Raw genomic sequence first — 1,153,433 nt, 5'->3', positions numbered from 1 at the left:
TGTAAGTTTTAAGGAGGTAGACCTAGGGTAACGGACATAACTGTTGAAATCAGTTGTTTGTGCCATATTCAATTTCATCAAAGCCTATGAAGCTTCCATTTGAAACAGAAGGAAATCATTCTAAGTTACTTTGATGCTTACATGAGAGTAATGTAAAATGCTGAATATAAACATTCCAATGATTTGTAAAAGTTGTGCCTATTACCCTAGGTCTACCTCCTAAAGTAGGATCCTTAAATTCATACTTCATTTCTTTAGTTTACATTTAGTGGTTTAAAATGAACAAGAGAAAATACTTTTATGCATACCTGCTTAACAAAACTGTCCGAGTCTTCTACATTTACAGTATCGCATATTTTGAAAAAAAAGACATTTATGGTGTCGAAAGGGTTGAATAAGAAAGAGTAATAAAGGGAACCAAGATTCTAGCGAAAATCAAAAGAATGTGATCCAGGGATAAAGACCAGACATAGAAAACAGACACACACCACAAAGAACATAAAAAACCAAAATAATACGTACAAAGCAACAAAAGTAATGAGCAATTCGGACTCCACTTAAAACTAGGAGCATGGACCAGATGCACCGGTAGGGTAAGCGTCCTCTGCTTTTCTTGAAACACCCACCGAGCTGCTCATAAAAAAGTCAAGTCCGGGGTAGAGGAAAGGAAAACTATGACACATTGAACAAATCGGTTCTCAAGGTGCAGATGGATACACCGTAACGTGCTGAAGGGAAAATTGACAATACGGAAAAAGTCACCGCGTTTGTCGTATTGTTTAGTCAACAGTTTTTCTTTACAATCAATCTGTAAGTGTAAGTCAATATATGAGGCTGATTTCACAGTATTCTTTTGGGTAGATACGATGTATAAAATCCCCGAAATTAGCATTTGTTTAACGAATGATACATGTAAATAGCGGAAACTGATATCAAAGGATTTGGTAAAACGATGTTCCTTCTTTGGATTAGGTCAGCTATAAGAATGAATTTATAACACACTGCAAGCACTGCATGTTTGATTTATTTCTCTTTATATTGAATACTTTGAATCCTTATTGTAATTTATTCTTTCGTGAAATACAAAAAAAAATATTTGGATTTTTCGAAATCTTTATCTTATTGGTCCGGTGATCAGTCTTTTCATAGCAAATACTAAAATCGTAATTATTTGAATTAAATTTCAGAATGGAGGAGACTATAATTTTGGGGCGAGCAATTTCCCTCTTAATGGAAATAAGATAAATCTATACGAGGGTGGATCCAAAACAAATAATTTGGTATACAGTCCTAAGTATTTACAATATCCTGGATGTAAATATCGTGGGTATGTTCACATTTATTCTGTTATAATACTATATATTAAAAAAAATAGCGGACGCGTTTTCTCGTATTGTTAATACCAATTGCAATATATGTATATATTTCGTGAACTGTGTGATATTTCAATTATTTTAATGGTTCAACAAGTGAACTATTTCCAATATATAAAATATTATTCAATTTTAAGTGATTGAGAATATTTGGGACAACGATCCCCAATAGGGCCTCGAATTTCAAAGTTGCGATCACTTTTGTCCAATGAAATGCGAAATTGTAAGCTCTGTTGGTTACGTTGTCATGGTTTAACATCATGGGTGACACGTGATGTTTAAGCGAACTCAATACCGACCGCGTCTTATAAACTACATTGAGTGATGCGAGTGTAAACATGTAAGATTTTAATGTACTCAGAAAACACACCTTAGTTTCTTAGTGGAAAAATTACACAAGCATAGTTAACATTATGAAATTAAAGTGTTGTGGTTTATTATCTCACCTGGCTCAAATGTCCATGAAAGCTTATGCCATCACTTTGTCGTCGTCTATCTTCTAGCTGTTGTCCGTCGTCTGTCGTCTATATTTTCTTCAAAAATCTCAATATTCAGAATATGAAAGAGTAGTCAAGGAAACCAAGATTTGAGCGGAATTTGAAAAAAAATGTTCCAATGATAAAAATTACAAATGGAATATAGAAACACACAATAAAGAACATGAAATAACCAAAATAACATGTACAAAGAAACAAAAGTAAATGAGCATTCCGGGATTCTACAAAATTGGAAGTTTGGGCTAGGTGCACCGATCGGATAAGCGTTCTCTGCTTTTCTAGAAACACACACCGACTTGCTCATAAAATATTAATTTCAGGGCAGACGAATGAGAAAATGAAAACTGATCCCATGCCACATCTGTTATAATTTGTTGGAAATTAGTTCCCTATTCATAGAAATAGTACAGCAAAATGATGATGATGATAGTGATAGCTCTTTTATGCCATTGGTTTTATGAAGTTTCAATTTGACACTCGAGAAACCTTTAACAACGTTCCATAGTTTAATTGTACCTTTTAAGTAATTTTAAATTGAGATTTTGTTCAAATTATTGAGTTTATCGAATTCTTCAAATTTTAAAATTGATTTGATTGGTCACAATTTTTGCTGAGGATTTGAGAAAAATCTCATTTTGAGATTCTTTATGAAGCCCGACACTGATATATTACATGTTTTAGACGTGTGTTCGCTGGGGCATTAAACTCTTATAAAGAGAACACTTGCTTGATCATTTTACTGCAATATTTGTGTTCGTTAAATTTGTTGTATAAAAGTATTCATTTCCTAATTTGCATCACTGAAACTATTTTCCATTCACTTTTTGCAAGAAAAACTGGTATTGAGAAGTGCATTTAGGAAGTAGTAGTTTACCTGTCAGTAGCGTATGATATTATAGGAACAAATCCAATGATATTAAATCGGTTAACTGAATGGACAATGTTATGTTTTCAGTTACCACTAAAATAAACTGTTTTGTCAAAACTATTTTTTAATAAAAGTAGTTGTTATTTAATAAACACATATAAACATTTTTTACCAGACTTACACATGTTGTCGATTGGTTTTCTACGATACTGGACATGGCCGGTTGTAATAAAGGTAAATAAAAAAAAAATGGAACTTTGAATAGTTACAAAAAAGACATTAATTCATCTCCGTTTGCGTCATCTGCGCTTAGGCTAGATGTGATTAGCAAGTTTTAATCGCAACGTCACCATTGTTTCGATGTTTTCGTTTCATGCACTTAATTGGTCGTTATGAGATTTTTATGATATACCAATAGGGGTATCTCGTCCTTCCTTCATTCCTTTCCTCCATAACACAGAGGGGTATCAATCTTTTATCCATTACTCCTCCCGCCAATGAATTCAATAAAACTTTCACAGAATCTTCAATACATGTTCCAATTGTCTACCTCCTATTTTAGATTTTGTTCCAAATCAATATGGAGGTCAAACGGTGCATGTTAGCAGATCGACAAGTTGGGGTATCACAACAGTCAACATTGCTCACCGTTTTTTACTAGTTGACTAAGTGATATAAAAGAACAAACCTTTAGGCAGTTAATTCCTCATGAACGGTTTCTTTAACTTGCACATTCATCTTTGTAGTCTAAGATAACTGAAAGTAAAGACGTCACAGTATGAAACTAGATACCAAATAACTTAGTCAAAACAACAAATGACAAAATCTAATTAAGTTCATCCTTAAACTATCTAGTCCCATTAAACAGGAAAAATGTAGCTGACTGGAAGGTTTATGAGATTGATTCTCGGTGCCTTTTTACCATGAATTAATTGTGGTGATATTAGTGTAATTGTGTAATTTCAGCTGTAGAAAATGCTTGTTTTCTTATTAATGTTTTGATCCCAGCTGTCCAAACTAACGACGTTAAAGTTTTCCGGAATGTTTGAAATACTACAATGAACCTTCGTGATTTTGTTCATCTGTTGATACAATACATGTAGAATTTATTCATCATATGCATGTTTTTTGTAAACAAACAGCTGCATGTGTATTTAGCGAAATAAGCTGCCATATTTACATACAAACGAGCAGTTTTCGCTATTATAAGGAGTACAATAATGCAGCGTTAACGACAAGACCGTGGCAAAACAATGATAAAATGGAGTTTTTGAATTCGTTATTACTGTCTTGTATGAATATGTATATAGTATTCAATGTATCGACAATTTTAGAAACATAAGCTGTCCAAACTAACGACGTTAAAGTTTTCCGGAAAGTTTGAAATACTACAATGAACCTTCGTGATTTTGTTTATCTGTTGATACAATACGTGTAGAAATTATTCATCATATGCATGTTTTTGTAAACAAACAGTTACATGTGTATGTAGCGAAGTAAGCTGACATATTTACATACAAACGAGCAGTTTTCGCTATTATAAGGGGTACATTAATGCAGCATTAACAACAAGACCGTGGCAAAACAATGATAAAATGGAGTTTTTAAATTCGTTATTACTGTCTTGTATGAATATGTATATAGTATTCAATGTATCGACAATTTTAGAAACACCTCCGGGACTTGATTCGCGCAGTCAGTGGCCATATATTCAGCAATGTCGTGGATCTGCAAGAAATGAATTTGTTTATAACATTGATGAAATTTCAAATACTGCTGCAATCAGGTGATTATATGACAGTTGTATTTGCTATAAATCATAAACATCATATTTTATATTTTCTTTTATATCATATAAAATTTTAAATCAAAAGTAATACAGTACATCATCAGTCGATTTTAAATTTTGATATTTATTAATTTTCTTCGATAATGAAGGAGTAATCAAGGGAACCAAGATTTTGGTGGAAATCAAAAGAATGTAACCCAGGGACAAAGAACAGACATGGAAAACAGACATACACAACAAAGAACATAAAATAATCACCAAAAACTACATACAAAGTAACAAAAGTAAATGAGCAACTCGGACTCCACTGAAAACTGGGAGCGTGGACCAGGTGCTAATAGAATTACCGGACTTATAAACTGTAGGTAATAGTTAAAAAGGGATAGTGTTATTGGAAAATTCGTGTAATAAATGGCAATATAAAATAAAAACTGGAAATTGGAAACCACCGCAATAGTCCTGACTTGTTGACTGATTTTATGACGCGCCAAACCTCCTCTTTCTGTAACGCTTAATGAAATCGGGTATATTACAATACACACGGGCAGCTTAAAATTCCCACCGGTTAAAATTGGTAAAATCAGTAGTAAAAAAACTGAAAATTATATAAATAATCTGTTTGTCAGAAAATGAATATTTCCTAAAAGATATGGATGTCGGAAATAAGGGTAAGTTAGTATATAATGTTGAAAAGTCAAGTTTTAATTGAATTAATTCATCGAAGGAACACGATTTAAGATTATTTAAAAGAGTTTTTGAGAATTTATTTATGATTGATACCATTCGCGAGTGAACAATTTCACAGTATTTTTGTGTCCCTCCTTCAGTGCGGATATAATCTTGGTCAGCCGTATAGGCAACTCTTTTGTTAAATAAGTAGATGATATAGCTGTGTACCTTAGTTTGTATGGATTTTTATGTATTTTTGGAATCCATTACAAATTAGTCTCCACACTTCACACTTGAAGGAATATTCAACGAAGCTAGAAAGGTTTTATTAGAGGCTTTGTCTGCCTGGACAACAACACATTTCTCATGAAGGGAACAGAGACATTTGAGAGCTAACTTTCGAGTACATTGTCATTTCAGGGTTGATGAATACAAGCTTATTCAAGGCGATCCCAGGGTTTTCATCGGTTCTGCTCCTAATTTTACTTTAGCTGATCCGACGAGCAACCGCGTGAGGCTATTTAATCTTAAAGGTTGGTTATTTTTTATTTAGATAGTCATTGACTTGTTATTTTTCAAGAAATGTATGAAAACCTCCAAGAAAGCTTGTAAAAGGGAATTAGCAAATCAAATTATAAGGTGGTAATATGTTAGAATAGGTTTTTAAAAAGTGATTCTATAAATTAAAAAAAAATAGATAAATAAAATGAATGACAGCCAAGTACAATCATGAAAATGAAGCTTGTTTATAAACATTTATAAGTAAAACTAAGGGGAACATGGTTTGAACGGTGAACAAGATATTTATATCGTTCACGAAGTGAGCTCAACAGCAACGAATGTGTACGGAAAACTAGTATTCCAGTTGTAGCTATCGGCCTTACTGGATAAACTAGTTCCTTGGTCAATATCAATACGTTCGGTAGTCAGCAGAAACAGCCTTAAAATTGAAGTTCAGAAATCAGAAATCAGAAATTTACCCTCATCAGGATCAATAAACAAAAATAGATAATCGTTAATTTTTATCATTGAAAATGTACAGTTGTTTTCAATGCACTTATTTATAGATGTATTTACACTTGTGGACCCCATTGGCAAAAATAATTTATTTTCCCAGCCGGGAAGCCAGTGACTAATTATGTACTTCGGCCCGTGACTCTAAAGGTTTTTCGTCCAAGGGGAGACAATGAAAATTCCATCAGAGGGCGTGATAATCGTTGAGCATTACGTACGATTGTTTACATCGGGTACTTCGAGAAAATCGTGCTCATTTGAATAAATTCAGTTTTTCCGTGAATATAAAGAAGAAAAACTGAAAGGAAAATGATTTTTTTCATGTGAAAACAAAATTTGAACTTTCAGATTTTGGTCGTTCATAAAATATTGAGGCTAAATTCAGAGAGTTGCATTGCTTTCGCTTTCGGTACCAAAAAAATGGCGGGAATTCACAGGGCCTATAAATACCTGACACAATCGCATCCCATTTGTGAATGAATTGACCAATGATGTAATCTTTGGACATTTCCTTATCAAATGATACCTTTAAAACATCATTCGATCCCCATGTTATAAAAATAAACATACAGGCTGATGATGAGGCAGAGGATATACTGGTGTAGTTTAGTTGAAAAGTAAATTATAATGCATTCTTTGAATTTGTTTCCAATATATTATACATTTCGAATCTGCCATAGACAAAGTTTAGAAATTTTGCCGGATTCACGGACGTACTTGACAATTTGTCACACAGGCTACCAGAGCTAAGTAAACTTGTGCTGAAGTACAGATGATGGCCATGCATGATGAAGTAATTTAAAGTTAATAGTAAATGTTCATTGTGTGTTAGCATATACCGGTAAAGATCTGGGGGATCCAAGGAAAGGCGAGGTGTCGTGATTTTTTTAAAAATTGAGCCCACCGCCAATGTAAATTGAATTAACCTCTCGCAAAGGGTAATCAAGGGAACCAATGTTATAGCGGAAGATTTTCACACACACACACACACACACACACACACACACACACACACACACACACACAAATATTAACCATTCTCATTCGTCTATTAAAATATATTTATTGTATTTCTTCTGTGGTTAATTAACTATTTTTTTCTTTTTGAAAAGGTGTAGATGAAGAAAACATTTTCTAGGCCTACCACTCTTTACCAATCTATTTTTTTCTTGAAAATACCCTAATCTCCATTCATTAATAAATGATCTATTTCGAACTTGATAATTACGAAAAAAAATTACTCAAACAATCAAATGAGTAATCCAAAAAGAGCTTTCCTATTTTTAGAAACACTTCTCTAGAATTAACCATTTTTTATTCGAGAAGTCCGAAACGTTCCGAACATATCTAAGTTATGACGTCTATGGACAAGTCAGTGACGTGAAGGTTGGTCAGAGAAGCTGACACAATTTCATCTCCTAGATTTGTATATCTTCTCATGTGGATATTTAATGTTTTATATGAATTTTTCATCGCCTTAAAACACATAAATGCCAATCATTCGATTTGTGAATGACAAGTTTCACGATTTAATCGACGCGTAACACTTCCCAACTCTCTACATGTCGCTTAATTTTTTCAAAATAATATAAGAAACAGGTTTTCGTTCGTTATGTTTAAAGAGTAAGTAAAAATATGAATTATTCAGGAAGCTACAGATACCATTGATTATTTTCTTGAAACACGATAAGTACATGTGTAAGTGAAATTACGGTTTTTACTCGGAAGTCATGTGACTTCTGAGTCTTAAACCATCTGATTTTCAATCAAAACGACTTCCGGTTGATAACCTCCTTAAAAGCACTTCCACCGCGAAAGAGATCTGACGGGTGAATATTAAAATTTATCAAATTGATCACGTTTTTACAGTATAAAATTTAAATTATATTTTACATGATTGATTGTCAAAGAAAAATTCAAATACATATACAGAAGTTTGAATTATATTTTATTAATGCCTTGATATCCGTATATGGATTCCACGTGATTGTCTACGTTTAAAACTAAAAATAGGTTGTCAAGATTACAAAATTAAAACGAAATGAAACCAAATATTAAAAAAGAAAAAGAAATAGAAATTTAAATTTAAATTTGGTATAATCAGTATTGTGTGGATGTGTAGTTCTAGTAGTGATGAAAACGCTGATTACGATGTAAGTGATAAATCTTTTTCGAAATCAGAAAGAACAAATTACCATCAGTGGATTTTACAGTTTTTTAAAATACCTATAATATCTCACGACTTCCGAGGTTCAACGCCATCAGCGCTTTGATTAAACATGCCGTTGAAACGGTAAAAATGATGTCGATTCAGGACTTGAAATCACGTGACTTTGAACTTAGACTGGTTACCGATCGCAATATTCAGTATGTCACACATATACAAATATAAGAGAGAGTATATTTCTAGTAGCTACTACCTGGAACATAGCCCCGGTGACCAGGATAGAAAGAACTCTGCTCACTGACTTCCCAGCTATTCCCGTTGTTTTTGTACTGTATTCTCCTTCAGTTTAAAAATTAATGACGTCACAATTTAAAATTTAAAATTACGTCAAAAGGTTATTCGGAGACAAATCTGTGGCCATTCGGAGCAAAATGACCTGTGTGAATTCGTGTATTGTTTTCCTGCTCCATGCAAAATCATGGAAAAGTTCGGGAAAGGTTGTGTGCACTGACAAGTGTACTTACACATCCATCTTCGCTGTTCCACTTGCTTCTCAAGACCCGAACCCCCTTAAAAATATATAGCCCAGACTGTATTGTACATAGTTTTATCTGAGATAGGAAAGACAATCATATTTGAGTCGAGGCGCATTTGTATACGTCACAGGTTTTGTGTAAAATATTCCAGCTACCCGTGGAGAACTGTTTTATTTCCGGACTTTGTACACATACTTACACCATATTAATCCAGAACAACAATTAGACAAAATGAACCAGACAAACACCTTATTTTAACAAACTAAAATATGAATGAACAAATCCACACGTGACATCACCAAAACTGGGTGTATGAACCAGATGCACTGGTAGTAAGAACGTGCATTTTCTTTAAATACCCACCGAGTTGCTCTTACCATGTCAAATCCGGATTTAAACGGAAGTTGGAAACTTCGACGCTATGAACAAATATTTTCCCTATGGCATGAATATCCAATATAACTTGGTAGCCCGGGTAATATTTCCGTTCCACAAACGTAATATAACTCAAATAACTCCGGGTCACCAGTTACGTCGTCTATCTTTCGATTGGCCGAGCGAATATTATGTTATTTTATTTTCTTTATACGTTTTAATAATCAAATTTAAAAGAAATACAATGTACGTTTTAATATTTTTATCTAATTACTTATATCATGTTCCGATACAAATGCACGACAATTAAGTTAATCTAGATAATTTCATCTTTGTTTTTATTTTATTCCGTAAGCGGCAATTTACTCATTTATTGTGCATATCCATCGGTGATGACCTCAGTCTATATTTTTGCGATCCTGGGGTCCCTTATGATATTGACCAGGGAACCAGATTATATCCGCTATAACAATCTTCGTGATTTCGATGGTAAAACTTGTGAAGTTACATGTATGACTTAAGTTTTGTAGCGACATGACCTTCATGTTGTTCCAAAGGCCAAGTGAGTTTATGCCATCACTTGGCGTCCGTCGTCGTCATCGTGGACAAATTTTCGAAAATCTTCTCCTCTACTAGACCGACAGGTTGTGAATTTTGCATTATTGTTCCCTAGTCGTAAGAGTATTCTGCACAAAATGACCGTTGGGATTTATGATCCGTGAAAAATGGCCACCGTTGCTAAAAAATAGAACATAAAGGTCTGAATTTTTTTTTGCAAATAACTTAAAAACCGTTGCCTTCTCTTGATGCCGAACATTATTACACCTACTACACATAATTTTGGCAGGTGTAATAATGTTCGGCATTAAAAGACTGACTTTTGCCAAAATTTTCAAAACGAGTTGTCAACTGATGTAGGAGTTATTGCCCACGAAACAGCTTTTATTTGACATTTTTTGCATGTTCAACTTTTAAAATTTTCTACTCGAGAACCATTTTACAGAATTCAATGAAAGTTTCCGTAATTATTTCATAGAGCATCCCACAAAAATGACTGTTGACAGATTTGATCCATGGAAATACATAGCCCTTGTTACTAAAAATAGAACATAAGGGTCAGAAGCATTTTTTTTCCAAATAACTCAAAATTTGTTGTCTTTATCAAAATTCTGGCAGGGTAATATTGTTCAGCATTTTGAGACGGATCTATGCCGAAAATGTTAAAACAATTGATGAAGGAGTTATAGCCCCTGAAGTTTCAGACAGAAGTTTTTCGCATATATTTCCAAAATTGTTAGATATTATGAAAATCAAATTCAATGCAAATTCAAATTTAGAATCATTTGACCCATTATCGCACATCGACAATTTTTTTGTAGAGCAGATTCATAGTCTTCGCCCCTTCGATTATGCGTTTTTAAAGGTCAGATAATCAAATATTAGGCATATTTCTGCTCATTAATTTGATTTTCATAATATTCACTATTACAGCCAAAAATAAATTCAAGATGTAGAATAAATTCCCTATTTTTACAGCCGAACATTTCCACTTTACTGCATTTAATTCTATTTATATATGATTTTATTTATGTTTAAATATGAACAAAGCTTACAAGATGACATTTATGCACAATGATTTTTTATGTGTTCCATTTTCGTTTTTGCAGATGATCCATATGAACAACATGACATTGCGTCTACAAGACTAGATATTGTCATAAGAATGTTGTCAAAACTCAACTACTACCGTAAATTCACTGTCCCAGACCCTCATCAACCTCAATTACCTAGAAACATTACAGCTCCAAATAATATCTTGCGGCTAGGTTGGTGCTGAAAATGTCTAATGCATTCCTACAATATTGTATAAAAGGAAACGATAAATATAGAGGAGCTGATTACTATTTAGTTACAATTTGTAATGTTAATTTTATGACAGAAGACTATTGAAAAACACATATAACAAAATAATTGAAATATAAGTAAAAACAATAAAGAACACAAGGGAAAAAGGATACTTTAAAAAAAAGAAGAGAATCGTTTAATTCAAAAGGTCTTAGTTTTTAAATGCTGGTTAATTAAGTAACTGTCGTCTCTTGTTTCTCTGTTTGAATTTTAAAATCTAGATATATATAATACCGGGATATTTACTAGATGAACCGTATTATTGCATCCGAATACGAAATAGATAAAAAAAAAATCCTGCAAAGTCCAATATTGGTGTTCAAGAACAATACGAATAAAATTTTACAAATTTACAAATTGTCTTACTATAAACGTTGTGTCAAAACTTTGTAGAGCATAAGTTATCTAAATGTATATAAGGGGTAACCTTTTAGTGACTTTGTTATTAGTATCAAAGATCTCTAAGGATTTTTTTGGGATTGAATATAAACGACTTTGGAAGGAAACGGTTTATGTTCCAGCGTATACCCGACACAAAGGCATTATATCCAATATCACTATGTAATATGTAAGTCTCGTCATAAGACCCCGTGGTTTCACGAGAATTGGTCCTTATATCACATTCTAATGCACAGGTTTTCATTTGTACAGCGTTGCATCATCGAAACAATTGTCTGTAAAAATAGATAAAATTGACAAAGATCTATTTCTATTTGATACGATTGATAAGAAAAGCAATAAATAGACGATTTCGCATTGTAATGAAGGGTTTGGAGATCCCGGAACAATGAAAGGTAGATCGGTCTTCGGATTTAAATACTTTCTGGATTAGAATGCAACTTATGTGGTTTAATATATGTCGGAGAAACGCAAGAACGATTAAATAAAAGAACGTGCAGTCATCGTTCGGGAATTAACACCACCAAATTCCCGACAATTTATAAACACTTTAATCAACAAGATCATTCAATCCTCTCCATGAAAGTTCGTATTTTAGAAAAAAATTACCATCCTACGAACAGTCCCGTTCTAAGTAAAAACTATCGTAGGGAAAGAGAGGAGTACTGGATACGCAGACTAGGTACTGCAATACCTTACGGATGCAATGACAACATCAAAAGTATAGGAAACCTTTCAAGCCAATATAACAATAACATAAATGTGATGAATTTATTTGACAAAAATACAAGACGGGAAAAGAGTCATAGCCATCGCCACTATACGTCACCTAAGTTACATGATGTCTCCATAGATGGCCTCCTTCCTTTCATACAAAAACCTCTTGGACTTCATCACATTAGAACCAAACTTTATTCTATACCTCTCACTCTACTACACTCCCTTTACAAAACAAGTCTTGACACTCCTGTTTCTGACCCCACCTCATCATTATACAGACTTGTTGACATCATTTTGGATATTGGTTACCACAGACTCTTTAAACCAGTTTGTGTGAAAAGTCAAGATGAAGTAAAACGATCATTTCTTCCACTACCGTTTGTCAACAAAGGTATAGATGCAATTAATTTGGCTAACATCCTCCATCACAAAAACGTTACCAACAAAATTACCCCATATTTCAAAGACAAATCCATACCAATTATTTCATATTCCTATACTTCATCCATCGCATCCAAAATTTTCAATTATAAAAGGCTATTGCAGAACCTCGAGATTGAGGACTTCAAGGCTAAACCACCTGACTGTTCTTGCAAAACCTCTCCATTCAAATATGGTCCTTCTGGTCACGTCGTTACGGGAGATTTAACCATTATCGAAAACGAATCTCTGCGTAATATCCTTTCTAAAGGTCCCAAGTACCGTGAACCACGCTCCATAAATTGGAATTATAACTTTAAAGTTCTTATGGATGCCATCGAAGACTATGCAAGAAAATGGATAAAACGAGAACAAGAAGACATTGATTCTCTGTCAGAGTGGTTGAAGGCCGTGAGGTCTTTAATTTTGAAACGAATGAAAGTTTTAAGTAGGTCAATGAGTGCCAAGGCTACGTCAGTTTTCAAAGACCCCGATGTAGCAAAAACATTGTCTACTATACATGACAAGAATGTTGTCGTACCAGCAGACAAAGCCCAAAACAACATTGTGTTTGTCTGCAAAACGTTTTATATCCAATGTTTATTATCAGAGGTAGACGTAGAAAATAATAGCAGTGATAAGACCTACACTGCTACCACTCTTTCCAAAGAAGAGATTGTGGAAAACCATAAATCTGTACTGTCCTCTTTTGGTCTCTCTACCAAGGACGATGAGTGTGATTTACCGTCTATGTACTGGATTCCTAAACTTCACAAGAATCCATACAAACAACGTTTCATAGCTGGATCTGCAAAATGTACCACCAAACCTCTTTCAAAACTTTTAACTTCTATACTCACAACTGTCAAAGAGGGTCTACAGTCCTACCACAACACTTGTTACTCCCGTAGTGGTATTAATTCAATGTGGATCCTGAAAAATTCGAAAGATCTTTTGGAGACAATCAGTTCAAGACTATTATTTGAATATAATAGCATTAAAACCTATGATTTTTCAACACTGTATACTTCAATTTCCCATACTCAGTTTAAAATCCAAACTTAAAAACTTTATACATCGTTGTTTTTCCAAAAAAGATGGTACACCTAGATACAAATATATAGTTCTTAGTAGAGATTCCTCATACTTTGTAAGAAACAATTCCAAATCATCTTCCAAATATACAGAGGCAGATGTTTACAAAATGCTGGAATTTTTAATCGACAACATATTTGTCCAGTGTGGTGGACGTGTTTTTCAACAAACGGTCGGCATTCCAATGGGAACAAATTGTGTCCCTTTACTAGCTGACCTATTCCTTCACTCTTATGAGGCTGACTTTATAGCTGATCTGATCAGAAAGAAAAAGAAAGAATATTGTTTAGCTAGATCCTTCAATCTCAGTTTCCGCTATATAGATGACGTGTTATCTTTAAACAATCCTAATTTCTGGGATTTGAAACATCGCATCTACCCAAAAGAACTTGAGATAAAGGATACTACAGACACTGTGAAGTCAGCCTCATATCTTGACCTACACTTAGAAATCGATGGTAAAGGAAAACTATTGACCAAACTTTACGACAAACGTGATGACTTTTCATTCAGAATTGTCAACTTTCCTGTCATCTGTGGCAACATCCCTTCGACTCCTGCGTATGGAGTGTTCATATCACAACTCATACGTTATGCCAGAGCTTGCCGAAACTACACAGACTTTTCGTATCGCGCTAGAATTCTGGTCGTCATCATGAACTCATGGATCGTTATGGTGTATCCATCAACACCATGGAAACTGATTTATTCAACGGGTCATAGTTTTCCTTTCCTCGTTTGTCAACCCTGGACTTGACTTTTTATGAGCAACTCGGCGGGTGTTTCTAGAAAAACAGAGGACGCTTACCCTACCGGTGCACCTGGTCCATGCTTCCAGTTTTTAGTGGAGTCCGAGTTGCTCATTTACTTTTGTTACTTTGTATGTATGATTTTAGTTACTTTGTTCTGTATGTCTGTTTTCCATGTCTGGTCTTTGTCCCTGGATTACATTCTTTTGATTACCGCTATAACCTTGGTTCCCTTGATTACTCATTCTAAAGGCAATGACCGAAAATGTTTCCCCAAGATAGCGGACACTACAATTAAAATAAATTTAGAACAGATTTTCAAGGAGTGATATAACAAAAATAAAATCATTCAAGGCTTGATTCTTAGATATTTTGTTATAGAACCATTTGATCGTAGAATAGTCCTCACAAGTTTAGGTAATAGATGATACAAATGTGGGTTCCTAACCGCCGTCAGAGAAATTGAGGACCTGATATAGTGGCTTTCAGTTGAATTACGTTTCCTTGGTTACACCAATAACCATAAGTTTTCTATAATGTTAATGCCAGGGCTCTGTGTTGATCATAACATAGTAGATATTTCATTTCTCTTTTTCTTACTCTACCGGTGTACCTGGTCTATGCTCCCAGTTTTTAGTGGAGTCCGAGTTGCTCATTTGCTTTTGTTACTTTGTATGTATGATTTTAGTTACTTTATGTTCTTTGAAGACAATGAACCCAATTCAATACGTACTACTGGCTAAATTGATTAACTTTTTCCATTAAGAATAACTCATATTATGGATAATAATCCATATAAATAGATTTTATGATCTAATCTTTTTTTCAAATTTTCAATGTGCCCTGTCACATTGTGTATATGAAACATCAGGGTTTCCAAAGACTTTTTGTGTAAATTTATTAGGCTGATTTTTTAGCTGATCTGATTCGAATAATATCGTTTAGCTAGATTCTTTGATCTTAGTTTCCGCTATATAGATGACGTATTATCTTTAAACAATCCTAATTTCGGGGATTTGTAACATCGGATTTACCCCAAAGATTTTGAGATAAAGGATACTACAGTCGCTCATATCTTGACTTACATTTAGAGATCGATGGTAAAGGAAAACTATTGACCAAACTTAACGACAAACGTGATGACTTTTCATTCAGATATGTCAATTTTCCTTTAATTTGTGGCAACATCCTTACAGAACCTGCGTATGGAGTGTTCATATCACAACTCATACGTTATGCCAGAGCTTGCCGAAACTACGCACTTCTTTTCGTATCGCGCTAGAATTCTAACAAGTAGGCTTCTGGAACAGGGTTATGTTGCTACAAGATTGGAGTCATCAATCCAGAAGTTTTATGGTCGTCATCATGAACGCGTGGATTGCTACGGTGTATCCATCTGCGCCATGATCCAACTGATTTTCTCAACGTGAAATAGTTTTCCTTTCCTCTTTCGACTACCCCGTACTTGACTTTTTATCAGCAACTCGGCGGGTGTTTCTAGAAAAGCAGAGGACGCTTACTCTACCGGCGCACCTATTACATGCTCCCAGTTTTTAATGGAGTCCGAGTTGCTCATTTGCTTTTGTATGTATGATATTAGTTACTTTATGTTCTTTGTTGTGTATGCCCGTTTTCCATGTCTGGTATTTGTCCCTGGATTACATTCTTTTTGTTACCGCTACAATATAACCTTGTATAACCTTGGTTCCCTTGATTACTCTTTCAATTTGAACAACGGTTTTAGAATCAAAGCGCACATTATTGCAGATATCCATCAATATTTACTCGATAAAGTATGGAGAAAAAGCGGAGGTACAAACAGATTGGAGCTTATATCACGTCATTTGACTTAAAAAAGAGAATTTTTTTTACCTCATAAAATAGTAATTGTAAAAGCTATAAAAATCGGCCAATCTAAATACCATGTCAAGTCTTTACCAGAAGAATATGCGTCGAACAAGATTATATTATATGCCAGTTAGCAAATCAGCAAAGTATTCGAGCATTCGAAAGAGAGACAATCTCTTGTTGTTGGCTGATATATTTTTTTATATTAATCATAATTATGAGAAGCATATACACAAACAAGTATTGGTTCTAAATTATCAATTTGTAGATATAACATTCTCGTCAATCTTTATGTACTAATTCATTCAGGGTGTCAATGTGGCTTATATTTCTTCATGATAGGATTGAACAGCTATTTTCGGTCATCCATGCATGTATGAACGGTTCTCGGAGCTCCCAAACTCAATTAGCGGTCGAAGGCCGTTCATGTAAGTTTTGAGAGTGGAAAGATCCGTTCTTATATACATGAACGACCGAAAACAGCTGTTCAATGCTTATAATTCTATCCTGATATTTGGAAAGTGTTGAACCGGTAAATATATTTATAGAATCTAGTTCTGGGACAATTTAATTTTGGGGCGAATTTACTTGTTAGATTTTAAGCATTTATAAGTTTCTTTTCCCGAGCTGAAAATTATTTTCTGTGAACAAACTGTGCCGGTAAAGTCAATGGATGCAATAAAATATTTTTACGGCTATATACTACACGGCCGCCATATTGGCTTCATTTCATGTTCATTGTATCATCAATTTCATGTTCATCGTCTGAATATAGCTGAAAAATTGCTGCTCGGACGTTAAACCCCAACAAACAAACAAACAAATATTGGTTTCAAGTTGACTGGCGTTCATGAATGAATGAACAATCTGGCAAAGTTCATGCAAGTATGACCTTTCAGGTAAAGACGTTCTCGACCAATCAAAAACGGCTATAAGCATGGAGAATCTCATGATTAGAATTATTAATATATACTCCAAATCAGATGACAAGGAAAAGTCACAAACCTAAATCACTATACAACATCTCCCAGTATTTAAACTTGTAGTAAAATAACCAAACGCTCCAGAAGCCTTATGTAAGGAGTCTACCACATTACAAAAGGCCCGGGTGAATACGATAAATTCTGGCAAAATGAATGAGTTGTGTTATGAAAAGTCCATATTCCTTGCCAAGTGCTAAAGGAATGTTGTTAAAGATGAAAGGGAAAAGGTCGATACGAAATGAAAAGTCATCGCATTTATCGCTTAGTTTGGTCATGAGTTTTTCCTTACCGTCGATATCTAATAGTATACCCATCAAGAAGATCTACAGCATCCCAAACAAGTTAATCAGGATGGTTGAAATATTATACAAAACTTTTGAATGCACAGTATAAGTAGATGGTAAAGATTCATAATGGTTCCTGGTTACAATAGGAGTGAAACAGTGCTTTATCTTGTAAGATTTCATTTTTTCTATCAGTCGTTGATTGTTTTAATGAAAAGAACAACAGAAAGGGAACCAACAGGAATAAGATGGAACTTCACACAAAATCAAATTAATCAAGATAATGAGACAAAACGACTACATGTTAACGCAGAACAAGATAGTCTCAAAATAAGCACTAAGAAACCTTAAGCAATGAGACTTTACTCCAACATCAAAGATACAGTAAAAGAATAATCAAGGGAACCAAGATTCTAGCGGAAATCAAAAGAGTGTAATCAAAGGACAAAGACATCTCACTGAAAACAGACATTCACAACAAAAACATCAAGTAACTAAAATAATATATATAAAGTAACAAAAGCAAATGAGCTACTCAGACTCCACTAAAAACTGAAAGCATGGAACAGGTGCACCGGTAGGGTAAGCGTCCGTCCTCTGCTTTCTAGAAACACCCGCTAAACTGCTCATAAAAAGTCAAGTCCGGAGTAGACGAAAGAGAAAAGGAAAACTGACAACTTAACGAAATCAGTTTTCATGCTGAAGATGGATACACTGTAACGATCCACGAGTTCATGATGACGACCATAAAACTTCTGTAGTGATGACTTCAAACTTATAGCAAAATAACCCTGTTCCAGAAGCCTAATTGTAAGAAGTCAAGCACGACACAAAATAAAAAGTCTGCGTAGTTACGGCAAGCTCTGGCAATGTATGAGTTGTGATATGAAAACTCCATACGCAGGTGCAGAAGGAATGTTGCCACATATGAATGGAATGTTGACAATTTTGAATGAAAGGTCGTCACGTTTGCCGTAAAGTTTGGTCAATAGTTTTCCTTTACCATCGATCTCTAAGTGTAGGTCAAGATATGAGACATAACAGTGTAGGTAGATGTTCTGCAAATAGTGGATGTTAAAAATATTTACTCACCTGGAGGCGTTATAACATCAGCATAGAGGATACAAATGAGGACATCATCCAAAAATTAGGAGAAGCAATAATACGTTTAAGGAAAATTTGGACTTTCTCTCAATTTTCCATCCAAGCAAAGGTCAAATTATTCAACGGCTTTATTGTGAGATTCCTAACATAGGAAACAAAAAATGGAAAATAGAGCGTGACAGGAAGAACCTTGACATATTACAAAACAGATGTCTAAGACAATTAGTTAGAACTAGCTGGCAAGAGAAGATATCGAATGAAGAGCTACATCTGAGAACAAGAACATCGAAAATAAGCGATACACTAACACACATAAAATGAAGTTGTATTAGGCACGTAGTCATAATGGAAAACACCAAGTTATGTAAAACAGCTTTGACGCGGCATAACGAGGGGATGCGAAAGTTGATCAGCTTAAAACAACATAGAGGAGGACAATTGAGCAGAAGAGATCACCGTATTTCGAGTAGTTGGGATTCAACCAGAATGACAGCCAAGGTCAGACACAATTGGCGACAAGTGCAGAAGGAATGTTGCCACATATGAATGGAATGTTGACAATTTTGAATGAAAGGTCGTCACGTTTGCCGCAAAGTTTGGTCAATAGTTTTCCTTTACCATCGATCTCTAAGTGTAGGTCAAGATATGAGACATAACAGTGTAGGTAGATGTTCTGCAAATAGTGGGTGTTAAAAATATTTACTCACCTGGAGGCGTTATAACATCAGCATAGAGGATACAAATGAGGACATCATCCAAAAATTAGGAGAAGCAATAATACGTTTAAGGAAAATTTGGACTTTCTCTCAATTTTCCATCCAAGCAAAGGTCAAATTATTCAACGGCTTTATTGTGAGATTCCTAACATAGGAAACAAAAAATGGAAAATAGAGCGTGACAGGAAGAACCTTGACATATTACAAAACAGACGTCTAAGACAATTAGTTAGAACTAGCTGGCAAGAGAAGATATCGAATGAAGAGCTACATCTGAGAACAAGAACATCGAAAATAAGCGATACACTAACACACATAAAATGAAGTTGTATTAGGCACGTAGTCATAATGGAAAACACCAAGTTATGTAAAACAGCTTTGACGCGGCATAACGAGGGGATGCGAAAGTTGGTCAGCTTAAAACAACATAGAGGAGGACAATTGAGCAGAAGAGATCACCGTATTTCGAGTAGTTGGGATTCAACCAGAATGACAGCCAAGGTCAGACACAATTGGCGACAAGTGCAGAAGGAATGTTGCCACATATGAATGGAATGTTGACAATTTTGAATGAAAGGTCGTCACGTTTGCCGTAAAGTTTGGTCAATAGTTTTCCTTTACCATCGATCTCTAAGTGTAGGTCAAGATATGAGACATAACAGTGTAGGTAGATGTTCTGCAAATAGTGGATGTTAAAAATATTTACTCACCTGGAGGCGTTATAACATCAGCATAGAGGATACAAATGAGGACATCATCCAAAAATTAGGAGAAGCAATAATACGTTTAAGGAAAATTTGGACTTTCTCTCAATTTTCCATCCAAGCAAAGGTCAAATTATTCAACGGCTTTATTGTGAGATTCCTAACATAGGAAACAAAAAATGGAAAATAGAGCGTGACAGGAAGAACCTTGACATATTACAAAACAGACGTCTAAGACAATTAGTTAGAACTAGCTGGCAAGAGAAGATATCGAATGAAGAGCTACATCTGAGAACAAGAACATCGAAAATAAGCGATACACTAACACACATAAAATGAAGTTGTATTAGGCACGTAGTCATAATGGAAAACACCAAGTTATGTAAAACAGCTTTGACGCGGCATAACGAGGGGATGCGAAAGTTGGTCAGCTTAAAACAACATAGAGGAGGACAATTGAGCAGAAGAGATCACCGTATTTCGAGTAGTTGGGATTCAACCAGAATGACAGCCAAGGTCAGACACAATTGGCGACAATGTGTCAGGACTTTATGTGACGAGAAGGATAAAGGTGAGTGGAACCGCTCTTTTACCCAGTATTCCTCCTACGCCACTGGATGGACAGTATTGTTAACAGATTCTTCATGAAATATTTGATATGTGAACCTCCTATTTAAGATTTTGATCTGATCGAGTTATAGGTTTTAAATAAGCAAAACAATGTTTTTGTCTTTCCATGGCGTGAGGCACCCAACTCTCTAACCTAAACTGCAAAAACATGGGCACCTCTGAATTTAGAATTTGATCTACAACGATTTGGAGGTCAAAAGGTACATTTTTGCAAAGAATGAGTAGTGTATCAAAATTGTGAGCATTGCTAACAGTTTGGTTTTTTTTCAGGTTATTCGTAAATTTATTTTATAATCAAAATGATTGTTTAAATATATCATGTAATGTTCAAATGACAGAAAGTAAAAAGCAATAAATGCTCCCTGGCACGTATGTAAACGATTATATCGAACAAAATCAAGTCTGAAAAAATAAAATAATAAAGACCTTACAGAAAAAAGACATTTTTCATGTTTGGCGCGTCCCCTGTGGGTTCGGGAGTCAAACGAATAGGACCACAGCAGCGCTGAGCTTGCCGTAAAAGGCGGGTGAATAGTATTCAGAACCCTGGCCGGGGGCTAGGGCACTCTGCCCAAAGAGCAACTGGGTTGTGTGCCCCATGTGGTGGAATGGGGTAACCCAGGCTTGCTACATGCTGCGGTCGTTAGGCCATAATACGGAAAACCTAACCGCAAACCATAGTGATGCAACCTGTTTGGAAAGATGCCACGTTCCTCGCACGTTAAAGAACCTTGCTGTTGTATTCGATAGGAGTAGAAACCTTTGCACCCCGCCTTAGGAGGCTAAATTGCCCGACCCTACCCCTTCTACCTATTTCAAGTGGCAAAATTTGTCGACCCTATCATCCTTGTGTCCCATCCTATTTTCCAATTCATTATCATTTCATGTTCATTTAATCATCCATTTCATGATCATCGCTCGGATGTAGCTGAAATATTGCTGCTTGGGCGTTAAACGCCAATAATCACCTAATCAATCATGTTTTACGCTTAAGCCCAGAGTAAAATTTTTTGTAATTTATGAAAGAGAATTAACCAAAACGTACTTAAAAACTCACACAAAAGAAAACATGAAAAAGTCATACTAAAATGCTGCTTACAAATAGTCATATGTTAGTCAATAATGTGGTCTATTTTTATGAAAGTTAACGATAAATCTTCCTATACGATGGGTAAAATCTGAAAGGGTTAATGTAGTTTTTATAAGTATGTTGATTCCTGAATATTCCTATAAAATAGATAACTACAAACTCAAATGTTATGTAATCCATAGATCAATCTCAATTTGATATGGTTTTCTTTTTATACAAAGAGAAAATTTAAGATTTTGAGTGAAAAAGGAGATATTAATAGAATTTAAATCCCTACATACAACTAAAACTTACAACTAAAACATACAATATTGAATCAAAACGATTTTATTATTTGCACAGATAAAAATTGACAAAAAGTCGATATTGCCAACATTGAGTGTAATTCGTAAAATCGCATACTTAGTTAGATTTTCAACATTTAAAAACCGCTTAGGTGTAATTATCTCCCTTGCCTCTTTCAATAGCTACGTTCCTTTCTTAAGCAAATATTAGTTCCGGATCGATGAACTTCATTACCGAAATTGTTCCGTGTTTTATACAGTTTATTCAATGAAGGTTGGCACTTGTATTTTCCATTGACTATTTACCAGATAATAAACAAATATACATAACTTAGACAGAATTGTAAACAGTGGATTAAGAACTTTAATAGCCGAAAACTAAGTCCATAAAGGAAAATACTGAAAGTGGGAGCGACGACACCGTTTCTAATTGTAAAAGGAATTAAAGAGTTATAAAGCTATTCATTGGAGTCTCATAATCATTTAAATCATAATTATTGAGGAATACTTTTTATTTTATAAGGTAAGGAAATATTAACGAAATAAGTTTGAATTATTTATTAATATGAATTAAATTTAAAAAGTGTCTTCATTTAAATATCCGCTGCATAACAATGCACGTATAAATATTGACAAAGTGCCATCTGCAGCCTTGGCAAGTCTTCAAGGCTTAAAACAATAAAACATATTAAAATTTATTGAAATGTTTCATATCATTTACTTGTCAAGAGGGTATTTAATATCAATATTTACAGAGTTAGCGAGTTTTACAAACGACGTGACCGAAAGAAGGTGTTATAAATAAACATTCAACAAGTTTACGCTAAAGAATTTGAATAATTATTTTAGTTATGAAAGACGTAATTAACAAGCAAGTCGTTTTTCTTATGTATTATGTGACAATTACATTCCTTTCATTTTCAAAATATCTTGAGACAATTAAAATATGATGTTAGTGTTTTTTTTCCTATGGTAACCTATGTTTACTGTTGGGTAATTTGTACTACCTTATAGTTCGGTAATTTTGTTATTATCCTTCATTTACTGATCAATTACAAAAATTATAAAGAAGTTGAAGTTCGACCAAAGACATAACAAATACATTGTAGCCGTGTTAACTACCACACAAGTTAATACCCTCCCCCTTTTCCCTGTTCATTTTTGATGAAATATATTCTTAACTTTAATCTTTGAATTTAAATTAGGTAACACTTTTATCCCATAGCAATTATTGTGTATTTAAAAGGAAAATTGGGTAAATTGATTGGTTTATCGGCTTGATTATTTAAAGTTTCAATTCTATCTTTAAAGTTTTAGTCTAAGTTGGTTAATCTTTCACGTATTGTTACTACATTTCCGACTTGAATTCAATCCAAAGTTACGCCATTTAAAATTCCTCATTGATTCAAGTAAAAGTGGTCTCATATTGCGCATGTTCCGTTGTCAAGTAGAAAGAATTTCTTCCACTTTATTAAATATAAAAACATAAAATAAAATAATGAAGTTCCTTTGGGTACAAACTTTCAATCAAACTTCAATTGATCTATCACCAACCTTTGGTATTTAAGAAGTCAAATTGGGTTTTGTATCACTTTGAAAACCTTTATACAACTTTATCAAAATTGTACATCGCGTCCTTCGAATAGTAGAAATGAATTATAACTTTTGATAATATTTGATCGATATTTCACTATGATAAAGCCATTATTTCTAACTCAACTTGCGTCAACTGTTTAAATAAACACTAATATCAGCGTAATAAGTGTGTTGCATTCAATAGAAATTATTCATGTTTTATAATGCGATGTATAATTAATAATTGAGACCTTCTATTTATTAAAGTTTTACCCAATTCATATTACCACTTTTTTTAATGAATCATCTTGTACAAATTATGTTTATGAAAACGAATATTCGTTTTGCACATGACATACACGACATGTATGTTTCAATAATGATAGCGGCATACAAGTTTATTGATAAAAAAAAATAAATGACTGAGTCCCTGCGGAGTGGAGTTTGAGTATTCGGTCCTTTTATCAAAATAACAACACATCTATCAGAATTCGTACGTCATCTTTTTCTTTGTTTGCTCAATTATACATGTTTTGAAGCAGTTGGTCGTAGGTCACATCCCTCCAGAAGTTTGCAACATGTTGTTCGTTTCTTTCAACAATAACCAACTACAGGTAGATAAGACAGTCACTTCCATTAAACGTCAAATAACCTCACATGCAGCACATGAGTTTCCGGTGTCGATAGCATTAGGTTTCATACGTTATTTATTTTAACTTCAGGCGTTCATAACCTGCTCTATCTACGCTGCGGACAGCCTTCTCAGAGATTGTAAAATTCATACAAAATAATTACGTGATGTTATCTGATTGTCAAAGTTGAGTTGCTGCGGTTAATAAGAGAGAAAACGAATCCCCAATAATGCATATGAATTGTTAACCAAATCAAGTACCGCACTTTTATTTGAAAGAAAACTGTTGTCCTTTACTCTTTGCACAATGATTAGCAGTAAATTGTCGACGGTGCGGGTTATGAGTCATATGCAAATCAAAATACATTATAACTGTTACTAACGATTTATGTGTGTACATGTTACTACAAGAAGTGTGAAGGTACACATATGCATTGGAACAATCATATTGAAATATGCGAAAAAAAATATTAAGGAAAACAATGTGATTATGGGTACGTTTTACTTCTCAAATTACGTCTACCTTCTTCGATCCAACACCCGTAAAAATGCATTTCTATGATCAGATGCTTTAAAACTATTATTATCTAAATGTAGGAATAGACATAAATGTAGGAATAGGCATATAACAAAATGACATGGATGAAATTAATGTTGAATATTTGAGTAGTCGATTAGTTTTTTATACAGTGCGTAGCTATAGTATACAGTAAATAGTTTACTTGTCTCCTAAATTGTATTTGCTGTATCCAGGTGCATTGTGGCACGCCAAGGTTACAGGACTCAAACACACCGAACAAACAATTACTTACACATCGCTATCTAAATGTCAGGGGTTATGTTTCACCTATCAACTTTTGAGGGCTCACTGCTTAAAAATCCGAAATTCAAATATAGTCAATCGAGCAAATATTTACAAATTGTCTTCCTAATCTGAAGTGCAAATAGAAGAAAACAGTTATACGAAATTATGGTGTTTATATGTGCGAATGAATGTGATCTGCTGGCCACAAAATTGGAAAATTCAATCCCTTTGTAATTTTATGTGTGAGAAACAGTTTCAGTTTGTTCTATTAAGTTATAAAAATCTTAAGAGGCGTATTTTCATTTTAATCTTTCACTAAATTTGAATTGAATTCAAGAGAATTGAGGTCAAGTTCAGTTTCTTAAGATTGAGAAAAACATGTATATTGTTGTCATGGCGTTATACATGTAAGTTAATTGAATGTTGCAGAAATTTCTAAATAATAACAGGTGCGCTTTAAGATTAAAACTATATTTTCATATATTTGACGTAAAGCATACCAAATCTCTTAATGTAATGTCAGTATACATTTAAAGAATTAACATTCCTGTCAATGTATCAAATGTAGTCATAGTTTGGTCAAGAAGTTAAGAAATACTATCAACAATGTCGTAGTATGAATAATTGAATGCCACCGTTGGGTAAAAACAGTCAATTCACTTCGTTGAAGAGGTACTTAAGAAAGTTACAAGGCATAAAAAAATTCTATTTAATTCCCATTGAAGTCCATGAACCTTAAATTATCTTTTGTAGGTAAGTTACTTTGTCAATAATAAGAGTGCATGGGGTTTAATTAATCTTTAAATAGTAAAATCTACCCAAAAGGAGATTTAAAGAGACCACGTTTAAACCGTTCTCTATCTCCAGTTTTTCAAACTAGAAGCCTTAACAAGAAATGTCATCTACAAATACGATTATAGAGTCCTTCGAATTATCAGCTGTTTTAACATCAAGGATACAAACATTGATAGGGTTAGGCACCTATTGATGTCTATGATTAATTTCGAGACTGTAGGAGGTATTCGGTTCTTGATGATTTCTCTTTAACTATTTTGTTACTGTTAAGACAAATCAAGATCTACAGATTATTATGTGGTGGGTAGTGAATACTTCAACTAAAAAATTGTTTTCGTTTCTGCCTTTTGTTTCGTTAAAATAACAAAGATACTTGTACAAGGGAATAGTTTCAGGAATTGATTCACAGACGCCGTATGTAGAGTTATTGTATAGGGTTAATACTAACTTATCAGCTCTACGTTTGCTTTTTTCAAAAAGACGACCTTTCTTTCTTTTTTTATGTTTGTCATATTGAAAACATGGATCGTTATGTTTATCCATCTGCACCCTTACAACCGATTAATTTACTAGGGTATAGTTTTCCTTTCCTTTATTGTCTACCCCATTTCTTTTTCTACTGACTGGTTATCCCTGGTATATGTTCTTTTTGTTACAGCTTGAGTTCTCGTGATGTCTTTTTCTGAACAATCCCCTTATTACTAGTTCCAGTAACTGGTATCATATTCCCATTCAGGTAGATTCATTGACGTCAGCTGCCACTCAATCATTTTAAAGTTACATAAAAAAACATGAGCAACCGAGTAGTTTGTTCCTGCATGCGCGTCATATTATCTATGTACCCTTCACGATAGTTTGTTCGTGCATGCGCGTCATATTGCCTATGTACCCCTTCAAGATAGTTTGTTCGTGCATGCGTGTCACATTATCTATGTACCCTTCACGATAGTTTGTTCGTGCATGCGCGTCATATTATCTATGTACCCTTCACGATAGTTTGTTTGTGCATGCGCGTCATATTGCCTATGTACCCCTTCAAGATAGTTCGTTCGTGCATGCGCGTCATATTGCCTATGTACCCCTTCACGATGGTTTGTTCGTGCATGCGCGTCATATTATCTATGTACTCTTCACGATAGTTTGTTCGTGCATGCGCGTCATATTGCCTATGTACCCCTTCAAGATAGTTTGTTCGTGCATGCGCGTCATATTGCTTATGTACCCCTTCACGATGGTTTGTTCCTGCATGCGTGTCATATTATCTATGTACCCCTTCACGATGGTTTGTTCCTGCATGCGCATCATATTATCTATGTACTCCTTCATGGTGGCCTATGCTATATGACATGATATTGCCATAAACTTGTAAACCTGTAAACTGATAAAAATGAGCTAATCTATATATCATCCTGAACTAAACATTAAAATCACAAATAAAGTATGCTACAATAAAATAAGACAAACTTTAAACCTTATTTATTATCTTTCAAAAGTTTTTACTTCGTCTGTTTGTTTTAGGGAACATTTCTTTTTTATTACAGGCAACCACGTCGTTAACAGAGAGATAATCCGCGATGTCCTCCTATGTGAGTATTATTTCAATAAATTGTTGTTTTTTTTTCAATTTTAAACATGTACATGATTAGTCTTTCGATCACTTCTTGACACACGAGTCATATTTTTTCACTGACACATTAGACGCTTTACAGAATTTCAGTGATATCATTTATCAACATGAAATGTGAGTCGATATTAAAAAACGAAACTCTTCAATATTGTAAAGATATATTCTTAGGGGTTCTCTAGCATCACATGAACTTAACTGTATGAAAGATTTATGGCTGGTTGGGTTTCTGTAGTACTACATTGTATTTCTTATAGCAAAAATTAACACATTAAAATTGAAGGAAGGGGAAACACATTACGTTTTACCATATCGAATTGCTTTTACAGATTTTAGGGGACTCGTGGCCAGAAAGGCCGTCCTGGACACGGGTATGTTTGTTTACAAACATTCATGCACGTGCTGAGTCATAGAGCTAGCATTTATTTACACTTTTTGTGTTTTGTTATTTAAAACATTCATTATCCTCATTTTTCATTCATGGGAGGATGGAAACATTTTAGATTTTTCATAATTTTATATACCTTTTATTTTCCCAATTCAAATCAAAGGTGAAGTAGTAAATTTGAAGAAAATAAAATCTTTTGAAATTTTATTCAACTATAATGCATTTTGAACTCTAGGGAGTATCGGTAATATTGTTCTTCAAGTTGATGTTTTGGTACGTATGGGTTTAAGGTACATTTGTACCTATAGTGAAAGTTCTTGCTCATCCGATACGGCAATAGACTCAATGTACCTTGTGTAAAACAATGTTTTGCAAAAGACTTTCATAGAAATCACAATTAAAACAATGCATTAATTTCTGGTAAAATCATTAATGTATGAGGATACCAAATTATCAAAAGGAAAAGAAATAAGGATATCAGAGAATCATAATTTATCAGAACTGTAGGATTTACCAGGATTTAACATTGCTTGAAATATCACTAACTACTAGTCTGGGGAAACCTGATCGATAAAAAACCCTAAACCAGTGTTAACCTCATTTGTTGTAGCTTAAAAGGTTGTCGGTTATCATACCTTTAATTGACTAAAATGCTAAAATATACATATCTGAATGTAACTTCTAGCATGTTTTGGTAGAATAGTTTTTATTTGTATAATTTATTAGAATTGCATGAATCCTAGTTGCTTGACTGGTCGTTTGTTTATAATAGATTTTATTGTTACGCATATAGCTATCAAATTTATAGTGTTATTGTAAAAATTGAATCATTTCAATCCATATTTTGAAGGAGACAAGTTGAAATTTAATTTCTTTGTTTTTATAATACTCAACGATACACAAAATAAATATTAATCTTATTTTTATGATGGGAAAAATGGTCTTATCTGTATTTTATAATTGTATGTAAGAAAGGAAGTGAATGAGCACATCCTTGCATACCACCATTATTTACATATTAAATGAAGAATCTCGGAATAAAAGTTGCCTTATTTCTATTTATTTAATACACATTTGTATCAGTCAAATTGTAGACTTTGCTTGGAGCATCCTTATTTATCGTTTTTCTTTTTTTTTTTTTTTTTTTTTACTTTTTTTTTACCTTGTAAGCTTTTATCGACCATTTTGTCGTATTAAATATAGTATTCTTTATTTTTTGTAGGTTTGAAATTACAGCTTTTTATTTGCAGCGTTATATATTTCCAGTTATTTACTCATAGGATCTCTTCTCAGGGGTCTTACCGTTCACATCATAAAACCTAAATAATTTTTACATGGTGTAACACATTACATCATTACTTACATAGATTAACATTAATGTTTATAAACTATATTTCAGTATATGAAAGAATCGACATACAGACATGACTTTGGGACAACAAAGGTATGGTTTTTTTGTTTTGTTTTTTTTTTGTGAAAAAAAAAGAACTATTGCCAAATATTTTGTTTTGAAATACGTTCAGATTTCTGATAAAGAAGCAAACATATTAAAGTTATACCAATAAAACCAATAAAGCATATTTGAAATAGAGCAATTTTTTGGTCAAAGATGGAATTAGTGTAATAAAAGGAATTTGTATGGCTTTTTATGTATATGAAACATTGTACCAGTGTTACTCTGTAAGCATTATTTGGCAAATAGGAATTTGTTTCAAGTTAAATAGATGGGTTTTGTTTCAGCAGGCAAATCTAAGGAGGACTTTACCTAACACCTATAACGACCTAGGCTACGATACGAGATATTATCGACCCAACCCAAGATGGGTATTATATGTTTGTTTTGATCTCCATCGTGGTGGATCATGACATCATATCCGGTCTTTCCATTTACTTCCGGTGTCATATTGTTCATTCTTATTTACATTTATTTGTGGTGTTTTTGAAAATATCATTTATTTTAACATAATTCATCGCTAAAATGATTTAATAATATTTCGTCATAATATTAAGACAGGAAGGCTTTACTTTAGAACTCTTTTCGTATAAAATAGCCATTCAAATCAAGGTCATCCCAACATTTAAGCATTTCCAATACGAAACTTTTGTGCTGAAGTGATTATGACCTATATAAAAACTAGCCTTTTAAATAACTGGGTCCTATAACTGCATGTTTCAAATGATAAAAATGATATAGACCTGGTCTAAATCAACAAATTATACTTTGCATTCATTCTTTAGGCATTAATCGATGCGTCTTCAGTATGTAAACAGCACCTTTTACTTTTTTTAAACTTTATTTTTTTTTTCTCCATGTAGCTGGTTAGGCCAACAATTCACATCACGTAATTTTTAATTTTTTGTATTTATTTTTCTATTATGCACTTTTTAATCTTAGTTACATTGTAAAATCTTATTAAGAATTATAAACAAATGTAACACAGAAATATTTCATTCAATATGCTACTGGTTACCTTAGAACACTCCCACTATTCCAGAAATAGCCATTTATCCACGTTTTGTAATTTCACATTATTTATTTTAGATGTGCATACTCTATTTTATTCTTCAAATTTCAGAGTTTAACACCAATGCGTGTTTCCAATTTGTCTACTTGCTTTATGTTTTGCTTATGAATATTTGCACTGGTTTGGAAAGAACTTCATTTTCTTGCTTTAAACATTGTACATAAGTGTTCATTTAATAAATATCACAACTTTGTAATTCATTTGTTGGCCTTATAATGTTTTAGTCACGATATTTTAAATAAGATATATTTTAAATAATTAATAAAGACAGAAACACTTTTTTGGGTTGTAATAAAAGAGAGAAATTTCAAAAATATCTTTTTAAAATTACATGCATTGATTACTAGTTAGTAAAGCGTTTCTTGAATCGGAACTTTTTGTTGTGCACAAAATGACGTTCGAACTTCTCAGGTCTATCAATGACCGAATGTTTGAATGAAATTAAAATTGCAATTCGCTTTTATAAGTAAAGAGACGTGAAATGCATTGATACATTATATATGTTGTTAATGTCATTTTAACAAATGTAAGCTTCTCTTTATTGTAGCAAGCTAGGGATGATATGAGAATACCTATCACTCAAAACGCGGTAAGCATTAGTTTATTAGATAGATAGTAACACATGATTAGTCGTAATATTATTCATATTTTTTTATGGCAATAGATTAGTTGGTTCAAAAGAAAGACTCGTCAAATGTTATGCGAAATTAAAAAAACAACAAAACAAAACAAAAACAAAAATATTTTCCCATGTTCAACAAACCACCATGTTTTTTTATTGTCAAACACAAATAATTAACATCGACAGAAGCCAATTAAATTATGACTGCACAACCAAAACACTTATTGCAAGGGAAAATTAAATAAAACAAACAAACAAACAAAACTCCATATATAAAATACATTAATGCAACGAATACTATGTAAATAAACAATCCAGAGCCCCCCCCCCCCCAAACTGGGAGTATGCCCTCCGCTTTTATAAAAATACCCACCAAGTTGGTTACATGATGTCAAGTTCGAGTGACAACTACAACCTTGAGAACAAATCTGTTCACATGGTGAAGATGGCATCACTATATCAATCAATCAATCAATGCGTTCATGATGTTGATTGTGATACTTTTGAAGTAATGACTTTGGTTTTGAAGCAACATAACACCAATCAAGACTGTATAATTCTCATGCACTATTCTATAAACGTAATAATTTCGGCGGTTAACTAATTTCCTCTAGTTTTTAGATGGAAAGATAAGCGCCGAAAGTGTCTGCAAACCGTAACAACGTAACAAAAGAATGAGATACAATTCAGCAAGATTATTTGCAATTCTTTTTCGTGCTTCAAGGTTCTTTTTAACATATTCGAAAATTCATGCTGTATATCTTTCTTTAGAATTACAACCAGGGGCCATACACGGACAGAGATAGGGTGAGTTAACACGAAATTTCTTTATCATTGAAAAAAAAATTCACGCATTTTTGTACAACATGCAAAGTTTCTGAAAGGGTAAATATATATTATTGTATACTGTATTTAAACACCTAAGTCCCAAACATTGTTTTTCATTTAAATCCGCTGTCTGGTTTTGTTATTGACACACCAGTCTTTTGTGTTCTTGTTCCATCCGAAGTCACGTGATATAATAAATATTACAGGATTACTTGTATTACCAAAATGGCCGAAATGATGACCGACCACTCTACTCAGATCGACCGGTATACCATTTACAATTTATATGTCCTAAATGTTAATGGTTTAGAACAATGCTATACTAACTACTAACCCTATTATTCAAAAGTGCAGGCTGTCAGTAGACAAGTAGTAAACTAATTGTTTCTTGAGTCTGTACAAGACAATTCAGATTAGCAGAAACTTTACAGCTTTGAGGTATTTAACTTTTTCTTTTAGCTGCTTATATGAATATTTCTGTTTACATCTCTTTCCTGTCAGACACATGTTTAATTTTGTTACTCTAAACCCTGAAGTTTTCTTTTTTCCGGAAAATTACTTCTTAAACTCAAAAGACTTACCCTTAACTTCGAAAAAAATCTTGGCTTCCCTACCTCTTTATTAAAAACTTACTCCAGTAAAGTCCGACTCATTATGGAAGATAATACATCAATCCTTGCCATTCATTCCAAATTATATGTGTCTTTTTCAAGGACAAGTTTATGCGCAGAAAATATTGTGAATTGTTACTTTAATAAAAGTGAAATGTTACAATGAACTTTTAAGTTATTGTATTTTTTTTTTTTTTTTTTTGAATCTTCTATACAAATCTTGCTCAAACCAGATATGTTTGAAAAATAATATTTTGGAGGATAATATTGTTGCTTATCAATTATTAAAAGTTCAACTCCATGTTCTGAGTATAGGGTATGTAAGTCTCGTCATGTGACTCCAAAATTCACGAAAATGGACCTAGTCTACTATTCTAAAGTATATAGATTTGTCATTTATAGAGTTCAATGTTAAAAGCAAAACATCTTTCATGCGTAAAAATTACCGTTAAAAAAGACAAATATTTATTTTTTTACATGATAAAAGTGTTAAGAAAAAACAGGTTATGCATTGTTATACAGCGTTTCGAGATCCTGGAGAAATAAATAATAAAATGCCGATCGGTCTTCCGTTTTCGATACGTTCTACATCGGAAATTACGTAAAGGAAATGAAACTAGCCGAGAACTACATACCCTATTCTAGAGGAAAGACTAAATCAATGGTTACCACATTTCTTGTGGTGATGTTGTGTTTTGATTCTTTTCTGTGTCATTTCAATACTAAAGTGTATTAAACTGTTCATTATTTTAATTTTTGAATACCTAATTTTTTGTTTATAAATAAATTCTATTTCAAATAATTCAAAGGATTTACCGGCACAAATCTTGGTGAATATTATATAAAGTTAGGTTAATGTTAAAGAATAATCAAGGGAACCAATGTTATAGCGGTAATCAAAAGAATGTAATCCAGGGACAAAGACCAGACATGGAAAACAGATCTACACAACAAAGAACATGAAGTAACTAAAATCATACATGCAAAGTAACAAAAGCAAATGAGCAACTCTGACTCCACTAAAAACTGGGAGCATGGACCAGGTGCACCGATACGGAAAGCGTCCTCTGCTTTTCTAGAAACACCCGCTGAGTTGCTCATAAAAAGTCAAGTCCGGGGTAGACGAAAGAGGAAAGGAAAACTATGACACGTTGAATAAATCAGTTTTCATGGCGCAGGTGGAAACACCATAACGACCCACGAGTTCATGATGACGACCATAAAACTTCAGTAGTGATGACTAGAGATTACATGAAACGAAACCCCATCGTATACAAATTACGTGATCTTCAGTTGACAAATGGTACTATAGATTCTAGTTTATGACTTTTAGGGATATCGAGGATTCGAAAGATATGATGGGTTACACACAGACCGACCGGTATAGTGTTTGATGTGTTCGTTTGTTTGTGGTTTTGGTACATTGCATTGTGTTCGTGAAGAACTCTTACTGAAATAAGCTTTGATTTTACAGTAAAGTTTTGCAGTAGTCTTGCTTGATTATTTTAAAATACTGTTGGACATATCTTAGATCAGCTTTTTTGACTGATACTTTGTTACATTTTCATTGAGATGCTTTCTTATATTTTGTGTTTTATTTAGTCTGATATGTAAAAAATGCGATGCCTTACCCGTGATTATAAATGCCCATAATTTATATCTGAATCCTACTGGTCTCGACATTCAAACGCTGTCTGATCTTGAAGAAGGTTAAGAATTTATTAAGATTTCGATTAACCCTTAATAGGATGAAATGTTTCAAGATTTACTGGTCATTTCGTCTTTATTGTGTTGGTGAGAGGTATTGAGTTCTCAGAACATTAGTCTTTTAGACATAGATTTATTAGTATACAAACTTTTCACTTGTGAATAGATAGATTATACCGACTCTATTTTAAATGAACTGTTTAATAAATCTGTTCGTTCAACAAACTATTTTCATGCTTAGTTTTCACTGAAAACTTTATATGTTTGAGCGGACCTTCCTAATGCAACATTCGTATTATCTAGAATCCAAGCATGGTCCTATATTATGCATTATAAATTATCGTTTTGTTTTCAATGTCGTAGCTTATTTGATTTGTTTATTTATTAGTTATTTTACCCGTTATTTGAATTTATAACTCCTTTTATTTCAAAGACATTAACTTGAATCTTATAAAGAACGTAACATATTAAATTATTTGAAGAAATATTTTTTATAAGAAGCAAGCTATTTCGGTTGTCTACCTTTGAACTAAACGGTATTTATTCTTATAAATATATAACTTCAACAGCCAAATGATTTCGTTCATTTAATCTTTCGCATGAAATTATAAATTATAATCATTAAATTTTGTAGAGATATGACAGATTTGATGACAGAAACGGGCCTTCAGATAGGGTAAGATTTGATATTCACTAATATTTAAGTAGAAAGATTATCAAAAGTAATGAGGCCAAAGTTAAAAAAAACTGAAAACTAAACCAGAAACTTTGATTAAGTTTCAAAACAAACACATGTTATAAGTGCAGCGTAGGAGTGAACCGAATATGTAACGAAAACACTGCTCAGTTGCTCTTTTCATATATTACAATTCAAAATAGCTAGATGGAAAAGACACGATTTTTCAAGCTTTTCTAAGTACAGGTAAGTTTATACTTGTTCCTTTCGACACTACAATTTTGTCTCCTTACAATTACGATGAAATAATTATAATCAGAGTTAAGTAAAATGCATTTGTACCTTTGTAGAGACTAGATCCATACGACAATAGAGTAAGTAATTATTTTCGAAGTATAAACGAGTTTGTTGATGACTCTTTCAATTTTGTCTTTGTAATTTCCTTTTATCCTGTAAATAAGGGTGTTTAGTTTACAGATGATTATTTTAAATCACCAATTGTTTGTCATGCGGCTTGCATCTCAAATTATTTTCATAATTACTGTTACATTATGGTCTTCGCGATTAATATCAAAGTAATTGACCCTATGTGTCGCCAAAACATGTAGCATGTAATCTGTGGACACTAGTATATTTAATGTACGTGAGCATTTTTTGAACAACCAGATATTTGATATGAGGCTGACTTTATAGTTGATCTGATCCGAAAGAAAGAATATCGTTTGGCTAGATCCTTTAACCTCAGTTTCCGCTATGTAGATGACGTATTATCTTTAAACAATCCTAATTTCGGGGATTTGATACATTGCATCTACCCCAAAGAACTTGAGAATAAATGATACTACAGACACCGTGAAGTCAACCTCATATCTTGACCTACACTAAGAAAACGATGGTAAAGGAAAACTATTGACCAAACTTAACGACAAACATGATGACTTTTCATTCAAAATTGTCAACTTTCCTGTCATCTGTGGCAACATCCCTTCGGCTCCTGCGTATGGAGTGTTCATATCACAACTCATACATTATGCCAGAGCTTGCCGAAACTACGCAGACTTTTTTGTATCGCGCTAGAACTCTAACAAGTAGCCTTCTGGAACAGGGTTATGTCGATACAAGATTGAAGTCATCACTACAGGAGTTTTATGGTCGTCATCATGAACTCGTGGATTGTTATGGTGTATCCATCTGCACCATGAAAACTGATTTATTCAACGGGTCATAGTTTTCCTTTCCTCGTTTGTCTACCCCGGACTTGACTTTTATGAGCAACTCGGCGGGTGTTTCTAGAAAAGCAGAGGACGCTTTCCTTACCGGTGCACCTCGTCCATGCTCCCAGTTTTTAGTGGAGTCAGAGTTGCTCATTTGCTTTTGTTACTTTGTATGTATGATTTTAGTTACTTTATGTTCTTTGTTGTGTATGTCTGTTTTCCATGTCTGGTCTTTGTCCCTGGATTACATTCTTTTGATTACCGCTATAACGTGGGTTCCCTTGATTACTCTTTGACAAAAAGTGTACTTGTTGTGAGACACATGTTCTTCTGGTTTCAAAGTATTTCGCTGGTACTTTTGACACACACACACACATATTTTAATAAGTTAATGTTTTGATTAAACAGGTCCTTTTAAAGAAATGCACCCAAAGCATGAAAATTGAAGGAACCGAACAAAAACTCATCTACTTACATGAAGTTATCATTTTTATTAACAAACACACATGAAATCAACAGTAAGAATTAAATATTCACACGCCAATAAATTACAGTAGTGTATTATTTTTAGGGGAATTAACCCTTCATCATTATAATAGCAGATGCAGCATTTGTTTCCATATTGAAGGAAAGTTTGTTTAATGATTAAATGCGTCAATTGCATGGTCGGTTTTATCATTTGACTTCTATAATTTCAGGGATCTGATATGTATGGAGGTCGAGGTGCCATGACAGACAGGGTATACATATATATCTATAATACAATCAGTATAAATATAAATAATATTTATTGTAATGCATTGGTTAAGGAAAAGGTCTACATGTTAACAACGACAAGAGACCATTTCAGATTAAATAAAAACAAGGGATCAATAAAGTCTTCATCGAAGAATGGCATTGCATTTCGAAATTATCAGGCCTATTTCCCAAAAGTGATGACCTATGGGTGCAATAATGCGCTTAGAAAATTGATCGAAGGAATGTTATTTCTGCTTATTGACTTTATTAGTCATAGTTGATCATTGACTTGACAAAAATTATGTATTGTTGTATATAAAAGGTCTAATCAAAGATAGACCCTATGAAAAAAAATTATCAAAACATCAGAACGTTAATTGATTCAAAAATGGTCAGAAAAAGGGAAGTTTACGGGTGTATGATTTTTGATAACTATTGAAAGTCATTCATAATAGGTTGATATTAGGAGAAAGCATGTCCTGCCTACCCTACTGGAACTCCTTCGTCCACCGTAGGTTTTTAGTAGTAGGTTTAGTAAGTATAACGAGAATAGGTATGGCATATATGTCAAAGAGACAACAATCCGACCGGGATGAAAATGTCAGCCCATGGCCACCTACCGGTCTTCAATGAAAGACGAAGCAACCCTAATTCCTCAAGGCAGTCTACATCTGGTCCCAAAACATTACAATACAAAGGTACAGTTGTTGCTTTTTTTTCTAATATCTTCTTTACATTTTAGTATTTGTAATTTTTTGTAGGGTGACTATGGCAGAGGCAGAATGGAAGATAGATATGAGGGACCTGTAAGTGATTTTTTCTTTTTTTCATGAATTATTGAAATGTTGGAAATATTTAATAAATCAGTATTCTAATATAAAATATTTTATATTAATACATTGAAAAGGAGGACTTGGCCTAGAAAACTTGTAATGTTTGACTTTCATTACAAGAAAATTTGAGTTTTTTTTCGGTTTACAATAAAAAGAAAACCTGCTATCTCCTACCAATATCCCGATAGCATATTGCTTCTGGTTCTAAATTGGAAACGAACCACTGCCCCTCTAACAAGTAATAATAAGTACGAATTTGTGGTTCACTTATTAAAAAAACTATGATTGATAAAAATCACACAATTCTACCATTGTTTTACTGAATTTCACAAGATGAACGATTTCCCCGAATCATTAGGGGATATATTAGCCAATCTCAAACCATTGTTTGTCTTAAAAGGGGTCATTTCTTTCTCATTGTGTTTTTATAGCTAGTTGTTGAAATGTCTATTACTGTTGTCCTTTTCCTTTAGTAATAAAGACTTTCTTTGATTTTTCTTTAAGAGAGAAACGAACAGATCTCCAGAACGATATGTAAGTTTACTGTATATGATGAAACCAACATGTTTTGATGGGGAAATCGTTAGTAGTCAACTTTAAAATTCGTTGATAAATTTTATGTTTTCGTGGACGTAAGAAATTAACTAAATACAGTATTGTGGTATTCTTAATAATATAAAAAAAGCACAAGGTTCCGAATAGTTTTATATACATCAGTAAACACATATTGTTTTGCAATTATGCTCCTTTTAGTAATGGCATTATTGTATTTACTTTTGTCTTTCTCTTATCTTTTCGTATGCAAATACTGACTATTTTATATGTTCAACAGAGGTATGGCGAACGACCAGCAAACTACGAGCAAGCCGACATTTATGATAAGGTGAGACATAAATGTATCCATATAAAGTATCGTTATATACACTTTTTGTTACTTAACTGTATTCGGTTTTGAGATGTAAGAGAGCAATCGAGGGAACCAAGATTCTAGCAGAAATGAAAAAAAAAATGTAACCCAGGGACAAAAATCAGACATGGGAAACACAAAACAAAGAACATAAACCAACCAAAATAATACGAACAACACAACAAAAGTAAATGAGTATCTGGGAGCATCCATGGACCAGGTGCACCGGTACGGTATGCTTCCTCTGCCTTTCTAGATATTTTATTTTCGCCGAGCTTCTCATTGAAAGTTAAGATCGGGGTAGACGAAATAGGAAAGGAAAACCGAAACGCTGAACAAATTAGTTCTCATGGCGCAGATGAATACGAGTTCGTGATGACGACCATAAATTTTCTGTAGTGATGACTTCAATCTTGTAGCGTCATAACCCTTTTCCAGAAGCCTAACTGTAAGAAGTCTAGCGCGACACAAAAGTCTGCGTAGTTATGGAAAGCTTTGGCATAACGTAGACGTTATAATATGAAAACTCCATACGCATGCACTGAAGGGATGTTGCCACATGGTCAGGAATGTTGATAATACGGAATGAAATCTCATCACGTTTGACGCGATCGTATAGTTTGGTCAATAGTTTGCCTTTACCATCCATCTCTAAGTGTAGGTCAAGATATGATGCTGACGTCAGTCTTAAAAATCGCCCTTAAACATGTCAAAGGAGGTCCTTCAGGTTGGCTTTTTTTACACGTCCACTTGTCATGCAGATGGTTATATCATGCCACTTCATCCGCAATAAAAAAAGAATTTGGAATTCATACAGCAGTAAAAAAATGTCTCTAAAATAGTAACACTACAATGTTTATTTGTTTGACTATTTGACTTCCTAAAGCTGAAAATGGAAATGTCTCTCCCTACTGTATCACATAAATTAGAATTATATCGGAAATGCTTTACAGATTTGAAATTTGTTATGTGCTTTTTTTTGCAAAATTTTCACACCTATGGTAGCCAAGTACAATTTAATGTGCATATCATGAAAATGCGATTATTTTTGGTTAATCGGTTCACTTTAGAACACTTTGTTTAAGAAACACATGCGCACACGAAGTACGCAACAGGAACTGTTTTTCTTCTAACAGCATAACCCTGTTCCAAAAGCCTAATTTTTATACGTCTAGCGCGGTACAGAAAGTCTGCGTAGTTACGGCAAGATCTGGCATAGGGTATCATTTGTGATATAACTCCATACGCAGGTGCTGAAGGGGTTTTGTCACAGAAAGAAAAGTTGACAATATGGAATGAAAAGTCATCGCGTTTGTCGTACAGTTTGGTGAATAGTTTTCCGTCGATCTCTAAATGTAGGTCAAGATGTGAGGCAGACTTCATAGTGTCTGTAATGTCGTTTATCTTCAGTTATCTGGGTAGATGCGAGGTAATAAATTCCCGAAACTAGGATTGTTTAACGATAATATGTCATCTATATTGCGGAAACTGAGATAAAATGATGTTCCTTCCTTTAGATGTGACCAGCTATTAAGTCAGCCTCATAAGAGTGAAGAAATATGTCTACGAGTAGTGGAGCACAATTCGTTCCCATTGGAATGCCGAACGATTGTTGAAAAACGCGTCCACTACACTGGGTACATATTTTGTCAATAAAAAATTCCAACATTTTGAAAACATCCTCGTCGGTATATTTGGAAAAGACATGGTATTCGTCCATCCGTTCATAATATCTTTGTTACAGTTTTCTCTGACACAGAATTTTTTCACAGGTATGTCATATGGTGGCATTCTCTTTAAAACTAAAGCAACATCGACTTCCTGTTTGACGACTTTGTTTACAAATGTATAACTTGTTACTGGGATGGAGAGTGGCGTTAATCTTAATGAACTTGTCTCATATTTTTCAAGTTTTAGTTTCTTGTCATGTTTTTAACTCTAATCATCAGTTTGACAGTTATAGATGTCAAATGTTTATCGTGCTGAAGTCTTCTTAGGCATTGTCCTCTATGTCTTAATCTGCTATGTAACAATTTTCACAGAAATGCATATTGATTGGTCAGTAAAATATACCAGGGATGTCTTTCTTTTATTTAAATAATCAACGATTTATGTTATCATGGTTATGTCTCGATTGATAGTGTTTGTTTGTAAAACGTCGTATGAATATGTAAATTTGGGTTTTATGTACAATGAAACCTGCCTAAACCATTTTGGACTAAGAGATGTGTTGTGTTAAGGCAACTGTTTCAAAAGGTACTGAAATTGTTATGTTGGACTTTCAAAATATTAGGTTTACACATGCTACCGGTTAATCTAGGGTTTGATTTAGACAGGTTTTACGTATAACCCCTTAATGTTTACTCTCATGCTTATATCTGATTTTCAGTACGGCAACAACAGAACAACCCAGAAAGATTATGGCGACGTAAGTCATATTCAATTATTTTTACAGTACCATTTCATTTATGCAGATCTGTTATTAAAACAAAGATAGCCAACTCATATCCTCGCTTTATTAATACACAAATCTGGTTAAGATTTTATTTGGTGAACTGTATGATAACTGTGCTATGTTTCGTATTTCAATTATATTATTGTTTCAACAAATTAACCATTTCCGAGTATCAATATATAAAAGTGATTGAAAATATTCCGGACACCAATGACCCCAGTGGAGCCTTAAATTTCACGGTTGCTTTCACATATGCCCAATGAAATGTGAGGTTGTAAATTACATCGGTTATGTTGCCAAGGTTAGGCATCATGAATGTCACATTATGTCAAAGCGAACTCAATACCGACTGCGTCGGAAAAAAACAATTTATAACAAAATCGACAATTTACCTAAGGCTAGGATTGTCTCCCTTTACACGTGTACTTCATTAAAATATCTTTAAATTTCCCTATATGAATAAGTTTTTTTGTGATCTCTCTTGGTAAATTTAGTTGATTTCAAGGAGTGTACCTGAATGACTCTGTGACTGTATTCAGAAACTAAACTCAGATATATCTAATATGACAACTTACAAAATCCATGTACTCTAAAATATTGCTAGATCCAATACATTGTATCATTTTTACAGAAATCATATTTTATATCATATGAAGGTTTTGAATATGGTAAATATTTTTGGTCAATATCTAACCCCTGCAAACCTATTGAAAATTGTTCGTGGTTTGTTTATAACTTCATTTCCTTCACAGTTCAACCAACAAAGAGTAAGAGCTCCAGTTGACAGAGTAAGTAGAACTTTTACCGGAAAGTAAAAATCGTTATGGAAAAGTAAATTATAATAGTATGTTGTCGTTTTCAATAATCAGTATTGGTATTTGATTTCTTATTGCAGAATCTATTTAAAATGAAATTAAAATATAGAAATGTATATCTGCATCTAATCCCTTTGTAATCATTTTTGTTTAAAAAAAAATATCACACTCTAGCTGTTGCCAACACAAGATTTCCTGAAAAGACTACTGGTTGAATCCTTCTTTTTATTCTTTTTTTCAATGATTTTCAATGTTAATACGATATGATTACACAATGCACTTACTTTTCATTCCAGCCTCATGCATACAGAGGAAAAGTGGACGAAGAGGTAGGTCAAATACATTATCTCCTTATTATATACACCATTAATCGGTGCCCGTCCGTCAGTCCACACTTCTTCCGATAACTTACATACCGCTTTGATGGTTTTAATGTAATTGCGGTATAATGATTGTCTTCATTAAAAGACCCCCTGTTGTTTTTCATCCGTTTTCCTTTTTTGTTTAGAAGGAAATGGATTTAAATATTAGAAAAATAAAAGAGTATAGACGTACGGTGTGCCCAGCATTCCGTTTTGTTAATCTTGTTAATCTACGGTTGTAACATTGTTTAAGGCAGAGAAGACAGCTTAACATTTACCTAATGTTTGTTGTTTCATCGTAATGATTTACAACTTAATCAAAAAACTGAAACGAGGTTATTTTATCGTTTTTTGTATCAATAAATACATCAAAATCAGTATTTCGTTAATAGATAAAATATTTAAGAAATTATTTTGTTTACTTTTGGAATTAACAGAACTTATTTGATATTACAGAATGAGTTCTGTAAGCCAAAATTCCAAGACAATGGAAAGTTTTCTTCCAAAACAAATATAACCTCATTTTTACTGTTATGAGTGCATAAATTCGAGAAACTTTGAAATGCTGTACGTTAACCATTTCTCTATATCTACTCGATTGTGTATATGTATATACTGCTATTTTAACGTTATATTCCGTCCTTGCACATAAATTAAACAAACTTTCCAATCTTGGTGTCCTCTTTTTTTAACCAAAACAGAAACTTTTTTTTTCTTTCCAGATCGATGCTTTCCACAATAAGGTAGGACAAACTGCTGGCATTTATTTATGTTCTCGGTAGTAGGCAAATGGTTTAGATACATAATGCTTTTTATTTTGTTGCCTATGGTTCCTCTTCCTGTCTAATTTTGGCTATGGTCGAGAGGCTTGTTAAAGCATACATGCTTGTGACTTACATTCCTTAATGTGCAACAGTTTTTCAATACATTTTATTATTTAAAAAAATTATGATTTTGATACTTGTAATCAGATTTGATATTTGAAGTTGTTATGCTGCTGCAAGACACTCATGTAAGGTGAAAATAGATGCCACAATACCATTTCCTCGTCGTCCAATAGGTAGCCTTTTGATGATATTTTCGTTCTTTTGGGTTTTTGCCTCTGATATGTACGCCATACTTATTCTCGTTATAAGTATAGGTCACCTTTTTGTGTTGTCTAAAATTAAAAGCTGGTGTTTATTTCATAATTACAAGGTTACATTTTAACTTGTGTTAATATAAAAAAGAAAACTTTCATTTGCTTATGTTTCACCATTGAATATTTGTGATCTTTTTGCTGTGGCTACTTAAGAACAATACAAACCATGGTATATAGCATTTAAAGCTAGAATCAAATCATATACTATGTGCATTACAATGTAAACCAATCTGAACGTTGCTGAATGGTTGGAAATAAGAGCTATATTAATGATAAAAGTACATCTACTAATAACTAAATTTTAAAAATCTACAATAACCCACTCACTGAAAGAAATTTACAACTATCGTTTTGGTTCATGTAGCCAACTTTTAAGTATATCAATTCAAACGCATGATTATTATGTGAATGTATTTGAAAAGATTATTTTAAAGTGATAATCTTTTATATCTATCTTTTATTCCATTTTGTTCCTTAGATGGATTCAACATTTTATGGTCACGGAGTTGTTTAATGTGATTGCTTTTCTATCAGCTGATTCACAATAAGAAATGCAAATATCTTTATTGCATTTTGCATATACACTGAACAGTATTTCAAAGAAGTTAATCAATTTCTTTCTCTACGATGTAATGTTGATGATTTGAATTACTTTCATTTGTCATTGCACATCAAAGAACGGTATATATGATATTGTACCTAAACATCCAGTGTTTTCTGTGCTATTTAAATTTCTTCAATCTTTTTCTGAACTTTTAGCTTTTGTATTTAACCATAGGTATAATACTGAATAATTGATGCCCTTTCTTACATAGCAAATTGTGTATGAAAAATGTATTAATATATTTGTATGGTTGGATATCAAAATATCTTTTCATAACAAATATATAGAAAGAAAATACCTTTTATCGGTGACTGTTGACATTTATTGAATTTACCTTTGCGAGCTGTAAATATCCCTTGACAACATACAAGAGTTTTATATCTGGTTTCTGTCTTCATCAGAAAACCGATATCAAAACAGGAAATAAGCAGGGGATCAGTAAGCCAAAAAATGGCGGAAAGTCACAGGACCTATGATACACGGCTTAGGTTTCTGGAGAGAGATATTGTGGATCAAAGAGGAAAGCTTGAAAATTTTGATACAAGAAATGACACTCATTCGGCCAAATTAAAACGTTTAGAACGAGATCTAAATGAAATGAAGGCTGAAAATGAGGCATTATTTGATGAAGTGGTTAATTTAAAATCGGATGGAATTAGAAGCAGATTGGACAACGAATATAGATATGAATATCCGCGAAAAGTCAAGGACGAATGTCGTGATAAATACAAATACCCAAATTCTCCATTACAGCACAATAACCAATGGCTGAACCATGATAACGATAAAAGAGACACTGACACGAATACATTCCAAAATATAACACCAGAGGAAGAAATTCCCGAATCTTTGCGCCTGCATGGATATTATCGATTTAAAGCCATTCCATATCAAAGGCAGATGCTCTTAAACGATAATTATGAACTAATTTCACCGCGAGGTGCTGCTCAACGTCAAAAGGAGCATGATAGAATTGAAATGCATGAAGGCAATTTCAAACCATATGCTTCACCGACATTCCACAAACATTTGACAAATAGGGATGCGGTAAGCCCGCCTTTGAATATCAAATATTCGTTTGCTTTTAGTGTTAACATTAACTTTTGCTTTTTAGTCATTGCGTTGAATTAGTAAATAGCTATTAAACTTTTAATCTTAATTAGATTAGATTTTTATTTTAAATTTCCATATATGTATTTACCATTCAGTTTGCAATAAAACTAACATACTAGTATTAAAGCAATGTTTGTCACACATTAGGTAAATATTTAAATCAAAGTATACGCAATATTTTAAAGCTAGCGAATGCGTTATCTCTCTACATGAGGAATAAAAAGTTCGAAGATCTACTGTTATTCAAATATATTTAAGACTATTTGTGCTTCTTCCTACATCATGGTGCTACAAAAGAGTCTCTCTCTCTCTCTCTCTCTCTCTCTCTCTCTCTCTCTCTCATAAATCACCCAAAACAAAACAAATTCTCTCCAATGATGACATTAAGTATTTGGGAGAGCTGCATACAAACAAATTCACGCATTACAACAAACAATTCTTCCTTAAAAGTATTATCTTAGACTATCTTTCTGATCATTTTTAATTGTATTGAAAGAAATATCCTGTCGTCTTGAAACCAGCGATGAATGGAGAACTACTTGCATGTATGCTTTAATAGCTGAATATTTGAACAATTAAGTAGCATTCCAGATAAGAATCATGCAAAATGTGATACGTGCTAGTAGAGCCTGCATGTTATTATTTTTTTTATATTTTGTTTAAAATGCGTAAGTACGCAGAAAATTACATGTGGCTTTGGAGGTAAAAACTATATGGAATGTTTTGTAGAATTCGAAAGTAGGAGAGGCAACTCTTTATTTGATACTGAAGTACAATAGAAAGAGTAAACAAGGGAACCAAGATTATAGCGGTAATCAAAAGAATGTAATCTATTGGATTTTTTATGTTAGTTATTCCCTGAGAGCAGACAGGTTGGAATAAATAATTACACATTCCATCATAAACACCTATAAAGCAGATTGTGAAAAAAATAAAAATATGTAGCCTTTTTCGGAGTGTATCACATATAACAGAATTTGCATGATACTTACTAAGACTGCTTCTTAATGTGTAGTGATATTTCCCTTTTGAAAATAACATGTGATACTTTGAAAGCTATATGACTTGAACATTTTAAACTGGCTGGTTTGCTTCTTGCATTAATCATATTGTGTTTTAAATTGTAAACTGTAGACCGTTTTGTTTCTATATTTTTGAATCTGAAATAAGTTTTGAATTTCAGGAAATTTTCGATTTCAGCTGATATTTTCATTTTAAATGTTTAGGTCTTTAATATAAGCTTTAAGTTGCAATGAAAGCAAATGCATTTTTTTCAGCTTTTTAATTTTTGCAATGTGGGCTTGATATAAAGTACTTTTGAAATGCTTATAATCATTTAAATTCAAAATCATTATGGAAAGCAGTATCAAATGCTTCCTGATACTTTAGGCACACAAAGGCAATAGTAGACCTGATTCCCTCGCTACCCTCAGCACCGTCGATGGTCCTTTGATCGATGAACTTTATCTCAGACCTGAGGAAATGAAGGTTTGCTCGCTTGCTTCTCTGCTTGAGTAACTTGTTTGTAGAACTGTTTCACGATTTAGTAATGGACTATAAAGATTGGATGTGATGAAAGTGTGCATTTCACAACCATGGTGTAGGTTGCTTTAAATATGCTTTGATGATCAAGTCTTTGGTTTCTTTCCATGTTGTACATTATTCTGTTGCATTTAGCACATCCTTTATTTGCTTTACAGAAGAGTGTGTTGAATTTCTTTTTCCGTTGTGTATATTTGGTAAATGTTTGACTTTAGCAACATTCAGATAGGCCACCAACAAAAGTATGTCAAGGAATACTTTTATGATTTATATTTTGACTTTTGCGTTATTCAAATGTCACACTAGGTTTTTCTTCATAGAAGTTGTCAATGTATTTCGTTACAAATATTTAGGTGAAAAGATGATCTGTTACAAGCAAAATGTTACTATATATATCTATCACACGGAAGTGGTGCAGCCTTCTTAACCATTCACTGGTGTAGTATAGAGTAGGTTAGGTCCATACGTAGTTGAAAGGCACGAGCACGGTCCTAAATGCATTTTAGACTAGGCTTCATGTGTTTAGTTTAGAGAAGGTATATCGATCATGTTATACTCTCGCCGCTGGAAGTGTTCAATTTGAATCTACGTATGGAATTCTGGTAAAGTACATTAAATTCAAATATTGATTATGATGAAACTTTAATATGTACAGTTAATTATATGATACACGGTGATGTTGTTTTGTTATCGAATAATGGAACTAGAAAACATAAACGTCCAATCGATTATATCTAACTTAATATAATAAATAAATTTACGATAGAGATTTTTTTCTCCATTGACTAACACTTCCTCCCTGTGGTTATTACTGCTACAGAGCTGAAGTGCTATGCTTCGCGCAGATAGTGTTAGCTCTGACATTATTTTAAAATTCGTTGTTTCATTTAAAAAAACACGAAACGAATTTCTCTAAAATGTTGGGTGCACATGTGCGATTTTAAAATACTTTATGATTTTACGTGTAATGAAATGAAAATCTTCAAGGGTGGTCGTTGTCCAACGATTTTATTGTACAATTCTTTATCGAAGATGACAATATGTCTTGCAGGTTCGACACAGAAATATGGAATATGCTTACGATCAACAACAACGTTTACCCCTCAATATAGCACCACAGGTAATTACTCTCAGCTGGTAGGCTTTGGCCTATCATATCCGATAGTTTCTTTCACGTGTGTCATATCAATGACCATTGGATTTACTCGCTCTTAAACATACAACAGTGACATCTGTCTAATCCAAACCCTCAATAAACCGCAAACCTTTCTTAACAAGACATTTTAGGCCCCTTCAAATCGGTATTAACCTTGTTTAACCATACAGCTGTCTACACCGAACAAATTATTTTATCTAAATGCAGTTCTGTTTAATTCTCGGAGATGGGAAAACAGACAAATTATTGAAGCAATTCAAATGTTTTGGGTACTTTGGTTTTCAAAGCTGTTATTACATTAGTACCTATGGCAATTGACCAAATGCACTATAATTATAAAACTTTTTATTCAATTCTTCATTACTACCAAACGCTAGTCATGCAAGAATGTTTAAGAAAATGGGATTAGAAAAATGAAAATACAGAAGTAGGAGATGTAAGGCTTTATGATGGCTTCTGTCTATGAGTTTGCGCAAGTTTTGTTTTTATGTGAGTCATTTCACAGAGATTGGAATTAGATGAGCACTTCTAAAATATTCACCATACTATATTTGATAATGACTAATATTGATACTTTTCATGTTTGCACTGGCTTACATTAGTGATAACATATATATTTTGTACCTGTAAATAAAATTTACTTTTTGTTGAAACATTTTACATCGAAATATGTTGTTCGTTGTTATCTTTCTTCTTTCCAAAAAAAGTTAAGTGAAATGTATTTTCAATTGCATCTTCTGGTCGTACCAAACACATTTCACTTTAAGTCCAAAATAATTTTCTAAACATTGTTTATTCATGAAAGAAAATCTTATTAGGCTTAATGGATTTGTGTCATCGTTGTGATTGGAACAATTGAAATAGTATTATCGTAGTTACTATTGCAACTATCGATTTTTCAAAAAACGGAAGTCTGATTCATTTATACACAAAATGTGTATTAAATTTTATGATAAGTAAAAGGATTAATTTGTGAAATAGAGCCCGCAAAATCACAACAATTGGTATTGCATAACAAGTCCATGCCACCATTACTCCAAAAGATTTTTCTTAAGCAAATTGATCTAAATAAATGAAAAATGATGTAAATAATAACATAAAAAATATAGGTGCACTAGCTGCGAAAATAATTCAAAAGTCATGTCAATATGTTTATATATATATTTACAGCGTGACTACAAGCACAACATTCAAAGGGTGAGTAACTATATCCTATGTAAAATATGCATATATGATGTGAAAGAAAAGAACAATAGAGCATGTATAAATGGTGGAATCGATCCCTTTTCTCTGAAACACTATAAGGATACTAAAAACATGTAACAGGCAAAGAAGAAATAGCACAACACCACGAAATAAAATTGTACAAACACAGAAAAACGTACAGCACCTATCCGGATATGAAAATCCACTACCTCATATGTTACATTGACCTGCTGACATACTGCAAATAAAATATGGCCTTAGTCTTACTGCTTAGACCACAGGACAGTTTCTCTTGTATGTTTACAGTTTTTTTTCGAACGCCCATAAGTTATCAGTATTTGGCCAATCGGGAAATAGAATTGCGATCAGGTAACTTGCGTTTCCATTGAAGAGCGTTTAAAGTCAGAGGTTAAAAAGCGAAACTATACCGACTGCGTCGAAAAAAGGGTTGACTTTATTGTTTTAATTGTGTTTTGTAGCCTGATCCTACTGAGAGTGGAGCTTATTTATTCATCAGAGCCAACAAAAACAATTTCCACGAAATAAAGACATCTTTCCAGAAACACAAAAGTGTATTACACTTGTCTGGAGTTCTTAAGGGAATTGCTCTCAACAACAAGGTATGACAATAATTTAATCTCCTATCGATTTTAAGATGAAAAGCGTGTCGATATCAAAAGTGATAAGGCTTAGTTTACTTTTAGAGTGTTATAAACTGCTTATAAAATGTACCATTTACCCTATACTCCAGCTACAGCAATAAAGTTGGTTGAGGTATAGCCAAAAAAATGTATCGACTTTCCATGAAAATGCTTTATGTTTTATTAATTAATACGACCAGTGAACAAAAGAATTAGAAAACATCTGTATATGTTAACATTTAGTTGTGAAGGCACTTGTTTCTATACCAGAATCAGTTATAATTTTTCAAGTGCTTCAAGAAGTCAAAGCCTTTCCTTAAACTTTTAATATTAACTCACATTCACCTTCAAGTCTATTCGCAACACTGATTCCGAAAACTGTTCGTAACGTTAATTATAAAACTAGAAAACTTACTATTGACATTTTTTTCAGAGTAGAGTATGTTATATCATTTTATGTAGTTTAAGGGGGGTAGGCCTAGGGTAAGGGACACAGGTTTTGAAATCAGAGATATGTTTGTATCATATTCAATTTCACCAAAGCCTATCAAGCTTTCAATTAACACAGAATGAAATCAATCCAACTTACCTTGATGCTTACATGAGATTGATGTAAAACATTAAATACATACGTTTCAATGATTTATAAGAGTTGTGTCCCTTACCTTGGGTCTTCCTCCTTAAATTGCTACCATATTGGACAGACTATCTTCACTGGACTTTCTTTTAGAATGGAACCTTGTTAAAATATCTATGAATTATAGATTTCAGTGCTGGATGATTTCACAAACTGGAATATTACACAGCCAATTCGAAAAAGAGGAGACGTTTTCTATGATCAGGCTCCAAGAAACAAGGGAAAGGAATATTCCACCGATTATATGATGGTTTGCTTGTGGTTTCCTTCTGTTGAACAGGCAAGGAAGTGGATTGATTATGACAAAGATTTTCAAAATGCACAGTTCCCTGATCACAATGGAGTCGACATGCTCATTGTACCAATCAATTACCTACCCTCAAATGGTGAGTTTGTAACCGAAATATTTACATTTAAGCATGCATATGAACTGGTGAATGAAAACAAAACTTAGGCATTCCTTATTCTTTAAAGGTAAAATATAAAACTGGTACTAGTGTGTTAGGAATGGAATAGTGATTGAAATTATTTCTAGCAAATATATTTTTGCATGACCTCTTGTAGAATTGTTCAACTGTTACATCAAACTACTTAGAATTAGACCTATCAATTGTTCCATACAGTCACTGCATGTAGGACCTAACAACACTCCATTCTATTTTCTGTTCTGATGACCTTTTTGATCAACCAATCAGATTTCATTTCATTATTTGAAAGCATTAATCAAAGGGAAAAACCGAAGGTTCTAACAGGGTCATCTGCATAAACAGAATGTAGAATGAAGTGATTCAGTGAATGAATGGAGCAATTAATAAATTTAATTTCAATTATATTGCTGTTACATTATTTGACCAATTGGAAAAGGGGAAGAACACTGCCAGTACATCCTCTCAGTGCTAGAAATGATATTTACTTTTTTTCCATAGCAATTGAAGTGCATGCAAAATAAATATGGATCTTTTTTGTTCTAGACCTTCAGCAATTTAAAGATTTTCCAATCTGTTTATGTTGTAGAAGATATTATCTTTGATGTGTTTCTATATGACTTTTTCCAGATTTTTTTTAAAACGATTCATGTATCAAGTATTTTAGTTTTATTATTGACAACTTACTGTGTTACATGTTTCAGATGTTGACCACAACACCTTTGTTTTAACTGAGTACCAAGATGTTGTGGATAAAGAGGGACTCAACAGATATGTCAGGGAACCGATAGATGATATTCTGAGGAAAGACAGTAACTTCAAGGGTTGTGATCCATTCGTTGTATGGACAGAAGATGTAAAGCAAAGAAGATTGATTGTGTCGCCAAGAAGCTTTGTATCAATACATAGATTCAATTCAATTAACCAAGCAATGGACTATGTTACCGATGGTAGGTCCTTACCTTTAAAAAAAGACAGTTTTACCAACAAAAAGTATAAACGAAGGGTTGAGGGTCCATGGATAAAATTATATCGGGAACAAAGTGTATAACAACTAAAATTGATGCAATAACATAACCACTAAAAACTGGGATTGAAACATGTGCTCCGAAAGGAAAGCAATATCTAGTTCTTCCAAGACATTCGCTGCCCTGCCCGTCGTCCGTTTAGAGTATAGCAATAGCTGACAAATGGAGTCTGTTTCTAATATTTGAAACTGGCACTTGATCAAACTAAGAGTTAAGACCATGGTCGCACTAGGTTTTGGGGAAAATGTTCTATAAAACTTTATAGTGATCAATATGACATACTCGTGGTCATCAAAGAGGATTTGAAAACATAAATTGTTTACGATAACAAAGATCAATTTCATTTTTTTTTCTGTTTTATTTTCAGTGGTATTTTGATATGGATATTAATATTTGATATTTGATATTGTATTTTCTCTAGAACGAGTTGAAAGAATAAAGAGGGAACTAAGAGGGATTACACGATCTGGACGACAAACCACAGTGATATTCCAGCTTGGAGATTTTGTATAAAACAACAGAGAGATTCTATAAAGTATGACTGTGATCTGATAGACCTGTGATACATGTGATCTACAACTTTTTCTGACTGTGATCTTTAAGATGTACTTTTATTTTTATTTTTTTTTATATCAAACTTATCTTACATTTGATTTTTAAAAATACATTTTTCATGTGATATTTGAATAATATTTTACATTTTATCTGTGAATTATACTTCTATTGTGATCTTTGCTTTATGTTGAAATGAAGATATTGCGATTATTTTACATGTAGTCTTTGAGTATTTGTTTCAAATGTGAGGTATTAAAAGACTTTTTTTCATTTGTAGAAAATTACTTGTAGATGCCAAACATCTACCCGCTGATACACTATAACGCTTTATAGGTTAGCATTTTATAAGTTTTACAGGAATGCTTTCGTTCAAGAGTAAAATGTCTAAAAAAAATTAGTTAGTCTCAGGATTTTTATTACTCCTATACATTTGTCATTATGTATTTATGTTTTTTTTTTACTTCATAAAAATTGAACTGTTACGTTTTTTTTAACTTTCGTTTAACTGATATGTTCCTTTAAACTTTCTCTCGTGGATTTAGTTGTACTTTTACTGTTGTTCTTATGGCTGTAAGATTCTGTCGTCTGCTGGTATCTAAATGAATTCCTTTAGTTGTACTATTTCTGTTGTTCTTATGGCTGTAAGATTCTGTCGTCTGCTGGTATCTAAATGAATTCCTTTAGTTGTACTATTACTGTTGTTTTTATGGCTGTGCGATTCTGTCGTCTGTTGGTATCTAAATGAATTCCTTTAGTTGTACTATTACTGTTGTTCTTATGGCTGTAAGATACTGTCGTCTGCTGGTATCTAAATGAATTCCTTGTTAATTGTGTAACATGTGTAACACAAGTAAATTAATGCTATGTAACTATCCACTTTCGTGTTTGTTAGAAACGTCACAACAAATTGTTTTAGGTGAATTAGAGCGCCTCTTTTCGTCGTAGTTATGAAAGTTTTGAAATATATTTTCGACGAAATTATGAAGTTTGTGACTGAACGTATTGGTTGCGCCATGAGAAACTGTGAACTAAAATAGCTATAATGCTCTTACGTTCTAAAACGTTTGTTACAGCCCATCTTGTTTTGAAACCTTATTTGATTGCTGTTATTTCATGGTGCATGTAAAACAAAGGCTATATCTACTATTTTATACAACGTATTTGTGCTTGAATATATGAAATAAAGACCTGTATTTTCTTATAGGTCGCAAGAATATATCACCGACAGTATCTTTACTTCTTAATTCTTTTACATTTGCACAAATCGCTACCCTTTTTGATTGTAAACGAAGTCCTATGAGTATATGTGTATATTATTTTTTTCATCTAGAATTCATTGAAGCAGGGATCTGTATATTTATAAGTATATGCAATTGTTTTTTGAATAAATGATTTCATTATATAATTTAAATTAATGATCAAGACGATAAAATGGCCTTATTGCTAATTCAAAAGACATCCACTCAACACAATAACTCATATTACACAGTGGTGGATTAAAACTACTACTTTTCGTTGGCGAATTATTTGTCTTTGATAACTTACAAAATATCGAAACACTATACAAGGGGAGTTAATCCATGCATTACTAGCCTTTAAAGGGCGTTAAGTACGCTCAGAGCACGTATTGTATGTGCATATCCTTTCTATGAATTACAACCGAACTTAATTTTAAGAATATCGACGTTCATATAAATGAAACTGATCATGGAATGAGTAAATCGTCTATATTCCAGAAAAAGTCGCTTCATCAGCGAATGACTTCACCCTCCTTTTGATTTTAAAAGGACAAATATACAAATATTTACATCTCATTATGGTCATGTAACACATTAATACTAATAAATATAAAATTCAAAAGCATGTGCAGACATCTTCCAACTAAACGAACTGAAGCACTGATGTATATGATAAGCCTGTCACCCTTTTCCGATGTCTCAAGTCCAATGAATCGCAATAAAAATCGGAAAACATTGAAAAACGAAAGTTACTACAGAGGAAATTATGTCTTATCAATATCCCACTGTATCATCTTCCGACGTGTTCAATAACAACAGTGACAAACATGTACAAGTATCCTTCCGTCAAAAAATGGGTGTGTAATAATGGCGCGTTCTTGAAACGGAAGATGAAAATAACACTTAAATACATATTATGTTTCCAGAATGACTAATGAACTACATTTTTCCATCCTCTTTGGCCTTCATCGAGCAGCACGCCGGGTGTCTTGCAAGGACCAGGAACTGATCATTAGTCCAGAGCACTTGAATATGACTTGAGTTCAACCCCCATACAACACGAGGTAAAAATCTGATATAAGATGTACACAAATAATATTCTGTTGAATGTTTCATTAAAATACAATACCATAACCAATAAAATGAGAACAGACATCCCTATCACTATATAATCCCTAGGGGGGAGTGGAATAGCCACTGAACAGATTCATCAACAGGGGATATAAAAAATCTACATGTACAAAATACTTTAATCTACAGCTACATAATAATAGTAAGATGATAACATTAACAATATGATCAAACAGTACAATGAGAATAATTACATATTGCAAAATATGTTAAAAAATAATGCATATCACAGATTAATGGCAATTCTGTAATAACCCTGCTTGGAATTTCTGATAATCTAGTATTGCAGAAAAAACTAGCAACTAACTATACAATATACAGAAAAAATATCATTTTCGAGTAGAAACCAAAATTAAAAAAAAAACTGTTCGTTAATAGCGTCATTTTATTGAAAGACAATGTAACTATGGTAACCATTTTTCTCTGTGGTGTCTTACGAGTTTGAGTACAAATTGATATTAACAACTTAAATGGTTGTATTAGTCAAGCAGATGAACAGACGGATTGAAAAACGGACGGGATCAACTTTACAATACCTTTTTACAAGGCAAAAATATATTTGATACAATAAGTGTAATCATGCGCAGTTCATGCCTTCTTTCTTAACCGAAAATGGAAAAGAAACAGGGACGACATCTGCTGCTATGGACGGATATTTCTATTTATGCATGTATGGCAAAAACTGTTTTTATTACTTATTCCTACACATAATCAATTGAATGTACATGCAGTGAGGAATTTTGTGTAGATAAAACAAAATATTTTTTCTTCGGTTTTAAGGATATAAGATAAAAAGAGTTATTTCTTCTAACGCGACTGAAGACAATGATAATGTATTAAGATAACTCTAACTGGTAAAATTGGCTACATTTAGAATGTCCTAACTTTTTGGTGCTTTGAGACATGGGTCGAGCGTGAATACGACGTTATCTGTCCTACATACAGATTGCCTGTATCCCTTATGTGGTCCGTACTCATCTGTAAGAAGAAAAACAAAATGTTGAAAAACATATCCATAAAAATCCCTTCTTTTATTTTATTTATTTCCAAATACAGTTAATGATACTCCCCTATTTAAAGTGAAGATACACATTATAAGTTTTTTTTTCAAATTGGAATCGCCGCCACGGAACGGCATGACGGTAAAACGCACCTGAAGTCATAAAAACGTTACCAGTATGCTAATTTCGTGTCTAGGCGCAGATCCAAGGAAAGATACGCCCTACCCGCTAAAATTTGGATTTTGTTTGCATGAAATATTTTTTTTATTTCACAAGTTGTACCCCCTAAATTTGTCTAGCCTCGCTTAGCTCAATCTTTTATTGGTGCGCCACTCTGTCCTGAAATCCTGGATCCGCCATAGCGTCTTTGCAGTTTAAATCTAGCGAGAAATGTGACATAATTAAATATGATACGTACCGGAGTAATAGAAAGCATCCAGGTTAGTTTCAGACTCGTAAGCATTGAGTAAACAGTAGGTTTTAGGTCCTATCCAACTATTCCTGTTTCCGGTGACGTCATACGTAGCAACAACACCATGTTTGATTTTAAATTTGTCCATAATAGGGGCAACTTTTTCTACGTATTGATTTTGAAACTTTTCATCCATAAAATCGCGTAATTCTATCAGCTGGAAGGTTAAGGCGGCTGGAAAGGGAATATCAATCATAAATAATTTCAAATATTCACAGAATGTTTTGTCTGTCGTTAAGAACTTAATAGACTTATTCAAAGAATTTTAAGTCTCAGTTGAAGTATCTCAATTTGTCTTTTATGGTTCGTGTACTATTAAGGCATTCTAAATTGTGTAATTCCCGCAACATTTCTTTTATTTCTATATAGATTTTTTTTTAGAATTCCAAAACGAACAGTTGCATAACAACTCGTTAACAAATCCGTATCAACAACTCTTCAGATAGACTTCAATTTATCTTCTATAGTGGACAATGCATGCACTCTATCTCTTGTTTGTTCCAGATATACGAAATAATTAAGACTTTATAATCCACTATTAGAACTTTATTTTGGTATGATAGTGATTGTAACTGAACAATAAATTTAAAGAAATCAGGTAATTCTTAAGAACATAACCATACAAATGCACAGACAGACGGACACGAAGTATGACAATCATAATTCAATGTCATAATCTAGAACTTACTTTTAGGAGGTTTGTACAGCAGTGGCATTATGACAATTTCTAGACTAGAGGCTGGTAGAGGCCATTCTTTGTCCCTGAATTTTCTATCACTGAACAACCACTGTTCTGCTCTGGTTTTAGAAGGGAAGTGTAATAACAATACACTCATTTGAGCATCCCAGCAATTACCTTCATATATGGCAACCTTTGTGAATAGAAATAATAATACAAGTTGTTGTAAACATTTTGTTTGTTTTTTGTTTTTGTTTTTTTGTTTTTTTTTTTGTGTTTTGTTTTTTTTTTTGTTTTGTTTTGTTTTTGTTTTTTTTTTTTGAAAAATTGATTAATGATCTCTGTGTTCTTCTATGATGTGAGACTTTTATCACATGCGAGTCTGTTCTTGGTTAGCCTTTGATTAAAAAAAAACAATTGAAATTTTCTTCAAATCCATGAGTTTTCAGATTTTGGATGTTTCGATTTTCCAACTGGTGAGTGGTTAGAAAATAATTTCGGATGAGACTGGTGAATATACATAAAGATTGGAAAGTGCTTGCATCCGAATTAAGATTATTATTGAGTCTTTTACTGTCTAATAAATGTTTTGAGATTCAGAAACTTACTTTATGTTCCTTTAAATAAACAATCATCATTTTATATATTGTATTATTTTTATTACTGGTGTGATACAAATTTTACTGATTTTAAATATTAGACTGTTGTATTGCCGCTTTGTTTTTTTGTTTTTAATTTGTCTCATTATTTAAATCTGGGTTCTATTTTAAAAAAAAAAGATATTCCTACTCCATCACTGATGCCAACGACCCGGCCTCCATAGTTTTCGATGACCTTCTTCTCCAGATAGCAGGCCGTTCTGACTCTCTCCTTTACATCTGATTTAAACCTCATCAACACATACACTTCAGGCTCCCCACTCTGTAACAAAATATATCATACTATTACTACCCGTTTTAGTAACATATATGCAACATATTGGCATTGTTTTAACCATAATTTCTTTTATTACCGAATTATAAGGTTTATATCGTTTATTAAATATACACATATTTTTCTCTGTTTTCAAAATTTATTCAGGACAGGACCATCTATTGCAATGTCGATGTACTATTGCACGGTGCACTAGTCTTCTTAAGGAGTATATTGCACTGACCCCATAACGACCTTTATCTAAGCCTTTTGATTGGTTGAACGTTTTTAAGCGCTTCATTGAATTGGAATTTACACACAAAAAACTCGTGTGTAAAAACGTAGATGTGACTCTCGTCTGCCAATTTGTAAACATGGAGCGGTCAATTTCCTATTCCTGGTCGAATGGTTGTCTCTTTGACATATTCCCCATTTCCATTCTTTATTATATCTCATAGACAAATTAGGTCATAAAACAGTTATTAAATGGGTTGGATGCAATAGACCAGAACATTTGTCCTTTGGTACTGAGAATGATCAAGTGCAATAGAACACTTGATCATTCTCAGTACCTCAGGACAAATATTCTGGTCTATTGCATCCAACCCATTTAATAACTGTATAGTATTGACCCGAGGTGTAGTCGGCGGTCCATACAGCTGACCGGAAAACAAAACTGATGTTTGGAAAACATAATAATCGTAATAATAGTCGTGATATTCTTTATTGGCCGATTTATTCCATACTGACCATGGTATTTTCTATCGGCCGACTTATTTAGTATTGAACGACTCATTCTATATTGACCGACTTATTCTGTATTGACCAGCTTATTCTGTATTGTTTGAAGCATTCTGTATGTTGCCTGACGGATTTTGTGAAAACTCATCAGGTTGAGAAGTATTATTATTGCCAATTATATTTATCAACATAAAAAAACTGCCAATAAATCTTTGCAATAAACATCAGCATTGATCATGACTGTATTGTACTCTTTACTTAACAACACTTAATGTTACGCACATAATTATTTCTAGTACCTAGCATGCGTGTTTTGCATTGATTCTTTTTTTTAAAAAAAGATTAATAATAAAATTCGGAAAAGAAATTCCTGACTTCTTGAAAATCTCCCTGGATTTCATACGACATAATGGAATGTGTCATTACAGTCAGTGTGGTATGAATCAAAGTTTAAGAGGTATTACTGCGAAAAAAGTGTGTGTTTTCAAGTTAAAAATGCGTACATTGTACTAGTATCCCACAATCTGTGAAATATTACTTTGGACATTGTCACAATTTCACGGTCAAGCAATTTTCGAGAATTACGCTTATCTCAGCACTAATTTAAAGAACTCAGAATGTTTGAAACAGTAATTACTAAAAATGCCATTAAAACAATTGTGTTTGTTTCAAATTACATCTATCAGTTTAAACAAGCATTTAGCCGATTGAAGCTTGGGGTTATGCATGTCACGAAAACATTCCACACACTGGTCTATCTAGACGTTTTAACTTATTATATATAAGTTACACTTGTATCACATGATTTATACAGATATGTATCATTTAAACTACTAACACAGTACAATGGTATCTTTTATTGCATAACATGGTATATAGTGATTGCTCTTCAAACATACTTTAAAAGTTTCAACGAGGAGTCAATGGTAAAATATATAGCATTGTGTCGGGATTGTTTGTTTATGCAAGACCTTTAAGAGTTTCAATTCAAGTTGTTCAAAATACCATTTATGTTTGAAGGAAACGGATATGGGTTTCACATTGAAATCACGAAATCGTTTTGAGCGAATACAATACATATAGAGATTCCAATACAAAATATAAAAAAAAACTCTCTTTGAGCTCTGTAAAACTTCTAAAACTATTTCTGGCCCTTATTGACTATATATGATATTGGTTCTTATGTATATGTCAAGCAGTATCACTATTTACCATTATGAACGCATATATAGCTCTTTCATTCATGCAAATTAGAATAAGACTTAAAAATCAACAAATACAAACCGGAGGTCCGGATCTTTCTCCTTTTGGCATTATCCCTGAAAATAGAAAATCATCGGAATGAATCCATAGTATTAAGAGTCTAACAACGTAAAAAGACATTGGTCGGTTATCATGTAAGTCACTTGGTGGCTAGCTTAACTGCGGCCTGATATTCATGGCTAGCTTTACTGCGGCCTGATATTCATGGCTAGCTTTACTGCGGCCTGATATTCATGGCTAGCTTTACTATGGCCTGATATTGATGTCTAGCTTTACTGCGGTCTGACATTGATGGCTAGCTTTACTGCGGTCTGACATTGATGGCTAGCTTTACTGCGGCCTGATATTCATGGCTAGCTTTACTGCGGTCTGACATTGATGGCTAGCTTTACTGCAGCTGATATTGATGGCTAGCTTTACAGTAGCCTGATATTAATGGCTAGATTTTTTTAATTTTGAATGAAAACTGAACTGTAAGATCTACACAAAGAGCCATTAGCGACTGAAGTGGATTCAGTTTCTGGGAAAGTAGAATGGAGTTTTGCAGTAACTGAATACTACATGTAACCCTAATTTTAATTAGATTGTTCGTACAAGAACACGATCGAGAAATACACCAACATTTACATGACGGAAAAGTAAAGCTATAGACTGATTTTTGATATTACATGCATTTACTACCGACTGACATAGTACAACATGCAGGGAGTAATGTATCCGGGATATGTCTAATTGAAATTCAATATGATATTTGATGGAGCATAGAAATTGTGGTGAAATTTTAAAGGGAAAGATTAAAAGTGAATTTTCATTTACTGAGGAATGCGACTTGTGTTTGGTTTTATTTATCTATTTGTTTATAGCAAGTCAAAACAACTTTGGTGTTGTGGGCAAGCTTGTTTAAGTAATCCTGCTTGTCGTTAGGTCGAAATCACAAGTAAATCGGACTTACATTCGAGCGTCAGTTGATAAATAATATATTGTTTTCTCAATGATTCGAATATTGAAAGGCATGGGAGAATAAAAAATGTTCACTTAATGAGTTAAGACTAAAATTAAAACCCCTCCAGACAAACACCAAGCAGTAGCAGTTCTCAGTTGCAGACATTTCCGCAATACTTACATTTTGTAAGCGCACATTTTGGACAGTTTCTAACACTGTCTTTCGATGACAATGTCTTTACCAACGAAATAATAATATACATGTACCTCTATACTGAAATTAAGGATTCTATGGGGAAATGACAATGTAAAAAAATAATAACAAACCAACACAGCTTCCTAACACACATGCAGCTAAACGAGATAATACGCCGATAGCATCAGAAAATTTGACATTACTGAATTTTGGTCGGCTTATTATAATTCAACTAAAGCTTTTAAAATAAAAAGCAGCGTAGTTGTTAGGTATCATCTTACCCGATATGATATTAAAACTCCTAGTACACACTACGGATGTTATGCAGTGTTTGGCCTTGACGGTGCTATGCCTAAACCACAAAGACCAAGGCCACGGCTATGTATTCATATCCTACCATTATTTCGTGTTTTAAGTAATCTAAACCCTTTGAAAATCTAATTGAACCATGTAATTCCCCTAGAAGATTAAAAAGTTAAAATCTGAGCTAAGCAGGATTTAATTATAAAAATAACAATTGCCGCATTTTAAATCGACCAAGGTAGCCCTGACAATTCTCTCAGTTAATTAGCAAGTCTATTACCAGTTATCAACTTAATTCTATGATTTATTCATCAAAACAAATCAGAAATCGATTGCATTAAAAATAGAACAATCAAATTCACAAGTTTCACACTGCTCTTCTTTCCGAGATCGTATTTATTTCGTTGCTAAGGTAAACCGTTCATTTTAAAAGTGTCAAGCAGATAAAAAAATAACTTACCTTAAAAGGTTTTTTTAATGGGTTATAGTTCAAACTGTTCTCCTATTTCAGTCTAACACCCCAAACAATACACAATTAAGACAATTTTCACTGATTTACAATTTTTGAAATGTACACCACTAGTAAAATCTATACCAATAGTAGATATCAATAACCACTTGTAAGGAGAGAAGATGTTTATCTTAGGACACACTAGCGACACCTAGTGGAAATGTATTGATTTTACAAGTATCCCAGGTATATTTAGAGTATTTAAACCCGGGGTGATTGACAAATCTGACTATTTCCATCATGGTTTCAAAATTAAATCACCATTTCAATTGGGACATATTAAACTTGTTGGCTTTTCAGATTTTTGAAAGCTTTAATACCTATCTTATTGTACATGTATATAATGTTGATCAAATTTCAAAATGACTAAGCTTATTAACTATTGAAAAGTCATTGGACTTCAGTGCATTTCTTTATACACTCTGCAAAATGTCAGACTCTACGAATAAAACAGGGGCGGACCCAGACACTTTGAAAAGGAGGGGTGCCAGCTGGGGTTCCTCAGATAAGGGAGGGGTGAAAGGACATTATTTGCCATTATTTTGTCTATTTTACACATGAAAACGACAACTTTTTTCTAAAAAAAAGGAAAGGTGCCAACCCCTGCACCCCTGGATCAACCACTGACTAAAATGGGAGTCTTTCATTCACCAGGCGATGGGAATTCGTTTCCTCCTATATTAATAACAATACTAAAGTACTCGCGTAGGAAGTTAAACCACATTCAATCAACCAATTGGAATTATCTACGTATTTAAAACTAACACGAAGAAAGTTAGTTTTTAAATTAAGATTCAGTAATAATTTTGTAAATTAGACAGTCATGTGTTGTAAAAGTCCGATACTACAAGCCGGACTTGTCACAGCAATGGCATAGTGGAACACATATTGAGACTTGGTAATGACGGGAAAATCTTAAATCAACCCCAATTTTAAGTACTTCCATTGAATTTTTTAATGGAAGTCATAAATAATAACGCTCTACTTCAGTTTGTTTGGTTTTGTTCCAAAAATAATAACAAATTCAGAATAGGGCATATGGTTGCAATTTTTACCATTACTTTTTTCTTAGCTCCTCGCTTCCCACCAAAATTCTTGACAGAGTTATTGTTCTTTATCTCTAGTGATATCTAACCAAATTTTATAGCGCCCCACCTGGTGGATAGAACTACTATGAGCCACGCAATTTCGACAATTATTTCCAGAAGAAATCCTCCTTTCTGCATCCGAGGTTATGCTTTAGTGTAGCAGAAATAGTTCCGATTGAGGATTGATTGATTGATTGTTGGGGTTTAACGCCCGAGCAGCAATATTTCAGCTATATTCAGGCGATGAACATGAAAGGGATGATAAAATGAAAAAAAGGATGGGACACAAGGATAATAAGGGTCGACAAATTTTGATTGCCACAAGAAAAAGGGAGGAATGGGTAGGGTCGGGCAATTTAGCCTCCTGTGGCGGAGCGCAAAGGTTCCTACTCCTATCGAATACCACAGCAGGGTTCTTTAACGTGCAATGAACGTGGCATCTTTCCAAACAGGTTTGTAGTCAGGTTTTCCGTATTATGTAACACGCCAGGGGTATCCCATTCACCACCTGGGGCACACATCCCATTGCTCTGTGGGCAGAGCGCATAGCCCCCGGCTAGGTTTCTGAGCACTATTTAGTCGCCTTTTACGACAAGCATAGCGCTGCTGCAGGCCTATTCTTTTGACACCCGGACCTGCACGGGGAACAAGTTACATAATAAGTACTGAAAACAAATCAAAGACCGAAGTCATCAACGTCGCTAATCGTCAAATATTCTATGCCATTGACTTTTGGCTTGCTTTCAACGGAAGTTACGATATGCTCTAAAATCGGGTTATTTCCGCTAGAATCTTGGTTAACTTGATTACTTTTTCGTAACCGTGATGACCCGAATGTTTTTCAATCAAAACAAGTGCGAGCAATGTTTTACTTCCACGAGTTACTCTCAAATTTTCAGCGATCTTTGGAACCAGGGAACCAGATTAGAAACTAGATTAAACAACTGGCAACCTCTGAATTAGAGACTAGGCGATTCTCAGCAATATTATAGGATATTCAATGCAAACCGATCATTTCATTTTTAATGTAAACTTCCCGTTCTCATATAAGTAAAAAACACAAGTAGAACACATGACCAGTTGCGTATGGTATTTGTGAGGTACAGATGTAAATTTTGATCTCGTATTAAGCTAGCAATGACGGTTCTACGGCACTTATCTGCAGCATAAGGTGGTTTAGTGATAGATAATTATGTGCGAATGTAAAGTAGCGACTTGAAAACACACAAAAATATGAAAACAAGGCAACTAGTTAATAGGATCGATGGGGTGTTTTCTGCTTCCATTTTTCTACATGGAAATCAAATTCACCATATCAGTGGATGAACAACTTCAGGACCGGGCCCAGTTTCATTTAAACTCTTAATTATAGGGTTTTCTTTTTTTTTTTTTTTTGGTCGTTGTATACTTCAGGCATTGACTATGTGAACTTATGGATACAGTTTTCTAACTTGTTTGACTTCAATATTGAACAACCCTAATCGGGAAATCGTCCACACAGAAATCTATTTCTGAAAATGTTTGATATTTATAATTAGTTAAAAGGCGATCTTCTCTGCTCAACATTATCACTAAATATAAAAAAAAAATGAGTCCATGCAAAGGTTTTGCAAGGCATACAAAAATCTTATACGTATAATATACTGTAGATAAATCGTACTACACTATACCGAGTAATTTAGTATCGAATACTATTCAAATCTGAAGACGTAAAACCTTCTATTGATCTGTCCTAACCCCTATCATAAAAAGATCAAATTAAGTAAAGTCCCACGACCCCAATATCAATACAAGAAGGTAGCGTGCAAATATTGAAAAAACCTATTAAACATATAAATGTTAAAGAAACAAACAATTTATTTAAACTAATTATGTTTGAAAAAGAACAAACGGGAATGTAATGTATTGTTACTTCATTCTATGATACAGTAAAACCTGTCAAAACAGACAGTTGAATAAATCGAAAACCTGTCTAAACCATTCACTTTTAAAGGTCACTGCGTATCAGTTTAAACGTATTTTAAACCTTAGAAAACCGAACCGCTGTCTTCACTGAACGTACAGTCAAACAAAGGTTTTGTTTGGAGCGGTTTCACTGTAGTAACTAGAATATCAGTTGCTAAAACAACGTATGTAAAATTGATTTTATATTGTAATATAATAATAAACTTACATTGTATTTCAGGTGGATTTTGTGGAACGATTCTGTAGTGTTCATCATACTGCACTGCGGGGTTTCCAAATAGATCCATGTTTGTTTTCTTGCTGGAACAGTATCTCACACTAGAGCAAGTAAATTTCTAGTCGACACAAGTCTAAAAACACGTGACCACGATACGGTCGGAAATCTGACAAATCCTTTTTTAATCAAAATAACTTCAGCAGGAGAAATATTAATCCTGGTTTAAATTCAAGATACCTTCTGACAGCAAAGCTGAAATATATAAAATTAATCATTCTTTAAATGCAGAAATGTTAAAACAAATATATATATTACCTAGATTCTGTGACTTATCCAAACTCAATCCTAAAATAAACATTTAGCATCAAGTTTGATGGTAACTAATCCCATAAGTAGTAATGTACAGACACGATTCATAAATAACTCTTCTAAAATTGTTAATTTTACGCTTATGAACTTGTCTAACGACATTTCTACGGCTACCAAACGTTTCTACTGTGCACTGTTCCCAAAAATAATTACAAAATGTTTCTTAATTGGCAGGGAATACCAACCAAGAGATGGCTTCCAACTTTTCTTTTTACTATTGAGACATGTTCCAATTTTATTTCGGTTCGGTTAAGGTCTCCTGTTTACTCTGATATCATTAAAGCATGTTCCCGCTCATTTTGTTTCTTTTTCCACTTAGACGGGTTTCCAGTCAATAGCTCTTGTTCAGTTCAGTTTATTCAGATTTATTTTAGACAAGTTTCCAGTTCAGGCGCGTAGCTGCCGTTAGGCAAAAAAGCTTTTGTCTGCCCTTAATTTTGCCAATTCTTGTTCGGGGGAAAAATTATTTTTACATGAAAACAAAATTTTAAGCACGAGTGTTACATTCACATTATCATTCAATCTAATTTAAATCAGACATACTAAATAGTCAAAATTATTTCATTTGATTTTCACTCGAATGGACAAAATAAAATTTGTGACAGCTTTCACATGAAATTTATGTTAATCGAGCCTTGAAGTTCACGTGAATTTCGTGTGATTTTTCCAATAATTTCGTGTGTAAGTGTATTTCATGAAAAAAAAATCGATGTCACATTTGCCTGTATACTGATATGTTACAAAAAATACTTACCTAAAAGGAAAACATCCCTTCAAGTTCCTGATGCTCCCAAAATAGATTTATTTAATCCCACAGAGTCACGCAAAACATATTTCAATGACCAAATTTCAAACTTACATTGTATCTTATAGCATGGGGTATGTCTTTTTATCATATATTAGAGACCGCATGTATACAATTACTCGTGGTAGATTTTAATTATGATTTTAATTTGATGATTGAATCTGATGCAATCTCTTTTTAATATGTCCTCGTATGTAATATCATACTCAGATTTAAAACATAAATATAATTGAACATAACTTTACATAAGATAAGAGAAAAAATATGCAATGGGAAAAAGGCAAGACAAAACATACTACTAAACAAAACTGAAAGCACAATGTGAGAAAAAAAGATATGGAATCGTGGTCAAATAACGCAGGAGGAACTCCAAAAACAGACTGTTCAGAATCCATATCCTTCAACACATTTGAACAGAAGCACTAGTGGTTGCAGTCATGTATTTAATGGGGTCAAAACAGTATTCATCTAGACACATGCAACAAAAGCTCGTATGGAGAATATCTGATTTCAGAGTTTGATACATGTACTAAAGCATTTAATTATCAATTGAACATTAATGTTAAGGTTTAAAGTACGTAAAAAAGTTTTGAATTGCAAGCTGAGTTTCGGCATAAGTAAAGTGATTCGTACGCTGATCACTCACATACCAAAATCAAATTATTGACATTTGAACAGCATATCATATCATTTAAAGCGGGTTTACATGTAATGTTACAACTGTTTTTTTTTCTGAGGTCAAAAATGCTTTTGAATTATCTCTCTTAGAACAGAAATACTACTTCTCTCCATTGACACAGACTGGAACTGAACAAAAACAAAACAAACAAAAAAATAATAATAAATAAATCGCCATAATCGAAATTGAATTAAAATAGTGTTATAAATGTCTCTATTATAATTTGCTTACTTCGTGCACGTCTACCCGACTCCTAACCTCCAGAAATATGGTTGGCGAAGGTACCAAATGTATCGTAACTCCTCCAGGTTTGTTGAAACCTAACTGAAAACCGATGTACACTTAGAAAATAGGATCAGTCAGTCTGTCCATAATTGTTCCATAAGTGTCTTGCTCGAACATCACCTCTAAATCACAGTTTTCGGTTTCAGAAGTTTTTACCTCGCACAATATTTTATACTATTGAAGTGGCTTCGCACAACAGTCAATGTACTTCAGGAAAATCAACAAATTAAATAAGGAGCATCGAGCTATAACTTGCTAATTTTTACCAAAGTTTTGCACAAAATTAACAAAACTTCCCAACAAAAGAGGGGACAAAGCATGAACACCCAGATCCGCTAGAAACGGTGGACACTTGAACTTGTATATAAGAAAGTTTTGCTTGATGGTTTGTATCTTAATATCTTCTCATTTGTTAACGACTTTGGAATCCATTTCTTTCCGTTAATTTTTTTTATATCGAAGGGGTGCATACTCGTTATACGTGTAACTATAATATTTATTTATTAAAACTACAGGCAATAACAATATAGCAAATTAATAAATTATAGAAAAAAAAACATTCGGTTCTTTAACGATGAAAGAGGACAGCAGAACACAAAACACACAAAAAAAACCAACATGACACAAGCTCACAAGAAATTAAATAGAAAGCTCGAACCAGGGACTTTATATTACACTAATATACACTCCCTGCTTGAACTTACAGTAGTGAGAAGTGTGAACCAGGGAATTTATATTACACTAATATACACTCCCTGCTTGAACTTACAGTAATGAGAAGCGTGAACCAGGGACTTTATATTACACTAATATACACTCCCTGCTTGAACTTACAGTAATGAGAAGCGTGAACCAGGTCCAATAGAAAGTTTTCTTTTTTTTTTTTTTTGTTTGATATAAACAGATAAATTGAAATCGCCATTTATATGTCTCGTGTGTTACCCCAAAATGTGAGAAAGGGCGTAATTGGTTCCTATTGGAATACCGGCTGTTTTCACACGAATGTCTAGACCAAGTCATACCAATATATTACCCATTAAAAACAAAATATCTCTTTAACAATAGCTTGGTTATGTAACATACTTTTTACTTGTTTATACATTTGTAGATGTCCGGATTTTATTGAAACTTGTTAAATGGAATACGTATTTTCAACTCCTTGTGAAGTAGGGTTGAAAATAACAAATACTGTTGGACTAAGACACCAAATCAAAACATAGAAAAATACAAATCTTTCAAAAATGCAAATTTTGGTACGCATTTTGCTGCATAACAGCAGATCTTAAAGATCGCGTTGCGGTCTTGATAGCTGTATAGGATTGCAATAACAGATATCAGCTGCAAGTACGTAGTCTTTTAAAAGTACCTTGGGATAACGGTTTGAAATTGCAAGCTATATTTACTGTGTGCACAATAGCTTGTGAGTTTAGGTAGCCTTATTCATGGAGGATTCAGTCAAAATAAGGTAGGGGCCTGGGGCCACTTAGACCTTCAAGACAGAACAAATTTAAAGGAAAGTAAATGAAATGAATGAAAACTGTCCCTTAAAGCAGAAAATTGCATACAAGCTATTAATATTTTACACAACTTGAGAATTGATACAATATGTCAGGTCGGTATAAAGGCATTACTAAAGGAAATCAATTTAAACTTTTGTAGAATATTGTTTAAAAATATTAAAGATGCGCAGTTCCTGTTTTGGAGTTTAATCAGAATGCTTTTTGGAGTCTTGCAAATTATGGGCTTTGTAATCTCTAACATTCAGTGAGTATTTCTCAACGTTTTTCTAACGATAGTTGTTCGTTATTTTCATCATTTATGGTTACTTGTACAGATTTCGTTGCGGTCTTGATAGATTACTTGTGCATACAGGTTAGTTGAATACCTTTTATTGCTACAAATTAGCTCTCATTAAAAAAAGCTAGTTTTCCTATAAAAGGGCGAATAGAAATATTTTGATCACTTTCTGAAAGAGTGATCAAGGGAACCAAGGTTATAGCGGTAATCAAAAGAACGCAATCCAGGACGCGGATTTTTTATTGTAATATTAAAAAAACCCTAAAATTTCCATTACAGATCTGTTGAGCATTTTCCCACCAATTATCCCCCCTTGAAAGAGTCTTTATACAATTAATGATTGTATTTTTATCACACATTCTTTTAAGTCAAATATTCTTTTAAAATAATTCAAACATACTGTTTTTACACCATTTTAAACATTATTAGTTCATTTAAAATATATATGTCTGTATGATTTTTTAAGATGACAGAAAAGAATACTGAGTGTAACAAGTATGATATACCTTAAAGACCACTTCCCTTATCTGAACCGATAGATTCTTATTTTACATTGGCAGATCCAGAGAGGGGTGTAGGGAGTTGGCACCCCCTTTTTACTGGAAAATTTGTCATTCTCATATGAAAAATGACAAAAAAATGGCAAATAATGTCGTACACCCCCTTTTTTCTGAGGAATCCTGGCTGGCAACCTTCCTAGGCATTTTAAAAGTGTCTGGATCCACCCCTGTGTTACACTCTCTTAGATTGTATAATTTAGATTTTGAATTTGCAAGCTAAAATTATGTTAAAAGTGTGTTCTTGTACATTACTTACTTTTTATTGAACAATCTAGGAAAAGCCATGAATTTTGGCATGATAGGACAACACTCATGCAGTTACCCCACCTTTTTTTGCATTCATTTTTAGCCATGAATATCGACCTGATAGAAAATACCCCACCGTTTTTGCATTCATTTTTAGCCATGAATATTGGCCTGATAGGAAATATTCCACCTTTTTGCATCCCTTTTTAGCCATGAATATTGGCCTGATAGAAAATACCCCACCTTTTTTTGCATTCATTTTTAGCCATGAATATAGGCCTGGTAGGAAATATCCCACCTTTTCGCATTCCTTTTTAGCCATGAAAATTGGCCGGATAGGAAAAACATTCATACAGTTACCCAACGTTTTTAGCCACAAATATTGGCCTGATAGGAAACACATTCATACAGTTACCCTACCTTTTTGCATTCATTTTTAGCAATAAATATTGGCCTGATATGAAAAACATTCATACAGTTACCCCACCTTTTTGCATTTCTTTTTAGCCACAAATATTGGCCTGATAGGAAACACATTCATACAGTTACCCCACCTTTTTGCATTCCTTTTTAGCCACGAATATTGGCCTGATAGGAAACACATTCATACAGTTACCCCACCATTCCTTTTTAGCCACGAATATTGGCCTGATAGGAAACACATTCATATAGTTACCCCACCATTCCTTTTTAGCCACGAATATTGGCCTGATAGGAAACACATTCATACAGTTACCCCACCTTTCCTTTTTAGCTGTAGTGAACCTCTCCATATAATGTCTTCTAGGTCGATCTGCTTACCAAACAGAAATTACCTTCAATCTGGTCTTCTTGACAATAATATCTCCAAACAACATCTTCACATTTTTAACACTCATGTCAACTTTTGTTGATCACACCGCAACTTTTATAACTTACAACTAACAACTAAACAATTAAAGAACCCTCATACAACAAATAGGAATCTATATATAAAATATATACATGTACCGGTATACATTTAAGCTTTCTCCATGTCAGTCTGGCTGTATGACCCATCCCTGTAACATCTATTCAGAAAATTTAGGTAAAGTCCCTAAAATTCTAAATAAACAATGTCATTAAAAAATAAACAATGTATTTATTATACCCCATTTTTGTCTAGGAATTACCTTTAATCAGGACCTCATCATGCAAACCCAACATTACCATTTGTAATAAAACGATTGGATCTGAATCCAAAATAGCAACAAATTGTCTTTTTCATAATAAAACACATATTATTGCCAGTAATTTATTGTTGACAATTCAATAACATTTTCCAGTTATTCCAAATTTGATGTCTTTGAAATAACCAGAATGGTGTCACTTTCATGACATCCTGCTACGGATTGGAGTATTAAAATTCCATTGCAGGATTCCGGTTGATTATCCATGATCTGCTCTGATTGAGTCTAAATATCCAATGCATGAGTACCAGGAAACGTATGTCTGTTCACAGATCTATAAGTACATGTGTACTATCAAGTGTCTGGTTTCAACCTCTTAATAGCTAACTCATTTTCCTGCAATAAATAAATAGCACATTAGTTTCTAATGCAGCTCTTTTAGGCAACATAATAAAAATATTACACATTCATATTGGTCTTATTTTTGACTTTTGACATCTACAATTCAGGTCAGCAAATAAAGGTTATAAAAGAGACATATATGAAATTTTAAGACATTCTGATATATTTCATCATATTTAAGAATTACACCAAACTGATACTGATTGATTGGGGTTTAATGTCCGAGCAGCAATATTTCAGCTATATTCAGACAATCCAAAGTAATATTCACAATACATGTGCATAAGCACACTAAGTACACACTGACAACATATAAACAACCCAATGCAAAAAATGATACATACTACACAAGTTAGCCTTGTCTATTGAGTAATATTGAGACACATTTTTGCATCTTTGACGATGGTAACTTACGGTTCCAGTCTGGTAGAAATGTGGGGCCAGTTCACACAACCATTCTGGTTTAATGACAGTTATATCTCTCATGTAGTCTTTATTTGTCTGTATCACCTCATTGAATACGACCCTGAAATTATACAACAAAGGGGTATGTTCAATTTATATCAACTTTGACCATGAAAATAAACTCGCCCAAATCAATCTGAATTTTGCCTAATATTAGTATAGTGTGCCATAATGTTGACAGGAAAACCTTCTCTGCAGTTCATCAATGCATCGTGGAAAACCTAATTCAAAACAGAGCCAGATTGGAGAAATTAACACTAGATTTAAACATTACACATTTCTTAGCTGTAGATTTTGGCAAAATGGGTTGACAACTTAAAAGTTCAAACTATTTACAGGTATTGTATCCAAGTATCTATTGTTTGTTGTGGTTAATATGTCTGTATCAAATGTCACTAGTAAACCTCCAAATTTCATTAAAAAAAATTAAGTTGAATAGAAATTACACAATTTTTTTTTCAAATAAATGTTGTAACATCTTGTATTTTTTTTGTCTTGGTAAAGTTGTCTTTTTTTTTTTTACACCAAAATATACAGAAAAGTCTTTTAATGAGTTAACTTAAATTTACACTATGTAACAGGTCCAGAAACTGGTATAAAGAGAAATACATCTTTTCAAACAATTAAGACAACACATTTTTAAGTAATGCAACAAAATTTCAAATTGACATAAAAGCAGCACACGGCTTTTGTTTCTAGATAAGCAGGGTTCTTTACAGAAGTGGATCTAAGGTTTTAGATTAGGGGTGATATTAACATTATAGATAATTGTCAAGTTGAGCATGGCTTAACATTTTTTAGCATAAATATTGTGTAAAATCACAACATTTTTAAGCAAAATATGAATACATTTTCCCCCAATAATAGGACTGATCTTAAACTTGTTTAAGATAAAAAAAAAAAAAAAAAAAAAAAACTCATGCAAAAATACACATTTTTTCAATTTTAATTTTATGGAGGTGGGGCAAAATTAGGAAAATCTATAAATTAAAAATATTAGGCATAGACTGACATTAGATATTAATTAATGAACTTTGTAAAGATAAAGTACAAAATAATAAGTAATCTATAATTCCTGTAATTTTTCAACTATCCAAGAATAATCTATTTTTTTAAATAAAGAAACAATTTGTGATAGCTAGGACTGAGTTAGTCACATATATTTCTTTGTCATAATGTGAACAAAATGGTGGAAGGGGACAAATATTACCTATAGTGCAGACTCATCTAAAAGAAAGGACTGAAGTTATTTTTTAATTATAAATCTACCAATAAGAACTGTCTCAAAAGTTATTACTCAGAACAGTTTGGTTTCATTTCACTGAAAAATACCACCTTACATCTATCACTATAGGTCACTATTTCCAGCCAATATTTTTTTCCACTTTAAGACATGATTGGTGTGGGACAACCTTCAACCCAAACTAATTCATTAGCTTCCATAGATCTCAAATCATTAAAGACATATACTGAATGAATTTTAATTATCAAGAAAATTACCCCCTAAAATGGACATTTCACCTTCCACATGAATCTTGTGCAAACTTGACATTGAGATAGAATTTATCTCTATGGGCACCACTGTGGTAAACATCCTGTATATCAGCCATGCACAACACAAATTCATCATCAAAACTCATTACAATACAGACACAAATCAGTGATGCACAAATTGATTTGATATCAAAGTTCAGGGTCAAAGGTCACCAACCATGGTATGTAACCCTCATGCCAAATATCAAAAACCTACATCAAAGGCCTATAAAAAGTAACAGCCTGGTACTATTTGTTACGGACAGACGGACAGTCTGATCACATTTTGTGTGGGGCCCTGATCAGTAGTTAACCTGTCTACTACTGATATACACCTTACGCCTTTTCAAATTAATCTTGATTTCCTCTAACATCAGCAAATAATGAGTTTGAGATTTATTTTAAATTTTAATTGTTTTGTCTTAATACACCCAAAATTTTCAACTTTAAAACAATTTTTTTTTTATGGTTTGAATTGAAATCACCCCCCTTAACATGATTGGTGTGGGACAACCTTCCATCCAAGTGGGTTTTCTAGTGACAGGACAGATATGGGGTAACTCCTCAGTCAATTGGATTTATAGAGACAAGTCGGATGCTGGACAACACTTCATGTGGATTTCTGGAGACAAGAAAAATATTGAACAACTTACCATTCAGGTGGGTTTTCTGTAGACAGCACAGATGTCGGATGAATATGTAACTTGTGGTCATCTCTAACAGTCTTGTAAACTCCTGTGTAGTGGAACTTAGCTGCATTGGCAAAGAATCCAGCAGTAATACATCTTCTTAGAGAGTCTGCATCCTCTGAAAGTAAAACAAACTGTGATATATAGTAAACAGTGTAATACAAATTCACAAAACACAGTCTACAGTCAATGCACTCAGTCAAAAACTAGGAAAACTTAAAAGTGCAATGCTCAATAAACTGATACCCCTTGCACCCCCATTTGATAACATGCACTTTTTAACCTCCAAATCAGTTTGGATCAACATTTAAAATAGGCGATGCACAATGGAATTATGTTATAAAGATTCTGTGAACGTTACATTAAATTCCATTCAGTGTTATAGGATGAGTTGTGGAAAAGATGGCAAATTTTTTGCTTCGCTATACGCCCAATGTCCCCAGTATAAGAAAAGACAATCAGATCAAAATCTTATAGACAGTGTTTCAGTCTCCTTTAAAATGTGTCTAAGATCTAATAACCGCTGACTATCCACGACAGTTATGGTTTCATGGAAACAAATTTGTGGTTTTCTTGAGTTGGCCGAACTAAGAAACTAGGATGATTTGATGCTGTGAATGTTTTCTTTGACCTTCAAATTTATTAAAACTACTAAATAGATCCATGCAACAAGTTTGATAAAATGTTAATGAGTGATATCAGATTCAGTCCTTTGAATTAGAATGTCAAAAGGCAATATTGAATGAGCATTGACAGTTACTACAAAATGTTGAACCCTACAATATGCTTAGAATACCCTGACTCAAACAATTTTGTCAAATAAAATGGTGCAGTAAACAAGAAGATGATAACCAGTAACCAGGAAAGGGGAGACACAGAACAAGTCTTCATGCAAAAGCAATGCTGTGAAAGTACTTTAATTCATGGATACCAATTTTCATGGATAAGGGAAGAAACACAAGTTTGTGGATTCTTGAATTCACGGTTTTCAGTACAAACATCAATGGAAATATCCTTTTCATTGGGAACCAAATTTCACAGATTGACCTACCCATGAAAATCACGAAAATTGGTACCCACCAAACAATAGTACTTTCACAGTATACCAAATATCTAAGCATTCACTCCAATAAAAGCTGTTGAAATCTAGTACAGAAAATTGTAACTGATAAATGGATATGGATTGACAGTTGGACAAGGTACCAGTAACTGCAATATATATAGCAACCCACTCATTAAAGCCCCTCTCTACTGAGTGGCTATATAATATATCAATTACATGTAAATCACATACTAGTACTTTTTGTGAAATCAATTGGTAGATTATGCTATTTACCTTTTACTTTTTTATTTCTATTCTATGGTAAGATAAAGGTAAAAGGTAGATTTCAGAATTAAAATGTAAACAACTTAACAACCCTGTTTATCTAAAAATGAAATGCTGTCTAGGTCTGGTTAATTTTGAAGGAAAAAATGGACCAAAACACTCAGTTAATGAGTTCATTTTTTCTACCAAAATCAAGATCAAAAACTTCGGTATTGTGGAATGGTTTACAAAATATAATGTATTTACTTTACTTTATATGAAGAAAAATATAATGATAGAAATAGATATAGATTTTCAACTTTAAATAGCAATGTTTTGTAAATATCAAAAAACTATCAAACATAGCTTTGATAATTTAGCTTTCAAGCACGAACTTCTAACACATATGTCTATTGACATTTAAACATATGGAGTATGTAATTCAAATATTACACAACTGTTCACAACATGTTGACTTCTACCCAACTCAAAAGGAAAGGAAAATACAGTATGCATATATAATTACACCCCAATTAAAATCATGGTCAATATTCGAATGTCAAGTACCTATATCAATTTGTTTGTTTGGGAATATACCAATATACTGGTGTGGTTCAATCGAATGGGAAAATGAAATGGAATTGATAACATGATATTACTATAGAAAGAGCATATAACATGACTTTTTTCAAAAACTAAGTTTTTAGAAAAAGATGAAACCATGGAAAGAACAGTGATATAAAAACAAAATCAAAAAGGCATATCTCACTTATAAAAAATAACAGTATAAACTGTATGTCTCTCATAGGGCAAGAATCCTATGCATGCTTAGTTGCAAATGCTATGTGGAATGCTTTATTTATTGAGTAGGAATCCAGAACCCTAACACCCTTCAATTAAAATTATTTAAAAATCAAGACTATAGCATAAAAGAAAACACAAACAAATTCAATAATAATAAAATCAGTAGTTGAACTGGACAACTCGAAGTAATTCCTAACAAAACCAGATTTGTGCTCCATTCCAATAAGTGAGTACTTATTTTTGGTACAACCTGAATCCTTTTTTTCACCAATCACCCTTTACAATAACTAATTTATTAGAATCTGAGTCATTAATATTATGTAATTGTGGCATTTAAATTTACAACTCTCTGTACCTTTACTATTTAACCATACCAATATAGGAATTTATATACAGCACAACATTGGTAAGAATTCATTTTATTTCTATCTTCATATATACACATGCATACTGTTTGATAAGTTAGTAGATAATTTCTCCATTTTTATTCTTAAAGATTACAACCCTATTTTTTCAATATTAATAAGACATGCAAGATTTTCTTTGTATCTGGTAACTACATGTATACAACCTAAAAAACCAAATTTGATAATTATTATGTAAAATTTAATAAAAGGGAAATAACTTTGGAAATATTACAATGATACTACCAGTGGCACTAACAGTCATCATATTCTTTGTAGATGCAAGTTCTTTGTGTTTTGTAACCAAATATTATAATCCAATGAAACATTGTGGAGATATTTTAATAGTTTTTTTTTTCAAAGTACAACCAAATGACCCGTTTTTAAGATTGTTATCCCATTTATACAATAATAAATCTGTCTTTATATTGATTAGGAAAAACAATATGATTAAAATTTCATAAATGTATTACCTTAATCTAAAGGTGTGGAGAGTAATTTCATTTACTTTATGGTATGAACTGATTGAACTACATTTAGAGAGTACAGCTCTTCCATAACTGTATTTTATTAAAGCATCATAAAAGGGTAAAATATTTTAAACATCTTTGATCCACAGCTCAACCTAAAATTTTTTTGAAAGACTAATAGATAATAAGAAATAAATTACACTGGTGAGTGTGAAATCTTAAATAGGTATAAGCCTTCGTAACAATCAGGCAATGCATCATCAGAAGACACCATCCATTTTAAAAGTGGAACTTCACCTGAATTTCAGAATAATAATCACTTTGTTAATCAACTATACATGTATTCACCTTACAAGGTAATTCATAGGATCATTTTTTTCTCAAAATGAAAAAAATTCCAACTAGTCAAGCAGACCAGTTTTTCTAAAACTGAATTAGCCTGGAAATGAAGTTAACTAGCCCTTTTGATAAGTTGAACAGAAATGCAGATTCCAGATTAGGTGGCCTAGTCGGCAATCTCTGTTTGACATTGTCTTGTCTGAGGGGGAATGAAAAAATGCTTATCTCGACCTCTGCAAAATGTCTTCTTATTGACCCTAATATAACAAAATCACTCCCTCAAGTGGAATTCTGACATAAACATTAATTTGTCTTCAAATTTTGCCAGACTATTGTAAAAAGTTGTCAGTAAAATAAAAACATTTCATTTTATAAGATGTAATGATAAAAAATGCAAAACCCATCTTTGAGATAACTTGCTCTGTTTGAATAAGGAAATGGTTGGTCTTGACATTTTCACAAAGCAGATCTACATAGATACTAAACGGGTTCTCACAATTTTAATTTCAATTTAAAGCCCTATTTGATTTCACCACAATTGAATTGTCACAACATCCTAGCAAAAATTTCAGAATTTTCATTTGAAATTGAGGAATTTTTAAAAGAATAGGTAGTTGTCTCACAAAATGTTATCATTTGATAAGAAATTTAATTTAGATTTTAGAACAGATTCAAATGTCGAAAAAATAGTTATTATTCCAATGTGCACCAACATTTATTTTTTATCTTCAATATTAAACTATGAAATACATTGCACTGATTGTATCAAAATTACTCTCTTCTGATAAAATACTGTGAAACCTTCACAGAACAAAAATATCTAGGAAGTTGTTTGTTTGTTTAAAGCAGGTGTATCGTTCATATAGGGTTAAATCAACAAGAAACTAATTAGAAGAATAGAGGGAGAGAAACCACATGATTAATATGTGGCTAATATAATTGAAAGAAAAAGACAGACTGATAATTTGACAAATAAAAGAAGAAAGAAATATTTCAGGTCATGTCAGGAATTTGAACCACAAAAAATTTGGGAAAAAAAGCCCCTAAAAACCAATTGGGTGCTCCCTATATAACACAGCTGGTAGCAGATTTCTTGTTTTTTAAAGTTTGGTTAAATAGGTGACTGGTTTATTCAGAGACAAGCTAAGAGAGGTTACTAGTTTGTCAAGGGATATGTCTACACAGGTTACTGGTTTGTTCAGGGATATGTCTAGACAGGTTACTGATTTGTCCAGGGACATATGTTTAGAAAGGTTAATAGTTTGTCCAGGGATATATTTAGACAGGTTACTGGTTTGTCCAGGGATATGTCTAGACAGGTTACTGATTTGTCCAAGGATATATTTAGATAGGTTACTAGTTTGTCCAGGGATATGTCTGGACAGGTTACTTATTAGTCCAGTGATATGTCTAGACAGGTTACTGGTTAGTCCAGGGATATGTCTATACAGGTTACTGGTTAGTCCAGGGATATGTCTAGACAGGTTACTGGCAGGTTACTGATTAGTGCAGGGATATGGCTAGACAGGTTACTGGTTTCTCCAGGGATATGTCTAGACAGGTTACTTATTAGTCCAGTGATATGTCTAGACAGGTTACTGGTTTCTCCAGGGATATGTCTAGACAGGTTACTTATTAGTTCAGTGATATATTTAGACAGGTTACTGGTTTGTCCAGGGATATGTTAAGACAGGTTACTGGTTTGTCAAGGGATATGTCTAGATAGGTTACTGGTTTCTCCAGTGATATGTCTAGACAGGTTACTGGTTAGTCCAGGGATATGTCTATACAGGTTACTGGTTTGTCCAGGGATATGTTAAGACAGGTTACTGGTTTGTCCAGGGATATGTCTAGACAGGTTACTGGTTTGTCCAGGGATATGTCTAGACAGGTTACTGATTTGTCCAGGGATATGGTAAGACAGGTTACTGGTTCGTCCAGAGATATATTTAGATAGGTTACTGGTTAAAATAACCTGTGTATTAAGAGTTTGATTACACAGAAACTAGTTCATGGTTGGAATAGACAGGTTGTATGTTTATTCAGGGTTGTATCAGATAGGTTACCTGCTAATTTTTAGGAATAAGGAAGAATACTAGTTTATTTTTTTCTAGTGGATAACACAGTACAAGACAAGTCCTAAACAGTGTACTTTTTTTTTAATAGAAGCACCATGCATTTACTAAACTTCTACAACCAGTTGGGAAATAATTGATCTTTTAATTTATTATTTTCTGAGAAGTTAGAAACTCTCATTAGGCAAAACAACCTTATTTTGGGGGAAATTAAAGGCTAACAGTATCACTGAGGTTGGATTAGATGGGATACTTGTCTACTCAGAGTTGAATTGACAGGTTTCGATGTACATAGTGGTCACTTTATTGTTGTTCTAAAAAAAATTCTTTGTGGAAATTTTTAGAAAAAGAGGTGGGGTCCACAATGTGTTCTTGCTACAAAGACAAATGAAATACACACAAAAAAACACAAAAAATTATGTACATTTACATTTTCAAATTTTTTACTCATAACTGCTTAAAATATTGCTATGGATGGAGCAGTACCAATCTGACGGAACAATTGGTAATGAATTCCACACTGGAACACTCCTGTAAATTATCATGTGCCGCCATTTTCTAGTTTAATAGATATTCATAGACCTTATATATTCAGTTTTTACAGATGGTCTATTTTGACATTATCCTATTTTAAAAAGATTCAAATCTTTAACTTGTCAAGTTGGGTCAAAATAGTCAAACACAGCTGTGACATTAATAAGAAAATTGTACTTCCTAAACCTAGATACATCATATTATTCCTCAGCTAAAGTAAATGATTATCACACCTTTTGAAGAGGTACAAAAATAGGGGGAAATAATTAAAAATATTCCACCTACCATTTAAATGTCCATACTGATAGCCCTATACTAAAATAAACAATAGAAGGAGAGTATCAAAATGATGCTTTAACAATACATATAAAAAAATTTCAAAAAGAATATACTTTAATTTTTTAATTGAATTGGGGAACTTTAAAAAATTGTCAAAAATGACCTCACATGTAGAAGTCCAGTGTCACAGGCCACTTCATAGTATGAATTGTTTTTCTTACCTACCAGTGTGATGCAAGGCTGATTAACTGTTGACAATTTGATGTTTGTTGTGTAAACGGTGACACCTAATGGCCACCCTCTTCCCAGATCCTATGGTCAAGCGTCATTGATAAATGTTTAATTACAGAGGAAACGAGAGACTGGTCACGTCAAAGATTTAACTTAAAGACTGACCACCCGTGGGTTCATATCATAACTAATTTGGCACTGTATAGGAAAGTTTGTCATTTGCAGGAAAGGCCTTGAGTAAGAAGCACACAAGATTTCGGAAAAGTAAGTAATACTAATAATTATCTTATTACATACCAGCAATTTACTATGTTATGTACTAAGTGTCCATAGAAACTGAATCAACAATGTCATTTCAAATTAAGACAATTTTACAAGGATTTTTTCTTTTTTTAATTTTTATATACTTTTATCAACTATGAGTCCATAAGTTATTCTTTACAATTTTCACCCCAAGGATTTCACTTATTTGTGTCAACATTAAGTAATCTCACACAGATATGAAGCACCTTAGTTTGTATTGGTACTGCAAGTCAGAGAGTTTGAATGGCTGGGGTAGTTTCTTTTTTAATTACTAGTGTATTTACCTATTTGTTTAGTTTCAGGACAGAAGCAAAAATATAGCAAAATATTTTGTCCTTCCAAAGAAAAAAGGGGGGTGATTCTTGTATGGACTTTGCGTAAATAAAAATAAAATCTGAAGGGTTTAAAGTTAGTTGCCCGAACAGCATCAAATATGGCCTTTCAAAAACATACTCTTCTGATTGGTTGACATTTTTTCATTTATCATTTCATATAATTAAACTTTCATATGTTGTTTGTTTATTTCCTAGTTAAATCCAATCAAATTTTGATGATATCACCCATATTTTCCCCTTTTAGACCCTTCTTTTTAAAAAGGATGGGGCAAAAACATCCAAAAACTATGGGGCACTCGACTAATTCCTAGGAAATTATGTGTAAAATCTCAGAATGATTGTTCAAAACTCAAGTTATTGTAAAAAAAAAAACAATAGTTAACAGATGCCGACAATGTGAAACAATTTTTCAAACGAAAAAATAGCTTGTGGTCATAAAAAAAGAGGTTATGTTTAACAGAGATAAGCCAAGATCAGAATGATCAATTTTACGAAGCTCTTTTTTTCCCTCCGAATTATAAATATCAGTTTTCCTTAGCCATAATATATCACACTAACACACATTAATCTAAAGACAGAAGCCAATGAAAGGTGTTTCTCATCTGTAATACATGAATCAGGGTTATATAATCTAATATAATGTCAGCAGAATCCAACAAAACATCTAAATTAAGTTCTCTGGTCAAGGAAGCTTAGCAACAGATTTATCACATTCAAAACCATAACACTGAAATACAGATTCCTACTGGTGCACCTGTTCCATGCTCCCTGGGTTTAGTGGAGGCCGTTGCTCATTTTCTTTTTTTGCTTTGTATGCATTATTTTGGTAGATAGACCTAGGCATAACTATTTAAATGCAAAAGGGATCTGAAAAAAGTCAGTCTTCTCCAAAAGTAGCCCCCTTCATAAAGAATTAGCTGTATACAATATTCATATTTTCTGCACAGTTCTTAGCAGGAGTTGTATAAAAGCTGGAATACTTATGCAGATGAATTAAGCATAAAGGAACCTATTAAAATGTTGTGCAACTCATTTTCATCAAAATAAAAGAAATGAATGCAGCAACATGGAAAAATGTGTAACTAATTTAATTATTTTGGTAATTTAATGCTCTTTGTTGTGTGTGTCTGTTTTCAATGTCCAGTTTTTGTTCCTGGATTACATTCTTCTGATTTCCACCAGAGTTTTGGTTCCCTTGATTACTCTTTCCTAATGTGTTTTATCAAAATATTTATTATTCTCACTATAATTGCCATGATATATCAAACTGACTGTGATGTCGCCACTAAACAGAATTAAGTCAGTTTTGAATGTCTGGACAGAACATTAAATCTCACCCCAAAGGGTTTATAGTGATATTTCCTGTCTTGACCTCAAAACCAGGGTTATTCTGTATTTATCCTGCAACTAGGTTTTCAATCTAATTCAAATTAGACATATCATTTGTTCCATTCAGTCACTGCATGTAGGATCTAACAACACTCCATTCTACTTTCTGTTCCAATGACCTTTTCAGAATCCTTGAGTTTTTTTCCTTGGAATAATGCTTTCAAAATCATGAAAGATGAATTCCAATTGGCTGATCAAAAGGTTATCAGAACAGAAAGTAGAATGGAGTGTTGTTAGATTCTACATGCAATGACTGAATGGAACAATTGATAGGTCTAATTTTAATTAGAAAACTAGGTTTTCTCCTGTACAAATACATGGTGTTAATTAAACTATTGCTATATCTGTATAGCAAAATAATACATCCTGTTTACCTTCCTGGCAACACCTAATGAAGAAACATAGTAACAGTTTTATGGTGCTTCCAAAAATGTCAATGTTCAAGAGATGGCCTAATTTGATATGATTTATCTACTTGCTTTCTGCATATAATTCAAATTATATGATATTTCAAACCTGATAAAAAGGACCCTAAGGAAGTAATCTAATCAGTGAAATTAACTGTCCTATTAATTAGTTCCTTCTTATCAGTTATGAGGCAAATACTACCTCCTATCCATCTGATTCCTCTATGATCTTTGTTACTCTTCTGCCAAACAATCAAATAAATGATTGAAATTCAAAAGGTATACATATTGTATCATGTACAGCTCCATCTAAAATTCATGCATAATTTTTAATTTTGTGAATATGTGTATGTGTGGGCCTGGATTTTAATTTATTTTCCATCCACTTATAAAACAATCTCACCAATGTTAATTTACCATACTTTACAGCAAGAGGTGATTAATTTGACTAGTTTGTGAATGTAAATGTTTTTTTCACCATCTTATGAGATGTAAAAAGTCAACTTCATTTAAACCTTGATACAACCAAATAGAGCTAGTTTGTTATCAAAAGCTATCAAAGTATTGCCTTGGTAGATAGACCTAGGCATAACTATTTAAATGCAAAAGGGATCTGAAAAAAGTCAGTCTTCTCCAAAAGTAGCCCCCTTCATAAAGAATTAGCTGTATACAATATTCATATTTTCTGCACAGTTCTTGGCAGGAGTTGTATAAAAGCTGGAATACTTATGCAGATGAATTAAGCATAAAGGAACCTATTAAAATGTTGTGCAACTCATTTTCATCAAAATAAAAGAAATGAATGCAGCAACATGGAAAAATGTGTAACTAATTTACAAGTTAACAACACATTAAGGGGTGATAAATCATTATATCTACATCTAAAATAGAGGGGATAGCCAGCAGGTTGTTGTTAATACAGAGAATAAAATTGGAGTTTTCTGGCCATAAAGTGTGTGGAAATAGGACCCAATCCTCAAAATAACTAAACAATAAACTCTAAAACGAGCACATGGATAAACCAAAATATACTTTCAGAGTTGTAAGTGCCTCTTAAGATATTTAATGACTACCTTCAATATATAAATGCACACATGAGTTTAATTTACCTAGCACGACTCCTTGGGTAATGAATATGGTTATAATTGTCAAATAATTACAATCAAGTACTGGCCATTACGAGGGTCAATATTAAATTTGATAACAATGGGTGCTGATTGGTCCTTATCAAGAGTTTATTGGTCTAGAGGAGTCATTGTTGATCTCTTCAGTTAATCAATAAAGAAAGATCATGTTTTTGGTGTAATTGGGTACATTAGTTCCAAATGACCAAACCAAAACCACTGGATTTGACCTAGTTCTAAGACACAAATAGAGGACACCACTTTACTACTATTCATAGTGATCATGATATTTACAGACAACATTCATAAATAAAAGATGTTACAAAAATAACAAAAGAAAAAGCAAGAAAAGCAACATATGTTTTCAGGGGTTCAAATAAATGTGTGTTTGAGGTAAAGAGCCCTCAATTTTGACCTATGACCTTACACCTAGGTCTTTGACCTTCAACCCATTACAATGACACTTTACTGATGACTTGATGTTTTAACAAAGAGAACCATTGATTTCAAAGTTGGAAAAGTCCTTGACCTTTCATTCTCGAAAGTAAACGTGAACCCCTGGTTTTTCCTATGTTTTCCATGTCTTTATATGCTTTCTTACTGAAAGGTATTGGTATTTCACATAATCTTGGGAATAAAAAAAATTTTGACTTGGTTTTATAATTAAAATAATCACATATTTACTGGTCCTAAACAGGTGTTTCTATATGTTTTACGATATATGAAAACATATATTGCAATACATTTTCCTGCTATACATAATAAATGTTATTTGAACAGTCCTGATGTATTAATTATTAGATATATGGCAAGCCAAAGTGGACAAAAATCAATATTTTGTAATATTACAATTCCTGATCTAGTAATATTATAAAATATCACACATTTTGTAATATTACAAATTGAATTTGTACATGTAATATTAGAAAATGAATTTGTAATATTTGAAAATGAAATGAATTTGTAATATTAGAGAATAAATTTGTAATATTAGAAAATGAATTTGTAATATTAGAAAATGAATTTATAATATTAGAAAATAAGTCACATTTTTTAATATTACAAACTGATTTTCTATTAATAAAAAATCGTCATTGAACAAATCCATTTTCTAATATTAGAAAATCAATTTCTAATATTCAAAAATAGTTTTTTTTTGAATTTTTAATATTAAAAAATGAAATGATTTTTTAATATTGAAAAAGTGTTTTGTGATAAAAGAAATCTAATTTGTAATATTAGGAAATGAATTTGTAATATTAAAAATATCATTTTTTAATATTAGAATATGCTCATATTTGTCCACTTTGGCTTTCCATATAGATGCCTATCTTTGCATAAGGGAGCACCCATTTGATTTATAAGTACATCCTGGATATTTTTTAACCAAACAACATGGTACTGCCTTTTTATTTCAAATTTGATCCTAGCCCTAGTTTTAACAGACCCATGCTTACTGCCTATTACTGAATTTGACTCCAAAACAGAAAATGTTAGTTACAAAGTTAATGAATTCTGGAAATGTCCTGTGCATTTTAATTTCCTTTATTTTTACATTCATATTTTAATTACTGCTCATATTTATTGGTATAAAAGTTTTTTTTGTGCCTGAATGATGAGAAAATCTTTATATATAGTTCCATGAATCAAACCTAAATCAGACAGTCAACTTTGAAACACACAGTTTCTTTAGTGTTTGCTTTGGTTGTGCTGTTCATTGTTTTTATCCCCAGTGTTCTCCCATTATATCCCTGTTCTCCCATTATATCCTGTTCTCCCATTATATCACTGTTCTCCCATTATATCCTGTTCTCCAATTATATCCTGTTCTTCCATTATATCAGTGTTCTCTCATTATATCCCTGTTCTCCCATTATATCCTGTTCTCCCATTATATCACTGTTCTCCCATTATATCCTGTTCTCCTATTATATCCTGTTCTCCCATTATATCAGTGTTCTCTCATTATATCCCTGTTCTCCCATTATATCCTGTTCTCCCATTTTATCCCTGTTCTCCCATTATATTGCTGTTCTCCTGTTATATCACTGTACTATGATTTCTTAGGTCTGTGCTGTCAGTAATTAATTTTAGATTGGAAGAACTATGGGCACTGTACTATAATTTTGGAGAAAGGCTATAAGAGCTGTGCTATTTAAAAATTAATGGGTGAACACTGTATCCCAATTTTATTGACTCTGTCTCTGAGTTCCTCTTTTTCCACTTTTGGATGCTGCTTCCACTGTGTTGATTTAAATTTGATTTAGTCTAATATTTACAAAATGTAAGTGGTTTTGGGGGGGATCATGTATTGTCAAGTCTCATTGTTGAAGGATGCTAAAATTATCTTGAAGAAGCACCAGTGAACTCAAACATCTTTTGACATCATAATTCAGTTCATTGTTAAAAGTGGGAATTAAAATCCCGGTGAACAGGTAATAGTTTTCAATGACTTAGATAGGGCTGATAACTTACAATAACTTAGGTAAACATTAAAAACTATTTTGAACACTGGTACATCCTGTTGTTGCATAGCAGTTTCCTAAGCACTTAACATACATATACATGTACTAGGCAGAAAAAAACTACAAAACATTAAAAAGAGTTATAAACTTCTTACATGGCATACTCATTACCTTTGCCAAATTTCTAATTTCTTAACTACAGTTTAATTAAACGCAAAACATTGACGTAACGAGGTACTGTCAGAATTAACTTAGCACTAACGTATCTCTGCCATCACATGTAAATCATTCAATTTCACCCGTTATTTAATTTCATGGATAACCCATCGGTAATATGGCATATAATTACATGTTCTTATCTGGTTTAGATAAAGATTAATTAAACTAATAAACACTTATTTACTTCATCAATCACCTTGCTCAGACCTAATTGATATCTACTAGGTTTCGGAGAGTGATACCATCTTTAAGGAAAGCTAGTATAGCTTCTAACGTCTGTTTGGTTATTGGATGTATCTGGTATATGTCAAAATAAATCTTCATAAATTGGGTGAGTTGCTTATTACACTTTTTGTCAAACTAGGTTAATATACTGCAAATGTGGGTTAATTCACTGGAGTCATTTACCCTGAGTTTAATTAAAAGTATATACTAATTTTTAAATAATCCCCTTGAAAAAGTACTAAATTTTAGAAAAAGAATTATTGTAAGTAAATTACTATGGTCATAAAATATGCAAAGTTTTTGAAAGAAGGGAAAACAATGGATTCAATATAAACATAATCTCATTGGCAGGCATATACTACTGCAAGGCAGGGTTACTTTTGCTAGTGTAAAATTTTGTGATTTTAAAGCAAAATACAAAAATTTTGGGGTATCTAATTTTGTAAGATGCTTTGTGGTGCAATAAGTGTTTACATCCAAAATAAAGATTTTGCAGAATACTTTTTGAACTTTTTTTGACAGACTGCTAAAAAATGCCAAAATTAGCACCCCAGCATAAATTACCCTGCTTAAACAAATCCCTGAATGAATAATTAATATTCCAATTGCAATATTTAAATTTGTAGTATATTGCAATTTCAATTTTTGCATTGATTTTGTTTTAATGTTATATGGCAGATATTTCATGCATATCAGGACAAGAATGTCTGATCAATCATACAGACCCTGCTTTGAACAAGTCAAACTTTTTATGTGCTAACTCACATGAGCAACAGCCTACATGTCAGCAAGTAATCTTACTCTTGACACATTATTCTGACCCTTGACACATTATTCTGACCCTTGACACATTATTCTGACCATTGACACATTATATTGACCCTGGACACATCATTCTGACTCTCAACAACCTGCAATAACTTTTTCTCTGATTTGTCACATGCTGAGCTGAAAAGCATTGAATACCAATTGTAAAATCTTTGGTACAACTCTGCGATCAAACCAGCATCCCACAGTCCATATTACTACCACAAGACCAAAATAGTTTTTAACTGATTTAAGAAAAAGCTAACTGAGATTAACATATTTTGTCACTCCTGCATCTCATAGACTAACTACCCTTAAAATAGTTTCTGGTCATGGTAGAATATACACTTGTAAATGCAGTTTTAAAGAAAAAGGCTAGTATGTTATTCTTCTCCCAAACCAAACTTTGAATAAGTGAAGATTACATGGATTTACTGTATCCTTCTTGTAAGATTTTCAAGAGTGAAATTTGCACATTCTTGAAAATCTTACAAAAAGGATACAGAATCCTTTATGTCTGACAAAACCATGAGTAATAAGCAGTTACAACCTAAGGTAGATTTAGAAAAGGGTATTGGGTATGGTAAGCTTGGACCCTTCTTAAAATTGGCTTTAAATAAGGGTTTTAACAATAAAACAGGAAAAGCAATGTGCAAATTGATTTTAGTAACACACTAAATCAGCAAGGCCAATCTTAAACACCCATATTTTCATTTTCAATGAAGTAGGAAAAATAATCAAGAATAGCTTTCTGTAAATTGTTTTCCCTTGATCAGTTCAGTAACCTGTACAACCTTCCACTTCAAAGCCTGGATTAACCCCTGAATACCAGTAATGTGAGAACACAACATGGAATGGCATGAGTCCAGGATTCTTTTCTAAATGTTATCAAAAAAGGATACAAATAGTCCATCAAAATATCACCAATACATGTACAATTGATACACCCAAATACTGACCTTCATACTGATCTGCACCAACAAAGGAAAAATGCATCCAAATTCATAAACAAAAATATACACAATGAAACATAGTTTTCACAAATTCTAGAAAAACTGACAACCTGTGTAAAGCACGTTCAAAGGCAGCTTCCTTCCATTATGTTTTGAAACTATAAACTGTATGCTTGCTTAACTGAACAAAACAGGTTCTTAATGTACAGCTTTAACTCGCTCAAAAAAAAAAAGCAACATTTTCCAAAAATTTGTATGATAATTGTCTTTCAATGCCTGGATGTAATTGTGATGAAATGGCACCAGTGGTATATTTTGAATGGTATGCTATTAACACCTTGAAAAATATTCAATGAAAAAGAATGCTCCTTCTCTTGTATTGAGTGTGCAATCTTATTGAGTATCTTATAAGAATACACTATGTGATGAAAGAAACTCATACCTATATAGAAGTATTCAACATCTTGATTTTTTTTACTGTATAAGAACTGAATGCTCCTTCTTTTGAATAAGAAGTATCTTTTGAGAATATGCTGTGAGATGGGAGAAAAGCTAATCCTAAAAATAGGTCATACTTTGAGATTTATGTGGTGAACTATGATGGTCCTTCTTTGAGCTCAGGTTTTAAATGTTATCTAGGAACTTAATCAATCTGAATTGATCTTAAAAAATGATAGTTGGAAAAGTTCTTTTCATGTGACTTTTTAAAAGACCCATGAAAGAAGTTTTCAAGCTCATTAAAAAAGGCTTTTTAACTACCTATTAAAAAACATAAATTATTATACAAACAGAAGCAGGATTATAAAATTAATTAGTTATAGAGTATCATATATAAAAGTGAAAATTATTGCTGTTAACACTGTTTTTAATGTTTTATATTGTATATTATCTTAGAATGTTTTGATCTTGTCTAATCAGTTTTTTGTTTAACTGTGTGTGTGTTTTAGTGTTGGGGCCTAAGGGAAGATTAGCTTGTAAACTAACTGTGTAACCCTCTCGAAATAAAGACTTTATTCTTATTATTATTATTATTATAATAATTATTATTATAAAACATTATTTTTTCAAATTTTCAGAAAAACCTACCGAGTAGGTTAAACAAAATTACAATCAACGATTTTTCTATTAATAAAACGTCACACACTATGAACTAAAGTAGTCGGGGAACACACTATGAACTAATGTAGTCGGAGAACACACTTATGAACTAATGTAGTCTGAGAACACACTTATGAACTAATGTAGTTGGGGAACACACTATGAACTAATGTAGTCGAAGAACACACTTATAAACTAATGTAGTCGGAGAACACACTATGAACTAATGCAGTCAGAGAACACACTTATGAACTAATGTAGTCGGAGAACACACTTATAAACTAATGTAGTCGGAGAACATACTTATGAACTAATGTAGTCAGGGAACACACTATGAACTAATGTAGTCGGGGGAACACACTTATGAACTAATGTAGTCAGGGAACACACTATGAACTAATGTAGTCGGAGAACACACTTATGAACAAATGTAGTCAGAGAATTTTAAGAATAACTTGTAAAAGTTTCCCTTCGAGGGGTTTGGATACTCAAGTAGAAATCAGATAAGAGGTTTTAATCCTGACAAAGAAGCATATACATAATACCCTGCAACTTGAAACAAAACACTCCCAAATCTTGATAAATTTAGAAAAATAAACCATTTCTTAAAGATAATTAGACATTTGGTATCTTATTGCTACACCTTATTTCCGATCAGAAGATTGTTCCATTATTCACCTTTTGACTTAGATGAATTTTTAAAGTTTAAAAAAAATCAAAAACTATGCAAAATAAGAAATATGCAAGTTGCAGGTGCGAGATGTATTATCCAGAATTTCTGGAATTACAAACATACTAAAACATCAAAAGAATGTAAAAAAACTGATATTTAAACAAATCTTATTTAACGGCATCATTTCCAGCTAAGTAGCCATAACTGACATCACCAGATAAGCTGTGCTATCTGAAGTTTAATTATGTAACTCCTGTTAACACACAGACCTAATGCTCCATAAAGATTGAGAACAGAATTAAACTGTTGATTAAAAATACTTGATGAACTATAAATTGCATACCTGTGATTTACAGATTTAAAAAAAAATATATAATTTTACAAAAAAAAAATCTTAATTTGATGATACTCTCTTACCACTCCTTGAATATCAGCACTAAATTTACATTAATTTGCAATAAATCATAAAAAAATAATCTAAATATGTAAGGTTGGAAATGACCCTCCCTAAATTCCAAATTCAATCTTTGGCAAAAATATTAAAGGATCTGTTCATCTACTGAAATAGTTATAAGTGCAGAAATTATTAGGCCTAAATTAAAAATAATTTGTTTGTTGTTCCCCTATATTTACTCGTAGAAAAGGCCAATACAAAAAGTCATTTGCAAAACAATATTTTCATCTTCTTTCTCCTTTCTACCTTTTGATTTAAATCTCTAGCCATCAGTGTTTTTTTCAAACCTGTTTATGGGTTGAGAAATACACAATTTTGTTCTAAAAATGTGTCCAATGTAATTTAGTGTGACCACAAAACCTACCACATATTTGCTTAAGAAGAAATAACTCAAAATGGTAGGGGGGTAAAATTTTTATGTTATCATTTTCACCTTCTGACATTTATGACAAAACTAGCAAAAATAATATCACAACGCAAAAAAATTCTAACAGACACTAAGATCTTCCTTTGTAGTCCTCCAACACTAATTATATTCCTTCATGATGTAGAACTTTCCTATAAAATTTCAACAAAATCCATTGAGTGGTTTAGGAGAAGTTATGCTTAAGGGATTAAACATATAGAACCCTTAAGTTGAATTACCTCCCTCTGGAGTCCTCCAACAGTAATTTCATTCCTCAATGTACATCAAAATATGATTCCTAACCTTCTTTTAAAATTTCTACAAAATCCCTTGAGTGGTTCAAAATGGGTTGTGCTTACAAGAAATGTGGTCAGATGAATGGACAGATGGACACGGTAATTCCCAAGTACCCCCCAAATTTTGTTTGCATGGGGGAATAATAAAATTTTATTCCTATGTTTCTAACCACATTTTAAGCTCTCAGAATGGAACATCAAACAAACATATTTTTATATTTTGCCTGAAACAAGATTTGTGACAGCACCAAAACCTGAAGTGAGAAAACAGCAGTCACTTCTTATAAAACTTTTAGCTTTAATTACTTTAGTTCTCTTAGTGTAGTTAAAGAATAATTAAGAAAATTGCAGCCTAAAAGAAAATACATTAATAAATATTTTAAATTTTAAATTTATTGATATTGTAGATTCATAACTTTTCAGATTTTTGCACAAAAAGCAGCTTTATGCTCATGGAATTAGAATTTATAGTCATAAAACAACATCTTAAGAGGATGACTAAATCTTATATATAATTGAAATATTTTGTTTTTTTAGAAGGTGTCTAGATCTTTTCTGGCAGAAAACTTACAACACAGAAAAACTAAAAAGGTAAGAGATTGTTTCTTTTATCTATATCAATAAGTTTAAAACAAAATTCTGGAATAGATAAAAAGTTATCATGAGTGGTCTTCACACAATTTTTTTTCATCACACATGAAAAAGTGTACAGTTTTAGAAATTACTAACTCCTACTTCCTAAAGACCCATAGCTAAAACCCATTCAGTTAATGAATCATATATCCTAGTTTTCAAACTCTAGAAATTTCATGACACTGAGCAAGAATCCTGTGATTTGTTTTGTTCTTGAAAAGACAGATTTAATGTTCAGATGAAGTAGGAGTCAACTGATGGAATATTCCAGTATTGATGAAATACTTGATTGAATGTCATAGTCTAAACATCCGGTAATGTACGGAAATAAATCTAAACGGTAAAGACAAAAGGAATTCCACTAACAAAGCATCCTGTGATAGGTAGGAATACACTTAAGGGAAGATTGTGTTATGAGGTAATAGCTAAAAACAAGAAGCATAATATTACTTATTTAAAAATGACTAAAGTCACCTGATTTTGCATCAAAATAAGAAAATACAGGCAAGAAATAATTAAAAATATTACTTAATGACGTATATATATATATATTTATCTTTTGTAAATTATAAACATCACGCAACTCTTGGTTGAAATACGAAAGTACAGAAAAACACTAAGAAGATCAGTGAAACCATTGTCTTTACCAAACCCATAGAAACCTGTCTATACCAAACCCATAGAAACAAAAAACCTATCTATACCAAACCCCATAGAAACCAAAAACCTATCTATACCAAACCCCGGAGAAACCTAAAGCCTACCTATACCAAACCCATAGAAACCAAAAACCTATCTATACCAAACCCTGGAGAACCAAAAACCTATCTATACCAAACCCTAGAGAAATAAAAAACCTATCTATACCAAACTCTTGAGAACCAAAAACTTATCTATACCAAAGCCCAGAGAAACAAAAAGCCTATCTATACAAAACCCCAGAGAACCAAAATGCCTGCCTATACCAAACCCTGGAGAACCAAAAAAAACTATCTATACCAAATCATGGAGAGCCAAAAAACCTATCTATACCAAACCCCTGAGAAACAAAAAAACCTATCTACACCAAACCCTGGATAAACCAAACACCTATCTAAACCAAACTAATTATACAGTTTAAAAGATGTTTGGTTTAGACAGGTCTTAGTGAACAAAAACACAAATATATTGAAAAAATAATAAATCAAAAATAAAAAGTAAATGGCAGCTTCCTTGTGCTGATAGCACTGGCGGTTTTATTATCAGATATTAAATATCTTTCAAGGCCAAAAAGGTGTCCCTCAAATCTCGAGTTGATATGAAGACTAGATCTTAATTTTATTTGCATAAATAATAGAATATTATTGAACTGATAAGTTGCAAGAAACATACTTACTTGTTATAAAAGACGTATTGAATGATATAAAAGGGATTATATTTGGACTATATTTTTGTGTAGTGTTCAGAAGTAGTAGGGAAGTTCCAGGGATAGACCAGTGACATAAGGCATTTTGATCCTGAAGGATAAAAGTAACCCCAAAAAATTAACTGTTATTGCATGAAATGTGGACAGACAGACACCCTTATACAAAAATGAAATCTTTAAAAATAAAATAAAGATATTACAATTATATGTACTTATTCAATACTTAAGTACCATTCTGTGTAAGAATCAGGCAATGAGTGGCACATCATTTGTCCCAATTTAGTCATTTTTACCTAAAATATATTCAGTACAACTAGAAAACAACTGAAAAGTTTTTTGCATCTGTGACGTAGATATTTTTTGACTGCTTAAATCGTTTCATAGTACACTTAAATTAAACTTGACCAATCAGTATCTTTAAAAGGGAAACTTTATGAAGACTTAATTGTTATTTCCAGGGGTTATGAGGTATAAATACTTGGATAATGCAATGAAACCTCTGTGTTTCTTTTCTTTATGTGCCACACCTTATACACATTTTGCCTGATTCTTAGACAGAGAAGTACTAAAAAGTTACTTATTTCTGAGTCAAGATAATTAAAAAGAATTCCGAAAACTTCCATGAATAAAATTGCCAAGCAAAAAAAAAATGGACAAAGGCAATAACATCTCATTAATCAGTTAATCGAAATGGCCATCATATAACAGGAGATGCACTTAACGATATGGTAAAGACCACTTTTAACTGTTATAACTTATTCCTTGGGTAATCTATTATTTTATACCATAAATCATTATTAAAGCTGATAATCACATCCACTGGATTGTGATAGCGCCCCAATAGAACAGAACTACTGAATACCATCCTGGTTGTTTCAAAAGATGAAGTTAAACATAGTCAGTATGTATCAATCTCGAAGGTTATATCTAATAAACACTAAAAATCCCCAAGGTTAGAATGAAATTAATCCCAAAATTAATATTCAGTCTACAACTGATGTGCTTCTGCACAGGTATAATACAACAATACAATGTCATTCTATCGGGACTTAATTGCTATCATAAAGCATCTTCAACATTTTTTATCCGTGATGAGATCTAACAACAGACAATTGTTCATTATCAAACTTAACAGCTCATCTAAAGTATAAAGCTCAGCGGAAACCCATTTGTATTTGTTTAGTTGATATAATGTGATGAAACATTTTTACTCTAGTATTGATGTCACATGATCTAGTGTTATCTTTCCGGAAAAATCTCTACGATATCATTGAACTAGGGATGCAAGGTGACCTTTTACAACCATAATTCTAGAATAAATGGAGCCAAATTGTAGAACATCTGATTACTAAGTAAACCTGCAAATGGATATCTCTACATGACTTTAATGGGCAATGTTATACAAGTGACATGACTCAATGCCGACATTCAAAGTTACTACTGCACTCCAATTAAACAGTTAGTTTGGTGCAACATTCATGCTTTCCTTCTTCTACATAACAAAGCTTAATTAATTCTGAAGTCTGAGAATATTTCTCCACAGTAACTCTAATTAAACAGATTTGGCGATGTCACAAATGTCTTCAAACATTTAGTGACATTATTGCCTGGTCCAATTATTTTCTTCTGAGTAATATAATGATCTTCCAGCAATTCCTTTATTATGGCAATTTTAGAATAAGTTTTGAAAAGAGTAAATGAGCATTCAGTTAAACTCATACATACCACAAACTTGGGTTTCCCAGTTTAAAATAAGCAATGTTAAGGCAACTTTGTATTCTCCTTGTTGACCTAATGCAAAGGCATGAAATAACTTGTGACATCAGTCTCGTGGGTTAAATAAATAGAAAACAAGCTTTTACTTTCTACTATGGTGCTGATGTCCATCTCACAAAAGGTACTAAGCATACAATTAGTTATATTTGTTTTGTTTGTTTGTTGGGGCTTAACGCCCAAGTAGCAATATTTCAGCTATATTCAGGCGATGAACATGAAAAGTATGATAAAATGAACATGAAATAATGATGGTGAAACGAAATAAGGGATGGGACACAAGGATAATGGGGTCAACAAATTTTGATTGCCACAAGATAAAAGGAAGGGATGGGTAGGGTTGGTCAATTTAGCCTCTTGTTGTGGAGCGCAAAGGTTCCTACTCCTATCGAATACCACAGCAGGGTTCTTTAACGTGCAAGGAACATGGCATTTTTCCAAACATGGTGCACCACTATGGTTTGTGGTCAGGTTTTTCGTATTATAGCCTGACAACCCGAGCATGTAACACGCCAGGGGTACCCCATTCCACCACCTGAGGCACACATCCCAGTTGCTCTGTGGGCAGAGCGCCTAGCCCCCAGCTAGGATTCTGAGCACTATTTAGTCGCCTTTTACGACAAGCTTAGCGCTGTGCAGGCCTATTCTTATGACACCCAGACCTGCATGGGGCAATTAGTTATAAAGTATATTCCGATAATGACAACATGATATAAACTAGCATTGTGAGTTCATTACATTTGGACAATTTTACACTTACCATTTTTGTGAAATTAATCACAATTAGTAATGTTAATAAGTTTTAGAGTTCTAAAACAGTCAATTTCTCATCAAAGAGATTTGATCTGAAGCTGGATTTGTAGGATGTTTAAAAGGACAACAAACATTATTTTTTTAGAATCATGCAAACAATGAAACAATGAAAAGGGAGATAAGTTGATTTTTTTGTCAATTCTAAAAAGTTCAGAAAGTCACATTTACATTATAAATACCAATAAGAGTTTATCTGATTGAGGTTGGAAAAGTAATGAAATTTATCTGCCACCTAAAGCCCTGTCAAAGGTACTTAACAGTAAAAATTTAGGAAAATCCTTGCAAATCTAAACTAATCCTTGCTAACTAATGATTGGAAGTAATACCGGTAACTAGGTAAAAGGAGCTTTTTTCAGAAGTCGAACTTTAGGCCAAAAGAACCAGGATACAGGCAGGATACAAGCAGTCTTATTTCCATTAACATACCATGGGGCAAAGTTGTAAAACATGGTAATTGTGATAACATAGCCTATAACAACATATAAATCGCCACATTATTTATCTTTTTGCAATTTACATGTATATATAAAAATATCTCTAATCACCTCATTATTTATCTTTTTGCAATTTACATGTACATATAAAAATATCTCTAATGACCACATTATTTATCTTTTTGCAATTTACATGTACATATAAAAATATCTCTAATCACCTCATTATTTATCTTTTTGCAATTTACATGTACATATAAAAATATTTCTAATCAAAAGCCTTCAGTTCAGGCAGAGTTTGATTCACATAGGTGCTGCACAGAAACTGAAATAAAAAGACATCACAAGTTGTCGGGCTTAGACAGGTTTACTGCATATTCATAGTTTGGTTTGGACAGGTTTTATTTTGTACAGCTTTGGCTGAGTTGAATTCACACAAGTGTTTTACCGAAAATGAAATAAAGTATCATCACACAATGCCTGGTTTAGACAGGATTTACTACATATTTGTTGTCTAGTTTAGACAGGTTTTATTTTGTACACCTTTGGCTGAGTTAAATTTACACAGGTGCTTCACTGAAACTGAAATTAAGGGACGTCACACAATGTCTGGTTTAGGCAGGTTTACTGCATATTCAGAATTTGGTTTAGACAGGTTTTACTGTAAATATCAGTACCCTTTAAAACAAATCTTTACAATGTTTTACAAGAAGAGCAATAGTCTATAAGATATACTTGGTACACACTTAGTTAAAATTCAACTTTAAAGTGAAAAACACCACTTATACTAAAGAATGTTTGTATTACATCTTTACAAACGTTAAGATCAAAAGTATTTTAGCATTACAGAGAATCACTATTTTCAAATTACCAGAATAATTATGAAATAAATAAAGAAACTTCATAGTAATTTAGAACTTGCACAGACAAAACAGATGGTTCTGTAAAACTTGTTATGTCAGCTAGATTAACTTGTGTTTCTAATTTTGTACATTTTTCTCATTATTTAAATATCTTCACTTTGTTTGTTTTACCAGTAAAATGTTCTAATAATTTATAATACATGTACCTACATAAAACTACATGATTTTAAATTTCCCCACACATTCCCAACATTATCGTGAGCTACAGAATTGTGGGTGTCTAAACCGCTGTGAATTTCTACGTCATGATGCATATAAAGGAAATAGATATGTCAAAACAACAACAACCCCACTGGGATGAAAGTTCACATGTCAAGGCCACTCATAACATTTAGATCCAGTGTTCTTATTCTTTGACTATAGTGCCTTTACTTTAAAGTCTTTACTTTACAGTCAAACATTGGACGATAATAAAGCTGTTTATTTTTTTTCTTGGAAAACTAACAAACTAAAAAAAACCTTTAAGAATGGCCTTTATAATGAAAGAAAATATTATACACATAAACATTTTTACACTTAAATTTCACAAGACTATTTACACTATTGAATCCCTTTGTTTGCAGTGACAAGATGAAAAAAAAACATGTTAGAATGTCACAAAATGGACTGGAAAGCTTCTTTCATGCTTAACTTGTCTTTTATGTCAAAACTAAACACACAACAACATATATAGTCCAACTTGTCTTATTTCATAAATTGAAAACCATGCATAGTCAAATTTGTCTTATTTTCATGTATGTCAAAACCAAATACACCAAATCATGCATAGCTTAACTTGTCTTATAACTTATAAGTCAAAACCTAAAACACATCATCATACAAAGTCAAACTTGCTTCTGTCTTATATGCTGAAATCTAACATATATGTATAGGGTTCAGCCCTTATATTGAATTGTTCTTCAGAGAAAGAGGAAACCATTATCACTTTCAGCACATAATCAGTTATAATATAGACATCCTTTATATGTCATCACTCGGCAGCTGTACCTTTATACACGTGCTCAAAGCAAAGCACTAAGAAGAGTACATACTTAGACTTGTAGTTACTTGTTATCATACAAATCCCACTACATAATATGGTATGGCAGGTTAATTTGGTGGCTGCAAAATTTGGCATTTCTTATGCAAAACGGTGTAGGATAAATTTTGGTGTTACTAATCTTGGTGGATGCTAAATGGTGCACTAAAAACTTCAACCCTGAGTTAATATTCGGCGTAATTTATTTTGGCATTTTAAACCGGCTGCCAAAATATGCCGAATTTAATTGCAAGCTATACGGTAGCATCCAAGATGAATACTAGGCCAACTGTCCTCGGCAACAACAGGTAGCAGGTCATTTTAAAGCTCTTTAATTTAACGAAGTCCTCCAGCATGAAATTATTCTTTATAGTCAAGTGCCTTTATCCCATATCTTCTGTACCGTTGTTACCTCTGTATGTAAACTGTCAGCTATCAACAGTTAAATGGAAGCAAAAATTTTGTTTTCTTATGCAATTGTATATTATTTTGATAGAATACACCTGATTTGTTGATTCTAACCTATTTTCTCTTCCTATCAACATGCTTTGTAGCCTCCATCTGCCAAGATTTCCACTATCATAACAGACCACAAGGGAGAGGCAGAGAAACTGATTAAATACTTGAAGTAAAAGAAACATTATGTAAAGTTAAACTGTTAATAGACTGATTCCAGGCACAAACTCTAAAACATGAAACTAGAGCCAAAATTGTGCCATGAAGTAGTAAAACTTTAAAGAATGTGTCATTTCATTCAGCAAAAGATAAACACTCGTGAACTTTTACATGACATCCCGTCAGTTATTCTCTATAGCTATTTTTATGTCCTCACATGAGTCAAAATTTCAATCTGTGTGTTTGTCTGTCTGTAAGTGACGTTTCAAATTCAGGTGGCTTTTTATTTTGCAAAGGTGATCTCTTATTGATAAAATTATATATAATGAAACAAACTGTCCCATTATGTAGTTGCAGAAACAAAGTTTGCAACATTGCTTACACTAGAAAGTCAGGGGTAAATCTATACTAAAAGCTTTTTCCAAAAAGTATCTATTGGATAATTCTACAAACAAATTTGAATAAAATTTAAGGGTGTTTTGTGAATTATAAATGAATATCCTGTTTTTACTAGATTTAACAACTTTGCTAATGTGTCCATGAGTTTTCTTGTGATACATTTTTAGAGGTCTGAGATTTATATCACTGGTCACATTTCCCCATCTTTTTGGCGACCAGAACAAAAGTACAGTAAATCCATGAGCTGACTCACTTAAAAAAAAAAGCAATCTCCTGCTCCACTTGGAATACGAACCAAAAAAAAAATAAAATCAATTTGGATTATCTCCCTTTGTAAGAATCATCTTTATCTTACTGTAAAGTTAGACTTGCTACAAGTCCCCATTTTAATAAATATATGACATAGAAAATCTATGTAATTAATCTCTCTGATAACACCACTACTAACTGCTCTCTCACAATGTTAGTAGGTTTTCTAACAGAGCTTTCCATGCAATCAATTAACTTTTTAAATTTAATTGTTTTTAAATTTACAGAAAACTCCTTGTTGCAAGTGTAGCCTAAACTATTTATGTGAATTTTCATCAAACTACATTTAATAATTAAGGAGGAGTTGAACCTACTAGCTCTAAATATGTATGAACCTTTAGTTAGATTATCTCCCTTTGCAAGCATCTGACAATCATTATCTTGCTTCTTGCACAACTTAATCAATGTAAAAGTTTCATTTAATTCCACCTCAAAATAAGGTAATCTAATTCTAATTGAAAGACTTTATGGTCATTTTAATTGCAAGATAACAGACAGACAGACCCATTGTTTCTACATACCTTAATTTTTTTTTTCATAAAAGCTTTAAATTATCATTATTCAGTTTTACAAATAAGGGGAGATCCACAGGTTGGGAGGGGCATAAATAAAATTAAAGGCTGAGTGAAGTGAGGCAAGAAATTGTTTTGGAGTAGATTTTGAAGATTTCATAAAAAAAGTTATTTTTTCCAAGGTTTAGGGTGTGTAGACTGGACTAGACTCTATGAACCTGTGTCATAAAAAAATCAAAATACTGCTACAACATCTGTGTAAATCTTTCATTTCAAACTTAAAAGTTTCTTGGAAATCTTTGTCAATCATCACAGAATTCCCTTTTCTATTTATATCTTGTCCAATTTGTATGAGCATACAACATTACAATGCAGGACAATCTTTAATTTTCTAGCACATCTTATATGAAATTCTAGGTGATCTATCAAGACTGAACAATTAAGCTACAAAAACATTGAACTAAAGTGAAGAATAATAACGAAGATTTGACTGAAATAAAAACAAATATTATTGGCATCATTACATTTGCTGCATTATCATCACCATCAGACCAGCTGTTTTATGCTCTCAAATTTATCATGTCTATTTTAACAATCAATTATAATTTATGAGATCTTAATTTGCTTTTGAATTAAGGGTGCAGTCTTTTATTACCATATATCACATATCCTGAGTGTTAATTGATATTTTGCATCTTTTTAGTGTTGGAGAAATAATCAATAAATATATGACAGAAAAGAAATCAATTATCATTTTTTCTTTTTTTATTAATCTTAAAGTTTTTTGCATTTTAATTCAATGTATTCCTAAATCAGAAAAAGGCACTTAAAATACTAAAGAAGTTCGAATCATAGTAATGTGCACAGACAGACTGACAAATGCTGTGAAAAACTTTATACACAGAAAGAGTTGATTAGATAAATACAGTGAAACCTGTCTCAACCAATCCCTGAAAAAATATAAACCTGTCTAAACCAATCCCTGAAAAAAATAAACAGGTCTAAACCAATCCCTGAAAAAAAATATAAACCTGTCTCAACCATTCCCTGAAAAAAATAAACAGGTCTAAACCAATCCCTGAAAAAAAATATAAACCTGTCTAAACCAATCCCTGAAAAAAATAAACAGGTCTAAACCAATCCCTGAAAAAAAATATAAACCTGTCTAAACCAATCCCTGAAAAAAATAAACAGGTCTAAACCAATCCCTGAAAAAAAAATATAAACCTGTCCAAACCAATCCCTGAAAAAAATAAACAGGTCTAAACCAATCCCTGAAAAAAAATATAAACCTGTCTCAACCATTCCCTGAAAAAAATAAACAGGTCTAAACCAATCCCTGAAAAAAAATATAAACCTGTCTCAACCAATCCCTGAAAAAAAATATAAACCTGTCTAAACCATTCCTGAAAAAAATATACACCTGTCTAAACCAAACCTTGAATAAACCAAATACCTGTCTAAATCAGAGACCTCTAGAAGTCATTTTATGTAAGTTTATAATGGTGGGTTTTCAATCTAAACCAAATTTCACAGTCGAAAATGGTTTGGTTTAGACAGGTTTCACTGTGCATCTACAATTGCATTCATAAAAACATTTTTAGACATATGCTTGGTACAACAGTATTGCCCATTGGGAGATCCAAAGTGAACCTCACCCTTTTGTTGTAATTTCATAGCATTACATGGACACACAAATGATCTAAAAAAAGCTTTATAACTCCCCTTTTACAATCTCTTAATTAAGCCCTCAGTGACATATGAAAATATTCAAATGAAGATCATAAGGCCTTATTAAGATAATTTTTTGGTTCTTGGGTCATTTTTCATGTTATATAATATTTCTTTTACCATTTTTATTGCCCCATAACAGTGACAATGTGCTTTTTGTTTTTTATTTTATTGGTATGGCAATACAATGGCTATTGAGGCACTCTCAAAAGAGGATCTGAGAACCAAGTTATTAACTTTGTGAGGCCTTATAAGCATAATATTAAGGCATAATTCTGTAAATCCATATTTGTTTAAAAGCAATGTAATTCAAAAGGTGGCCTTAGCTTTTTTTTCCATTTAGTTGGGTCTATACTCTATTGTGACAACAAAAACACCTATCCCAGTACACTGGTAATGGTATCTATAAACAAATTGGAATCCTGGGACAACTAATAATCTCAGTATTGATGAAATCTCGGGGAAACAAATTTATCATAAGAAATGAGATTTGATTCTCTCTTCAATTTATCCCAAATCAAATTGTCAAATATTTATTTCATTAATTACCAATAATTTTGTAATTAAATGTAAATAAATTACCAATAAAAGATTTTTTACATTACGATCTGGAGTTAAATAGTTCTCAATATTAAGTTAACTGTAAAGAACAGGAGAGAAAGGGATATACCATGTCTACAGGGGATTGATGGAGAATCATATTACATAAAGGCTGGGTCAAATAGTACCATTCTCAGATCACATCAAGGCTGGGTCAAATAGTACCATTCTCAGATCACATACAGCTGGGTCAAATAGTACCATTCGTTGCAGTGCCATACAGTGTATGGCTCAAAGCAAAAAAAACTATAGAATTGTATCAAATACATTGTGCAACAAAATAATTTTTTCAGCAATAACTCTTATTACAATATCCCTATGTAATGCACTCTATATAAAGTCCACCAGTATATAAAGACCGTCTGTCTTATCTGACCAGGTGTGAACCCATTTCATGTAATTCATTTATAAATGATTCTACTTTTCATTATTTGTACAATTTATTTGAAAGTAAGATAGGTACCTTTATTTTGGATCTTTTGCCATGAGGAGAAAAATGGGGCTGAGGAAGTGTTACATCATTGATGGATAAGGTTCACAAACACTGAATTTTTCAGTTTATTAAAGGGTTTTATTGAAAATTCCACATATCTCTCTTTAAGGAGTCTGTTGAGAAAAATATTTGAGGGGTATACATGTAGAAACTAACATATTTAAAAACTGAAGACATCATTAGTCACTATGCTGATATTATGGAATTCTTCATGTAGTAGACTTCACCATATAGAATAATTAAAATTTTGAGGCTTAAAGTAATAATTCACAGTAGAAAAAATGTCAAAGAAAGATGTGCATTGATGATAACAATGTCAAAAGACAGAAGAAACAGGAATTTGTCAAAGAAACAACCGTCCTATTAAACAGTTAAAAAAAAACCAAAAAAACAAGGCTATAGACAGCCTATTGGCTTTTAATAAATAATAATAAAATTCTCACCTTCAAAAATGACTTCATTGATTATGTATGACAATTTCATTGTTAGTATATTCCAATACTTACCAATGCTCCTTAGTTACTACTAGAAATACATAGGAAGATAATGCACTCGTTATATTTGAATTTGTTTACAGTCAGACCATTCATATTTGTGTTTTTTTCACACTGATAATTAGTGTTAACTTTACTGAATACAGCCATCATAGCTGCAGATGTTGAACATTATTGGAACGACCCTTGACCCATCAACATGTGACTGACCACTCAAAATCAGGTCAATTTACTTGAATTATATCTTGGAAAAATCAAAGATGAAAAAATTATCAGACCATAAAAACCAAGGAAATATTTGCAAGTATCTCAATAAAGGAATGTTATGACAACCAAAGAGTAAAAATATACAGACGTCACAGAAACACTTCACTATAGTAGCAATCTACATCTTCTGATCACAATATAAACAAACTAAAGCTGTTGAAGTTTTGCACTGAAATTTGTCATTGCACCACAAAAGATTCCATTGGTTGCATGACCGATAAGTATAAAGCAACATCATCTTTAGAGATGTTTCTGTTTTGAAACATCATCAGCGGAATTAAAAGTAAATATTCCCTATTATTTAGTACAAACCTGATGTTTTTACAGAGCAATGACTCTAAGAGGAAACAATGGCCTAATCAGTCTATTGCTATCGGTGATTAGCAGCCAATCAGAACAAAAGGTCACACCATTATATCAAAATAGATACAGAAAAGAAATTGGGATTAGTTAAAGAGGATAACCATTTTTAATAGGTTATTTATAGGACTACTGATATTAAGTACCAACAGCAGCTGTGGTTTCAAGGGCACAATAATTGAGAAATTAAAGGGATTTTTATGTTGAGCTTTAATGATAAATTTTCCAAACCCCAATAATATGTATATAGCAACAAAAGTATATCAGCAACTCGGATTCCACTAAAAACTAGGAGCATGGACAAGGTGCACCAGAAGGGTAAGCTTCCTTTGCTTTTCTAGAAACACCTGTTTCTTATAGTCAGCAAAGAAATGATAATTTTCAAAAACCCCAACACTAAATTCACATATTGTTACTCATGAAATGTTCCCAATCTAGATTATGAATAAACCATATGAAGTCTTGTCAAGCCTTACAAACAGTTTTCTTTACTTACTTGTGCTATTTAATTTTTAGATACCATTCATTTTCATAAATAAATTCTGAAATTACTATAAGAATGTTGGAAAAATGTGGGTTTTTTTTTAACAGAGTTATCTGCCCTTGAAATATTTAACAAAATAGATATGGTAAATCTATTCTATATGACTAATTATACAAATAGCCAAATAATTCATTTAGATTGGTAGGTCTTTTTTCATTCCACATTTCAATCACAGTCAGATTCTTACTGAGAATAGCATATAATAATCCTTACTTAACCTCTAAATGTGCATCCCTTTACAAAAATCCCAACTTGAGTGCAATTCCTCTGCATCATCATACAGTGCTTAACATTAAAAGAACAAAAAGTACACACAAGATTAAACATTACACTTCAAGTTGAATCCTTCCTAACTTATAAATGAGAAAAGGAGAGATGTAAAGCTGAGAGTGGGATGTGTTTTTACAATTAACATACAATGGAAGAGAAAAAGATCAAAAAGTAAACTGATGGCAACATTTTCGAGTCATTACAGATACTTTATGGCTTGAACCGTTCTACCATTTTTTTTGGAAAATTCAGAAAATGAACTTAACTTCTTAGTTTTACTAGACAGAGGTAAAAAAAAAAGGAAAAAATAAAAATAGGGTATTGCAAGTTCTTAAATTAATGCCAGAAATTAGATATGATAAAACAACAGAATATGTTCTACTGAAACTTAAAAAAAAACCAATCTGTTCAAGTTTTGAGATATCAAAAAGACAGTTGTATAGCATAATACAACTCAGCCAGTGTTACTTGAAAAATAAATGAGGCTTACCCTACCTGTGCACCTGGTCCATGCTCCCAATTTTTAGTTGAGTCTGGGTTGCTCATTAACTTTTGTTTCATGTGCATGTTACTTTTAATTATTCATGTCCTTAGTTGCGTGTGGTAATTTTCTTTGTCAAGTTAACTACTAATTGTACCTATGGAAGTTCATGAGTTAATGGTCATTCAATCAAGGGAAGACCAACTCTATTTCCTGAAGTTAACTATTTAACTTGCTGTAAATTAGATGCATTACTATGCCAGATAATTCATTCTATTCAAATTTTGCATGACTTTTATACTGTTTTGTACTTAAGTGCCATTCTCTGTAAAAATCAGGCAGTGGTTAAATTATGGTAAAAAAAAAACACACACACAAGCCTTTCAATGAAATCTTATTAAATATTTCATATGAAAATGCAGAAATTGCAATCATTTCTTTTTTAAGTGACAGTAATTTGAGGTATAAATTGTATGAAATGCATTGCAATGTCATCAAAGGGAGATAACAACTCACTTTTTGCTATCATTCTATTGTACATGTAACTTTGAAATCATTTCTTTGCATCCTCTGACATTACTAAGTACTAAGATGAACTATCAATACATCTTCAATAGACCATAAACTATATGCCCACATAGTCGAATTTGTGTTTATTCATTGTTTATCAATTTCGCCTGATCCTTACTAACTCCAAGACTTAATTACCTCCACAACAAGAAAACAAGTTAGCTAAATGAAGTGAAACTGACATAACAAAAACACACACATATCTAAGAAGCATTTTTCAAAACATGTTGTCTTTAAGTAATTTCCAAGCTTGTTAGTATCTGTAAGTGGTTGTAGAAAACAAAAACAACATCATGCAGAAGGAAATGTAAGATAATTAACTAAAAAATAATTTATATTTAAATTCTAATTATAAACTTCGGAGATTACCCTATCTTAGGAGATTACCCTATCCTATTAGGAGATTACCCTATCTTAGGAGATTACCTTATCCTATTTGAAGATTCAGAAATGAGAAATCTTCTATTACACTACATTTACATGTATCTCCAACAGTCAAATATATTAAGTCAAAATCTTTGGTAATAAATATGTGTATGTGTTAATAATGTGAAGGTCAATCATGGAATTGGCGTCCAGAAATTTATGATATTTTGTTGTAAAATTCCCAGTTACAACTAATGGTATATTAGAATGGAAGTAATCACATGACATGCCCTGTCTTCAATTCTGAAAACAATGAAACCCCCAACCACTCCCCTGACAAATATTGTACCATGAATTATCAAAATCCCTCAAAGGGTTTGGCTACATACATAAGTACTTCAAAAGATTTCTGTATAAAAACTAGACTAATGTGATTTTTTTCCATAATGGTTTAGTTTAACACAGATTAACTAATATGTCCTTAGACTAAGACAGCATACATAGTATAATATACCATAAATAGGCTACCTAATATAAAATGTAATTATGTAATGCTACTCCACCAAAGTATCATGCATCTTAGGTTGTAACAAATGACTCCTTAACGAGTTACCTTAACGAGGATCAATTCTTAATTAAGTATGAAAGGATAAAGTACTTATACTATACTTAACCCTTATAGATAAATCCTTATCAATCATCTCACATTACAGCCTTCAACTTCAAAATATACCTGATTAATTTGTGTTTTGTTTTAATGACCATAGAATACATGTATGTGTGTTTGTGAAGAAATACTATAGTCTCTTATTTTTCAGTAGAAGTATGTTAAAAATTAGGGTATTGCTAAAGCTTGGTATTGAGTACCACTACATCCGTAAAAATCTGACACCATGGATATTTAGCATATTTAGCAAATCTATCACAGTTAACCAAATTGTGACATAGGTTAAATGTTTCACAAGGTTCTACAAGTTGTTGTTGGTCCAGAGGGACTAGGGGTTCCAGAGTATATATCTCATAGCAGACTTTAATCTCATGGGAGACCTTATCTCTTATAGTAGGCTTTAATCTCATGGGAGAAATTATACCTCATAGAAGGCTTTTATCTCATGCCTGAGAATTTATATCTCATAGGAGGATATTATCTCATGGGAGAAATTATACCTCATAGTAGGCCTTTATTTCATGAGAGAATTTATACCTCATAGTAGGCCTTTATCTCATGGGAGAATTTATAACTCACAGTAGGCCTTTATCTCATGGGAGAATTTATACCTCATAGTAGGCCTTTATCTCATGGGAGAATTTATAACTCATAGTAGGCCTTTATCTCATGGGAGAATTTATACCTCATAGTAGGCCTTTATCTCATGGATGGTTTAATACCTTTCTGAGAGACTTTTTCTCATGTTGGATCTTCATTTCACAGAAATCTTTTTATATTATAAGAGACTCCATAACTCATGGCAGACCTTCAACTCAAGGGGGATGGACTTCTTAAACATGAAACTTTTCTTCATGGTCTTGTCAAACAAACATTTCAATACCTTATTACGACTTAGAAATTATATCTTCAAAACATCAACAATTAACTTATAAGGGCTCTACTATGAAATGAATCTGTTCAAGGAAATAAGTAATCCAATATTTACTTTTTGCACAAACTAAGTGTACTTGAGGATAAGTATCAGTCTCTGTAAGCATTAGGTAGTGAGGGAAACATTGTATGAAATAGCCCACCACTTTCACAGTGAAATTTAATTATTTGTACCATCAAAATCAATGAATAAAGACAAGGTTTTCTATATCGTTAGTAAAATGAGTTATAATTGCATAGAAATGCACTGCAAATGAGCAGATAATTGTCTAAATCCTTAATTTCTAACTTTCTAAAGAACAATTTTCAAACATCACCAGTCAAAAAGAGATCAGAAAATAGAGCAGACTTCCTTGAGTGAGAGTATATTTACTGATTGGCTGGTTTTTAGATTTTCACATTTTGTCTGGTTCTTACAAAGACTTGTACTGAAGATATGAGAGACCATTTACAGGTGAAAATGGACAAATTTTAATATAAAAGAAACCTTTCACAGTCAATCTTGTTATACAATTATCCAAATATCAAATTTTACTTACTTACATATTAAATAATCAATGCAGAGATCAAAACTCTGTCATTATATGAAATACTATACCACAATTAAAATACTAAGACCTCAACTTTAATACATATGTACTACAAAAAGAAAAAAAATCCTTTGAAAAATTATTTAGTTCAAATAGTCAAATTACATTAATTGATTTAACAAGAGTGGGACAAACCAGGGCTCTATACCTAACCTCGTTAAAAAGCCCCCTACAGACAACAAGGAAATATTTTGTTGTAACCATATTTAATCAACAAATTATTAAGCCACAGTAAATTCAAATTGACCACATCATTAAAAGATGTATTGTCAAGAAAAGCACTTATCACCACACAATACCCAATCAAGATGCTTCAATTTGTCACTAAGATTTCTCCTCATCAGAATGGTTGTTACTGGTAGATAACAAGACATTATCATAATACGCAGTTCCACAAATCATAGCTACTCAGAGGCTGTGCTACTGATGTGAAGAAAAACACCCCCTAATCTTTACAATATAATACCACTAGTTTTTACCTGGACGATGCATAGTTAATAATTAAGTCAGTTAATTGGAGGTAGAACATTTTTTCACAACCCACTTGATAAGTTTGAATAGAGAAGGTATTGTTTGAAGGAGAAGGAAAATATTTTTTTACATCTCAAATTTTAGTTTAGTGACTTTAACAATGTAAGGTAAGTTCATTTTTTTTTAAATTTAAACTTTTTAAAGATAATTTGAGTTATTGAATTTGTTGTAGTCAATGATGTTATTGTTGTTAGTAGTTTTTTTTCAGTTTCATACTTTATATTGATTGAGAGGGTATTAGCTGTTTATATTTTTTTACATCATATGTTTTTTTTTGTTTTTTGTTTTGGCTTTAAAGCTTTTTTAAAACATCTTAAGTTTTAGTTTAGTGAATTTAACAATGTGAATTAAGTTTATTGAAAAAACAAAATTGAACTACAGAGTTGTTGAATTTGTTGTAGTAAATGATTTCTTTGTTTTAAGTGTTTTTTTTTCTATACTTAACATTGATTGAGAGTCATAATTTAGTTATTTATTTCTGTGCTTTGAAGTTTTTAAACAAGGAAAAATCTCTAATAGAGATGACAACAGCTTGCATGTTCACTTATCTCCGAACAGAAACTGTTTGTTTAAACTCACTGCAAAATTACATTAAAGTCAGACTTGACTAATATCAATAGCATCGTATAGTGAAACCTGTCTAAACTGAACACCTTCAAAATAAGTTCAGTTTAGACAAGTGTTCAGTTTAAGAAGGTTAAAAAATACCTTTAGACTGGTACTATGAAAAAGTGTCTGGTTTAGACAGGTTCTCATATTATTCAGTGTTTGGCATAGACAGGTTATCATATTATTCAGTGTTTGGCATAGACAGGTTATCATATTATTCAGTGTTTGGCATAGACAGGTTATCAGATTATTCAGTGTTTGGCATAGACAGATTTCAATGTATCAACTAAACTTGTGAAGGTTTGACCACAACTTTCTTCAAATTCTCTTCCCTTTGGTCTTTGGATCTTTTTTAGTTTAATCCTATTACATGGTTAACCCTAGTTCAATCATAGATTAATAATTTATTTTTGCTCAGCACCAAACTGGTCTATAAATCAGGTGTACACTACTTGATGTGAAAAAGAATGATTATACATAGGAAAAATAAGTTTACATAAATTTCACATCTTCTCCACTAATATCAAGTAAACAAGAAATGCTTCAGATTAGAAAAATGATGACAATTTGTATGAAAAATGGTAGTAATGTTCAATTAATTAATTTGAATTCATATATTAACAAAGATTTCCCATAAATTGCTTTTGTCTGCATAAACTTAATTTTGAGTTATTTATCAAGGTGAATAGATGTAACAGGAAAAATACTTACTACTTTTATTTAAGTCCCCCACCCAGTCAATCTAGGAATCAGTGGTAAATCCAGAAATTCTCAAAAGTGTGATCTGCTCCAGTGATTTTCTTTTCTCAATACACTAAATTTTTTAGCATAATAGAGGGGGAAGGGCAGAACCCCCCTGAATCACCTTTGGGTCTGCCTATGATGATATCAATAAGGTTTAATGCCGATGCATTAGCTTTATAATATGATTTTAGGCTTTGCCTATGAGGGAAGGAGCAACTTTTCTCAAATGACATACAACTTTATCAATAATGCACCACTTCGTTGTAATATAGTTGATATTGACCAATGATAGTATGTTAGACCTCCAAAAATGCAGCCCATTCCTCTGCTTTAAAAGTTCATACAGTAACTTCCTTACTGCATTTGCCATTTCCTAAACTGAACGTAAAATTTGCACTAAATCAAGGTGTTTTAAACAGCATGTATACTGACCCCCTCCCCCCATTTTAGCTAGCCATCTGACTAACCATGGCAATACACATTTCAGTGCCACTTTTTGTGATATTATGCTAAGAAATGTGACATATTTTTTAACCATTTTTAAGTTGATCTATTACACATGCTGTTGTAAACTGCCTATATTATACATCTTATGCTAACATTTAACATACTATGGTTACATTATAGTAACTTACATCATATCTTTCTGATTTCAATTTGTTCACAACTAATAAAAGAAAGAACTGGTATACCGGAGTAATCTTAATAACATCTGCTATTGCTTACCATAAGTTACTCTCTGCACATACTGCTTCTGACATATTATGCCCTGCCCACTCTGTTGCCCACTAAAAATAACATCTAATATAATATGTGAGGGGAGCAACAGAGTGAGCGGGGCATAGTAGGAAAGAAGCAGTATGTGATGGGGTTAAAAGAATGGAGTTTTTCCAAGGGGCGGAGGTATGTCAGATGTAATATGTGAAGGGAGCAACAGAGTGGGCGGGGCACAGTAGGAAAGAAGCAGTATGTGATGGGGTTAAAAGAATGGAGTTTTTCCAAGAGGGGGAGGTATGTCAGATGTAACATGTGAGGGGAGTAACAGAGTGGGCGGTGCATAGAAGATCAGAAGCAGTATGTGAGGGGGTTAACAGAAAGGGACGAGGTCAAATGTTGTATATGAGGGTTAAAAAAGAGGGCAGGGCCCACTAGGTATACAGTATGCGAGGGAAGGGGAATGGAGTCAGGTTACAGGTAGTAATGTGGGGTGGTGGACCAAGTGGTAGAGTTAGACTAGCCCCATCTTTCCTTCATGTATTAAAAGAATGTTATTCATTATACACAGGAACATTTCTAACAGAAATGTAAAATTTTGTCTGAATACCAAGTATGTCTTTTTATACTTGAATAGCAGCATTTACTGTTCAATGAATGAAAGAATGAAGAAAATAAACTATAAGTAAAGAATATACAGATATTAGCGAGGCAAAGTAAAACTTAAATGAACTTAACTGAACTTATCACAACTCAGACTATTATTTTGAAAATGTTTATAATACAAAAAATAGATGGCCCATCCATCTTGTAGATGTATTTACACAACTTCACAGACAATTAGTTTTCAGGATTTTGACACATTCCTTTCATTATAAATGTGTAATATTTAGGTTTATTTAATTCCATTTCAATGCTATGTAAGTATTTGTATCTAATGGTCTGTCTTTTCTTCATGTAGATCCTGAGATTATAAAAGGAGCCCTTAAACAGGGCTTTATTTTTTCTCTCAAGAATATGCATCAGATTTACTTGTGATGATAAAACATGTACAGATTAATTAACAATTGAACTATAATGCTTTACTTTTTTTAAAAAGTTCTTAATTTAATAAGGGGAAATAAACAACTTTATTTAATCTATTATTGCCTTAAAGTTAACAACATAAACAATTATGGTATAAGTTTCAACAATTGAATACCTAACTCAAAGTTGCTTGCACAATATCCAATGAGAGTGAGTTGCTTCAAAACCTGGAGTCACAATCAAATTTGACTCTTTTGTCCAGCAAGCCATGTTGCAAACCATCCCCCTTTCATGCTGTTTCCAAATATACTATGTAAACTATTTGAAAGAGTAATTAAGGGAACCAAAATCCTAGCGGAAATCAAAAGATAGACTAGACAGTGAAAACAGACACACACAATGAAAAACATGAAATAATAAAAAAAACTTGCACAAAGAAACAAAAGTACATGATCATTTCAGACTACTAAAAACTGGGAGCATGGACTAGGTGCACCAGTAGGGTATGCATCCTTTGCTTTTCTAGAATACTAAACCAGCTGAGTTGCTCATAAAAAGTCAAGTCTGGGGTAGACAGTGCTTAATAAATTAATTGAAAGCAGTCATTATGGTTCTGTAAGGTTTTATGAGATTTAAATTTCATGGATTAAATGTCCGTGTTATTCATCAATTAAAGATGAACACTTTAGTGGTATGCAATTTTGTTGATTGGAGCCTGAGTGAAAAAAAATGGTACTGACAAAGTTTTTTTTTATTTTCATAGCTCTTGAAGTATAATGATCGATGAATGGATTGTAATACAAGCAAATGTCTTTGAATGATATATTCTCCAAATTTTTTTCTTTTTTTTTTAGCTTTTATCATTTTCAAGCTCAATTTACCGCAACTCAATTATCAAAGTTATATCACCCTTAAATACAAAGGGAAAAATTCTAAAGCTTAAAGCACAAACAACAGTACAAGAAATAGTAACAATTGTATAATAAATCCGCCATTCATAAACGATACGGAAATAGTCGCTATTCTTATTGCAGTAACAAGCATCAATACATCTTATCATAATTGTCAACAATCAGTGTTGGTTAATCCATTACTTTCTTATGTAATTCATTTAACCAAAGCGTGAGACATAATGGATGGTAAATCTACTCTTTTACAACTTGACCAAGATAATATTGAAATCATAGAATGGTAATTTAGTAATATAAAAATTCTTATTGCAGTCCCTAGTATTCTATGGTTATTGTGGTGAATCCATTATTTCTTATGTGACTTTTTGCAAATTGACCATAATCACATTGTTTTTAATTTTGTGATTTATTGATGACAATGAAATTCCTGTGGAGTTTTTTCGGCTTTGTACAGTAACATATATGTTTTTGGTGGGGCTAATATCTCTTCAAATCAATTCAATGTTAATGTATAATACTAGAAGTCACTTGTATTAGTTAATGATGGATTGACTGTTTTATTGAAGGAAATTACAAATGCACTTTTTCAAAATGCATTTCAGGACAAGAATATGTGTTCACTAGGGTAGACATTGTTTTGTTGGAGTCCAATCTTGCCCATCTAAAGCAAACAATAAATTAGTGTTAACAAAAGAACTAAACAACTCCACTGTGAAACTATAGGCTCACCTTTTCAGGTGAACATTTGCTTTAAGGTAAATTTAGAGGATGGATACCTGTTTGATATCATAAAAGTAAAGTACTGAAAAAAAAACCAGAATAATAGAAAACAAAAAATAACAAAATGGGACTTTATTTCATAACAACAACTGAACAGTAGCAACAAATATAAACAATTGTTAAGTCTATGCTATTTTTATGAAATTGAAATTTTTGTTTCAATTAGTTATAGCGCACTTCGGTAATTATAAATATAATATTCATTTCGCTTATAAAATATCTTAATTAGTATGATTGTAATGTCAACATGAAGGAATTAAGAACAGGTCTTTGTAGGAATTAGGCAAAGTGAGGGAAAATCTGAAATGCAAATGTCAAAAACAATGTAATTTAACTCAAGGATGTTATCTCTATCTGAAATGACTGCTTCTTAATCTCTGCATCACTGGATATATTTGAAAACTTTCATTTGAATGGTCTTATTTTACCAAATGATGTGAAATCTTTGATTTAATTAAATTACACTGACAAAGTGATGAGTTATTTTATACCATGGTTAAGGAGGTAGACCTGGGGTAAGGGACATAACTCTTGAAATCAGTGATATGTTTGCATTATATTCAATTTCTCCAAAGCCTATCAAGCTTTCATTTGAAATAGAATGAAATCAATCCAAGTTACTTAGATGCTCAGAAGAAATTGATATAAAATGCTTTACACAAACATTCCAATGATTTGTAAGAGTTATGTCCCTTACCCTAGGTCTACCTCCTTAAGCAACTGCCTGATTCTTAAAGAGATTCTCAAGAGGTCAATACTGGTATCAGAATGAACTTTATGCAATGCCAAAGTTTAAATTCTCTAAGAACAGCTGGCCGAAACATGAACCATTGTAATTAACAGTTGTTAATGAAACGTCAAGTTCAGAAATAAGTACTATAATCACTGACATACAAGATGAAGAATTATAGAATTAATACTCTATGATCACTCATAAGCTTTGGTAAATGACAGATTATTAACTGTTCATGTTTGGTTTGGTGTAGTGGATAAAGTCTGATATTGAGCAGCTTAGATTTGTAGACTTTCCATAAATATCATACTTGTACTGAGTATAAGGTTACTTTTGGTTTTTGTTCATTGTTTTGACCAGGAAATGGACAGCTGTCCATGTCCTGTTTTCAGGATTTTTATATTGTATTTGAATAGGAAATGAAATGTGAGCATTGTTTTTTTATAAAAAAAAGTCTCACAATTATAGGTCTTTATTTGATCAAATCAAAATTTTTTTGAGAGTAGAATATTTACAGTTTTAGTGGGGGAATAAGACTACAAAAAAGAATAAATGTCTTATCAAGAATATGTTTTTCAAAAAAAAAATTACTTACAGCTTCAAACAAGAATATTATTGGCATAGACATAGACTTATATACAAGCAGACTGGGTTTCATAGTATTTTTCTCCAAAATTCAATTTCAAGCAACTAGATTCAGGTAAAAATTTGATTTGAGAATGGATTTAAGGAAAATCTCAACTTTTTATGAAACTAGGCCCTGATTAAACTACATGTAATTCTAAAAGAAAAACTTTAAGAAAGTCTCATTCATTTAGAAAAAAGCAACTTTTCTATAGCTTTCCTTATCTTAATTTAGCTTCTTAATAGAAAATAACATTTTATATATTTTATGAACAACTGCACTAAAAATATATTCATTTCAAATCTTTCACATATGACATTAGACATGAGCTTGATGAGTACAATTTTCACCTCTTTTCTAGGGCAAATTTAATTGCATTGCCTTACTTGTAAATAACATAAAATCAGAAAAAAGTACATTTCTGTAGTTCAGCAGAGATAAAAGGTTCACAATGAGGATTACAGCAAGTAATATAACTAAATTAAGGGAATAGAGTCTTCCCTTATTTGAATGACCATTACCTTATAAAATATCTTAGTTTGATAGAAAACTTGTTAATTCCTAAGAAAGTTCATCAGTCAATCAAGGAAAGACCAGCTTTATTCCCTAAAGTTAACTCCTACAAACCAACAGTAAACTTTTGCAATTTTAGACTTTTGAGCAAGTAGGCAAATACAAATTTTCACAGACCTATAAGCAGAAGAAAAACAAAATCACAGTACAATGGATCTGAGTAAAAAAATCAAATTGAAGTGAAGTAAAAGCAGAAACATCAATGTCAATGCAACAGTTCTTTTTTTATATTATCTTACTTTTTTAAGTTCTTCCAATTGTAGTTTTCTCTATTTCTCTAAATTATAAGGATTCAGACATAGTTGATCCACAATCTCCATGTCCAATCAGACACTACCAGCCAACCTTTCAAAGGAATAAACTTTCTTGATTTTGATGGACTTGTGAAAATTGTGAAAGTTCATATCATGCAAAGTCATGTTATTTTAAGACAAAAATATTTTGAATTCTTAATACAATGAAACCTGTCCCAACCAGACCCTAAATAACCCAAAAACCTGTACCAACCAGACCCTAAATAACCCGAAAACCTTTCTACACAAAACACTTATAAAGTTTTTTATATAAAAATTGACTGGCAGTATTAAAAATTTTTTAAGTGGCCATTTTGCAACCATTTTCACCAGTAAATGTTAAATGAACTAGCTGTCTTTAAAGTCCAAAAAGGAGTCTGTTTAAGAATCAAGAAGTTAGAGAACAGAGAGAAAAAATGGCTAATTACAGATAAACTAGTCTATTGTACTTTTCTCTTTTTTATTCAAGTGAAAACAAGTCATTATTCAATAACTACGTATCAAATTCTTCATTAAAACAATTCATTTACTGAAACCACTTATCATTTAAAATTCATTTGATAAACATAAAAACAGTCAGCAATTATTTTCTTAATTTCTTTTTTTTTTTATATTTGGTGTTTATGCTTGCCAATCATGACATCTCATGAATGTTATATAGGTTTATTCTGCTCAAGTGGACCATTTACAGAATTCTAATCATTATACAAAGCTTATATTGACACTTGACTGATTTTTTTAATTTTTATTTTGTATTGGGTGGGGTTAGTGAGTTAATGACTCTGTTAAATATTTACACATTACATTAAAATAATCCCAACAAACAAAACAAAAAAGTTGGAATACCATACGCTAACTGTTTTGAATTTGATGGTAGAGACATATCTCTGTTGAAGTCAATGATGGGATTCTATAGATCCTGCATCAAGCTCAGCACTATTCTCACATTTAAGACACCAAACATGCTTAAATTGTCACAAACCTTTCACACTATCATACAATACTAACCCAGTAAGACCCATGGATTTTTCTAGCATTTAGCAAGGTCCTATAAAAGGATCTTTTTTTCCCAAAGAAAATTATATCAAAATCATGCAATATTCCCAAAATTTTGACTCCCAAATGGCAAATTTGTCAATATTTTTTTCCCAAAATACCTGTATAAGACATTTACCAAAACACCCTGAGACCTCTATAATTAAAACATGAGTACTATCCAAAATCCTTTACATTCTGAAATTCTTTGTCAGTTACTGATACATGTATTGTTACTTTTCACATGTATTTTTTCTCAATTTGTGTATTCAATTTTTGTACTAAATTCATTGATCTTAAGGTAATATATAACATCTCTACTGTTCTATTTTTATCATTAATTCATCAATAAGCTATTGCTTTAGGATTGTACTCCAAATAATCCCATAAAAAGTTTGGCCTGACTATGAACCAAAAAAAAAAAAAGAAATTCACACAGAGCAAGGAAAAATTATAGTAGCAAATTTTCTTAGCTCTGAAGATCACAACATAAAAAAGCTAGCTTTGTAATTAATGGTTTAATCATAATTAATTAATTTACTGGTTAACTTGAGAAAACACTATGGCAAGAAAATGATCATACAAACTAAGGATCAAAGACCAGAGTGAAAAAATCGTGGAGAAAATTACAACTTCTTAAAATTAACCATTAATTCAACAAAGGCAAAAAGCCTAAGTTTTTCCATATGATTTACCCATATTCGTGCTATGTTGATCTTATGTCTAGAATTACACCACAATCAGTTTAAGTAAATATAGAAATAAGGACAAAACAGACAAAAACCGAACTGAGGCGATTGCATTTGTGGATAACCACATTTTGTTCATTGATATACATCACAATCAGCTGGTTGTGAAATTGATTACTAGTATTGATTAAAATATCATAAAACAATACCCCACTTTAACAGGACTTTTTAAATTATGATTTGATTTTAATTCAATTTGTTGCAGAGCCAAATGCAAGGTGAAGATTTTTATAAGGATAAAACAGTTTGAATCATGAAAATAAAGAGAAATCAGATTTCATTTCCAAACGTCAATATATATTTTGACTAAAATATTAAAAAGAAAAAAACTTCTAGTCAAAGACCTTTTACTACCATAAATAAGTTAAATAAGGAATTATGATATTTTTTTGGCATTGCATTTATGTGACAAAAATTTTAGCTGGACTTTAGAATCAGGACTTATCTACTTATCTACTTAAGAATAACAAAGCTTATTAATGGAAGGTCACAATAATTTCAGAATTTACAGTAATCTGAATTTGAAACTTAAAACTGTAAAAACAAAAACAAAAATCATTTACAGTTACAGTAAATATGTCGCACAACAAGTACTGTTAAAGCAAAATAAAGATGTGAGAAAAATGGGTGCACTTAATCCTATCAAGTGTAAGAATATGAGAATGAAAATACTGCAAAAATTTTACACTTACTGAAGTATATATAACTGAGGTCAAATCAATCACTAGATATCCTTTACATAGAAGATATAATGAGAAAATACAAATGAAATGATTAACTGCCATGTTTATCAGTGTTCCATTGTTTCTTACAGTCTGATAAATCCTTATTTAAGGCTAATGCCAGGATACTAAAAAATAGCAGCAATTACAATGATAATGAAAATGTTATGCAACATGGAGGTCAACAGAATGATGATAATTTTCATCATCTCAACAGAACATCATATCTGCCCTGCTGGGCTCGTTGTGAAATTTTCTATCTCAACTTCAAAACTGCCCTTATTCTGTATTTAACCATTTCTTTCAACATTTTGCCATTTGACTGATATAATAATCAAATGTTAATACTACACTGGATAGTTCTGTGTTCACCTCTGGTTTTATTCTATAATCAAAGGGTCTACACAGGGAAAAATTGAAAAATATTTTTTCCATGTTTATAGGACTGGTATTGAAATATGAAAATCTTATCAAATACATTTGCTTTCTTTTCAGAAACCATATGGAAAATATGTCTTAACAAATAAAATTTAAAAACAGTTTTTTTTCTTTAAAAAAAAATAGTTTATCATGTTTATCCTAAGCATATGAAAACATGTTTACCAAATGTTAAATATGTTGACCATAAGTTTTGCAATATACAAAATTGTATACTGTCTACTATAAAGTTTGTACATATCCTACATTTTACAGAAGCCAAACTATTTTAAATAATTTTCACATGAGTTTTACCTGAGCTGAGCAAATAAAATATGTGACAGAATTCATATGAAAGGACGAGGAATGATAAGGCCCTTATTTGGCCCTGTGCAAGAGTGTCAATTAAAAAATTTGATGTTAAAATATTTTTTCCACTGTTTAGAACATTAAATGAATGATTTAGCATGTTCCACCACATTCATAAGAATATCACCTATCAATGATTGAAAATTTGATGCCCCAAATTGGCAAACTTCCAAATTTTACACCAAATTTTTTCACTTCGGAACATTATTTCATTTTTGAGTGTCTCTGCCAACTTGACCCGAACTTTTTGTTAATGATTTTTAAATGCTACTTTGTCAGAGGTCCAAATCAGTTAAGATATCTCTGGGCCATGTTGGTGCAGACCTTTGAAAATAACAAATGAGCATTGAAAATTGATAAAGTGGTAAAAAATTAAAATCATATTAAAAAAATAATCGACATTAAATAATGCATATCACATTTATGTCATTAACTTCAAACTTTTTTTCTAAAACAGGGAGCCAAATATGGCCTTCTCCTTTTAATGTCAATAAATTCTTCATGTATATTTCATTTGAAATTTTCACATAAAAGTTCAGGTTAAGTGAATTTCATGTGAAAATCACATCAGTGTGAAGTTCATGTGAGCTCAATTTACATGAATTTCATGTATTTAATATTTGCTTCTGTATCAAAACTTAGTGGTTTACATGCTTATGGTGGGAGACAATGGACTAAACTAAGTGATTCCACGAGACAAATTTTTGTCTTTTCTTTTCACGATTGCACTTTGTTCCTGGCACTCAGTAAATTTTGACATACTTCAGCACTTGAGGCCATATCTTGGTTATTCACTTTCCAATTAATTATCCCACATTTGTTCAAGTAGATAAATACAACACAGGAAAAGATACAAAAATGAAATTAAAAAAATAACACATAGAAACAAAGAAAATTTTGAAGATGAAAGGAAAAACACAAAAAAGTAATGCACTACAAAGCCATCTTGATATTACACAAGGAATAATGATCAATTCCTAACTAGCTGAATGTAAGATAATTGAAGTTGTTAAAACTATGTTGTCTAATTCAAATAGGCTTTAAATATAAAAAAAAAATAACCAACATCCTTTGTTATGACATCTTCTAAGATTATTGTTGGTGATTCTAACTTATTTGTATAAAAATACTTTGATCTTTGTACTCAATGAACTTGATCAACATCATTGTAAGAATAAGTCATACACAATTTTTTTTTTTGGATATTTTTTCCCAATTAAAACATAATTTTATGATTGTAAATTTAAGTTTTGGGAAAATTCATATAAAATGAATGCATTAATGATAAAAAAATGAACGTCATTTGCTGGGCAACATTACTATTTGAAATTTACCAGAGAAATTCAGGACTTTCATTTTAACAATAACAATGATGCCCACTAAACTCTTATTTTGATTTATCTGTTTTCTACAGATTTCATTGCATCTTTTTCCCAAATGTTCATATCAGTGCATAGCCAGTAAAGCTGAGCAAGTTCCTGTATTTGATACAAGTCTATGAAATAGGCATCATTATCAATTAGAAGTGTATACTATGACATTGTGTTATATAATCAACAGCTGATATTGTTCTGGGCTTCTGGCACTTGTCTATAAACTGATACAAGAGTTTGGCACATGTTTGTGGGGCACCTGGTGGAATGGCTCGTGGGCTGATGCCAGTTTACACAAAGCCACTTACCATTATCTATCTCTGTTTTTCTACTTGAGGTGCGTACTTTAATCAAAGAATTGAAATAGACTTCAAATTTTATCATTCAACATAATAGTTGCAATGTAATACTGATCCCTATTATAATTGGGCAGATTTGTGTATCACTTGAAACAAAAACCATTAAGTGCCATTTTCTTAAATAAAAAAGTTGCAAATCCACATTCTCTATAGCTCTAACATGGTAGAATACTGATAAGGTACTTTCATCATTAAATAGGTCAATCCTCCTTAAGACTCTAGAGAGACTAATTTTGGGACACGCCATCTTAGCACCAAGGTACTTAGTCTTGAGAAAATCAGGGGTGTCTTATATCATTATTTATGGTGTATACTTAACAGTAAGTGGATTGAACAGTCTGACTACTTAATCTGAACAACACACAAATACCTGAAATTTTTAAGAAACTTCAGATTTTTTATAAATCACTTTTAAAATGTACTTATTTAAATTGTATAAAATACAAATTAGATTTTAGGATATCTTGTTAGGTCTACAAGCCTAATTGAGCAAATCAAGTCAATTTTATATAACAAAGAATTTGAAATGTTCGCAACTCCTTTAAATCCCACCATATACCAATCAGCTGTTATAGAAATCAGGAAAAGGATTACAATTCTTGGAAATTTGTATAAAATTAATTTCCCTTGGTATAAGAATAGTAGAGTTTTGATGCTTATAAAAATTGCCATTAGTTTCCAACAGATTAATTTTTCTTGCTTCAATGAGTTTCCCAAACATTGAACAGAATTTCAAAGGGTAAGAATTCAGGAAAAATATTACACCTTGTGACCTTCTCCAAAGCCAGGTGATTCCAATATACCACCACCTTATTGAGTGGGGCAAAAAACAACCCATAAAATGTTTTGCTGGGTGCAGCATGATATGACTTGCAGAAAAAAATTGAATTCTTAGCAATAACTAATTCAGATCAAAATGATACTCTCTTTTTTTTGCCTGGCATTAGTTTTATCTGCTATTTTCACCTTTGATAATAAAAAAAGGGTCAGAAGAAACCCTACAAAAATAATTTCTCATTTCAATGTAATTTCTGATCAAATTGTTGAGTATGTTACAACAACAATTTTTTTCTACTAAACTGTTGGATGTGTCAGAGTGCAGGTTACATTTCAAAGTAATCAAATTATTTTACAATAGCAGGTGGTCAACCAATCAACAATTAATGAATGTCCAGTTGTTCACAATTTACATCAGACAAAGTATTGTTTATGATGCCAAACACTCCCCCAGCCCCTATTTTCTTCTTCCATTATAGAGTAGCTTCAAAATATTTTACAGGGTATACATAATTATTTGATAAATTCTTCCCCATGTATAACTGTAGGATGAAAATATATATATCTTTTGTATTTCTTCTTCTAGCGGTACCATAAGTCACAAGATGTGACATCACTTTGATGTCATATACCATTATGTATCATCATTAAAAACCCTACCAATTATGTCAATCTGATTCATAGGATCTTGAGAAAGTATGTTACATTTAAACCTATCCATACTGAACCTTAAAACTGAAGAAATTGTTGTTAAGGTTTTTGGTTATTAGCAACTTTTTCCACTGTTTTTACTGCCTGATACACTGTATTTTCAATCTCAGAATACAAAATATCGACAATAGCAAATGACAGTGCTTTACCATTCACTGTAACATCACCGACATTACTGACATCACCGATAAACATCAGTTCTGAATGTCTGGAGAGAACATCACATCTTGCCATATTAAGCTCACTGTGATTTTTTTCTGTCTTGAACTTAAAACTGCTTGTTATTCTGTATTTATGCAGGTTCAAAATAGCCGATACAAAAGGACTTCAGTATATGTGTTGTATTCAGCATTTCACAGTACAGAGATACCTGTCTAAACTAAACCAAAGATAAACAAACTGTCTGAACAAAACCAAAGATACACAAAAAACTGTCTAAACAAAACCAAAGATAAACTAAGAAACTGTCTAAACATGACCATTTTTTTAAGTCTCTTCTTTTCAATATAAATGTTTTATAATTCTAAACCAAACAAAATATAGTATTAAAAGGATTCAGTTAATGCATGTTCTACAATATTTCATGTTCAATGATGTACCAATCTTCACTTATCAGGAAGTTCAGTATATATTGTGTTGGTTATCTAAAATCTGATATATGATATCTGTGTTATTGTTCTATTGCACAAAACAAAGGACAAATATGTATTACAACTTAAGCAAGTACTTAGTGAAGGTTTACATTACATACAATGACCATGGTGTATTTACAAATAAAGATACTGTGAAAGTACTTTAATTCGTGAATACCAATTTTCGTGGTTTAGGGAAGAAACACAAATTGTGGATTATTCAATTCATGGTTCTGAGATTTTCAATATACACATGAATGTTAATTTCCTTTTCGTTGGGAACCAAATTTCGTGTTTTAGCCTATCTATGAAAACCACGAAAATTGGTACCCCACAAACAATGGGACTTTCACAGAATCCTATTTTGTCAACCTGTTGTAAAAATCAAATATACACACCTGTTCTTTGACAAGATTCCCTTAACCACTATTAGAAAGTATTCATTTGGTAATGAGCATATTTTGAAATAGTAGAAATAAAATTAATCTGAAACATAGAAAAAATGGCTTTTGCAGATGCTAATTAATTTTCAAACTCTGTTTGTAAAGAGCAGTTGATTAACTGGACCACATGAGAAAACACATGTGAACATTTTTAATATAAATTCCGACAAAGATTGCTTTCACCAAAGGTCAACAATGTAAAGTCAGCCACAGGTAAGAATGTCATAATGACAATAGCATTGTAATGTCATTATCATGACAAATTTTACAAAGTCAACTTTTTTGTGAAATTAGCTCCTGGTTGCAGGAATGAAGAAAATCCAGTTTATGTTAAAATCATGTGTAAAACCAGAAATCTTTTTAAAGTAAAAATTGATGACTATCAAATTTCTTCATTGGATATTTTTTTAAATAGTCAACCCTCATGTCTGGTTTTTGTAAAAAAAATACTGGTTGTTCAGTACTGACAAAAGAATGTAGATAAAAAGATAGCTGTTTTAACAGCAGTGAGATACATGTAGATTGGGTAGATAGTTACGGGTACATCACTGCATAAGAGCACAGGGTGCAATAATGAAATCATCAAAAATCATTCAGATGATCTAAATATTTACTACATGTTTCATTAAATTAATCAACACTGACATTATGTTGGAGATAGGTACATGTACATCTGAGGGATACATGTACATTAATAGCTTCAGACAGCTGAGTGCAATAACATATAGATCAGGATTCATTTCATGATATAAATATTTACTACATGTATCATTCATTTAATCACCATTGACAGTATTTTGTAGATAGACTTATGGATACATGCACATCAAAATAGCAAAGATACATTTAAATCAGAAAGATGAATTCGTGAACATGCATAGCAATAGATGGCTATGGTGTGATAAGACTAATAACAATTTAATCAGAAAATAATATCAATGTTAAAAATGTCATTTTTCTCCTACACAAGAAATTATTCATGACAGTAACTTGTTTCCTCATGAAATAGCCCTTTGTGAGTTGAGATGACCCTTGTAAGATGGGGGTCACACACATTCATCTTAACTTGTTCTCTAAACCTAGCAAGAGAATTTGATGTCAATATATATCGTTACTATGATTCCAGAAATTGGGGTGCTCTCTAAGAAACATGGAACAATCAGGTACTTACACTTGTTGCAAATCAAAGATCAGGTTACCTTTCACTGGTTAGAGAAATTCTTGGTCTTTTCACTTGTTCTGATATGCTCCTCTCTTAAAAAAGACAATCTCGAACTCATGAAAGAAAACCCTACCTTTAATCTTCACTCGTGTAAGAGCCTATTATTGTTTGGCTGATTTGTCAGGGCCCTTCTTCATCATATCCCTTAAAAAAATTGACTATAATAAAACATATCTAATACAAACCCTGAATAAACCTGTTTAAACCCGATGATTTTCTGAGGTCCCTCTACAATAGTTTATCAACCCTTGTCATGCTACGCCCATACCTGTTCAGGATTGTACCATGTTCTGTTTTATCAGTTCTGGCAGTGTAAATGTGAGTTTAGGAAAGCGCAATCTGTGTCCATCTGCAAACAGCGTAACTTTAAAATGAGGCTATCTGATATAGAGTTTGTTAATAAATAATGACTTGAAAGCTAAAATAAGATGTCAGGAGTTTCTGCTGTCGAAAAAAATTTGATTTTTTGGGGGTAGGGTTCATTTCTTGGACCCTCGCCACAGCAGAATTAATCTGTAGTACTCTATTTTGCCTTGAAACTGAATAAGAATGATTTCTGTCACCACCATTTTGATGACAATCCATTGTATTGACTACTTCCGCTTTATGGACAAACAGAAGCCAAAAACTGGAAAAAATCCTATTTTTTTCACATGAATCACCCTTCTTTATTTGGCTTCAGTAGCATTCATGGTCTTCAGGATGTAGGATGAATGTGCTTTGGTTCCTGATTTGTTCCCCTTGAACCCCACAGGTAGCAAATAATGACCAGAAATGGACAAAAATGACCATTTTCGAGTGACAGACCCATTTGTCCTTGCTAAGGCATTTTTAAATCTGATGTTAATGCCTCACTTACGCAGGTTGGCTTAATAAATTTGTGTTCTATCCCTTTTATCAATTTAATGCATAAAGTTATTGTAAACTATAACTGATTGCAAGCCACAGCATAGAAAAAGAAACCATTTTAAAATGATCAAATTATTGAGAAAAATTGAGTAATAATATTTCTCCATGATTTCCTCATTTTATCTACTTCTTGGACAGCTAGATATTTGGGATATCACACCTTGGGCAATGTGATACTAAAAAGAGATTTGAAATGAGTAATACTTTAAATGGTGATGCTTATTTGATAAAACATTCAAATAAACCTTTTAAGGGAGAACCAAATCCTTCATTATTCCACGTTTAATAAAAAAAGACTTCTCTCCCAATATGGAAATCATCAATCAACAGAAAAAATGCAAACTTGATTGAATTCATTGATTATGCAATTACAGTAATTAATTTTGTTTAATCTTCATTCAAGCTGAAACATCCAAACTGTAAAGTAAATAGAATAAAATACGATTTTCCCACTAGACAGAAACTTTATTTTATATATAGAATTAATCTTTCTAAAATTAATCAGTAACATTGTATATTGAAGGCTCTACAAGTATAAAGTTGTAAATTTGTTCACTAATAAAGGAATGATGTAGAATATAGAATAATGGCATTTTGAAATTTAAGACCAGTTGAGCAATGATTTATGGCATATAATGTCCTTTTAAGCTTCAAAAATGACATTTATGTTTGTAGGAACAGCATTGTAGTATATATGTGATATAGACAACTGCCAATATATTTTAGAATAAAAGCATTTGAGATGTACAGCAAAGTGTATCCCCCCCCCACCCCCCCCCAAGGAGGGAGCATGCTGTTATTATTATTAAATTGCTTTTGTCCTTAGGCCTGGAACCAGAAAATAAAGCTTTCATGAATATTTTCCAAAGTGAATGGCATAAGATTTGACAAATAATTTTGCAATTTAAGACTGCACATAAGTGTACTTGTTTTGAAAACCACTAACAATACAGGGCATAAAAATATCACAATATGCAGTGAAATATTTTTTCATTATAAATTTCATCCAACTTGATGAACAATTGTGAATCTGCTCAAAGACCATACTTAAGAAAACTGCAAAATGTACACAAAAGTTTCCAGGTTTACAGTAATAATTAGCAATGAGAACATTAAAACAAGTATGCCTAATGGCCAATTCGACAGGATTACAAAAAGAGAAACCTATCATTCCTGACAAATACAAGACCATCAAGATCCTAAGTATAGAAAAGCTACAACAATTCAATTAACATGATATGTATCAATGTCTCTCTTGAGACCTGCAAAACTTCATTTCTTCAAATTTATGCTAAGCATGTCATTCAAAACTAGTGTCAAATAATGAAAAATTTAAGACTGTTTGTTATTGTGTTATTGTCCCTAATCACACCAATGACTACAACACTCGAAATCAATCCCCTATTCACACCACTAACTACAACACTAGAAGTCAATCCCCTAATCACACCACTGACTATAACACTAGAAGTCAATCCCCTAATCACACCATTGACTATAACACTAGAAGTCAATCCCCTAATCACACCACTGACTATAACACTAAAAGTCAATCCCCTATTCACACCACTGACTACAACACTAGAAGTCAATCCCCTAATGACACCATTGACTACAACACTAGAAGTCAATCCCCTAATCACACCACTGACTACAACACTAGAAGTCAACCCCCTAATGACACCACTGACTACAACACTAGAAGTCAATCCCCTATTCATACCACTGACTACAACACTAGATGCTAATCCCCTATTCACACCACTGACTACAACACTAGAAGACAATCCTCTAATCATACCACTGACTACAACACTAGTAGTCAATCCTCTAATCATACCACTGACTACACCACATGTATATAATATCCCTTATCACACCACTGACTACACCACGTGTATATGATGTCCTTGACCACACCACTGACTACACCATGTGTATATGATGTCCCTTATCACACCACTGACTACACCATGTGTATATGATGTCCCTTATCACACCACTGACTACACCACATGTATATGATGTCCCTTATCACACCACTGACTACAACACTAAAAGCCAATCCCCTATTCATACCACTGACTACAACACTAGATGCTAATGCCCTATTCACACCACTGACTACAACACTAGTAGTCAATCCTCTAATCATACCACTGACTACACCATGTGTATATAATGTCCCTTATCACACCACTGACTACACCATGTGTATATAATGTCCTTTATCACACCAATGACTACACCACATGTATATGATGTCTCTTATCACACCACTGACTAAACCATGTGTATATGATGTACTTTACCACACCACTGACTACACCATGTGTATATGATGTCCTTTATCACACCACTGACTAAACCACATGTATATGATGTCCCTTTTCAAACCACTGACTACACCATTGGTATATGATGTCCCTTATCACACCACTGACTACACCACATGTATATGATGTCCCTTATCACACTACTGACTACAATACTGGTAGTCAATGTCTCTCATACCATAATTAACTACAACCCAATTTACTGACTACTATACGGATGGGTAAGGCACTGATAAATGACAATTATCTATTTATATGTACTGATGCATCAATCTAGACATCTTTACATGCCTCCTTAAATGTCAAGAAACCTACTTGAAAACTAAAGAGCAATAGTCGATTTTTTATATTTATGGAATGCAAGCCATTTTAGCAAGTTTTTCAAAGGGACATAACCCAAAAATACCCTAGAACCTGGTTGCCGGTCTCATTAACCAAAGGGAAAACAGTAAACATTTTTCTTGGAAACTTAAACTATTTCACTTCGTTAAGTACCTGAATAGTTTTATATAAGTTATTTAAAAGTATCCAAGTACTTACCACGGCTCTAAAAAATGGAATACTTGAATTTGAAGTCTATTGCTGTCCATTTGTAAAAAGTTACTCCCCTTTGCTTAAAATCTTAAAACACAAAACCAATGTCCGGACTGTGAAAAAGGACAATTGTACTATTGGGTTTTGTGTACTTTTGTTCCTACCCTTTAAATTCCATCTGAATCACCTTTCTGGTTCTGCGTTAATTGATGTACCAGTACACTATTTATACCTATAGTTCTAATAATTGTCCAATTAACCTCCTACCAGACACCGACCCATATTATCTGAAGTCAATATTGCTGCATTACTGTACATTTTGTGGATAATATAACCCAAAAAAAATGCAGTACAATTTAGTAATCTTATTCTATACATTATAAACTTCTAAAGGATAATGAGTAGACAAGAATTCGGTTATATGCTTAATACAGGTAGTTCTTATTGATCATCAAATGGTTTATTTGAGGTACTCTTTGAGATAGAGAAACAATTTTCTATTATGACATTGGTAAAAACCAAACATTCACAATAACATATGATTTATTAACCAACAGTTGGAAATCTAAAGACTGTATGGTTTTTTATGGAAAATTAGATATCAGAAAGAAACAAAAACCTTTTTAAAATGGTACATGCATATGTCAACCATATGGTCAATATATTACCATGGTGGAGTCAAAACTAGTTACAGGGTCATTTATCACCTCTTTTACTTCAACAGTGACTGGGACTAGAGGGGGGAATGCATAATCAATCATATTCCAGAAAAAAAATTCCCATAAAATTCTCATTTTTTTACAAACAACATTATAGAATTGCCCATTCTCAAAAATTAAATCCAAATCACAGTACCTATAATTTAAATCATGATTTATATGAGTGTAGATATTATTTTGGATGAACATTAAGTGTAAGAATCAGGCAGCAGGTGAAACATGATATGAAAAAAAAACCATCATGTTGATAATGTAATTTGACTATTTGGACCATCAGAATCAAGGAAATCAGACAAGATTTTCCATATCATGCTGGACCATTGAGTTGCAATTTCATTGAAATGCACTGAAAATGAACATTTCAAGGGCAGATAACTCTGTCAAAAACAAAATTTTTCTAACATTCTATTGAAAAATGTCTTAGCAAAGCCAGTGATGCAGAAATCAAGTAATGGTCTTTTTCAAATACAGAAAGTATCCTTCAGTGATATTACATTATCAGAGCAGTGGAGTTTTGACATGCATGTTTCTGATTTTTCCCATTTGGCCTGATTCTTACAGAGACTGACACTTAATTTGCAAATGATCATTCCCAATCCTCCTTATTCCTGATTGAAACTGTTTTAAAAAAACAATTAAATTATGTGCAAAATGAGCACCATGAGTGACTTATGAGTCAGTATCCAAGTCAGGGATATAACAATACCTCAGCTAGTATACTTCAGAGACCAACATGCAATTAGTTTATGCCAGAATGGATATTATTGTCAAAATTGAAATTACTTTTTTTACTATTTTTTTTTTATTCCTTATCATTGGAAAAACATTTCAGCATACGGAAACTGGAGTACAAGTTTTGAAATTTATGCAAAATTACAAAAATTAACGTCAATCAGGTGAAACAAAATTTTGATTGTTTTGACACATGCAATAAATAATTTGTGGTCATAACAACTTTGAAATATAGCTATTATATGGTTCTGAAGTGTTCAAAAGCAAACTATTTGACAGAATTCCTCTACCATATTTATCAGCTTGCAAAAACAAGGACATTAAAGCAATATACACAATTATTACATTTCATATTTTATAGTTACCATTTAAACAATGTTTTCTGACACACCCATATTTTGAGATGTTGCACCCTTGACGTTTTGATTACAAGTGATATTGTATGGCTGACGTCAGCTGTTTACATTCACGATAAACGTGTTTTATGTAGTAAAAATATCACAGTGAATATCAATTGGTCAAATATACCTGATAGGAATTTTCCTAAATTCGCTCACTTTGAAAAAGGGGGTATCCAAAAACAAAACAAATACATACAATCAACTAAAACAAATATATACCAAAATATTTTTTTAAGTAGCTGTCTTTGTAAGAATCATGCAAAATCTGAAAAATGTGATACACCCCAAAAAAGGCTACATATTTTTATTTTTGTAATTAAGTTGTTTTATGGGTCTATACTATGAAATGTGTAATTATTCATTCAAATCTGCCTGCTCTTAGGAGATAAATAACATTGAAAATCCAGTAGATTGTATTATATTTGAATGTCATTTACAGAGTTATCTCCTTTAATTTTGAAATCTACAGTGCATTCTATATAATTTTTATCTCCTAAGGGCACGGGTTATATGAAAAACCACATGTTAATTTCTGTTTGACATTTTAAACAAAATATCAAAAATAAAAATATGTAGGCTTTTTACCCATGAATCACATTTTGCAAGATCCTTAGCTGGAGTACTACTTAAATTGTGATGAAGAGTAACTCAGTAGAAAATTCTTAAAATTTCTCCAGAGAAATGTAATTAAACAATTATGTTAGCTTGGTGCATGCAATATCATGTTTTATGGAACACTTAAAAGAGATATTGACCTCAGCCATGGGCCTCGTTGATATCTCTTTTAGTGTTCCATAAAACATGATATTGCAAGCACTGAGCTGTCATAATTGTATAACATAACAACACATGCATTAACATAAATTAATTAAATTGCAAAAAACATTATTACAAAATCATTTTATGTCCCTTCATAGAGCATAATATTACAATTTCTGATAGATCACAGGCAATATATAGGTCAAAGGCCAACTAATATTGTCCAATATTGATATTATAAAAAAAAGACTTTCTCAAGTATTGTGGGGATGGGTGCCTTAACTGCAACATGATTTTATCAAATCATAGTATACAAAGAAAATTGATTTTTAAAAAGTACAGCCCTTAACTAGTCCTAGTTTTTCATGTATCCACTGAATCGCATCACATCTGAGAATATCTGTTAAACAATAAATGGTGCTAAAAACAGTAGTCTATTATCACTCTAATAATGACAATATAAACCAAATCTTATGAAAAAAGAAATGAATCATGCACTTTTGACAATTACCATAAAATTAGGCCATACATCATATAAACATTTGATTACTGTAAACTTGATAAAAGTTCTTAATCATAAAATATATTTTAGAGGTTGTCTGAATTTATTGTGGAAAATTATTTCATGAATTACAAATTACAGCAGATTAGCAGATCTAAGAGTTAATATGCTTCATCAAATTTATATAAAAAGAATAAAGCAACAAATGAAAAACTCCCAACTACATGTACTTATACAAGTGAATCAAAATGACAAGTTTTTGTCAAGAATGGGAACACCCATATCTGTCAACTTCATATGCTATCATTGTCCTTTAATTTCTGTCAATAACAACATGTCAATTTCAGTGACGATGTCAGAAATCACATCATCAGCAATGTTCTACAAGATGTTAAATGTTCAGAACAGCTGGCTTCATTACTTGACCATATAATCAAGCTTTAACGTCATATACATCTTAGAATTTAACGTGTGCTAATTTACAACTTCTCTTGCGCATTGAATGTTGAGATTGTGGTACTTTAAGAGGTAAATATCATTTTTTTCAATATTGAAGAAAATAACACATTTCTAACTTTAAAATATAAAATATAAAACTTTTGATTATTCCAATTAAAACTTTCATAAAAAAAAAAAAAAAAAAAAAAAAAAAAAAAAAGACTTATTTATAATTGTTGCATTTATCCGATTAAAAAATTGTACACATGATGTATTTTTTTCTATTGAGGGAAAAATTTTTTGACTTTCTCTTTGTGTTTGTTGATGCTGTTAAATAGTACTCCAGCTAAGCATGCATTATGTGATTTATGGTTGGAAAGCCCACATACTTTTATTTTTGATATTTTGTTTATAATGCTTAAGTATTCAGGAATTTATATGTGGCATTTCATGTAATCCCTGCTCATAGGAGATAAAAATTATATAAAATGTACCATAGAATTAAAAATTAAGGGAGATAACTCTGTAAATGACATTAGAATACAATAGAAACTATTGGATTTTCAATGTGAATTTTCTCCGAAGAGCAGACATTTTGGAATGAGTAATTATACATTTCATCATATAGACATATAGAGCAACATAGTAACAAAATTAAAGATGGGTAGCCTTGTTTAGGGTGTATCACATATTGCAAAAATTGCATGAATGCAAAGACAACCCAATAATTTTCTATATCACTGTCTAATACAGCTGGAAATAGACACTTATTTCACTTTCAAAACATCTTGGCCTAAACAAATTTTCATCCCTTACATTTTTATTTCAATAATGTAAATTTGGAACATAAAATATGGCCTTTTAGATAATTTGATTGCATGGAGCACAAAATGTTGTAAAATGCCACTAAAATTATGTTCTTGCATTATAATCCATCACTTTTTTTAGCCATACCCTTTTTCTTGGGGCAGATTCAGGAAAAGGGATAAGGGAAGAGTACTTTCCACAGAGCAAAGATAAAAAGTTTTGTTGAATATGACCAAGAAAATTGCAAGATTTTCTGCAAATGACAATACTTCTTAATAGATGAATATAACGTTAAGATCAGATTGTTCCATTCACTCCTTCATTTCAGACACTGACAAAGTATCATACAGCGGAAACTCCTTTTGTTTGTTTATAAAAGAGTTCAGTTTACCATGGTAAAAATTTCCATGAACTGAATAAAGGGAGTTAACAAAGTGTTTTAATTAGACAGGTTTTATGTTAATTCAGAATATGGTTTACACAGGATTCACTGTATGTAGCTAAATTTTATTTCTAGAAACATGGGAAGAGGTCAGTTTTTTAGACCTTGTACCTACTAAGGTACAATGACTCACTTTACTTCAGTAAACATATTCATATAAACATATAAAGCTTAAAGACAGCTGTCCTCTGAAATCCATCTACACAATCATGTGTGTCTAACTAACCATTATAATATTATGGATGATTAACAAAATGGTCTGGTATGTGTTTTTAATTGAATCTAGCTTTCTCTCTTTCATTATTTTTTTATGGGTTAAAAGCATTAACTAATGAAATTAACATGGCAAATTGATATAAAATATTTTTGTTAGATTTCTGGATTTTAATCTGCATTTTAAAGTTTTTTGTATGTTTTTTTTTTATCCAACATTTACTTTCACATGGTCCTGTTTCATCATCTTTCAAGATATCATTACTGAATTTGAACTATGAGTAGACCCCATTTGGGACTCTTACAGGATTACTCTATCAAGGATTTTATCACCTGTTTGAAGTTATCTCCCCTTTATTGGCATTTTTTCAACTATTCATCTTTAAAGATATCATGATCATAATTGGTTATTATGTAAACATCATAATGTGCTATAAGCAGATGACCCTGCTAAGGATTTCATCATCTTCTTTTAGAGTTATGTCCCTTTAAAACAATTTCTTTCAATTGCTTATGTCTTGTTTTTTTATTTTATATCCAACTCAGGACTTGCTGGCATATTTTCTGATTAAAAATATACTGACATCCTTACAAATTTAAAACTTGCCATTGAAGATAAATAATTGATGGTCCAATGATAATAAGGTCCAAAAACATTTCTATTCCTTTCATGAATAATAAATTGTGGGGAACATGGACCTTACACGATTATCATTTTTGTACAATTAAGTACAATTTTGTCAGGTTATTCAATAAACAGTCAAAGAGAAACCAATTCAGACACATCTCATCAACCTTAATAATAACTAAAAGAAATAACTGAAGTGCTTTCATTAAAAATTTATCTAACTCTTATATTTAAAAAAAACCCATATGTCATCAGTCATTAAAAGTGCATAGAGTTTACTCTCTAAAATGAGAAATATATCCCTATAGGATAGGGTATAGTATAGGTTCGTAAGATAATCTAAAACTCCAGAATATTTTCAGTGGTGAAGTATATATTCATCTATGGTCTTATTTGAGTTTAGCCATGTACCGTATTTAAACTTTATGTTCAAGGGAGATAACTCATTTAGCAACAAATTGTTCATCTTAACTTGTGCAACATCTATTTGTGAAGCTCAAGTAAGACTTCTTTAAAGTATTAACATCAAAACTCGATACAGGACAAAATCTTTGCACCAGAATAAATGTTACTTTCATATTTCAACAGATTTCTGATACTAAACCACAAAAAAGTGAAATTCAGCAAATTTTTTTATAAATGAGAACAAAAGAGATAATAAGTAAGAGAACAAAGAAGAGTGAGTGTGTGTGGTTTTTACTTGTTAGCAATACAGACACAGGGTTAAGCTTTTTATCTAACAATATCTGAAAGTGCACTTTATTTAACAAAAAAATAAGTCCAAACTTCTTTGAATTCTTCAGGATCAAAAACCTTTTAACCAAGAGAAAGAAAGAAACTCACAGAAAAATACCATATAGTGGAATCAATTCACGTTAAATGTTTCCAACATAATAATGTTCACAAACAGTAAAATAATGCAAGCAATGTCATGAAACACCCTTGACCTTTAACCTTGAAGATCTGTAGATGTCACATCTATCACATATCAAAAGTGAATACCAAATTTAGCCATAGTCAATTTTTTTTCAAATCACAGGCATGCATTGTGAAGGAATGCAAATGCATGCAACATGCAAACAAACTCTGCTGAATATTGAGATTCTTGCAGTTACAAGAACATTACTCTACATGAGCTAAGTCATCATTGTTAATTTTAACACTTAAATATAATTAAATCACCAAAGTAAATGGTACCTGTTCTTATTAATCTGACAAGATATGAAATTCCATCATCTAAATCCCCCCCTTTTTTCAATTTATTAATCATCCCATCCTTTTGAAATTCCTTTCAGTGCAAAATTTTTGGCATTACATTCTTTCAGACATTTAAGATACATAATTATCAGTGAAAGTTACTATGCTTAGACTATAGCTGACAAGTTAAGATACATTACTCTACTAATTACCAAAATAAGGTCAATAAGTAGAACCAAATCCAGATGTTGGTTTCTGATAATGTTTCTTACAACTTTACATAATTTAATTAAGTCTGTTGATGATGCCTCAGATCAAAAGTTGTTTTTTTTTATCTTCTTATTGCCATTGAACTGTTTCACCATAATCTGTACAGGCAATATAATGGCAGTTTGACAATACCACCCCCCTGCTAGCTTATTTTGCCATAATCCATTTAACCTATAAAATACTAGACTGAAAATATAACCCTAGTCATTTGTTTATTGATAAATTAGAAATGATGCCAGCATGACTTACTTAATCATCCACAATTTGCTATTTTCATCCTAATTAAACATTGGGTAGAACAATGCACAGTTAGCTCTTACTACAATTTGGGAATAAAAGAGATTTCAAAGCACAGTTTCTGTAACTGCATAATTTATTACGTTTTGAAAATCATACATCCCACAAAAATACCAGAAACTTATGAAAAGATCTAGAAAGTTATAAAAAAGGGGTTTCCAGGCTATAATTTGCTTATTTTTGACAACTTCTCAACAACATTATCAACATTTTTCAAAACAAAAGGTGGGGTTCCAACCCCTGGAACCCAACCCCTGAAACCTTCATTGCTCCAAAAATATGAAACCGACTAAAAATATATATGTATTCTGATAAATAATTCATGCCAAATATTTTAATTGAATTTTTACACCCAATTTATTAATGCAACCAGCACCACAGAAAATTAGTCTAATTTGGCACAAGTTGTAGCTCTTCCTTTTGAGGCTATACATCTAGCAATGACATTCATAATTTGATTTAAAGAATTATTTGATTATACCGCTTACATTTCAGTAAACTGGTAATCAACAAGATTGTTACCAGAACAAATCCCTATCATTTATTTTATTTTTCTACTTACAGTATCTACAATGGAATCACCATTGGACCATCATTTGTAAATTAGAACAGAAACAAACACCATCATCATGCTGAACACAACACTTTCAGATTCAATGAACTTAACATCTTTGTACCAGCAGTTTACAGACAGCAATACTACCATTTCTATTAATGGGTCTATGACGACAGCAGCTCCGAAGTTTGAACCAGATTTGACTTTAGCCATTTATGTTGGAAAAATATGTTACAAATACATTGGACCTACAATTTGTGCAATAGGCATACTTTGTAACATAATGAACTTGCTTGTTCTTACTCAGCGACAACTGAAAGAGTCACCCTATACTTATCTAACTGGGCTGGCTCTTACCGACCTGGGAGCACTGAGTTTCTCATTCATTTTCATGGTGTTTTCTTACCCAAGTAAAGCATACTTCTGGAAGTTTTATGATTCATATATCTATCTACCACTTACAAATGTATGTGTTAATTCAAGCGTATGGATCACAGTAGTGTTGACAATAGAACGCTTTCTGTTTGTCAAATACCCTTTGTGGGCTAAAGCTATGTGCGATAGGGCAAGCGCTAAGTTCAAGAATGCACTGATCATCAGCATTATATTTGCTATTAACATTCCACACTTCTTCATCTTGAAACCAGTACCAATCGGGAATTCTACAACTCAGTACACACGTGTTTCGACAGATTTCCGTCACAGCCATCACTACCTGTACATCAGGTGGTTCTACAGCATTAGTATCCACTTTGTGCCGCTTTTCATTTTGAGTGTTGCCAACACCTACCTTGTCTATGCTGTAATGAGAGCTCGGAAAGAACGAGAGATTCTACAGATACGGAACAACAAGGAGGCCACATGGCATCGTGAGCAAGTTCGTCTAACTGTAACCCTTATCAGCATTGTTTGTTTATTCATCATCTGTATTCTTCCATCTGCTTTCTCAAACAAAAGGATTGCATATCTAATGTTTGGAGGAGATAAAACATTAGATGAATTTGCAATGTCAAATTTCTACTTTATCCTTCAGTACGTAGCTAATGTTCTTGTATGGTGCAATTTATCACTTAACTTTGTGTTCTACTGTGCCATAAATAAGAAGTTTCGTCACGTCATGCGCTGGATGATACAACGGTGGATAAAAAACCTTCGGCGAAGAAACGGCAATGTGCTGCTCCTTGTGAACTTTAAATCTGGACATTCCATCACAAGAAATAGCAGTAGTCAAACAAATAGCATTACGCTAACCACTAAGGCCAATCCGCCTGATTTATTGCTAAAACCAGAAAGAAACCACAACTGTAACCACAAAACAGCTCTGATTGACAATGTCATGGATGAGAAAGATAACGTGAATGACAATTGAAGACACAAAACTGAATGTCTGTAGCTCACATTTATACAGATTACATCAACATTTTACAATTGAGAAATCTATACAGAAGAATTTGAAAAAGCAAAGTTAAAGATATATTAGGAACAGTTGTATACCAAATCAATAAACTGAAAATGCAAGTTGAATAGAACAGTAGCAAGAATGAACTGCAAATTCAGAAATTTGAAGATAAATGTAGTAACAATCAGTTTACATGCGAAACGCATGTCATTGACATTTCAGCTGGAGAAATTTGGTTTAGACTAGACCAACTAAGTCATGCTTCATATCTTCACCCCCTCTTTTTTGTATATCACTTGGACTAATGTAAAGGGGAAGCAAAGAAATTAAAATAGAAAAAAATAGTGATCTGAAAAAGATACTAACAACATGACAGTTCGAAAAATAATGAAATATATTATATCAAAACCTACAAATTTTTTCCCTACCTCTTAAAGTCTAAATTTTTTTTTTTTTTTGGCTATTTGTTGAAATAACTTCATTTTATTATTGAACTTGATGAAAATGTAAGTAAATTTGAAAACTATAAAGTGAATCAATTGGAATTGATCAAATTCTCCTCACTGTCAATAGGGCTATATTAAGTGTCTGATCTTTTACCTCTTATATTTCTAATTATTTGTGATCATCCCTGAATAAAAGGGGTTTGGTTCTGTTTTCTATGTAACTGATGTTTATAGCGCATGTAATGAAGATGTTCAAGTGATAGAGTTGGTATTTAAACTTTTTTTTATCAGAAATAGATTCAAATTTCTTCATGGAATAATAGAAAGTTCAAATATCCTTCTCAATTTTTCACTTAACAACCTAAAATTTCCCTCTAAATTATCCAGTGAACTTACTAAGAAAGTTCATCAGGTTAATTTTATTTAATCAAAGGAAGACTAATTTTATCCCCTGATCAGCATCATTGTATGCACTGTAATTCTTATCAATCTCAGGAAAAAGGCTGATGTATGCCCAGCTTTTTATGAAGTTATTGATGAAAAGCTGTTTAAGTATCTGTAGTGCAGTACAAATTTCTACCTAGTTTTATTATAAGATTATGTAATCATTCCCCCCATTTTTGCCTCTTTCCACTGGAAAGCAAACATGAGAAATAGAAAATGTTTCACATCAATTTCTCATCAGAATGCATTGTCTAGTATGCACTGAATTGGTGGAATCACAAAAATACCAAAATGTTTTAGAAGCATCTATCTTACTTAACTTAAGAATTTGTAAAATGCAAAAGATAATGACTCTTTCCCAAACAGATGCACAAATTCTCACAATACCACTGTCCCCTTTTTTTCCATCTTAAAACAAACTTTTGAAAAATCAGACAATAGTAAAATTAAATAGTTAGCTTTCAAACATGAAGTAAAACATTGTAACAAAAAGATATTAAAATCTCTGAAAGCATTTTGAGTTCTTTAGATGGACTGACCAATAGACAGCAATACACTTGGCTATGTCTGCCAAAAAATAGAAGACTGACATAAGAAAGCTAAATTTTTATGAATACCAGATATTCAATATGTTGGTACATTCTAATTTTTTTCTTTAGAATGGCAAATATAGTACATTTTTCCTAAAAAAAAATGACTTTGCATACTAAAACCAATACATCAATTTCTGAATTGACAGTATAGGAACAAGAGGAAATAACCTGTCTGGTGTGTTTATTGGCAATACAGTAAAACCTGTCTAAACTGAACCCTGTTTGGTTCTAAAGAATTTCTTCATTTAAAGCATGTGCTTGTATTTTAAATTTCTTGTTGCATTCAAATTTGATATGAACTAATTTGAACTTTATCACAAAAAATCTTCAATGTAAAAAAGTTATGAGGTCATAGTAGATCCAAGTATTGTGATGTCATAACTTTTGAATGTTTTTACACTTACAATATTTTTATGAAATCTACATCTGCCTTAGACAGGTTTCCAGTTTATTCAGGGTTTTGTTAAGACAGGTTTTCCAATACATTGTAAATAGTATCTATATATTGTTATTTAATATTGTGTTTTGGTTATTAGTCCCTGTGATATAAGGTATCATGTGATCATATTGTAAATAAACCCATCCTAAACCTACTTGTTATTTATTGAAGTTAACAGCAGCCAGCTTTTCTTTTAAATGATTTGAAATTGTAACATTCTTTAAAGATGTATAGGAAGGAATTAGCAATACATTTCCAAATCTAAACATGACACAACTACTGTACCTTCAGAAGTTGTTGCAATCTTTTGATATCAATCAAAAATGTGATTGGGTAATAATTGCAATGAATCAAAATGTATCTTGTAATTTATATAAGAATAAAGAGATAATTTCTTTTGCAAATTATCATTGCATATATAGTGAAATCACAACAGTATTTCTGAATTTATACTTACAGTAACCCTACGTGAAAATTTCTAGAAAAGCAGCAGATTGAATTTTGAGATGGTTGACAAGAGAATGTATTTTGCCAATAATTCAAGTCAAAAATAAATCATTATTCATACGTTATAGGGTCTTTTAGTCCAACTTGAATCCTCCTCTATGTTGAAAGCATATTAAACATGCTCTTTTGTATTTTTATCATTGATTTAAACTAACAGGACTTCGGTCATTGTCATATGGACATTTTTCCTATATATTTCCTTCATTTTTAAACTGCTTGTACATCAACAATTGATTTTAAAAGGATCTGTCAAATGAAAATTGATATCACAATTACCACAATTAATAACAGTAGTAAAACCATGAGAAACATTCATTAACAGTAATGGAAAATCAATGACGGACAACAAATAATGTAAAAGACACAACAAGTAACAATTAGCACATAAAAACAAACACAGAAATATTATAATTCATGTCTGGTAGCCAATTTGAACCAAAGTAGATACTACACATATTTTATACTGTAATACCATATAGTGGATAATTTTTCCTGAGTGCTAATTACAGTGTGCTAATTTTGGCATAGTTTAGCAGTCTGTCTAAAAAATGCAAAAATGAATTCTGCAAAAAAAAATAATCTGGGCTTAAGTACTTAGTGCACCACTTATCATGCATGAAAATTAGAAGTGCCAAAATTTTTTGGTTTTTTTTTGCTTCAAAATTGCCAAATTTTACAGCCTTCATATGAGATTTCAGTTTACATCTATACTTATTTAAGATTTTCGGCTCACAAAATATGACCCTAAAAGTCAGTCAAAATCTGGACTAATGTAACATATATGAGAAATATCAATTTCCCACAAAATTTCAATCTTCATGTGATGTGTGTAAATGTTTTTTAATTCACAATTTTGTATACCGGTAGTTTTTGAGATCACCGATTTTGTATGCACAAAATACGTACCTAATTTTCACACAAATTTAATTATGATATAAAATACAGTAGTTTGGGCACATGAATACTGTTAAAGGAATGACAGTCCACTGAACCTATAAACAGACAAACTGATGGACAGACAGCCAGAAAAAATAAAAATGATGGGCAACAGTGCCCCAATTATGTTATTTTATTATTTTTTACATCACATATCTTGGGTTTGAAGTATAACTTCAGTACCATAGAAAAGAAATATGTCAATAACATTGCCATAACTGCAGCATTTTTAATAAAAAAAAACAAAAACAAAAACAAAAAGCAACATACATGTTAACCAAGTGACAATATCTTCATAGAACCCAAATCTACAATCTGTAAAATAAGGAGTATCACACAGACAAACTGACTTCACTATTTGCCAACCCTTGTAACCTTTAACAAAAAGACAACAGAAGAGAGAAATATTTTTATTATTTAGATAGCAGTGTTTTATCTAATGTTCCCAGTGTAACACTGTGAAATAAAGTCAGTAATTTCACTCTCAGACTTTATCCCGCCAAAACGTCACAACTTTTATATCAATCCACCAATCATAAAATTTAAAATTCATGTTGAAAATATCCATAAAAATTGAATAAAATCTATACAACAAATAAGATAATCACTTGGTTATTGTGAATAATCAAAATATGACCACTCATGCCAAGAACGCTTGAGGATTTAATTGGTGCGCAGAACAAGTTCCGCACACTAATTAAATCTTGGCGTTCTTCTGCACTCATGATAATATTTTGGTTATTCACTCTTTCCAATTAATTATCCTATTTTTACTACAATGTAGTTAGTTAAATGAACATAAATATTTAAGACACAACCAAACCCAGTATACTCTTCGCTGAGAAATTTGAATTTTACAGAGAGCTTAAGTGTTAACAAACACGATAAAATGCAAGCAAGTCTTGAGCTACAATCATTTCCAGAGAGAAATATAATTCTAACACCAATAATATCTGCATTGTGCATGTCATTAAGTTCTCAAAGCTCTTTGAAATAAATAGGTCTGAAATAATACCTAATGGACCAATTTATCAAAAATAGGTTGTTTAATTAGTGAAAAAGCTTTACCGTAATTAAACCACGATAGTCTGACGTCACCAAAAATACCTAAAAATTTCATCGGTTCCTGGACCTGTCACAATGGACAGATTCTATGTGAAAATTTGTAATCTAAGTAACTTTGCGTGATTGTGTTAACACTTGGTGGTTAATTTTTCTTTTTTGAACTGGTTGTTCCAAATCTTGTTACGTGATAATAGACTCATTAAAAGGATTTCATTAACAGATCAAATATAGTTCAGTCTAAATCAATCTTAAGTCTTCCTTCAATAATTGTATTTGAATAAGTTTTTAAGATAAAATGATATTTCTTGCCATAGAAAAAAACTCTGCATTATTTAAGTAAGGCACTTGTACGGCACTTGACATGAACATTCCATTCTTGAGGTAATGACAAGACATAATTGACTGAATTTTTATCACTAACCATGTTTCAGTTTACAACTTACAGTATGTAGAGGTTTTTTTTATGGTAATTACCTTTTTAATATGGGCTTAACATTTTAATCATAACTGTCAATTTACAAGTCCATCTAAACACCATGCAGTCAATATATTGATGCAGTGCTATTATAATTTTTTTTACCAATGTCTACAGGTAAGTTTGGCTTAAAAATTAACTTTCTCACCATTAAAATCTACCTGCAGAACTTAAAAATATATTTTCAAACAAATTTTCGTTTCAAGAGCGGTGGAAAATGGACATATTCTAGGCTTGCGATTGTTACAGATTATAGGGGAAAAATATAAAAGCACAGGGCTTCAGTGAACTGAAAAAACATTTGATGCATTACCTAAAGAAAATTTTTAATTTTCAAAACAAATTTGATTCATGTGAATTAGTTGTGCAGAAAAAAACTGAAAACTTGTGACATTAAATATCACTTTTCTCAACTAAAAAACAAGAACTAAGCTTAGACAAATATGTCACTGAGTAAATCAAATTCAATACTTTATATATTATTAAAATTTAACACACTTATAATTCACTAATGCATAAGCACAAAGCACAGATCAAATTGGCACTAAAGAGATGGTATGTATCAGTTATCAATTAGTCTAGTATACAAGCTAGCTCACTCAATCAATCACACCCATTTACGAATTTCAGATATTCTATCCTTTTAGTGATGAGTAATAATTTTAGTAGCAGCAGAGTTTTTTCCTTCTACCAATAAAAGCAAGTAAAAATACCATAGATACCAATAACAGTAGCAAGTGAAATTTAATTAAATAAATGGCCAATGAAAAAGATAATAAATATTTGCTCTCCCTGTGAAAAACTAGCCTTTTTAAAAACGTGAAATTAAATTAGCATTTTATAAATATCAATCAAGATAATTTACAGACAAAATGGAAGAACTAACATGCTACTGTTACAGACACTAAATGTCTATGGAGGACAAAGATGATGCTATTGCCAATGACGACGAATAAAGACACCACTAAAATAAAATACAACCACAATTTTTTGCCTGTCATAGAAATACAATGTTGGTGTCAATTTGTGTCTTAAGGAGGTAGACCTAGGGTAAAGGACATAACTCTTGAAATCAGTGATATGTTTGTATCATATTCAATTTCACGAAAGCCTTTCAAGTTACTTTAATGCTTACAAAAGATTGTTGTACAATGGTGAATACAACCATTCCAATGATTTGTTCGTCTGAATATAGCTGAAATATTGCTGCTCGGACGTTAAACCCCAACAAACAAACAAAGCAAACCAATGATTTGTAAGAGTTGTATCTCTTACCACAGGTCTACCTCCTTAATTCATCACTTTTTTGACATCTTTATTTTTTTAAATTTCCTTTTGATTTCAAAAGACTAGTCTTGCTTCATGAATGATAGTTTTACATGAAAAGGCTCTAAAAAGGATTGAGACTTTTATCAAAGTGCTTACACAAATAGAATTAAACATAGTGATTATATACTGTATGTCTGTTAATGGTTTTTCTCATCAATGGAATGGCTAAAAAGTAAATAGATGTTACATTTCAATCAGACCGAAATCAAATCTAATTATGGTATCAAAACAGAAAGGTTTTGCTCTAAATAGAATTTGTGTTGTTGACATTTCATGACAATGTACAAGTATTTACATTACTGTGATGTTAACAACAAACAGCAATATAAGATGCTTGTTCCATTTCCAACTTTGAAAAAGTCATCAAGAACAAATCCAACAAACAGCAACCTAACAAGGTAGAAAAAAATAAAGCAAAAGGGAAACGGTTTTGAAAACTCAAGGAAAGAAAAAAAAAAAAAAAAAAAAAAAAACTTCAAATAAAAAAAAAATAATTAAAACTGAGAGAAACCAATCATTCAAACAATAAAAACATAACCAAATCCAGAGAAAACCCAGCCAATATCCACCACTGCTTTATTTAGTGTTCTTTATTGTAGTAATTTTACTGGATTTTAATACTGCTCATATTCCCATGGTGTCTATTTGTCTATTTTGTCTCTTGGAAAATTTACTTTAAGCTCTATCAAATTTAACAATACAATGCTTTTTTTTCAGCTCACAACCATCAAAATAGATCTTGACAATACTGGCAGCAATATTCTTTTGTAAGTCAGTGAAGACTCTATCGATGAAATCTATTTTATCAGTTATGATAAAGTCTTTGTAATATAAATAAGTATTGGACAGCATCATGGAAGGAAATTACTGCTTCCAAAATAGGGGGGTCATTTAATTGACATATTCCTAAAAGCAGCACAATATCTCATTGTAGTATGTTACTGACCAGTCACATGTTAGCGTTTCTAACAGAGAAAACTTGGTACAATGTATAATAGTGTTTGTATGCAAGCATTCTATAACATTCAACCTTTATGCCATTAAGGTCCTCATTCAGCACAGTTCTTGTTTCAATTGAAATTCGGTTGATAACTAGTGATTTAACCTTTAATGTTCTAATCAACCAACCAAAAAAAGAAAAATAAAAAATGAATCAATTTATACAGAATCATGAAATACCAGCAATCAATGAACAATTACAGTCACATAAGATGGAGCCAAATTTTCAAATTGCATGATTGAAATCATTTGGAAAGACAAGCTTGTATAGAAAATAGCGAGACAATGCTAATAAACAAAGACAAATAGGAAAATAACAAGGTATACGTTGCCTAGATTTCTACAATCACTTAACAACTATCAGAATAATCTAAAATCAGTAGGAATTAATGGATTATACCAGATTTAAGGAAACGTTAAGCAGTATATTATGACTGATATTGTTTTTTTTCCTCTGTAAGTGCAATTAACTGAAGTCTAGGCTAGTACACATTAGAAAGTTCATTCAGAATTTATATCATCAATTTTAGTATGAATGTAGGATGTTTAGTTTTTATTGTGATTTTCATGATTTTAGCTCCATTTAAGGAGGTAGACCTAGAGTAAGGGAAATAACTCTTGAAATCTTTTCAGTGAAAAGTTTGTATCATGTTCAATTTCACCAAAGCCTCTCAAACTTTGACTTGAAACAGTTTAAATTAAGTCAAAGTTTGATGTTTACCTGAGACTGAAGTAAAATGCTGAATATAAACATTCCAATTATTTGCAAAAGTTATGTCCCTTACTCTAGGTCCACCTCCTTAAAACATCAAAGTTTTGTTCCCTATAATATAGCTGTTCAGTGGAATATTTTATGAATAAAGAACTTAATTCTGAATTTTATGTACTAACAATTTAGGAAATCATGATAATTTTAAAATTGTTATCAATGAGTACTTTGATATAGACATAAGTATACAGCAAAATTTCCTAAATTAGAGTGTGTAGATTTTTTTCTCAGACACACTTTTTATCTTACATTTTTAAAACATAAAAAAAATACATAGTATTAAAATAGACCTTTGGCAAACAAAGATTTTGTTATGTTTTCAATGAACATTAAAGATGTGATAAAATGATGATTAATAACTAAACACAGTCCATATTTAATTTCTCTTACAAGTATTCTATATATCAAGTAATTCTCCTATTTGTTTTAAATGAACATTTATGAGGAGAGTAAATGATAACTGATGTGACCAATTATTTACTAAGCATAATCCACAATGGAAGAGGGACATCTGGCATACTGTAAATCTAAATTTAGCAAACCAATTCGTTCGAAATGCCTGTACCAAATCAGGACCATTTCAGTACCAGCTACTCCTGTCAGATTAAATTTGGACTTGACTTGATAATAGGTACCAGTATCGTATTGCATATCCCTGAGCGGGTGTAGGTCAAAACATGGATGCTATAAAAATATAGTGCATTTTCTTTTTGCCTCTCTACAAACTAATGTTTTGTCAAAAGATATGAACAATGACTTATAAAATAGAGCAAACATCACACTGGAAGATGAAGAACTTTTTTAAGAGAAAATCTAACATAATATCATAAAAATGTTCCACTGAAAAGGTTGGTTTGGTGAGTGCAAAACGAAAGTGAAAGTAGGGAAAATGGCTATTTATATGTGTTCTTTTTGTTGTTACCTTTATTTGTTGGCCTTTGAATCTATGCATTGATTTAATGCTTCCATTCCACTGCCTTGTAAATTCAAAGTCAATAAATAAACATTAGATTGTTTACATGGGGTACATTATGCAATTAATAATCAACCACAAGTAGAGAAAAATGTAACATGCAAAAAGAACATTTTCCTATATATAAACCATGCTTTCTGGAGACAAAAACAATGTCCTTGATATCATGTGTTAACAGCTCTTTACAAAGGAGGCATTGACTATTTCATTCTTCAGATTGCTTTTAAGATACCCATGATTTTACAGCAAGTAAAATAGTTGAGTTCAGGGAACAGAGATAGTCTTGATTTGATAGAATGGTCATTACCTGATGAGCTGTCTTAGGTAATTGACTTGATAGCTGACAAGGATATTTTAACTTTCAATCATACTAAGATAAAAATGTGTATGGAATATTAACAAGAAGCTCCCAGGAGCTGAATCGCTCACCTGGTTGAATTTTGCCTTTCAAAGGCAATAAATTTAACAAGAAGTTGTCCAACAATTTTGACTCAAGAAATCTTTGGTAGGTCTTATCATAAGAATCATTTCAACAATTGAAAGTTTGAGCACATGCTGAACACTATTACCCTATGTCAGAATTTAGCTAAACCTAACAGTTTAAGAGGTATATGTGAAAAACTACTGTCTGACCCTATGTTCTATTTTTAGTAATGGCGACCATGCTTTCCAACAGATTAAAAATCCCCACAACAGTTCTATGCAGGATACCCCAAGGAACATTAAATACCAAGTTTGGTTTCAATTGGTCAAGTAGTGTCAGAGGAGAAGATTTTTGAAAGAAATAACATGAAAAATACCAAAAATTGTTGAAAAAGGGAAATAACTCCAACATGGCTTAGCAGATTACGACAAAAAAATGGCCAGAGATAGATCACGTCATGCTTAACACTTTCATACTGTCAGAATTTAGCTAAACCTAACGGTTTTGGAGATACATGTGAAAAACTACTGTCTGACCCCTATCTTCTATTTTAGTAAAGGCAGCCATGTTTTTCAACGAATAAAAATCCCCACATCAGTTCTATGCAGGATACCCCAAGGAACATTCATACCAAGTTTGGTTCTAATTAGTAAAGTAGTTTCAGAGGAGAAGAGTTTTGTATAATTGTTAACGAGGACGGCGGATGCCAAGCGATGGTAATAGCTCACTTGGCCTATGACCAGGTGAGCTAAAAAGTTTAAATCTCCTTGTCAATTGTCTGGTTAACTACATAAGATATTTGAACACATACCAGCTATTCAACTAAGGGAAGACCAACTCCAATATCCTAAAATCAACTATATTACACACTGTAACAATTCCTAACATAGTCAATCTCTCAAGATAAAAGAGGACACATTAACAATTTGATTCTTTAGAATATATTTTAAATACCTATGTTTATATCAACACCACTTGCAACTTGAACGGTGATAAGAAGTGCACAGAATTAACCTATTCGCACCAAAGAGTAGTAATAAGGAAGATATCATCCTGCCATTCCTTTCTAGCGTTCTATTAAACCAAAATAGCAGATATAATAGACAATCTTAAGGATGCAATGAAACCATGTTAAATTCTGATATAGTAAATCTCTTCAAACTGAATTCATCAGTTTAAAACATAACTCTGACATGTTAATATGCCATGTAATCCCATCTTAGAAGGCGGCTACATAAAGGGGAAATAACTCTGTCTATCAAATCTTAGTAGCCCATGGAAAAGTGTATCCCAGGCAATCAATTACTTAAAAGACAAAATGATCCTAAAACATACTTGCATGCAATTATCATACAAGAAAATAGAATATTGAAAATCGAAATATTGATTTTCACCTTAACAGTTTTGCTATTAAAGGATTTCTAACCATGCATTAAAAGTATGTATAAGACTGATTTATTGTTTATTTGCATTTTCTAGTTTGAAAAGTAAAAGTAAAAGTTTTGAGAGATTAAGACAAACAAGAAGTCTGTGAACAAATGGCAACTAATTATATGCTGTACTTGCCTAGCTGTACCATAATTTTAGTATATTGTCAAAGTATAAACTAAGTTGTAAAAAAGATATCATTGTCCAATCCTGAAATCAAATCCCATGATATGGCACACCTATTTAAAGCATTTGTCAAAATATCATGTGGCTATAACAAGCAGTTGAAAGAAAACTTTTATGAAAAAGAGTGATGAACAGACTGATGGCATGGGTAGAACAGTATACCTCCTGCATCAGAGCAACTAAAAGTTGAAGTTATAAAAATGTACCGGTAATGAACAAACAGACAGACAGACAGAGGAGCAATCCGCTCATTGCAAACCCTCTGGGCTATTTTTTTCAAATATAGAAAGTTTAAATAGTGTTTAAAATGTTTTAAAAAACTATAATAGTGTTATTGTGTTTTATTCTATAGACAATAATGTCTTGCCAAGCTATACAAGAGATGTTGACCTTGCTCAAGGATAACTGATTGTTAAGAAATATTTGTTACTAAAATAATGTTTTTTTCAATTATCATATAGTATTGGATTAAACAATTACCAGGATAATGAAGAAAACATTCTTTCCCATTCTATAATTGTACATCATCCATTTTATTAAGATTTGTATTAAGAACAAGTAAGGTTGGTAATAAAAGAATTATAAACTCACAATTAAGTTGTTTCAATATAATAATGTAGATTTTATAGTGATCAACCACCTCGATATTATTAAAATAATTATTAATCGTGAAAAAATTAAAGTAAAATCTGTCTTACAAGATTAATAGACAGGTGAAAAAAAACAGAAGCATCGTTAAACATATTTTGACCACTGGCTTTCCTGTTCAATAGCCTGATGCTTGATGCTAGTTCCGCTCATACCATTATATATATATAAATCACTAAATTTGGATGACACCTAACCTACACATAAAATTTCATCGAAGTACATTGACCAGTTTAGGTGGAGTTAAGCCAACAAGATATATGAACAGATGATTAGATGGACATACAGACAGAATGTTCCTATTCACCCAAAAACTTTTCAAAGGTATCAAATTTTGAAGTTTAGATAAATCATTCATAATATATACCTTAAACATTGTTTTTCCTATGGACTTCACCATAATAGTGAAGTTTTGATGGCCTTCAACATAATGCCAAAGTTCAGATGTCCTTCAGCATTATGACATAGTTCAGATTGCCTTTAGCATCATATGACACAGTTCAGAAGGCCTTCGGCATTATGACACAGATCAAGTGGTCTTCAGCATTATGACACAATTCAGATGGCCTTCAGCATTATGACATGGTTCAGGTGGACTTCAACATTACCACATGGTTCAGGTGGACTTCAACATTACCACATGGTTCAGGGGGACTTTAACATTACCACATGGTTCAGATGGCCGTCAACATAATGACAAAGTTCCAATGGCCTTCAACCTGATGGCCTAATTCTGATAGCCTCTAACATAATGGCAAAGAATAAATGGTCTTCTGCATTATGACACAGTTAAGATGGCCTTTAGCATTATGACACAGTAAAGATAGCCTTTAGCATTATGACACAGTTAAGATAGCCTTTAGCATTATGACACAGTTAAGATAGCCTTTAGCATTATGACACAGTTAAGATAGCCTTTAGCATTATGACACATTAAGATAGCCTTTAGCATTATGACACAGTTAAGATAGCCTTTAGCATTATGACACAGTTCAGATGGCCTTTAGCATTATGACATAGAACAGGTGGCCTTCAGCATTATGAGACAGAACAGGTGGCCTTCAGCATTATGCCACAGTTCAGATGGCCTTTAGCATTGTGACAAAATTCTGATAGCCTTTAGCATTATGACACAGTTCAGATGGCCTTTAGCATTATGACATAGAACAGGTGGCCTTCAGCATTATGAGACAGAACAGGTGGCCTTCAGCATTATGCCACAGTTCAGATGGCCTTTAGCATTATGCCACAGTTCAGATGGCCTTCAGCATTATGACACAGTTCAGATGGCCTTCAGCATTATGACACAGTTCAGATGGCCTTCAGCATTATGACACAGTTCAGATGGCCTTTAGCATTATGACACAGTTCAGATGGCCTTCAGCATTATGACACAGTTCAGATGGCCTTTAGCATTATGACACAGTTCAGATGGCCTTTAGCATTATGACACAGTTCAGATGGCCTTCAGCATTATGACATAGTTCAGATGGCCTTCAGCATTATGACACAGTTCAGATGGCCTTCAGCATTATGACACAGTTCAGATGGCCTTCAGCATTATGACACAGTTCAGATGGCCTTCAGCATTATGACACAGTTCAGATGGCCTTTAGCATTACGACACAGTTCAGATGGCCTTTAGCATTAGGACACAGTTCAGATGGCCTTTAGCATTATGACACAGTTCAGATGGCCTTTAGCATTACGACACAGTTCAGATGGCCTTCAGCATTACGACACAGTTCAGATGGCCTTCAGCATTATGACACAGTTCAGATGGCCTTTAGCATTATGACACAGTTAAGATAGCCTTTAGCATTATGACACAGTTCAGATGGCCTTTAGCATTATGACATAGAACAGGTGGTCTTCAGCATTATGAGACAGAACAGGTGGCCTTCAGCATTATGCCACAGTTCAGATGGCCTCCAGCATTGTGACAAAATTCTGATAGCCTACAATATTTGAGAAAATTCTGATAGTCTTCAACATAATGGCAGAGCATCAATGACCATCAGTATTATGAGACAGTTCAGATGGCCATCAGCATTATGACACAGTTCAGACCGCCTTCAGCATTATAACAAAATTCTGATGGTCTTCAACATAATGACAAAATTCCAATGACCTTCACCTAATGGGGAAGTTCTGATAGCCATCAACCTTATGGTAAAGTTCTGATAGCTTTCAATATAACGGCAAAGCATAAATGGCTTCCAACATAATGGTGAAGATCTGATAGTCTTCAACTTAATTCAAAGTTCTGATGGCCTTCAACATAATGGAAAAGTTCTGATGTCTTTCAACATCATGGCTAATTTCTGATTGCTTTTTTAATAATGGCAGCATTATGATGGCATTCAACCTAATGGCGAAGTTCAGATGACCTTCAACAAAACAGCTAAGTACTGAAGCCTTCAACATCATGACAAAGTACCTATATCTAGGGCTTAGTTTTTCTTTGTCTTTTCAAGACATTAAGAAATCACAAATTCCCTGGGGATGTACTCAGATTGCAAGTAATAGAATGCAATGTTTACCATACTTTTTTACTTTGAACTTTATTAAAATTTTCAACTGTTTCAACTGTTTATTAGTTAAACTCACAGCTGCAATTACTACGTAACAGGAGCTAAATACAGATATTTATAAATACAAAGATAGTATACAAATCGAGTGCAACACTATCAACATACATACAGTAACAATGTCAAGGAAATCTAAATACATATATCATAATAATGAACATGTGGGTGCAAATAAATATAGTGTAAATATGATGCTACTGAGTGATCAATTTTTCAATTTTCTGGATGAGTAGAGACAATCTGGTGAGTACATTAGTATTACCATATTTCAGCATTGTATACAATTTAGTAATGTATAGATAAATATAGTAATATTCGGGAACAATTTTTTTCCGTAAATTTACAATATCATCATGAGTGCAAAGACATATATAATGGAACTCGTCCCCAAGACCAGTCATACATAAATTATAAATTCTATCATTACTCGGAATATTCTGCCATCTGTTGGTTTCGATCGGAAATTTTACATTACATATATGTAACTTACAGATAGTGACCCATCGTGCACGATTTAATCTAAGTAAGTATGACTCAAGTTTAAACTCAGTGTTGAAATTTGAATAAAATTCCTGGAATTGCTATATTTTGAATTTTTCTGTATAAAACATATAAAGCTTTTTGGGCCTGTTCTACCAATCTCTTTTGAGCTTGGAAGAAATTCCCATTGAAGTTGAACAGAAGACCCAAATAAGTGTAACAGTCCTGAATTTCAATCTCTTGATTGCATAATTTTAAAGAGATTTCTCACTTAAACTTTCTATTCAAAAAAATAACAAGCTTTGTACTTGAAACATTAACGCTAAGTCTCCACTCGTTACAATATTCTTCAAAACGTTTCAGTGTCACTTGCATTTCATCAACAGATTCAGAAAATAAAACAGTGTCATCTGCGTAAAGTAAGATAAACAATTTAATATAAACATGAAGATGATTCAAATATGTGTCATTTACAAAAGTCAGGTCATTTACTGACTTAGAGATCAGAAAGAACTCCAGATCGTTTATGTACAAGGCAAAGAGGAAGGGTGATAACTTTTCTCCCTGCCTCACACCAAACTCACATGGAAAAAAATCTGTTCGCAAATTACCATCTTACATGCAAGACTTAATATTTGTTTATAGGTTTATGATAGATTTAAACATTCTTCCACCAATTTTACTTTTAGCTAATTTTTACCATAACCCAAGTCTCCACACTGTGTTGAACGCCTTCCGAAAATCGATAAATGTGCAGAATAACTTTCCCCCAGAAGATAAATATATAGAAATAAGCGAATGTAAAATGTATATATTATCTTGTACAGAGTAGCCCTTTCTGAATCCGCCTTGAGCATCAATAATCAGTCCAAATTCATCTGACAATTTATTGATCCTTGCGTTCAAAATAGAGCCTTGAGCATCAATAATCAGTCCAAATTCATCTGACAATTTATTGATCCTTGTGTTCAAAATAGACGTATATACTTTTCCCAAATTTGAGGTCAAACAGATGGCTCTATAATTATCTAAATTATTCTGGTCACCTTTGTTTTTGTATATAGCCTCGATAACATCCGTAAGCCATGCTAAAGGAATATTTCCAGAATCAAACACATGATTAAATATCTTAACATATATTTGTGTAATAGTACTTCTAATATGTTCATTAACAACTTCATCGTCACCAGATGCCTTATTGTTTTCAAGATTTTTCACTGCTGCAATAATTTCCTCTACAGAGATATTGCTGTTTACAATTCTCATAAATTCTTGGTCATATCCTATATTATCAAATAAATCATTTATATCAAAATCTTCGGACTCATCTTCAATATTTTCACTGAGCTTATTAAAGTAATCATAAAGCTGCTCGATAATAATATTCACGTTTTATCTAGATGCTTAAGAATTTTCCAAAACTCTCTCGAATCTTTTTTCGACTTTTTACGCAGATCAGATTCGAGTTTATGCTGGAATTGCCCATAGCATCTAGACATCTCATTTTATATTTTTTTGGCAGCTTTCTTCATAATATCTCTGTTTACTTTACTTTTAGTGCGATTGTAACATTTTGTTGCCCTGTGAAAATTTTTTCTTTCCACCCGGCAAGAATTGTATACCAAACCTCATCAGTTTGTTTTCCCTTCGCTCCATTGTTCGCACGGAAGGAAAATACGCTCTGAGCAATATCAAGAAACAGTTCACAAATTATATCGACCGTGAGGTTAACAATTTCATTTGAATTGTCATATCGATTTTCTGTGAAAAGATTGTCAATTTCATTCAGTTTAGTGACGTCATCAACTATTGCTTTGACAAACTGGTTTTCCTTCTCCGGGGATCCACCTTGGCGCATGGGGATTTTACTATCAATGGAATTCGTAGTAAATTTGTTCAGTGATGCATACAATTGAAAACAAAAGGCACAGTAAACATCAGAGTATAACGGACTGTAATCCATAACACAGAAGTTTTTAATCAAAGGAAATATTTTAAAAGACAAAATAAAATAATCTACTAATGACACATTGTTACATGTAGTATGACCAATTTAAAAGTCAATTCCCGGTAATCAACCATTGCCAATATAAAGAATATTATGTTTACAGAATTCTGTCAACTTATATCCAAAATTGTTAGGGACTGACAAATCTGACGATAACCGTTCTAATAAGATTTTATAATTAGGCAAATTTTGATAGTCATACATACTTGCCAACAATTCATCATCGTCAAATTCATCCAGTATATTAATAAGGTTATCATCTGGTATAACAACATTGCTCAAAGTTTTAGTTTTTGCATTCATATCACCAATTAATGCAGGTGTACAATCAAATTTATTAAACATAGAAATCATCTCTTTTTCAATTTCATTAAAGGCGTCGTTACTAGTGTATCTGGTATTTTCAAGTGGTATATAGACACAGTCCAATAAAAGATTTTCCTCAATACCAAAGCATGATTTATCAATTACCACCCACAGAACAAACTCTGACTCTGATTTTGGAAATTTCAAAAAAGAATCTAAATTATCTTTGAAAACAATAACAATACCTCCAAATCTCTTATTAGATTTAGATCTATGTTTACAGTGAGATCTATACCCTTTTGGCAAAGACAAAATATCATTTTCATGAGCTTTAGATTCTAAAAAATTAACAAGTCATTACATAATATCAATTCTTGAAACTCTGGATCAAGCAGTTTACTTTGTATACAACAAACGTTAATACATATATATGATAAATCATTAATTTCCCCTTAAGTTCTGTTTTCCGGAGAATTAGATCGGCTCCTGCCACGAAACCCCCAGCTATTATTAGTTGGACAGTCATGATTCAGTCCTTTGGGTCAAAACCCTCTCAGCGGTGCAAACTCTGGTACCTGTGGACGGAATTGTGGCCTTTCCTGTTGGGGAACAGGCATACGGAACTGAGGTCCCATACTAGGCCTGAAGTCAGATCTAGCACTAAAACCATGTTGCAGTTGAGGTTCTTCGGTTGGTACATCTACAGGACTGACCAACTGATTGCCAATGTATAACTTGTCCATCACAACCCTAGCATTTCTGTACCCTTGATGTCTTAGAGTATGCATTTTCGGCAGCAATTCCTTCCTGCGATTAGTAATTTCAATGGGAAATTGCTGAAAGACTGAACAGGGACATCCTTGATCAGAGAATTTTGCCTTAGCTGCATCTAATACCCTCTGATGATCTGAGTACAAATTTACCTATAATGTTTCTAGGTTTGTTGTCATCCCTTTGGCAGAGTCTGTGTACATTTTGGAATTCTATGTCACCAGTTATACCTAGTTCTTCATTTATGAATTTTTGGAGAACATTTTCACAGTTTTCTAAATCTCTGTTCTCACTTTCAAGTATGCCACCAAATATGAGATTGTACTTCATTAATATGCTCTAAAATTAAGCAATTCTTCTTTCAACTGGTGATTTTCAAACTTTAGTGATTCCTTTTCAATTTCCATCTTAGAAACCCTGTCATCAACAATGCTATAGTGAAAATCTTCATCATTAATTCTTTCAGATTGCTCCTTCAAGTCTTTTCTTATGTCAAGAACTTCATTGTCTAATTTGCAAAAGTGTTTCCTAATCTCATTCCTTTTTTGTACATATTTCATCGAGTCGGTCAAGTTTTGTAAGTTGCATATTCATTTGATTGACAGTGTTTATCAGCATTTGAAATTGTGCAAGGTGTACTTGAATGGTTGATGGAGAATTGTTGGGTTCAGAGATGGTATTTTATTTAGTACTGGTGATGTGGTACATAGGCCTGGTGTAGGTTGTGACATAGGTTGTGGCATCGCCATACTAGGTGTTGATGGTATTGGAAAGGGCATATGAGGTTGGAAATTTTGTAAATTTGGATTGTTCATAATAGGAGTACAGTGCTGGTTTTCTGGTATAATAAAGTTCATGTTTCTGCTATTCAAACTGTGAATATTATTCATACCATAAATAGATTCATTCGTCCTAGCGATAACTTGTGAAAGTTCGGGTGAGACATTGTTGTTTTGTGAGTTGACTGGGCGCAGCCAAGTTTGGCGGGGTCTGAGTACACTTTGCCTGTCGTTTCCTTCGCCTCGGACCCATAAATTTAACATTTTTCCCTACCAATAATGTAAAATGTCACTATAAATCATAATGATCCCAACAAACATATCATTTTAGGCCCCGACACTTCCCTACTCAGCTTTTATTGTCGCTCATTTTGAAGCATGCATTCAACTGGTTGCCATCTTTCCTGTTTAAAATTTTAAAAGTCATGTTTAGTTTTAAATATAATATCTTGTGCCACAGGCAACAGACTTATTTGTAATTTATAAATTATATGTTAGCGTACAAACTTGAAATTAAATTCTTCTCCAACAGCTGCTTGGAGCGTAAGTTATTCTAAATAAAATGTTTTTTAATATCAAGAAGATTGGACAAATTCAATTCAAACTTTTTATTGAAGACAAAGTTTGTTCTAGTACATTTGAATTATTTCAATCTTTATTTTTTACTTACGACAAAATTGATCTTATTTTCACATTCACCATTAGACAAAAGAGACATCGATAATAAAATTACAAATATTCATTTAAATCTGAAAGCATTTAAATGGGACAATGTCCAATTTTTGAGAAAAAATATCTCATTTTGATATTTTACTTGAAACCATGAAAATTTCTTAAATCTTGGGTTTCTTGCAATCTGCTTGGTCAATATATCATTACTAGCTGAGAATGGATTTGAAGTAATCCTAAATTGTCTTTTATTTAGTCCAAAGGTACTGATAGATTGCCCCTTTTTTTCCTATTAGGTATTACCAAAAAAATACAGTGAATTTGGAAATTTTGGATGTATTTCTATTTTGGCATTTTTGGCACCTGTCTCAAAAGTTAAAAAATTAAACACCCCAAAAATGGTGACTGCTGGAATTGTCAATGAAAATGATTGGCAACCAACAAAATAAACCACCCGTTTGGAAGAAAACCACCAACATTACCCAATGCCTTATATATTTCCATTTAGGATACCAAAGCCTAAAATTAATGCCATAGTGCCAATACATTAAATCCTACCTTATTACTGAGTACTCTACATTTACCTTCTACTACTGAGTTCAGGAATAAATGCAATAATTTTGTCAGAGCTTGTAATATTAAAGGGAAAAGTATTACCTAAATGCTTCATTCAGAAAATAATAAAAAACAAAAACAAAAACAAAAAAATTGTTTGTTTGTTGGGGTTTAACGTCGGAGCAGCAATATTTCAGCTATATTCAAACAACAACAAAAAAACAATAGGACAGCATACAACAAACTAATTCTATACATAATAAACTATGTATCACAGATGAAAAATTGTATAAAACAAACAAAATAATCCCTTGTGAGTGCAAACACTCCTCAATTTTACTACAGCATTAACAAATTAGCTTCTATCAAAAATCATGTACTCTTAATTCACAGACAATATATCCCCACTAGTAGTAAACACTTGAACCACACAAATCATAGCAAAAACATGGAAATCTGGGTGGTATTGCGTAATACTATTGTCATGACTTGTTTGCAGTGTTATATTCATATTAAAAAGGATAAATTCCACCCACATCTCACTGCAGTTGTACAGAAAAAGTTATGATAGGGAATATGTAGACTTTTGCTTTGTAATATTTTTTGCCAAAATGGATAAACCTCGTCCATGTCTCACAGCAGCTGTACTGGTATAGTAATGATAGGAAATATGCAGACTGTTGCATTGTTGTATTTCTGTCAAAATGCTAACCCCTTTTCATATCTCACATAAGCTGTACAGAAATTTCAAACAAAGTAAAGTAAGGATATGTAGACTGTTGCATTGCTATATTTTTGTCAAAATAGATAAACCTCGTCTGTATCTCACAAGAACTTTATGGAAAACTATGTCAGAGTGCTGTGATGATATAGAATATATAGACTGTTGCATTGTTATATTTTTGTCAAAATGGATAAACTTCCTCCATATGTCAAAACATCTCTATGGAAAACTCTGCCAGAGTGTAGTAATGATAGGGAATATGTAGACAGCTACAATGACAGGACATAACTTTTGAATAATCCTGTTTATACGCCAGTCATAGGATTCTTGCCAATAAATAAAGTCTGCAGACTAGTTAATACTTATATAATAGAGTGATTGATAATATGCTGGGAAAGGTTACTTTTATATACTGGCCAAAATAACAAGCCAAAAACATGACACTGGTGCATTTGTTTCTGTCTCATGGATGAGATGGAGGAGAAAAAGTACTGGAAACATATAACTATACAAAAATGTACTGTACAGCTGAATAACAGGTAATTTTTGTGGGGTATAAATTTTGCCATACTTTAAGAATCTGTCTTAGGTGGCCAAAAAAAAAAATTACAGGTTATTTACTTAGAGTAAATTAGTGCACCACTCAGCATTCCCTTAAATTAGAAACACTGAAATTTTTCATATATTTTGTTGGCTTAAAAGTGCCAAATTTTACACCTGCATAAATAGCCCCTCTTAGGATATCCTTAGGAAAATAATTTTACCAAAAATGCCAACTTTAAGTAAATCAATAAATATATTGTGTTCAAGATTTATAAATTTCTATCATCACGACCATAAACTTTACAACGTGCATGAACAGATCAACAGATTACATGAGGACAGACTGACAGACACACAGTAAAGCTCAACATATCCTCCTTCCAACAAGGGTTTTAAAAAATAGATAAAGAATTAAGTTAAAGATCAATAATATTCAACTTAAGAGTAGAATTCAGAGGTCAGGGAGGGCAATAAGAACATTCACATAAGTCAATATAGCTTTATTTCTTGATGAACTAATAAACAAAAGCAGCATGGGAAAAAAATTGGTAATAAAAATCAATCTAATTATCATGTAAACACACAGGCTTCTGTAGGTAATTCGTTACAGCATTAATTAAGTAATCACACTGAAGCAATAGACACCCTAAAAAAAAAACAAGTCGTGAAAATCCAGAAAAGTTTCTGGCATTAAGTAGGTGTTGGGATGGAATTTGCATGAACATGAAAATTATATGAAAAGGTTCAGAATGGTACACAAGAATAATTTAAATCTGTTTTAAATGAGAATAAAAGTTAATTACAAACAACTGGCAAAAACACAACAAATGCTAAAAAGATGAGTAAACTTGTTGTTAGAGTACAGAGAACCTAAGCTATATACCTTCATAATACAGATAAGCTTGTGTACTTTTATCTAGTCACAGCTTAATCCAATTTAAAAGCAAAAAATATGAAAGTAAAAATAAACAATCTTATTTTATTAAAATAGATTATGAAATTACAGTGCATACAATTGAAATGTTCAGAGGATAAAGACAGTCGTCCCTTGATAAAATAACAATAACCTGATAAATATCCTATCTAATAGACTGGACAATTAAGCGGGAGATTTACCATATACTTAATACATGTATCATTATCTCTTAATCTCAACTGTCCTGTTAACTACTCAAAGCAGTTTATTAAACGATTACTATTTTATCAATTAACCACCAACTTGATCTCCTGAACATCATCACTGTACAGGCTATAAATATTTACATTATCTGATGTGAAATTGAAAGTGCAGTATACTTTTACAGTTGTGAAGTATCCAGGATGTTTTAACTGAGTACCCATCTTTTTCAATAACTAAAAGTACTACATGATTTATCAAATCTATATACTGTTTAAATGTAGTACTTTAATACATAAGATTCAATTTTCATGATTCATTCAAATTTTAGTTGTTTCTTTAATTTGTGCACATGTTGATGAAATTCATTACATGTACATAAAGTATTGTAATGATTAACAATAATGGAACCTTGATCAATAATAAATGATCAGAAATGTAAATCCATAGAGAATCATAGAAATATAACCCAAACACTGTGGTGAGACTAGCCTCCAAAACCCATGCTTTACGGAGTCTAGACTCCATAACCCATGCTTTATGGTGAGTCTAGCCTCCATAACTCAGTCTTTATGGTGAGTCTAGCCTCCAAACCCATGCTTTATGGTGAGTCTAGCCTCCATAACCCATGCTTTATGGTGAGTCTAGCCTCCATAACTCAGTCTTTATGGTCAGTCTAGCCTCCAAACCCATGCTTTATGGTGAGTCTAGCCTCCATAACCCATGCTTTATGGTGAGTCTAGCCTCCATAACTCAGTCTTTATGGTCAGTCTAGCCTCCAAACCCATGCTTTATGGTGAGTCTAGCCTCCATAACCCATGCTTTATGGTGAGTCTAGCCTCCATAACTCAGTCTTTATGGTCAGTCTAGCCTCCAAAACCCATGCTTTATGGTGAGTCTAGCCTCCATAACCCATGCTTTATGGTGAGTCTAGCCTCCATAACTCAGTCTTTATGGTCAGTCTAGCCTCCAAAACCCATGCTTTATGGTGAGTCTAGCCTCCATAACCCAGGCTTTATGGTGAGTCTAGCCTCCATAACCCAGGCTTTATGGTGAGTCTAGCCTCCATAAGCCAAACACTATGGTGAGTCTACTATCCATAACCTAGGCTTTTTGGTGAGTCTACTATCTATAACCTAGGCTTTTTGGTGAGTCTAGCCTCCATAAGCCAAGCACTATGGTGAGTCTAGCCTCCATAACCCAGGGTTTTTGGGAGTCTAGGCTCCATAAACAAAAATCTATGGTGAGTCTAGCCTTCATAACCAAGGCTCCATGGTAATTCTATCCTCATTATCCTGGGGTTTTTTTTGTGAGTCTAGATTTGTTAACTTAAATTGTATGGTGAGTTTAGTATAGACACATGTAACACATGTATCTTTATTGGCATATAGCTTGGTTTCATTGTGTAGAACTTTTTGTAAGACAATGACCAGTAGACCTCTACCAGTAATCTTATGAGCAAAAATAGGGAATTTTATATAAACACTTGACATTCTTAAATAAGTGTCACTTTTTCAGATTCAAACATTAATAACCACAAAAAACCAAATTTTAAAAGGACTGAATTCAATCTAAGAATGAGTCATATGTACCGAGCTGTAAGTCACAGGTAGAATTGTTCTATTTCGTGAAATCATATACCAGATAAATGAGGTATTTGATGCTAATACATATTTTGAAGAAAATATACTAAAACAGCTAGAACAGCCTTACATTCTTGTATATTTCAGTTTTAAAAGAATTTAGAAATACACTGAAAGCCTCTACACAGTTGATAAATGCAATAAAATAAGCATAATCTACCTTAACAAAAATTTGACTACCATAACTATAACATACCACATACAGATATGAAAATTTGCACTAATTATGAAATACTACAACCAACTTCAGTGCAATCACAAATTTTCAATAAACATTTGCTTTTCTAATGTAAATGTTTTTTTAAAAAACTTGATAAAATTTTAATATTTTGACAAGGCAGAATCAGTTTTAAGCAATTAAATAAAATTAATAGCTGAGTACCCTGCAGGTTTCTGAATCAAACATTTAATTTAAGATAAGAAAATTATCAAAATGTACCATAAATCATAAACTTCATAATGAAACATTAATAAACCTGCAAAAACGTAACAATTTTGTAGTGTCTCACGGTGTTTCTTTTTACAAATAATCTCTATGCATATGATTTTTTTACCTTTCGAAATAAAATGAGGATTCTAGTAATCTTAGAGTAAATAAACTATGAGCACTAAGTTTCTATTATTTAAATTTAGTTCGTAAATAGATGAGACTACTGGGTGCAAAGATATGGATGAGAACAAACCCTGTCTTTTAATATAAAATGTGTCCGATACAGCACTGATGCCCAAGTCAAGACATTCTAGTCAGAAACCATACATTAGCATTATTGAAAATTTATATATAATGTGAAATGTGTAAACTTTTAGAATAATTGGGCCCCAGTAACCTCTATTGGTACTAGTCTTTCATTGCCCATTCCTGAACAGGATTTTAAATTATGGAGAGTATTACAGCAAGTAAAATAGTTAACTCCAGGGAATAGAGTTGGCTGATAATGACCATTACCTGATTAACCCATGGGATTTAAACATTTTATCATTTCATAGGTATTTTAATGTAAGTTAGTTAGAAGGTTTGTGTCTCAATTTTGCACTCCTGTAAAAATGTCTTCATCCCTCATCATTTCCTTTATTAAAAGACTAAAATAATAAACATATGCAAGACCTTATTGAGTAAATTAAGAACAGCCCATGAATTTCTTCCTGTTTAAGCTTCATGGTACCTCATATTAAGTCATATCTCCATTTGACAAAAATTGTGGAGACTACTGGTTTAAAGAATCTAAACAAAAACATGCTTCGAGGCAAAGAAACCTTACTTATACTAATTTGTACTTCTTTAAAAGACATCATGACATTGTGATACTGTTTTTCTTTTAATCTTGACACATCACAAGTACAATAGTCATGTTTCTGACAAAAATCCATTTAATATGTACAGAATTTTAAGTCTGCAGTATCAGATGATTTCAACTTTCTAGATGTATCTGCACTGTATAAATACTTCAACCTAATCATATGCATCGATACATACATTTCATAAACCAATTTTGTAATTATAGCACACACAAAAATGATATTCATTGGATAAAGTTGGTATTCCCTTAAGTTAATCAAAATTACCTGATAGACTGTCTCAGTTACCAGTAGTTATCTGAACAATTGACATGATTTTTTTATACCTTACATTAGACATGAATTCAATCAACTCTCCAATGAACATATCATTGTATCTGCTGTAAATTTCAACATGTTTTGCACTCATTTGTAGGCATCAAAACAAAAGAGAGTATTTTAACAACAGCAAAAAAAAAAAGATTCTGTCTAGAAACAATGATGAAGATGACACAGATGACAGCAAGATACCATTGTATGACTGCATTTTTTTTAAGTTTGTATAAAAAGTGAAATAAGCCAAAGTTAATATCATATCAAAAGGTCTTCAGGTAAAACAGTAAGGTAAATGCATACTTGTGCTAAGCATACCCTAACTAAAAATTAATAAAAAAAAAAACATGATATCTCTGTTACAAAAGATTTAAACTCAACTAGAAACCCTTTTTGTCACAGGAGCCCCTGCGTCATTTGTAAGTGATTTTTTTAATAAATCAAATGTGTCTGTAAGACACTAATGATGCCCTTGCTCGCTAAATTAGCCAAATTAAAAACTTGTTTATTTTTGTGTGAAGACAAGGTTTGCAGATTCAGAAAGGTTATGTACTGTTGGTTGATGCAGTAAATATTTGGTAAAGTTAGGCTAAGCACTGCAAAAATACTAAAATACTGGCAATGAGAAAAAGAGGACTGATGGACAGAATGACAGACACATAAAAAATGTTAATACCTCCAATAACAAATCCCTAAATTTGTTGCTTGGGGTAAATTTCTGACAAAAATTATAAAGTCCAACTATCAACCAATTTCTTTAATATTTCAAAGTCCAACTATCACCTAGTACAGTAATATTTCACAAAAATCAAGATCCTATGACCTTGCACACCATCATTATGTGTAGAAACATCCAGCAAAAAATATTTTATAGTTAAAAAACTACAGGAGGAGATAGTGGGACAAGCCATACAGCCCTATTTCTTATGAAAATGACTAAGTGTAACTATCACCAATTTCCATAATATTTCATGAAAATCAAAATCCTTTGACCCTACACACCTTCACCATGTATAGAAATATCCTGTAAAATATTTTAAATGTAGTTAAAAAAACTGTGTGAGGAGATAGCTGGACAAGCCATGATCGTGTGTAATCTGAATGGACGGACGGATGGACAGGGGTTAATTAATATGCCCCCCTGACTGTTTGTTGCAGAGCATAATTACAAGTAAAGAAATACGAATATTAGAGGCACAGTAAAAATCCTCCAGATAAAGCCATATAACAATTTGAAAATAGCCAATCAGAAGTCAGGAAATCTGGTATGGAAATTAAGAAAAAAATATCCAAAATATTTTGTATAGATAATTTGTTATGGTAGTGTGAAAGGACAGACAGACAGACAGACAATTAAACTGATTGCAGCAAAGATAAAACACCCTGAGAGGAGTATAAAAGGTCAAAGTCACATACATTTATACTCTTAATAATTTCATTGAGTTTTCATTAAATTCCCTACACTTAACCTATGTAACAGATAGACATACATGGACAGGACCATATTTCAGAAACTCTTGACAGATCTATTTCTTGATTGAGACTGTATATATGCTTACTCAACCAGTGCACCTGGTCCATGCACCCAGTTTTTAGTGGAGTTGCTATTTCACAGTTGTTTCCAGGAGCATATTACTTTGGTTATTTCATCTTTATTGTGATGTGTGTCCATTTCATTGTCTACTCATTATCCTTAAATTTCCCTTTCAGTATAAATAGACCGCAAATCCATTTCCTTCACATTTTGTAACCAAGAAGTATTGAGATGTAACTAAGCTCCTGAACCATGCTAGGTAAACTGGTATTGTATAATTGCTAAAGGCAGATCTGAAGAGTGTAATTAGAGATTATGTGGTGTCTAATATTCAAAGAATACTAAGAGCTTCCCCACATATAGTATCATGTTCAAGATCTTATTAAAACAAAATTAAAGCTATAGGCTTAAAAGAACCTGAACAGCTTACATGATTCTAGACTGAAAATTAGCCAAAAAAAGATCAAAATATACTTTTGGGTTAAGAAATGTCAAAAATTGCCAAGCTTCTGTAGGTGTATTTGTTTAAGTTTTTCTTTACATTTTTTTTCTACAAAAGAAATTGAAAAAATGGACAATTAGCCATATTTCCTTTAGTGAAAGTGGAAAAAAAGGCTTTTTCACACTGAATTAATAAAAACTGGAAATTGTGTTCTGACCAAGGAGCCACTTGAACAATTTGAAGAAGTCAAAACATTATACTGTCAACAATCCTGGAAAAGATTCAAATTTCAACCTATTAAGAAATGTTTCTGTTTTTACTGGAATCCATTAGAAATTAAATGATAAAGAATGTTTTAATTTTTCATCAGGTTGTATGAAATAAGGTGGTTTGCAGCAGTTTACACTTACAAACCATGGTTCATAAAAGTGTAAACTCACCCATTCCAGACCGTTTCATATAATTGATAAAAAATTTTTGAAAGATTCCTAATTGAATTTCTAATGGATTGTTATGTAATCAAGATTTTTTTTGTTTTTGTTTAGGATTATCTAGTCATGAAATCAACATTAATGACATCACAATATAAAGCCAGGTTATACAAAATAACCTGGTTTGCTTTAATAAGAACTAACCAATCAGCAGGCTTGTTACAAATAAGATCAAATCATGGTTTCTTGATAATCAGCAAATAAAAACATTTTCAGCCTCTGATGGTTACCTTGTTCAACCAAGCAAATCAAAATTATTATTAAAATTTGAGTCAATACATCATTTCTTACCAAGTTTAATCAAAATCTGCCTGGTAGACTTGGTGTAATAGAACTTTAAGTTCAATTTCATAGAGATCATTCTTTCTCAGATTATTGTGTGGAAACCAAAAGAAAAATAATATTTTTGACATAACTCCCACAATAAATTACATCATTCCTTTTGTGAAATAGGACTTTATTGAAATTCATACTTTTTATTAAGTTATATAATTATAAACTCAAAAACATAAAAAAAGAAATGTATTTAACTCCTTTTTGGCTCATAATTCCTAAAAAGGGTCATAACCAACTAAATAAATCCGAACATGCCTTTGCAATCGTGTGGTAAAAGTTCATAGATATCATAACATAAAAAGTGTTCATTTCTAAATTCCTGAATAACCAAAACCCACAAACCAATATCAACTTTCCTTTCATGTTTTAGGAAGCTAGCAGATTTTTTTCTTACCATTTCACACATTTTTACTCAAGTTATTGTCTATAAAACCAAATATCTATGGACTAGAAAATTGACAACAAATGGAAAATATTAACATCAAGGATAACCTAATAACATCATACCTTAAATTTTTTTTTGTGGTGGTTATATATCATGGAATCAAGACAAATCTCCGTGGGAAAAATGGGAAAAATCACCATGGTCCATATTAAATCACTATAGCTCATATTTCCTCTGAAATATAATAACCTGTTTAAAAGTTCCAGACAACTATTTGTGGTTTGAAGGCTGGAAGAAATGATAGAAGTAATATATAGCTGCCATAAATATTTTTTTTCTTGATTAATCAAGAAATTATTTGTTTGTGTTGTTTGTGTTTGTTATAACTAAATTGAAAATTAAGCTTAAATTGTATTGTTTTCACTGTTTTTTGAAGTATTGAAATAGACACATCTGATTTTTGAGGTTTATGACACATTACAGTGAAACCTGTCTAACCTGAATTCCTTTCAGAGTGAAACCTGTCCAACCTGAATCCCTTTGATAGTGAAACCTGTCTAACCTGAATCCCGTTTAAAGTGAAACCTGTCTAACCTGAATCCCTTTTAAAGTGAACCCTGTCTAACCTAAATCCCTTTCAGAGTGAAACCTGTCTAATCGGAATCCCTTTCAGAGTGAAATCTGTCTAATTGGAATCCCTTTCCCTTTCACAGTAAAACCTGCCTAATCTTAATCCCTTTCACAGTGAAACCTGTGTAAACCAAATCACATTCAGTGTGAAACCTGTCTAACCAAAATCCTTTTCAAAGTGAAACCTGTCTAACCCAAATCCCTTTCAAAGTGAAACCTGACTAATCCAAATCCCTTTCAAAGTGAAACCTGTCTAACCTGAATCCCTTTCACTGTGAAACCTGTCCAATCTGAATCCCTTTCATATTGAAACCTGTCTAATCTGAATTCCCTTCACAGTGAAACCTGTCAAATCTGGATCCCTTTCACAGTGAAACCAGTCTAATCTGAACCCCTTTCAGAGTGAAACCTGCCTAACCCAAATCCCTTTCAGAGTAAAACCTGTCTAATCCAAATCCCTTTCCCTTTCACAGTAAAACCTGTCTAATCTAAATCCCTTTCACAGTGAAACCTGTCTAATCCAAATCACTTTCAGAGTGAAACCTGTCTAACCCTAATCCCTTTCAGAGTGAAACCGGTCTAACCCAAATCTTCTAGTAAAGCTGAGGACGCTTACCCTACTGGTGGACCTGGTCCATGCTCATAGTTTTTAGTGGAGTCTGAGTTGCTTATTTGCTTTCGTTACTTTGTATGTATGTTTGTTTGTTGGGGTTTAACATCCGAGCAGCAATATTTCAGCTATATTCAGACGATTTGTATGTATGATTTTAGTTACTTTATGCTCTTTGTTGTGTATGTCTGTTTTCCATGTAAGGTCTTTGTCCCTGGATTACATTCTCTTGATTACCGCTATAACCTTGGTTCCCTTGATTACTCTTTCAGAGTGAAACCTGTCTAACCTGAAACCCTTTCAAAGTAAAACCTGTCTAACCCAAATCCCTTTCACAGTGAAACTTGTCCAATCTGAACCCCTTTCAAATTGAACTATTTGTTCATTTAGTTGAACCTCTAATCTTATGTGAAGAAGGTGTCATCTTAAATGCAAACAAATTATTTTTTAGTTTTATAATGAAGTTGAATTGTATGATTTATGTTGAGTTGTCCATTTCATGTCCAGTGACCATTGAGAATTCTCATGATTTGTGTTGAATTGTCCTTTTCAGCTCCAATGACCATTGATAATTCTCATGACTTGTGTTGAGATGTCCATTTCATGTCCAGTGACCATTGAGAATTCTCATGATTTGTGCTGAGGTGTCCTTTTCCGCTCCAACGACCATTAAGAATTCCCATGATCTGTGCTGAATTGTCCGTTTCTGGTCAAGTGACCATTGAGAATTCTCATGATTTGTGCTGAGTTGTCCATTTCTGGTCCAGTGACCATTGAGAATTCTCATTTGTGCTGAGTTGTTAATTTCAGGTCCAGAGAGTTCTCATGAATTACCACTGAGGACTGTCATGATTTGTCCTGAGTTATCCTTTTCAGGTCCAGTAATCATTAAGAACCATCATGATTTATGCTGAGTTGCCTTTTTCAGGTCTACTGACCATTGAAAATTCTCATAATTTTCCAGCTGTAAATTTTGTCATGTTACAAGCTGAAGGATTTTGGATCATCCCTACTCCTGTATACATATTTTAGCCATGTCTTTTAATTCTAATGTCTCTAAATTATCTATCTGTTTGAATTTACTAATATTCAAATCATGGTTTGAAATGAAAATTTAGGGAGCTCTTACACATATTGGCCTAGACAAAATTGCCTCCATGTTAATACTTACATAGAGAGAGCCAATATTTGCAAAGTAGGTCATTATCTTAAGCATTTACTCAAACTGAAACCAGGTTTTATAAGGGTCAACATTCTTTCCCCCTTCTCCTTAAAACTTTGATGCATGAAACATTCTCAGAAATTTTTTTTTGTGAAAAAGCTTAAAATGTTGTGGCATGATATTGTCTAAAACACTAACTACTACCTTTGCCACAACTTGAACTTTATATTCAACTTGAATTATACATCTGGATTTAAAAAAAAAGAAAAAAAACACTCCCCTATTCCTAGTACAAGAGTCCACTTACAGAATACTACATGGCAACTGTAATCCTTTTAGATTAATACTTAACCTGTAAACTGTATGGTTTAAGTAATAGCACATTTTCAATATCAAAATAATTGCTACTTGACCGAGCTATTGTGAAATCAAATAAAGTTTGTCATCCATATGTCAATGTTTTTTTGTAACCAAGTTGATGTCATTTCAATGTATATGGTAGATTTTCTATTAATCTATTAAACTACTGACACAGAAATATTAATGTTTTTAAAAATAAGGAAAACTTCACTGATTAAAATCAGCAAAACAATTATTTTGACTTATCAAAGTGGTTAATGTTGCATGGCAAGAACAACAAACTTCCTTTTTGGATTTAAAAAAAAAATTGATAATCTTAGTGCAAAAAAAAAACTTTGTCATGCAGAATAGTTGAAATGTGGAAGAATTCCCACATATCTACTCTATATGATGTTAACAGGTATGAAAATCAGCAATAATTTTTTTCATATCAGACTGTCCCATCCTAACAACATTATTACTATGTTTTAAGGAAATAAGGGACATAACTCTTGAAATCAGTGATATGTTTGTATCAAATTCAATAATTTCATAAAAGCCTATCAAGTTTTCATTTGAAACATAATGAAATCTGTCCAAGGTTACCTTTGATGAGATTGATGTAAATGCTGAATACAAGCATTCCAATGATTTATAAGAGTTGTGCCCCCTACCCTAGATCTACTTCCTTAATCAAATAATGATATAAGAATAAAAAAAGTAATCTTAATACAAGGTCAGATGGATTAAACATTTTTCGTCATCTGTGAGTAAGATGAAGGAGAAAACATACCGGTACAAACAATATTGCCTCACTATTCAGACAAGGATATATTTTCCGCATTGTCTCATCCACTGATAAAATTAATCACATGTTGTGTGTGACATCGCTATAAAGCATAAATGCAATGCAGGGCATTCTGGGTTGGCATACTTATCACTAAGTTCACTTTACAATTGAGGAAACAATATTATATCTAGAGAAGATGTAAGAGTGAGAAATCTCAGACACAATTTTTCCTGTTTTGCACTCTCAGCATCAGCAGTGTCAGTTTCTTAACATTAAAAAATATGATAAGAAAATAAAATATTATAGTCACTGGCAATAAATAATTCCTGTAATGCAGGAAAACCGCAATAATCAGCACAAATGACAAACCAACAGTATGGATAATACCTATCATTAGACTGGTATAATGTTACCTGGTATTTTCTATGGCTTCATGTAAAAGGAGAAATTAGTATCAGAAAAGAAGTAATATTCCTTGTATGGGTTCTTCAAGTCTGATTAAAGAAGAAGTATGGAAAATTCTGAAATTACTGTAAATGTACCAATTTTCAAGGTGTTCTGATTTTCGCCAGTTTCGCAATGGACAGAAAGCTACGAAAAATAACACACACGAAATTGATTTTAACACTATATAAAAATTCCTACCCAGCAATATGTTCACTTGATAGAATCCTTGAAAATTATCAACCACAAAAGTTAATATGTTTACAGTATACAGACCAAAGTTTTAATAAGCAGTCATCATAAAAATCAGACAGGAGGTGATTCATGCCTGTCAAATACCCATCAAATTCACTTTTATTTCTCATTCAGAACCAGTGACAGATTACATAACCAATCTTAGTCTATCATTCAGAAAAAGTTACAGATTACATAACCAATCTTGGTCTACCGTTCAGAAACAGTTACAGATTACATAACCAATCTTGGTCTACCGTTCAGAAACAGTTACAGATTACATAACCAATCTTAGTCTATCGTTCAGAAACAGTTACAGATTACATAACCAATCTTAGTCTATCGTTCAGAAACAGTTACAGATTACATAACCAATCTTGGTCTATCATTCAGAAACAGTTACAGATTACATAACCAATCTTAGTCTATCATTCAGAAACAGTTACAGATTACATAACCAATCTTGGTCTATCATTCAGTTGTTGAACTTCATGGATAAAAATCAAACAGATTGTGTATGGAATAGGCACTTTACAAGAGTTTTGTTTGATTCAGTTGATTTTTGTGGGAGATAAATGCATTGTTTTCTCAAAAATACAGATCTGAATACAGAAAAGACTAATGTTACATAAAAATATAGCATACATAGTGCGAAATTTGCTATGGTTGTCTACACCATGAATCACCTGTACCATAAGCAAATTCTGGATTTTTTATGGACTAAGATTGAATCGGTTGGAATAAGGTCTTAAGTATGAAACATTAGAGAATATTGGTCAAAGCTTTCCAGATCATAAAAACAACAGATGTCTAAGCACAACAACTATGGTAATAGATCCCACATACTAATTTACCCTTTTGTGTTAACTGCAGGTAGTTGATGCCACTCAGCACGCTCAATATACACTTCCACAAGGAAAAATTCTTGTTTTAACCCAAGCCCTACCTTGTGGAAGTATTTGTCAAGATTCCTCTTCAACTATCCCTCAGTTATACACATGATGAAAGGGTGTAAAAGATCCACTACAGATTCCATAACAGTGGAATAACCAGACCTGAGAACAATTAAAGCAATCTTAATGAAGCAAAGTGTTATTTAACTAAGAGGAACAATATCAACCACGAGGCATAGCAGCCAGATCTACACTAATGTATATTTGATTAAAACTATGAATCTTTTATGGTTTTGTTAAGTGTTCTCGAAGGCAGAAGGGAGATGAAATGTTATGGTTCAATTACGTGTTTCCAAAGTCATAGGGGACACAGAATATTACAGTTCTGTTCTTATCTGTAACTCACTCATGAGTAACACAATAATAATCTTCAATATCAAAGCCAGCAAAACAAGTTGTTGAGAAAACAATTGAGTTTATAGCAGCATATCAACCAGTATGGAGGCTGTCTTGTACCCATAGAAATTAATTCAGTAATCACACAATCATTACAGTATAGGGTAGTTCATAAACTGAAATTATATTGATTGGTAATGTTGTACATAGTCATATCAAGGGATTCAAGTTTTTTGGACTGTATATAAAAATTCCCAAGACAAACAAGTCAATCATGTCATTTGTTTATGCAATTTAAGTATACATTTCAAATCCTTTTTTGGGAATACATGTATAGCCAGCCCTACACCTCCTAAGAAAAGTATAATAATCTTCATTTAACCTAGAGAATAAGCTAAAATCCTAAATGAATGAGTCAATTAATCAGTTTTATTAGTATTTTTTTTTCTATATATTACACTTAATACATGCAGTTTGATTTATAAACTAGTGATTTCTCTAAAGTTGATCTATAAGAAAATCAAAAATCAATCAAATCCATACTGTTAATCATTGGCTATAAGTTCAGTGGACAGTACAGATGGTCAACTGACCATGAGACCCTCCCATGAGCCACAAGTAATGAGCACTCCTCTTGGTAAGCTGGTTACAAATCCTACCACTTTATTATCTGGTAATGATTGCTACCCTCTCCCTGGTTGAATGGTACAATGTAACAAGCCTGTCCCTGTAGTGAACTTGTAATGAGTTCTCCGCAGGTCAAATGCTAAAGAGCCCCACCATGTCAAATGGTAATAAGCCTACCCCCGGTTAAGTGGTTATGAGTCTCCTTCCTCCCCCCCCAACACCCCCATACATACTGGATCTGTACCACCTATAATCCATAAATTCAGGTTTGTTTTTAAGTTCTCATTAATGACTGGTAGTGACCCTTGACTATGAGTTGGTACTAATCTTAGACTGATAGTGACTCTTGACTCTGAGTTGGTACTAATCTTAGACTGACTGTGACTTGTGATTATGAGCTGGTACTAATCTTAAAGACTGGCAGTGACTAGTGAGTTTGAGTTGGTACCTACCTCAGACTGGTAGTGACTCATGATTATGAGTGGGTATCCAATCTTAAAGACTGGTAGTGATTAATGACTTTAAGTTGATATCAATCTGTTATCTTTAAAGAATGGTGGGGAGAAAAGAGGTGGTCACCCAATCATCTGATGCTTTTTCTATAGGCAGCTTACTGACAACAATTTATGGGAGCGATGGAGAAATTTTTAAAAAAAAAACTAAGAAGTTAAGTAATTTCATAGGCTTTTGAATTTACATTTGATACACACATGAAATATTGTTGTCAACAGCCCAATTAACTATGGCATATCAACGCAAGACCAACTCAATCCCTTCAACATCATTATTGTATATCGTGTAACATTAAGTCATCATCAAAGGACTCTTGTAACATGATCAAAATTGACAATAAAACTATTTTTTTTACAATTTTTCATGATTCCCCTACAGAATAGGTACCATAGACTGTGAAGATGTGATGGCATTTTTCAATTTCAAATTCTGATACAATCTTTCCAGTCTATCCTATACTTAAATATCATGCAATAAATCTAAGACAATTACTTGTTTAATCTAGCCAACACCAGGTAATGTTGCTTGTCAGACTCTTTAAAATAAAAATATCATATACTGAATCTCAGACAATAGCCCATAAAGATGACATTATTACATTGTCTCTATAAATAGCAACAAGGAAGTCAGAACTTTTTTGTTGATGCTGTTTCAAACTACACTTATTTTAATTTTCAAGAAACTGAGTAAGGTCTTATAATACATACAAAACTGTTTCATCAAAAGTTTGACAGGGAATACAGGTTTCTGATTTTGTTATCTTTTTTTTTTCAATTAAGATGAAAATCACATGAAATTACAGAGATGTTTGAAATTTTACAAATATGTTTCAATTGTTATCACTGAAAAATAAATCGAATTCATAAATTTTACAGGTCATAAAAACTTTTAAAGTCAGAAACAATATTTTTACAGAATTTTTAAACAAATATAATCCATCAGAAATATTTTCAATTTTTTAAACTCTAAATGATATAAAACCCCGCTCAATTTAAATCCAAATACTTTTCACTATTACAAAATGTTTTTTAAAACAAAAATTAATTATTTTGGTCAAAAGAAGAAATAGAAATTTTTGAAATCCACAAAAATAACTACAGTGAAACCTGTCTAAACCAAATCCTTAATAATCTAAAAACCTGTCTAAACTAAAACCTGAATAATCAGAAAACCTGTGTAACCAAAACCCTGAATAAACCAAAAACCTGTCTAAACCCAAACCCTGAATAATGTGAAAACCTGTCTAAACCGAACCCTGAATAATCTGATAACCTGTCTAAACCAAACCCTGAATAATATGAAAACCTATCTAATCTAAACCCTGAAAAAATATGAAAACCTGTCTCAACCAATCCCTTAATAATACAAAAACCTGTCCAAACTGAATCCTGATAAAATATGAAAACCTGTCTAAACCAAACCCTGAAAAATATGAAAACCTGACTAAACCAAACCTGACTAGTATGTAAATCTGTCTTAACCAGATACTTGTAAAGTAAATTTTAAATTTTCATGGTAAACCACAAGCACCTGTCTTAACAGAACCAGTCCATAAGGAGTTTGGTTTAGACAGGGTTTTCTGTATTTAGCTTCTGGGAGTTCATTCACCCCTGACCTTTGAATTGTGGGGGTACAGAGGGTTTTTAAAAGGGTATGAATTAACTGACATACTCAGACTTATGATGTAATTAAATATTGTTCTCGAATGTTGATACATTTTGACCATGAACATGTGTTTCAAAATATATGGACCTAAGGGAAAACAGAAAATCAAAAATTAAAATCAAATTTTCAAAAAAAACAAACTGCAGTATGTGGATTGGAATGCTGTGTATAAAAATCTAATCCTCATTTTAAGTTACCAAGGTCAATGACCTAATTATAATTAACCTCTTTAACATGAAGGTCATGTAGGTATGAAATGTATTGAGTCTTAATCAACAAAAGCCATAAAAGTGTCAGAAGAAGTCTTATTTCTTAAAAAGATGCAGATCTGGATTGTGTGTTTATGTTTTAGATAAACAATAAATAATTAAATTGCACTAGTAATTTAAAAAAAAAACAACTTGTTTTATGTAGAATTTGTAAATAAAGGAAATTAAATGTCATTCATCATCAGTCTAAAGCTAAATATTGGTGATGTAAGGAATGTTCTATCAATAAAATGTCTTTTCTATATGCCATTAAGTACAGGTCACTTATCTATTTGTAAAGGGATTAGACAATTTAAAATCCAGAATAGAAGCAAAACAGGATTTTTTTTATTGAATTTTACAATTTTTAAAAAATATCTTGAGTTCTGAAAAGGGTCAAGATATTGGTGGGATATATTTCTTACAAATATTTACATAAAACATTGTAAGCAAGCTCAAGAAGACCTTTAAAACTCAGACCCCAGCCTTCCCAGCCCCTACCCTACCTGACTTGGGCTCTGATGTTGGGACTTAATCTGAATTTCTTGTCTTTGAGGCATCATGTAATAATTTTCTCTCATCATGCACATAAACTTATGACGCCTTACCTTACTAGAGAGTTTCATTATTATCTATTGAGCAGTAAAGAAGAGCTGTGCTAACAAGTAATGAACAAGTGGATGGACAAACAGTATGATTCCTATATATGGGACATTTTTCCTATAACATATCTAGTTTTTTTTATCTTGGTTATCAAAAGGTAGCAAATTGAAGAAAATCTTTAAATTTCCAAGCTTTGGGGCAATGGTTAACAGCCAATAAAATACATAGGAACAAACTTTGTAAAATTGTAAGTAAATGGTGTTTTTTTTTAATATACCTGTATATGCATGTCCACCATAACATACAATTTATACAAAAACATTAAGACCACTCCATGTAAACAACCTTGAATGTTAATCTTCACCTTAATGACAAGTGTAAATACTAACAAATACATGAACAAATCTACATACAGAGGCTGGTAATGCAAACTTTTAGAAAGGTTTTGATATAGAGATTTTCTATAATAGAAAATAAGTACAAATTTTTGTCAAAATCTAATGAAATATGTTCATTATTAAGCACTCTTCATGACTTTAGAGAATAGACAGACAGACATACTACTATGAAAGTACTATTTTTTTTAAGAACCAATTTTCGTGGTTTTCATGGGCAGGCCAAATAACGAAATTTGGTTCCCAACACAAAGGAGATTTTCATTGATGTGTCTACTGAAAATCTCAAAACCACAAATTCAAGAACCCACAAACTTGTGTTTCTTCCCTAATGCACAAAAAAATGGTATCCACGAATTAAAGTACTTTCACAGTATGTTAATGTATTCCTTACTATAACTATGGTAAGAATTTGCACTGGCACGCTACATAGAAGGACAGATGAATAGACAAACAAGGTGATTTATCACTCCCCCTCAGAGTGAAAATATATTAAAAGATGCATTTTTATTACATGATCGGGAGATAAAATGGACAAGACTCTCCCTTAAACTACAAGTTATACTAAAAGTCACCTTATTCAAAGTAACTATACTTTATTTGCCCTGCAACACATATAAAACAAATTCAATCAATAAAATCAGATTCAAACAAGATTATAACATATATTATATGAGACAAGTGTTGAAATAACAACATCTAATGCATCAGTTTGAGTGATTAATTATACTTAATCTACCACAAAGTTTCATTGAAGTTGATAGATTATTTTAATCAACTGCATCATATTATTGAGAACCATGAAATGAATTTTCATTTTTTCTGACATTTTATCTTTCATGTTATAACACCCATATGCATGATACTTTCATTTTGAATTAATTTCAATTTAGAATAAAATGGTATCTGACCTGACACAATATTTACAAACTTGCTGTGAGATTAACACTAGTTGGAAACAAATAGGGCATCAAATGCCATGGACATGTAATTTGTTTTCTTAATTCATAAGGGTGCAATTATTATGCAATAACTAACTAATTCTTCATATAGTTTTATGAGAGCTATCAATCAGTCAACCATACAGCAAAAAGAGTAGGGATAGTTAGTTGAAATAGTGGCCTTTCCCAGTGAATTTGAATAAATTTTTAGCTATAGTGCTAATGTCCATGCATTTAATTAATGCATGTTAGCAATGTGAAATAAAAATGCTTTAATTCAAAGATATTACATGTATCTCTGAGGTAGAAAAATAATTAATGGACCATTACTCTATTACTATCAGTCAATTAAAAAAAATTACAATTTGGTCAAATGTACTTAGAATCTAACCAGTCTGCATATCAGATACAAATCCCATATCTACAGTTACATCTACAAAATTAACTGGGCAGTCAGAGACAAGCATTTACCATGCTTTTATGAGAAACTTGGTCTGATATACATGGAATTTAACTAGTCTGCAAATCAGATACATATCCCACATCTTCAGTTGCATCTATAAAGTTCACTTAATAGACAGATACAGGCATTTACTATGCTTTTTTGAGATTGCAGTGGAGATTAAATTAGATAAAGGAACAAAGTTAAAAATAATAATGACAAATTTGTTAAGTTATGAAACATTGGCCTATTGCACAATCTGAGTTTGGGTCATCTTGGGACTACCTGAACCAATTCCTCAACAGTTCAGTCTGACATGTGATAAATAAGTCTTACCTTCACAGGACATAATGGGAATATTGAACTTCTTCAGTATCCTTGTCAGCTGATGTCTGATCTCTACAGCTCTGCACAAACCTTTATAGTTCAGGAAATATTCATGACACCACTTGGAACTCTTGTTATACTAGAAACAATGAAAAACATACAAAAAATTGGCAGTGCACTTGTTTAAACTGAACTTAGAAAGCCTCATTGATAGTGGAAGGTCTAGTGTCACAGTGTAATGAATGATGGACAAATTATATTAAAAGGAGTTGATTTTCCAAGGACATTTACAGTAATACTGCCCTTATATATTTACCTATACATAATCGAGAAATCTGAAAAGAGAAAATGTCAAAGAGACAACCACCCTACCAAACAGCGAAACAAAACTGCCTATGCTTTTCATACAGTCATGTTTTTATCAGTAACTTATACAACATTGTGTTTTGCTAAGTCAGGGAGTACAATTTAAAAAGTCACATGCTCAATACACCAATAGTTGTAATTACCGTATTCCTCAGTATATAAAACGCATCTGTGTATTCTGCGCACCCCCTTCTTGGCAAGGGAGATCGGCAAAAAAAGTTAGTTTCCATGTAAAACGCGCACTGGGAAGCGAGGAAAAATCACCAGCAGATGACCACATTGAGATGAAAGGGTTCCAGTAAATTCCCCGAAATATGTATCTTTCCATCATTAATCTTTTAAATAAAAGTATTTTCTATGTTTCTCTGCGTTTGCAAACCATTTATTAATTAAAAAAGTTTATAAATAGCGATGTATTGGATCTGAGTCGGCTGAAATGTTTACTTTTCCTGTTCAAATACAAATCAGGTAATTCACTAAAACAACGGCATCAAGTCCAACTGTTTATAAACAGATGTTTTAATTTGCCAAGTTGTGTATTGATATATGACATCTGGAAACAGTTCATCAAGCAGATTAAAGGATTAGTAATAATTATTTCACCTTTTAAATTGATATTTTGTTATTTGATAATTAAATGACAATGGGCCCGAGGACAGGTTGGCACTCCCAGTATTGTGTATTTAACGCTCCACCGCACACAGGTGAAAAAGTTATAATTAGACGACTTGATTTGAGAGTACAATAAGAAGCTAGTCTTGGTTTTTCGTACTAACTATGAAATGCAAGGAAACGGCATTGATGGATAAAACAACTATTAAATAGCTGTAAAGCTGTAAAACTTTATTTTGTTAATTTCACATAAAACTGTTCTCAATAATACAATGGCTCGATGTTACCTTTAATTGACAAATTTGGTTCTGATTCCTGAAAATTATGTCTCTAGAAAAAAAAATCTAGAAACTCATTGTTTTGGTGTATACCGCCCATCCCTCTTCTGGAGCAAAGAAAAAGTTGAAAAAAAAGTGTGCAGTATACACGGAAGAATACAGTAGAAAAGAATAAAAGAATTTCATTAGAATTCTTAAAAAATTGTTTATAACAATCATATGTCAAAGAGACAACTCATTTTTAATTTTTGAAATGTCAATAAACAGTCTTGAAACTCTTCTTAACTTAAACAGCCTAAAACTTAAGCACAAAAAGGGGGATGCTTAAATGAGCATTATTGGCTGACTGATATCATATATGCTTAACAGAAATCAATAAAAGTAAAGGTCCTAAAAGAAATAATAGTACATTTTTGAACAAATTGGTACAATTGAAGCCCTTATGATTCCACACATTCAACTTGTCTCAATATTTTTGAGTCATAAGGCAATCATTTGGCAAGAAAGGGCAATAGGTCCTACATGAGGTCAATATAAAACCTTAGGACTAGGTGAGACATCATAAATCAAGTGATCAAACAATCGGCTTTGCATGAAGAGATACGTGTTAAACAGACCATATCTTTTTCTTTTTTTAAAAAAGGGTTCAAATTTAAACTTATATTAAAATTTATGGAAAGTGTGGCATATGGTACTAATAGCTATTATCCTCAATTACTGGTTCTATTGGGATTTCACCTTATTTTTGACATTCCCTATACATACCTTGAGAAAAGAGTTATAGACATTGATTAATGTTACATGGTCTCCTTCTTCAACAGAAAATTTTCTTCTTGCTCTAGCCTTAAATAAGAAATTAACACATCAAGATTAACACATTTAAGCAGCATCATTACAAAATACTGCAAAAAATGCATCTAAAAACAAAGCCAAACTAAAAGAACTAAATTTTACAAAAAAATATGAAACAAAAGATGGTCTTGATTAAAAAAAAAAAATAGCTTAGAATTTAGCTACAATTAATATACCAAACAACTATGAATGAGAATAGCTAGTATTTTGTGAAAATTGGGAAAAAAACAGACAGAAATGCCATAAGGTTCCCTAAACTTCAAACATTCATGATCGGCAAACAGGAAGTAGCTGCATGCCAAAAATAAAAATATTACACTAGGTAGAACTGCACGTACTAAAGTAGCATACAAAATATAAATTCAGTGAAGTCTAATAAATATTAGCCAATGAGAATTAATAGGATATAGGTATGTATATAATGGTAAAACTTATAACACAACTACAGGTACTGTATGCCAACATCTTGTGCTTACAGCCTGTGTTCTTTGACCTGAGGGTGTCACAAAAACACTCTGGATTTGTGTCATAGCTGCTACTGTTATAGCTTCTTCCGAACAACCAAAGTTACCTGTAAACAGGGAAACACATTTTGTAAATATAACATTAATATAATCTTACTGGTAATCTCCAAGCAGTTGATTATTGTATTTCTTCAATCAGGACATTTTAACTTTAATATTTCAAGATTCATCATAATTATCCAGTCATGTCCCTTTTTGACATCATTGCTAAGAAAATGCAAAAGGAAGTCAGGGAATTTCTCAAAAAGAAAAGTTATTCTTAAGGTACATGACTGTAATATTGTTTGCAGCTTATAAGTATGATCCAAATTTTAAAGCATGCATACACAGCTATATGTATATATTTTTTTTACCCCAAAGCTTTTCATTAGATTTTATTGTGTAAAAAATGAAAATAAGCAGCTTATTTGGATCTGTGCTACTGTACCATCAACTGGAAATAAATCTTTATTTTACTGGGTAAATATAACAATAGATACAAGTTTATACTAACCTGATTCTAGTAACATTTTAGAGAACATTGGAGTAAGTGGAAACTCTGCCATCTGAAGTCCTAATGGGGATGTCAAATTACAGTCATCGTCAATAGCTACAATGTCAAGTACAAATAAATTTGACATGGATTAAGTAATAAGAGGCTCCCAGAAGCCTGAATCACTCACCTGGTTAAAGTTGGTCTTTCAAAGGTAATAAATTTAACAAGGAGATGTCCAACAATTTTGACTCAAGAAGACTTTCGTAGGACTATCAAAAGGATCATTTCAGCAATAGAAAGTTTCTTTCTGTCTATTATATTTTCAAGATATTGGCTGAAAACTGTAAAAAAAAAAACAGTCATGAGATATATGCGAAAAACTACTGTCTGACCCTTTGTTCTATTTTTAGTAATGGCAGCCATATTTTTCAACAGATCAAAAATCCCCTCGACAGTTCTATGCACGATACCCCAAGGCACATTCATACCAAGTTTGGTTCCAATTAGTCAAGTAGAGTCAGAGGAGAAGATTTTTGAAAGAAAAACATTAAAAATAGCAAAAAAAAATCGAAAAAGTGCAATAACTCCAACATGGCTTAACAGATTAAAATGAAAATTTGACCACAGATACATCTCATCATGCTGAACACTTATATCCCAAGTTAGAATTTGGCTAAATTTAACGGTTTTGGAGACATATGCAAAAAACTACTGTTTGACCCCTTAGTTCTATACTTAGTAACGGCAGCCATGTTTTTCGACAGATCATAAATCCCCACATAATTTCTATGCAGGATACCCCAAGGAACATTCATACCAAGTTTCGTTCAAATTGGTCAAGTAGTGTCAGAAGAGAAGAGTTTTGAAAATTTGTTAAGGACAACGACGATGGACGATGGATGCCAAGTGATGGCAATAGCGCACATGCCCATGGGCTAGGTGAGCTAAAAATAGGCCATACAGATGTGTAGAAAAACTGCACACTTATCAGTTTATGATAAGAATAAGAAGGTTGTACTGTGTTTTAATGTAGCATAATGGTGTTCTTTATATTCAAAACTTCATTTAAAATGATGCCCTCTTCATATTGTACTCTACTTATTTATGCATACACGTACCTAATTTGTGGGTGATTGTCTCAATGATATTTTGTACAGGAAGTTAATAATAGACAGGAAAAAAAATTATTTACATCTATCCATCTATCTTAAGCTTCACACAAAATTTGAAACCAATCCATCCATGGGATCCGAGATTTTATGTGATGAATATTTTCTCTATCATTTCATATAGTAAAAAAATGGCAAAGTCCCCAGAAACAGGAAGTTGACATTGAACAGCACCAAAAATTGCTCACAACAAATGCTATATCTATATATAGCCCACTACAAAATTCAAAATTGATCCAACCATTGGAATATGAGATAATTGCAGCTAAATTCAGAAGGATGAACAAAATGATGGGAAGACAAGGGGATTCCAATATACCATCCACTTGTTGAGCGGGGGTATAAAATTAATGTTGTCCACAAAATGCTATCCTTTCACTGGGTTTCATGTTTGTAGACATAACAGGAATAAGTTTTTTTATCAAAGTAAACTAAAAATTTTGTTGGTTATATTTTCATATAAATGACTGAGAGCCATCTTTTCTTGATAAAGTCTTCACTTTTATGAACTAACTATCATATAAATGTAGAATAATGCTAATTTTCAGGGTTATGACAGAAACATAAGTTAAACACATTGTCACGCAACTCATACAGGAAGTTGATATAGAACAGCAACAAAAACAGTTTATGTAAGGCCCCATCTGTATAAAGTCACATACCAAATTTGAAATTAATCCGTCAAGTGAGAGCCCAGAATTTGGTGATAAAAAGTCTGACAAAGAGACAGACAAGGTGATTTCAATAAATCATCCACTTGTTAAATGGGAGTATAATTATCACCAGTATTGCAGCAATTCAAACAGAGTGAGATGTGAAACTGGAGTCCTTGTTGTCATTTAAGACCTCAAAACTGTGGTTGTTCTGTTTATCAGTAATGCAAAAGTCAGTATGATGGTACATTGTCCATGAAAGTCAACTATGCAATTTACAAAAGTGTGCAATAACTTAAAAATTGAAAAGATTGTGAAAGTCTGAACAACCAGTGTGAATGTAAAAACAGATGAATCACAAATAAATAATAGAAATTACCTCCAAGAGCATACAAGAGCTCTAAACCTCTCACCATGTTTTGAGCTGGTGGTGGCTACAAAGAGATTTTCATAGTCAAGAAAAATATAATACACATATGTTCTAACTTCATCAAATATCATAGAAAAAAATTAATCTTTGAGTAACTAAGTTTTGAAGGTTTACAATGGCATGGACATTTTTTTTTGCCATTTCAAATAAAAAAAATGCCTCTCATATTGTAATTTATTTGTTTTCTTTAGCAAAATTTAGCATTTTTTTTTCTCACTTTTTTCAACATGTTGTTACACAAAAAGAAAATTTATCATATGACAATTTCTATGTACCATATAAGGTTCTGAACTTCAGAGTGGTATAAGTTAATTACCATGAACAAAAACTCAAACTATACTCGGCGTCACATAAATAACATACTGTTAAAATTTGAATAAAAATATTTTCTACGACTTTATTGACACACCTACCATCGTTTAAATTGTCTTAAATGACTTGCTCATTCGTTTAGCCAAACGGCTTCTCCCTAAACATTGAATCGTTAAATTCCGGTCAGATTTTAATTCTCGGTGCCAATATTTACATTGTAAAAAGTTGGCCATGTTTACAGTGATCGGGTTGCTAGGAGATGTTGTTTACGTTAAAATGGTTTGTCCAAAAACCGAAGAACCCAGAATGCATTTCAGCGTTATTTCGGATATCTCGGATTTATTTTACGCGAACAACGTACAATACCGAGAAGTTGATCAAGCAGACGATTGTCACCGGAGTTCGACGGGAACTTACGAACTTCGTCTGTAAACAAATCATCCCGTAGAAACCAACATGGCGGATATTAGTATGGGATTTTCCCGCATGATTTAAGCTAATAAGCGACTTGTTTAGGGAGAAGCCGTTTGGCTAAACGAATGAGCAAGTCATTTAAGACAATTTAAACGACAGTAGGTGTCAATCAAGTCGTAGAAAATATTTTTATTCAAATTTTAACAATATGTTATTTATGTGACGCCGAGTATAATAAGGGACAAAAAAACACCCTAAATGACTTTATCCTTTACATGAACTGCCTAAGAAATTAAGCCTTGTTCACTTACAGAGAGAAAATGAAACTTGACTATATTTCTAATCCCTAAAGCCTTTAGCTGTAACACCACTGGTGCTAAATCAGATCTTTGCATCTCTGGTACTGTTGCTATTGGTAACTTTGAGTAACTCTCCTCTGTTGAGATAAATTATGAAATCAATTATAAATTTATTTTTCTTATTTTTATCCATTGTAGCAATAACAGTTGAAATCACACTGTAAATTTCTTTTTTATTCATGGTAAGTCAACCCTTCATTAAAATATATGTATACAATTTACACCATAGCAGAAGTAGTCAAAGATAAAATGTAGCAATTGTATCAGACTGCAAGAAAAAAAAGGTTGGTCAATATTTATGTGGTTAGTTTCTGTTAATATTATGTGGATATTCAAGATGTTCAACCTTAGTTTTATACATGCAAGCTACAACCTCCTTGTCTTTTATAAAAAAGAAAGTCAACATTACACTGAACTGTATTAACTAAATATAATGTACCTGTATACAGTCTGTAAGCTTTGCCAGCTCGGACACGTCCAGCTCTACCTGCTCTCTGATTGGCTGAGGCCTGAGATATTGGTATTATCACAAGAGATTCTACAAAAGTAAATGAGTATAAGAAAACTTACTTCAACAATCTTTTTTTTTTTAAATTAAAGAAATATCTTAAATTAGAAGTCAATGTTTATCCTTACTTCATTTTTTCACCCTTCAATACCAACAAAAAATCACTAATTATGAAAACAATTTTAGGAATGGTCATTAGTAAATAACATTGTTGATCATGTTCAACAAGATTATTTTTTTCTTTGAGCAGGTTTAGTGAAAGTGAGAAAATCTATCCAAGTGAAGATAACCAATGATAATTAATTTATCCTTATTTAGCATATGACATCTCTAATGATAACATTACAATGGTTTTATGTGCAAAAAATGTGCAAAATCACAATAATATCAACTGTAAAGCACTCAGAACAAGATATTCTCAGGTCCTAAATTGTTTTAGGTGTATGTTTGTGTGTGTTTGTATATGTATGTGTATGTTTGTTTGTATGTGTATGTGTATGAGTATGGGTATGTGAATGGGTATGTATGTTGTATGTGTATGTGTATGTGTATGTGTATGTGAATATTTGTTTGTATGTGTATGTGTGTATGTGTGAGTGTATTTGTATGTGTATGTGAATGTTTGTTTGTATGTGCATGTATGTGTAAAAGCTTAATATAATATAGCATACCTATTCCTGTAGTAGGATTGTAAGCTTTAATCTTTACAAATCCACAGTCAATAACTGTAAAAATAACATTTTAACATTAGTTGGTTTATGAAAAATTCAATATACACATATTTACCTTAGGCAGTTTCAGTAAACCATTTAATATGATTTTTTAAAAGTTCAAGGCAATAATGAGGACAAGAATGAATCTTAAAACATGTACATTTTTTCATGGCATAACAAGTATAAGATTATTTGTATATGTATTTTTGTGGTATTATCTCTAAATGCATTCGGACAAATTATTTCTTTTTTATTCTTATCTTACAAACAACAAGATAATCAGTTGAAATGCATTGAGCACATTAACCACAGTATCCGAACTATTGAGAAAGATATTTTCAAGAATTTAAATTGATGTCATATACTGCTCCAAGTGAACTTAATCCTCTTAATTGCAAGTGAACAACCATTTGAAACCAATTAATCCTGTAAATTGAGATTTTTGCAAGGAAAATTTTCTCTATCATTCCATATAATGAAAAATAGTAAAGACCCACAAAACAGGAAGTTGATATCAGACAGCATCCAAAATTGCTTACAAAGTATCCCTCATTTATATGTGAAGCAACATACCAAATTTGAAATAAATCCATCCATTGGAAATGGAGATAATTAGAAAGAAATTTGGCTGGACAGATAATAAAGGTGATTTAAATATACCACCCACTCATTGAGTACAAATTATGATTGTAATGAACTATTTCAATTTTTGATTGTACAATTCCAAATATTACATATAAATATACATGTAAATAGCTTCACAGTACTGAATGTACAGTAGTACACTTAGCACAAGAAAGAAAACGATACAATGAAGGAAATGAAATACTACATACTATAAACAATGCCATTGATAGTAATAGAAGCCTCTGCTATGTTGGTAGCTACTACTATTTTCCTTGTATTTCTGGGAGTTCTCTCAAATACCTTCATCTGAAAATGTATATACCAATTAGTAAGAAAGAATGATGCAAATTTTAACTAAAAATCACTTAATATTTTTTCTCCCATTTTTGACAAATTTCCATACCACCAGTAGATTAAAAATAATTGAATTCCCTAGGGAATAAAAAAGTCTTGTGTAGTGGATTTATTTAATTGGTTAAATTTAAGGTTATTAGGCCTCGCAAATTTGTCAATTCATCAACGTCAACATTGTACAGCTGCAATCGTTAGAACGTGTACAAAGTAAAGTCCAGAAGTTTTGTGATAAATTATTATAGGAAAATATGGATGGGTAATTGATGGGGAAAATCATGCAAAACAACAAAATTGTTTTAAAATGGGAATAACAGATACTCCTTCAATTTCAGTTTCTCTTGATGGAGAATCTATATTTAGTTAACAAAATTGCACATGCAGTGATCTATTATTGTGATTTCCAATGGATTGTGCTCCATGTGGGTCCGGGTGTCAAAAGAACAGGCCCTCAGCAGCACTGCTAGGGCGATCTGCCCACAGAGCAATTGGGTTGTGTGCACCAGATGGTGGAATGGGGTACCCATGGCGTGTCACATGCTCTGGCCATCAGGTTATAATACGGAAAACCTGACCACAAACCATAGTGGTGCACTGTGTTGGGAAAGATGGCACGTACCTTGCACGCTAAAGAACCCTGCTACGGTATTCAATAGGAGTAGGAACCTTTGTGCTCTGCTACTGGAGGTTAAATTGCCAAACCCTAACCATCCCTCCCTTTTTATAGTGGCAATCATTTTTTTTTTACCCTATCATCCTTGTGTCCCATCCCATTTTTCATTTCATCATCATCATTTCATGTTCTTTTTATCATCCATTTCATGTTCATTGCCTGAATACAGCTGAAATATTGCTGCTCAGGCGTTAAACCCCAATAATTAATCAATCAATCTAATGGATCGTAGATTCAGTGTATAATCTATCTTAAAGCAATCATGATTACTGAACAACTATTTGAAATGAGTCAAGTACTCATGAGTGAAGTATTCATATTTAATCATTTCTGTCAAAATAAAAATAAGAACATTTTTTCTGTGAGTAATTAGCATGGTTGTTAAGACTCTTACCGGTATATATTTCTCAATTTGTAAAAGTCTCATACAATGTATTGGTTTTCATAGAAAATTCCCTTGTAGTGCTACTGTAAAATCAAAAGAATTTAGAAAAACAATCTCCTAACCTGTTCTGACGAGGGTAAAGTACCATACATAGGAAGAACCTTTATCTTCTGATCATCTCGAGACAATTTCTTGGCTTCATCTCTGGAAGAAAAAAAAACATTCTTAATTTCAAAATACAGGGGTGGCTCCAGGATTTTATATGAGGGGCAAAGATAGAATTAAAGGTTAATAGAAGCAAGACAATAACTTTTTTTTGGGGAGGGGGGGGGGGGGACAGAATTTGTGAAAAATAAAGATATTAAAAAAAGAGAGAAGAAATTTTCCCAATTTTAGGGGGCATACACCAGGTATGTCATCCTTAGAATCTGGGTCTGAAATAAAAAAAGATATTCATGCCCTCATTGAAAAAAATAAACTTCATTGAACCAACGAAACTATAAATCTCAATTTAACTTTCACCACTATATCATAAAACATCTTTGTCATATAAGCTGAGTACTGTGATGTTCCATAATCAAAGTAAATGAGTGGATACTCTCAAAACTTATTTTGGATGTGAAATATTTATTTCACTGAAAAAATTCAATAAACAAAAGCTTTCTATATAAAATGAACTACTAACTGATGCAAAATAATGAAGTAAAAACCATTATAAAACTTACATCAACATTCTGACCACAGCTTCAACTTCATCCTGAAACAAAAGTACACTACATGTATCAATCTAATAAAAATTAGATCTACTAATTACCTCTTCCAATTACTGCATGTTGAATCTAACAATATCCCATTCTACTTTCTGTTTATATAATCTTTCTGATTAGCCAATCAGATTTCAGCTTTTAGGATTGTGAAAGCACTAATATTGTTTAAAGGAAAAAACATGCGGATTCTGAAAAATTGACTGATTGATTGATTATTGTTTAACATCGGCTGGGGATTGTACCCACTACCTCCTGTGTGCAAGCACACTACCCTGAGACCACCGAGGCGAAACATTTAAAAAGAAAGTCAAACAGAGAGTTGTTAGATATTACATGCGGTGACTGGATGAAAAAAATTAGTGGGTTTAAATCTGATTTTACCATATATGCATAAGATATAATTCAATTCTACTATTTGTGGCAGATAAGACTTTAATATTCTTGTAGATGGATTTTATTTTTGTCATTTTTTACAACTACTGTGAAAGTATTTAAATTCGTGGATTGAGAAAGATATACCAGTTCATGGATTCTTGAATCTGTGGTTTTGAGGTCTTCAGTATACACATCAATGGAAAACTCTTTTTTGTTGCTCACCCACAAAAAACCAGGAAAATTGGAACCTTAAGGAAAAAAATACTTTCACAGTAATATATCTCCAAAAAAGAATTTTAGCAAAACAACTAATGCTTTTACAGAAAAAAGCAGACATGACCTTTGTTACTTTGAAAATCTGAATAGAAAGCTGAGGGTACTAGTGATATTTTTTAATTATTAAAAAAAAAGAACTACTGCTAGTAAAAAAGTCGCTAAAATAGTGGATTAAATCTGCAGAGTTATCCTTTATGACTAAGCTTTGTCAGGTTTGACAATGTCTAAATGCCTAAGCATGTAGGCAATAGACTCTGATCTGAATACCATGAAATTAATTTTGTATACAGTTTATACTACCTGCCCAGTCAGAAAAGCCAGGATGTCTCCCTCTTTTTCTCCATGGTGTATCTTCATTACTGTTTCTACAGTACACTTCAGGTAATCTGGCACCGGGCTATAGAAAAAAACATTTCTGGTATATTTTTGTTGAATGAATATTTTCATAATAATCATAAACCCATTTGTACACAACAACTCTAATTCTAAAAACAAATTTTTGAAAGCACACATCTCTCATGCAATTGCCACAGCCATAAAAAATGAACTAAAATGATGTATCTAGCATGACCATATCTTTGAAGACATTGTACTTTGGCTATATAGCACAATGTGAAATTTATACCCCTACTCATACAAGTACCAAAAAGCAGGATTTGATATTGTATAGTGACCAAATTCCCTTACAATGTATGCCCCGTCTATATGAAGACACATATCAAATTTCAAATCAATCCATCCAGTGGTAACTGAGATTTTTGTGAGGAAAACTTTCTCTATCACTCAATATAGCAAAAAATGACAAGTCTCACAATACAGGAAATTATTATCGGACAGCACACAAAATTGCAAACAAGATATGCCCATCTATATAAAGCCATAGATGGACAGATGGAATGGAAGCCAGACAAGGTGATTCCATTATACCACCAACTCATTGAGTAAAGGGATAATAAACAACATGTTTAAGTGCACATGTGTACACAGGTATGTGGATAGCACTTCACTACCAGTTTGACATAAAGCTCAAATATGTGAAGGTATTACAAAACATTCAACTGAAATTCAATTAAAACTGTTTTCATAAAAAAAATCATGTAATGGCCCAATTTGTGTCAAAAATTTCTATACTGTTAAAAAATTTTGTTTGTGGGGTAATGCCCAATGAAACATAAAACTTGAGATTTTTTAAAAAAAATGATTTTTAAATTAAAAACTGCAACTGTACAAGTCAATAAACTGGAGAAACTTTAACAAACCAAAAAATACTACCCACAAAAAGTATCTATACAGTAAATAGCTTTTAATTTTTTTCCAAAACATCAAATTAACAGTTTTTCTACTAAAACTGTGTATCATTGTAATTAAATTAGCTATTTAAGTAATAACTTATTTTGAGAAACTTACTCCAAAGCATAATGGATATCAACAGGGAAGTTTCTTCCTTCTATTGTCATAATCTCTGCTGTATCTTTGCTGAAAGTGAAAGTACAGAAATTAAGAATTAAGAATATTCAAATACCAATCAGCAACAGACAGTAACAAAACAAACAAACAAAAAACAGAAAGAACTAGTAAGAACTATTCTATTGCACTAAATCATGTCTCCATATCCCAAATTCATATGCATATATTATGCTTAGCAAAAACTTAAGAAATAAAAACCATAAAAGCATAAAGGGTCAAGGTCACATGAAAGTCATCATAATATGTGACACACCACTTAACGCTGATAAACCCACTTAGGTTTTACACTTACGTAAAAAGACGAAAACACTGTAATGTAAGCTATCTTTCTCTAAGCAGTGCATACCTTTGACCTCCAAGTATGTCAGGGTCACTTGAAGGTCATCAACGTACACTATCCCATGGTGATACATCAACATGCTAAAGATTTTAAGCTCAGTTTAGAAGACAAAGAATTATGACCTAAACAGTTTTTCCTTAATAATCTTGAGAATAAAGGTCATTTAAATATCTTGACACATTATCCAATGGTGTTATATAGCCATTCCAAAAGTCCTTGACCTTGGTCAAAAGGACAACCAAGTATGACCAGAACACTTTCTCCCCAAAAAATGCTTAAAAGTACCTTAACATCAAATTAAAGTCAAGGTCACATAAAGCCATCACAGTACATTCAGAGATTATAGGGAAGTTCTCACCTTTTGTCACCTGTTTCATTATTGTTGAAAAAATCTCTCATTTCCTAAAACAAAAAAATAACAACAATAACTGGTGATGGCAAAACTCAGATTTCCTTCTAAACACTATCATACAAGAAACATACAATTCTTACAAGTATTTCTTTATTAAACTATTTCACCATTTATATGAATGCCTACTATCACAATCTCACTCCACTGACATAGATTAGGAATTCAATGCAGGCCTTAACCAGAAAGAACAATGGCCATACCGAATGTTAACTAAGTGCAGTCCATGCAAGACCTGAAAGGGTAGTTAAGGACATTAAAAAAAATATCCTCAGTCCGTAATAACTCAGAAAAATAATTCGAACCCCAAACAAACCAAAAGATATACTTCTGTCAGCAAGAATTTTTTATTTCTTCACTCTACACCCTGGAGGAAAATAATGCTTCTATTGTCTTCACCCAAAATAAAACTGAGGTAAGATTATTTCAATTTGACTTTTTTTTTCACTTCTTTTTTTTTCAGAATATAATTGAAAAATCTTGGTTAGTATATAGAAAAAAAGCAAAAAGCAAACAACATATTTTCAGAGACAGAGATGACTCTGATGTGTTGAGTGGAGACACTGTGACTTCACTCAAATTACCTCTGCATCCAAAGTTGCTGATGCTATGATTATTCTCAAGTCTTCTCTTTTCTTCTGGATCTGAAAAACACATTTATAAACCTGTAAAAAATTTCTATCATCTTTATATAGCATTTATATATTTTTTTTTATTCAGACCAAACAAAAAAGACCACAAAGTTTTGCCATAAACATACGGTTCTACACACATTTCAAAACACTTAAGTAGCACTCCAGCTAAGGATCATGCAAAATGTGATTCATGGGTAAAAAGCCTACATATTTTTATTTTTGATATTTTGTTTGAAATGTCACAGTAAACAGACATAAACATGTGGTTTTTCATATAAGCCGGAGATAAAGATTATATAGAATGCACTGTAGATTTCAAAATTAAGGGAGATAACTCTGTAAATGGCGCTCAAATACAATAGAATCTACTTATTTTCAATGTCAATTATCTCCTACGAGCAGGCAGATTTGAAAAAAATAATTACACATTTCAAAGTATAGACCCATAAAACAACTTAATTACAAAAATAAAAATATGTAGCCTTTTTCGGGGTGTATCACATTTTTGCAGATTTTGCATGATTCTTACAAAGACAGCTACTTAACACAAAAAAAGTAAAAAAAAACTAAGGATGTCCACATTTCAGTAATTTTTTGGGGCTAAAAACTCAAAAGGGTCATAACTTATATGTAAATATTTAAATCAAACTGAAATTTGAACCTGATCTGTATTTTATGATACTGAATAACTTTATAAAATTTGAATAGCCTTACATACCTTCTAAAGTTACCACTCTGAAACCATTGAGGGATGGACAGGCAGATGGAGGGATGCACTGACAAGCAACTTTTCAGAGGGTTTCACATAATACATGTACCTGGCCACTTTATGTGTAATACCGGAAGTATATGAACATGAAAGATACCCTATTTTAGTAAGACCTTAACATGTAATTTTACACGTTGCATTATTTACATTTGTAAGCCTCAACAACAACTGCTTCATATACATCTTTCTAAACCAATAAATTCTGTTATATTAGTTTTCTGTTATATGGTTTCACAGTTTGCACTTTTAAATTCTTTTAATAAATAAACATCACAGTTTGATTATCTCCCCTTTCAAACATCCAACTAAAATTATGTTAGTTTATACATACATGTTCTTATATCGGGACCTTCACATGAAGGAATTAAAATAAGCCTGATTAAATTAAACAAGGTTGCAGATCATTCGTACATTTCTACTTACTTTTCTCAGTAGTCCCAAGATGATGTCAGTATTGAGAGATCTTTCATGGGCTTCATCTAACAAAATTACGCTGGAAAAGAGGTATATCAGTATGTTCGTGCATTGTCTTTGGTGTTATTGCAACCCCCTATTTGCAATTAATGAAATATCAAACTCATAAAACCTAGTTCAGAAAACATCAGAAGTGTCAAAAAATGTTCCATTTTTCAAAATTTTCTAATGTTAAGGAGGGGGATTGCTCCTTTTCTAGACCCTCCCCTACACCCTTTTTTGCCAAAACCAGGAAATGGCTCTGTTATGATTTGAAAAATTTCATCAAAATTCCTCTACTTTTTTCCTTTTGAAAACTTGCCTAATGATGAAAGACTAAGAACAATCAAGGGAACCAGTTATAGCAGAATTCAAAAGAACGCAATCCAGGGACAAAGACCAGACATGGAAAATAGACAAACACAACAAAGAACATAAAACAACCAAAGTAATACATACAAAGTAACAAAAGTAAATGAGCAACTCGAACTCCACTAAAAACTGGGAGCATGAACCAGGTGCACTGCTAGGGTAAGTGTCCTCTGCTTTTCTAGAAACACACGCAGAGTTGCAAATCAGTTTTCATGGTCAGATGGATACACCATAACAATCCATGATTCATGTTGACAACCATAAAACTTTTGTAGTGATGACTTCAATCCTGTAGCAACATAACCCTGTTCCAGAAGCCTAACTGTAAGAAGTCTAGCACAATACAAGAAGTCTGCATAGTTATGGCAAGCTCTGGCTTAATGTATTAGTTGTGAAAACTCCATACTCAGGTGCTGAAGAGATGTTGTCAGAGATGAAAGGAAAGTTTACGATTCTGAATGAAAAGTCATTACGTTTGTTGTAAAGTTTGGTCAATAGTTTTCCTTTACCAAATGATCTCTAAGTGTAGGTCAAGATATGAGGCTGACCTCACAGTGTCTGTAGTATCCTTTATCTCAAGTTCTTTTGGGTAGATGTGATATATCAAATCCACATAACTAGGATCGTTTTACAATAATATGTCATCTATATAGCGGAAACTGAGATTAAAGGATCTAGCTAAACGATATTATTTCTTTTAAATCACATCAGCTATAAAGTCTGTCTCATAAGAGTGAGAGAGGTAAGCAAGTAGAGGATCACACCTTGTTCCCATTGGAACATCGACTGTTTGTTGAAAAACATGTCCACCATACTGGACAAATATGTTGTCGATAAAAAATTCCAGCATTTTGAAAACATCCTCTTCTGTTTATTTGGAAATTGATTTGGAATTATTTTTCACAAAGTATGAGGAATCTCTACCAAGAACTATACATTTGTATCTAAGTGTACCATCTTTTCTGGAGAAACAATGATGTATAATGTTTTTGAGTCAGGATTTTAACTAAATATGGGAAATAAAAATATACAGTGTTGAAAAATCATAGGTTTTAATGCTATTACATTCTGATAATAATCTTGAATTGATGGTCTCCAGAAGATCTTTTGAATTTTTCATGATCCACATTGAATTAATACCACTACAGGAGTAACAAGTGTCATAGTAAGACTGCAGACCATCTTTGACAACTGTGAGTGTAGAAGTTAAAAGTTTTGAAAGAGGTTTGGTGGTACATTTTGCAGATCCACCTATGAAACGTTGTTTGTATTGATTCTTGTGGAGTATAGGAATCCAGTACATAGATGGTAAATTACAATCATTGTCCTTGGTAAAGAGACCAAAAGAGGATAGCACAGATTTATGGTTTTCCACAATCTCTTTTTTGGACAGTGTGGTAGCAGTATATGTTTTATCACTGCTATTATTTTCTATGTCTACCTCTGATAATAAACATTGGATGTAAAAGGTTTTGCAGACAAAAACAATGTTGTTTTGGGCTTTATCTGTTAAATGTATAAATAATGCTTGGTTGTTTGAGGTGAAGTGAATAATAAACATTTAAGGGTTCAGTTGCTTTTCAAAAAGCATCAATACTACATTTACTTTTGTAAATGTCATATTTTTAATTTCTTAAACATATTCACATTTACATTACATGTACCTGTATTTCTTTAAGAGAGGATCACCCATAATTTCTCTAATAAGCAGCCCATCTGTCATAAACTGAAATGTGAAGTAAATTACAGCATGAGACTACTGCAATAATATGAAATGTTTTAATTTGGCAAATATAACTTGCACAATACAGTAAATAATTCCAGGAGATTCTTTCAACTTGAATATTATGTGATAGATGAGAACCCAAAGACTACCAAATTTAAAGTCCTTAAAAGAACTTCAGTAATGATGTTGTAGCTATAAATAATTTACAGAAATTTAGCGAACTTTATTTCTCGTATGTAACAAATTTCTATAATTTTTCCCTAAAATACCATAAAATGGACATGAAATCTAGACTCTTAAGGACCATTCTGTGTAAGAATCAGGCAAAAGGTGGCACATCATTTTTCTCAATTTGGTCTTTTATGCCTCAAATACATTCAATACATCTAGAAAACAATGGAACAACTATCTAAATATATCCTGAAGCATCTATGACATAGATAATTTTTATCGCTTGTACAGGAAAAATGTGTTTGAAAATTTTCCTGCCATTTTTCCGTAGTGCATTTCAACTAAATTTGACCTATCAATATCTTAAAAAGGCAAACTTTTCTAACACTTTGATGGTTGTTTCTGGAGGTCATGAGGTATAAATACTTGGATCATGCCATAAAATGTCCATGTTTTTTTTTCCTCATGTACCACACCTTGTACACATTTTGCCTGATTCTTAAACAGAGAAGTACTTAAACAATAACTTAGATCAAACTACCTAAATAGTCAAGTTTACCTTAACCTTGGTAGTCCCCTCCTCTGAACAGTCCTCAAACCTGATGGTATACCCTATTTCACCTCCTAATAAAGACCCTCTTTCCTCTGCTACTCTGCTGGCAACCTGTACATCATACATCACTAAAACTCAACAAGGTCTTTTTAGGTTACAATATATTGCTGCTTTGTTGTCAGGATAATTATTATAGCAAATTGGAAAAGAGTGGTATCACTTTTAATATAAATCTATGTTAGCTACTAAATGTTTATATAATTCTCTTTATTGGGCCAGACTTAAGTTAATTCTCTTTATTGGGCCAGAGTCGTCTGAATATAGCTGAAATATTGCTGCTTGGACGTTAAACCCCAACAAACAAATTATTGGGCCAGACTTAAGTTTGGTCAAGATCTATTGTCTACCCATAGACTACTATGATGTCTCTGGTTGCAGTAATGAAGTCCACTGTACCACTCTTATCCAATTTGCCATAACAGAGAAAGTAACTAACAAGTATCATGCATGTTTGACATCATAAAACAGAATAATTACAAACATAAACATAAAAAGCATAAATTCAACATCTTAAATAAACATAGAAGATAGATTAATTTAAAGCATTGTTTGATAAAATAAAATCAAAAGTAAAAAAAAACAAAATCCCTTTTTCAAAATACTAGTCACTGTCTTAAAGTGTTTTACAAAAAAACAAATGATGGATTGTTTGATTTTGGTTTTACACTGTATGGCAGATATTTCATGCATTTCAAGATGAGAATGTTTGATCAATCAAACAGACCCTGCTTTGTACTAGTTTAACACACTGAGCCAATCAAACAGACCCTGCTATGTACTAGTCTGACATGCGGAGTCAATCAAACAGACTCTGCTTTGTACTAGTCAAACACAACAAGCTGGATTTTTACTGTGCTAGCTTACAGAAGCAACAGCTCATGAGTGGACACACTATTCTGACCAACTGACACTCTATCTCCTACTGTGAAAGTTCTTTAATTCATGGATTAGGGAAGAAACACAAGTCCATGGATTCTTGAATTCAAGTTTTTAGGCTTTCAGTATAAAAATCAATAGAAATCCCCTTTTCGTTGGCAATCAAATTTCATGGTTTGTCCTACCAACAAAACCATAGAAATCACATACCATACTACGTTCACAATATATGCTTGGTGCTTGGCTGGAAACCAACAACTACCAATTTTAAGGTCCTTGGTGTTACTTGACTAGGGATTGAATGCATAATATTCCACACATGAGGTAAGCACACTAACACAGGACCAATAAGGCTAAAACCAAATTAATATCTTACTGTGACAGCAGCAACTCTTCTTGGTTGTGTTACACCAATAATAAAGCCTTTCTCCGCCCATCCTGCTTCTAGTAGATACTGAAAATACATAAATATTTAACATTTGTTATTGTTAGCAACTGTGAATTCAGCAAAATATTTGGTCCCTAAGTAAAACTTTAATGACTAGTTCTATTTCTATGCTTATTTCAATTTTCTTTCAAAATTTTACATAAAAGGCCGATTTTGAACATGATGGGATATGGTCAGCTTTGATATGGGACACTACTAATGACTTGTTCTTTGTCATAACAGCAGTATGTACTTATACTTACAACAGTTCAATTTTTAACCAAATCTAAATGCCAATTTTCACCTAAAATTTAACGGCCAAAATTTTATGAATAAACTTGATTGTCATTTTTACTCAGAAGTCACGTGAGTGGCTTCGAATATTGTAAGGATGAGAATGACAAAAGGGCTTCCGGCAGATAACTTCACGGACGGAAATGCTGTCTTCAAATTAATGCATGATTCTCTTTTAAACTTAAAATATTTCACCAATATCCCAAATGAATGATATTTCAAACATTTTTAAGTGTTAATTTTTAGCTAAATATTGTCGAACTGGTAAATCAAGACACCAAACTATTTTTTGCTGCTTGACTGTGTAGTAATTTCAAAGAAGATAGTTAAAAGCTATCCTGATTCCCAGGACTACTGAATATTGCGATCGGGAACCAGACTAGTTAAAAGCCAATACAATTTAATTGGAGTTATCTCTCTTTGGGTGGTGTTGGATTTTAACTATGCCCCGTGGATGGTATTATAATCAAAATCATTTTATCAAAAAGCGTCACAATCAACATCATCCGCTGCCTTTTTTCAACTTTAAGGTCTCAAGAACGTAAACAAAGGCAATAATCTTATTTTCACAATATTTGTGTACATCTTTGTTTTGTTTTGCTGCAGGTTGCAAGGGAAATATGGGTTCAACACTAAAACATTCTCAAACCTTGGTCCATGTCATGACCGGCACTCTAGCACATTGCTTAAAAAATAAACATCAGGAACCTATCTTGCAGGTTTAACGCCAAGTGACTTCCGAGTTTCAGCACCTTTGGTGCTTTGATTAATCATTTTATGATTAAACAAACAACATTAAATAACCAAAATAATACATGCAAAGTAAACGAGCAATTTAGACTCCACTAAAAACTGGAAGCATGGACAAGATGCATCGGTAGGGTAAGCTCTAAAACTTTCTACCTCATTGAACAATTACCTGTGGTAACTGAGTACTTTTCCCACAACCAGTTTCACCAACAATGACAACAGTCTGATACTTCTCTAGTAGATAAAGAATGTGATTCCTCAACTGTAGGAATAGTCAAACAATATTTGAATGGCTAATTAAATATACAGTATAAAGTATAAATCCTTGTCCAAAAAATAAGAATCGGTTACTTAGAATTTGTTACTTATCTATTAAATGATCAAAATATAATACTTAAAAAATGATTAAAATGAACAGTACAGACATAATTATAAAAATTATGAAAATGACAGATTCGAATATTATTAATAATAATAATAAAGTTCCCTATGCATTACACTTACCAATTACAAATGTAAATTAAAAAAAAGGTTTTCATCTATCAGTACACAAACAATTCATGTATATTATATATGTCTTGTTTTGTTTCCATTTCCAGTTTTCTTTCATGTTGCTGAGTCTATAAGGGCAACTATTTCACTGTACCTATGTAAGATGTTTTAGGGCCAGCTGCAGACTGCCCTGTGATGTGAAGGTTTCCTTGTCATTCATTGAAAACCGACGAGTGGCTTTTAGCGGACATTTTTCATTCTGGTGGGGTTGTTGCCTCTTTGACATATTCACCATATCCCTTCTCTTTATATATTATGTATTCTTGTCAGGTTATTACAATACTTACAATTCTGCTTTTGCACATGTACAAATGAAGATGTTTACATTTTAAAAAATATATTTATCAAAATGGCACACTGTTATAAACAAAATAAAATTCGCAATTTAATAAACCATTCTTAAAAACAGTGTGAATTTACACTACTGTTAAAACCATCTCAAACCTTAAATACAGGAAGTCTCTGTCTTTGTTGCTCAATAGACAATGACCTGTTCGGATTATATTTGACAGTTGTAGCTGAATCTTCATTTACAGATTTCCTTTCTTCATTCAGTGCAGCATCAGGAGCTTCAGTGCCTAAGAAGATCAGATCTATAATGTCAAATGAGTCTGATTTCTTATACAGAGTTAATGTTGCTCAATAAACTTATAAATGCGGGGAAGAGGTTCGACTGGATATGTAATCATTATCAATGACTCATTAAATTTGATGAAATCCCCCATTTTATGGAAGAACTATCAAGACTTATAATTCAACAGCTATATGTGTTTGAAAGGCTAGAGAAGGGATTTACTGTTGTGCTCAACCTGTATTAGCAATGTACTCTTGGGTCAATCAAAGGACAAATAGATTTTACTCACCAAGACAATTTACTTGAATTTTCAGCTTAAAATTGTAATAAATTATTTCAATTCTTATCAAAATTTCCGTAATGTCATTACAGAAATTTTGATAAGAATTGAAGTAATTCATTATGAGAAAAAGAGTAGGACTAAAAGGGGCTATGGCAACCACTGTTGGATTGCCCATTGAATGAAGGTGGAAGCATGACAATGGCAACATGGTCAAACTGATCAACCTGAAACCGCCCAAAGAGGTTGAACATATCTGTCAGTGACATTCAAACAAAATCAGCACCAAAAATTATACTACTGTCCACTGGACAAAGTTGAAAAAAAAAATCATGAAGATATATCAAACACATGCTTGGATTATGATGTAAACATCAAACTGGTAAACAAAAGGCTCAAGGGAGCCTGAATCACTCGCCTGGTTTACCATTTGCTTATTTGAAAAACTTGAGGAATGAGACAGGCTAAGTTGAAATAAACTTAATTGTCAAATGCAGGAAATGATTTTAATAGTATTTTTATAACCAGGACCAGAATTTTGCTGATGACAACAGTTTTTTTAATTATTTTCAAAAAACTGTCTTCTGCTCCCTATGTTCATAGATTAAAAATCATTAAGGGATCTTCAATTGTTTTAGAGAAGAAGATTTTCCAAGTTGTACGTGTGGAAAAAAACAAATTTTAAGAGTTGTGTAGACGAATTGTTTTGAAAATTTCGGCATTGGTCAGTCTCATGATGCTGAACAATATTACCCTAATTTTGCTAAAGGCAAAGGTTTTTGAATTACTTGCAAAAACTGCCTTCCGACCCTTTTGTTATATTTTAAGTAACAGCAGCCATGTTTTTTGATGAATTAAATCATTTTGTTTAGGATACCCTATGGAACAAATATGCCAACTTTCAATGAATTTCGTATAATGGTTTTAGAGAAGATTATTTTCAAAGTTGCACATGCAAAAAATGGCAAAAAACTAAAGGCTGTAACTCCTATATCAAATGATGAATTGTTTTGAAAATTTGGCATAGGTCCATCTCATGATGCTGAACAATTTTAACACGCCAAAATTTTGCTAAAGCAAACAACTTTTGAGTTATTTGCAAAAAAACTGCCTTATGACCGCTATGTTCTATTTTCAGTAACAGGGGCCATGTTTTTTCATGGATCACAAATCCCAACAATCATTTTGTGTGGGATACACTAAGGAACAATTATGCCAACTTTCATTGAATTCTGTAAAATGGCTTTTGAGAAGAAGATTTTCAAATTTGTACAAGCGAAAAATGCCAAAAAAAGCTGTTTCATGGGCTATAACTCCTACATCAGTTGACAAATCATTTTGATAATTTCGGCATAGGTCTGTCTCTTGATGCTAACAATATTACCCTAGCAGTTTTGCTAAAGCAACGGTTTTTGAGTTATTTACAAAAAAATGCCTTCAGACCCCTATGTTCTATTTTTAGTAATGGTGGCCATTTTTTTTCACAGATCATAATAATAATCCCAATCGTAATTTTGTGCACAATTCTCCAAGAAACAATCACACCAAGTTTACTTCCAGTCAGTTTAGTAGTTTCAGAGATGAAGATTTTCAAAAATTTGTCCACAACGACAACAGACACCAAGTGACGGCATAAGCTCACTTGGCCTTTGGTCAGGTGAGCTAAAAATGTACTTTACCGAAGAATCATAAAAGAGGCTATTTAATAAAACATAAGTAGTGAGTAAGTTGCTAAACATCTGTTCTTGTGAAATGTTTGCAAACAGATGCAGATATGTATGATACACAAAAGTAAAACAAAGAGTGTATATTAATATAAAGTCCTTAAATAAAAGTACTGGTTTTGTTCTTCTTATAAGGAGTAGAAATTTTGGAAGCAATTTCAGCAGCTTCAACTTTTAACTTGAAATACGACAAGTATATATATTACCAAATATTATCTTTGTTTCTGTATAAAATCACATTCGTAATTATATTACTAGTCAGAATTTCCTCTGACCCTGCAACCCTTCTCCTTTTTTATTGGGATATTAATACATGTACATTGTATGCCGGGTTATCAATATCCAAATAATAAATAGGAGGGTTGCTAGGTCAGAGGAAATTCAGACTATTATATTACTTGATTGTTTGATAAAATGCAATTAGGGTAATCTTTTTAAAGTCCAGTTGAATAGCTATAGCCTGTCCATTATAGATAGGGATCAGGTCAAATAGGAGAGTTCACCAAATCTCATTAGTGATGTCATATTCACTAATTTGCATATCATTAGGGTCAAATCGGTTGGCAAATATACAACTAAATAAACAATTGACAATTTCTTGATTAGAATCCAAATTTTCTAAACTTTATATAACTTTGTTATTCATATCCAATTGTTTGGTTCTGTAAAATGTCTCATTTAGATAAAATAACTCATATTTTGTATGTGAATTTATAACTCTTTTACTTGAAAAATAAATTTAAAATGATACATGTATTTACATGTAAACCTCTATTTTCATATAAAATTATTTTTAAACTTTTATGCTCATATACATTTTATGAGTATAGTCTAATTACTGAATATTTATTTAAAAATTCCATGGATAAAAAGAGTTTTATTGGTAGTGTAGAGAACCAAAAGAATTTTTCAGTTATCTTAAAAATGAAAAAAGTTATGATAATTTTAAAGTTTTCATACTCGTGTATTTTGCCAAGAGCCTATATATAGGCTTAGCAACTGTTGTCTACACATTCAGCAAGTCGATTGTTCTGCAATAATGTCATTGACGTCTCAGTTCTGAACATGATGATGTGTGGGGTGCTTCACAGGGTAGACTGTACATATTAAAACAATGCCAAAAAAATTCTTTGCAAATTTTGTTCTACTCGTCGTTAAATAGTGATCAAACATTCACATTTTATTTATTTCTCTTAGTTATTACCTTCAGTGCAAACTACTTAAATTACATGTATTCTTCATGTATTTCATACAAGGAGAAAGAGAAAAAAAACATGTAAAAGGAATAACAAAAAAAAGCAAAACAGAAAAAAATAATGATATATTTTAAACAATATGAACATATCATTTCAACGATACAGTATGTACATGCATTTATTATTGATAAAATTGCAAATATTGAACAATGATTTCACTCAAAAATGACATCGATTGCATGTAACATTCGAAAACATCCAAATGATGAGTAGTTTATGTCTATTTCTTTCTGTATTTAATCACCCTGCCTTTGTGCCCTTTCTTGAGACGTTAGGTTATTGTTGATGTCATAAGCAGGGCAGATGAATTTGAATCTTCAAATTCTTCCTTGGCAAAATAAAGGAAAGGCCTTGGCACTCAAAGGGTTAAAAAAAAACAGAACCTGATAATTGAACATCAGATTTTGCAATCACCAAGTACAAGAGATCTTTGTTTAATTCAGTTAGTAATGATTAATAAATTCAAATTAATTCCCATAAAATTTTAAGTACATGTATCTCTATTCTATTTGTTTCAATTACAACTGGGAGTAAAATTCCCTTTAAAATTCATCATTTAATTACATCAAGGGTTTTTAAAGAAGACTACTACAAAAATCCTCGATTACATGTAACAACCTGGTTTCCAAAATTTTCTTGGAAATGCACTCATAATATCGACCGGGTTTTTACACTGGGAAACAGTTTCGACACATTATTTCGAACGATAAACGGCAGTGGGAAATGATGAGACTGGGGAAAGAAATGGTAAAACGGACGTTTATTTGGTCTCCGGCAATCACGTGATTCCAATTGCACGTGATTCCATACAAACCGAATCTCATATGACCAACTTACTGATCAGTGACAAAGCGTATTTTGGTTAGTATAAAAGGTTATTTTATACGAAGCTTGCTGAAAACACTTTCTTATTGCTTGCCAACAGGAAAGCGTATCTGTGCATAGTAAGTGAGTTCTGTTAAATTGTTATGACTTCCTGATTCCTGAAATTTTTAAGCAATTCAAATTGAAATGAACACTACTTTATTTGGACTGTACTTTATTTGAATTAAGGCTTTTTTTCACATTTTTAATTGAGAAATCAAACACATGAACCAAGGGTGAACTAAATATTTAAAAAGTTGAACTCAGACTAATAAGAAAGCTTACAATTATTCTGCCCCGTGCAGGTGTTAAAAGAAAAGGCCTGCAGCAGCGCTAAGCTTGTCATATAAGGCGACTAAATAGTGCTCAGAAGCCTAGCCGGGGGCTAGGCGCTCTGCCCACAGAGCAACTGGGATGTGTGCCCCAGGTAGTGGAATGGGGTACCCCTGGCGTGTTACATGCTGGGGTTGTCAGGCTATAATACGGAAAACCTGACCCCAAACCATAGTGGTGCACCGTGTTGGGAAAGATGCCACGTTCCTCGCACGTTAAAGAACCCTGCTGTGGTATTCGATAGGAGTAGGAACCTTTGCGCTCCGCCCCAGGAGGCTAAATTGCCCTACCTTACCCATCCCCCCTTTTTCCAGTGGCAATCAAAATTTGTTGACCCTATTATCCTTGTGACCCATCCTTTTTTTTTTCATTTCATGTTCATTTTATCATCCATTTCATGTTCATTGTCTGAATATAGCTGAAATATTGCTGCTCGGACGTTAAACCCCAACAAACAAACAAAATACAATTATTCTGGTGAATCTGCTGGTGAAGATTTGTAATTGAACAATAAATAAATGAAAACAGCAACATTTACAATGTCATCTTTGTCTTATACTTGCATGGATTTGTTATATAAAGGGGAAAATGATTAGAGGATTACACTAATTTGAATGGTCAATTTGAGGTTGTCAATTATCTTAAAATTAGTTCTAAATTTGTCTTTGCTAAAGGATTCTTTGTTCTGCATTTACAGGCATTTAATTTTTAGCACAATGTGGTTACTTAGGATAGTTTCTGCTGTATTGATACTTGGAGTCACTCTAGGAGCACCTGCTGGAGATGAAATCAAATATATGCCAGGACTACACAAACAGCCATATTGGAAACAGTATTCAGGGTATTTGAATGCTACAGGGACTAGAAAACTTCATTACTGGTAAGTTCTCTAACTGTATTTTTGAACTATGCATGTTTTCTGTAGGGTGACCAGAAAATTGTGTGCTTCTTGTCTAGCACTGTAAATTGTCCTTACCCAAATATGGGGATGCTTCATTTGTATACTCAGGCTTAAAAATAATTGTCATGTTTCTGCTACCAGCAAGAAAAACATAGAGTAGCTAGGTAGCAAAGTTATTATACTTTTCAAAAGCATTTTACATTGAGTAAAAAGAGGAACAGTCTATCAAGACTTTAATGATGCAAAAAATGTTTAGGACAGGCTAATAAAATGGTTAGGTATATTATTTGTACGTATACATGTAGGGAAGCAAGAAACAGACATTTTTTTGTTTGGCCTCAGAATAATTTGTTTCAAGTAGTATTTCTCCCACTTTTCAAGATAAGCAGGTTAGACATGGAGTTGTTAAAGATACTACCTTGTCCTGTAAAGCCATCTTTACTGGCAAAACTTCAGAAGAAGTAATTGAATCTACATATAGGCTAGTTGGTTCTTATCTTTTACACCTTATTGTATATGTACTTCAAATTATACACATCATGTTGATTTGTTAGAAATGTGTGCATTTGTAAAGCAAGAAAATAAGTTTGTGTTCTTTATAAAATGTGTATACATTGTTTATTAAATAACAAAATTTTCTAATTACTAGTATTACTCCGGAAACTTTTCCATCCACCCATCTGAGTTTTCTGGAAAAATGTTAATGCTTACCATATGGTAGGTTATTTTTGCCGAGTCTAAGGTGATTTTGAAGCAAAAAGGTACATGAAAAATTAAACATTTCTAATTTTGGCAATTGATAAGTAATGTAAAAAGTACTAAAGCCCAGAGTAAATTTAATTGTGGATTTATTTTGGCATATTTCAATAGACCACTAAAATACACCAAAATTAGCACCCTGCAAAAGTTACCCATTATAAGGTATTACAAAAAATCAAATAATGGATATGGTGAAAAGCAACAAGTTCACAAGCGTATAACTTAAATCCAAAATAGTAAATAATTCAAGAGATCCTTATGCACAAAATTGGTTGTACCTGGTACCTTATGTACATGTGGCTATATCCTTGTCATTCATGTACATATCTAAATCTGTTGTAATTTTCAGGTTCTTACAGTCTGCCGACAAACCGACAGATCCACTGGTTCTTTGGATGAATGGAGGACCAGGCTGTAGTTCTGATTTAGGTTTACTCTCTGAACATGGACCATTTAGGGTGAGTTTTGTTGCTTAACAAAGTTTTTAAATCAGTTTACTTTTTCAAAAGTGGTGCATTTTGACTATTGTTTAAAAATGATATATTAAAACATGAAAACTATACCTATGTTCATTTTGTCCTTACATAAAGAATATATATCTGAAAAGAATTATATTGGTTAGTCTTTTTAATTGGAGATGAGGACTTTATCAGGTTTTCAAACAGTTAAATTTTGTTAGGTATTCATTAATTTAACTAAAAAACATCAGTGCATAGTCCATTACACTACAAACCCACTTTTTATCTAGTTTAAGGATACTAATTTGATTTTGCTTCAATTTATTTTTGTGATTGACACTCTAATGCATATTCCATAATGAAGGGACACATTGGCATCAGTTTATTTCATTGAATTATTTTGCTCAAGAAATTAGCCAAAATACTGGTACAGTACAGAAAGAGACATACTATGACAAATCACCATAATAGTTGTAACCACTAACAGAGTGGATATTTATTTCCCTTTTTACTTTTAGAGATATTTTCATATTTTTTTCAACATTCAGAGTGGTAGGGCATATTGATTTGAATACAAAAAAGCTTGATTGTATCTTCTGAAATATGAATATTATTCAACAACTACAATATTTTTAGAAATTACCACTACCACTGTGATTAGTCAGGGTATGTCTCTTTCTGTACTGTAACTCACTTATGAAAAAGTTGGTTTACAGTCATTTGTTTTAGAGGTGCTTTCATATTAATATTCTCACCATATTGGACCAATGATATTAATTCATTATATCATCTTATTTGACCAGATTGGTAAAGATGGTGCTAGTGTTACCTACAATCCACACAGCTGGAATAATGTAAGTATAAATCAGTTATTTACATACTAAAGCCTGCAACAATCTTCTTGAAGTGAGCTCATGTTTAGTGTTGTACTGCTGGATTCAGTGCCAAAAAGTTATACTTGATGTATCAGAGACTTTGAACTTCTTCGTCTGTCCTGCAAAATAAAGGAATTAGAGTTCATTGTGTCTTAAGTGTGTTATATGTACTGTAGCTGTATCTATGAGTTATCCTCTTAAAAGGGGTATGAAAAAAATACAGAAGTGCCAATAAAAGTGGAATAGCATTGAAAGACTGACTAGGACAAACAATGAAAAAGACAAAAAAATTAAACACATACAGTTGCATGCAGCATGAACCCCAACCAAAAAAAAACTCAGGTTCTCCAGAAGGGTGTGCAGTTCCTGCTTCTTCCAGGACACTTGCAATTTCTTAGATGTGATAATTGGACCAGCAGTGATTTGGATTTACAGGGGCCATGTGCCTTTTATGACATTCCTGATGATAATGCCCTATTAAAATCAGATTTTTTTACAAAGAATGTTAAAGTGTGGCCTATTAAAATTCTTAAAATCATTAAAAAGGGTCCATTATCAAAATTTTAATCAAAATCACTGTACTAGTAGCTGTTTCTTCACTTATATGAATATTAATAAGTCTATCAATAATTTGACATTTACAAGTAATAAAAGATCCTATGATTTATACAAGAACAAACAGCTTTTAATGATACCTGTAAATAGCTTTAAATGTCACATTTATATGCAGTCATAGAACCATGTCACTTGGAAATTTGGTAATGTCAGTTCAAAATAAAGGATTGATTTATTTTATAAAAAAAATCAGATATAAAGGGAGGGCAAAAATAATAAGGATTGATATATTTTATCAAAACAAAAAACAAAAACAAAAAAGATATAAAGGGAAGGAAAAAAAATAATTAAATTAAATTAAAATCATTTTTTATTTTTAAGATTGCTAACATGATATACCTTGAGGCTCCAGCTGGGGTAGGATTCTCCTACTCCCTCGATAAAAACTACACCACAGATGATGACCAGGTTTCATTGGATAATTATATGGCATTAAAAGACTTCTTCAGAAAATTCCCAGAATATGCCAAAAATGAATTTTACATCACTGGTGAAAGTTATGGTGGAATCTATGTCCCTACCTTGTCATCTAGAGTAGTGGATGATGCTGAAATAAACTTTAAAGGCTTTGCTGTTGGCAATGGACTCAGTGATGACAACATGAACACTAATTCTCTTATCTACTTTGCTTATTATCATGGATTGATTGGAAACAGGTAAAAATAAGATAATATTTTTTCCAGAATTTAAAATATGTATAACATGAAATTTTATTTTTATGACATGTATACGAATTAAAGATAGTAAATGAAAATTATATCCCTTACTTCTAACCTTGACAATAAATTTGAATGATTTCTCCTAATAGGCACATGAAATTCAGTATTGGATGACCTTTTGACCTCAGTAAGTAATAGAATTAAGAGTTGTGTTATGATTTTTTTGTGGTCAAAACACTGAACAAAAATTATTTTGTTAAAATAATATTTGGAGTTCAATCATATAAAAAACAAAGTATTATTTGAATCTGAATTATTTTGGAATTAAGAAAAAAAATTTTAAAAATATTTATAAAACTTACCCCTTCAAAGGGGGTTAGTTATGCTGTCAGCATGACTAACCCCCTAAGTTTTCCTTACCTTTTGCAAACCAAGTAACCCTACCACTTAGCCATGACAGCATGACTAACCCCTTTAGTGAAGGTTAGTTTTACAAATTATTTTTTTTGTCATTTTCTAAATTCCAAAATAATTCCAAATTCAATTGATACCTTCTTTAAATAAGAAAAATGAAATATATATTCAAAGGAAATGTTCCCAGAATGTTTAATCCCAGAATGGCTAATGAAATAATGCCCAGAATGTTTAATGAAAAAAATACCCAGAATGTTTAATGAAATAATGCCCAGAATGTTTAATGAAATAATGCCCAGAATGTTTTAATGAAATAATGCCCAAAATGTTTAATCCCAGAATGGTTAATGAAATAATGCCCAGAATGTTTAATGAAATAATACCCAGAATGTTTAATGAAATAATGCCCAAAATGTTAAATCCCAGAATGGCTAATGAAATAATGCCCAGGATGTTTAATCCCAGAATGGCTAATGAAATAATGCCTAGAATGTTTAATCCCAGAATGGCTAATGAAATAATGCCCAGAATGTTTAATGAAATAATACCCAGAATGTTTAATGAAATAATACCCAGAATGTTTAATCCCAGAATGGCTAATGAAATAATGCCCAGAATGTTTAATCCCAGAATGCCCAAAACATTTAATCCCAGAATGGCTAATGAAACAATGCCGAGAATGTTTAATCGCAGAATGGCTAATGAAATAATGCCCAGAATGTTTAATGAAAAAAAGTTTTATTCCCAAAATGTCTAAAAAGGAAAAATTAGTAATAAAAGAAACAAAATGTAATATTTATTAAAAATATGAATTTTTATTCATATTTTTATCATTTTAACCCAACACCATTAGAATTTGTTTGTTTTTACAAGGTTTTCAAATATATGAATCAAACAAAAAGTAAACATTCTGGGGAAAAAACTTTGATTTATATTAAATCAAGTTAAAAAAAATGATCTTTAGACATTTTGGGAATTATCCTCAATTTGTGGGAATTAAAGGTCTAATTAGGTAAAATTTACCTTTAGACATTCTGGGATAAGACATATTAGGCTACAACCATTCAAAGGTTGTAGCCCAAAATAAACAATTTAAAAAAAATAAGTCTTATTGTCTGGTTTAAATCTGGCCAACTCTAATTGGAAGTACATAGATTTTCTGTCATATTTGTTTGTTTGACTGCAAGTCAATAATTTTAGATCTAGGAGTGGTTTAAACAAATCATTAAGAAACTTTAATGCATATATGTACTTCATGATATGGATATTTTAAAAATATTTTACAGTTCTAATCAGATATTTTCAGGCAAATATTCTACATTGTATTATTTTTATGTTTCTTGAATTTCATAATTGTATACTTTGCTTTCAGTATGTGGGGTACCTTATTAGACAAATGCTGTGATAAAAGTGAAAAGAGGTGTCCATTTGCTCAAAACGGAGATAAGCCTGGATGTGGAGATGCTGTAAGTTATAACCCCAAATAATGTAGTTTCCATTTAAGGAGGTAGACATAGGGTAAGGGACATAACTCTTGAAATTAGTGATATGTTTGTATCATATTCAATTTCACCAAAGCCTTTCCAGCTTTTCTTTGAAACAGAATGAAATCTGTCCAAGTTACTTGGGATTGATGTAAAATGGTGAATACAAATGTTCCAGTTATTTGTAAGAGTTGTGCCCCTTACTCTAGGTCTACCTCCTTTATACTACATGCATGTTTTATTTGTATTGCTCATGTGTTTACCTTGTACAGTAAAACTTGTATAAACAAACTTTTTCATAGTAGTATTTCCTAGCCTTTACATCAGTTATATTGCCAATGCATTTGAATTATGTAAATTGAACACCAGCCCAAATTGTAAATGTAATTCAGGCCAAAAGGGATTTGGTTTAGACTTGTTTACAGTAATACTGTTGATATATGAATAATCAATATTTTTTAATTATGTTTTATCATCTTCATGAGATTAATGTCCATTGAGTGAAAGTAACCTAATAATAATCTATTTATTGCTAGTTTGTCACATTTGCCACATTGACAATGGCAAGCATGTTCTTAGTCTTAGTTTCTGGTAAATCCATTTTCATTCCACTCTACATATGTTAGTACAACATTTGACCTTGTTTATATTATGTTTAGCTTAACATACTAAATATAAATGTCATCACAGAACACCTTGTATGCTAATATCTTTGTGTCATGTATTTTGTAGTTAGCATTTGCTTGAGCTATGGGTAGGGTTGTGGCCCCATCATACCATTTAAACCCAAACGCATCTTTTAGGCTTGTCTTCGGTCAGGAAACTTTCTCAATAATCCTCTTAATTTTTGTTTTTTAGTTTTTTTATATGTTTAAGGTATAGTATGATGCCTGTAATGCTCAACCAGTACATGTATATATGTTGTGTTAGGCAAGGATACTCACTTTTAATTGAGTATCCATGTACTTTTTTTTTTTTTTTCCACTGTTTACTAGGGTTTGCTGTCACTTTGGCACATTCTTCATTTCTAATGTATTCTCCCTTGACTATTTCAGTTTTCTATATATTAAGGAGGTAGACCTAGGGTAAAGGACACACTCATACAAATCATTGGAATGTTTGTATTTAGCATTTTACATCAATTTCGTGAAAGCATCAAAGTAACTTGGATTGATTTTATTCTGTTTCAAAGGAAAGCTTGAACGGCTTTGGTGAAATTGAATATGATATAAACATATCACTGTTTTCAAGAGTAATGTCCCTTACCCTAGGTCTACCTCCTTAATTAGAGCCAAAATAAAGCTGTTCCCCAATGCCAAAAGCATGATCCTGTTATCAATTTTTTTTCAATATGACTAGTCTGGGTTCACGTAATTAGATTATAAAAACTCTGAAATTCACTTTTCCCTTACTTCCCCTCTTTTGTTAAGAAGGGTGTTAATTTAGGAACTTCTGTAACCAGCTGTATGATGAAATATAAGGTGTCTTACAAATTTCCCAGTTAGATATGTATTTTGATATTTTTTCTATAATTGGAAGGCACAGGCACCTTTTACTAAAATTTGAAAAAATTGCTGTTCTTTAATTTTCAGATAAGTGAGGTACAACAGATAGTGTATGGCAGTGGCCTGAACGAGTATAATTTGTATGGGTCATGTGAAGGTCAACAGGGTATATATTTTGACGAACAGACAAACAAGGTGGCATTCACACACCAAATGTGGCAAACAAAGAATAATGACTATTTGAAGAAGAAAATGAAGGTAATTGAAGTGCTGGAATCTGTAAGAACTAGGCAAAATTGAAAAATAATGAATCATGCTCAGAATAAACACACAAATTTTGCAATGTGAGCACATTGTTTATAGCTATTGACGACAAAAAGACAATTTGTTGGTCTTAAAATTGTCTGAGGATGCAGAAAATCAAGTTCAAAGTTACAATAGAATGCTAGATAAGATGTGAGTTATCTCCATTTGATGAAATTGCAATGCATTTTATACAGTTTATACTTCAAATTATTGAACCTTAAAAAAGAAATGATTGTGATTTCTGCAATTTAGATTACATTTTGAATAAGAATTCATGGAAAGACTTGCAAGTTTTTTCAACCATGATTCACCCTCTGCCTGATTCTTACTAAGAATACCACTTATTCTTTCATTCATTCTATTATTCTTTCAGTTGGTATTGTCTATTTTTTAATGCTTACTTATACTTGTTCATATGAATTAGACTGTACAAAATGTTTTAATTTATTGAAGTACCCTTACTGAATTTCACAAAATTTCGTTAAAATGTTTAAATACAAGTTATAATATCCCATAATACTATATATTTCTAACTTTTTGCGGTTGCTATTTTTACAGATTCTGTCATGTGAACATATTCGCAAGTATCAATTTTTGCAGTTTCAAAAAATTGTATTAAAAATCAAGAACTATTGTTTCACACTTTTCTGTTCACCGCTAAATTAATACCTTTACAGTATCATGTTGTGTTTTTCTTCAGTTTATAAGTACATTTGTACCATTAAGCTCTAGTGTGTTATAAAATATTCTTCTCTTTGAATTATTTACCTTTGTTATTTTATATGTTATTGAAATTTACTTACTGTGACCATATTTTTTTTAGTTGTCATACTACAGAATAGTATTTGATAATATGTTTTATTCTTATAATTCCTTTTTTTAAATTAATTGAATTACAAGAATGTGCTGTTTAAATTGTTCTTATAGGCAAAAAAATGTTAACAGTTCGAAGAAATTTACCTGGAATCTCCAATATTGTTTTTTTTTTATTACAGTTTATTCAAGAATTTACGGATGTAAGGAACCACCTTAGATTGACCCCACCTTGTTTGAATTACACTAATGTTGTGAAGTACCTGAACACAGCAGAAGTTAGGTCACAGTTACATATACCACAATCTGTCCAGGCCTGGGATATCTGCAGGTAATTATTGGATGGAACATATAGCTGTTTAATTACAAGTTCTTGAGTACATAAATAGAATGAGAGAAAATTTGTGTCAACAGGTATTGAAATCTAACTCATATTGCTGAGCAATTATGAGCTCACCTGGATAAGAGGTCCTTTTGGGCTTATGCTGTCACTTGATTTCATCTGTCATTCATTGATGTTTACCAAAATCTTCTTCTCAGTAACTGGGGTTATGGCTTTAAATGTTACGGCCAAAAAGGGCCCCATTTCATAGTATTTAACTGTGTAAGTCCAGTAAATGCATATAGATGTTGATGACATTGTTCCACAATATTCTATACCACAAAGGTCAGACTGGAATTGACTTTGGGGGTTAAGACTTGAACCATTTACCGGGTAGGAATTAGGGGGGAGGGGGTCTGAAACAAGCATTTTCCTGCTGTCAAGACAACAACTTGACTAGAGGTAAATGGATCTCTTAGAAATTGTACCACAAGATGCCATACCACCAAAGGAAGGCTGGGATTAATTTTGGGGGTTATGACTTGAACCGCTTAGGAATTAAGGCCACAAAAAGGCCAGAAACAAGCATTTTTCTTATTTCTGAGTATTGTGTAAAAGGTAATAGGTTTCTCTGGGATTTTACCACAAGATGCCAAACTCTCATGCAAGGTTTTGATTGATTTTTGAAGTTGTGACTGGAACAATTTAAGAATAAGGGTCCAAAAAAGGGCTACTCTAATTCTGGTCAAATTCTTATCCTGTGTCAAATGTCAAATTGCAATCAAAATTCAATGTTGTATCAAGTTTAAAAGACTTACACCAATGCAACGGTGTTAAAGTTTTTTTCCAGAAAATTTAAGTAAAAATCCTGTGAAATTTTAAATATGTTTTAATCTCCCCATGAATCCTTTATTTGACATTGTTCATACAAAAACTACATATGTACTTATATTCTACAATATTCCTTAAATAGAAAGGAATCGTGTGACCAAAGCATGCCTTCTTCATAAAATATCAGAAACATCAAAAGTCCAGGAGGAAGCTGACCACAGCCCATTTTGAAATTTGATAGACATTTTTAAGTTAATTTATACTATCCGAAAAGTGCTGTGATTAATTTACATGAGGTCAGTAACATATTGAAATTTTGGCCCGAAGCAGTGTTTTTACAAATTTCATCAAGATTTTTTCTACATGTTAAAAAGTTTAGGTAAATTAGTCGCAGCAATTTTTAAAAACATTTAATATATGCTATCAATCCCACCATAAATCTAGTGCATCTATTTAGCTCTTCCTCCTAGACTTTTGGATCAAAATTGAGTGGTATCATTTAATTATTTCATATCGTAATGGATGACATAAATTGAAACGTTGAAGAGAATGAAAACAGTAATGTAATATCAAAATCAGACGACAGAAGAGAAGGGAATAGACAATACACATTGCACTGATGACTTGAAGTTAACTTGCGGGAAAATATGGAAGTCTCATCAAACATTATAATTTTAGTAACTTGTCAGAGATTTGCCTTGCGAGACCCAAGACTTGTAGTTCTACTAGACATTTTGATTTTTGAAAAGAGTCAATGTCGGGCACTTGATGTATATATTAAAATTCACAATATTCATTCAATCCCCTTTACTGTCTTCTGAATTATGCAGTGGCAAATTTGGAGGGGCGGAGGGGACATTTGCACCCCCATTTTATTGGGAAAAAATGTATATTATAGCACAAAAATTTAATTTTCCACCAATTTTACCTCCCATTCCCCAATTGTTTACCTCACTCTGTGCGGCATTCAGGCCATCATAACTCTGCCCTTTTTAAAAGTAAATCAGTTCATAAAAAATCTGAAATTTGGTCTGCTCTTCAAGCTGACAAAGGTCTGGATCCGCCCATTGGTTTAGTTCAGGCTTTTACAGCGTATATAAACTATGCATTCTAACACTCAATAAACTTTGATTTTTCTGACTGTACCATAGACCTGCAAAAGTTCCTTTCATTGTGTTGCACCTGTAACACAATTAGCATGTTTTTTTTTAATGTATGTCTTTATGTTTGGTACTGAAATTTCCCATTTTGATCATTTAAAGCTAGCTTTCTGTATTTTATTTTTATTATCCTTATTGTCAGACATGTAATGTTTAACTATAATTTAGAAGTCATTAGTCTTTCCATCACAATAGAAACATATAAATATCATGTCTATCGTGCAAAATAATTTATGGACATGCGTTCAGAACCAAAATAAATTAGAAAAAGATTAGTATGCACCTATAATTCGTCTACAACTATCCAAATCATAGTAAAAAAGAGTTAGGTTTATTTGCCTTTTTAGTTGTTAAACATAGCCACAACTTTTCATTGTTATTCATCTTGTAAAATAAGAACAAATAACTGCATTTGTGACACATTTTTGTGATCTCAACCGCTTTAGACGTATCAACCGTATTAAAGGCCACACATTCTCGGCTAAGGTGCTTTGATAATTTGTTGTTTATCTCTAAATTATTACAAACTTGTTGCTATGAATTGTTTTTACAAAGAAGGTGCAAATGAAAGACATTTTTGTGTTCAGAGTTGCCAATTTACAATTAAAAAACAAAATTTTGGAAAAGTTCAGATGAAAAAAAAAAGCATTTTTTTTTTACTTTGAATTAAAAATTCTCACAATTTACAAGAATTATTTCAATATTCGAATCATGTGCTAATAAGAAAACCTTAAAACAGGGAAATGATTTTGAGGCTTACTTGAAAAACAGTCATTTATTTCCTTATTATTTTACTCCTAGTATCAATTTTGTTAACTTGTTTATAAGCCGCAGTTGCAATAAGCACTACTTTGGAAGCAACAGGTTTACGTGGATGATATCAAGTTTAAAAACCATTCACGTACTTATGTTATGTATGTTATGTATTTCTGTCAATGCATGTATCTATATGTATATAAATATTTTATACATGATGTGTAATTGTCTGTGTATGCATTGTGTACCATATAAATGATTGGTGGTATCAGCAGGAACCCAACAAACCCTATGGTGAAACATAAAATTTAAAAATATATATAATGAATCACTTCCAGTGTTATGCATTTATCAAATTGCGAGGCATATTTTTTCATATTATATTTAGATTTGTAACGTTTTGCAGAAAATGTTACAAATATATATATAGATTAATTTGTCAATTTGTCTGTAAAGTTGTCAGTATGTTACATATCAGTGGCTTAAAATAACCACAATTAAACACTTTTCCTAAATTTTTTCTCTACCTGTTTTATGATTTAAACCTGAACTACTAACTTGTGCAAAATAATTTAAAACTTGATTTACCAGTTTCAAAACAATTGGAAGAGAAATACTTAAATTTTATTGGAAAAATTATACATATGGAACAGCCAAGGGTAGAATGGCATATAAGTAGAGGGATGTATATTAAATGCACTTCTATACTCCAATTTGCTTATAATAGAATTACTTCCTGTGTATTCTGTTGGCTGTTTTTTGCCTCAGTCTGGATATGATTTTTTTTTCCCTAGGGCAATCTAGAGGAATTTTTATATCTCAGTTTCCACATCAAAACACTTCCCCTTCATATGTAGACTATCTGCACCTTTAAACTGTAGACTTTATACATTAAAATTATACATGCTATTATTATGAAATGAATACTGACATTCAGGTATAGTTTTCACAGTTAAATTGATATTTCCATTTAGAATGTCTTCAAAGTTCACAGAAATCATTCCAATGGTATACATATTAATATGTACAAAGTATCAAATAATTCAGATAAACAGTTTAAAATTTAATATCAAATCAGGCAGTAGAATAATAAAATGAATTTAGGATTTTTATGATTTTTAAAAAAGTCAGATAAACTGTTTAAAATTAACATCTAAATATGTAGTGTGATAATTAATAAATTTCTGCAATTTGGTATTTTTTTTCACATTTTTACACAAGGTGATGTGAAATACCTATTCAATCTTTATTTTGTAAATTAAATGAATTATAAATATTGTAAGCACATAACATTGGCTTGAAATTCTCCTAATCTGAACACATTTGAAGTAACAATAAAAATTTGACATTAAATTTGATATAGTATAAAATTGAAATCATACATACATTCACTATGAAGTGAATACTGCCACTCAAGTGTAAATTTGACAGTAAAATTAACATTTGTCTTGTTTAGTGCATGGAAACGTAGCAGAAACCATTCCAATTTTATGCATTTAGTAGTTGAAAGAGGTTGAGGGGGGGTGGGGGGGAACATATTTCTGCATTTTCAACAAAGGGGGGGGGGGGGGTCAGTTCTTATTGATCAATTGTAAATTTACATTTTTCTGACCCACTCACTGGAGATAAAATGACCATTTATAAGTGTCAATTATTGAAACTATGCATATACATATCATTGTGACATTGAGTGAACTGGCTTTAGTTTGCATGTATACAATAAAGCAAAACTATTGCTTTGTAAACACAGTGAATGATCAAAGAGAACTGATAAGAAAATTAGCATGAAGTTACAGGTACATGCATGGGCACGGTATATTTCTTTGACACAACCAATATTGTTTAATTTCTTTAGCTATAGCCCAACAGAATATGCATGATTTCAATTTTGACCCAAGAAAAGCGATTTGTCATGTGCATGAGCAAAAATAATACATGTACAAAGTTGATTAATACAGTGTACAAACATTGCCTGCTGATATCATTTCACACTCTTGTACATTGAAAAAGATGTGAGATTACATTGTATAGCCTTGTTTTCTTCTTCTTTTTTGCGAACAACAAGCGATCAGCTGACCAAAAAGTTTCAAGCTTCTCGTCAATGTCGTTTTTATATAAGGCAAAAAGCTCCACCCACGACTAATGATATGCACATTCACAAAATAACATATTTTCACCTTTAAATAGAGTTTACTGTCATCTAACATGCAAAATTTATTTCTACTGAATATACAAACAAAAACTTAGCTATAAAGAACCGTGAAATATTGAAAAGACTCCACTTTAATGAACAAAGCGAGGGTAATGGCCTTGCCGTTTTTATGGTTACCAGTTGACGTCATGTCAGAGTTGCCTCCCTCTTACAAAAACATACTCAAAAGTACCTTAATATCCTTGCGAACTGTTCAGGGTTTGACCAAGCCACACCCTGCAACATTTTATTTCTGTTGTTACTTAATATCTTTTACAAATGTAATGCTTAGGAACAGTCTGCTTATTTTCTGTCATCAAATTCTGTAAACATATTAATTTTCGTGGTTGCTAATTTTCGCAGATTCTGTCAAGCAAATATATTTGCAGATTTTAATTTTTGCAGTTTCACAAAAGAATGTTTGACTTTATATAGTATTAAAAATTAATTTCACGGGTACTATTTTTTTGGCAGTTTTCTGTCGGCTGCAAAAATAGCAAAAATTAGTATGTTTACTGTACATTTTTTTCAATTTTTGTTCTTGTGTGTACTTGCAGTTCTGAAATAAACCTGAACTATGGGAGAAAATATACCTCAATGAAAGATCAGTACATGAAACTTTTGAATGCAAAGGTAACATCCTGAAGATCCTTGCAATGCACAGTAAAATCTGTCCTACTTACTGCACATACAATGATGATGTTCAGGAGATAGAGTCTATCATCCTTTGATGAAATGACAATCACCTGATGAACATCTTTATGTAGGACAAGATGATTTTAACTTTCTATCAAACGCAGATTCAAGAACCAATGAAATGATAAAAAAGTTTAATTCTCCATTTCAGTCATCTTGCTAACTATCTAAGGCAGTTCATCAGCTAATTGTCTTTCAATCAAAAAGGACTAACTCAATCCCCTGAAGTCGACTGTTTTACTTGCTATAAAGTGGTGCTTGTATATTGTAATGTGTCTCAACTAAACCTTTTTCAAATGGAAAAATTTGATTTGTTAAGACAGGTTTTTGTTTTAGATTAGTTCAAAATGCATAAAAACTGATATGGATTTCTGGTTAAGTCAGGTTTCAGTGTATATACACTGAATTTTACCATCTGCCAAGAAAATTCTCACAAAAACTGATACCTTGTATAAAGGTGGACTTTTACTTCACAAATATGAGGTTTATGTAGGACAGATTTTACTTCGTTCATTAGTACCTAACCCTCTTTTCTTTGCAGCTTTAACCTAAATTTGATATGCACCCTCCTATATTTTCAGTGCAGAAGTTGGGATGGGGTATAAACGCATATATCAGACTATGAATGCACAGTATCAGAAAGTTTTGTCATTAAAGGCAAGTGTGATTGGATAATTTGGATTACATGGAATTTACCCAATAACTTTGTTGCAGGAGAAAACATGGCTAAGGATAAATTACTATGTCCAACCCCTGGCTGAGTTATTACAAAGATTTTAAAATTGGTAGTCACTGCTACTCTACCAAGCATGTGACATATTGGAGATGGAGTGACAACTATTTGACTCTGTGAATAATCTGTTCCAACTGGGACATGCTTACCTTTGGGCTGCTCCTTAAGTTAGCTAGCATGATAAAAATCCAGCTCAGTGTGTTAGGAAAGTACAAAGCAGAGTCTGTTCAATAAATTTGCTTTTCTTGTACTGAAATGCATGAAATATCTGACATGGAAAATGAAACAACCATTCTGTTTATCCAGTAGCTTACATCTAAAAAATACTTTTGTGCAAATGGAGTAATTTTAGGGTGGGGACTTTCACAGTTATGAGATTTATACTGGAAAATATTAACCTAGGGAGCAACAATTTTGATTTCTATTGGATCAAATTTTGTGTCATGGATTTTTTTTTTCAGTGTAATTTCTGACCTCACTTTTTATTTTTTACTCTAGCCTGTGTTGGATGTACCCAATTATTCATCTTGGATTTTTTTAACCATATGTCTTTGTCCTGCCTTTTTATTTCAAGTTAGACCTCCTCCCTCCTTTGCCATAGAAATCAAATGGTTGTTCCCTTATTTTATCCAATACCAACTTAAACATTTTCAGATTTGCTGATGAAATCCCAAAACCAAATGCTGATCTAAAAGAATATTTTTATTGTTACAGCAAGCTATATATTATACTTTTACCCTTACACTGATCATGTTTTGGAATTAAAGATGACATGGCTAAGTACACTTTTAGGTGTTTTTATACAATCTTAAAAAAAATTGGTTGTATATTGATACTGTGGTGTCATCTTTGACTGTCAACACTTGAGTATTAGTTGGTTGATCTTTATAAAATTTTACAACAAGGTTTCAAACTACAAAATGAAGGTTGTTATTGATTAAGGGGTTACAGGTGGAACCGTTTTAGATATAGGGGCCAAAAATGGGCCTAAAACAAACATTTCATAGAATTCAACTTTAAAACTCCAGTAAAAGCATAGGAATGTCAATTATATTGTTTCACAATTTTCTGTACCACAATTGTCACACTTGGATTGATTTTGGGGGTAAAGACTTGAACTCTTTAGAAATAAGGGGCCAAAAAGGGGGCTAGAAACATGCATTTTTCCAAGGGAAAACAATAACTTGTTTATTTTTGTCCCTCGCGATGTGTTGCATGGGGACATGGAAATGCCAGCGTCAATCGGTCTGCTTTTTCTGCAATTTTTTTTGTTATGCTTTTACCAAATAAGTTTGTTTTTGGTATGTGGCCTGATTATGAAGAGTTACAGATTAAGATCAACTTTGGTTACGGTTGAACGATTTTTACAGAAGTTATGGTCCTTGAACTTCCTGTGAATGTAGATTTCTGCACTTTTTTTGTAATTCTTCTACCAATTGATTTTAAATTTTGTATGTAGTCTTACTATGAGAAGTTACAGATTAAGTTCTACTTTGGTTACGGTTGGTTGATTTTTATGGAAGTTATGGCCTTTGGACTCAGAAAATTTCAGTGAATTTTAAAGTTTTACACACTTTTTTTATTTTACCGGGGATATTGGAATGCTGTTCTTTTATTGATTCAATTTTGAGACTTTTTTTATTCCATATGAAAATCCCTGACTGCATTTTTTATTCAGATTTTAGATTGATCTTACCGGTACTTTTTTTTAGTTATAAATGGATCAAATGGACCACACCTTGAATAATCGACTTCTTTTATTTTTTATCTGGTTTAAGAGAAAACCTTTTTTTCACTCCTTGAAAATCCCTGACTGCATTTATCAGTCAGATTTCAGATATCTTGTACAGTTTTGACATATAAGGGGTCAAAGGGGCCACACCTGAAAAAATCAACATTTTAATTTTTGGTCTAATTTCGAAAACAATTTAATGAATTTTAAATTTTTGTGCTATATTGTGTTCAAAGCAGTTGTTGTGTCCATATTGAATTGTAAGTCCCTATGCTTAAGTATGTCAAAATTAATATTGTGTCCATACTTGCTCTAACTGTTCAGGGTTGATATGCGGTCATATCATGCTTTGCTAGGCAGAGCTCTTTATTCATGATCATTTAGAATTTTCTACGAAAGAGTAAATGCGCTTAAGTTATTTTACTGTGTCAATGAATGAGATATTGAACTTTTATTATTATCTTTGTAAGCTTAATGCTTCTTGAGATTGATAATAAAAACTTTTTTATAGAAAATATAATTAGCTTTGATCTTCAATATTTATACATAGGCTTGCTGATGAAGCAATTTTTTTTGTGAGAGAGTTATTGTCCTTGATCATTGAATGGTTACTGGGGTTACTGCCAGTGCTGGTAAGATATATATCATTTGGAATTGGGCTTAAATTTTTATTAACAAAGTTCTTATTTGTACTACAGAAAAGAGTCCTGGTTTACAATGGAGATGTTGATATGGCCTGTAACTTCCTTGGAGATGAATGGTTTGTTGACAGCCTTAATCTGAAGGTAAATAGCTTTGTGATCTTGGTAAAAATAGACTACATTGATGAATACTTGGTATTTTTGCCCTGAACTACTCGTAATATTTGTTAATAAATGTTTATGAAACAAGTCAAAGTACTGCACACATGTATGGTAGATTATTTTGGTGGGTGTAAAATTTTGGTGGTTTTCAGGTAAAAAAAGTATACCAAAGGTTTTGGCATTTCTTATTCGGTGAATGCTTATGGGTACACAAAGTACTTTTGTCCATAGTAAATATTTCATGTAATTTATCACAGCATTTTTGAGACAGGCAGTTAAAATATGCCAAAATAAGCACCCTGCCAAAATTTCTAGGTCTGCTCTGATGAGTGGACGTTATTCTGTTACAGGTAGTGAGAATAGAAAAAGAAGTGGATATGGTTAAACTCAAAAATTACACCAGCATATAACCTAAATATAGAATAGAAAAATACTTTCTGAGACCACCAAAAGTTCTTCAGCAAGTGTAAACACACCTTGAAGTAGATCTGATAGGCCCTGGCTACAAAAGTAATAAAATCCTTGGTAACAGAACAATGACACTTCTTCAAAATGAAATTAAAAAGTAAAATAAAGTCACAAAGACACTTTAATTACCAACATCTCCTGACTAGTTTTATAAGGCCTTAACCATTCTATGGTATAATGTGATACCATCTGTTTTAATTGACAGGTGTGTGCCTATATGTGTCCAACTGTCCATCAGGCTCTCTAGGGTTTACTGATGATAGTTTAAGAATTAATTGAAAATATTTCATCATTATATTTGTAATTGTGAGGTCTAATTACTTGTAAATGTACATAATGATGTAGACATTTGAAAATACATATTATTGTATTTTTTACTGACAATGCAAAGCATGGTTTTACAAATAAACCCAAATTTTCAATTTAAATGTATCATTAGTGTAATCTAATGGTACAACCAATTAAACTGTCGAATCAATTATATTTTCTACTTTTTTAGACACAAAATGGGGCATATGGGAGTGTAGAATAAGTTATATAAACACTGAAATTAATTAAAAACAATCAGGTCTGGGTTATTGGTTAAGGAATTGGACTTGACATACTTGTCCAATGAAAAAAAAATTTGCAGTTAATCACTGTTATGGGTGATACCATAAAAAATAAACCATTTAGAGGAGCTTCAAAAACTCTTGACTCATTTTTGGATTTTTTGGTAGAAGCTTGTGAGTTAAGTAGCTTTCTTTGTAAGAATCATTCAAAATTTGAAAAATGTGATACACCCTAAAAAAGGCTACATATTCTTATTTTTATAGTTCGGTTGTTTTATGGGTCTATACTATGAAATGTGTAATTATTCACTCAAATCTGCCTGCTCTTAGGAGATAATCAACATTGAAAATCCAATAGATTTTATTGTATTTGAGTGTCATTTAAAGAGTTATCTCCCTTAATTTTGAAATCTACAATGCATTCTGTATAATTTTATATCCTAAGAACACAGGTGATATGAAAAACGGAATGATAATTTCTGTTTACTATGGAAATTCATACAAAATATCAAAAATAAATATATGTTGGCTTTTTACCCATGAATCAAATTTTGCACGATTCTTAGCTGGAGTGCTACTTAATCCATTTCTAGCTGTGTGATTTAGATATAATTTTGTATTGTAGGTAACAACAGAGAGAAAGGCTTGGCATTATACACCAGAAAATGACAAGAGTACACAGGTAGCAGGTTTTGTGAAGCAGTTTGAGAACTTGTCTCTAGTTACTGTCAGGGTATGTTATTATCTGTGTTAAAAGAAGCTCAGTCTCACTTTTGAGTCAATGATATTCCTATGTTCAAGCCATTTTAGATTTCCTTAACTCACTGACAGGTGAAAAAAAGCAACATTTGTGACATCATTTTAGGGGTCTTGTAAATACAAAAGATTAGCAGCAAACCTAGTAGTCTTTATTGGTGCACAATTAAAAAAATTAAAAGTTAGAAAAAAGAATGAAACAGCACCAGAAAATAAAAGACAAGGAAATTTCAGACACCCTCAGGTGAAATTTTGATTGAACCTCATTAGATGTCTGTGATTCTTCTGTCTTGCACTCTCAGTATTGTTTTTTTTTTTTCTCACATTTGAATGTTATGGTAGGAGATATTTCACAAGGCAAATTATCAACCTTCCAAATTTTCAGACATTTTTAAAACACCAATTTGGAGGTACAATGTACCAGAAATGAAACATTATTCTAACAATATTATCATGATTAACTTCAATAGTCCTTTCCATTTGCAAAGTTATTTGATCAGGAATTTTTGACATTTTGAATTATTTAAACGTATGTTTTTGTATTTCAAAAAACAATGTCTAAAAATAGAAATTCATGTATCCTTAAGGATAATTAAGGCCTGGGGACGAGGGTGCTAAAAGGATAATTTCGGCTTGGGGACGAGGGTGCCAAAAGGATCATTTCGGTATGAATGGGTTAAGACAGGATATATTTTTCAACTTTTAAAATATATACATCCAACTTCAAATAACTCTTTTTCTTGTCACTTTTTGAGTAAGATATTATCTTTTTCGAGTAGGACATATTTTCTAATTAATTTTAAATATATTTATTGTATTTCAGGGAGCAGGTCACATGGTTCCAACAGACAAGCCTTTACCTGCTTTGATTATGTTTACCAACTTTCTGCAAGACAAACCATACCAGTAACATAGACTGCTTTAGATTGGATATGTACTGCTGACATTCCAAACATATGTGATCAATATTTGTGTTGCTTTTGAAGCTTTTGTATGACATATTGGAATCAAATTTGAAACTTTTGAAAAGTAAAAAGTCCTGAATGATTTGAATTCTACAATACTGAAGAATTTCTGAAGGATCTTGTTTTAAAGAATTATCAAATTTCATAGTAACAGAAGATAGTCCTGTTTAACACATTGCATTTTCTACTAATTGTAAAAAACTAAACTCCAAAATTAGAAGACTGATTAATAATGTCATTTACACATTTAACAGTTGTTGTAAAATTGAGGATAAGAAATAAATCACGGAAATTCCATTTTATCATTGTTTTACCATAGGCTGGCCATTTATGTCACATTATTTTACCCCCAGCAAAAGTGAGTGGTGAAATAACAACATAAATGGACAGCCTGTGGTAAAACAACATATTTTTGAATAGACACAGCCTATGTGCTGCACAAAATGTTGGTCATGTGTTTATCATGTTTTTTTACCGCGGCTGTGGTCTAAAGAGCTTTGAAATACGTCATATTGGAATTGAGAATAAATTTTAGTTGCTGGAATTTGAGGAAAAATCAGAATACAGAAGGGTTGGTATATTAAAAGGAATAAACCTTTATGATTTCAATTACTGCTGAAATATCTTGTGTATGTAAAATTCATGACTATGGTCAACTACAGTAATTGAAAGTAGCATAATTATTTTTGATGAATTAAAGTAATTAATTTATAATCAATTACATAAAATTTCTCCATGTTATTGATTATTATTCAATTACTTTTGAGTCTAATAATATCATCCTTGGTAGAAATATTGGGGAAGAGATATGGACATGTATACAATTGATGAATGTCTCCTAATGTTTATGTAAGTGATGGGCATACTGTTATGTATGGTTCTCAGCATTTTTGATGATTTCTATGAAATTCAGTTTTCTTTTTTACTTTTTAATATTGATTTTCTCATATCGGCTAATATTTCTGGTTTTTTTTTTTTTTTAATAGTACAATATTTTTGTTGACCTTACTGTCTAACAATTTACTTAATTTACTACCTCTAAAAATAACACTGAGTTAATTGTTCATGTGAGTAGTTGGTGTTTGAGTTTATAAAGTGAGAATAATATTGAGTTCATGATAACATCTCCACAAAACTAAGTATTTCTATAGAAACATATTCTCTTCTCCAAAACAGTTTATTTTTCCAATGCTACTGTAATGTACTTAAAATAAATTTTGCATTTAGAACACTCATTTGTTATAGAAAATTATAGGTTGTTTAATTAGATTATGCCAGTACATGTATTAGTTTTACTGTGAACATATTATTGTTTGCAGATGCTATTTTTTGTGAAATTTGTCAAATAACCATATTCACTAGTATCAATTTTTACTCTTGCAGAAAATGGTGAGTGTTTTCTTGTGGTGACAATCAATTTTGTTGAAACTATTTTCTGTGTTTTCTTTTAACCATTATGAAAATGGTGAAACTAAGTACATGGCAAAAATTAATACATTTACAGACGCTTACTTATAGGTAAATGTCTGACACCAGCCAAAGAAATGGTTATTTTACATACATGTAACTGAATTCATGCTTTAACAATTTTGTAGGAGTTCTGTTAGATGTAGTTGGAGAGTGTACTTGTATTTGTTGGTTTGAATATGTATGTCTTCTGCAATTTGGTTTGAGATGAATGTGTAGAATACTCATCACATGGCTGCATTTTCAGATACAATCTTAATCTGGACTTTTTTTGAAGCCTCAAAGATTGTTTGTTTAAGAAGTAAATAAATTCTATTTGGGACATCTTTCATAGAGAAACATGCATTTACCTTTGATATTCTTAAGATCCTTGAAACATGAAAAAGGACACAAAAATGGTTGGATAAGGACATATCTGTACAGGTAGTCTCAGTTGAAGATTAATACACTTTGTATAATTAAGTCTGATTAAAATCATTCCTTTATACTCAATACCACATTTTCACATTGAGTCTATAGGATGGTTCAATTTAGACACATATAATTTTTAACCATGTATTTATTTTAGGTCTTTAGCAGGGTTATAGAATTCCAATCTCCTGTTTCCCTATGGCAAGTTAAATTTACCTGTGGGAAGGTTTTATATAAAAGTTACTTAGGGTACTAACTGTTACTTTTTGTTGTGTGAAAGTTTCTTGTAATTCTTTTAACTTTTCCATGGAAAGCAGAAAATTCAGATCACTGCCTTTAATCCCTTTGTTTGAACTGTTTTTTGAATGAAAATGAATGAGCCTACTGGTTGCCTGTTTCATATATCTACTAATAGTTGCTCTCCTTTGACCAGTCCAGACATACCTCAAGTTATGATAAACCTTATCTTATAAAATGCTTTTTACATAAAACAATAGTTTGGGAATTTCATTACTTTGTTAAAGCTTATGTAAATTTAGAAGAGATAACTGTTCTTTAAATGAGCTTTATAGTTTTGTCATATTTTTGCATGTTTTAAAGTGTTGTGTTATACTAGTAGACGTACTGTAAAGATTTTGACATTGTAGTTTGTCACACCCTTTCTAGGTGTTCTGCAATAAAGTATTTATTTTTCAAGCTTTGATTTTTATTTAGATACTTTTGATGGCCAAGCAATTAGTATCCATGACTACAATACTGGGGTGGATCCAGACATTTTGAAGAGAGTGGTGTCAGCCAGGGTTCCTCAGGGTGTAAGACATTATGTGCCATTTTTTTTTTTTTCAATTTATTCTTTTTTCGTATTCCTGCATTTGACTTTGTTATTTTAGAATTTTAAGCAAAGGGAGGTAAGTGCCCAACCTGACAGATTAGTCGACTGACCAATTGGAGCAATGGACAGCAGTCGACTTCAAATATTCAATTTATTGGAAGTGCAGTAAATACTAGGATACTTTTGATTAACTTATTTCAAACCATTTAGGAATTTACTGTAGTGAAAATAGTTTAAATTCCAAAAAAATGCTCTTGATCACAAACCAGATTGTGTGTGAAAAATGGTGGGTTATGTCCTTTGAAAAACTTGCTAAAATGGCTTGCATTCCATAAATATGAAAAGGTCTATAGACTACCTTGAAAGGGCAGTAGTTTATTACAGTACATAAAATGAATGTTCAGGTGACAGAGTTGGTCTTCTGTTTGAATAAATGATAATTGATTCACAAGGAGTTAAAAATTTCTTTCATTTCACAGGTATTTTAATCATTTTCTGATGGAAAGTTTAAATCTCCATGTAAATTATTCAGTTCACTACCATTGGCATTTCATGTGATAGTCATTTAATCCAGGGAAGCAGACTCCCTGAACATCAACATTGCAAATGCTATTTTAAAGAAACATACAATTTGACCAAATCCTGGTATACCACTACAGAAAATGCTTTGAAAATAGACTTGTCCAACAAAAAGTGTAATTTTCCTATACTTGATATTAAGGAATCTATGTAACCGATCTTCATTTATATACCATTCACATATTTAAATTGCTGAGTAGAGTTAAAAATACAAATACCATTTAAGTACAGAAACAGAGCCAGTGGCAGATCTGTCTAATGGATCAACTTACTACACATTTTGTCAATTTTAATAAAAATGTTAAAAAGACATAATTTTTATTTGCGCCTTCTCTAGGGGCATAATTTTGTAAACTAAAAGAAACTTATATTTGTTTTTCATCGTGGTTTTCTGTACTTTAATTGTTGATTGGTATACCAATCCTCGAATAATAAATTTCCTGTAAACGTATTAATTTTTGCTGTGTACTAATTTTCACTATTTTCGTTGTGAACAAATAAGTGCAAAAATAAGTACCCTCAAAATTGATTTTAACACTATTTTATACAAAATATATATAATACTACATTTTGTATAACGCTAATTGTACTTTGAAACCACAGAAGATGATACCTGTGAATATGTTCACTTGACAGAATCCGCGAAAATTAATATGTTTACAGTATTATCAGTAGTCTATCCAAATAAATAATAGTTCTGGATTTTTTTTCAGTTGGTAAAAATGATATTTAAGTTTAATGACAACATACCATATATAGTTTATTTCAAAAGTTGAAGGAATTCAACATATTGCATATAATGTGAAATATATGATTACATATAACATAACAAAAAATATATTGATATAAAATATATTCTTAATGCCCATACAAGATGGCTGTATAACACTTAATATATTGCTAAAATGTATGTGTACATGAAATTTCTGTATAGTTCCAAAATGCAGAAGGGAACTACCATTTGATATATGGGGGGGGGGTGTGGGGGCTAGGATGAAATTTAAAATAAAAAACTTAAAAGCAGGATTGAAATTTTGAAGAAATAAAAAGACGTGACTGACCATAAGAAAAAATAAAAGGCAAGATATATTATTTTCCTAACATTTCAGTTTAATTCAAATAAAAAATTTCATTTCAAATAAAAGGTAGGACATATAAAATTGCTCAAAATAAGAAGACAAGATAGAAATTTCATCTTAGCCTCCTCCCCATTAAAGTAAAATGATTGATCCCTAAGGTTGTATATATTCTCTAAAAACAGATTGAAAATAAAAGGTAAAAAATCATATTTCATACAATACATTCAGCCAGTGCAATGCTCCCTGACAATGCAATGTTTCAAAATTCAATATCTCTTCAATAACCTAACAAGCATCTGCAATACAATATACAACTCCAAAAGGATTTGTACAAATCTTAGAATATAATCATGTACACAGTACATAAATGCAGGATTGGTATGAAGAAAAAAACTATTTACTGCATGTACAACATAGAAAGTAATGTGGCTGTAGATATTAAAGACATCAACAACACGCACCACAGAAAAAAAAAAGAAAAACAAGGTAATTAGCCAAGAGATATCCTCATCCCCTCTAGAAAATTTAAAAAAATGAAAATGCACTTAAAATACCTCAAACAACAAATATGAATAGAGAGTAAAACACTCCAGGATATAAAAACTGAATATAACAATACTGAAACAAAGCACCTTAATTAAATAAAACAGATATAAGGTATTGCACTAGAAAACCTATCGTAACACAGAATTTAAGTAGTACCAAGTAAATACAAAATAAAAACTGAAGCCATTTCAAAAGCAGTTCATCATTTCTATACAATTTGCTAATACAAAACATGCATTCCGAATATACTAAATACATGATAATAACTACCATCCCTCTATTTACAAATCTATGTCAATATATAAAACCACCGAGTGAACGTAGCAACCAAGTACCACCACACAATTTCCGAGCTCCTCGGTGACATGTAATGTCATTGATTATATATACACAATTTCCTGTACAATTGGAAGAAATTGAGCAAAATCAAAGGCAGTCATGCTACCTTTAAAAAAATTAACATTTTTTATACAACAAAAAATGCGCAATACTGAAAAAATGTTCTGCATAACTAGACAAACTGCAATTTAAATGCAAAACTGTAAATTCAGAAATTACAATGATTCTAATATTTATTTTTTTTTTTTTTTTTTAAAGTGACATTTCTGAAATTGCAGAAATTACCTGTAAAACCTGCATTTAGAATACCCCAAAAAATCAGTCAAATATCACAACATGAACTTGTGCATATTGTTGTGCTAGGTATACGATAATCCAACAAAATTTGATATGGAACATTTAACTTAATCACTTTCAACACATGCCCAATCTATTTAAAACAACATACCAATTTTTAATCAACCCATCCGTAACCATGGTAATCTCTGAGAACTAAACAAAATTTTAATTTCACCAACCACCAACTCGATCTTTATTATGAAATATAATCCAAATTTTTATAACTGTCATACACCATGAATTCATACCATCATATGAAATTAACTTTAAAAAAAGATAATTCCAAAAAACTGGTTAGTATTTCACAGTTGTACAAATGTAATAAGTATCAACTCATAACCCAAAACCCCGAAAAACAATGCTCACTTTTCTGTTATTTGTTCACGAACTAAAACCATCAATTATATGAAAAAAACTTTTTAAAAAGAATATATAAAAAATACAATGAGTATATACGGTTGTCATAAGAATATTTCACAGTTCTCTCAACTGACAACCCTAATTACTCATGTAATTTATTTATTCTTGTAGTAGTTCAGGAAGGCTTGTCTGAAAACATCAACAGCAAAGTCTGTATCTTCTTTAGTGATACACATTGGTGGTTTGACTCTCAAAACCTGTCAATGCAACAAAAAAAATCAGTTGTTAATTTCACAATCAATTGTCAAATTTCTCCAACATCTGTAAATTTCACAAGCAGCTATACAATTATACAATTTTTTGTTTCTTGTTGCTGATTACAGTGAATACAGACAATAACAGTGTATTGACCTGAAATAAAAACAATATGTGGATGAGAATTAAAATCTGGGTAAAATGCAACGCTTTGCCATGTTTTTTTTTCTGATTTATGCCAAATTCCTATATTATTTTTATTTTTAGTAAATACACTGTCATTGTCTTAATACTGCAATCCTATTCAAGATTAATTTATATACGACATTTTTATTACATTTCTTCCCCACTATTGGCCCCAAATACTGACGCTAAACAAATAGTTCATGCAAGGGTAGGAAAGTAGGAGCCAAAGTGTTAGATATAGTCAGTGACTGTATATAATCAATAAATATACAGTCAATGCATTTTGGTTGCTCAAACAGAACTGCAGTATAAAATGTAATACTTTCAAGAAGCTTTGAACCCTCTCTTTTAGATTGATCACAAAAAATGGCAACGGATATGACTAGAATATTTGTTTATTTGTAGATATGTATACATTATATATGTTTCAGTACTTCTGAATATAGAATAGAACAGAAAATAGATGTAAAGGCATATAAACATTTTGTAAGAAAAAATAGATCCACAAGTGTTTTTTCTTAACAAACCATGACTAAATACTTCACTAATAAAACATGTTCGTACAAAAAACAACAAAACATGTTCTATCCGCAAGTTCAAATATAAAGAAATACAGAGTCCTTAAATAGAAGGTAACATGATATAAACGCTACACCATTTTACCACACAGGTACTGCAACTCCTATTGCCATCTTATCAATAGAGTTCTCATAATGGTAATCAACAAGAATTAAACCTATGACCTTAACCACACTGAGTCTGAAAGGAAGTTAACCAGTTATACTGAGTAAGGACCTTTACTAGCGTCATAAAAAATGCTAATAGCTCACATCTTAAATTTTTTTTATATAAAAATAATTTGTAGTTTATCTAAAACTGTTAAAGGCATAAAAACATCAATACATTCAACTTCAACCACCTACAGGTTTCACCTCATATTACCAAATATAACCAAATAATGGAACATTTTTTACATCATTTTTGACTCTATTTGCCATAAAGCTATGATTCTTATAAAACTTATGCAAAGAAAACAAAAAAAATAACACTTACATTGCTACCAAGACCTCCTTTCCCAACCAGAACACCCATATCTTTGATGTCTTCCCAGATGGCATTCACATCAGCTGCTGGTAAGAAGTCTCTAGAGTTCTATAAAGAAAGAATACTAGACATATACATGTGGCTCATTAGAGTTATATGAAAATATCAGGGCTTTATAAGAAGAGGTAATTTTTTTTTAATCATGATCTGAATAGTCAAACATTCCCTTTATGATACTTTTCTACCAGATCGTGGTATTTGCAGTTTTCTCCAAATTCTTTTCCTATTAATGTAAAGCCAAGAAATTTCTGTGCAATTTTTTTTACGCAATTTTTGTAATCAATCTACCTTCAGGCAGTTTTAAATTTGTGATCTTTTCTCAAATTGTATTATGATGTCCTTTGAAGAAAATATTGATGTTAGTTTAACTTATGCATTACAGGTCTTTCTGCAAAAAAATACAAACAAATTACATGGTTTTTGGTATTGTAAAAGCGGTTTAACTCCAGATGCAATATCAGGTGCCAGTACAAAATAAATACAACAAGCTAGTGAAATCATCACTTTCAAGTGTGAAGTACGGCACACAATCCAACAAAATTAAGAGAGAAAAGAGATCCCCGTTTCTTGTAAATAGTTTTAAATATTCTATTTTCCTCACTATGGTTCTCATAATTAATAATGCATGCCATCTTATCTAGTTTTTCAAAGGGATATAAGCCACCAACACACAACAACCTGGTCTGCAGTCTTATTGGGGAAAGGAAGAACAGTTAACATTTTTCTTTTACACTGAAACTATTTTCACTTGGTTAAGTACCTGAAAGATTTAAAATAAGTTATTAATAGGTAAACAAGTACTAATCAATGCTCAAATAAGTGATTACTTTTTTTAATTTAAAGTCTACAGCTGTCCATTGCTTCTAGGGAATAATAAACCAGGCTGTCTGGTTGGAAAGTTAAAAGTTACCCCCTTTTGCTGAAAATTTATACAAAAAAAAACCCCAAAAAAAACAAAGTCAAAAGTGGACATATATAAGCTATTCAAGCAATTATTACCAGCATAAACATACCCTATCAGACACAAGCTCTAAACCAATCATCAGTCCTTTGCCCCTTACATCACCAATAATCTCAAAATCATTTTGTAATTCTTGTAACTTGTTGATGAAGTATGTGCCCACTTCATGGCTGTTTTGTTGTAACCCTTCTTCATCAATGACCTAAGGAAAATGGGATACATGCAATTAATTACTATGATGGTGTTTAGTCATATTAATATTGATTGAATTCTAGTAGTCTATGCTAGAATGATCTTAATTAAGTAGCAGACTTTATAAAAATTAGTAAGGAGGTGATTCATACAAGTCAAAAACCCATCAAATTTACTTTTATTTCTAGTTCAGAAATAGTTAAAGAACTCATAATGAGCTTTAGTTTGTCAATAGGATGTTGCTCTTTTGTGATAAAAATTATACAGAATTTGAGGGGAACAGGCACACTGCAAGAGTTATTGTTCTTGATTTGGTAAGTCAAAATGTACCATATGTTTTCTACAAAATACTAATAGGACTATAGCTATGTAAAACAAGAAATTTGAGAACAATGGCTCACTAGTGATATCCCAGTATTCAATTATGATAAAAGAATAATAAACAAAGTCCTCAGTAATCAGTAAGTTGTAAAATTATTTCAAAAATGGATTCCACCATATGGCATACCTACAGGAAGAATGTATAAAATTTCAGGCCTCTGTGATGATTAGTTGCTGAGAAAAGTTTGGCAGAAATGATTAGATGAGGATAAAACAGTATACCCCTCTCTCCTTCAGACCTTGTTTAAATATGGCATATGAAATCCAACAAAACATCAATTCTTCAGTGGGGTTTTCTGCATCATGAATTACCTCTACCACTGACATTGTCTGAATTTTGTATGGATTGTTACTTAGTCTTGACAACACATCACTAATATCATGTGTCCTTTACATGTTTCAAATGCTGGGGGTCAAAATCTGAAATGCAGTATAGATCAATAGAAGCTAATGATGCAGCAGTGTTCATAATTCATTGAAAAATTCAAAAAATTGTTGCAATGGTTTTGTCAATCCATCAATAGACAAGAAAAAATTAATACAATTTGCAAGAAATGTAATCCCCTCATGTACAAACTTACATCAAGGACTGCTGAGCCAACAGCAGAAGCCATTGGATTTCCTCCATATGTGTTAAAATGAAGTGCAGTGGACATGTGCTTAGCAATCTCTGGAGTAGTCACAACAGCAGCTAATGGGAAACCATTACCAATACCCTTTGCCATGGAAACTATGGGAAAAATTTATCACTGATAAAAATAGATTGATTTAAAACTGTTTAAAATAGTTTAAAAGGATTAATAATGTAAAAAAAGTATTTCAACAATTAAGTTAAGACAAGGAGCAAGTTACCCCTGTTAGTAGTTTTGTGGATCCACATAGCCTGAGGTTCATTGGCATATAAATATTCTTTAAAAATCAGACAATACTGATTTTTTTTGTTAGGTGGTGCCCATTTTGCAATGGCATCCATTTTAAAAATTCAAATAAATCTTGCACAATTAGCAAAAGGAGAGGCAACTTCCTACCGAGTTTTGTTTTTGAAAGTTTATTCTGACAACATCGAATACGTGAAAAAAACATTACGAAAGAAACCGAAAACAATGAAACCTACTTACTGCCAAAACTTAGTTTTCAGTGAATAATATAAGTCGGTGACCAAACTTGGTGTTTGGTGACCTAATTACCTATATCAGGAACAACACCATGACCTTCAAATCCCCAGTAATGTGTCCCTGTTCTACCAAAACCTGTTTGTACCTGAAATTATAGACCAATGACCATACTACTGGTAGTTCATGTTAAGTGTATCATGAAGAGACATCTACCTTTAGAAGTTTCATAGGCTTCAACTTACAGTTGTAATGCATCGAAGTATTTTTCACTTTCATGCAAAAATATCATGACATTTTTCTAAATTTGCAAAATTTCACCTTATAAATCTTCACGATTAATTGATACAGTGAATTCATAACAGTGACACAGTTTAAGAAATATATGAAAAGTCACCTACTTCATCAGATATACAGACACCTCCATGTGATCGAACAAGATCAAAGGCTTGTTTCAGGAAGTTCTTTGGAAACTGTACTGTTCCTCCAACACCCTTGAAAATGCATTATCATCATTCATATTAACAACAGTTGGCCTAAGAAGTGCTTGGCTGGCATTGTATTATATGGCTGATTATATTATAGACTTTTATATTAAGTTTTTATACAATACTAGATGTTCAGTGTAAAACATTTTATACTTCATTGAACTCAAATTATTTATGTTAGTTATGCGATGTCATATTGCTGCCATTTGAAGGCCAATGATTGGCTGACTAAACATGTATTCCTTGTATACTAAATGAGCATAATCATACACACTGGTTGTAACAATGTTATCACTTCAAAGATTTTCACTGGTCATGTTCAGCCAATTTTGTCCGATTTTCAGACTCCTCTGGTTTTAACCATTTCATAGCATGAATATTTTTTGCCAAGTAAACCAATCTTTTCTTTTCTTAATTTCAATAAACACACCATAAAATGGTATTTGAGAAGTATTTTATGAAATTCCTGTTATTTCTTCAGTGTTTCAATAGATCAAATCTACTAAGACAAAACCTATGGAAAATCTAAAGAAATCCTTTTCCCACCAAAATTTCAAATGCTTACATATCAAAAGTGAACTAACTGACCCATATATTTTTTCTTCTTATATAGTTCTAGCATGAAAGATCTCTAAAAACTCCACAACCATTTGAAATCCTTATTCTTAAATAGACCAGTAAGGATCCTTAAAACATTAAGAAGCATTCTATCTAAGAATCATACAAAATAAAATTCATGGGTAAAAGCCTACGTATTTTTATTTTTGATACTTTGTGTGAATTGCCATAGTAAACAGAAATAAACATTCAATTTTTCATAGTGTTCTTAGGAGATAACAATTATATAGAATGCACTGTATATTTCAAAATTAAGGGAGATAACTCTGTAAATGACGCTCAAATACAATAGAATCTATTGGATTTTCAATGTTGATTATCTCCTAAGAGCAGGCAGAGATGAATGAATAATTACACATTTCATAGTATAGACCCATAAAACAACTTAATTACAAAAATAAAATATGTAGCCTTTTTTGGGATGTATCACACTTTTCAGATTTTGCATGATTCTTACAAAGACAGCTACTGAAGTACTTTTTATTGATTGAAAACAAATAGCAAAAAAAAGCAATAGGTCTACATATACCAGTACCAAATATTATTTAGAAAATACTGCTAAAGATTTTCCTGTTTTTTCTTAAACAAGAATGACAACTCCTTAATTTAATCAACTATTGATTTTACAAAACAAAGTATTTGTCACAAAAATAATGTTTCTAAATGATATTGTGATTTTGACTGGATGAAATAAATAAAAAAAAATGTTACAGCTATGGTACTTTTACTAAAGGTTTTCTTATTTTTTTATTGATCAAAATATATTTCATTTCTCAACATGAGGATTGCATTAGATTTAGAGCATCAAAGTTTCTGGCTAAAAGTTTATGTATCATTTGGAATCATGGTTTGGCCGTACCACAAAAAACATGAAAATTGGTACACCATAAACAATAGTTCTTCCACAATTCTTAACAAGATATTACAAGCTACATGATGCTAAGAATATCCCACTCAACTATTTCATCAAATTATGTAGTGCAGTCACCAGAAAGTAAATAAGCGATGAACCTGGAAAGGGGAGAAATGTTACAAGTCATCATGCAAAAGCAATAAACCAAATATCTTAGCATTCTCTCCGATAGAAACTGAGAAATTTGTTATAAAAATTACATTTATACATCACCTAAAAATGTCTTAGTTGATAATAAACAGAAAGTAGATAAGCCCTGAACCTGGATATAGGAGACATGGTGCAAGTCAGCTTGAAAAGCAATATAACAATTATTAGAACATTCCTTCTAATAGAAGCTGTGAAATCTTTTACAAAAAAGTAAAACATACAGACTGACAGACAGACAAGATGATTGCAATATAGCCCCACTCCTTTCAAATGAGTGGATGTTAAACATTACCTGTATTGATTCAGCAAAGAATGCTCCACATCTACCTTTAGGTAAGGAAAACTGAATGGTGTCCTTCAACTGGGCAAAGTACTTATCCCCTGCCTCACATTGGCCCTCTCCACAGGAACAGGGTCTACCTACTACCTATATAATGAATTCAATTAGTTACATCTTACCATGTAAATTGCTACATGTATTTTAGGAAAAACTGCAGTTTTCAATCATAACCAACTTCAATCAAATCAATAAGCATTAGAAGTCTTTGAATAAAACAATAATATATCAGATATTTAAGGTCAAGCTACGCTTCGAAGACTTCTGTTATATCATGAAATGTTTATTTATTAATACACATTATCCTAAAGTGCAACACAATTTCCTTTAAAAAAAATCATGAGCTTTAAGCAAAAATTGCAGTGAATTCTCTGGATTTTTTCTTAATTTTTACTTTATTCAATATATTTACTCAACAAGCCCTCAACAGAAAAAAAACCTTTAACTTCTGTACAATGCTTAATGTTAAAATTATATGTTTTTCTGTATACCATTGTATTATTTATGCTTCTACCAGAATAAAAAAAAATCATACTTAAATAAAACAGTTTTCCATATTGATTACCAGTATATTATTTTAAAAATCATCAGTATAACCAATTTTTAATGAGTTTTCCAAACCAGGAAAGGCAAAAACAAAATTCACGAATTAAAACTTTTCTGGTCATATTGGAATCCTTATGTTACAAAGTATTATTTACCTGAGATGGTGAATCCCTACATTTGGCTCCACCCCATGGACCTTTGTAAGGATCAGCATTCATTGACTGCAAGCAAAAAGTTATTCTTATTTAGGCCTCACAAAGTTAATTATTTGGTTGATCAATATCTGGGTTTTTAACACGCTTTACTTTTGCGAGTCTAACACTGGGACATAAATCTTAGTACTTGGTCAGTCCTATTCTCTTTTGAGGATGCCTCAAGACTTATTTTAATTGCCGTGTAAATAAAACTAGGTGCTCTAGAGAGCCTGAATCAATCAACAGGCTTGATAAATACTCTTTTTGTGTAAACATGTGGCCATGTTTTATCATTGATTAAAAAATCTCAACAGTTATTTTGTGCAGGATACCTTAAGAAACAATAATATCAACATCACTGAATTCCTTCCAACAATTTCTGAGGACAAGATTTTTGTAAGTAGTAACATCAAAAATTGCAAAAAAATGTATCTAAGAAGGGCAATTACTCCAACATGGATCAACAATGTTGCACAAAACTTGACCACAATTTGATCTCATCATACTGAACAATTCAACCTATGTCAAAATTTGGCTTAACTGTTTTAGAGATATATGCAAATACTACTGCCGACCCCTACTTTTAGTAATAGCAGTGGGACTTCAGTGTACAATAACTTAACATCTTATCTAAACTTCAAAAGTTATTCTAACCTGATGAATCCCCAAACCAGTAGGACTGTTGAATCTCCATGTTGATAAAGCAGTTAAACCCATCAAATAAGGACTGGCACCATGGTAGGCATTTCTGTAAATAAAGATGTATGCTCATACAAACAAACACCATAGCAAATCAAACCACTGTAATATTTTTTTACTTATCTTTAAGCGGTGACCATGAAAAAAAAAATTCGACCAAATATTTGGCTCTTACCAAATTTTTCAAATCTTAACTACTCTGCCATTTCTGCTACTTCAGTGCAGTGAGTATAAGTAGCTGCAATTGTAAATGTTCTATATACATGCTACATTGTATATGCTTGTATCATAAATTACATATATGTTTCCTGTAGATTTGATACACACTTTATTACAGGCATCCTTATCCGCCAAAGAAAATCCAAATTATTGACATTAATTACATGATTGACAATGAGGTACATCAAATATAGTTAGAAGATTTCTATAAGATTGCCACTGAATTAAATTTGCTCTGTGATGAATGATTTTAGAACTATATTTTCTACCAGAACTTGAAGTTTTAGGGGTTACTTGTCTTCCTACCTTAATGAGATTGCTTCAAAAGTTCCTGTGTACATTCTGGCCATTAATAAGGCAAGATCATTGGCTTCAGATCCACTATTGGTAAAGTAAACAACCTACAAAGACAGATTGTTTTACAGTAGTTTTATGAGGATTGGTTTATTTCTTATATTTTAGGAAAAAACATTTGTCAAATCAAGCAAAGGTAGCCATCTAGTACCTCATACAGTAACAAACACTACTTTTTGTACCAGTTTTAAGACAGTACAAGCACCACAAGAGTGATGTCATTTCAGAAAGATTCTGACTAATAAATCTGCTGAATGTAGCATGTATGACAGAGAAATAACGACTACCAATGTCAAAGTCTTGGGTATGATAAAATTTCAGGGGAAAGGACTATCGCTAGACCCCAAGTCAATGTATAGATTAGGATTGTATAAATTGAGTCTGAATGTAATGAAAATAAAATTATTTTGCAGGAGTAAAAATTAGGAAATACAAGCTGGAAGCCTCGACCATATTTTTGTTAAATATTTTCTGTATGTTCAACTAAACTTTACTTAAAAGTGTGGTAGCCTAGCTCAAAATTTAGTAGCTATGTGCTACTGGGCGACTACTTATTTTTATCTCTATTTTGGTACAGGTATAATGCTTTATTGCATATCATCTTAATAATTAAAATTTACAATTGTATGATAATGTTCATTTCCAGATCATATTTCTTTTTTACCTTCAAATTTCCAGGAAGTTTGGAAACAAGTTTCTCTGCATACTTATGAATTTCTGGGTGTAGGTATATATTTGTAGTGTGCCAAAGAGTATTCACTTGTTTCTCCAAGGCTTTGTTCACTTTCCTGTAAAAAAAGAATGTACTCTATAATCAATCCAAAGTTATTATACCAATCCAAGAAAGTGCAAACTACAGGACACAAACAATAATTCCTTCCCTATATTGATACTCTCAGAATAATGTAAGTGTCAGTCCATTAAACACGAAGTTTATGTGTGATCAGAACAGTTCAATTTGAAAATTGATTGAATGCATAATTTTACATTAAAAGTCCCTTTTGTGCTAATTGTGAGATAGTCGACGGACATGTGTAGAGCATGCTCAATATACACTTCTGGGAGGAAAATTCTTATGTTCTACCCAAGCCCTACCTTACAGAAGTGTATATTGAGCATGTTCACCAACTTACCACAAAAGAGTCTATTTAAAAATTTATTGAATGTATGGTTTTACATTCTATGGCAAATATTTCATTCAATCCAGGATAAAACTGTTTGAGCAGAAATCTTGAAGATAAATTTCAAATAAATACATTTTATATATTTTTCTTATAGTTTTTATACTTAATAAGTTAATTTTTTTAAATCATTCTCATAATTAGTTTCAGAGGAATAAGTGACATAAATTTATTGGAAAGAATGTATGTAAGGCATATATTAACAGTACTAGAACTGAATGCGTTTGTTCAGAAACAAAATTGACATAAGTATAGAGAACATTATACAATATGGTATTTTTTTTTTTTGTATTCACAAAGTATTTAAAACTATCAAGATTCATAATCAATTACACAGTTTTCAACTACATGCCAGGTATTCAGACGCTAAGAACTGGGTTGGACACTATGAACATGGAAAAAAACACTTTTGAGCATGGTACGGGTGAGTACGAATTCTTCACTACCATGCATTGTGAATGTTTGTTCTCTTGTCCAACCCTTCTTTATATTGTCTCAAAGATACAGTACATTACCAAATCCCATGAAACTCTTGAGTAGTTTCATTGATGCACACTTCATATCTCATATATATAATGAAAACCTATGTAAATAGTAAATGGATTTATATTTATTAATAACATCATCTACTTTACACAACATCAACATAAAATAATCTTTTAACATATAGATCTGTACACTCACTAAAACCTAAAAATGTGTGCCAAACATGGGTAAAATATTGCCCAGTCCTATCAACCTTGTGTTATAAATCTAAAACTGAATTTGTGGGAGGGGGGGGGGGTAAATTTACCAAAGTTAACGCTTTGACGCCATCGTGCTGAATGACCACAAACCTAACTTCGTGGGAAAACTGTAGTGCGACTCGCATGCCACCTCAACACAATGAATGACAGCAAGAGAAAATAATTTCACTCTAATTCACTATGTTCAAATGCATGAAGTTATATACATAGGATACTTGACGTGGCACACCTATAGGGAATTATTGGGCTTGGTTTATGCCAAATTTCCAGTAGTATAAGTCAAAAATAAACAAAGCCCAATAATTCCCAAGTAGGTGTGCAACATCAGACATCCTATATCAAACATTCACAATGCATCATACTCACCCATAACATGCCAGAAAATTATTTTTCCTGCCTTCACAGTGTCCAACAGGGTTCTTAGTATCTGAATACCTGGCTTGAACAATGTTATCGGTTATCAAGCTTAAAGACACCAGCCATCTTCCTTTATCAATTCATGTAAATTGCCAAAAAAAGAGGAGATAACAAAGGAACATAGACACTTACGGATGACAATGTCCAACACTGACTGTAACAATGCCACCAAACAGATCTAAATATCTCCTCCCTTTGATGTCGTACAACCATTGCATGTGACCTTGATTTATCATCACATGATCTTTGTAGTATGTCAGTAGCGCAGGGGATAAATTATCCTGTCTGATCTTCATAGCTTGGTCAAAGGAAAGTCCCTGGATAAAGAAGTAGTAGCTATCAGTAGCAAGGCTGTCATGTTTTGAGAAGCTAAATGTGTGTGGTTAAGATTAGAAGAATTTTTAAAACTTGATACAAACAAAGAAGAAACATTTATGGTTATGTTTATTTTGTAATATATAATGATATTCATGTATACTGCCCTATATATTACAAAAATGGATAGGGTAAATATGACAGACTACAACCCCACCGGGATGAAAAATGTCAGCTCAAGACCATCCATTAGTCCTTTATGGATGAAGAGGAAACCCTCACACCACTGGACAGCAAATATGCAATGTTTCTTCTTCATGCCACAGATCACCAGTTTCTACTCATACTGTTTATCATTTTTGTTTGTTGTTGATGACAGTCATTATATAGATAAATCTGCCATATACAAAATTTATGTTGAGAATAGCAACAAATAATGGAGGAAATCTATATAATAAATAGGATAATCAATTGGTTATCGTGAACAAAACAAAATATGATCATCTCATGCCAGGAGCGCCATAAGATTTAACATGTGCACAAAACAAATTCCTCACACTCGTTAAATCTAGGGTTCTTCGGCACTCGTGATCATATTTTGGTTATTCACTACTTCCAACTTATTATCCTATTAGTATATGATTTAAAATTTTTTTAAATCTGAATCTTGAATCTTTAGTTTTGCAAAAATAATGAAAGAGTAATTAAAGGAGTTGCTCATAAAAAGTCAAATCCAGGGCAGACGAAAGACAAAACGAAAACTATGTCACTTTGAAATACAGGTTTTCATGGTCCAGATGGATACACTGAAATGATTAACGATTCATGATAAACTTCTGTAGTGATAACAACATAACCCTGTTCCAAAAGTCTAATTGTAATAAGTCTGTGTCAATACAGCAAGCTCTGGCATAATGTATGAGTTGTGAAATAAAAACTCCGTACGCAGGTGCTGAAGGGATGTTGCCACAGATGAAAGGAAAGTTGACAATATGGAATGAAAAGTCATCGCATTGGTCAGTTTGGTAAGATCAAATAGAAAATTATAAAGATTAAGGAAACTGATATCTATTTTGCCTCAATTGTGTGAAACTTTACAGATCTGCAATGGAGCAGCTGTCCTCGACACTGACTTAACAGAATGACAAATTTACAATGTTGACTGCATAATTGGAATTATTGGACTTCATTTGTTGTATAGATGAGTGACAGAATAAAAAGTGTTATGTTAAAAAGTAAATGTCTTGGTTTAACAAAAACACACAGACATAAAATAGAAGCTCAATAATTCAAGTAATAATGCCCCCACAATAAATTACCTCATATTTATCAGGTTTAAAGTCACATGGAGGCATGGGTGCCACAGAGGACATGCATCGTACCATTCCATTGCTAGCAGATCTACCTAAAATTTAGATAAAATGGTCAATTTACTATAACCCATGAAGTAATCATACAGTGTACATGTTCTTGCCTACACAGCGAACCATTCTACTTTTGGGGATACTTTTTACATACCTGTTTAGTCTAATACTTTGAGTGTGAGAGTCCAATTTCAAGGGCAAAATCTGGCTCAGAAAATCACTTTCTTTTCTTTTCATACAAATAAAATTTTCAGAAACAAGACACTCCAAGGAGCCTGAATCGCTCACCTGCTTTAACTTTTGCCTTTCAAGGGCAATAACTCAACCAAGGAGTAGTCCAACAATTGTGATTCAAGAAGACTTTGGTAGGACTTATCATAAGGATCATTTTAGCAATTGAAAGTTTCTTTTTGTCTATCATAGTTTTCAAGATATTGGCTGAAAACTGTAAAAAAAAAAATCATTTTTCACCTTTCAAGGGCGATAACTCTAACAAGGAGTCATCCAACAACTTTGATCCAATGCAGACTTTTGTAGGCCTTATAATAAAGATCATTTTGGCAATTGAAAGAATTTGGCTAAACCTAATAGTCTTTGAGATAGATGCAAAAATTAATGTATGATCCCTATGTTCTATTTTTAGTAACAATGGACAGATCAAAAATCCCCACACTAGTTCTATGCAGAATATGCTAAGGAACATTCATACAAGTTTGGTTCTGATTGATCCAGTAGTTTCAGATGAGAAGAGTTTGGAAAATTGTCAACGCTGACGGACAACAATGACAAGGATGACAACAACAACGACAATGACGACGAAGTACACCAAGTGGTGGCAATAGCTGACATGGCCCTTTTGGCCAGGTGAGCTAAAAATTTGTTTTCAAAAATAATAATTGATTTTTTCCCATTTAACACCAGAATTGGGAGGTCATTCTGGCTTGTTCTGAATTGTAAGTGTATTTTTTAATTTCTTAGCATACCAGCTGTTAACCCTCCAACATTAGGTGGGAGACTCCAACTAAATCATTGAACAATTTAGAAATGCCTAATAAAAATTCTCGATTTGTGAGAGGTTTTTGGTTAAAATTACTACATTTTTTGTGAAAAATACTAAATAATTAAATTTTGACATCAAAAATTTGTTCTTTGTAAAAATCTCCCACAAGAGTGTTAATGGGGGAGAATCTCCCACATGAACTGTTTCAAAGGTTGACAGGAATGTCTCAGTGTTTAATGGCCTTTGTAACTGATTTCTGAGTGACTCTGATCACCATTCTACTCATAATTTCCTCAATTTTCTTCCTATCAACTATAAATGACTGCAAGGATTTCCAGTGGAACAGATTAACTTCTTGATTCACAATCTTTTGTACTTAAGGCTATGCAAAAAACAAATTAAAATTGTTTAGATTGTTAAAAAAGATTGCTATGCGTAGTCATATGACCCCCTCTGCTGCAAAAAATGTTGAAGTTCAAAAAGTATTCCTATAGAGTATAAATTTCAAATTCAACGAAGTCCCATAACTCCTGTTAAATTTGTTGAATCAAAATGGCAGTGCAATATGATCAACTACATATGGTGACTAAAAATCCAACAATATATGAACATAATCCGCTCAAGTTTCCCAGGAGTTGTGTCCACAAAGTGTTCCTTAAGTGTAGTACACATGTACAAATTCAACAAAGTCCCACAACTCCTGTAAAATTTGTTGAATCAAAAAGGCAGCATAATATGACCAACTACATATAGTGACTAACAATCCTACAAAATTTGAACGAAATTGAACATTGAACAGTTCCAAGGAGTTGCGTCCACAAAGTTAAGTGTGACAGTCACAGGGACCCCTTCTGCCTTGTGGTTGGGGAAAAATCATAGATGGGGGGGGGCTGCCCCCAGACCCCTTCTCACTACAAGAATACTTCTGTTTTTAATCATATTTAAAGAGTTTTTTAACAATTAGAAAAGCCCCCTGAGGTGGGTTTGCGATATTTTTGCTTCCATACATGTCAATGTTTATAATAAAACAAACATAATAGAGATTTTTATTTTTATTCATTTGTTCTATTGTATTTTTTTTTATCTTTCAGTAAAAATCTGTAATAAGCTTCACAGAGCTCAGCATTTAGCATAAGGACTTACAAATCATTATGGGCACAACTGCTGGTTTGGCTTGGACACTATATTGCACAAAATTTGAAATTCAAATAAAAACTTTCGAAATCAGATACAAAATAAACAACAGGCTCTAAATGGAACACGAATAGCTCATCTGGCAAACCATTCCTTATTAATTATTTAAGTAAAGGTATGATGTGTTAAAATGTTTTACCAAAAAATTGCAGAAAAAGAGCATATATCAATGAATGAAAGTGTTTTCAGAACCAAATTAACCTGCTATACATTTGCTGAGAAATAACATAAACTGAAGATAAATCATGGCTACACAACATTTTCATCATCATCTTTCACCTCAGGAGACCATACCATATAAACCAAATATCAATGAAATCAAAGCAAGTTTAAAAATTAGAGGAAAATGGCAGCCATCTTGAAAATGGCCATCCAGAACAAATTCTTGTCATCATCATTCAAATTAGAATACCATGTTTTCTGCAAAAAAACAAAAATCATTGAAATCAAAGCCACAGGTGAAAATGGCCACAAAAATGGCAGCTATTTTGAAAATGGCCCCCAAAATTTCAATTACTGCCAATCAGCTCAGAATATCAAGTTTAGCTTATGACTAGCTTTCATCTTCATTATTCTTCTACAGTTGTGGAAAAAACAGCAAGAAATGCATTTTGACTCCTATGTTCTATTTTTATTGAAAATGGCCATGCTTTACAGCTGATGAAAAATCTTAAACAATCAGTTTGTGCAGGATACCCTAAGAAACAATCATGCAAACTTTCATTTTATTTTCAATGTCAAATGGTTTTAGAGAAGATTTTCAAATTTGTACATGTGAAAATCGATAAAAAAAAATCTGTTCCAAGGGCCACAACTCCTACATCAGGAAATAAATCATTTCTCTGATGATGAACAATATTATCCACTGTCAGAATTTTGCTACATTCAATAGTTGTTGAGTTATTTGCAATCAAAGTGCTGTCAGCACTGGAGGTTTTTGATTCTTGTGAAAATTGTACCAAGAACAAAATTTTGAAGATTACATGATGTAAAATAAAATTGTGATCATACATTTGCATATCTTATATTTATTATCAAGAATCGTTTTTTCCCTAATACGTATAGACCAGATGTCAATCCATACTTCTGATCAAACTTCGCACACAAATACAAACTTTGTTCCATTTCACCTATTTCCGAAATTTTTTAAACTGTCCATAACTTAGTTTGCATTCACATTAAAAAACTATAATAACAGATTGTTATTGTTATTGATATTATACAATGTACTCAATTTCAGCTTAAGAAAAAAAATTCCTTGATGAACATAAGATTTCCAAAAACACTTTTATCATTTTGAATTTTCATGCCAAATTTACTTGGTTAAAACCAAAGCTCTCGTCTTTCTGTTTATTAATGATAAATTTTTAATAAAGGCTAGAGAATTTGACTGATAAGTGTGTTTAATGGAACATGCTAAACACATTTTATGCTTTTTGACACATTACTGCAAGAACTAAATTTCCTCAATATGAACTCATTACTGAATATGATCTTTCAAGGCCAAAAAGGAGTCCCTCAATCTTCAGTTGATATGAAGAATAGATCTCAATTCTATTCGTAGAAATAAAAGAATATTATTGAGCTGAATAATTGCAAGAAACATATTTACTTGTTATAAAAGAAATATTGAATGATATAAACAGAATTACATTTGGACTATATTTTTGTGCAGTTTTAAGAAATAGTATTTCCAGCGATAGACCAGTGACATAAGGTATTTAGATAAACCAAAAACCTAAAAAACTGTATTTTGACCCCTATGCCCTTTTTTTATTAACGACAGCCATTTTTTTTTTTTCAGCCAATGACAAATTTAAACAATCAGTTTGTAAAGAATACCATTTTAGTAACAGAAGCCATGTTTTCTTTATGTTTAAAATTTTATACAATCAGCTTGTGCAAGATACCCTAAGGAACAACTATGCCAAGTTTCCTTCCAATTGGTCATGCAGTTTCAGAGAAGATGTTTGGAAAAAGCTTTTAGGCCAGGTGAGCTAAAAAGTCCATTTTTTTGGGGGCGCAGTCCCTTTGACCCCTTGAATCAATAACTATAGGAGATATTTGAAATTTGATTGAAAAATGTAGGCAGGGATTTTCATGAAGATTCCAATACAAAAAAAATTATACAATCAGACAAAAAAATAATATAAAGTCGAAATTTTTGGGGGTACGGTTCCTTCGACCCCTTACAATTCTAAAATGGTCCAAAACACATTAAATCTGCTTGATACATTTGTAATACCAGAATTAAATAAGAAACACAATGAAACAGAATCAAAACTGGAAGGAGAACATTCTACATGGGTCTTAATGTAACACCTATTTTTACACTATTTGGCCTCTTATTCTTAAACAGTAGGAGCCACAAACTCCAAGTAAAATAGGAACCTTTTAATGGATAGTAATATCATATCAAATTCTCTTTACAATTGGTCAGCCACAACTAACGTTATTTTCAAATGGAGAAAGTAACCTTGAGTGATATTACATTGTCAAATTGGTGGGTTTTCGACATGCATCTTTTTTATTTTGCCTGATTCTTACAAATACTGACACTTAATGTTAAATCGAAAGAAATGGGTATGGCCTTGCAGCATAAATTCTGAAGAAACATATATTATGTATGTACAAATTGGTGGGTTTTTAAGATGCATGTTTCTCCCATTTTGCCTGATTCTTAAAAAAACTTACACTTAAGAGTCAACATAGAATCAATTTATGGATATACATCACCACACATAGCAGGTCTTTCTCAGATTTGAAATTACAGTAGACTAGAGTCGTTTATTATATGTGTATATACATTTTGTACATGGCATCGTTATAGCTGTCATTTCAACTCAAATTATGACAAGTTATGACCATGCATACATGAATGGCCAATTAATTCAACATTGAACAAAATATGTACTTTTTAAAATCAAAATTCAACTTAACATCTGACATGTCAATGTTGAAAAGTTTAAAATCTGTAATGTAAAGATGGCAACAGTACCTTCCTTATTAAAAGATAGGATTTAGTTACATACATGCAGTCCTTTAACGATGAAATGTCCCCATTTCATATGTAATTTGATAACAAGGATGAGATAAAAATACTATGAATCAATATCACCAAAAAATTAATACATTATTTATACTGACATTAAATGTACAACATGACAAAAAAACTTTTTGTCTCAACATTTCGTCCTGACTCTTGTGACCCTTAGATGACTTTATGACCAGAAGCTTAGAGCCAGAACCATTTGGATGACTATGAACTACATGTACATGTATTAATGCAAAAAGAATGACACTACATATCATTAATACCAATTAACTAAACAATGTACTATGTTGTAATTTTTCATGCATAGAAATCTTACTATCTATAATGACTATTTCATAAAACCAGCAGTTGGCCTAAATGTACATGCATGCCTGTGAGTGACCTATTTAACATATTTTGCAAAAACGTCAACTTATACCCTGGACGGGGCATCTCTGTATTTAGTGCATTTTAATTACTATCTAGCAAATACTGTGAGTGTTAATGATTAAAGTGGAATTACTAATTAACATGTTAATAAAAGAGGGTCGAAAACACAATACAACTGCCTTGACCTAAAACGAAATGGTTATCAGGTCAACTCAACATAGTTCTTGTAAGGTATATATGTTGTGTATTTCACTGGATGTAGACTTCAATTATTGTAAAAACTAATAATGCAAATATCAAAACTTACTTCCAAAAGACAGTAAATGAGCTGATATTTTGTTCATGGCCATGTTTCCACAGCTGTCTGACCCAGTTACTTCTTTCCTAGCTTTTTGCTCGATGTAAACAAACAACGTGTTCGTAAAGCCACGCCCACCCAAGAACGATAATTTCGCGGGAAATGTCAATTTGGTGTTTCGATTTTATTTAATACAAGGTGACGAATTTCATCGTTTTTTTTTCTTTTTTTTCTTTAATAACTGGTACTTTTTCATGAAAAAGGGGAAAACTTATTTCTTTACAAATCAGACAACAGCGGGTGTGTCAAAGAGAAACAAACAAAATTAATTATAAAAAATCAACTGTAACTTCTTTTAAAAAAAAGTTAATTAACGACACAAAACACATTAATGACCAACATCTCCTGACTGTGGACTGACACATGAAATCTACGATGTATAACTAGTCTTATAACAGGTGAAAGGCGAGGCTAAGCTAGGCATGAAACAAATTGTAGGCACCATTGCGACGAGGGTCTCACAGTGGCGGCCGCTCAATACAGAAATGATTTTTCAGTTGTTAAAAACTGAAATATCTACTCTATGGACTCGATTGATTTAACAAACATCAAGTCATGTATGTCTAGTATGTGATATCAATTGTAAAAAAGAGACACTTTGAAATGAATTATCAAGAAAAAAAGTAAAATAAAATCAAGTTCTGGTTGCAAACTTGTTGATATACATCCCACCGTGACTCACAGCCGCCACGTCCTGATCAGTGGTGGATCCAGCGGGATTGTTTCTGGGTTTTGTTCAGGACAAAATTGACTAACGCATAAGAAAGTCAAGCGACGTATTAGAGGGAACAAGATACAGTATATTGAGGGGCATACTATGAGAGGCAGCAGGACATCGAAGGAAAGAAAACTACCCAAGAAAAGCCAGTAAGAGATAAAAGTTATTACATCCAAACAACAGCTTAAGTAAAGTAAATTATTTAAAAAAAAAAAAAAAAGGCCCGTAACATCCCCCTTTCATGTAAGATAAAAAATTACTGAAACAGCAAACAAACCATAAAATTCTCTCCATAATATATCAATTTCTCTCCATGGAATACCTCAACACACAAAAAAAACAAAATGAGACATTCGCTTAAAGAACGCCCCGGTTACTGAAATATTATTAAACAACGACAATACAGTCAATACTACATCGGTAACTTTAATTCCAATGTTGAGGTAAGTGGTTGTCCTTCTATGCAGAGGTGTATGGTAGGATGAAAAAGTTTCCCTTAGCATCATCAAAGAAATATCGAAACATCAATGAGATAAAGAAAATATTTTTTTAATATAACGAGAATAGGTGTGGTGAATATGTCAAAGAGACAACAACCCCACCTGGATGGAAATTTCAGCCTAAAGCCACGTGCACCCATTGGTCTTCAATTGATCACGATGAAACCCTCACACCACAAGGTAGACTCCAGATGGCCCTACACAAGAGTTATATTCGAAATCGGAGCCAGTATAAACAACTGCATGTCAATATACATCAATGGTATGATGTGAACAAATACATATTTATATATTTATATATCCTGACTAAACATAACATGAAAGTTTTCCAACCAATTACTTAAACGGAGTTTAAGCAGGACAGACCCACAAACCAACAAAAATAATGGATAATGGAGGACAAATGTATTGATATTCACAATGATAAGTATATTGTGATTGCATCAGTGAAGCATTTTTTTGTGTGTAAGGGAGGGGTAAACAAGACATGCCCTGAAATAATCTGCATTTAAAACAACAAGTAAGAGGGCAACGTCTAGATTAGTCTTCACAATGCAGCGTACGACTGGCTCTTATCGACACATCTTAGTACAAAACCAACTTAACTACATGTACATAAATAAATACGAAATAATACCAAAAGGGAAGCAAGACAACATGTTCCTTACTGTTTAAAGGTTTATCAACTTTATCTTTTCGTGGACCTGAGTGAATTCTTTGAATTTTCATTTGCACTCGTATTTGCTATCACTCCAATCTCTTCCGAACTTCTTTCGAAGTCGATCCTGTCTTTTCTAGTTTTCTTCATCTCAGTATGAAGCTCTGATCATGCCTTTGTTTTTTTGGGGTTTTTTTTGTTTTTTTTTTGTTTGTTTTTATTATTTTTTTTTTGTTTTATTACTTTTTTATTTTTTTATTTTATTTCATTTTGTTGGGTTTCTTAAACACGAAAAAAGATAGATTAAACAGGTTACTGCTGGACATAGTTACAATACGCGGAACTTTACTTTATCAACTTGGCAGGCTTTAGAAGGGAAAGAATAATTCAAGGGAGCCAAGGTTATAGCGGTAATCAAAAGAATGTGATCCAGGGACAAAGACCCGACATGGAAAACAGACATACACAACAAAGAACATACAGTAACTAAAATCATACATACAAAGTAACAAAAGCAAATGAGCAACTCGGACTCCACTAAAAACTGAGAGCATGGACCAGGTGCACCGATAGGGTAAGCTTTAGAAACACCCGCCGAGTTGCTCATAAAAAGTCAGGTCCGGGGTAGATGAAAGAGGAAAGGAAAACTATTGCACGTTGAATAAATCAGTTTTCATGGCGCTGATGGATACACCATAACGATCCGCGAGTTCATGATGACGATCATAAAACTTCTGTATATGTACATATATATATAATGATGATTTCAATCTTGTAACAACATAACCCTGTTCCAGAAGCCTATTTGTTAGAGTTCTAGAGCGATATAAAAAGTTTGCGTAGTTTCGGCAAGCTCTGGCATAACGTATCAGTTGTGATATACGCAGGTGCCGAAGGAATGTTGTCACAGATGAAAGGAAAGTTGACAATTCTGAATGAAAAGTCATCATGTTTGTCGTAAAGTTTGGTCAATAGTTTTCCTTTATCACGGATTTCCAAGTGTAGGTCAAGATATGATGCTAACTTCACAGTTTCTGTAGTATCCTTTATCTAAAATTCTTTGGGGTAGATGCGATGTACCAAATCCACGAAAATTAGGATAGATTAAAGATAATACGTCATCTATAAAGCGGAAACTGAGATTAAAGGATCTAGCTAAACGATATTGAAATATCGGTTTCAAATAATAGTTGGTTTTGTGTATTTTTTTATATTTTGGTCAAGACTGGTTATAGTTTAATGATTTACTGCTAAAACAATTACAGTTTGATGATCTCTATAGCACCTTCTTCGAAAGAAAGCCTTTATCCCCTTGGTGAAAACAACTGAACTTATAAACAACCGTTGACAAGTCAATTACTAAACCGCTGTTCCTACTACATATAGACAAATAAGCTTAGTCTTAGAAGATTAAAAGGAGGAGTAATTACAGACAGTAGTTCAACATCATCACAGGGTAGAAAGATTATTCGCAGCTAGCTTTACTTACATTCACAACTTACGTTTGAATGATTTTGCTTTTTGTTGTGTTGTTGGAAACTAGTTTTATATAAATTGTTTGTATGTCACAGCTTGTCTGTTTTCTAATATGCGCATCAGCTTGTCTGATTTTAACAAGAGGAACCACTATATCACTGTAAATTCTTTATATCGTAGTTTTGCTATCAGTCTTAAGTGTAAGAATCAGGCAAAATTGGAAAAATCAGAAACATGCATGTCAAAAACCACCAATCTGACAATGTAATATCACTCAAGGTTACTTTCTCCATTTGAAAATAATACTATTTAATCTCTGCATCACTGGCTTTGCTCAGAAATTTTTCATTAGAATCTTAGAAAAAATGAGGTTTTTAACAGTTATCTGCCTTTGAAATGTTCATTTTCACTCAAAAGTCCGGCATGATATGAAAAATGTTGTCTTTTTTCTTTGATTCTGATGGTACAAATGGTCAAATCAAAATAATGGTGTTTTCATACCATGTTTCAACTACTGCCTGATTCTTACAGGGACTGACACTTAATAGTTCCAAAGTTTCAAAATTATACTTGAGGTACTTGATGTATTATTTGGCACAGTTTTTGCACTAAGATAAAAATAAAATTGGCACAGTCCCTTCAAATGAGTGCCATTTATATATATCGAAATTAAACATAGAATTAAAAACCTAAATTGGCATATTTAAGATATGATTTTACTAAAGGATATAGCAGGAAGTGTTATGTTTGAGCTGCTGTATGGTGAGGCATACTCTTTAGGTTAGTTTAAAGTAACATCAGTAACTACATGCACTAATTGTCATGTATTTTTTTATGTTTTAGGGTGTATCAAACTATAGTTCAAACCCACCACATCTTTTGCAAGTCAGATATTTCTAGCCCCAGTATATCCTCTATGGTTTTGAATTTTATTTTTTGTTTCGTTTAGGGTCTAGGTTGATGTACTTTTCACTGAACAGGAATTGTTTCAAGGGCCAGTGAAAGGCAGATTTCAAGATGTGGGAAACTTTTCACCATTCAATCACTGAAGACCAATAGTGGAATTCCACTGTGGAATCTCTCACTCTTAGCTAAAACCACTTGAACAACCCTACCACAAACCTCTTCAATGAAAGAAACCACTTACCCCAATTTAGAACTGCAGCACTGAAAGACAACTTCTTAGCTTAAACCATAACATGTGAAGACAATTTCTAACCTCTAGCTAGCTTAAAAAACTTCACAAAACAAGCTAGACCAATTGATGTCTGGACTTGCATCACACTGTAGCTGTGATTTTAGTTGCTGAGGAAAACGCGACAAGAGAAGTGTTAAGGACAGAGATAAGAAACTACACAACATGATTACCAAATTAGAGAATCAAAATTTCCTGACCAAATGCACAACATATGATGTTCTTGTTGCATACCAAGTTTTATGACTTTATAATGGGTAGTTTTGGGGAGTTGCACTGAAAAGCTGATACATGATGATTTTCAGTAACTATCTAAAAGTTCAAAAGGGCATAACTCTAATAAAAAATAAAGAATCAATATTTCCTGATAATATGCAAAACTACATATAGTGTTCTTGCTTCATACTTAGTTCCATGAAATTCTATTGAGTAGTTTTTGAAAAGTGGCAATGATTGATTGATTGATTGATTTTATCTTTTAATGCCGTTTCGGCGACTAGGGCCATATCACGGCAAGAACATTGAATGAAATGGAAATATTAAAAGCAAGATCAAAGTCTCTTCATAAAATAATGAAATTAAAACAAGCAGTTATTTACATATAAAAAGGTGCATAAAAGGTGAACCTAAGACATAAAATACATATAGAAACATAAATTCGATAAAACATTTAAAATATTGAAAAACTAAGGAAGAAAAGTGGCGACGACAAGCTAATACATAACGATTTTTGTTAAATTTTTAAGTTCAAAGATTTCTATGTTCAAAGGGGCATAACTCATATAAAAAATACAGAATAAATATTTCCTGATAATATGCACTACTACATATAGTGTTCTTGCTGCATACATAGTTTCATGAAATTCAGTTGGGTAGTTTACAAGAAGTGGCAATGACAAGCTAATACATAATGATTTTTTGTTAAATTTTTAAGTTCCAAGATTTCTATATTTAAAGGTGCCCAACTCCTATAAAAATTAGAGAATCAAAATGTCCTGATAATATGCACAACTACGTATGGTTTTCTGGACACAAACCAAGTTTCATGAAATTTAGTTAAGAAGTTTTCGAGAAGTGGAAATGACATGCTGATACATGATGATATTCAGTAAATTCTAACTTCAAAGGGGTATAACTCCCATAAAATTTAGAAAATCAAAATTTCTTAATAATATGCACAACCACATATGGTATTCTTGCTACATACCAAGTTTCAGAAAATTCAGTTAAGTAGTTTCAGAGAGGTTGAGATGACAAGCTGACACATGATGATTTATGGTAAATTTCTAAGTTCAAAGGGGCATAATTCCCATAAAAATTTAAGAATCAAAATTCCTGATAATATGCACAACTACATATGGTGTTCTTGCTACATACCAAGTTATGAGGTAAAAAACAATCACAACTTACCAATAGTCAAAACCACTACATCAAAATACAACCACAGCTTAAACAACTTCATCCACAGACAATTTTTTTTATACCATCTTGAAACCTCTTTACAAAAAGTATAATTTATACAACCAGCTAAACCCCTGCTCATAAGAGTCAATCACTGCACAGAAAGACTACCTTTATACAACCCCTTACTATTGCAAAAAGAACAAACTTAGTCACCCTGGCTAAAACCATTACACATAACTATCTCTATTCCACAGACAGGACCTTTAAGTCAATCTGTAAAACCTAGCTGACTATGATGTGACGTAAAAATGGCACAAAAATTACAGGTACAAATATTTATGTTTCATCAGTTTATTATGTAGAAAGATGTCTTCACATAAAAAAAAACAATGCATTTAGAGAATCTTCAAACAAAGACAGCAGTAACAAGAATGGCATAAAGAAATCTGTCTTTACAAAACCAATTTTAGTCTTTCTCAGTTATGTAAGGTACTCCCTTTGGACAAGTTTAAGGAGGTAGACTTAGGTTAACGGACATAACTCTTGAAATCAGTGATATTTTTGTATCATATTCAATTTAACCAAAGTCTGTCAAGCTTTCATTTGAAACAGAATGAAATCAAACCAAGTTACTTTAATGCTTACATGAGATTGATGCTGAATACAAAACGTTCCAATTATTTGCAAGAGTTATGTCCCTTACCCTAGGTTTACCTCCTTAATATGCAATAAAACTGAAATGATAGACTCAAGAAAGCCTGGAAAAGGCAGTTCTTGTGGTTTTGTTTACACAGTTTTCATACATAGCATGGTTTTAATTTATATGGTTTTCACATATATTAGAAATTTTGTTCAGGAAGTTTTCACATGTAGTAGAAATTTTGTTCAGGAAGTTTTCACATGTAGTAGAAATTTTGTTCAGAAAGTTTTCACATGAAGTAGAAATTTTGTTCAGGAAGTTTTCACACGAAGTATGAATTTTGCCTGAAGTTTTCACATGAAGTATGAATTTTGCTCACACATTTTAAAAAAAATTTCTTTGAGTTAGGCAGTCTTCTCATTTTAGCAGTGGTTGCTTCAAGTAGATATTATAATGGCAGGGTTTAGTTTAAATTCATTTCACTAGTAATAAAAGCAACCTAATTCTTGTCATTATTTTACAACTAATATCCAACACCTGAAAGACTACATTAAAAATCACACGTAGAATTAGTTGCTAAGTAGAATGATAAAAATATGGAAAAAATTTTGAATGCATTCATGTGCATACAAACTGCAATTTCGTAACATTTTTTTTAAATATTGGCAATGATAAATAAACAAAATGAAAATATACAAGTACATGTAAAGAGGAGTTTTCTCTAATAAATAACTGATATCACAGCAAGTAAGACAATGCAAAATGTTAGTTCTACAAAACTGTTGTAAAATTAAGTAATCACAGACCAAAAATAAAAACTAATTCCAATATAAGCATGAAAGGTGCATGTACACTATACAACTAATACATTTTTTCATTTTTCCACAATAATCAGACAAAAACAAACCATCACAGTCTAAGCTTGAAAGATTCATATACATTTTATGGCTAAGACTATGCCTAATCTAGAGGGAGAAATGTGCAAAAACTTCTCCCTTTTTGTGCTCACTTCTCCCTTTTGTCTTCCACTGGGAGAATTTTGTTTGTAATAGATTATGTAGACAAAAATGTCAATATTACTATTATTAAAACAGAATAAACTTATCCTTTCATCAATGTCCAGATTAGGCCCTAGGCTACAACTTTTTTCTCTTTATTAATGCTGGAATGTTAAAGAAGATGGCATAAGGAAAACTTCCATCTGTCTGAGCCATGACATTACAAACATATAACCAAACAAAACAATAAAAACATATAACCAAACAAAACAAAACAAATAAACACAATGTATACTGTACAAGTCAAATATGGAAGATTGAAAAGATCTGTTAACAGATGAACCAAATTTTATATACACAATATATTGCACAATACCTTTGGTAAAAAAAAACAACTATAAAAGCATACAAATACTTCAATATTTCAAAAAAAAAAAAAATCCATAATTGTATCAACAATCAATTCTTTCACAGTAAACACCTTCAGTTAGAAAACTATAGTTTGTTTAGGTGGACTATCTGCAGTATTTTTTATTTACCATTCATAAAAATCAGTCACAAATCAACATTATCAATCTCCTTAAGTTTTCACTACTTACAACCATCAATCTTTTAAATATTAATTTTGTTTAAAATAGGCTTACAATTAAGTTAAAAAAATAATACTATGAAAATAGATTACCATAATCTCACTGACCTTGAACTTTGAACTATTAGATTGTTGTCAAGCACATCTAGATATGATGCCAAATACCTTTAAACCCATAGAAAGTTTGGATGGAGTTGCACTTTGAATCTGTAAAACTTATATGTTAGGGTAAACAATTGCAAGCAATTTACAACATGCACATCATGGTATAATGTCCATTCTTCATATACTTAGTGTCATTGTATCTAAATTTATTGAAAGGTTTAGAAGAGTTGATACATATATATCGAAAAAAAAAACAGACCGACAAACATGAAGATTTTTATATACTGCCAAATTTTATTAGCAGAGGATATTTAAAATTTCAGTCTTTCCAGACTGGAGTTAAACAGAACATAAGCAGACGATGATCTTAAACTCTAAACCGGGTTTGAAACAACATGCCAGTACAACTTAAGTGTGTTCAGACCATGTAACAACAAAAACTAAAGAAAGGGTGTGTCTGGTTCCTCAAAGATAAGATACTAGTAAAAAATGCATTATGGATTCTCATCTAAATTGATACAAAGAGACTGAACTAAAAACCAGTCATTCAAACAAGAACATTTGTTCAAGGTTATGGAACAATGATCATCAGCTATACTCTCCACTGACTACTCTGCCATTCCCTGTGATACCAAGTAACCAATAGCAGTTTCTATTGATGTCAGACAATACCCTTCCTCTCCCATGATATATCTGAAAAAAAAATTATGGATAATTACTGGATGTAAAAATAAATACATTTTTATATAAATATGTAATACAATGGTTTTTTTTTTATTGCAAAATTGAATAATTGTGAGTGCTGCAATCCATATAATTTCAAATCACATTTTGGATTTCTAATATGAATGAAGCTGAAGTACTCCTAATTGAAATGTTTTGATTTTTTAATTGTTAAGTTTTCTTTGCTCATGGTAATTGCTTAAGTATTGTATAGCATTCAATAGAAAATTGATTATAGATTACTTTGTAAATACAATCTATGTTCAGCAACTGATCAAAAATAGGGGGTTTTCATGTTATCTTAGTACTTTCTATCAGTCAGCTTGTCTATTCTTGTTTTATCATCTGGAAACCATAAATAAGGACGAGACAATTTAAGGCAACAAGATTTGATACCTGAAAATGGGGCTGCTTGATCTGTATTTTATAGTACTAAACAATTTCTAAAAGTTTTGATGAAAATCCTTTCAACTGATAATAATCATATAGATACCAACCTGAGATCAACAGATGGTGAGACAAATACCGTTCTATGCAAACAGAGGGTATTATTTAATACCTTGCCATAACACATGATGGAGTATAAAAATAGGGCACAGCTCTATAGGGTATGTAAGTCTGGTCACGTGACTCTGTGGTTTCATGTGAATGGGTCATCGTCTATGATTCAAATGCATGGAGATTCTTCATTAACATAACATTGAGTTCAATATTAAAAGCAAAATATCTTTTTGTGTAAAAAAACTGATACAAAAATTACAAATATCTAGTTCAAAAAGACAAAAATCTTAAGAAAAGCATAAAATAGAAGATTTTCCAATGTGATGCAGCATTTTGAGATCCCGGAAGTAAACAATAAAATGCAGATCGGTCCTCAGACTTCAAAACCTTCCACATCAGAAATTACAGAAGAGAAATACTAGAACTAGACATACAAACCCTATAAAGCCTGAGCGAGACTTGAAGAGTAGTTAAGGACATATATAAAGCAGGGTGTTTGAGCGAGACTTGAAGAGTAGTTAAGGACATATATAAAGCAGGGTATTTGAGCGAGACTTGAAGAGTAGTTAAGGACATATATAAAGCAGGGTGTTTGAGCGAGACTTGAAGAGTAGTTAAGGACATATATAAAGCAAGGTGTTTGAGCGAGACTTGAAGAGTAGTTAAGGACATATATAAAGCAAGGTGTTTGAGCGAGACTTGAAGAGTAGTTAAGGACATATATAAAGCAGGGTGTTTGAGCCAGACTTGAAGAGTAGTTAAGGACATATATAAAGCAAGGTGTTTGAGCAAGACTTGAAGAGTAGTTAAGGACATATATAAAGCAGACTGTTTCAGCGAGACTTGAAGAGTAGTTAAGGACATATATAAAGCAGGCAGTCTGAGCAAGACTTGAAGAATAGTGAAGGACATATATAAAGCAGGCAGTTTGAACGAGACTTGAAGAGTAGTTAAGGACATGTATAAAGCAGGCAGTTTAAGTGAGACTTGAAGAGTAGTTAAGGACATATATAAAGCAGGGTGTTTGAGCGAGACTTGAAGAGTAGTTAAGGACATATATAAAGCAGGGTGTTTGAGCGAGACTTGAAGAGTAGTTAAGGACATATATAAAGCAGGGTGTTTGAGCAAGACTTGAAGAGTAGTTAAAGACATATATCAAGCAGGCAGTTTGAGCGAGACTTGAAGAGTAGTTACGGACATATATAAAGCAAGGTGTTTGAGCAAGACTTGAAGAGTAGTTAAGGACATATATAAAGCAGGCAGTTTGAGCAAGACTTAAAGAGTAGTTAAGGACTTATATAAAGCAGGGTGTTTGAGCGAGACTTGAAGAGTAGTTAAGGACATATATGAAGCAAGGTGTTTGAGCGAGACTTGAAGAGTAGTGAAGGACATATATAAAGCAAGGTGTTTGAGCGAGACTTGAAGAGTAGTTAAGGACATATATAAAGCAGGCAGTTTGAGCGAGACTTGAAGAATAGTGAAGGACATATATAAAGCAGGCAGTTTGAACGAGACTTGAAGAGTAGTTAAGGACATATATAAAGCAGGCAGTTTAAGCGAGACTTGAAGAGTAGTTAAGGACATATATAAAGCAGGCTCTTTGAGTGAGACTTGAAGAGTAGTTAAGGACATATATAAAGCAGGCAGTTTCAGCGAGACTTGAAGAGTAGTTAAAGACATATATCAAGCAGGCACTTTGAGCGAGACTTGAAGAGTAGTTAAGGACATATATAAAGCAGGCAGTTTGAGCAAGACTTAAAGAGTAGTTAAGGACTTATATAAAGCAGGGTGTTTGAGCGAGACTTGAAGAGTAGTTAAGGACATATATGAAGCAAGGTGTTTGAGCGAGACTTGAAGAGTAGTGAAGGACATATATAAAGCAAGGTGTTTGAGCGAGACTTGAAGAGTATTTAAGGACATATATAAAGCAAGGTGTTCGAGCGAGACTTGAAGAGTAGTTAAGGACATATATAAAGCAAGGTGTTTGAGCGAGACTTGAAGAGTAGTTAAGGACATATATAAAGCAGGGTGTTTGAGCAAGACTTGAAGAGTACGTAGTTAAGGACGTATTACCCTTCATGTATGAACTCCTCTAGCATCAGACATTCTGAGAGAAGCTGTGGTTGTCCTGTCTTTATAATAACATAGGACAGGATTGGTAGTAAATCATCTGCTCCACTACAATAATTAATAGGAAAAATATATTTTTGAATCAAGAATATACTGACAGAAATAGCATGCATACATATATCGCAAGCTTATGCAATTTATTACCTGCCCAGGACAATATCCACCAATATAATGCCCAACAACAAATTAAAATTCAAATAGATACAAAAATTCTACTGAAAATTGGGATCTAATAAAATCTATTGGTAACTAACTGACAAACCATGAACATATTAACCAGCCAAAGAAAATATCCTAACATTACTATAAGTACATTGTAACTGGAAGTTCGGGCATCAAAAAGATAACAAGAAACATGGATTATGTTACCATATAATACATAAATGAAATGAAGAACTTACACTGCTGGCACTTTCTGATCTTTATAATATTCTTCAATACAACTGCAAACAAGTCTAGAACATTTCACTGAAAAAGTTTAATTTTGACTATTTGCAACATCAGTATCAAGGAAAAAAGACAATAATTTGCATATCATGATGATGCATTGAGTTATAATTTCACTGAAATGCACTGAAAATGAACATTTCAAGGGCCGATAACTCTCTCAAAAACCTCATTTTTCTAACATTCTATCGAAAAAGTTTCTGAGCAATGCCAGTAAAGCAGAGATTAAATTATGGTCTTTTCAAATACAGAACGTATCCTTAAGTGATATTACATTGTCAGATTGGCGGTGTTTTGACATGCATGTTTCTGATTTTTCCCATTTTGCCTGATTTATACAAACACTTACACTTAATACACTTTTCAAGTAAAAATTCTATCATAAATCACAATCAAAGTAATGAAAAATAAGGCCATTCAAATTAATATTTTGGTTCTCAGGCAAGTTTGAAGGAATACTAATTTTGGAGATATAAAAAAGATTTTTACATTATTCAGTGGCAAAAAAAAATATTTAAGGAGGTGTTTTTGTTTCTATCTTGTTGATATGGTGATAAGAATAGGTAATGATGCATCCTTAAGAGAGACAAGGGAGGGCCTGAAAACCAGGAAGTAGTTTTAACAAAGAAATCTACAAGACAACTCAAGATAATCAAAATAAAAAAAAACAAAAACAAACAATAAGCTGTCCAATAGAAATGAACTAAATAAGTACAAACAGATAAAAGAACAGCACAAACCCCAGAGAGAACATCAGGTACTCTGGAAGGGTGAGCAGTGCCTGCTGTTTGGAACAACAACTGATTTACTTACCTAGACACTCTAGTTTACTTAGAAGAGTCTGTTGATGTTGCAGGGTCTTTAGGTGTGTGATGACATTGTCATATGGAGCATCTAGACTACATAACTGAAGTTTGGTATTAACACTACAATCCACAGGTAGACAGGTAGCTTTCTCTGTCATCACATAGGCTAAAGCTAACTCCTTTGGTTCATTGGCTAGTCTGAAACAGAAAGAAATAATTATAATATTTTAAAATATTCTCTTCCATCCAAGTCTCAAGTATTTAAGACATGTATTTCTAACTCACAATTTGTCAAATGTTTAAATGAGTTACTTCAGTTCCTTTCATCACAAAAAGGCAATGTTTTAGCGATTTAAAAAAAGCTAATGTAATTAATTCTTGTCTATCTATTTGTTCACAACATTTTTGCACACTTATTCTGAAAGTTTATCTTTCTGATTTAACATCAAAATTGCTTTTCAAATACATGAGTAAAACAACATAGTTGAATTAAATGATAAATCTTCTCAACTGAAGTTTTTTTTATCAATTTTTGCGGTTCACCTAAATTCTATTGATTTAATTTCTTATGTGTATTATTTTTTATAAAGAGTTTATATTGTTGTTTGATTTACCAACAACAAAAATTAGTACCAAGCTGTGACCCTGGATCAAAAATTAGTATCAGGCTGTGATTCTGGAACAAAAATCAGTACCAGGCTCTGACCCTGGAACAAAAATCAGTATCAGGCTGTGGCCCTGGAACAAAAATCAGCAAAAGGCTGAAACCCTGAAACAAAAATAAATACCAGGCTGTGACCCTGGAACAAAAATCAGTATCAGGCTGTGGTCCTTGAACAAAAATTAGTACCAGGCTGTGACCCTGGAACAAAAATTAGTACCAGGCTGTGGCCCTGAACAAAAATTATTTCACAGATAATGTCTAGATGAATAAAATGAAGATGCGTTTTATTTTGGGAAATTTTGGGGGATTTGTCAACATTTCGTTCAGTTGTAGATCAGCAAAAACAAAATACCGCCAGACATGACATGTCAAGTAAAAATGCCTTTGGTCCAGCAAGAAATTTATAAGTTGCACATATTGGAGAAAAGAATAATGTTAGAGGTTCTATTTCATATTCACTGAAATATTTTACAATGTAGATATACCCCAGTATTTTACCAACCTATAGAGGCCTAGTAGAAAACGCCAAATTGGTTTAAAGGTAGACTCCTCCAACATTACATAGCACTGGTCTTTGCCTTCAATACAATCTAACTGCTCATAGCACACGGTAAATAATACCAGCATCTTTTCTGAATAGTGATGAATATCCTGGGCAATTCCTTTGATGTGCCGTTGATAAGCTTCATTTTTCAAATCTTTTATCTTCATTTCAACTGCTTTTAAATCTGACAACGAGGAAACTGCAAAAATTTTGAGATTTTCATCAGTCTCATCTTTTTCCTTCAGGGTGTCTTTACTTACAGTTTCATTGAAATCTTCATCTGAATTTTCCTCATCAAACAATTCATCCATATTGTCTTGATTATACTTATCATACTCCTGTGAAACTTGGTGAAGAATTCCTTTAGCTTGTCTAACATCAGATTTCAATTTCTCCCTTTCCTCTTCACCCATATCTATGGTTTTTTCAACGTCTCTCTTAATTTCTTTTCCCACTTTCTCTAAATCATTTGGCTCAGATTCAAAATTAGGCACCCAAACATCTCCAGTCTTGATCTCAATATCATCATCACTTTTATCTGACTGGTCACTGTCTACTCCTTTATCCACTTCTTCAACATTCAACTCCTTGCCATCAGTTTTTGTCACAATTTCAACCCCTTTCACAAGACCAGTCTCAGAATTCACCCTTTCTTTCTGTTTCTGATCATCTGTACTACATGTTTCATTGGCAACTTTTTCATCTGATTTTTCATTGCCCTTTTCTTTGTTATTGTCACCATCTGGACTCTCTCGAGCAGATGAACACCTTGGATATAGATTTTTTGATAAAGGTACTTTAATTTCTTCAATTATTTTCAGTTTTTCACCCACTAAATGTTGAAGCTTGATTGTTAGCTTGGTCTGCTGATTTGTAATCTTCTCCATTAAAGGATGGTCTTTTGATCTAAAAAGAAATGAAGCTGTTATGCTAGACAAAACATACAAATATATATACATTGTATAGCATACATGCATCTGTACATACCACTATTTATCAACCATTACGTTCAAAGCCTTAACAAAATAACGATTACAAAGTCTTTCTCAAAACCCATCCAATTTACAACAGGAAAATTATAATACTTCATTTCTACTGTTATGTATTCAAAGGTATGGTCATGGAAATTACATTACAGAAAACTCCTCGTCAGAGTACATGCCAGTGTTCATTAGATTGGCATTTGTTATTTCTGGACTTTTTACATCTTTTCACCCATAACAGTTGTAGTAAAAGCATTACTTGATAAACTTAGGGTTTCACAATCTCTGTTCAACATAGATGTATATTTTGACTTACCCTGAGTTTCACTCGTAATCACGGGAATGAAAATGGGGTCACAATTACTTAACATTTGCATATATATATTTAACTTCCATCATAATTATAAATCTTTGGTCTTGATTGTCAATGTTGTGGAATAATGCTTACATTTTTGGGGGGGTTTTAGGTTTCAATGAAAAAGCTTTGCTTGGAAATTTTTTATCATAACTGCAGACAAGTCATCAACTTGTTTTTATTATATTAACGCACAAATCATAAATTCAAATATTCCAACAGAATATCATTTTATCTCTTACCCCCAAAAAATTAAATCACAGTATTTAATTATAAGTCCAGTGGTGAAGGGACACATAATTGCTTAAATAATAGATTCATTTTTTATAGTTTAGGTCCAACCTGAATATTTTCTGCAGCAACTTGTTAATCAATTCAGGATCACTAGGCTTTTCATCCATTTGTTTTCTCAATTCTCCAAAATCTGTCTGAAAAACAGTTAAATGACTTGATAAAACATGCATGCATCGTTGATAAGGTGACTGTGTAAAATGTAATACAAAAACTATCTGTACATATTTAGTATTTAAAAAAACCCAAAAAAAAACATTAAATTAAATTAAATCTGTAAAATATAGATAAGTAATAAATTTCCATCTGATTTTTTTTTCAGACAACTTACATGCTCTTGCTCATATTCCAATACTTTTTTGTAGGTTTGTCTTTGTTCTTTATCATCATCAGTTAATCCTGTTGGTTTCCCAAATCTCCTAAAATTTGAAAGTATATACCAGTAATTCAGAGATTTGTGTTATGTTTTAAACTGTGAAACCTCACAAAACTCTTAAACAACCAAACTTGAAGCCAGGAATGAGAAACTGTCCAAAACCTGATCATGTCTTCATCCTGAAGTAATTCTGTGTATTACTGAATTAATTTCAAACCAGTGGGACAAAATCTTCATTCAAATATTCCTCTCAATATATAAACTACTAATATGCCTTAACAATACACAAGAGCCAAACTAGAGGTCCTAAAGAATCTGATATGCTAACCTTGAAAAAAAAATATAAATCTGATGGCCATATTATATGATCAAGCAGAACAATTTTTTCCATTTACAGCAGCCCCTCCTAACACCACTAAGGAATTGTGTATGATGGATTATTTCAGCAAAAGAAAGTTTCTTACTATTATGGTCCTTAATACATGTATATAATTTAAAAACTGCAAAAAACATCATTGTTCCAAAGGGATAACATTGCTTACATGGACCTTTGATGCAGGTAATTTATAAAAATAAAAGCTGGACATCTGCTAGATGTTTTAATAAGTTACAATCCCTCATTGTTTTTATCATGCAGCATACAGATGCCTGGGCAGAAAGACAAAAATATGTTTCCTCAAAAGAAGTGGCTAGGTTTCTTTTGAATTACATGTATGTCAGATCTGTTACACCATACCTTGCAGCTTGTTCCTCCAGTCTTTGTTGTCTTTCTTCCATCTTTTTCTTCAGCTATTAAGTTATCAAGGATAATTTTTTGAATTATTATTTCTTTCTGTTGTGTATGCTGGCAACAAGAAATCTGTGAGCAATGGCTGACTAGTGATACCCTGCTGTTAATCACAAAAAAAAACAAAGTCCTCAGAACACAGGACTTTGTTGTAGAATTTTTCTAAAAATAAATCCCACCATATTGCATACTTATAAGTAGAATGTATTAAAATTTCAAGCCACTGTGATGAGTAGTTGCTGAAAAAACTGTGATGGACAAAACACAGAGCAGGGGTATAATTAGTTAATGCTTTTTTCACGGAGTTGATTCAACAAGTACATGTAGAGTCAAGTACAAACATTTCTATAAAGGCTCTATGAGCTTTTGTCCATGCTTATCAAAATGCAAAAACAAAAACCAATTGATCTCTGTGATGAATGTTGATCCATTTCAAAGAATGCTGATATTGATATTGCACTTATTATACAGACTTTCCTTTATAACTTTTCCTTTTGACTATTGCTTAGAGTATATCAGTTCAGTAATTTTGTTATTATCCTTCATTCATATGTTTGGAAGAAGAAATCATTCTTCATCAATATCTCAGGTGCCAAGATTTATTTGCATTTAATTAAAAAAGATACAGCTTCTTCTTGAACCTTTGCTATCGCTAAATTTTCTGCCATTTTTCTTTGTATTGTCAAGCTCTAAAAATTATTACATACATTAAATATTTGTTATATAAATGTGAAACTATAAAAAAAACATGTTATAAAAAAGTATTATTAAAGACTTCATATCATTTTTCTACATAATTATTCTTCAAATAGCTAAAAAATTGTTCTAATCAGACACTGTTTTCATTTCCTGCTACAGTGTTACAGTGTTACTATGACTGGAATTTCATCATTTATATTTCTAACACTTAAACTTGTAATTGCACATAAAAGTAAATAACTCTCCGAATCCTTTGCTTACATTGTATTTATGTTATTATACTATTGTTTGAATTTCTAAATAAAATGTTTACACTAACTATCTTTCTGAAATGATATTCACCATCTGATTAAAAATTCAAAAAAGGTTAGAGCAGTCAAGCAACTATATAAGTTTTTACTTGTTTCAACTTTTATCAGTAGGACACTTATCCTTCTGGTGCACATAGTCCACGCTCCAAGTTTTTAATGAAGTTGAAATGCTCATTTGCTTTCGTTTCTTTGTACATGTAATTTGTTTATTTTATGTTTTTTGGCCCTCTTTTCCTTGTCTAGTATATATCCCTGGATTGCATAGTTTTGATTTACAATAGAATTCCCTTGATTATTCCTTAGCACAAAAATAGACTTCAACAATATTTAATATCCCATAATAGTTTCATAACTTTGAAAAGAAAAAATAAGAAATTCTGAAAGATTGAGGTATTAATCTCAATTTTTTAACTCGAGGCCTAATTGATGCTTAACTGTTGCCATTCTTCTTTTTGGGTCCATCCTATCCAGTCTTGCTTTGTATGCCATCATCATTTGTTGATTCTGCTTGTAAGCTTGTTCCAAAGGAGACTGGCTTTTAGGACTATAAAAAGATTATTGATGATGATCAACTTATGCAAGATTTATCAGTTTTTTAATACTCTTACAGTGAGTAAAATAGTTATTTGGTTTTCTTTTAATAAATGACCATTACCTGACAAACTTCCTTATGTAGTTACTGGAGAACTATGAAGGAGATTTAAGGAAGTAGACCTAGGGGAAGGGACATAACTCTTGAAATCAATGATAAGTCTGTATCATATTCAATTTCACAAAAGCCTTTCAAGCTTTCATTTGAAACAGAATGAAATCAATCCAAGTTACTTTGATGCTTACATGACATTGTAAAATGCTGACTGCAAACATTCCAATGATGTGTATTTAAGTGTAAGCTTTTGTAAGAATCAGGCAAAAATGGAAAATCATAAACATGCATGTCAAAAATCCACCTATCTTACAATATTATTTCATCCAAGGATGATTTCTCTTTTTAAAATTAAATTATCACTTTTTGATCTCTGTATCACTGCATTTGTTCAGAAATTTTTCAATAGAATGTTAGAAAAATGAGGTTTTTGTCTGAGTTATCTTTCCCTGGAAATGTTTATTTCAGTGCATTTCAATTAAATAATAACTCAATTTACAAAAAAAAATTGGGTGTTTTTTTTTTCCTTGCTTGGTGCAAGTAGTCAAATTAAACTTTCAAAATGGTAGATTTTGTCATACCATGTTTCACCCACTGCCTGATTCTTACACTGAGGCTAACACTTGACTTTTCCATTGTTCCATAGGAATCTGAATCTATGTCAATGATGAACATAAAGCTGTAAATATATCCTTCCCAAAACCTAAACATTTTTCATCAGGTGAAGGTTGTTCAATCAAGAGAGAGCCCGGAACTTGCTTTGAGGCCCTTTCATACTTGTACCAATGTTTATTAATTTTCCCACTTTTCGGCTTGAAGTTGTTTTTTTATCAATTGTTTAAGCATTGAAAGCTTTTTAAACAATTTGATACATTGCAAGGAAGTTTACAGAAGGATACTCTTAAACTGAACATGCCAAATGTTTTAATAAGACCTTCTTCCTGTTACATTGTGTTAAGTTTGTGTTATGTAATCAGTTTACAACAACTGAAATTCAAAGTACAGTAAGGTAGGGGTTGCATGGGCTAAAGATATACGGACATATGGAGGTCATGATTATCATGCAGAATGTATGATTCTCATATTATCCAAAAATATGGTTCAAGAATGGTGTGGTATTTACCAAAACCAAAATCTAGTAATTAAACAACATGCCCCAACAGGAACTACTCTGCAATTTCCTCCACACTTAAAAAATTAACCTTGGATGCAGAAAGGAGAATTTCTTCTTCAAAAATTTGCCAGAATTGAAGTGTTACACATTTCAAAGTAGCTCTAACCACCAGGTGGCACAAAAGAATTAGTTAAATATCACTAGAAATAAAGAACAATAATTCTTTTGAGAATTCTGGCACAAAGTGAGGAGCTAAGAAAAAAAATATGGTTAAAAATTCAAACAGTTAAATATAATTTCTAAATACATAGATAGCAGTGATTTACTAAATGTTCCAAGTGTAAAAAAAATCAATAATTCACATTGTGAAATAAATTTGATAACTTCACTCTTGGACTTTCTCCCGCCAAAATGCCATAACCTGAATATCAGTCCGCCATTCACAAAATTTAAAACTTATATTGAAAATAGGAATGAATAATGGAGGAAATCTATACAATATATTGGATAATCAATTGGTTATTGTGAATAACCAAAATATGATCATTCATGCCAAGAACAAATGAAGATTAAACTTGTGTGCGGGACTAGTTCCACACATGTTAAATCTAGGCGTTCTTTGGCACTCATAATTTTATTTTGATCATTCATTCTTTTCAATTAATTATCCTATTAAGAATCGGATCAAATTCTGGACAGATTTTTTTCCAACTAGTGCCTCCAAGGCCTTTCTTGATGTAATGAGAAAGACTGAGGAGTTCTGATTGACAATATGATATTATTTGTTATTTTAATGGCTATTTCTCCACCTCTGTATTTCTTCTGGTAAAACAATTAAAAAATTTGGACAGTACCCAGTCTCAGTCTTTTACTGTAATTTACATCCAGTATTATATTATATTGTGAACTGATATGTGTGCACCAGACAAGACACAGCAAACTTACATTTGAAAACTTTCATTCATTATGTGTGGTTTGTTTGGTTGGCATGATTCTGATGGTGTTGTTGGTTCAGATTTTGTTCCACTTGATCTACATGGCATTTTAGTCTTGCAGCTGTCTATAGGTGGCCCCTCAGAATCTGAAAATCATTGAACTTTATAGATTAAAATAGCTTAAATAGGTAAATAATTTGTAAACTATGGCTCACTAGTGATACCCATGCTATCAATCCCAATATAAAGAAAAAATAAGTCCTCGGCAAACAGGAAATTGTTGTCCAATTTTTCCAAAAACGGATCCCCATAATACGACATACCTACAGGAAAAATGTGCTTCAAGCTGCTGTGATGAGTAGTCGCTGAGGAAACTGTGATGGACAAAAATATGTACGCAAATCAGTTTACTATTAGTAATGTGTTAGCTGAAATTTATTTTGCCTCTGATGAATACCTAATTTTTAAGGAATTCTTTTTTATATACAATAAAAACAAACCTGTCTTTAATACAAGGTATATGGATGGGCAATAAGATTGACAAATGGATGATTGGACAAGGTCATTCTTATGTAACCCCCAAACTTTTTTGTGGGGGATATAATCAAGATGTAATTAAATGAGTGTACTGATACAATGTAACAGTTAAATCAGCACAAACTCACCAGTCTGGTTAACGATTGTAGCAACTCTATCCATACACTGTTGACCTAATCGTACCATTTTGACAGTCTCTTTACCAATAATCAAGTGTAGGCTTCCTAGAAGTTAAAATTTCATTTTTTAAAATGATAAAGTAAATTAAATTTTCGATGGACCTAGTATTTTTTTTGTATTTTTACTTTCTTTTCAAGCATACATTATTTCTTTGTACAGGACTGTATCAATTAAAAATAATGTATACTGATGAAATTACTGATTTAATGTAAACTGTTTCAGAGACCCTGAAGTTAAGGAATGCCATTTAACTTAAGGTGCATAAACAATTGACAATCATACTTCCATATACTTGCCTCCAAGTCTGGCATCTTGCAGTAGCTTGGTACTAAGTCTAAGAATACATTCCAAATATTTCATATATGCTTCCTGTAAAAAAAAATAAAATTTATAAAACAACGAAGTGAAGAAAATACATTAAGTATTGTATATATATACATCTTCAACCTGTTCATCAGTGTCATGTTAGGCAAAATAAAAAACAACAAGTCATTGAACTAGTTGCAACATATAAAGCCCTGAAAGTGAAAGCATTCCAGATAAGAATTGGTCAAAAGAGTGAAATCATTCTTCATTTTTCAATGATATCGGGTATAAACATATTTTGTAATTTTCTTTAGCAAAAAATCACACCTTCAAATCAATATGATATAAAAATTGAGTAACCCTCTAACACAATCTATTGACAGACTAAAAACCATAGAAGGTCACCTGGCAACTTATAACTTATATTGAACAGATAAAGCACTGCACTTTCAGTGAAAAGTGTTTATGACAAAATCCTGAATAAACCCAAAACTGTTAAAATCATAAACTTTCTTAAGTTTCCTACAATGTTATTTTGAACCTGGGTAAGCTAAGGACCAGGACCAGTTTGAACAAATAATTTTTTGTCTAGAAGAGGCTTAGTTTTGACAGGTTTGATGATATGAACTTTAGAACAAATGAAACCCATAAATTGACTTACCTCCCCTTTAAAACATCAGTATAATTATCTTGATTCATGCACATCTACATATATGACACACAATGTCTAACCTTCAAACAAAGGTTAACTTTGTTAAAAGGTTTAGGTAAAATTCTGACAGACAGAAAGCTTTCATTGTGGGATTATAATAATTCATAACCTATTCTCTTTAAACTAGAGGCCCCAGAATCCTGAATGGCTCACCCGGTTCATTGTTTGTCTTTCAAGGGTTATAACTCTATCAAGGAGCTGTCCTACAACTTCTACCCACGGACAATTTTGTAAAGATCATTGTCAACAATTAACTTTTTTTATAAATCATGGTTTCCAAGATTTGGCTAAAAAACTACAAAAACATCATTTTTCCTCTTTCAAGAGGGGCAATATAACAAAGAGTTATCCTACAACTTGGACCCAATTAAGACCTTTGTAAGCCTTATAATAAGGATCATTTCATTGAAAGTTTTTTTTCTATTTATCATGGTTTTCAAGTCTGAGGCTCCCTGGCAGACCCTGAATTGCTCACCTGGTCTATTTTTCTTCCTTCAAGGGCAATATTATAACTCTAACAAAAATTTGTCCCACAACTTCAACCCAACAAAGACTTTTGTAAAGCTCTCTATCCCTTTAGATATACCTTGAAATAAGTAGCTTTATCCATTATGTTCTATAAATAGACATGGTCACCATGACTTTTATCGGATCAAAAATCCCAAAGCAATTTTGTGCAGGATACCCTAAATAACATTCATACCAACTTTCATTAAAATTTGTCAAATATTTACAGATAAGAAGTTGTTTGAAGAAAAGTTTACAGACACCAAGTGATGGCAATGAAGGTGAAGAATGTCACTACTTGCTACATAACATATTCTTCCCATTGGTATTGCATTAGAATTATATTAATGCATTTTTTTTCAGTTAGTCAGTAGTCAGTTCGTCATGTTTGTCAAAGTTGTATTAGATACCACAGGCAGCAGCATTCCAAATTAAACAAGCCTCATTTTATAGGATGAGATAAGAGCAAGAGGCTCCCTGGAGACTGAATTGTTGACCTGGTTGAATTTTGTCTTTCGTGTGCAGTAAATTTAAGAATTTCTATTACAGTTTTCAAGATATTAGCTGAAAACTGTCAAAAAAAGCCTGTCATTTTTCCCTTTTCAAGGGTAAAAACTCTTACAAGGAATCGTCTGACAACTTTTATCCCTGAAGACTTTTTGTCTATGGATCATTTCAGCTAAATATGGATCATTTCAGCTAAATCTAATGGTTTTGGATATATATCCGAAAAACTACTGTCTGACCCCTATGTTCTATTTTTAGTAATGGCAGCCATGTTTTTCAAGAGATCAAAAATCCCCACATCAGTTCTATGAAAGATACCCTAAGGAACATTCATACCAAGTTTGGTTCCAATTGGTCAAGTAGTGTCAGAGGAGATTTTTGAAAGAAATAAGATAAAAAAATTGCAAAAAATGTTGAAAAAGGGCAATAACTCCAACATGGCTTAACAGAATTAAATGAAAATTTAACCTAAGATAGATCTCATCATGCTAAACACTTTTAACCCAGAATTTAGCTAAACATAATGATTTTGGAGCTATACTCGAAAAGCTACTGTCTGACCCCTATGTTCTATTTTTAGTAACGGCAGCAATGTTTTATGACAGATCAAAAATCCCCACATCAATTCTATGCAAGATATCCCAAGGAACATTCATACCAAGTTTGGTTCAAATTGGTCGAGTAGTGTCAGAGGAAAAGTTTTGAAAAATTGTTAATGATGACAAGGGATGATGACGAATGCCAAGTGATAGCAATAGCTCACCTGGCCTTTGGCCAGGTCAACTAAAAAGGACAATCATAAGAATACTACATACAATATTATACCCCTGAGTGTGCCTCTGTTACCTACTCCTGCATCACTCATTGGTCATTTGGCAAATCTTTCTTTGTTTTTAAAGAATTTGAAACCCTGATTTACCCCATCATACTTCAGTAATGGTATTTTTTTTTTTTGGTTCAAAATAACCAATTTTAAAATTATGAAAATTTGTATTCTTCTATTTTTGTCTACCCCTTGCAACTAGAATGTCAGTGAAAAAATTTCTTCTATGTAAAATAAATTAATTTCATGATTGTACAATCAGCATTTCACTTTTTGTTATGTCACCAAGGAAATTCATTACAATTCCTTTGGTTTTTTTATACAGGCTCTACCAAAAATAATGCATACCATGCAAAATGACAGAAGGATGACAGACATGTAGGAGACAGATGCAATACTGGGTATCCAAGGATGTATGTACACTGAAGTAAATTTCAGTGTTCATTTAATTTGTAATCAATTACATTTTACAGAAAATGATAAATACTCATGTAGCAAGATCCAACTTCTTGATGCACTGGACCGAATGACAATTTTAGACTTTTTTCCTTAAATATCAAACTAAAAAATCTGAAATTTTCTGCCGGACTGAAGAAAAAACCACTTGTCATCGCCTTCGCCATGACCCTACATGTTTTTCAATGAAGGGCTAGACGACTTTTATCTCTGCTAGCCTAATATTTTTCTACTGAAACCCTTTGCTCACAACCTTTCTTGACCTCATATGATAATATGGCAAAATATTCCTCATGAACTCTGACCTGAGTCAGATTAAAATGTAGTACTAAACAGACACTTCTTGCATGTCACTTACATTTATTGCTCAGGGTCTTGTGAAGTGACTATTAGAGACCTTTTAATTTTTGGAATGCTTGACAGAAAGATGGATATACATGTAATAAAACATACTCAAAAGAATTATTTAAGAAGCAAACCAAACCAATTATTTTGTTGTTACGAGGGTTTCACACTATGTCCCCCAATATTTCAAGTGGAGAAGTATTTCACCGGAAGAGACCGATGCGTGAACAACATCTTGTGAAGAGCTCCAAAAAACATCGAATTTTGTAGATCACAGATATTCCCTATCCCCCAAATTGGTTCTACAACACTAAAAACGATGTAGCTTATATCTGATTACATAATAATAGAAATATCGAGGTTTAATCCAGCTTTTTTCCTATCAAAACATAACATCGATCGGTGCCATTTTCGAATTTGTAACCAATGTAAACAAATGTGAAACTGATTGATTTTCAACACGTATTGCTGTCAGTTCTGCTGATGGCAACACTCATCGTAGATCTCAATCACCAACACATCAAATCAGAGTACCTCAATGGGAAATATGACAATATACAAGGAAATACTTCCCTGAAGTTAATACACTGTGGCGTTACAATGACAGTCAAATCCAGAAAATTACAAACACTATCCAGTGTCAGACCTCTTCAACACTCACTTGTATACCTCAGCATGTTACTCATAATAAGATCAACAGATGTGGAATGCAATCCAGGCCCATGAACACCAAAGTACCAATGTCAAGTCTGTTCAAAAGCTGTCACTTGGAAGCAAAGGGGAGTAGTCTGTGATGACTGTTCTAAATGGTACCATGCCGAACGCATGGGCATAGCAACTCCAATATATGAAGCCCTTGCCTGTTCCAATATATCATGGCAATGTGTAAATTGTGGGATGCCCAACTTTGCCTCCTCACTATTTGAATCAACAATCATCGACTCCACTACCAACAACAGTTTTTCATCACTTTCAGTTGATGAAAGTATAACCAGCCCTGGACCACCAACCTTTTCATCTTCACCGAAAAGTAGACCAAACCAGAATAAACATATACAATCCACCAAATCTTCTGACACCAAGATAATAGTGGTTAACTTCCAGAGCGTTAAAAATAAAAAAGAAGAAGTACTCAACTTGATCGAAACAACTAACGCCGACATAATCCTAGGCACAGAGACATGGCTTCGAACAGATATAATGAGCTCCGAGATTTTTCCAGCAACATATACTGTATATAGAAAAGATCGAAATGATGGTTATGGAGGAGTGTTAATAGCGATAAAAAACAACATCACAAGTGAAGAACTTAAAGTCGACACCAGAACCGAATCAGTATTTGTTAAACTGACATGCCAGAGGAATAGAACAACCATTATAGGATGCCTATATAGACCACCAAATAGTGTCATTGACTATATTGATAATATGTGTTCTGCAATCGAATCAACATATCAACATCACAAAAACTCAGTTATGTGGCTAGGAGGAGATCTGAACCTACCAGACATAGAATGGAACACATCAACTATCAATGGACACCAAAACTCGTCCCAGATAAACACCAGATTTATAGATATGACAAACGAATGCTGCTTGAAACAGATTGTAGATTTTCCAACTAGAGGAACATCAATCCTGGATTTATTCTTAACAAATAGACCAACCCTGTTAAACCAATGTGAACCATTACCTGGGATAAGGCCAATGATACTGTCTTTATCAACTCCAAAATAGCAACAAGAAATCCAAAACCGACAAAACAAAAGATCTATTTATGGAAACGAGCAGATATAGATTGGCTAAGAACAGCAACAATTGAAATAGTAAAGCAATTCAAAGAACAGTTTAATGTCAGAAGCCAGGTAGCAGATATGTGGAACTTCATACAGACAGAACTACTTAGGATACAAGAGGAACACGTACTATAAAAAATGACATCATCAAGGTTCCATCAACCAAGGATCAACGTTAAAAGAGTAACATCGCAAAAGAAAATGGCATTTAAAAATGCCAGAAGAACAAAATCAGAGAAAGACTTCAAAAGATATAAGAAGCTGAAGAAAACATCACAGAAAGAATGTAAGAATGCCTATGCCAATTATGTCCATGACATCATAAGCCCTGACATCAAAGGAAACCCAAAGAAGTTTTACAGTTTCATCAAAAGCAAAAAATGTGACAACATAGGAGTATCACCACTGAGAAACAAAGATGGCCTAACTTACTCTGACAACAGTACCAAGGCAAATATACTCAATAATCAATTTTCCTCCGTTTTCAACTCCAATGAAGATAAATCCACCATTAAGACAATGAAAAGTGATCCATATCCATCAATGACCAACATTACAGTCACAGAAAAAGGAGTACTTAAACTACTATCAGAACTCAATATTTACAAAGCAATTGGACCAGACAATATTTCAACCCGATTATTAAAGACACTAGCACCAGAGCTGACACCATTATTCATCATCTTCTTCCATGCCTCACTAGACCAGGGCAAGATACCAACTGACTGGAAGAATGCCAATGTAGTTCCAATATTCAAGAAGGGGGACCGTAGCCAAGCATCCAACTACAGGCCGGTTTCACTAACAGCAATACTCTGTAAAATGCTAGAACACGTCATCTGCAGTAACATCCATAAACACTTGGAGCAATACACCATCTTGACAGATGCACAACACGGATTTAGAAAGGAAAGATCATGTGAATCCCAACTGATACTAACAGTTAATGACCTGGCCAAGAACATAGATGACAAGGGACAAATAGATCTAATCCTACTAGACTTTTCTAAAGCCTTCGATAAAGTACCACACGAGAGGCCATTATACAAGATTGACCACTATGGCATCAGAGGTTCAACCCTAACCTGGCTCAGAGACTTCCTAAGTAATCGGCAACAAAAAGTTCTCCAGGAAGGTGAATGCTCAGCAACAGCTCCAGTCCAATCAGGAGTTCCGCAGGGGAGTGTACTTGGACCACTAATGTTCCTCATCTTCATAAATGACTTACCAGAATATGTATCAACATAAGATTATTTGCTGATGACTGTGTCCTTTACCACCAGATCAAGACTACAGCAGGCACAGAAACCTTACAAAATGACTTGAATGGTTTACAACAATGGAAGTCTGACTGGCAAATGGAATTCCATCCCCAAAAATGCCAATTATTGAGAATTACCACCAAAAAGACACCAGTCAATGGCCAATACAACATCCATGGTCACACACTTGAAGAGCTAGACTGCAAAATATCTAGGAGTGACAATCCACAAGACACTGAGCTGGAACCATCACATCAGCAACATAACAAAAAGAGCCAATTCCACCAGAGCCTTTCTCCAGAGGAACTTGCGTAGCTGCCCTAGTAACACCAAGGCACTCTGCTACCAGACACTAGTCAGACCATTGATGGAGTACTCCTGTACCATCTGGGATCCTCACACACAGGAAAACATCAGCAAACTAGAAGCAGTACAGCGAAGAACAGCACGCTTTGTTATGAATGACTACAACAGGACAAGCAGTGTAACATCAATGCTGCAGAATCTTAAATGGGAGCCCCTACAACAATGGAGAGCGAGATGTAAAGCCATCATGATGTACCGTATAGTACATGGTCTGGTTGCCATACAACCAGGTGCATATCTAACATCACACACAACCAACACCAGACGGAACCACCAGTTCAGCTATGTCATCCCATTCGCAAGAACAGAAGTATTTAGATACTCTTTCTTTCCGGACACTATAAGATTGTGGAACGGGCTACTAGACACATTGATATCCAGCAGCTCTCTTGATACTTTCAAGTCAGGAGTGCAGTCCGTCCAAGTCGGATAAACCGCTATCGTTGTTTTTAATCACACTGTATATATGGATCACTCACAGCACTGTACAAATTTGCACACAGATGTTTTTCTCGCATCGACCACTGTATATAAAAGTACGATGATACTACTGTGGAGGACTGTACTTAAACGGAAAAGAAAAAGAGAATCCCTGATGTATTCCGGTTGTATTCCAGTGTTCCTTTATATCCAAATGAACGATATGGTCAAAAAATGTCAGTTAAACAATGTAAGAACCCTATGGAACCAATAAATGCTTGTGTGGTCTTATAAAAACTTATTTTATAAATGCTTTTTTTCTAACTGTTTAAGCATTCATTCAATGACTGAGATTTAGGCGAGGCTTATAACAAATGAAGAATTTGACTTGTATTTTCTTGACATGTAACACTGCATATCACCACTGAAGACACTTCAGTCCAGAGTACTTTAAAATTAAATACACATTTGTGCATGTTGACACAGACCCACATATTAGTTCAACTTACTTGAACCTTATTGTCTCCATCCAGCTTCAGTGCATCTGCTACACCTCTCATAACTGTAGTAAAAGTGGTATTTACAGCTGACATGTTGAAGTATTCACTTTATTCCAGTTTGTAACAAGTGTCGGTCACTTCGGACTTGCAGACAGCTTTTTCACCACTTTCCGGAAGTCTTTACGGAAATCACCGAAGCATCGGTATCACGCGTAAAGAAATAAAACAATACTGTCAAATAAAATAATGGTATTGAATGTTGTATAGTTTTTTGTTATTTGATTACCAGAAATTAGTTAAGGTGATTTGATAAAATATTTTTAGCAAAAAATATGACGGACTTTACCGAACGCACTTGTCAACAATGGCGGATCCAGGTGGACCCATTTTGCTACGAGGAAAAGATATAAACGACTATCGCGTCGTAGATCTCAAGAAAGAGTGCGAAAAACGTGGCCTCTCCAAGAGTGGCAAAAAGGAAGATATTGTAGAAAGGCTCAGGACGGTAATTGTTTCAGTTTTCACAAGAAAAATGGAAATAGTTCGAATACATCTTCTCATTTTGTCTTTTTGAACAGTAATGTCAGTATTGACTATTGTCATTTAACAAGAAGGTTGTCTGTTATTGTCACATAAAAGTCGTAATAGATCCTAAATAATTTTGAAAGGACAAGATCTTTTTTTCTCTTGTGAGGATTTCAGGAACGGAAAGGCTTGTCTCGGCTTTAACAAAATTGTATTTATCTCCCCTTGCAAACTGAAGGCGGAAGCACACAATTTACAAACCACACTTCTTCCTATGAATTTTCTCAATTCTTAATTGTAAGTAAAGGGTCATAATGTGAGGCAGGCAGTACTCTTGAAAGCAAGTGAAGCATAAGGTACTATATTCCCATTGAAAACAACGTAGACCATCAGTTCCTGTCATGATAACCATCTGTGCCCACACAAATTTTGTTGAAAACTGTTTAAATTTTTACTAGAGATGTTGCAAATGTCGCGAAAGTACTGACTGAGCCTACACTGAAAAATGGCTTAAAAGTGCCTTTGTTTTTTAAATGAATTTAACAATGATGCTAAAAGTAGGAAACCTTCAACATGATTTGAAACCACTGCAATTGGATCTGAATTTCATTGTAAACAATTATTTGTCTCATATTTTTATGTCTTTAAATAAGGATTATGATTTTAAATTCAATGACACTTCAAACTTGGTCTATATTATCTGTTATCGTTTTGTTATTGAAACTTTCATACATATCATTGATATTAAAATGAAATTTCACATTTTTTCTAATCAAATAACGTTATAAAGTATGAATAATTATTAACATTTATATACTTTATTTTGTTGTAGTACATCAGAAATGAACAGCAGTCCGAGAATTCTGACAGTAAGTTACCATTTAGGTTGTCATTATTATTGGAGTTCAAACTGAAGAACTTATCAGACAAAGTATTTTTTTTTTGTCTTAGAATAAAGAGAAAGGGACCAAATAAGGAGAAGAATAAAAAATGACATGAGTGTAGTAAAATTATATTGTTGTGGTTTTGACAAAAAGGCTATCTGTAACAATTGTGTTATTTTCTTAGTTAAATAATTTTGAAAAAAAGGATACTTGGAATGTATGAAGAATTTTGTTACAGATCTTGCTCATCTTGTTTTTCTGATCATTTCTTTTCAGGTCAAGATGGACAAGAAGTATCCAAGGTGAGATTTTCCTGAAAGTTTTGTTTCCTGGTTTATGGATTAAGTTTTTACAACATATTTGTCCAGTGTGGTGGATGCATTTTTCAACAAACAGTCGGCATTTCAATGGGAACAAAGTGTGCTCCTCTACTTGCTGATGTATTCCTTCACTTTTGTGAGGATGACTTTATAGCTGATCTGATCCAAAAGGAAGAATATTAAGCTAGATCCTTAAATCTCAGTTTCCACTATATAGATGATGTATTATCTTTTAACAATCCTAGTTTCCATAATTTAATACATCGCATCTACCCCAAAGAACTTGAGATGAAAGATACTGCAGACACTATGAAGTCAGCTTTATATCTTGACTTACATTTAGATTGGTGGTAAAGGAAAACTTTGACCAAACTTTATGACAAATGTGATGACTTTTCATTCAGAATTTCAACTTCTCTTCATCTGTGGCAACATCCCTTCAGCACCTGCATATTCAGTTTTAATATCACAACTCATATGTTATGCCAGAGCTTGTTGTAACTATGCAGACTTTTTGTATCACGCTAGACTTCTTACAATTACGGGTAGGCTTCTGAGACAAGTTTATGTTGCTACAAGATTTAAGTCATCACTACAGAAGTTTTATGGTCATCATCATGAACTCCTGTATCCTTAAGGTGAATCCATCTGCACCATGAAAACTTGATTTGTTCAACATGCCCAGTTTTCCTTTCCTCCTTCGTCTACCTTGGACTTGACTTTTTGTGTGCAACTCTGCAGGTGTTTCTAGAAAAGCAGAGGACGCTTACCCAACCGGAATCTGGTCCATGCTCCCAGTTTTTTTAGGAGTCCGAGTTGCTCATTTATTTTTGTTACATTGTATGTATTGTTTTAGTTACTTTGTTGTGATTGTCAGTTTTCCATGTGTGGTCTTTGTCCCATGATTACATTCTTTTGATTTCCGCTAGAATCATGGTACCCTTGATTACTCTTCGCAGTGGATAAATAACTTAGCCTATATTTTGGTGTTTAATTTTAAATCATAGTTAGAGCACTTGTGTAAGCTAAGCTTACCTAAAACATTATTTGATTTCTTACAATACAAATACAATTTGAAAACAATATTATGTCAATGTGTATTTGTTCCTGACAAAACCTTACATATTAAAAAAATGAATAATAAATAAATAAAAAAATTCTATAACTTTAATGCATAATGTTTAGTTGCAATGAAAATTTGTGCATATTTTGTAGGATATTGGAGCTGAACAGAGTGATTTTGTTAAATCCTACTTAGAAAGACAGAAGAAATTAATAGCAGTAGGACAAGAAGAATTGAAAAGATTTTCAGGTATTAGCTTATTGGCTTTCTGTAGTAAAGGTATAACTGTTTCTAGGGGAAAACATTTTAAAAATTGATATGATGCTATATCTTGCAATACACAGATAGCTTTGTTGTGGAACATTCGACATATATCGGTTTGTAACCCCAGACACTGCAATCAAGTGTTACTTGTATGCAACTGATATTTCAATACCATTATAATTTGCAAAAAATCATTTCATGTATTATGATTTGAACTGAAATAAGAACCATTTTCATTTAAATATGAACAATTTAGAATTCATAAGTGTTAAAGTTTCATGATAAAATGGGTCTGCAGTGGCTTTTGTCCTGATCCCATCCAAAAGTTAAAATTCTGATATTTGTTGATTCAGCATAGGATTCCAGACCCTACATTAACAGGTGCACCTTTTATTTGCCTTTAACCTATAATTAGTTTTATCTGTGTTGATTTGACTGGAAGTTGCATTTTTTGACAGATGAAAGTGCATCAGAAGAAGTTGAAAGTCCAACAAAGATAGATAAACCTGAAATTAGTCCAGTAAAAATTCCAGCTCCTGTTGTAAGTTTTTCAGTATTAAAAATTAAGGTAACTATGGATACAGTCCCTGAAAAATCAAAGTTCAGAGACAAAACAATAAGAACAGATACATGAAGTAAAAAGCCTCCTGAACACCTCTACTTGTACAGTTTGGTAAGGTACACAGAAATTGGTCATGATTTCATTATTGGTATTATAAAGGTGTACACATTTAATGCCAATTATCTTTCATGTAGAACAATAGTGTTCAGATAAAAAAAAAAAACATTAATTTAAGAACTGAGAATTCTCAGTGTTTCTTCCTCTTTGGTGCTCTCTTTGACACAAATGTAGGGATGTCAATAGAAACTGTCAACCGGTAAAATTGGACAGATACTTGCTCATCTCATGAGGGCTACTATATTTTCAAAAATGGATGAACTCTTGCAAAATTTAGGCAGTGTACCTGCTACTTTTTCTTTTTTTTTCCTAGTACTTAAATTACTTCTGACATCCCTGAAATGTGACTCAAAGAATTCCTGAATATTCAAGTGGCAGCTGAATATTTATTATTTTAGACAAAGTCATTTTTGTTTTCAATCTGCACAGGATATTGGTGGTGGAGGTGATACTAGATCATCCAGGAGAAGATCCAGTTCAAGTAACCAAAACAATGCAGAAGAGTTACCTACCCCTGAAGTTACCTCTCCTGTATCTCAACGTCCAAAACGAGGCTGGAGAAGGTCTCGTGAAGAGCCTCAACCATCTTCTGAATCTGCTGCAGACCAAGAGCCTACCCAAAATGAAGACCAAAGTGTTCAGAAAATTGATAAAATTAAAGATGAAACCAAGAATGACAAGGCAGAAAAGATGGATGAATCTGCTGAGAAGAAATCAGAAGGTATGCAAGAAGTTTGTCCTGAAACAGATGAAACTGCAGATAAGAATGGAGGAGTGAAAGAAAAGTCTGTAAAAGATGAAAAGGACAAAAATGTTGAAACAGAACCAACAGAAGTAAAGAAAGAAAAGGATGAAGAACCAATACCTCTAGTAAAACCTGTACAGTTGAAGACAGAAAAGAGTGAAGAAATGGAAACACAAGAAAAGTCTGTGGAAGTCAAAAAGGAAAAGCTGGAAGAAACAGAACTCAAAGAAAAATCTGAAGAAACTCCTAAAGTGTCTGATTCTGTAGTGGCTGCTGATGATGACAAAAATGTTGACCCCCCAAAGGAAAAAACTGGTATTATTGATTTAAAAGATTCAGTGGGTTTAGTGACCAATTAAATGATGACCTTTTTCTTCATAAGTTGTATGATTTTTGTTGACCAATGAATTCCAAAGAGATTATGTAGGTCTTTTTCATATTACATAGTATATTGCAATTATGAAATTTCTTTGGCTGTTTGATTTTTTGCTGTTGCTTACATTGTATATAATCACATTGAAGGAACCATCAATTTAGTTATTTATGATCATACCAACCTAAACATCAATTATTTCTAAAAACAACTTTTCTTCTTCAGAATTGCAAATGAAAGAAAAATCAGATGATGGTAAGAGAAGGGAAAGAAGTACTTCTAGTGAGAGATCTGATAAGGATGATATCCAAAAAAGATCAGAAGCCAGAACAAATGATAGAGGAAGATCAAGGACACCAAGAAGGTCAAGGTCATCTCGTAGTTCTAGTGATAGCAGTGACAGCAGCAAATCTAGGTCACCTGTTAGGAAGAGACCCAAGTCTTCATCAAGGTAGGAGTATTTATTTTATTTCTTGTCAATAAGGGCATTAAATCACCACTTATTTTAAATTCCATCATTTAAGTTTTAACCGTTTTTTGTATTACAAATTCAAAATGAGGTATTACATTCACATTGTCAAGGCTTATCTAATTATCTATTCTAGTTCAAGGTCAAGATCAAGGTCACCTGAGAAAGAAGCTGTTGCTGCACCTCAGAGGAGGTCAAGGTCATCAAGTAGTGACTCTTCTAGATCTAGATCATCATCTCCTGTCACTCAAAAGGTAAGTTGTTCATCTTTTGGATAGTTGTTTTGACACCTGGATATTATTATAAAAATGTAATCAGTTTGATTCATGGCTATAGAAATTTTCTTAGCGGTGTTTAATAATTTTCACTTAATATCAAATAGAATATTTTAGCCCCAAAAGTAATCACTATTTCAAATCAGTGTTGGATCTAAGTACAGTCGAAATTCAATCGCTCCAACTCAGATGGCTGGAACACCAGGGATTTCTCGAACACAATTCAAAGTACCAAAATTTTCTCCTATATAATCAATATAAATAACCATGGATTTCTCGAACACTCGAACTGACTAATCGGTCCATTCGGTAATCAATCTTAGAGAATAACCCTCACTAACTCTAATTCATCAGCCATTTTGTCAGCTTGGGTAATAAAAGGTGTGAAAAACTGAAACCCTATCATTAATCAGTGTCATTTTAGTTAATTACAGGTAATACTTAAGTCATCAATAATTAGGTAGTTTTGATAATGACATAGTACTGATTGAAGTTTGAGAATGTTCTGAAGTAGGTATGATGAAAGCATGAAAGAAAATCGGATGAAAACAAGTTATTGATCAAGGAACTTGAACTCTGCAAACACAGCATTTTTAATGTCCACAAATCAATAATCTTCTGAAAGTGAATGAAAAGGATCCACGAACTAACACAAGTTCGTAGGAAGTAAGCAATTTCTAACGATAAATTCGAACTCGGATCGACAATGAAAAAAATCGGGAAATATACGTACTTCAATTTCTTGAACTTCCAATATCTCGAACACATTTCAATGGTCCTTTGGAGTTGAAGCTACCAAGGTTTGACTGTAGATATTCAGTTTTCCTTATAGATATATGGTTTGTGTTTAAGCTTATTGTTTTAAAAAATGGGTCACCTGGTTAGTAATTTGACTTGAGACTTAACCCACTATAATTCTACTTCTCTATCAAAACAGAAAGCAGAAAATATGGAAGTAGCAGAACCAGAATCAACGACAGGGAATGAGCCTGTTAATGAAAGGTTTGTTTTTATACTTCTGAACTTTTGTTTGTCTCTATGATTAACTAGATAATTAGATAGACTATCGGTTGGTGATGTATTGGAATCACCTTGCCTGTCAATCGCTCCATCTGTTTGTCTCGGTTTTATTACAATTATCTCTGTTTGAAATGGATCGATCTATTTCAAATTTGTTGTGTAGCTTCATATAGGTGTGGCATAAGTTATAAGCCATTTTGGGTGCTGTCTGATATTAACTTTCTGTTTTGTGGGACTTTGTTACTTTTCACTTTGTGGAATGATTGATAAAACTTGAGTAACATTAATTATGGCTTCCAAAGGATTGATAGATTTCAAAGTTGGTGTGGAGCTTTTTATAGATGAGGCATACCTTGTCTTTGTAAGCCATTTTGGGTGCTGTCGGATATCAACTTCTGTTTTGTGGGACATGGCTACTTTTAATTGTCCAGACTGGAATAATAGATAAAGATTTTGTCATGAAAATCTCAACTCTTCATGGATGTATGGATTTTAAATTTGGTGCATGACTTCATATTAATAGGGGATATGTTGTAAGTGATTTAGGTTGCTCTACCATTTCAACTTCCTCAATATATTGCAGTAATTTGCCTGACAATACGATACACAATACAAGTTAGGATGCTTACAATACTGACGGTATTGTAAAGTGGGAAATCCCACCAAAAATCCCAATAAATGGTATTTATTTTTTTTATTGAGAATGTACAAGAATGTGCTGTATCATTTATTCAAACATTAATACATCATAAGTATTGAATTCGGGAAAAAAAATAACCTCTGATTTTACCCTGTGTATGAAACTAGTATTCTGTTATTTATGTGTATTCATGTAAGCGGCCATAATAAAAAAAATCTAAACTATCATGGAACTAGAACCACCATTTTGGTATTTATTCACATTATGTTATGTGAAACTTCTTTTCATATGTCCACAATATCACAATAAGAAGTGTTTGTTGTTCGGCTGTAGTGTTGGAGCCCTACACAGGCAAATGTGCCACACATGAGAATCATATGGTCTGCACCATATGATTATCATACAAATTGAGCACCATATGATAATCATATGTTTCGGTATACTTATGATTATTGCATGATAATCATGTTTTTCACAAACATATGATTGTCATATGTTTTTAAGCCAAAATTACCACATGAGAATCATATGACTATCATATGTTCAATACCATATGATTGTCATTAGATTACCATATGATTATCATATGAAATGAGCACCATATAATTATCATATGTGGCACATTTGGCTGTGTATAGATAGGGCGAAATAACTATTTTTTTGTTAACTATTGATTTCTTATTAAATATTTTAGAAGTCTTTCAAGGTAAATTTTTCAATAAACTTATCATCATTTTGATTTGTTTGGTTTTTTTTACAATAACTTAATATAAGAAGTTAAAGAATGCTTAATTCCATTTCTTTTCTAATGACTAATATGTAGGAGCTCTTCAGCAATGGAGGTTGAGAGTAGTGACGCCAAACCTGACACAACAGTGGAATCCATTCCAGAAAAGGTATGTCAGTCGCAAATTCTGCATTAGTTAGGGAAGGAGTCTATTTATATTGAATCATTGAATGATTATTTTATTTGTATGTTAATTTAAACAAAAGTTCAAAAAATAAAATTGTTATGAAAATGGCAGTGGAAATTAAAACTGTTCATGAAGAGAGGTGTTAAGTTTTGTCATAAAAGTTACAGGTGGCTTTTATTAATGAAGTTTTCTTCTTTATAAGGGGTAGTAATAAATACATGTATCATATACATGTAAGTTATAAGGTTTTTGCTTTCATGACATGAAGTTTTGATGAACAAAAATTATTTTGAATACAAATGGTTGTATACATGTAAGTCCATATTAAAATTGGATACAGGAAGGCTTTTACAACTTTTATACATGTACCTTATCAACCTCTGATATGTAACACGTATACATGTACTTTTCTTACTTAAATCCAGACTATTTTATAGCAATTAGTTGTTTAACGGCACACATTTGGTAATTAAATGCTTGACAAATTCTTATTGAATCTTATCATAACCTTGATGACGAAAGGTGAACAAAAAAATCATCATTTGGTCAAAATTACTCGATATCTCACGTAACTGCATGCATTACATTTCTATTATTGAAGACAATTGATAGTCTCTAATACTTTCCTAACAAAAAAATGAACCCAAAGCTATTTGAAAAGAACATTCTATGATTTTTTTCTTTAAAATACAATACTTTGTTTATAAAATTGAATCCAGGGCTATTTGACAAGAAAATTTTTTTAAACTATCATTTTAGCAAAATTCCACTGCCATTTCATCTATTTTCTAGAAGATTTTATTACTTGAAATGTGTTATACAATATACTCCTTCTCTTAAAACATAATTTCTAAACTAAATTTTATACAAATCACCAGAGACAAGGAAAGCAGATTCGAGGATGAACTACTACCAGGGATTAAATAATTACTGCCCGCACCCCTGCCCCATGGTGAAAGTTGTCACATCACGAGAAAAACTTGATGCAAAGTCTGTTATCTTCTCTTTAGAATTTCCAGATAAGGTTATAGGAACACTGTTAGCATTGATGTGTTGGAACTTTTAATGAACTATGTATAGTAGGCATTTTGTCAGTCTCAAACTGGCTTTATGCTGAATCATTATGATGCAGGAACATCATGTGCTGGAACAGGATAATTGAATGTGTTAAGTAGGGCTTCAGAAAGTGCTGAAAGATTTTATAAACATATATTTTGGCATAAAAGTGTGTCAGAAACCAACTGTCATCTCTGGCAAATATCAATATGTTTTTCACATTAAAAAGAGATAGACTTTTGAAAGGATAGTATAATGGAGATGTGTATTAACTTCATGAACTGTATTTAAGAGAATAAGTTGATCAAACCAGTATTACTTAGTTTTATAATAAAGATGGACACCTCGTTGAAATCCATTGAAGTAGTTGAAACTCAGTTCGTTTTCAACTTTTTTGACTTATTTATATTGTGGATGAAATTCTATACAAAGTTCATCTAAAACCATGTCATATAGTAGGAGAGTATTTTCCTAGGAGTTTACTACTACATTGGACTGAATCTACTTGAAATTGACAATTGGTGATGTCAAGAAGGAATTTGTCAGTATCAATTATTCATATCGCCGGATTTCAAAGCAGCAGGACTGGATTCTACATGTATTAACATTGGAGTTGTTAATGGACATTTTCTTCAATTTCAACTTCCAAGTGTGATGGAATCAAACAAATGCAAAGACATGGAAGGAACATTTTAAGTTGAAATCTTGATAATCAGCAAAGCTAGATAAAAATGAAGTTTATTTTTTATGGTCAACCATGCTTACTTGAAATGGAATTTCATTTCATTTCATTCCTGAGCTGGGATTTTAGTCTGGACATGAACTGTTTTTGGACAACTTTACATTTTGTGTATCTAAGGACGGAAGTTAGAGAATTTGTAGTAACAATAACATTACATTTTTAAGATTGATTTTGGTCTCAAACCTCCATCTGTCTTACTTACTGTAACAACAGCAAACATTTGGATTGAAGTAACCTTTCAAGTATTAGATGATAAGGCTGTGGAGTGTGATTTGGATTCTATTTGGACAATTGTCTAGTCAATCTTTCTTGACTATTCCCTCGTGGTTAAACCAAAAACTGCTACTTGTATTTATGGATTATGAACATGAAGTTCATAACCTCTTTGTGATGGAACTCTGAAAAAGGCCATAGAAATCATAAGCCTAGATACATTCCAGAAAGATGCTGCTCTTTTTCTCGGTTTTTAAAGCACTCTTCATGCCTAGTAAGACAAGATTCCATTATGAGGCTGAAAATGAATTTTCTGTTAGAAGAATGCTAAGTTAAATACTAGTGACAACAATGGGTATCCCTGACTCACCCCACTCCTTGTTTACAAATCAGAAGACAACCAGTGGCTGTCAAGGATCAGTTCCTTGGGTTTGTTGGTCAGAAGCTTAATGTTTTACTCTTTACTTGTATAGATTGTAACTAACAATAATGCATATACATGCACATGGCAGTTAATTATTTTGTTTCATATCTGATTTATTGAGAAGAACTAAAAAATGATTGGAGAAAACAAAACTTGTTATTTGATGGTATTTTAATTTACTCGTACATGTGTATGCATTTCCATTTGCTTAAATGATCATATCTTTTTCTTCAGGACAAGGTATGTAATGATTGTAAAGATGATGCAACTGGAATATTTGATTTACCAATACCAAGGGCAATGTAATGCTATAGGGTCCTGGGGAGATCACTGCTTGTATTAGAATCTTGAAAACAACTACCAGTCTTTGTCTTTTTCTTTGGTTCATGGGTTAAATTACATTTTGTAACTGAATGTTTTGGTTTTAATATCCAAAAATACATTTTTTAATACTTTAAAGTTTTTATATATATTTATGATGGTAAGCTTTATTAATGCAAGCTTTACAGTAAACTAGTTTAGCTTCCATTTTGGGTTTGTCTTGTTCAGTCAACATTCATGTTTTATTGTTGGTAATAAATGCTATAATATTATCCCAGGGTCTAGAATAAATCAAAAATCATTTATCTTTGTGAATGCTCACACATGTTGTAGTTAAAGACAAGTATGTGTTGACAGAATTGCTTTTGTAAGTCAAGAGCTTTTGTGATGAGTTGACCATAGTTGCTATAATATTCATTCACCGACTGTTTAAATGGTTCTTTTATGACAAGTAAGGTATACTTAACAGTGCATAGCTTACTGGCAAAATGAAAAATATACTATTTTGATTGGAGAAACAGACTATTATTTCAGTTAATATACCATGTCAAATTATGGTCAGTTGATAGACCAAAACTTTTCTCTCTTTGCTCATTAGTGTTAAGTAAAGCTCTTCAATTCATGAAAATGGGGAGGATAATATTGTTGTGGCATGGAAAGTACAATGTATGAAAAGCTTGAAAAAAAATAACTGAAATTTTAGTTTTAATTCCATAACATTTTGAAAATTTGTGTGATAGAATGACTTTCACAAGTATTAATTGTGCTAGATTCTCAAACATTATCTGCTATGTATTTCATCTAGGACTCTGGAGCAGTTAAAGAACAAGAAACGGAAATGTTACCTGAGAAGGTTTCCTCAACAGGTATGGTTCTGTGATTTATAGATATAATAACTAATGTTCATTTTTTTTTACCAAACTCAGCGAGTTGATTGTAGATTGGAATTACAGTGTCTGTTCTTCTGTCAATCCATCTGACCCAATTACAATGTCTGTTCTTCTGTCAATCCATCCGACCCAATTACAATGTCTATTATTCTGTCAATCCATCCGACCCAATTACAATGTCCGTTCTTCTGTCAATCCATCCGACCCAATTTTGTCACAATTATCTCAACTCCCATTACATGGATTGGTCTTAAATTAAGATGTTGCTTTATATAGATAAGGCATACATTGTGAGCAATTTCAGTGAATGTACGTTATCAACTTCCTGTTTTGTGAATTTTTCAGTGTATTGAATGAAAAAAATTCATCACACAAAAATCTCTGTTTCCGCTAGACAGATCGATTTCAAAATACCTAGCTTGAGAATATTTGCAAATTTATGTTTGCTTTTAAAATTCCAAATGTTTCCTACTGACAAGTTTTAAGTCAAATACATGTAGATTACTAACATATAAATATCATTGTATCTTGACTTGACTTGTATTTCTACAAAGTGTCTGTTTTGCACTAGCTGATGAAAAAGAAATTGAATGTTTTTCAGATTTAATATTGATACAGTTTGATGCTACTGGCATGGTTTAATACTAGGTGAATTAGTGTATCTACAAGTATTTATTACTTATTATTTCAGAAGAGGACAAGTCAGAAGACAAAGAAAATGTGAAGGAAAAACCAGTAAGGAAAAGGAAATGGGGATCCAAAACAGGACAACAGACAGGTGTGAAGAAGACTAGTTATAACATCTCTACAGATTCTCTAAAGGTATGGTATCAGAAGGACTAGTTATAACATCTCTACAAATTCTCTAAAGGTATGGTATCAGGAGGACGAGTTATAACATCTCTACAGATTCTCTAAAGGTATGGTATCAGGAGGACTAGTTATAACATCTCTACAGATTCTCTAAAGGTATGGTATCAGGAGGACGAGTTATAACATCTCTACAGATTCTCTGAAGGTATGGTATCAGAAGGACTAGTAATTAACATCTCCACAGATTCTCTTAAGGTATGGTATCAGGAGGACTAGTTATAACATCTCTACAAATTCTAAATAGGTATGGTATCAGGAGAACTAGATGGGTAATCTATATTACATGCTATCGTCTCGTTTCACCAGTTTGATTACCAGTATGATTACACCTAAAATCAGTATGGGGAAATTGTCATAGATTTCATAGACAATGTGATTTTACTTCAACAAAAATGCATGTAGTACCAAACAGATAGCATTTTTCAGGTGAAACCCCATTCAATCTCAGGGCCCATCAAAATTGCATTTTGTCTTTCAAAACAGTTAGAAATTTTTGTCTGTTCTGTAGCAAACACAAAAATCAGATATCTTCTAAGATAACAAAGATAAATGGCTTCGAAACTACCTGCCATTTGGTCAGACTCCTACAAAAAGTCGACTTAGTGGACAGTTTTTGTCAATCAGATTGTCAGTCAAAAAATGCATGTAGTACCAAAAAGAGGAAAGCATCTCCATTCAATCTCAGGCCCATCAAAATTGCATTTGGGTTTTGGAGCATTTAGAAATTTTGTCTAGACCAGTGTCAAGCACAAGAAGAGTCAAACATCTAAGATAACAAAAACTGCCTGACATTTGGTTGGACTCCTACAAGAAGTCTGCTGAGTGGACAGTTTGTGTCATGTCAGACTGTCATCATATATGATGTCTACTTCTAGTTTCTGGATAATGAAGAACATTGATGAGATGTCAGTGATAGTGTGTATATATTTTACAGGGTATTATACCAGAAATCAAATTAACAGAACCTATTTTAGACCTTGGGAATGACGATGATAAAATATCTGACACAGAAGAAGACAAAAGAGATGTGAAAATTAGAAGAACCATTGTAAGTTATTGTATAGAATAGCAGATAGGTATTGTTTATTTCTGTGGAAAGAGGGCAGAAGGGTTACTATTTTTCTGTGAAATGAAGAACTTCTTGTAGTATTCTTTTCATTGCCTTGTATACAATACTTTGCTATATATATACTCCACAAAAATTGTTAAGGGCCACTTAGTTTTTTTCCTAATATTCAGAATTTGGAGTTCCACCATTACGACAGTGATTTTTAAACATTATTAAACTGTCATTTGTTTTTTAAGAAGTTTGTTTTTATTGTCATAGTGATTAATTTATAGATTTTTTTTACATATATGCTGATAATAATAAAATTAAATTTATTGAATTTTCTATAGTGTCCCTTAACATTTTTAGGAAGTATATATGAGTATATTTTAAACTATTATCAAAATTTTATATTGAAAAAACACAAAACATATATAAAGATGTTTCCCTTTTAAAAAAAAAGATCAACATTTGTATTGGTATGGTGGTAGAATTTCTGTAATATTTTCATTAAAAATGAGATAGCAATATTTACTTAGACTTCTACTTTATTTATATTTTGTTTGACTTTAGGTATGGTCGTTTATGTCGTTTGACATTTGACTTAGTCATTTATATCTTGTTTGACATTTTGCTTAGTCATTTATGTCTTGTTTTACATTGGGCTTAGTCATTTTTGTCTTGTTTGACATTTGACTTAGTCGTTTATATCTTGTTTGACATTTTGCTTAAATATTTATGTCTTGTTTGACATTTGGCTTAGTCATTTATGTCTTGTTTGACATTTGGCTTAGTCATTTATGTTTTGTTTGACGTTGAGCTTAGTCATTTATGTCTTTTTTTGACATTTGGCTTAGTCATTTATGTCTTGTTTGACATTTGGCTTAGTCATTTATGTCTTGTTTGACTTTGGACTTAGTCATTAATGTCTTGTTTGACATTGAGCTTAGTCATTTATGTCTTGTTTGACATTGGACTTAGTCGTTATTGTCTTGTTTGACATTGAGTTTGTCATTTATGTTTTGTTTGACATTGGGCTTAGTCATTTATGTCTTGTTTGGCATTGGACTTAGTCTTTTATGTCTTTCTTTGACATTGTTGCTTGCAGTTCGCTATTACTTATTAAGATATCATTAATATTTGATGTAGGTAGTAAAAGAAGATGATGATAAAGATGACTTAGAGGAAGGAGAGGCCCCAGAATCACCTGCAGATGATAAAGAGGGTCCTGAAGGGGGAGATGATAAAATGGAAGTACAAGAAGATACAAGGAAGGTTAAAGGTGAGTTCAGAGGTTTAGAAGGTAATAGAAGTCCAGAAGGATGCCAGGAAGTTTAAATATGAGCGAGGGGGATAAAGAGGCTGTTGAGGAGGTAGAGGGCAAAATTGAAGAGGAGGAAAATACTTGGAAGGTTATAAGGGAGTTCAGAGGTAGAGAGTTTAAATAGAAGTATATGATGATATTAGGAGAATAGAAATGGTATTTAATGATGGAAAGGTTTATTTAAAGTAAGTTATGTATGTAGTAGATGATGGAGGAGGGTAAAAAGGCTGTTCAGGATGGAGAATCTGCAATGGGTTTATGATAGGATACTAGATAAGTAGAAAGTGTATTAGAAGGTTACAGAGGGAAGTTAATGAGAGAAAGGGTTTATTTGAAGTTCATGTTTAAAACTGGAGTAGGAGGATAAAGAAATTTTGATATGATTTTTTCTAGAAAAGGAGATCTTTTTGTTATGTCAATGCTATCACCAAAGCACCTGATTACTATTTGGATACTAAAGGTTCAGAACCTATATATTTCTTTATTGTAGTTTTATCTGAATCAGGTGACGTTAATTTTTTTTACAAAAAATATCTGTTCTAAGTATTACATTCTTCATTTACCTAACAGTGATCTGTACTTTATTTACAGCTGAACCTGTTTTTGTAAGAAGAGTCAGCCAAAAGAAACCTCTCATTGAGACAGAGGAACCTTCAAAGGTCAAATCAAGGTCACCCTCTCCTGCCAGAAATCCTGTCAGTTGTATAGTACATGTCCGTAATCTGGTGCGACCTTTCACCTTACTACAGTTAAAAGACTTATTCAGGAAGCATGGGACCTTGTCTGATGAAAAATTCTGGATAGATTCCATTAAATCTCATTGTTATGCTACAGTAAGTTGTTAAAAATATCAAATATGTTCTGTCTAATATTTGTTTTTAATCAATCTTTTTAAGGTAAAAAAAAGTTATTGGTAGTAAATAACCAAAAGATAGATGAAACATACAAATATACCATAGTAGTAAAATATGCAGAATAAAAGGTTTGGTACATGCATGACAAACCTATGTACAGGATGAACAGGTTTTCACTCAACTTTTACTGAACTACGTTAAATTGAAAAAAGTAGTGCTTTTTATTTTCAATTTGCTGAATTTTCATTTCAGTTCATATAATTGGGGAATGCTAGAAAGTTGTTACTAACACACATAGTATATCAGAAAGTTTTTACTTTATTCGTAAGGATCAGGGAATCTAAAAAATAAAAGCAAGCCAAATTTAAGCCCAGACATTTTACAATTATCTCATAGACCTCCAATTTAGGATTTCAAATATCTATTACCCCTATTCATAATGCAAATTGCAAAATTTTGCACCAGCGAAAACTACCTGCTTCACTTTTAATGAGATGTTGCACAAAATCATATATTTTTTTGTACACCATATGTTTTTCAGTATGTGAATTATCAATTTTAAGTCATAGAAATCCTTTTCAGTGACTTCCAGTTGGAGTAATTCAGTAGATAATTTTTACATGTATATCCAAACTCAATATTAAAAATATGAGTCAGCAATTCTCAAGCATAATTCTCACATATTACATGTATCTTCAACTTTTATTCCATTACCTCAATGACATTTGCAATAATTCCATTAAATTAAATTTATAACTTTATAGCCTTGTTGAAAGTGGACTTAATTGCAAATGTCTTATGTTTTTTTCAAGACTTTGATTCATGATGGCATAAATTTAAACATATCTTATTGCAAATGTCATCTACTTCAGACAGACCTTTTTGCTATTGTTGTCTCCATTATATAGTCAATTGCAATAGTCTTCAGCTTTTAAAGGATTGTGGTCATAGTGTTGATCAAATATTTTTATTATTCTGCTTGACAGTTTGAAACAGAGGAAGAAGCAGTGGAGACCAGGAAGGCTCTTCATGGGACAAGATGGCCCTCCTCTAATCCTAAAATACTGCAAGTTGATTATGCCACTGAAGACGAGGTAAAAAGGTTTATCACTAATTCTTTTTTTTTTCTTCTTTTTTTTTAATTGAACATTTTTATGTTATACTGATTCTATGAAACTTTTTTAATCATGATTAGTTTTAAAAGTTTGTCTTTACAATGGGCGCAATAGTGCCAGGCTTAATAAATATTGTGTTATAGGAGAAAAGGTAGAAATGAAAAGAGTGTCAGAGACATCAGCCCCACTAAACTGTGAAAAAGACAGCCAGTCAATAAAATAATGAAGTGGCTTTTAAAAAATTTTTGTCACTCATTTACAGATTCAGTTTCATAAAGATCAAGAAGAGGCCCCAAAATTAGCCAGGGAAAAGGCTCTTAAAGAAGCAAAAGCAAGGAAAGAGGAAGAAAAGAAAAGAAAAGCAGAAAGAGAAGCTAGAATAGCTAAGAGGAAAGAGGAAGAAGCTAAGAAAAAACCTCCACCAATCAGAGAGTGGGATAGAGATAAGATACGCCAATCAGAAGAAAGAGAAGAACCTCAGAGACGACGACGAGCATCATCTGGTGAATCTCACTCAAAAGACAGACGAAGACAGGAAAGAAGTAGTGAGCGGAAAAGAGAAAAACCTGGTATGTGTTATACCATTCTGTAAATCAGAACTAATTACAGAATTGCAACTGAATTTTAATTGCAATTTCAGTGGAAACTGTTTAAACTGATCCCCTTTTGAACTTTAAAATCGGTTCACTTTAGACAGGTTTTCTGTTTACCAAGCTTCATAATACATTTAAACTTATTTTAAAGGGACTTTTAAAAAGTGTCTGGTTTAGACAGGCTTTTGGATAATTCAGGGTTCAGTTCAGACAGATTTCACTGTAGTAAGACTTTTCTAAGAAATAAACATGATATTAAAGAGGGCATTAATTCTGACTTAACAGTAATAAGATTAGTTTTGGGGTTTTTGATGTATCAAAATACCTTACAACACCAGTTCATGCCTGAAAAGTCCCTACTGTTTCTGAACACTACACAAATAATATAGTCCAAATTTAATTTCTGTTATGTCATTCAAAACTTCTTTTGTAACCTGAAAATATGTTTCTGGCAATTATTCTGCTCAATGATGAACTATTATTTCTACAAATGAATTTAAGACCTAGTCTTCAAATGAACTGAAGATTTGAGGGACTCCTATTTGGATGTTTAGTAATAAATTAGCATTAAGGGAATGAAGTTCTTGCAGTAATGTGTCAAGAAGCATTAATTGTGCTAAGCAATGTTCCACATAATACAATTATAAATCAAAATCCTCAACCTATCATCAATATTTTATAATTAATAAATCGAAAGTGAAGAGCATTGATTTTAACCAAGTGAAATTGGTGGGAAAATTCAAATTGATAAAAAGTGTCTATTTGTGAAAATCTTATATTGATCTTAAGCTGAAATTAGTTCTCTTTATGTTAAATTACAGTGTGGGATAATACTCTGTTGAAATACTTTTGAATGTGATTGCAAATTAACTTTTTGACAGGGTTTAAAAATTGAGAAAAGAGTGAAATGAAACAAAATTTGTAAATGTGTGTGAAGTTGGATACTGTATAACTATCCATTATAGTTTTTTACATCAGAAATCTGTTGTATTGATTGACATTCAGTTTATACATATTAGGAAAAATGGTTCTAAATAATATGGGAAATGCAAATGTATGATTTAGATTATAGTTTTATTTTACTTCATGTAATCTTTTAAATTTTGTTAATGCTACAATTTTCACAAGAATTAAAAAAAAACAGTGCCAACAATACTTTTATTATCATGACTTGGGGCCCATTCTTGAATATATTTTCAATATTGGTTGGTTGTAGTTATTGTAACAGTTCTTTTGTTATTTTGTTGATCCAAAATTCATGGTTTTTGTATATTTTTTTCTTTGTCACCATATTAATGAAATAAAAAAGGCACTTTCATCACTTTTTATTGCCTTTGAAAAGATAAAAAAAGCAAGAGTACTATAGAATTAATTATATATGGCCTTACAGTTGAAAATTAGAATAAGTTGAATTTCTATATTATTTAAATACTTGTTCATGAATAGATACTCTTTTCTTTTTCAGATAAAAAGGATGGAGAGCCATCTGCTAAAATGTTAGATGACCTATTTAAAAAAACTAAGGCGACACCTTGTATATATTGGCTTCCATTAACTGAGGCACAGGTAATGAAATATTCATTGTAGTTTCATTTTCTTTTTAGGTTTTTAGGTTTTTCCTATCAAGTAATTTTGTAAGTGCACTCATCTTTTATACCAGAATCTTTTTCTTATGTATGTTTAGCCCACCTTGACCAAAGGTCTAAGTAAGCTCCTGCTGTCACTATGTCATCAGCCATCCATCATCCTTAAACTTTTCACATTTTGCGCAAGTACATGAAAACTCATCGATGTTAACCAAAACTTTGCAGGAATGATGTATAGAAAACAAATGACCCACTTTTGGTTCCATATTATCAAGATTGCTGCCAGAGGCTATTTATGCTCTGTTTCATTTTTGTGTTGCTCAGTTGGCTTTACAGATGGCTGCAGCTGCCCAAAGTTGCCATTGGATCATTGTTGGGAAACTCATTTTTCCCTTACTATGCAAATGCTTAATTAAGGTTCTAAAATTCTTGACAATAATGATGTATGGACCTATATTAATAATTTACTTTTTGGTTCACTTGATCAAAAGATAATATCACATAATCTCAAAAATCTCCTAAGTAAGCCATTAGTAGTATGGAAATAATGTTTTTTTCTTTATGATAATATAGGCAGCTGAGAAGGCAAGGGAAAGAGAGGCAGCAAGAGAAAAAAGATTGAAAGAAAGAGAAAAAAGAAGACAAGAGGAGCCTTCCCCTCCTCGTAGACATCCAGACAGAGATAGGGATAGGAGACCAGTATGTTTATAATCTTAACCAATAAAATTTATGTCTCGTCTGAGAAGAAATTATTTAACTTCCCTTCTTTGTAGACATCCAGGTGGAGATAGGGATAGAAGACCAGAATGTTTATAACCTTAACCAATAAAATTTGTTTATCATCTGAGAACAAATTATTTAACTATGTTGGTATGTTATATGAAAATAAAAATGTGACGAGTGATTATATTTCAGCTGTGATTTCTGTAATGGAATAAAACTGAAGGGATTAAATCTCTATAACAAAGTATTACTTTTAACTTCATGAAATACAACAATTCTTCTGGTTCTAGCACTTTATTTAAAAACTTCTAAAATGAAAAGAAACTATGCTTCTCTCAGCTTTGAGGGATGTAGGTACTTTTCACTTTCTTGGTGAACTATAGTTTATCATGTATCATTCTATCATTACAGCCCCCACCTAGAGGTAGAATGGAAGACTGGTCAAGACGAAGAGAAAGACCACCCTCTGATATGAGAGACAGAAGAAGATAACTTCACTATTAGAAATCATTGTATATCATTGTATATGACCCATTCCATGGAAATGGCAATAACAGTTTCACTTTTTGAGGAAAATTAGTGCTGTTTAACTTTTGAAGATTTGTCAACTACTTTCATACTGTCAGTTATGGTTTAGTAGATCTGTTGTGTATACATGGTTTTTATGGTGAACAATCTGTTGAATTATAAAACTTTGAGCGCACACTTTATTCCGAAATGCAACTTTTGGTATTAGGACTGTATATTAGTCCCATATTGAAGCATTTAGAAGAAACATTACAAACAATACTGAATTAACTATTTTTTTAAGGATAATTCATGTATGATTTTAAGACTTTTTAAAACTGTCTATAAATAATTTTCATGTTCCCTGGAATATTCCTAATAATTACAAAAACATCAAAATCTCTTCTACTAGTAAAGCATGATATGCATCAAGAATTAAAGAACTAGGCAATAAAATCATAAGACCCCTGTTCAAATTTCATATAAACCATTTTTTTCATTTTTTTGTCATTCACACTGATACTTTGCATAGAAGAGTGAGACTACATAAGGAAAATGTGTTTTTAAAAATGTTGTCTAACAAATGGAACCCCTGGAAGTGCAGTTCATACTTCTGTCAAAGACTTGTTTAATATAATGTATCAAGCTATTATAACAATGCAAATGAAAGGAAATTTAAAATTGTAATAAAATGGGAGGCAGCTTTTATATATTTGTAGTGTCGTATTAAGCTATACTTCTCAATCTTAATATTCATTTTTCATCCTGTAAATGTGTATTCTTGCACTGATACAACTTAAAATATGTATTTCTTCCAACAGAAAAATGAAATATGAGGAAAGGATTACATAGCTAATCAATCTTGATGAGTAATAAATATCATTTTTTACATTTTTAAAGCTGAGGAAAAATATTTGTCATATTTAAGGATTTTAGAAGATATTAAATTAAAATATTTGTCATATTTAAGACTTTTAGAAGATATTGAATTAAAATATTTGTCATATTTAAGGCTTTTAGGAGATAATAAATTAAAACTGGTGATAAATATTGTTTTCATTTGATTTTTATAATGATAAATAACAATAAAGAAGTTGTTTTATTCATTATTGTTTTATGTCATTAAGGTTCTATATTTTAAGTACACTAGTTTTTGATGTGTTCTTACTGAGGAAATGATAAAATAAAAGTAATGCTAGTATAGTGTTGTTTTATGATAAATCATTTTTGTCTTCCTTAGCATGGAGTGTCTTTTGCTTTCCTCCTTTGTTTTGCAAATATAGATTTCCTAGGAATCTACATCCTAACAATGGTTTACTTCCTTGATGTATTTTAACACATATTCATGTTCATTTTCTGTCCAGGGATAGGATGTTTGTCTTTTTCTGACACAGTTGGTATAGTTTCGATTTTTACCCTTTGACCTAAAGGATGCTCTTTTATAGAAATGCAAGTCACCTGATTGCAATTCTGTTTCCCAATTGGCCAAATACTGATGACTTAGTGGCATTCGGAAAAACTGTATTGAAAATTTTTAATTGTGTGCCATGTGTGTTCTTTTTTTAAAGTTCTGTTGAAACTTAGAAGTAAAAAGAACAAAATTTTACTGCATCGGCTATCTTTTTTTTTTTTGGTAGTACTTGTTTTTTATATGACGGCAAAACTAAATTTCAGTCATTTATTTGTATGGCACTATCGCTGTCTGTCATCATTTACTGTACTGTCCTCATTGTGATTGTCATCCATATACACTTGGGTTTCCTTTTAGTTAGTAGATCTTAATAGTTTTTTACAACAATGCTCCCTGGGGCGTAGCTGCCTATACGCAAATATTCAGTTGTGTACTTTCAGAAAAAGTAACAAAAATAAAAACATATTTTAAAGATGAAATAAAGGTTATTTATCGCATATGCATACCATGAACGTAGTATAGGCTCTGAAAAACTGGCTCCAAAATCATTAAAATGCAGGAGTTTCCCTCAGGGCTTTGCCTTGCCTTGCCGGACTCACTGGGGGCCTTTAGCGACAAGACCCCTTGCCGTAATTTTGCGTACAACTAAAACAGGCCTAGCTACGCCCCTGGCTCCAAACCACAAAATTAATGTAAGTATTGAATTTGTGGGTGATGGCCAACTATTTTGAATTAAAGGCAAAAATAACAAGCATTTCATAAAATACAACTGCATGACTGGAATATTGAATAATATTTATTAACCAAATCATTGACATAGGAAAGCAAAGAAAATTTAATACAATGATTACCTTGATTAGATACATTAATATAAGTATGATATATATACAAGGTATATTATAGAAAGGATTGTACGCTACATCTCTACCAACATGGGCTCTGTCATGGCTCAATGATTTCCTACATAATCACCTATTTTTTTCTGACCTTAAGGGATAAATTGAGCATGACAGAGCCGGGGCCCCGTATTTTGAGAATCCGCCTCCGACTAAGTAAAGAAAACATTTATAGCTTATTTACTAGAGGTTACAGACCACCAATTCAACCAATGAGCATTTGGAACGTACGCAAAAATAGTCCTACGCAGAAATTACCCCTGTTCCTCATAGTGCTGTGAAAAAGTTCTCATCTTATTTAAAAAATTTAAACAGTTTCTGAAAGGAAAAACATTTCTGTACATTTTATAGGTGCATTTTGCTTCTTGTGATGTGAAGCCTAATCTCCATAATGATTTTTAAATATACCCCTATCTTGTGAAAACACTGGGATTTCCCATGCTATTCATAGACCCTTCACTTCCGGTGACCAGTACTGCACTGCAAGTCTGCTAACCCCACATGCCATTCTGAGGATTGTGAGCTGACATATGTAGAATCATGCTGATATATAGTCCTCTGCAGGTTAAAGTTAAGGTAAAGTCCAGAGAAGCCATTGAATATTGTGAAATTAGCATAGAAGCCTATGGAAAGTGGAATTAGTGGTTTTTAGCCTTAAGGAGAAGCCATGGCAAAATGAAAAGTTTTTTGAAATAGCTTTAAACTACTTGAAGATCTTGTTAACTTTGCCATGAGAGGAATATACTACAAAAATCCTTCAAAATATGCATTTTGTTAAGTTATAGGTCCAAATTATGGAAAATTGGTCTTTTTGGCTGATTTTTATGTCCTATCTTGTAAAAAGTGTAGAAAATGTAGTAAAAATATCAAATATTAAACTTTGAGGGCTGTATTTACCTAAACATGGTGGTAATAAGCACTTGAAATCAAGTTTTGTGTAGATTTGAGCAAAAATTAGGTTAGAAATGAGGAAAAACTCACTTTCATTACTGCGGTTAAGGCCATATCAGCATTCCCCTATAAAAACATGGAAAATTCATTATTGAGTACTTTTTTTGCTTTAGGTGCCCTTTACTGGTCATGTTTTAATGTGAAAACACTGTATTTACCAATTTAAAGCCAAATATATCACCTTTTGTGAAAATTTAAAGATTTAGGATTTTTGACATGTGATCAAGAAAAAGGGGGAGGCATGTCAGAAATAAATTTTTAAAAATAGACCAATTTCTCAGAAAATGATTACTTTTAAAACTATTTCTTCATTAATATTGTTAAAAAACAAGTTGTGATTGATATTTTTTATTTGAAAAGTCAGAAAAAGTTCTTTGCAAATATTTAATGCATTTAAGTATGGTAGAATATTGTCACTTTTTTGCTCGCACAACTTGGTTACCCTATATTTAAAAATCAAATATTTAAAAAAGTGCTTGTCACATTTCACTGAAACTTTGCAAATGCATTCAGTATGTGTGTAGGAAGATACCTGTATAGTTATTTATTTTTTCTAAGACAAAAAGTGACTCTTTAGGTTACAGACCACCAATTCAACCAATGAGCATTTGGAACGTACGCAATAATAGTCCTACGCAGAAATTACCCCTGTTCCTCATAGTGCTGTGAAAAAAGTTCTCATCTTATTTAAAAAATTTAAACAGTTTCTGAAAGGAAAAACATTTCTGTACATTTTATAGGTGCATTTTGCTTCTTGTGATGTGAAGCCTAATCTCCATAATGATTTTTAAATATACCCCTATCTTGTGAAAACACTGAGATTTCCCATGCTATTCATAGACCCTTCACTTCCGGTGACCAGTACTGCACTGCAAGTCTGCTAACCCCACATGCCATTCTGAGGATTGTGAGCTGACATATGTAGAATCATGCTGATATATAGTCCTCTGCAGGTTAAAGTTAAGGTAAAGTCCAGAGAAGCCATTGAATATTGTGAAATTAGCATAGAAGCCTATGGAAAGTGGAATTAGTGGTTTTTAGCCTACAGACCACCAATTCAACCAATGAGCATTTGGAACGTACGCAAAAATAGTCCTACGCAGAAATTACCCCTGTTCCTCATAGTGCTGTGAAAAAAGTTCTCATTTTATTTAAAAAATTTAAACAGTTTCTGAAAGGAAAAACATTTCTGTACATTTTATAGGTGCATTTTGCTTCTTGTGATGTGAAGCCTAATCTCCATAATGATTTTTAAATATACCCCTATCTTGTGAAAACACTGGGATTTCCCATGCTATTTATAGACCCTTCACTTCCGGTGACCAGTACTGCACTGCAAGTCTGCTAACCCCACATGCCATTCTGAGGATTGTGAGCTGACATATGTAGAATCATGCTGATATATAGTCCTCTGCAGGTTAAAGTTAAGGTAAAGTCCAGAGAAGCCATTGAATATTGTGAAATTAGCATAGAAGCCTATGGGAAGTGGAATTAGTAGTTTTTAGCCTTAAGCTGAAGCCATGGCAAAATGAAAAGTTTCTTGAAATAGCTTTAAACTACTTGAAGATCTTGTTAACTTTGCCATGAGAGGAATACACTACAAAAATCCTTCAAAATATGCATTTTTTTAAGTTATAGGTCCAAATTATGGAAAATTGGCCTTTTTGGCTGATTTTTATGTCCTATCTTGTAAAAAGTGTAGAAAATTTAGTAAAAATATCAAATATTAAACTTTGAGGGCTATATTTACCTAAATATGGTGGTAATCAGCACTTGAAATCAAGTTTTGTGTAGATTTGAGCAAAAATTAGGTTAGAAATGAGGAAAAACTCACTTTCATTACTGCGGTTAAGGCCATGTAAGCATTCCCCTATGGCAACATGGAAAATCCATTATTGAGTACTTTTTTTGCTTTAGGTGCCCTTTACTGGTCATGTTTTAATGTGAAAACACTGTATTTACAAATTTAAAGCCAAATATATCACCTTTTGTGAAAATTTAAAGATTTAGGATTTTTGACATGTGATCAAGAAAAAGGGGGAGGCATGTCAAAAATAAATTTTTAAAAATAGACCAATTTCTCAGAAAATGATTACTTTTAAAACTATTTCTTCATTAATATTGTTAAAAAACAAGTTGTGATTGATATTTTTTATTTGAAAAGTCAGAAAAAGTTCTTTGCAAATATTTAATGCATTTAATAATGGTAGAATATTGTCACTTTTTTGCTTGCACAACTTGGTTACCCTATATTTAAAAATCAAATATTTAAAAAAAGTGCTTGTCACATTTCACTGAAACTTTGCAAATGCATTCAGTATGTGTATAGGAAGATACCTGTATAGTTATTTATTTTTCTCTAAGACAAAAAGTGACTCTTTAGGTTACAGACCACCAATTCAACCAATGAGCATTTGGAACGTACGCAAAAATAGTCCTACGCAGAAATTACCCCTGTTCCTCATAGTGCTGTGAAAAAAGTTCTCATTTTATTTAAAAAATTTAAACAGTTTCTGAAAGGAAAAACATTTCTGTACATTTTATAGGTGCATTTTGCTTCTTGTGATGTGAAGCCTAATCTCCATAATGATTTTTAAATATACCCCTATCTTGTGAAAACACTGGGATTTCCCATGCTCTTTATAGACCCTTCACTTCCGGTGACCAGTACTGCACTGCAAGTCTGCTAAACCCACATGCCATTCTGAGGATTGTGAGCTGACATATGTAGAATCATGCTGATATAAGTCCTCTGCAGGTTCAAGTTAAGGTAAAGTCCAGAGAAGCCATTGAATATTGTGAAATTAGCATAGAAGCCTATGGGAAGTGGAATTAGTGGTTTTTAGCCTAGAGACGTGCTATGGTGCACGGGAAATTTTGTGAAGGTCAAACATGGCAGAAAAAACGTACCTCATTTTACTAGTATATCAAAATAAACCGCAGTAACATGATGTTTTCATATAATAACATACTTCTCTAAATGTATGAACAGTTGTAAGCCACAACAAAGATGAGGCATATAGTATTCCTCATCATTCAATTTGTAAGAAAAAAGCAAAGTACCAAAAATTACTAGTCAACGGAGTAACAAGCATTCAACAGTTGATCCAACTGTAGAAGACTCTAGAGGCAGTGCTTCAAGACAGAAAGGAACGGCTTCATAGGTATTATTATACATTCTCCTAAAGCATACGGATCTTAATATTGTGTCACAATATTATACCACAACGGCCAGACTGATTAAATTTGGGGGTTATGACATGAACCTTATATTTATTTATTTATTTTGTTTATTGTTTCCAAACAAGAACTTAAAAGGATTGTTTTTCTTGTTGTTGATTCTGAGGGTTAAAACAATTACTGTTAAAAAATCTAGGGCTAAAAGGAAGCATTTTATACAAACTACTTGTGTATGCAGTTTAAGTTTCTTCGAAATAGTATCTCAAGATTCCGTAATACCAAAGTAACTTGTAGCCTATAATTGCTTTCTTGGGTGGTTACCGTACCCATGATGAAATGAGTTACAAATACAATCATTTTTCGTGGTTTGTTTTTCTAGCGGAAATGTGTTTGAATTTCTATGAAATAGTATTATGTACTACTAGGACTGATATCTCGAATGTTTGATGAATTAAAAGTGTTGTGGCCTGTACCTTTTACGAATTAATGGAAAACAATTCAGCTTTTTCTTCTATTTTGTATAAATTGCCTATTTCGTACGTCTAACTACAATATTTAACATTTTATCACCATTAATAAAGAGCTGTATCAAGTTTAAATGTTGTGTTTATATTTGAATGAATGAATACTATGGCAAACAAACACAGATATAAAATATTTATAATTTTCCTACTACTAAGGAGGGTTTAACGTCCTTGACTACTCTTACGAGTCTCGCACGGACGGCCCAATTATGAGGACTATCCTTTAAAATTAAGTTATTTTTAAATCTAAATTTATAACTATATATAACTTTCCGTAAAAGCAGGACTTTTTATACGCCCATAAAAATCCCAGCATCACACGGTGTCACGCCTGTTCCCCTAAAATGAAATGGTCCGTGTCTATTAATTAAATAATATTAACAGCTGTGGCATCTGTAAGTGAATAGAAACGTAGACCCAGGGCGGATTTACGATCTCAGGTTGGTGTATAAAGTTATCGTAATTACCACTGAAAAGCGGATCAAGGTACGAATTTTTGTACGTGTGTACAGAAGATTTTTAAGTAAAATTTTAGGTTCATTCCTATTTATCCAAGTTTTTTAAATTTCAGGTAACACCGGTAAAAAAAATTAAAGGTGGATAAATGAGATCAAAGGCAATTAAGAAGAAAGGATTCTTAATTAGAGCTTGGGTTACGTGACAATTGAAATATGATTACTCTTGAATAGAGTCTAGATATTTTTCAGGATATTTTTTCTGTACTTTTTAAATATTAAAAATTCATTTTCTAATATTACAAATTCCTTATTTAGTAATATTATAAAATATCACACATTTTGCAATATTGCAAAATCAGTCACATTTTTTTTAATATTACAAAATGATTTTCTAATATTGAAAAATCGTAATTGAATACAACAACTCCATTTTCTTATATTAGAAAATCAATTTCTAATATTAAAAAATCATTTTTAACATTAGAAATTCAGTAGAATTTTTAATATCAAAAAATGTTTTTTTTTTAATATTAAAAAAGGGTTATGTAATATTATAAATCAAATTTGCAATATCAAAAAAATTGTAGTATTTTTAGGAAACAAGAATGGACGCAGACTGGTATTGCCCGAAGAGCAAATTTGAACATACATACATTTTGTCTTGAACGTGTTTGCATTGTCTGGAAAACTTCTCCATTCATTGATATCAATAATTGATTTATGCACATGTTGATAAAAATCCATTAGCATGTGTTACTAAACATCTAAATGGGGAACAAAATCCAGTATGGATTGCCATAAGATAATTCATATACATATTACAATGCTTCTTCCTTGAAGATGTAATTGCATGGATGTGTTGAACTGGCTATGTCATGTTAAGGATTGGCCATTTCACTTTATATAGGTCAGCTTGATAAAATTCTGGACTCTCAGTTTTTTTGTTTTTTTTTGGTTTTTTGTTTTTTGTTTTGTTTTGTTTTTTTTTTTAGATTAACAGAAACCTACAGTGTGGTATATGTCAGTTACATGGATGGCCTTTATTTTAAAATGGTAGGGGTCATAAAATCATAATCAAATAAGAACATTTCTTTAGTATTTAGTAAAATCATATCAGAATTTCATAACAATTGATCAACCGTAACTATGAAGTAATCGCACGAAAACCAAGTGAATATGGACGACGACACGGACGCCGCCGACGGTGATGCCGCTGTCAGCGCCATACCAATATACAATAAAAAGCCTGTCAATTACTCTTACTTAAGGTCAACTTGGTAGTTTGTGATTTGCGAAGAATTTACATCTTTTGTTTTTACATTAGTCCTAGTTAAACAGTTCTCTAGGAAAAGAATAAAAGTGCATAATGGAAAAAAATTCCCACTTGCAGTCATGTACTCAAACAGATAACATTTGAAATTCTTATGAAACAAAATTACAATACCGGTATATGAAGGACTTTAAGGCTAAATCCATCGATACTGGCTCACAGTTAACACTTCAAAATCAATATTTCAATTAAATCTTGTATCAATCAATTTTAATCAACTTCTAAAAAATTATATACATTTGTGGCCTGAAAAATGTTTCCTTTTACAAAAACTGTACACTGTAGTATACAGTTATTAAATGGGTTGGATGCAATAGACCACTTGATCATTCTCAGTACCTCAGGACACATGTTCTGGTCTATTGCATCCAACCCATTTAATAACTCTGTTATTACCTAATTTGTCTATGAGATATAATTAAGAATGGAAATAGGGAATATGTCAAAGAGACAACCATTCGACCAGGAATAGGAAATCGACCGCTCCATATTTATGATTGGCAGACGAAAGTCACATCTACGTTTTTACACACGAGTTTTTTGTGTGTAAATTCCAATTTAATGAAGCGCTTAAAAAAGTTCAACCAATCAAAAGGCTTAGATAAAGGTCATTGTGGGGTCAGTGCAATAGACTCCTCAAGGAGACTATTGCACCGTGCAATAGTACATCGACAGTGCAATAGATCGCCCTGTCCTGAATAAATTTTGAAAATAGAGAAAAATATGTGTATATTTAATAAACTAGATAAAACCTTAGAATTAGGTAATAATACTTGTTTTGCAGATATATCCAGAGGCACTGCCAGTATCGTTTGGTTTCAGAACCAACGTAATGTATATGTACATTCAGTATTTCAAAACACTGTCATTGACTTTTCTTTAGAATCTCTATTTCATTAAATCCTGTAAATCTTCACAATTTAATAAAACTTGGTTATTTTGACGTGCGTAGTATTAATGTCTTGATACTAAAAAACCTCATCCTTTTAACAGAAAAGCGATTCTTCCATATTTGTCTATCTGCAAAAATAAGAAAAAGAGTTGACATTTATTTTTAATATTTTACATAAATAATCAAAAATGTTGTTCTTTGAACATACATGTAGTTGTATATCAATGCCTGCATTTGTTGATTGAGTGTATGGTGTTGCTCTACATCTATAATCATATACAGTGAATCTAGCTGTGTAATTCAACATCAATGTCTATTGAATATTCTAAGGAAAACATCATCAGACATCACCATGACTGTAAAACATTTTTAAAGAACATTGCATGTGCAATGTATTTTAATTTGCATTCACATATGTGTACAATATCATAATAAAATGAGCTCAGAAAAGGAGATTATAATTACAACTTCATTTCAATTTCCTAAACTATTTCTCCACTTATTATGCTAAAGCTCAATTGTTGAAAATCAAATTTTACCATTCTCGATGGAGAAATAATACTGAGGGAGAATCTTGAATAATACAAATACATGCACATATATACAGAAACCTGAAAAATAATCAAAAGTTTGCCAAGTTAAAATTTTGTTCGTGTTCATACATGTATTTTAGTGTCTCGATTTCAAAGGCCAGTTAACCGGGTTATTCTTGATGCACTTTTGTACATGTATAAAACATACTTGATTTAACAAATCGGACGGACCGTCGTACTTGTACAGTTCATAATTTATTTACATACAATAACATGTACATAAAGTCATAATGTGACGGTTTTCTATAAATCGGAAATGTAACAAAAAATGATAAGTAAACTTTAAGTATTATGTGGTAAACATCTTAAAAAAAGAGTTTTATTTACACGTACAATGTTTAAGTATGAAGGTGATTAAAATCATTTTTTTATGCACATGTACAAACTTTACTTTATTTGCACGAAGTCATAAACAAAAAAAAATGGCTAAATTAAAAATAATGTTAATAGCTGTCAGTACAGGCAGTCTGACGTATACATATAGAGCAAAACTAAAAATCGTTGGAGCTAGCTCCTCGGGAATGTACTTACATGTACACAGTACTTTTATGAGCACATTACCTCTATATGTATTAGGTAGAGTCCCCGAAACTTCATGTTACAGAAATGGGCAGCTAATTGGACTACCCCAATATAACAGATTCTTCAATGCCATGTGTTTTGCAACAGAACGTCGAAAAGTTCATACGTATACATGATATATACGTACGTGTATGGAACATGAACTGTTAAAAGATATGTAAAAGGAAGGTCCTGCTTAACATTGGTACCCAAGTTTTTTTCTTCTGCAAAGTGTGAAGAAATATGGACCATATTCAACTCGTGTTCTTAATAAAATGCAATTTGAAGAATCTATACCTACCTCCTGTACTGCTTTATGAGCATTTTTCCGTAGGAAAAATATTTAACAATTTGATAAAAAAAAAATCGCTTTCATAACCGCTTTTGAAAACATAAAACCCAAACCTCATATTATCTGTATATATAGACTACTACTACAATGTAAGAGGTTGGAATTCCGTTCCTCCATACTCCAACCCGAGTCAGAAAATAGCATGCCAGACAACCTCTAGCACCGTTGGAGTAATAAATAGACCATCCGTTTTGGCCTAAAAATGTTCCCGGTAACATACCGACCCTTCTTCAGACCCCCTACCCAAAAGTTTCTATTTGTGATATAGAAAAAAAATAATAATTAAAAAGCAGTGGTGGATTCAGAGGGGGCGCCGGGGGCCCTGACCCCCTTAGAAAATTGCAATTTTTTAAAATAGCTGAAAAAAAATTTTCAAGATACCACAAGAATGCAGGATTTGAGTTTTAATATTTCAAAATTTTCTTGGGGGCATGCCCCAAAACCCCCTAGCAAATTTGGATCACTTCGTTACCCTCACCGGTGATCCTGTCGAGAAATTTTTTTTGGGACCCTCTTACATAGAACTCTAGACCCGCCACAGAAGTCTGCCGATTGTCCTTCAGAAAAAGAAGAAAATAAAGCCAAAGATGTATTTTTTTTATCCTAGATGGAAAAATAAAGAGTTAGAAATACTGGTTGTTTATATTTAGAACGGATTGTAAACATACGACATGAGTGTGCTCTTGGTCGTAAATAATCACTTTTGGGATTCGGCATTAGAGATATTTTTTTGTTTTGGCCACCGCCATCAAGCCAAAAAAATATCTCCAGTGCCGAATCTCAAAGGAGATTTGGCCGTGGACTAAGTCAGAATTATTAGTTGTTTAGTCTTCGCATATTTGGTTTTCATTGTATTCTAGTTTGGTGTCACTATAATGACTTATTTCATTTCAAAAATTTTAGATAATAATAAATCCGTACCTTGAAAATTGAAAGTGTTGATTTTATCCCGATTTTGTTTGGTCAAAGATTCTGCAAATGCTGTATGCTGTACAATATAAGCGTGCAGACCACAAATTGGATCACTAGGTCAAGGTCGACATTAAATCACCCATTAAATTACCCGGTAATGCATTTAATGAATTTAGACACAACTGAGTCACCACCGCCGCAAGTTGCTATGTTAATCAAACTAGATGTAGACCATATGCATTTATATCTTTCTTTATTCTTTGTTGTTGTTGTCAGAATTTACATACTTTTTTTGTGCTATGACCATTTACTGTAAATATGTTAGAACAAATAAAAATATAAAAAAATTCTAGTATACCTACTAAGCAGCGTTTTTTATATTAACCCCAGGAAACTTCGTTACCTCCAACACAAGAGATCATCATGATATTTCATTGGTCGTTGAAATCTGACATTGCAGCCCAACAGTTCAGGTGTCATACCATTATTTCTGGCCTCCATTACTTTCTATAAGCTTTTTATCAGGCTCAGTTTTTTTTACATCAGTACAGATGGTGCTAGAGGGGTATCATTATGATGATCACCCTTTACTTTTTAACTCTCCTAAAATATCAACATACCTTATGCGCCTTCTAAGAAAGAACGGTAAAGTGAAAGTATACAGGTGCAGAAATCACTACTTTCGTTTTGAAATTTAGCCATATCAGAATCGTTTTACCCTACACTGAATAAAGAAAATGAAGTTTTTAGAATATTGCTGATTCATTCAGCTTTCAGATGACACCAAGTTTGTATGCCTCTACTAAACAAGGAGAATTATAGGGTGCAATATTGGGACTACTTCGTGTCATTACGAACTACTTTCTTGTATGTGCAGGCGACTGGTTTCCGAAATAGTGGTATTACACCTTGAGTCAAACAACATATTTTTATGTGATTAAATGACTCCCTAGAGAACTTTTTAATTCAATTATTCATGCTGGCAGTTTGTATTGAAATCGTAACCAGTCATTTTCATCTTGCTGTAATTACCTAACCAAATTGAAAGAGGAAGTAAATTATACGATAAAATCAGATGGCGACAAGTGGAACGACGAAACCAAAAGGAATATCGGCTTGTTCGATATGTTTGGAAACACCTAAGGCACCAAAAGATTTGCCTTGCTCACACACTTTCTGTGAACATTGTATAAGTGAGTTTATTGCATCCACGGAGCGCTGCTCTGGACAAAAACTAACGAACTACAAGTGTCCTGTTTGTAGAACAGTTGTAACACCCCTCGATCCAAAGGATGATTCTTCTCATTGGGCCGCTTTGTTACCGAATAATGACTCAATGACTGAGTTAATAGATGACATTTCAAAAAGCGAAACAAACATGAAATGTTGTCATGTCTGTCGGCGACAGGGAAAAGATGCAGTTGCTGTAAATTGGTGTAGAGAATGTCAAGAAGTTTTATGTGAAGTATGCACGAACTATCACAAATTTATGAAACTATCATTGAATCATGAACCAATACACATTGACCGAGATCATATCAAAGAGACCGCTAGAATATCCGAAGTTTCCGAAACGTGCCCGGTTCATAGATCGAAGAAAATGGAGATTTATTGTTTTGATCACAACCAGTTATGCTGTGTTCTCTGTGACTCTGTTAATCATAGAAAATGCGAAAACGTCCGCGTTTTAGACGACATAATAGAAGACCAAGCCACTGGAGTGAAAACTTTCAAATCCAAATTATTAGAAATTCATTCGGCTACAGAAACACTTCTCCGCGGTTTAGAAGAAGAGAAATCGAGTTTTAACGAATCGTTTGAAAAAATTGAACGAAATGCAACCAAAACTATTCAGACTGCTAAAGATAAACTTGATTCGCTTTTGATTTCTTTTGTAAAAAATCTCCATTTGAAGCAAGACGGTCATTTATCTGACTTAGATTCCAAAAGGAAGGAAGTAGAAATATTTCTAGAAACAACGAACAATGCCATAGAAACCATTGGATTAATTGATATGTATGGCACTCTAAGTCAGATGTTTATACAGCTAGAAAAACTTCGGCCGAAGACAGAAAAGGGATTGCATGAAGTAGTCAAAAGTTTAAATGAGACGAGGCGAAAACAAGTGACACATTTATATGATGATCACCTGGAAAAAATTACAATCGAAAATTTAGGATCAGTTGACATTTCAAAAACGGATAGCTTTTATCTGCTTGAATTTGAAAAGCTGTTGGGTTGTTCTACATATAACTTTGATAATATTAACGTAACACATAAACAAACAATACATTTAGCGAACGCTGATCTTCGCGGTGGAGCAAGTATAAACGACAATTCAATATGTATTTGCGACAGTCGTAAAGTGATTGCTCTTGATATTCCTTCAGGGAAGATAATTGCCGAGGCAAGTGTTTTCTCTCCGAAACGATTGGCTTTTGACAAAAAAATAAGGTGTTCTATATTTCATGCTACTCTGGGTACTTTTATATGATACCTTTTAAAAATACATTCGGATCGTTATCTGTATTGAGGAGTGGTGGTAGCTATAATGGAGGTGTCTGTTTGCACAGTGGTTCTGTGTATATAGCTGTAAACGGAGGAATAGAACGAAAGGTATTGGGGACAAATGAAAAACTACAACAAATTTTCGGCGGTAAAATAGATTGCACTTTACTGAACGGACTTGCAAGTGATAAAAAGAACAACCGATTGATTTATACTTCCAAGGAATATGAGGTCGTCTATAATTCCCACGAAGGAAAAGAAATATTCTCCTACAAGGATGGACAGATGAGGAATGTTACCAGTGTAATTGTACATTCACATGGATTGGTATTTGCCGGAGAGGAAGAGGGACACGTACATGTTATATCAGAAGACGGGAAACAGAGGAAAACTTTGATTGAAAAAAGCGACAAAATCTAGAAAATTTGTGATGTGTGGGTTGATCCAACAAGGAAAACTTTGTTTATTTGTGGGAACCAATATATAGAATTGTATGACATTAGTTATTGAATACTGCGATAATAATACTGATTAGTACAATCTGAAATATAATGGCTTTGTCTAGTACTCTTTTTGTAATCATCTCCCCTCACTAAATTAATAAAAAAAATTATGGTTATAAAAAGACATAAATGATGGTATGTTTCATTGGGAGAGCAATTAAATACCATTCCACAATGAATAAAATTGCATTACCGAATATTCATGTAGAAGTTCACACGCGTTATTACAAGAAAACACATGGTATATGCCGACAAAATTGTTGTTTCTTTTTCGTTTTAATTTTTATGTGTGTTTTTATGTTTAAGGTGTTTCTATTCCTCTTTCTTTTGCTATCTACATATACTTAGAATTAGATTGTAACAAAACTAAACAGTTTTCAGAAAATATTTCCTACACTGTCAGTCCAAGGTATGACCAAATAAAATGGTCTGTCATATCCAGATATACAGTCGAACCTCGATGTGTCGAACTCGGATTACTCGAAATCTCGGATAACTCGAACTAATTACAAAGTCCCAGCAAAACTCCCTTTAATCCAATACAATTTTACCTCGGATGACTCGAACTCGGATGAGTCGAAACATCGGATAACTCGAGGTAATCAATCAGTCCCGTCGATAGGACTTGGAGGTTAATTAACCCTGATGTCTCGAAGTCAACTAATTAGTCTGAAAACTGGTTGCTTAGTTATAAACCATGATCGAAGTGTGTTTTAACAATTAGCGTGGCCTTTAAAATTTATTTGTTGACACTCTTTATGGCTTGTTTATTTATTTAATTTAAATTGCGCGTTGTTAAAAGAAACGAATTTTATTTATAACACGTCGGAATTTACACTAACAGTGATATCGGATATTTTGATATTTGAATTTTACATATGAATTGTAATGGTATCTGACTATTTCATGAAACATCAAACAGATGATAGTAAGGGTATTTCAACGACTATATTTGTTTCGTTAGTGAATTAGAAATATTACCGTAATACTGTAGAGCACATGGTTTGACGATACTACTTATTGTGAATCAAACAAAGCAGCATATTATGAACTATGACATTTTTAATATAGAAAAAAATAAAAAAGGAAAATTCACTGAAACACTCGTTGCCGTTCAGTATATCAAACAGGATATACAACATACAAAAAAATATCTTCCGATATGAAACACATGACATTACGAAGTACCGTGCAAAGTGAGGTACATGTACATGTACATGTACAAGCACAACAAATGATGTAAATACAGAAACAGTCATGGACCAAACTACTAGTATTCCGGTTTATCCTCGACCTCGGATAACTCGAACATTTTTGCATGGTACCTTCGACTTCGACTTAACGAGGTTCGACTGTAATTCAAAATTCCTGACATTCCATTCTGTCAGACATGGGTCCTGCACTGATGTTCGAGAAGCAGGACCGATCCCGGTCAGATAGGTTGGACGAATTTCGCTAACACTGCATCAAAAGAAAATGAAAAACAGAAAAATAATGTCATACTCTTTATATAACTTGTACTTTGTGCTCGAGCGAATACAACAGTACATCGGTAGCTACAGAAAAATGCCTCTGAATTTAACTTAGTGTCAAATGTAAAAACAGTCATGTTAATAAATATAACGCCGAAAATATGAATGAATTATCATGCGCTGTTGTCCTTCTATGGTTCAGTGTTATCTTAAAATTAACGTGTATAGGCTGAAGAGGCAACTACCTCCCCAATTTCAGTGCATTTTTTTAAATGAACAACACTGAAGTGACAAAATCAAAAGAATTAGTTTGTGGTGACTGGGGTGAAGAAACCATTAATTTTCTTAATTGAAGAGGTACGGCAAAATTTGTCCATGAATTAGTTTGAAAATACATAAAACACGGGATGGGAAAATGTTGTTCTTAAAGGATATATGTTTATCTCATCAAAATCAGGCCTTCAGTCACTACACGTACATACAATGACTGAATGGAACAATCGATAGAACTAATTTTAATTATATTGTCTGTTTTTTTGCAAGTGAGTCACTCAATAGACTATCAACTGGCTTTAATGATTTTAAGTTTCGCAATTTTCCCTATTTTTTTCCTAAAAAATGCACCCTGAAACAACAAAATGGAACACCTTTTCTATAAAATGCTTACTTTTGAAAGCTCTATTTGTGAGAATTTTGGTCTTTTTGTGGTGAATTGACTGCATGAAATACAACTGGCTGCTGAATGTGGATGTTGGTTATCGTGTAAATAAGAGGTGGAATCATATATAAAAGGAGCATTAAAACAGCATTAGGAAAGAACATAAACAAAATAAAAGCAAAATAACAAAAACTTACGACGTATTGCATACAAGGGTAAAACATGAATTGAGCTTGAGACTTATGCCACCTGGCATATGTTAGAGGTTGAAACACCGAAATTTTGACAAAAATGCACATTAGCGACAATGTGTATATTCGAAATCATGTCGTATTGTATTTACTTCAAAATTTCAAAAATATTTTATTAAGATAAGTCTTTTGGGGTAAATTCCCACCACAATCCCTTGATTATAATCCTTTAACGTGTCTACCCATTTGTCATTTGATTTAGATATTTTTCTTCAATTCACTCGATCAGCTTCTGGGCGGCCAACAGACCTGGGTCATCAGTATCTTCCTGTTTAATTGGTTTTAGGTTACAGACCACCAATTCAACCAATGAGCATTTGGAACGTACGGCAAAAATAGTCCTACGCAGAAATTACCCCTGTTCCTCATAGTGCTGTGAAAAAAGTTCTCATCTTATTTAAAAAATTTAAACAGTTTCTGAAAGGAAAAACATTTCTGTACATTTTATAGGTGCATTTTGCTTCTTGTGATGTGAAGCCTAATCTCCATAATGATTTTTAAATATACCCCTATCTTGTGAAAACACTGGGATTTCCCATGCTATTTATAGACCCTTCACTTCCGGTGACCAGTACTGCACTGCAAGTCTGCTAACCCCACATGCCATTCTGAGGATTGTGAGCTGACATATGTAGAATCATGCTGATATATAGTCCTCTGCAGGTTAAAGTTAAGGTAAAGTCCAGAGAAGCCATTGAATATTGTGAAATTAGCATAGAAGCCTATGGAAAGTGGAATTAGTGGTTTTTAGCCATAATTACTGGCCTTAACCGAGGTGTCTTGGGAAGAATCCTTTAGTGTCAATTACATATCTTCGAAATGGTTTATCAAAAGGCATATTTTATTGCAATACTTGTACAGGTAGACTTTGCGAAAGTCTACCTGTACAAGTATTGCAATGAAATATACCTTGAATATATGCAAGTACATATGGTGGTCAGGAGAAACTAAATTAATTTTTTCTGAATATAAAAAAGTGGATGTTAAATGGAGGCATTAAAACAACACTATTCTGCTGTACAGAATATACTGATGTGTTGTACTCGGGGGATCTTAGGAATATACACATAAAACTAACGTAAGGAAACAAGAGCGCCAAGCGTGGGAAAGAATGTCCTCAGAAATTATACTTGAGAAACCATCACACATCATATGTTAATTAATATGAGCTGTTCGAAATGGAAAGAGCGGTCATGATTGTAATTATCGGTTGTTCAAAAGGTAAAATTTCATTTCATAACCACATAGGTTTATTACATTTCGACAAATTTACTGAGACGTAGCGTACGGTATTGGTATCATTTTTGGTAACGTCGAAATCTACAAAAATTGACGTCTTTTTTTTGTATTGCAACGTACATCGTTCTATAATTGTTACATGTAAAAAGAAGTGTGCTTATTTAATTTTTTACATAAAATGACACGACATGTTAATATTTAATTATCCAATTCGATATTAATTTCTCGTACGTTTTGGTCAATTGAAATGATCAGATTACATCCTGATATGGTATGTAGTTTGGCATCAACCATTTAAAAATGATTTGAAGGAAATTGAGAAAAATGTTAGGAATTATAAAAACAAATTTCATGATGCGCTAGAAAAAAGTAAAATACCCTAAGTAAAACAGAAAGCCAACAAACCTAGAAGCAAACAGGTAGTAGCACACCACCCCCTCCCACCCCCGAAATCATATTGTGAAAGCGTATAAAGTGAATTTTTCCTATTTGGTTTTATATCTCCAATGTATATGTATGTTGATATTTTCGAATACATGTACTCGTTTCGGAATTTTATAAGGGCTGTTGTTCAACATAAACATTGCTAAACGTTTCGAGAAAGCAAAACCTTTGCAAATCTCCCTTCTTTGAGAAAATTTGAGATCGAAATCCCCGTTTTTATTATACGACGAAAAAAAACTTGCGGTCGTATAATGCTAAGGCGTAGTCGTCGTCCGCGTCGTCGTCGTCTTGGTCTGGGGACACTTCGTTTCCGTGCAATAACTTTAGTTGTGGTTGACGAATTATCATGAAATGTTGAAATGATTTTACCAACTACTAAGAAGATTCCTATTTAATTTGGATTTTGTTGCCCCTGCCGCTTTAGAAAAAGGGACCAAAATGGGTAAAAATACGTATTTTATTAAAACCATGTAGATTGTTTTTTTTTTTTCAACTTTAAATATTCTATTTTTAATGTGTTCTTTATTTAATTCGGCTTAACAAATGAACAGCAGATTTGGTGTTTTTGGACCGTTTTCAAGTTACAGTTGAGCAACGCCTAAAACATTTTCATAACTTTTTTTTTATTTTGGTTCGATTCCGAAATTTCATTGAATTCTTCATTGGATTCCTCATTAATTATCCTGCTTGCATTTTTCAGTCAGATTTCGGATATCTCTTACGACTTTCGAGTTATAAGGGGTAAAAAAAAAGCCGTACCAGAATAAATCATTTTTTTTGTTTTGTTTTTGATCCGACTTGAAAAAAAATATATATAAAAATATTTTTGCCAGATTTGTACAGCTTATTAGATCTTATAGCTAATATAAGAGGTAATTAGAAGATCATGAAATTAGTTGATTTTACAATATTTCACTAGCGAATGTGCAAACGCGTGTCTACACATTTCAAAATACTTTGATGCAGGCACGCTGATCCCGATTTCACCGGGACATTATTGCATATGAACAGGCATGAGTGCGCGCAAGGAGGGAGGGGTTCTTTTTCCTGTTTTCTTTTCAACATTTCTTTCATTATTTTATCAGATCGTAACTTTTATATTCATTACGTCCACAGTCGTAATAATTTAATTTAGTACATGTATCGTAACTTTTCAATACTTTTTATTGTTTTTTTTTTTAAATTGACGTTAAACGAGTGTTTACTTTTTACGTCGCAAAACAAAACTTTACTTTGGAAACGTCAAAAATGCGCTTTGTGACATTTTTGTTGGACACGGTTTTACATATATATATAAGCTAGAAACCACTAATTCCACTTCCCATAGGCTTCTATGCAAATTTCACAATAGTCAATGGCTTCTCTGGACTTTACCTTAACTTTAACCTGCAGAGGACTGTATATCAGCATGATTCTACATATATCAGCTCACAATCCTCAGAATGGCATATGAGGTTAGCAGACTTGCAGTGCAGTACTGGTCTCCGGAAGTGAAGTGTCTATAAATAGCATGGGAAATCCCAGTGTTTTCACAAGATAGGGGTATATTTAGAAATCATTATGGAGATTAGGCTTCACATCACAAAAAGCAAAATGCACCTATAAAATGTACAGAAATGTTTTTCCTTTCAGAAACTGTTTAATTTTTTTTAAAATAAGATGAGAACTTTTTTCATAGCACTATGAGGAACAGGGGTAATTTCTGCGTAGGAAAAATGAAATGATAAAACCATAGAGGAGGATGAATGCATTTTAAAGTATATGAAGAAATCGAATCAACACCATTTGCCTTTTTGAACAGTTCGTTCGAGTTTCGCATGGTGTACGCGTGAATAAATAAAATATACAAATTTTAGATGTTATGTCATTTTGGTTAGACACGGACAAAATGCTCCGCTTAGATACATGTTCAACCAAGTACCATTATTTTTAGAATATACTATATGCAGCATATATATATACATGTAGAATCCAAAATTTCATTGTTATTAGTTCACTCAAAGCTAACTAAAAAAGCTTTCGATAAAGACTGGGTAGCACGTAACATGTAGAAAACGTCGGCAAAAAGACAACGTGACATCACAACATACGTACGTATTTATCTACTATTAGACAATAAAACTCATTATTTTTTAGAATAAACATGATATTCTGTATATTTATACAGTCCTTTAAGCCTGAATAAACTTTGGTAAAATTACTATTCGTTGTTATATTTAACAATCGTAAGCAAGAAAATAGCCAATGGCCAACGTCGAAAAAATTAAGATTTGTGACATAATTGAAATACGGACAAAAAGGCTTTTAACAAAAAGACTGACTGAACATTATATATATTTATATTCATTGGGGTTATGTAATAAATTGTCAATATAGTTAATAAAAGTCCCGATTAAAAAAAGCTGTCCGCATAACTTTAAAAAGAGAGAGTAATCAAGGGAACCAAGGTTATAGGGTAATCAAAAGAATGTAATCCAGGGACTAAGACCAGACATGGAAAACAGACATTCACAACAAAGAACATAAAGTAACTAAAATCATACATACAAAGTAACAAAAGCAAATGAGCAACTCGGACTCCACTAAAAACTGGGAGCATGGACCAGGTGCACCGGTAGGGTAAGCGTCCTCTGCTTTTCTAGAAACACCCGCCGAGTTGCTCATAAAAAATCAAGTCCGGGCTAGACAAACGAGGAAAGGAAAACTATGACCCGTTGAATACATCAGTTTTCATGGTGCAGATGGATGCACTATAACGATCTACGAGTTCATGATGACGACCATAAAACTTCTGTAGTGATGACTTCAATCTTGTAGCAACATAACCCTGTTCCAGAAGCCTATTTGTTAGAGTTCTAACGCGATACAAAAAGTTTGTGTAGTTTCGGCAAGCTCTGCTGGCATAACGTATGACTTGTGACATGAACATTCCATACGCAGGTGCCGAAGGGATGTTGCCGCAGATGGAAGGAAAATTGACAATTCTGAATGAAAAGTCATCACGTTTGTCGTAAAGTTTGGTCAATAGTTTTCCTTTACCATTGATTTCTACGTGTATGTCAAGATATGAGGCTGACTTCACAGTGTCTGTAGTATCCTTTATCTCCAGTTCTATTGGGTAGATGCGATGTATCAAAAAATGTCTAAAATTTTGTCTTCAAATCGGTTTCTTTCCATTTTTACAATGTCCACATCAAAGGGGAGATATTTGTGATATTACAATACGCTTTGATCTTACCATTAGGTCATGAAAAATATGACATCGTCTGCAGCACTAACTTTCCAGAAAAGTTGGTTTTATCAAAATACGCCAAGAAACAACTTGGATATATTGGTGAAATGGGAAGCAAGCATTTCTTAAGGTTACCCGTCAACATATGAAAATGTACGTTCTTGTGATCGAATAATGCTTTCCCTCCGCAATGAACGGGATTTTTCAAAGATTTATGATTGTAATCCTAAAACAGCAACTATTTTCGAACATTTTAATATCTATATTGCCTTTGATAACTCCACATTTTAATAGCAATAATTCGGTTTTCGTAACCAGCCCCGGTTCAATCGAAAGTGACACCAACAACGTACGCAACGTCTGAATCGAATACCTAAATTATAGTGCAAATAAGTTCATGTTTGTAAATAGGAAATGACACAAAAAGACGCAAAAATTGGTGCAAACCGGGTACCTCCCTCCAGCGGGTATACAAGAAAATCGAATAAATATATCGCATTGATATGTATGAATAACGTTAAATGAGAGGGTACAAAATTATCGTATTTTTAAATACATTTTATTAGTTAATCTTCATTTTATGACATAGAGCTCAACACAAAATCAGTGGTACCTTAAACACAAAACAAATAGAAAAACATACAACATACCAATAAAGTTACAACGGATTTTACAACATAAGACGATAAAATGCCTAAAAATCAGATTCCAGATAACACCAAACTTTGAACGACATAGACCACCTTTCCCGGTAATTTGTCCACATAGATACTCATGCTATAACTAGGCAATTTAAATATAGGATAGTGCGTCAAAACATGAATGACTAAAACATTTTCTATCGGAAATGACGTCACGGTACAGTATCAAAGCAATTTGGGTATAAATACTCCATCCCTCAAAGTAAAAGCATAAAAAAAACTATGTTATATTTGACAAATTAGGTAACTCCGGGGCATTGTTTGCCATTAAATTAAAGGTTCGATGATAGGAAAAAAGAATGAGAATAATGTTATTAAAATTATTAATGAGATAGCAGTAAAAAATCAACAACAGAATAAAATACTGGGCTGATATCACATAATAAATTCGCAACAGTAAATGAAATTAGCTCTTAAACCACTTTACTTTTTTGTTCTTGACAAAATACATGTAGTTACATTTTTTCTAAAGCACATTGTCAATCACAAGAATGATGTTTTTATCTACAGAATTCAATGAAAAAATCGGACATAAAACAGTTTCTTTTACATATGCCAAACCAATGGCCAAAATCCTGGGAAATATGGCCAACGTCCTTTGTCACAATAATAACAAAATTAACCACATACCAAAACAAAAACGGACAACATTCCACAACGACAAGAAAAATAAACAAAAACAAAAAACAAATGGAAACAATTAACAAGAGACACACATTTTGGGACAAACAAAAAATCAACGATACAAATCAATTATACATCAACAATTCATCAAAATTACAAATGACAAATACTGTAACATTTTGGCATATTTTTCCACATACAAAAAAAAACATGAAATATGAATGAAACATATATTATGTATTATATCTGTTGTGTAAAAATAAATTAATATATATTATGAAATTAATATAAAGATTTCACCACAACAGCTCGTCGACTCCACTCGTTATTTTTTTTCAGTTTTCGGTCCTCAATTGAGGGAATGTAAGAACAGACAACTATATGAGAAAGTGATTGCAAACTTTCAATTCTCCGGGTAAATAGAAAGTGGGTGTGATGAGAACATGAAATAAAATCAGACAGCGCACACACCATCATGCCAGAGTCATATATCTGCACCGAAAGTATGAACGGACAGACGGATTGAAGTTGCAGTTAAGATATAAAGGGAGAAATTCCAACTTCAAACCAATCTAAATTCCGCACATCAAACCAAGATTATGAAAAAAAATAGTAAGAGTGCGAATATAGCCATCTTAAATAATAACTTTTAGTTCGCAGGTAATTGTATTTTGAATTTACTAAGTATAAAGTGGATTAATTTGAATATCTGTAATTATCGTTGTCTTTTAAGTTGCACTATTAATGAATAACGTATATAAATAACTGATAAGAACTACTCAGTGCAATACCTATTGCATTACAATTCGCGTGGCTGCCAAAACGCCCTTAATTGATAGCTATAGTGTAATAGTAAATAAGAAAAACATTTTAATTAACAAGTTATGCATTGTATACTGTAGAACAAGAAGATAAACATTAATGGAACCGGTGATATCTTCGTCATTTTTCAGTCTGGCAGTTTCTTGACAGTTTTTTTTTATTGTAAAAGGTTAAAAAACCGGTGTGCCACCGAAGAATAGACGGACAGATCAACAGACAAGTATACCATAAGTACATCGCCCACACCCCCATAATACGTATTCCACTTGTCATACTTATTATTTTGATAACTTAGTGGGGTCATATCTAACAGGTTTTGTGTATGAAAAACCTTTACCCAAATAAAACCGAAATATGTTTCTATCATCAGACGTCTTAGGGGGTGTAAAGTGGAAAGCAGGTTTATAACCTTTCTTCCTTCTATTCAATATTAATGTCCTCGTAGATCGTCTACGTTTTGATGACGTGGGAGAGCTTCCAGAACTCCAAGTGCTGTCAGCGATAGAATAGTTCAAATTGTGGTAAAAACAACGCATAGCCTCGTTTTCATCAGCGCAGGCGCTACATGATGATGGAATATAGGCAGCATTCATCGGAGTGTGGTGCGTTCTGTTGTATCTTCTGTACTTGGCTGCGCCTCTGTATACGAGGAATACTACGACAACCATCATTAACAAAATTAAAACAACTATGGACAGGGATATAATGTAAGGAATTTGCACTTGTAAATTGTCAGGTGTGGTGGTATTGACCACCATCTGAGTAATGATTTCTGAAATGAGAGAAAATCAAATAAATTATTCTTTGTTGAACTGCAGTAAGGTAGAATGTTTGAATACACAGTTTACTTGACAATAACGTGAAAATCTTAAAATATCAATTCAAAATCGACTTTGCCTTGATCATGCAAAAAGAACGCATCAAGTCAACCTTGAAGTAGAAAGGGTGAAAATATACATTTTATTTTTATTACCACCACAACAAAACTTACTTAGGTCTCCAGATTTATTATAAAATTCGAAGTTTAAAATATTTCTAGAACTGATTCATGTATTAGTTTTTTGGTGCATAGGCCAGACTTTTAAGACTGCTTACCTGGTTGGCAAGTGGCAGGGGTCGACGTTGTGGTCATGGGTGGTTCAGAGATATTTATTGGGGCGGACACCCAAATCTGTCGCACAGCCCCACTCTGTGGTCTGAAGGGCATCTGACAACCCTGAAATATCGGATAATGTTATTATAATTATGCAAGAGAAATTAATACTATTAGTTATGATGGGGAAAACACAAAACATACATCATGTAACATTGACTACGGACCTATGATCCCAAAATCAATTTTATGAAGCTAGGGCTATTCTATAATAGGGTATGTAAGTCGCGTCCTGTGACACCTTGATTTCACGAGAACGGGTCCTAGTCTACCATTCAAAAGCATGGAGATGAGTCATTTAGAGTGTGTTGAGTTCAGTGTTAAGGGCAAAACATCTTTTTGTGTAAAAAATGCCGATAAAAATGACAAAATTTATTTCTACATGATAAAGGTATTAAAAAAACATAAAATAGAAGATTTTGCACTGTTATACAGCGTTTCGAGTACCCGGAAGTAAACAATTAAATGCAGATCGGTCTTCGGTTTGCAATACGTTCCATGTCGGAAATTCCGGTAAAGGAAATGAAACTAGAACGAGACTTACATACCTTATACTAAATCAAAATTTATAAAAAGGTGTTCTTACATACCTTATACTAAATCAAAATTTATAAAAAGGTGTTGATTGTAGTAATGCACAATAATCTTATGAAAGAACAATGATGGGTCCATAGAGTTTCAGACCCCCTCTTCCGCCCTTTTTTTTAAATGTTTATATTTCAATTGTGCAAAATTCGGGCAAATGATAGCCAATGCCTTCTTTCATAAAATTACTCGACCTTCGGCTGATTTTCCTTGACAATGGGAAGGATAATCTAAAGAATACAAACAGAAGAGTAAAATTAGTTCTGGAAGCATACATACTTGTGTGCAATTTGCTGAACAAATTTTCAAGCTGCATAAAAAGTAGTGCGGTCCATAAAATGTATTAGTGACCTGGAAAACATCAGATTTTAGTTCTGTGGTACTGAATTCGGTAAAACCAGATGAAGAATCCATCATATATCCGGTACCGCAACTAAAACATGTCAGAAATACAGAAACCAAAACCAACATGTGATATTGTAGGGGCACAAAATATTTCAGAATCAAATGTTTTTTTACATAATAATCTAGTTATAATGAATTCAAACACAACGTTGACATAAGTTGGAACTTTGGTCCTCTAGTTTAACATCTCAGCTGAAAGCCACTAATTTGTGTGCCTGTAAAACACGGATAACTGTAGACGGGACCAAAAAGAAAAAAAACCTCAGTGGTGAGAAAATCCCTGTTCCCCATCCAATAACCATATGGGCAAAATATAAAATAAGCCATCAAACATGAAGTTGATGTCGTTACAGTCTGAAATAAAATCCCATTATATGCGGCATACCTAAATAAAGTTCTGTCAAATACCAAGTGACTGTGATTAGTAGTTGTAGAAACTTTAAACAAGCCTATCTATTATGAAAAGGTCTGTAAAACAGTGGTTGTTCTCTAATTAAAAGGTTTTCAAATTAACAAGATTGCATACCTTTCGTAAAGAAATCGAATTTTCAACCCTGGTTCGTCATTTAGGCTGTCAATAATCGAGCAAGACCATACATCAACTATGCCTAAAAAGAAATTAAAATATCTTAGCTTTCAATCTTAACTTTTTCTGAATTGGAGAACAGTTTATCTTTATTTTAAAGGGATTACAATAATCATGCGACATCTATTGTAAAACTACAACTGCCACTTTCCCAATTATGACAAGAATTTGCTGTTCGTGTGGCCATTACACTGCAAGATTTAGAAGTATCCAGACCGCTTATTAGTATTCGTAAATATTGTTAATTTCGTAAATAATAATAGCCCGAGGCCTCCCTTTTTAAAATTTCTTGATCTGCCCCCCCCCCCCCGTGTTATCTAGTCATTGATTTAATTGTATTGCACTCGCTATACTTCTTTATGTATTCGTACAAGTCTTGTTGAATGTACTTTGTTAGTTCCGGAAGGTATGTTCGATCAGATGTTTTTAAACCTATTGTGCTTCCTAAATATCAGCAATTAGCTTGGTAGTTGTCATTTCCCTTTCTGTTCATGTTTTAGTCCTTTTAGTACATAAGTTCTATATAATGCGTAGTAACTGACAAGAGCCTGTGCATTGTTTCTGAAACCCAAGTCATAATGTGATTTGTGTCGGACATTTGCTATTGAGATAGATTTACCAAATTCTCTATTTTATTAGTATACATCGTAACTGTAGCTCTATTGGACATATACTGGCCAATCATTATTCAACGTGTGTTATATTACACGGTCTAAATAAACAAGCAATATTCACATTCAATATTTTTGTAATTTATTCTCTTAATTTATGTATTAAAAAAATGCTTACCGGAAGTGAATCCCGTTGCATTGACCTGTAACTTGATACTTTTACCCTGTTCCACCTCAGATATACTGGTATCGCCTTCATTTAAGACTGTTAGCTGTATATCTGTCACATTTTCCGGCGCTGAACTGAAAACAAGAACTGGAGGTAATATGGACGATTTCATTCGAGTCTGTCTAGCGGGATTTTTTTTTTCAACCTACTTCGAGGACTCAATAACCACTTCCTTATAATATTATGTATCATCCCGTTTGGAATTTAGAAGTAACTTTTCATACGGCAAGAGCGTGACTACTCATTTAGAATCCACGAGGCTCTTTCTGGTGTACTGTTTAAACTCGAAAGAGTTTTTTCTCGAACCCGCATATAAAATAAGTGTTAATGACTGATGAGGTGGAAGGATTACAAGGTAAGAACAATAAACTATTTAAAAACGCATAAAAAACCCCAAAAGATGAAACTAAATGTAAATTAAAAAATACCAATTAATCATATAAATATTGCAAAATTCAGGTTTGCTGCACAAGTGTTTCAAGGAGTAACCTATCATCAGCAGCAGTGAGCAATCAAAAGATCATTTAAAACTTATGGAACGCCTAAACTGTCTGATGAGATACACATTTGTTTACGTGTTGTCAATTTTATATTACTTGCTGTGGTTTTATAATTACATTTGCTTTTTTTGTATTTACGTTATGTAGGAACATCTTTACATTATGTCGTTTTGTCTTTACGTTCTGCCATTTCGTCTTTACGTTCTGTAATTTTGTCTTTACGTTCTGTCGTTTTATGATTACGTTATGTCAACATATATTTACTCGTGGATTTATCTTCATGTGCAGTGGTTTTCTTATACCGTGAGGTTGTTTCATCTTTACGTTATGTCGATCTCTAAATACTTCATGTTCTTTATTATGAATGTCTATTGTCCTTGTTTAGTCATAATCCTTGGGTTATATATATATATTTTTATTACCGTTCGAACCCTGGTTCCCTTGATCCCACTTAGTATATTTGTACTACAAAATTCTGTAGCAAACTCATGTGCAGTAGCTTAAGGTATCTTTAAATTCTCTGTCATATATCTCTGAACACCTTTTGGGATTTGTAGTGATTAGTGCTCACGCCTTGTGAATATTACAAATTCTGGATATCTTGATCTATATAAAAGCTAGCGGAGTGATATATAGTAAACTATGAAGCTGTTATAGGTCTGCGGAGGAAATTAAATTCGTAGAGTCGATTTGCAACTACAAATGTCTGACACAATGGTTGCACATATTTTACTATATGCATGTGCAGTATGGGGTTAATGTGAAAACAGCACAATTTAATCTTTATTCCTGCAATTTTATAAAATAATTATGAACGTTAAAAAGTCCATTCCTAATTGTATTTTATATGGTAGATTTCCTACTGATTTATTTGCCAAATGTAGGATTGTTGGCCTTTCAAATATGGCATAATTAATATTATGTATAAGATGTTAAATTGTTCTTTGCACCAACCTATTTTTTTTTATCTAGTGCCATTTTGTTTTGTACACACGTACCCTGATTAATTGGTCCTGAGAAATAAAAAACTTCAATACTCGTCACTTATACTATTACTTACACTGGCCCAGTAAGAAAGTTTGGGTCAGTAATGGTGGCACTAGTTTGTGGTCTAGCAGTACTTCCATACGCACATGTTATCCCAAATACGTCATCACCGTCATTGATGACGACATCTAGTTGAGCTCGGATGCTGAATGTGTACACCTTCAAAGTCTCATCCCACTGAAATAAAAGCCCAAACATGATATCTCTCAATTCTGTTATGAAAAAAACACAAGTAAAAATTAAAGGGTACAGTAACTGTAGACCTATATGTAGGTGAACTAATTAAAAAGGGCGCTCGCTCCTTCACTAGTATTCACGGATTCATGACAAAAATGCTTAAAAATATAATGTATCCTCTTTATAAATGCATTGTACGATGTATGCACTACTGGAAAAGTTGAAGTTCTACTTAAAAAAATATATTAACTTATGAATGATTAGATACACATATATTACGAAAACATGAAAAAAATTTTGGTGTGGTTTGAGAAAAAAAATTCTTAAAACAATTATACCAATATTTGCTTTGTGGATGCAATAAATATACAAGTATATAGGGGAGAAATACAGACATGTAATGGATTATATCTAATAATCTACAGAAAGTACAAAAGCATGTGAATAGTTATTAAAGACCTGAATTCCACAGTTTGTTTCATTAATACCCTGGAAGGTTTTGATAGTTGGATTAGTAGGATCTTCCTGGAAGATACAATCTTGTTCATTGGCCGTTGAGTACACTGCAAATGCTTCACCATAGTAGGAGACATTTATCATTGCACCCTTTGAATCACCGCATTGCACAGATACTGTAGGAAGAATAAATCAGTATATATCAGTTGGTCTCTTAATTTTAATATCAGACCATGGTCTCTTATTTCGTCACTTTTCTCAGTTTTACCTACTAGGACCTTCTTTTTAAATAATCTGATTGGTTGAAATTAGATTTGATTTCAGAAGTGATTTGAAAAAAAAAATCTTACTTTTTTTTTGAACTGAGCTTATTCAATTGTTGTTATTATTATTATTATTATTTTTTCTCTTAAACCTTAAGAAGAAATCGGCAAAATTAAGTGATACTCTATTAGGCAAAGATTAATATGATATTCTAAAAAAGTCTTTTAAACTATTGCTTCCTGTTACATGTAGATTGTAGAACATCATCAGAGAATTTTGTATCATGTATACAACCGTCTGATTGATCGAGGTTTTAAAGGCGCGTGGACGGAAATGCTAAACCCTATATTCCAAAAAAGGTGCGTCGGAGAACACTAAAACTACTGACGAACTACAATTTAAGTGTTGGTTGAGACGTTTTAAATAGTAAAACAATATTTTTGATATACTTTCTGAAATCTAAGAAAAAGGTAGGACTACGGCCCTAATTACATTTGTACTATACTAAACATACCTGGAACAGAATTCATGCTGACCATTACCTGACAAAGAAAGCAAAATATTAGATGTATTTTTATTTATTTCTTCTTCTTGGGAACAGTAACTATTTGATAAAGTATGCGTTGCAGTGGTGAATCAAGAAATTTCGGAGGTGGATCCAGAAATTCTCAAAAAGAGGTCCTCCGACTGACCTAGGAGGAGCCCCGGCTGTCATGGTTCTGTGATTTCCTATATAATCAAAAATTTTTCCGCCCCCTCCCCTGGATCCGCCAATGAATTTTGAATGGGGGTGAGGTGCTCACTTATTGCAGGAGAGGGACCACTTCAGTCATTTTCAATTTATCGAGAATTAAGTCCAGCGTTTTTAAATAAGACCAGGCGCTCGTTTTTAAATTATTTAACCAGGAATTTGGTCTAATTGTTTTCTTTAAAAAATCATATTCTGTATTGTGCTTAACACATCATACCTCTGTAGCTTCAAAACTAAACTAATCACTTCAAAATTCCCACAGCCGTCTTCTAAATAGAAAATGTGTATAATAACTCCTACAGTACTGCTGTCATTTTATTAGAAAACTTTTCCATTGATAACCGATATGCCTCGCCATCTTCTCAACGCCGACATATTTAAAGCTGCATTAGCTGTCAAATTTGTTCAGTTTTTATTCTACCGAATTTTGCTGATCCAATGAAATATGTTTGAAGTAATGCAATTGAAACAATAAATGTCGTTAATACCTACAAAATATTGTGAAAACAACGTTTTTTAATCAGGGAAGATCGATAGCTCTGATCTACTTATTTTTCGCCATTACTTCCGAAGATTGCCGACAGGACATTCATCTGGGTTAAAAATACTTTAACCTTGGTAAAAAATAACAATAACGGATACACCGGTAAGCACGTGTCTTCTTGTCATTTCATTTCATTTATTTCTTAAATAGTTTTCAAATAAATAATGACCATATTTGTGCCATATTATATTACAATATATAAATTTCAAGAGGATCCTTGGGTTATATTCGAACCTTTTTCTTTTACGGCTTGAGTTCGTCGGTCTTTCTTGCCGTTGAATAACCACGTTCGCTTTGCAATCAAGATTTGTTATTAAAAAAGCGACCCCTACAGCACATGCGCGGATTAAGGTCACCAGAAGTCACTTGCAAACGAATTTATCTAGGTGGATTTTTTGTCTTGCAAGACAATAAATATATAGACACCTATATTTCATGTATTTAATGCATTTAGTTGTGGATATCAGATGAAATTATACAGGAAAAGTAAAATTTAGTGGAAATAATTCAAAGTTAAAGCATATTTCAACAGAAACAAAAAAAAATAAAAATACGAAAATGACAGGTAATGCAGCTTTAATACTCCTTTTATTCCATGAATATTTCTAGAAAAGCAAAGGTCGTCTACCCTACCAGAGCACTTTACTTTGAGTTTAATTTATTGTTTCGGTTAACTTTTTTCTTTGCTGCTTTTTTTGTATTTCATGTAATCCCTTTTCACTTCCACATTTTTTCAGTTGAGATTCAAAAGGTTGTCATTCATTCTATATTTTGACCCCATTGTCTTCTATATACAAATTTACCAACGTTATAATATGAACTCACCAGGGATAAAAACAAGAAAATTTTAAAACCCAAAGAATGCATTGTATACATGGTTCTAGTCTGGTATATTCTACTGAAACATAAAAAAAGAAATGGAATTCATCTACTCACCGATGAGTCGAGTCGGTCCTACACTTCAGTAACAAGGTCGTGCTCCCACTATCTAATATCCAGTCCGACTAGTATATAAAAGCGAAAAAGGTGATCCCAGATTATGGTTGTCTGGCTTCAACTGCATTTTTTTCCAATAAAATGGAACAATGTACAAATCCTAGCTTGGTTTAATTAGAAGTATTTGATGGCGATACCTGTGTTTATTAGGTCCAATTGCAGAATAGTGAATAGAAATATATTCGATTTTATTTGAAGAAAAAATGTTGCCCCTAATCTTGGATCACACTTTTCGTGTTTATATATTAATAGTCGGACTGCATATATGATAGTGGGAGCAAAACTCTGCGCTTTAATGGAGTAAAAAGTATATTACTGATGATTTTTTTGTTTTGGAGAATATACTTTTATGAAAATTTAGTTAAGATGATTTTCCTGTTATAATAGTTTAAAAAGAAGAAAGTAATTTTATTTCCAAAAGAAAAAGCCTCATGTGAGGCATGGTTGACAATACAAACAATCATGATACAAAATACACATTACTTTATGCAATACACAAAATACAAGACACTACATTTTGTTATGATTTGCTATGAAAACAAGGACCATATCCTGGTAAGGACTGGAACCTCATGCGCAGACTCAATCCCTAGATTTACGTCAAACTTAGAATACAATTAATATAAATCTTATGTTTCTAAAGTTTATATGAGTGGTAATGTTTGTATATGGCAACATGGCTACTTGGAAAATGAACTGAGTTTCACTAAGTGCTATTTCAAGACATCGAAATCGTGGGCTCAAATTACTTTTCAAACAAGAGGAGTATACGTAATAGTTTGCCAATAGAACAGAACAGAAACTACAAATCGCAATTACCTCGATAATAATTTGACTATCTAGCATGTTTTGATTTGTTGTTTAAAGTACACGTACTTACAGCGAAGAAATGAATCTACACCAATGGGGGTATCAAGATGGATGATCAGAAGTCGGCATCATTGTTATATTGTTATTTGTCCAAGGACAGCTGAATCTGAAAGAAAATAAATTCTTTCAGAAGGGCATTGATACCACCAGTGTGAGCTTTTGTGAAATGGAGAATTGTCCAATAACTCTAAGAAATGAACAAAATGGTAGACGGTCCACAACACGCAAAACTTAGTTGCATACAAGGAATGTAATAGTTGACTTTATTGATGGCCATGTTGTGGGATTTTCCAGAATATGGCAAGTAGCAGTAGCATAGATATTAGTACAACTCCTGTTCCCAGCGAAAATTATTGTTTGTTGGGGTTTAACGTCCGAGCCCCAACAAACAATAATTTTCGCTGGGAACAGGAGTTGTACTAATATCTATGCTACCCAGCGAAAATTAAAACATCTCTATTTTTGCCCCGTATCATATAAATAAGCTGATAAATAGTAATAATATTCGTGGCATAGTAAATAGAAAAATCGAGCTTTGTAAAATGTATGTTTTCAGTTTAATCATTACTTTCCTAAAACAGAATTCGACTAAAATGATACGTACGATTTTATTGTCCCCTCGACCTCGTGCCAACTGTTCCATTTTAGGACATTGCCCTTTGTGACCTTGAAAGGTCGCTGCGAAGAAATAGAGCACACCTAATCCATAAAGCTCTATTGATCGAATGCTATTTAAAAAATCCCCTTTGATGCAAATGAACGAAATAGAACAAGTTTTATTTCCTTCACGCTTGTCGATTATTAGTTTTTAATGTTTTTTTTTTTTGGCGTATTCTTTGAACCTCAGATTATCCCCTTTTTGATACTAATTTTAGAAGTAAGTTTCGTTAAATAATGAATCAGAAAAAAAAATACAGACAGAATTGTTTAAACGAAATAAGACGCAATCAAAACAAAAAAACGAAAATAAAAAGGTACGTTATATTATACCTAACCAGTCTACCCAAAATAAGTGCAGTAAGGTCAATTATTACACGTGACTACCGATTCTAACTGTAATATAACTAGAGCAAGTTAAATCAGAGTTTATCAACTGCAATTCGTATCAAAAGCATCTAGATGATAGATACTTTCGACTACTCATCTAGATTACATTTTTGACAAGAAGCACCCAGATACTTTGCGATACACCTAGACGGAAAAATCATGTATTATACCCGCATCACCCATACCAGATTAGGATCAAGTGTACCGTGCATTCATTGGATTTTTAAAATTTTCTTGTTTTTATCCCGGGTGAGTTCGTATATTATTGTGTAGGTACAGGATCAAAACATGAAGTGAATGAGGGCATATTGTATCTCATTACAATGTCCACCCTATATGTTTATAATTACCACGTAAAAATTATACGTACACAAGAAATCATTCGTTGAAATAAAGATTCTGATAATTCTCTCTTTGTATACTAAAATAAACAGAAAGTGCATATCTTCAATATGTATGTAAACACTTTGCAAAGATTGAATAATATTGGTTCATTAGTTTTTGAGTAGCATATTACCCATATAAGTACTAGTACTGTGGCGGACATACAGTAATTTTTTTACCACTACTGAAACATAAAAAAGAAATGGAATTCATCTTCGACTCGCCGATGAGTTGAGTAGGTTCTTCGCTCTACTAGAGTAAGACGTATATTGTTGACAGAAAGTACATGTAGTTATGTGGTGCAACAAAACTACAGATAGTATTAATTAAAGCACATGCGGCCATACCTTAAAACAGAGTTGGGCAATCCAGTATCCAGAACTACTTGCTTTTTTTCATTTAGATAAATGACTGTCGAAAGCATCTAAAATATTTTATCAAGTATCCAGATGTATGACTAAACCATTTAAATGCTTTCATCCTCATCTAAATGCTGGAGTTTTGACCAGTTTGGGGGTCAGCAACGGTGAAAACAGGTCTAAAAGCACCGCAGATACGCCCACCACACTGAGGGGTACATATTTTGTGTGATATATATAATTCAAAATCCTTTGAACCAATATTATTCCATCTTTGCACACAGTGTTTAGATTAAAGTTGTGCACATACTATTAACTTATACAAAGAGAAAATTAAATAATTATTTTAACGATTGTTTTCTGTGTACGTACTTCTTAATAAGGTTTTTATTGATATACGGGGTGTACAGAGGGAGTGCATGGGTTTGACATTTGAATATTGATTGTTTCTCTAGTAGTTGTTTATTATTTATGCATTGAAAATAATGGAAGAAAACGATAACTCAAATATTTTGCACAAATTATCTCGTGAGTCTTCTTAGCTTGGTTTAAGAAACTAAAGTAGCGATTTTTGTGTTTATATCAATACGATTTAATGATTCTTTGCCAGAAGCACTTAAGTGTCAGTCTCTGTAAGAATCAGGCAGTGGGTAAAACATGGTATTCAATAAACCATCATTTTGATATTGTAATTTGACTATTCGTACCATAAGAATCAATGGAAAAAGACAATATTTTCCATATCATGTTGGTGCATTGAGTTATAATTTCATTCAAATGCACTGAAAATGAACATTTCTAGGGCAGATAACCTAATTTTTCTAACATTCTACTGAAAAATTTCCGAGCAAAGTCAGTGATGCAGGGATTAAATAATGGTATTTTGAAATAGAGAAAGTATCATTGAGTGATATTACATTGTCAGATCTGTCAGTTTTGATATGCATATTTCTGATTTTTCCAATTTTGCCTGATCCTTACAAACACTTATACTTAATACAGATTGAATAACAAACTATCAAATATAGTAAAACTAAGCATTGACATGCATGTGTCTTTCTTTTTTTTTATGTTTGCTATTGTGCGGATTTTCTTTTTCTTTAATTTTCTGTGCTTGTTTGTCACTTCTTCATTTGCCAAGAAAAAAACCCGTATGGAGATTTGACGACTTCATCTTTAATTATACTTTGCGCTCATAAATAAAAAGTTATTTTTACTTTTTCGTGCAAAATTGTATTTTCTTGGATCTTAGGTATACATGTTCATAATTGTAAAAAAAAAAATCGGTGAATCATCATAAACATCATCTTGACCATTTAGCAATTGCCACAAGGTTTTCTTGTAACATGAATCTTCTTTTTTCCTTTGATCTTTTTATGGAATAACATAGAGACGACAAGCATGTACCAAAATGTATGCTCTAAATTGAAGCAACCAAATAATATTGCATGAAAGGTCACATGGGCCTATATAATGCAATGAGGAAACAGCCATGAAATAACCAAAACACTAAAACCAATATTGCGTGGGTAAGCTCCGCCTCTTTGGGAAAGGATTACGCCTACAAAAAAGCACACATACAAATGTCAATTTTATTAGGTTTCATATAATAAAATACAAATCTTTAAATCTCTGCAGGTTTTCTTTGCCAGACAGAGAACAAAAAATATGAATTTGCGACAATCTAATATTCTACTCTATTGTTGCCGACGCATCTGCTAATGATATATCTTCCTCGACATCTTGAAGAACCTGCAAAACAGTAAACAATCGTTTTAAAAAAATGAAATATCTATATTTCCAAAAATTAAGGGCCAATATAGGGCATATAAATGACATCACATCGGAGAAAAATTTTACCGATTTCCGATCAAAAGCACAGGTATTTTGGGCATGGACCCCCCCCCCCTTTTTGGGTCCCAAGGTAAAACAATAAAATCTTTTCACTTGCGGATCGTGTGGATAGTAGAAAAGGTATTGTAATCGACTGGTTATGGAGTTTTGAGACTTGTTATATGCCTACATATTGTAGAAAATTGTAAATATGGAAAAATAAATAGATTTTTTTTACATTTGGGCCAAAAAAGGGGGTCCATGCCCCGAATAGTTGGGTTTAAAAGCCTTCAAAAAGACAATTAGCGTAAATCAGTCTAATTCAATTAAAAAATACACACCTGAGAGAGAACCAAATCATCGCTTTCTACATTTTCAATGTCAAGCCAATCTGGTAGAGAGAATGCGTCTGCCATACTGCCTACTGTGCGGGTTATTACATTTTCCCGCCAAACGTTATTTTTTTCTGCACGGACTGTCATGGGCGTGTCATTCATGTTACAAATCATTTATAGCAACGCCTTCCTCGTTAGCCAAATAAACTTCTCACGCTGCGCGTTCGAAAGTTTATTTGTCTAACTCGGAATACTATGCTATAAATATGACAAAATAACGCAGAAGTTATAAATTTCCTCTGACAGTGATACAATATTAAGCATGAATATGTTTGTCCAGGTTTTTTTTCTGTAGGGATAATATCTGATATTTTTTATAGATTATATTTTAAACCTGGTATTTTTGGGGAGGTATTTTAAAAGTGGGATATTTTGGGTGTGTCTTTTCAAAAGCGTGGTAATTTTGGGGGGATACTGCAAACAAATGGTATTTTAGGGGATATTTTTATTTTCTTTGATCTAGCCCACGTATGGATAAAAAATGAGAGTACCCCCTCCGAGGGATATGTAACCATCTTCGATACCTTTAAGATGAATAAAAAAGTTGTTAATACCATTATATACTGAATATTACATGTCAAAATCTGTATTACATGCGGTATCAACCCGAGACTCCTATATCACCCTAAGGGGTACCGGCCCGCGGGCTGAATTGGGTTGAGGGTTGATACCACATGTGATATGTATTTCGACATGTCATCTTCATTATACCATATATTTTAACTATACTTCAAGTATGGTCCGTAAGTGGTGCAAAATACGGTATGCAATATGTCTAGGGATGTGATATAGGGTATGTGATATAGGTCTAGGGGTGTGATATAGGGTATGTGATATAGGTCTAGGGGTGTGATATAGGGTATGTGATATAGGTCTAGAGGTGTTATATAGGGTATGCAATATAGGTCTAGGGTGTGATATATGGTATGCGGTAACGGTCTAGGGGTGTGATATCGGGAATGCGATATAAGTCTGGGGTGTGGTATAGGGTATGCGATATAGGTCTAGAGATGTGATATAGGGTATGCGATATAGGTCTAGAGGTGTGATATAGGGTATGTGATATAGGGTTTAAACAAACACTTAAAATGCATATACAAAAAAGGAATATTTTTATCGAAATATATGATATAAGCCATAATCAGAAGAAACGATGTTAAAATATTTTAGAAAATCTACTTCTTTATTGTATATTTTTGTGGTAATATTAAAAGCATTAACTATAAGTTTTACTACTTTAATGACTAAGAGGTACAGTTTTATACCATGGCAAAGACGTTTCAAAATCGCAAACAAACAAAAGTGGAATTATCTGGCCATTCAATTGGCTGCCGCGTACTGCGGATTCCCATATGTTCCAAAGTCCTCTGAGGGCTGCATCGTATGTTCGTTTATACATGAACGGAAGCCTTGTATCCGCCATTATCGAACCTGCACATGACTTGTACAAGGGAGGTTGCGATCCCCGTACTAGACATCTAGCTCTACAAACTCTACCACAAGTGTCATATGCAGAAATCATCGCCTCAATGGCAGAGTCATTTGACGGTTTTTTTATTCCGACGTACGTGAAGGATGTTGAAACAGGTTGGACAGGATCTATTCTTGCAAAATCTTTGTACCGACCGGAGTAGTTAATTCCATCGGACTCCACGTATACTTTGTCCGGTCCGTTCTTTAGTTTTAGGCAACGACGATATACAATGGACGATATCTTCTTAGAACCTGCTGTTGTGGTTTCCAGCAATAATGGATCACTGCTGTCAATTTCGGTTGTACTGTTGCTATATTTGGTGTGGATGGACGAAAATTCTGTATCGGCAAAATGCGCGTTCATATAAAGAACTTTTACAGGAATAAATGCCCATAAACTAATGTCACTTTGTCCATTTATCCAGAAAGTATTTTGGTATGGCAATTCAGGTTTGTGTTGAGAAAAATCTGTGTTTACATCTTCCTTACCGATACTTCTCTTCCCTCTCGCTAGACTTGGGTCTGCAGCGGCAACGGGCAAAGATCCTCCCCTTGTTCTGCCATCCCTGAACGGTGAAACAAATTTAGGTCCAGTTGCAAGAGGCCCAGCTTGTCTAACTGCGTTCAGAGCTCTGTTTGGCGTGTCTGCCTCAATCGTGCCTGGGGCAGCAGCTGCAGCTAATGCAGCTCCCGCTCCTGCTCTACCGGTTGCGCCACCTAAAACTCTTGCAGAAGGCGTTTGCATTCTCGCCTGGGGTGGTGCGGGACGAGATACACATACACGTCTTCCTTGATTACAGGTGAGGTCAGGGCTATTAGCGCACCTTGGACAAGTAGGTGCTGGTTGGTAAACTCTTAACCTTGCATACCGATTCATATAGCCCTCTGCGTTTCTAATTCTTGGAGCGTATGGAAAGTCTCCAAAGTCCATAAACCGGAAGGGTTGATGACCTGGGACATTTGTAGGCGGATAGTCGGACTGTGCATTTGGAAGGCGTCTTCTGAACAGCTCCCATATGTAATCTATAAAAGCATGATGACAAAAGAAAACTGGATCGTAAGCAGCCGATGCGAGGGAAGCAAGAGTTCCGTCAACCCATACATGCGGTCCGTTATGATGCGCTTCTAAGCTGAACTCTACTGTGGTTGCTGTACTTGGTTCTACGATTTGAGCATGGCGTGTTCTGCTTAGGACGGCAGCTATAGCTTGTTTCGAAATCAGAGTACCATCACTTCCAATATTTCGTATAATAGGCACACCCGGCAAATTGGCGAATGGTCCGGAAGTGACAAAGCCGAATCCATTTCCGAAATACCTAGCTGTGAATAATATGGTATTGACGGGATCGGCCATTTCGAAGTCAAGAGACGAGTCCCAATATGGAATTGTAGTACCAAGGGCTTGTTCCATTCTAAAATTAAATAGAAAATGGATGGTGTTTAATTTGTTAGAATTGAAAGTATCGAATTAAGTCCATCCGTCTCGCTGTATAATTTGAAATAAAAAATAATGAAACCGTCATCATCATCACGTGTTTTCTGAATTGGGACATTGGTAATTTCTGTTACGTACAGTGTATTTTTACAACATCGCTTAAATTCCATACTTTTTGACTTATTGATATTAAAACACAATCTTCTATTCAATAACTAAATCTACCTACATGAGAAGGTATATTCTGTGCCAACCAAGAAAATTGGGACCATTGTGAGCTGGGCGAAGAGTACGTCCAGAGTGGATACCGGCAATAACGTCATAGTTGTTCGTATCTCGTCGCACTGTCTGGAATAAAGCAATCATAGAATTATCATTTTCACTTCATGCTGCCTTGATTTTATTTATAACTTGCCATGTAGTATTCTACTCATGTGCATTCAAGTAAAAGTACCTGTATAATGTGTTGTTTTCGCTATCCATACAGCTATGCAATGAGTTAAGTATTCGACATGATTTTGAAAGCGGTCATGCTTTTCAAAGGTAATGTATATAAGTAAAGCCCACCTAATTCATAATAAAATTTCCTGTATTTTTCATATGCAGGCATTGATTTGACTGAGAAAAAGAACCATTTTACCTAAAATTCAAGAGTAGCTTGCCAAAATGTCACGCATGCCTTAGCTTTTTCTTTCAGCATATTTAAGGGTGATATCCCATCTTTTTTAATTTAAGTACTCACAAATTGATTTTTCAGTCGCCGAACCGCAATAGCATATCTACGGAAGTTCATCTGGTATGGTGCTGCCCTAATCTCACGCCTGACAGGAGCACCAAACACCTGACGTTTGTGTCTCGGTGAGTCTAGAAGTTCTGCCTCTCTAACTACCTTCCTCAGCAAAGACGTAATATAGTTTTTGACATTTGGATCACTCATATTTGGAGCCCAAGCGGCTGTCGTATCAACAAATTTAGAGATGCAAAGGCTTTGTATAAATCTAGGCGGCACAGTGGATGAATTGTCGGTCTTCTGATCTAGGCAATCATTCAGGGACATGGGTAACGGAATAGACGTAACCATACCCGAAGCCTCGTGCCAAATGCTAAATCCCTGGACAACCAACATCGTGACAAACCACTGTTAAAAATAATACCGACCATTTGTAAAAAGAAACCTCATTTCGGTTAGTTGCCTGAGCGTAGATATCCCTCAAAACGTGTCAACACTCAAGCTTTGTTGCACATTGATTGCTTATATTGTGTCATTTGTAGCTGTTATATGCTTGTCTTAAATGTTAATATAATTATAATTTATTTGGCGTCAGTTATGTATTAAGTACAGGTACATCCAAGAGAAGCAATTGATAGATCCAGAATTTTATTCAAAATTATGAACTAAAAAAATCTTTCAGGGAGTGGCATTTTTCATAAAAATAAATTTCCACCTAATTTATTTACATGCATGCCCTACTTAAACATTGCTAAAAAACTGGGAAAAAACTGTTTCTTTAGAATAAATTACTTCGAGGAAATAGAGGCAAATTGATACCGAACATATAACTAGTAATTTTAGCGCGAATTATCCGCGGCAAGTCAATTGATATCGAAAGTACAAAGTACAGATACTTCAAATTAACATTCTTGGTATTTTAAGTAAAAACCTACCATTCCTGCCATTCTAATGTCCATAACAGAAAAACGAACATTTATGGCATGTAAGACTTAAATATGGTAATAGGGTGTCAAACAACAAAAAAGGTAGTCTTTACACGAACACAACCGCCACTAATAAGAAACTCGTGTTCATACAAAGAAACTATGGGCTTTGTTCTTCTTTTAATATGATTTAAATCATGGTTTCCTTGTGTCTAATGATAGATCATTATAAAATGTAGCAAATGATTGGATCCGACTTAAGTTGTGTTTTTAATCAGATTTTGATATATTTGTTCGTTGACTCTTTTCATTTTTTTTAAAGTTTAATAGCCTTCTTACATACAAAACACTTTTGACTTTGTTTTTCACCCAGATAAAAACCAAATGTACTTTTCTGTGTGTAGAGAATTTCCCTTGTGATCCCAATGAACCTCTTGTGAAATGTTTAGGAATTCCCGTTCTATTATTAGCTCATTGGCTCGCACTGCATATGCTGAAATCGAATTCTGTATATACTAAATTATTTAAGCATATTCTTATGGCAAGCCAAAGTGGCAAGCCAAAGTGGACAAAAATGAACATTTTCTAACATTAAAAATGATTTTTCTAATATTACAAATTCATTTTCTAATACTACAAATTAGATTTCTTATATCACAAACACTTTTTGATATTAAAAATTCAATTGAATTTCTAATATTAAAACACGATTTTTCAATATAAGAAATTGATTTTCTTGAAAATGGATTTGTCCTATTCAGTTGCGATTTTTTAATATTAAAAAATGTGACTGATTTTCTAATATTACCAATTCATTTTTTAATACTACAAATTCATTTTCTTATATTACATATTCATTTTCTAATATTACAAATTCAATTTGTAATATTATAAAATGTGTAATATTTTATAATATTACTATATCAGGAATTTGTAATATTAGAAAATGTATTTCTAATATTACAAAATCTTTTCTAATATTAAAAAAATGATTTTGTTATATTAAAAATTCATTTTCTAGTATTACAAAATATTGTTTTTTGTCCACTTTGGCTTGCCATATATTCTTTTAATTTTGTATAATTAGAATTTTATATATGCTAAAATATTAAAGCAAATCCTTAATTCGAATAAAGCATATGCTTAAATAATCTAGCATATACAGACTTCGAGTTTAGCATGTTAGTTTGTCAAAATGCTTATTTTTTACCCAGATACCGCATATGGTCGTTCCCTAATTCATGTATTCGCATTCAGACGAAGTTATTCATTTTGCTTTTGCAGAAGTGAGTTTACAAACCTGAACGAACGAGGTATAGTGATATAAATAGAGTCTATTAGCGCCTATTTTTTAGCTCACCTGGCCGAAGGCCAAGTGAGCTATTGCCATCACTTGGTGTCCGTCGTAGTCGTCGTCGTCCGTCGTCGTTAACATTTTTTTAAAACTCTTCTCCTCTGAAAACACTTGACCAATTGGAACCAAACTTAGTATGAATGTTCTTTGCCAAGTGGGGTATCCTGCATAGAACTGATGTGGGGATTTTTCATCCGTCGAAAAACATGGTCGTCGTTACTAAAAATAAAACATAGGGGTCAGGCAGTAGTTTTTCGCATATATCTCCAAAACCGTTAGGTGTAGCTAAATTCTGACTAAATAGAAGTGTTCAGCATGATGAGATCTATCAGGAATCAGACAGTAGTTTATCGCATATATCTCCAAAACCGTCAAGTTTAACTAAATTCTTTCAATAGCTGAAATGATCCTTATTTTAGAACTACAAAAGTTTTCAGGCATAAAAGTTGTCAGACGACTCCTTATAAGAGTTATTGCCCTTGAAATAGGAAAAATGACAATATCTTGAAATCTATGATAGATAGAAACTTTCAATTGCTGAAATGATCTTTATGATAAGTCCTACCAAAGTCTTCTTGGGTCAAAATTGTTGGACAACTTGTTAAATTTATTTCCTTGAAAGCCGGAATTCAACCAGGTGAGCGATTCAGGCACCTGGAAGCCTCTTGTGCATTTGTGCAGTTCTGCCTAAAACAAGGCAGAGGCTTGTGATAAGTGATTCATGCATTTCTTAATCCCAAATATTTTTTATTGAAAATCTTTTTGAAGGCCTCATAGAAACTATATTCGAGAATAAAGATGCAAATGAAGGAGTTATTAAAACGTAAAATTTGGCTATTTTCTACTAAAGAAAAGGTGCGGGAAAATTTTTCGCCAGAATTTTTACACTATAACCAGTAAAAAAATATTTCAAGATGCATAGCAGATCCAAAATAATATTTGATTGGAAATCCTTCAGCAGTAGGCCTCACAGAAAGTGTATTCAAACAGTTTCATTAATAATCTTCAGATAAGATAAATCACCCCGCCCACTGCCTCTGGTTGTTAGGCAGTCCCATACTAGTGGACTTTTGATCATAAAATAGACCCCAAAAATGCTTCAAAAAGTTGAAACTAGCGTAAACGAATGCCATATTTGATACAAATGATGTCGATTCATCATACAAAAAACTAAGACTAAACGACTGATTATTATGTAAAACAACTAGTATCGTGTAACTGTAAATTAGTTGCGGTTAATTTTAGTTCTTTTACAAAGGTCTTGTCTGATCATGGACTCCTGACATCCGATTTGTATCTTCTTTTTGAGTCCTTTGACCTTACGAACTTTTATTGGGACAAAGGTTGGCAAGTGCACGTATATTAAAAGAATGGAACAAATTATCCACAATCCTCAGTCACTTCCAAAAATACTTCAGTTGTTGGAATTTTACATTTAAAAGGCCGTCCATGTAGAAAAGAGGCAGTTTCTATAATATTGATTGCATCTGGAAAATGTTCTCCCACGGAATTTTTGTTCCGATGTAATGTTTATATCATATTTATGTCAAATAGTACAAAGATTTTCTTAGGTACCAGTTTTATAAAAAAAACAGTCAGGAGGGGATTCATGCATGTCAAAAACCCGCCGAATTAACTTTTATTAATTATTCAGAATCAGTTTGGCTCCTTTGACCTTACGAACTTTTATTGGGACAGAGGTTGGCAAGTGCACGTATATTAAAAGAATGGAACAAATTATCCACAATCCTCAGTCACTTTCCAAAGACCACGTAACCAGTCTTAATTTTCCATAAGGGTGTTGCGCTTTTGAGATAAAATTTATATATATTGTACATGAAATTAACACTTTGCAAGAGTTATCGTTCTTCATTTGCTTTGATTTGGTTGATTTTAGTGCGAGATGAATGTATGATTTTCTTAAAAGTACAGATCTGTTTACAAAAGACTATTAATAAGTTAAAATACACGCATTTTACTCGGAGCCTAAAATTTGTGATTTTTATGTGAAAATGACATTCTTCATGAACTAATTTTAACTCAACAACCTCCAGGGATGTAAGTTTACAATCGCTAGTGAGGCTGCGGAAAAAAAAATCGTCGGTTATCATGAGTTAGAATTTGAATTCGAAGATTCGAATTGTATGAAGTGAACACATCTCATTAGTAAACAATAAACCGAAATACGTCATTCCATGGTTGCCATATTTTATGTTTGTAAACAATCAATGTTGTCAAAACTTAGCTGAAAAATGAATCCCAATGATTCAAATACAGAAAACATAGATCCCATACGTTTTCGAAGGGAAAGTAAACCATATCCTCCTGAAAGACCTGATTGTAAAAAAACAAAACACCATGTCGTCTCCCTCCAACTACATCATCCATGATAGTACTGACGACTTCCAATCATACCAACCCACATATACACCTCCTAGTATGAGCCATCCACACATGCAGCCGTCAACATTTATGCTACATCCAGCAGACTTAGCTGCTATTTCACAACAAATTAAAATTGCAATCAAAGACGAACTTACCCAACATATTAGACCATTGGTCAAGGAGGAAATTCATGAATGCCTAAACGAAACGATTCAGCCCCTTTCAAAACCAATTAGACACTCTTCGAACAGAAAATGCTCAACTCAAAGCGGACATGGACTCGTTAGAGCAATATGGAAGGCGCGAACTTATACGAGTGAACGGTGTTACAGAGTCAGCAGACGAAAATACCACCGAGAAAGTCAAAACAATTGTCAAGTCAATCATTCCAAATCTAAATGAGGGAGAAATAATCAGATCACACCGAGTCGGAAATCCGAACAAGAAAACACAAAACCCAAGACTAATAATTGTTCGATCGAAAGACAAAACTACAAAACAGAAAATACTCAAGGCCAGTAAAGACCTGAAAGATGGTGAGCACTACACCCATATCCTCATAAAAGAAGATCTGACCAAGACGCGTAATAGCATAGCATACAGAGATCGCCCGCTCAAGAACAAAAAGTTTTTGTATCAAACATGGACAATAGACGGGAAATTTTTCATTAAGTTTCAAAGTGGGAAAATCGTCACAGTAACAACTGACAATGCTTTGAAACGAATCATCGCCGAAAACTTTCCAGAGGCACTTGCGATAGCTTACCCACCACCAAAATCTGGAACGGTCACTCAGTCAATTGCAGATGCAGTACGCCGATAGGAAATTGTACCCTCAATTTACTCCAAGAACTTTTTGAGTAAGGGTTGCAAGTTGAATGTGTAAATAAAATAAACTGTTTACTTCATATACTTTAAATCCATACGTCTACCGTTATTTTTTTATTACAGTTGCCATTATTTATACATTTACTAATTTACTATGTCGTAGTAAAATCAATGAATTAAGCGTAACTAATCATTCCCTAGTCACGTGACATTTATTTCCTCCCAATCATGCTATTTATAAATTTGTACTCTTTGTCACAGATCAGTGATTAAATCTAATGATAGGTATCTGACTTCAAGCAAATGTAGGTCAACGGTAAACTCGTTATTATGATGTTTTACAGTAAATCTTCTGAATTAATTTATGATAAAGACTTAAGTACTTACCATTTATTTATATGAACGTATTTGTATTCCACAATCGATGTCTATTTTTCATTTTTTTTAATTGAATTACACCCTATTATCCTGAGATAACATCCCTGGGGTGTTGATTTTGCCTTTTGCTATACATCCAAGGTGCAGATTTTCTTACTCTTGTACATTCACTTTCTCTTCTTTTAATAGAAACTTTCTTACACATGACTCTGTCTTGCCTCTTTTTTATCCTTATTAATCCTTCACAACTTCTTTATCTGAGGTGCAGTTATTGTATATACATCCGATGCTACATGTATTATTTTTTAACTTGAATGAGATATGTAAAACATCACTGAATTTTACAAAATGTGTGCGTAAAACATATGTATAGAGCAATTCCGCATTAGAGTGGGTAATTTTGTGATGACCCATAAACTTGGTCCAAAAATTTCATTGAATGTAAGTGAAGTGCTGTTTGTGTACGTAGTATTTTTTAGTATAGATAAAAAACATGCACTTAGATTTTTTACTCTTGTTGTATTGCATTGCTTTTGTTATTGAGAGAGCCAACTGTAATTCGGAAAACAATTTTTGTTCTAAGTATGTGGACCCGACCAATATTGTAAACATTTCCTTTGTCATTTTTTTATTATTCAAATGCTACTTATTATATCGGGACTGGAAACTAATCCTGGTCAATTTATTGATGGTAGTGAGACTGACTCACAAGGTGATATCTCTGAATTCTCAGATATTTCAAGTTTATTTGAAACATTTTCCACCTCGTTATCTTTTTTTGCATTTAAACATCCAAAGTATAGTTCCAAAGCTAGATGTAATAACTGCTGAATATTCTGAACTCGATATTTTATCATTCACTGAAACTTGGTTAAATACATCTGTTGCCGATGATGAGTTATTTCTCTTAATTATCAAAAGCCTTTCAGGAGGGATAGGGGCATTTATAAAAGTGGGGGCGGGGTCATTGTATATGTTAGGGAATATATTCATGCTGTTAGATGATTAGAATTTGAGCCGACAGATGTTGAGGTTATTTGGCTCGAGGTCAGTATTCATACCAACACATTTTTGTATGGGACTTTTGTCATTCCTCCTGGCAGTCCCGTTGACATTTGGAGAAAGGTCGAGGACTCTGTGGAGTCCGCTAGAAATGTTATAAATTGTGATCATATAATTATTACTGGCGATTTTAATGACAATCATTTCTTATCAAACCCTAAAATGAAAAGTGTATGCACCGGGTTTAGTCTGCAACAACTTGTTGAAGAGCCTACAAATTTTACGGAACATTCTTCCTCACTGATTGACTTGATAATAACAGATGATCAGTATTTTGTACCACATGTTACTGTTGGTCCCCCACTTCTCGACCAAATTCGTTATCACTGCCCTGTCATTGGCTTTATAAATTCCCCTAAACCAGTTAAAAAGACGTTTAAAGGTAAAGTTTGGCTGTATAATAAGGGTAATTTTAATAAGTATAGGCAGATGTTGGCTAATACTGATTGGGACAATATTCTGAATTCTAATGATATAGACAAGATTATTAGCGATATAACCAGATGTATTTTACATGCAGCGGACTCGTGTATTCCGAATCGTTTTGTAACTATTTAGAAAGAAAGTCCTGCATGGCTTACAGGTGATCTAAAAAAAACTCATTTGGTCGAAAACCCGTATTCATGCTAAGGCTAAACGTTCTGGTAGACCGGCTGACTGGAACAAATTTAAGAAAATAAGAAATAATGTGACGTCAAAAGTTAGACTCTCCCGTGAGAAATATCTTTCAGACATACTTAATCGTTTATGGTCGAGAGATGCTCAGCCAAATCTTGGTGGACAATCTGCAATAAGACATCTGGTATCAAACCGTTACATTCAGACATACCACCATTGCTAATTGGAGATAGATTAGTATTCGATGACGTCGACAGAGCAAATCGTCTTAATGACTACTTTGCTGTGCAGACACAATAAGATGACACAAAAGCTACACTGTCTGACATTGCAACCAATCGAGAGCATAAATTAGAAAATATCGTTTTAGATGAAAATGACGTCGAAGATGTACTTTCTATTTTGAATATTAATAAAGCCTCTGGACCAGATTCCATAAATCCTCGACTTCTTAAGGAGGCCTCGTCTATTTTAAAATACCCCTTTTGTAAACTATTTAATGTGTCGTTATCTTTGTCTTACTTCCCGAATGAATGGAAGAGGGCGAATGTAACACCAGTTTTTAAAAATAGTTCTCCGGGCGAAGTAAAAAACTATAGACCTATCTCATTACTTAGCGTTATTTCAAAACGTATGGAGAGATGTGTACACAAACATGTACATAACTTTATAATACAAAATGAAATAATTACTCCCAGTCAGTCAGGATTTACCAGGGGCGACTCTGCCATAAACTAGTTAATTTGTATGTCCGACGATATCGGGAAAGCTCTAAACAGTGGGAAAGAAATAAGAGTTGTCTTTTGTGACATAAGTAAGGCATTCGACCGCGTATGGCATAGAGGTCTCTTATTTAAACTCCAAAACTACGGTATTTGTGGGGATCTGCTACACTGGTTCAAAAATTATCTTTCCGGGAGGGAACAAAGGGTGGTTCTTAGTGGTGGAAGTTCTGACTTGGACATCTGTTGAAGCTGGTGTTCCCCAGGGCTCCATATGAGGTCCCTTGCTGTTTTTGTTATTTATTAATGATATTGTAGACGATATTAATGCCTGTGTTAAACTGTTTGGAGATGACACGAGCATTTATATAATAGTAGACAATCCCGCAATCGCCGCTGACATACTAAATAGAGATCTTGAGAAGATTCATAACTGGTCTAATAAGTGGTTAGTAAAATTTAACCCGCAAAAGACGGAAACAATAACCATATCTCGTAAAACCGTTAAGCCAGTACATCCGCCTATTTCTATGAATGGCCATAATATTCAAGAGGTTGCCTCTCATAAACACCTGGGCATTTATTTTTCAAGTAATGGTTCTTGGCATGATCACATTGAATATATTGTTAAGAAAGCTTTTATAAGAGTGAATGTTTTGCGTAAGGTGCGTTTTGTCCTTGACAGGTATGTCTTGGAGAAAATGTATTTTTCCTTTATCAGACCTATCCTCGAATATGGTGACATCATTTGGCAAAACCACACCCAATATCTAATCAAGTTAGAGAGTGTTCAATTAAAAGCTATGTGCATCATTACGGGAGGAACAAAATTAACGTCATTAGAAAAACTTTATCAAGATACGGGTTGGGAGACACTTTCGTCCAGGAGGGTATTATATAAGATTATAAACAAGGAATCCCCAAGTTATTTATGTGACCTTGTTCCTAGTTAAGTTGGTGATCGACACGGCCACTTCACTCGTCAAGTTCATAACTTTATTAATTTTCGTACACGCACAAACTTGTACTCTGAATACTTTCTGCCCTCTACTATCCGTTTGTGGAATGGGTTGCAATTGGAAAGGCGACTGCCTGGTTCATTAAGCAGTATTTAAGAGAAAACTAGAGACACATAAAAAATACATCTCCACAATATTATTATACAGGGACAAGGCAAGGACAGATTCTACATGCAAGGCTTTGCATGAACAGCAGCTCCCTTAACGAGCATCTGTTCGTGCGAAATCTTGTAGACTCTCCAAACTGTTCATGTGGTCATGTCGAATCAACCTATCGTTTTCTTTTTCAGTGTCATAAGTATGACCAGCTTTGTACTTTAACTTTAAATACACTTCATTATCCTATCGATATAAACTTGTTATTGTATGGGTCAGATATTCTAACATTTGATGAAAATATTTATGTATATAAATTTGTTCAAAAATAAATTGTTCAGAGCAAACGCATCTGTTGAACTGCATTTCAATACTCCTTTCATTCTTCCTAACATCATTACATTTATAATTATCATTATTATTTTTTTTAATTTAATTGTTCTTCATTACCAATATCTATATTGTACTACACAATAGCACATGTACATGATGTTTCTTATTTCCTAAGCATGCTTGTTGTATGTTTAAATGTATAAATTGTCAGTATTGTTAAGGAGACGGATTAATAAAAGCTTAGTGCTTGTTTGCGAATCCTGTCTGTCAAACTTTGATTGACCTGTGTTGTACATATGTTTGATATTAATAAATAAAATATGTTTAAACTAAATATAGCATCTGAAGACCGAAAACGCCAAGAATCACCTGTACCATAGGCAGTGTCTGAATTTTATATGGACTTGTACTTAAAATCGACAATGGATGCCTCAGAAAATGATTTTAAAGTTCCCTAAACAAGGAACCAAATTTTGCACGAAATGAAAGAGTTATCTCCCCTTTTCAATGGATTCCAATGTTTTCTATGTAAATTTTTTCTTTAACCGTTGCAGTAAATCAAAAACAAACATGTGCCATCCACTGTCTGGTTTTTGCGTGGAGGCCCTCTTAAATCTGTTGATTGATACAAAATTGCGACAAACTTGATTGGAGGATGATACAAAAATAAGAAGCCAAAACGGTTAGAAATACATGTTGACGTTTTGTTGATAAATCTATTGCGATCAGTGTGGAATCTCATAGAAGCACATTTCCGACCATTTCTATGTATGATTTTAGCTCATCTGACTCAAAGGGCCATGTGAGCAACTGTCATCACTTGGCGTCCGTCTTCGTAGTCGTTAACAATTTTTCTGAATTTTTCTCCTCTGGAACTACTGGACAAATTAGAACCAATTGAAACTTGTTTTTAATGTTCCTCGGGGTATTCTTCATGGAAATAATTTGGGGATTTTTGATCCGTCGAAAAACATGGCCGCCGATACTAAAATTAGAACATAGGGTAAGACAAATTTTTTTCGCATATACATGTGTATCTCCAAAACCAGACTGCTTTTATAAAAATATAGGATGTTGCTTGTAAAACCAGGTGAACGATTAAAGCTCTTTAGAGCCTCTAGTTTACAATCGTTTTAACTTTTAACATAGTACTAATGAACAGGTTTTTTTTCTTTTTAACCAGTTAATCCAAAAACATTCTATAATGTTCGTCGACTGACTGGATTTAAATGACGTCTTTCACTGCAAGAGTACAAACACGAAAATTTCGTGTAAATCTGTTAAGTCATGTGTAGGATAAACCCAGAAACATCAGGTCTGAGCGTTTGGGAATTTTTATCCCGGAAAAAAAACACAACTGTAAACAGCTTCGCCGAGCGCAGCATTATACGTTGCCAGTTGAACTCTTTTCATTTGAGGCAAGTGTAGACACAATATTAGTTTTTGACATACTAACATAGGGACTTGCGATTCATTATGAACACAACAACTCATTTGGACATAATAATGATAATACACAATATTTTGAAATTCAATTTAAGTAATAAGGTCTGCTTCACGGTGCATTCATTGATCTTCCTGTTTTTGTATGACACTTCGTAATATAATTTAAAAGATTCATTCGCAAATACTCAGGTTGTTGTCTGGAAATCAGGAAAATGCATGTTTCTGGTCCCACTTTTTGTTTTGGCCTCTAATTTTTGAAAAGTTCAAGTCTATACCCCAAACAATCAATCCATGTCTGACCATTGTGATATAGAATATTTTTTGAAACAATATCATAAGCATTCCTGTGCTTTTATTGGCATAATATAGTAAAATTCCATAAAATGCTTGTTTTATGCGCATTTTTAACCGTTATTCTAAAACAATTGAGGCCTTAACCTCCAATACCAATCTTCCTTTTGTGGTTTGGAGCCTGGTTATAAAATTTTATAAAGATCAACCAACTAATATTTAAGTTATCGCACGAAAACCAAGTGTCTACGGACAACGACGTCGACGACGACGACAGAGCCATACCAATATATGGCCCCAAGTTTTCGCGGTGATATAAAAATAGAATATGTTTACAACCGATTTAACCTTTAAATGTAACGTTTTTGTTGAAAAATAACCTGAAACTAATAAACAGTTTTTCTTTTTATCAGTAAATTTAAAAAAAATTCTTTGGTGTTCGCACCGTGGGCGTTCGTCGCCCGAACAAATTACATCTTTCATTGCAAGAGAACAAAAACTGAAACTTATTTTGATTCGGCACGTGTTTTACTGCATGGATCTTTTTACGGAAAACATACCACACATTACATAGTATTAGGACACACAAACCTTGAATACACATACATGTATGAAACAACCGAAAGACTCGAAGTTGAGTCCTATATAATGCAGGTATTTTATCAAAGCTTGTTTTTTTTCCATTTTTTCAATTCCTTAAACAGTTAGGCTTTGCATTGGGCCTTGCATAATTTTATCAAGATCAATCAACTAATACTCGAATTATTATTACAGTCATCGATGTTGTGTCGGGTAAACGCTAACGGTTTCTCCGAAGTCTTGAAGTGAATTTAGCCACACGTCTTCGATTAGATATTTCCGCATTTCTGTGAGTCTTTCGCCAAATGCACCGAGTTAAGTTAAAGAACCAGTCTACAGGGGTAGTCCTAGGGAAGACGGTATCTGTTGCTTTGTTGGTTGCTGTGTCGTGTCGTCTTGATATTGAGTATTGTGCATTTAGCTTGATTATTTATCTTTTTTTTGTCTTCGCAATTTAATTTGCATATTTCTACAAAATCACACATATTTCGTCATATGTGTTTGATACATATACATGTATTTGAACAAATGTGTATAAGTTTTGCCAGTATTATTTTTAATAATAAGCATGGAATTTGTGAAGGATTTATTATTAAAATAACACAGATCGTGTGTAACCTAAAAAATACAAGAAGCCAATTTGATTCTGGTCTATGTCAGCTTCACACAGAACAAACCTACACGGCTACTAAGAGAAAATCTGAATCATGTTAATGCTTTTATATAATTACTTCTGTGTAGGATAAACCCAGAAACATCGTCAGGATCAGTGAAAAAGAAAAAAATGCAGGTGGAAATGAGAATGAAAAATGTTATTCAGAGTCAAGATTTCGTTACTGGTCGATTTTGCAAGTGTTTTGCAATTCCTTCATTTGCTGCAACTTTGTCATAAAACTCCTCCAGTATTTTCTGGTCTTTAACGTCGAACTTGAGAATCGTCTTTATGTAGTCCAGAAAGTCAAAAACAGCAATGTCAGCCATACTTAACTGAAAATAATACACAGATACGAGTAGTGGGTAGGTGAGTTTTATCCCCCCTTTTGTTGGAAAATTTTTATTTTCATGCAAGTATTTTGGGAGGAAATGAGCAACTAATAGCCTTAACTCCTCTTGGACACCTCTTTTCAAAATCTCTAAATCCGTCCCTGACGATCCTGAGAGTCTCTGTTATTGGTTTGTTGTCGTAGATTTTCGGATTCTGCTCAGCAAGCCGGGTTTGGCTAGGATTAGTAGAACTTATACAGAAATAGTTTTAAATATTGCTGTGATAAAATGCATTAAAATAAAACTTTATGTTTTGTATTAAGTCAATTCGAAATGAATTAATTGTTGTGGTTAATGATGTATTCCATCAACTTACTTTCGAGCCAACTATAAAACTGCCCCCGTTGTTCTTCAGCAAATCAGAAACGTATTTAAAAAACTTCTCCATTGAGGACTCTTTTACCTTTTTCAACAACTCAGCCTGTGAGAATTTAAAAAAAATATATACATCTGTAACTGAAGAAAAAGACTCAATTTCGTTTTATGTTTTTCTACCGATTATGTAGATTTTCGTCTTTTATTAATAGTTTCGTTTCATGTATTTTGGGGTCTTTTACAGCTTGCTTAGTGGTATGGGTTTTGTCCGTCACTGACGACCGTGTGGTAACCTGAAGAAGTTTAATTGTTCGTTGCTTGGCTTTTGGTGAATGACTGTCTCATTGGCAATCATGTCACATCTCCTATTTTTATATCTTATACAGTAACTACCTCTTAAGTTGGTGTGCCTTTTTATAACATCTACTAGTCGTACGAATCGTATACTAGATCTCTGGTCCAGGGGAAGTTATAGAATTCTGATTGTCCATTTGTGGTTGGGATAATCTAGCTGTCGTGAATAACATGTACTGAAAGTTTAATAACTTACCTTTTTCGCCTCATCACTCTCACGGTCATGAAACAATATTTGCCATAATTCTCGATTTAGATCCATTAACGTTTCAACTACAGCATCGATATGGGCACCTTCTAGTCTGTCCTTACCAGAAAATCCTAAAATGTTTCCGACTGTTAAAACGATTGGTTTCAGACCTTTTCGAACCGATTTTTAGGTGTGTTTAATTGTGAAATATGTTTTCACAGTGGCCAGATTTAAAAGGTGGAGGGTTGTGATCATGTCAAAGTACTTTAATCCCACCGTATTTTTTGCACTTTGTCCCAAGTGAGGAATTTCTGGCCTCTGTATGCATTGTTTCGTTTTCACTTTTAGTTTACTTTTCTGCTGCTGGAGTATATTGGGGTAACTGTTTTGCTGTACTCGTGTTTGATGTTGTTTGGGGCCAGCTGCAGCCTCCTTTGTGGTGCGAGGGTTTCCTCGTCGTTCATGTTGGCCTTGAGTTGACATATTTCATTTCGGTGGGTTTGTTGTCTCTTTGGCATATTCACGAGATCCATTCTCGTTATATTCATCATGGAGTGTAAAATTCTGGTCCAGACAAGAATAACAAATGCACTTGAATGTGAAATCAATGCTAAATAAAATGCATCGGAAGGCGCAGCTTCATACGCCTCACAGAGGTCAAACTCTGAATAAGTGGGACAGGTATGAACACTTGACCAGAATCAAATACAAAAACCAATCCGTTATACCAATTAAGTTGCATTCAACCTAAGAATCATGCAAAATATGATTCATGGTTGGAAATCCTACATATTTTTATTTTTTATATTTAGTTTAAATTCTCATTGTAAACAGAAATTGACATGTGGTTTTTCATACAACCCATGGTCTTAGCATATAACAATTATATAGAATGTACTGTGGAATATATATATTAAAGAGAGATAACTCTGTAAATGACACTTAAATACAATGGAAACTGTTGGATTTTGTTATGTGGATAATCTCCTAAGAGCAGACAGATTGGAATAAATAATTATACACTTCATAATATAGACCCATACAACAACTTAAATTACAAAAAATAAAAATATGTAGCCTTTTTGACGTGTATCACATTTTGCAGAATTTGCATGATTCTGACAAAGACTGCTACTTAAGCCAATGTTTTCCTAACTTAAAACAGATGATTAGAATCTGATTCAATTTTTTTCTTTGATCAAAATATCTTTTTTCGTGGTCGATTGATAGCGTCATATCAAATACTTTAACATTGGCCAAGTCATCAACATCAAGCTCAAGGAATATAAATTCCAGGTACGGAGTAACATAATTATGACTTCTTGTGACCTGTCAGGTAGTCAATCAGTATAATGTAAGCAATTTGAATGTACCAATCAAGTGGGTCAAGTCATAGAGTGGGTGCATCGGGAAGGGGTTCGACACCTTATCAAATTGGAAATTTTCAAATGTAATCATCTCTTTTGTATACCCAAAAAGGAATACAGTTCATTAAACAATTATGTAAATTCGTTATTTAGCACAAGTGAATAACATTCCTATTTTTCAAACTTTTCCTAAGGGGAAAAAATCGGGTTTACTCTCGTCATTTTGCAAATCTTTGGATCCACCACAGCAATAAAGAAATTATGGTAACCTAAAACTGACTCGGCTGACAAGCCGAAATACTACGCATAGTACCTCATTGAGCAAACATTAATTCAAATATCCAAATTAAAAATCAAGTGATAGAATATAGCTAAAAACAATTAAAAGCTATGCGTACCAAGCTGGTCGGCAAGGTATCTATTGATGGCTCCGGCCTGGTGTATCATAGTTCCATCAACCGTGAGAACTGGAATCTGTCCATAAGGTGTTTCTGTAATTGTGATTAATATACAATTTCAATCAATTAAATAACAAAAATAATGCCTGAACTTCCAATAAAATTTCAGCAAAAATCCATTGGGCGGTTTACGGGGTATGTTTAATTATTTCCCTTTGCGATTATATTCAAAATCAGTATTATTCAACACAATACTCGAGATCTGACCAAATGATATACTAGTTTATACTCATTCCAGTCGCAAATTCGTACACGTATGCGCGTGCTATATAAGGGCAGGTATACACAATATATATTTCACTCTACACGTTGAGGTACTCCCAAGTAGTTAGAGTGGGGAAACGCTCTCGGACCCACGTGGGGTCTAACACAGCAAGCCCAGCCGCTAATACACAGCTGTTCTCCGCTTCCTTCTACTACTAACTGGCATTACTAACTGAATCCCCGTAAGGGGCGGTCGTGCGAGATCCGTAAGTATAGTCAAGACCGTAAAAAATCCAAATCATCAATATATATTTATGATCAAATATTACGTTTAATTTGTATACTAATAGCTCACCACAGAGAAATACATTACACTATCATATGTACACCTATATATGTATATATATCGTAGACCGACTTTGATGATAAAACATATTCGTAAATAAAGTAAAAAAAGATCAGAGATAATTCGGATTATTTCGGCGGGCCATTATCTACAAAAAATAAATGATACACATAAAAATGGATATTAAAAAAAAACCACATTTATGTTTGTACCGACATGCACCAGTTACTTACTCGGTTTGAACGTCTGCCAAGGTTCGCCTAGTTCCAGTCTTTCATCTTCATACTGGGTGCCAGACGCCGCAAACATTAGTCGAGCAAGTTCTGCCAAACCACGGGCATTGAAATATGACAGTTTGAAAGCAGGCATGGTGTGTATTCAGTTCATCCAGCGGCACCTGAAAATCGAGTCGGAGAATGTAGAGTTTAAATACATCCAATAATTGGTAATACCTATTTTTAGCTCTGAATTGAGACGGGAAATGAATCACCGAGGTTAAAATATATGTCGGGATTTATGAATACGAGAATAACAGGTACAGTAACGAGTATACACGGCTTTAACTACGGCAGCAGATTGGAGTCATCACGAGAATAAAAAAAAACTAACAAAAAAACAAAAAAAAAATAAAAAAAAAAAAAACAAAAAAAAAAAAAAACAAAAAAAAAAAAAAAAAACGTTATAATGACTTCACTATCTCGTTAAATTTCGAGATAATATAGATTCTAAAACTACATTTTCGCAATTCTCTTTGACATCTTAAATGCAATTTAAGAAAGAAGTATTTCTATGTGCGTGTATTTTACTTAGGCACCGTAGGCACCGACCACTTTTGTTTTAAAAGGAGGGGATATTTTTTTTTTTAAATATTAAGTTCACTTTGAAGAAAAATAAAAAAAATTTCTTCTGTGGAAAGAAAAAAATAAATTAAGTTCCACAATGGTAAAAAAGTAAATAATGTTGTATTCTGTTTTTCATTAATAAAAATGTATGGGAAGAAAAAAATAGAAAAAAAAGAAAAAGGAGAGGAGAGGAATCTCATGTACATATAGTGAATGTATCATAAACTGCCATTCAACATGTTAAATTATGTATAAAGAAGAATGTAACTAATATCAACATTTTACGGTATATAGTCGCAAAATTCATGATGTTACAATGAGCAACTAAATGGATATCAATATACAGATACTTTTGTTTTATATTTATCCAGTATGTTAAGCTTTTAAGAAGGATGCACAAAAATACACGAACTACCACTAAACATGATAACCATTAGATTTTATCTACAACAGAGAAAAGATAAGAATACAAGGCCGTCCGATCATTTCCTATTGTGGTTCTCCAATGCATTACTTGTGTAGACTTCTTGACTAATTTTGCTACCTATAGTTAAAAACCAAGGAACCTATGTACGAGACAGTTCGGAACTTTTAAAGTTTCTAAATAACAACAAATATCCTAAGTCCTTATGACATGACAATCATGTATAACGATAAAGAGGAGTTTTACAACCAGCTCCAAGCTACCCTTTAGAACACCAAGGGACATCTTGATTGTAATGGGTGACATGGATGCCCAAGTCGGAAAAGATAACACAGGGAGAGAACTCATCGTGGGGAAGGAAGGAATTGGTAACAATCATTTGAAGAACTTTGCAGATTTATGGCCCCACAACGATCTGGTACAACATTCCCTCACAAGGATATAAACAACCTGGGTATCTCCAGACATGAAAACTAGAAACTAGATAGAGTACGCTACAGTCACCAGGAGATGGAGAGAGCATGACAGACGTTAGAGCTTTTCAATTGCAAGGTGCTGATATAACATCCGATCAATTTGTGGTGGCTAAATTTAAGATCAAGATAGCTAGGGCAAATAGACAATATCAGATTAGAAGCAGAAAGTACAGCATAAGGAATAAGGACAGTAAACAAACAATGGGAGAGAGAATAAAATCCACAGACAACACAACCTGCCAAGAAGAACTTTTCAAAGAAGGAATACAGGATATGGTTATCTGACGATACAATCGAGACAACTAAGAAGCGTAGGTTTGTTAAGATACAACTTGACAAAGTCAAGACAGGATTAGATAATAAATAGTCGACGAGGTAACACATAAGCATGAGGAAAGAAGTAAAGAGAAAGACCAAACAGGATGAAAGAACCTACATCAACGAGCTCGCAGAATTTTTACCCGAGAAAAAAAAACACGACTGCTTTTATAAAAATATAGGATGTTGCTTGTAAAACCAGGTGAACGATTAAAGCTCTTTAGAGCCTCTGGTTTACAATCGATTTTGGTACTAATGAACAGTTTTTTTTTTTCTTTTTAACCAGTTAATCCAAAAACATTTTGTAATGTTCATCGCCTGACTGGATTTAAATGACGTCTTTCACTACAAGAGTACAAACACTAAAACTTCGTGTAAATCTGTTAAGTCATGTGTAGGGTAAATCCAGAAACATGAGGTCTGAGCGTTTGGGAATTTTTATCCCGAAAAAAAAAACACAACTGTAAACAGCTTTGCCGAGCGCAGCATTATACGTTGCCAGTTGAACTCTCTTCATTTGAGGCAAGTGCAGACACAATATTAGTTTTTGACATACTAACATAGGGACTTGCGATTCATTATGAACACAACAACTCATTTGGACATAATAATGATAATACACAATATTTTGAAATTCAATTTAAGTAATAAGGTCTGCCTCAGGGTGCATTCATTGATCTTTCTGTTTTTGTATGACACTTCGTAATATAATTTAAAAAGATTCATTCGCTAATACTCAGGTTGTTGTCTGGAAATTAGGAAAATGCATGTTTCTGGTCCCACTTTTTGTTTTGGCCTCTAATTTTTGAAAAGTTCAAGTCTTTACCCCAAAAAGTCAATCCATGTCTGACCATTGTGGTATAGAATATTGTGAAACAATATCATAAGCATTCCTATGCTTTTATTGGCATAATATAGTAAAAATTCCATAAAATGCTTGTTTTATGCGCATTTTTAACCGTTATTCTAAAACAGTTGAGGCCTTAACCTCCAATACCAATCTTCCTTTTGTGGTTTGGAGCCTGGTTATAAAATTTTATAAAGATCAACCAACTAATATTTAAGTTATCGCACGAAAACCAAGTGTCTACAGACAACGACGACGACGACAGAGCCATACCAATACATGGCCGCAAGTTTTCGCGGTGATATAAAAAATAGAATATGTTTACAACCGATTTAACCTTTAGATGTAACGTTTTTGTTGAAAAATAACCTTAAACTAATGAACAGTTTTTCTTTTTACCAGTAAATTAAAAAAAAATTCTTTGGTGTTCGCACCGTGGGCGCCCGAACAAATTACATCTTTCATTGCAAGAGAACAAAAACTGAAACTTATTTTGATTCGGCACGTGTTTTACTGGATGGATCTTTTTACGGAAAACATACAACACATTACATAGTATTAGGACACACAAAGCTTGAATACACATACATGTATGAAACAACTGAAAGACTCGAAGTTGAGTCCTATACAATGCAGGTGTTATATTAAAGCTTGTTTTTTTCTTTTTCCATTTTTTCAATTCCTTAAACAGTTAGGCTTTGCATTGGGCCTTGCATAATTTTATCAAGATCAATCAACTAATACTCGAATTATTATTACAGTCATCGATGTTGTGTCGGGTATACGCTAACGGTTTCTCCGAAGTTTTGAAGTGATTTTAGCCACACGTCTTCGATTAGATATTTCCGCATTTCTGTGAGTCTTTCGCCAAATGCACCGAGTTAAGTTAAAGAACCAGTCTACAGTGGTTATCCTAGGGAAGACGGAATCTGTTGCTTTGTTGGTTGCTGTGTCGTCTTGATATTGAGTATTGTGCATTTAGCTTGATTATTTATCTTTTTTTTTGTCTTCGCAATTTAATTTGCATATTTCTACAAAATCACACATATTTCGTCATATGTGTTTGATACATATACATGTATTTGAACAAATGTGTATAAGTTTTGCCAGTATTATTTTTAATAATAAGCATGGAATTTGTGAAGGATTTATTGTTAAAATAACACAGATCGTGTGTAACCTAAAAAATACAAGAAGCCAATTTGATTCTGGTCTATGTCAGCTTCACACAGAACAAACCTACACGGCTACTAAGAGAAAATCTGAATCATGTTAATGCTTTTATATAATTACTTCTGTGTAGGATAAACCCAGAAACATCGTCAGGATCAGTGAAAAAGAAAAAAATGCAGGTGGAAATGAGAATGAAAAATGTTATTCAGAGTCAAGATTTCGTTACTGGTCGATTTTGCAAGTGTTTTGCAATTCCTTCATTTGCTGCAACTTTGTCATAAAACTCCTCCAGTATTTTCTGGTCTTTAACGTCGAACTTGAGAATCGTCTTTATGTAGTCCAGAAAGTCAAAAACAGCAATGTCAGCCATACTTAACTGAAAATAATACACAGATACGAGTAGTGGGTAGGTGAGTTTTATCCCCCCTTTTGTTGGAAAATTTTTATTTTCATGCAAGTATTTTGGGAGGAAATGAGCAACTAATAGCCTTAACTCCTCTTGGACACCTCTTTTCAAAATCTCTAAATCCGTCCCTGACGATCCTGAGAGTCTCTGTTATTGGTTTGTTGTCGTAGATTTTCGGATTCTGCTCAGCAAGCCGGGTTTGGCTAGGATTAGTAGAACTTATACAGAAATAGTTTTAAATATTGCTGTGATAAAATGCATTAAAATAAAACTTTATGTTTTGTATTAAGTCAATTCGAAATGAATTAATTGTTGTGGTTAATGATGTATTCCATCAACTTACTTTCGAGCCAACTATAAAACTGCCCCCGTTGTTCTTCAGCAAATCAGAAACGTATTTAAAAAACTTCTCCATTGAGGACTCTTTTACCTTTTTCAACAACTCAGCCTGTGAGAATTTAAAAAAAATATATACATCTGTAACTGAAGAAAAAGACTCAATTTCGTTTTATGTTTTTCTACCGATTATGTAGATTTTCGTCTTTTATTAATAGTTTCGTTTCATGTATTTTGGGGTCTTTTACAGCTTGCTTAGTGGTATGGGTTTTGTCCGTCACTGACGACCGTGTGGTAACCTGAAGAAGTTTAATTGTTCGTTGCTTGGCTTTTGGTGAATGACTGTCTCATTGGCAATCATGTCACATCTCCTATTTTTATATCTTATACAGTAACTACCTCTTAAGTTGGTGTGCCTTTTTATAACATCTACTAGTCGTACGAATCGTATACTAGATCTCTGGTCCAGGGGAAGTTATAGAATTCTGATTGTCCATTTGTGGTTGGGATAATCTAGCTGTCGTGAATAACATGTACTGAAAGTTTAATAACTTACCTTTTTCGCCTCATCACTCTCACGGTCATGAAACAATATTTGCCATAATTCTCGATTTAGATCCATTAACGTTTCAACTACAGCATCGATATGGGCACCTTCTAGTCTGTCCTTACCAGAAAATCCTAAAATGTTTCCGACTGTTAAAACGATTGGTTTCAGACCTTTTCGAACCGATTTTTAGGTGTGTTTAATTGTGAAATATGTTTTCACAGTGGCCAGATTTAAAAGGTGGAGGGTTGTGATCATGTCAAAGTACTTTAATCCCACCGTATTTTTTGCACTTTGTCCCAAGTGAGGAATTTCTGGCCTCTGTATGCATTGTTTCGTTTTCACTTTTAGTTTACTTTTCTGCTGCTGGAGTATATTGGGGTAACTGTTTTGCTGTACTCGTGTTTGATGTTGTTTGGGGCCAGCTGCAGCCTCCTTTGTGGTGTGAGGGTTTCCTCGTCGTTCATGTTGGCCTTGAGTTGACATATTTCATTTCGGTGGGTTTGTTGTCTCTTTGGCATATTCACGAGATCCATTCTCGTTATATTCATCATGGAGTGTAGAATTCTGGTCCAGACAAGAATAACAAATGCACTTGAATGTGAAATCAATGCTAAATAAAATGCATCGGAAGGCGCAGCTTCATACGCCTCACAGAGGTCAAACTCTGAATAAGTGGGACAGGTATGAACACTTGACCAGAATCAAATACAAAAACCAATCCGTTATACCAATTAAGTTGCATTCAACCTAAGAATCATGCAAAATATGATTCATGGTTGGAAATCCTACATATTTTTATTTTTTATATTTAGTTTAAATTCTCATTGTAAACAGAAATTGACATGTGGTTTTTCATACAACCCATGGTCTTAGCATATAACAATTATATAGAATGTACTGTGGAATATATATATTAAAGAGAGATAACTCTGTAAATGACACTTAAATACAATGGAAACTGTTGGATTTTTTTATGTGGATAATCTCCTAAGAGCAGACAGATTGGAATAAATAATTATACACTTCATAATATAGACCCATACAACAACTTAAATTACAAAAAATAAAAATATGTAGCCTTTTTGACGTGTATCACATTTTGCAGAATTTGCATGATTCTGACAAAGACTGCTACTTAAACCAATGTTTTCCTAACTTAAAACAGATGATTAGAATCTGATTCAATTTTTTTCTTTGATCAAAATATCTTTTTTCGTGGTCGATTGATAGCGTCATATCAAATACTTTAACATTGGCCAAGTCATCAACATCAAGCTCAAGGAATATAAATTCCAAGTACGGAGTAACATAATTATGACTTCTTGTGACCTGTCAGGTAGTCAATCAGTATAATGTAAGCAATTTGAATGTACCAATCAAGTGGGTCAAGTCATAGAGTGGGTGCATCGGGAAGGGGTTCGACACCTTATCAAATTGGAAATTTTCAAATGTAATTATCTCTTTTGTATACCCAAAAAGGAATACAGTTCATTAAACAATTATGTAAATTCGTTATTTAGCACAAGTGAATAACATTCCTATTTTTCAAACTTTTCCTAAGAGGAAAAAATCGGGTTTACTCTCGTCATTTTGCAGATCTTTGGATCCACCACAGCAATAAAGAAATTATGGTAACCTAAAACTGACTCGGCTGACAAGCCGAAATACTACGCATAGTACCTCATTGAGCAAACATTAATTCAAATATCCAAATTAAAAATCAAGTGATAGAATATAGCTAAAAACAATTAAAAGCTATGCGTACCAAGCTGGTCGGCAAGGTATCTATTGATGGCTCCGGCCTGGTGTATCATAGTTCCATCAACCGTGAGAACTGGAATCTGTCCATAAGGTGTTTCTGTAATTGTGATTAATATACAATTTCAATCAATTAAATAACAAAAATAATGCCTGAACTTCCAATAAAATTTCAGCAAAAATCCATTGGGCGGTTTACGGGGTATGTTTAATTATTTCCCTTTGCGATTATATTCAAAATCAGTATTATTCAACACAATACTCGAGATCTGACCAAATGATATACTAGTTTATACTCATTCCAGTCGCAAATTCGTACACGTATGCGCGTGCTATATAAGGGCAGGTATACACAATATATATTTCACTCTACACGTTGAGGTACTCCCAAGTAGTTAGAGTGGGGAAACGCTCTCGGACCCACGTGGGGTCTAACACAGCAAGCCCAGCCGCTAATACACAGCTGTGCTCCGCTACCTTCTACTACTAACTGGCATTACTAACTGAATCCCCGTAAGGGGCGGTCGTGCGAGATCCGTAAGTATAGTCAAGACCGTAAAAAATCCAAATCATCAATATATATTTATGATCAATATTACGTTTAATTTGTATACTAATAGCTCACCACAGAGAAATACATTACACTATCATATGTACACCTATATATGTATATATATCGTAGACCGACTTTGATGATAAAACATATTCGTAAATAAAGTAAAAAAAGATCAGAGATAATTCGGATTATTTCGGCGGGCCATTATCTACAAAAAATAAATGATACACATAAAAATGGATATTAAAAAAAAACCACATTTATGTTTGTACCGACATGCACCAGTTACTTACTCGGTTTGAACGTCTGCCAAGGTTCGCCTAGTTCCAGTCTTTCATCTTCATACTGGGTGCCAGACGCCGCAAACATTAGTCGAGCAAGTTCTGCCAAACCACGGGCATTGAAATATGACAGTTTGAAAGCAGGCATGGTGTGTATTCAGTTCATCCAGCGGCACCTGAAAATCGAGTCGGAGAATGTAGAGTTTAAATACATCCAATAATTGGTAATACCTATTTTTAGCTCTGAATTGAGACGGGAAATGAATCACCGAGGTTAAAATATATGTCGGGATATATGAATACGAGAATAACAGGTACAGTAACGAGTATACACGGCTTTAACTACGGCAGCAGATTGGAGTCATCACGAGAATAAAAAAAAACTAACAAAAAAACAAAAAAAAAATAAAAAAAAAAAACAAAAAACAAAAAAAAAAAAACAAAAAAAAAAAAAAAAACGTTATAATGACTTCACTATCTCGTTAAATTTCGAGATAATATAGATTCTAAAACTACATTTTCGCAATTCTCTTTGACATCTTAAATGCAATTTAAGAAAGAAGTATTTCTATGTGCGTGTATTTTACTTCGGCACCGTAGGCACCGACCACTTTTGTTTTAAAAGGAGGGGATATTTTTTTTTTAAAATATTAAGTTCACTTTGAAGAAAAATAAAAAAAATTTCTTCTGTGGAAAGAAAAAAATAAATTAAGTTCCACAATGGTAAAAAAGTAAATAATGTTGTATTCTGTTTTTCATTAATAAAAATGTATGGGAAGAAAAAAATAGAAAAAAAAGAAAAAGGAGAGGAGAGGAATCTCATGTACATATAGTGAATGTATCATAAACTGCCATTCAACATGTTAAATTATGTATAAAGGCTAAAAACCACTAATTCCACTTTCCATAGGCTTCTATGCTAATTTCACAATATTCAATGGCTTCTCTGGACTTTACCTTAACTTTAACCTGCAGAGGACTATATATCAGCATGATTCTACATATGTCAGCTCACAATCCTCAGAATGGCATGTGGGGTTAGCAGACTTGCAGTGCAGTACTGGTCACCGGAAGTGAAGGGTCTATAAATAGCATGGGAAATCCTAGTGTTTTCACAAGATAGGGGTATATTTAAAAATCATTATGGAGATTAGGCTTCACATCACAAGAAGCAAAATGCACCTATAAAATGTACAGAAATGTTTTTCCTTTCAGAAACTGTTTAAATTTTTAAAATAAGATGAAAACTTTTTTCACAGCACTATGAGGAACAGGGGTAATTTCTGCGTAGGACTATTTTTGGGTACGTTCCAAATGCTCATTGGATGAATTGGTGGTCTGTAACCTAAAGAGTCACTTTTTGTCTTAGAAAAAATAAATCACTATACAGGTATCTTCCTACACACATACTAAATGCATTTGCAAAGTTTCAGTGAAATGTGACAAGCACTTTTTTAAATATTTGATTTTTAAATATAGGGTAACCAAGTTGTGCGAGCAAAAAAGTGACAATATTCTACCATACTTAAATGCATTAAATATTTGCAAAGAACTTTTTCTGACTTTTCAAATAAAAAATATCAATCACAACTTGTTTTTTAACAATATTTAATGAAGAAATAGTTTTAAAAGTAATCATTTTCTGAGAAATTGGTCTATTTTTAAAAATTTATTTCTTACATGCCTCCCCCTTTTTCTTGATCACATGTCAAAAATCCTAAATCTTTAAATTTTCACAAAAGGTGATATATTTGGCTTTAAATTTGTAAATACAGTGTTTTCACATTAAAACATGACCAGTAAAGGGCACCTAAAGCAAAAAAAGTACTCAATAATGGATTTTCCATGTTGCCATAGGGGAATGCTGATATGGCCTTAACTGCAGTAATGAAAGTGAGTTTTTCCTCATTTCTAACCTAATTGTTGCTCAAATCTACACAAAACTTGATTTCAAGTGCTTATTACCACCATATTTAGGTAAATATAGCCCTCAAAGTTTAATATTTGATATTTTTACTAAATTTTCTACACTTTTTACAAGATAGGACATAAAAATCAGCCAAAAAGACCAATTTTCCATAATTTGGACCTATAACTTAAAAAAATGCATATTTTGAAGGATTTTTGTAGTGTATTCCTCTCATGGCAAAGTTAACAAGATCTTCAAGTAGTTTAAAGCTATTTCAAGAAACTTTTCATTTTGCCATGGCTTCTTTTTAATTAAGGCTAAAAACCACTAATTCCACTTTCCATAGGCTTCTATGCTAATTTCACAATATTCAATGGCTTCTCTGGACTTTACCTTAACTTTAACCTGCAGAGGACTATATATCAGCATGATTCTACATATGTCAGCTCACAATCCTCAGAATGGCATGTGGGGTTAGCAGACTTGCAGTGCAGTACTGGTCACCGGAAGTGAAGGGTCTATAAATAGCATGGGAAATCCTAGTGTTTTCACAAGATAGGGGTATATTTAAAAATCATTATGGAGATTAGGCTTCACATCACAAGAAGCAAAATGCACCTATAAAATGTACAGAAATGTTTTTCCTTTCAGAAACTGTTTAAATTTTTAAAATAAGATGAGAACTTTTTTCACAGCACTATGAGGAACAGGGGTAATTTCTGCGTAGGACTATTTTTGCGTACGTTCCAAATGCTCATTGGATGAATTGGTGGTCTGTAACCTAAAGCGTCACTTTTTGTCTTAGAAAAAATAAATCACTATACAGGTATCTTCCTACACACATACTAAATGCATTTGCAAAGTTTCAGTGAAATGTGACAAGCACTTTTTTAAATATTTGATTTTTAAATATAGGGTAACCAAGTTGTGCGAGCAAAAAAGTGACAATATTCTACCATACTTAAATGCATTAAATATTTGCAAAGAACTTTTTCTGACTTTTCAAATAAAAAATATCAATCACAACTTGTTTTTTAACAATATTTAATGAAGAAATAGTTTTAAAAGTAATCATTTTCTGAGAAATTGGTCTATTTTTAAAAATTTATTTCTTACATGCCTCCCCCTTTTTCTTGATCACATGTCAAAAATCCTAAATCTTTAAATTTTCACAAAAGGTGATATATTTGGCTTTAAATTTGTAAATACAGTGTTTTCACATTAAAACATGACCAGTAAAGGGCACCTAAAGCAAAAAAAGTACTCAATAATGGATTTTCCATGTTGCCATAGGGGAATGCTGATATGGCCTTAACTGCAGTAATGAAAGTGAGTTTTTCCTCATTTCTAACCTAATTGTTGCTCAAATCTACACAAAACTTGATTTCAAGTGCTTATTACCACCATATTTAGGTAAATATAGCCCTCAAAGTTTAATATTTGATATTTTTACTAAATTTTCTACACTTTTTACAAGATAGGACATAAAAATCAGCCAAAAAGACCAATTTTCCATAATTTGGACCTATAACTTAAAAAAATGCATATTTTGAAGGATTTTTGTAGTGTATTCCTCTCATGGCAAAGTTAACAAGATCTTCAAGTAGTTTAAAGCTATTTCAAGAAACTTTTCATTTTGCCATGGCTTCTTTTTAATTAAGGCTAAAAACCACTAATTCCACTTTCCATAGGCTTCTATGCTAATTTCACAATATTCAATGGCTTCTCTGGACTTTACCTTAACTTTAACCTGCAGAGGACTATATATCAGCATGATTCTACATATGTCAGCTCACAATCCTCAGAATGGCATGTGGGGTTAGCAGACTTGCAGTGCAGTACTGGTCACCGGAAGTGAAGGGTCTATAAATAGCATGGGAAATCCTAGTGTTTTCACAAGATAGGGGTATATTTAAAAATCATTATGGAGATTAGGCTTCACATCACAAGAAGCAAAATGCACCTATAAAATGTACAGAAATGTTTTTCCTTTCAGAAACTGTTTAAATTTTTAAAATAAGATGAGAACTTTTTTCACAGCACTATGAGGAACAGGGGTAATTTCTGCGTAGGACTATTTTTGGGTACGTTCCAAATGCTCATTGGATGAATTGGTGGTCTGTAACCTAAAGCGTCACTTTTTGTCTTAGAAAAAATAAATCACTATACAGGTATCTTCCTACACACATACTAAATGCATTTGCAAAGTTTCAGTGAAATGTGACAAGCACTTTTTTAAATATTTGATTTTTAAATATAGGGTAACCAAGTTGTGCGAGCAAAAAAGTGACAATATTCTACCATACTTAAATGCATTAAATATTTGCAAAGAACTTTTTCTGACTTTTCAAATAAAAAATATCAATCACAACTTGTTTTTTAACAATATTTAATGAAGAAATAGTTTTAAAAGTAATCATTTTCTGAGAAATTGGTCTATTTTTAAAAATTTATTTCTTACATGCCTCCCCCTTTTTCTTGATCACATGTCAAAAATCCTAAATCTTTAAATTTTCACAAAAGGTGATATATTTGGCTTTAAATTTGTAAATACAGTGTTTTCACATTAAAACATGACCAGTAAAGGGCACCTAAAGCAAAAAAAGTACTCAATAATGGATTTTCCATGTTGCCATAGGGGAATGCTGATATGGCCTTAACTGCAGTAATGAAAGTGAGTTTTTCCTCATTTCTAACCTAATTGTTGCTCAAATCTACACAAAACTTGATTTCAAGTGCTTATTACCACCATATTTAGGTAAATATAGCCCTCAAAGTTTAATATTTGATATTTTTACTAAATTTTCTACACTTTTTACAAGATAGGACATAAAAATCAGCCAAAAAGACCAATTTTCCATAATTTGGACCTATAACTTAAAAAAATGCATATTTTGAAGGATTTTTGTAGTGTATTCCTCTCATGGCAAAGTTAACAAGATCTTCAAGTAGTTTAAAGCTATTTCAAGAAACTTTTCATTTTGCCATGGCTTCTTTTTAATTAAGGCTAAAAACCACTAATTCCACTTTCCATAGGCTTCTATGCTAATTTCACAATATTCAATGGCTTCTCTGGACTTTACCTTAACTTTAACCTGCAGAGGACTATATATCAGCATGATTCTACATATGTCAGCTCACAATCCTCAGAATGGCATGTGGGGTTAGCAGACTTGCAGTGCAGTACTGGTCACCGGAAGTGAAGGGTCTATAAATAGCATGGGAAATCCTAGTGTTTTCACAAGATAGGGGTATATTTAAAAATCATTATGGAGATTAGGCTTCACATCACAAGAAGCAAAATGCACCTATAAAATGTACAGAAATGTTTTTCCTTCCAGAAACTGTTTAAATTTTTAAAATAAGATGAGAACTTTTTTCACAGCACTATGAGGAACAGGGGTAATTTCTGCATAGGACTATTTTTGCGTACGTTCCAAATGCTCATTGGATGAATTGGTGGTCTGTAACCTAAAGCGTCACTTTTTGTCTTAGAAAAAATAAATCACTATACAGGTATCTTCCTACACACATACTAAATGCATTTGCAAAGTTTCAGTGAAATGTGACAAGCACTTTTTTAAATATTTGATTTTTAAATATAGGGTAACCAAGTTGTGCGAGCAAAAAAGTGACAATATTCTACCATACTTAAATGCATTAAATATTTGCAAAGAACTTTTTCTGACTTTTCAAATAAAAAATATCAATCACAACTTGTTTTTTAACAATATTTAATGAAGAAATAGTTTTAAAAGTAATCATTTTCTGAGAAATTGGTCTATTTTTAAAAATTTATTTCTTACATGCCTCCCCCTTTTTCTTGATCACATGTCAAAAATCCTAAATCTTTAAATTTTCACAAAAGGTGATATATTTGGCTTTAAATTTGTAAATACAGTGTTTTCACATTAAAACATGACCAGTAAAGGGCACCTAAAGCAAAAAAAGTACTCAATAATGGATTTTCCATGTTGCCATAGGGGAATGCTGATATGGCCTTAACTGCAGTAATGAAAGTGAGTTTTTCCTCATTTCTAACCTAATTGTTGCTCAAATCTACACAAAACTTGATTTCAAGTGCTTATTACCACCATATTTAGGTAAATATAGCCCTCAAAGTTTAATATTTGATATTTTTACTAAATTTTCTACACTTTTTACAAGATAGGACATAAAAATCAGCCAAAAAGACCAATTTTCCATAATTTGGACCTATAACTTAAAAAAATGCATATTTTGAAGGATTTTTGTAGTGTATTCCTCTCATGGCAAAGTTAACAAGATCTTCAAGTAGTTTAAAGCTATTTCAAGAAACTTTTCATTTTGCCATGGCTTCTTTTTAATTAAGGCTAAAAACCACTAATTCCACTTTCCATAGGCTTCTATGCTAATTTCACAATATTCAATGGCTTCTCTGGACTTTACCTTAACTTTAACCTGCAGAGGACTATATATCAGCATGATTCTACATATGTCAGCTCACAATCCTCAGAATGGCATGTGGGGTTAGCAGACTTGCAGTGCAGTACTGGTCACCGGAAGTGAAGGGTCTATAAATAGCATGGGAAATCCTAGTGTTTTCACAAGATAGGGGTATATTTAAAAATCATTATGGAGATTAGGCTTCACATCACAAGAAGCAAAATGCACCTATTAAATGTACAGAAATGTTTTTCCTTTCAGAAACTGTTTAAATTTTTAAAATAAGATGAGAACTTTTTTCACAGCACTATGAGGAACAGGGGTAATTTCTGCGTAGGACTATTTTTGCGTACGTTCCAAATGCTCATTGGATGAATTGGTGGTCTGTAACCTAAAGCGTCACTTTTTGTCTTAGAAAAAATAAATCACTATACAGGTATCTTCCTACACACATACTAAATGCATTTGCAAAGTTTCAGTGAAATGTGACAAGCACTTTTTTAAATATTTGATTTTTAAATATAGGGTAACCAAGTTGTGCGAGCAAAAAAGTGACAATATTCTACCATACTTAAATGCATTAAATATTTGCAAAGAACTTTTTCTGACTTTTCAAATAAAAAATATCAATCACAACTTGTTTTTTTAACAATATTTAATGAAGAAATAGTTTTAAAAGTAATCATTTTCTGAGAAATTGGTCTATTTTTAAAAATTTATTTCTTACATGCCTCCCCCTTTTTCTTGATCACATGTCAAAAATCCTAAATCTTTAAATTTTCACAAAAGGTGATATATTTGGCTTTAAATTTGTAAATACAGTGTTTTCACATTAAAACATGACCAGTAAAGGGCACCTAAAGCAAAAAAAGTACTCAATAATGGATTTTCCATGTTGCCATAGGGGAATGCTGATATGGCCTTAACTGCAGTAATGAAAGTGAGTTTTTCCTCATTTCTAACCTAATTGTTGCTCAAATCTACACAAAACTTGATTTCAAGTGCTTATTACCACCATATTTAGGTAAATATAGCCCTCAAAGTTTAATATTTGATATTTTTACTAAATTTTCTACACTTTTTACAAGATAGGACATAAAAATCAGCCAAAAAGACCAATTTTCCATAATTTGGACCTATAACTTAAAAAAATGCATATTTTGAAGGATTTTTGTAGTGTATTCCTCTCATGGCAAAGTTAACAAGATCTTCAAGTAGTTTAAAGCTATTTCAAGAAACTTTTCATTTTGCCATGGCTTCTTTTTAATTAAGGCTAAAAACCACTAATTCCACTTTCCATAGGCTTCTATGCTAATTTCACAATATTCAATGGCTTCTCTGGACTTTACCTTAACTTTAACCTGCAGAGGACTATATATCAGCATGATTCTACATATGTCAGCTCACAATCCTCAGAATGGCATGTGGGGTTAGCAGACTTGCAGTGCAGTACTGGTCACCGGAAGTGAAGGGTCTATAAATAGCATGGGAAATCCTAGTGTTTTCACAAGATAGGGGTATATTTAAAAATCATTATGGAGATTAGGCTTCACATCACAAGAAGCAAAATGCACCTATAAAATGTACAGAAATGTTTTTCCTTCCAGAAACTGTTTAAATTTTTAAAATAAGATGAGAACTTTTTTCACAGCACTATGAGGAACAGGGGTAATTTCTGCGTAGGACTATTTTTGCGTACGTTCCAAATGCTCATTGGATGAATTGGTGGTCTGTAACCTAAAGCGTCACTTTTTGTCTTAGAAAAAATAAATCACTATACAGGTATCTTCCTACACACATACTAAATGCATTTGCAAAGTTTCAGTGAAATGTGACAAGCACTTTTTTAAATATTTGATTTTTAAATATAGGGTAACCAAGTTGTGCGAGCAAAAAAGTGACAATATTCTACCATACTTAAATGCATTAAATATTTGCAAAGAACTTTTTCTGACTTTTCAAATAAAAAATATCAATCACAACTTGTTTTTTAACAATATTTAATGAAGAAATAGTTTTAAAAGTAATCATTTTCTGAGAAATTGGTCTATTTTTAAAAATTTATTTCTTACATGCCTCCCCCTTTTTCTTGATCACATGTCAAAAATCCTAAATCTTTAAATTTTCACAAAAGGTGATATATTTGGCTTTAAATTTGTAAATACAGTGTTTTCACATTAAAACATGACCAGTAAAGGGCACCTAAAGCAAAAAAAGTACTCAATAATGGATTTTCCATGTTGCCATAGGGGAATGCTGATATGGCCTTAACTGCAGTAATGAAAGTGAGTTTTTCCTCATTTCTAACCTAATTGTTGCTCAAATCTACACAAAACTTGATTTCAAGTGCTTATTACCACCATATTTAGGTAAATATAGCCCTCAAAGTTTAATATTTGATATTTTTACTAAATTTTCTACACTTTTTACAAGATAGGACATAAAAATCAGCCAAAAAGACCAATTTTCCATAATTTGGACCTATAACTTAAAAAAATGCATATTTTGAAGGATTTTTGTAGTGTATTCCTCTCATGGCAAAGTTAACAAGATCTTCAAGTAGTTTAAAGCTATTTCAAGAAACTTTTCATTTTGCCATGGCTTCTTTTTAATTAAGGCTAAAAACCACTAATTCCACTTTCCATAGGCTTCTATGCTAATTTCACAATATTCAATGGCTTCTCTGGACTTTACCTTAACTTTAACCTGCAGAGGACTATATATCAGCATGATTCTACATATGTCAGCTCACAATCCTCAGAATGGCATGTGGGGTTAGCAGACTTGCAGTGCAGTACTGGTCACCGGAAGTGAAGGTCTATAAATAGCATGGGAAATCCTAGTGTTTTCACAAGATAGGGGTATATTTAAAAATCATTATGGAGATTAGGCTTCACATCACAAGAAGCAAAATGCACCTATAAAATGTACAGAAATGTTTTTCCTTTCAGAAACTGTTTAAATTTTTAAAATAAGATGAGAACTTTTTTCACAGCACTATGAGGAACAGGGGTAATTTCTGTGTAGGACTATTTTTGCGTACGTTCCAAATGCTCATTGGATGAATTGGTGGTCTGTAACCTAAAGCGTCACTTTTTGTCTTAGAAAAAATAAATCACTATACAGGTATCTTCCTACACACATACTAAATGCATTTGCAAAGTTTCAGTGAAATGTGACAAGCACTTTTTTAAATATTTGATTTTTAAATATAGGGTAACCAAGTTGTGCGAGCAAAAAAGTGACAATATTCTACCATACTTAAATGCATTAAATATTTGCAAAGAACTTTTTCTGACTTTTCAAATAAAAAATATCAATCACAACTTGTTTTTTTAACAATATTTAATGAAGAAATAGTTTTAAAAGTAATCATTTTCTGAGAAATTGGTCTATTTTTAAAAATTTATTTCTTACATGCCTCCCCCTTTTTCTTGATCACATGTCAAAAATCCTAAATCTTTAAATTTTCACAAAAGGTGATATATTTGGCTTTAAATTTGTAAATACAGTGTTTTCACATTAAAACATGACCAGTAAAGGGCGCCTAAAGCAAAAAAAGTACTCAATAATGGATTTTCCATGTTGCCATAGGGGAATGCTGATATGGCCTTAACTGCAGTAATGAAAGTGAGTTTTTCCTCATTTCTAACCTAATTGTTGCTCAAATCTACACAAAACTTGATTTCAAGTGCTTATTACCACCATATTTAGGTAAATATAGCCCTCAAAGTTTAATATTTGATATTTTTACTAAATTTTCTACACTTTTTACAAGATAGGACATAAAAATCAGCCAAAAAGACCAATTTTCCATAATTTGGACCTATAACTTAAAAAAATGCATATTTTGAAGGATTTTTGTAGTGTATTCCTCTCATGGCAAAGTTAACAAGATCTTCAAGTAGTTTAAAGCTATTTCAAGAAACTTTTCATTTTGCCATGGCTTCTTTTTAATTAAGGCTAAAAACCACTAATTCCACTTTCCATAGGCTTCTATGCTAATTTCACAATATTCAATGGCTTCTCTGGACTTTACCTTAACTTTAACCTGCAGAGGACTATATATCAGCATGATTCTACATATGTCAGCTCACAATCCTCAGAATGGCATGTGGGGTTAGCAGACTTGCAGTGCAGTACTGGTCACCGGAAGTGAAGGGTCTATAAATAGCATGGGAAATCCTAGTGTTTTCACAAGATAGGGGTATATTTAAAAATCATTATGGAGATTAGGCTTCACATCACAAGAAGCAAAATGCACCTATAAAATGTACAGAAATGTTTTTCCTTTCAGAAACTGTTTAAATTTTTAAAATAAGATGAGAACTTTTTTCACAGCACTATGAGGAACAGGGGTAATTTCTGCGTAGGACTATTTTTGCGTACGTTCCAAATGCTCATTGGATGAATTGGTGGTCTGTAACCTAAAGCGTCACTTTTTGTCTTAGAAAAAATAAATCACTATACAGGTATCTTCCTACACACATACTAAATGCATTTGCAAAGTTTCAGTGAAATGTGACAAGCACTTTTTTAAATATTTGATTTTTAAATATAGGGTAACCAAGTTGTGCGAGCAAAAAAGTGACAATATTCTACCATACTTAAATGCATTAAATATTTGCAAAGAACTTTTTCTGACTTTTCAAATAAAAAATATCAATCACAACTTGTTTTTTAACAATATTTAATGAAGAAATAGTTTTAAAAGTAATCATTTTCTGAGAAATTGGTCTATTTTTAAAAATTTATTTCTTACATGCCTCCCCCTTTTTCTTGATCACATGTCAAAAATCCTAAATCTTTAAATTTTCACAAAAGGTGATATATTTGGCTTTAAATTTGTAAATACAGTGTTTTCACATTAAAACATGACCAGTAAAGGGCACCTAAAGCAAAAAAAGTACTCAATAATGGATTTTCCATGTTGCCATAGGGGAATGCTGATATGGCCTTAACTGCAGTAATGAAATTGAGTTTTTCCTCATTTCTAACCTAATTGTTGCTCAAATCTACACAAAACTTGATTTCAAGTGCTTATTACCACCATATTTAGGTAAATATAGCCCTCAAAGTTTAATATTTGATATTTTTACTAAATTTTCTACACTTTTTACAAGATAGGACATAAAAATCAGCCAAAAAGACCAATTTTCCATAATTTGGACCTATAACTTAAAAAAATGCATATTTTGAAGGATTTTTGTAGTGTATTCCTCTCATGGCAAAGTTAACAAGATCTTCAAGTAGTTTAAAGCTATTTCAAGAAACTTTTCATTTTGCCATGGCTTCTTTTTAATTAAGGCTAAAAACCACTAATTCCACTTTCCATAGGCTTCTATGCTAATTTCACAATATTCAATGGCTTCTCTGGACTTTACCTTAACTTTAACCTGCAGAGGACTATATATCAGCATGATTCTACATATGTCAGCTCACAATCCTCAGAATGGCATGTGGGGTTAGCAGACTTGCAGTGCAGTACTGGTCACCGGAAGTGAAGGGTCTATAAATAGCATGGGAAATCCTAGTGTTTTCACAAGATAGGGGTATATTTAAAAATCATTATGGAGATTAGGCTTCACATCACAAGAAGCAAAATGCACCTATAAAATGTACAGAAATGTTTTTCCTTTCAGAAACTGTTTAAATTTTTAAAATAAGATGAGAACTTTTTTCACAGCACTATGAGGAACAGGGGTAATTTCTGCGTAGGACTATTTTTGCGTACGTTCCAAATGCTCATTGGATGAATTGGTGGTCTGTAACCTAAAGCGTCACTTTTTGTCTTAGAAAAAATAAATCACTATACAGGTATCTTCCTACACACATACTAAATGCATTTGCAAAGTTTCAGTGAAATGTGACAAGCACTTTTTTAAATATTTGATTTTTAAATATAGGGTAACCAAGTTGTGCGAGCAAAAAAGTGACAATATTCTACCATACTTAAATGCATTAAATATTTGCAAAGAACTTTTTCTGACTTTTCAAATAAAAAATATCAATCACAACTTGTTTTTTAACAATATTTAATGAAGAAATAGTTTTAAAAGTAATCATTTTCTGAGAAATTGGTCTATTTTTAAAAATTTATTTCTTACATGCCTCCCCCTTTTTCTTGATCACATGTCAAAAATCCTAAATCTTTAAATTTTCACAAAAGGTGATATATTTGGCTTTAAATTTGTAAATACAGTGTTTTCACATTAAAACATGACCAGTAAAGGGCACCTAAAGCAAAAAAAGTACTCAATAATGGATTTTCCATGTTGCCATAGGGGAATGCTGATATGGCCTTAACTGCAGTAATGAAAGTGAGTTTTTCCTCATTTCTAACCTAATTGTTGCTCAAATCTACACAAAACTTGATTTCAAGTGCTTATTACCACCATATTTAGGTAAATATAGCCCTCAAAGTTTAATATTTGATATTTTTACTAAATTTTCTACACTTTTTACAAGATAGGACATAAAAATCAGCCAAAAAGACCAATTTTCCATAATTTGGACCTATAACTTAAAAAAATGCATATTTTGAAGGATTTTTGTAGTGTATTCCTCTCATGGCAAAGTTAACAAGATCTTCAAGTAGTTTAAAGCTATTTCAAGAAACTTTTCATTTTGCCATGGCTTCTTTTTAATTAAGGCTAAAAACCACTAATTCCACTTTCCATAGGCTTCTATGCTAATTTCACAATATTCAATGGCTTCTCTGGACTTTACCTTAACTTTAACCTGCAGAGGACTATATATCAGCATGATTCTACATATGTCAGCTCACAATCCTCAGAATGGCATGTGGGGTTAGCAGACTTGCAGTGCAGTACTGGTCACCGGAAGTGAAGGGTCTATAAATAGCATGGGAAATCCTAGTGTTTTCACAAGATAGGGGTATATTTAAAAATCATTATGGAGATTAGGCTTCACATCACAAGAAGCAAAATGCACCTATAAAATGTACAGAAATGTTTTTCCTTTCAGAAACTGTTTAAATTTTTAAAATAAGATGAGAACTTTTTTCACAGCACTATGAGGAACAGGGGTAATTTCTGCGTAGGACTATTTTTGCGTACGTTCCAAATGCTCATTGGATGAATTGGTGGTCTGTAACCTAAAGCGTCACTTTTTGTCTTAGAAAAAATAAATCACTATACAGGTATCTTCCTACACACATACTAAATGCATTTGCAAAGTTTCAGTGAAATGTGACAAGCACTTTTTTAAATATTTGATTTTTAAATATAGGGTAACCAAGTTGTGCGAGCAAAAAAGTGACAATATTCTACCATACTTAAATGCATTAAATATTTGCAAAGAACTTTTTCTGACTTTTCAAATAAAAAATATCAATCACAACTTGTTTTTTAACAATATTTAATGAAGAAATAGTTTTAAAAGTAATCATTTTCTGAGAAATTGGTCTATTTTTAAAAATTTATTTCTTACATGCCTCCCCCTTTTTCTTGATCACATGTCAAAAATCCTAAATCTTTAAATTTTCACAAAAGGTGATATATTTGGCTTTAAATTTGTAAATACAGTGTTTTCACATTAAAACATGACCAGTAAAGGGCACCTAAAGCAAAAAAAGTACTCAATAATGGATTTTCCATGTTGCCATAGGGGAATGCTGATATGGCCTTAACTGCAGTAATGAAAGTGAGTTTTTCCTCATTTCTAACCTAATTGTTGCTCAAATCTACACAAAACTTGATTTCAAGTGCTTATTACCACCATATTTAGGTAAATATAGCCCTCAAAGTTTAATATTTGATATTTTTACTAAATTTTCTACACTTTTTCAAGATAGGACATAAAAATCAGCCAAAAAGACCAATTTTCCATAATTTGGACCTATAACTTAAAAAAATGCATATTTTGAAGGATTTTTGTAGTGTATTCCTCTCATGGCAAAGTTAACAAGATCTTCAAGTAGTTTAAAGCTATTTCAAGAAACTTTTCATTTTGCCATGGCTTCTTTTTAATTAAGGCTAAAAACCACTAATTCCACTTTCCATAGGCTTCTATGCTAATTTCACAATATTCAATGGCTTCTCTGGACTTTACCTTAACTTTAACCTGCAGAGGACTATATATCAGCATGATTCTACATATGTCAGCTCACAATCCTCAGAATGGCATGTGGGGTTAGCAGACTTGCAGTGCAGTACTGGTCACCGGAAGTGAAGGGTCTATAAATAGCATGGGAAATCCTAGTGTTTTCACAAGATAGGGGTATATTTAAAAATCATTATGGAGATTAGGCTTCACATCACAAGAAGCAAAATGCACCTATAAAATGTACAGAAATGTTTTTCCTTTCAGAAACTGTTTAAATTTTTAAAATAAGATGAGAACTTTTTTCACAGCACTATGAGGAACAGGGGTAATTTCTGCGTAGGACTATTTTTGCGTACGTTCCAAATGCTCATTGGATGAATTGGTGGTCTGTAACCTAAAGCGTCACTTTTTGTCTTAGAAAAAATAAATCACTATACAGGTATCTTCCTACACACATACTAAATGCATTTGCAAAGTTTCAGTGAAATGTGACAAGCACTTTTTTAAATATTTGATTTTTAAATATAGGGTAACCAAGTTGTGCGAGCAAAAAAGTGACAATATTCTACCATACTTAAATGCATTAAATATTTGCAAAGAACTTTTTCTGACTTTTCAAATAAAAAATATCAATCACAACTTGTTTTTTAACAATATTTAATGAAGAAATAGTTTTAAAAGTAATCATTTTCTGAGAAATTGGTCTATTTTTAAAAATTTATTTCTTACATGCCTCCCCCTTTTTCTTGATCACATGTCAAAAATCCTAAATCTTTAAATTTTCACAAAAGGTGATATATTTGGCTTTAAATTTGTAAATACAGTGTTTTCACATTAAAACATGACCAGTAAAGGGCACCTAAAGCAAAAAAAGTACTCAATAATGGATTTTCCATGTTGCCATAGGGGAATGCTGATATGGCCTTAACTGCAGTAATGAAAGTGAGTTTTTCCTCATTTCTAACCTAATTGTTGCTCAAATCTACACAAAACTTGATTTCAAGTGCTTATTACCACCATATTTAGGTAAATATAGCCCTCAAAGTTTAATATTTGATATTTTTACTAAATTTTCTACACTTTTTCAAGATAGGACATAAAAATCAGCCAAAAAGACCAATTTTCCATAATTTGGACCTATAACTTAAAAAAATGCATATTTTGAAGGATTTTTGTAGTGTATTCCTCTCATGGCAAAGTTAACAAGATCTTCAAGTAGTTTAAAGCTATTTCAAGAAACTTTTCATTTTGCCATGGCTTCTTTTTAATTAAGGCTAAAAACCACTAATTCCACTTTCCATAGGCTTCTATGCTAATTTCACAATATTCAATGGCTTCTCTGGACTTTACCTTAACTTTAACCTGCAGAGGACTATATATCAGCATGATTCTACATATGTCAGCTCACAATCCTCAGAATGGCATGTGGGGTTAGCAGACTTGCAGTGCAGTACTGGTCACCGGAAGTGAAGGGTCTATAAATAGCATGGGAAATCCTAGTGTTTTCACAAGATAGGGGTATATTTAAAAATCATTATGGAGATTAGGCTTCACATCACAAGAAGCAAAATGCACCTATAAAATGTACAGAAATGTTTTTCCTTTCAGAAACTGTTTAAATTTTTAAAATAAGATGAGAACTTTTTTCACAGCACTATGAGGAACAGGGGTAATTTCTGCGTAGGACTATTTTTGCGTACGTTCCAAATGCTCATTGGATGAATTGGTGGTCTGTAACCTAAAGCGTCACTTTTTGTCTTAGAAAAAATAAATCACTATACAGGTATCTTCCTACACACATACTAAATGCATTTGCAAAGTTTCAGTGAAATGTGACAAGCACTTTTTTAAATATTTGATTTTTAAATATAGGGTAACCAAGTTGTGCGAGCAAAAAAGTGACAATATTCTACCATACTTAAATGCATTAAATATTTGCAAAGAACTTTTTCTGACTTTTCAAATAAAAAATATCAATCACAACTTGTTTTTTAACAATATTTAATGAAGAAATAGTTTTAAAAGTAATCATTTTCTGAGAAATTGGTCTATTTTTAAAAATTTATTTCTTACATGCCTCCCCCTTTTTCTTGATCACATGTCAAAAATCCTAAATCTTTAAATTTTCACAAAAGGTGATATATTTGGCTTTAAATTTGTAAATACAGTGTTTTCACATTAAAACATGACCAGTAAAGGGCACCTAAAGCAAAAAAAGTACTCAATAATGGATTTTCCATGTTGCCATAGGGGAATGCTGATATGGCCTTAACTGCAGTAATGAAAGTGAGTTTTTCCTCATTTCTAACCTAATTGTTGCTCAAATCTACACAAAACTTGATTTCAAGTGCTTATTACCACCATATTTAGGTAAATATAGCCCTCAAAGTTTAATATTTGATATTTTTACTAAATTTTCTACACTTTTTACAAGATAGGACATAAAAATCAGCCAAAAAGACCAATTTTCCATAATTTGGACCTATAACTTAAAAAAATGCATATTTTGAAGGATTTTTGTAGTGTATTCCTCTCATGGCAAAGTTAACAAGATCTTCAAGTAGTTTAAAGCTATTTCAAGAAACTTTTCATTTTGCCATGGCTTCTTTTTAATTAAGGCTAAAAACCACTAATTCCACTTTCCATAGGCTTCTATGCTAATTTCACAATATTCAATGGCTTCTCTGGACTTTACCTTAACTTTAACCTGCAGAGGACTATATATCAGCATGATTCTACATATGTCAGCTCACAATCCTCAGAATGGCATGTGGGGTTAGCAGACTTGCAGTGCAGTACTGGTCACCGGAAGTGAAGGGTCTATAAATAGCATGGGAAATCCTAGTGTTTTCACAAGATAGGGGTATATTTAAAAATCATTATGGAGATTAGGCTTCACATCACAAGAAGCAAAATGCACCTATTAAATGTACAGAAATGTTTTTCCTTTCAGAAACTGTTTAAATTTTTAAAATAAGATGAGAACTTTTTTCACAGCACTATGAGGAACAGGGGTAATTTCTGCGTAGGACTATTTTTGCGTACGTTCCAAATGCTCATTGGATGAATTGGTGGTCTGTAACCTAAAGCGTCACTTTTTGTCTTAGAAAAAATAAATCACTATACAGGTATCTTCCTACACACATACTAAATGCATTTGCAAAGTTTCAGTGAAATGTGACAAGCACTTTTTTAAATATTTGATTTTTAAATATAGGGTAACCAAGTTGTGCGAGCAAAAAAGTGACAATATTCTACCATACTTAAATGCATTAAATATTTGCAAAGAACTTTTTCTGACTTTTCAAATAAAAAATATCAATCACAACTTGTTTTTTAACAATATTTAATGAAGAAATAGTTTTAAAAGTAATCATTTTCTGAGAAATTGGTCTATTTTTAAAAATTTATTTCTTACATGCCTCCCCCTTTTTCTTGATCACATGTCAAAAATCCTAAATCTTTAAATTTTCACAAAAGGTGATATATTTGGCTTTAAATTTGTAAATACAGTGTTTTCACATTAAAACATGACCAGTAAAGGGCACCTAAAGCAAAAAAAGTACTCAATAATGGATTTTCCATGTTGCCATAGGGGAATGCTGATATGGCCTTAACTGCAGTAATGAAAGTGAGTTTTTCCTCATTTCTAACCTAATTGTTGCTCAAATCTACACAAAACTTGATTTCAAGTGCTTATTACCACCATATTTAGGTAAATATAGCCCTCAAAGTTTAATATTTGATATTTTTACTAAATTTTCTACACTTTTTACAAGATAGGACATAAAAATCAGCCAAAAAGACCAATTTTCCATAATTTGGACCTATAACTTAAAAAAATGCATATTTTGAAGGATTTTTGTAGTGTATTCCTCTCATGGCAAAGTTAACAAGATCTTCAAGTAGTTTAAAGCTATTTCAAGAAACTTTTCATTTTGCCATGGCTTCTTTTTAATTAAGGCTAAAAACCACTAATTCCACTTTCCATAGGCTTCTATGCTAATTTCACAATATTCAATGGCTTCTCTGGACTTTACCTTAACTTTAACCTGCAGAGGACTATATATCAGCATGATTCTACATATGTCAGCTCACAATCCTCAGAATGGCATGTGGGGTTAGCAGACTTGCAGTGCAGTACTGGTCACCGGAAGTGAAGGGTCTATAAATAGCATGGGAAATCCTAGTGTTTTCACAAGATAGGGGTATATTTAAAAATCATTATGGAGATTAGGCTTCACATCACAAGAAGCAAAATGCACCTATAAAATGTACAGAAATGTTTTTCCTTTCAGAAACTGTTTAAATTTTTAAAATAAGATGAGAACTTTTTTCACAGCACTATGAGGAACAGGGGTAATTTCTGCGTAGGACTATTTTTGCGTACGTTCCAAATGCTCATTGGATGAATTGGTGGTCTGTAACCTAAAGCGTCACTTTTTGTCTTAGAAAAAATAAATCACTATACAGGTATCTTCCTACACACATACTAAATGCATTTGCAAAGTTTCAGTGAAATGTGACAAGCACTTTTTTAAATATTTGATTTTTAAATATAGGGTAACCAAGTTGTGCGAGCAAAAAAGTGACAATATTCTACCATACTTAAATGCATTAAATATTTGCAAAGAACTTTTTCTGACTTTTCAAATAAAAAATATCAATCACAACTTGTTTTTTAACAATATTTAATGAAGAAATAGTTTTAAAAGTAATCATTTTCTGAGAAATTGGTCTATTTTTAAAAATTTATTTCTTACATGCCTCCCCCTTTTTCTTGATCACATGTCAAAAATCCTAAATCTTTAAATTTTCACAAAAGGTGATATATTTGGCTTTAAATTTGTAAATACAGTGTTTTCACATTAAAACATGACCAGTAAAGGGCACCTAAAGCAAAAAAAGTACTCAATAATGGATTTTCCATGTTGCCATAGGGGAATGCTGATATGGCCTTAACTGCAGTAATGAAAGTGAGTTTTTCCTCATTTCTAACCTAATTGTTGCTCAAATCTACACAAAACTTGATTTCAAGTGCTTATTACCACCATATTTAGGTAAATATAGCCCTCAAAGTTTAATATTTGATATTTTTACTAAATTTTCTACACTTTTTACAAGATAGGACATAAAAATCAGCCAAAAAGACCAATTTTCCATAATTTGGACCTATAACTTAAAAAAATGCATATTTTGAAGGATTTTTGTAGTGTATTCCTCTCATGGCAAAGTTAACAAGATCTTCAAGTAGTTTAAAGCTATTTCAAGAAACTTTTCATTTTGCCATGGCTTCTTTTAAAGAGTCACTTTTTGTCTTAGAAAAAATAAATCACTATACAGGTATCTTCCTACACACATACTAAATGCATTTGCAAAGTTTCAGTGAAATGTGACAAGCACTTTTTTAAATATTTGATTTTTAAATATAGGGTAACCAAGTTGTGCGAGCAAAAAAGTGACAATATTCTACCATACTTAAATGCATTAAATATTTGCAAAGAACTTTTTCTGACTTTTCAAATAAAAAATATCAATCACAACTTGTTTTTTAACAATATTTAATGAAGAAATAGTTTTAAAAGTAATCATTTTCTGAGAAATTGGTCTATTTTTAAAAATTTATTTCTTACATGCCTCCCCCTTTTTCTTGATCACATGTCAAAAATCCTAAATCTTTAAATTTTCACAAAAGGTGATATATTTGGCTTTAAATTTGTAAATACAGTGTTTTCACATTAAAACATGACCAGTAAAGGGCACCTAAAGCAAAAAAAGTACTCAATAATGGATTTTCCATGTTGCCATAGGGGAATGCTGATATGGCCTTAACTGCAGTAATGAAAGTGAGTTTTTCCTCATTTCTAACCTAATTGTTGCTCAAATCTACACAAAACTTGATTTCAAGTGCTTATTACCACCATATTTAGGTAAATATAGCCCTCAAAGTTTAATATTTGATATTTTTACTAAATTTTCTACACTTTTTACAAGATAGGACATAAAAATCAGCCAAAAAGACCAATTTTCCATAATTTGGACCTATAACTTAAAAAAATGCATATTTTGAAGGATTTTTGTAGTGTATTCCTCTCATGGCAAAGTTAACAAGATCTTCAAGTAGTTTAAAGCTATTTCAAGAAACTTTTCATTTTGCCATGGCTTCTTTTTAATTAAGGCTAAAAACCACTAATTCCACTTTCCATAGGCTTCTATGCTAATTTCACAATATTCAATGGCTTCTCTGGACTTTACCTTAACTTTAACCTGCAGAGGACTATATATCAGCATGATTCTACATATGTCAGCTCACAATCCTCAGAATGGCATGTGGGGTTAGCAGACTTGCAGTGCAGTACTGGTCACCGGAAGTGAAGGGTCTATAAATAGCATGGGAAATCCTAGTGTTTTCACAAGATAGGGGTATATTTAAAAATCATTATGGAGATTAGGCTTCACATCACAAGAAGCAAAATGCACCTATAAAATGTACAGAAATGTTTTTCCTTTCAGAAACTGTTTAAATTTTTAAAATAAGATGAGAACTTTTTTCACAGCACTATGAGGAACAGGGGTAATTTCTGCGTAGGACTATTTTTGCGTACGTTCCAAATGCTCATTGGATGAATTGGTGGTCTGTAACCTAAAGCGTCACTTTTTGTCTTAGAAAAAATAAATCACTATACAGGTATCTTCCTACACACATACTAAATGCATTTGCAAAGTTTCAGTGAAATGTGACAAGCACTTTTTTAAATATTTGATTTTTAAATATAGGGTAACCAAGTTGTGCGAGCAAAAAAGTGACAATATTCTACCATACTTAAATGCATTAAATATTTGCAAAGAACTTTTTCTGACTTTTCAAATAAAAAATATCAATCACAACTTGTTTTTTAACAATATTTAATGAAGAAATAGTTTTAAAAGTAATCATTTTCTGAGAAATTGGTCTATTTTTAAAAATTTATTTCTTACATGCCTCCCCCTTTTTCTTGATCACATGTCAAAAATCCTAAATCTTTAAATTTTCACAAAAGGTGATATATTTGGCTTTAAATTTGTAAATACAGTGTTTTCACATTAAAACATGACCAGTAAAGGGCACCTAAAGCAAAAAAAGTACTCAATAATGGATTTTCCATGTTGCCATAGGGGAATGCTGATATGGCCTTAACTGCAGTAATGAAAGTGAGTTTTTCCTCATTTCTAACCTAATTGTTGCTCAAATCTACACAAAACTTGATTTCAAGTGCTTATTACCACCATATTTAGGTAAATATAGCCCTCAAAGTTTAATATTTGATATTTTTACTAAATTTTCTACACTTTTTACAAGATAGGACATAAAAATCAGCCAAAAAGACCAATTTTCCATAATTTGGACCTATAACTTAAAAAAATGCATATTTTGAAGGATTTTTGTAGTGTATTCCTCTCATGGCAAAGTTAACAAGATCTTCAAGTAGTTTAAAGCTATTTCAAGAAACTTTTCATTTTACGGTATATAGTCGCAAAATTCATGATGTTACAATGAGCAACTAAATGGATATCAATATACAGATACTTTTGTTTTATATTTATCCAGTATGTTAAGCTTTTAAGAAGGATGCACAAAAATACACGAACTACCACTAAACATGATAACCATTAGATTTTATCTACAACAGAGAAAAGATAAGAATACAAGGCCGTCCGATCATTTCCTATTGTGGTTCTCCAATGCATTACTTGTGTAGACTTCTTGACTAATTTTGCTACCTATAGTTAAAAACCAAGGAACCTATGTACGAGACAGTTCGGAACTTTTAAAGTTTCTAAATAACAACAAATATCCTAAGTCCTTATGACATGACAATCATGTATAACGATAAAGAGGAGTTTTACAACCAGCTCCAAGCTACCCTTTAGAACACCAAGGGACATCTTGATTGTAATGGGTGACATGGATGCCCAAGTCGGAAAAGATAACACAGGGAGAGAACTCATCGTGGGGAAGGAAGGAATTGGTAACAATCATTTGAAGAACTTTGCAGATTTATGGCCCCACAACGATCTGGTACAACATTCCCTCACAAGGATATAAACAACCTGGGTATCTCCAGACATGAAAACTAGAAACTAGATAGAGTACGCTACAGTCACCAGGAGATGGAGAGAGCATGACAGACGTTAGAGCTTTTCAATTGCAAGGTGCTGATATAACATCCGATCAATTTGTGGTGGCTAAATTTAAGATCAAGATAGCTAGGGCAAATAGACAATATCAGATTAGAAGCAGAAAGTACAGCATAAGGAATAAGGACAGTAAACAAACAATGGGAGAGAGAATAAAATCCACAGACAACACAACCTGCCAAGAAGAACTTTTCAAAGAAGGAATACAGGATATGGTTATCTGACGATACAATCGAGACAACTAAGAAGCGTAGGTTTGTTAAGATACAACTTGACAAAGTCAAGACAGGATTAGATAATAAATAGTCGACGAGGTAACACATAAGCATGAGGAAAGAAGTAAAGAGAAAGACCAAACAGGATGAAAGAACCTACATCAACGACCTCGCAGAATTTTTACCCGAGAAAAAAAACACGACTGCTTTTATAAAAATATAGGATGTTGCTTGTAAAACCAGGTGAACGATTAAAGCTCTTTAGAGCCTCTGGTTTACAATCGATTTTGGTACTAATGAACAGTTTTTTTTTCTTTTTAACTAGTTAATCCAAAAACATTTTGTAATGTTCATCGCCTGACTGGATTTAAATGACGTCTTTCACTACAAGAGTACAAACACTAAAACTTCGTGTAAATCTGTTAAGTCATGTGTAGGGTAAATCCAGAAACATGAGGTCTGAGCGTTTGGGAATTTTTATCCCGAAAAAAAAAACCACAACTGTAAACAGCTTTGCCGAGCGCAGCATTATACGTTGCCAGTTGAACTCTCTTCATTTGAGGCAAGTGCAGACACAATATTAGTTTTTGACATACTGACATAGGGACTTGCGATTCATTATGAACACAACAACTCATTTGGACATAATAATGATAATACACAATATTTTGAAATTCAATTTAAGTAATAAGGTCTGCCTCAGGGTGCATTCATTGATCTTTCTGTTTTTGTATGACACTTCGTAATATAATTTAAAAAGATTCATTCGCTAATACTCAGGTTGTTGTCTGGAAATTAGGAAAATGCATGTTTCTGGTCCCACTTTTTGTTTTGGCCTCTAATTTTTGAAAAGTTCAAGTCTTTACCCCAAAAAGTCAATCCATGTCTGACCATTGTGGTATAGAATATTGTGAAACAATATCATAAGCATTCCTATGCTTTTATTGGCATAATATAGTAAAAATTCCATAAAATGCTTGTTTTATGCGCATTTTTAACCGTTATTCTAAAACAGTTGAGGCCTTAACCTCCAATACCAATCTTCCTTTTGTGGTTTGGAGCCTGGTTATAAAATTTTATAAAGATCAACCAACTAATATTTAAGTTATCGCACGAAAACCAAGTGTCTACAGACAACGACGTCGACGACGACGACAGAGCCATACCAATACATGGCCGCAAGTTTTCGCGGTGATATAAAAAATAGAATATGTTTACAACCGATTTAACCTTTATATGTAACGTTTTTGTTGAAAAATAACCTTAAACTAATGAACAGTTTTTCTTTTTACCAGTAAATTAAAAAAAAATTCTTTGGTGTTCGCACCGTGGGCGCCCGAACAAATTACATCTTTCATTGCAAGAGAACAAAAACTGAAACTTATTTTGATTCGGCACGTGTTTTACTGGATGGATCTTTTTACGGAAAACATACAACACATTACATAGTATTAGGACACACAAAGCTTGAATACACATACATGTATGAAACAACCGAAAGACTCGAAGTTGAGTCCTATACAATGCAGGTGTTATATTAAAGCTTGTTTTTTTTTCTTTTTCCATTTTTTCAATTCCTTAAACAGTTAGGCTTTGCATTGGGCCTTGCATAATTTTATCAAGATCAATCAACTAATACTCGAATTATTATTACAGTCATCGATGTTGTGTCGGGTATACGCTAACGGTTTCTCCGAAGTTTTGAAGTGATTTTAGCCACACGTCTTCGATTAGATATTTCCGCATTTCTGTGTGTCTTTCGCCAAATGCACCGAGTTAAGTGAAAGAACCAGTCTACAGTGGTTATCCTAGGGAAGACGGTATCTGTTGCTTTGTTGGTTGCTGTGTCGTCTTGATATTGAGTATTGTGCATTTGGCTTGATTATTTATCTTTTGTGTTTGTCTTCGCTATTTAATTTGCATATTTTTACAAAATCACATATATTTCGGCATATGTGTTTGATACATATACATGTATTTGAACAAATGTGTATAAGTTTTGCCAGTATTATTTTTAATAATAAGCATGGAATTTGTGAAGGATTTATTGTTAAAATAACACAGATCGTGTGTAACCTAAAAAATACAAGAAGCCAATTTGATTCTGGTCTATGTCAGCTTCACACAGACAAACCTATACGGCTACTAAGAGAAAATCTGAATCATGTTAATGCTTTTATATAATTACTTCTGTGTAGGATAAACCCAGAAACATCGTCAGGATCAGTGAAAAAGAAAAAAATGCAGGTGGAAATGAGAATGAAAAATGTTATTCAGAGTCAAGATTTCGTTACTGGTCGATTTTGCAAGTGTTTTGCAATTCCTTCATTTGCTGCAACTTTGTCATAAAACTCCTCCAGTATTTTCTGGTCTTTAACGTCGAACTTGAGAATCGTCTTTATGTAGTCCAGAAAGTCAAAAACAGCAATGTCAGCCATACTTAACTGAAAATAATACACAGATACGAGTAATGGGTAGGTGAGTTTTATCCCCCCTTTTGTTGGAAAATTTTTATTTTCATGCAAGTATTTTGGGAGGAAATGAGCAACTAATAGCCTTAACTCCTCTTGGACACCCCTTTTCAAAATCTCTAAATCCGTCCCTGAGGATCCTGAGAGTCTCTGTTATTGGTTTGTTGTCGTAGATTTTCGGATTCTGCTCAGCAAGCCGGGTTTGGCTAGGATTAGTAGAACTTATACAGAAATAGTTTTAAATATTGTTGTGATAAAATGCATTAAAATAAAACTTTATGTAAGTTTTGTATTAAGTCAATTCGAAATGAATTAATTGTTGTGGTTAATGATGTATTCAATCAACTTACTTTCGAGCCAACTATAAAACTGCCCCCGTTGTTCTTCAGCAAATCAGAAACGTATTTAAAAAACTTCTCCATTGAGGACTCTTTTACTTTTTTCAACAACTCAGCCTGTGAGAATTAAAAAAATATATATACATCTGTAACTGAAGAAAAAGACTCAATTTCGTTTTACGTTTTTTCTACCGATTAGGTAGATTTTCGTCTTTTATTAATAGTTTCGCTTCATGTATTTTGGGGTCTTTTACAGCTTGCTTAGTGGTATGGGTTTTGTCCGTCACTGACGACCGTGTGGTAACCTGAAGAAGTTTAATTGTTCGTTGCTTGACTTTTGGTGGATGACTGTCTCATTGGCAATCATGTCACATCTCCTATTTTTATAACTTATACAGTAACTACCTCTTAAGTTGGTGTGCCTTTTTATAATATCTACTAGTCGTACGAATCGTATACTAGATCTCTGGTTCGGGGGAGTTATAGAATTCTGATTGTCCATTTGTGGTTGGGATAATCTAGCTGTCGTGAATAACATGTACTGAAAGTTTAATAACTTACCTTTTTTGCCTCATCACTCTCACGGTCATGAAACAATATTTGCCATAATTCTCGATTTAGATCCATTAACGTTTCAACTACAGCATCGATATGGGCACCTTCTAGTCTGTCCTTACCAGAAAATCCTAAAATGTTTCCGACTTTTAAAACGATTGGTTTCAGACCTTTTCGAACCGATTTTTAGGTGTGTTTAATTGTGAAATATGTTTTCACAGTGGCCAGATTTAAAAGGTGGAGGGTTGTGATCATGTCAAAGTACTTTAATCCCACCGTATTTTTTGCACTTTGTCCCAAGTGAGGAATTTCTGGCCTCTGTATGCATTGTTTCGTTTTCACTTTTAGTTTACTTTTCTGCTACTGGAGTATATTGGGGTAACTGTTTTGCTGTACTCGTGTTTGATGTTGTTTGGGGCCAGCTGCAACCTCCTTTGTGGTGTGAGGGTTTTCTCGTCGTTCATGTTGGCCTTGAGTTGACATATTTCATTTCGGTGGGTTTGTTGTCTCTTTGGCATATTCACGAGATCCATTCTCGTTATATTCATCATGGAGTGTAAAGTTCTGGTCCAGACAAGAATAACAAATGCACTTGAATGTGAAATCAATGCTAAATAAAATGCATCGGAAGGCGCAGCTTCATACGCCTCACAGAGGTCAAACTCTGAATAAGTGGGACAGGTATGAACACTTGACCAGAATCAAATACAAAAACCAATCCGTTATACCAATTAAATTGCATTCAACCTAATGCATTCCAACCATGAATCATATTTTGCATGCAAAATATGATTCATGGTTGGAAACCCTACATATTTTTATTTTTGATATTTAGTTTAAATTCTCATTGTAAACAGAAATTGACATGTGGTTTTTCATATAACCCATGGTCTTAGCATATAAAAATTATATAGAATGTACTGTGGAGTACATATTTAAGGCAGATAAATCTGTAAATGACACTTAAATAGAATGGAAACTGTTGGATTTTTTATGTGGATAATCTCCTAAGAGCAGACAGATTGGAATGAATAATTATACATTTCATAATATAGACCCATACAACAACTTAATTACAAAAAATAAAAATATGTAGCCTTTTTGAGGTGTATCACATTTTGCAGAATTTGCATGATTCTGACAAAGACTGCTACTTAAGCCAATGTTTTCCTAACTTAAAACAGATGATTAGAATCTGATTCAATTTTTTGCTTTGATCAAAATATCTTTTTTCGTGGTCGATTGATAGCGTCATATCAAATACTTCAACATTGGCCAAGTCATCAACATCAAGCTCAAGGAATATAAATTCCAAGTACGGAGTAACATAATTATGACTTCTTGTGACCTGTCAGGTAATCAATCAGTATAATGTAAGCAATTTGAATGTACCAATCAAGTGGGTCAAGTCATAGAGTGGGTGCATCGGGAAGGGGTTCGACACCTTATCAAATTGGAAATTTTCAAATGTAATTATCTCTTTTGTATACCCAAAAAGGAATACAGTTCATTAAACAATTATGTAAATTCGTTATTTAGCACAAGTGAATAACATTCCTATTTTTCAAACTTTTCCTAAGGGGAAAAAAATCGGGTTTACTCTCGTCATTTTGCAAATCTTTGGATCCACCACAGCAATAAAGAAATTATGGTAACCTAAAACTGATTCGGTTGACAAGCCGAAATACTACGCATAGTACCTCATTGAGCAAACATTAATTCAATTATCCAAATTAAAAATCAAGCGATAGAATATAGCTAAAAACAATTAAAAACTATGCGTACCAAGCTGGTCGGCAAGGTATCTATTGATGGCTCCGGCCTGGTGTATCATAGTTCCATCAACCGTGAGAACTGGAATCTGTCCATAAGGTGTTTCTGTAATTGTGATTAATATACAATTTCAATCAATTAAATAACAAAAATAATGCCTGAACTTCCAATAAAATTTCAGCAAAAATCCATTGGGCGGTTTACGGGGTATGCTTAATTATTTCCCTTTGCGATTATATTCAAAATCAGTATTATTCAACACAATACTCGAGATCTGACCAAATGATATACTAGTTTATACTCATTCCAGTCGCAAATTCGTACACGTATGCGCGTGCTATATAAGGGCAGGTATATACAATATATATATTTCACTCTACACGTTGACGTACTCCCAAGTAGTTAGAGTGGGGAAACGCTCTCGGACCCACGTGGGGCCTGGGAGTAGGCCAGAGCGTCAACACAGCAAGCTCAGCCGCTAATACTCAGCATACTCAGACTTAGTTATTCGGTCAGGGATCCCGAAGGCTGGGCTCCGCTACCTTCTACTACTAACTGGCATTACTAACTGAATCCCCGTAAGGGGCGGTCGTGCGAGATCCGTAAGTATAGTCAACACCGTAAAAAATCCAAATCATCAATATATATTTATGATCAAATATTACGTTTAATTTGTATACTAATAGCTCACCACAGAGAAATACATTACACTATCATATGTACACCTGTATATGTATATATATCGTAGACCGACTTTGATGATAAAACATATCAGAGATAATTCGGATTATTTCGGCGGGCCATTATCTACAAAAAATAAATGATACACATAAAAATGGATATTAAAAAAAAAACACATTTATGTTTGTACCGACATGCACCAGTTACTTACTCGGTTTGAACGTCTGCCAAGGTTCGCCTGGTTCCAGTCTTTCATCTTCATACTGGGTGCCAGACGCCGCAAACATTAGTCGAGCAAGTTCTGCCAAACCACGGGCATTGAAATATGACAGTTTGAAAGCAGGCATGGTGTGTATTCAGTTCATCCAGCGGCACCTGAAAATCGAGTCGGAGAATGTGGAGTTTAAATACATCAAATAATTGGTAATACCTATTTTTAGCTCTGAATTGAGACGGGAAATGAATCACCGAGGTTAAAATATATGTCGGGATATATGAATACGAGAGGGGTCCAACAGGTGCAGTAACGAGTATACACGCTTTAACTATGGTAGCAGATTGGAGTCATCACGAGAATAAAAAAAAAAAAAAAAACAGAAAAAAAAAAAACAAAAAAAAACAAAAAAAACAAAAAAAAAACGTTATAATGACTTCACTATCTCGTTAAATTACGAGATAATATAGATTCTAAAACTACCTTTTTGCAATTCTCTTTGACATCTGAAATGCAATTTAAGAAAGAAGTATTTCTATGTGCGTGTATTTTACTTAGGCACCGTAGATTTTCTGGACTGCACGAGTCCCAGACTTTCTCGTGCTTTGTTAGTGTTTATAAAAAAAGAACCAGCTCCCTGTCCAATTTCTGGTTACAGACAAGCCATTGTATTGTTTGGGTAAAGTAAATTTCATCCAACCCTCACCAACTATATGGGGTGGTTGGCACGATTTTATTTTTATTTTTTTTTACTCCTTACTAAATGTTTGCAATCATAATTTTAGCTATTTGATGTAAAGACATGTTCTAAATCCATAGCCACATCAGTTTCAGAGAATAAACATTATTTTGGTCAACAAGAATTGAAATATTTGTATGTTATAAGGCCTAAATACAAAAAACTGACGTGAATAAAAATCCTGATTTTGAAATTCCCGTCCCTTTTTTTCCCCCTATTCCTTCACTCTTATGAGGCCGACGTTATAGCTGATCTGATCCGAAAGAAAGAATATTGTTTAGCTAGATCCCTTAATCTCAGTTTCCGTTAGAAAGATGACGTATTATCTTTAAACAATCCTAATTTTGGTGATTTGATACATCGCATCTACCCCAAAGAACTTAATGTAAAGGACACTACAGACACTGAGAAGTCAGCCTCATATCTTGACCTACACTTAGAAATCAATGGTAAAGGGAAACAATTGACCAAAATTTACGACAAACGTGATGACTTTTCATTCAAAATTGTCAACTTTCCTTTCATCTGTGGCAACATCCTTTGAGCACCTGCGTATGGAGTGTTCATATCACAACTCATACGTTATGCCAGAGCTTGCCGAGACTACGCAGACTTTTTGTATCGCGCTAGAATTCTTACAAATAGACTTCTGGAGCAGGGTTATGTTGCTACAAGATTGAAGTCATCACTACAGAAATTTTATGGTCGTCATCATGAACTCGTGATTATCTGCGCCATGAAAACTGATTTGTTCAGCCTGTCATAGTTTTTCTTTCCTCTTTCGTCTACCCCGGACTTGTCATTTTATGAGCAAATCGGCGGGTGTTTCTGGAAAAACGGAGGACGCTTACCCTACCGGTGCACCTGGTCCATGCTCCCAGTTTTTAGTGGAGTCCGAGTGCTCATTTACTTTTGTTACTTTGTTTGTTTGATTTTAGTTGCCTTATGTTCTTTGTTCTTTATGTATGGTTTCCATGTCTGGTCTTTGTCCCTGTATAACATTTTGATTACCGCTATAACCGTGGTTCCCTCGATGACTCTTTTAAATGATTGTCATTTTTTAGAAGTGGGAGGGGGTGCAAATCTACTAATTTATTTTATTTAGTCTAACAAGAACAAATTATCTGATTGAAGTGAATCTTTACTTTTATATGCCCCCCATAAAAATTCTGCCATATTCCTGAAAAAAAATTATAATTCATTTGCTATTGAAAATAAAATAAAATAATTTTAAGAAGAGTAGAAAAAAATATTTAGCAACATTGAAAATCCAAGCCCCCCTCCTCCTCAGTATAAAAATCGGTGCCTTATGTCATTACATTTTTATTTGTTTTAGGTGAAGGTATGTTTCGTTGGCTTGTGGTATTTCAAATGTTTACCTCGGTAAGTAAAATTTATTTTTCAAAGTTACAAAGATTCCCTCGATTTTTATTGTTGAAGGAATCGATATCCGGTATTTGGCATGCAATAATGGATCAGAATACCACCTTAGGGGGTTGGCCCACCATGGGCCTACAAAAATCATCGGTAAACACATTTTAATGCTGGCACTTTCACTAACAAAATTTGTTATTTTCATAAATTTTGCAAATTGAGAAGAGGGGTCAAGGGGGACTTGGATCTGCCTATTCCAAACCGTCTTTAGTTTGTTTCCATTGGAAAATTACGACCATCGACGACAATGCACAATAAAAATACGTAAAAATATACACAACGTCTCTCATGTATGTAAGAAGTCGATGTTTTGCAATCAGTGATAAATGACTCGTTATATGCATCGTTGAAGAGAAATCAAGGGAACAAATATTCGAGCGGAAATCAACCAACATATTCCAACCATGAAGACTAAACAGGGAAAACAGAGACACACAACTAAGAGCATAAATAAACAAAATATCACGAATACAGAAATGAAAATAATTGATAAACCCGGGATCCACGAAAATCGGGAGCATGGACCAGGAGGACCGGAAATGTAAGCGTCCTCTATTTTTCTAGAAGCACTCGCCACCGAGTTGCTCATAAAATGCACATCTTGGGTAGACTAAAGAGGAAAGGAAAATCAAAATGGTTGTCTTGGATCAGATGGATCGATAAATTAATGATGGCGACCATAAAACTTCTTTTCTATAGCAACATAACCCTGTTCCAGTGGCCTAACTGTAAGAAGTCTAGCACGGTACAAAAAGTCCGCGTAGTATGCATAACGTATGAGTCGTGATATGAAAACTCCACAAGCAGGTGCTGAAGGGATATTGCCACAGATAAAAAGAAAGACTAAACGGAATGAGAAGTCATCGCGTTTGTCGTAGTTGGTTTATGAGTTTTCCTTTTTTCAGTCTAACTGTACCTCATGATATGGTGCTGACTCCATAGTGTCTGTAGTATCTGCAGTGACCTTTATTGCAAGTTATTTGGGGTGGATGCAATTTGTATAAAATCGTCGAAACAAGGAGAGACAATACGTCCTCTATATATAGCGAGTGAAGGAATATAGGCCAGCAAGTAGCTGAGCATAAATTGTTCCCACTGGAATGCCAACCGTCTATTGAAAAACTCATCCATCACACTGGATATATGTATATGATGTCGATAAAAAATTACAGTACTTTGACAAAATATTCTGTATATTTGAAGAATGATTTGGAATCGTTTATACAAAGCATGAGGAATTTCTACATAGTACTTAGTTTTTTTGTGTTTTTTGTTTGTTTTTTTTGTATTTAGGTGTACCGTCTTTTATGCTAAATTCTGATAACAATATAGTATTGAGTGTTTCCAGAAGATCTTTAGATTTTTTTCAGATTTCACATTGAATTGTTACCACTACGGGAGTAACGAGTGAAGTAAAACTGTTGGGTGTGATAATAGAAGTTATAAATTTCGAAAAAGGCTTTGTAGTTCATTTTGCAGATTCAGCTATGAAGTGTTGTTTGTACGGATTCTTGAGGAGTTTTGAAATCAAATACATTGACGGTAAATCACAATTATCGTCTTAAGTAGAGAGACCAAAAGAAGCTAAGTTTTTTTTTTAAATAATGAGACCAACCGGCTTTCGTATTTATCCTAGTTAAAAAATATACCAATACAAAAACAAGTGTATATATTTTTAGATTTGTAACCTTATGATGGTGACTAATATTGTTGTGACTAATATTTGAATTAAAAATAAATTTTTTTCTTTGATTGAAAATAAAAAAAAATGTTGCATGTACTTTTTTGCATCGATGTGATATTTTAAGCATAAATATATGTTGGGCATATGAAAATATTAACCTCATAGCTCCTCACTAAATAACTAAACGTGAATGTAATATTGCAAGGAGGAAGATATACGTTAGCATTAGTTGACAACCATTATCCACCTTCAAAATATGACGTAATTCAATAAAGAGCTTCGCGGTGAGCAGCGTGATACGACCACAGCATGTTGAACTTTGTTCACTTGGGGCAAGTTTGGAAACAATATTAGTTTTGACACTCTTTAGCATATGGACTTACAACTCATTATGGACACGGCAACTTGTTTGGACACCATATAGCACAAATTCTATTAAAGGTGAAAGGGTGTTGCTTTAAGGGTGCTAATCAAAGACATTTGCCTATGCCCCCTGTAACCACAAAAAAAAAGATGAAAATCTGAGAGAGAAAAAACTCAGTCAGAATCCCTGGATCTTGACCGCCTTTGATTCCTTATAACTTGATTACCTTAAGATATATTTGAAATCTGATTGAAAGCGTTATCAAGGGAACCAAAATTCCAGCGGAAATCAAAAGAATGTAATCAAAGGACAAAGACCAGACATGGAAAACAGACAAACACAACAAAGAACATAAAGTAACTAAAATAATACATACGAAGAAACAAATGTAAATGAGCAACTCGGACTCCACTAAGAACTAGGAGCATGGACCAGGTGCACCGGTAGGGTGAGCGTCCACTGCATTTCTAAAAACAACGCCGAATTGCTCATAAAAAGTCAAGTCCGGAGTAGACGAAAGAGGAAAGGAAAACTATGACACGTCGAACAAATCAGTTTTCATGGTGCAGATGGATACACCGTAATAATCCATGGGTTCATGATAACGACCATAAAAATTCTGTAGTGATGACTTCAATCTTGTAGCAACATAACCCTGTTCCAGAAGCCTAAATGTTAGAAGTCTTGGGCGATACAAAAAGTCTGCGTAGTTACCGCAAGCTCTGGCATAACGTATACGTCCTCTACATAGCGAGTGAAGGAATAGGCCAGCAAGTAGCTGAGCATAAACTGTTCTCATTGGAATGCCAACCGTCTGCATACGCAGGTGCTGAAGGGATGTTAAAATGCAACAAGGAATCCGTTGAAGCCATTAATTGCGGATGTGGTCTCTTTGGCTCCTTATAATTTAAAAATCTGTAAAAGGTATCTGAAATCTGATTTAATAATGCCGGTTAAGATTTTCAAAAGGAATCATTTTATTTTAATCGACCGGTGATGTGGCTTCATTATACATAAAAAAAACTAAGACTAAACGATTGGTTATTATGTATAACTGGTATCGTGGAAGTCTAAATTAGTTGTGGTTAATTCTAGGTTCTTTACATATGTCTTGTCTGATCATGGATTCTTGACTTCTGATTTGTACCTTCTTTCGAGTCGTATGACCTCTTGCGAGGCATCCATTTGATTTTTTATTGGGACATAGGTTGACAGGTGTATATCAAAAGAATGGAATATTTGATGTGTTCCCATTTCGTCTTAGCTGTGAATTACAGGTAAAAAGGTGGACAAATGTACTAAGGCGAAATGGGAGTTTTTACATTTTTCTGTTTCAACTACAAAACTGTAAACTAATGAGGTTTTGTAACAATAATTAGGGCATGGTAAGTATACAATCAGTTTTTATCATTTTTTTTTCTTTTTAAGCCACTTACTTGATATATTTGAATATTTAAAGTTATGATTTGTCTTGAAAAAAAATCATTTTAAAAAGAAATTCTTATTAAACATCTAAAAATATTTTTTTCATATTCTTTACTTATTTGCAAATTCAATATCAATAAAAGGCTAATAAGAAAAATCTTAAGACAGAAACCCAACCAATACTACTTAATAATTTCATAAAATGAAAATAAATGAAATAACCGAAAATACTAACAAACAACATGAGGATCTACATTTACATGTTTTTTATAAGGTTTAAATGCTATAAAAACATAGGTAGCACTTAATTACATGTTTACAGAAGTTCCCAATTCGCCTTAGTTTGCTCCAAATCTCAATAATATTTTACTGAAATACATGGGAATAATTGTATGTACTAAATTTGGCAGCTAAGGAGAAATGGGAACAAGTCGAATATTTTATTCACCATACAAAATCGTGATAAACTTAATTGAAGGATAGTACAAAAATAAGAAGCCAAAACCGTAGTAAATTTTGTCACAAAATTTATTGTGATCAGTAAGAAATTAGCGCATTATTCCAAAAAGTGCACTTCCAATCATTTCTATGCATCTTTATTTTACAATCGATTTAATTTTTAAATGCAACTTTTTTGTTTTAAAATATAACATGAAACTAATGAACAGTTTTTTTTTTCTATTTTTACCATTAAATTCCAATGATTCTATGGTGTTGGTCGCCAGATCGGATTTAAATGACATCTTTCATTGCAAGAGCTTTATTTTGATTTGACACTTTACTGCATGGCGCTTTATACGGAAAGCATACAATATATACATAATAAAGCATTAGGACACGCAAAGCTTGCATACATATACGATACAACTGCTTTTCTAATACATAGAATGCGCAAGGTGGACCTTTTTTATTTATTTTCGTTTTTGTTTTATTTTTCTTATCTTTCGTTTTCTTTTTCTTAACATTTTAACAGACCATTCTCATAAGAGTAGGCTTCAATTGTAACTGATCGTATTCATGCAAACATGAATATGCTTAATACTGTTTTTTTCTCTCTCTCTAGGATTGACATTCATTTATATGTGTGCATGTAATAACTCTGGCCCTTATGGGACCCAAACAATGCGGAAGTTTACGAAGAGAATTTAGAAGACAGAAGTGGCAATAGAGTGTTAATTTAGAATGAACTCGTAAATTATGAGATTACCGAGGCTGAAATTTTGAAATGTATTAATGGATTAATCAAAGTACTGAGTGAAGGAAGACCTCAAAGCAATCAAAATTATTCATGTAACCAAATTGTAAGCTAAATAAACCGATCAATACGTAGTCCTTTTAAAGAATAACCATTTGTTTTAACACAGTGTATATTTATATACTCCGTTTATCAATATATTTTTGGATCTTCTTTTGTATTATTGCTTTTGGTATTCCTGGCTGTACACGTACGTTGATGTACTCAAATTTTCTAACACTTAAATCAGCATTTCTTACAAAATATGAATTCCATTAAGAATCACTTACTATCAATATTAGATGAATTTTCAAAGTAAAGTAAGAATGGATCCACACCTAGAAATTTCGGATTGGAGATGCATGAAGTAGAAATGTATCCTGTAGACGGCAGGAAGTTGAACAAAGGTCTAATCTCAAAGGAGAAATGAGCAAAAAAACAACTTTTCTTTGTTTGTGCTCACTTTGATGAAGAAATTTTTTGTGATAAAGCTGAACTTTTTCCTGGTTTAACTCATCGAAACTATGCACGTATTTACAATAAATGATTACCTTTCTCTGGGATTTTTGTCAGTTCAAACAAGGATAACAATTTTTGTAATAATTACTATGTAGTTTAAAAATCATTAAACTGAAAACAACTTTGTAGCTCATAGATTTAAGCAATTTAAGATTCCAATTAAGTTGGAAAGTCAATAGTATAGAGATGTGGTAAATACAGGGAATATGATGTCTTTATCACGAATGCACTTTGAGTATAAATCCATCTTTGTTTCTCTCCAAAAAAAAGTTACTAGTGAACCCATACCCCATGAGTACCACTTTTTATGATGAATCACTATTGCGCTGAAGCTGAGTGCTTTATACCTGTCTGCTTTCAATAATGTATGTGCATTTCTTTCATTTTATTCTGCATGATTGTTTCACAAATATTTATAAGTTTACAATACAAGTAACTCTTATGTTTTGCAATTATATAAGTGCTAAGAAATCAGGCTTCATGTTTTTTATAGTTTTTTTATTAAGAGATGTTGACATACATTTACAGCTGCTTCATGCTACACATGCACATACCAGCACTTGAGAATCACGAACTTTGTTTCATGCTTAAATAGTGTTCCAGAACAGAAATGGTCTTTTTTACTTGTGCTTTCTTCTCACTTCATCTCGTGAAACTTCTAAGTGATAACCACTGAAAAGAAATCAAGGAAAAAATCACAACAGTGTCTGATATATGCAAAATCTTAAAATGTAAATTCATGAAAATATACATGTATTTTAACCATATGATATGGAAAACTCCTCTGGTTGGGAAATATTGTTACATGTACATATAATTTCGTGCAAATCGGGCAAAAATAAAGGTTGGGTGGTTATAGCAATACCAGGTTTTAACTGGTTTTAAACCACCTAGTCAATACTCCTACAGTAATCAATACTGGTCGATTGAAATTTTGCAAACAATATTTCTGTCATTATTGTTTTTGTCCTACATTAAAAAATTTTAACATAGTATATATCTACTATATTTCAGTGTTCTTAGGTTTTATTCTTAAAATATCCCTATCAGCTGTATTAATTAAGAAAAAATAAACATTTCTTTCTCTAAAATAATTAAAATTTATCTGAAATAACATAAACTTTACAAAAATGTACAGTGTATTTCATGTGTGCATCTTTGTTTCAATAACCATTAATAACGGGTAACATAAGTAAAAGTAGAACAGGTTACTTTTCACCTGTCACTGTTAAAACAACATCCCCTCATAACCAGATAGATCATAAAAAGTGGTTTGAAGTGATGAATTTAAAACAATAAATTAAAGTCATTTCATTTACCAGACAAAGACCTTCTAAATACAGAAAATGGAAAGCTTGCTATGGGTATTGCTTTAGGGTTTCTTCAATGTATGATTTTAGCTACCTGCTGATTTATAATGATGTTTGGACCCCCATTTCAAAATTTCTGGATCAATCCTTGAATGTTGATTTTCCTATGAGCAATTAATGTCACATTGTAAAATAGAAAACAAATTAGATATATGTATTACTATATTACAAATATCATAATTTCACGTATGAAATTTTTAATTGATACTGTACTGCATATTCCAGTAACCATAGTTAGAGTACATGTATTTTTGTAGTTTTCAGTGTAAATATCTTGTTCACAGACATACAAATGTAAACTGCAAATTTTGCTAAGAAATATGACAACACTGTTCTCTACTAGCAACAAAAAACAGCATACCTATCACCAGTTCTGAAAATTTCAAATAATTGTGTACGTACAAAGTATACGAATACATGTAAGAATGTCCATGAAAATCTGCTCTTACAAAAGGTCTACTTTTGGTAGCTTTGATATCCAACACATTTTCAATGCACTTTCATGGACATAGAATTTCTAACATAATTGACTGTGTCTTTCTTGTGTCATGTTTCTTACTTTATGATTTACATTCTAAATAAATGTATCTGGTATATCTTGACAATGTACTAAAAAGAACCATATTAATAATCAGTTATGACTTATACATGGATATAATACACATGTACATTGTATTACTATTTCTTTAAATTCCATACTGAATAGTACATGCCAAAATCTGTATCACATGCAAAATCAACAGGAGACTCCTATATCAACTCAGGGGCCACGGGCCCACAGGATGATATAGGTCCAGGGTTGATATCGCATATCAAACAGATTTTTGCATGTCATATTCGTTCTTTCTTATATTTTATCTATACAAAATGTACTTCAATTGTGCTCTATGCAAGGTGTGATATATGGTATGCAATATATGTCTAGGGGTGTGATATAGGGTTTGCGATATAGGTCTAAGGGTGCGATATGAGGTATGCAATACATGTGTCTGTGGATGTGATATATACGGTACTTGAAATGGGTTAGGGGTGTGATATACGGTATGTGATATAGGTCTAGGGGTGTAATATACAGTATGTGATACAGGTCTAGGGGTGTGATATAGAATGCAATATAGGTCTAGGGGTGTGATATACGGTATGCAATATAGGTCTAGGGGTGTGATATACAGTATGTGATACAGGTCTAGGGGTGTGATATAGGGTATGCAATATAGGTCTATGGGCGTGATATAGGGTATGAGATAAAGGTTTAGGGTCTGTGTGGAAGTTTTCTAGGAACATGTACAAGTGCCCATCATGTATGTGTAATGTCAAGGCTCCTGTGTCCATCTGCATGCCAGGGACATTACTTTATTTCATTGGATAAACCCCCTTTTTGATAGTTCAAGATTACTTATTGAATGTGATGATTATGCCACATGGCCTTATTTCATTCTTACCGTTGAAATAGAAACATTGTTTATGTCTCTGCTTTGAAATCAAAATAATGTAACAATTCTGCTTATTTTCTATTTTAAATACTTCATTGTTTGCTACATGTATGTACATGCAAAATGTGTTTACCATTTTATTTTATTTATATACATGTACATGTAGTAATTAACATATATGTACACAGTGCTTGCATTTTATGTACAGAAGTTAAATTCCAGTGATCAAACTAGTCACACATGCAATTTTCTAATAAAAAGGAGGGGTGCCAACCTCATGCACCCTCCCTTGGATCCGGCACTGTAATTAATACTTACTCGGCGGAGCGATATCTGTAGGTAAACTATGCAAGGAGAATCACCCGCGGAGTGTTATTTTGGTAGTTATATGTGGAAATGTCTACCCTGGTTACGTAATTTAGTTGCCCAAGTTAAGTCTATAAATAGACTTCCTTGACAAAAAACGGAAAGGCTAGTGATGAAGATTTTGTTATTAGTGAATATATAAGCACTTATGCCTGCATATGTTAAGTTCTTCAATATAGTTTTTTATTTTGAAAATGTATCTGAAGTCATACCTTTTGTCCTATGTATTCAATTAGATCTTTTTTTTTATTTCTGTGTATCTTTCGCCAAATGCACCAAGTTAAGTGAAAGATCCAGCCTTTAGTGGCGATCCTAGGGAAGACGGTGTGTGTTGCTTTGTCGGTTACTGTGCTGTATCATATTTTCGCATTTTTTAGCATATGTCAACAAAATCATATATATTTTGCAGATTTATTTGATACATGTATAAATTTTACCAGTTTTGTTTTTAATAATAAGCATGGAGTTTCTGGAAGATTTACTGTTAAAATAACAAAGATCGTGCGCAACGAAAAATACAAGTAGCCAATTTGATTCTAGTCTATGGCAGCTTCCATACAAAAATGGACACAAATCTACATAACTAATTAGAGGAATCTGGGTCATTTTAATGCTTTTTATTTAAGTAGCATTCCAGCTAAGAATCATGCAAAATGTGATACTTGGTTGGAAAGCCTACATATTTTTCATTTTTGATATTTTGTTTAAAATGCTTCAGTAAACAGAAATTAACATTTGGTTTTTCGTATAACCCGAGCTCATAGGAGATAAAAATTGTGTAGAATGCACTGTAAATTGGAATTTTAACGTTGATTATCTCTTAAGAGCAGATAGATATGAATGAATAATTACACATTTCATAATATAGACCCATAAAACAAGTTAATTACTAAAATAAAAACATGTAGCCTTTTTAGGTGTATCAATTTTTTAGATTTTGCATGATTCTTACAAAGACAGCTACTTAATTACTTCTGTGTAGGATAAACCCAGAAACATTGTCAGGATCAGTGAAAAAGAAAAAATGCAGGTAGAAATGAGAATGAAAAATGTTATTCATAATCAAGATTTCGTTACTGGTCGATTTTGCAAGTGTTTTGCTATTCTTTCATTAGCTGCAACTTTGTCATAAAACTCTTCCGGTATTTTTTGGTCTTTAACGTCGAACTTGAGAATCGTCTTAATGTAGTCCAGAAAGTCAAAAACAGCAATGTCAGCCATACTTAACTGAAAAAAATCATTTACAGATATGAGTGTCAAGTGGTGGGTCCATGTGTTGGAACCCCCCCCCCCAACACACACACACACACATTTCGTTAGAATATTTTGTTAATTTCATGCATTTTTTTCAGGGGCGGGAACATCAAATAATAGTCTGTACCTCCTCTTAAACGTCCTTTTTTTTCAAAATCTCTATATCCGTCCATAAAGCTCCCAATTATCTGTGTTATTGAATTGTTGTAGCTAGATTTTCGGATTCTATCTCAGTATGTCGGGTTTTGGCTAGGATTAATAACATTATAAAAAAATAGTTTTAATTATTGCTGTGACAAAATGAATTAAAATAAAATTTCATTTAAGTTTTGTAATAAGTCAATTCGAAGATAATTAAAATTTTCGAACACAACTTGCAGACCAAAAATGGTTTGGTTAATGATGTATTTGTTGACAACTTACTTTCGAGCCAACTATTAAACTTTCCCCGTTGTTCTTCAGCAAATCAGAAACGTATTTAAAAAAACTTCTCCATTGAGGACTCCTTTACTTTTTTCAACAACTCAGCCTGTGAGAATATAAAAAATACTTCTGTAACTGAAGACAGTTACCTATCCTCCCTTAATTTGGTATGCGATTTTATACCTCTACAATTCGTACGAATCGTGCACTAAATTTGAAGCTAAATTTTAAATGCCAGTTCTAAATACTCTTGAGGGATCAATTATACAAGAAATGGACGGAAGATCGCAAGAATTAAATGAAAGGAAATCTCTGGTTCGCCATATTTATGCCAAAGGGTAGTAGTGGAATTCTGATTGTCCTTCGTGGTTAGGATATCTAGCTGTCGTGAACAACATGCACTTAAAAAACAGTAGGTTGTTTAATCATTTACCTTTTTCGCCTCATCACTCTCGAGATCATGAAACAGTATTTGCCATAATTCTCGATTCAGATCCATTAACGTTTCAACTACAGCATCGATACGGGCACCTTCTAGTCTGTCCTTACCAGAAAATCCTAAAATGCATCGACTGTTAAAGTGTAAAAAGAATAACAAATGCAATTGAATGTGAGATCAATACTAAATAAAATGCTACGAATGGCGAAGCTTCATACGACCACAGAGGGTAAACCCTGAACAGTTGGAACACGTGACCAGAATCTAATACAAGAACCAATTATACCAATTAAGCTAATATTATTTTCATAACTAGATGATTAGAATTTGATTCAATTTATTTCTTTGATCAATACATATTTTCATGATCGATGGTAGCGTACTCACCTCGAGTGTGGGGTATTGCTTATACCAAATATTTTTAAACTGGTCTAATCATCGTTTAACATCAAGCACAATGGATATAAAAGATAAACTGAGGAGTCGGAATTACCCGAGTACAGAGTAACACAATAGTGCCTTTTTGTGACCTGTCGAGTATCCGAGCAATTAGATTGTACCAATCATGTGAGTAAAGTCATAGGGAGGGTGCATCGGAGAGAGCTCAACACCTTATCAAATTGAAAATTTTCGAAAGTGTTATTATCTCTTAAGTAAGCCTAGAAATTGATATTTTTATTCAACTATTTTGTAAATTCATTATTAAGCACAAGTGAATAACATTCCTATCGTTCAGACTATTCTTAAATCTTTAGGGGGGAGACACCGGGATGCACCACAGCAATTAAGCAATTATTGTTACCTAAAATTAATTCCGCTGATAAACCGAAATATGATATACAGTACCTCATAAAGCAAAAATTAATTCAAATATCCAAATAAAAAATATATCATCAAAATATAGCTTAAAAGATTAAATATTCTGACGCGTACCAAGCTGGTCGGCAAGGTATCTATTGATGGCTCCGGCCTGGTGTATCATAGTTCCATCAACCGTGAGAACTGGAATCTGTCCATAAGGTGTTTCTGTAATTTTGTTTAATATACAATTTCAATCAGTTAAATATAAAAAATTATGTCTTCACTTCCAATAAAATTTCAGCAAATTCGTTGAGTGGTTCAGGGGTAATACTGCATGCTTGATATAAAACATTTAAGTAGGATTTTCTCCCTTTGCGATTACATTTAAAATCAATATTTTTTTCAACACCTCGAGACCCGACCAAAGCTAACCACAGAGAAGCCATTACACAAATGTATCTTTAAAATTAAATGAAACTGACAGAATAACAAGAGGCTCCCAGGAGCCTGAATCGCTCACCTGATTGAAATTTGCCTCAAGAAGTCTTTGATACTAGGACTTATCATAAGATCTTTTCAACAATTGAAAGTTTCTTTTAATCTATCATAGTTTTCAAGATATTGACTGAAAACTGTTAAAAAAGTCATTTTCCCCTTTCAAAGGCAATAACTCTTACAAGGAGGCGTCTGACAACTTTTATCCCTTAAGACTTTTGTAGTCCTAATAATATAGATCATTTCAGCTACTGAAAGAATTTGGCTAAACCTAACGGTTTTGGAGATATATGCGAAAAACTACTGTCTGACCCCTATGTTATATTTTAAGTAACGGCGGCCATGTTTTACGACAAACCAAAAATCCCCACATCAGTTCTATGCAGGATACCCAAAGGAACATACATACCAAGTTTGGTTTCAATTGGTTATGTAATGTAAGAGGAGAAGATTTTTGAAAGAAATAACATTAAAAATAGTAAAAATCGTTGAAAAGGGGCAATAACTCCAATATGTCTTAACGGATAAAAACCAAGATTTGACCACAGATAGATCTAATCATGCTGAACACTTATACCCCGTCAGAATTTAGCTAAACCTAACGGTTTAGGAGATATATGCGAAAGACTACTGCCTGACCCCTATGTTTTATTTTTGGTAACTGCGGCCATGTTTTTCGACGAATCAAAAATTCGCACATCATTTCTATGCAGAATACCCCAAAGGAACATTCATACCAAGTTTGGTTCCAATTGGTCAAGCAGTGTCAGAGGAGAGGATTTTTTTTAAATTGTTAACGGCGACGACGGACGATGACGGACGCCAAGTGATGGCAATAGCTCACATGGCCTCCTGAAAGGTGAGCTAAAACACATTAATCTTGTTCGTATCAACATGCACCAGTTACTTACTTGGTTTAAACGTCTGCCAAGGTTCGCCTAGTTCCAGTCTTTCATCTTCATACTGGGTGCCAGACGCTGCAAACATCAGTCGAGCAAGTTCTGCCAAACCACGGGCATTGAAATATGACAGTTTGTGAGAAGGCATTGAAATATGACAGTTTGTAAGGAGGCATGGTGTGTATTCAGTTTACCCTGCAGCAAATGCAAATCAAGTTGGAGAATATAGAGTTCAAATGGACAACATTAGTAATATATATTTTTGTTCTGAATTTGAGCCAGGAAGTCAAAATATCGAGGTTAAAATATATAACGGGTTACGGCTAGTAAACATCAATAAATGTTACTACGGTAGCCGTTTGGAGTCATCATGAAAAAAAAAAAAAAAAAACTGCGAAATCAATTCGTTATAACTCTCGTTGAATTATGAGATAATATAGATACTATAACTACTATTATGGCAATCCTTTTCGACATCTTACAAGCAATTGAAGTAGTTCGATCAGTGTGTATGTATTTTACTCATGTCATTAGATCTTATGTTAATTTAGTACCATTATTTCTCCTGTTTTAAAAAGGCTATAATTATTACCATGGAAAATCACTCAATACTGGTCCTTCTAAATGAGTATTCACTAAAAGGGAAACAAGTGATTTACAAAAAAAAAAAAAAGAAATAAACACTAGCATTGATTACTGAAGTAATTAAACTTTGTACACGTCTCATTTAGTTTCATTTAGTGCCTCTTTCGTTGGTCAGTGGTATTACACATGTATACCTCAGAGGGAAAAATGGATATGCCTATGCCAAACCGTCTCTGGTTTGTTTCGGTTGGAAAATCACGACCATCGATGAATACGTAAAAATATACGCGTCTCTGAAACTACGTTAGAATCGGTAAGAAATGCAATCGGTGATAAATGACTCGTTATAAATATTGTTGAAGAGTAATCAAGGGAACCAAGATCTGAACGTAAATCAAAAGAACATATTCCATGAATAAAGACTTGACAAGGAAAACAGACACACGCAACAAATAACACGAAATAACCAAAAATAACACTACAGAGAAACAAAAGTAAATAAGCAACCTGGACTCCACTTAAAATTTAGAACATGGACCAGGTGCACCGGTAGTGTAAGCGCCCTATGCATTTCTAGAAGCACCCACCGAATTGTTCATAAAATGTCACGCCCAGGGTAGAAGTAAGAGGAAAGGGAAACTACGGACAAATCGCCGGTTCTCATGGTGCAGTTGGATACACCATAACGATCCACAGGTTTATGATGATGACCATCAAACTTCACTAGAGATGATTTAAATCTTGTAGCAACATAATCCTGTTCCAGTAGCCTAATTTAAGAAGTATAGCACGGTACAAAAAGCCCGCGTAGCTATGACTAGCATTGAAGCTCTAGTATAACGTATGTGTCGTGATATGAATACTCCACATGCAGGTGCTGAAGGGATCTTGTCACATATGAAAGGAAATTTGACGGAATGAGAAGTAATCGCGTTTGTCGTATTGTTGTGTCACGAGTTTTCCAGTTTCTATCGGTCTCTAAGTGTAGGTAATGATATGATGCTGACTTGATAGTGTCTGTAGTGTCCTTTATTTTAAGTTCTCTGGGTAGATGTAATGGATAAAATTACCAAAACGATTATACAGCAGAAACTGAGATCAAAGCATGTTTCTTCTTTTGGATAAAATCAGCTATAAAGTCAACCTCATAAGAATGAAGGAATAGGTCTGCGAGTAGCAGAGCACAATTTGTTCCCATAAGAATGCCGACCGTCTGTTGAAAAAAAAACAACTGGACAAATATGTTTCGATAAAAATTCCAGCATTTTTTCAACATCTACCCTTGTATATTTGGAAGATGATTTAGAATCCTTTTTTTTCACAAAGTATGAGGAATTTCTACCAAGTACTACGTTTTTGTATTAAGGTGTACCGTCTTTTTGGAGTAAAAACTGTTTTTGATTCTAGAGCATTGTATTACAAAGGGTTGAAAAGTCATAGGTATTGAGGCTATTATATTCTGATAATTATTTAGCATTGAGGGTTTTCAGAAGATCTCTATAATTTTTCAGAATCCACAAATTACCTTTTTTTTAAGTAGAAAGACCAAAAGAGGATAGAACTGATTAATACAACGAATAATTCGTTGTAACGACCAATTTGTTCTTAATAACGAATAAGGTTTCTTTTTTAATTATGAGACCTACCGGCTTTCGTATTTATCCTAGTTAAACAAAATGTACCAGTACAAAAACTATTGTATATATTTTTAGATGTTGTATCTTATGGTGGCGACTAATATTAAAATAAGAATTCAATCTGTTCTATGCTTGAAAATTAGAAATTTTTCATCGATGTGATACTTGAAACATAAATAATATTGTTGGGCCCATGAAAATATGAAGCCCATAACTCCTCATTAGATAACTAAACGTGAATGTAATATTGCAAGAAAGATAAAAATTATGCATTATCATTATTTGACGACCATTAATCCATCTTCAAACTTCAATAAAAAGTTTAATACAGCATAATACCACCACAGCATGTTGAACCCTGTTCAACTGGGGCAAGTGTGGAAACAATATTAAATGGCACTCTTCAACATAAGGGCTTACAAATCATTATGGCAACAACAACTGGATGGGAGTTTTAACGATTTAAAATTCAAGTAAATGTGCTTATATGCCCCTTATACTAATAACTCAAAAACTGTAAGAGAAATCTGATTGAAAGAGTAATCAAGGGAACCATGATTCTAGCGGAAATCAAAAGAATGTAATCCAGGGACAAGGACCAAACATGGGAAACAGACATACACATCAAAGAACATAAAATAACTAAAATTATACATACAAAGTAATAAAAGCAAATGAGCAACTCGGACTTCACTAAAAACTGGGAGCATGGACCAGGTTCACCGGTAGGGTAAACGTCCTCTGCTTTTCTAGAAACACCCGCCGAGTTACTCATAAAAAGTCAAGTTCGAGGTGGACAAACGAGGAAAGGAAAACTATGACCTGTTGAATAAATCAGTTTTCATGGTGCAGATAAAACTTCTGTAGTGATGACTTCAATCTTGTAGCTATATAACCCTGTTCCAGAAGCCTATTTGTTAGAGTTCTAGTGCGATACAAAAAGTCTGTGTAGATTCGGCAAGCTCTGGCATAACGTATGAGCTATGATACAAACACTCTATACGCAGGTGCTGAAGGGATGTTGCCACAGATGAAAGGAAAGTTGACAATTCTGAATGAAAAGTCATCACGTTTGTCATAAAGTTTGGTCAATATGTATGAAGTATGTTTCAACTTGTTCGATATGTGTGTTTACACGGTGTATACACAAAGTATATTTCAACTTGTTCGATCTACCAGTGTTTGTATCGGTGTTTTAGACTTAAATAAACAGATTCTCCGTATTACCGGCAAATTGTTGAATCAATGTTCTCTTAACCATATATTAGTTAAAAGTTTTACTATTTTTTTCCATAAATATAAAGATTTGATGCTGAAGTTTGGCTGTACTTGTCTTAACTTTATTAAAAAAAAATGGGATTTCACATCCTATAGTTTTTATGGTAATGTAATAAATAAAGCACGAAAGTTTAAACAGAATCTGGAAAAATATCTGAAAAAACTTATCCGTAAGGGTTATCTTCATCGTATCATTGTTAAGTCTTTGAATTATGTTTTTTTAATGGTTTTAACACTGTCTCTCTCTTGTTAAATAACACTTGTTTTACTCAGACATTTCATGATATATTTTCACGTGCTTTTATTCATATTTTTGCCTGCATTTACATTGTTGCCTTTTGTCCTGTTTGTTTAAAAAAATGTTTTTATTCTGAATCGATCTCGAGAGTTAAATCCGAATTCAACAGATTTTTATACATATAGTTCGTTTTTTGTTGTATTTTTCCACAACTGTCCCAGCTAGGTTAGGGGGAGGACTGCACGCTCACAAAATATTTAACCCTGTCACATACTTTATGTGCCAGCCCCAAGCCAGGAACCTGTAATCCAGTGGTTGTCTTTGTTTTTTTATGTTCGTTATTATTCGTTAAAGTTTTTTTTATAAATTATGTTGATTTCCGTCTTTTATGAATAGTTTCACTTCATTTGTTTAGGGCCTTCTACAGCTTACTTTATGGTATGAGTTTTGCCCATCATTGAAACCGTTGCTTGGCTTTCGGTGGATGACTGTCTCATTCACTCATTGGCAATCATACCACATCTCTTATTCTTATATAAATTCTCCAATAAAAAGGGACTACTCCAGCAATGCTAGAGAGAGTCTGGCAAGCTATTTTCTGACTTGGTGTTGGGGTATGGAGGAACGGAATTCCAACCTCTTACGTTGTAGGAGTACCTCTGGACCCGCCAATGTCAAATAGAATAATGGTTTAGTAAAAGATTCATGTTCTTTTTTTAACCAGAGACGCCATATGGAGATTTACCTGTCCTGGCTGTTGATGGTACAATGATTCATCAATCTGGGGCTATCAATAGATACCTAGCTGACCAACTTCGTATGTCTTACTATCCTATAGTTATGTTTAACTATATGATATGTCAAAACCATGGCGATGGCCATTACACCATTTTCGTGTTAACTACGGGGTAATTGATGAGCATGTGTGCAGTATGCTACTGAAAGGTAGGGCTTGGTGTAGAACAAATGAATTTTTCTCGCGGAAGTGTATATTGAGGTGCTCAACGACCAACCCGCAGTTATCACGAAAGGGTATATTTACTTAAAACCATTCATTTGTTGGGAGAGATAAGAGACATAATTTTACAGTTTGAATACATCATCACACGTAGCACTTGTATAGTGAAAGTAGCTTAAGGCAAGTATAACTTTCAAAAGATGTAAAAGAGATTTTTCGAAAAGTACATTAAAAATCATCGGACAATTTCCAAACAGAAACAACAGAACCAAAATCCATTTTTTTCAATTTTGGCAAATGTGATGAAAAAAAAAATGATTCCGTATGTTGGCATATTAAACGAAAACGAATAGGTTCATCTCGATTATGAAAGTTCACTCCATCCTCGTTTAGATTACATGCCGCCCGATAAATCTCTGTGTTTAACATGTAAAATGCATCAGAGAAGAGAAATACTTTTAACGCAAGACTTACCTATAGGGTGGATGAAGACACTTTCTGGGATGTGTATTAGGGGCCTAATGGCCGAACCTTTACGATTTTGTTTTAAAATTAGTATATCAATCTACTTCTTGTCTAATCTGGCACAACCATGATGATTTTCAGGATTTACAGGGAAGAACAAATTAGAAGGCGCCCAAATTGATGCCGTTGTAGAAACATTGAATGATGTGCGCCGAACTGAGCAAAATTTTGTTTTTTGATCGTGATTTGCATGAGACCAAAAAGGTGGGTGTAGACGCCTCTATCCTGTAAGGGAAAATGAGTTGAATTTACATGCAAATAAACAAAATGAAGTCTTAAACAAGACTGAGTATCAAATCCGTTTAAATGAAAAAGAAAATCGTATAATTGTAGATGCAGATAACTGAATAAGGAAATCATATCTACAAAAAGATCAAAATTCATTGATAAAACATGCTAACTCTAACCAAACTCTTGGATAAAAGTACATAAGCCAATAGACCCTTTCGTGTTAAATCTATGGGCATGCTGAATATATACTTCCAGTAGGTATGGCTTGGATAAAACGAATTTTCCTCGCGGAAGTATATATTGAGCATGTTCATCGTGCTCATCGACTATCCCATAGTTAACACGAAAGAGTCTATTATTTATTTGACTAAGTTTAAACATTGCTAATAGTACTTCATCCCAGAATGAGGTTTAATCTCATATTGACAGAAACAAGTACATTTTAACTCAATTTCCTGTGTCCTTAAGTGTTGTGAATATTATTGTTTAAATTAGAGAAAAAAGCAAAAGCTGCATAGTAATCTATTTTACAAGTACATGTTAAAATTTCTACAGTATCAGACTATCATCCCACACTGTGAGAAGTCAACAATATGCATCACAAACCACATAAAGACGGATAAGTTTGTCCATTAATCCAGAGCGATACACAACAAAGCAGGAGTATATACATTAAGTCATGAGTGTAATACTATGTGAACAACTGGGGCTTACTTAGAGATAATATCCAACTTTTGGCTTAGTTTTACTCAACATTTGACCTAGCTGTAGCTGTCTCCGTCATGGTTTTACAAAAGTAGCCACAGAGAAAATATACAAAAACAATTATATTTTTCTTTCAGCTGGGCTTGGCAGACATAGCTATTTTCGAGTTCCTACAGTTTAATGAAAAGATTCTAAAGTTCGACATCAAGGAACACAAAGCACTACAGGAGTTTCAGCTGTCGGGGGAATTTCAAAGCACGTTAAAAATCGTCCTGATACTCAATATTAATTTGAATTGAAGATAATCAATCAGCGTAACAGGGTTGTTTACTTTATATATATATATATTGTAATATTTGTTTCATACTTATTTGGGTCAATGTTAAAAGTAGGGTTAATAAAGTGAATATAGTTATTAGGTTATTGTTTTTATATAAGTCTGTCATACCCGATACAGATCCAGAATTTCAGGCTTGTGGCTACTCCTACAACGTAAGAGGTTGGAATTCCGTTCCTCCATGGCACCAAGTCAGAAAATAGCTTGCCAGACAACCTCTAGCATTGCTGGAGGAGCTTGGGGGGGCGTAAATTGGATTAAAGGTCGAGAAGCGAAGCGAGGCAGGAACATTTTGGGGGGTAGAGTTGTAAAAAATCAAGATTTCAAAAGATAACAAATATTTGTTCCAATTTTATGGGGCGAACGCCGGGTATGCCCCTATGATTATGCCTGCAATACATAGAAAAGGCAAACACAACTTGAATATTTACCAAACCAACAAATACTTTATGGGAGTCCTGTGGCCCATCTTATATTTGTCGTTTTATCCAGTCAGCGTTGTCTTTGTTCATTTTGGTATAACAATTCATTATTTCCATAAAATAATAAGATTTTAATTTCCTGATTTGTCTTCAACATCGAAAAAGTGCTAAAACAAGAGATATGTTGCACACGATCTCCGTGTTCGACTTGGCTTCCCATTTAAATATTTTTGTTTTTTTTTTAAATTGATTTACAATTAATTTATGGATCTCCATCTATGCTGCTGATAAGAGGTTATTACTACTTGAAATTGGTATTTCTATATTCATCGCAACTTTAAAAAAAAAAACCATGATAGTAGGATTGGGCAACAAGTGGAGGCATTTCAATGGTTTATTTTTCTTTAAATAACACATGTACAAATAAAAAACGTAGTGACAAGATTGCACACATACAACATCAAAATAGTTTAAATCACATTGTGGCTCTTATCAGCAAGTCCAGTCCCACACTACAATGTGTACTTAGATTATCTTTCTTGGCATGCATAGATTGTTACTAGACTTAATTCCTTTTTAGGATAGGAACTTTGGACAGTCTAAGTAAAATTGAATCACAACTATCAAAATTGTTCTCATCTCATCCTTAAACAAATTGAAAATTTTGATATTTTTGTTGGTTGGAATGTACCCAGAATACATTTTAAGGAGGAAAACCAAGGGTAAGGTACACAACTATTAAAAATCACTAGAACGTTTGTATTCATTATTTTACATCAATCTCATGTAAGCATCGAAGTGACTTTGACTGATTTCATTCTGTTTCAGAGAAAAGCTTAAAAGGTTTTGCAGAAATTGAAAATGAAACAAACATATCACCGACTTCATGAGTTATGTCCGTTACCCAAGGTCTACCTCCTTAAAATGCCCACTTTGCTACGTGTACACAGATACATAATAGATACATAGTTTAATCATATGAAATTATTCAATACTACAAATATTTTATACTTTTATGTAGTGTAGCTAAAGGTATGCATTATACTGACAAAGCACATTTTATAAGTTAAGAATAATCATACTATTCCTGTAAGAATGAAAATGTAACACTCAATGACCAAATTGGTGACAAAACAAACAGAAAGCAGAGAAAAATGAGAAAGAGGCTTACTTCTGTTAAGACAATCATTTAATCCAATCAAATACTTTACTGAAGCAAACACAAGAAGGGTCTATGCCAAAATTATGAAATTGAACTTTTTTATGTGTAACCATTGAAAAAGTTCTCAGATTGCAAAATAATTAATTAAATAATCATTTAGCATTGCATTAATGTAATACATGTATAACTGAATAGGTCATACCTGTACCATAACAGGCCAGGATCAAGAGATTTTGAAAAAGGATATAGAAAAAAGGAGTCCAGATTATTATTTGATCATTTTTGCAAAAAAATTACCTAAAATTAACACAATTTCCTTCCAACGAAAGGATCCAACCTTGTGAACCCCCATTCACTGCCATTGCATTATATGTTTCCAATATACACACAGTTTTGAAAATGTTCAATGCTGATAGTGATTGCTTAACCAAATTTAAAAAAGACTAATAATAATCTTTCCTGCTATAAAAACTACAGTTAACACAGATTTTCTCTTCACCTGTTATGTTTAACATCATACTGTACAGTATAATAAATGAAATTTAATCAAATTATGATTACACATATCTATTAACCTTTGAAACAGCTCATGTAGGAGTCTATCCCCCATTGGCAGTCTTATGTGGAAGATTTTTAATTAAGAGCAAATTTTTTATGTGATATTTGAATTATTTAGTATTTTCCACACAAAAAAAAAATTTAACCAAAAAACTCCCACAAATCTTACATTTTTTATGCAGGAAATTCCAAATTTTTCATTGATTATGTGGGAGTCTCCCCCTATTGTGGGTAACAGGTATGATTACAATACAAACATTATAGCTCTAAAATCATCAAACACAATGTTTGGACATTAATCTAATTTAGTTCCATTTTAGTTGATTTTTCAATAGGTTTTCTTTTTCCCTGAGCAGTGTTCCATTTTTTACTTAACTAAACTGAATATCATTTAAGTCCTCTTGGCCTGAAAGGCAATATAAAATTGCCACGATTTAATCACTTCAACATTTCTCACTCCTTAAAATGCTGCAAGGACATGTTTTTTTAATCTTTCCTAAGTTTAGTTCTGGTTTTCCTTTGCGGTGGTTTAGCTTGATGTTGTTGTGCGTCAGGTCCATTCTGTCCTAGTAGTTCTCTCACAAATGCAAACTTTGACAGGAAAAGCTTCCATACTATGTACCAACCTATACATATAATAGTAAACAAATTAAAGGAGACATGACACAAAAATCTGCCTTGTTCATATTTTATCATTTTTGTGATGATACACTGGCCCAATAAGTATAAAAAAAACCACAGACATGAATTGCGAAAAAAAAATATAATACATATTCCTTACATTCATACTGTCTAATTGTCTAAAGGTGTGAATACATGTATCATGATTTAAGTTCTTCACATATTTTGAAGACTTCAACAAGGTGTGAGATTTTGTAAAGGGGATTCAGGCTATTTTTAGCTTATTTTTGTCAAAATTTTATATGAAATTGAACTTAATGGGCCCAACCCCTGTACCACCTGAATCTGATTACTGTCTAGTGGCAGATCCAGACCCTGATCAGCTGGGGGAGCTGACCAAATGTCAGAACTTTTATGAACTTGTTTATTTTTCAGTAAATTTAACAAGGGCGGAGCGAATAATTCAGGTTAGCTGGCCTTAATGCTGTGAGAAGCGAGGCAAACCATTTTTAGAGGGGGTAAAAAATTTGTGGAAAATCAAGATTTCATACTAAAATATACATTTTTCCAATAAAATAGGAGCCTGAATGTCCCCTCTGCCCTTTCTGAATCTACCACTGCTTAATTCAAAAGACAATCAGGGGACTGTTGTGAAATAAAATATACAAATCAAGTGCCAGACCTCAACTCTTTTCAAAACTCAAAATGTTTAATAGAACCACAAGTCTAGGATCTTGCAAGGCAAACCTCCAACAAGTTACTAAAATTAAAAGGCTTTATTTCCCAATTCACATTATGTTCTAGGCAATTGTCATTTTTTACACATTGTATCATTAAAGATAATGCTACATTACTTATGAGTTGCTTTATAATTCCATTGGTTAACAGCCATTTATTCACCTACATGTACTAGGCACGAGACCACAATTAATTTTCAAGTGCATTTCAATATACACATTTGAACAGATTAAAAAAATTCCACTTGCACAAATTGAATAAAACTTCTCCGGCCTAAAAGATACCCAAAAACAGGATTTTATATATAAATTTTAGACAATTTTACCACCATTTTCTGAAATTAATCCATATGACCCAGAGATGGGGTAAACATGACAAATGAACTGAGTTAAAAGTCCTAAATTTTAACCATCTTCCACTGAACCAAATCATAACTTGTAGTCAGATTTGATTGATAAAAAAATCCCATGTAATTTTGATCTATTTTCTATCAATCAGAGGCAAAACTTCAGCAAATAAGTTTCCAGTAAAACTATGAAAAAATGAGGAAGGTACCCACTACCAAAGTTGAAATTCGAATACAAAGAAAACCAAGGGGAATTAATTGTGGTCTCATACCTATTACACTTATATCAATTATCCTTTTCATAAACATTGGACATTTATTTGTTTATAAGGTACATGTACTTGTATCGAAACATGCACTTCAGTAGTTGTTAACGTTCTAGGGGTGGGGTGACATATTTAAGCAGATATACACACACTGGATGTTAATTGGTTTCACCTTTAGTTGCACGAGATAAGACTAAGTAATATGACATTTGTAACTTATTTTTATGCCATGGTGACGATTATTATTTTTAAGAGACAGGGTAGGGCCTAAAGCACCCTTTGCTCCCTGGTAAATCCACCACTGTAGCACTAGTAAAAATTAACAACACTAGCGTTATCTGCAGCTTCAATGGGCGGCCAAATCAGGTAATCACTTCGGACATTAAACCCCACTATGGGATAAGAATAAGTTGTAACATAGGTTACAGTTGAAAACATTCTTTCACCCGCTACTTATTCTTGTTGCTAAATGTAGGAACTTAACATAGATCTTTTTTATAATTACTTAACACTTACATATTGCAATAAATAAAATGACGAGTGAAAAAGAAGCTAAGAACGTCAAAAGAGATAGGAAAATTTCCTTCATTTTCTCATTTAGAAGGGGGAATATTACACAGGGGAATGAAACCGTGCTGCGACATGAGGTATCATAAATCGCTGGTGTCATTTCGGTCCACTGTGTTTCGGTCCGAACGATCGAGACATTTTCGGCTTCTTGTAACCGTAACCAGGGACTTTATATTACAATACACTCTCCGTTTCGTCAATGTATATTCAGTTTATGGTCATTTATATCATCGATGATTTTAGACTTTTTTCCAATCTGATTTGTATCAGGGACTTTATATTACTAACTAATTATTGTCAGTATTATATTGTTCCTGTTTGTATGTACTGGGATTTAAACTTGAATTAGATTTTTTTTTCACAAAAGCGCGAAAATATTATTTTCAGGGGCAGTCAGAGTAAAAAAAATCTTATTTGAATATCCACATTTTTAAGTGACGGGGAAATATTAAATCCTATTTTTTCTGCATATGGCTGAGTAAAAAATATCCCAACCTCTGCATCCCCAATCTGGATCCGCCACTAGAACCAGTGACAGAACCAGGATTTTCACTGGTTAGAGATGGCCGTGACAAAGATTCCAATCCTGAATGACGCGAACTATCGAGTTTTGGAACATTTGTTTATAATTTGCCATACTCATGAAAATTAATGGAAGCAAGATGTGTTGTTGCTTTTCCTTGTTTTTCCTACTGTTTCAATCCGAACGCGTTGTAAATCGTTTGGGAGGGCGCATGTCCGCCACGCCTCACCTAAATCCTTCGGATTTCAACGTTAAATCCACCCTGAGAGTGACCAAGGACCAAGTGCTGTAAGGAAAAAGACCACCTCAAATTCAAGAACACTAGAACCGGCTGTAAAGGTTAAGGTACAATTAACAGTGATAGATATAAAAGATAATGTATTATTTGTACCAAAGCAAATGAAAAGAACATTAATAAAATGGCCGTGGCTATTCGACCGGACCCGCTGAATGGCAAATCCATTTTATATGCAGCCAGGCTATACGACCGGGTCCGGTTTAATAGCTTTCCCTTGATGGATTGGCTATTCGGCCGGATTTTGATGGATCGACTGCTTAAAATCGAGCGATTTTACATCATCATATCATAGTATACACATTTTGATGAAAATGATTTTTACCTACAGAATTCAATATGCAGTGGCGGATCGGGGGAGGGGTGGGTGCAGGGGGGGTTGGCACCTATATACACTGTATACACCAGCAACTAAACTGAAGTGAAAATGAAACAAGACACACAGAGGCCAGAAATTTCTGACTTGGAACAGGCGCAAAAAATGCGGCGGTGTTAAAGCATAACACCTCTTTTTAAATCTGACCACTGTGAAAAAAAATATTACACATAAAAATCATTTCAAAAAGGTCTTTCCTTTGTTAAAATAGAAATTAAGAAACTGATTATACGTTACACGTATTGCAAAAACAAAGGACTACTAGCAGTTAACTGACATACCAGCCCAAGACCAGTTTAAACCTACAAAAAATCATGTCCTCATCGTATATAATATCAATACCAATTCTTCCCATGCAGGGTTGAGAACCACGGTACATCATGAGTCATATAATGATGATACAAACCATGTCATGTCAATAACTAGCTGCTTTTCAATATAGTGTGTAAGTTTGTATGTAAAGGCCTTATGAGCGAATCAGTGTTAAACCGAAAATGCTATATTTAACGATTTGACAATTATATCCCTTACGAATGAGCCTATTCAACGGTTTGATTAACTTATTGTGCGAGTATTGAGCATTCCGTGCTTTGTAAAGAATATTACCATAAAGTATATAGGGTGGGAGAAATCCGCACGTATAAATCGATTACAAGTACATGTAAATCTGTATTTGAGAATGAGTTTCTTGCATAGGGTAAAACATTTTGCGAATGTTTTTACGGGCTTGTGATATCGAAAAGTCTATAGGTTTTAATATATATATATTCATTTTAAAAGATTTTACTATCTAAAAATGTATTTAAAATTCAGAAAATAAGATTTAAAATTTAAGATTAAATTAAATTAAATTAAAGAAAACGTGCAGCATGGGGTTAGTCAAAGTACCACGGATGGAATAAAAATGAATATCGGTTAATCAGATTATAAATGCATATAAACGGTGTCTATCGTAGGCTTCGAAAGTTTACATGTTTGTTGTCTATATGCCATTACTCCCTGAATGATGTTGGCAATACCATGCATTATAGACATGGAATCGCAAGGTGATAAAAGTATGAAGATCGAACATGACGAATTGACTGATTTGGGGCGAACTGGCATGTAACGTTAACTAACATTATTATTTAATTCTTTAATAATAATATATTTAATCCATGAACTTGAACTAAAATTTTGTTTAATATTTTCTCGGTTTCTTATTTTTTTTTTAAATATATTTTTCTTTCTTAAATCACATCATGATAATCTCTTCACTGCAGAATAGAAAAACAAAATGGCTCTTGCAGATGTCTGTGGACTTCCAAAGAATTTTGCAAAAGGAACAGTGTTCCAAGGATCCGATAACGGGGGACAGTTTTTGGAAGAGGCGATTCATTCGTCAGAAAACTTCACTTTACCTTGCAATTTTGACGTATGTGTGATAGAATTAAACGAAAACACGCTTTATATAGTTCTTCAGTATCAAATTTTGCTAAATCACCGGTGAAACCATTAAGGTTCACCTTTACCTTTCGACAAATATTGGTACAATTTCATCACAAAGTTCCCTCTGACTACAGATAGACATGTGTATGAAGGAGAATTTTAAGGCATAGCTTCCCCTAGATATGAGAAAGTCTCATTTATTTTATATTCAATTATACTCGGCGTCACATAAATAAGTTACTGTTAAAATTTCAATAAAAATATTTTCGTTAAAATTTCCGTAAATGACTTGCTCATTTGTTTAGCCAAACGGCTCTCCCTAAACATTGAATCGTTAAATTCTGGTGAGATTTTAATACTCTGTCCCAATATTTACATTGTCAAAAGTCGGCCATGTTTACAGTGATCGGGTTGTCATGAGATGTTGTTTACATTTGAATGGTTTGTCCAAAAACCGAAGACCCCAGAATGCATTTTGGCGCTAATTTGGATATCTAAGATTTATTCTACGTGAACACATTACAACACCAAGAATTTGATCAAACAGATGATTGTCACCATAGTTCGATGGGAGCTTACGAACTTCGTTTGTAAACAAATTGTCCCTTAGAAACCAACATGGCGGATATTTGTATAGGATTTTCCGTAAGGATTTGTTACACACAATTTCAGCCAATAAACGACTTGTTGGAACTATCACGTCGTGCATATATGCGAACTATCTTCAGATTAAATAAAAGAGAAACAACTCTAGCAATAAGTCCCTACAGTCTAAAAAATAGAGCTACAATTTGAAAATGTGCTGTGTGTGACGTTGAGTATAGTATAAGCTCTGCTTATGTCTTTTGTATTTAGGTTATAATATGGGGTAGGCATTGCCTAAATCAGCAAGCACTGTGAGCTTTGCCATACATGTACTGTCAGTTCAAGACTCGGAAAAATAATAATGGACATTACAAAGAGGGGGTCGACCCGGATGAAAATTTTTGTTTCGCAAGTACAATATTTTTATTTCTATTTAACTAGCAAGCAAGATCAATATTTCTATTTGAAAATCTGTCTTGTTAATTAATGGGGGGGTCTTTTTTCAATAAATGAATATTCCAACCCCATACCCCATTTCCCCTCGTTTTCAAAATGGTCAATAACTTTATAGCACTTTGCAATACTTTACATTTTTTATTCTTAATGGGCATCTCTAGCAACATCCATTTCAGTTTTGCTCTGTCAGATCAATCTGTGCAAATACCGGAAATATTACTGTTCTCCACGGATGGTGGGAATATTTTACACATATCATGTGACATAAACAAAATTCAGACAACAGCTGCAAATTCCAAATAAAAAAACGATTGCCTTTCCTATCTTAGAAAAGCTATGCTTCGATTTTGATATTATAATCGGAGTTATGTTTTTTTTCCGAGGCGGGTTAGGTTCTTGACAGCAGCAGCAGTGCCAGTGGAACAGTGGAGATATACGTACATCCACATCTTTCCCGGAGTTATTATAAACATAATATTTACTTCTTTAAATAAGTAAAACAAATTAGAAAAAGACTTGAAAACTATCAGAAAAGATGAATTTATTTTTACTGAAACATAATCTTAACCTATATTTTTTTATTTGTGTGATTGAAGGAAATGATGAATTTTCTCTGTAAGGACAGTCACTTTTTGTTACTTCCGGGACATGACTTTTCAGGGGTCGCGCTGGGCTTCGCCAATGTCGCAATTTGTGATTTTTCATTTTATCTGGCGACAAAAATAGCCAGTTGGCGATTTTCTTTGTGCCTAGATTTTGTATATTGATATTGACAGGAAGTCTATCAGCTGGTCAGAGTTAATTGACCATGACCAATTTACGACTGAAGGCAATGAAAGGTAGTTAAACGAGGCGACCGTGACTTACAATATCCTCATGGAAGGTGTCAATCAAATGTAAACATATTATTGAGCCAATCAAAACTCGTATCATCTGGTCAAAGGTTAACACAAAAAAGGCCATGTGCACGTGGCTACTTACAGACTTCACAGCTCTGTTTAACCATTTAATACATTCGGAAACAGACTTACATGTACCTAATAACAGAATAAATTAAATCCAATTAAAAATGATTATCCGATCAGGAAGTGTCTCAAAACACTTCGAAATGAAAGAATTTAAGAAAATGGATGACATTTGTTTACACTTTTGCATGTGACTTTTTTGGCGGGAAAATCAGTAAACAAATAGAATGGGGATTCCCGAAATCTAATTAAAGAAATGCTATTCAGATATCAAGATAATTAAACAGGGACACAATTAATGGCCCATGGTACAAAATATAGTTTGCTAGAAATTTTATCACTTGAAAAAAAAATTTGTTAAAAATATTTAAAAAAATCAAATTATATTGTATGATAAATTGGACCATTAAGGACAAAGGTGAACAAAAATGTTTTAAAATCAAGGACTAAATGAGAATAGTAATATAAAGTCCTTGATAGAAGTAAAATACCTGTTTCTGGAGTAGTACTTAATTATTTTATGCAGATGAAAATGACAGACTAGAGCTAAAAACCTGCTTTGTACATGCATCAAGAGTGAATCTTGGGTACATGTATGTCATGAATGGAGAGGTTTTTTTGATAATTCATCAGTGACTTAATATTGTTACAATATTTAAAAAAAAAAGTGTTTTTTTTTTGTTTTTTTTTGGCACCCTTTGGCTCTAATTTCTGAAAATTGGCGACAAAAAATAGCAGCTGGCGATTTTTCTGGTGACAGAATTTTGGGAGCCAGAGCAGCCCCTGGACTTTTTCCTGACCCTCAAAATTCACTGGGGATCCTTGAAAATCACTCCAGGGGACTTGTGAAAATTCTCAAACTAATTGCCTAAATCTACACTAGTAATTTGATTACTCAACTTGAAGTTGGTTTGATTGTTAATTTGTCTGTCTAACTTTAATCCAAGCTGTTGGCACAATAAAACAGTGGCTCAGACAAGTAGCGCATGGTATTAACAATCGGCAAATATAACGTGTGAAAAGATAATCAGAGAATCGTAAAATAAATATTTATTGTTGATTAATACTTCCTAACTGTACAGTACTGCGTTAAAAATAATCATACATGTGAACCTACTGGCGGTAGTTCAATTCTACCGGAATTAGAATCTTCCGACCGTTCTACCATTGAAACAAAATCTACTGCTTTCCAAACTTTATACCATAAACAGATTTTGGACGCCATTTTTTTTATTTACTGAAGGAAAAACCTGAGGGGATTGAATAACAACATTTCCAGTTGATCTCAGGTAGACAGGTGAATATGTTAATTAGGGTCATTAACAGTAATTTAGAGATTTAGTGGTTATCAACGAGACCTAATTTAAAAGGTGTGATGATTATATAACAACAGGAGATGATTGACAATTATCCCAAGTTTAAGTGGCACATGCTTAAATGATTAAACGATTTATTACCGATGATTGGGACTCATTGTGTAAATATTGATGCGGGTCATTTGATCTTTTGATGGTTACGGAAACATTGTCCATGCATCCACTGAAACTTAAATTGACTCAAGGTATGGCTTGTTTTTTTTTTTATCCAAGTCAATGGAGGAACTACATGAATTTTTCAATTTGGAGCACTCTCATCAGCCGTCAAAATGCCGAAATGTAATATTTCAACTTCAACACCTCCTGCCAAGAAAGAAAAGCACTATTCCAAATTCAATGCTGCATGGAAGTCAAAGTTAAAGTGGTGCCAAGCCAGTAATGACTCTTTGAAATAAAATCATTTTGATGCATATTTATGTAAAAGTAGCAACTGTAGTGACAATTTTAAATGACAATTATTTAATTAATAGTAGCTATATAGTAATGATGACACTTTTAAATTGAAAGTTATTTATGTTTCTGCTGTTCTTGTTATGTAAATATTGTCATTAATCAATAAAATCATTAAAATGTTAATGTTTTAATCCATCAAAAGGGTCATTCCAAATATTCAAATTGAGTATTCAGCATTTTTTTCTCATGGAAACAGACTTAATGCAAGGTTTTCCTTAGGTTTCACACATATTTGACTTGTTATGCCAAAAAAAAAAGGCTGATAAAAAACCTACAGTTTTCAAACCAAATCTCCAGCTGAAAAATGACAAATCTCCTGTTTTGAAGGAATGACTTTATCACATGTATGAATAATTGAAGTCCATTTGATAACCAGACACATTGGAGACATTGTATACAATGTGTGCATTGAAATTTCTAAAAATAGATAGTTTTTGCAAGGTTCGTGAAAACAGCCGTCTCGTCCTCATTTGGGCAATGCAGATAATAATGTAAATGTCATGAGAATTGTATGTGTTTTGTGTTTGTAAATGTAATGTTGATATTTGATCAAAATATATCTATCTATCTACATTAGACTACCCTGACCAGTGATCGATAACAACCATACTTTTTTAAGTCACCTCAGCCTGTTTTCTGTTTTTTTAATTAGTCATAAGTTCCTTTAAAAAACTTGCCATTTTATTCTTGTTGTTCTGTACTACAACTTCCATACAATTATTTCTCGTTCTTAGTCTTACGTCTGAGATAGAAAAATTTCCATTTTTATTTTTCTATATGAAATTTGCACTGTATGAATTGTTTATCTACTCTCTTGTTTATATGGATATTTTGAGGAATACAGCCAAATTGCTGTATTATTCAGAATAAACGGGTACCAAATAAAACCTCTACTCACAGTGGTGTTTATATATTCTCATTAATTTACATTGTTTTTTACATGGTACTGTACTCGTATGTCAATTCGGAATCAATTAATATTATTTTTGGTTCTTAAGCCTTAGTAGACATTCATAATAAAATTGAGATACTTGTTTATTTAATCTGATTTTTTATTTTTCTATATGAAATTTGCACTGTATGAATTGTTTATCTGCTCTCTTGTTTATATGGATATTTTGAGAAATACAGCCAAATTGCTGTATTATTCAGAATAAACGGGTACCAAATAAAACCTCTACTCACAGTGGTGTTTATATATTCTCATTAATTTACATTGTTTTTTACATGGTACTGTACTCGTATGTCAATTCGGAATCAATTAATATTATTTTTGGTTCTTAAGCCTTAGTAGACATTCATAATAAAATTGAGATACTTGTTTATTTAATCTGATTTTTTATTTTTCTATATGAAATTTGCACTGTATGAATTGTTTACTACTCTCTTGTTTATATGGATATTTTGAGGAATACAGCCAAATTGCTGTATTATTCAGAATAAACGGGTACCAAATAAAACCTCTACTCACAGTGGTGTTTATATATTCTCATTAATTTACATTGTTTTTTACATGGTACTGTACTCGTATGTCAATTCGGAATCAATTAATATTATTTTTGGTTCTTAAGCCTTAGTAGACATTCATAATAAAATTGAGATACTTGTTTATTTAATCTGATTTTTTATTTTTCTATATGAAATTTGCACTGTATGAATTGTTTATCTGCTCTCTTGTTTATATGGATATTTTGAGAAATACAGCCAAATTGCTGTATTATTCAGAATAAACGGGTACCAAATAAAACCTCTACTCACAGTGGTGTTTATATATTCTCATTAATTTACATTGTTTTTTACATGGTACTGTACTCGTATGTCAATTCAGAACCAATTAATATTATTTTTTGTTCTTAAGCCTTAGTAGACATTCATAATAAAATTGAGATACTTGTTTATTTAATCTGATTTTTTATTTTTCTATATGAAATTTGCACTGTATGAATTGTTTATCCGCCCTCTTGTTTATATGGATATTTTAAGGAATACAGCGAAATTGCTGTATTATTCAGAAAAAACGGGTACCAAATTAAACCTCTACTCACAGTGGTGTTTATGTATTCTCATTAATTTACATTGTTTTTTACATGGTACTGTACTTGTATGTCAATTCAGAACCAATTAATATTATTTTTTGTTCTTAAGCCTTAGTAGACATTCATAATAAAATTGAAATACTTGTTTATTTAATCTGATTTTTAAATTTTAGCCAGTTGAGAACTTGAAACAGTTCACAGATCCTAAAAGTGATGTAAAGATACAATTTGATCATGGAACTACAACCCTTGCATTTAAATTTCAACATGGTGTAATAGTTGCAGTGGACTCCAGAGCAACTGCTGGATCATGGATAGGTAATAGGGCAAATAGGAATATTTTGATTTGGACTTTTTTTCAGTTTCATTACAACAATATGCTTGTAGATTCAATATGGTTATGTTCCCTGATTTTTTGCAGTAAAAATCTTACATATCCTACATGGAAACAGGAAATTAACATACATTTTTAACCAAATGATCAGTTTGCAGGCTAAACTAGCTGATTTGTCATTTTTAAGTAAACAGTAGTCAAAATTACATGACTCGGGTGAAACCTAAAATGCTCCCCTTTTAGGGCCAATAAAATTTTTGTATGACTTTTCACATGTTCTGATTGGATGTTATGATGATGATATTGTGGAAGGCTGGAGAAAATTGAAGTGTGAGAAAGAAGAAACCCCTTTAATTTGCCATCTTGCAGAATTTTTTTGGGGCTGTAGTATATCAGACCCTTAATTTTCATTTTACCATTTTTAACTTTTCTACCATTTAGCCCCATTGGGGAGCATTTTATATGTTGAACTAGATAGTAATTACTATTTTGATTTTTTTATAGCATCACAGACAGTGAAAAAAGTAATAGAGATAAACCCTTACCTGTTAGGTACCATGGCAGGTGGAGCAGCAGATTGTTCTTATTGGGAAAGAGTATTAGCAAAACACTGCAGGTGAGGCAATTCTAGGTCAAACTCTCGATGCTACAGCTTGTACAAAATTGTCAAAATTAGAGTGAGTGAACTTATTTTTCAATATTTCATAGGGGTAATAGGGGGTTCATGGTTTGTCTGGCTGTCTTCTCACACAGTTTTTAAACTACAGGTTGAAAATTTTGCAGGATGTTTTATTTAAATTAATTATAGTTGGATCTATCAATTTCAATATTCCATAGGGTTACATGGCATGTTATTTGGATAGCACTTCATATCCTTTATATCCTATATATGCCCTGTTTTTGATGAACATCTTATTATACATGTATTTGTTGGGGTATCATTCATGTTTCCAAGACACAAAGAAGTTCCTAATGCAGTCTTGATACTAGTTTTTTTTTTTTTCATGTAATCACATGCTTCTGTCTGGAGTGCAGGATTTTTTAATTTTCTAATTTCTTATTGATATAACAATAGATGATGGGCGGATTCAGGCGGGGGCGTGGCAGGTGTGCGCCACCCCTAAAATTTGCAAAGCATGGGTTTTCAGGGGTAGCTTTAGGCAGTTTTGGTTGAAACTTTAATTTCTCACTAATTTTACCACAAAAGATATCTACAGTGAACCCACTCTAGTAGAATATTTCAAAAATTTAACCTCAAAAAAAAATTTTTAACTGTGCATCCCCTCCTCCCCCAATCAAAAATCCTGGATCCACCCCTTGATGAGGGTTGGCTAAGGAACAAACACATATGTATGAGACGTCGTTGACCTGAACATAGGAACATTTTGCTCCTTACTACATGTACCTTTATCATGGACTATTGCAGGTGTTTTATGTAAACCTTAATATTCTCATCCTTTCCATTGTTGAAGAACTATCAAAGTTTTACACTTAATCATGAATATTGAGGTCATTAGGTCAAAAAGAGATTTTTTTTATTGAACATCAATTGTGTAGTGTGCTCTAATCAAGAAATGGTCTGCGTTTCATAAAACTCTAAAAATAGGATTTTCCTCAAATCCATGATTTATTTACTCAGTTCTTCAATTTTTTTTCATCAAAGCCTTCAGGTGGTGTGATTGCATAAATTTTGCATTAAGGAAGGATTAGGGGAAGTTCTTCATTTTTTAACATTTTTATGAAGGCGTTGGTCATCATATTTTAAGTACACTGTTTGTGAACAAAACAACATGAAAATATTTTATTAAGACATTTTCATGTTTTTCCTTTTTCAGAATTTATGAACTAAGAAATAAAGAAAGGATATCTGTTGCAGCAGCCTCAAAACTTTTAGCAAATATAGTTTATAACTACAAAGGAATGGGTCTATCTATGGTAAGCATGTATCATATTTAGTTATTTAGACTAAGTTATGAACGATGACATGATTTGAATATGATAAGGATTTGCTTCCTTTCTTCATTGTCTTCATAAAAATAAGTTCTCATTTGTTTACAGAATTTAAACAGTTTATTGAGTGTAATAAAGTTTTAGCAATTTTTTAATATTTAGTTTCTACAGATTTCAGATAGAGTTAAAGAATAACATTTTCCAGTACTTTCTTTTTTTTTTTAGCAGGTTTAAAGATGGTAAGAGGTGAACTTGATCTATGAACACTTCACCTTAACATTTATCATGAAATAACGACAGTAATATATTGTTGTCATATATCTATTTTCAGGGTACTATGATCTGTGGGTGGGATAAAAAGGTACGACTTAATAGACACATACTTTACATAGGCTAAGTAACTTAAATGTTAGATTCTCATCCAGCCTTCACGAAAAATAAGGGATGAGTGGGAGGATTTTTTTTTTCTTACCAGATTTTTGCAAGCCTAATTTTGGCTATTTGAAGCATATACAAATGTATTTGTTCTAAATCCATAGCCACATCAGAAGAAACATCTTTTAAGACACCAAGAAATGGATTATTTGTATGTTATAGTATTTCAATACTAGGTTCTGATGCAAAAAAAAATCCTGATTTTGAAACTTACCCCCAATTTTTCTTTTTTTTTTTGGTCAATTTTTTAGGGGCGTAAGGGGATGAGAATCTTCTAATTAATTTTGTTTGGTCTTGAAATACTGTAAATTCAGAAATAATTGAAAAAAAATGTAACTTGATCATAATCACAATTTTTCTTGGATAAAAAAAAATAAAATCTGATATAGTCTAAAAATGACAAAATAATGTGACACTTAGAAGTTTACAGTTGTAACCAATTGGAAGGCCAAGTATATAGTACATATAACTAATTTTAAAATGTTTGACTTTTTGAAAAAAAAAACAAAATTGATGTTTCTTAAAAAGTGTTTTGAGTAAAACATGAATGGCTTACACATCAAGTATAGTAAAAAAAAATTATCTTTTGAGTAGAACAATATTTTCACAGACTTTCTAAAGCCTCATTAGCTATGAGAATTTTCTTCAATTTTGACAAATTAACATAGATTCATATGTATCAATCTTCACATTATCTGATTTTTCTTGTTAGACTGATATAACTATTGTTTCATCATGAAAAAAAGTGAAAATTTGTACTGAGCAAATACAAGGTAATATCAGTACTATGTTACAAAATACAGCAGAAGTTATCACTGTAGTTCACCTATCCTCTATTTCCAGGGCCCAGGTTTATATTATGTAGACAGTGATGGACAGAGAATGACCAATGTAATGTTTTCAGTGGGATCTGGATCCTTGTATGCTTATGGTGTGTTAGACAGTGGATACAAATGGGACTTGACAGTTCCAGAGGCAATTGACTTGGGACGTAGATCTATCTACCATGCTACACATAGGGATGCTTACAGTGGTGGTGTTGTCAATTGTAAGGTTCTCTACATGAATTAGGTTAAAAGTTTTGGATTGTCTTAATTTCATACACAGCTGATTGGTTTTATTATGACCACTTTCCAGGGAAGATGTAATTTAATTTTCCTATCTGTTAGTCACTAAGTTTTTGCTCTCATTTTCCTGAATTTGTTTATTGGAGTGAAAAGAAAACTCTCAAAGCTACTCTGTGCAATTTGTGGATATAGATTTCATACAATATTTAGTAAAAATACCTTTGAGTGGTATGCAGAAGAGAAAAAATAAGTAACAGTGGACCAAATTATAATTTTCATATGTCCTGTGCAAAGCAAAAACAAGAAGACCATGACTAGAAAAAGCTGGATTTATATCCATTATTTTGGAAAAAGACTACACCTAAAAATCAGACATAACCCCTTACAGACACAAGTTTACTGAAAGAATAAATACAGATCCTGAGGAATGATTGGGCAACCTGGGGTTCACTAAAAACTGGGTATAGGGACCAGTTGCACCGACAGGGTTACATTTTTTTCCCCAGAGGTGAAAGATAGATTTGACTTAAACTGACCTTACAACTTATGTTATTGAGTGTTTGGTGGAATAAGTGGAATCTGGACTCTGAAAAAATACTTGAAAATTGGTTGCCCACTTGAATAAGCTTACTGTAATTTACATGTCATGATGATTTTCTTCTCTTTTTTCCTTTAGTGTATCATATGAAAGAAACAGGTTGGGAGTTTATATCACAGACTGATGTACTAGATTTACATTACCAATATCAGGATGAGAAGAAGCAAGCTCGTCGATGATGAGCATTACTATTGTGATAGACTGAGGAGATTTTTTTTTCATTTCATCAACTGATATCCAATTTAGACATATTAATCATCTGTATAATGAAAAATGAGTCGTTTTAAGTGCTACTGTCATTTTTGTTAAATAAATGAATGTTGCCACTTGTCTTTTCTATGACATATTAGAGTTAATATATGTAGTGACAAATACATTTTTGTACATGTAAGCATGGAGGAAATATTGAAGATTGTTGTGATTCCTATAAAACATAACACAGGTATCTCACTGAAAGGAATCACACAAGAAATAATAAACCGTAATGCTATAAAACCTGGTCTAACTTTCCTTTCATTTTGAAATGCCTGTACCAAGTCAGGACTATTGTGGTGGTTTCCATTTTTACCCTGATATTGCCATTTATTATTTGTTTTTTCCTTTTGGACTTTTCCATTTGGCTGCTGCCTAGATTTTTTCAGTTCTGTAATTTTGTTATTACCTTCACTTGCTACCAATCAGCAGCCCTTTTCACAAAAAATTGTAAGAGTATAATTAGTTGTTTGTTGTGATGTCACAATACTTAACTCTATTTTGACATCATAACTTATGACTAATTTTACATTTCAGATTTTTTGTGAAAAGGACCACGGTTTTTTTTTCGCGGACTCTTACATGGTCTTATTAAATGCTTCATTTGCTTTACTGGTTAAAAAAATATTACACACGTTATACTTCCGGTAACTAGTAAAATAGTTTTTAGCTGAGTAAAAATGGCTATGAATCACTAGAAAAGGAACTTAACTTATGATGGTATTTCAGTAGTGAAAATGATTTCACTATGAAGTACATTCAAGTTCTACTTTAAAGTCATTTACTAGTTTACTATGATACAAACTTGGAACAACCTAGTAACCGAGAAAATGGTAATGTTAAGGTGTAATTGAATACAATATTTACTGATACTGTGAAAGGTACACAATAACATTATATTGAAAAATTCTACATACGATAAGAATCATACCATTACATGACCACACATTTTTTGCAGTTGTATAAAAATTGATGAAAAAATATATATTCTAAAATTTGCTTTATTAAGTCATAAAAAGACAAATAAGAACTGAACAAAAAAGTACAAAAAATATCAAGTAGATCTATTGCACTGCAAAAAAACTTAATAGATTGCACATATCCTTTCATAACAGTTATACATACAAAAGTGAAATACAAACTAACAAAATGTAAAAGTGTAGAAATAATTGGTCTTATAAACAATAATGGACTAATAGATTGATTGATAAATTATGACTCTTACTAGCGTTGAATTTGAAATCACAGAAATATCATTAAAAATTTTTAATGTATTTTTTGCGTCTTCAAATTAATGCAAAAACTTCAACATTGTCCTTGTGACATTTATTTTTTTTCCAATGTTGTGTAGCACATCAAGGTCTTGAATCTATAGCCTAGAAATTCAACCTGCATTAATCAGCAGTGAACAAGTCCCAAACCAAACAAACCATAAGAAAAAAAAAATTTGACACTATAAAATCTGATCGGTTGAAAATTTACTTTAACTGTAACATGCATAGTCAATACTACCAATATAACACAGTCTTCTCTCAAATAAAATGTTCACTATACTGGTAAGCGAAAGAACTTATAATTTTCAACACAATACACTGCTACAATACACAACATGAAGATGATGGATTTGATTGGTTATCATCATCAGATATATCACTGTCATCTCTATTGTCTGTGTCATAAATATCATCACCTTCGGCACATATTTGTCTTTGATTTGCCAAATTTAAGAGATGTGTCCCAAATGTTCCATTTGATTGGCTGGGATGATATCCATGGTGTTTTTGGGCGTGGCCTATAGGGTTAAGTTCCACAGCCAGTTTTTCAGCCATGTGCCTAGGTAAATGTTTATGTTGAGAGTGTGCACAGTCTATTAAATAACCAACAACAGGCATTGGTAAAGGTATAGACCATGGGTCAGGTTCTGGATCACTAAAGTCCTGTAAAAAAACAGCAATGTCATGTATGTCTTCAATTAGAAATCAATGAGAGAACAAAATATCTGGAGAAAATGGAAATATAACCAGCATTGAAGTAAACAAACCAAGTTGATGTGAACAGAGTGTTAAAGCCCATTTCTTTTATGATTGGAAATCATATTCAATAAAAAAAGGTACTGTAACATATTGTGTGGTTTTGAATTTGCAATCCTCTCTCAAATCAAATTGCCATGAAAATTTCACAGTTAACAGTTATTATTTCATTCATGTATGGCCCACAAACAAAAACTATGAAAATACCCTTCAACCACTACATCAGTGACTAAATGAAACAAAAAAAACAATATCGATTACCTGTATTAACTGATACTGGAGTAAGTCTGTCATTTCTGTAAGTTCTTGTCTGTCTTTAAAGGCTAATGGAGATCTACCGTCCTATAGTTAAAACAATACTAACAATACATTCTAATGATTAATAGGATAATTAAATTAATCAAATTGGAAAGAGTAAATAACCTAAAATATTATCACAAGTGCCGAGAAATGCCTAGATTTAATTTAACGAGTGTACAGAACTTGTTCTGTGTATGAGTTCAATCCTAAAGCGTTCTTTGCACGAGTTATCATATTTTGATTATTCACAATAACCAATTGATTGTCCTACTTATTATATAGATTTTTTTCATAATTTATCGATATTTTCAACATGAATTTTAAATTCTGTGATTGGCGGATTGTGATGTTTTGGCGGGAGAAGTTCGAGAGTGAAATTACTGAATTTATTTCTCAATGTAAATTATCGAGATCTATTACACTGGGAACATTCGATAAAACACTGCTATCTATATAATAATGTAAAATACAGACACCAGGAATGTGTCCGAAAACACCAAGGCACAGACCATTTTCACCCAAGGGGAGTAAGGCTGGGATTTGATGTCTGACAAGAATTTGTTTTGTGCAAGCAAAATCTTTTTATATATATTTCGGGAGCAACCAAAACCAATGTTTTAATTGGAAAATCTGTCTTGTTTAGTAATGGGGAATAACAAGATCATTTTTAGAATTTTTTGTGAAGGATGAGTAAAAAAAAATGTTTTTCTTCAAAAAGGTCCCAGGCCAACTCGCTCCTCAAAAATAAAATGGTGGGTGCCTAATAAATTAATACCTGACACAACTATTATGACAAGAAGGTATGATTAAACCTTCCAAATGCTCTCCAATGAACTGCTTTATTACATCATTAATCCCTTAACATGCATCTAACTCTTTATTAATTACCAAAGCATGGTACAGGGAGTTTCTTTTCAAGTTCCTTTTCAGTTACCATTTGATGTTTTAGATATTTGTTTCAAAGGATATTCAAAAATGTATCTACTTAAATGAATTTTTTTCACAGAATAAATTTTTAACACATCAAGAAATCAGAACAACCTTAAGCAGCTCATTTTTTTTATATCGCCACACGAACAAGTTAGGTATTATGTGATTCCCTTGGAAAAGTTATTCTGTCTGTCTGTTTGTCCGCCAATGGTTTTTTGAAACTTTGCACAATTGTTCAGCACAATAAAATACAGGTCAAGTCTTATTTTCAATAAAATCTAAAAAGTAGTTTTCCAGTTGGCCATATTGAACATTTTGCCATGTTTCAGCATTACATGGTGGGGTATCATTTAATGTTCTATTAATGCCATATTTATGCAGTTCACTACAATGTGCTTATAATATGTAAAGGGCTAATAATTACATCACAGTGAAACCTGTCCCAACTTAAGATCTAGACATCTTCTAATGTAACATCCTGTCTGTTGTTTGAACTTTGAACCCTGAACTTGTGAAAACCAAATAACATCAGTCTGTTTGTTTGTTTGTTTGTTGGGGTTTAACGTCTGAGCAGCAATATTTCAGCTATATTCAGACGATGAACATGAAATTGATGATAAAATGAACATGAAATGATGATGAAAAGAAAAAGGGATGGGACACAAGGACAATGGGGTCGACAAATTTTGATTGCCACTGGAAATAGGGAGAGATGGGTAGGGTCGGCCAATTTAGCCTCCTGTGGCGGAGCCCTATGGTTCCTACTCCAGGAGAATACCACAGTAGGGTTCTTTAACGTGCGAGGAACATGGCATCTTTCCCAACACGGTGCACCACCATGGTTTGCAGTCAGGTTTTTTGTATTATAGCCTGACAACCCCAGCATGTAACACGCCAGGGGTACCCTATTCCACCACCTGGGGCACACATCCCAGTTGCTCTGTGGACAGAGCGCCCTAGCCTCTGGCTAGGGTTCTGAGCACTAATTAGTCGCCTATTACGACAAGCTTAGCGCTGCTGCAGGCCTATTCTTCTCACACCCGGACCTGCACGGGGCAAACATCAGTCTGAAATAGGTTTGGTTTAGACAGGTTTAACTGAAGTAATGACAATTTCTTTATGGAATTGTCTTTGCTTACACTTAATAACTAATATGAATAAGATGTTGCATGCTACATCGTGCTAAGAATACCCTCACTCAACCATTTCAGTCAATCCAAAGAGAGAACACATGGTACAAGTTGTCATGCATAAAACCAAAGAAAGAACACATGGTACAAGTCGTCATGTATAAAACCAAAGAAAGAACACATGGTGCAAGTTGTCATGTATAAAACCAAAGAAAGAACACATGGTACAAGTCGTCATGTATAAAACCAAAGAAAGAACACATAGTACAAGTCGTCATGTATAAGCAATGTAACAAAATCTTAGCATCCACTCCAATAGAGGCTGAGAAATCTGTCATGAAAATTTCCATGATGAACCACCTAAAAAATTACTAAGTTGATCAGTAAACAGGACGTAGATGAACAAGGAGCATGAAGAGGGGAGACACTGTACAAGTCATCATGCAAAAGCAATATACTAAATATCAAAGCATTTCTTCCAAAAGAAGCTGAGAAATGTAACGGAAGGACAGACTGACAGACGTATAAAGTAATTGCAGCAATGTATAATAATATCTCTAAAATACATGTAAATTGCACTATAGAAAGTTTTACCTTATCTATTGCAAAGTCTGATGATCCATAATCCATTAACAGTTCTACAAAGTCTTTCCCATCTGACATACCACAGGCATAATGTAAGGCAGTTCTGAAGAACTGTAGATACAATTAAAGCAGAAATTTTAGCTAACTAATAAAATATGAATATAGAAAATGTATTGAAAAAAAACAGCTCTTCCTTCCAAAAAGTTACACAATGTACTAAAATATTATAAAGTCCCTGAAAGTGTTTTTGACTTATTGTACAGCATGTGGGGGATAGACAGTCAGTATTACATCTAATTACACTTTTTCAAAAATTAGTGCATATCAAACTATTTGTTATTGAATTTGAAGTTTTGGATTAAAAAATAAATAAAATTAAAAGTTGTGAGACTAACCCCTACTATGGGGGTTAGTAAGTATTCCTTAGCACCCATTTTTTAATCAACCTGATCCCTTAGCGATGCTGAGATAAATAACCCCCATAAAAAAGGGTTAGTTTTACAATTTTTTTTTTAACTACTTTTCAAAATTAAAAATAAATACTTTTTAATAATAAAAATTCTAAAAACTAACAAGAAATTGTCTATTTGCTATTTAGAAAACTACAAGATAAGAGTACCTTAACAGTATACCTTATTACATTGTTGTCTTCCCTTTACTGCCTACCAGATCTCTGACAGTCTTATTACATTGTTGTCTTCCCTTTACTGCCTACCTGATCTCTGACAGTCTTATTACATTGTTGTCTTCCCTTTACTGCCTACCAGATCTCTGACAGTCTTATTACATTGTTGTCTTCCCTTTACTGCCTACCTGATCTCTGACAGTCTTATTACATTGTTGTCTTCCCTTTACTGCCTACCAGATCTCTGACAGTCTTATTACATTGTTGTCTTCCCTTTACTGCCTACCTGATCTCTGACAGTCTTATTACATTGTTGTCTTCCCTTTACTGCCGACCTGATCTCTGACAGTCTTATTACATTGTTGTCTTCCCTTTACTGCCTACCTGATCTCTGACAGTCTTATTACATTGTTGTCTTCCCTTTACTGCCTACCTGATCTCTGACAGTCTTATTACATTGTTGTCTTCCCTTTACTGCCTACCAGATCTCTGACAGTCTTATTACATTGTTGTCTTCCCTTTACTGCCTACCTGATCTCTGACAGTCTTATTACATTGTTGTCTTCCCTTTACTGCCTACCTGATCTCTGACAGTCTTATTACATTGTTGTCTTCCCTTTACTGCCTACCTGATCTCTGACAGTCTTATTACATTGTTGTCTTCCCTTTACTGCCGACCTGATCTCTGACAGTCTTATTACATTGTTGTCTTCCCTTTACTGCCGACCTGATCTCTGACAGTCTTATTACATTGTTGTCTTCCCTTTACTGCCTACCTGATCTCTGACAGTCTTATTACATTGTTGTCTTCCCTTTACTGCCGACCTGATCTCTGACAGTCTTATTACATTGTTGTCTTCCCTTTACTGCCTACCTGATCTCTGACAGTCTTATTACATTGTTGTCTTCCCTTTACTGCCTACCTGATCTCTGACAGTCTTATAACATTGTTGTCTTCCCTTTACTGCCTACCTGATCTCTGACAGTCTTATAACATTGTTGTCTTCCCTTTACTGCCTACCTGATCTCTGACAGTCTTATAACATTGTTGTCTTCCCTTTACTGCCTACCTGATCTCTGACAGTCTTATAACATTGTTGTCTTCCCTTTACTGCCTACCTGATCTCTGACAGTCTTATTACATTGTTGTCTTCCCTTTACTGCCTACCTGATCTCTGACAGTCTTATTACATTGTTGTCTTCCCTTTACTGCCTACCTGATCTCTGACAGTCTTATTACATTGTTGTCTTCCCTTTACTGCCTACCTGATCTCTGACAGTCTTATAACATTGTTGTCTTCCCTTTACTGCCTACCTGATCTCTGACAGTCTTATTACATTGTTGTCTTCCCTTTACTGCCTACCTGATCTCTGACAGTCTTATAACATTGTTGTCTTCCCTTTACTGCCTACCTGATCTCTGACAGTCTTATAACATTGTTGTCTTCCCTTTACTGCCTACCTGATCTCTGACAGTCTTATTACATTGATGTCTCCCCTTTACTGCCTACCAGATCTCTGACAGTCTTATTACATTGTTGTCTTCCCTTTACTGCCTACCTGATCGCTGACAGTCTTATTACATTGATGTCTCCCCTTTACTGCCTACCAGATCTCTGACAGTCTTATTACATTGTTGTCTTCCCTTTACTGCCTACCTGATCTCTGACAGTCTTATTACATTGATGTCTCCCCTTTACTGCCTACCAGATCTCTGACAGTCTTATTACATTGATGTCTCCCCTTTACTGCCTACCTGATCTCTGACAGAGTCAAGTCTTTGGTTGTGTTGATATACTAAGGCCTCTGATATAACTTTACATGTCTCCATATCTTTCCTCAGGACAGATTTGTGTAAGGCTGGTTGGCCACTTCCCTATGAATAAAAAACAAGTATAGTTCCATCTCAGAATTATGCAAAAGCAGACAAACAGTGATTGATGCATACCTTATGCACAAAAATATTTTGGCAGGGAACCCTTAAGAAAGTCTACAAGTATAAACGATGTTTTCAAAAAATGAAAAAGCTGGGTCTAGCAGAAATTTTTACTTACAACACATGCATTGTAGTTGAAATCCACTATAAAAATAGAAAGGGCATATGAGCCCACATCCCTTGTAAAGATCCCAAATAATATTTACAGAGAAACCTGCCTACACCAAATCTTTTTTGACTAAAGATTTCATTTGTATAAGGTAAGTGTTTGATTTTCATAGTTTCAAACAGCATTCAAACTGATATGAATGGACTCTATATGATGCCTGGTTTTCACAGGTTTCTGGTTCAGGGTTCTGTATAGACAGGTTCATTGTAAAACCAATTTTGACTTTACCTGAATTCTACTGTCAGCAATACATATAGGCATCTGGCTACACTTATCACAATATAAAAGTTCTTTTACTTTATCTACCTCACACATTTCCACAGCTTCATGAAACTTCTCAATCCGATCCTAAGAGTACAGAAAAGATCAATTGACAAGATACATGTACATGACTGCTGTAAATATACAGGCAGCACTCATTATTTTAATCCTATGAATTGCCCAGGTCAAGATATGGACGAACATATGCCAAAATATCTTAAAACAGCAAACAGTCATGACTAAGAAAAGTCATGAAAAAATTAAGAACACAACCATTACTTTTGTTTGGTTTGGGGTTACTGTAGGATTAATATCAAAATAAAAGGTGTGACAAAAAGACAAAATTTAAAAAAATGAAAAAAAAGGTGCTATTACGTAAGACTCAAAATGACAACTAGGACAGAAATAACTGGAAATGTTAAGGATATAAATTTGATCAAGGACCTTTTCTGTATAAGAATCAAATCCTGTACTAATACTTCATCCATTTCTGTTAGATGTTTTCAAAATGACTTATGAACTTCATTTGTTGTAGAAATTCTTCCTCTTACTGGACATGATCTTCACTGGGGCAACACAGGGGTGTCTTGCAATAAGCAAGGACTTCTTAGGCACTGATCATTTATTAGCCAAGGGTGGACAGGGATTTAAAATAAAATAAAATATAATTGTTCCACATTTTAGCCAAAAAAATATTTTACCCAGCTACAGACAGAAACAATGTTCATGATTTAATATTTCCCCCTTTAAACAATGTAGATTTTCAAGTTCAAATTTATAATACTAGCACAAAAACAATTTCCAACTCAACAAAAAATCCCTGCCCATCCCACATCTAGGTTCACCCTCAGGCTTTAGGTTGCCCATCCCGCATCTAGGTTCACACTCAGGTTTTAAGTTAAGTTCATGCTGCTCATCTCTGTGTGATTTTAAATTTTTATCTTTCATGTTATTTCTCCTTCTGACAATTAACTTATTCTTTAACACGTTTTTGCCCATGGATTCCACCCTTCTATTGGCACAATGGTAGTTTAATATTTCCAGGAATATCCATATATATGTATGGTCTTACCAAACAATTATAATCCTGATCTGTAAGAAAGCCTTGAGTCTGAATCTAAAATAAACAAGACTAGTAACTATTGTATTTACAATTCTATTCTGATAACAACCCATAGATTGTTCCATTCTCCACTTTTCTTGAACAATTGTACTTATAAGTAACCAATGAACAAAAAACTAACTCCTGTAAATGAAGGAAAAAAACAGACCATAATGAAAAAAAGAAAAGAAAGAAAGGCAGTCTCATTCCCTCAACAAACATGTTCTACCAATAAAATATTCTTAAATCCCTCAAAGCATTTAAAAATTATTATATAGGTATTGATATATATAATGGATGGTTGGATGTTGGATGAATAGACAGACAGACAGAAGTATACCATATGAAGCCCAACAAAAGACAGGTGTATAACACAAGTGACATTTCATCACTGTAAGTTTTTGTAAGAATCAGGCACTGAGTAGAACATGATTTGAAAAAAAAAAAAAAACATTTTCAATGTTTAATTTGACTATTTGCAGAATTTATCAGAATTAAGGAAAACATATTTTCCATATCACTTTAGTAAATTAAGTGACAGTTCTAATGAAATGCACAGAAAACGAACATTTCAAGGGTAGATAACTCTGTCAAAAACATCATTTTTCTAAAATTCTATTGAAAAATCTCTGAGCAAATTCAGAGATGCAGAGATCAAAAATGCTCTTTTCAAAAAGAAAAAGCATCCTTGAGTGAAATTATATTGTCAGACTGGTGGGCATTTGACAAGCATTTTTCTGATTTTTCCCATTTTGCCTGATTCTTAAAGAGACTGACACTTAACTGATGAATCAGTTTATCTATTCAAAAAGTACTAATACAACTCATCAATGTTGAAAAAAGATAATGGATTAATCAGAAATATCATTGTTTGGAATATAAGTTTTTTTTTGTATTCTCATAGTCCAAGAAAATCTTGAAAACATATTTTCATGCAATATTTTCAAAGCTTTTCTTATCCAGAATTCAAATCTAAAAATGTTACTTTTTCAACACATGAAGTGGTATCAATCTACGTTTTATATTTTTCCAACAACTGTGTTAAGAATTTCAATTTCTAATACTTTTTTACAATAAATTATATATTGTGTAATTTTTACATTGAATATACAAAGATCAGAGTTTGATTGATTAATTATCCATAATGTTTTTTTTTCTCGATTATTTAAACGGATTATTAAAAAGTTTCAAATGTCCACCACTTAAAACGCATACAGAGTATTAATTTGCTCCACCGATATATCATCTATGTTCATTTGTGGAAAAGGCAGGTGGCAATATGCCTAAAACTTTTTGCTGACCTATTTATTCCCAGAATGCCTTCTGATTCAACATATTCAGAAGTGAAGAGAGATACTTTTATAGGAAACTAAGGAAAGGTTACAAGGTTTTCCAACTAATTTCTGATTCCTAAATGGATCTGTTCTTAAGAAATTTCATCCACTTAGCCATGTGTTCTTTTAAAATGTGCATGATCCAATATTCAATATTGGTTATTGAACTCAATTGTAAATATAACATAAGATTTATTTTTCTTACATCCAAAGTTCAGTAAAAATCACATGTACGTCTAAGGTGATTCTCCAATTAAATCAAGATAAGAAGATAAAAAAAAAGACTTTGGAATAGAAGGCAGACAGAAAGCGACTTAATTCTCCTTTGGATTAAACCATCTAAGTGCTGTTCACTATAAGAATCAAGAAGTTCTTGAATAATGGTGGAAAAAAAAAAACCACACAAATCTTTCCATGAAATCTTATTGAAACTGTTACCTGAAATGCAAAAATCGCATTCATTTCTTAGTATCAGTAATTCCACGTATAAGTTAGATGAAATGCATTGCAATTTCATCACCAAAGGGAGATAACTCAATTTTACTCTTTCATTTTATTGTTTCTACATCCTCTGACACTTCATAGACAAAAGAACTTCAATCAGTCTTCAATAGACCAAAGACTATGTGCAAAATTTGTCAAATTATTCTCTGAGTATGATTTATTACTTTCAGCTATGCCTAATTCTTACAGATTACAGAACTTTTAAAAATACTTCCTTTATTAAGATTAAAAGGTTATCCATTGAGTATTTAATTCATAGATTAAGCTTAGTTATCAAAGTGAACTTTAAACACTCTAAACATTAAAAATCTAAATACTTCTTCCATAACATGTAATATGGCGTTATCAACAGCCCAGGATAAACTTCTTTGTCAACTGTGTGAATCTGACATGAGTGTAAAATATAAGTGCCTGGATTGTGAATTATTTATATGTAAAAAGTGTCACGAAAAAGTACATCCTAAATTCAAAAATGCTAAAGACCATAAAATAGTGGATATAGTAAATATAGGACAGGCTGTCAAGTTGCCAGAGCTGAACTATACCACCATAAAATGCAAGCAAGATACAGACCAGATGTGTTGTATATACTGTGAAGACTGTGGACAACTTCTTTGTCCTAGCTGCTTAACTTCAGGTCATTTTGGACATAAATTCATTGAAATAAAAAGTATCTACCAGAAAAAACTTGACCAGATGAAAAATGCAATGAGACATAGCAAGTTTAGGACAAATAGTTATTGTGATGAACTAATAAAATTGATGCAGTGGAAAAAAGTTGAAGGCTTAAAATTTTCTAAAATGTTGGAAGAGGTTGAAGCTCATAAGAACATATTGAAGGAACAGGTAGACCAATTTGCCCAAGATATCATTGACAATGCCAACAAAAATCAAGACACTATTGAAAATATATTTTCAAGTGAACATACAAGAATTACACAACAGATTCATAGTTTTGAAATTCTTCAAAAAAGATCTGAACATATTTTTAGCACACAGAACATGAGTGTATTCTTTGATGAGGTCGATAACATTGTGACAAGCTTAGATCAAAGTGTTGGACAAGAATCCAACCGAACTTCCATGCCATTAATACCATGCTTTAAACCTGGGATGATGACAGCAGAAGTTTTTGGAATATTGGAAAAGGACCAGAAAATGAATGTCTGCCATATTTCATTGACCAAAACAAAACAATATACCACTGATTTGAATTTCTGTCAAATCTTGACTGCTTGTCCTGATGGGTCTCTATGGATCTGTACTACACTAGAAAGGGGCCAAGCAGTTTTGCAAAAAGTGAAGCCAGATGGACAAAGTCTTCAAGTAAAGCATACAAATAAAAAGTGTAGGGTATATGATATGCAATATTCATCACATTTTAATAACATACTAATCGCAGACAAGACTTCAACAATAAAAATTGTCAATGGAACCACAGGAGAGATGAGTAATTCTAAATATACAGCAATGTCATTGTTTATAGTTGCTGTACATCTATTACCAGACCAAAAAGTGCTACTAGCTGCAAGAAGTATAGAAAACCCATTTCAATCAAAGGGAAGAGGGATGATAGTCAAAATGGATTACTATGGCCGAATTGAGAAAGAGTGGGAATATGATAGTAATGGGCAGAAACTTTTCATTTCTCCTCGTTTTGTTACAAGTGCTGATAATGGCAACATATTTGTGATTGACTGGACCACAAGTTCAGGTGAGGGAAAAGTCTTAGGTTTAAATGAAGAAAACAAAGTTTTATGCACCTATGGAGGTCATTCTGAAATAAATAAAGAAGGACTCTCATTTAGACCTTCAGCAATCCGATGTTCACCCTCTGACATTATAATCGTATGTGATGTTGATGTTCACACATTACATTTTCTGAACAATGATGGACAGCTTGTTTCTTATTTTGATTTGAAAATTTTAGGAATAGAATTACCATACTGTTTATCATTCAATGAGGCAGGAAATCTATACATTGGCTGTACTAACAGACTGTCTGACACTGCCAAGGCCAAACTGTATGAGGTCGATTTCAAGGAATCAACTAACTACTGAGAAATAATACTGAAATTTCAAATATCGGTACTTTCACAATGTTTACATTCTCATGGAAAATATGATTTAATTTTTTTGTAAAAGTCACAATAATAAAAACTCACATTATGGAACTTATAGCATTGCTGATGCAGGATTTTCTCAAAATAAAAAAAAAATCAAATGGTATTTCAACAAAACTGACAAAATGAAAATAATAAATTAATGCAATAATTGAGTCAACCAGGATTTCAAGTTCCATACAAAATAAAAATCTTGGTTTTTTTTCCTGCCTAGATGATCAAAGGATAAAACCATGGTTTTCAATACTGTTTGTGACAAATGATAAGAAAAGGAACTATTAATGTTATATATTTCAATGAAAACAATAATCATTACAGGTAAAAGCTATATACTTCTGAAAGAATACACTGACTGACAATGAGCATTAAACTAAAAATGTAAGATTTAGACTCTTGTGTTCTCTACTTACTAATGAGCATTAAAATACAAACTTTTTTTTCTTGGGTCCTAAACTTATTGTAAAGTGGTTAACAAACTTGAACATTTTTGTAGAATCCATAAGGCACATGATACTAAAAAGTATATTTTCTGCATTAACTTACTATCACCAAAAATAAATACAGCCAAATTCTTATGATTTGTGTTAAGAGTTATCTCCCCTAGGCCACCCATTTCAAAACAACAAAATCTTTATTCAGTTTTTATAGTCAAAAACAAAGACAAATTTATATTGTTTCTTTTACAAATTCAAGTTCCAATGCTACTATTGTCTGCTCCCAGTTTTTGACATAGTATTAGTTTTTGATGGAGAAGTGTATGTTCCATTTTTGATGGAGCAGGTGTAAACTACCAGTATTTGATGGAGTAAGTGAATGCTTCCATTTTTTTTATAGAGTAGGCATATGGTACTATTTCTGATGGAGTAGGTGTATGCTCCCAATTTTTAATGGAATAGGTGTATGCTCCCAGTTTTTAATGGAATAGGTGTATGCTCCCAGTTTTTGTTTATGCAGGTGTTGATGTATGCTCCCAGTTTTTGATGTAGTAGGAGTTTTATCTTTGGTGAAGTCTAATTATGCTCTCAGTTTTTGATTGAGTAGGTGTATGCCACCAGATTTTCATGGAGTAGGTGTATGCCACCAGATTATGATGGAGTAGGTGTATGCTACAAGTTTTTGATGGAATAGGTGTTTGCTTCCAGGTTTTGACATAGTAGGTGTTTCATCTTTGTTTTTAGTGAAGTCTGTGTATGTCCAAGGGTCTAATTGAGTAGGTGTTTGCTCCTAGTTTTTTTATGAAGGAGGTGTTTGCTCCTAGTTTTTTATGAAGAAGATGTATGCTCTAAGTTTTGATGAGTATGTGTTGCATATTACTTTGACAGTCTAAAAGATAAAAAAGAGATACATCTATTGACTGTTTAACTGGCAGACAAACAGTAAATAATGATCCAAGTTTTAGTTTTCAAAATAACTAAGCCATTTAAATACTTTAAGCAACATATGGAAAATTCAAAGGTGATTCATTATGTAGTCAGTAAACAAAGTGTACACTTCAGCCTAAAAATAAAATATTGAAATATGTCATTACATATCATATTCCAAATCAAAATACAAATGGCTTTAACTACAGCCCAGGATTTACTTCCTTCTGAGTTAAGTGAAACTGACATTAATATAAAATTTAAGTGCCTGGATTGTAAATTGCTTATTTGTAAAAAGTGTCATGAAAAAGTACATACTAAATTCAAAAATGCTAAAGACCATAAAATAGTGGTTTTAAACAGAGAAAGACATGCTGGGAGCTTGCAAAGTCCAGAGCTGAACTTTACCACCATAAAATGCAAGCAACATACTGACCAGATGTGTTGTATATACTGTGAAGACTGTGGACAACTTCTTTGTCCTAGCTGCTTAACTTCATGTCATTTTGGAAATAATAAATTACAGCACTCTTGTTATCACCAACACAATTCAGAGTAGAATACAAACCACGAACTGTGTCATATGGCAAATATAAAATATAATCTACAGCTTTACCATTTAGCAATGCAATCCAACAAGAGACTCTCAAAGAGCCTGAATTGCTCACCTGGCAAACCATGCCCTATTTATTAAGTAAAGTAAAGCTTTGTTACCATGTTTGACAAAAAATTGCAGAAAAAAGAGCATATATCAGTAAGTTCAACTGAGTACCTAATGCACTGCGAGATGTTTGAAATGCTAAATATCAGTAAATTCATAGTAAGTATAAAAATTTATAGGAAAATGGAACAAACTTTTGTCATCACTATTCACCTTAGAACACAATGTTTCCAAATGAAACCAAGAATAACTGGAATCCGAGCAACTGGTGAAAATAGTCTCAAAATGGCAGTCCTCCTAAAAAATAATTCAATACTGCCAGTCAACTCAGAATATCATGTTTATCTAATGAGTAGTTTTCATCTGCATTATTCTTCAATAGTAGAAGAAACAATAGCAAAAAAAAGCATTTTGACCCCTATGTTCTATTTTTAGTATTGACAGCCATAAGTTTTAAATTATCAGTTAGTGCAGGATACCGTAAAAAACATTAATGCCAACTTTCATTAAATTTTGTTGAGAAGAAAATTTTCAAAGTTGTACACATGAAAAACAGCTTAAAAATCTGTTTCAAGGGTCATAACTCCTACATCAAGCATCCAATCATTTCGAAAATTTCGGCATAGCGATAGTTCCTGGTGAACAATCTTACCCTCCATCAGAATTTTGTAAAAATTCAATGGTTTTTGAGTTATTTGCAAAAATTGTATTTTGACCCCTATAATCTATTTTTAGTAACAGTTGCCATGTTTTTTTTCAGATCATAACTCTAGGATACCCTAAAAAAACAATCACCAACTTTAATTGAATTCTGTACAATAATTTCTGAGGAGAAGATTTTTGAAAGTAAGGACATCAAAAACTGCAAATAACATCCAAAAGAAGGGCAATAACTCAAACATAGTCAACAGAATTTCACCAAAAGATCAATTCATGCTCAACACTTTAACCCCCATCTAAATTTAGTTAAACTTAGTGCTTTTGGAGATAAACGAGAAAAACTGCTGTCTGACCCTTATGTTCTATTTTTAGTAATGGTGGCCATGTTTTTAGAAGAATAAAAAATGCAAGCATTCATTTTATGCAGGATACCCTTAAGAACAATCATGCTAAGTTTCATCTAAATCCATTCAATAGTTTCAGGGAGAAGATTTTTGAAAATTTTTAACGACAACATCAAAGACAACTGACGACTACGAAAACAGACTCCAAGTGATGGCAAAAGCTCACATGGCATATGGAGCTAATAATAAAGCATATCACTTGGTGAACAAATGTAAAGATTAGCAAAAATAGAAAATTTCATCCAGGAACCTCAAAAAAATTACCGTCAAAATCAAGCAATTGGTATGCATACATGTACATATCAGTATTCATATTGAAATATCACAAGTGTAACCTCAATAAGAATTTCATTGTCACTCAAAATACAAATATATACAATACTATGGTATTTTAGATAATCAAGTAAACAATTTAGATCCTTGGTGCTTATGGTACAAACACACCTTAGTTTTCTGTCGAACCTTTGAAGGTATTTGCACTTTGGATTTTAATCAATCCAGAAGTAAAACATATAAAACAGTGACGATACTTGTCAATACTCTTCCTCCTTCCATTGAAGAACTTCATAATATATAAAATATCTCCCTAGAACAAGGACTTTATTGATCATCATCCAACATAGATACGTTTCTATTCACTGCCACCAGTGTTGCCGAATCTTGTTGGGTTGTATTGTAATAATATAATCCAGGTCGAGTGGTCAAAGAAATGTCATAAGTGCAATGTAGAAAAAAAATTGAAACATGTATTCTGTTGCAATCACACATCAACATCATATCATCATTGTATACATGTGTACCGTCACAGATAAACAGTTAATTTGGACATACATTAATCAAAAACATCACACAAAAACGAAGTACATCTACAGCATAAAAAAAAGTAATTTACATTCTCTCAACAATGTCAACATAACAAACAACGTCACTAGCAAAATAGAGGACATAAAGTATAAATAAAACTTAAAACAGATGAAAATACTAATTCACCACAGCAGGGAAAGGGTGTACACACATAGGAAACAACTAATGGTAGAAATTCATAGAGATCCACATCAAGTTATTGTGTAAAACCATGTCTAAAGACCATACTAAAGAAGACAGCACAATAATATAATGCCCTGCCAAATTTGAGTTCATATAAGTCCAGAGACGGTTATTCTACCTACCCTAGCACATTTTATCTGTATTTCTTTATAAAATTATACTTAAGTATCATTTGTAGTAAACACTCTTAAAGTCAAGTAAGCCTCCCATGATAACTGTGTATATAAAGTAATTAAAAAAAAATTAAATGATCTTGCCTACCTTACTATCCTATTTTTTTCATCTAAAGTAACCTTAACCAGACATTTCATTTTTTTCATGGCCTCACAAAAAATGGTAGTCAAACAGGCATTTGTTGATATTTTAGTATATAATTTCATTTTTTACCTTGTCTGTCCATGAAAAGTCAGTATAACCATGAAGAATCATTATCTGTCTCTGATTGCTGAACTTCTCTTCAACAAACCATGATCCCACATGCTATAAGTAGATGAAAGAAATTGTGATATATAGTTACCTGTGAAATTTTTTCAACAATTTTATTTTTTACTATTTTGAAGTCTGTAAGGACTGTGAATGTTATCTTTGAAGATTATTATACTAGTATTATTATTTAAGGAATGATCTCAGATTTAAATCTGTGTGAAAACAGATCATTTGCAAAACCCTTTAAAACGTAAGGCTCTTAAGAGCCTGAAGTACTTGTCTGTGGTTTCAAAGGAGTTGATCAATGAAAATTGACCAATCAGAAACTTAGGCAGCCTCAGGTGCCTGGCAGTAATCTTGTTAAACAATCAGAACCAAAATCATGTTTTTTATTATTGTTTTTTGCTAAGTTTGGTTATCACTGGCTAAGTATTAGCAGAGATATAACTAACTGCCTCTCCATATCTGCAATCTGATGTGGTTAAAGACCAGTCTGGCAAAAATATACAAAAACGATCATACCTTGTCAATAACTTGTACAATCTTATCACAATTCTTTAATGCTGCATAGTCCCTGGCAGTCATATTGTCCTACAAATTTGAAAAAGACTTCATGAAAATTGTTATTGTAATGTCAGAAGCATTTTTATTTCACAACTTGGTAAGATAAAGAAATCTCACATGGTTACAGGGAGTAAAATAGAGTCATTTCATCGGATAGATGTAGCATTCTTTTGATTAGATGACCATTTCCTGATGAAATATCTTAGATAATTATCTGGACAATTTACCAAAAAGTTTAAGCATTCTATTATTTCATATCATATTAACACATATTTGAATCTAAGTTTGATTAAATCTCCTTGTCAACTATCAAGTCAATTACCCAAGGCAGACTATCAGAAAATTATCATTCCATCATGTCAAGACTATCTCTATTTCATGAAGTTTACAGCTTTACTCACTGTTAAAATGGGTATATCCTTGTCTCAAAAGTGAAAAAATGTATGTAAATCATTTACAGATTAGTAGACCATTTGAAAGCAACAATATTATCAGATAGATAGTTTTTTGCCATTCAAGACTCCTATTTTTTATTAGTCCAATTCTTGAAAACAGTTCTGTATTTTATTACAGTGAGTAAAATAATTAAATTCAGGAAATAAAAAATTTCCTGACTTGATATAGCTGTTAATACCAGGTGAACTGCCTTAGGTAGTTGAATAGACAATTGACAAAGGAGATTTAAACTTTCTAAAAAGATGAAGATGCAGATTTAGATCCAAACATCTCAGGCCACACAATACAAAAATTTACTTCAACTGAATTAACATGCAATAATTTCCATATAGCTAATGATCAAATCAAAAATAAAAAGAGAAAAAAATGTAAAATGTGTACCTCAACTCTCTGAGTAACAATATATGCTGATGACTGCAGTAAAATTTCTTCCACAACATCAATATGTATATCACAGTCTACACAGTGAAAAAGAATATTTCTTCCCTACAATAACAAATGCAAAATACACCATATCATTTCAATAATGGCAAAAATCCTCTGATCATTGGAAAAAAATTGTTTCACATTTAGAAATTTTTCATCGTTTGAAAATTGTAAGAATATCACTTTTCTACATAATTTTGATATAGTGTGTTTGTTTTAAACGTGGGAGGTTATCCATTGCCAAATAATACTGAAGGCTGTAACTTTCATGGTAGGTGAAGTTCAACAGTCATTATAGGACAAAACACAGTCTTCAATTTTTTTCCATTCTTAAAGACTGTTTAAAATACTGTGAACTCAAAATTTTTGCAGGCTGTTATTTATTGCAGTGTCAAACGTTTCCTATGGGTGTGCCTTTTGTGGTCAAAGATTTTTAAGTCTTAAACAATGAAACTTTTAAGTGGATGTTTTAGTATCAGCAGAGATATGACCTGTTTTAGTCTTTCAACTTGACTATAGTGTAATGTACATTTGAATTGTGATAGATAAACATAAAGGGTTACATGGTTTTTCACTTTATGCTGGTACCTCACCTTATAGAACATTTTGCCTACAGGCACAGGCTGAGATGGTAAAAGCATCTTCAATGTTTCTATGGTAACCAATGGATATTCCATCATAAGGGAAAAATAAGTAGGAATATCCCACTGTCAAAGAAGAATAATAAACATTTGGTGATAGGTCAAGAGGGGAACCATAAATTTAAAATCCCCAAGTATCTATTTTTGCCTGAGGCAATGCAGCAGGAATGGAGTAATAAATTCATTGTTTCTCAAATGAGCATTTCACAAATTTTAATTATGAAACTATTATGTCATAATCCATGTCTTGAAGAGAAGAAAATCACAAAGCCATGTTTGTTGATTGATCACGCTGTACTGATTTTAACCTTGTTCAATGATAAAATCTGAAAAAAACATCTGAACTTTGATAAACCAATGAGAATCAGAGAAGAATATGAAAAGAATTATAAGACACCTAATTTGAGAAGCAGTTATGTTTCTTGTGGAAAACAAAGAATGCAAAGCATTATATATTAATCAATACATATTAAAGTATCAGAATGTTACTTATAATTAGCTATAGAATGTATACTGGTATTGTTTTAAACAGTGTTTGACCTGAAATTAAACAGCCCAAAAGCTGGTGTGACATCATTATCATGAAAATAAAATTCAGACACTGCCTAGAAGTGATTCATGGTGTAAAAAACCCACCAAACAAAAAATGCTGTTTGGTTTATATTTCCAGGTTAGTAATTGAAGTCCACTTAGAGGCCTTGAGCCGACATTTTTCATCCTGGTGGGGTTGTTGTCTCTTTGACATTTTTCATCCTGGTTGTTGTCTCTTTGACATATTTCATCCTGGTGGGGTTGTTGTCTCTTTGACATTTTTCATCCTGGTTGTTGTCTCTTTGACATATTTCATCCTGGTGGGGTGGTTGTCTCTTTGACATATTTATCCTGGTCGGGTTGTTGTCTCTTTGACATTTTTCATCCTGGTGGGGTTGTTGTCTCTTTGACATTTTTCATCCTGGTGGGGTTGTCGTCTCTTTGACATTTTTCATCCTGGTGGGGTTGTTGTCTCTTTGACATTTTCATCCTGGAGGGGTTGTCGTCTCTTTGACATTTTCATCCTGGAGGGGTTGTTGTCTCTTTGACATTTTCATCCTGGTGGGGTTGTTGTCTCTTTGACATTTTCATCCTGGAGGGGTTGTCGTCTCTTTGACATTTTTCATCCTGGAGGGGTTGTTGTCTCTTTGACATTTTTCATCCTGGTGGGGTTGTTGTCTCTTTGACATTTTTCATCCTGGTGGGGTTGTCGTCTCTTTGACATTTTTCATCCTGGTGGGGTTGTTGTCTCTTTGACATTTTCATCCTGGAGGGGTTGTCGTCTCTTTGACATTTTCATCCTGGAGGGGTTGTCGTCTCTTTGACATTTTCATCCTGGGGAGGTTGTTGTCTCTTTGACATATTCATCCTGGTCGGGTTGTTGTCTCTTTGACATTTTCATCCTGGTGGGGTTGTCGTCTCTTTGACATTTTTCATCCTGGTGGGGTTGTTGTCTCTTTGACATTTTCATCCTGGAGGGGTTGTCGTCTCTTTGACATTTTCATCCTGGAGGGGTTGTCGTCTCTTTGACATTTTCATCCTGGGGAGGTTGTTGTCTCTTTGACATATTCATCCTGGTCGGGTTGTTGTCTCTTTGACATTTTCATCCTGGTGGGGTTGTCGTCTCTTTGACATTTTTCATCCTGGAGGGGTTGTCGTCTCTTTGACATTTTCATCCTGGAGGGGTTGTCGTCTCTTTGACATTTTCATCCTGGAGGGGTTGTTGTCTCTTTGACATTTTCATCCTGGAGGGGTTGTTGTCTCTTTGACATTTTTCATCCTGGTCGGGTTGTTGTCTCTTTGACATTTTCATCCTGGAGGGGTTGTTGTCTCTTTGACATTTTCATCCTGGAGGGGTTGTTGTATTTTTGACATTTTCATCCTGGTGGGGTTGTTGTCTCTTTGACATTTTTCATCCTGGTGGGGTTGTTGTCTCTTTGACATTTTCATCCTGGAGGGGTTGTTGTCTCTTTGAAATTTTCATCCTGGTGGGGTTGTCGTCTCTTTGACATTTTTCATCCTGGTGGGGTTGTCGTCTCTTTGACATTTTTCATCCTGGAGGGGTTGTCGTCTCTTTGACATTTTTCATCCTGGTGGGGTTGTCGTCTCTTTGACATTTTTCATCCTGGTGGGGTTGACATATTCACAAAATCCATTCTCGTTATATTATATTTCATGTAACAATAGTCTTTAAGAAACCCATACATTCATCTCCCACTAAAATCAACCAAATCAAAAATAATAAATCTTGCAAAGCACCAATTTAAAACAAGAACTATACAATTTTTATCTCAAAGGGCAATAACTGCATGACAAACTAAGACATGTTATGTGGTCTGTTACCTATTCCTGTATTAGAAATAAAAGTGAAATCTGAGGGTTTTTGACATGCATGAATCACCTCCAGTTTGATTTTTATAAAGTCTGCCAATTAATTCTTCCTCTAAAAGATATAAAAATAGCTAAAAGACCCAATATTTCAGCTTGTACATTAAAATGAAATCTTCTTTTCAATGTAATATAAAGCCAGAAATGTTCAACCTTGATTATTATAAGTAACATTTATGCCCATGAATGTCTAAAGTAGGTTAAGTTTAAGCCGGTTTTTATTTTATTGTAATAGGCATTTCTACAGAAATAAAATTAAACAAAACCTGGCATTCATGATACATGTACCTCTCTTAAGATCATACTAAGGTCAGTTCTGGCCCCGTGCGAGAGTAGTAGATTGATCATCTCTGTATGGTTCTGACAGGCTGCATAGTAAAGTGGTGTAGCATTTCTATCTCCCTGGTAAAGAAACTTTATATGTTGTACAGTTTATACTGTGAAAGTACTTAGTGGATGCCAATTGTTGTGGATTAGGGAAGATACACAAGTTCATGGAGTCTTGAATTTGTGGTAATTAGGTTTTCAGTAAACACATTAATGAGAATCTCCATTTTGTTGTGAACCAAATTTTGTCGTTTGGCTCAACCACAAAAACCATGAAAATTGGTACCCCATGAACAATAGTACTATCACATTAATTCATTAGTTAATTGGACAAAAGGGCAATAAGTTTCAAAAGAATGATTGTTCTGCACTTTCTTTCTTAGCAGGGTAGGAAACTCACTCAAATTCTAGCCAGTCCTGAACACAATTTTTCAATACATTTACTATATGGCTATATAGAGTTTTGCTAAAATTAGCCAGCCCTGCCAAAAAATAGCCTGTCTCTGGCTGGTGGACAGGTTACTATTTCTAACTCTGTTCTTAGTCATCCCTGCTATTAGTTGTAAGAAGCTTGAGTATAAACTTGTGAAAAATCATTAAGAAGTGTAAGTATGAGTGTGCTTACAATATTGTATGAATAAAAATAAGCAAGATTCCATAAGTTAAAAGCTATAACTATTACATTTGTCAGTATCTTGTCCCTATCTTTTCTCAACTCTTTTACTATGAATCTTATAAACAATCTAAAAGAAATGTAGGCATTGGTGTGCTTACAATGTAGGCATTAGAGTGCTTACAATGTAGGCATGAGAGTTCTTACAATGTAGGCATGAGAGTGCTTACAATGTAGGCATTAGTGTGCTTACAATGTAGGCATGAGAGTTCTTACAATGTAGGCATGAGAGTGCTTACAATGTAGGCATGAGAGTGCTTACAATGTAGGCATTAGTGTGCTTACAATGTAGGCATGAGAGTTCTTACAATGTAGGCATGAGAGTGCTTACAATGTAGGCATGAGAGTGCTTACAATGTAGGCATTAGAATGGTTACAATGTAATGATTGACAAATGCATACAAGCCTGGTATTTCTATGTCCCTGGCTTCAGTTTCACAAATAAGTGTAAAATTGATCGTAAGTCATGACATAACAATGCTATTTTCTGTTATGACATCATTACTTACGATCAACTTTACAGTTACGACTTTTTGTGAAACTGACACCTGCACTCTGCATTGCTGAAGGGAACAGCAAACTTCTGATACATTAACAGCAATAAGATGTGAACAGTTGAGAACTTTAAAATTAATACAAACTTGATCTGCATAATTGAAAGTATGATGATATGTGTATTATAACAATTTACCATATTCTTGAAGTTAACATTAACTTTTTCTCTTCCTTCTGTTAATCTTTTAACATAGCTCACATCTCCAGATAGCACACCATGGGCTAAATTCTACAATTTAATGTAAATTAATAGAGAGTGAATTCCTTACTGTTTACAGTTACATCAGCTGTTTGAAGTTGAAGTTGATATGCCACTTTTGTATGATAGAGATGTCAAATTTGGTTTACTGATTAAATAAATCTGACTATGAAATATTGTATGACTAGAAATCTCAATAATTCTAGGTGGTCACATGACCAAAACAATTTAGCATATTTTAATCATGGCAAAACTGCATGACCTCAGTAAGACTTGAAAAAATCATTAGTTGGCATTTAAGAGGGCACATTATGGTAAGCCAACAGACAATGAATGCATACACCATACTTTACAATCACAGAGAAAAAAGTCAATGTACACAGAAATGCCTCATCTTTAAATGACTTAGTATTTTAGTGGAGTCCGAGGTGATCATTTGCTTTTGTTACTTTGTATGTATGATTTTAGTTACTTTATGTTCTTAGTTATGTATGTCTGTTTTCCATGTCTGGTCTTTGTCCCTGGATTACATTCTTTTGATTACTGCTGTAACCTTGGCTCCCTTGATTACTCTTACCATAGATATCTTTGTATCACTTTTTCATTTGGCCACACACGAATAGCTGTATACCACTATTTTATTTTGGCCTTACAACAAATATCTTTATTCCACTTTTTTCATTTGGCCTTACCACAGATATCTTTATACCACTTTTCCATTTGGCCTTAATACAGATATCTTTATACCACTTTTCCATTTGGCCTTACCACAGATATCTTTATTCTGCTGTTTTATTTGGCCTTACAACACATCATTAAACCACCATTTTATTTTGGTCATACCTTAGATATTTTATACCACTATTACTTATTTGGCCATATACTTTTTGAGGAATGTGGTTGGAAACAAGAGGCTCCCAGGAGCCTGAATCATTCACCTGGTAAAAAGTTTGTCTTTCAAGAGCAATAAATTTCACAAGATGTCCAACAATTTTGACTCAGGAGGACTGGTAGGACTTATTATAAGGATCATTTCAGCAATTGAAAGTTTCTTTCTATTTATTATTATTTTCAAGATACTGGCTGAAAACTGAACGTCGCTTTTCATCTTTCAAGGGCAATAACTCTTACAAGGAGTCGCCTGACAACTTTGATCCCTGAAGACATTTGAACGCCTTATAATAAAGATCATTTCAGCAACTGAAAGAATTTGGCTAAATGCATGTGAAAAACTACTGTCTGACTCCTATGTTCTATTTTTAGTAACTGTGACCATGTTTTTCGACATATCGAAAATCCCCACATCAGTTCTATACAGGATACCCAAAGAACATTCATACCAAGTTTGGTTCCAATTGGTCAAACAGTGTCAGAGGAGAAGATTTTTGAAAGAAATAACATTAAAAATAGCAAAAATATGTCAAAAAAAGGCAATTCAGTGGATTCCGCTTAATTGCATAGCTTATTTGCCAGTAAAAATTATGCAAATAACCGGGCTATTCTTATAACCGAAATTACGATTTTACCGGAAGTGTGAGTTCAGGTAAGACGACGATACTGTGGATCAACCAGGGATATCACTGTTCAACATTTCTGATCTGGTATTTAATTGTTATAGACCTTCTCATTGTATTGTTCTTTTATCAATAAATAATAATATATATTGTGTTTGTCTTGTTTAATGACCTTCTTTACGTTGTGTGTATTTATAAATAAAACCACATGTTTCTCATCTATAAATAGTCAAGTAATTTCCTGACCTTTCTACAAAAGAAAATCCCATATTTCATATTTCAGCCAGGATTCAGTGTAATATTCATCAATGTTTGCAGTTTGTGGGCTTTTGAAATGTTCTGTGTGTTTTTATTCCTCTGTTCATTGTACACTGATAGTTGTGTATTGTACGCGTCATTGATCTCGATATATTCCTATGAAGTGTGGATAGTATGGGGCACCTTAGGTTAGTTGAATTTCATAAGACATTGTACTGAATGAATGACTTTTAATTTTCGTATGATATTTATACCTAGTAACCCAAGCTCACTGAAAACTGTTCAGCTCATTAAAGAAAATTATATTTACATTGATAATCATTTGTAGTCGGAAGAATTTAAATAGGGACAAAAAATACCCCAAGCCGAATCTCAAGCCGCATCATAAGGAGATGTTCGGCATGTTGTCAGAAGTCATTGTTCACCTAGGTGCTTGTTTATTTTAATGTAATTAGAAATCATTTATATTGTCTTTTATGTCCATTATTTTTTTAATCCATTATTAACACCTCCTGATTGATGATAATCTAGTTTTTACAACAATACATATGATTGACATATTTATGACCCGAAGGCTTAAAATAGAATTTGGGAAAACCTGTCTTTACCTGGACGAGGCAAAATTCTCTATGCAATAAACCGAAATGCACCTCCAAGGCCTATGCAAATAAGCGATTTTTTCCCTAATAGAATAATAGGAAATGGTTTTGTGCAGGAGAAAATTATGCTAATAACCGAAATATGCAATAAAGCGATATGCGATTAAGTGGAGTTGACTGTAACACCAACATGGCTTAATGGATTAAAGCGAAAATTTGACCACAGATAGATTATATCATGCTGAACACTTTTATCCAGTCAAAATTTAGTTAAACCTAACGGTGTTAGAGATATATACGAAAAACTACTGTCTGACCCCTGTGTTCTATTTTTAGTAATGGTGGCCATGTTTTTCAACAGATCAAAAATCCCCACATCAGTTCTATGCAAAATACTACAAGGAACATTCATACTAAGTTTGGTTATAATTAGTCAAGTAGTGTCATGGGAGAAGAGTTTTGAAAAAATGTTAACGACGGACGATGATTGATGCCAAGTGAGCTAAAAATTGTTAACAATGATGGTCGACGAAGACAGGCGTCAAATGATGGCAACAGCTCATATGACCTTTGGAAAGGTGAGCAAAGAAGGGTTTTCGCTCAAGTAAGGGGGTGCCAATGAGGGGGACTACTAAACTTCATTTGTCCCTTCCATGGATATTTTTACAACACTTTCTATTTTAGCTTTACCATAGATATCTTTTTAACACTATATTTTCATTCAAGTACCACTATTTTATTTTGGCATTACCACAGACATCTTTATCCCACTGATGATTCTAATGATATCTTCTGTTCCTTTTTCAAATGCTAACTGTAACAGACTCTTTCCATCCTAGAAAAATAAAATTAGGAAATCGTGTACTAAAATACTTCTACTGAATACAATATAGTAAGCACAATTTAACAGCAACATTTGAAATACATTTTGTGACAAACCAGATGCATCATTTACTCAAACTATAATTTAGATTTCTCACCCAATTTCCTTTTTCCCTTACCTAAAACCAGATCCTATAAACTTTTTAAACAATGTTGAAAATCTAGCTTACTTACTAAGAAATATATACCGTAAGCATCTTGTAAATATCCAATCTACATTTACAAATTCACTGCATTAGTCATTTACTCCACCTTAAAATCTTCAGTATTTACTCTTAACTTACTCATCTTGATTAATATTTTACCTTCAGAAGTTCCAGGTCATTTACTCCACTTTACAAATTTTAATTATTTATCCCTAGTACTTGCTTGTCACTTACCACATTCATCTTATAAATATCAGTTTCGCGCCACTCTTCACAAGTTTTAAGTCATTTACTCCACTTTACAAATTATTTTGTATCCACACAGTATTCTAGTTCCTACCCATTCAACTATTAAGATTTTAAATATCTACCTTACACAATACTACATGTAGTTCACACATTTTAAGCTTGTATTCAACCCTGAAAGTGGATGCCTAGACATACTAACATTGTAAATATCTACCTAACACAATACTGGTTCACACATTTTAGCCATGTACTCCACCTTACAAATCAATCTGTAACCCTGATAGTAGATGCCTAGCCATACTAACCTTGTAAATATCTACTTTGCACCACTGATTCACCAGTTTTCTGACTGTACCGACATCATCTGTCTCAACAGCTACCCATAAGCCTGGCTATATAAACAATTAACATTGATATAGAGTAATCAAGGGAACCAAGGTTATAGTGGTAATCAAAAGAATGTAATCCAGGGATGAAGACCAGACATGGAAAACAGACATACACAACAAAGAACATAGAGTAACTAAAATAATACATACAAAGTAACAAAAGCAAATGAGCAACTCGGACTCCACTACAAACATCGACCGATTGCTCATAAAAAGTCAAGTCCGGGGTAGATGAAAGAGGAAAGGAAAGCTATGACACGTTGAACAAATCAGTCTTCATGGCGCAGATGGATACACCATAACAATCCACGAGTTCATGATGATGGCCAAAAAACTTTTGTAGTGATGACTTCAATCTTGTAGCAACATAACCCTGCTCCAGAAGCCTATTTGTTAGAATTCTAGTGCGATACAAAAAGTCTGCATAGTCTCGGCAAGCTCTGGCATAACGTATGAGTTGTGATATGAACACTCCATCACAGGTGCTGAAGGGATGTTGCCACAAATGAAAGGAAAGTTGACAATTTTGAATGAAAAGTCATCAAATTTATCGTAAAATTTGGTCAATACTTTTCCTTTATCATCGATTTCTAAGTGTAGGTCAAGATATGAGGCTGACTTTACTGTGTCTGTAGTATCCTTTACCTCAAGTTCTTTGGGGTAGATGGGATGTATCAAATCCCCAAAATTAGGATTGTTTAAAGATACAGTGAAACTTCTCCAAACCGACCACCACTGGGACAAGAAAAAATGGCCAGTTTTGTGAAAAATAGCAATGCATTCTAAGAGCTGTTTCAATTAATGTACTCTATAACCCTACACCTTGTCAGTTTGTTGGTCAAGACATTTAATGCCTATTCAAAACTTTTAGCCTTTTTATTTCATTTCAAAGCTTGCATCATTTGTAAATGATTTGATTTTACAAACGGAACTGACGATAAAATAATGTTCACGGTTTTGAAAGAAGGTGTATTAAAGATCAAAGGGCTATTGATGGTAACTTGTTATTTGTATTGTTTTCGTAAATTACTATCAACAAAGTCTAATAATTTCATCCCTATGTTGTTTTGGCTTGGGCACAGGTCACATTAATTGACAGTTAAAAGATCATAAAGATCGTACTATTAAATGACCCCGGTTGCCTGGCATGTGAACACACCAATTAACAGCCAACCAATGACAAAATGTAATGTTTGGATTAAATTTGTTGTTTAAACTACCGTTCCCTTCAATTATCATCTGTCCACTGATGAAGTGAATGAATTATTAATTACGTAATATTACTTAATCATGGACAGTTTTGTTGACACAATTATTACAGGTGAACAATAACCGGGCAGCCGGAATTGAGAGGTTGTTTTTATTTGAAATATGTAACCGGTGTACGGTTTTAGGGGGTGGCCGGTCTATTGAAGAGAAAACACAGGTATAGGTATATTGGCCAGGACTTTTGAAATTGGCTAGTATGAAGGGAAGACCGGTTTTCTGAGGGTCCGGTTTGGAGAAATTTCACTGTAATACGTCATCTATATAGTGGAAACTAAGATTAAAGGATCTAGCTAAACTATATTCTTTCTTTCGGGTCAGATCAGCTATAAAGTCAGCCTCATAAGAGTGAAGGAATAGGTCAGCAAGTAGAGGAGCACAATTTGTTCCCATTGGAATGTCAACCGTTTGTTGAAAAAAGCGTCCACCACACTGGACAAATATGTTGTCGATTAAAAATTCCAGCATTTTGTAAACATCTTATTCTGTATATTTGGAAGATATTTTAGGAATCTTGAGATACTTGCACATGGAATAACATTTTCTAATTTTTATTCACAAATTTATGCACCACTCAAGCTAAGAATCATGCAAAATGTGATACATGGTTGGAAAGCTTACCTATTTTTAATTTTGATATTTTGTTTAAAATGATTAAGCAAAAAGAAAATGACATATGAATTTTCATAGAACCCTTTTTCATAAGAGATATGAATTATATAGAATGGTATTCAAAATTAAGGGAGGTAACTCTGTAAATGACAATAAAATATAGTAAAAAACCATTGGATTTTCAATGTTAATTATCTCCTAAGAGCATACAGATTGGTATGAATGATCATACATTACATCATATAGACCAATAAAGCAACGAAATAACAAAAATAAAAATGTGTAGCCTTTTTTTGGGGTGAATCACATATTACAGATTCTTCAAGATACTATTTCTATAAAAATATTCAAACATACAGATTATTTTGTTTAAAGCCTATCTTCTTGGATATTTTTTCCTCGCAATTTTACTAAGCTTTGCCTATGTTTTGATAAGAGACTAAACATCAACATTGTGATAAGCAGGTCATCATAAAAATAAAATACAAATGTACATGTACATGTACATGTACATGTACATGTACATGTATAAAGGTGGAAAAAGTACTGGGAGTTGAATTATAATACACTGTATAAAAAAAAAATTACCACATATTTCATGCAGATGTCAGCAATATCTTTTGGCAACTTTCCAAGTCTTAAACTACTAACAATACTCTTCCCATCCTAAAAAAGGTACAAATATGGCCACTGTTACTAAAAATAGAACCTAGGGGTCAAACAGAATCATGCCAAATTCTCTAAGTCCTAGCTGACATAAAAATACAGTATTTTTTCAAAACTTTCCTACTTCAGCCCTATAAAACTCTACATCTGTACCTTGATGGCAATAAAAGTAATATATATGCAAATCCAGAAGGTGCTGTTGTCCATTTGACTGGATCATTTACTTCAGGTGCTTTCCTTCAGATTTTGCTTTACAATTCTCAATTCTACATTGAAGGATTTAAGGACTAGCTTTGTTTGAGAAAGTATATAAAACTGGGTTTAGTATTAGCATCAAACATTTTGAAAAGGATATAATTATACACTCTTACAACATTAATACAAAGTTTCAATCAAGGATGATCTAAGATTGATTACCAATTCTTTCGTTTTTGGGTTATAAATTTGGGATTACCTAGACCTTGAATTTTCTACTATATGTATTCATAAACAATTTTATTTTTTCACTACCGAAACCTTTGGCTTCTTCATTCAAAAGTCCTGAACTTTTATTTTTTCATATTAGTTAGAACCTCTAACTTTCTCTTCACAAATTCATGGACATGCATAATGAATGTTCTAGAGAATCACAGAACATGAATACACAACATAGAACAATGTACTTACATTACTTTTTACAATCATATCAGCATTACACCTGAGAAATGCCTCTATTACTTCAAGATTGTGAAATTCTGCTTTGGTCAAATACTTGTATAAAGGTGTATTTCCAGACTAGGAAACAAAAATACATTCATTTGATAGCAATTACATGGGTGGTTCTAAGGGGGGATGGGGCCTGGGCCACCTTATAAATTTGCAAATTTAAGAAAATAGCATATTTTTTAGTGTAAATGCCCAGAATGCAGAGTTGAGCATAATTTTTCCCAAAGCTTCTGGGGGCCTTAAGCTGCACCAAAACCCTCTGCCATATAACCACCCCTGTGAGGTGGGCAGGGTTGATTCTCTTGACCCCCCCCCTCCCCCCTCAGAATTCTGAGTATTCTTGTTGATTAAATGGTAACAGCAGAAATTTTGTTTTAATAAAAATGAGATACTTTGAATTCATTCACTTATTTTGTATACAATATTACTTATTAAATATCAAAGAAATAAAACTGCTTTTCAACATCTACAAAAGAACCCATTCAAGATTTTGATAAATACTGTAGAAGACAGACATGTGCAAAACTTTTTATTTTATGGTCATTGTGTCAAAATAGAACAGATTTACATGTAGTTGCATAATAAGTCTAATAATCTAGTGAAAACCAAAGTATGATAGACATTTAGACAAGATGATTACTTGTTTAAAACCCCAACATTTAAAATGTGGACTAAAAAATGCAATACATAATCCAAGTGTAATGTACCTCATCCTGTTTGTTTATGTCTATCCCATAATTACTCAGGATATACACTAACTGCACCCCATCCTTTTGATGTTTTGTTTTCTCACAAAATGCACTGATAAGATTGTGAAAGAGGTTACTAGATGCCTGAAAAAAGCAATGTTAAATTAACATTATGCTAAATGAAGGAAAAACTCCAGCCAAATAATACAAAACTTCACAATATTTTTACAAACATAGACATGTATATCTACATGTATTTGACAAAATCCATGAAATAAATGAAAAAAATATTTTTTTATTTTAAGAAAATACCTCTAATGAGAGTCAGGTTGCACAAAAGTAACTTAAAAGTTCACCATTTTGAACAATTTTATAAAATGATATTAAAAGATAGCCAGAATTGTGTTTATTTGAACCATATGATATTTTGAACAAACATTCATAGTCGGAATGTATTTAAATGCTAGCTCTGAACATCATCTGACTTATGAAATTCACTCTAGATGCTGCATCCAGCCCTACCAGAAAATGCAAGAATCTTGCAAGCCAGGAAAAAGTCAATGATTTTGTGTGACGTTATCCAATAGTCAAAGGATGTTTTATTTGTATAATATTCCAGAATTTCAAAAGGCCTGTCTCCAGGCTCAGTAAGAGAGGAAACAATCATCTACCATTGCATGGAGATTAATTTAAATGGTCGAAATAAATGCAAGTATGGTATAGAACAGTAATACACAATCTTACCTTAAGTTGAGAATCTGTTTCCTTTTCAAGTGCTTTGATCAACTGACCTGCATCAAGGCTATTGACAGCTTGAGCCAATTCCATTCTGGAAAAAAAAGAAAATGTAAACTGGAATAGCAAGAGATTTAAGAATTAACAAATATTTTTAAAATGAATCCATGTACAGTCTGTATTACCAAGAAAACATAAAAGGAGAAACAGTAATGGAAAGGATATTTTTTGAGAATATATTTCAACTTCACTCAGATTTTATACTTCAGACTTTCAGGTCAGTGTAAACAGTGTAAATACACATATTATGCATGTTAATGTAATTTGTGTTGAACTGGGTGAGTGGCGGATCCAGAGGGGAGTACAGGGATTGGCACTCCCCCCTCCTTTTATTGGAAAATTTGTCATTTTCATGTGACAAAAAATAGCAAATAATGTCAAAGTGTCCCCCTTTTTCTGAGGAACCTTGATTGGCACCCCTTTTCTAAGAGTGTCTGGATCTGGTCCTGTGGTTTGCCACCATATAGAATAGAAATTCCTTATGTTAAGAGTTTTATATACATGCACATATGTAAGCCCAATAACTGTTCATTATATAAACCCAGTTCTGTTTTTCATATGTATTTGAAAGTATTAAAAATTATCTAAATATAATGGATTTGGTGAACATGTCAAAGAGACAAAAATCCCAACTGGGATGAAAAATGTCTGCTGAAGGCCACCCTAATTAGGAATACTTCAAGCTGCATATACACATGTATTTCATAAAAAAAACTCACAGTAGTGGATCAAAGGTAGAGTTCAGAAGGCTGAAACCCCCATTTGTTCAGAAATTTTCATTAATTTTATGGAATAACGTGACTTTGAACTCCCCTTCCACAAATTTCTGGATATAATTCCACCTTTGTAAATTTATGGATTTACAGTCTGTAAATGACCAAAGGTCAAACAATGCCATTTTTGAAAAAAACTTTCCACCACTATCAATTAGTTTCTATTGCTTAAATTAATACAGTCACCACAGGAGCAGATCCTTTTGTCCCTTTGGTCATTTACAGACTTAAATTTGACTATTATTGTACAGCGAAATTTTATTACTTGTTCTTTCTGAACTGAATGATTAAGACTTCATCAATGTATGCAAGCACCTCAGGTTACATGAAAATATAGTGGCGCTTCACTTTAATTGTTCAGTATTTACCTTTTCAAAACATTTAAATAATAAGCCAGGGTGGTGCTATAAAAAAAACAATAAAGCATTACGATAGGAATCATAGAGCCAGTCACTCCTTCAGTTAAGCTATGGATACTGAAGTAGAGAGTTGGTAAGTATTTAGCAGGATACCAAATATACATTCTCTTCAGAAACAATGTCAATTTTGTGTTAATACATTGTACTTCCAAAAAGTTGTAAATAGGTTGCTTTTGAACCAATTTTACGTTTGAGACATGCAACAGTGGTTAAATTCTATTCCATTTTTCACAAATATTATTCTTAGCTATATTTGTATAGCACAAGGAAAGCTACACATACACATGTACCATGTAAGGTATTTAACTATAATCAAAACTATGGTCAATCTATATGTAGCTATAAATATGAGGTAAATCTCTTAATTTTGTTAGCAGACATACATTTATTTGGTGATTTTCTGATTATTATTCAACAATAGTTGAATACAGTTACCAGGCATTAAAAAAAAGAAGAGAAATATCTGCTGGATCCATCTTTCATGCTACATTAACAACTTTTAATATTAGTTGAGTCTGATAAAATTATTTCCACCTTGTTATTTCCATCCTGCATCAAACAAATGATTTTCTTTTCATTTCATTCTAAATCATTTCATTTCCATTTGGTTCATTTCCTTTCATTACGGTCATTTTTGTTTCATTTCAGTCTATTTCTTTTAGTTTCATTTCATTTCATTTTTTTCGCTCCGCAGTTTACAGGTACCCACAAAATACATTTTTGTATTATTTTAAAGTACATGATAATTAAATACATATACAAATTTTGATCGGATATTATAAAAGCAACTCAATAACTCAGGACACACTTTTGGATCAACCTAACATGGTATGGTCTAAAATGTGTAACCAGTACCTGTACCCGTACCCAAATACTATTTTGACAATTTCTTCATTATTACTTGTTATTTCCAGCTGAAAGTTGGTATACATTTGCAAAATGGCATGATGGTAAATCATGAAATAATGATTTGTAAAATGTTTGTCGAAAAAATTGATTTTATTCGAATTTCTGTATTCAAAAGGTCTTAAATGTGTAACCCGAAATTCCCATACCCAAAAATCAAAGTCCAGTATCTTTGTTATCTTGGCTAATTCAATGCGTATTTGACATTATAACATTATAATAGTATAAAAATTTTCATTGATGATAAATTAAAATCACATCAGACTTGGTTTATGAGACTTTGTTTTTCATTCTGGATAAGATCGTATCCATGCTTTGCTGGTATGGGGATTGACAATAGGTACAGTTCAGAAATCAAACTCAATCACTTCTTTTTGAAAACAATATCAAATCTTTCAAAACTTTATCCAAAGTCTTAAGGTGAAGTTTTAACCCTGCAACGATTGTTGAAAAACGTAAAAATTGGACAGAATAGTTAGAAATAGTCAATAAATAATTGGATATAGTAACTTCTGGTTACACATTTTAGATCTTTTGACTTCAGAAAACCGATCAAACAAGAAATATCAGAAAAATACACATCATTTTCTGATGAGAAATGAATTGAAACGGACTTTTTCACATCTCATGCAATCTTCAGTTCTTAACATACCGTAAGAATGAATATTTTAGCAAAATATTATTTGGGTATGGGGAAAAGTTGATATGGGTACGGCTACAGGTTACACATTTGAGACCATACCACCAAACATACGTAATCAAATTGCACATATTTAACTAATTGTTCAACAGCTGTCTGCTTCAACTTCTTAAAAACTCTCATTTTAACCAACTGAGCTAGGAATTATTATGTTAATATATATGTGTACTACAGGCATTTGATTCATGTAAAGAAAATGGTGGTCACCTGTTCTTCCATACCGTCAGGAAGAGGAGGTGACTACCATTTTTTTTTCATATGAAACAAATGCCTCTGATGACGTGATGTGTACCGTGTAATTAAAAAAAAACAAACAAACATGATACAACTCTACCTTATGCTTGGAAATTTTAGTATTAGAACTTACATATGTTGTCTGAAGGATAACAAACATTTATTTTGGTTTTGAAGTTAATAATAGTAAATATCCACAATCTGCAATCTGCAAGAAATCAGCTTCTGCAACCATGGGGAGATAACTCACAGATTTCATATCAGATATCAGTGAAACGCGTATAAAACAAACAGATAACATAGCTAAAATTGAAACAAACATATGCGATAAATTGTTTTTAATAATCCATCAAAAGTGTTTGATGCATGAAAGTTTCTAAAATGTTTAAATAGTCCTTCAAAAATAGACTTTATTATTACATACAAATGTAAACATTTTGATGACATCGACGAGATAAACAATAGAGTTGTCGTCCGTGTTACAGTTGAGATTCAACAGGTATTTTAGTATTTATCCAAAGAAAGTCTGTCATAGGTAGAATTTGATTGCGTTTAATGTCAGACCACCAACTTGTGAGTTGTGACCTCTCTATAAGCTATGTTAAAGACATGTTAAGTCATACTGTTCAAGGAGTAGATCTCACCGGCAATTGCCCAGTGCAGGTACGGGTGTTAAAAGAACAGGCCTGCAGCAGCGCTAAACTTGTCGTAAAAGGCGACTAAATAGTGCTCAGAAACCTAGCTGGGGGCTAGGCGCTCTGCCCACAGAGCAACTGGGATGTGTGCCCCAGGTGGTGGAATGGGGTACCCCTTGCATGTTACATGCTGGGGTTGTCATGCTATAATACAGAAAACCTGACCGCAAACCATAGTGGTGCACAGTGTTGGGAAAGATGTCATGTTCCTCACATGTTAAAGAACCCTGCTGTGGTATTCGATAGGAGTAGGAACATTTGTGCTCCGCCACAGGAGGCTAAATTGCCCGACCTTACCCATCCCTTTCTTTTTCTTGTGGCAATCAAAATTTGTCGACCCTATTATCCTTGTGTCCCATCCCATTTTTTTCGTCATCATTATTTCATGTTCATTTTATCATCCTTTTCATGTTCATTGTCTGAATATAGCCGAAATATTGCTGCTCGGACGTTAAACCCCAACAATCAATCAATCAATCTCACCGGCAATCGACCAACCAATTTTTTTGTCCTCTTCTGTGAAAAAAGTTCATGTCAAAAATTTAAGACGAAACATCTAACAGATAATTTTCTTTAAAAAATGAGCTATCATACCACGATTTACGTTAAAAAAAAATTTTAGTGAGCAGATTTGGAAAAACTGCTTCTGTCATGATAAGGGCGAGATCTACTCTCTGACCAGTACATATCAAGAAATGTATGCAAAATCCAATGTATCAACATTTGGGTATGGAGTTGATTCCCCTACACTCCTGTTCATCTCAGGTTGTTTCGCCTACTAAAGCGTCTACTATTAATTTTTTTTTTTATTTTAGTACTGTTTTATGTTTCCAGTAAATGGTTATGGCATGAATGATAACAGTACAATGGAATATACATTACATATAAACTAAACTTATGACCATGGTGCAACAGTGGTGTAAATCTGATCAAAATAGATTACCGGTAATCTATAGTTTAAACTTTGACGTTATATATTAATATAATTTCTGTTAAATTAAATTGACCTTAGATTCCAACGTTCATTCATGAATTTGATAGTTATTTGTAGTATTTCTGCAGATATATGCTATATCTCTTGGTGTGAGATGAGGTTTTGATGAAGAAATTAAAAAATGGTTGTCCCATTTGATTCTGTATTGATTTATATGTGGTGTGTAGTGGGTGCACACTGAGAAGAAATTATATTCACACTCGATGTCCCCGCTATCACATGATTTAGAAATACCTTTTTTCTCTCTATATTTTTCTATTTCTAATGCATGTGCTCTTAAAACGAAATTTACTGACGATAGATCTTTCTGTGTTAGATTTACATAAATCAATATATGGGGGTCTTTTAAACAGAATAAATACTTTACAGAAAAATGACAATTTTTCACTTGTAGCAATTGAGCCTATTAAATTTTGCTTAAATTGATTATGAAGTCTTTGTTCAATTCTTTTGATATAAGATTGAAGGTTATTAAGTTGTCAGTTAAGATGACAGAACCCCAACTTATTTAGTGTATTTTTATATAGGACGTCCACAAGTTGTTGTTTTTAACTTCACTGAACATTTCGTAAACTTCAATGTAGTGTATCATGGGAGTTAAGAATATGTTTAAAAATTTAATGATATTCAATATATGAATGTGTGTACACATGCATACATGTATATTGTTACTGAAATAAATTCAAATATGAAAAAAATCCATTGATTAAATATACAATGTACAAAAAAAAATACTTGAAATATTATAAGTGACAATTACTGAGACAAGACAAAAACAATAGAAAATGTAATAAAAATATACACACACACCTTCTGTATTGAATACATGTATATCTTTTAACTCAAACAACATGCCAACTGTAAATGATTAGTTGCAAATAACAGCAGAAATGTAGACAAAACAACCCAAGGCGTAGTAGAATGTACAATAAATAATGTAGCCAAAATGACCGAGACAAACAGGAAAGTTGGCCAGATGACTTGGGAAGTGAACATATTTCGTGGCAAAATGACCCGGATTCCAACATTTGTAACCCCAATAATATGTTTGGTTACAATCAGTTACATGGTTACACTTGTACACATTTCATATAATTTATATCTTGAACTACTGACACTTAAAAAAGAAATGAATGCCATTTCTGCTTTTCAGGTAACATTGTCATAGACTTGTATATATTTTGCCACCATGATTCACCCCTGCCTGATTCTCAAAGAGAATAGAACTTGATTATATGTCCATGTAGTCCTATATTTATAACATTGTGCTGTTGTTGGTATTGTATACCAGTATTGTTGAATCCTGGTCGTTTAGACATGAATCTTGTTGGCCTTGAGTCTGTCTGCCTTATATACATGTATATATAATTGCCATGTACAATGTATAATATGGTTCAATAGAACAAAAAATGGATATGGTTAAACACAACAAATGCACCAGTGTATAAAACTTAACCTAAATACAAAATAGTAAATATGTGTACTTTCAGAGATCACCAAAATGTCTTCAATAAGTGTAAGCACATCTTTAAGAAGGTAGACCTAGGGTTAGGGACATAACTCATGAAGTCAGTGATGTGTTTGTATCATATTCAATTTCACCAAAGCCTATCAAGCTTTCATTTGACACAGAATGAAATAAATCTAAATTACTTTGATGCTTGCATGACATTGATGTAAAATGCTGAATACAAACGTTCCAATGATTTGTAAGAGTTGTGCCCTTACCCTAGGTCTATCTCATTAAGTAAGGTCTGGAAGGCCTCCACAACATAGTAATAAAGTCAACAGTGACTGAACAATGACAGTTCTTCAAAATCATATAATAACACAAAGACACTTAAATGACTTATATCTCTTGACTTTGGATGGGGGCATGAAATCTGTGGTTGGGTTAGACTAGTTTTATAAGGTTTAATTTATTTTTGACCTTACATTGATTGTCATGGACTGTGGGGAAGTTGATTTTATATGGATTTTTCCTGAGGAAACCTCAATTTCAGAAAAATCCTAGAACACTGAAGTCATGGGTCAAAATGCTTGATTTTAAGTAACACTTACGGCCATGTAATTGTCAAGATAGAATTACACATAAAATACTGGAAAAAAACATTCGTAAAAAAAAAATTCTGAAATGTCCTTATTTTTTGCATATTTTATCAACAAATATGGCTATAAACATACCAATTTCCTTGACCACTTTACTTGAATGTAGATTTGTCTAAATAAAGTAGCTTACAAATGATCAAATGTATTTAAACAAAACTTAAGTAATTGATAGGAAATTAATTTTGTTACATTTTAAGAAGTAAATGTACATGTAATATGGGTATATTTTTATTTTTTATTTTACATTAGTCACTGGTATTTGTGTGAAAATCTTATGTCAGTATTTGCGACAACAAATTTTAATATACATTGAATGAAATCTCAATTTTATAGTTTTTAGTTGCATTTTGTCATAAAATATGCATGTTGCCATATATTGGCAAAATATAGCATACATGTGAACCTACTACAAGGAATGTCAAATCTCCTAGTTACATGCATGATGTTATTTTATACAACATTTTGTGATGGATTCACACCACATCCCATTCCAATGATGATTAGGTTAACTAAATATTTTGACAAAGATAATTTAAAAGAAGTTGAATTTCACTATCAAAACACTAAGTTGCCACATTTTGATATAAAACAATTTGTTGATTGTATAAACTTTCTTGTAATAGTGGTCTGAACTCCTGACCTTAGTTCCAAGGTTTATAACATGTATGCAATACCATAGGAGTATAAAAAGCAAACTTTTCACCATGAAGCCGCTTCTTAGATAAAAAAAATGTGAAATTACACTTACAAATGTATATAATTGCAGTACATCAATCTTAGATACACTGTACCATATGGTTATATCAGAAAATCGAAAACAACCTTTTTCCCCATGTTGGTGTTACAAAAAGTTGAAGTGCAGATGTAGTGTCTGAACTTGACCTTTCGTCTACATTTTATCATCCATTTCATATTCATCGCCTGGATATAGCTGAAATATTGCTGCTTGGGCATTAAATACCAACAATCAATCAATCAATCTGAACTTTACCGACATCTGAATATACTATCATACTAACCAAATGCAGTATTCTTGCAGAAAAGTATGCTACAGCATACCTGGAAACATATGAATCATTCAGTCAAGTGTTACCGCATATTCATTTGTCTGTGATGGATCTTCATTTGCTTATGAAATATCTGCAACTGAATGTTAAACTATATTTTTTCGTACAATCAATTAATCAATAAGATAATGGATTGTCAATCTTGAATATTTCTAAATTCTTAAGTGTTCTAATATACATGATAATATCCAATTAAATGATTCAGGCTCCCAAAATTTGGTAATTATTAGATCACCTGGTCCAGAATAATACTGATTGATCGATTTTAGCCAAAACTTACAGGAATGATGAGCATATGTGTTTGGGCCTCTGTAAGGTCAGTTGATAGGGGATTTCTTTTCTTTTTTTTTTGGTAATTTTCAAAGTTGAAAATACGGCTGCCAATGTTTTGAGATTACTGCAAATATCTCAACAAGCTACCTGTATTCATATACACATGTATGATGGCTCATTGGGTCTCAGCAGCTTCTTTTAAAATTGCATTGGAAACTCCATTGGATAACAAAAAGGTCAAATGTTCATCACCAAAAATATTTGGCAAATGGTAACCAAACTGGGTTCTGAAGCTTACATGTACATTGAAACAGTGTTAGAAACGGAATTTTTTGTCAACATAGACCCATCATAATTTTACATAGACAGCACTGTACATTTTAAAGCAACTTGAGCCAATTTCATCATAGACCTGCTTGATTTTACATAGACTAGGACTGTTGAAACCTTTTACAGTTGTTTGTGAAATTATTTTTACATGTATAAACTATATACATGTAGCATCAATCTCTTGTGCCAGTGTGGTGGCTCCTTTGGTTTTTGTACAGTTGTTACTACATTTGTGTTACAAATGCTATGTGAAACCTATTCTTGTTGATATCTGTAAAGTGTGTTTGCTACCACACAAATTGTATATATTCCATAATGACCAGATGAGCTTATACATTGTAGTATATAGAAGCCACTATTCATTGCATTAGATGCTGTTACATAGTAGTCATTTTAATGTGTATCTTTGTATGTAAACATTGCTGCACTCAAATAACTTTTTTATTGTGCAAAAAAATTGGCTTTTATTTATCAAGTCTATTTATTTCTGGCTTTGTCCTAAATTCATGTACAAAGACCAGAAGTTTAAAGTATCTTGGACTCATTTTACTATTGTCATCCTTTGAATGAAGTTATTATTCTTTTTTGACTTAGTTCTTCAACTTTGAAGTATTTGTATAAATAGTTGTTTTAAGTCTACAAATTTTCATAACTTATTATAATTATAGTGTTTGTTGATTGTGGGAGTCTTATTCATTGATTTTGAACAAAATAGTAGGTATACTCAGAAGTTAAATATAGCTTTTGTAGATATTTTAGTATTCTATTTTAGAACAGCTATTTCTAAAAACCAGGTAGATCCCACTTCAAAAAGGGATTCATTATAAAAATATCCAAGGCTTTTGATGTTTCTAATGTATTCATCGAATATATGGGGACCATATATATACGGTCTGGGGCAGTTTTCCAAATTTTTGGGTTCTGGCAATGTTATTTTTAGCTTATGAAACCACTGTTTTATTTCATCTGTAAGCAGAGTGAATGTGCTTTACAATGAAACTTTCTTATATTGAGTTTTCTCTTTGCTGAACCTTTTGTGACTTTCCTTACTGATACAATGTATATAATGAGAATGGAAATGGTGGATATGTCAAAGAGACAACAACCCCACTGGGATAAAAAATGTCAGCTCAAAACCTACCATGGGTGTTAAATGAATAACGAGAAAACCCCCACGCTACAGGGCAAGCTGCAGCCGCTGGCCCAAACTAAACGTTATACTCAGATACAGGAAAATAGTTGTACTCATATACACCAGTGTCATAAAAGTAAACTGAATGTGAAAGCAAAACAATTCATACATCCTGGTTTGAGTGAGGTGCAAATATGTTACAGGGTTAAAGAAATCTGGCATGATCATAACCCTTCCCTTTTAATTCTGGCCACTGTGCATGGGTTAAATAGAGTTTATATGTTAAAAAAAATACAAAGAATGCTTGCTTCCTTGTTAGCACTTGTTACACTTTAACATTTAATCTCTTAAAATCTCTTTTCTTTTTGAAATTTTTGAAATTGAAATTGCAATGTATGGAAAAGTCCTTTTTTTCATCAATTATTTCATGTACAATTGTATTTAGTTCCAAGTCAGCCTATATTAAGATGAAATATTCATCATTTTCTATTCAGTTTCCAAGCATTACCATTGGAATATCCAGGAATAAAATCAATTGCAATAATTTTATATACCTTTTTCATTCTTGAAATTAAGATATTAAATTAAATGTTTATGTACAAAACTTGAGTCCCTTACAGGCTATTGATTAATTTCCCAGGAATTGAAATCTATACAGATGAAAACTTTGGTCTCTTTTTTTACCACAATAATGACAAAAGACCTCAGCTACAATGTATATGTAAAATGCTTTGTTTAATTGACTTCTGAAACTGCTTGTCTTGAGCATCTTTGTAGGCCAGGAAACTAAGATCAGATATCTAAATGTTTCTATTGGAAGCTGTCTTTTTCCAACCCAAATCAATTCACAGTATGAAATAGTATCAAAGTCAATGCTAGTTTTTGTTCATTTGACAAATTAATACTGCAGAGGCATATTCTTGAATCAGGGTAAGTTTTTTTTGTTGTCTATTTGTCAAATTATAATTAAACATGTAGGGAAATTGTACGGGAAAAATAAATAATTAAGGTATTGACACAAAGAATGTTTGGATTTACAGAGTGTACACATCAGATAAATTCCTAACATAAGTGGTAATATTTTAGAATTTCATGATTTCCAATTACATGAATTAGTTTTTTTTAGTACCATACTTTTACATGATTTTGATAGATTAATACTGGGTAACCGTTGTTTTTAATTAGGCAGTTGCCACATCTCCAATAAGCACATAAATTATAGAAGTAATAGTAGATAATGGCATAGGGATGATATGCTTTTCAGGTCCCTTGAGTTCACATGAAAAAGGTCTAAGAGTGTCAGAAAAATTGGCATTAGCTCTTTAGATTGATCAAGTGTACTTGTCCTGAGATTGTAAAAAAACAGGCATTGAAAAATAATCAGCTAACAAAAAACGAAATCAACCTATTTTCTTTCTTCTACTTTAGATCCAAGAACATTAGTTAGGATGCAGGATGAGGATATTAAGATGGAACTTTACCAGGCTGTTCAAGACAACATTATGTGCTGGTTTGTTGGTCTCCTTAGTGTATGTTGTTTGTATGGTTGTCATCACAATACAGGGAAGCCAGTGTTCTAATGAGGAATCACTTCAGATAATAAAAAATTTGGTAAGAGAAAAAATTAAATAATTTTGTTACTGTATATTGACGTCAAATACTTCATTTGATACATGCATTAGATAGTAAGTCACTCTGCATTAAGTCCTTACATGTATGTCTCTTATAACATCACAATATGCTTGTAACTTTGGTCTTGATCCCAAAAAAGTTATGGTTGCTGCCCCTATTTTTGTCGCTTTGCGATGGGACATGGAAATGCCCGGCATCCATCCATCTGGGTTTTCTACACTTTTTTTGTAATGCCCCTACCATATAAGTTTGTTTTTGGTATGTAGCCTTATTATGAAGAGTTACAGATTAAGATAGACTTTGGTGGTTATAGTTAAATGATTTTTACAGAAGTTACGGCCCTTGGGCTTAGAAAATTTCAGTGAATTTGAAGTTTTCTACACTTTTTTGTAGTGCTTTTACCAATCCATTTTAACTTTTGTATATAGTCTTACTATGAGAAGTTACAGACTAGGTTCGACTTTGGTTACGGTTGAATAATTTTTACTGAAGTCATGGCCCTTTGACTTAAAAAATTTCAGTAAATGTGAAGTTTTTTGCAATTGTTTTTGTAATGCTTTTACCAATTAATTTTATCTTTTGTATGTTGTCTTACTATGAAAAGTTACACAAATTAAATTTGACTTTGGTTATGGTTGAATGATTTTTTCCAGAAGCCCTTGAACTTAGAATATTCTTTTTATGAGGGGGACATTGGAACGCTGTTCTTTTAAATTTTTAATTAAAAAAAAGACAAATGTATCAGATGAATTTTTGAAAGGCTGCAACTTCTACTAGATAATTTTGAATGTTCTACCATACAAGTATATATTTTTTTAAATTAAAAAAGAAAGATTTGTTTTTTTTTCTGATTTATGATTATTAGTAAAAACTACATGCAATGGACCTGACACTTGTACTGATGGATGTGTTAAATACCATAAAAACTATGAATACAATTTTTAAAGAGATATAAAAGGAGGTCTCCATCATCAAGTTTGCTTCATCATGTATGGTTTTAATCAGGACATGTAAAACAGATGTTGCTAAAGACACAATCAGTACATTATCAAAATTTATATGACAAGCTGTTATACTGAAATCTCATAAAACAGAATATAGATCATGTACAAAAGTATATGATTTGTCCAGTTATCTCCCTTAAGTATAGGTCTCACTAACCACTTCTAACGTTTCCATTACTTTACATGTTAAAAAAGTAATTTTCAAAGTCTCACTGTGAATTCCCAGGACAAATGACATCTTAAAGTTGCATATCGTTGCGAAGCTTGGAAAATAAGGCTTCCAAAATCATTATGCTAATGGTACGATGATAGTTGAAATTCTTCACAAAATTTACTTGAATAAATAATACTGAAAATCCACATTTTTACCTGTTCTGCTAACTGACAGCATGGAGGCAAATTACTCACACATGTAAACAATATTCATACACTTTTGTAGTTAATTACATATATGATTTTAAAGTACACATTCTCAGCTTCATTTTGACTACTTTTAATCATAATACACACAAATAATGCACTTACAATGCATATGTCTAGGTTCAGTATGTTTTTGGTACTACATAGGGGGTGGCCATTTGACCCGGAAGTGGTTAGTGAGACCATATGATTTGTCCAGTTATCTCCCTTTAACAAAATCGAAGTAACTTTATGCCATCGCTTTGCATCCATTGTCCATTGTCTTTCTATAAACATTTCGCCTTTTGCTTGACTACATGCAAATCCCTATAATGATTTTTACCAAACTTTGCATGAATTTTGTATAGAAGATGCTTTACTAGTTATTCATAATTGGTTTTGTTTGATGATTCCAAGAGGCTTTCTAAGCTTCTGATTCACAAATTGTCAAAAGTTAACTTACCTACCTAAGATGCCAATGTTTTGAAACTTAATAGGTTTGTTCAACTCAATGCTTCCTACAAATGATCTTTTTGTGCAGCTCACGATATCAATTGGTTGTTGTGATTGCTCAAAGTTTCTAATAAAACACTTCAGGGGAGCCTCATTTATATGTAGGCATATTTCTTACACCAGCAGTGCTAGAGGTTGTCTGGCAAGCTATTTTCTAACTTGGTGCCATCCTAACCTCTAGCATCTGACATGTTTAAAGCCACCACAAATGTCAATAAGCTAAACATGTGTTTTGAACTATTTTAAGTCTTTTATTTACATACAGAAGTTTAACCCACCAGAAATAAGGCAATAAAAATCCTGAATTGCTAAATACCTTGAAAACATTTGTTATGGAGACAGTTATCAAAGTGACTAGCCAGTTTGAATTAGGTCACTAATTTTACAGCATACAATTTATTTTTGACAAAATGAACTTAAAGTTGGTAAAGGCAATATGTTGGTAAATTTAGTATTTTCATTTTGCAAATTTTAAAATCGGTAATTTTATCAATGTTAATCAATGTAATGTTGTACACATTCAAAAGGCTGAAAACCAAATGTAAAGTTCATTTAAACTGTTTTTACTAAGGATTTCCAGGATGGCTGGATTTTTTCATCAGGTAGGTAATTTCTTTCTCTTCAGTTTAGTCACCTTCTCCGGTGTTATGGTAAAGAAACTGTATAAAATGTTTTAATTGGTAAATATTTTACTATAATTCTGCCGATTTCAAAGAACGTCAGAACGAGCAGTCTGCAATTTGGCACTCAGAAGTAAGAGGTTGGGTATGGAGGAACGGAATTCCGACCTCTTACATTGTAGGAGTAGCATATTTTTCTGCTAACAATTAATAAAGGTTTAGCAAACTTGGCTGGAATATATATGAAAGAGGATCTACATGTAATCCACTTTTGGTTCTGTTTGATCAAATAAGATTGCTACCAGAGGCTTTATTAGCTTCTGATTGGCCAATTTATTCCAAAAATAAAATCCTCTGTAACCACAAGAACCAATGCTATGAACTAACTATAAAGGGTTGTTTACCTAAATGTTCTCTACATAGGATTTCTTTTTTTTTTCAAAGGTCTGTTGGCTCTAAGGCAGCTTACTAGGTAGAAATGATAGTAGGGGTGACCTCTATGGATGTTTTTTTTTGCTCTGCTCACCCAAATAATATCTCCACTATGTTTCTAATTTTTCAGGTTAGTAATTCAGGTTCTTTAGAGCCTCTTTGTATAAAATCCTGCTTCAACATGTATTTGAAATGTGTTAAAATATCTCCTTTATTCTCTTTTGTAGTGTGATGATTACAAAAGTCATAAAGTAGATGGTCCTTTGTGTGATGCCATATGTAATTCTGAAAACATTAAATATCAAACATGTGTCAACTACAGAGGAGGAAAGAAAGTCCTTTATGCTGAATGTAACAATGTGTGCCAGAAGGACAAAAATGTTCTTGCTGTCATGAAAACAAGGACATTTGAAGGTCGGCATTTTGAACCTCTTAATCTGCAAACATATGCCAATAAGAATAAGAACTTAACTAGAGATGGTTATAATGTTGCTAAAACATTTATACTTAATATACTTCAAAGCATAAGCAAAACTGATTTTAAAAGTATTCCTGAGATTTTTAAAAAATTGTGGGATATCGATTTTATGAAGTTTGTAAAAAATGCTAAATACTCAGGTGCTGAAAGTGTAATCATCGAAAGTTTGTGGAAATTGATTAACCAAGATGAATATCTATTCATGTCTATGTACCAAGAAAGTCATTTCATTCCAAAAATATATGGGACTTGTGGTGGATTTTATATTGTGGAGTATGCACCTCCTGGCGAGAATCTCCAGTCATCCCCAAGCATTTTCCATGGGAAAAAAGGAACATGGAATGTAAGAGTTAATTTAGCACTACAAATACTAGACATTGCTCAAGCTCTTGATATGGACTTCTATGAAAAACTTCATTTCTGTGATGTAAAGGAGGAAAATTTTGGTATTGATTATAAAAATCAAGTTAAAATAATAGATGTTGATACTCTATTTTTTGACACTTCTATGCTGAAGGATTTATCCGACCCAAAGTGTACATCTCACAATGACTGTGATTTCTTTGACTGCAGGGGTTGGTGTAATATGAAAAATGGCAAATGTGTGGCAAAGAGAGTCAACAATAACTTACAGGTGAATTTCTGTTATTTTGAGTCATAATACTTTGATCTTTTTAGCTCACCTGTCCTGAAAGGCTATGTGAACTTTTGTCACAACTTGTTGACCGTCATCATTGTCATCCTCATTGTTGTTGTTGTCTTTAACTTCTCTTTTAAAAACTTCTCCTCTGAAACCACTGAATTTGATAAAACTTAGTGGCAACCATCCTTCTCCCAAAATTTTATCCTTTATGGCCTCTCGCCAAAAAACATTGCTGCTGTCACTAAAAATAGAACATAGAGGTACCATTTCTCCATATATCCATTTACTTATTTTTGAGTTATGTATTACCTTTTATTGCTAATTTTACCTTTTTGTTGGCAGTTTTTGCCTGTTATTTAGAAAACAAAAGCAGATTGATGATTATTGTTAATTGATAAAATGTTCAGTATTTCAATATTCAGTTAACATAAGAAGAATGATGATTAATGTTTAAATGTTCAGTGTCGTTACAAATATCATCTGTGCAAGTTTTGTCAAAGTTGTTTGACCATTTTAAGCTTTTGCATATATTCATCTTTTTGAAGCTATTGAACCAGGTGAGCTATTCAGGCTTTTGAGAGCCTCTTGTTTCTTCTTTTCTCGTATTACAAAATTGTTGTTTTGAAAAAAAAAAAAAAAAACATAAACAACACTATGGTTCACAATGTGACAGCTCTTTAACCAATTACAGAGTCAATAATAATCCTTTTTTTTCATTTATGGAATGAATGCCATTTAAGCAAGGTTTTCAAATGGACATAACCCACTAACACATGGCAACCTGGTTGGCAGTCTCATCGGGGAAAGGAAGAACAGCAAACATTTTTTTATATACTTAACTATTTTTCACTTGGGTGTAGCTAAATGGTTTTAAATAAATCATTTAGAAGTAACCAAGTGCTTACCATTGCTCAGAAAGGTTGAATATTTGAATTTGAAGTCGTCTGTTGTCCTTTGCTCATATCAGACAGTAGACCAGTCTGTCAGGTTGTACAGTTACTACCCTTTGCTAATTTTTTTTTAAGTCAAGAGTCAGGGGAGGGGTCTAAAAAACCACTTATTCAAAAGCCATGAAACAACAAACAGTTATTTTTATCACTGCTTGTCAGAGTTTTGAATCCTCAGTTTGACTTTTAACAGATTTGACATTGCCATGCATGTTGATGTATGGACCAAAGATGTGTCATCCATTACTTATTATTTTTATTTTTTCAGAATATTTGTGAAGACATTTTTATCCCTAGTACTTACAATTTCCACAGAGGACTTTTATATGATCCCCCAGAGGAGTTTGCTGCTGAATTAAAACAACTGCTTGAAGACTGTGCCTATCCAAATAAAAACAAAGGAGAAATAGTCAGGACTCCAACACCACCTGATATCTTCTGGAAACTTTCTACATTGCTGAAAAGGAGTATGAGACATACTGTTTAGAGGGCAGTTTTCTTGGTCTCAAATTTTTAAAAGTACCAACCACTGCCAATGGTAGAGGTGATTCAACCCACCAAAGAAACATTGCTTTTCTGTCTAGTAACACCATATTTATACCCCCCACAAATGTTTGTCTGTCCAAATTTTTTTCTTAAGGGTTAAGCATTGTCATGAAACTTAATGGGATGTAATATAACCATTAGGAAATGCATACTGTCAGGAATTTATGTTGTGACAAACAGTGTTGAAATGATGGCTGTTCGAACTAGGCATTTTTCAGCAAACTTGCTCTCATTTGTTGTCTACAACCCCTCCTTCAAGACTTGTAGGATTGTTATGAAACTTGAGGGGTGTTCAATTACCATTTTGGGATGTGCATATTGTCAGGAATTTGTTTTTGAACAAAAATTGTAGAAATGATGAAATATAATTAATGAATGGGCATGTTTTTTGGTGATTATTCATTACCTTAATCTATTTTTGTCAATTTCAGATAGTTATCTACTATTAATACAACATGATAGTTAATTAAATATTAATAATTATACCCAAATGTCAATAAAGTTTGACACATGTCATTTAATTGCATTGTTGTTGCTAGATTATTATTGGATTATACTCACTTGCAATATGGCCAATGCCACAGGCAGAGCAGGTCATGCTTACCCTTCCAGAGCACCAGTTCTTTGTTGGAGTTCATAATGCTAGTGCTTTAGTTTTTTGTGTGACGTCTTGTTTCCCTTATTTTAAGTTTTTATGTGTAATCATTTTGATTTGGTTCGTTACATTGTATGTACCAGTAGATTTTGTCTCTATTTGATGTGTTTATTTTGATGTTTTGAATCATCCCACTGCTGTCACTTTGGTATTTTTTTTGCCAATATTTGGAACTTAGGTATTTTTAGCAAAGCTTGGTCTGGTGTGTTGTCCACTACTCCTACTTTACAACATGCAGTATTGTAACAAAACTCAATGGTGTGATAGAATACCATTTGGAGATGTGCATATTGTCAGGAATTTATGTTTGAGCAAAAACTGTAGAAATGAAAGCTGTTGGTTTTAGGTGTTCTTTGTCCACTCTTGTTTAACGACTTGCAGGATTGTTATAAAACTTAATTGGGTGAAAAGTTACCATATTATGGTGTGCATATTGTCAGGAATTTAAGTTTGAACAAAATTGTAGAAATGATGACCGTTGGAACATTTTTCATTAAAAGAACAACTTGCTGGATTGTTATAAAACTCAATTGTCCATTTGAAAATTACCATATGGAGATGTGCATATTGTGTGGAATTGTTTGGCAAAGGGCAATATGTGCTTAATATATCCACCATAAAAATCATGTCCAATTTTGAATTGTACTGTGTATGTCCTCATTGGACCCCAGATGTGCAGGGTTCAACTGGCTGCAGTGGCATTAGTCCTGGTAAGGGCAAAGTTTGATGTTACTATACAATGAAGGGAAATAACAAAACGGCAATAGTTCAATATTATGGAGAAAAAAGTACACATACAGTGATCTCCATAACTCTTATATATACAGTCTATATACACCCTTTTTATGAACATCATCATTATATGTGCTATAAAATGGCTATGCATGTACACTACATTGTCATTTTGTATGATTCTAAAGGGAAACTAATATGTACTTCTAGCATGTCTAAATTTGAATACATGTATTACACTATGAATAAGGTGCTACCATCAAAAACCATTTATATAAGCTTCTTCACTTGGTTGCTTTTTTGTTCTACAAGAACTAAATACCCCTATTTACTTTACTTAAGATAGGTTTTATAGTGCTATTAAATGTATTTGACCTCTTGGTATCACTTATTACATCATTGCCATGAAACTGTCACAAAACAATGGAAAGAAAAAGCATCCATAAAGGACAATGAGGTCATAAAGTATTGTGTATTAACTACTGTATTAATTGTCTGATTTACTTCAATGAATCATTGTAATATATTTTTAGTCAGTTCTCAAATTCATTTAGCATGTGTAGTTGTGAAAGCCATTCTTTCAATCTTGTAGAATTATGTTACAAGAGTAGTTGATTAAGGCACTACCACAAATTACCATATAAGGGGAGTTTTCAATATGTAAAAATGTTTTATACTGTCATTCCATAGGAAAATTTTAATAGAAAACCTGTAATGGACCTTTTTATGGTCAAAACAAGTAGTATGGCTTTCCAATTTTCCTGTGTCTATTCATCTGCCTGTCTCTCCATCCATCCAACACACTTTTTTTGGTTATATTTATATCACTTCTTGTAACAATCACCTGACATTTTGACAAAAGTTTTATAAAGGATTGCCATATTGAGAATTTCTAATTTGGACTTGTGCAACAACTTAATTATTGCCGGTTATATTTTGACCATACATGTACAATGTACTTTTAATTTGGACTGGGGGTATAGTTAGTGGACATTTTTTTATTCTTATTCAGATTTCTTATGAATTAGTGTGTTTTTCAGGGTTGTATGCTGTTTTTGGTAATAGGATTGTGTTGGGGCAGCAAAAGGCTGGACATCCCCCACCCAAATATTAGAAAAAAATATTTTGAATGGAACAACGGTGCTTTCTGAACTAGGTGTACACATAATTTTGACTTGTATTGTTTTTCAATTCATAAAGAAGAATTTTAATCAATATGATGGTCATAATTGTTTTTTTAAATCTGGAAAATACTGTAGTGATCATAATTTATTTATGAAATATTGAATTCACGTTTAATGAGTTTCATATTTGCATTGATTGACTATTTCCCTGATTTTTCAAATTTTAAAACCATTCCATTGATTAAACTAAAATAACGGTATGAATTACACTACTATATAGTTTATTTGACTTAAAAAATAATATTCTCCAGTTCCATTTTCTTAATGGGTATCCTTGCAAATTTCAGTGATAAAAATTAGCAGTTGACCAGTAGCCTATGGCTAACAAACTTTTGGGTAAAAGTTAGATGAACATATAGAAAATATTAAATAAAAATACAGTTTGGGCTACTAGCTTGTATTTCCTAATTTTTACCCCTGAAATTTGTCCACAATGTCACCAAGAGAAGGAAGGATTGGGCATACAAGATATATGGACAGGCAGACGGACAGATGGATAGTTTTAATCCTGTTTACCCTGTCAACTTTGTAGAAGGAGTATATATTTTGGGATTACACCCTTTTCAGTGAATATGTTTTTTGATAAATTTTATTTACAATAAAAAGCTACTACTTCTGAAGGTTTTTAATAGCATTCTCTTGTTAGAACATATGTATAATAACCAATCTTACAAACATTGAATTACAAAATGTATTTTATCCCTCTTCACATGTCAAATTGTTTTCTCTAAATTCCACTTACAATTTATTTTACAATTCTATAAGGTCAAAGTAAGCTAGTTGAAATCTTTCAATTTCTATTCTAATTACTATGGATAATTTTATATGAAGCATGATACTTTGTTTGGGGAGTGAATCTTGAAATTGATCTGTCCAAATAAATGCTGCAGTTAATTACCACATGTTTATAGACCTTTGTGGTGAAATGTTATTCCAGAGATAGATTGTCATAAAACATCATACTTCATACACACCAATGTGTAAAAAGTAGCCCTTGAATAACTGTGTGCGGAAGTATTGATTGACAATATATGTTTGTGAGTTTTGAAAGTTGTTGGAAAATGTACAGCTAATATTTTCTGGACCTAATACCTTTATATACAGTATATTAAAGTCATACATGTGCTGACTTATTAGCATTTTTTTCATCTTCAAGAATTGGAGAAAGTGTGAAGATACGGGAATATTGAAATTTTAGAACCTTAAACTTGCATCCTATATACTGGTAGATGTATATGTGTCTTTTATGTAAGTGCAGTACAGAAAGAGACATACTGTGACTGATTACCAACATAGTTGTGTACCACTCTGAGAGAGTGGAGTGAATACTATTTTTGTCTTTAAAGAAATGTTCATATTTTTTCAGTATTGGAAGGGGTAGGGCTCACCACTCTCAATACAAAAGAAAGTTACAAAAAATTTCCTACTGAAGAAATGTTCTTTGATACCACTGTAAGAGTGGTATACCACTATGCTAGTCATGGTATGTCTCTTTCTGTACTGTATTTTCTCATCTTTTTCGACATAACAAAAGCTGAAGTTTTGTAATTGACACTTGTTCTGTTTTTCAAGAAGTTTTCATTTTTGTTATCATGTGTTCAATTGCTGCCTCTTGTTTTTGTTTGTTCTATATTTATTGACATGATTGGTATTTGTACAAGTTTACATTGTAATTATTTGATTTCTTTTTAGTTAGTATTGTGTTTATGTTTGTTACTGGGTCACATAATTATGTATTATATTTTTGTACTACCACAAATAATTTCCATTCCTATAATGGTATGACTCTGTCGCCATCCATGGCACATGGTTTTTTTGCCTTGCCTTAAATAGGTTGATAGATTTTACCACAAGGTTCCTAACCATAAAAGGAATGTTAGTATTGGTTTTTCTATGCTCCCGCAACAAACAGATAGGGGCATATTAATTTACCACTGTCCATCTGTTTGTCCATTGTGCCGTCCATATTACATGTGATCATTTCTTGTCTGACTTAGTCATTTTCATCAGAAATAGGGCTATATGGCTTGTCTGCCTATTTTCTACTGTAGTTTTTGAACTAAAATATCTAAAATATTTTTTGCTGGATGTTTCTACACATAATGATGGTGTGCAAGGTCATAGGATCTTGATTTTTGTGGGATATTGCGGAAATGTATGATAGTTGTACTTAGTAATTTTTGTCAGAAATATACCCCAAGCAACAAAGTTAAGGATTTGTTATTGGGGGTACTAACATTTTTATGTGTCCATCAGTCCGTCCATCATTCCTCTTTTTCTCATCTCAAGTTTTTTTGCAGTGCTTAGCCTAACCTACCACATATTTACTGCATCAACCAACAGTACATAACCTTTCTGAATCTGCAAACTCTGTCTTCATACAAATATAAATATGTTCTTAAGTTGGCAAATCTAGGGAGCAGGGTCATCGTCAGTGTCTTACAGACATATTTATTTTACTTAAAAAAAAATCACTACTAACAAATGATGCGGTGGGGGGAGGGGGGGGGGCGCTCCTGTGACAAACAGTGCTTCTAGTTTTAATTTTTTTATTTTTCATATGTTTTAGGGAATTTGTTTTCATATGTCACACCTGAACTTGAGAAGCCCTTGTACAATCAACTTTTATCTTCACAATTGTTTGTAATAATGGTCTGATGGTCTGTATACTTTTTGGAGAAAATTCTATGTTAAGTTTCCGAGTTATGGGACTTTTTCCTTTTCATGTTCAGGTTCAGAAAAAGGTTTTAATTGGCTGAATATTTATAGTCAGTGTTCATAGGAATCAGTTGGGTGTACATTTTTGGGCAGGTCGCCATCAAGCAGCCAAACATTGTCTGATAAATAACATGAAATATATTTTAAAGATTATTTTCAAGTTTGTGTTATTTCATGTGTTAAATGAAGGCCAGTTTGGATTTTTACAAATATTGCTTTTTGTCATTTCCAAGTGTGAGGCATTTTATAATTTCTTGGGGACTTCAACAGTTATCCATGCACATTAACTTGAAAAGTTTTTTTTGGCAACTTCTGTTCAAGTATGTTGTTTCATGTGTCAAAATGAAGATCGAGTTTGATTTTTACAAAAACTGCTTTTGTTGTTTCCTGGTGTCAGCCATTTTTTATATATATATTTTTTTTTGAGGGGGGAGGGGGGCTTCAACAATTATCCATGCATTAACTTGAAAAGTTTTGCAAATTCTGTTCAAGTTTTGAGATATTGTTTCATGCGACCAAATAAAGGACAAGTTTGATTTTTACAAACACTTGATTTTGGCAAGTGGCAGCCATTTTTTTGTTACAAAAATGAGACTTTTACAGTTATTTACGTTTCTCATTTCAATGCAGGGAAATCCAGTTTCCTATCAATTTGATAGCCTCTTGCTTTAATCCTAACATCAAATTTTCATAAGTCAAATTAAAGAGTTTCAGGTGATCAATTCGAGTCCTCTGGCTTTTATACAGCCGCAAAAAAAGTATACTGGTCCTACAGAAAATCAACTGGTCCTGCAGAAATTGGATGTGAGAAATGATCATTTAATAACACATTCAGGGTTTAATAAACTGAAAGATTAAGTTTATCTGTGTCCTCATCACTATCTTCTCTTTTACCATAAGGAGCCTATCTAGGTCTCTTGCTTGTTGCCCTGCAACATTCCAGAACAGCACTAGCTAGTGGGGTAGAAATGCTTAATGTCTTGGATGTAAAACATAACAAATAATAGATAAGATAACACATGTGGGCATAGCTTTGATCTCCAATTACTGTTTACAAGTTTCATTTCTGAAAAACCTCTCTCTGTGTTGTTTTCAGGACAATATTCCTGCCATTCAAATTTTTTTTGCCACAAAGTGTGGAAGAGTAATCAAGGGAACCAAGGTTATAGCGGTAATCAAAAGAATGTAATCCAGGGACAAAGACCAGACATGGAAAACAGACATACACAACAAATAATATAAAGTAACTAAAACCATACATACAAAGTAACAAAAGCAAATGAGCAACTCGGAATTTACGTTTCTGTTTGTCCATATCATAGATGTCTCTTCTCATCGGTTCATTTCTGTTTCTTATCTGGTTGTTTCACCTCTTCCAGATATCCACATCTTTTTCCCATTTGTTGTCCAACATTATTTGGGGATATTTAACAATTGTACCATGAAGTAATGACAGGTAAGGCTACCAAAGAAGTTAGATTGCAATGCAATCATCAAAGAAATTTCAACAAAGCCACGGTAATGGTTGGTAGATAAGATCTACTGATCCAACTGGATTTTACTGGTCTCGGACCAGGGTTAATTTTGACCCCTGGTATTACTGTAAAGATTTTATGAAATTATTCCACTAAGTGCCATAAAACAACAGGAAGTCTGTGATTGATTTTAGGGGTTGTGACTTGAACCGTTTATGAATAAGGGGTCAAAAAGGGACCAAGAATAATAATTTTTCTGACATTATCTGGACAATAACTTGGCCTCAAGTGAATGGATCTCTTTGATATTAGAGAACAAATTGCCATACTACTTAAGGAAGGGTTAGATTGATTTTTTTGGAATGACTGGACAAAAAGGGGCCAGATAAATTCAGTGTTCATGTTTTGACAGTAACTTGAGTAAATGTGAATAGATCTGTTCTAAATTTTACCGCAATGTGTCATCCTACAAAAAGAGAGTTGTAATTGAATTTGGGGGTTGTGACTTTAGCTATAAAAGAATGAGAGCCCAAAAGGGACCAGAAACCAAACATTTTTTAAGTTTAGATAATAACTTTAGTAAAACTGATTGGAACTCTTTGAAATTGTAACATAAGGTGCCACACCACCAAAGGAAAGCAAGGATTAATTGGGGTGTGACTTTAACCATTTCAGATGAGTGACCCAAAAAGGGGTCAGAAACAAGCATTTTTCTGATGTCCTGACAATAAGATTTCCTTGAAATTACATTGCAGGGTGCCATGCAGTATGAGGAAAACAAGGATTAATTTTCACTATGTTACATGTATTGTTTGGGAATAAGAGCCAAAAAGGAGCCTCATCATAACCTGCCTTTTATGAAATTAAAAATTTTTCAAAGTGTTGTAAGTTGTATATCTAAACTTGATAAATACTCAGGAAGGAAATTTGTCTTTTTAATTGTATCATTAACACTATTAGGTCTTAACTAATATGATCATAATATCAAAGATTTGTCCCATGTGGCCTTACATAAATGAAACCACTGGTACTCCTAGACTTGTTTGGGGTTATATTTCAATCAACTTGTCCATCTATCCATCATTTACACTTCGTAACATATTTCTCTGCTTCTATTTAAGGGAATGCTTAGATATTTGATATATTGCTTTTGCATGATGATTCAACCATGTCACCTCTTTTCAGGTTCCTTGCTCATCGACTTCATGTTACCATTTCATATACTTCATAGCCTCAGTGTCTCCCTCCTTTCCATGTTGAGTAGGAGTATTCTTAGAACAACATGGCATGCAACCTACTGTTTAGCGCTTAGTTATCGAAATCAGGTCAGATAAGTGAAATATTTAAGTGGTAACATTTTCATTCCATATCAGAATTTCATTCTGTGACAAACATTTAATAACACTATCCATATTTGCCCAAACTGTTCACCACTGTGGTCATATCAAGCTGCATCCTGTGAAGCATTTTATTGGTTAAGATTTACATATAAGGGGCTGTTTTTTTTTATTATTTTAGAGTGTATTTTTTTTTGTTTTAAAGTTATTCACATGAATTCATTGAAGGTTAATTTAAGTGCCTTAAAAACAAAAAGGTCTATATTCAAAGAAAATTGTAAAATTCACCTGCATTACCGGTACTTGTCAGAAGGTTCCATCAGAACCATGTATAATAATATCTACATATTTTACAGTCAACCAAGATTTATTTACAACAAAAAAAAAAAAAAAATATATATATATATATATATCTACTTAATGAACGAATTTGTTTCAATGAAAATATCTTGTACATGTATTTTAAATTATTTTTTTTTACAGTTATTTGATCTGTTATTGTTGATTTAAGCACAGATTCCTGATAATAAAAAACAAATACTGCAGAAGTTTTTTTTTCTGTATCTTCTCTTTGCTGTCTCCCTCCTAAGTTTTACATAGCAAATATAAATATATATATATCATCCAATATAATAAATTCTTATTTTTATTATTACATAACAAGCCTTCGCAACAAAAATAAATACATATTCAAGACCTGCTCTAGAAAAAGGTACATTTTTTTTCAAAATTTCACTGACTAGTAACTTGAATGCATGCATTATGACACTTCCACACTTCATGTACAAAGTCTTTCAATTTACAATAAAGACACAAAAATATGAAAAAAATGTGGCTTAAAATTATTACACAACTAGGAAAATTATTCATAGAAAGAGTAAATACTATTAATGCAGTACCTTTTGTTGCATGAAGTACAGCTTTGAGTACAAAACTTTGTAAGAATCAGACAAAATACTAATCTCGCATGTATAAAAAAAACCCAACCAATTTAGCCCTATAATTTCATTCAAGGAAGTCTTCTCTACTTGAAATGATTTCTGCATCACTTGACATATTAGGAAATGTTAGAAAATTTAGGATCTGCCTGTGGAATGTTAATTTGCAAAGCAATTTGATGAAATTAACTCAGTTAAACAGCATGTTAAGGAAAACCATGTCTTTATCCTAATGATAATAATAGTCCAATTTACAATGTCAAAGTGGTGGGTTTTTTCATACCATGGTCCATCCATTGTCTGGTTCTTACAGTCATTAATAGACAAAAAAATACATCCCTACATGATTTTTTTGACAGCACTTATAGTGTATGTCCGTTTATATCAAGCCACACATCAAATCTGAAATCAATCCATCCATAGGGAGCTGAGAAATTTTCTTCATCATTTCATGTAGTGAAAAAATGAAAAATGACTATGTAGTTCATAATGGATAGCAAACAAAATATTACAATGTATGCTCCATCTACATAAAGCCACACACCAAACTTGAATCAATCCATCCATTGAAAACTAAGTTAATTGCCAAAAAAAATGGATGGACAAAAATGAAAGCTGATTATTAAAAATTCAAAATTACCAAAGGAATACATGTAATGCCAGTGGCAGACCCAGAGGGGACATTTCCCCCTCCCCTCCCCCCATTTTGATTTTTTTTTAAGATGAAATCTTGATTTTTTACCTACTGGTAATTCTTATTTTATTTACATTTCCGTACCCTAAAAATCTGGACCCTCCACTGAATGTGACTTTCAAAATATCTTCATACTTATAACAAACAGGTCTATACCATTGCAAGGGTATGTTTCTTCAATGAAAACTAATAGCGAAAGTGAGAATGTAGATACCCTGCAAAAGCCTGCATGATACTCTTCCATATATACAAACTGTAGAAGACTAAAATTCCTAAACTCCATACCAAATAGGATAGGTCTCACTAACCATTTCCGGGTCAAATGGCCACCCCTATGTAGTACCAAAAACACACTGAACCTAGACTTATGCATTGTAAGTGCATTATTTGTGTGTATTCTGATTATAACTAGTCAAAATAAAGCAGAGAATGTATACTTTAAAACCATATACAATGTATGTAATTTACTACAAAAGTGTATGAATATTGTTTACATGTGTAATTTACCTCCATGCTGTCAGTTAGCAGAAAATGTAAAGATGTGGATTTTCAGTATTATTTATTCAAGTAAATTTTGTGAAGAATTTCTATAATCATCATACCATTGGCATAATGATTTTGAATAATGATATTATCCAAGCTTCGCAATGGTATGCAACTTTAAGATGTCATTTGTCCTGGGAATTCACAGTGAAACTTTGAAAATTACTTTTTTAACATGTAAAGTAATGGAAACGATAGAAGTGGTTAGTGAGACCGTAGAATCAATGCACTGTATAAAATTAAGCTTGCCTCCTACCTTTAGCACAGCAGGTTGAACCCATGATCAATGGGTTATCTTCTAAATTAAAAAAAATTATCAAACAATCAGAAACTATTCCTATCATGAAAGGTTACAAAGGTAAAAGTATGGCATGATGCATTTGATCATCCACGAACAGAATTTTAACAGAATTGTGATTATCAAATTTGATAGAATGCTAAAGAATGTATTACCGGTAGATAACTAGTGATTTTTTTTAACTTTTTGGGGGATATAATAAATCAATACAATTTACATCATATCTGGTACCGACATTACAATGCAATGTACTGAGGATCAAATTAATAACAACCTAACAATCATTTAAATGATTTATCAAAAAATAGAAGTTTCTGGTTTATGATGAAAATTTATTTATATACATAAATAATTTATTTTTATTTATTTATTTAATTGGACCCCTTATTTTAATATGATGTGCTTCAAAGGCCCTAGGTTTTTAAGCACCCTGCCCTTTTCTGTTAATTTTCTCTTTATATAAGTTAACACTTCCCTGATGAGCCTTCAAATTGGCCTCTAACATGCTTGAGTACCCTCTTTTCCCTGAATTACCCTGCATTTTTCAAAAGCTGCAGCACTCATTTCCACCAGACTATAAAGTACCACATACAATAAGCCATGTAGAAAAAAACGTTGGAAGTAAATGACACTGTTTAGTGAATAAATCGATTTTTTAAAGTGATTTTAAATATTTAGCTTTATGGAAGCCTAAGATCTGCCAAAAGAAGCATTTAGAAATCATAAACAATAACTCAAAAATTGCAAAAATGCTCCAAAAAGTGTCAAATTTCAGCATATTTCATAGAAAATAAGCATATTTGCCAAATTTGGAATAACATATTTTCAACCATTGAAAGTAGACACATTTACAAATGTAGTAGTACATGCTAAATCATTCATTTATCATTATACAACAGAAAAAAATCTCCATATCAAATTTCTAAATTTCCAGTCTAGGGGGGGCAAACATGGACCTTATCACACTTTGTACTTTTTTCATTATCTTTGAATGATCTTCATTTAGGTACACTGTGTATACTGTACTGTCTTATAAATTAAAACGTGACAAAACAAGCATTCTAAACATAACACCTAGGCAAGACAAGTACAGCACATGATCTTCCATAGATTCTGGTGCTAAAACTTTCTACAATACCTATCTCATCTTTCAGTGGATCATACAACTGAATCAAGGTAGAAAGATAGTGTTCACCATTTATACCACCAACAACATAAATTTTATTGTCAATCATACACATTCCAGCTTCTCGAATGTTCAAGCTTCGCTGACATAATGTCCACTGATTGGCAACAGGGCAATATCTTTCTATGGCTATCACAGGCACCGGGAAACCATAATTGTCCTCAACATTTCCACCAATCACATACAAATTATTTTGTACTTCTGCCATAGAGTGGTTCATCCTCATCTGTAACATGGATGCTTTCTCTTCCCAGTTGTCAAGATTTGGATCATAGCATAAGAACTTTTTTGTGCTCCCTGTAAGTGTTTGGCCACCAGAAACATAAATTTTGTTCAGGCATACTGCACCAGCATGTCCATACAAGTGTCTATCAAGGGGACACTTAAACTCCCATTCATTCTTAGCAATGTCAAAACACTCCATTGTGTACATCACTTTATTTTCATCTTGACCAGCTATGGCATACAATTTGTGATCCACAGCCACCAAAACAAAATCTTTGCGAGGCTCATTCATGGCTGCCAAGTCATACCATCTATCAAACCTAGCATCATATCTGAAGCATCTTGCAGTTGCGATTTCATTCTGACTACTATCATACTTTCCACCGCATGTGTACATAAAATTGTCTACAACAACTACAGCAGGATTGTATAATGGCACAATAGTGTCTCGTAGATAGTCACGTCTCTTTGTTTTCAATGTATAGTGTTCCAGATTTTGTGCATGGCACATCACGATAGATTTCATATCAGATCTGACTTGAGTTCTTTGTGTCTGTAGCATTGACTGTTTACCAACAACAATGTGATAATCCTTGGCATCTGTCAGTAGCTGGTTACATTCACGATTCTGTTGCATGATGGGAACTTGACTCACTTTTTCCACAAGCTCTTCGCCAGAAAGCAAAGGAAGTCTGATATTTTTCATAAGTAAAGGAACAGTACTCTCCCTTTCTACTGGATTGTATTCAATCCATTTCAGCAGTGTTTGAAAGAGAAGATACTCTGATGTGATGTTCAGACTATTTTCTTGCAGTAAAAAAGAAAGCTGTGTTGTTGACAGTGTGTAATACTGGTCAGTGTCTGAAACCGTTTCAAAATTGCCTAAAATGAATTTTTTAGCAATGGCAGTAAGAGCTGAGAGGCTGTAAAGCTCAGCGAGATTCAAAATATCAACACAATTTCCAACAGTAATGGATGATTCTAGATATTTACTACACAGAATCACAGCATCAGTAATTTGTAGGTGTGTAGCAGCAGCCAAAACTTCCTCAACATTATCAGAGTTAAGTTCCAGCACACCAGTATAAGCAAAGTCTATGATTATCTCTAGACCACATCCTGTTATACCCTTCAAGTCAACACTATCTTCTCTACTTTCTCTCATGTTACCTACAACAATAATTATATTATAATTAGACAAAACTTTTTTTAAAAAGAGCCCAAATGTTTAATTTGAAAAAAGAAAATCATCATTTCATTAACTTGGTTGATGATAAAATAGACATGTCATTCCAGGGAAATACCTATTGGAAGCATACAAAATTGTATGATAATAACAATAAATATAGAATTGAATTAAATTTTGTGCACAATCTATGTATATATAAGGATTTCACATGAAAATCTTTAATAATTGTGTCCTGGTAACTGTTTTTTTTCTTAAAGTTAATATAATCATGTTTTTTTTTGTTTATGCTTTATGAACTTATTAAAATATTATTATAATTTGAGCACATTGCAAGTATATAGTGTATGTACATGTATTCTTATCCCACTCTATACTGGGTAGTGTAAAAGTACTTTATACGTGGATACCAATTTTCGTGGATAAGGGAAGAAACACAAGCTCATAGATTCTTGAATTTGTGGTTTTCAGAATACATGTCAATGGAAATCTCCTTTTCGTAGGGAACCATATTTTTGTTTACCTGTGAAAACCACAAAAATTGGTATCCCATGAACAATAGTACTTTCACAGTATGTCTGAAAATCTTCATTTTGTTGTTAAAGATACTTGTACATGTATAATAGACGTACAGTGAAACCTGTCTAAACTGAACCCCTTTTGCTTTGAGAACTTTGTTTGGTTAAGACAAGTATTTGGTTTATGAAGGTTCAAAAAGTTTTGAAACTGATATAAAGGGTCTTCAGAAGACGTCTGATTTCCCCAGGTTATTTGTTTAGATAGGTTTCATTTTCATGACTGTACAATGTATATCTATAAAAGTGTTTCTTATTGGAGATGATTTCAAAAAAATAAATAAAAAAGGTACATGTACTTGTACACCTACCTGTAAGCATTACTTGAAAGTAATCACTGCAAGCAGCCATCACAGCCTTATGAACAAGAAATCTAGCACCATCTGCACACAAAGAGTAGTCACACAGTATACCCCCTTTTCTCAAATCATGCAAGCCCTTCATGACTTTGGAACAGTAATTCTTGGCAACCAGTGACATACTGATATTGTCAAGTTCTTCACAGGGAGGCTCATTGATTGCAGTAGCAGATGTTGATGGACGTGGTTGTTTCCTTGGAGACAATGGCATCTTAGCTAGATTGTTCTTGTGAGTCCGTTGTTCAGGACCTAACCCGCCTAAAAAAAAAACTAGCATTAATCATATTATCTAAATCACAACATAGCTTTTTGTCAATTATGCTAAAACCTTTGGTGTGCATTTGTGTACATCATAGGTCATGTGTAAAATTTTCCCACTTTCCACAGAGAACTGTTATTGTTCCAATATTTATTTTGAAAAGTATATTGCTGGAGCTGCTTGTGACAGTAAAATAACATTTGAAGTATGGCAGAACTCACGGTGCACACTTTTAGAAAGACCTCTATAAAAAAAAGTCTAAAAGCTGATTTTAGGATGATTAAATGTTTTAATGATAAAAAAAAAAAAAAAAAAAAAATTAAAGACACTTATTCACGTTTTTGATTACACTGTTAAACCAGTTTTATATTCCGGTGATATATGGGGTAGTTTTCGAAGTGACAAACTTAATGAATTTAACAATTGTTATTACTAAAAATTATGCTCTGATTTACAGTGAGAAAATGTGTAAATATTTACTTGCAGTAAATAAAAGGGCAACAATCATTGGTATTAAGGGAGAATTAAGTCAATAATGAGCGAGGTTATTTTAAATACAATGTATATTATCATATTAAGCCAGATTATAATTTAATGATAATGAACACATCACCCAAGCTTTCCTTACATCTAAACAATTATCAAAGGATAAAAAATCATCATGGATTAGTTGTATTCAGGTTATACAAGAATTTATAGGCATACCAGAAAGCAAATTTATTACTGAAAATTCAAATAAAAGATTAGTTTTAAAAACATTACATGAAATTTTTTTTTTAAATGTTGGTATTTTGTGCTTATCAAAACCAAAATCATGGCAATAAAATCAGAACCCATAGATTTCCATTTGGAATATATTTAGAATGTGGAGATTATAAAAAAAAAGAAAAACAATTAAAAAAATTTAGAATCAGTAACCATAATCTTGAAATAGAAAAGAGGTATTATATACATTGTATGTCTTCAGGCCAACCAAAAACTTTGTAAAACTATGTTCTTCAGAAACCGAAGATGAAATTCACAAATGTAATAAACTTGATCATATTATCATCATGTGATCATATTAGAAAACAATTTTTAAACATAATAAACATTAAAGATTAAAGCAGGCGGAGCTTGTTACCTTTGGAACGGAATGGAGCAGAAACGATTATTTCAAGCTTTAAATAATAGGAATAAGTTTGTATTGTAACTGTCTTTACTTTAAATCAGTTATATCCACTAATAACAAAATTAAATGAAGAGAAAAATAACTTGTTTGTAGTTTCATCAAATTAAACTATTGATAATTTTAGTTCCCTTGCTTTGGTATATCGTTTTTTAACATTGTATCCTGGTATTTTTGGTGTAGTTAATATCATGTGTCATAACTTAAAAGATGTGTTTCATGTATACTCAGAATATATATATTTGTATGCTTGAATAATTTTCCTTTTCTCTCTCATGAAAGTGTAAGTTTATGATTTTGTTCAAAATTCAAGAATGCAGAGAGCTTACTTTAGTTTTCCAGAATAACAAATTAATTTCTGCCAACTATGCCTAGTTTTGACAAATAGAGGTGTTTTTTTTCTATCTTGAAGAGTCATATGACTTTCACAACAAAAGGTGATGTGTCTGATAACCACTATCATCTGACTATCATTGATTAATGCTTTTAATATTTTCTATGCGAACAAAAAGGAATAACTTTTATGTTTCTTAAGGTGACAATATGACAATAAAAATGAAAGAAAGAATTCATCAATTATATATGAACTTTTATGAATTTTATATGATTTAAATATCTTACAAAAATGAATGTTATTGTGTCTCATTATATTTATATCCATGAATTTCTAAATTCAATTATGTGTGTATTTAAGCAATATTTGCATACTTTAATTTGTACAAAATGTAACATTAGATACATGTACATGTATAAGTGATATACTATATTTGTACTTAGGGGTGTCACTGTTAGGCCAGGGAATTGATAACACTGGCACTAGTTTCAAAAGTTTTATCCCTTTCCCTTCCCTTTACATGAAGGGGATAATAATGTTAAAAAGTGCCTGTGCTTGATATGGACGCATTCAATTTGCATTTCTCAAAATTTTCTTAAATATACCTTGTAATAGTTGTATTGACACTTACTTAGCTATATTATTAAGCAATTGATGATTCACCCATACCCAAAACTTATAATACTTCCAAGACTATTGAACGTATTAGGCCTATAACACTGCTTGCCTAAATGTGAGCTAAAATATTTAAAAAAAACTATTTTCAATTATCAGCTGACATAACAAGTGAAGTAATCAAAACAAAAACATCTGCCAAATATTTTTTGCTAAATCTATTAGTTTGACTTCGAACTCAGACTGTTTTAGGGCGAGTAGCCCGAAAATGATTCTCCCCTTTGCGCTGTAAGTTATCATCAAGATGGCTAATTCTTTAGTTTTGAAAATGGTTAATGTATGTTACATTTATTTACACATTAAACAAAATATGAAAATAATCATAAATTTCTCTTTGGACTGGACAAGATCGTATTTGAAATCTTTAATTTTGCTACCCAATAAAAAGGGGAACAACTCAAAACAAACAAAAAACAAAAAAAAACCAAAAAACTGGCCAAATCAGGAAAGAGAAAAAAACACTGAAGGGCTTCCTTATACATCAAATAACTTCCTGGTAAGACAGTTATATTTAAGTATTAATTATTTCTCCAACACTGACACGGAAAATGCAATACTCAATAGCGTTCAATGCAAACGATTAAAGTTATTGAATAAAATTTGTTTTCAAGAATGAGGAAAACAGGCCTCATGAAAATGGATTTTAATTTTGTGTTAAATTAAATACAGTCATAAAAAAAATTATTTAAAGACGAAAGGGAGGCCCAATTTTTTTCTTACATATGTATGAATTTTCACTGGGGCCTCATGTATTCTGTAACTCAAAAAGAACTAAACCAATATTTTTCAATGTTGTACTTCATTTTTAGGCTAAAGCATGTTGGACTTAGTAATTTTATGTAACTTTATGTCATAGGCTGTACATGTCTTCCTTGTTTAATTTGTATCTTAAAAAGTATTAGATCAATATTCTTCAAATTTTGCACTGTATTGGTACACATATTGGAAATATAGATCTTATATTGTGGAGATATTTTATTATTTTTTTCCTACATTTTTCTTTTATAAGTACATTATTTTGAGAAATTTTCAACCCCACTGTAGCATTTTTTAACTTGCTTAATATTTATATACATATTGAACATATTTATGTGCAGACAAATAAATGTTACTAATGAAGGTCTAGGCATTTTTGGGTCTAGTTGATCTTAATTATAATTTATCTGATTTGAACTTTTGACTTGAGGAGTGAAGAAGGTGTATCTCACTTCCTCAATGACTACAAAAAGATGATGTGTGATTATGAATACAAACGTTATCTTACATGCATGTCATAAAAATTCAATTGGGAAAATAATCAATTGTTGCTGCTGAAGAATACTTTTAAAGTATCGGTAAAGTATGTAAACATTAAGCTAAGAATTAAGAGGAAATGTTAAGTCTCATTTCCTTCCTTCTTGTTTTCGTGTTTCACTTCTGGTGCATATATTGTTTGATACTTTTTGATTTTAATATGTATCATAAAATGGTATTGTCATCATAGTTGTTTATCTTTTTTTTTTCATTGGAATATTTGTTCCTAAACCCACTTTTGTGAATAGATCAATTTAAATAATTTAATGCAAGTTTTCTTACAAAAAGAAGAAACTTTAAATTGATCCTTCTGGCTGAAGCCTGAAAATTTAATACTCTAGGAAATTTAAAAAAGGACAAACGATTGTGGTAAAGTATGTTTTATTCAACAAAAAACATATAGTGCAAGATAATAGATTTATCATTACCTTGGGAAATATACCAACTTTTCATCACCAGGTATTTTAATATAACTGTACATGTATACCATCATAATTGGGTACAGTCTGTTGAGTGTTTTTTTTTATAATATTTTTTTTTTGCATTCACCTTTAAGATTGTGGTAAAATGGCATTGCTTTTGTCGATAAAAAAAATGTTGATTTTTTTGGATGGTATTAACTGGTGAAATACATTGTACATTGTAACTTAAGTTTTTTCCCCATTTGTACTTGTCCATATATAACTTTCTCCACTTGTTTTATTTGTTTCAAGTGGTCACTTGAAAGATGAATCCACCAACAACAGCCAGTGGACCTGTTTCTAAAGTAGAATTACACATAGAATGTCAGCATCTTGTAAAGAAAGACTCAACTTCAAAGTCAGACCCATGTGTTGTTTTCTATTTGCAACAACAAGGCAAATGGGAGGAGGTAGGCAAACCACAGCTGGTTTGAGGGAAAGTGTCAGTTTCAGGCCCAATAGCAATAGCAGCTGATTAAACTGATTATTTTGAAAGTACATACCCTGAACTGATCAATACAACTATTTTTGCTATTCATCATTAAGGTATGACATCAACATTTTGTAAACCTTGTCCAATTAGGGAAGCTGATGAAAACTTAACTTCTCCTAATTGAAAACAAGGTCGTCCATATCTTAATACTTGTTAAAAAGAACATTAAATTTAGTTGTCTTTCGAGCAAGTATAATTTAACTTTGTCTTGTCTGAATGGTAGTTTTACTTGTCCTTTCTGTTTAACAGGACAGCCTATAACATCATAACACAACTCTAACAAATCATTTGAAAGGTTGTATTCAGCATTTTACATCAATTTCATTTAAGCATTAAACTAACTTGGACTGATTTCATTCTGTTTCAAATGAAAGCTTAATAGGCTTTGGTGAAATTGAATTTGTTACAAGTGTATCACTGATTTCAAGAGTTATGTCCCTTAGCCTTTAACTGCTTTTGTTCTTGATTCATTTCAATGATGAATTAAAAATTAAGACGCTTTGGTTACCCCTCATGTTACATGACAAAAAACAATTGGACTGGAAATCATTCATCAATCTATCTGCCAACCAACTTTCAATATTATAAGTGTGTGTGTGTGTACAAATACGAACTGTACTGTTATCATAATTATTTTTTTTCTTCAGATTGGACGAACAGAAAGCATTCAGAACTGCCATGATCCCAAGTTTGCCAAAGGCTTTGTGGTAGATTATTTCTTTGAGGAGGTCCAAAAAGTGAAATTTGAAGTGTATGATATTGATAATACTTCACCTAAACTGTCAGATGATGATTTTCTAGGAATGCTTGAGTGTAATTTAGGCCAGGTAAACATTTGATTTTCATTTACTGATAATTGAATTTACACAGAATCCTGTCATTTGATTGGATAAAAATATTTTTTTTGAAGACAGAACATCTCTGTGCTTAGCTATGTTAAGCCAGCATTTAGAAATCTTAGCTCCAATGATCTTGAGTTGGAAACATCATTTGCTTTACCAATCTACCTGTAATCCATAAAATAAATTAACGTATTGCCACTGAAACAGAATGAAAATGTCCATTTCTTGAGTCAAAGTTTTCTTTTTCCATAGAAAATCACACCTGAGCAAGTAGGTCTATATTTGTAGAAAGCAGCAGACATTTACCCTTCATGTGCACTTGGTCTGTAGCGGTCATATATTTGTATTCTATTGAATTTGCCATGAATTTACCAAGATATTAAATGTCATGTTATGTGAAACAAAAGTAAGTGGTCAAAATCTTTTGACAGAAATGTTTAAAGCAAAAAGCTGAATAGCTTTAGAAACCATTTCCTAATAATGAAATTAATGTTCCAGGTAATAGCTAAGAATCCATACTACACACCATTGAAAAAGAAGAATGGAAAAGAAAATATGTCTAATTCAACAATAACTGTAAGTTCTATGTACTGGAAGGTACAACGAAATATTTCTAGTACAATATATTCACTATGGGGAGTTATATTCTCCTAAATTATAAAAAAAACTTGGTTTTGTTTAAATTCCGTTTGAAATTCATTTGAAGTTATTCTTTCACTTCTGTTTTATATGGGGAAGGGGAAGGGGCGTTACTGACTCTGAATGCCCTAAAATAGATAATACCTATTATATGGAGCATTCTTTTCTGTCATCTTGCAAAATTATACAGACATACAGATTTTCAATTAACTAAGAATGTTTAAAAATGATGTAAAAATAATATGTTCAAAATATCATGAAAGAATTTTTGACATAAAAGTATGGCAAAATTACAAATATGAACTGAAAAAAAAAATCCTTTTTCAAGGGGAGATAATTGGTGGGAAAATGTTCTTTAAAATGTAATGAGAGTTTTTTTTTAATATTACAAGAAAAAGAGGTTTGTGACCCCAATTTTTTTTTAAGTAGGAAAGAATGTCAGTTAATTGTTCTTTCTATATATTTATAAGAAATTTTATGAACAAGTTTCTTAAAAGTTTGTAAAATATTAAAAATTTCCCACAGAATCCATATAAAATGCCTTTAATAAGGCTCAGTTATCTCAAAATCAAGTTTGCTGACCTATTTTTTAACATTAGAAATCTGAAGCATGTTTACTCTTTGAGAAAATGTAGGAAAATCTGTCGACTAGAAATATTAGGTTATGATCTACCATAAAAGTGTTTATTATGAATTTGGAGACTTAGTTCCATAACAACTGAGAAAACATTAGGACTTTTTGTATTAAAAGGACTATAGAATTACTTGGAATTAACTAAAATTCAGATACTCTCTTCATTTTTGTACTATTCTGTCAATTTCCTGTCACCTTTGGGGCAAAGAAATGGTGTCCACACCCCAGAAAATCTTCATATTTAACAAATAGTGAATACATTTATCATTACTGGTACTTAGTTTATCACATATGATAACATAAAGTTGTTTCTTGGGTGTGGACATAGTTTTCTGGATTTCAATATGTCAAAAAACAAGAATAAATCAACAAAATTTACAATTCAGCAGTCTTCGTTATATGACATATTATTGCAACACCATTGTGATGTCTTTTCAATGAAGTGAAGTCATGGAAGATTATTTTTCTATTTTTTTTATATATTATTATGCTTTGTACAATCTTAATGTCATTACAACAAAGTTGATGTTTGTGGGCCATAGTCATAAACTAATACACTTACATCTATGGAAAAAAAGTGTGCACACACTACTGGTTGCAATAAAGTGCCCACACACTACTGGTTGCTATAAAGTGAGCACACAGTGCTGGTTGCTATAAAGTGAGCACACACTACTGGTTGCTATAAAGTGAGCACACAGTGCTGGTTGCTATAAAGTGAGCACACACTACTGGTTGCTATAAAGTGAGCACACAGTGCTGGTTGCTATAAAGTGCCCACACACTACTGGTTGCTATAAAGTGAGCACACAGTGCTGGTTGCTATAAAGTGAGCACACACTACTGGTTGCTATAAAGTGAGCACACAGTGCTGATTGCTATAAAGTGAGCACACACTACTGGTTACTATAAAGTGAGCACACAGTGCTGGTTGCTATAAAGTGAGCACACACTACTGGTTGCTATAAAGTGAGCACACAGTGCTGGTTGCTATAAAGTGAGCACACACTACTGGTTACTATTAGTTGTGTGTATTGTGGTACTATATAAAAAACAACTGTTTTTTGTGCTATTTCAGATAAAATCAGAAGAAGTAAGAGAAGGAGGAGAGATGGCATTTATGTCATTCAGTGCAAAGAAATTGGATAATAAGGTTAGTGAAATACTATTTAATCCATAAATTATAAAATAGCTGCTTATGTAGGGGGCATTTCCTGTATAAATCAAGTATCTAAGAACATACCTTCTAACCTGTAGGACAGTTCATGTAGGATGCTCTCCCCAGTTGCCACTGGCTTCAGTGGGAGATTTTTTATGTAAAAATCAAGTTTTATAGTGTTGTTCACAGAAAATATAGCACCGTTATTTTAACCAATTTTACATTTTTATTTGGGTGATTCTAATGATTCTAAATTTTTTCATTGGTTTTATGGGAGTCTTCCCCAAATGTGGGAGGGTTAACAGGTGTGTAAGAGAAAGTGATAATGCCTGAAACATGGATCATGCCTTGAGTCATCGGTAAGGGTAATGTTGATTTTTTTTTGCAATATAACCTACCAAGGAAGTCTATTCATTGATAATACCTATTATATGTATTTCAATGAAGAATCTGAAGAGGGTATTACTGTGTGGTATTGCCTTGGGCATTAACATGTGGCAATGCTTACTTGACATTTTAGAATTTATTTGTGAATACCACATGACTATGAATCAACTGATAGAACAGGTCATTCTCTGATATGAAATAAATTTCATTACATGGTATCACCAGTATGCAGCAATAATCATAGCCTTTTTATTGCTGGGCAGCATGAATGTTTGACCAATTTAGACTGTTGTGGTATCAAATGTTACATCAGATGATTGTTTATGGCACTCACTTATGAACATTTTGAATTACTACAGTGTATCTTCAATTTGTTTTAAAGCGTAAATGTTTTTTACTGTCGCTGTAATTAATAAATGATACAAAAACAGTTCAAATTTATAATCATATTCCCTCTGTGTAAAATATCTATGATGTGTTGAATTAAAAAGATTAATACATGTCGGGGTTGGATATATTGTCCACACTTGCTCAAGCTGTACATGTATGTGTGACATTGTTGACCTTCTCTTACTGGAGCTTTACAATTTTCATTTTAAAACATTACTTGTTTTTCAAAATAGAACTCATGTGATGCATTTTAGAATTGGCATGTTAATGAAATTTGACTTACTGTTGCAATACTGTAATAAAGAATAGAAAGAGCTATTTCTCATGATATTTTTGATATTGAAATCATATTATCAAAACCTTGTTATTCTATTTTAAGGATTTCTTGGGTAAATCAGATCCTTACATAGAAATATCAAAGTCTATGCCAGATGGATCCTGGGTAGTTATCCACAGAACTGAAGTATGTATACAAATAATTCAGATAATGTTTTGTTTTATTACACATTAGAGTAGCATTTTGTAGGCCATATTTATTGTCCTTTGCAGGTTTTGAAATAGGCAGAATAATCCTGTTAAAAAAGGGCATGCTAGCATACTAGAATCAAATCTGAAAGCACATCATGCAAGTGTTAACATCCATTGATGGAAAATTAACCAAAAAAGGGCAGAGGGCTTAAAAAATGGGAAGGGCGCTCAGGTCCACCAAAATCAATAAGTAGGAAATACTTATAATTGGGCCATGATCAGATATCCTAAAAAAAAGTTGACTCTGAACCAATTACTAATGGTCTACAAACAGAATTCCCTCCAAATGGACTAACATTTGAGACCTGTAAGGATAGTGCATGTTGTTGATAACCCATGTCATTATGTTCGTAAATAATTATACAACCAAACGTATACAATTAGATGTAAGCTACACGAAACTGGTTATTTGCAATTTTCATAACAAAGCTTTTCAACTGGTGCTTTTTTTGTGCTTTGCACATTTAAAATAAATTGATAAAATATCATTACATTATGGAAAATATACATGCCCGATACTTTTGTGAAAACTTTTATGTTGGTATGGCTAAAAAGGTAAGGTTAGTTGGATTACAAAAGGCAAGGAAAAATTACTGACCCCCCATGATGGCATGACTAACCTCCTAAGTAGGGGTAAGTTTTATAAATATTTTTTTAACTTGTTTTAAAAAATCCAATGTAATTCCAAATTCCAAATAATACCTTGTTTAAAAACAAAGCTCAAGTACACTCATCTTTACTCAATCATTAACTGGTATTTAAAGGATGTCTTAGTTCAAATTACCCTGCAGAAAAATGACTTTTAAATTTTAGTGTTTTACCGAAAAAGATGGATACTTACACTTATTCATAAATGAAGAGCAAAAAATCCTTCAATTTGTTTTTGAAATTCTGTGTCTGTGCCCTTGTTTGACAGGGCTTCATTTGAAAAAGATGATAATTTCCAAAAAACTAGTTAAAGATTTCCCAGTCTTAAACTGGTGTAAGAATTTATTCATCTGAGATTGCTCTATTTTGCTTTGAAACGTTCAATTTAATCTGTTTCAGGTAATCAAGAATACTTTGAATCCAACGTGGAGACCATTTTCTGTACCAGCAAATGTAATGTGTGGTGGTGATAGAGTTAAAAAAATAAAGGTAGTTATTTTATCATAGTAGAAAAATGCTTTGCTGGGTTTCATACAAATGATGTTTGTATTTTTTTTATTTTTATGTATGTAACAATCATGGTTAACATCATTCAGAATAAGAATTGAACTTAAATATTTGATATAATATAAGTTTCTGACAAGTTTAAAGCACTGACTAATTTTGCATCTCAGGACATGTAATTTTGACTACTGGTGTAATATATTACCACCCCTGTGAAATATTGATTCTGCAGTTAAAATATCATAATGAAATTTTGACCCCCATATGATAATTAAGCATTCCTGCTGTGATGCCTTTTACCTTCCCCTTATGATAAATTACCCTCTCTGTTGTTATTGAGGTTTGTAGAAGGCATTATATATTACATAAAAGAAATAAGCTGAGGCACTGCTCTAGATATATATAATGTTTTGTGTAATTTGTGAATATAGAGTGAGCAATAGAATAATTAAGTAAGCAAATGAACAGAGATGGTTTATAATGATTACTCTAGGGTCTACAAGGGGAGATGACTGTACATAATGAAACTGAGTCAAGCAAACCTGACAATAAAACACTGAAGTAGTTACTTTCTAGAAGAATTGGTGAAAAATGAGTACATCATACTACATGTCAGTAACCCCAAAAAATTGGGCAAAAATTTGATAATCAACTAATGCTATAATCAATTATTGCTAATACATGTAATTATATTAATGCTTTGTTATACATCAATATATTATATTTATCCTGCAATGAGGTTATTTGTTAAACGAATAAAGGTATACGGTTATTTGTTTGCTGTATCCGTACATTAGCAGGTTATCGACTTTCTGGCTCCTCCCACTCACGTGATCGGCGGAACTACTTTTTTCTGGTATGCATAAATTAATCATGGCCACCACCATAGATACGATATAAACAAATTGTGATTGCGTATCCGGTTAATCTTTTTTTTTGCTGTTTTGTTTCGTTTTCACCTGAATGAAATGAAAGATTTTATGTAAACCAAATAATGATTTTGTTTGTATTTTTTTCATCGTCATATATATGGCAAATCCCAAATCTCGTTCAGATTTGATTCATTATCAGTTTGCAGACGACTTCCCCTGTTATTTCAGTCATGTCGGACTCAGAGCCAGAGTATCCTTCACAATTATAACATAAACTGGTCCTCACTTAAAGAAATTGAAGCATTACAATATGATAAAACTCTTGAAGAGACAAATGACCAGGAAACTGTTATGGTCTTGGATTTATTACTGCCTAAACCCCAAGATAATGAATCAGAGGAACACCATCATAGATCTGCCCATACAACTGCAGCCTCTTCTTCAAAAATCTCAAACAAATATTTCAAATCCCAAAGAAACTAATGCACAAATTTCACCCCTGAACCAAACAGAAACAAGTGAGCTTCCACCTTCCTTGCGAAATTCAAAACTTTAATGTTCTTAAAATCGACTTTACAGCATTCAAAATATTTGTATTTATTGTTCATTTTACTTATTTGTCTCTTGGAATTAAATAAATTTTGATATGTTGCTTATTTTCTTCAAACAGCTTTGACGGATTATATGGTGCAGATTGAATTTCAATGTTTACTGAGTCATGCGCCATGCGTATTAATTTTTTTCTTTAGGTTTAACGATTTGGGCTCCTCAGGGGATATGCATTTTAAAATTTTATTTTAAAAATGTACACATGCACAAAACTATTAATATAACAGGATAAAAACAATATAGGTACATTGTCGAAAATTATTGAAGATATATGTATTCAGCTTGGAACGGGGGAAATAGCTCAGCGGAGCCTCGCATCTCCTACCTGTTCCGTCGCCTCATCACATATCTTCAATAATTTTCGACAATGTACCTATATTGTATATGTTGCTGTTATTCATTTTTGTCTTTTGTTCTCCTTGACCTGTTTAAGATGCAAGAAATTAGCTCCAAGCACAGTATTTTCTGAATCCTATCTCAAAAATGAATACCTATACTTGCATAGTTAACAAATATCTAGTTCAAGATTTTGATCTTTAAATTATTTCTATTTTTAGTTTGATGTCTTTGATTATGACAGTGATGGGTCACATGATCTGATTGGAATATTTGAAACAAATTTAACAGAAATGTTGAAAGCTACAGATCAACCAGTAAGTTTTTATTACAGCCTTTAAAGGTTAAGTACTTTAACCCACATTTTTTTGCATCTGTCCCAAATCAGGAATTTCTGGACTTCGTATGTCATGTTTGTTTTTCACTTTCAGGTTACTTTTATGTTGCTTATGTATTTCACTGTACCTGTGTATAATATTGTTTTCGGCTAGCTGAATCCTGCTCTGTGGTATGAGGGTTTCCTTGTCATTCATGGAAGACCCATGGGTGGCCTTGAGATGACATTTTTCATCCTAGTGGGATTGTTGTCTCTTTGACATATTTACCATATCCATTCTCTTTATATTAATAGTATAGGTTTCTTTTCCCCGTTACCTTCTCATTGTCATTTGTCCTTATCAGGTATATTGAAACATATTTAAAACAAACCCCTTGTATACTTTAGAATTGGTTTGCTTTAGACAGGCATTTGGTTTACAAAGGTTCATTATACATTTAAGGAGGTAGACCTAGGATAAGGGACATAACTCTTAAAAATCATTGGAACGTTTGTATTCAGCATTTTACATCAATCTGATGTAAGCATCAAAGTAACTTGGATTGATTTCATTCTGTTTCAAAGGAAAGCTTGAAAGGCTTTGGTGAAATTGAATATGATACAAACATATCACTGATTTCAATAGTTGTTTCCCTTACCATATTCTACCTCCTTGAATTGATATAAAGGAACTTTATAAAAGTGTTTGGTTTAGACAGCTTTTCAGAACATTCAGGGTTTGGTTAAGAATGCCTTAACTGTAGTTCATCATTGATATTATAAAATATATTTTCAAGTACCCTGAAACTTGTTCCAAATGATTAATTGCATACTCATAAAATCATACTGTGGAATTATGTGGTGATATCAATAGCATTTTCCATTGTTTGAAGAATCTTTACTAGTTTCCAGGTTTTGAATACCATTATACTGCTAAATTCATTATATGTAGCGAGAGAAACAATTGATTTTTTTTTTATTTCAAATCACTTCAAAATTCAAATTTGTACCCTCAAAATAGCACTTTCAGAGTGTATAGAAGTAAAAATTAGTTCTAATACTTCCCCACTTCATCTTGAAAATTCTACATCATAACAATAGGAAATTCTAAGCAAACTGGTATTTGACTTTCATCTATGCCAACGTAGATTTTATTCAACTAGGAAATGAATATCTTAACAGTAGATGTCAATTTGTTCCATGGGAGACAATTCTGCCACACCAATAGATATAAATGTATTTAAATGGATTGATTTTAAACAACTGCTTGTTGACACTACATAATTTTTTTGTGCTCTGCCAACCAAATTCTGAGGCAAATTTTGTTTTCATTTCTCCAGAGAAACATGGTTCATGTACCATGATTATAAAACTTGGTACAGCTGTACACTATGAAAAGGTGTATCACAGTAACTCCCTTGTTTTCATGTCCTGAAATTATTACAATGTCAAATATGTCAGTTAAGCTGATAAATATGATAGAGATATCAAGTTAAGTTTTCAAGTACAGTGTTGCTGAAAAAAAAATTAACTGTCATGTGACTTGATAAACAACTAGAAATCTTAAGGAATTCTTGTAGATCATATGACCAAAACAGGACAACTTAGCACAACATTGACACTGTTTTAATTGAGACTTATAAAAATTATTAGCTGTAAGTAATGTCCCCCCTACTTTGGTCTGCCTTCACTCTTATGTAAGCACAACTCCTCATATTACTGAACCAAATTCATGAAACTTTGTAGGTGGTGAGGACATGATATATAGTTTATAACATATTACCAGGAATTTTTTATCCGCTGAGTTTTTTCCCCATTGAACTTTGGAATACAAATGTAGGTGAAAACATATGTTTTTGAAGCTAAAAAAAATGAATTAAAGCTAACACCTATTTTATGTTAAAAATTAGTTCTAGGTTTGTTTAGCATTTGTAAAATTTTATAAGTCCTTGATTGTAGCAACTGATATCTAGAGTATTACATGCTGTCTGTAACTTTTTTTTCAAAATATTGCCCAGCAAGCAAGTAAAGATTATTATACCCCCTTCCCCCGTAAACTAAGTTTGGGGGGTATATAAGGAAGTTTAGGGAGGGACAGCTAGCAGCATTGTTATGAAACTTATGGGATGTAATTTAACCACACTGAGATGTGCATACTGTCAGGAATTTATGTTTGGACAAACATTGTATAAATGATGGCAGGTGAACTTAAACATTTTTCATAAAAACTTGGTCTCATGCCTTGTCCTCAACTCCGGCTCAACACCTTGCAGGATTGTTATGAAACTTAAGGGGTGTTTGATTACCTTATTGGGATGTATGTTTTGTCAGCAATCTATGTATAAAGTAAATTTGCAGTCATATTCTGCCATTGTGTTGTCAATGACAAAAAAAATAGAACAGATTGAGTCAGATTGTGGTTTGGAGTTGGGTGTTTTAGAAATGGCAGCAAAATTGTGTGTCAAAATGCTTAGTTTATCCCCATAAAAATTGAATCCATTATGAATACTGTTGTCCTCAAATGTACCGGGTTCAACAGGCTGTGGGGATATTAGTCCTGTTAGGGGAAATGTCTAGAATTCTACTTGCAGCCAAATTGATAAGCCTGCTTCTACATTTTTCCAAATTCAAGTTACACAAGAAATCTAGTTACCTCTGTCTTTTTTAACTTGTGCAAGCATTTATGTGTAACAATGTGAACCGATGGTTAGAAATGATTGGATAACTATAATAATGAATTTCAAGGTTAGGTAAGTAAACATTCTGTGTAAAGGCACCTCATGGACTATTTTACATGTACATGTACCAGTGTAACTGGTAAATGATAAACTCATTGGTTTTTTAATAATCAGTTTGTCTCTGCTGATATTGACACTGGCATAAATTCATTTATGGTCAGTGTTTAAATTTAGATTAAGGTCAGAAGTTTAAGTATGGGTTGCAAAGTAAACGTTCCTCATTTTCAAGATTAGATGGGGTTTATTTTAAGTTTTTTGTTTTGTGGTTGTGGTTTTTTGGGTCATTTTTTATGAGTTCCTATGATGGCTTAATTCTTAAGCTTCGTGTGATATTTATAGAGGTATTTATTTCCTTTTGACATACATTTTACCCCATCATTTATCAGTCCATCTATCTATCTCTATGTCAACACATCATCTGAAAACTCCAATGATGATTTTGGTACAATTTTTTTTTAAGAAATAAAAGCCTTTTTTAAATGTGCCATTTCCATGGTAAGAGTCCATAAACCATTTAAAAAAGGTGTGAAAGAGTATCATATGCTTAAGTACAGACGTGATTACAGTATAGTTACACTAGGGGAGTATCAGACTGTTCAGTTTTTCCAGGAAAATGTTAAAAAATAAATCTTGCCCTATTTGTTCAATATAAAAGATGTGCTATAATGAAATTCTTGCATATGGGAAATAATTTTCTATGCTGAAAATAGGGGATAATAAGTGGATGAAATTTAAGACATACTAGGCCAACATTAATTTTTTGTTGTTGAGTTGATCTTTTATGATTACTTGTTTTTTATTAAAAAACAATTAGTGTGATTTTTCACCATTTTTTATTTGTATTCAAATTTATACACTTATACTCTAAACTTTATGTAAAAAATACCAGTGAATCAGTATTGGCTTCTTTGTTCAATTTACAATACAAAAAAAAATTATTGTCTATACATGTACATCACTGCCTTCTTCATAAAGTAAACTAATTCTAATAATAGTCAATGAAAAAATGGTGTTGATTAAAGTATGGCTGCCTATAATATGCTCAGGTTGGCATGGTTCATCTCTATTTGCTGCAACTATTCACTTTTTAACCTCCACACAATGGTTTCATGGCAATCATGTTTTCAGCAACTGTCAATGGCAATTTTACCACTCGTAATAGTGCTTCACAGACATCCTTTAGAGCATCAATACAAGCTGTGAAAGGTATCAACAGTACATATAGCCATGCCACTATAAATCCTACTGGCCAAGCTAGGAACCACAGAATGAGAAACCATAGTATTGCCCACAATATTCCTGGGCAAGGTTCAGCTTTGCCTTTTCCTTCTCCTGCACCATCACCTGCACCCATAGTTGTTGTGCTAACCTGTAAAAGTTAAGGGTCTTTTAATATGAGTTATCTCCCCTTAAAGAATTTTTTTTTGTGAAAAAAGTATAAGTTAACTGAATATTCATGCTGTTTCTAGGACCACCTGTATTGGGAGAGGGAGGACAATTTGTTATGAAGTGAAGACATTTTGCCATTGGATAGAATAATACATGTATCTATTTCAGTTTGTAACAGTTTGAAAGAGATATTTTTTTTGCATTAAGAATGTTTTACCACTCTTTACACTGATTGGGGAAGGAACAAAATTTACCATCTGTTCCTGTTGTATGATAACAAGCCATGGAAATGACAAAAAAAATCTTACTTTAAAAGTTCCAAAGATAACTTGACTGATGATGAATCAATTTCACTGACACTATTTTGCATGTGACTTAAGAGTTGACTATGTGTAAAGCATTATTGAAAAGCATTGTCTGCCTATTAAATGGTTGTATAGAAAATGTATTTGCATCACTGACAATAGTGACAACCCTATAAATAGAACTGTTTAGGGGTTATTTCTATGGAATTTTCCCTAATATTTGTATTTAATCAATTATATGAATACATTTGCACTTATAAGTCAATTATATACATGTCCCAATAAGGAGTTCAATGGATATTTTTTTTTCAACATAAGATCATACTAGTGAATGTGTTAAAGTATTCTTCTAGTTTCATGGTTTAAGTGTCATTATTTATTGGAAAAAAACTTCAAGTACTAGTTGTTTTTTTTCAATATGCATTACAGGATTTCTTATTAATTATAATTTGAGCTTGACAACCATTTACGTCATAAAGAACTGATTTTGATGAAACTTGATATGCTGAGTCAAGGTTTTCATTGTTTGGTTACACTTTTCTAATCCTTTGATCAATCCTACACTTGGTACATATATACCCACACTTTAGGGTGTGGATATTGGTTCATAATGAGAACTGTGATAACTTGTGTCAGTTTTTTTAATGACTTAGGTAAACCTTAAGAATTTAAGTTTGAATATCAGTTATGAATAGTGCAGTCTTACAAAAAGTGTGGAAGATGTATTTTTGAGAATATTATTGGACATTGCATTTTGAAAGGAAATGTATAATAACATGGTCTGATGTCAATCATGGATTGTTAAATCCAGGATTATTTGGTTGAACAAAAAAAACCTTAAAAGTCATCATTGGTTCTAAATAGCTGCAGTTCCCATTGAAACATTTCTGACAACCTCAATGTTTTAATAAGTAAATATTTCTGAATAGCTTCTTTTTAGTATCTTTGAGTTGTTATTTCAGTTTTAAATGCTTGACAATTCACACATTCCTTTTCAGTCCATAGAGGAACATGTAAGCTATGACCTATTTAAAAATTATTACAGACCTCACAAAAAATACTCTCTAATTTTTTTTATTAAGAAGCATGCGAGAAATCTTCATGGACAATGGCTTGCTTGTGGAAAAAAACACATAAAAATGGCAATACAAAATGACATGCCCTTTCCCTCCCCCCAAAAAAAACAACTCTTCAACTTAGATTTATTCCTCTGAAATTGTTTTATCAGATAATCTAAAGCATTCAAGTGAAAGGTCACCATTAGATATGCAAAGGTCACTATGACATCACTTAAAACTACATAAAATGTGTTGATACATGCATCTGTTGAAGACACTTAAAAATTCAGAAAACAAGTTTAATTCTCATGTATCAAAATAACCTGTATATTACCTTCTAAATTCTTTGTTGATAAAAATCCTCTCATAGAAAACAAACACACTTCTAGCTGTCGTGTCCAGCAAACATCTGGCAAAACTATTTACTTTAGAAAATCAATGTGAATGGTCAAGCAATTATGTTTGTAATTGAATATCTCAATGGGTTACTTGTGTATCCTAGCTAGGGTTACTTCTGTGACCTAGATAAGACACACTTAACCAGAGTCCCTATAAAATTTGTGTATATCCCTTTAAATATTGTTTGGGGGTTACAAATTTTAATGGTCACACATTGTATTGGAGTAAATAATGGACATTAAATTTTAACACCATGGGTTGAATTTCATAGATTTGTAGGCTAATTATATTCATTTACATTTATGTTTATTTACCTACCATCCACAGGTATATAATGTTAGTTGATATTGTTGTTTACAAAATTTATGTATAATGTCCTTCTATATTTTCACATTGTATGTGTTCTGTTGTGTGGATGTGTGTTATTGATCAACTTGTTCTGTAAGGCCCCTATGTTAAGGTTGAATAAAAATAATACAGTAAAACCTGTGTAAACCAAACCCTGTATAAACCCAAAATCTATACCTGTCTAAACCAGAGATGTTTTGAAGTCCTTCAATTTTAGTTCAAAATTATTTTGAATCTGTGTAAACAAAACAACTGTCTAAACCAAACAAATTATACAGTCCAATAGAGATTTGATGTAAAGATGTTTCACTGTGTGTTATTTTCATCTTATAATGAGCATTTAAGTAGCTGTCTTTGTAAGAATCATGCAAAATCTGAAAAATGTGATACACCCTAAAAAAGGCTACATATTTTTATTTTTGTAATTAGGTTGTTTTATGGGTCTATATTGTGAAATATGTAATTATTCATTCAAATCTGCCTGCCCTAAGGAGATAATCAACATTGAATATCCAGTAGATTCTATTGTATTTGAGCATCATTTACAGAGTTATCTCCCTTAATTTTGAAATCTACAGTGCATTCTATACAATTGTTATCTCCTAAGAGCATGAGTTATATGAAAAACCACAAGTTAATTTCTGTGTACTATGACATTTCAAACAAAATATCAAAAATAAAAATATGTAGGCTTTTTACCCATGAATCACATTTTGCATGATCCTTAGCTGGAGTGCTACTTAATAATCCAAATGTTTGTTAGAGTAAGGGGTTATTGATGGGCCTGGTTGATGGGAGCGGGGTTTAATGTCTTCCCTACAATGGATGGTTCAGTGCTGTTGAATATATGAAAAACACTTTTTTTTGTTGGGGTCAAATGTAAAGCAGGATGGGGTTTTGCCTACAAGGTTCTCCTTTTGTATGTAGTAAAATTGTTTATATTATCAGATCAGCTGTTGAAACCTATCCAAGCTTTGCCTGGAAAATTTCTGTTGTTTAATAGGGCTGAAACAGTGTTATATATTTGCCCAGTCTTCAGAAAAACAAATTCATTCTGTCAATTATACATAATTTTTTACTAAGTCATTTGACAAGCATGTTTTAAATCTGAAAAGGAGATGGCATACTGTAATTATTGTGAAGTAAACAAACACTAGTTCACAAATGATTTAATTACATTTTTTCCATGAAAATTAGGGAATGGGATATACAGCAGTCAGTCTTCCATGAAACAGAGTATCCTCTATGGATGCAAGATATTGCCAAGTAAAATAAAGTCTGTCATTATGTATATTTATAAAAAAAGCATTAGTCTGTAAAAGACTACCAGTGGACATGCAATCCATTTGAATAAATGTACTTGTAAATAAGTAAGCCATAAGTATTAGAGATTGTCCTGAGCACTTTGAAGTGTACAAATTAAAAATACTAGTCTACAAAGTCTTCTTCTAACCTCCACATAATGGTTTCATAGCGATCATGTTTTCTGCACACGTTAGTGGTAAATTTATTACTTTCAACAAAGCCTCACAAGCTTCTTTCAAAGCGTCTATACATGCAGTGAATGGTATAAGCAATACATATAACCAGGCAATGAAAAATGCCACTGGCCAGGCTAGAAACCACAGAATTAGAAACCATAGGATAGCCCATAATATTCCGGGACATAAGTCAGCTTTTCCTTTCCCCTCTCCTGCTCCTTCACCAGCACCCATGGTGTGTATTTATTGTACAAGCAGTATTACTTGAATCTGGAAAAAAAAAGATGAAAATTTGATATTGATTGAATATTTAGATAGATAGTTCCTTCTGTCATCTCATTTTACACAACCCCTATGCTTTTTTTGGCAGAATCTTACAGGTAAACAATCAGACTTGTACAAATGCTTTTTGCAAACATATGCGGAAAACAATAATATACTAGATCATTACCAAGAAAAATGAATAAAGACCTAATGTCTTACATTATTTACTATTAACTCAATTAGAAATTATTGTTCGCATTTTTGCAATTTTGAGAATAATCCTGTATAACCTATGTTAAAAAATTCCATAATGCCAGTTTAATTTATTGTGATTTTAAATCAGATTATGAAAAATATAATAAATGTGGGTATTTATCAGATTAGGACTCTCATTTGTTGTCTTTGTTGAGGCAAAATTTTCAATCCAGTAATGATTTGTTTATAAACTGTATTATTGAAAAGCAAGAAAAGGAAAAAGTAATTTTGAGTGCTAAATATTATAATAAAAAAATTACTTTGCTCTTGTTTCATAGGGAAACATTTTACACTTAGTATATATTGATATTTCAGATTACTTCTTTATTTGGCAATAATAAATTCATGAATTTCAAAATCAATTAGAATCACTTTTCATTCAAATTTTAAAACAATTTTATTTATTTGGGAAGTAAACCAATATTTTATAATAATATTTTATTAATATTTGTGTTTCTAGGTGTAAATTTATTCAATACTAGATGGTCACTATCTGATCTCCTTTCAATGTTGTTGTAAGGTCAATATTTACAGCCAGTTAATTGTATGGTGTTAATAGTGAAGTCTTTACAGTAGATAACAAAGTTGATAAAGTAGATGTCCACCTACAGCCAGATTTTGATGGGTGACCTTAATCTGATATGCTAGGTTGTATGATTAATTACTAGATGTTCACACCCTAACTGATATGTTTATAGTACAGGTACTAATAAAAATCAGGCAATGGATGAAGCAACTTAAAAATATACTAATCATTTATTCTTCCAATATTATGAAAAATGTGAAAATTTGAGGTCATAAGTTAATTGATAGTTAGATCAAATTTTGTAAGATTGTTACTTATCATGCCAGTATTTAGTCGAGAATATTTGATTTGACAAATTTTACAGTGATTGGACTTGTGCATTGCATTTATATAACATGAAATTGCAATCAAATTACTGTTTTAGTATTAAGTCATAATGCATGTAAAAATTAGTTTTGTATACTTTTTCATTATTAAAAAGAAACTCTTCTTCAAGGGGTATATATAAAAATCTGAGATGAAGAACATATTAATTGAATGTTGATTTAAAAGAAACTATAAAGAGGGTAAAAAATAGAAATTTAAAAGGTTTACCCGGTATTGGTCAATGTTAACCTTTCCCATTAACGACACCATGTACTTATGAAATGGACCTATGTTTACTTTAAATATGTACATGTAATAAATTTCACTGAACAAACATTTTTTATTCTTAAGGCTTGACCTGCTTTTTATTCATGGTAATATTAGGGGGGGGGGCTATAGTTAATAAAGAAAACTATGATAGGGTTCATTCAAAATAAATCACAGTGGCAGATCCAGGGGGGAAGGATCCCATCCTTCTTTTGGAAAAATGATGTTAATTTTGTGCAAAATTTTGGCAAAAGTGAGGAAATAATAGTCTTGAACTCCATTGGAACCCCTTTTTCAAAATCTGTGGATCTACCACTGAATCATATCACTGTCATTTTTTATTGACACATTAAATGGGAAAAAATTGGGGTGGGTCTAAATTTTGGAACAAAATCTTACTCATGTTTCTAGAAAATTTGGCTTTTTTCAAATCCACATTTTAAAGTAATTCTGATTTTGTTTATCTGAAATTTACTGAGTTTAATAGTAATTGTAAAAAAAAAATTAAAGTCATGACACTTAATTCTTACCTTTAACTTATTTTAGATGACCTCTGCAGATTGTACATATTTTTTATATATTGATATATGTGTTGTTGAAATCACACGCTTTGTCAACATTCATGAAAAAAATTCAATGTTTGCTTAAATCTATTTTTGAAGGGTATTATTATATATCTAATTCAGATCTTCAGATTTCAATAAGCGTATTTAAAACTTGTTGTGAATAAATTTATTCAAGGATATCTGCTGTTATAGATGGAATCTTGAGTTTATAATGAAAGTTTTGAATTAAATAAGAGAAAAAAAAAAACAAATAATAAGGGAAGGTTGGCAATATGAAAAAGGTTGAATATACATGTATAGCTGTTTCATCAGTAATTTTGTAATAACTTATGTGTTTTGAATAATTATATGTATAAATATGTAAAAAATTAGATATAAATATAAAAATTTTTGATTTACTTAAAAGTTTTGCACTTGTAGCATAGTATGCTTTTCAGTCTAAAAAAGGCATGATGAATTCTCAAAATTTTATTGTAAAATCTCTTAATCCAATAATTTTCAAAAGTTTATTAGGTTTACCTGTTATTATAGATTCTCTTAATCCTATATGGCAATATTTGGCATCATCCTTTTGTGCCAATTGGATAAAATATTGCAGTTAAATTGTGCCCAAAAAAATTTGTGTAGTCCTTTTCCACCTGAAAAAAGACGATCTTTTGTTCCAAATACAAATAAGGAAATTAAATATCAAAAAGGTAAAAAAATATATATATTTGAAAATGTATTCAGAATAAAAACCAATTATAAATTATTTATTATAATTATTTATTTTTTTATATTTTCATTTTAATTTAATTATTCTTGAAAAAGATGTCAAATTTGTTGTCCGAACCTGACCTGTCAGATCTTGATTAGTCTGATAAGTATTACCTGGACTTCATAGCATTGACCAATGTACATGTATAATTGAAAATAACAATATGTCTTGACAAACAATATAAAATATAAACTTCCTGTATTCTGGTGCAAAAGGATCATTAATTTATTGGCGCAATTTAACTACGAAAATTGAAAAGTAAACTGGCACAAAAGGAGTACAGGTGCAAAAGAGTTGTGGCCCAAAAGGAAAACACCCGCAATATTTCTCCCGAAATTAAAGCTTTTAATAATGTTTTAGCACTCTACAATCCTCTATTTACTAGAGATGTTCTTTTGTGAATAGTGAAAAAATGCTTTATTTATTCTCTGTATTGCACTTTTTGACATGTTGTATAGTACATGTATGATTTTCAGTGTAAAAAAAAAACATGCTATTTAGCAATAAAAAATGAATATGAATTTTCAAAATTTCATTTATCATCTCATTATAAGTAAAATCTGTGAATCCAATAATTTTCAAAAGTTATGTATCATTTACCTGTAATTTTAGAATCTCCTAATCCTAAATGACAATATTTCTCTCAAACTTAAATCTCTCAATTATAGTCAATATCTACAGCATTTGTTCTGCTGGCACTTGGAAGGACCAACCTGAGCTTGTAGTTTAGATGCTTTCAATGTTTTAGAACTCTACATATTCTATTTACATTGGAAACGTTAGGAACTAGAAGTGTATTGAATATTACTATGGCTGTGTTTACTTATCACACAGATATAACGTGGATACTAGAAACCACCCATTCATATTTGTTTTTATAGCTGACCCATAAAATTTGACACAGTTTTCTTTGGTGGACAATAGTATCAAGTGGCATGGGTCTCTGCGTTTCTGTATATTGATTTTTTAAAGTTCAGTTTCGGATGATCTATCATTTTCACAAATTTTATTATGTAAATTATTAATATTAGATATTTTTATTCAAGTTATATGAGATAAATTATCTTTAATTGATGTGATTGATTTTAATTGATTTTTTCTCTTGAGAATCAGTGACAGATTCTGTAGTCCCTGAATATTATTTTTATAATAATAATGTATGAGAAAAAAATTTGGATTCTGTCAAATGTACAAGAATTAGTAATAAATAAAAATAAACTAGATGTCAGAATGAAGTCAGAAATTAAATTTCTCTCTGATTTTAGTCCTAGATTGCTCTGATGTCCAAAGGCTGATTTGCCAGACAAACTGGGGCCATGGGATGTCAGAACTCGTCCCATATCAAAAACATTTCAGTACACATTTCGAAACTAAAATTTAATACTTTCTTCGCTCTTGAAAAGTTAAAACTAAGACCGTAATGAAAGTTTATACTATTAATGATATTATGTGCATGTTTTTTCTGCAGTAATTGGTGTTTTGAGAATGGAAATATAATGATCTTGAACTTTATGAGTTGCAGATCACAGAGTCAAATATTGGAAAATTATGTTAAACTAAGCAGTGTGCAAATTTTATACAGAGTGAGAAAACATGTCAATAGTGTTGTCTGATGTACATGCAACAAAAAATAACTGCCTGTCTTTGAATTTTCAGAATTTCGACTTTCTAGTAAAATGCGGTGTTTTTGATATGGGACAAGCTCTGATGTCCCATGGCCCTAATTTGTCTTGCATAGCAGCCATTGGAACTCAGAGCAATCTTGGGCTGATTGTTCTCAAATTTTTCTATGAAGTTCTTCAACATTTACCACCATCCAGTTAGGGATCTTTAATCTCCTTTTAGCCTTCATTTTCTTGTTTGAAAATCTATGGTCCAAATATTGGTCATACACCCAGTAAGCAAGCATGAAATTATATGGGAAAAATTGATAAAGCAGTAATAAGTAATGGAAAGAAATATTTATACCATTACACAAAATATATGTGGAACCATATAAAAATCTATGTGGTGACTTATCTTTTTGCTGACCTATCCCTATGGTGACCAACTTCTATGATAACCAACTACAGTACTATGCTGACCAACCTCTATGGTGACTTATCTACATGGTGAACAACCCCTATGGTGACTATACTTTATAGTTAATAGTCTCCATGGTGACTAACCCTATTGATACCAATCTCTATATTGAACAACCCTATGATGACCAACCTCTATGGTGACTTATCCTATGGATACCAACATGTATATTGATTAACCCTATGATGACCAACCTCTATGGTGACTTATCCTATGGATACCAACATGTATATTGATTAACCCTATGATGACCAACCTCTATGGTGACTTATCCTCTGGATACCAACATGTATATTGATTAACCCGTATGATGACCAACCTCTATGGTGACTTATCCTATGGATACCAACGTCTATATTGATTAACCCTATGATGACCAATCTCTATGGTGACTTATCCTATGGATACCAACGTCTATATTGATTAACCCTATGATGACCAACCTCTATGGTGACTTATCCTATGGATACCAACGTCTATATTGATTAACCCTATGATGACCAACCTCTATGGTGACTTATCCTATGGATACCAACATGTATATTGATTAACCCTATGATGACCAACCTCTATGGTGACTTATCCTATGGATACCAACATGTATATTGATTAACCCTATGATTACCAACCTCTATGGTGACTTATCCTCTGGATACCAACATGTATATTGATTAACCCGTATGATGACCAACCTCTATGGTGACTTATCCTATGGATACCAACGTCTATATTGATTAACCCTATGATGACCAATCTCTATGGTGACTTATCCTATGGATACCAACGTCTATATTGATTAACCCTATGATGACCAACCTCTATGGTGACTTATCCTATGGATACCAACGTCTATATTGATTAACCCTATGATGACCAACCTCTATGGTGACTTATCCTATGGATACCAACATGTATATTGATTAACCCTATGATGACCAACCTCTATGGTGACTTATCCTATGGATACCAACATGTATATTGATTAACCTGTATGATGACCAACCTCTATGGTGACATATCCATGTGGTGATCAACCACTATAGTAAGCATCCTCTTTAGTGAACAACTTCTATGGTCACTTCTATGGATATCAACCTCCAGATTGAACAACCTCTGTGATGACCAACCTCTATGGTAACCTTCAACAGAATGTTTAATTTTCTGCAAGTGGGTTAAGTGGATACCGGTAGACAAAAGCCATTCAATTTTAATTAGATATCATATACGTATCTTCTGATGACTTCTCATTTTGTATCAGCAACTTTTCTTTCATCAGTGCCTGCTTATTTTTTTTCATATCACAACCCAAATGTTATGCCAGAGCTTGACTTGATTTCTTACAATTATGCTTCTTGAACAGGGTTATATGGCTACAAGATGAAAGTAATCACTACAGAAGTTTGAGGTTAGTCATCATTAACTCATGGATTGTTATGGTGTATCCGAATGCACCATGAATCCATTTTATCATGGTTTTTTTCTTTCTCTGCCCTGTCAGCAACTTTTTATGAGCAACTCATCAGGTGTTTCTTGAAAAGCAGATGATGTTTTACCCTAGTACTGGTGCACATGGTTCATGCTCAAAGTTTATAGTGGAGTTCGAGTTGCTCATTTACTTTTGTTTCTATGTATGTGTTATTTTGGTTATTTCGTGTTCTTGGTTGTGTGTGTCTATTTTATTTGTCTAGTTGTCATCCTTGAATGATGTTATTTTTTATTACCATTCAAATCTTGAATTAAAGATTAAAAATTAAAATTTGTTTTAAAAGTTTGTGATGTTTTTTTTGTATTTTTAAAAATTTTTCATGGTGAGATCAAATATTTGTTAAGCCACTTCTTAAGGTAGCCACCATTCACCAAATCAAGTGTGTGTGCATGGTCCTACATTGTATGATGCATGGAAGATTGCATTGGTTCATATGTGATCCGTTTTCTGTCCTTTTTTTAAAAATATTTTTGTTTCAGCTGCCTTTTAGTCATTGTTATCAAGAGTATAACACTAGTTAGAAACTGAACAAACCAAAACATTAAAACATTATATATATACACATCAGCAACCTTTCTTTTAAGCTTTCAATACTGCGTGCTTATGATTATATCGTTTTTGTTTGCAGGTCTTATTTCCATGTATAAATCCAAAGAAAAAAGAGAAGAAAAGAAACTATGAAAATTCAGGAGTTGTCCACCTTACTTCTTTCAAGGTATTTTGCTAAAATGCATATTGAAAAAAAAAAAAGATCCTTTGCTGTACATTTTGCCCAAAGACAAGGGTGCCAGCATATGGTTTTTAGAGAGTCATGCATGTAGATTTTAATATCTTTTGCACATTGATGCCTTAGTGGTGTTATTTCAACAAAAAAATATCCTTAGAAGTCATGATTTTAAAAGATTGAAAGTTCCCATGTTTAGAGGTCAATAAGGTCAAATAAATAAAGTTGTTTGTTCCCCATTACTCTACCCACCCTATTTTTTCGGCTTAAAATAGGTACCATAAAGTTAGTTTTTTTGTCTTTTTGTCATCTTTCAAAAAGTACTGTTAAAGTCAGAATGTCTCTGCTATAGACTAAAAAAATGTAAATAAAAAAAACCCTACCTTTCAAAGGTGTAATAGGGTATATATATTTCTTTTTTAGCCTAATGAGAATGGTGATAATTACTTTTTTCAATTAACGATTCCCACAACATTTATAGCTAACTTTTTGTTAAGTTTTTATCATATGTTCTTATTATGATAATAAAGTTTCTTCTCTTTAATTAAAGCTACAGAGAACACCATCATTTTTAGAGTATCTTTATGGTGGAATGCAAATAAACTTTACTGTAAGTATTGTGTGAAGATAGGTCTAAATCCTGTTAACGTATTAATTTTCGCGGTTGCTAATTTTCGTGTATTCTGTCAAGTGTACATATTCGTGGGTATCAATTTTCATGGTTTCAAAAAAAGATAAGTGTTCTAAAAATTCAATTTTGCTGGTGCTATTTTTTATGCTTTTCTGTTCATGGGAAAAAAAACCAAAATTAATACTTTTACAGTATAAAAACAATTCTGTGAAAATGTTCATATACAAAAGCTAATGTTGAGGAGGTTGCCATGAAATAGTTTTACAGAGTTGTACAATATTTATGGTATACAAAGTAGTAAAAACAATTTTTATATGAAAAATTGTAGTTCACACCAGGATAACATTAAATTTTTCAGAACCACTCTGTGAAGGATGCTGGTTTTGACAGTGTAATTTTACTGTTTCTACCATCAGAGTTATGTCAGAAAGTCCTGACCTCCATATTTTTTTTGTAGATATGAGTAGTAGAAATGAGTAATATTCCCATTGATATGAACTATGAATAAAAACGGAAGTAATTATGAAAAGTACACTTTATTCAATAGACATCAAATTGTGGTCATTCCTGCTAAAGAGTACAGTTTTGTTATTATGTTTGAAAGTACTTTTAAATTAGTGAGCTTTTGACATTTATGGTTTAAGGTTTATTCATTTTTCTTGATTTATGCAGAGTTGAGCTTGAGGTAAATTACTGAAAGTTTTATTTTTCACATGACATTTCAGGTAGGAATAGACTTTACAGCATCCAATGGAGACCCAAATAGTTCTAACTCATTACACTATATCAACCCATATCAGCCCAATGAGTACCAGCAAGCCATCCAAGCTGTTGGCAATGTATGTCAGGACTATGATACGTAAGTAACTTTCTTACCACCTGAACAGTATGTTACTATGTATGAAGCCAAATCAGGGTGAATCAATGAATTTATGAAAGAAGAAGGGGATCCAGTTATCATTTTGCACAAAATTTAAAAAGGTTTCAAACAAAAGTCAAGTGGATTCTAACCACCAGAACCACCCTCACCCTTTTAAATCCACTAATGTCTAATATATAATAGTGGAGTCTGAGTTGCTCATTTGCTTTTGTTACTTTGTATGTAATCTGGAAGTAACCAACTCTCCTCAGTCCTCCATCTTTGTCATAATTTCTCCACTCTTTGTGTTTATTCAGAAATTAACATGCACACTTAAACTGAACTTTAATATCTAGAGTAGAAAAAAAAATGAACCATTTATTACTATATATTGATACCCCATAATTTATAGATCATTATGATTTACTGAAAGCATATTAGTTTTAATATTGTACTACATGTATTTTTTTTTGTTGCCATTTTCATGTTTCACAAGTTAAGATTAAAAATATTTTTTGATAGGTATATGAACAGTGGTGCATTTAAATTGGAAAGTTAGTTTTTAGCGTGAAATCTTGATTTTTCACAAATTCAATCCCCAAAATGTGTTTGCGTCACTTCGCACTAATCAATTATATTTATGCCTCCCTCTCCCCTGGTGAGTCTATGTAGACAAAAAGTTCACTTCTTCTTAACTGTCCAAATATCTACCACAAACAGTATAAAGAAGTACATGTAACAGTTCAAGCAACATAAATGAACTATAATGTATGCTTTATACTAGAGTTGCATAGTTATCTTATTTATCTGAATTCTGTGTCATGCTTTTAGAGACAAAATGTTCCCAGCACTAGGATTTGGAGCAAGAATTCCTCCAAATAATGAAGTCTCCATGGAATTCGCGTTGAATTTCAATGCCACTAATCCATATTGTGCAGGTATGATTTTTCTTATTCTAAATGTAAGCTACTGATTGGAAATGCACATGTATTTTTAGCCACTGGGTTGTAGTTTTTAAAAATTTCTGCAAGAGTTACATTTTTTCACAGATTGATTGGTTAAACTAATTCTGCTTTTTCCAAGTCTTAATCTCCACTCTCTATTGTAAAATGAACTCAGATATCCAATTTCTTGCTAAAGCTGAATTTAACCATCTCAAGTGGAGAAAAAAAATGAACTCACTCATTACTGAAGTAGAATCTATATACATGTACACCTATATACCATAATTTATAGATACTTGTAATCATTTGATATAATTATTATATACTGTAAGACACAGACCATTTTCTTTTGAGGGGGCCTAGGATTTTATGTTGAGTTAAAAATTTTCCCAGCAGCAACCAGAGTTTTATTTAAAATCTACATTGTTTAGTAATGGGGATAATTTTTTTTCTGTCCATGGTTGAATGAAGAAATTTTTTTTCCTCAAATTTGGAATAATTTTATATGTTTCACAATAATCCCCCTCAGTATAAAAATGTTCAGTGCCTGTAGTATTCTAATTTTGGCTATTTTCATGTTTCACAAATTAAGGTTGAAAATATGATCCTTTATATATTTTAATCTTTGTGTGATAGAAATTTATAATTTTCTTGCCAATTATCCAGTTAACTACCCCAATCAAGGGGTGACGCTATTCTCTGAAGTAAACTATTGAACTTGCTGTAATATCTTATTGTTGCAGGTGTTCAGGGTATACTCGAAGCCTACACAAACTGCATTCGACAGATTAGATTGTATGGCCCAACCAATGTTGCTCCAATCATTTACCATGTTGCTAGATTTGCTGATGCTGCACAAAAAGAAGAGGCCACAAAGGGGGCACATGTATGTTCTGTCATAACCTGGAAAAGATCATAACCTTCTCATCATATCCAAACTCAATGATTTTGTGGTATATTGGAATAACCTTGCCCATCTGTCAGTCATTTCATTTGTCAAAATTTTGTTGCAATTATCTCAACTTTATGTGGTTTTATTTAAATTAGGCATAAGTTGTCAGCCATTCTGGTTTCTGTCCCATGTCAACTTTCTGTTTGGTAAAATTTTGCCATTGTTTACATCTTTGAGATAACAGTGCATTGAGAAGTATGCCTTATCAGTGGTGATAGTAAGATGGTTTGTGTTATGATTTTGTTGTGCCACCAATTTTAACATGAGAACAACTTTATTTCTATAACTTTATGAAAAAAATAATAATGAAAGAGTTGGTAAATGCAAGGTTGTGATAAGCTGTATCTTTTCTTTTTCAGTCATATTTTACACTTCTGTTGCTGACAGATGGTGTCATTACAGACATGAATGACACTAGACAAGCGATCGTCAATGCATCCGGTCTCCCAATGTCTTTGATTATTATTGGAGTTGGAGATGCAGATTTTGCCGACATGGAGTTTCTGGATGGAGATGGTGGTGTCTTGAAGGCTCCTAATGGTCAACCTGCTCAGCGAGATATAGTTCAATTTGTTCCATTCAGAGATTTTAAGAGAGTAAGCAGTGGTGATCAAAATGTATGTTGTCTGCTTATTAGTATAGCGATTATGGTCTTGGCTAACAATTGCTGTCATGTTGCATGATACTTAAAATTATATTGATTTTACAAGTTATTTGAAATATAGCATTGGTTAATATTGAATTTATGTTCTGCTGCATGACAACATTTTTAAGTGAATTTCTTACGTTTGTACAAATTATTTCGATAAACATATATAACTGAAAACTTACCTATTACGAAAACTTTTGTGGTTTGTGGACGTGATGAATACCTTGCAATAATTCAATTTTCAAAAATTTGGACAAATCTTCGTAGAAACTTAAAATTCAACAGTTATGATTAGTTATGCTGGAATACAGTGAACCTCTTTTGCCAACTAAAAGTGATTTAGCTTAAGTCACAGGCCCTCCCTTGTATCTTTTGAGCATGCCCCATTACTCAATTTTATCTCCATACAAAGGTAAAATTCAAAACAATTTTTTTGTATGGCAATGAGCCATGTAAAAAGAACTCTCATTGTGTTAAATGAAAAATGGTGTGAAAACTAAGGATTAACTTTGAATAGAAATTTCAATTGTGTTAGAGAATTGTTTGGAGATTGAAAGTGAATGCAGGATGATATATGATCTTCAGATGAAAATTGGCTAACAGTTGTAGGCAAATATTAAACCCTTCCGAATGAGGGTGTAAACTGTTTTACCTCTGCCTGTCTGTTACACTTTTTTCATAACAATTTTCCCTGCAACTACTAGTAATGATCAATATATCTTTTACATCTTTTTAAGTTTTTATATTGGTGTGTAATATTCTTGGATGTTATTAAGGTCTTGGGCAGCAACAGCTTCCAATTTGATGACTTAGGCAGCCGCCATTTGATTTTCTGGGTTTAGGATTTTTCCTGAGTCATACTTGTTTGTTTTGACAAGTTACAAGTCAAAAACAGTTTTTTTCTTCAAATATATAGTTGAAACTATTAAAAGCTGATAGTAAAACAGAATTTTTTTCACATTGCTAGCAAAAATTTTTTTTTCTTTTTTTTTTCAAAAATTTATTCAGAAACAAACTATAAAAAAATCCACATGACATATATTGTCTGGTGACATGCAATATTGGTTTTGTCATGTATTATTCTCTATGTACAGAAAATTTTGAGGTATTTTTTTTTTCAAGCTTTTATTTATGGTCTATTGAATCAAGAATAAGAAAAAAACTACATTTACAGTATGGCATTGGTTTGAAAAGGCAAATATTGTTTACATAAAACTCATTTGAACTTGAAACCAACATGATTTTCATGTGAAATTCACTTAACATGAACTTTATGTGAAAAGTTCTTTTATGTGAGGACTCAATTCACTCTAGATTGGTGAATTTAACCTATCTTTAACTTAACTGGAATTCTTTTCTCTGGTTGAAGATGACTTTTCATAATTATGCACACAGTGTTTTCTGTTTTCTTTTTTTATTTCAAAGCACGCTATTAACAAATAGAAATTCTGTATTATCTCTTTTATTGTTTACTAGATTTTTAAAGTACCAGTCCATCTGAAAATCAGACACTACCAATGGTAAAGTGATCATGGTGAAGAAAAACCCACCAAACAAAGATGCTTTTTCAGTCTACATATGCTATATTTTCACATAACAATGATTATTTCTGTATTCATATCTGCACTTTTGAGAAAATCATACATTTATCTCCTACTAAAACCAACCAAATCAAACAAAATCAAGAAAGATACTCTTGCTAAGTGCTAATTTCATGTACAATCTATATAATTTTTATCTCAAAAACACAACAACCAAATGAAAAAACTGTGATCAGTAATTGTTTCTGAACAAGAAAAAAAACTGAATTTGGTGGGTTTTTGACAAGCATGAAGCACTCCTGTCTGATTTTTATGAGGACTGATACTTAACAATCTGACTTTCCAGGGTTGCTAATAACTCTCGATTTAATTGAACATTGTATGAAGAGTTTATATTACTTCACCAGTCCATTTAAAATTCAGTCACTGCCCTTAGTAAAGGTAATTAATGGTATTGAAAAATCCACCTAACAGATGATTCTTTTTTGGTCTACATATGCTATATTTTAACGTAACAATAGTCTTTTTGTATTTTGATCTGCTTTTTTAAGAAAACCACACATTCATCTACCACTAAAATAAACCAAATAAAAATATATCAAGAACGAAAACTCCTGCAAAATGTCATTTTTCTGCACAATCTATATAATTTTTATCTGAAAAGTGAAACAGCTAAATGAAAATCTAAGACTGGTTATTATTGTCTGGAACTGTTTCTGAACAAAAAATAAAGTTGACTGTGGTGGGTTGATTTATGTGAATCACCTCCTGTTTGATTTTTATAAAGACAGCTACTTAAGTTTTTCAAGTGTAATATTTTAGGTTTTTTTTCTTATTAATATCACTCTCAGACTTTGTCACACATAACCCACAAGTCTGCTTGCTTTCTAGCAAATTTTTGACTCTAAGAGGCAATTCACATTGTATAACTACAATTAAGTTTTTGTAATTCTGTAGATTCAGATAAATGATCACAATTTGTTATCTTAATGAAAAATATTGGTATAATTTTAGTTTTTTTGTGAAGTAAACATATGCTTGCATAGTGATCAAATTTACATTATATTATTCATTGAATTTGAACAAATTGAGTTACATAAGTTGCAAAATTACAGAAATTATTAATTATTAAATTATTAATTATTAGATTATTAATTATTAAATTCTAAAATAGAGCAACTATATAAAAACTATTGGAATCCAGCAGACTTTTTTTCATTTTCTAGGTATCAGCAGCCCAATTAGCCAAGCATGTGCTGGCTGAAGTTCCCCAGCAGGTGGTAAAGTACTACACAATGAGGCAGATTATGCCAAATCCTCCAAGGCAGGCACAACAGTAGGAAGGATACAGTCATTTGTGATTGAGGTGCAGTCGTGGGCCATAGGACAATTAATGTTAGGGATATATAATAGAAAACCTTGATTATTGAACATTCTATATTTTGATATGAATTTATGTATTTTTTCAAAAAGATTGTCACAGTTTTCTGTATGCTTATAATATTTTCTTTATAGATCTTTTTTGTTATCTTAAATTGAACAGAAAGTTTTGTTAATGTCAAAAACTACCTCTTTTACATTTATGGAAACTTCTGTGCATCTTTATTATATTCACATAAGAAATAGTTTTTTTTTTTGGAAAACTCTCATTAAAATCATACAAAGAAGGTGTGAATTTTTATTGTGTCAATTACTGTAAAAGTACTTTAATTCGAGGGTACCAATATTTGTGAATTAAGGAAGAAACACAAGTGTGTGGTTTCTTGAATTAAGTTTTTTTAGGGTTTTAGTGTACACATCAATAAAAATCTCCTTTTTTTGGCCTAACCACAAAAACCATGAAAATTGATTCCCCACAAACAATAGTACTTTCACAGTATGTAAATTATTATTTAGTGAATGCAAGAAAGGTACTACTAATGTACTAGTGTATACATATATTTAATTTTTTTGTTAGATGCTGATTGATTCCTTGCTTATCATATTGTACAATATACCAGTATGATCATAGTTTTCAAGAAACATGTTTTTCATATGGATGAATAAGAAACCTTGTTGGTCAAGTGCCTAGTAGTTAATATATCATTAAAGCTATTTGTTGGAATTAGATACTGATATATGAACTTTAATATCAAAACTTTTTTTTAGTGTATGCAATTTTAAAGAATTGAATAAGATCATCACTAAGTATACCAACATGAATCTCATATGAATAAACTAGCATAACAGAGTTCGTGAAAACTTTTTTTCTGCTGTTGGACAGGACTGACAAAGGCAAATGTTTGTCAGTCCCACTGAAAATTTGCTGGTCCGATGTAATCAGACTTCACATAATCTTTCTAACTGCTTTCAGTCATGGGACCATTACAAGAGGTTGAAATGCTGGTCCTACCCAAGTTTTACCTGTCAGGACCGGCAGGACTGGCGATTTTTTTTGCGAACTCTGGCATAATTTCTTTGCTGTGGTTGTTTTTAAGGTATAAATGAAATTAGTAATTTGATGTGTATATTTACATTTCATTATCTCAGTGCTTTTTGTACAATTACATTTTTTATATTTTGCATAATTTCTTTAGAATGCAGTTATAATGTAGATAACTTATTTAATTCTATAATGTCTCGGTAGTGCAATAGATTTTCTTACCTTTTTAGGTATATTTTTTCTTTAGCTGTCAGAATATTTGCATTTATGACATTTTTTTTTTTTTTTTAATAAATATAATTCTTATTTCGGTTTTGATGGTTAAGTAGATTAAGTATACATACTCAAGTACCACTGATATTTTGAATATATACATATGGCCAGAACCACTTGAATATTGGCCAGTCTGTAGTTCAAGTGGAATATTTGTCCAATCTACTGTATTGATTCCTTCTCAAAGGTTTGTTACAATAGACCTTTTTCATATTCCCAACTTTGACTTCATTTTTTCAAAGTTTAAGTAAAGGGAAGTAATTCTCCTACCCAACAGACCAGTTTAGATCTCACTTACCACTTCTAATGTTCCAGTTACTTTCCATGTTAAAAAGTATTTTTTTAAAGTTTCCCAGGACAAATGACATCTTAATCTTGCATACCATTACAAAGCTTGGAAAATAAGGCTTCCAAAATCATAATGCTAATTGTACAATGATTGTTAAATTTTTTCACAAAATTGAATTAAATAAATAATACTAAAAATCCACATTCTTACCGTTTCTGCTAACTAACAGCATGGAGGCAAATTACTCACACATGTAAACAATATTCATACACTTTTGTAGTAAATTACAAATGTGATTTTTAAAGTACACTTTCTTAGCTTTGTTTTGACAACTGTTGATCAACGTACACACAGATTATGCTATTACAATGCATAGATCTAGGTTCAGTGTGTTTTTGGTACTATATACAGGGGTGGCCAATTGACTTGGAAGTGGTAAATGAGACCTTACTGTCTGAATGTTGGAGCAATGGACAACAGTAGACTTCAAAATTGAATGTTTGATTTATTGGAGTTTCAGTAAGTACTTGTGTACTTTAAGATAACTTATTTCAAACTATTTAGGTACCTATCAAAGTGAAAATAGGTTAAGTTTCAAAGGAAAATTTTTACAGTTCTTTCTTTCCCTAATGAGAACCCCAGCCAGGTTGTGGTGTGTTGATTGGTTACATCCCTTTGAAACACTTTCTAAAATGGCTTGCATTCAGTAGATATGAAAAAAAGGAGTATTGAATAAATTTAACAAAAGTTCCAGACTGAAATACACTATGATGTTAAAGATGTTTATAGTTATTTATGGTTAGTGTTTAAAAATCTTATTAATTTATAACAAATTCAACATGTTATAATAACTTTTTTACAATAATGTTCTGACTGTTACCATTAATATATTCTAAAACATAAAATCTTGTATTGTATTGTTATAATATGTTTATACCATACTTCTTACAAGAAATAAATGTTGTCTTATCCAAGCTTTTACTTTTGTTACAAGATATTTCATGTTCTTGACAGAAAGAAATGACAAATTGTTCACCACTGTTATATGGAAGCATTTTGCATTTTGCATGAGGTGGAGCCTGACTTTGATATTATATATACTTAATGTGTAACAAAGTTTTTTAGGTACCTCCTTGGTAATGGTATTGACCACTGCCTTCAATCTCTCTGTTGCAGCTTGTGTCCTTACATCTAATTTGACTTAGTACAGTTTCAAAATTTTATTTTATTTTTTACCTTCAATTATCATGTGAAGTACTTTTCCATTTATGGGAAATAAGATCTGTTCCTGTTCTGTCTGATTGCATAAAGATGTACTGTGAAAGTACTATTGTTCGTGGGGTACCAGTTTTCGTGGTTTTCATGAGTAGACCAAACCACGACAGGGGGTTCCCAACAAATAAAAGATTCCCATTGATGTGTATACTGAAAACATTTAAACCATCAACGAACTTGTGTTTCTACCCTGATCTACAAAAATTGGTATCCACAAATTAAAGAAATTTCACAGTATTCAACTTGTAGTTGATAAGCTTAGTTAATTTTAAGGCCAGATCCACTATCTGATTATATGCCCATCTTTCTGGACAGGACATATTATTATATACTGGTCATTAACATAGTATATAGCTAGTGTTTTGTTTGTTTGTTTGTTTGTTGGGGTTTAACGTCCGAGCAGCAATATTTCAGCTATATTCAGACGATGAACATGAAGTGTATGATAAAATGAACATGAAATGATGATGAAATGAAAAAGGGATGGGACACAAGGACAATGGGGTCGATAAATTTTGATTGCCACTGGAAATGGGGAGAGGTGGGTAGGGTCGGGCAATTTAGCCTCCAGTGGCGGAGCCCTATGGTTCATACTCCGGGAGAATACCACAGTAGGGGTCTTTAACGTGCGAGGAACGTGGCATCTTTCCCAACACAGTGCACCACTATGGTTTGCGGTCAGGTTTTCCGTATTATAGACTGACAACCCCAGCATGTAACACGCCAGGGGTACCCCATTCCACCACCTGGGGCACACATCCCAGTTGCTCTGTGGGCAGAGCGCCCTAGCCCCCGGCTAGGGTTCTGAGCACTATTTAGTCGCCTTTTACGACAAGCTTAGCGCTGCTGCAGGCCTATTCTTTTAACACACGGACCTGCACGGGGCGCTAGTGTTTTGTTTTATTATCCATATCGTTCACATTTAACATAAAGTATTTCGTATATGGGTGTGTTTGAACTGCTTTCTTTTACAAGAATACAACTGTTCTGATGAAGTGTCTTTCAAGAATGTTTCAGGGCTCCATCAAGTGAAACCTGCTGTTTGAACTATCCATTTTTATCATGATGATTTTGAGCAATATATGAGCACCAACCAAAATGAAAATCACCATGTCTTAAAGACAATGATATCATACATGTGGCTGATAATTAGTTGATGTCAAAAATGGAAGGTAAAATAAAGTGTGTCACTACAAATGTAATAAACCTGACTTACTGAACAAACTAATCCAACAGGATAATAAATGTGGTAAGGTGATCAGATTGCCAATATACTACGGGTTATATGAATACCAGTTCGTCCTAGCTCAATATGGAAAATCATCCATAAAAAAAGTTCAAAGAATGTAGAAAATCAATGTTATTTTTTTTTTATTTTATTTTAATGGTTATAGCTAAATACTACAGTTAAGAGACAGCTGGCAGATTTTGAAAATTAATGATCAGTCTCTGATTACATAGGAAATAATTTGCATATTGCTAGAAATTAAATATTCTGACCTTGGCTAGTTAGTTGAAAATAAAACCTTTAAAATAAATTTTGCTCACTATGCTCGCCATAGTTTCATAAATTAGAAAAGTATACGTTTAAATACTCCGCAAGTTTTATACAACACCCTAATAGTCTCCAGTGGCAATATTAAATACAGTGGATTCCTGTAAATCCCATACCCAATTTGTCAGAGAATATTATGCAATCAACAGGAATATGCTATTATCAGGAATGTTGAACTTGGTATTGAATAATGGTCTTATCCTCCTATACAACTTCCTGTTCCTATATAAACAAGTCTAGGGCACTGATTAAATCAACATAATGTAATTACTAACAAAGAAATAAAGTTATATGGCTTTTGGACTAATTTTACCATAAAAACATAATATCAAAAGATTACATATTTTATTAAAGTCTCACCACTTGTACAATATATAAAATACCATTATTTATTCAATGTACTTATGCTTTAAAGTCAACAATAAAAGACCTAAAAGTATGAAAAGCAGTATACAAGTGCCATTCTATTAAGAAATATGAGAGAATATTAAGATATATTCATATATGTACACATGCAAAATGAAATACAAGAAGAAATATACAGCACATTTATAAAAGTCAACTATTTATATAAAAAAAATAGTCCTCCTACATAAAATATTATAGCAGGTTTTAGCAGCTAATTGACACAATTCTTCACAATTAAAAATAAAAATAAATTTATCGTTATCAGACAATGTATAAAACAATTCATTATATTTACATGCTTCCTTAATAAATTACGAAGATCTGCATATGATGGACATAAAGTTAAAACATGTTTTTCATCTTCGATAATATCTTTACAATTAAAACAAATGCATTCAGATACTGGTTTATTTTCATAACAGTCATATTTCAGGTCCAGGAATGCTACCTGTCAATTGTAGTAGAGACTACGCAGAATGCGCGTCATTTAATAATGTCTTAAGTAATTCTCCATCTAAGAACCAGGCAAAATGTGTAATAGATGTGGCACATAAAGGAAAAAAAAAACAGATTTCATCGCATTAACCAAGTATTTATACCCGATAACCTCCAGAAATAACTATCAAAGTGTTTATAAAATTTGCCTTTTTAAGAAATTGGTAGGTCAAATTTAGTTGAAATGCACTATGGAAAAAAGGCGGGAAAATTTTGTGCACCTTTTTCTTATATATTAAGCTGTCAAAAAATATATGCGTCACAGATGTTTTATTATAAATTGAAATAGCTGTTCAGTGTTTTCTAGTTGTATTGAATATATTTTAGGCAAAAGAAGACCAAATTGAGAAATATGATGTGTCACCCATTGCCTGATTCTTACAAAGAATGGTACTTAAATAATAAACATAAGATGTAACATACGCTTTGATATAGAACCCAAACCACATATTTTGGCAACCCTGATATGCACATTTAAATTTTCATAGAAAAAAATAGGCTCTTTTATGAGTATGAAAAATAAATAATCTAGCAAAGGTTAGGATGAAAATGAATAATCTGACTTGCATGAGGCTGGAAATAAAATTTCTGACCTGAAAAAAAAATTTGCCTGATCGTGGTCCGAACTATCTTTGGATCGAGATGACTTACATCGAAATGCCTCATTTTGGATTACCCCGGGAAAATTGATGTCTCAAGTATTGTGTATATTTTTCCACTGATTTTTCATCCCCGTTACATGTTAAAAAATAACAGTTCAAAGTTTTGTTTTAATTGAACGTCTGAGGAAAAGAAAAAGCGGAACAAAGAAGCTCAGAAAATAGGTCAATTTGAGTTTCTTGTAACATGTCATGTAACGGGGATAGTCGAACATGCTCAATATACACTTCCGCGTGGAATATTCGTTTGTTCTACGCAAGCTACACTTTGGGGAAATGTATCTCACGAATGCTTTTGGATCACATATTTAACAAGAAAGGGCTCTGACTACAGGCACTAGTCTCAATATATTCAAGTTATGATAAACTTCATTAAGCAGAATAGAATTCCGTCCCAAAACTGCATTGTTATTTGGATGTCTCAAACCCAGGCATAAATGTCAATACATGTATACAGTGTAAACATTAAGCAAAGGATCTATCATTGTACATCAGTTATTTCATAACAAAACAGTAGTTACTTCGTGTTCATTCCAAACCTTGCCCTTGCGTCATTGGTTGATCATGGATATTTTTTGCATGGCACACTAAAGTGTGGCATGTGGGCCCAGCAGACATACAGTATTCCATAGGTCAATCTCTGAATTTTGGTATGTTTTTTTGGTTCCACGTCCAATGAACCTTGAGAATTTTGAGTGAAGTGGAAACTGTTAAATGTCTGGGCCTGGGCCAGGTTGGATATGATCCTGATACATGTAAGAAAAGAAAGATTCTAAGTGGAGCTGCAACATCAAAATGAAATATAGTTTGAATCTACAGAATGCCATAATAAATAGACAACATATACTAATATTCTTTTTATTCATTTGAAGTGTATATATTTCTGTTACCTCTCACTTAAAATGAAACTAAAGTGTATACAAACCTGAGGTTAACTTATTTGTTGGTTGAATCTCTCCTGATAACTAAAAATTATTCCTTATCATCTGCCATATTGGCCCCCCTTCATTCTTAAAATGACCCATTTTACTGTCAAGGGGGCTACTGGCCCCCTTTTGCAATTTTCTGGAATGAACACTGCATGGTCACTACACTTTTAATTTACACTTTTTCATTTAGATTATGTGTGTTAGGGCTAATGTAAAGATTAATTACTTTGATTTTAATGGTCACGATGCATTTCATTATCAATTTCATTGCCCATACCAATTTCAATATATTAAATTCTTGTAAAAAAAATCATAGGTATATATATATGATTCAGTTTACATGTATAGTTCATATAAACTTAGTATATTCTATCCATTTTAAATACATGTATTGCCAAATTACTGTCTATTTCAATTATAATTATGTTATTACTTGCAGAGCTTCCCTGAATCTGCCTTTTTTAAAATGTTCTTTTCATTGTTCATTTTGTTCACATTTTCCTACTCCCTAAGTTCTCTCATTTAACATTTAGTAGATTACTTAACTACATTGTACATGTATTTCATAGATGATGATTTTAGTATGACTGATAAAAAGTCAATGTTGAGGGAAGCTGTTAATCAGCTGGTGACTTACCATCAAGACGTCAACCAGATACTCTCTGAGGTAAACATTCATTGTCCATTTCTGCTTTTGACAAATAATAGGGGGAACATCAGTGATTGGGATTAGAGGGGGGTTCATGTGCTTTTTATTACATTCCTGCTGAAAATGGCCCATTAAAATCAGAATTTTTTTACAAAGAATGTTAATGAATGGCCCATTGAAATTCTGAAGATCATTAAATATGGCACTCTTACTTTTCTACAATACAATACATAATAGTATTCATTGAGATTTTCAAAATAGAAAAAAAGCCTAGTCGTACAGTGTAGATGACACAGTTGCCATATTTGAGCCTTAAAAATTTGTACACTCAATCAAAAGTATGCTTTATGAACCAGTAAAGATGTATATATACATGTTTATTAAAACTCTATCTAAGGTCTCATAATTACTTTGTACCCATACCATGTTGAAAATAACATTTTTGTCATGGTTGCCCTGTTGAAGTTCAAGTCAATATGCCACTCAATTTTGATATTTTTATATTGTCCTAATGGCAAGTTACTCTTGAGTTGCTTTTATTTGCCATATTCAGGTTTTGTGACAAGTTGGCAAGTCCTTATTTCTAACACAGTAAGCATTTGAGATGCTGTCAGCAAAATATTGAAGTCCCTATTTTAGTAGCAGTAGCCTTTATTTGATGAATCTCAATTCACAAGTGTAAGTACCAAATGTTTTTGTTTTATTCAAGGCCCAAAGTATATACACAGATCAGATTGTTGCTAGACAAGATGATATAAAAAGGGAATGTGAGGAAATAGGCAGTAAGTCTGTTCTTAAATTTCTCAGCTTATGATATGAGGAACATCTTTGATGCAAGTCAAGAAGTCTTATGAATTTAATTCCTTGAAGGAGACCCACCTATGTGAAATATGTAATTACAAAAGAATACATATTTTTCTCACTCAGTATTGAATTACAATCTGTCCATGAGATTTTGGTTGGCTCTAATATATATATATTGACTTTGTTTTACATGGCAGACAATGACTATTTTTCTGAATTAAGATTTTCAGGTCAGTTACCTATTAGGCAATGTGGAAATGTTAAGTTACTTGTAAAGTTTTCCTGTTCTTTCTGTCCATTTCTACATTTCAGGTGTTTACAAGCAATGTCTGTCAACAAGCTTAAAAGAATTCTCTGAATTAAAGACAGCAGAAACTTGTGCAAAAAGACTGATAGAGATTATAAGTGAAATAAAGAACTTGGGTGACACTGATGTTTCTATAATGGAGGTATGATGTTCCCTTTAGACTTGAAATCTAACAATACTGAAAATCAATTAATGCAGACCAGATTTTCTTCCGCTTTAAAGCAGAATTTCAACCTTTTTTCAAAATCAGAATTTACTGTAAGAATTCATTTTTTTTATTATTATATATGTACATCCGATTTTGCTAAGCCCACTTTCAAAATTGTTTGTTGACCTTGTAAAATCGGGTCTGTTTGTTTGTGTGGATACTTATTTTTTTGTGTTGAAGGATTTCAATTCAGTAATGCCACTACTTAATTTAGAGTCTTACAACTTCTGAAAGATGCATTCTATATTGAAATTACAAAAATGTAGTCACTGGCAAAAATCAGTTGATTTACAGTTTTCTTTGTTTACTGCTTATCCATGATTTCAATTAGTCAGAAACATATTTTATGTAGATAATTCAATCTTTGATTCAAATTTACTTCAGATACATTAAAATTTATATAGAAAATGAAACGGATAATGTGAAACCAACATATAACCTACATGTGTTAATACAAAATAGTAAATAATTTCAGAGATCATCAAAAAGGTCTTCAATAGGTGTAAACACACCTTAAAGCTCTGAAAGGCCCAGACAAAGAAAGTGATAAAATCCATGGTAACAGAAAAATAACAATTCTTTAAAATCAAACTAAAAAGTAATATAACAACACAAAGACGCATTAATAACCAACATTTTCTGAAATCTGTGTTGGGGTTAAACTAGTTTTATATGGCATTAACTTTCCCCCTTTGATATAAGGTCAATAAAATGAAATGAAACTACAAACAAAAACACTGTAAAATTCACTCAATGATACATCTATTCTCTTCTTGGATTACCTTAACATACACCATATATCGGCAAAATGATATATCCACTTATAGAATGCTCACAGTTACTGAAAGCTAGTCTTGGTCTTATATTGTTTTTCCCATAGGCTTCTATAACAAACATTCAATTTTCAGAATTTTATTTTATACAAAAAAAAAGCATTCCAATCTAACTTTTGCTCATGTATTCCATTAAAGAAAATGACAAATAACATTTTTTGGTGCATTTTAGAAAAAAGACACAAATTTTGGTACACAAAACATTCTGGACTAAAATAGACTTTTCTACTTTCACTTTTATTTCAAGTTTATAAAATTGACTCCTTTTCTGAGGGATTTTTTTTTCATGAAAATACTGTTTTTCTTCAAAAATGAGTCTGTTGTGTCTCCCCTGTACTTTGGATGAGAAATGATTTGCATTTCAATAAAAACAAAAAACATGAAAAGGTGAAAAAGGAAGTGTACTATATTATGTATCCCCCATGTTTTGAGATACACCCCGCAAAAATATGCAATATTAGACTGGTATCTTAATATCAGTCATGTGTTACTGCATTTTAGTTCATAATTTAAAATTGGCAGATAAATTTCAATTTCATAACCATCATTATTGAATAGTTAACAAAGAAATGAATTCATTTGAAATGACTTTTTGTTTAAATGTTGTTTTTTTTTACAGAGTAAAATGCAGTCTCATATACAAATGGTGAACGTAATGATGAAACAGCAGTACTTCAACAGACCTAGATTTCTGAATATTCTTTGCAATGAGGTATTGCCTATAATATGATTCTTTCTAGTCTACATTTAAATGTATACAATCAAATGCTGTAATTTTACATGATCTGTATACAATTCATTTGTATTACTAATAGCAGATAACTTCATTAAACTGGAATAGCATGAGACAATTAGTCCACTATGATACCATTTATTACAACAACTTCTTTTCTCATACATCTAATGATCATTGGTACACAGAAGACAAAAGCAAAAAAAACAAAAAAAAAGAAAAACTAGGACAACAAATTCATCTATTAGATGGTGATTATAAAATTTGATCTCTATGGTAATTCATTGAAGTTTTTAATTTAAATGATATACAGTCGAACCTCGTTAAGTCGAAGTCGAAGGGACCATGCAAAAATGTTCGAATTATCCGAGGTCGATGATACACAGGAAATACAATTAGTTTGGTCCATGATTGTTTCTGTAGTTACATCATTTGTTGTTCTTGTACATGTACTTCACTTCACAAGGTACTTCGTAATGTCTTGCATTTCATATCGGAAGATATTTTTTTGTATGTTGTTTATCATGTTTGAAATACTGAACGGCACCGACTGTTTTAGTGAAATTTCATTTTTATTTTTTTCTATATCAAAAACGTCATAGTTTGTAACATGCTGCTTTGTTTGAGTCACAATCAGGAGTATCGTCAAACCATGTGCTCTACAATATTACGATAAAATTTCAAATACACTAGCGAAACGAATGTAGTCGTTGAAATAGCCTTACTATCATCTGTTTGATGTTTCATTAAATAGTCAGATACCATTACAATTCATCTGTATTTTTTTTATAAAATTTATCAAAATGTCCGATATCACTGTTAGTTTAAATTCCCACGTGTTATTAATAAAATTCCTTTCTTTTAACAACACGCGCAATTTTAAATAAATAAACAAGTCAAACTATAAAGAGTGGCAACAAATTAATTTTAAAAGCCACGCTAATTGTTGTTAAAACACATTTCGATCATGGTTTGTAATTAAGCAATCGGTTTTCCGACTAATTAGTTGACTTAGAGACATCAGGGTTAATTAACCTTGAAGTCCTATCGAGGTGACTGATTGATTACCTCAAGTTATCAGAGGTTTCGATTCATCTGAGTTTGAGTCATCTGAGGTAAAATTGTATTGGAGTAAGGAGAGTTTTGCTGGGACTTTGTAATTAGTTCGAGTTATCCGAGATTTCGACTAATCCAAGTTCGACACATCAAGGTTCGACTGTATATATGAAAATAGGGTAAACTTTTGTTAATTCAAGTTATGTAAAGTGAAAATTGAAAGACAGCATTTAATTATTACCAAGCATATAACAAGTAGGTGGAAATGATGACTGGTTGATTAAAAGTCACATTATTGTCTTGACTTATTTATCTCCACCAGGTTGTTATCATATGCTCATGGCACAGCTCTGATTTTTGATAAGTTTGCACATTATTAGAATCCTGCTAAGAATGTATGCCTCAGTTAGATGTCTAGTTGGTATTACATTGGCTGTTCTATTGTAGGTATGCCTTCCCATTATGGTGTTGTGTTATTTAAACAAAGAAGATGTGATGTCACTGGAGTCATACTTTAAGTTGTAAGTTGCTTAACTAAACAGAAATGAAGGATTACTTAATATAACGAGAATAGGTATTATGTATATGTGAAAGAGACAATAACCCAGACTTACTTGACTTAATACACTTCGTCCATGGGAGGACATAGGGCGACTACTTGGTGTCTTTCCACCTTCTTCTGTCCATGGCTGCTGTTTTTGCCTCTTTCCAGGTCTTGTTTATCTTCTGTAATTCTGCTGTAAGTCCTGTATGCCAAGTTTTTTTGGGTCTTCCTCTCCTCCGATGTTCTTGAGGGTTCCAATCAAATGCCTGCTTGGTTACGTTTTTGTTACTTTTTTGTAGAGCATGACCTATCCATTCCCATTTTCTAGTTCTTATTTGGTGTTCTGTAGATTGTTGGTTTGTTCTGTTTTCCAAAGGTCTTTATGAAATTTTTTCTCTGACCAAGGAATGCCAAGAATGTTTCCGAGACAACGGTTAACAAAGGTTTGGATTGTGCTGATTGGTGCTACAGTCTTCCCTCCAAGTTTCTGAACCATATAGTAGGACCGACTTAACTTTGGAGTTGAAGATCTTAATTTTTGTGTTGGTTCTCAATGCACAACTTCTCCAAACAGGCCAGAGCATTTGGAAGGCTTGCTGTGCTTTATGTTTTCTGGCAGCAATATCCTCTTCTGTTCCACCTTTAGTGAGACAAAAACCATACTGGGATGAAATTGTCAGCCCAAGGCCACCCATTGGTCTTCAGTGATAGACGAGGGAATCCTCATACCTCAAGTCAAATACAAAGACAGAATACTTCCAAAGACTTGAGACCAAATATTGAGATTTTCCTCAAATTTTTGTTCAACTGAAGTTTCAACCAATGAGATCACTTGAAATTGTAAATTTGAAGAAAATCTTTGAGACTTTTTTATGAATCCAGCCCAGAGGTGATAAAACGATGATAAACTTTCTACTTTCCGACAGCATAGGTAAATTTTCCGAATTTTACGACATCACAGTAGACCTGTGAACTTTAGTGTGTGTTTTTTTAAGATCTGTCACTTTTTGCTAATTTATATTAGTCTCCATTAAAGAAACTACCTTTGAACTAAAGGTAAAACATTTCTGATGTTTCCTGGTGCAAGATTCTAGAAGGGCCTTGAGTGTAACAATTTAATGTACACTTTTTGTTTTTGTAGCAAAAGCAAAGATCCAAAGTTCATTCAGGTTTTTGGAGAGGAACTTATACACTGTTGCAGCAAAAATTCTACTGACTTTAATGGTACAAGTTTTTAATAAATTTATACATTACAGCAAAAACTTTAAAATTGTATTTCAGTATTGCTATCAAATGTAGGCTTGTACATGTCCTCACCGCTAGCTGATCAGTTGTCTTGGAAAGAAAGCATAGCATATTTTACTTGTTGTTTATTTCATTAATAGAACTGAAATTCAAATTACTTTTTTTGAGCATTGCAGTACAAAAATCAAATATTATCGGCCTTTACAAAATACTCCAGGATTTACTCCAGAGTTATGAGATTAAGAACAGCCAGTTAGGGGATTGCCTTATCATGTGCCTAAGCACTTCTGTTCATATTTTTGTTTCCAGTGTAAATAAGAGTAATCAAGGGAATCCAGGTTATAGCGGTAATCAAAAGAATGCAATCCAGGGACAAAGACCAGACATGGAAAACAGACAAACACAACAAAGAATATAAAGTAACTAAAACCATACATACAAAGTAACAAAAGCAAATGAGCAACTCGGACTCCACTAAAAACTGGGAGCATAGACCAGGTGCACCGGTAGGGTTATGTCTTGAATTGTTTTGATATATTTGTTTTATTTAGAAACACTAAGTCTGTTAGTGTACCACAGTTTTCCAGAGAAGTTAGAAAGTGAAGCTATGCTTAAGAAGGTATATAAATTTTGACTTTTTCAAAACTGAATCCGTATGAATTATCAAGTGAAAGTAATCCAAGATTTAATTTTTCTGATGAAAATCTGTTGTTGAGTATACACATACCAAATTGAATACCACCAATAAAGAAACTTGTTATGTTGTTTTGCTAATTTAGCTTTGTGCAACATGTTGACCAGTTTTTTTTTAAATGCTAATCTTAGAAATAACATTGCATTGCTTTGACAGTTGAATGGGAGGGACTCTTTTGCAGCTTACTTCTGTCTGGCAGTAACTTTTTTACCTTTTTTCTCCCTTTTTCAGATTTGCTCTTCAATACTGTTGTGGATTTTGCATCGTAAGTATCTATTCTTTGTTTTTATTATTATTCCTTGTATTTTTTAAGAAGCGATTACAGGCCTTGGCCCCACAAAACAATTTGAAGACTTATATGGAGATGCCATAGATGTTTGGAATATTCTAAGACAAATATTTTTCAAAGTTTTGTGGTGCCAGTGCCAGATTAAATTATTATACTGCCAAACTTTTATCCACCTGCAAACGGTATATTGGGGGTATATATGAATTACCCAGTCTGTCTGTACGTCTATCTAGTCACATTTCTTGTAAGTGCAACTCCTCCTAAACCCCTCTTGGGATTTAGATGAAGTTTAATAGGATGGTTGGTATCAAATGTAGATGAAGGAATTATAACTGTTGGGGAATTTAAAGGGTTTTACATTTTTAACCTTGTAAACAATACTCCCCCTAAACTGCTCAAGGGATTTTGATGAAATTTTGTAGGAGTTGTGGGTATCATATATGAATATGCTTGAAGGAATATGATCACTGTTGGAGGGTTCTAAGGGGCGTTAATCCAAATTTAGGGTTTTACATTTAAGTCCTTTTGAAGCTGGGGTATTTTCTTTGTGAACTTGCTCACAGTATTTCTAGTGTTTCTACTTTTCAGATTTTCTACACCTTGCTGGAAATAGTAAAAATACTATTGTGGAACTTACACTGGTACCTAGGGGAAATATGATATGTTCAGAGATCAGTTTGAAGAAATATTGCAGCTTTCTGATTCAGAATATTCTTGTTTATGATCCAGTTCACAATGGTAAAATTTGTAAAAGTAATAATTTTCGCAGTGTACTAATTATCACTATTTTCTGGTGGGCAGAAAAGAGCGAAAAAGAATACCCGCAAAATTAAGTTCTGAAACAGTGAAAATTGATACCCGCAAATATGTTCACTTGACAGAATTTTCAAAAATTAGCAATTAATACATTTACAAGTACTTGGTTTCACACATCAGAAGTATTTGTATATTGTACATACAATATGTTCTGAATCAGATGTTTAGATTCGGATTTAGCATCCAGAAATTAAGTCTATTCAGGGAGATTTGTTTGGATCTTAATACATAAAGAGATTTAATGCATCAAACACAACTCAAAATTAACTTAAAAACACAATACTAACTACATTCTAGCTGAATATAGAATAGTGATTTGATTTTTACTTATTTTTAGAATCATGCAGTAACTATCAGATGATAGAATCTCCAGTGGTGAAGACCACGAAGATTGAACCCCAAATATTTAAAGATTGTTTTTAATTTTTTGACCAGGTTATGTGAAATAAACAACTTTTTTTAGCAGTTTAGGCTTCATTAACCACAGTTTATGAACAAGGGGTTAACTTCCCCAAAGTTGGTTATGCAAGCCTACCATGGTCAAAAATTAAAAAACAATCCTTATAATTTGACTTCTAATATGTTAAAGTCAAAATAAAGATTTTTCCGTTCATCAAAGCAACTTTTGAATTATTCCAATTGTGGACTGAGACCGATAAATGTAAATGACGTCACGGTAATAAGTTTGTTTATGGAAAATAACCTATCGAACCCAGATGAGAATTTAATTTATTCGTTGATAGAAATGACCTTGAGGTTGTTTATGAATAGAAAATTTAATCATTCTATAAAACTATCTGCGTACAAGGATCCTTAGCTTTTAATTTGATTGAATAAAGTAAAATTATCGCTCTCGGCTTGCTACCAGCAGTTTTGATTCTGTAAAAGCGTTAAAACATAACATGTAATACTTTGCTATGGGGGCCTCATTAGGGTGTATTGATATCTATCTTTCATCGTAAGTGGAAAAACTTAAATATTTTGATTTGAATTGTATGTTACAAATTTCATTTTTTCCAGTTTTTGGTTTAAAATTTAACACAGAATTACCATGTACTTTAAGGGCACCTGTTTTATTAAGCTTTTGCCGTATTATTATTTGTCTCATTTACAGTAAAGGAATCCATGTCAGAACAAAAGAACTGGAAATATGCCAAGTTGTCTGTACAGTTACTGGAGATGTATAAGCAGGTTTGTCTATGTTTATTTCTATGCTAAAAGTTATTCTAGTTCTAATTTTGAAAGAAGATTACAAAATTGTAAGTTAATTTTCACTATTGTAAAGTTAAAAAAAAAAAAATTGCCTATTGCTTGAAATATCAATAAATTTATCATAAAGTATGATTTTTTATATATAAGAGTTTCTACCATTTTTGAATAGATATTAGCTGTGACAGAGGCCCATAATTTGATTGAGATAACAAAACTGACTTTGGAATCAGAAGGAGTGAACTGGTACAACTGTTGCTCACTATGGTCTACATTTCTTGTGTGTTTTGGTAACTCCAGTACCATTGCTGAAGGTTAGTGTTAGCAGGCATTCTAGTTCATATAAGGGGTAATACGTGTGTGATTTTTTAATTTTCCTTTTCTGATGGGACTTGAGACTCAATATGGTTTGTTGCTGTCTGTCACATGTTCTTAGTGGACCAGCTGTCTGACTGGTGATTATTTGTTTGCTTGAAGCTTTACACAATTTCACTTGATTATCTCACTCAGCAATTATCTTCATCATGTTTCTTGCAAAGTTGGGGGTATATAGTGATTCTCTTACCTGTTACTCCTCCTACACCTCGGAATGGAATTTAATGAATTTTTCACAGAATATTTATTACATAGCCCCCTTGCCCACCATCCATTTTAGATTTTGATCCAAATAAGTTTGTAGATTTACCCTAGCTAAACGTGCACATATTCATACACAAGGGTGCCTATCTCTTACCTATTACTCCTCCTACACCACACAATTTAATTTAATCAAACTTTCACAGAATCTTTACTGCATATTTCTATTGTGTACCTCTTATTTTAGAATTTGATCAAAATCAATTTGGAGGTCAAAAGGTGAATGTTATCGAGTTGGGGAGTGGGAGTATCAAGTTAAAGAGCATTGCTCACAGTATTTTTAGTATAAGTGTTATTTTTAAGGACAAATTTGTAAGCTGTTGCGAGTTGCTGTATTTAGTGCAGGCAACATTTTAAATGTGATTTATTTTTGATTTATTCCATTTCGTCCATGGGTGGACATAGGGCGACTACAGTTTCTCTCCATTCGCTTCGGTTTTGGGCGATGGTGTTACAATTCTTCCACGTTAGTCCTACTCTCTTCAGTTCAGAGTTCAAACCCCTCCACCAGGTGTTCTTTGGTCTTCCTCTTTTTCTTTGCCCTTGGGGATTCCAATCTAAAGCTTGCTTTGTAGTGTTTTTATTGTTCTTCCTTAAAGTATGACCAATCCATTTCCATTTTCGGGTTCGAATGGTGTTTTCTATTGGTTGTTGTTTTGTTCTTTGCCAGAGTTTCTTGTTTGTTATTTTTTCTGGCCATCTGATATTCAGTATATTTCTTAGGCACTTGTTAACAAAGACTTGTATAGATTTCATGGTGTTTTCTGTTTCTCTCCATGTCTCACAACCATATAACAGGACAGACTTAGCATTGCTGTTGAAAATTTTGATCTTAGTAGTCGTTCTCAGTGTTCTACTTTTCCATACTGGCTTTAGAATGGAAAAAGCCTGTAATGCTTTCATCTTTCTGGCTTGTACATCTTCGTCAGTGCCTCCAGTTGTACTCATGACACTTCCAAGGTACGTAAATTTATCTACATTCTCTATCTGTTGGTTATTTACCAATATTGGATCCATCTGGTTTTGTTGGATTCTCATGGCTTTGGTTTTGGCTGTGTTGATATACAATCCTGTTCTTTTTGCTGTTTCTTCGCGATGGTTGACCTGGTGTTGGGAATCTTGAAGACGATGCGATAGTGTGCATATGTCGTCTGCAAATTCGAGGTCTTCTAGACGAGATGTTAGTGTCCATTGTATACCATGAGGGTCGTTGTAAGCTGTTGTTGCTATCCAGTCGATGACTATGAGAAAGAGAAGGGGAGAGAGAATGCATCCTTGCCTTACGCCAGTTGTTACAGGGAAAGGATCCGTCAATGTACCAGCATGTATGACCTGACAAGAGAATTCTTCATACAGTAACTTAATCATGGAAATAATCTTTGGAGGAATCCCATAGTGTCCTAGAATGTTCCACAAGACCTGATGATCTATGCTGTCAAATGCTTTCTGGAAGTCAATAAAGTTTAGATATAGGGATGACTGCCATTCGATCGTTTGCTCAATAATTATTCTGAGTGTTGCAATCTGGTCGACATCTTGTTCATCTCTCAGCTTGCTATCAATCTCTTCTTTCATTCTTTGTAAGATTATACTGCATAGGGTTTTACTAGGAATGGACAAAAGAGTTATTCCTCTCCAGTTGTTGCAATTGGATTTGTCCCCCTTTTTAGGTAGTTTTACCAAGAGTCCCTTTTGCCAGTCTTTTGGAATTTTTTCTTTTTCCCATATCTGGTTTAATAGCCCAAGAAGATATTGAATGGTAGTGTCATTCATGGACTTGAGGGCTTCTGGTGGTATGCCATCGATTCCCGCTGCTTTCCCATTCTTAAGATGTTTTAGGGCTTTTCTTACTTCATTTTCGGTAATTTTGTCAGTCTCTATGTTAAGTGTTGGACCTTCTTCAAGTATTGGTGGATTTGTTGGTGGTGGTCTGTTCAATACCTCACTAAAGTGTTCTTTCCATCTGTCAAGCTGATCTTCTAGCTTTGTGAGGGTATTGTTGTTTTTATCTTTGACTGGTAAATTTTCATTTTGAGAGATCTTTCCACTGAGTTGTCTTGTGATGTTATACAATGTTTTGATGTCTCCTTTTAAGTAGGCTTTTTCAGCTTCTACTGCTAACTTTTCAGCATTGTTTCTTTTATCTCTTTTACAGCTTTTCTTCACTTCTCTGTCTTTTGCGCTGTAAAGGTCTTGCAGGTTTTTCTTTTGCTGTCTGGTTTTGGCACTCATCAACTTTTCTTTTATTTCCCTTCTTTCAGATATTGTATCCCATGTTTGATCTGACATCCATTTCTTTCTTTTCACTTGAATGAAACCAACTGTTTCTTCGCATGCTTCCAGAATGGCTGTCTTTGTTGAGTTCCAGATGTCATCAATATCATTGTTCATTTCTTCGTTGTCAAGATCTAGTAAAGTACTAAATCTGTTCCTGAGTGTAATTTGGAAGTTTTCTTTCACTTTCTGATCTTTAAACTTCTCAACATTAAACTTCCTTTTTGTAGTCTCTCTTTTCTTTGTTGTTAAAAGCTTGAGTTTAATTTTTCCAATTACAAGGTGGTGATCTGATGCTGCGTCTGCTCCACGTTTTGTTCGTACATCTTGTAATGAAGATCTCCATCGACGGCTTATTGTTATGTGGTCTATTTGGTTTTCAGTGTCTCCAGATGGTGAAATCCAGGTGGTTTTATGACAAGATTTATGTGGAAACCAAGTACCGCCAATTACTAGACTGTTTATAGCACAAAAGTCAGCAAACATCTCTCCGTTCTCATTCATTTGCCCTATTCCATGTGGTCCTATCTCCCTTTCTCTACCTCCTCTGTCATCACCTACTTTGGCATTCAGATCTCCTAAGATGATAAGGATGTCTCTTTTAGGAACGGCATCAACAACTGATTGTAATAAGTTGTAGAAGTCATTTTTATCATCTTCGTCTGCGGTGTTTGTTGGTGCATACACCTGTATAAATGTTGTTTTCTGGAATCGAGTGTCAAATCTAGCTGATATCACTCTTGCAGATATTGGATTCCACTCCAAAAGCGATAAATGTATAAAAATGTTATGTCAGTGAAGTGCAGTATAATATAATAAATAGGAAACTGTTGAATTCCTTTCCATCTCTCTATAATTCAACTATGACTTTATGGATATATATTGTTTTTTTTTTTTTGTCCATGCATCTGGTTACATTTCATAACACATTTCCTTTAGGATAGATCCTGTGAAAGGTTTAACATTTTTATAAATTTGGTTGAGCAGTGTTTGCAGTTATTATTAGCTGAAGTGGTTAATACAGTTATTTTTCAACAACCACATTGCAACTGAATAAGCCACATAAAAAGGGAAAATTTGTCTTTAAGTATACTATATATATATATATAAATAAATTTCTATATTCCATAACAAATTTTCTAAAACTCCTGGAAACGAGATTGTGTTGTACCGGAATTGTTTAATTTTCATATAATCTAAGTTGGAACTCTTCAGTATTGGATATTGCGGTTTTAAAGGCTTTATTTGTTTTCTTTCTTTTTAAGCTTGAACATTTTGTAGAAAAATAAATTGTATAACTCATCAGTAGTTGATCTTAATATTTATTTCACATCGTTTAGGAAATTTACACTCCCAATACCTGAAACTATTTTACTTTCAAAATTATAATCAATAATTTCTATCAAGCACTGTGGTGACCAGTATGCAATTTTTATTAGCCACTAGTCATTTTCTTTCGCAATTGGGGACATGGTGATCATTTAGCACTAACACAGGTTTTGTATTGGGACTTTGTCCTTAAAAAACAAAAACAGCATGTAGGGATATACCATATACATATATATATACAGTATAGGTACATTGTTGAAAATTATTGAAGATATGTGATGAGGCGACGGAACGGGTAGGAAATGTGAGGCTCCCAGCCGAGCTATTTCCCCTGTTCCAAGCCGAATACACATATCTTCAATACTTTTCGACAATGTATCTATATTGTTTTTATCCTGTTATATTAATAGTTTTGTGCATGTGTACATTTTTAAAATAAAATTTAAAAATGCATATCCCCTGAGGAGCGCTGATCGTTAAACCGGAAGAAAAAAGTTAATATGCATGGCGCATGACTCAGTAAACATTGAAATTTAATCCGCACCATATAATCCATCAAAGCTGTTTGAAGAAAATAAGTAATATGAACAATAAATACAAATATTTTATATGTTTTAAAGTCGATTTTAAGAACATAAAGGTTTTGAATTTCGCGAGGAAGGTAGAAGCTGACTTGTTTCTGTTTGGTATATGGCAGTAGATTTCAGGGGTGAAATTTGTGCACTAGTTTCTTTGGGATTTGAAATATTTGTTGGAGATTTTTGAAGAAGAGGAGGCAGTTTTATGGGCAGATCTATAATGTAATGTTCCTCTGATTCATTATCTTGGGGTTTAGACAGTAATAAATCCAAGAGCATAACAGTTTCCTGGCCATTTGTCTCTTCATGAGTTTTATCATATTGTAATGCTTCAATTTCTTTAAGTGGGGACCAGTTTATGTTCAATTGTGACCGACACTCTGGCTCCGAGTCATATGACTATAATGACAGGGGAAGTCGTCTGCAAACTGATAATGAATCAAATCTGAACGAGATTTGGGATTTGCCATATATATGACGGTGAAAAAAATACTAACAAAATCATTATTTAATTTACATAAAATCCTTTATTTCTTTCAGCTAAAAAAAGGTGAAAACGAAACAAAACAGCAAAAAAAAGATTAACCGAATACACAATCGCAATTTGTTTATATCGTATCTATGGTGGCGGCCATGATTAATTTATGCATACCAGGAAAAAGTAGTTCTGCCGATCACGTGAGTGGGAGGAGTCAGAAAGTCGATAACCTGCTAATGTATGGATACAGCAAAAAATAACCGTATACCTTTATTCGTTTAACAAATAACCTCATTGCAGGATGAATATATATACATGTAATGGAAAGTTTACACAAAGTTTGAAGAAATACAAAAAAAAACTTGTTAAATATTATTCCAAATACCTAACAGTAACTTCTCAGTCTTCAAATCTCTCAGATGATATCATAATTACAGAGTTTAGCCCCTTCAAAAATAAGCCACTCTGACACACAAATTCTTATACTCCACAAGCAGACACAGATCTTTTTTTGGATTGTTTATCAGTCAGATATTTATGGAATAAATGGTTTCATCTTATTTTTCAGAATTTTTGACAGATATATTAAAAACTGGATTTGAAGAATCTAATGCTGATCTAATTACAAGAGCCTTTCTGATTGGTCGACAATGCTGTCAGGAAGGGACACATGTTTTTATATCATACCAAGATTGGTTCCAGGTGTGTAAAAATCTATTTACTGTCCCTTTGTGGGCTGAAAATTATATTCCCACATAAAGGGTGGGTGGAACATTGGAATAACTAATTTGCCTGTCCATTCAAATTTTGAAGCATTTATTTCCTCTCCCATTTGATGGATTGATTTGAATTTGGTTTGTGGTTTTATTTACATGGAGCGTAGGTTGTAAGGGATTTTGATTTCTTTCTGATATTTCTAGTTCAACTAGATCCTTACTCAATGCAGTAATAATAATGAAAAAATGTTAAAAGTTGCAAATTAATTAATCTGTTAGTTGTTCCTTCAAAGGTTGTGAAAATCAAGGAAAACTACCATTATATTTGTAGTCATTGATATGCATTAGCTGTTAATTATGAAAGAAAATTGACCACACATTTGTTCAGCATTCTATAAAAATACAAAATATTTTCACAGAATGAAATTGGATTTTAGTAGGTTTCTGTGTATGTTACATTTATTTTAGGCTTTGTTCGGTGACAGTGCTAGGTCCATGTGCACCTCTAAGAAGACCTTTGCCACTTTGATTAAGGTGTTGACAGATCTGGTTCCATTTGAATCGCCATCTTGTTTGAAGGTTCACATTCTAAGACCACCATTTGTACCTCCAAAATGTAAAGAGCTACTAGCAGATTATGTCATACTTGCAAAAACAAGGCTTGCTGATTTAAAGGTAAATTTGTTTTTATTTTTTTTAGCTCACCTGGCCTCTTGGGCTTTGTGAGCTATTGCCAACACTTGGTGTCTGTTGTTGTTTTTTAGGCCAACATTTTATTATGATCTGTTTTATGGGATTTTTTTTTTTAATTGGATCAAGGGGAGCTAATAAAAATAAAAATAAAAGGGATTATTTTTCATGTTTATTTTTTTTTGCTATATTCTAAATGTGCGAAAAGTAAAAGCTTTTGATACCCAATTTTAATATTCAATTCACTTCTACAGTTATTAAAAGGCTGAGAATAAACACAAATCATGACTCGCCCATTTTCACGATTAATTGCTTATGAACAGAAGGTGTATAAAATATTTTCGATGTGTAGATACATTTGTACCCCTTTCCCAGTTTTTGGCTACATTGCCAAAGTGTTTTGAATGTATATATCATGTCATTTGTGAACATTTTGACCCTTCAATATATTTTTGTCTAGGTAAATACATCATAACCTATGCCACATTTGATCTAAGTGTCACTGATCAGTTATTAGTTGGAGAATCATATTTGTATTGTGTCATAGGTATGACTGGATGTCAGCATCTTATTGATATCATATGTTTTGATTGGTAGGTGAACTGACCTTGATAAAAAGCTGCAGCTGAGATGTGCAGTGTTGTCCATCTTTGGTTTATGTAATTTGATAGTTAAATTTATAGAGGTCTATGTTGGTTACAATTATGACATGTACATTTATTATAATTACCAGTAATCGTCAGCTGTCCAAGCCAGATGAAATGGTAATTATAGGCAAGATGTTTACCCAGTAGAGTATATATATGTGATTCCTTTAATTTATCTATAGAGGATAATCTTATCTCTTGGTGGTTAAAGAGGAGCATTTTCTTGATAAGATGATTATTTTGAATTTGCAATTGGTATTGGTTGGTTACATCATTATTAATCTCTGATGTGGAATGTTGGATGAGTCTTGCTTTGTAAAATGAAAATTATGTGCAGTACATTTTTACTGTGTTACAAGATATGTTGAGATTTAGACATAACTTTTAGTGTAATATTGCCCACTAATGTGTGGGGCAGTGAGTGAGAATGTTGTTTGGTTTATTTTGCATTTATTATATTATCATGCAGCTCATGGAGTTAGATATATTAGTCCTTGTGGAAGCTATTTGCATAATGAAAATGTTCCTGGGACCATGGCAGGACACCTTTGTCATGGCCACCACAGCCTTCTCGTTGACCATCTCATCAATTATTTCGTTGACTGATAGAGAAAGATTCACCTTTCTGTATTCCCCAATAATAACGAGTTTGAAATTATCGTAGGCTGACCCTCGACCACATTGTTGTTGTGGTTGGCCATTGATCGTCAGTGTTTCTATTGACTAAAGATAAATGCTGAGAGCTTCTGATAGCTTACTAATATAAAATGATGGCTGATTGGTTGCTTCTTTTTTACTTGTCCAATGAAAACTTGCGATCTGTTTTCTTTCATTTTTAGCATGGGATTTTCTCGCAAATATTCCAGGAGTTGACGGACTTTACAAATGAAACAACATTCACATACTTTTATTTTTAATTTATTTTTGGCCAAAATAGGGTGGGTGGTCTGGTTAAAATAAATGTTGGCCTTATTGGTAGTGACAAGAGAATCAAACAAATCTACTTGTAGTTCTTTCCCTTTAGCTGGAGTAGAGTTGAGGGTCCTTTGGTTATTTTTGTCCAGATTCCTTAACTGATGATCAGAGTCATCCTCTGACACAAAAGAGCTATCATCTGATGACTGCACCTTACTGTTTTTGTCATAAAACAATTTATTCAAACATCTCCTCTAACGCTATTTGATGAATTAGAACCGAACTTGGTTTAAATGTTTCTTATGGTGTTCTGCGTAGAATTGATATGAGGATTTATGATTTATCAAAAAACATGGCCATCATTACCAAAGAGAGAACATGGGGTCAGATAAGTTTTTTGCATATATCTCTAAATTTGTTAGGATTAGCCAAATTCTGACAGAGTGTAAGTGTTCAGCATGATGAGATCTATCAGTGTTTGAATTTTCGTGTAAATGTGCTAAGCCATATTGGAATTATTGCCCTTTTTCCACCTTTTTGGCTATTTTTAATGTTATTTTTTTTCAAAAGCTCCTCTGACACTTCTAGATCAATTAGAACAAAACCTCATATAAATGTTCCATAGAGTGTTCTGTATAGAAATGATGCTGGGATTTGTAATCTGTCGAAAAAAAATGGCTACCATTACTGAAAATAGAACAAAGGGGTCAGACAGTAGTTTTTCACATACTTCTTCTAGACCATTAAGTTCAGCCAAATTCTTTCAGTTAACAAAATGATGAAATGATTCTGTGATAAGTCCTATCATAGCTGAGTCAAAATGGTCAGACAACTCCTTGTTAGAGTTATTGTCCTTGAAAGGCTTAAACTTAGCCAGGTGAGTGATTCAGGCTATTGGAAGCCTCTTGTTTGTGGTTTGAGGCTGATTTAAAGGACCTAAAATAAAACTGTCATATTCCTGTACTGCTAGGTGTTTATGTAATGTTTTCCACATTTTAGTAACAATCTCTGTAATAAAGAAGATGGAGTGACAACTTGTTGGCTGTAAGTCTGATTAATATGTTTAAGTGAATAAAAATATCCTTTAAAACATACAAAACTTTTGTGTTTTGAAGTTGAAACAAAATCACAAGTCATGGTGTCAGATTTGTTTTATTGGGAGATTGTATTTTCATTCTGTCATCGTAAGTTTTCAATGTCTGTGGTGATGCTGAAAGATATCATTTTGATTATATTACATGTGTATGTTCTCATGTTTTTTGAACAATGTGAATTTTCCATTCATATTTAGGAGCCACTGGAGCAAGTTGGAGTTTTTGAAGTGACTGACAGCTCATCATCCTCAAAAGTGAGAATTAGTCCTTTTTACATATATTGTTTTTTTTTATGATAGCTGAATGTCACGTATTTTAGAAAAGTATACTTTTGTTATGAACCACTTCCATTTCAGGTTCTTGCTACATGTGTTCTTACTTCCTATTTCCTGATTTCAGTTGCTTATATGTTCAAATAACACACATTCATGTATCAATAAACTTGTTTTTTTTTTTTTTTAAATTTAAAAAATTGAAAAAAACACATTGTTTATGACTGTTTACATATCTTGTTAAGATTATAATTCCATTGAAAAAAAAAATTATGAAAAACGTGTTTTTGGTTTTGTTTGTACCCATCACAGATTATAAAACTGCTACACACTAATCTGTATTGTTCTTTATTCATGGGTAGTTTCAGAACCAGATAGAAGAAGACGTACAGAAAGCATTAGCTGCATTTGAGACTAACAATAAAATGCCATCAGCTGTGATGGAAGCAAGGTACTAATCTTATACATTTACTAGTATAGGAATAGGAGATGTGGTATGATTTTAAATTAGACAGCCATCCACAAAAGTTAAGCAACAAACAGTTAAACTTAACTGGTATAGAAATAGGAGATGTGGTATGATTGCAAATGAGACAGCCATTCACCCAAAGTAAAGCAACAAACAGTTAATTTTCTACAAGCCACCACATGGTCTTCAATGATGAGCGAAACCCATACCATAAAGCAAGCTGTAAAAGGCCTCAAAATAATGAGGTGAAACTATTCATGTCAGACAAAAATTAACTTCTTTGTAGGAAAAAAGTAAAAGGAATAAGATTTATTGTGATACACTGTGGTATCATGTTCATTACGCATAAGGAATGATTTCCTGATATTAAAAGTTTTTTTGGGAAGTTTATTTGCTTGCATGCAGGTAAGATAATTATGTTCTACTGAAATGTTAGAAATATTAATGTTATTGCTGATATAATATCCGTTAAAACAGTGTAATTCACATTGAAAGTGCCCTCAAGATTGATAGGATATTAAATTGGAAAATTTGAAAACAAAAACTAGCTATTGAGTGGTGTTAGAAGGCTGTGATTTAATCAGTGCTCATCACAAGTTAAACTATCTTTCAAAGTTGTGAAATTATAATATATATCAACTGCCTAGTAAGTACTGAATCTCTTATTCTTGAAATAGCCTTTGAGGTTGTAGACGTGTGGCATATTGAGTTAGGTTGTGTTTCTCTTATTCTTAAAATAGCACATTGTCTGCTAAACACCTACGTCTCACATTTAGTTATTGATATATAAAAGTGCAACAATCTTATTAATTCTATTTTAGAAACAACTCTCATTTTACTAACTTGTGAATGTACTCTTAGTGATTTAAAAGTCTAAAACTGAAATTAAACTTGAAAACAATGTCATCATGGCTGTCAATATCAATCCATCATTTCTGTAGAATGATTGATTGATTGTTAGGGTTTAATGCCCGAGCAGCAATATTTCAGCTTTATTCAGGCGACAAACACCATCACATGGGAAAACATTTTTTTTTATAATGGGCTATATTAGAAATAACTAAGTAACATGAGAAAATAAAAAAAAATTACTGCTTGTTAATTTTGATGCTTTTAAAATTGTTTTCTTTGTAGAAGATAGTCTCTGCATTGAATTCTTTTAGTTGTGCATTTCAAAGTACTGCTAATGAAAAATAGCTTGTTGATTTAACATTATCTTCTTTGTTTTTTACAGCATCTTCAGAAAGTCTTACTTTTTAGGGAAGTTCTTACCTGCTTTACTAAAACCTAGACCTGTAAGTTACATGCTGTGTAAAATATTAGTGTTTAAAAGTTAAATTTCTTGGGCTTTGAGAGTTAGTTAAGTATACAATTATTGTACACAACATAATTTCATTTACATAGTCATTTTTTGACAGTAAGGGTTAAGATGCTTTAAAATTCTGATCAGCTTTTAAACTTGAAAGTTCAAACTCGGCACACTTGATTCCAACTGGATATATTCTCATCTGTTTTTAATTTAAGACCTAGTAATTTTGTTGATTTTAGTTGCCTGACATTCCTGACATAAGGATGAAATTCATAGAAGCTCTCAAAAAGTAAGTAATATTATTTATTCATGCTGTTGGTAACTAGTATTAGAGAGTTGATTGATGGCAATGGTTGGTCCTGGTTTCCAGATTTGCCACTTTCAGTAATGTTTTAATGTGATTGCAATGAACACTGTACATGTATTAACAATTCTGAGAGTTCTTAAATTATTATCCACCTTTTATTGGGAGGCGGGAATGCATTATGTTAATTTGTTTTTTGTTGTTTTTTTTTATACAGGGCTTCATACAGATGAGGCATACATTCTAAAAGATTTTGGTTGCTCTCCTATATCATCATCTGTACAGGTGTTGGTATGCCTAGCCATCAACACGTGCAACTTCATTTTTTTTTAAAATTTAGACATTTCTGCTCTTGTTTCCTAGGGTTGAGAAGATTCCACCAAACATGTACAAGACTTATGGAACTGGATGTAGAAAAGAAGCAGAGAATTTATTACAAGGTAATGTCTAATAAGAAAGGAATGCTGTAGAATCTATTTGGTCTCTCTTGATACCATAGGTTTTTGTGTTTTGAATTATATTTTTGAATATCTGAGAATTTCTACAAATAATGTGGGAAATTCCAGGTCTATTTGATTGGTCCATTCTTATCCAGCAACAATTTTTTTCAACTTGTAATGGAAATTTAAATCCCAAATCACCTGTACTGTTCAGGTTTAAACATATGTTGCATTAATCTGCAACTTTTTTTTCAAAAACTTCACATCCACATAAGATCTTTTTGAGAAACAACAAATTAATAGATGCTAAACTGATTATGTATTGAAAGATAAAAAAAGATGTGTTCAGTTGTTACAAAGCATTTTTGTTCATTATGTTCAAGTGTTAGTAAGAATCAGGCAAAATGGGAAAAAATCAGAAACATGCATGTGATAACCCCATTGATCTGACAATGTAATATTACTCAAGGATACTTTCTCTATTTGAAAAGACCATTATTTGATCTGTGGCTTTCCTCAGATATTTTCCAATAGAATATTAAAAAATCAGGTTTTTGACAAGAGTTATTTGCCCTTGAAATGTTCATATTCAGTGCATTTCAATGAAATTATAACTCAATGCTCCAACATGATATGGAAAATATTGTCTTTTTTCTTTGATTCTGATGGTGCAAATAGTCAAATGATACTATCAAAACAATGGTTTTTTTTCATACCATTTCACACCCACTGCCTAATTCTTACAGGGACTGACACTTATCATCCAAGTACAAGTACTGATTGTTTCCCAGAGAAATTTTTTTTTAAATTGATATGAAATTCATCATAAACTGAGGTGACACTTATTTTGAATCAAAGTGACAATACTTACCTATGATTATTTGTATTTTTTTTCAATAGTCACCAAAATAAAAGTCACATTCAAAAGATATTGTCACTTTAATGTTCATATCTTGTTTTAAGGAGTTTTTATAGAAATAGATGGTGATGAAGATGATGACATTGAAATGACCTTATCAGCTTTGGAGCAGTTTAACCATCGTATTACACAGATGATGGAGAAAATTATTAAAAAACAAACAAAAAATTGTAAGCTTATAAACTTAGCTGTATAACATATTTTGAAATTGAGAAGTTATTCTTGAGTTAAGAAATAGGTTTTACTTGCAAAAGTTTCTCAGTAAATTTCAGGGGTTTTTTTTCTCTAAAAAGTTGGGAAGAACAATTACTTTTCTTTTTAGAGTTTACATTCTCTATCCTGTCCTTCATAAACTATTCAAATTCTTGAATTGTTTAAAAATTCTGACGGTAACTTATGATTCTTTTACTTCACAGTTAGCTCATGTGTAAGCAGAATGACTAGCTTATAATTGCTTTTTACCTGAGTCATCAGCATTGAGGTTACTGCCCGACTATGTCAGCCCACCTATCTTGCTTAGGGGTTACCAATTCTGTAACTGAAAAAGTATTGAATCATTTTTTTCATACTATGCACAGTGTTTTATTGAAGATTTGCACCTTACATTATGGAGAATTTTGACAACTATTTACAGACATTATTGACTTGTTGAACTTCTTGTCTTGGACAGCTCTTACTATGTGTAATCAAACTAAAAGAAAAAACATTTAATCATTATTTGTAGAGTGATTAATAACATATTGAAGATTTGCTCTTTTAAATAAGAAACATTTAACATGAATTTTTCTCATTTGAAAGAAGTTGTGTGTTATGATAAGTACATACTTAAGGTAATTTGTAGGCCACACTAGTTTTTTAACTTGTTTATTGTAGAGTTGTTTTTAATTTTTGACCAGGTGATGCAAAATGATCAACTATGGGGCAGTCAATGCTTCAAGAACCACGGTTAAAAATTGAAAACAATCCTTATAATTTAAGTTCTTATTGTTTAAAGTCAAATTAAGATTTGTCCCTTCATCAAAGCCTTGTTTGGTATATTATATAAATTGTGGACTGCAGACTGATCAACATTAATGGCATCACAGTACCATTTCCTTTTTTATGGAAAATAATCTATCCAGCCCAGATGAGGAATAATCAATCAAATTAAATTACAGTCAAACTTCACTTACTCACTCAAACTGGGATGGCTCAAACACCGCAATTCAAAGTACCTTTGTAACTTTTTAGCTCACCTGGCAGAAGGCCATGTTAGCTATTGCCATCACTTGTCGTCTGTTGTCGTCAATTTTTGAAATCTGTTTTCCTCTGAAACTACATGATCAATTGGAACCAAACTTGGTGTGAATGTTCCTTGGGGTATCCTGCATAGAACCAATTTGGGGATTTTAGTTCCATCCAAAAACATGGCCACCATTACTAAAAATAGAACAAAGGAGTTAGACAGTAGTTTTTCACATACATCTCCAAAACCGTTAGGTTTAGCCGATTTCTTTCTATAGCTGAAACAGTCCTTATTTTTAGGACTACAAAAGTCTCAGGTTTAAAAGTTGTCAGATGCATCTTTATAAGAGTTATTGCCCTTGACAAGGGAAAATGACAGTTTTTTGGGGTTTTTTTTTTAGTTTCCAGCCAATGTCTTGAAAACTATGATAGATTTAAACTTTCATTTGCTGAAATGATCCTTATGATAAGTCTTATCAAAGTTTTCTTGAGTCAAAATTGTTGGACAACTTCTTGTTTAAGTTATTGCCCTTGAAAGGTAAAATTCAACCAGGTGAGCGATTTGGGCTCCTGGGAGCCTCTTGTTTCCTATATAAATATTAAACCTTGCATTTCTTGAACAGTCAAACTGCCTAGGTGGTCTGTTTTTGGTAAAAAATCTTACATAATAACCCTCAGTAACTCGAACTTGTCAGCCATTTTGTCAGCTTTTGTAATAAAAGGCTTGAAAAACTGAAACCCTATCATTAATTAGTGTCATTTTAGTTAATTACATGAAATATTTAAGTCATCACTAATTAATTAGTTGAAATCTGACATTAATAAAATATTGAATCTAGTTGACCAAAGTTGGCATAATGAAATCATTAAAGAAAATTAGATGAAAACAAGTTATTGACGCAAACTCTGAAAAAAAATTCTTTTAATGCAAACACAGCATTTTTAATGTCCACAAATAAACATAACTGTCCGAAAGCAAATGAAATATATCCTAGAACAAACTAACAAAACTTAGTAGAAAGTAAGCAATTTTTAACGATAAAAGCGAACTTGGAACAGAAAAGAAAAAAATTGGAAATGTATGAACTTAAATTTCTTGAACTCCCAATTACTCAAACACATTTCAATACTCCCTTTGAGTTTTAGCTACCAAGGTTTGATTGTATATACATATGGAGGATACTTTTGTGATGACAAATATATGATGATGATGCAGGTCCAAACATGTCATCATTAGGGTTCTCATTTAGTTCTCCAACTAAATTTGAATTTAATTATTATATATCTATGTAATTTTAGATGTTGAGTTGATCTCAGTATTGAAAGACAGAATAAATTGTTTGGTAGGACAACCTGAAGATATTGCTATTGACAGAAAATTGAGGTTTAACTTAGATAAACCTCAACTCAATGCTACACATTTAAAGGTAACTAGGCAAATGTTGTATTTACTTCTCCTCAATGTAGATCTTAAGTTATAGTTTTAACAATTTACTTGATATAGCCATTATACAAATAAAATAGGATGGTTTGAAATAAAGTCTAAATAGAACATACAATGACAATATTTGATTTTCATAACAGCTTTGTCAATGGAAAGAATGACAAACAACATCTTTAAGAATACTTTTGTATGGGAGAATTCTTAGAAAACTTTTTTAGGATTAGAATCGTGTTTTTTTTTAAATACTACTTCTTTTTAGATATTTTAAGTTAGTCTTTCTTTATTTCAGGTTGTAGATGGCATTTTGAACCTGTTTAGTAAAGTGAGCCCTATTTGTCTGACTGTTGATAAACCAGACTGTTCATGGGCAGCTCAGGTTGTAGATATGTTATCAGATTTACGAATACTACATAAACCTTTGTATGTACGAATATTGAAGCTTTGTTTTAACCAGGTATGTATATTCTTTAACCCAAGCATGGTCATAAATATCTTATATTTATTAAATGCTCGCAGTGATAAGTAACACAAAACATAATCAAAAATCATTGTCACTGCCACCTGATTTTTATCATTTTTTATACTGTGAAAGTACTGTTGTTCATGGGGTACCAATTTTTGTGGTTTTTGCGGGTAGGCCAAACCACAAAATTTGGTTCCTAATGAAAAGGAGAATCCCATTGAAATGTTTACTGAAAACCTCAAATCCACAAATTCAAGAATCCACAAACTTGTGTTTCTTCCATAATCCACAAAAATTGTTATCCACTTATTACCGGTAAAGTACTTTCACAGTAATTACTTTCTTTAGTATATTAATTTTATGTCAAAATTATTTGTATTCGTTTTAATATTACTTACTACACATATATTTATCATTTTCAATTCATTCTAGGCAGACAATTTAGAAGATCATCATATCACAGGACTTGCTCTTCTACTGGCATATTTCTCAATTAAAAGTGCAAGCTTTGGGGAAGTTGAATTATCTTCCTGTAATAGTGATTTTTGCAGAAGGTCACAATTATTTCCAGAAAAACTATGGACACTCATACCAATGAACTCATCTGAGCAGATGATAACAACTCTGAAGTGAGTAATTTTAAGTTCTTCTCAACAGTAGATTACTGTAAATTGTAATTTTAAATTCTGTCACTTGAGCATATTAGTTCAAATTATGGTGATTTTGAAGAATGATAATCAGGGATCACCACTGTCTGTTTAAGGGTGGAGCTCCTCCAACCTTGAATGAACTAGCACCACTCATGAATATTGACCTACACCCTTAAATTTTGAATATTATGTTTAAAGCTGCATTAGCTGCCAAATTTGTTCAGTTTTGATTCTACTGAATTTTGCGGATTCAATAAAATAAGTTAGTAGTAATGCAAGTGAAGCAATAAATGTCGATAATACCTACAGAATATTGTGAAAACGTTTTTTTAATCAGAGATTATTGATAGCTCTGATCTAATTATTGTTCGCCTTACTTTTAAAGATTGCCAACATGACATTCACCTGGGTTAAAAATACTTTAACTTTTGTAAAAAAATAGCAATGAATAATAATAATAATAAATTATGACCATATTTGAGCCACATTATATCACAATACGTAAATATACAAAGGATCCTTGGGTTGTGTTCAAACTTTTTTCTTCTATGGCTTGAGTCCTTCGGTCTTCCTTGCTGTTGAATAACCACTTTCGCTCTGCAATTAGATTTGTTATTAAAGAAGCGACCCTTACAGCACATGCACGGATTAAGGTCACCAGAAGTCATGCATACAAAATCTAGGTTGATTTTTTGTCTTACAAGACAATAAATATATACAGACACCTATTTCATGCATTTAATGCATTTTATTTGTAGGAAACCAAATGAAATTATACAGGAAAAGTACTATTTAGTAGAAATAATTCAGAGTTAAGGTATATTTCAATAGAAGCGAAAAATTACAAAAATGACGGCTACTTTCAGCTTAAATAAAATGAAATTTGTTGGCAATATTAACTAAGAAAGTAGCAAATCTGCTGTCACTAGTCACAACTATAAAGAAAGCCCATAAAAAGGATCTAACTAAGGAAGTGGCAAAATTTGCTGTCACTAACTATAAAGAAAGCCTATACAAAGGATCTGCATCACTCTTAAATGTATAAAATAAAAACTTCAGTCAGAGATCTCATGGTATTTGTGTATGGAAAATTGTTGATTTGCACCCACCTTGAATTTTTATCTGTATTGAACTAAGATAATTTTCTTGTATTTCAGGTTGATGTCAGCGTATTTGTACTGTGTGTTTATTGTAGTTGATCATTCTTGTTTGATGGAAGAAGATTTTAATAGAATATATCCACAAGTTCTTATTCAGAAGGTATTTATATTGGTTCTATTAAAAAAAAAATATTATCACCAGTTTTATGAACTGCTAAAATCTGTAAGAATCAGGATAAATTGAAAAAAATAATGATGGATAATACTCTGAAAAAACATTTATGGTCTATTGAAGACACATTGACAGTTCATTCGTCATAGAACTGTCAAAGGATACAGAAAAGCTAGTTCTAAGTTTCAATAGAAAGATAGGGAAAAAGTGAGTTATCTCCCTTTGATGTTGAAGTTGCAATGCATTTCATACGATTTATACTTTGACATACTGCTTTTTGAAACTGTGAATTTACATTTGCCTTTCAGGTTACCTTTGCAATAATAAAAACCTTTGGAATGGAAAATTTATATGGTATACAAGTTGTTGATGCACTGCTAGAAAATACATGAATTCTTTTTCTCTTTTTGTTGCAGTTTCTCTTTTTGTCTAGAAGATTATTACCTGAAGTCAGAGAAGAAAAGGGACAACAAAGGTCCTCTTCAACAGAATTGAGGATAGCTGTTTATGTCAATAATTCTGATCAGTTTAAGGAGATCAGTAAATCTATATATGTATGTAATACTGTGGAAAAACTTATGGTCATAGGTTGCAAATACAAGTAGTTCAGAATGAAATGTTAATTTGAAGTTTTGTTTTAACTGTTACATAAAGTTACATTGTAATTATATCAGAATATCACTTCTGAAACTTAATAATGTAGTTATTGTAAACTATTTATCAAGGAAAAGATATTTTTTAATCAATTTAAAAGATAAGTAAATCTTAAATACCAATTTGCCAATCAACAATGGGAATAATAAAAAGTGTAAATCCATGGGCAAAACCATGTTTGAAAATATATGAACTCACAAAGACAAATAACAAGAAATATGAAAGTTACGAACACAAACAAAGAAGAGCAGCACTAACCCCACAAAACTCAAAGAAAAGCAGCACTAACCCTACAAAACTCAAAGAAGAGCAGCACCAACCCCACAAAACTCAAACAAAGAAGAGCAGCACCGACCCCACAAAACTCAAAGAAAAGCAGCACCAACCCCACCAAACTGAAATACTCCAGAAGGGTAATCAGTTCCTGTTTCTTAGAAATTAAACATTATGTGTTTAAAGTTCTTGGTCATTCATAGTTTTGATTAGACAGTTTTTAGTTAATTCAGAGATATTACTAGACAGGTTCTGTCCATTCAAGGCTGTTATAAAAACATGTCTGTTCATTCAGAGTTTAAATTAGGTGTTTTTAATTATATTTCTTTCTCAATCATTTCTAGGTATCATTTGAAGATTGGATTAATATGGAAATCAGCATAAATCCTAACAGAGATCTATTGTCAGATTTTGAAAGGTTTGGATGATATTAATTCTGACTTTTTCTAATACTTGTAGAAGTACAATTTTTCGTGGGGTACCAATTTTCGTGGTTTTCGTGGGTAGACAAATGAAAAGGAAATTTCCTTTAATGTGTATACTGAAAACCTCAAAACCAAGAATTCAAGAATCCATAAACTTGTGTTTCTTTCCTTGTCCACGAAAATTGGTATTCACGAATTCAAGTACTTTCACAGTAGTCTTTATTCTTAGTCAAAAACATATCTTCACAATTTTAAGAAAAAGGCATTTGAACAATGGCAATTTATTGCAGTTGTGTGAAATTGGCTTAGATATAGAATAGTGAATGTCAGTCAGGTAGGCAGGTGGGAAAAATATGGTCATTTTTGTTTTTGACAATTGAATTGTTAAACTTCCAATATAAGTTTGTATTTTTTTATACTTCCACTCAGGGAGTGGTTAGTATATTGATTTAATTTTATTTTACATTAGGTATGTAGCTTTATGTAGATTGGGCATATGTGATAAATAATTTTTATTGCTGTCCAATATCAACTACCAGTATGAGTTATGGTATATCTATCCCACCAAGGTATGCAATTTTCAATTTGAATAATGCTATTTGTGCTAATTATGAAAAATAGCTAATTTCTTAAGGTTGATAATTGAAATATGATATTTGCATAAAGCACCTTTGTTATCTTCAACAGACAAGAGTATTTATATGAAACCATCTATACCCATTACCTGCCAAAAGAGAAATTGATTGGTGGCTGTGGCCAAGATTATAGATACACCAGTTCAGTTATACTGAAGACAATTGTTCAGTCTGATCTCAGGTACTGTAAATTATTTGGTGGTATGCTTTTAATATTTTGTTCTTTGAAAAAAAGATACAGGTAAATATTTAAACGTATTTCTTTTGATTGAGAGCAAGTAATTTTGCATCTGATGCTCATTTATTTGGATTGTTACCATTTTCTGGAAACTGACCTCATATGTCTTCTGAGGGTGTCAATGGGGTGGTGAAAGGTGTCCAGATTTAACAACAATTAGGTTTGTGACCCAATGTGTTACTTTCTTACTCATACTCTTCATATTTCAAAAGGCAAATGGAATATGTAAATAATTATGTTGCCCTACCCCCAACCACACTAAGGTGGGGTGACATTGTTTTTGCCCTATCTGTCACATTTTTGTAAGTTGTCCTTTAAAACTACAACACCAAATTTCATGAAATTTCATGAAACTTAAATGTAAGATATGTAGATGTGCATTTTACCTGGAATTTATGATTCTTTAATTTTGATGAAGTTATATTCCATTGAACTTTGGAAAATTTTGTATGTAAGAACAAACTTTAATTTGACATTATTACATGTTTTGCTGTGTACTATAGTGCTAACCAAGGACTAATCGATTATTTCTAATTTTGTTGGACTTCTGACCATTATTCCATTTTTGTGTTTCTAGGTCTGATGGCAGTAAGAACATGTATTGTCAGGCATGTTTTCAGAAAAACAATGGCACTCGAAGCAGAGTTTATTTTGTACAAGTTCTGCAGGTACAAAGTTGTTTGAACATATTCCACAGTCACCTACATTAAACCTACCACCTGATTTTAAACATATTTTTCAACATCTATTTCCACAAAATACAATATTTCTTGATTTCTTTTCTCATTTGTATAAACATTAGAAGGTCACTGATCTATATACCAGGTAATCATAATCACAAGATCCCAGCTAAGATGACTTAGATATTTCACTGTTTAAGATGTAATCAGTGGAACCCAAGATTGTAGTGGAAAGAGGGTATTGGAGACATATTGATATTGACTCCTTTTGTTATTATCATATAGTGGTGTTTTCAGAGCTAGTAGTACGAATGGTGTTTTCAGAGCTAGTAGTAAGAATGGTGTTTTCAGAGCTAGTGGTTAGAATGGTGTTTTCAGAGCTAGTGGTATGAATGATGTTTTCAGAACTAGTAGTACGAATGGTGTTTTCAGAACTAGTGGTACGAATGTCAATGTGAATATTTGGAAAGGCATAGAAAGATGTTAAGGTCACACAATTTTGGACTGTTATGTTTAAGTTTTAAGCATTTTTTTTAAATAAAAACAGCTACCAGCACTATTTTTGTAGTAAATGATAACTCTTTATATAATTTGTAGGAATTGTGTTGGTGTCTGTCAACAGTAACTCCAGAAACTGGAGACAATAAACCATGGTTGTTGTCTCAACTGAAATTACTGACATCTGGTGAGAAAGACGAACAGACATCGGAAGCAATTGTGAAAACTTTTTTCAGGTATTATTTATTAAACCCATACTAGAATGTGGCTGGTATGTAGTGATCAAGGAATTCTTCCATTTGTATTCTTAACTTCTATTTAACTTCTCAATGAATTCTTATGAAACTTTGTATGTTTGTAAAGTGACTGGTTTTTTCATCCAAGTGAATTTCGAGTTTCCAGTTGCACAAGATGTACTTTGACTGGAATAATGGGTAAAGATGCACTAAATTTATCCTCAATTTCCCTTTGTTAAATTATGAATCTTCATTAAACTTTCCGTGAGTCATTGTCAGGAAATGCTGTTGTATGCCTAATATTTTGTCCAAATGACTTCATAACATTGACTCTGCTATAGAATTGTATAGGTGCATGTGTTATTTTTATTTTGAGAGATTGATTGATTGTTGATTGTTGGGGTTTAACACGGTTTCAGGTGATGAACATGAAAGGGATGATAAAATGAACATGAAATGATGATAAAATGAAAAAAGGGATGTGACACAAGGATGATAGGGTTGACAATTTTGGTTGCCACAAGTTAAAAGGGAGGGATGGGTAGGGTCGGGCAATTTAGCCTCCTGTGGCGGAGTGCAAAGATTCCTACTCCAATCGAATACCACAGCAAGGTTCTTTAACATGCGAGGAATGTGGCATCTTTCCCAACACTGTGCACCACTATGGTTTGCATTCAGGTTTTCCTTATTGTAGCCTGACAACCCCAGCATGTAACACGCCAAGGGTACCCCATTCCACCACCTGGGGCACACATCCTAGTTTCTCTGTGGGCAGAGTGCCTAGCCCCCGGCTAGGTTTCTGAGCACTATTTAGTCAACTTTTACGACAAGCTTAACACTGCTGCAGGCCTATTCTTTTGACACCCAGACCTGCACCAGGTATTTTGAGAGACAATTATGATATAAATGGTTAATATTTTTCATCCGGAGTTATTTAAATTAATTCAAAATAATAACATGAAGATTTTTATCTGTTTCAGAACTGTCTGCTGTTTGCCAAGGTATCTTTACTTCACAGACTTGTTAAGGGACCCTGTTCCAGATATTGACCTGGTTGTCTCTATTATTAACTGGGAGCTGGTTAGTTTTGTTGAATGTGTGGTTGTGGGGTTTTTGACAAATGTGTGTTTATTGTTATATGTGGAAAATTGTCAGACTAAATGAATGAAAAGATTGATTTTTTTTTTGTATCAATGTCTTAAGCATATTTTAGCAAAGTATTTTCTTCAACAGTTTGAAATTCCAATAAATATTAACTCATTTGCAGTGTGTGTATATTACCAGGATCAAACGTTGAGGTAGTTCTGAGTTAAATCAGCTCTTCCTTAGGCTTGTATGGTATGTGAGCTTGCTCATTGAGCTCTTTCAATAATTAAAAATTAGGAAGTTTGAGAAAATTGGCTAATAAACAGCCATTAATAGCAACAACACAGCTCTACATAGATTTTTCCTATATCATTCACTCCCTAATTCTAGCCATTAGTATTGATGTCAACCCTCTTTAAAAGACAATGTTAAGATAACTTAAATGGTATTGAGTGTGTCTTACATTGAATCAGCTTTCAGGAATTTTCATTACTGTTTTAAATCAATTTCTGATCCAGGATATCATGAGTTTGCTCACCAATATTTATTATTTTCTGTACTTGTAGAAGGAAGCATTTTGTTGTGGTTGTACATTACCTATGAATATCCTCTTATATCTAGTGCAGGTACATCAGTATTTTATCATTCCAACTTAAACAGGTATTATTTAACGCCCCTTTTGAAATGATCACCAACAAATTTGGGTTGTATGTGGTATCATGCTGTTGTCAGCCTTGTTACACCATCCACATGGACAATAACTTGAGTGTAAGTGTTTAGATTTTAATTAAATTGCACCACAAAAGAAAGGATGTGACTTGAACTGTTTAGGAACTAGGGGGTCAGAAATGCATTTTTACTGATGTCTGGTCAATAACTTGAATAAATGTGAATGAATCTCTTTGAAATTGTACCACTATATGCCATATGACAATAGAAAGTCTGGGATTGATTTTGGAACATTAATTATTAATCTAATCACAATCAAAATGCAGAGCTGTATCAAGCTTACTGTCTTTCTCTGTCAATCCATCTGTCTGCCCACATTTCTTGTAAGCATAACTCCACCTGAACTGCTTAAGGGATTATAATGATATTTTATAGGAAAGTTGGGCTTCATATGAAAATGTCCTTGAAGGTATATTATTACTGATGGAGGATATGAAAAGGATTTAAGGGTTTTACATTTATCATTCATCTTCACATGGAGCTTATTCTGAACTTGATCTGACACAATAAATTAAGTTTGAAATGAAATTATTGGTGGTAATTTTGCTACAATTTTACCACTTTAGTGCTCTTATATTTTTGTATTGACCTTTGACATGAAGAGTTTTATTTAAACCCTAACTTTCTGTTAGATGAACTTTATTCAGTTGGAAATAAGTTAGTATTAATACATTATTATATGCATTTGTTTTGAAACTTGAATTTTATGGAAAATTGTTTGAACTTCAGTGTTTCCGTTTACGCAAATCTTTGCATAATTTATGCATAAAAATGTGATCCGACTCCTAAAAAATCCCTCCCCCTTCCCCCCCAACGCATCACTGAACAAATTCCGAATTCCGACATTTCAAAGTGAAAGTAAATTTGTTTGAGTATCGATTTTCTAACTCTCGGACTTTCATGTTACACTTAACGGTAAGTAATAGGGCTGTGCAATTATGATGCACAGATCATTTTAAAAACATGGCAAAATAAATAAATACATATTATTGTAATTTATTTTTATTCATTCGATCATTTGAAAATGGTATACAATTTTATGATACAATACAAAACAAATGTAATTACAAAATGAAATCAAGATATCATTTTAATTTATAGACTTGGTCCAGGTTCTCAAGGTTTGAAAATGTGACCCTTCAAAATCTCATCTGACCCTCAAAATACACACCAAAGGGTCATGATGACCCTTGAGTCAGTAAAAGTCCAAAAACACTAGAACTTGCTTTTACAGGGGATAGAAAGGAAATATGTTTGATAGAAACATCACAAATTTGATGCTAATGATACACATGATGTGCAATCACTTTTATTGCAGTAACAAAAATTCCTTACCATTTTACCATTCTTGTTTTTTAGGCAGTTTTAGAAGTACAGTGTCATGTTAATGTAGACGAAGTATTTCAAAAGTGTCCTATTTTAGTTATATCAATACTGGTAAGTTGTATTTGATTGCTGTAGAATTATATGCCGGTCTCTTTTCTGTAATGTTTTTGAAGAAAATTCATAATGCATAGACATAGTATTTTGTGTTATTTATCTGACACTCAATACCTGTATCAATTTATATGTAGTGACTTCCAAACTTGTTACTCCTGCAGCTTGTCCTGGAAAGGTCTTTAATCAAAATACCAAACCATTGACTGGACTGTTTAATAGGTGTACTGTACTGTTTTTTTTCTCAGCTTATTTGGTGTTTTATTAAGAATTGGTTACCATTGACTGTCATTCTTACCTCATTTTTACAGGTATATCTGCCGAATGTGAAACATCTAGTGAATCAGATATCTTTTGGGAATACCAACATTACATTAGTTATATCCTGGCTTAGTAGGTAATGAGATAAAGAAAATGGCAGTAATGAAGAGAAGTACATGTACATGTTTATAAGGCTCTTAAGTGAACTTTGCTTCCCTTCTTGTTGTTTTATATCCTTTTTAAAATCAGTATGAGTATGAAGCATTTGAGCAAAAAAAAAATTTAGATGTTCATGGGAGTTCACAGCATTAAGGAAAAACACTTTCAGGTCTAGATATTTCTCGAATGACAGTAGTTTTCTATACTGATGTTGAAATGGAAAAAAAAATGGAGAATCATAATATTGTCATCTCAAGTTAAAACAAAACAACTAAAAAGAAGACTATGTGATTGACAATTTTTTATTCCGAAGGCTGTTTTTGTAATGCCACAGGTTAGCATTATTGACATCATAAAAGATTTCTATTTGTCTGACATTAGTGGGTACTTCTTACAATTCACTGTTTTTTGTTGACTGATATTGGGGTGAAGCTTGAGTGACATCCTATATATGTAGATGCTCTTACTATGAATTGTTTAAGATCATTCTGTTGAAAGTGATATATTTTGGATATGATGTATGCTGTTAGCAAGTGATTGTTTCAACTATTTATGCAGATGCACAGCATGTATTATAGGAAGTCAGACATATTCCTGTTGATCAAGACATCTGCGATATGACAACATATCTATACATTATCTACAGTCAAATTGCTCCAACCCTCATATGCAAAGCTTAAAGTCATATTATACAAGGGTATCAACAAAACTACTGAACACTAATCCAATCAAGTCAAGTCCAAAACAAAATAGATATCACACCACTTGAGCAGCTGGCACCGCAATGGTCCTGACTCGGTACAGAACCATTGCAGTATCAGCATTATTTAAGATACATTGTATTTTAAAACAAGTCAATTGCATACATTATTTTAAATTCCAGAGCACTTGATGATAGTATAGAGGAGTTTATTGATAATCAACCTTGGATGCTTTCAGCTGCTTTGTTGTCCCTGTATATCAATAGGTATGTTTTTAAGTAGCCAACAATAACTGGAAGAGTATAGTTAAAGTTTATGATCTGTCAAAAAAGACAGGAGGTTTGACTTAATGTTTTTATTCAGTTTACATTGTGTGTAGGTTGTTGATGTAAAACTATTACATAAGTTTAAAATGCAGTTGAATTGATAAAAGGGGCTTTAGTTGTTTTCTGGTTAAAACCAGTTTCTGATTGATTTGGAGTTCTGTTAAGGCTAATTTCATTGATGGTATAAAGCAGATTTTTTATGGAAATTGAAATTTCCATACCAGAAATCAACAGGCAATACTTACACTCATTGGTAACATTTCCCTTGGTTTGGGAAATGATAATTTGGAATGGTAGAGCACTGGTTATAGTATGGACAAAATTGTGTTTTTATCCCCCATTTACAGCAAGTCAACATTACATAGTGACCAAAATGTCCATCTGTTTACCTTCTATAACCTGTATCTATTATAGACGTGGTTCTCTGATGATAATTTAAGAGCAATAAAACCTTTACTTTTAGCTCAATATTTTGGACCATAATTACAGATGGATCTAGATTATGCTGTATAGATTCTATTACATTTATTATCAAGGAGTTATGATTTTTTTTTTTTCATTTGAAAGTTTTGGAATACTGGGGGTATCTGCGATAACCAAATGAACTTGCTCTAGTTATAGACATTGAAAAATTTAAATAAAAAAGCTTAATATTTATTAAATCCATTTCAGAGGATCAATTGACTTTCTATCTCAGATGGTGTCACAGAATGAACCCAGTGTTAATGCTGTAAGATCTACTTTATACAATATAATCTTGTGCAGATTGATTGAACCATAAAATGGAAAAGTTCGTGACATCAAGGGAGATAATTCAGTTAAAGGGTAGAATCATTCATTAAGATAGAGTGAAAAACTTGTAATTCCACATTCCACTGGATGTCAGTGAAATTTTACATAGATATAATCTTGGCCAAAACCTATGAAAAGATTATTTAATTTCCAGGCTTGAATTGCGGTGTACTTCTTATTTTGAAAATGCTTCTTTTAAAAGACTGCAAAATGATATTTGGATATGTAAAAGCTTGAATGAAATACCAATTTTGCTACTCTGTTCATCAATTCTGTATTTTGATTGATTCTTGATAAGTGAAGATTTTTTAAGGACATATGGTGTACTTGTGTCTGAATGATAACTTAACTGCTTTGAGAAATTGTAATAAATTTTGATGGAATGTTTGTCTTCATAGATGGAGGTACTCTTTTAGTTTTTATTGGTTTTCTGATTTTATGTTTCAAGTTCTGGGAAATAAAATGCTGAATGCATTAGTATTTGGAACAGCACAAGTTGTGAAGTCTAGGCGTATAGAAGATCTTAATTGCATATTTTTCAAAATATATTTGTTAACATAAGTTGTAATAGTAGTATCATTTTCACAGGTACTTGGGGAATTTGTTATGATGCTGACTGCTCAGTTTTCTTCAGTAAGTACTAACCAATTGTGTTAGAATCATTTAGTTTGGTTTGATGGAATGAAATATTTAACATATTAACTTTGGAAAAAACAAGTGTTTGTATATATTTATGGTCACCACTAAAATGTGAGGATATCAATTGATTTTTTTTTGCTGTATTTACAAACAATAAATATGGGAAGGATAAAAAAAAATTATGTATACTATAAAATGATTCAAGTTATTTTCCATGTCAGGAGCGAATATAGTGTCCTCATTTACCTTCATTCTGTATTGATTTTGTCAATTGCTTTAAAACCAGTATATATTGATAGAGGTACCCATCTCTTAATAACCGCTGAATGGAATTAAGTGTAGGTCTCTGTAACAATCAAGCAAACTGGGAAAATCAGAAATATGAATGTCAAAATCCCACTGATCAGAAACATGCATTTCAAAATCCCACTGATCAGAAACATGCATGTCAAAATCCCACTGATCAGAAACATGCATGTCAAAACCCCACTAATCAGGAACATGCATGTCAAAACCCCACTGATCAGAAACATGCATGTCAAAATCCCACTGATCAGAAATATGCATGTCAAGACCCCACCAATCAGGATCATGCATGTCAAAATCCCACTGATCAGAAACATCCATGTCAAAACCCCACTGATCAGAAACATCCATGTCAAAATCCCACTGATCAGAAATATGCATGTCAAGACCCCACCAATCAGGAACATGCATGTCAAAAACCCCACTGATCAGAAACATCCATGTCAAAAACCAACTGATCAGAAACATGCATGAAACATGCATGTCAAAAACCAACTGATCAGAAACATGCATGTCAAAATCCCACTGATCAGAAACATCCATGTCAAAACCCCACTGATCAGAAACATGCATGTCAAAACATCACTGATCTGTCAATCTAATATCACTCAAGGATACTTTCTGTATTTGAAAAGACCATTATTTGATCTCTGCATCACTGGCTTTGCTCAGAAATGTTTCAATAGAATGTTAGAAAAATGAGGTTTTTGACAGTTTTCTACCCTTGAAATGTTCATTTTCACTGCTTTTCAATGAAATTATAAATCAGTGGTCCAGCATGAGATGTGAAATCTTGTCTCTTGATTCTGATAGTGCAAATAGTCAAATTAAACTTTCAAAATGTTGGTTTTTTCATACCGTGTTTCACCCACTGTCTGATTCTTACAGGGACTAGCACTTAAATGTAACTTTCACTGAGTCTTCATTACATATCCCCATTCTGTACATCCTGTTTTAGATTTTGACCTGAATTAATTAGGAGATTTTATATAGGAAGACATGGACTTTGCCATTTATGAATTATGATGACATGGAGTTATCCATTTTTTACCCATAACCCCTTCTTCATCACTGAAAGAAATTTAATGAGCCTTTTACAGAATAATAACATACTCCCATTGTGCACCCCCTATTTTAAATAGAGATCCAAATCAGTTGCATGTTATGGAAGGGGGTATCAATATAGTGAACATTGCTCACAGGTTTTCTAGTTCATTTTAGTTATATTTTTATAAATTATTTTAAAAAAAAAGATCCATTTTGTTTTTTTTTGGTTTTTTTTTTTCAAATGGTTCTAATTTTTGTGAATTTGAATGGAGAAAGCCCCTTCTGATTTTCAAGGAATGTGAATGGCTAATGGTGTAATCTGTGGTTCATATGAGATTAAAAACATGTATCAGATTGAATAAAATAGTAATTATATTTTTGCCATTTCAGGAAGATATGAAGTTGACCCAAGCCCTTGATAAACTGCATTATATCTGTCCTACAGTACTGTTAACCATTCCAAAGCAGAGTTATACTCAACAGATTTCTTCTACATTTACACTTCACATGGTTCCTTATCGACTTTTGTTGTAAGTACAATTACCACCCTGCCATACATAGGTTGGTGGGTATATAGAAATCATGTCTGTATGTCTGTCCATTCATCTTTTTGTCTGTCATGTAAGAGTAATCAAGGGAACCAAGATTGTAGTTGTAATCAAAAGAATGTAATCCAAGGACAAAGGCCAGACGTGGAATACAGACATACACAACAAAGAACATAAAGTAAGTAAAATAATATATACAAAGTAACAAAGCAAATGAGCAACTCAGACTCCACTAAAAACTGGAAGCATGGACCATGTGCACCAGTAGGGTAAGCATCCTCTGCTTTTCTAGAAAACACCCTGTAACTTTTCCTTTAAAATAATCAATATATTTTGATAAGATTTTATAGGAAGGTTAGTTATCATACATGTATCTAGACAAGGGAGATAATCGAATTTAAGGATCTTATAAAGCAACTACTTATATTCACAACCTCCAAACTGCTCAAGAATTTTTTTTTATAAAGATTTATTGAAAGGTTGTTAGATATTTGTGACACATTCCAGCAAGGGGAGATAATTCAACTTAAAATCGTCTCATATTAGGACATTACTTACTTAATAACCACTTGATGGATTTTGATAAAATTTAATAGGAAAGTTCGACATTATATGCAATAAAGAAAATAATCATCTTTAGATTTCTGTTAGGGAAGATTAGGATTAACAGAATTGAAGTTCCAAGTTAGTTTAAATTTTCAATTCTTTTGAATTGACAAAGTATTTTTTTCTTAAGGGAAATAACATAAGAGTGTAATCTACATATGATGACTAGAATGTGTCTGTGTTGATTAAAATTGATAGGAAGACAAGTAACCTTAACTTTATTTTAATGGAATCTTACATAAATTGTTTCATGAAGCAATATTAAGAAAAAAAAAGATTCGACAAATTCAAGTAGTGTTGCATTGTTATATTTGAAACACAGAAATGTGGGAAACTTTTGTCTTTAACAGATTTATTCGTCGTAGAAAATTTGAAAGTTCAATCTGAGCATGTTAGGTAATGCGTTTTCTTGTTGTTTCAGATATTTATCGAATCGTCTAGTCATCAGAGATTATCTTGAAGATTCAAGGTTTCTGAATTTGATATTGAAATGGTTTAGTCAAGTATTCAATCATCAACGTTCTCCAGTAAGTCATAATAAAATCATTACAAATCTTCTGAAGAATTTATACTTGATCTGATTTGTCCTACAAAAAGAATGATACTTTCTTCTTCTAAATAGATTTCTTCCAGATAAATTTTTAAATTAAATGCTGCATTAGTTTCCTTTATCCCTCAATATTACGTCAATTTTTTTTTCAAAATATGCTTGAATTTTCTGATTTCTTGTCTAGTAAATCTCCTCTTCAAGCATTTCACAAATTCTATTGATGATGTCATATACATGTATGTTAAGTAGTAGTCTTTCTAAAAATCAGACAGAAGGTGATTCATGCATGTCAAAAACCCACCGAATTCAGTTTTATTTTATGTTCAGAAGCAATTACTGATCAAATAACCAGTCTTAGTTTTTATACGCCCGTCAGAGGCGGGATGTATTATGGAATACTGCTCTTCATCCATCCGTCCACACTTTGGACAATAACTCGAAAACGCTTTAATGAACTTTAATGAAACTTTGATGAATTGTTCATATCTATTGATAAAGGCCCCCTTTCGATTTTTATAAATTTCAGATTTTTTGTTTCTGTGTTATGAATTTTTATACTTTAAAAATGGGAGATTTTCAAGTTTTTGCACAATTACTGCTGTTTATTCATTTGGTTGTTACGCTTTTGAGATAAAAAATTATATAGATTATACATGAAATTTGCACTTTGCAAGAGTTATCATTCTTGTTTTGGCTTCATTTGGTAGATTTTAGTGGGAGATGAATGCATGATTTTCTAAAAAGTGCATATCTGAATGCAGAAAAGATTGTTATCATGTGAAAGTATAGCATATGTAGACTGAAAAAGACTGAATGGTGGGTTTTTCTTGACCAATGGCAATGTCTGAATTTTATGTGGACTGGTACTAAAATAGGAAGCTTGATAATTTGTTTTAACTGATATAAACAGGCTTTAATATAAAATGTATCAGCTGAAGAATATTTTTTTATTTCATTACACTTTTGAGTACCCAATCAGGGCGACTAACCTCATTCATTGAAGTTACATTTTCTTAAAGAAAACTGTAGTTGTCTTGTGTCACAGATTTGAAGGAATACAATGGATTTTTCACAAAGATGCATACTCTTATCTTCATCTATTTTGTTATTCACAAGTGACTTTTTGAAATTTCTTTTTCTTTTTTAGAAAGAAGATCTTTTATGTGAGGTAGAACTGTCCAGTTTTGTTAAATCTTGTATCAACAGTTCTCCACACCATATTGTTGTGGAACTTGATCAAGTAAGTCAATTTAGTACAAATCCTTTAGATGTTTTGTAAGGAATATTGGAACTGTATTTTGAAATTGATGTACAATCAAACCTGTCTTATATGTCAAGGGCGAAAAAAAATCACGCAAGACAAGTGGTCTTTATATATATTACAGGATTTAGTTGACATGCACTGCACTATAGATAGTCTTCTAGACATTTTATTGTTGAATTTTATACAATGACTAAGACAGGTTTGATTGTACTATTTTTATACTGCAGCCACCTTGATTGTCTGTCCGTCCATTCATACTACCTCAACAGATTTCTCAGCATCTACTATACAAATGGTTTTATGTTTGACATATGACTTTAACATGAAGATTTGTACTGCTTCCTCTTTCCAATCCATTGTCATCATATTTACCAAGTGACTGAAGGATTTCTGGACTGATTACGGAATGAAATGTCATTTTCAGGCCTTACTGATATCTATTACTAAATGTTTCTGAAAATCTGTAGCCATTGTAACATGAAAAGTTGATGAGAGAATCTTGCATTTGGGAGATAAGGAAAAAGTCATGAGCAGTTCAGTGCTTATGTTTATAGTTATTCTCATTTCATTATTATGTACCCAATTGTAAGATTTAGGGGAAAAAATTCCCTTTGTTGTTTAAGACAGGAATTGTTATGCATAAAATTTAATGGCATTTTTTCAGAAACTGGTTATCCAGTGTGGAGTTGATGTGATATTAGCAGTTGGAGAAAGACTGAAAAGGCCTTAGGTCTGTGACAATAATTCCAATACCTGTTACATTGTATGTTACAATAAATGTTTTAAACTGTTTATGTTATATTTAAATTTATATACACTAATCTTCTTTATGAAGAAGTTTGGGTGACTTATGTCTGGCATCTGTATTTTTGGTGTCATTGAAAATAAATTGAAAAGTACAGTTACTTTCAAAACAGATGATGTCAATTGTAGCTTAATTGTTTGGTTCAATGATACATTGCAAAGTTTCTAAACAAGAGGCCCCCAGATGCCTGAATCCCGCACCTGGTTTAATTTTTGTCTTTCAATGGCAATTACTCTAACAAGGAGTTGTTGGACAATTTTGACTCAAAAGATTGATTGATTGATTGTTGGGGTTTAACGTCCGAGCAGCAATATTTCAGCTATATTCAAACGATGAACATGAAATGGATGATAAAATGAAACGAAAAAAAAAGGATGGGGCACAAGGGCAATAGGGTCGACAAACCCTGACCGCCACAAGAAAAAGGGAAGGATGGGCAGGGTCGGGCAACCAAGCCTCCTGTGGCAGAGAGCAAAGGTTCCCACTTCTATCGAACACTACAGCAGGGCTCTCCAACGTGCAAGGAATGTGGCATCTTTCCCAACACGGTGTACCACTATGGTTTGCGGTCAGGTTTTCCGTATTATAGCCTGACAACCCCAGCATGTAACATGCCAGGGGTACCCCATTCCACCACCTGGGGCACACATCCCAATTGCTCTGTGGGCAAAGTGCCTAGACCCCGGCTAGGTTTCTGAGCACTATTTAGTCGCCTTTTACGACAAGCATAGCGCTACTGCAGGCCTATTCTTTTATCACCAGGACCTGCATGGGGGTTGACTCAAAAGAAGACTTAGGTAGAACATATCATAAGGATTATTTTATCAAATGAAAGTTTTCTTTCTGTCTATTATAATTGGCTGATAACTGCTAAAACATCTTTTTTCACTTTTCAAGGGCTATAACTGTGACAAGGAGTTGTCCAACATCTTTGATCCAGTGCAGACTTATGTTGGCCTTATCATAAGGATCATTTCAGCAAGTGAAAGTTTCTTTTTTTTCATCTATCAGAGTTTTCAAGATATTGGGTAAAAACTGAAAAAAAATTCTTTTTTGCCTTTCAAGGGCAAAGACTCTAACAAGGAGTTGTTCAACAACTTTGATCCCCATAGGTCTTTAGTAGGCCCTATAACAAGAATCATTTGAGCAATTGAAAGTTTCTATCTATCATTGTTTTTCAGATATTGGCTGAAAACTAAAAAAAAAAAATTAAAAAAAAATTGAAAGTTTCTTTCTACCTATCATTTGTTTTTCAGATATTGGCTGAAAAGTGTAAAAAAAAAAAAAAAAAAAAAAAAAAAAATCACCATTCAAGGGCAATAATTCTAACCATCCGACAACTTTTATCCAGTGCAGACTTATGCAGGTCTTATTATAAGGAAAGTTTTGATAGTGAAAGAAATTGGTTTAACTTAACAGTTTTTGAGATTTATGAGAAAACTGTCTAATCCTAATGTTATATTATTAGTAATGGCAGACATGTTTTTCAACAGATCAAAATCCATACATAAGTTCTATGTAGAATACCCTAAGAAACATTTCATACTAAATTGGTTATAATCAGTCATGTAGTGTCAGAGAAGACATTTTTAAATAAATACATCAAAAATAATTGGAAAATATACCTGGAAGTATATGGTTCACAAATCAGTTGATAGATACTTGGAAACAAAATTGTAGGATGAAGCAAAAAGTAAATCATCACTAAAATATCTCACTGTTGACAATCTGGCTGCTGAAAAAGTCCACAATGTTTGGAAATTTGCTGGAACTGAGCCTATGTCAGTTACTTAAGCACATGTCAAATGTAAGATATTACTTGGATTATATATTCTACAGTCAAATCACCACAAGTTCAACCAGTATGAAGTAGAACTGACCTGTCCACTATGTAGAGATGGACTGGAAGATCGACTACATTTCATTGTGACTTGTACTGCACTACGATATGTCCGCCAACCCCTTATGCAATCATTAAACTCAGTGCTTAAACTGGAACAACTCTGTAAACAACGACAGTGACCTACTCCAGTTCTTACTTGATGCTGTCTTATTTCCTTATATCTTGAACAGTTGCCGTAGTGCAATTAAAACTATCAATACTGGACTCTGCTATGCTTTGCATATTCCACTCTCAAACTTGCTAGCTGTAGCTGTGGCTTAGATATGTGTAGCATAACTAATTTGATTGACGTACAGTGACTTGAACCATTTATAGCCGTGTACACACATATATAGACAGACTTTGTAAAATAGGGGACATAACCATGAATGGATGGTTGAATCTCACCAGGGACTGGAGTTACTCTCTAGTATATTGTAGTTTTAATGAAACCAAATTATAGGTAGGGATTTTATGCAGAGCCATTAGCTAATTAGTTCCAGGTCTGCAGTTCTTCAGGAAGTGGAGGAATCTACACAAGACAACAACATGGCCTCTGTTACTAAAAATAGAACAGGGGGTCAGATGGTAGTTTTTCGCATATATCTCCAAAACCATTAAGTTCATCCGAATTCTGACATGGTTAAAAGTGTTCAGCATAATGAGATCTATCTGTTATGATATTTTCATTGTACATTTTAATCTATGAAGCCATGTTGGAGTTACTCCCCATTTTAGATGTTTTTTATTTTATTTATTTTTTTTTGTTGCTATTTTTAATGTTAATTCAAAAATCTCTGACACTACATGACCAATTAGAACCAAACTTGGTATGAATGTTTCTTGGGGTATCCTGCGTAGAATTGAATTGAGGATTTTTTTATGCGCAAAAAAGCATGGCTGTCGTTACTGAAAATAGAACATAGGCGACTGATAGTTGTTTTTTTGCATATATCTCCAAAGCTGTTATTTTTAGCCAAATTCTTATATGGAATTAATGTGTTCAGCATAATGTGATCTATCTGCGATATGAAAAAAAATTCAACCTGTGAAGCCATGTTTGAATTATTGCCTTTTTTCAACGCTTTTTTTTTTGCTATTTTAATGTTATTTCTTTAAAAAATCTTCTTTGACACTACTTGACCAATTGGAACCCAAATTTGGTATGAATGTTTCTTTTGGTATTTTTCATTGATCTGATGTAGGGATTTTAATCCGTTGAAAAAACATTGGCTGCTGTTACTAAAAATAGAAAAAGGGTCTGTCAGAAGTTTTTCTCATATGGCTCCAAAAATTGTTTGGTTTAGTCAATATCTTTCAATTGCTGAAATGATCCTTATTATAAGGCCCACAAAAGTGTCAAAGGGATCAAAGTTGACTGATGACTTCATGTAAGAGTTGTCACCCATGAAAGGTGAAAAATGACGTTTTGTTTTCAGTTTTTAGCCAATATCTCGAAAACTATGATAGATAGATTGAAACTTTTTGTTGCTGAAATGATAAGGCCAACAATAGTTTGTGGGGATCAAAGTTTTTGCACGACTCCTTGTTAGAGTTATTGCCCTTGAAAGGCAAAAAATTGTTTTAGCAATTTTCAGCCAATATCTTGAAAACTAGGATAGACAGAATGAAACTTTCAATTGATGAAATGATCCTTATAGTAAGTCCTACCTAAGTCTTCGTGAAGTCAAAATGGTTGGACAACTCCTTGTTAGTTTTTGCCCTTGAAAGCAAAAATTTAACGAAGTGGGTGATTCAGGCTCCTGGGAGCCTCTTGTGAAAAACTCATTGTCACATTGAAACTGAAAAATATGTGCCTGAATTGAGCAGATATGTTGGATACATCGATAATTAAAACAACAGTACCCAATATGTCTATTGTATACTGTTTATTAGCAACAAATTAACATTTTGGTTCCTGTTAAGATGTTTGTTCATGGGTCGGGCTTGCAATTTTTCACCTAACTTGACATGAAAGTTCAAATATTTATTACCTGTGCTATTTGAGAGCTAAGACATCATATAAATATACTGTATCACACAAGTTTGTATAAACTACGGTATTTTGAGAGGGAAATGACAGTAACAGGTGATAAAGAATAAATTCTGAAAAAAATCCTTATTTTGCCGGGAAATTTAGCCTCTGGTTACCATGGCAACCAACAGTCAAAAAGATGAATCTATGGGTAATTTTATCAATTTCTGGTGGTAATAGGCTAGCCCTGCAAATGTAATAGAAATCGGTCACCATGCGTTGCACACCGTATGAAGTGGTTACATAGAATGGCTAAAAAAATGATAAAAAAAATTTTCCGCACAAACAGAACTCAGAATTTCACAGCATTCATATGGGAACTAGCTAAATACATCTATGTTCTAGAAGTTATATTAGACCTTTGTATGATTCTTGTATTATATTTCGGGGGTCCATCAATTATATTGTATACTGCGTTATATGCAAAGATCCCCCCACGCGAGCACTCGCCTTGATAATCCGTCACCAGAAAACAGATGGTTAGTAAAATAGTAATATCCATAGTAACTCCCTACTGTCATACTTAACCAAATATAAATTCTTTGCCCATCAAATAAATATAGCATGCTTCGTTTCCGATTGATATTGACACTACGTTATTTTGTACTCCATCATTGTTCGTTGTATTGTCATGTAAAGTCATCTTTAGTCATATACGGTATTTCTTTAAAACCATCTGCAACCCTGTACTTACCTTCGTATTATAAAGGTCGAATGGAAAACGCAAATAATGGGACCTAGAAAACGAAAAAATTATCACACGATCGAGATGACCGATTTTTTACTTAGTTTCATTCATAATTTCGGTTGTAGAAAATATCATTTCACCTTATACTGATTCAGGTGAACAGTACAATGTCAGTACGTGTAAGTTATACTTTTATGTGGTAATAGACGGATTCTATTAGTGATCGTTTACTGTCAAAGAGAAAGCTATACCGAGATTCGCATGATTGAACAAAAATGTTTTCGCTTAACAAGTAAGGTATCCTTCCCTCTTTTAATAAAAAAAACATTGCTCACTGCGACTGACAACTAATTATACCGTGCTATGGCATATATCAATGAATCGTTTCAGCAACGTTTCTTGTCTCAAAGAATGAAAGATGTAAAAACTACGTCTACTGAAATAAATGCTTGTCATTTTGAGTCCATCTGGTATTGGTAAATCAAATACATTTATAAAGGAAAGAAACAATCGTAAAAAAATTATGAAAAATAACTCCAAGTGTCCACGGGTACCTGCTAAGTTAAAGACACGTCTGTTTTCTAATATTCAATCTAGTAACACAAACTTCTAATTTCTAGACGAAAATGCTACGCACGTTGCGGTCATTCTATTGTATACGAAGATTGTTTTTTTTTTGTACGAAGTTCACAAATTACTATTGATAAATGCAACCTGTTCCTTTCACAACAACGACATTCCTAACGATGCTCATAATAGGAGATTTAGGTATCAGACCTTCTTAATAACATGCAAAAATTGAGATGTATCTTCCAGCTGATGTGTATAGAGCTTTTACTCCAAAAACTAGAAATTGCTACCGTGATGCCGAAAATCTGGATAGAATTCTGCTGCTGACGCAAAAATTCCTGTACAGGAGTGTTTTGCTTGTAGATTAGGAAGATCGTGCATTCGAAAGTTGAACGGTGTAATCGAGGTGTCAGTTTCTTGTATTCTACCAAGACTATTGATGCTCTTCTTCCTACTACGGACTTGACGAACGGGCGACACGGTGAATGACTTGCGAGAAGCTAGAAATTCTCACCTTTTATGTACATTCAGCACATCTACGGTTTTTATACCCCGCCACACGAAGTGATTCCCTCCGAAAAGTTGTGTGCGGCCGTCAGTCCGTCCCCGACAATTTCCAGGTAATAACTCTTTCGAGTTGCGCCAGTATGAACATATTGCCGTCCTTCATTTTTCACCTTTACGTGGCAAGGTATCACTTGAAGTTCCATTAATGCCGTATTTTTTTGTTTTTATTGCGCTTTTTATGTACCATCTTCGTCTTGTAGATGTATCCGCTTGTGTATTATGTCTCGATTTATTTTATACTGTTGCACTAATTGTCCCACGAGAATGTTACTCGCATCTTTTTCAGTACATAAATCGTTTAAGTACTGACGATCCTTTTACTGTCCATTTGTAAATGTTGTTTGTTTGGTTTTTTTTTTTACTTTTTGTCAATTGACAAACTAATGATGTCTTATGTTATGATCTCTTTATATACCATTATAGACTAACAAGAAACTCGTTATTTTCATTTTCACGATCTTTTTGTGGACATGTAGATAGTTATAACAGCATTTTTATTTTATTTTATATTTTTTGTTTTGTTTTGTTTTGTTTGTTTGTTTTTTCTTTTTTGATGTCTTCCCACTCTCGTGTTCTAGTATTCTTGGCAAGCGAATATTTTTATGCTAATTGCATGTATGACGAGCTCGGACTTTTTTGCTTTTATCATGGACTTCGAATTTGTTTAAAGGAAGTCTGATTTTGTTTGAAATCACCCGTTTGTGAATCGGATAGGATAACGTAGTATTATTATGTAGAGAGATTTAAAAACTTGTTTTAATATCACATTTTCTGCTCAGTACCGGGATTTATTTAATTTGTAAATGGGTAAGATGTTTTCTAACTTAAGTTATCGATTTCAGATAACTTATGTAATTTACTCTCCCTAAAATTGTTTTAATCACCATAATACTTCGTTCAACATCTCTGTGGCTAGCCTTAGATTTGGAGGAGTATTTTTATGTTTGTTTGTTTATTTGATTTTTTTTTCGGTTTTTCATGAAAACAAAACAGATTTAGTTTTTATCCCGTTGGTGATATTGTGTTCAATAAGTGCATGGTAACTGAAAACGGGCATCACGGCAAGATTTTTTTTTTTTTTGGTTTTTGAAGAAATATATTTTCACATGCTGTTAAAATAGGTGAGTGACCGACGTCTATATAATTAAGATCATGGTGCCAATCCAATTAATGTTCTGGGGCTTGATTGAATTAATTAAACACATGTTTTGGCACCTGTGAACGACAAATTTCTTTTAATCAATCGGCAAGGCATTATGGCATTATTTGACACTATTCACCTTTTTTCTACGAAAAAATCTATTAAATAAATCTTTTGTGACGTAACAATCATTAAATACACGCAAATGGACACAAGTCTAGCTAGTCAATCTGACCAGTGACCCGTTTCATGCCTGGTTAATAAGCGTTGTGCTGGATTATTCCATATAAGGTAAGACAACAGTCAAATTATTTAATATTATTTTAATGCTGAATTTCAGAAAACTAGAAGAACTATATTTATTGTTGTGTGATTAGAAGGCGATTTGGATAAAAAAAAATGCAAAGGAGTGAACACATACTTTTGTCTAATGGAAACGCGGAGATCGACCGCTTTTTATAATTTCAAATATGGCGAAAGTTCTTTTTTCCTTTGCTAATCGATAAGCCGGGGCTAGTATAAATATATCTTCTCGCATTTGTTCTCAGACAAATTAAATTATTTTCTATATGTAAAAAAAAATAACTTGTTTACTTCCAGTGTTCAATCTTATTCTTAAGTTGATGGTTTTTATACTTTTTTTAATATTTGCTTTGTTGTTTCAAAACTAAAGGGTTTGATATATTTGTTGTTAAGGTGAAATGTGAGTAGAAACCATTGATCGTTTTATCAAGTTTATTCCGAGTCCCGTCCTTTTTGCATTTGTTTCAGAAAGTTTTTTTTTTCACATGCTGTCATATTGCGATTGGTTATATTAGTGTAACTCTTAGACATGTAATTAATGATATACTGTACTTCAATATTTTGTGTTTTTTTGTGATTTGGTGATAAGATGTGTAAAAATATTAAAATTCACAAAGTCGGTTTTAAGGAAAATTTTAAAAAGAGTTTCACCAAAATTTGGACGTAACTATTAATGCATATCTTAAGATACCTTTCACTCCTTCAAGATTAGTACTTATCCATTTTCACAGGAGAAAGTTGACGTTTTCTTTAATGAAAACTTTTATCACCAACAAGGTATAAAGTTCAGTGCCCTCAAAAAATGATGATTGATAAATAATATGTTATTTATGCATCCGTCAATCAGCGTAATCGGATCTGCATGTGCAATGTAATAACAATATGTAAGATCGATCCTAAGTCCGTTTAGGGACAATGAAAAGAGTAATGAAGCGAAGGACGAATTAGAAAGCTTATGAAAATTTTATGTAAAGGAGATTTTTGGCATATGACTAAACGAAAATTCAAGGCCATCAAAATTTTATGTGATGTACATTCACGTACTTCCATGGCATTTTAACTCCCACATACATGTAATATGATTTGTAAGAACAGTATACATGTACTACAACTGTTTTAGAATCGTATTTTCCACCGGAGTTGGTCTCTACATCTACCCCGGATCATCATATTTTATGTAAGGGCAATCTTGATCGCTCCTGTATGGACCAGCTTAATAGAATGAGACCCTTTTTACAATAATATTCTTCGGTCTACAGAACTATGTTCATCGAAGTGTTATCTTGCGACGATACATTGTAAATACTTATAAACACAAAATATAATAAACTTATCAAAATCAACATGAACTAAAAATCATACAACACAACAATTGGCAAACTCAAGAATAAAACGGATTAAGGCTTCTCAACCCTCCATGGGTTCTATTTGCATATGCATGTATTTTGGGGCATTTGTATAATTTTCGTCAATTCATGCATGAAATTTCGAAACTCTCCCTGTAGTAAAATACCATGACAATAAATGGCCGGTTTAAGGACTACCAATGCCCACCTAAAATAACAAGAAACGCATATTTGTCATACATCAAACAGTTTTTTAGTTTCAGTATCATTCACCGTTTTTAAAATGAGCTTAAAATGTGCATGTTCATAAACATTGTGGCAACGACTAGAAGGTATTCGATTGTACAGATAAGATCAGGTACATCGACGAAGTTGTTAATTACATTGTCCCTCTTTTGTAAAATAAATTCTCCATGTAGATTTTAAAGATATTGTACTGTAATAGTAATGGTAGGAATTTTGTCTGGAAAATAATTGGATTATATTACGCAATATATAAACGACAAATCGGATTTACAAACATCTGAATAATACAAAAAAAAAGCGAGGACTACTATTTTTAGCCGGAAGTCTCCTATGGCGTCATCGCTCAGCAATCACTTATTGCTAGGGACGTTTTCAATGTTTATTTTCAAAGGAAAATTGGACACATTGTAAATAGTACTTGAGTACAAGTACGGTTACCATTGAGCAGCTGAAACACTTGAACTATGAATCACCAAAATCATTAAAAACGATCAACTCGAAACTTGCGGAGTATAACTTCTGTAGAAAAAAGAACGGATATGGTAAAAACGCAATAAATGCACCAGCATATAACCTGGATAAAAATAGTAAATACTTCCAGGAAACACAAAAAAAGTCTTCAGCAAGTGTAAACACACTTTCAAGTAAGCTCTGAAAGGCCCCGACAACAAAAGTAATGAAATCCACGGTAACAATGATAAAGCAAATGAATTATTTAAAGAAATTAACAGAACGTGTATTTAACGTCGCACATTGTTTTTATTTTTCTTGGTTCGTTTCTGTTCCCTAGGTTTCCTTTGTTAGTAATGGAAACAAGTCAATGGTCAACACAACTTGGTGTTTGGTATTAGTCCTAAGTACTATATCAACAATATGGTCTTTAAAGAACTTACAGTTTGTTTGCAAGCACTTTAAAAAGTGTTTAATATCGAATAAATTGTTAGCCACAAATGTACACACAGCAAGAATACACGGGGCGAAAAGAACCTACAAGAAATAAAAAAAAAAAAACAGAAATACTTTCTGAAGTTGTTACAAATGAGTTCCAAGCGGTATGAAGAGTACATCTTTTAAAAAAAATCTGTTTGGTGGAAGTTAATACACCAATGCACGTACTGTAAATGATGTTCAAGTCACTAATGTCATGACAATGTGTTCGACTTTTTTAGTGATTATTGATAAATCAATTTCATTTCATTCTATAGGTACTATAGAAATATAGCTTTCCCGGTATACAGAATAATATACCTGACCTGTTTGGCATGATCATGAATGATACTAGTTTAGCGTTACGTCTGCCAATGAACTCGTATTAAACGATTATTAAATAAATTCCTTAAATTATGTAGTGTCAGGTAGACTTACTTTTCATAGTAATTGTGAAACCTAATATGTATTAATGATATGGATATTTATGTCGGATTTTTTATCAATTAAGATAGAGCGCAAATAAGAACCCTTTAATGGATTCTTGTAAAAGTTTCATGAAATTTATCATGATTCTAACCAACGCCAAAACGTCTGTTGACGGGCAAAAGGGTTTTTTTTTTGCGTAAAAAACGATTGGATAGATAGGGACAGATCATCAATGACGTCATTTACACAGTATGATGCCATATATGGGTCAACCTTTTTCTTCCTTCCGTTGTTTCCTTTGCGAATTCCTGCTATGAAGCTATCCGACCACCGATTTTCCTGATTCTTTTACCAAAAGAGAGGTGAAAAAATAAAATTGGATTACAGTATACCATATGTACAGGGGCAGATCCAGGATTTTAGATTACGGGGGACGCACAGTTTAAATTTTGCCGAATGGAACGAGGCGAAAATTTTTTTAGGTTAAATCTTTAAAATATTCTTCTAGAGTGGGTGCAATGTAGATATCGTCTGTGGTAAAATTAGCGAGAAATTAAAGTTTCAACCTAAAACTGCATAAATCTACCCCTGACAACCCATGCTTTGCAAATTTTAGGTGGGGCGCACGTTGGAAACAACGTATGTACAACAACAAACTGACGGTGCATTATCAACAGTCACGATTTGATTACAAAGACCTACTATATGTCCTTCATATACAAAGCCTAAAATCATATTAGCATACAATGTTCTTTTTTTTTTACACACGGTAATCGAAAAAAAAGTATCAAAAACTAACGCTTCTTAATATTTTTTTTACAACATACATTTTTTATGTGAATTTTTTTTTCCAGAATTTGAGATCACAATAGTTGTTACGCGTGTGTCTGAATCACACGACAATAATACACCAAGACAGTTTCTTCGTTCTGACGGTCAGTTAACAATACCAAGCTGTTTAACCTCGCTAACGTTTTTAGTTATCTGGCTTAACTAACTTGCAAGGTCAGCATAAAATTTTGCTGATATCAATACTTTTAAATGTCCCTATAAATGACCAATACTTAAATTGTCAATTCAAATAAATGAGGTAATAGGGTTTAACGCTTGGACTAGTCACAATGACCACCGACTCGGGATTAATTATTCTGTATATTGTATTGTACTTTAACGCATGGACAAGTCACAATGACCGCCGACTGGGGATTAACTATTCTGTACTTTTATTGTTCCAGTTTTCGTACATGTCAAGTCTTCGTGCACGTAGCAAGCATACGCCACTGGTATACTCAGTTGTTGTTCAGTGGCAGATCCACGTGACTTCCGGAGGTCTAAACCTTCATATTCTTAAGGAATTCGTTATTTGTCCAAAATATGGGGGAAATAAACAAATATTAGCTCCCTTTTCGCTTTTTCCTGATTTCATTTGTTTTTTAACAAGTCTGGTTCTTTACTCCAGACTGTTCTTTACAGAAAACAAAAAAAAAAAAAAAATGATACGCAATTTATTAGCCTATTACTACACTGGACACGCTCTAAGATTCCATTCAAGAGCTGGTATTTTTTAGGATACAGGAAATCAAACTTGTTTTAACGATATTTTTGGACTGGATATTAGTAGAAAAAAATAATTTCTTTATTTCTTTTATTTCTGCCGTTCCCTTCGTACCCTTCCCATTCTATTTATCAAATTTCTACTTGTAGAGCAGAGCAAATAAACTGGACCATAGATGGACTAAAGATATACCTTCCAAAGTTGCGTGGGGTATAGAACATCACCATGGTAATGAAAAGGTCAAACATCGTCATCATATGCATTTTTCTGCCTCTGCTTCTAGTCATCAGTGTGCGATACGCATCAGCAGACGGAGCTTTCTCGTGGATGAAAAGGGATAAGTTTGATTATATTGTAGGGAAGTACATTAATGCAATAAAGGGTCATAACTGTGCTCCAAGATCTAAAGATGACATGACAATGCCCGAGGATGTCGTTACTCAACTTCCGAAAGCAAATGAACTTCTGAGCAAAGTATTTTATAAAAATAGGACAGCATTTGTACACATGCACAACATGGCCCTAAATAGAGCATATTTTATGAGCTATATACTACAGCGTATGAACAGCACCAAAGACTATTCAATACAGCCTAATATTCATTACCTCTACATGTCAGTGGCGGCCGATGTTAACGCACATCCATTCACTATCAACGGATCGTCTATAATCTTTGATAACGATGTTTACTACCCAAACTGGCTTTCTACGCTAGATTTCAATAAAACCATTCCATTATTTGGCGTGAAAGGATGGAGAGTTGACAATACTTTTGCACAAGGAAATTTCATTCGAGAACCAAACAGACGCGTGGTCATGGTGAAGGATATAGGTGCCGGAAATAACAAAAACTATACGCACAGTGGCTACAAAATGAATCCCTGGTACCAGTTTTGGTTACCAGATCTTTCAGGCTCAGAGGACAAATCAAATAAATTTACATATGGTGTAGGAATTAGATATTCCAACGTTACTGGAAAGTTTACCAAAGAAGAATTTGAATTTTTCAACTTCTTCGGACCGAATCAGCCGAAACAGAACGAGGCCGATATGAATAAAATGCCTGTTCGTTTTACAAGACCGTATTTTGATTGTGGCAAATCGAATACCTGGAAAGTCAGTGCTGTAGCTCCTATTGTTGACTTCTTCCCTAGATACTCCAATTTCACACATATGCGGCGTCAGAGGTATGTCCCGAGTTTGTTTATACTAGTAGTCTAAACTACATTAGCGGTAAGGCCCGTGTTACCAAAGAAATGTTTAATGCCAGCAAGCGAAAAAAAATACTATACACATTTCATCTTTTTTTTTTACTTTGTCAGTAGTTTCATTGTAAGGTTTTATGATTGTTTGAAACAAAAATATATTCTAAAAACAAGCAAGTTATGTAAAGCTATATTCCTTTGAGAAGATACAAAGACATCCATCTTATTTAACAAGTTATAGTTTTTGTAAATTAGTCAATTTACTCAAAAATGAGACCGAATTAAGACATTTAAGCTATGACTCAACTTGTTAATTTTACTTATTTTTTTTTCAGGTTTGTCGGTGTCGTTGTCATGGACTATGACTTTATGCAAATAGATTTTAATGCTTGTGGGGTCAGTCCAGGGAATCCCGGTCCAAGCTTCTTAGCCGGAGTTGCAAGGTGCAAACCCCATACAGGGGTAAGTTGTCATATGAGTGTCATTGATTGGTGTAAAATTTAAAGAAAATACTTTCCCGTTGAAAAAAAAAGAACCCCAAAAAATTCAAAATAAAAACATAAGTAGCTCCCAAGGAAAAGTGAAGGCGGATAGAACAAATTTCGAATTTATTCGAAGTCTCATTGCATTTTAGTTGCTTGCCATAAATAAAATTTTCGGTTTTCCGGGACTTTAAAATGTAAGGAAGTGTAATTTTCCTTTATTCGTAAAAAAATCTTAGCGAACTGTAATTGCATGATTTGTGAAATACAGCTAGATTTCCATGTTTACCCAGAAAACTACGCAACATACATTTTGTATAGATTCATGTTAAATATAAGACATTTCAATCCATTACTAATTTCATTTTATCTCTCTTTATCAGTGTAAGCACAAAAGTGGTAGAGGTTTTGGGCGTGGTGGTTATATTTGTCACTGTACGAACAAGTATGTCTACCCTATGGACATTCAGGGCCCCTATGATGGAAGATTGATAGAACAGTCCACGAATGAAGAGTATGCTAATGGCTTTAACTGTTTGCCTGGAAGTCGTGAGTATTAAATAGAGGGCATGTCTGCCCAGTGTCAAATAGGCAGAGATGTTGCTTAAAACGTTTTGATAAAAAGAGAGCATTATCAACGTTACGAGAAATTTTACAAGCAAAGTCAATGATCGGAAAGAAAAAGGTCAACAAAAGTATACAAAATAAGATGAAAGACTCGAATTCACTCAGAATTCCATCTCAATTCAATGATAAGGAATTCGGAATTTTTTTTTATTCTTCTCTTTATCGATAGTTAATCATAAAAATAAAACATCTATTTGACCTATTATATGAATGTCTCTCGTTTCCATTTTTACTATCTTGTTTTTATATTTCATTTTTAGATTATCGTGTACTACCAATAGTTGACCAGAATGCCGACGTCACAGTTGAATTTGGGGTCGCTAATATTAACGCACGGAAGAAGAGATCTTTAATGTCATTCAATGATACTGAAACACAAAATGTCCGGGTTGTAAGGGAAACTAAACATCCTGTGTATCAGACTGTCAACAACCAACAAAAAACCCAGAAGAAGAAGAAACGGAAGAAGAGAACAACTGATTATGGCGATAGATCTGACTTTGACCAGATGCGTTTTGATCGAATGATCAGAATATTTAGACAGAAAGTTAGCATTAATAAAAATAACTGTAAAAGCGTACCGCCAAGTTCTCTCCATTTACCTGGGGACGCTGCGTATGACGTTGAAAACCAGTTTAAATTTCAGGGTACAACTGCTTTAAGATTATCACATTTTCTGAGTTTATTTTTAGAAACTGTTCAGCCAACTGACGACTTTGGAAACTTACGTGGCGGTGGACGACTTCATCAAGACCATTTATTTGGAGAAGTCCTCGCAAACGTAATGGCTGACAATCGAATTTTGTCAAGTGGCGTTTTCTTTGAACCATACATATTTGAAAATCAAGACGGAACGCCTAAAGAATTGTTTGGCCCATTTGCCTATAAAGAAAATGGTGTGGCTAAGGCGATAGACATGGCTGGTTTACCAAGAAAATACACTTTTGAACCTTGGTACCAACAAATCAAGTCAAGCTGGGAAACTAACACCGCCAAATTAAAGAAACACAAGATGAACCAAATTAACAGATCTGATGCGAAGGGAACCAGTCAGGTCAAATTTGAATATTATCCAATCGGCTACTTTGCTCCCAAATATGAAGATGGAATTTGGACACAACCAATCTTTAAATGTGACGGGATGGTTGACAATTGGGTTATGACATATGCCATACCATTCTTTAGAAGAGATTTTGTTGCCAAGAAAAACAGATTTGCGTGAGTACTTTTGTAAGACAACTAAGACCTTGTAGAATGCATTGACTTTAAATATTACTCACGCACATTAAATAAGGACCATAACTGCTTCATTCAAATACAATAGGTTGTTTATAAGAATGCTATACTACGAAAAACACTTGATCCCTGGGTATTTCATGTAGATATTTACAAATAAAGTATCCGGTATCAAACTAAAGAACATTGTCATCAGTGAAAGCCATGTATGGGTTGTATATTTACTATGCAAAACATTAATACGTATGAAATCTATAGGGTTCATGAACATTTTTTAATGTGTATTTTTATTTGATGTCTTGATATTTAGTGTTAGTAATTTGATTTCAAATAAGATCACAAGTAAACTACGATTTCCTTCCGTGATCGTCAATTTCGGTTACAGACCACTAATTCAACCAATGAGCATTTGGAACGTACGCAAAAATAGTCCTACGCAGAAATTACCCCTGTTCCTCATAGTGCTGTGAAAAAAGTTCTCATCTTATTTAAAAAATTTAAACAGTTTCTGAAAGGAAAAACATTTCTGTGCATTTTATAGGTGCATTTTGCTTCTTGTGATGTGAAGCCTAATCTCCATAATGATTTTTAAATATACCCCTGTCTTGTGAAAACACTGGGATTTCCCATGCTATTTATAGACCCTTCACTTCCGGTGACCAGTACTGCACTGCAAGTCTGCTAACCCCACATGCCATTCTGAGGATTGTGAGCTGACATATGTAGAATCTGCAGGTTAAAGTTAAGGTAAAGTCCAGAGAAGCAATTGAATATTGTGAAATTAGCGTAGAAGCCTATGGAAAGTGGAATTAGTGGTTTTTAGCCTTTCTCTTCAAATTGTGCTGTTTATATCTTGTCGGGAAGCTGATTTTTTTTTAAAAGTCTTTAATTTTTTTTAGAGTAGAGTAATAGCGTTCTAATACTTTCCGTCTGAAAATGTCGTCATTATAATCAACAGATGGTAGTTTTATTCATTTTCCCGACTGCCCAATCTGATTCAAGAACATATTTTATTTGCTATTTAAACAACTGCAAATAAAGGATTGGATACAAGTTTTACATAATTAGATAAATCCTCTCTAAAGTTTAGGTTGGTTATTTATTGTCTGATTTCTAAGTGTTTCCTTTCATGTTATTTGTTGCTTTTCCTTCGTATTCTTTAATTACCCAATCACTGTGCATCAAAAAGACCGCATACTATCATACAGTGTAACTTGGCAGATATTGTGTTATTTCCACAATCTGCATGGTGTAAATAAAGAATTATGTTGTAATGATGATTTTTCTCCTACCTAAATTGACAGAGACCAGTACCTTGTCATGAACGTCATTGTTGTACATACGGGCGATTGCATTAATATTTTGAATCCTATTGTTATGCATTATATGATTAAACACTGCCTTTCTAGAATTTTTCGAAGTGTAAAAACACTCATAAAACAAATAATGACAGGTTTGTGAGTGAATGGTCCGATTTTACACGTCCATAAATTTTGGAAGAAAACTGTTTAATTCTTATAATTCCAATCCCTTACTATCTGAAATGTATTAGTAGTTTTTTTTTCTTGTAGACTCTCATTCAGTAAAATTGACACCCGAAATCGATATTGGAAATGATGGCATTCAACCAACAATGTGACATGGGTGTCAGTTTCAATATTTAAAGTCTTTACAAGATAACTATATTCTTTCAAACTTGTTGTTTTGAATATACCATGCCGAAAGTGAATGGAATAAAGCAGATATTACGGTTTAAACCTCTAAACGGCTTTACCTGTTGCCGAAGCGATGGTAGTCATGTTGTTCGCGATTTGTACATAGAATTTACACTGTTGTAAAAAAAACTATCATTGCTGAGGTTGTAAAAGGTGAACAACCAATCATAATGCATGAAAAATGTATATGCTAATTAGACTGGAATTATTATTTTGCACCTCGATTTCATCATCAGTTTTGCTGATGTGATTTTATTTTCCGCATTTTGCATTTATCTTTATCAAGCTGATTTCCAATTTAAAGATATAGTGTTAGATAAAACGTTATTTATAGTTGTTGAAAGTGAAGTTACGGATTACTACGAAAGAATATAAATGAACTGAACTCCTAACTTTATGAACTTTCCCTGACTGTAACCTTAACAAATCACAACTCTGATCTTGAGGCCATGGGTTGAAGTTTTGGATTATACTCTATTTTATTAAAAAGAAATAAAAATACTAGATGTCAATGTGATTCTCAAAACTAAAAGTCACAACATTGTTATTACCTATATAGCATGTTACCTTTATATCGTTTTAGTAATTTTATATTGATAGATTATCATAATTGTTCTGAAACACTTTTGAATATTTCTTCTGAATATTTTTTATTTTTATTTTCAGTGGTGTAGTAACTGTTGATGTGCCATTGGACAATTTAGAAGTCAACCAATGTCCACAGCCGTTTAATGTTGCAAATGCTTTCAAGAACACAGCAAGATGCCACAAATCTACTAGGGTAATTACTGAACACACTAATGTTTCACATACTAATGAAATGACAACATTTTGGGTACTGAATATGCAGTTGTTTCTTCTTTTTATTTGGTGGGGGCGTTTTCCTTCTGCGCCACAACTCTTTTACGCCAGTAATCTTTTTGCGCCATTTTACTTTTCAATTTTCGTAGTCAAATTGCGCCAATAAATTAATGATCGCTTTGCACCAGAAAACATGTAAATTTATATTTTATATTGTTTTAGTGCTACATTAGGTGCGTCGTGTGATTATTGTATGTTATTCATCATTTAAAAAAGTATGTATCACCCTTCTTGGTATTTAAAATCTTAATTTTAGATAGAAGGACGTTTAATTTCCTAACTTGTGAAAATCGGTCATACACCCATATCTGATCTGGGGCGAGATTATTTCAACTTATCATACAGCATACCCTTTATAGAAGTACAAATATGCGAAATTTAAAACTGTCAAAATAGATGATAAAATGATTTATATTGTATATGATACCTAAATGTTCCTCTCTTTGTGTTGTCATTTTTTGCCCTATTACTATCAAATTTAGAATTTCAATTGCTTAAATCATGATTGATATACTTATGTTTACAACACTTAAAGTTTAGATTTTTGGGATTGGTAATTAGGATCAATTTTCTTTTAATTTCTGAAGTAGTTTTTTCCGACGCAGTTGGTATAGTTTTGCTTTTTACCCTTTAACCTTAAAGACGCTCTTCCATGGAAATGCAAGTCACTTGATCGCAATTCTGTTTCCCGATTGGCCAAATACTGATAACTTAGTGGCGTTCGAAAAAACTGTACCGAAGATTGAAATTGCGTGCCATGTGTTATTTCCCGGATCAAATGTAGAAAATTATAAGTAAAAAGAACAAATTTTACTGCGTCGACTGTCGTTTTTTTAAAGATTGTACTTGGTTTTTCGTATCATGGTCACGGTCGCTTCCTCTTGGATGTAGTAGTCTTTCAAATCAGATAAACAAAGACTATTAACATTACCAATAGCTCCGGCACCAATTCGATTCCTGAAGGATAAATTTTTGGTTTCGCCTTCAGAGCATTTCTTTTAATTTTGAAAACTCATTAACTTTTCAATGTACTTTCTACAATGTTTTTTTTCTTAGTTGCTTTTCCTGAGAGATCTTGGTGATTGAAAATGGCGGGAATCAAAACCTCCACACCTGTATAAAGATTTTTTCTTTCACTTCCAAGAACACGCTTTTTGCATGGTTAAAGCAGTTTTTTTTTGTTAAAATTTCTAGAAAGTGCTGTTGCTAAGCAAAGTATATTTATTTTTACAGTGTAGAGTAATACCCGGGTACAAGTTTTCTAGAGGAGCCTACCGATGTGATTGTAGACAGGGTTATGAGTACCAGTTTGCAGACGGTAAAAACTTTATAGAGGGCAGTTTGGTAGAGTTGGAATATGAGAAGAAAATCAGAGGTCTATTTAGCAGGTATTTATACCAAAGTCAGGGGTCTTTCTAACATATTTGTACCAAAATAAGGGATCTTTTTATGAGGTGTTTATACCAAGTAATAAATTACTGCGTTACTTTGCAACAATTATCGGCAAGTTTTATGTATAAGAAGTTAATTGTATGTTGAAATTGGGAAGGATGAAGCAATACTATCACAAAAAGCAGTCTGAGCTGAATAGTTTAACAAATTCTTTAATTATAGTTTCTATTCATTATGAGAAACATTGATTTATATTTATATATTAGCTAAAATGAATTTTTACACTTTTATATTTTCCGTTAATTTTCAGATTTGACTCATTAGTATGCAGAGTACAAGGAGGAGCTGAGTCATTGACAATCAATAGCATTACAGTATTTATAGGACTTGTAATCTCATTTGCATATTCAGTATTTTAAGGACTGATACATACATATCTGAACATTTCTGAATTTGGTGGTGCCATCACTCAAACTTAATCCTTGTGGACAGCATCGTATGATGCCTTTATGTTTACAAAAAAGGTTGATCCACTCTTATCAGCAAAATGAAGACGTCAGGTTCATTTTAAAAAAAGAAACAGGGAGTGTCTATTGTTATTATGTGCGTGCAATACCAAACACCAGTGAACAGTTGGCCTGCTCTAGGATCCTGTCGTCAGATGCATAATAATTGCTATTTTACATGCCATCGGCCTGTTTTATTTCATGGTTTATATGATGAAATCCATAAAGGAAGTCTATCATAATTTCCTTGTTATACAATGTTTGTATAGTGCTATGAATTCGAAGAATTCACACATTATAATTTTGTATTATAGTATTTTAAAATATTTTTGTATTGGTGTAGATATTTTTAGAAGAAACCATGATAGGGGCGTTCAGTTTTATTATGTCTGATGGGGAAGGTGGGGGTCATCCATAAATGACTTAAACGAATTAAGACATCTAATCAATAATATATTTATTGCAGACAAGAAGGGGTCCTTAACCACAGGTCAATTTGAATATCCTTTAATTAACATTTTTTAGAGATTGATATTGATTCAAATGATAGGTATATACATTCAAATATTGTTTCGCAAAAATTAAGTTGCTTTACTTTGTTTTACTTTATTTATCATAATTAGGTGCTTAACAAATGAAAACAAATATCACAACTCATTCCATTATATGTATTATTTCCCTGGCTATGCTGTGTAGAAATGTATGTTATGCTTATTGTATTAATTGGCTGTCTTCTTTTTGGAAGACGAGTTTGGTATCCACTGATAGATTAATTATATGTATATATTTTTTTTTATTTTAAGCTGAAAATGTTTATTAGCATTAACAACCTCGTCAAATCTGTATTTATTATCATATGTCATACATCAAATCTGCTCAATTCCGAGAAATCCATTTTTATCGAATCTTAAGATGTACTTTTGTAATGAATTTCATATATTTTTATATTGTTATTTAATTACGAGGAATACACGATTTATGGAATAAACCTTTTTATAAACTATGTGGTTTTTGTTTCAAGTACTCTTTTAGAAAGAATTAAATCACGACGAATTCTTGAAGTCATCAAACATAGAAAAGATGGATGCAGTAATATTCAAATTTGGCGCGGAGTCTGAATATTCAAGATTAGCATATCGATCAGCGGTCGTCATGTAAACGACAAGCAAAAAATTATACTTTACTTCTAAAATAGAATTATTTGTATTCGGTACTTCGATTATGTATGATACATCCCTGCAATAGATCCTTTCTTGTAACTGCAGGATAATCAATGAGCTTATGCGAGGTAGGAAGTGGGATAGAAAGCAAAAGAATTTTCCTCCCGGAAGTGTTTATTGCGCATATTCATGGAACTCCTCGAACAAGGTCACTATTATGTTTTCCCCATTAAAATTATTATATCAACTGATAGAAGAAAAGTGAAATTTGTGTTCACCAAATGTTTTACTTGTGTTAAGCTTAAGTCCGTGTTTGGCGATGTAATCTATAAACAAAATTAGTCATTGGAAACCTATAAAAATAACACGAATTTGAGATGCCATTAGATTTAAATGATAGTAGTACAAAAACGTACTTTTATAGTTGTTTACAAAGAATGAGTTTATATCACCTATATGCTCTACTGACAACTATGATTGTGAATATCCAAGCATTGAATTTCAATACTTTGAACTTTTCTTTTGTATGATGATCAAAATATCCGATGTTTATAGTAAAACCTTGAACTACTTTATTCAGAGAGATCATAAGTTAGAATGTACCGTATTACCTCACGCAGGCCACGGAAAAGTCCCATTTTTTTAATCTTTAGTTGAAACATTTCGTATTTCCCAAAACAAAATTGATATGGAAAAAATGACTTACTGACTGGACTAATCCTATATTCAACGTAACTATTTAAAATGAGATGGCGTGTAATATGCGAACTATACCTATCAACTGGGCAGAAAATACAATCCATGGTTGGCACCAATTCAAAAAAATAAAATTACGAATCGGATCAAAGATTAGTTCAATAAAAATAAAGAAAAAGACACGGCCAGAAACAAGAAAACTAACAACCACAAAAAGTACTGAACACTAGATAAATCACAAACAAATCAAAACAAAACAAAAACAAACAAAAACAAAAAATACGTCAACTTAATGCCTTATTTGGTGAGGCGTGATTTGTTCCTCTTATTTTGCCATTGTCTATTAATTTGCCCATATTTTGAACTGCTTATATGTTTTACTCTAAATATTTAATGTCATAACGGAAAGATTTAAGAGTTAAGATAGTTAGAAATACCCGATCTAGAAATCATTTTAACCTACAATACAAATTTACCCAGAAATTTAAAAAAAAGTTATTAGGGCATAATTACAACATATGTTTCTATGCGTTTTAAAGCATATGGAAACATAATTAGGACCCGCTGGTAAATATATGTTTTTGTGCATTTAAAAATACAATTGTAATTGATTTTAAAATGTTTTAAAAAAACATACGACAATCATATGTATGCAGGGTGCTTTCAACATATATGAAAATAAATTGCATTTTTTTCCTGTGTAGAATTGTGTTGCTTCCGACTTCAATTTCTTCTCTTATGATATCAGATAGTATGAAAATAATGTCTGTAGATATAGGAAGAGATCGACAACACATTTTGGGTATTTTTTAATACAAATAGTCAATGACTTTTTGCTAGTTCATACATCCTGGAATTCAATATGAAAAACAAAATGAATATGCGTACAAAATCTTTTTTTTTAAATTTTTTTTATTGCAACTAGTTTTGACATGCGGAGTACAAGAGGCATAAAAATTATAAATAGGTATGGGAAAGTGGATATCAAATAGAACGCTCGTACAATTACATCTTCGTGTTACTTGTTCATCGAAACAAAAGATGCAGAGTCATTCTCCATTATTAGTAACATCATTTAAGTAGTAGTCTTTTTAAGAATCATGCAAATTCTGTAATGTGATACACACCGAAAAAGGCTACACATTTTTTATTTTTGTTATTAAATTAGTTTATAGGTCTATATGATAAAATATGTAATTATTCATTCCAACCTGTCTGCTGTTGGGAGATAATCCACATTGAAAATCCAACAATTTCTACTGTATTTTAGTGTCATTTACAGAGTTATCTCTCTTAACTTTGAATTTCACAGTACATTCTATATATTTTTTTATCTCCAAACAGCAAGGGTTATATGAAAAGCCACATGTTACTTTCTGTTTACTATAACATTTTAATCAAAATATCAACAAATCAAAATGTGTAGGCTTTCCAACCATGAATCACATTTTGCATGATTCTAATGTGGAGTGCTACTTAAAACCTAAATAATTGTGTGGGGAAAAGGTGTTGATCTCAGTATTGACATATAGAATATTTTAGATATTTTGAAATACCACAAGTTAAAAGTTTATCTGCTAGTATGCATGAAAATTACTTAGTAGAAAAAGAACAATAAAAAAAATAGAAAAAAAAAATAGAAATGCAGAATAAAATTTTCCCACTAACTAATGTACCAATTTAACACCTCTGATTTATCGTTCAGGCGAAAAGAATTGGCATAGATAATGAATGGGTACAAATGACTCTCATTAACTCAGAGGATGCTTGCAATACCGGTGCACGAAGTCCATATTCCCAGTTTTTAGTGAAGTCCAGGTTGCCCATTTACTTTTGTTTCTTTGTACGTTTTATTTTTGTTCATCCATTGTCTTTGTTGTTTGTGTCTATTACCATTGCCTATCCCAACGGTTTTGCTTATATCAAATGAAAGGTTGGTTATTAGTTACCGTTACTACCCTGGTCATTTTTATGAGAAATCAGCGGCCTAAAAGGCGTTGTGGCTACATAGTCACATCTCTTTATTAGACATTTAATATTGTTAATTGTCTATTGATCAATGCAATGTCAATGACAATATCTGCCAATACTATGACAATATCTGCCAAAACAATGGTAATATCTGCCAATGTCAATGACAATATCTGCCAACACAATGACAATATTTACCAATACAATGACAATATCTGCCAATACAATGACAATATCTGCCAATGTCAATGACAATATCTGCCAATACAATGACAATATCTACCAATACTATGACATTATCTGCCAATGTCAATGAAAATATCTGCCAACACAATGACAATATTTACCAATACAATGACAATATCTGCCAATGACAATATCTGTCAATGTCAATGACAATATCTGCCAACACATGACAATATCTACCAATACAATAACAATATTTACCATTACAATGACAATATCTTCCAGTACTATGACAATATCTGCCAATACAATTACAATATCTGTCAATGTCAATGACAATATCTGCCAACACAATGACAATATCTACCAATACAATGACAATATTTGCCAACACAATGACAATATTTACCAATACAATGACAATATCTGCCAATGTCAATGACAATATCTACCAATACTATGACATTATCTGTCAATACAATGACAATATCTACCAATACATTGACAATATCTACCAATACTATGACAATATCTGCCAATACAATTACAATATCTGTCAATGTCAATGACAATATCTGCCAACACAATGACAATATCTACCAATACAATGACAATATTTGCCAACACAATGACAATATTTACCAATACAATGACAATATCTGCCAATGTCAATGACAATATCTACCAATACTATGACATTATCTGTCAATACAATGACAATATCTACCAATACATTGACAATATCTGCCAATGTCAATGACAATATTTGCCAATACTTCCTTTAAAGTAAGTGCAAAATACAAACTAACGCATAATTAACGCGGATGAATTTTTGGACATATTTGCTAATTATAAGTTTTACAACACGTCGAACGATGTATAATATCTTCTCTTTTACTGACGAAGCATATATGATCAGGTTTTTTAACATTTAAACCAATAACACTGCGTGACATCAGTTACATTTGAACATGATGTCTTTACTTAAATTGGACTTGCCATCCCAGAAGTCTTTGCACGTACTCTTTTTTTTTTCTATTTATGTTGATTCACGTCAAATAAATCTGAATAGAACGACGGATGTCTTTATAAGTCTATACACAAATAGAACCCAAAGTCGACTTTTATAGACTTGCAACTGTTTTGGTGTTCTTCTGATGAAGCAAGAACACGTTATACCCAATTTTGGATACATCAATATACATGAAACTGACCAATATGGCTTGAAACCATCGTCCTTGATACTTTAGTTTCACATAATTGTAGAGGAAGTCTTTGCATAAAATAATTGTAAATAATTATATGTCGTCGCCAATACCAGGAAAAAACTGCCTACAAAATTTACACTATAATCAATTAGTAGAAGTCCATTAATTCCTGCAATTTTATTCACTTTTCAAATTGAAATGGGACATTAATATATAATTTTCCCCAGTTGTTTCTATCATAATAGTTAGTCTTATAGTAATAAACCGCGAATGATTTGCGCCTTGGGTTGTCTAGGAGTATTAGATTTATTTCAAGTAAAGATTAAAATGTCGAAAATATCTTAAAGTTAATGATTTAATTTTGGTTTCATAAAATTATCTCCTAATAAACCCATTGGTAAACACTTTTAACGTTTCTAATGATTTTTATTTTGTATATTTCGGGAATCCCGCTTTCCTTTCTTTCATTCTATAGCATAGACCAGCTGTATTTTTTTCATGAAAAGCCAAACTAAAAACAATCAAATGTAAAAATATCCCCTTCCTCATAGGTAAAGCCTAAAACAATAATTATTATAATGCATATATCTCTAAACATTTTCTTCTCAATTAAGTGCACGTTGTCATGAATTAAGCTGAACATTAGTATAATAAAGAGTAATGCGCTTAATGTATGCACTCCGAACCATTTACTGATTCTACAGTTTGAATTGTTCAAAAGAATTATTTCATAGTTGGTTACAGATTGCATCATATCACAACGTGCCATAAAATACATGTTTTTAGAAATGTCTGTGGCTCTGAATTGAATACATAACTGTATGGTAGTTGGCTTCTCAAAAGTCTGATACATGAATTATGAAGGGACAGAGCTTTGAATTTAGAAACCTTGAAATTGATTAAACCAGACTTCTGCCAACTACAGGTCTAGCTTAATAATTTAAATACATGCACTGCAACCGAGACCAATTACGTAATTAAAATTTACACAGTATCGAAATGTCTAATCCTTGACAACTTTGAGATTCACACGTGCACCTCCTCGTGAGCTTATCAGAATTTCACATTAGCAATTTAGATTGGTTGAAGTGCTGCAAAATTAAAAGTTTGGTTAAAAAGAAGAGGAAAACTCAGAACAAAATATAATTGATTATCGTCGTCATAAACGCGCTTTTGAACATACGTCGACGGTGTCAGAGATTTTTTTGTCGTTTTGTCGTTTTAGTTTATCATGAAATTCATTTGCATGTGGAATAAAATTGTTCATCTTAAATGATAAAATTTTAAAGATAAAATGAAGATTTGATAAAGCACAAACAAAAGTTAAACATTTTAGATCATATGTTTTCTTCTTTTTCATCATTTTAAAACATTTTCTAGAAATTATACTGAAACACTGAATATCACAAAATATATAGATTACATATTATTAGTCGTAAAAAATAACAGATATTCACCATTAAGTTTCCACACCTCATGGAGGATTGTTTCAATGGCAATAAATTATTTTTGACCTAAATATTCAAGATGTGTTTATAATATCAATTTTCAGGATGTATCGTGGTGTAGTTGAATGCATATCAGGTAATCGCCTTTAACGTCACATGTCTGTTTCCAGATGAAATATACACGAATAATCACGTTAAAAGTTGTTGCAGAAACCGTTCTCCGTTCATGAACGCTAACAAAGATGTAACAGATAAACGACGTAAATTTCATAAAGGTTGTCAACACCAGGATTCAACTCTGGAATCAGTGTTGCATATATTGAACTTTTATGAAACTCGCTGTATCGTTTACCCGACAATCAAGTACTTATCTGAATGCATTTTCTGCATTACAGATATTTGTAGTTATAACTATCCCAAATTAAACTTTTAACTTACCAATTTTCTACGGATAGAAAAGTGATGGATATTGGAAGTTTCATAAATACACCAGAAACTAAAATAACAAGAAAAATCTACATCTGAATTAATTAATTAAAAAAAAAACAGAATAAAGTGTTAATGCAAGTGAAACACGAGAAAAATTAAAATAGATTTATATTTTTTATTTACATTTTCACAGTAACTGTTGATATATGCAAATCTTGAAAAAAATATCTTGTCAAAATAAATACGAAATTTGCAACCATATGCATGTTTGACATATTGCTATTAACAAATTATAGCTTGTTTCTTAATCTGTAATCTATAACAAAGATGAATAAGTCTATAAAGGCAACACAATGCAGCATTTTTTTGTGTTAGCTTAATTTTCCTCATGTGATTTTTGTGAAAATGCCAAATGTCAATAACAAATTATAATTAAAAAAACCAACACAACAATCAAACAAAAACATGAAAAAACACAAAGAACAAAGACAAAAATAAGAGACGAACAAAAAAGAAATAACAAAAAAGGGCTTAAAGTTTTTTTTCAATAAAAACGCTGTACTGGTACCACATAGAAACTTAGCAGTGGAAGATACGGACCATTCACGTTTATTTCTTTAGAATGTAAAATTCAGATTGCACATATATTATCCAATAATAACTAAAACAAACCGAAAATTTGGCATTTTGTAAATGAGTCCATATCATCTACTTAAATGAAAATGAAGATTTTCCAAATTTAAAAAATATAACATTTTCCACCTAAAAATGAAAAAAAAAAAACAAAAACAAAAAAAAATCGAATTCTTCTTGTCTTAAGTTGATGCAACATGCGCCATTTTACCAGGATAGAACGAAAATGTTTTTTTAATAAGCACTCATCTTGAAATTCAGACTTTTAGTTTCGACTTCTATGGATGACACTCCCTATTACATCAGGAAAAGCGAAAATTTCTTTAATTTTCTGTGTATTGATGTCAAGAACCTACTTAAATTGTGATAGTATTTCAAAACCTTTTACCGCAAATTTGAAATGTGAAAATTATACAACTAGAAAAAAGTGGTGCGTTTCATTAGTTGCTCAGCAGAGTGAAACCTGTCTGAACCAGATGCCTTTTGAAGTCCCTTTGAATCAGTTTAATTGTATTTTTAACCTTGGTAAATAAATACACGTCTAAACTGAACACAACTATTCTAGTCCCTTTATTCGTAGATTTTATTTTTTCTTTCGAAAATTTTCCGTTTTTATTTTCCTTTTATTGTGTGTTTTTGTATTTGTATTTAACATTTAGTTTCAGAAGTTTGAAGTTTTTTTTTATATCGGTTCGCATTTGTTTTGAAGATATTTTGATACTTAGAATGCACTATGGGAAGGGGAGATACATGTAACTTGTGCCAGATGAAAACAATTGTGAATTTTCTTTGCTAAATATTTCTTTTGTGATAGGTGAAACGCCTTTGAAAATCACAGAGTTCGGATTTTATCGTAGTTCGAATTGTTATACTAAATGGTATCATTTTTATATCATTACCATCTATTAGAGATATTTCTACAGAGACATTAAGGAAGATAATTCATATATATAAATATATATCTATAAAGAGAGCACGAAAATTAGGTTGGCTACCCAAGTAAAATTAGTGGAATATCATATCGTTGTTGTTTCAATCTTCTGGTATGAAAATTATACACGAAAATTAAAATTACACTTTTGAAATTCTCATGAGCTACCAGCCAATACATATTTCTTTGATTTTTATATGATACTGTATTTAAATTATTGTTTCGCTGACATCATGATATCATTCTATGACATTTCTAAAGTCATTAGGAGACTAATGACATATGTTAATCGGGATATTCTTACTATGATTTCTTATTAAACAGTAAATCAAAATAGGCATGTTTGAACTGGAATTTCTTTGATAGAAAAATCTGCTGTGTCGTGATTGATTTTTAGTCTTAATGAAGGAACAACAAATGTACACATTTTTGTCTAAATTTATTACAATATACTAGGATTTTAACATTTTATAGAAAGAGAGACAACCGTAAATTCGTCACTAATTCAAAGATACGTTGACTCCGTATAAGATGGAGGTTGTTCGATATTTGTGTCAAGATTTGTAAAAAAATTCTGAGACATTTTATCACTGACAAATGCGAGATTATTATATCCTTGGTCAATCCATAAAGTGTTTGTTCGTTCATACATTGTGTCTTTCCTATTTTCCTCAAAAGCAGGTCCCCAGTCAGGAGTTGGTTTCATCAACTTTTTCAGCTAAATTTTAAGAAAAAATAGCAATACGTTAATAAGGTACAAATATAATAATACCAATCGTATAATATTGCAAATTTCGATATTCTGGTCTCGTGTTTCAAGGAGTATCTTGTCATCAGCAAGGAAATCCGCAAGCTCCGAACAGAGCTCGACGTTCAAAATTCACTTTAGACGCTGTAGCCAGCCCTCTCAGAAAATGAAAGAATCTTGCTAAATCGGAAAAAGAGAATGATTTCAAACGACTTTATCCGATTGTCAAACGATGTTTGATTTGAATAATGTCCGAGAATTTCGAAAGGCTTGTCTGCAGGGGTTAGTAAGAAATGAAACGAACGTCTGCAGGAACTAATACTATTTCAAGTTACAGATTGTTCTAGAATGCTTGGGAAATTTTGATGCACCAATTTCTCTAAAAATACAGCAAAACACGAAAAAATATACTTGATACAAGAGAAGTCAGTAAGACTATGATTTGTGTGAAATTTGAAGATGGGGTAAACATTAATGCACTGATTTAGGCTACGGTCAATTCGATCATGAACACAAAAATAAAAAAAAATCCTTCTATGCAATCTTTGATATTTTGTGATTTTAGGAAGAAAAACTTACCCCTTGATCTCGGTTCGGAATATATTTAAAAAGAAATATTACAGGAATAGCCAGTATCGGAAACAGACAAATCAACCACCAAAGAACTTGGGCATAGTCTGGGTAAACATAGTCAGCTAATGCCAAAGGTTTATACTGGTAGGCTTTAAACACGATGACAACCTAAAATGAAAAATACATATATGCATGTATATAACGTAACTGTAAACGTATGACACGTTATGTTAATGCCTGAAAATCGGTAGTTTTGTTTCGGTAACACGATGCCTGTGCATAAACCACATGGTACACAAGTTCCATTTGCAAAATGTGTAGAGATATTCCATGAAGAGAATTAGATATATTATTGAGATAATTTTACTGTGTATTTATTCGTTGTTTCAGTTCATTTTCGAGCTTACATTAAAGGATGATGGTTAAGGCCTTAGCAAACTAGCCGCAATCACAGATTTCACGCACATGTCAACAGTCAGGAATGTGCCTTTGCGTCGTTATGTTGCCTTTTTACTTTGAATTTGAAGAGTTGTTCTGTTACCGTATGTGGCTTTAACAACTTTTGTTGTCGGGGCCTTTCAGAAGTGACTTAAAGTTGTGTTTGTACTTGTTGAAGACTTTTTGATGATTTTTTTAAGAATTACCATCTTTGCTTTTTTGTATTTAGGTCTTACGCCGTTGTATACGTTTTACAAAATCCGTTTTTTTCACTACAGAATCGAAGCGAAAAAAAAACAACAATAAAATCACAGAAGGCATGTTCACCAAAATTCGAGCTTTAGTTTGCACGTTATACCCATGCGAACCTCAAAATTTCTATTATTGTCTATAATGTACTATTCATCCATAGTAAACGCTCAATCAACTTAGGACATAGTTGTGATTATGTTTAATATAATAGATACCCGAATGGCTCAAGCGGCTCGATAAGCAACATTCTTTTTTTTTACAAACGTGGTCATTTTTTTTCTTTCATGAAAATCTCTAACGCTCATTACTACGGAACAAGTATATCAATTTACATTAAATTCTGTTCAATTCTGTCCAGTCACAGTTTTGAGAAATTCGTTTTTTTAAAGTAATAACATAAAAAAACAAAGAAGATGTCGAAGAAGGGCAATAACTCCAACATGGCTAAACAGATTTACATGAAAATTCCATAGTGAAAATTTTTATATTTTGTAGAATTTGCCTAAACCTGACAGTTTTGGAGAAATATGCGAAAAACTTCTGTCTGACCCATACGTTCTATTTTTAGTAACGGCAGCCTTGTTTTTCGACGGATCAAAATCTCCATATCAGTTCTATTCAAAACACCTTAAGGAACATTCATACCAAGTTTAGTTTATAATTGGTCTGGGGTGTCAGAGGAGAAGATTTAAAAAAATAACATTAAAATAGAGGGAACAAACAATTACTTTTTGTGCAGTCGATGCTAAGGAACAATTATGCCAAGTTTCATTGAATTCGGTTCAGTAGTTTCAGAGATCAGCTCAGATCAGCTTATGAAATGAGAGAAAAAATAGTTACTTCTACAGTAACCGATAACTGTTATTTACAAAATATCGACAAAACGGTTCCGAAGCATCAACAAAGAATAACAATTAGGTTGTACACGGCCAAAACGTGACAACAAGAAACATAAACGATCTATATACGTAATGTAGACAACAGTATAACGTACAATTATATTTATAAAACTGACGATAAGGGAAAAAAATGTTCACACCAGAGACCAAACCACCTGTTATTTGAACTCCCACAAAATTACTTGGAGTGGCATCAAGTTCTCCGCATGGGCTAACAAGTCCCGCTCACCCATCATATTGAAAATCGGGTAAATTTCAAGTACGTTTGGTTGTTAATCCGATAAGACGTTAAATCTCACTGAAGATATCTTGCCGAATCTGTGAGATGGATACTTGATATCGGTCAGTCAAGTGGTGGCAACCATACAATTTCTGTTGTGATGACATCAAAAAAGGGTAAACACATCCATGACCTGCACTAATATTTGACGGCTACCTTAGCACAACAAAGAAAGTCGGTGTACAGATTACATGCTTAGTAACGGATAAAATACGAAATGCATTCTCAGTAGGTTTGAGATGGTGGTATCCACAAAAAAGATATACGATTTGAATATCGAAATGGTCACGATTGCCGTAACTTTTTGGTTTCAAACGTTCTCTATCATCTATGTACAGGTTAATGAGCAGAAGCAGAAGGTATAAAGAAACTGTGTTTCATTTCTTTAAAGTCAAGTTAGTTATAGTTTTACGCGATCTTTAATTGGACAAAGAAAGACATTTTCATCAAATGCTATTTTTCGTTTTTATTTTAAAAAATGCCACAGTCACCTGAAAGGTTAACTATCAAAAGTGTAAAGTAATTATGACATGAACGATTTGTAATGAAAACATTCTTTTCATTAAGTAAAAATCAGGGGCCATGTCGTACGGTGTAAACAGATTCTCTTGTGATGATCCTGACTATGATCATTTTAAGACAGTCTTAGAACGATGTTATGTTTATTATGATTTAATAACGGATAGTTATTTATCGTTAATGTAATATTTACAAGTTCAATTTAAAACTAATACCTACTTATGGTCAATTAGAGGCCATAGTTTTGATGAACATAAAATATTCGAGCAGATGTCCACTCAATATCATTACCCTTAATTTCATAAGTCGTTAAACACGTATTGCACGAATCACGAGTAGTAAGGAAAGGAACCCAAATTTTTCGAAAAGTTTAGTTCAAATTAAATTGACTGAAATTAAAAAGAAAAAGGCAACAATATTTTAACAGAGTATCTAATTTTATTACTAATTGTATAGGAAAATAGGTGCCTTTAAATAAAATGCCTTAAAAAGTGGATGTGAAAATAATAATCTAAAGGGTTATCTCTCTTCCTAAATACTCTATGTCGTCATTCATTATGAGATTAACATCTATAGCGGCCATGTTTGTTGTTATTCTTTCAATAAATGACATCTTAAGTTCATCTTAAGTTTTATGAGTATCCTAAAATCATCTCAAGACACCTATCGAGGTACCCTAACTTATATCCTAAATTTTAGGATGTATCTTTAGTTAGGAGACCTTTGTTAACATGACTTAAGAAAAAGTTGTCTCCTAAGACCGTCCTATTTCTAAGAGAGCTTCATTGACATGGCCCCAGTTATACGGCGATCATTTAGATCATTTGTACTGCTATGCACACAAGGCTGAGGAATAAGATTGCACAGCCATTTATGGAAACATGATTTTTTTTTATTTTCAGTTTTGTGTACAAATTACAATACGGAAATTTTGTACTGCGTGTGGTTAATGTGAAGAAAATGGATATGGTAAAAATGTCAGACAACAACCCCGCCGTGATGAAAAATGTCAGCTAAATACTACACATGGGTCTTCAATAAGCGACGAGGCAACCCTCACACCACTGAGCAAGCTGCAGCCGGCCCCCAAACAACATTTTACAAAGGTACAGCGAAATAGTTGTTGCCTCTATCTACTCAAGCAACATTAAGTGGTCACATCAAATCCAAATTAAAGAACTTCTTACCAAAACAATGTACTTTTTTTTTATATAGTTGATATTACAAAGATATGCTTAATACTTACAAATAATACCATCGGTGTCATAAAACACCAACAAAATCTCCAATAGAAACATGGACGCTTTCCAAGCATCAAGTTAATGTCTTCGGCAAACTGGCTATAACCTGTCAAAAATATTTATTGATAACAATACTGTTGGTTGCTTAACAAAAACAAGGTGTTTGCGTTTTTGTGAAACAGTGCATCATCCGTATACATTGTTGCAAAACTGTCTGTGAGTATCATAAGAAAATAAAAATTATTTTTAGGTTTTTTATTGATGGGAATGAAAATACTTTGTAGCCTTCCAGTGACATATTTAAGATGAAAAGATAAGTTAGAAAGTGATGGCAACATAAAAAGAAATCCATTTAATTATTTTTTCCCCCTTACAAGAGAGAGTCTTTGTAAACTTCGATCTACTGCAATGCTCTGAAGCTTTCTTAACAAAAAAATATTGAAAATAAAAAAATAGTTGTAACATTTTAACGCATAAATAATTATCTGTAGAATTCTTAGATAAGCATTTGATTGGAAGTAAATCGGTAAAGTATAATTTTACCAGTTTGAGAGCAATGCATTTAATTTGACTTAAATTTGAAATTTGACGTAACTATTATCATTGTAAACATTTGTAAAATACTCCCATTTTGCAACATTCATTTTATTGACGAATTTACTGAATTATATAATTACTAGTATGCCATGGAAGGAAAAATGTTTTATTCATATGGAATAATGACCAGCATATAACTTATATGTTATACGTACGAACATTAACATAAATGATTCCGTTTATTTCTTATTTGACCAACTCTTCAAACTACTGACTACTGACCATAAATGTAGTTGATAGCTATAGCCTCAAATAGCCCGACAAAAAGGAGTGGAAAACCACTAATAGAATTGTCCACAAGTTCGAATAGGTAAAATCCTCCCTTAAATGAAAAAAAAAAACATGAACAAAACGACGCATAATTAAACTTACTAATAAAATAAAACATATTATAGTATTTGATTAAGCAATAACTTCAACTTGAATCTTATATATCTCATCAATTGCGATTACAAAACATACACTATTCTATTTCTGGTTGCTGAATGTAATCTACATACTTGAATTTTAAATATAGTATAAAAAAGCATTAAAAATCGGTAGTAAAAAAAACAAAGACTAAGTAAATGAGATGAAGAAATGATAGTACGGTGAAATACTTTAGGCTTGGTTCGATTTAGACAGGTGTTCGGTTTGCCAAAGTTAAAAATACAATGTACATATAATCTAAGAAATAGGGACTTTAAAAAAGCGTCATGACCCTTTGTATTCCTTATTGTTTATTGTTCTACAGATATATCCATGTTGTTATATTCTTTGGGATATCCACTTTTAAACACTTATACTTCTTCGTTTTATATAAAAAGTTTTTTTTATCTTTAGAATGGCCAAGTCTTACTTTTAGACTTGTCTGTGGGGCGAGGTGTTCAATATAATCAGACATGAAAGTAGCCTACTCTACATTCAGTTTATATTTTCATTCGGAACTCATTGGTGAAATAATATAACCAATACATGCAGTAGTTAAGTAGGCACTATAGTATTTAAAACTTTGATTAGAATTTAAAGAAACATACCCTAGTGGTCATCGGAAGAGCTAGTAGATAGAAGGACATGCATACACAAAATCTGAAAATAGTAGAATTTTTCCAATTCTTTCGCAATATGAACGCGTACTCATCAATGAAAGATGCCATAACTGTTTCCATAATCGAAAACTGTAAAAAGAGTAAGAAATCACATTGTTGAGAGGCTAGCGCCAGATGTATACTACCAAATTTCTAGAATACAACTATATATACTGGTGATTTTTAAATCACATATTATTCATTGTCATTCCATCTCAGAATTCAGTAAAAATAGTTTCCAACACTACAGGTATTTTTGCACAGCTAATTACATAAAAAATAAAGGGTATTTTGATGAAAATTGATATGATAAAATCATTTTAACTGATTGTTAGTACCTGCTTTGTGTTAGTTGCTCAAACCCCCCTTTTCCCAATCAAATATGACTCATAAGCTCTTGTAAAAGGAGACAACAACATTTGTATTTGTCATTAAAGTAATATTCTTTCTGAAGGAAAGAAGCATATCGTTTATAATTATACATTTTTGAAAACTAATTTGTTGGTTGAGAAGCAATTTTCGAAGATATGATGAATTTCTTAATTAGTGATTTTAAAGAAACTATTATATAATATAAATAGTTAATTTACCTCGGAGCTAAATCCAATTATAAGCATCATAAAGAAAAATAAAACAGCCCACACTGTTGGTCCAGGCATATTCGATATAGCCTCTGGGTAGGCTATGAACGCCAGACCCGGGCCTGTAAATATTCATTTTTAAAATTAGAGACACCAAAATATATGCATTATGCTTGTTCCAAAGTGAAACTAGTAGTAAATGTTATATTTAGCAAATACTTTTCATAATGTTAATTATTCTAGTTTATAAAATAAATGAGATGTAAGTGATTCAGTGTAAGACTCTTTTTAAAATATTCCATGTATAAGCGGTCGATAGTTTTTAATATGATGAAACACGTTAATAAAATGTTTCATTAGATATCGTTAGAATTACCTCCCCTAGCAACTTCTTCTACCGTAGTTCCTTTTTGGTTAGCCATAAAGCCTAGGACAGCGAAAATTACAAATCCAGCAAAAAAACTTGTAAGGCAGTCAACTATTGGAACGATTAAGGCATCCCTGAAATTTAAAATCAACGAAATCATGAAACGTTGCAGAAATTAAAACGTTAGTTTCTTGTACTAAAATGCAAAAAAATCAAACTTTCGAGAGGGCCTCATATGAAGAATCTAACCATACATTTTCCTCATTTCATTTAATCTCACTACCAAAAACGAAAAAAAATAATATTAAAAAAAGATAACACTTACAAGAATTGCAAATTGTATATATATATACACAAATAATTTGATATTTGACATTTTATACTGTCGCTTGATAACTGTATAATTGCACCTTAGACAGTAGTTATCAAATTTGTTGTAGCTGGCCATCAAAATCAGACCTCCAGAACAGGCACTCAGTGAATAGAATACTTGTGTAGCAGCATCACTCCATACCTGGAAAGATATATACACGTATTAATAAATAACTCAACTTATTGATCAGATCATACGGAATAGTTTAAATGGAGGAAAAAAAAGTTGGGTTAAACTCATTTTTTATTTCCTCCACTTAAGATATCGTGTCTTAATATTGACAAAATGAACTGTTCGTTAAATCAGCGGTATGATTATTGTCCTCTACTTTATTTATCAAATACCTACAAGATATCAAAAGTTATCACAAAATGATCAAAATCATATGTAAAACAAAACAACAACTAATTCAATAGCCCACATACTGTAGAATCGGCCAACCTGTCCCATTGCGGCGTTAGGTAATAGTATATACCATCAGACGCACCATCTAACGTGACACCTCTGATTAGAAGAGCAGTAAGTAAAATATATGGAAACAGAGCCGTAAAATACACAACCTAAAACAGAAAATGATATAGATTTATGCATGTACTAAAAAACTTCGTTTTTGCCCACGTTGGAAATGGAATACAGTATATAGTTTTTTAAAACTGTTTTTTTACAGTTGTATCTTGCTTTTGTGAAGTTTCGAATTTGAAAGAAATTAAATAAAAACATGGTTTTGCATGGTAGAAGTAAAAATGGCAGGGCTTCAACAGGCATCAAGTTTTTTTTTTTTTTTTTCTCAAAATTTTCTAAAGATTAGGCAACATGGTTTCCATTGTTAAGCGACCTGATAACAGGTGTATGTATATATTGTTATGAGGGTTGGACAGGGGACATCTCTCTTCTCTCTCTCTCTCTACCTTTACTCGGTTATATGAAAGAGCGAGGAAAAATATGTATTAGCCATGTCACCCAAACTATATCTGGAAGCTTAAGTATTTATTTACCTGGAAGTATTTGTTTGTTTTATATTTGAACAATAGCACCACTTAGTTGCGATATAAATATGTAAGTACATATTGACTATACTTAAATATAAAAGTATGCCATAAAGTTAAATATGTATTATATTTTATAGTGCTAAATCGTAAAGTTTATTGAAGTTGTAGTTTCTTAATGTTTGCATCATTTAGTTATTATTTAACCACAAAATAAGGGTAATGAAAGACAGGACAAAATGGTTGACTGAAACAACTTGACACTCTAATAACATTTCATTAAGTTTCAGATTCATAACTCTATCTATATTTGACGAGTATAAGATGTAAGCAATATACCGAAATGAAGTTTTCCCGAAATTGAATGCAAAATAAAAATCCGACATATCAGCTCTACAGGTTAATTTACCTTCCCAAGACTTTTAATGCCTTTACACAGTACTGAAAGAACAACAACCCATGCCAGCAACAGACACAACGCCAATTCCCATCTAACTGTACCGAAATCATCTAACCCGTCTGACATGTTTAGAACTCTATTACTGGAAAAAAATGTCCAATCGTAACCAAATCTTTAAAAATCGAGTGGAATTTTTGTTTATTTTCTCGTGGAAGACAGCCTATTGCAGATGTTAACCAATCACAGACAACGTATCGTTTGTATTAACCTATCTACAAATAATTGTATTTATCCGGATGTCATTTCACTGAACCCTTACAATGTTCTTTTAATAAACATGTATATCAAAGCAGTCTGTAGTTTTTTTCCCGTTGCGTTGAAGTGCAATTGCGTATTTCGCGTCAGTTTTGTTTTGTCTCTTGAATGTTTGGTATCAATTGTTTGTACTACTATTCTAAGTATTTGCGTTTTCTATTTCTATTTTCTTGGTTATTAGTTATGAATTCGTTTCGTCTTTTCACATTCTAATCGTGACTTCCCCTCGTCTAGGATATGAATAATGCAGATGAATCTATGGGAAACCAGAAAGATCATCATTATTAAAGACGATGTATTAGACGTATAAACAAAAACTGCAAATTTTATGCTATAGGAAACTTTGATAATTTGAAAACTCCACCAATCAATGATAATTTTTACACTTTAAGGAGGTAGATCCAAGGTACCGGACACAACTCTTATAAATTATTGGAACGTTTGTATTTAGCATCAATCTCATATAACAATCAAAGGAACTTGGATTGATTTCATTCTGTTTCAAATGAAAGCTTACAAGGCTTTGGTGAAATTAAATATGATACAAGCATATCACGGATTTCAAGATTCGTGTCCCTCAACCTAGACCTGCCTTCTTAATTAAAACAAAACTGGCAACTGCCAAAATACGTTAATGTTTATTTTGAGATTCCACTTAAATAATTTTACTGTGCAAAATTATAGTTATAGTAAGAATAAAAAATATAAAAAAAAACGGGAAAAAGGCATGCAATCAAATTTACTTTTCAAAAATGAAATTGCAACTAAATTAGTAATACGTACTAGAAGAACTCTTCACTTTTAGAAACCTGTGTAGGTTTTGTTGTTACATTCGAAAAGTTTCCAGACAGATCTAATCAACAAAATAAAGAAAACATCTTTTTAATGCACACCTGAAAATCTGGCTCGAGGTGGCTGGACTAAGTGCAGGCGGTATTGCTATAAATGTCACAAAGGAATGAGGGACATATCTAATATGGTTTTCAGATCCTTTTTATATATATATATATATATATATATATATATATATATATATATATATAAGAGTCTGAAAAATTCCCAACGATGTTAGAACTGTCAAATTTGCGGTCGTCCCTCCGCGGGACTCGAACTCGTACCGCAGTGACATCTGTTGCAACACCGCCTGCACAAAGTCCAGCGCCCTAGACCACTCGGCCAGCTAGGCTATATAAAATATAGCTTTCCCTGGCCGGATCATTCCTCCTCGTAGGATTAATCTAGGGCTGTAACTTAGTACACGATGTATAGTAGTACGGGACTGCACAAAGTCCAGTGGTCTAGGGCGCTGGACTTTGTGCAGGCGGTGTTGCCATAGATGTCACATCGATACGAGTTCTAGTCCCGCGGAGGGAACGACCAAAAATTTGCATCGCAAATTTGACACTTCTTACATCGTCGGGAATTTTTTTCAGACCTTTATATATATATATGTATGTATGTATGCATCCTTGTATTAAAATACTATGTTGATCCTCGCCTTGCATGATATGTATCTACATAGTAATGTACTAGCAAGTAAGATGATGGAGTTGCCTCACCCCATTAGACTTCTTATATGTATTATATACTTGGTGTGGCTGTATTTATATACTGTTACAGATCCTCTATTTTCTTACTCGATACCATCAGAAGTTGTCCTATTCAGTTACATCATGTGCTAATGTTTGCCCTCTAGATTTACTTACGAGGAAATATCACTCGGTTAACGAAAGCTATATTTTATAACCTAGCTGGCCGAGTGGTTTTGAGCGTTGCAGTCGGTGTTGCCATAAATGTCAGAGAAGAGAAGGGTTCGAATCCCACTGAGGGAGCGACCAAATTTGCATCGTAAATTTGCAACCATCATAAAAAAGCTTTGAAATAACAATAATAAACATATACCTTTACACATCACTATAATTATACTCTGCACTTGCAAATTGGGGGTATATAGACAAAGCAATATCCGTAACAAAGGAGTATCCATCTCTCATGATAAAACTTTCAAAGAACCTGAATAGTGCATGTTATCATATAGAGGTGTTGGGAATCAATTTAGTGAGAAATGCTCGCAGTTTTTTTCTTGTTTTATATATTATATTTGATTTGTTTGCATGTCTCACAGCTAGTGTACACTGGTTGCTTGACGTTTAAACTCGTAATCACAAACCTTAAAACTTAGTGATGACAACACAATAACATTTTGTAGTTATTTATATCAGTCATAAACTGAATGACAATTATTTATAATCCAATTCCTATTTATGAACTACTTTAAAACTTTGTTTACGTAACTTTTTCTCAACACCTAAGATAAGTTTCAATTGTGTGATGTAGAACATCTTACTGTAATCACCGTGTTGAGAAAGATGCCACGCTCCTCGCACGTTAAAAAACCCTACTGTGGTATTCTCCCGGAGTAGGAGCCATAGGGCTCCGCCATAGGAGGCTAAATTGCCCGACCCTACCCATCTCTCCATATTTCCAGTGGCAATCAAAATTTCTCGACCCCTTTGTCCTTTTGTCCCGTCCCATTTTCATTTCATTATCATTGCATGTTCATTTTATCATCCACTTCATGTTCATCGCCTGAATATAGCTGAAATATTGCTGCTTGTGCGTTAAACCCCGACAAACAAACAAACAGACAAACACCACAATGGACATTTCATCAATAGCAAAGAATGGTGGCTTTTCCATTGCACATGGTTAAACCGCTTGATTAAGTTTATTTTCTTCTTTATATTGAAAACACTTGTGAATTTCATATAATACCTGTTATATTACTAATATTGTGAGGTTTAAAATCCTCAGCCCATGGAAGAGGGTCCGACATTGAAGCGAAGAAGTAAAAGAAGCAATATCCTATGATGACATTGTAATACAGGCCCAATATGGCGGACACAATGACTGCACAATATCCTAAACCTGAAAGCATAACAGGACCAATATGAATTTATTAGTATATAGTATTGAACGATTACTTTCTCTATATATTTTATCGATAATTATTACAAAATTGTTATAATTCCCGAGTACCAAAAAAATAATTATTTTTCAAAAATAGGATATTAATTTTTGATATATTCGAAAAATGACTTATGTATACTTTTTTTCAAAATTAAAACAGAAAGATACAAAATTTACTCTTGGCTAAAAAAATTACCTTTAAACAGAGGATTGATTTTCCAAATTGCCAGAGGCCCGAGACTAGCAAACTGACCAAACGAAAGCTCCATGAAAAAGAGGGGCATGCCAACGAAGAGCTGCATAAACCAATAGGGAATCAGAAATGCTCCTGGAAAAGTGATTAGATTAAACATTTAATCCACTCAGTCGCTGCAAAAGTTGAACTAAAAATGCAACCAATGCCACTCTTCCATTCAACCTCATTTTTTGCAAAATCAAAATTCTTTGCAAAAAACAACTTTGCTGTATTATTTTTCAGAATCGAGTAATATTGTCAATGCATTAATTCTTCGGGACTGTTTACCTTCTGAAAAATATGTTTTTTTTTATATTTCTGTTAAAATATCCGAATTACTACAAAGTTGTGACCTTTCAAATATGTTTTGAATTTCAAAGTGTAAAAAGTGGTCATCTTATAAGTATCTTTCCTTAAAGGTTTGTCGGGGGATAAGTAGAAGTAATTCACACATAATACTATATAGCTTATCAAACTGCAGTCGTCAATATTTTGTTTTGATTTTTGTAACTTGAGATTTCATCTTCGAATTTTTTATTCAAATATGTCATGTATTTCAATATTTTTGAAAGTATCGATAATTGAATTTTAACCGTGTCAGAATGACCTACTGTTTCAATAAAATGCCGCAAAATATATACATTTCCTACGTCTTACCACCGCCATTTTTAAAAGCCAAATACGGGAACCTCCAAACATTCCCCAATCCTACTGCATATCCGACACAGGTCAGAATGAACTCAAGTTTCCCTCCCCACTGACCACGCTCCATTACTTTTTTAGGTTCCTCGGGGGAATCATCTTTGCTGAGAGTCTAGCAACAAAAGAAGTCAAAGGTAAAATGAACTATAAACTAATCTTATATAAAAGATTTCTATGAAACATAAATTCACCGATTGCATTCGAAAAAACTGGATTTAAAAAATGATTATTGACATAAAATATTTCAAACGAGTGAATGTCGCTAATTACCTTTTGAGGAAAACTACTGAATCCATCTTTGTTACCATTGATTTGATTAGATACTTCACTTCCAAGCCCACTGTCTACACTACTGAGGCTACTGCCCGAAGAAGAAAACTTGTCTCCTGAAATAAGTCTTCAGTTTCTTACGTACTGTTAATTTTTAGACTCATATCTTAAAAATATATATATATGTATAAGCAAATTTTTGTCGTCCCCTCCGCGGGACTCGAACTCATACCGCTGTGACATCTATGGCAACACCGCCATACATCGTGTACTAAGTTACAGCCCTAGATTAATCCTACGAGGCGGAATCACCCGGCCATCGAAAGCTATATTTTTATATAGCCTAGCTGGCCGAGTGGTCTAGGGCGCTGGACTTAATGCAGGCGGTGTTGCCATAGATGTCATAGCGAGTCCCGCGGAGGGAACGACAGTTCTAACATCGTTGGGAATTTTTCAGACCCTTATATATATATATATATATATATATATATATATATATATATATATATATATATATATATATATCGTCTTTCCCGGAAATAGCTCGTTGGACTCGTGGTTGGAAATTCGCTTCGAATTCGAGAGCTCATTGGTTTGATCCTGGGTCGAGTTTATCATAGGCATTACAATTTTAAATGACTGCCTCTCGGTCATGCAAGCGGTATTAAGGGGACATAGCGACAATTGGTTGGCTCGGAATCAGAATAATTTGTCCGAGTGGGGTGACATTGCTTACATGCCTTCTGTGGTCTTGTATACTAAAATCAGATTTAGTGTGTCGTGTTTATACAAAGCAGGGTTCGTTTGATTTATTAAATATTCTTGTCCTGAAATGCTTAAAATATCTGACGTTAAACTACAATATACCAATCTGTTCTTGCAACCATGGGATTGCTTGACCGAATAAAAAAAAATCAACCAACCAAAACAAAACCAAAAACACAAATCTCATGCAACTATAACATCTTTTGCGATTTTTATTCAGAAAATATTAAAAAAAAAAATGAAAGAAAACCAAAAAAAGAGAGGTTATCATATCTTTCAAGACTGAAATCATTTCTGTGAGACATTTCTAGTTACAAATGATACTGTAACATTCGTTTGTGCTTTCTTCGGCAGGTGTTTCTGGAAAAGCAAAAGACGATTACTCGTGCACCTGGTCTATGCTCCCAGTTTTTAGTGGAGTCCGAGTTGCTCATTTCCTTTTGTTACTGTGTATGTATATTATTTAAGTTACTTGTTGTGTGTGTCTGTATCATGTCTTGGATTTGTCCCTGGATTACATTCTTTTGATTTCGGCTAGAATCTTGGTCCCCTTGGTTACATTTAAGTTTAGAATCTAACGTCTCTCACGAATTCGAATCATTTCATATTTTTCGAAATAAATTGATTAAAGAAAGCCGTAAAGGCAAACAGCTTGCAATTATAACTTAGCAAGTATGGCTTCGTACTATTATTATGCCATTTTCTGAAAATTTCCAAATTTCTTGACAGGAAGAATTAATTATACATGTAACAAACAAGTACATGATAGATTTTAATTTTGAATGATTCTTTTCAAATGACTGTGTTATGGGTCTGGTCGCCAAACTATTACGGGGTGGGTTGGGGTGAAAAAAAGAGAGGAAGAAAAAAAGTTGTACAGTAAAATACTTAATATTAGTATTCTGTAAAAATAAACAGTAACAAAAGAAGAAAAATAACAGAAACTTCCCTACCTTTATCCATACTCCTTGGAAGTTTTGATATTGTAATAGTTCAATTGTGCTCATAAATATTAATAAACACGAAATGATACCCCGTACTGGGTAAATAAACGTAGTTACCGCGAAGATTTATTGTCTGATTACCGAATCGGATTCTTATTCTTCATTTAATGTTATTGCCACATTCTACGTGAAATTAACAAATTAGTCTGTCATTGATTTACACCAAATAGACGTGATTTGTAATCACTTGAAACAAAGCAATACTAAGACTTAATCAAATAAAAAAAGTCTAAAAAAGCTCAAAAGTTTTTTTTAATATTTCAAAAATACAAGTAAATTGAACATAAGCATGATTTTATCTAATTTTTTCTTCGTTTTTTCTTTGTTCAGTATGCGCAATTTTTCTATTAAGTTCTTTTCTATTTGTGGTCTTTTAGAGAAAGAGATGCATCGGTTTCGATTATATGCAATTGTTAAGATTTTATTGCCACATTTTGTCTGTTGCTTTGAAATATGTTTATTATTCTTTCACTTGATATGAAATTTTATCATATATGTAACACAAGGATAAAGGTAAAACACTGGTTAATCATTTCTCTTTAAACATTATATAACTGTGTTACGAACGTAACTATCAATGTATTACATTAAGAGGCTTCTGACCTCACGAGATACATTTTGTTCACCGAGTTGAATTACACAAACTTTACAATATGCTACAGTTTGTATGATACACACGAAGAGAATAACCTGTTCAAATGTTAATTATGAACATTTCTAGACACACCATTTAATTTATCGCTCATTAATGTTTCTTGAAAGTAATGTATTCACCACTATGCCAAAGATTCTGGTATTTGTGTGCATGCAACTTTGCTTAATGTTGTTTCCGGTTTTTGTTTCTGTTATTTTTTTTTTGCTGAAATGATACAAATCATTCTTTTGCTAAGCTTTCATATGTTATTACAATTTAGTATATCATTTATAGATAGCAGCGACCTGACTTAACTCTGATTTAATTAATCAACACTAACATCATCATTTGAGTTCAAGATTCCTATGATCACCAATTTATTCGATTTACATTTTGCGGTCATCTCAACAAAGAGGATAGATTTTTTTCGTCGTATTTGCCATTACGAAATATAATTCCAAACTGTAAATTATCATGATTTTATTGGCGTCATACCTAGTATAGTTATTTTTATTATTATTCTTACATGAACTAAGATTCTAAAAAATATTGACATTTTTTTTCGTTCTGGTTTTGAAGGGAAATTTGGTTTATGAGTCTGTTCTCAAATTTTAATGCACCAAAAACTCATAATTATACATCCTTTTATATCATCCCACTGCTGACGCTGCGGTATTTTTGCCGGGATTTATGTCATGTTTTTTTTATTATCTGTTTGACGTTGATCATTTTTATTACATGTATGAGTATCAATAGGGACTATCTGTACTCTACATCGAACTGAATATTGTTACCAGGTATGGCGTCATGACTGGGTAAAGGCTGCAATTACAGTGAGGATTCTATTGTCCAGTATTTAAGGGAACATATACAATATCAGCCGGGGTTATACAAAAGTTTATAGACTGTAATTTCTGTATACTCCACATACACAGAACATAACACAATCTCAATCTTAGGTAGTGTTTAAACAAGCAGTGGATGCTTAACCTACCGAACACCCTGGTCAATTATTGGAATTATAACTGCAAAGTTCTCATGGATGCCGTGGAGGACTATGCGAGGATATTGATAAAACGAGAACAAGAAGACATTGATTCTCTGTCGGAGTGGATTAAGGCTGTGAGGTCTTTAATTTTGAAATGAATGAAAGTTTTAAGTAGATCAATGAGTGTTAATGCTATATCTGTTTTTAAAGACCCCGATGTAGCAAAAACATTGTCTACTATACATGACAAATATTTGGTCGTACCAGTCTACAAAGCCAAAAACAACATTTTTTTGTCTGCAAATCGCATTACATCAAATATTTATAGAGGTAGACGTAGAAAATAATAGCAATGATAAGACCTATACTGCCACTACACTCTCCAAAGAAGAGATAGTGGATAACCATAAATCTGTGCTATCCTCTTTTGGTCTCTCTACCAAAGAGAATTGATGTAAAATGTTGATACAAACGTTGCAATGATTTATAAGAGTTATGTCCCTTACCCTAGGTCTACCTCCTTAAGACGCCTCTAAATGGAATGTATGCAAACACATCAAGTTCGCAAGGTCTTTTTAATAAAACGACTATACAAAAGATTAAACTTGACAAGATTGAAACATTCACTTAAAATGCATATATTAAAAGATATATAGTCTAAAGGGTTGTACCGATACCGATGAAGATGTTAATACACTATAATAAAATACATGTATATATATTTAGCAAAATGTTTCAGTCAACAAATGACCTTCAGTGCCTTAAATACACTCATATATATATATATATATATATATATATATATATATATATAATGATGGTATTCAATTAGAATAAAAGGTTAATGTTACGAATAAGATACATATTGTTCAGAACATTGCTGTAATATTCAGCTAAATATAACAATTCTAAGGTGTGCTGTTTTAGTAGATACTATGATACTATTGCGTAGCGATTTCATAAATATTATCCCCCATAAGTTTTAAACACATTCAAACAATTCCTTTTAAAATTTGGTAGTTTTCATCGTGTGTGTCAAGAATTTCCGAACTAAACAGATCGGATACCGGTCAATATTGGACAAAAATGATATTAGCTTTGTTTTTCCGATATTGGCGTAGCATTTTGAAATTGGTCAGGTGAAAGATTTTATTTTGTAAGGACAGTTTAATTTATGTTGCTACAAGATGGAAGTCATCACTACAGAAGTTTTATGGTCGTTATCATGAACTCGTGGATCGTTATAGTGTATCCATCTGCACCATGAAAACTGATTTATTAAATGGGTCATAGTTTTCCTTCCCTCGTTTGTCTACCCCGAACTTGACTTTTTATGAACAACTCGACGGGTGTTTCTAGAAAAGCAGAGGACGCTTACCCTACCGGTGCACCTGGTCCATGCTCCCAGTTTTTAGTGGAGTCCGAGTTGCTCATTTACTTTTGTTACTTTGCATGTATGATTTTAGTTAGTTTATGTTCTTTGTTGTGTATGTCTGTTTTCCATGTCTGGAAATTCCATTCTGTTGATTACCGCTATAACCTTGGTTCCCTTAATTACTCTTTAATTGTACCAAGGACAATATTATCGAGTTAATTAATAAAACATATCAAAAAATTGGTATACACAACTGATCAGTCGATAAAATATAGATACATCTTATGTAGATAGTAAGATATATTACTAAAATATTTAAAATTCAATTTGTTACCGTTTACGTCAACCATGTGACGTAGCACCCGAGAGAAGAATAATATAAAGCGTTAAATATGGTTGGAAAGCCTACGTATTTTTTTTGTGTATTTTTTTTCAAAATAGTTTGGCAAACAGAAATCAACAAGAGCATAATACAAAATGTCTAAACTGAACCCTTTTAGAAATTTACAATTGGTTTGGTTTAGACAAGTGTTCAGTTCACCAAGATTAAAAAATATCAAGTTTGATATAAAGGGACATTAAAAAAGAGTCTGCACAACACTGGATTTCGAAAATTCATGGCATGTGCTATATAGCCTTTTTGTTTCGTTTTTTTTTATGAATTTCATTGTCTGGGTTTTTTGTAATCACTTTATGGTAAATTCATCTCTTAAGTTGTCTTCTCAAAATTTTCCCACTTGGTGTCTTTGGTATTGCATCTACTATTTCGACCCCACCACGTAGCTGTTTAAAATCAGCAGCATTGTCTAAAATTATATAAAACAAAGTAAAATCATCGATGATCCTTTTTAGCTGAAAAAGACTATAGTGTAAAAAATTCTGGTTAAGCTTTACCATTATTAATTGCATATTTTTAAATTATTCTTCTGTGACGCAAGAAATTAATTTAAGAAATTGTTAAACCTTAGAAGATGGTGTTGGTTAAATCAACAACTATACAGTATCTATAAAGAGTGAAAAATCATCACAGCTCACCCTTGACATATAATGAAATAATCAAAACTCACCCTAAACATAGAATAAAACATTCACAACTCACCCTAAACATAGAATAAAACAATCACAACTCACCCTTGACATAGAATTAAATAATCACAATTCACCCTTGACCGTGATTGAAACAATCAAAACTCATCTTTGACATAGGATGAAAGAAACATAACTCACCCTTGACAAATTTTTGAAGTTGTTTTTCGGTAACCGAACAGTTAGGTTTTCGTACGATGTATGCCCTAGGTACTTCTCCTACCCTGTCTTCCGGTATACCAACCACAGCAGCGTCTTGCACTTCAGGGTGTTTGATCAGAAGGTCTTCTAATTCTGCAGGTGCAATCTATATTTTCAATAGAATAAACCCGATCAAAAGTTTACAAAATGATGCCGAACTATAGACTTTCTAGTCGAACTGTAAGACAGCAATGTAATCGTTCATATAACAATGTACAACCCGATTGTTCAAATTTTTCTACAAACGAATATAATTTGAATTAGATTTTCGAGGTAGATATTAAATAATCCGTTTAAACGAATGCATGTTATTCTTTTTTAAATATCCATCGTCATTTTGTTATTCTAGGAATTCTATTCAAATAAATATAAAAGAACCATCGTCTTACTTTTGTACTTTTCTTTGCATGGTCGTAATACAATAACATTTCTTGCAGAATTTTGTTTTGGTTTTGAATAGCGCTATCATGCTTCTGAAAATATTGTGTCTGATTAATAAATTTAGAAACGTAAGTCCGGTAATAATTATTAAAACAAGTATTAGGGGTTTAACAATGGTACAAACTTTTATAACTCTTCCAATTTTCTAATTGTAGTTTTGGGAATAGGAATCAAGGTTTTATTTACAAAAAGCTGAACACATGAACTATTTTACATTTTCTCCTATTTTTTAAAAAGAAATTTTGATCTAAAACTAAACAATGTTCATTTTGAAAGTATTAATAGTCATATTTTCGAGAGTTGGTTCTAGGTGATACCTATATGAACCGAATCGATATATTAAGGACAAAATAGGTATTAAAAACTTTTTCATATCACAAACATTTATTGTTTAACCAATAGTTTTTGTAATTATGTTGTAAATGTTGGTTTAAAGATATATAATTGATATATTTAAGCGGTCTATATGGAATTTCAGAACTTAAAATTAACTTAAGAACATAGAATCTTTTTAATGATTTAAACTTTGAAAAGTTTGTAAAGTCTGATCAGGGCAAAAATGGTTTAAACGAAACAGCAATGCAAAAGTTATGAAAAAACAACAACAACAACAACAAAACAAAACAAAACAAAAAGTAAAGACAACGTAAAATAAATTATAACAACAAACAACTAACATGAGCCGAAAGAAGCTAACAGCAAATAAGCAGTTCTAACAATTTCATAAACTGGCAGTATGTAAATTTCTTCTACACGAGAATAAAGAAAACTTTCCTATAAATTCTCACTTAAATTAAACTTTCCTATAAATCTTCACTTAAACTATTAGAGCGTGTGATCATCGTAAACTTTACTTTCAATGTTCAATCCTTTACAAAAACAGGGAGTAATACACAATAAATGCAAATTGATAGATGTTTCTTGATCGATACGATTACTCTTTTTTTTATTTTTGTTTTAATAGGCTTCATATTTTCCGTGTTTTTTTATGATTGTTTTATGTATTGAATTTTAGTCTCTGTTAGTTCTTTGTTCTTGATATTTGTATTTAGACTATTGGTCCTTAAGTTTGACCCAAACTATGTTCATTTTCTGCAAATAACTTACCTGAATTGCCTTATATTTAATTAATTCTTTGACCCTATCAGTAATGACCATCTTCCCATCCTCTCGTATATATCCAATATCCCCTGAAATGTACCATTTGTTGTAGCTAATCAATCGGCCTCGACCTTCAACGGATAGCACGATGGTGTCTTGCATGAAGCAGAAACTGCTCATCCTACCAGACCACCTTAGTTCACCCCGTTTTAATCGGTTTGTGCTGTTTGTTTTTCTGTGCTAATTTCTTTATTCTTTTGTGACGTAGGTTCTGTTTTATGGTTGTGTATTGTCTTGACAGAGACCTTTGTTTGCAATTTCGGAATAACTACGTTTCTTTTAACAAGTCTTATAAAGGAAATAAATCTAACAAAATTTACTATTGCTAGGAACAAGCAGGGACGGAAATATGACAAATTAAAAATAGAGAAAAAAATAGCAATCAATGAAACAAAACCAAACAGAGAGTCAGCAACAAGACGAAAAATACATTAAACATTGGAATTAAGCTCAAACTGCAAATTACTGTTTAACTTTAACACAAATATAAGAGTTAGGGATATTCGATATATTTTAGTCTTGTAAATTATGGCAACGTAATAACTGTTGTTTGAAAGAATTTCAAAGGACTTGAACACGTAGAGAGTATATGGGTCCAAAAGTGTGGAACTGATTACTTAAAAAGTTCTTAAACTTTGCACTTTACAATTCGTAACTTACTCCTGTGATTATTTCACAGAGATATTTCAAAAAATATGTTGCTTACGTATTGTACAACATACATTAAATAACCAGTAAGCATTTTTTTATATCTCGTTCATCTTTCCACAACTTTTCTCTGTAAATATTAATCGTAGCCACTTAATATCTTGACAGAATCTGTATATAGGTGTGGAATGTTGTAGGAATCACTCTTAGACTGAAGCAGCAAGCTTCAACTCACTGTTTGAAAACTAATTTTATGTTTGAACATATGGTTACTAGGGTAGGTATCCTCTAGTGAAACTTGATCACAGTTTTTTTTCTGGTTATTATGAAATTTTCTTTGATTTGCTGTCGTAAAAGATGGAAAAATGAGTTGACATGTTTACCACAGCAATAACATTTACAGACTACCAAAGTGGCATGCTAAAGAGGCTTTGAAAAATGATCCATTCCAATGTAAAACCTTGCCGTTTGGTGAGTCAATTACCATGCATTTTTTCTTCTGAACTATTCCTAACCTTTTTAAAGATAAAAGACCACGATGTTTGCAACAACAGAAGAATATGCAATTTAAAACCAGTAAAACTGAAGGCATTAATTTTGGTAAGCCACAGACTGCTTTAAGTTATATTTACTCCTTTTTTTGTTTGTTTTACCAACCAGTGTGCATCCAACCATCCCGAATTGTTGAGTTGGTCGCTTCGGGGTTGTTCAAATATCCCTTCATTAGTTGAGGTCCTTTCATACAAAGTTCGCCAGGATCGCCAATTTTTTTCACCAATTCATTTGTTTCTGGATGAACAAACTGGAAGTACAATAGTAAAAATTTCCGCAGAATCTCAGACCAGATTTAAATGTTTGGTTGGGCATTGACTCCACGGACAAATATGGAGAGGAGACAGAAATAATGTCGATTTTTCAAGAGTGGAGACAATAAATCGACATAAACAAACCCTTTTAGGTACAAGGAAAGGTTAGAAAAGCACGCGAAGCATGCATTCGTGACTGGAGTGGAGACACAAAATTTGTGTTAACCAACCCGCTTCAATACAAGGTAAGGTCAGAAAAAAGGTAGATGCAATAAACACATAGCATATAATTATTTGAGTATGTGCGCATGCTCAAGTTCGAGATATTTACTTAAAAATTATGTATCTTATAAAGTAAACAATGCTTCATCAGTTTATGTAGCAGTATACAAATGACATTTTGGGCAGCATAAAAAATAGGTTGCGTTGTTCTCTTGTTAGGAATAACAGCACATCAAATTAGCTTACTGTACTGAAAATAAGTCTATCAACCTAATTGAAATACTAGTAGTGAATCTACTAAAATTATACTAGTACCTATGAACGGAATTGAAAGAGGAACCAAGATTCCAGCGAAAATAAAAAAAATGTAATCCAGGGACAGAGACCAGACATGGAAAGCTGACAAACACAACAAAGAACATAAAATAACCAAAACAGTACATACAAAGTAACAAAAGTAAATGAGCTACTCGGACTCCACTAGAAAAGGCCTCCTCAGTTTTTCTAGAAACACCCGCCGAGCTCCGGGTCAAGTCCGGGGTAAACGAAAGAAGAAATAAAAACTATGACACGTTGAACAAATCCGTTTGCATGGTGCAGATTGATACATGGTAACGATCCACGAGATCTGGTGAGGACCATAAATTTTTGTAGTGATGACTTCAATCGTGTAGCTTTAATTGTGTGGTCCTCTCCTCTTCAATACAAGTTCACACAATAGCTTAAGCATAAACACAGAGCATTAAACAATTGAGCAATAGTTACTGGGAGAAATATATCTACCCATAAAAACTACACGTAGTTACGAAACGACAACTAAATACCCTCTAAACAAATATTTGCTAACAGACTTGATTTTTTAATATATTTTAATACCTCATAAGTGTATCTACTACAAAATGTGTGAAACGAATATCAATGATCAATGATGACTGAGACTATCATACCTTGCACCATGTATTAGGTATCGGTTGTCCACAAGTACCTAAGGTTGGTGGTACACTATCAACAACATCACCTGGTCCACATTCGGTCATTCCATAACCTTAAGAAAACAATATTTTTTAAATATTTTAAAAATCTCACGTGGGGGGGTTGGGGGTTGGGCAATACTCAAGATTTAATTGATGTGTACAATCTATGCCCCAAAAGAGGATACAAAATGAAAATATTATAAAAACTGACCCCCGTGCAGGTCCGGGTGTCAAAAGAATATGCCTGCAGCAGCGCTAAGCTTGTCGTAAAAGGTGACTAAATAGTGCTCAGAAACCTAGCCGGGGGCTAGGCGCTCTGCCCACAGAGCAACTGGGGTGTGTGCCTCAGATGGTGGAATGGGGGTACCCCTAGCGTGTTACATGCTGGGGTTGTCAAGCTATAATACGGAAAACCTGATCGTAAACCATCGTGGTGCACCGTGTTGGGAAAGATGCCACGTTCCTCGCACGTTAAAGAACCCTTCTGTGGTATTCGATAGGAGTAGAAACCTTTGCGCTCCGCCACAGGAGGCTAAATTGCCCGACCCTACCCATGCCTTTCTTTTTCTTGTGGTAATCAAAATTTGTCGACCCTATTATCCTTTGTATCCAATCCCATTTTTTCATTACATCATTTAATTGTTCATCGTCTGAATATAACTGAAATATTGCTGCTCGGACGTTAAACCCCAACAATCAATCAATCAATAAAAACTGAAATTTATTGGGTACAAATAAACTTGGCAAAAGTAGTATTCATATGCTATGATTAGAGAAACCAGCGGGCATATTAAGTAGCACTCCAGCTAAGAATCATGCAAAATGTGATTCATGGGTTAAAAGCCTACGTATTTTTATTGTTGATATTTTGTTCGAATTGCCATAGAAAACAGAAACTAACATTCAGTTTTTCATATAGCCCGTGTTCTTAAGACATAAAAATTATATAATATGCACAGTAGATTTCAAAATTAAGGGAGATAACTCTGTAAATGACACTCAAATACAATAGAATCTATTGGATTTTCAATGTTGATTATCTCCTAAGAGCCAGCAGATTTGAGTGAATAATTACACATTTCTTAATATAGACCCATAAAACAACTTAATTACAAAAACAAAAATATGTAGCCTTTTTTGGGTGTATCACATTTTTCAGATTTTGCATGATTCTTACAAAGACAGCTACTTAATACTTTTAAACAACAGAACAACAAAACAAAAAAGAAAATATGCTTTCTAGAAAACAAAACATATCATTAGTGAATGAAGTTAATTGAAATTATCTTTGATTTTTATACAGTATTCTTTCGTATTTTATGATTGATTTTTCAGTAGTCGTTTTGGAGATTAACAATAAAATAGTGTGGTAATGCAAAGTCAATAGAAAATACTTCAGTACCAAAGTGAAATATTTGGTCCATCGTCTTTCATGCATATTCATTAGGTGCTGGATTTGGTTTCTTGTTTTGATATTTTTGGTTAAGAGAACTTCTTGTGTACAATTTGTTTTTGGATCTCGATCTTCCTATAACTGTATTTGGTTTCAATAATAGTATAAGTTACTTGAAAAATGTGTACAACATAATGAAATTGTCAATATTTATATATGACTTGATTTCTTTTTTGACATTCATACAAAATGTTTAACACGTAATAAAGCTGCAACATCATATGTATGAGTGGTTTCATAGAGTTTTTTGTGAACATGTAGTACAGTAACAGGACTTCAGTGCAAACGATACTACTCTCATAGTAAAGAAATCTGTATTAGTATAACCAGAGGTTGGCGTTGGTAAAACGGATTTTGTTTGAATAAATGTGTATAAATGATTTACCATGTTCGAAAGTTATAGTTTCCCCAGACATCTAGTCTTTGTTAATCTTGTTTGATTTTACAGGCGCGTAGTTGAGGCAAAATCGAAGTGTAGGCAAAATTACGGCAGGGGGTCCGGGGCGGAGCCCTGGTAGGGGGTCTAGGGGGGCGAAGCCCACCCCCAAAGCTCCGCGTTTTAGAGCATCATTTATGCCTCTCCTGGATGTATTTTATCTCAAAAATAAAATGGCAAAATTAAGTGCAGGCAAAAGCTTTTTTGCCTAACGGCATCTGCGCGCCTGTTTTAGATTTTTAATCTTTTGACGAACTGGTCAAACCATTATTACATCATAACCTACGGTGGAACTAACTGTGTTGTTTGAAAGAGTAATCCAGGGAACCAAGGTTATAGCGGTAATCAAATGCAAAAATACCAGTTTTATATATTGTAAATTTCGATATGCTGTACACGTATTTCAAGGAGTAACCTCTCATCAGCAGCATTAAAATCAAATATGTAGGAAGACCATAATCAAAATATTAGTTGTAAACCAGAAGTACTCATAAACAAATCTATCGAAAGAGGAAACCAAATCCATCACCAAGAGGTTCTACCATATGCAATGCAAGGAATGAAGCCTCGGTGTTTTACGTATTTTTAAATTTGGAATACTGCAAAATTTCATAAAAAAGTGTAAATAATATGTGATATTATTCGGAATCAGACAAGTCTGTATACTGGGTTGGTGAATACCCTTGGGGACCTCAGGTCCACCAGCAGTGGTATCAACCCATTGGTTCTTAAATGCAAAAAATACCCGTTTTATATATTGTAAATTCTTGTATAGTAAAAAGAATGTAATCCAGGGACAAAGACCAGACATGGAAAACAGACATACACAACAAAGAACATAAAGTAACTAAAATTAGACATACAAAGTAACAAACGCAAATGAGCAACTCGGGCTCCACTAAAAACTGGGAGCATGGACCAGGTGCACCGGTAGGATAAGCGTCCTCTGCTTTTCTAGATACACCCGCCGAGTTGCTCATAAAAAGTCAAGTCCGGGGTAGACAAACGAGGAAAGGATAACTATGACCCATTGAATAAATCATTTTTCATGGTGCAGATGGATACACCATAACGATATCATCTACCTTGAAACAGCTGAATGTTTAATTTTTCTATGAATTCCTGTTGCATTCCCGCTCCCAGTGGCGCTGCCCCTATTATAGATCTCTGTACTGCAGACAAATCATATCTTCCAACCATTGGATGCTTCGCCATAAAAACTGCCATCGGTGGAACCAAGTGGAGAAATGATATCTGAGAACAAAGCAAAACAAAAACTTTTAACTAATTTTCTTAGTTAAGAATCTTGGTCCCCTTGATTACGCCTTCACAAAAAATATCTGATTCGTCTGCTATCATGCCGAACATTTTGGTCATATCGTTGAAAAGGTTCTTTTTAGCATCATACCCCGAATATTTCTGCATTATTCAATGATATAATCCATTAACCAAATAAACTTTACTATAAAGCAATCAGATAGATACTAGGATCTGGATCAACGAACATAAAAATAGTAATTGTGGCGATTATATATCATTATTTATTCATGATATTTTGTTCGTTCCGCTTCGTAGCAGGGATGGGGTAATTTTAATCAGCTGTAATCAATTTTAATTTCTTAAGAAATCACCTGTATAATTACAATTAATCATATGTAATCGATTACTGGGTGAAAAAGTAGCGTAATAATGATTATTTTATTTAATTACATTTTGATTACATTACCAAATAAATGGTTCTGTAAATAACGGATCATTCAGGATTATTTCACTTTTTTTATTATTTATCGAACTTGAAATTTTAATTGATTTTAGCAGCTGAAAATTGAGATTGTCAATTATACATTTTATTTAATAGATAAAAGTGGTGTAACACTCCAATTATATTCTGTTGTCTTGTTCCCTGCTACTTATTTACCAAAGCAAATAGAGAATAAACGATGAAAATTATTTTTCAACGAGCTTTTGTAATAATTTATTGTCATTACAATAAATTGTCATTGACATAACAAATTGTGAATATACAACATTTTGTCTTTATTTGTTAATTATTTTGTTGTGGGTGGTTAATGGAAGAGTAATCAAGGGAACCAAGGTTATAGCGGAAATCAAAATAATGTAATCCAGGGACAAAGACCAGACATGGAAAACAAGACATATACAACAAAGAACATAAAGTAACTAAAACCATACATACAAAGTAACAAAAGCAAATGAGTAACCCGGACTCCACTAAAAACTGGGAGCGTGGACCAGGTGCACCGGTAGGGTAAGCGCCCTCTGGTTTTCTAGAAACATTCGCCGAGTTGCTCATAAAATGTAAAGTCCGGGGTAGACGAGAGAGGAAAGGAAAACTATGACACTTTGAACAAATCAGTTTTTATGGCGCAGAATGATACACCGTAACGATCCACGAGTTCATGATGGCGACCATAAAACTTTTGTAGTGATGACTTCAATCATGTAGCAACATAACCTTGCTCCAGAAGTCTATTTGTCAGAATTCTAGCGCGATACAAAAAGTCTGTGTAGTCTCGGCAAGCTCTGGCATAACGTATGAGTTGTAATATGAACACTCGATATGCAGGAGCTGAAGGGATGCTGCCACAGATGAAAGGAAAGTTGACAATTTTGAATGAAAAAGTCATCACATTTTTCGTAAAGTTTGGTCAATAGTTTTCCTTTACCATCGATTTCTAAGTAAAGGTCAAGATATGAGGCTGACTTCACAGTGTCTGTAGTATCCTTTATCTCAAGTTCTTTGGGGTAGATGGGATGTATCAAATGGAATTATATACTTAAAACTATAATTATAAGTATTTTTATCTTGCTTCAGATAAACAAGCTTTATCCCATTAAATCTAAAATGCATGTACTATTATATTATATCTGTGTAAAACATAATATAATCAAAAGGTTGAAACAGCCTAAAGAAAGAATAAATTAATGTACGTGATTACAACACAAATATATTAATCAATGTTATTGTTTGTGAAATTTGATCACCACACTTTGACAGACAATTAATCTACTAATTAGAGTGAAATACACTTGGTCTACCACCGGTTTATTCACGTTTCTCTAACATTTAATTATTAGACTAAAACAATATCAATTAAGGTTAGGGATTATGGGATCCTCAAATGGGTTTGATAGTTTATATCTACCTGTATTTTACCTTTTTTTAACTTAGTAAAATACTTTATCGATATTTTTGTTTGTTTGATCACAGTATTGTTTTTATTCATTTTTTTGTTTTTGTTTCTGACTTTCTATTTTTTTAAAAATATTGACGATGTAAGCGAATACTGGATAGAAGGACAAGACTATCTCATGTATCGCTTATAAACTGATGCTGAATATGTATATGAGGAAAAAAGTAAACTTTAAGTGGTTACAGAATATTAAAGAAACTTAAGATGAGAGTGGGCTATCAAATATTTGGTTAACGCAAAATGTTTTGAACATTGAATGGTTAAAATGCGAGATTAAGCTATGTCTTACTGACCAGTACACTCTTGGCACGAAAGTATCACAATTGGTGCGCAAACTGTAAAAAGAAATACTAAGTTTTGAAGAATATTTTAAAACTCTCGATGAGAAAAAAACTCTTTACACTGTATGTAGATTTAGAACAGTTAACCATAGATTACCAATAGAAACAGGCCGTTGGAAAAATATCAGTAGTGAAAATCGGTTTTTTTTAATCAATGAAATAGGGGATGAATACCATTCTATTATAAAATGTCCAACACTTGCAACACAGAGAAAACTGTATATCAACAAGGAGCTTATAAAGCGCCCAAGTATTTTAGGTTTTAGTGCAATAATGTCACCGAAAGATATAAAAAGTCTGATTAATTTGTGTAAATTTATTAAAATTATAAACAAAAGAGTGAATCCTCCTGACTAACTTCAATACTGGAATGTGTCTTATATGTCTGTAAATAGTTTTGTATAGCATGTATATATGTCATGTGTCTCTATACCAAATATGTGGTTTATGGGAAATAAAAAAGTACTAAAGGAACCAATGGAACTATTTCTCAATCTTTCATGTGAGCTATGAATAAGCTGACTTTTTAGCTACAATTTAATACATTTCTTGAAAATCATCCCAATTAGATAAATATTTTTTTAATCAGGTTTATATATTTTGAAGATATAATTTTAATAAAATTATATTGCCTAAACATTAATTATTTTTATTTTAAAGATGAATTCAAATAATTGCATTACTAAAGATAGAAATATATTTTTTAAAATATTTATCGTTTTTATATGCTACATTTTTTTTTGCAAAAATAGAAAAAATATTAAATGAAAAAATATTTCATTATTATTATTATTATTATTATTATTATTATTATTGCGTCTCTAGTCAATGAAATCATTTAAAATATCATCCAACATTTTTTATTTGAAAAGGTAAAATACGGGTTAATTTAAACTAGCAAACCCTTTTGAGGTCCTCATAATCCATAAACTTAATTGATGTTGTTTTAGTCCAATACTTAAATGTTGGAGAAACGTGAAACTAGAGTGAAATAAATATTTTAATTGTAGATATTATTAGTTATGAGAATTTTTTGTCATTGTCTGATGATGATAAATTTATATTTTTATTTAACAATTAAAAAGTATGTGGCTTAGTTGCCAAAACCTGTCATGGGATTTTACTGAGAAGAAATAGTATTTTATATCATTTATCTATGATACTTTTTTATAGATCGTACCTTTTTAAACTGTATTTAAGATGTATATATTACTGTGTTCTCAATAGTCTCTCATAATTCTTTTTAGAATGGCTCATGCATTTTAATTTGTATGCTTTATCTCTTATAGTTATCATGTTTTTGTATGAATGTATGTGGTGAGACTTTAATTAACTATTGAACTGAATTGAATTGAATTGAATTGTAAATGTCAATCGGCAATGTTCAAACGTCGTGTTAACCATAGCTTTGAAATTATGTATATATTACAGGAATCGTTTCTTCTGCTATAAAATTATATAATTAATTTGCTTGATATGTCATTACACAAATTACATATTCCAAGGAAGTAGATTAATTTTCTTTTAAAGACGCTAATATTGTTAGCGACTTCATTCACTCGTCATTTCAGTACTTAATATTCGCATATGATTTGCATAAATATGTAGTTACACGCCACGTAATGTTGCAGATCTTCGCCGTGTTCACCGCCATAGCATCATAGTTCTAGCTTCATACGAGATAAAAATACACCTCTTAAGCATCATACACGTGTGTTCTACGTGCTTTTCTTGCTTGTACGAGAAGGGGAAGTTTACGTGAAATGTTCGGTTAGCTTTGAACATTACCCAGTTTCCGATTCAGGCATTAAGGCTCGTTACAGACTATACAGGTCATATACATTACACGCCCCGATATTTATGAATATGCATTCCAGCTGATTAATCTGTTTCCAAACTGGTTCCTGGTCAATATCATAAACGACCCAAAGATCACTAACACGTACCTTTTTTTAAACATAAAAATATCATACACATGACTATGCATGTTTTAGGACGGGAGGTTTATATTAAAAGATAAAATGATCGGTTATCATTGAATTTATAAATATTATCCAGTTTCCGATTCAAACACATGTGTCCGTTACAATTGATTATGTAAAGGTCATATATGTTATCAGGACGTCGATATCTATATTTAGCTATTGTCAGTTTTTTAATCTTGTTCCGGATGATTGAAAACATGCGGGTCATAACGGTTACGATAGAGTACGCAATAACATCAAGGGAACCAAGATTTTAGCGGAAGTCATCCGATTTTGGAGGATATCGCATTTTTACCATTTTGGTTGTTGAAAGTAAGCCCAAATCATTGACAGTGAATATTTGACGATTAGCGACTTCGAAGACTTCAGTCGTCGATTTATTTATGGAAATATCTGAAGCAAACCATATATATGTAATCATGATTACTTTAACAAAAGTAATCATTTGTAATCGATTATGTATGAAGTTAATAATCATAATGTAATCGATTACATTTGAAAGTAATCGGCCCGAACTCTGTTTCGTAGTTCGTAAACTTAAGGTTTTGATCAATTTTTATTTTAGAATTGTGAATTTTGAGTCATAATTGCATATAGTTATATTTTATACAGAAACCTTCCACGGCTGCGGAAATTTCTTTTTGAAATTTGATATATAACAGATTATCTTTTGTTGTAACAACGTATAACATTTTGATATAACATATTATTGACTTGATAAACAGATGGTAAATTAGATTATTCAAAATTGGAAATAACACAGATTCGTTGCGTATTTTCCGAGGAAAAACATCTTTTTACCCAAACTAGAATAAGTTTCATTTTATTTCAGAAAGTTAATAATCCTCTCGTTTGTCAATTCTGGAATTAACGCTCGATAGTAGACACAATAAAAATTCATATAAGATAGTACCTTATGGTCTTGTATTGATTGCAAAAATACTTCAGGGTCAAATTTTGGTAATGTCACTAGTTTGTTGCCTCCTTGGAAAGCATAAAATGAAATTACAGTCATCCCATATGCGTGGTAAAACGGAAGTACAGCAATGAAGCTATCATCAGGATTTGTCTGCAGACAATACCTGCATGGAAACATCAAATAAACAAATCATCAAATATACGTTAATTAAAGGTTTTGGTATGAATACGTAGGAGTTATAGGTTTATCCTAGCCAGTACATGTAAGTAAATTCCTCCATTCTAAACCAGATATAAAAAAATCACGTGACTTTTTACCCACCAGGCATTGATTAAATTTCTGCGAGGGCTACCCCGCCTTTTTACATTTTATAAGTCATAAAAAAGAAACCGATTCTCCTTCAGCGTATTCTTTGTGTAAGCTATTTCTCCACTTTCTATTATATAATTAAAATTTTTAATACGCTCTCTAAAACTCACATGTTGAGAATCTTAATTTTACCATTTAAGTGGAGAAATACATTTTAACCACCTTGCGGTAATTCAATTTCTGCGAGAGTTTTTCCCGCCATTTTACGTTTCCGAGTTTTCTACAGCTAGATTCCATGAAAGAAACATATTCTACTCGAATGGGGTTAGAAGATTTCTGCACTCTCGATAGATAAATTTTAGATTTAACCATCACGAGTGGAGAAACCTTGTAATATCATCAAGAATGAAGGAGAATCTATACTAATCCACTCATTGTTGAAGGAGAATCTATATTTCTCCCATTCTAAGCCGGTGATTAAAAATGCACGCGACATTCCAATGGGAACAAATTGTGCTCCTCTACTTGCTAACCTACTCCTTCACTTTTATGAGGCTGATTTCATAGCTGATCTGATCCAAAAGAAAGGACATCGTTTCGCTAGATCATTAAATCTCAGTTTTTGCTGTATGGTCGACGTATTATAGTTAAACAATCCTAGTTTCTGGGATTTGATACATTGCATCTACCCCAAAGAAATTAAGATGAAGGATACAATAGACACTGTGAAGTCAGCCTTATATCTTGACCTACACTTAGAGATCGATGGTATAAGAAAACTATTGACTAAACTATACGACAAACGCGATAATTTTTCAAAATGTACTCTCATATGTGGTAACATCCTTCAGCAACTGCGTATGGAGTTTTCATATCACAAATCCTACGTTAAACTAGGGCTTGCCGTAACTACGTAGACTTTTTGTATCGCGCTAGACTTCTCACAATTAGGCTTCTGTAACAGGGTGTGTTGTTACAAGATTGAAGTCATAAACCACAAATGTTTTATTTTCGTCATCATGAACTCGTGGATTGTTACGGTGCACCCACTTACACCATGAAAACTTATTTGTTCAACGTGTCATAGTTTTCCTTTCCTCTTCTTTCTTCTACCCCGGACTTGACTTTTCATGATCAACTCTGCGAGTGTTTCAAGAAAAGCAGAGGACGCTTACCCGACCGTTGCACTTGGTCCATGCTCTCAGTTTTTTTTAGTTGAGTCCGAGTCGTTCATTTACTTTGTTACATTATATTTTTATGGTTATTTTATGTTATTTGTTGTTTGTTTGTGAGTTTTCCGTGGATTACATTCTTTTGATTTCCGCGAAAATCTTGGTTTTCTTGATTACTTTTGAACCAATTTAACCAATAGGCGGTGAATAAATTTCTGCGAGAGTTTTCCCGTCATTTTACATTTCCGAGACTGAAGGAGAATTTAGTGTTATCATTTTCTACCTTTCATTTTCCCCAAATTAATCCCTCTTTTAATTGGTTTGACTTACATTGAACAAAAGTCATAATGCATTCTCCCCAAATTAATCCTTCTATGAATTCGTTTGACTTACTTTGAACGACAGTCATAATGCATTTTCCCTAAATTAATCCTTATTAGTCATGATGCAAACTTAAAAACCAAGTTATTTTGAATATTTTTTCTTTTAAAATCTCACTTCAATTGTTGCAAATTTGACACCAAAGATCTGTGATTTAGCATGACAGCTTTTGGTAGTCCGGTTGTTCCGCTTGAGAATGCTAATATAGAGATGTCATTTTCTGGGTCAATTTGCAGATCCTTCGGATATGCACTGCCATCATCGTCCATCAAACGCTTAAAGCCATCCCCATCAATTGCTATGATATGCTACAATAAGCCAAATAAACAATATATATGGTGAATGATATATATAATTTAATTTTTTTAAACAAGCTTTCTGATTGGGTGGTTTTCTTTGAGCAAACCAGGTTATTTTGTATAACCTAACTTGGTACAATGACGTTATTAACGTTGATTGGTCTGTACACCGCGAAAGAAAATGACATTTTGAATAAGAATCAATTATCAATATTTTAACTACCATCCGTTGCTAATTAAATCATAATGAATGCTTCTAATTTTGGAACAGGTTATGTTCAATAACCTGGTTTGGGCCAGTTTACACTTCCTACTTAGGTGTAAACCAAGTTACTTCGTATAATTTGTTAAAAAATTAGGAACTTAAATAATAGAATAAATTAAGTTTTGGAGTATGCGATCTTGAATATTTCACGTAAGGCAAGGATAATCTATTCTGGTATTTTCAGTTGGTGATTCATTTTTTTCTCCCCTTCAAACAGAAAAAAAAAAACAATGGGAAGCAGGAAATACATCACTGAGGAAAGTCTCTTGCATGATATGGAATTTTCCCGTCAATCAAATCATACGGCAATGGTGCACAGATATCGTCGATTTTGTGGCATTATCCATGGTACATGTGTCGATCTGTTTACTGTTCGCGTTTTAAAATGCTGCTCCGTCCGTTCAGTAATTCGAACCGTGTGACTTCATCAAAGGCTTTTTTCAGTTTTACATGTGGTAATGAGATGTTGTGTCGCGTCGTGACCTCCCTTTTCTGGATTCATGTTGTTCATAGCAAAGTATTTTATTGCAATCAAAGTGATTCATGATGCTGCTGTGGACAATATACTCTAGTATCTTAAAAGTTAAGGACAGGTAGTTGCTGGGTGTCTAGTTTTTCTCCTTTTCTGTAGATAGTAACGATGTTTATATTATTCAATAGAAATCCAGGTTCCAGCGCTTCTCGGAATAGTCCGTGATAATCGGTAATTGGTTGGCTGCACTATTTAGGATGTACATGTCCAGTACATGGTACTTAAACGTGGTCACGTGTGCGGACTTAAATTGGTTTCAGTGATGGATAGATGTTAGGTCTCTTCTCCAGCACAAATCTTTGGCATAAACGGATTGCGGTTGCTCATTAGATATGAATGATTTCGTAAGTATATCACTGAAATATTGTACAAGAGTTTTGATTGGAAAACTTGTAAAAATTATCGATACTTATTATTTGTTTTTTTTTTTTACTATTTCGATTTACTAATGCATGGATACTATATTCTTCGACCAAAGTGAATATTTAAGCTTTTTTTATTGCAAAATTTGGAAAAATTAACTTTTAGTGCAAACATGGGTATACGCAAAATCAATATTATTTCCGACCATATCAATACGTATGCCGATATTCCAATCTTGATATTAAGAAATATGCTAGAACATTTTTAATTGTAATGAAAATGCATTGGGAAAATGGATGCCATTTACTTTCCTGCAATGTTATGTACCTTCACAGATTGCTGATTTTTTTCACTTGAATTAACCGCTGATTCTACTACTGGTAATAATGCTGATATAGTTAGAACACATGATGCTCCCGTTACATCCAAACATCTAGAAAATTCTCCTACGAAATAAGAAAAGTATAATGGCTTAATTTTTATGTTTTTTCTTCCAGATTAACGTATATGTCTATACAAAGTTTGTTTGTGGAATCGAAAGGAAAACATGAAATCAACATTTTTTTATAATGATTCTTTTTTAAAAGTGCCGTTGGCAAAATTGCAAGTAAAGTTTGTTAAAAAGTCAGAAGTGAAGGACAGACGACAAAGAAAATACAGGAGAGGAGACGAGACAAATTATGTTCGGAAGTAAATACGTTGAAAACTACTTGCTAAGTAACTTTCAACGAGCGACACAGCTGTTGTCTTACAGGAAACAGAAATAATTCACCTTTCCGGAGCACCTGAGTTTTAGTGCGATTCACTGTTCTTTTTCCCCTCCTGTTCTTTTTATTTATTTATTTATTCTTATTTTGCCCTATTAGTATCCCCGTTGCTGGGAGGGTTAAAATTTCGCGAAAATTTTTTTGAGGTTAATTTTCTGAAATACTCTTCTAGAGTGGGTGCAATGTAGATATCTTTTGTGGTAAAATTAGCGAGAAATTAAAGTTTCAACCTAAAACCGCCTAAATCTACCCCTGACAACCCATTGCAAATTTTATCCACGACACGCCCCCGCCTGAATCCGTCCCTGGGATATTCTTCAAAAGTAAGTAAATTATGATAAAGTATTTCTTTTGCAGAATAGCGCATCAACCATATGATATTCCCTTGCTCGAAGTAATCGGAAAAACTGCGAGACCCGCGGTTACTATATCCAATGAGAGGCCTTCTTACAAAAATCGTAATGAGAGAAAATTCATTTGCATATCCAAAGAATTCTGTAAACTAATTTGCATACAAAATTGAATTTTGTCTCAAAAAATGAATTTCGTCCTTACGAAATGAAGCGATCATAAAACTAGTATGTGTAGCATAGTTTTGTACGACAAAAATGATTTTGTTATGACGGAATTCAATTTTGTGTACACAAAATTGATTTTGATTACAAAAAGATCAAGTCCCATTCGGCGTCCCGTATCTACTTCAATAGATATAATACATTTAATTTTAGAGCTGTACATATTGTGTGCAATGCAACGAAGGACTCTTAAAATATATAATTATAAGTACATAAAGGGCAAATAATACCATCCTCACCTGAAGTGAATGCTGGATTTGTTGTTGTTATGGTTAACCCAGCTGCTGGAATAGCTAGCAGTAAGATAGCATACTCAGCACAATTTGTAGCATGAACAGCTATTACATCGCCTTTCTTATATCCTAGTTTCCGAAGTCCGCTTGCAATCTTTATAGCATATTCTTTGAGTTGCGAAAATGAGTACGTTTTTCCATTTGCAACGTCAACCTGTAAGTATAAACGTAAGTTCCAAATTCTGAATAAGAAGGAATTCAACTTTCATTGTTTATATAAAAAAAATGTATACGCCTATGAGGTCATCAGGGCTTAAGAACTATATCCGGTTTGTACGTTATAGTATATGTAACACATTAGGTATAAACCTAGTGAATTTAAAAATCAATTATAACCATGCATACTCACAATTGCTGTTTTGCTTGAATATTGGTCAATTTTGTTGAACAGATATCCTGGAAGAGAATCGACCTTCAAGTCCAGTTCAGGATGAGGACTCTTGAAAAAATTACTCGAAGGTGCTGTAGTACCGTATGAACAACGCAGAATAATTCTTTTCCGCAGGAGTTCTTTTTGCAAAACCGAACAAATTCTCCTGCATACAATCGTCGACATATTGCCAGGTTGAATGTAAATGCATCTATTTTTAGTTTTTTTTTGTTAAAGGATAGTGGAGTAGGTCGGTTGTGGTTGGGTTACACTAATTAAGTTCACTTGCCATTTAACGTCCTTGTGTAATTGATAAGACAAGGACGGTAAACATGTAAAAAAACTAAAACAGTATAGAAATTATGTATTGTGTGGTATTGGCTGATGAAAGTACTAGTCTTAATTAGACACGCCTAGCTTAAACTGTGTGTATAAATAGCATAAATGCTCAACATCACCAAATGATGGTACAATTTTGAATATTTCGGATAACCGATATCCTTCCTCAGCAAAAAGTTCAAATAAGGTTAATCTTAAAACAAGTGTCAAATGCCTTCCCTAAAATTATTATACCTCGCCTGTGTAGCGGTGAAAAATTAATTATTTGTGAGTTGGATTGTAAGGACGAGATTTTTTTTACGCGATTCAATTATTTTTATCGAGGTAAAAAATATTCGATTTTTAAGTGAAAATATTTAATTGTGAATACGATGGTCTACCATATTCGCCTAAATTGGAATTATTGTAGCTGATGTTAAACAATGGGCACGGGTTGAAAGAACGAAAAGGTTTTGGCGATATGCTGCAGAATGTGGCATAAACGCAGTGCAGTTTTTGTTTTTCGAGAGCACTGTAATATATTTTTAAAAATGTACAATGTTAATTAATATTATATACCCTATGCTTGCTCTCATTCGATATTCTGGGGGAGGGGCTATGGATTTTTATTTAAAGTCATTTTATGCCAATTATTTACACTCTATTTTTCGATATGTACAGAAAAGAAGTGTTTCACTGCATCCAGTACAGATAAGGTATTACTTTTCAAATATAAAGAAGGAGGGATTAGTTTCTGCTTCATGGCCATTTCCCGCAATGTGATACAATGCAGTTTTTATCAAGAAAATACTAACCTATTATTTTCTGTCTACGTGAAAGACGTCTTTGGATATTTGGTTGTATATCCTCTCTTCAACACGGTCAGGAATATTATTTTCTTCAAACAATACACAAAGAACAACATTTTTAGAGAAGGGTCCTATTTTTGAATCATTTTTTTCTGAACAAATTAGTTTTCCCTTCTTTCTTTAAAAGAATAAAACAACATTCATAACCTGCATACTCAAGAGTGCCTGTTCACTCTTTACTTAGAATTTGATGGATTCTTTAGTTATTACCTTTCTTGTTCTCAATCATACATAATTCATCCTCTTTACAAGAGAGATCATTGATAAATTCTGAAGTACTGCTTTCGTTCAGGTCGTGATTCAAGAGTCGGGTTCTTTCAAGGAAACCAAGACTGTAGCAGGAATCAAAAGAATGTATTCCAGGGACAAAGACCAGACAAGAAACAAAGAACATAAAGTAATTAAAATAATACATACAAAGTAACAAAGTTAAATGAACAACTTGACTCCGCTAAAAACTGGGAGCTTGGACCAGATGCACCAGTAGGGTAAGCATTCTCTGCTTTTCTAGAAACACCCGCCGAGTTGCTCATAAAATCAAGTCCAGGGTAGACGAAAGTGGAAAGGAAAACTATGACACGTTGAATAAATCAGTTTTCATTGTGCCGATGGATACACCGTAACGATCCACGAGTTCATGATGGCGACCATATAACTTCTGTAGTGATGACTTCAACCTTGTAGCAACATAACCCTGTTGCAGAGAGACCTACTTGTAAGTCTAATGGTACAAAAAGTCTGCGGAGTTACGACAAGCTCTGGCATAACATACATGTATGAGTCGTGATATGAAAACTACATACGCAGGTGCTGAAGGGATGTTGCCACAGATGAAAGGAAAGCTGACAATGCTGAATGAAAAAGCATCACGTTTGTCGTATATTTTGGTCAATAGTTTTCCTTTACCATCGAATTGTAAGTGTAGGTCAAGATATGAGGCTGATTTCACAGTGTCTATTGTATCCTTTATCTCAAGTTCTTCGGGGTAGATTCTATGCAATAAATCCCCTAAACTACGATTGTTTAACGATAATACGTCATCTTTATAGCGGAAACTGGGATCAAAGGATCTAGCTAAATGATGTTCTTTCTTATGGATCTGATCAGCTATAAAGTCAGCCTCATAAGAGTGAAGGAATAGGTTAGCAAGCAGAGGAGCACAATTTGTTCCCATTGGAATGCCGACCATTTGTTGAAAAACGCGTCCACCACACTGGGCAAATATGTTGTCGATCAAAAATTCCAGCAGTTTGAAAACATCTTCTGTATATTTTGGAATTATTTTTATAAAGTATGAGTGATCTCTACCAAGAACTACATATTTGTATCTAGGTGTACCAACTTTTTTGAAGAAACAACGATGTATAATGTTATTGAGTCGGGATTATTAACTGAGTATGGGGAACAGAAGTATGAAGTGTTGAAAAATCATAGATTTTAATACTATTATATTCTGATAATAATCTTGAATTGAGGGTCTCTAAAAGATCTTCTGAATTTTTCAGGATGCCCATTGAATTAATACCACCACGGAAATAACAAGTGTTGTGTTTCGACTGGAGACCCTTTTTGACGGCTGTGGGTACATAAGTTTTGAAAGAGGTTTTGTGGTACATTTTGCATATCCAGCTATGCAGCATTGTCTGTATGAATTGTCGTGGAGTTTAGGAATCCAGTACATAAACAGTAAATCACAATCATCGTCTTTGGTAGCAGACCAAAATAAGATAGCACAGATTTATGGTTTTCAACTATCTCTTCTTTGGAGAGTGCAGTGGCAGAATAGGTCTTATGACTACTATTATTTTCTACGTCTACCTATGATAATAAACACTGTATGTAATACATTTTGCAGACAAAAACAATGTTGTTTTTGGGCTTTGTGTGCTGGTACGACACTATTTTTGTCATGTGTAGTAGACAATGTTTTTACTACATCGGTCTTTGAAAACTGATATATAAAAGATGGCATTAATTTGTATGCGACTACTTTCGCCCAATGTAGGTAATTACCGCGTTCCTGTAGACGATTCTCACCTGATTTGCTTTATCTCTAAACTTGAGAGGTCCTGGAAAATCATGAAAGTCTTAGAACGATGTTTATGCCTTATTTTTTAATAGCTATGTTAAAGCACGAATATGTCTGTTTAAGGTATTAAAGTCCAAAAATATTTAATTCAACATATTCAAAGGACCTTTAGTTATTTTTGAAATTTATTAAAATAGTTTAGACTTTTTTCGTGCTTTTAAAAAATGATATTTACGAAAACAAGCTCAATATGCATACGTTTCTCAGTAATTAATAATGTCTCCCCACTGCAAGAGTCCTTTCAGAATATATGTGTGTAATTTTACTATATATTTTACAATATGTGTTTTTTTTTTGTGACAATGCCTTAAAATAATTTAAAGATACAGTTTATACATCATATCAAGCATTTTATGTCCATTGATAATTGATATATATGTGAATTTGCAAGATAACCAAACGATTTGCTCATTGTTATAGGCATGATTTACCTTAAAGAAGTTAATTGCGGAAATACTGAACATCTTGATACCTTACGTTGACCACATATCATGATTATACAATGGCACCATTTTGTGTACAATTTTTACCAAACACATTTCGTGTCCGCCAAATCTTGATTGATTTCAGGCACTGTTACGTCTAAATGCGAGTTGTAACCTATCTTCTGAAGACTAAGAATATTACTCTGTGGTATTTTAGTCTTTGTATTTGCTTCTACAAGCTTTTACTGGAAATCACTTCAGGGGCGGATTCAGGATTTTAGATTAGGGGCGCAAAGTTAAAATTTCGCGGATTGGAACGAGGCGAAAAAATTTTTTAGATTAAATTTTTGAAGTTTTCTTCTAAAGTGGGTGCAATGCAGATATCTTTTGTGGTAAAATTAGCGAGAAATTAAAGTTTCAACCTAAAACCGTCTAAATCTATCCCTCCACATTGTAAAATCGTTATACAACTAAGATGCATTTTGTTACATATGTTATATTACGTGTACATATTTAAGATACTTATAACTAGCTTACTGCTAAATGCAATTTGTAATGATAGTTCTTCACAGTTAATGCAGCTTGGTACATGTAGGTTTTACCATATGACTTGGTCAAAAATTGAAAACATCATAAGTTACCCCAGTTGTAGTAGCTTAATAAGAAATAAAAGTACTATTGGCGCTGAAGGTTTCTTAAACAGTTTATTGAGAGGTTCCAGTGTCACTAATAATAAAAGACGCCAAGTAATTATCATAAAATAGTTGTTTGGCAATACTATAAAAGATTTTAAGGACAAAAAGCATATTAATTTTGACAATCAATATAACATATTTCGAAACAAGTACTATCTTTAAAAAAACATAGCTGACGCAGTAAAATTTGTTCTTTTCACTTATGATTTTCTACATTTCAGTCAAGAAAAACACATGGCACGCAATTTCAACTTTCCATGCAGTTTTTTTTTTCAACACCAATAAATTATCAGAATTTGGTCTATCGGGAAACAGAATTGCAATCAGGTGACTGGCGTTTCCATTGAAGAGCGTCTTTAAGGTCAAAGGGTAAAAAGCGAAACTACATCGACTGCGTCGGAAAAAGTTGTTTACAAATGACAAACATTGTTATAAAGTGTATTTTGCAATAAAAAATTGTCTAAGACAATTTTACAAAATGTGTTTAGTAATAAAAACTATTTGTTAATTGTGGCATAGTCGATGAGCATGCACAGAATTTTTTTTTAAATTTCTTCTATCCAAGAGAGTCTACCTCGCGGAAGTATATATCATTCGAAACTGTTACACGGGAGAAAATATCATAATTTGATTTTTTAACAACCCTTCTGGTTAGTTGGTTCTACTTTACGTGACAGGCGTCGTGTTATATAAAGTAATTTCGTACTGTGAGTACATACAGTTTGTTTAATAGAAATCAATTCTTAATTTGGACTGAAAGCGTGGTAATAAAGTTTGGTCAAAATTTTCTCATCTCATTAACATGCCCAGCTTAATGACAAATCACATTTGTACATAAAATGAAAACAATATTCGTTTGGGTTAAGTAAGCAAAATGATTTTTAGTTTTGACGAATATTACCACAAATTGTGTTTGTATGAAATACATTCCAGTACGGCAATGTCATTATCTTAGACACTTATATTGGAACGAGTGCCAAATGTCTGTGGTTTTTGTAATACCGTATTTGTGTTTTTAATGGCCTGGGAACTAAACGCATTGTTTTGATTATCAAATCTAATATATAATTGAAGATACATAATACAGACTTGGGCATAAATGCACATATAGCATGCGATACAAACTCCGCCCATCTCTCACACAATTTGTTTATTTTAATACATTACAGTTTTAATAAGAATCCCTACAATATCTTCCATTTTATTTTCATTTCTAAATGATTTCTTAGTACATCGTATATATCAAATCAAGTATTGTATTATTAGTTGCTTTTCTATTAAGAGTTAAAATATATCTAAGGGTTGAATTCCATTTTACAGTAACTGTTTGTAGAAGGACCGGCAAAACAATAATATGATAAAAAATTGGAAAGAGTGAATAACCAGATTATCACGAGTGCGGAACAACGCCTATTTTAAATCAGTGTGTGAAACTTGTTCCACGCGCGAGTTAATCCTCAAGCGTTTCTTGGCACGAGTGAAATATGGAGTTTGAATGTTCAAATCGTGTTGATTTAATTAGAAGTATTTGATGGTGATACATGTGTATATGGGTTTACTCATTAGATTCATCATCGGTCAGGTGATTGCTGAGTAGTAGATAGTAATATATTCGATTTTTTTCTTTGAAAAAAAATGAGTTGAAGCGAGGCAACCCCACTTTTCGTGGTTATTTATTAGTGGGGCTGCATATTTGATCGTGAGATCAAGCCCCCTGTGATTCGTCTTAGGGCTCATAATTTTATAATAGAAAGGGGTAGACATCTTAGAATTAGCCCAATATTTGTATTTGTATAAAACAATGAAGCAATGTAGTATATAAACACATTTTAGCACAGTACTCCAGAGGTCTAAGCAATTATACATAGGAATATCTAAAAATTAAAAAAAATGTATACAAAAAGTACTCAAAACTAATACTCGAGTCAAAGCTTTGGAAAGCCACGTGATAAACTAACGCGTTACGTGTAAATATTATTTTAACGCAATATCATTTATTAATAGTCGAAAGTTGTAATGTAAAGTAGCTTTAGTCGAACGTTTTAATGAAAGTTGGCCAAAGGTGTCATAATAATTACGTGTTAACTTCATTTCAAAAGCTTGATTTAACAAAAAAAAAAAATAATAATAATAATTTATTTGTTCTAACGCGTTAAAACCGAATTTATCGCGTTTAAACTTTTCAAGTTTGTGAGGTCGCATATTTAGAAAACAAAACTTCAAAAAAGTAAGCAACAGTGTCTAGAGGGTGTCGAATGAGTTTGACTTACTAACTTGTTCGAGCGGCTATTGTACATATCGGAGATACTAAGTAATTTTAAGCAATACAGATCTACATATTCCGGAAAATCGAATGGTTGCTGCATTAAAAAAGAATATAGTTTACCTAATGATTATACGCTAGCTGCAGTCTGCTCGGTGACGTGGGACTGTCATTGTCGTTCATTGAAGACCCGTGCATGGTTCACCGTGGCTTATATCTTTAATCCGATTGAATTGTATTTGATTCACAATTATTTTCAGTGTTGACCGATCTCGTTCCTTTGATTTATGTTACAATTCTTATGAGTATTATGCAGCTTCAACTTCTGAAAAGATCCTAATGATAAGGCCTACAAAGGTCTGCATTGAATCAAAGTTATTTAACGTGGTCATTATCAATTCATTTAAATCAGAAAAAGATTGAATTTTAACGCATTATTTTCTAATATTTAAGACACATATGGCCAGTAACATTAGAATTTTAACGCGGTAAATTTTATATTTCAGTTTCCAGTTCGAAATTCAGCTTGGCATTGCAAATTTTAGCACAATAAAAATCTCTATGTTTTAACGTGTTAAAATGGTTATTTAACGCGTTAAAATTGTTTAATCACGTTAAAAGCACATTTAACGCGTTAGTTTATCGCGTTTTTGACATGAACGGCCTTTCATGCAAAACTATAGAAAAAGGAAGCCTAATACATTACCAAGTCTTAGGAAAATAATTCGAGGAAAATTAGTCCGCCAGAAAGTTTGACTTTTAATACTCCTTGTGTTCGCTTTTTGGATATTGGTGCGCATTGCATTTTTTCATGTTAGAATCCATTTCAATTTCATATTTCATAAAAATTTTCAATCAATTTCACGCGGGTTTTTATTCTAACGTCACATGATTCACAGCTGACGAACTTCGTAAAAGCTCGGCAATTTTCGGCACGGATTAACATGGCTGCTGTGACGCCATGTCGATATTGAAAATAACAATGTGAATCAGAGAAAATTCCAGATGCCAGGCCAAGAAAGGCCCCTAAAGACTCATTTTATTTATAAATATTGTACAGAGAGTGTATATAGTGGACTACGTGAGCTTCAAATCAGTTTGGGGCTTTCGTTTTCAGTTTAATGGAATAATATGAATCTTGACTCATTATCTTTTGCCTTGGCTGAAATAAGTTATTCAGTGGCCAATTTGACAAAGAAAAACTTCAAATCGAGTATTGCAGAAATAAGTCATGTACGTATTATTTCCAGAAATCTTGCGTTGAACACTCGAATACAAAGAAATCCGGTAGCACAGGTCTGAAAGGGGAGATAACTATCACGATCAATTTTAAGAAACAAATATTTATTCAAATCTTAGCAATAAGGTGTATCTTAAGTAGTTGTAATAATAATGAGTTGCTCTTATGATAGCTGTACTAAAAACTGAGGTGCATAAGACATCCGTCTTGTAAATCTCATCTTGGAATTTAGTATGACCATCCTTGAATACCTGCATCAATTCCAGCAGCATATGGAAAGGCGATGAAAGAAGAAGAGTTGTTAGAAATGTAGTGTTTGATCAGGACAAAATGATAATTTTTTATGTCCACATATATTTGAAGAATTTTTAACAAGTTAGAAACAACCCATGAAGTAAAATGAACCCCCTCTTCCCATTATATTATTAGAAACAGGGGTTGTTATATACAAAAAACAACGTATATATGTAAGGATACAAAAACATGTAGATGGTAATGTTTTTCACTAAATTTTTTGAATTTGACATGTCAGCCACATGGCAGAAAATTACAAGTTTTTTTCTGACACAAATTTAGACTTAAGTCAGAAGGCATTATCAGGCTTTGATTTTTGTATGAAAGTAGTACAGTTATAACTTTAGATGTAAGGATTTTATGCATTACATCCATCTTACGTGATCCTTTCCATTATGCGTCTTAACCATAGTTTTGTGTTCCATTTCTGATTTGTTACAAGTGGTTCATCGCAGATGACATACTGACAAAAAGTAGAATTACTGATAGTCAGTTTGTACAAGTTCATGGAAAACCAGCCTAGTTAATGTTTGTTTCACTAAGTCAGGTGCTGGAATTGCTGATATTTATTAATATTAAACACCATTCAGATGTCACATAATGGAACATAATTTTATTGTGTTTTTTAGCTTGTGAATCAGCACGGTGCAGAAGCAGATAGACATTTATTTCGTTGTCTTTTTTCCCATGTTGACTTTAGTGGTGATGGTAGAAGCAGTGGTAAAGACTTTCATCAGGTACAAAGGACTTTGCCTCATGAATACAGCTCACCTTAATTTTGTCAAGCATCAATCTATTATTGCATTTACTGTGCATATCATTTAAAAATGGTATTTTCATTGGATAATCAGCTGCATAAATGATGTTTCATGAATCTATGAATCACATCTAGCTATTTATTTAGTGTAGGCCACAATTACTGGACTACTTGTATTGTCTATTTTCTGTGTATTTTAAAAATAAGATGGAAATAAACGAAGAGAAAAATGTAATTATCAGAACTCAATGTTTCATGGGCATGTAAAAGCTATGACTGGTCCCACATTTTGGAAATAAAACACGGATAATTGACATTATTGATCTGAAGCATCTTGATCTTTGATGATGTAGAGTTTCATGTAAAGATCAAAAGGTCCTTTATTTAGCAGCCTTCAGAACTCACTGCATGTTTCAGGGTTTTAGAAAGTAATTTTTGTAATAAATTTCAAAAATTTATTTACTGAGTATTAATACAAAAAAATGTTTCAATTTATACACGACAAAACAAAACACAATTTATTTAAAACTAGTTGTCACAAAGAATTTAGGGCAGATAAGATATTGTATTTTTTTTCACCAACCAACAATATTACTGAGTAGTAGTGACTGAGTAATCAAGGGAACCAAGGATCTAGCGGTAATGAAAAGAATGTAATTCAAGGACAAAGACCAGACATGGAAAACACATACACAACAAAGAACATAAAGTAACTAAAATAATACATACAAAGCAACAAAAGCATATGAATAACTCGGACTCAAGTAAAAATTGGGAGCATGGATAAGGTACACCAGTAGGGTAAGCATCCTCTGCTTTTCTAGAAACCTCATCGAATTGTAACAAATTAATTTGTTAAGAAATTTAAAGCCAGGTATCTGTTGATTTGTTTGTTGGATATCACAGTTTGCTGCCATATCAGAAAATATTAAAAGTTTGCATTTTATTTAATATTATTCAATATATAAACAATGTAATCACAACACTGATTATTTATAACACTGATTGATCTTTTTTCAGACTCAGTATTTGATCCAAGAGTGTAGTTCATTGCTGAGTAAACCTAATTTTGTATCAATACTGTGTTATTCTGTGGACAATCCATTACACCATCAAAAGGTAACTTGTTTTTTTTGTCAGAGCACACAAAGAGCTACTATAATGTCTGTAAAAATGATATAGTGCCTGATTTAGTTGTTACATATTTTATTTGCAAAAGGGATTTGAAACGACTTTAATTACTTTACATGATCATCTCAGAAAAAGTGCTTATGAGAAGACAAGCTCATTAAACTTTCATTGGTATAATAATACTGGATATTTTCTGGCCTTACTTAGATATGCTTTGAGCCAGTAACTTGAGTACTTGTATTAGCTACATATAATCAGTATATTTGTATACTTGATACTGCTGATTTGTTTTTATATTTCGAGACAATTTTTTCTTGTTTGTTGTTCAATTACCGACCTTTCCTATTCAATTTTATCAAAATGTCCTGTAGTATTTTACATTTCGAAGCAACAATAAGAGATAGAATATGAAGGTTGCCAACTATTCATCCGTCATACTTAGGGGTACCTTCTTTGTGTAATCTGTAACTCAAAAAGTATTGTACCAATAATATTGGAACTTTGGGCAGTGTTAAAATACATATTGAAGATGTGCACATTCAATTTCGGGCACATTAGTTTAACTTGCATGGTATTCGTAGGGACGGAGAATCAGCAATGTTCTATATACATTTGTGTGTAGATGCACAAAAACACAAACGACTTAAAATCATCCGGTCTGAACCGACATTTTTTTGGAAATGATGTATGTAGTTAGTAATGGATTGTTGGCACTAATTACACATACCAACACAGTCTTCCCGAAGGTTTGTCGGATATGACCGGTAAAAAATCCAGAATGCCAGACCGGAAGTCTGGAAAATTTCCGATATTAGTCATTCTTGATTTAGGTCAAAATGGAAGGTAAAACTTAGTTCGGTTCTGAAAATATTATGTCATCACAGGACCAACTGTCCTGAAAAAAAGTGAACCCACAGTGCTTGTCATTTGAGACATCGCCTATAACAACATCATTGTTTGAGTATACATAGCTTTGTCCCTTTCAGGCCAAGCTTTAAGTCATGGTATATATATTGAAAATACTTGTGTGCTGACAAATATATGAGTGTAACACAGATCTAGACCTGTATGGGTTTTTTTATTTCCAAGAACAATTTTATTCAAATCTGTTTTAACAAATCTTAAAACAAAATCAGGTCCTTTTTATTGTACCTACATTCAAAGTGGTAACTGGATAAACAGCTAACCAATAAGTTGTTGATGAATGCCTTCTACTCTCTTATACAGTATAGTTGAGAAAGCAGGGCTACTTGCTCATCACTTATGATTTTCTAAAAAAAGGTGGATTAAAGTTATTTGGGAGAGATTTTTTTTGGTTACAAGTTAAAAAACAATGAACAACTGACTGATTATAAAAATATTTAAAACCAAAAATTTAAAAGTTTTTAATATGGACTGAAGTTTTATTATTTACTAATACAAGAAAGTATGATACAGACTGATGGCCCAATATAAAAACAAGACCAATAAGCTTTGTTCACATATCGTCAAGTTGTTTGTTTCTATTTTGACGACATGTAACAGTGAAAGAAATTAGCAGTAGACTTATGGACCGAAACCATGTAAAATTAAGCAGGTCTATGGTGAAATTGGCTCAATTTCCGTGGAAATCTACAGTGCGGTCTACATAAAATTATGATGGGTCTATGTTGACCAAAAATTAAGTTTCTAACACTGATGTAACTTACTATTTCAGAATTTGAGACCATCTCCACTTTTGCTGCCACAGATTAGCAAAGTTATCAGATTAAACAGAGTACAAGAGGTGACATTTGGAATTGCACTTCTGCACTCATCCAATTCAGATACACGACAATTTGCAAGTCAGTTTGTACGGCAAAAGTTACCAGATCTTATTCGGTCATATGTCGATCCAGGTAATTTTTTTTTAGTTTTATGAAATTAGAGTAATTTGGAAAACTTCTTTTAATGCTGTTTGAATTAATAAATAATATGTATTAATTGTGTTGGTCTTTAGAAGTAGGATTTATAGTTGTCAAATGATGAACTATCCTTCAGGTTGCTCTAAAACTTCCGTTTCCAATGTGTAGTAGTATGCCTTGAATGTTGAGTACTTCTACTTGAATAATTTATTGTTTATAATTGGTTAAGAAGTCATTTAAACATGCATTTTGAAATGCATTTATTCAGATTCGAAGTAGTTTATTCTTTCTTTCTCTATTTTTGCAGAATCATCTCTGAGACAGGAAGGTGGACTGCAGGACGTTGCCATAGAAGTTCTTCACCTTCTTGTGGTTCACCTCATTAGGAATAAAGATAACTTTGGTATTGGAAACGAACAGAAAGAGACCTTCATCTCCACTCTCAGAAAAGGTTTGCTTAATTTGTTATTTTATTAGAATGTAAAAATGGGTGTTTGGAATGAAAAGGAGGATGTCTTCTTCCCATTGCTCTAAGTATTGCTGTATTTTGGTGTGTATAATATGCATTTTACATGTATTGTATGCAGTGCAATTTTGAGAATCAAAACGTGTGAAAATTTTTTTTTTAGACTTGGATTGCAGTAAAATTTTGTAGGACAAAAGTTCGATATTTTGCAAATGATTTGTCAATTTATTTACCTTTATGCAATATTTCCTACGAAAATGTAAAGGAAAGAAACTTATATTCAGACTAAAACATCATGTAAAGATCAGTAGCTACATAAATTGCATAATTTTAATTTTGAAGCATGATAAAATTGACACGGGATGTATGAAATGGCTTATACCATATTTTCCGCACTATAAGTCAATATGGAGAATCGACTAGATTTTCACATGAGAAGTGATTTTTTGCTGAAAAATCTTTCTGTGTTTCAGATTTTCCTCACGAGAGAGTACCTGTTATCTTAGGACCATTACTGTACCCTGAATCCGAAGATTTAGCTGTAGAAAAATTGACAGACATATCAAGCATGCCTAAGTCAGTGGTAAGAATTCATTTATTTCTGAAGAAGTAATAACAGGTTGTATGGTATAGTAGCTTTAGTTCTGAATTTAAAGTGGAATTCTGTCTCTTGAGACTTTGGATATTGGTACTAATTCTGGGTTTGTTGTCCAATATTGTTGTAAAATTGTGTTTGGGCTGAGTGGAATGGTAAAATAAGCTCACAACAAAATACTGTAATGGCCAATCATTTACAAAACATGATACATTAAGTACAGGGATTTAATTATCACATGTTAAAGTCAACAACATATCGCAGCACTTATCTGTTTTCATAGTACTTCCTGTGTCCTTGCTTTGGGTTTCACTGCCGTTTCACATTTAGTATTTATTTTTCTTTGTCAGAAGTCTTTGTCACAAACAATACTAAGGAAATTGATGTTATACTAAGGGCTGGTGTTTCTGACTTACCCCTGTACAACAGGTATAACTTGACCTGGATTTAAAATTTCTTAGCAATTTGTTACTTTTGTTCAGTCATATGTATATTGCTGTAAAATGTACACTCATTTTTTTTTGAAAGTGCAGATTATTCACAACTTTCTATGGAAAGTACTACATGTAAACTTGGGTGCTAAATGATCCTTACAAAAGTATTGTTGTATTTTTTATTTCAAACTTGTTTTTCAGTTTGATGCTTCTTTAGCAGACATGATTCTAGAGAGGGGTTATGGTTGTACTGCAAGGTAATTTAGCTTCTACCTAAATGTATTTATGTCTGAAGAAAACATAACTTATCATAGTTAAGCACAAGAATTGTCATATCCTGAATTTGATTCTTCTAAGGTAACATATATTTTTGTTTCTGCAGACTACATTGTTGATGCATGAAAGTTATCTTGGTCAGTTATGCAGGTCACCAAATGTATTGATATCACTATACTTTGATTCCTTTGTAAAGGAAAGCTTAATTTGGACAGTCATTAAATTAATAATGGATCTTTGTGGAACTAAGTAGTAATACTAGTAAAACCAACACACTGACAAATAGAATAATAGAATGGATGTTCTCTTGATGGGTAACTCATAAATTTGTTGGTTAACCATCTAGATATAATTACTGTGGAAGTACTATTGTTTGTGGAGTACCAATTTTTGTGGTTTTCGTGGGTAGACTAAACCACGAAATTTGGTTCCCAACAAAAAGTAGATTTCCATAGATGGGTATACTGAAATCCTCAAAACCTCGGATTCAAGAATCCACAAACTTGTGTTTCTTCCCTAATCCTGGAAAATCGGTATCCATGAATTTAAGTACTTTCACAGTAATGGATTAACATCATTAGTTACTTTTTATATTAATTGGTCAATTACCTTTTATCAGTAGTAAATGATTGGTTATTTTTTACTGATTGAACACCATTAATTTATACAAATATCAATCAAGATAAAAGTGTTACTTTACTTATGGTTTAACTTTATATTTAGTTGAATATCTGGCTGATTTGTACAAATATTAATTAAATTAGTTAAAAAAATAACTGTTTTGTATATTGCAGTCCGGATGAATGCAGGAATATGCTGATGCAGTTTGGTTTAAAGGAGGTTACCCCTTCTTCAGTTGCTAAGGTCTTAGGAATGATGGCAAGGACACCCTCTGGCATGAATGAACAAGGACAGGTAAGTAGAGATTTGAATCCTTTCTCAACTCAGAGTGTGGCCTGCAAATTGTTTGAAGTTAGAGATTTGAGGAAATCCTTGATTTGAGATTTGCCATGAAAGCTAGGCTTGTTGTATGTCATTTCAATTACTGTTTTACCTCATTGTTATCAATTGTTTTAAGCATTTGTTAAATAATTTACAGTTGGCAACTGGTTGGGATGTTGGTGATAAGACAGATAAGCCAGGTGTCAATGCTTGGAATGTGGATATCTTCATTGGTGTGGTACAAGATTTGGTATGTACCTCATGGAACACTAAACAGGTTGGTTATTTTCTCTGTGCTAATTTGAATGACCTTTGATCCCTAAAATGATTACTTTGGTCTCCCGTATTTTAAACACTCTCAAGATGAAACTTAGTATTTATACCAGTATACCATATAGTGGGTAATTTTTGCAGTTTGCTTATGTTGGTGTTTTAGGGGTGTGTTTAAATACACCAGCATGAACATTTTTTACTCTTGGATTCAGTACTGAGTTCACCAATTAGTATCTGCCTAAATTAGAAACGCTAAAATTTTACGTATATCTTTCTGCCTAAAAATTGTCAAATTTTACAACCACCAATATAACCAGCCATATGGTATCTGCCCATGATAGAATTTTAATTCAGTATCTTTCAATACAGACTTAAAACCACATTCTCTTGTGAAAAATGGAAAATGATTGCAAGATTTGTTTCATAGATTTTTCAATTAGATTTTTCGCTATTTTTATTTCCTGATCATTTGTTAAATGCTATCAAGGTATTGTTCTTCAGAGTTTCTTTCCATATAGTGGTTCTTACAGCGATAAAGGTGGAATGAAAACTGCAACAATATCCACTTGATAGTGTCGACAATTGGTTTACATTACAATCTAAATAAAATTAAAGATGTTTGACCAGAACATCTCAAAGTTTAGTTCTCCTTTCATGATTATGTTGTTATCCCTGTCAATGTTTTTTTTTTTTAACTCAGGGTAAGTTATACTGGTGTCTTTGTTGCTGATTGATGTATTATCATGCTTTGACATTAAATACAATGTAAAATTCAGACTTAATCATCATGTAGTAATGGATACAATTGACTCGATTTTAGAGTAAATTTCAGGCTCCACACTTCAGTTGGAGGGATGTAGTAGTTGAACTTGACCATTCAAATTTCATGGTTCTCAACAAGAAGGGACTGCTTTGTCTGGTAAAAGGACTCATCAAGGGTCTGCAGGAAGTGTTTCCCATAGACTACATTTACAGGCCCTGGAAAAACACAGAAGGACAGGTCAGTTATCTAGTTTTGCCTACGTAGCTGATTGATAATTGGAGGAATATAATTGATATACTCCATGTGAAAATGGATCTGCCTTATCTTATATGGACCTGATATTTGGTTTACCTAAATTGAAGACCTTTTTGATATTGATACTAATACTCTATATAAAATATAAAAAAAACTTGTTTCTAAAATTTTATATCAATTTTCCTGGACCTTACATCATTCTTTGAAGCTTAATTGAACATATATGATTTGTTCTCTTTTTCATTTATGTTACAGTTATAGAGGAGGATGTTTAACTCCAAATGTGAAGTAGTTGCATACTTTACAAAGATCAAAGACTATTCTGTACATTGTTTGATAAAGAAGAAATTGAACAATTTACAGAATGTAAACTCAATTTTTTACAGCTTTCATTCATCGTTCAAGCGCTACGCAACCCTGATGTGTTCTGTTTTGCTGACTACCCATGTCACACTGTTGTGACAGATATACTTAAGGCAGCACCAGATGATGACAACAGAGATATTACTACATGGTATTTTTTTTTAAACTGTAGAAAAGCATTGGCCAAAGTTCACTCAACTTGCAATTTTACATTTCACTGAATGTTTTACAATTATCGTATATACTTGCCTATAAGTCAGACTTTTGAGACTAAATTTTTAATTGCTAGGAAGGGTTCCGACTTACTGATGAGATCTGGCTTATGAATAAAATTTTCAGCTTAAAAATGTCAAAAGCTTGATAATTGACATGAGCATGACACCAACATTGAACAACAAGACTGGGACTGTTTACCCCAGTGTTAAATTGTAAACATCAGTTAGAGGAAAACTGTCTTCATCTTTTACTTTTTACAGCTAAAATATGATGCAGTAAAAGAATATTAACTGTTAAGTCTTTATTTTGCCACAATACAGGCCTTTTATGATTTTATTCATATTTCCCACTCCCAATTTTGTGTATTGATTTTTACCTGTGTACACTCATTATAGCCAAAAACCCTTAGGTGTAATAGAAACATGACCCAATAACGTACCATATTTCAATACAAAAGTAATAAATATTTTAGTTGGTTATGACTCAAGGCTAGGTTCCAGAAATTTTGGACTGAAAAGGGGGGTCCTACTTATACTTGAGTATATATGGTATCTTGACTCCAAATGGATGATTATAGTGCTTCATATAATGTAGATCGGGCATAGTTAGTGATTTCGGTTGCCGTCCAATGTCAACTTCCTGTACATGTTGGGACATACCTAGCATGACATGTGCAACTTCTTGTTAAGCTCAGTTGAAAACCTCATTTTGTGCTGTATTTCTGCAGATAATTTGACTAATTAGCAGGATTTTATTCATTTATGGTGATATTTTTCAGTCAACTTCTCTTATAGTCTGTACAGATTTGCTAATTTTTAATAGTGTCGATTTTATTTGTATTATCACCATACACTAAAGATGAGCTGCAGGGGTATCACATGAGGGCATTGATTCACAGATTTCTAACTTACATTTGCATTATTCTATATTTTTAGGCGTTCCCTGGACTTGGTAGAGACCTTGCTGAGGTTGTCAGAAGCTGGCCACTACCAGCAAGTTTCTGAATTATTTAAGTTCCCCATACAAAATTGTCCTGATATGCTGGTCCTAGCTTTACTTCAAATTACAGTAAGTGTATAATTTTAATTTAAAAGAAAGGAATAAGATTAAAGCATTTATTGTACATGGATACCATACAAGTTATTTTATTGTGGATCTAAGAATATCATTTGAAAAATAAATATTGGAAACTATAAACTAAAATATTATTTTTATTTTAAATGCACTACATTTTGTTATTAATTTCTTCTTTCAGCCAACATGGAACACGCTAAAGCAGGAACTGATATCAACATTAATGCCAATATTCCTTGGCAATCATCCAAACTCAGCAGTGGTCCTACATTATGCCTGGCATTGTCAGGTATGTCTCATTGCTACTTAGTCAAGTATTCCCCCTTCAAATAAAGTTTGAAGGATGTATATGAATCTCCTTGTCTGTCCATATTGCCTTTTAATGTATCTGTTTAACTGTTTGATAAAACTTTATAAGATGATTTATTTCAGTTAAAATATTGCCTGTATTGGCACGGAAATTTCCAGTCTCTGAGGGTAAATTTGGATATGATTATTCAAAATTAATGTTACATTTCTGAATTAGATAAGATTTATATATCACTATGTGTTAAGGGAGAAGTCCTTCTATGATTTTACAATGTTTTGTAGGGCCATTCAAACACAATACGGACTTTAATCATGCACTCTATGGCAGAGTGGTACATGCGAGGAGAGCAACATGATCAGAACAGACTTTCTAGGATCTTAGACTGTGCTCAGGATCTAAAGGTATATCAATTATCTTAGCATGAAGTACATATATGTAGGCACATTTGAGGTTTTGTGCCATAATGATGTCATGTCATTCAGTTTAACAATTTTGCATTTTTAGGTAAGAAAAAACATCTGCTTCATTTTATTTTGTCAAGCATCTAAGATAAATAATTCAGAAATCTAGGTATAACTTAGTGGCTATTTTAGGAAAAAGTGTATGAGAGGGTTGGACAGGGCACATTTATTATACTCCACCACCTATATAATTAAAAATTTTCATGGCAATGTATTACTATGTATGCTTTGAAATACCCCTACCCATACAATTTTTGAAAAGTGCTGTCCAATCCCTCTATACATTTTTTCCAGGAATAGCCCTAAATTTGTCATAGTTCAAAAGAATTATGAGGTTAGCACAGATAATTGTATTGAAATCTTTTAAAAAGTAGAAAGATATTTTAGAAAAAATTAAGATGCAAAATATATAATAATTAACATGTGTTTTTTTCTCAACAGGCTTTGTCCATGCTATTGAATGCCACACCATTTGCATTTGTGATAGACCTGGCTTGTCTAGCATCAAGGAGAGAGTATCTAAAACTAGACAAGTGGTTGTCTGACAAGATAAGAGAACATGGGGTTAGTATTTAATTGATCTTTGTATTTTTTGAATGTTATCTACAATATATATATTTAATATCACTACGCTTTTGATATATACTGAATATTTCATGTCAAAATCTGTATCACATGCGGTATCAACCAGAGACTTCTACATCACCCAAAGGGCCACTGGCCTGCTGGGTGATATAGGTCAAGGGTTGATACCACATGTGGTACACATTTTGACATGTCATGTTCATTATATCATTTATTTATATATACTTCAAGTATGGTCTGTGAAGGGGTGTGATATAGGGTATATAGATCTAGGGGTGTGATATAGGGTATATAGGTCTAGGGGTGTGATATAGGGTATATAGGTCTAGGGGTGTGATATAGGTATAGAAGTGTGATATACGGTTTAAACAAACACTTATAATGCATATACAAAAAAGTACATTTTGATTTAAATATATGATATAATGCATTTTTATACATATTTTAAGACTGAGGTCATTTTATGATTAATTTGATTAACTGTTTTAAATTATAAATTATTGCATTTTTTACCATTACGCTATGTAACTATGCTTATTTCAATTATTATTTCTTTATATCCGGGCCCCGTGCAGGTCCGGGTGTCAAAAGAATAGGCCTGCAGCAGCGCTAAGCTTGTCGTAAAAGGCGACTAAATAGTGCTCAGAACCCTAGCCAGGGGCTAGGGCGCTCTGCCCACAGAGCAACTGGGATGTGTGCCCCAGGTGGTGGAATGGGGTACCCCTGGCGTGTTACATGCTGGGGTTGTCAGGCTATAATACGGAAAACCTGACCCCAAACCATAGTGGTGCACAGTGTTGGGAAAGATGCCCCGTTCCTCGCATGTTAAAGAACCCTACTGTGGTATTCTCCTGGAGTAGGAACCACAGGGCTCTGCCACAGGAGGCTTAATTGCCCGACCCTACCCACCTCTCCCTATTTCCAGTGGCAATCAAAATTTGTCGACCCCATTGCCCTTGTGTCCCATCCCTTTTTCATTTCATCATTATTTCATGTTCATTTTATCATCAATTTCATGTTCATCGTCTGAATATAGCTGAAATATTGCTGCTTGGACGTTAAACCCCATTAAACAAACAAACATCTTTATATCAGTAGAAAGATTTTGTTATTGTTCTGGTAGTATTTTTTTTGTTAGTTGGCATAGATTTCATTAATAAGTTTTGATTCCTTTCAGGAGCCTTTCATCCAGACTTGTGTTAACTTTCTGAAAAGGAGATGTCCCCAGCTTATGGGAGGTCCATCTAAAGATGACCAACAGCAGATCAAAAGTCAGATGTTACCCCCAGAGACCATTGGAACCATGTTGACCTGCCTTCAGCAATGTGCTAGGTTGGTATTTATCATTAAATTGATTCTCATTTTTGATGTGGTTTGATTTGTTTGTATAGCTTATCTCAAAGATTGTGTTGTAGTAATCAAGTTTTTTAGCTCACATGGTCGATAGCCATGTGAGCTACTGCCACCATTTAGCATCCGCAGTTGTTGTGGTCATCATTAACAATTTTTCAAATCTCTTCTCCTCTAACACTACTTGACCAATTAGAACCAAACTTAATATGAATGTTCCTTGTGGTATCCTGCGTAGAACTGGTGTGGAGATTTTCAGTCTTTCAAAAAATATGGCTGTGTTACTTAAAATAGAACAAAATGGTCCAACAGAAGTTATTTGCATATATTTCCAAAACTGTTAGATTTAGCCAAATTCTGATATCAGGTAAAAGTGTTCAGCACAATGAGATCTATCTCTGTGTATGTTTTCATTTTAATCTGTTAAGCCATGTTGGAGTTCTTGCCTTTTTTCGACGTTTTATTCCTATTTTCCTCTGAAACTACCCAACCAATTAGAACAAAACTTTGTATGAATATTCCTTAGGGTATTATGCATAGATCTAATGTGGGGATTTTTGATCCATTGAAAAAAAATGGCCACTGTTACTAAAAACAGAACAAAGGAGTCAATCAGAAGTTTGTCTCGTATATCTCCAAAACCTTTAAGTTTAGCCAAATTCTTTCAATTGCTCTATGATCCTTATTATAAGGCCTACAACAGTCTGCAGGTATAAAAGTTGTAAGACGACTCCTTGTAAGAGTTATTACCCTTGAAAGGTAAAAAAATCTTTTTTTACAGTATTCAACCAATATCTCGAAAACAATGATAGATATAAAGAAACTTTCAGTAGCTGAAAATCCTTAGTTTCCCTTTGCTGTGAAGAAATATTCTAAACTGTTTACATTTACATTGATTTACTCAGCTCATATTCCATCACATACAAGTATCAATCATATGATACGTCCTACTATAGTCGTCTTTGAGTCAAAAATGTCAGAAAACTCCTTCTTAAAAGATGTCCTTGAAAGTCAAAAAATTATGTTTTTAGCAGATTTCAGCCTATATTGAAAACTATAAATGATAAAAACTTTCAGTTGATGGAATATCACTATGATAAGTCCTACCAAAGTCATCTTTGAGTCCAAATTGTCAGACTACTCCTTGTTAGAGTTTTTGCCCTTGAATGGCAAAAAAATTAACCAGGTGAGTGATTCAGGCTCCCGTTAGCCTCTTGTTTTTCTTATCTGTTAATGTGTATTTTCATTATTACCATAAGAATAAGGGAATTTTTGAATATATGGGAAAAAGTCTGACATGATGTGATTTATTGGTATAAGATATTTGCTTATGGAGATGGCAGCAGATTATTATAAAATGGTCAATAGAAGTGTTTACCTCAAAATATTTCATATACTTTTACATGTATATGTTATAAAATATGAGAGATTCCCTTATATGATTGATGCAAAACTATTTATAGTGAAGGTGAAAGGTTGGTTTGAAGGTGCTTTACTTCATACTGTTCCAATCTATTGTAAATAACATTTAGTGTGATTGAAAACTCTTATGCATGTACATGTAGTTTCTCAGTTTATTAAGGTTGAATATTTTTTGTTAATTTTTAGTCAAGTCTCTCAGGAGTTGTCTGAAGCTATAATGACCATGGTTACCAATGCCAATGTATTGATGAACAAGACCAGACAACAGGTGGGCCCAGCAGGACTAGGTGGACCAAAGTCTTCTATGTCAAATATTGGACCTTCACTTGGAAATCCTGTAAGTCATTATGATCAGGGTATTAAATTTTTTACTTTTTTTGGAAAGTTAATGACCTGATGTTTATTTATTTATTTTTTTTATTCAGACATAAAGGAAATTAATACTAAAAAGGTTTCTTTACTTGTTTTCAGTTTCATACATGTATTTTTTCTAGTTTGTAGTGAATTGACTTACGAAAATTATTTTTATACTTTACAGTTGGACTCCTTGGAAAACTCCAACCCTCTAGGAATTCCCAAGTCCTGGGGGATGAGTGCTGGAGGTTTCCCTCAGACTCTGCCTTCAAACAATGCAGGATTTCCTCCAAGCTTGCCCACTGGTGGAGGGGGATTTCCACAACCATTATCAAGTACTGGGGCTGGGTTCCCTCAGAGTTTGACTACTAGTGGAGCTGGTTTTCCATCCTCACTGACCACATCAACAACACCTGGGTCCCCAGCTAAAGCATTTCCACCTTCAAGTGCTGCTGGATTTGGTGCAATACAGTCATTAACATCACACCTTCAAAGTAAGTTCAGTGATGATTCTGAAATTTTGTTTATTTGTTCATCATTAAAACTTATAAAAATATACATCATTACATGTATTTTACTTAAAAAGTTATACCTTAGCCACTAACCCTGTGCCAGAGATTAGTAAAATTATTTAAATTAGCAGAAGAAATATTATATATACCTATATTTACAAACTGTACATATGTTTAATTAGTTACAAAAGTACTTGTAGAAGTAATTGAAATTCAATGTGTTTGTTTATCAGATATTTCAATGAATACCATTGGAGCACCACGAAGCTCTAGTAATCCTCTTGGGGCTATCATGTCTGGAGCAGGGATGAAACAGACCCCACCACCTCAACAACAGACACCACAGGCAACTCAGTTACCCAATCAACAACCTCAGCAGCCATCTATCAGGCCAGGTTTGTATAAAAATAAGTTTCAGTTTAGTTGTATTTAGGTTTTCCAAATATCTGTTCAATATTGGAAGTCCCTCTGGATATCCTAGCTTACTTGGACAATAAAACTAATCATAGTTTTCAGAAACTAGTAATCAAACAAACAAAAAACCCTGAATTCAAACATGTTTTGTGTTAATTTTAGGATGTAATTTGGATTATCCATTTAAATAGTAAGCCATATAAAATCTAATTGTCATATTTTTAAAGACCTAAAATAGTTATGTTAGGTTTTTCATCTTTGTCGTGACACATATAGGCTTTCATAATACATGTACTTGTATATTCAATGCTGTTCTAACACTGTAAAGATGATATATGTCTTGTTCTTATTTAGCCCAATCAGGTGACATGAGCAGCATTTTCAATGACATATCACAGCAGTTTTCCACAGAGGTTGAGGATGAGGCTAACTCATATTTCCAGAGGATCTACAACCAGCCTCCCCACCCTACCATGTCGATAGATGAAGTCTTAGACATGCTGAAAAGATTCAAAGACTCACCAAATAGGAGAGAAAAAGTGAGCATCAGTAGTCTGTGCATGATGTTTATAATTACAATTTTACATCAATGATTTAACTGGTACTCATTTATTGTGTGTAAGAGAATCCATTGAATTAACCTTTCATCTAATTTGTCTACTTCATTGATCAAATTTTAAGGTCAATAGTTGAACTAATAATTTGTGGTAATATTCAGCAGTGTGTAGATTGGTTATTAAATATTAGTAGGACTACAGCCTACATCAGAGCATTGCACATGTAACTTTTTTTACATTTGTAAAATTATTGAAAAAAGGGACGATAGCTGAGAAGTGCAAGATAAGATTGGTAAATGGTTGTCCTTTTTTTTCTTTTCTTTTTTTTTTTTTTTTAGAATAATTCAGTATACCAGATCTAGCTACTGTAAATAATTCTTTTGTATTTTTCTTTTTTTTTAATTTGCAAATTTTAATTTTAAATTAATTTAAAGGCTACATTCACTTTGAAATCACTTCCCGGACCCATTTCTGTATGCCTGGCTGATACCTACCTAATTCCAGTTTGACTGAACATCTATTCTTAGCCTCACATGCAATGCTCGGTATTGGTAGTATGGAAGATTTTAGAAGGGGAACTTTTCTAGTTTTGAAACAAGAGGTTATTAGCATATGTTGTTTTATTATTCAGGATGTGTATGAATGTATGCTTAGAAATCTTTTTGAGGAGTACAGATTCTTTCCACAATATCCAGAACGAGAACTTTATACCACTGCTTACTTGTTTGGTGGTATTATTGAGAAAGGACTTGCAACGTAAGTTGATAAGACTAAAAAAAACTAAAAGAGAATTCAGACTAAGGAGTAATGATATTCAGTTAATCCATATGTGTCTGGTAGACGGCAGAAAGCTTGTATTGATTTATTGGAGTTTGGTTTGTGAGATGTTGGAATTTTATGATATAATGATTATTTTGGTTTTTCTCGTGTTATTTACAGATGTAGAAATTTATCTTCGAAACTTGCAGCATCATGTAACAAAAGGACATTATTCATACCTAAGTGGTTGCAAAAACACTAGTTGATAAAAATGGGGATAATTTGTCGATCTGGAAACTTTTGTGATTGCATGTATCATTAATTATACAATAAATATTTCTTAACATTCACATAGTCAGCCTATGTTAGTTGAATGTTAAGGAAGATCAAAATTAGTTATACCATGCAAAAAAAAACTGAGGTTTGAAAATTTCAATTTTACAGGTATATGGCATTAGGCATTGCCCTGAGATATGTACTGGAAGCTCTAAAGAAACCTCCTAACACCAAAATGTATATTTTTGGGATTGCAGCATTAGACAGGTTCAAAACAAGGTAAAACAGAATTTTAAGTTATACATAATGAAACTTAAAGATTTTGTAATTGTTTTACAATAGATTTTACCTTATTTTTATTATGTATTGATAAGCAGTGATGAAAAGTGGCAAATGTACCACCTTGACATCCATACTGTGACTTAGAAGAGTTGCAGAATTAGAAAAAAATCACCAAATAGTGGCTTTTGTTCCTTTCTCCATCATGGAATTTTTTACCAACTACTTCAAAGTCAGCATACCTTTTAAAATGTTTGGTCTATTACAGGTTAAAGGACTATCCACAGTATTGTCAACATCTAGCAGCTATACCACACTTCAGCCAGTTTCCTCATCATCTTATAGAGGTAAGTTAGATCTATAGTGCTACAACCACATGCACGTGTACAAGTTATGTTCAATAATATTCATAATGTGTTAGAAATTGTATGTGCCAAGAACTAAATCATGTAAATTCAGAGAGATATCAATTTTTTCATTGAGTCAAAGTATAGATATTTACATGTTATTGTTTGAAGTCAGATGGGGTCATTTTTATACAAGTGCAAAAAAATTGGGTCGTATATTAGTATTGCGTTATGGTCCATTTCGTTGTCTTTGTAGATACTTAGCTTTTTTATACCATAACTTATGACCCAGAAATATACATTTTCTTGATGTCCAGACAATAATTTGACAAAAATTATTTATTTTTGGTCCTATTTCGAATTTTTTTTATTGGATACCTTATGAAAATTTGTGTCTGCATTTTTTATTAGATTTCATATACCTTTTACTGTTTTTTTTAATTATGAGATAAGGGGCCACACCCCAAAATTTTTTTTTTCATTTTTGTTCCAATTTTGGAATTTTTTTTATTGGATTCTTTTGAAAATCCCTGCTTCATTTATCAATAAGATTTTAGATATCTGTAAGGTTTTCAGGTTATAAGGGGTCAAAGGGGCCACACCCCAAATTTTTTGTTTTTTGGTCTGATTTTGAAAATTTTTAATTGAATTTCAAGTTTGTTGCTATGTTGTGTCCAAAATGAATTGTAAGTCCCCATGCATAAGTGTGTCAAAAACTAATACTGTGTCCACACTTTCCCCCAACTGTTCAGGGTTTGACCACTGCAGTTGTATCACACTGCACTGCGCAAAGCTTTTTATTTTTCCAATGATATGGGCTTTTAATTTTCCTCCTGTAGTGATTTTTTCTTTGTTATATATCCTTTCTCAGTATATATGCAACATCAAAATGATTAAACTGTATTATAAACTTTCTAATTGTGTTGGCAACTGCATTTAAACCTTTCATTGTCTATTACAGTATGTAGAATATGGAGCAAGATCTCAAGAGCCACCACAGCAACCAACAACATCTCGCAGTCTGACACCTACTGTTCCAGGTCTGTCCAATGCTCTAACGGCAGGACTACCCAGCAGTCTTGGTCTTACATCCGGAACAGCCACACCAACAACAACTCTGGAGAGTCTGGTCTCCACGACAACTACAGTGACTACGGCAGTTACAACGACTTCCACAACCACAGCAGTCAAACCTGCTGCAGCTCTTCCTAAGGTTAGTTTTCTTGATAGGTTCAAAAAGACTCACTGTTCCAGAAACAAGTTTTACCTTAAATCAACTTAGTTGGAACATATATCATACTTATCAATGTACATGAAGGGGAATAGCATTGATTAATGAATTTTACATTTCTTACACTTTTCCTTAATTAAGAAAATGTTTTGTATTCTGTGAAAGTTAAAGTAGTTTGTGTTTGTTCTTTTCCAGCCATCCATAGCTAGTGCTACCAACATTGACACATTATTGGCAGGTCAGGTGAAGGAGAACATCCCACCACCTCCAGAATCAGTCCAGGATAAAGTGTTCTTCATTTTCAACAATTTATCACTGGCTAATATGCCACAAAAGGTAAAATAATGAAATAATTTGTGTTAAATACCTGCTAAAATTATTTATTTTTCTCTAAAATCATCTTTGCTATGTGTCTATACTGCAATATGTCTGCCTGTTTGTCTGTTTATTCTTTCAAGTAAAAAAATGTTGTCCCTGTATAAATGCTAATAATATACTCAGTCTTGTAATTTGATACAGCTACGTGCTGTAATTTCTGACCAATGAACATGCTTAAATTAATCATGGCCGCCACCATAGGTACGATACAAACAAATTGCGATTGCGTATCCGGTTAATCTTTTTTTTGCTGTTTTGTTTCGTTTTCACCTGAACGAAATAAAAGATTTTATGTAAACCAAATAATGATTTTGTTTGTATTTTTTTCACCGTCATATATATGGCAAATCCCAAATCTCGTTCAGATTTGATTCATTATCACTTTGCAGACGACTTCCAATATACCAAACAGAAAAAAGTCAGCTTCCACCTTCCTCACGAAATTCAAAACTTTAATGTTCTTAAAATCGACTTTACAACATTCAAAATATTTGTATTTATTGTTCATATTACTTATTTGTCTCTTGGAATTAAATAAATTTTGATACATTTCTTATTTTCTTCAAACAGCTTTGACGGATTATATGGTGCAGATTGAATTTCAATGTTTACTGAGTCATGCACCATGCATATTAATTTTTTTCTTCGGGTTTAACGATTGGGGCTCCTCAGGGGATATGCATTTTAAAATTTTATTTTAAAAATGTACACACGCACAAAACTATTAATATAACAGGATGAAAACAATATAGGTACATTGTCAAAAATTATTGAAGATACGTGTATTCGGCTTGGAACGGGGGAAATAGCTCGACAGAGCCTCGCATTTCCTACCCGTTCCGTCGCCTCATCACATATCTTCAATAATTTTCGACAGTGTACCTATATTGTATATTTACTTGTAATACATGTATTAGGATGATATAAATCTTGCAAAATACTCTATATACATTGAATATTATACAGCACACTACAAGTACATACATGAATTAAAAATGATCTGATTTCTGATGTGTTTGCAGTCTGAAGAGTTGAAGAAGGAAGTAAATGATGATTATATGCCATGGGTTGGACAATACCTTGTTATGAAGAGAGCTAGTATAGAGCCTAACTTTCATACATTGTATGCCAGCTTTGTAGATGTACTAGCCAATCCTGAATTTACTCAGCTTGTCATCAGAGAAACTTTCAGAAATATCAAAGTAAGAAAATAAAGGTTGCAATTGTGCAAATCATCTTATAGAATGGTGAAGTTGGTTTGGCAGGTGGGCAGACGGGGAAAATATTTGGGATGCAAGTTCAGGTCTGTCCTACTTTTACTTCCTGTTACAGCAACTTGGCATTTCTGAATTTGACCCATTATTATTATATTGGGTATTAAAACTCATAATTGTGCAAAAGTTTTTTAAATTTGGGTTCATTTATGATATCTACTCAGAAATGCCAGTGATAATCTTATACTGTCCCCTCTTTAGTCTGAATTACCATGTAATTTTATGTCTGTTAAACTAATGAATTAAGATATTTTAAAGTAGCATGGCTGACCAAAAAAAAATATTTTTTAGGTTTTTAGATATTCTGCTTTGTAGTAAATGGATAGTTCCTTTAAATATAACTGACCACATATTGTTTTTCATAAATATTAGAGGTTCAAACTCACATAATACTGTAGAATCCATCAAGTTGCCATTTTTTCTTGTTAAATTGATTTGATTGAAAAATGTCAGATTGAAACCTGTATAAACAGAACACCTTTTTTGTAGACAGGTGTTCAGTTTACTCAGGTTAAACACATTTAAACTGATATGAATACTTAAGTATACTTAAGATATGGAGAATCCAACAGTTTCTATTATATTTTAGTGTCATTTTCAGAGTTATCTCCCTTAATTTTGAATTCTACAGTGTATTCTATCGAATTTTTATCTCCTAAGAACATGGGTTATATGAAAAACCAAATGTTAATTTCTGTTTACGAAGCATTTTAAACAAAATATCAAAAATAAAAATATGTAGGCTTTCCAACCATATATCACATTTTTGCATGATTCTTAGATGGAGTGCTTCTTTACAAGTGTCTTGTTTTGACAGGTCTTCAGTTTGTCCAGGATTCAGTTAAAACAGATTTCACTACATTTTTTCACCTTGTTACATTTTCAGGTTTTACTATGCAGTGATAAAGGTGATGCAAACTTCTCTGATAGGACATTGTTAAAGAACTTAGGTCACTGGATTGGAATGTTGACCATAGCTAAAAATAAACCAATTTTACAAATAGTAAGTTTTTACTTAAATACCTTAATCTTCACATTTACTTGATGAATATGATTGAACTATCATTCATTGAGCACCAATTTTCATGGTTCTTCGAAATTGGTCAAAACACAAATTCAAATTCTTATCAAAATATAAAATACACAATTGCAATAATTATAATGATCAAAATTAACTCCACAAATCTTCAAGAAATGCACTAACAAACTTTGGAAAAATGTGGAAAAGTGATACACATGGATATAAGAACTTTTACAGTAACATATTAACTATACATAACATTATTTATTAAAGATAATTATTTTGTATTTTGATAATTAGATTTCAATGATTATGCTAACTTTTTAACTCAACAAAATTTTGATAAAAAATATTTTTTAAAAGAAATGATTCAGTGAAGAATATGTCTTTATATATACTGTAAATACAAGATGTCCTGTCAATAATTGTTAACCATGGCATATGTGTGAAATAACATATTATTTTTGGTTGAAATTCTATGAATCAATTCTTTGTAGGACATCGACATGAAATCACTTCTGTACGAGGCATATCATAAAGGTGCCAGAGAACTTCTTTATGTTGTTCCATTTACTGCTAAAATACTAGAATCCTGCGCTAAAAGCAAGGTTAGTATTGCAATGTACAATTCAAGCATTTATCAGTTCACCAAAACAGTTTTCTTGCCAGGTTTCTAGCATATTTTATGTTTAACAGTTACAAAAAATCCATGCCTCTAAAATCTTAGCCATTGTAAGTTTTTGCTTTTGTTTTTGGACTTCAAAAGGTTTATCATACACATTTTAATTTCTAATTCATCTTTACAGGTTTTTAAGCCTCCCAATCCTTGGACAATGGGAATAATGAATGTTTTAGCAGAACTCCACATGGAACCAGATTTGAAACTGAACTTGAAATTTGAAATAGAAGTGCTATGTAAAACCCTCAGTATTGATCTGAGTGTAAGTAATGACTTTTAAGAAAGAAGAGATAAAGAAAAAACAATTTTATTTCTATTTATTAAACAACCTATTCTCACCTTTTTTAACGATAATATGAAGCACTGAAAACATTGGGCAAAGACAGTTATTTTTCAAGGAAGGTTTCGTATTCCTAACAGTAAAAGCTGAAGTGGAATTTCTTCTGGCAGGTATTTTACCAGGTGCAATGTTCCATTTGCTATGTAATTGGATGATCATGCATTCTGTTTGAATCACTGGTGTCAATAGTTTATTTTCATTTTCTCACTTACCTTACCTGCAATTATCAATGAAGAAGTAATGTCAGCAACTATTTATTTTCTTAACATTGTAGGAATGTAGACCAACCATGTATCTGAAGGATGTTAGCAGGATGGCAGAGATGGAACCACAACTGTCTCCAGCAAGTAAACTGCCACAGCCCTTGCCACCTGAGATCGGCAGTCAGCCAGCTGACAGAGCTGCCATGATGCCAGGAACACCTACAGTTCCAGCAACCAGTGTAGCCACGCCCACATCCACACCAAACCTGCCACCGCGGCCTCAGTTCTCATATGAGGATGTCAATGTCAATAGTATGGCTACTGTTGGAAGTCTCTGTACAATTAACGAACAGGTAATTTATAAAGCCTGAATACATACAGTATAGTTTAAAAAAAAAGAAAAGCATGTTGCTTGAAAAAATTATAATAGTTAAATTTACACAAGTTCTTTAAACAGAATTTTTGAACACAATCTTAACAACTTGTACATGTAATTTAAATATTTTAACAAAGTAAAGACCCTACTTCCCATTCTTTACATTGGAATGTTATGTTCATTGTTGAATTTGGAATGATTCTTCTAGATTGCATTGTTCCAAGCCTATCCTCAGTTGAAACAACTGATCAAAGTTACAGTAGAGAAATCCATTCAGGAATTGATGCCTCTAGTTGTAGATAGAACAATCAAAATCTCATTAACAACCTGTGAACAGATCATTAAAAAGGTAAGAATACTTTTTTGAGGTACCCTCTTTCTACATTTTCATAATTTGCGTCATATTTATGGAATAAAAATTCATGTAATAGAAAATAAATGTATATATTTTTAGTGCAGATTTTTTGTATGTTTGGTACTATAACGGGTGTTTTGCAGTGCTCTGATGTCATTAATTATTTAAAGTTTAATGAATATGAAGTTCTATTAACAAGATCACCGGTCCTTTGGCCACCAGGAAAAAGTTCTGTCTTTATCATTTATTTTACATACATGTATGTACTTTCTACTTACTTGTGCTATAAGAATGGATGATACATGTATTCTGCTTTAGTATTTTTTGATAAGAGTGATTAATGGACTATTCATTGTAGGATTTTGCTCTGGATCCTGATGAGAGTAGAATGAGAGCAGCTTCTCATCACATGGTGCGTCACATGATCTCTGGACTGGCTCTAATTACTTGCAAGGAACCAGTGTTTATAAGCATTAGTAACAACCTGAAGAATGCGTTTATGACTACACTTAGGGTACGTAGTTCGTAAAGAAACTAGTACAAGCAGTTATACATCACTTACTATAAACTGTCAAAAAATCAATTTCAAATAAATACTTACTTGGAAAGCATGAAAACTTGAGAGATACTAGTATGATTAAAATACAATATATTAAGAAGATAACGTTTCAGAAAAAATTAAGACCCTAAGAAGATAGGTAAAAATGTCAAGACTTTTCAATAGGGAATCTTTTATAAAAACCATTAGTACAATTAAAACTTTGGCGTTGAGTGCATGTAGTACATACATGTATAACTCTAAGTAAAGTACTCTATATTGTACATACTACATAAGTGCATGAAATTTAATGCCTTGATATTATCAATGTAAATTTTTATATGGAGTACATGTATTCTGTTATCAGATTGACCCAAACACTGATGCCTCAACACAGCAGAAAGATATGATAGAACAGGCTGCACAACAAGTGGCTCAGGACAACACAGAATTAGCCTGTGTATTTATACAGAAAAGTGCTATTGAAAAGGCAATACCAGACATTGACAAAAGATTGGCTACAGTATGTTTTTTTCCCTTTTGCTGTCTTTAGTTTTACTGTTATAGGTTTTTTGATTGTTTTAACTAAATTATTTTTTGATAAATTTTTGAATTTCAATTGGCACTGGTTTAAAGTAATATTTTGTGTGGAAGTTATGAATTTAATACATTTAAATTTGATGGATTTAAAGAAAACACCAATCTGACAGTTCCATTATAGTCATACATTTTAATGGACACCTGTACTGTTAAACATAGACCACTGCTTTCTCAATCTGTCTGAATTAGTTTAAAATATTACAACACTTAGAAAATCTGCATTTTGGAAAAGCTGTCTGTCCCTGAATTGTTCATAAACAGTGCATTTTTAGTGAAATTATAATTCCTATTATCAAAGTGATATGACAAATTATGCAATTATTTTTATTGAACAAATAATGATAGTACACTGTCAAAAATGGTGTCCGAGTTCTTTCTTACCATATTTCACCCACTGCTTGATTCTTACAAAGTATAGTACTTAAAAGAATAAAATGAGAAATGTGAATGATAAGGATGAAGAGAAGGGGATGGTCAATTTTCTGTGATTATTGAATATCCTTTTCCTGTAGGAGTTTGAGCTTCGTAAACATGCCAGATCTGAAGGGAGAAGATACTGTGATCCTGTAGTCCTTACATATCAAGCTGAAAGAATGCCGGAACAAATCAGACTCAAGGTAAAATAAAATGTAGAGAAAAGGTGTGATAACTTGTTATATTTGTTTATCAACAACGAACCTTAGTACACTACAGCTAAGTAAATAATAAATTTTAGGTTTTGCGTATGAATGATGGAGCTATATGTGCTTCAGTAACATTTGATTTCGTTGATTAAGCACCGGTATGTTATTATATCACTTATGCCTCTATAAATATGAATATGTGATACTTCCTATAACACATGCTGTTTGTCTTTGTTATAAGTTTAAATAAACACTTCCTTACCACAAACATCATTTCCTGAGTATGTCTCTTCTGACAGAATGATAATAAGCCATTCTTTTTTCAAAGGATCTACATATGTAGGACATGGCTGACACTATGGCCTTCTAATTCAATTTGATCACTTCATTTTTACTGAACTAGTTAATTATTGTTTCATAATCCTATATTTAACTTAAATATTCAGTCTATGTACTAACACACACACTTACATAGTTGCAGGAAATGGCTCTAAATTTGATTTAAGGACATAACTCCCTTCTACTAGTACAAAGTTTTTAAATAGCTGTAAAAAATTTCTTGCATTGGAGTAATGTGCATATGCAAATTAACACTTTTATTATTTTAATAGGTTGGTGGAGCTACATACAGCCAGCTATCTGTGTATGAAGAATTTGCCAAAAACATACCAGGATTTCTGCCTGCAGGTGACATGTCATTTCCACCAGTACCAAAACCTCAACCGGTAAGTAAAAATAAAACTGATTATTTGTAGCTTAATATAAGAACACCAGGCAATTTGATGTAAATCAAAATGTTAAGTGCAGGAATTTATTTGTGTAAATATTTTGTATCTAAATGTAGATTGATAATAATACCCATGTATAGTTTATCCTTTTCTGTTCATTTCTCTGTTGTACTCCTGTTAGTAACAGTTTTCTCTGCAACTACTTATCTCACCAACTTTATTTTGACACAAGCTTTTTATTGGGTGTCGTATCTTTAGATTTTAATTCGGGCTTGGGTGACTACAACTTCCTGTTTGATGACTTGGTGTATATCTTGACCATATATTGAAGTAGGGGTGTGGGATATCATAAGTGGGTATGGGCTTATCAGTCTCCTGCTTTTTAAGGGAAACTCAATTGCTTAGATCATTTGGTAGATATGATTCAGATTATTTTTTGCAACTTTTGATATTTTTCTTTTAATATCCAGACATATGGTGATGACTCCTTTCAACTGCTGGAGAGAATTGGTCATGAGATTCAACGACATATACAGCAGTTGCAGAATATCTTCCCCGGTGGTAGTCCTCACATCAATCAGCTGTGTGCACTGTTAGAAAATTTCTTCATCGTCAGAAATTCCAGGGATGCTGTAGCAGCCACCACTCTAATACAGAAGGTATTAATCATTACATGTACTTACATGGTACAGTCGACTCCACTTAATCGCATATCGCTTAATTGCATATTTCGGTTATTAGCATAATTTTCTCCTGCACAAAACCATTTCCTATTATTCTATTAGGGAAAAAATCGCTTATTTGCATAGGCCTTGGAGGTGCATTTCGGTTTATTGCATAGAGAATTTTGCCTCGTCCAGGTAAAAACAGGTTTTCCCAAATTCTATTTTAAGCCTTCGGGTCATAAATATGTCAATCATATTTATTGTTGTAAAAACTAGATTATCATCAATCAGGAGGTGTTAATAATGGATTAAAAAATCATGGACATAAAAGACAATATAAATGATTTCTAATTACATTAAAATAAACAAGTACCTAGGTGAACAATGACTTCTGACGACATGCCGAACATCACCTTATGATGCGGCTTGAGGTTCGGCTTGGGGTCTTTTTTGTCCCTATTTAAATTCTTCCGACTACAAATGATTATCAATGTAAATTTAATTTTCTTTAATGAGCTGAACAGTTTTCAGTGAGCTTGGGTTACTAGGCATAAATATACGAAAATTAAAAGTCATTCATTCAGTACAATGTCTAATGAAATTCAACTACCCTAAGGTGCCCCATACTATCCACTCTTCATAGGAATATATCGAGGTCAATGACGCGTATAATACACAACTATCAGTGTACAATGAACAGAGGAATAAAAACACACAGACCATTTCAAAAGCCCAAAAACTGCTAACATTGATGATTATTACACTGAATCCTGCCTGAAATATGAAATATGGGATTCTTCGTAGAAAAGTCAGGAAATTACTTGACTATTTATAGATGAGAAACACGTGGTTTTACTTATAAATACACACAGCGTAAAGAAGGTCAATAAACAAGACAAACACAATATATATAATTATTTATTGATAAAAGAACAATACAATGAGAAGGTCTATAACAATTAAATACCAGATCAGAAATGTTGAACAGTGATATCCCTGGTTGATCCACAGTATCGTCGTCTTACCTGAACTCGCACTTCCGGTAAAATCGTAATTTCGGTTATAAGAATAGCCCGGTTATTTGCATAATTTTTACTGGCAAATAGGCTATGCAATTAAGCGGAATCTACTGTATAACAAGTGTCAATTTTTAATCTTATCTAAATTGACTGGATAATATTGTATGATACTTGTAGTACTAAGCTGATATTAGATTAGAACTTTTTTTTATTATTATGTGGACTTAATATAATAAATTAAACTCCCTAATTTATATTCTTCTTATACTAAGATCACAAATGTCAAATGAAATGCTGTGAAATAAATTCTTGTAACTGAAAAAAATGAGATTTCCATTTTTCTTTTTTTAAGTTGCAGTATTGAAAAATAAAGTATCTTCTTTTTTTTAAATAATGTATTATAAGCCTCTTTCTTTGTTTACAGGCTGTAGGAGGTTTATTAGAATCATTACAAGGATTAGATCCAGAAAGACAAGATGTTAAATTGACCATTAGAGAATGCCACTTGATGGTTTTAAAAGCACTTCAGGAAATTAGAACCTTTGGTCAAAGCTGGACTAATAAACAAGTTACAAGGTACTGTAAATACTGATTCTACATTTGACCTGTAGTAGAAATAAAGGATGTTTTACTTTGCTAGAAAGAATTTTGTTTCAGAATGTATTGAAAGTGAAGTAAATTACCCTGCTGGTTTTGAGAATTTACATGATCAAGATGGTCCAGATTTTAAGCAGTGATTATTTTGCATTGTACATTTCATACTATCAGTATTGAATATCATGTATGTATTTATTTTTGTTTATTTTTGTTTGATCTTACATTACGCTATAAAAAGCAATGTTTTTTTTTCTTAATAAATTACACTGTACATAAATATAATTGAATTTGAAATTGGCATATCTACTGAAGATTAAAACCTGCTTTTGTGTCAAAGGTTCTTGCTTAATTGAAATATATGTACTGTCCTGTATGTATAAGAAAACACTAACACAACTTATTTTATTTCAGATGCCTTATAGAGGCTGGTGATCAGTACAAGTATAATGTAGAGGCAATAGACAGTCTGATCCGCAGTCAACTTGTCAATATGTCACAGTATGATATGTACCTTGCTCAACTGATGGAAAATGGCTTGAACTTCATGGCTGTTGGGTTAGCAATGCAGCTTGTACAGAGGTTCTGTGTGGATGATAAGCAGTCTACCATTACTGAGGTAGTGTGTGCTTTAAAGAAACAGTCTAGACAAAGAAAATTAGTTATCATTGCAAAGTTTAGACACCAGAAAACTAATGGTCATTGTAATGTTTTGACACCAGAAAACTATGGTTATTGCAATGTTAACTAATGGTCACTGCAATGTTTAAACACCAGAAAACTATGGTTATTGCAATGTTAACTAGTGGTCACTGCGATATTTTGACACCAGAAAACTTGTGGTCATTGCAATGTTTTGACACCACAAAACTATGGTTATTGCAATGTTAACTAATGGTCACTGCGATATTTTGACACCACAAAACTAATGGTTTTTGCAATGTTTAGAAAGTGTGCATTACAATTTATGAAGTTAATTTAAGATTTACCGTATTTTGGTGTGTATTATTCGCACACTTTTTCATAGAAATTATTTCCAGAACATAGGGGTGTGGATTATACATCAATACATAAGAATTGGCCACAATATTAAAGATTTTTGGTATGTGAAAAGACATTGCGTAATGTAAACAAACAAATCGGAAATGAAATGTTACTGAAAGAAATTTTATCTAATCATCAAATAAATCTTTAAGTATTAAATTTTTAGTGATATTTTCTTCAAATCATAGTCAAATGACTTAATAACATGTTTTAAACAAAGGTTGTACAATATTTCCTTCTTATAAAGCATGGTTAGATATTATATGAAACAACTAAAACCGAAAAGTAACAAATTCCCTTTATATCAAACCCTCCTTATCATATGCTTTTACAGCTGAAAATGATTATTCTGATACTAAATTATGATTGTTTCTTACAATTTTCTTTCTTAAAGTATGTTTTTAAATGAAAATTGTGACATTTGAGTTACAACCAAAACCGGAAATATCGGATTTTCCCCGACTTTTGATTTTGTTTTATAAGCCATTTCATACATCCTGTGTCAATTTTATCATGCTTTGAAATTAAAATTATCCAATTTATGTAGCTACTGATGTTAACATGATGTTTTAGTCTGCATAGAAGTTTCTTTCCTCCACATTTTCATAGGAAATACTGCATCAAGGTAAATAAATTGAGAGATAAAGTGAAAAATATTGAATTTTGTGTCTTACAAAATTTTACTGCAACCTATGTCTAAAAAACTTTTTTTCACACTTTTAGACCTTCAAAATTGCACTGTGCGCAATACATAAATACGCACTATACACACCAAAATACGGTACATGTTATGAATTATGTATATATTTATTCTTTTCGTTTAATCATTATATTTCCTTTGTAGAATGACTTCACATACACAGTTGAAGCTTTAACCATGATATCAACAAGGACTAAACAACCACCAGAAGGGTAAGACATGTTATGTAATGTGAATTTATTACCTTAGAGTAAATGCATCCTCCGAAATAGGACTATGGATTGTTTTCGTATTTGGTTGTTAAAGTTGAATAAGCGATCTTGGTACATGTAAATTAATACATATATGAAGACTATGTATATTAAGAATATGATAGATATGTAAATAATTATAACTTATAATGTATTACAGCAGTAGAAATAACAAAATTGTCCAAGTAAGTGGGAAAGTTTTGCCAAAAGTGAGCAACCTGGAGTGAAGTTTATTTGCCCTTATGATATTTAGAACAGATAAAACATCAAAAGTAAGGTTAGATTTTGACTTGCTGGTCATGAAATTAGCTTGCTACCGGCCAGGGTGCTAATTTCTATCACTATATCAGAAATTGGAGTTTAATTTCATTTCAGATTAAGCACACTTCTTGAAAATCTAAGACCAAATGCAGACTATGGATTAGAGAGAGCCCTTGGAGGTCCAACTTCAATGATGCAGACTGGCATACTTCAGGCTCGTGAGATTGATGATCCTCCAGGATTACATGACAAGGCAGAAATGTTACTACGTGACTGGGTTACTATGTACCACTCACCTCAGGCAGGCAGGGACAGCACTAAGGCCTTTACAGCATTTGTCCAACAGGTTAGTCTGGCGTATTGAAGACTTTTGTATGTAGCAAAACTGTCATTTTGAGACGGAATAAAGCAAAGCATTTAAATTGTTTAACAGATATTTTACCCACAGGTAATTCAAGATACTTGAAGGATACTTAAGGATTTCAAGATTTTTTTCATATGGAGAATAAGGTAAAAAAAAAGAACATTATAATCGTCATATATAAAGCATGCTTATTGTCATTATGCTTGTAGATGCACCAACAAGGTATCCTGAAGACTGATGATCTCATTACACGATTTTTTCGTCTTTGTATTGAGATGTGTGTGGACTTGTGTTACCGAGCCCTGTTAGATAAAACCCAGAACCCGGCCTTGATCAGAGCAAAGTGTTTTCATACACTGGATGCCTTTGTTAGACTGATAGCTCTTCTTATAAAACATTCTGGAGACAATAATAACACTATCACCAAGATCAACCTGTTGAACAAGGTAAACAAGTAATTTGGGAAATTGATAGATAGTTCTATAGATATCATTTAGTTGTCACTAAAAAGTTTTTGAAATTGTTGTGTTTAACCTAAAAAGTTAAAAAAATGGAAAGGTTGTTAATAGTTAGTTGCTAGTACAGGGGGTTCAAAAGTACTTGAGTGAAAGGTCCTGGTTTTTTTTTGCATCCTTAATAAAAGGTCTACCTGAAGGAAAGTGAAAGGTCATTAATACGAATAAATGTAAAGTATGGTAGGTCCTGTTTCTGGTTAATGAATTTTTAATGGTCCTGCATGGTTGAGGACCTCAGATTAACACTGATTTAAACCTCTATAGTATATAATAATGCATATCTAGACAAACACAAGTATCTACTGCTATCAGTGGAAAACACAAAACTGTCCCACATTTGTTATGTGGTTGATTTATTATTGCCCCTCTTTCATAGGTTTTGGGTATAGTTGCTGGTGTACTACTACAAGACCATGCTGTGAGGAACACAGATTTCCAGCAGCTTCCATATCATAGGATCTTTATCATGTTATTCATAGAACTAAATGCACCTGAACATGTGCTGGAGAATATTAATTATCAGGTCTTAACTGCATTCTGGTAAGTTGACATTTTGTATACATGTATCTTGCCTATGTAGGAATCCATGTTTTTGTTGTTTTATCATGTATTTTTCTAAACAATTTTAAAGGCAAAGTTTGAAGTGCATGTACCATGTATGTTCAAAATGTGACTAAGATTCCAATATTTTCATTATGATGTTAGAAACGTTTAAAATAGAAGTTTTCATTGACATGCTTAGCACTGAATTACATGATTACATGAGTATATATGATTATTTGAAGACTGTTTTACTATTGACTGATTTTGACTGTTTTATTTTAGCAATACCTTCCATGTGTTGAGACCTGCTAAGGCCCCAGGGTTTACATATGCCTGGTTAGAACTGATATCACACAGGGTATTCATTGGTAGAATGTTGGCTTTAACACCTCAACAAAAGGTTTGTAGAATCTTGTCATAGTACCTATAATTTCTGTAGTAGTTTTTTTTTATATTATATAGAAACAACATGTGCAATTTAATGATGCTGTCCATAGTTTTTGTGGAGTTTTTGTTGGCAATGTAATTGTAATTGTAAGTTTATTTAAATCAAAGTGACATGATTTGAGCTTAACTTCTCAAGATAATTGCATCTAAATTTAAAAACAAAACAGAAATAGCCTATTTTCTTTCTTTTGATAATTTTTTATACATTATTTTTGCAGGGATGGGGAATGTATGCCCAGTTGTTGATAGATTTGTTTAAGTTTCTGTCTCCATTCTTAAGAAATGCTGAACTCACTAAACCATCTCAGATCCTCTACAAAGTAAGTGAATATATTAATCAAAGCAGGTGCTTTGTGTTGACTTAATGCTTATATTATATGCTACATATATGACAAATGCCATTCAACAATAATTATTCAAGATGTAAAATTTATGTATATGAATCAAATAACAACAGTATACTTCTTCACAAGAACATGTATAACAAAGTTGCTATTTAGTGCTTCAAGTTTACTTTCAAGAGTTAAACGTCTAGAAGAAAGTTCACTAGAAGAATGAAGATTTAGATCTTTTGTGCATTCTAAATGAAAGGTCCATCAGAAGAATGTGAAAAGACCTCATTTAGAGTAAATTTAAAATATAGTAGATCCAGGACTTATATAATTGACAGTTCAATGGTCCTGCTACAGAAATTGAGGGTCCTGGTCCTTTGACTGGTGGTTATTTCAAACACTGTAATTTAATGGTTGAAGTGCATTTTATTTGATAGAAAAAATACCTTTGTATACTAACCTGATGTCATCAATTCTAACGGCAATCATTATTATCATCCTTCTTTTCAGGGAACAATGAGAGTACTGTTGGTGCTACTTCATGATTTCCCAGAATTCCTTTGTGATTACCATTTTGCATTCTGTGATGTGATACCGCCTAACTGTGTTCAGATGAGGAATTTAATTCTTAGTGCTTTCCCTCGTAACATGAAGTTACCAGATCCATTCACACCTAATCTCAAGGTGGACATGTTGGCGGATATTGCTCATGCCCCAAGAATACTTACAAACTTTGCCAACATGATTCAGCCAGCACAGTTCAAAAAGGTTAGTAAATAGGACAATTTGATTTTGATGTTTCTCTTTTTAACTGATTCTTAACGGAATGGTCTAAAAATAGAAGTTGGTAGGCTGACTGGAAAAAAAGGTATTTTCTTCAGCTTTTGAAAGTGGTCTTGCACACGTAATTTCAGGTATGATTTTTTTCTGCTTTTTAGTGGAATTCCGATAATTGAAATCCGTATTTTACCATTATGATTCTTTTTTTTACAGTTTATTTATTTCTGATTTTACCATTTCTGTTTTGTTTGATGACCTCATAAAATCATCCCTGTAATTTTGTTTATTCTTTTTCAGGATCTGGACTCCTACTTGAAGACGAGATCTCCGGTCACTTTCTTATCTGATCTGCGGTCATATTTACAGGTAAAATTTATTAATATTATTTCACATTTTTTATTTTACAGTAATAGGTAATACACTTTATCTACTGTCAGTACTTTTTGGTATTAAACAATCCTATTGAAAGAATGAAGTTCAGTTATTAACTACTTTAAACTTTAAAAGTTAAAACGCGGAAATACATGTACCTGTGCTATTAATATTTTGTCCAAAAGTGCTATAAAGTGTTTTAGACATTTGTGTCTATCTACCTAAAAGAAAGAATCATTCTTTACTGTGACTTCAGATTTCCATTAATAAATGTTAGCATATCATACTTTCCCATAGTATCACAGTTGTTTTGATAATAACCATTATTTGATTATAACTGGCCCTGTAGTATGTTCTCCTTGACATTTTCCAGTTAAATGAACCAGATATGAGGTACAACATTCCCTTAATGAATGCTCTAGTGTTGTATGTTGGAACCCAAGCTATTGCTTTCATCACTAGTAAAGGGATTACTCCAAGTATGAGCACAATTGCTCACTCAGCTCATATGGATATATTCCAGAATCTTGCGGTTGATCTGGATACTGAGGGTTAGTAGTTATCAGTTTGTTACTTTAAAGTTAAAAAGTGCTAAAGTGATGTTGGTATATATGTGAAAACAGCAAAAATGGACACTTCTAGACTTTGTTTGGCAATATAGTGTGTCTAGTAATAAACTAGCATTTGACTGAATAACAAACACTATTTTCTATGGTATGAGTTTTAACAAAAAAATGTTACTGCTGCACATTAGACAGATGTTGGTCTTTAAATCAGATATTTAATTTAACCATATATTTTGTATGGAGGGATTGAAGTTTTATTCTTATACAGTAGATTCCGCTTAATTGCATAGCCTATTTGCCAGTAAAAATTATGCAAATAACCGGGCTATTCTTATAACCGAAATTACGATTTTACCGGAAGTGCGAGTTCAGGTAAGACGACGATACTGTGGATCAACCAGGGATATCACTGTTCAACATTTCTGATCTGGTATTTAATTCTTATAGACCTTCTCATTGTATTGTTCTTTTATCAATAAATAATAATATATATTGTGTTTGTCTTGTTTATTGACCTTCTTTACGCTGTGTGTATTTATAAGTAAAACCACGTGTTTCTCATCTATAAATAGTCAAGTAATTTCCTGACCTTTCTACGAAAGCAAATCCCATATTTCATATTGCAGGCAGGATTCAGTGTAATATTCATCAATGTTTGCAGTTTTGGGGCTTTTGAAATGGTCTGTGTGTTTTTATTCCTCTATTCATTGTACACTGATAGTTGTGTATTATACGCGTCATTGACCTCGATGTATTCCTATGAAGAGTGGATAGTATGGGGCACCTTAGGGTAGTTGAATTTCATTAGACATTGTACTGAATGAATGACTTTTAATTTTCGTATGATATTTATGCCTAGTAACCAAGCTCACTCAAAACTGTTCAGCTCATTAAAGAAAATTAAATTTACATTGATAATCATTTGTAGTCGGAAGAATTTAAATAGGGACAAAAAATACCCCAAGCCGAACCTCAAGCCGCATCATAAGGTGATGTTCGGCATGTCGTCAGAAGTCATTGTTCACCTAGGTGCTTGTTTATTTTAATGTAATTAGAAATCATTTATATTGTCTTTTATGTCCATGATTTTTTAATCCATTATTAACACCCCCTGATTGATGATAATCTAGTTTTTACAACAATAAATATGATTGACATATTTATGACCCGAAGGCGTAAAATAGAATTTGGGAAAACCTGTCTTTACCTGGACGAGGCAAAATTCTCTATGCAATAAACCGAAATGCACCTCCAAGGCCTATGCAAATAAGCGATTTTTTCTCTAATAGAATAATAGGAAATGGTTTTGTGCAGGAGAAAATTATGCTAATAACCGAAATATGCAATTAAGCGATATGCGATTAAGTGGAGTCGACTGTATTAAAATGTAATATTGTTATTCTTATATTAAAATGCAATATTGATGTTTATTACATTAAAAAACTATTTGTAGATAAAACACTGTCCTGTATGTATTTGAAAAGTTCTATATTTTTATTGTGTTATGTTACAATTTTCAGGTCGATATTTGTTCCTGACTGCCATGGCGAACCAGCTGAGGTACCCCAACAGTCACACTCACTACTTTAGCTGTACACTGCTGTATCTGTTTGTGGAGGCTAATACTGAAGCTATCCAGGAACAAATCACAAGGGTTCTTATTGAGAGACTGATCTTGCACAGGCCTCATCCATGGGGTTTGCTTATCACATTTATAGAATTGATCAAGAACCCCCAGTTTAAGTTCTGGAATCATGAATTTGTCCACTGTGCACCAGAAATTGAAACGTAAGTGCATTTGTTGCAAAAGTGATTTAAGAAAATATCCTACACTTATTAAAATGTGTCTTATAATACTACATACATGTAGTTGTTTTGAGAGGTGTTATATCATAGAAACATTAATTGGTTGACAAAGGAGTGACTGGTTATGTAGCCTGTTTTGGAATGAGAATTAAAAGTGTATCTTGTGGGTTTGACATGCATGAATTACCTGTCTGATTTTCATAAAGATTGCTACTGAAATGTACGTTTTGGGTAATTTTATGTGAGCAAACTAGTATAATATATGGAAATTCTTGAAATGTATTAAACAAAATTGCATATCAACCATTTGAAAATGTTTAATCATGATCAAAGTGGTTCCATTAGAAAGCTATAAATACTCAGAAAAAAAAAGACTTGTAGAACTAAAATCACTTCAAGAGTAACAATTAGATTTACTTCCTTGTCCCCTATCACTGGGCCTTTCCTTCTAAAAAGGTGGTAAATTTTGCTTGATGGAATTTTCTCTGATTGCTTTTGGCTTTGAATTCTTTATATTGTTAAATAACCTTTGAAGCACATTTAATTCATATTTGCAATATATATTTCAGTTTATTTGAGTCTGTGAAAAGATGTCTCCAGCCAAAGACAGGTGGAAGCACAACGAGAGAAACAGACTCTACTGAAATACACTAAACAATTACAACACCATGGCGTCACATTGGACAAACTAATCCGTCAATGCTTTTGTGTTGTTATTTGTTGTGCATATTTTAAAGAGACATTTTCACGAATTATGACATTTTTTTTTAATTTATTTTTGTGACATCAAGAAGAGATATATTTTGTGAAGAGACATCAAATTTGGCCACTTAGTAACTTGTTTCTACATAATGTCAGATCATGATTTCTGACAAAGGACTTATGTCAGTATTGTGTGAATGTCAATACTTTTTCCCTCAATTGTTTGATTAAATTATATCTATAGCTTGCCTTGTTTGTTATTACTTGAGTTTATGGCAGTTTTGTTTATCCACATAGATACCAGAAAATACACTACCAAAGGGAGTGTTAATGGCTGTAATACCAACTGGGTTCAGTATACTTTTGGCCAGAAAAACCATCTCATTCTGGTTTGTGCATGTAAAATCAGAAACATAAATACACAAAATGTAGCATCATGACAGCTTCATTCTCGTATACTTTGTAAATGCAATGAGAAGCACACCATATTATTAAATATTAGCTAGCTGTGATGATTAAAATACAAATTGAATCTTAGCTTTTTCATAGATACGAATAGTCAAAACATGGCACCCAAATTTTTTACGCATTCAGCTTATCAATTCTGGACAATTCAACACAATGACATTTCAGACCATGACAATCCATAGTTCCTTACCGAAGCTGGACATTTCAGCCCATGATAATAGGTGAATGCATATCAACAATAAGAAAACTGTATATCATAACAAATTTTCCCATTTTGGAAATTAATAATAACAGGGCTGACAAAAATTATGAAAGGCCTTAGGTGTTCATCTTTCTTCAAGAGTGTTTCAAGTTTCACCTTTCTCATATGATGTAAATTCAAATGTTACTTGTACTGCTACTTATTTGCATAACCCTTGTATTTTTTCAAGTTTAAGGTAACAAGAAAATATAGGTATAAGAAAAAAAATAATGTCTACTTTTATTTTCATCTGTTTGTATGAAGATTTTATTGTCAAATTAGTATAAAATTGTAGTTTATAAGGGTTACCTATTATTTTGGTTTTATTTGTAATGTTGAAGTATAAACGTTTCTGTTTAAAATATTTATTCCTTATAATCAGAGTTGCATTTGAAAGAGAATCATTACATGAAATGATTCATGATGTCGCTTTACAAAACCCATTTTAATCATTAGTAGTCAATAATTCATATATTTATATATTTAATCAATGATTCAGAATATACCTTCATTAAAGGTAAATCTAGTTTAACTGAATCAATCTAACATAGCATAAAAATTGACCTTTTTTTGGTGAACTGTGTTTGATAAAAAATACAAAAAATGATGAAAAGTCACGTTTTAATATTGATGTAATGCTAATCCAAAAATTATTATACCCCCGCAAACAAAGTTAGGGGGTGTATAGGTTTGATCCTGTCCGTCTGTCCAAACTATTTTCTTTTGCAGCTTGCAGCATTGTTTTGAAACTTTGTGGGATGTAATATAACCACATTGAGATGTGCATACTGTCAGGAATTTATGTTCAAACAAAAATTGTAGAAATGATGGCTGTTAAACTAAGGCATTTTTCAGCATAACTTGGTCTCATGTTGTCCACAACTCCTCAACTACTTGTAGGATTGTTATGAAACTAAGGAGTGTTAGATTACATTTTGGGATGTACATATTGCCAGGATTTTGTTTGGGCAAGAATTATATAATTGATGGCTGTTTGGATTTAGGCCTTTTTTCAGGTTGATGCCGCTGCTGGTGGATTTTGTCCCCGAGGTTATCATCTACCCAGTATTACAATTTTATGGTTTTAACAAGAGGAATGGAAGAAAAACTGGCTCGGACATCGCCCAGTATAAAAAGGTCCGAACCTGACAGCAGATCAGACACACTGTTGTCTTGTAAGACTGCTGTCCCCAGATGAGAATCTTAGCATGCTCACATCTGGTATGGATAGTGCCCCGATTATTCTAACAAAAAATACCCAATCACATGTTCAGTCTGCAGACCATCTATTCCAGTACAAAAATTCTGACAATTTCAAAATAATCAAACCATGTTTCATTACTTTAAATGATATATTTGACTACAATGATGACAAACCACATTGTACTATATAAAAATGTGGTATTAAAAATTGCAAAACATGCAACATTCTTATAACCGACTCTTACTTCTCTAGTTCCCTTACAAACAAAACCATCCAAACAAGAAGTCATGATGACTTAAATTGCAAATCAACAAACTTAATATATGGATTAGAATGCAACTTATGCGGTCTAATATATGTTGGTGAAACACAAGAATGATTAAACAAAAGAATGTGTGGTCATCGCTCGGGAATAAATACCACCAAATTCCCTACAGTTTATCAACATTTTAATCAACAAGATCATTTAATCCTCTCAATGAAAGTTCGTATTTTGGAAAAGATTTACCATCCTACGAACAGTCCCGTTCTAATTAAAAACTGTCGTAGGGAAAGAAAGGAGTACTGGATACGCAGACTAGGTACTGCAATACCTTATGGATGCAATGACAACATCAAAAGTATAGGAAACCTTTCCAGCCAATATAACAATAGCATAAATGTGATGAATTAATTTGACAAAACTCCAAGACTGGAAAGGAGTCATGGCCATCGCCACTATACGTCACATACCGGTAAGTTACATGATATCTCAATAGATGGTCTCCTTCCTTTCATACAAAAACCTCTTGGACTTCATCACATTAGAACCAAACTCTATTCTATACCTCTAACTCTACTACACTCCCTTTACAAAACAAGTCTTGACACTCCTGTTTCTGAACCTACCTCATCATTATACAGACATGTTGCCATCATTTTAGATATTGGTTTCCACAGACTCTTTAAACCAGTTTGTGTGAAAAGTCAAGATGAAGAAAAACGATCACTTCTTCCACTACCATTTGTCAACAAAGGTAAAGATGCAATTAATTTGGCTAACATCCTCCATCACAAAAACATTACAAACAAAATTCCCCCATATTTCAAAGACAAATCCATACCAACTATTTCATATTCCTATACTTCACCCATTGCATCCAAAATTTTCAGTTATAAAAGGCTATTGCAGAACCTGACTGTTCTTGCAAAAACTCTCCATTCAAATATGGTCCTTGCGGTCACGTAGTTATGGGAGATTTGTTCATCATCAAAAAAGAATCTCTGTGTAATATCCTTTCTAAAGGTCCCAAGTACCACGAACTGCACTCCATAAATTGAAATTATAACTTTAAAGTTTTTATGGATGCCATGGAGGACTACGCAAGAAAATGGATAAAACGAGAACAAGAAAACATTGATTCTCTGTTGAGTGGTTAAAGGCTGTGAGGTCCGAATGAAACGAATGAAAGTTTTAAGTAGGTCAACGAGTGCCAATGCTACATCAGTTTTCAAGGACCCTGATGTAGCAAAAACTTTGTCTACTATACATGACAAATATGTTGTACCAGCAGACAAAGCCCAAAACAACATTGTTTTTGTCAGCAAAACATTTTACATCCAATGTTTCTTATCAGAGGTAGATGTAACCCGAATAATTCAGTCATTATATTCCACTCACTATCGATCGCTACATTACACTCTCGTGAGTCGCAGAATCGATGATTGTGAGGCTTGAATTATTCGAGTTAAGGTAGACGTATAAAATAATAGCAGTGATAAGACCTATACTGCTAGCACACTCACCAAAGAAGAAATTGTGGAAGACCATAAATCTGTGCTATTCTCTTTTGGTCGCTCTACCAAGGACGATGACTGTGATTTACCGTCTATGGACTGGATTCCAAAACTCCACAAGAATCCATACAAACAACATTACATAGCTGGATCTGTAAAATGTACCACCAAACCTCTTTCAAAAGTTTTAACTTCTATACTCGCAGCTGTCAAAGAGGGTTTTCAGTCCTACCACAGCACTTGTTACTCCAGTAGTGGTATTAATTCAATGTGGATCCTGAAAAAATTTGGAAGATCTTTTGGAGACAATCAGTTAAAGACTATTATCAGAATATAATAGCATTAAAACCTATGATTTTTCAAACCTGTATACTTCTATTCCACATACTCTGTTAAAATCCCGACTTAAAAACAGTATACATTGTTGTTTTTCCAAAAAAGATGGGACACTTAGACACGAAATATATAGTTCTTGGTAGAGATTCCTCATACTTTGTAACAAATAATTCCAAATCATCTTCCAAATATACAGAAGATGTTTACAAAATGTTGGAATTTTTAATTGACTACATATTTGTCCAGTGTGGTGGACACATTTTTCAACAAACGGTCAGCATTCCAAATGGGAACAAATTGTGCTCCTCTACTTGCTGACCTATTCCTTCACTCTTATGAGGCTGACTTTATAGCTGATCTGATCCGAAAGCAAGAATATCATTTAGCTAGATCATTTAATCTCAGTTTCCACTATATAGATGATGTATTATCTTCAAACAATCCTAATTTTGGGGATTTAATACATCGCATCTATTTCAAAGAACTTGAGATAAAGGATACTACAGACACTGTAAAGTCAGCCTCATATCTTTACCTACACTTAGAAATCCATGGTAAAGGAAAAATATCGACCAAACTTTAGACAAATGTGGTGACTTTTCATTCAAAATTGTCAACTTTCCTTTCATCTGTGACAACATCCCTTCAGCACCTGAGTATGGAGTTTTCATATCACAAATCCTACATTATGCCAGAGCTTGCCGAGACTACGCAGGCTTTTTGTATCACGCTAGAATTCTAACAAATAGGCCTCTGGAGCAGGGTTATGTTGCTACAAGATTGAAGTCATCACTACAAAAGTTTTATGGCCGTCATCATGAACTCGTGGATCGTTACGGTGTATCCATCTGTGCCATGAAAACTGATTTGTTCAATGTTTCATAGTTTTCCTTTCCTCTTTCGTCTACCCCGGACTTGAGTTTTTATGAGCAACTTGTCAGGTGTTTCTAGAAAAGCAGAGGAGGCTTACCCTACCGGTGCACCTGGTCCATGCTCCCAATTTTTGTGGAGTCTCAGTTGCTCATTTGCTTTTGTTACTTTGTATGTATGATTTTAGTTACTCAATGCTCTTGTTTATGTCTGTTTTCCATGTTTGGTCTTCGTCCCTGGATTACATTCTTTTGATTACCACTATAACCTTGGTTCCCTTGATTACTCTTTCAGCAAAACTTGGTCTTATGCGGTCTACATTTCCCCCCAACAAATTGCAGGATTGTTATCAAACTTAATAGAGTGTTAGATTACTATATTGGGATGTGCATATTGTCAGAAATTTATGTTTGGACAAAAATTGTAGAAGTGACAGCTGTCTTGATGCATTTTCCACAACTCCTCCCAATCGACATGTGGGATTGTAATGAAAATCAATGGGTGTTAGATTACCATATTAAGATGTGCATATTGTCAGGAATTTATGTTTGGGCAAAATTTGTATAAATGCTGGCTGGTGGACTTCAGCAGAACTTGGTCTTGTATGTTGTCTGCAACTCCTCAACAATTTGCATGATATTTATGGTAATTTAACACCCCGTTAAGTTTCATTTTTGGATGTGCATATTGTCAGGAATTTATGTTTTAAGTAAATTCAGTTATATTCTGTCATTGTGTTGTAATCAGCAAACATATTACTGATTAAGTGTTATAGAAAAGGCAGAAATATCGTAAGTCAAAAGTGTTTAGTTCATCCCCAATAAAAATTGTGTCCCATATGAATCATGTGGCCACATTGGTCCTCAAATGTACAGGGTTCAACAGAATGTGAGGGTTATTAGTACCGTTAGGTGCAATGTCTAATTTAATTTTAATGCCTGGATTGGTTTATACATGTATATTTGTTCTAAGAAATTTATCAAGGTATGAACTTCAGCAATCAAATAATCATCACCAACCAGGTTTTAATGGAGGATGCTTCACAACTGAATGAAAAATGAGCCAATCTACTGATACCAAGATACTAATTTCCAGAAAAGAATTTGGAAAGGGTAACCAGAGTGTTCAAGTATTAATCAATATAAATTCAGACACTGCCAATTGTAGAAGTAATTCATAGTGCAGAAAAAATACTATATGAAAGATTCCTGTTCAATCTACATATGTCATATCTTTACATAACTAGTAATTTCTACATATAGATCTGTATCATGCATTCATCTTCCACTTGAATCAACTAAGTCCAAGACAATGACTCTTACATAGTGCCAATTTTCATCTCAAAAGGGCAACAACTGAATGATTAAGATTTGTTATGTGGTCTAACTGTTTATGAATTGGAAATCAAGATGAATTTTTAGTGGCGGATCCAGGAGGCGGGGTGGGCCCTTAGAAAAAAAATGTTGAAAAATTGTGTGTGTTAAAGCATGAAAAACACTCAGTTCGTTATCTTCACTGTTGATCCTGTCAAGAAATTAGTTTTGCCCCCCCCCCTATGTACCTAAAACTCTGGATCTGCCAATGATTTTTGGGGATTTTGACATACATGAATCACCTGTTTCTAAAGACTGCTACATAATTTGAAATATCTTACAAAGTTCACTTCAAAAATTTGAAGTTTGAAATATCTTCCATGGTAGCATGTTTGCCTCTAGTCCAGGGAGTTATTGGGTTCAATCCCCAGGCAGAACAATGAAAGTTTTTAAAATTAATAGTCACTGCATATAGGGGATAGATGTATCTTAGTACCTAGGTGACATGCATTCCTATGGGCTGTTGTTTCTGTGCTTGTGTGTTTTTTTCTGATGAAAAGATAAGCTGTTCAAAGAAAACAAAGATTTTCAATAAAAGTAAAGTAGGAAGTAAAATGATAATAATTAATTATCAATAAAAATGAAAATTTATATAAAATGTTCATCAATGTGGTTTTCAACAATAGCTATATTGAACGTTTCAATTACTTAAATTACAAGTGAACTAGCATAAATTAGCAAAGAGATCATTTACATGAAATAATGATAAACAAGATGTTGCATGCTACATAATGCTAAGAATACCCCCACTCAATCATTTCAGTCAAAGCTGGGAAAGGGAGACCCTGTACAAGGCATTATGCAGAGGCTATACACTAAATACATGTATCAAAAGATTCCCTCCTGTAGAGGCTGAGAAATCTGTAATGAAAATTTTATTAAGCAGCACCTAAAACACTACAAAGTCAATTGGTCAACAGGAAGTAGATGTGTGATGAATGTTAAAAGGGGAGACAGGGTACAAGTCATCATGAGAAAGCAATATACCAAATATCTTAACATTCCCTCCAGTAGAAGCTGAGAAATAAAAGTAATGGACAGACGGACAAGGTGATTGCAATAAGCCCCACTGTAATGAGTGGAGGTATAATAAAAAATGAAGCAAACAGCAGGACAATTAGAAAATTTTACTGTTTAATAATACATTTGTAACCACAAATAACTTAACTGTGTAAATTGACAATCTATGAATACCACTAATCAGGTTTCATTTTCCCCAGTAAAGTTGATATCAAATTGAATGAAACATACAGTTTTAAAACAGGCTTTCAAATAAACAAGGCTCACTGCATGCATTTCTGGAATAACCAAAGTTACCAAACCCAAATGATTGATAAATACATAAAAATAATGAACACAAAATACATATAAGGGACATTATAAGGACTCAAAGCATTGATTTCTCAAACCTCATTATCTCACAAATCTCTAACATGCATGCCATTTACTACTTCCAACTGGATTATATTTTCAAGATGACCCGGTACATTTAATTGTGGTAGGCTAGGTATTAACAAAACCATCAGGAATAGCTTAGCAGAATATTTTTTTGTAATGCTGACAAAAAAATCATGCAAACATAGAGAATACACATCACATGATACAATAGTATTTATAAACTAAGCCAACCTGTTAATAGGTCATTCTAGAAACGGGAGAATTCTATCAGCATACAATCTGTGATTGGCTGACAGTCTCCATGTATAAAATTTCATCTCTCACAAATGCTAGCAACAAAATATTGATGCTATTCTTCTCTAACAACACAATGTATCACATTGGTTAAAGTATTTTAAAGGATTTGTTAATTTTTTTCAGAAAATAGACTACTTCTTGAAATGATATTGGCAAATATTTTCAGTTTCCTCCGAGTGTATTTCCTCTACCCCAGTCATGTCGTCTGTTGTCGCGGTTTTCATCATCATTGCGTCTTCTGCTGGCTGGAGCTTGTCCAAATCCAGACATTCCTCCTCTTCTATTGGGTAAATACTTATACCTGTAATATTATAATTTTTGAAATAATATACACTTTGCATGGAAAACAAACATTTTTATTTGATAAAGTAAGTTAATCAGGCCTAGTGTCACAAAATCTTAATTTTCTTAAATCAACTTCATGTATGGTATATGATAAGAATAATTATTCATGAGGTGTGGACAGCTTAAATATGATGGTTTAATTAATGCATTATTGCATTAGTCTTCCATATTTATTCATAATTTGAGGGTAAAAAATATAACCATACAAAGTCACTTACAAAAAAAACCAAAAAACAGAGGGTTGACAAAAAATACACTGTAAAATTACTTACAATATAGCTGGACATCTAAGTAAAGAAGTTCCTCCAAAATCTTGTGGATATTTAAACATTAGGAAGAAGTATAAATGACCAACTACAATTCCCAACAACTGAGCCAATCCACTGTAATTAAATTCAAAGTATTAGATTCAGTATTGTGCAGGTAATTCATAAAAAAACCAATGAGGTCACAATTATGTCTTGCTTATTATTCCACACTAAATTGAAATATCAAGTTCTTATGCATGAAGTCTTAAGTCCTTAAAATAGGACAGTAAGGTTTGTGCAGAACTACTAAAATCAGAATACAACATACATTTCATTGTGCCAAGCAACTCGGCAGGTGTTTCTAGAAAAGCAGAGGATGCTTATCCTACTGGTGCACCTGGTCCATTCTCCCAGTTTTTAGTGGAGTCTGAGTTGCTAATTTTCATTTGTTACTCTGTATGTATGATTTTAGTTACTTCATGTTCTTTGGTGTGTATGTCTGTTTTCCATGTCTGGTCTTTGTCCTTGGATTACATTCTTTTGATTACCACTATAACCTTGGTTCCCTTCATTAATCTTACATGCCAAATATAGAATTACAGTGATTAGTAAAAGCTGTGAAAATTGCAACCAAATTTACAAGTTATAAGTCCCGTCAACATATAACTAAAACATGTCGAACTAATTATGTCAAAGAGTAATCAAAAGAACCAAGATTTGAGAAGAAATCAAAAGAATATAATCCAAGGATAAATACCTGATAGGGAAAACAGACACACAAAACAAAATAACCATAATAACATGTACAAAGAAACAAAAGCAAATGAGCAACTCCACCAAATACTGGGAACATGGACTAGATGCACCGGTAGAGTAAAAGTCCTCTGCTTTTCTAGAAACACCTGCCAAGTTGCTAATATAATGTAAAGCTACTTGAAATAAATGCTTTTAATTGTAAGTCTTATGGAAAAAAAATGTACAAATATAAATGGTACAGAATGTACTACTACTGCACTGCTTATAACAGGAACTTTGTAAAAAAACCTGTAATCTTACAGACAATAATTGATATCTGAACATGTTCGTTGTACTGTATTATATTTGTACATGTTGTATAACTATGTTTGTTATTTCTTATTTCAGCCATATTTTGGTTTAGAACTGTGTTTCAAATATATGTTATTAAGCTTTTAAGTTTAAGTAAACTTACCCACTTCCAATGATGGCATTGAATGCAAATAATACCCATGGTAAATACATGGCCTGAAAATAAAATTGTGTTTTCTTAGCAGTTATATATGGCTTATGGACTATAATGGTCTTGTTCTATTTTTGCGGGTTTTTACATGCATTAATAAAACAAGATGGTGTTCTCTATTTTTATCAGAAGTTACAGCAAGGAAAATGCCTAACTCCAGAAGATTGATCTTCCCTTCATTCAATGATAATCATCTGATGAACCTAGTTAGTTAGTTGAACAATTGACAAGGGGATTTTAACTTTCGATTATTCCATTAGGTCTTTTAATCTATGTCAAATAGAAAATTTTAATCTCAATGTCCACTTAACTACCTAAGACATTTCATCAGGTAAATGTCATTTTACAATGGGAAGATAAACATAAACTCTATTTCCTGAAGCAAACCATTTTATTTGCTGTAAGAGCTTGATATTACTCACCCATTTACTACAGTACTAAATTTGCTGACATGAAACATAGTAAGGTAATGTTCTTTAATCTATTGTGTTCATAAGTAAAAACTATAATTACTGTGAAAATAGCTTACAAAGGAATACCCCATGCAATGCTATGTTATGTATGTACACAAATGTTTTTCTAGAATTTTTTATATGATATTAAAGTTAGGATATAATTTAAGAACTTAAACCCATCTCCTTGCCCTGTCCCCCTATAAAACTGTTAAAGCAGTATCAATGTTCACTAAGAACCAATATTAATGCCAAGGTTATTTTAATTTAATAACTCGATGACTTGACATTTTTAACACAACTTAATCGTTTAATTTCATCAGACTATCTAATTTTTAACCAAACAGAAAACATGTGACTTATCAAGTCATGTTTTCTGATTGGATAAAAAACTAATTAGTTCTTTGGTGATACTAATACTTCGGTAGATTTTTGGTTGATTGTTCAACTTATTTGAAATAACTCCAATGCATATGATGCACACTATATATGTATATATTACAGTCTTTCTTCCAATATGTATATGATACCTTAAACTGGGTTCCAAACCAGAACTGTACAATCTGATCTTTATTTAACTGGCACCATACATATAATACACTCAAGACCATTGGGTCCATCAATAACTGTAAAACAGAATGTATACCTATTCACAATACAGTACATGTATATGTTATTTACCTATCAACATGATAGTTTTTTTCTATATTTAGAATAATAACTTTATACTAACAATTGGCAACACAGTAACAGTTCAGGTGCAAAATAGTAAATTATGTATTACAATGTAAGCCCTACTTACAATATTAAGCAGTTCAATAGCTTACATTTAAACCTTAAAGTTGCATGTCTATTGCAATTAAAAAAAGTAAAGATTTAGAAGAAGTATACTTACATAAACCTCTCCAATCAAGCCAATTATCTGAAGCCTTAGTTAAGGTTATTTATACATACTTACATGTAGCTTCATTTTTTCTACCTTTTACATACCTGTTAACATTTAGAAATGTCCATGGGGGATTTAAAGCATCAAATAGTCCTCAGCCCCCAAGAAAACCATTATAGAGCCTTCAAACTTATCAGTGCAGTTTTCTGGCTTTTTCATGACAAAACAAATCTAATTGAATGTTTGGTTTTGAACCGGGCTCAACATTTAAATTTTGGAGCTCTCATGGGGAAAGGAAATCCCCTCACAAATAGTAACATTTGGCAGGTTTGTAATTGTAGAACACAATGTCATTGTCACTATCTAAATCTAAGCTATGATATACATGCTTGACCTGTATCTTTACATCTAAGGTATTAAGCAGGGTTTGACATTAACATTTTGTGAACCAGGTCCTATTGGGCAAGTTGATGCAAAATCAACTTAACAAATTGAAAACTAGGTTACCCTCAACGCATGTTGAAAAGTACATAAAATTTGGTTGTCCTTAGGGCAAGTTTAATTTAACTTATACTTGCCCAAATGATATTTTTACTTGTTCTGGGCAATACATGTTGAAAAGTACATAAAATTTGGTTGTCCTTAGGGCAAGTTAAATTTAACTTATACTTGCCCAAATGGTATTTTTACTTGTTCTGGGCAATTTGACAACCTTCCACATTAGACCCAGTTAAGAATATGAAAATAAAGGATACAACTAATGTAAGCCAATTAAATAACCACATAAAAGCATACTCTGCTGGTTTTCCATCAAAGATTCCTGAAATATACACAGAAAGATATATCATGTAATGCAATAATTATGATTAAGACATTTCCATTCAAAACTTGAAGGTTGTACTAATTTCGTACTGAAATTGTGTCATTGCTCTATATTTGTGGAAAACTGATCATGATAGTAATTAGAACCTATAACTGAATACATGACTTGTTCAAAAAATTTGATAAAATCTAAACTTTACACTAAAATGTAGCTTACCTGTTTCTAATCGTGTAGAATATGAGTATAAAAAGTATAGGTTGATTAGGTATGGGAAGCCAGTCGGAAAAAATAATACAGCTGTCAGTGGTCTCCAAAACTAAAGAAATACAAAAATAAAATCAACTGAAATATTCTAATATAAATTCAAGATTACTGCTTCAACAATAAAAACTATGTATGTATCTCACTTCAATTATAGAAATTAAGAAATTCAAGTTAATTTCCTTATCTGCATTTATTATGCGAGCTTGCTCACTCCTAAATATATAGATATTCATATAAAATTTCATCATTCTGACAATCTGAGGATTTTTTTTTCAAAGCAAAAACACTGCAATAGTCAAAAACACTATCTACACATAAAGTTTCAAAATAGTACATGAACTACTCAGACATTTTCAAATAAATTTCCTTCTGGAACCCTGCATTTTGTGCCAATCCTGGAACTGTTTGACCAATAATATTACAATTACTATGAATGTCCTTCGCTGGCTCATGAAATTGTCCTACAGTATAATGAAAATCAGAAAAAGTGGTAGTAAATGGTTGGATCATCAACTGGGTCCACTTTACTTGTGTCCAGAAAAATGTATTAAATTCAATGTCTGATTTTTACCTTCATTCTGGAGCTTAAAAATAACAGCATGTATGTTCCATTTCCGTATACTGTGTAAGATTATTGTAAATGCAATTAAGAACCAAACCAGTCTCAGAAATCATTTGCTAGCCTCGATGATCAAATACAAATTATAGCTTTTTTCCAAGAGAGGGATGACTAGAACAGTCAACAAATGGTACCAAAATGCTTACAAAAATGACATTATCAGTTTTACCCATAATTCATTACAAAAGCTGAACAATTTGAATCAAAGACAATTCACATCATAACAATTCCAAGCATGTAATAAGACAATTTAAACCACATTGGAAGGTAATAAGAATAAGAAAATGTAAAGTGGTATGGAAAAGGGTAACAACAAAATTACTTAACACATATCTAACCTAACACTAATCAGATCCATAATCAAGTCAAGTCCAAAATAAATCTCACAAAATAGATATTACATGCACATCAACAGAGTAGCTGGTGCAGCAATGGTCTTGACTTGGTTCAAGCATTTCAAAAGAAATGGTGGGTTAAATTTAGGATTAACAGCACGCCAAACCTCCCTCTTCGATTGCCATGGTGGTGTTAATATAGTGAATTTATGTTTCTTCAGGAGTGTTTCAGTGCTCTGTGCAGGTCCGGGTGTTAAAAGAATAAGCCTGCAGCAGTGCTAAGCTTGTCGTAAAAGGCGACTAAATAGTGCTCAGAAACTAGCCGGAGGCTAGGCGCTCTGCCCACAGAGCAACTGGGATGTGTGCCCCAGGTGGTGGAATGGGATTGTCAGGATATAATATGGAAAACCTGACCGCAAACCATAGTGGTGCACCCTGTTGGGAAAGATGTCATGTTCCTCGCACGTTAAAGAACCCTGCTGTGGTATTCGATAACAGTAGGAACCTTTGCGCTCCACCACAGGAGGCTAAAATGCCCAACCTTACCCATCCCCCCTTTATCGAGTGGCAATAAAAATTTGTCAACCCTATTATCCTTGTGTCCCATCCTTTTTTTTTTATTGCATCATCATTTTCATGTTCATTGTCTGAATATAGCTGAAATATTGCTGCTCGGTCGTTAAACCCCAACAAACAAACAGTTTTCACCTGTCTCATACTATTATTCCTCGCTTTAAATGTATAGAAATTTGTCTAAAAATTCATCATTTTGTTCAAGCAAAACACTACATTGGGATATATTAAAGCTTCAGAAATAGTAAAAATGCAGCCTAGACAAAATATTTAAAAGACTTCTATGTTTGGAAGGATCTTGATAAAACCCTGTAATCTACAACGAACCCAGAACAGTTCTTCTGATTATTTTAGGAATATGCCATCTCCTACTTATATACTTTTGAAAAAATCATTAAAAAACTTGGCAAAATGTTAAATGGCATGAAGTCTAATTTGATGAAAAGGGAACCTGATACTTTTGCTTTTGGACCTCGCTCGCGCTTAAGACCACCGCCTTCCTCATATTATGCCTTATAAATATTTACCTGAAATCTGTAAATAAAAGACTCATAGTGCAGGAATAACCACATAGGGTTGATGATCCCTATTTTGGCAGCTATTGGAATGATTACCGAACCAGTGAACCACCATTTGGTGATTTTGGGAATACTGCGATACCAATCGCCGATGTCGTTTGAAGCCATGGAGAACTTATTTAGTTAATGGTTCCAATGTATCAAAACTCGAGAATTGAAATTATTCTAGTCTTTCCTTCTCAGTTAACTGACGTGGCTTTCACATGAAGTTTCAATTTGACCGGATATAAACAATACTAGGAAGGTTTCAGACATGGCCTTCCGTTTTTTACACGAATCCTAAAAAGTTCGAATGGAAGTGAGTTTTAGTATATAATTTTATAAAACGAATGCTGTAATAGTTTTTTTTTAATTTTCGTGATTTCTTTTCGTTGTATTAGAACTGATCGATGATTTATTCTATTTTAAGAAACAAACATTACTGTTATGTAAAGAAAATGAAATATTGAATGTACTTACATAGATTTACAAAAATTGTGAGTTTCGTATCACTTTATTTTTAAAATCCGTTTTTTTGTTGGAGCGGGACGAATCAAAACATGTTCGGTCCCGACAGTTGTAAACATTACCACTAAAATATATCATGTAAACGATTGTTCAGCCTGTGCTATTGCAGTTCTATCGGTAGTAAGAAGACGAAACCATACTTGTGTTTTGTTGTTGATACATTTTAATATATTTCTTGTCATTTGAGTTTTGTTAGATGTGAACTTCTAAATAGTATAATTTCCCATAAACTGGTACTGCTTTAATCAAGACTGAACAAAGATTGAAACCAAAACAAATTCATTCCATCTACTAAAAATGGTCTTACAAATTTGATAGACAATGTCAGTGTTGTTGGTTTTAAAGCATGCATGATAATTTTCAATAAATAACAAGAGGCAGCTTTGAAAATCATGAGTGCAAAATTAGTTGTAAGTAAGATCAAAGTATTGTGGTGTCATAACTTACAACTATTTTTACACTTAAGATTTTTTTGTGAAATCAACCACTTACTTGTACTTTTCAATAACTGTGTGACCTGCATTTCATCAAATGGTCGAAATATCTACCATCATGCATATTTTTACACAGAATTTAGTTACATTATTAAGGAAATGTATGGTGTTTGTATTATGAAGAAGGCAATGGCCTTATATAAACGCAAGTGAAGTCCAAAGCAAAAGTTCCCTTTTCATCAAATTAGTCTTCATTTTTTCCAAGTTTGTTTATGAATTTTTCATCAGTAATAAGTGGGAGATGGCAAAGGGAATTCCGAATGTTCATCAAATTACCGGAAGAACTGTTTTAGGTTTTGTGTAGATTGCAGGGTTTTATCAAGTTCCTTCCAACCAGAAATAGCTTTTTTGAAAAATAACAGACGTCTTTTAAACATTTTGTGTAGCCTGTGTTTTTAATATTTCCAAAGCTTTAATGTACCAAGATGTAGTGTTTTGCTTGGATGAAAGTTTCTTAAGTGTCAGTATGATGAATTTTTAGATGAGCTTCTATACATTGAAGAGCAAACTTTGTTTGCTTATAAGATGTCAGTTTAAAATGCTGATAATCCCAAATTGGATTAACATGATGATAAAAACAGCAGTAAAATGATACAGTTGACACCTCACTTGAACAAGGTGACAAGGATGAAGTTGACATCAAATATTTATATATGAATATAGATTGTAAGATCTAACTCACTTTCATAAATGTTTGAAAAAGGCTATACATATTTAGTTGAAGACATTTTTAAAAGGGTCTTATCTGTTTTCTTTCTTGATACATGTATGCATATTGATAAAATTTAGCTACATCTTTTTTTTTATTTACTTTAAATTCATTTACGCTAGAATACAAAAAAAAATACTAGCTTTTATCATTTTGTACATTTTTACCAGAAAAAACCCAAAGAAATTGCCTCTTTATAAAACTTTTTTGAGTGGTTTAAATTTGAACCTTTTTTCCTTGTGTACTCACTAACAGAGAGTTTTGTTAGCAATGTCTGTCTGTTGGTACAATGATTGAAGTGTTTGTTGTCTTTTACAAAGATCAAGGTCTACAGAAATTAAACTGAATAGGGGAGAAGACTCCAACTAATGCATGACATTTCGCACTGTATGCCATCTGAATGACCTTTTGAAGTTAGAAAAACAGTAGAACTTCATGTTTTGATGTCATCAATATTTTAGTTGAAGAAAAAAGTATTCAATATAAAAAAAAACATGTAAATGTATATATAAATGTATTACTTTGTCATTTTTATGTCAAGAACTACTTTTTTACCAGTTAAGAGTATGAGAGACTCTCAATGGGTTAAACTATACAGGACATTTTGCAAATATTTTGGTTTACCAGTAAAAAATTGTCACACAATTCTAAGAAAATATTTGCAGGACATTCGATTTACCTGGTAGACACTTCAAATTATTGCCTGTTAGGTCAGATGATCAGACTTATTTTGATAGATCTTCTATTAGAGCTAGATATTTGTCAATAAACCACATTTAGTATAGGACTGCTATATTTTAATTTTCCCTAGATTTAATATTTATATTGTATGTATAAAAAAGACTAAATTTATATTATTTTTATTTTGATGTAGAAAGCACCATGCAATCCCTTGATGTTTGCAGAAAGACCTCTGGAAAGATATGGCACAGAAAACCAACACCTTCTTCAGATAATGGGTAATCATAATTAAAGTACTAATCCATTTAAAATTCAGACATTGCTAATGGAAGAGGGGATACAAGGTGCAGAAAATACCACCAACATACTATGCTTTTCAGTCTACTTGCACCATATTTTTATATGTAATATGAAACATTCTTTCTGATGTCTCTTTCTTTTGAAGAGAACCGTACACTCATCCTTTAAAATTACTCAAATTAAGAATGATTACTCTTGCAAAGTACCAATTTCATATGCAGTCTATAACAATTTATTCTCAAAAGTGACAATCCATGACAAACTAAGACTGGACACTGTAAACGTATAAATTTCCGCTGTGTACTACTTGTAATTTTCGCTATTTTTGCAGTGGACAGAAAAGTGTGAAAAGTAGTTCCCACAAAATGGATGTTTTTTAACACAATTTAACATACATCATTTTTTGAAACTGCCAAAATTGATACCCACGAATATGTTCACATGACAGAATTTGTGAAAATTAGCAACCAGGAAAATTGATTTATTTACAGTATATGTATGTGGTTTGTTACTGATATAAAAGTGAATTCTGTGGGTTTTTTATATGCATGTATCACACTTCCTGTCAGGTTTTCATACAGACTGCTACATAAACACATACAAAAAGATGTCTTTTATTTTCGAATCAGGAGCCGGCAAGTATAAAAATGTAGCATAGGTAGTAACATTATCTGGAGGAAAAGAACATAATTGTTATTTATGTGAATTTTGTTTCATCACACCACCCTTTTTACTAACAATAAGAGCTGAATATCTGACATCTAACTTAAAAGCATACAAGACCAACATCCTGGGTAGCAATATCACCCTTTCAGTATCACCCTTTCTAGAGTCCTTAGCATATTTATGAGACACATCAATTTAACCTAACAGTTGTTACATTATTATTAAACCCCCCTACAAATGTAATGTATATAGTGATAGGGGTGTCTGTCCCTCCTTCCTTCCGTTTCACAGGGGAACCTATCTCTAGTCCATTACTCTTCCTATGTACCACTGAATGGAATTGAATGAAACTTTAACAGAATCTTTAGTGCATGTTCCCATTGTGCACTTCCTATTTCAGATTTTGATCTGAATCAAATTTGGGGTTTCACATACATGTAGCAAAACATGGACTTTGTCATTTGTTAATGTGGAGACAAGGGATGCCTATCTCTTATCAGTTACTCCTCCTATACCACTGAATGGAATTAAAGAAGCTTTCACAGAATCTTTATTATTACATGTTCCCATTGTGTATCTCTTATTTTAGATTTTGATTAGAAGTAATTTGGGGGATTCACATAGCAAAACATGGACTTTGTCATTTGTTAATATGGGGACAAGGGAGGCCCATTTGTTATCCATTACCACTGAATGGAATTTAATGAAATTTTCACAGACTCTTTATAACATGTTCCCATTTTGCACCTCCTATTCCAAATCAACATGGAGGTTGAAAGGTACACATTGTCAAATGGGGAAGTGGTGAGTATCAATTTAGTGAGCATTGCTCACAGTTTTCTAGTTCTTTATTTGCTGTAATTAGTTCAGAAAGTACAATGTAGTTCTTACTTTTCAATGGTCTAGGAAATGCCTCTCTGGGGGATTGAGTCTTGATCTTGTAGTCAAGATGAGTGAATACTTCCAAATTACAATGGAGGTTACTTGTTTGTTTTGAAAATGTAAATGATACATTTACATGCATTTTTTTTTAGCTCACCTGGCCATAGGCCATGTGAGCTATTGCCATCACTTGGCGTCCATCATCGTCGTCATTAACAATTTTTCAAACGTCTTTTCCTCTGAAACTACTGAATAGATTTGCATGAAACTTATAATGATTGTTTTTTAGAGTATCCTGCACAAAATGAATGTTTGGATTTTTGATAGGTTAAAAAAGATGGCCGCTGTTACTAAAAATAGAACATAGTGGTCAGACAGCAGATTTTTGCATATATCTCCAAAACCATTAGGTTTAGCTAAATTCTGACATGGGAGTAAAAGTATTCAGCATGATGAGATCTATCTGTGGTCAAATTTTGGTGAAAATATGTTGACCCATGTTGGAGTTATTTTCCTTTTTGAACATTTTTGCTGTTTTTGATGTTATTACTTTCAAAAATCTTCTCCTCAGAAACTACTATACGGAATTCCATGAAAGTTAGTATTTTTATTTTTAAGGATGTCCTTAACAAAATGACTGTTTGGATTTTTGATTGGTTAAAAAGATGGCCGCTGTTTCTTAAAATTGAACATAGGGGGTCAGACAGCAGATTTTTGCATATATCTCCAAAACCGTTAGGTTTAGCCAAATTCTGACAGTGGTAAAAGTATTCAGCATGATGAGATCTATCTGTGGTCAAAGTTTGGTGAAAATATGTTGATCGATGTTGGAGTTAATTTCCTTTTTGGACATTTTTTGCTGTTTTTGATGTTATTACTTTCAAAAATCTTCTCCTCAGAAACTACATACAGAATTCAATGAAATTTAGTATTTTTGTTTTTTAGGGTATCCTTAAAAAAATAATTGTTTGGATTTTTGATCAGTTAAAAAACATTGCCACCTTTACTAAAAATAGAACATAGGAGTTGTACAGTAGTTTTTTGCATATATCTCCAAAACCATTAGGTTTGGCCAGTATCTTTCAATTGCTGAAATATCCTTATTATAAAGCCTACAAAAGTCTTTAGGGATCAAAGTTGCCAGACAACTCCATGTAAGGGTTATTGCCCTTGAGAGGTGAAGAATGAATTTTTTTTTACAGTTTTCAGCCTACATCTTGAAAACTATAAGATTGAATGAAACTTCCGATTGATGAAATGATCCTCATGATAAGTCCTACAAAAGTCTTCATGGAGTCAAAATTGTCGGACAACTTCTTGTCAAAAATTTAACCAGGTGAGCAATTCAGGCTCCTGGGAGCCTCTTGTTCACTGTAGTATATATATATATTTCGTTCTAAAGCTCATCATGAGCTTATGGCTACTTACTTAGATAATAAGATTGGTCTTATAATTCTTTCGACATTGATTGTTGTAGGTTAATGATACAGATTACTAACAGTCAACCTAGTACTCTATCACATGCTGGAAAAAATGTCCGATTCTTACACACAGCATTTGACAGTAATGGAGACAGTTTTATTGCTGGAGACCACCAGGGACATATCTTCATGTTTGATATAACTAAGAATAGGTAAAGAAAAAAATATTTAATAATTATTACAATACAAGGTTTAAAGTAACTTGATTATTGACAAATAAAGATGAGGTTTTTTTTACATTGTTTTATTCCTTGTGGTAAAATAATTCCTGTTCAATATAATGCAAAAAAATAATTAATACAAAAAATACAATTCTTTGGTTGTATACATATTTTCCAATTTATTAGTATCTTGTACTTTTCCTCAGATTTTCATTGGTTCAGAAGCTAGGTCACCCTTGCACTGCCTTGGCCTTTGACCTTAGAAGACGATCAGAGTTTTTGGTTGGACTATCTGACTATTCATTAAAGTGTTATGATGTTGGTAAGTACAAGACTTTTAAAAATGTTAAGATCTTATTTTAAGGGCTTTTTATGATGTAAAAGTTTATGAATGATTCTAATATTTTTAATGCCTTGGAAAGGATTGGTGAAGAGTATAGTATATTGCAAGATCATAACAATCAAGATGCATATAGTGATATTTTGTTTCTGAGTGTTCTGGTGGGGCTTTAATGTTCACATGATTTTGGGATTTTTACTGTATATTGGGTAAGTGGTATGTTGTAAATTTATGTGTGTTACAGTGTAGACCTATATTTGTTTTTTTTAAATTGTGAACTCATTTGTTGTTATTCTAATATGACATGCTTCAAAGCTCTTTAGACCACAGCCGTGGTAAAAAAGTGATAAACACTTGATCAACTGTGTCTATTCAACAATATGAAGAAACTAGTCTAGATAGAATCGACATAGAAATTCCATTTTATCACTGTTTTACCACAGGCTGGCCATTTATGTCTTTAATCAACCCCTCAATATCGCTCGGGGTCAAACAATGGAACATAGATGACCAGCTCATGGTAAAACAATGATAAAATAGAGTTTCTATGATTTATTCCTTAATTTACTTTCTGTGTTATACTTTATATTAGTCTTGAAATATAATTTTGATTTAACAATGAGCAAGAGTAATGAAAAAGTACTTACTGCATTTTAGTCATTTGTATTTCATATCTTAAATTTCTGTGAATGTTTCATTTTTGTAGATACAAAAGAGATGGTAGCTTGGATGAAGGGTCATGAATCTGTAATAGGTAACATTTCAGTCCATGCCTCTGGGAGGTATGCACTGACTACATCCACTGATGCTGCACAGCTATGGGACCTTGATACTTTCCAAAGGAAGAGAAAACTGAACATTAAAGAAGATGTTGGCATAGTTCAAGTAATACTGTATTATATTATGTTTTGGTCTCTGTGTAATTTATGGTGGTGTTGGGTTCAAATAAGGGCTGGTCTAAGGTCCTGGACCCTTAATTTCTGATCCAGGAACATATAAATTTCATTAAACTAGATCCTGGACCTACTCTCTTATTAAATACTTTTCACTATTTTCTGGAGGTCCTTTCAAGGTCCAGGACCTTTCACTTTTGAAAGTACACTGAATCCCTGTGATTGTATTTGTATTTTTACTTTTTCTTTTACATGTAGTTTAATGTTTACTCAACAGCATTGCTGCATTTGAGTTATACATCTGCTCAAGTATTTTAAAAAAAAATTAGCATATCTCTTCATCCTCTGGTTCTATTTGTCAACATGTCAAAGTACTTTAACACTGCTACAGTTTTTGGTCCCTGTCCCAAGTCATGATTTTCTTACCTCAGTACGCCTTGTTTTGTTTTTCACCTTTAGTTCATATTTTATTTTAATTGAGTCTATAGGGGCAACTATTTTGCTGTATTTTAGTGTATAATGATGTTTTGGGCCCAGATACAGCCTACCCTGTGGTAGGAGGATTTCCTCGTTGTTCATTGAAGACCAATTGGTGGCCTTGGGCTGACATTTTCATCCCAGTGGGGTTGTTGTCCCTTTGATATATACACTATATCTATTCTCATTATATTAGATAGTATCTGTTGTTGCAAAAAATTAGACCTGCAATTTACATTAAGAAAACACTAATATCATTCAAACCATTTTTTATGTTTGATAAAACATTCATAAATGATCTCAGTGTATGTCCTAATTTTCAGGTTTTCTTCTTGCCATTGAGTAACACTATCATCACAGCTTTTAAAGATGATACAATATTTGCCTGGGAGTCAGACACACTGAACTGTAAATACCAGCTACCTATACCTCCAGGGAAGAAACCTAGCTACAGATCTTTTGCCTCTACAAGGTAATTAGCTATTACATTATATATAATTCCATCAGTCAAGACATTCCCTGGTGAATATGCTTGACAGAACAGGAAATGATGTTTATAAAGTTTTGAAATGTATGAGCTTAAAAAAGGAAACTTGTCAAAAAATAAAACTACCATAGCCCTGACCTGAAATTCAAAATATGAAGAAAAATTCAGGCTGATTTTGGTCAAGTAAGTTCATACTTCCTCCTTCTGAAAGTCAGCCTCTCATACATTGTTAACTGTTTAAATGTTATACATACAGGAGTCACCTTAATATTGTAATTTTGATTGTACATGAAAGTTATAGAAGCGAGTGGTTACCATTGAAATCTGTTCTTATTATGTTGTTTTTTTAGGGATGGAAGAATACTAGCAGCTGGTGGCAGATCAAGGTTTATACATCTTTGGGATCTAGACACACACAGACTTTTAAGGATTGTGGAACTGCCCACAAAAGTTACTTCTGTTAAACAACTCAGTTTCTTACCAGATAAATTTGATGCTGGTCAGAATCAGGTATTAGATCACATTTTAAGTTCTTGCTTAGGTTAATTTAACAGGGTGTCCAAAATAATTCATTCATATAAGATCACAGACCCAAGTTATGTAAAAAATGTTGGTTTAATCTACTGCAATGATTAGAATGAAATAAATTATATGGAAAGCTCATAACTTAAAAACTTTATACTAAGGAGGGGAAAAACTCCTTGATCTGTGCCTAATTTGTTCGGGAAATTTGAGCATGTATTATGAGTTATTCACTTTTGATACAAAAAATCCCTGCTCTCTCTGTGGAACAACACAATTTGTGGGATTAAGTTTTCTTTGTGTGGTCCACATAATGGGATCTGCCTGGTGTCTACACATACAGTCTTTTAAGTTTTATTATGAAGGTATTTTACAACTACAAGTAAAGAACCTGTGTTCAGTTTGTTTAATGTATTCTGTGAAAACTTTGTAGGATAAATGATTTGATTGTTGGTTTTGCAGTGAAATAAGTTGTATTTATTTATATGCAATTTTCATAGATGGTGTCTGTATTAAAATAAGTGATGCATTGAAATATTTGTTGGCTATTAAGAAAATAATTAAATGGCAAATTTCTATTTTCTTTTGAAAGAAATACCAGTTTGGAGCAAGTTATGGTGGAAGATAGCTTTTGCTGAAAACTTTCTGGGTAAAAGAAAGGTTTGCTTCCGTGATTAAAATATTTATCTTATTTTTCAGACACTTGGAGTCCTCAGTCAAGATGGTATAGTCAGATTTATCAACATAAATTCCTGCAAACTTTTGTTTGATGTTGGTACTGTTGACAACAAGGTGAACAATTTCTCCGTGAATCCATCAGGACGTCACATGGTAGCAAGTATGGAAGATGGTGGGCTGCATATTTATGATCTGCATGTGATTTCAGAGGAAATTGGAAAGGTGAAGAATGTTAGAATAAGTTAAGAAATGTAGTGTAAATCATGATAAAATTAAGTCTTATAACAAAATGCTTTGTTTACAATATCCGCACTAACAAATCATTGCATGAACTTTTATCATTAAAGCAACATTTGAACTGCAGTATAAGTACCAGTAGGTTTTTCATGAACATTTCAATTTTTAAAATGGAAACAAAAGAACTAAAATATGTAGTACTATTATTTCTCAGTAGTGATTTGTTATGGTATACTGATGTCAATCCTTAACTTATGATTACTTAAAAATGCCATGAGAGATTTGAATCAATTTTCGGTATAATATTTGTTGTTGTGGAAGGAAGCTTCTGTCAATTAATTACTGTTTTCTGATGTATTATGTTCCAGTTATGTAATTTTTCACCCCCCCTACCGAAAAAACAACAACAACAAAATAAAAAATAAAGGGGGACTTGCATATTGTTGAATGTTTTAGTGCATCAGTTTATATTCAATTGTACATTTGTAAATGATAAAGAAATTTCTTCTTCAGTACAGTGTAACCCATAACTGCATTGAAATTTTATACAATGGAAGTTTGTATATTTTTATTTCATGTATTGGTCTAAGATCTCAGAAACTTCAAGGAATGAATTATAATTTCATGAACTAGATAGTTAGTATAGAAATTGGCACTCTATAAGCAATTTTTTATTTTGCTGTATCTATTGTTTGTACATTTAAGTAGCAGCTGCATTTTTTTTATTAAAGTAGATAATGAAATTCTTGTTTACTGTTTCAGCCACCAGCTCCATTAGTGAAAGTGGTGAAAGAAAATAAAATGTCTGACACAGTCGCTTCTGACCAGACAACAAAATCACAAAAGCAGAAAGGAACAAAGGCAAGAGGGAAGGAAAATAAGAGAACACAACCAGATTTACAAATGGAGGTAGGAAAATGAAAGGATACTTTGAAAGACTATTGAACTAATGGGAGTCTTTTTTCTGTAAAGCACAAGTCATAATTCCCAGTACACCAGTATTCCTGTCAAAAGTAAATATGCTACATTTCAATAACTTAAGAACCACTTCATGTAAACCTATCAAGTGTTTATTGATAAGTTGTTTCTTATGAGTTGAATTATTTAATGTAATTTTATAATAATTTTGTTAGCACTTATAGTAAATCTAATTGTATGCAGGTTGTTAAGTGATGAATCAGTTTGATTTAAACTATGTAAACTTTAATTCTGTTTATTTTCCGTTTAGAAAGAGCTACCGGATCAGTTAAATATGGAAAAATTAAAAGCAATCTTAAAAGGTTATGGGGAATACCCAGCTAAATATAGAATGTTTATATGGAGATCCATTTTAAGACTGCCAGAAAATCACACAGCTTATGCAGCATTGGTAGATAAAGGAACTCACCCAGCCTATTCTAAAATCCATGAAGAATATCCAATCAAAAGCAGAAGACTTTTACGTATTTTACAAAGGTGAGATGCTTTTCTTGTCTAATTGTTGTGATATGATGTTGAAGCTATGGTATACACCTGATGATAGCTGTTTGATTGACATAGATATCAGTGGGCAGTTTTGTTTTAAATCCCTTTAATTATATTTTGCATTGAACAAGTGGAAAAAAAATTTCATTATGTTGAATATAATTTTACTATTATTTGGATATGTTTTATAGTCTTAGAAGTATCTTTTTATGAATAATTTTGATTTTAATACTTTATTGAATTTAATTGCAATGATGTTGTCAAATATTTCTCTGAAGACTAGTAACGTGGGTAAAAAAATAAAAGGAATAATTTTCATACTTAATTTGAAGATATTTTTCCTATATATTGAAGGATTATTTTGCTTGGATGTTTTAGAATTACATTCTACCCTATATTTCAGAATTCTGTCTGCTATGGCCCACTGGTCACCCATCTTTGGAGAGACACAATATCTGCCATGTTTAGCCTTTCCTTTTGTGAAGTTATTTCAGAACAATCATCTAGTCTGCTTTGAAATACTCTGCAGTATAATGAGTAAGTACTCATTTTAAATTAAATTAGCAGATTTGTGGAAGCTAATTTTTTAATGCTTTCAAGTAAGTTATTTTTAGTATAATATTCAAGTATATGTATAGATATGTTAACTATGGGATGATTTACACATTTTGATATTTAAGACATTTTTAAATTATTAAATTTGAGAAAACATTACAATTTCTTAACTAAATGTACCCTCCAAATAACAATTGGATATGGCCATCACTCAAAGCAGTTATTTTTAAATCCCTTCCGTTCAAATCTATTTTGTGATAAGAAAAATTATTGTCCATAATTGAGTATTACCTATACATCTATAATTTGATTTATAGTGAACTGGGCAGACCACTGGTTTGAGTATTTCCCCAACCCACCCATCAACATACTGGGAATGATAGAGAATGTGTTAGCCTACCATGATAAATATCTGCTGCAGCATTTCGTTAAATATTCTGTTACATCACAGGTGAGTTTGTTTCTTCATTATTCTGATGCAGACCAGCATTAGAAATATCCTTGTTTCCCAATTTAAGAGTTCCCGAGAAGATTAATAGGATAGTAAAGTTTTCTTTTATCTTCAAAACTAGATATTGTTTTTCAAATATTTTGTTGATTTTTTTTACTTAGATTTTGTTTTTTTTTCTGAGCAAAATATGGAAGAAATAAAGTTTTGTGTCTTGTGATTTTAGATATGGAAATCTGGGCTGTTTTAAACAAATTTGCTTTCAGACCAGGTGTTGAAATTTACTGAAAAAAATTGGTTCATTTTACTCAGTCCTTTGTCTGTCTTCGTAGAGTAATTTTTCTTGTGTTGATCTGTATATGTATATTTTTTTCTTCTGTATGCATGTTTTATTTTTTGTTATATTCTCACATAAGAATATTTAATCTATTTAGATAAAACATTGTCACAAGTCAATTGCCCATTTGTTAGACCATTTGCTAATCACATGATAAGATCTACCTCTGGCAAGGAAATTTCCTTCTGGGCCTCACATGTTTCTATTTATAGATACTATAATGGAACAGAAAAGTGTTCCCATCCTTTTTGAATGATTGTTGAAACATTTCAACTAAAAGAAGTATGCTATGTTGATAGTTATTTAATGTCTAAAAAATAAGTCATTTGCTGTAAGGCCTATTCCATTGATCAGACTGTACGCATGGTTGTCATAAAAAATTAAAAAAAAACAGTTTCTGTCATAGTTTCCCTTTCCTATTTTCGTCTACCCTTGATATGACATTTTATGAGCAACTTGGTGGGTGTTTCTAGAAAGGCAGAGAGTGCTTACCCTACTGGTGCACCTGGTCTGTGCTCCTAGTTTTTAGTGGAGTCCTGGTTGCTCATTAACCTCTGTTTCTTTGCACCTGTTATATTGGTTATTTTATGTCACTATTTTCCTTGTGTAGTCTTTATCCTTGGAATATATTGTTTTGATTACTAATTGAATCTTGATTCCCTGGATAACTCTTTGTAATAAACTTACTTTTCCGAATTCAGACTTGACCACATTTTTGCACAGGTAATCAAAATGATTGTGATTGAATCCTCCATTGACTTGTTAAGAAGCAGTCTTTGTAAGAATCATGGCAATTCTGTAATATGTGATACACCCCAAAAATGACTACACATTTTGATTTTTGTAATTAATTTGCTTTGTAGGTCTATATAGTGAAATTAATAATAATTCATTCCAATCTGTCTGCTCTAAGGCAATAATTCACATTCAAAATCCAATAGTTTCTAGTGTGTTTCAGGTCATGTTCAGAGTTACCTCCCTTAATTTTGAGTTTTACAGTACATTCAATATAATTTTTATCTCCTAAGAACAAGATTTATTTGGAAAGCAACATGTTACTTTGTATTTAGGCAGTATAAAATTGTGAACAAAATATCAAAAACAAAAATATGTAGGCTTTCCAACCATGAATCACATTTTGCATGATTCTTATTTGGAGTACTACTTTAACATTGATACCTGAAAATATATTGATGGCCTTTGATGGTCCATACCCACTACATACACAACTCATTTTCTGGCAAAAAGGTAGGGACTATACACAACCTTTTCTGTAATCATTATTATCATAAACAACTAAATGCAGGATTAATAATGCCATAGATCATTCACAGTATCAAAAATGATGTTTCCCTTGTAATGGCTGTCATAATGTACAATATGTAGAGTACATTATAAAAATACAATAACCATTGAGGTCTTAAAAAACTTAAACCATTTCTTTATTTTTAAACTTGCACTGTCTGTTAGTTTATTTATCTAGTCATCCACTATCATTCAGTCAAACTTATTGTAAAGGATTAGCATTATTTATACATATTTATGAAGGATTGGCATTATTTATACATATTCATGAGGGGAGGTTATTATTGTAAGCTGCATTCAAAGATAAATCAAATCTAAATCAGTACAAAATAATAATATACAATGTGGGTATGCCTTTTTAGCTTAATTGGTCAGAAGGGCCATGTGACATATTGCCATCATCTGGCATCTGTTGTCATTGTTAACAATTTTTCAAAACACTTCTCTGAAACTACTGGACCACTTAGAACCAAACTTTGTGTGAATGTTTATTAGTGTATTCTGCATAGAGTTAATTCAATGAAAATCAATATGATTGTGCCTCAGGTATGAACGTTAGGAATTTTTATGCAAGAAAAAAACATGGCTGCTTTTACAAAAAATAGCAATGTTGCTTATCAATCCTGTTTAGCAACTCCAGCTCTTTAGAGCCTCTAGTTTTGGTTCAAAGAATTTTGTATCTAAAAAAAAAAACATCTAGAAACTTAAGATTAAGAAATGCATAAATGCATTATTGAATATGATTTCTTTCAATTTTCAGCTAAATCATGCTTCCAAATCAAGGTTATGAGTTCACTTTGGCTAACCCCAGCTTTGGAGAAAAGAGCTTAATGTTTTTCCCTTTTTTTTTGGCAACATCCCTTCTCCTGAAATAGAGAACATTCCGTATTAAAAATTTTAATTAAGAAATAAATCATGGATACTTCATTTTATCGTTGTTGAAAATGGGCTGGCCATTATGTTGCATTATTTTACAATAGGAGGGGGTTAGATATCAACATAAATGGCCAGCCCATGGTAAAACAATGATAGAATGGAGTTTCCGTGATTTATTTCGATGCTAATAGGACTAGTATCTTCATATTATTTAAAAAAGACGCAGCCTATGTGCTGCACAAAATGGCAAGAATTTTGGGGAAAGTTCTGATTTGATGTTGGTAAATTTGAGTAAAACTTATCTATGACGTTTGAAAAAGACCATCAAAAGACATTTGTTACAAAAGCTTTACCATGGTATAAAGAGCTTTGAAGCATGTCAGATGAGAATATTAAATGACCACATCTATTTTTCATGTCATATTGTCTCTCTATTCTAGAGTTGTTGGTATGCATTTATAAGGGGGATAACTCTACTTTTGTAGTGTATAGAACTGCTCATTTAGTGAATAAACATACAATTCTAATTTTGATTAGCTTTGTAGTTATTTAAATATTTTCTATTCTAATCCACTTTGCAATGTTGTGCTTATGAGTTCAATGTGACTTTGATCTGGTGAAGTTCATGGGTTTTTTTTTTATTCACATTTCACTCAATCTTCCAAAATTATTTGGTTCAGATGCTGCTGTTAAGAGATTACTCATTGTGCTGTGTACAGCAAAAAGAAAGATATTCATATACATGTTTATTTAGTACTTTAGTATTTACTCCAAGCAACCGGAGTTAGATTTGAACAAATTTGGGAATAGAATAGTGTTTCGTAATTGTTTCTTCATTAATATTTTTTTAATAATAAGTTAAAAAAATACATTGCATCAATTTTGGATTTTCTATTTGTATCTTTCAATTTGAAGTTGAAAAAAATAAAATTTATTTGAAATGATATTTAAATTTAAAATTTAAAAAATACAAAATAGACTTTTTGAAATGACATTAAAAAATGTCATCATGGTAAAAAGTTGTTTTTTAGACAACATTGATTACCAATAGAATTCACTTTTTCCCATAAAATCAGAATTTCTGGAATCAATCACATACCAAACTGTTAATGTTATGACAATACGATACCAAAAGTTTGATTAACAATACTGATCAGTTTTACAGCTATCTGTCAACCATGACATGAGGATGAAAACAGTTCACCTGAACTCTGGGCTGGGAATGTTCACACTTTGGTCCTCTCCAGACTTACTCATAGTTAGGTAATCAAGCATGCCCATTGTTGATTAATCAAGCCATAGCCATGATATATTTGTTTGGTCAGTTTGGTAATTATGTTTCATTGTTTATTTGTTTTGGGTTGTGATACACGAGTATTTTAGTGACTTATGGTCATTCTGGATTGTGATTAGTTGAGCAAAGTTTTTTACTAAAATTTGATTGGTCATTTGGAACAACTCACTTTGTTTTTACATGAGAACTATTCTTGTTGAAGTTAGAATAACTCAGTAGGAAGTGAGAGATAGTTGGAACTTAAGAACTTGTTGTCAATATGGCATCTTTGATACAAAAAGATAATAAATCACCAGACATTGGAGAATCAGATGGATTAAACAAACTTTCTTCTCATCCAATGTTCCAGGATTTACAAGCAACACTTGCTACAGAATGTTTTCAGTCTTTTGTTCCATACACTCTGTGTTCAGATCAAATTGTCAGCTGTAACAATTCGGAGGAAGCAGATTTGGATCCATCTTATGTCGCTGTACAGGAGGCCCATCTTCAGTCACAGTTTCAGACATTGTCAGCAGAGAATCACAAAGTTCAAGAGCTTCAGAACTTTTACAGTACACAATGTGCAGAAATTGAAACCCAAAGATGTGATGCTATTGCAAAACTCAAAGGACAAATTTTTCAGAATGAATCCCAGTATCAGACAGAACTTTTTAATGTGCATAAATTTCACGATCGCCAACGAATGCATTTGACCAGCCGTGTAGCATCAAGCCTTGATCTGTTAAAAGTTGCCATACCAACTGGAGGAAATGTTGGCAATACTTCAAAACCAAGAAGTCGTCAGCTGAATGCAAGGGCTGTGGAAATAATGTCACAGTGGTTTGAAAGGAACATTAACAATCCATATCCTTCCGAAAGTGAAAAGGAAAAAATGGCAGAGGCTGGTAACATTTCCCTTGGACAAGTCAAAGCGTGGTTTGCCAATAAGCGCAACAGAACCAGTAACACAAAGCCAAAGAGACAAAAACAACAAGTTGAGAAGAAACTTTTGACAATTTGCTCTGAGTTGACAACTGATGATGGTTCAACACCAAGATTGTATGGGGATATAATTCAGAAACTCTCCAACATAATCAATAGATCTACCATGTTCAGTCAAGGATTGACTGTGATGAGCCAACCTATGCCATCAGTTACACCTACAGAGTACTACAACACAGCTATTTTTAGTGACACACTGCCAGTGGCTGATTCTACAATATCAAGCAGTGATGACAATAGTAATGGTAGTGTGTAAAGACATAGAAAAAATGTTTAATTTTATGTTACATTTTATAAGATTCAGTGTTTAATACTGATATTTTATCATGTTAAAATAGTGCTGTAAATAAATTATTGAATGTTTTCATAATTGATTACTGGTAGTTTTGATTTTAAGTTGCTGTTTCACACTTTATTGTACTTCATTTTCAATATTTTTAGTCACAAGTATATAAAAATAACTCTGGGGAAACCCAGAAATGATATGCAATATATGCAAAGGTATAGGAAAAAGTTGTTGACCAAGAAGTCACATTCATACAAAATACAACAAAACAGCACATTTTAGCATTCAACAAGAAGTATGGTTTGTTCTGAATGATATGTTTTTGTTGAACCTATAAAAATAATTAATTGTACAAAGATTATAAAGGAATGTGAAAGAACAAAAGGAGTGAACTTTGTATATATGCCAGAAAGATTTCCACTGAAAGCTATTTTTTTAAACTTACTGTTTTGAATTGAAAAAAAAGTTATCAAACATTCTAGACTTCAATATATTAGGGGGAAAGAATTGCAGTATCTAACAGCTTTATGCAAGATGTAGTAATATGAAACCATGACTAGTGTGAAAATTAAAAAAATTGTCAGTCAAAAAACGAAGATAGAAAAAATAATAGATAAGCTGAAACAACAAACAATATGTATAAAACACTGAAATAATGCTGGATAGTTTCATCAGATAAAAAAGTTTTCAAGTTTTAAGATTAATATTTTATACTTTTAAAGTTCTAAAGTAACCTCCAAGGGACATTCACTGAACCAAGCCAAGAAAAAACTAAAACTTTAAAAAAATAAAATCTAAATAATAATAATACATGTATCAGGATTTGAACTCTGAAAAAAAACTTGGAAAACTGGTATAAAAAAATGAATTTAAGGAACCATATACATGTATATTCAGAGCCATATATATTAAGATACATGCATTAACTCTAGTACACATACCTTTTATAGTTAGGTCATTATAGAAAAAAGTAGGGATTATCATTTATATTAAGAGTTAATTTGCTTATTTTATCTCTTTGGTCTGGTAAATTCTTTGCAGACTGTAACTAACTAATAGGTGAGGTGTCTGGAAAAAAAGATTTTCTTTACATTTTGCCCTTGACAACTTAACCAGTTTTTCTCTGAGATTCAGTCCCACATGAAATTCTGAATTCTGAAATTAAAATATTTGAATTAGGAAAGTGTTCATTATTTTGGAACAGGGTTATTTTGCTACAAGATTGAAGTCATCACTACAGAAATTCTATGGTCGCCATCATGAACTGGTGGATTGTTACAGTGTGTCCATCTGCACTATGAAAACTGAATTGTTCATCATCTCATAGTTTTTTTTCCTCTTTTGTCTAACCCAGACTGGACTTTTTATGAGCAACTCAGCGGGTGTTTCTAGAAAAGCAGAGGACGCTTACCCTACCGGTGTACCTGGTCCATGATCCCAGTTCCCAGTTTTTAGTGAAGTCCGAGGTGGCTCATTTGCTTTTGTTAATTTGTATGTATTATTTTAGTTACTAATGTTCTTTTTTGTGTTTCTCTGTTTTCCATGTTTGGTCTTTGTCCCTGGATTACATTCTTTTGATTTCTGCTAGAACCTTTGTTCCCTTGATTACTCTTTTAAGATAATAGACAGAGATGATAAACTAGGAATTAGTTCTATTTTGGTCTTATCACAGTATAGGGCATATCATACTTCACTATAATATAAGAATGTAGCTGGTGATTTTGTAGGTTTCGATAGAAAACGTCTCCAGCAATCAAAATTCCCCAGACAGAAATAAACAAATCAAAACACATGTTAAAGTAGGGGAGGAACGTTTCATGTCCAGTGAGACAAAATACTGAATGAATGTGTATTCTTATGTGGACAATTAATTACACAATCAATATGGAATAAAGTTTTTCTCAATATTTGATATTAATTGAAGTCTTATGTAGTTTTTGAACTATTACTGAAAAGTTATCAGAAGCAGATAGTTGATACCATACACTGGTGATAACCAAACTGTTAGATCACATATTTTGTTGTTTCTCTAAAATTATTGACTTGAGACATTTTGACCAGCACTCAGTCTTAATTACCTCCCACTAAGATTGTATGACACTTATAATTGGTGTGCATTTTAACACATAAGTAAACGATGTTATTTTATAATTGAATTATTTCTTTTATGAGACCAAACTATGAAATAAACTTGAACAAGTATAAACTATAGATTATTGGTGTTTTTAACAAAAATACTTATAATGTTTTTTGAGAATCACCATTTTATATGGATATGATGAACTTTATTGGATGTGTTACATTTTTGAAGAATTTTAAGAATGTAGATGATCGATATAACAGCTTTTAGGGGATCAATATGACAATTTTTAGGGCTGATGAATTTAACCAATGTAATCCTGTTGACTCTGATACTGTTGCTATTATATAGTAGTAAGAATGTGTCTAGGACTGCTGTGTGATGCTCTGTAGTTATAAGTGTAAATAAATGTTTTTTTTAAAGTTAAAGTCTCCTACTTTCATCTCTGTCTTATTATATCTATATATTTCAGGTTTATGCCTGGCCACTCCTAGAAACCTTGTTCTCAGAAGTCTTAACCAAGGATGAATGGTTAATGCTGTTTGACAATGTCTTTTCCAATTCTCCTGCCTTCCTTTTGATGGTAGTAGTAGCCTATGCCATGTCAGCTAGAGGTCCTCTAATGCAGTGTATAGAACTAGATGATTTTAAGGTGAATATCTGTTATCTTTAATGATACTTATCAACTAATAGAACTCAGAGTTTTTACTTATTTGCATAGTTCCGAATTAATTCTTAATTCAAATAATAACTTCTTCGAAAGAAATGTGAACAAATAGAAAAGAAAGCCTATATTCATGATCAATGATAATGCAAGCCATTGAATGTTGATATAGCTGACAAAACATACTTTATAAGTACTTGCTTTATGATTTAATAAATACTTAATTATCCTCTTGTTTGAAGACTATTATTTTGATAAAATTTCTTGAATTACAAAGGTTTTATGCCAATTTTCATGGATGAGACAAAAAGTTAATTCATTATTTCCTGGAGTTATAAACATTCATTTATTTATTTCATTTCAGTATTTTTACCACCATAGAAATGCAGTTGATATCAAACATGTGTTGAAAGAAGCATACAGATTGATGGAATCTACACCCAAAGACATCCACCCAGAAAATACATTAGAGGACTTCAAACCTCTAACGATAGGCCAATACCCTGTGTTCAATAAATATCCCAAATTTATTGTGGATTATCAGGTATTTTAAATTATGTCACTGATGTATCAGATACAAATGTTATTAGTATAATTGTGCATTATTTAGTTAAAATGACTTGGGGAAAATTTAGTCTTCATCATCACAGCTGTTATACACAGATTATTTAAAAAAGTAATTCATAGAGAGTTGGAAGTGCTGATCAGATGAAACATTCTTAGTTTAATTGGTAAAATATTTATATAGAATAATGGAAGGAATCAGGACTTTCATAGTTTAATACATGCAAGTCTTTTCTTGACCTTTTTTCGTAGTACACCAATTCAATTTACCATTTACCGAAGATGCAAAAGAAATAGATTTTAGTATCAAGAAAACTTAATGAAATAATTAAATTGATTTTTAAGCGTGCACACTTGCCATTTTTTTTTGAGTTCATAATAGGATAATTAATTGGAAAGAGTGAATAACCAAAATATGATCACGAGTGCCGAAGAATGCAAGATTTAATGAGTGTGCAGAACTTGTTCCACGCACAATTTAAATCTTACTGCGTTCTTGGCATGATTGATCATATTTTGGTTATTCATGTTAACCAATTTTTTATCCTATTTATTATATAGATTTCCTTGATTATTCGTTGCTGTTTATTAACATAAATTGTAAACTTTGTGAATGGCGGATTAATTTCAAAGTTGTGACGTTTTGGCTGGAGAAAGTCAGAGAGTGAAATTATCGAATTTATTTCACAGTGTGAATTATCGAAATTTATTTCACTGGGAACATTCGATAAAACATCATTATCTCTAAATTTAAACATCAGATATTTTGCTAATTTGTTGCCATATTTTTTTTCAGGTGCAGGAGAGAGAAAGAATTAGACATGAAGAAATGGAGTACATGAGACAAAAGTAAGTTAAATAGATGCAACAAGCAAACAATATAAAATAAACACATACAAAATTAAGGTAAGCAAACATGAAAGAATGTATTTAAGTTCCGATTTTATCTCAGTTTCATTTTGCATGAAAAATGATTAGATAAACATTCAAATTTTATTGTTTTATATCCCACCACTTGAAGCTGAAATGTAATTTGAGAATGGATCTTTGATTTTTTTTAACACTTTACATTGTTGAAGTACAGATTAAATTCAATAGTCAGCAAAATCAGAGATGTATTTTGAGTTAGGCCAATTTGAACATTTTGCCATCCCCGTTTTTTTTTCACGATTACATGGCAGGCTATCACTTAATGTTCTATTTATACCCTAATTTTGTTCCTTGCGTTTCTTGAAAAATTAAAGCATGTTTTTTATAATTGCTGTTATGTGACTTTAAACAAAAAGTGCCTTGAATTTATTTTGTTGCCACACTAATCCTGCTACCGTGATTTATACGATCTTTTAAAAAATATACATTGTTATTCCAAATTATCACGTGGGTCCATAGCTTTGATATGATGAATTGAAAATTGGCTTATTTTATCAGTTCTGCCTTCCCCAACTTTCTGTTTAACAAACTTGACATGAAATTAAAAAAAATACTCAGCAGAATATCACATCAAATGTCGTTTTTTAGCTGATCCTAAAAGCATCAAGGCCAGGTTTCATAAAGAATCTCAAATTAGTATAGAAATTTATGTATTTGAATTCCAGACAAGTATCATTAGACATGCAGAAAGAGACACAGAAAAGACAACAAGAAGAAGAGGCATGGTACAGACAACAACAATTACTGCTGGAGGCAGAGGATAAACGAAGGAAACTTATACAGGATGAAGAACAAAAACTTGTAGATCAACGTAAAAGGTAAGCAGTAATTCCTGTTGATGTGCAGTAAACAAAGCTGACATTTTTCATACCGGTGGGATTGTTGTCTTTTTGGTCATATTCACCATATCCATCCTTGTTATAATGTAAATATGCATCAGCATTTTTTATTGACAATGTAGACACAATATGACTTTAACATTGCTCTCAAAATTTCCCCATCTTTTCTTCTTAGTTTTTACCTTTGTTCACAAGCTCACCTATAGATATACCGGTACCAATGTAACATGACATTATTTCAGGACAGATCTAAACCATATTTTTTGTTTTTACATCAATTACAATTGAAATTTTACAAAGAGAAAAGTGAAATGTAAGTTAGCAGTAATGCTTGAGAACATTTTGATCTATTTTATGTCATGTTGAATAAATTGATGTTTATTTATGAAAATAACATATCCCCCTGTCCATTGAATGATCTTCATCTGTATGTCACAAACTGTCCTTCTTTTATCTCATTTTAACATATCCCCCTGTCCATTGTCATCTTCATCTGTATGTCACAAACTGTCCTTCTTTTATCTCATTTTAACATATCCCCCTGTCCATTGTCATCTTCATCTGTATGTCACAAACTGTCCTCCTTTTATCTCATTTTAACATATCCCTCTGTCCATTGAATGATATTGATTTTGTCATCTTCATCTGTATGTCACAAACTGTCCTTCTTTTATCTCATTTAAGAATTTCTATGTCTTTATTTCAGATTATATGCTTTGAGCAGAATTTTTTTATGTCTTTATTTCAGATTATATGCTTTGAGCAGAATTTTTTTATGTCTTTATTTCAGATTATACGCTATGAACAGGATTTCTATGTCTTTATTTCAGATTATACGCTATGAACAGAGAGGTTAAGTTAAAAGAGTTACAGCTATTAGATGCTGCCAGGAGGAAATTCTTACACTTCCAAAAACAACAGAGGGAATCTGAATTAAAGAGACTTGACGATGAAGTACTAAGAAAGGTTTGTTCATCCCATTAGTTTATATCAATAACTTATTCATCAATTTCCTAAAATATCCTATAAAGTGTATAAAGACTATTCATGTCATTTGTAAATACAGAATTTGGAGTAGAGGGCAGGGTACAAACAGAGGGCTGTGAAGGGGATTAATATATTAAATCCTTTGTGCAGAATTTTTCTAGAAAGGGGCCAAATAAATCGTCTTATGTAGACACTAACTGAAGAATAAAAATCTGAATAATTCATTTAAAAAAAAGCCAGTAGCTGTGAAATTAATACATTTATATGGGTGCAAATATTTTGATAAATCTGGTATGAGAATAAGTTTTTATTTTTTTTTAAAAAATCGCAAGACCACAAACTCTTGACATTTGGGGAAAGGATTTTATTAGTATATCAACTGGAGGAACTATTGTTGGTAAAAAAAAAACTATAGTCTTGACTAGTGATCTCAATTTGTCTTATTAAATACAAAAAAAACTATAGTCTTGACTAGTGATCTCAATTTGTCTTATTAAATACAAAAAAAAACTATAGTCTTGACTAGTGATCTCAATTTGTCTTATTAAATACAAAAAAACTATAGTCTTAACTAGTGATCTCATTTTGTCTTATTAAATACAAAAAAACTATAGTCTTAACTAGTGATCTCATTTTGTCTTATTAAATACAAAAAAACTATAGTCTTGACTAGTGATCTCAATTTGTCTTATTAAATACTAAAAAACTATAGTCTTGACTAGTGATCTCATTTTGTCTTATTAAATACAAAAAAACTAAATACTGGTAATTGAAAATATGTAAATTTGCACAATTTAAAAACAAAATCAGCTGTATAGCAATAGTAAGTAGTAATTGAAAGTTGGATTCTGCTGTACATGAGTCATATAAGATATACTTTATATTATCAGCAACTATTAAGAGATCAAGAGACCCAGTCAGCCATGGAAGAAGCTGAGATTAGAAATCTGGAACTACAGTTACAGAAAAAGATGTTTGAACAGGTATATTGATCTGACCTTAATAAATTTGTAGGATAATGCTCTTATCTGATTTTTGGTAAGAAGATTTTGATCAACCTTGGGAATAATTAGCAGGGGTTCAAATAATAGGTCTAGGATTTTTTCAAAATTCATATCATAGGTCCACAAGGTAAATGAATGATCCTCTATAAAGTGTCAATGGAAGAGATTGGAGGTCAGGGTCTTTGGTAAATGGGATTAGAACAACCTGGTTCAAAATTTGAGGGCCAGAGACCTGGAACCATTGCTAATTTGAACCCCTGAATCATAGATGTCAAGTCATAAAAAGTCTTTTGTTTTCTGAAGATTTTGATAAGATCAAGCAAATGTGCAATTATGTCTTTACATATTACTTTGCTGTTTACAATCCCCAACTAGTAAAAGACAGTTTCATTTTCCTTGTTATTAATAGTAAGGAAACAAAAACAAACTTAACTTTTAATCAAAGTATGATTTTTTGTGAGCTTTTATTTACAGAAGTCAGATTTTTCATGAACTACTTAAAAAAACCTAAACTGCTCGTGATTTTGATAAGATTTCATAGGAAGGTTGGATATTATATGTAGTCAAAGTCAAAAAGTAGGTACATACAAAATGTATACAAACATAAGCTCTGTTGAGCTTTTAAAACTGACTAAATCTTGTACTGTTGGAGGACTCCAAAGGGAGATAATCCAAGGGTTTTAGATGTTATAACCTTGTAAAAACAACTCCTCCTTAATGGCTCAAGGAATTTTGATGTTATTTTATAAGAAGGTTGGACATCATATGTAGATGACTCCAAAGGGAGATAATCCAAATTAAAGGTTTTACATTGAAGTCCATTTGAAGGGGGTATTCTCTTTACGAGCTTAAAGTATTTCTAACAACTAATGAGTACAAAACATTGTATGAATAATTAAATATAGTAACAAAAATATGTTTGATGTTCTCTTTCTGCAGAACATTGTATGAATAATTAAATATAGTAACAAAAATGTGTTTGATGTTCTATTTCTACAGAACATTGTATGAATAATTAAATATAGTAACAAAAATAAGTTTGATGTTCTCTTTCTGTAGGAACTATTCAGAGAGTTTGCTACATCATCCCATCACCTAAGAACAGATATGGACATGCATCGTAAACAAGTAGAGTTAGAGGAAAGAATACAGGAAAAACTCAGGGATGCTGAGAGGGAGAGACAGATGGAAATTAGGAAGGTATTGAAGCTCTAGAGCTGATTTACTTATAGGACAATCAATTGGAAAGATTGAATAACGATTACAAATGCCAAAGAATACCTAGATTTAACAAGTGTGCTGAAGCCAAACTTGTTCTGCACATGAGTTAAATGTTCACTCATTCTTGGCTCAAGTAATTATATTTTGGTTATTCTCTGATTGATACCCTATTTATTATATAGATTTGCTCAGTATTGTGTGGTTATTTCAGCATTAATTTTGAATTTTGTTATTGGCAAATTGATATTTTGCTGGCGAAAGTCTAAAAGTGATATTTCCAAATTTTTTTCACAGTGTGAATTATCAAATGTTTTTACACAGGGGACATTCAATAAATCACTGCTATTCATTAATAAATAAATAAGTGTAAGTTTTTGGATTTCATTATTATTAATGAAAAAGGGATGTGGAGAAATAAATTTGAGGACATTTAAAGAAAATTTTGTTCAGAATGAGCATCAGATGCACAAAAAATAGTAACTGAATTGTTAGCTCAAGAATAAGGAGCATTAATATTCTTGAGTCAGCTTGTCACAGTGTTATTTTATTTTTTATTCAAGACACTACAAGATGGTTTAGCTAAGTCATCACAACAGAATATAGAAGCTTGGGCATCCAATGAGTTTGAATCACGAAAAAGGATACAGGATTTGGAAAGAGAAACTATGTCCCTGCAGGTACTTTACAGAACCTTGTGTTTTGTTTCACATTTTTCTGTTAATCATTTTTTCAAAGGTTCAATTATTATACTTGTAAAGTGCTGTTGTTGATTAGAACCCCCACTTTGTTGGATAGTGATCATGCTGTCGATCCATTCATTCATCTGTCTGTCACCAGTTCTGTTCCACAACTCCTCTTAAACAGCTGAATTTAGTTTGAAAAACTTTCATTTATCACATTATGCCATGGTGCACTTCCTACTTTATTTTTCAATCTGGATGACTTTTGTTTTCTCAGTTTTTCTAGTTCATTTCATAGTTTTCAGAAATGAATAGAATGAAATACTTTCAAACTGTATTTTTTCATCTCCAGTGATGAGATATTGATATTTTGTTATGACCTAATGCTGACTTTACCTATTTTTTTTTGTATTCTTTCAGCTTGCCAAAAGAAATGCACAGAACAGATCTTTGGAGAAAGAGGTCCATGATTTAATGAGCAAGGTACAGGAAAGAAAGGTAGGACACTTCAAGGTCGAGGTCAGAAGAAAGTACATTACATTAACTTAAAGTAAAATAAATTATTTCTGTTAATGTGAATTATAACACCCCTGCTTTAATTGAGTGGTAGACTGTTTTGCCCTTGTCTGTTTGTCTATCCAACTATCAGTCTTCCTGTATGTTATGCTTTTTTTTGGTAAACGTTTTCTTTGCAGCTGTTTGTCTTTGTCACTTGATACATGTATTTTAACAAAGCTTTATATAGGTATGTTATAGTGTTGTATTTTATTCCAGAGTGAGTTACAACAAATTCTTGTTTTATGACTCAATATATATTTGGCCATACACATGTACTAAAGTTATGATGCAAGGGTATCACAGATTTCTTTGTTTCATCATAATGATATCCGAAATGACAACACAATAAGATAATGCCAGTTTTATTTTTTATGAACATGTTGAAGTATATCTACTTTTATTCATTTAAAGGATACAGAAACTGATTATGCTCACCTAGCATTAGATGATCAGAGACAAAACACAGCAGAGAGTGACCAAAGACGGCTACAGTTACTGGAACAAGAAGGATATGCTGCACATCACCATGGGAAATCTCTCACTCAGGATGCTTTGTCCAGCATCAATAATAATAGTGAGTCTTCAATATCATTATTTTCATAAGGGAAATAATGAGAAAAGACAGATATTTTTTACAGATGATACAAAATACATTCTTATGCTTACTTTTACTGATTCTCTGTAGCTTCTATGAATTTCAACTGCAAACTATGCTTTTCTGATTGGGAATCTCTCCATAATGCTAAAAATTCACAAAATCCTGGCTTCATTAAATTAGGTAAAAAATACCTCTTATCATAAAGTAGCATAAACAGGTCTTGATAAGATGAGGTAAAAAAATGAAGGGAGGTAACTTAGCTGTCTTACAAACTGGTTTACTGTCTTGTAAGTTATTATGAAGTGCCAATATCGACATGGTTCCATTTTTCCAAGTATAATGTGCAGCTAGGATTGTAAAAAAATGATTTATGTTGCACTTAAATTTACATAAAATGAAGTGAATAGATACAGGTTTTATTTTATTATTGCTGCCGCCAAATGCCATTTAAAAATGCAGACTTAGAGGGAACTTTTATATGCGTCCACATAAATGTATTATATACCACTTTCAGTAATGATTTATTTTTTCATAAGGTACTAGATTTGGTAATACAACTTTAAACAGTACTAAGCAGTCAGACATGTACCAAACATTACAAACTACAGCTTCAAATGCTTCGGGTTTGTAGATTTATAATTTAATGTTATGATATGGGGGAAATGTCCATAAGACAACACCGAAAGAAAATTTCACAAATTAATTAAAAACCAAAACATTTGTAGTATGTTTAGTATTTGCTGGATATTATTGCAGAAATTATACCCCCCTTTTTTTGAACTACATATAATAAACATCTTCTATAGAATGAACCATGAAATAGGAAGAAGCATTATCTGTGTGAAGCCATTGTCTCTGTGAAGCCATTGTAGTAATGTATTTTAGTGTAAATATTTAAACAAGATGTTTTATTGTTGCAGAGTTTTTGTATGTGCTTCTTAATTACATGTTGTCATGGCTTCGTATAAAAACTTTTTTTATGTTATTTCAGTATCTCTTGAGAGAAGTGGACGTGCATTTGATGAAAAGGAAATAGCATTGTTAAACGAAGTGAGAAGGTTACGACAAAGACTTGCTGTAGAAAATAGGTCAAAACGACCACCTCCTATGCCATGTCAGTAAACAGAAAAGATTATTTATAACTTTCCGTCCATCCTTCATACCTTTATAGGACTATTTGTAAATGTAATGCATTTGAAAAATTACTGCCAGAAGTTACTTGAATGATTGAATCGCTATGTTTTGTAAGTCTGTGGTCTTATTCGATATTATTGTACAGGTACAGAAGTAAAAAAATTCAATCAATGTTAAGCCTTTCAAGGTTAGTTTCTTAGGTTATTTTTCAAGAAAAAAGAACATGAGAGTGAGGCATTATTTTTTTACTTTTTGCTGCTCCCAAAAGTGATGTTAGTGCCTTTTATATGGTGAGGGGAGATGCATATTTGTTTTTATTTCATTGATCCAGTGATAAAAATGGGTAATGAGACATCCTCAATAGAGAGGATTGAGGGCCTGAGAACCTATAAAATATTCTTAAATTGCCTTTGCATACCTCTTGACTTTCATACATTACAGAGAGACTTCTACAAATCGATGAAAAGTTACAATCTTCCACATTGAAATGTACAATTTGTGGGATGTTTTTGGTTGAAATAAGTGCATTTTCTGTAAAAAATACAAAAAAATCTCCCACACGAGAGTGGAGGATCTCGCACATTTACTGTATAGGTATGATGTTGATGTATTGTGAAGAATGTATCAGGCTTTTTTCCTTGTACAAGATATTGCTAGCTCACATGAAACATTTGCCTTAATGCTGTTGACCGGACTTGGTGAGGTTATGTGCATTTGGTTGCTTCAAGATGGTTTAAATGTGAACATTTCAGTTCTAAAAATGATAAAAATCATGCTAAGTTTGTGATATTTATGGTATATTAACATTCATTGTAAATTATCATTGTCATTGTTGTATTGTAGAGCATGTATTTATTATTGATAAAACAAATATAATTACATCTGTATGTATCGATTTTTAATTCTTATCCACCATTATTACTTACCAATAAACCAGAGGGTGTCTTTCTTGTCAGTCAAGATTTATCAAGTTTCAATGAATTCCACATGTATCTAGTTATGTGAGTAAACCAATGGAATTCAAAAGTCCCCTTTCTTTTGAGAAATGTACATGTTATTAAGCAGTGGCATTGTTATACTTCCCATGTCATTCAGGAATATGATAGAAGTATTGATATATGTATTATGCTGCTGTTATACACAATTTGTAGGTATATCTTATAGGGCACTGACATATGGCTAAATGTAGCAATCTTGTTTGAGTTGGGATTTCTTATTTCTTTATACAACAATAATAATTATGAAAAGAATATAATCAATTTTTAACGATTTATTACTGAAATGCAAACAATAACATGTATATAACAAGTTGTAGAGATACATGCATAAGTAAATATGAAACGACAATGTACATGTAGTAGGCACCACATAAGGATATAAGGATTACTCCTATATCATTTTAGCATACCTTCATCAGTACCAATAACTTCTATATTTCTGAGTCTGACACCATACATGTAGTTAATGTACTTTAGGGAAGCAAAGTAAACAGGGTTTATGTCATACATGTACCATACACATGTATGTCAGTATACAACAGTCTGTTGATATGTATCATATTCATGAGAAAGTCAATCAGAATATAGGATGCGAGGCTTTGCATATAAAGACATGAGTTCTTACAATGAAAGAGACACAAAAACGTTATATCTTCTTGAGAAAAGTTCACCAATATTACAATCTCAAAGTATCTAAAAATCATAAGTAAACCAGTCATTTTGTGACCTACAAAAATATTCAACTACATACTACATCGAAGTAGCCTACCTTTCTACAGTGACGACATCACCAAAGCACAAAGTGAATCAACATAATCAGATCTATTAAAATACAATTTGATAATAAACAATTTGAGGTATAAATAAGTTTTAAGTATATACATGGCACAAATGGACGGATTCATACATCCCATTCATTTTGGGATACCCATACATAAAAAACAACCTTGAACTAGTTATGTCATTGTCAAAATCTTGGCAAAAAACAACCAATAGACATCCATAAATATCAAATAAACACTAGCTTTAATAAGTAGGAAGGTAAAACACTACAAGTATCTTATTTTACTATAATGCAGTGTAGTCATTTGTTTTACTGCTGTTAAACCTGACATTTTTTTATCATTAAACATTCTGTTTCCTATAATTACCATTTTGAAATTCTAATGCTTGAATTACTGTTTGTATTTTTTTTCCCCTCAAATCAATTTATGGATTAAAAGATATTTTACCAAAAGCCAAAGTGGAATAACAGAAGCACTTATACATGATGTATGTATATATAACCACAGAGTGATCAAGCCTTTTGTTTACTTGTGTTTTCTTAATTCTGGACCATATTCAGAACCTTTGTGATATTATGTTACAGTTTTAAATGAATAGCCACCATTATGATTCCAGAATACATGTATTTTTAAAAAAGACTAGAACTTGAGTTTACACTATAATGTTCTACTATAAAAATTATCAATGTCTTTGATTGTGAAATGTACAGAATAAAAATTCTGAGTGTTACCTTTAATAAAAAACATATGAGAGTACCCTAATGGTGAAAAGGTGGTGTACATACTACAATGAAACCTGTCTAAACCAAACCCTCAATAAACAGAAAACCTGTCAAGACCAGACACAATGAATTCATTCATGTTAGTTTAACATTATTTTGAACATGAATAAATTAAACACCTGTCTAAACCAAACAAATTCTACAGTCCAAACCTGGTTCAGTTCAGTTTAGACTGTAGATTCTATTGTATGCGAGTGTCATTTACAGAGTTATCTCCCTTAATTTTGAAATCTACAGTGCATTCTATATAATTTTTATCTCCTAAGAGCATGGGTTATATGAAAAACCACATGTTAATTTCTGTTTACTATGACATTTCAAACAAAATATCAAAAATAAAAATATGTAGACTTTTTATCCATGAATCACATTTTGCATGATCCTTAGCTGGAGTGCTACTTAAAATGTATGCCCTATCTATATAAAGCCACATACCAAATTTGAAATCTATCGATTGAGAATCAAAGTTTATTCAGACAAAATTGGGACACATGGCATTACTGACAGACAGACATGGTGGTGTCAATATATCACACACTCAATGAGTGGTGTTGTGATAAATACTAAGAAGTTTCCAAATAATCAGTATGTTGTGGAAACAAACTGAAATAACAACTACAACAAGATGACAATACGTGGAGACATTAACTCTAGCAGAATATAATGATCTCAAAATAAATGCATTTTTTCTTGTAATTATTCACTTCTAAGACAATAAACCCAAAATGTGTGTAGTTAAATGCACTCATTTAAGTGATATGTGTAGCATGTGCGTGTGCTGATGCATGTATAGGTGTATTAAAAATTGCATATGCTTTGATAACAAACTTGAAATGTAACATGACAAACACTTCGTGTACATGTATTTTACACTGTTTTTCTTATAAATTTCAAATCTTTCTTAATGAAATTCTTTGAGTGAAGAAGCCTTTCAAATTCCAACAGATGAAAATTGTTTGATGGTCAGTTATTGCAATATTCAATATTTCTATAAAATAAATAGAAACTCAAACAATTTTACATTCTAACAGAAACACCAATAATACTGATAAAATATGGCAGTATTCAGAAACTATGCTAGCTTAATTAAAGTAGATACAAATTTATACAGACTCACTGGTAAACCAAAGCTTTCAACAACAAACATTTTAGTTAGTGAATATAAAAGAACAATAATGAAATTTAAAATAATATCAGCTCTCTCTAATGTTAATTTGAATTACTTATTAGAGAAATGATATGTTGCATTAAAAGACATAACAACAATACCTTCTTTCAGTTCCAGCCTTGATAAATATTAACTTTTTTTAAGTAAGTAGTTATACACCAAAGTATACTGTGAATGTAGATTTTTTTCAGAGTTTATTAATTTTCCTTTTTTTCCCCCTTGGTAGACCAAAAAAGTACCCATGAATATATCTTTCCATAAAATTAAACCTCTTTTCTTTTCTAAAAAAAGTTTATCTGTAAATATATTCAAATGTCAAAATATGTAAATATTAGCACCTGCCGAAATTTATACATTTATAGTACTTGAGCATATCAAGATCAAATTCAAGTTTTAAAAGCCCATAGTTTCTGAAATAGCCTATTATCATTTCGAGTCAAATCTAGTCTTAGCAGCAGGATCATATTGTCTGACTTGTCGAACACCAGGGATAGGTTTTTCTGATCGTTCAGTAACTGCTTCTGTTGTTTCATCATCATAATCATCATCGTCATCATCTTCATCTTCTTCTTCCTCTCCCATTTCTGTTTCATCTTCATCATCATCATCATCGTCGTCACCATCATCTTCAATCTGCAAATTAAAGATACAAAAGTTTGAAATGAATCAATTATGAGGGGAAATTCATGACTAAACTAATTGACAAGGAAATTTAAAAATCTCCTTGTTAAATGTCCAGTTAACTACCATGGCATTTCATCAGGTAATGGTTATTAAATCAAGGGAAAGACAACTCTGTTCCCTGAAGGTAACTTTTTTACTTGCTGCAACACAAATAAAGAAATAAACCCATGTTGACCACTGGTTCTTTCTTTTATGTCCTAAAGTTTCCTATTTTACCTGTCCTTTCAATCCATTTGATACTGGTATCAATTTTTTCGGCTGGGCTTCAGGTATTGAATTTGATCTGGTTGGTGTAGAATTTGATCTTGCCATTTGTTGTGATGTCTGTGACCTTGAACCTGATCCTCCTGACCTAAGACTAGCAGGTGAAGCTTGCACATGTTGTTTTGTAGGTGTTGTCTGCTGTGAACTGGGTGCAGATTGTTGTCGTGGGAGACTCCTGGTTGGCATGGTAGGGGTTCCACCAACTGGAGGAGTACGACCACCAGCAGAGTTGGTGTTTGAATTGAGTGAGTTATATGAATTGGTTCTGACCATGTTCATTCTTAAAGCTGAATTTGGAGGTATCAACTTTTCTCTGAATTCCTACAATAAAGGAGAAAAATATTAAAATACACAATATCCACCCTATAGTCAGTAAAACATTAACTAATAAGACTAAAACTGTCTAACTGAGGACTGACAAATTTATAACAGAAATTTTACAATGATGCATTTGTTTAAAAAAAACAAAAAAACAATTGAAGCAAGGTGCTCTTTTACAAGCTATAAGATAGAAACTTAGCACTAGATTAAAGCACACTTATTTCAAATTGATCTTGAAGTATTGTTGATCTGGGAGTGAATAGTTTCAATGTCTTCTACTTAAGTGTATGTGTCACTTAAATCTAAATTTTAAATTCTCTTGTTTGTGACAAGTCAATAAATTTCCCATTGGCTTTTAATCGCATATATGCTGATCTCTGTGGAACAGTAACAGTAACTACTGTTGACACATACCCAGGTTTAGAAAAAAATATACCTCTATATCTTCATCGATGTCTATACAAGAGATATTGTTGAAACACTGTGTATAAACCTCTAAAGCCTTTGCATGAAATGCCATCTCTATATTTACAAAATCACTCAGTATCTTCTGTAATTGGTAAAAAATATTAAATATTCATGGCAAATAAGTATTACATTCATCATAGCTAACATAAAATGTCGAACATTACACATGTTTAAAAGGTGATAGAAATCATCCTCGCAAAGAATATTTCATAGCTCCTACAAATGTTTTAGAATAAACAAGATAATCTTGATAGGAAGACCCTTCAAGTCCATGATAAGTTTAATGATTTTTGTTATGTTTATTGAGGTTTAAAAGGTATGGATTATTTTTGTCTGTGGTGCATACAGAAACAAATATAAACATTACCTTCAAATCTTTTATTTTCTCTGTTTCAAATTTATCAGTTTGTTCCTGCAAGGCTTTAGATATCCGAGATGCCTCAACACTAGCCTTTTGGAGATCTGTTTCTGCCATAGAGAGTTTGTTACGATCTCCAGGACTTTTCTGACGTAACTGTTCCAGTTTTTTCTTCTGAGACTGTTCCCGTTCTTGTGCAGAAAAACTTGCTTTAATATCATTTTTGGTTTGTTTACATTTGATACCATAATTCATCAATGGTTGGACTACTTTGGTGTCAAGTCTCAAAACCTGAAATTGTAATAAAAGTATGATCAAGTGTTTACAGGACAGACCTATTAAACATGAAAGCTAAAGTTAAAGTTAAAAAATGCATTAAAAAATACAAAACTACTCAATAACTAGAAGAAGACAAATGGTGAAATGAAACCAACAAAACTTGCAAAATTTCCACTTAGTTAATTCCCTCCTGCTTATGATTTCTACTAGTACAAATATCTGGCTATTTGTATTATTCATAATACATGCATACCGTCTCATACCTTTTTTCATCATGTATAAAGGCTTACCCACAACTATTGCCACAATAAATTAACTTCCAAAAAAAAAAAAACAAAACAAAAAACTAAAAACTAGACATTGCCCAACAAAACAAAACAAAAAACTAGAAACTAGACATTGCCCATGATGGGACTAATACCCCCACAACCTGTTGAACTCTGTACATTTGGGGACCAGTGTGGACATATGATTCATATTGGACACAATTTTTATGGTGAATAGATTTTGTTGCCATTTCTAAAACACCCTATTCCAAACAGCAATCAGTATTATTTTTGGTTGCCAACACAATAACAGAATATGACTAATTCCTAACAATAATCGCATCACAATACGGTAATCTAACACTCCATTGAGTTTCAATACAATCCTGCAGGTTGTTAAGAAGTTGTAGACAAAGCATCAGACCAAGTTTTGCTGAAAAATGCCAAAGTTCCAACAGCAATCATTTCTACAATTTTTGTTCAAAGATAAATTCCTGAAAATTTGCACATTCCAATATATGGTAATTTAACATTCCATTAAGTTTCATAAGAATCTTTCAAGTCATTGAGGATGAGTTGCAGAAAATGCATGAGACCAAGTTGTGCTGAAAAATGCTAGTGTTCAACAGCCATCATTCCTACAACAATAAAAGAACAGCATTCCAATGTCCCCCACAAAAAAAAGTGAGGAAAACTTTAAATTAACTGAAATTCTCGAAGTCCAAGGGCCGTAACTTCTGTAAAAATCATTCAACTGTAACTAAAGTTGAACTTAATCTGTAACTTCTCATAGTAAGACTACATATAAAATTTAAAATCAATTGGTGAAAGCATTACAAAAAAAGTGCGGCAAACTGTAAATTAACTGAAATTTTCTAAGTCCAAGGGCCGTAACTTCTATAAAAATCATTCAACTGTAACCAAAGTCAAGCTTAATCTGTAACTCTTCATAATAAGGCCACATACCAAAAACAATCTTATTTGGTAAAAGCGTAACAAAAAAAGTGTGGAAAAGATGGACGGACGGCACGCACGACAGATGGACCGACGCCTAGCATTTCAATGTCCCCTCAAGACACATCGCGGGGGACAAAAATTCCTACCATATGCACATCTCCATGTGTTATATTACACCCACAAAGATTCATAACAATACTGCAAGCTACTTAAAAAAATAGTTTGGACAGACAGACATGGTGAAACCAATACTAGTATACCCCCCAAACTTCATTTGCGGGGGTATAACTATTGTCAAAATATTAAGTGGTGTGTAATATTGTGACAATAAACTTTGGTACAAAGTCACAAGGTAGCAACAATCCAATTCATTTTCCTTTATACTATAAATACAGGGCCCAGATTGATACAACTGTCAAACCCTGAATAGTCTGTACCATTCAAGCTTAATACAGCTCTGAAATTTAATTGTGATTTTAAAAACAACTGATACATGATTAAGAATTTTATCACATTCAAAATGGCCCCAAATGTTTCCATTTACAACCCTCCTTCCTTTTGTGGAATGGCACTTTGTAGTGCAATGCCAAAGAGATCCACTCATTAATAAATTATAACTTGTAGTCAAGTTATTTCTGGACATACTGTAAATGCCTGTTTCTGGCCCCTTTATGTCCCCCCTCATTCCAAAAAATTTCAAGACAAAACCCCAAATACATTTCAGCCTTCCTTTTGTGATATGGTACTTTGTGGTACAATTCATATTGATCTTATAGTAATACTCAAGTTCTTGTAATAATAATAAAAAATATATATTAAATATTAGTAGTAACTTATCTAAAATAATTAATTTTCTAGATATGCTTTTTGAAACTCTAAATTCATAAATATTTGTTTGCATATGGTTCCATAAAAAATATCTGATATGATGAATGATTGTTTAAGTGTCAGTCCCTGTAAGAATCAGGCAGTGGATGAAACATGGTATGAAAAACCTATCATTTTGATAGTGTATTTTGACGATTTGCACCATCAGAATCAAGGAAAACAGAAAAACATTTTTCCATGCTGGACCATTGAGTTCCAATTTCATTGAAATAAACTGAAAATGAACATTTCAAGGGCAGATAATTCTGTGAAAAACATCATTTTTCCAAGATCATATTGACAAATTTCTGAGCAAATCCAATGATGCAAAGATCAAATAATGGTCTTTTCATATAGAGAAAGCATCTATGAGTGAGATCTTATTGTCAGATCACTGGGGTTTTGACATGCATGTTTCTGATTTTTTTCACATTTTGCCTGATTCTTACAAACACTAACTCTTAAAATATTCCGTTCAGACTCTTGGCTCAAACAACAAAGCACTTTCACTCTGTCTTTCTAGTGTATTTTCATGTCATTTACAGAATTATCTCCCTTAATTTTGAATTCTACGATACATTTTATATAATTTTTATATAAAAGGGTTATATGAAAAGCCACACCTTACTATCTGTTTAATACGACATTTTAAACAAAATATCAAAAGTACAAATATGTAGGCTTTCCAACCATGTATCACATTTTGTGCAATTTTTATGTAGAGGGCCACTTAACATTTCATCATACCCACTGCATGATTGTGTTATACCTTACTAATCAATTTTTATAATCATTACATTTTCATATGTAACCAGTGATATTAAATTGCCAAACAATATCTCTTACCTGTGCTTGTCTGTAATCCTGGATGGTAGATATATTAGATGCAAATTCACTGACATTCCTTACAATACTGGGGTTCATAGTTTCAGCTTCTGTGTATGCTACAAGGTTCTTTGCTAATTCATCACCTGAATTATCAAGCAATAAAATTCATTGTATTAATATTACCTGTTTGTGAATTTATAATTACCTAACAGGTATTTATTTTCCTGTAAGTAAATCAAAACTTTTTTTCTGAAAGTTTTGTTGACCGTATATGGTCAAGTTGAATTTATTTCAGTTTTCTTAATCCATATCTTTTCATGCAGTTCATAATAATGTGCTTATGCATAGAAAAAGTTTAGAAAACAATGTGGAGGATATTGTAAACAATCATGATAAAGATGACTCCTGCTAATCACATAACCTATTCGTATACAAAAAAACAGTTGCAAATAACAGAAATTGTTATTTCAAGGAAAAAACCTGATGATTTCAATGTTTAAGTGGGGTTATATTCTTTCTTTGTGTCTAATAGATTCCTACTTTTGTCAAAGATTAATCAAGGGAACCAAGGTTATAGCAGTAATCAAAAGAATGTAATCCAGGGACAAAGACCAGACATGGAAAACAGACGTTCAAAACAAAGAACATAAAGTAACTAAAGTCATACATACAAAATAACAAAAGTAAGTGAGCAACTCGGACTCCACTAAAAACTGGGAGCATGGACAAGGTGCACTGGTAGGGAAAGTCAAAATTAGGAGAAAATATTGTTGTCAAAACAAATTTCTTCAGAAAACTGAGATATTTCACTAACAATGTATTGTTCTTTTACCCATTTACATACATTTTTGAGTAAATATTGAAAAATATTTATGCAATTAGGACAAATTTTCTCATTTTTGACCTTATGTTATGCAAATAAGAAGATTTTTTCACTTGGATTAGATGGGAAATGTTTTTGTTCTTTGAGTTTTTATGCAATTAGAATGTGATGAAGTGGAATCCACTGTACCTCTAGTAATTACATTACTGAAGTTTTACCACTTCTATGTATAATGATCATGATCAAACCTCCATGAAATACAAAAAAAGACCCCAATAAACCTAGATCTATGCATTGTAAGTGTATCATCTGTGTGTAGTCAAAGGGCTGAGAATGAATATTTATCATACCCTAGTGTACTGTTACTACAAATTTGTCCATATACTGAAGTAAAACCAGAAATAAAGCTCAGCCTAGTATATTTCATAAATGTATTTTTATCTTAAAAGTTATCTATAACTATCTTAAAAAATAATATTTTCTGAATATGATACGTAAAAAATAGCTATTTAAATAAATGACACATCTGTTAATTTTCATGTTTCCCTTCATCCAAGAATAATGTACACTATACATTAGAATAAGGTCACATGTTTAATATATCTTGGTTTTGCAATCAATTATTAATATAACGATGATTATTTAAAATGTAATGAAAAAGTTGTGGATAAACAAAAAACAAAAGGACACATTGAACACTACAGTATTTACCTCCCAAAAGGCAAGGGTGGAGGTATAAAAACTACAAGTGGATTTTTACCTTTGTCTCTCAGTCTAGCACATTTTCGTGATATTGATGACATCGTGTCACACAAATGTCCAAAATGCTTCTCTACAAATGTTATTCTGTCCTGAATCATCTTGGCCTGCTGTTCACTGAAAACAGATGTGACAATCAAAGAATTTAATCAAAGTAATAATTAATTTGTAAACTTTCATTTTTTGAATGACAAAAAATAAACAAAATAAATCAATGCTTTGAAAAACAGAAGACAGGAAAATTTGTAAAGTTACCATCGTTCCAACAGTTGAAAAATAACGAAAATTTCTATTTAACAACAACTACTGAAAAAAATATCATCATCAACTGAATTGTAACGATTCATACAACTTATGAACATAGCTGATAAAAAGTGCATTCAATAGAAATGTAAGGGAAATTTAGATGTTTTAAAATGCGTGGTAAAAAGGTCTTTTTAAAAGAAATGAAAAAATGCCAGAAAAGTACTAGTTTACAAATGTTTAAGAAATTCTATAAACCAAATCCAATGTTTGCCTGCAAAATAAGGAATATTTGTGAAATGAAATCTGTCTACATCAAACCTCTTTGGGACTAAAGGATTTGTTCAGTTTAGGAAGGTTTTTGGTTTATATAGATAAAAAATTGTATCAAAATTGACCTGAATGAATTTAAGGAGTCTTCACTGTGTAACCTGTATATTGTTTGTTGGAGTTTAACGTCCGAACAGCAATATTTCAGCCATATTCAGACGATGAACATGAAATTGATGATAAAATGAACATGAAATGATGATAAAATGAAAAAAGGATGGGACACAAGGATAATGGGGTTGACAAATTTTGATTGCCACTGGAAATAGGGAGAAATGGGTAGGGTCGGGCAATTTAGCCTCCTGTGGGGGAGCCCTATGGTTCCTACTCCGGGAGAATACCACAGTAGGGTTCTTTAAAGTGCAAGGAACGTGGCATCTTTCCCAACATGGTGCACCACTATGGTTTGCAGTCAGGTTTTCCGTATTATAGCCTGACAACCCCAGCATGTAACACGCCAGGGGTACCCCATTCCACCACCTGGGGCACACATCCCAGTTGCTCTGTGGGCAGAGCGCCCTAGACCCTGGCTAGGGTTCTGAGCACTATTTAGTCGCCTTTTACGACAAGCTTAGCGCTGCTGCAGGCCTATTCTTTTAACACCCGGACCTGCACGGGGCGTGTAACCTGTATAAAATCTTGTAAAAAATCATAATCATTTACCCTACATTTGGGCTCATTTTTCATCCATGTACGTTTTAAAGGAATGCAATTAATATCTGAATATATTATCTTGTACAAGTGGTTTTTGTATGCGTAAATCAAACCAAATTTCTTCATACAAGATAATATATACAGATATTAGTTACATTCCTTATACATGTAATTTCATAGTTTGGCTAAAACTATGACGAATTCACATTAATTTATTCCAATACACAGGCTTTTATTCAGACAAGATTTTTCAATGGTAATAGTAGACCGGTTGAAAGGAGCATGGTTTAAAGTTCATGTCCTCGTATGTTGATCAAGTGATAGGAAATTTTTTTTATTCTTTCAAAGATAAAATAAAAATGACAGCATCTTTTCTATAAGTAAAAATGGTCATATTAAATTATTAGGAAAATCTATAGGCAAAAAATATTCAATGGGTAAAAAAATACAGATAATGTGGACTCTGTATGAATATATATGTATACTGATATCATAAATTTGACCAAGAGTATTCATAATGATTATTTAAATTTGCATCACTGTTAAATTAAATAAAACCAAGTTCCTAACAATAATATTAAAATTTGAAGGTTGAGTATATCATTGTTATGCATTATTACAGGACAGACCTATTAAACATTAAAGCTAAAGTTAAAGTTAAAAAATGCATTAAAACATACAAAACTACTCAATAACTAGAAGAAGAAAAGAAATAACAGATGAATTAACTGCTAGGTTCTCATGTTTTTATGGTGGACATGTAGTCGCCCTAACATGGGGATTCAGGACTATAAAATGTGTAAACAAAAACCTGTAATTATTTTAACAAAAAAATCTTAAGTGTAAAATTTGTTGTAAGTCATGACATCATAATAGATCAAAGTATTGTGACATCATAAATTATAAATTTTACAACTTACAAATGAATTATTTTTTTGTGCAAAAAATACCACAGGTATATATGTTCACCTATGAAAGAAAGTGCTTATTTTGGTTTATGGTATTTGTTTACTAATGAACTCATTAGCTTTTGGTAATTTTAAATTCATTCTCGATGAATAAGTCCTTTTGTTTAAGTATACATTGCATTGCATGTACACATATATGTATGGTCCATTACTCCTAAAAGTAAAAATAAAAGAAACACTATGAAAGACAGTATGAACAATGCAGGTTATTCCCTAGATATTCACATCTCACTGACTAGGTAAAGAAAATAAAGATTCCCAAAATACAGAAAAAAGGAGGAAACATGTACAAAAATTAAAACACTAGTCAAATATTATTTAAACATTGATTTATTACATCAAGATGGTCTTACTGGAAAATATTCAACTACCTGTTCTGCTTCACTGACCATATGTTTAATATATGACTGCTTTCACATTTTTTTCTCTTACATTGATTACAACAGAAGGTATTATAGGTATGTGAACAAAACTGAATCTTGAAAAATTTTGTCAACTACTATTATCGTAAGTGAAATTTTGCAACACTTTAATTTTAGAGAAAGGTAAGGATACCGTTCCATTCAACCTTCAGCTTCTATCGATCTTAACATCCATTAAAAATGACAAAAATAAAAGAATGTCTTGGCAGAGAAAAATGTCTAGAAGTATGCATCTAATACTGTTTTTTTTCCATAAGTATAACAGGGACACAACATTACAGTTCAATCAGCATTTAAAAAGAAAGTGTGTGTATCTGCCTTTCTACCTAAATTTAATTTCCGATAGCAGAGTCACAGGTTAAAAATAGATTTGCTGCATAGCTTGGAAAGTGCACTAGTAGCTAGATCTAGTAGAAAATAAAAATAACATGCAAAAGACAAATATGGTAATATATCTACCAAATGAATTATTGTAAGGAAGCCATATAAAATATATATGAAATGTTATAGTACATTTATTAACATAAATCTATAACTCATTTACTAAATTCACCATTTCATATCCGCCTAAATCATAAAAATAAAATTGTGAATATATAAAAAAAAATATGTTTAGAAAACAGTTAACAATTTTAAAGGGTGAAATACAGGTATCATAAAGCTGTTTTGGATAAAAGCAATCTAATTCAACAGAAGCACACATCATTTGAATGTCATTTGCTTAATAGAAATCTACTTAAAGATTTTTGAATGGAAATTCAACTTTGTCAAAAATGACAAATTTATTCTGTTAAATAATTTGTTTCCTTAGAAACAAACATCAACTTTTTAGAAAACAGAATTTATAACTAGCATCTAGCAAAGCTTTCATATAAATGACATCCATTAATTAGATATACTAACTACTAACTAGTAGATACTAAAAGCATACATGTAACATTATGCTACTGACACCTTCTAGTACATGAACATAGAGGTTTAGCATTCCTGTCACCACATACATGTAAACATACATGTTAGCTTAGCATTTCTGTCACCTTATGCATGTACATATAGGCTTAGCAGGTTACCAACAAACACTTATCCATTGAAAATCATTAGAGCTTTCTATCTTTATTCAATAATATTTAAAGAATACATACAGAACCTTTTATTCTAGAAGGTCTTTGTACAAACTAATAGTAGCAAACAAATCAATTAAAATATTAAAGCACATAGTAGATGAGAAAAGAAAAACATGCAGCATTACTAATTTTCCAATGATCTATGATTTTAAGCTGATGTATCTGTCATGTAAGAGCAGACATGTATTTGAGTTGTTTTATTTACAAGTAACAATCAGACAGAACAGAGTATTAACTAAACTGTTCTGGACTACAAAGCAACATGCATCATACCTCAATCTCCCAGAATCTATTACTTTGGGCTGCTGTCTATATAGGTAACAAATGAAGTTATGTTTTAAATGTTACCCAGAATAATAATAGTCAATATGTACATGTATATGGAAAATTTTACCAGTCCATCTAGCAATATTTTACCTTTAATATAATCAAATTGCAAAAGAAGATATTTAAGATATAATCTAAAGCATTATGACCCAAATAAACACAAAAAAGTCTAACAAAATCTTTAATGCAGAAACTGTAAAATAAGCATTTCAGATTTCCTATGAAAATCAACATTGGAAAGTGGAGATAACTCTGCAAAAATGGCTGAAATTACAATAAAAATTGATACAAAACCATAATTATGCCTTATCTGATAAACAAAATGTAGTGATAGTAGACAATTTAGCATTAATTAGAAGATCATCTACAACTTAAAGGAGTTTTTAAATCTTTTACTAAACAACAACTTAAGATTTAGAAATTAAATTATGAACCATATGTCCATTTTTTGAGAATTGAAGTTAAAGAACTCTAATTTTAATGAAAATGATGAAGTAATTATTCTTCTTTTAGTGGTTAAAAGATTCTTTTAACAAAACAAAACTTTGCAGATATAAACAATAACATTTTTTTCTAATTCTCAGTATGATGAAAGGATAAAAAAATATGAATTTTCCTTAACCAAAAAGATACACCCATCATAACCAAATGTGTTATATAACATTGGCAGCATAATCTGTGAGATAGTCAATAAGGAAAAAATTTCCATCAAATCATCATACCTTACATGAAATAGATAAAAGAAGAACAAAAATTTGACCAAAAAAACATAATTTAACATAGTAAACATACCCTTTCCTATGTTAATTTCCATAGGATTTTTGAAAGGCTTATTTTGAGTTTTGGGCAACTTAGATTCTCTGTGTATATATTGGGAATAATGCTATACACCTGAATCAAAACATTTCCTGTTGCAACTTGTTTAAGTTTTAAAATTAAGTTTGCTATTCAGATATCAAGATAATGGTCCATGGTACAAAATGTAATTTGACAGAAATTTTATCACTTGAGAAAAAGAATCCAGATTGTTAAAAATAAAAAAAAATAAATTATATTAGATAAATTAGACCATGATGGACAAGGTGAACCTGTTTTAAAATCATTGACTATATGAAAATAGTAATATAAAGTCTTCGATAAAAGTAAAATAGCTGTTTCTGGAGTAGTACTTTATTATTTTATGCATATGAAAGTGACAGACTAGAGCAAAAAACCCTGCTTTATACATGCATCAAGAGTGAATCTTAGGTACATGTATGTCATGAATGGAGATTTTATTTTGATGAATTGACAAAGATAATTCTTCAGTGGACTTATACTGTCTTTTTAAAAAAAAAAAAAAAAAAAGTATAATTTTTTGGCACCCTTTGGCTCCAATTTCTTAAAACTGGCAAAAAAAATGGCAGCTGGCCATTTTTTTCTGGCGACAGAATTTAGGAAGCTAGAGCAGCCCCTGGTTTAAAATTTATTTTGACTGGACTAATTCAATAGATTTAAATCAACATGACACTATCATAGTCATGATAAACAAAGTCATTGAAATAGATAAAACAATGATATCTTTACACAAAAAATATACATAACTGAGGAATTCATTGATGGCTAAAAAATTTGACAGTTCTAATGATCTTAGCTTTGCATATATTCAGTTAAAAAATGTATCTATTGATCAACACATAAAATTTACGACATAAAACAAGAAAAAACCATTTCCTTGGTATTCTGAAGATGGCTTCTTTGTATACCTATTGTAATTCTAAATGCATGACATAATTTCACTGTCACTTACTTTTTTGAAAATAACAAATACTCAATGTAGACAATTCAGCTTTTAATGTTTACCAACAAAAAACTCTTCTAGAGTTTTGATATATATATTTTTAATATACAATGTATCACCAAAAACTATCCGAATGATGCACATGTAAATGTATATGACTGAAATGGAGAACAAATTAGATGAAAATACATGGATCCATATCACATGCCATCAATAAAAATTAATGTGTAAACCATTTACCTTTAACTACATGTATATTCATTAAGAAGTGAATTTATATGATAACTGAACTAAAAAATACATGGACAAGTGTACAGTTATTTGGTTATATTGTGAGTTAACATAAGGATCCTACAAGCAGACATGCTCATAACTGATTACCTTGATTTCTTGCTGAATTTGAAAAGTAGAATGACAAGGTATATTCATCAAAACTTTCTACACACAATAAACATTTTTAATCTTCAAAAAAAAAAAAAAAAAAAACACATGATTTTAATTTATGACAGGACCTTGCCTAAAGATATGAACAATGTAAATCAATCTAGCAACAAAATCAACTACATGTAACATCAATTGTCCTAGCCAAATCATTAATAAATGAATCAACATCTAGCAGAACACAATGAAAGTATTATTGACTGCCATCCAAAATACATGTAAGATTAAGGACATTCAATGATATGATTAGAAAGGACTTGACTTGAGCAATTTAACATGTTCTTGCTAAAAATGTCCTATCCCAATCAGAATTTACAAATAATATCTGAGAATTGTCCATTGTATTTCTAAAACAAGTACCAGTAAAAATGGTCCATTTTCAAAATTAAAATCCCAATCACTGTACATTACATATCTTACTCCAGCAATGCCAGAGGATGTCTGGCAAGCTATTCTCTGACTTGGCGCAATCCTAACATCTAACATGTTGGAAGTCTACACAAATGTGAAGTATATGTATTTCAAGACCTTTTAGGTTTTTATTTACATAAAAGAAGTTAAACCAACTGGAAATCAAGCAATTAAAATCCTTAGTTTTTGTTAAATCCAAAGAAAACAATTTAAATGATGAAAATTATTAAAGTGATCAGCCACTTTGAATTTGGTCACTAATTTTACGGAATACAAAATATTTCTGACAAAACAAACCTTTAATTGGTAATTTTGTTAAAAGGATGTACCAATTCAAAATTCTAAAGACGAAATGTAAAGTTCATTTAAACTGCTTTTGCAAAGGATTGGTAAATTTTCTCATCATGTGGGTCATTTGTTTTCCTTCAGTTTTGTCACCTTCTCCTGTGAGAGGATAAAGAAACAGCATTAAAAGCTTTAAATATTTTTTTTACTATAATTCTGTCGATTTAAAAAGAATATCACAATGTGCCATTAGTAATTCGGCGCAGTTTGAAGTATAAGGATGGGATATGTAGGAACGGAATTCCAACCTGATAAAAATCTGGTTTGGCAACACTTGTAAATGTGACTTTTTTTATGGAATACAAGTCAACGAAATAACAACTCCATTGGATAAAAAATCAACACATTTGCTAATTGCTACTGCCATTTTTTTTGGTGAGAACTAATCTTTAATAAGTATGGGAAAATTACATTAAAAAAAAACAATGAAAATAAGTAATGTACATGTCTGTTGTTTGCAGGTATTGTGAGCTTTGTCGTCTCCAAATCGTCTGAGTTGAGTTAAAGAAGCAACTGATTTACTGTAACCTAAAGGATTCTCTGCCAGACTCTGGTATACTTTTATAAATGAAAATACATTGTAAGAGGAACTGAAAACTCTGTAACTTTTTGCAAACCCAAATGACCTTGTTATATGAGAATATCCATGTCCCATTAAGTTGGCAACTAATATGAGAAAGACCAATTACCTTTAGCCGGTGGGAAATATAAACAAACGGATGACCGATGCAAGTTTGGTCATGTCAACACAAGTGTGAAATGGTGAGAAAAATGTGTTTCACACATAGAAAATGGCGTTCTAATTTTTGATTATTCATGATACCCACCTGGCTCTAATTTCTGCCCCAGATCGACTCATTTTTACGCTTTTTAGTATTAATTCATGTTTACAATTTTTTGGTTTCCTTCACTTTGGACTATTTCTGCTTTTCAAATAAGAAGAGTGTATTGTGATTCTAAATGCGGACCGGTGACGGAAATTCGAAAAGACAACTACCTTGTTTACAGTGCAGAAGCTGTCATATTCTTCTGTTTTGTAGAATTTAACATGTTTATAAACCATATGAGAAGGTATTTTTTGGAAATCGCCCCATCTTACCTAACTTCCTATACTCAAAATATCATGTGACTCTAATAATGTATGCTTAATATGTGGCAGTAATACTGCAATTAAGGAATTAAGTAAAGACCAATGTAAAGTTATTATTATCCTAAAAATGTCAAGTAGAAATGACAAATTTGATTCAATTAGCATTCAGATTTCTATAATCCATTGCAAATGAACAAACATACAGGTTTTCTATAATCAACTGTAACAATCTGTAAAGTAAAGTGAGATGAGTAAAGCCTGTAAATATTTATTGAATTGTTTCAAAGAACAGGGACTTTGGTGAATCCTGGTCCATTTGCCCTGAATCTTTTTTGCCCTAGTATCTGTAGCCCTATTACTTTTTCACCTTGAGTTCATTCACCCTATATGTATAAGTTCCAGATTTGTCATCCATTTATTGGGAATGTGAAAAACCTGCAGAGCATAAAAAAGAAATATATGTTTCTTTTAAACTCTTTTTTGTTGTAAAATATGTAAGAAACTTATGATACCATAAATTGTGAAAATCAGCTTAATAGTGTATGAGTGTATGCAAGCACTTTTAACTTTCATAGCTTGTTAAACATGTAACTCTATATATTGATGTATTACTCATTCATTCATTCATATCTTAAATTCCTCAAATTCTGGTAGAATTGAACTACCGCCGGCAGGTTCACATGTATCAGTTATACATGTATGAGGTTGGTGTAATCTGAAAGGACAAAAATTCCACTTTGGAAATAAAATGGAATAAAACAGTTGATTTTTTTTTATGTTCAGATATGTTATTTTGTTTTCTCATTTGCCAAGATGTGAAACAAGCAATAAATTTTCAATCTTAACTCTAAAAAGGGCTGAATCATGTGGTCTCAACTATTTAGCTTATAACCATGCATGTGGCGACTTTGGACGTATAAATATCATAAAAATCTAATTTTCTTTCTGTTAGCTGATGAATTACCTAGTATGTTCATGTTCAAATTAAGTTCATGATTTGATAAGTTAATTTTTGATGCAGTTTTAGCCTTTTCATTTCCATTTTACAATTGATAGGGTACTGTGAAATACTATCATCATTTTATTTTTTTAGAAATTGAACAAAAACATAACCTCACTATCGTCTCCATTCTTTTAAAAAGGCAATAGATGCAGTATTTAGTTATTTGAATTAAGAATCCCCTTTGAATAAGTGACAGAAAAAAAGATGCTTTATAGCCTTAACGAACATTATTAATTATGTGTATCTTCTAAATCATATAATGTTCTTCATAATACAAATTATTTTTTTATATACAGTAATGACCAACCCATCTTTATCTTATACATGTAAATGACTTCAGGTAATCTGTTTAAAAATCAGAATGTAACTGTCTGTCTAGCATGTACATGTACCTTTGACTTTCACTAACATCTTCCCTTTTGGAAATTTGAAAGTGGCTCCTATCCAATTTACAAGTGTATATATATATATATATATATATATATTGTCCAAATCTTCACAATTTATATATATATGTGTATTTTTGTCATTGATATAGGTAAAACTACCTCAAAAATGGAGGAGGCTACAATAAGTCTGCCAAATCGGACCAATTCTTTGTCAGAAACTTTATACCAGTTTCAACAGCAGCGTTATCTATGCGATGTTTTGATATTTACATCTGATGGATACATCCCAGCTCATAGAGTTATATTGGTAGCAGCTAGTAAACATTTCAGGGACATTGAATCAAATCATACCACACCTGAGGCAAACTTTTATCTCACTCAAGAGAAGAGCGAAGACTTACATAGAATCATGCAGTTGATTTACACAGGAATTATGTACATAAATACTGAAAATATGACCAGAATGCAGCATCTTTGCCAAATGCTTGGTCTAGAAGATGCAGAAAAAGAATGCAATAAATTTGTTGAAAAGTTCAGTTCTATTTTAGACAAGCATTCTGAAAATGTTGAACATTATTCTGATACCTCTGGTAGTTCTCTAAGTTTACGACAATTGGAGGCTGAGGTTATAAATGTTCTGGAAAAATCATCAAATTTAGCAGGGGTGAATAAAGAAACAGAGAATGATGTTGTTCTTGTAGATCATGTCGATGACATAGAAAGGAAAGATGTCATAATATCTGATGTGTCTCTTGCTCAGAAAGATGAAATGTTTGGTAAAAGTACCAAAGTGAAATCCCCACGAGTGAGACAAGGTAAAACCAAAATTATAAGTGCTAATTCAAAGTCTAAAGTAAATGTTGTTCAGTCCTCAGATAAACTTATTAACTGTAGTCTCTGCAAAGAGAAATTTCACGAAAAGAAGCAGTTACTTGAACATAGACGTACTAAACACCAAAACAAAAGGAAACCTATTCATACAAAGAGGTATGTTCCAAATAATGATGATTTTATGGACAACTCTGACAATGATGAGGATAAAGACATTTCTGCCAGTGTGATGGAGGAAAATTCGTCAACTAATACAAATAACGAAGTGGAGAATTTTTCATCTACCCGACAAGGAACAAAGAGACAAATTGTTGAAAACCAATCAAAGTTGAAAAAAACAAATAAATTTATTTGCAGACTTTGCAAAGATGAGTTTCAGAATAATGAGCAATTACTGGAGCATCGAAAATTGATGCATCCAGGAAGTAAACGGGAAAACTTGACGTGTACATTGTGTGATAAAGTGCTGAGTTCTTGGTTAAATCTTGTGGAACACAAATATAAAAAACATAGCATTGGATATGACACAGAAAAGTATCAAATTCTAAGATGTGGAGAAGCTGTAAGTCAGTACAATGTTGTAAATAGTCTAAAAAAGTTGTTTATAATCCTTTAATTGACGTTTTATTACTTTTGAAGTACATGTATATGAAACAAAAATTTCAATTTCGACGGAGTGAGGTACATTGTATTTGCATTTGTAAAATTTCACTCATAAAAATTATTTCTGTGTAGAAAATAATAATACTTTTTTCTGCATTTTTAATACAGGTTATCTTTATAATAAGGATGAAACATACTTTTATGCCAAAGATCAGTTATTTTTCTTTCCCAGGTTGAGACATTATAAAAACAAAGTTTAAATCCATACTTGTTTTCCTAACTAGAAGAAATATTCTTGATACATGTATATGTCTCTTAATAAGTTTTGTACAGACATAACAAAACTAACCATAAATAATTAAAAGCAAAATATTATAAAACAACTTGCACTTTCCAGATTACCTTTATTATAAATACATTTGTAAACATGACCAATAATAGCATCATGTAGGATATAAGACAATTATTCATTTTAATCCTTTATATTTGTAATATTTATTTTCTAGGATTGTGAATTTTCTACCATTGTTGAGTACAAACTTAAGACCCATTACAGTGATGTTCATGGCGAAATGGGGTCATTCCTGTGTGATATTTGTGAGAAAGCATGTAAATCTGCACCTCAGCTGAAATACCACATGAAAACTGTTCACCCGGAAAATAATGCCTCAGTATTTTACAAATGTGAACAGTGTGGTAAAACATTCAGACACTCTTGTAATTTGAAGGTAAGTTATGTTTTCCAATTTATCTTGACATATCACAGAAATTACTAGCTCTTAACCCTTTAGCTCAGCTCTCTTTTGCATAGTGCCATCAGTTAGAAACCAGTTTTTGCAGTAGTGATATATTTTTTGCTATTTTGGTGTAAATGGGCTACTCATTACAAGTATTTTGAAAAAAAATCCTCAACTGTATCTATAAGATGGTTTAAATCTCGACTTAAACTGGAAACCAATAGACTGCCTTTTGTTGTTTTTTTTTTTCACAGTTTTGTAGGGTTGTTGTCTCTTAGACACATTTGCCGTTTCAACTTTGAATTTCTTTTCAAAAGTAAAACATTTAATTTTAGCATCTTTCAACTTGTTGAATTTGTCCATAGAAAGGTCTACTTGCCTTGCAATCATGACACCAGTTGATTTGTTGAAGTTTTTCATAAGATCATATGAAATTATTAGGTACCAGTATATCTTATGATGCCATTTTATGATTTCAGAAACATATTGACTTTGTCCATCTGAAGATTCATGACAAGAAATACCTGTGTCACTTATGTACATATAAATGTATGAGTAAAACTGATCTCCATAACCACCTACTGAAGATACATGATATTCCATTGCCAAAGTCTTGTAAAGTGTAAGTTATCAACACTAAGGAATATGGTTTTAATTGTAAACAACACAAATACCTAGATATAAACTGTACATAAAGACAAAACTATGGGTATGCTGTGTGCTTTATGCAGTTCAAAATTTGTACGCATGATATTTTTAAAATGATTGCCTTACACATCTACTTGGTGATTTTTAGCCATAAAAAAGGAGAAAAGGTCAGTCTTTTTAAACTAAAAAAAAAAAAAAAAAACAGGTATAAAATTCTCACAATACTTTATTCTAAAAATACTCTTTTATACATGGTACTAGAAATGACTGCCTTTAATTCTCTCCAACATTGCAGAGGTTGTGGCCATCATTTAAAAAGACAAGTTTGAAATTGTTCTTTTGTTGGAGTTCATTTATATCGATATTCAAATTTGTCTTCTTTTCATAATGGTGGTTTGGATGGTACAGTTAACGGTATTGTTAGCTGTTGGAATAGTGTGTTCTAATATACTATGCCTCTTGCACTGATTTAAACAAATGAATTCACTGAAAAATAAAAAGATTTTGAATTATGACGGAAGTATCTAATAGGTAAATGGAATTTATGATTTTTAACATAAATACAGTAATAAAAAAAAAAAAAAAAATAACAATTATGATTGATATGATATGATGATGGAGGTAGGATAATGTTGCAATATGACAATGATACTTAACACTTTAAATACTCTTTCATATTTGTTATGACCTCCATATGGTCTCAATTGTGACCATTTTAAAAAGAATCCTAGGTACTGTTAGTTTTCTTTTGGTAGAGTTGTCTACCCTTAACTTGTTTTAAAATCTTTTGATAGATATCCAGAGTGTTTTACACACAATGCCTGTTTTTTATCTGTAGGTATAAGTGTGATAAATGTGATTACTTCACTCTGACCAGGTCATGTTATGACAGACACATGCAGCTTCACCAAGGTAACAAACTTTCTAATAGGACAAGTGGTGTACTTTCAGTTACAGAATTGATGATACACAATTATAGCAAATAGTATAGTTGACTAGTTTATAGAGTTTGTCTTCCCTTGACTAAATGAATACATATTACCTGATAAAATGTTGTAAGGTAATTAAATGAACAATTAATAAAGATAGAAAAAACTATTTATCATTTCATAGGTATTTTAATCTTGAGTTTAATAAAAATTTGAAATCTCTCTAACAATTGACCAGTTATCTACCAAAGGAAGTTCATCAGGTGATTGTCATTTAATCAAGGGAGACCAAATCTTTTTCCAGAAGTTAGCTATATAATTGCTATTAAAGATTATTTGAAATGATCATATTAATATTTCTTAGTGTTTTTTCATTCATGTATTTCTACAGAAATATCTACATAGTAAAATGGTGGTGTATATTGGTAAGGCTAACAACTGCCAGATTTGTTTCCTCCAAATAGTGAAATACCAAAACATTAATTGTAATAACTGACAACTGCCAAACTTGTTTCCTTCATCACAGTGAAAGCCCAACTTAAACAATTATTATAGGAAGTGAAGTGTAACTAAAGGCCTTAGTTGTACAATGAAGTATTTTTAATTGTGGGAAATGAATGATTTGTTTGCAATCACACATTGAATAAACATGAACCTATTTTCAGAGAATGGATTACAGAAGACTTTTATGTGCTCAACTTGTGGTAAAGGTTTCTACAATATACAGAATGTCAAAGCCCATGAAAAGAGACACAGTAAATATTTATTCCTACCTATTTTGCTATACACATTTATAATCCAAAAACCCTTTTTTATCATGTTTTTTTCTAAATTAAGGTCTTACTTAATACTTCCAGGTTGAATGGTAATACATGTACCAAAACATTGAACCTGTGTCTGTGGACTATAAGGACTCAATCTTTGTGTTTGATGATCAAAAGTAGTTTAAAAAAACTGAGAGAGAACTTTCAAAATATATTATACCCTGTTCATTAAGTGGGTGATATATTGGAATCACTGTGTCAGTCTCAAAATTTTTTTCACAAAAATCTCAGCTCCCATTGGACGAATTGATTTCAAATTTTGTATTTGGCTATTTATAGAGGGATATTTGTTGTAAGCTAATTTGGTTGCTGTCCCATATGAATCCAAATTAAGATCATCAAAATTGACAGATAAGAATATTGCATATGTTAAAAGTTTTAAAAGTTGAAGTTTTGTTTTTGTTTGTTGTTTTGTGAGATAAAAACTTCTATAAAAATTGTAATGTATTTCTCATGGGCTTTTTCAAAAGGATTTGTTTCATATTTTTATATATTTTTTGTAGAATCTGAAATCCTGAACTGTCCATTTGAAGGGTGTAGCTACTCTACCAAGTTTAAGCACACCATGAAGAACCATATTGCAGGCATGCACACACACAAGGTAAATGCACTATTGGAGTCAAGATTGGTTACTTTGTTTGTTCATATTAAATAAAAATGCAGTGAAATGGATGTTGTGAAAATAATTGCAAGATATTTGTGGTCACATATTGATATGGTGGTGTATCTTTCTTCTGCCAGATATCTGTACATTGGGGTTTATATGCTTCAACTTTGAATGTCATAGGTATGTATTAAGTTTTGAAATGTGGTTGGTAGTTGAAGTTTGTTGCCCCAAACTTTTAAAATGATGGGGACAGTAGGTAATTTTTATCAAAGTTTAAAGTGCATAAAATACTGAAATATGATACCAATACAGTTAACCATAAAATAAGTCAGTTAATATGAGGATTCCTGTTTTGTCTATTTCAGAACTTACGACCTTTCCAGTGCCATATGTGTGAATACTCCTGTAAATTAAAGGGTAACCTGGACAAACATTTACGTGGTAAACATGGTGTTGAGGTGATGACAATCCCAAAACTACGGCAGAAAGCAATAGAGACAGGAAGTGGATTCAGCGATATTGTCTTTCCTCCAAGGAACTGCAATGAAATGCCTGCCAAACTAGCCGACAAACACCAACTACAGATGCCACAGAAATCTCAGGTATAATTTACCTAAAGCTTACCTTTTGGGACACAGACTGTGTGATAATAATTGATCACATGATTATCCTTTTGATTCAATTACAGGGGTTAATAAGATTTAGTGGTCATAATGCCATTAAATTGGTCCACGATTCAATAAATTTGCATCAAAATTTTGCTAAGTTTGTGTGTGAACCAATAAGGAACCATAGAGGTGAATATAAGTGTGAATCCAATTTTGGGCATTTGTTTAGCTAATAGCAAAAAAAATCATCAAAAGTAATGAAGTAGAATTGCCAATGCAATATCTTAGAAAGAACTTGAACTTTTCTCTTTACAATATTAGTATTATGAGGGGAATTTAGTTTCAGAGGTATTTCTCTTTATTGAAGATAAGTGATAAGCCCCAGATATTTAAATATTTCATTAATTAAATGCATACCCAAACTCTTATGCCAATACATGGTTGTGTACTCAATTAGATTGATTAGATAAACCAAATTACAAATTGTTGAATTTCTAGAACATTTTTTTTTAAAACGTAACTTTTTTTATTAACCTCATTTATTATTAAATAATGCTAGTAGTTCTTTTAGTAAGTTATATTTTTTCTAGGAACTACAAGATGTTACTCTCCCACAATTAGTTGAAATGGCAAAAAAAGTTTCCAAAGAAATAAATGAAAATCCAAATTACCAACAGAAATCGGCAAATGGTGACAACCTTGGGGATGTTGTATCTGATAACCATGCCAATGGAATGATGTACAATCCAACACAAATTCCTACTGTTATCACAGAAGGACCAATGGAACCAGTCACATCAGTAACTATGGATACAGAGGCATCTGCTTACAACCAGGAGCATGAAGTTGCATTATCAAACCTCAACCCTGTGCCATTACATCTTAACAAATCATCAGAAAAAGATCCTGTGTATGGCCAGTCAAGTGAGGAACAGAGCTCCTATGTTGCCCAAAATTTGATTTATGAAAATACAGACACTTTCCCACAAAGGGCTCTGTCTGGTCACTTACCTCAATCAAATGCAGGTAGTACAGACTCTTATACCACCATGCTGTCAAGTTTCTTAAACCAGAAAAATGGGTCACAGGTATCGCCCCACCAATCCCTTCCAAGTTTGTTGTCTTTAAATATGCAAAATTATCCATCACATGGTCAGCCTCACCCTATGGTGTTACACCATCTTCTTGCACAAATGGAAGAAACAGGAAATTACCCATCAATGTCAAGGCCAACCTCTGTACCATTGAATGATGCAGCTTCTTTTTCAACACAATTGAGGTCAAGTTCAGGTGAAAACATGACCTTCAGAAATTCCTCTAGTTTTCAAGGACAAGACCAATATGACCAAAGTATTTCTCATTCAAATGATAGTGTTGGGTATCACCATAGCAACACATCTACACAGCACCAGTCACCAACCACTCACAGGAGTTTCTATGGAGATGTAAGACTAAACAATGTAGAGGGTAGAGGCAGCCCCAAACAAAATCATTCGAAGTCATGACATTGAGAACCATTTTTTTTTATTTATATTTTTTAACATGTATATAGTAGTGAATTTTGAACTCTTTATTTTGTAAAACTCTACATGTTCTGAATTGTAATTGCGATTTTTATGAAACCCATGTAAAGAAATTTAATAGTGCAATATAGAGGTTTTTGTTATCAAGGAAAGTATCTATGTTTTCAATATTGTTGTTTTATCCTGTCAAGAGTACAAAAAGGTCTTGTGTTTCTTATCAACTTCTTTGAGTTTTTACAGAAGTACTATTATACTCTTTAAAAATGGCCAGGATCCCACATACAAAAAGGGGGCTTATACCCTTTACTCTGGGGAACATAGTTCACATAATGAAGCATTGTCTATTCTGCACTGTAGGGGTTGGACATGAATGTCAGACTGAAATATTTTTTTTCTGAGAATATGACAAATATTTTTAATTATTGAACGAACATTTTTTTTTTTAATTCGAATATTTTGAATATTTGAGCCACCTGACTTGGTCTTTTGCTGCTCTCTTTGCCTCTGCCCATGTAAGTTGGCATGTTTTCAACTCAGCCTCTGTGGTTTGTCTTCATGTGGTTGTTGGTCTACCCCTTCTTCATTTGCCTTGCAGATTCCAGTCTAGAGAGTGTTTAGTGATGTTGCTGTCTGTGCATCTTAGTATGTGGCCTATCCATCTCCATTTACATCTCTTGATGGTGTCAGTAATGGATGTTTGATTGCCATAGCATTATTGAAATAATATAACTTAGGTGGGATTCATCTAAAAAAATATTTTTTACTTAAATGACTAAATCACAATGAATGCACACAATTTTTTTAATTACAGTAATTCTTGGAACACCTTTCTTATCCTATAACTTATATCAATTTTTGTGATTTAAAAAGAAATTAAAAATGTTCTAATTTTCATGTTTTCTTTTCTAATTTTACATTGCTAAATGAGTATATTATAACATTAACTATTTAGATACTGGTCTTCAGGACACAATACATAAAAAAAAATAGCTAAACTCAGTGTGTTGTGACTCTTTAACCATCAGAAACCTATCAAAACTTGTCATCAACAAATGAGTAGAAATAAGCATAAATCCGGACATCTCAGAAGTATTTGGTTCTTATGCTGCTGTTTGGAGGTTACTCCTTTAAACTTGTTCAGAATACCTAAATTTGCAATATTCATATTTGTATTTTTGTATATAGATATATTGTCTATCAGGTCTACAGATGCTGTGAGCCTTAAAAAAATCCTTTATTTTGTAGTGATTGGGCTTCAGCTGTAGTCTTGGGCTGTTGATATAAACAGAAATTTCTAGTTCATGTCTACATCTTCTGTCTTTATTGCTCATATTTCACAAAGACTTGAGTGAGCTCATGTCATCACATTGTGTCCTTCAGAAGGGTCATAGTTGTTTTTAATGTTTAATGGATTATTTCCACTGTTCCAGTTCTGTTTTAGAGTGGTTGTTGCATCAAGGACTGCTTCACTTCTATTGTAAAAATTGAAAAAATGGAGTCCTGCAGTAAATTTTACAAAATATTGTAAATTTAAACTGAATGGTAAGTTATAACATCACAATGTTATTACCTTTGGTGATGTCATTACTGACTATTAACTTTACTCTGACAGCTTTGTGAATTGTGCCTGCTACACTGTACATTGCCGTTTTGTAATTTTTATGTTAAAGATTCATGTTTTATAAATGTCTTTTTTTGTGTGTAAGATATAGAATTTGTTAATGATGAATACTGTTTGTTGTCATATTTATTTATATTTAACAATATTTTGCGAAAATTAAGTGTAAGTGTTTGCAATTGCAAGAATCAGGCAGAATGGGGAAAATCAGAAACATGCATGTCAAAACCCCACCAGTCTGACAATGTAACATCACTCAAGGATACTTTCTCTATTTGAAAAGACCATTATTTGATCTCTTCATCACTCGCTTTCTGCCGAAATTCTTCAATAGAATCTTTAAAAAAAAGAAGTTTTGACGGAGTTATCCACCCTTGAAATGTTCATTTTCTGTGCATTTCACTGAAATTGTAACTCAGTGGTCCAGCATGATATAGCAAATATTGTCTGTTTTCCTTGATTGCAAATAGTCTAATTACATAAACAAAATGATGTTCTTTTATCATACTATGTTGCACTGACTGCCTGATTCTTACAGGGACTGACATTTAAATTGTATTAATTATGGAACATGTTATAACAAAGAAAGTTATTACTCTGATGTGTGTTGCCTTGTAAGTTTATAGCAGGTCAAGTTTGCATCTTAATATAGTACACAAAGTGTATTATACATGTATTAAGTGCCAGTCCATAAAAGATTCAGACACTGCCTATGGTAGGGGTGATTCATGGTGTTGAAAAACCCACTACCCAAACAATGCTTGTTGGATCTACATGTTCTACTTGTATATTTTTTGGTAATGATAGTCCTTCAATTATGCATTCTGTGAAAATCATACATTCATCTCCCACTAAAATCAAGCAAATCAAACCAAATCAAGAACTCTTGCAAAGTGACAATTTCATACTTAATATATATAGTTTTCATCTTAATAATGCCTGAATGGAATGACAAACTAGGATGGGTTAAGTGGTCATTAACTGCTTCTGAGTTAAAAATAAAAGGGAATGATTCTTTTTATATGTGTGAATCCAACTCCTGTCTGATTTTTATAGACTGCTAATTACAATGTGAAATGGTATAGTAATAAAATATGAAACAGCTGGACATAATCATGCTTATTTGACAAAGGTATGGTGAAGGTTCTTTCTTTGGGTTATTGTGATTCCTTGACATTTCTTTTGATTTATGGAATTTTGATATCTACCGGTATCAGCCATCCCTGTTCTTCCATTTTGAATTCAAATTTGTGGTTTATTCAGTTCAAGAAAACAACAAATGAAACCCGACCCCAGCACCACAAAACTTGAAAATTCTTAACTGTTTGTGATGCCGGGATTGACACAAACAGTAGTCCTGTGCCACCCTAATTTTGGAGAGGACTACCTAAAAATGTTCATGGTAGTCTAATGGGCTATCTAAATTTTGCCTTATTTCTCATAAGATTTAAGACCAGAACCTTCATTCCTGTCTGCAGACTACCTGTTTTACCTCCGAAGTAGTCCTGTTGACCACCAAACAAATGAAGTTAGTGTCAAACCCTGTGTGATGTCATCAATTTCAAGGACTTCATTACCAAATCTTGACTGAGAAAAAAAACACATAAATTTTGCCAAATTTTGAATGTTAGCACTAACATTCTAATAATGTAATACTGTAAACATATTAATTTTCACAGTGGACAGAAAAGAGCAAAAATGGTACCAGTGAAATTGATGTAATACTGTAAACATATTAATTTTCACGGTGGACAGAAAAGAGCAAAAATGGTACCAGTGAAATTGATTTTCAACACTGTATTGCGCTAATATAAGTTTTTGCAACTGCGAAAATTGATACCTGCGAACATGTCTATGTCAAAATCCACGAAATATCCATGTAAATTAGCAACTACAAAAATTTTTATGTTTTCAGTATTCATGTGTAATTAAACGAGAGGCTCCCAGGAGCCTGAATTGCTCACCTGGTTGAAGTTTGTCTTTCAAGGGTAATAAATTTAACAAGGAGATATCCAACAATTTTGACTCAAGAAGACTTTGGTAGGACTTATCAATTGGATCATTTCAGCAATTGAAAGTTTCTCTCTATCTATTATAGGTTTCAAGATAATGGCTAAAAACTGTAAAAAAAAAAAAAATTCATCTTTCAAGGGCAATAACTCTTACAAGGAGTCGCCTGACAACTTTGATCCTTGAAGACCTTTGAAGGCCTTATAATAAGGATCATTTCAACAATTGAAAGAGTTTGGCTAAACCTAACAGTTTTGAGATATATGCGAATAACTACTGTCTGACCCTTATGTTCTATTTTCAGTAATGGGGGCCATGTTTTTCGACAAATCAAAAATCCCCATGACAGTTCTATGCAGGATATCACAAGGAACATTCATACTAAATTTGGTTTCAATTGGTCAAGTAGTGTCAGAGGAGAAGATTTTTGAAAGAAATAATATTAAAAATAGCAAAAATCGTTGAAAAAGGGCAATAACTCCAACATGCTTAACAGATTAAAACCAAAATTTGATAGATCTCATCATGCTGAACACTTTTACTCCATGTCAGAATTTAGCTAAACAGTTTTGGAGATATATGTGAAAAACTACTGTCTGACCCCTATGTTCTATTTTTAGTAATGGTGGCCATGTTTTTCAGCGAATCAAAAATCCCCACATTAATTCTATGCAGGATACTCCAAGAAACATTCATGCCAAATTTGGTTTCAATTGGTCAAGTAGTGTCAGAGGAGAAGATTTTTGAAAGAAATAATATTAAAAATAGCAAAAATTGTTGTAAAGGACAATAAATCCAACATGGCTTAACGGATTAAAACCAAAACTTCTTCAGAGATAGATCTCATCATGCTGAACACTTTTACCCCAGTCAAAATTTAGCTAAACCTAACGGTTTTGGAGATATATTTGAAAGACTACAGTCTGACCCCTATGTTCTATTTTTAGTAACAGCGGCCATGTTTTTCAACAAATTAAAAATCCCCAAATCAGTTCTATGCAGGATACCCCAAGGAACATTTATACCAAGTTTGGTTCTAATCAGTCAAGTAGTTTCAGAGGAGAAGAGTTTTGTACAATTGTTAACAACAATGACGGACGACGATGGCAGACACCAAGTGATGGCAATAGCTCATATGGCCTTTGGCCAGGTGAGTTGAAAACTTGGACCTTTCATCTGCTGTTCTAACATTGTGAGCAATCTCCTACAAAAAAAAACCCTGGAGTTGGATTATCTCAATTTGCAGGCTATCTTCCTTCATACACATGAACTGATGGACAGTCAGACAGGAGGGTGACTATTAACCCTCATAACTTTGTTTGCTGAATAGCAGCATATTAAATGTACTATAACATCACATTTAATATTGAGGTTCAAGGAATAGAGTTGGTCTTCCCATGATTTAATGACAATTGCCAGATGGATTGCCTTAGGTAGTTTACTGGACAATTGAGAAGGAATTCTACAATTAGATTATAAGACCACAAAGATTATTTCATAACCAATTATTTATTAGCTTTGTTTTCAAGTTACACAATAAATAGCTAAAAATATATATCAACAAATATTCCATCAGTATATACGTTACAAAGTATATTATATAAAATGGACGGATATCAGCACTACACTGCAGACCTAATTAGAAATCAGTCAACCATCATAACATACTACAGTAAGCTAGGTACTATTTCATATCTTTTTGTGGCTAAGATGATTTGGAATATAATGGATTTTTTGCCAATGACACTTTAGAGATTCAAAGGCGATTCATGAATTAAATTCCACAAGGGGAAAAAAGTTCAAATGAGCTTCATCAAGGACATAAAAATCAATACCCTAAAATGCAGATCTACATAGAATCAACTATTTTCTATAAATACAATCTGAATCATTCTGACACAGCCTGTATAACACATTGTAAATCTTTTAGGCATTTCTCTGGTACGGCTTGTCTATTGTCCATATTGTTCAATGTATCTTGTAGTTTGGGTAAAATATTAGCATTTTTCATTACTACTTTGGCCTACAATAAAGTAGAAAAGAGACAACATTAGCAGTTTTCTAAGTACGATTTTGATGGTTTTAAAAGTAAAATAAAGGAGACCATGATAATAATGAGGAACATGATATTGTAAGAGAACTATTGTTTTTGGGGTACCATTTTTTGTGGTTCTCGTAGTTCAGTCAAACCATGAATTTATAAGTTTTAACTATAGTGGTCTCATGAAATCCTTGAAATAAAAAAAAAATTTCATAAACAACTAAAATTGATACCAATGACTAATGTATTTTCACAGTATTCATAGTCCCTTGGACAAAAACGAGACCAAGAAAACAGACAAAAAAAAATAAAAACGCAAATGAATTAAAAGAACATACACAGAAACTAAGGAATAAATGAGCAACCTGTGAGTAAGGACAAGGTATACTGATAGGGTAAGCCTCTGCTGCTTCTCTAGAAACACTCTGCCAGTTGCTCATGTGAATTCAAATTAAGGTTAAAACAAAAATGGAAAACTATGACATTGTGAACAAATCTATTCTGAGGTGGAGATGGCTACACCATAATGATCAATGAGTTTGACTAGCTGACTGTAATACACATGTACTCTTAAAGCGATGACTTTATATTTTTGGCAACAAAAACTTGTTCTCATGGCTTATTTGCTAGAAGAGTACAAGGTACTAAAGTAATATATGGCCACAGCAGGTTCTTCCTTGACTTTAGCTGTGAAAACATACTTTTGAATTCCTGAATGACAGCTACAATTAACCTTAAAACTGATGTTGAGAACTTTCACAGTCTTTTTATCAATGCATTTTTGTCCAACCCTGAAGTTTGAGGTAACTCAGATACTCAAATTTTATGTCTGTATGTTTTTGTTTTTTTTTTCATCTTTCAGTATGAGTACTGAATCTAAGATTAATATGATGTTCATGATAGGAAATGTTAAGATTCTTCTCAAATAATACAAGAGAGAAAACTTGTTACATAAAAACATCTTTTTGTGTTCTCTGTTTTGCTTTTCTTTTGAGTGTGTGTGTGTTTATTCGTATATTTTTTCTAAATGCTATGATAAAGAAATACCACACCTTTTGGTTGTTGTAAACTAAAACCCATAGAGCTGAAATGGCAAATTTCTGTAATGGGTCCACTCCACAGTCTACAAACTTCATTATCTCTGGTAAAAGCTTATCTACAAACAAAAACAGTTTCAATATATAAAACCTTACATTATCATTTCTTCCTATGTTAATTAAAATGAATTTTGAATAAGTTTTGAAATGATTAGAGCACTTTTCCATAAACTGTAATTTTGTTTGAAGAGTTTTGTCAAATCATTCACATAAAAGATAGAAGTTTTTGTAGATAAAATTTTTGTCAATGACAACAAACAACATAATAAAAAGTAATTTGATCATCAAATGCATTTTGATGATAACTATAAAATTATATGGTTTTCAAAGATTTTCAATCTATGCCATAATTTTTTTTTTTGGAAAAAGTTAAAATAACTTTCTATAGAAGCTTAATTTCATGCATCTGGCAAATTTATATCTAAAATTACTATCAAAGAAAAGAATACAAAACTAATCTAAATATTGAAATATCGAAACATTATGTATTCATTGCCGAAACATGTCTTCAGTGAACACTTTCATTTCATTCATCAATAGATTGGAGTAAATCTATTATTATGTTTGTTTATATAAAATAATTTGAAAAGTAAATTAATCCATGCTTTTTTAATTAGAGTTATACATATTGATCATCATTACCTTCCATCATACCATATTCTGAAATATTTCATGTGTATTTGAAAAAATTAATATGTAAGCAAGGGTATATTGAGGACGTCCTTGATTCGTATAGGCCACTTGCTATTCACAACCGTATTCCCATAGCAAATTGCTTGTGCAATAATATTGTATAAAATAAGGTGGTTTAGACCATACTAAAAAAATTCCTAGATTTTTATCATGGCCCGCCTAATTTTTTTTCTTTTCAAGTTTCCAGAAATATTTCATGTCTTGTCCGGACCCGGTTTATAATAATTGGTACTTAGTAACTTCTGGAATGTAAAACATTGTTTTCGCTGCTATTTCATAGAAAAATGGTTTCAAATTGATACAGGTGTAGCAGTAAAGACACACTTACTTTGATACAGCTGTTTCTCTACATTTGTGCTGGTAAAATAGATCACCAAGCACAAGTAGATGATGATAACAACAACACTAGGTTTCCAGCACAAAGGACAGATACTGTAGGAAAATGGAAAATAAAATTTGTTCACCCACCTTAATTTTTCAAGAAAGTTGGATAAGGATATAGGATTTTTTTTTTATTATGGCCTTAAAGTAATTTGTATTAGATGACTTGAAGAACCAGAACTCAAAACTCTTTAATACTAATTCCAAGTCATTAATGTAAAAATACATTACTTACCATTAGCTAATAGTTTAGGTTTATTACTGGCATGAAAACAAAGATTCCTTATAATTAACAGAGAAAGTTCTGATGGTCTCCCCTGGCTGCACTCCATAAAATCTAACAATAGATCCACTGATTCTGAAGAAAAAATTTTCTATTGATGAGTCATGTAAAATTTAACAATCCAAATAACTATAAATTTTGCCCCTCCATCTTGTTGCCATATATTTTCCTTCATTTTATATTTTTTGGATGAGAAAGCAAAAAATTCTGACATCAATATGAAAACAAAACATTCAAAAAATGTAACATGACAAGCATTAATATATCAAATGGTAAACAAGACATGTCAGCATCACCATCATATACTAGCACATAACATATCTTTGTTCAATGCAAAAACATAAATCAAGTTAAAAAACTATAGTGTGGTTTACATATAACCTGAAGTATATACTTAATGTGTAATTATCATATACTAGTGAAAAAGATGATAATTTCAAAAGGAAAATTAAAAAATAAAAATTTTCAAATTTATCCATTATATGAGATGCACATCTTCATTATGAATATAAACACTGTGCCTAGTTTGAGTAAGATTGGTTCAATATTCTTTGAATTACAGATTACACTAAGCGTGATGAACAAAGACAAGTGGCTGCTAGACCCTCTTTCAAAGTAGGCAAGGTAGTTAAAAATAAACTGTGGAAAGCATCTCATAATAAGTATTCTATACTGATTTAGTGAAAATGAATTGAAAAAAAAAAACCAAGTCAATCTTAAGTCAAAATTCAAATTTTCTTAATTTCCCAATTTCTGCCTGACGCTTAAAAACTAATATGTCTTTGGTTGCATGTAAAACTCATGTTTTTCTGAAATTCTATACTTCAATATTCAGAAATTTTTTGTTGACTATGTTGTATTATGTCATACAATACTATTTATAACTAAAGTTTACCTTTGATTTTAAAAATCATCTGTTGTCCCTCAACAGAGAATGAGAGATTAAATAACAATTCCAACCAGCTTACTTCTAACACCTGCTGACGTTTTGTTTTCTTTGTTTTTCTAGGGTTTAACTCCGCAAACTCTCCCAAGAAATTACCCTGACAGTAAGTTAATCAAAATTAGCTTCAATTCTATACAACATAAAACATATGTTTATAACAATGCTTTGAAACTAATATTCATTTAACTTATATGTGTGTGTCTATCATTTCATTTGTTTGAGTACATAGTACATCAGTATGTGTGTTCTAGCATTACTTTGTCAAATATGACTGAAAAAATGACAGAAAGGTTGAAGATAATTCTGCCAAACCAAGCACTGGTAAACGTACATGTATTATATAACTATTGTTATTGCCACTTGAGGAGGATTTGGCTTCTGACAATATTTGCATTTACACATGTATTATCTTTTTACAGTTTTAAAAGGGCAATGTATTTCATAGTATGACAATAAATTAAAGATTTTTGCCCAAACAAAATTTGCAGTTTCTTGTTTACCTTGTAAATAGTGAAAACTAGAAATACTGTGAGCAAGCTCATTATGAGAAAACCCCCTGCTTCAAATGAATTTAAATGTAAAACACTTGTTGGATTATCTAATTTTGGAATCATCCAACAGTAATTATATTCCTTCATGCAAATCTTCATATAATACATAACCTTCCTATAGAATTTCATAAAAATCCCCTGAGGGGTTTAGGAGGAGTTATGCTTACAAGATTTTACCATGTAAAACCCATAATTTGGATTATCTCCCTAACGAGTCCTCCAACAGTAATATATCCCTTCGTGCACATCTACATATGATACCCAACCTTCCTACAAAATTACATCAAAATCCCTCATGTGGTTAAGGAGGAGTTATGCTTACACAAATGTGGACAAACAGATAGACAGACAGACTGACAGACAGACAGACAGGCAGGTGGGGGTATAATTATTACACCACCAAAAAACCTTACTTTGCAAAGTTGTCACCCTACAGTGCTGTCTATAGTAGCACATTTTTAACAACAAAAGATAAAAATCAAAGCTAAACAGTGAAAGTTGCTCTACTTAATAATGTAAACTAAATACAAGGCAGTAACTACTGATTATACATCAAGCAATAAGTATAAATATCAGCATCAAGTCAAAGATCTCACCTTAAACATGATATTTCTACACTCAGAAGACAATGTAAGTGTAGCCAGTAGAGAGAATACCATCTTAACATGGGACAGGTTGTCCCTAGATGTTAATTTGATGAGACAGTGAACCAAAGAATTTGTACTCAGCTGCTGTGTCTTTGAAGGCTGGACTGCTATTGTCAAGGATGGACTGGAGTAGGCCAATGAACTTGTGGCTGAAAGAAAACATGGTTGATAGATAAGAGTGGTTACTGTATAATATATATAAGCATTTTACCATAAAAACAAGAATTCATCTTTTCTTAAAAGTGAAAGGTTTTCTTTTTAAATTTATGTTTAGAAAAATCTTATTGTTTTGAAGTGAAAAAAGCTTGATTCTTGCCCTACCTATTGTATACAAATTCTAAATTATACCATAAATGAGTCAACTTTTTAAATGGCCAAAAATATCTTCAAGGTCATAGTTTCAAAACCTCATCGTTTTGCATCTTGAATGGCCAAAGTAAAGTAACTGTTAATCGTTCAGCAAAGAAAAAATTTTCTAAACAGATTTTTAGCAAAAATTAGACATTGTTTATATCAACAATAGCTTAATATCGATCATACCCACCTGTTGGACACTTGGCCACGTAAGTAGTAAGTAGAGATAGCGCTGAAGATAACAGGCTTGGATCTAACAGGCACCAGGACCAGAGTTTGTGAATTATATTGTGTAGTCCACTGTAAAAACAAGCCATCTGAAAAAGACATGAAGATATCAGTTTAAACAGAAAATTAACCTGCCAAGCAAGGGTTAATCAGAATAATGTGTACTAGTGCTTATAGCTGACCTTTCATAAAGTATGATTTATGATTTTATGATTTTCTTTTTGGCCTATAAACAGAATTTTTATTATGAGTGAAATTATTTTTATAGTACAAAAGGTACAGAAAATGAAATTCACCATAGGTAGTAGTTTTTTTGGCATCTGAACATGAAAAAAATGGTTCATGAACTTTTTCTGTCAAAACACTTAAAAAAATTAATACTGCAGCTCAGACAATTCTGATTAAAATCAGCAGTTATAATAGGCTACATTGCCTTATGATCTCTAACATCATCAGGGAGTGTAAGGCAATGTATCATATCATAACAGCTGATTTTAATTAGATTATACAAAGGTAGATCAAGGTGAGGATAAGAGTCCAGGGGTTGGACCCATTTTTTTTAGAATTGTAAACTTAGTGCAAAATTTGGGAAAAAAAGAGCAAATATTAGCTTGGAACTCCCTTTTTAATTGTTTTTAATATACTCCTAGTCATACTAAAATGCATAAAAGAAAAAATCAGATAATACCTTTGCATCTAAGCTTTGAAAGATGAAGTTGCGTAAAAGATCAAAGGTCAGCACAAGTTCTTGTATATGAGATTCCTCCTTCTTCTTGTTGTTCTTGTTGATCTTTAGTGAATCTAAGTTCAGTTTACCAAGTGTCTGTTTTACGTGTTCAATAATATTTTCAACCAAACCCACTGAAAAAGAAAAATGCCAGTGTGATGCAATGTTTAAATTTGTTTACTTTATTGCAGATAAATGGAGTCTACATCTTCTTTTTTTCTTCAAAACTGAATAGAACTTAGTTTTTCATTTTAGTTCAATCAAAAATGTTCTCTAATTTGTCAACTGACTTGGTAGCAGGTTTGTTTACATCTCTTACTTTCTAGGATTGTATAGTTTCTAGACAATTTGCAAAGTTAAACAATGTGCATTTTACTTCAAGCTTGTACACAGGTATAAACTTCTCCTTACCTCAAAAATAGAGCACAGAGAAGTGATCAAACTTTCAGTCAGAAATTAATCCAAATTAAATTTAAAATTTCTTTTATTTCATAACATTATCCAAACTTTTATCAAGTCTACTGATCAGGGTCAACAGATGTAGTACTTACTGTCTAGAGCAGTTTGTTTAGCAGTATCACATACAGCGAGGAGATTTCTGAGGGCAGTAGCTGCATGTAACCTGTCTGGACTCTTATAATCTGTAGACTTCAGTATAGAGTAGTCAAAGCTTTTAGTTAGTGCTTTACATAGGCGGCAACCTGTTGTTATATTAACCTCATCTTTGTCCTCAGAATCTACAGTAAAAGTTATATAAGTTTTAAAAGAGGTAGATACAAAAAGAAGGTATCAAATATGTGGTTTGTGTCATTTTCAGAACTAAACAAATTCTTACCACATATTATAAAATATATCAGGGTGTACAAAAGAACAGCAATTTTGAAGTCGAGACACAAAATATCACAGTGAGCCCACTAGGGGGAGATTTGATGCTCTGTTTATCTGAGAAATCACAGTGGGATTTCATTTCATTTGTCAATTTGTTTGGGTTTAAAAAATACCTGTGGAAGTTTTGTTGTTCAACAGCTGGGTGATTGTAAGTGTTGTCTTGAATAATTCTGGTTGTCTCCCTTGTAATTTCCCCTCTTCAGCAAAGAGTACAGAAAGGTACTGCAGACACGAGATGTACAAATCCCTAGTGAACTCCATTCTTGCATCTAATATTTTCTGAATGTTTTCTTTAAAAAGTAAATATTTGGTTTATAACATAAGAAACACAAAAAGTTTCTATTTCTTCCTAGAAGATGTAATTTCAAGGACTATTTTTTAATTTAACCTAGCTGCATCAATGACCTATGAATAATATATTCAATAACTGATGTACAAATGTATCTACCAATATACTGAAAAACCCACTAATCAATTTAAATACCAATCCAGGTAAAATTCTAACACTGTTAATGGTAGAGGTAATTCAGTGTGCAGAAAACCCAACAAACAAATAATGCTTTCTCAGTCAACATAGGCTATATTTTTCTGTATTGATATTCCTTTCTGTATTCAAATCTGCATTTTGAGAAAAACATATTCATCTAAAACATAAATCAAGAGGGATTACTACAACAATCTAAATGATTTATATCTCAAAAGAGAAGCAACTGAATGACAAAATAAGTTTGTTTGTTTGTTTGTTGGGATTTAATGTCCAAGCAGCAATATTTCAGCTATATTCAGACGAAAATAAAACTGGTCATGTGGTCTGAGACTGTTTCTGATTGAGAAATAAAAGTGTATTTGGTAGGTTTTTGACATGCATGAATTATGCCTGATATTTATAAAGACTGCTACTTAAACTTTAACAGGCCATAGTGAGAAAGCCTACAAAAGTTTTAACTGCTGCATGACTGTCTTTTAAGAGTTTTGATAGTAAATGCACACAAAATCCTAAACAATCATCATAAAATAACTTCTAAAATGCTTGAAAAATCCCTCAATATATACCAGACAAAGCATCCCAAACATTTGGCACAGCCTGCGTAATAGCTTCTAAAGCAGAGGCTCCCTGAACTTGTAGTAAAATGGAGAGGAACTGAAACACAGAGATCCACAACTCATGGCATGCCCCTGTAACATCTGATGATCCTGAAAAAAGTAAATATTAGTTATAGTAAATGTTGTTTTTTCCAGAAGCTATTTTTTGCAGATTCTGTAAAATGCACATAAAAGCAGGTTACTATTTTTCTTGCTTTTCTGTCTACCAGTCACAAAGTGAAAATCTGAAGACAGAAAAAAGCTTTCTTGATGACAAGCATTTAAAAAAAATTGTTGAAAATATTTTTCACATGAAATTCACTTACTGTTTTACTATTTTTCCCCATGAAATAGATACAACTCTTGTTGGCTCAGTCATAATAAATGTGACTTACTGAAAGCTTTTAGGTCATTTACAAAGTTAGCAAAATGTTTTGGATCTACACCTCATCTTTTCAGAGATATAGTATGTTTGTTAATAGACAGACATCCATCAAAAGCCAAGCAATGAATGATTAAATTTGTATAGGTCATCACATAGTCTACTATGACAGGCAAAACCCATACCATAAAGCAAGCTGTACAAGGCCCCAACATATATGAAGTGAAACTTATAATAAAGGATGAAAATAGACCTAATTCATAGAAAAGTGTAAAACCAATAACAAAAACATACAAAATAACAACCACTGGTCTACAAGTTGCTGCCTTGGGACAAGCACATAACGTATGTGATAGGGTTAAACGTGCCCCATACTAGTCTTTATATTAGCCCTGTTATAATGAATTAAGTGCACAAAGCAAAAACATGAAAAAAATAGACAGCTCTCATTCAATTGAAGTAATCCATTTAGAACATGTTCTTAATTTGAAGCTACAATACTGAAGCCTCTTTTCTTCTGTTAAACTGCATACATTTTGACAGAACCAGTTTTGAGATTTATTGATACCTGTAGTAAAGTAATAGTACCTGAGTATGTTATCGTCAGTAGAGATAAAGTAGCCAACAGGAAGTTGTGGTTACTAAGCAATTCTTGTCTGATAGGCGTGTCATAGATAACACATGACCTAAGAAGGTCAAGGACACTACCATACATCACCAGTAAGTCACAGAATACCAGTTCATACTGGTCAGAGGGGTATTCTTCCATCTCCTTCATGTAGGCTTCTAACATATTAGTGTTAATCAAACTGAAATGTAAAAGTATAATGTTCATCTTACTGAGATGGATAATTAAGATGATCATCTAACTTATGTGGCCAATCATAATGTTCATCTAACTGAGATGGATAATTAAGATGATAATCTAACTCTTGTGGCCAATCATAATGTTCATCTAACTTAAACAGACAATTAAAATGTTAATAAAACTGAAATGGACAAGCATGCAAAAAAGTATAGATTACAATTTTTCCAAGATATGACATCTAAAAGTAAACTTAACTAAATTAATCAATAAAACAAAATAACATGCTTACTTAGTAAATATCTGTATAAAATTATCTTTCTTTAAACAGGTGAATGTATCTTGTGGAGCCAGAACAACTATGTTCTTTAGGAACTGACAGACTGATGATATCAGTGATGGAGTCACTATAGTCGGGAAATCTACATCTCCCTGGACCATGGAACTAGCTGTACTGTCTCCTTGCTGTACATGAGCTATAATGGACAAATCATGGTAACAGTTGCATGCACTGTTGTGCTAGCAAAGTTAAGCCCCACTCGTACAGCAATGGAAGTAAAATAAAAACAATCAGCAATCAAAATCTCTTACTATGTATTCCCATTCAATATAAAGCACCATACTAAATCATAAAACTATACATCCATTGGGAGTCGAGTTAATTCTTTCACATCATTCCAGTTCTAAATACCCCGAAGCATTATTTACAACTCTAGGTAGAAATTATGATTTGAAATGCAACAAGGAGTTGCATGTATCGTCATGCTAGGTATACACCCACTTGTACTGGAAGTTGATATTGGACAATGTCCAAATTCACTTACAATGTAAACTATGCCGTATCTATTTAAAGCCACATACTAAATTAGAAATCAATCTTTCATGTGAGAGCTGGGATGATTGTGACAAAATTGGATCTATCATTCCATATAATGAAAAATGGGAAAGTCTAATGAAACAGGAAGTTGATATCGGATAGCAACCAAAATCACTTAAAACATACCCTTATATATATAAAGCCACAAATTTGAAATTTATCTATTGGTAGCAAAGATTTTTATGACAAAATTATGAGGGATATAATGACAGGTGGACTGACAAGGTGATTCCAATATACCAACCACTTATTGAGTAGGGTATAATATATTGAGATCACAAAAGAGTGCACAACTTTTCCATTTTCAAGGAAATGCATATGAATGCAGGAAACTGAAAACATAAAATCAAATTTTATACAATTTAGTTTAAAATGGGGGTCAAACAGGACATCACTGATCAAACAGAATTAATCATTATCCTACCACTTTGCTGAGTTCTACTACTGCTTAAAGTAGACATAGTCAAATGTCTCCTATCACCAAACTGAAAAAAATGTATTGAATTTTATTAAAAATTATACTTTCTTATTATATTTTCATTGTTTTCCATATTTTCTATGTACAAAAGTCAAATTTTCGTTATCAATTTAAAATAAGAGAAACAGAATATTTCTTTGCCAGCATTTTAATATTGATTTACTACAGTATGGAAAAACTATTTAAAACTTCCTGGTTTTTGTTTTTTGTTGTTTTTTTTTTGAGGGAGTGGATATTGTTAGTGCTTCAGCTTTGTGTTACCTCTTGTTTTTGTATATGTAATCTAGTTTATTCTGTTTATTACATTGTGTCTGTAGATTGTCTTTGTTTCCTGTTTTCAGGTTCTGGTCATGTATTTGAATTTGGCATTTTTAAATTGTCCAAAGAAAACTATAAACCAACTATTTTTTTGTGTAAACTAAAGTTCACATTATAGGATGATAGGATATCAATTCTTTTTCACTACAATTTAGTTTCCTGACTACTTTGTTTACCATAAATTGTATTCCATATTTAAGGGGCATATTTGAAGCAATTTATTTTCACAAATATTTCTTGCTTGGAAAATTAGTAAAAAAAAATAAAGGCTCACCAAATTATTTTGGCTTTCTGTATAGTAGTCTTCACAACATTTTAAATTTTTTTTAAGCTTGATTGATTTTTGAAATAATAACTTTGCCTAACTGATGTATACATTTGCAAATCTTTTATGAACAACATAAAATAATGGTTTATTGTTTAGTTGTTGGCTCATTAGAATTTTCCTTGCATTTTGGTTTACTATATTTACAAGATGTAGGCTGTAAGTCATCAATACATGTACAAATATTTTGCCACAGAAAAAGTGCAATCATTAGTAAATATTTACATAAATCACAGCATACACTTTGTACATCAAATGTCAGATGGTAGTGACTTGAAAAGCATTTTTCTTACAAATTTGGTTCTAGAAGTAGCAGGATCATTGAAGTAAAGCAATCAAATATTCCAGTCATGGAAATTAAATACTTTAGTCTAACAGAATGTTATAGAACAAGTTATACTAAATAGTTCAAAGGTCACCCAAATGTGTTTTTTTCTCATTTGGACAGTTGTGCAATGTACAATTGCAAACAAAATTCCAACTTTGGTTTAAGATTTCTAATCTGACATGTTTCAAAGCTCTTTAGATCACAGCCATGGTAAAAAAGTGATTAACACATGACCAACATTTCATGTAACACATAGGCTGTGTCTATTTAAAAATATGAAGAAACTAATCCTATTAGAATCAATTACCAGTAAATCATGGAAACTCCATTTTATCATTGTTTTACCACAGGCTGGCCATTTATGTTGTTGTTTAATCCCTTGCTAGCATTCAGGGTAAAACAATGCAACATAATTAGCCAATCCATGGTAAAACAATGATGAAATGGAGTTTTTACTTATATTTTAAAATATAAAAACTTATATTTTACCATGATATATACAATTACATGTATGTAGAAAGATATGTACAATGGAAAAAGTTATAGTAGTAAACAAACATACCTGTCCACCACTGTGTTGGTGACTGTCTGATAAAATATTTCCTGTAAATAATACAACTTAAAGAGTAACTGCAATAGACTACTAAATATTTATATATATAAAATTCTTATACAAAATGTAAAATAAGTGAACATTTTGTAGTTACAGTTAATGAACAATAAATCAATAAATTAAGACAATATCTCTATAAAGTGTCTAAACTGAAGCTCTTATAGCTTTTAATATTTTTTTTATTTAGACCGGTTTTAGGTTTATCAAGGTTTGTATATAAAAAAGGACTAAATAGACGTACATTTTATATTTACACTTGTAGACGCCATTGGCAAAAATAATATACATTCCTGTTGTTTTTCATACTAAATTCTCCTTCAACTTAAAGATTAATGATGTCACACAATCTAGAATTACATTATTTCACTGATGTCAAAAGGTTATCAGGAGTTAAATTTGGGGTCATTCAGAGAAAAATGACAAGTGTGAATTCATGTTCATGTATATACATTTTTTTCAGATTTTTCAGGGTTCAGTTTAGACAGGTTTCACTATATATATATATTTACAGAATTTTTTTAAAATGTCTCTTGAAACAGAGCATGCTAAAACTCTTTATCTGAAATAGTTAGAGGACAATCAAAGACTTTTCACATTTTAAAGTAATAGTATAAAAGCCTGCTGTCATAATGAAAAAAAAACAAAAATATAAATCACAAATGACTTTATTATGTCAAATCAAAATAAATAAATAACCATTAAACCACCTATATAATTTATAACTCACCAACTGAAGAAACTGATGAGTTAGAACTTGGTGCAGCATGATGATTTAATTGCTGCCATGTACAGGGCTCTATTAAGGGCTGAGCATAGAAGTTTGACAACATCACAAGAACTTCAGAGTAAAACTGGCTGTGGTGTAACAAGGCAAGCAGTGCACTCAATCCTACCAGAGATACCTGTTAAGATATACAAACATTTCCCCTAGGTAAGTAAGTGTAATTTTTTTTTCTTTCAAGAGATAAATTGCTAATCACTAGTAGCAAATTTCTAATCAGCCGATAAAGAATTTTTTCAGACAATTCAGATACATTTTAATTTTAAAAGTAAAGGTTACTAGTACCTCAAATTCTGAATCAGTGACTATGGGACCTTGCCAAGCACTAGTCTGGAGTTCAACAGTGCCACAGGGTATACTCTGAGATGTCAGATTAACCAATAGTAAGGCTGCCTGAAAATTGAAATTTTGATGAGTATATCTTATTTTGCGTGCTTAATTTATAGTGTATTGCTTTTTAAGTTTATCTCAAACTTTAAATACTGGTAATTGAGGGGATTTTTATCGATATGCATACACTTAGCTTGTAACATATTGCATGATTCGATGACGAAAGTGATGATTTTATAAAAATTCCACCATAAAACAGCAATTCTAAATTGCATCTACTTTTAACAAAAGTACTTCTTTAAAAAGATAATCAGCTAATGATGTGTTGGACTGGTACCCTTAAGTTAGGTGTTCTTACCTGTTGTCTCACCATGCTACATTCTGTCTGGTCCAGTAGGATGCTGAATGCAGCTCCCCAGATGCCTCCTGGGATATGTTTACAGTTCAAAGTCATCATGATTCTACCAGCTTCCGTAGAGGATAAGGCAACAGCAATTCCTAGACCAGCTGTCCTTACCTAAATTCAAATAATATACTGGCATCATTACAATTTCCTTACTTATACATTTATTTATTGTTTTCATTTATTTATTGTTTTAAGTTATACATTTTATGCAGCACTAAATCACTACTATAGTTTTCTGTAGATTTTTTTATATGACATATATATAAACTTGCCATGCAATCTTAAAAAAAATGCAGATTGATAAAAAAAAAAAAAATTAAATTCTGTAAAATCACAAATACATGTACACCTATATAATTATCATTGTGGTGTTCCACTAAATCAAGAATATCACTCAGATTACAATGGTTTCCTAACAATCACCCTTTTTCAGATTACAAGTTTAGAATAGAGTTTAAAAACTAGTCATTTCCTTCGGGAAATGAAGTTTACCTCAGGATCTCTATAAGCCCAGAGTGTTAACATCCAGTTAAGACCATTCTCCAGTGTACTGGTCCCTGTTCTCTCCTGTTTATATCCCCACTGTTTAGGCCAATCCTAATAATAAAACATATAAATATCAGGAGAAGTTGTTGATCAAATGTGCTCATTTTCTGCTGCCTTTTTTTATGCTAATTTCTACTCAATCTTCACTTCACAAAATAAAAATAGATTAATTATTTAGATCACAAAAAGAATTCTTATGTCAAAGCTGCTTATTAAAACTAAAATGACTTATTTTTTGTATATCATTCCGCCCTCCCCCCCACCCCAAAAAAAAAAAAAAATTTATTAACTACAAATTGAATTAAATATTAAAATTTACATTTTCTATAGGTATATTTATAAACAGTTTAAGGTAAATTCAAAACATATTATGAGACAGATATTTATTGCATATAGTTTGAAACATATACATGTATTTCATTTTCTAATGTACATGTATGATAAGTAACATAATATCTCCCTCTAGTAACATAATAACTTGGGGTAAATTTATCCCTCTACTTTTCTACCTTTTAGTTTATCACAAATTGATAAATAATGAAACTCATTTTAGCATATGAGTGAGAAGTTACAATGATAGTTTGACAAAGCAAGGCCTATGAGAGAGGGTTAAAAAGACAGTTTGACACTTTAATTGTTAATTTACCTTATCTTCTGAGCAAGTGGCCATTTCATACGACAGATGCCTAAGACAAAGTGTGGCAGCTTTAGTTACTCCTTTACCCATATATGACATTGATGTACCCCCTCGTCCTATGTGGAAGGCTGACACAACCTGTGACACAAGTAAATACAAAAAAAAATTATTCTTCTGCGTTGCTCTGTCTCTTATTTCATTATTAACATTATAAAATAGATATTTTTATATATTGAATTTTTCATGGGCTTACTTGAATGGCCAGATTCACAGCAAACTTTATTCCATACTAACTGAGCACAGCCTATTGAAAATTACATCTCACATCAAAAGAAGTGATAGATGTTAATAGAAAAGATACATTTATTTCAATCCTTGCACCATAAAAAGCCCATGACAAATTTTACTGTCATTTTACCTTTATTCAATTTTTGGGCTATAGGTATGCTTCTACTTGTGATTTCATGGCTGAAGAAACCAAAAGCCCTCAACATCATACTCATAGCAAATTGACAGAATGTGTATTACCTCCAATAAACAGCTTAGTACTTGTGTACACAGTGTAGAACTCTCAATTTCTGAACTTTCTTGACTCCATCCAGGCCTGGAATACAAATGTATGTAACTGTTATAGATAAAGCTACATGTATGAAAAACAAGGCTAAAATATGGATCCATATATCATACCTACAGGAAGAATGTGTTAAAGTTTCAAGTTGCTGTGATGAGTAGTTGCTGAGAAAAGTGCTACAAAAATTTCAACTTTCAAAATATATAGTAAAAAAAAATAAACATAGTCCTTGGTAAACGGGAAGTTGTTGTTGAATTTTTCTGAAAATGGATCCCACAATATAGCATACCTACAGGAAGAATGTGTACTCATATATACATAGTCATAAACCAGGATTTTTAATCATAATTACACATTTACCGGTAAATGACATTTTCTTCCCATTGCATTTAATGTTGAACTGTTTAAAGGTACTGTCCCCTAACATACACCTGTCTGATCAAAATGTCTTTCCAGTGACACTAAATAAAATTTCAAGTGGCTGTGATGAGTAGATGCTGAGAAAACTGTGATGGAAAAATTGTTACAGACACGGACAAGGGTAAAATAGTATACCCACCTACGTACAATACATGTACAAGGAATGAAGTCTCAGAAACCTTTAAATCTATGCTGAGTATTAAGTAGCACTCCAGCTAAGGATCATGCAAAATGTGATTCATGGGTAAAAAGCCTACATATTTTTATTTTTGATATTTTGTTTCAAATGTCATAGTAAACAGAAATAAACATGTGGTTTTTCATATAAGCTGTGTTCTTAGGAGGTAAAGATTATATAGAATGCACTGTAGATTTCAAAATTAAGGGAGATAACTCTGTAAATGGCACTCAAATATAATAGAATCTACTGTATTTTCAATGTTGATTATCTCCTAAGAGCAGGCAGATTTGAATGAATAATTACACACTTCATAGTATAGACCCATAAAACAACTTAATTACAAAAATAAAAGTATGTAGCCTTTTTTGGGGTGTACCACATTTTTCAGATTTTGCATGATTCTTACAAAGACTGTTACTTAACATACCTTGCGGTAATGTGCATGAGACATTGAAGAGTTCCTTCCAGAGATGCCAAGTTATAGAAATGTGGGGCATCTGTCACATTCAGTCTCTGTATTAACTGGTTTGTTAAATCTCCTCTCAGCTGCTGAAACTTCAATCTGAAATGACAATTATTTCTCATCATAATTTGTCTTTATAAAATTTTAATTAATTCTGAATTCTGAAAATGCTCAATGAGAAGTTACCTTCAAACTTTTTTTAAAAATCCCATTCATTAAATCTGGGATTTTTATATAGTAGTGATTGTATATTTGATAGGAAAGGCAGCTTCCAAATATACCAGTACTGATATGCTTTGCATAGGTTGAATTGTGATTTGTTCATCCTAGGAAAACTTTTATGGGCTTATATGAGCTATAGTATAATCCTCCATTATTGTTATGTCCCTTTAATCTCTAGTCTCAGATGAGATTAAAAAAAAACTTCTCTTAACATGTAATATGAATCTGATAAGTGGTACTTGCTTTCATTTATTGCATGGCCATATAGTCACCAGTTTAAGGAGGTAGACCTAGGGTAAGGGACATAACTCATGAAATCAGTGATATGTTTGTATCATAGTCAATTTCACCAAAGGTTATTAAGCTTTTATTTTGAAGCAGAATAAAATGAATCCAAGTTAATTAGATGCTTACATAAGATTGTTGTAAAATGGTGAATACACACGTTCCAATGATTTTTAAGAGTTGTGTCCTTACCCTAGGTCTACCTCCTTAAGAAACACTTTTCTGCTCTTACGACAATCAGTGTCCATCTGAGTGATTTTCACTTAATGTACATGCACATTTTTGCTATAGAATGATAAATGAGCATATGTGCAGCTGGGTTGAACATGAAGTTCTATGTGTTGTCATGCTAGGAATACAGGAAGTAAAAATTGGATATCAACCAAAATCATTTACAACATATGCCCCATCTAGTGAAAAATGGTAAAGTACCATCAAACAGCAAGTTGACATTAAACAGCTACCAAAACTCTATACAACATATGCCCCATCTATATAAAGCCACATACCAAATTTGAAATCAATCTATCCAATGAATTTGAAATCAATCTATCCAATGAGGGCCAAGAATTATGCGACAAAAAAAAAATTTAACCAACTGACAGACAAGGTTTAGTTATACCAACCTCTTGTAAATAGGGGTGTAATAAATGATCTAGCTTACCTTCTACAGAGTAAGTAAGGTAATTTACTGTTGTATGTTGATATAAATGCAAGGAGTTCCTTATCTAGTGTCCTAAAAATCAAATGAAAAGATCAATATCCAAGTTACATGTTGGTAAGTTTTCCTGTTCCAAGTAACAAAACATTTTCATTAGTCAAAAAATAAATTTTTATACATGTAAGAACTGAAAATCAGATCAAACTCATAATAGATAGGAAATAACTTTAAAATCTGAACAAAAGAGATTTACATTCATGAATTATAATCTTCACTAAATCAGACAAGACCACAGGAATTTACTTATATTCTTCATCACACTTTTTATTCTTTCTTAATGTTATATTTTGTTGTTTTAACCCTTTCCCAAGCCTAAATTAACTTTTGTGAAACATACATGGTTTAATATCAACAAGTTTTCTTATCAACTTAAAGGTATCAGTATTTGTTTTTTACCCATAATATTAAATGATTTATGAATCAACCATCAGCGTGTTTTGTATATTGATTTTTTCCTACCTCTTAATATTGACATTTTCAGGAACATCTCTAGCTTCTCCCCTGACAGAGGCTCTGTGTAACAGACCAATCAGAGGGCCTGATGATTGATACAGAAGTTCTCCTACCAAATGCAGTGTGTTATCTGGAATCTGATTGGCCATCTTCAATGCTACAGAGACAAAACTAAGGACTTCTTGTAGCAATGATTCATCTGTAGTATTGGAAGGGGTTATTTTCAAAAATCTGCAACAAAAAGAGAAAAAAAAACTCAATGTGAAGATCCTTTGAAGTAAAATTACAAAAGAAAGGGTTAAAGGATGAGGTGGACAGGACATTGTATTTGTGAATACTCATAACTTATGCAAACAATTTTCTTATAAAAGTTTCAAGGTAGGATCATTTCTAGAGCTGATAAACAAATTCAAAATCTGCTGCACAAATTTTCGACTAACTTTAAATAACATTTGATGTAACCATTTTTATGCTGAAACTTTTCCTTCAATTCTATTATACTAACACTAATTCTAAAAGACTAAACCAAAACTAAATGTGATAGACAAAAAAGCAGTAAAAGATAACATATCTGTCTACCTATTCCAATCAATTCTATGTCACTTACTCTTTTCTTACGATTACACTAACCTTCCAATACTTGGGAACCACTCCATTGAAAAGAACATGTCAGAACCTCCAAAGCCAAAAGCAGCCATAATATAGCTAATAAGTCTATTTAATGACTGACTGACTGTGCTATGAGATGTAGCATTAGACACAGCAAAGATTGCTTGCTGTAACCCCTCCTTCAAGTGACTAGTCTGTAGCAACATTCTGTCTTTATAACTTAACTGTAGTTTGGCAGAAAACCTGTAAAACAGCATTAAAGTAGCAGTTTTTTTGGATATCAGACCGAAGGTGAATCACGTATGTCAAAAAACACAAATTCATATTTTATTTTTTAGTTCTTCAACAGTTATAGACTTCATTACAAAGTCAATGTTCGTCATTTAATTGCTGCACTTTTGAAATAAAAATTACACAAATCTGCACCTTGTCCTTTTTTTAATTAGTTGATTTATTTGGGAGATGAATGTACAATTTTCTATAAAATATAGATCAGTATACAGAAAAGACTTTTGTTAAGTAAAAATATAGCATGTATAGTCCTAAAAAGTGCATCATTTGTTTGATGGTTTTTCTGTACCACGGCCTGGTTTCATAAAGAATATCAAATTGAGATTTTCCTCAAATCCTTCCTCAACTCAAATCTTCAGCAATCTAATCACTTGAAGCTGAAGATTTGAGGACAAACTTGCAGATTTGAGGAGAATTTTAATTTGAGATTTTTTATAAAACCCAGGCCAGGTATCACTTCTACGAAACACAGTGTCTGAATTTTATATGGACTGGCGCTTAATACAAATAAAGCAGATGTATCATATGAGTTGAGAAGTTTTCTTACAATGTAAACCATTTAGTTTTTATAGTTTCGTTGTGAAAAAAAGTTTTATTTCCATTGAATGAGAACAGTGTCAATTATATGCTGCATTTTGTCTTTGTTCATTTGCTTTTATTTCATTGTGAATTTTATGTCCAATAAATATGTTAGAAGGATTTTGTAAAAGTTTTATTTCTCCCTTTTCAAACAATACCATTTAACACTTATCTCCCTTTGATTGGCAGGTAATAGCCATTCAATGAGAAATAAAACACTGAATCTTCTGGATAAAAATGCTATTTATGTACATGTCAATATGACTTGCTACATCTGCATTCCCCCCCCCTTATTGAAAAACTTCAGCTTACTCAGGAGTGCTGTTTTCTGTCTGATTCTTGTTCTTTCTGAGATGTTTAAGAAGATTTTCTATACCATTGTGCCAGGAGACGTGCCATGCTACTTTTAGCATATCTGCAGGTGGTCCACAGAGAAGAGGGTCTGGCTCTGAAGCTATGGTTGTTATATTAGGACTTGTTTCATGGTGACAGTTTGGTCTAAAAGGCATTCTGTATCTGTAAAAACAAAACACTTTATTACACAATAAACTAAAATCCTTACAAAAAAACTCAAGTTAATTCTTAATTGATCAAGCTTAAAATTACAGCCTAAAACAAGCCAAATGTTAATACAGTACCTGTACCAATCTGTGCAACTAAAATTGTGATTGGTCATTGATCACTGATCAGTTACCATTCAGTCAATGATCTGTCAAACCGAACCATTAAACCAGTGATCACATCATGTGACCACAGAGCGGTCAATATATTTTACAGATTCCATTGTTTTATCTGTCAGTATTACACATATTTACATAATGAAATAGATTTAAAAAACAATTACTTTTATTTAACATTTGTTTATTTTTAACAAAATATGAAATGTGGATTTAATATGGTAGTATTTTAGAATCGTTCCAAAGGAATTTTTTTTACATGAACCAATCCTCTGTCATTTTATATAACAAAACCACAATCAGATCAGTCACCAGTCATCAGTCATTGATCTGTCAAATAGTTGCGTGGATCAGTACATGGACTGTACATTGTACACATGCAATACTTTTACTTATACCAGTATATCTAATTTTACAATGGTTATTGACCAAATTACAATTTTTGAAACATCAAAGTAACTTAAGATAAAGATAATTTATTTAACTTTAGAAGGGGCCATAAGAGCTTTATGGATAGAGACAAGTTCCAGTTTTGCCACAAAACAACATACCTTTTCTTCATGACCTGCGGTACGGAAAATGGTACAAGTGGGCTATGACCCCCTCTGTAAGTAAAAGTAAAAATGCAAGTTCTAGTATAACAATTATCACAGATGAAAATGATATAAACTGTATTCTAAATTGACAAAGCTAACGAAAAAAAAAAAACATTTTAAGGTAACAATAAATTTCCTAAGTTTAGAAAAAACATCCATCCAATAATGATTTGACTATTTCATATTTATTAGCAGTTTAGTGAGAAAAGACCCACTCAATCATCTGAAATGTAATGCTTCCATGGATGCAGCTTGATATGACCCCAGAGGTCCAGTCTGAAATGTTGGGACAATTATGGACACAATACTTAAACCAGATACAGCTCTAAATTTGGATAGTGTCTGAATGTTTGAGACAGCATAGAAAGTAATCACTGAACTTTTAAATTTGCAATAAGTAAAAATGCAATTGTGAAGAAAATGCTTATTACAGACAATTTTTTTACACCTTAATCCCTAAAAGAACATTATACTTGTAATCCATCAATACTTTCTTTGTGTGGCATGGTACCTTGTAATATAATTTCATTGAGAACCTATTACTTTTCCTTCAATCGCTCAGTGTCCAGAAATTAGGAAAATGTTCGTGTTTAGCCCCTATTTTCTAAAGGAATACTCCTTAAAATAAACCCCCGTTGGGCTTTGGTGGTATGAAATCCTATAATAATAAATTTTATGGAAATCTGACCGCATAAAATGCTTGCTGATGTTCCCTTTTGGTACTATTTCTACAAAGTTAGATCTGTAAATAAGAGATATAGAAACAGAGCGTCATCAATGTCCTATATCTGTAGGAACTCTAACATATGAATGGCTCAAATATTTCAGAAATGACGTATTTAGGAAAAGATGTATGCAGTTAGGAAGAGACTGTTGAACTTTTAAAGCAGACACACTAAGGTGTGTTATAGGAAGTCTAGCATATTGATCAATACATGCGAAATAAAAAACATAACTGTGCATTACCAACAAAGTCAAATGTTATTTCAGTATAATAGCTCTGTCCTTCTTGGCAAAGCCTAAAACCCAAAATAAAGCAAAACCTTCATCTTGCAGTAAAGAACCTAAACAGATCAAGTCCTATCCCCACACACCATCCCTATTTCTTTTGAAAATTAAATGGTTACAACTAGGTATTATTTTAATTAGGAATTATGTTTTTAACTTAGAAAATAACCATAAAAACAATTTATAAATTAACCTTTACAAAGGTGTTAGTCATGCTGATATATTTAAGGGGTAAGATTAACAATTATTTCATTCCAAAATATTCCACTTGCTTGTGTAGATAGTTGAATGGAGTTGCATTTATTACTCTTCAGAATAATTCTGTGATATTATACATGTACATCCATCTTTTCATATTCATCGCGTATTTGTAAGCCGAATATATCATAAATATCAATAGGGACTGATTTGGGGATATGACATGAAATATTTAGATTCTAGACTATAGTGTGAAGATTTTGCAAAATTTCATAGAGATCTACTACTTCCACTCAAGCTATTTTCAAAACTATGGACTGTTTTCTGCCACTAATAAATTAATAAGGTAACAACCCAACCTAATAAAATCAATCAAGTCAGACCTTTGTGGTGTAAAAACTTGTGGTACAGTTAAAGAGAGATCCAAACACCTATACTTGAGTTATATAACAAATTTATTGAAGTGCTTGTTTTGGTCTAAACCATTAGAATTATAACCAAAATTCTTCTTTTTGTGGAATTATTTCTTGTTTGTAAATCTATCAAGATCAACAGACAATTTTCAAGTTATCCCACAAAAACCAAGTGTTTATAGATGACTAAACAAACAATAAGGCTAACCAAACTTTTTGTGTTGGCACATTAAACTGTTGGTGAACAGATAGTACAAGAGTGTATGGGAAAAGAAATACTAAATGGCAATTTTTAGGGCAATATTAGTCAAGGAGTACAGGTAGTACAAGCAAGCAAGGAATTCTCACTATCTGAATTTCAGTCCTCCCTTGTCAGACAATTTCATTCTAAAATTTTATGACAAAGCTTCAAATATTTTACTGATATTTTGCTCTCAAGAAATGAGCTACATGTATCAAACAACAATTTTCTTTAACAAATAAAATTTGGGTGATCAGATGACAATAATTGTTTCTGTCCTGAATATAGTCAGATCTACTCTCTGACTTGAATAAATTGTGTTCAAAGAATTCAGTTAGATATACTTTACATTTACAAACTGAGTTCTTTTATTCATATTTGAAAAATTGTATGCTCCTAGAAAATTCATTCCTCCATTCCTTCCTTAACAAATTCATGAATGTCAGCATAAGAAACTGTTTTTATGCTTAGATAATGTAGAATTATATAGGTATCAAATTCTTCAGTTCAGTTTTCCATGGTTTCAATTTCACTTCTGGCTTCATTCAATGTTTTTTCAAGGGACTTTTTAAAAATTTCCACCTGTTTCTATATTTCCCTCATAAATTTTTCCTCTTGCTCACCTAACCATGGCTTCTTTGTTTCAAAATGCTTTTCATGATTTTGTAAAAGTTTCTCTAGTTTTCTTGATTTCTCTACGACGTATGGAATAAAATCATCCATTATCATGAACTGATTTTTACTAAGAATTTCTTGCTTTTCAACGTGGATTGTCTGAATGTCACACATGATATGTTGTTGATGATCCAGTGTGAGGCATTTTGGGCAAACCAATCTGTTGCAAGTCCGGCAAAACACAACAAAGTCATAGTTGATATGCTTGGGACATTTTATCACCTTTAGTTCTTTTCCTTGAATAACTTCTTGTGCAGCTTTCATTGAGACTTGGGCTATTTTGGTAATGTTGAAACAATCAGAAACTTTCTCCATTTCTCCAACAGTTTTTGCAATTCAAATTGACTGGTATTGTGCCAATAAAATTTAAGATATTTTTGTTTGTGCAAGTTCTATATTAACTTCAATTTGATAAAATTATTATCATCCCTTGAGAATAAACCTAAATCCTTGATAGTAGAAATACTGAAAAACATAGGCCTATGATATTGTTGACTAAGAGTAACAAGGTTCAATTTTATTTTTGTTTAAACAAACATGATTCATCTACCTGGTATAATCTGATCACATCCGTCCTGATGCCATAATTTTATTTAACTTTCCAATTTCTGTATCATACTATGTCATTTTGAAGTAAAACACTGTCACATACATCTTACCAGTATTTATCATTATTTCTAACAAATTTCATAATCATTGCAAAAAGTGGCTTTAAAGCCCATTATTGAAATATGATAAAAATGAAATATCAACCACAGTCAATTATATCACATAAATCATCTAGGTTCCCCTAATTCTGTTTTACAGTTAATCCTGACTTGAGAGACTTTTTTAAGGTACCATTGGCTGTCATTAAGTAATGAATGGTTTGCCAATGAACCAACACGTACTACAAAACTGACACTGTCCTGAATGACAAAATGTCAAACACAACAAATCTGTCTGCTCTTAGGAGATAATCAACATTGAAAATCCAGCAGATTCTATTGTATTTGAGTGTCATTTACAGTTATCTCCCTTAATTTTGAAATCTACAGTGCATTCTATATAATTTTTATCTCATAAGAGCACGGTTTATATGAGAAACCACATGTTAATTTGTTTACTATGACATTTCAAACAAAATATCAAAAATTAAAAAATATGTACACTTTTTACCCATGAATCACATTTTGCATGATCCTCAGCTGGAGTGCTACTTAAAAGGACACAGTATACTTGTAAATTAATTTGGATTGGGTTTTGATTAGTTTGAGTTTTTCCTCAAATCTTCAATTTCCAGTAATTTGATTGGTTGAAACTGAGATAAGGAACGAGTTTTAGAAAAATATCAATATTAGATTCTTTATGAAACCAGGCCCAGGTACACTATTTTGGCAAAACACGTCATAGGATATAGGAAAATAGATTAATGCAAATAATGGCTGAGTAGAATAAATCTACAGACATTTGTAGTTTTTCACTGTAGTTGTAAACAGAAGACATATTAGCACAACATCAAACTACAGGATTTATTAACAGAAACAACAGCTTTTCTTATAAAACACTATTTTCCATTACAGGACAGGATCCTTTTTCAAAACATACCGACTTTTGCTTTAATTCTGTAAAGCTTGCAGAATTCATGTAATGCCCAATTAAAAATATTAATTTTTGTTTCTATCTTATAAAAATCCATTTAGAATACTGTAAACTTTATTGATAAAGGTCAGAAGAGAAAGAATTTCATACATTTACACACCAGTAATATTGAATCTATAACCATGACAGTATAAAAATAAACAATTCTCTGCATGAAAATTAAATTCACTATTTCACAGCCTCTACACCTCTGCCATACTACATACTAAACCTGCCTTCTATGTAAATGTGTATAGTGCAACAGAAACAGTGTTGCAGATTTGTTATGAGCAGTGCTCATAAAAGTTCAATTGCTCTTTGACTTATGGTGGATGACTGTCTCATTGGCAATCATATCACATCTCCTATTTTTGTAACCCATGCTTTGAGAAATTTTTCACATCCTGTACAGCAGAGCTGATTGATAGCTGAGTGATACATAGTAAATTAGAAGTGCATATAGGTTTGCAGAGGAGATTGAAAAATAAATACAGATAACACTTTTTTTCAGAATTTAGAGTAACAATTTAATTTCAAACTGAAAAAGAAAGTCTGCTAATACTTTGACTTAAACTTGTACACTCTTTGAGCACAGATGTACATTTACATAAAAGCCTACAGGATAATCTGTCCTTCTATCAGCATTCAAATAACATTTATCACTATTTTTAAAATCCCTTTGATCTTGCTAAATAGAAATTTTCAATCTCACGCTAGTCGACTGAAAATAAAAGAAAACTAATTCCTTACACTTCAGCAAGACAGCGATAAACAGAATATTTAATATTTTTTCAACTCACAGGAGTTTCTCCAGCTCATCGCGACGAGATAAGCATGAGAAACTCCCTCTTGTTGAAAAATATTAAATAATCTAATAATACATACCCTAAATCAAACTTGGCCACTTCATCAAACAGGAATAGTATAAGGAGATGAGACACATCATAACAAATTCTTTCATCAGTCTGATGGAGGAAGGCAACTTAAATATAAACATAATATACAGAACATTAAAAGGTGTAGATCTTGTCTTAAAGGAGAACAAAAATCTAGTACTTCAGGATTTCTTCAAAGTTTCTTATTTTTGTTTTTTCTTGTCAAATGTATATGTAAGATTATAGTCAAAAGTGTTCTTGATTGATTGATTGATCATGGTTTAACATCCTATGGCAGCATGCCTGGGGGAGAATCAATGACCACCAATTTTAAAGTTTTTGGTGTGGATTAGCCAGGGATTGAACCCATGACTTCATGCACTTGAGGTTAGCAAACTACCCTTAAACCACAGAGGGGATTACAAAGTATTTTTGAAATATCCCCACAATACTTATTGCAATGGTTGAAATAGACTTTAGTTATGTTAGCATATTCCATATAAATCGGATAAATACCTATGTGTTGTCGTAAGTACTTACCTCGAAGTAAGCTAAGGTACATTTCTGTATCATGGGAAAATTTGTGTCGTAGGACATAGTCATGATGCACCAGATATCTAAGTATGGTCACACATGAGGGAACATAGGGGAGGTCTTCATTCTATTATAATAGAAAGTAAAGTTAGAAATAGCGTAAGTACTTCTCTGTTCAAGAATCTGGCAAAATGTGTATAAGGTGTTACATATGAAGAAAAAAGCAGAGATTTTATTGCATTATCCAAGTATTTATACATTATAACCTCTAGAAATAACAATAAAAGTGTTTGTAAAGTTTGCATTTTTAAGATATTGATAGGTCACTTTTAGTAGAAATGCACTATGGAAAAATGGCAGAAAAAAATAAACACACTTTTTCCCTACATATGCAGTCAAAAAGTATCTATGTCATAGATGCTTCAGGATACATTCCAATAGCTTTTTGGTTGTTTTTTAGATGTATTGAAAGTATTTGAGGAATAAAAGACCAAATTGAGAAAAATGATGTGCCACCTATTGCCTGATTTTTGCACAGAATGGTACTTGAATGGTTACTAGTAATTGATTCATTAACAACCCCTTAATTTATCAAATGTTAACACATTTGACCTACAGTTGCCCTTTGTTCTAATTATACATTAACCATATCTATGGTTAAAAAAAACAAGACCCATAACATGTCTGGACCTGCATCACCATATGTTTGTCAGCAGTATTTTCAAGATATGCCCGGACACTATTCAAAATTAATTATTTGTCAATGATAGGACTGTGTAAAGTTTGAATGATAAATGTTCAACATTTTTTTTTAGTTATACATTACAGAAGTGTGTATCAACAACATAAAGTAACAAAATGTGACTAGGATCAACTTGTAGGAACACATTTGTAAAATTTCTCCATAATATGAGGTGCACATCTTCAGTATACATATATAAATATTGTGCAAAGTTTGAATATTGTTGGTTCTTTACTTTGAGAGTTACAGATTACATAAAGTCCCCTAAGTGTTACAGCTTGATAGACGAGCAGGGACTAGACCTGCTTTCACGGATGGTGACCCAGGTAAAACATAATACTTGTCAGAAGATTAGTATGAGAAAATTCAGAAATATATTTAAATACTTGACAAGCACATGATCTAATTTTGTTTTGACTGACACAAATACAATAGAAGCTTTACCTTTGACCCTTCAGCTGGTTTCTTTATTCCCTTCCTGATGTATTTTCTAATAACTTCAACTCCTCCATCATTCTTAAATGGCGAATGCAGATTGTGATCTGAAGTACATGATCAAGTCATATTTACAATAATGGCTTCTTTTTTTATTGAATTATGTAGCTTAACTGTGCTTACTTTCATTTACATAGATGTTCACAATCATTATGAGTGATTATTTGCAAAAATAAATACCCTTAAATAAGCATATTAAGTGTTTAGCATATGGTAACTCTCAACACAACACAAACTTTAAATACTCAGAAAAATGTTTGAAAGCACCCAAAAACAAAAATAAATACAATTATAGTAATATTTTGTCAACATACAATATAAATCTTTATATATGTAGATACACATAGGTCATACTGACTAATGCTGTCAGACTAATGATACAGATTTTGACATGTAACAGTATGTATACTCAAGACTCGTCGTAACACCTCCCTTTTTTTAAAAGTACAAATACATGCACTAACAAACAGAAATTTACAGACAGAAAACAATAAATAATAATAAGTATAATAATGTAATCATATCAATTGACAGTAACACTACACTCATTTAACATAAAACTATTATACAGGTGTTGGACAAGGAAGAGAAATGACAGACTCCTCTAATTTTTTTTCACCAATTGGAGCCATTCATATACAAGTCTGTAATACAGCTGTAATGGACAGAATGTGTTTCCAAGCAAGAAAAAAAAACTTTTACAGACCTTGTAGAATGATGGCTAATTGATCAACAGCTGACTTCTTTACACCAGGGTCAACTGATTCTGATTTGAATATATTGTAAACCTTTCTCAAACCATCAACCTAACAAACAAAAATTTAACAATAAGAGTTAATAGTTCTATAATAAAAACATGTCAAAATTTAAAGAGGAAAGATAGTTTACAATGCAAGTTACAACATGATGGATTTAAGCTTTAAATAGCAACTCTCCTGGAGCTAAACTTTTTGAAACTGTAAATGAAAATTGACTGTGAATATAGTTCAGCTGAATTTTGCATTCCTGAAAAAAATCTGAAAATGTGTGCTGAATGAAACAGTTTAAACTAAACTTATGAATATGTCCTGTTTGATTTTACTTTCCTTTCATTACTACCTATAACCATAATATGTAATAGTAAAAAAATGCTTCTAACATGATTATAACATGTGGTCTCACTTACCATTTCTAGGTTAAATGGCCACCCCCCCCCACCCCCCATGTAGTACCAAAAACACACTGAACCTAGATCTATGCATTGTAAGTTCATTATTTGTGTGTATTCTGATCAAAAGTAGTCAAAATAAAGCTGACAAAGCGTACTTTAAAATCATATTTGTAATTTACAACAAAAGTGTATGAATATTGTTTACATGTATGAGTAATTTGCCTATATGCTGTCAGTAAGCAGAAAAGGTAAAAATGTGGATTTTCAGTATTATTTATTCAAGTAAATTTTGTGAAGAATTTCTACAATCATCGTATCATTAACATAATGATTTTGAAAGCCTCATTTTCCAAGCTTTGCAACGGTATAGAATTTTAAGATGTCATTTGTCCTGGGAATTCACAGCGAAATTTTAAAAATTACTTGTTTAATATGTAAAATAATGGAAACCTTAGAAGTGGTTAGTGAGACCTGTAATGAATGGATTTTAGACAAAAAGTTTTTCAAATTTCTTTAGTGTTTCTTTACATGAATTTCTACTTCCTCAAATATATAAGACTATACTATTTTCTCCTCTTAGAGTTACAGTACAATTCAACTCTGAAAACTAGCACTAACTGATAGACAGGAAGAAAGATGGACTATCAAGTTTTAGGGAATTTAACTTAACCTAGAGTCATTTCATTTTGACAAGGCCAAAAGATAAAATAAGTCTGTTTAAGGTGTAACCTTACAAAATAGGGTAGATAGGTAGGGACTTGGTTAATTTTCAAATATATTTTTTTATGTTATTAAAGTTAATGTGAAAGAAATCTTAAGTTTAATGGTGCTTCTCCTAAAATGTCCATAAAATGCTAGAAAAGGTACCAAAAACTAGAGTAGGTAGGGAAACACACATATCTTTTTACTTGGCCTTACCTGAAACACAGATCTACCAAAGTCTTCATCAAGTGACCGTGGAGTTTCCATGACAAATATATTTGTTAGATTGGCTACATCTAGTGAGGAGAAAGCTGGCTGTTTATTCTGACTGTTATCTTCATTAGAAAGGAACCACGCCAATCTCTTCAGGGCTTCTGCTCTACATCTGTTAAATAAATGCTTTGTCATTTTTTTCAATTATCTTCGAATTTCACTGATTTCAAAATTGATTTACTATGCAAAACCAAGTACTAACTACTCAGATTTCCTTGAATCTATACATATCTGTAGTGTCATAAGTGGTAAATCAGTGGTCACATCAGCACAAAGAACAAATTACAAAAAGCAATCATTACCCATTGTTTTAGAAGAAGTTTGAGTATTTTTTAACCAAGGACTGATATCTGAAAAAGAATTTGGTAAGAGCCCTTTTGAGACAAGTTTCCGCATATCCCTGATTCAGGAGTCTGTCGTGCATACAAGATAAAAATGTACCTCTTAAATATCATATACGTGTGTTCTATGTGTGTTTCTTGCTTATATAAGAACAGCAAGTTTACATGAAATGATCAGTTAGCATTGAACATTTCCCAGTTTCCAATTCAGGCACTGGGGCTCGTTACAAATCTATATATGTCATATACATTAGCAGGGCCCCAATATCTATAAATATACAGCGCCAGTTGTTTAATCTGGTTCCTGGTCAATATCACAAGACACCCAAAGATCACTAAAATGTACCTCTTTTAAAAAATATCATACACCTGTCTATGTATGTTTTTTGCTTGTATGAGAACAGGAAATTTACATTAAAAGATGAAATGATTGGTTAGCATTGAACTACTGTAATATTACCCAGGTTCTAATTCAAACACAAGAGTTTGTTACAATTGACTATAAAGATCATATACATAATCAGGGCCCCAATATCTATATGTAGCCATAACCAGTTGTTTAATCTGGTTCCTGATAACGAGTTATTTTGATTGAAAACATTCGGGTCATCACAGTTGTGAAAGAGTAATCATATTAAGGGAACCAAGATTCTAGCGGAAGTCAACCGATTTTAAAGCATATCCCACTTGTGCTATTTGGATGTTGAAAGTAAGCTGAAATCAGTGGCAGAGTATTTATATGACAATTACCAACTTTGAAGTCTTCAGTCTAAGATTTCATTAGATGAAGTTATAACAAAATAATCTACCCAGTATAAACCAATTTTTTACATGGTCAGTAAAAAGTGTAAAAAAATATAGTTCACCACTTTGTACTAGTTATGGAGAATAGTTAACAGATAGACCAACAGACATCCAGGATGCAGAACCCCAATTACACCATTGTGTTTAAATTTGAAACAATTTGATAAAGTACTTGATTCTTTCATAAATATCTGAAAACTTTAAAGTTATCCAATAATCAATTTTCAAATGAATAACTAATATTTTCACAGTTGGCTATCTTTAAAGAAGCAGGGTCATTAAGGACTTCCATACACCCAATCTTTAAATATAAATCCTGATCTATATTTTCAGCTAGTTTTATCAAAAAGGAAGTAAAGTAAAGACTGGCATTTCAAAATGGCCTTATCTAAATCTTTAGAAAAGGGACAAACAGCACTGAATTGTGAACTTAGTGAAACTGACCATAGTATAAAATTTAAGTGCATTGACTGCAACCTCTTTCTCTGCAGCAACTGTCAAAAGTATCACCAAAAAATCAGAATCTACGTACTGGATTCTTAAAATGCACTAGAATCCATACAAACAAGGTACATAGCTGGATCTGCAAAATGTACCACCAAACCTCTTTCAAAACTTTCAACTTCTATACTAACAGCTGTCAAAGAGGGTCTCCAGTCCTACCACAACACTTGTTACTCCCGTAGTGGTATTAATTCAATGTGGATCATGAAAAATTTGAAAGATCTTCTGGAGACCCTCAATTCATGATTATTATCAGAATATAATAGCATTAAAACCTATGATTTTTCATTATCAATGTATACTTCTATTCCCCATACTCAGTTAAAATCCCGACTTAAAAACATTATACGTCGCTGTTTCTCCAAAAAAGATGGTACACCTAGATACAAATATATAGTTCTTGGTAGAGATTCCTCATACTTTGTAAAAAAATAATTCCAAATCATCTTCCAAATATACAGAAGTTTTCAAAACGTGATGATTTTTCATTCATAATTGTCAAATTTTCTTTCATCTGTGGCAACATCCCTTCAGCACCTGCATATGGAGTTTTCATATCACAACTCATATGTTATGCCAGAGCTTGCTGTAACTACACAGACTTTTTGCATCACACTAGACTTCTTACAATCAGGCTTCTGGAACAGGGATATGTTCCTACACGATTGAAGTCAACACTACAAAAGTTTTATGGTTGTCATCATGAACCCGTGGATCGTTACAGTGTATCCATCTGCACCATGAAAACTGATTTGTTCAATGTGTCATAGTTTTCCTTTCCTCTTTTGTCTAATCTGGACTTGACTTTTTATGAGCAATTCGGGGAGTGTTTCTAGAAAAGCAGAGGACACTTACCCTACCAGTGCACCTTGTCCATGCTCCCAGTTTTTAGTCCAAGTTGCTCATTTGCTTTTGTTACTTTGTATGTATGATTTTAGTTACTTTATGTTCTTTGTTGTGTATGTCTGTTTTCCATGTCTGGTCTTTGTCCCTGGATTACATTCTTTTGATTTCCACTGGAATCTTGGTTCCCTTGATTACTCTTTTACAATAAACAGGATGATTTTTCATTCCCTATTGTTAACTATCCGTTTTTTGGGAATGTTTTTAAGAGCTTGTGATATCGAAAACTTTGATGTAATAATTTCTCGGTTATATAAAGATTCCATTTGTTAAAATCCGAAACATTGTTACAAATACAAGCAAACCAAACCATTTGTGATATGTAAACACAATATGATGGTGGGAAGGGGACATCGGTTGTCAAACAGAATATAAACCATATCTTACACAAACTACAAAAGAATCATATGAAGTTTCTTTGAAATCCCAGCAATGATTTAAGATAATAAGATTTTTTAAGAAGTTCACAACAGCAACTACTGACAAAATGATAGCATTATCTCATTTTGAGCCTTAGAAAAAATGTTGTCTCCAGAAGATTAAAGAAAGTTTTTATTCCTGAAAATACAATCTAATCACATCATCTGACAGGATAAAAACATGGCAACATTTTCTGAAGTTACAGTGAATAAAGGTATTCATGACCCTTTGTAATCCAAACAAAATGTTACTACTTGAAACACTGTTCTTATGAATTTCCAAAACACTAAAAATAAATGGTAACAATTATCTTCAGTTTGATACAATGCTAGGGTCTTGAGCAAGTTTATAGGACAGAGCTTTAGTGACATGGGATGTAAGGGGTCTGAAACATGCATGGTTCTGTCCAAAATGACTTCCCTAACTCAAAAGTAATTGTTCAAACTTTTAATACAAGCCACAGAGCATATTTCTCTTAGTTGAGACTTCACCAATTTATCAACATAGCAATGCATTGACAAAGAAGTTGTTATTAGAGTACAAATAGCTCCATACCTCATAAGCAATCATATATTATGAAAACGTAAGACACTACAAGGTTAGGTAACATGCCCCACAGAGCTTCTTCAGGTAAAGCAGTTTTCATCAGCAGGAAACTACCGAGTTAAGTATACATACCTTATATCAGAAGTAAACATGACCCTTAGTGTGCCCCTGAGCTTCTCAAGGTAGGGTAGCTGTCCAGGACAGGTAGTTACCATTGGATCAATCATTGACATTAAACATTTTCCTAAAGTAGTATCACTGTCAGCAAATGACTGAAAAAATGGTTTTATAAGAGTATTTAATCTATGTTATGAGTCAAGTCTAATTTTTATCAACAATTGCCAATACAATGATAAAATATTCCATAGATCTATTTTACCTATAAATCTATCATCAATAAAAACTTGTAGCCTTTTTTTACCATATATCCTTCCATTTCTGGTAGTGGAAATTACTCTTTAAGGTAGATTATTCCTAATATTTCTAGTAGATCGATTTGACTAGTTTTTCTCAAAGATGACCTTAAATTAACATACTTCAGAAATTAAATGTAAAAATTTTGTACACATAAAGCCAAACACTAAATTTGAAATCAATCCATTTGAAGCTAAGATAATTGTAAGTAATTTGAACCAACAGAATGATGGACAGGATGATTCCAATATACCACCAACTATAGTGGAGAAGTGATATAATATACCACCCACTATATATAGTGGAGAAATGGTATAATATACCATCCACTATAGTGGAGAAGTGGTATAATATACCACCTACTATAGTGGAGAAGTGGTATAATATGCCACCTACTATAGTGGAGAAGTGGTATAATATACCATCCACTATAGTGGAGAAGTGGTATAATTAACAACATTTATTAAAATACCTGTAGGATTTTAATGTTTATAACTTGATCGTAAATACACATGATAAACTTGATCAAACTAAGGATAGGAACAAAAGTGACTGAGGATGCCTAGTGATAGAAGGGACATCAATTCATGGAAAGAAAGAATTCTGAAAAATTGATAAATGCACATAACGTTTACACTTCACAATTATCACAGTGCATAAAATACAGTATTACTAAATCAACATTTTGATGATAAAAAGTATGTGGATATTATACAAAATGAACATATATTCAAATTATGTAGAGTGAAACATATATTAACCAAACCATGAATAAATAAAAAATGTCTGAACCAAAACCCTCTGAAGTTTCGTTACATACATTAGTTATAATGCACTTTGAAACCTGCATAAGCCAAACAATTGCCTTAACAGAGCAAGTCTTCAAATGTAAGGGAGGATTGGTTTGGATAGGTCTTACAGTAAATACTTCTAAGCCTACCTGTATGATAGGTAAGGATTTCTGTAAACTGGACAAGAATTCAGACCATAACTCCTCTGACATAAACAACTGGCTGTCTAGTAAATGACAAACCAAATCTATAGCTGTCTTAGATACCTGCAAAATATTTATACAAATTATGACTACTTCATCAATCATAATATTTAACGTCAGGTACATAACAGACTGACCTTTGTAGCCATTTTGACTATAGATTTTAAAAATAGAAGTGTTTTTTTTAACAGCATCATAAATATTGTTACTATATACTGTGAAAGTACTGCTGTTTTTGTGGTTCAGAGAAAAATGTCAGTTTGTAGATTCTTGAATTTGTGGACTTGACTTCATCATATGAATGAATGGTTGGGATCCACATCCACAAGTTTTGTGGTTGGCCAAACCCATGAAAATAAATATTCCATGAACAATAATCCTTTAATACGAGATTACAGCAGTGGTGATTTCTTGAAAAAACATTTTTGTCATCAGATTTGTTATGCCAAAACTTCCCAAAACTTTGCTATAGCAATACACATCAGTTTGCAGTTGTGAATACGCAAATTATGATCACAAGTACTGTGATTGCAATGTCCAGTCACTCATAGCATTCTTCAACACTAAAGATGATATTTTGGATATTCCCTCTTTCCAACTAATGTATTGTAACATTTTGTGATCTTTAGGTGGGAGAAAGTCAAAGAGTGAAATTACCAAATTTATTTCACACTTTGAATTATCAACAATTTTTACACAGAACATTCTGTATATCATTGCCATCTATACAATAAATTATTAAATTAGACTTCTGTTTCATAATGTTTTTCCAAATGTTCATTAGCTACAGTAATATACCTTAGTATCTTTGTCACTAAGTCCTACAGTTATATACCTTAGTATCTTTGTCACTAAGTCCTATAGTTATATACCTTAGTATCTTTGTCACTAAGTCCAAACACTGCAATTTCATACAAGATATCAGGGTCTAAGAGAAATCTGGCTAACATGCAGGCATCAGAGTTAGGGTCAGAGGCTTCATCTACACTCAAACATCCCTGAAATGACAAAATTAAAATACAAATTTATATGCAGAAAGGACTATAGTTAAATAAAAATATGGAGTATGTAACTTGAAAAATTATTGTTAAATCAGGGGGTCTCTCTGCACCATGAATTACATCTACCATTGGCACTATTTGAATCAGGTTCAATTATGGTATAGGGTAAAAGAGTTCCTGCTCATTTACACTGTTGTGATTTGCTTTCTTAACCCTCACATAAAAAAGGTTGACAGGGTCAACAAATGGAATCTGATCAGGATTGGTACTGAAAAACTTAATGGTGGTACACAAATGCAAATATTGGTAAAATATACAATGTAAAAAGAACCATACCTTTATTACTTGGAAAATTGTGTTATAAGTTTGTAGCCTGACTTTAGGCAATGGATGGGATAAAAACTTAAGTAAGACATTCCTACAGCTGTTCTGTAACTCAGTGTTCCTATCATGTCTGGCACATCTGAATAAATAATATCATGAAATCTTATTGTACACTAAAAATTCCTGTAGCTATCTTATGTCATTAAATGTTTTATGTAAGCATTAAAGACAAATAAATCATGAATTACACCCTGATATCTGCTTCTTCATTATTTATACAACCTGTTTGTTTAACCATCATTTAATGAAAAGTAACACTTGAAAATTTTCATTAATCTTTTTTGATAGGTCTTTTGACATCTGTTGATAATCAATATGTCCTTTTAAAAGCCAAACACAATGTTAAGTAATGGATTATTATGATGATGGATAAAATAAATTTCAACTAAATTTGAATTAAAACATTGGATTTCCTTGTATACTTGTCTCTCACAAAATGTTAAGTGTAAGACAAGCAGAAATATAAACCAGTGTTCTAGGATTTTTCAGAAATTGAAGTTTCCTTGGGAAAAATCCATACAAAATCAACTTTCTCAGAGTCAATGACTGCTTTCCAAACAAATCAAATCCTTACAGCATATGAAGTTTCCAACTTGCCATGGGAAAGTGTAACTAAGTACCTAACTTTCCCTGACCCAAATTTCACTTGCTCCGGGTAATGGGAAATGGGAATCCTAGAACACTGTAAACATTTCTGAAAAAAATATATATGTTCTTTCCACAGTACTAAATACTTACACTGAAGAACTGAGCTTAACAAACTCTGATACCAGAGACAGGTGATGATGATAGGGTAAACTGTGTATAGCTTCAGCAGCTAGCTTGGCTAACTCACAACTGCCTTGATATGCCTGCAAATGGATAATTAAGACATGTATACAGTAGGCCTACAATGTTTCATAACTATTTATTCACTCTACATGTGAAAAGTCTATAATACATATAAATAGGTTTAAATAATGTATCATCTGAAACAGGATTTATTCTAGAATTGTGAAAGCATGCTAATAAGTTCTTACCAAGTTCTTAGGGTTAGCTATGCATGTTTAATGATGTAGATTTCAAAGCTTTAGGAAGGCAAAGCTGAATATTTTTTTTTTATTTTAAAGACTGAAATCAATTCTACTTTTATTGAAATAGACTCAAAGGTGATCCAGGGTGTGTGTTACTGCAGAAAATTTAACATTAAACCAATAATATTAAAGCTGCATTAGCTGCCAAATTTGTTCAGTTCTGATTCTACTGAATTTTGCTGATTAAATGAAATAAGTTTGTACTAATGCAATGGAAGCAACAGATGTCAATAATACCTATAGAATATTGTGAAAACAACATTTTTTTAATAAAAAAAGATTGATAGCTCTGATCTGATTATTTTTCACCATTACTTCAGAAGATTGCCGACAGGACATTCACCTGAGTTAAAATACTTTCATCTTGGTAAAAAAAAATAACAATAATGGATACACAGGTAAGCACGTGTCTTATTTACATTTCATATCATCTATTTCTTGATTAGTTTTCAAATAAATAATGACAATTACTGACCTTATTTGTGCAACATTATATCACAATACGTGAATTACAAAAGGATCCTTGCCTTATATTCAAACTTTTTTAATGGCTTGAGTCTGTCTGTCTTCCTTGCCATTGATTAACCACTTTCGCTTTGCAATCAGATTTTATTTTTAAGGAATCAACTCTTACAGCACATGTGCAGATTAAGGTATCAAATGTTAATATCAAATGAAATTAAACAGGAAAAGTACAATTTAGTAAAAATAATTCAAATTTAAGGCATATTTCAACAGAAACAAAAATTTACGAAAATGACAGCTAATGCAGCTTTAAGTCATTATTTCAATTATATACAAATTTAAATACAGAAGATGTCAGTACATATGTATTTTATTTGTTCAGTCATTTTTATTTACCATTTATTTATATGTATTTTACTTGTTTAATCAGTCAATTTAATTTATCATTAATTTAAAAATTATTTAAAATTCACTAAAAACCGTCCTGGTCTACCATAGTTATCTCCCTTCAAACAAGTTAGGACAAATGATACAGAGATAGTCCTAGAAAACTAGGTTGAACATCTTTTTTTTACTAATATTTAAGCAATAGAGCAAGAAATTGCATATTGACATCATTTGATAAATGTTTAACACCAAGACAGCAATGACCACCAAAACATTCAAATAAAGGCCAAGAAAAAAATTATGTCTGTTTAAGGTTACCTTACCTATCCTATTTGTTTCTGCCTACCTTAACACATTCTATTGGTACTCTTTATGAAATGCCATTAAACTATAATGTTTTAGTTAAACACTTTTAAAGCCAAGTATCCTCCAAAAAGTGTCTATATAAGATGATTTTAAAAAATAAAGTGATTTTACCTACCTACCTTATTTTTTTTTATCCAAGTAATCTTAAAAAGACATTCTTTTCCAGGCGTAATTAACCTACCTCCTGTTGGCACAACATCAGGAATTTACATGTTTTCTGCATGGACTGACATACTTTAGCAGCTGACACATATACACTATACTTCTCACGATCGACTTGTTCTAAATATGCCAGCACTTTGATTTGAACATCAGAATAACTCTGGCTTAATGATTCATCAAAGACAATGATCCCCATTGCTGCCACAAGCTGAGAAGGTAATATGTTTCTGGCCTATAACATAAAAATTCATTTCAATAGATCTTTGATTTTATACCAAAAAAAATTAAGATTCAACCTCTTACATGTACAGTCAAACTTCAGTAGCTCGAACTCCAAGGGACCACTGAAAAGTGTTCGAGTTATTGGAAGTTCGAGAAATTGGCGTTCGTAGAATTCCTGAATTTTTTTTACCTGTCCGAGTTCGACTTTATCATTTGAAATTGCTTACTTCCTACCAGGTTTTGTTCATGGATCTTTTTCATTCCATTTTGGAAGATTTTCATTTGCTTTTGGAAGATTATGTCGATTTGTAAACATTAAAATGCTGTGTTTGCTTTTAAAAATGATCAGAGTTTGAGTTCCTTAGTCAATAATTTGTTTTCATCTGATTTTCTTTGATGCTTTCATCATGCCAACTTCGGAATATTCTCGAACTTCAATCAGTACTATGTTAAGATCAAAACTACCTAATTAGTGATGACTTAAATTTTACTTATAATTGACTAAAGTGACACTGATTAATGATAGGGTTTCAGTTTTTCTCTCCTTTTATTACCCAAGATGAAAAATCGCTGACGATTTCGAGTTAGTGAGGGTTATTCTGAGATTTATTACCGAATCAGTTCGAGTGTTTGAGAAATCCAACGTTATTTATATTTATTATATATGGGAAAATTTTGATACTTTTAATTGTGTTACAGAAATCCCGGGTATTTGACCCATCTGAGTTTGAGCGAGTGAAGTTCAACTGTATTTCCTAGTCCTATGACAACAGTAATCAAACTTTGAATAGTTTTGACAAGTATGGACACACAATACTGCTTGAATAGCAATTAAATATTGGACAGAAGACAAAACTTAGGCCAAAAGGAAAATGGCCCTTTTTTGCAGTTGGATAAAAACTTACCATTTTACAAGGAACAAATTCAGAAAGAAGTCTGGCCATAAAGCATGAGGTACCAATATAAGCCAGTCTGTGTTGTACAAGATCATCATTGTCATGGTCACTGTTGCTATGGTGATGGTAGGTTATTATCATTCCTAACATTTCAAAACTGCCTGATAACTTTTCAGCCTGGAAAATTAAAAGTCCACAATATGTTGAAAAACTACAGAAGATAACTTATGAAATATCTGGCAATATAGTGTGAAAGAATAAAATGTATCCTCTTACTTGGCCAATAAAATTAAAGCTAAAATTACACCAAAGAAAGTAGAAAAAAACAGAAATAAAATTTGTTACTTAGGACTGTTCCAGTTAAACATATTAGAGAAGGGTGGAAGGCACTTTTATTCTTTGTATATGGGTGGATGTTCAGGTCTCTTTACAAAATATAGAGTTTAATACAAAACATGAATAGGACTTCTATGGATGACTCCCCTGATGAAAAAGTGTCTTCTACTGGTACTTCATGAAAAAGCCTTTAAATAAATGACCAAAAACTGCTATTAAAATTGGAGCTAAATATTTGTTTATTTTCATTTGTTGTAATACATAAAGCAACACTGTATTTGCACAAACTTTTCCTTATTACTGAATTTATCTCTTGGCATCTTATGTCAGCAATTTCAGGTATTGTTTTCCAAATCAGATTAGTACATGAATTAACATACCATTTCTCTAGCAGGTGACGTTGCATCATTCCATACTTCAACGGTGACAATATAGGATAGAATGTCTAATATCTGATTGACAAGGAATAGTAACCGAGATACTATATTCTCATTAGTTGTTTTCAGAAGAGGTAGAGCTTTATCTAAGACACACCCACAAAACTGTGGCACTGTCATCTGAACATACTGCAATGACTGCATATCTTCTAGATCTGTTTCTTCTTGGCCCATGTCACCACCAATGCCAATGCTAGAGGCTTGAGATGATGGTCTTAAAAATAGTTGAAATAGTTTAAGCTATGAATACAACTTATACTTTGGTATAAAATTTGTAAACCTCACAACATCAGTATTTTACATTATCATTTACTTGCTAATAAATAAAAATATCTACACCTTGTACAAGCCACATACCAATTTTGAAATTAATTCATCCATTGGAAGTCAAAATAATTGAACAAAATTCAGACAGCTGACAAAGATGATTCCAATATACCACTCACTCTTTTGCTATATGTCCCTACCAAATTTTGTCAGAGAAATTCTGTTCATATGGAAAGAATATTTTTGACATTAATATCAACTGTTAGTTTCCTGACCTTATTCTCACATCTTATGATCCTCTAACACTTATTTTACCTGCTAGAAGTGGAGGTGTCCTCATCCCTTCCATCACCTCGAGGTCTTGGGTCAGACCAACCAACAAATGAGTTCCTATCAACTGGTGCTGACTGATTAGAGGTTGAGCTAGGTGAACTTGAAAAGGGAGAGGGGCTAGGTGAACTGAAATCTGAAAACCAAGAGGAATTTTATCTTTGGTTCTCAAAACTGACTTACAACACAATGAATATATGCGTATGTACTGAGTATTTTGTGAATAAATATGCAGAGCTGTTTTAAATTCCACTGCTTTGTTGTGTTTCAAAAAATTATTTCCTTTGCATGAAAAGTGCTGATTGAAACTAATTAAAGAATTTTTGTTACTAAAGCTAGTTGACAATTCCTAGCATTCCAATCGAAATTGCTATCTTCTATTCAAGCATATATATATTGAATATTTCAGTGAAAAAGCAAGGAATATTGTATTACCTTGTTTGGGAGTATAAAATTAAAAGCTAGGAATATTTTACATGTAATGCTTTGTTTATGAGTAAACAGTAAAATGCTAGGAATATCATATTACCTTGTTTTGGAGAGTATAGTGTAAAGCTAGAAGTATTATATTACCTTGTTTGGGAGTATATACAGCTGGATCTTGGTAGTATCTCATTCTAGATCTTAAACATGAGGCCAGATCACCCAGGGTCTTAGCTGCTGTAATTGTCAGCTGTACATTCTGGTTAGCAGATGTTCCCAATAGTGACAGGAGATTCTGTGAAATGTGAGCATATCAACATCAAAGAACAGTATTTCATGTCCATGTCCAAAGTTTTCTGTGAGATTCATTATTGTAACATTTAGAATAAATTTTATCTAAATCAGATGGTAATTGTAGCAAATGCCTATGAAAGAAGAAATATCAAATTCAAATGATTTCAAAGGGAGATAACTTGCATAATTTTATCCAGTCACTTTTTTATTTTCAAACTTGTCTAAGAGACCTTCGGTAGAAATTTTATCCGATTCAGTGAGAAATTAAGGTGAAAGTACTTAAAAGTGTGTTGGACATCAACAGAAATCCAAAATTTCTAAGTCATCAAAATGCATTCCAGTAAGCAATGTTATATTAAGTGTCTCAAACCATTTTTAGACTCAATAATATCATAATAATGATACAACCCAACAACAAGAATTTGTATGAACATTCTGAATTTTTATTGGTAAAACCTTTTAATAAGTTCCAATAATGGTAATTTCAGTAATTTTGTATAAGTATACTTTCATTTCCAGAGTACAACAAGTATCAGAAGTTGACAGACTATTAGTACCTACAAGTTGCTTCATACCTACATAGTTTCTATTTTCTTTATCACTGACTCATTCTGACCCTGGTTTTAAAACAGAAAGTGATTTATTTACCTTAATGATGTTAGGTCTTTGTAAGAAAATTTCTGCTGGAAAGTCTCTGAATACAACATCACTGAGAAACTCACATGAACTTGCCAATAAATGAGATTCCCTGCTCTGTAAAGACCTAAAAATGTCAAATTAAGAAGTTAAAATAAAAAGAAAAAAAAACATTATACTGCATGATTATATTATATTCAATGGATGAAGTCCTATTTTGTAATCTTGGAAGGTAAGCATTTTAAGGTTTAACATTTATTCCATTACTATTTCGTTAAAACCATGCATCAGTATATTTATATTTTTCAGTTTAAAATGCATGACACATTTAGTTGCTTCCTATCAATCCATTATTAAGGAGAAAAAAAATTATAAAGAGCATGACAGAAGACACGTGAAAAATGAACATGGCCTTGATTCTGTTAGTATATCATTAAAAGCAGCATTAAATTCTGCCAAGAAGAAAATTCTGTTCCTGTATTCTAGAAATATGCCTTCTTTCCTGATTTTTTTCTGAAAAAGATTTTTAATTGACCTTGACATCAAATGATGGGAGACATTCAACTAAATGTTTTTTTGTATATCCACCTATCAAAGATCTAAGGACTATTTCAAAGACAAATGAATCAAACATTGGACAATTTTTCTATAATAAGTACAAAAAGTTGACCTACAAGTCAAAGGTTAAGATAACATTAACTTCATCTTGGCCTGTGACACATCATCTCTAGGTGATATATATATTGATATGCGGAAGATCAAAGGTTTTGGAAGACAGAGATCAAATTATATCCTGACCAATTTTCCCTGACAAATGTTAACTTTAGGTCAAAGACTCTAAGATTAAAATAACTTCATGACAACCACAGCTGATGAACTACCTTGGTGACCTTTAAGTATTCATAAGATGGCTAGGTCAAAAGACAAAAAAATGTCAGAATCTAGACAAATTTTGAAATTGTGACGAACATGAACAAGAACACAAAGGCAAATGTTAACATTATTTATGTTTATTACATTAATGATAAGATTTACTCATACTATAAAATTTATATTTATGTAGAAACCGTGCAGTATTTAACAGAAGAGATTTCCACTGAAATCACAGTTTTCGTTTTAGGAATATGCAACGGTACACATATCCAAGCATAATTACCAACTGATTTTACAATTTACTTACGTGTTAGTTGATAAAATTACATGTCTGTCAGTAGGTGTTAGAGCTAACCAAGGAAATGTTGTCAATTTAAAACTACTGGCAGTTTCTAAAAATAGGAAACAAGTATCAAATAACAAATGTAGTACTGGTCTATATGATTTAAATTTTTAACACGACTATGCAATAAAATTTCACAAGGAAAACAGCCTTATATATAGTTCTACAATTATTGCTAGGTTCAACTGACAAAATCCTCCATTTGTATAATGGAAGCGTCAGTCTCTGTAAGAATCAGGCAGTGAGTGAAAATGGTATGAAAAAACCCACTATTTTGAAAGTTCAATTAGATAATTTGCATCATCAGAAACAAGGAAAAAAGACAAGATTTTCCATACCGTGTTGGAGCATTGAGTTACAATTTCATTGAAATGAACTGATAATAAATATTTCGAGGGCAGATAACTGTCAAAAACCTCATTTTTCTTACATTTTGTTGAAAAATTTCTGCGCAAGTTCAGTGATGCAGAGATCAAATAATGGTCTTTTCAAATAGAGAAAGTATCCTTGAGTGATATTTTATTGTCAGTTCAGTGGGGTTTTGACATTCATGTTTCTGATTTTTCCCATTCCACCGGATTCTTACAAATACTTACACTTAATTCATTTGTCAAAACAAAAGTACATGTAACTATTACATGTACATGTATCTAATCATATCTTATTACAATTTAATAGTTTTAGGTCTTACAGTTTTGTGATGCATTATTTGTACTTATTTTTAATTAAAAAACTAAATCCCTCATTTTAAGTCACCAACCGTAAACTTTTTTCAGCTTTGAAATTCAAAATTTATACCTACAAATATATCTTACATATCACCATGCATTCTATAAACTGTCAATCAGTATCGTCTTATATAACTTAAAATACATGCTACAATATCTAAATCCTAACAAATTTACTTACAAGATGCATCAGATCAGACCATGTAATTCAACAATAACAATCATCCAGTGAACAAAACTACCCATTGCAAACATATCAATATTCATCTAATTTTTTACTTTTGTGATGATCAAATAAACATAAACATATTACCTGCCAAACTAGTTTAACACTATAAAATACAACTGTTTTTTTTTTTAAAAAGCATGAAAATATCCTCGTTGGAAATAATTTGTGAAAAATTAACAACCACAAAAACTTTACACATTCACAGTATATATACCATTGTTAGTACTGTATTGTTGTTGCTGCACTGCTTCAACAGCATCTCTGTTGAAATATCCAACATCATCTCTGGTACCTGCTATGTACTGCATCGTGTCCTGATTGACAGGGGGCAAGGATACCTGCACTGAATCAGCTGTTACTTCACCAACTAAACCTACATTGTAGCACATGTAACAAGAACATTAATACACCATAAAGTATCAAAATATTTTCACCAGATCTTTTTTCAATACATAAATTCTAGGAATTCTGATATAAACTTTGAAAGGTTTAAAATTAAAATAAATTTAAAACTGTATTTTTTTTTATTTCAATATAGTTCTTTGTCATACTGACATTCTAAATCTGTCTAATGAAATTAATCAAAGTTATGTATGAATTATCAATATATTTGGCAGTATGAATTTTTTCACTCCCATATATTCTGACTAGTCTACTATCATTACCTGATTGTTGATCTCGTTTTTGATAGATACATTCAGGTGCATGATCTTGGTTTTTTATTTCAGGTAGTCTCATGGTATTCTCTAAAATCTGGTCTACAACTGGTTGTAGTGAACTGGGAACATCTTTACGCAGATGACTGAGGAACTCAATTCCTCCAATATCCTGAAGAATTTCAGCTGCTGGTGTGTGCTACAAAAGAATAATCAGTGATAGATTGTTTTAACATAATATTATGAGACAGCGTGTGTGCAAATTTTAAATGAGTAGTTGACTTAAGCAGCATTCCAGCTAAGAATCATGCAAAATGTGATTCATGGGTGAAAAGCCTACATGTTTTTATTTTTGATATTTTGTTTAAATTGCCATAAAAAACAGAAATTAACATTTGGTTTTTTATAACCTGTGTTCTTAGGAGATAAATATTATATAGATTGCACTGTAGATTTCAAAATTAAGGGAGATAACTCTGTAAATAACATGCAAATACAATCAATTCTATTGGATTTTCAATGTTGATTATCTCATAAGAGCAGACAGATTGGTATGAATAATTACACATTCCATAATAGGGACCCATAAAACAACTTAATTTCAAAAATAAAAATATGTAGCTTTTTTGGGGTGTATCACATTTTTCAGATTTTGCATGATTCTTAAAAAGACAGCTACTTAAGAAAAATATAGTGAAATCTGTCTAAACCAAACCTCTTTTTCACTTTAATACATATCAATCATAGACAGGTGTTTGGTTTACCAAGTTCATAATACATTTAAATTTATATATGAGGACTTCAAAAAGTATCTAGTTAAGATAGATTATTGAATTTTTAGGGTTCAGTATAGATAGGTTCCTCTGTATGTTATTTAATGTGTTGTCATGTAAGAACAGGAATAAGTCTGTCCAAAATATTTTTTCAACTGAGTTAACTCAGCTCTTCCATAAAAATTATAGCCTTCTTATTATGGTGCTTCTTGTTGTGTAAGTTTTAAATACAACACTGCTGAAAATTCATCATACATAAACTGTACATAAGGACTGATTTTACTTGTCAATTTATTCAAGTATTCTTCTGGCCAAATCACTTTTAGAAACTGTACAAATGTGTTGTGTTACATACATTCTCATGTTACATGATATATATGAAATCATTCCTAAACATGTATCATGATATTGAACAATAAATTAGACCCTTTTATCTCAAATGAGAAGTACTGAAAAATTTGGAAGACCCAATAATACTTTTGCAAAGAAAATTCTTCTGTCCTATCCTACGCCAGTGTTCTCCCTAAGATTTACAGATAGCAGCCTGGTAAACCCTGAACTTGCATCTAAAAACTATAGTATCACATTTGTTTTGGAATGGGAAGTTCTTTTCAGATAGCATCCTGGTAAAACATATAGCACCAGGGTAATGTGATGCTATATGGCCCTACATATATCTGGCAGAAGTATAAACACACTCATCAACTACCATGCAGTTTAAGACATAAGGCTCCATTTCATGTATAAATCCACCTTTTCCCTTTTTATATTATTGTTGTTATTACTATTACTAAACCTACATGGTGTTAAAGGCCTCATGTTGTATTTTGATTCTATGAATTTAGTTACTGGGATTATACATGTAACATCTAGGTTATGTTTGACTCATCTTTGTTTACTATTATCATTTTTCAGCATTAATCAAATCAATATAGATTAGATTATGTCAGTTTTAAAGACTCTCTAGAGCTTATGCTTATTGTTACTCATTTGTACCCACTCTTTAAATAAATATTACTTTAAGTGACTAACAAAAACAGATAGGAGAAAACAATTTGTGTCTGCTCAACAGCAATCATATCTGATATGAAGTTAAAACAATATATACTGTTAAAGTTCTATTGTTCGTGGGGTACCAATTTTCATGGTTTTCATGGGTTGGCTAAACCACGAAATTTGAATCCCAACAAAAAGGAGGTTTACATTGATGTATACTCTCAAAAACCTAAGAACCACAATTTCAAGAAACCACAAACTTGTGTTTCTTCCCTAATCCACAAAATTGATATCCACAAATTAAAATACTTTCACAGTACGCAGTATCACATGTGCACTGTTTTTTTTCACAATTGTTCAGATTATTGTGTTAAATACTTACCTGTGATAACCTAAGAAGCAGTTTAAGAATATCTGCATGCTTTTTACTGTTAGGAAAGTTAAACCACTCAACCAGTCGAATAAGGAGGTGTCGTTCATGGATCAAATCAGCATCACAAATCAACTTGTGTTCAAGCTTTGATAATAGATTTTCAAGGGCACGAATTCTAATTTCTTCCAAATCATGACCTGAAAATAATTAAAAAATCATTGTGTTAAAAGCATATTTTTATGACAAATCAATGCTATTTGACGATTAGAATCTAATTTGATTATAGGCTATTTGACCAATGGTGTTTTGACAGAGGGTCTATATACAGTGTACGTACATGTAGGAACCTGCTGAGTCCCTGTCCCTTATACAAATAAATGTTCACAAAAAATAAAACTAGCAAGAATAAGACCCCCATAACAATATTTTGTATTAAGTGTACATGTTTAAACCTTTCCTTAAATAATCCGAAGTTAACTCAATGTAAATGTATCACCATTAAATGAAGATCAAAGTCACCAATCTGTATTGCAAAAATATGGTGGTTAGAATCACTTGACAGCAAGAAGTTTATCTTAACAACCAAGAAGCATTTCTATCATTTGACCAAAACATACTGGTACTGATAGTATAGATTATACTAGAATTCACACTCCAACCTGGTTTCATCTCCAGCAAAAAAAGTTAAGAAAACTATATCCTGTCTTCAAGGACCTGTGACATAAACATATATAAGTGGATCCAAATAAGATTCTCATTTTCTTTTGTATCATTTTAGTTTTAGAGTTAGCTCTAGCTTTGACAGTTTATATTGTGGCAGAGGAAGTTTTTTCTCCAGCTCGAGCTATACATCAACTTTGACATTTCTTTCATATTTGATAGTTTTGGCAAAGGAAGTATGTCTCCAGCACGGGGTATACATCAACTTTGATATTTCTTTCATATTTGACAGTTTTGGCAAAGGAAGTTTTTCTCCAGCATGGGGTATACATCAACTTCGACATTTCTTTCATGTTTGACAATTTTGGCAAAGGACGTTTTTCTCCAGCACGGAGTATATATCAACTTGACATTTCTTTCATATTTGACAGTTTTTGCAAAGGAAGTTTTTCTCCAGCATGGGGTATACATCAACTTCGACATTTCTTTCATGTTTGACAATTTTGGCAAAGGAAGTTTTTCTCCAGCACGGAGTATACATCAACTTGACATTTCTTTCATATTTGACAGTTTTGGCAAAGGAAGTTTTTCTCCAGCATGGGGTATACATCAACTTTGACATTTCTTTCATATTTAACAGTTTTGCTACCCTAGGATTGGACTCACACTTATGCCTTAAGTTAACTGCTAAACAAATATTTAAAAAACAAAACACAAGACAGTAGGAACCAGTCTTACATTTCATATCCCCACAAGGTGTACAATGTACATTAAAATATTGAAATAGTGCCTTTTATTTTTGTCACTTTGCTAATGTTCTCATATACTTTGAAATTGCAACTGAGAGCTAGTCTCAGATAAAATTTGCTGCGATGGTTACACATCCAGATCTGTTTATACTATTTGATGACAATCCGTATTTTTCACAGTATTCTATGGAAATGATCCATAAAATCCTGAACTTTGAAATCTTAACAAAGGTACTATGGATATGTACACAATCCATTGAGCGTAATTTGCAGTCAAAACCTGTGTAAGTAAACACCTCTGCAAATCAAATCCTAGCTTTTTCAAAGATAAAAATGGTCAAACTATGAAACCCAATTTTTTACAAAAATGATGTAATTGGCTTATCAATAGTGAATCATTCCTCCCAATGACATTTTGACCATGACAACCCATAGTTCCTGCACTAATTAAATGCAAGACTGAGACTAATCCGATACAATTATATAATAATTTTGGACTGTTTTAGTGATTACGGTGTACAAGGTGTAAAATTAACATGTACTGCAGTATATTTAACTTTGCATCTCTGTATCCGATGGAAAAGAAAAGTTTATAAGTATTAGAGAACCTAATTTCTTGAATAAAGCTTGAAAATTGATGTCTTGTCTCAGGTTTGTTGACATTTTAAAAGTGATTCGTGCTGTCCAAACATGTTCAAAATATCCGCTGCATGGGAAATAACTCTATGTTTATTGAATAATGCTAAAACCTAATAAACCATTTTGATCATGAACCAATTTCTTCATATGTTATGAAGCGTCGTGTAGTAACTTGTAAGCATGGCAACGTATTATATTTAATTATTCAAACTGTTTAAAATGTTTCCCAAAAAAAAACATTTTCATATAAGATACTTGCAGATATTAGATATGTACCTGCGAATAAATAAAAGGTCTCATTAATGAAAGACAAGAACAATTAAGAAATTACAAGAAGCGTCAGGAGCAGACAACAGAAAATGTAAGACACAACTGTATATATACAGATCAACAAAACATGGTATACAGTAACACATACAGTTACATACACACAAAATACACAGGACATACATATTACGCAGAACACTACATCAATATATATATAAGGGAATTCCATGCTATTATTTGGGCATTCATTTGCCAAATTTAGGTAAACGAAGTTTTAAAGCAGGGGATGCTCACCCTACCGGTGCATCTGGTCCATGTTCCCAGTTTTTAGTGGAGCCCCGGTTGCTCATTTACATTTGTTGTTTTATACGTATTATTTTGGTTATTTAATGTTATTTGGTTTGTGTGTGTGTGTGTGTGTGTGTGTGTGTGTGTGTGTGTGTGTGTGTGGTTTCTATGTCTGGTCTTTTCCATGGATTTCATTCTTTTTATTTCCGCTAGAATCTTGGTTCCCTTGATTACTCTTTAAACAAAAGAGAAGTCACAGAAGTTTTGGTCGAACTCCGAAACTCCTTTTGCCGTATCCGCCAGTTATGTACATATAAGAGCGGCAGTCAGAACCTATCTTTGAAATAGACTGACATGCCGAGAAGGAACGTTATATTTTTTACGACCACGGGACATCCCCATGAATGAAAATACGTCGAATTTTAGAAACTGAAAACTGGAATCTTGGCTGTTTTATCATCTTAATCTTAACAAATTTTGTGGTACGGTTATGGAAGGAGATGACAATTCAAAATCAAATTTTCGCCCCATGTTTAATTTAAGCGTACTTTGAAATGATGCAGCATACACTTCTTACTCCCTAACTGATTCAAAATTATCACTATATGTCAAGTAATGCATGAACAATATTATTAGTAAAAATAGAACCTGAAATAAGACAATAATATAAACAATTGTCAGCGGTGTGCTTATATGACATGCGCACTTTATGTCAGAAAATTATGGCAACCTGTGTGTTCGGACGTCTTGCCCTTCGTCGTGTTTGTTCTGCGGCCAGTGCAGTGCACAGAGTGCCACAGACGTGGAAACATGCTAGAACATTTTGTGTATCGTCTGAACTACTAGCCCGTATGTTGAAATGTCTTAAAACCTTTTTCCAAATGTGTGTAATGTTATGATTTCAAAGCTACCCCATGTAAAAATACATGGTGAAGCATACGAAGTATGGAAAGTTGTACAAATATTAAGAATAGATCATATTTCTCCCTTCTCTCCTCAGTTACTGATTAAATTGATGCATAATTTTCAGAGATATAATATCTGCTCGTGGTTCCAATTGTTTTTGTTTGTTTTCAAATTTTGTGAAGTTCTGTAATTTTCATGTGAGAAACCATTTTAATTACTTAAAATCACAGATAACCAGAGAATTAAAGTTTTATGATAACACAGTCTTAAACTTAATTTTCCTTATGAGATAGTTGACAAAAAAGTATAAAGGTATGTATAATATCAATGATATTTAGTACCTATTTCTTTTAACTTTCTCTTAAACCCAAAATAGTTCATACTCTTAAGCGTCTACCTCTCACAACATACATTTTCAATGTAAACCAATTTTAAGGTCATATATTCAGCAGTCATGCACAGTCAGAATATAGACTATGCCAGTAAAAAATTAATATGGTGAGCAGTACTAGTCATATCCTATTATTACTAACCAGAAAATGTAAAAAGCATCATGATGTTATCAATGTTTTAAGCAATATAGAATAGCAGTAATATGAAAAGCCTATTTCTTTTTGACGAATTATAATAAAAATAACCTTGTATATCTTTGCTCCTACGTTTGGAACAACATATCACAGCAAATTAAAAAAAATATCAGATGTGATTAATATTTTTAGCCATATCAAACTTAATCAGTTATAACATTCGCTGGAAGTAATATATGGACCCTGAAAATATGAAATATTGGGGAAAATATATTAAACTATTTTATTTTCCTTATTTTCACTTTCCAATTATGTCTCTTATGCCCTCAATACAGAAAGTTATATCTTCTGGGAAAATGGAAACTAAGGTCTGTTCGTATGATGACTTTAACATTGTAACTATTTAATAAGTAGTTCAACAAACAGGTAAAAACATTGTTATGCTATCAAGAACTGATGACACCAGGATACCAGAGAGAAAAATTCATTTGTATAGAAATTGAATTCGAAAGTATTATTAGAAAATGTGAAACCTGAAACACTCCTAAGGAAACATAAATTCACCAATTTTAAAGCCCTGTTACATGTATATCATGAGGAAGGCCTTACGTGCGAGCGAAGTCCAAAGCTAAAGTATCAGGTTCCCTTTTCAACAAATAAGACGTCATGCCATTTATCATTTGCCAAATTTTTTTGTGGGGGGGGATTTTTCTTCATTAATAAGTGGGAGTCAGCAAAAGGCATTCCACATATTTGTAAAATTATCAGAAGAACTGTTCCTGTTTCAGCATAAATAGCAGGGTTTTATCAAGATCCTTACAACCAGAAGTAGCTTTTTGAAAAATAATTTAGATGTCTGTTAAACATTTTGTCTAGCCTGCATTTCAATTATTTCTGAAGCTTTAACACATGTATATTCCCATGTAGTGATTCGCTAAGACAAAAGTTTCTCAAGTGTCAGTATGATGAATTTAAGAGCAAGCTTTGCTCGCTTATTATTATAATTTACCTTCCAATATTTTTAAATCTTCCTGATAAACGGTTTGCATTGTTCTAATACACTCTCCAAAATGTCTTGGGGTTGAATTATCTGGCATTCATATGGAATTATGGGTAAGACTGATAACATGCATTATACTGTTTACTATTTTGGCCAACCTTATCTTGGAGAAGGCTACATGTATGATCTGAATTGTACTTAATCAGCCAAGCTAGTGAATGATTTTCTCTGAGTCTGACTTTGGTCTCAATCACATTTACAAAATCCCCAACAGTATATGAAAATATAGTTGAACTGGTCTAGATTCTGGAAATTTCTGCTGGACATTAGGTCAGGCATCAAAATACATTTGCCACAATCAGACTCATAATTTGCATTAGCTTTCATTCCAGCACATTAACTCATCTATTGACCAATGATTTTCTCAGGCCTCCAACACTAGTACCAGCAAATGGAAAAAAAAAACAGAATCTTATTTGAGATGCTCCTGGCCAGGTGAAGGCCTGGAAAATGCATAAAATTTAAAATTTCTAGGAAAATTCCTTGAAAAGAAAGTTAGATAAAATTGAATTATAAATGTACTTCCTTTACACCTTTTATCAATTGCCCCTTTGCTTTTGTACTAAGGATGAAACAATTCACCGCCATATCAATCTTGATACTTCTGGTCATGGTACAATATGATATAATTGACTGAGGTTTCGATATGATATGATACAGGTCAAAATACACCTTTTTTATCTCATCTGGCTGAAGGCCATGTGAGCTATTGCTATCACTTTGCATCCGTTGTCTGTCATCTGCCTCATCGTCATTCTGTCCTCGTTACCTTTTTCCATATATATTCTCCTCTGAAACTGCTGGACCAATTGGAATGAAACTTGACATGGTATTTCCTAAGGGTATGCTGCACAAACGGATCATTTAAATTTTTGAAATGTTAAAAAACATGGCCACTGTTACTAAATATAGAACATAGGGGTCAAAATGCTTTTTTTGCAATTTTTTCCTCAACTATAGAAGAATGAAAGATGAATGCTACTCACATGAGAAACATGATATTCTGAGTTGACTGGCAATATTGAAATCTTTTTAGTCAAATTTCCAAAATGGCTGCCAATTTGCGGCCATTTTGAGCAGTTGCTTGGATTCCAATGATTTGTGGTTTTATGAGGAAACATAGTGTTCTAAGTTGAATGGAGGTAATAAAGATTTGTTCTTGGCTACCATTTTCCCCCTAATTTGTGTATTTGCTTTAAATTCAATGATATTTGGTTTATATAAATTCAAATTCAAATTATTTATTGTTCAAACACATTTTCATTAAATGGTCATGACACAATAATAACATAATAACATAATGCACATACATTTGTATAAACAAAACATTGCTATCATTTACGTGTATAATGTGGACGACGGTGACCAACCAGAAAATTATGTTATACTTTTAATGAAAGCTTGGCAGTTGTTGATATAATCCATTGTTGCCTTGAGTATTGGGAGTGAATTAGAGTTAAAAATCAAACTTCTGTTGTTTTCTGTTAGTGAGTTGAAGTGGTTTATATATTTTTTAATTTTAGTTATTAAATCATTTCTCTAGTTAATATAGGTGCAACAGTGTATGAAGAAATGGGTTTCATCTTCAATTTGATTTAATTGACATGATTTGCAAATGTGTTCATTAGCTGGAATGTTTTTTTATCATCTTCTCTCTATTGGAAGAGAGTGGGTACTAATTCGGTATTTGCAAATTATAGATCTGTCTGATTTGTATTTACATGTATCAACATGAGATGGTTTTTTGTTAACCTGATAGATTTGATTAAAAATACAGAAGTTTCTTATTATCTCTGAATGTACAGAGTTGATTTTGAATATTTTGATCAATGATTCTTTGCTTTATATGTTTTATATTATGTTAAAGTAGATGTGTATCAATTAAAATGTAATTAAAACTAAGTTCTTTTATTCAATTGTGAACTGTTGTTAACCATTTATTATTTTATGCAATATTTTTATATATTTAATTTACAAGGGTGTTATTGGAGTTAATAATTTGTTCCCAGAATTTAATAACTTTTGACTTTGAGAGGTTGTCTTTTTAGTTCTGCTAAGCATGCAGAGTTTGTTGCCTTGCTGTGAACACCAAGGATTTCTTTTATAAATTTTAAGTGGAGATGTTCAAATGGTTCACTATTTTTGAAATTAAAATTGGTTCCCCAAATTTCACAGCCATTTAGAATAATCAGGCTTATAAGCATATCAAATAGTTTTTCTAGCATAGAGCATGGATTGTTCAATCCTATAGAGTTTGTAATCTGAAACCGTGCCTTGGGACCTTTCTCCATTAAAATCTGAGAAGAGATGTTAAAATTGCCTGTATATTTAATTGTTAAACCGAGATTGCAATATGTTTTTACAGTTTCTAAAGTGTTATCATTAAGTTTAAAACTATTAAGAAGAGTTTTTCCATTTGAATTGAATATCATAATTTTAGATTTTTGTTGCTTGATCTCTAGCTTCCATAATTCAAAAAAATTGTGCAAAATAATGATTTTTTAAGACCAGTTTGAGTACTAAATAATAATATAATGTCATCTGCATGTAGTAGTGAGTTAATAAACATGGTCCTCTGAGTTGAAGTGATGATGAAAATGTTGTACAGCCATGACTTAACTTCATTGTATGTTCTTTTTTGGCAAATGTATAGTGACCTAATGCTCCCCCACACCCATTGGGATAACAGGGTATGGGGAGGGGGTGTCCTGCCCAAATTTTTTCCAGAGGTTCTAAAAACAATTTGAACGTGTTTCCAATATTTTACACTGCCTTAGGTACTCCATTGAACATACAGCATTCATCAGTAGATGATCTTTTTCAGCAATTTTTTGTCAAACACAGTAACAAAGCATTATACCTTTACTTACCTAGGTAATAGGGCATGGTTTGCCAGATGAGTGATTCAGTTAATAGGGCATGGTTTGCCAGATGAGTGATTCAGGCTCTTTTGAGAGGCTCTTGATTTTCAAACAATTGATGTAATTACTATGCAAATAGTAAAGTAGGACATGTCTTTTGAGGAAAAATCCATTAAGCAATGTTAAAATCAAAGTTACTGACCTTGCTTCATCAAAGTTCATCTTTTGTAAGTCTGTTGAATCTTTTTTGTTACATCACTACATATTTATGAGCTGAGTTGAATGGGGCTAATCACAATGGAGTCTTGGTCTTGATAATGCTTGCCGATATCATTCAAGCAAAGTCAACTTTAAACAATGACCACCAGGTAAAAACATTTTTTATTATGTCAATATGTGCAGCACTGGTTTGCCAAGTCTTCTTTTTTTGACACAAAGTAGATTGAAGTCTTTTCCCATTGGCAATAAGTTTGAACATCAACACATTCAAAGAAATGATCATATATAAAAACATGGCATGTTTGCTCTCTAAACATGTAGGAGCTGAGTTTGAACGGAGAAAGTTGATCATGGAAAGGCAGTTTTTGGAGGATAGGACTGAAAAGTGTTGCAATAAATAAGCTAATGCTAAAATAATTGAGACTTTGAAAATAGAAAAGTGTTTTTTTATCCTAAACAAGTAGTGAGAATAATTCAAGAAAATCCATTATTAGACAGTTTTCCTTCACTCCAAGATGGATAAACTGTATGTGTGAATTTTGTGAAGATTTTTTATAGATAGGTAGATTATGGTTATCATAACATCCTTGAAAATACTTACTGAACCTGGAAAAACCCTTTATGTCTGTAAAAGTGTTGGAACCCTGCAGCTCTTTTCACAAAAAAATCGTAAGAGTAAAATTAGTCGTAAGTTGTGACATCAAAATACTTAACTCTATTATGACATCATAACTTACGACTAATTTTACACTTTCGAATTTTTGTGAAAAGGACCGCTAGTTACTACATTTTGTAGAAAGTTGACAGATTTTAAGAAATTTATAATGAGAGTGCTTTGACATGTATGATTTATTGTATTTCTAGAAAGATATTTCACAGAGAAGCATGAGTGGGTTGATGTAGAAAATAGTATTGGAAAAGTTGGAATCACAGACTATGCACAGGTAAAACATGTATTTATTACACCTTTTAAAAGGGAATCTAAGATTGGTAAAAGAATTCATGAAGTGGTTATTTATTTTCGGTTTTTCTTTTGGTGGTCAGGAAACTTGATTAAGTGTCAGTCCCTGTAAGAATCAGGCGGAAGATGAAACATGGTATTAAAAAAAATATCATTTTGATAGTGTAATTTGACTATTTGCACCATCAGCATCAAGGAAACAGACAAGATTTTTCCTGTCATGCTGGACCTCTGAGTTACAATGTCATTGAAATGTACTGAAAATGAACATTTCAAGGGCAGATAACTCTGTCAAAAACCTCATTTTTCTATTGAAAAAATTTCAAATGTTGAAGAGATCAAACAAAGCATCCTTGAGTGATATTTTATTGTAAGATCGGTGGAGTTTTACATGCGAGTTTCTGATTTTTCCCATGTTGCCTGATTCTTACAATTACTTACACTTACACTTAAGTAATTATTTAACTTCAGTTTTTCTTTTTGTGGTTAAGAAACTTCATTTTGATCATCCCCAGCTCCTCTCTCATGCAAGTCCAATCTCTAATTAAGAAACTTTGATCATCATTTTTTCAACACCTAATACATTCTGTTTGTGCCAATTTCCTGTAGGTCCTGTTCTATGTATGATATGATTGTAGGCTGCGCCTTTGAGGGACAGGTATTTGTACACAAATAACATTTGATGTTATTGATAATGCATCACCATGTTGTAATCTGGGTTCTTGGTCAATATCACAAGCAACCCTAGAATAGCTAAAAACAAAGACAACACTCCATCCATATTAAAACTACCTTTAAATAATGCCACCCTTACATCTAACGAATTACCATTCTAGTATGCATTGCCATCCCCAGCTCCTCTCTCATGCAAGTCCAATCTCTAATACTGGTCATTTCCCTCTTTCTGTTCACCCAATTGCAAAATATCTATTTATTGAACAGTTGAATTTTGAGCTATTACAAAAGCTAATAGGAAGGGATCAGTAAGTGTACATCCTCCTTAAATGTTGTTTTTAATTGGGGAATGAATGTGTGAGAAATTTTTCTAAAGCACATGAGAAATGGACAGTTGAGCACTGACAGACAAAATTGGTTACCTATGTGAAAGTTAAATGAGCATTTGGGTGCAAAAAATCATGTAATTTATAACTGAATATATGAAAAATTTTGCCTTTAATTTATCAAAATCTTAGAATATGACACAGATAAAATATTCAGTTTAATAAATTGTATGGTGGTGATGTTGTCACTTGGTTTTGATTCAATAACTTTAATATTTAGAAGACAAATCTTGATTTAATTTTTACAAATAGTTTCTTAACCACAAAAAGAATGTTAGTATTGATTTTGGGATATTTATCCTTTGGAATAAGGAGCGGAAAAAGGGACAAATAAGCATTTCATAAGATTTTGTATGACTCAAGTAGAAATTGCAATAATATTGTATTACAATGTTCTTTACTACAAAGGTTAGACTGGGATTCATTTTGGGAATTAAGACCTTAAATGTTAAGGAATTAAGTGGTGTAGAAGGGGCCAAAAACAAGCATTTTTATAGATTCCAAATAAGAACATGAGTAAAAATGTGTGACTTTCTATGAAATTGTTTCATACAACATATTAAGGAAGGTTTTGATTAGTTTTATAAGAAGGACTGAAAAAGATTTACTTGACAAAACAATAATACAAAGGTTAAATATCAAAATTTTGGCCTGATATTTGGTCAGATTATTAAAATGCATAACTGCTAGCCCGTCAGAAATTGCCTGTCGCTACTTTTGGAGCAATACATTTCAGAAGACTCTGGCAATGTCAGGTATTCTTCTCTTTATCTTTCTTTGTTCATCATGTGGAAATGTCTGGTATTCTTCCCTTCATCTTTCCTCCTTCCTCGTGTGGCAATGTCAGGTATTCTTCCCTTCATCTTCATTCCGCATGTGGCATTGTCAGGTATTCTTCCCTTCATCTTTCCTCCTTCCTCGTGTGGCAATGTCAGGTATTCTTCCCTTCATCTTCATTCCACATGTGGCATTGTCAGGTATTCTTCCCTTCACCTTTCCTTCTTCCTCATGTGGCAATGTCAGGTATTCTTCCCTTCCTCATGTGACAATGTCAGGTATTCTTCCCTTCATCTTTCCTCCTTTCTCATGTGGCAATGTCAGGTATTCTTCCCTTCATCTTCCCTCCTTTCTCATGTGACAATATCAGGTATCCTTCCCTTCATCTTTCCTCCTTCCTCATGTAAATGCTTATTACGATATAAAGCCTCTATATGGATTACAAACATATCAAACTTGTATGATATCATTTTCAAGACATTTATAGGTCTTTTACAAATTTGAATATACTGGTATTTATTTTGTAAGGTTCTTGTAAAGTTCAACTCTTTGTTGTGCTTACTTGTTTTCCACCCTGATGTACAAGTACTACATGTATTCAAATATTGTATTGAAACAAGATTCCCAGTCACTGGGTCTTAAAAGCATCATTAAAGTGTATTGAAATCTTTGGCATTGTACTGCAAGGCTCCTTATCAGAAAAGGATGGTGTTATAAATGTAACTGTTCAAGAGAAGTACTAAAAAAAGGGCCAGAAGTAAGATTTTTTTAAATTAAATTCAATTATGTCAATATAACTTCAGTTTAAGTGTATGAAATCTATTAAACAAATTATACCACAAGGTTCCATAACACTAAGTCGGGCTGGCATTGATTATTAGGTTATGATGGGCCAAAAGGGACCAAACGCAACTGTTTTCCTTGTTTGCAGCAATAGATTTTAAAGGGTTGCGGCTTTTACCTTTTAGGAGTTAGGAACCAATTATCAGTCAGAGATATACAACTTTGCACGAATAACTTATGTTAAATTGCAAATTTGGAAGTTCTGTGACCACTTTCATTCAGATTGGAATCTTATGCTGTGTCAAATATGTTATCACAATCCAAATTCACAGCTGTTTGAATAAAGTTCTAGGGTTCAAACTGTATAAAGCAGGGTCTTGTGAAGCATTTTTTTGCCGCTCGGCATTGTTTGATTTTGACAACTGTGTCTTAGCATGTTTATATATGAATGTGTAGATTAATTAGTCTCTCCATGGGAAACATTTGCTCACTTAGTTAAAAAACTCTTCATAATATATTTTAGTTGAATACCTTTTTTTAAATGAAGACAGGTCCATCCATCCATAATATTGAAATATCAAAAATAAAACAGAAAATTTTTTATTAATTATTTTTCTAATGCAATAGCTGCTTGGTGTGTAACTGGTGCATGGTTTATGCAAAATATATGCATCACATGCTCAATATATAGAAATGTTAAAATTAGGTATGCTTCAATAAGACTTAAATAACCATAGAATATTTTTATAATTTCTTTGAATATCTGATATAACATGACCCTGCATGATAAATTTTTTTTATGTTAAACATTATTTTGAATATATTTAAATCCTGAGAACAAATTGGTGAAAAGGATATTGATCATCTTCAAATAAAAGTTATAAATGTGTGTCTAAAGTGTACATCTTACAATAAGTGAAAATGTAAAATATAATTGGTGACCAATCTTGACAAATAAACTTTTGGTTATCTGTCCAGACCAAATATATAAACATTGTGACCTTGTCCTGTTTTCTTGCTTTTAATGAATTTATATGATCAGCTAGAAATACTGTGAATACCCTCCCTCAAAAAAAAGTAAATAAAAAATGCATAAAAATTTGGTACTATCAAGGCTATCTCAATTTTAACTAAGCTGGTTGTCTAGATTTTTCACCCATACATTTCTATCTTGTTTCACACACACTTTTCTGACAAGGTTCCCAAGTACTTTTATATTTATTAGTCGATCATCATAACAAATGGTCTGTTTTAAACGATTTTTCAACGAATAAAGTTTCCTTGGCCATTACCAGCTTTGTGAAATGATAGTTTTAGTGATTCCATTTTAATTTATATCAAAACAGAGACTTTTATGAAGTTTTACTCTTTAAAAAAGCTGGTAACGGCCAAGGAAACTTTATTCATTGAAAAATCGTTTAAAACAGACCATTTGTTATGATGATCGACTACTAAATATAAAAGATACTTGGTAACCTTTAACAGAAAAGAGTGTGTTAAACAAGATAGAAATGTATGGGTGAAAAATCAAGACAACAAACTTAGTTAAAATTGAAGTAGCCTTGATAGTACCAAATTTTTATGCATTTTTTATTTACATTTTTTTTTGAGGGAGTGTATTCACATTATTTTTAGCTGATCATATAAATTCATTAAAAGCAAGAAAAACAGGACAAGGTCACAATGTTTATATATTTGGTAATTTTTTATTAATTATTTTTCTAATGCAATAGCTGCTTGGTGTATAACTGGTGCATTGTTTATGCAAAATATATGCATCACATGCTCAATACATGTATATAGAAATGTTAAAATTAGGTATGCTTCAATAAGACTTAAATAACCATAGAATATTTTTATAATTTCTTTGAATATCTGATATAACATGACCCTGCATGATAAATTTTTTTTATGTTAAACATTATTTTGAATATATTTAAATCCTGAGAACAAATTGGTGAAAAGGATATTGATCATCTTCAAATAAAAGTTATAAATGTGTGTCTAATGTGTACATGTTATAATAAGTGAAAATGTAAAATATAATTGGTGACCAATCTTGACAAATAAACTTTTGGTTATCTGTCCAGATCAAATATATAAACATTGTGACCATGTCCTGTTTTCAGGACAAAGGAATGTCCTTTTCTTTGAGGATATTTAAGTATTAGTAAATCTTTTAAATTTTAAATGATGAGATTTCTGTTATTGACAGCCGATTAAATTATTGATTCTACCAAAAATTCTAATCCTGGGTCAATTGATTTCCCTTTCATTGTTTCAGGCTGGTGGATATTTTTTTTTTTTAATTTTGGTCTAGTTCTAGAAAATTTTCAAGGGAAAGAATTCTGAAGCCCTTAATGATAGATGAAGATCATAGAAGGGTTTTTTAATGGTTTTTGATATACTAGTATCTTTAAAATGACTGCACTTGAACCCTTTATGTTCTTGCTGTTTTTTTAGTCGTGAATTCATGTTTATTAACATTATTTTTTACATCAATTTTTATTGTGCCCACCAGATTTTTTATTTTTCCAGGTCAACTATTCATGTTTGTAATAGCCTATATTTTATTTATGCACAAGTCTAAGCACATGCATTTGTAACTTTATAAACTATATTTGTATACATTTTCTTCAGGATAAACTGGGTGAAGTTGTATATATACAGCTACCAGAAGTAGGAACTGAAGTTGAATTAGATGGTGAGGATAAATTCATACTCCAATGTAATCATCATTATATTTATTTTTGAATTGAATTATCAGTGTTTTGCATTTCCCCCAAATCAATCTCCCATGAGCCATGGCAAGTGAAATTTATCCCAGGAGAAGTCAAAGTTCAAATGTACCATCAAGCATGGAAGGTCCAGGATTTTTTCAAACTTCAAATCAAAAGACCTCACTACACTAAACTGTCAAGTAAGAGGGTTGAAGACCCAGTACCTAGGTAAAGAAATTTCATATGTCCTAAGTCAGTAATTGAGGGTCCTGGACTTTGGACCATTATTTTTTTTTACCCCTCGGGAATGATACATCAGTAAATTTTGCATGTTGATTTCTGTATTGGAATACAGTGTACAAAAAGTTAATTTTACTTAACTTTTACAATTCTAGAACCTGTTTTGCTAGTAATCTTAGAGCATTGCAACACTGATTTTAGACATATATTACCATTAGGGGAAGACCATTTTATTCTTAGGGGGAAGGGGCTGGCTGTTTATGTAAAATAAGTAACTGGGCTAGGAAAAATTTTGAAATAAATATTCTGGCCTCCAGATTCTACTGTAAAGTATAATGAAAATGAATAAACTTGCTGTACAGGATTTTTAAATCCATTTTCTTATTCACAAATTTTTTAAGATAAATATTCTGTTCCAACCAAAACTACCAGGCAACCTCCCCCTCTCTCTCAGAATCAAATGGTCATCTTTTCATTACAATCCCATATGCCTTTTGAGTTTGTCATTGAGTGCTCTATCTCTGATATGATTTTTTTTTTAACTTTCAGGAGAAGCAGGTGTTTTAGAGAGTGTGAAAGCAGCTAGTGAAGTGTACACACCGGTATCAGGGGAAGTAGTCGAAGGAAACCAAGAAGTTGTTGATAATCCTAAACTTGTTAATGAATCTCCTTTTGATAAAGGTAGGAGAATCTTAATTTTACTTTACTTTCACAATTCTAGAATCTATTTGCTAATAATCTTAGAGCATTGCAACACTGATTTTAGACATATTCATCAAAATGAATTGAATTTAGGGAGGATAAAATGCTAATTCATTTCTAAAATAGTATTTACTGCATTTACCATATTAATGCTCATACAAATTATCCTTTAACTGATAAGTCAAGGAAAATGGATTTTATTTTAAATGTATGTACATGTACTAGTAAAAGTGAAATTGTTTAATGTTCATCATTACCTTTTGACAAATATGGCTCAAATTTCACCTCTTATTTTCTTCTGACTACAGATAAACTTGTGTATGTAGAAAAATTTTAAGGCATAGCATCTGTTGTCCTTCTATTGACCAGCAGGTCTATGTGAATAGAGTTTACCTTTAATACATAGGGAACATCTCAAAACACTATCCAGACTTAGTTCATTTTTGCCCTGTCCTTGCAGAATTGATAAAATTGAAACAGCAAAAGTCAGGCCAGTTTTTGATATAAATTTACATAAAATTAATACAACTTTAACATACCTAGGGGATGCTATGCCTTAAAGTTCTTCTAGATACACGGGTTTGTCTGTAGTCTGAGGGAAGTTAGTGGTGAAATTGCGGTTATATTTTTTGAAAGGTAACGATGAATCTTAAGTATCAAAATTGGCTAGATTCTCACATTAAAATGTTCACACTAAAAGCTCATGTAAAGATTTTTTTCATGGAGATCATTATGTGGGAATTTAATAATATGATTTTAGGAACATGGATATATATGTCATTTTACTTAGTACAACACTGTTTATGATATGATGTGCAGTCATGATGTTATGGGTAATTTCTCAACCAATGGACAGTGATATAGTTGGCATCTATCCTTTTAATTGGGAAAATATGCATCTTTTTTTTTAATTTGGAAATTTGAAATAAGCATACAAAGCTTTGAATTTGTAGCTAAAATGATGAATTGTTTAGTGGATATAAAAAAAGACATGTCATAAACATTTAGTCAGTGTAATTTTGAACAGAAACATCATATGCTACCTTATGGCTACCAATAGGAAAATGGTTTATCTTATTTTGGATTCTGTTTTAGCCATTTTTTGACAAATTGGGAAACTTTCATTACGGATAACACCTTATTGTGGAGGTAAAGTGTTATCTGTAATGAAAGTTTCCCAATTACAGATAACACCTTATTTTAGAGGTTCGCCTGAATATAGCTGAAATATTGCTGCTCAGGCATTAAACCCCAACAATCAATCAATCATATTTTGGAGGTATTTTAAGGCAAACAAAATCACTGCCGGAATATGCTTAGAACATTACCTCTGTGTCTGCATTATAAGTGTAAACAATCACCTCAGATTTGTATACCAGTACATTTTTTCAAGTACATTTGTAGAATAATATGAGCCATTTAAGTTTCAGATCCCTAGGTATAGGAAGTAGCTGATATCTCCCTAATACAGTTTATGTGAGCCCAACTAATTTACATTTCAAGAGTATTTTGTCAATGTATTTCAGTTTCAAATTGTATCTTGTAGGTTGGTTATTTCAAGTCAAACTAAGTAGACCAGAAGAGTTGGATAGTTTGATGGATGAATCGGGATACAAAAAATACTGTGAAACATTAGAATGAAAGAACTTAAACCATATTATGTCTGGATTCCAAAAACTTTGACTTCAAGAGACAAATATATTTTAACTGATGCTGTATTGTTTTTGTTATGAGTTATGATAATATATTTTTCCCTCCGTTTATGAATCCAACTGGTACTGTCAACTCAAATAAATGTATTATTGATATGCTTTTATTATTGTGGAAAATGAATGTACAACTGAGTTAAAATTGCAATAAATAAAACTCACATTATGGAATTTTTAACTTAAATGATGCTGGATTTTTTTTATAAAAATCCCCAAAATTAAAATCACATTTTCGATTTGATTGATTTGATTGCAATTATTAATGCATGCAATTATTTACCTGCAGGAATTCTTTCAAGGTTATACAGTGGCACCTGTTTACACTGACCCCCCTTTTGGACTTTAGAATTTGTTCAGTTTATATAGGTATTCATAATACCAAGGTTTAAAATACATTTATATATTAAAGGGACTTAAAAAGAAGGTGACTGGTTTAGACAGTTTTTCTGATTATGAAGGGTTTCAACCGTTTGGTTTAGACAGGTTCCACTGTATATTCACATTTCCTTCTCTTTTTCACATTAACCAAATATTAAGTATGGTTCTGTCTAAAAACGAGGCAGGGGGTGATTCATTGTATATCAAGATAATGAATGAAACTGTTCAAATACATTTTTTACGTCCTAAAAACAACTCTTCCTATGTTCATCATCTTGGATCTCCCATATATCGTGGAAATATTTTTTGACTGGTTATAGTGGAAAAATTCTGATGGGATATTTTCCGATACTTTCTGTAATAGAATGTAACCAAATTGTAATTGTTAATATCTCCAGAGGGCAACTTTCGTTGGCACTTCAATTCTTGAATGCAGTTTCTGTGTGCCAATTGAAGGATTTCCAATCAAAAAATATTTGGGATTAAAAAATGCATGAACCAATAATCATCAGCTTCTGCCTGATTTTAGGGCAGAGCTGCACTTAAGTGTGAAGCTATACAGGTCTGTTCATGTTTCCCTCACCCATAACATTTGTGATACATGTATACATGTACTTGGAATATTTTAACATGTATGAAAAACTGTCATATGGTATACACTTACACACTTACAATAAAAAGTCACTAATTCGTTGAGTGTAAACTATATCCCATCATATTTTTATATATTAGAAAAAAAAAAAATTGTTGAATGCTATACACTTACATGATAATAGCTAAAATAGTTGAACGGTTATATAACTAATCTTGTGTTGGCATTCAAATGTATATCTTATGATAGACATGCAGTTGTGTTGAAGATGTTTGAAATCGATCTTCATTGAGTTACCAATAACTGCTGTTAACCCAAAAAGCAGTCTGTCATCTCAAAAGAAAAAAAAATAGAATGTACATGTATTAATAAGGGGGAGACAACTGTATGTCTGCATCAGTTTTGAATAATATAAGCTTTCTGACTCATTTGATAGGACTTATGAAATTGTCATGCCTTCTGCCCTACAACTAACAAATCATTAAACCAATGATACCCTCTATTGATGTCTTTTTAACTCAATATTTTGTGTATGATGTGTACTATTACAGTGTTTGTGTCAGTAATACAGTATGCCATTGTCACCATCAATACAGCTGAAATGTATAGAAATAAGTTTAATTAATTAAATTGATTAATGACATGTTATATGAATGAATGATGAATATGGATGCATCAATTAAATCAGTTTTATACATGTACTATGTATTAGTTTTGTGTTTCAGCAGTACTGTGTTCATTAGTCAAATATTTACTTTGGTACAATTATAAGGTAGTCAAGTTCACACTATTAAAATGTGTGGGATTTTATTTAGTTTTGGATTAATCAAAAGAAAAATCAATGTCAGTGGATTTTTTACATTGTTCCATTTTTTTTTCTGTACCATAATGCAATCACCTTGTCCATTCGTCCATTCATTACAAATTCTGTAACAGATTTCCCAGTTTCTCTCTGAGAGAATGCTTGGATATTTGGTATATTGAATTTGCATGAAGACTTGCACTATGCTTCCCCTTTTCAGGTTTGTTGCTTATCCACTGCCTGTTTACCAAACTACTTAATTATTTAAGTGATGTGTAATGCAAAGTTTTATTTGTTGCTTTTGCCTAATTACTTGTACTATACCTCTCCTTTCCAGATCAGTTGCTTTTCTACTTCCTGTTTACTATAGATGGTTTAGTGTGGGTATTCTTAGCACAGCATGACATGCAACATCTTTTTGATCCTTCAGGATCAAAATACCTTATGTCACTGGTTCACAAGAGGAACTTCCCTCCTGTTTCTGAACTCTACACAAAATATAATCCGTATGTACTTTCTATTATAGCAACCAATATATCTTTCAAAATCAGTAAATATGGTTTAGGCAGTTATTAAGATTAGTAATATTCCATCATTGTTGCAAAACAAATAAGATCTAGTTTTCAAATTAATTGAAGATTTTAGGTACTTCTACCTGACTTGTGGTAGATTGCTTATTAAATACAGTGTTTAACCGAAGAAGTAGACACTTACATATGTCCCTAATTATACCCCCTGCAAACCAAGTTTGAAGGTATATAGCAATCACCCCTTGTGTTCATCCATCTGTCCACATTCCTTCTCAGGGGAACGCCTCCTAAACCCCTGAAGGGATTTTGATGAAATTTTATAGGAAGTATGGGCATCATATGTGGATGTGCATGAAGGAATATCATTACTGTCAGACGATTCTAAAGGGAGATAATTTATCTAAGGGTTTTATATGTTAAAACCTTTTCACCACAACTCCTAAACACGTAAAGGGATTTTCAAGAAATTTTACAAGATGGTTTGGCATCATATATATATAGATATGCATGAAGGAATATGATAATTGTTAGAGGGACACCCAAGAGAGATAATCCAAGTAAGTGTTTTGGTCTCACTAACCACATCAGGTCAAATTGCCACCCATTATTTAGTACCAATAACACATGATTCTAGATCTATGCATTGTAAGTGCATTATATGTGTGTATTCTGATCAAAAGTGGTCAAAATAAAGCTGAGAATGTGTACTTTAAAATTATATTTATAATTTACTACAAAAGTGTATGAATATTGTTTACATGTGTGAGTAATTTGCCTCCATGCTTTAATTTGTCTGAAATGGTAAAAATGTGGATTTTCGGTTATTATTTATTCGAGTAAATTTTGTGAAGAATTTCTATGATCATCGTACCATTAGCATAATGATTTTGAAAGCCTTATTTTCCAAGCTTCGCAATGGTATGCAATGTAAGATGACATTTGTCTTGAGAATTCGCATGAAACTTTTAAAATTACTTTTTTAACATGTTAAGTTGTGGAAACATTAAAAGTGGTTAGTGAGACCTTTACATGTTAAATCCTTGTCAGTGCAACTACTATTGAATTGCTCACGGGATTTTGATTGAAATTTTTTAGAAAGTTTTGGCATTGTATGTAGATGTTCATGAAGGAATATAGATAGACTCCAAAGAGAAATAATTGAGCTTAAAGGCTATACATTTAACTCTATCATTTGAAGCGGGGATACTCTGTTGTTGAGCTTGCACAAGTATTTCTAGTTAAACACTGAAATTTCTTAGTAATATACTCTTCAGAGAATTTCATTAGTCTCTTAGATACTCGTTCCATGATAATTATTTATTGTAGTGACATGCCTGTCAGTGCGCTGTTGCTTCTTTGAGCTAGCACAATAAAAATAATGCTCAGCCTGTTGAACTAGTACAAAGGCAGGGCAGTTCGATTGGTCAATTTTCCCGAAATGCATGAAATATCTGCCATAGGACATTAAACCATAATAAATCAATCATATTAACAGTGAAATTTTAGTAAACCTAACCAATTTTAATGGTTTGATTTAAACAGGTTTCACTGTGTTTTTATTTAGTGTATTTAAGTACCAGTCCACACAAAATTCAGACACTGCTAATGATAAGTGATTCATGTTGAAGAAAAACCCACCAAACAAAGCTTTTTCAGTCTACATATGCTATACTTTCACATAACAACAATCTTTTCTGTGTTCAGATCTGCACTTTTTAGAAAATCGTACATTCATCTCCCATTAAAATCAGTATGAAGCCAAATCAAGAATGAAAACTCTTGCTAATGCAAATTTCATGTATAACCTATATATTTTTTTTTATCTCAAAAAAGCAACAACCAAATGAAAAACGAAGACTGGTTATGTGATCAGTAACTGTTTCTGAACAAGAGATAAAATTGTATTCGGTGGGTTCTTGACCTGCATAAATCACCTTCTGCCTGATTTTTAGAAAGACTGCTACTTAATAGTAAATAGTATTCAATAATAAATCCGTTAGAAAAAAAACATTTTTCCTCTGAGATCTCAGGTTTAAGTTGTCCCAGATTTTCATTTGTAATTTCTGAGTACCAAAATTAAATAGTCCTACATACTGTATGTCAGTATATCATGTATACAATCTAAATTTGTGACATCGTAAATAGTGTAACGAAGGGTTTTCATTGAAATGTTTATTTTTATTTTGAAAGACTAATAAATAACAAATAACAACACAAATATTACTTCACAGTTTCTCCAACTCTCAACATTGAAAATAAAAAAAAGAACAAAAATTTGTTCTTTTCCCTATAGTTTTTACCAATGTCATAAAATTTTTAAAACACAGAACACAGGCACTTATTTCACACTTTTTCATCCAAATTTACCAATTCTAAAAAAAAAGCCTCTGTTTCAAAGGCAAATGCATGTAAATTGAATGGTTTTGCAGTAGTAAAGTTATCTGGATTTCTGCTGTAATGGATAAAAATGAAATAACAGCGAAAAATTCTAAACCTTGCATAATTGCACATAAGAAAAGCACATGATAATTGATATATTCATATAAGACAGCAAGAATGAGCAATAATGTGCAAAAAAATAATATCAAACTGTTTAAAATATAGCACCTTTTTAACTAAAATGGCAAAATTTGTCAAGGAAAAATGAGTAATCTCCCTTATTTACATTAAAACTTGTGATTAAGTTGAATTAAATTCACATCCATTGCTTTGCACTGTCTTATTCTAAATTGCAAAATAGTTTCCATATTCCATAAAGGTCAAATAAAATTAAAAAAAATATATATTTTTGACTCTGAAAGACTTTGTAACTTTACAGTAAATGAGTTTTCACTCAACACTGTAAAATCATAAGCATTAAGCACCAATTATGGACCAACTCTGATATTTTGACTATATAATTGCATAGTTAAGTTACAGTCCCTGTAAGAATCAGGCAGTAGGTGAAACATGGTATGAAAAAAAAACATTATTTTGATAGTGTAATTGGACTATTTGCACCATCAGAATCAAGGTAAACAAACAAGATTTTCCATATCATGCTGGACCATTGAGTTACAATTTCATTGAAACGCACTGAAAATGTACATTTCTAGGGAAGATGACTCTGTCCATTGAAAATTTCTGAGCAAATCCAATGATGCAATGATTCAAATAGAGAAAGTATTCTTGTAATGAGTGATATTTTATTGTCAGATTGTTGGGGTTTTGACATGCATGTTTCTGATTTTTCCAATTTCGCCTGATTCTTACAAACACTTACACTTAAATGTGAGTCATAGTAAAAAAAAAACAAGAATTAAATCAACATAATGTAAAAATACAATGACATTCCCTCCTTTTCTTTGCATTTCTGTTCTTCACAAAACTTCTTCTAAAGGTCAATTTCATTTTAATGTACTTCAGTTGTCTAGAGATGCTTTTTTTGGTTTGGTTGCCTGGAAGACTCCCCATCTTTGGTCTCCTTGTGATGTCCTTACCAGTTTGTCATTCCATCCTTGAACCAAATAGTCATAATCTTGTAAGGAAAACTCCTGTAAATTATAAGTATAATGTAATAAGCATTTAAGTTTGAAACATTTTGAAAAAAAAAAAACAATAATGAAAAATTTGAAAACACACTGTGTTCATATGATGCATGTTTATATCTTGAGACTCAAACTTATTCAATTCAGTAAATATATACCGGTATACATCAAAAACATGTTCAATGTTTTTGAAATCAGTAAATAGAATACCTTTTACTTCCCATCAACCCATTTCTTGGTGTTTCAGTGTCATAACATTGAAAGTAAAGTCATGACAATGAAAGTAAAATCATGACAATGAAAAGTGATAGGGTTCTTTCTATTCAAGAAAAAAATCGTCAAAAATAATTTTGAATTTATTGCAAACTGGAAAACATCTGAGCACACTCACTTGGTGATACCTCCACTCCCCTCCCAAGGAACCATGTAGGAAACATCAAAAGTCATACAAATGGAAAAACTAAGTACAAGGTGCACAATGACATCATGTGATAAAGAATATGTGAGTGTTTCATCAATTAAACAATTTTAAAGGACTTGTGGATTAGAAGATGGCCCCCTTTGGTTGACTACATCCATGTTTTGCATCAGGAAACCCGCTAAAGTAATTTAGATTGGAAAACAAAGTAAGAGGTACACAATGGCATCATGTGATAAAGAATTTGTGAAAGTTTCAATGAATTCCATCTGCTGTTTGTCACGAGTTTTTGCTTAGAGGTGGGGACAGATGAACAGACAGATGGACAGACACCATGAACACTATATACCTCCCTTTTCATGCAGGAAAAGCAGGGGGTATAAATACGCCATAAAACTACAGGGTACCAACATAGATTAAAATAAAATATCTTTTATAAGTTGGTAATTCTTACATTAACAAATTCTTCTTTGATGGTTTCAAATTTGGTAAGTTCTTTCTTCAGGGAATCAACGAACAGATCAGTTCTATCGTCAGCTTTTACTTGTGTAAATCCTGCATCCTCAAGAACCTGAAAAAGATTTCATCCTGATACAAAAAAAATTGGAAAAAAAAACTCCTGAAAGGAACAAGTATCTGAGTTGTGAATCGCCTTCTGTATAGTGGGGAATTTCATGGGTGCAAAATTTTGCAATTTGCTCTATGAATAGGGGTATTAAATTTTTGCAGTCTTTTTTTTTTGCTCCCATAGATAGAGATAACTGAAATATCTGGCCTTAAATTTGGTGAGCTTTTATTCATTTTCGATTCCATGAACCACACCAAGATAGCTAAAATTAGAACCTCATGAAAATTTCCCACTACTTTTGTATATGGTATTTCAATCCTGAATAAAGTGAATTTTAAAGAGCATTGATTGACACATGCATAAGTAAATGAAGAGTTCTAACTTAAAGTAATTCTGACAGTGTTGTCCGAAAGCAATACTGTACACATATAATTCTGATTAGATAAAGAGAAAACAGATTTAAACAAAAGATTCATTAGCAGGAGAGCATGTTTAATAGATGAAACAAATTACCTGGCCATAGGCTTTAGGAGACAGCAAGTTGTAACCCCTCTGTTTGACGTAAGCTTTGAATGCCTCTGTATGCTCTCCTTCACTACAACAGTAATCTGATATAAATACAATTCCACCAGGCTTCAAGAGTTTCTACAAAAAAATATTTTTATCATCAACAATGGATTCTTAAAAATATACAATACTCTATCGTAGGGATTTTATTTTGTAGGGGGGGGGGCAAAGTGTAGAGTGTTTACATATTTACATTTTAGGCAGTGACCACAAAAAAATATCCTAGAATATAAGTTAAATCCCAAAATAATAGATTTTTGTCATTCACCAAACTGGAATTATCTTCATCTACTGAATCCAGCTTTTATATTTTAATACACATTTTTCAAAGATTTTTATGAAATGACAGTGTTTATAATGCACCTGACATTTGAATCTTGTGTGGAGTTAAAATTAAATTATTAAGTACTTGATCATTTTTTTTTTGGTGGTGGACTTCAATATTGGATAGTGATACTGGTTCAAATTAATTTCCCTTGGTTTCACTAAAGTGTAAGATTTCATTCATCCATAATGATAGCTATCAGTGACCCTTGGCATTCCAATTAGTAATTGAAGTGATTGAGTGTTCAGTGTCTGTAGTTTGTACCATATTGATTTCTTTTTAAATGAACAAGGAACAAAAATCACATTGATTTCAGGCTGTTGGCTTGAAAATTTAAGGGAAGTAACTCCATTTACTTACAAAGAATCTTCTGAAAAGATTTAGTTTATCAGGAATGTGTAAAATTGTGTCTCTACTGTAGACAACATCAAATGAATGAGGTGGATATTCCCTCTTTGTAGCATCAGCAACTTCAAATTCAACTTGCTGAAATGATAAAATGAAAAGTATGAAGTGTTTCTGGTCAGTCTTGTCTGTTACATTTTACCTCATATTATCTGATATCTTTCTATTGTAATATAAAAGTTTTTATTTGAGAACAAGAGACCATGAAAATGCAGGCTTTCAATTTTTACGCTAAAAATCTGTCCAATTATAGGGAGAAGCTGTGCTTTGCCAAGACCTAGATGTGCCAATTAAGTTGTCTTGTTTTGGTCATGTTACCAATGAGAACTCTTGTGATTTCCAGTCATACACATCTCCACCATGTTATCCAGCTTCTCTGCCCTACCAAATCTGTAATTTTGTGACTATGTGTCCCGCTATGTTTGTATGCTTTAAGTTTGTTTGCAGTTTTTATGTCTTGTCTATTCTCTTTGACGAGTCTTTTACCCCCTATTATAAATGCCCTGGTATCCTTGCTTTTAATTTAATACATACCACTCATTTAAAGGGAAATAACCAGAAGCTATTATTATACAGCAAGTTTATTGATATACAAGGGTAACAACAAAATTATCAAACAATAATCCGATCCATAATCAAGTAAGTCCAAATTTAAAAAAATAATAATTTTACAGCGCACCAAACCTCCCTCTTCCATTATGGTATGATGTTTATCTGCCCGAGTAGAGTGGTTCTTGAAATATCATATGGAAACCAAAAGTATAACAAAGGCAAACTTAAAGGAAGAACATGTGGATCCCTATATACTCTTAAATCATCAACCAGATGCTTAGAAATCTGAGGGAAAGTTTAACTATATTAGAATTTTCAAGTATCATCAAACATTTTGCACAACCTTAAAGGGAAGGAATATTTTTTTATAATACAGATTATACCAAAAAAAACATAAAACCCTACCTCAACACTTATTCCTACTTCATCCCTTCTCTGTAGAGCTAAGTTAATCATGTTTGATGAGAGATCAATGCCCAAAACCTTTACACCAAAATCTCTGGCCATATAGAAAGCACTGCCACCAATTCCACATCCTACATCTAAAACTGTTTGACCTTTCTTCAGATTCAGTAAAGATACAAATTGCTGTGAATAAAAAAACATATAATTTACTCTAAGGAAATTGCGATCACATTCCCTTTCAAATTTTTTCGTTGCTTTTTTAATAAGATATTATGCAAAATCTTATACCATTATCCAATTTCAACTTTCAGAGTTGACCTTGTCTGAAAAATCATGGAAGATCAGAAAAATTCTGGTTTCCATTAAGGTAATGATTTTAAATGTTTTTTGTCCTTTTATAACATAAAGTTTATAAACATATTTTAGAATGCAACTATCTACATTCATTGCAGTCAAAATTTACAAAAAGACCATATTTCATTTATTTGTGTTCTAAAACACTAAGTTAACCAATGCTAGAATTTTCTTTGATGACTGAACACATGATAAATTTATATTTTTTCATACTTGTGTAGTATCAAATCCTCCAGTACTGATGAAAGTCCTTCCAAAGATTTTTTCGTATCGTAGAACTCCATTCATGGAATACTGCTGATTGTCTAAAAATTCCCTGAAGGTAACAAAGCCGTGGTTATCTCCCTGTCTCCTGACTTTTTGTATCAACCAAACAATCTGATTGTTGTTTCGTTTGTGCTACAAACCAATTATATCATTTCAAACTACATAATAACTGTTAATATAAGTAAAATTATGTTTTATTAAATAATTTATATTTTTTATGAACTTAATATTTTTTTCAAAAGCATTTGATAACTCATGCACTTCAGTATTAATTCAACAGTTAATTAACCGAAGCTGCAAAAAAAAAAAAAAAAAAAAAAATACAGATGAAAATTTTGTGATTTAAGTTAGATAAAAAAAAGACTTGAATATAAACGTTGGAATTATTCCACTTACACAAGTATAAAACCATAATGATTTTTATCATCATTTTGTGTGTATATTTTTACCAATACTTGAAGGTATGTAATTGAAATGTTCTTGTAATTGTGGAAAAAACTTTTGTGAAATGCAGTGGTGACATTTATTTTCTTCCATTTGTCTGTTTTTAAATAAGACTTCATGAATTATTATTTCAGCAACTTCTTTCCAATTTTGATAATAATAAGATGTCATATAGATGAAGCCCAAGGATGAAAGAAAACAGATCTTTTGTTTTTAAAGTATACAGTTTCATGACAAGCTTGTCATTAGAACTTGAAAATAATTTGAAGTGGTCCCTATTTTATTATGTACTAGTGAGTGGCTTTCTGAAGACTAAGCTCACCTTAACATAGCTAGTGAGTGGTTTTCTGAAAACTAGGTCAAATCCATATACAACACCCTCTTCATCAGTTGGCTGAGTGACAGAATTGAAAATGGCTTCATAAAGACCAGGCTCTCTGTAGTTTGTAGGATTATTTTTTCTAGGCTTGTCTCCTGTATAATTTATAATATTTACAGTACCTGGTAGCTGTAGTTGTAAAGTGAAAAACACCACTAGTAATTTATTGGAAAAATAGAACGAAATGGACCATGATTTTTACACAAAGCTATCTGTAGGAAAAGATATATATCTAAGGTGATATCTCCCCTTTAAAGAAAAAAAAAAAAAAACTTGGAAGCACTCCATACACTTTTTTTTTCTTACCACTAGAAGATTACAGAAAACTTAGGTGAATTTTAAAATTCTGAAGGATTCTTAAGACCACACAGAAAAAAAGTATTTGTGATCTTTCAACTCATTAGCCAAGCCCTGCATGATCCTTAGGTGGACATCTTTTTACAATTCATACCTGATTGATGGAAACATGACTCCCTACAGAAGAAGTAGCCATCTTCTCTCAGCCATGACATTGCATTTCTCAACAGATCCTGAATTTCCATATCTTCCAAATACATTAGCAGCCAGTTGGAAAAAACCAAATCGGCACTGCAGTTGATAAAATTTTTAAGACAATGATAGATACACCAAAGGCTATAGCACAAATATAACATACTTCAGACATTCTATCAATAAATTTCTAATAACAATCTTTACATCTTGAAAAGGGGCCAATTGATGAAGTTTCATTAGATGCATTTTATATGTTATCCATTGCTCTACAGTGTAAGTCATGGTTCCAAGTAATATCTTAAAAATGTATGCTGAATTTAGCAACCGACAAATATATTTTGATAAACTTGTAATTTCTGGGGAGATCAAAATGAACTAGCATACCTTTCCCTCATGAACCACCAATATCATGCCGCAAATAAATGATCTGCACTGAATTATTGTAAACAAATCTATCAAATAATTTGTTTGTCAGATGAAACTAGACAACAAATACCAAGTGAAAAAAAAAACAATACTGAAAAATCAAAGTAATTCAAAACAATGGAAAACAAATACCTTCGCTCTGGAAGCTCTAGTTTAGTGACATCAGCACACATGTACTCTATATTGTTAAATTTGCAGTTGTTTTCCATGTTTTTATTGAGAAATTTCTGCATGAAATCTACTGCAATGACTCTTTTAGCCTTCTCTGCAAACATAGTTGTGTATCTCCTTAAAAAAATAATTGTTTAAGAATTAAGTTGTATTCAAAATGCATATTCAACTACCTTATTTAGTTTTACAAGTCATTAGCACTATACTTTGAAAATGACAGCTCATTTAATAAATACATGAAAATATTTTATGTGATTTTACATTTTTATATTTGTTAGTATACAAAGCAAAATCAAAAATACTTTTTTTAAAGTTAATCATTCACGGATATAACTTAGGTGCATTTGCACCCATGACAAATTTCATGCTGAAAACAAAGCAATTTTGGCCTAGTGTGATCATGAAATTTAACAAATAAAAGAAATTCAATATATCCTTTATATTAAACCTCCAAGTATGTTTAAGCAATGTAAAATGAAACATTTTAGAAAGTAATCAAAACAAATTTCAAGATGGCTGTCAGGTTATAAATTGTGCTCACCCGATCCCTGCCCCAAGTTCCACCATATCTTTCTGTTTCAATATTGGTAAATAGGAGAGAATTTCTGGTTCTTCATCCTTACACAAATCTCTGGCTGAGGAGTCGAGCATCATCTCTTCGAGTGTCGCATCCTGGGAATGTTCTTCCCAGTATTGGGTCATAGCTGCCCTTGCTGAAAGTAGGAATAAACTTCTGTAGTTCGACAATTACGTTTTATTATTTCCTCGTCGTAAAACGTTTTCCGTTATTTTAATGGTACACTTCAAATATTCCGCAAGTTTGGCACCAGGTTTTGGCAGGTCATGTAAACATAGCCATGAACAAATGCCATGTCTATGACGCTAATGAATGTGTGGCATCTCAGGATTTATTCTCTATTAACCGTTTTATTTCTTTCTATTAAACCATAGACATTTCTATGCTCAAATCAATTGATTTTTTTTGTTGTTTCACAATTAGTCTTTTTTTTTTAATTTTTAAAACTTTTTTTTTTAAAAACATTACCATCCATTTCATGTTCATCGTCTGATTATAGCTGAAATATTGCTGCTCGGGCGTTAAACCCCAACAATGAAATAATCAGTCAATCAAAAACATTACTCGAAATTCATTCACAGCCTCTTATGTGCCGATAGATAACTGGAAGATCAATGAGCAATTGGTAATCCTGCTAGAAATCCCGCTCAGCGACATCCCATTTATCTTTCTACTTAACTCGCATTTATATTGAACTTCGGAATCTTGACAAATATTCGAACTATTCGACTCAAATATAAAATGATACTATATCTATAGAGCTTCACTGAAATAAAGTATGAAACCTTTAATACTGAAAGGGAGAATGTTTCATTAAATTCCTACGAAAAAAACATATAATTAATATATGCTATTAATAAATCTGAAATTTAAAAGGAATTATAATTACATTCGTCAACTGTAGTTCAGAGATTACAGAAGTTACCTCGAGATTATAACTTTTGTAGTCGGATCATGCTGAACCCACCCTGTTCCTCTTAATGCTGAAATGTGATATAAAATAAAAAAAATCAATAGTTCGCAGTTTTTGTATAGCTGAAATTACATTTTTCTACAGCTATTATACGTGTAATTAAAACGGAATTCGAAACGGAAAATTGTTAAGGGATGCATTAAGTATAGTTAATCCGCAGTTGAAATCTGTTCTCCAGTACGTAGAGTAACTTACTCTTTTCTTGTTTAATAAATGATGGTACAACCAATACTCCCTGCCCGCCGAATGCATTTTGAAATGACATCAAAATAACATTGTCGTGTAAATACTATAAGAGTCTATACTCAGGCCCGTTTTTCGAACCACAAGAGGATATTTCTACCCACCCATTCCCCAAGCCTTCTTAATCCACCACTAGTACCACTGGTGCACAGGGTCTTGCACGCACTATCAAATATGCAGCCCGACTGGTACATAAACACGAATTTATATACTAGCCGGACTGCATATTTGATAATGGGAGCAAGCCCCTATGGCTGGTGAATAACGGATTTCAAGTATTGTGGCTTCAACACGAATGGAGATGTTTGTTATAGGATCGTGACTAACCATTTTGTTTCTTATAACGAAATCAGCAAAATTTCAACTTTTGATACTATTCACTTTTCAATCTTACCGTTTTATTCGATAAAATCCAACTGCTAATCTCATATAACTATACGAAACGAAAATTCAAATTTTCAAGTCAACGCGTTTCAATCGAAATTTCACCATTATACATTTATGGCCAGGTCACCTTTGTCCAAGATCTGTTTCAATTCTTTTTTTCTAAAGGGTTTGACCATTCCTTTTGTTTGGTGTTGTCCATTGATACGACAGACTTATAGTTCTTAAGAATTATCATCGTATTTCCGTTTATTTGTATGTGTGTGTGTGTGTGTGTGTGTGTGTGTTTTGTCAGACGGTTTGACGCTTAAGTTAGTTGCGAATGTTTTTTTTTTTTTTTTTTTATGGCGACTAGCTCTACAGTCTAAGATACTTAATGTTTTGAGTCTTTTCGTACTTAAAGGTCCAGTTTTATAATATCTAGGTTCGAAGGTAAACATTTGACCAAGTGACCACTACAATCTACATATGTCAATTCAGTTGGATTCACCTTGACCACAATCATTCCCGTTTAGTTTCGCATAGATGGTCATAGATCACTTTCATGTCAGAAAGTTACTTAGACATTGTAACGTCTCCACAATTTCTGACCCCTTAAATTATCAAACACATACAAGTATGTTTGTGAGGTCAAAAACTAATACACGGCATTTGCACCCCCTTTCCGCTTCTCATTTCTCCTCTTATTACGAGTATTAACGATTATAGTGCCAAAAAATATAATAGTAATGCCCTCAAAATTAAACCAAGGCTATAGAGCTGAGAATCCTTACATGCGATTTTGAAATCAGTTAAAATGCTAGCACTATGACGGAAGTTGGAGCCACGGATATGATAAAAATGGTTTAACAACGAATGCCGTGCGCTGATTGACCCCGTCTCTTCTCCAGCCTAATAGGGGAACTAGTTTGCCAACTAAGTGTCAAACAAGAGGACCTCAAGACATCATGTTCATGGTACATTTAGTTATGACAATTTTCACTCATTGTATCCCAAATACAACATAAATGGGTTCCTGGATCTAAAAAATCGTAATACTTTCAACACCTAGATTATATACTCCAATATAATAATGAAGAATTGCATCAGAAATAAAAACAAAACAAAACAGAACAAAACAAAACAAAATAAAATACAAAAAAAAACACACGCACACACACACAACAACAAAACGATTGAAAGTCTAGGTAACTTAAGACATAGTTAAGCGCTACTCTTACCAAGAAGTTTGTGTTTTTGATATTTTTCACACTTACGAATGTTTTTTGTATTTTCTTTGAAATAATCCATGGAAGAACTTAGAAAACAATATATACTACATGAAGCATGTGTTACATCTCCCTAAGTAACCAAATGTCACAATAATTAATGAATCTACAGCTTCGATGATAACTGTTTTATTGATTTTTTTCTTGAAGTCATCTGTGAAGATATAGAACTTATGTACCATTTTTCGTTAGAATTCTTTTTTCATTATTTGGAGGAAAAAATAATAAAAAAGACCGGATAAACCGTTATTTAAATGGAAACGTGGTTCGTATCATCGATTAAAATATTTTAATATAAAATAAATATTAAAAAAAAATTAGAATACCTGAGTTACTTGTGCAATTTTCCATATTCGGAAGAACGTATATGTATCCGAATGTATTCCCTCAATTAAACATAAAATAAAAGTATCATTCAGTTATACTTGTACATGACAATCAGAAATTGGTCGCGTGATTAACTTGACCACAATTGTGAATATTCATAACTCTCATTCATATTCATGAATGGTGTGAGGAAACTTTCCGTCACATATAGTTCAAGGACGTCGTTTTTACTGTCAAATGTGCACAAGTGTCCATAATATTTGAAGTGCAGATTTCAGTTATTACTCATCTTCTGTCACTGTAAGCATTGAAACATTGCTTGTCAGTTTTTGTTGGAGTGTCATATATTCTAAGCATAAGGAGGAGGGGGTCCAGGGGTGTGGGGACCGTGGAGGGGGAAGCCACCACCATAACAATTTGCAAATGCATGAAAATAGCGTATTTTGTGTGTAAATGCATGCAATCAAACGTATTTATCAAGGATTTTTGTGGCTCCTGAATGTACCCCTCTGGTACCCTCTCAGGTGATTCTCTGGACCCCCCCACAATCAAATACTAGTATGCAGCCCGGCTAGTATGTAACACATGGGCTTGCTTCCACTATCAAAAGTATACAACACGAATAGCCGGGCTGCATATTTGATAGTGGGAGCAATTTCGTGCAAGCCCCTGTGGCTGAGCGTGTATGGCTGTTTGGGTCCACTGACTTCTCGGATAGACAAAAAAAAAACAAATAGGTTTCAACTAATAATTTATTGGTCAAGACCCACAGATACATTAAACTGTTACAACAGACAATGAAGCATTTTAAAACAATAAATGAGAATTTTAACTGTGCTTTGCTGTATTATAAAGGCTACCGTATTAATGTAGCTTTTAGGTTACTAGAAAATTCAAGTTGTTTTTCTTTAACAATTTATCATTCTCGCATGCCTACTACTCCTACAACGAAATAGGTTGGAATTCCGTTCCTCCATACCCGAACGATGGCACGAAGTCAGAAAATAGCTTGCCAGACAACCTCTAGCATTCCTGGAGTAGCATGCTTACCTTAAATGTTTTGTGCACAGATTCTACGGAAATAAAAAAAAAAAAGAGTCTAGCTATCGCAATACTAATAAATTTATCTCTCAGACAACATAGTTCCCATTACATTTGTGTAGAAATACCCCCCTTGAATGTTTATTATTTTTACATATGTCAAAATATATTTGAATATATTGTCTTTGCACTTTTTGTCAATGAAAGAATATATTTTATACAAATGTTTAAAATGCCCGAAAAAAAAATATTCTCAATATAATAATGGTATGATATAATATTTCATTTATATTTTATACACTGCCAGATATATTTAGATCCTTAAAAATTCGATTTTGACATATCGTACAATTTCAAGAACTTTGATGATGATTTCAAACAACTTTAAGAAAACTGGCTTGCTCAGTTCTAAGTAATACTCTCTCAAATTGTCATTGAATTCCTAAACCTACTCTTTATTTATCCAGGTTAAGAAGACTTCACATCTTCATGACGAATTCGTTGTCGTTCCAGCAGACAAAGCCCCTAACAACATAGTATTTGTGTGCAAATAACAAGTTACGTTGACTATCTAAATGAGGAAATGGGGGCCGTTGAGCTACATGATTGTAGCTAGACCGGAGAACACGTTTTCTGTTTAAATATTTCTCTTGTGACTAATTTGATTATAACGTTAACGTATGGCATATTTTCATGCTGTCATATCACTCTTTACAGATGCAATTAATTTGGCTAATATCCTCCATCACAAAAACGATACAAACAAAATTTCCCCGTATTTCAAAGAAAACTCAATACTGATTATTTCATATTCCTATACTTCACCTATTGCATCCAAAATTTTCCATTATAAAAGGCTATTGCAAGACCTCGAGATTAAGGACTAAACCACCTCGCTGTTCTTGCAAAAACTGAAGTCCCAAGGACCGTGACGCTCCATAAATTGGAATTATAACTTTAAATTTCTTATGGATTCTGTGGAGGACTACTCAAGAAAATGGATAAAACACGAACAAGAAGACATTGATTCTCTGTCAGAGCGGGTAAAGGCTGTGAGGTCTTTAATTTTGAAACGTATGAAAGTTTTGTTTGTTTGTTTGTTGGGGTTTAACGTCCGAGCAGCAATATTTCAGCTATATTCAGACGATGAACATGAAATTGATGATAAAATGAACATGAAATGATGATGAAATGAAAAAGGGATGGGACACAAGGACAATGGGGTCGTCAAATTTTGATTGCCACTGGAAATAGGGAGAGGTGGGTAGGGTCGGGCAATTTAACCTCCTGTGGCGGAGCACTATGGTTCTTACTCCTGGAGAATACCACAGTAGGGTTCTTTAAAGTGCGAGGAACGTGGCATCTTTCCCCAATAGGGTGCACCACTATGGTTTGCGGTCAGGTTTTCCGTATTATAGCCTGACAACCCCAGCATGTAACACGCCAGGGGTACCCCATTCCACCACCTGGGGCACACATCCCAGTTGCTCTGTGGGCAGAGCGCCCTAGCCCCCGGCTAGGGTTCTGAGCACTATTTAGTCGCCTTTTACGACAAGCTTAGTGCTGCTGCAGGCCTATTCTTTTAACACCCGGACCAGCATGGGGCTGAAAGTTTTAAGTAGGTTAATGAGTGTCAATGCTACATCAGTTTTCAAAGACCCTGATGTAGTAACATTGTCTACTGTACATGACAACTATGTTATCGTTCCAGCAGACAAAGCCCAAAATAACATTGTTTTTGTTTACAAAACTTTTTTCATCTAATGCTTATTATCAGAGGTAGACGAAGAAAATAAAAGCAGGAATTAGGCCTATACTGCTACCACACTCTCTAAAGAAGAGATAGCGGAAAATAATAAATTGGTGCTATCCTTTTTTGGTCGTCTCTCTAGCAAAGGTGATGATTGTGATCTACCGTCTATGTACCGTCGATCGTTACAGTGTATCCACTTGCATCAAGAAAACTGATTTGTCCAGCATGCCATAGTTTTCCTTTCCCCTTTCGTATATTCATGGCTTGGCTATTTATGAGCAAGTGGATGGATGCTTCTACAAAAGCAGAGTACGCTTACCCTACCGGTGCACCTGGTCCATGCTCCTAGTTTTTAGTAGAGTCTGAGTTACTCATTTACTTTTGTTACTTTGTATGTATTATTTTAGTTATTTTATATTCTTTGTTGTGTGTGTCTGTTTTCCATGTCTGGTCTTTGTCCCTGGATTATATTCTTTTAATTTCCGCTAGAATTTAGGTTCCCTAGCTAAATTACTCTTACATTGATCGACCAGTTATTATTCAACTCCATTTTCACTTTCTACCATTAAATTCGTGGTTCCCTAAACAGTCATGCATGTAAAAATTAAGATTAACATATATATATATATATATATATATATGTGTGTGTGTGTGTGTGTGTGTGTGTGTGTGTGTGTGTCAAAAATTGAAACCAAGTCCGTTCGTGTCATCCGTATATTGTATATGTGCATGTACTTTACAGCAAGAATTATGTAACATGTACTTTAATAGATAGGAAAACTTGGTGATATAAATTTTGCGATAATTTACTTGAGCTTGACCTTCAATCATTACAAGGCCTAAATCTTACCAACAAGAGGTTCCAGGAGCCTGAATCGCTCACCTGGTTTAAGTTTGTCTTTCAAGGGCAATAAATTTAACAAGGAGTTGTCCAACAATTTTGACTCAAAAAGACTTTTGATAGGACTTATCACAGGGATCATTTCAGTGATTGAAAGTTTCTTTCTGTCTATTATAGTTTTCAAGATATTGACTGAACCTAAAAAAAAAAAGCAACAGGCTCCCAGGAGCCTGAATCGCTCATCTTGTTGAATTTTGCCTTTCAAAGGCAATAAATTAAACAAGTTGTCCAACAATTTTGACTCAAGAAGTCTTTGGTTGGACTTATCACAAGATCTTTTTGACAATTGAAAGTTTCTTTTAATCATAGTTTTCAAGATATTGACTGAAAACTATTAAAAAAAGTCATTTTTTCCCTTTCAAGGGCAATAACTCTTACAAGGAGTCTGGAGACTTTTGTATAGTCCTAATAATATAGATCATTTCAGCTATTGAAAGAATTTGGATAAACCTAACGGTTTTGGACATTTATGTGAAAAACTACTGTCTGACCCCTATGTTCTATTTTTAGTAATGGCGGTCATGTTTTTTGACAAATCAAAAATCCCCACATCAGTTCTATGCAGGATACCCCAAGGTACATTCATACCAAGTTTGGTTTCAATTGGTCAAGTAGTGTCAGAGGAGAAGATTTTTGAAAGAAATAGCATTAAAATAGCAAAAATCGTTGAAAAGGGGCAATAACTCCAACATGGTTTAACGGATTAAAACCAAAATTTGACCAAAGATAGATCTCATCATGCTGAACACTTTTAACCACGTCAGAATTCAGCTTAACCTAACGGTTTAGGAGATATATGAGAAAAACTACTGTCTGACCCCTATGTTCTATTTTTAGTAATGATGGCCATGTTTTTCAATGAATCAAGTTTGGTTCTAATTAGTCAATTAGTTTCAGAGGAGAAGTTTTGTATTATTGTTAATGACGACGATGGACAACGATGGACGCCAAGTGATGGCAATAGCTCACTTGGCCTTTGGCCAGGTGAGCTTAAAACGTCATTTTTCATCTTTCAAGGGCAATAACTCTTACAAGGAGTCACCTGAGAACTTTGATCACTAAGACTTTTGAAAGGCCTTATAATAAGGGTCATTTCAGCAATTGAAAGAATTTGGCTAAACCTAACGGTTTTGGAGATATATGAGAAAAACTTCTGTCTCTGTCTAACCCCTATGTTCTTTTTTAAGTTACAGCAGCCACGTTTTTTCGGCAGATCAAAATTCAACACATCAATTCAATGCAGAATACCCTAAGAAACATATATACCAAGTTTGGTTCTAATTGGTCTAGAAGTGTCAGAAGAGATTTTAAAAAGAAATAACATCAATGGTGTATCCATCTGCACCATGAAAACTGATTTATTCAACGGGTCATAGTTTTCCTTTCCTCGTTTGTCTACCCCGGACTTGACTTTTTATGAGCAACTCGGCGGGTACTCTTACCCTACCAGTGCATCAAGTCCATGCTCCCAGTTTTAAGTGGAGTCCGAATTGCTCATTTGCTTTTGTTACTTTGTATGTATGATTTTAGCTACTTTATATTCTTTGTCGTTTATGTTTGTTTTCCATGCCTGGTCTTTGTCCCTGGATTACATTCTTTTAATTACTGCTATAACCTTGGTTCCCTTGATTACTCTATCAAAAATAGCAACAAAAAAAAACATTGAAAGAATGCAATAACTACAACATGACTTAATAGATCAAAACAAAATTTGAACACAGATAGATCTAATCATGCTAAATACTTTAGCTCGTATCAGAATTTGGCTGAACCTAATGGCTTTGGAGATATATGTGAAAAACTTCTGTCTGAAACCCATGTTTTATTTTAAGTAACAGAGGCCATGTTTTTTGACAGATCAAAAATCCCCAAGAAACATTTAGATCAAGTTTGATTCTTATTGGTTCAGTAGTTTCAGGGGAGAAGAATTTAGAAATATTGTTAATGATGACAGACATCAAGTGATTGCAATAGTTCACATGGCCTATGCCCAGGTTAGCTAAAAACATCATATTTCATCTTTCAAGGGCAATTACTCTAACAAGGAGTTGTCGGACAACTTTCTCCCAATCTAGACTATTGTAGAACCTATCAAAAGATCATTTAGTTTTTTTCTATCTATTTCAGTTTTCACAAAATTGACTGAACACTGCCAAAAATGTAATTTTCACCTTTCAAGATCAATAACTCTAACAAGGAGTCGCCAAACAACTTTGACCCATTGCAGACTTGTAAAGTTCTTCAAGCCAAAGAAAAGGGTCATATTTATTTTCCAATATCTCTTCTAGTGTTTGAAATTAATGTAGAAATTGGTACCTTGGTCCCTGACATCTAAAAATGTCAATGGCAGCCATGTTTTATGCTTGATCTTTATAATCGATACAATTTTGAATGTAAATACCCTAAATATGCTGTTGACCAAGTTTGGTAATATTCCATCAAGTTGATTCAGAGAAGATTTTTTAGGAAAAGTGGACAATGAATGCAAGATAATGACGATGCAGACACCCCTAACAAGGACGATGATGACGAAAATGCCAAAAGAAACCCCTCGCAAACCATATGTTAAAATTTCAAAAAGATTGGATAAGGTTCACTCAAATTTATCATAAATGATATAAATAAACAAAACTCAACCACAAATTAGCCCCTAATTCATAGGTTAATGTAAGTAAGCATAATCATTTTAACCTGGAGATCTGTATTATGTACTGCACCAGTACTTTTTTATCTTCAGTGTCAGTTAGGTATGATAGATATAGACATATTATAAAACATGGTCTGGACCATAAGGTTTTAACTTCAAGGGCTATGCTGAAACATGAAACTTTTCACAAGTTTTTGAAGAATTGAAACCATTGGCAAGTTATATTATCACTATGTATGACTACCATAGCATATATTAAGATCTGCACCAGCTGTTGCAATTTTCCAAAAAGAGATGAAATAAAAAATCTCACTCCTACACACTCCTTTTTTCCATTAAAATGTCTAATGAAATCAATATGGAAAAAAAATTATCAGACATATCTTTGATAACTAATTCCTTCAGTGTTCATGACTCTATTCAAAGGAAATTTAAGCTTAGATTACAGCTAAGCCAAACTCATTTCTTCCAATATCTAACCATAAGGCCCAGACTTTGTTTTACAATATACCTATGTTTTTTGTATATATAGATAACCAGTAAAAGTGCATCAAGATTAGGTCTTGTCCAGATAATAGGATAGTCACGGTGCCCTATACTTATAAAACAGAAAATAATATGCTTGGCAGTGCACAACTTGATACAACTGAAATGGTCAAACCCAGAGCAGTTGTGACAAGTTTGATTATGATTAAATATTTGAAGTAGGATAAGAATTTGATCAGAATAACGCTAGCCCCTTTTTGATCCCTTATTCCTCAATAAGGACAACCCAGAAAATCAATCCTAGTCTTCCTTTGGGGGTATGACACCTTTGGTACAATTTTAAAGACATTCATTCACTTCCATTCAAGTTATTATCTGTACATCAGGAAAATGCTTATTTCTGGACACTTTGGGTCCATCATTCCTTCTCAATTCAAGTCACACCACCGAAATCAATCCTGAAGATCATTTTGTAGTATGGCACCTTGTATTACAATTTCAAAGAGATCCATTCGTTTAAAGTCAAATTGTTGTCCTGTCATCATGAAAATGATTGTTTCTGGTCCCTTTTTCCTAAATGGATTGAGTTACAACTCTCAAAAATAAATCCAAGCCTTCTTATTGAGATCAATTCACAATTAATGAAGTCATTGTCCAGACAACATGAAAATGTCTGTTTTTGGTCCCTAATTGTGATATGGCACCTTGTAGTATAATTTCATAAAGTTCTATATAATATACTCATACTTAAGTTATTGTCCGGACAAGAAGTGTCTAAGGACAATGATAATTACAGTACACTGTGTGACAGCAAGATACATTTACACAACTGCAAATTTTTTGCTTGGGTGAAGCATGTCACTTTATAGAGTGTGGGACCTAGGTGTTTAAAAGAATAGGCACAAAGCAGAACTCTGCTTGTGAATGGCCCAGCCCTCACTTCAGGGGATGTCAGGCAATAAGACGAAAACCTGACTGCAGACTACAGTGAGCCATAGTGTGTAGAGAACGCCAAACTTGATGCATGCTTAAGGCCCAATCTTTAGTGCTCTTTTAGAGTACTCTTCTTGGAGCTGCTACAGGTGCCAGATTTTGTTCAAGGTCATGTTAAGTGAATGGTCTAAGTAATAACTCTGGGTAACAAATTCAACTATAAACAATAATTGTATAAAATTATCCAACTTTGATAAGTAAAATAAACAGCTGCGTTTTATGCGCATGATACACCCATTGCCCTTTCAACTTGTCCTTATGCTTTTAATGAATTTATATGATCAGTAGAAATACTGTGAATACCCTTCCTCATAAAAAAAAGTAAATAAAAAATGCATAAAAATTTGGCACTATCAAGGCTACCTCAATTTTAACTAAGTTTGTAGTCTTGATTTTTCAACCATACATTTCTATCTTGTTTAACACACACTTTTCTGACAAGGTTACCAAGTACTTTTATATTTGTTAGTTGATCATCATAACAAATGGTCTGTTTTAAATGATTTTTCAATGAATAAAGTTTCCTTCACCGTTTCCAGCTTTATTAAAGAGTTAAACTCCATAACATGGAAACGTAAAATTTGACATTTATATAAATCGGAAGGGAGCTTACGTCAATAATTATGAACAATTCACCAAAGTTTCATTGAAGTTGGTGAAAGCGTTTTTGAGTTATTGAACGAAGTGTGGATGACGGACAGATGGACAGACGGACAATGGTATACCATAATACATCCCTTCTTTGACGGGCACATAAAAATCACAAGGAAGATAAATACTTTTGCATGAATATACAATTATTCACATGAATGTCAGTAGAACTGTTTTTGCCTTCATAGGAGTTATATTACACCTGGCTTTCATGAAAAAAAGGTTGATAATTGTATAAATACAGACTGAGAACTAGCATTTGGGGTTTCCCCTAGGGACTGCATGGCAAAACATGAGCCTCATTCTTGTGAAATGATAGTTTCATCTTAACTCATATCAAAACAGTCCCTTGTCAAAAGCAGTGTTCAAAAGGGCACAAAAGGAAATGACCTTCAATGACCTTTATTTCTGTTTACTCTTGCGTTTCCTGTGTTTACTTTTATCTTTATGTCTATGACCATCATCAAATTCTTCATGTGAATGATATTTGTCCTTTTTATGCCTCTTCATCTTCTTATGTTTGGACTTTTTTGCCCCCTGATCATTGTCTGAATCTGTATGGTCTGATTTGGACCTTTTTCTCCTGTGTTTACTATCTAAATCTGACAGATCTGTTGTTGAATGTCGTTTTTTCTTTTTTCTCTTTTTTACTTTCTTTGTGTTTGATGAGTCATCAGAATCTGACGATGTTGTGTCTTCCTCTATCAACTCTCTTAGTTTCTTTATTCTAATTATAAAATGAAACAGAAAGCAAAGTTAATATTTATCATCTGAAAAGTAAGTATAAACAGGTACCAGGTACTTAGAGTAAGCCACATGCTAATGCAACAATGGTTGTAGTGCTGAACTTCATTCATGTTGTAGCATTGTAAATTTCTGTACTGGGCAGCAACTCAAATTTACTTGCAAGAATGGAAATTCTTTTTCACTCCCTTTCTAAATTTTAATATCAGTGGTTTGCTTTAGAACAATCAAAAATCCACAGTAAAGTGTCAATGGCAAGGTAGTCACTGAGCATGAAGGACATTAACTTCTGCAAATGAGGGCTTAGGGTAGAACAAAAGAATTTATCTTATGGAAATGAAAATTAAGCATGATCATTGAATACCTTCAAGTTACCACTTAAAGGTCTATCAAAAAGGTTGAAGACCAAGAACCTAGGTAAATTAAATTTCAAAAGGTCTGAGACCTTGGACCAGCAATAATTTAAACCACTGCTTGGTTGCACAATACATTAAAAGTCTTAAATTTTTAATGTACAATTAACTAAGTTGATATATACTTACATTAAAAGTAATAATCAATTAAGTATTAAAACATCTATAGAGATTTAATTGAGATTTGTGCAACCCAGTCCAGGGTATCAAATCAACAAGTAATACTATGATTTTTTTAAGCAAACATTATTTTTTTCTAATTTTAAGTACAATTTTCACAGATCAATTCAACAACTACATTAAAATGGAGATAACTGTATAGCATTTAAAGATCTGTGATTGCCAATCTAGATTTGATGATGGCAAATAACCATTTACTAACAATACTCCCTTGTTTCAACGAAACTTTATTTGCAAAAGTCAAATCCACCATTGAATTGACATCGCAAAAACTTCAAATTCAATGCACTAATTTCCCCTATCACAATTAGGTCATACTTAGGTACTTCAGGTGTAAAAAATCTCCATATCTACAGATATGAAAATGGGTAACTTATAATATATCTTGTCGGTAAAGATGCCCATAAAAAAAATTAAATGTCATAAGAATAAATGATTTAACAGTTTTTATTTTTCCTGTGAAAGAAGATATATGGCTTCCACAATTAAGTTTTAGCTGCATTGTCTACGTACCTGGGGTAAGATGTTGTCAAATTAGACATTAGAAATAAGATACATGTATTAATTATTAGCACAAACACATTATAACTTATGGTTAGTGCTTGCCATAAACCAAAAAAAAAATAAAAACAAAAAGCACATAACAAACATTAAGTACAATCTTCATGCTTTATATGACAGTGGTACTAATAGACAAGTAGCAGAATTTTTCAGTATTTTCATAAAGCTTATATTGAAAAAAGTAATGCCTGTTCAAAATATCACCACTATCAGATTTTCTCAAAAATTATAACTATTTTCTACATAAATTTTCATAATCAGTGGGTTGATATTTGTGTTGTCATGTTATTGCTGGAGAAAGTCTAGGGAGTGAAACTACAGAATTTATTTCATGTGCCAATTATCAATATTTTTTACACATAGAACATTCACTTAATCACTACTATCTATATAATAAACCTTTTTCCATAACTAGTACATGGGCATTTGTGCAATTTTTTTTTAGAATCTTTGTTTTAAATTTTCAAATATCAAGATAAGCAGGTGCATAACACAAACAATTATAAATTTTCCAAATTTAATATTACACTATAGCGAGTTTTCCTTAGAAATATTCAACATTTAAATATTTTTTTATGATTCAAACACCATAAAATACTATTTCCTTTACAAAAATTATCATTTTTTAATTTTTTTCTATAAATATACCCTTTTTAATATTTCAATGTTTAAAACATATTTTTTGATTAAAATCACCAACAACTCAATTGTTGTTACCTTTCCTCTTTTTCCTGACTCTGTTTTCTGTTTTTCTCTTCAAAATATTGCAACATTGGATCTTCAAAATTCTGAAATTACATTCATTCAATCAGAAATCTGAAAGAATATAAACTTCAAAAGAACGAAATTAAAAAAAAATATATATATCAAGTGCTGCCTGATATGATTGCAAATATTTTACCCTGAATACTGGGGCAAGAGTGTCATTCACTTTTAATAACACACAAGCCCATACCCCTTCTGTGTCTTAATTTGTTGTGATAACAATATAAGACTGATTAAACATGTACTGTAAAAATTACTTGTAGTGTGGGAGGGAAGTGGATAAGAGAACGGCACATATATACATAATGGAAGGAAGTACAGAGGAAGTATGGACAAAGACAAACACAATGTCACTATACACCCCTACTTTGCAAGCAGGGTTATAAAAAGTGTATTTATTTAATCTTTCCTAGAGGAAAAAAATCTCTCATTTTAAGCTAAAAACAAAGAATATCAGTAAAATACAACTTCAAAAGACTAATTAAGAAATACAAATGTACTTTAAAACAAGTCAAAGAAAGTAACTCACAAATTGCTTGATGGCAGAGATTCAACTTTGCCTTTCTAAGCAAATTCAGGAAGTTAGATTATCTGCTTTTCTATTTCATCAAACAATAAGAGTACAATTATAGTATTGGTGTTCGAAAAGTAGTCACCCTCCATAAAGCCAAAATTCATTATTTTCTTAAGCATCAATTTTTTTCTCATATGCCCCCCCACCCTTCATAGAGTCTCAATTCATTTTCTTATACATAGATTTAAATTACCTGATGGTTATTACTTACCCATTTCATTCTCTCAAGGTTTTCACTTTGCATCTTTTTCCCTTTATATGGACAATTTCTCTTCATGTGCCCATAATTTTGGCAATAAAAACCTATGCAATAATGTCTCAATTTTACAAAAAAGAACAAGTAGTCTAGAATATTAACAAATATGATATGTTAAGCAGAAATAGTATTTTGTCTTGTGAAAGTACTCAATAAACTAGATAAAATATGCTTCAGAAATTCAACAACATGGGGAATCACTGACAACAGTAAAAGGTGGAGAAAGAGTTCCAGGTATAAATTATCATATGATACTGCAAATAATTACAGTACTACTAAAATTGGGGGATGTCTTAGCTCCTCATCAAATTTACATTAAAGAATATTGTGTCTATATATAAGACCAAGAATAAAATATATGTCTCTTTAAGGTTACACTAGAAGAAAAAATTGGGTAGGTAGGTAAAATCATTTTACTTTTTTTAAAACTATTTCAAATAAACACTTATGGGAGGAATTCTTGACTTTAATAGTGCTCAACTAAAACTTGATAGTTAAGCAGCATTTAATAAAAAAAAATACCAATAAAATGTGCTAGGGTAGGGAGAAAAAAATATGGTGGGTTGGGTAACCTTAAACAGACATATTTTTCTCTAGCCTAAATTCTTTTAGCTATATAAAAAAGCTGACACCATTAAGCATGATATTTATTGGCTACAAGGTATATCTTTTGTACCTCAGAAAAAAATAGGGCTTTCAATAGATTTTATCCAAATATTTAAAAAAAAAAAAAAACCTAAAAACACAGACATTTATTTTCATAACTTTTAGTACTTACACTTTAATTGGCTTTTCTCTTCATTTGTCTCTTCCATTTTGAAAATGCTCAGATACCGACTTTTTTTATCTTAACTTCTTTTTCTAAAATAGAAAAAAGAAAATGCTTTTTCATTAATCTTGAGTAACCCTCTTTAGAAATAACAGCACTGTTCCACTGTTGCTGTTGTCAAGAACCTAACCTGCCTTGTAAAAAATGTAACTATGATTGTATTATCCAAATCCAAGCATAGCTTTTCCTAAGATAGGAAAGGCAATCATTTGCAGCTCTCAGTTGCTTCTGAATTTTGTTTGTGTCACATAATATGTGCAAAATATTCCCACCATCTGTGAAGAAGTGTAATATTTCTGGTATCTGTACAAATTAATCTGACCCACTAAAACTGAAAAGGATGTTGCTAGACATCCCATTAAGAGTTAAAAATAGTAATGCATGGAGAAGTGCTACAAAGTTATCAACCATTTTAAAAGCAAGGGGATGTGGCATCTATGGCAACACCATCTGCACTAAGTTCAGCACCCTAGACCACTTGGCCAGCTAGGCTATCGTGTACTAAGTTACAGCACTAGATTAATCTTATGAGGTCGAGGAGGAATGACCCGGCCAGCGAAAGTTATATTTATATAGCTTAGCTGGCCGAGTGGTCTAGGGCGATGGACTTAGTGCAGGCGGTGTTGCCATAGTCTGGCAGGTACCAGTATCGTATTGCATATCCCTGAGCAGGTGTACGTCAAAACATGGATGCTATAAAAATATAGTGCATTTTCTTTCTGCCTCTCTACAAACTAATATTTTGTCAAAAGATATGAACAATGACTTATAAAATAGAGCAAACATCACACTGTAAGATGAAGAACTTTTTTAAAAGAAAATCTAACATAATATCATAAAAATGTTCCACTGAAAAGGTTGGTTTGGTGAGTGCAAAACGAAAGTGAAAGTAGGGAAAATGGCTATTTATAGTTCGAGACTACTTTTCTGTCCGATCTTCGTGGACTCACCCTATTTTCTTTGCGGGAAATTATTTTTTCACATGTCCTTAGAAATGCTACATAAGTGAAAGTTTTATTGAATCAATTTACATATTTTTAAAAAAATCCTAAAAATATGCACTTCACTATAGAAGTCTATGGAAAAATTAATACGATACTGAGACCGGCATAGATGTCACAGCGGTACGAGTTCGAGTCCCGCGGATGGAACGACCAAAAATTTGCATTGCAAATTTGACAGTTCTAACATCCCTACGAGGGTTGCAGGGTCAGAGGAAATTCATACTAGTTTTTGTGCTACTCTTATGAAGTTTATACCAATACATCGCTGATAAACCTGTTCTGTGGTTGAAATTTTTGGTCTTTAGTCATTCCGCTGTGAAATATGCTAGAACAGGGACAATACCCTGGCTAAAATAATATATCATTATCGAAATGGCGTTATTTTTCCTTTTTGCGGCCTCAGATGTTGCTTAGTGTTGTTTGAATGTCCAAATTACTTATAATGTATGATTTATTGAATTACTTTACCGTTGATGATAAATTCATGTATATATAACCGGTACGTGTAAAGCTTGGTTTTAGGCATATAACAGAAGTGAAAGTGAAAGTAGAGAAAAAAAGAGCGCTTGCCACTTATGAACTTATTTTCATGTTTTGTCCCTTCTTAAATTTCTAGTAAGAAGTGAATATCACTCGGGTAAATTGAAGGCCAAAAGATGTGGAAATAAATCATTACCAATGATAATTTCTAGTGATAAACTGTAGCAGTAGAACTATCAATTAACAATAATTTAGCAGTATATCTCGTAGATAAATACGATAAATTCTTTCTCTTAGCTGTGTTAGTGGAGTACTCCTCTAGTTCAGAGGGGACACTGTCTCTTTGCAGCACCTGGTTTTCCTCTGCTTGTATTGGTAATTGTATCTAGTCCGAGATACATGTAGCTCTGATGTCAAATGGCTGATTTGCCAGACAAGCTTGGGCCGTGGGACGTCAGAGTGCAACCCTATTAAAAAAACACAGGATTTTGTGTATACATACCAAAATGTGTAACCTTTACCAACTTTTTCCCGTACCCAAATACTCTTTTACTGATTTCTTTATTATTACATATTTATAGCTAAAAATGTGTACACATTTACAAAATGATATGATGGCTATGCTAGAATCAATGATTTCATAAATGGTTTTGAAAATTCAATTGCTATTTGATTTTCAATTTTCAAAAGTACCCAATTGTGTAACCCAAAATTCCCGTACCCAAATTCATTAGTACAATATTATCATATACTTCACATCAGGACACAATAAAATTATCAAAATATTCAAAAGCGACCATATAAAATCACATCAGATTAAACTTAAGAGACTTTCTTTTTCCTTTTTGGATAAAATCGTATCCATTTTTTTCTGTTATGGGGATTAGCATTATGTATGGTATGGAATTAAAATTCTGACAGTTCTTTTTTTAAAACAATATCAAATCTTTCAAAACATTATTCCAAATCTTAAAGTGAAGTTTTAACTTCGGAATATTTTAGTAAAATGGAAAATTTGGGCAATAAACTGAGAAATAGTCAATTATTAGTGTGGTACGGTAACTTACACTTAAACATTTCAGGACTTTTGAGAACATAAAATTGACTGAGTTTGAAAATATCATACATGTTTTCAACTTGTTGTAACTTCAAATGATTTAAAACAACAATTAGAACTTTTGGACCAAATTTCAGTATATATAACATTTTTAATAAAAATGGAAAAATCAGAGATAAAGTAATTTGGGTACATGAAATTTGGTACTGGTACGGGTTACACATTTCTGGGTGTGCCGATTTTGTGCACTAAAATTTGTTACTTTATTGGCTCTTGAAAAGTTAAAACTAGGCATGTCATGAAAGTTTACACTATTTATAGCATTATGTTTTTGCTTTAGTTCCTGCAGTAAGTGGTGTTTCCAGAATGGAAATTTAAAAATATTAACAAAATATTGTGATCATGAACTTGTGAAGTTCAAGATCTGGGGTTCCAATATTGTGAAATTTTGTAAAAATAAACTGTGTTGAAATTTCAATAATGTTGTCTGTTGTACATGCAACAACAAATCACTGACTTTCTTTGAATTTCCAGAATTTCAACTTCCAAGCCAAATCCCATGTTTTTGATACGGGACAAGTTATGACCTCCCATGACTTTAGCTTGTCTGGAAAATCAGCCGTTGGACATCAGAACAATCTTGGACTAAATTTTTGCTTGCATCTATCCTGTTAATCTGTTTTTTTCAAACTTTTTTTGTAGCCATCTAGGCTTGAGTGGTGTTTACCTCTGTGGTTGTATCAAGTTTCCCCTTGTGAAGCATGTATTATGTAAGTTGAATAATCCTTGATACAGTGTATGGTTTCTTATTCACAGCTTACTTATGAAAAGAATGTTATATTAAACATTGGTCAACATGGTGATAGCAATAGGATTCGAAGGCAGTGCCAATAAAATTGGAGTTGGTATTATAGAAGACGGAAAAGTACTTTCAAATCCTCGACGGACATACATAACTCCTCCTGGTCAGGGTAAGTTGTAACCTCATGGCCAACACTTTCAGATGAGGTAAATCTCAAACTACTGTTGTTACCCTAAAAATATTGACAATTTTCAATGTTTCATCAAGTCAACTTTTATATTGCGATAAATAGAATAACACCAATTTTGTACATCTTGACAGAATATACAGGGCTTACTTATTTTCTGTCTCAACTTCAAAACTGCCATTATTCTGTATACATATTATTACAATTTGCTGTCATAACTTCATAGTCAAAATAGGTGGACTGAAGAAGGAAAAACAAGTCGTCAAGTAATATTTATTTATAAATCGATACATTATTAAAACAAATAACACAGGTTGAAATAAGGTTTTTAAATTAACATTACATACATTACACTAAATGAAATACAAGCATTTAAGACAGATTTCATACAGGCTAATGATCCACCTGGTATGCCCTAGAGTCTAAAAGATATGTGTTATCTGTAAGAACTGCAATTAAATACACCCCCCCTCTCACTTTCCAATGAGTCCCTTAAAATGCTCCAAAGACTTCCCTTCTCTGTATTCTTGTGGTAAATTATTTTCAAAAGAAAGTTGACCAAATTCATGATTCAGGCTAGTAGCTGAAAAGGCAATCATTACTACTCGACCTTTCTGTTTACTTGCAGAAAAACTATTTTTTAGTGTAGGGGAAATGGCAGAGTAGTTCTGATTGGCTGAAAAGGTTTTGACACAGACTGATACATATAATGTGAATTTTCAGGGAATTTACCAGTTTGTACTGGAACTTAACTTTTTTTTGCAGGATTTCTACCAAGAGATACAGCTAAGCACCACCAAGCCAATGTTTTAACAGTACTGAGGGAAGCCTTGGACCAAGCAAACATTGATCCAAAGCATATTGATGTTGTCTGTTACACAAAAGGTAATTTTTTTTTTGGAAAAAGTCCATGGTCAAATAGATACAAACTTTTGATGTAAAAAAGAGCATCAAACAGTGGTGTAACCAATTTTGTTCAGCAAAATTAAGCAGAAAATAGTTGATAAACATTGTTCCAGTTTCCTTTGATTTTGTTTATGTTACTTAGAACTTTATTATGTTTCTGATTTTTCAGGTCCAGGTATGGGAGCCCCTCTAGTGTCTGTTGCAGTAGTAGCCAGGACAGTAGCACAGCTGTGGCAAAAACCCATTATTGGAGTAAACCACTGTATTGGTCGTATCCTCTGAAATACATTTATGTCTGATTCAGCCTTGATAGCAAACAGAGAAAAGTGTTGCTCAGATATTTTTAAGTCGAAGAAGTATATTATAAGTTTGTTAGACATTTTTTTTGCATATATTGTAGTAAATTGTTTAGATGTGTGGAAATCTTATTTTCAGCTCACCGGGCCAATGGCCATGTGAGCAATTGCCATCACTTGGCGGCCGTTGTCGTCGTCTGTCGTCATCGTCGTTTGTCGTCCATTAATAATTTTCAAAAATCTACTGGAAGGAATTATATGAAACTTTGCGCAGATGTTCCATAGGGTATCTTGCACAAAAGTTGTGTTTAGATCCGTCAAAAACTTGGCCGCCGTTACTAAAAATTTAACATAGGGGTCAGACTGTAGTTTTTCACATATATCTCCAAAACTGTTGGGTTAAGCCAATTTTGTTATGGGTAAAAGTCTTCAGCATGATGAGATCTATCTGTGGTCAAATTTTCATTTTAATATATTAAGCCATTTAGGAGTTATTTCCCTTTTTCAATGTTTTTTTACTATTTTTAATGTTATTTCTTTCAAAAATCTTCTCAGACACTATTTGACCAACTGGAACCAAACTTTAACTGTAAGGTTTAGCCAAATTCTGACTTAGGGTAAAAGTGTTCAGCATGGTGAGATCTATCTGTGGTCAAATTTTCATTTTTATCTGTTAAGCCATGTATTGATCCTTATGATAAGTCCTACCAAAGTCTTCTTGGGTCAAAATTATTAGTAAACTACTTGTTAAATTTATTGCCATTGAAAGACAAAATTTAACCAGGTGAGCAATTCAGGCTCCTGGGAGCCTCTTGTTTATATGGCCACAAAATGTTGGCTGTCATATAATGGTTTGGTGCTGTTGCCCTCATCATTTATAGACATTTGGTTTTTGTGCTATAATTTGAAATGTTAGTTTGTTGATCTTTATGAAATTTTACAATAAGGTTTTCAAACTACAATAGGAAGGTTGGTATGGACTTAAGGGGTTTTGGTTCCAATTGTTTTGGAATTAGGGGGAAAAATTGCAAAAAATGATTTTCCAGATGCAAAGACAAAATCTACAGATAAGTGGATCTCTTTGAAATTGTACCTCAAGATGTCATACCTCTAAAGGAAGGCTGGAATTAATATTCGGGGTTATGACTTAACCAATTAGGAATAAGGGGCTTGAAACATGCATTTTCCCAATGTCCTGACAATAATTTGTGTAGGATCTCTTTTAAATTGTACTATAGGGTACTATACCATAAAAGTAAGACTTGGATTTATCTTTGGGGTTGTAATTTGATCCAATTAATTGTCAAGAAGGACCACAAAAGGCCATGAAACTAGCATTTTTCTGATTTTTGGTTGATACTTACCATTAAGTTTAAGGGAATGTATTTTTGTAAAGTTGAACCATAAGGTGCCATACCCCAAAAGACAATTGTTGAATTTGGAGGTCGTGACTGGAGTCATTTAGGAAAAGGGTCACTCTAGTTCTGGTCAAATTCTTATCTTGTGTCAAACGTCTAATTGCAATCAAAATTCAAAGCTGTATCATGTTTGAAAGTGTGACCATACCTGCCTCACATGTTAAGGGTCCAAACTCTGCCATCATATCAAGCTACACCCTGTGAAGCATTTTGTTTCTAATTCAAACAATAACTTACTGTAGGAGGCACGGTAGGACTGACCATTTGTTTAAAATAATGATACATTACAGTTAAGAAGCAAAACATGCTTTATCTCTCAATATTTTTGTGTATTATTTTCTATGAGTAAAAAACTTAGATATTGAAATGGGGAGATTAATTACTGGAGCAGAAAACCCAACAGTACTGTATGTTAGTGGAGGAAATACTCAGGTATGGTAAATCAAAAACTCAGTATATGCTAATTAAAAACATATACTTTAAAATTTTGAACACACACAAATTTTATTCCTCTAATGAATAGTGAATCTTTAAGAAACTATTACTTGGATTATGGTCATCTTTGTTTCTGTAGATGAAAAAAATATTTGTTAATGTAAGTTACACTTTGGTATTATGAATTTAGTTTCTTGTATCCCCCAACTAATAACATGGCGTGGCATGAATGGACATTGTATGTCTGGCCTGTCTGTCCCTGTTTGTAATAAACAAAGATTGTTTTTTTTTTTGACATCAGAACTGCTTTACTTACATTTTTACATGACCACAAAAAATTTAGGGTCATATAATGGTATGGTGCTGTTGTCGTCATCTTTGTCATCGTCATATTACATAATTCAGTAAAAGCATGGGAATGTCTATGATATTGTTTCACAATATTTTATACTACTTTTCTCAAAATGGGATTGATTTTGGGGGTTAAGGGTTTAGACTTGAATATGTTAGAAATTAGGGGCCAAAAAGGGGTACAGAAACATGCATTTTCCTGATGTACAGACGATAGCTTGATTCTAAGTGAATATTGTATTACAAAGTGCCATAACACTAAAGGAAGACTAGGATTAATTTTGGAGGTGAAGACTTGAACAATTTTTTGAATTTGGGGCTAAAAAGGGACCTGAAGCATTTGCCTTATGTTAGGTAAATGATATGAGTAAAAGTGAATAGCTCTCAAATAAATCCTACTACAAGGTGTCATATCACAAAAGGAAGACTGGGATTTATTTTTTGGGGTTGTGACATGAGCCAAGTAAGAATAAGGGGCCAGAAACTAAAATTTTTTTTTCTAATTTCTGGATGATAACTTTAGTAGAAGGGAATGGATTGCTTTAGAATTGTATTACAAGTTGCCATACTCTCAAAGGAAGGTTGAGGGATTGTTTTTGGATGTTTTGACTGGAACAAATTAGGAAAAAGGGGCCAGTAAGTGACCACTTCAATTCTGGTAAAATTTGTATTATGTGTAAAATATCTAATCATAATTAAACTTCAATTCTGTATCAAGTTTGAGTGATATGTGCCCATACTTGCCTGTTCAGAGTTCAACCTGTGCAGTCATACCATGGTGCACTCTGCAAAGCATTTTATCCATATTTTGATACTGATATGTAGTTTTTGATTCAGAAATTAAGATCAATGGAGAGATCTACATGTGTTGTCAAGGAGATAACTTTCCATTTTATGCCTTGGGATCACGAGCTTTCTTCCCAGTACTTTAATTTGCATTTCAGTTAAAGGTTATTGTAGATTTTCTTGGTCTATATTCTAGGTTTATATGGGAATATGAATCTGGTGTTCATCTTCAATATCTTAATGCTATAATTGATTTTTTTAAGGTTATAGCATATCTACAGAAAAGGTACCGGATCTTTGGAGAAACAATTGATATTGCTGTTGGAAACTGTTTAGACAGATTTGCTAGGGTATTAAAGGTATGAATAAAGTGTTCATGTATACCTAATTTTAGAATGGTAATAAACACTGCTTGTTGACCTCTTTAATTGGAATTTTTTCAAGTTTTTTAGCCCAGCTTTTTATTGAATAATGTAACCATTTATTTCACTTTGTTGATGAAAAGATAAACAAATCACCCATAAACATTAGACAAGTATTTTCAGAAACAAAAATAAAAGAAAGTAAAACTTTATTTGATCACAAGAAGAATTTGCCTTTTAGTTCTACATAATGTGAAAAGGTTTATCAAGTACCATTCTGTGTAAGAATCAGTCATTGAGTGGCACATCATTTTTCTCAAATATGGTCTTTTTTGCCTCAAACATATTCAAATACATCTAGAAAACAACTGAAAAGCTATTTGATTTTATCGTTAAGCATTGGTGACATAGATATTTTTTGACTGCTTATATAGAAAAAGAAGTTCAGGAAAATTATCTCGCCATTTTCCATGGTGCATTTCAACTAAATTTGACCTATCAATATCTTAAAAAGGCAAACTTTACAAACACTTTGACAGTAATTTCTTGATGTTATGAGGTGTAAATACTTGGATAGTATAATACAATCTCTGTATTTTTTTCTTCATGTGCCACACCTTAAACACATTTTGCCTGATTCTTAGAAGGAGAAGTACTTAAATATTTAGTTACTGTTCCTGCAAAACTTTACCCAAAGTACTGTAGTAACACATGATGTAACCTGGACAGACTACATATTGCTATTTAACCTTGGTCCTACTGAAAGCTGAAATTATAACTTGTAAAATGTGTGTTTATTTAAGTACCAATCTAGATAAGATTCAGACACTGTCTATGTTAGAGGTGATTCAAGTTTAGAAAAATGCACAGAACTAATGATGTTTTAGGTCTACATATACTTATTTTATAATAGTCCTTTCTGTATTTAAAGCTGTATTTTTGACAAAACCATTTATGTCTCAAAAGTAAAACAACCAAATGACAAACTAAGACTGGTTATGTGCTCTGTAACTGTTTCTGAATTGAGTAAATTAGGTGATTTTTTTACATGCATGAACCACCCTCCATCTGATATTTAAAAAGACTGCTGTCTAAATATCATTTGTAAATTTTCAATCAATTACAGTTTTATTATCTTTGATACTTACAGCTGTCTAATGATCCAAGTCCAGGATACAACATTGAACAGTTGGCTAAGAAGTAAGTACAGATTGATAGCAAGATACTATTGATGTGTACAATGTGGTCAATTCACAAAAGGTTGTTAAGTGTAAAAACCATTTTAAAATCTGAGAGAACAATTGGGAATTGTTCTAAGTTGTCATGTAATAGTATTTGAGTTTATTAGAGTTGACTTCACATATATTTCCTAATACAGCTAGCAGTTCCACACAAGTCCTGAGTGTAAAATCTGTGATACTATAGTACATGTTTTGAGAAAAGGTAATTGTTGTACACCTTATTGTTATATATCAAAGTGTACAGGGAAGAGGTTATGGTACCAATATTGCATTGCATATCCCTGAGCAAGTGTATGTCAAAACATGGAGGGTATAAAAATATAGTGCATTTTCTTTTGGCTTCTTTACAAATTAATATTTTGTCAAAAGATATGAACAATGACTTATCAAATAGAGAACAAATATCCTTATAAGATGTCATACTTTCTGTTAAGAAAATCTAAGATTATAGCATAAAAATGTTCCACTGAAAAAGGTTGATTTGATGAGTGCAAAACGAAAGTGAAAGTAGAGAAAATGGCTATTTATAGTTCAAGACTACATTTCTGTCCGATCTTTTTGGACTCACCCTACTTTTTTGCGGGAAATTACTTGTTCACATGTCCTTTGTAAGGCTTCATAGGTGATAGATTTTTTTAATCAATTTACATATTTTTTTAAAAAATTCTAAAAATATTCACTTCACTACAGAAGTCACGGAAATATTAATACAATACTGAGACCTAATAAGCCAGTTTTTCTAGTAAAGTTGGATATTTAGCAAGTGGTCTTAACCAGCAGAAAAAAGTAGCACCCCATTGTAGGTAACACTTTTGAGATGAAGTAGCCAACTTTTGAAACCAATTTTTTATGGTAGCTCTGTTTTTTTCTCATTTATGGTTAATTTTCACCGAATTTGGAAAAGCATTTTGTTTTCATGAATTTGTATGATATTAGTTTAATAAAATTGTTATCTTTATTATTATACCCCATGCAACAAAGTTGCAGAGGCTATAATGTTTTTGACATGTCCGTCAGTCCATCAATCAGTTCAGTTTTCCTGACTGTTTTTTTGAAACGCTTGCAGATATTGACAGGATTTTTAGTATATAAATTCAGCATGATAAGTTACAGGTCAAGTTTAACTTTCGCTCTGCTCTGATATTTTTACCGAAATTATGGGCCTTGAACTTAGCAAAATTCACAGAATTAAGCGTTTTTCTGACTTTTTTTTCTAAATGCTTGCAGATTATGATATGATTTTTGGTATATAATTTGACCATGATAAGTTACAGGTCAAGTGTATGTTTTGTTCTGGTACGATGATATTTACTTTTCAAAAATCTTTTCTAAATTTCATTTTCTAGTGCCTGAAAAAATCATTTTCAAAAATTTTCTTTAAATTTTTGTATTGCAATCTTTTCTTATGCCTGAAAAAAACACTAATTCCTTTTTTATCAGGGTCTTCTACATGTATTTCTCTTACGAACAAATTTACTTCAGTATCCAACATGGGGACGTGTGGGGTATGTGAGTGTGCTCACTAAGATTCTTTAATTTATGATGAACATATTTATGTTCAAGTAACCTGAAGCAAGTATTACTCTGCATAAAGGATAGTTTATAAGTTAAAATACATTTAAAAGTATTACTCTGCATAAAGGATAGTTTATAAGTTACAATACATTTTAAGTATGTGGTTAGGACTTGAAAATAGTCACTTTCCATACATTGCCTCTTATATATGCAAAGATGAATATTTTTGGGTTTTTTTTTTCAAATAAAGAGCTAAAATGAGCTTCCCTTTAACTGTGTGATTGATTTAAACATGGAAATGTCACAAAAGTCAAGAGCTATATTTTTAGTGGACTATTTTAATGGTTCAAATGGACATATTATGATGCGGCAAGAAAAATAATGGTGTTTTTTTTTTCAATTGAAAACTTAATTTTCTCAAAAAGTATCTAAAGTAGGCAAATCTTATTATGATATTTATATCAGTAAACTATGTTTCTTGCATTATATTTATTGGTTTTGGGGAAAAATCCTTGTCCTGTCATACTGAGGTCCATTTGTATCTGCCTGGGGTACCTAAATGGCTTGAAATCTTTATTTTCTGCATAAGAAAAGCTATAATTTTAAAAACTATGATATTGGTATCCTTTTTTCATAATTTATTATAATTTGGATGACCATATTTATAGTTTAGAACAGTTGGTTGTACCAGTTCATATTCTTTACTTTAAACAAGAGGCTCCCTTTTGTTAAAGACAAAAAAGGAGGTTCGGATATTAATATTATATATGGAACTCAAAAGTAGGGATTAAATAATGATTTGGAACTCATGGCATAGCTAATGTATCTGCCATGCCTGAATAAACCACAAATTTGATTAGTTTGACTAATACAGCAGCTTTTTATCATAAGTAATCTTTTCTGGTAAACATTGAGATATTAGTCTTATGTCTGGAATAGGGTACCTATATAAAAATTGGAGTAGAAAAACACATTGTTGTAGCAGGGCAGTGATATTCTGGATTTTCAGTTTGAAAATGAATACTGTGGTAGAAAAACAACAACTTTTATGATTATATTGAAATGTTTATTAGTAATAGGTACCAGTATCTCATTGCATATCCCTGAGTGGGTGTATGTCAAAACATGGAAGGTATAGAAATATAGTGCATTTTCTTGTGCATCTTTTTGGACTCACCCGACTTATTTTGCAGGAAACTATTTTTTCACATTTCTTAGAAAGGTTAATTAGGTGAAAGTTTTATTGAATCAATTTACATATTTTTTTAAAAATCCTAAAAATATGCATTTCACTATAGAAGTCTATGAGAATATTAATACAATTCTGAGACCTTATCCATCATGGTAATTTAGATTATCTTTCTTTGTGCAGCATAAATGTTGATTTGTAATTTGCCACTGAATAGAACAAATTAATTCACTTTCAAAGTAACAAAGTCTTTGAAGCTAAAACTATAAAAGACATAAAGATATGTTTGTAAATATCAATCTTACATGATCAGTGATCTAGTATTAGTAGTACGTCCTCTAATAGTTTAAAACCTTAGACACAAAATAAACTTTCAAGTGCTGCTGCTGGAATCCAAATATTTGGTGAGAAACTTTTAATCTTTCTTTTTGTATGTAATGTTATGTAGAGGGAAGAAGTTTTTGGAGCTGCCATACACAGTGAAGGGAATGGATGTCTCATTCTCAGGACTCCTTTCTTTTATAGAGGTAAATAAGAATGAAACTTGTCTAAACCAAACGCTTTTGGACTTTAAAATTGGTTCAATTTAGAATTTGAATAAAGGGACTTTAGACAGTGTCTGGTTTAGACAGGCTTCAAGTTATTATAAAATCATTTTCAAAAATCTTTTTAAAATTTTATTATGTCACAATCTTTTCTAATGCCTGAAAAAATGATTTTCAAAAATCTTTTTTAAATTTTATTATGTCACAATCTTTTCTAATGCCTAAAAAAACTAATTTCTTTTTTCCTTGTACATGTGTTTCTTTTATTAACAAATGTATGGGGACGTGTGGGGTAAGTGAGCGCGCTCATTAAGGTTCTTTAATTTGGAGCAGGTTTCTGAGGTAGTGTACATAATGTATGAATAATTTTATAACAGAAAAAAATCTACTAATACATGTATAAGATTTGAACAAAAATTCCAGGATTTTCAGAAAATATCTATTTGAGATGTTTTATGAAACCAAAACTGGAAACTTTATAATAGTTTTACACTATAAGTTTACAGGAGGAAGCCCTACAAGACCTGAAGAAGGGGTGGATACACTTTATAACATGTGTTATGTTTACAGGAGAAAGCCTCACCAGTTTTGAAGACAGGATAATACACTTTGTAATATATGTTTACAGGAGAAAGCCCCACAGGTCCTGAAGACGGGTGAATACACACCAGAGGACTTATGTTTTTCTTTACAAGAAACAATTTTTTCCATGTTGATAGAAATAACAGGTAAGTCAATGTGTACAAATCTACCATGTACCACCTGGATGCTCACCTTAAGTGTGGGAAGTTGTGTCATACAATAGAGTCACTTGGTCTATGCCAAGCAAATAGTATATACGAGATAGAGTAATCACTGGTTTTGTCAGAGTACTGTGTCTGTCTTCTGTTTGTTGTTTCTGTCAGCTAGCATATTAAAAATCTGGCTCTGCTATTGGACTTGTACAAGGCAGGGTCAGTTTGATTGGTCATACATTCTTGTTCTGAAATACATGAAATATGTGCCATAGGATGCAAAATTACAATCAGTCAATCATTCAGTCAAATTGTCATGCTGTAAGAAATAATTCATGAAAACACCAGTTAATCTTTATTTCACAAAAGGTGAAAGGAGAAAATAAGGCTTTTATACCATGATAACCCAATGATAAACTGGAATTTCCATGATTTATTTCATTTAAAATAAGACATGTGAAAGTTGCGACCTATATATTTTGTTCAGTGGTTGTTACAAAACTAAAATTCTTCTGTAACATTATTTAAATGTGATGAATTTAACATTAAAGTTAATCATAATTTTATCACTATTTTACAATAGGGCATGTAAATCTTGTCACATGACCCCATGGTTTCACTAGAATGGGTCCCAATCTATCATTCAGATGCATCAGAATTTTGTCATTTACATAGTGTTGAGTTCAGTATTAAAAGCAAAACATATTTGTGTGTAAAATTATCTATGAAAATGACAAATATCTGTTTCTACATGATAAAAATGTAAAGAAAAGGAAAAATAGAAGATTTTGCATTGTAATGCAGCCTTTCGAGATCTGGGAAGTAAGCAATAAAATGCAGATCAGTCTTCAGATATCTATATGTTCTACATAAGAAATTCTGGTAAGGAAAAGGAAGATAGAATGAGACTTACAAACCCCATGGCACAGGTCTGAAGGATTTGCAGGACTACTTATAATCTTTTTACTGTTGACCACTTTCTTACTTTAACAAATATTTTTGTGTCTTTGATAAAGACATGCTGAATAGGTTTATGATTAATAAGTTAGGTAAAAAGTTGCTTATTATAGTGACGTTTTTAAAGCTTATGTAAATCGAATGTACAATTTTCTACAACTTCTACCGTAAAGATGTCCAGTGTAATAGTTTACAAAAGATGCGTATTGATTCATGTCATGATATTGGAGTACTTACCTATCACATTATGAAGAGCATGTCATGATATTGGAGTACTTACCTACCACATTATGAAGAGCATGTCATGATATTGGAGTACTTACCTATCACATTATGAAGAGCATGTCATGATATTGGAGTACTTACCTATCACATTATGAAGAGCATGTCATGATATTGGAGTACTTACCTATCACATTATGAAGAGCATGTCATGATATTGGAGTACTTACCTATCACATTATGAAGAGCTTACCTCTTGTATTTGATTATTATTTTTTTATTTTGTATAAGAAAACTATTCTATGAAAACTAAATATCATAGAAGTATAAATGATTTCTTGGGAAAATTAATATAGGTAGTTTCAATTAGTTTTTACGTGTTTAAAGCATTTAAAGCTCATTTTGATTTATCGTGACTAAATGGACTTCTAGACTTTAATTCACATTTTTGCACAGAATAATTGATGTACATTTGTGAATGTCTCAGCTATTAATACGATTAAAATGTTAATGAGTTATGTAAAAAAAATGCAGTTTAAAATTTTTTGGATGAAGGTACCAAGTTGCCCCTTGAGACATGTTTAGACTAGCAGTAAATACTGTAAAAGAAGTATTGTTTGTGTGGTACCGATTTTTGTGGATTTCGTGGGTAAGGTAAACCATGAAATTTTATTCCCAACAAAAAGGATCACTTACTTTAAATTGTATGACAGGATCATTAAAACCACAAATTCAAAAATCCACGATGTCGTGCTTTTCCCCTTAACCACGAAAATTGATACCCTCGAAAGAAAGTACTTTCACAGTACACTGTACTGTAATCAGACATGAGAATCCTGATTTGCAAAGTTCAAATTATTTTCAGAGAGAGCAATGGCACATTGTGGTTCTGAAGAAGTGTTGATTGTTGGTGGTGTAGGTTGTAAGTATGAACAGTTAAAATTTCTGGAATTAATTTTGATCTGATATTATACTGAAAGGGAATTTGATTTAATGCATTTGAGGATTTGTGCTTTCAAATGAATTCTGTCTTTTGAAATTTACCGAAACATAGTGACTTTAAAATGTTTTCACTCTTTTGTTTAGGGAAGTAGTTTAATTGTGTGAATGTAAATATTCTTTAATCAGCTGTTGGGTAGTACTTTATTATTTATCATATATTATTACTTATAAGAGAAAAAAAATGTTTGACGATCTTGAAGATATGATTTCACTGATTTATCAGTGAGATTAAGGTAGTACAAATTTCTTGTCCTGTCGGAGTTTTTATTGGTAGCTTTATCATCTTTCCATTGTTTTTACTATTTGATAGGTCCTTTTTCAGTTTACTCTTGTGAAACTAATACATATCAGCAATTTCCAACGAAAACCTTACATCGAACTGACTCTGACATTGCCTATAAACAGCATGACATTAGTTTTTAACACCTTGACAGAACAACACGTCTCCCCCTTTCGAGCTCACTTATATTTTCTGTCTCTACTTCAAACTGTCTTTATTCTGTATGTATCATATGTAAATAAATAGAAGGTATTTTGTTTTCAAAGAAAAGAATATTATGAGATGTGTGTGCACTATGTTTTGTTTTTCTATACTCTTTTTAGAATTGATATTTTTCATACGTTTTTTATCATTCTTTTGATTTTAATAATAAGTGAAATTTTCTGTAGTGAAACCAAATTAGAAAGGAAATTATGGGTAAGTTTAAGTAGGTTTTGAATTGACCATAGATGTTTCTATTGCTTGCTTGTAATAATCTTTCCTATTCATTGATTGGCTTTTATGATTCAGGCAATAAAAGGTTACAAGAAATGATGGAGATCATGGCCAAGGAAAGAGGGGCAACTTTATTTGCCACTGATGAAAGGTATGTCTAAGTATGTATAAAAGTGCTATCAATGTGAACCTTAAAGGCCTGTTTAGGCAATCGAAGTTTTCCATTAAAATATTTGTCAAGTTTTTTGACAGTGTAAACCTATATAAAAGAACTTCAATGGAATAGAACTCCATCATATTTTTTAATTGACTTTTAAGATCTTTGATGAAATTTCACGAATCAAAATGAGTGTTTAGAATGACAATAAAAAACAAATAGCAGATGCTTGATTTCTCTTTTGTCCACATGACAGATTTCAATTACTAAACTATAATCGTGTAAACAGACAACTTTAAAAAAAAAATTGATGTAAAACTACCAGATTGATCATGTAAGCGGGCCATAAGATAATTTTGTGTATTGTCAGCAAGGAGTTTGTAGTTAGAATTTAAAAACAATAATCCAGGAACAGACAAAATACCATAAATAGTACAAATACACTTAGAAACTAAAGGAATAATGATCTACACAGACCACCAAAAACTGCTTCTTTCTTCATTTTTTTAAAAATGATTTATTTGATTAAAAGATGCATTACTTTATATCCTTTGCAAATGGTAATCATTTTAACAGACAACCTTGATTTATGTGTAAAAATTGCAGTTTTGCTTAAATTGTTCTTGTCAAGGACATTTTTGAAAAAAAAAACCTCAGTCTGAAAAGCTAGTTTTTGATATGATCAAGCCACTGTCATGATTGTTGTTCTAGATTTTGTATAGATAATGGAGCAATGATTGCTCAGGCTGGCTGGGAAATGTTCAGATCAGGGCAGATAACTCTATTTGAAGAGACATTTTGTACACAAAGGTAATGTTCCATTTAATTCATCTTACATATGAATTTATGCTTAAAGGAAAAGACCACCTTTGCATTAAGTTAGGCTCTTCTGAAAAATCATACCCATGTAAACAAAAATAAATAACTTTTAATGCAAAATCCACTTTTGTAAAATGCACAAGGCTATGCAAAATTCAAAATCTTTGAAATACAGGTGGATAACCATCTTGCAGAACTCTTCTATCTGAAGGAAGATCATGAGCAGACTTCATTGATTTTTACTGGTAGCTTCCAATTGGTCACTATGTTGGTTTGGAACTGATTCAAGTACTGCATATTGATATGTATACAAAGAATTTTCTGTAAACATTTCTACGATTCTGTTTTTCTAATCACCAAAACATGCTATCTTGTCATGCTTACAATTGTATAAATGATAAAAGAGAAATATTCGAAAAGTTTTTTGGCCAGCAGCATGAAAACATTCGGAAGTAGCCATTACATTTTCCTCAGACATAAAAGTCTTCTAGCGGCAAATCCAGTTGTTCGTCAATGTTGTCTGACATTTGCTTATATGTTGTGCCTCAATCTCTCCTTCTGTATATTTTGGGTTGAAATTATATGGAAAAAGTGTCAAATTTGCACTTTCTTCAAACATCATTATCAATTACCTATTTACTTTGACGTTATGAACCGACTTCGTGACATCACAGCTCAACTGATCATGGTTGCACACATAGGCATGGGAAATTCAAAGTCCCTTATTATAAATCACAATTAATTAGCTAAGGAAATGAAATTTTTTTTCAATGTAATTTTCACAAACATTTTACATATTAGTTTCGATATTTATGACTAGCGCAATAACATAATCTTCTTAAATTTATACATTTCGGGGTGAGTAGGAAGTTATTCAAATAGCAGTCATTATAAAAATCAGGCAGAAGGTGATTCATGCCTGTCAAAAACACACTAAACTCACTTTTATTTCTAATTTAGAAACAGTAATTGATCACATAACCAGTCTTAGTCTGTCTTTCAGTTGTTGCACTTTTGAGCTAAAAATTAAATAGTTTGTGTATGAAATTAGTACTTTTGCAAGAGTTATTGTTCTTGAATTGGTTTCAATTTGGTTGATTTGACTGGCAGACTGAAAATGAAGATCTAAATGCAGAAAGGGTTATCCTTACATAAGAATTTAGCATGTGTTGATCAAAGACACATTGTTTTGTTGTTTTTTTTTCTACACTTTGGTTGGTTAGTATATCACCTCTGCTACAAGCATTGTCTGGATTTTATATGGACTGATACTTAAATGATTTGAAATTAGAATGATTGATTAAGCTGGATGTGTTGATATATGTGTGTGATGTTAATCTTTATAACACATCAACTTTTTGTGTATCAAGTAACTTTGTTTTTTCATGATCTAAATATTTTTAACCCTTTCTGGCTATGATAGGGAATTTGACATTTAACTTCAATGTAAACTTTCAACCCTTTCTGGGTATGTATGAGAATATAGTATGTAGCTTCAATATAAAACTATCAAATCCTTCCATTTAAATCATACTTAAGTACCAGTCCACATAAAATTCAGACACTGCCAATGGTAAAGTGATTCATGGTGAAGAAAAAACTCACCACACAAACGATGCTTTTTCAGTCTACATATTCTATACTTTCACATAACAACAATCTTTTCTGCATCCAGATCTGCACTTTTAAGAAAATAATACATTCATCTTCCACTGAAATCAACCAAATGAAGCCAAGTTAAGAACGATAACTCTTGCTAAGTGCCAATTTCATGTACCATCTATATGATTTTTATCTCAAAAGCGCAACAACCTAATAAAAAAACTAGGACTGGTTTTGTGATCAATATTGGTTCCTGAACAAGAAATAACACTGAATTCAATGGGGTTTTTTTTTTTACATGCATGAATCACCCTCTGTCTGCTTATTAGAAAGACTTGTACTTAATTGTTTATTTACTAGACATATTTGTTTTTGTTTTGTATGCCAACCTGGTATTATTGTGCAAAATAAAAACAGCCTTTTCAAATCCAGATTTTATGATTCCTTTTTTCCTGTATATTTACTGCGAAAGTACTATTGTTTGTGGGGTACCAATTTTCATGGTTTTCGTGGATAAGCCTAACCATGAAATTTGGTTCCAAAGAAAAGAAGATTTCTGTTGAAGTGTATACTGAAAACCACAAAACCACGAATTCAAGAATCCACGAACTTGTGTTTCTTCCCTTATCCACGAAAATTGGTATCCACGAAAATTGGTATCCACGAAAATTGGTATCCACGAATTAAAGTTATTTCACAGTACTCCCAATAATCTTGATTCTGCTTTGCTTGTTGACCTCATAAATCATGTCTGTGCTTGATATACATTTGTATAAAATTATAATTATTTTTCTGAACAGCTTTTTACTTGACAAACCTTTATATTTATAAATAATATTTGTAAATAATATTTGTATCATCTGTTTTATATATATATTGTAAAATAGATGATCATAGAAATGATAAAATGTAAATATACCATTATTTCACCAGTAATACACGTACCTCAGAATGTTTTTTTCTATGTTCACAATAAATCAAATGAAAATTGTGTAAAACCAGGTCAGTTAGAAAGAAACTAGTGTATCAACCACTTTATATTTTTTGTTTTTTTTAGATACAGAACAGATGAAGTTGAAGTTACGTGGCGAAGCTGACGGAAATCTCAATAAACTAATTTTGGTACTTTCTGGCTCTCTTTATACCTCATATAATATTACAAAGTTTCCCATAATCACTCTGCTACAGGAAGTATTTTTTTTTTAATTTCAACTAAGTACACATTGCCTTTTAACGTCTATGATAGGGTACCACACAGTTGAGCACAAACTTCTATTATGTTTCTGGGCTGTTTTTTTTTTTTATATACAGTGAAACCTGTCTTATCTTTGGTAATTAAGCATTTGTTTGGTTTAGGAAACAGTTCAAAATGTATTGAATTGAATGGACTTTTTGAAGAAATTTGGTTTAGGTTTCTGGATTGTTGTGCTATTCCCTGTAAGAATCAGGCATTGGGTGAAAAACACAAGTCTTCCCATGAAATCTTATTCAAAATGTTATCTGAAATGCAGAAATGTAATTCATTTCTTTTTTCAATTCCAATAATTCAATGGTATAAACTATATGAAATGCATTGCAATTTCATCATCAAAGGGAGATAACTCAATTTCCCCTATGATTCTAATCCTCTGACACTTCTAAGACAAATAAACTGTTATTTTGTCTTTAATAGACCATAAACTATGTGCCCACATTGTCAAATTTCTGTGGTTTTTTTTTGTTTTTTTTTTTTGGAAGGATTCAGTATTTTTCAATTTTGCCTGATTCTTACAGATTCAAGCTCTTAATTACAAGTATAAACATTGAATGTCTGAAATTTTGCAGATGACAAAAAAAAACAAAAATCTTGAAAATAGTTTATTTGTACAATGTAAGATAATGATGTGATTCCTGTGGAGAAATCCTTCATTAATAATAAACTTAAAATATAAAAAAAAAAATTAAAAAAATAAAATGGTTTAATATGATATAACAAAAAAGCACTAACGATTATGACTATTTCCTCTTGAATCTATAGATATATGTATATCACAAATATGATTGTTTTCTGACAGGAGTTTTTGGAACTGTTTTATTCTATAGAAGGGTATAATACTGTGAAAATACTTGAATTCTTGGTCACCAGTTTTCTTGGCTTAGTGAAAAACACATCAATTAATACATTCTTGTTGGATTTGACAATCCCTTCATACCAATGAATGGGATATTTTCTAATTGTTGAGAACCAAATCTCATGGTTTGCTTAACCCATGAAAACAATGAAAATTGGTATGCTATGAACAATGATACTTTCACAGTATACTACAAAATGTTATGTTATCTAAATGGCATAGATCTGATTAAATTTTCTCAAAGTTAGACATAATTTTGAAAGAAAAAATCTCAGAGGATCTGTCTGGAAATATCCCATCACATTTATTTGCTTATTTATTATATTTGTTGAATTTCTAGTCATCAATTCGTAATTTATGGAACATAAATAGACGACTAATGAAAACTGATTGATCACAAAAACGATATTCATGTTTATGATCATCATTTACAATCAACATACCAATACTGATAAAAACAGATTCAGAAATGATTGATATTTTTTTTGATAATTTTTGGTAATAAGTTCAAACCTTTGGTTCTTGAAGGTTTATTTATTTATTTGTTGGGGTTTAACGTCAAGAAATAAATAAATAAACCTTCAAGAACCAAAGGTTTGAACTTATTACCAAAAATTATCAAAAAAAAAAAAAAAAAAATATGTGTCTACCTGTGCTTAACTATTGAACAGACATTATACTGTGAAAGTACTTTAATTCGTAGATGCCAAAGTTCATGGATCAGGGAAGAAACACAAGTTCTTGGATTCTCGAATTCGTGGTTTTGAAGTTTTCAGTATACTCATCAATGGGAATCTACTATTTGTTGGGAACCAAACTTCGTGGTTTGACCTACCCACAAAAACCTCAAAAATTGAAAACCACGAAAATTGGTACCCCACGAACAATAATAATTTCACAGTATATCCAGAGAACAAGGAAATGTATAGGTTTGGATCCAAATATCATTTCTGTGATGATCTATTGTTTAAGAAATGTAAGTTGAAAGTGATCACATAGTTATTGTGAATTTAAATTCATCAATGAAATTCAGTTTAGTGTTCAACATGATATAACAGACGACAGTCTATCGTTTATGAAACATGCACTGACAATTGTAGTCACCATTAAAGGGGTTAAATTTTTATCTATTTAGTTGTATAGCTTGCCATTTGTTAAAGACTTGCCTTTTAGACTACTGTGAAAGCACTTTAATATGTGGATACCAATTTTCATGGTTTAGGGAAGAGACAAAAGTTTGTGGACTCTTGAATTCATGGTTTTGAGGTTTTAAGTATAAATATTAATGGAAATCTCCTTTTCGTTGGGGACCAAATTTTGTGGTTTGGCCTAACCTCAAAAACCATGAAAATTGGCACCCCATGAACAATAGTACTTTCACAGTATTCCTTTTGCCTAGATTTTATTTCGGTAATTTTGTTATTACCCTTCATTTAATAACCCAGTTACAATTATTCACAATTATGAAAACATCACAACAAAAAAACTGAATTTACAGTAACAGTGTCAAGATGATATTGAGACCAGTACTAAGGTTAAAATGCATTTGTACAAAATTTATCATGGACATCTTTTTTTAATTTGACAAAGTCACTCTTTGAAAATTTTCAGTCCTTAAGTCTCATTTTTACCAACACTATAAATTTTGAGTCATGATTACATATCAAAAGTTCAACTCCATGATAATCACACAAATATTATGTACACATTTCTTGAAAGAAGTTTCACTGAAAAGCTACGTATGTTGTTATTTAAAAAAAATGCATTTATAAAATATCAACAATTATACATGATTATAAAGTCAGGATTACATTCTTCATTCTAGAGACCATAGAATGTTGTTCAATTCAATGCAACTCTTAAAAAAAAACTTCCAGATTTGGAAAGAAATTACAGGGAGTACAATAGTTGACTTCAAGGAATAGAGGCAGTCTTCCCTTGATAAAATGTCCTGATGAACTGTCTTAGATAGTCAACTGGACCATTGACAAGGAGTTTAAACTTTTTATCGGACAAAGGTTTAAACACATAAGTCTTAATCTTTTTGTCAATTACCCAGTAAGTTACCTTAGACATTTCATCAGGTAATAGTCATTATATCAAGAGAAGACAAACTCTATCCTATGAACTTAACTAGTTTACTCGCTGTAACAGTATCTACTTCTCATTCTACATTATTTTCACTGATTTTCTTCTCTGGGATTTGTCTTCATTTGTTTTCATACTTTTGAAAGATTTTATCAATAGGGTGAAATATGGCTAGATGAATGAAGACAAAAATATAAAATTTCATTTGTAGCACATTTACAAGTTTACAGTCAGATGCAAAAAAGGGCACAATGGTTTGTTACATAAATTCCGAAATCTCAGCAAATTCATTTTAACAGGAATGAGCTTAAAAGTGACCATCATACCATCTCCTTTACTGCCACACTAAAATGCATAGATAAAAAGAATGAAAATATGAGTATACAGCACATACATTATTATCAATATGTACATTTGTGACGGTTAACCGAAAGCACTTGGCACTCTACTTATATAAATAAATAAGCACTAATGCACACAAACTATTTACAAAATATTGCAAAGCTTTGACTTTCCTAACATTACAAGTTCTACATATACATATGAATACATTGGAACAATTTAAACAATCATACAGACCTAAAGATTTGGGGGGGGGGGGGGGGTATGTAACCTTAGATGTGGAAGTGGTTGTATCAGGGACATTATGAAGGTATTGCTTGGAAATATGCTTTCTCTGCCTATGTTTGTAAGGCCATATTAATTATTAGATTGTCTTTCATATACTCCCACAAAATCCCCTTCCCAATTTTTATATTGTATTTTTAAAGATTAGAGCCAAAGATCAAAACATTTTTTTCTATCTTCAATTATTCTTGAACGACTTAACTTGAAATGTTGACCAGTATGAGCTTTTTCTCTAATAAAAGAAACAAGATATAAAATTTCTAACTTCAATATAATTTGAGAAATAGATGAGAATTTAAGAGTTAACTTGAGTTGTCCTAAGTGTTTCTGACTGGAGACATGCATTATGCACACCTACAAATTTCTGCAGTATTTTTCTATTTACGTTGTAAAATGGTAACTTAAGCTGTTAAAAAAGATACATGTAATACAACTTTATCTTTGTAAACATATACTGAATGTAAGTTGTAGCATTGCTTACTTTTACACATAGAATAATTTAAAATGGCGCTAACCATATTAAACGAAGCAATTATGGATGGATCAGACATACAATGTTGGAAAATTACAAGAAATAATAACAAGGATCAAGGGAGATATCAAGTCTTTTTCATAAGCGTAAAGTACTGTCATTTTCCAATAGTGTGTGCAGTTATTTTTGTGATATTGGTATTGTAGAGTTATATAAAACTTGAGGATATTCTGTTTGACATTTTGGTATTTCAGTTTGAGAATTGCTATTACAACCAAGTTGCACTTAATACATGATCAAAATGAAGCAATAATTTCTGAATTCCAGAATGGCAATTGTGATCCATCTTTTTCAAGAGAGGGAAATATTATAAACAGGCATTATATAGACTTGAAAGTGAAGTGTACACCAATGATTTGCATAGCAATGTCAAAAAAAATATCAATACCTAGACATATTGACAATAACAGCGAGTGTTATAGTGAACTTCAGAGAACTCAGTTGTTCTTTCTTAGATTAAATGACAATCACCTGATTAATTTCCTGAGGCAATTAACTGGACAATTGACAAGATTTACAATTTCAATTAAACTTTGATTAAAATACCTATTAAACAATACAAATTTCAAACCTCCTTGTTTATTATTACAACTACTTAAGACATTTCATCAGGTTATGGTCATTCAATGAAAGAAAGACAATCTCTATTCCCTGAGGTTAACTATATAACTCGCTATAAGATGTTAGTATCCTGTTTGCTCATCTACAGCTTTGATATAGAAGCAAAAGAAGTTCATCTTAGTAAGATATCATATATATTGCCAGTACACAACGTTAACGGATAGTTTTTTTTCTGTTAAAACAGTTGTACATGTACCCTTCTTTATCACAACAGAGACATGTTCTTTTTTTTTTTTAGAGTTATCTTCCCTAATAGTGCACAATTGTCACAGCAGTTGGTACTGATGAAGATGTATTCTCTGGATAATGTCCCTACAATCCCTGAACACTCGTTTTATATTTTCTGTATCAACAGCACATGTAAAATGTGCATAACAGTGGTGGACAGCATTGTTTTGGTGGCCTCCATGTCTTCCATCGTCAACATTTATACAAATTCTCTGAAAAAAAAAAAAAAGAATGGTAAGTAATTAGATAGACACCCTTGACCAACATAGACACCATATTAAATCTCAGGGACGGCTACGACTGCGGTAGCACGAGAGCCTCGTCGGCCTGACATGGGAAGCTTCCCCTAAGATAGCCTGGTAGCATACGAGACTCGTGTAGGCAAGGCTACGACTGCGGTAGCACGAGAGCCTCGTCGGCCTGACACGGGAAGCTTCCCCTAAGATAGCCTGGTAGCATACGAGACTCGTGTAGGCAAGGCTACGACTGTGGTAGCACGAGAGCCTCGTCGGCCTGACACGGGAAGCTTCCCTGATCTATTTAAGAATAACAAGGATTTCAAAAAGTTGTGAAATCTTTCAAGATCTTTCATGCTAGAAAAATATAGATAGAAAAAAATGGTGGGTCATTTTCCTTGTTTTTGAGATATATGTATAAGCATTTGAAATTTTGGTGGGAAAAGGATTTCTCTGGATTTTCCATAGGTTTTTTTTTATTAGGTTTTATCTTTCAAAAACCATGAAGAAATAATAAGAATTTCATAAAAAGTTCTCAAATAAGACTTTAAGTTGTGTTTAAGAAAATTACGAATAAAAAAAAAGTTGGGGTCACTAGACAAGAAATATTCATGCTATAAAATGGATAAAACCAGAGGAGTAAAAAAATCTGATAAAAATGACTGAACACGAACAGGGAACATCCTAACTGCACACAATACATAAATGCATATTATATACACCAAAATATGGTATTTCTACATTCATTTGGCAGAAGTTCTTCTGTTTCCCACCATATTTTGCATTTTTAATACTCAGATATGCTTTGTTTCAATTCTATTTCATCATCCTACAATGTCTTTTACTGTGAAACCAGTCTAAACAGAAAATGCAAAATTTGTTCATAACATTTTTATCCAAAACTATAAATCATAGCCACTTGATATTTGGTTAGCAACTTCAGTATGAGGTCCCAAATTGTGAAATGCGATTTCAAGTCTTTCTGTTTCAGTTCACTCAGGTTCAAAATATATTCAAAATGAATTTTAACTGACACAAAGGGATTCAAAACATGTCTAGTAGAGAGAGGTTTTCTGTTTATTCAGGGCTCAATTTAGATTTCAATGTATAAGCAACTTGCAATTTATTACAAGGAGATAATAATTCAACCAGATATACATTGATCAAAGTTCCTACTTTCTCTCTTTAATGGATTATCTCTCCTTGAAAGTGTATGAAATTAATATTTTTTATGCTTTCTCACTCATATATGTAAATAAGCATAACCTGTAAATATGTTTCTTTATTAAACTCATTGAATAATTAAGGACATAATGCACTTACAAAGCATAATGAGAGACAGACAAACAATGTGATGGATGGGCAGATTGATAGACGGAGGGACACAAACCTGAACTTGTTTAGAAGGAGTATAGTTAGAACCATTAACTGACTGATCTAACAGCCTATTCTGAAATCTTGTTTGATTTTCTTTTCTAAAAACATTTAACCTTTCTAGTAAATGGGTTTATCATATAGACTCTTATTAGTTAAAATGTCATCTTAAATTTTCTACTTGTATCCATACAAAATGTTAGTGAGAGACATTAGATAATAGTGAGACCTGTATAAACCAAACCCCTTTTGGACTGTAGATTGTTTGGTTCAGACAGGTGTTTGGTTTACCCAGGTTCTAACAACATTTTAACTGATATGTAGGGACTTTAAACAGTTGTTTGGTTTAATGATACTCAGTGTTCACTGTACTTCATCTGCAGATTGAGTTTTATTGAAATAATGAAGTTTTGACAAACAAATTTTCTCTGTCCTACTATTACCTAAAGTGGACTATCAATGCCATGCTTTAAGTCTACATTTGTGGAGATCCTGTCTTATCCGACATCTGTTAATTCCAGAATCTCAGGGGTTGATCCAGCAATTTGAAATGGAATTTTTGGCTATCATATACTCATTTTTGCTGAATTTTGACAGGATACAAAATATTTCAACAAATGGAGTGGGGGGGTGTAAAAATCCAGGAACCCCCAACCCACTTGACCCCCACTGATTTTTGTAACATTTAACACTTTTTGTTTATCCTAACAGAAGAGAAATTAAAAAATTATTTTGGCACATTGGCATAATATAAATTCAGAAGTTATTATCATATTATTTCAATGCAGCAAATCTACTGTTACAGCACATTAAAAATACATGAAATGAACATTAATTTGAACAAGTTCATTTGTAATTAAAAAATCAAATGTTCCAAGCTGGGTGATAGTTTAATGCATAAAATATCTTTAAGTAACATGCTCTTCCACTTCATTTTAAGTAGAAAGCATTCTTTTTCAAGCATCTAAACTGACCTGATTACACTAAATTATTGTGAATCCAGGAAAAAATGGTAAAATATTATTATTTTGCAAAATGTTTATTAATCAGACTTGATATTTAAGGCTATTTGACCATCTTTAAGTCTCCTCTAATACATGTGTATTTGAACAACTTGCATCAGAATGAACCACATCCACTTGTATCAGATTAGACCCCATCCACTGTATGAATTAAAGCAAACATTTGAAAAGAAGATATGTTTGCTATTAGTCTTTCCTGTGTGTGTTATGTGTACCTTTCTGGTAATTAGGATGATCAAGAATTTCAAATCACATAGGACAGTTCACTGGAAACAAGATGTTACATGCTATGTTGTGCTAAGAATACCCCCATTCAACCATGTCTGTCAAATGAAGTTATACTGAATACAGGAAGAAGATAAGCAGAGACACAATTCAAGTCATCAAAGGAACACATTCAAGTATATCTTAAGGAGGTAGACCTAGGGTAAGGGACATAACTCTCAACAATCATAGGAATGTTTGTATTCAGCATTTTACATCAATCTCATGTAAGCATCAAAGTAACTTGGATTGATTTCATTCTGTTTCAAATGAAAGCTTGATTGGCTTTGGTGAAATTGAACCTGATACAAGCATATCACTGATTTCAGAAGTTGTTTCCCTTACCATAAGTTTACCTCCTTAAAATGATCAAGCAGAAAATAAGATGTTTATGTACAACGGGTAATGACTAATGGAATGGTAAAACATAAATTGAAACATTGTATACACTACTTTATCAAACCATTAAAACTAAAAATTGAAAGAGCTAGATGGAAAGAAAGAGATTCTAATAAGACTTGCTCTGAAGGTCTTTAGACCGCAGCTTAAGTAAAACATTGATAAACATGTAACAAATGTCATACACATATTTCATAGATAAGATCTTTACCAATGTCACAGTTGAATTTTGCTCCACAATGGTCTCCATCTCATGCAACACATAGGCTGCATCTATACATAAATATGAAGAAACAAGTCTTGTAAGTATCAAAATTAGAAATCATTGAGATGGAATCCATCTCTGTGGGTCCCACCCTGGTAATTAAGTCCGGACACCAGTTTGTCACCAAAAAAAAAACAAAAAAAAACAGAATATGACCTTGAAGTCATAGTTCAAGGCAATAATCCACTATCCATTGTCTTCAGGTTATCTACCCACATACCAATTATCAAAAGCCCAAATTGAAAGACAAAAAAGATACAGCCCCAACACAACTTTGTCACCAAAAATGCAGGCATTTGACCTTTAGGTCAAAGTTCAAGGTAATAGGCTACTATCCATGGTAAGCAACATTGTCTTTAAGTGATCTACTTACATGCAAAATATCGAAAGCCCACATTGAAAGAAAAAAGTTACAGGCCATGCACAAGTTCGAGGTGCATGGACAGACGCACAGAGTGATCACTATAGAGTAACCACTTCTTTCATGGCAGAGCCCTTATAATTCTCAAAGACTTCATTGTATCATTTGTTCTACAATGGGCAGTTGACCATATACAAATGTGTGTAATTATTTAATCTCGCCCTATTGCTAGGGATAAATGGTCAACTAATGGTAAAACAATGATTAAATGAAGTCTCCTTGAATTATTTCTTATTTGTGGTGGCTTGGTCATGATCTACATAGACCTCCTGTTATTATGATCAAGGTAAGATCATACCTAGTGGAAAATAAACATTGCAAAAAGCATGATCTGTTTATAATCAAGTCAGGTCAAGTACAGCCACAAAATCCCTCAATTTTTTACAGTGAAACCTGTCAAAAACAAACCCTGAATAAACCGCAAATTTGTCTAAACCAGTCATTTTATGAAGTGCCTTCATACAAGTTTCAAGGTATTTTTAACCTGGGTAAAAAGTAAACATGTCTAAATCAAAAATTTTGTTAGGGTCCAAAAGGGTTTATGTTTAGACAGGTTTCAAAGTAAATATTTCTACCATTTATCATCTCCTTGATTTCATTCAAAACACTGTATACACAAGGCGTAAAAAATGAGACAAAACAAAAATATCTTTCTTATAAAAGTTTTAATAGTTTAAGAGTTCAACTGACTTCTTTTATAATGTCCATACATTTTGTTTGTTTAGAGCTGACACAATTACAAAGTGCAACTAAGGGATATGACATCATTTTAAAAAAGTCATAACATACACTACAAGTCAGGTGGATCTTTCACTTTCCACAGTGGCCCCATGATGAGCCAGACTTCCCTTTTGTAACACCATATTAAATTCATATAATGGTTAAGTAATTTCATAATTTAAATAACAAGTGTAGCCCCATGCAACATCAAAAAGCTTTATTTGAAAGTATTTTGTCTCTAAAATTCACCATGGGGGCCGTGTGGAAAGTGTAAAACCCAGCCAAGATGTTGTGTAAGTGCAGTCCTAAAATACAAGTATGACCAGCAATAGCATTTGAAAACCTTACAAATATTTGTACAAATTTATGCCCATTTCAATAAAAAAAAAATAAATATAACAAATCACCAGCAGATCCATTTGAATAAGAAAAGAGGGGGACGGGGTTAGTATGTCGTTACTAAGTCATTATGGAAAGTTAAATAGTAAATGTAGCCAATTCTTCTCAACACATCACTAAGTAAGAAACCCAAGAGGTTACTTTCATTTTCTAAGGCAACATTGGAGAGGATAACTTTATTTGTTGTTAAGTAACTTCTTCATTTTTGTTCTACTGATGACATTAAAGACTTTAAATAGTATTGGTTTTTAGACATAGTCCATATAATCCTTAACATCAACTGCAAAAATAAAAATAAAATATTATTCCTCCAACAATGAAATATGATGTAGAGAAAGCCATGATAGGAATAAAACTTATTTTTTAAAAAAAACTATATCACATGTATATTTACATGTAATCATTGTTTCCTGATTCAAAGATTTCAGCATAATAAAAGTGGATGAAGTAAAACACTAATACAATTGAAGAAAACACAGACTTAAAATGTTTTGCACACAAATTTCTGAATCCATAAAAATACATATGAATTTGATAGTTTATGAAGAACAAGGCTTCACTAATAAAATTGGACATAAATGACATGAAGCTTTCGTCAGAGGAGTTGCCAGGCAAATCAAGTTAAAATTCAAAACTTTGTACATATAGCAGAGAGATCAGATGAGCATAATACGTGGCATCCCCATACCTGCCAATGGTCACAATTTACAGGAAATTTCCTCCATAAGAGCTCCCGAGCTAACGTTTTCAAACATTTACATTTTGCATAAACATTGTAATCTCACAGAGAAGCCAAAAAGACAACACTGAGATAAATTTGAAGACCCCTTGAAAGGTTTTACAGTATACTGAGGCTCCCTTCATCTTTAAAATGGTAAAAAAAAAACAAACATGAGCATTTTGAAATGTTGGCAGGTATGCATCCCCCTATCACAAGTAATGGCGAAATAAATCAAATTGGTATGGGCATTAAACATGCACAAAACACTATCAAGAAACATACTCCTTATATTACTCATATATTTTAGCAAATTGCATGATTGTTTAAATAGGACATTTGATATATAATATATATTTCAACAAAAATGACCTGTAACTAATAAGTTACAGAAACAAAAATCAACCATAGCGATATAATTAATGAAATATCAACCTTAGCATACATCATTCATGATAACAGTAATCTAACAACATCAGGAGTACTCTCTCTCTCTCTGTAATGTGATTGATTTGTAACACAAGGATAGAAACACTTGAATAAAACAGAAGAACAACAAGGTAAGAATGAAATAATTTTCAAAAAATTTAAACCTTTAAACCTTAATTTAACACTTTGTTATAAAACTTAATTTTCAATATTAAGATTTATGTAATTACAGAAGAACTGAAAAGAGGGGTAACTGAAGAAAATAAGTGTACAAAATGAAGATAAACCAGTTTATTTAAATTCAAATTTCAGTTACCAGGTATATTCATTTCACTAAAACTTGAAAACTCTCATCATCTGTCTTAAATTTACAAGTTTATAACTGCCCTTTAGAATTATATAGAATTATTTAACAATATGATAGAAACTATTGCAGAGTGTAACTGCTTATTACTCAAAAAGATGCAAAATACATATAAATCATTTCAGTAATTAATGAATATCACATAGCATTCGCATAAATTTTAAACCCTTACAAGTAAAATGGCATTAAATAGCCAACAAAAAAAAAGCTTAATACAAATTCTTTAATATGTAGAGAGGTAATTGAAGAAAGATTTAAAAAAAAGCAGAGTAAAATTTCAGCCAATCACATTACAAAAACAGTCGTCTCCACCAAATTACCCTAGGCATGCTTATACAGTGTTTTTTTCATGGACACATTTTATACAGATGTGCAAATTGTACATAGACAACACACACGTACATCCTCATCAAACATTACACACACTCGCATACAAATACACACATTTTACATTCAACCACTCCATTAGCATACATACAAATTAATTAGTGAATATTTTCTTAATCATTCAGCCTGGGAAGCCGTAAACGATAGGAAATATTCAGACCCTGTTCCAATATAGAAGCCAAGGCTTTGGACACAGGGTCCTATGTTAACTATTATATGATATTATGAACAACAAACTTCTCTGTATCTAAACTGTAATATGTATGCCTACCATTGACAGCCTTTCCCCACAAACCCGTACTAAATGGTTTCAAAATTCAATTCAGCACTTAATGCTATGGACCAATAATCCTACCAAAATATTTACAATATATTTGAAAACTGGGATCACTTTGCAATACAGGTTCCATTACAGATGTTAAATATATGCTTATTAGAATTTCACTCCCTCAAGTAATGGTAATGTAATTGATAGAATACTTCAGACCACCAGTAAGAAATAATTTTGAGTCAGATATAGCAGGTTTTTTGGACAATACATCATACCAGTTGTTTAATGTAGCTAGGCATTTATATTGTGAAATTTACTATGTCAATTTGGTCACAATAGTTAAAGCAATGTTCTTGCGAGTCAGACAATGAAAACAAATCATACATCCTGGACAGCTGTCTGAAGAAAGCAGAAAAAAACATGATGGCCTTAAACAGATTCCACCTTTCTACTTAAATAAAATTCTTATTGAAATTCTACATTGTGAGACAGCAACATTGTCTTGGATTTCGTCCTCGTTCATAAAGACCACTATATACTTTAAATTTGAAGAAAAGGATAGTTTTAACTCTCCATTCAAGAAGACATCATAAAAAAAAAGTATTTTATTCAATCAATAATATGAGGCCAACCAATTTACTTGGAAGCTGTTATATAATCTAGTTAAAGTGCATTAACTTGAAGTTGATCCCCTATACTGTGAAACTGAAGAAGTAACTAAGCTAAGATACTAAATGACTTCTAATGCTTTAATCTAGCAGTCAAGATAAGCACTTAAAAAGATATCACCATCAGTGGAAAAGTTTACAAACGCAAATTCTAGCATTCTACTGATACAATTCCAGAAATCATGATACCTAATTTTTATGTTAAAATTATTGTTTGATGCCCAGTATTTAGTTAACTTTTTGATACAAGGGCCTTCACTAAATTTTGAAGAAGTTTTTTAAGTACATGTATATAAGTCTTGTAAGAGACCAACCAGTATTTCATTAGCCTCAGACAACTGCTTTATCATGAAAACTGAATCAGCAAAATTACTCTAACGGTAATCAGTGGGAAAAAGTGAATCAGAAACCACTTATTATATACCAAATATCACATACAAAAAATAAATTTATTAAGTTAAAATTCTATCTGAAAAACAGTTGTAAGATTTGAAAAAAAAAACAGAAAATCCTTTTTTGGAAATTCAGACTTCAAATATCAACATATAAAGTATACAATGATTAATACATTTTTTTTCTTAATACAACTTGAAAATCTTAAAGCCTGTTTGAATGCAATTCAAATCCATCATTTTAAACTTATCTCTTATTGGGGGAAAGAATAGATGCAGTTCTAGCCAAAACCATATACCATCAATCACATTTACCTTAACAAGAAATACTAACATAATAATAAATAATATTATATGTGCAGTTGATCCATTTACAGAGCACTAATTTGTAGCACAATTTGGAGAAATCAGCTCTTTTATCGGTATATAAAATAAATGACCCTTTGAATCCTTATTTGTAAAAATTAACAATGTTTTACATAAGAAAACAATTTGTGAAGATTATTTCATTGTTGTTTCTCAAGTTGATCTTAAATGCCGAACTATTTACTACACAGGCAAATATTTTTCACATGAAATTTATGTTAATCAAGCTTCACATGAAATCCATGTGAAATTCACATGAAATTAACATGATTTTCAAGTGAAAGTCACTAAACATGAATTTCATGTTAACATTTCATGTGAATTTCACGTGAAGGCTCCATTCACCCGAAATTCATGTGAACTCTGTCAGTTTATTTGCTCAATTCAGGTGAAAATCATGTGAAATAATTTTGCCTGTGTAACATCAATAACAAGAATTTAAGTGATTGAGAAGTTATTTGGAAGACTTTTCTAATCAATCATAAAAACCCATGTCAACCAACCATTTCTCTTCACTGTTTCAAGACAAAATCATAAAATTACAAATATCAAAGAGATTGTTCCAATCCCTAATGTTTTCTAAAGCTTTACATAGTATTGGTTATCTTGTGGGATATCTCAAAAGTTTCAAACAATGTATTTAAAAATAAACAAGCAACTTGTTTTAAAAAAAAGGCCTAAGACTGAACAGGTCTGTTCCTTCTAAATACTATCTTGGCACACATCCTTCATGAACAACATAAATGGTTACATAGACCTGTATGTAGATGTTTGAATTCAATCCACTCACAGTTAAAATTGATGAAAATTAAGCATATGACACCCATAGGTAGTTTAAACCCTTGCAGTTCATAAAAAACCTCCTTAAGTTCATTTTTCTTTCCATTGCAGTAAATTTAAATCACTTTGGCTGTTTTCATAGCCTTTGTGATTTTAATGCATTCTTTCCTTTAACAACTGGCAGGCATACATACATGATGAAGCTCTTTCTCTACCAATCCTTGATGAGGTTCAACGGTAAGCGATTTCCAATTCCTGTATGTAATCCAAGTTTGTACAGTAATTTATACAATGTACAAGTTGTTTATCTATACACAAGCAATTCTTTTTTTATATCACGCCACAATGTGTATGTTCTGTTTCCACACAGGGAACCAGTTTGCTAAGTTTTGTTATTGAAGATCACAGTAATTCATACTGCCGCAGGTGCATCCTCTGAATAATGTCGCGACAGTCGTTGAATACTCTCCGAATGTTCTCCGTGTCCACAGCACAAGTAAAATGAGGATAGCAGTAGTGTCGTCCCTCGCCACTGGATGTGCTAATCCGCTGAAAAGCCAAAGAAAAATACATGTCACTCAAATTTTAATTGGTAAGTTATTAATGATAAATATTCTTACAAATTATTGACACAAAAATAAGCCATGCAGATTAATTTGGAGTGTTGTTTTAAAAGCAATCTAGTAATCTGCTAGAAAACACAATGCAGCCAAATCACTTGCAATCCATCAAGAGCAAATGGGCATTATTTACATTTTGAATGCTTACTTTCCAATCAATAAATTTCTAGTACCAAATTGAGTCATTCATCTGCAAAAACATATGTACTAAAAATGTTGCCTCATACTACAAAATGAATATGAGCAATGAAAATGCTTCAATATTTGCATGGGTTGTTTCTAGTGAGAGTCAAACAGCTAAATGTTAGTGTGTAGAAAAGCCAGTATTAGCATGTTTCATAAACATTCAGATTTGGGATTCTCCCAACTCCTAAAATACTTGTAAAATCTACCAGATGAGTCTAGGAAGGATTCGAATAAAAATGTGAAATATTTTATGAAAACAGCAAACATGACCAAGGTAAAAGCATACAAAATTAATATCATCTTGAAAACTGGAAATGGTTTTGAAGTTCTTGACAAATTTAACAATAAAAAAAATTTAAGAAATAAGCAATTCAAGCCACAACATCAAAGCTTTGGGAGAATACTGAGAACATCAAAGCTTGGGGAGAATACTGAGAACATCAAAGCTTGGGGAGAATACTGAGTGGTTCTAATACATCATAATAGTTTGGCATTCAAATTAAACGAAATGCTTCACAGAGAACAGCTAAATACGCCAGTAGAAGTTAAACTCTGAACAGATGAGGCAAAAATGAAAATGAAATTCAAGATTAATACAGCTCTCACTTCAGATTGTGAATACTGCAAAAATAACTCAAGTGTAAATGATTATGCTTCACTGTTTCATTTGTAACTTCAGCAATCTTCAATTGAGAACAGTCAATCAATCAGAGATACCCTTTCAAGAGTGGGTTGGACTAATTGGGAATAATGGCAGGTGTATTCATTGAATGAAGAATATAGATTGATACGAAAAGGGATGTTCGTATGGCAATATATCCTAACAAGTACCATATTTTTGGACTACAAGTCAATATTTTTTCAACAAGTTGTCAGCCTCAACTTATCGTCCCCTTTGATTTATGAAAGGATTTTTCAAGAAAAATGTTTTAATTAGATCGTAGAGTCTTCATCAGGTTTTACAGATACACAGAATTGTTTATTTATTAAAGATCTATTTCAATGAAGTAAATTATCAACTGTTCAACTTCTGTTTTGTAGACCACTGAACTTTCAAACCCATTGTTTCTTTGACCTGAGCCTTGGTTCTAGCATTATAAAATGATTTGATAATAATATATTGATTACATTCATTTGTAATTTTGGGTAAACTTGACTTTGTAAAATGAAAGCCGTCAATCAAACCAGCATTCCAAGATAATTGATTAATGCCACTAATTCATTTATGAATGAATATGACTAACCATTTAAATTTATAAAATAAACTTAAGAAGACATATTTACAAAATTCTTTATTTGATCAAGAATTCAAGTTATCGGTCTTTTTATATGCAAATTTATGCCCACTAATGGTATGTCATAACACATATTAGCAGGAACATGGCACAAAGTAAAATCTATAAAAATATAAAAGACATAAATGGCTTATTGTAACTAGAAAAAAAAGGTAACAACTTTTGTTTGTAATTAAAAACACCAAGTTATGATTTTGATTAATTATTAGTTGTAGTTATGACCCAATTATCAGACCTGGGTGCCCACACTTGACATGTTTATAATTTTATACACCTGGTCAACTGAATTGACACAAAATAGAGTAAGAGTAATAAAACTCACGTTGAAATTTAATTTTATTAAAAACATAAATGAACTTAACGATATCATTTAAAGTTATTTTGCTGGAAAGATATGATTGGGAAAAATGCTTATATAGGTAAAAAAAAAAAAAATAGTGTTGAAAAATACAGGTAGGTTTTATGAAAGGAAATGTCACAAAATTGTGCAGTAATTTTTAAGTTCCAGATCAGCCTATCCAAAAGCGAGAAAGTCTTGATTAGCTAATAAAGTTGACAACAGATGTTCTTACATTTAGTATCAGAAACGAAAGAAACCTAACATATATTGTAGAAATATAAGCACAATTACTCGTAAGGATCGTATACACAGAGGATACCATACCATTGCTTGTAAATTATCGGCATAGTCTACAACCAAGATTTATATTGACCAATCAAAATAGTGTTTACTAGAACAAAGAATGCCCACTGTCAACATTTACTGTAATCAATCGATTTGAACGACAAAGTTGTCAGCAATAGCCGTTCACACCTGAGTTTTATTTGCAATAATTCAATGAATGACCAGAATAGAAGCACTCAAGAAACTTAAATACTTGCAATAAGACTTTAAAGACAACATGAAAGGACAAAAGAGGGACAGAAAAAGTGCTTTCTCTCCATCCTAGAATTTGTTTCTGTAGGGTATGATAAACAGAAATCAAAAGCCTAGAATAAAAGAAATCTACAATTCACAATGTCATAATTCAAAATGTAATATTAAAAGGAAGCTTACACTTACTGAAATAAAGTATTCCAATTAAGTTTCATGAAAAATTGCCAGATGCATTTTCAGATACTGCACAAATATGGGAATTCCAATCCCATTCCACAAAAAGAAGTGAAATATATGAAGCTGAAAGGGACCTCACATCCATCAAAAGAAACAACTCCGAGTTACTTCAGAATAATAGTACTGACAAGGGTGACATATAGGAAAACAGAGGTACTTTAGAATAATACCAGCAAGGGTAACAAACAAGACATAGGGGCTTTAGATATGGTACTGTTGAAGTTGTCATTCAATATGAAATCAATATTATAGATACAAATTAGAACAGAGGTATGTCTAACATTAACCCAACATGACAATGACAATGATGAAAACAGAGGAACTTCAATGTAGTACCAACACAGCTGACACAAAGGAAAACAGAGGAACTTCAATGTAGTACCAACACAGCTGACACAAAGGAAAACAGAGGAACTCTAATGTAGTACCAACACAGCTGACACAAAGGAAAACAGAGGAACTTCAATGTAGTACCAACACAGCTGACACAAAGGAAAACTGAGGAACTCTAATGTAGTACCAACACAGCTGACACAAAGGAAAACAGAGGAACTTCAATGTAGTACCAACACAGCTGACACAAAGGAAAACTGAGGAACTCTAATGCAGTGCCAACAAAGTTGACACAAAGGAGAACAAAAGAACTTCATTGTAGTACCAACACAACTGACAAAAAGGAGAGCAGAGGATTTCATGTAGTACCAACAAAATTGACACAAAAGAACAGAGGAACTTCAATGTGGTACCAACACAGTTGACACAAAGGAAAACAGAGAAATTTCAATGTAGTACCAACAAAATTAACATAAATGATTCAATGTGGTACCAACACAGTTGACACAAAGGAGAATAGAGGAACTTCAATGTGGTACCAACACAGTTGACACAAATGAGAACAGAGGAACTTCAATGCAATGGGGGGTCTGGGAAAACATAACTATATCTTAAAGGAATAAAACAGATAAAAGGAAAACACTTGACATATTAAGAGCACTATTCCATAAAACATCTCAGATTCCGCAAAGTCAGGCTTATTCCTTTTCCCCATGAAGCATAAAAAGAAACTTTAACTGTCAGATTTATATGAAAGTATTTAAGTGTAAGCATTTGTAAGAATCAGGCAAACTGGGAAAAATCAGAAACATACAAGTCAAAAACCCACCAATCTGACTATGTAATATCACTGAAAAATACTTTATCTATTTTAAAATAACACCATTAATCTCTGCACCACTGGCTTTGCTCAGAAATATTTAAATGGAATGTTAGAAAAATGAAGTTTTTGACTAGAGTTATCTGCCCTTGAAATGTTTATTTTCAGTGCATTTCGATCAAATTGTAACTCAATGGTCCAGCTGCACGATATGGAAAATCTTGTCTGTTTTCCTAAATTCTGATGGTGCAAATTGTCAAATTACACTATTAAAATGATGGGTCTTTTCATTCCATGTTTCATGTAATGCCTGATTCTTACAGGGACTGACACTTAAAAATAAAATCATAACATTAACATTTTTTACATGTTTTCGTTCTGGACTTTAACAAATGTTAAGTAATGTACTCATGCCTTGAATTGAGGAATGATATTTTCAGAAAAGGTTCATGAAATAAAGCCCATAACTAACCTCTTCTATACATCTTAATCCCGTAATTTGCTAATATAAACAAAAGCAAATGAAAATAAAGAAAATAACATTTCTACTACAGCTACCAACATAATACAACTACTACTACCTTGAAAGTACTTTGAAAGGCTACCAATGTTAACAGAAATGAGAAGACTGTGAACAAAACTCACTAAAATGTACCCCTGAAACCATATGAACAGGATTCAAAAATCTGTTTCCCTCATATGGCACACTTAAGCTTCTGTTAAAATAAAAAGTGGCTGTGATCTGAAGTTGCAATTTAAATTGTAACATAAAAGTAAGAATGGGTGAACTGACAGATGGACATCATCAATATGTACTGCCAGCTTTCAAAGCAGGGGATATAAGAAATGTGAAAATTACACATTTGCCATTGGTATCGCATAAATCAAAGTACTTTCATAGGGTATTTCTAAACAAAATCTTGAAAAAATATAACTACATTTCATTGAACTGAAAAACCTTAAATTCTCTGAACATATGTTTATGAATCTGTTTCATACTGCTGTTCAGTAAACTTTTATCAACCTCAATTAATGCCTCTAAATTACAATCTATAATTGTTCTGTTTTAAGTTGTTAAATGGTATTTTTAAAGTTGTAAAAAAAAATGAAGTAAGGTATGTTTGCCATTTTGCATTCTTGCAAATGCAGGTATGAATTTCTTAAATGCTGGATATTTAGTCATGTTTATTAATAACCAATTCTTACACACCCAAAGAAAAAAGGTAAAGAAAACATTTTTTGAAAGTCAACCATCTGTGTGTAGTTATTGTATCAAGAATTGACCTAATTATTTTCTTCTAGCTTAACGAACAATAGGCTTTAGGGAAAATTTGGTAATTTTTCTAATTTTCTACCTTTATAAAAAAGAATACATTATCTTAGTCCCATGCAGGTTTAAATCTTATAACTGTACTTAAACCAATCACAATTTCATGCATACTCAGCCATAAAATGGAGCAAGAACACCAAATGTAAAAAGAAATGTCAAAATTTCTACCAAGAAGATGTGGTGCAAACTTTTTGACTAAGGTACCTGATGGTAAGAGGTTCATTGGTTTGTAAGACAACCTAGTGCACTAATTATGAAGCAAGTAAACTGGTAGTATGGGTGTTAAGTCTCGACCTCATGACCTAAGGGGTTGGTAAATTTTCCTTTACTTCTGTTGTATAACATAACTTGACAAAAACTGCTTTATGGTCCGAAAATTTTATCAACAGCAACAGTAGCCATTATGAAATGTAAAAAATCTATAAATTATCATAGATATTTCAAAAACAAGACCTATCATTCAATATCACTACCACTACCAGTATACTACCCAAAAATTCTGGGCCCCTGTTATATTGATTGTTGTCTGAATTAATTGAGCAAAAGAAAGCAAACCAAACAATACACTGAATGCTGGTGAAATAAGCTCAATCCACAAAAAATCCATATCTGATTTTAAAAAAATTATGAACATTAAAAAAAATCAACAAAAATTCAACTATGTCTGCCATACAGTTGAAAATTCCAATAAACCCCTTTCCATACTGGGTTCATAAACAAATAAAATAGCCAAAAGTTTGTTGAGTAAATATTTGTCAATATTTATTTTTTCATCATAAAAATAAATTATCTTTTTATTTTTCTAACTTTCACTTAGGTGAAAGGTAAAGTGTACCATATGTTTCTTTTTTCCTCAAGTCATTTGTATGGAAAAATAATATGAGTGGTGCATACAATGCAATGAATTAACTTTCATAGCACCTCAATAACTGAATAAAGGTGTTTTTCACATTTGTAGTAATTGTGGGTGAATTAATTCATTAAATTATCATAAAAATGCATAATACCGTATTCTTCAGTGTATTACCCGCATCATGTATTGTGAGCACCCCCATCTTGGCATGGGAGATTGACAAAAAAAGTAAGTTTCCTTGTAAAATGCGCACTGAGAAGCGAAGATGATGAATTCCAGTAGATTCCCTGAAATGCCTGTCCTTTAATCATTAATATTTTTAATATAAGTATTTTTCTATGTTTCCCTGCATTTGCAATCCCTTTATTGATTAAAATACAGCGATCCATTGAACGAGTCAGCTAAAATATTTACATTTCCTGTCCGTATGCAAATCAGATATTTCACTAAAATAATGGCGTCAAGTACCATCGAATATGAAAAAGATGTTTCAATTTGCCAAACTTGTGTATTGATATTTGACATATGGAAACAGTTCATCAAGCGGACTAAAGGATTAGTGACAATTGCTATCACCCTTTTAATTGATCTTTTGATATTTGAGGACAGGCTGGCACTCCGGTTATTGTGTATTTAACGCTCTACCATGGCGTGTTTTGAAAGAAAAATGAGAAGCTAGTCGTGGGTTTTCGTACATACTATGAATGCAAAAAAAACGGCATTGATGGATAAAACAATGATTAAATAGCAGTAAAACTTTATTTATTTATTTCACAACAAACTGTTCTCAAAAATACAAAATGGATCTATGTTGTCTTTTGTTGACAACTTCAGTTCTGTTTCCCGAAATGGCGAAAATTACAGAAATCGAAAATCATGTCTCCAGTAAAAAAAAACTAGGAACTCATTGTTTTGGTGAATACTGCAAACCCCCTCCTTGAAAAAAGAAAAAGTTGAAAAAAAGTGTGCGGTATACACGGAAGAATATGGTATTCAAAGATTTTAACCAAATAAATAAATAAAAACCAACCCATCAATTACTTAAAATCTTATTTACATTTGTAAAATGGCATATGCAAATGGCTATACAATTAATTCTATCAGCTACAAATGTAAGATCATTACAGAGACAGATGAGCTAGTATGAGGAACACACAGGTAAGAAATTTTATGACAATAAAAAAAGCCACCAATATTTTGCTTAGGGATATTATGAATTATTTCTTGTACCAAACTCTGCACTCAGATCAGCCAATCAGCTATTTTATCTTTCTTTTCAAATTAACATAGAGAGAACAATTTGAAAAAAGAATAATCTACATAAAATTTGAAGAATAAATTTTAAAATATCATCATAAGTCTTAATCTCTATTGCAGTCAAGCAGTTGAATTAATTTCATTTATTAAACATTTTATAAATCTTCATGTTTGACTGATCTTTCTGCAGGGAATGCTATGCTAAGTGAAGTTAAAAAAGGAAGGTGTCAAATCTACATTTCACTCTGTCAAAACATTAGGTGAGAGGCAGACTAGTAGATGTAATCTTTCAAGTGATATTTCTTACCCTTTTGCCTTTTTTCTCAACTCGTGAAGGTTTTCTTGTGTAAAAATACAAACGCGGCCCTCGAACAGGTTGTGATAACTTAATTGTCACGATATGTTTGGTGCTGAGGTAAAATGATGATTTTCTGATCAGCTGCAGGGTAATTTCTGTAGGACAGGGTACTGTTAGAGCTAAAACAAGGGTGTGCTCCATCTCATGGCATTATGGGAAGGAAGCCCCATGCACTATCATGCAATAAATGTCTAGCAAGTCATATAACTAAATCCATATTAATCCCATGAAAGCAAAAACTTGCTTTGTGTCAAATTCAAATTAGATTTTTAGTTCTCGCTTGAAACTTTAAAACATGTTCAGTTAATTTCCAATCAGTTTATGAAATTTGCGTAAAAGCGACTGAATATAAATTTCACAGTATCTTTATAAGGATGATTTCATTATCATGCCTTCACTTGAGACATATTCTTGACTGAGTATTAGTAAGAAACCAAAACACACACAAAAAAAAACATAAAATATATAAAACACAAACAAAGAATTAGTATAACATAACGTGTCAAAACAAAAACTGTTCAGGTGGCTCCCATTAAGGCAAATAGGAGTAATTTGGATCACAATTCTTCTTTTCAATTCACGAATTGTAATATATTTTTCATAACTAAAAATGAACAATAGTTACTGAAATTGGATTCAAGAGCAATTACAAAGAGATTTGTTCATTCTTTTCAGTAAAATATATATACAGCTGGCCTGGGTTTCCTATGATTTTCCTAAAATCGTCAATTTCAAGTGATTTTGAGAAAAACTCAGTATGAGATTCCGTATGAAACTGAGCTTGGTTCTTTACAAAAAAAAAACACCAAAACAAAACAAAAAAAACACCAATGGGATGAATATAGCTCAGTAAAAATTCCTTTTGATACATGTAACAAACTTACTAAACATAGACATTCTGTATTCACAATTAAAGCATACACTAAAGTAAACTCCTTGAAAAAAAATAAGGGCTATTCCAGATAAATATAGCTTTACTGACATTCTGCAGATGTTAGCTGATAATTTAAAACTGCTTTTGAAGCATTCACATTGTAAAATTAGCTTGTTAACAAAAATATAGAAACTACATGTGATGAAATATAACTCAAGTTACACAAAAAAAGGTGTGGTGAAGTGTCATACTTGACCTCACAAAATGTTATGCTTTTAAATTGAAGCTTAAAATATCTTAGCTTTTTAATAGATCAAAATAATTTAAATCTGGAAAAGCCCCAAAACTCAGCAAGAAAAGCAAAGAGACTGTTACATCACACTAAGATTACATACCAAAAATTCATCACGAATGAAATATTTTGCTCTAACAACCTCATGATCATCCCCTGGGTCTACACACGCTGAAATAGACCAAAACATTTTTATAGAAACAATATAAAAAATTTACTTTAGACATATTCTAGGAGTAACTTAAATTAAAAGTTAATGAGACTCTTTTCAATTACAAAATAAATAACATAAACTCCCATTTTATCATGGTTTTACCGTGGATTGGCCATTAATGTCACATTGTTTTACCCCGAGCAATAGTAAGGGTTAGTTATCGACGTACATGGCCAGCCTGTAGTAAAACAATGAAAATATTTAGCTCTTGTGATTTATTTCAATTCCGATGGGACTAGTTTCTTTACATTTTTTAACAGATGCAGACTATGAGTTGAACAAAATATTGGTCATGTGTTTATCACTTTTTCACCATAGCTGTGGTTTAAAGAGCATCAAAACAATTATGTGGAAAATAATAAACTTTCCCACACTTTAATCACAGTTGCCAAGGGTAACATGAAATGGAAACCTACACTGCACTGGTAGATATATCATGAATTTCAAAACAAAAACATTTGATCAAGCGAAAAAGACCAATTAACTCAAAAGATATCAATTTTAGGTGTCTTAGCTCACAGAAAAAACAGCACAATCAAACATAATACAGGAATGATTTTACGAGGTCTAAAAACAAAGTGGAAATTTGCAAAATCAAAAGTAAATATACAGTGAAAAAAAGAATTGTACCAGTAAAATCCGGAATTTGAAATAGTGGAATTCCGCTAAATAGCGACAAAAAATCATCCCTGATAATATAAAAGATTCACTAAGGACTACTTAAAATATGTTCAAGTATTCCTATGAGCTATCTAAATTTTGCCTTATTTTTCATAAGATCTTAGAATAGAACTGTCAGACTACCTGTTTTACCTTTGAAGGAGTCCTGTTGACCACCAAACAAACAAAGTTAGTGTCAAACCCTAATTAAAATGCACATAAATCTGTGGCAAACTTGCTCATTTTCAACCAATGAGTTCATGGAAAGTTTATTTCATATTGTCTGTTGTAGTTGCTGTAATGATAGTTTCAGATATATGTGTAAATGTCGTTTCTGATAACCATTATGTATTTGGTATCATTTTTAGTATTTCATATCTTACCATCATTAGGTATTTGGTATCGTTTAAAGTCAGGGAAATAATCCTCCAGCTTAGATTTCCCAGCCTTAATTTTTTCAGCTAGAAGGTCTTGTTTGTTTAAAAATAATATAATGGAGATTGTTCGTAGCCACCTGAAATAAAAGTTGAAGTACTATAAGTAAAAAATACAAATATTCATGATATAACTGTTGAAGCACTTTTATTTGTGGGTACCACTTTTCATGGTGAAGCCTGAAGGTATGAAAAGTAAGTTGGTCATTTCTTGAATTGACTCAACAACTCCACCTTACAAATAAATGGAAAACTCCTTTACACTGAGAACAAAATTTTGTAGTTTGTCAAATAAACAAATACCATGTAAATTAGAAACCCACAAACAATGGCACTTCCACATTACACCAGACTTACCACACCAAAATACATGTACAGCTATTAGGCCAAAAATGTTTCCTGTTACCAAGGTAACAATGTCCAGGTAGTCAAGTTGACTTTTATTTTTTTGTTGTTGTTTTTTTTAGGGGCACAATTGTAGCGTTTGCATTATATCTGGATGATAAATGGGTCGAATAGGAAACAGGAAACCAACATACATTTTTTTTGGCCCGACTATAACATGAAAATATTGGAAAAACTAAAATTTTACAATTAATAAGTAATAAATTCTTTATCAAAATGTTTGTGACAATGTATTATTTAGCATGCCTTTTTTCTATGACATTTTTTCAAGTACTTTGACATTATATTTTAAATCAATCCTAAGGAATGTTTTCATTGCTGTTCTGATGGCAAGGTTTAACATCCTATGGCAAATATCTCATGCACTTCAGAATAAAGGATTTACCAGCTTTGTACTAGTCTGACAAGATAAGCCAGACATTTATTGTGCTAGCTCACAAAAGCAATATAGGAAAGCATGCCACCCCACTCAGACACATAATTCTGACTCAAAGACAACAACTCTACCCCTTCAATACCACATGCTTGATGAAGAAACAGTGTCTACCAATTCAGTCTTAGGTGTGACCTGGCCAGAGGTCAAACAGACCCCTTGCACTGGATGTAAGCAGAAACCTTGAGATCAGCAAGGTGGTTTGATGGCTAGGTAAGTCACTGACTGATGTAAAGGAATTCAACCTACTTCACACTGAAATCACTACATATCCAGTCATAGAGAACATGTTCAAAGAAGAATAACCCAAAAATGTATGACTACAATCTAAATATTTGATGTAAGCGTGCAAAAATGTGGCTTTCAATTAGTTTCTGGAAAGCTGAGAAGGAAATGAAGGCAATAAATAAAACATCATCAATTTTTCAAGCAATCACAAGGTCAACAGAACCTTGTATGCTTATATTTTGGTAACTCATGAATGATTCACCCATAATTCGTGTCAAATTTCTTGGAAATAACAATTGTTCATAACTAAAGAAAACGAGAAATCAATGAGCAATGGCTCACTAGTGATACCCTAGCTTTCAATCTTGATATGAAAAATAAATAAAGTCCTTGGTAAACAGGAAGTCATTGCCAAATGTTTTGGAAAATAGATCCCACCATATGGCATACCTACAGGAAGAATGTATTAAAATTTCAAGCTGCTGTGATGAGTAGTTGTTGAGAAAAGTGTGACAGAAAAAATTGTTACAGACAAATGTACAAGTGTAAAGCAGTATACCCTCTACTTTGAAATGGGGGTACAAGTTTTAAAAATTATTTCATTCCTCTATATTTTCCTGGTATTTATATGCTAGAACATGAATTACCTCCTTACTTAATATATAAATTTAAATTTAATTTAGTTACTATCATTAACTCAAAATTGTACTCCTCTGAATTTAACTAATTTTGCAATGACAGCATTTGGAAAACTGTTTAAAAAATAGACTTAATTGAACATGAAAATAGAACTTGGGAGTCTAATGTAAAAGTTCATCAATTCATGCAAAATATGGAATTTAAATTTAAACATAAACTAGGGTCTTTATCAAAAGAACATACACCATATAAAATTGATGCTAGAATGCAATTACTTAGAGTTCATATTTCTTTGGGTACATTTAAATTGATCTGGTAACCAAAGAGATGGAAAAGTATTATAAATCAGTTTACAGACTACCTAGCATTTTAAGAAACCAGTCAGTTTATGACTGAATCAAACCCTTAGTTGCATCACTACATTAAGTATTAATGGTTTCTGATAAAGCCTTCTTTTAGTATTACTTTTTTTGTTTTGTTTTTGTTTTCATTTTTTTTTGTTTTGTTTTGTTTTTTTTTTTTTTGGGGGGGGGGATCAGAACATTGCTTGTTTATGTTCCATGGGAATTTTATCCACATATCTGCAATACTATGTGGACATTAAAAAATACCTGTTATTCCAAATACTTTGGAAAAGGTTTAAGGACTCTCTGAGTCGATTTGTAGTAGCATCTTCTCTTAACACAAGATTATAACTACTGCAAGCTGTGACAAATATAATAGCTGTTACATCATTAAAACATTGAATCCATTTTCTCCTCTCATCACGCTGGCCTCCGACATCAAACATACTACAAGATGAACAGAACAATATATTATTACACAATGTTTTGAATTCCTGTAGTACAAAAAGGTTACATTTAACATGTACTTGGCAAGCGTAAAGATGAAAACTCCATAAATAGTAAATTTTTTGATTTATCATGATGTTTATGCATTTTCTCATTTATCTTCCTTCTGGACATTAAAGCTTTTCATTTTTTTTTAAGAAACAGTTTGTCGTTGCATACCAAATATTGTTAGAAATAATTGAAACAGAATACTTCTAGCATGTGGACTACTCATATTTTTATTATGACAATTGAAAGTTGTGGATTGATCCACACTATTTTGTTCCAGTAGTAATAAATATCTGCTTCTGTGTTAAAATTTTGAGGAAGGTATTATCATGATTACTGGTATGCAGGTTTGGAGCATCACTGTAGGTTTCAAGTTAGCAATTTCATTACATGAATATCCTCTTAATGGACTTAATAATACTCACTGAAAATTAACTTTTTCCACTTGAAACTTTGTTTCAAAGATTCCTGACGTTAATACTCGACACCGTAATATATCCTTCAATAAAAATAAATTACACCCATTAAAAAGTATAAATGCCAAACTTTCTGGAATATAGGAGGGAGTACTGTAAGGCTCTCAGCAAAATATAACCAATCCAGTGCTTAACTTAAATTTCCTAAACTAGTGTAGATTCCTTGTATAGTGAAAATAGTGTATGTATCAAATCCCCCTTTTCCTAGTCTATGAAACCTTTGTAAACAGATCCATTCCCCTTTCCTAGTGTATTGTACTGGAGAAAAGATTGGTTGGGAAAATAACACATTTATGACATATGACCAGGAAACCATGGATTGAGCATTTACTGTTTTGATTCAGCGCAATTTACACTCTTAAACAGTTAAAATACTGCTGCAATAGCTTGTATGAATATACCAAAATTTATTAAATGATGTTGAATAGATCTGTAATCCACAGTAAAATACGATGTCTTTATAAATATACATTCATTATTCTGGTGTAATCAAAGGTATACAGTGAAACTTATCTAAATCAAACCCTGAATAATCTGAAAACCTCTTTTAAAGTTTCATTTTATCAATTCAATTGTATTTTCAAACCTTGGTAAACAAAACACCTGTCTAAACTGAACAAATTATAAAGTCCAAAATGTGTTTGGTTTAGACAGGTTTCACTACACAGGGATCTACATTGTTAGTTTGTTTGTTTGTTGGGGTTTAACGCCTGAGCGGCAATATTTCAGCTATATTCAGGCGAAGGATCTACATTGTTGATTGAACCAGGATAAGTACTGTTAAAGTACTTTTATTGGTGGGTACCAATTTTTATGGTTTTGGGGGAAAATTATCAGATCGTAGATTTCTAAATTCGTGAATTTAACAACTCTACCATACAAATGAATAGGAAATTTCCATTTTGTGGGGAACCAAATTTTGTTGTTTACCCAGTCCATGAAAACCATGAAATAAGTACCCCACAAACAATAATACTTTCACAGTAATACAAGACCCACACCCTAACCAGAGTTAGAAATAGTAGCCTGCCAACCAGTCTATGACTGCCAAATTTTTTGGCAGGGCTGGCTAATTTTAGCAAAAATCTATATAGCCATATAGTAAATATATTGAAAAATTGTTTTCAGGACTGGCTAGAATTTGAGTGAGTTTCCTACCCTGCCCTAACCCATTCAACATCAAGTTTATAACTGGATAAAAACTACTATAGCACGAAATGACATTTACTTGGCACATAGTCTATTTACATACATGATTAATCTTATGAATAATTTTGTACAGAAGATTTAAACATGTTTTAATAATAAACCTTAATCCTAGTTCACTGTTTGGTCAATTCAAGTAGTAGTCTTTGTAAGAATCATGCAAAATCTGTAATATGTGACGCACCCCAAAAAAGGCTATGCATTTTAATTTTTGTTATTAACCAACTACCCAAAATATGTTAAAATATGTCAAAAACTGACCAATTGATATGAATTCAAAACAGGGATCTATATGGGGCCAATATGGATCAAACCAGGGCAATAAGGCATCATAACTTCCGGTCGTTTGACACTGCCATTTTAGTTAGAATTGGATTTCATGAACTTTGACCACCAGGACTAAAAGCTGCAGAAACCCAAAAGAAAAAATCTGCCATTTTATACAAAAAAGATATTTACAACTGATTAATGCAAATAAACCTACATGTTCTTGGCAAAACACGAAAACAACTGTTCTACAAATCATCTAGTGAAGTTGGTCAATAAAATTGTCAATAAATATGTAATTTCATATTGGTCCTGTTATAGGTTTTTGGTCAATATTGGCCTCGACAGCCATATTGGCCCTTGGCGATGCCTCGGGAACAATACAACCACCTCAACCAATTTGACAGGGCCAATATGAAATTACATATATATTAACATATACATGTATTATTAAGTTGTTTTATTGGTTTATATGATGAAAAGTATAATTAAGTCATTTACAGAGTTATCTCCCTTAGTTTTGAATTCTACAGTACATTATAGTACAATATAGTTTTTTATCTCCTAGGAGGGGGGATTTGTATGAAAAGCCACATGTTAATTTCTGTTAACTATAACATTTTAAACAAACTATCAAAAATAAAAATAAGTAGGCTTTCCAACTATAAATCATACTTTACATGATTCTTACCAGGAGTGCTACTTAAATGAAATTCTCAGACAAAATCATAAATATGGTATAGATTTATTTTTAAAGGCAAACAAAGGGTCAATCAAATCAGGGTTGTAATGTACAACAACATTTGAAATACTGCAGACAAGAACAGTAAAAATGAGGCAAAAAGATGATTTTTCACAATACTGTAACGATGTACAACAAGAAAAACACACCATCTAAAGTTTTGCTATCTAACCATAAAATGACAGAAAAACCAGTAAGACCATTTCCTCCAAAAATAACAAGACAGTTTCATAAATTCAATGTCTAAAATAGATTTTAAATGTGAAGCATTACATCTGAATAAGACATTTGTATAAATATTGAAAATATTCATGAAGTCACCAAGACACTTTTGAGGAGAATAATTTTTCATAAAGTAAAGGCCAGTGGCTATTAGACTGAATAATATTTTTTCAATATAATATAATATGAATTTATAATTCAATTTTGCACTTTAAAATACGCAAAGTCTTTATTTTGCTTTTCAAAAAAAAAATTTCACAGCTTTTAAAACAGTGGAGGGGCTAGGGTCAGAATTCAGCACATTTTTATATTGTATGTAAACAAGCCATGGAGATGGCCAAAAATGCCACGTGACCCTATGTTTAGAAAATTGCAAAAGATAACTAGGCTTATGAACCTTAAAGAGTGATACATAAAACTTCTTGATTTCTAAAGGTTTATTCACAAGGGCCATCACTTAAAATATGGGTTTGCATTGGAAGCAATGGGAGTTTTTTTTACTGAATTCATTCCTATAAGTTCTTATTGGCTCCATAATGAACTCCATAAAAATCACCTATTATCCTTTAAAGGCACTACAAAATGTACATAAAACACAAATTGACCTTTGGTCTGTCCCAATATGCCTGAGTGACTACAGAATCATAAATACACTTTATTCGCCTTAAATATCCATTGTAACAAATCCCCACTAGTCTCTCTACACTTAGAAAAACAAGAAAGATACAACAATCAGATAAAATGGCTAAGTCAACTGACCAATTTAAAAATAGACATAATATATATCAGATTTAATCTAATTTAAGCAGTTGCTTATTTGAGAACAAAGTGTGCTGGATGTACCAATACATAAATACACATATATACACCTTAAAATTCAATGGTGACATTCAAATCAGAAAAAAGGTAATATCATTTTCAAATTTAGACAAATAAGGAAGTAATGTGTCTCGAAATAATTGTTTCTTTCCGCACTATATTCAGCTATTCTAAAGGTTATAATTTATAAATGGCAAGCCTGACTATTTTTGGAAAGAGTAGAGCAAATCATCTAAAACTACATAAAAGCAGTAACCTTTTGATTGTTACATATTTTTTTACAAATATAAACCAGCAGTAGATAAGCTATACATTTGAAATAATATATTTTACATATCTTGTTATAAACAAATGTCCATAAAAAGGTGTATCATACAGTTGATATTTTCATCTAAATTCAACTTTTATCAATTCCCTGGTACATTTTAATTCCATCTCAACAGCTTATGTTTTAAGCATTAAAATTCATTGTATGCCCTTAATCATACTTTTAGGCCTATACCATATGCTTTATCATACTTTTAGGCCTATACCACATCTCGTATATCCCATCCCTATATATGCCTTCATTGCATACTCTATGTTGTGCTTCTACTCGGATCACACTTGAAATAAATGATTAAAAAGATAATCAATTGGAAAAGTGAATACCCAAAATATGATCAAGAGTGCCAAAGAACCGCATAGATTTAACAAATGTGTGAGCCTCGTTCTGTGCACATATCAAATCTTCAAGGGTTCCTTCCACAAGAGTAATCAAGGGAACCAAGGTTATAGCGGTAATCAAAAGAATCACAAGTTATCGTATTTTGGTTATCCATGATAATCAAATGATTAACCTATTTTTCCATAAATTACTGCTATTTTCAACATAAATTAAAATTTTGTGATCAGCAGATTGATATTTGTGTTGTTATGTAATGTGGAGGAAAGTCCAAAAGTGAAATTTCCAATAGTGTGAATAATAGAAATTTTTTACACTGGAAATATTTAAAAAATCACTGCAATCTATATAAATATTTATCACATTCAGTATCAACCTTAGAGCTATATCACACCTCAGGCTAATGGCCCTTGGGGTGTTATAGGGTCTCTAGATGACACAGCATGTGAAATGGATTTTAAATATGAAATATTCAGAATATATTATAAGCTAAGAACATTTGTACCCTTCTTATGAAGCACTGAAGAACCTAAGAAAAGTATTATAAAACACAATCAAATATTGAGACTTTCAGGTTGCCAAAGTACTGACATTCTCATTTCCTATGAATATTAAATTAGCAAATATTTTATCGGGTTTCAAGGTGTTTACTTGTATGAACATCTCTGAAAACAATTTATTTAAACCATGTGTCATTTAACTTTATATACTTTGAATAATTTATGGATAATCTTTTAAATTTTAGGAAAGAGAAATTGAGAGTTAATGCTATTAATATCAAAATTGTTGGCCTTTATAAATCAACTATTCAACCTTATTGAAACATGAATGTTTTTAAGTAGCTGTCTTTGTAAGAATCATGCAAAATCTGAAAAATGTGATACACCCCAAAAAGGCTACATATTTTTATTTTTGTAATTAAGTTCTTTTATGGGTCTATATTACGAAATGTGTAATTATTCATTCAAATCTGCCTGCTCTCAGGAGATAATCAACATTGAAAATCCAGTAGATTCTATTGTATTTGAGTGTCATTTACAGAGTTATCTCCCTTTATTTTGAAATCTACAGTGCATTCTATATAATTTTTATCTCCTAAGAGCATGGGTTATACGAAAAACCACATTATTTTCTGTTTACTATGACATTTCAAACAAAATATCAAAAATATTAATATGCAGGCTTTTTACCCATGAATCACATTTTGCGTGATTCTTAGCTGGAGTGCTACTTAAATGCATCAGGAAAATATGGCAAGCTTTACTTGTCAACTAAGCTATTAGCAGAAAAAAAAGAAATATGTAATTCATAGGAAACATTAACTCGCACCCCCTATATTTAATTAAAGATGCAGGTCCAAATTAGTCTTGGTCCCTCAATTTCCAATGTAGGAACTTTTGAAATATAATTTACATAGCCCGAGTCAGGGACCTTAAATTCCTTCAATACCGATACCTGATTTTCATCAAGTGGACCATGGATTTGAAACTTGGAATAGTCTTGGACCTTCCACTCATGAAAGAAAATCTGAACTCCTGAGATGCTCAGTACAATGTGATAGTGACATAAAAGTGGCACACTTAACAATCCACCTAGCTTTAGCTGAGTGCCATTTTTTTTTCAAATCATTGCTAAGAAAAGTTCTTTGAAAAAAAGACCAGAAATTACAAGACCCTAAAATTAGTTTGAAATGTCTAGTAATCAGTTGATGTAAAGGCAAATCTGCAAGTCTACAAAATATTCTATAAAAGCAATAATGCATCCTTACCCAGCAATGCATTTCAGTTAGGTCTGGTTTTTTATAATAGCTCATTCATTGATGACAACAAAAACTAAATCAGGCATATCATTTTGTGAAAATTTCAACTTTCTTCAACTTACAAGTTCATTTTGCAAATATCAATTAAAATGCTGGATTCCTGTCATATAGAATTTAAAAGGTGTCGATTTTCTCATCCAAGATAAAAAGAGAAAAAAGTTTGACGCTAAATATTTTGGCACAAGATTTCACAATGAAAAACACTTCCGTTATATAAATATCTAAGAGATCTGGTCATTGGTTCTTGTTTCTACATAAAAAGTGACTTATAAAATGAGATGGTCTTCAATATACTGGTATAATTTTCATTTTGTTTTCCTTTTTCTGTACAACATATGCATGAATTTTTAAAAAAAATGTTCTGTTTAGGCACAAATTAAATTAGTGTAAAATGTAATTTTCAAATTATTTGAAATTCTTTGATTTTGGCTAAACATATCCCTCTGCTATGTTCTATATATCTTTTTGTCACACTTGTATGGGATCATAAGATGATGAACATTACCATTTTCTCTATGTTAAAAATCACATGGCATGGGTATTTACACTAACCTTGTGTTCAAAGTATGACTTTGGCCAGCCTTTGATTTAAGAAGACATAGCAGGGTTTCAACCGAAAACTTTGGCTTGGTAGTCCACAGCTTAAACTTTGGTAGCCAGTAAGTATAGTTTTTTCGCAATAACAGTAAAAATTGCCCACAACAATTTTTAAGGGTCATTTGCAATTTGGCTCCTGCTAATTTTAAACCTTGTATTGATAATCAGAATGATATTATGTATTTAAGGATGTATGCTGACAGCCATTATTCTGCAATAATGTTACTTGGTGTAAATTTAGTGTCTAAAACTGCCATGAGATTTCAAAGAGGTGTTAGAGTTTTTCAGTGCATTCACTGTCTACAGATTTCAATTTAAAGGCTTCTATACAGTGATTGATAAACAGGTATATTTGAAAACCAATAAGATAGAAGGGTGATGATCCACAGATGCATCCTTGCATCACAATCTTTCCAGTTAGGATGTGGAAATTGATACTGAAACCACAGTGGTGATTCCAATCCACTTCCTCAGTTCACTACACCGGAAGTCAAAACAGAGTAATGACAGCTATATTTTTTTTCAATCTGAAATAGTGTTTAATCTGTAGAGTGAAATCACTTTAGAAATGCCAAAACTGTATGTAATAAAGTCATTACCTATTGTTGTGACAATGAAATTTAAAAGAAATAACATCAATATGACCTGTCTGTAAAGATCCCAATATGAATTGTATTATCAGCTAAGAATTGTGGTGTATATTTTTTTGTGACAGAGTGGAATCGTTTATGTAGTATATGGGTATGTTTAACATGTAAAAACCCACCTGTTCAGTTGGAGTGTATTCTGGTTGCTTCACTATATGGACTCTATCTAGAAAGCTGAAAATATAAATAAAATACATACATGTGCATATTACATTAATATATCGACTTGTAACACATAAATAATTAATAAAGGACACATTACTGACAGTCCTAACAGGGCTGAAATTTGGAAGGACTGGCAAAAAAGGTGTTGTACCTGATGTGTAGGAGTTACCTCTACCTTACTTCAGTAATATATTAACATAGTTTTGCCAATGAATCCTAGGCCAAAAAAAATAATATGTTGGTTTACTGCTACCCTACCTACCTTAATTTTTGTGCCTATCCTTAACCTTTTAAGGCCATTTCGGTTCAAGCACTGTAAAAGTCTAGGTTGTTTCCCCAATAACTGAATGTAAAAATGTTTTGACAAGTTAAAAAATTTCCCTACCTACCTACCTACCTATTTTTTCTTGCTGGTAGCAAGAAAAAAAACTATTATTTTTTTGGCCTTCAGGTCTATCTATTCACCCGTTTCAGAAAAAAAAATATCTTCATTTGTGCTTCATTACTCATTCCTGTGAGAAATACTTCTTTTTAACACAATTTGTAACTGAACATGGTTACCAACCATAATCCTGTACAGACCAACCTAAATTCCAATCAACTAGGACATATTAGTCAGGACCAAAAGTGCATTCATATATACTACTCAGACATTTTAGTTGTACTAAAAATAATCTGGCTCACAGCTGTTGCTTTTCTTTTGGCTGATATAAAACTAATTTTAGCACCTTTACCCACTAATCCCCTAAACATATGATAATGGATTGGGGTTGTAAGGGTGTCAATCTAATTCATTTTTCGATTCCTCTTTACTGTTCAATTAATGTGTTCTTCTATAACAAAAAGTACACAAATTCAACGTCCTTTAACTGTCATCCCTTTGACCTTGTCCACTTATTGGAGCCCTTGGTAAAAAAAATCTTTCCATACCATCCCATCTGATCATTTTAAGAAACTGAAAGAAAATTCATTTAAAATCACACTTGACTCATTTAGAGGGCCTATCGGGTTCATCGCTCATTCTATTTCCATGTTAAAACACTTAACTACATTTATATTTATGTTCACTTTAAAATTACAAACAACCAAAATATGAAACAGAGTTTCAAAATTCAAGTTTAAACTTCAGGCAGAACTGTCAACAGTTCAAATTCAATTTACCAGTGATCTTTTGAACATTCAAACTATTTTGTAAATATAACAGACTCAATTCCCCCCCATGGGAGTGCCTTACACACAAGCTATTCACCATGACCTCTGCTGGCTTTTCGTAACAAGATATGGCTGAGATGACTCAGTTTGCTTCTAAAAATAGTAACACCGTGAATAATTTATAGCACTAAGCTATAATCTATACACACATTGAGATTTAAATAGAAACAAATCAATATTGATACTGGATCACTTTGTAGGTGTAAAAACCTGTAAAAACCAATAAACCAGAAAAACTTCTTCAGGCAATAAATTGCAATATTCAAGATACAGCATGTATTTGAATCTATTTTTTCTGTATGGAGGTATTTCACTTAAGCTTGTGTACAAAAATAGCCATCACTACTACATTCATACTTTTTACAATGTTTTTTTTTTTCAAAATATGATTACAATTATTACACTCATTGGCCTTATTTCAGATTTAAAAAGACCTCCCATGAAATAGTTATAGTTACAATATTTTTAAAATTTCAGTGTTATCAGAAACCCCCACATAATCTTCACTATTATGAAAGTGCATTCACCTATTTGTACACTTTAATGTGTCTGTCCTCTGTCTAGATGAAAGTCATGGCCCTAACTTTAACAATGGTGCATTATTGAATATCAAGTGAAAGCAGCTGACATGCTGTATACATAGACCAATAAGTGATCCCAATTAAGTGTTGAATCCAGGGGGAGGAAGTGATGATCCCAATGCAATGGCAGATCCAGGGGGGGAGTAAGTTCTGGGATAGAAACTCTATTTCTTAGGGGACAATTTTTGTTAAATTCATCCAAAATTGACAAAAATAAGCAAAAAATACCCTAACCTTTTCCCCTTATCAAACCTCTAGATCAAGGTCTGCTATGAACATGTTCATTTTTTACACTTGTGATACATGCACTTGATAATTGGTATACTTTTTTCTCGGATTTTGAAAATATATACTAAAATGCTTCAAATGGCCTGATATAAGCTTGAAGAGGCATTATCTAAAGCCATATGTTGAAAAGTTAGCTTGAAGATCCAACAGCTTTAGGAACATTTTTGACAAGGTAACTTGAAGAGGCAACTGTTATAGCCACATTTTGACAAGCAGCTAGAAGAAGCAACAGCTACAGCCACATTTTAGGATGATAGTTTATAGAGGAAACAACTACAGCCACATCATGTACATGATAGCTTGATGAGGCAACAGCTACAGCCATATTTCAATATGTAAGCTTGAAGAGGCAACATCTATAGCTACATTTGGTATGTCAGCTTGATGAGGCAACAGCTCTCACCATAACAAGTCACACAACTTCAAACCAAGTAAATGAAGTTTCAGACTCTGAATTCCGTCATATTTTCCAATACAGCCAGTCAACATAAAACTTCTGAATTATCAAATAAAATTTTTGTTTGAATGCAAATATTAGCAAGGGATAAATGTCATTCAACCTCTAAAATACTCAGCTTAGCAGAAACCTAGGTACTACCATTATCAAAATATTTGTCTCTAATATAAACAATAAGGTTTACTCTAACCTCTCTCACATATGGTGCTTGAGTACCAATAGATCACTTGGGTAGTCTTGAGATTTTTGTTCTCTTGGACTACTTAAATTCACTAAAAAATGGATCAACAATGTCCAAAGTATGTATATATGAAGGTTAAAGGAACTCATAAAAAAATGTCTTGAGGGGTACCATAGTTTCATACAAAAACTCATAATTTAGAATCCCAAACCTTCCCTTATTCGAATTTCCAACCCTTAATATTTTTTTCTCTAACAAAATGCCATTTTATATTAATAAAAGAGATTTAAACTATTTAACTGAACTGTGAAAATTCTCTGGAATTACACAATTATACGAGGTTACTTTGAGGCGTTTCCTATACTACATGTAATGTAACATAAGTTTATCAGAAAGGTTGATGAAAGGAGAATCACAGTGCATTAAGTACCTGTACTGTCAAATGTAATCATTCTTATAGGGGTTGTTGTTCTGTTAACGCCCACATTAACACATAATTACACATCTCAAGCTAGTGTGAACAAAATACTGATAGCAAAATCCATGAATCCTTCCACTCTTTTAAAATTTAAATAAAGGTACATATATCAAATCATCTGTGAACCCCTATTACTTATTTTTTTATTTTTTTTTTGGTGGGGGGGGGGGTCAACAGGTTCCTTTTCAAAGCTTTTCTTTTTAATTTTCTTTTCCTGTATTAAGTTATGCAGACTGAATTCTTACTTCTGGGTACAAAAGGAATAAAACATAAGCCCTGCTGCAAATGTTGATCCAAACACAACATACATGTGATATTCTGTAAAAATCAGAAAAAAAAGATGAAGAAAATTAGGTCAGGAGTTTAAGACCTCAGAACAGAAGAATTTTATCAACTTTTTTTGGTTGAATTCTTAACTATCTGATCCTAAATATCTATTAGCAGTTTGTGTCTGCAAACCATGAGAATGGTCTTTTTGGTCATTTGAACACACATGCTGATCTTTTAGCTTAATGGGCTGACCTGGGGACTTGGATGCCAACTAAAAATGGGGACTTGGACACAAACTAGAGTTTATCTCCTTTTATCTTTACCATCTCTTGGCATGCTCTGTGTGTCTTAAACAGATAACCTATCACCTGTTAACTGGCCAACTAAGCTCTTTATGAAGTATACTGTGTAAGTGTTTTGAAAATTTCACATTTTCTAAAAAAATAAAAAAAAAAAAAAATAAAATAAAAAAAAAAAAAATGGGTGTTGTTTTTTCCCCTCAATTTTCATGGCAGACAAATATATTTAATGAATAAGACAAAGATATTTCACCTGATTTAATTTACATTTTAACTTTGACTGCAAATACAGTGAAAACTAGATATCACTGAGATGAAATCCATCTCTGTGGGCCCCCCTGAGGTAAAAAGCCATGCTTAACAAATTTAATTAATCATGCAAAACTCATTACAGTGGAAACACAAACAGTTGTGCAAAAATCAATAGTTAAGGTCACCAACTACAGTACACAGCACATCATCTCAAGGTGATCTACAGATATGCCAAATATCAAAAACCTACATTGTAAGACAAAAGAGTTACAGCCTGGGCACATGTTTGTCGCTGAAAAAACTGAAATTTGACCTTGAAGTCAAAGTTCAAGGTCAAAGATCACTGACCAAGGTATACAACACATTGTCTATAGGTGATCTACCGACAAGCAAAATATCAAAAGCCTACATCAAGACAAAATAGTTACAGCCTGGACACTGAGTTTGTCACCCAAAAACAGGAATTTGGCCTTGGGGTCAAAGTTCAAGGTCAAAGGCCACTATCCATGGTATGAGACACATCGTCTTTAGGGGATCTACCCACATGCAAAATATCAAAAGCCTACATCAAAAGTCAAAAAGAGTTGCAGACCAAACATGAGTTTGTAATTGACGGACGGACAGAGTGATCACTAAAGGGCAATTGCCATTTTTTGTGACAGGATCCTAATTAAATCACCCCAAAAATAACTTCTTATACTGTATTATGTTAATTAGCCTTGAGCCAATCTACCTGACTTAAGTAATGTCATATATGTATAACAGATATCAACCTTCTGACACAGGTTTTTACCCCTTGCACTAATTAAAATTAATAACAAAACTTACATGTAATAATCAAATTTTGTAAAAGTGAATTTTTTACAGCTGGAGACAACCACCAGAAGTCTGGAGATTTTGACATCACGGCAAGAAGTTCGAGGGAGGAGGTTGGCACATACAAAGCAGTTAATGCAAGAGTAGACTCTACATTCCAAGCTTGACAGACTTCTTCTTTGGGACCAAGAGTGCAGTGCAAAAATAGTTAAAGAATGGATTGTCAGATTCATGGTAAAAAGCCCCAAAAGGTGACATTTACATGAAAATTCTTAAGTATGGGGCCTGTTATTTCATTAAAAATGTAGAAAAATATTTAGAAAAATACTGCTGTTTTAATCGTTATTCATAAGGTACTAAATTTCATGGTTTTTAGGGTAAAGTGGAACCACAACATCAAGAATTCAACTATTATTAAACTTTGACGAAGATGAAGGGACTTTGATGTTCATGCCTGTATCAAATGTCATGGTGGCACAATTGACATCCAGTCACTCCTTAGGAGGTAGACCTAAGGTAAAGGAAATAACTCTTGAAATCAGTGATATGTTTATATCATATTCAATTTAACCAAAACCTTTCAAGCTTTCCTTTGAAACAGAATGAAATCTGTCCGAGTTACTTTGATGCTTACACGAGATTGATGTCAAATGCTGAATACAAAGTTCCAATGATTCGTAAGAGTTGTGTCCCTTACCTAAGGTCTACCTCCTTAAACTTCAAAACTCAAGATTTTAATAGTTTTCGGGAAAATTAGAATTGGGAGGAATTCATGGCAGCTGGAAGCATAAAATTTGTACATGCTTGTAATTTAAAACAAATTCATAATGAAATACTATAAGTTTATTTTTTTTTAAAATGGAAATATGTTGCAATATTTTTGAGTTTTTATATTAATATAGTTAAAACACTTCAGTCCTTCAAGAAATATGTATCATTTTAGTTACTTTATGTTCTTTGTTGTATTTGTCTGTTTTCAATGTCTGGTCTTTGTCCCTGGATTACATTCTTTTGTTTTCCACTAAAATCTTGGTTCCCTTGATTACTCTTAAAATGGTTGATGGGAACTTCATCTTAATTTTGTTGTACGGAACTATGTATTGAAACTATAAGTTATGTGTATGTAAGTATCCATTATTAAGTTTTTGAAGGAAAAAAAAGTTTGTGGACAATGGAGATATGGACAGAAACCACATAATACCATTAAATGACTGTTAAATGCTTCCCAATAAATGTATATATAAAGCATAACTTCTATTCTTAAAGTTGAAAAACTCAAGTAAGTAGTTTTATCATCTGTATTTGTCTGAATAGACCTTTTTGTGGTAAGTTAATGAGCATGCTCAGAATAACCTTCCGCGAGGTAGGGCTTGGGTAGAACAAAAGAATTTTCCTCGCGGAAGTGTGTATTGAGCATGCTCTCTGCATGCTCATCGAGTAGTCTACAGTTAGCACAAAAGGGTCTATTGGACTGGCATAAGGTTTCATTTGAATGAAAAGGGGTGATGGCAAATGCATTGGTGGCATGTGGAAACTACTACTCTGCCATTTAAGCTACACTAAAAAAATAACCTCAGATGCAAAAAGAAGAATTTCTTCATACAAAATTTGCCGGAATTGTAGTTGTACGCAACTCAAACAATTTCTATCAACCAGGTGGCACTAAAACATTTGGTTAGATACCACTAGAAATAAAGATCAATAACTCAGACAAGCATTTTGGCATGAAGGGAGGAGCTAAGAAAAAATAATGGTAAAAATTTTAACCACTAAATCTATAATTTTAGAAGCAGATGGGGAAAAAATTCCGGACAGATTCTTCCATCTATTGGCTCCAAGGTTTTTCTTTTGTGTTACTAGAAAGGCTGAGGATTTACGATTGGTGGACACTAATGTTTCGATCTTAACAATCCTAGTAAGACTCATGTCTAAACACTCATATGATTCATAAAAACAAGAGAAATTATATAGCAAAAAAACAAACAGTTTTATATTATAGTTAATATCAACAATGTTTTGTTGTGTAAACAGTCAAACATATTTGTTTTTCCCACTCTAGTTAGCAATTTACTATATATCTGAAAATTAGAGCAACTCAAACCCTTTACTCCATAATGATATAATTAGTTGATGAAAAAAAAGCCTTTAAGCCCTTAGTTGAACCCCCCAGTATCCCATAGGGAAGCAATTTTCTTGTCCCAACTCAAGTGTGTACTATGCTTTTAAATTGTGTCAATAATGTTCTATTTATGGAATGACTCAGATAAAAGAGTTACTAAAAATAGCCTACATATCACAGTCTTTGATCTCCTAGTAATTAAATACCCAACAGGTACACACTGCTCAGATGGGTGTGAATCCAAATCCAAAATGAGTAGAAATCAGCAAGCAGTTACAGATTATAGTCAGCTTGCCAAGAATATTCACGACATATGTGGTGATTAAATTATACATTTTCTTTTTGTAGGAGTTCAACAACCTTGTAATATTCTTACAAACACATAATCATAAGAAGCAACAAAATGGAAACACAAACTGTAGGTTTTTAATCCTTTTGTCCACAATTGAGGCCAAGTAAAAGCTCTAACACATTTATGGCTTAGACAGTGTGTATGGAAAACTTGTCTGGGTAAAAGATTACCAACTTCTTTATGACCTGAATAATGTATGTACAATGCATGTACTACATAGAACTGGCCTCTTGAGTATCAACATGATAAGGCTGTGCTGTTAATTGATGTCATGGCCCATAGCGAGTCAGAATAGGTCAATTACAATGGTGAACAGACCCTTTCTTGTTTGTTCACTGCAAGAGGTTGGCTACACTTCCTTCTGTTCTACCCTATGCCCTACCTTATGGTAGTATATGTCACTCATACTCATCAACTACCCCGAAGTGAACCAGAAGGGTCTATTGCACAGGTTCTTAGTTCTTTATTACCTGATTTCATAGCATCTAAGCTTCATATTCTAATAAGGTCTATCTACCACAGTATTCCAAATTTACCCGATTTTCGTTGAAAGTTTGGATAAAAACCGTCAAATAATTTACAAGTAGGGCTAGGAGAAACCAAATGGTATCCGTCTTTAATTAAACAGATTTAAAAACTTGCTATAAACATGCATCATAGAAATAGAAGTGTATACAGTAAACTGAGACAATTACCAAACCCAAAGAGAGTCAGAAGAGGTCAATTGCAATAGGGTATGTAAGTCTCATTCTAGTTTTATTTTCTTTACCAGAATTTCCGACGTAGAATGTATTGACAACCGAAGACCGATCTACATTTTATTGTATACTTTCGGTTACTCGAAACGCTGTATAACAATGCAAAATTTAATATTTTATGTTTTTTCTTAACACCTTTATCATGTAGAAATAGATATTTGTCATTTTTATCTGTATTTATTACTCAAAAAGATGTTTTGCCCTTTACACTGAACTCAACGCTTTCTAAATGACAAATCTCCATGCTTTTGAATGGTAGACTAAGACCCATTCTCACGAAATCATGGGGTCACATGATGAGACTTGCTTACCCTGCAGTGAACAGACCCTTTCTTATATACTGCAGGAGAGTGGCTCAACATGCATTATAAATGGGTAAGTAATTGCATACTATAGCTGAACACATTCATTATTTACCCCATAAATCAGTGTTTGGTGTAGAATGTGTTGAATTCAATTACTAAAATGCTCAATTTAAACACTTTTAGGTCCTTAACCCTAAAGGGACAATGCCACAGACCAAACTTAGTTCATAGTAAAATTGTAATATTAATTAAGATTTTATGCAGTTTATAATTAATTCATCCCACAGAAAACAAGGGTTTACTACATATACAAACAATTTTTTTTCTAAACTCATGTACATTTTGAGGGTATTTGCTTGTAAAACCAATAATGTTTTATAAACTTAAGTCATAGCCCATGAAAAAAAATATAACATGACATTTCTCATCAACACATGTACCATAATTTATTAAATGGATAAATTCTACTTTGAAATGACCTACATTAAAGTATATTGATGAATTATTGATCTAACCTACATTCCAGACAGGTAAAAAACCTTCATTAGTTAGATGAGCCATAGAGATATTTATAGATCAGATTTCTGGCTATGATTGAATGGATATAGAATTCATATCCCGTGAACTGACACAACACTTTAAACAAAAGGATCTGCTCCTATATACAGATTGGTACTATATGGAAGTGTGAAAATACCATAAATAAATGTGTTCTTATACAGAACTTCTGGCTTTGACAGTTGCTGGTTAGTAAGGGTTAAAAATTGGGATCTTTTATATTGATATAATGCTAGAAAGTGAATTTACATCTAACAACCTATAAAAACCAACGATTTTCAATATGGGCTATAACTGGGATTAATGCAAAACACAGTGTTCATTTTTAATTCTCTCTAAAAAGACAAACAAAAAATACTTTTACATTAGTAGCTTGAACTTTTCAATCCCAAATCAATTTCTGATGACATTAAAGAGGTGACATAAAAAAACATCATGTGTCACAGTTCTCACTAACTTGTTGAAAATAAGTTATGTACATGCTCCCCCACATAATTTGGAAAAAGCAAAAAATCCAGCGTACATAAGATGTTTAGAAAGGAACTTTTGTTTACACATCAGGGATTGCTTCTGTCCATGAGACTTATGCAGCATGCCCTACATGTAGTGACATTATGTACTGATCCATATAAATTCAGAAACTGCCAATAGTAGAGGTGATTCATGATATAGAAAAAAAAAACATCAAACAAACAATGCTTTTTCAATCTACATATGTATATCATATTTTTTCATACTTGAAGTCCATTGTATTTTGGAGAAAACCATACATTCATCTCCCACCTGATTCAACCAAATCAAGATTGATCATAAACGTGCAACAACAGTATGAAAAACTATGACTTGTTATATGGTCTGTAACTGAACTGGAAATAAATGTGATCTCTGTGGATTTTTGACTTGCATGAATCACCTCCTGTCTGATTCTTATTAAGACTCATACTAAAAAGCAATACTTACTATTGGGCACAATCAATTAACTGATATTCATTAGATCTTTCATAACATGCTTGTACTCCTTTGTCTTTCCATAAAATTTCTGTGTGTTCATAAAATTCCTATAAAAAAAATACCTCATTAGTATAATGTGGCTGATGTACACACACATGCATATAAATCAGGCCAAAACAATAAGAAAGTTGTTTCCTGCCTCCAGAACAACCTTGTTACATTAAACCTTCCATGTTGCCACCCAATTTAACTGAAGAAGGTGTCTTATTCATCCAAATCAAGGAGGTAGACCTAGGTTAAGGGACATAACTCTTGAAATCAGTAATATATACATATATTCTACAATTTCAAAGCCTATAAAGCATTCATTTGAAACAGAATGAAATCAATCCAAGTAACTTGAATGCTCACATGAGATATATAGGTTTACACAAGCATACCAATGATTTGTAAGAGTTATGCCCCTTAACCTAGGCCTACTTCCTTATGTTGATGGGTCTACTGGCCTGAACTGAATCAACTCTTTGAAATAAGTGCAATTTGTAAGCTGTAAAAAGCATTAGAACCATGATCTATCATTTTAAATCATTTTTTTGCTGTTTAATCTTTAAGTCTTCAAATTTTGTATCATGATAATGTTTAGCTCCATTCTACAGCAACCGTACATGTACATGTATAATGATAAATAATTCTTTGTTACATCACTCAGTAAATCATCATATTTCAACTATCATCTACAAATGATATGCTTCACTGGCTCTTCCTGAAAATGATGGACAAATTCCCTCAACAAGTCCTCCAATCATTTAAATGCACATCAGAACTTTTGATTGCTCCTACAATCAAAAGAAGATTGGAAAGATCCTTGGAAGTTATCTCACGTTCTGATCAAGGAGAGCACCAAGTTTAGATCAGTCAGTGATAATGCATTTTCATGCAGTAAAGTTACATAATGGATCATAAAATTACAACCTTGGGCCCAGTATCAATACTTCCACAAATAGAATGTCAACATTGGAAATCTGACAGTTATTGAAAAATGTAAATGCTCACTACAATGCAACTAAGTGCAATTACAATACACTTTCTTTTTTCAACAGAACAGAATGTAGTGACAGTGTCTTTTTTTGCCTCTGACAAAGAATATCCACTTGAAAAAAGTAACATTATGTTTATATGGGTAATGGTTATTAAAAACTTGGGGTGACTGACCTGATATTTCTAAGTGTCATTCTAGCATTCAACCATTCATGAATAGACTCATATATACATAGATGTGGAGGAGTTGGTACATTACATTGTATTAGTAAAGCATTCAGTATTGCACAAGGAATATCCACTAAAGCCATCCTTCGCCTGAATATAGCTGAAATATTGCTGCTTGGGCTTTAAACCCCAACAATTAGTCAATTTCAAGCCATCCATTTTATGAATTAGGGATTCAAGTGAAAGGTCCTGATTTTTTTTTCAAGTTTCAAATAAATTTTACACTTGAGGAAAATCAAAATGAAGGTCAAAGACCCAGATAAATGAAGTTTCAATGGTCTTAGCTAAGAAAATGAGGGTTCCAGACTATTGACCACCACTTATTTGAACATTTGAGATCATAATGAATGTTCAGATGTCTTGTACATTTGAACCTCTGCAAGATTGTCAGTATTAGAAAGTTGTAAGACATAAAAGTCTTTCCTTCATTGTTTACATCTGAAGACAACATGGTACAGACTTCATCAATTAGCACAAATTCACTTATGCATTGTGCATAAAATTTGAGTTACCCATGCTTCAGAATACTAAGTTTGTATTTCTTTTTTTTTCTAATGTATTTTAAGACTCATCTTTGCTGGCTAAGGGTTACAGTTCTGTCCCTACAACACCTTCACCAAAGTAATTTTTCACGTTGGAAAGAACCTGGATTTATTACCCAAGAGTGCATTAGATTTCTCTGTCATACCATTTTGTTTTACCAGATTTTAATTCTTAATGTCCATGACAGTGATTGGGCCTAAAGTTTTGAGAATGGGCTATTTTTAATGATCCTTTGAATTTCAAAGGGGCATTTTTTAATAGTCTTGGTAAAAAATACAAAATGGTAGTCAGACAATGAACATCTTACGAAACCACACGTCTTACCTCATAGTCGCCAAATAACGCAGCAAAAACGATGGCAGTGTATACATAACATATACCCCATTGATATAAGATTAACACTGCTATGAAATGAATATACAATGCTCTTTTTCTATATTAATACCCTCCCCCTTGAAAGGCCCCTAAAACTTGCAGTCTGTGTAGTTCTATCTGTCAAGCTAAATTTATCTATCTCTTCCTATTTTCTGCAGTGAATTATGCCATCTGTTGCTAAAAATAACCTGACCCATCATTGGTATAGTGCTCCCTGGCCAATCACACATTATGTTGTACAGAGAAAAATCAATTCTGTTTACGATCAATCAACAAATGGCAGGCAGTATACCTGACTCCCGTTCAGCTTCAGAAATTAAATAATAACATTGATTCTCTTAAGCGAAGTTTATCTTAGACAATTCAGCAAAAATATGGTCTTGACTAATTTCAACCAGAAGGGGGATGGCTGTGATGGAAACATTTTACTTAGTATTAGATCAGCAATAAAATTGTCCTTCACACTCAATGCTGTGCACAACAGACACAAGTCTTACTTTGTGCACATCTTCACTACCAGGATTTTTGTGTACTCCACAATGGTGACTTTAGATAAGCATGCACCAAATTAATTCTAATGAGGATACAAACGATTTTCATTTTTCAACATGATGAAGCATTAGTACAGGACTCGCTTTTAGACTAAATGTAACTGTATACAAAAAGGTACCATTCAGAGCAACAATTTAAAGGCCTGGAATTGGAAAAAATAATTTGGTATAGCTAAGTAACCTTGATCTTACTTGAGATTTATATAAGCTGTACATGTACTTCAAGTACAAAGAAACCTAAGTGGGAAAAAGCTCAAAAGACCAGTGTTTACATGTACAAAATGTAGGTGGAAAGATTTAATTTCATAGTACAAAAAGATGCATTCGAACAGAAGTCTTACTGAATTTTAATGACTGTGATATCACAAAATGTTAAGAATTTTCCCGGGCTTGAAGTAATTTCATTGAGTTTGGTCAGCAGGAAACAAGCAAGACAACATCAGAACTAATGCACATATCTGGGACTTCAGCAATAGGGAGTCAAACATGAACATTACAGATAAAACACAACCAAAATAAAGTGCTTTACAGGGAGAAATTTCATTCAGCTGAGGATGTCAATCAGTTGAGACAAATATGAACTCAACATCAAAACATGATATGCAGCTTGTAAATCATACTTAATGTTTGACAAGATGACAAGATTCTGACCAGAGACACTTGCAGTAAGACAAAAAAAAATAAGCAATGTATATGATGTTGTAGAAAATGCTTATTTTGGATCTCTTTTTCACCCTTACTTCCTATATCTTAAGAGCCATAACCCTTTTAATCCATCAAAACATTACTTCTGCATTATAGAACTTTTTACAGTACCATTTCATACAAATACTTACACTTCTTATTCAAGCTATTGTCCAGTAACCAGAAACGTTGGGTTTTGATCCCTTATAGCCACTTATACCTCTGTGGACACAGTAAACACCTCAAAAATCAATCTACATCTGAATTCATTGGTATAGATTCAGTAATACAATGCACAGAAACATAGAGATCCATACCAATATTCTTCAGTAATATTTAAACTACATTGTACTTGCATTTGGCCCCTTTTCACATCTGTTTATATACTGGTTCGAATCACTGTGGTAAAAATTTTAAGGTCCACCAGTAATATTCAAGTTATCACACAAAAGCCATGTGCTTACAGACAACACAGATGACAATAGCACCATACCCTTATATTTGTTTTCAAAGTTTGTGGCCAGAAGTTCTCTTGGATTCTAGTGAAGGTAGGCCCATAAAACTCTGGTGGCCAGTAGATAGTAAATAAGATACATGTAGCTCGGTTTATTTGAAAACAAGCTTTTCAGTCTTCACAGTTCCACATTTCTTTTCACCATATATAATATATAAATCGATATAAATTTTGAGTTTTGAGTCCAGGTCGGTAGGGCAACAGGAAACAGACAATTACATTTTTCCCCTTACAATTCATTGAGGGTATTACACCTATTACTTTTAGTTATAAAGAGCTGCACCATAAGTACAGGATACCCCAGTCTCTTTCAGCCAAGCTCGACTAAATACTTAAAATGAAAATTGATGAATACCTATATGATTGAGACCACTGCTGAATTAGACTGTCCCCCTAAAAACTCAAAAATGTAAAATTTGATTTTTTTTTTTTATATTCAATAGGAAGCTAACATCCACAGAAAATACATAATTCTTTGAAAGTAACATGGAAATTGCTGAAATGCTTTTTAGAGTTAACAGGAAATCCCCCATTGACAAATATCCAATAACTCTTACACTAAAGAGCCTACCTCAACAGAAGTTGCAGAAAGTGTTTTTGAATAATAGTCCCAAAACAGAAAATCAAACCATCTTTAAATGAAAAAATCACATACATTTGTAACTCAAAAACAAAAAATCTGAAATTGGTTAAAAAAAAATATAAAAGGAATTCACATCAACAAAAAGAAAAAATGTACCAAAGTTTCATAAAAATTGGTGGAAGGGTCTTTGAGTTATTTACTGAACAAAATGTAAACAATAGATGGACAATGGTGTACCATAATATGTCCTGTATACATTGAAAGATGGGCCTAAAGGAACATGTTGAACTCTGGTATTGTAGAATGCAATGTGCCACTAGAAAATTGTGGGGAGTGCACAGGCTGGTTGACAATTTGCTAATGACACTGGTTAGTATGCAAATGTGCATGTGCTCTCAAAATTCAAAGTTGTCTTGACTGGATGTCACTTATTAAGTAACTGTCTTTGTAAGAATCATGCAAAATCTGAGAAATGTGATACACCCCAAAAAAGGCTACATATTTTTATTTTTGTAATTAAGTTGTTTTATGGGTCTATACTATGAAATGTGTAATTATTCATTCAAATCTGCCTGCTCTTAGGAGATAATTGACATTGAAAATCCAATAGATTCTATTGTATTTGGATGTCATTTACAGAGTTATCTCCCTTACTTTTGAAATTTACAGTGCATTCTATATAATTTTTATCTCCTAAGAACACGGGTTATATGAAAAACTGAATATAATTTCTGTTTACTATGGCAATTCAAACAAAATATCAAAAATAAAAATGTGTAGGCTGTTCACCCATGAATCACATTTTGCATGATTCTTAGCTGGAGTGCTACTTTACAGTATATACTTACAGGAGGATAATCAAAATCTTTTTGACTGGCTTTATCTTGCATGTAATCCACTCGAAATTGGTTATCTGGATTTTCTAAAGGAACGGGAGGATTTAGTGTACTCATGGCCCCTGTTATTGTCTGTAACAAAATATATAATGAAAATAGTCATTATAAAATACAATTAAATTTTAAGAATAATGCAAAAGTATTGAATATACAGCAATTGTAGACTGAACTGTCTGTATAGGACAGTAACTGTAATAACATAGATTCAAAGATGATAAATGTACAAATGTACTTTTAATCTGGCCTATACATGTACATGAATAGTAGATATTTTTTTGTTAAAAATAACCAAGAACACATCACATATGTGTACTTTTATGTCTCTCCTGTAAATGGGGCATTTCTTACTTCATATATGTACATCTATTTAAAATCATATTGATAATCAATGGAGCCACCAAGAAATTCTATACTTTCTTGTCTGACAGTTTTATATACATATTTATTGTACATGTACATGTATCTTATAAACTTATTCAAGAATTTAAACTACTTTACAAAATGTTATACCATTTAATAACATTTATTAATCTACTTCACATGCACATTTTATAGCCACATGTAGGCATTTAAATGATATGATCACATGCAAGGTCGAAGATTTCTTTTTAATTTTTAAAATAGAGTCACTAAATGGGTTTTCCAATCTACAACTTTAAAGCAATTTGATACATGTACATATACAAAGTCTATTAAACTGTTTTGTATCTGCCAACCTCCTCCCACAAAGTACATGTAGATCTTTTTTGTTTGTGGGCAGGGAGCTAGGATCATTTTATATATTTTTAAATACTACAAAGATGAAAATGTGTACTAATGCTACATGTATAAATGATAGTTAAAACAATCAAACTTTATGAAGACAAAATGACAAAGAAAGAATAAGAAATAATTCAATACCCTTCCCCTCCTGACAGGGATTCATATAAAAAAATAAAATTAGCAAGTATAGTATGTGAAAAATCTACTTCCATTCACTTGCATGAGGCTGACTCTACAGCTGATTTGATCCAAAAGAAGGAACATCATTTAGATAGATCCTTTAATCTCAGTTTCCGCCATATAGATGATGTATTATCATTAAAGAATCCTAGTTTTTGGGATTTGATAAATCACATCTACCCCAAAGAACTTCAGAAAAAGGATTCTATAGACACTGTGAAGTCAGCCTCATATCTTGACCTACACTTAGAGATCAATGGTAGAGGAAAACTACTGACCAAAATATACGACAAATGCGATGATTTTTCATTCCATATTGTAAACTTTCTGTCCATCTGTGGCAACATTCTCTCACCATCTGCACATGGAGATTTCGTATCACAACTCATATGTTATGACAGAGATTGCCATGACAATGCAGACTTTTTGTATTGCGCTAGATTTCTTACAACTAGGCTTCTGAAACACGGTTACGTTAATATTTTTGGTCGTCATCATGAACTCGTGGATCGTTACGGTATGTCCATCTCCACCATGAGAACAGATTTGTTCAACATGTCATAGTTTTTTTTTCCTCTTCCTTCTAGCCTGGACTTGACTTTTTATAAGCAACTCAGCAGTGTTTTTAGAAAAGTAAAGGATGCATACACTTCCGGTGCACCTGGTCTATGCTCCCAGTTCTTAGTGGAGTCACAATTGCTCATTTACTTCTGTTACTTTGTATGTACTATTTTGGTTATTTTATGTTCTTTGGTGTGTGTGTGTATGTATGTGTCTGTATTCCCTGTCTGGTCTATGCCCCTAGATTACATTCTTTTGATTTCCACTAGGATCTTGGTTCCCTTGATTACTTACACCTGTGTTCCCTACAACCAGGAGTTTTGGTTAAGCAAGCACCCTGCCCTTTCTGATAGGTTTTACAAATGCCCTGCCCTTTCTGCCAATTTTCCCTAATATGATGTTGATGCTTACAGAATGTGCCTCTTTTTATTTTTAACTGGATCACCTTGCCCTTTTCAAAAGCAGCAGGACCAAGCACACATGCACACAAATATGAATCATCTCCATAATCAAATTCATTCATAGTCAAACAGAAAGTTATCAGAAATTAAATTTTTATTTATGTTCTCTCTATTCAAAAAAATGTTAGGTACACAATGGTAGAATATATGAATGGGTATGTATTTAGCACAGAAAAATATATGAATGGGACTGATCTTCTCCCAGATAAATATAAGAATGGGTGTGTTTCTAGCTGCAACTGCACCCCTGTACCAAATTTTAACCAAAGTGACCCCCCCCCATTTTACACAGGTACAGAATATAACCAACAATGGAATGCCTAGTGTCTTGTAGTTCTGATAACCTATGTAAGAATACATGTATAAAACAGGCTAAGGGAAAGTACTGATTCAATCGTTGTCATATATGCACACTTATCTTCAATCATATCAAGTCCTTCAAGTGTTCTAAAATTTTTAAAAATTCAGATTTTTCAAGAAAAACTCCAAATACAAAATCATTGTCTCATTTCAAATCTTTAAAAATCCTTAAAGGTTTTCTACTTGTCAATGGAAGAAAAGAACACACACATATTTAATAACTATCCCTAATCAAATTTCACTGCCTCTCCCAGGTGACTGGAAATGAGAATCTTAGAATGTGAGGTATGACAATAGGCCTTAGCGTCAACATAGCAGTTGCTTGTTGGACATGCTCTAAACAAGTTCTTTGGTTAGATATACCAAGGGATTCACCACCAACACCAGCTAACACATCAACATGTACTAACACACTCCCCAGTAGAGGAGGTCCATACCAGATCCACAAGGATAGTCAAGACTGTAAAAACCCACAGTCACCATTGTGGAAAATTCTTGTCCTGAAGACATTTACAAAAATTTCTCCAAATTTTATGTAATTGTCTCATGTTCATGTACATACAGTGAATATATGTGCATCTACTGTTAATGAAGTGTTCCCTTATAAAATGCCTACATGTTAAAATGAAACTACCCCACTCATCAATTCTTAAAAACTTGTCAACCTATTCTAATAGGTACAGTTACATCACCACTTATGATGGCACAAATATGATACTTTCAGAGTCAGTCCTAAAATTTCAAAACAAAAACAAATTCAATTTATTCTGAATAGCAACCAAGTGATTTTTTCTCTTTTCAAAATCTACCATTACAAAAGTCTTAACTTGTAAAAATCCAAGCCTTTCCTCCCTTGAAATTAAATTTGGATAGCAGTTTGTGTAAATAGGAAATAAGATATTGCCAACCATTATTACCAGAGTTGACCTTAGACCATTACAACTTGACAGATATAATCTAGAGCAGGTCCTTATGTCAACTTGGTTACTTAAGACTGGACAGGTAACGCTAAAAATATTCAGGTTTCACACACTGTATATATGACCCCTCCCCACAAAACACACACACGCCTGTTTTATTTATACATCAATATACTTTAGCAAGAAAAATTCTGAACCAAGAAACAAACATATTTCAAAGAAACAAAATTGAATTCACTATTTTTTAACACATTAATAATGATTTAAAAAATAGATTTATCAACACTTCAGAAAGTGAAAAATAAAAATATACAAGTTTCCTTAAGGAGGTAGACCTACGGTAAAGGAAATCAGTGATACACTTGTATCATATTCAATTTCACCAAAGCCAATCACTCTATCATTTGAAACAGAGTGAAATTAGTCCAAGTTACTTTGATGATTAGACGAGATTGATATAAAATGCTGAATACAAATGTTCCGGTAATCAGTAAGAGTTGTGTCCCTTACCTAAGGTCTACCTTCTGAAATAGTCAATAGTACCGGTAACGGACCTTAAAGCATATGAAATTTCAGAAATATTAACTATATGTGCAGTTTTTTTTTTTTTACACATACATGTATTATATATGTACTTGATGTGCGACATTAATTTAAGTCACAAATCTTAAGATTTATACGAAAATTAATATAACAAGATTAGGTATAGTGAACATGTCAAAGAGACAACAACCCCACCTGGATGAAAATGTCAGCCCAAGGCCACTCATTGGTCTTCACCGAACAAAGCGGAAACCCTCACAAAGAGCAGGCTGCAGCTGGCCCCAAAACATCATTAAGTTTGTCTATTTGATTGATTATTGGGTTTAACGCCCGAGCAGCAATATTTCAGCTATATTCAGGCGATATCATTTTAATTAAGTAAGACATTTTATATAAGTAAGACAAAAATAATTTTCATTACATATTTTTAAAGACCCATTTTTTAAAGTTCTCGAGTTGATCTGCCTACTTCCCTCAATACCAATGTCAATTCAAGAAAAAAACTTTACATACTCCCTCATTCTCATCATGGAAAGTCATAAGAATATTACACAATGTCACATTCCTTCAACTAAGTAATTTGAGAGTAAACATTATTTATGTCTATTCACACAATGTACATTTTGTTGTAATGAATAGCACTTGGGTTTTGTAAGAGTGTGAATTACATTGTCAACTGATTGTCTATTTCAAAATACAGGTGACAAACAAGATTCTTCAGACAAAAATAAGGTACATGTATTTGTGTATTGGGTACATTTCTTGTGGCCATCTTGGAAAACTTTGAGGGTCAAGTAAAATATAGTTAATATGTACACTACTCACCAAAATTGCATCTCTGATATTCTTTTTAATATCTTCTATTTTGTGTTTTCTTTCACTACAATATAGAACTAAATGTAAATAAAATACTTCTGTAATTAAAATTTCATTTTATTAAATCATTTACCCTTCATTGAACCCCAAACCAAACAAAAATTGACAGTACTTATGCATACATAATATCTGGCAGTTATTCGTATGTATGAAGATTTCGGTATGAATAATACTAAATCTACTTACTCAGACGAGAATCCATTCACATGTAAGATCCTCATTTGTTTCACAATCGTCGATTTTCCAGATTCGCCGGCACCTTTGAAAAGAAAACATAGTTGTTTTATATATGGCCATTCTATATTTTGAAATAGGTAAAGCAGGTATGTCACGAACGACCATATTCGTCTTTCATCGATACATACCTAACAATAACAACCTGTGAGTGGCTCTATACACTTGCTTCTCCTTCTTTAATTCCTCCTCTATCCGTTTATTAATTTGCCTTTTCGCTTTTTCTTCTTCATGGTCGTCTCCTGTGCCTCCCTTCGGCTTAAAACATCCCATACTGTACAGTATCCACGAAATTTTGCCCGTTTTTGTCGACAACCACACAACAAATATATCCCCACCTGCTTCACGCCGGGGATAAATCCGAGAGGATTATCTGAATTGTTAAAGATGAATGAATTAACCTGCTAATGAATAAGTTCAGAAATGTCTAGAAGTCCTAAAATGTCTATGTCAGACATAAAAGTGATGTAGTCCTCGTCTGCCGACATAGCAAGGCAACCATACCATACGTCAATTTGATAGAGCTGGGTGGGGTTAAAAGGCATTGTGGGTAAATATTCCAATGAGAAGCCCATAATATGATGACGAAATACACAAAATGTGTATTGGCTGATCATTTATTGCAATTTTTCAATTATTCAATCACTAGCTTGAAACATAAGAAAAGCAAAGTCTAAGGTTAATTGACGAGAGTAAATCAAATTTAATACCCCGATTTTTATTGATAGTTCTGTTGTACAGATCCAACCGGATCCAGTCAGGAGTTTTGCTAGAAATAAAAAGTTTTTAAAAATATATATTAATCCAGTTATAATCGATTTTCGCATTCCTCCTTTTCTAACTGCATGGCAGCAGGCATTGATTCTAAGAAAGGCGTACCGTGCGAACGCCTCCTAAAATTTTTCTCAAATTATACCCCCAAAATTTTCTTTACTCGCTTCGTTCGGCCTGTTTAATTCGCCTCTTTACCCATATGGGAAGTCGTCATTTTATGATTTTATTAACACTCATTTTTCCAGTCGTCTAAGATTCGCGTGGTATCAATTTGCGGCATAAAATATGTAAGTAAGTCAACCTACATTTGATCGTGTAAAATTTAGGTAATAAAATCAAAACTTCGTACGATTAAGGAAGTTTAAATCAACTCCAACTCCATGTAACATAATAAGTACGAGTTGAGAGTGAAAACCGAATACGCATGATTGCAAGTTATGCTACCGTGTATGTAGATATGTTCCCAGACACCATTCCTACGTTGGGCCAACGTTGGTTCAACGGAATCATTTACGTTGGACCAACGTAGGGTACACAATTTCGGCCCAACGTTGTATGTGCAAAGAAAGCCAACGTCGGCCCAACGTAATGCCAACATTGACCCAACGAATCCCCAATGTTGGCACAACATAAGCCCCACGTTAACCCAACCATATGGTCAGACGATTTTATTCCTTAAGATATTAGAACATAATTTTATTATGTATTTCCTGGTCATGTCGCATAGTGCTGAAGCTGTGCACTCCTTCAGAGAAAGCACTCACTTTTCCCCTCAGTTTGTCATATAAAATCTTTTCAGTAAGAATATACCACTGATAAGTTGATTTTAGTTTACAAGATTAAAACAAGAAAGTCTATTATACTAAATATTGAAAATTCGCACTTTTTTGCATTGAATAGACATATGATACTACCTGTCACTGTTTTGTGTTTAGAATGAATTTACATTGAAAATATATTTATTATCTAATAAACTTCGTTTAAACGTTAGTAAAATATTTAAGTACTCCATGCTAGTAATTTTCCAAATTACACCGCAAGTGATCCATATATGCCTTAAATACTAATAAATAAACAAATACTATGTAGGTTCCATCAGGCACAGTGACCAATTTCGATACATTTGTTCAAAATGAAAGACAACTTTTGTTTTGTAAAAGGTGCATTATGCTCTCAGTTACGAAGCTGCATAAGGGGGAGATAATTATGTACACTATTGTTATCATAAATTAGATTTGGATATTCATAATAATTTGTTTTCTTTTATTAAGTTCTAAATATTAAACGCGAATATATATATATATTGGTGTTTCAACGTAAGGCCAACGTTGGCCCAACTTAGTATCGCAGTTTAGATGCAATACAATATTTGCTTTCATACGTCCGGATTTGCTTTCTATAATTACTTTCTTGAGACCGACATACATTTTTGCATCAAGAATGATATTAAGCCTTTTTTAACATGTTTGTTAACAAAGACGTTTCGACATTGGTTCAATGTTGGTTCAGTGTTGGCTCACTATTGGCTCTGGGCTGGACAAATGTAGAATACTGCAAATCATGTAATCATGGTTTTGATTTAAAAATTAAAATTTAACAATACTCTCACGCAGAATTCACTTCTAAAACAAGTTTTTAAAGAGAAACATAAAATGAAATGGTTGTTCAAATATGGTAGGGCCAACGTAGAACCTTTTTATAGTATGGAAGTATTTAAAATTTCAAAATGTCGTGTTTAATCATTTGGTTGTCAAGTAAAAACCATTTTGGTTAAAAATAAATAAAGAAGAAATATTTTCATAGCCACGGACTACTACATCGGGCCAACGTTGGGCAAACGTTGTCTTGCCAACGCCAACTATAAACCAACGATCCAACCATCAGCCAGCGTTGGCCCAACGCAGGCTTGCTGTCTGGGTTCAAAATCGTCGATACAGTACAAAATGCAGAGTCATCATGCCTGCAAGTAGTAAGGTTTTCTTTAGAATGTTTGTCAAGATATTGAGCAGACTTTGTCTATATATAGTTACCAGCGCGATGTACTTCTCGAAACAGATAACTCACATGTTTCGAAAAAGGAAGTCTTACTGTAGAATAACAATTTGCACGACGACTTTTTTTTTTCAGGGAAGCTACAAACTGAGTGTGCGCGACGACTTCTTTTCAAGGAAGCTACAAACTGAGTGTGAAAATGATTCATCTTCAATCTCATATTCAGCATATTAAGAGAAATATCAGTTTAAAAATTATTAATTTTATTATTCTCCGAACTCTTCTTATAAGTTTGCTGTAAAATCTACCCTAAACTGGCTTTAATTGGTATCTTCTTCATCACAACAACTCGTAAGAATATAATAAATTTAAGAGCAATGAAAGAGGAAGATCGGCTAGCACTCATCCCCCTTTTCAAAGTGTCTGGATCCGGCGCTGACATCTAAACACAAGCTAATCGTTATAAATTCTTGATATTGAACTCTAACGAAAACACATTAATTTATCTTAAAAAATCACACTAAAATTCGCATGGCATCGTAGCAGTGCGCCAATTTGTGATCAAATTATATTCAGGTTCGTTGTCGGCATGCATGGAACACCAATAGATGAATGAACATAAAACTCTCCAACATACTGCATAGCTGATTTAGTAATACAAACTACTAGTTGGTCTTCCCTAGTTTCCCAGTCATGCACCTTTAAGCCCCTATAGCATCTACAGCTCTATTATCATAACATAAAACTAAAATAGGCAAACAAAAAGCAATATCACCAGGCCGCAAACTACACTCGTAGTACCATTTCTAAGTAAGTTGCATAATAAAAATTCCCATGCCATCAAGCAAAGTTTTATTTGACGTCACGAGGCGGTAAGCCGTACTAAAAATCTGGATCAGTGCAACATTTGATTTCAACTTAGCCGCCAACATTCACGAAACAGTGGGCGAAACATCATGTTGGTTTCTGGGGTTTGGTAAAAAAGTCTATTGGCGTAACAACATAAAATTATAAACTTGATATGGTTAAAATACCTACAAAGGGGATTTAAATACTAATATCTCTATTTGAACCTTAAAGGGGCATGCTAGTGAAACTATTTTCCTGCGGTGGTGTAGGAGAGAATCGCAGAAGATAACAAGCTTTACAGATGTGTAGACCCAGTTATAATGTATTCAATCATTTCCAGAGTCTGCAACTAGTTCATTTTTACATCAGAACTTGATTTTTTAGTTTTTATTCTGTAAACCGATTCTTTGTACCCGCGTTCAAAATGTAGATGGAAATCAAATCACGCGGTCGTGCCCAAAATAATAGTACCGACAAGTGTGAAATAAATATGTCCTATATTAGTCAGGTTTAAGTAACCTAATCACAAAGAAACAATGTCGTGCACTGAGTGCAAACATTAAAAAAAAACACGAAGATTTGTGTTCTTTTGTTACCCTACCAGCAAACTGTTGAAAAATTATCCTAATGTTCCGGGTGCATTAAATTGTTATATTAAAATCTTGAACGTTTCTTTTTATAAAACTAATATTTTATATAACAAAAGGGGGTAAATATATCCTTCATACATGCATTTGCAAAGTTAGGAAAACCTTATTGTGAAGTTTTTTTTTCCCCACAGTATAGTCTGCATAGTTCTTGGTGCTCATGCTAACCCAAGTCATTTCTATGATTTTGATTTTCACCTGGTTGTTTTATCATTTTATTTTTTTTTCTTGTAGATTTGGGGTAAGTTTTCAGGAAGAATTATTTAAAAAAAATGGTAAACGCCATGTATCTCCAAACAGATTTTGGTCGATAGTTTGAATTAGACTACTATGTCTGACAAAACATCTTCCAGATTACTCTTTGCATTTTCAGATAAATCTGACATTGACTAGTTGCATATCATTCAGTCATTTTGAATTAATAGTTAACTATCCAAGTCATTGATAAAACTATCGTGATTAGATTCCTATTTTTCTATCACTATACAGCATATGTATTATTGCAAAATAAAGTAAAACTTTCACATGCTTTGGTAGTTTTGGCACATGTCAAATATGTAACAGATTATACAATGGACGAAACAGAGTAAGATGTTAAAAATCTACTCACATGAGTAGATTTTTAATGATTCAGATATAGGCGAACCTTTTCTACTATACATAACAAGTATGTTGTATTATATGCAGACAAACCCCAAAATAACATTGTTTTTGTCTACAAAACGTATTATATCCGATATTTATAATCGGAGATGAATGCAGAAAATACAAGCAGTAACAACACTCCTTAAAGAAGAAATAGTCGACAACTGCAAATCTGTTCTATCATCTTTTATAGCCTTTGTGCAAATGACAATGGTTGTGATCTTCCGTCCATGTAATGGATTCCAAAACTCAATTATCCATACACACTGCGCTTCATATCTGGTTCTGCTAAATGTACCTACAAACCTCGTTCGAAGCCCAACTACTTACAACCTTCAGATAGAGGGTCTCCAGTCTTACTATGTCACTTGTTACTCTCGAAGTGGTGAATTCAATGTGGATCATGAAAATTCGAAAGATTTTTTTTGGAATATGATAGCATCAAGACCTATCATTTTTCAACTCTTTGTACTACTATTCGCCCGTGTCCAGTTGAAAGAACAGTACCTTTACAGCCTATATGGTGTGAAAATTTAAAGCTTGTGTATACACTTTTTAATGTACGCACGTCATAACAGCGATAAATTATTCAAGAATCTTAATATATGAGTTATAGAATTAGCAAATTTTCATAGAAAAAGGTCATACTGAAAATACCGAGGGAAGGTGTGTTCTGAAAACACATCATGTCAAAATTTACCAGTAAACATAAGTTACCTGTTATTACCCAAGGGAAACTTTATGAAAATGGTAAATTCTTAATTGGTTATTAAATGCAATAAAATTTATATTTAATTGAAAAGTGGTTACTTATATAGTTTGATTGGTTGTAAACTCAAAAAGTCAGTCTAACAGTAATTAGTTACTAGTATACTACCAGAAATTGAAAATTTCGGTATTTCTTTCCCAAAACTCATTTAATCATTCTTTTATTAGTCCTCACAGCACATATGTACGAAATGGCCATTGCTATCGCACGCACTCAGCAGGTTTTTTTTGTTCATTAGATTCTAATCAGGAGGCCCGTGCGGGTCCAGGTGTCAAAAGAATAGGCCCGCAGCAGCGCTAAGCTTGTCGTAAAAGGCGTCTACACAGTGCTCAGAACCCTGGGCTAGGGCGCTCTGCCCACAGAGCAACTGGGTCGTGTGCCCCAGGAATGGGGTAACCCTTGCATGTAACATGCTGGGATTGTCAAGCCATAATACGAAAAACCCGACTGCAAACCTTAGTGGTGCAACGTTTTGGGAAAGATGCCACTTTCCTCGCACGTTAAAGAACCCTCCTGTGATATTCTCTCGGAGTAGGAACCATAGGTCTCCGCCACAGGAGACTAAATTGTCCGACTCTGCTCACCTCTCCCTATTTCCAGTGGCAATTAAAATTTGTCGACCCCATTACCCGTGTGTCCATCCCATTTTTCATTTAATCATTATTTCAAGTTCATTTTTATCATCCATTTCAACAAAAAACAAAAAAAACCAAAAAAATCTATAGTAATCTGCTAATTGTATTGAATACAGCAATTTATCATATTCATTCATTAAACATGTCCTTTTATTCTGATTCTCGTATTATAAAATCCTGGACCCTCCCTGCTAATTTCATTGTGACTGCGTTAGCATTCTAAAACACTCAACGACAATTCAACCTTTGAAAAACTCTCAAAAGTTACAAGGTTTATTCTTTCCTTTCAAACAAGACCTTTATTTTATAACTTCGAATAATAAAATATATTTACTCATTTTTATATATGTCTAAGAATATGACGACTCTATTCGATAAACTGCTCCATCGGAACAAATGGATACATGGAAGATAACGTAAGCATAGAAGGGTATGAAATTATTATTAATAGCCTGAAACCTCTGTCTTTATCAGTTTCTTGATCGTAGCCCTTTTATCCGCCAGGGTCTGCATGAAATATCTGTATTCAGCTCTTTCTCAGCATTCCTCTTTATATTTCAATTCTATGATTGATGACTATTTATAGTTTTGCAGGGTTTTCATTTTTAGCTAAGCATCAGAGGTTTTAAAGTCGGTAATATTGTTACCGACTTGTTGCACTCGTAATTTTAGAACTTCATATTCGCATATGATTTGGATAAATACGTAGTTATACGCCATGGCCGCGTGATGCTGGAGACCTTCGATGTGTTTATCGCCATAGGGTCATAGTTTTAGATTTATACGAGATAAAAATGTACTTCTTAAGTATCATACAATTTTGTTCTACGAGTGTTTCTTGTTCGTACGAGAATGGGAAGTTTACATGAAATGATCTGTTAGCTTTGAACTTTTCCCAGTTTTAGATTCAGGCACTGGGGCTCATTAAAATACTAAATATGTCATATACATTAGCACCAGATTTTAGTTGAAAAGGGGGGGGGGGCGTTAATTGAATTAAATGCCATGCAAAGCAAGGCAAAATTATTATGGGTGAATATTTTTTTACCGATTTAGGAGGGGGGCGTACGCCCGGCACGCCAGTCCTCGGATCCGCGCATGAGCACGCCCCGGTATTTATGAATATTCATTTTCAGTTGCTTAATCTGGTTCCTAAACTGAATCCCTGATCATTATTATAAGTGACCCAAAGATCGCTACAACGTACCTATCATACACATATCTATGCGTGTATTTTTGTTTCTTTTTTGTTTTTGGTGGGGGGGATGGGGTGCTTGTATTAGAACGGGAAGTTTACATTAAAAGAGCAAATGATCGGTTAGCATTGAATTTGTGTAATATTATCCAGTTTCCGATTCAAACACAGGCGTCCGTTACAATTACTACGCAAATGTCATATATTATCAGGACCCGATGTCTTTATATAGCCATTGCCAGTTACTTAATCTCGTTCCGGATGATTGAAAACATTTGGGTCATCACGGTTACAAAAGTGTACGCAATCATATCAAGGGAAACAAGATTTTCGTGGAAGTCACCCGATTTTAGAGCATATCGCATTCATACCATTTCGGATGTTGAAAGTAAGCCAAAATCAGTGACAGTGAATACTTGACGATTAGCGACTTGGAAGACTTCAAACTTTGATTTTTTATGCAATCCAATTAAAATTATACCTACCAATTATTCCATGAAGTAAAAATTAAAAAAAGTTATTATTTATATATTATTTATTTTATTTTATTTTATTTTATTTTATTTTATTTTATTTTTTTTTTTTTTTGGGGGGGGGGGGTTGTCCGTTTTGCCCCTAACTCGGTAACCTTAAGAGATATTTGAAATTTGATCGTAAAGTAAATGCAGGCAGGAGTTTTCATCAGGTATCCACTTGAGAATATCAGAATGGATTTAAAAACGTGGACAGGATTTTCTTATGGGAAATATATATATAAATCGGACCTAAAAGTGAAAAACTTGATTTTAAGGCGTGGCCGAATTTATTACCCCTTAAAAAATAAAAAAAAAAAAATCGGGCGGATTTAGGATTTTATGAAGGAGAGACGTAATTACTAGAATCAGTGTGAAAGAAAACCAAATTGTGACATATTGAATGAATGATTATGGTAAATCGCCATACTCAATACAATATTTAGCAGATTACGATAGTTTTTCGGGTTTTTAAGTTTTTTGAAAGGAGGGGGCGTGCACCCACTACGCCCTCACTTGGACCCGCCCCTGAAAATGCTTAAAGAAAGGACTTTCATAGCAACTTACTAGTTAAAGATAAATCTATCATGTATAAACCGTTAAAACAGAATTTCAAAAAGGAACACATTGACATATAAACCATAAAAATTGGATAAAGAATAAACTATTCCTGTCAATTTTAATGGTGACCCGCATTTTCCCTTTTTAGTCAAAATATGATAGAGGGCCCGGCCCTCCACCACATTCGTAGGAACTTCCGAAGGATGTGTTAAATTAAAAAAAAACAAGAACGGATAAGTCGTAAATAATCGAAATTTAACGGACACCAACGACGATTTCGACGACGACAGGGTGATGCCTCTGTCCGCACACGACCCATTACATGCGTTACAGTCAATTGCGATTTCTTATTAGTTTGGTTATCGCCTGTACCAATAGAGCTAATGCATTCTGGGTAAGACAGATGTTTTGACAATGGCGGCGAAAATGCTTGTTGTTCCCTCCACCAAAGTGTTTCTGTCATTTAGAGGATATTCTGGGCAATTACAACCACCAACTGCTTTGCAAAAATAGCTACTTCCTTCTTTTTTTCATAGTCAACTCAGTTGCATTTACACAGATAAATGAAAATCCTCAAACAAGGTTTTTATTGTTAGTGAAAAGTACAAAAAGTTTTTGAAGTTCTACAATGACAGTTAGTAAGTTACTGCTTACACAAAGAGACTTGTAGCTTATATTCTCAACCATTTAGAGAAAAATGGCTCGAATAATCTGCTTTGTGTGTGGAAGTCAAGGGGCAGAACACAGACTGCGAATAAAAGCCTGTGACAGTGAACCTTATTTTCCATTCTTAGAGCACCATGACCCTCCCAAAGGATCTCGTCTACCTTCAAAAGAGGGCATTGTAGACAGCTGTAGGGTCTGCAGTGCCTTTCTTTGTCAGCAGTGGGAAGCTTATGAAAGGTCACATACTCCAGCAATCAAAAGACTGTATTGGTTGAAGAGGGCAGACAATGGACATTTTACAGGAGCTGAGATGAGATTGCAGGGAGAATATATTGCTCAAATAATGGGTCTGCAATATCAGCCTGGAGCATTTGATGGCAGAACATCTCCATCTGACTTTGGACGAGAAAGAGGACTTAGAGAGGTTCCTCAGCAAGTCCGTGTTGATAGGAAATCTGCTGACATTGCTAGAGAAAAAAAGAACGTTCAGTTTAGCAGCACAGCTGTACAACCTAAAACTGTTGCTAGTATACCTACAAATGTGCCTTTGTATAGTTCAGAAAATAGAAGTCAGGTAGTTACACAAAAACCTGTGCCTAGTGAGGGTGTCTTAGATTTATCTGTGACAAAGAAAAGTGACACTAGTAATACTGCAACTGATGATAAGAAACAAATACTTCTATGTTTCTTATGTGCAAATCAAATCAGTCTTTATGATAGTAAAGTTGTTAATTCAGTTCGGCAGTCAATCAGTGAGCCTTATTTCCCAATTATTCAAACAATTCCATGTATTCCTGGTGCTTTACCTCTGAATGATAATGGGCAGACAAGAGTTTGTGTTGCTTGTAAAAACTCTTTGTTTCAACAGTGGCAAGCATATGAAATGTCAGGTATTCCCAACCAGCATAGAAATTACAAGGTCTTTGAAAGTCAAGAATTGAAAATAATACGAGCAAATGCTGCTTCTCTTACTAGAATGCATTCAGTTGAACTCTCACAAGCACGTTTAGAGCATGTTTGTTACATTTGTGGCAATATGTATCCTGCTGAATTAATCAGGTCATTATTCACATCCCCTTCAACTGAACCATCAATGGGAACTTTATTCTTCCCATTTGTCAGGGAATTAAGTAGACCAGCAGGAGCCGAGCCTTTAAGGTCTGATGGATCTGTACTTGCATGTAGAAATTGTTATGAAGCTTTATACAAGCAGTGGCAGTTGCAAGAGATGGAAAGAGTACCATTAGCACAAAGACAGTATTCCTTGTCTTTTCTTGGAAACAAACCAGATTTACTTGATAGCTCTTTTCGGCTAAAGCAATTGAAAGATGAGCCAATTCTTAAGGGAAGAGAATCACCAAAACCAGATTTAAACAAGCCTTTGAATATTCAAATTTCTGAGAATTCTTCTGAGCAGGCAGATACCCTTTTGGCCTCACAAGGTCTTCTGGCAATTGCATCTTCTGGTTCTACAAATCAGGGTGATGGAAATGAACCACCGAAGTCAAAATCACCTGTTAAAGTGAACAAGAGTCCATCAGTAGATTCGTTTGCTAAAACTGTTCCACATCCATTGCTTCAAGCAACAAAGATTCCTAAGAAAATTTGTTTCTTATGTGGGGAAAAATGCAGACTATCCAAAGCCCATGTCTTGTGCTCTTATCCACCTCGCCATGAGGCCAAAACTATGAACAATCAGGTGATTCCATTTTTCCCCTTTCTGGCTAACAAGGAACCTGCACCAAAAGCTGAAACTATGACAGAAGATGGGACTGTCATTTCTTGTGATGTTTGTTTTCATATTTTGATTCAGCAGTGGAATGACTATGAAGAGAACAAAGGTGGTAATGACTCTAATAGATGGCTCCGTAAATATACCTTACCTGACTTCGTGTGCTGTTTATGTTCCAAGTGGATGAAGCACAAAAATATCCAGCTACTGAGCTGTAAAATGTACCCCTTTCTGAAAGACATCAAACCAAATACTGCACCAACCATAGAAGATGGATTGACTGTAGGGGTATGCACTATGTGTGCTCAGAACTTGAACATGCAGAATATTGAATATGAAAGAATGGGTGTTCCTGTAGAGCTTAGAAAATTCAACTGGACCAAACAAAAAGAGCTGCAGGCTCAAAATGATGATAGTAGTGATGAAGAGGTATCATTATAAAAATTTTCCTTAAGGAGGTAGACCTAGGGTAAGGGACACCACTTGTACAAATCATTGAACATTTTACGTCAATCTCATGTAAGAAGCAAAGTAACTTGGACAGATTTCACTCTGTTTCAAATGAGAGCTTGATAAGCTTGGATGAAATTGGATATGATACAAACATATTGATTTCAAGAGTTATGACCTTTCCCCTACATGTAGGTCTACCTCCTTAAACTGCTAGAGACCACGAATTCCGTAGTGATTATCAGTTACATTGTAACTTAATACATGTATTGCAATAAATTTCATATGTTAAGACATTACAAACTGTAAGATTTTGCCATAAAATGATATATTCATGTTTAGTTGAGGTGTCCTAAAATTGTGATTTTTCAAAAGCACCTGACATCATTTGTTTTGTTCTTTAATGAGTCAGTTTGACAAAAACATGTATATCTTATATCTCTTAAGAAAAAAAGTTGTTTTAATATTAAGTATAGTATAGAAAATTATTTTATACTAAAATGTGCTAGAGAGTATCAGACGAGAAAATGTGCAACATATGTCATTAATGGCATAAAACCATTTGAAATCATAACATTCATTGTACTTGCTCCAAAAAATAAAACTTGTATAAAATTGTTTCAATCATACTTATTTTATAATTCCTTTCCCAATACATACAATGTAATCGAAATCTTGTTATAAGTCATAGTTTGTTAAAAAAGAAAGCTACATGTAATTGTACATGTACAAAAATGTATAAAGAGTTTAAGACATCATGTGTTTTCAAATGTTGACTCCATTGTGTAGTTCCACAAATGCATGCTGAGTGAAATGTATGTGTATATTTGTATCTTAAAAATTTTCAATAGTTCATGATGCCTTGAATTAAACTACGTTTACAAATTTGTACAAAAAATAGATTAAAAAGCATGTTTTCTCTTTGTGAAAAAATAGATTAAAAACTCGCTCAAAACACATACTAGTTCTCTTTCACTATACCCTAGTGCAATCAGCCTGTTATAAAAATGTTTGGATGTTGCCAGCTAGGCATGGCATCTTTTCATCCCTTGGCCCTTCTAAGATTGTATGGTGATGTAAAATTGTTTTAAACATATGCTTATATGTACAAAATTGATGAGAAATATTTTTTTAAGGGAAGATATTTTACTCAGCATCAATAAACAAATTTATTTTCTGCAGGAAATTTGTCAAGTTAAAGAACAGATGCCAAGGGAGATAACCAAGCTAGAAGCTACAGATGAAACTTCAGGTACATTTAAAGGTCATTTTAATTCTGATTTCTCAGTTTTACTCTTTATTTTGTCCCAGTGTTTGAAACATGCAAAAAATAAATTATACTACGAAACCATATGAATTTGACCTATTATACATGTGTACATGTTTATTGAAAGTTAGCAAAAAAAATGTGCTTTAAACATCTTATTGCATTGTGTAATTCTTTTTAGGGATATTGTCTAAAGCAGGGATACATTTTTCCCCAACAGGTTATTCTTGCCAATCTTTTATGTTTTGAAATAGTTATTCCTAATTACTTGACAGACTGATAGTCTGTTCTACTCCACTGCTGTCACTTAGAATTTAAAATATGTGTTAGCAGTAGTGTAGCTTTTGACATGTCAAAGTTGAGAGTAGACTTCAGAGACAGTATTAGTAACAGGTATGTGATGAAAAAGCCAGGTGTATAAAAGGTAATTCATGTAGATTCACAGAACCAGTTATAAGTAGTACATGTTGAGACAGGTAAGTTGTGATTGCAATTGAAATTATGAATAAACGAACTGCTGTCCTATTTAAAATAGTTGGGTGTTACAATTATACCCTACCTTGCCCTTTTTACATTTTACATGTAATTTGAGCATGTCAATAATACAGTCTGTCTAGATTTTGTGAAAATCTCTTCAGTCAAATTGAAGTGTTCATGGATAACAAATTCAGCCCCACAATCAATTAAGCTTGCCAAGAAAGTGTGATAACTGCACTATATTATTGTTAAAGTCTACATTACTTGTTTACTGTAGCTAATGCATCTATTGTGCTGAATAAGATGATAAAAAAATCAGCATATATTTGATCAAAAATGTGTTTGTGTCATCACAACACACAACAAAATGTAAGTTGTTCAGTGTGTGTTCTCTATATTTCTTGATTGAATGAAATGCAAACATATCACTCCGTACTAATTCTTAAATAACGGTGTAGAAAAAAATACTTTGTCATGTAGCATAATTATGATATAACTGTACATTGTCAGTGGATCAGGTTTAAATCATTATTTTAGCATTGAAGTATTCTTAAGAAAACTGGAAATTTCATAAAGATGCAGACCTGAAACTGATATCTGAACCTACATTTTATCCATTTTATACTTCTGATTTCTTTTTTTGTATTGTGGTCTCCTGTTATCAGTACAAAAGGTCATGGTCATATTATCAAAATTTGGGGGGGAAAAACAAAATATAAGTTCAGTGTTCTTCAGCTAGTACAGTGATTATCTGCATGTACGTATAACCTATTGGTACCTTGTATTGTGGACATATATGACAAATATTAACTGTAACCTGTTGAAATAAGAAACTTTTTTGGCAGTACGCACTTTCATTGGTAAGCACTTTTATAATGTGTAACTCGCACTATTGTTTCTAAACTGAAAGAGTTCCCCCTACTTATGATACTTTCAGAACAATTAAAGGAAGATCATTCCAATAGTTAACTTTAAGGTTTAAATTTATGGCATGGGAAGTCTATTCTTATAGTTAACTTAGGGCATGTTATTGTTTATATTACATCTTTTATCAAAATTATGTATGGTAGTGTCTACTAGTAAGTTACTCTTTTAAATTAAATTTTCTAAATTTTTGGTCAATTTATGGAACCTTAACTTATGTTCAAACATAGCAAAGAACGTTAACCCAAAAAAGAAAAAGAAATAGTTGGAATTTGAAAAAAATCCTCTTGTATATGCTGGAGTTGCCTCCTTTGGTACAATGTTGACTCCAACTGCTTTGTATTTGTTACCCCCCTTAGTTCAGTAAATCTATAGGGTCTGTAAGTCTTTTTCTAGTTTCATTTTTCTTACCAGAAATTCTAAGGTAGAACATATTTAACTTAAAACCCGTCTGCATTTTATTGTTTACTTCAGGGATCTTGAAATGCTGTATTACAATGCAAAATGTTCTATTTAATGCTTTTTCATAAAACTTTTATCATGTGGAAGTAAATATTTATCATTTTTAATGGTATTTTTATATGAAAATATGTTTTGCTTTTATATTGAACACATTTAACCTAAAACCAGTCTGCATTTTATTGTTAACTTCAGGGATCTTAAAATGCTGTATTACAATGCAAAATGTTCTATTTTATGCTTTTTCTTAACACTTTTATCATGTGGAAGTAACTATTATCATATTTATTGGTATTTTTATAATGAAAATACGTTTTGCTTTTATATTCTGAACCAAATGCTACGAAAATGACAAAACTCCATGCAATTGAATGGTAGACTAGGACCCATTCTGATGAGACCAGTTACAAGACTTACAAACCCTATTGACAGGTCGTGTCTTTACTAAATAGGACTTGATATATATGTATATAGTGATAATGATTACTGAAATATTTAATGGATTTGATTATTGGCAATTTTTTATTGGACTAGACAGTATACTATATTTTGACAAGTGATAATTCTACATTCATTAGGCATGGGTTATATTAGACATGAAAAATTGCCCCTTATTGACAGTGATATGGAGGAAGGTTCATTCAGAAATGGGTTGAAAGATTTTGTATAGGGGTTCTAGGCTATTATTTGCTCATTTTCGTAGATTTTGCACAAAATTAACAATGTATTTCAACAAAATTGGGAGGGGGTCAGAATTCCTGGAACCGCCACTATCATATATGATTTAATCATGAGTTTTCAATTTTATGTAGACATCTGTACATGTTTGTCACTATATATTTACTCCATTTGTCTTACCTGGGCAGTAGACTGTTCTATTGGGAAAATATATTGACTGATTCGACTATTACTATCAGTCAATTAGGATGGGAATAATTTTTGTTATTAGTTGATTAAAAATGTACTTAATGTACTAAATCTGATATGTGTATCATAATTGTGCATGACTGTATCACAGTGCATGAATACACATAAGTCCTCAGGAGGTAAACCTAGGCTAAGGGACATAACTCTTGAAATCAGTGATATGTTTGTATCATATTCAATTTCACCAAAGCCTATCAAGCTTTCATTTGAAACAGAATGAAATCAATTCAAGTTACTTTGATACTTACATAAAATTGATGTCAAATACTGAATACAAACGTTCCATTGATTTGTAAGAGTTGTTTCCCTTACCATAGGTCAACTTCCTGAAAGCTTTTTTATTCAACCACAATATTGGTTTTTCTCTATTGTACAGCACTGTCATCCTCATTGTTGGCATTATATACTGTCATTTATAGACACCAGGAAAGGGAGGGGGATCTGATTTTTGTAGGTTAGGACAGCAAGACCATAAGACAACTTATTTATATCTTCTATGAACAGGATAGGTTGTCTTGAGCAGTAGTGTGTGTCAGTGTAATAGGTGTACTTCATTTACTTATTCTTTTGAAGAAATAAGCCTTTTCTGGGGATTTAACAACTTTTCAAATGGAGCCTTGATTCCTACGTGTTATAATATTTTAGAAAAAAAAATCATGGTTCATAAGGATAAAAAATCTTTTAGTAAAATGGTTAAAGAGTTCAAAAAAGGAAAGGAAAAATTCCATTGTATTATATTTGAAATATGTTACACCTTGTTTTTGTATAAAAGATTAAAAAAATTAAAACAAGTTTAAATAGAAAAAGAGGGTTTGGGGAAACAGTCTCTATGAGGCCTGAACTGTTTCAAAATTGTTTGCTTATAAGTTGTCTCCCTTACACCCATTGATTTCCTGTTTGACACCAGACTCCCTTTTCCAGTAAATTTGATAAACATTGTGGTTCTACTGAAGAAGAGATGGATGTCAAGTTTTACCAACACTTTGACCCCTATCACTTTCTACTAGACACATGATTAACCCTTGACCCTCAGCATGCCTTAATTACACAGAAGAAGTGGCTGTAAATTTTCTTCAAAGGCTGTAACACATTATTTGCAAATAATTACCCACAGTTCTATTATAATATTGATTTATTTTAACCTAGTAGTTTTCTATCTAAATATTATCAAATAGCCGAGACAACAAAAGATTTCTCGCACTTCATGTTGCTCAATATTATAGATATTCAGTAGAGAATTCAATACCATAACAAAAGCTGATTGCATTGTCAAGCATATTTACTTATTATCCAGTAAACATAGTGATTTAATGCTCAAATATCCAAACAAACTTTGCCTCAAGTTAGAGAATATACTCCTAATAGTAAATAATTGTAATGATTTGTTGAGAATTGAGGCTGTTTTATCATGCAAGTTTATTAATTGATGGGTCGTGAAAAGGGAGAAAAACTGCTCAGATAATGTAGGGATTTTTAATCTCATCAAGGTTGAGCAATTAAATTAGCCATAAAGCATAGCATTGATCAATAAATGATTGCTTTATGAAACTTGTCATTTACATTTTCTCTCCTGGGAAAATAAAATTAAGATATGTTTTGATCAACTCTGAATGATAAATAATAATTTATAACACATGGTTCAGCGATTGGGAATTGTAGCCTTTAATGTACAATTTTAATATCCCTAAAACACTCATAAAAGAATTGATTTTTACTGCTGTTTTGAGAAGCCTGTTTTTTTCTCTGAAGTGCTCAGTGAAATGAATGATACACCAGACATTTAATGCATGGATTAGCTATAAATACACTGAAGTATAACCCGATTGACCCTAGGAACAAAACCTCTCCTTATGTGATGGGTAGCTTTACAATGTCACAGCTACATATTTCCATTTTTATTGCTCAAATTTTAAAAGGATAGTAGTTGTATATTTGCTTTTCTTTTTAATAATATTCGATTATAAAACACAAGTTATCCATGTAAATAACTTAGATTCTTCTTATACTTCTCATCTCCTCACTGAACCTCATTTCTTTTTTTGCCTTTTTTTGAGTTATCTATCTCAATCTTTATAGAAATAATTGAGCTGGAAGTTAGTCTTTTTCTTCGAATTTTTAAAAATCTTAATGTTTTAAGCCTTTAAATTACATAGTACTAAACTTTTTAACTTTTTATGCTAGATATTTTGTACATGTACATTGTGTAGATGATGCTGGAAAAAAGGAAAATGATGTTGGAAATGAGCATAGACTTTTGGCCAGAGAAAAAAAAAACTTGTTTGTTATACCCCATTTCAACAAATTGGTGGTATATTGGAATCACCTAGTCATTCCGTCAGTCTGTCCATATTTAGACACAATTATTTTGACTCCCAATGGATGGACTGATTATAAATTTGGTATATGGCTTCATATAGATGGGGCATACATTATAAGTCATTTTAGGACCTGTCTGATATCAACTTCCTGTTTTGTAGGAATTAGCCACTTATCACTATATAAAATGATAATTATATGAAAATATTTTCATCACAAATCTTGGCTCCCAATAAATGGATTGATTTCCAATTTGTTGTGTAGCTTTATATAGATGGGGCATATATTATTAGCTGCTGTGGGTGTTGTCTGTTGTCAACTTCCTGAGACTTTGCCACTTTGCACTATATGAAATGATAGAGAAAATTTTTGTCACTAAAATATTGGCTCCCAATAGATGGATTGATTTCAAATTTGATGTGTAGCGTTTTATGGATGGGGCATATGTTGTAAGTGATTTTGGTTGCTGTCCGGTATCAACTTCCTGTACTAGTTGGAGTATGCCTAGCACATTTTATTGGTATTTTTATGAAATGCGGCTTAACTGTCATCTTTTTAAATTTTTAAGTCGAGAAATTCTCCAAGAAGTATCTATAAGATAAATTTTAAAATTAAAAAAAGTTATTTTACCTAGTAACTACCAATCTATTCTGTTTTGTCTTGGCCTGGCTATATTTTGTATAAAACCTATTAATTTTGAACTTTTGTGTAAAGTTTTAGAAATGAATTTGTATGTTTTAGACATGTAGCTTCTTATTTGATATTCAAGGCTATAGAAAAAGTTCATTCAGACCAACTAAAAATTTGTTACATAAATATATGATTGTCCTATAAAAAAAAATTGTAAAATTGTATTTTGTCTAAAACAGTTGTTGGTGCAAACTGATATTCCATATACTGTGGAAGTACTTTAATTTGTGGATACCAAATTTTTGTGGATTAGGCAAGAAACACATGTTTGTGGATTCTTTAATTCATGGTTTTAAGGTGTTTAGTATACACACTAATGGAAGTGTCCTTTTTGTGGGAAACCAAATTTTGTGGTTTGACCTACCTGAAAATTGGTACCCCACAAACAATAATACTTTCACACTATACAGACATCTACAAATAAACTTGGGTAGCATTGAATAATAAATTAATGATATTTTTGTTGTATAATAATTATTTAAATTGATAAAAGGACATTGTGCATGATTTTACATATCCAGTTGTGTAAGAAGTATGTATTTTACGTCAAATATTACTGTACAAATGTAATTGCATTTTTCCCTTGACATTTCTGTTAAAAGCTGTATATTTTTTGCTTTGTGAAATTTATGGAGACAGCCAGATGTAGGTGGTTGTTAAAGAGACATAGACATGCATTATAACATTGGAAATTTGATTGACAAGGCGATCATGATTAGAAGGTCCGCAGTTTATGATTGAGGAAATGATATAGAGAATTATGATTGAAATGTACATCTATCAAATATAGAAAAAAAAACATCATTAATTTTTGTTTCTAAGCTACATGTAAGTAGGGTCACGTGAATTGAATGTAAGCTATGAATTGCTGGTCTGCATACAGGTATTTAAATTGTTTTGAAAGAAAGAAGATACCAGTACATTGAAACCAGTCTAAGCTGGTTCCTTTTTGTACAAAGTCTTGTTCAGTTAATGCAGGTTTTTGGTTTACACAGATTCAAAACAGATAATTGATATAAATGAACTTTATAAGATGTCTGGTTTAATCAGTTTCAGTTCATCCAAGTTTGGAAAAAATTCAGATTTTTGTGGAGTATGCTGATGATTTTATTAATTGCCATTTTGATGGTTTGTTTTGCAAACATTGAAGTGCTGTATTCTTCCCATTGTTGCTGGTGTCGGTGGTCAACCTAGATTAGTTGTCCGGATTTGGTCTTTCCATTGACAGTTTGGTGTTCTAATCAAACTAATGCTTTTACAGAAGAAATAGTATACAATATGTGCATACCTTAGAGCCAATTGAACTTTAAAAATTAAACTGTTCTGATGTTTTCTAACTCTGCTTATCTTTGTAAAAATCAATGGAATATTTCCCTTTGCAATTGTTCCCTCTTAACTTAATTGATGATCATGTCGTCACATAATACCACTGTCTGATACTGGTTAAAAGTTTTCAGTTAGTGCACAATGGATAAACGACAAGACCTATGGCATTTAGCCTGTTGTAATTATTCATTGATTGATTCAATTTCTTATATTGTTCCATCTTCTAAGACTTCAACTTTTGATCATGAAATGATTTAAGCTGGTTAAACAGCAGCTAATGACTTTTAGTCATGCCTGGGTTTTTTTAACAACACATATAAGCATCTCCAAATGAAACTAGCTGCAACATTTAAATGCTTTATTTGGTTGCCATGGCAACATGGCACCTGAACCTGTAAAGCTTTAAAAATTATCAATAAGCAGCCACTTGCTGGGAAATTTGAACATCACAAGTGCTTGTTTCTTTCTTCATTAGGCACATCACTAATTATTGAACATTGCGGATATTAATGCCGTTAGACTGTGAATAAGCTTGTTTGAGGGAAGTTATAGGTGAAAATGACTCGTGTTGCAATTGGATTGCTGATAGAATTAAATGGAAAACCTATTATGACAAGACTGATTTAAAAACTCAATTTCATTTCTGGTCTCTAAAGAGTTGGGGGTCTGGAAATTAGTCGTAATGATGAATTGATGATAAATGGTTTAGAATTTTCATTGATTTGCCAAGGTTTGTTTATCCAACAGTTAGCATGTTTGATAACTCTATAATTCCATAAATGATTTTCTGGTCGTAATTCAAAGCTTTATATTTGTATAACATGGGCTTAAAGATGGAATAAATGACAAAATAATTCTTTATTTATCCACTATAAAAAGTGATTTGAAAGCAGATAAGTAGACTTGTAACTAATTTTCCAGAAAATAAAATACAGATAAAAAGTGAAGTTGAAATAAGCTTTTCAAGATTTGCTTTGGTTTATTCAAAATATCATTTGAATTATCCTTGAAATCAAGGATAAACACCACCTAATTCTTGGTTCACTTAAAAATAGTCATTACAGAGCCTCACACTTAGCTTACATTGATATGTCCACTACTAGTTCTGAGTAATAAGGATACCAATCTATACATCTCCAATTTAATGGTCATTGTTTAATTTCATGATATGACTTGGATGACTGATCAAATCAATAGATGTGGCTGTTGGCTTAATTAGGTGAACCCCATGATAAAAGTGGCTGTTGGTTAAATTAATGTGAACTGATGGAAAGATGTGGCCATTGGTTGAATTAAGTTAACCCCATGATAGATGTGAGTTTGGTTAAATTTAGTTGAACTGACGAAAGTTAGGTGAATGACTTGATAGATGTGGCTGTTGTTTAAATTGAGGTGAACCACTGATATATATGGCTGTTTGTTAAATTTAAGTGAACCACTTGATAGCTGTGGTGGTTGGTTAAATTAACAGGCAGAAATCTACTGCGATGAGAACAATAGAAATCACACTCTTGTTTAGTTAAGGCGAAAAAGTGAACCCTGTTGTTTATTGCCGTTGCTAATGACCCTAAAAGTTACAAAAAAGTTATTATTTTTGATTTAGATTAGGAATATTATTGGTAAACATTAAGTTATCAACAAAAACTGTAAAAATAACAGTAAGGTCAAGCCTTGATCTTTAATGGAAATGATTGTGAGTGGGGGTACGTTTAATAAAAAATGGATTACACTTTGTGTTTGATCACAAAAATATGAGGAAAAAAATCACAAGTCTGTCAAATGTGTATCTACCAACATGCCAAATTTGTAATTTTTTTTACCTAAGTTTACCTGTATAATCAGGCAAATAAGCTTGTCAACAATTAAGTTCAAGGTTACATGTACTTGTATATTGGCAAAGTGGTTAAAGACCGAAAGTGATTTACTACAAATGTACATCTATGAGCGATATTACTCCAATATTATTTGAGTACACTTTTCACTCTATTTTCTAGGAGTTTTATTCATGAAAATCTTCACAAATTTGATTAATTCTTGCTTTTGAGGTGTCCGTGGTAGTGTTAAGCATGGTTTTTATTTAAGATGTTTCCATTTGCAGATTTTTTCTCTCAGTCAAAATATGTTAATGACATAAAAATCTGTTTTGTTGTGATTCTGTTGGAATCTGTTGATTTGTCAGTTAAACAACATTTAATCTGTGAGTTTAGGATTAGGTTTTGTATCCAAGTCATTTTTTTGTTTTTTGTTTAATTTATTCCATTCGTTTTGTCTTTTGATTTCTGCTGTACATTGTACTCTTGATTCCTTTCTCAAGTTTTCAGTCCTGAATTTCTTTTGTTAGTGTTACAATCACACTGTCCCTAATTCTATGGTTTATTAAATTTAAACCTATGCCAGAATTTTTTTCAGTAGAAAAGGCATTTACACTACACATGCGCATACAGTGTACAAGATACGGTGCCAAGATATCGTCCCGTCGTGACATAATTTTGGTTGTTCAGAGGACTATGCAAAGTTCCTCCAAAACCTAGAATCAATACAAACCTTCCTTTACGCTGTTATGAAATTTTATCAAGATCAGCCTAATCTGGTGTAGACCTGAATCTTTCCATATAGCTGAAAGCATGCATCTCGCACCTCTTTCTCATCAAAAGTATTGAATCTATGTACATGTATAAATACTATAATACCCACACTCAAAATCCCATTAAGTTTCATCCTTTTTGTTGTTATTGACTTAATAAAGCAGGTCTACTTTGTGTAACAAATCACACCTATCGTATCTGCAAGTAAATTGCAACCTGATTGTAACCAATTCTAATTCAACAAGGGATGTAAAGCTTCCCAGGTTGCAGTTTGAAATGACCATAGAGGTAGATCTGACCCCTCCTCACCTAATAATGGGACCTAACAAAAACTTGTGACGGATTTTAACTAGCTTTCTGGGTGTCATATGCTCACCCTCTCACATCAGAGTTTTGAATTCACCTTTGCTCCCTCAAACCCTGACTTCATATGCTCGGAACATAACATATAACGTCTTAGCATAAAATTTGCATAGAACCTATTCCAAATTGGTAACTTGTCATCTTGTGAGAATCCTTCATTGGCTATTATATTCTATTCTAATCTTGAAATTAGATTTTAAGGTATGATTGTCATATGACAGTTGTTATCAGGAATGAAGCTGTAAGACAGTACAACAGTTCTGCATTACCACCTTTGACCCTTTTTGTTTACATTCACATGTATATTTAATAATGTACATGTGCTGTGTCTTTAGGTCAAACTGTAGGTTTAACTGGATCACTTCTATGTGTGACATAGAGAAATATAATTTTAAACCACAAAATATTATCAGGACACCACAGTTTACTACCAGATTAAGAATTTTCAAAACATCCATCTAAAGAAATCCTCGTTTTATAAATCTGTCTGGCACGATCTACGTTTGTTGTTTCCTGTTCACCATACAAGTAGAGAGCAATTTTTACAAGTCAGATTTTATCAACACACGAATGTTGTTCATACTCGATCATTTTCCGTATCAGAACCAGCAACGGCCTATTGCAGCCATTTTCTCTCCCGACAGATGAAAATCATAGTGAAATGGGAGACAATTTAACTTGGATAGGTTTCTGCCTGTTAAGGTGAACTACTCAACTGACATGGCATTTTAGGTGAACAAGTAGATAGATGTGGCTGTCAAATGAATTTAGGTGAAAAACTCCGTGGATGTGGCTGTTTAGGTGAACAAGTCTTTATTTGTGTTTATTTGTTATGCATAGAGATATGACTAATTCAGTGGATTTTTTTATTTGATTGAGATAGTGATTTGGAGTGCTAAGTCATTTATCACTTCATAAGTCAGAAGTTAAGTAATACATGCACCTTAGTTTTTGAAATGCAATAAAAAAAGGTTTCGTAACATATAAGGATTGTTTTCTCCCTTTCATCAAGAAAGTTGGACAAAATAAAGGCTTCAATTAAATGCTTACACAACAAATCAAATTAATGTACAAAATGTATACAATATAAATATTGAAATAATCACTTAGATATGATAAATAAAAATCTTTAGATTAGTAAAGGGCGACAAGTAAAATATATATGTTTAAAAAAGAGAAATGTCTAAAGAGCGAGTTTAAACTGTAACTGATTTGAATTAACACAAGTTTCTCCTTCAATGATAAGGTTTTACCAAAGATAAATTGAATCAACTTATGGAGAAATTTCTGACTAAAAGTTGTCATGTAATAACAAAAATCATAGGGTAAATGTAAAAATTTGTGTTGATGTTTTAACTTTTCAAAGCCCTTAGGTTATTATTTGTTATATAATGATATCTGTCCCTCCCCAAAAAATTGCTGTAAAAAGATATCATGTAGACAAATTTCTTTCTTCAGTTGAATCTTAAATGAAATACTTGTGCAAAGGACACTCTGGCCTAATTAGTATCAAATTTTTCTTGTGACCATATGCATTTTATAATGATAGCAGGCTGTTGAAGAACTATTGAATTGGAAGGTGACAGCTATTCTATCATTAACAAACTTCTATTGCAGATTTTAAACTCATTTGAAAAGTCATGATAAAAAGTCAACCTCAGAATTTCTTTTATGTACAACAATCATTTGAACAGATCATTGTGCAGTTTAATATTCTCTTTTATGAATTATATTTTTTCCATATCAAATTATAGGGTAGCATTGGTTGTGTAATGTAATTGCCTTTCATCATTTTTTTTTGGTATTTTTTGCTTTGATCAAATTTTGCTGATGGATTGTGTTGTAATGTTGAATTTACTCCTATTTAAATCTAATTTTCTCGGCCTTGATAAGTTTTTTTTAGGATGAGTTCAATGTGTGATTTAAATACAGGGTAGGTTTGACGATATACCGTGACGTGACATCAGGGTCAAAAGAGGTCACCACTATTATAGATAATGCAGTGACGAGTTATATTGATAATGTAATAGCTTTAAGGTAATGCATAAGTTTTCATACATGAAGTTTATCAACACTATTGCACCTTTTAAAGCTTGAGTGCTCCCGCTTTGTTGCAAGCTATCATGAAGCTCACTAGTCCGTTAATATGATTACTAGCGTTTACATCAATTAGAAAAGAATAACAGATGATATGATATCGCACTGCGGAATGTGTTTCATACAGCATACGGTAGTGCTCAAGTAATCAATGAAATTGATGGTAGAAGACTTATTGTCAATTGCTAACCGTTTTATAATCCCAACGAGCTGTTCTGGTGTTTGGGTGTAAATTGAAGATTTCGTTCTTGTCTTGTGGCAAGGAGAGGGGTTGAGGAAGGAGAAGTGGAATTTGTGGCAAGCTAAAGAAGGCAATTGAATGGTTTGATAAAGATGACTGGATATTAATATTGTGGTGGAGTTACCATTGATCCATCATGATACAGTGAAACAAGTCAGTTGTCTGTTAAACAGGGGAAAAGTGATTATCTCATTAATATAACACTAGGATCAATACAGAGAGAAAATGTCGCTTAATAAAGGAGCTTACCCACATCTGATGGATAGGATGGAGGCATATTTGATGTCACAGTATTCAGGGGCATTGCCCCCTCCGACCCTTTTTCCATTTCCTGGTAAGTAATATGATTTCTGACTTTGTCATATTTGAAGTTTTCCTGTTACAGTAAGTACTTGATTAATTTTGTTTATTGTGTTGGTACATTTTAGTAGATGATAACAGTATGTATTCTGATTGTGTATTTTCATTTGACTTATTTCATGTTCTTTCCTTATCATTAAAGTTAGTTTGTTTGAATGAAAGTATTCAATATGGCTTTTGAAGTTTTTGAGAGCAAGGATTGATAAGTATCTTCATTTTGTTGTAAAATAATGTGTGCCTAGAAAGATCTAGTTATCATGTGTTTTTTTCTCCTGACTCCTTTTCCACAATAAATGACAAAATAACATGAGTTTTACATTCAGTTAATATTAATGTAACATTACTCCAGGTTCTCTCTTTATTAGTTTCTTTTCACTTTCATGAGAAATTAACCATTGTTTTAGTAACCCTAGCATACCTTCAGCTGTATTGTTGATCTGATTATTGAGTATACTAACCTCTCTATCTTAGTGAAATTAATCTAAAAATTGGATCAGTGTTGTTAGTATACTTTTTAGGGAAAAAAATAATAGTCTTGTTTCCTGCCTCCAGCAAGAAAAATTGGGTAGGTACGAAAATTATTTTATTTTTCTAAAACATTTTACATTGAGTTAATGGGAATACAATCTATATTTAATGGTGCTTCAGCTAATAATGACCGTAAAATGTTTAGGGAAGGCACAAAAAATAGGGTAGGTAGGGTAACAGAAAACAGACATATTAATTTTTGGCCTAACTGATAGGATAAAAAAAATCCATCTTCCTACTTGTACTCCAAACTAAAATATTGCTTTTATTCATTTTAGGTCAATGTGGTCATGAAAATTGGGTGTGTTATTTTGGTCTTAAAATCCCAATTGTGCAATATTCAAATTTATCTTATAAATTCCTTTTTAAGTGGAATTAATTGATACAAAATAAAAAGTACAAATACTATTCAAGAAATCATTCACAGCTAGAGAATTTGAATGAAGTGGTGTGGCTAACCCATTAAACATTTGAATGTGATCTCAGAAATTTTCATCGTTAAAACTGATTAAATAAAATTGACATGTACCAATGCACCACAAACAAATAACTATTGAAACCTTACCTGTTAGTGGTGACCGATTACCTTCTATTTTTACATAATGGTATATTACATAAAATGTTATATTCATTTGTCAGTAAATGTTTAGAAAAAATCAATTAAGTCAAGTTTGAATAAAGATCTTACACAACCTAGAAAATGAAACTTATTGACAGCTTAGAAAGCTGTTCCTCATAAATCCTTTTTAAAAAGCTTCAATTTTCTAAACCTTAAATTTACTGCATTACCTGGCTGATTGAAATGTTTTAAATATTCTTTACTATGAAGTTTAAGGAAGATACATATGTCATCTATGTTTTACTCATATGTCACTTTACATTCAAGGAGTTCAACCTTAAGTGTAAGAGGTTAAAGGTTCAGGGTTTTCTCTCATGGCCTGGTTTAATTTGGCTAGTCAATTAAAATAGATAATCATTGTCTTCATATTACATTTACCTCAGTCTTTACTTATTTTTACCTTTGCAACCCAAATAAAAACAACTTCCCAATACATTGATTAAATTCCTTTTCAAAATTGTTTCTAGTACCTTTAAATTCTTTGTACAACCTGGCAAATTAAAGATATAAAACCTAATATTTTTCCATGTAAATCCCCCTAGTAAACACTTTCTATTACTGATGTATGGGTCTGGACAGGTAACAAATCCCAGAGAACTTTCCTCTATGTAAATGGATCAAGATAACTGAGTGACTATAGTGATTAAGTGGGGTCTGTAACTCACAATAAAAAGGCTAAGTTCTCTTCCTTTCATCATACACCATAGATCTGTCAAAGATCTAATGCTGGGATCTTTGTTATGGCTCTGTCTAAAGAGATTGACTTAATCCTTATTCACCTGATAAATGAAGTAAAAACACATGTAATTAAGTTCTCTACATGATAAATAGACTTGGGAGGCTTTCAAGGAGGTTTTCATTGAGGGTCTTTAGTGGATCAAGAGGTCTTAAGAAAAAAGGATGTATTTGAAGTTATATGGTGTTTATGATGGTCAAAAGAGGCCACTGGTACATGAATTTATAATGAGTTTAGGTGGTTAATTGTAGAAGGAGAGATAGTGTGTCTCAAGAAGGATAATGAGAAGCTAAGGAACATTCAGTAGGGACATTTTTATATCCCTGCAAATATTTTGTTCAAATTTTGTAGGATTATTAGTGACTATATTTAGCTGATTATATTGTGCCACCATTTTGTTTCAAGTTATTCTGAACTTATTCTACTTTTGCACTACATCTTCTTAAGTGACTGTGGACATGTGGCTACAGCAATAACAATGTTGTTTTTACCTGACACTGTAAAATGGACTTTATACTGATTTCACTAGTGAGATATTTTACCTACCATTGTAGAAATTAAAGATAAAATTAACCTTGTTACAAATTATTCTTTGGTGCAAGTCAATCAGTAATGCTACATGTACAGGTATGTAATGATTTAAAAGCAGGTGCACTAACACATTATACTTAAATCAAGTGTTGTTTATATGAAGATCTGTTCATAGTCCAATTGTAAACAGTCTTGTACCCTTATGAACATATCTATCAACATATTTTAGAAAGACTGGGTAGACACAGTGTTATAATCTGTTACCGAGGTAAAGAAAAGACCACTCTCATGGGCTATCATGTAATATGGAATGGAATTACGGAATTCTTAAATGATGGAGAGGATTAATAAATTGTTGAGTTGAATTATTTTGGAATCTGAAAAAAATTTGTTGGCAGTGCACTTTTACAACAATTAACATTTTTTATCAGTGATGTTTTCATATGCTTGATATCGCTATCCGTTCCTTAACTCCTCTCCAAGAAATGAACAATGCCCCTTGAAGAACTGATAGAGCATAGTAAACAAGGCTTTAAATCATCACATTGTTTGAGACATTTATAAAGGGCTTATGGAAGCAATAATTTGACATTTAACCCCATAATTTGTAAATCTTCTGCCTTGATTACCATCAGATTGTACAGGTTGAATAAGAAAAGGTCTAGAGATCACTATTTGTCAGACCTTAATCTGTCACTTGATAGGTGAATATCATTGATGCTTACTGCATTACTTACTGTTCAGAAATACATAAAAACATTCTGTGTTTGGACCCCTGAAATACCAGTATTATGGCATTGGTATTTTATATTTGTGAAGTTAAATTGTAAGCTTCTTTGGTTGAGCTTGGTAGTCATGGTACGCTGGTAACTAAGAATCAAGATTGTCAGAGAATTGGTTGGCATCTGATTTTCTTTCAGTATCAGGTTACATGATTTTTTCAAATTTCTTCATTGACTTTCTGGAACTGTCTTACTATTCTTTCATTCCTATCTTTATGTATTTTCTAACACCATCTTTGTCATCAATAAACTGCCAACTGAATTTCAAGTTCAGAGTTGTAATTTTTTTGCGTGATTTGATGGAAGTGGGTGTATTCTTTCTGGAAATCATTCTGGTCAAGAGTCATGTAACATTAAAGAGAAGAGGTACATTTATTTCAGCATTGACTTAAATGTTCTGATTTAGTTTATTTACATCTGTAAATGTAAATTGACTACATTGTATTTTCCTATGTTGTTATTTTTTTATAGTAAGCATATAGTCAGATACATTTTGCATAACTAACTACTTAATTAGTTTATTTATCATAGTTGTTCTATCTCCAAAGATTGACATTGATTTAGAAGTTTATGGTTCAGCTAGCTTGATAAACAGGAGATATGTACCAAATATGGATAGGAAAAATGCAGCATGCCTTTATAACAGAAAATTAGCAGCAAGTCTGATAAACAGGAAATAGGCAGCAAGTTTTATAGTTCTGACTTTTTGATTAAATGATAGCTAAGGAAAATCATATGTACAATGTACTATTCAATCTAGAAACACTACAACATTGTGCTGCCTGACTCTTATCAAGATTAGTGTGCTCTATAGAAAGTAACATTTGATCCTGGTGTCCTGTTACTTCAACAGTGAGCTACTGTTGTTCTCGATCTTTCAGTATGGTAATATGACCTGATATCATCTGATTCAGATTGTCTTTACTATATGTGTCAGTCTTAAGCATCTGTTACACAAACTATCAACACACTATATCTGTGACAACTTCCTGTGATGATAGGTTTGATGACAAACAGTGCTAGATTTACATCTTTTTTGTTTTAGTTGAAACCTTATAGTTTATATATTATTTTTTCAATATCATTGAAGATTACAAAATCCTTTTGTAACAATGAAACATACTTCTTATAGAAGCAGAACAATTGAAAAAAGAAATCTTTCAAGACAGTACTCCAGTTTTATAGGGTTCTAGTCAGGGAACCTCTATAAACAAATGCTTAATAAAGGGTGAACTTATCAACAAAGCATCCTAAACTATCAGGAAACCTGTGAAGAAGGCACACTAAATGAACAGGAAACCTCACTTAATAAAATGCTGAATTAAAAGGAGAACAGTCTATCAAAGCAGGAGAATTACAAACTAGAAACCTGTCTTAGTATTGTATTTAATGAACAAAACACTTTATAAAGCATGAAATGCCCCTTACTTGAATGCCAAATAGTTTGTGCAGCAGCACAATAGATAGACTAAAATCTTTTCAAAGCAGCAGTTACTACAGGTTAACAAGCAGGAAGCTCTATAGATAGGAAATAAGCAGCAAACCCTATAAACAGAAGATAAACAGTACATATGTAGCAAACTTGATAGATAGGAGAATGCAGCATGCCTTATAAACAGAAAATAAGGATCAAGTCTGATGGAAATATGTTGTAAACTTTATGAATATGAAATAAGCAGCAAGTCTTTCGAACAGGAAAAAAGGATGGCAAGCCTTATAATTGAGAAATATGCAGCAAGCCTGATAAACTGAAAATATGTACTAAGTATGGAAAAATGAAGCATGCCTTTGTAACAGAAAATAAGCAGCAAGCCCAATAAACAGGAAAAAGGAGTTATATGGATAGGTAAATGCAGCATGCCTTATTAACAGAATATAAGCTTCAACCTTAAAAAAGGAAAACTGCAGCAAGTCAAATAAACAGGAAATAAGCAACAAGCTTAATAAAAAGTAAAAATGCGGCAAGTCTTGTCAACAGAAAATATACAACAAGCCTTAGAAACAGGAAATAGGCAGAAGCCTTTACAAGAAATAAACAGCTAACCTTATTACCCGGAAGTAAGTAGGAAGCAAGATATTCAAGAAATCTGTCAAAGCCAGATTATAAAATGATTTCATACTTATTCTTGTTATATTTTCTTTCAATTTGATTTATAACTTTTTGTGAACTGATTGCATGCCTTCTATGGTGGGAAATTAATTACATATAATGTTCAATGCATAATATGAGTACTACTTTTTTATGTTATTTATGGTTTAGTCAAAACACCTTTGAAATTACATTGCCACTGTGCACCAACCTAATTTTTTGTGAAACATTAAGGAAGTCCACTTATTTCCAATTTTGAGATGATTACTTTTAGAGTTGATAATGTTAGTCTGTATCTAACATGATTATTTACTGGATTTGATTAAGGCTACTTGTACATTGTATTAGTATTATTGAAAACTAAACACTTAACTTTTTATACCCCCACTCAAATAGTGGATGGTATATAAAATTAAAATTATTTTGTCCATCTATCCATCCATCCTTCCAAATTCAGTCGCTATTATCTCAACTGCCAATGGTTGGATAAGATTTTTATTTTGATATTTGGCTTTGTATAGATGGGGCATGTGTTGTAAGTGAGTAAAATGAAAAGGTATGCTATACAAGTAGGGGCATATCTAAAATGTCATAGTGAGTGAGTTCCATTAATAGGTATGCGCTATACAAGATGGGGTTTACCAACATGACATTGTAAGTGAAGTTCATTAAATAGTATGCTATACAAGTATGTAGCAACATTTGCAACTTTATTTTTCTTCATCCCTTTCAATGTAAAACAGTTAAATTTGAGTCTCTAGATCTCATTTTAAGGACTGCAGTTTACAAAAGTGACTCACAAGAGACTTAAATTATTGTGACAAAGGTTTGATTACTAGTTCTTTCCTTCATAGTTTCATTTCCCATAACCCACAAAATTGTTTTGTAAGGCAATACACAGAAAGAGTTAGCTGTTTTCACCACCTGCGATCAAACTTATTGGAAAGTGTCACATTTCAAACATGTCATACAGCCATTCTGTGACCTTCGTCTCTGATCTTTACATGCATCGCTTGTAAGAAGGATTATTAAATTTGTTATTATTCAGAATCAATATAACAATTGTTATAGCCATAGAATACCATGTACATTGAATAATATTAAAGGGCAGAAATAAAAAATTGACAAACCATTATCGGAGAATACTGTCAACAAGGGGATTTTAGTTTTCAGTATATAAGGATTTATGTATTTAGATCCTAAATTATGTATACAGTTACTAAATTTGCTAAGGAATTCAATTTTATGCCTATTTGAGTACGTTCATGCATGTCTTAATTTTATATATACTCCATCATCAAAGTTTTTTGGTTATGTAACACATGTGAACAGTATTTGATCTTTAACTTGTAGTACAGGATTAGACAAAGATCATTTTTTGTGCAATGTGTGTTTTTCTCTATGCAGGGTTATTATCTGTTAATGAGTTTGAAATTGAAGATCTTGATATAGATGTTGAAGGGGTCTGCTTCATAATAATTATGAGTTAAAAATATGTTAAACTTACCCCTACTAATGGGGGAAATTGGATGGGGAATTATGATGGCAAGTCTTAAGGGGTCAGTATACTAGATCCTTTTGTAATCTTAACTAACCCAACCCATCAGCTATGACAAGCATGACCAACCCCCATTAGTAGGGGTTACTTTTTTGATACCATGTTCTTTTACATTCTGCTAACAAAGTATTTTTTTCTGTCTGCCTCCACCTCTTTATCCTTCCCTTCTTCAATCATCCCCTCCCCCTCAGGTTTAGATTTCTAATGAAGCTTTATTTCTTTACAAATGTTATCACTCTATTATAACCATGTTTATCTTATTAGGTTAAGATTTTTGTTCCAATTTTGTGCCATTTCATCAATTTTAATATGATGTCTGGGATGACAACATAAGAGTCAAGTTCAATTATCACAAGTATGCATTACATGTTTTTTTTTCTTTTCTAAGTGGCAGCAATTTTGGTGGCAGAAATGTGGACTTTGAACCCTGTCCGTATTTAGTCAATTGCTGTCAAATTTTAACATGATGTTTGGGATGACAAAATAAAAATTATGGAGTTGACATTGGTCAACCAACTTACAGGGCAGACATATTGGTGAAGGATAATATGGTTTGCTGTCTCTTTGACAGTCTCTTATTTTTTTGTTTTATGCAATATAATCAGATGCTTACAAGTTGTATAAACTGAAATTTCCTGTAATTGAATGAAGCGATGTTATCCATTGTGCATTTATGCACTGTATTAATGGGAGATGTAGCTGACTCTGAAGATACTGTGGCTCCAACTACTGCTTTGTGACCTTATTAATTGAATGAAGATATAAGCAAGCTTTAGATCAGTGGTAACCTCACCTCCTCTCCTGCTTACCAGTAGAACAATTGTCAGCTAATGTGAACATTAAACTTAGTCTAAATTATGTATTACCTTAAAATCAATTGTTTGTTGAAGTTAACATCTCTAGAGAGAAACAAGGATTTCTAGCTAACAGAGCCAGAGATCAGAAACACCGCCATTAAAACATTTATTTTATTTCTTATTGTGCTGAACAGATCGATTATTTGAGATGTAACTTCACAATTTGAAAGCATTAAATAATTTAGAAAGATAAATTCTGTTGAGTAATAATGCTTTATGTCAAAGCAGCATGAAATGGGATTGTCATTAAGGATTGTTTGAAAGGAGAAGGAATTAAACAACTTTATGTTGGATATTTTTATAGAAAGTCTTGTTATCAGAAGAAATCCTTTCAATGTACAAAATTGTAGATAGAGAACAAAATGTTTATTAGTTAGTAATTATTAAGCTTATTAATTTTTTTTTAATCTGAATTGATTGAGAAATGTATCATAGGCCTGAGTACTGTGGAGTGCATTAAAAGAAGATGCCTTTGTGTTGTGTTGATGAAGAAAGTTATCATTAGTGCCTAATTAGTTCACTATATAATGTATATTGTTGTGAGTTAGGCCTATTTTTTTTTATTAAATATCAATATGGGGATAAACTTCAAATTTAGATTTTATATAAAACAGTGCCCAGTGACTAAACTTAACTGGTAGCTTCCCATTTACATGTAATAAGAAGCATTATCAAACCATTGTAAGCCAATCCATTGTTTTTGGAAATATTCTGCTTCAAGGATGCAGACCTTGGGTAAGGGACACAACTCTTACAAATCATTGGAATGTTTGTATTCAACCATTAACATCAAGCCAGCACTCCACAGTATTGTAGAATTGCCTAATTTTGGTCTTGTAATCTGATACTTTGTATTATTTATCACTTTAAAAAATTGTCAAGCATCTGTAAATCTATATATCTAGAAATGGCTCAAGCCAAGGCCTTCAGAATGCAGTAAAAATTTTCTAGAAAAAAATTACCCCCAACAAATAGGGTTACCATAGAAACCATGCAAAAATATGCGAAAATTTGCAAAGAAGTTGATAAAATCAGGTTTATAAATACCAAATTGCCCACAAAATATCTTAAATTTTTTTTCATGCCCTGAAACTGTCAAAACTTTTTCCTTGGAAAACCCCTTCCTCATATGGGCATCGCTGGTTAGATTTTTAGCTATTTCACTTTGTAATCCACTTATCAAATTAGCATGGTAAAAAATTGACTTACTTTCACTTTCACATTGAAAAAAAGCCCCTTCAACATTGAAAATATATGAAACATTGCAAAATACTTTCAAAAGTCCCCCTTTTCAGAAAATATGTTATCAACAATAGATTCTTCAGTTTTAATCACTATAGCAACCATCAATTTCCATTAATGTCATTTTTCATCCCTAGCCAAAAACGCAAAACTAAACTAAACTTTGGAGTGCTGACCAACCTCATGTAAGCATCAAAGTAACTTGGATTTATTTCATTCTGTTTCAAAGGAAAGCTTTAATGGCTTTTGTGAAATTGAATATGATACAAACATATCACTGATTTTAAGAGTTATGTCCCTTACCGTAGGTCTATCTCCTTAAGGTAAGTGTTAGTTTTGCTGCCAGAGCATCCAGTATGTTTATTTAGAAAAAGACAGACCAAACATAGGTTGAAAACTAGACCTATTAAAGGCAGCTTTCCATTGAACTGTAGAATATTTTTTGGATTATGATCTCTCTGTTGTGGACAGCTCTTTTGCTTGGAGTTAAGTTTCAGAATCTGCTGAAGATTATGATGTCTCTTATCTGTGTTTATCCAATTAATATGAATACATGTGGAATTTAAGTGGCTCAATCTATTCAAATTGGTTAAATATGACCATAAATTTCTGCCTTGTTATCTTCTGGTTAACTCTATTAACATGCCAACTTTCCTTTTCATTGTGAAGCCACTTGAAGCAGATGCAGCCTGTTATTCTATAAACATTATATCAATGATTGTAACACATATCATCACTATAATAAAATACAATTTATTTGTAGATTTAAGCACTGATTACCTCGATTGCCTTCCCTTTGATTCCAGGCTTAAAACAGCTATTTGTATATTTATTAAGAAATGTTCTGCACCATTTAGATAGCATTTGTGGGAGGTTTGCTGAAATTTCTGTTTTCTGTCAGTCTGCAGCAGGTTTTAATGCAGGAAAATGCATCACTTAGCAGTTTTAATTTGCACGACCTTTAACCCAGAAGCACATACGCCATCTGTTGCCAAGTCTAAGAGTGTTTGATCTTCTACAGAAAACTTATTTTTGATGTAAATTTGATTAATCTTTAAACAATGTCTTGCTGATTTAGATTCTGCATATTACATGAAACATGCTGCATTTCTGTTACTAAAAATAGAAACACACTCTTAGTGACTTCCTGTAGGATAGACTTCCTTTCATAGGTTGCTATTTTAAAAAAGAAGGGATTAACCTTTCTTTTAACCTAATATGTAGATATTCCTGATCATTTTCTTGTTACATGTTTCTTTTTCTTGGCATATTATTGAACATAAGTAAAAATATGTATGTTATGATTAGAATAGTAAATAACAAAACTGCAAAGACCAATAATCTGTATGAAAATAGAATCCAGGATTAATAAGGAAGAAAAGTTTCTCTCAATGCTTAAAAAATGTACACAGTAAATTGACTATTGTAATTATTGTAATTTAATTTAAATTTCAAATTATCTGTTGATAGCGACGTCTTTGCCTTTTTACTTCAAATTTCTTTTTTCCTCAGTTGTGAAGATTTTTTTTGTATTATTTAAGGTACCTTGCAACCTGCTTTGTATATATATAAATATATAATTCCCTTTTTATAAGTATTTTATAGGTATTGGCTTAGTTCTCATGTTGCACCTACCAAGCTAAAATATAAGTTGTGATGATGAATGATATAACTATATTTACATAAAATTCATAAGAGGAAATAAAATAAATTGTGTAAACATGTAGATTACTTGTGCAAAGTGCTGTGATAGATGGTCTTAAATTCTCTTTATCATGGTGCAATCTTTTGTCATAATCGCAATCATTTAAAATTATCGACTCTGAAAGGTCAAAAATATATTATAAGGTCTTATCTGTCTGTTTAACATGTAAATGTAGATACTTAGCAGTCATTACATGTAGCTGGTTCACATTGCACTGTTGATTGTGAAGGATTGTTAGAAAATTGATTTTGACGAATTACAAGGTTAAGTTGAAGGTTACCGTTACCAAAAATAGTACATTTGGGATATTTTATCATATTTGGACACTTATGGTTTGATTGTTTTTCTGTTTTATTAATCCATCTTGAAGGAAAATGATTTTCAAACTGACACGGAGAATTCGGTGAACTGAGGCATAATTGTACAAGATATTTTACTCATGTTCAAATCCAGGATATGAACATCAAATGGGGAATGAGTTATAAAAAAATTCTTACAATATCTGGGGCATATTCCCAGCCCTTGTCCACTTTGCATCTGTGACTGAAATATTTATTTGACATAAAGCATTGTACCTCACATCAGATGTACATCAGAAAATCTATAACAGCTTGTTATGTGAACATATTGTGCAGTCATGCAGCTGAATGTTTCTCTTAATACTGTGTAACAATATAGATTGATGTATGTCATGTAAAAAGACTTTGTTCAAGGACTTTTACTATTTATGATATAAGCTGGGTAATTAAGTTACTGTATAATACCCAGGCTTTGGAGCATGATGATCAGTGTCCCTCATCATATCTACAATATGCTATTGAGAAGTTCACTTTTTCAGCCAATGTAGTCCATAATGACATTTTCAGAAAAACTGGAATTTTTCCTGTTAGAATAGAAGTTTTATTGTAGTACATGTATTCTACAAGTGCTAACAATGAAAGACAACTCCATTTCTGTTCAAGAGATGATTCAGTTATTGAAAATACATCACTTCTTAATGTGAACATATTAATCCTTTAATGAAATATCAAATGTCATTTAGCAGCCCAGTATAATTGTTACTACCAACTTCACAAGGTGAGTTTAGAAAACAGATAATTTATCTCTAATCAAATATTCAAACTGCTGTTCAAATTGACAGGTAACCATGAGTGAAAAGTAAATTTTGTTGTAAATGAGAAAATCACTGCAAGGCATTGAATATTTGATGGCTATTCTTTTTTCTGTAACAACAAAAAATTTGGAATTGTTTGAACTCTGGTATTAATATTTAGCGATTACATAGCAGGTCGGAAAAACCAATATCTTTTCTCATACCTAAGTTACCTTATGTACCTGTGAAGAAGGTATAAGTTGGGAAGATAAATTCATTTAACAGCTTTCATTGATGGGCAAACAAGAATTTAATATGCAATGATTAGGTCAGAGGTCAAACTCCTCTCTGAAAAAAGATAATCAATGTCTGTTTAATGCATTTTTAAGGCAAAAAATATTTACAAAGGAATTATGCAATTTGACAATGATTTAACACTTATCGGTTTCATATTAGGACTGTGAACACGCCACTTGGGATCATTTTCATATTCTTGAGTATGCACTCGTGGGTGGTAGAAAGTTAGACTTTGACTGTTGATTAAACTAACGGACAGTTAACGCTTTATGTGAAAAATTTCCGCTATTAGACAAATGACAAACTATTTTTGCGGAACTGAACATTTCTAACGAGAGTGAGGTTAAGTGTTACCGGTACTTGTATCAGGGTTTTATGTTTTCACAATACTGTTGTCTTCCTGGATAGAGATCATACTAGTTTTGTAAGTGACATTTTCCTTTGGATGCTGATTAAAAATACAGAATAATGTGGTCACCTTGGCAAAATCATTTTATGATGGATGGGTCTATTCCTATGTATAGTAAGTATACTAATGAATTGTCAATTATTTGATTTTTTCAGTTAATTGCAGATTTTCTTATTTCATTTCTTAAAAGTGACAAATATAAACTTTTAAGTAGGGGTTACTCCCTTAGTCTGAACTGGATAATTCTTTGTAAAAATAAGTGTTAGTTTAATAAGGGAGATAATAACATCATCCTAAAAAAAAGGTAAAAAAAGTCTAGATGATAAATGTTACAGGACAAAACATACACAGCATGAAATAAATACCTAGTACTCGAGTAATGAACGAGAGATAAGTTAATTGGACTCAGTACTTGAGTAATGAACGAGAGATAAGTAAATTGGACTCTGACCATAAAACATAAATCACAATAAAATATATTTACTTGTTAGGTTCTCTAAACTACTGTTGTATGTCACTACAAATTACAGTTAATCTCATCCAAGATCATGTTCTATGAAGAAATTGAAATTATAGGTTTTTAAGTGTTTATACCACATGATCATACATATTGATCGTTCCATTTTGCCTCCTAGTCAGACTACATAATCCAACTAGGGATAAAATTTGAACAATTTAGTTTCCTTTTAACTGTTATTTGATCAGTAAGTTAATTCGTTCTTTCAAATATCTTGTGGAAGGGTCATTTAACTTGAAATTAATATTCAATTAAAATGAAAAATATATAGACAAGTGTCCCTGAGAAGCTTGGTGTCTATATATATGTTTAGACATAGCAGGTACTTTGAATTCAAGCAGTTGTCCTTTCTACAGAATTTTCTGTTGAGGTGTAATACATTGTGGGATTTGGATCTACTGGTACTGCATTAGAACTAGGCAAAAAGATAGATTGTTGTCTTGAAACAAAGTTTATTGGTGCTTTAATGTAGATAATACATGACAAACAACATTATTATGCTTTGGATGTGGATGTGAAAAAGAAGAAAACTTAGTATTAAAAAAAGTATGTGTAATGCAACTGATATGGAACTTGATAGGTAGAGTTGAAAATTGCAGTGTAATGGCACAGCTCTTTGGACTTCTTCCCTGAAGAACTATAGCATAGTGCAATATGTGTACACAAACCAAAATAAATTGTAGAGCATCACAAAGAGCTACCTACTATGAAAGTACTATTATTTTTGGGTACCCATTTTCATGGTTTGCATGGGTAGGCAAAACAGCGAAAAATTAAGTTACAACAGAAAGAAGAATCCCATTGATGTGTAAACTGAAAACCCAATAACCACGATTTCAAGAATCCGCGAAAGTGTGTTTCTTCACTAATCCATGTAGATCGGTATCCATGAATTAAAGTACTTTCACAGTAGTTGTCTGCCTGGAGTCCTTATTAGATTTTGTTTCACAATTATCAGGTGATTTGTGGATATATTTTAATCTTGTAATGGTGTCACTCTGATATTCATATGAAAATAAATTAAAATACCATATGTTGTAAAATCTATTGGTGCAAAGATTGTAGAAAAGATTTCTTTGATTCTTGCTAATACAAATGTTGTATAAATTTCTAAAGATACAAGAAAAATATACTGTAAACCAAACTGAAAGCAAGCTATTGTTTCTAAGTTTCATGTTGACCTATTAGATGCCTGCTCCTATTAAATAGATATTATACATCATACCAGTTAAAATCTTTATTCTGCCATGAATTGTAAATGCTTTAATGACAAGTTGTAGTAGGGGTCGGCATAGGTCGATACAGGCTTATTGATTAGGACTTGATATACTATCAGTGGGTATTGTTTATCGTTTACAGTAAGTATAATACTAGTAGATTTATTACCATCTATGTCAACATATTAAACTTTAAAAAACATCTTGTACGATCTTGTTATTTAGGACTTCGGGGTTTACATCAAGATTGTGTATTATGATTGTTGTGGATCAATGATATACTGCTCAGAGGTCTTATTTCTCATTCAAAATAGATTATCTTCAAACATGGTTGTGAATAATAATAATGTAATAAAACACATGGTTTTAATTATACTTTAAATTGATGATTTTTATATAGGTTGATTTCTCACTGAAACATAAAGAGTTTCAAATTTGATGAGCTTATATTGTTTATTACATGGCTAAAGTAAAAAATTACTATGTGTTATGTCATATTATCTTCTTGGTGATGTGTGACAGTCATCCCATGCATACTTTTCTTTCCTCTGAAACATTTGTTTGGAACTTTTTGTCTTTCTATACTCAGTGTTAACTTCTCTACTTTTGCAGTCTGTATAGTTACATGTTGGTATGACACTTCTGTTCATCTGTCCATACATTCCATAAGTTCTGTACACAAGATTGGAACTTATAAAGTTGCAAAAGGCTTTAGATTTGGTAATCTTGTAGAAGTTCTTATTGAAAATAATAAGTCCATAACACTGGTAGTTGAAAATGATTTTGGATACCTCTTAAATGGATCTGGTAAAATGCTACAAAAGTTCTAGGGTTTAACCTAAATTCAAAATATTAAATACTTTCAGAGATAATAAATATATATATATTTTGTAAGGGAGGGGGGATAGCACTTGCACTAAAAAACATTAGTTTATTATATAGAAAATCACTGGAGGAAACCCTCTTAGGCTAGTCAGTGGGTCCCATCTTAGGTCAGTCAGTGGGTCCCCTCTTTCCAGAATCCACCACTGTTTCTTTATACTGTGTCACAAATTACCTCTGTATTTTTGTCATATGGGTGTATTTGCCCCTGTTTTTTTGTTTTTGTTTTTTTGTTTTTGTATTTTTTGTATTTTTTTGTATTTTTTTTTTTTTTGTCAGTAGGAGCTAGAACATACTTGGTCTTAATTGGACTTATGATCTTTCATGTCAATTTCTGACAATCAACTTTCTGTATCTATAATGTCAGACCAGACTATTACCATCTTTTGTCAGTTTCTATGTTATTATCAGTAAACTCTGAAAGACTCTACAATTGTTCATTTTTCAGCTGCCAGGGTTTGCTTTATAAGCTTGATATTTCCATTTTGACTTGATCTCTGATCTACAATTCATTTTTTGATGGCTTTACGAATTCTTTAATAAGAAATACACAGGTTCTTGTTGTTGAAAAAGTGCACTATCTTTTTGATTATTTGAATAACAAAATGCACTATTTGCAGGATGTATATCATATCTTGAAAAATTTGCAGTCTGTATTGCACATGCACTGCATGTTTACAAGGTGGAGTCTTGTATCTTTTAATCTGTTAAATCTGACTTTAATTTGCATTGATTAAGATTCTTAGACACCCTGTATTATTTTGAATTATCAAAATGATATTTTTATTTTGCTTGATAAAATCCTAGCTGTTTGCATGATTACAAGACAGCCAAGTATTTAAGCAAATTACATGAATTGAAGGTTATTTTTTTACAAGATTTTTATCGCTGCAGTTTTCATGTTTTAACTGCATCTGAGTGAAAAAAAGTTAAGATTTCTATCATAAGGGGATCAAAAATCCATCTTTGAAGGAAGAATGTGCATTGAAATAAACATAAGTCTTTGTCTACTTTGTGTTTTCCCTTGAATACAATACAATAACTTCTCAACATCTCATAACCGATTATGGATTTTAAAACTGTACCTTAAGTGTATAATTTTACCTAAATCAGGTTTTGAATACTTTTGTCAATAAACATGGTGTAAGATTCACCTGGTTTTATCATTGTTTGGCTTGGGTTATTCATTTTCCCGTTGATCCGATCTTTACAACCCGAGGCAGAACACTGATACTTAACAAATTCTATAGGACTCTTTGTAAATATTACAACATTGTTATTAGGTTTAGCTGTATGATTATTGGACATAGATTTATTTCATTGTCAATAGAAGATATAGAGCTGTATCACACTAGTGACCATGTACAAGGGTTATGGTGACGGCTTTTACCAATATTGATGAAGCATTTGTTTACTAAAGGGGTAAGCTGGTTAATTTTATCCTGTTAAAGGCAAATTCACAAATTACTTGCTATGATGACTGCTTTAAAAGCTCTTCAATGAAGACAAATTTGTGTTTGGTTAAAAGGTTTTAGCATAATATTTGGTCATTATTGTGTGATGTATTTGTGAGAGGATCTTGTTTTGATACTTGATTTGACTGTTTGATAGAAAGGTAAGGTATATATATCGTGACTGAATAAGGGAATTTTATCTATTCAACAGTTATTGTATCTTGGTTGCAAGCTGCTGCATTGATGCTTACAATGCTGCTACCGCATATGTAGTTTAGAAAAAAGGTAACATCAAAGCAAAAACCGTGGTAGCTTATTTAGTTATTGATTTTTTATTTTGTAGTATTCAGTTGATGTAGAATTTTTATGGTTTTCTAGTTGATTTAATATCTATTATAAATTTATTTCCAATTAAAAGATGTAGTTCCTTATTTGTCAATTTTTTTCATAGGGAACTCACTTCTTTTTGCTTGCATTTTTTTTCAAGTAGAAGAATTTCCAATGCTATGAAGTTGTGGTAACTATATGGCAGATTGTTAAGGATCAGTGGTGGTGGTTTTCTATAATGAACTAAATTTTAGACCATCTTCCTTGATCCACCAACTGATACAGGTCATTGGACTGATCATGTGTGATTGTGGTTTTTTTCTATTCATTATGGAAACAATGAAGTGTGTCAACAGTAGTCCCTCTCAGATTGAAAATGAACATTATGATAGTATCTTCAACATGTTTCCTCAGACATCAATTACATTAACCAATATTATTCTCACATTATTGGACATGGTGCTGTTCCAAATGGGGCAAAATGGGACATTAATTGAATAATTGCTTTGAAGTTGAGGAGATTTGTATCATAGAAATGAATTGATTCAGATCTATTGTGGTACAGAATGATGACAAACAGTCCTTCCAAAACTGAGGAAAATACCAAACATCTTGTGAAAAATCTCTAAATTAATCAAATATAGCAGACATAATTCTATGTAGATCCATTTTGATGTTGATAAGACATCAAACCAAGAAAAAGAGATGCATTTATTTCTTGTGAAGAATCATAGCATTGATCAGTAAATTAAGAATTATATCACTTTAATCCACTAGACCAAATATAGACCACAAATGGACCAGCAGAAATTAAGACAAAAACACAAACATCTTGTGGAAAATCTAAACATTTTATGGTATAATTTGAAATAATTGGCAATTTTAACCAAGTTAGACATTCATTTCATGGTTATTGAGTTGAGCAGATGGTTTATAATTGTGTTATTAGTTAAAAAATGACACATTATTATGGGAATGATTCACACTTTTTGATGGGATATATACTCATTAGAATTCATTTGTATGATGGGGGTCGTGTCAAATGTAATTAGGGGAAAATTTACCCCTGACCTACTTGTTGAGTTATGTAATCTGTGAGAGTCTATGAGATTGAGTGATATTAATACAGCTTCCTCCATAAAAATACAATAGTATGCATGTATGTATTTTTGATGAATTATTTCAAGTGACAGTTGTGCAACTGGAGATGCTCCTATGTCAGAAGAAATATATTTATTGGATCTGTTCTGAGGATTTTTATAATGCCATAATTCTGAAGACATCTGCATCCGCACAGCTAATCACTTTCAAGTATACTATTGTCCCAGCATATTTCTTATACTTTCTTTTTAACCTGTACATTTTAGTGGATGCTTTTGTTCTCAAACAGCTCTTTTTGAAGGAATATTATGCAGTGTAGCAGGTAGTAATAGCTGTATAAGAGCATTAATTAACAGCTTTCTAGGGGTTAGTAGTTGACGAGGACATGCAACTGTACAAATATATTATTATAACTTCCTTTTTATCAGTTCGTCAATCCATTTCACTGTTGGCACCACCTAGCATATTTTTTGTTACACCCCAGGCTTTTCGGGAGGTATATAGTGGCCATGGTGTCTGTCCGTCAGTTCATTCTTAGGTTTGGTCTCTGTGTATGTCCACATTTTTTTTTGTGATTTTTCTCTGCTACTACCTATCACAGCCATTTGATATTTTAACAAATGCTTTTTATACATGTAAGTTTGCCACATGGTGGAATTTGATTTTAGACTGAAATGACATTCTGTTTATATTTTGACCATATGGTCTGTTGGGTAGGGAGTATTCTTAAACACTCAGAGATTTTCTGGTTAAACTTACCACAAAACTTCTACATTCAGTTATGGTGTTTTTTGCATTTTCTGTTGATAGGTTTTAAGAAAATAAGTGTGTTCAGTTTTTTTTTCAAAATGTAGAATGCAGGGGTGTCTGTGATTAGCAATAAATTCCTCTATTTTACTAAGTGGTAGAAATTTCAAACCTCCTTATTGCAGTGGGTAATGACCTATTAAGCTGCATGCTGCATCATTTGTACCTATTGGCTGAGTGATGGCTGCAGATATTTCAGATAGGTTATTGATAAACATTACATTATTAGTTATGACATGCAATTGCACATGATATGAAAACATGGTTTGTCTGTATCAGTAAATTGTGCTTAAAAATGATGCGTCTAATTACTGAAGAGATAAGAAGCACCACTATTGCCAATTTAATTATAAATGCTTCTGTTTTCCATCAAATTTAATCAACAGTTCACAAAAAAGACTGGTTTATCAGGTTATTACATGGCTCCTCTAAGATTACTTGAAACCTTACAATATAAAATCAATTTTTCTCCAATAAAGAGCTCACTGATTATAGCCTAATTTATCCCCAGTTATCTCCAGTGAACCACTGACTTGTGATTAATGTATCATGCCTGGAAATCAAATATTAGACTGCTTTGTCAATTTGTTAGCCAACAAAAGGATCCATAATTGGAATTTTAGTTGGTAGCAGTAGGAAGTGATAGAACATGCATAAGGTTTCTTTAGTGGGGTCACTTAGGGAGTGTTGACTGTTATGGAGTCTCTGAAGGTGTAGTATACAATGGGTTCATTCATCTTAGCACATGTGGTCCGAGGGAAAAAAATCAAAAGCTACTTAAATTCTTAGCTTGTGAGTCAATTTTTTTTTAAAAATGTGTCTTATTTATTCACATTTCTAGTAACCATGAAAATAATGATGAAATAACAGTTAACTGTAGAGGAACCTCTTAGGTGTAAAGTTAGTTGGATAACTTCTTGTTGAGATATTGGATTCAATGGTACATGCCACTGATAAATAAACACAACATGGAGTCAGTGAATTGATTTTATTCTTGTTTTTAATGACCGAAACTGTCTTTTCTGGTAAAAAGCTCTTCTTTTCTGTCATGTATTTGCTGTCTACTTCATTGTGTTTACTCTCTGGTTTTATGCAGGGCTTTAAAGATATGATTGCACATGCTTTCATCTGTAATGTAAAGACAAGACTATTGACATTGTCTTATAAAGGAGATATTCCCCCATTGTGATGAATTTTTGCATTTCCGTTGATTGTTCTTATATTTTTCTTTTGTTTTCTTTTTGCATATGTTTAATTATTTCTCAATTTCCCATGAATTGACTTGATGGAAAGAAGGTTGCCAACATTTTCTGTTAGCAAGGTCAATGTTCATTACTCCGAAAAAAATTCCATTAAAAATGAATAAAGAACATGTGCTTTTTAAATTGGTTTTTGTGACTCTTTATTTGTTGGCTTTTCTCTATATTAGGGCAGATTTCAGGTGTCAATATTATGTTTTATTCATCTTATTAAAATAGTAATTGATTGCCAAAACTTAGGTTGGAAGATTTTTAATCTGGTATAGATTATGTAGAAAATAATAACATACATTGACCTGAGTGACCTTGATATTTGACAGTAAGATGATATTCATTGTGTAATTTTATCCACAGTTATTAAAAGCACCTGTTCTGAACCCCAGGAATACAGCATGGTCTGTGATTAATTATATTTTGTTGATAAACACTTTCCTTGATTGAAATTGAGTTGAGATCAAGTTATGTAACCACAGGTATTATGTGCAGCCTGCGTTAAAGTGATAAGTTTTCCATGAACCTGAAGTAACAGCCTCCCTGACTTGTGCCAGTAATATAATCTCCCTAAGCATGTGAGATTCATTTGGGAGCATTCATTTTATAACACAACACTGATATGGAAGAGATTTAAATGAAGCTTGTTTCAGTTTCTGTTCAATAACAAGTAATAATTTCTCCTTGGAGGAAAAGATAATGTTCTCATTCAGTGAGTAGCGTTTTCCCCTGTTTTTAGATGCATGTCATGGAATGATGTTTCTGACATTTTGTAAGTTTGATTACTTGCTATTTTAAAAGTCGTCACTTATTTTTCTAAACCTCTTAAAGATTTAATGCTTTTCAGGTATAAAACATGTCAGTTTCTTTTTGTTAGTGCATAACATGTTTGTTCTGTCTTTAAAAATACAACAGTTTCCTTCCACAAATCTTCTGATTATTGATTAGACTGTAAACTTGAATATGATACTAGTGTTGTATTTAGGATTTCCAGGGAGATGTAAGGGATGCCACTACACACTGCCAATACAGGTGTTCATAGGAAGATCAAATTATTTGTAACCTTGCCATGGGCCAAATTGTTCATGTGGACACATTGGTTGTGGACCCAATCCAACATACTTACAAAATGTGATTGTAAATGAAGAAAAACTCTGATCTTCAGAATATTGAAGGAAAACACAAATATAATTTAATAAAAAATAATTAAAAAAGATTTTAATACATGTATTTCATATAACAAGAAACGTTTGATTATATCTGGTGCACTTTGCCTTGAGATGTAGTAGTAGATTATGAAAGATTAGAAGTGGTAGGTGTATGATATAAGTGGTGAAGTTCTGTGAAAATCGTTAAAATGATGTTTGCAGCATGTTATGATATAAAACAACATAAACAGGTTTACTAATGAGTACTCTGTAGATGTACTTTTCAGGCAACAGCTGTTGATTAAATTGGAAAAAGAAAAAAAAACTGAAGTGCCTTAAGGTTAAAGCTTCAATGTTAAGAAGTTCAGTTTGCACCTAGTATTTGATTATTTTTTCATTTGATCTATTTTGTTCTAACCTGTCATGCTTACATGAGGAGTTTTCTCCCCTGAATAATATTACTTATAGAGTTTCCCCAAAATCTGAGCTCTGTGTTTAACTTATAAGTTTCCTCCCCTGAGCTAATCTTAATTTTAGTATTGAACCTCTACATAGAGTTTCTTTTCCAGAGATACTCATAAACTGTGTATTGATATTGTATCCACTTTGAAAGCACCAACCAAATCTACTCAAAATACAATTATCAAACAAATATGCCACTAAGTATATTGTGAAAGTACTTTTATTTGTATTTTAGGGAAGAAATGTCAGATTGTAAATTTGGGAATTTGTGGAGTTGTCAACTACAGGATACAAACAAATGGAAAATTTCCAATTTTTTTTATTCTGGAATACATATCTGTGGTTTGTCAAGCCCAAAAATTAGAATACCACGAAGAATGATGCTTTCACATTATGTTGTATAATGACAGCTATATTGGAAGAAGCTCTTTAGTTATTGTCCATAGATTGGAATGAGAGGGAATCAAGTTCCGTATTAATATACAATATAAGAGGAAAATGTCTTTTAAAAATCAGAAATATTAACAAAGGATTCGAAGAACGATCTATTGCAACTCGGCCTGTCACTGGGAAATGGTCTATTTTCAAAATTTTAATCTTGCCATATCCCTATTTCATGTAATTTCATTATATCTTTATAAATATGCAAAAGGATGTAAACAACTATATTTTGATTTATTTTTAAAGATATGGCCAGACAGGTCAAATATTATATTCATATACAAGAGACAGAGGTCTGAGGGGCAGATTCCATGCACTGTCATAGTGTCAAATGTGTACTGTTCTACAACAGTTTTGACTGAAACATCAAAATTTTACACCTGTTGTATAGTAAAATCTGTCTGAAACAACCCTGAATAAACCAGAAACCTGTCTTAACCAAAATGACACAACTTATTTTTAGATATCTATACAATTTAAACCTGTATAAACCGAACACCTGTCTAAACTGGACAAATTCTTATGTCTCAAAGGTGTTAAGTTCATGCATCATTGATTGTGCACATATTTTAAATGTCATCCTGGCATTTTTCTTTAATACCATGACAATTTTTTGCAATTCATGAATAAGAAGTACCAGTAGGGAATTAAAGCACTAAATAAAGAAACATTAATCCATGTTTTCCTGTAGTTTTAGTTAATTGATTCTATTAGGGTATAGTTACTGCATAGAACAGATTGTCATTAGCAATCAATAATACAATGATTTCTTCTTGGTTTGCTTTTAATTAATTTTGATCTGACAGGTAACTCTACTTCTTGTAGAAGTTTAAGTTTTATTAAAAACATCCAGTTTTTATAAAAATCAATGGAATGTTTTTTTTTACCCTATCTATTTGCTATAGTTCTATCTATTTCAAGTATGCTCTGGAAGTGCTGTCTACAGTTATTTTTTTGAAAATAGTGTAGTACAGAAAAACCTGTTTGAATTGAAAAATTTTTGAGACCTGTCTAAACCAGATATTTTAAAAAAGTTCTTTTATATCATTTTAAATATATTCTGAGCCTTTGTTAATGAAGCACCTGTCTAAACTGAGCCAATTTTAAAGTTCAAAAGGAGTTCACTTTAGATAGGTTTCATTGTAGAAGCATTATTGGTGACATTTTATTGATTATTTATGTTTTATTGTTTATGATAAGGACCCATCCTTTCATTGAGTCAACTTTTTAGACATGATTTATATTGATGAATTTTTATAGTGTTATGAATTATTAATAAGACAGCAGTAATGATAGCCTTATTAGCCCTGTCACAGTCAGGTTGCTAAACTCATCAGGATTTTATCCCAGTTTAAAATTTAATGCTCAAACTTTTGATCGTGTGCAATGACAGCAATTTAGGTGTTTTTATAATCTTTTTAAAATTTTAATGTTTTAATTTTCCATTGTGTTGAACATACATTTAATTTGCAGTGTGTATTATAATGGAATTTTAAATTATATGGGTGGATATTTTTATGGTGACACATACTGATAATATTAAAGGCATTTTAGAAATAGATCTAGAAAAACCAACATTTTTCATGAACCTTCAAATTTAACTAAGTGTCAGTCACTGTAAGAATCAGGCGGTTGGTGAAACATGGTACGAAAAAACCACCATTTGACCTATGGGACCATCAGAATCAAGATAAGATCTTCCATATCTTTTTGGTAAATTGAGTTATAGTTTCATTTAAATGCACTGAAAACAAACATTTCAAAGCAGATAAATCTGTCATAAACCTGATTTTTTTCTAATAGTTCTGTGCAAATCCAGTGATACAGAAATTAAATGTTTGTCTTTTCAAATAGAGGAAGCATCCATGAGTGAAATTGTATTGTCAGATTGGTGGGGTTTTGACTTGTTCCTGATTTGTCCTATTTTGCCTGATTCTTACAATAATTTGCACTTAATTCTTAAGCAATGAATGATAAGATGGGAAATCATAGAAGGAAGCATTGACAAGAGAGTTTTCATTATAATGAAATGAATAGTGATGTAGACTAAACATACTGACTTCCTGTAACCTCTTCATTTATTTCTTCTGATTTACATGAAGGTTCAGACAAACAGAACTCTTGATAAGATGTGGGACAAAAAAAAAAACAAGAATTATTGTTTTCTATGAAAAGTAATTGACACTATGACCAAAGCTGTTGTTTATAAACCAATCTTTAATCAGTAAGTTGTGTAATCAGTACAGTTAAGTGTTGGTGTGGATTGTCAAATAAGGAAACTCCTAGCTATCAACAAATCTAGAATCTTGTCCTCTTAGAAAAGTGATTAAGACTTCTATGGGAAATCCATGGTACTTGTAAACTACTTGACCTTTTCAGGATGTGTTGTATGAAGTAACCATTAACAAGATGCACTTTGTTGTACATGTACAAGAGAGATTAAGTTGCGATAACCATTTATACATGTACTTGTAAATTTACATCAATAGTAGTTTAATACATATCTTTATGTGTGAGGTACTGATTTTGTGGGAAGTTGTGGTTTAATATACAGCACTCAAAGTTAGTGTAATGAAGGTTATATTACATTAGTTGATTTAACTAATAAAATTTGCTCATTTTTTTTCTTTCAGGATCAGGCCAGAATGTCAAGCCTCCACCACTGAACATGCTAGGAGGTTCCTCCAAACTTTCTAGGAATACTGCCACAGTGCCACCTTTAAACCAGACCTCACCAAGCAATGGTTTGACCTCAATTAGTTCTAATGCTGCTCTGAATGCCACCAGAACCTCAAGCTTTGCAGCAGCTCTTAGAAAACTGGCTCATCAAGCAAAAGACCCAGGTAGGAAGCTGATTGATTGGTCATGACAGAAACCCCCAGAAATTATGTGGAAAATAAAAACTGTATTTAAGTATATGAAAACAAGCTATTATGAACTACCAATCTAATGTGATTCAAAAGTCTTAAGAGCTTAGCTGTGGTCAAACTTGGATAAACATATGACAAACCTCATAGATGTTCAACTGTCTTACTTCCAACATTGTAGATTTAACCGATGTCACAACAGAACTTTGCTCTATAACAGTCCCCATTTGGTGCAACACAGACTGCGTCTTCAAAAATATGAAGCAATTAGTCCTATTAGAATCAAAATTAATCACAGAAACTAAATTTTTCACTGTTTTACCACACTGGCCAATCTTATACAAACTACACTCACAACATTGTTATTGTAAGTTAGAATTTATAAGTTTAGGTTTGCAGCTAACTCTAAACTGACAAACACATAAAGAATCAAGAGTTGGAAAGTGTCAATTGTATTAAAACGAATGACTCTTATTTACAGAAGAAACACCCCCAAAGCATGGTTCACAGCCAGGAAGTTCAACAACGAGTCCAAGATCAACAACGCCAAAGAGAGGACCCCCACCATTAGTGTATACATCTCATTCATCACTTAATTCACCTCCTGTTGTTACCATAGCGCCTACACAGTCTCATGGCAGTTTAGTCTCATCTGACTCCAGACAGGTACCAACATTGTTACTATTTATAGCCTGACAGGCTCTGAATATTTGGTATCGAGGGGAAAAAATCTGGACTCATCCCATCCACGGTTTTATGTCAGCTTTAGTACTACAAGGGAGTATTATACACCACTCAGTCTCACAGTAACAGTTGGGTGCATGTAGCATTGACCTCCCCATACTTAAGTTGCATAGCCTTAGTCACATACATGTAGTTTTAATCTTCCAATTGCAGTCTCATGAAGCTTTCACCTTTCCAGGCATAAGTTATACTGTCACATGTAGCTTTGACCTTTTGCAGACTTAAGTTACGTGGTCAAACTTTGATCTTTTAAGTTAACCAGTTACAGGTAGCTTTGACCTCATATGACCTGAGTTATGTAATTATGCATGCAAAACTCACTGATCTAATTGAAAGTAACCCTCTTGGTCTCATTGATTGTTTACTAAGCTTTACATGTGTATATATCAGAAGCTTTAGATTTCTGGATAATGTTGCAGCTGCACAAATACTGAATCAAACATATATAAAAGTACCTTTGTTAGCTCAGTCCAAGTTCCTTAGAGAAAAAAAAACTTTGTGCATCATAATAATCTGCTCTTAAGAGATAGGAAAGACAAAATTACTTTTTACATTTCCAATACAAATTACAGGAAGTCTTATGATCTGCTTTGATTTTAGGCTTTAGAAAGAACTCATTCAATGCAAAGTGTATCATCAGCTTATGATGGCTTGAGTAGTTTAAAAATGGAGCGTCCAACTTCAACTCAGTCTGGTAGAGAGGAAGACAGATATAGACCTCAGTCTTCACACTCAAGTCGTGACGATGATAGAATGTCAAGCAAAGATGTAACTTCAAGAAGGTACTGTTTTACAGAGACTTACACAACCCAATCATAAACCATCTGTTGTTATTGTACTTGAAAACAATTTCACTTTATATTTGTGGTATCAATAAATATAATATGCCATCTTTTAATGGTTGTAGAGATTTAAAGTTTGGGATTTGATATAATTGTTGTTACATGCAAAATAAATATCTCTTTTTTTAGATATAAAAATTGTGATTTTACTGAACCATAAAAATCTACCCTATACATATTAAGTCGTTCACAATATTGATAGGTTAATGTATTGGAAAGTGAATAACCAAAATATGATCATGAGTTCTGAAGACACCTAAATTTAATGTGTGTGAAGTAAAATCATAATGGGTTCTTGGCACAAGTGGTTGTATCTTTGTTGTTAGAAAACAAATTAATTGTCCTTATTATTATATAGATTTTTTCCATTTTTTATTGCTATTTTCAACTTTTACTTGATATTTGTGTTGTGATGGGCAGGAGAAAGTTTGAGAGTGAAATTCCTGAATTTTTGTCATCGTGTGAATTATTGAATTTTTTTTTACACAGAAAATATTTAATAAATCATAAATCATCTAACCATGAATACATGGAATTGGATATGGTCTTTTCAGTTTGAACCAAATTCACAGTTTGCCATATCCAAGAAAATCACAATAATTGGTACACATAAAACCAGTTATACTCGTACAATATCTGTTGGATAACAGCATAGCACAATATCTTATTACCAAAAGCTTCTTCACTACCCTTTTTTTCCAGAACACCTCTGTCTGCCCAAAGTTCTACGTCTCCAGCAGTGACTCGTGAAGAGAGCCTGATGAGAGGATTTCAGCCTTATCGACCTGGAGATGACCTGCGACATTCATTACCATCATTTGGCCTTGACCCAGCTGCCTATCCATACCCAGCATTCCTGCCACCACATGCATTCCCTCATCCTGCATTTAGGTAAAGAATAGAAATAGTGTACTTTATATTTACTTTCTGAACCATGTTTGATGGTTTAAATGGCAGCACACTCATCTTCAAGTAAAGAAGGTTGTAAGTACTTTTGAATTGTTAATTTATGTTAGTTAAAAGAAATGTATTTAAAAGTAAGAATGGTGTATGGAGCTGTTGCTTCTATTGTTGGAATATTTGTCAAGTACAAAGCAAGGGCCACATGACAGATTGAATAATCTCGTCTACCAATGCATTGACATTTTTTACTTCAGATTTATTTGTATTAATGGCATTACATCACTAAGTAAAGATACATGTAATCAAATGTCAGAATTCATGCATTGTTGTCAGGTTATCTTTGAAAATGAAAAGATTAAAAGAAAAAGACAGGTGTTACTTAGAAATTATATAACTGTAGAGCTGGTGTTATTTTTAGCCATAATCTGTAAATAATTTCAGTTAAGATGAAAGGGAGATAACTTAGATTTGAAATGAAGTTTTAAACATTACTAGTACTTAAAAAATAATAATGGCCATTTTTAAGTTTCATTGGATCCAACTTGAAACTTTGACAGAAAATTAGTATAAAAAGAATTGCAATTTATCTGACAGTAAAAGAGGCAATTGCATGGTATTTGCTTTTTATCCTGGAACAATGAGAAAATGTATAGTATGTAAGTGTTTGGTTAATTTTTTTTTTAGTGGTGGGGGTGGGGGTGAGGGAGGGAGGGATGATTTATATTTTTTATGTTTGCACAACACACTAGGAGGTAAAAATGGAAACACTGTAGTTATGATCAATAAAAATTAAAAGTGAATACCTTCCTATCGGCATATTTTACATTCCTGGATTGCGAAAAATGATATTAAGTGAAAATATAGTAACCTATTTTTACAACAAATTTTATACAGTTATTAGATGAATGTCAGGTCTTTTATTTTTTTTTAATTCATCAAAAACAGTTTGGTACTTAACATGATGAATTGAAATAATATCTTTTACCTCAATTTCTTTAATAGAACAGCCACTGTTCACATGTTAGTTTGGTTAGAATTTTTTTCAATTGCAAACAAGTAACTTGCACTGAAGATTTTGGTTGAAATTCCAGATTTGATGATCCATTACTGTTGGAAAGGTACCGTATGATGCAGCCACAATATATTCCCTTTACTCATCCTGGAATGTTGCCACCACCAGGGGCACTCAATCCATTCCTCACAGGAAGATATCCACCTGAACTGCTACATCAGCAACTTCCATTTGTGTCTCAATCATCAAGATTACCGGATCTATCACCCTCTTTACTGGAAAGGTAAAAAAAATTGCATTAGTACATGATGATGGAATAATCTGTTGATAGAAAAGGAAAATAACTCAATTTGTCTTTGATATGTCTAGAATATGTGGTGTATATTTTATGGGTTGATAATAATAGATTAATTAATTGGAAAGAGTGAATAACCAAAATATGGTCATAAGTGCCAAAGAATGCCTAGATTGAACAAGTGTGTTGAACTTGCTCCATGCAAGAGTTAAATCCTCAAGCGTTGTTGGCATGAGTGGTCGATCATATTTTGGTTATTCACGATAACCAATTGATTATCCTATTTGTTATATAGATTTTCTTCATAATTTGTTGATATTTTCAACATGAATTTTAAATTGATTGTCGCATTGATATCAAAGTTGCGATGTTTTCGCAGGAGAAAGTCCAAGAGTGAAATTACCCAAATTATTTTGCAGTGTGAATCATGGAAATTTATTACACTCAGAACATTCGATATAACAATGCTATCTGTGTAGTGAAATAAGATACCGGTAGTAGATGCCAAACAGCAATTAAAAAAAACAGGAGCAGAGATCTGGTGGATTGAAATTGACAATAACTATCTACATTCACATTTTAGATTGCTCTCCTTGACTCCTTTTAAGTTTTATTTTTTGTATTTCTTATTTTTCAGGCTCTGTTTAGATGTAAGATGAATTTAATTTTCAAATAGGATTACTTACTTAATTTGTGTCCAAAACCTTAGCCTTGTCAAATATTTAATCACTAGTAAATATCCTGTCAGGCTTAGGCATATTGCCCATACTTTTCCGTAAGTCCAGGTTTAAATGTTTGGGTCTTACCAAGCTGTGCTCTTAATGTCATTTCATATAAATTTGAAATTATTGCTTTCCTTTTGTAACTATTGTCATGACAAAATAAGTGTTCCTTTGCAGACAAAGATTAGAAGAAGAAAGATTGAGGGACTTAGAAAAGGAACAACGAGAGAAAGAAAAAGAAGCAATATTGTTAAGAGAGAAGGAAAGGGCGAGAGAAAGAGAAAAGGAGTATGATAAACTGAGAGAATCAATGAGTCATGAACATAGATCACATTCAAACACTGAGCTTAGAGTTCCTCATCACTCAGAAAACAGATCTTCATCAAGTATAGAATTACGAACACCTCAGTATGATAGTAAGAAGATTGAGAGTAGAGATCGGAATCACAATGAACGAGGATCAGCTGGTAACGATTCTGTTCATAGATCTGAAGGTAATTACAGATATATATGAAAAAAGAAGGTTAATTGGAAATAAAAGAATAAAATCTTCTAATATATTATCTACAGGTAACCTTAGATTTGGGCCAAGTATTTTTATGAGAACAGTTTGAAATATATAGGTGTGTCTTTTTACTAAGAAATCTTTAATTTTTAAGAAAAATTCAGAAAAACATCTGAAGAGGTATGTCTCGTGTTATAATCTCTGCCATACATTATTTAAACAAACAAGATCTGTCAAAGCAAAAATCCTAGTAATTTTGGTCTCTCGTAATGAAGTTATGTATCTAATGTTGAAATATTTTAGGTCACAAGTTTGGATCAATCACTCATGGAACACCAAGAGAATATAATCTTAACGAAAAAAACAGCAGAGAATATCACCATAGTTCTGATAATGAAAGATTCAAACATTTACAGAGGGAGAAAATGGATCTTAGTCGTCAGAGTCATCAGGATGTTGCCAAGCATCATTCACATCATCATGAAAAACTTGGAGGCCATCAGGATCATAGGGATAAAAAATACTCCCTGCTCCACTCAGGGCAACATGATAAAAATAGGTCAACAAGTGAAAGTGAAAGTAGACTGCATGGAAAATCTAATGACATTTTTAGACCTTTTGATACATCAAACTTAACCAATGGTTATTTACCACCAAACAGTTCTTATGATTCCAATGATGTTAATCAAGGGAGACTATCTAAGGATAACACAAGTGCTCATAAACATTCTTCCTTACCTAAACCAGGAGGGTTTAATCTTCATCATGTGATTGATGCAAGCAAAATGCATTACAAAGAACACCATTCAGAACATTTGAAATCAAATGAAAAGAAACATAATCTAGTCAGTACCTTAGATGTTGGCGAACAAAAGTTACGACAAAGACGAATCCGTGGTGAACTTAGTGATGATAGTGAAATGGATGAAATAATAGATTATCTTGATGAATCTCATAAGCAAAGTTTAATGATGGTCACAAGAGGGCCTCCATTAGCCTTAGATGCCTCAAAGGAGAAAATGACATTTTTACAGCAACTTGGTTTGACTTCGCAAAAAGTAAAAAGAGGTATATTGTTATCTAGATTCATATAAAATATGACATTTTTTATTTCTTATTTTTTTCATTCTTTTTCTTTAAAAACATTGCAGGTTTGACTTTATACTGATCTGTCTCTCAAACTTGTTTCTCAAAATATTGAACATGTGAATACTTCTTTCTCAAAGTAGTAAAAAAAATTTAAGTGTTTTTTGCTATCATCCCAAAATGGTAAGTCCCATAAAATGACTAAAATCACAACATGCCATTATGGAAATAGTTCATCACAAGTAGTGCCAATGTACACAACTTCAGTGAACTAGTAAAAATTTGTTTAAAAAAAAACATTGAAAAAGGAAAGTTTGATAGATATTATTTTCAATGCAGACTGATGTAATAATAGTCCATTATAGTAAAATTACATTGCCATCACATTACCAAAGCAAAAACTACATTTGACCTCTGTCAAGTTTTTTTTTTTTTTACATTTTTAACTTTGAGCAAGGGAATCCCAAATACCATAAACAATTCAGCATTTTGTAGAATGAAATATTGGTAATGAATATACTGTGAATTTTTTAATCAATAGCATTGTCAATTTCAGATTTAGAGTATAGAAAAATTCGGCGAAGAAGACGCAGACATCGAGAGCCTAGTGTTAGTCCAGTAGTAATGGAGGATGGTGAAGAAAAACCTATATCAATGTCATCAAAAGTTGGCCAAGAAGTACTATGTCCAGAGCCTGATTATAGGAATAAATGTTCTTTCTTAGGAGCAATCAGTTTAGGAACTGTGGAATCAGAGAAGAAGAAAGGTAAAGAAGTGTACAGTGAAACTTGACTATTAAGGAGGTAGACCTACGGTTAGGGACACAACTCTTTCATATCACTGAAATGTTTGTATTCAGGCACCTTAAATCAATCTCATGTAAGCATCAAAGTAACTTGGATTGATTTCACTGTTTCAAATGAAAGCTTGAAAGGCTTTGGGGAAATTGAATATGATACAAACTGATTTCAATAATTATGTCCCTTACCCTAGGTCTACCTCCTTAAATTAGGTTTGGGGCTGCAGAACTGTACTTGGAAACAAAAACATGAATTTAGACTTTTAAAAAGGATTTGGTTTCCAAGATGTGCTGTCCTGCAAACAGCATAAGAGAAAATGAATAAGCAGCCAGTCCAATCAAAGTAATTAAGTATGTCACTGTTGACAAAACACATACAAATTTCACAGAGGCAAGCACACTTATCAGACATTAGATGTATCATTTCAGAAAATCAAGCATCAATGAAAAACTCAGTAGCTTTCTGTCAGAATGGCATTTGGAATATAAATGTTTTAATTTTGATGTTTCAGGGCCCAGAATTATCCTTGTATAGATATTTAATAATTTTATAAACTGCAGAATAACATTCCAAATCATCAGTGATGTCAAATATAGTTAATATCACAGGACTAAAGTGTTGCGACATTTTAGCAGGAGCTAGTCAGAGAATGAAATTACAAAATTGATTTCACATATAAATTATTAACATTTATTACACAGTGAGCAATTGATAATTTACTTTACATTATAACTTATTTTTTTCTTTTTCAATGGACAAATTATTATAGTACATGATGGGAATAGTTGAAACTTCGGGAAGTAGGTTTTGAGATGCCAATCATTAAGTAACCAAATTGATCATGTACATTTCTAAAGCAACTCCTTGTTCAACTAGGATCTTCATCAAACTATTAGTACAAACTTGTTGTCAAAATTGGGAATGACCATTGAATATTTTTAAAAATAAATTTATAAAACATCATTGTTGAACACACATCAGAATATTTTTAAATTAAAAAAAAAAAGGTTATATATTGTATGCATGGATGTTTGAGATAAAAGAAAATTAAAAGTTTGGTTTTACCAGTTTAGATAATTAGAGCGCACCACCCTTTAACCAAATTTGTTTCAAACATTTGATTTTGTTTTAGGCTCTGGAGTTAAACGAAGAAATGACAGAAAATCAGATGAAGCTTCAGGGAAAAAGGCAGCCCGTGGATCAAAAACTGACAAAGTGAAATTATTTCCTAGTAAATCTGGTGATAAAACACTAAGCCAAGACTTTGCACAGGAATTTCATAACTCGGTGCTTCAGAGTACCCAAAAGCATATTAATGGAAGATTGGGTGAGTAGGATTACTTTGTGTCTGCCATAAGAATGTTATGGTCATTGTATACATCTTCAATATATAATTAGCTATTCTGTGTACATGAGTTTTTTAGAGCATCTCAATGGATTGCTTGCATGTTGATATGAAAAATATCAGAGCACATTTTAGGAAAAGTAGGAGTAATGGGGACAAGAAAGTATAATAACTGTCTTGACTGTCTGAATGCTCTGTTAGAAAACTAATCATAATTTTAGTTTATTTCTTCTTTTTTTTTAAGAGTTACCTTTAAACCAAGTATTTTTTTTAATAACATTGAGTTTATATATGCATATACTTTTCTGAGAAGTATGTATTTTGTATATACTTAATACATGAAATGATTCAATTTCAGGTAATGAACAAGGGGAGAGCAGTCAGACTATATCAGTAGATGGTATTCCAAGGTGGCCAGGCATTGATATACTGATGGAGTCTTACCAAAAATATCAAGAAGGTAGGAAGAGCTCATAAAACTGGCTTTGATGTTAGTCAGTCTCTGTAAGAATCAGGCAGTGAGTGGAACATGGTATGAAAAAAAAACACTAATTTGAAAGTTCAGTTTGACTATTTGCATTATCAGAAGCATGTGAAAAAGGCAAGATTTTCCATGTCCAACTTCAACGTTTGACTTGGTATTATCAATCAGATGGTTAATGCTCTCAAATTATAAAAAAATGGCCAATTTTACTATCCAAAATTCTGCTAATAGCTGTAAAAATGTTTTTATGCTATAAAATTCTGTACACATGTACATGTTCATGTTACATTAAGGTTTTTGACAATGTTGCTGTCAATGGTAGAAAAGAAGAGGGATTTCATAGCTAACTTGGCAGCCTGGCTTTGATTTTAGAGTTGGGATAGACATTTAGAATTTCAACCATGCCTGATATACTTAATATTAGAAAGTGAGACACACTAAGTCAATTTTGTTGTAAAAAACAGAAAGATTGATTGTTATTAATAGAGTAAATCCTGTCTATACTGAACCCCTTTTGGACTATAGAAGTTGTTTAGATTAGACATGTGTCCAGTTTACCCAGGTTTAAAATACATTTAAACTGATATATGAAGGACTGGTTTTCAGTTGATTCAGGGACCTGTATAGACTGGTTACACTGTATATTAGCTGTTAGTATTTTGTAGATTGACCTGTGATTTGTACAATATGGCAATTTGAAAATACTTCACATGTTGTCAATAAGACTTCTCCTTGATATTATGATATTGCATTGACATTTGCAGAATACAAGTTAGAAAAGACTATGTTACAAGAACGATGTCGGAAGCTACAAAGTACAAACACAGATCTCAATAAAAAAGCTGAAGATTTTAGCAAAAGGATGTCTGTAAGTCATGAGTTTTCTCCCTTAAGAAATAGACATAGTTCAACATGGGTGGAACACAATCTGATGTGTAAAGAGCACTCACATATTTCAAACATAATTTTAGCAAACTGGATGTTGGACAGATATAAAAAAATATATACATTACATCTGTTAGATTTTGTGAAAAATGTAATTGATGCTATCATAATTCTTCTTGGATAAATTGATAACCTGTTGAATGCAACATTGCCCTCTTTCTTACGTGTCTAAAGTAATTATTGATTGATAAATATGTTCATTCTTAATTTTTCAAGGTCCTCATTCCCAGAGTGGACATCTTAATTTATGAGGAAATAAGATGTTTATTATGCCTACAACCTGTATCTTTTTTTTTTTTTAATTTTATAGGGTATCAAATGCAGTGTTCTAACTAGAAAGTTAGGACAAATCTCAGTTACAATCTTAAATATTGGAGTGCTTTAGCATGCATAAAAGGAATCCCCAGGACATACTTCATTCCCCCCACCACTTTAATAGGGTATATAGTGATAAGGGCATCCATCCTTCCTTTCATTATGCAAATTGGACCCATCTCTTTTTGTTACTTCTACACAGCTGATTGGACTTAAACAGAAATTTCCATTTTGCACCTCTTTTTTTAGACTTGATCCAACTGGATTAGGAAGTTAAAATGTGCATGTTATCAAATGGGAAAGTGATGGGTTTCAAATTAGTGAGCAATTCTAGTTTACTTTTGGTACTATTTAATGTTTTGAGAAAGCATTCCAATGGAAATTTAAAGATGAGCAAAATTTTTTGACTGACATTATTTTTGTATGCTCTTCTGAAGGACATATATAGTATCAAAGGACATGAATAAATTAATGTATCCCATCCCTGGCTTGTTTTGACACCTGATACTATAAAACTTCAATGAAAAAAAATGTGTGATTTGTTGTGATACAATAAGTAACACTAAAACTGAAAATTCTTATTGGGCCAATTTGATTTCTGTTCACTACAACCACAGAAAGAAATCCATTAGGTATTGATACCTGTGCTGCTACGAGTTTGGTTTATCATGAACTAATTTGTTTTAAGTTTTTTGTGACCATAATTAAAACTCTTCAGAAGCTCTAGATTTAAATATCAGTGAAAAATAAAAATCTTGACAGATCTGCAGTTAATAAGAAAATTATAATCAATTGTTATATGGTTTCATTGTAGGAATCAATAGAAAAGAAGAAAAAGATGGAAGAAGATCGTGTGAAAAATCAACGTGCAATAACCACACTGAAGCAAATGATAAAGGACCTGAAATGATGTATTTGTAAGCCTTGTCATTCCTTGATGGAAAATCAATACCATTGTTGTTGTTCTAAGTGACTTGAAAGTTAACAGATTGTTAGAATATTCTCTAAGAATAATTGTATACATATATGTTTATCTTAGTTTGCATAATATGTAATCAGGTCTTTTAAGTATCAGTCCTACAAAGAATCATGCTGGTTCAACAGTGATTTATTTTGGTCTGAATTTGTATTACAACTTACATGAATTTTGAAAGTTCCAGTTTTCCACAATTGACAGTATGAATAGGAAACAACTTATAAAATTCAAGCAAGTATATGTTGAATGGTACAAAATTAGCTATTTACCAGTAAATGATGGGAAAAAACTTATCCATTCAACCTTGTGTACCAAGAACAATCAGGACCATATTTGTTGGCCATGCTGCTCTGTGGAGATGACTAAGTTCACCTGATCTACCAATTATAATGACTTATCTTTAATTGGAATAAGTCCAATGTTTATATACCTGCCTGTTTGTACTTACCTCACAGATCACCTTTGCATGATTATTTGAAAGACTGGCATTTAATTTTTTTGCTATTAGATAGTCAATCATGTATATGTTTTTAAAGTCATTGACCATCTTCCAACTTGATGTTGGAAAAAGATGATTTTTTCCATATTTTGTAATACTCCTTTTCTTACACTACATTAGTGCTTTTAATGTCTCTCTTTATGGTGCAATTAATGTATGTTACTGAAATATTTGGATCTTTTAGACATGATGTTACAGTTATTGTGTAGATTGCTACTGAAGTATAATTGCAGTGTTCAATTTTAACCTGAAACAATTAAGTCAATCTTTCATTGCAATTTTATGTTGTTAACTTTTATAACTTCTGACATGGATTTATAAGTCTCACTGACATTTATCCCATATCTAATCTACAAAATTCCTAAGAAACCTATCCATTCTAACTTGTTCTATAAAACTGTTGTGCAAGTGTGCAGTGAAAACGGATTAGGACTAATATATCGTGTCTCTTGAATCAGACTCTAGTTTGTTATGTTTTAACTAATTTATTTTTAGTAATTACCAATTTTATATCTTTGATTGAAGTGTCAGTGAATAAGCTGTAAACTTTTTTTCTGTTTTTTAACACAATTTGATATCTTGTGGCATAAAAAGCATTAACAATTTTTGATTGACAAGAATAAGCCAATTTATTTGTTAATAGTGAAAAAGTGTGATTAAATTGAAGTTGTTGACCAGTTGTGAGCTTCACCATTACTTAAATTTACAAACATTATTGACATTAGAATGATTATGATATTGATTAAGCAAAATGTTTTTCTTCCATATTGTAAATTCAAAAAATGATGCGGGCATTCATTAATGTGATCCTGTCTTCTTTTTTTTTTTTTTTTTTTTACTAAAATGTAAATTTAATTTTTTTTTAACATTGGGGAAAAGTCTGATTTATTTTTATACATTAAAAATATCAAAGTGAATGGTCTAATCGTTGCCCCTATAACCCAGTTGCATTATTTTCTGTGATGTAGGCATGGCAGTAATTTTTAAATTTACACCTGTAGCCTCTGTTTAGAAAAAGTTCTACTTAATCAGATCTTGAACAAATATGTTTATGAGCTGCAAACATAAACATTCAAATCTATGATCACTTGTATACCAAACCTTTATTGCACCACTTGTTAATTTCACAAGTATAAATGAGATTTTACCCATGTTTTGCTTTTTTCCATACACACACTATTTGTTTTCATGTCATTTTCTCAATCCATTATATTATATGATCATTTAGTCCTCTATATTTTATCTTTTTGCAGCTATATAGCATATCATGTCTCTTTGAATAAAAAATAAGAATATTGCAACATTTCTTGCTTTAATATGGGAAACCATAGTCTGGAATACTTTTAAGATAGATCGTACGTGGAGCATTCTTTTCCGTCATCTTGCAAATCATACTGATATATATTTTCTATTAACTAGTAGTGTTTGAAATGATGTAAAAACAATACATTCAAATTACTTTAAATGATTTTTTGACATAAAATTTCGAATGAAAAAATTAAAAATATTATTTTTCAACTCCCCTCTTTCACGGGGAGATTATTGGCAGGAGAATGTTCTGTTGAAATGTATAGGAAAGTTTAGAGTTTTTAATATTGCAAGAAAAAGAGTTCAGTGACCTACACTTTTTGTTTTGAAATATGAAAGAAGTCAGTCAATTTTTCTCAGTATAAAGTTAAAGAAATCTATCTGCAGGCTTTTCGAAAGTTAGCAAAGTATTGGAAATTCCCTACAGAATCCATATAAAATGTAGTAAAAATTTGACTGTAATAAGGCTCAATATCTCAAAATATAGGTCAGTGACTATGTTTTTTACATTTAAGTTCTAAAGTATGTTCATCCAAGGTCATCTTTGAGAAAAGCTAGGAAAATTTATATACTAGAAATATTAGGTATGAACTACTGTAAGCCAGGAGTATTTTTTGTTTATCTATTTATGGTCAATAAGGTTTCCATTACTCAAGTAAACTTTCTTTCAAAAAACTAAAAGGCACCAATAGTAGTGAGCCATCGACCAACCAAGGCTAACATCAATGAGGATTAATGAGGTAGACCTAGGGTAAGGGACATAACTCTTGAAATCAGTGATGTTTGTATCATATTAAATTTCACCAAAGCTTATCAAGCTTTCATTTGAAACAGAATGAAATCGGTCCAAGTTACTTTGAAGCTTACATGAGGTTGATGTAAATGCTGAATACTAACATTCCACTGATTTGTTAGAGTTGTGTCCCTTACCCTAAGTCTTCCTCCTTAAATAAGTGAATAATATCCAGATATAAAGATAAAAAGGAACTAAATTCTATAAAATAAGAAATAAAACATATAAAAATAAAGAAAATGAGGCACTAATTTTTGGCCTTACAGCCCTCATCAGTGCCAATGGATTTTTCCCCAGCTCCCAGTTTATAGTGGAGTCTGAGTTGCTCATTTACTTTCGTTACTTTGTATGTATTATTTTAGTTACTTTATGTTCTTTGTTGTGTTTGCCTGTTTTCCATGTCTGGTCTTAGTCCCTGGATTACATTCTTTTGATTTCTCCTAGAATCTTGGTTACCTTGATGACTCTTTCAAGATTGAGGACTTTAAGTGCTAAAGCACTTTACTATACTTATACAAACTGTCCATTCAAATATGGTTTATGTCACGTCATTACAGGAAATTTAAACACAAAAAACAAATCCATCCGTAAGGTCCTTTCTAAAGGTCCCAAGAGTACCGCGAACTAGGCTCCATAAATTGGATTTATATGTAAAATTCTCATTGATTCTGTGGGGGACTGCAAGAAAATAAATTAAAGGCGAACAAGAAGACATAGATTTGCTGTCAGAGTCGGTAAAAGCAGCGAGGTCTTTAATTTTCAAACGTATAAAAGTTTGAAGAAGGTCACTGAGTATCAATGCTACATCAAAGATCCCGATGTAACAAAAAAATTGTCTACCATATATGATAAATAAATTGTCGCGCCACCAGACAAAGTCCATAACAACATTGTTTTTGTCTGCAAGACATATATTATAGTAGGTAGACGTAGAAAATAATAGCAGTAATATACTGCTACTACACTCTTCAAAGAGAGATGGTGGAAAAGGTAGCGAGTCATTTCGCCCCGATTACCTGTTCACCCAGGTCGTTTCTCACCGATTATACTTGACTGTTTTCATTAATAAAATATCACATTATTTATAAAATTATTTATAAAATTATTTATAAAATATCACGTTATTTATAAAATATCACATTATTTATATATCATATCATTTAAAAAAATATATACTTCAATTTTAATGCTTTTAATTATCATCCACTCTTCCACAACTAGCTGGCTTCAATCAACATGTTATAACAACAATATAACTGGTTTTATGTCACGATTGCAACTATAATTTAATTAGTCGTTAATTAATTGAATGGGAGATTGATTAGAACGTTTTATTTACAAGGTGTCAATTAATTAAAGATCATATTGAATTTATTATCACAACAATTATAGGTAATTAAGACATGATTAATATATCCTATCATTTCAAGTCACGTCCTTAGCTTGGAAGCTGAGTTCAGTTAATCAAAATAAAAAGGATTCCAAAGCCTGTGTTTTCCTGAGCCATATCAAAGCCTAACGATTCAAAAGTATATATACAGCGAGTGTTCAAGCTTTGCATTCATACTCTTTCATATCCATTATGTCAGATGTTTGTATCTCTTGTGACCAGATGGTTAGTAAGCGGTAACATGGAATTAAGTGTTTCATCCGAAGACCTGGACCGTGAAATCAAAGCGTCTGGAAATTTATAACCGGGGCGAAACGACCCAGGACGAACGGGAATAGGGGGAAACGACTCGGATTCGGTGGGAAACCGTCTCTACTAAAGACGATGATTGTGATCTACCCTCTATGTACTGGATTCCAAAACTCCACACGATTTTCTAATATTATAAATTAGATTTCTAATATCGCAAAACACTTTTTTAATATTGAAAAATCCATTGAATTTCTAAATAAAAAAACGACTTTTTAATATTTTAAATTGATTTTCTAATGTTAGAAAATGGATTTGACGTATTCAATTGTGATTTTTTAATATTAGAAAATCATTTTGTAATATTAAAAATGTGACTGATTTTACAATATTGCAAAGTAATTTTTAAATATTACAAATTCATTTTCTAATATTACAAATTAAATTTGTAATATTACAAAATGTGTGATGTTTTATCAAGAATTTCTAACATTAGAAAATGAATTTTTAATATTACAAAATGAATTTCTAATATAAAAAAAACTTTTCTAATATTAAAAAATGATTTTGTAATATTAAAAAATGATTTTGTAATATTAAAAATTCATTTTCTAATATTACAAAATATTGATTTTTGTCCACTTTGGCTTGCCATAGATTAAGGCACTGTCCGTATACCATTTATCAAAACGAAAGCAAATTTAAACAATCAAATATATAAAGTGAAAATCAGGAAGAAAATGGGAACCATGTAGTTTTGAAATCTTCCCCTGGTAACAACCCGTCATCATCGTGTATTACACAAACAGCGGACACAAAATGATGCTTTAAAATAACCTCGACAACGAAAATCTAGAGGTTATTATCCCTGAATCTGCAAGAGGAATAAATGCAAAGTAAATAAACCCAAGATATTTTGAGCGAGGTGAAATACCAACTATAAAACCATTACGACACCCTACATAAATGAAGCTTATACCCAGGAGAAATTAATTTCATTGTAATTCAAAACATAGTTTTAACATATTGATTTGCTCAAGAATACAAGCAAGGGGATTGGACTCAAGCTATAACTGCCAATAACTCCCAACCTGTTTCATGGTAAATCGATTCCCTGCTGGCAAAAATACGTTATCCTGTTACAATACGCCATGCTTCGAGTTGCAATTTTTCTAACTATTACTAACATAAAGACCACACCCATCCCATACTTCTGAAGCGTATTCCATGACTGGAAGAATTAAGATTAGATCAATTTTAGCTAAATATTTCCTACGTAGAACCTATTTAAGTTTTCTGAGAACGGATTTTTTTTTGCTAACAGATTGCATAATATTGTCAAAATGGGTTGAAAACGCCCAGATCGATTCAAACGTAATACCGAAGTGTTCATGAGACGAAACGAATTCAATGGGTTGGTTTTGAAATAATATATCAATATCTCCCGTATGATTGCGTTTAGCAATGATTAAAAAGCCTTGTTTTTCTGGGAATTTAAAATTTATTAACAATCTTTCAGACCACGTTGTTATAATCTCTAGGCCTAAATTCATCACATCTTCCATTGTAGAATACGATTGTGCGGAATACGAAAATGTATGTCATCCGCAAAAAGTCTGGTAAAACTGATGAGATCACTAGCTATATCATTAATATAAATAAGAAAAAGAAGAGGGTCAAGAACAAAGCCTTGTGGTATACCAGCATTTGTTTGCTTCAGAGGAGATTTTAAATTGGCAACTAAAACACTTTGCGCTCTGTTCGATAAGTAGCTTTCAACCCAGTTCTTCAAATTGTCGCTTACGCTATATGCTTTAAAGTTTTATCAGTAAATCTGTGTGCAAAACTCGGTCAAAAGCTTTAGATACATTACAGAAAACAAAAGAAGATATATTTCTTTCTTCGAAAGCCATCGTTATTTCATGATAAATTTCTATTAGCTAGTGAACGGTAGAATGGCCTGGGATAAAACCTGATTGATATTTATACAGTAAGTTATTGAACAACAAATCATTAAACATGTGCTTAAATACAACCCTTCCAAAAACCTTGCCGACAGATGATATAAGTGTTTTGAAATTTCGAGTCTATCTCCCTTTTTGAAAAGTGGGAAAAAGTTTCCACAGTTCAGGGAATTGGGTTGTTAAAAGGGATAAATTAAAAAACATAGATAACGGAAAACATATTGTATCTTTTGTATTTTTAAGCATTTGGTGACTGATTGAATCGAGCCCTAGGGCTTTACCAAGTATTTGAAGAATGTCTTTAACATCTTCAGGAGAAATGATAAATGAATCAATAGATGCGTTCGTTCGCTGTTCAAAATTAGGTGTTTGAATACTACTATCATTAATTGTAGATACAGATCCCCCCCCAAAAAAAAATATTGAGAGGCATACCTTTGGCTGTTCAGAGGATTACGCAACATTCCCCCAAAATCCCAAATCAATACAATTCTTCCTTTACCGTAAAACATGAAATGTTATCAAGATCAACCTAATCTGGTGTTGACTTGAATCTTTCCGTATAGCTGAAAGCACGCATCTCACACTTCTCATCAAAAGTATTGAATCTATCTATGTACATGAATAATTACTATAATACCCACAATCAAATTCCCATTAAGTTTCGTCCTTTTTTTTATGAAACTTACTTAATAAAGCAGGGTCAACTTTGTGTAACAAATCGCACCTATCGCATCGGCAAGTATATTGCAACCTAATAGTAACCAATTCTAGTTCAACAAGGGGTGTAAAGCTTCCTGGGTTGCAGTTTGATACGGCCGTAGGTGTAGAAATCTCAACAATTTGGACAAGTATTAACATAACATTCAAGCTTGATACAATTCTGAATTTTTCACTTAGTTAATAGTAACTTATAACCAGGATCATAGCGGGAATCATAGAAGTAAAAGTATGATAATATTGAATTTATTCCGGATTTTTTTTAAATATTTTTTCGTTTTATAGTTGTGGACTTCTTCACATATATATATATGTTCCTTCTATTGCTGTTCATCTAGGTATAAACACATGTTGATTCAATTCGACATTAGCTGTTCAATCACACTTATCTGCACTTTCCCTGAAAAATAATAACTGCATCATATAGTTTTACTGACTAACGTTCGAATATGGGCCTAAATATGATCAAAACTGCCAATACAATAAAAAATACAAAAGTGCGCCAATACAGGATTGAGTCGTCCAATACGGTTTTTACCCGCCCAATACGTCATATTGGACAGGTTAGAACCCATATTGGCCTAGCGCATCGAACTTGTTAGTCAATAAAGGTATTCTTGCGTACGGTTTTCCATATTGGCGGCGTTATTGGTCCTCGGCTGGAAATGTTATAAACATGACTAGCCTCGGACCAATAACTAAGGCAGTGTGGAAAATCTTCCGCAATAATAATATCATACTGAATGCATTAATGACAATAGTATGCATATGTATTGTATATTTTAGTTTAAAAAGTTAACAGTTACTACAAATATATATATCGCGAATACATACATGTACAAGTATATCTACATATATATATTTTCAAAAAGACCCTACGATCTGACCTCTCCTGACTTAAAAATGGGGCTTTTTTCAAAAAGACCCTACGATCTTACTTACAAAACCTTGTGACCAATTTTAACTAGCTGACTGGGTGTCATAAGCTCATCCTCCCAAGTTGGGGTTTTGAGTACACCTTCGCTTCCTCAAACGCTGACTTGGGAGGATGCATGTGCTCGGAACATAATATATAGCATAAAATTTGCTTAGAACCTATTCCAAATTGGTAATTTGTCATCTTGTGAGAAACCTTCATTGGTTATTATCATATGCTACTCTAATCTTGAAATTAGATTTTAACATACGATTGTCGTTCCCTGTTCACCATACATGCAAAAAGCAATATTTCCACAAGTCATATATGCAATCAACACGTGAATGTCATTCATATTCGATCATTTTCCGTATCAGAACCAACAACGGCCTATCGCAGCCATTTTCTCTCCCGACATACGAAAATCACAATGAAATGGGATATAATTTAACTTTGGTAGGTATCTGCCTGTACCGATTTGAATCTCTTACTCTTCCGTTTAAATAGAACATTTGCTGTGGGACTTGGATCACTGCTCCTGAAACATTTTTATAGGATTTTTTTACAGAATATATGTGCTTACTGGTTCAAGGTTTTTAACTTGTAGAGAAAAAAAGAATTTTGTTTTTACCAGTTGATAAACTGAAAATTTTCAGAGGTTTCTTAAAGCCACTGATAAAACTTTCGTCTTATAGAAACAGGGATATATGGCAAGCCAAAGTGGACAAAAATGCTTATTTATAAATATTTATGAATAACTATAAGTACTAATAATTGAATTATAGATATTTATAATTCATTTATTAATATTTATAATTCATTTACAAATATTTATTAATGAATTATAAATATTAATAATTGTCTTTACTTTGTAAATATTTATAATTCATTTATAAATATTTATTAATGAATTATAAATATTAATAATTGACTTTAATTTGTAAATATTTATAATTCATTTATAAATATTGATAATTCGTTTATTAATATTGATAATTCGTTTATTAATATTGATAATTCGTTTATTAATATTTATAATTCATTTATAAATATTTATAAAACCAAGACAATCATTAATATTTTTCATTCCATTAAATTATATATAAATAGGCATTTTTGTCCACTTCGAATTGAATAACATTTATAATTCATTCACAAATATGTACAATTGCTATATTCATAAATATTTATAATTCAATTATAAATATTAATAAACGATTAATAAATATTTGTAATTGATTTATAAATATTAATAAATATGCATTTTTTGTCCACTTGGCTTGCCATAGGGATACTAATTAGTGTTAATAAAATAAAGTCACTATAACAACATATATAGCAATAAATATTGTAACCATGAAGCTACAATTGTTACATTAAATTGGAAATAGTCGGGAGTTTCGAAACACGGAAGACTGAATTTGTTTAGTTACATATAACCACTACGGATAAGTCCAGAGAAGACTGTTTAAATTTCCCGCCAAAATGCCTTTAAATATCTATTGCAAATGTCTATCTATGCTAATGCATTCTAAATCATTTTCCTGATGTAATGGTTTGAGAATTCTTTGAATTCAGAAAATATATTGATACATATAATTTACGTTATGAAATATTAATATAACAACGCAGGCTTCGATACGGATTGCTATTATCACCGGTCACGTACTTTTTGTTATAACATCGGAACGTCTCCAGTGTTTACCTTAATCAAATTTATGACACCTATCATCACCTGAATATGTTGTGACAAATATTGACAACCCGTGGGACACTGCTTCCTATAAAAGGGAATCTCCTTACTTACTGCCTTAAAGAACAAAAATGGTGAATCGCAAACCAATTGGATTATATTTTCTTCCATCCTTATCCAGGGAACGCAGAAACTTTGCGTAAGTCACATGAAAGTCCTGATCGAAGGTTTATTATATTTTTAAAAAATTAATGTCTATTTAGCTAGTTCAGTGAAAAACACCAAATGAATTATTTTTATTGTAATCAATTCTATTTGTTCATTTTGGGAGATCGAATCACAGGGCATACATTTATTTATATCAATGGCCGGTTAATTACTATCAAATACATGTACATGTATGAGTCAGGGATGGGTTAAAATACTTTTAAAAGTAAATAAATACTTTATATTACTTTGGAATTTTTGTCAAATACATTACATTGCAATTACTTTGATTTTTATAATATATTGGATTTTTTTCAAATACTTTTCAAAATATAATTAATTACTTTTCAAATACTTTAAAAATAGAATAAAAGAGTATAGTCATAGTGCCTGTGTTTTGAGGTATATACCTAGTATTTTTTGCATTTCATTATTTATATTTACATTATTGCAATTTTTTCCAGCAGTCTTTTTTTTACTGAAAATTCCTAGTAAGGTATATTAAAATATCTTACGCTTGCAACAGCGCTTTGAAAAAAAATCTGTATGATCATACATGTATATATATTCTTCAAAAATAGCACATAAAAATAGAGTTTCAATAGCAAATTTTGAAGAGTGACCCATATCTTTACAAGTAATTGTAAATATTTCATATTTTACAAATTACTTAAATATAATTAAGCTTATGGTTAGCGTTCTGATTTTGATATTTGCAATATCTGGATATTTACATGTACATCTATGTGTATTACAGTATATATGTAATTTCAGAAATTTTTGCAAAAAAAAAAGATTTTTATTACAATACTGGTAAGAAAATCGCACATTACATTTTATTTAATTTTCACCATTACTGATGTGGGGCTTTTTTCATGAAAACATTAAAATGTAAATGGGCAATTAACTCTGACATTTCTGAAAATTATTGCATATGTATGTATTTCTTTTGACAGTTTGTTGGTCATTGTATTCACTGAACATGTAGCAAAATTTATATTTTTGTATGCTTTTGGAGTACTAATTAATTCCCCATAGAAGAGAAACAAAACTTAATGCTTTTCTACAGGTTGATATGACAATATTCTATTTATGTGTACCTATATATATACAGTGTACATGTATAAATATTTGTAATGCTGATAAGTTCATAAGTGATAACTGCATTATGTTAATTTACAATGACTAAATTTTCAATATATAATTTAATTGACCTCTTAACCTCAATAGTTATCATATTCATGTACATGTAAAATCTGATAAACTTTGACAATATCAGCAATTGTTAACTTTGCTTTTAATACATTCATATTATATTGCTCTCTATGGAATTATTTTTTCTTTTCAACGAAGGCCAACCAATATTAACTTCCTTGTGCTGGTCTGCCTGGTACAAATATAATTCTTTAAAAAAACAGGTTTTTTTGTATTATTTTGAAAAATGCAATTTACAATCAGTATTTGAATTTTTAAAACTTGCAAAACACATTTTTAATGATGAGCACAATGTATTTTTTGTTCATATAAAAAACTAAAAGTGTATGTAGCACTTAATTATTTGTGTGTCTGCTAAGTGTTTCTTCTACCACAGAATACTTTTGGAGTTTTGTTTAAGAAGGAAATAATTCTTGTTGAAATTTGGCATGTACTCACTTGTACCTATTAAAATCATGTTATAATTCAAGAATATGCCTCAGGAATGAGTACCGGTACATGTTAATGAAAAAATATAACATTTTAAAGCCACTGACACTATTTCATGCATTTCAAAGCATTAATCAAGTGGTATTATTTGCTTAAGTAAATACATACATTGAACATGTTAAATATATTGAACAAAAAAGTGCTATAATATAGATACACAGCTCTAAAAACATCATATTATCTTGTTTTTAACCATTTTCTTCTACTTATCACATTCTCACTTCTCCCTTCTTTGCTGGCTTCTCGTTCTCTCTGTCATGTTGAAGTATTTTTGAGCCCTGATTTTAAACATTTGATTTTAGGTACCGAGCATGGATTCTGTGTCTGACTTTTGTTGTCTATACCTGCTATCACATGGCCAAGAAACCTGTCAGTGTGGTTAAGGTATGTATATTAGACAAATGTGAGGTTTGTACCAAGGTAGGAAACTGACTCAAACTCTAGAAAGTCAAGAATACAATTTTTCAATATATTTACTATATGGCTATATAGATTTTTGCTAAAATTAGCCAGCCCTGCCAAAAAATAGCCAGTCTTGGACTGGCGGGCAGGCTACTATTTCTAACTCTGTTTGTATATAATGTCATTCTGAAATATACAAAATGTCTCCTAGTCCTAAACTGATTTGCTCATTCTTGGTATTACTGTTATACTAATTATTTACTTTAAAGAAAAATATAAGCTTTTCATTTTCTTTCCTCTGTGAAGGATATATTGACTCTGTATTGCATGTTATTTGTACATGTATATATATTTACAATGTACAAGAGAAAGAAAGATTGTTCATTTATGATATGTTTGATGAATTTTCAAAGATAGTATACATTGTATATTTGAAATAAAAATTGTATGAAAATAAAGTTTACCAAACATTGTATGAACTATATCAAGTGTGTGAGACAGTTGTATTTCTTAAGGAGGTAGACCTAGGGTAAGGGACATAACTCATGAAATCAGTGATGTTTGTATCACATTCAGTTTCACTAAAGTCTTTCAAGCTTTCATTTGAAACAGAATGAAATCAGACCAAGTTACTTTGATGCTTACATGAGATTGATGTAAAATACTGAATGCAAACGTTCCAATGATTTGTATGAGTTGTGTCCCTTACCCTAGGTCTACCTCCTTAATACACCATATTGGTAAATAATACAAATTGGGACTTTTTGTCTTTGGAATTCAGAGTTTATTTACCTGTTCTTATACATACATGTAGTTTGTTTTGAAGGTGTGAAGAAAGATTTATATTTCATTTCTGTCAATTTTAGAATGTTCTGTACAGAAATTGTTCAGCTCCAATCAGGGATGGATATGCCTATGATATTGCTCCAAGTGAAAATGACACAACATTTTGTGATTGGGCACCATTTGGTAAGATCATATCTCCAATGTATAAAATCTAAATATGTATTCTATGTGCATGGTCACCTTAATTTAAATGAAATAGTACCATATGTACTTTGTTTTTTTTATGAAAAATTCAAACAGCAGTCAGTGCTATATGCTACTTTATTAACCATAGATAAGGATTTCAATAGTCAGCATATTATTTATTGTGTTATTCATACTTTGCTCACTATCTGTCATCTATTTTGCCAAGTTTTATTTTGTAATATATTTGTAATTTCAAAGTAAAGATTTTGATGTTTCAAAATCATTATTTTGTTATTTAATAAATACCCAAACAACAACAACGTTAAGATTTTCTTTCTAAACGGCATCTTTAAGTCCACGGGCAGTCTTTTATCTGAATCTGGTATTTCCAGAATTTTGCAAATACTACTGCTAACACATAAAATAGTCATTTTCTAGGCATCCTGTGAAAGATCATCACATTATTGTAACATACAAGGTTATCATTTATAGCTTTCCATAAAGATAGGCCAAAATGCCCTTTATAGCCTAAAAATAAATTTTCAGACCACAGTGAAAAAAGTCATGTTTTTTTAGTCACTGTGGAAAATAACTTTGTGTAGTAACTGTAATTGTATACAGTTGAATTCGATTCTGAGTAAACCTCATCCAAGGTCCCACTGGCAAGCATGGCAGTTGCTGTTTGTTGAAACATGTTAAATATAGAGATTGGTTGAAAATAGAGGATTCTCATTATTGTCACAGAGAGGTTAAGTCAACAATCTCAAAGATATGAGACCAGAAGAATGATTTAGATTATGATGACCTGGCAAAGTTAAAAGTACATGAATCCCAAGGTTTATGTACCTTTCGTTTCTTGAAGGAAATGACCTGACATTTTTATACTCTATTCTGTAATGTTGTTGCTCTGTAAATAAAGTATTCCTCATAGATTGTTCATTCACCTTACAAAATCAGTTTGTAAGTCCTGAGTTTCATAGATATGATAACCACCTGTACCCAGTAGACTAGGTACAAGTCTCTCTGTAATATATTTTTATTTGATTAAATATCATTACTATCGAATATTTATTCACTATCCAACTGCTGTACAGAGAGACTTTTATAATCTGCAGAGCCTGTGACCATATTCTGGTCACCTATAAATAGACCACTTAATCTTGTCACTGCTCTTCCACAGTTCACTCATAAAATTAATTGCTTCTGATTGCTAGGAATACAGACTTGGTTGGCAGATTCAAAAACTGATGTCGTTATTTTTACATGACAGTTTTTGAAGTGGGCTTGCTAAATCTGTTTTAAATCCTTGTCTCAAGTTATTTCAGCTTTTTATAAAGATGATTAAATTATGTAATATCTTAATATCAATTAAACAACATAACAACAAAGAAGATTTGATTTGAAAGAAGGATATACATGTAAACAATATACATGTACTTGTATTTCACTTATTCCTCAGAACTCATTCAGTTATCACATGATCCTTCAATAAATCCTTTATTTAAGGATCATGTGATAACTCAAAAGTATTTTAAGTATGGGTCCACCTAATATTCATGCAGATATTATATTTTTATTTTTCAACTTTCTTAATAGTAAAAGTTGATCCAGTATGTTCCATTAGTGATTTAAGGAGGTAGACCTAGGATAAGGGACATAAATCTTGAAATCAGTGATATGTTTATATCATATTCAATTTCACCAAAGCTTTTCAAGCTTTCGTTTGAAACAGTATGAAAACAGTCCAAGTTACTTCAATGCTTACATGAGATTGATGACAAATGCTGAATACAAACGTTCCATTGATTGTTAAGAGTTGTGTCCCTTACCCTAAGTCTACCTCCTTAGGAACTTCTTACAGTAGAATGAAGAAGGTTAGGATGACTATTTATATATGGATCTGTAGCTGGCAATAAATCAGTATTTTACATTGGAGTTCAGCTCAACTATTCATTGCTTTCTCAACTTTAATTGGTATTTTTATCATAAATGTGACTTAATGTTTAGAAATTTGACATTAAATATGACTTTTTCGCCTGTTAATTTGTTTGCATAATTCTTAGATGAAGTTGTACTTTACGGTACTTGTAGTTGTAAGTGACTATGTAGATCAGCCATATGACTTCCTGTCTTTATCAATACTGTGAAAGGTTAATCAAATATTAAATAAATGTTCAAATGCCTTCATGATAACACTATACAATTTATGTGTAATTTGTTAAATTGAATATAGACAATTTTATATCTGCATAACAATACATGTACATGTATTCTTCATACTAATACGTGTACATATATTTGTAAACTGCCTGGTACTCTTGTGTAAAGTCTGTACTATATATTTCTTTTGATCTTTCAGATGACTAACATTCTTAAAACTTTTCCATAATTTGAGCAATACACCTATTTAATACTGCAAAATCAGAAAATATTTTGGCATTAGTTATTGTGTTTAGAAATTTTAACAGATACATTTTTTTGTACTATTTGGGTCTAAGCAAATTTTAGATTTTCTGTATGAATTTGGTATGAAATGAAGTTGTGGTTAATTTATTTACAACAGAACACAAATTAAAGAAAAAGTATATCAGACCTACAATACTTAACTGTGACTTTACATGTATTTTTTGACTTGCTAGTTCTAGAGTTAAATCTGACTTCAGTTTTTGCAACATTAAAAGACTTAACTTCCTTAATGGTAAAATTATTAAAATATATGAGTTTACATTATACATGCAGTAATGCAAATACAGTCACATTATACACATAAGGAAAACCTCACTAGTGTTCTCAACAGACATTATTTTAAAGGTGCTGCCATAAATGTCCTGCCCTTTTCTGTCAATTTTCTGAAATACTGCATGTAGATGTAAATTCTTGCATATTATGCCTTCAGAATTCCCTTTGAGGCACTAGAGTACCCTTTATTTACCTGGATTACCCTTCCCCTTTCAAAAGCTGAGGAGTACATCAACACCATAATTTCCATATTTACATAACCCATTTTGTCATTTACATTTACTACATGCACATATTGATGACCAAAAATAAAAAAAAAATCATAAGTGTTCAGTATCATAATTTGCTGGCAATATTCTTGTTTATCTTTTCCAGACAAACCAAACCATAAGCAGCTGCTTGGAAGTTTAGATCTTGCTTTTCTCTTCAGCTATGCTTTTGGAATGTTCTTCAGGTATTTTCTACTACATATAAGACTGTTGTCAGGTTTGTTAGAAGAAAGTATGCTGTATAGTTAATCTGTCAGAACTAAACCCCATTTCAGTTTTTTGCAGTTTAAACAGGTGTTCAGTATACACAGGTATATTGACTGTAACTGACATAAAGAGACATGTCTAGTTTATCCACGGTGTGAATTAGACAGGTTTAACAGTAAATGTTTTTTTTTTCAGTAACCGAGTTTAATAACAGAGTGAAGTACTCTCATTTCCCCTTTTTAAGATATATACAGGTACAAAATTGTTTCCCTGCATATAAGCAACCTCAACAATTCTGGTACTCACAGAAGGCATCAACATCCCCTAAGGCATTCATATCACTAAGATGGCTCTAAGATTTTCATTGTCTTGTTTATAGCCTCCCACAATTTGTGGCAAATTACGCAATACCCTCTGTTATCATGCTGACAGATGTATGTCTGTCTCTCTGTCTGTTTCATGGTGGTGGTTTCATGGTCTCAGATTACTTAAGAAAATGAAGAGCAGTAATTTCTCCTTCTGAAAATGATAGGGAGAAGTTGGGATGGGTCTTGGAGAAGTTTTTGAACTTCAATGGCTTTTTATATGACTGCAAAAAATTGTGGTCATATAATGTTATGGCACAGCCCTCGTCATTGGGGGCATTGTCGTCCGGGGACATTTCCTTTTCGTGCCATAACCTAAGTTGTGGTTGACCAATTGTTATGAAATCTTAATATGATTTTACAAAATACTAAAGGAAGGTCCCTCTTTAATATGGAGTTTGTGGCCCTTACCATTTTAGAATAAGGGGCCAAAAAGGATAAAAATATTTGTTTTATTAAACCCATGTAGAATGTTTGTGTTTCTTCCAATTTTGATTACTTTTTTTAATTGTGTACCTTATTTAACTCTGGTTAACAATTATATCACTTTTGATATGTTTTGGACTGTTTTCAAGTTATAGGTGGGCAAACTTGCCCCAACTGATCAGGGTTTGATCACTGCTGTGCTTCTTGGTAACTGAGCAGAGCCTTGTTAGAGAACTTGAAACCTGACCTTTGGACATCGGAAATTTCTCAGTCTTGTACTCTCAGCAGTATAAGATTCTTAATTTCTCTTATTAAGATAATTCTTAATCTTTTAGCTAACTGAAAAACTAGATTTGACAAAATGAAGATAAAAGAAAGTCTTTTAGTATGGAGAAAATCAGGGTGTTATTGGAAAACCATATTTTCCCTATCTTGTTTGACTATTGCCTGCAGGTAAAAATATGTGATAGATTAGGGCAATAACCAAGGAAGACATCTAGACAATTTGTTCCTGATTTTGGACAGATTAAGACACCTAAACTACTGTAAAATTCTGTGCTGTGGTCATGTGTACTAAGGAATTATACAAGCTTATTTGTACTTTTCAAAGATTAAAGACTGGAAATAGAATAAAAGGCTTTTAATTCAAATACTGTTATCAAATAAATAGAAAGGTACTTCTATGAGGTAGATTATTTCCTGTCTTATTGGTGAATGTTGGGTGACAGACTGAATGGTCTGCATGGTTTTTTCTTTGACTTTGTGACTTTAACCAATTTTCATGATTTACAAAACCCACGAAAACCACAGAAATTGGTACCCCACGAGCCATAATAGTTGGGCAGTCATTTTTCTGACGCTTTCTGTATTGAGTTTGCTTTCACATCACATGACATCTGTGGTGCTAAACCATGGCAATCTAAACCATGTAGCTTTCAAGCTCGCATTTCATTGGACAAATGTATCAGCAACCATGAAATTTAAGGCTCTATTGAGGGCATTGGTGTCCAGAATATTGCCTATCATCTTTTTATATTGAATAATCTTTTATATATTGAATAATTATAAATAAATTAATTGTTGAACCAGTAAAATAATTGAAATACGGAACAACACAGTGATCACACAGTTGGGTATTAACAAAGAGAGAATTTTTGTCAGTTTTCTTTTTTTAAAGATGGTACGGTACTTGTTTTAGATGTCATAACATTTTTGCATGTGCTTGTACTTTTATTTTTCTAACAATTTGAAACTACAGTGAAACGTGTAATCCAATTCCCTTTTTGACCTTGACATTGGTTTAGTTTAGACAGGTGTTCAGTTTATAAAGGTATATTTAAACTGACATAAAGGACTTCAAAAAGTGTCTTGTTTAGACAGGTTTCAGACTTTTTCAGGGTTTGGTTTAGACAGGTTTCACACTTTTTTCAGGGTTTGGTTTAGACAGGTTTCAGATTTTTTTCAGGGTGGTTTAGACAGGTTTCAGACTTTTTTTAGGGTTTGGTTTAGACAGGTTACAGACTTTTTCAGAGTTTGGTTTAGACTGCTTTCACTGTATTTATTTGAATGACTAAAATTTGCTATTAGATTCAACATGATAAGCAAGCCAGTAAAATACTAAATAGTTAAACACAAATGTGCACATTGTTCAGTTTCTAGTATTTGTACCCCCCCCCCCCCAAAAAAAAAAAAGAGATTTTTAAGGTGAAATATTTACAAGTATCTTAATGTTGATAAATTTAGTCCAAATAAAGACACAAGTAGACAGGATAGGGTTATTAGGATTGTTTTTGTTCTATTTCTACGATTTAAAAACTTTGATGTTCATGTTTCTTAGGGAATGCATAGTATTAAGATATTCACACATCAAGGAATATCAGATTACTCCTGCATTAAATCCCAAACGTTCAATTAACCTGTCATTGTGAAATCAATTTTCCAGCATCGTTAAAACAAGGAGAGAAAGACATTGTTCTTAGTTGCACGCAGCAAAGACAAATCTCTAGGTCAACTTGTTTACTGGTTGAATGTTTCCTTACTTGTAGTGGCTCTAAGGGGGGCTGAGATGATAACCCAGATATCTTCAATTCACCATGACATTGTAGCTGTTAGTATTGTGGTTGTCATTGGATGGATGCATGATTGCAGATTTAGGAATTTAAACAAATCTGTACTTCCTGATAGATTGTTTCTAGAAAGAAAAAGACCGAAGATATGAGTACATGTATAACCAAGCATATACATAGAATATTAACATCTGCCCAATATGCCTCCATATTGGGAGTAACAAATTACTTACGGAAAACCTGAAGATGAAACGTAATAATAGGCAATAATATACTAATTTGAGACAGATGAATTTTCTTTGATCTGTTTTCAGTTACATACACATAATGATTACACCTTCAAATTTGATACCCCAGCACACGAAGTGATGAGTTATTATGTGATACCCTCAGAAAAGTTGCGTGTCAATCTGTCTGTCAGTCTGTCTTCACTTTATATATTTATTGAGTATCATAAAATACAGGACAAGTTTGAATTTCGGTTCGATAGGATTATTTACACAAAAACTATTTTCAGTTGTTTTTACCCCCTAACATTTTTTGTAACATGGTAGATTTTTATTTATTGTCCCATTAGATGCTTTTTCATTTTTTGTAACATGGTGGGTTTTTATTTATTGTCCCATTTGATGCTTTTTCATTTTTAACTGATATTCATATTTTAGTGTATAAAATAACTTAAAGTACTGATGAACTCTATGTGAAGCCATGATTGACCTTTTGTAGTCATCCACGTTTCTTGTTTGTGATATTCACAACCCTTTAGAAAGAAGATCTCATTGATAAATTTAAGTTAAGTAGCACTCCAGATAAGAATCATGCAAAATGTGATTCATGGTTTGAAAGCCTGCATATTTTTTATTTATGATATTTTGTTTAGAATGTTATAGTAAACAGAAATTAACATGTGGCTTTTCATATAACCTGTGCTCAAATCAGATGAAAATAATATAGAATGTACTGTAAAATTCAAAATTAAGAGATGACACTAAAATACAATAGAAAGTATCGTACTTTAATGTGGATTATCTCCTATTGAGTAGACAGATTAGAGTGAATGATAATAAATTTCATCATATAGACAATACAACTTAATAAACAAAAATTAAAATGTGTATCTTTTTTTTTAGGTGTATCATTTATTACAGAAATGGCATGATTCATACAAAGACTGCTACTTAATGAGAATGTGCCTATCTTCACTATCTTTCTTTATGAATCAAATCTGGTAGATTTTGGAAAGGTCATATTTACATAGAAGTTCAGGCTAATTCTTCAGGACAATTATTTCCCATAGAAAATCCTTTTGCAGGTTTAAGTTGCCAAGATGAAAAGAGGTTTATTACATGTACTTATGAATTCTTACATTTACATGTGTATCTGCTAAGTTAATGTCATTGGCATAGTAGACATACTAGGATCAGTTGGCATCTCATGTATGTCACATTAATTTTTTTTTCACCTTACATCACTGTTATGATTATTTCACCTCCCAGTGCTTTCTCAGAAATTTAACTAAGAGATTACCGTAAAGTGCTTGTCATATTCAATTTTGAAGACTAGACAGTGTCTTCTTGTTTTATCATATATTTTTTTTTGTAATTTTTTTTTAAATTTGTATTTGAAATTAGAAAAAAGTTTTGGACCTATCACTCTAATTTGAAACCTTGGTCAATGGTATTGTAAAAACATTTTCCATAGAGGGGCGTCTACTTCCAGCATTTATACATAATATTATGTTGCAGTACCATCAGATCGAGGTGATGAGATTTAATTTGTGTTTCTAGAATGAATAAAAATCATAGTTTTTTTTTTTTAATTGAAAGTTTAAGAACACTTCATAGTTCTGAAGTATTGACAGTTTCAGTACAATCTTCTCATGTTTACATATAAATGAAGGCTAAAGTAATTTCAATTGTTTCCCTTGTGATAAGCTGTTCATTGCAATTTTTTCCAAAGGGTTACCCTGTATATTCTATTTATTGTAAATTTTTCCATAGGGTTACTCTGTATATCTTATTTATTGCAAATTTTTCCTAAAGGTTACCCTGTATATTCTATTTATTGCAAATTTTTCCATAGGGTTACCTTGTATATTCTGTTTATTGCAATTTTTTCCATAGGGTTACCCTGTATATTCTATTTATTGCAATTTTTTCCTAAGGGTTACCCTGTATATTCCGTTCTTGTTGAAATACTTACAGTAGTTTGAATTATACCTAAGGATGGAAGCCTCCCTTTTTTTAAATTTTGTTATTTTTGTACAAAATCTGGGCAAAAATGGGCAAATAACAGCCTTAAAATCCCCTTAAAAAATCTATGGATCCATCTCTGTCTACTACAGGATGATCTGCTTCACTACAGGGCAGAGTGTTTATTTCTGTATCCTTTGTTTCTGATTCTTGACACTGTTTTGCTTATGTATTCCTGAGATGTTTTTTGACCTGACATAAGGAAACTAAAGACAATATAAAAATTGTTAGCTGTTTTAAAAGCCTTTAAAACTGAGGATAAGATTTTTAGCTCTCTAACAAAGCTCTGCTAACATTGAAATCTTATTTGAGGTGATGTTTAATTCTTTCTCTTTTAAAAAAAAATTTTTTGGTGATACAAATACAATTCCAGGACACCCTACTTGCCACTAATCCTTTTTATTTACAGTGTGTAAAATGATGTTTTATTTCATCTTTTGATGAAATAGAAATATCCTTTTCTCTAAAGTAAGAAATCAATGTAAGTTACAGTGAGATATATTGACTGGCTTTATTGAAGATACTATTATCAGGTTATGTGTTCATCTTGTTCAATAGACTTCTGTCTCTAGGTATGTCAATTAAAGCAGCTATGAATGCTTATTATTTTAACCCTTACTATTTTTTTGTTGCAGTGGTCACCTTGCTGAGCGGACTAACTTGAGGTACTTCCTGTCTGGTGGTATGTTTAGCGTAGGTTTGATGACAGCTGCCTTTGGATTTGGTTATTTCTTTGATATTCACAGCATATATTTCTATGTAGGAGTACAGGTGAGTTAAAAGTAAAAAAGAACTAGAAGGGAAAATGGTACTAAATGCATCCCACACAACAAGTGGGTGGTATATAATGGAATCACCTTGTCTGACTGTCTGTCCTTCATTCTGTCTGTCTAAATTTAAGGGGTTGTACTTAGCACTGTTCTGAGGACTGGGACCCCCAATTTTTGATACCGGACCATCGGAAGTTCATTTATCTAGGTATTTGATCCACCATACTTTACATTTACTCTGAATGAGACTATTCCAATTTCTACTGTTTGACCTTTCAAAAAGGTCCATTTCTTTTCACTCTTGAAAATGTATTTGAACCCCTGAATTTCATAGCGATCTTCTGGAATCCCAAAGGATGGCCTTTATCTCGGCCCTTTTACCCTTAGTTATTTAAAGAAAATGATTATAATCAGGAAATTGTTATGTACGAGTATGATAGTACTTGTACCAGGTAATTCAACCTTAGTCGGTACTATTATGTCTTGTCCTAATTCAGTGATTTAGAACTTAGAATTTGTTTCGAACCTTGTTGTGTCTTTTATAATTTTAAAGTACAATAAAACATCTACCATTTATATATTGTAAATTTTAAAAAAATTCATTAAACTGTAATTTTATTTTAAATCAGAGTGCAAGTTCAAAGGAAACAAATTGGTAAAAAACTATCATTAACATTTAGAGAAGGCAAGAAAACAGAAAAAAAAATACCATGTCAACATAACCTAAAAAAATGCAGCACAATGAAAATGAAAAAAAAAGTGACAAAGCTGAAAAAAGGGTAAAAACAACAACAATGGCTTGGATTTCTTCTAAATTTTCATGAATAATTTTAGCTTTAATTAGCTTGGATTACGTTCCTTTTGTTCACCATTCAAATCCTAGTTTTGTTGATTTGCCTATGATAACTTGTGAAGTTCATTTGTCTATTAACATGAATTTCACCTGCCACCTTGCAACAGAACATCCGCTTGATTGATGTTAAAATTTGTGAGCACATTTGTCCTGAAAACCTCAATATATCTACACTGATGTTTCCTTTTACAGGTTGTTAGTGGCTTAGTACAGTCATCAGGATGGCCAAGTGTTGTTACTTGTGTGGGCAACTGGTTTGGAAAGGGAAAGTTAGTATGCATATCTTTTTTTATGCCGTGGTTAACTTGGGCATCTTTTTTTATGCCGTGGTTAACTTGGGCATCTTTTTTTATGCCCTGGTTAACTTGGGCATCTTTTTTATGCCCTGGTTAACTTGGGCATCTTTTATATGTTACTCATTCCACAACAGGATATTATTCTTGATCTTTTTGGTTGTATGTTTATGTATTTTTCAGTGTAATAAAGTTATTTGGGTTTTATGCATAGTTCAAAAATGTTTTCAGGAAGTCTGAATTAGCAGTCTCTGGAGTAGTCATCACCTTAACTAGCATATTGATCATATACCGTATGGCAGGCATTCAATTTTACAATTTTGATGCAGAAAAGTATGCAGTTTTGTTGATTCTAATTTTGGTGGATGCTTAAGGTCATCCACTAAGTATTTAAGGTCAAGAGTTAATATATTGTACTTATTTTGGTGTTTTTTTAACCAGTCTGCTAAAATATGTGAAACATGAAAATTGTCATCTCTCAAAAAGTATCTGCCAAACAGCATCTGGCTTCAAAATGAGTACTACTGATTTTTCTTCCAGACGAGGTTTAATCATGGGCATTTGGAATTCTCATACATCAGTGGGCAACATTCTGGGATCATTGATTGCTGGAGCCTTTGTAACTAAATCATGGGGCTGGTCCTTTGTGGTCCCTGGTATTATTACTGCAGGGGTTGGACTGATAGTTTTCTTATTCCTTGTACCAGGTAAGTTCTGAATACTTTAGATGCTATTTACCACTAATGGTATAATTTTTATGGAAAAAATACCACATCTATTTAAATACTTCTAATTTAGAACTGAATCCTTGCTGTCATTATAAATGTGATTTTGTTGTTTTGAAACAATTTTGTGATATCTTGCATCAGCATTGTGATTGTAAAATGTATTAACTTGCAACATTCAGAAACATTCAGTATTGTCATTGTGAAAGTTCCGCCATTAGTATGTGTCAATGCTGTTACAACCTAAGCACATTTTTTAAATGTATGAAAAATGGCAATGATTTCTAACTTTATGTGCATTTACTACCACTGCAAATTATGATTTCATAACTTCTTCGTTTTTGTGGGGGAAGAAAATCTCTTTTTTTTAATAAAAAAGATTCTTAATTTATACTATCCAAGTCTTTAATACTGTTGTAAAAGATTTTCAAAGAAATTATCTGGAATTTTAGACAGATTAAATTCAACCTTGCCATTTATGCATGCACTTCCTGATATAGTTAGAGAAAAATGTAGTTCATTCTGAAAGTGAAAGTGAAAGTGAATTTTTCAAGGCTGTTTCCATATTTACATCAGAAAGTAGGTTGATTTTTGAGGTCGAATGTTTACATCAGAAAGTACGTTGATTTTCGAGGTAGAATGTTTCTGCAAACTATATCAGTTCTAGTGTCAAAATGTTAAGCAGATAACCTTGGAAGACCAACAGATGCTCCTGTTTTTACGTCAGCTTTGATTTGTAGAATGTGACATGACATGACCTTACTTATCTTCAAGTGTTTGTTTTATGCAATTTGCAATTCTTTGATGTCAAGATGACTTACATTACAATTTACTGATTGCATAGTTTTGATCTATTTAAGGGACTGTCTAGCTTCTAGTAATGTCTTTTGCTGATTTACTCCATACTCATTCTGGAAGAAGATTTTGATAAGGCTACACAGTCTACGTTTATATTATTATATGCTATCTTTACTCATCCACCTTTCCATAATTTTTGCCACATAACTTCAATCTACCTAGCTTTGGAACAGCTCGTATGGTCTTTTCTACCTTTTTTTGCGTACCATGGTCAGCAAAAAAGGGATAAAAATCTTAAGAGCTACAGTTTACCATGATGGATTTTGATAAAAAAAAAAAAATTCTACTAACAAGAAAGAAATGTAATAATTATTAAGTCAGTAGGTCAGGTCAAGGTCACCATTACCTGTGCTTGAAATATGGTTCGGTTATCTTTTAATCAATTGATCAATTGTCGATAGTCTTGCATATCTTTCCTCCCATATACAATGTGTTTAGTTTGTATAATCAAACAGATGCATTTTTGAATCAACAAGGTTTTTACCAACTGTTATTTTATCAAAAACACCTAAACAATGGTGTCTGACTAATGATTTTTTTTTTTTTTTTTTTTGTTGTGCTGTAAAAATTTCATTATTATGTGAACCTGTACCCTTATTTTGACCACAACGATGACGAACCACATTGTACTATATCAAAATGTGGAATTAAAAATTGCAAAACTTGCAACATTCTAATAAATGACTCTTTCTTCACTAGTACCCTTATGAACACTACCTTTCACACAAGAAGTCACAGTGACTTAAGTTGCAAATCGACAAATTTGATCTATGGATTAGAATGTAACTTATGCGTTCTAGCATATGTCAGTGAAACACAAGAACAATTAAACAAATGAATATGCGGTCATCATTCAGAAAATAATACTACCAAATTCCAGACGGTTTATCAAGATTTCTATCAGCAAGATCATTCAATTCTCTCTGTGAAAGTTTGTATTCTTGAAAAAAATTGCCATAGAACGAACAGTCCTATCCTAAGTAAAAATTAACATAGTGAAAGAGAGAAATACTGGATATGCAGACTATGTTCTGCAATACCTTACAGGTGCAATGACAACATCAAAAGTATAGGAAACCTTTCAAGCCAATATAGCAATAACACAAATGTAATGAATTTATTTGACAAAAATTCAAGACGGATAAGGAGTCATGGCCATTGCTGCTATACGTCACTTAAGATGTATGATGTCTCCATAGATGGTCTTCTTCCTTTCATACAAAAATCTCTTGGACTTCATCTTATTCGTACTAAACTCTATTCTATACCTCTCACTCTACTACACTCCCTTTACAAAACAAGTCTTGACACTCCTGTTTCTGAACCTACCTCATCATTATACAGACTTGTTGCCATCATTTTGGATATTCTTTTAACCAATTTGTGTAAAAGGTCAAGATGTAGAAAAACATCATTTCTTCCACTACTGATTATCAACATCCTCCATCACACAAACGTAACAACATAATTCCCCGATATTTAAAGGACAAATCAATGCCGAATATTTCATATTCCTAAACTTCACCTATTGCATTCAAAATTTTCAATTATAAAAGGCTATTGCAGAATCTTGCGATTGAGGACTTCTTGACTGTTCTTGCAAAAACTCTCCATTCAAATATGGTCCTTCCGGTCATGTCGTTACAGGAGATTTTAGCATCTTTGAAAACAAATCTCTGCGTAAGGTCCTTTTTAAAGGTCACTCCATAAATTGGTATAACTTAAAGTTCTTATGGATGCTGTGGAGGACTACACAAGAAGATGGATAAAACAAGAACAAGAAGACATTGATTTTCTGTCAGAGTGGGTAAAGGCCATGAGGTCTTTTAATTTTGAAGTTTTGTAGGTCAACGAGTGTCAATGCTACATCGGTTTTCAAAGACCCAGATGTAGCAAAAACATTGTCTACTATTCATAATAAATATGTTGTCATACCAGCAGACAAAGCCCAAAACAACATTGTTTTTGTATGCAAAACATATTATATCTAATGTTTATTATCAAAGGTAGACGCATAAATATACATGTAATAGCAGTGATAAGACTTATACTGCCACTACACTCTCCAAAGAAGAGATTGTGGAAAAATCACAAATCTCTGCTATTCTCTCTTGGTCTCTCTACCAAAGACGATGATTGTGATTTACCGTCTACGTACTGGATTCCTAAACTACACAAGAATCCATACAAATAATGCTACATAGCAAAATGTACCACCAAACCTCTTTCAAAACTTTTAACTTCTACACTCACAGCTGTCAAATAGGGTCTCCAGTCCTACCACTACACTTGTTACTCCCGTAGTGGTATTTATTCAGTGTGGATCCTGAAAAATTCGAAAGATCTTCTGGAGGCCCTCAATTCAAGATTATTATCAGAATATAATAGCATTAAAACCTATGATTTTTTAACACTTAATACTTCTATTTCCCTTATTCAGTTAAAATCCAGACTCAGAAACATTATACATCATTGTTTCTCCAAAAAAGATGGTACATCTATATACAGTTATATAGATCTTGGTAGAGATTCCTCATACTTTGTAAATAATAATTCCAATTCATCTGCCAATTATATAGAAAAACGTGTTTTCAAAATGCTGGAATTTTTTATCGACAACATATTTGTCTAGTGTGGTGGACACGGTTTTCAATAAACTGTTGGCATTCCAATGGGAACAAATTGTGTTCCTCTACTTGCTAACCAATTCCTTCATTCTTATGAGGCTGACTTTATAGCTGATCTGATCCGAAAGAAAGAACATTGTTCAGCTAGATCCTTTAATCTCAGTTTCTGCTATATAGATGATGTATTATCGTTAAACAATCCGATGTTTCTGGGATTTGATACACCGCAGCTACCTCAAAGAACTTTAGATAAAGGATACTACAGACACTTTGAAGTCAGCCTCATATCTTGACCTACACTTAGATATCGATGGTAAAAAAAGACTATTGACCAAACTTTATGACAAACATGATGACTTTTCATTCAGAATTGTCAACTTTCATTTCATCTGTGGCAACATCCCTTCAGCACCTGCATATGGAGCGTTCATATCACAGTTCATACATCATGCCAGATCTTGCCGTAACTTCACAGACTTTTTGTAACATGCTAGACTTCTTAAAAGATTGCAGTCATCACTACAGAAGTTTTCGGTTGTCATCATGACCCTATGAATAGTTATGGTGTATCCATCTGCACCATGAAAACTGATTTGTTCAGCGTGTCATTTTTTTCTTTTCCTCTTTTGTCTACCCCAGACTTGCCTTTTTATGCACAACTTAGAGGGTGTTTCTAGAAAAGCAGAGGACATTTACCCTACTGGTGCACCTGGTCCATGCTCCCAGTTTTTAGTGGAGTCTGAACTGCTCATTTACCTTTGTTTCTTTGTATGTATTATTATAGTTACTTTATGTTCTTTGTTGTGTTTATATGTTTTCCATGTCTGGTCTTTGTCCCTGGATTACATTCTTTTGATTTCCATCAGAATCTTGGTTCCCTTGATTACTCTGTCATTCTGAGTTTTTGTTACAATTATCTTGGCTCCCACTGGATGCATTGATTCCAAATGTGATTTGTAGCTTTATATGGGTAGAGCAAACAATTTCAGTTGCTGTCTTATATCAATTTCCTGTATTGTGGGATTATTGTACGAGTAATGGTATACCTAGCACAACAATGCTTGCAACTTCATGTTTTGATTATTTACAGATCCAGAGGATGTTGGAGCTGATATGCCTGACCAACATGGAACTGTATGTATAGTTTATATTCTTCAACCATTCAATAAGTTTCTTGTTCTTTGGACAGACAAATGAAGTGACTGTACAAGCAAGATAATTTTATTTCTACTTAAGTACAAAGAATCAAATGAAAATATGCAATAAAGTTTCCAATACAAATCACCGTTTCTCACACATGCATTAACAGAAACCAAGGTTTGATTACACTAGGTAACCTTTCAGTATCAACTGTTTGAAACATGGCTTCCTTATGCAGGAGGATTCAAAATCATGAATGCATTAGTTTCTTAACATTTTAGAAACTTATTAAAAAGGATGCATTAATTCAATCTTTTAGTGACCAATTAAAAATTTGACTGATAGAAGAAATTCTTAGATATATGTATTTTTTATTTGTTTCAGCATGTTGTTGCAGATCATGGTGTGCAGGCATCTATCACTGTAGATCCTGATGAACCAGTAAGTTTGACCTTTAACCTTTATTATGAATAGTGAGGTATAAAACAGTGTTATTCATTATGTCATTACGAAGCTAAGCCAAACTTCATGTAGTGATCATGACAAGTTAGCATTTTTTTGCGGACCATCAAAGCAGTCTTAGTGTAATTCTTTAATTTCTTTTATTAAGGAGGTAGACCTAGGGTAAGGGACACAACTCTTACAAATCATTGGAACGTTTGTATTCAGCTTTTTACATTTATCTCATGTAAGCATCAAAGTAACTTGGATTGATTTCATTCTGTTTCAAAGGAAAGCTTGAAAGGCTTTAGTGAAATTGAATGTGATACAAAAATATCACTGATTTCATGAGTTATGTCCCTTACCCTAGGTCTACCTCCTTAAAGTAAGGTATGCTATGGTAAAAACCTGTTTAAACTATACAGTGAATTAAAACTGAAATCTATTTTAGCTGAACAATGAATAAAACCTGAAATCTGTTAAACTGAACAATGAGGTAAAAAGTAAGAAGCCTGTTCATGTCAGTTTTGATTTTTTCTGAACCTGTATAAACCAAAACCCTGCCTAAACCAAACAAAAATTTCAGTCCTAGAAGGATTGCGTTCAGTCAGGTTTAACTGTAATAGTGCCCCTCATGTTTGATTTCTCGTCCTCCAGAAAAGTTAACAAGTTTGTCCTGTTATTTTATACTGTAAGACTTGCTGTCAGATTGACTTTTTCTTGTCTTAATTTGCAATGAACCTTTATGAGAGAGTAAGTAATAGTGTTTCACACCTTGTGATTTTCATAGAATACTATTGTCAGTACTCTGACATTTAACATTCACTTTATGGTAGTCTCTTTGATACAGTTTTTAGTAGCATATGTATTTATCTAAATAAGAATTCAATAGTTTAAAATCTTTACTTCGGAATATAGGGAAAAGATGTTCAAAATGTACAGGTGGAATGTTTACCGGTATTTCAATTTTTGATCTTAAGAGTTACTTAGATATGTTCAGTTTATTGTTTTACGTTAAGGAAGTAGACCTAAGGTAAGGGACATAACTCTTACAAATCATTGGAACGTTTGTATTCAGTATTTTACATCAATCTTATTGAAGCATCAAAGTGATTTGGATTGATTTCATTCTGCTTCAAATGAAAGCTTGATAGGCTTTGGTGAAATTGAATATGATACAAGCATTTTAGAGATGTCAAGAGTTATGTCCTTTACCCTAGGTCTCCCTCCTTAAGTTCAATTTCAGAAATTTTTGTATTGTAGCAAGACTTCTGGCCCCTGCACCACAAAACTTAAAAAAATTACTGTATTCTGAGGAAATTCTCAACTGTTTGTGACATTATTTATTTCAAGGACTTTGATTGGTGTTAAAATGGAATTTAAGAATATTCTCAGACTTAAATATGTTTTAACTTTTGTGGTGCTGGGGCCTGAGATTATAAATTCTTGACTTCTTCATTGTCAAATTTTAAAATATATCCATCACTTACAAAATACAATTATTTCTGGTTTTATGCTTGAAAGTTCAGTTTGGTTTATTTTCTTAGAAAGGTGTTTGACCTTGACTTTTTATCAATCATACATAATCAATTTGCTTCAATTGAAATTATTATTGTGTTATATTTTGACAGAAAGAAAAAATAGACCTTTCCAAAATAGATGTACTGGTTGATTATGGCTCCCTTAATTCCCATACTACCAATATTGTCCAACAAGATGGCGAGAAAGTCAATTTAGACAAAGCTGCCAATGGCTTTACTGTTTCTTATGACACAAATGACCATTTAGTTAGAATTGAAATCAGTGATAATACATTAAAATCACAAAACTATTCAAACGGTCAAGTTGGTCATTCTGAAAAAACACCTAATGGCTTTACTCCAGTTGTTAATGGCAATATGACCAACAACAAGGCGATCGTTGTTCAAAATGGTAGCGGTAAAATGGTCAGTAGTGTAAGATGGCAGATAATTAAGTGCCTTAGCTGGCTAGAGTCTATTTTTGTTCTTATTCAAGAGGTACCATCAAGTATTTATGGTACAAGTTGTAATGATTGATGTCTAAAAATGTTGTAAAATTTCATTGCTTTGAGATGTGTTTATTGTCAGTGATTAAGATATTGACATCCACTCTTATAAGAAAATGTGGTGTGTTTTTTCTAGTCTTTGACTGGCACAAATTAAGTAGGAGTCTTTATAAAAATCAGACAGGAGCTGATTCATGTATGTCAAAAACCCCACCGAATTCTGCTTCATTTCTTGTTCAGAAAACGTTATAGTTCACATATTGATTTTAGTGTGATGTTAATGTGTAGTCTTCTCAAAAGTACAGATCTAAAGACAGAAAGAACTATTGTCATATAGAAATATAGTATATGTAGACCAACAAAGCATCGTCTGATCCATGGGTTTTTTCTTCACCATGAATCACCTTACAATTAGCAGTGTCTGAATTTTATATGGCTGGTATTTGAAAAAAAATAGCCTCTTGAATAAGGACATGGTGATTTCTTTTGTATGTTGATTCTTTGCTAGCTGTAAAGTGTACATGTATTGTAATACCAGAAGCCAGATTTAATAGTCCTTGCATTATTTGTCCCTATGTATGATGTCCAGTAGAATCTGTCCTTTCTGACGTAGATGCTGACATCAACAGCTTGGTTATGGTCCCTGTCTCCTTAAATGTTTCATATCAGTGTACAATAAAAAAACTATTGCAGAGACAAGAAAGGGCATGTATATATGCCAGCTAGCAACTGTATAGATGCATAGATAACAAACTGCTACCAAATATTGATATGTTTTGTAAGTCACTCTGGGTTAGTTTCACCATCTTAGAAATACAGACTTTGATAATTAATGCTTTAAACTTTTTTATTGCTTCAAGGATGAGAGACAACGTCTCAACAGATTAGATCCATCTGTATGTTAATTCTTAGATACAATCACTAATGAGCACTCCCTGATAATCCAATACACCACTGCAATCTCCATTTAAGATTTGTTGGTTCTATTTGTAATAAAAAATTCAGATATTTTTTTTTTTACTTAAGTTTCCTTTTATAACCCATCTCCACAGCTGGATATTACTTAAAAAGGAATTTTAAAGATTGAAAAAATAAGATATTTATCATCTTGTACTCAATGATTCTGTTTCTTTATTAAGGTCTACTGATATCATAAAGAATGTTGACCAAAATATTTGAAAATAAAAACAAACTAGACATGATGGGATATTTTTTTTCTTCTCCAGCTGGTAGAAAGTGACAGTGAAAGTACACAGATCAATAATTATTATTAGGTTAATGTTTAATGTTTAAATCTATAAATAGTTTAATTTTAGGAGTTCCCTTTAAAATAAATTCTAGGTACATTTTTAGAATGAAAGAGGAGAATTATTAGGTCTATAAACTCTTATTACATGATTTTTTGTTGTTGCAAAATTCAAAAAGTGCAGCTATAGTAGTTTTAACTTGTAACTTTGGTATGAAACAGATGTCACAAACATATTATGTTTAATGTACAATGTATAAAATGATAATGAAGAAAAATCAATTGTATTCAAAAAATAGAAATGTATTTTTTTCCAAGTAAGTTTAGTTGTATATCGAGTCCTTTAGTAATATTTTATATTGATGTAATGGTATGAAATTTAGGAGTAGGGATATTTTGACCTTGTTTAAGCCCTATAAACTATAATTAGATCAGAAATGACAATGTTCAGTGCTTTTCTATTTCTATTCAATTGTTAAACAAACATATAATTTGACACAGCCAATTGACTGGCATGGCTAACTGAAACTACTATAATATAATGAATTTTTGAAATATGCTACAGGTAGACTGTACATTTGTTCTTTCAACTGTCTTATACATGTATTACCAAGTTATCTTTAAAAATAATTGAACTATCACTGAAAAAGAATCATAAAATACTGCTATTTTTTAACATTTATTCAACACAATTTTTTTTCTGAAATATATTATAATAATTCTTTTTGAATAATTTTACCATCGTTATGCCTTTTCTTGATATTGTAATGATTTAATTTGATTGTTTATTTCTCACCAAGGCAATATAACTTATTTGTCAGAAACTTGTTACTGTGATTATTAGCATTAATAAATCCACAATCTGCAATTCAAATAATTCCAAAATAAATGAGGCTTTTATGAAGGGACAAATCTTAATTTTGACTTGAATTATTTAGAAATTAAATTATAAGGATTGTTTTTAATTTTTTACCATTTTATCCTTGCATAACCAACTTTGGGGCAGTTTTTTTATTGATTATAAACCGCATTGCAGTTCATGAAGGTTAAACTGGCCCAAAGTTGGTTATTTCGCACATCCTGATCTAAAATTAAAAACAATCGTTAAATATGCTAGCCCATTAAATGTCTGACACCTTTCATGTTTCCTTAAACCATGATTGTTCTAGTCTTTAAAAAGTTATTGTTATACAGGCGTTTTCAGTAGCCAATAAAATCACAACCAAGGGAGACAAATCTTTTTTCTTTTTTTTTTATTTGGTGTGAACTTTTTATCTTGGCAATAATTTTTGTTTTTTCTTAAATGAACAGTCCTCAGAGGATGAATACATGGAGGTAACATTTTTAGGTGTATGTAGCCTTGAAGAATGGATTTATTAACATTTTACTAATATAATTTACTAATTCGTTTTGTACTTACATATTCAAACTAGATATTGATATTAAAATCATGAGAATAATTTACATCAGCTCTACCCTCCCAGTTGTTCCTCTTTTCCTCTTGCAGATATTTTTTTTTAGCTATTTTCATCCTTGGTCCAAAGGAAGGGAATCATTGTCAACGTGGAAGTGGATAATTGTGAAAGTGTGGAGGCGCTGTCTTTAATACATCAATAGATATGATTTTATATTTATTTATTTATTTTTTTAATAATAATTGAGAAAATTACTGGGTAGATATGTATTACCCTTTCCCAGGCAAAAATCTCAACATTCTCCTCACCAAATGAGACTTCATTCATAGCAACATGGTTGTACATGGTAAACAAAGAATGAGCTCTGTCCATCATAGGCATAGCCTAAAATCATATTAAAATCTAGTATAGTTTATGATTTTGGTCATAGGCAACACTAACTTCCTGTTTGAAGGAAAGCAGATTAATAATGCATCTTAATTTTAACCCTTTTTAACCTAAGCCATGCTTCCTGACTATCCTTTGCTTGTATGTGTGTGTACATATATAGGTCATTCTTCCTGTGTTTCCTTTTGCCTGTATATGTATGTACTTATGGATCATGCTTCCTGTCTGTCCTTTTGTCTGTGTGTGTGTTATTTTAAGTATTGTAATTGTCATGGAACTGAATAGTCATAGAAAGCTTTAGTATATGTTAACAAGTTTTATAATTACAGTGTCAAACTTTTTATAGCTTTTTCAATATACGTCTATAGCACTAGGATAGTTTGTGTAATATATCTATGCTTTTTCATTCAGGTCATTAAAAAGAACCTCTGACTAAACTTTGTTATGCATTAATGGGAAGCTCTATCAATTTGAAGGTTCCTTTTTTTTAATGGTATATGTTACTTTAGTAAATAATATTTTTTTTTATATTTTGAATCTTGTTACATGATATGATTTATGATTTATTATTTTTAAACTTTTTCTAAACTTTACAATGTTTGTTATGATTTATGTATATTTAAAAATAATAGCAAATAAAAAATGTATATTTTGATAGCAATCCTACAACAGTTTGGATGCATCAACAATCTCACTGATCAAACATCAACAAGAAAAACCTATATCTGTCTGGGGAGCTTTCTTCATACCAGTGAGTACTAACATTCAAAACCTATACCCGTCTGGGGAGCTTTCTTCATACCAATGAGTACTACCATTCAAAACCTATACCCGTCTGGGGAGCTTTCTTCATACCAGTGAGTACTACCATTCAAAACCTATACCCATCTGGGGAGCTTTCTTCATACCAGTGAGTACTACCATTCAAAACCTATATCTGTCTGGGGAGCTTTCTTCATACCAGTGAGTACTACCAAATATAATTAAAGAGAAGCCTATGTCACTCTTGGAGCATTCTTCTTACCAGTGGGTATTGCTATGAAAAAAAAAACATATTTTATCTGGGGAGCTTTCTTCTTATCATTGAGTAAAAACAGGAGAAACCTTTTGTCTATCTGTGGAACATTCTTCATAGCAGAGAGCATTGTCATGAAAAACAATACATATCTTGGAAGCAAACTTCATATCATTACATGTAAGGATTGCCATAGGGAAGAATTCTTCATACCAATGAGTTTAATCAGAAATTTCTCAAAATAAACTGCTAAAGCAGCTTGTTAGCAAAATTCTTCAACCCAATTTCATGAATGTTTGTAGGTAGCAAGAACACTATATGTAATTGTGCATATTATCAAGAATCTTTAATTTTCTAATTTTTGTGACTGTTATGCCCCTTTGTACTTAAAAATTTCCTTAAATATACAACTTGTCAGCACAACTCCTCTAGAACTACACAACTTAATTTCATGAAACTTGACATTTAGCAAGAACATAAATGTCATTCATTACCGGAAAGTATCATGTAACTTGTTTTAAAGAAGTTATATTGTTTTAAGTGTGTAATAATTGAGCATTGTAATGTTTCACATTCGTATTATAATGTATATTGTAATGAGTGTCTAAACAGATTTTGGTTCAGAAATGTTTGGTTTACCACTGAAGACAAGAACAAAAAATGGGGACTGGTATACTTTACTTACCGTACATTTTACATGTTCAATGTTATTTTTATATTCAAGTCACTTCAGTAAACCATTTTTCCATTACAGGGTGTTGCAGAGTTTTCATTATGCCTTTTCTGTGCAAAGCTGGTTAGCTATACATTTCTTTTCTGGTTACCAAATTACATAGAGCATACAGGTAGGTTATGTTATTATATTATACTTCATACAAAAATCTTGATTTCAGATTGGGTAATGGGTGATAGTTATTTTAGTCTAATCCCTGAGCATCCTCACTTGCTCCGCCCCCACTGCACAGTGATTGTTGGATCAATATATTACCCCGATGTCAACGATATATCATACAATATATCACCCTCCTCTAGGATGTATCACCCAGATGTCACGATATATCACCCTCCTCTCTATATCACACTCTCGTATTTAGTACAATATGACACATACTGCCTGTAGTAGAGGGTGTTACACCTTGTATCACACTCTGTAAATATATCACCCTCAACTACACCATGGGTGATATATTTACCTCGTGTGATACTCCAGCGTAACACCCTCTACTATATGCAGTATGTATATAATATCATTTGATATACTCTGAGGTAAGGCACAATTTAACTTAATAGAATGTTACTTGTATACATGTATATTTTTGTAACACTTCTGTTCACCATAGTATTGTGTGTTACAGTCGACTGCCTCTTGTTACAGTCCTGTACTGTCTGAGTGTATAATAACATCTGTAATCTGTAATAATTAATTTGGAAGTACTTTTATTCGTGGATACCAATTTTCGTGGATTCTCTTTTTGTTGGGTACCAAATTTGTGGTTTTACCTACCCAACATAAACCACGAAAATTGGTACCCCACGAACAATAGTACTATCACAGAATACTGAACAAGTCAAAATTATTGCCATTTTTATGGTTTCCGTCTCACTGTGATATAAATAAGATTATTTTTATTCTTTAATATTCTACCATGTATGGAATTCTGAGAATGCTTTCTCAGGTGTATCAATTATCACTTGGACCTGGTGTTGGGAATTTTGATCAAGTTATCCTCTTTGATCTTAATACACATGTATTTTCATAGTTTTTGATATTTTAGATTTTTCAACACTTTGTTCCATCAAGTACTAAAATGTTTAGATTTCTTTGGATGTATATACAGTTTTCTGTTGTTTGTAAATGATGTTCTTCTTGTAAAATTAAGGTTATGATTACAATACTTTTTAATACTGCATGCATAGGTTATCACTAGATTTTGAAAATTAATTCAACCGTATTTACAGTAATAAATTGTATATTTGTTCTTAAAAAAAGTGATTGTTTTAAGCTGAAGCTATCAATCCTTATCATATTTTATTTTTATGTTTTACATATGGTATATAAATTCAATTATCATGATAATTCTTGTGCACTTATTTTAGAATCACTTGATGATGGTAAAGATAAGTTAAGACCAAGAAACATGGTGATAAAAGTAAAGTTTAAGTATAGTCCATCTAAGAATCATGCTAAAAAGATTTGTGCATATTATTTATGCAACATTATTTGGACTGAAAGCCCTTCAGAATGCCCACTAGACATTTTTTTTAACAAGGAAAGTGTCAGTGGGTTTACAGATAAATTTTGATTAAATTTGGTAAAAACTGAGGGAAAATGTCAGGGTTATCATCAGCAATATCTGTAAAAAAAACTTAAATGTGTTGTTCACCAGATATTTTGGCTAGTTATGAACAAGTGGAATTGTTATTCCATTTCTGTAAAACAAAATCAGTTTCCTTAAACTTCAAGCCATGCTGTTATGAATTTTTAATAAGAAAGAAAAACTTTTATCACCATGTGAATAGGTTTACACATTAAGTTTTCTGACAGGCTTTTTAAAAATTTAATTTGAGTTATGTCCCTTTGATTTGCTTGATTTAAAAGATTGTTTGCGGCATTCTGTTGCAGTTTTGGTTGCGTTAACTTTATTTTCTTTTGATTTATTGTTTTGTTTACTGTTCATAATCATTTAAAGCAATCAATGATAGTTACAATCATCCAGCAATGTGGACGGTCACTTGCCAGTACTACTTATTATATAGCTAAATACCTGGTAGATGTATCTTATTATATCTTTTAAAGCTTACTGGTTGCAAAATGGTGACTATGCAATATTGCAGGCAAAATGTTGCTTAATAGGATTTGATCCTGAAGTATTTACACTATAATTTTATCTTTAAATTTGAAAATATATGCATCACAAAGAATTGTTTGTTGTTTAACAATGGTCTAACATTGCATACACCATATACTCAAGCAATGCTAGGTGTGGATGGCAGGCTATTTCTAACTTGGTGCCATCCTAACAGTTTTTGAGTTTCTTACATTGTAAGGAGTTTTTGCATATACGTCCTATTTCCTTCCATCATTGACTATACAGCTGTTATTTTCAACTTGACCAATTTATGATGAAATCATTGTCTCAGTGTTTGCTCTATTGCAAATTTGTTTAATCTTAACTTGTCCAAATTGTAAGTTACTCCAGAGGTGTTGCTTCCCATATAATTAGGTAATATTGGGATGACTAGTGTGGTAATGGTTAGAACAAAATATTGTTTGAATTAAATATATTATTTTGGAATTCAAAAAATAACCAAATATAAATTTATAAAACAAACCCTTACTAAGGGGTTTAGTCATGCTAAGGAGTAGAGTTAGTAGGATAACAAAAGTCAAGGAAACTTACTAACCCCCTTAATCATGACGTCATGACTAACCCCTTTAGTAGGGGTAAGTTTTACAAATATTTTTTTCACATATTTTTTTAATCCAAAATAATTCTACATTGAAATAATACCTTGTTTTAGTGTTCCATACTGCTGCAAACAAATATATATTTGACCTTCATGTATAATGAACCAAGTTGATATTAAATTGTTTGACCCTAGTGTTATTTTGTACTTAGTCAGGTATATATCTGCAGTTGTATTGTCTTTTGAGGATATATATTTTCGGTATGGTGCCTTTATCAGTTATTTAAAGTAGTGTTTCGGAAAAATGCTGACTTAATTATCTACATGTTTGTTATAAATGACATTAGATACTGAGTTTTATTTGTTGATATATGTTTCTTGAGTCATTGTCCATGAGTTTATACATACAGTATTATTAATCACACATTATCTTTTTCATTGCATAACTTCAGTTGTTCTTTGTGTTCAATGTACCAAAACTCATACTGTTACTGAACAGTTGTATCTTTCAGCTAAGTTTAAAGCAGACGCAGAGAAATCAGCTGACATTTCAACATTCTTTGATGTTGGTGGGATATTTGGTGGTATTGTTGCAGGCCTCATCTCTGATAACTATGGTGGCAGAGCATCTACTTGTGCTGTTATGTTAATTTTAGCTGCACCAGTGGTAATTATTACCATACTAATTAATAATACTGCCTAAAAGCATGTAAAAGTAATAATTGAAAGTGACAAAAAATATAAAAAGAGGAGATGTGGTATGATTGTCATCGAAATGGTCACCTATGAAATGCCCAGCAACGAACTATTCAACTTCTACAGGTCACCACATGGTCTTCAATGATGGGCAAAACCTATACCATAATGCAAGCTGTTAAAGGCCCTGAAATAAATGATGTTAAACTATTCATAAAAAAAAATTGATCTAATCTGTAGAAAAAACATAAAATGAATAACAATGAACATAAAAAATGACAACCACTGGACTACAGGTTCCAGGCTTGAAGACAAAAGCCAATTTGTTTTCAACTGATTTGATATGGTGGAATTTTCTCCAAAATGAAAATAATAACTTTTTTTTATATAAAGAACACATTTTGCATTGAAACAGTGAGAATTATTGGTATAATAAACTTAAAAATAGCTTCTAACAGCAATGAATATTGAAAAGTTCTTCTTTTGAAACTTGTCATAGAATTCATTTCTTTATAGATGTACATATATAATTTGTATGGTGGCCTGAGTCTAGCTAACTCAATAGGTATTTATTACTTTACTTAAGATATAATTATGATGTAGTTAAATTTTAAAAACAGTGAAATGAACTAAATCATTAATTTATACTGAAAATGGAGAATTGGAAGGTAATACAACCATGGCAATTTTCTATTACATGTTAGCATTTTACCATTACTCATGTATGCCATAATATGAATATGACAAAAATGTTTATCACATGTAAGTATCTTTCACATATAATGATGATTGATCTCTGCCCAAATTTTAAGTGTGCCTTGATGGATTTTGATGATACTTGCCTTGACTGTTATTTTGTCATAAATTCCAAAATACCACATCTGTAGCATGTAGGAAGTATTTAAGGTAATATGGATATAAATACCGTAAGCTCTTATGTTGGTAAAATTTGTAATGAATAAATCAATAATTTTTTATGAAGAAAGTTTTGAAGACTTATTTTTCATTTTAGGTCTTTCAATATTATGTGGTTCGTTGGTAAATGGACCATATGCCTTAATTACCACTGCTGTCAGTGCTGATTTAGGAAATCATAAAAAGTTGGAGGGAAACACCAAGGCCTTAGCTACAGTCACTGCTGTTATAGATGGTACTGGTAGTATTGGTGAGTAAGGGGAGACACTGGGGCCTTAGCTACAGTCACTGCTGTTACAGTGGTACTGGTAGTATTGATGAGTAAGGGGAGACACTGGGGCTTTAGCTACAGTCACTGTTGTTATAGATGGTACTGGTAGTATAGGTGAGTAAGGGGAGACACTGGGGCTTTAGCTACAGTCACTGCTGTTATAGATGGTACTGGTAGTATTGGTGAGTAAGGGGAGACACTGGGGCCTTAGCTACAGTATCTGCTGTTACAGATGGTACTGGTAGTATTGGTGAGTAAGGGGAGACACTGGGGCTTTAGCTACAGTCACTGCTGTTACAGTGGTACTGGTAGTATTGGTGAGTAAGGGGAAACACTGGGGCCTTAGCTACAGTATCTGCTGTTATAGATGGAACTGGTAGTATTGGTGAGTAAAGAGAAACGCTATGTCACTACTGTTATAGATAGTATTAATACTGTGAAAAAAATGTTGTTTGTGGGGGGACTAATTTTTGTGGTTTTGTGTGTAGACCAAATCACAAAATTTGGTATCCAAGAAGTAAGAGATTCTAGTTGATGTATATATACTGTAAACTTCAAAACCACAGATTCAAGAACCCTCAAACTAGTGGTTCTTTCCTGGTCCACGTAAATTGATATCCATAGGTTAAAGTACCTTCACAGTAGTGTAGTTGTGTAAGTGGGAAAGGGAGTGAAACACCTTTAACTAATTTTCACTATATGCACAAGCTTAAGGTTCAGATAATCTTTTAAATAAAAGCTAGCTAATTTAAATCCAGATATTTCACTTTTATCTCCAATAGAAAAATCTATAAACCTTTCTGTCAGTATTACCAAAATAACTCTGGGTGATTTTTGTAGACTTATGAACACTTCTAGGAAAAGTCTGTTCATGGAGTTAATGTGATTTGATCTGTGAAGATGACTTTACTGAAATTTTTGTCCAAGGAAATGAATCCTATTCCAGAAGGACCCGTATTTAATAAAACCAGGGAATTAGTTGAAAATTCCAAATCGCTGACACCATCTAAAAGATAATCTTATTAAAGTATTCTCTGAAGCACAGATTTGACAATGAACATCCAGGCATTCATTTTTCTTCTGTCAAATATAATCTATATACCGAAGAACCCTTGCATAAGACTGGCTTTGGGATAATGTTGCACAATATTTGTACTTATAATTTTATTCCACTAAATCTAATGACGAGAAAAATAATGACAGTGAAAATATAATACCCCTATTCATAGAACAAATCACACAATTTGACACCTTAGAAAATTACTCTATACAATATATGTTTTTAAGTCATAAAACCAACCACTGACACATTTCCTTACAGGTGCAGCTATTGGTCCGTTATTAGCATCGCTTATACCCAATTGGAGTGATGTCTTTATAATGCTTATAGCATCTGATATTCTAGCACTTCTGGTAAGTTTTGTCTCTTAATGAAAATTGCAACTGAGTGGAACAACAATAAATCAAAAGGTTTTTTTGTAAGGGTCAAGTCTGTGCCCCCTCTTGCAAATCTCCAAGGTTAAGAGCCTACCTTCACATATTTGGTTCAATAAACAATATTTTCTTGAAAATCTACGAGAAGGATTTATAAGAATAAGATATCATCCCTGTTGAAAAAATGTATGTTCCTAATCCATTAAACAAGCTTTCATGAATTGAAACCAGTGATAATTGAGTATTAATCACATGTAAATTTTGTACTGTTGAAAACAACTTTTTGAATGGAAATCTTGGCTGCACATCTGTGAAATTTAATGTGCATCAAAACCAAAAATTATATCAGTACTTTACAAATAAAATGATTTCAAACACTTCTGATGATTAAATAGTTTAATAGAAACACTCCCTTTAAAATTTATATGTCTTGTAAACTAATATAATGGTACTAGAAAAAGGTAAGAAACTTTCAAATATTGAACATACCATTGTTTGTAAGAGTTATTCTATTATTGTAAATATGAAATATGAGTAATCATGCTGAGCTACTAGGTTTTTTTTATCATAAATTTTGAATGAAATATGTTAGTGTAGTTAAGAAAATTTGTACATAGGACTGACAGGCTTTTAAAGCTTACTAAATGATGCTTTTTTTATTATAGTGTCTGACAAGACTGGTTTATAGAGAATTAAGGATTGGGGAGCGATGTGGATGTACAGGATAACCAATCAAAATATAGTTACAGTGCTTGTGTTTTGTCCAGAAATTAACCAATCAAATGATCACATGGTTGTTTAGTGGGTGTGACTAATGACCAACATTGAAACTGCACACTTGGTTAAAATCTGACAAAAGAATAGACTGTTCATTTCAGTTGTTGAAGTTCACTGATTTTTTACTTTGGTTTCATTTCCATATAAGAATTTGCAGTATTTAATGGTCTCCTTATCATTTTTACACACATTTTCTTTCAGCATCAAGTTTATTGTCCATATAGCTTTGCTGTCATTATTCTGAGAATACCCTGTCACATCTGAAAAAAACATGATTGCTTCAGTACTTAGTCAGCTACCTCATCATTTTTAAGGATTATTTTTTGTATTATTATAATCCAATGATGAAGGATTGTAGAAGTGATCATATTTTTGTAGCAAGTGATAAAAAATCAGCATTAACAACTTCTTCTACTTGTGATGAAGTAATCACAACAATTACAAATTGTCCTACTTTACATGAATAAATTGCATTGATCACAAAATGTCCTACTTTTCATGAAGTAATCTCATTGATCACAAATTGTCCTACCTTTTATTATGTAATAACAATGATCACAAATTATCCTACTTCCTCTGAAGTTATCACAATCATCACATATTGACCCATTTTTGTTGAAGTTATTGCAATCATCACAATTTGTCATACTTTTTATCAAGTAATCACAATGATCACAAATTGTATTATTTTTCATGATATATCATACCTTTACATGATTGTCATGCTTTGGCATTAATAATCATCCTTTTTTTTCAAAATTGTGTTCATTTTGAGTTAAGAATTTTAAAATAGTTTTAATTGTTGTCTGTTGCAAGGTTATGCAGTTAGTAACATTGAATTAAATTCTGTTGTTTTTTTGTTTCAAATGATGATGTATTGGTTGTACTCAACATATATAGAGAAGTATTCAGAAGCTTGGAGTACTCTCTTATTTTTTTTACATTGCACCATGTCAAAGTATTTTTCCCAAACGTAACTAATATTTGCGAAAAATATTTATTGATCTCAGATTGTCTAATATACTCTTTATTTTAGGTACATAATTACCAGTACTCTATCATTTTTCATTGAATACCATTACATTCCAGTCATTTTTAAACATTTTCCATTTTTTGCAAATCACAATGAAAATTGTTCATTTACATTGAGGTTGATGTTAAGCATTACTTGGGACATGGTGTTGTCTATGTCTTTTCCCAAAAATACTTGATCACTCATATACAGTGGCAGATCCAGAAAGGATGCTGGGGATTAGCACACCCACTTAGTATTGGAATTTTTGTCATTTTTGTGTGTAAAATTGACAAAAAAATGACAAATAATGTCCTAGCCCCCTTTTTTTTTTCTGAGGAACCCGAGCTGGCACACCTCCTTTCCAATGTGTCTGGATCTGCCATATATCTAGCATAACAGGCTGATATTGATTTTGATTGTACTATTTTACATGTTGTTTTAGGCCATCCTATACTCATAAGGATTTTAAAAGGGTATTTACAAAATACCCAGGCAGTTGATGGCACATGAGAAATTATGTTTTCAAAAAGTTTCATCCATCAGAGATCACACACATTTTTTTTTAATACTGTTGGTTTATATCTACATAGTTTTGTAATTTACTGAAATAGTAAGAACGAAATAACTAACATAGAAATCACTAAAACTTAAAAATAAAGGGAAATTACTCTTTCATTCATTCATAGTGTAGGTGATTTGTTCAAGAGCTTTGAAAATATATTCTGATTCATCCATTTTTAATACAGAAGCATTCCTGTTTTCTCTTTCCTTTTGTTTTCTGTGCCATTTATTATATGGACATTCCTTGGACAATTCCTTCTTACTGTTGCCTAGAGTTTTTCTGTATGGTACTTTTGTTATTACCCTTCATGTGGAATTATAAAAAGTAGGATAGAATTAACTATGTCCTGCTCATATACTAGAATTTGCCTGGTTTCTCTGTAAGGACAGCTTCAGAATTTGAATCATCATATCAGGGCTAAATAGTGTTTGTTTAAACCAATTACTAAGTATATGGTAAAAAGGATCAGGATTAATGAATTGATTTTACATTCCAATATATAATAACACTCCTGGTATGGAGGAAATTAGTTTCTCCTGTTCTTTTTGCTTCTTTACAATGTTGCTTATTTTGAAAGTGAGTGTAATTTCACAAGAAAATAACAGCATTATAAGAACTATATTAAGCAAGTTTTTAATCACAATTGAACACTCAAGATCCGAGAGTCATATATGTTAATTTGATCAGTGATTTAGGTTGTAGAACTTTTTTTAGTCATGTTGATGTAGATTTTTGGGTTTGATGGTGTTTTTTTATTTGCAGATTATGATAAGAATACTGTCTGAAGGATTTCAGTACTTTTGTGATGTTTCTCACATATAAATTCTGCTTACTTTGTATTGTATTCAAAATTTGTTTATTCAAATTTGATTATATAGTATTTAAAGATCAATTAAAAGATGCCAATTTTTGAATTGTTGATGAGTTAATTTTAGCAACTTGTATAGGTCAATGCAATGAAAATGAATACACCAGGGAAAAAACACAATGCAATAGATCATAGGATAGAAATTTTTTTTAGAAAGCTCAATGTGGTCCACTTAGTGTCTAAAACGAAAAAAAAATCAGTGTTCTCTCTTTTGGAATTTATACAGTGAAACCTGTCTTAACCAACCCTGAATACACCAGTAACTTTTCTGAGGTCCATTCATATCAGTTTCGATGCATTTTGAATCACATACTTAGGGAGGTAGACCTAGGGTAAGGGACATTACTCTTACAAGACACTGGAACGTTTATATTCAGCATTGTATATCAATCTTGTGTAAGCATCAAAGTAACTTGCACTAATTTCTGTTTCAAATGTAATATAATACAAACAAAGCACTGATTTCATGAGTTATTTCCCTTACCCTAGGTCTACCTACATAAATCAAACAAATTCTTCAGTCACAAATGGGTTTGGTTTACACAGGTTTCACTGTACCAATGATTGATAAAAGATACATTTTGTTTCAAACTTAACATAACTTTAGAAAAATATCATTATCAAAATAATGTATACCAGTCAGTAGAATGAAAGAAATCACTTTTTTATTGCATAAATTTATGTAGAATAAACAGTGTTGCATTTTTAACTGGGATACCAGGATATTCAGCCCCCTTCCGAAATTTCTAGTGAAACTTTCATAGAAGCTGTTGTTTCTCATAATTCATTTGAATTAAGTCCCCTAATAATCTGTTCCCTTTAGAAGTATACCCTGTTTGATATACTCTACATGTAGTCCTTTTATTCTGTTTTGTTTCTCTTTTGGAACTTATAGAAAATTCTTCAGGAAATGAATACTGCTCTGAATTAGGAGTTATGATGCTAGTTTTTTTCATTGTTACATTTTTTATATTTTCACATTCAGATGTTTTTTCCTCCTCATAAACTCCACTGCTGTTATCAGAGCCAGGTTTGTATATTTTATCCACTGCTTTTGTTAAAGGTAGACCAAAACAGTTGGAGTTTTTCTTTCCATAAAATGGAGAATCCCACATTGGCATAGAAAGTGAATTCAGTTTACTTTGGTCTATTTTTAGTCGTCTTTCAATATTTTCTAAAAATTCGAAGTAATCACTTTCTTCACCACTATCTGAAAGTTCACAGCCTGTGTCACTTTCTTCCTCTGAGTACATGTGATTCTTATGGTTCGATGAATTACCTGTAGGTGTGTTTGATTCTTTGGTACTGAAAGCTTTTTCCTGAGTTTTGCCCTTATGTAGTTTTTCTGACGTTGTCCCCATGCATGCACAACATTCTTGATTCTTGTTCAATTTACACTTAAGATCCCATGGATCACTATAAATCATTTCATCTTTTGAATCATATGTAACCTCGTCCATTTCCATAGATATTTTAATTATATCCTTCAGTGGTCCAATTACCCGAAACCCTGTTGAGTTCTCACCATTATTTTTGGATCCTTTTCCCATGTTTTCTTTTGAAACTAACTGGGACTGGCGTCGGAAAGATTTTGTTTGAACCTCAATCACAGGCTTTATATCACGTAGTAGTGGGGGTGTCCTTGATCTATTTTTATTCTTCTTTTTCAAAAGCCATCGACTCATTACTGAACGACCTGAACGAAAACGAAAACTGTCAAAACTAACATTTGCTATGTTAGATAGTCCAATCCTTCAATTTGTAGCTGAGGTCTCATTCGTTTTGTTGGAACCTTAAAGAATAAAAGAAAACTATACTATTATTATCAGAAGGGGTTCTCCCTTAAGTCATTATAGATATAGAGTCGTCCCTTATAAAAATAAACATTTACACTCGAAGTACTAGTGCTCTCCCGACACGCCGAACGTATTCTAAAAGCTTACTCCAAATATCACAAGTTTCCACTCGCACATACCAAATATCAAGGTATTTTAGAAAAAAGAGGCTTGGATTATTTTTTTTTATTATTATTTTTTTTGCATTTAAAAAAAAACCTAATAGACATTTGGAAAAGTGACCCCTCCCCCAGCCCCAGGAAAAAAAGCCCAAGTGAGAGCACACACAAACAAAAACAAGGAAACATCGTTTACATCCCCTAAAAATAGCCAGTTGCATCATAATACATTAGCGGCGGATCACCAGGGTTCCAGGGTCAGACCCCCCCTTTTTTGGAAATTTTTTTTTTTCGGGCCAAAAAATAGGCAAATAATAGCCTGGCATTCCTCTTTTTCTCGACCAGTCTTTTCAATCCGCCCAGTGCTATGATACTGGGTATGCGTAGCTAATTAAAAAAACGAAGAGAAATCGGTAACAGCCAGTTTACAGCATTATACAACAGTGTCGGAACCCCTTTTGTTGGAAAATGTTCTATTTCGCTGTGCCAACAGTAGTATAAAAATAGGTTCTGTTAATAAATATACATAACTGTTCTCTACCTGAACCATGATATAAATTTTGAACATTTGAAGGTATATGTTGCTTGCAATGAATCTAATCGGCACTAAGTTTTTATTCCAAAATAACAGAAGAAAAGAACATGTGTTTTGATGATGACCCATATACACTGTAGAGTAAGCTCACCTTTATGACATTTCAGAAGCCACGAAAAGGATGTTCTAATTGTTCCACTCGTTGTATAGCCATAAAAGTGTTGTTTGCAGGGCAAAGTTATCATGTTCATATGAAATCATGTAAAGGGTAATACATCAATGGTTTTCAATATAAAAGTTATGCAACATTCTTAAACTGTAGTCCGTTTACATCGTTTAATTACAATTCCATATAATTACCAGGCAGGCAGCGTTATGCAGGTCTAAAATTCCTACTAAAAGCAAAAAGGATTCTATCAGTTAACCCTTTTCTATGAAGCCACGGAGGTAAAGAAAACCAAACACCCGTCTGAGTTCTTAAATCTTGTTCGACAAGAACAGAAAGTATTGAAAATTACAGGGTCATCTCACATAAATAAAGATACTTTCGGTTTTATTCTAGAGGCCAAATATTTTTTTTTATGTGAAGGGGATCACATTCCTATATCAACACGTACGAAAGTGAATAAAATATGTATTTATTAAAGTTTTCCCTATCGAGTATCATTCATGCCAGACTCTTAAGCCATCAAAGATTACGAAGTCTTTGCATGGAAGAGTAACTTTGAATACAGTTGTCTTTTTCAAAATTCAAATGCGCACTTTTGTGTATGAAATATTACACAAAATATTTTTCAATTAAATTTATATTGCTTTTATCATGCAATAGTTAACGACAGATAATGTTGAACTTTTTTCTAATAAATCCCACAAAGCCATATTTATTTTTGTGTAAATACAGATATGCCAACAACTAAAAAATGTATTGACATTTTGCATTTTATAGAAAGAATCAAATATTTACTTTGAAATTTGAGTAAGAAAATGACTGTTGGTTTTACTTAAGGGATTTAAAATCAAAGAAGATGTTAATTGAATAAATTTCAATGTTAACTGAATTAAAATAAGCAACACGTTCGGATATTAAGCCATTCAGTACTCTTCTTGTGCCGTTGAAAAAGAAGTTATGGGTTGTATGGGACTTGAATGCTGATCCATCCTTATACTGTGTACTTATGCTGTATTTAGGATGAACCGTAAAAGCCACTTTCGATTACTACTAGATCAGTCGAAAATTCAAACTTCAAAAATATTTATTGTTCTCTTCGTCCTCTTTAATAAATGTCAAAGGATATGTACCCCCTTGGCACCAATTAACTTACTGGTTTAAATGACACGAAATACAAATGAATGTGTCAAGAAAAGAAAGAAGTCGGGTACATAAGGAAAAAACTTACCATTTGAAATCACCCGCTGTGGAAATCACCAAGAAAGGGATGAGCAACACTGTGTCATTTGTCAGTAAAAAATTTTAATAAACAGCATTTAAATGTGAATCACGATTTTACTTATTTTGAAATCTACTAAAGCTGTTTAAAGTTTACTATTCATGCACGAGTGCCTTAGTATCCACGAAACTCTTGCATGGTTTTTGTGATGGAAAAGGGGATCGAACAAAGTTCATAGTTGCAGTTAAGTGACTGATCTCAGGGATGGAAACCTCTCCTTTCTATTTTGTTTTAATGTCATGCAATTTTTTTTGTAACAATGGGTAATAATAGGATTGAACTCCTATCTTTAATTCTGGACTCTACTTTTCAAAATTTCTGGACCCCTGCTTACCGGTATCATATTTGTTCTAACCCATAGCCTTAAGAACAATCTTATTTGGAGAATGCTATTAAAACTCATTTAAAAAATTGAAATTTATGATAAGTACAAGGCAATAATGCTGTGGAATATGACTTCTCTACTATACGCAGATGGTCTCAAGAATTGCATTTTTTTTTATCAAAACGCTGACCTCCTCTTTATACTAACATACGGGGATTGAAAATACGGGAAACAAGTCTCGTCGTTATACCGTCTCCGCATTACCACAGACAATGCTTGGTCCACATTCTGTGCGAAAAATATCCAATTTTCTTATGACAATGGAAATACTTCAGTTTGAATTACTTTATTTCTCCGATTTAAATCACAAACGGGATTAATTACTCTGAAATGAAAACATTATCATATTTATGATGAGAATGTCGGATAAGTAAAATAAATCTCAGTAATTTCAACAATTTTTACGGTATACCCTTTAAATTGTTGGTTTATTTCAGCGAACAATAATAAAGTAAAAGTAGTTTTCCTAAGTTATAATAAAGGTTAGAAATAATTGCTTTAAAATCGCGTTTCTATGGAATGAGCTGTCCTATTACCCACACGTCGTTACGTTTAGAAAATAGCAATCCTATAAATATTGCAAATTTCGGTTACACGTGTTCTAATTGGCAGCATTAGAACCAAATATACTTAGGCAGTTAAAAATCCAAAAATAGATTTATGAAATGACCAAAAGATCAAAAATAACATAGGTCGGTTCGATTTAATTGGGGTAAAGCCTGTGCCTATAATATAAAATATAGAAAGTTGTGCTAAAACACATGATTTCGATTTTACAAATAAAAAATTACCCTCAAATGAAATAAAGGAAAATATCTTGAGGACAGGAAGCTTTCTTCCTTGATAACTAATTTTCCATCGAAAAAAAATCTATCAAATTCTTCAAAATTTTGAGGCAAAGAACGTGTGAATGGACGGACAAGCAGCGTACCATAATACGCCCGTTACAAGAGAAATGGGGAAAATTTGTAAGCAGTGTTAATGAATGAGCTGAACTTGGAATACCAATAGAACACACCAACCAAACCAGTATAAATTACAAAGAATGAAGATAAAACAAAAACAACAAAGGCTAATTGCTCATGTAATTTTTGAAAAAAAAATATCAATAAGAATTCTGTACAATAACACATGTAATAAGGAAACTACAACAATACTATCTTCCTTACCTTACAACAGAAAGGTACACCTATCTTTTAATCAATCTTTAAGTAAATTTCCCTGTTTATTAGTCGGTATTGTTATTTAAATCGTAAATATAGTATTGAGATCGTGGAATGTCATTTTTACTGCAGTATCTTGATCAAAGCCATAATTTATTGTTGTGATGAAATGTTTATAATGGTTTAAAAATGAAGAGGAAGTAAGAATTAGGAGAGTTATTGTTCAGTACAGGTCTGAATAAGAGTTTAGCAAGGTGTCATTTTTAGACAGTTCTGTATCTGTACTTTCATCAGGTATCTCAAGGCTGAATGCAGATTGCCTTCCAAGTACGTTTTTACATTTCATAAGGTCTAAATAAAAGAATTCCCCTGTACAGAAGACAGCCATATTCATACCACACTAAATGATAGAAGTCTGGGAAACACCAGGGGTGGGTCCAAATGAGGACCAGGATAGGGACACCCCTTTTTTGGAAAAAATCTTGAAAATATATTTGCAAAAATTGTAAATACTACTGACGCAAGTTAACGACTAAGACTAAACAGTGGACTTGGGATAGGTATTAAATGCACCAGTTTTTGTTTCTGTTTTTTAGAGCTCCACATTATCAATATAACTGAGCAAGGAAAATATTCCTATTCTCAGGAACATTAGATAATTGATGATATTGACCAAACCATCAATAATCAGGCAATCTCACCAACTCCTATCCATTTCTTTCCCAACATACTGCCATATAAATTTCATCATGCTTTAAACTTGTGAAAACCAAACAGCATCTTACACAGAACAGAACTTCATGACCCAAGTAGGACAATTTACAAAAGCTTGACAACAAAGACAATTATATATGAATAACTACAGCCTCAAAAATTGAAATTTAAAAAACTATTTCAAATTCATATGTTATAAATGCTATAAAATGATAAAGCATCATAAGCTTCCACAGGCTGGTTGGTAAAAAATACCATAAATATATTTAGTGTTATGACCCTGTATAAATGTGTACTTAAAAATAAAAATATCTTCCTATCTATACTGTGAAGCCCCATGCAGGTCCGGGTGCTAAAAGAATAGGCCTGCAGCAGCGCTAAGCTTGTCGTAAAAGGCGACTAAATAGTGCTCAGAACCCTAGCCGGGGACTAGGGCGCTTTGCCCACAGAGCAACTGGGATGTGTGCCCCAGGTGGTTGAATGGGGTACCCCTGGCGTGTTACATGCTGGGGTTGTCAGGCTATAATACGGAAAACCTGACCACAAACCATAGTGGTGCACCGTGTTGGGAAAGATGCCACGTTCCTCGCACGTTAAAGAACCCTGCTGTGGTATTCGATAGGAGTAGGAACCTTTGCGCTCCGCCACAGGAGGCTAAATTGCCAAACCTTACCCATCCCCCCTTTTTCCAGTGGCAATCAAAATTTGTCGACCCTATTATCCTTGTGACCCATCCTTTTTTTTCATTTCATGTTCATTTCATCATCCATTTCATGTTCATCGTCTGAATATAGCTGAAATATTGCTGCTCGGATGTTAAACCCCAACAATCAATCTATACTGTGAAAGTACTCTAATTCGTGGATACCAATTTTTAAGGTTAAGGGAAGAAACACTAGATCATGGATTTTTTTTAATTTGTGGTTTTGATTCAGTATACACATCAATGGGATTTCTCCTTTTCATTGGGAACTGAATTTAGTGGTCTGGCTTACCCACAAAAAACCACAAAAATTGGTCTCCCACGAACAATAATACATGTACTTTCACGGTATAGGGCAACAGTTCAAGATTGTAAAATGGAGAGTTGTAAATACCTGTGAAGACATTGATTCGGGAAAGAACACATATTTTAATCTGCCTGTGGTAAAATAAACAAAATATACTTATCAATAAATATTACTTTAATAAAATATAAATATATACAAATAAATTTCATCACTATTTTGCTTAAAATGCTAGCATTGTATTTTTTACAATTCTTCTTGCAGAAGCATAGATAAATCATATCTCTCTGTATGTCCAAGGGCAATAACCTTTGAGGCAATAAGAAGGACATAAGGTAAATAGACAAAGCAGTTTACCAGGTATAGTTTACTTCTACTGGACAGGCCTTTTAAAGTTTTTTGTTAAGTTCAAACAGCAGACTAGTATCTGAAAATTGGTTTTGGTTTCATCACCAATTGTCAAATGCTCAAAAAACACTACATTATTTATACAATTTTTTAGCTGTCTTCAGGGTCAAGTCTTGCTAAGAGGTCATCAATATGTCTGAAAGATAAGAAAGTACTAATTAGTTGTTGAAATGTTCAAATTCATTAAATTATACATTAAAACAGTAATCCAAAGTACCTAAGCATTAAAGTATGATCATGTACTTGTTCTTCGTAAAAAAGAACATTGCTTCCCCAAATAGTACCACAATTAACCTTATGCTTAAGAATGTAATGGAATATTTTCATGCTAGTTTAGTTTTAGTTGTACAAATGTAGTCACTTTTTGTGTCTCTTTTTTATGTTCTTGTCTTTTGTATTTTTTTTGTAATTTGAGAGCAGGCTTTGTACAATGTTGTCAACTATCAGTGAGTGACCAGTAAGAGCTTGCAATTAGGTCTAAATCATACTCCATGTTGAATGTTAGATGGTGATCTCGTGTCTTTTTATCATCAGGATGAGATCCTTATAGTTTCATAGGTTCTTATACAAACTCTTGTTGAAAACCTGGAATTTCTTACATGATTGTTAAGAAATTCTGTCTTTTGCATGTGTAGTACAGCTTGAACACATGAAAAGACAACAAATTTATATCATGAGATTAAGAAATTTTGGAGTTTCTTGAGGGATGACTGTAACATCTTTTTCTTCTGTAAAAGTCATATTTACTTATTGTCAGGAAGAATATCTCTCATTATTTCCCACGACTGTCATTGCAAAATCACAAATTTCTTGTGATGTCAACTTTGCGCTTGTTTTTACTGGATTATGCAGTGGTAAAGACAAGTACATTTTAACTCATCTAATATTGGTTATCTTAACTTGAAAACATTAATTTATGGAAGATTTTTCAGAATGTGTAGTTTTGCATGTGAAAAACATTCACAAGCACAATAGAAGATGTCTAATTCATAGCCTAAGCTGTCCAGAATCCTGTAAAATCTGACACACTATGTTTGTCTTAGAATTGTTTTTCTTTGTTTTCACTTCAATTTAATTGTCTGTTTTGAAGGTGTTGACCGGTACTATTGTAAACAGACAGTTTATTTCAAGCTGTCATCTTTTATTTATTATTGCCTTAATGTAAAACATCCACAGGTAAAAGATCTAAGGCTAAGGTCAAAAGATGGTATTGTTGTGATTTTGGCAAATTTTCCCTAAAAGTGCTCATTAAATTGACCTTATGATAATGAAAATATGTCAGTGGCACAAGAAGGTCATCATTATAAGTATCATATTGCCTCATGGTATTATGAATTTAAGTATCAGTCTTTGTAGATAGATGCAAATTCTGTAATATATGATCATCCCAAAAAGGCTACACATTTTTATTTTTGTTATCAAGTTTCTTTATAGGTCTTTAAGATGATGTATAGTTATTCTTTCCAATCTGTCTGCTCTGAGGAGATAATCCACACTGAAAATCCAACAGTTTTTATTGTATTGTAGTGTCATTTACAGAGTTTTCTCCCTTCATTTGGAATTTTACAGTACATTTTAAATAATTATTATCTCCCATGAACAAGGCTTACACGAAAAACCATGTGTTAATTTCTGTTTTAATACTGTAACATTTTCAACAAAATATCAAAAATAAAAATATGCAATCTTTCCAACCATTTTCCATTTTCACATTTTGCATGATTCTTAGCGGGAGTGTCACTTTAGTCTAAGTCAAATAACAAAATTATGGCTCTAAAAACAAAAAAGAGGAGAAAATGCACACTAAACTGACTTCTTTGATATAGAACAAAATTTCCAAGCATTACTTACAATATACTGATTCAGGTCAATGTAAACTTTATACAGAGTTCATTCTTCTACATTTATAATTGGTATCAAAGTTCTAAAGCAAACAAGAATGTGTTTTGGTCAATACCACATATTAGTAAATTGATACATGCAATGCTATAGTGTGGCTGCAATGTTAAATGGCAGGGCCCTTTCAACATGACATTTAAATTAAGATATTTACCTAAGTTGATCTTCAAATTGTGCCCTTTGTTGTCGTAACATACTAAGTAACTGGTCATCACTAAATTCCCCGTCTGATTCATAACGATCTTCTACTGAAAAACAATTTAAGTAGTACTCCAGCTAAAAATCATGCAAAATGTGATATATGGTTGGAAAGCCTACATATTTTTATTTTTGATATCTTTTTAAAATGCTTTAGTAAACAGAAATTAACATTTGGTTTTTCATATAACCCGTGTTCACAGGAGATAAAAATTGTATAGAATGCACTGTAGAATTCAAAAGTAAGGGAGATAACTCAGTAAATGACACTGATATACAATAGAATCTACTGGATTTTCAATGTGGATTATCTCCTAAGAGCAGGCAGATTTGAATGAATAATTACACATTTCGTAATATAGACCCATAAAACAACTTAATTACAAAAATAAAAATATGTAGCCTTTTTTGGGGTGTATCACATTTTTCAGATTTTGCATGATTCTTACGAAGACAGCTCCTTAATTTCAAATTAATTGAAACTCATTTTATGTCATTGTTTTAGAATCTCTAACCACTGCTTCCCTTTTCTGTCAATTAGTGTTAAAAAATTGGTCTCATTCTAATTATATATAGTGTTGCTCTTTCTACATCATACAAGAGAAAACTGTAAACTCATGTTTAATGAATTCAATTCAACTTGGTGGCTACTCAATTTTGTAACAAACACTTGCTTTACAGTGTATTAAAAATTAAATGGACTCATTTGTGGTGACTTACTTTTGCTTTTTACCTCACAAAAGTAAGTTGGTATACAGTAATAAACTAGTATGTTCAGAAGTCACAAATAATTTGTGTCAAAATATGATGACATGTCAAACTTCAACATCCTTTGTAACAGCTATAGTAAGACATGTTCTAGTAGATCAGACTACTACCCTAAATGAATGCTAAGATTACTACCGTAAATCAAAGCTATCTTCTGTTCATTTTCATCAGTATGTTGGACAAGAGAAACAGTGAATATCAATTTAAATGTACTTAGTATTTCTTTGCAGTAGATAGCGACCCAAATTTCAAAGAAGTCATGCTACAATCAGGCAATGGGTGAAGCATAATAAAAAAAAAAATTGAGAGGTTTAATTGCACTTCATTTAGAATTAAGACCAATAGTAAATTTCACAAAAACTTGAAAGTGTAAAAGCTGTTGTAAAATGATGTGACAATGCTTTTTTGTGTTATGTCATTACTTTGACAAATTTTTGGTGAAATTGACTATAGATTAGCAATATTTTTATGGTAAATTAAGTATTAAATTGTCATTTTTTACGAAGTACAAAAAATTATTTTACGAATCTATTTATAAAGAGGAAAATGGTAAAATTAGTAGTAAACATGTAGAAATAAAAGAGATGTAACAGTAACTCGAATTTGAAATAGCAAAATTATGCTAAGAAGTTGAAGGAATCATTACTGTAAGTCCATATACAGTGTAGTTATAGAAAAGAATATGTACCTTGATTCTCTGGTTGTGGCTGTTTTTTTCCAGTAGATTTCAGATATCTGAGAGGAGAACTAGCTTCACTGTCTATACTGGATACTACAGTACTGGCAGATATGTTAAACAGACGATCCTTCACGACCTATCATAGATTTAAAATCACTTTAACAATCAAAGCACTATTTTACGTCAGCCTAAATCAGAAGCTGGCAATGCAGTTTACAATACAATTTACTAGTGCTAAGAGATAAAAAAAAACATTGGTATAATTTTCAGAAAAAAAAGATTAGCAGAATTTAAATCATGATGGTTAAATCAAAACATACATGTATCTTTTAATGTTTTTATAGGAACAACAAAATGCATTTTAAAGTTTCTAAATTAAATTGTATTACTTATAATTCCAATTTTATGCAACAAAAACTACATTTTCACCTACTTTGGCATTAATGATAATTGCACTATTTTGTCTCTGAAGGCATTAATATGCCACATGCTTTTATACAAAAATAAATGTTTTGATTTTCATGATGTTTACCAATCAAATTAAATGTTACATGAACAATTGGAATTATCATTATGTAAATTAAACATACTGATCCAATGGCATGGTCTACATTTTTAGAATGTGTTGGTTTCCCGGACTGTTTTACTACAGGAGGGGGGCTGCTTCTATCCATCTCTTCCCTCTGTTTAGATGGTCGAGGACTAATTTTCATACTCTGTTCTCTTTTTCTGTCTTTTACACCTTTATCACTTTTACAACTAGATTCACTTTTCCTATCAACTGATCTATTACTTTTTTCTGATTTGTTAGAGGCATTGTCATCAAAACTTTGATAGTGTTCTTCAGTTAAATTGCCAGAAAGTTTACTGTCACTTTCTAAATTTATTTTATCCTCAATATCAGGTTTTTCAGCCTCTAAGAATTTGTACCTGTCATTTTTTGTATCCTCTTCACAGTAAGAATTCTCTGAATCTTCAATTTTTGAAGTTAATTTTTCCTTCTTACCTTTACTGTCTTCAATATCATCATAAGTTTGATCAATTTTATTCATAATTTTTGACTTTTCTGATTGGTGATTCACAATTGCCCTCTCCTGAACATTCCTGTGTGTACAAGGTAAAAGATCACATGTCATGTGAAAATGAGGCTCTACTTTTTCAGTTCCTGTTTGAGGTAAGGCAGGACTAGCAACAGGAAATTGCTTCTGTTGGTGGATATGTGAAGGCTGAAAGACAATTGTATCAATGATTCATATTGCATGCTTTATTATTTAGCTATTCTGATTCATTTGTTAAAATTCAAAATGTGAATGAGTATACAGATCCACTTAACAATCATTTTAGCATTTATCCCTCTTTTATCCTCCTAGCTCATGCTTAAGAACTATCATTTGTGATGAAAGTTGTTTTTCAGGTGAATGCATTTGCTGAAAAGTCACACTTACTATGAATTGCTCTGGCAGTTAATACCATTGTGTTAAAGTCATAAGAAATGAATTCTAATGTATTTGTAAAAGCAGGGATCTCCATGGATCAAAATGAACACATGGCTCACTCTCCGGTTGGACAAATTTTCATTGTGGTGTGTGTCCTTTTACGCAAAAAATAAATTGCCAAAGAAAGCCTGAGTATGATAAGGTTGAATGAGACTGATTAATAAAGCACAAGCTACAACATAGAAAGTAACAATCAACAATGGTAAATCTTTCTGTCTGTATTGTCTAACTCAATTTTACCAAAATAAAGTTTTCTCTTCCCTAGGCTTCACCATAGGTCCACAGCTCTAGAGAAATTAAAATCACTCATATGTGTGGTTATTTTGTTGATACCACTAAACAAGTTCTTTATAATTTAACCACAAGAACTTAGACAGTCAAACGTTTTACAGCTTTGGGAAGTCAACCTATCACCCTTTCAAAAAGGCTAAGCAAATTGGATTGCTTCCCTGTGTCAGATAAATGCAGAGATCATTGAGACATTGTTGTATAAATTTATGATAATCTTTCTCTATTTCCAATCACATTGATCTCTGTCAAATTGAATTCAACTCTTGATGCTTTCTATATTTTATAAAATGAAATTTATCAAATTTTATTCATTTAAAAAACAGTATAAATCATCAAACTTATTTGAATCTTATTGATTTTGTTGACGATGATAATCGCGACTTTGACGGATCAGAGATTTGTTTACACATGTGATTCACTCCCTGACGCATTAACCACCCGGATATTACCAATCAAAACATTGTATTACCATTTGAATAAACACACTCACCAATCATATTGATTTATGATAGGCATATAGGTGATTAGTAAGTAAGAGTAATTGGGAAATACAGTGCTGATTTGCAATGGAAGATGCAAATTTGAATACATGACGCACATCAAATAAACACATGGCGCTCATTTTGAATTCACAGCGCAAGGTAAATAACAAATGGCACAGCCCCATGCAAAAAGAAGTCATGAAGAACCCTGTAGAAGTACTTCCTTGTCAGAAAGTTAGCATGTCAAAAACTGCCCTTTAATACATACAGTACATCCAAATGAAATCATGAAATTTCTGGGTTAAACTGTGTCTAGTCAATCAAGTGAAATGATTACAGACAATATCATTTACACCTTTACTTCATAATGATACATTTTGATGCCCCTTTTTTTAAAACTCACCCCTCTTTTCTGGGGCTTGTAGAGGGCTTTAGCCATTGATTTCTGAGCTCACAGTAGAAAAATTGACAATTTTTCACTATGATAGGGAACAAAAAAGAAATTGTAAAGGGGTTTGAAGGGGCCAAAAGCCCCTTAGCTGATGGCAAATTTTGATGCCTTACACCTTTACCAAATACTACATTTAATACTGATATTTAATATTAAATCTTCAGCGAATTTTCAACAAAAAATAGTAAAAAAAAAAAAAAAAACATTTTTCTGCCTTTCTGAGTCACCCTGTTGTCTCTGGTAACCATTAACCTCTATAACCTTTTTTCTTAAGACACTTTGTCAGTAAATATTTCCATCAGGTCTGATCTTTTTGGACTAAATTTGAAGGATCTTTGAATTTTTTACTGGAATCACTTGTGTAAAAAAAAAATACACATCAGCCAAATTTCATGAAGGAAAGGGTTAAGATACATAAATAATAACATTTTATCCGATATTAAACCATTTATATTTGGTAATATTGAAGCATTTTGTCATGATTTGGGAAATTCATCCAGACACATCTTAAAACCTCTGTCTTCAATTTACCTTTAATTTTATACAAGCAAGTCATATCACTTAACATTTATGCCAACTATTTAAATACCATATAAAATCAGTATTACAACATTTTGGCACAATACAGACTGAGAGCGAAAAAAAAATATGCATATGTAAAAAAAATTTGTCTCTCTGTTGTTTTTATAATGCTAGAAAATACCTGTTGGGAGTTTTAATTTGATAAAGGGAGATAATCAACCATTAAAAAAAATTACCTGAGCTAACTCCAATTCATTTTCAGATCCACATAAGCTGTTAGTGTTAATCTTGTTTACCTATAAACCACTTTAACCTATACAAAACCTGTTTCTAACCTGAGGAGCAGGAGTAAAAAGAACAGCACCATGGTGAAGTAGTGAGTCTGGTGTAGGACCATTGTGGATATCATCTATTGTTAGTTGAACATCTTTACCAGCAAGTCTCTGCTTAAACTCTTCAAGTTTCTGATCTATTTCTTTCTACATGACAAATATAAATAGATTGTACTTAACTGCTTAGTATTTTGTTTCATGTATAAAGCCTTTTTTAATAGTGCTTTAACAATATTCAAAAAAATAAATAACTCTAAGGAAAACAATGCTATAATATATTTTAAGTAGCTTCTGTAAGCCACAGTTTCTATAAGTCAGTGAAGTTTATGTCCTTTAAATATCTATGACAGTTGGAAAAGACATATCAAAAAGCTTCATAAAACTTCTATAAATGCACCATACAATTTTTTTTTGAAGAAACTGAGAAAATGCAAAATATTTCTGACTAGGAATACAGTATCATTAGAATTAGGAAATATAATGAAGTATATACTTGTCCTGTTGATTTATCTTTGTATCCAAATTTGACAGTTGGAGCTTTAGAGGCACTATCCCTAGCCTGCTCCATCCTACGTCTCAGTCGCCATTGATACAGGACATCATCCTCAGGACCATTGGGTTGTCTACCCTCAGGCTTTGGAATTTGGTAGGAATGCTTTTCTTGTTTCTCTGTTAATTATTCATATAAATGTAACATAGTTTTTGAAAATTTGATAAGAGGTTGTAGTTAAGTATTTTTATTTCAAATATAAGTTGTTTGCAAATTTACAATTTAAATGAATCTGATTTTTGACAGCTGTGGACTTATTTCAAAACAGGTTGTTTACACTTTTCTGTGAAATAATAGTATAGAAGTAATTTAGTATTTTCCAAAACTTGACATGTGCTTTGGTGTTGAATGAAATATAAAGTTGCATTTAGCAAAGTTTCAACCATGCATTTAACTCATAATAAAAATTACAAATGAAAACATTTCTTAAAAAATGTCCATGATTTTGACTACTTAACTTTTACAAAAAAGCACTAGTTATATCCCTCTTTAATCAATGTGTTCCTATCTAATTTTCACTCAGAAACTCAGAAATTAAGTCCTTCATAAAAATGTAACACCAATAATCAGACTATCTTCATACCCCATTTTCTGGCAAATGAAGGTCTAAATGGTTTCTCCTCCACACTTGTAACAGTAGAATTAAAGGACATGGAGCTACCAAGTCCATCTGTACTGACAATTGGGTCTGATGATGCAACACTACTGGCACTATAAATACACAGAGTTACTAAAATTTCTGACATGGCAGATTATTGAAAAAAATAAATATTTTTGTAGGACTCATAACTAATGGTCATATTCAAATTGTTTATTTGCAGGGATAAATATTCTACTTTAATCAGACATTATTTTATGAGGTCTACAAACAAAGTGGAAATTGGCAAAATCGAAAGTAAATATACTGTAAAAAATGAATCGTAATGGTAAAATCCGGATTTGAAATAGTAGAATTCTGCTAAAAAGTGGAAAAAATCATGTCTGTTAAATATTGATTATTGCAAAATGAAGTTTAATACACACATTGAAATATAAAATCACTCTAGAACATTATCTGTCTGTACCTGCATTCATATTGAAAATAACCCAATCATATTCTTTTCACATTGAACTTCACTTTCAATCATTATTTATATATTTTAAAATTCCTGTTTCTACAAATATCTCAAATCTTTAAATCTAAAAAAAAATTCAAATTGTAAGAAAAGTGTCGAAAACTGCTACATTTGTACTATATAACACAGTATATTGTTTTAGCTCAGCATAATTTTTTGTACTACAGAAAGGCAAAAAATTAATATTGTAGTTTCATTTATCTTTGGGAAACAATTTTCATGTTTGGTAAAAAAAACCAAAAAAAAACATTTAATATATAACAATATAAAAATTCATGATTTGTGGGTAAAAAAAACGCATGAAGTGGTTTATAAATTAAATGGTTAATTATAAGTGTTTCATTTACTTTTTCATTATTACTGGGGAACAGCATTGCTTTATTAATTTAAATTTGCAGTTTGTCTGACTAAAAGCACATATAAATATGTGCCCTCTTAATTTTCAAAATGAAGATCACAACTATCACAGTATATATTTACCTGTCCAATAACCTGTCAGCTTTTTCCTGCAGTTGTCTTGTAGCATGGTCTAACTTATTTGGAGTCAAAGCCTTGCAAATGACAAAAAACCAGAATTTTTTTAGTTGTAAAAGATGTGAGAAAGACACTTTTTATATCAACATGTATAAAAAAGGGAAAAAAATCATTGCACCCTATGGTTTTTAAAAAAAAACAATATCGGTGTCATTGACTTTTGATCTTGAAAATTAATAATTTACTAGATATTATTGAAGACTAAGTACAAAGGTATTAAGGAAAGGTGGTCCAAGGTCAAAGCCCCTAAATTTCTGACCAATGACCTTTGAAATTTCATGTATCTGGGCCCTAAACTTTTAATCCTTTCAAACAAAATCATACCGAAGAATCACTTTTTCTCAAGTGGACTTTTGATTAGAATGTTTGGAAAAGTCCAGGTTCTTCCACCTGAATCTGCTTAAAAACAGTGGTGTCTTTGATTAAAAACAGCCAGGAGAAAAGTACACAACTCAAGTGATCATTTTTAACATCAATTTTGTACAATCAGTTTTGAACTAATTCTTGAGAACATTTATTGGTTTTGAGAAAGTGAAGCCTGGAATGAAAAAATAAAACTTATATAGCTACATAACAACATTAAAAAATGCACCATAAAAAATAAATATTATGACTCCTCTCCTTTGCTGTCATTGAAAAAATACATACCACTCCATTGTCCCTCTTTTCACTGAGGCCCTTATATGGATTTATAGGTGAATGAGGTGTGAATCTTTTTGTTCGTTTAGCACCAGGACTTTCCTCTTTAGGTGTGGAGCTGTCAGTTATAGAATCCTCACAAAGCCACCAAAAATCTTTTTTGGAAGAAGATGTTCCTCTTTGTCTTTCCTCTCGACTCATTGGTTGCCCACTGCGGAACCTCTGGATATATCTGGAAAAAAGTTACATGAATTTATTCAAAATTTTGAAAATTTAGAAATGTCCCAACTGAGGCTAAAACATCTTGCAAAAAAATAAATTGAAGAAATATCTGAAAAGTGCAAGTTTTAGTAGTTGTTTCTAAATGAAGCTACAATGAAATGAGTACCGGTAAGTTACAGTGTAACAAGAAACTTGTGTAAACTGAATCCTTAATAATCTGAAATCTGTCCTAATCAAACACTTTTTAAAGTCCCTTTACATCAATTAAAGTGTACTTTGAACCTTGGTAAACCAAACTTCATCCAAAAGTCCAAAAGTTTAGTCAGATTTCACAGTATTTTACTCATGTAACAGTTTTGATCAAAAAGGTTTCTACTTTATACTTCTATGTTTATCTACAGTTACTGTCTTTACATATCACATTACTTTTGAAGCGTAGAACTGTCCTGTTTAGGATTCCCATTTATATGATCTTGCCCTCTGTCTACAAAATCTTTATCTGTGAATTGTAGTGTCTTTTTCAGATCTTTTAATCGGCCTCCATACTGAAGATACTCATTCAATGGGTGATCATCCTCTACAACACTGAATGTAAAAGGTGGATGGTATTTTAAGGATAGTATTTAATATTAATGCATTGAAACTTCAAAATTAATAATAGTTATAGCAAGAAAATTTTAGAAATTTCATCAATAATAAACGTATTTTGTAAAGAACTGAACTTCTTAAAATATTACAACCTACCAATACATTTCAGTATTTTTATGTGTATTTGTTAAAAACAACAATTTTTCACTGTAACCTTACAGTTGCATGCAAATTAGAAAGCTTTTAATTAACAATTAAACATGGCTGCTTCAGAATATTTGTAGATTTTTTGTGACCAGGTAGTATTATAATAATACCAGTAACTTGCATTTTCCTCTAAAATTAATATTACAAATTTATAATGTAAAGTGTAATTTTTACATTTAAGGTCGTGTAGGACATGAACTAACATTGAACTTATACGGTACTCAATGTATGCCAGTAACCATATTGTCAAAGTATAAACAATGTTGCTTTAGTCTCATCATTAATGGAATCTCATCATATGGCATAGTTATATAAAGCTTTAGCCTGAAATCGAAAACCATCATATGGCATTCTTATATAAAGTTTTAGCCTGAAATCAAATCCCATCATATGGCATACCTATATAAAGCTTTAGCTGAAATCGAATCCCATCATATGGCATACCTATATAAAACTTTAGGCTGAAATCAAATCCCATCATAGAGCATACCTATATAAAGCTTCTTGTCACAACATCAAGAGGTCAAGTGATAAAACTGTAACAAAAATATTGTGGACAGACAAATGGATGGACATCAACAACACTATATATATCACCTGCTAAGAGCGAGGTATAAAATTTGAAGAAAAAAAAGTTTCAACAATGCCAACCTGGATGGCCTATCTGTGCTAGGCCATGACTCATCAAACTTGGAAGATCCAGAGTCATCTTGGTTGGGCTTTAAGGTAAATGAATTACCAGCCTTTAAGAACAAATCATCATCATAACTTAATCTCTCTTTTTCTTTTTCTGGTTTCTTTGCTGTTTTTCTGTTTGGACTCAAAGCAGTCTGATAAATAGAATGTAATATATAATCACACAATGTACATATATCATTTAACAAGGTTCATCAAATGAGCATGCCAATTTACCACAAACTATGTACAAAATGGGATTTTCCTGCTATAAAAAGGTAAAAAAGATAAGAACCAGATCTTCCATATATTTTAGAAAACATAATATCCGAATTTGTAAGGACAAATATTGGTAGCTGCATGTCCATCTACATGAGGTACAATTTACAGTACAATAAAATCCATTAAAACTGTAAATGGAAGGAAACACTAGTAAAAGTTAATCAAAGTTGGTTTTAATATAATTATAGCCCACAGTTTTGTAGATGTACACCTTTTTTATTGTTGGAAAGGCAAAAATAAAAGGATATATGTCACAACTTAAACATACTATATTGTAAACAATATTGAACTATTATAAAATTTAAATACAATAAACATATGCAATATTGGGAAAATATAAAGAGTATAAAATTTGTGGCTTACAGGAAGATAACAACTTGCAGCCCTTCGAAGTATAAAATTAGTCGAAAGCTATGATGTCACAATACTTTGATCTTTTATGACATCATAACTTGTGACTAATTTTAATCTTTTTTGTGAGATGGGCTGCTGTACACCTTTGAATGGCTGAAAGTGAAGACAAAATTTATTGAACAGTACGAATCATGCTTGTAATTATAAATACAATGAGAAACCTTGGCGTAGTACAGTACATCAATACTTAAACTTTACATGTACACATGTAGAACATACCGGTCAAAGTACTTTCTATTAAAAATAAGTTGAACTGTCTGAGATTCGTAAATCGTAAAAACTTGATATTTAAAAATTAAAAACCTATGACAAATTAATTTGGCAAATGTTATGCTTATTGAAATTTTGACTTTAAAATAAAATATCAATTAAATGATCTAAATAAGAATTGAATATACAGTACACTTCTGTCAAAGTCATGCATGAGATATATTTAATTCTAAAGCATTAATCTACAAAAATCATGATAATGTCCATCTAGTTTGCTAAATGCACCTTATGATGAATATCCATCATCTTTCAAAATGTCTGAAAAAGTTACAATAAAGATCAGAAATTCAAATTAACAAAACATGTCATGTCTATGCTAAAAAGAAACTTTAAATATTCTTTTTATATTATGACACAGCCACATTACTTTGTTCAGATCAAGTACCTCTACCTTGAATCTTTTTAAAAAAAGGACAATTTCTAAGCATTTGGTGAAGGCGATAACCCTTTAAATTTTTTTTCAGGTATGCATTAGATATTTCATTGAACCCCATAATAGCCTGTTGGAAAGCTTAACTTTTATTTTCACTTTTCTAGACCTTGCCATGTAGAATTATTACCAAGCCAGCATGGTTTCTGGCCAACCAAAAGGACTAGAAAAGGACTTAATGTACACCGGTATACATGTTTCAAGACCTGTTTGTTAAATAATGTGAAAACACAAGTATTAACAAAGATGGGTCAGAAAAAAAAATGAGATAATTAGGCCTCAACCTTTATTATCAATATTAAAGTTACAAATAGTTATAAGGCTTGAAGAAAAATTGGAAAGAAGAATTAGAGAAAATTACAAGTACCAGCCTGTACTCCATGATCCACTCACTTAACCTATGTTGATTTAAGTATCTCACCTTCTTCTGAGTTACTGACAACTTTTTTCTTTCTGATGGGTAATAGTGAGCCTTAGGCAATGGTTCAACAAAAAAAGGATCTCTGGAAGAGATGAAAATTAGTACATCAATTTCCATTCAGACAATAGAATTTTTTTTGCTTCCCATCAAGTGCATATAATTAGCCAACATCATAGTATGTCTACAGGATTCTTATTAATATCTTTGCTATTTACCTTGTTTCCATGTGGCAGAGGTTGTACTTAGGCTTAGCTTCTCTTAAAAACTTATATATGCACAGAACAGGTCATTTCTTCCATGTGGGTCATGATGTTGTCTGAATAATTTTTTGCAATACTTTGCATTTGGCACATATATTAAATATATGAAAAATATGCATCAAAAGGTAGTTACAGCTAATTGAAAAAAAAAACAGTTTCAATTTCAATACAAATTCATGTAGGCTAGTGAGTAATTTAAATAGCTCTTCAGGTAGAAATCTGCCCTACATTACACCAATCTGTCCTACTTACATATACAACTACCACAGAACAACTGTGTGACTTTTTGGACACTATCTTTTAAGTTTGAATGGCTGTCAATTACGATGACTGTAACCTCTACATCATGCCATCAACCACTGTGTTTGGATAGCTTGTACTCTAGTGATTTACTTGTTTCTGATTGGATAACACTGTTCATTTTATTTAAATATTCGTAGACCAAGCCTACTTTTAGTTTAGTTAATTGAATTGAATACTGAAACTTTTTAAAAAATATTTGATGCTCATACATTGTTCCTAGCTGAAGTAGTTTGAAGAACTTTAAGTTATGGTAACATTCATTACACTTTTGCAAATTGGCCATGTTTTCAACTTGCAATATAAATGCTTGCACCAGTCCTTCTAAGAACCTTTTTTTCATATTAAACACTTATAAAAAAAAAGTTGTTTAAGACATGTTTGTAAAATGATTGTAAATACTAGTATCATTTTTAATTTCTTTGGTTTACATTGACTGTGTATAGAAGATGCCTTAAAATATAAACTTGAAAATGTACCAGTATAGAAAATTTAACAATGATTTAAATGGCCTCAGTGAGTTGTATTTATTTGACCTTCAGAGGTTAAGGTTATCATAATTGACAGGTATTCAAACTTATAAGACAGTGTCCAAAAGATCATACAGGTGTTCTGTGGTAGTTAAGTAGGACACGTTGGTATAATGTAGGGCAGATTTCTATCTAGAGAGCAATTTAAACAACTCAGTAGCTTACCTAGATTTGTATTGAAATTGGAACTGGTCTATTTCAACTAGCTATAAACACTAGAGAAATCCAAATTAGTAAAAAATGAAATTGTGGATCTGATATACACTGATGTCCAAAAAATGTCTGCAATATGGTTGAATTGAGATTTCTGGTGCGAGAAATTGTGATGTCACAAGAGGCATCTGAACTGTCATACTAGGATTCAATTTGACTCAGTAATTTCGATAATGGTCAAAATACAGCTAAAAGACAGAGTACAGTACTGATCATGGGCGATGTCTGAAAATGACAGGGCGACTTCACTTTGCTTTTTGTCGCCTGAGGGCGAATTGAGCAACTTCAGGGTGACTATTTCACCTGAATCGCCCAGTAGTGTGAGCCCTGGGTTTAACACACGAGCAGCAATATTTCAGCTCTATATTCAGGCGTCAGTAATTCTGAGACTTAATTGTGGTATGAATAGGAAAGCTGCAGAACTGTAACCCATTTTCTTTATTGACCATCTATGGTCTGCCAAAAAAAACAAACAAACATACAGACCATAAGAGTTATGGCTCCGTAGCTTGCATGGCTAATTAGTTCAGATAATTATGACACTTGCTGTGGCATTCTTTTTAATCTGACATTAAGGGAGGCGACCAAGCAAAATAAAAATCAGCCTTCAAAGATGTCATAATTTGTGGACTACTGGTCAAGGATTTATTCTCGCAAACCGAATGTTCGTCCTCTCCTGTGAAATAAATTATGCCAAAAATTTAAGAAAAAATGTTTAACACATTGCTGACTTTTTTATCTTTCAAAAATGAGCTATCATACAACGATTTTTATTGAAAAATACAATTTTGGTGATCAGAATGGCGAGAATAGCTTTTGTCTTGAAAACGGCGTGAATTATTCAGACCAGTCAGTAGATGCTGCATTACAATTTACATTTATTTGATCACTTATTCAAATATTGCATCTTTTCTAAAATAAAACATCTTAGAAAAATTTTCATACATTGTGTAGTTAATTGATTATTCGGTATACCTATTAGGAATTTGTTTTTGTTGTGAAATCATGTTATACAGGTTTCATGTTTGAACGTCTTTCAACTTCACCGCCATTTGTAAACAAAAGTGCTTGTTTAACAAAATTTCAAAATCCTTAATGAAACGAAACTTATGTAGGATTGTTATTATTTCCTTAAGCTATATCTCAAATTAATTATTTTTTCAAATATGTGCTAAAATATATTATACTGAAGATTAAGATATTGTATATGAGCAAAATATTTGAACATTTCATAGTTATACGTATTTTCACTTTTCGTTTTTTTGTAAGAATTTCAAGACCAAACATGGCTTCCAAGGCAAAAGGGAAAACTCAGGAACAAGTTATTGCTGGTTTCCAAGAAATAAGACAGCAACAAAGGAATATTGCTGGCAAAATATCCGAGTTAAATGTAGACTTAAAGGAACATGAGTTAGTTTAACTGATATTTTCTAATAGAATTATTTAAATTCATTTCTATCACCCACGTGTAGCTAAACACTCACAGTTATTAATATTGTTCTGTTGCTATCCAAATTTCAAGTGTAGTAAAGTTCTTCTTTTATTCCATTCTGGTGTCTTTTCTAGATAATATGAACATATTTGTTTGTAATTTGATTGCTGTGGGTAACCCTTTTATTTATAGTATTTAGCTCAATCACTATGGGAATATTGACTGGATGGTATTGAACTCAATTATACTTATGTGACCTATTTTTATGCAGTGATTTTGCTAGCGATCATCATTTTCGCTATTTACGAAAGGATTTCATAAATGACTAAAATGTTTTAGATCATTTTCGTCACTTGAAATTTGAAAAGTGTATAAAAAAATCCATTCAAAAAGTATTTCAGATAAATTTTCGTCCCCTTAAATAAAAATGTTGTTAAAAAATGTCAATCGAAAGTTGCGTAATTTCACCTGGCCTTATGCTCCGACAAGTTTATGACCCCAAGCTTGGTAATTACCTGGTCAAGCAGGTGTGAAATACATTCTATTGTTGTTAACCTGACATCCCTGACATGCGCATCATTAATGATTCTTTAAAATAACAACGATTTATCAGTCATTTGATCATTAGGACCACAAAAGATATCCCAGTTTTCTCACTCAACTTCAGCCGGTCGTTTTTGACTGCCAAAAAAAAGCTTCAAGTTGAGCCGAGACATTTCTGCTTTTAAGTACGTTTAAAATATAACTTATATATATCCTTATTTTAAAGACAAACCCTTCACGAACCTCGCAACATGTATATAGCTATCTTTTTTTTAGAAATTTAAATGCACACAAAAACAATGTCTCTGATGTGTGACTGGTCATCTCATGGATTTTAATTAATTTTAACGCAATAGCAGACAGTTAGGAAGTATTAATCAACAATAAATAATTATTTGATGATTCTCTTTTCTTCTTAAAACAAAATCACAATGATTGCGACATCTTCAATTCTACTCATAATCTGGGTCAAAGGTCACTAAAAAATTACCACCCAGCAGTAAGATATCATGCAGCAACCGCTTACAGAGTGCAACATTCTACAGTTAGCTATGCCAGTGTGGCCAACCTTCTTTCTATCTGTCTTGTTTCTGCATTATCTTCTGGTGACTGAGAGGGGATTTAGTAGGTACTGTCTGATCAAAACATATCTTAGGAACAGGCTCAAGGTTTCATCAATCAATTCTCTTCTAAAAATCTGTCTCCATCCTTCTGATTTTAGGAGTTTTAGGTTGAAGAAGGCTTTTGAGGTGTGGTGTTTGGCAAAGGACAGGATGATTTTCTCTTATTAGTTGAGTGTCAGGTCATACCATAATAGAAGCTTTTGTCAAATAGTAGCTATTTTTAGACTGAATGCATCAAAGCTTTGTCATGATGTAAAAATAATTTCTATTTTACTATTTTTCTCATAGTAACTATTTTATATGATTAAGTAACACATTTTCTTATAGAAAATAATGGTTATTTTGTTGTAACATTTATTGTTATTATTGTCATGCCTGTATCTGTAAACTTAAATGAATATATTAAGAGTGTTTATGTCTTTAGTTTATGATACTATTGACTATTTACAAAATTCTGCTGCACCATAATATGTCATTCGTGCTTTACACAAAAGTGACTAAAGCCCTCAAAATCCTAGCTAAAACCCTGTTTTTATGAACTTAATTTTCATGTTCAAATATTTTGCTTCTACCTTTATTAAGTCTTTTACGATTGTAGAAATAAATAGACAGTCCTTTTAAGAATAAAAGTGGTTACTTTTAAGAAATTTCAGCTAGTTTAAATTATCGACTGCTACCCGTACGAGGGCAAGTTCAAAATTGTGTTTAGAGTACTGTATCACCTATTTTTGTAAACTCTGTAAAATTTTATTTACTAGAAGGATAACAGTCGTGTTTAATCTTGAACAGATGTGAAACCTCGGAAATAATCACTTAATTTAATGGCATCCACAAATGACACAAGAAATGGACTGAAAAACAAAATTGTCATATGAAGAATACCATACCTCCAGGAATCAATGAACACTTTAAGAATATCAAATAACTAACTCCAAAATCATTAGAAGTCCAACCTCCTCATGGGGCGAAAGTAGCATGACATCAAATAAAAAATGCATTCTAAGAAATGCATTCTGTACCAAATCAATTATTTGGGGAAACTCACTCTCATTAACGGAGAGCGTTTCTTAAGAAACTACATAAGGACCAATGTCTTTCAAGTTTGTCATAATTTTCTATGGATAGTTACCACATAACAGTCACATGAATTCATTGAACAATGTCCTTAGAAGGTCATGACTTCAAAACAATTTTTACCAAAATAAGATGTCTTAATTATCTTGGGCATTGAATTTGAAAACAAATGGGCATAAGTTAAAGCAAATAAAAGTGGAGGATATTATTTATTTACAATTTACCTACCACTTCTCTGCCCACCATGACTGGTAGCCTTACACAGGTAAATTTAAGAAGACATGCGCTGCAGTATGTCTAATCAGAAGTGACAGTGACTACCAATTAACAAATGTAAACAGTTGGCAAAAACAGGTGAAGAGACCATATTTCTCATTTGCAAGGGGTTTAAACCCATGGTCATCTATTTTGGAGGGTGTTTGTCAATTGGCGCCAGAAATAGTTAAGTTTTAACCTTGTTAAATAGACACGTAGCGAAACCTGCATTTATTTGATAATTTAGTATGAGTTGTAACTTTTATAAATGTTTTATCATATACTAAGTACCAGCAGCATGTATACATGTATAGCATATATTCATGTATTGACCTATAAGTTGATGTACAAACCTGTCAAGTCTGATGCTAAAAGCGAGAGTCATGCTTTCAAGGAGAACATCACGCTATCATGCTAATTCAGTTTTTCAGATTTTTTTCTCCAAAAAATAAAAAAAATCGATGTTTTCCCAGTTTGAGACTGGAATCAGAGTTCTTTCCAGCTTGTTTCAAATGCTTTTTCACTAGTGGTACCTACTATTTTAAAACAAAACCAGCTTAAAAAAATATTATGGAATGGGAAAGAATTGTTCTGTTTGGATCAGGACATGTAAGAGACATTCCAATAATATTTTCCTCGATTTTATCCTTAACAACTATGAACGACCTTTAAGCTTTTTTTTTGACATGCATGGTATAATCTTGAAACACATCATTGAAATATTTTGAAAATCAAAAAATCTATAGACTTTGACAGCTCTGGATGTGGAGTATAAGGTGTATCATCCAAATTGAAAAAAAACATAAAGAACTAATTAGTCAAATTCACAATAAAGAATTTTTGTTTGGTTTTAAAATCACATGTTCAGGTTTGGTTAAAGCACCGAGTACATGTATGACATTGTCATATTCTACTTCACACATGCATAGTGGTACTCATGAATTGTTTCCAAATGCCAATGTGATTGATAGGTTTTGTTCTCCTACAACATGTGCAGTGTTCATTCCAACCGTGCCCTTGTGTCATTAGTGCGGATTTTTGTATTATGCACAAAAAGTGTTGCATGTGGGTCCTGCAGGCGCAAAGTATATTCTGTAGGTCTATCTAAGAATTTTCAGATTTTTTTTTTGGTTCCGTGTCCAGATGCATTTCTGCTATTTAAAGAGCAAATAGCCTTGACTGTAACTGAAACGAAAGTAAGACTTTTTCTGGTCAAAATGGAGGTGGTGTCGCAGAAGACATGACCGTTGCCTCTGACCCTGCTGATTGCACCCAATAAATGACTGAATGAAAACCAACAGAATTGCTGGTAAACCTGGATAATTTCTTAAAATGGAATACTGAATGTCGGTGGGCCTGGGTGGGATATGATCCCAATAAGAGCAGAAAGATTCTAAGGGGAGCTGCAACATCAAAATAAATAACAATTTGAATCAGCAAAATGCCATTATAAATAAACAACGTCGACTTATATTGCTTTATTCATTTGAGGTCTAAACCTCTCACCTAAAAATGAAACTATAAAGTGTATATGAACCTGAGGCTAACTTCTTTGTTGGTTGAATCTCTCCTGTTATCATACTGCTGTTGCTCGGTGTTAAATAATTGAATATAAATGCTGTACCCATGTTAAAATGAGTACAAATCTACCCCCTCCAGGAATTATTTCTTAAATAATACATACATGTACTTGGTATAAACCAAACACAACAAAGAAAATGATACCTTCAATTTTAAGGTAAATGAAACAAAATTAAAACATACAAGTTAAGGGTAATAATTGTATCAACATTTTTCTTTCAGAATAGTTATAGATACATTAAAAGAAATGGAATCTGATAGGAAATGTTTTAGAATGGTTGGTGGTGTATTGGTAGAACATACAGTATCTGGTGTCTTGCCTGCTTTAACTAATCATAAAGAACAGGTAAGTTGTATGAAGTAAACTTCAATTTATTAACCAACTTAGTTTTTTTCTTTTCAAAAAAGGGAAGGGGGTCTAATTAGGAGTGGTCCAAGGTCTGTGACTTTCAATTTCTGACCATGTAGGACTTTTAAAAATTCTTTCACTTACTTAATACAAAGGTCATGGAGCTTCAACCATTTTCTTTGATACTTTATTGATGGATTCTGGTTTTCCTCAATTGGTCCATTGATTTTAAACCAGGAAAGGTCAGGACCTTCCACTCTTGAAAGAGAATTTGAACTCCTAAATGGGTTAGAGTAGAAGTAATTATTCCTTTCTGTTGAAAAGGGCTGTTTATATCTCTATAATTATTACCTAGCCTACATGTACATGTAGGCTAAAAATATGAAAAATAAAGTATATATTGAACAACCATTTTAGATCAACTACCAACTGACATACAGAATGTCTGATTCGTACTTACCTCTGTTCATTTGTAGAAGCACTTAAAAAAGCCTGTTAGGCACAGACCATTTTTCTTCTCAAAGGGGGAGTGTCCTGGGATTTTATGTTGAGTTGGAATGTATATAAAAAAATACTTGAAAATCTACTTTTGTTAATTGATGGGGGAAATATTGAAAAATACTTTTTTTCTGTCAATGGCTGAGTAAATAAAAAATTGTTTTGCTCAAATTTTGTATAATTTTTTTTCCTTTTTTTTTTTTAATAATTCCAGTACCCTCCCCCCATTTGGTATAAAATAGTTGGTGCCTTAACCCTCTATAACCTGATGGTGTTGTAAATGTGTGCAAGAAGGTTAAAGTGCTACCACAGATTTCTCAACACAGACTGAACCCATTCTCAATTGACTCAGAAATTTCCCCAAACAGAATAATTGTCCCCAAAATGAGGTATACAGACCTGCATTTACCAATCCAAACCCTTAGTTTATACCAACTAAAAATTTATATCATGCATGATACATGCCTTTCTATTTCACCATTTGTGGAATATGTCCATTACTCTTTTAACTGACCTCAGTAATTACAGTTGCAGAGATATTACAGTCACACATGAACTTGAACCAAGGGCTCTTGATACTGTGTATTTCTTAAAGAGTCATCATGCCAATCATTCAGAAAAAAAACCCAAAAAAACGGGAACACACTTGATATTCTAGTGTTTGTTTTGTCCAAAATACACTAAAAACAACAAATGTGTTCCCCATCTTCTTTTTGTTTTTTAATACTTGGCATAGTCATGAACAATTTTGCAAATGTGATTAAAATCACAGGTAGGGATCTTCATAAGCTGAGGAGAAGAAAAACTTAAAATGGCTACCCAACATGCTCTAAATTTATTTTTCTTAAAGATATCCAATAAGGGACTCATGTCTATCATTAAAATGAAATACATACAAAATCCACGGAAGAGGATAAATTTGATTTCTTTTGGTTGGAACAGCATGAAAATTCTGTCCATTACAGTTAAAACAAAGTACTGCTGGATATCTATGAATAGATATATAGAACGAATCAAAGCAGCTTCTATTTCTGTGAGGGATTAAACAGGTTACCATGTTATTTTTGATCCTCCTAATTTTGATGTGTTTTATTGTAGTCAGTCATATGTTAGAAAAAAAGAAAAACCTATTATTCCAAATACATGTAGAGTTCTTATTTGTAGAATGAACTCTCATATGTAGCAATTGGGCAGAAATTGATTAGTTAATGGTAAATTTAGAACTGATGTCGCGAATGGCAGAGCGACCCATTCTTACTTTTTCCTTTTTTTGTCCAAAATACCCCATAGATGATGATTATACTTTGTTTTAAATAAAATAAATAAGAGCCGTCCCAAAATTCAGCTCTTTTCATTTAGTGGTATAGATTTGTAGCATTTTACACATATTTGTTATAAAAAATGTGTACTCAAGCAATAGTATGTTAATGTAAAATGTATGTGAATTGAATAACATAAAGTTGAATTAACCTAACATTAAATTTGTGTGACTTTCACTGAAATTTACTTCATATGAACAGTTTCACATGAACTGAAACACAGCATCATAAATACAGTGTTTAGTAACTCAGTATTGGTAATAAATCTGTATGCTTTATTTTGGAAGGGATATTTACTATAAGGTTTTTTTCTAACCAGGATATTGCTGATTGACAGGTAGACTGTGTACAATGGAATATCAAGTTTTGATTTTACCAGTATAATCAAGCTTTAATTAATACTTTGAAATCATGTGCTGGTGTGGAAATTTTAAAAAAAAATCTTTTAAAAGAAGTAACTCTCTAGCTACCAGTAATCTGTGACAAGACAATAAACAATTGTATTGTCTTGTCTTGTAATCTGTGTGATGAATCTTGATATTATATTAAGGAATTGTTTATTTGCAATGATTTCAGTCCTGTCTGAATAATAAAAATAATAACTTCTGTACAAAATGTTTAGGTATACATACACAAGTCGATTTCCAATTAAAGCCTAGACTTTTCCCTGAACTGATTTTTTGCCAAAAATTAAAAGTTTAGTTATGATATATGAATAAACATTATATATCCATCTTTTATTACAGTTAACAAAAATGGTAGAAACTTTGACAAAACAGTTAGAGACAAAAGGATTAGAAATAAATAAATATAGAGAAGAACATAATCTACAGATAAAAGGAGAAGATTCACGGGGTCAGGAAAAACAAGAAAAAGATGTGAAAGCTGGAGGAGGTGTTTTAGTGGCTAAGGAGACATAGCACATTGCTTTCTTCAGTGTCATCCATCTCTATTTATTGTATAGTTTTCATTTTTGTGTGCATAGAACAAATTTGAAGAACAGTGCTAATATTTCTATGGAGTTGTGTTCAGTACATACCTTCAATTTGTTGTATTTTTTTATATACAAAACCAATTTTTGTTATAAATAAATGCTTCTCATTACATTTTATGTGGTAAAATAATATGTTTTAAATTCAATCAATATATTTTAGTGATAATTCTGTGAACAATTTGCAGAATGCTTTAATGAATGTAAGGTCTATCGTAGTAATAATAATTTGTTATTATTATATCCTTATTATTCTACCACATTCAGCTCTACTGTTAAATGAAAGTCAATAAAAATAAAAATTTGTACATGTAGGCATGTTTATACACCCATTTACATAGGGGGGTTATATAGTGATAGGGATGTCTGCCCATAATTCTATTATGCAGGATATTTTTTTTATGCATTACTCCCCCTATACCAGTGAATGGAATTCAGTGAAACTTTCACAAAATGTTCATAAGTATGGAAGATGTACATCACCAATTCAGATTTTGATGCAGAGGTTTAGGGTTTTCTATAGCAATGCATGGTCTTAGCCTTTAAGTAGTAAAGGGTTATCACATCACCAATTCAGATTTTGATGCGGAGGTTTGGGGTTTTCTATAGCAATGCATGGTCTTAGCCTTTAAGTAGTAAAGGGTTATCACATCACCAATTCAGATTTTGATGCGGAGGTTTGGGGTTTTCTATAGCAATGCATGGTCTTAGCCTTTAAGTAGTAAAGGGTTATCACATCACCAATTCAGATTTTGATGCGGAGGTTTGGGGGTTTCTATAGCAATACATGGTCTTAGCCTTTAAGTAGTAAAGGGTTATCACATCACCAATTCAGATTTTGATGCGGAGGTTTAGGGTTTTCTATAGCAATACATGGTCTTAGCCTTTAAGTAGTTATCACTTATTACATGTATTTGCAGCTCATTGAATCAAATTATTTTTCAAAATGGCTGTCATTGAACACTGGTATTGATTTAAGGCACTGAAGACGCTTGAATTCTGTGTGATCATGAACAGAGGTCAACATAATTTCAACAGTTACATACAGTTTGCTGTATCAACTATTGCAAACATCTTGTAATTTGAGCATGTGTCCTCAGGCATATTAGGGTCGTTCCAGCAAAACATATTAGGGACAGGGAAAGGCACTTTTTTTCTTTGAATATGGATGGGTGTTCAGGTCTCTTGACAAAATACAGTTTAATACTAAACATCAATAGAACTTCTATGGGTGCCTTCCCCAGGTACATATCTTTTAATGGAACAGCCCTTATGTGGCTTTTCATTTTCTAGTTAACTATCAAGCGTATCTTCTCAATGGTATTAAGTTTGACATAATAATCCTGTTTTTCTTTCTGACCAGTCCTGTGCTTTTTTTGTAACCATCAAGATTATTGAATAACATAAACGTTTCCAAGAACAAATGAAGTTTGTGTTTGAGGTGATTGTGCTTCCTTAAGGAGGTAGACCCAGGGTAAGGGATGTAACTCTTGAAATCAGTGATATGTGTTTGTATCATATTTAACTTCGCCATAGCCTTTCAAGCTTTTCTTTCAAACGAAATGAAATCAGTCCAAGTTACTTTTAAGCTTACATTAGATTGATGTAAAATGGTAAATACAAATGTTACAATGATTTGTAAGAGTTGTGTCCCTTATCCTAGGTCTACCTCTTTAAAACCAAACCTCCATATTTTTTGGGTATGTTCGAAGAATTAACCCGAAATAACATTGTATAATTGACTAAAATTTAGAAGTGATGTAGTCACATTATTACAACTATTTATTTAACATTTAATCAGTTAAAGAAATTCATTGTTTTGGGGATTTTTTTTTGGTATTGCAAACATAAATATTGTTAAAAAAAATGTTGCTACTACATGTACTTAAAGGCCAACTATTTATTGCAAAGGTGCAAAACCTTTTTTTTATACATTCTGTGAAGAAACATTTTTGTACCTCTGACTGTCCATCCAAAACAAATACAAAAATATGTATTTATACTGCTGGCATGAAAAAAGAAGGGCGGTATATATAATAATGATAGCAGCAATGATGCTCCATGTTTTCTATGAATTAACACTGCAAATTACACTACCAATTTAGTATCTCTCCAACGTGCTCATGTAAAAATTGCAATTTTCTGAATGTAACAGATCATTTTTCTAAAATACAGCCTAAAATGTGGATTTCCATGAAATAGCGTGAACTGTCTTAGCAGAGAAGCAATTACTACCAATTTTATAGTCTTCTGTATGACCTCGTTGAGGATAAAAGTTAAGTAGCAGTCTTCGTAAGAATCATGCAAATTCTGTAATATGTGATACACCACAAAAAAAGGCTGCACATTTTAGTATCTGTTATTAAGTTACTTTATAGGTCTATAAAATGTATAATTCATTCCAATCTATCCACTCTATAATCCACATAGAAAACCCAACAGTTTCTACTACATATATATATTAGGTCTCACTAACCACTTCTGGGTCAAATGGCTACCCCCTATGTAGTACCAAAAACACACTGAACCTAGATCTATGCATTGTAAGTGCATTATTTGTATGTATTCTGATCAAAAGTAGTCAAAATAAAGCTGAGAATGTGTACTTTACTACAAAAGTGTATAATATTGTTTACATGTGTGAGTAATTTGCCTCCATGTTGTCAGCAGAAAAGGTAAAAATGAATTTTCAGTATTATTTATTCAGGTAAATTTTGTGAAGAATTTCTATAATCATTGTACCATTAGCTTAATGATTTGAAAGCCTTATTTTTCAAGCTTCGCAATGGTATGCAACTTTAAAATGTCATTTGTCCTGGCAATTCACAGTGAAACTTTGAAAATTACTTTTTTAACATGTAAAGTAACCGAAAAGGTAGAAGTAGTTATTGAGACCTTAGTGTCATTTCCAGAGTTTTCTCCCATAAATTTGAACTCTACAGTTCATTCTATTTAATTTTTATCTCCTAAGAACAAGGGTTATATGAAAAGACACATGTCAATTTTTATTTAATGTAACATTTTAAACAAAATGTCAAAAATAAAAATATGTAGGCTTTTCAACTATGAATCGCATTTTGCATGGTTCTTAGCTTGATTGCTACTTAAAAACCAATGACCTCCTGCACTCAAGGAGAGCATGCTACCATGTAATCTGGGGTCACTTAGGCAGATTTTTAGACTCTTACTGACACAGAAATGAAATGGAATAATATTATATCTACTTCCTTCACTTCAAAAACCGTATTTTTGTGGTACATGTATTAATAATACCCTATATTGCAATCACATGGTTTGTTCTGTTTAGTTCTTTTTGTAACAGATCTCTCAGTTTTTATTTGAGGAAATGCATAGATATTTGGTATTTTGGTTTTTCATGAGGACTTGTACTTTCCAGGTTCCTTACTTATCTACTTCTTTTGTAAAACTTTGTAATTTATTAGGTGTAGTATTTTTGAAAATTTTTTCAGACTTCTCAGCTGCTATTGGAGTGAATACTTAGATATAGGGTATTTTGCTTTTGCAGGATGACTTGCTTATCTACTTTTTACCATCAATAGTTGATGTGGGGCATTCTTAGCAAGCTCAGGGTTGTTATATCAAAGTCGATCAACTCACAAAAAGCTATTACGCGAAACCCATGTGTTTTCAAGTGATGCCAGTGCCATACCATTATAGTTTTACAATTTTATTTATGGTCGTATAAAAATATGATATTAAGTTATTTGGAAGTGGTCTAGTGGAGAAAGTATTTCTAAACAACCAATTTACTTTCGTAAATAGGATCTTTTTGTAGTGCAGCTGGCTCCATTTCAATTTTGAATTCCTTGTTAAAAACTCGAATTGTCTTAATAAAACATGTATTTGATAAACCAATATTTCCAATCCAGAAAGAACACAACGTACCACTGATGCAGGGTCAAACATTTCAATATACAGCCCCCAGTAACTTATGAAACACCATAACAACAACAAACCAAATAAACAAATTTTCAACAAGTAACATTCGATCATGAAACATAACATTGTACATTTGTGCATAGTATTCTACTTCATGTAAATTGATATTCTTGGATTTTTGACCAATTTTTTTTTAAGGAAAGCATAATGCAAAATGCTCACAGTTAATTCAAAGAGAAAATTATTTATCTCAAGATTAAATTAAGTAAACCGTGGAGTTAAATTACTGATTTCATCTTGAGAAATGCTAATAAAATTATGACTCTAAATCTTTACACTAAAACAAGAGACTCTCTAAGAGCCGAAATTGCTCACCTGGCAAACCAAGCCCTAGTAACTAAGTAAGCAAAGGTATCATGCTTTGTTTCCGTGTTTGACCAAAAAATTGCTTAAAAAGAGCATATAGTGCTGAATGCTTTAAGTTCAACTGAGTACCTAAGGCACTGTAAAATGCTTGAAATGCCTTCTAAGTGTCCTTAGAACCCCTGGTAAAAATCTGGACAGGGGTTCCTCTTAGCCCTGTTAACTCATAGGGTCTTGGTCTAGAAAAAATCTGTTTCAAGGACCATAATTCCTACATCAGACAACAAATCATTTTAAAAATTTCGGCACAGATCAGTCTTCAAGTAGTGAACAAAATTAACCTCCATCAGAATCTCATAAATTCAACTGTTTTTAAGTTACTTTGCTAAAAAAAAAATGTATTTCGACCCCTATGTTCTGTTTTTAGAAACTACAGCCATGTTTTAAAATCTTTGAAAAATTGTAAACAATCAGTTTGTTCAGGATATCCTAAGGAACAATAATACCAACTTCCATTAAATTTGGTCGTATGGTTTCAGAGTAGATTTTCAAAGTTGTAAACAAGAAAAACAAAATATGTTTTTCAAGGGCCATAATTTCAGCAAAACAGTCTTTTAGTGGTGAACAATATTACCCTTCGTCAGTATTTCATATATTCAATGTTTTTCGAGATATTTGCAAAACTGTATTTGACCCCTATGTTTTTTTTTTTTAGCTCACCTGTCTGAAGGCCATGTGAGCTATTGCCATCACTTGGCGTCCGCCTTTTTTTCGAAACTCTTCTCCTCTGACATTACTTGACCAATTGGAACCAAACTTGATATGAATGTTCCTTAAGATATCCTGCATAGAACTGATTTAGGGATTTTTGATCCATAGAAAACATGGCCACCATTACTAAAAATAGAACATGCGGGTCAGACAGTAGTTTTTCAAATATATCTCCAAAACCGTTAGGTTTAGCCAAATTCTATCAATAGCTGAAATGATCCTTATTATTAGGACTACCAAAGTCTTCAGGGATAAAAGTTGTCAGGCGACTCCTTGTAAGAGTTATTGCCCTAGAAAGGGGAAAAATGAAATCTTTTTTCTTTTTACAGTTTTCAGCCAATATCTTGAAATTGAATTGCTGAAATGATCCTTATGATAAGACCTAATTAAGTCTTCTTGAGTCAAATTATTGGACAACTTCTGGTTAAATTTACTGCTCTTGAAAGGCAAAATTCAACCAGGTGAGTGATTCAGGCTCCTGGGAGCCTCTTGTTTAGTAACAGCTGCCATGTTTTTCCAAGTTTCAAAAATTTTAAACCATCAGTTTGTGCAGGATAACCATGCCAAGTTTCATTCCAATTGGTCAAGCAATTTCAGAGATGTTTGAAAAAGCTAACGACAGATGACAACATACATCAAGTGATGACAATAGCTCGCACAGCCTTTAGGCCATGTGTGCTATAAATGTCAAAATCCACTTAAAAATTATGTAAGTAAAGATGTTGAAATGGAAATGTAAGAAAAAAAATTCAATAGTAGTACTCACTTACATTCCACCCACCCAATGACATTTCAACTAGTGTAGGTAGGGTAGCAGGAAACAGACAAATTGTTTTTTTTTTTGCCTCAAGTTAGGTCATACCTTATATTTTTGTCTTTATTTTCTTTTTTATGATCAAAAATGATGTTTGAAACATGCCTTCATGTTGGCATGTTTTTTACAAGATATATTTTTAATATAGATTATGAAGGGAACTATCCTTCCTCCTTGAACCGTAAAAAAAAATGGTCCAAAGAATTCCATATTATGTTTCTGGTCAATTATCTCCCCTTTAAAAGGCTTTGTATTACCGTATCTACATTTGCAGTTTTATGTAAAAACTGCCATACAACTTTTTAAGGATTGTTTTCAATTGCAGCGTAAATCTTCCAAAAGTCATTTATACCCCATAATCCAACCAACAATTGTAAAAAATTCTTATAATTTAAGTCAAAAAGTTAACATCAGAAAACATAAAATATAACCACAATGAATTGTTAATATGATATGAAATCAACATACTTTTTTTAACGCATTTCAATACAGTAAACTATCCATGGATTGTAGCATTTGTAATGTACATTTTGTACATGCATGCTTTTTGTATATTGGGATATCCCATTGAAGTAGTTCCATAGTTAGGGGCGTGACTAAAATACCAACCTATACGAAATGTATCTCGATAACGCTAAATTAATCAGAATTTCACATATCAAACATTTATTTATTGTACATACATGTACATGTTTCTTCAAGACTTTGCAAGATGACCCCCCACCCCCAAGAAAAAAAAAATTAAAAAAAATGTTGTAATGTTGATCTGCCTTACATCAAGGGAGAGAGCACTTGCGATGAGAAGGAATGATTGGCATTGCCATATTCTTGAGTAATTTCTGGTTTAAGTTAAATAAAGGTTTCTTTTTTAGCATATAGCATTAGACAGGGAAGAAATTTATGGGGGGGGGATACAAAGTCAAATTTCTGATGCAACATGAATAAGGAATATATACATGTGTATCGATTAAACAATAACATTAGTACTGACGTAATCAATGATACAACTTCAATGTTCTAGGATTCCACTTTCCCATCACCTGGGGCAAGTGCAATTTTGGTGTGGGAAAGTTGTTTATCATGTTCTACTTTCATTTGACAAGTAGCAAACAGAAATTTTGAAGGATTTATTAAGTTGGGAGATCAGACTTGACTGTGGGAAAGTTAATCCTGTTTAGGGGTTTTCCCATGGAAACCTAAAATTTTCAAAAATCCTAGAACACTGACACTTGTCACAAAAATTGAGTAAACCACACTAATACTTTCTATGTATTTAGGAAAGTTAGTATACATGCTATTGAAAAAAAAATTACATGTATGATTTGAAGAAAAGTAAATGTTTTGATTTGTTATTTGGAAAAAAAATGATACAAAGTCATTGACCCCTTCTCCTATCTATACTAATATATCATGTAAGCAAAAGTACATGTACATATTGTATAATGTAAAAACATCCTTTAGCCAAAGGTTAACATTTTTTAAAAGATTATTTCAACTTACTGACAAATCCTGTTTTGATGTTTGCATTTGTGTAAAATATTTGTACTTATCCAAGCCAGGGCAAGTCTCTATAGAAAACTTGCTGCCCTTGTTGTTTTTAACTTTGACTAGTCTGTAGTTTTTTGTAAAACTGCATGTAAACCTTCACGAATAATCAGAAAAAGTTGATATTAATAAACACAATGTATAATGTATTGCTCATTGAGCAAAATTAATAAATAACACATTAAGAATAGATGTTGCAACCACTTTACATTTTCATCTTTAGTTCTCAGTTCATACCCAACTATTTTATGATATCTTTTTTTAAATTGAAGTTTGAATAATATACAATGTAACTTAAGTCTATGAAGTTATAAACACAGAAATAATTAAATTCACTAATACTAAAATTTGGAGCTTATAAAACAACTTGATAAATTCATAATTATAACTTTAAAATAAATTTAGTTAAATGTATATGAGGAACTACACTTAAAACTGTAGAAGTAAAATTTAATATCTTTTGTATGTGGTTGAACATTATTAATAATTTGCAAATTAAAAAGTTCTGCAAATCCCTTTCTTTATGTACAAATGGTTGGTTTTTATCACTCTCTATTAACAACAATTATAATTTTTCCATCAGTTCCTGACTCAACATGAGCATTTGAAAACAGTTTGTTCAACCAATCTGAATCAACAACAGTTTCTTCTGTCGTTAATGTTGTAACTTCTTCCCCACCAACTTGGAGAAGATTGTCTTCTACATTTACAACTTCAGCTATAATGGTCTCTTCCTCTTTCGTCACTGGTATAGCTTCAGCAGCAATTGGCTCTTCTTGAACAACAGTTTGTACAGTTTCCATGGTAACCTCTTCCCCTGCATGTTCAACAGCATGAGCATCAAGTTTGGCCTGACTAGTAAAGACTTGTCGACAGATGCTACAGATGTACAGACAACTGAATTCCTTCCTATCCATGAAATTGTCCAATGTTTCCTCAGTGTACGTAACAGGTTCTGTACTGTTTGTTCCTGCTGCTATGTATCTGTAGGTGCCTACTGTAATTGTACCTTTGTGAACATTCTGGCAAGCATTCATTTTCTTGTGTCGTTGCAATGAATTTAACCTTGGAAATGACCTCTGACACGTTTCGCATTTGAAAGGTAAATCTCCAGAGTGTATCCTCTTGTGATCCTCCAATGCCTTCTGTGAAGCAAACATTTTTGTACACTGGTCACAAGGGATTGACTTAACTTGCTCATGCCGAGCTAAATGTCTAGTTAGGTAATACAGTAATGCAAAGGATTTCCCACAAAACTGACACTCATGTTTTTTGTACGAGGAGTGGATTTCTTCATGTATTCTCATGTAACCCTCTTGAGCAAAGCCTTTCCCACAGGTACTGCACACAAACGGTTTCTCTTTAGTGTGAGTTCTTTCATGTATACGCAACAGACATGGTTTCATAAATGTTTTGTCACAATATTGACAACAGTGCCTTGGTTTTGCCAGTCCTTCTGGAGTATGATTTTCCTTTACATGACGATCAAGATAAATGTCTCTTGAGTACTTTTTGCCACATTCTTTACATTCATAGTTTTTAGATGTGGCAGGGTCAGTATGTGTAAGCATGTGTCGTTGCAGGTTAATTTTCTGCTGAAAGTTCCTTCCACATGTTTCACAGACAAATTTCTTTGGATTTTCATGCCTCTTTTCATGTGAGGACAAGTACTTTGCTGAAGAATAGCACTTTCCACATTGTGAACATTCAAAGGGTTTCTGTCCTAAATTAGGCCTGGGTTTTCTTTCTACTTTTCCTTCAGCTGATTTCTGGTGACGTTGCATATGTATTTTTAGATAGCATTTCAAAGCAAATTTCTTGTGGCAGATGTTACATTCTAAATCTTTAGTCTTGTTGTGAAGAAATTCATGATTTATCCTATTCATCCTTTGTGAAAATTTCTTTCCACAAATTCGACATTCATAGCACTTTCCTTTCACATGACGCTCCATGTGTTTTTGAAGGTACAAGGCTTTAGAGAATACTTTCCCACATTCAAAACACAAATGATGTTCAAGTGGAGGTTTGATACCTAACTTCTCATTCCTCTCCTTTTCATGAAGCAGTTTATGCCTTACTAGGTAAGAGCTCAAAGCAAATGCCTTCCCACATTCATCACATATTTTGGACTTGACACCTGAATGCAACACACGATGTTTTTCCATGTTCGATTTGGAAACAAAACCTTTCCCACATACATCACAAGGGAATGGCCTTTCTCCAGTATGTTTTGTATTATGTCTTAACAAATGGCTAGGTTTTGTGAAAACTTTATCACATGACTTACATGGGTATGTTCGACCTAAACTACGTCTTCCTCGTTTATGTTTCTTGATTGATGGTTTAATATCTTTCATATCATTTTCATCTCCATAATCATCCTTTGATGGCCTGTAATCTTCATCTTTATCATCATCTAGTTCATCCATATACTCATTATCGTCATCATTTTCATCATCCACTTTGTCTTTGTCATTTGTGATAACAACAGTATCAACATTTTCGGTAGATTCTTGATTCTCTCCGACAGACATAACACTCTCTACTAATTCTTTAATAGCCTCTTCAGTTTCTCTAGTCATGTTGTTAACAACAACATGAACTTCTCCTGATTTTTCTGATGTCTTTAAACTATTTTCTATTGAGCTTACAACGCCGTCATCATTTACTTTCTGAAGCTTTTTGCTTTTACTTGAATCAGTGTCAGTTCTAATGTTCTGAGGTTGTTTAATCTTCTGAGGAGATTTATTAACTGCTTTATGATCAAATTCACTTTTAACATGAGTTTTGGCCAGTCTTTGCTTTTGTAGTGACTTGCCACTACCATCAACAATGTTCTTTTGTGGTGGTTTTCTAGTTATTTCTGTACCAACATCTTCGTCCGTATGAATCCTTATATGCCTACTGAGACCAGCATAGGTACTAAATGTCCTTGAACATATATCACAAGAATATGATGTCTCAGTAGACGATTTTGCATCAACTTTGTTGTTTGGTTCTACTCGATATTCATCATCAATTGGTTCCTGCTTAATTGTAGTTTCCAGTATTATACTGTTGTCATTGGAAGGCGACCAGGCTCTCTTTTCACGACGATTTCTCTTTGGTCTCCCCTTCCCTTCCGTTTGACTGTCTGATTCAGTGTCACTTTGGTGTACCCTCTTAGACCCAATAGTGGCTCTTCTTATTTCTAAGGCAGTTTTACCTGTTTCACTTTTGTTTAAAGTTTTTGGAGATGTTAAGGTTGTCTTTTGATTATATATGGCTAGATTTTTTTCTTTTCCCTTTACAGCCAACCCCTTCTGATCTGGACTTACAACATTTTTTCTTGGCCTTCCTCTTCGTCTTGGAGTTTCATCAGTAAGTTCATCTTTATCTTTGTCAATGCTACTTTTTTGGTGTTGTGGTTCGTTTTTGATATTTTTGACATTAACTTTAGAACTACTTCTTCCTTGACTTTGTCCCTCCTTCCCATTTTTAATTCTGATACTTCTTTTAGGACCTTCAGCAATTTTTGAAGTTTTCTTCGGTAATGGCAAGTCCTTAATATCATGCTGAGTTTTAAGATGTTTGGACAGGACAGCTGGTAGTGAGAATACCTTTTTACAAAGAGGACATTCTTGTTTGCCTTTTGGTGGTGTTTTTGTATACTTCAGAAGGTAAGAATTCTGGACAGACATGGTCTCAATAGCTGTTTAGGGGTTTCACTGGGGAACCTGTAAAGAGAAAGTTTCCCATATAAGTAAGTTATATACCTGTATACCTACATGCAGGTCTTCATGAACACTGGTGAGTTTTTCATGTAAATACATTAACATTAACATTTACTGCAACTAGTGCCAGAATACAGGTACATCAGGGTTCGACACTTACAGTAAACTGATGACCCAATGCCATTTAAATATCAGAAGGACCAGTTAACATGACTTCTCTGGTGGTCCTTTAGTAATATTAGTATTTTTAGAGGTGGGGGAGGGAGGAACTCAAGAATCATCAGTAGTGAGAGAACAACTACTCTGTAAAAAGTTAGTGTCAACCCCCGCACATGTGAATGAGAACAAAAATAAATTCAAATAAACCATATTAAACTCATACAAAAATTATACATAACTAGAAAATTGTAGAATTAATGCTGAAAGTTCATAATACCAAACTCATGAGATTTATTACAAACTCGTGTAACCCCATGTTTAACCTCATGAGTTTGTACGAGTTATTTCAAGTACATAATATGAATTGTTATTTTATTTGTATATAATATAGTTTATTACTAAGGCTTATATCGAGTTTAACATGAGTTCACTACATTTGTACAATTTATTATTTGACCTGACCCGACTAAACAAATAAAGGCTTTAGAAAGCCAGAATCGTTCACCTAGTCAAAAAGAGTCTTTATAGCTTTCTAGAACTAGACTTTTGACCTTACCGTACTACTGTCACAAGAATCATTTAATCAATACACAGCATCTTCATTATCCACCCAGTTTTCATATTATATAATAAATCTCTCGTAGTCATTTTTTGACTCTTCACCAGAAATAACGCCAACATTGAGTTACAGATCTTCATGAAAATTTTGGCATAAGTCGGTCTCACCATGCTGATCAATTTTCCTCCAAGAAAATTTGGCTAAACCCATTGGTTTTCAAGTAATTTCAACAAGTCCTCAATTTTCAGTAGTGGTAGCCATGTTTTCAACAGATGAAAAGATTGTTATATCATATCCTAACAAACATTCATGCCTTGTTTGGTTACAATCCATCCTACAAGTTGTCTCAGAGAAGATTTGAAACAAGAGGCTCCCAGGAACCTGAATTGTTCACCTGGTTAAATTTTGTCTTTCAAGGGCAATACAAAGATTTGTCTAAAATTTTGACTCAAGAAGACTTTGGTATGACTTATCATAAGGATCATTTCAGGAACTGAGAGTTTCTATTATAGTTTTCAAGATATTGGCTGAAAACCGTTAATAAAAATCGTCATTTTTTGTCTTTCAAGGACAACAACTCTTACAAGGAGTTGTCTGAAAATTTGGTTCCTTTTGTAGGCCTTATAATGAGGATCATTTCAGCAATTGAAAGAATTTGGCTAAACATAACAGTTTTGGAGATATAATAAGCAAATAACTACTGTCTGACCCCTATATACTATTTTTAGTAACATCATCCATATTTTTTGACCGATAAAAGTTTTCAAATCAGTTCTATGCAGGATACCCCAATGAACATTCATACCAACTTTGGTTCCAATTGATCAAGTAGTTTCACAGGAGAAGATTTTTTAAAGAAATAACATTAAAAATAGCAAAAAAAAATGTTGAAAAAGGGCAATAACTCCAACATGGCAACACAAAATGAAATTTTCACACAGATAGATCTCATCATGCTGAACACTTTTACCACATGTCAGAATTTGGCTAAACCTAACGGTTTTGGAGATATATGCGAAATACTACTGTCTGACCCCTTTGTTCTATTTTTAGTAATGGCGGCCATATTTTTTCAATGGATCAAAAATCCCTACATCAGTTCTAAGCAGGATACCCCAAGGAACATACATGTACATAATAACTTTGGTTTCTATTGGTCATGTAATGTCAGAGAAGATTTTTGAAAGAAATAATATTAAAAATAGCAAAAACATCGAAAAAGGGCAATAACTCCAACATTGCTTAACATATTAAAACAAAAATTTCACCGCTGATAGACCTCATCATGCTGAACAATTTGATCATCCAGATGAGCTAAAAAAGCAAAAACCATGGAAAAAGGAAAATAACTCCAATATGGCTTCACAGATCATAACAAAAATTTCACCACGGATAGATCTCATCATGCTGAACACTTTCACCTATGTTAGAATATGGCTAAACCTAAAGGTTTTAGAGATATAAGCAAAAAATTACTGTCTGACCCCTATGATAAAAAATTCCCACATCAGTTCTATGAAGAACACTCTAAGGCACATTCGCACCAAGTTTAGTTCTAATTGGTCAAGTTGTTTCAGAGAAGAAGAGTCTTGAAAAATGATGACAGACAATAGACACCAAGTGATGGCAATAGCGGGCTTGGCCTTTGGCCAGGCGGGTAAAAAAATTATAAAAAACGAAGAAAATGCCTTCTATAAAAAAAACGGGAATTGTATACCTAACTACATTTTTAAGACGTACATGCATGGTACATGTATGACTATAAGGAAAAATCAAAATTATAATATAGGGAACAGAACTTCAATTACTATTTCTAAAATTTTTTTAATGAGACATTGATATGGTACAAAATTTATTATGGTGAGAAATTTGGGATGTACATGTACATTTGTACTCCATGTTTAAGAAATCCGTATGTACAATGTACATGCACATGTATATATTTCAAACTGACTTGAACTGGTCTACTAATAGTACCTGCCAACTCTCACTATTTGTTGGGGGGGTTTCCCCTATGAGGGCTCCAAAATTTCAATATCCAAAAGCAATATTGACCACAATTTACAATCCTAAGATTCAAATGTGGTGCATTTGATCTGATTTGTCATAAAAAGGCCAGAAAATGTCACTTTCATGAATCTGAAAGCCCCCTGACATTATTTCCTCAGTTGCTGAGGATTATCAGTACTTCACCCATAAAACCCCCATAGACAATTTCAGAAGTTGACAGGTACATGAACATGTATCTACTATTTGTGAATTTTGTCAGTTAGAGAAGCACAAAACAGTTTCAAGTAAACTAAAGGCATTAAAGCTGTGAATGTGCAATTGTTGAAGGTCTGTCAAGTTTTAAAAAAGCCTCTTCTGTGCCATTTGTCAAAATATTGTAAGATCAAAGAGAGAAATTATAAACAGAACAATGTTTATGCTATATGTATGGCTAACCACAACACAGCATATACATGTAGGAAGAATCTATTTTTAATAAGCGAGCAAAGCTTGCTCTTAAATGTACAGATATTTGTCTGAAAATTTATCAAACTGACTTTAGTCGAAACGAAACACTACATCTCTATCTATTGAATTTTCAAAATGTAGTCAAAACACCTGCAATACAAAACATTTCAAAGACCAACATGTTATTTGTTCCGAAGTCCTCTGACATTTTTTAAAAACCTACTTTCATTTGTGGTAAAACAATAATCCCTTTTGGAATTAGTAAAACAAGACATTCTTCACCAATCCCAGAAGTGCTTAACCAATAAGTTTACAAATATTTGGAAAATCTTTCACTTGCATATACTATGATCATATTATAGCAAAAGTGACACACGAAATCAATTTCATTTAAAAAAAAAAAAAAGAACATTCTAAATGCTTCACTTAGCTTAAGGCAAATACCATCCTTAAATTAACTTGATAGACAAAGCTGATTGGCATTAAAAGTTCATGTTGAGAACTATTGAAGCTGTTTTAAACTAAAATATTTTGGTCATTAGATGTGCTCATGTTTTTGTTGATAACCAAAAGCTGAAATGGACTCATTCTCAATATTGAAATACCTATGCCAAATGATATGAATATTTAAAATAATTACTTTCACGTCGTGGTAATGTGTGTAAAATATTGAACGTTTATTTCTATTACAAAATAAACCGGGCTGCGGCAAGATTTGAAAAACAAAATATGTCGACTTTGGTCATTCCATAGCAAACGTCGCCATGATAGAGATTTAGATAGACAAAAACCAACGCGTCACTTTCAAGTGACAAAATTCTGTTAAAAGATTAAACCAAGCTTTTTCTTACCATTCAAACTATTCTATATGTTTAGGTATATCATATGGTAATGAAACAAATCGTATATTAAACTGCTAAATTGTTATTTTTTGTGTGACGTTGCTCGACATTGACTGCGTCCTTCCTACTTCCAAATCGAGGCTTGAATCTAGTTACGAGCGCGCTTTATTTAGTTTAAAATGTGTTTGGTGGGAAAGTTCAAGTGTAATCATAACCCGGTAATTAAAGAGATTTGCAACTATTTATAGGTCTCTGGTGCAGGGCGGGTCCAGGTGAGGGCGAAATGGGTGTACGATCCATTTTTCAAAGAAAAAAAAACAAAGATTTATCGTAATCCGCTAAATATTGTATTGAATGAGTAATCAAGGGAACCAAGGTTCTAGCAATAAGCAAAAGAATGTAATTCGCAGACAAAGACCATAAATGGAAACAGGCATACACAACAAAGAACATAAAGTAACCAAAATAATAGATATGTCATAGACCTATCATATTCATTCATTCGTTTAGCTAGATCCTTTAATCTCAGTTTTCTATGGCAAGCCCAAGGGGACAAAATAAGTGTTTTCTAATATTAAAAAATGATTTTTTAATATTACAAATTCATTTTTTAAATATAACAAATTTGATTTCTTATATTACAAAGCCCTATGGCAAGCCAAAGTGGACAAAAGTCAATATTTTGTAATATTAGAAAATGAATTTCTAATATTATAAAATCATTTTTTTTTTAATATTAGGAAAGATTTTTTAATATATAAATTTGTAATATTAAAAATTCATTTTCTAATATTACAAATTCCTGATTTAGTAATATTATAAAATAACACACATTTTGTAATATTACAAATTGAATTTGTAATATTAGAAAATCAGCCACATTTTTTAATATTAGAAAATCAATTTTTTATATTCAAAAATAGTTTTTTAATATTAGAAATTCAATTGAATTTTTAATATTAAAAAAAAAGATTTTTTAATATCAAAAAAGTGTCTTGTGATATAAGAAAAACCCTTTTTTAATATTAAAAAATCATTTTTTATATTAAAAATTCAGTTGAATTTCTAATATTAAAAACATGATCTTTCCGACGCAGTCGGTATAGCTTCGCTTTTTACCCTTTGAACTTAAGGACGCTCTTCTATGGAAACACAAGTCTCCTGATCGCAGTTCTTTTTCCCGATTGGCGAAATACTGATAACTTAGTGGCGTTCGAAAAATCTGTATCGAAAATTTGGAATTGCGTTCGAAAAAAAAATTTATCGGAACCCCAAAAATTGCGTGCTATGTGTTCTTGTCTTGAAAGAAATGTAGAAACTTAGAAGTAAAAAATAACAAAATTTCACTGCGTCGGCTATCCTATTTTAAAAGATAGTACTTGTTTAAAACTAGAAATTGATTTTCTAATATTAGAAAATGGATTTGTTGTATTCAATTAAGATTCTTTTAATATTAGAAAATCATTTTGTAATGTTAAAAAATGTGACTGATTTTGCAATATTGCAGTTATTTTTTAATATTGCAAATTCATTTTCTAATATTACAAATTCAATTTGTAATATTACTAAATGAGTGATATTTTGTATATTTTGAATCAGGAATTTGTGATATTAGAAAATGAATTTTTAATATTACAAAATTAATTTCTAATATCAAAAATACATTTTCTGATATTAAAAAATGATTTTGTAATATTAAAAAATTATTTTTAATATTACATAATACTGATTTTTGTCCACTTTGTCTTGCCAAAGAACGTGTGAAAAGGATACCACAGACAAAATACATATACGAAAGTTTTAAAAAGGACAATTTTCCGTCCTTGCGAGACCCGATAGGGTAGTCAAGGACGTTAAAAACCCCCTTGGTAGTAAGGTCTCACTAACCACTTCCGGGTCAAATGGCCACCCCCCCTCCCTATGTAGTACCAAAAACACACTGAACCTAGACATATGCATTGTAAGTGCATTATTTGTGTGTATTATGATTAAAAGTAGTCAAAATAAAGCTGAGAATGTGTACTTTAAAATCATATATGTAATTAACTACAAAAGTGTATGAATATTGTTTACATGTGTGAGTAATTTGCCTCCATGCTGTCAGTTAGCAGAACGGGTAAAAATGTGGATTTTCAGTATTATTTATTCAAGTAAATTTTGTGAAGAATTTCTATTATGATCGTACCATTAGCATAATGATTTTTGAAGCCATATTTTCCAAGCTTCGCAACGGTATGCAGCTTTAAGATGTCATTTGTCCTGGGAATTCACAGTGAGACTTTGAAAATTACTTTTTTAACATGTAAAGTAATGGAAACGTTAGAAGTGGTTAGTGAGACCTAAGCATATAGAGCAGAGCTGTTATGAATAGCAAGTAGAACAATGACATGGCCTGCCGTTCCATAAGTTTAGAAGATTCTTGAATTGAGTAAGATGATTCTCTACGAAAATGGTCTGACAGGTCATTCCAGGTTTTTGCATCAAAATATTTAAAGGACTTTAACCCGTACTTTGATGTTCTGACGCTGGGTAGTTTTGCTGTGTTCTGATATCTGAAATTATATTTATTTTCCTTTATTTGAATTAGGTCATGTACAAAACTGAAGTCAGCCTCATATCTTGAGCTACACTTAGAGATCGATGGTAAAGGAAAACTACTGACCAAACTATACGAAAACGTGATGGCTTTTCATTCAGTCTTGTCAACTTTCCGTTCATCTGTGGAAACATCCCTTCAGCATCCGCGTAGGGAGTTTTCATATCACAACTCATAAGTTATGCCAGAGCTTGCCGTAACTACGCAAACTTTTTACCTCACGCAAGACTTCTTAAAATTAGGCTTCTGAAACAGGGTTATGTTGCTACAAGACTGAAGTAATCACTACATAAGTTTTATGGTCGTCATCAGGAATTCGTGGATCGTTACGGTATATCCATCTGCAGATAAAACTTGATTTGTTAAACGGGTCATAGTTTTCCTTTCCCCTTTCGTCTAGCCCGGACTTGACATTTATGAGCAACTCGGCTGGTGTTTATAGAAAAGCAGAGGACGATTATGCACCTGGTCCATGCTACCAGTTTTTAGTGGTGTCCGAGTTGCTCATTTGATTTTGTTACTTTGTATGTATTATTTTAGTTATTTTATGTTCTTTGTTGTGTTTGTCTGTTTTCCACGTCTGGTCTTTGTCCCTGGATTACATTCTTTTGATTTCTGCTAGAATCTTGGTTCCTTTGATTAATCTTAAACATGACTTAATCTGAATTCCTTTTATCCTGATTCTCATTATTACGCCTCCCCTTCATAAAATCATGGATCCGCTCCTGTGATGTAATCATGAGGACACAGTACAAAAAAAAGCAAAAACAAACAGACACAAAAAACGGGGAAAGGAGTGTGGGGGGAGGGTGGGTGGGCTGGTCGGTATCCCTTTTAGGATTCAGCGTCCGAAGCTAGTACAAAAAGTATCTCATACACCAGGGACTTTATATTCAATATTGTTAGTATTGTCAGTTATAATATAAATTCCAAAATACTAAATATTTATTGGAACAAACCAGGGATTATGATATCAACTCAAAATCGTCTTGCTTCTAATGTATTACTGAAATGACTACTGTCGTTGAATTTAAGGTAAAGATCTAAAAATGAGGAAGTTGTGGCAGAGATATTTAAATCACATTGATATTAATATTGATGTAAATGTTTCTGGTTGTATCAGTAGTGTCTTCTGGTGGATAAATAAACGGAAGCCATTCTTCAAATTTACTAATAATAAAGTGTGTTTCCCTGAACTCCAGCCTCTTGCTGCCGAAGCAAAATTTCTGTTACTTCCTATGCCGGAAAATACTGAATAAAACTGAATTATGCTGAATTGTGAAATAAATAAAGTATATGCTCTGGTAATTGAAATTTATTGTACAACAAGTTTATTTTTCATTTTCCTTTTTCGAAAAATACTTTAAAGATGAGAAACTTGTGCATAAATGTATCCATATACAATTTATAATACATGTATCATGTAGGTAATAGAATACAAATTACACACCAATATGATAAATAAATTTGTAAAGTTTTATAGATTTGTATATGTAATTTATTTGTTTTATTCCTCTGGATTTCACCTTCTGTGTGTGGAATAGTTCTGACACTTATGGAAAATCCGAAAACAATATCATATGTAAGTCCTACATCACAATTAGAACACCATGTGCGGACTCTTTGATCTTTTTCATGGGGCCTGCATAGTAGATATATATGTACTAGGCAGGGGCGACATGAACCATCTAAAATCTTAAAATATTAATGATTTTATCAAAAAAAGATAAAACAAGTATATAAGAAATTTACTTCATTATTCATTAAATATCATTATTCGGTATGCCTTTAGAATACAATATTGTTATGTTAGCATAAATGCATGGGTAATCATTGTATTATAATACACGACTTGGTAAATAAATCCAATCTATAAAGGCTTGAATTGTCAGATTAAAAATTTAACGAAACATTAAATAAAATATAGGTTATAAACTGTTAATGTTAACAAATTACACTTATTCAGATATGTTCCCAAAAAAATCCCTCTAAAAACGCAACTATATTACGGTTTATAATAGAAGTAATAAATATGTACCGATTGCTCTCAATATTTTAAAAGTTGATCGGTAATTTTTTCTACAGTTCGACCGATCTTAAACCGGATTTGCTGGTCTGCTTAGTCAACACCACCAATTTTCCTGTTATATAAATCCACCACTTGGGAAACATTCGTCGCCTCTACTATTTTTATTGTGCTAATTATACTGTAACAAAGTGAAATTACTTATTGATGCAGACCGAAACCAACAACCATGTGTTCCATAAAACCTAACTATCACATATATTGAGCTATGATCACTGTTTTTTTTTTACATTTCAAGACACGTGCTGTCGTACAGACTAAGTCATTCTTCATCTTCATTTCTATTTCAATAAATAATGATATACATTTATTTAGTATAGTCAAGTAGGCAACCATGCATTATCAATTGTAATAAAAAAGCCAAAATGTGATATCACAGTGGCGTATCGGGAAGAAAATTGTTTAAATGGATACTCTAACGTAAGAAATGTAATAATGCACACGTAAAATATATTACGTTACCTTTGGCCTAGAAAACGTTATTATGGCCGTACTTCATGGCAAGAAGTGGGCCTTGCTGCCGATCTATCCGTTCTTCTTTAGCAACTCTTGTATTGTTAAAAGATGGGGACATCCCTTTTCTGTGTGTGCGAACAGTTCCAGTTGTGTACGTGCTGTTGTCGTAAGATCAAGGCACAAGTTAGTTCTTGTGAAAACATTATCTAATACATGATGCAATTTATCAAATATATCGACCCAACAATTCCATCACTACTGAATAGCCTTATCCACTTGAGTAAACTGTAAACTGGATACAGCACCTGCCACTTCTACAACGTAAGTTGTTAGAATTCCATTCCTCCATGTTAGGATGGCACCAAGTCAGAAAATAGCTTGCAAGACAACCTCTAGCATTGTTGGAGTATGGCACCTAGTCAGAAAATAGCTTGCCAGACAACCTCTAGCATTGTTGGTAAGCACCTGCTAGTTTACCTATTTTATAAGAAAAGTAATGATTGGTCATACTTCAAAACTGTCCACGATTGATTGATTGATTGATTGATTGTTATGGTTCGATGTCAAATGGAAGATATTTCATACATTTCAGGACGAAAACTATTTACCAGTGTTGTACTCGTCCGACACGCCAAATCGAATGTTGCTAGCTCACAGAAACAACAGCTCGCGGGTAGGACTTATTATGCTGACTCCGAGCCAACCAATCGTCACTCTATCCGCTTGCTCGGTGGAGAAGCCGCGACTACCAATTATACAGCCTCCGGTGTGACTCGGCCGGGGATCGAATCCACGACCTCCTGCACTTAAGGCGAGACCATCGAGGTGGCAAACTGTCCACGAACACAACACTTATAATTACTTAATATTATTTATTAATTAATTAATTAAGAAAAAACTTTTATAAACTGTTTCAGAAGAAAATTTAAATCAATATTTTCTTGTATTCTTCTTAAATCCATTGGTAAGATTTGCAAATGCATTTGACATAGAAGACCGTACATTTAATATCTCATTTTTTTTTGTGAATATTGACATATCGCTCTGATTACTATAGTTCTAGCACCCTCAAATGTGAACACCAACCAATACCATGATGGATCGAAGGCCATCCTTTGATAGCCAATCTGCAAGCTTCGCACCACACACCTGTCCCAGTACCGCTTCATTGGCAGGATAGAGTAAAATCTGGATAAAATTAAGATGTATAATAAGGACAATAACATCCAGTGCCGATCGGGGAGCAAGTCACATGGTGCCATCGTATGATAGTTTAAACGCTCAATGCTCATGCTCTCCGAGAACAGCACCGCACAGATTTAATCTTTCCATCAAGCACGCTTAGTACCAAGTTACAAAGTTTTTGACGCATGGAATGGATATCATACTATTTGAAACAAAGAATGGTAGCGTACGACCATGCCAGAAATACTTGTAGCCGATACGATTTGGATCTAGCTAAACAATGTTCTTTCTTTTGGATCAGATCAGCTATAAAGTCAGCCTCATAAGAGTGAAGGAATAGATCAGGAAGTAGAGGAGCACACTAGACTGTGAAATCTCACCATTACTGTTGATCATAAACCGTTATTGTAACTACTAGGAAACAGATCTCCTACAATATCTCAAACGCTCGCCTATGAAAGATGACGTTACGAAAAGTTTCCGAATGATCCACATATATTCACATATCTCTAGTTGGAGGTCGAAGGAGTTAACAAGGAGTTATCTTTCCTCATCGATTAAAGAAACAAAGACTAATAATTCAACAATTCCCGAGACTTCATGACACGACAGCATCCTTTGCATGTGAATGTTACTACAGTGGATGTCAAGAATTCAAGAAAAAAGTAGCAGCTTGAAGGGCATACTAAATACGTGAGCCAAGATAAGTAGGCTTCTAAAATGCCCGGACTATGTTTGAGACGAGAAATCAAGCTCATTTTTTTAAGGGGAAGAGACCAAACTGCTCATTTTAGGAATAAATGACTTCTTTTGGTTTGATTACAAGTACTCTTGAATCATATTCTCAAAAAGAAAAGATGGACAATATTACGGAGGAGTTGCAGTTTTTAAAAGAAAATCGGCTACTAAGTCATTTATCGAATACCACCCAGTGAAAGAAATAATAAAAAAGCAAGGTTAAGCAACAAGGCAGTCAGGAAAATCCAAATTTTTTTGTTTTTTTTTTTAACAAACAAACACACAGACAGATAATGTTAAGAATTTTGTGAGACACTTCTAGCTAAACTAGAACAGATTCAGAAGAATGATTTCGATTAGGCTTCTGGAACAACGATATGTTTCTACAAGATTAAATCATCATTACACAAGTTTCATGATAGTTTTCATAAACTCGTAGATCGTTATGGTGTACCCATTTGCACTACGAGAACCTCCTAGTTAAACATTTCATAGTTTTTCTTTCTTCTTTACTGTACCTCGGACGTTACGTTTAGAGCAAATCGGCAATGTTTCTAGAAAAACAGAGGACGATTACCCTACCGGTACACCTGGTTCACGCTTCCAGTTTTCAGCGGAGTTCGGGTTGTTCATTTGTTTTCTTTGTGCTTGTTATTTTAAATATTTCATGTTCTTTGCTGTGTATGTCTATTTCCTTTGTTTAACATTGTTTTAAATTTTCTTATACTGTATACAAATTTCGATAAATAATCTTTGATATGAATCGAGTCGGAAAGTTAAACTACCTGGCTTACGAATATCCTCGGACTGGGACTTCTGGTCCTCAAGCATTGACACTGACCCAGAAGATGCTAAAACATGTATTTTTTAATAATAGTCCAATCGGAACACATTCAAAGGGACGACTTTATCAGATTGTAGGTTTCACAAACTCTCATTTCTTGACACATTTCTAAATAATACTTCAAAATTTAAGAATATATATTTTATTTCTGATTAACGATCATTAACGATAAAGTAAGTCGAATAGAATAAGTTATTCCATCCGTCGATATTTGTCCATTTACTCTCATGTTAAAACAGTGATAAAATAATACAGGCGACTGATACAGAGTTATGCTATGTCCATATGCTTCTGTATCTGTAAGCATATATTTTTATGTGTAAATATTTTAACACAGAATGATTACATAAAAGAAAAATGACTTAATCAGTACATCAAATAAAAAAGGAAGAACAAAAAAAAAAAAAAAAAAAAGGACAAAAAACAAAGGAACAAAAGCATATTCTTATATACAATCATTCGAAAATGACGAAAGGCTCCAAGCAAAGATTTCATGAAAAACAACACTATTCCATCAGGATATATAACCACTGAAGTTTTAGATTTTTGATAAACTTCAATTATGGCGTTTTGTGTCACGCCTTACATATGCCCAATGCGGAATCATCGAGATTAATCCCCCATTCAGAAGGTGTACCCTGAAGTTCACTCAGACAAACATCCGTAGAATTTGATGCTTTGGTGTCAGGGATGACTTCCGGGCTTTGTCCCACCCACTGATAAAATCCGCGGCCATTGTTGAAAACAGTGCCAATCAGAATATCATCATCGACATCTATAAAATAAATTCAATACTAATTTTTAATCAACTATAATATTCTAAGAAATACACAATTGCATTAATTGCACGAAAATTCCCGAACTATAAGGTCAAGATAGCGCTTCTATAAACGAAACAAAAAAAAAACGAAAAAAGCCGATCGGATCTTGTCCTGGTCGACAATTCTTTTTTAAGTAATAACTTTGTTTCCGTCAAGTTTTTACAGTTAAGCATTGTCATGTCATTGTCATTTTTGACAAGACACAATAGTTACAAGGTGTTATATTGTCCGAGATAAATTACACACAAACAAGTTTTATTTCACCAAATAATGTAATAAAAATAAGATTTGTTCAAAAGGATGAAGGTATTTGAATTTGTCACCACATACTGGAATGATCATCATTTTCCAAATGATTTCATTTTTTCATCTTGGTTCCCTTGATTACCCCATCAGCATTACAAGTAACTTTAGAATAACGTCTTCGAAAGTCTTATCTCAAAAGTTAGGTGTATAAATACTATAAAAGAAAACAGGATTTGTATCTTTGAATGTATTTGTTGTTCTAATAAAACATGGACTAACTATACACTTTTTTATGCTCATGATTGGTGTAAACACCTTTTTGTGACTGTACTCTAGAACTGTATACATTCAAAATTCATCTTTTCGTATATATTTGTTGTATATATATTTAGCAAAGAACTATTTAGGTTAATCAGTTATTAAGTACCAGTTCACATAATAAGAAATTAGAAATTTTTCATTTATCTCCCACTAAAATCAGCCAAATAACACAAAATCAAGAATGATAACTCTTGCAAAATGCCAATTTCTTGTACAATCTATATAACATTTATGTCAAAAGCGCAACCTCCAAATGAAAAACTAAGACTGGTTATGTAACCAGTAGCTGTTTCTGAACAAGGCATGAAAGTGAGTTCGTTGGGTTTTTGAAATGCATTAATCACCTACATTCTTATATTTATAAAGACTGAAGTTTCCTCAAGTATGTAGAATATGATCCTCAGTCAATGCATTTTGCATTTCCCAAAGTTTTTTTTATGAGATCTGTACAGTCCTTATTTAATTTGTTTCTCTTTTGAAGGTAGATCTATCATATAATCTCTGTAACTTTGGTGATAATGTTTATACTATCAAGTAAATCTTGAATGTAACGAGAATGGGTATATTGAATATGTCAAAGAGACAATATCCCACCGGGGTTAAAAATGTCAGTTCAAGGTCACCCATGAACGACTAGGAAACCCTCACAACAGAGGATAGGCTGTAGCTGGTCCAAAAACTACATTGTATACAGGTACAGCGAAATAGTTGACCATATATTGTCCATGGACATTAAAGTAAACTGTAAGTGAAAACTTTCAACAAAAATGAACAACGAACAATACAGATGTCAAATCTATCAAGTTTTCTAAGTGAAACAGAACGAAACTGAACCATTTCTTTTTAGACAAATTTGTGTTTTTAGGTAAGGGCTAGTGATGATAATAATGTACAATGTATATGCATTTATAGTTATTTACCTTGAAGTTTTTCTATCTGGTTAAAGTACTGGCCAATTTGGTTTGTTCCAGCTTCCTGAAATGAGCAGATATGGAATAATTGATTTTATGGTAAATCTTATGACAATTGATATCTGAAAAAAGGTAATGCATGCATTTTGAAAACCTACAAAATGCACTTTTATATCTAATTAAGAAACAGTTAAAGACCTCATAACCAGTCATAGAGTGCCATTTGGTTATTCCTCTTTCGCGTAAAAAAATTATATGAAATATGCATAATAAATTGACAATAAGCAAGAATTATTGTTCTTGAATTGGTTAATTGAAAGAGGGATGTTTGGTTTTATCCAAAGTACTAATTTGTATTCATGAAGGACCATAGTTACGTAAAAAAATATGGCGTTCTACTGCATCTTGTATCACATCTAGCACTAGCAGTATCTAAATAATTATTTTACTGATACTTAAGAAGATATACTATCGCAAATTAATGTAGTCTGACATACGTAGTTATGACATTCAAAACCACATCAATATCCCCATAGTAAACGATAGGGTCCTCATTGAATGAGTAGTAATTATAAGCGATAAAAAAGAACAATGAAATATTAGCACCAAAACGACACCAAAGCTTAATCAAAATGTACAAAAAGTTGTTATTCATACAAACTTGCAATTTCTTGAATATTCCGGTGTAATAAATATTATTGTTTAATATTTCACATTGACTTTTTTTGGCCAAAAATCATTGTCACATATTAAGTAGCCCTTCAGCTAAGAATCATGCAAAATGTGATTCATAGGTAAAAAACATATTTTTATTTTTGATATTTTGTTAGAATAGCGATAGTAAACAGAAATTAATATTCAGTTTTTCATATAACCCGTGTTCTTAGGAGATAAAAATATAGAATGCATATTAAATTTCAAAATAAAGAGAGATAACGCTGTAAATGACACTCAAATACATTAGATTATTGGATTTTCAATGTTGACTATTCCTAAGAGCAGGCAGGTTTGAATGAATAATTACACATTTCATATTTTAGACCCATAAAACAACTTAATAACAAAAATAAAAATATGTAGCCTTTTTGTTTTGGGTGTATCACATTTTTCACATTTTGCATGATTCTTACAATGACAGCTACTTATAAAAATGGTTTTAATTGCGTTATTTGTCTCAATGAAGAATGAAAATGAATTCGGCATTTGAAAATACCAGATATTTTCTTGAAATAAAATTCATATGATAAAAAGGGTATTTTAGAAGTTAGTCATGAATAACCAAAGAATGATCTTACAAGCCGAGAGCGCTTGAAGATTTAACAAATGCGCGGAACAAGTTTTATTCATTCGATTAATCTTTCGCACTCGTGATCATACTCAAATCCTTCTACAATTCTTCTTATTATTCTGAATAGCTTCACATTGTCACGGTCAAACTTGTAAAAATCGATAAAACAGGAAAGACTAAACGTAATAAAATCTGCTTAATAAACAGCCGTTGTATTTACAGCATTGCTGAAGTCGACACACTAGTAGTAACAGAAAGAGGCAAATTTTACATATTTTGCATGGGAAGCCTTGATCATGTGTCAACTAAGAAATGCATTATATGTATTAAACAACAAAAAATAAACGAATGATTTTTTATTGTACAATAAATTGACACTTTCATTGATCGTTCTCGGGAGTTGTTGAATTCAAATCACGCAAAAAAGAAGAGAAACTATCTGATAGGAGACACCAAATGAAGATGGGTCCGAGTTATGATTGGCTATTTTGATCCTTTAATGCGTTGTAGTTGTATATGTTGGATTGCCTTATGAAGTTCCGATTCCCATTTTTTTCCCATCCAGGTACAGATAAAATGCTTTAGCTATATGCTAACAATATATGCTGTCCATGAACTGTGGTAAGTATTTCTGCTTTGTAAGGAATTCTTATAATTGATTCGTTTCAATCATGGAACTGTCTGCTTTCATAGCCCCTTTTCTTATTTATTGCATTTTCTTGCATACCAGACGCGGTACTAATCGGTAACACAATAGAAAAACTGACCTGTCGGTCGCGACTACCCTGATTAATGAATGTTTATGGTACGACCAATAAGCAATTGATATACCATGTACTGAATTGTATATTTTATTATCTAAAAAGCGTTATCTTTAGAAATCAGTATTTGTATGGTAATGTTTTGTTGATGATCAATGACATAAACGGTCACTCTTAAAGTGAACACGAGACTAAACATGCACATGAAACTTTCATAGCCGCAAAAATAATCGAATCATAAAGTAATATATACACATTCTTTTTTTCTTCATTAATAATACATAACGAGTATGTGTCAACTTCCTTCTCTTATTCCAACAGAGTAGTTTCTAGGAAAGTGATATATGAATACTACATTTCAAAGTCAATTTCAAATTAACATTTGCCCCGTGCAGGTCCGGGTGTTAAAAGAATAGGCCTAAGCAGCGCTAAGCTTGTCGTATAAGGCGACTAAATAGTGCTCAGAAACCTAGCCGGGGGCTAGGCACTCTGCCCACAGAGCAACTGGGATGTGTGCCCCAGGTGGTGGAATGGGGTACCCCTGGCGTGTTACATGCTGGGGTTGTCAGGCTATAATACGGAAAACCTGACCGCAAACCATAGTGGTGCACCGTGTTGGGAAAGATGCCACGTTCCTCGCACGTTAAAGAACCCTGCTGTGGTATTCGATAGGAGTAGGAACCTTTGCGCTCCGCCACAGGAGGCTAAATTGCCCGACCTTACCCATCTCCCCTTTTTCCAGTGGCAATCAAAATTTGTCGACCCTATTATCATTGTGACCCATCCTTTTTTTTCATTCCATGTTCATTTTATCATCCATTTCATGTTCATTGTCTGAATATAGCTAAAATATTGCTGCTCGGACGTTAAACCCCAACAAACAAACACACAAACAAACAAATTAACATTTTCATATGCTATCTCTTAAGCATTCAGAATATTTAGCCAATTAGGGTCAGAAAAAATTAATTTGCTTCTCTTTCTATTTCTTCTATTAACTCGATGAATTGAATAAAAGGCGTGAGCTAGCGATTTGATTTACTTTAGCCATAAGACGTAACTTATCTCATTGCGCAGTAACTTTCAATAAGTTGTAATGAAATTGCTGATGTTAATCTTTGCTTTCAATTATAAAGCTTCATACAGGATGAACAGATATCACTATACTTTCCCACACAATTTGAAATAAATGATGATAAGAAAGAAAAAAAGGTTTTGTTAATGTGAAAGTTTTTACTTCCAAGTAAACATTAATAGTGTACCCTCTACATTACACTACACACACACCTATTACATAATATCAATATGTACCAATCGTATAAATTTTGCAAAAATCGGTATGCTGTGCACGTGTTTCAAGGAGTAACCTCTGCAACAGCATTTGAATCAAATATATAGGCAGATCTAAATCCAATCATAAAGTGTATTCAAGAATCACTCATAGCCAAAACCATCGAAATATGAAACCAAATCCATGACCAAGATGTTCTACTGTGTGCAATACATGTCAAGAAGCCTCGTTGTTATAAGGATTTGGTGCACCAGCAGTGGCATAAACACAGTGGTTATTTAATACAAAAATACCAATCATATAAATATTGCAAATTTTTCTGAAAAGATATTACGATACTTTCCCACACAATTTGAAATAAATGATAATATGAAACAGAAAACTTGAAAATCATAAAAAAATACAAAATGTTTCGTTCATATGAAAATTTTGCTTCCAAGTACAAAATAATAGTATATCCTCTATATGTTACTACCAAATACCCATTAAGTTTAATGTTTTGATACATGATACAAAATTTACCAAAATTTTGTGTAGTTCGGTACATGCACGTAATTTAAGGAGTAATCTCTCATCAACAGCATTAGAACTAAAAATAAATCATATACAAAGCGGTACTCAAATCAAACATATCGAAGTAGAAAGCCAAACACAGCCACGATGTCTTAGTATATCAAATGAGCTACAACATTGCAGTCCCATGTTTAATTCAAGGAAACAAGCCTCAACGCTTTAGGGGTTTCGAAGTTTTATGATACGGCGAATTCCGGATAGTAATATATGATCCATTAGTCGGGCCAAACAAGTCTGTCTACAAGGCTTTACAACAGTATATTTCGAATATGAAATAGAAAGCAAATTGAAAAAAAAATACGTATATAACAGAGAGTAGACACTTCACATATATACATTATTAGATCAAGCTGCAGGTTGTTCTGTCAATGTACAAAGAATTGTTATCGCCACCACAATATGTGCTAATTAATGGTCAGGTACTTAAACTTCTAAAACCACAGATATAGGAAATCTCAAACAAAGTATCAAATAAAATAAGAGTTATACAAACAAAAAGGAAAGAAAACAACATAAATCTTAAACATAGACAACTACAATCAGATATTGTGCCAGTCCCATTTTATAAAGGTCTTCGGTTCCACAGAATCACACAGAATAATCAATACTGGTGGAACAACAAAGAATCACAAATTGTTTAAACATGAAAATGCATATAATGCCTCGACAAGAGAAATAAACAAAATACAATGTTTTACCGGCTCTACAACAGTCCAGTTGACATCAAAATAACTTTCAAAGAAACAAGTGTGCTCGCCAGCAAGTATTATCCAACCTTCAGCACACTCAGTTTGGAGTTCTACAAATAAAAAATTTAGGAAATAAATATGTTTTACGCGTGAAAGGCCCATATCATTCTCTTCTGTAAATGACACTTTTGCGAGAGAAAGTGAAAAAAAGGGTATAAAGAAACTATTTACTTGTGCAAAATGTAGTAGTGTTGATATTTTTTCGTAGATACTTATTGTATTTTTTGCAGCTGAAGTGGCAGTAAAATTTATGACGAATATACACAAAATATACGTTAAAACGGAATCTATCCTTAAGATATATATTTAACCCCCCCCTCCCCAAAACAAAAAAAAATGGGAGAAAGATAGCTTTTAAAGCAGTAAACTGTCATAAATATAGTGTCTAAAATTTGTTTGTTTGTTTTTTGTTTGTTTGTTTTTTTGTTTTTCAACTCATTACTTGTCAAGAAATTGTGAGTACTATGGCAATTTCCTACTCCGCTACTTACACTTTAACTACTAGGGCAGGGATATATTGCCAAAAGATTGAAGTCGTTTCGTAAATAACCATGAATTAACTAAACAATATAAAGTATCTCTTTTAAAATATAATCAGCGACCTCCCATAGATGTCTTTCCTCTTAAAGAAATAGCACGGTGGATGTCTTGCAAACATCAGAAACAACTCATCATTTTGTAGCAACTGAGTTCACCATTGGTTTATTAGGATTCGCATTGTTCGTTTTTTTTTTATTCTTTGATGTAGTACGCGTTGTATTTCTGATGTTCCCTGCTTGATTGTCTGGAAATACATATTCCACAGTTTAAACAAAAATGAAACATTTTATTCTTACCATTGTTGCCATCGCCAGTAGAACAGTTTGTACATTTCTTTGTCGATATGAAATGAATAAGCATCATAATAATGATACCAACAATGTATCCAACTAACATTCCTACAAGTACATCCCTTTGCTTAAGTTTTGAATTTTCATTTTCTTTTTTAGCTTTAGTTGACCCAAGCTCTAACGATGATCCATTCGCTTTAGATGCCATTATGACATTGAATTTTAGAACAACTAGTAAATGCTGTAAGCCTTAATATTTTTTTTTTATAAATTATTCATAAAATCAATGATACATTATAAAAATCATCATATCATGGAAGGAAATTCATGATGATTCTTTAAAACAATCTTCGAATAACGGAGTTCCATAGAGGAAAATATAATCAAAATGTTACAACAAAACTCGAAATAAACGGTTAGTGTTCTCAATTGTATAAGTTTCCTAAAAGTCAAATTTTTTTATACATGCGTTATCATTTAACATATTTAAAAAATAATGTTTTATAATATGCAATCATATACAAAAGTTATTCCCTGTTCTATTAAAATGATTGAAATTATTCTTCCTGCACGAACAGAGGTTTATACCTTTATCTTTACTGTCATTCCATAAAACTTACAAGATCGATATATTTTATAGAGATTTCTACAATGATAGACTTAAATCCTGGAATAGAATTTAAGATTCACACTTTGCATGGGCTACCTTTGGTATTACTTTTTAAACAGTCAAAACAAAGTGTGGGTGCTCATAAATTGATCCTTTCGCTTACAACATATAAAACGTTGCATTTGAATTCATTGTAGTGTTTTTAAGTTGCGCTTACAAGGTATTAAAAACAGACAATAAACACATGGAGGACGGACGGGTTTACATGCAAAGCAATTCCTACTAAACCCCCAAAAAGCTGTGACTTAGAGGTGAAAATCCAAAAAGAGGGCTATATATTTTAATACAAACACACAAATAAATATTGAATGAAATCAAAATGTCAAATTGTAAAGAAATTATCATTATACGACTAACTTACTAGTATTTGAAGTTCAAATGTTGCTTAAAAAATCATTTTCACGAATGAAAGTAATTTTTTCAACAAATCGTCCGCATTCCAATGAGCACCTAGTGTGCCCTCTTCTTGCCGGATTGTGTTTTATTGTTAAAGAGAGGAATTCCTCCAGTCTTCAAAAAAAAAATTCCTGTAAATATATCTTCCCGAACTGGATATCAAAAATACAACAGACAACTTCTGCCGCCTGATAGTTGATATTTACTTACAAGGTAAAACCTTGTTTCAGCTTTACTTTACGCTCTCAACCTTAGTAAATCTAAATCCCAAAATGTCTCAACTTTTTTCCACCAAATGAAATACACGTAACTGAATGTTTTAAAACACATTGAATTGCGTATTGGAACGTTTCAGCTTGTCTTCCACCTCCATTTTTCTTCATTGAGTCGTGCCATTAAAGAACGTGATATGTTTTAAGCCCGACAAACTTAAATCTAATAAACCTACCACCAAAATGTATCCAATCTAACTTCCAAAACTTCTGTGTGTGATTATATATCTCATGGTGATCGTATGTTCCTGATTATACAACATGTACTTCACAACTCAAATCCAAATAAAAAGGCAATGGTTCTTAATGGATTAGTTCTTTTTAGAGTCTTTTTTATCCGAGAGAGATGGATCTATATTTATTATAATTCAGCAAATGCCCTTGAAACAAATTTCGTTATACTTTCGACATGATTATCGCGCCAATCTTCGTGAGCTTTATTAGACTGTACTGGTATATGGCCATCTTCGATATACTTCAATTGAAACATTTTCAAACAGGCATGCTTTTGTATGTCATAGACCAAAATTAACTGACCAAAGTGTATAGCAATCTAGCGGAAATTGAAGAATTGTCCAGCAAGAGTATTCCAAAATCGTTTTATTTATGAGGTTCTGCTTGATAACACTATGGCATGTCTAGAACGTCTTCGTTCAGATGATTATGTCAATTGAAATATTTATAGGCCTATAAGAAAAAATTGCCTTTTGGTTTTCTTTGCCTTGGGTTTTTCAAGGGAACTTAATGATGGCATTTCTTCTGGTTTAAACTTAAATCTCGGTCTATGTCAAGTAAAGTGTGTGCGTTATCATTTTGGTATAAACTAGAACTTCAATTAGAAAAGACATGAGCGTGTTCTGGGACTCTGCCCTTGTTATCAACTCTAGTAGAATGGAAACCTTTATATAGTTTTGCTTGCTAATGATAAATAAGTGTATGTACAGGAGCAGGACAAACTTGATTTGTAAAAATGGGAACTTGTATTTATTTTACACTTAAATCTAAAAAAGGAATCTAAAGAGAAAACTAAGCAAATGAAGTGATGCTTGAAGTTATTTTGTGACAAGGACAGAGCATTAGCGACATCCTATACATCTATATGTAGAAATTTTGAAACTTGAATGTTCGAAGTCGTCTGTCGGAAATGGCTTAGCGTAATTCGAAAGTAAAACTGGTTAAAAGCGTGTGTTACAAAAAAAAAATTGAATGGCAATGCATCATACACAAAGCTACCATTTTAGTATAAAACAAATGTTAAGATAGAGGAGAGATAATTGCCGGGAAAATGTTCTGTAGAAATGTAATGGGAATTTTAGTTTATCTTATATTTCAAGGAAAAGAGTTTGGTGATTCCAGATATTCTTTTTGAAATATAAAAGATAGGTAATTGTTCTTTACATGAATTTATAAGAAGTTTTATGTTTCTGTGTTTTGATGGTTTGCAAAATAATGGAAATATAAAATGTTGTAGTAAGTATCTTTTTTAATATATAATCAGCGACCTCCCATAGATTTCTTTCCTCTTTAACAAATAGCACGGTGGATGTCTTGCAAACAGCAGAAACATCTCATCATTTTGTAGCAACTGAGTTCACCATTGGTTTATTAGGATTCGCATCGTTCGGTTTTTTTTTATTCTTTGATGTAGTACGCGTTGTATTTCTGATGTTTCCTGCTTGATTGTTTAGAAATACATATTCCACAGTTTAAAAAAATGAAACTTATTTTATTCTTACCATTGTAGCCATCACCAGTAGAACTTTGTCGATATGAAATGAATAAGCATCATAATAATGATACCAACTAAAAATGATGATGAACTAAAAATATAAGGTGTTATCTTCCTGACACGAATTGTGTAGAGACAACATGACTTTTAACGAACGTTAATGCTCATCTAATCTTAACGATAATTCGTTTTTGGTTCTGCATGTTCTATTGGTGTGTATACATGTTCAGTGAAATTCTAAAGATACTTTAGTGTAACAATATGCGACTCTTACTACGTCACTAGTTTAAGTGATATTAAGTTCAATCCCAAAGTTCTGTCTCCTAAAGGCAAAGCATAAAGTCTTTTATCAAATTATAAAAGTAATAAAAAATTACCAAACTCATAAACATGTAAATGCTACTACATGGACAAAATCACGACGGCGTTTTTATAAATCTGCGTATAATTGATGCAGGTACCAGTATCGTATTGCATATCCCTGAGCGGGTGTACGTCAAAATATGGATGCTATAAAAATATAGTGCATTTTCTTTTTGCCTCTCTACAAACTAATGTTTTGTCAAAAGACATGAACAATGACTTATAAAATAGAGCAAACATCACACTGGAAGATGAAGAACTTTTTTAAGAGAAAATCTAACATAATATCATAAAAATGTTCCACTGAAAAGGTTGGTTTGGTGAGTGCAAAACGAAAGTGAAAGTAGGGAAAATGGCTATTTATAGTTCAAGACTACTTTTCTGTCCGATCTTCGTGGACTCACCCTATTTTCTTTGCGGGAAATTATTTTTTCACATGTCCTTAGAAATGCTACATAAGTGAAAGTTTTATTGAATCAATTTACATATTTTTTTTAAAATCCTAAAAATATGCACTTCACTACAGAAGTCTATGGGAAAATTAATACGATACTGAGACCTGCAAGCTCAAGCATTTCTTATCACCTGTAAGATCTAAACCCTACCTTCAGAAGCTGCATAATTTAGAAGACCAAAATCCTCTTACTTATTATAGAATAAGGTACAGTTGTGAACACTTGTTTCAAATTCGAGATGTTTGTTTAAATTCAGGCAAAGGAAGCTGTGTCTGTTGTAACTTTAATATCCAGTTCTGGAGGACATATTTAAGGTATCAATTCGATGAAATTTTGCATTTTGAAAGTCTCTGCAGGAATTCCTACCCTTAACAACAAAGACATAGCACGACAAGGAGAGAGCGCAATATGTGTCAATTGAAATGCAGACTATTCGTCGAACAAGAATTCTATTATTAGTGAAAATGAAGTTGTTTATGTTAAAAGTAACAATATAATCTCAAAAATGTCAATACAGTTATTATATTCATTGATGACAATATCTTTACAATTTAACATTTTGATTTCATTCATAACATATTTGTTCTGTTATTTCGATATCAGTTAGAATTTGTTTTTTTTTTCTAGGATTGCATGAATTCAAGCATCAACGAAATCTCACTGGAAACTTTTCAAAATAATGTATCTTGATAAAATCAGACTTAAAGAAATTCGCATCAAGAAAAAAAGTACAGTCGACAGTGCAATAAAGACGTTTTTGTATGATATAGACACATATTTCGATAAACATTCTTTACTTTGAAAAGACATAATCTACGGTGGCAGACAACTCAAAAGCAACATAGAATATATATCGATTTTATGATGCAACCAAATTAATAGAGAAATTTATGAGAGTTTGTCAATTAATGAGTGTTAAAAAAAAAACAAAGCAGCGATCAAGAGATTGGATGTGCGTGCATAAAGATGATGTGGTGACTGGAAGTAAATTGTACCGCACTGTATTGTTGGTTTGGATGGGTTAATTGAAGTGATAGATCATACCGACACAATAATTTGAAGAGAAAAATTGTCCTGAAATTTAAGAGGAGAAACAAAATATCATGGTATATTGTACAAGTAATGAGATTTATGTATATTCTACCTCTGCAAGAAAAAAAGGCTATCAATATCAGTCTTGATATTGTTTCATCACCTGACAGAAGTATCATGGATGGAAACAAAAACATCGTAACCCTTTTCATATACACATAAGGAAGTATCACATCGGTTTTTTAACTGTACAGGGATGATGAGTTTCACGTTGGCGATAAGTATTACAGGACAGTTACTGCTGCCGAAATTGCCTGTTAAACTACCTAGCTATTTAAAAATGCTCAAAGACAAAATTGAATTTTGGCAGGAGAGTCTCCTCTCTGATTGCGGTGGAAACGAGAATAGGGTTTCCATGCCAGGAAAAACTTACAAGCAATTGACTTAAGAAGCCCCTTACTCTTCTTAAACTTATTAAAGACATTTGGAAAGAGATAGAGAAAAAAATTATGTAGTAAAGGAGGTTAATCTTGTGCTACTAGGGATGCAATGTTTGCATCTATTATAATAAAGGGTGCAATCGTCCTCATACTTCTGGCAGGTTGATGATCAAGTCATTATAAGACAAAGAAATTGAAGTATAAGATGAAAACCAGATTAAAGATGTAGTTCTTCGTTATGTCATGGAGACTGCGGTTTCAATCAATCCGGATGAATTAATTGAAATCGTTTCAGATTTATTTTTGACTTGACTTGATTATTGATCGGATTAGTGTTCAGTAATTTTGTTGTTACCCTTATTCTGAACTAATTTTGCAAATCTCAATCGACGCAAGTTGATATCCAGCTGTAATGTTGATAAAAATACTTTACTATGAACAATTACAGATAAAGACATGGATGAATCTACTGATGAAAGCAATAATGGTGGCATTTTTTTTTGTTGAGGGACACGGAAAACTTTTTTTCCAACAGTCGCGATAAAAACTGAATTTTATACTTTTAAAACTCTTCTGACGTGTCTCCAATCAGGTTCGGAGAAAATTTTAAAAAATGTAAATAAGATACAAAAAAAAACTCGGGAGAATGTTCCTGTAGAATTGTCAGATTTCATTGATTTAAGGAAGTTGCTGACCACTGATCCCAAGATTACCATCCGATTTATAAAATTAATATTAAGCGAATTATCTGTAAAAATACAATACAACCCAAGTGACTAAAACTAGCAAAAATTCATGGATTGCAAATCGACGAAAGTTGTCTCGTTGAAAAACAGTTATCTCCAAAAAGTTAAGCTGTTTTCCAAAGATGTGCATTTATCTCACAAAATGCTGAAACAGGTTCTGAATAACCTGTATTTTGAGTTGAAATCAGTTGATGCAATAAATCTTTTCATTTTTCAAAAGAATAAGAAATAGTTCATGATAATACATTTAAAAAGAAGCTTGAATAAAGTTGAGAAATGGGAAAACACCTATTTCTACTTACGGTTGAGAAAATATTCAACCCAATGTTGTTGACTATGGCGCGAACCTTTGTCGGAGTATGTAGAAATAGCAACCTAACCAAGCACATTTTGTAAAAGATGTTCACAGCATGGTAGATCGCACATATAGAGATAGAGACATTTTCGGTTATTGTTTTGGAAGAATTTACCACAAGACTTTATATCAATAAGATTTCCACCCCTTTTATGTCTTATATGATAGAGCTTATGATACTATTGTGGAAGGCACTTCTAGTAGATAAATGTCAGCTGTATTCTCTTACTAGAAGCGGAAGATAAACTTTGCGGGCTTTTATCAGCATGTTAGGGTTTTTTTTCTCCGAAATAGCCCTTTAGGATAGTGAAGGAGTGGGGAACTTACTTGAAAAGACTTTTCATGATACATTCGACATGGAAACGAATTAGCATGAACGATTAGATAGATGAATAAAGGTGAAGAAATTTGGAGATTTTATCATCTCTGAAATTAAGTATGATGAGGTATTGACGGGGACCCTTCGAAAATAATATCCAAGCGTCGCTGATGCTCGTACTACGCAAAAATATCCACTGGATCTTTGGTTCTGTCTTGTTGAAACTATAGTATGTTTGTCTGTGTGTCTCATTTACAGCAAGAAGAAACTGTAGCAAAAATAAGATTCCTTCTAACTTCTAACTAATATTCGTTAATTTTGAAATCATTCTAAACAGTTTTGACAGGAACACATTACACCTATTTATTATGACGGAGGGATGGTTTTGGTTGTATACGACATTTTTGTATGCAATTTCTGTAAGTTTAGTGCTTACAGAATCTCAGGCGGAGAATCTCAAAGAAAACAGTAGGCAACAATATCAAAGAATCAGTATTAATGCACGTGAAAAAAAATGAGAATAAATCTACAGAACACCCTCTCTTGTGGTCGAAGAATTTTAATGGTTTGTCTTATATATTTCTTGTTATTTATAAATTTCCTATATATATACATGTATTTATTATTTTAAAACAAATGTTTCAATGTGAGTAAGGTTTGTTGTATAAGATATCAATGCTCGAAGACAATGTCAGGATACATATTCATTTGATGCATAATGCATGTAATGACACTGAAGTTAACATATTTAATCAAGGAATGTTTCTAATTTTTGAACAGATTGTACGAAATAAAAAGTGTAAACTGGTCCAAACAAGGTTATTGAGTATAATCTGTTAAACATTTTAAATATTCCACAAAATCTTATTTCTCATGGATGACATTCTAAATATTACTGTAAGATTTCGCGTTGTGTTGACCACTCCTGATTGGATAAAACCATTCGTCTGAATAACCGAAGAAGCAATATACATATGATACAGATTTTGGCATGTTATGTTCATTATGTAATGTATTTTATCTAAATTTCAAGTGTGTTCCGATTATGGGTGCGATATAGGGTATGCGATACAGGTCTAGGTGGTGATATAGAGTGTACGATAATAGGTCTAGCGTGTGATATAGGCTGTGTGATATAGGGAACAAATGTAACAAATTTCTCATCTTCATTCATATAATTTTGGCTGTGCCACTTATTCTTATTCGTTGCAAATTCAGGGTTTTAACATTCGATTATTTCACAAATTCCCAAATTACAACATAGAATGCATATTTCAATATGAAAAGAGATTAAGTATTTTTGGAATATAATGTAAAAAAGCTAAGATATTAGTTACTCGATTTTTTTCGAACTAAGTCATCCTGGCATGTAATAAATGAACAAACACAATATATGTAGACATCGTTTATGTATCTCAGCGTCAAAAACTCATAGTGCATAAAAATAATTTTGAAAAAATGTCGAAAAACTTTCTTTCGTCGATTGATAAAATGATTTTTTTTATGTTCAAATAATTACGAGTCTTTACAGTGAATCATTCTTCACTTTCTTTTAACTTTCTTTTAAAACGGAAGAATATACATATGAAATGACACAGATGTAATAACATCAATCAACACCATCGTCTTCTTGATCAGCTGGAATATTTACTGTCCCTGTCATGTTTCCGTGAGCACTCCTCTTCGTCCGCTTGTCCTATGAAGAAATACTACGGTAACAAGAAATGTTATATTTTGTAGCATTGAATACAAAAGTTGACAAAATCCTAGCTTTTATAATAACAATAAACGACGTATTGTCCGCGCCATATGCCGATTAAAAAAATTATGACAAAGAAATGAATGTAGATGTGCGATGATATATATTGTATTCAGATATATGTTTTGTCATCTACAAACTCTTTTATTGGTATTTATATGAAAATGTAAAATAGCTGTAGTGCTTTGACCCAGACGGTTTACAGCCAGGGATTGGAACCCCTAATTATTGGAAAATCGTGGGTTTTTGGGGTTCAAAATGAGCAAATGATAGCCTGGAACCCCCATTTCTGCATATTCACCCCTGAATGATAGGAACTTACGTAAAGACTCAATGACCATGTCTATCTCCTCGTAAAACTGACTTGATCTGGTAAATCTGGCGTTTACAGCGTTATAAACACTGATGATAAAGAAAGAAGGGGTATCAATAGCTAAGGTATAAACACATGTTGAAATCCGTAAACGAAACAATTACTTTATTTAAACAGCCTACGTAAATTCAAAGAAAAAATTGTCATTCGGGAAATGAGTTAAATTACATGCATTAATTTATTTTAAATACATAAGGAAGTTCATCAGGTGATTGCTACTTAATGAAAGACAAACTGTGTTCCCTGAAGTTAACTATATACTTCGCTGTAAATGAATAAGACTTTGAGTGAATACGTAAATTGGCAATAGAACTACTTTAAGGTATTAGAAAGCTCTAAATCGCATATAAGACATGCATGTCAGTCTATTGAAAAGGTATCAAGTACAAGTAGCAAACTGGCCTATTCAATATTTAAAAACAAAAAACTCAATTCAAGTGCAGACACACAAGTTTAAAGTACCGGAAAAAGTCAAATTAGCCATTAGGAAAATCATATTTTAAGTTTTAGCCAGATCAGTTAAGGCTGTATTCAATAGAACCTTTTGTGGTACGTTGATGAGCATGCTCAATATACACTTCCGCAAGATAGGGCTTGCCTAGAACAAAATAATTTTCCTCGGGGGAGTGTATATTGAGCGTGCCTCACACATGCTCATCGACTGTCCCACAGTTAGCCCAAAATGGTCTGTAGGTATATAAAGAAAAAAGTATAAACTGGCGGAAAGCGGATAACCGTTAACTAAACGTTTCCAAATGACCGCCCATTCAGGCGATGTGATTTTTAATCAAGATATTTTTTTAAAATATTTCAACACCGATTCCTACTTTGCCAATAATATAATAATAATGGGTAACAGTTTGAACCACCTTATTTTAAAAGACAGGCAATATTAAAGAAGCTCAGATGACACGAATTAAGTCGTCCGTCAAGTACACTGTATGTTTTTCTAATCAGTATCATTTCCATGAAATGATAGATATTATTTTCCATTTTCGTCTAATTCTAAATTTGAATTATCTAATTCTTACCCTTCCTGACAAGAACCATGACAACTCACCAAACCTGTGGTGCAAAGAGATATATGTATAAATAGACTTATAAAATGAATTATGTATGATTCTAAACAAACTTTCATTCATTGAATAAGACGATAAATTTCAGGGCGTCAATTCTCGAACTTTTACACATGCGCAGAGTAATTTTGAAAGATTTTTAATTATCATTTTGACATATACATTTGACAGTATTTTCGCATGATATTTGAAAATTAGTCGTCAACCTAGGTTTGACGGTTGCAAATCTATTTACTGGATCTGCTTAGGCGTCGCCAATAAACTCAACTTATAGCCACCGTTAAATTCCGATTGATACCCCCATATCTTCAAATACTATACAGTTATCTACTTAATATAACTGCCTGTTCAGATCAGGTCATTTTCACTTTGATGAACCGATTTGTACCCACCAGTATTTTCCCGCTGTTATAGTGGTGCTCGTAGTCAATGATGGTATTAGTTGTTTTACGAGAGAGCAACTGTCGTCTTTTTTTATTTATGAGAATATGTATTTCAATATTTTTCAGAGTGCAGAGAAAAGTAATGACCGGAGTTCACCATCCATTAAACGAGTATTTTATGACTACATCACATCCGTCAGAGTGCAAGAAACTCTTGTGAGAATACATCCCATTCATAAATTAAGTGGGAGGTTTAGCTCGCTATAAAACCTGTTTTTTCTTAGACGCAGTCAGTATAGTTTCACTTTTTACCCTTTGACCTAAAGGACACTCTTCTATGGAAACGAAGTCACCTGATCGCAATTATGTTTCCTGATCGGTCAAGTATTGATAACTTAGTGGCGTTTGAAAAAACTGTATCGAAAATGGGCCATGTGTTATTTTCTTAAATGAAATGTAGAAACTTATTAGTAAAAAGAACAAAATTTCACTGCGTTGATTATCTTTTTTTTTTAAAGATAGTACTTGTTTACTATTGCTTTTGCCCTAGAATTTATCATTACCATTGATTTCAGACAGAAAGTTCAAAATATTATAGATCTAGAAATCCTGAGATAATAGAAATGATAACATCGCTGACCAAGTATAAAGGAAATTTAAGGACCCTCTATAAAACTTAGTGCTATGAAATAAACCATAGTTACATAGTAAAATTAGTTTTCTCCTCACCTTTGGCATTTTTACAGATGATGATCATTATTCCAGCAAGAAAAATAACACTTGCTGCTGTCAAAAACACGATTAAAATGATATGCACAGTGTTGCCTACAAGTAAAATCAAGAATACTCAAGGTTTGAATGCTACCAACAGTTCTTCAAAAAAATGATCAAAAAAAGGAAATAAATCAAACGGAGACTATTAGCAACCAAAGAAAAATATAAAAAAAAATTAAAATATAAGTTGCACAACAGACATATGTAGTAAAGGTTCTGTGAAAGCTTTACTGAATTACATCCAGGAAGGGAAGGTGGGAACAGATGGAAGGAAGAAAGAAAATACTGAAGGCAGGACAGATATCCCCTTTCACTCATAGTGGTGGAAAAAATAAATGGGCCACTCAAAGTCACGTTTAAAGTGCTATTTACAATTCTAAAAACGTTAGATACCGAAAGAAAAGGCAAAGAAAGAGGAAAGTAAGTCGGAAACCCAAAATACATATCTCTTGACCTGTGTAATATATCTTTTGTACATTATAAGTTAGTCGGAAACCCAAAATACGTATCTCTTGAACTGTGTCATATATCTTTTGTACATTATAAGTTATCTTAAATCTTTCACATTACATAGAATAAATATCAATGTTTACACGCAACAGACTTTGCTATGAAACTATCGAAATTTTGAAGAAATTATCGACCTTGTGAACACAGAAGGAGGAAATAAATCACTATCACAATGCAGACAGGAGTTAATTGAAACATACTCTCTTTTTCAAAGGTGTATGAAATCCTTCCGTCCATGTTTTCAATATTAACTCTGTATTTTGAGTGGTCGATGTCACATTCTTTTGTAATCTGTAACCTTGCCGTCTTAGCATGCATTTCTACATTGGTATTGTGCATCAAAAGATGATGGCTGAACGTTTTCAACGTTTGTTTCTGGTGTTCAGTAGGGTAGAGTCGTCTGCCATCTTTAAACCACATTACTTTCACCGAAGGAATATTGAAGGAATAGAAATTAACTTCGAAAGTGCATTGCTGTCCGGGTATGACCGTTGTATTAACGATAACTGGTGGCCCTACAAAGATAAATAGTACGATTTAAATATTATCTTTCCGAAGATATGTTTATTTCGATTTTTTTTGTTTGTTTTCATACAAATGATTTTAGATCTTAAACTTCCTAAGGGAGCTACCATTTGATTCTTTTGAGGGTGAGATTCTAGGATCAAATTTGAAATTATCAAGGTATAAAAAGGCAGGACAGGTCATGGGATTGAAAAATTAAAAGAGGGGATCCATGATTGTCCTAATATCTTTTTAATTATATTTTTAAATGGGTGCTTAGCGCCGAAGAAAAAAAGGCAAGACCTATATTTTCTAAAATAAAAAGCAATATAGAAAAGAAATTGGTTCGGTAAGGGCTTATTTTGGCCACAAAATTGAAAAACGAAGTCTACATGAAGACAATTTTACATTATTTCTCCAGCTCTTTAATATGTTTTATAGTTGATTTGATTGGTTTATGGTAATCATTTGAACATATAATATCCTATATGCCCGTCACACCTAGCTGAGATTGGGAAAATCTGTTACAAGGGCTCGGAAGCACAAAATTTTGTACAGTTTTTCACTCTTTTAAAACTGGCCACATGTATGTTGGCTCTCATTCTTCATATATTTTGTGTATAATTGTCAGTTACAACTTGTGTAAAAATATCTTGAAAATTGCGGAAAACTTAAAAGTTCAAGGTTTTTTTGTAAAAGTTACATAAATGCATACTGTTATTTCTGGAATAACGTCATGAATCTCGTGAAAAAAACCTCTGATATGAAGTGTTTGCGACCATTTTACTATACTACTTCTACCTAGAAATCAACTTTAATCAAATTTTCAAAAATGCCTAAATTAAGAGGCCAAAAGGGGTCCTTACCGTACTTTTTCCTTTGATCCTAATCCTCCATAAAAATCAAATGACTGCTCCCTCTGTAATGAGAGGTTACGCCAGGAAATATGTGTACTGCATGCCGGAGTTTGAAATTTTTTCTTATGATTGGTATTTTTGTATAAAACAAAGTGGGTATCCTACTGCATTCTAAAGATTAAGCTAAATGCATATTGACCAGTAGTTTTTTTTTATCCATTAGGAAGTACAAAAACCGTTCCTTTTTCTTAGTGTGGCTAAGGGGAGCCCTATCATGGGGAGCAGGTTTATGTTTGGGCTCTTTTCATGTCTATTCACTATAATCTCTGTATCATATATTTTTTTTTAAATCAATACCAATATACCATTATAAATATTGGTAAATGATAATTTACTGTTTTTCTTTTCAGTACATTTTTCTTTTGAATTTAATCAAGATTTTATTGTATGTGATTATTTGTGTTCTCTATAACCGAGTGTAAAATCGTTAAGTTCGGTACCTGGTACGCTTAAATACACCGCAGAGCGATGTATAGTTTTATTTTTCCTCTTATCTGTTATTGTACAGGTGTAATTTCCTATGTCTTCAAATGTACAGAATTGGATCTCCAGTATAGAGGATTCTTTGGTGTCAATACCATGCAGTTCCCGTATAAAAAATCCATCGAACAAATGGATCCATTTACCAAATACGAAAGACTCTGGAAGTTGCTCGTCTGTGCATTTTAAGGTAATTTTCGAGTTGCTCTCACAAGCATAGTACCTTATTGGAAGCATGTGAGTTATGTCTAGGGAGAAAACAGTCATACATTTGTTATATAGCCCATGCACATTTAATAGATAACAGCAACTATAGTTGTTTTTTTTTTTTATATTACATCAGACAGAAGATGTTTTACTTTTATCTATGAGGAAACGCTTTTTCCAAAATAATAAAAATACTGCGATCGGTCTTGTATAGAAATCAGAAAACATTAATCTGTATACATCATCATTATAAAACACCCGTTTTGAAAAAAAAGATGTATTCGCACTCATCCATACATCGGAGGTTGGGATTTTCAGCACATTTATATTTATCAATTTTTTGGTTGAAAACATAGCCTTGAAAATGCATGACCACTTATGAACAAAATAATGTAATTCAAACGTGGGGACCGGCTATTATTTGTCTCAAAAGGGAGGGGATGTTAATGTATTCGCATATTTACTTATCATTGTTGAAATTGTTTAAATTCATAAACCGCGTTTGATTCCCTTTCAAAAGACAGAGGTCGTTGTTTTAAAAACTGACAGAAAAAGAACATAAGAAGAAACTTGATTGGTTTCATATCAATTATGATTTCAAATTAAAAATTTATACATATTGAATTGTGTGATCTATCTTTACTCTGTAACTATGAAAGTAACAGTCTTCTTGTATACTATAAATTTAATATAATAAGATATTTATCCAAAATTAGGGGCCCATGGCGATCATACAAATATATTTTACAGTTTGAAATAAATTCAAAATGACAAACAATCAGATATAGGCCAAAATGTGTTACCCGAAAGGGATTGTTCCCACCTGTGGTTTCAAAGGAATTAATCTTAGAAAACTGGCCAATTTGAAGCTTAGAATGATCTTTTAGAGAAGCTTCATGTAGTTGCAAAATTTTTAAAGTTTACAGACGACGGACGCAAAGGGATGACATAAGCTCAATGGGACCTTCGGTCAAGGTGAACTAATAAAAACTAGAAGGACTTATACGAATCATTACATATTACATGCAAAAGTGTATTTCCCATTATAAAAATATTATTCTATACTAGACCACTGTGTTACTCTACTGTAAAAATGCTTGAAACTCAAGTCACCTGATCGCAAATCTGTTTCCCGATTGGCTAAATACTGATAACTTAGTGGCGTTCGAAAAAAAAAAGTGTATCGAAAATTGCGTGCCAGGTGTTATATTTCCTGAATGAAATGCAGAAAAAATATAAGAAAGAAAAAAAATTACTGCGTCAGCTTTTTTTCAAAGATAGTACTTGTTTATTTAATGGGACTGGTAGGACTAATCTGTACTTACATGGCTTCACAGGAATAACAATATTTGATGATTTGTTTCCTTTTTTGGAATAGCAAGAACAGTTTGTTCCATTATTGTCAATATCAGCAACAAAGTTTAACTTCACCATGGCAACTTCAATTTTTGTGCTCGATTCTGTTATATTTTCACACACCAGTTTAATGTTTCTTGTTGATGATTCAGTAATGTCCAAACAAGTGACAGAAGCTGGTTTTCCATCTGTGATCATCTCTGTTGCTTTCAACATGGGAAATTCATTAAAAATCTGCCCTTAAATTTAAAAGGAATACAATGACCATTGAAAACTCTTATGTCTATAATACAGTTTAGGCCAAATAAAAAAATGTATATTTCCTATACCCTACCAACACCCTTCTCAGCTGAAAATAATTTACCCTAAATTTAGTTTTTGTCTTTTGTTTTTGTTTGGTCATTTTTTAAATAAGCACTGTTAAAGAATGCTTTTCCCATAGGGTCAACGTAAAAAATAGTAAAAATCATGTATTTTTTTTAAACGTATAATAGGAATCACACATATAATTTTTTTTGTTTTTGTTTTTTTTGTTTTGTTTTGTTTTGTTTTTTGTTTTTTGTTTTTGTTTTTGATTTTGTTTTAATTTTATTTGAATTTAATCCCATGTTTGATGTGATGGTATAAAAAAAATAAGTACATGTAACTTTACAATTCCTGAATAAAAATGACTGAGCGCATGGCAAATGTGCTAATTTCAACTTCTACAAATGAAGGCATCCACCAGAACACAACCGTTGACACACACAATTAAAAGCGGTTTAAGCAACTGACAATTTGTAGAAATTTAAGCAAGATCATATAGGTCTCCAGCTGGGTATATATATATATAAAGATTGCTTTCTTACTCACAAAAACACTTCTTTGCACGAAAGATCAGTCTTTACACAACGAGTTAAATATAAAGTTTAGTGTAAATAATAATGAATTTTAAATTTTGAAGTAACATTCTAAATATTGAGCAAGGACTGAAGTCTCCAAAGTCGCTTATCTTCAAATATTATATGCCACTGATTTGGCTGACTTTCAACATCCGAAATGGCACGAATGCAATATGCCCTAAAACCGGATGACTTCCGCTTGGTTTCCTTGATATGATTACTCTTTCGTAACCGTGATGACCTGAATGTTTTCAACAAAAACAACTCTTACCAGAAAGCAGATTAAACAACTGGCAATGGCTTATACTTCAATGTATACCTTCATAATTGAAATAAAACGCAGCTTCAGTTTTTATCTCATCGTTTGTAACTACTACTCCGTATGTCTCCTCACTGAAACATTTCTCCCCAAAATAATACTGCATCTCGTAGGTAATTCCTTCTTTTCGTTTTTCTTTCATTATTTGAAATGTTCTTATCTTTTCGTTTTCTTTCCACAGAGTCTTTAAGATAGGTTTAGGGTCACTTTCAAAGAACATCGTTAGAATACAGTGGGTTCCGTTTACGCTGTTTACGCTGTTCACTGTCACTTTTTTCATAAATACTGGACCTACAAAATAAATATAAAACCACCAAACTCATTTAAACAATTATGATTCCATTTCTGATATTTTCATTAACTGCTGTTGAAATACATTTACCCGTTAATTCAACAAAATTGTCGATTTAATCATAGAAGCTTGACTAAGATCTGTATCCATATATTAAATGGCTAGTGTTGAACTGAAATGTTGTTTTAACGAATTTTACATGTACTATAATGTCGATTTAACGATTTTTCACATTTTATTATCGTCCCGTACAGGGAGTCGAAAGAATAGGCCCGCAACAGCGCTAAGCTTGTCGTAAAAGGCGACTAAATAGTGTTCAGAACCCTGGCCGGGAGGCTAGGTCGCACTGCCCACAAAGCAACTGGGTTGTGTTCCCCAGGTGGGGTCGTCAGGCCATAATACGGAAAACCAGACAGCAAACCATAGTGTTGAAACGTGTTGGGAAAGATGCCACGTTCCTCGCGCGTTGAAGAACCGTTCTGTGGGATTCGATTGGAGTAGGAACTTTTGCACTCCGCCACAGGAGGCTAAATTGCCCGACCCTACCCTTCTCCTTTTTTCCAGAGGCAATCAAAATTCGTCGACCCAATTATCCTTGTGTCCTTTCCAATTTATCATTTCATAATCGTTTCATGTTTATTTTATCATCCATTTCATGGTCATCGCCCGGATATAGCTGCAATATTGTTGCTTATAATCCATGGCCATCTGTCACAGTGGTTAATGCCATCCTTTTGCAAATTAGTAGAGTACAATGGAATTAGCTTCGCGGATTAGTAATGAGTAGACTTGTGCTTTTTTTCTACATCCTGTATAGCAGAGCCTTTTAGCTAGCGGAGTGATACGTATTGAATCAGAAAGCGGTTATGGGTTTGCAGCGGAGATTGATATCAAATATATATAGCAAAAAAATAATAATAATAATACCGATGCGTCAACTATGTGTCGAAATACAAACACAAATTGACACCAACATTATGTATTATGTATACCTTTAACTGAAAGTTTCGATGAAGCAACAGAGACAACAGAACCCTTTCGTTCATCAACAATGGTACAGTTGTACTCCCCGATGTCATCGTAAGTGCTGCCAATTACCGTAAGCGTTGTTTCAGTATAAGTGGAGTTGCAATTAATGTCTCTATTAATCGGTCCAGGGATTATCCATTCCCCAAAGGCAAATGGATATTCCAGATCTTTCACGGAACATGTCAATTCAACATCCTCTCCAAATGCTACCTCGTTCGAAGAAGACAACTGAACATTGGGCTTGTCTGTTGATCGGTAAAAAATAATACTAAATACTAATAACTTTTATCGGCTATATCAAATATGAAAAATATATTCGCATGATGTAATCTTAATTGCAATGCGCCCGTGAGTGTTTGTGTGTGTATATATGAGTGACTTTTTCAAATATCCATTTAAGTTCATGTATTTTATGACTGAAACATTTTATAACTGTAATGATTCGACAAGACTTTGTTCGAATCAAAGTAAACCAGTTCTGACCTTAATTACTTGGAGCATGTTTTCTTTTAATTTAATACATTTAATAAATCTTGACAGATTAATTGATTTTGTTCAAAATCATAGAGAAATTCGAAACAAATGGAGGAAACACGGTATAACATATGAAAAGCTTCAATCCAGTTTGAGAAAAAAAAAAGAAGACTAATATTTTGTTTTTAAGCTGAAAAAAAAAAAACATAGTAAAATCTTACATTAATGAATTCATGTTGTTCGGAAACAGGTTTTAGCATGATCGTGAAGAGACAGGTGTCACTTATCAGTAAACATCCAAAATAATAAATAAATCAGGACCGGGTCAAGAGATTTTTAATTGGGGTCAAGGGTAATATTTGCTCAATTAAGCCAAAATTTTGTACGAAGTAAACATTTTGTTAAATAAAGAGAGCTCAAACCACCGCACCCGTCCCTTAAATCCGCCACTGCAAATGAAAATTGATACAGAACATCATAAAAGGGAAATCAGTGGAACTACATGTAGTAATAATAATTAAAAAAAAACAACGCAATCCAAGGATGACGACTAGGCAAATAAAAAGACGCACTCACTACATAAAATAACCAAATTCCGCATAGAAACAAATATAAATTCGGACTCCACTAAAACTGGGACTATGGACCAGTTGCATCCGTACAGGGCAAATGTCCTATGTTTTTTTCTAGAAACACGCACCGGATTGCACATAATATGTGAATATCACGCCCGGACGAGACGAAGACAAAAACAAAAACACGATGAGATCTGTTCTCATTAAATTAATATAAACACTCACATGGAAGAACTTTGAGTTTAATATCCGATGATACGTCAACGCTTCCGTCCTCGGAAGTAGCCGAACATATGCAATCTGTACCATTTTTATCTATATCAACTGTAGCGAGTAAATCCAAGCAGCCATAGTCTTCAAATTGCTTTCTGTCCGAGTTACCATGACAATTGAACAAGATCGATATATTCGAGAGCTTCTCTCCGCCGATACAACAGACGAATGTTGTGTTTTGACCGTCGGTTAACGATCCACGAGGACTGATAGTGGTGATATTTTCTAAAAATATAAACGGAAAATTTATATAACCAATAATTTATTTATATTATGTGATTGTATTTAAGTTGACATGGATGCACGATACTTTCATTTATTTTCCCTTTTTTTTTTGTTTTTGTTTGTTTGTTTTCTATTGTCAATCTTATTAGGTATGAAACTGTATATGTAAATATAAAAGTGGACGGAGAATTGCACCGAAGTTGGCAAAAACTAAAAGTAACAACAAAATTGTTCAAGTCCAGTACTCTTTATAGTTAGTTCTTATGTGTGAACTTACAATCGCAAAGTTCGGACTCAGAAAGACCTTACGCCTCGTAAACACATTTTGATATTACCTAAATATATAACATGGAATGATGTCTCCTCGTAGTATCCAGTTCCCTCTTGACTGATGATACATCTGCATTTTACATTTTCCATACGAGAATCCATTGTTAATTGTAGAGAGGATGATAATGTTCCGTTTTGGGAGATAATGACATGTCCTTCATTAGATCCACAAGAAAAGGAAAGCGACGGTGTTGGGTTTCCTCCATCTGAGATACAAGTCACTGTTACTTCTTCCATCAATTGGAATGGGCCTACTGGTTCTAATCTTGGCTTTGTCTTTGGTTTTTCTGTCATGAAATGCATGTCATTAAGTTACAAGTCGGTATCTTTAATTATTAAACAACATTCTTCACGTCAGAACAGAAACACTAATTGATTGCATCTCGTTCACTTCTGCGTCAAGGACCAATTTGAGATACAGATATTCTTTTTATATCTTTAATTTCGTGTATTTCAATGTTTAAGGGTTAATGTTTTCGAAATTCCGCGAGTACAAACTTATGACGGTAATGCATTTAAGATACGTATATAAAACATCTCAAATTGAAACCTAAAGGTGGTCTATAGGATGAAAACTAGGTATAGTTTTTTTTTCGGCTGAATGTTTTCGATTAAGGTTCCTAGTGTGTCAAATGAAAACTAAATGAAGGGTGTTCATCGTTCCTATCTTTAACCGTTCGATATTTGACTCGGTGTAGAATGGATGAGTATTTAGGACAAATACGTCGATTTCTTAATTGTTTTACAAAACTTGTTCGTTGCTGACATCTCAAAAACTACCCCTGTTTTGTGCATGTATATGTGTTTCGTTATTTTCTTAAAGGATACTACAGACACTACGAATCTTGACCTACACTTTAAGATCGAAGCAAAAATCATAACCAAACTACTTGTATACAACAAACGCAATGGTTTAAGAGTGCAATGGGGCTTATAATACTGCCTGATAAAAAGTGATTTTCCTGGACTGATAACATACTTTCACTCACAGTATTTTGAAAATATGCAAAAATGCAGGTATCAAGACTAAAATATGTGAAGAGTGTATATGTTATACAATCTACACATTTTTACGACAACGTCAAACACTCATTCAAATACATTCTAAAAAGTTGACATTCTAAACGCTCTATAAATGGTTAACTACTTATCAGCATGAAATAAAATTATTTCCGTTTTTAGATCAGAAAAAATCTAATTTAACTGGTACCTGATTACCCCAATAATGACATGACAGGAAGTTTAATGTTGATATTCTATAGACGAAGTGTCTTTCTGCATCCTAGCTATTTCCAGTTTTAAAATGTGTAGTCCGTACAGATGTACATGAAGTTACACCAAAACCCATTGCAGAACGAAATGTTCCACACACCGTGTATCTTGAGTCTAGCATTGAGCTAACCACAGTTTTATATGCATGTTTCTTTATATTATACATTGTTTATTATCGGTAGAACTCATACTTTTTATTACCACAATTTTTGCGTTTGGATATGCCATAAAGTTTCGTATAAAAAAAGAAGTTATATGAAAGAACATGAGAATCAAGAGCTCCTGGAGAAGGACACATCCATATACATGTATAATCTGTATAGATTATACTCCACATTCATAACAATATTGAATAAATAACATTACTTCTTATTACCGTACACAGTTAAAAGTACCACACATGAGAATCCTATTGTTTGCAACATATGATTCTACGATAAAGCATCAACAATGCATGAATCGAGCAGGATATGATTATCATATGTTTCCAAGCCAAATTTAACATATGAGGATCATTTGATATGACTATCATATGTAAATTATTATATGACAATTATATGACTAACATAATTATGTAAATTATCATATGATTATCATATACAGGTGTATCATTATGATTACCTTATGAATCGAACATCATATGATCATCATAACTGGCAAATTTTGCTGTGTATATGTCAAGACAACTAGAAAACCTTGAATGTTAGGGATAGGTTCATTTATGTTTAGCTTTGAGATACCAATACCTCAATAATAACTTTATTTTTCAAACTACTCAAAAAAGGTTTTGTTTAAGCAATATGAAATAGCAAATTATAATTTACCATTACTCAATATGTATATTATGGCATGGACATGTATACGAGATATTTGTGATCTGGTCATTTTTTGTTTGTTTTGTTACCAACGAACACATTTGATCAAATACGATGTAGAATAATTTAAACCAGTTGTGAGATTTGTAGTGTGTTCTTGAATCTTAAAACTTCAAACATCAATACTACTTTTTGACATACGTAAAACACGAACTAATCTGCTGTCAAATATAACCGAGGAATTTCCTGCAGGTGGGAGATAAGAACAGTTGACCATTTTTCCATCATCATTAGCAGTCAAGTTAAAGACGTGGACACCATAAGTGCAGTTGTAAGATTGGCAAAAGAACTGTAACTCCGATGAGTTCACCGATTCCTTGCATGGTCCGCTGAATAACATTTGTTTGTTTCCAAAACTTAAAGCCATACTTCCAACTCCTACGCAAGGAGTAATGATACAAACAAACTGTTTAAAGCTTTCTGCCATGATCGTTGTGACGTTGCCAGTTGGAGACATCACCATTTTCGTTTGTCTTGTCTGTCCTGAAGTAACAAATCAAGATAATTCAGTAATAGAGGAGGAAACACACTGTAGTGAGCTTAGAAACTTTAACAGGGGCGGACCCAGACACTTTGAAAAGGAGGGGTGCCATCCGGAGTTCCTCAGAAAAGGGATGGTGCTAGGACATTTTTAACCATTTTTTGGTCAACTTTACATATGAAAATGAAAAAATCTAATAAAAAATAGGGTTGTCAACCCCCTGAAACCCCTTTGGATTCGCCACTGGTCTAAGAAAAATACGGGAACGTATACCTTTCCACCCGAAGAAACTTGATATCTCTTCTTCAATTATGCCTTCACCGTAGAAAAGATATAGCTTACAGTAAATCATGTCTGAAGTATTTTGATACTGCTTCAGTTTTGCCCTAAATTATGGAGTTTAACATAGCTTACCGTACATAAATATTATTGCTTGAAAAATAAGAAAGGTGTGTATGACACCCATTTTATTCTCCTTTCCAAATTCTGTACAAGGAAACTTTTGAAGACGGAAATTAACAATGAAGCAATTCGCGGAAATATATATGCAATTTATAGTTATATATGGTTTGAAGTTTGTTTCATTGGCTGTTAAATTTGATGGAACTCGTTTGGTGATCTAATATGTCTTCCCTTCTTATCTCACCAGGCCGAAGGCCAGGTGAGCTATTGCCATCACTTGGCGTCCGTCGTCGTCGGCCGTCGTCGTTAAGAATTTTTCAGAACTCTTCTTCTCTGACAAGACTTGACCAATTGGAACCAAACTTGATATGAATGTTCATTGTGGTATTTTGCATAGAACTAATGTAGGGAAATCTGATTCGTCGAAAAACACGACTACTGTTACTAAAAATAGAACATAGGGGTCAGACAGTGTTTTTTTGCATAAATCTCCCAAACTGTGAGGTTTTTTATTTGCCATTTTTAATGCTGTTTTTTTAAAAAATCTTCTTCTCTGATACTAATTGACCAATTGGAACAAAACCTGGTATAAGTGTTCCTTGGGATATCCCGCATAGAACTGATGTGGATAATTTTGATCTGTCGAAAAAATGGCCACCGTTACTAAAAATAGAACATAGGGGCCAGACAGTAGTTTTTGCATATATCTCCAAAACTGTTGGGTTAAGCCAAATTCTTACATAAGAATGAAGTGTTCGGCATGATGAGATATCTGTAGTCAAATTTTCGTTTTAATCCGTTAAGCCATGTTGGAGTTATTGCCCTCTTTTTACTTTTTTTTGCTGTTTTAATGTCATTTCTTTCAAAAATATTCTCTGACACTACTTAACCAATTGGAACTTAACTTTGTATGCATGTTCCTTTAAATATTCTGCATAGAACTGTTGTGGGGATTTTTGATCCGTCGGAAAACATGGCTGTCGTTACTAAAAATAGAACATAGGGGTCAGACAGTCGTTTTTCGCATATTATATCTACAAAACCGTTAGGTTTAGCCAAATTCTCTCAGTTGCTGAAATGATCCTTATTATAAGGCCTACAAAAGTCTTCATGGATAAAAGTTGTCAGACGGCTCCTTGTAAGACCTATTGCCCTTGAAAGGTGAAAAATAATTTTTTTTACAGTTTTCAGCCAATATCTTGAAAACTATGATAGATAGGAAGAAACTTTCAATTGCTGAAATAATCATTATGATAATGTCTATCAAAGTCTTCTTGAGTCAAAACTGTTGGGCAACTTCTTGTTAAATTTATTGTCCTTGAAAGGCAAACTTTAACCAGGTGAGCTTGTTATGAATGCATTTGCTCCCGATATTAAGAATAATAAAATGGAAAAAAAATATATGTCCGATATCATATGATGTATCATATTATAGGTTTTACACAGTTATATGATTATTTTTTTTTGTAATATCTATTTTATGAGACGTTCTTTGTCATCAACTTATACTTTTTCTTGCTTATGTCTTGCCAAATGTTGTGCAATGAATCTTTAACCTTTTTAAGGCCAAGTTAAATGCTCATCTTGTCAAGTCAGTGACTAAAATTTAGAAATCCAACTTCCCTGTTTGAGAGGATCTGGTCAATTTCCTTATTGGTAGATATAGATTTAATCAAATACATGTAAATGTATTTACACACATTTGGAATTATTTTTTTTAAATGTGAAGTAAATATAGATACCCGTCTTACTGTTGATCGGATTTTGATTGATATCATTAGTCGTTGTCATAGGGATGTTGAATAAAAACCATCACTTTTTTATTTATTAGGTAAACTGAAACAAACATTTGAAGAGTTTTAGATTTTACTGAGCATTTATTTGTACTTTAGTGTATATTGACCACCCAAGCTCCGGAACACCGATTCGATCATCATCCGACTCAAAATTTACTTATTGTGTACGAATGCATCTACCGCTGTTTGGAGCCCGATGACCACCATGAAAATGACACGATTATTATATTGTGAGCTAGACTACACGGCCACAACATTGTTATTATTATAGGCAAACAAAATTTCAAAGCAGATTTTTCAATCACACATGCTCTTCAACTGTGGTACTTTGCAACCTCAACACTGGCGTCGCGTAAATAGAAATCACTGTAATAATATCTGACGAAGTAAATTCTTATGTCGAAACAAAGACTAGGTTTCGTTGATTGTCATAGATCTATTTATTGTACATTAACTGTAAATGATTAACTTGTCAGTGTCAATCTCGGATGGATAATTATTATGATGCGTGATATGGTGCGGATTAATTGACCATGTCAGAACAGGGATTTTATAGTAGATATTACAGCTCTTGTAAATTGGTCCTGCTGTGTTTAATTGAGGTGCTTATGGTGTATTCAGATATATATCTGGATAAACTTTATTGTTATACAATACGATGACATTGAGCAGTGCTGGTTTCGAATACCTCCATTTGCGAACGATTCCGATAAGTGATAAAAGTTTACACGGATCAGTGTCGTAAGGGTGCACTTGTACAGTTTCATCTTTCAAGAGGGGGCATCCAATTTTAGCTGATTTTTTTTTAGGAATTTTAAAAACATTAAGCAAACAAAGGTGCACTTGCACCCATGTCCTCTCTTATAGAATTAAAAGCAGTGCTTCATATTTATACATATAAAAAAACGTATGTAATGAAGAAAAGCGAAAAAAAATCATAAGACAATATAGACACAAAAGTAAAAAACTGACAAATAAAAGATAATGAAGGAGTCGTATGCTACTAAAAATGGGTACATAGACTATGGAAGAGTTCGTCGACAACACACAGGGTACATAGACTATGGAAGAGTTCATGGACAACACAAAGCGTACATACACTATGGAAGAGTTCATGGACAACACACAGGGTACATAGACTATGAAAGAGTTCATGGACAACACAAAGCGTACATAGACTATGGAAGAGTTCATGGACAACACAAAGCGTACATACACTATGGAAGAGTTCATGGACAACACACAGGGTACATAGACTATGAAAGAGTTCATGGACAACACAAAGCGTACATACACTATGGAAGAGTTCATGGACAACACAAAGCGTACATACACTATGGAAGAGTTCATGGACAACACACAGGGTACATAGACTATGGAAGAGTTCATGGACAACACACAGGGTACATAGACTATGGAAGAGTTCATGGACAACACACAGGGTACATAGACTATGGAAGAGTTCATGGACAACACACAGGGTACATAGACTATGGAAGAGTTCATGGACAACACACAGGGTACATAGACTATGGAAGAGTTCATGGACAACACACAGGGTACATAGACTATGGAAGAGTTCGTGTTTTGATTTTGATTTATGATTATATGTTTTTTATCTATCAATTATTTCCCTAGAACTTTATATTAATTTTATGTTAAGAAATAAAGACGTTGTTTGATAAAATATTTGCAGAGAAATGGTAATTTCTAATACGTACAACGAAATCTCAGGGCACAAACTAAACTGATGGTCTAATATTGAAGACGAGTCTAATGAATCATATTATATTTGGTACACATTATTTTCACTGGTCTGTAATAAAGATAATTCCATTCGTTCTAGAGTTTTCTTCTTCCAACGCCGGAGTTTAAAAAAAAAACAACTTTTCTTTAAATTTATGTTGTTTTATCTTCTTTAAAGAATTGTGGTGTCAACCTAGGAACTATAATAGCTATAAAGATAAGTTTTAAAACAGTTATGCGTTACTTCGTGATTAAAGTCGTCGCTTTTATTCCGTACGTCAGAGTGTTTTTTTTCTCTCTTTGAGTGTCACGCACGCAGGACGTGACATAATCAATTTGACGGATGAAATCAGAGTGTCTACTTTACAATGGTATCTGGTTAATGATTATTTTATAATTAGAATTTTTTAGTCCGGGTTTTTACGTTTATTTTTGCTGTTTTTCCTTTCCCGTTTTAAGTTGTTAGATGTCTAGTAAATTCCCTTTGTTTCTTCTATGATTTCTGTGGTTTACTTACACCAATTCTACACGAAAGAGAACAATTACTTATGTAGTCTGGGTGCTGGAAAATTCAAGGAGACGGTAACTTAATTGAATTTCAAGAATGTGATAGCTGTTAAGTTTGATGGATTAATCTGGTTCCTGTGATTGCATTTTTCACAAAAACAAATACAAATATACCACTTATCATATAGAAATCAAATATTGAAATAATTATTGGATTATGATAACGTTAGCATCTGAATATCCGCACAGATGTGTAAGACTTTTATTAAAAATCTCCACATGAGCCCCAACTGACCACTTAAGCACTACAAACTGGCTATGATAATGGATTTTGTACTCATCTTTCGGAATTTACCGCGGTTTATTACCTTTTTTTCTTGAAATTTATCACAACACCAGTTACTTATATTTTATTTTTTACCGTTAACTTAGGGTTGTTTTTCATTCCTGTCGTCATCATGAACTCGTGCATCGTTACGGTGTATCCATCTGCGCCATGAAAAGTGAATTGTTCAACGTGTGATAGTTTCCCTTTCCTCATTCGTCTACCCCGGTCTAGATTTTTTATTAGCAACTCGGCGGGTGTTTCTTTATGTTCTTTGTTGTGATTGTCTGTTTTCCATGTCTGGTCTTGGTTCTTGGATTACATTCTTTTGATTACCGCTGTAACCTTGGTTCCCTTGATTACTCTTTCAAGTAACCCCTACAGCTTTTTGTTTTAAATTTTCTTTAAATTGCATGAATATAAAACCGTCCTGATGTTTACTTTAAACGCTGAAATAATACCGTTATTGTATGTAATATAAAAGTTATCACTACTTAATCATTGTATAAACCTAGGTGATCAAATGTGAAATTTTCACAAAATTATCGTTGCAGTTTTTGTATGTTTCTTTAACTGCTTTATTTTGTATTAAACGTTTAATAGAATCAGACAGTGCTGTATTATTTACACATTTCTATCACTAATTACCACTAAACGCCCCTAAACGTTCGGTAATTGTTTTCTCATTGGTTAATTCCCCAAATTTATCATCAGATCTGTAATTTGATTGGTCCGTTCCATCACTTTCATACATCTTTATCTAAAGCTCATATTTCGGTTATCATCGATCACACAGCGGTTATGATACCAATTTTCAGTAATGATATTCTAAACAAAAATATAGCAAAAACAAAAAGACCTACCACATAGTATCTTGAAGCGTGAAATTCAATACAAATCACCAGTCTCTCAAGACTGTGTACCACAGGATCCACAGGAACGAAAAAGTTGGATATATGAAAAAGAACGTGAAATGTTTCCGAATCATTACGGTCACGTATCCAGGGTACCAGTTACAGGTTCATCGTTTTATATCCGGGACATTCTAGGAAACAGTGATAGTGGTTATTCGGAGAGTCAAAGCAAGATATACAGTTATGACTCTGGGAATTATTTAACAAATTATTCGACCCCGTCGATGTTGACTTATCCACAGTTAGGATACCCCGGTCCAAGTTATAGAGGTAATCAAATTAAATATGATACTACCAATCAGATGTTGCATTTGCTTTTATACAGAGTACCCACTTTTATCGTTTGAAAAAAAGAGCAGGGGAAAAGAGACCTGTACATTTTCCTCATATCAACCATTCAGATATTTTTTCATGAATAAAGGGTGAAGATCTTAAAAGTATAAAGTTTCAACATTTTTATAATATCATAATCCATCTTAGTCGGGTTTATTTCATCTTTTTTACAAAGTTATTTGAATCTAATATGGTTACAGAAAGGCACTAAAAAAAGCGAAAAAAATATTTTATAACTTTTCCTTTCGTCCGGCCTGTTAATTTTGACTGATATACGAATGTAACATACAGAAGTAGAATTAATATCACTAATTTGATGGTAAGCTTGGATGTTCAAAATGACAGGTCTTTACATGTGAGTATTTAGACTTATGACGACAGTAATTTACTTCGTTCTATCAAAGTCGAAAAATACTTTGAAAAAAAGCCAAGTATGAATTTTCTTAACAAATATAATCAGTTTAATTAAAACCTGAATGTATTTCAAATTGTTTTTGAAATTGTTTAATTTTGCAAAGAGTGGGAAAGTTAAAAAAAATCGATTATTTTACTTAAACATGTTACCATTGATCGTTAGCGGGAAGAAATTTAGGTAAACAAAATTTTAAAGCAGATGACGCTTACTTTACCCTACCGGTGCACTTGGTCCATACTCCCAGTTTTAGTGGAGTCCGAGATGCTCATTTACTTTTATTGCTTTGTACGTGTTAATTTGGTCATTTTTTGTTCTTTGTTTTCCCTGTCTGGTCTTAATTTGTCCCCGGATAAAGTTCTTGATTCCCTTGCTTACTCCTTCAGCACTGATTTCTATTAATCATCAGTCGAAATGATGAATGTTTATGTCTAAATATCTTTCAACATTAATACATAATAGATATTTATTGTCGTAATATGTATTTTAGGCTTTTCCAGCGAATTCATCGACCACGCGACCAGCCCCGTTCCCCTTCCGGTTTACATACGTTCCAGGTCACCTTCCGACATAGATGGATTTTCTAAACCAAGGCGATGCCGACGTAGCAGGACCGTTTTTACAGAGTTGCAATTAATGGGTTTAGAAAAAAAATTTGAAAGCCATAAATATCTATCAACTCCAGACCGAATAGAATTAGCAGAAACACTGGGCCTGTCGCAAGTGCAAGTTAAAACCTGGTATCAAAATAGACGGATGAAGTGGAAAAAGACGGTAATTATATTATTATATTTTATCCATATTTTAAGATATTGAAAAAAAAATTCTCATTTAAATACTTATTTCATATTTTTTATTTATTTATTTACTTACTTATTTTTTGTTTTGTTTTGTTTTGTTTTGTTTTGTTTTGTTTGTTCGTTTGTTTGTTTTTGAAAGTCATATTTTGAACAGTCAAATTTTCAAACATAGACTGAGAAAATGTACTGTTAAATCCGATTTGATTGAAGAAACCAACGAAGTTCTTAACTAGACATGAGAAATACATATATAACAGTTTGAAAGTTATTTGTTTTCTTCTTATTCGAGTGGTTCTTTGACTTTCAAACAAAACACAAAAGTACAGTGTTCATTATTTCGTGATTTTATTTTTTTTTGTGAAATCGTGGATTTTTCAGTCATTTTGGTTTCCAGTATTTATAGTACACGAGTTTAGATTTTTAATTTTTTGGCCTCATTGAAGAAGGAAAATCATTAAAACTATCCGGGAACAAGGAAAATCATTAAAACTACCCGGAATTTGAGTTAAAATATCAGAAAAAAAATATCGAAGCGTGTGCAGTGGGATTATTCAAATACGTCGATCCCCCCCTAAAAAAAATAGCAAAACAAAACATAAACAAAAAAATCAACAACAAAACCTGGTATAAACGTAAACACATAAAACAGAGACGAGTAAAAAAGATTATTAGAACCTGAATGGCATAATGGTTTTGTGGAAAAATGGCAAGAAATTTCGAATGATTTCATTTTTGTAGAAAAAAAATAATCAAGCAGAATAACTGTCTCCGATACCATTGGATTATAGAATTATACAAATATAATAATTTGCGATATATTTCATATAATAGTACTTTATAATTTATAAGATACCGAATAGAATATTAACTTGTAAAACCAATAACCAGGCTTAAATAAATGTACATACAGTAAACTAATAGGTATAGGTAAAAAAAAACAAATTAATAAATATAAAAGAAAAAGGATAATAAAATTCGTCTCTGTCACTCAACAAGGTAGTGCGTCTTAAAAAATAATAAATTGGCCAAATCATGCCTGCTAATTCATATGGCATTTTATCATTTTGCAATTAAAAATTACAAATTTGTCAAAATTAGGAAATGGACTTCAATAAACATGTTGAACATTAAGTCACGATTTCAATAAAGAAATCCTCAACAGCATTATAACAAAAAATAGACTAAGTCATGAGCATGTTAACTACACATCATCACGACATAGTGTACTCGAGAGACCTGCCAGTTTTCAGGAATAAGATTATTCTGGAGGCTATAAATTCTATGCTTATTCCTTTTTATATTCGTATTGTATCTTCATAGTTTGTTAAATTGTGCATGTTCATATTAAACTAATTCTAAATTTGAATTATCTATAATGTTATTTACTAATTCCAGTTTTCAGTGCGTTTTCTTAATTTATTCTTCAAGTTTCATTTTTGTTTCCGCCTTGACGACTGATGTGTCTATCTCCAGTGATAAAACATGTTTTAAAAAGAAGCGGTTATTTTTTTGTTCTTATATTACATGGTCTCATATTTGATTTCCATTTCCTTTCTCTTTTCCTGTAAGTATTTCTTTAGTATATTACCTTTCCATTCTTTTAATATTCGTGACATTAAATGTACGTATTTGCCAGAATTCATTTGACTGATGGAAGGATCTATGCAGCATTTTTATTATCATATAATAGTAACGAATGTTTTTCAAATCTAAAATTTCAAGAGGTGCTGACCCTATCGGAGCACATAGTCTATTATATTCCTAGATTGGAGTACGAGTTCACCAACATACTAGTATTAAAAAATTCTTGTGTTCTCATAGTTGCGTTTCATTATTTTTTTTCTTTGAATACAGCCATGTAAATTTTTCTACGGACTTAAATTTTATTTTTGGATACGTTTTAAAATAGTTGCCCTTGATTCCACTTACTTAAGAATAAATGCCATGCTAATAAATCTTACCAAATGACAAGGGCATTTATTTTTTTCTATATTTCTTTGGCATGTTTGTCTATTTTTTCTTAATCTTGTTATATTGGTTTACATGCTTGTTGTCCTCTCATCTTGGTTCAAGTATGCAATAATACACTGGGACTATATGGTTTTAGCAAGGAATCATTCTGAAAGCGGACTAACTCCTATCATTATTTCGTATCGATGTAGGGAGTTTAATTCTCGATATGACTTACAAGTTATCGTACGTTTTTATCTATCAATTCATATGTTTCATTACATTTCTTACCAAAGAAGATATCTCCCGAACCGTCCCTTCATTTAGGAATTTCCCCCTAATAATGTTATGGTAAGTCGCATTTGTTAACTTTGTAGTGTAGCGATGGGTCATATATCTGTCAATTTGTTTTGTAAGTATGTAGTGTTGAGATGGGTCCTGTAACTACGTCACACTGTTTTTGTACGATAGAAATGTAGCGATGCGTCTTGAATCTCCGTCAGTCTGTATTTGTTAGTTGGAAGAGTAGCAATTTGTCATATATCTATGATCTATATCTAAAGACAGTTTGTCTTTGGAAGTTGGTAGTGTTTGGATAGGTCCCGCATTTACAGCAGTCTGTTTGTGCTAGTTGTAGTTTAGCGATGAATCATGTACTTCCGTCAGTTTGTATTGGTTAGTTGGTAGTGTTCCGATGGGTCTTGTGCCTTCGTCGGTCTGTTTTTGTAAGTTGGTAGTGTTGGGATGGGCCCTGTACCTTCGTCGGTCTGTGTTTGTTAGTTGGTAGTGTGGCGATGAATCCTTTATCTACGTGAATCTGTTTTTTGTTAGTTGATTTTATGGGTTTTTCTGATACGATTTTTATCATCAGATTATTTTTTAAAGAACAACTAAAGTTTAAGAAAAAAGTCGAATAGAAAAAGCTTAATTACATTAATTTTGAAGTATAAATCGTAAAAACATAATAAAACCATATATGAATAAATTAATTTGAGATAAATGCTGTAATCTGATTGGTTAAAGTAATTTTGTTATGTCTCAATGAATGAAAAACATATTGTCACGCCTATATCCAGTTAAATTCAAAGCTTCTTTTCTCATGTTTAAAGATAAAAATATGTTTTAAAATTAATTTATAAGAATTGACAATGATAAAAATTTTGTCTATTGAAAAATAACATAAATTTCGTGCAATAAACAATATGCACATGGAAAATTTATGTTATTTTTCAATAGACAAAATTTTTATTCTTGCCAATTCTTAAATGGAGTATAATTCAGTATCAGTCTATCTGAATATCAGACAGGTGGTTATTTGTGCATGTAAAAAAACCAACTAAATTCACTTTGTTTCTGATTCAGAAACAGTGATAGACCACATGACAAGTCTTATTTTGTCATGCGGTTATTGCACTTTTGAGACCACACAAATTTGTTAATTTATGAATGGGATGAATGTACATGTTTTCTACAAAATACAGATTTGTGTGCGAAAAAAAAAAGTTAAATGAAAATATAGCGTATATGTAGACCGAAAAGCATGACGGTTTGGTGTTTTTCTACACCTGGGATTACCTCTATCGTTGGTAATGTCTGTATTTCAAATGGACTGGTACTCGTGTAAATTTATAAGTAAAAGTTGAAGGTGCAATTACTTCTTAGTGATTCATTTAATCAACAACGATTTTGAATTGGTATTTACAATGATACAAAATTGCACAGTATGTTTTTTGGCTTGCTTTCTCAATTGGTTTTGGTACAAACAAATCGTGTATTTGAGGGATGATTGGTTAAAAAAAAAATCATTCTTTTTTAAATGATAGGCACTCTCACTCAACAGGTTACAATACAGGAAAGACACAGTTGTAAAAAAAATCTAGGAGAATAGTAAATGTCAACAATAAAGTACTACGAAGTACATTTAGTGTGTTCGTGTGTCTTGTGTTATTTGTAAAAAAAATATGCCGGCAGAAGTGCGAGAAAACGCGAGAGTAAAAAAAAACAGTTATCCAAAAAGACAACGTTATTATTGTAGTTAGAATATACCGGTTCTCTAACATAATAGGAAAGAACATAAAGTACGTATCGCTGGAATGAAAACTTCCAGATTTTTTGCTTCTATTCAGAAACAGATAGGATATTTTATCTGGATTCTCTGTCATGTAGAATATTAAATTTACTATTAAATAGTCGAAGTTGTCACGTGTTTTGTTAGGTCATGTGTAAGTATTATTTCTTGGCTTTATTAAAAATTATTTTATATCTTCACCTTTAGCTGGTTATCTTTTATAGGTAAAATGCTATTGATTTGCAAATTAACTGTAAATTATTTTTCTCAGGTTTTGCAAAAATGTGGCACAGAAGAAGCAATGAAACTGAAAGGGAGACCAGGAAAAGAAAGTATATCGGAAAATTCTCCGTCTTTACCAGTGACAACACAGAACGAACTTGACACTTTCGAAAATGGGAATAAATGTGTCAAAAACAAGACTTTGTCCTCCGCTAATTTCCACCAAATTAATCATAATGTGAACAACAGTTCGAATCTGGCATAACTGTAATTAACTAATTATGCTCAATTCGTGTTTTTCTTGTTAATTATTAAAACCTGTTATTTTTGCATATCTTTATTATGTGAAGCAAAAAAAAAAACGAAATACCCAAAAGAATTCTACAAAGAAAGAAAAAAGTACAAAATAGCCCTTATTGCAAGTCTTTTCGCATGCCAAACATACTTCCGCGAGGAAATGTCACTCCCAGAAGTATACGTCACACATGGTTATCAACTACCCTAAAGTTAAGACAAAAGCGTTTATAGACCCATTAAAAAGAACTATAAAGAAATAAACAAACAGCAAAAAAAAAAAATCCTAAGTCTTGGTTGCTATCACAAAAAGAACAAAAAAAAAACGATTTACATTTTGTATATTTCCATAACTGGTCCTGTTAACTAAACATAAATTCATATATTCGCTTTTATGGCCACACATTGGGAATCACATCTCCAAAAAATACCAGGACCCTACACAGGCAGAAAAAAAATGTCATACCAGTTACTGCTTACCGAATGTTGAGACATATAATTCGATCCTAGCCTCTTTATAGAGAAATTGTCTATATCTATAGTAACAAATTAAGTAATGTCGATGAATAATTAAAAAATGGACATACTTGTCATATAAAACACCATTTGGTTACAATTAGACCATAGGTTAAATGTAGCCACCATATGTAGCAATTTCTGAAAAATCGATAAGTGGCGATCGAAGAAAACTGTTAAAATTAGGAAAGAGCCTTCTGGCTTATCAAAAAGACCGTTCTTGGTTTGAACTTAAAAATGCCTCAAACTGTGAAAAAAACCAGAAACCATTTCGATGGTACTAAAGACAAGAAACTGAACGTAACAAGGTAGGAACTTAACCATATGTCAAAGCCTACGTAGTCTAAAGCTGAAATACAATTTCAATCTATCATTTATCACTTCTTTTATCATTTCGGAATCATTGTTTTTGGTCAGAAAAAAAAGATCTCTTCGGAGAACCTTTTGATAAAAAACGGGAAAACACGGAACCCTTTCAAGTCCCTGATTCAGAACCGTAGTTTGATTTTCTCTTTTTCTTTTTTAATTTTACAGATTTACATTCTTAATGTAGACATTCAAACAACATTTTTTCCCTTTTATATTTAAGCATTCAATTGTACAAGACAATGGAGTTTTCGTTCTTTGCTTGCATTTCTGATGAAAAAGTTTAAATTTGTTTCCTGCCGTTTACATTTGTGGTTTGTCAACAAAATACATCTGAATAAAAATAATACCTCAATTGAAAGATCAGCGGTCCCCATCTTTTATAGTGGAGACCGTTTCTAACTTAAAATGGTCATAAATCGTTAGAAAAAAATAGTCCTCAGGATTGTCATGTTGACAAATTTACAACGATTCCTGACAACTTGTGTCAATACCTTGAACGATGTTTGTATTGCAAACGCATAATATAGATGCGTTCAGGGAAAATGCGAGTCGAGACTACAACATATTCAGATCATGGTACAATACATGCAACTGTTTTTTTTTCTGGTCTAAGGTCACTCATGAAAAATCTTTTTCCCATCAAGAAAAATTAATGACAACAACAAACAAACAAACAAATACAAAAAAAGAAAAAAAGTCATGAGAAATGCAGAATTTATATCTTAGTTAAATCCCTATTTCCGAAAAAGCTGTTTAGAATAGATATGCTCACAACAGAAACATCTATTGCTATAAAAAACATCTCATCTTTTGGTTTTAAATCTCTTATAATTATAGCGACACTTTACTCAAAATGGGTTTGGACGGCGTGGAGACAAAATCTTCAGTCTTTGAGAGATTGTCGGAAGATATAGCAAGACACAATGAGTATGCCGAACTTCAGAGAACAGCAGGAATTGATGGACTAACAAGTTCAAGAGTGAACATGTCCAACAAAACCGAAAAAATTTCCGATTCATTACAATGGAGCAAGTCCAAATTAGGACAGGCCATATTATATGGAAATACAAGTCACCAGCGTCACTTGGAGGCGAAACTTGCCAACATAGAGCGACAGAAAATTCAATGCATTCGGAACATGGAATGGAAGCAACTAGATGTGTTTCGCATGTTGGCAAAAGAGAAACTTGACGGCATTAAGAAGCAAAAAGTGAGTAGTGCAAAATTTACGTCCTCTGTGGAGAGAAAGAAACGGAGGGCGATAACTGATCAATCCAGAAGTAACATAAATCACTTACCACTACTTCCTGTTTGTAGGTCATTAGTTTGTGGAAATTACGAACAAAATTCAATCAAAGAGAAAAGAACACACGGTAAGAAAACAGAAAAAGGAGAACATGGACTACAGCATACGTGATACCTCATTGGAAGCCCAATCCAGCATCCATTGATGTGAAGTGTATCAGGAACTGGCATTTTGTCGGAGTTACAGTCAACGAAAAAGTGTAGCAAGTCAGAAACGAAATAAATGGTGTCAAGAATATATATGCATATGTATGTTACCGAAAATATTGAACAATGGCGTACTTATGTATATACCCTTTGAATAACACATTATCAGAAAATAAAAACACACTTCAGCAGTTTTCTTTTTAATGCTTTAAGAAAGACTTTTAAATGGTAAAAACTAAAAGTGAGGGTTTGCGCTGTATAGAATCCCGTTTTCTTTAAGTTTTTGCACATATGATGTTTTTTTTTTCATATTCAAGTTCAAATTTGTTATAAAATGTTCTTGTTATGTTAAGCATAAAATATGAACTTGATTTCATTCTTTGCTACTTAATCATCAGGAAAAACAGCAATTAGTTACTTGCAAAACGAAGATAAATGTTCGTTTCCGATACTTCGAGAACAGCAGGAATATCGTCAAGTATTCAGGTAAGACCCAATGAAAGACGATAACATTCTATTAAACTTCTCTTAAAAAAAACAATGCCCAGGTTTTACTAGTCTTAAGTGGATGCCCCCTGGGGAAAGCCCCTGCAAAATTTTTTTTGGTTTTGTTTTAGTTAAGAACTGGTCAAACGCTGACATAATATATAATTCAACTTTTAAGGCAAAACTTTTATCTTGTTATAGAAAGATAACTAATACGGGTAAATTAACTTATTACTTGTCATAAACATATTATAGAAAACTATTCAAAAGAAAAAAAAACTCTAAACAGTTCAAATCGAGTTCGCTGTTTTAAAACACTTCATCGCCTTCTTTAATACTCGATTGAAGTCCAGTAATGGCTTCATCAAAATCGAAAAACCAACTTTCACGAACTTTTTTATACGCGTTTTCCATTGGCTCTGAAGGGCGTATTTCCGGAAGGGGACAAAGTACATTACCATTCGATACAGTTTCCGCCATTCCCGGAGTTTCTCGGGTTATTGCCGATGAAACAGCTTTAATTTTTAGCCAGCTAGCCTGAGATAGTTCGCTATGTTCATTTGTGTCGTTAGGTTTTGGTTTTACTTTCTGAAGTAGTGATTCCATATTTTGCATAAGGGAATGAGCGTAATCAACAATTTCAGTTTTTGTTGTTTCTTCTTTTTCCGCCATTTCACCATATTTATCCATTAATTTTTGTAAGTCAGATTTCCCTTTTTGAATGTTGTCGGCGGATTTTTCTGAATTACCTTCAAGGGCAGCCCTTGCTGCCTTGCCCAGAACTTCCTCTGATAACATTCGCGCATCATTCTTGTAATGTTCTGTAATCGCTTTTCCTCTTCTTGAATCACTCCTCTGCAGAATCTCAGTTTTGGTAACTGATTTGACAATTGATTTTCGCACACCATAAAAGCTTGAATAATCCATCGTTATTCGTAAAACCTCTCCATCACTTGCTTCATTGAGGTTTACGCCAATGCCAATGTGTCTAGATGATGCTGCAGGAATGTCATAATAAAAATATGCTTTGGCCGTTCGTGGTCCTTTCACCGACTTACCCGATCTGACTTTATTTTCCTGACTGCAACTTTCATTGATAATGGTGGCACCATTTAACGACTCCACGTAGACAGAGACATTCCAGACCAGGGCCGATTTTCTCATCAATACAGGAAGGAACAAGTCAATCTCGGCGTTGTTTTTGTCTACGTCCATGTCGATTGTATAAAACGCATCGCTACTGCAGAATTTCGAAAGACAGTACATAACTTCTGATGCCGTTTTACCAAGCACAACAGTAGAAATTGAAACCCACTGATTCAGAGATTCGTCTAGTCCTTTTGATAGCTTACGAATTTTCTCTCTCACTTCGTGGACCAGTTCGTTTGGTGATTGAGTGCCTGCATTAACTTCTCCGTCCGAAAATACAATTATTGTGTTTCTGTAGTTAAACAAGTCATCTCCCCTACAATAAAAGAGGAAATGTCCAGAACAGAATGACACTACATGTAATTGAAAAATACAAATACAAAGGAGTAAAAAAAAAACTTTAGCATATCGGAAAGAAACATTAAAACTGTAAAAGAACAAAGAACAAATTCGTGTCACAAATGTAATGCAGAGTCATTAAGGAATAGTTGTATATGTAGTGCCAGGCTTTCCACAATTTAGATGATACTACAAATTTCGCTATGTTAATTGTGATTAAGACCATGAAATTACCAAATGGAAAGAGTCAAATTACATACTTACTTGTGTTTTCATCTTAAACTTTTGAAACAACACCAGAGAAAAGTTGTAAAATACGACTTCTTCATGTTTTTGTAAAGCATAATTTGTTATGAGTTTATGAACCAGAATGAAAAACATGAAATATACAATTATAGCTGCTCAGTGTATGTGATATCAAGTTTTATGGAACACTTAAAAGGGATATTGCCCGAGACCCATGGCTTTTCAGTGTTTCATAAAACATGATATTGCATGAAGTTAACAATCATAATTGTTTTATTACATTTCTCTGTAGAAATTTTATGCTCGGACGTTAAACCCCAACAAACAAACAAACAAACAGTAGAAATCTTAAGAATTTGCCAGTTATTGAGTTACTCTTCATCCTGATTGTTACATGTAAAACAAATATTTTCATATGAATTTAATGTGATCGAGTCAAGCATGTATAACCAGTTTTTTTTCTATATGTACTTGTTTTGGGGGTTTCTTTTTAAAAGTGAACAAGTTTAGGTAAATACCAACAAATATATATTTGACCAATTAATATTGACTCTGCTAATTTTGCCACGGATAATTTATTCAGTAAATACAAACAACTGACTTAGCCGTACAATATCACTTGTAATCAAAACGTCAAGCGTGCAATATGGGTATGTTAGAAATACATTGTTTAGATGGATACTACAAAAATACGAAATGTAATAATTCATTAAAAACATATAAAAAGTACATGTGGAATTAATGTTTCTCATAGGCCTTCATTTTATATGAAAAAAGAATAGTTTTTGTTTGATTTTGCATAGAAAACGTATGCTTTCATGTGCCATTATTTGTACGAAACAAATACTTCCATATTGGTCCTAAACATGTGTTTTTTCCTGTGTAGTATACTTGTGCAGGGATTATCGGTATTTCCTTTCGGATGAGCTTTTGCCACCACTTGACGTCCGTCGTCAACAATTTTTCAAGTCTTCTCTGAAACTCCTGGGCAGTATTGTATGAAACTTAGCAAGGATGGTCCCTTAGAATATCTTGCACAAAAAAGTATGTTTAAATTTTTGATCCGTCAAATAACACGACCACCGTAGCTAAAAATAGAATATAGGGCCAAACGATAGTATTATCTACTAATATCTCCAAACCGTAAGGTTTAGCCAAAGTCTGACATGGGGTAAATATATTCAGCACGATGAGATCTGTTTGTTCAAATTTTCGTGTACATCCATTCACCGATTTAGGAGTTTTGGCCTTTTCCGTATTTTTGCAATTTTTGATGTTATTATTTTCAAATTCGTCTTCTGTAAAACTACTAAACATAACTCAATGAAAGTTGGTACGATTGTTTCCTAGGATATTCTAGACGAAATGACCATTGGGTTTTGTTATCCATGCAAAAACATAGTCATCGGTACAAAAAAAAATAGAACTTAGGGGTTAGTCAGCAATTTTTCACAAATATCTCCAAACCGTTTGGTCAGATTCTGACAGGAGCTAAATATTTTCAAAATGGTGAGATCTACTCGTACACCAATGTGTAAATTTGCGAACCTGTATATGGGCTTTATTGTCCCTTCCCTATGTTTTTTTTTTTGCTATTCTTAATGCCATTACTAGACTGAATTCAATGAAAGTTGATATGGTTGTACCTCAGATATGACTGTTATGAATTTTTAATTAAAGAAAACAGCCCCGTGCAAGTCCGGGTGTTAAAAGAATAGGCCCGCAGCAGCGCTAAGCTTGTCGTAAAAGGCGACTAAATAGTGCTCAGAAACCTAGCCGGGGGCTAGGTGCTCTGCCCACAGAGCAACTGGGATGTGTGCCCCAGGTGGTGGAATGGGGTACCCCTGGCGTGTTACATGCTGGGGTTGTCAGGCTATAATACGGAAAACCTGACCGCAAACCATAGTGGTGCACCGTGTTGGGAAAGATGCCACGTTCCTCGCACGTTAAAGAACACTGCTGGGGTATTCGATAGGAGTAGGAACCTTTGCGCTTCGCCACAGGAGGCTAAATTGCCCGACCTTACACATCCCCCTTTTTCCAGTGGCAATCAAAATTTGTCGACCCTATTATCCTTGTGACCCATCCTTTTTTTTTTCTTTTCATGTTCATTTTATCATCCATTTCATATAGCTGAAATATTGCTGCTCGGACTTTAAACCCCAACAAACAAACAAACAAAATTAAAGAAAACACATGGCCGCTTTACAAAATCAAAGACTGAAGTCGCTAATCGTCAAATATTGTCCGTCACTGATTTTGGCTTACTTTCAACATCCGAAATGGCACGAATGCTCTAAAATCGGATGACTTCCGCTAAAACCTTGGTTCTCTTGATGTTATTGCGTGCTCTTTCGTAACCGTGATGACCCGAATGTTTTTAATTTCACGGAACAAAATTAAACAAATGGCAATGGGTATATGTAGATATCGAGGTCCTGATAATATATATGACTTACATTGAAACGAAAGCCTGTGTTTGAATCGGAACCTGGGTAATATTACATAAATGCAATGCTAACCGACTATTTCATCTATTAATGTAAACTTCCCGTTCTCATACAAGCAAAAAAACAAAAAACAAAAAACAAAAAACACACGCATAGACAAGTTTATGATGTGTTTTAAAAGAGGTACGTTGTAACGATCTTTGTGTCGCTTATGATATTGACCAGGGAACCAGATTAGGGACCAGATTAAACAACTAGAAATGAATATTCATATATACCTGGGCTGTGCTAATGTATATGACCTATTTAGTCTTGTAACTAGCCCCTGTACCTGAATCGGAAACTGGCTAATGTCCAATGCTAACCGATCATTTCATGTCAATTTCCCGTTCTCGTACAAGCAAGAAACACACGTAGAACACTTGCGTATAATACTTAAGAGGTACATTTTTTTCTCGTATAAAGCTAGAACTATGAAGCTATGGCGGTAAACAAGGCAAAGAACTGCAGCATTACGTGGCGTATAACTATATTTTTATCGCATGCAGTGGTGGATCAAGTGTTTTATGTAGGGGGGGGGCAAAAAATATTTCTTGACGAATCACGAAATGATCGGAATTTGCTAGGGGGTTTGGGGCATGAAAATGAAAATTTTTAAATATTAAACCTCAAATCCTGCATTCTGAGAGGATCTTGAACAATTTTTCAACATATTTTTTAAAATTGCAATTTTCTAAGTTGGGGGGGGGGGCTGGATTCCCCACTGATATGCGAATATTAAGTACTGAAATTACGAGTGCAAGAAGTCGCTAACAAAATTACCGACTTAAAATAAAATGTTGCTTATTAAGCCAGGTGAGAGATGCAGGCTCTCTTGAGCCTCTAGTTTAAATTGGGAGGAATAAGTACAGCAGATTTAAGCAAGAACTCACAAAATATCATACACAACAACTCAACGTTAAATCTTATTACAAACATCCGCTGTTGAATGAGCTATTTATGAACATCGACAATAACTAATCTACGTCATAATTAGTGTTACCATGGTTTCACCATTATTTTAGTTTTCTGTTGGTGTTTTGAACGACTACAGTTAAACATCTAAATCTGACCTTTACAAACATACCTTAGGCTCACCCTATCCTAGCGTTTATAAACATATCTCAAGCTTGCCTCCCTGAATCGTCCTAATCTGGCTTTTTTCGATAAACCTAAAGCTTGCCTCTCTGAATCATCCTAATCTGACTTTTACCAACATACGTCAAGCATGCCTCTCTGAATCATCCTAATCTGACTTTTACCAACATACCTCAAGCATGTCTCTCTGAATCATCATAATCTGGCGCTTACAAACATACCTCAAGCTTGCCTCCCTGAATCATTCTAATCTGGCGTTTACAAACATACCTCAAGTTTGCCTCTCTGAAAACATCCAACGCTTTGGCCAAACCAGCACTTAGATTTGTCTTGGTCGACAGAAAAGATTTGTCTAAGTTTTCAAGTTTTGATTTCAGCGTATCCTGCAAATAATACGTGAAAATTGCCTTTTTGGAAAAAAGTTTATTTTGTGTTTCACGTAGAATAAGACACAACATCGAATGTGGAAATAAAAAAAAACACTCATACCTACGCCTCGAAGAACAAGGAAAAACTACAATTATAGCGAGTTATATGGTTAACTTTATGCAGGGAATAGAATTGGTCTTCCTTTGGTTGAATGACCACTACCTGATGAACTTGTTTAGGTAGATAACAGGGACAATTTACAAAAAAAGTTTTTTTTTCAACTAAATACCTAGATGAAATGATGGAGAAAATTAAATCTCCTTTATAACCAACGGACTTTAATGGTCATCAATCAAGGGAAAACCAACTCCGTTCCCTTAACTTAACTATACTACTGCTGTAGCAATAGTTATATGATAGTAAGCGAGTAAAATAACATAAACAAATCCAAATTGGTACAAAATCTGATACAGCATGCGATTCAAATTCCCAACGCAGGGTGTATTGTACGTAATCTATATGAAGATGAAAAGAAAATGCAGTTAGAAGGCAAGCAAGGCCGGTATGAATTGCATTAAAATAAACAAAAAAAAGCTTTATAATGTTATCATTTTTAACTGGAAAAAAGAAATACAATCATAGAACAGTCCCGGAAGCATTTATTAAAGTAAAGGTCAAGTAGTTGTTATGTTAGTTGTGGTACTTTAACTTTTTCCGTATTTTGTGTATATCATACACTTACGATGAGTAGGTAAAGTAGTTTGCGCAAGTTAGTTGTAATAGAATGGGCATATAATTAAATATACTTATTTTATTGTAAAATAAACATATTAGGTGTCTGTTTGCACATACAAAACATTCTTTATTTCAAAAACAATCAGATTAGAGAGTTTTAACAGCATTTTTTCAATTCAGATTCCTATAAATGGCGGCTGTTCCGAGAAAAATCTTAAAGCAGACCATGTAATATTCCATTGTATTTGAAACAAACAGATCATAAACTCAACTTACTCTGCTTTCTGATGTTATTTCGGTCATTGGAAGTACAACTTCAGCATGTTCCCCGAACGTCACCAATCCTGCAAAATCTCCATCGTCCAGTGAAGAAACCATATATTTAGCAAACCCTTTAATTCTATAGAGTTTACTGTATCTCCGTTTCCTACCTGTCTTAATTCCCATGCTCCCACTTATATCTACCAGTATAAGAATTCGTGTTTTAATAGGATTTATCTCCTCGTTATGTTTCGTATTGATTTCGGCGACAACTTTGCCCTAGAAATATAAAATCAAATAAAACCTAAAAACCTGTATTTTTCTGTCTTGTTAAACGTTCAGGGTAAAATTTTTGACGCACGAGTGTGAAAGCAAATAATGTAGACATTCCTCCGTCTCAGAATCTAGGAACTCAGCATAAAAAAATAAAAATCTATACAAATTCTAATATTTCTGAAAACTTCAGACAGACAAAAATTCTCATGCAGCTGGGATAGTATATCACACACTGTGTTCCTCCAAAACTCTGTGTGACTTTGCACCTTGACAAAAACATGAAGCTGCACGCGTTGTTGTGTTCGGTATACCCCAACTCGTACGGCAATGCTAGAAAACAAGAAGTTGATATCTGATGTCCACCAAATCACTTGCAACGAATGATCAATCTATATAAACTCGCTTGCAAAATTTGAAATGAAACGGTCAACTGGAAGACAAGATTCTTATGATGATTTTCTATTATTATTCCAAAAATATCAAAGTGAAAAAAAAGTCCCACAAAACAGGAAGTTAATATCGGAAAAAAAATCGGAAACAATATGCCCCATCTCTATAAAACCACACCGTCTAACATCAATTCATCAATTGGGAGTCGAGATAATTAAGAAGAAATTAGAATGGGCAGACGGACGGAGATTCCAATATTGAGAAGGAGTATAATAGTGAAGTTTCCATAATAGACTACAGTAATTAATACGGTATCTCACCTCCCCGTCTGATTCCAAACAATAAAACTCAAGGCTGGCCTCTTCTGTCTTATCCGAATCAGATTCTGTACAAACACACACAAAATATATGGAAACACGACGAAAATGAAACTTATTACAAAATAGTCATTGACCTGTACTATATAAAAAGATGTTGCTGAAACAACCAAGCTCAAGCTAGCGAACAATACTGAAACATATATAATTGTAAGCATATTGAAAATTATTTGTAAAATCGCAAAAGAATCTACATATGTAAATTATATTTTGGTGCAATTCTCAGGCGGAAGTGAAAAACATAGTTATGTAGAAAGTTTGGGAATCGTAAGTAAACTTAAAAGTTCAGGCTTCATTTTCACAAAGATTCGTAAGTGTGAAATTGATCGTATGTTATGACGTCAACATCATTTTTCTGTAGTGACGTTATTATGGACATCATTTTTGACCAAAATTTAGGGGGTCACATTTTTTTCCGCTTCTGAAAAGAAGGGTTCAATTCTTTTAAGTCGAAAATGGGGGGATCTTTTTTTACACACAGAAATTCCTAGTCTATATATTTCAAGGGGGGGTTCAGTTTTTTCCAGGGGTAGAGATGATAAGGGTCACACGTACCTAATGACATTTTATCAACTCAAAACAAATTTAATGCATTATTATATATCCCTTACCAAAAAGAAATGTTCGCTGTAAGCTTGCGGCACATAATGTTTGCACTTTGTTCGCGGCTTGCAGCAAACATTCTGCAAAAATTGCGGCTTTTTAAAGTTTTAGCGGCTTATAAACCGTAAGTTTGCCAAAATTCATATTCAGCATTCATGTTTGTGGTAACTTCGCCAGAAACTTTGTTCTGTTAACCCAATTATTTTAACTTTTGGCGATGTTTCTGTGAACATTCATCGAAAGATCACCAGAACTATCAAATTCTTTTAAGCAGGCTCAGTGGCATAATAAATTTAAATTATGGAGGAAATTATTCTGTGCATGTACTTATTACCATAATTTGGATGCAATATGCAATCAAACAGTTGTATTAGTTAGAAGTAGAATTATCTGCATTGCCGCAGAAGTAGTTATGGTAAGATTCAGATTAATTATTACAATTTCTATTTTCATTTGATCTGCAGAGATGTATATATTTTTGGTCTGTATGTATAATACAGGTACTGTAATAGTGCATTACTGTTTTTATCTAAAATCTGGAAGCATGAAACTTACATTTCAAAATTTAAAAGTGTTTAATCTAAAAATGAGTACAGAAATGTATCAATGAAGGCTACATTTATCAAGTAACTGAGTATCATCTAGAGATTAATTTGTATTAATCTCTGTGTCCAGAAAGTTAGAAAAACATTCTTAAAACAATGTACAGTGTCAATATAGGTATGTTACTGATAAGATCAATGAAGTAATCATACATCACAATATCCATCTGGACCTTTATGCTTCACAGTAAGGAAGTCAAAATGGTCGCCAGATTCATCTTCTGAAGATTCCATTCCCTGTCCAATGCATTTCCTCACTGCTTGTGATGTTTGTCATTAGTTTCTTGTGTTTCAATAACATTAGATTTTGGAATGGATGACTTGATCATTTCACTTGCTTCAATTTCTATTATTTAATATCACGGACTTTGTCTCTATTGAAAATACTGTGTTCTTCAAGAATTCTGATACATTAGTGTTTGCATGTTACAACTTTAGCGTGTTTCGTATACCAAGGTATGAAGGGGGTCATTTTGTTGGTCAAATTTTCTAAAGGTGGGTCAATTTATTTTGATGAAATGCTGTGGGTGGATCAAGGAAATTTCTTAGGTGTGATTTCAAAATGACTAGTCCCAGCTTCCCAGGTAAAAAATGATAAGTCCCTTACTTGCTATCAATTTTACACTTATGACTTTTTGTGAAATTTTGACACCAGATAAGTATCATATGTACTATTACACCATATTTATGTGTAAATCATTGGTTTTTAGTAAATGTGAAACAGATCGAACTTTATTCATCCATTATACAACTGAAATGTTTACGAAAAATTACTATGTTGAATGTTTTTACTGAAAAACAAATATCCCTACTTTTCATTCGAAATTCTATTGGTGATTTATTTTTAGTCGTTATGTTTGGTGTAGAAAAGGCATAAAAATCGGGTTCTCAGAGAAAAAACTGATTATTTTTTAAACCCATTACCTTATAAATTAATTTGAGATAAATACTGTAATCTAATTGGTTTTAACATAATTTTGTTATATCTCAATCGATAAAAAAAAATATTGACAAGCCCCTATTCAGTTAAATTCAGAGCTACTTTTCTCGTGTTTAAAGATAAAAATATGTTTTAAAATTAATTTATAAGAATTGGCTATGATAAATTTTGTCTATTGAAAAATATACATCAATTTTCCATGTGCATATTGTGTTTATTGTACTTCGTGCAATAAACAATATGCACATGGAAAATTTATGTTATTTTTCAATAGACAAAATTTTTATTATTGCCAATTCTTAAATCAATAATACCAGATACAAGAACTAGATGTATTGTTATGATATAGTGGTCAACTTTCCAAAACATTTGTATATAATATATTCATAAATGATTTCCATTGCTATGAAACGTTTTGCCCTTTATTTTAAAAACTTAATATTAGTTTCCATAGCAGCAGTCTAAAAAAGATCAACTGCAACTATTTTGATGTCATAAATACTTATAGTAAATATAAGTAAATATAAATTCTACAGTTTGTGATCCATACTGCGTATGGCTCTTATATTGCATTGAAGAATTTACCTTTCGATTTTTTAGACAACTTCCTAATGATAGCCCTCTGACCAAGCTTTAAACCCAGGGCATTAAGGTCAGTCTCATTCAATGCTTTCAGAGTAGAAATGTCTGAAATGTCCTCATTTTTTAGAACATCAATAGAAGAATCCTTGACACCATGGTACTTTAAATACTCATCAAACGGCATATCTAAAGATGTCAAAACAAAAGTTGAGAACGAAACAGACTATTAATGAACAAAGCAAGAAGACTAAGGCTTATACAATAAATAATACAAATCTTAGAATTAATATTGTTTTGCTGTTAATCCCCTTTCACCATGAAGATGTTTCCATTTTTTTCTTAAAAGAATCCTCAATAGCAGTTGTTGAGAAAAAAAATCAGAATATTTATATTTTATGAACATAAAAAAATAATTAGAGGAGATATTACATGTTTTAATGTATCATATTCTGTATATATACCTTCACTAATTTGTCCATTTTTTTCTGATTTAAAAGACGGTTTGGAACTCGATGAACTAGTTCTGCTTGGCCTACGGTAAACAACCGTTTCATCTTCTATATCATATATAATAAAATATGATACAACAATTTTGTAATAAGTAAAAAGTTATACTTATTTTTGCCTCGATTATATTTTTTTTTAAATTATCCAATTAATAAGTAAAACGTGTATACATATTTCATAGGGTCATGCTCCCATTATCAAATAATGTGGCCCTACCAGAAAAAAGGGGCAACTATTATTAAACCAATGTGTTAATTTACAACCAAATATACATAAGAAAAATTAACATTTTAGGGTAAAAAATTTATGACGATCAATTAGTTAATTCTGAGGTGAAATATAAATTTAGAAAAAATATCCGGGATAGAATAAATACAATTCTTTTCCAGATTTTTTCCCTTTGACAATACTCATATGACTGATGTCGAGTGAAAATACCTGGATTTGGCCGTCTTGTCTCATGGCTGGCAACGTAGTCATTGGCTGCTTGTCTGTATTTATTTTCGTTATCCATATTTAGTGTACAGTCATTCTTTGCGGAAGGAAAGTTCGAATATTTCCTAAAATGCAGAATTGTAACAATTATATATAAAAATTATACAGCGTACAAGCTTATGACATGTAACGTCCAGGGGCGGATGCAAAGATTTTTGAAAAGGGATTTAAAAAGGGGGTTCCTAGATAAATTTGCACAAAATTAACATTTTTTTTTCAAAATTGAGCATTTCAACACACTGACATAATGGCTAATAAACCAAAATCTGAACAGAACATCACTGATTTAATAAACACGGAACATGAAGGGGGTTTTATGACAGCCTTTAAACACACCAGCACACTTCAGGCACTTATGTAAATGATAATTATCAACTTGTAATTTACTTGAGAGACTGCCACCAGTATATACAAAATTATGTTCAACCCTTGACTAAAAAGCAGTCAGCAAAAAGCGGAAATTATCATAATTTTACATGAATATACAAAGAATAAATGAAGAATTAATGTAATTTTAATAATAAAACCACGTACAAATGATTCACGTATGAACTCGATTGAGCAACATATAGTTCTTTGAAAACTCATTGCCCAATGGATCATAAAAGGAAAACCTGGAGACCTTGATTTTCCAATTTAACCTTTTTATCCCGTCTGGTTAGGAATAAATTCGCGTGATAAGAAAACGGAATGATCGCCAAAAGGAGAGAATAAAAGCTACATGTTGGTTGCGAAAAAAATGAATTAAAGCATTATGGTTTTTATATCCCAATATATTATAATGGTAGATGTCGCGAAAAGAAATGAATAAAGTATACTTAACAATGCGAAAAATACCTACATAGAAGATTTAAACTGCAGAAACTCAGCATGACTATTAAAAGAATTCAGGCAAACGCGGGTCCAGAGATTTAAAAAGGGGTTCAAGTCTAATATTTGCTCATATTTTGCACAAACGTTACAAAACTTTCCCACAAAAGGCGGGTTTCCAACCCCAATCTCAAAGCTCTTCATTAATCTTTGTAACTGTATTTGAAGTGTCAATGTAACAAACTAGCTGGTTACTTACCTAACAACCAGGTAAACTAAAGCTCGTTTTTATCACATTTATTTGTTAATCCAATCACAGTTACTTCCCGGTTTTTACATAAAATTAGTTTGTACACGAGAAATACACTAGTAGATCGACATAGTATAAAGATTTAAATAGTCCAAATTATTCAATCCACTATGTACCTCTCTGCATTTAAGCTAAACATATATAAGCATTGTCTGTGCACTTTATATTAAACACGATTTTTTGATAAACCGCAGATTTCACTCTTGAAAAATTAAAACAACATTTACATTAATGCAATCCTAGATAACCAAAGAAACCAACGACCCTTCAAATTCCGTTCGACAAACTTTTTTTTAACAAATAGCATGTTATTTAAAGCCCTTTCAAAAATCATATGGTTAACTTTAAGAACTAAAAGAATATTAGAGGTCAGAGTAAAATAAACGAAGAATAAGATTTCCCTTACCAATAAATGTGCTCCTTTCAAGAATGACGAGGTAAAATGAACATACAGGTAGTGTACTTCCCCATAAAATCATCCCTGGTTAACTTTTCTAACAAGGAAGTTTCCGGTGTTTTAATTTAGTTCCTTCGTACCGTACGAAACTGAAACTATCACTGTACTGAGAATGCGCTACCGTGAAATAATTGAGTAATTGCTATTAAAAAAGTTAGCGACGCATACGCTCGCTGTGTTAATACCCAAATCTGATTAAGATTTTATTTTGAGAACTGTGTGATCATTGTACTTTGTTTCATATTTCAATTATTTTATTGGTTCAACAAGTAAAGTATTTCCAATTATTCAATATATAAAAGTGATCGAAAATATTTCGGACACCAATGCCCTTAATGGGGCCTTGAATTTCACGGTTTCTATCACATTTGCCAAATGAAGTGCGAGGTTGTAAGCTATATCGGATAAGTCATGATGTCACGTCATGTGATGTCAAAGCGAACGCAAAAAGAAATGGTCTAAGTTAACAATTTGCCATTTCAGATTAAACGACGCTAGTATTTTGAAGCTTAGTATCATGCTTCCCACATGTGATGTTCTATTAAATGACCTTTCAGTTTTGAATGCCTATCAAAGACACCACATCACACAAAGAATATTAAGAATGGGTACAA

At 32.5% G+C, this 1,153,433-nt stretch overlaps 46 protein-coding genes, 5 long non-coding RNA genes and 1 pseudogene across 138 annotated transcripts in view; 22 read left to right on the top strand and 30 right to left on the bottom strand.

Moving 5' to 3' along the window:
- LOC148616570 (arylsulfatase B-like) overlaps window positions 1–11,492 on the top strand; it is an 18,829-nt gene extending 7,337 nt beyond the window's left edge. Inside the window, exons 9-14 of the mRNA XM_088583770.1 lie at window position 1; window positions 1,188–1,327; window positions 2,914–2,972; window positions 4,407–4,524; window positions 5,617–5,729; window positions 10,956–11,492. The exon at window position 1 is cut by the window's left edge and continues 97 nt beyond it. Coding sequence (XP_088439896.1) covers window position 1; window positions 1,188–1,327; window positions 2,914–2,972; window positions 4,407–4,524; window positions 5,617–5,729; window positions 10,956–11,125 — 601 coding nt within the window. The 3' untranslated portion in view covers window positions 11,126–11,492. The remainder of the gene's footprint in view (window positions 2–1,187; window positions 1,328–2,913; window positions 2,973–4,406; window positions 4,525–5,616; window positions 5,730–10,955) is intronic.
- A 10,907-nt stretch (window positions 11,493–22,399) lies between these two features.
- LOC148616569 (uncharacterized) lies at window positions 22,400–53,783 on the top strand. Of its 27 annotated transcripts, none has more exons than XM_088583739.1 (26): window positions 22,400–22,742; window positions 27,567–27,611; window positions 27,979–28,020; window positions 29,437–29,481; window positions 29,781–29,861; window positions 31,110–31,151; window positions 31,956–31,991; window positions 32,219–32,278; window positions 33,957–34,004; window positions 34,965–35,006; window positions 35,357–35,380; window positions 36,919–36,960; window positions 37,720–37,764; window positions 38,296–38,325; window positions 38,624–38,674; window positions 41,088–41,126; window positions 41,906–41,941; window positions 42,265–42,297; window positions 43,053–43,073; window positions 44,829–45,122; window positions 47,782–47,850; window positions 49,057–49,083; window positions 49,572–49,712; window positions 50,498–50,756; window positions 51,500–51,745; window positions 52,245–53,783. In XM_088583739.1, the coding sequence occupies exons 2-26, from the start codon at window positions 27,600–27,602 to the stop codon at window positions 52,334–52,336; spliced, it is 1,857 nt and encodes a 618-aa protein (XP_088439865.1). In that variant the 5' UTR covers window positions 22,400–22,742; window positions 27,567–27,599; the 3' UTR covers window positions 52,337–53,783. The 27 variants fall into 27 exon arrangements, with proteins under 27 accessions (XP_088439865.1, XP_088439863.1, XP_088439873.1 ...); XM_088583737.1 differs by having other exon boundaries at window positions 29,778–29,861; XM_088583747.1 differs by lacking the exon at window positions 29,781–29,861 and adding an exon at window positions 30,276–30,296 and having other exon boundaries at window positions 22,401–22,742.
- A 1,065-nt stretch (window positions 53,784–54,848) lies between these two features.
- LOC148616568 (uncharacterized) lies at window positions 54,849–66,307 on the bottom strand. 3 transcript variants are annotated; one of them, XM_088583767.1, is made up of 7 exons: window positions 66,161–66,307; window positions 65,029–65,289; window positions 59,837–59,871; window positions 57,689–57,820; window positions 56,909–57,092; window positions 56,167–56,394; window positions 54,849–55,725 (listed from the first exon to the last, which is right to left on the bottom strand). In XM_088583767.1, the coding sequence occupies exons 2-7, from the start codon at window positions 65,105–65,107 to the stop codon at window positions 55,628–55,630; spliced, it is 756 nt and encodes a 251-aa protein (XP_088439893.1). In that variant the 5' UTR covers window positions 65,108–65,289; window positions 66,161–66,307; the 3' UTR covers window positions 54,849–55,627. The 3 variants fall into 3 exon arrangements, with proteins under 3 accessions (XP_088439893.1, XP_088439894.1, XP_088439895.1); XM_088583768.1 differs by lacking the exons at window positions 65,029–65,289; window positions 66,161–66,307 and adding an exon at window positions 61,717–61,924; XM_088583769.1 differs by lacking the exons at window positions 65,029–65,289; window positions 66,161–66,307 and adding an exon at window positions 61,235–61,350.
- A 3,609-nt stretch (window positions 66,308–69,916) lies between these two features.
- On the bottom strand, window positions 69,917–203,777 carry LOC148616566 (putative ATP-dependent RNA helicase DHX35). 2 transcript variants are annotated; one of them, XM_088583720.1, is made up of 25 exons: window positions 203,626–203,775; window positions 199,618–199,751; window positions 198,791–198,883; window positions 197,527–197,604; window positions 196,221–196,325; window positions 195,429–195,490; window positions 193,363–193,432; window positions 192,120–192,179; window positions 191,485–191,528; window positions 190,727–190,795; window positions 189,620–189,716; window positions 188,627–188,658; window positions 188,024–188,105; window positions 186,702–186,798; window positions 185,824–185,877; window positions 185,084–185,182; window positions 184,597–184,721; window positions 183,509–183,563; window positions 181,326–181,421; window positions 180,785–180,879; window positions 180,222–180,299; window positions 178,210–178,339; window positions 73,980–74,133; window positions 71,743–71,854; window positions 69,917–71,322 (listed from the first exon to the last, which is right to left on the bottom strand). In XM_088583720.1, the coding sequence occupies exons 1-25, from the start codon at window positions 203,657–203,659 to the stop codon at window positions 71,281–71,283; spliced, it is 2,097 nt and encodes a 698-aa protein (XP_088439846.1). In that variant the 5' UTR covers window positions 203,660–203,775; the 3' UTR covers window positions 69,917–71,280. The 2 variants fall into 2 exon arrangements, with proteins under 2 accessions (XP_088439846.1, XP_088439848.1); XM_088583722.1 differs by lacking the exons at window positions 69,917–71,322; window positions 71,743–71,854 and adding an exon at window positions 80,233–80,262 and having other exon boundaries at window positions 73,996–74,133; window positions 203,626–203,777.
- Window positions 76,444–140,374, top strand: LOC148616567 (putative G protein-coupled receptor B0563.6). 8 transcript variants are annotated; one of them, XM_088583728.1, is made up of 4 exons: window positions 76,444–76,531; window positions 80,683–80,721; window positions 92,149–92,202; window positions 136,908–140,374. In XM_088583728.1, exon 4 carries the CDS (start codon window positions 136,973–136,975, stop codon window positions 138,266–138,268), a length of 1,296 nt encoding a protein of 431 aa, XP_088439854.1. In that variant the 5' UTR covers window positions 76,444–76,531; window positions 80,683–80,721; window positions 92,149–92,202; window positions 136,908–136,972; the 3' UTR covers window positions 138,269–140,374. The 8 variants fall into 8 exon arrangements, with proteins under 8 accessions (XP_088439854.1, XP_088439857.1, XP_088439859.1 ...); XM_088583731.1 differs by having other exon boundaries at window positions 76,457–76,531; window positions 80,576–80,721; XM_088583733.1 differs by lacking the exon at window positions 80,683–80,721 and having other exon boundaries at window positions 76,466–76,531.
- On the top strand, window positions 203,767–227,531 carry LOC148616565 (lysosomal protective protein-like). 6 transcript variants are annotated; one of them, XM_088583727.1, is made up of 12 exons: window positions 203,767–203,868; window positions 204,902–205,084; window positions 206,214–206,322; window positions 207,126–207,176; window positions 208,134–208,468; window positions 210,258–210,351; window positions 211,962–212,132; window positions 213,176–213,324; window positions 219,531–219,606; window positions 222,113–222,199; window positions 223,862–223,969; window positions 224,816–227,531. In XM_088583727.1, the coding sequence occupies exons 2-12, from the start codon at window positions 204,921–204,923 to the stop codon at window positions 224,900–224,902; spliced, it is 1,431 nt and encodes a 476-aa protein (XP_088439853.1). In that variant the 5' UTR covers window positions 203,767–203,868; window positions 204,902–204,920; the 3' UTR covers window positions 224,903–227,531. The 6 variants fall into 6 exon arrangements, 4 of the variants coding, with proteins under 4 accessions (XP_088439853.1, XP_088439850.1, XP_088439851.1 ...); XM_088583724.1 differs by lacking the exon at window positions 219,531–219,606 and adding an exon at window positions 218,811–218,886 and having other exon boundaries at window positions 203,769–203,868; XM_088583725.1 differs by lacking the exon at window positions 219,531–219,606 and adding an exon at window positions 218,811–218,886 and having other exon boundaries at window positions 203,819–203,951.
- Window positions 227,532–228,012: 481 nt separating this feature from the next.
- LOC148616564 (alanine--glyoxylate aminotransferase 2, mitochondrial-like) lies at window positions 228,013–249,714 on the bottom strand. The gene is made up of 14 exons (XM_088583723.1): window positions 249,567–249,714; window positions 243,597–243,682; window positions 242,095–242,279; window positions 240,283–240,406; window positions 239,571–239,665; window positions 239,001–239,094; window positions 238,308–238,373; window positions 237,562–237,696; window positions 235,502–235,594; window positions 235,176–235,248; window positions 234,570–234,718; window positions 233,468–233,617; window positions 232,404–232,502; window positions 228,013–231,166 (listed from the first exon to the last, which is right to left on the bottom strand). Exons 1-14 carry the CDS (start codon window positions 249,607–249,609, stop codon window positions 231,065–231,067), a joined length of 1,494 nt encoding a protein of 497 aa, XP_088439849.1. The 5' UTR covers window positions 249,610–249,714; the 3' UTR covers window positions 228,013–231,064.
- An 8,420-nt stretch (window positions 249,715–258,134) lies between these two features.
- Window positions 258,135–270,975, bottom strand: LOC148616563 (VPS9 domain-containing protein 1-like). Its single transcript, XM_088583719.1, has 12 exons — window positions 270,878–270,975; window positions 270,223–270,358; window positions 267,953–268,061; window positions 267,134–267,196; window positions 266,457–266,509; window positions 265,676–265,763; window positions 265,396–265,481; window positions 263,674–264,621; window positions 262,515–262,705; window positions 261,656–261,722; window positions 261,198–261,302; window positions 258,135–258,593 (listed from the first exon to the last, which is right to left on the bottom strand). Exons 1-12 carry the CDS (start codon window positions 270,933–270,935, stop codon window positions 258,509–258,511), a joined length of 1,989 nt encoding a protein of 662 aa, XP_088439845.1. The 5' UTR covers window positions 270,936–270,975; the 3' UTR covers window positions 258,135–258,508.
- Window positions 270,976–271,190: 215 nt separating this feature from the next.
- Window positions 271,191–279,125, bottom strand: LOC148616562 (uncharacterized). The gene is made up of 2 exons (XR_015922236.1): window positions 278,939–279,125; window positions 271,191–271,298 (listed from the first exon to the last, which is right to left on the bottom strand). It is a non-coding gene; the product is annotated as an uncharacterized LOC148616562 (long non-coding RNA).
- A 161-nt stretch (window positions 279,126–279,286) lies between these two features.
- Window positions 279,287–300,570, top strand: LOC148616561 (uncharacterized). Its single transcript, XM_088583717.1, has 20 exons — window positions 279,287–279,434; window positions 280,287–280,323; window positions 280,615–280,640; window positions 281,874–281,970; window positions 282,444–282,526; window positions 283,094–283,724; window positions 284,008–284,233; window positions 284,388–284,505; window positions 285,464–285,528; window positions 287,010–287,082; window positions 290,662–290,722; window positions 291,438–291,568; window positions 292,554–292,667; window positions 293,817–293,949; window positions 294,583–294,824; window positions 295,832–295,939; window positions 296,223–296,529; window positions 298,019–298,119; window positions 298,713–298,838; window positions 299,274–300,570. The coding sequence occupies exons 1-20, from the start codon at window positions 279,294–279,296 to the stop codon at window positions 299,352–299,354; spliced, it is 2,901 nt and encodes a 966-aa protein (XP_088439843.1). The 5' UTR covers window positions 279,287–279,293; the 3' UTR covers window positions 299,355–300,570.
- Window positions 300,571–311,897: 11,327 nt separating this feature from the next.
- Window positions 311,898–314,501, top strand: LOC148616560 (E3 ubiquitin-protein ligase TRIM33-like). Its single transcript, XM_088583718.1, has one exon. It carries the CDS (start codon window positions 312,505–312,507, stop codon window positions 313,921–313,923), a length of 1,419 nt encoding a protein of 472 aa, XP_088439844.1. The 5' UTR covers window positions 311,898–312,504; the 3' UTR covers window positions 313,924–314,501.
- Window positions 314,502–322,287: 7,786 nt separating this feature from the next.
- On the bottom strand, window positions 322,288–332,083 carry LOC148616559 (uncharacterized). Its single transcript, XM_088583716.1, has 9 exons — window positions 332,017–332,083; window positions 330,411–330,438; window positions 329,636–329,808; window positions 329,013–329,176; window positions 327,402–327,526; window positions 326,553–326,634; window positions 325,901–326,054; window positions 324,979–325,099; window positions 322,288–324,655 (listed from the first exon to the last, which is right to left on the bottom strand). Exons 1-9 carry the CDS (start codon window positions 332,065–332,067, stop codon window positions 324,162–324,164), a joined length of 1,392 nt encoding a protein of 463 aa, XP_088439842.1. The 5' UTR covers window positions 332,068–332,083; the 3' UTR covers window positions 322,288–324,161.
- A 6,213-nt stretch (window positions 332,084–338,296) lies between these two features.
- Window positions 338,297–341,303, bottom strand: LOC148616558 (tyrosinase-like protein 1). Its single transcript, XM_088583715.1, has 3 exons — window positions 340,726–341,303; window positions 340,213–340,331; window positions 338,297–339,960 (listed from the first exon to the last, which is right to left on the bottom strand). The coding sequence occupies exons 1-3, from the start codon at window positions 341,107–341,109 to the stop codon at window positions 338,313–338,315; spliced, it is 2,151 nt and encodes a 716-aa protein (XP_088439841.1). The 5' UTR covers window positions 341,110–341,303; the 3' UTR covers window positions 338,297–338,312.
- Window positions 341,304–353,455: 12,152 nt separating this feature from the next.
- Window positions 353,456–357,487, bottom strand: LOC148616557 (glutathione S-transferase 1-like). The gene is made up of 5 exons (XM_088583713.1): window positions 357,262–357,487; window positions 356,419–356,511; window positions 354,660–354,784; window positions 354,111–354,215; window positions 353,456–353,737 (listed from the first exon to the last, which is right to left on the bottom strand). Exons 1-5 carry the CDS (start codon window positions 357,395–357,397, stop codon window positions 353,573–353,575), a joined length of 624 nt encoding a protein of 207 aa, XP_088439839.1. The 5' UTR covers window positions 357,398–357,487; the 3' UTR covers window positions 353,456–353,572.
- A 3,581-nt stretch (window positions 357,488–361,068) lies between these two features.
- LOC148616556 (glutathione S-transferase 1-like) lies at window positions 361,069–365,234 on the bottom strand. Its single transcript, XM_088583712.1, has 5 exons — window positions 365,008–365,234; window positions 364,166–364,258; window positions 362,407–362,531; window positions 361,858–361,962; window positions 361,069–361,484 (listed from the first exon to the last, which is right to left on the bottom strand). The coding sequence occupies exons 1-5, from the start codon at window positions 365,141–365,143 to the stop codon at window positions 361,320–361,322; spliced, it is 624 nt and encodes a 207-aa protein (XP_088439838.1). The 5' UTR covers window positions 365,144–365,234; the 3' UTR covers window positions 361,069–361,319.
- A 24,584-nt stretch (window positions 365,235–389,818) lies between these two features.
- LOC148616555 (glutathione S-transferase 1-like) lies at window positions 389,819–394,046 on the bottom strand. The gene is made up of 5 exons (XM_088583711.1): window positions 393,819–394,046; window positions 392,939–393,031; window positions 391,160–391,284; window positions 390,611–390,715; window positions 389,819–390,233 (listed from the first exon to the last, which is right to left on the bottom strand). Exons 1-5 carry the CDS (start codon window positions 393,952–393,954, stop codon window positions 390,069–390,071), a joined length of 624 nt encoding a protein of 207 aa, XP_088439837.1. The 5' UTR covers window positions 393,955–394,046; the 3' UTR covers window positions 389,819–390,068.
- Window positions 394,047–404,786: 10,740 nt separating this feature from the next.
- LOC148616554 (glutathione S-transferase 3-like) lies at window positions 404,787–408,983 on the bottom strand (annotated as a pseudogene). The gene is made up of 5 exons (XR_015922235.1): window positions 408,713–408,983; window positions 407,439–407,531; window positions 406,500–406,624; window positions 406,067–406,172; window positions 404,787–405,616 (listed from the first exon to the last, which is right to left on the bottom strand). The product of XR_015922235.1 is annotated as a glutathione S-transferase 3-like (transcript).
- Window positions 408,984–415,996: 7,013 nt separating this feature from the next.
- Window positions 415,997–419,960, bottom strand: LOC148616553 (uncharacterized). The gene is made up of 2 exons (XR_015922234.1): window positions 419,824–419,960; window positions 415,997–417,962 (listed from the first exon to the last, which is right to left on the bottom strand). It is a non-coding gene; the product is annotated as an uncharacterized LOC148616553 (long non-coding RNA).
- A 2,359-nt stretch (window positions 419,961–422,319) lies between these two features.
- LOC148616552 (proteasome subunit beta type-5-like) lies at window positions 422,320–433,084 on the top strand. The gene is made up of 7 exons (XM_088583710.1): window positions 422,320–422,485; window positions 428,544–428,688; window positions 429,209–429,320; window positions 430,540–430,639; window positions 430,986–431,015; window positions 431,933–432,137; window positions 432,833–433,084. The coding sequence occupies exons 1-7, from the start codon at window positions 422,348–422,350 to the stop codon at window positions 432,931–432,933; spliced, it is 831 nt and encodes a 276-aa protein (XP_088439836.1). The 5' UTR covers window positions 422,320–422,347; the 3' UTR covers window positions 432,934–433,084.
- A 907-nt stretch (window positions 433,085–433,991) lies between these two features.
- On the bottom strand, window positions 433,992–468,976 carry LOC148616550 (uncharacterized). The gene is made up of 19 exons (XM_088583696.1): window positions 468,789–468,976; window positions 465,573–465,657; window positions 464,847–464,972; window positions 464,101–464,208; window positions 463,357–463,434; window positions 460,807–460,893; window positions 459,976–460,059; window positions 456,791–456,883; window positions 455,388–455,501; window positions 452,634–452,747; window positions 451,996–452,100; window positions 451,117–451,185; window positions 450,556–450,648; window positions 442,045–442,089; window positions 440,940–441,059; window positions 440,363–440,482; window positions 437,991–438,092; window positions 435,298–435,378; window positions 433,992–434,943 (listed from the first exon to the last, which is right to left on the bottom strand). Exons 2-19 carry the CDS (start codon window positions 465,654–465,656, stop codon window positions 434,602–434,604), a joined length of 1,965 nt encoding a protein of 654 aa, XP_088439822.1. The 5' UTR covers window position 465,657; window positions 468,789–468,976; the 3' UTR covers window positions 433,992–434,601.
- LOC148616551 (uncharacterized) lies at window positions 444,203–446,453 on the top strand. Its single transcript, XM_088583698.1, has one exon. The coding sequence runs from the start codon at window positions 444,249–444,251 to the stop codon at window positions 445,971–445,973; it is 1,725 nt and encodes a 574-aa protein (XP_088439824.1). The 5' UTR covers window positions 444,203–444,248; the 3' UTR covers window positions 445,974–446,453.
- A 93-nt stretch (window positions 468,977–469,069) lies between the features above and the next one.
- Window positions 469,070–488,621, top strand: LOC148616549 (divergent protein kinase domain 1C-like). Of its 3 annotated transcripts, none has more exons than XM_088583706.1 (4): window positions 469,070–469,154; window positions 476,684–476,866; window positions 480,083–480,967; window positions 482,192–488,621. In XM_088583706.1, exons 2-4 carry the CDS (start codon window positions 476,711–476,713, stop codon window positions 482,408–482,410), a joined length of 1,260 nt encoding a protein of 419 aa, XP_088439832.1. In that variant the 5' UTR covers window positions 469,070–469,154; window positions 476,684–476,710; the 3' UTR covers window positions 482,411–488,621. The 3 variants fall into 3 exon arrangements, with proteins under 3 accessions (XP_088439832.1, XP_088439834.1, XP_088439833.1); XM_088583708.1 differs by having other exon boundaries at window positions 469,154–469,228; XM_088583707.1 differs by lacking the exon at window positions 469,070–469,154 and adding an exon at window positions 476,030–476,185.
- A 2,582-nt stretch (window positions 488,622–491,203) lies between these two features.
- Window positions 491,204–499,157, bottom strand: LOC148616548 (kelch-like protein 13). Its single transcript, XM_088583697.1, has 3 exons — window positions 498,967–499,157; window positions 496,527–496,832; window positions 491,204–495,624 (listed from the first exon to the last, which is right to left on the bottom strand). Exons 2-3 carry the CDS (start codon window positions 496,783–496,785, stop codon window positions 494,105–494,107), a joined length of 1,779 nt encoding a protein of 592 aa, XP_088439823.1. The 5' UTR covers window positions 496,786–496,832; window positions 498,967–499,157; the 3' UTR covers window positions 491,204–494,104.
- A 216-nt stretch (window positions 499,158–499,373) lies between these two features.
- Window positions 499,374–533,666, top strand: LOC148616545 (copine-3-like). Of its 5 annotated transcripts, none has more exons than XM_088583703.1 (15): window positions 499,374–499,506; window positions 501,017–501,174; window positions 501,905–502,084; window positions 502,598–502,675; window positions 504,451–504,525; window positions 505,688–505,771; window positions 506,884–506,973; window positions 509,027–509,122; window positions 524,037–524,123; window positions 524,683–524,742; window positions 525,489–525,622; window positions 526,454–526,560; window positions 527,310–527,452; window positions 527,878–528,114; window positions 530,935–533,666. In XM_088583703.1, exons 2-15 carry the CDS (start codon window positions 501,031–501,033, stop codon window positions 531,046–531,048), a joined length of 1,629 nt encoding a protein of 542 aa, XP_088439829.1. In that variant the 5' UTR covers window positions 499,374–499,506; window positions 501,017–501,030; the 3' UTR covers window positions 531,049–533,666. The 5 variants fall into 5 exon arrangements, with proteins under 5 accessions (XP_088439829.1, XP_088439827.1, XP_088439830.1 ...); XM_088583701.1 differs by having other exon boundaries at window positions 527,878–528,135; XM_088583704.1 differs by lacking the exon at window positions 499,374–499,506 and adding an exon at window positions 500,204–500,349.
- On the bottom strand, window positions 512,674–515,176 carry LOC148616547 (uncharacterized). The gene is made up of 2 exons (XR_015922232.1): window positions 514,946–515,176; window positions 512,674–513,228 (listed from the first exon to the last, which is right to left on the bottom strand). It is a non-coding gene; the product is annotated as an uncharacterized LOC148616547 (long non-coding RNA).
- Window positions 516,512–520,727, bottom strand: LOC148616546 (uncharacterized). The gene is made up of 2 exons (XR_015922233.1): window positions 520,441–520,727; window positions 516,512–517,109 (listed from the first exon to the last, which is right to left on the bottom strand). It is a non-coding gene; the product is annotated as an uncharacterized LOC148616546 (long non-coding RNA).
- A 3,426-nt stretch (window positions 533,667–537,092) lies between the features above and the next one.
- LOC148616544 (Fanconi anemia group A protein homolog) lies at window positions 537,093–580,405 on the top strand. Of its 3 annotated transcripts, none has more exons than XM_088583693.1 (40): window positions 537,093–537,130; window positions 538,583–538,680; window positions 539,372–539,444; window positions 539,779–539,915; window positions 541,434–541,526; window positions 543,051–543,124; window positions 544,289–544,371; window positions 544,944–545,011; window positions 545,318–545,351; window positions 545,964–546,113; window positions 547,306–547,382; window positions 547,573–547,714; window positions 553,264–553,397; window positions 553,880–554,086; window positions 556,955–557,011; window positions 557,392–557,480; window positions 558,733–558,793; window positions 559,047–559,096; window positions 559,475–559,551; window positions 560,515–560,640; window positions 562,994–563,121; window positions 563,428–563,592; window positions 564,034–564,230; window positions 565,409–565,511; window positions 565,940–566,077; window positions 566,795–566,868; window positions 567,563–567,691; window positions 568,326–568,416; window positions 569,026–569,162; window positions 570,143–570,242; window positions 570,815–570,874; window positions 572,337–572,414; window positions 572,726–572,811; window positions 573,718–573,801; window positions 574,534–574,591; window positions 575,242–575,286; window positions 577,036–577,175; window positions 578,221–578,326; window positions 579,497–579,589; window positions 580,278–580,405. In XM_088583693.1, exons 1-40 carry the CDS (start codon window positions 537,115–537,117, stop codon window positions 580,341–580,343), a joined length of 3,924 nt encoding a protein of 1,307 aa, XP_088439819.1. In that variant the 5' UTR covers window positions 537,093–537,114; the 3' UTR covers window positions 580,344–580,405. The 3 variants fall into 3 exon arrangements, with proteins under 3 accessions (XP_088439819.1, XP_088439821.1, XP_088439820.1); XM_088583694.1 differs by having other exon boundaries at window positions 537,110–537,249; XM_088583695.1 differs by lacking the exons at window positions 574,534–574,591; window positions 575,242–575,286; window positions 577,036–577,175; ... (1 more) ...; window positions 579,497–579,589; window positions 580,278–580,405 and having other exon boundaries at window positions 572,726–572,847.
- Window positions 580,406–586,745: 6,340 nt separating this feature from the next.
- On the top strand, window positions 586,746–601,134 carry LOC148616543 (uncharacterized). 3 transcript variants are annotated; one of them, XM_088583690.1, is made up of 8 exons: window positions 586,746–586,967; window positions 592,257–593,294; window positions 593,648–593,774; window positions 594,178–594,343; window positions 594,682–595,639; window positions 598,039–598,153; window positions 599,467–599,621; window positions 599,936–601,134. In XM_088583690.1, the coding sequence occupies exons 2-8, from the start codon at window positions 592,333–592,335 to the stop codon at window positions 600,042–600,044; spliced, it is 2,592 nt and encodes an 863-aa protein (XP_088439816.1). In that variant the 5' UTR covers window positions 586,746–586,967; window positions 592,257–592,332; the 3' UTR covers window positions 600,045–601,134. The 3 variants fall into 3 exon arrangements, with proteins under 3 accessions (XP_088439816.1, XP_088439817.1, XP_088439818.1); XM_088583691.1 differs by lacking the exon at window positions 586,746–586,967 and adding an exon at window positions 587,291–587,592; XM_088583692.1 differs by lacking the exon at window positions 586,746–586,967 and adding an exon at window positions 591,433–591,487.
- Window positions 601,135–609,215: 8,081 nt separating this feature from the next.
- Window positions 609,216–624,399, bottom strand: LOC148616542 (sodium- and chloride-dependent glycine transporter 1-like). The gene is made up of 16 exons (XM_088583689.1): window positions 624,325–624,399; window positions 622,607–622,722; window positions 622,292–622,448; window positions 621,596–621,727; window positions 621,205–621,357; window positions 619,213–619,282; window positions 618,124–618,256; window positions 617,154–617,288; window positions 616,766–616,869; window positions 616,365–616,489; window positions 615,998–616,110; window positions 615,357–615,497; window positions 614,563–614,662; window positions 613,749–613,849; window positions 610,121–610,282; window positions 609,216–609,511 (listed from the first exon to the last, which is right to left on the bottom strand). The coding sequence occupies exons 1-16, from the start codon at window positions 624,332–624,334 to the stop codon at window positions 609,299–609,301; spliced, it is 1,965 nt and encodes a 654-aa protein (XP_088439815.1). The 5' UTR covers window positions 624,335–624,399; the 3' UTR covers window positions 609,216–609,298.
- A 2,159-nt stretch (window positions 624,400–626,558) lies between these two features.
- On the bottom strand, window positions 626,559–646,868 carry LOC148616541 (uncharacterized). 2 transcript variants are annotated; one of them, XM_088583687.1, is made up of 12 exons: window positions 646,566–646,868; window positions 646,163–646,370; window positions 644,909–645,027; window positions 643,240–643,430; window positions 641,255–641,423; window positions 635,886–636,054; window positions 632,885–632,982; window positions 631,567–631,711; window positions 630,208–630,290; window positions 629,049–629,132; window positions 628,600–628,765; window positions 626,559–628,178 (listed from the first exon to the last, which is right to left on the bottom strand). In XM_088583687.1, the coding sequence occupies exons 1-12, from the start codon at window positions 646,770–646,772 to the stop codon at window positions 628,075–628,077; spliced, it is 1,743 nt and encodes a 580-aa protein (XP_088439813.1). In that variant the 5' UTR covers window positions 646,773–646,868; the 3' UTR covers window positions 626,559–628,074. The 2 variants fall into 2 exon arrangements, with proteins under 2 accessions (XP_088439813.1, XP_088439814.1); XM_088583688.1 differs by lacking the exon at window positions 629,049–629,132 and having other exon boundaries at window positions 646,566–646,865.
- Window positions 646,869–654,169: 7,301 nt separating this feature from the next.
- LOC148616540 (CCR4-NOT transcription complex subunit 1-like) lies at window positions 654,170–691,387 on the top strand. Of its 4 annotated transcripts, none has more exons than XM_088583683.1 (49): window positions 654,170–654,478; window positions 655,409–655,516; window positions 656,557–656,655; window positions 658,364–658,544; window positions 658,858–659,001; window positions 659,490–659,599; window positions 660,247–660,302; window positions 661,116–661,236; window positions 661,421–661,540; window positions 662,369–662,536; window positions 662,941–663,068; window positions 664,069–664,201; window positions 664,389–664,496; window positions 664,799–664,918; window positions 665,420–665,542; window positions 666,741–666,895; window positions 668,522–668,672; window positions 668,874–669,183; window positions 669,435–669,596; window positions 669,970–670,154; window positions 670,804–670,928; window positions 671,376–671,486; window positions 671,755–671,833; window positions 672,795–673,046; window positions 673,260–673,400; window positions 674,465–674,644; window positions 675,603–675,719; window positions 676,235–676,345; window positions 676,544–676,678; window positions 677,031–677,312; window positions 677,544–677,684; window positions 678,049–678,204; window positions 678,596–678,751; window positions 679,341–679,445; window positions 680,063–680,176; window positions 680,650–680,838; window positions 682,288–682,439; window positions 682,872–683,076; window positions 684,346–684,413; window positions 684,828–685,059; window positions 685,287–685,523; window positions 685,969–686,132; window positions 686,418–686,535; window positions 686,801–686,902; window positions 687,425–687,682; window positions 687,992–688,060; window positions 688,440–688,617; window positions 690,153–690,420; window positions 691,008–691,387. In XM_088583683.1, exons 1-49 carry the CDS (start codon window positions 654,377–654,379, stop codon window positions 691,090–691,092), a joined length of 7,314 nt encoding a protein of 2,437 aa, XP_088439809.1. In that variant the 5' UTR covers window positions 654,170–654,376; the 3' UTR covers window positions 691,093–691,387. The 4 variants fall into 4 exon arrangements, with proteins under 4 accessions (XP_088439809.1, XP_088439811.1, XP_088439810.1 ...); XM_088583685.1 differs by having other exon boundaries at window positions 654,180–654,478; window positions 661,421–661,513; XM_088583684.1 differs by having other exon boundaries at window positions 654,180–654,478; window positions 661,421–661,513; window positions 662,357–662,536.
- Window positions 691,388–698,520: 7,133 nt separating this feature from the next.
- LOC148616539 (derlin-1-like) lies at window positions 698,521–705,734 on the bottom strand. Its single transcript, XM_088583681.1, has 8 exons — window positions 705,434–705,734; window positions 703,332–703,431; window positions 703,048–703,112; window positions 702,302–702,328; window positions 701,937–702,032; window positions 700,907–700,959; window positions 699,721–699,831; window positions 698,521–699,404 (listed from the first exon to the last, which is right to left on the bottom strand). The coding sequence occupies exons 1-8, from the start codon at window positions 705,590–705,592 to the stop codon at window positions 699,266–699,268; spliced, it is 750 nt and encodes a 249-aa protein (XP_088439807.1). The 5' UTR covers window positions 705,593–705,734; the 3' UTR covers window positions 698,521–699,265.
- Window positions 705,735–706,000: 266 nt separating this feature from the next.
- LOC148616537 (TBC1 domain family member 31-like) lies at window positions 706,001–734,694 on the top strand. Of its 2 annotated transcripts, none has more exons than XM_088583680.1 (24): window positions 706,001–706,108; window positions 708,069–708,153; window positions 711,201–711,356; window positions 711,572–711,687; window positions 712,412–712,590; window positions 713,399–713,547; window positions 713,913–714,072; window positions 714,784–714,984; window positions 715,762–715,908; window positions 716,228–716,454; window positions 716,867–717,000; window positions 717,336–717,469; window positions 725,101–725,280; window positions 725,657–725,836; window positions 726,653–726,705; window positions 727,452–727,604; window positions 728,456–728,591; window positions 729,503–729,595; window positions 730,676–730,816; window positions 731,398–731,514; window positions 731,938–732,015; window positions 732,487–732,649; window positions 733,210–733,296; window positions 733,665–734,694. In XM_088583680.1, the coding sequence occupies exons 2-24, from the start codon at window positions 708,077–708,079 to the stop codon at window positions 733,793–733,795; spliced, it is 3,192 nt and encodes a 1,063-aa protein (XP_088439806.1). In that variant the 5' UTR covers window positions 706,001–706,108; window positions 708,069–708,076; the 3' UTR covers window positions 733,796–734,694. The 2 variants fall into 2 exon arrangements, with proteins under 2 accessions (XP_088439806.1, XP_088439805.1); XM_088583679.1 differs by having other exon boundaries at window positions 706,002–706,111.
- Window positions 721,381–722,625, top strand: LOC148616538 (uncharacterized). Its single transcript, XM_088581602.1, has one exon. The coding sequence runs from the start codon at window positions 721,538–721,540 to the stop codon at window positions 722,516–722,518; it is 981 nt and encodes a 326-aa protein (XP_088437728.1). The 5' UTR covers window positions 721,381–721,537; the 3' UTR covers window positions 722,519–722,625.
- A 368-nt stretch (window positions 734,695–735,062) lies between the features above and the next one.
- On the bottom strand, window positions 735,063–752,421 carry LOC148616536 (CBY1-interacting BAR domain-containing protein 1-A-like). Of its 4 annotated transcripts, XM_088583674.1 has the most exons (9): window positions 752,287–752,399; window positions 750,644–750,655; window positions 748,429–748,464; window positions 744,416–744,531; window positions 742,851–742,975; window positions 739,645–739,926; window positions 739,246–739,359; window positions 738,441–738,809; window positions 735,063–738,173 (listed from the first exon to the last, which is right to left on the bottom strand). In XM_088583674.1, the coding sequence occupies exons 1-9, from the start codon at window positions 752,316–752,318 to the stop codon at window positions 737,967–737,969; spliced, it is 1,293 nt and encodes a 430-aa protein (XP_088439800.1). In that variant the 5' UTR covers window positions 752,319–752,399; the 3' UTR covers window positions 735,063–737,966. The 4 variants fall into 4 exon arrangements, with proteins under 4 accessions (XP_088439800.1, XP_088439801.1, XP_088439804.1 ...); XM_088583675.1 differs by lacking the exon at window positions 750,644–750,655 and having other exon boundaries at window positions 752,287–752,421; XM_088583678.1 differs by lacking the exons at window positions 750,644–750,655; window positions 752,287–752,399 and adding an exon at window positions 752,149–752,168.
- On the top strand, window positions 752,407–763,982 carry LOC148616535 (uncharacterized). Its single transcript, XM_088583673.1, has 9 exons — window positions 752,407–752,530; window positions 754,091–755,334; window positions 755,882–756,103; window positions 756,592–756,734; window positions 757,599–757,672; window positions 758,355–758,444; window positions 759,017–759,114; window positions 759,486–759,722; window positions 760,319–763,982. The coding sequence occupies exons 2-9, from the start codon at window positions 754,108–754,110 to the stop codon at window positions 761,231–761,233; spliced, it is 3,006 nt and encodes a 1,001-aa protein (XP_088439799.1). The 5' UTR covers window positions 752,407–752,530; window positions 754,091–754,107; the 3' UTR covers window positions 761,234–763,982.
- A 2,387-nt stretch (window positions 763,983–766,369) lies between these two features.
- LOC148616533 (rotatin-like) lies at window positions 766,370–816,319 on the bottom strand. Of its 2 annotated transcripts, XM_088583671.1 has the most exons (47): window positions 816,212–816,319; window positions 814,204–814,391; window positions 812,062–812,251; window positions 811,611–811,769; window positions 810,404–810,488; window positions 809,236–809,350; window positions 808,444–808,588; window positions 807,856–808,006; window positions 807,217–807,487; window positions 806,510–806,677; window positions 805,402–805,614; window positions 803,668–803,780; window positions 802,882–803,008; window positions 802,417–802,542; window positions 801,491–801,607; window positions 800,269–800,408; window positions 796,562–796,730; window positions 795,200–795,299; window positions 794,443–794,540; window positions 793,263–793,383; window positions 792,733–792,829; window positions 787,648–787,701; window positions 786,732–786,935; window positions 785,571–785,792; window positions 784,947–785,171; window positions 784,431–784,502; window positions 783,224–783,358; window positions 782,153–782,228; window positions 781,634–781,762; window positions 780,934–781,038; window positions 780,394–780,552; window positions 779,991–780,098; window positions 779,652–779,826; window positions 778,874–778,914; window positions 777,287–777,347; window positions 776,278–776,461; window positions 775,769–775,989; window positions 774,769–774,909; window positions 773,829–774,005; window positions 773,379–773,564; window positions 772,789–772,961; window positions 772,063–772,189; window positions 771,468–771,667; window positions 770,270–770,417; window positions 769,327–769,449; window positions 767,973–768,076; window positions 766,370–766,902 (listed from the first exon to the last, which is right to left on the bottom strand). In XM_088583671.1, the coding sequence occupies exons 1-47, from the start codon at window positions 816,264–816,266 to the stop codon at window positions 766,768–766,770; spliced, it is 6,633 nt and encodes a 2,210-aa protein (XP_088439797.1). In that variant the 5' UTR covers window positions 816,267–816,319; the 3' UTR covers window positions 766,370–766,767. The 2 variants fall into 2 exon arrangements, with proteins under 2 accessions (XP_088439797.1, XP_088439798.1); XM_088583672.1 differs by lacking the exons at window positions 808,444–808,588; window positions 809,236–809,350; window positions 810,404–810,488; ... (2 more) ...; window positions 814,204–814,391; window positions 816,212–816,319 and adding an exon at window positions 808,306–808,326.
- On the top strand, window positions 804,304–806,689 carry LOC148616534 (uncharacterized). Its single transcript, XR_015922231.1, has 3 exons — window positions 804,304–804,400; window positions 805,387–805,598; window positions 806,304–806,689. It is a non-coding gene; the product is annotated as an uncharacterized LOC148616534 (long non-coding RNA).
- A 1,176-nt stretch (window positions 816,320–817,495) lies between the features above and the next one.
- On the top strand, window positions 817,496–832,994 carry LOC148616532 (uncharacterized). Its single transcript, XM_088583670.1, has 5 exons — window positions 817,496–817,646; window positions 823,235–823,314; window positions 828,593–828,656; window positions 829,462–829,593; window positions 831,161–832,994. The coding sequence occupies exons 1-5, from the start codon at window positions 817,496–817,498 to the stop codon at window positions 831,253–831,255; spliced, it is 522 nt and encodes a 173-aa protein (XP_088439796.1). The 3' UTR covers window positions 831,256–832,994.
- A 2,794-nt stretch (window positions 832,995–835,788) lies between these two features.
- LOC148616531 (uncharacterized) lies at window positions 835,789–852,836 on the bottom strand. Of its 3 annotated transcripts, none has more exons than XM_088583664.1 (12): window positions 846,697–852,836; window positions 844,392–844,485; window positions 843,467–843,638; window positions 842,887–843,042; window positions 842,288–842,424; window positions 841,780–841,931; window positions 840,960–841,145; window positions 840,393–840,575; window positions 839,391–839,516; window positions 838,652–838,783; window positions 838,025–838,141; window positions 835,789–837,158 (listed from the first exon to the last, which is right to left on the bottom strand). In XM_088583664.1, the coding sequence occupies exons 3-12, from the start codon at window positions 843,625–843,627 to the stop codon at window positions 837,027–837,029; spliced, it is 1,482 nt and encodes a 493-aa protein (XP_088439790.1). In that variant the 5' UTR covers window positions 843,628–843,638; window positions 844,392–844,485; window positions 846,697–852,836; the 3' UTR covers window positions 835,789–837,026. The 3 variants fall into 3 exon arrangements, with proteins under 3 accessions (XP_088439790.1, XP_088439791.1, XP_088439789.1); XM_088583665.1 differs by having other exon boundaries at window positions 844,428–844,485; XM_088583663.1 differs by lacking the exon at window positions 844,392–844,485.
- A 143-nt stretch (window positions 852,837–852,979) lies between these two features.
- On the bottom strand, window positions 852,980–860,812 carry LOC148616530 (uncharacterized). Of its 3 annotated transcripts, none has more exons than XM_088583666.1 (5): window positions 860,751–860,812; window positions 859,441–859,523; window positions 858,618–858,709; window positions 857,785–857,855; window positions 852,980–855,896 (listed from the first exon to the last, which is right to left on the bottom strand). In XM_088583666.1, the coding sequence occupies exons 2-5, from the start codon at window positions 859,475–859,477 to the stop codon at window positions 855,572–855,574; spliced, it is 525 nt and encodes a 174-aa protein (XP_088439792.1). In that variant the 5' UTR covers window positions 859,478–859,523; window positions 860,751–860,812; the 3' UTR covers window positions 852,980–855,571. The 3 variants fall into 3 exon arrangements, with proteins under 3 accessions (XP_088439792.1, XP_088439793.1, XP_088439794.1); XM_088583667.1 differs by having other exon boundaries at window positions 860,719–860,799; XM_088583668.1 differs by lacking the exon at window positions 860,751–860,812 and adding an exon at window positions 860,319–860,339.
- A 199-nt stretch (window positions 860,813–861,011) lies between these two features.
- Window positions 861,012–879,399, top strand: LOC148616529 (putative tRNA N6-adenosine threonylcarbamoyltransferase). Of its 4 annotated transcripts, none has more exons than XM_088583658.1 (13): window positions 861,012–861,132; window positions 862,849–863,003; window positions 863,787–863,906; window positions 864,097–864,198; window positions 866,000–866,073; window positions 867,477–867,572; window positions 868,726–868,775; window positions 871,969–872,047; window positions 872,694–872,793; window positions 874,844–874,900; window positions 875,771–875,846; window positions 876,564–876,662; window positions 879,331–879,399. In XM_088583658.1, the coding sequence occupies exons 2-13, from the start codon at window positions 862,889–862,891 to the stop codon at window positions 879,368–879,370; spliced, it is 1,008 nt and encodes a 335-aa protein (XP_088439784.1). In that variant the 5' UTR covers window positions 861,012–861,132; window positions 862,849–862,888; the 3' UTR covers window positions 879,371–879,399. The 4 variants fall into 4 exon arrangements, with proteins under 4 accessions (XP_088439784.1, XP_088439788.1, XP_088439786.1 ...); XM_088583662.1 differs by lacking the exon at window positions 879,331–879,399 and adding an exon at window positions 876,847–876,974; XM_088583660.1 differs by having other exon boundaries at window positions 861,020–861,110.
- Window positions 879,400–884,384: 4,985 nt separating this feature from the next.
- On the bottom strand, window positions 884,385–935,461 carry LOC148616528 (guanine nucleotide-binding protein G(s) subunit alpha-like). Of its 2 annotated transcripts, none has more exons than XM_088583656.1 (11): window positions 935,081–935,461; window positions 934,902–934,974; window positions 934,665–934,719; window positions 930,005–930,124; window positions 924,650–924,747; window positions 914,718–914,772; window positions 907,565–907,638; window positions 906,912–907,091; window positions 904,545–904,675; window positions 903,391–903,458; window positions 884,385–884,692 (listed from the first exon to the last, which is right to left on the bottom strand). In XM_088583656.1, exons 1-11 carry the CDS (start codon window positions 935,220–935,222, stop codon window positions 884,519–884,521), a joined length of 1,170 nt encoding a protein of 389 aa, XP_088439782.1. In that variant the 5' UTR covers window positions 935,223–935,461; the 3' UTR covers window positions 884,385–884,518. The 2 variants fall into 2 exon arrangements, with proteins under 2 accessions (XP_088439782.1, XP_088439783.1); XM_088583657.1 differs by lacking the exon at window positions 884,385–884,692 and adding an exon at window positions 889,110–894,504.
- An 8,465-nt stretch (window positions 935,462–943,926) lies between these two features.
- LOC148616527 (uncharacterized) lies at window positions 943,927–998,101 on the top strand. Of its 2 annotated transcripts, none has more exons than XM_088583655.1 (14): window positions 943,927–946,355; window positions 947,559–947,628; window positions 985,094–985,303; window positions 985,809–985,993; window positions 986,672–986,853; window positions 987,616–987,804; window positions 988,908–989,111; window positions 990,023–990,339; window positions 990,654–991,418; window positions 991,993–992,202; window positions 993,369–993,563; window positions 993,940–994,041; window positions 994,830–994,933; window positions 996,140–998,101. In XM_088583655.1, the coding sequence occupies exons 1-14, from the start codon at window positions 944,226–944,228 to the stop codon at window positions 996,233–996,235; spliced, it is 4,959 nt and encodes a 1,652-aa protein (XP_088439781.1). In that variant the 5' UTR covers window positions 943,927–944,225; the 3' UTR covers window positions 996,236–998,101. The 2 variants fall into 2 exon arrangements, with proteins under 2 accessions (XP_088439781.1, XP_088439780.1); XM_088583654.1 differs by having other exon boundaries at window positions 943,933–946,355; window positions 947,559–947,640.
- A 7,719-nt stretch (window positions 998,102–1,005,820) lies between these two features.
- Window positions 1,005,821–1,041,226, top strand: LOC148616526 (glucose-6-phosphate exchanger SLC37A2-like). Of its 8 annotated transcripts, none has more exons than XM_088583640.1 (18): window positions 1,005,821–1,006,032; window positions 1,008,047–1,008,128; window positions 1,009,013–1,009,115; window positions 1,012,233–1,012,311; window positions 1,018,078–1,018,213; window positions 1,019,258–1,019,334; window positions 1,019,899–1,020,065; window positions 1,024,659–1,024,702; window positions 1,025,093–1,025,149; window positions 1,026,781–1,027,095; window positions 1,030,882–1,030,974; window positions 1,031,993–1,032,083; window positions 1,033,336–1,033,350; window positions 1,035,159–1,035,313; window positions 1,035,859–1,035,907; window positions 1,036,355–1,036,507; window positions 1,037,850–1,037,941; window positions 1,038,628–1,041,226. In XM_088583640.1, the coding sequence occupies exons 1-18, from the start codon at window positions 1,005,965–1,005,967 to the stop codon at window positions 1,038,688–1,038,690; spliced, it is 1,839 nt and encodes a 612-aa protein (XP_088439766.1). In that variant the 5' UTR covers window positions 1,005,821–1,005,964; the 3' UTR covers window positions 1,038,691–1,041,226. The 8 variants fall into 8 exon arrangements, with proteins under 8 accessions (XP_088439766.1, XP_088439765.1, XP_088439768.1 ...); XM_088583639.1 differs by having other exon boundaries at window positions 1,026,781–1,027,104; XM_088583642.1 differs by lacking the exon at window positions 1,026,781–1,027,095 and adding an exon at window positions 1,026,068–1,026,106 and having other exon boundaries at window positions 1,005,822–1,006,032.
- Window positions 1,041,227–1,041,832: 606 nt separating this feature from the next.
- On the bottom strand, window positions 1,041,833–1,046,835 carry LOC148616525 (uncharacterized). Of its 6 annotated transcripts, none has more exons than XM_088583651.1 (3): window positions 1,046,676–1,046,835; window positions 1,045,637–1,045,831; window positions 1,041,833–1,042,976 (listed from the first exon to the last, which is right to left on the bottom strand). In XM_088583651.1, the coding sequence occupies exon 3, from the start codon at window positions 1,042,867–1,042,869 to the stop codon at window positions 1,041,943–1,041,945; it is 927 nt and encodes a 308-aa protein (XP_088439777.1). In that variant the 5' UTR covers window positions 1,042,870–1,042,976; window positions 1,045,637–1,045,831; window positions 1,046,676–1,046,835; the 3' UTR covers window positions 1,041,833–1,041,942. The 6 variants fall into 6 exon arrangements, with proteins under 6 accessions (XP_088439777.1, XP_088439778.1, XP_088439775.1 ...); XM_088583652.1 differs by having other exon boundaries at window positions 1,045,654–1,045,831; XM_088583649.1 differs by having other exon boundaries at window positions 1,045,658–1,045,831.
- Window positions 1,046,836–1,048,549: 1,714 nt separating this feature from the next.
- On the bottom strand, window positions 1,048,550–1,064,634 carry LOC148616524 (uncharacterized). Of its 2 annotated transcripts, none has more exons than XM_088583637.1 (13): window positions 1,064,542–1,064,634; window positions 1,062,264–1,062,345; window positions 1,060,423–1,060,601; window positions 1,059,403–1,059,561; window positions 1,058,764–1,058,986; window positions 1,058,062–1,058,132; window positions 1,057,050–1,057,177; window positions 1,056,410–1,056,585; window positions 1,055,920–1,056,063; window positions 1,052,933–1,053,568; window positions 1,052,352–1,052,478; window positions 1,050,852–1,050,945; window positions 1,048,550–1,048,934 (listed from the first exon to the last, which is right to left on the bottom strand). In XM_088583637.1, exons 1-13 carry the CDS (start codon window positions 1,064,571–1,064,573, stop codon window positions 1,048,889–1,048,891), a joined length of 2,097 nt encoding a protein of 698 aa, XP_088439763.1. In that variant the 5' UTR covers window positions 1,064,574–1,064,634; the 3' UTR covers window positions 1,048,550–1,048,888. The 2 variants fall into 2 exon arrangements, with proteins under 2 accessions (XP_088439763.1, XP_088439764.1); XM_088583638.1 differs by having other exon boundaries at window positions 1,050,852–1,050,942.
- Window positions 1,064,635–1,064,831: 197 nt separating this feature from the next.
- Window positions 1,064,832–1,072,545, top strand: LOC148616523 (prefoldin subunit 2-like). The gene is made up of 3 exons (XM_088583636.1): window positions 1,064,832–1,064,976; window positions 1,069,297–1,069,420; window positions 1,071,987–1,072,545. The coding sequence occupies exons 1-3, from the start codon at window positions 1,064,852–1,064,854 to the stop codon at window positions 1,072,158–1,072,160; spliced, it is 423 nt and encodes a 140-aa protein (XP_088439762.1). The 5' UTR covers window positions 1,064,832–1,064,851; the 3' UTR covers window positions 1,072,161–1,072,545.
- Window positions 1,072,546–1,072,756: 211 nt separating this feature from the next.
- On the bottom strand, window positions 1,072,757–1,087,498 carry LOC148616522 (uncharacterized). Of its 4 annotated transcripts, none has more exons than XM_088583631.1 (2): window positions 1,087,364–1,087,498; window positions 1,072,757–1,083,340 (listed from the first exon to the last, which is right to left on the bottom strand). In XM_088583631.1, the coding sequence occupies exon 2, from the start codon at window positions 1,083,302–1,083,304 to the stop codon at window positions 1,080,170–1,080,172; it is 3,135 nt and encodes a 1,044-aa protein (XP_088439757.1). In that variant the 5' UTR covers window positions 1,083,305–1,083,340; window positions 1,087,364–1,087,498; the 3' UTR covers window positions 1,072,757–1,080,169. The 4 variants fall into 4 exon arrangements, with proteins under 4 accessions (XP_088439757.1, XP_088439759.1, XP_088439758.1 ...); XM_088583633.1 differs by lacking the exon at window positions 1,087,364–1,087,498 and adding an exon at window positions 1,087,153–1,087,282; XM_088583632.1 differs by lacking the exon at window positions 1,087,364–1,087,498 and adding an exon at window positions 1,086,957–1,087,053.
- Window positions 1,087,499–1,095,406: 7,908 nt separating this feature from the next.
- LOC148616521 (uncharacterized) lies at window positions 1,095,407–1,103,258 on the bottom strand. Its single transcript, XM_088585083.1, has 4 exons — window positions 1,103,057–1,103,258; window positions 1,102,170–1,102,270; window positions 1,097,568–1,097,622; window positions 1,095,407–1,096,034 (listed from the first exon to the last, which is right to left on the bottom strand). Exons 1-4 carry the CDS (start codon window positions 1,103,256–1,103,258, stop codon window positions 1,095,835–1,095,837), a joined length of 558 nt encoding a protein of 185 aa, XP_088441209.1. The 3' UTR covers window positions 1,095,407–1,095,834.
- A 7,967-nt stretch (window positions 1,103,259–1,111,225) lies between these two features.
- LOC148616520 (uncharacterized) lies at window positions 1,111,226–1,125,707 on the bottom strand. The gene is made up of 13 exons (XM_088583630.1): window positions 1,125,607–1,125,707; window positions 1,124,853–1,125,194; window positions 1,122,570–1,122,851; window positions 1,121,962–1,122,234; window positions 1,120,651–1,120,932; window positions 1,119,367–1,119,657; window positions 1,118,136–1,118,405; window positions 1,116,564–1,116,851; window positions 1,114,903–1,115,217; window positions 1,114,148–1,114,243; window positions 1,112,991–1,113,024; window positions 1,111,909–1,111,988; window positions 1,111,226–1,111,523 (listed from the first exon to the last, which is right to left on the bottom strand). Exons 1-13 carry the CDS (start codon window positions 1,125,656–1,125,658, stop codon window positions 1,111,462–1,111,464), a joined length of 2,667 nt encoding a protein of 888 aa, XP_088439756.1. The 5' UTR covers window positions 1,125,659–1,125,707; the 3' UTR covers window positions 1,111,226–1,111,461.
- A 14,248-nt stretch (window positions 1,125,708–1,139,955) lies between these two features.
- Window positions 1,139,956–1,152,917, bottom strand: LOC148616519 (uncharacterized). Of its 2 annotated transcripts, none has more exons than XM_088583628.1 (8): window positions 1,152,770–1,152,917; window positions 1,151,186–1,151,307; window positions 1,150,702–1,150,797; window positions 1,150,244–1,150,426; window positions 1,147,457–1,147,521; window positions 1,146,486–1,146,749; window positions 1,145,376–1,145,488; window positions 1,139,956–1,141,249 (listed from the first exon to the last, which is right to left on the bottom strand). In XM_088583628.1, exons 2-8 carry the CDS (start codon window positions 1,151,259–1,151,261, stop codon window positions 1,140,094–1,140,096), a joined length of 1,953 nt encoding a protein of 650 aa, XP_088439754.1. In that variant the 5' UTR covers window positions 1,151,262–1,151,307; window positions 1,152,770–1,152,917; the 3' UTR covers window positions 1,139,956–1,140,093. The 2 variants fall into 2 exon arrangements, with proteins under 2 accessions (XP_088439754.1, XP_088439755.1); XM_088583629.1 differs by lacking the exon at window positions 1,152,770–1,152,917 and adding an exon at window positions 1,152,312–1,152,682.
- Window positions 1,152,918–1,153,433: the final 516 nt, after the last annotated feature.

The sequence above is a fragment of the Perna viridis genome, chromosome 5, assembly GCF_037379345.1.
Source record: "Perna viridis isolate PV_CMFRI_1.1 ecotype Kerala chromosome 5, ASM3737934v1, whole genome shotgun sequence".
NCBI lineage: Eukaryota > Metazoa > Mollusca > Bivalvia > Mytilida > Mytilidae > Perna > Perna viridis.
The sequence above is the reverse complement of the archived record's forward strand: the minus strand, read 5'-3'. Positions and strand labels throughout refer to the sequence as shown.

What these genes read in the sequence shown, in the direction of transcription:
- LOC148616569 (XM_088583737.1), top strand. An exon ending in AAGCCGACATTTATGATAAG is followed by an intron (nt 38,675 to 41,087) that starts GTGAGACATAAA and finishes TCTGATTTTCAG; the next exon opens with TACGGCAACAACAGAACAAC. An exon ending in CAATTACCTACCCTCAAATG is followed by an intron (nt 50,757 to 51,499) that starts GTGAGTTTGTAA and finishes TACATGTTTCAG; the next exon opens with ATGTTGACCACAACACCTTT.
- LOC148616568 (XM_088583767.1), bottom strand. Translation starts at nt 65,107, where the DNA reads ATGGATCTATTTGGAAACCCCGCAGTGCAGTATGATGAACACTACAGA. An exon ending in TCGTTGGCATCAGTGATGGA is followed by an intron (nt 57,093 to 57,688) that starts GTAGGAATATCT and finishes CTATTCACAAAG; the next exon opens with GTTGCCATATATGAAGGTAA. An exon ending in GCTGTACAAACCTCCTAAAA is followed by an intron (nt 56,395 to 56,908) that starts GTAAGTTCTAGA and finishes TTCCCTTTCCAG; the next exon opens with CCGCCTTAACCTTCCAGCTG.
- LOC148616567 (XM_088583728.1), top strand. Translation starts at nt 136,973, where the DNA reads ATGCTGAACACAACACTTTCAGATTCAATGAACTTAACATCTTTGTAC.
- LOC148616566 (XM_088583720.1), bottom strand. Translation starts at nt 203,659, where the DNA reads ATGAGTGCATTTCCAAGAAAATTTTGGAAACCAG. An exon ending in TCTATAACTCTTTTCTCAAG is followed by an intron (nt 178,340 to 180,221) that starts GTATGTATAGGG and finishes CATTGTTTCTAG; the next exon opens with TATAACAAGAGTTCCAAGTG. An exon ending in ACAGAAAACCCACCTGAATG is followed by an intron (nt 71,855 to 73,979) that starts GTAAGTTGTTCA and finishes GTATAATTTCAG; the next exon opens with GGTCGTATTCAATGAGGTGA.
- LOC148616565 (XM_088583727.1), top strand. Translation starts at nt 204,921, where the DNA reads ATGTGGTTACTTAGGATAGTTTCTGCTGTATTGATACTTGGAGTCACT. An exon ending in CTGAACATGGACCATTTAGG is followed by an intron (nt 206,323 to 207,125) that starts GTGAGTTTTGTT and finishes TTATTTGACCAG; the next exon opens with ATTGGTAAAGATGGTGCTAG. An exon ending in AGAAAGTTTTGTCATTAAAG is followed by an intron (nt 219,607 to 222,112) that starts GCAAGTGTGATT and finishes TTTGTACTACAG; the next exon opens with AAAAGAGTCCTGGTTTACAA.
- LOC148616564 (XM_088583723.1), bottom strand. Translation starts at nt 249,609, where the DNA reads ATGGCCATGAACAAAATATCAGCTCATTTACTGTCTTTTGGAA. An exon ending in TTTGAAGCAATCTCATTAAG is followed by an intron (nt 239,095 to 239,570) that starts GTAGGAAGACAA and finishes CTTTATTTACAG; the next exon opens with AAATGCCTACCATGGTGCCA. An exon ending in TCTTTGCTGAATCAATACAG is followed by an intron (nt 235,595 to 237,561) that starts GTAATGTTTAAC and finishes TGCATTTTCAAG; the next exon opens with GGTGTTGGAGGAACAGTACA.
- LOC148616563 (XM_088583719.1), bottom strand. Translation starts at nt 270,935, where the DNA reads ATGGTACGATTAGGTCAACAGTGTATGGATAGAGTTGCTACAATCGTT. An exon ending in CAAAGGTTCAAGAAGAAGCT is followed by an intron (nt 266,510 to 267,133) that starts GTATCTTTTTTA and finishes ATAACTTAATAG; the next exon opens with CTGAAGAAAAAGATGGAAGA. An exon ending in AAGTAAACTAGAGTGTCTAG is followed by an intron (nt 261,723 to 262,514) that starts GTAAGTAAATCA and finishes AAACTTTTTCAG; the next exon opens with TGAAATGTTCTAGACTTGTT.
- LOC148616561 (XM_088583717.1), top strand. Translation starts at nt 279,294, where the DNA reads ATGGCGGATCCAGGTGGACCCATTTTGCTACGAGGAAAAGATATAAAC. An exon ending in TGAGAAGGTTTCCTCAACAG is followed by an intron (nt 290,723 to 291,437) that starts GTATGGTTCTGT and finishes TTATTATTTCAG; the next exon opens with AAGAGGACAAGTCAGAAGAC. An exon ending in TGAAAATTAGAAGAACCATT is followed by an intron (nt 292,668 to 293,816) that starts GTAAGTTATTGT and finishes TATTTGATGTAG; the next exon opens with GTAGTAAAAGAAGATGATGA.
- LOC148616560 (XM_088583718.1), top strand. Translation starts at nt 312,505, where the DNA reads ATGGCGACAAGTGGAACGACGAAACCAAAAGGAATATCGGCTTGTTCG.
- LOC148616559 (XM_088583716.1), bottom strand. Translation starts at nt 332,067, where the DNA reads ATGTATACAATGCATTCTTTGGGTTTTAAAATTTTCTTGTTTTTATCC. An exon ending in CAGCATGAATTCTGTTCCAG is followed by an intron (nt 329,809 to 330,410) that starts GTATGTTTAGTA and finishes TTCTTCCTACAG; the next exon opens with TATCTGTGCAATGCGGTGAT. An exon ending in CCCTGCCACTTGCCAACCAG is followed by an intron (nt 324,656 to 324,978) that starts GTAAGCAGTCTT and finishes CTCTCATTTCAG; the next exon opens with AAATCATTACTCAGATGGTG.
- LOC148616558 (XM_088583715.1), bottom strand. Translation starts at nt 341,109, where the DNA reads ATGTTGGTTGTCCAGGGATTTAGCATTTGGCACGAGGCTTCGGGTATG. An exon ending in GGCGACTGAAAAATCAATTT is followed by an intron (nt 340,332 to 340,725) that starts GTGAGTACTTAA and finishes GCTTTATTCCAG; the next exon opens with ACAGTGCGACGAGATACGAA. An exon ending in CACAGAATATACCTTCTCAT is followed by an intron (nt 339,961 to 340,212) that starts GTAGGTAGATTT and finishes ATTTAATTTTAG; the next exon opens with AATGGAACAAGCCCTTGGTA.
- LOC148616557 (XM_088583713.1), bottom strand. Translation starts at nt 357,397, where the DNA reads ATGCCTGCTTTCAAACTGTCATATTTCAATGCCCGTGGTTTGGCAGAA. An exon ending in TTGGCAGACGTTCAAACCGA is followed by an intron (nt 356,512 to 357,261) that starts GTAAGTAACTGG and finishes TCACAATTACAG; the next exon opens with AAACACCTTATGGACAGATT. An exon ending in GTTTTATAGTTGGCTCGAAA is followed by an intron (nt 353,738 to 354,110) that starts GTAAGTTGATGG and finishes TATTATTTTCAG; the next exon opens with TTAAGTATGGCTGACATTGC.
- LOC148616556 (XM_088583712.1), bottom strand. Translation starts at nt 365,143, where the DNA reads ATGCCTGCTTTCAAACTGTCATATTTCAATGCCCGTGGTTTGGCAGAA. An exon ending in AGAGTGATGAGGCGAAAAAG is followed by an intron (nt 361,963 to 362,406) that starts GTAAGTTATTAA and finishes AAATTCTCACAG; the next exon opens with GCTGAGTTGTTGAAAAAGGT. An exon ending in GTTTTATAGTTGGCTCGAAA is followed by an intron (nt 361,485 to 361,857) that starts GTAAGTTGATGG and finishes TATTATTTTCAG; the next exon opens with TTAAGTATGGCTGACATTGC.
- LOC148616555 (XM_088583711.1), bottom strand. Translation starts at nt 393,954, where the DNA reads ATGCCTGCTTTCAAACTGTCATATTTCAATGCCCGTGGTTTGGCAGAA. An exon ending in AGAGTGATGAGGCAAAAAAG is followed by an intron (nt 390,716 to 391,159) that starts GTAAGTTATTAA and finishes TAATTCTCACAG; the next exon opens with GCTGAGTTGTTGAAAAAAGT. An exon ending in GTTTTATAGTTGGCTCGAAA is followed by an intron (nt 390,234 to 390,610) that starts GTAAGTTGATTG and finishes TATTATTTTCAG; the next exon opens with TTAAGTATGGCTGACATTGC.
- LOC148616552 (XM_088583710.1), top strand. Translation starts at nt 422,348, where the DNA reads ATGGCTCTTGCAGATGTCTGTGGACTTCCAAAGAATTTTGCAAAAGGA. An exon ending in GTATTAGCAAAACACTGCAG is followed by an intron (nt 429,321 to 430,539) that starts GTGAGGCAATTC and finishes TTCCTTTTTCAG; the next exon opens with AATTTATGAACTAAGAAATA. An exon ending in TCTGTGGGTGGGATAAAAAG is followed by an intron (nt 431,016 to 431,932) that starts GTACGACTTAAT and finishes CTCTATTTCCAG; the next exon opens with GGCCCAGGTTTATATTATGT.
- LOC148616551 (XM_088583698.1), top strand. Translation starts at nt 444,249, where the DNA reads ATGGCGTTATCAACAGCCCAGGATAAACTTCTTTGTCAACTGTGTGAA.
- LOC148616550 (XM_088583696.1), bottom strand. Translation starts at nt 465,656, where the DNA reads ATGGAATTGGCTCAAGCTGTCAATAGCCTTGATGCAGGTCAGTTGATC. An exon ending in TAGGCAAAATGTTCTATAAG is followed by an intron (nt 452,101 to 452,633) that starts GTGAGGTACCAG and finishes TTGTTATTGTAG; the next exon opens with GGAAGAAATATTCTTTTTCA. An exon ending in ATCAGGATTATAATTGTTTG is followed by an intron (nt 441,060 to 442,044) that starts GTAAGACCATAC and finishes CTGTACTCTTAG; the next exon opens with GATCGGATTGAGAAGTTTCA.
- LOC148616549 (XM_088583706.1), top strand. Translation starts at nt 476,711, where the DNA reads ATGAGGATATTAAGATGGAACTTTACCAGGCTGTTCAAGACAACATTA. An exon ending in TTCAGATAATAAAAAATTTG is followed by an intron (nt 476,867 to 480,082) that starts GTAAGAGAAAAA and finishes TCTCTTTTGTAG; the next exon opens with TGTGATGATTACAAAAGTCA. An exon ending in GAGTCAACAATAACTTACAG is followed by an intron (nt 480,968 to 482,191) that starts GTGAATTTCTGT and finishes TTATTTTTTCAG; the next exon opens with AATATTTGTGAAGACATTTT.
- LOC148616548 (XM_088583697.1), bottom strand. Translation starts at nt 496,785, where the DNA reads ATGCCATTGTCTCCAAGGAAACAACCACGTCCATCAACATCTGCTACT. An exon ending in CTTTCAAGTAATGCTTACAG is followed by an intron (nt 495,625 to 496,526) that starts GTAGGTGTACAA and finishes TTATTGTTGTAG; the next exon opens with GTAACATGAGAGAAAGTAGA.
- LOC148616545 (XM_088583701.1), top strand. Translation starts at nt 501,031, where the DNA reads ATGAATCCACCAACAACAGCCAGTGGACCTGTTTCTAAAGTAGAATTA. An exon ending in CACTAATCCATATTGTGCAG is followed by an intron (nt 526,561 to 527,309) that starts GTATGATTTTTC and finishes TTATTGTTGCAG; the next exon opens with GTGTTCAGGGTATACTCGAA. An exon ending in TAAGCAGTGGTGATCAAAAT is followed by an intron (nt 528,136 to 530,934) that starts GTATGTTGTCTG and finishes TTCATTTTCTAG; the next exon opens with GTATCAGCAGCCCAATTAGC.
- LOC148616544 (XM_088583693.1), top strand. An exon ending in TCAATGCTACACATTTAAAG is followed by an intron (nt 563,122 to 563,427) that starts GTAACTAGGCAA and finishes TCTTTATTTCAG; the next exon opens with GTTGTAGATGGCATTTTGAA. An exon ending in TTTTAGTTATATCAATACTG is followed by an intron (nt 572,415 to 572,725) that starts GTAAGTTGTATT and finishes TCATTTTTACAG; the next exon opens with GTATATCTGCCGAATGTGAA.
- LOC148616543 (XM_088583690.1), top strand. Translation starts at nt 592,333, where the DNA reads ATGGTAATGAAAAGGTCAAACATCGTCATCATATGCATTTTTCTGCCT. An exon ending in ACACATATGCGGCGTCAGAG is followed by an intron (nt 593,295 to 593,647) that starts GTATGTCCCGAG and finishes TTTTTTTTTCAG; the next exon opens with GTTTGTCGGTGTCGTTGTCA. An exon ending in GATGCCACAAATCTACTAGG is followed by an intron (nt 598,154 to 599,466) that starts GTAATTACTGAA and finishes TTATTTTTACAG; the next exon opens with TGTAGAGTAATACCCGGGTA.
- LOC148616542 (XM_088583689.1), bottom strand. An exon ending in AATCAATCCTCTGTTTAAAG is followed by an intron (nt 621,358 to 621,595) that starts GTAATTTTTTTA and finishes TTATGCTTTCAG; the next exon opens with GTTTAGGATATTGTGCAGTC. An exon ending in AGCTATCAACTACATTTATG is followed by an intron (nt 613,850 to 614,562) that starts GTCAGTAGTCAG and finishes TATTTTTGACAG; the next exon opens with GTTATAGCCAGTTTGCCGAA.
- LOC148616541 (XM_088583687.1), bottom strand. Translation starts at nt 646,772, where the DNA reads ATGTCGACGATTGTATGCAGGAGAATTTGTTCGGTTTTGCAAAAAGAA. An exon ending in AAATCCAGCATTCACTTCAG is followed by an intron (nt 645,028 to 646,162) that starts GTGAGGATGGTA and finishes CTTATTTCGTAG; the next exon opens with GAGAATTTTCTAGATGTTTG. An exon ending in AAACATTCAGCTGTTTCAAG is followed by an intron (nt 632,983 to 635,885) that starts GTAGATGATATC and finishes TGTTTTCTTAAG; the next exon opens with GTTATGGAATGACCGAATGT.
- LOC148616540 (XM_088583682.1), top strand. Translation starts at nt 654,377, where the DNA reads ATGAATCTTGACTCATTATCTTTTGCCTTGGCTGAAATAAGTTATTCA. An exon ending in GTGAACAGATCATTAAAAAG is followed by an intron (nt 677,685 to 678,048) that starts GTAAGAATACTT and finishes TATTCATTGTAG; the next exon opens with GATTTTGCTCTGGATCCTGA. An exon ending in CTTTAACACCTCAACAAAAG is followed by an intron (nt 686,536 to 686,800) that starts GTTTGTAGAATC and finishes TTATTTTTGCAG; the next exon opens with GGATGGGGAATGTATGCCCA.
- LOC148616539 (XM_088583681.1), bottom strand. Translation starts at nt 705,592, where the DNA reads ATGGCTTCAAACGACATCGGCGATTGGTATCGCAGTATTCCCAAAATC. An exon ending in TTCTACACGATTAGAAACAG is followed by an intron (nt 703,113 to 703,331) that starts GTAAGCTACATT and finishes TGTATATTTCAG; the next exon opens with GAATCTTTGATGGAAAACCA. An exon ending in AATGCCATCATTGGAAGTGG is followed by an intron (nt 699,832 to 700,906) that starts GTAAGTTTACTT and finishes ATTTAATTACAG; the next exon opens with TGGATTGGCTCAGTTGTTGG.
- LOC148616537 (XM_088583680.1), top strand. Translation starts at nt 708,077, where the DNA reads ATGCAATCCCTTGATGTTTGCAGAAAGACCTCTGGAAAGATATGGCAC. An exon ending in AACCAGATTTACAAATGGAG is followed by an intron (nt 715,909 to 716,227) that starts GTAGGAAAATGA and finishes TTTTCCGTTTAG; the next exon opens with AAAGAGCTACCGGATCAGTT. An exon ending in GAGAAACTATGTCCCTGCAG is followed by an intron (nt 731,515 to 731,937) that starts GTACTTTACAGA and finishes GTATTCTTTCAG; the next exon opens with CTTGCCAAAAGAAATGCACA.
- LOC148616538 (XM_088581602.1), top strand. Translation starts at nt 721,538, where the DNA reads ATGGCATCTTTGATACAAAAAGATAATAAATCACCAGACATTGGAGAA.
- LOC148616536 (XM_088583674.1), bottom strand. Translation starts at nt 752,318, where the DNA reads ATGAGTCGATCTGGGGCAGAAATTAGAGCCAG. An exon ending in TGCTAGACTGAGAGACAAAG is followed by an intron (nt 742,976 to 744,415) that starts GTAAAAATCCAC and finishes TTGATAATTCAG; the next exon opens with GTGATGAATTAGCAAAGAAC. An exon ending in ACATCGATGAAGATATAGAG is followed by an intron (nt 738,810 to 739,245) that starts GTATATTTTTTT and finishes CCTTTATTGTAG; the next exon opens with GAATTCAGAGAAAAGTTGAT.
- LOC148616535 (XM_088583673.1), top strand. Translation starts at nt 754,108, where the DNA reads ATGGAGGAGGCTACAATAAGTCTGCCAAATCGGACCAATTCTTTGTCA. An exon ending in TTCTAAGATGTGGAGAAGCT is followed by an intron (nt 755,335 to 755,881) that starts GTAAGTCAGTAC and finishes TTTATTTTCTAG; the next exon opens with GATTGTGAATTTTCTACCAT. An exon ending in AGATGCCACAGAAATCTCAG is followed by an intron (nt 759,723 to 760,318) that starts GTATAATTTACC and finishes TATTTTTTCTAG; the next exon opens with GAACTACAAGATGTTACTCT.
- LOC148616533 (XM_088583671.1), bottom strand. Translation starts at nt 816,266, where the DNA reads ATGTCAACAAACCTGAGACAAGACATCAATTTTCAAGCTTTATTCAAG. An exon ending in TGGTTCCCAAGTATTGGAAG is followed by an intron (nt 785,172 to 785,570) that starts GTTAGTGTAATC and finishes TTTTTGTTGCAG; the next exon opens with ATTTTTGAAAATAACCCCTT. An exon ending in GAACAACAAAACTTCCACAG is followed by an intron (nt 773,565 to 773,828) that starts GTATTTTTTAAA and finishes CTTTTACTGTAG; the next exon opens with ATTCTGAGGACAAAGATGAG.
- LOC148616532 (XM_088583670.1), top strand. Translation starts at nt 817,496, where the DNA reads ATGCGCACTTTATGTCAGAAAATTATGGCAACCTGTGTGTTCGGACGT. An exon ending in GAATCACAGACTATGCACAG is followed by an intron (nt 823,315 to 828,592) that starts GTAAAACATGTA and finishes CATTTTCTTCAG; the next exon opens with GATAAACTGGGTGAAGTTGT. An exon ending in TGAATCTCCTTTTGATAAAG is followed by an intron (nt 829,594 to 831,160) that starts GTAGGAGAATCT and finishes TGTATCTTGTAG; the next exon opens with GTTGGTTATTTCAAGTCAAA.
- LOC148616531 (XM_088583663.1), bottom strand. Translation starts at nt 846,721, where the DNA reads ATGGAAAATTGCACAAGTAACTCAG. An exon ending in AAATTGCACAAGTAACTCAG is followed by an intron (nt 843,639 to 846,696) that starts GTATTCTAATTT and finishes TCCTACTTTCAG; the next exon opens with CAAGGGCAGCTATGACCCAA. An exon ending in TCAAAGAAGAATTTGTTAAT is followed by an intron (nt 837,159 to 838,024) that starts GTAAGAATTACC and finishes TATAATTTACAG; the next exon opens with GAGTTTTCCTTACAAGATTA.
- LOC148616530 (XM_088583666.1), bottom strand. Translation starts at nt 859,477, where the DNA reads ATGGAAGAGACAAATGAAGAGAAAAGCCAATTAAAGT. An exon ending in AGAGAAAAGCCAATTAAAGT is followed by an intron (nt 858,710 to 859,440) that starts GTAAGTACTAAA and finishes ATTATTGCATAG; the next exon opens with GTTTTTATTGCCAAAATTAT. An exon ending in AGTCAGGAAAAAGAGGAAAG is followed by an intron (nt 855,897 to 857,784) that starts GTAACAACAATT and finishes TTTTATAATTAG; the next exon opens with AATAAAGAAACTAAGAGAGT.
- LOC148616529 (XM_088583658.1), top strand. Translation starts at nt 862,889, where the DNA reads ATGGTGATAGCAATAGGATTCGAAGGCAGTGCCAATAAAATTGGAGTT. An exon ending in AGTAAACCACTGTATTGGTC is followed by an intron (nt 864,199 to 865,999) that starts GTATCCTCTGAA and finishes TAAAAAACTTAG; the next exon opens with ATATTGAAATGGGGAGATTA. An exon ending in CATGTTGATAGAAATAACAG is followed by an intron (nt 872,794 to 874,843) that starts GTAAGTCAATGT and finishes AATTATTTTCAG; the next exon opens with AGAGAGCAATGGCACATTGT.
- LOC148616528 (XM_088583656.1), bottom strand. Translation starts at nt 935,222, where the DNA reads ATGGGATGTTTTAAGCCGAAGGGAGGCACAGGAGACGACCATGAAGAA. An exon ending in GTGAATGGATTCTCGTCTGA is followed by an intron (nt 934,720 to 934,901) that starts GTAAGTAGATTT and finishes TCTATATTGTAG; the next exon opens with TGAAAGAAAACACAAAATAG. An exon ending in ATACCAAATACCTAATGATG is followed by an intron (nt 903,459 to 904,544) that starts GTAAGATATGAA and finishes GGTCTATTTCAG; the next exon opens with CGTGTGTAGACCCAGGGGAT.
- LOC148616527 (XM_088583654.1), top strand. Translation starts at nt 944,226, where the DNA reads ATGGCTCGAATAATCTGCTTTGTGTGTGGAAGTCAAGGGGCAGAACAC. An exon ending in ATGATAGTAGTGATGAAGAG is followed by an intron (nt 946,356 to 947,558) that starts GTATCATTATAA and finishes TATTTTCTGCAG; the next exon opens with GAAATTTGTCAAGTTAAAGA. An exon ending in TCATCAAGCAAAAGACCCAG is followed by an intron (nt 985,304 to 985,808) that starts GTAGGAAGCTGA and finishes TCTTATTTACAG; the next exon opens with AAGAAACACCCCCAAAGCAT.
- LOC148616526 (XM_088583639.1), top strand. Translation starts at nt 1,005,965, where the DNA reads ATGGTGAATCGCAAACCAATTGGATTATATTTTCTTCCATCCTTATCC. An exon ending in CTGTAGATCCTGATGAACCA is followed by an intron (nt 1,025,150 to 1,026,780) that starts GTAAGTTTGACC and finishes ATATTTTGACAG; the next exon opens with AAAGAAAAAATAGACCTTTC. An exon ending in AGATGGTACTGGTAGTATTG is followed by an intron (nt 1,036,508 to 1,037,849) that starts GTGAGTAAGGGG and finishes ATTTCCTTACAG; the next exon opens with GTGCAGCTATTGGTCCGTTA.
- LOC148616525 (XM_088583651.1), bottom strand. Translation starts at nt 1,042,869, where the DNA reads ATGAGTCGATGGCTTTTGAAAAAGAAGAATAAAAATAGATCAAGGACA.
- LOC148616524 (XM_088583637.1), bottom strand. Translation starts at nt 1,064,573, where the DNA reads ATGATTTCACAACAAAAACAAATTCCTAATAG. An exon ending in AGCACAGATAGGCCATCCAG is followed by an intron (nt 1,059,562 to 1,060,422) that starts GTTGGCATTGTT and finishes TTTTACATTCAG; the next exon opens with TGTTGTAGAGGATGATCACC. An exon ending in CAATTTGAAGATCAACTTAG is followed by an intron (nt 1,048,935 to 1,050,851) that starts GTAAATATCTTA and finishes CTTATCTTTCAG; the next exon opens with ACATATTGATGACCTCTTAG.
- LOC148616523 (XM_088583636.1), top strand. Translation starts at nt 1,064,852, where the DNA reads ATGGCTTCCAAGGCAAAAGGGAAAACTCAGGAACAAGTTATTGCTGGT. An exon ending in GTAGACTTAAAGGAACATGA is followed by an intron (nt 1,064,977 to 1,069,296) that starts GTTAGTTTAACT and finishes TTTTTCTTTCAG; the next exon opens with AATAGTTATAGATACATTAA. An exon ending in TAACTAATCATAAAGAACAG is followed by an intron (nt 1,069,421 to 1,071,986) that starts GTAAGTTGTATG and finishes CTTTTATTACAG; the next exon opens with TTAACAAAAATGGTAGAAAC.
- LOC148616522 (XM_088583631.1), bottom strand. Translation starts at nt 1,083,304, where the DNA reads ATGTCTGTCCAGAATTCTTACCTTCTGAAGTATACAAAAACACCACCA.
- LOC148616521 (XM_088585083.1), bottom strand. Translation starts at nt 1,103,258, where the DNA reads ATGGCATCTAAAGCGAATGGATCATCGTTAGAGCTTGGGTCAACTAAA. An exon ending in ACTGGACTGTTGTAGAGCCG is followed by an intron (nt 1,097,623 to 1,102,169) that starts GTAAAACATTGT and finishes TGCTCATTTCAG; the next exon opens with GAAGCTGGAACAAACCAAAT. An exon ending in CCAGATAGAAAAACTTCAAG is followed by an intron (nt 1,096,035 to 1,097,567) that starts GTAAATAACTAT and finishes TTTATTTTATAG; the next exon opens with ATGTCGATGATGATATTCTG.
- LOC148616520 (XM_088583630.1), bottom strand. Translation starts at nt 1,125,658, where the DNA reads ATGGGTGTCATACACACCTTTCTTATTTTTCAAGCAATAATATTTATG. An exon ending in ATCGAAACTTTCAGTTAAAG is followed by an intron (nt 1,119,658 to 1,120,650) that starts GTATACATAATA and finishes TTTATTTTGTAG; the next exon opens with GTCCAGTATTTATGAAAAAA. An exon ending in GGTGTATTTAAGCGTACCAG is followed by an intron (nt 1,115,218 to 1,116,563) that starts GTACCGAACTTA and finishes TTATCTTTGTAG; the next exon opens with GGCCACCAGTTATCGTTAAT.
- LOC148616519 (XM_088583628.1), bottom strand. Translation starts at nt 1,151,261, where the DNA reads ATGGATAACGAAAATAAATACAGACAAGCAGCCAATGACTACGTTGCC. An exon ending in AAATGGACAAATTAGTGAAG is followed by an intron (nt 1,150,427 to 1,150,701) that starts GTATATATACAG and finishes TGACATCTTTAG; the next exon opens with ATATGCCGTTTGATGAGTAT. An exon ending in GTTTGGAATCAGACGGGGAG is followed by an intron (nt 1,146,750 to 1,147,456) that starts GTGAGATACCGT and finishes TTATATTTCTAG; the next exon opens with GGCAAAGTTGTCGCCGAAAT.